Source organism: Rhinopithecus roxellana, chromosome 3 (genome assembly GCF_007565055.1).
Source record: "Rhinopithecus roxellana isolate Shanxi Qingling chromosome 3, ASM756505v1, whole genome shotgun sequence".
NCBI lineage: Eukaryota > Metazoa > Chordata > Mammalia > Primates > Cercopithecidae > Rhinopithecus > Rhinopithecus roxellana.
In genome coordinates, this window is record NC_044551.1 from 130,082,105 (window position 1) to 131,235,537 (window position 1,153,433).

At 37.4% G+C, this 1,153,433-nt stretch overlaps 7 protein-coding genes, 1 long non-coding RNA gene, 1 other non-coding gene and 2 pseudogenes across 19 annotated transcripts in view; 4 read left to right on the plus strand and 7 right to left on the minus strand.

The window, feature by feature from the left end:
- Positions 1 to 12,359: 12,359 nt before the first annotated feature.
- GPR150 (G protein-coupled receptor 150) lies at positions 12,360 to 14,514 on the minus strand. The gene has a single exon (XM_030926758.1). It carries the CDS (start codon positions 14,216 to 14,218, stop codon positions 12,914 to 12,916), a length of 1,305 nt encoding a protein of 434 aa, XP_030782618.1. The 5' UTR covers positions 14,219 to 14,514; the 3' UTR covers positions 12,360 to 12,913.
- Positions 14,515 to 27,347: 12,833 nt separating this feature from the next.
- ARSK (arylsulfatase family member K) lies at positions 27,348 to 76,568 on the minus strand. Of its 4 annotated transcripts, XR_004056474.1 has the most exons (9): positions 76,238 to 76,568; positions 65,998 to 66,127; positions 64,072 to 64,231; positions 49,391 to 49,673; positions 45,831 to 46,002; positions 40,454 to 40,678; positions 31,739 to 31,793; positions 31,351 to 31,575; positions 28,728 to 29,166 (listed from the first exon to the last, which is right to left on the minus strand). XR_004056474.1 is itself a non-coding variant. In XM_010380602.2 (8 exons), exons 1-8 carry the CDS (start codon positions 76,361 to 76,363, stop codon positions 28,877 to 28,879), a joined length of 1,611 nt encoding a protein of 536 aa, XP_010378904.1. In that variant the 5' UTR covers positions 76,364 to 76,568; the 3' UTR covers positions 27,348 to 28,876. The 4 variants fall into 4 exon arrangements, 3 of the variants coding, with proteins under 3 accessions (XP_010378904.1, XP_030783793.1, XP_030783794.1); XM_010380602.2 differs by lacking the exon at positions 31,739 to 31,793 and having other exon boundaries at positions 27,348 to 29,166; XM_030927933.1 differs by lacking the exons at positions 31,739 to 31,793; positions 76,238 to 76,568 and adding an exon at positions 74,990 to 75,103 and having other exon boundaries at positions 27,348 to 29,166.
- Positions 76,569 to 76,618: 50 nt separating this feature from the next.
- Positions 76,619 to 174,723, plus strand: TTC37 (tetratricopeptide repeat domain 37). Of its 2 annotated transcripts, XM_010380604.2 has the most exons (43): positions 76,619 to 76,706; positions 81,009 to 81,080; positions 83,247 to 83,401; positions 84,809 to 84,899; positions 88,937 to 89,080; positions 90,366 to 90,457; positions 90,889 to 90,964; positions 91,445 to 91,585; positions 95,619 to 95,717; positions 95,835 to 95,943; positions 102,364 to 102,504; positions 103,553 to 103,654; positions 104,499 to 104,638; positions 106,990 to 107,076; positions 107,163 to 107,266; positions 108,070 to 108,196; positions 108,826 to 109,005; positions 109,327 to 109,451; positions 110,383 to 110,636; positions 111,874 to 111,976; positions 115,373 to 115,549; positions 115,640 to 115,784; positions 115,946 to 116,024; positions 116,110 to 116,171; positions 116,286 to 116,342; positions 117,760 to 117,828; positions 119,054 to 119,128; positions 120,077 to 120,218; positions 123,033 to 123,126; positions 125,744 to 125,821; positions 129,120 to 129,244; positions 130,052 to 130,175; positions 134,465 to 134,686; positions 135,555 to 135,627; positions 138,014 to 138,067; positions 138,245 to 138,353; positions 141,649 to 141,777; positions 147,547 to 147,668; positions 149,743 to 149,901; positions 154,283 to 154,435; positions 168,716 to 168,846; positions 170,650 to 170,773; positions 173,939 to 174,723. In XM_010380604.2, exons 4-43 carry the CDS (start codon positions 84,810 to 84,812, stop codon positions 174,011 to 174,013), a joined length of 4,692 nt encoding a protein of 1,563 aa, XP_010378906.2. In that variant the 5' UTR covers positions 76,619 to 76,706; positions 81,009 to 81,080; positions 83,247 to 83,401; position 84,809; the 3' UTR covers positions 174,014 to 174,723. The 2 variants fall into 2 exon arrangements, with proteins under 2 accessions (XP_010378906.2, XP_030783127.1); XM_030927267.1 differs by lacking the exons at positions 76,619 to 76,706; positions 81,009 to 81,080; positions 83,247 to 83,401 and adding an exon at positions 85,726 to 85,835 and having other exon boundaries at positions 84,831 to 84,899.
- LOC115896636 lies at positions 111,214 to 111,320 on the minus strand. The gene has a single exon (XR_004056551.1). It is a non-coding gene; the product is annotated as a U6 spliceosomal RNA (small nuclear RNA).
- Positions 174,724 to 188,257: 13,534 nt separating the features above from the next.
- On the minus strand, positions 188,258 to 242,174 carry FAM81B (family with sequence similarity 81 member B). The gene is made up of 10 exons (XM_010380606.1): positions 242,004 to 242,174; positions 240,616 to 240,719; positions 237,703 to 237,767; positions 218,790 to 219,033; positions 212,201 to 212,319; positions 203,887 to 204,016; positions 201,526 to 201,632; positions 191,994 to 192,129; positions 190,244 to 190,439; positions 188,258 to 188,546 (listed from the first exon to the last, which is right to left on the minus strand). The coding sequence occupies exons 1-10, from the start codon at positions 242,011 to 242,013 to the stop codon at positions 188,413 to 188,415; spliced, it is 1,245 nt and encodes a 414-aa protein (XP_010378908.1). The 5' UTR covers positions 242,014 to 242,174; the 3' UTR covers positions 188,258 to 188,412.
- On the minus strand, positions 198,014 to 199,195 carry LOC115896469 (annotated as a pseudogene).
- Positions 242,175 to 347,102: 104,928 nt separating the features above from the next.
- MCTP1 (multiple C2 and transmembrane domain containing 1) lies at positions 347,103 to 953,843 on the plus strand. Of its 3 annotated transcripts, none has more exons than XM_010380609.2 (23): positions 347,103 to 347,822; positions 623,736 to 623,850; positions 697,930 to 698,072; positions 707,445 to 707,524; positions 715,716 to 715,827; positions 724,280 to 724,318; positions 731,925 to 731,984; positions 737,652 to 737,729; positions 742,876 to 743,046; positions 746,986 to 747,116; positions 762,216 to 762,402; positions 768,085 to 768,178; positions 784,250 to 784,352; positions 786,092 to 786,194; positions 786,549 to 786,650; positions 787,031 to 787,105; positions 789,099 to 789,218; positions 859,246 to 859,365; positions 879,256 to 879,309; positions 944,556 to 944,665; positions 948,494 to 948,603; positions 950,813 to 950,910; positions 951,853 to 953,843. In XM_010380609.2, exons 1-23 carry the CDS (start codon positions 347,103 to 347,105, stop codon positions 951,922 to 951,924), a joined length of 2,997 nt encoding a protein of 998 aa, XP_010378911.2. In that variant the 3' UTR covers positions 951,925 to 953,843. The 3 variants fall into 3 exon arrangements, with proteins under 3 accessions (XP_010378911.2, XP_010378913.1, XP_030783092.1); XM_010380611.2 differs by lacking the exon at positions 347,103 to 347,822 and adding an exon at positions 556,933 to 557,128; XM_030927232.1 differs by lacking the exons at positions 347,103 to 347,822; positions 731,925 to 731,984; positions 737,652 to 737,729; positions 859,246 to 859,365 and adding an exon at positions 556,933 to 557,128.
- LOC104675945 lies at positions 831,191 to 832,000 on the plus strand (annotated as a pseudogene).
- Positions 944,809 to 958,177, minus strand: LOC104675944. The gene is made up of 3 exons (XR_004056339.1): positions 957,724 to 958,177; positions 951,124 to 951,190; positions 944,809 to 944,848 (listed from the first exon to the last, which is right to left on the minus strand). It is a non-coding gene; the product is annotated as an uncharacterized LOC104675944 (long non-coding RNA).
- A 3,759-nt stretch (positions 958,178 to 961,936) lies between these two features.
- On the minus strand, positions 961,937 to 1,041,283 carry SLF1 (SMC5-SMC6 complex localization factor 1). Of its 5 annotated transcripts, none has more exons than XM_030927229.1 (21): positions 1,032,796 to 1,032,905; positions 1,030,781 to 1,030,894; positions 1,030,538 to 1,030,613; positions 1,028,954 to 1,029,194; positions 1,016,440 to 1,016,602; positions 1,009,976 to 1,010,119; positions 1,008,021 to 1,008,164; positions 1,006,448 to 1,006,597; positions 1,005,171 to 1,005,293; positions 997,878 to 997,931; positions 996,240 to 996,398; positions 993,827 to 993,990; positions 989,721 to 989,849; positions 988,994 to 989,159; positions 980,691 to 980,838; positions 973,072 to 973,145; positions 970,861 to 971,024; positions 969,927 to 970,060; positions 967,880 to 967,972; positions 967,282 to 967,464; positions 961,937 to 964,688 (listed from the first exon to the last, which is right to left on the minus strand). In XM_030927229.1, the coding sequence occupies exons 1-21, from the start codon at positions 1,032,799 to 1,032,801 to the stop codon at positions 964,207 to 964,209; spliced, it is 3,111 nt and encodes a 1,036-aa protein (XP_030783089.1). In that variant the 5' UTR covers positions 1,032,802 to 1,032,905; the 3' UTR covers positions 961,937 to 964,206. The 5 variants fall into 5 exon arrangements, with proteins under 5 accessions (XP_030783089.1, XP_030783087.1, XP_030783090.1 ...); XM_030927227.1 differs by having other exon boundaries at positions 973,072 to 973,217; positions 1,032,796 to 1,032,904; XM_010380612.2 differs by lacking the exon at positions 1,032,796 to 1,032,905 and adding an exon at positions 1,041,060 to 1,041,283 and having other exon boundaries at positions 962,633 to 964,688; positions 973,072 to 973,217.
- KIAA0825 (KIAA0825 ortholog) overlaps positions 1,041,221 to 1,153,433 on the plus strand; it is a 523,375-nt gene continuing 411,162 nt past the window's right edge. Inside the window, exons 1-5 of the mRNA XM_030927226.1 lie at positions 1,041,221 to 1,041,331; positions 1,042,929 to 1,043,024; positions 1,115,141 to 1,115,272; positions 1,127,890 to 1,128,058; positions 1,131,044 to 1,131,713. Of these exons, the coding sequence (XP_030783086.1) occupies positions 1,042,948 to 1,043,024; positions 1,115,141 to 1,115,272; positions 1,127,890 to 1,128,058; positions 1,131,044 to 1,131,713 (1,048 nt within the window). The 5' untranslated portion in view covers positions 1,041,221 to 1,041,331; positions 1,042,929 to 1,042,947. The remainder of the gene's footprint in view (positions 1,041,332 to 1,042,928; positions 1,043,025 to 1,115,140; positions 1,115,273 to 1,127,889; positions 1,128,059 to 1,131,043; positions 1,131,714 to 1,153,433) is intronic.

Consider the following 1,153,433-nt stretch of genomic DNA (forward strand, 5'->3'; position numbering starts at 1 on the left):
CCCAGTACTTTGGGAGGCCAAGGTGGGCGAATCACCTGAGGTTGGGAGTTCGAGACCAGCCTGACCAACATGGAGAAACCCCGTCTCTACTAAAAACACAAAAGTAGCCGGGTGTGGTGGCGTATGCCTGTAATCCCAAGTACTTGGGAGGCTGAGGCAGGAGAAGCACTTGAACCTGGGAGGCGGAGGCTGCGGTGAGCCGAGATCGTGCCATTGCACTCCAGCCTGGGCAACAAGAGTGAATTCTGTCTCAAAAAAAAAAAAAAAAAAAAAAAGAGGCTCATCAGAAAATGGAAAATGAACAAATACAGCTTCAGAGATAGACTGTAGATGCGGCTGCTGAAGGCTTCAGGAGTCCCCCAGCTGAGGTTGTGCAGAATCAGAAATAGGAAGAGCTCTGATTTTTTTCATAGAAGTGCAGAAAAATTGGATTTTCGAACTTTGACCCTTCAGATTTTGATAACTTTGGGCTTTACCTTGCAAGAGGATTTAATCTCTGAGCCTCAATTCCCCCAGACATTAGTTTAGAGCCCAGATATGATGTTTTTGGTTTTTGTTTTTTAGTTGTTGTTGTTTCATTTTTAACTGGGCCCCTCTAATCCCAGCAGAGGAGAGTGTGCAGGAGCGGGAGTCCAAATAGAAGTTCTTTCACATGAGACTCAAGGGGTAAGGCATGCGTGTTTCCATCTGATACTCTGCTAGGGCTGGTGTTTCTGGCATGTGTGTGCTTCATTGAGTGTGGAAGGTTATTGTGAAGATGGCAGAGGCTGCTAGAAGGTGTTCATTTAGAGAGTAGTTTTGCCCATTGACCTTTAAAGACTCTGAGAGGTTCTGCTGTAAAGAAACCTGGTTGAGAAGGGAAGAATAAATGAGAAGATATCATGGGAAAACATTCAGAAAAATCCAGAATGTGGAATATTCTATTAATACAAGACAGCTGGCTTGGTCTCATAAAAAACACACTACTCTTTTTAAAAAGTTCAGGAAGACTGTTTTAAAATGAAAGGCACTAAACAGACATAACAATCAAATGCAATGTGTGAACTCTAGATTTTAGTTCAAAAGAAAAAATTATCTATACAAGTAGTATTCAGAAAAAAAAGGGAAAATTTGAACATGGACTGGGTATTACATGGTATTACAGAAAATTATTCTTAATTTTCTTAAGTGTTATAATGCTTCTGTGGTTATGTAAGAATGTCTTAGGAGATGCATGCTCAAGTATTTGGAAGCAAAGTGTAATGTTATCATGAGTCTGCAACTGATTTTCAAGTTATTCACCACCAACAACAACTATATACATATATAAAAATAAAGATGGCAAAATGTTAACAATGCTGAACTTTAGTGGTTAATATGTGGGTGTTCTTTTGTGTTACTCTTAGCTTTTCTGTAACTTTATAATAAGAAGTTAAAGAAAAAGAAGCATATTTAACCTAGTGTTCCAAACATTTGACTCTGAAACTCTTTTTTACCCCTTACAATAACATTAATACTGAAGCATCTTCTGCTTCTTAGAGTATACTCTGGGACTAGGACAAGTTCTTAGTAGCTATATTTAAAAATATACAATAATGATAAATGCTAAGTAAAAAATAAAAATCTTCTTGAAAATTCAAAATGCACTCTGAAAGCCCATCTCAATAACTCAGAAAGAGCAAGTCTAATGCTCTTGGCATAGTGGTGTGACTTTATTGACCAGAAAGATGAAGGTCAAAGCTTGCACAATGATTCCTGAATGTCTAGTAGGCATTAACCCAAAATGTTTCTCTTAGTATAACCTCAAGGATGATGATCCAGGCTAAAGTTTTGTTTGTTTTTTTGTTTTTTGTTTTTGTTCTTGTTTTTGAGATGGAGCCTCGCTCTGTCCTTAGGCTAGAGTGCAATGGCATGATCTTGGCTCACTGCAACCTCTACCTCCTCTGTTCAAGCATTTCTCCTGCCTCAGTCTCCCAAGTAGCTGGGAGTACAGGTGCACACCATACCTGGCTAATTTTTATATTTTTAGTAGAGACTGGGTTTCTCCATGTTGGTCAGGCTGGTCTTGAACTCCTGACCTCAGGTGATCCACCCTCCTCAGCCTCCCAAATTGCTGAGATTACAGGTGTGAGCCACCATGCCCGGCCCTAAAGTTTTAATCATCTGTATACTTCTGTGCTTAAAAAACTACGGGAAATAATAGATCACTCAGAGCACTTTCAGGAAGAGATGTAAAGAAAAATTTGCAGGCATAATTGATGCGAAGCACACAGAATAAGGTTAATAAAATTATTATTTATAATTTTAATCTGAATCCATAGCATTTATAAATGTGTATCATTTGATTTCCTTCAGTGGAGATTTGGGGATGTATAGTTGACTCTGTTGTCATTCACTTTCTCTTTTTCTGGTAAATTTTTTTAGGGAATTCCTCTTGGGCAACACTTCTACGTAGTCTAAGTGGGCCACATATACACCCCTGCCCCTATCCCTTTCTTATAAAAAGAGGTTCACATAACGCAGATCTGACCATGCACCCAATTCAGTGCAGTCAATTCTAGATATTTTGCTGAAATTATGTGAAACAAGGCACTTCCTTTCTATTGGCTTCATTAATCTGGTTGTGTGTGTTGTTGGAAGCCCCTTCATCACTAGGGAGGTAGACTGTCTAGGAATTAAGCCAACCAAGAGCAAAGGAGACCTAAGAGATGGGGAGAGACGGATTCCTGATGACATATTTTCTGTACCTGGATCCAGCTCTGCCTGAAACTATTTTGTGTTATTGGACCTTTTGATTTCAAGAACCTATAAATTTCCTTTTGGTTTAAGTCAGGTTGACTGGATTTTTGTTCATGACAACTAAAAAGCCCTGAAATATATTAGGAAGATATAGAAAACTCTCTTCTATTTTCCCCTTAGAGAGTCATTAAATTTGGGCCAGGCTTATGCCTGTAATTCCAGCACTTTGGGAGGTTGAGGTGGTAGGATTATTTGAACCCAGTAGTTCAAGACCAGCTTATACAACATAGCAAGACTCCGTCTCCATTAAAAAATCGGAAAATTAGCCAGGCATGATGGTGCATGACTTGGTGACAGGCCAGGTGCGGTGGCTCATGCCTGTAATCCCAGCACTTTGGGAAGTGGAGGCAGGCAGATCCTTTGAGCTCAGGAGTCCCAGACTAGCCTGGGCAACATGAGAAGCTCCATCTCTATTTCTTTATTTAGAAAAAAATCACTAAATTTGAAATTTTCAATTTCAAAACAATTTGAATGTATCAGTTAGTATTTTTTGTGACTTAAAAAAAAGCACTGGTTCTTCAAATAGCCAAATAATAGTGATGATAATAGTAAAAACATTTAAAAGAGATTAAATCATAGAATTAAGAACTGTAATTAATATGACCACTATGGGGGGAAAAATAATGTTCTTTCATTATTATTATAACTACCAATGTAATCTTCATGGAATTTTGCAGCTGTTTATAGGAGAAAGTATCCTGCTTTTTGTACTTTACAATATAAATTTTAGCTAATCCGTGTTTCCTCAGCCCTATAAGTCTAGTTGCAAAAAAAAAAAAAAACAAAAAAAAAAATTTTTATTAAAGCATCTACTTAGCCATTCCAGCCCAAATTCACCACTCAGGGAATACTAGCTTTTCTTTAAATTCCTCCAAAAAATAGCTTGATAAACTCAGGTGGAGTAACGTGTATCTGTGGCTGGCTTGTGTGTCTCTAATATTGTTGTCTTGGGGTTCTGTAGATATTTTACTAAAACACTGAAGGAAGATACCATGGTGGATCTGGATGGGCCCAATTTGACTAACAGACATAGAACTGATTTAGACTCACTCACTCCTCTAACCTTGCGTCCTCGTATTACCTGTCTCTATTTTCTCTTCCCTTAGGATGAAATCTTGACCTGAAGGTCCCTTATGCAAATAAGCCCTGGAAGATCACCCCTTGCCAGTCCCTCAGGCCTGTCTACCATAATTGAAACCTGCAGTAAAAACTGCTTACAGTCTCAAGGTAAGAAGAGATGGTCAAGAATTACTTTTTAAATAAGCATTACTGTGACGAAAATTCTGATAGTAATATGGACAATGAAGTGCAGGCTGAAGGGGTCTCAGATGGAAATGAGGAACCTATTGGGAACTGGAGCAAAGGCCACTTTTGTTATACTTTAGCAAAGAACTTGGAGGCATTGTGTCCTTTCCCTATGGAGCAGTGAAACTTTTAACTTGAGAGTAATGATTTAAGATATCTAGTGGAAGAAATTTCTAAGCAACTTAGAAATGTGACCTTGCTGCTCTTAACAACCTATGCTCATATGTATGAGCAAATAAATGACCTGAAACTGAAACATATTTAAAAGGGAAGCAGAGTGTAAAAGTTTGGAAAATGTGTAGCCTGGGCACATGACAGAAAAGAAAAGCCCATTTTCATGGGAGGATTTCAAGCAGGCTGAAGAAAATTGCATAACTAAAAGGAAGGCAAGTGCTGATAGCCAAGACCATGAGGAAAAGACCTCAAAGGCATTTCAGATCTTGTGGCAGCCCTTCCCATCACAGGCCCAGAGGCCTAGGAGGACTGAATGAATTCCTGGGCTAGATTCAGGGCCCACCTACTCTGCACAGCCTAAGGACCCTCCTCCCTGCATCCCAGCTGCTCCAGCTCTAGTCGTGGCTAAAAGGGGCCCAGATACAGCTCAGGCTGCTGCTTCAGAGGGTGCAAACTGTAAGCCTTGGTGGCCTCCACATGGTATTAACCCTGTAAGTGCACAGAATGCAAGAAATGAGGCTTGGGAGCCTCTGCCTAGATTTTAGACAATGTATAGAAAAGCCTGAATGTCCAGGAAGAAGCCTGCTGCAGGGACAGACCCGTCATTGAGAACCTGTACTAATGAAGTGCAGAGGGAAAATGTGGGGTTGGAGCCTCCACACAGTCCCCAGTAGGGCACTGCTAATGGAGCTTTGAGAAGAGGGCCACCATCCTCCAGACCCCAGGATGGTAGAGCCACTGACTGCTTGTACCCTATGCCCAGAGAAACCACAAACATTCAATGCCAGCCCTTAAGAACAGCTGCAGGGGCTGAATCCTGAAAAGCCATAGGGGCAGAGCTGCCCAAGGCCTTGGGAGCCCACTCCTGGCATCAAGTGTGCTCTGGATGTGGGACATGGAGTCAGTCAAAGGAGATTATTTTGGAGCTTTAAGATGTAATGACAGCCCTGCTGGGTTTTGGACTTGCATGGGCTTGTAGCCCCTTTCTTTTGGCTGATTTCTCCCTTTTGGAAGGGAAATATTTATGCAGTGCTTTTACCACTATTGTATCTTGCTAGTAATTAACTTGTTTTTTATTTTATAGGCTCATAGGCAGAAGGAACTTGCCTTATCTCAGATGAGACTTTGGACTTTCGAGTTAATGCTTGAATGAGTCAAGACTTTGGGGGACTGTTGGGAAGGCATGATTATATTTTGCAATGTAAGAAGGACATAAGATTTGGAGGGGCCAGAAGTGGAATGATATGGTTTGGATCTGTGTTCCCACCACAGATCTCAAGTTGAATTATATTTCCCAGTGTTGGAGGTGGGGCCTGCTGGGAGGTTATTGGACCATGGGGGCAGAGTTCTCATGAATGGTTTAGTACCATCCCCCATTAGTTCTGTGTAGTGAATGAGTTCTCATGAGATCTGGTTGTTTAAAAGTGTGCAGCACCTCCCCGACTCTCTCTCTTCCTCGTGCTCCAGTCATGTAAGATGGGCCTGCTTCTCCTTTGCCTTCTTCCATGATTGTAAGTTTCCTGAGGTCTCCCCAGGAGCGGAAGCCACTGTGCTCGCTGTACAGCCTGCAGAACTGTGAGCCAATTAAACCTCTTTTTTTTTTGTAAATTACCAAGCCTCAGATATTTCTTTACAGTGGTATGAGAATGAACTAATACACTACCCCATCACATTTTATTATTGTCACTTTCCAATCTATCCATGGAAAAGGGCAGCATAATAACAATAATTGGTCCTAAGTTTTCACTCAAAAGCTATTTTAAATGAAACATGTATCTGTGATAAGTGGTATATATCTACATATGTAATAAAGCTCATATAGTGCTTTGCATAGAATGGATCTTTGTAGATATCAAACAATTGAATGAGTTAATTAACAAATTTAGTAATAGAAAGAGTTTGCAAATAATATTCTGTAACATTAATAATTGTAGGTTGAAGCCAGGCACAGTGGCTCACGCTTGCAATCTCAGGTACTCAGGAGGCTGAGGCTGAAGCATTGCTTGAGCCCAGGAGTTCAAGACTGAAGTTTGCTGTCATTGCCCCACCACACTCCAGTCTAAGTGGCAGTGAGACCCTGTCTCTAAAAATAAAAATAATGATAACTGTAGATTGAGGTTTCTCAACAAAGTGCTTACCATAAAAATTGCGGTTCTTTGTAGAATACATAGTTTTTAAAATGTGAGAGTTGTAACTCTGATTTTCTCTGATTTGCCCCATTGTGCCCAATGGATCATGGGGGTGGAGTTTCATGAATGGTTTAAAGCCATCCCCCCTTGGTACTATATAGTGAGTTATTTCTCACTATATAGTATGTCCAATGTAGTGCCTTGGTACATACTGGTTGATGGACTAAATAAAAGTACATTTGGAATATTCCTATTTTTTGATAAAGAACATAAGCCATTATGCAATAGGCTAAAATGGGACTCTCTTTGTCTTGCCAAACTTCTACTTCAGTTAGAGATTGCTTGGGGCTACAAATCACAAAAAATTCAACTCAATTGTTTTAAGCAATAAGAAATTGTATTGGCTTATTTCCTATGACATCCAATAGCCAGGCCTCTGGCATTTGGTCTTGTCAGCACAGTGAGTTCATTAAGGACCTAAGTTCTTTTCATCTCTCCACTTTGCCATATCCACAATGTTGACTTCATCTTGTGGCTGGCTTCCCTCTTTGTGAGAAGTGGCTGCCAGCAGCCATTAGGGTTACATGCTCCCTCATTTACCTTTAGTGTGGAGAGACATTGAACATGCTAACATCTATGGCTTTACCAGAAGAGTTAAGAGGTTCCTTCCGGGTGGCTCAAGCCTGTAATCCCAGCACTTTGGGAGGCCGAGACGGGCAGATCACGAGGTCAGAAGATCAAGACCATCCTGGCTAACATGGTAAACCCTGTCTCTACTAAAAAATACAAAAATAAAGCCGGGTGAGGTGGCGGGTGCCTGTAGTCCCAGCTACTCGGGAGGCTGAGGCAGGATAATGGCGTAAACCCAGGAGGCGGAGCTTGCAGTGAGCTGAGATCGTGCCACTGCACTCCAGCCTGGGCGACAGAGCGAGACTCCGTCTCAAAAAAAAGAGGTTCCTTCCTAGATTCCCTGAAAAACTTCTCTCCCTCTCATTGCATCCCATGACCATTCCTGAGCAAGATACGGTGGTGAGAGGGATGAGAAATTACTTCAATGGCATAGACTAATCAAGTCACAGTCTTGGAGTTGGAGAGCACTGGGGTTTTCTCAAAGTGCTGACTGTTTATAAAAGGTATAGACATTCTAATAAGAATCTGAAAACTGTCAGAAAAGGAGAAATAAATGCCTAGGAAGGCAATGAACAATGCCTACTACTTGTCTGTAAGGCCCAACTCCCTACTTTTAAGTACCACTGTTGCTGCATTAATTTTCCATGACAATTCTCCAAGATCTATTGCTTTCCTTCATGTAATATTATTCAACTGGATTTTTATCTCTCATAGCCCAGTGTTAGAAGATAACATTAGCTATCATGTGTTTGGACTGAATGGGGGCAAGATGGTGCACTTCCGGTTCTTCTTCACCAACTTTTCCTGCGCGCGCGAAAATGCAGCCGGCGCCCAGGAAGGTGCAGACCAACTGGGCATGCGCCAGGTGACGTCAATCCGAAGAGACCAAGATTTACCTGGTCGCACCTGCGGAACGCCCCCCCCGACACACCCGTGCCCCGCCTATTGCCCTCCCACTCCTAGAAAAGCCGCTCAGGAGGGACGCCACACGCGGCCTTCCTCAGTCCTCCACTCCTGTCGGGATGTCAGGACTGCAGGAACTCCGTCTGAGAGCCCCACCGGGGGACTCTGTCGGCCTCCGGCAAAGAAGGCCGACAGACCTCTTCCCCACACCTTAGGTGACCAAAATAAACTTGCAGTTTTGCTCCTACACTTGCCTACTCGCTGGTTCTTTTGTGCCCGCTCTGGTGGTCTTAGAAAAACAAATCATCATGTATTGAGGGAATCTGAAGAAACAGATTCCCCTCACCTCCACCCAATCAATTATTTTACATTCATTATCCTATGAAGGACATAGTATTAGCTCCCATTTTCTTGATGAGAAAACCAAGACTCAAAAATATTCAGCAAACCACCTGAAGTCCCCCAGCTACTAACTGTACAGATGAAAGTCAAGTTCAGGTCTTTAGACTCTGAATATTCTGCTCTTTTCACTATATTATATTGCCTCCCAACTCAGCAAAATATATTTTAATTTAAGAAGACCATTCACATTTATTATAATATTTTCCCTTTGATCAAGTTAGAACATTTTTAGAAACAGAGGGAAACTCCTCAAATTTTCTAACATCTTCTGTGTTTCTTAGGACATACCTTAGAAAAAAAATGCTTTAAATCTGTCTTCCACAAATGAACCAGACTACTCTATTTTTTGTATATTGTTTATAACTAATCACTAGTGTGGTTTATTACTCCTGGGTGTTTTCTGCATTCTTTCCATTTCAAATTACATCATAAATCATATTTACTTATTTTGGCCTTATGTTACTGAGGTTTTTTTTTAAGATGTAGAATTCCTTGCATTTAGTCTTTAAAGTTCTATAAAATCAGGACCACCACATTGTTCAACTCTGCTGGTAATGTTCACATCTTCATCTATATGAAAAGTGTTCCCTGAAGTCCTGTGTGCAGTAGTGTGGTTAAAATCTAACTCCAAAAAATGTTCAGAATAGAGGGATGGTTTATCTCTATTTTATAGGGCAACTTTGATTTCTTCCAAACTGCAAGTATGTAGATCTGGTTTCTCTTCTAATCATTTCCTATTTGGGTGATAACCTAGAAAGGAGGGAAATTTCGGGGTCAACCTGTGTATTTGCCTTTGCTGTGTGATGTGAATAGTATGTTCTACTCTAGCAAGAATCTAAATCTGAATAACCTTCAGGGACTTCCTTGACTAGGACACAGCTGAATCTCTGTGTTGCCTATAGAAATGCAGATTAGGGTCAACACCAATAGGATGGCCATCCTGAGGGAAAATGTCTCAAATTTCCTGACCTACAAATGCCTCCGGGGATGGGAACCAAGTCATCTAGTTATATACTCAAGTTTCAGATTTGGCTAAAATTAGAGGAAGTTCCTTATTTATAGAAGAGAAGAATTTCTATATAAATTGGGCTTAACTAAATCTACAAAATCTAGGAAAACATCAGTTTAATGGGATTTCAAATTAACTTCTTGAGTTGGTATTGTATATTTCCAACCCAGATGAAGAATTCTCAAAATTTCTAGGTAACAATCAGCTGAATACCCGTTGTATTGTAAAAACCAATCTAGATAACACTTTTGCAATAGTTTAAAAGTTTTAGTCTTGCCTTTTTAACTGGCATTTCCTCTTCTTTCTTTACTGTAGAGCCTCAGTTTTTTCATCCCTCCCTCCATACAATTCATATGCTCAGTTCCATGTTCAAGCCAATCATGGTGGCTCCATTTCTCTTGCAATGATAGGTCTAAATATGGACATGTGATATACTTCTGGCAAATGAACCATTTAGGAGAGTCTATTGGGGACTTCTGAGACATGTTGTTTCATTTCTATAAAGGGTACAAAAAAGAGAAATCCTTCTTCTTCTGGACATTGCTACATTTGAATGTGATGCCTGGAATTGCAGCAGCCATTTTGTGACCTCAAGGGGAACTGGCCTGAGTGTCAAGTCCGCCACTCAAGATGGCAAACTGGAAAGAGGAAAAGGATCTGAGCCCTTGTATGAGTGAGGCTGCTCCAGAAAAACAGAACCAATAGCATTTAAATAGATATATAAGGGGAGATGTATTATGGGAATTGGCTCATGTGACCATGAAGGCTGAGAGGTCCTACCATATACTGTCTGCAAGCTGGAGAACCAGGAAAGCTGGTGGTGAAGTTTAGTCTGAGTCTGAAGGCCTGAGAATGGGGGCTGTGGAGGTTTGTGCTGCTGGTATAAATCCTGGAGTTTGAAGGCCCAAGAACAGGAGTGAACTGTCCAAGGAAAAGAGAAGATGGGTGTCGCAGCCCAAGAAGAGAGAGAGAGGATTCACCTTTCCTCTGTCTTTTTGTTCTGTTTGAGTGGGCCCTCAACAGATGGGATTATGCTTGCCGCCCCTGGTGAGGATTGATCTTCTTCACTCAGTCTTCTGATTTGAATGTTAATTACTTCTGGAAACACCCTCACAGGCACACCCAGAAATGATGTTTTACCAGCTATCTGAGCATCCCTGAACCCAGTCAAGTTGACACATAAAATTAACCATCACAGCCCTTGATTATGAAGTTGAGCTACTTACTTAACCAACGCTGGCACAGCCCTACCTCCAGACTTCTTGTCATGTGAAATAATAAATTGAAGTCAGCTGAGTCAGCTTTTCTGTTAGGGTAGTCTTAACTGCAGAAAACAGAAAACGTGTCTCAGCTGCTTTAAATTTATTATCTCCGTTGAGAGCATTCGAAGTGGTCCAACATTAGGAATCATATTTTGAAGACTCTCTGAGATTCTCCTTGATTTCTGCATCTAGAATTCCCCCTACCGTTCCATTTGGTGATCCTTCATGGCATCATTGAGATGACCTTTCTAAAATTCAAATTTGGTCAAATTATAACCGATTAAATTCTTCAAAGGCTACTTTTTGCTTTCTTGGCTTGGCACACAGACCTGTCTTCACTGGGTCCAGGCTGAATTTCTCTGACCACATATCTCATTAGGTCAGGCCCCAAAGGCACCCTAAAGCTATTGTCATTACTTGACTCTGCTATGTTCTGTCTCCCCTATGCTTTGCAGTGCTATTCCCATTGCCTAGAACATGTTTCCTGACCTGAAGGGTCACCCCCAAACCAGCTTCTTTTGGCGAGTCTTTCCTAATGTCCCTTCATAGTCCCCCAAGATTGTCAGATTCTCCTCTTCAGTGCTTCTGGCACCCTGACTGGATGCCCCTGTTATAACACAGGTGACACTGCTATGTAATTGTCAGATCATTTCCTACATTTGACTATAACGTCTTTGAGGGAAAAATGTGCCTTTTTCATCTCAGCATCTCCAATGCTTAGCTTATTAACTGGCACAAAATAAGCAGGTAATAAATGTTTATTAATGAATAAATAATGCTATAATCTAGACTTGGGTTCATGAAAACAACTGTATCCTCTCTTTGGCTGATTTATTCCTGGTATTTTGCAGACCATTGCATCCTCAACAGGGTAAGGAGGAGCAAAGAGAGGAAGGAAAAGCTACAACTCTGTAACATATGTTGTTAAAATTTTGGAGGAAGGTAAACCAAGCTTAGTAAAGATTTTCTTTTGTATATCTTTTATCTGTTCTATCTCTAACTCATATGATGAATTATTCAACAAATATATACTGACAGCCTACTACATGTCAAGCATTGTTTAAGCACTTGGAATATATTAGTGAACAAAACAGCCCTCAGAGAGCCTTGGCGCTACAAAGAGCTTTAAACAATCATTTCTCCTTTCTGCATCTTAGGCCTGCATTTGTGCATGAACAAGAAACACTGTAATGGAAAGCTTTAGATCCTCATATAAAAGTCACTGATAAACACATGGATATATTGTTCATAAGTGCTGCCACTTCTGTCTAGAATCAAGAACAGTTGAGAGGAAGAGGTTACTGATCAAATCCACTCCTTGACCTTGTTCTCAGCTATTTACACCAATAGGCATTGAATTCATTTTTTTAAACAAGGGAGTTTTATATATGCATGCAGCATTCTGAGGTTTAGACTTCCTTCCTAGCTGCAAATCTCTTTGAGGCTCCATCTGGGACATTGAGCCCCACCCATATGCATCACCTTGAAGCTTCCTTTCTCTGGTTTGCTGGGGACTTTGTATGGAGAGGCTACATCTGGGCACAGCATTACACCTTTAGAGGCTGCTGGGGGCACAGGGACGATTTCCAACAGAAACCAAGTATATTTGAAAGACACGAAGTCAAGCTTTTATGTTTCCTTCCTACAACCTCAGCTTCTGTTGAAGTGAAAACTAGACTGGAAATAAAGGCCACAGTGATTTTCTTCTGAGAAAACACATTACCATGTTAAAAAAAAAAAAAAAAAAAAAGTCCCAATTGCTCCGTGGGGAAGGTTTTTATTTTACAAATACTCTGTGGCTCTGAAATGACAGCATGATTACATTTCTGACAGCACTGGTATAATTCTCAGACTCCCCAGGGAGAGCAATGTGGGGATTTTCGTCCTGGAAAGAAAAGGCAAACTTGCAGGTGCCGAAGGTACATTTGATTTAAGCACGATTCAAAATAAGTAAATGCAGATGATAACACAGCAAATACTGAAAGTTTGGTAATTTAGCAAAAATAAATGGTCGTATCCAGAGCACTATAAATGCGTGAAAGAAAACCGCAAAAATAACTTTTTATTTTTACAACTTCCCAGTGTCTCACTGTCTCCAAATGGGGAGATATGAGAGGAACTGTAGGGAAGAAGAGAAACTGGAAGAGCGTAGGGAAATGTAAACATGAGAACGGAATAGGAGAGTGGAGGAAGGGGACAACTCAGTGTCACTCTCTCACAGACTCTCCTGCTCCTTGTGATCTGGACAGACCCTGGCAGGCCTCGAGTTCCCTGGAGGTTGCGCCTCAGCGACAGATGACCCGTCTCTGACCACTGGGCACCTAGAAGGCGCTTTCGCAGGAGCAGGGCAGGGGTCTGGGGCGCGGAGGGGGTGGGCGCAAGCCGCCCTCGTCCAGCGGTTCCCGCCGAGCATGGTGATAATGAGGGTGGGGCCAGCGTTGGCGGTAGAGTGCTTGGTGGCCCCTGGGCCCCTCCTCGTCCTCCGCGCCTCCCTGTGGCGCGCAGCAGAGAGAGCCCAGGCGCCTCCGCAGCCGTCGCCGCAGCTGGCAGTCGCCAGCCTGGAAGAAGAGGTAGACGAAGGGATTGAGAGCGCTGTTGGCCATCCCCACGACGCGCAGCGCAGCCGACAGGCCCTCTCCCTCCCAGTCTCCCGCGGGCCCGGACGACCACGCGGCCGCCAGCCGGGCTGCAAAGTAGGGCAGCTCGCAGCCCACGAACAGCAGCGCCAGCAGCAGGCTCATCTTCAGGCTCTGCACCTTGGCGCGGGGCAGCGCGCTGGGTGCAGGGGCTCGGCCTGGACTCGCCGACCAGGGCGCTGCAGCCGCAGGGGCCTGCGGCCGGCGCCGCCACCAGACGGAGAGTAGGTGGCCGCAAGCTACGCCCAGGACCGTGACAGGCGCGGCGAAGCCCGCGACGGCCTCGTAGAACGCGTAGACCTGCAGGTGCCAGCGCGGCAGGGGCGCGAAGATCCCGCGGCAGCGACGCTGCCCGGGCCAGGCGCGGGCGGCCGGGGGCGCTCCGGGCTGCGAGGATGGTGGCGGCGGCGGTGGCGGCAGAGGCGAGGGGGAGTCCCCGCGCACCACGAAGGCCGGGGGCAGCGCCAGCAGCAGCGCCAGCAGCCAGCCCAGGGCGGCGAGGGCCCGCGCGGGCAGCGGCCGGCCCTGCGGACGACGTACTGCGCGCTGGCGCTCGAGGGCGATGAGCACCACGAGGTGGGCAGAGGCACCCCGCCCGGATGCCTGCAGCAGCTGCAGGAAGCGGCACGCAAGGTCGCCCGTGGCCGCGCGGGGCTCGCCCAGCAGTTCCCAGGCCAGCTGCGACAGCGCCGTGCCCCCACACGCGTACAGGTCCGCCAGGGCCAGCTGCACCAGTAGGAAGTCCATCTTGCGACGCTTGGGGCCCGCCCAGGGCCCGCCGCCGCCGCACAGGCGGCACAGCACTGTGGTGTTGCCTGCCACCGCCACCACCAGGATGATCCCCAGGAACACCAGGCGGACGCGGCGGCTGGGCGGCCCAGAGGCGGGGGCTCCCTGCCCCAAGGTCAGGTTGAGACCCCAGCCGAGCAAGATGGGCACGGAGAGGTTGGGCGCCGGCGGCAGAATTGAGGGGCTAAAGAGATCCTCCATCCTTGCCCCGGAGGAAGAGGAGGCACCGAAGAGGGCGGGCAGGACGCGGGAAACCGAAGTGGAGGCGAGGCGGCGCGGCGAGCGACGCTAGGTCTACGAGTTCCCAAAGTTAGTTGAAAAGGCACCCGCACAGAGAGGGAGATGGATTCGGGCGGCTTTGCGCTTAGTTGTTTTTGTCGATTGTCCTCGTCATTTGTCACTCAAATGTGGGTTGTACACTCGAGGAACACACATGATTCCTATTCTCCACCTTCTCCGCGTCTTCCCTCCCATTCCCGGCGGATACTTTGCTAATCTCTGCAGCGCCCCCGACGCTACCCTCGCGGAAGCCGCGGACCCCTGGGCTCTGAGAACCTCATCCGTTCTCTACTTACGTGTAGAACACAGCAGGACAGAAGGTCGCTTTGCTTGATCATTGTATACCGCCAATGTTATCCCAGCACCCACATGAGAGAGGACCTCTTGACTGAGATTGTACCACACGCCCCCACCACTCCAATGTGATTGCCAGTAGGAAAAAAATAGAAAAGACATTAGTTTTGATTTTAAAGGTTTGAAATGCCATGGATCTGCATGAGCATGAGAAAAACAGGAACACAAGAAACCTAACAGCGTTTTGAGCAAAGAGGAGACCTGTTAGCTGAATTTTGATCAAGATGTGTCTTCTCTGTCCAAGAATGAAAGTATTTTAATTAGAGAGTACTAAAGTCAATGATGCTGCTTTTAGGAATGGCAGTGGTTTGCAGATCGTTCTAAATACTTCTCATTACTAGGAGCAGTGGGTCACAGCTGCTTTCTTGGTGATGTAAAATTCATTTCATTAGTCTGAAGAGGGCATTAATAGGTTTTATGCAAATGATAGTGAATTTATTGCTTTTCCCCTAATATTTTCATCCAGTGAAGGATGCGTCATCACACTCCTCATTCTCTTGATTCTGTTTTCCAGCAGATGGGAAGTTGCTAGGAGAGGCTACGCCTCCAATAAGCCTAGAGAAAAGGTGACTAAGAAAGTGATAAGGCGGCCAATTTTTTAAAAAAAGAAATCCAAGTCACAGGAAATGGTTTAGATTAAATGTTGTTGCTTTCATTTTAGCCCTGCCTCCTCACAAACACATTTTAATTTCCCTGTTGCAAGCATCAATTTGTCTTTTTATGCACCCTCCACATTAATCATGGTGAAAGTAGAATTTCCTGTACTTCCTGGCCTGGGGGCCAGGGAGGTATGAGCGTTTTCTGGGGTTCACATTCCTAGGCTGAGGAAACATTTGGAACTCTAAGATTCATGGCATAGGAAGATTTGGTGGGTTCCATGATAGTCCTGCCAGCTGCTGTAGGAATCCCATTTCCCGAGCTGTTGTCCTTTGGCCAGAAACCTTATTTTCATCATCATCTTTGTGGTGCCTTGCTCTGGTCTGACATGTTTTAGTTATCAGTGGGTATGTGTTGAGTTGATGAATTAGTGGATATATGATGCTTTTCAGATAACTTTGAGCATAAATTCCTGCCTTGACTATAAATTCATCACTTAAGAAAAAATTCCTTTTACACTATGCCAGTATCGTCCAGAAGAGCCCAAGGAAGCTCTGTGGAGACATAGGAATAAGTGTTCCTGGTGGGACATTTAAGAAAGAGCTACAGTGATAGCCTTGGAAAATCTGATTTGATTTTCATACTCTCCCTTTAGAAGTTTTTGCCCAAAGCCTTTTTCTATGCACACACATCATCCCAGTTTATAATGCACTTCTTCCAGGGAGACTTCTCTGAGCAATGCTCATCATGCAGTGATTTTCCTAGCCAATATCATTTCAGTGTCCAAAGATAGTCTATCATTTGTCTCAATTTTGTTGAAATGCTCCTGTATATTAGCATTTCAAAATGACTACAGTGAAATTACATTTCACAGAACTTAACTTTAGTAAGATCTGATAAAACATTGATTTTCAACTAGTTATTTTTTTTTCTTTTTTGAGACAGGGTCTCACTCAGGGTTGCCCAGGCTGGAGTGAAGTGGCGTGATCATAGCTCACCTGCAGCCTCGACTTCCTGCGCTCAGGTGATTCTCTCACCTCAGCCTCCCAAGTTGCTGGGACTACAGGCACACACCACCACACCTAGCTAAGTTTTGTAATTTTTGTAGAGGCTAGGTTTCGTTATGTTGCCCAGGCTAGTTTTAAACTCCTAGGCTCAAGAATCCGCCCACCTCAGCCTCCCAAAGTGTTGGGATTGTAGGCATGAGCCACTGGGCCTGGCCTAAACTAATTCTTATTAAAATTATACATGCACAGAGTTTTGAAAGTCAAATAGAACTAGAAGGCTAATAAAGAGTTTCCTGTTCCACACATCTCCACTTCTTTATCTCCTCTTTCTAGTGGGAACCGATTTAGACTCTATTTGTTCTTTCTTCTGGCATTGACTTAATTCATAATAGTAAATAATATTTGTGTAATGCTATCTATTGATTTAACAAATTGATATATTATCTGTTAACTTCTTACTAGATAAAGACTTACTTCTTACACCTCTGTCACTACTGTTTCCATTTCCCATACCATTAGAACAATACTGTAATTTTGGGTTAGACTTATATTTGGTGTTTATATTATTATGAAATAAAAATATTCACAGTTGAGTGTTGTATATTGTGAATATAATTTTTTGTTATTTTTAAAGTTAATAATTGCCTTTTCTTACTTTTCATTGTTATCATAGCTAATTCTTCCTGTACCCTCAAATAGCCCCCCATACAATTTCTACAAGGTCAGTTTCATAACGTAATATAGCAGCTCCAGTTTTTTTCCCCAGAAACCTCTTTACCAGAGACTTTCATTTTTCTCTTATCTGGGCTAATTTCTCCCAAGGTTTACTGCAGGAACTACCATCTGCGGACCTGCATTTGTTGTCATTATTGAAACTTTTTGCCTTTCTCTTGGGTTGCAGTTCCTGTTTCTTGGATCTCTGGTCTTTTTCCTTGATTTCTTCCTTTTTGGTAGAACACATCATCTAATATTTCATAAGGTTTACAAGGTTGTACAAAGCCTGAGAACTAAGTGGTAAGAGACCTCATTGTACTCATTTTTTGAGTCATGCAGATTCTGCCTGGACATGTTGCCCTCTAGGCCAGTGGTCATCCTGGCATCTCACATCAGCATCGTCCTAGGGATTCCTTTATCTCATGCTGGTTCTTTTATTTTCTAATTAAATGGATTTTTTTTTCTTTCCTGGTTTATTTTCTTGCTTGGGAAGAAAGCATCTTTCAGTGACTTCTTGAGAGAGGGTAACTATTTGGGATCCTACATGCCTGAAAATGTCTTTATTCTATCCTATTGCCTAACTCATTATTTGGTTGGGTTTAGAATCCTATTTTTGAAAATCTTTTCCTTCTGAATTTTGAAGGCATTGCTCCATTCCCTTCTGGCTTCTAAGCGTTTTTGTGGAGAAGACTGAAGCCATCTGATTCATGTTTTGCTTAGATATGATCATTGTTTTTTCCTTTCTTTCTTTCTTTTTTCTTTTTTTTTTTTTTTTGAGACGGAGTCTCGCTCTATCGCCCAGGCTGGAGTGCAGTGGCCCGATCTCAGCTCACTGCAAGCTCCGCCTCCCGGGTTCACGCCATTCTCCTGCCTCAGCCTCCTGAGTAGCTGGGACTACAGGCGCCTGCCACCGCGCCCGGCTAATTTTTTGTGTTTTTAGTAGAGACGGGTTTCACCGTGGTCTGGATCTCCTGACCTTGTGATCCGCCCGCCTCGGCCTCCCAAAGTGCTGAGATTATAGGCGTGAGCCACCGCGCCCGGCCTGTTTTTTCCTTTCTAGAAGCTTATTATTCTTCTCTTTTTTCCAGCCGATTTTACAAAAATGTGTTTTTCTATGGGTTTATTTTTATCTAATGTGCCAGGCATAATCAAAGATAATGAATTGTATTTAATTGTAATACTTATTTAGTGGCCTTTACCTAAATAGTCTCCCAGCCTGTCTTTCTTTTTGGGATGCTGACATTTGAAGAGTCCATGACACATGTTTAGCAGAATATCCTTAAAATTGTGTTTGTTTCCACATAATTAAATTTAGATTTGACTTTTCTGGCAGGAACATTACATAGGTAATACTGTTATTAGTGTATCATTTCAGGGGCACATAATGCCACTTTGTCTCAATATAGATGATATTAGGCTTGACGTATATGTTTTGAAAATTCAGTAGTTTTAAATTAAATAAGCAGTACATATTAATTGCAGAAAAGTTAGACAATACATATTCACATACAAAAAAAACACAACATACTGCTCAGAGAAAACTGTTGTTAATGCTCAGTGATATATACTTCAGACTATAATGACTAGATCTATATATTACAGAAGTAGATTACACTGCATACAACATTTTATATCCTGCTTTCATGTCACCTAAGATTGTATTTGGATCACTTCCCATGTCAGTGAAAATATGATATAATTATCTGTTTAATGTTGAATGGATTACTATTATTTAAATAGCCCCCTATTCTTAGACAAAGGTTTTCTCATTTTCACTTTATAAATAATTCTGTGAAGAACATCTCTTCACCTACATCCTAGCACACACATTCAATTATTCCCTTATGATAAAATCCTGTCATTGGAATTGCTGAGGCCGAGCATGTGCATTTTTAAAGCGTTTTAACATATAGTACTGAGTTATCCTCGACAAGGGATGCAAGCAATGTATGTGTCTTTTTTCCCCATAGCCACCAAACAATATGAGCATCATCAGTGTTTGTCATCCTCATAGATGAAAACATTTTGCTGGGGATATAGGATTCTAGGATGAGTTTTTCTTTCAGTACTTGAAAGAAGTTGCCCCGTTGTCTTCTAGTTTGCATAGTGTTTGATACATTTTGCTCATCTTTGTAATGATGTAATTCTTATCTTTTTGTTTGTTCATCTTACGTAGGCCCTGGGGGCCTGAGCCTCAAGCGTGGGAGTTTCTCCATAATCCTGTCCCTTCCCTCTATGGCAGCTGAATTCTGTCTCTTAACTTCCAAGAGCAAATTTCCTGGTCTTGTCCCTTTTGTGAGAAACCTTTGCTTTGTAACGAAGATTCTGGGCATGATTAGGTTTCTCCATCTTCCCCAGCAGCGATAGCTTTTGCTGTAATCTACCCCTCCCCAGTGACAGTTGACCTTTTGCTGAGGACTGGGGGTGAGAGGGTTTTCTGATATGCCCCAGTGGCAGATGTGTTTTACTTTGTATGACAAAAAGTCCTGGGTTTTGTGCTTGTCCTCAAGAGGCAGCCACTCTCTGTCTGTACACCCATCCCACTAAGGGAGCTCCATCAGGTCTTCTGCTCTGTCCTTATCTTTCTCGTTAAGTACCATGTTGAGTCCGTGAAAGAAAGCTGGTTAGTCAGTGGGCACACCATATGTGGGGGGTTCCCGGAGTTTCTGCTGTTATTTTCACATACATTTGGCCTTTAAGTATATGTCAAAGTATCAATTGCTTTTTTGCCCCCTTTTTTGCCTGCAAATTTTTCCTCCTGTGTTCTGTCAAAGGTCTCACCTGTCCTTGGAGGTGCTTGCCACCTTTTTGAATTCAGTTCACCTGTTGCTTGGCAATCTTCTTTCTCTGATAGGCTCAAGAAAAGTTTTGATTTTGTAGATTTTCTGGCTTTATTTTTTTCTTTTTGTGGTTGTTGTTAACATGGGAGCAGTATTCCTTTGCATCTTTGTCTATGCTAAGTGGAAATACAGATCTCAAACCATTATTTAAGGATATCAAAACTTCACCATAAATATTACAAAATTTATGGATTTTTTTCTAACTTTTAACATTGAACAGTTTTTAAATTTCCTTTAATAATAAAAAGTTTAAGGCTAAGAATATTATTCTGAGCATAGTTTTGGTTGTATCATATATTTTTCTAAATGTTCTTATTTTTGTCTGTAACCATGCTATCCTAAATGACTGATCTAAATTTTCTCGTTTTTATTACTTTTAAAAATAGCATATAATTATAATTTTTTGACCCAATAATTATTTAAGACTTGGCTTTTTAATGTTAAAATTTTTTAAAAATTGGGTCAAGCCAGGTTCTATGCCTCATACCTGTAGTCTGAGCACTTTGGGAGGCTGAGACAGGAGGATTGCTTGAGTCCTGGAGTTTGAGACAAGCTTGGACAACATAGGGAGACCCCGTCTCTAAAAAATAAAAAAATTAGTCAGGCATGGTGGCTCACACTGATAGTCCTGGCTACTTTGGAGGTTAAGGTGGAAGGACTGCTTGAGCCTGGGAGATGGAAGGCTGCAGTGAGCTATGATTGCACCACTGCATTCTAGCCTGGGTGACAGAGCGAGACCCTGTCTCCAAAAAAAATTTTGGTGGTAAAAATTCTACCTAATGAAAGCTTAATATACATAATTGTAAATAATACATACATAAATATAAACAATATATATGTATACACACACAAATGCGTATGGCCAATGTAGAAGGGGGATAATAGCTCTAACGGGTCTAGAAGGTCTGTTTTCCACATGAGTTTCTTCTACCTTGTTTGTGTTGAGTTGTCTCTTTTTTGCTTCATGGCCCCTCATTACCAAGTTCTTAGTTTGATTCAGTGGTTTATAGTATGTTTTAGTAGCCAGTAATATTAATCCCACCTTGATATCATTTCCCATAATTTTATTACTTATTTCAGACATTCATTTTTCCATAAATACTATAAGACCATTTCATTCAATTTTAAAAAAATCGAACAAAAATATCTATTTTCTGGAATAAAATCAGAATTGCACAAAATTTATACATTAATTTTGGGGAAGAGATATTTACAGATTAGATCTTCACATCCAAGAACATGCTGTCATTGCATATTCATATTTTGTTTATATACTTCAATAGACATTTATAGTTTTTAAAATCTAGGTTTGTATACCTCTCATTAAAATTTATTTTCCAGCCTGACCAACATGGTGAGACTCTCATGTCTACAGAAAAACTTAAAAATTAGCCGGACATGGTGATGCACACCTGTGGTCCCAGCCACTCAGGGGGCTGAGGCAGGAGGATCACTTGAGCCCAGGAGGTTGAGACTGAAGTGAGCGAGCCATGTTCACACCACTGCACTCCAAACCTGGGTGACAAAGTAAGACCCTGTATCAAAAATAAATAAATAAGTAAATAAACAAATAAATACATATGTATAGGATAACATGAATGTAATATTTTCTCTAATTTCTGTTTTTACCTAGTGATTCCTTTTATAGATATATGTTGAATTTTTTTTTTGAGATGGAGTCTCACTCTTATTGCTTAGGCTGGAGTGCAATGGTGCGATCTCAGCTCACTGCAACCTCTGCCTCTTGAGTTCAAATGATTCTCCTGCCTCAGCCTCCCAAGTAGCTGGGATTATAGGCACCCACCACCACACCCACCTAATTTTTTGTATTTTTAGTAGAGATGGGTTTTCACAATGTTGGCCAGGCTGGTCTTGAACTGTTGAGCTCAGGTGATCCATCTGCCTCAGCCTCCCAAAATGCTGGGATTATAGGCATGAGACACCACGCCTGGCCGTTGATTTTTGTATATGCAGCTATTTAACAAATTGCATCTATTCTAGTAGTTTTTATGAGGATCTTCTGGGTCTAATAAGTTGAAAAACCACAAACAGTACAAAGAATACAAAATCCATTTAAAAACCAAAAACAAAAACAAAAGCAGATAAGGCTCCTAGTTGATACGGATGCTTCTTTTCTGAGGATAGTAGTTTGAATAACAAGGTCCCAGACTGGTGATTCCCGGATTTTGCTGCACATTAGAATCACCTGGGAAGCTTTTTTTTTTTTTTGACAGAGTCTTGCTCTGTCACCCAGGCTGGAGTGCAGTGGTGTGATCTCAGCTCACTGCAACCTCTGCCTCCTGGTTCAAGCAATTCTCCTGCCTCAGTCTCCCAAGTAGCTGGGATTACAGGCACGGGCCACCATGCCCAGCTAATTTTTGTATTTTTAGTAGAGACGTGGTTTCACCATGTTGGCCAGGCTGGTCTTGAACTCCTGACCTCAGGTGATCTAACTGCCTCAGCCTCCCACAGTTCTGGGATTACAGGCTGGGAAGCTTTAAAACTCCTGCAGCCTTGGGTAGGAGCCAGGCAATAAAATTTTTTAAACATCCTCAGGTGATTCCAATTTGCAGTGAAGTTGTGAACCGTTCTAGCCCAGCATTGAGCAAATGATGGCCCACAAGTCAAATCCTGCATTTTTGGAAACAAAGTTCTATTGGAACATAGCCATGCTCATTTGTTTACATATTGTCTTGCTTGCTTTCACACTTCAGTGGTAGAAATGAGTAGTTGTGAAAGAGACCGTATGGCTCACAAAAACTAAAATATTTAGTATCTAGCCTTTTTCTCAATAGAAAAAGATAAAATCACAATGAGGTGTAACCTCACTCCAATTAGAATGGTTATTATCAAAAGGACAAAAAATAACAAATGCTAGCAAGGATGAGGAAGATGGGGAACTCTTACACTGTTGGTGGGAACGTAAATTAGTTCAGCCATTATGGAAAACAGTAAAATGGTGCCTCAAAAAACTAAAAATAGAACTATGATGTGATCCAGCAACTCCACTAGTAGGTGGATATCCAAAGGAAAGGAAATCAGTACATCAAAGGGATACATGCACCCCATGTTTACTGCAGCACTATTCACGATAGCCAAGGTATGGAATCAACCTGTGTCCATCAACAGACGAATGGATAAAGCAAATTTGGTATATATACACAATGGAATACTATTTAGCCGTAAAAAGAATGACATTCTATCATCTGCAGCAACATGGATGAGACTGAAGAACATTAAGTTAAGTGCAATGAGCCAGGCACAGAAAGATAAATGCTGCATGTTCTCACTCATAAGTAGAAGCTAAAAAAAGCATTGATCTCATGGAGGTAGAGAGTAGAATAGTGGTTACTAGAGGTGGGGCGGGTAAGGAGACAGAGGAATAACTAAAGATTGTTAACGAATACGAAAGTACAGCAGGGTAGGAGGAATACATTCTAGTGTTCTATAGTACTATGGAGTGACTGTAATTAACAATAATTTATTATAATTTTCAAATAGCTAGAAGAACAGATTTTGAATGTACACAAAGAAATGATCAATGTTTGAGGTACTTGGTATGCTAATTACCCTGATTTGATCATTACACCTTGTATACATGTATGGAGGTATACTGTAGTCCATAAATAGGTATAATTATTTATTTAGTTAATTTATTTATTTTGAGATGGATAAATAAATAAATTTATTTATTTATAATAAATAAATTTAATTTATTTATTTCGCTCTTGTGCCCAGGCTGGAGTGCAACGGTGCAATTTCGGCTCACCGCAACCTCGGCCTCCTGAGTTCAAGCAATTCTCCTGGTTCAGCTTCCTGAGTAGCTAGGACTACAGGCATGTGCCACCACACCGGCTAATTTTGTATTTTTAGTAGAGACAGGGTTTCTCCATGTCTCTACTAAGACATGGAGAGGTTTGGTCAGGCTGGTCTCAAACTCCTGACCTCAGGTGATCCGCCAGCCTTGGCCTCTCAAAGTGCTAGGATTACAGGCATGAGCCACTGCACCCGGCCAATAGGTACTATTAATATGTGTCGATTTTAAAAAGATAAAACAAAGGGGCATAGAGTCTATTTGTTAGCTCTTTTGTGCAAGATTTTGCTATAGTTTACTGTTTCTAGAAGGCTTTGCTTTATTAAGAAAACTACTCCCTTGGCTAGGCTCATGGCTCATGCCTGTAATCCCAGCACTTTGGGAGGCCGGGGCTGGCAGATTGCCTGAGGTCAGGGGTTCAAGACCAGTCTGGCTAACATGGTGAAACCTCATCTCTAATAAAAATACAAAAATTAGCTGGGTTTGGTGGCACATGCCTGTAGTCCCAGCTATTTGGAGGCTGAGGCAGGAGAATCGCTTGAACCCAGGAGTTGGAGGTTGCAGTGAGCTGAGATGGCACCACTGCACTCCAGCCTGGGTGACACAGCAAGACTCCGTCTCAAAAAAAAAAAAGGAAAAAAAAGGGCTACTCCCTTTTACTCCCCACCCTGCTACAGCCCAAATGTGTTGTTTTTCTAAACTAATGTGATATTTGGAAAGCTGTAATTCCCAGTAAATTAATTTAACAAGTATTTACTAAGCTTCTACTATGTATTAGGCATTTGAGATACTTTATGGAGAAAAGGGACAAAATGCCATGACTGTTAGGAGTTTTTATTCTAGTAGGGTCAGGAAGGGTAAAAGACAGCTCAAACACATTAATTATGTAAAAGACACACTAAATTAAATGGTAATAATTTCTATGGAGAAAAATAAAGCAGGAAAGTCCTTGTGAGATGGTGACATTTGAGCCATGTCATCAAGGAAATAACAGTGAGCCATGAAAAAATCTGAAGGAAGAACTGCACTCCAGGCAGAAAAAACTGACAAGTGCGAAGAGGTCTTGGTGGTGCGTGCCTGGTGTGTCTGGAAAGAAACAGGGACGCATGTGGCTGGAGCACAGTAAATCAGGCAGGAGTATAGGAGGACAAGCGGTCTTAGAGAGAACATGCTACCAGATTATTTAGCCCATAGGCTATTGTAATGACCCTGGCTTTTAAGAAAAAGATGGGAAACCAGTGGGGGCTTTGAGTATCCAGGGGTGTGACCTGTATTTTGACAGGCTCACTTCAGCTGCTGTTGAGAACAGACTGAAGAAAGCCAAGGACAGACTCATGGAGACCCCTTAAGAGTCAACTGCAAAATTCCAAGCACAGGTCATGGTAGATTAGAACAAGAAGTTAGTAGAGGAGGTAGTAAAAATGGAAGCCGAAAGGTTATTCTCATTCCAGCTTCTAATTAGTGTCAGTTCCTCTCAGATTCTGGCATAATTGTCTTGGTTTTGTAAGGGTTTCTTAATTTTCGGTTTTCATTATTGTTAGATACCATTTTGAATTAGATATTGTCCTGAATATTCAATTGTACCTAATTATGATCCTACACTTAATATGCTTAAAACATGGCAGATGCTTGGTAAATTCTTACAATGAATGTGTATCTTAAAGGTTTTGGGTAGAATGAAGCAGATTTATCTTCACAAGCCTGTTTTCAGGACCACATTTCTATTATTATTGCTTTTCTCTCTATTATTAGCATATACACCCATACTTTAGCTACTTGTGTTTGTTAGGCTTAATTAGGAGATGGATGGTGGATTTGTATAGTTTAATTTTAACTTTAATACTCAGTCTTTCTTATTAAGGGTTTCACTTCAGAATATGTGTGTGTGTGTGTGTGTGTGTGTGTGTGTGTGTGTGTATGCATGTGTATATACATATGTAATAAAAATCAGATATATTCAAAAGTAAAATTATTTCCCAGAAATTCATAATTACAAAGGTAAGCTCATATAAATTCACTGAAGAACGATAAACAAATAAATAAGGAGATGAACTGACTCATGAAGAAAACTTCAAAGACAGTGTGAAAAAGTATTAAGTTGGGTAAAATTATTTGCAGGTAAGATTTTTACATGGAAAATAATGTATCACTTGAAAAACTATTACTTACTATGAAGTGGTTCAGCACAAAATAAATATGTGGAAATGGAGTGCACATATAAACAACAAGATCTTCCCTTAGAGGATATAATGGAAGGAAGATTCACTTAAAATTACAGTAACTGATAAAACAACTGGAAATAAACCCACCTCTGGCTGCACATTAGAATCAAGGCTGGAGGGACTGACCAGCAAGACAACAGTAATAGAACAGCAGGCCCAGGCTCTCTCAGAAGCTCTAATCAACTGGTGTAGCGTAGGGCCTAGAGGGTATTTTTAAAAGTCCCTGCTTTTCAAATTTTTTTACGAAGAAATTGATCTATATGAAGAAAACTTAGACTACTACTGAGGGATATAAAAAAAGACTTGAATAAAGGGAAAAACATACTAATTTTTTAGAATGACTATCATAAAGAATTAAATACTCTCTAAAGTAGGCTATACATTCAATGATTTCATTTAACAGAACTTTTCATTTTTGTTACTAGACAGACTTATTCTAAATTTGTATGGAAAAATCAAAATCAAGGAAGGACAATTCTGAAAAAAAGAAAACCATTGCAAAGGGACTAGTTCTACCAGACTAAAAAAATAGACTGGTCTGGCTGGGTGTGGTGGCTCATACCTGTAATCCCAGCACTTTGCGAGGCTGAGGCAGTCAGGTTGCTTGAGTTCAGGAGTTTAAGACCAGTCTGGGCAACATAGCGAAACCCTGTCTCTATAAAAAATTTAAAAGTTAGCTGGGTTTTGTGGTGTATGCCTGTGGTCCCAGCTACTAGGGAGGCTGAGGATCACCTGAGCCTATGAGATTGAGGCTGCAGTGAGCAGTGATTGTGCCACTGCATTCCAGCCGGAGTGACAGGGCAATACCTTGTCTCAAAAAAACAAAAACAAAACAGAAACAAAAAAACAGAATGGTCCAGTGCAAAATAAACTGTTCAGAAATGGCGTAAGTATAAATGGGACTTTGGTATAGATAAAAATGGCATTGCAAATCAATGGGGGAAAAGATAATGTATTCAAACAAAGGTATTATATGATGAAGCGCCATTTTTACCAATGGGAGAAGAGACAGTTTACTCAATAAAAGGTCAATGGGTAAGCATATTAAAAAAGAACAACTAAAGTTAGATTTCTAATATGTTTAATACGTTCCAGCTGGGTCAAAGATCCAAAGGTGAAAAATAAAATTCTAAAAGAAGACAAGTGGAGGCTGGGCGCAGTGGCTCACACCTGTAATCCCAGCACTTTGGGAGGCTGAGGTGGGCAGATCACCAGGTCAGGAGATCAAGACCATCCTGGCTAACACGGTGAAACCCCGTCTCTACTAAAAAGTACAAAAAAATTAGCCGGATGTGGCAGTGGGTGCCTGTAATCCCAGTTACTAGGGAGGCTGAGGCAGGAGAGTCACTTGAAACCAGGATCGCGTGATTGCACTCCAGTCTGGGTGACAGAGCGAGACTCCGTCTCAAAAAAAAAAAAAAAAAAAGACAAGTGGAGAAGATCATTCTAAATATGATATAAAATCCTAAAAGCCACAAAAGCAAAGATTTGTAAATTTTGCATTAATATTTTTAATTGACAAATCATAATTGTGTATACTTATGGGGTACAAAGATTCATAAATTTGCTTACATGAAAATAAAAATTTCTACATATCAAAAAATACCAGAACAAAGTCAGAAGACAATTGACAATGACAAACTAGAAAGAAAATATTTGCAGGATTTCTTACAAAAAGCTAATATCTAAAGCACGCCTGTAATACAAAACAAAGACCAACAACCAACAGAAAATTAGGCAAAGCATAGAAATAGGAAACGCCATGGTAAAGCAGATTCCAATGGCTGTTAAATACATGAAAATATGATCTACCTTACTCATCATAAGAAAAATAAAAACAGAATATTTTTATCTGTTAGGTTGGCAAAGGATAAGAAGACATGCATTGATGGTGAGATTATCAGTTAGTATACCTTCTTTAGCGATAATATGTAGTATGTAGTGTAATTTTGCTAGATATAGTCTTGACTCAGTAATTTCACCTCTAGGTATCTACTGTTAAGTGAAAAAAAAAAGGAAAAAGAAGCAACACGCAGAACAATGTGTGCAGTATGTTACCGTTTGTGTAGGGGGAAAGGAATATATACATTTGGTTATAAATCTGTGGTCAATCTCTAAAAATGTGTAAGCAGGTGGTTTCGGTACTTGCTTCTTGGAGGGGGAACTGGATGGCAGGGAAGACAGAAAGGATAGAGACTTCATGATCACTGTTAACCCTTTTGTACCATTTGAAGTTTTTACCCTGTATATATATTACCTATTAAAAAAAAACAGTAGTAAAATCAGGTACATCCAGGGTTTACATCCCGTTAAATACTCCAGATACTCCCATGAAATACATCCAAACAGTCCCATCAAATACAAATAACTCATCAAGCACCATCAAATGCTCACACACAACTGTTTTATGATAAATATTATTACTATTATAATATTTTATATTCTCTATTATTTAAAGGAATATAACTGTTACAGTATTTGCTTCAATCCTTTTGATACTTCCACTAAATTGTTAGAAGTTATACAACGGTATAAATAATAACCATTTCTGAAAATATGTGATTTTATAATCATTGGCATTTTATCTTAAAATACACTACATTCTTACAAAGTAATGAAAAATTGGTAATTATTATAATTTTATTTTTATTTATTTGACACGGAGTCTCACTCTGTAGCCAGGCTGGAGTACAGTGGCGTGATCTCAGCTCACTGCAACCGCTGCCTCCCGGGTTCAAGTGATCCTCCTGCCTCAGCCTCCTGAGTAGCTGAGACTACAGGTGTGCGCCACCATGCCCAGCTAATTTTTGTATTTTTAGTAGAGATGGGGTTTCACCATGTTGGCCAAGATGGTCTCGATCTCTTGACCTTGTGATCTGCCTGCCTCTGCCTCCCAAAGTCCTAGGATTACAGGTGTGAGCCACTGCGCCTGGCCAAAACTTGGTAATTATTAAAACTGTTTCATTTAAAATACATAATTATGATCTTGTGATATATATGTATCTCTAGAACATTATTTTTAAACTTTTTGTTCAAACTGCTCTTGGATTCATATGCATTTTAAGCCACTGATCGATTGCACTTTCATACTTCTTTGGTTCTTTCTGCCAGTCCTGATGCCACCTAAGATTTGCTATAATGTTTGAATAATTCTGTCCTATACTTTGTTTCCACTTGATAAACTGCTCTTTATTATACTGGTGGACAGAAGCAGAAACTTTAGGGTAGTTTATAATGGAACGAAGCTTCTGATCCAAAGAATAAGTAATTTCTGGAAATTTTACAGCAACATTTGTTAATTCATCTGGATCTGAGGAAAGATCTGAAAGAAAAAAATTAAATATCTGTCAAAATAGTGACCTGCTAAAAAATTTTTTAGAATGTCATTATGACAGGTAATGTATTAGATTTTTAAAAAGATTTTCAGTTCCTGTTAGTGTAATAAAATGAAGGACAGTATAAATGGTAAAATAACATACCAGGAGTTAAACACCCTATGTTCCATGACCAAATTCCCTCCTTCCTACCATTGTCCAGCTATCCCACTTCTTTTTTCTTTTCTCAAATGCCAGAAAAAGTCAACCTTTTATCATTAGCAAGCTGCTTTAGAACAAGTTCTTCCTGTTTTTGATGTCCTGCCTACTTTGACGGGCAGAAATGAATATAGTAATGCTTATACTGTACTGTTTCAACAGCCTCAAACTTTCTACAAATTCTTTATATAGACAAGTCATGTTCCTGCAACTTTACTTACTCGTAGTTTTCTTTATATATTAGTATCTTATGCTTGGAGTTTTGAAAGTTACATTCATCAGTATGGTCCATTTGAACAAACAGCCATGGAAATACAAACTTCTCAATCACTGCCCACAAGAAAATAATGATAAATATTTCAGATCCATAAATACACTTTTTAGATATGGTGTGGGAAGACAGGGATATAATTAGGATACCAATCTAATTGGAAAAACAGCAAGTCAGAGATCTTATGACAATTAACTTCAGATAGTAAATGAACACTGTATGTTGAGGGAAAATCCCCTATGGCCCTGCTTAAGTACATTAGCCAAGAGGCCCCTGAAGAGATATGTGCCTTTGCTAGGTAATTTCAGATGGCATATCTTTAGGAAAGGGAAATCAATAAGCCCTAAAAAGTACAGAAAAGCTGATTCCCCACTTCTGACATTTTGATAGTCACATCAGTTTTTTGGTAGAACATGGTATAAAAAACAAAATTTCAACAAATTTAAAGATCAAATTGGCTTTTATTTAGTGATTCATGAATTGGGCAGCATCCCATCTAAAGTTTAGAAAAGGCATTCTGATGAGCTGAGCAGAGGAGGTGGGCTTTATAGGAAGAAAAAGGCTGATGAAAAAGTCCCAGAAACATGGAACACAAAGCAGATTCGTCATTATAGTGTTACTTTCTTTATCCAGTAAAAACAGAGGAAACTTCCTTATGCTGGTTCAGGTAAAATGAGCCCCTTCAGGTTGGTTATTGTGATTCTCCTTTTTTTTTTTGCTAAAGTGGCCCGCTCTAAAGTTCAGTTTGATTATGGGGCACGTAACTGTCAGTGACCCCATTCTGGTTTGACTTGGTCGGTTGAGCCTGGTGTAGGAACTCAGTTCAAAACAATGGCTGTCCATAAATTTCATTTGAGAATGGCCAATGAACAAGCAAGAGATGTACATTATTCATCAGGATGAAAATGTCAAGACTTCCTTTTTCAGCCAAGAATCCTCCACTCTTAAAGGGAAGGGGGTTGGCCAGTTTGGCTCCCAAAGTATTATTTTGATAATAATTTTGCTATTTGTAACTGGGAAGGAGCCTTAGGGAGAAATAAATATTACTAATGGCTTTAGCACATATTTTATGTACTAAATGGGGACAAAGGATAAGTAAAACCCTAAATCTAAAAATGCTGTTTAAAAATTAATTCACAGAGTAGTGAAGCTGGCAGACATTTTTTAGAAGTTATAAGAAGTATCAATTTTGCAGTCACAGCTTTGTTGAAATCTCAGTTCTGCTGCTTCTTAGCTGTGAGACCTCACACGGGTATCCAAATTTCTGTGACTCCTAGTGTCCTCTGTAAAATGAGGATAATGGCACTATCTTGTGGGGTTGTGGTGAACATTAAATAATATATGCAAAATGTCAGACTTCATAAGATAGTTGTTAATCCTTCAGAACAATGAGGTACAATGAGGTATTGACTTCTAATTGGGAAAGATAATCATGAGTACTGAAAGATGCCCTGATCAGACAAAACTGGTTTCAGTCATGAGACCCAGATCAAAAGCCTTAGGACGCTTTCTCTGAAATTCAGCTGCTGATCTGCAAAGAGGCTGTTCCTCACATGGGCAACCCTTTGTAGATAGTCCTACCATGACAAGCAGCAGATGATATTCATTTATTTAATAAGGATTATTGGATATCTTGAGCAATGCTACATAGGGCAGTTCATTACACATAACATTACACTTAAAAATCTATTAACACATTTACCAAAGAGTTGAGGCAATACTGAAGTGCCGTCCGAGTAGGCTATATACTTCCAGTGGTTAGTTCGAAGCATGTAGGTGGAGGCATTCACATTACATCCATGGAATTCACTTAGAATCCAGGGCGGATGCAGGTTTTTGACTTTATGTTCATTCTTAAATGTTTCTGATGATAATGGCAACAAAGAATATCCACTCAGGTTCTGAGGCAGAGGAATTCCAGCAATATCTATGTAACAAAAATAACCAAATATCTTAAAATAGCTCATTCTTTTATTAGCTGAACATTCACAAATGGCATCATTCACATTTTTTTCATACCATTAAATGCCATGGAGACTGGAGATTGTATATGGATTTTGTAAACAGACTGCCAAGATTCATATGCTTACCCCAAAATGTGGACTTCAGCAAGGCATTTACTTATCTCAACCTCAGTTTTCTCGTCTGTAAGAAGGGGATGACCACAGTACTTGTATTTATTAGGTTCATTTTAGGTTTAAATAAGATACTTTATGTGAAATTCTAAGAACTCTGAGAACAATGCCTGGCAGATAGGAGCCTTCAACAAATAGTTAATATCACTAGTCCTTTTTTCTCTAAATGATTAAATAATCATAGTTGTTTCTCAAAGTTTCTTTCATGGAATATTAACAAGACTTATACAAGAAAGGGGTTTAGTAGTCATATATGTTTGCAAAACAATGGTTAAACAAAATTAAATACACAAATTTGTTGTAGATATAAATTTATTGCTGATGTATATGATAAACCTTCAGGAGTGGTATACAGTATACCATGAGCCCCAAAGTTATTTGATAGCAGAGCTTTTTAAACCTTCAAGTAGCATCTTGAGGGACTAGCATCTTGAAAAACATACTTTCAGGAATTGTGGATTATATTTATAAAGGGAAAAATAATGTTTAACTTACCAGATATAGACATATAGAACAATAGCATGAGAAATGCTCAACTGAAAAATAGCTTATACTTTAAAAAATTGCTTTCAAGGTAACTGGACCTTAAACTTCCCTCTTCCTATAGAAAAATTACCATTAATTATGTCTGCGTAGTCAGGGTTGTTTCAAAACGAGTCTGCAGTTGTCTTACCCCAGCCCTTTTCTGGTTTCAATGTTCATATTTTATGTATAAATATTTCCAATGAAAAATAGAATTATATCTATAATGTTAGAAATGAAACAAAGTTGAATAAGAAAATTAATTTAACTTGACTGTCTGACAAAAACAGGTTAATTAAAGGATAATAGGGAAGTAGACACAGACCACTATAAATCTTCTGAAGGTAGTTGTTTCATATATAACTTAATAAAAAAAAGTTTGTATCTTCCATTTTCCTTGGAAGAAGACTATCACAAGTATTAATTTTCTGCCAACCAATCAAAATTAGTGGCTTTTTTTTTTTTTTGTTCAGAGATAAGGAAAGAAAGAAGAGAGGAGTATTTCAGAGATGACTGGTTAAAACCAAAAAGAGGAGAAAAGAGGTTAAAGAGGATGTGTCCGGGAGAGAAGGGTTGCCTGGGTCAAACTAATTGTGCTCCAAGACACAGAGACTACCTACTGTAAGCAGTGAAAAGAAGGAGGTGTGGGAAGAGCCTGGATAAGGGTGGTCTGTGTGTCAGCCATCAGGAGGCACCACCAGCAAGGCATGGGAAGAGAAAGAAGAAGTCTTTAAGGAAGTTTGGGAAGCAGGAACCAACGGGCACATACTCATGACTATGAGTTCTTGTATTCAGCATTTTAATAACTCTTAATACTTAGAAACGCCTTATTTTAGGACCATTCTTAATTTTCCTAAGGAAGCTTGGAAGACTAAGAAACTTATGTTTCTCCTGTGTTTATGAGAAGTCAGTAGTAAACTGGGTAAGAGTCCATTCAAGTGTTCATTTTTAAAATTCATTCAGCAAACCAGGTGCTGTTCTAGCTGTAGGGAAACGACACTGGACAACGCAGAAAAGCTCTCCCAGAGCTAACATTGTAATGTGGGCAGACAGAAACAGCTGTGTCAGATGGTGGTAAGTGCAATGAAGAAGAAGAAAGCAGGGTAAGGGAGACAGACAGTGATGACAGGCATGTGGGTATGTGATGTTTTATATAGGGTGGTCAGGGAAGGCCCCGCTCAGAAGGTCACATTTAGGCAGTGTCCCGAGGAGCAGTCACAGTGAGCCCCACAGTTATCTGGGAAAAGGGCACTCCCCCAGGGGAATAGCAAGTGTACAGTCCCCAAGGCAGGAACCTACTTGGTTTATTCCTCAAACACCAAGCAGGACTGTTAGGCTGGAGCAGAATAAGTGAGGAATAAAATTATAAGAGATGAGTTGGGGAAGAGAAGAGATCATGTTGGACTCTCAGAGCCTAATTAAAGACACTGAATTTTTACTCTAGGTGAAATGGGAAATCAGTAGAGGGTTTTGAGCAGAGGTGTGACAATCTGACACTAACTATGGAATGGTGAATTGACTAAAAGTGAGTAAGGGCAGAAGGTCAGAGAGAGTTAGGAAGCTACTGCAGGAATCCAGGCAAGAGATAAGGGGAACTTAGGATTCCAGTCTATTATTGATAGAATAAAATAACTTTGTAAATTGGAAAAAACCCATGTGAAATATCCATAGTATTTAATAAATACTTCAAGTATTTATTGGTTTTTCTGTGCCTCAGAAAATTGGGTTTTCATTTTTCATATATTTATCAATAATTTCCTTAAAAACACTTTAGCTTAGACTGCTTTTCAAAAAGCTGTTTGATTTTTATTTAAAATCATTTTTCATATTTATTTTTCCTGGCAAACCTGTCATTCTAACCCCATTTTAAATAAGTTTAATCTTTCGTGGGAGTATAAGCACAGACTAGAAGTAACTGCAGGGTTCTGAAGAAAGGACTTAAATGTAAAACAGTAAACAAATGGTAAAAATGCAGGCCTGGATATGTGTAATGATCTCCTGAAGAGAGATGATATTATATTTCTTCTTGACCATATCAGTACATAATGGATTTGAGTGGTATGGCAATGATGCAAACTAATATACACATTTTTTAGAGTATACCTAAAAAGAATGAAACATATCAATGATAACCATATCTAACATTTAATTGTTTACCATGTTCCAGGCATTGTTCTGAGCTATGAAATAGCCACTATTACTCTCATTTTTTTTTTTTTTTTTTTGAGACAGAGTATCACTCTGTTACCCAGGCTGGAGTGTAGTGGCGCGATCTTGGCTCACTGCACCCTCCACCTCCCAGGTTCAAGTGATTCTCTTGCCTCAGCCTCCTGAGTAGCTGGGATTACAGGCGCACGTCACCATGCATGGCTGATTTTTGTATTTTTATTAGAAACAGGGTTTCACCATGTTGGCCAGGCTGGTCTTGAACCCTTGACCTCAAGTGATCTGCCCGCCTTGACCTCCCAAAGTGCTGGGATTACAGGCGTAAGCCACCACGCTTGGCCTATCCCCATTTTTACTGATGAGAAAACTGAAGACCAGACATGTTGAGTAACCTGCCCAAGGTTACGCAGTTGGTAACGAGTGAAGAGGGGTTTGAACTTAGGCAGTCTGACCTTACAATATCTGTACTGTTTAATACTACACCACGAGACTTGCCTCACTGTAGTTAGCTAACTTCATAATATTCCTCAGCCAATAAAAACACAAGAATCTATGCAAAACACCTGCCAACCCCCAGGCTTCCACTAAGGTCCTGTAACAAGAAGGGTTTTGAAATTTAAATCACTAGCAATGAAACATTCTTTTAACTACAACTGCATTTTTATATAATTACATTCTCAAAATTAAAAAAATCTAGACTTATCTTTTAAGTGGAGAAAGGCAGGTGTTTTACAGAAAGACTATTACAGAAAACGATTCACATGAAAATAAGCTTAAAAATAAAAATCAAAACAATTTTAACTACAAAACAAGACACCTTTAGTTCTTACTGAGCTAAAGGATGCTGATACTAGGTATTAGAGAAGAAAATATTTTGGGAAGTAATTTTTAAATAATCTCAGAAATAATATCAACTTTAATATTAATATTATAAAGAATTCCTATTCATAAATGTCATTTTCCTGCCGGTATTAGGAAATAATAATGTAATAGTATCCTATCACACTAGTGATAGCATTAGTTTATTTGATCCAAAAGCACAAATAAACTAAGCACATTCTTCCTAATTTATCATAAAATATTTTACTTAAAAAAACCGCTCTTTTAAAATACGTTTTAAAAAATGACTTGTAAATTCAAATTTTTAAATAAAGCATTGTTGCATCTTAAATTTCAATAGCCTCTTGATAGTAAGGTAAGTTTATTAAAACAGGAATTCCAATTGGTTTTTCCTATTCAATATCTTTCTATTGAATGTAGAATAACCATCTTTTATACATTTCTAAGATGCATAGAATGGAAGTGAGGAGGAAATATCGCTTGAGGTTTTGGGTTGAGTTTTTTCTTTTTTTTGATACCAGAAGTGTTTATTTCTGTTCAACAGACATTTCAGGATTTTAATTTCATTTTTAGTTTCCAGAAGACTCAAATATTTTAAAACTCAAATATACTATAAGCAAAGTTTATCCTTGAAAAATCAATTTCAAAACAAATTTTTCTCTTTATATCATTTTTCTTTATAAGCTTCTCCTCTGTGTGTGTGTAAATGGGATTCACACAAAATAATACAGCTACAGCTAAGCTAGTAAAGAAAGGACTTTGGGACCTCTAAGAATAGATACTGGCTTATATCTATTTTAAGCTCCTAATTGGTTAGAACAAAATAAGAAGTCCTTTGTAGATGTTTTATGTATAAGTTTGTTTATTAAGCAGAAGTAGCACATAGTGTCTCACAGGTCTAATTTTAGAGTTAATCACTAATAAAATAGCTTTAAACTCTTCCAGCACTGAGGAATTTTATCTTAAAAGGTAGAATGATCCATCAGATTACACGCAGACCGTCAGAATGATCTTCGTTTTGCTGGCTCCTAAGGCTGTTAAATAAAGAACAGCCTCAGTTTCTGCCTGTTAATACTGTTGTAATTGTTAATAGTACTCTAAAAACTTGCTAATTTGGACAGTAAATTAGATGGACACATTATCTAAAAAGGAAACAAAACAAAACACAAACATCAATTTGTACAATTTTAAAGCCTTCATTTTCTTTTTAATATATGGGGGCAATTTTCACATATTTCACTTTTTAAAATTAATTGACATTTTCTTTTCAACGTTTTAGATTCAGTGGGTATGTGTGCAGGTTTGTTCCCTGGGTATATTACTTGATGCTGAGGTTTGGGATATGAATGACTGCATCACCCAGGTACTGGGCATAGTGCCCAACAGTTTTTCAACCTCTGGCCCTCTGGCCCCCTCTCCCTCCTTCTCCCTTCTAGTAGTCCCTAGTGTTTCTTGTTGGCATTTTTATGTCTGTGAGTAACCAATGTTTAGTTCTCACTTATAAGTGAGAACATCCGGTATTTGGTTTTCTGTTATTGTGTTAATTTGCTTAGGATAATGGCCTCCAGCTCCATTCATGTTGCTGCAAAGGCCATTATTTCATTTTTGATGGCTTTGTAGTATTCCACGGTGTATATGTGCCACATTTTCTTTATTTGGTCCACCACTGATGGGCACCTAGGATGATTCCATGCCTTTACTATTGTGAATAGTGCTGCAATTGCATGTCTTTTTGGTAGAATGATTTATGTATTTTTTGGTATATACCCAGTAATGGGATTGCTGGGTCTAATGGTAGCTCTGTTTTAAGTTCGTTGAGAAATCTCCAAACTGCTTACCACAGTGGCTGAACTAATTTACACTCCCACCAACACTGTATAAGTGTTCCCCTTTCCCTGCAGCCTCACCAACATCTGTTGTTTTTTGACTTTTTAATAATTGCCATTTTGACTTTTGTGAGATGATATCTCATTGTGGTTTTGATTTGCATTAGAATTGACTATTTTTTATCCAATCCATTACTACTAGATATTCATATTGTTTCTAATTCTTAATATGGTAATAAAATATCCATGGAGATAAATATTTGTGTATATCTACAGGTTATTTCCTAAAATTAGGATTTCTAGGTCAAAACGTATGCACATTTCTAAGAAATTTGAAACATAATGCCACATTTGCCTTCAAAACATTTGTATCGGTTTATATTCCCAGTAGCAGTACATGAGAAAGACTATTTCTAATATAAGATTTTCTAATTCTTCTTAACCTCTGCAAACTTTATATGTGAAAGAAAAATATTCTTCTCTTTTAATATTTTTATGACCACTGACTTTGATTCTTTAAAAATATATTGGCCATTTGTGTATATTTTCTGTTGTGAATTGCTTATTTTGTTCCATCTGTTAATAAGGTATTCCTCTTTTTCTTACAGATTTATAAGAGCTCTATGAATATTACACCTTTATCATTTATAAAAAGATTAACTTAAGTAAATAATTGTGTTACAATGTTGTCTCCTGGCTCCAGCATAAGGCTCTTTTGCATTGTTCTCTTTCTACCATTATCACTGGTTAACATCTGGTTAATAGAATGTTTCAGTGTTTTATATAAAGACCCGTCCATAGGTATTCTCCTCCACTCACTCTTCCCCAACTAAAAAAAACCATTTAAATGTAGCTTTCCCTCGTCTGATAATAAAAATAATATTTATTGTGAAACACATTATAAACTGTGCTAAGCAACGAAGATGTTAATTTTTCAGTTTAGAATTGGAGAGATTTATTTTTGACTTTATTTCCTTTACTCTTATTGATGAGGTCTAATCAACACATGATCTATATGCTGTTAATAAAACATATTCTGCAGGGAAATGTGACTCAGAAGGAGTCTATTACCAAGAATCTTATGAAAAATAAAAATCTATATAAAACTATAGTTTTAGAAAATTATTTTTTCTGAAATAATTGACAAATTGCAGGAAAAAACCTACAGTTGCAGGGAATTTACATCATTTACAGAAGAGTAGAGATGGAATTTAGAGGAGCTTCTGAGATAGTATTTTCTTAGCTAGAGAAATTCTTATTAGCAAGTAACATAAATTAGGCAGTGATACGTGGATGCATGAGAATTTCCCCATTCTAACAAATTTTATTTAGCATTTTCTTATCTGACCTGTTAAATTATGAAATCTGCTAGTTTGCAGATGACCTTTAACTTTTACAATGTATAAAATGGCAAGAAGTAATAATGGCATCTTCTCAAGATTGTAGAGTACAAAATTTGCATTGTGGGCAAATATAAAATAATGTTTAAAGAAAAATGATTTAAACCATGCATTTTAATTAACTGACATATATGATGACAGAATGTCTAAGAATTGCATAAGGCTCACTGTAGACAACTCCCTAAAGATATTTAACTATTTAGCTGCTAGAGTCAAATAGATAAAAGGGCAACTATCACTATGAAATATATTGAGGGAAAAATGGAGAAAGAATCACCCCAGCTTTCCATAATATTTTACAATACCTTCTTGCAGTTCTGGTCACTATACCTCAAGAAAAAAGAATGAGGCTAAAAAGTCAGGCAAAGATGACGCTAGGAAGATTTTCTTTGGGAATGGGGAGGGTAGAGAGAGTTCTACATGAAGAAAAATTAAGGAAGGAAACTGTAAAGAATATAGGCATATATTCATAAAACTCTAAAGATGCTAATAGCAGAGACCCAAATATACATAATTCTACATAAACTTCTTTAAAAAACACAGAAATGAGGAAAAGTAATAGTGATTGGCTAGAAACTAATGGAATGAGAAAGTGGCCAAGATATGGCTGAGTGTGATCATTACTTTGGGATAAAGGGAAACCAGCAAATTATGACTAAGAAACAGAAGAGATTAAAAATTCAAGGAACTGGCCAGGCACAGTGGCTCACGCCTGTAATCCCAGCACTTTGGGAGGTTGAAGTGGGCAGATCATAAGGTCAGGAGTTTGAGACCAGCCTGGCTAACATGGTGAAACCTCGTCTCTACTAAAAATACAAAAATTAGCTGGGCATGGTGGCAGGTGCCTATAATCCCAGCTACTCAGGAGGCTGAGTCAGGAGAATCGCTTCAAACTGTTAGGCGGAGGTTGCAGTAAGAAGAGATTGCACCACTGCACTCCAGCCTGGGTGAAAGAGAGAAACTCCATCACACACACACAAAATAAATAAACAAAAATAAAAAAGTTCAAGGAACTGGAAAGAAGTATGTTCAATTATATGAGAAGGATATGAAATAAGAGAAAAGGAAAGGATGCCGGTTTAAATTGACTCTACATAAATTTAGTTAAGGGAAGAACTTTGCGGCAGAAGGAAGGAGATAAAAAGAACTCTGATTTCCTTGATTTTAAGATGCATCTTTCTTTCACATTTTAACATTTCTGAAATTAGAGAACATATCTTGTGCTATTTTCTTTCACCAAAATTTATGAATTGATGGTAGTTTTGCAATTGATGGTGCCTTAGAACAGAGAAACTGGTGTTTAAATGCTAATGAATTTAAAGTACTCTGCTAAATTAGATAGAAACTAGAAGTTAGTTCTATGATTTCCTTTGAATTTGATTATGTCGTTATTCTAGTATCTTCAACAAAAACTGCTAACTACCGTTATCCATATGTTGCTTTTCTAGACATATGGCTATGCTTGTAGACATTAAGAAGCTAGTAAAGCAAATAGTACAGAACTATCTAAAGAGTCTGAGGAGGAATATGTTCATACTAGTTTCAAAGTGGATAGAATAATTCAGAAAGGAAATGCTTACATTTTAGGGAGGTGGTGGTAGAGAATCAAATGACGTACAAATCATATCTATAAGGTTATGAACCTGAATGTCTTACATGGCTTACTTTACAGTCATACCCTGAATACACATCTTTTGAGGGAAAATGACTATAGTAAGTGAAGGACACAGGGACATGAAAAACAATCTCTTCATTCTTCAGAGTACAGATTTGATTCACAGTTAAATGAGTTGCTCAGGGTTATAAACAAGTCAGCAGGACCTCTGACTATTAACTGAAAGACTGACTAATTGATCTCTTCAGTTGCGTTCTCCAGCATTATTACAAATAAATATTTACAGAACTGCATTACTTACCAAGCATGGTAGGGTAAATATCCACAAGAGAAACCACATTTGATACTTGAAGGTCGACTTTAATTCCTGGCCCCATCATCAAAAGCGGAACATGTGCACTGGCCTCATACATGCTCATTTTATAAAACTGTCGATGTTCCATGGCCAGCTCTCCATGATCTGAGGAGTATATGACAATAGTTTTCTGAAGAAGATCTAATTGATGAAGGGCCAAAATAATTTCACCTACAATAGAAATCATGATAAAACTATTAATTAGCTTTCAGTTCATGTTTTATTCTATCACATTAAGTTTATAACAACTCTATCCTATAAGGGTTTGTCACTGTGCTTTTCAACATCTGAATATTACCTACTGTTCTCAAGTTAAGTCTCAAGTTGACAGTGGTCTGTCTACTGCTTGCTCTTCAGTTGACTAGCGAGGAAGAAGAAATTATAATACCCATGGGAACTCTTGCTCAAAGCTGCTTATCTGGAGATCATGCTGGCTTGCTTTCCAGGTTTCTATCAGAGAATAGGGGAAAAAAAATCTTCCCCTTAGTGCCTTGAGTGAGAAAAGAAAGATCAGTAGGATATCAGTACTTCACATGTCTCAGATGATAAAAAAGATTGGTATCACCTCTGACCCACAGTTTCTGTGCAACAGGAAGTGATAAGAGCAGTCAGAACTCCTCTTTTCTGCTACTTTTTCTACCAAATCTCTATGCAATCACCAGATCATGCTCATAAAGGTGGCTGAGGATTATGGAAATACCACCTTTGAAGAAGGGCTGGAAGCAGGACAGACAGTGTACAAGTTTGATTTAGCATCTTCTTGGATAGGGAATAATGGGACAGTAAAATTCCTCTGACCAGTTCCAGTCTCACTGTTCTCAAACTTCCTCCTACTGTAATTAAGAGAATCACAAGAAAGCACAGTCCAGAGAGAGGAGTCATCCCTATTTTGGCAGTTCCTGAATCTGGGTAGAAGAGTCTATATTAATTTAAAAACCTACAGATTCTGAGGTATAGTCAGGATTGACACTCACTGCTCTATGGAGTTATTTGCAGAGTTGAGACTCTCTTGATTTTTCAACTAGACGACTGGAATTACTTTCTAATCGGTCTTGCCTCTACTCCTCTTTCCTCTCCTTGTACTATCCTGGTGTCTATCTTTCTAAATTACCTCATCACTTGATCGTGTCACATCCCTGCTTGAAACTTTTTCATAGCTGCCCGTTGTCGAATTCTTTAGCATAACAAGCAAGGCCCCTGTCTACTCTCCATACTCAGCACCCTCGGCTACCTGCTAGACCTTTACCTTTCAGCAATCCTAACCTGCTCAGAACCCCCTAAACACACACCATATTAGTTCACGCTTTCTTGCCTCTGCATATACTCTGCCGTCTATGGTGAATGCTGTTTCTCCCACAGTCTACTTGACAAATTCCTATTCTTCCTTTATGACCCAGCTCAAACATGCATTATCTCTCTGGCAAAGCATCATTCCTTGCTCTTCTAGGTAGAGTAAATCACTTTGTTCTTCAGGATGCCTACAACTTGCATATTACTGTAGTTACAACATATTATAATTCTTAGCATTTATGCTCATTCAGTAAATGTTTACCGAGTGCTTACTATATGCCAAACACTATGGATACGATGCTAAGCACCTAGGATGCAATGTTGAACGAGAATGATTAAAGACTTAAATGTAAAACTCAAAACTACAAAAAACCTTACAAGAAAATCTAGGCAATACCAATCAGGACATAGGCACAGGCAAAGATTTCATGACAAATTCACCAAAAGCAATTGCAACAAAAGCAAAAATTGACAAATGGGGTCTAATTAAACAAAAGAGCTTCTGCATAGCAAAATAAACTATCATTAGAATGAACAAGCAACCTACGAAATGGGAGAAAATTTTTGCAATGTATCCATCTGACAAAGGTTTAATACCCAGAATCTACAAGGAACTTAAACAAATGTACAAGAAAAAAACAACCAACCCCATTAAAAAGTGGGCAAAGGACATCAATGGACACTTCTCAAAAGACATTTATGAGGCCAACAAACATATTTAAAAAAAGCTCAACATCACTGATCATTAGAAAATGCAAACCAAAACCACCATGAGATACCATCTCATGCCGGTTAGAATGGCAATTATTAAAAAGTTTACAAACAACAGATGTTGGAGAGGTTGTGGAGAAATAGGAACGCATTTACACTATTGGTGGGAACGTAAATTAGTTCAGTCATTGTGGAAGACAGTGTGGCAATTCCCCAAAAATTTAGAACCAGAAACATCATTTGACCCAGCAATCCCATTACTGGGTATATACCCAAAGGAATATACATCATTCTATTACAAAGATACATGCACACATGTGTTCATTGCAGCACTATTCACAACAGTAAAGACATGGAATCAACACAAATGCCCACCAACAATAGACTGGATAAAGAAAATGTGGTACATATACACCACACAATACTATGCAGCCATAAAAAGAAATGAGATCATGTCCTTTGCAGGGACACGGATGGAGCTAGAAGCCATTATCTTTAGCAAACTAACGCAGGAAAAGAAAACCAAACACTGCGTGTTCTTACTTATAAGTGGGAGCTGAACAATGAGAACACATGAACACAGGGAGGGGAACGATACACACTGGGGGCTGTCAGGGAAGGCAGAGTGTTAGGAAAAATAGCTAATGCATGCTGGGCTTAATACCTAGGTGATGGGTATTAGGTGCAGCAAACCACCTTTTACCTATGTAACACGTTTACCTATGTAACAAACCTGCATACCCTGCACATGTTCCCTGGAACTTAAAATAAAAATAAAAGAATGTCCCTGCCCTCATGAAGCTTGTGTTCTTCAAGGGAGACAGATGGTAAACAGATGAAATAATTAGTATTACTACGCAAACAACACGACAAGCAGAATGATGGAGCTGGCACACTGAGTTAGCGTGGCTGGGGGAGACATCTTTGAGGAGGTAACAACTGAGCTGAGAGCTAAAGACAGAATAAGGCAGCCATGTAGAAAGCAAAGGGAAGGGTGTTCCAGGCAGATGAAACAGAAAATATAAGACCCTGAGGTGGGAAAAGACTCTAGAATGTCTTTAATTTTTTTGTTTGTTTGTGAGACAGAGTCTCGCTCTGTCACCAGGCTGGAGTGCAGTGGCATGATCTTGGCTCACTGCAACCTCCGCCTCCTGGGTTCAAGCGATTCTCCTGCCTCAGCCTCCCAGGTAGCTGGGACTACAGGCATGCACTGCCACACCCAGCGCATTTTTGTATTTTTAGTAGAGATGGGGTTTCACCATGTTGGCCAGGATGGTCTTGATTCCTTGACCTTGTGATCCGCTTGCCTCGGCCTCCCAAAGTGCTGGGATTACAGGCGTGAGCCACAAATATCTTTAATTAATGAGTGATTTCTTAATAGTATTCAACATACTATACTCCCCCAGTGCCCAACATAGTGCCTGACAGCTAGTAGGTACTTAATGTTTGTTAACAAACACAATGAACTGTATTAAATACTATATGGTGACAAGATCGGTGTAGATTTAAAAATTTAAGATACAGGCCAGGTGCGGTGGCTCACGCCTGTAATCCCAGCACTCTGGGAGGCCGAGGCGGGCGGATCATGAGGTCAGGAGATTGAGACCAGCCTGACCAACATGGTGAAACCCCATCTCTACTAGAAATACAAAAATTAGCTGGGCATGGCAGCGTGTGCCTATAATACCAGCTACTCGGGAGGCTGAGGCAGGAGAATCGCTTGAACCCGGGAGGCGGAGGTTGCAGTGAGCAGAGACCCTGCCACTGCACTCCAGTCTGGAGACAGAGCTAGACTCTGTCTCAAAAAAAAAAAAAAAAAAAAAAAAATTAAGATACAATATATTCCATAAACTTTGTAACTTGACGTAAGCAAGTTGCTACATATTTTCCTTCTCTGAAGAGATTTCAAGAGTAGTATTCCCACACTCCCTACAGCAACATTCTTTCATTTTAATGGATATAGATGAATGGCTATAAATTTTCAAATGCAATTTCTAATGTGCAAATGGGAGAACATTCTCTAACATCAGAGAATATCAATGAAATACAATTTGACAGATGTGCTCATGATTAAAGAAAATTACTTAAAATCTTATTTGCATTGACTACTTGGAATACTTTTTTTTTTTTTTTTTTTTGAGATGTAGTCTTGCTCTGTCATCCAGGCTGGAGTGCAGTGGCACGATCTTCGCTCACTGCAACCTCCGCCTCCCGGGTTCAAGCGATTCTCCTGCTTCAGCCTCCCAAGTAGCTGGGATCACACGTGCGTGCCACCACGGTCAGTTAATTTTTGTATTTTAGTAGAGACAGGGTTTTGCCATGTTGGCCAGGCTGGTCTCGAACTCCTGACCTCAGGTGATCCACCGGCCTTGGCCTCCCAAAGTGCTGGGATTACAGGCATGAGCCACTGCACCTGGCCAATACATTTTTATACTTGCTATATTATAAATAATGTGCTCACATGGCCTTTTTGCTTCTTACTGTATACTTTTCTGTTTTTACTCAATGAATTTTTTAACAAAAAACATTCACTTGTCACTCCCAAAGTTTACTCTGTACAGAAGAGGTGCTACCTACACTTCACTAGTACAATTATGCTTCATTCCTAAGAGTAGCAAAATAAATGACACTACTTTATGAAAATAGTTTTTGTTATAAAACAGATTTTTAAACCAGGGTTTTTCCACACATGAACTGGAAACTTCCATAGTTCTGTAAGTGAACAGGCAAAACGTTCTTGACAGTTATGTGATGAAGGCAGATTTAGTTTTGAGTTGGTCTTGAGCTTGAATGAGGGAAGAAAATTCAATATGATTCTGGACCAGAATATACACGGAGAAACTTTAGTTAGGCCATGCTCTAAAAAGGGCTTGGGGAGAAAGAATTTGTTTCATGGTTATTATAAGTTTGGGGGAGTCACAAGATTCTACAAGTAAATTTTCTCATCTCTAGAAAGATAAGCTGCCTTACAAATACCTATCACATGTGTACCTGTGTTTGGCTGAATACTGATTCCTGTTTAAGGACAGTAAAATGTTTCAAGTAGATGATAGCCTTCTGTGACCCTTTCTTTATGTATGAATAAATCTAAGCATTTATGAATCTGCAAATTTCTGAATCATTAAGATATAAAGAGCTTTTCATTCTGTCAACAATGCCAGTTATCAAGTTTGGTAAGTGTCAAGATTCCTATAGTTATAAGCAACTGTTGTAAGAAATATCTGAGGCTGTTCATGCAAGTCACCAAGCAGCATGATCACAGACTGTTGGAAAAATATTATACTTTTACTTCATGTAATTGCTTATTAATTATACCACCTACCGAGCATGGCATCTGTCTCAGCACACATAGCATAATAAAATGCTCTAATATTCTTAATTTCTTTTTCTGTAAATCTTCCAGTGCAGTTTTTTGTATAAGAAGAGTAATAATCTACAGGGTGCATTTCTGACAAAGGTGACCACTTTGGGATTTTGATAGCATCACGAGACACCTAAAAATGGGAGAAAAAACTTAAGTTATGCTGGCAAAATAGTGCTATTTCTTTCCTCCAATAAGTATGTCTGGTGAAATCAACAATGTTTAATTACTTAGAATAGTAGAAAAGAACAGCTATAAATATGTAAATAAAATAGTAAATCAATACATAAATTAGGAACAAATTGTTAATACTAACGTAACAACAGAAGGTATATATCAATATCTATATATATATCATGAGATAGTGGTAAAATTTTTAAAAATCATACAGGCCACCGAAAAATATGAGCTATATTAGACAGTACATGCTAGTCCAGAAAAGTATCCAAGCACTTTAATATACAGCTGTGTGACCAAAACTTCAGAATCAACAACCTAAGAATACGGACTCCTTTTCTCCAATAATTCACTAGTAAGAATGACAATATCTAGTGAGATAGCCAAGTGCTTGTCAAAAACAAATGTGACTTTTAAACACATATAAATGCTTACTTACAGTGCTGGTAAAAAACAATTAAACTAGATCTTTAATTCACACTTATATTTTAGTCATGTAACTTTCATAAAGTTCAAACATTTACTTAGCGGTGAAAGTCATTTAACTCATTTCATTTGGCTAGTACTAACTCCAGACAAATTTTTGAAAATGAAGCCACTTAGAACTTTTAAAGAAGATATAAAGTATCTAAAACACTGACATTATTTTGTTTAAAATAGGATGGCCTAAATAGTGTTTCCGAGTAGTTTTTTTAGACTAACTTTTCTTTCCTATTTCTGTAGGTTTTTGGAGAACAGGTGTGGTTGCATGAACACGTTCTTTAGGGTGATTTCTGAGATTTTGGGGGCACTCATCACCCACGCATTATACATTGTACCCAATTTGTAGTCTTTTATCCCTCACCCCTATTCACCTTCCCCCAACCAGTCCCCAAAGTCCACTGTATTATTCTTATGCCTCTGAGTCCTCATAGCTTAGCTCCCACTTAGGAGTGAGAACATACAATGTTTGGTTTTCCATTACTGAGTCACTTCACTTAGAATAATGGTCTCCAGTTTCACCCAGGTTGCTGCAAATGATTTATTCCTTTCTTATGGCTGAGTAGTTATTTCATGGTATATACACCACAATTTCTTTATCCACTGGTTGAGTGATGGGCATTTGGGCTGGTTCTATATTTTTGCAATTGTGAATTGTGCTGCTATAAACGTGTGTGCAAGAAGTATCTTTTTCGTATAATGATTTCTTTTCCTCTGAGTAGATACTACGTAGTGGGATTGCTGATCAGATGGTAGTTCTACTTTTAGCTAAGGAATCTCCACACTGTTTTCCATAGTGGTTGTACCAGTTTACATTCCCACCAGCAGTGTAAAATTGTTCCCTTTTCACCACGTCCCCGCCGACATCTGTTTATTTTATTTTTTTTGATTATGGCCATTGTTGCAGGAGTAAGGTGGTATCACATTGTGATTCTAATTTGCACTTCCCTGATCATTAGTGATGTTGAGCATTTTCTCATATATTTGTTGGCTATTTGCATATCTTCTTTTGAGAATTGTCTATTCATGTCCTCTTTTTTTCTTTGAGATGGAGTTTCGCTCTTGTAGCCCAGGCTGGGGTGCAATGGTGCAATCTCGGCTCACTGCAACCTCCGCCTCCCGGGTTCAAGCGATTCTCCTGCCTCAGCCTCCCGAGTAGCTGGGATTACAGGTGCACACCACTACACCCACTACTTTTCAGTTTTTAGTAGAGATGGGGTTTCACCATGTTGGTCTGGCTGGTCTCGAGCTCCTGACGTTAGGTGATCCACCCGCCTCAGCCTTCCAAAGCTCTGGGATTACAGGCGTGAGCCACAGCACCCAGCTCTATTTATGTCCTTAGCCCATTTATTGATGGGATTGGTATTTTTTTCCTGCTACTCTGAGTTCCTTGTAGGTTCTGGATATTAGTCTTTTGTTAGATATATAGATTGTGAAGATTTTTTCACACTCTGTGGGTTGTTTACTATGCTGATTATTTCTTTTGCTCTGAAGAAGGTTTTTAGTTTAATTAACTGATGAGTTTTTAAAGTAACTTAAAATTGATTTAAGATTACACATTTCAAAATACAGGTAGACCATGCATCATGTGGTTTGATATGCATGAATTTCAGTTATCCAAGTTTTGTCAAATAATAGCAGTCCCTAACAAAATTACTCTGGTAGACTTCAGTTACCAGGGTATGTTAACTGTGAATAACTGCAAAAAGTACCAACTTTCACACTGATATGCTGCTAGCTCTTTAGTATAAATCACTGAGTATACAACAGATATGTATGCCATTCAGTGACTAATCATGTTGTTTCTTTTAAAATGTGTCTGTGATTAGTTATCTGGTACATGCACAGACAACAAAGCATGTACTTGTATCCTAGTGATAAATGAATGTGACACTTTATAAAAAGGGATAATGAAGAGAAGTCAACAAAGATGAACATACAGTAAAAAAAGGAAAAGTGACAAGGCTGGAAGTGAAATTCAAATCAAATGTAAATGAAGTTATAGAAGAAACAGCTGAGCTGGGAATGTTGACACTGCTGTCATGTCAAGAGACTAGAAATGTAGCCAGAGGAACTGAGTGAAGGCACATTTACCAGCATAAATGAGGAAGGTTGTTGTGAAGAAAAAGATAAAGATGTCCCACAGAAAGCGATATTCGCAACATTTTTCACATTAAAGGAACTTGGAGATATATCATTACATTGAAAGTGCAAAAGTTAAAATGTTGGAAGGTAATCCAAATTTAGAAAGAAATAATGACAATTTGTCAAGTCTTAGAGAAGATGCTTTCTCTGTATCATAAGTTTTATGATGAGAAGGCAAGCAGTCTTCAATCTACTGGTAAGTTTTTTAACCAAAAAAATTCCCGCTTTAATTCGCAATGTTTCTAGTGTTTTCATTGTAGTGCACTACATAAATATTAGTTTATTTTTTCTTTTCCATTTTTAACCAAAAGTGACATAATTTAAAATATTTTGATAAATGTTTTTAAAGGTGCCAGAAAATGGTCATTTTTCCCATTTATTAAGGTTGTTTTATATGGTTTCAGCTTGCATGGTCATTTTTACAATCTGGAACAGTGTAAAGTGAGGACTGCCTACATTTCTAAGAGAATGCCTTTTAGTTTCTCTTTTTATAGACATATCCTTGGCAAATGTATTCAATCCAGAAGTACGCTTCTGACTTTTTTATTTTATTTCTGTAAAACTGTCCCTTTAGTTTTTATCAAACTAGTTATTGGTCAAGTTTGAATATACAATTTTCAATTTTTTCTTTAAAAGTGATAATAAAAGAAACAATGGGTGAATACCCATAAGCCACATATATAAATCTAATTTTGAGCACACACAATGTAGTTACTTACTTTTCCAAGCCAATAAAGAGATGTGTGAAATGTTGAAGATCCAAAATTTTCTCCAGAAGATGGTGAAGGGTAAGGGTGTGGTAAATTTAATCCCAAGTAAAGAACAAATGGTTCAGTGTAATTAATTGCTTCCTTTCTTAACCAATTTATTGCTTTGTCTGTATTCTGCCAATCCCTTTCCATCACTCTGACTTTAGTCCTATTATGGATAAGATTAACCATGGGCCTGCCTTCTTGTCTGAGTAAGAAAGCAACATCTCTTGTCCATGCTTCCACACGATTACTGAGGGAGCAAAAACACATGTATATTGTCAGGTATATTAAAAAGTTTTAAAAACGTACTAAGCATACATTAAGAAAACAACATGGAAAACAATTTTTAGGTTCAGTCTTGTAAATGTTCAGAATAACTATATTAGATCTAAAAAAGAAAGTTATTGAGCATTACAAATTAAAAAAATAGAAAAAAAGCCAAGAATCGAATATTCACTTATGTGTTCTTTAAAACTATGAAAGATTATGTAGAATGGTTAACTTTTCTTACAGCAAGATATTTAAACAAAATGTTTCAGATTTCTAATATTTCTCCTTATTTACTACATTTTCAAACATTTTTCTTTTTTTTTGCTTAGAAGATATTATTCCTAACCAAAGCTACTATAATTTCCTTTTATCACTAAATATTTATAGTTTTAAAAATATACCTACCATGTATACTTCATGTGTTGCTGAAGTTTCAGGTTTAAAATTGTTTCCAGCTCTATCTTTTCTTATTAAAAGAACAATTTTAACTATAATCTGAGCTATCTAAGCTAAAAGTGATACAAATTTCATATGCATTATAAACCAGAGATATTTTCTTTATTACTAATTTACAAGTTAAATGATTCAATTAATTCACTTTCTCAAACAAAAAATTAATTCATTTTCTCTCAATCTTTATTTTATTTGACTGCTTGATTTTTCTCAATCAAGCTCTAAGCATATGTAGCTGACATAATTGGTTGGATAGCAGTCCCGGGCATTTCTAGAAAGTTTGCTTTTTAAGTTTCTGTTGAGATAAGTATCTCTGAAGTGCTCTATCAATTGAGAAAAGTGTTTTAAAAATCCAGATACCAACTCACAAACAAAAAATATTTTTATACTAAAACACAATACTCCTCTTAAGAGAAATTGCAATCCATACAAAATGACTAACAACCCAAACATAAGTTAAAATAGAAAAATTTTATACCCTGCCTTTTGAATGCAGGTAAATAAATTTAAATAGCTATAATAAAAATTCATTTTTCTTTTAGATATTCAATATATTTTGATAAAAACAATAAAAACCATAATTTCAGCAGAATTACATCTATCTAACAGATTCTAATTAATTCTAACAGATGGGAAACCCTAAAATAGGAAATTTTGTATTCATCACACTATCAAAACAATCTGACATTGATGTCTCATCTTTTGCTTACATCACAGCTAAACTCTTACTATATGTGACAATTACTATTGTTGCAGAGGTGGAATTTTAGGGTTTATAACACCAGCAGTATGTGTGGTAGAACTCAGATTCTGAGAGAAGGAATAGGACATTGAGATTTATATAGTATGTTTAGGAACCAAAGTACTTTCTTTTCAGTCAGAGAGTATTACATGAGAAAATACGGCTGACAACCTATTACAACAAGCAAGCTTTTAATACGATCTAACTAGTTGCCACTCTTTGGATTAACTCAGGTTAGACTATTGTCCTGACTGTGCCAACTGACCTAACCACTGGACTTCACGATGTAGTCTAGACCATGAGCAAGCCTAGGCTATCTCAAGGAAAGATTTTCAGGCCTTGAAAGATGGCTATATTGAACCCAGTTTGCTACATCTTTTGCTACAACAGTGATTAAGTGTGACATCATTTAACCTTTCTGGTAATAAATTTATGCCCTTTCCCTATTTTTTTTTTAACTGTGTTCCTGAGATTCTTTTAACCAAGGTCCCCTTAACCGTAAAATGGCTCAAATCAAATTAATTTTGGCCTACTCTAATCATTATGGCCAGATATCAAACTTGGCTTTATAACTAAATAATATGCGATTGTCCTTTAACTAAATAATATGTGACTTCTCTATTATCTTAGTGGTATCCTCTCTTGTCTTTTCATAAGTATGGCTTTAGCGTGATTCCCATAACTGCTGGTACTTAAGTAGAGTCATAACAAGCGATTTCAAGCACTGCTAAGGCAGCAGAGACAAGATTATGGTTAAAGGTAAAAGGTATTTTTACCTTTCTCAAATTTTTTCACTTCTTTGATTAGTTGACCCATGTTCACTGTGCCTAAAGTGTAAAATAACAATTTATTTCTTTGCAACTTAGTGAGGAAGAACATGAGTATAAAGTGATGTATTCAGTAGATGAATATACTACAGTACTTTAAAATCATTTAGCAATGTTTAATGTATTCAAAAATATTAATAATTATAATTAATGACTCTCCATTCTACTTTCACTACTCCCTGGGCCAGCCCAACCTTCCTGGGCCATCATGAAGCACAGTACGAGCAGTAGATGCAGCCTAAGCAGTAGGCTGCTACAGGAGCGGCAATTCGTAGTCCAGAAAGTCTCTCTTTCCGGTCCAAGGTACCTTCCAGTCCGTGAGTCCGACGAGTAAAATATGGAATGAGAAAATGAATATGCAACTTCATAATCTATTATTATTACAATAATATGATAACTCTTTTGACATAATAATTCTCTCTACTAACCAATTCTTCCCTCCACCAGTAATTGCTATAACTTCTTCCAAATATAGGCTTTCTAATTACTTAACCACTGGGAGTATTTTGAACCAATTTCTTACCATTCCATTTCTATGTATTTTGTCCAGAATACCAACAGTATGGTTTCAATCAGGACAACTGAAAAGGGCTTGAATCAATGAGGAGGATCCAGAACTACCTGTGGCTCAGATATTTTATGATTCAGTGGCTGTTCTCAATATAAATCTACCCTGCTGCTTGCAATAGGCACAGCTATACAATGCATAGTTTCCTCTATGCCAGCATCTCTCAAAGTATAGTACACAGATCCCTGAGGATTCCCAAGACACTCTCAGTGAGCCCATGACATCAAAGCTATTGTCATAATAACAGCAAGATGATATTTACCTTTTTCATTCTCATTCTCTCATTACATACAATGAGCAGTGAAGGAGACCACTCTAATCTATCCTGAGGTAGGAGCTCAGATGTGAAGTATATCTATCTCAAGGAAGATTGTCTTCTATAAACTTAGAGAGGCTTCAATGTTTCATTATATCATGCCCCTCTTGAGTGGCCCAATGTCTACTTCAACTCTTTATAGAAATACAAGAGGGGCTTTTCTTCTCAAAGGGATACAAATAATAATCACTCATTTCTGATAAAGACAGTCACAATTTGTTACACCTTGTCCTACTTCCACCAGAGGTCCAGTTCTTTATATCCTTACTACTCCAAGTGTGGTCCATGGACCAGCAACATCAGCAGCTCCTGGGAGCTCCCATAATTCCCACATGTTGTGGGAGGGACCCAGTGGGACTCATCATAATTGAATCATGGGGGCGGTTTCCCCCATACTGTTCTCATGGCAGTGAATAAGTCTCCCAAGATCCGATGGTTTTATAAAGGGTTTCCACTTTCACTTGATTTTTCATTCCTCCTGCCTGCTGCCATGTAAGATGTGCCTTTTACCTTCCACTATGACTGGGAGGCCTCCCAAGCCACATGGAACTGTGAGTCCATTAAACCTCTTTTTCTTTATAAATTACCCAGTCTTGGGTATGTCTTTATTGGCAGCATGAGAACAGACTAATAAACCATCCTAGACTCACTGAATCACAAAGGGCATCTAAGAAGATGCCCAAGTCATTTGTATATATATCAAGGTTTGAGATGCACAGTTTAAGAATTTTTTTCCACAAAAATCCTCAAATTTTAATCAAAATACAATCAAAATGGAAGATAATCAAAATGGAGCTTCCACAGTAGCCTATAAATAGGAGAATTATTCTACCTCGGTTCAATTCCAGAAAACAGTTGATAGCCAAATATACTATCCAACAATCAGCATTTATTTATTTTTAACAACAAAAAACTCCTCACTAATCCAAACGAAAAACAAACCTTCTTAACACATTACCAACTAATTATTACATAAATTTGTATATTTGCCATTACCGTGTGGGTTTTCTGTGGCAGTGTGCTAAATTCTACTGCTAAAATATTGGATACAATCAGTTTACAAGTAGCACAGGATTAGTTTACATAGTAATAATTATATCTGAAAAAATACACCTTAAAATTGATGATGAGAATATGACAGTTTTCTTTCCACATGAAGTAGGAGCCTAAACATAAACCTTCAGCTTCCTAGGAGTCTACTGAAGATGATTAACTATCTCAGACTTAGAATTCTGTGATCTCTCTCTTTTTCTCATTGTTGATGAGCCTGTAGCAGCTAATTTGTTTCTGGTAAGTCTCATAATAAAAAAAATGGGAAAAACGATGATTCTGAAAAATGCCCTTGCAAATTTCTCTATCGACCTAAAATTCTGTAGGAGAAAAAGGAACCTATATTCATTCCCATTAAATGCTCTTTTCTGGACTTGGTGTGGGGGCTCACACCTGTAATCCCAGGGCTTTGGGAGGCCGAGGTAGGAGGACTGTTTGAGCCCAGGAGTTTGAGACCAGCCAGGGCAACATAGTGACACCTTGTCTCTCCAAAAAAAAAAAAATATATATCGTTAGCTGGGCATGTTGGTATGTGCCTGTAGTCCTAGCTACTTGGGAGGCTGACTGGGGAGGATCACTTATGGTCAGGAGTTTGAGGCTGCAGTGAGCTATGATACTGCCACTTTACTCCAGCCTAGGTGACAAAGTGAGATCTCATCTCTTAAAAAAACAAAACAAAACAAAACCCTTCTCTCAAATTTGAGAGAAACACACATACAATTTTTAAAAGGATTTACAAGGCTGTCATCCATCTTCTTTACATACGATCACTCACAAAAACAATCTGTTTTAGTTGAATGAATAACATCTACCCTGGCAAATTCAGGTTGGAACATCATTTTAAAATATACATTATTTAAATGCTCAAAATATGCATGCTTTTACATTTATTAGTTTTATTAATTCCAACCATTTCATTTTTTGGTAAAATTACAATAGCTGGTGCCCCTTAATCTTTTCTTATTCATGGGTTTCTTTGTAGACAGGATTAAAATCACAGATTTTTTTCTATTAAACAGTAACATTAATTACATCACAAATTATATTGGTTATGTAATAATAATAGTAAATATATTTCGAAGAAAAGTTTTGTTTGCATGTGTGTGTGTGGAGGTGAGTATTCATGGATTTTATCTTGTGAAATCTCACCTAGCCATTTTCTGGTCCGCTAGTGAATTCATCACTGTGGAAGCACTAATATTTACAACTTTGAATTCCTAGATGACTACAAGCCCTTGACAGAGTATACATGTTTAATGTACCCTGAGCTTAAACAAAGGCAGCCTTTTTGATTCAATTAAAGAAATACTGAATACGTACTACATGCAAGACATTGATCCAGGCAGGTGCTTAATGAGACTTGCTAAGCTAACACATTGGTATTTCCACCTCATATCCACTCGGACATAAAACCCTCCTACTATTGTACTTTTAAAAATAAATGCCAAAGGCTACTTTATGAAAAAACCAACTGTAATAAAATACTTCAGCTACAAAGCTAAAAATGGTTTAGCTCACATTCACCATTTTACATCCAAAAGGAGATGATTTTTCTTACACTTTTAAAGTAATTAACATATCAATTTTACTATAACATTTACAATTTTTGTAAACTTTTGTTTTTTAATATTATACAGAAAATGTAACCCAGACAAAATGTCATCAAATCTGAAAAAATAAAGCAGGTGGGTTATTCCCAGATTATCTGTTGTTAATAGAATTTACTAAGCAGTCATTACAGTGGACACATCACTATATCCACAGCTCTTGCTGAAGGAGTGACCTAGTTGGCCACATTATGTAGGATTTAACTCCCTTTCTAGCCTGTCGACTGGCCAGGTATGGGCACCTAACCTAAGCACTAGCACTTAACGTGGCCAGCACTTAACTTATGATGGAGTCTTGCATGAAATATAAGTTAGGACTATCATCCCTATTTATAGAATTTAAATTTAGAAAGAAAATAATACAGTAACTGGAGGTTTTTAAGATGCAGCTACGAGGTAGAGAGAGTCACAAAGGAGATGGAACTTGAGCCAAAAAGAGTGTGGCAGGTCAAAGTTGGGTTTTGAAGTGATATAGCTGAGAAGACCCAGAGTCTGGGTACTTTTTAATATTTCCAGTAGAGGCAGGGTTTCACCATGTTGGCCAGGCTGGTCTCGAACTCCTGAGCTCAAGTGATCTGCCTGCCTTGGCCTCCCAAAGTGCTGGGGTTAAAGGTGTGAGCTACAGCGCCTGGTCCCAATCCAAAAAACTTAATGAAAATAATCACCATATTGAGAGTACTAAGTGCAAATCTCAGTCAATTTTTAAGTTTCAGAATAGATGACATGAAAAGTATACACTTGGCTGGGCACAGTGGCTCATGCCAGTAATCCCAGCAATTTGGTCAGGAGATCGAGACCATCCTGGCCAACATGGTGAAACCCCATCTCTACTAAAATACAAAAAATTAGCCAGGTGTGGGGGCACGCGCCTGTATTCCCAGCTACTCAGGAGGCTGAGGCAGGAGAATCATTTGAACCCGGCAGGTGGAGGGTGCATACACTTATGTGACACATCATATCAACAGAATGAAGGACAAAAACCATATGATCATTTCAACTGATGCTGAAAAAGCTTTCAATAAAATCCAATATCCCTTTATGATTACCCCCCCACCACAAAAAATACTGGGTACAGAAGGAACATACCTCAACATAAAGACACATACAACAGACCCACAGCTAGCATCATGCTGAATGAGGAAAAACTGAAAGCCCTTCCTCTAAGATCTGGAACACAATGAGAATGCCCACTGTCACCACTGTTATTCAACATAGTACTGGAAGTCCTAGCTAATCAGATAAGAGAAAGAAATAACAGGCATCCAAATTGAAAAGGAAGGAGTCAAATTATTCTTGTTTGCAGATGATATAAACTTTCATTTAGAAAAACATAAAGACTCCACCAAAAAACTATTAGAGACGATAAGTTCAGTAAAGTTGCGGGACACAAAATCAACAAACAAAGATCAGTTGCATTTCTATATGTCAACAGCAAACAATCTGAAAAAGAGATGAAGAAAGTAATCCCATCCCATGAAGTAATCCTTCAGAAATGAAGAAAGTAACAGGTACAAAAGTATACTTAGGAATTAACTAAAGAAGTAAAAGATCTCCACAATGAACACTATAAAACATTGATGAAAGCAATTGAGAGGACACAAAAAACTGAAAAGATATTCCATGTTCATGGACTGGAAGAATCAATATTGTTAAAATGTCCATACTACTGAAAGCAATTTACAGATTCAATGCAATCTATATCAAAATATCAATAACATTCTTCATAGAAATAGAAAAAACAATCCTAAAATTTATGTGGAACCAAAACAAACAAACAACAACAACAACAAAAAACAACAACTCAGAGTAGCCCAAGCTATCCTGAGCAAAAAGAACAAAATTGGAGGAATCACATTACCTGCCTTCAAATTATACTACAGAGCTTTAGTAACCAAAATAGCATGGCACTGGCATAAAAACAGACATGTAAGACCAATGGAACAGAACATAGAACCCAGAAACAACTCCATACACCTACAGTGAACTCATTTTTGACAAAGGTGCCAAGAACATACATTGGGGAAAGGGCAGTGTCTTCAATAAATGGTGCTGAGAAATCTGGATATCCATATGCAGAAAAATGAAACTAGATCTCTATCTCTTACCACATTAAAAATCAAATCAAAATGGATTAAATACTTAAATCTGGGACCACATACTATGAAACTATTAAAAGAAAGCATTGGGGAAACTCTCTAGGACACTGGACTAGACAAATATTTGAGTAATACCCTGCAAACACAGACAACTAAAATAAAAATAGACAAATGAGATCACATCAAGTTAAAAAGCTTCTGCACAACAAGCAAAACAAAAAAAAGTGAAGACACAACCCACAGATGGGAGAAAACATTTGAAAATTATCCATCTGACAAGATATTTATAACCAGGATATATAAGGAACTCAAACAACTTAACAGGAAAGAAATCTAATAATCTGATTAAATAATAGGAAAAAGATCTCAACAGACAGTTCTTAAAAGAAGACATACAAATGGCAAACAGGTATATGAAAAGATACTCAGCAACAATGATCATTAGAGAAATACAAATCAAAACTATAATGAGATATCATCTCAGCTAAAATGGCTTTTATCTAAAAGTCAGGCAATAACAAACACTGGTGAGGACATGGAGCAAAGGGAACCCTTGTATACTGTTGGTGGGAATGTAAATTAGTACAACCACCATGATGAACAGTTTGGAGGTTCCTCAAAATACTAAAAATAGAGTTGCCATATGATCCAGCAATCTCACTAGGTATACACCCAAAAGAAAGAAAATCTGGATATCAAAGAGATATCTGCACTTCCATGTTGATTACAATACTAGTCACAATAAGCCAAGATTTGGAAGCAACCAAAGTGTCCATTAACAGACAAATGAATAAAGAAAATGTGGTACTTATACACAATGGAGTACTATTCAGCTATAAGAAAGAATGAGATCCAGTCATTTGCAACAACATGGATGGAACTAGAGGTCATTACGTTAAGTGAAATAAGCCAGGCACAGAAAGGCAAACTTCACATGTTCTCACTTATTTGTGGGAGCTGAAAATTAAACAATTGAAGCAGAATGATGGTTTACCAAAGGCTGGGCAGAATAGTTGGGGTGGGGGCAGTGGGAATGATTAATGGGCACACAAAAAAATGGAAAGGATAAGATCTAATATTTGACAATAAAACAGGGTGACCATAGTCAATAATTCAATTGTACATTTAAAAATGACTAAAAGAGTATAATTGGATTGTTTATAACACAAAGGTCAAATGCTTCAAGGGGACGGATACTCCATTTACCTTGATGTTTTCATCACGCATTATATGCCTGTATCAAAATATCTCCTATACTCCCTAAGTCTATATACTTACTATGCACTTACAACAATTAAAAACATTGCTTATTTTAAAAAATATTAACCTGCATGAGCAGACAACATACATAATTACAATGGTAAGATGAAATGATAGGGAATTTGATTTTAGATTTTCAACAGGATAGAAGCTAGGAAAAACAACACAGCAGTTTGTTTAATTTCTCTTCTGATAGCATTAGAATGTAAGTTCCATGACACTGGAGAATTCTGTATTGTGATTGCTATTGTATTTGCATCATCTAAAAATAATGTCTGACACACAGTAGCTGGCTCAAAAATATTAGCTTAGTGGATACTACAAATACCTGATTTTACTTTTGTAACTTAAATAAGGGTCATCTTCTAGTCTTAGTACTTTAAGGAATTCTACTTAATATTAAATTTTTTATTATACTGATGTTAGAAATTTAGTTTTTAAAATATTCTATATAAAATCAATTACCTCCTAATTCTATACACTTTCTATACACAATTCTATACATTTTCTTTTTGTTAATTCTAAACACTAAATTGATGTACTAGTGTCAAGTGGATTTGATCCCATAAAATATGAAAGAATAAACAATATTTAAAATGTAGGCAATTATTTTAAGTGTGACATTCCTAAGACCAGGCTGGCAAGCATAGTTTTAGACATGTTTTCTCAATCTCTATACTAAAGACATTTTGGACTTGATCATTCTTTATGAGGGAAGGGGCTGTTTTGTGCATTATAGACTGCTGAGCAGCAACCTTGGCCTCTACCCACCAGATACCAGCAAAATAACCCTGGTGTTATCAACCAAAAATGTCTCCAGACACTGTCAAATGTCTTCTTGGCAGCCAAGAGGTGGAGGTGGGGTATATGGGGTGAGGGGAGGGGTGACTGCTTTCAGTTGAAAACCACTACTTTAGATATTGGGAATATATAGGCAACAAAATTTAACTGAAAGCAAAAATAATCAAAATACCCTATGAATTAAATACAAATGTTTTCTTTCAATTGATAAGAAGACAGCAAATTTGAACTTAAACCTGTTACAACTCAATACATACAATGTGAAGGGACAGATTAGTATCAGAAATTTAGAAACCACTTAACTGTACTCCATTGGAGTTATAGAATTGCAGAGTAGAAGAACTTTTAAGGTCACCTAGTGAAAGCTCGATTGACTAAACTGGGATTCTAACTACTTAGAATAAATTACTTGCTGAAGGTCTTATCATCAGTAAATGGCATTTTTATGAGTAATACTACCAGTATCTCTTTAACAACTGTCCAGATGAAACAACCGTGCAGCCCATAGAGATCCTAGTATGGTGTGGTGTGTCATATATAATAAGGGACACTTACTTAAATTAGTGTTCCTAAACTGGTACAAGAAGGAAGCATCACTGATGCCTAAAAAAGACAGACAGAAGTATTATAATAATAAAGAAACCTGTAATTCTGGCTGAAAATATAAGCAGGTTCAAAAATGGCCAATTTCAGTAATAAAGAGTTATAATAACTTGCATTTTGATTTTGAAAGTCAATCTATCAACAAGACTGAATGCCCCTATTTATGAAATTTGATATTGTGAGACCATGTTTTGTTCTGAGACCCATTTTTAAGCTTACACTGAAAAATAATGTGCTATAATTCATATGACCTTCAGACATGCTATTAATAGCAACCTTGACTTACTTCTCAGCCAGATGTCTGTGTGCGTATATACAGTGCTCATAAAAATACTCCTGGTGACTTATTTCAATTTCCTAAGCTCTGATGAGAGTGTGAGTAAATGAAAATAAGCTTTAAGAAAGTATTGCACTGATAACCATCCTTGACACCAAATATCAACATCTAAGTGGTTTTTTCCTCTACTAATTTTAGAATTCCACACGACAAAGAAAGAACTCCTAAATATTAGTATTCTAAAATTAAAAAAACTTAAAAACAGGATATCCTCTACTGTAGATATATAAAAAATACTAATAATGAACAAGTGATATGATCCTGCATTACACAGAATATCAATGTTTACCAAATAATAAACACTACATACTTCAAAATAACTTTTTCATTCATTCATTCATCAAAAATTTAATTGTGAACCTACAATGTACTGGTGCTATGCTGGCAAATGGGAATAAAGCAGAGAAGAAGAGATAAGGTCCTTGCTCTGCATGGATAATTATCCTGCTGCGGAATAAAAGTCAGGTCATATTTTAACTGTGTCACATAGAAGAATAAAAGTTACAGGGGCTATATGGCATTCAATCTTAGATTTATTTTATTATAAACAGTTGTATCTTACTTTAGATTAAACTTGCATTCTAAAAAGGAGAAAGATTTTAAAGAGAAAAATGTGAAACTCCATAAAGTAACTAGTAATGCAAAGCACCTTAGAAAAATGATGGTTATGGCTGGGCGCAGTGGTTCACGGCTGTAATCCCAGCACTTTGGGAGGCAGAGGCAGGCAGATCATGAGGTCAGGAGTTCGAGAATAGCCTGACCAACATGGTGAAACCCTGTCTCTACTGAAAATACAAAAATTAGCTGGGCGTGGTGGTGCACGCCTATGATCCCAGCTACTCAGGAGGCTGAGGCAGGAGAATCGCTGGAACCTGGGAGGCAGAAGTTGCAGCGAGCCGAGATCAAGCTATTGTACTCCAGCATGGACGACAGAGTGAGACTCTGTCTCAAAAAACAAACAAAACAAAAAAAACAAAAACAAAAAAAAACAGATGGTTATATAAATGTTAGACTGCAATTCTGGTTAAGCCATTTTCATATAATAATCTTTCCATTGACTAAATGCTTACTCTGTGCCAGGCACTGTTAAATATTTTATATTATTCCGCTTACTCCTTGTATAGTATCTTTTAACTCATATAAAACACAGTCATCCAACGAGGTAGGACTCATAATTCTGACAGATAACTTACAGAACACTGACACGTAATGCCAGGTAACTTGCCCAAGAATTCTTATAGAATACTGACACTCAATATCAAGTAACTTGCCCAAGGTTACAAGGATGGTATGCAGGGAAGCTGGGTATCTGACGGCTCTGGTGGACACAGAGTTGTGCTCCTCCTCCTACATGTACTTCCTCTCCCTCCCTTTCTTTCTGATATTAGCAGGGCAGAGTAGGGGAACAGGATTTTGCACAGAGAAACTAGCTCATGCAATAGTCCAGATGTAGTAAAAAGCATATTAAGGAAAGTTTTAAAAGACCAGGTGCATACTGAGGGATGGATAGAGTGGTATGAAATGAGACTGGAGGTAGGCAGGGGCTAGATCATGTAGGGTCTCATAAATCATGATGTGGATTTAGGATTTTAACTAACCTGAAGAGAAAAACCATTGAAAGATTTTAAGCAAGTGTGTCATGTAATCAGACATACATCTAAGAAAGATCATTCCAGTTGCCTATAGAAAATGGGTCAGATAGAGTACGAAGAGTCCAGGTACAAGCCCATTTTAATAGTTTAGGCAAGACATGACAGTAGCTTGGTGGAGAGAGTGAGAAGTGAGTAAGTTGGAGAAATAATTCAGAAGCAGAACTGACTACATTTGGCCACGCATTAGAAGACAGAGCAAAGAATAGGAATGTCAGGACTGCTTCTTCGTTTCCTGTACTGCCATCTTTTAGATTTTGGAGGACAGAAAAGGAAAGAAATTAAACAGTAACTAGGAAATCAATTTTAATGTTCAGATTATTTTAGATTATTTTAGTATCTGTTTACCCAAAACTCACTGTATTCATCTCCTAGAACTGTCAGAATAAATTATTACAAACTGTGTGGCTTAAAACAACAGGAATCTTTTCTCCCACAGTCCTGGAAGTAAGTCTAAAATCAAGGTGTCAGCAGAGACACATTCCCTCTGAAGGCTCTGGCAGAATTTTTCCTTGCCGCTTCCTAACTTATGGTGACTCCTGGCAATCTTTCATTCTTTGGCTTGTAGCTGCATCACTACTATCTCTGCCTCCGTCTTCACATTGTTTTCTTCTGTGTGTGCCTATGTCCTTGTTCCTCTTCTAGTAAGGACAGCAGTTATGATTTCATCTGGAGATCCTTACTAATTACATCTGCAAATAGGGTCTATTTTCCAATAAGATCACATTCTGAAGTTCTTTCTAGGTGGTTACAAAATTTGGGGGAACATTATTCAACTCACTACATTCATCACTATTTTTGTTAACTTGATTTTTTCTTATTATTATTTATCATCATCATTTGTATAATCGTCATCATCACAACAACCATTACCAATAACCCTCAATTAGCACTTGCCTAGGTAAGAAAGAGGCACTCTAATCCCCAATATGTATTTGTGTTGGGGGCCACAAGTGTTGGGGGATCCCAAGATCACACCGAAGTTCAGTGGGAGGAATTGCAGGACTCAGAATATAGCTGCACTCATGGCTATAGTTTATCACATAAAAGGATACACAGCAAAATCAGCAAAGGGAAAAGGTGCTTAGGGTGAAGTCCAGAAGAAACTAGGCACAAGCGTCCAGATGGAGTCACAGAGGACATAATTCTTCCACCATCAAATTGCGACAACACATGTGAAGTGCTGTTTCTGCTCATTAGAGAATCAGTACCCAAGTTTTTTAGGAGGGGGTGCTGATTATATAAGCCTCCTCTACTTAGCACATACCAAAATTCCAGACTCCTGGAAGGAAAGCTGATATTTGGCATAAACTGCAATGTATAAATGCTCTAGGCACACAGTAGGTCACACTTATCAGTTAAGGAATAGTGGGAATACTCCAGAAATCCAAGTTCCCAGATGCTAGACAGGGGCCAACCTTCCAAGCAAGCCTTTCTAAGCAGAGCAGTCTCAGGTCTCCTATGTTAGCTCTTTGCTGAACTTATTGATACATTTAATCCTCACAGCAAAGAAATTAAAGTACAGTGTCAACATTTAGACAATGTGTCCAAGATCAGACTACTGCAACGCTAGTAGTAAACAGAAACTATAATTCAAAAGTAGGCAATCTGATTCTTGACCTCTACTCTTAACCACTATGCTTAGCTGCCTGGTTTTTGAGGACTTAGTAAAATGAAAGATAAACAAAGTTACAAGAGACTCAAGTTAGAGAGAACTGACCAAGGAAAGCAGCAAGAAGGCTATGGTTTTAAAAACAGATTTTAAAATTAACAATACAGTAGCCATTAAAAGAAATTCAGTGAAAATAAAGCATGGGCTAAACAACTTTACGAACACTATTTATAGACCTTTAATGTTTAAGAAAAACAAAATGACTAGTATATTAGCCATTTTAATGTTTTAGGAAGATGAAAGAAAGCTAAAATTTCAGCCTAATTAACACAATGAAGGGATTAAGATATTTACTTTCACCTTTGTGGAAAAATAAAAAAGTTAAAGTAAAAAAGAGCACATGTACACGCTATGGTAGAGGGCAGTCCATGAAGATTATTTTTGTTTCATTTTTTACCTAATGGAGTGATGTCCTGAAGTATAGTCCAGTTTCCCGAATTTCTGTGTTCGGTAGCCATGCCTCTCCATGACATCCATCCATGTTGTATAATTTGGATCTAGACCCTTAAAATTATTCCAAGATTCTGTTAAGTGAGTGAAGAGTCCACTCCACATTGCTGAGAGAAAAAAAAAAAAGGAATTGGGATTAAGGTAAAGCTTAACAATTTAACTATTAGGACAATTACTCTGAGAGCGCAGTCCACTAGTGTAGAGCTCATGCTCTGCAATAAAATGTACCCAGATTAGGTGCTTTACCAAACATTCTGATTGTTACCTCATTTTATCAGGGAGATACTCTGTGGGGAGTTACTATTTCCATTTTACAGATGAGTTGACTAATGCTTAGTGGTTAAGTTACTTAAGGTAAATACATCTGGAATTAAATATAAAGCGTGTGTGACTAGAGGCCTCTTTCAATCACAAAAATAATCCCTAAGTATTTATTGGTTAATTTTCTAAATCAGACAATTGAAGTACAGATCTCATTTCCCCAATATCCTTAAAGATCTTCCCTTATTCCCTGTCCTTTTGCTGGCTTTCCACAAAAAATGTAAGTGTGCTATGCTTTATCTCTCATTTTCTACAACTATGATTGTTTATTCAATCAATACTTATTTTCCTTTTCCTATTTCTGTGTACATAAATAGAAAGTTAGAATAAGCTTTCTGTTTTCATCTAGCAGGATGTTTTCTGAGAGTTGGGATGGGGGATTACCTGGGTTTGAATCCCAATAACACCAGTTACTGAGTAGTCTTTGACAAATTATTTAACCTTGCTTACTCTTCAAAATATACTTCTTCCAGGAAAAACAACATCTGACATTTTGAGACATCTAGGGTTCATTGGCCACTTTCTCATTCATTATTTAATGTGATGCTCAGAACAACCCGGTGAGGTACACAGTATACACAGCAATTTGCAGATAAGAAGACTGAGTGACCTGCTTGAGGATTCACATCCAGGTCATTGTCTCACCCTAGCCCACTGCTCATTCTACTTTACAGTTAACAAAACTGTTTTCTAATATGCCTGGTCCTTCATTATTGAAATATTATTTACCATATAGTTTAGTTTTCTTTTAATCACTGGTAATAATAGAGTTGTTAGTGTTGAAAATACAGGTGAAAGAGAAGTTATAACTCAAATCACAGAGAAAATCATCTCATTTACAGACAAACCAAATCACTGAGTGCCATTTATGGGTTCCAAGGCAACAATCATAAACCAGAAGACAGGGGAAAAGCAAAACAACTATCAGACAATAGATAGAATTTATAAAAATGGCAGTTTTTTCCTATTTGTTAATTATTCATGGCTTAATGTCACTGACATTCTGCCAATAAAACTATGTCTATTTGTTAAATTATTGTAATAAAAGTGAACAATTTGACTTGGGATAAAAGTGAATTGAAACTGAAAGAAAGAGGTAAAGTATGTAATCTGAAATAATAAGAAAAAATTCAGGTAAATCTAAATATAAGTTGTAACTACTTTATGGTATACTCTAATGTTCATAGAAGTCCTCCCAATTACCTATACCATTACTGAAAAATTTCCCTGGAAACAGAACTCTTCTAGGAAATATGCGTATTCTCTCATTTTCTTGGATGGTCAAGAGATTCTTAGTCCCCGGTCACAAGGAAATAAAATGGTAACACATGAACTAGACACCATTCTAAATGATAAAAATTCCTACTCTTGAAAAATACAATTTGAACATGCCCAATAGCCAATATATACCTTAAAATGCACATCTTTTATATTAAAACAATTTTATTGAAGCCAAGTATAACTATTCTACTCTTAGGTATAATCTTTTAAACTGTGAATATAGCTTCAGTGTGTAGCCACTTTCTCCCATTCATATTAAGGATGTTCATACCTGCACGTGACGGGCAACAAATTGGAGAGTTTGTGTAGGCATTTAGGAAGGAAGTCCCACGTGCCTTCATAAAGTTGATAAAAGGAAGTTTCACTACCTGACTTCCTGGATGAAATGTTAACCTTCCATCCTGGAAATAAGGAAATTTAATTAGCATTGACTGCATCACCAAAGAAGAAAATTATTTTCTTTAACCATAAAATTTACAATAGTAGACGACTTCAATATGATTTTAAGAATCCTCCAAAGATAAAAACAAAACAAGTATAGAGAGTGTTCCCAGTATCTGGTACATAAATATCTAGAATTCAATGCAGTGTTACGCTTGGATTCATTTGAATACAGTAAATAAAGGACTTCCTAGAACGTCCTTTTGGGGGATGACGAACTAAGTATTCATTGAATACTTAACTATGTGCCAGGCACTGTGCAAAATCTGAGGATGCAATGGTGAATAAAACAGAGTCCTAGGCCCCATGAAGCTTACAGTCTAGTGGGAGAGGCAGAAAGTGTACTGGCAAATAAACCATGAATAATTACAAATTATGATGTATGCTTTGAAAAAAAAATCTGAGATACAGAAGGACAAGAGAGACCTACGTTAGACAGTGTGGACAGGGAAGTCTTCTCTAGGATGTATGAGACCTAAAGAATGAGCAGGATCCAGCTATTCAAAGAATTTAAGGGACATACAAAGTTTGAGGTATCTGTGAGATGGAAGTGGTGATATCCATTAGGCAGCTGGGGTGGGGTGTGGTGGCTCATGCCTGTAATCCCAGCACCTTGGGAGGCTGAGGTGGGAGGATAGCTTGAGCTCAGAGGTCAAGACCAGCCTGGGCAACATAGGGAGACCTTGTTTCTACAAAAAAAATTAGGCAGCTTGATAAATGAGTCTGAAGATTAGGAGATGTTTGGGCTGGAGATACGCATTTTGGAGATGAACTGGGAATTGAAGAACTCACCTTGGTAAAGAGCAAGAATAGAAAAAAGAATATTCCAGTCCTGGAGTTCTATCTATTATATGTTTTCAACATAAGTATAAATAAATTCCAGTTTAAAACATGAGCCAACCCAAAATACAGAATATATCTAAACCCTTGGGATAGCTGAGATTCCTAAATAGAGACATAAAGTAGGCTGTTGGATACAGACAGGAATCTGGAGTTGAGAGAAGTCTATCTTGGTGAAATAAAACTTGGAAGTATTTAACATATTCATGGTTTTGAAAACTGTGAGACTAAATAAAACCTTTTAGGGAGAGAGGGAAAGGAGGGGAAAGAAAAGGGTCTAGAACAAGTTGTAAGGAGTCCCAAATAAGAGGGGAAAGCAGCATGGGAAACTGAGAAAGAATGGCCAAGGGAGGAAGATGTGAGGAGACCGAGTGCCATGACAGCTGAGAGAAGACAGTGTGCCAAGAAAGAGGTAACATCTGCTGTGTTGAGAACGCACCTGAAAGGAGGCCAGAAAACGCACATTGGAATTGGCAGTATGGAGACAGCTGGTGACCTTGACAAGAGCACTTTCGATGGGTGGTAAAGAAGAACAGCTAAACTGGAAAGGGGAAGGAATGGGAGGCAGGAAAGTGAGACATCAGGGGGAAAAAAGAAAAGCTCTTCTAAGAAGTTATTTTGCAAAGTGAAACAGAAAAACGGGATCGATGTTAGAGAATGGTGTGTTAGCTGGAAGAAAATGTGGGATTAAAGTCAGTTCTTTTTTTTAAGATGGAGAAAATTATGCATGTCTTATGTCAAAATAAATTACCACTTCCAGCAAGAGTAATCACTGAATGCTAAGCAAATAACTATGGATTTCCTCAATGATGAGCTAGAAAGCCAAAGACAAAAGTACATAGCGGCCAGGCACAGTGGCTCATGCCTGTAATCCCAGCGCTTTGGGAGGCCGAGGCAGGCAGATCACTTGAGGTCAGGAGTTCAAGGCCAGTCAGGCCAACATGGTGAAACCTTGTCTCTAAGAAAAATACAAAAATAGCTAGGCGTGGTGGCGGGTGCCTGTGATTCCAGTTACGCAGGAGGCTGAGGCAAGAGAATCACTTGAATGCAGGAAGCAGAGGTTGCAGTGAGCTGAGATGGCACCACTGCACTCCAGCATGAGTGACAGAGAGAGACTCCATCTCAAAATAAAAAAAAAAGGTGCATAGCCCTCCCTCATGAGAATTTCTTTAAGCCCTTAAATTCAAATTCTCAGAAATTTATCCTCACAAATTCCAAATGTCTATATGTCTTATGCTTACAATCTTTTGGACATGGGGAGATAACAATTTGTGGCCACTGCCTAGAATCCAGACAACCCAGGCTTACCTGGTTGGGGGATGGAGCAGGAGGTCACAAGGTAGAAGAACTGTCTTAAAGGTGCTTTCTAATTCAAATATTGGGATTTGGACTCCAAGTCCTGCAGGCTAGGTTCAAATTGGTGTAACGACCACTGCAAATGACTACTGCAGCATATCAATAACTAATATGTCAGATTAAAATCCATGTTAGTGATTTCTTGATTCATTTCTATGACTAGTACAGGGACATCATCTGTATCAAAAGCAGTCTGGAAAGCAGGACTCTTTGAAATACAGTGGCAGCGATAACCAGAAAGGGAGGGGGTGACTGCCCTCATGTGGGAAAGTTCCCAACAATTCCATCAGTGAAAGGTGATCTATGTTAAGACTACTGTCTGAGATGTATATAAGGCAGCGAGTGGGATGCAAATATTTAGTGAATGAAATGAATCTCTAATCTAGAGGTTTGTTCAATTTAAAAAGGAAGACAAATTTATGCTCAAAATTCAACAGTATATTTTTGCAAAGCTTAATAAATTGGATTAAGCATATCAATAGCAAAATTTGGTTCCTAGAAAATATTTAAATTATGATATACATATTCTCAATGTGAAAAATATCAATAATATTCTAAACGAAGACCAAAATGTTAATAGAGAAAATATTTAAAATTTTTCTAGAAGTTTTGGTTTTTGACTTCACGTAGTTTTTACACACTAACGAATCATTTAAAAACTAGGCTACTACTAGTACTGCTGATAATGGTATCAATGGGAGACGGTCCATAGACTATTTCATTCTGAACTGAAAGACATCTTAACACAGCTGGTTGATGAAAAACAGAGAAAGTAAGTTTTCCATATTATGTTAATGTGGTTTACAATGGATAGCCAAGTGAAAACACAATTCTGTCAAATTTAGTTGGGAGAGAAAATCTTGCAGAATTGCTTTTGGGATAACTTCTATAATTTACTAATAGCCCGTTTCAATTTTCTCAAAGCCATTCCTATAGTTCAAACAAATTAAGCACTCCAAAACTGGGCATTTAAAAAATAAAAATGACCCATTAATTGGCTTTCTGCAAAAGTGACAGAAATGGTACCAACTGCCTTTAGTTGCTGCATTCTGCTCTTGTTAATTAATTCTCATGGCTCCACACATTTTTCCCCCTTGGGGTGGGTGAGCCTTTTGGTAGATACGATTTTGTGATTTTGATTGCTCCTTCTGAACCATGGCTTGTACTTGGTTCCTTATCGTTATGGGCCATGCAGAATCAGAGAAGTTTAGATTTGAATGCATCATCCTAATGAAAGGATGTAACAGCAACTTTCATTTGTCATGTTAGCATGGCAAGACTGCTTATAGTGTTCTTCCCAGATCTGTTCATCAGACTGTATGAGATTCTCACTAGACTCTGTAGTGAACATTCCTGTACCTACTCTCCCCCGCCACTCCCGAAACCTCACCAAAACCAAAACTGATACAGGTGCAGTGGCAGGGAGTAGAGGTAGGAGTAGGAGTGGGGATGCAGAAGATGCCTATGTCCTTTCGGACCCAGGCAGAGATGCTTGTTTTCTATTATTTATTTATTTAATTTTTAAAATTTTATTTATTTTTTTGAGTCAGAGATTCACCCTGTCACCAAGGCTGAAGTCCAGTGGCACAATCTCGGCTCACTGCAACCTCCGACACTTGGGTTCAAGCGATTTTCCTGCCTCAGCCTCCTGAGTAGCTGGGATTACAGGTGCGCACCACCATGCCTGGCTAATTTTTGTATTCTTAGTAGAGATGGGGTTTCACCATGTTGCCAGGCTGGTCTCAAACTTCTGACCTCAGGTTATCTGCTCATCTTGGCTTCCCAAAGTGCTGGTATTATAGGTGTGAGCCACCGTACCTGGCATGTTTTCTATTTTTAAAAAAATGGGATTATTAAGGTATAATTCACACACTAAACAACTCATCCATTTAAAGTGTACAATTCAATGATTTTTAGTATATTCAGAAAGCTGTGCAACCATTACCATAGTCAATTTTTAGAATGCTCTCATCATCCCCAAAAGATATTCTGCACTCTTTAGCCATTACTCTCTATTTGCTTGAAGCCTGAAAAACCACGAATCTACTTTCTGGCTCTACATATTTGCTTTCTCTGGACATTTCATATGAATGGAATCATATAATATGTGGTCCTTTGTGACTAGCTTCTTTCACTTAGCATAATCTTCTCAGGTTTCATCTACATTGTAGCATGTACCATTTTTTTATCATTGAATAATATTACCAAATTTTATTTATCCATTTATCAATTGATGGGCATTTAGGTTGTTTATACTTTTTGGCCATTATGTATACTGAACATTTATAATGCTATGAACACTCATGTACAAGTTTTTGTGTAGACTCATATTTTCATTTCCCTTGGATACACACCTAGGAGTAAAATTGCTGGATTATACGGCAACTCTATGGTTAACCATTTGAGAAACTGCCAAACTGTTTTCCAATGGTTGCATGATCCTACCAGCAGTGTATGGGTTGTAATTCCTCCACATTGTTGCCAACTCTAGTTATTGTCTTTTCCATTATAACCATCCCAGTAGGTGTAACTGGTGTCTCACTGTGGTTTTGATTTACATTTCCCTAATGATTAATGATGTTGAGCATCTTTTCATGTACTTATTGGTTATCTGGATATCTTCTATGAAGAAATGTCTATTAAGATCTTTTGGCCGGGTGTGGTGGCTCATGCCTGTAATGCCAGCACTTTGGGAGGCCTAGGCGGGTGTATCTTGAGGTCAGGAGATTGAGAACATCCTGGCTAACATGGTGAAACCCCGTCTCTACTAAAAATACAAAAAAAAAAAAAAAAAAAAAAAAAGATCTGGGTGTGGTGGCATGTGCCTGTAGTCCCAGCTACTCGGGAGGCTGAGGCAGGAGAATGGCTTGAACCCAGGAGACGGAAGTTGCAGTGAGCTGAGATCATGCCAATGCACTCTGGCCTGGGTGACAGAGTGAGACTCCGTCAAAAAAAAAAAAAAAATAAAAATCTTTTGCCCATGTTTTAATTGTCTAATCCACAATCACAAAGACTTACACCCATGTTGTAAGAGTTTTGTAGTTTTACTACAATTTGTAATTTGTTTAAAAGATCATTCTTTCCCTATTAAATGGTCTTGGCACCCTTGTTGAAAAATCAATTTCCTATAAACATGAAGTTTATTTCTGACTTTAGATTCTATTCCATTAATCTGTATGTCATCTATCCTTAAGCCAATTACATACTACATTGATTGGTGTAGTTATGATGTAAGCTTTAAAATTGGGAGGTGTAAGTCTTTCAACTTTGTTCTTTTTATTTCAAGATTTATTTTTGGCTATTTTGGGTCCCTTGAATTTCCATATGAATTTTAGGATAAGTTTTTCCATCTCTGCAAAAAAAAAAAAAGTTCTAGGGATTTTGACAGGCATTGAATTGAATCTGTACATCGATTTGGTGAGTACTGCTATATTAACAGTATTAAATCTGATCCACGAAAAGGGGATGTTTGTTCATTTATTTAAACGTTATTTTATTTCTTTCAACAGTTTTGTAGTTTTCAGAGTATAAGAACTACATTTCTTTGATTAGATTTATTTTAAGTATTTCATCCATTCTGATGTTACTTTACATGGAACTGTTTTCTTAATTTGACTGTAAGTGTATTAATCAATTAAGTGTATAAAATATAATTTATTTTTGTACACTGATCTTGTATACAGCCTTACTAATTTATTAGTTCAATAGTTTTGTAGTGGATCTGCAGAATCCTATATACAACATTACTGCAAGTATAGATACTTTTACTTCTTCCTTTCCAATATGAATGCCTTTTATTTAATCTTTTTTCTAATTTTGTGGCTAGAACCCCCAGTACAATGCTGTATAGCAGTGGTGAGAACACACATCCTTGTCTTCTTCCTGATCTTAGTCAGAAAACTGATTTTTTTTTCTTTTAACCATTCAGTGTAAAGTTCTGGCTTTTTTTTTGTAGATGCCTTTTAGTTCCCTTCTATTTCTAGCCAGTTGAATGCATAAGGATTGTTAAATCTTGTCAAATGCTTTTTCTGCATCTATTGAGATGATCACATGGGTTTTGTCCTTTATTCAGTCAATATGATATATTACATTAATTGATTTTCAGATATTAAACTCACTGTACATTTTGGAGATAAATCCCACTTGGTAATGAATAATCCTTCTTATATAATGAATTTGATTTCCTAGTACATTTGTCCCTTGGTATCTGCAGGGGATTGTTTCCAATACCTCCCTAGGATACCAAATCTTTGCGAGCTCAAGTCCCACAGTCAGTCCTGAGGAACCCATGGATAGGAAAAGTCAAGTTCTGTGAGTTCCACATCCCGTAAATACCATATATTTTTATCTGAGGTTGGTGGAATCTGCGGATTCAGAACCTGTGAATACGGAGGGCCAAATCCATTTTGTTGAGGATCTTTGCTCTTATATTCCTAAGGGATACTGGTCTGTGGGTTTCTTTCCTTATGATGTATGCCTGGCTTTGGAATCAGGCAAAAACTGTTTTTTTTTTTTTTGTTTATTTGTTTGTTTGTTTGAGATGGAGTCTTGCTCTGTTGCCCAGGCTGGAGTGCAAAGGCAAATCTCGGCTCACTGCACCTCTGTCTCCTGGGTTCAAGCAATTCTCCCTGCCTCAGCCTCCCAAGTAACTGGGATTACAGGTGCCTGCCACACCTGGCTAATTTTTGTATTTTTAGTAGAGACGGGTTTTCACCATGTTGCCCAGGCTGGTCTCGAACTCCTGATCTCAGGTGATCCACGCACCTCGGTCTCCCAAAGTGCTGGGATTACAGGTGTGAGCCACTGTGCCTGGTCAAACTGGTCTTACAGTTTGGAAGTGTTCTCTCCTAATTTTTGGAAGAGGAGATGAAGAATTAATATTAATTATTCTTTAAGTATTTGGTAGAATTTATCAGTGAAATCGTTTGGGTCTGTGCTTTTCTTTGTTGGTAGTTTTAAAATTACCAGTTTACTCTCTTTACTTCTCATAGGTCTATTCAGATTGCCTATTTCTTCTTGAGTCAGTTTCAGTAGTTTCTGCCTTCCTAGCAATTTGTCCATTTCATTTAAGTTATCTAATTTGATGATATACAGTTGTTATATGTAAGTATTCCCTTGTAATTCTTTTATTTCTTAAGGTAATGTATCCATTTTCTTTCATGATTTTAGTAATGTAGCTCTTTTGTCTTTTTTCTTGTTCAGCGTAGCTATGGTTTGTCAATTTTGCTGATTTTGTCTAAGAACCAATTTTTTGTCTCATTGATTTTCTCTACTATTTTTCCATCCTCTGTTTCCTTAATTTCTGCTCTAATCCTTATCATTTCCTCCATTCTGCTTGCTTTGCAGAAGCTTGTTTGGTCTTCTCAGATTGTCTCTCCTGGTATGGAACCTTTGTCCTACTATAGAGCTAGGGCCAGGGCAATGAGGGCCCTAGTATTCTCAACCTTCCGCACCTGGCATAAAGTCTCTGTCCTGTAAGTGGGGGCTGACTGAAGTAAGGGAGCCCTCAACTTCTCAGCTGCATTCATTAGGAATTTAACCTCTCCAACTTGGATTAGAAGATGAGAAATCCTCACAGCCTGTCCCTTCTAGTGAGATATGATAACCAGTGACTGGGAGCTGTGGGGAGAAGGAGTCCTATCTTCTTGGCCACACCCACGTGAGTGAAACCTCTGTCAAAGCCATAGTTCACTGCCACAGACTCTTCTTGCTATTCTTACCAAGTTTTAGTAGATTTTCTTGAATAAACATTTCTTCATTTGGTGTATGCCCTTAGGACAATTTCCAGACACGTTAAATGTTTCAAATATTTAATAGTTTTTATGTATAGTTTAAAAAAGTGTTTTCATTTGTTTTGCTTGTTTTCTTGGGAGTTGGTCTGCAAAGCTCTTGCGTTGCTATCCTGAACGTAAAACCAATGTGCTACCTTCTTCCTACAATTATTATTTGCTCAACTGCTCTATCTTAGCCTGTAGAGTTTTAGAAATGATAAATCAGTGTCAAGAATCTAACAGCATACCAAACTGGTATAATCATAGAGAGAGGAATTATTTTAAGTTTAAAGACCAATCTTTTTACTATATAGTTGAATATACCTAAAACAAAAACTTCAAAGAAACTGTAAGCTCCACTCAGGACTAGCATTATTTCTAGTAATATTACTTATTTTCAAACACATTGATATATACATATTATATGTTTGGACCAAAGTATTTGGCATAAGACAAAAAAGATATAAGTATAAAAATTAAAGAATAAACTCATAATCTTAAATTTGAATGGAAAGTATCAGTATAATCTCACAATTTATTTTTCTCTTTCTAAAATATATGTACTTTCTAGATTTGTCCACTGGAAAGGTCTAGATGCAATGAAAACCCTAACACTCAGATTGTGGTCTCTAAACACAAGATGGGGCAGGAAATACGCATTGTGGACACTGAACTCTGTTAAAGCAAGCTGTCAAATACTAATGGGGATGGGTCAAAAGGACTCAGAACCACCTGAAGGGGCTTCCACTGGCCAAAGATAGGACAGTTTGAATACTAACAAGTATGTGAATGCCAAAAATGTAAGCAAATATAGAAAAATCTATGCGTTCATACTATACTAAAAAAGTAACAAACCTAAATATCTCAGTCATCGTTGGAAGTTTCTGGGATGTTGTGATCCACATCCGGATTCCCTTTTAGGAATGAACAATTGCCTCTGCTGAAGACAGCTGCTTTGCCCAACATCATGCCCCATTCTAGGAGCAGCCCACAATCAGTGGCCATCCAACATGCAGGTAGAAAGGTCTGTTCCCCTCACTCCAACTGGAAAGCAGCTCTGAAGCACCATATTAGTTTGAGAACTGTCATTCATAAGATAGCAACAAAATTCAGCTTCTCCTCTGCACAATCCTGCTTCCTTCATTTGCCTTTGATTACAAGAGCACTCTGTAATAAAATGCCATCTAGTCAATTTCCAGTACCGCCCATTCTCTAAGTTTAAATCACAAAGATAACTTGAATATTTTCAAAAAATCTCAAGGGCACATCCAGACTATGCAATTTTAATCATCACGGGTTAATCTATGAGAAAGGGAATACAACATATGATTGCAAACACTCTTTAGTGCCAGATATGCTTAACACCAACCTCTGTGTGACCACAGTAACACCGAGTGATAAGAAACTAATATTACAATTAATAACCAAACAATTGTCTAAGCAGCACTTTTTAAAACCTGTATCATCCTAAAAGCCTCGGGTAAGGTTGACAGTAGCACCTTTGGCTTGGGAAAGTTTCAGAAACTGTTTAAGTTTGGGATTCGGCCACATTACCAACACACACACATACGCAAAATTTTTCTGGAATACGGGGGAGTGAATCAAGTTATACCAACGATTCCATTTGAATCAGCACTAACAGGATTATCACAAACCTGGATAATAAAAATAAACTTTCTTCACTTCTCATCCAAACATGAATTCCTGCAAACTTGAGGTGAACTGGGAAATGACTTTTGGAAAGCTAACACGCTTTTATGGAGATGCAGAATGTTATTTTACCACACAATTAAACCAAACCGGGGTATGGACTGAAAGTTCATTAGTAGTGGTAAAATAATTTAGCGAATCGAGGTCAGTATTAAAAAAAAAAATCTGCAAAGATGTTTTCAGTATTTCACTATTGTTTTACATGCTTGCATAGGTATGTGGTGTATTATGAGTACACGGGGTCTCACATAAAATGTATTTTTTTCTTTGCATCGGGGTGAAAGGTGTTTGAAAATGTCTCAGGTTCTGCTACCCAAAGCTTGCAGCACAGGCGGCGGCGGGGAGGTCTCCGGTCCCTAGCGGGGCGCCCCTCCCCTGCCTCGCGGTACTTACAAAGGAGTCGCTCACGACCAGCACCACGTTGGGCGCTTTGGCTGCTCCCCGCCTCTGCTCCCCGTCTCCGGGGGCCTGTACCGCTAGCGCCGAGACTGCGACCAGCGACACCCACAGCAGTAGCATCGCTGGTAGCGGTTCTGAGAGCCTGTCGCCGGGCCAGCCGCCTCCCTCTGGCGTTCTCTCCCTAGCAGAGTACGGTAGGGACAGCGAACAACTCCCAAAGGTTGCAGTTTGGTTTCTTGATAGTAACGTCGGGCTTCACACGCAGAACTACAACTCCCATCAGGCTGAGAGCGCGCACATGCGCCACAGAGAAATCCCCGCTTTTACCCACATTAAGGCTTTTTAATCAAATACCGAGCAAATCAGAACCCAGCCACTTCCAGTCACGTGAATGATTCCTGGGAAAGGCGCATGCGCTCTCATTGCAGACTCGGCATTTGTGGAAGAGGAGCATCTGTCCCAGGTGGGTTCGGATCTCTGTCGCTTTTGCACAAGGGATCATAAAGGCGATTGAAATGGTACTTAGCGAAAGAAAGAATCGGGGCCGGGGCTGTTCGTTTTGGGCCGCGCAAGCGTGACTGAGTGTTCGGCGAGAGCGTGAACTGGGCGGCGATGAGGTGGCGGCGCGGCTGTCACTTAAGTTCAATAGGGCGGTTCCTTGTGGGGCCTCTGGGTGGACCGCCTCAGGTGCGCCCTGAATACCTTAGAGCCCCTCGAATACCTTCCCAGGGAAATCTCTAGCCTGTCTCATCTTATAGCTTCTCTTACCCTGCGTAGTCAGGATTTACTGTGCTCGCATGGGACGAGGAGCGGGGCCTAGTAAGAAGTTTCAGGCTGTAGGCGGGGGAAAGCATAGCTGTTCCTCGCCTTCAGAGAGCAAAGGAGATAAACGAAACTGGAGAGGGAAATGGGCTCTGCGACGTATTCAGTTAGTTGGCATAGGTTCAGAATATCATTGTTTTGCTGCAGAATAAAAACCGGTCTCTTGACTGTTGAATTCCTTTGGAGAGTTCTGGAAGAAGCAGATTTCTGTCCCAAAGCCAAATTCTAATTTCAGTATCTAGTTTCGAGTATATAATTTGCACATCACACTAGTAGTTTTAATATTCTGACAGTAAAAAGAGGAGTTGTACTACTTACTTAACATAATTCAACTGAATGCTAGTATCTGGCAGGTTTTTTTTGGCATAAAATAATTGTAATAAGGAACAGATTTATTTAATACTCACATGACACTTAGGTGCTGAGCGTTACACTAAGCATTTACTGAGCATCTACTGCATGCCAGGTACTTTTATATGGAATATTTTCCATGATCCTCACTTTCACCATATTGCAGATAGGAAAACAGGCTTAGAGAGGTTAAATGACTGACCTGAGTTTACACAGGGAGCCAGTCAGAGCACGACTGAAAATTGAGGAGTCTATGCCGTAACTCACTAAATGCTCTGTCTGCAGTTAGTTACAAAATTTCTTGACAGTCTACTGAGTTTATCTGTTAGTGTAGCAGAATTGTTACTCAAGCAGCATGATAAAGATCTGCGGGTCACGCAAAAACGTAAACAGTGTTGGTCGCGGTGGCTCAAGCCTGTAATCCCAGCACTTTGGGAGGCCGAGATGGGCGGATCACCTAAGGTCAGAAGTTTGAGATCAGCCTGGCCAACATGGTGAAACCCTGTCTTTACGAAAAATACACAAAATACCAGGTGTGGTGGCGGGCGCCTGTAATCCCAGCTACTAGGGAGGCTGAGGCAGGAGAATCGCTTGAACCCAGAAGGCGGAGGTTGCAGTGAGCCGAGATCGCACCAATGCACTGCAGCCTGGGCAACAAGAGCAAAACTCTGTCTCAAAAAAAAAAAAACCTAAACAATAGTCTTGGTTTACACGAGGTTAGACTTCAGGGAAGCAAAACCTAGCATACATGAAATAATAATACAGCGTGGAAGGTAATACAAGTGGACTCCCTCATAAACACAAATTTGTTTTGAGTTAATTTGGAATGTAGGATGTATTTTCTACCATGGTGACAATATTGACTGACATTTGAATTCATAAAAGTTATATTTAACTTTGTGTCTGATTCCATAAACTGTACTTACTCTCTACAGCCTTGTTTCCACAGGATATGTACTCTGATGACAGAATTACAAGAATACATCTTTTTCTTCTTTCTCCCCTTGGCAGTGTCAATAGGAGCAGGTGCTGCAGTGATTTGGAGCAAGACAGATATTTTAGAGCCTTAGAGACATTGTGCTGGAAGAATCTGAGAGGCTTCTAGTCCTACTTCCCATCTGACATTCAGTTTATCCTAAATCATTCCTGCTGAGTGGATTGTTCAGCCTATGCTTTTTCATCTCTAGCGATGGGAAACACTTCCACTGAACACCTCATTCCACATTTAAATAGGTCTCATTAAAAGTTCCTATTTTAAGTTGAAGTTAATCTTCCTCTATTTTTAACCATTCATTAGTTCATTTTTCTTCACTTTTACATGGATAATCTCTCCCTTTCAACGGTCCTTCCCCCCACTCCCTCTCCATCATTTATTTTTTTCCTAGTCCCCAGTTTCTTCAGCTAGTTCTCATAATTTCAGGTTCCCTCATTGTTTTGATTACTCTTTTGTGAACATATAACATTTTTGCTAATCAGTAACTATGCTATCAGAAAAGGTACTCAGGAGAATGTAACCATTTTCCTCACTTCCTACTTCCCTTCCGCCATTTTTCACTCCTGCGTGCTCTCCCCTAGAATACTGAGTTGCCAAAGCCCTCTTTGGAAAGTGCGGGTCGCAGATGCTTCTGTGGCTTGTTTTTCCCCAGGCGTGTCCTCAAAGTATGACTCGATAAACCTCTACTGATTGAGACACTTCCCTCAGTCACTCAGTTTTTTGTTAACACCGGTAAGCTTTGGAAGCTGAAAGATCTTTAGCTCTTTATTGAATATGTATTATTCAGTAAGTGTTGGGTATCTAAGAAGCTCTGAAAAATAAGACCTACATCTAAGAATTTATTGAATTGGGAGACAGGTTATGTCTATAAAAGATAATAAAAATAATATTTGTTAAGTTGCAGTTGAGTAGCTCAGTTAACAAGTGGTTTGGAGAAGGAAGTGATCCCTGTTGTAGGCTGTACTCTAGTATTCATGTAGTGTAGTAACTAATTTGAAGAGGATACTCATGTTTGATGATAGCTGTCTTTTGAGGAATATAGATGCTTCTTATGATGGGGTTACACCACGATAAACCCCATTTTAACTTGAAAATATTGTAAGTCAAAATCCATTTAATATCCTGATAAGCACATCCTAAAGTCAAAAAATTGTAAGTTCAGCCATTTGTAAGTCGGGCCATTTGTATAGGTAAGAAGTTTACTTCTTGAGAGAGCAAGGAAGAAGGAGGTTGCAGAGAGGGTTGGGGATTTTGCATGTGTAGAGAAAATTTGTAACTGAGTTATCACACTAGTTGTTTTAGGAATGGCAAGTAGTGAAGTTGATTGAGAGAATAACAGTAGATAGGACATTATTAGTATAGATTATGTCCAAGTACTTCATCTATGTTTATGTCAGGTAAGTGATGCAATTCTTACTTTACCAGTGAGGAAATGGGCTTTGAGTAATGAAGTCAGGTACCCAAGGCCTAATGGCTTTGATCCTAGATCCATTTGATCTCCTAAGCTCACTCTCAACTAGGGTAAGCCTTGGTGGGTGGATATGACAGAGTAACGGGGCTGACAGGATCTAGGGTATTTTGTAAGAACAGAGTTGAAGTGACTGAGTGATAAATTAAAACTAGATTGGATGAGGAGGCCAGCCAAGTGTTACCAGGGCTAAAGAAGCCAGTGAAATAGTCAAGTTGGTACTTTTTTCTTTTTTAACTATTATCTTACTTTCCTAAACATTGTTTGGATTACCGTACTTTCTTTTCTTACCAGTAAGACTTTTTACTGTTGAACTTATACTTCTATTTAGGTAGATCACTAATGAGTGTTTTGGTTAGGGAAACTTTTCATTCCTTGTTCATCCCTACCTGCCTCACCTAAACATTGTTTACTTCCTAGTTCTGAAGTAGCATGTTTTTTTCACTTTATTCAGCTTTTCAAAACCACCTCCATTCTCTCCAGGGACCATTCTAGATTATTTTTTGTTTGACAGAAGCCACTTCAGGGATGCTATCAAAATATTCTTAGAATTTGTAGATGTGTAGTTAGTTGTGTTACTATTTTTAATGACTATTTAAATGCATTATTAACATTAAAAATTTTTCTGTTTTCATTAGATTACAAACTAATATAATTGTATTATACCCCTTATGTTCCTTAGAACAAAGTTCTATTCTAATATAATTGGGTTGCAAATTGGGTGTAAATAAGTAAGTACCCTTAGTTGTCTGTAGATGTCCTTGATTCAAAGCGAAAATGGCACAGAAATAGTAGATATTCTTTTTTGGCTCCATTTTTTATATTGACATCAGTGTATTTTGGGTTTCTGAAATGATTTTTCAAAATCCTTCTGATCTCTTATAGAAGTTTCCTTTTATCATCTGAGACCCTAGGAATATAGTTTAGACCAATTTAGAAATTTGGAGATTAAGATTAGTGCCTCTCTGGGAAAGAATACAAATACTAAAAATCATACATAATTATTTCTCATGTTTTAAATTATGAATTATGAAAATTGAATCTGATGCTTTAAAAAGTTTAGAAGGTTTTGGGTTGTGGGTGTCATCCTTTTTATCTGACTGTCTCATACTTGTTTTTATTTAATTTAGATGGAAAATGGGTAAGGAACAATCTGAAATTCAATTCGGGAAGAATATAGAGGTAGTAATAATAGGTAAAAGGTAAGTGTCTAGAATGCTAAATAATAAATTGGAATCTATTTTTATTTAATGATTGTTTTTACTCATTCCTTTCAGAAGAAAGATTTAATGGCATAGTTTTTTTTTTTTTTTTTTTAATGTCAGACTATGGGTCATCACAAAATACCTTTTGTTATTAGATTTAAAGGTATCATTTTTTTCCTTTCTGTAATTAGCTTCCATTATCATTATCATTACTATTTATTGTTATTGTTGTTTTAGCTTTGTGGAATCTTTATATGAGCATATTGGAATATTATTTAAGGTTTCATAGCCTCAACTGGGGACAGTAGGACATATCAGTTCACTTACCTATATATGTTGTCTTTGAGGAATATCATTGCCTTTATGGAATGACTGTCACTTTCTAACTCTTTCTAAGTGCCATTGTTGCCACTTTTTATGCTTGATTTATGTTGGATAAAAATATTTTGGGTTGGCCTGGCGTGGTGGCTCACGCCTGTAATCCCAGCACTTTGTGAGGTCGCGGCGGGCGGATCACAAGGTCAGGAGATCGAGACCACGGTAAAACCCCGTCTCTACTAAAAATACAAAAAGTTAGCCAGGTGCGGTGGCCGACGCCTGTAGTCCCAGCTACTCTGGAGGCTGAGGCAGGAGAATGGCGTAAACCCGGGAGGCGGAGCTTGCAGTGAGCCAGATCGCGCCACTGCATTCCAGCCTGGGGAACAGAGCCAGACTCCCGTCTCAAAAAAAAAAAAAAAAAAATTTGGGTTGGTAATAGAAAAAATTGAGTGAAAACGTACAAAATGAATACGCTTGTTTAAAAAAAGTCAGTTGAGATTGAGAAGAAAAGTGGGAGGAGAGGTATAAGAGGGAAGAATTAACAGGGAGTTGTGTTGTGGAAGAATATTAAAGACATCTCCCTCTCTTGCAAGAGAGCTAGGTGTTTCTTTGAAATGTTAGAAATCCTTACAATCAAGGGAAATATCCAAAATAGAGGAGTATGGGGTTACATGGAATCATTTTGGGTAGTAGGTTTTTACCCTTGGAAGGAAAATGGGTTTAAGTGGTACCTAGTAGGTGGTTGGATCTCAATAAGGGTTTGTATAGAAAATTGGTGAATGGACCTTTCCCTTCCACCGCCCCCCCCAAAAAAAGAAGGAAGTAGCTTTTAGGGTTGAAAAGGGGCAGATTATTTTGTCTTTTTAGAAATTAACCTTCTGAAACTTACGTACATACATATATGTGTGTATGCTTGAGTGAGAGAGGACCTCAGTGCTAGCGTATTATGTTAAATGTTGCATCAAATGAATAAGGAATTGGAAGAGAAGAATAGAGGATTCCATTGTAGCATGAAGAATTGTAATTACATATGGAGACACACAGATACTGAAGGATATTTAATATTAGAATTGATTACCAAGAGAAAAATGGTATTTGTTTCTATATAGTGGTCTTTAAAAACAACCTACTTAAAAATTCCTAATGGCTTCCTATTTGCTGCTGTATTTTAGTTCATACATGTCTTTTTGACTTTCAGGATCTGTAATCTGAGGCTCTGTTTGACCTATCCAACCTAATTTTCTTCTCTTCTTTAATAAGTCCCTTCTGATCTATTCAGCATGGCTTTCTTACTGTTTCCTGTACTTGCCACAACTCATTCCCACTTCTCTCACTTTGCTAATGCGTTTGCCTCTTGAGTAGAGCAATTTTCCTTCTTCCCTCCATTCTTAAGTCTTCTTCTATTAATAGTAGCTGTTAATAACATCACACCACACACCTTTCCTCCTCTAAATTCCTATTGCACTTCCAGTCATTACCCTTAGTTTAGCATTTGATTACTGAATGACTTATATGTCTTAAGTCTTTCTCTTGATTTAGATTATATTCTTTATATATTTTTTATATCATGCATAGCAAATAGCTTGGGGGCTGCATGCAGTTTAGTAGTGGTTGGTTCTACCTTGTTTGCATACGTGCCCTCTTGAATGTTGGGTGATAGAAGAGATGGTGAACTTCCTCCTTATGTAATGGTTGTGGTCTTCTGTTTGTTTTTAATTTGAGACTGTTTTTGTTCCTTTTCAACTTGGACATCTTTTGATTTTTTTACTTGAGTATCTCTTTTTGTCTCTTTTTATTGATCTAGATCAGTTGTCATCATCCTTGATGTTATTTTCTCCTTTTTAGTCTGCAGGGTTTTTTTTAACCAAAGGAAACTGGTTTGAGAAAATTGTGAAATCAGCATTGAAATTTGTTACCTACTCCAATCAAGATTTGCAAAACTACAAAAAAAGTTCTGAAGGTTTCACCTATAAATATATACCAAGATAATTTCAGATAAGGTAGTAGTTTCTAAATCAAGAACATATGAAATATGGTGCTTTAAATTATATAATTATTGTAACTCAGCAAAAAAGTTACTTATCTGCTTATTTAGGGAATCTGGTTCTAGCTGTAGATAAATTGATTTTATGGTATCTTAATTTTTCTATTATTTTGAATCCTAACATTTTTTAAGTCAAAAAGATTAAAAAATATATATCTAACTTCTCAAGCTTCTTTGGTCGCATACTTCTGTGTTAGCTTCTTCTTTGGATATAAAGGACTGTCAGTTTACCATGTCAGTGATTCATCTTTTTGGTACATTTTACTCCCTTGAGCATCTGAAACCTATAAATACTTAATATTTACCCCAGCTTTGTTTTACCTTTCTGTGAGATTAGAGGAGCTGACAGAAAATACAAATGTTTCTTTTTTTCAACATTGAATTATGATTGAATTAGACTTGTTTACAGGTAAGCCAGAATAAGTTGTGAAATCTTAAAATATGCTAATTTATTTAAAATTAATATATCTTAAGATTAAATGAAGAAATTATCTACTAATTAAAATATCTTCTTATGACTGAAATTAGTGTACAGCCCTTTTGCATTATCCATTGCTTCCATTCAAGTTTAAACATTGTTTTTCTTCAGAGAAAGTATGGGTAATAATCCTACAGTAATCCTTATTGTGAAGAAAGTTAATATCCTGATTTATGTTTCACAGAAACTAGCATTAAAACAATGCTTTCTTAAACTTTCATATCACAGTCACTGAAATTATTTGTGTTGGTGTTTTATCTGTGACTTGGGCTTATTCTACTGGATCTTGCTTTGTATAGAGTGGGAGAGTTGGATTGAGATTGGTATGTATTTTGAGTTCTGATCAACAAGATCATTTGTATTTTAGCCAAAATATATGGAGAATGAATGTAAATAAAATATAACTTAATTTCAACACTTATTAATTGATCATCTATAATTTGTAAGATACTAGGTCCTATGGATGTGGCAGTGAAAAAAAAATTTCTTGCCTGCATAGAACTTACATTCTTGTGGGTGTTGGGACCTAGAAAATAAATAGGATAAATAAGTAGAATATATAGTATATGAAATGTGACAAATGCTTTCAAGAAAAATAAAGCAGTGAAAGGGGTTCAGGAAGTACTGGGTTGTTGAGAGTAGGGGGATGGCAAGATTAAAATGTTAAATAGCATGTAGAGGGAAGGTTTCATTGAAGAAACGACATTTGAGTACAAATCTGAAGAGGTTAAGGAATAAACTGTGTATATGCTAGAGGGAAGACTGTTCCAGATAGAAGGAGTCTTTTGTCTTTCCAGGTTCCCTTTCCAGATGACTAAGTTTGTTGGAACCTTTACGGGTGGGTAGGTATTACTGTAGATTCACTCAGGCTTTCTGCCTTGACAGAATGTCCAGCAAGGAAGTGAAAACTGCTCTAAAAAGTGCTAGAGATGCAATCAGAAACAAAGAATACAAAGAAGCTTTGAAACACTGTAAGGTAACCAGTATTTTTTTCTTCCACAATAAAAGTATGTTACCCATTTATAAACATTGTTGATTTGTAATATGTGAATTATTTACTGTCCAAACAACAAAAGGGGTAAGGCCATTTAGTAGAACCATTAGAATGGTTAGACATGTAGCTTCCAATTAGCAGGATAAACTACCTCTGCCAAACTTAATTTTCTCTGTATTGGTAACTTACCAAAACCAAGTTCTGAAAACCTGAATATCCCATAAATGTCTTTTGATGGTTGTATCATGGAATGCTACTGTATCTTAAAGTTTTCATTTTTTTAATGGCATGTTAGTGTTCTTTTTCTATTTGGTTTGTGGATGAGAGGATCAAGATTATAAAGCTTATTTTTATGTTGATGGAAATGTTTCCATTCAGAGGGAGAAATTGGACTCAGGGGAGAGACAGAGGGTAGTGGTAGGAGTAAAGTCATCAGTAGGTGAGAGATACACTGGGATCCAGAGCTTGAGGGAGCCCTTTAATCCTTCTTCCATCTTAGCAGGAGAGAAGATAGGTGCCCATCATACAGTGCTGGGCTTGTAGATTTGGTGATGGGAAAAGCTTTCTTCTCGAATGGCTTCTATTTTCTTGGTGAAGTATAAGATGAGACTGGGAGAAGACTTGGTTAGGAGGTTTGAGATAAAAGAAGATATGAAATAGCTTCTTTCTTTTTTTTTCGTGGTGGGAAAACAAATGTGCTAGTAAGGACTGGAAAGATTAGCAGGCCCTAGTGATTGCCCATTTGAAGTTTCAAGCTATTGAAGTGAAATTAATGAACTCCTCTGTAGTTTTCTCTCTTCATATTCAGCTTCCCAGGTTTGGAGATGGGCATGATGGGGTTCAAGTGTGGATGGAGAGAAAGAGAGGAAAGACATGCAAAGGAGTTGAGGTTGTGATGACAAGGGATTGATGACAGTGGTGAGTCCTGGAGTCTAAGCTGGGTAAGGAGGAATGAGAAATGAGAAGTGGGCTGATAGGCAATGGAAAAAGGGGTTAGGATAGAAAAAAATTAGAGAAATCAAAGGTTAAAGATTTGTTACCATGGGTCCACTACAGTAATTGAACTGGGACGGTAGGAGAGGAGCAGATGAGTACCGTGCTGGAAATTCAGATTTTGGATGGGTGAGTAGCGTGGAGGTCATGTAACTGAGAGGCCAGAGTGTTCAATGGGACATCAACATGAAGGTTAGAATGAATACAGGCACTGAGGTGGAAAAGAAGGATACAGCATTTTCACTGAAGGAAAGGGGAGTTAGGAAGTTGGTAGACTGTAGCAACAAGAAGGCTGTTTTTAGTAGTATAGTTGGATGGCCTGCGCTTCAAAGGCAGTGGGGTTGCTGAAGGAGGAAGGAGCAGAAGAGGACTGTAGGTGACAGTGTGAGCAAGGAGAAGCTGCTTCTCGTCTCCTAGGCCTGTGGCATGTGAGCTGTAAAAGAAGTCAACTGCAATCTGTAGGATCTATAGGGGAATTAGCCATGTTTTCATTGAGGCAGAACTTGGTGTGGTTAAAAGAAAGGTTAAAAACATGGAGGGAACTTGGCTGATCCAGATTGGGAGTTTCAGAGGGCACAATGAAGAATTTAGGAGAGTGGTAGGGAGGGAATTGGGCAAGACTGGGGGGGTATACATGGCAATATGAAGATGAGTCTAAGGAATAAACAGATAAAGGATACCCTTGTGAGGTTTAGGTTTCTGGTGGTGACTGATGGAGCCCAGCAGGGATGCAAGGCCATGATGGTATTCATCTTGATTTAGAAGAAGGTAGGCCATGTGTTCCAAGTGGGGACAGGTTGTGGATGGAGTACAAGAAGGGAAGAAGGACTGTTTCCTTCAGCACTGGGTTTATCTAACTGATGCACGTTTCAGTTATTATATGCAGCGCCACCATAGTTGTCTTCTTTCTGTAGGCTTTCTGCAAAATTCAGATATGAATTACACCAAATAGTTAATAATTTATACTAGAGAGACCCAATTAGAAAATGCAGATGGATAGTTGATCAGTTCTAAATGCCTGATTACTAATGTGTAGTAACCCAGAATATTGGTTGAGACTGAATGCGTTTTTGAGTAAAGGAATGTTGCATTTGCTGTGGGTTTGTCTCATCGTCACTTTGTCTGCCTGTGGCTCTTTATCACATGATATGAGTGTCTCTTCAGGGAAGCCTTCTCCAGTTTGTGCAGAGTTCCGTACTTTTTTCTCTGTGTTCTTTCAGAATCTCATACCTGCTTTCACCACATTGTTGATAATTTTTTTTGAGACAGAGTCTCACTCTGTGGCCGAGGCTGGAGTGCAGTGGCGCCATCTCGGCTCACTGCAAGCTCCGCCTCCTGGGTTCACGCCTCAGCCTCCCGAGTAGCTGGGACTACAGGCGCCCACCACCACACCTGGCAAATTTTTTATATTTTTAGTGGAGACGGGGTTTCACCGTGTTAGCCAGGATGGTTTCCATCTCCTGACCTGGTGATCCGCCCACCTCGGCCTCCCGAAGTGCTGGGATTACAGGCGTGAGCCACCGCGCCCGGCCGATAATTATTTTCTTAAACATCCATTTCAGATTCTGAAAAAAATCTGGTCATGAGGCAGATAGTCGGTGCTTAACTAACTGCTGGTTGACTACTGCATTTTGTTCAGCAGTTAAGTGCCAGCCATTGTAGCTGGTGTTGGGAACATAAGCATTAATAAGGCGCCAGTGTTTAGAGCTTAACTTTGGTAGTTGCATCATTGTTGTGGTTTGTTAGGAGGCAGCATTATTATGTTGAAGTCAAAATAAATAGAGACACGAATATTTAAATTGAATTTTATTTTGGGAAGCAAGAATTGCAATTTCGGGCATATGCACACAGGCTAAGTGGTCTTTTGTCTGTCTGAAGAACAAAGAGAAGGTTGGCCATTTTATTGGAAAGAAAAATGTTGTGTATTATTTTGAAAGAAAGCTCACTGGTACTAGAGAAGCTTTTGGGAGCTGGCAGGCTCTGATTGGTGAGTGACGATAGTAGGTAAAACTAGACTTAGAGTCATGGCAGCTACTGGGGAAAACTAATCTTAGGATTACTGCAGGCCCTCTCAGCAGCTGGGCTCTTGGAAAATTTAAATCTTGGAGCAGGTGCTATGAGGCCTGAGTGCCTGTTTACCAGGTGTTCCCTTTGCTCTGACTTAGTCAGGTGACAAGAATGACCCAATTTGTGTAATCAGTGTGTTCACAGATAGAATGGAGCTTGTACTGCATATTAGGGACAGATTATTAGAAGTGTTATGTGGGTGCACTCAAGTCAAATAATATGACTGGCTTAACTCATGGAAATATTCTTATTTTCTCTAGAATAATGTAAAACCTTAAGAAGTTAATTTCATTTTAGCTACTGGTTTTGTTTTTCTTTCCCTAGAATATACTTGCTAACTGCTTCAAACTATTTTATTTTACCTTAGCAAGTAGTTGTTATTTCTGAAAGCAATTATCTCTACATATAATTTTTATTCCAGGTGGCATGTGTTGTTTAAACATTCATTGCCACTATTTATTTTGAACATATTTGGTATAGTCACATTGGGGTGAATCTACTTTCCTAGTCTATAATCTCGAGAAAAATCCCTGTGTCTAATATGGGGAAACTATCATGGTGAAGGAAAACATGAGAGTTGGATTAAGTGAAATGAGATGGAGAACAGTTTTGTGAGTTTGACCAGTAGCAGTATGGAGACAGGCAGGATGACTGAGTAGTTACTGTTCTTTTTATACCCAGTATTCTCAAAGAGCACGGGGAGGCATTTGGTGGAGGTGTCAGTATCACTTGGGCAGCTTTAAAAAAACCACCTGTTATTTCAAAGCCATTATGGTCATTCATACAGTCCAACTCCTTCCCCTGAGGAAACTGAAGCCAGATAGGTTAAATGGCTTCTGAAGTTTACCCTGTTAGTGGTAGATACAGATTTCCTGACTCATAAGTAGACTTTCTGTTATTGTTAGTTCATTTGCTTCCAAAATTTACTGACTTGCTCTTTTATTTTTTTTTTAAATCAGACAGTGTTAAAACAAGAGAAAAATAACTATAATGCCTGGGTTTTTATTGGTGTTGCTGCAGCTGAACTAGAACAACCTGATCAGGCCCAGAGTGCCTATAAAAAAGCTGCTGAATTAGAGCCAGACCAATTACTAGCTTGGCAGGTATGTAGAAAAAATTTTTTTTCTGTATTATGGGAATGGATTTTTTTTTTTTTACGTTTTTCAAAATACAGGTTTCAACACTAAACTAAGCATTTAAACCTACATTTGCCCCATGTAAGAAAAAATTTAAATTTATTGGTTTTCTAAACCTGAAAGTTAGTTTAGAAAAAAAGTGGTGCGAAGGATGTTGTTTAACACTGTTTAACATCCTACCTAATAGATTATTTCAAATGTGAGCACTCAAATATAAATCTCTACCTTAGTTATATGTGCATATAAAAGACTTATCCATAATATCATTCTTTATGCTTACCTGAGGAAAAAGAAATGTTTTTAATGTTTCCAAAAAATAAAATAATATAAAAATGTTTAATGTTTCTATCTTTGAGTGCAAGTTAAATTCTTTTTTCTTACTTAGTGGCCTTAATGTTTTTACTTAGATTCTCCAACTTTTTTACATTTAATAACTTTGTTTAGTATCTCAATCACACCTTTGAAACTGATGAATACAATGTTGTAGGCCCAGGAGGGTATGAACCTGTTTGTCTTAGGTTCATGTGAATAAGAACTTGAGGATATCTGGTAACACACTTAGAGAAATTGATGCTTTTATAATGGACTGAGTGGTTTAGGATATCTGATCCTTCTTTAAAGCAAAAATGACAATTTTCACAGACTACTTAATTTTTTTTTTGTTTAATTATATCATATAAAAGTAGTGACACATAGATCTTAAAATTAAATCTTCTCACCTCCCCTCACCCTCCCCACCAATGGTAATGCTATTATGTAGCATGGTTATGCTAGTTAGCTTGATTATGGTTGTCATTTCACAGTGAATACATATATCAAAATATCAAGTTGTACACCTTAAAAATAAACAATTTTTATATGTCAATGATATTGCAATAAAACACTTTAAAACACATACTGAAATTAAAAAAAAAGTGTCACATAGTAATCTTAGATGGGAAGATTATAAAATAGCCATTAAAAGTGTTTATTATTGTGAAGCACTTCAAATGAATTTTCAAAAGAAAAGGGAATGGTATACCTCTATATTCCTGTCACCCATACTCAACAATATCCACTTCACCTGTGCCCTCCGACCCTCAGTTATTATATTTAGAGGCAAATCCCAGGCAGATCATTTCATTTGTAAATTGTAATAATCCTTTTTCATAAATAATCTTTATAGATTATCATATTATTTGGCAAAATAAATGGATGTGAGAACAGCAAATGTTTTAGGAAAAAGAATAATCATGAGTACTTCTTCTTTTAGGGGTTAGCAAACTTGTATGAGAAATATAATCACATAAATGCTAAGGATGACTTACCCGGTGTTTACCAAAAGCTCCTGGATCTTTATGAAAGGTAAGAAATGTATGAGGAAAGGCCAGTTTCTTTCAAAGCTTGAATTTTAATAAACTGATTAAAATTCATATAGAAGTATTCCAACATTTACTGGGAATTGGGAGGCTTTTTTCTTTCAAACATTTGTCACAGAATCTTTTGTGATTGAAGTAGAATCAAAACACTACTAGTAAGAGGACTGACTAATTTTGGAACTTTGATATTATTTTCAGTCAATATAATAGAAGATAATATTTCCTAAACCTTTTCTTTTTTATGAAGAGCTCATTTTAGAAAATTTTACTGTAGTATGAAAGAAGATGTGTTCTAATTTAAAATAGTACCTGAAATGATTATTGGAATACTTAAATTTTAGTGTTTTAAGTCCTTGGTTATTTTTATTAATCAGATTCAAAATCCTTTTGTGTGTGTGTGTTTTGTTTTGTTCTAAGTGTTGATAAACAGAAGTGGTGTGATGTCTGCAAGAAACTTGTGGATCTATATTACCAAGAAAAGAAACACCTAGAGGTTGGTGAATGATTTCTGACTTCTTTTAATAATAGATGGGCTGGGCGCAGTGACTCACACCTGTAATCCCAGTACTTTGGGAGGCTGAGGCGGGCAGGTCACCTGAGGTCGGGAGTTCGAGACCATTTAGACCAACATGGAGAAACCCTGTCTCTACTAAAAATACACAATTAGCTGGGCATGGTGGCGCATGCCTGTAATCCTAGCTACTCAGGAGGCTGAGGCAGGAGAATCGCTTCAACCCAGGAGGTGGAGGTTGTGGTAAGCCGAGATTGTGTCATTGCACTCCAGCCTGGGCAACAAGAGTGAAACTCCATCTCAAAAAAGTAAAATATAATAAAATAAAATAAAAATAGATGGGGTTCTATGCTTTTGCGATTTTTATATATCAACAGATAAAAATGTTTTTATTTGCAGATTTTACATGTTTATTGACATTTTTACATTTTGGACAAAATAATTTAAAATCTTCTTTAATAGGTGGCTCGAACATGGCACAAGTTGATAAAAACACGGCAGGAAGAAGGTGCAGACAACCAAGAGCTTCATCAACTATGGAGAAAATTGACTCAGTTCCTGGCTGAAAGTACGGAGGACCAGAATAATGAAACTCAGCAATTGGTATTGACTCATTTATTCCTCAAGTTTGTTCATGAAAATGGATCATTTAAGTGAATTTAGAAAATAGAAACATAATTGATCATTGTCATTTTAATTTCCATTTCCCTAGTAATGTTGAGCATCTTTTCATGTGTTTATTTGCACCTGTGTATTTTCTTTGGTGAAGTGTGTGTTCACATCTTCGCTCGTTTTTTTTTGTTTTTTTTTTTTTTTTTGAGACGGAGTCTCGCTCTGTCACCCAGGCTGGAGTGCAGTGGCCGGGTCTCAGCTCACTGCAAGCTCCGCCTCCCGGGTTTACGCCATTCTCCTGCCTCAGCCTCCTGAGTAGCTGGGACTGCAAGCGCCCGCCACCTCGCCCGGCTAGTTTTTTTTTTTTTTTTTTTTTTTTTTTTTTTTTTTTTTGAGGCGGAGTCTCGCTCTGTCGCCCGGACTGGAGTGCAGTGGCCGGATCTCAGCTCACTGCAAGCTCCGCCTCCCGGGTTTACGCCATTCTCCTGCCTCAGCCTCCCGAGTAGCTGGGACTACAGGCGCCCGCCACCTCGCCCGGCTAGTTTTTGTATTTTTAGTAGAGACGGGGTTTCACTGTGTTAGCCAGGATGGTCTCGATCTCCTGACCTCGTGATCCGCCCGTCTCGGCCTCCCAAAGTGCTGGGATTACAGGCTTGAGCCACCGCGCCCGGCCTTTGCTCGTTTTTTATTGCGTTTGTTTCTTTTTATGGAGTTTTTTTTTAATGTTTAATTTTCATAGGTTTTTGGGACACAGATGGTATTTGGTCATGAGTAAGTTCTTTAGTAGTGATTTGTGAGATTTTGGTGCACCTGTCACCCGAGTAGTGTACACTGAACCCAATGTATAGTCTTTTATTCCTCACCCTCACCCAAGTTCCCAAAGTCCATTGTATTATTCTTATGCCTTTGTGTCTTCATAACTTAGAGTGAGAACATACAATGTTCTTATCATATGTTCACTTATGAGTGAGAACATATGATGTTTGGTTTTTCACTCTTGAGTTACTTCACTTAGAATAATATTCTTCAGTTCCACCCAGGTTGCTGTGAATGCCATTAATTCATTCCTTTTTATAGCTGAGTAGTATTTCATTGTGTGTGTGTGTGTGTCTCTGTGTGTGTGTGTGTGTGTGTGTGTGTGTGTATATATATATATATATATCACAATTTCTTTTCCACTCATTGATTGATGGGCATTTGGGCTAGTTCTGTATTTTTGTAGTTGTGACTTGTACTGCTATAAACATGCATGTGCAAGTATCTTTTTTGTATAATGACTTCTTTTCCTCCAGATAGATACCTAGTAGAGGCATTGCTGGATCAAATGGTAGTTCTACTTTTAGTTCTTTTTTTTTTTTTTTTTTTTTTTTTTTTGAGGCAGGGTGTCACTGTCACCCAGGCTGGAGTGCAGTGGTACAATCTCGGCTCCCTGCAACCTCTGCCTTCTAGGTTCAAACAATTCTCCTCCCTCAGCCTCACAAGTAGCTGGGATTACAGGCATGCGCCACGATGCCTGGCTAGATTTTTGTGTTTTTAGTAGAGGTGGGGTTTCACCATGTTGGCCAGGCTGATCTCGAACTCCTGACCTCAAGTGACCTGCCCACTTCAGCCTCCCAAAATGTTGGGATTACAGGCATAAGCCACCGAGCCCAGCCTACTTTTAGTTCTTTATGGAGTCTCCACACTGTTTTCCATAATGGTTGTACTAGTTTACACTCCCACCAGCAATGTAGAAGTGTTTCCTTTTACCTCATCCACACCAACATCTATTTTTTTATTTTTTTGATTATGGCCATTCTTGCAGGAGTAAGGTGGTGTCGCATTGTGGTTTTGATTTACATTTCCCTGATCATTAGTGATGTTGAGCATTTTTTCATATGTTTGTCAACCATTTGTATATCTTCTTTTGAGAATTTTCTATTCATATCCTTAGCCAACTTTTTGATGGGATTGTTGTTTTTTTTCTTGCTAATTTGTTTAAGTTCCTTATAGATTCTGGATATTAGTACATGAATTACCTTGGAAATAGGACATTCAATGATGATTCAGTGGATGCTCAAAAAAAAAAAAAGGATTGTATGTTAGGCTAGGTATTTTGTAAATGTATAATTTTAAATTCATAGAGGCTCTTCTAGATAAAGTCAGAATTATTGGCCTGTAGTCTCATGCAGAGTCTGGATGGAATGGAATTGGTACTCACGGTATCAGAATTTCATTCCCTTGTGTTCATAAGACTCTGCAATGCATCAGTAACTTAATCACTGTAAAAAATAAAGTGAAAATTGACTTTCACGAAACTGCTTATGGTGTCTAAAAAGTTGTACCTTTAAAGGTGTGTTTCTTTACACTGCTGAACTAAGAGTACTGAATTACTTTGAGGTTTAACAATTCCACTGTTCAGAGTGTTTATATTTAATATTTAGAGTATTTATGCCTAGAAAAAAAGTCTTTATGGTGCAGATTTTAAAGTAATCAAAAAGAATTTTTTGAAAGACTAAAAAAAAATTGGTTTTGAGCCACATTTGGAAAATATATCTATCATTCTCCTTTTTTTATTTGTAACTTTAAAAGTCAACTTAATTTCTTATTATAGTAAATAGCTACTTAATGTACACTTGTTAAATTGAGTGGAATTTTTAAATAAACAAATATAGGCCCTATATAAGATGGGAAGTTCATTTATTTGTATATGTGTTCATTTGGTCACTCATTAATTTGTTTATTCAGAAAATATTTATTGACTACCTATTGTGTGTCAGGCAGTGTCCTAAGAATTGGGGATAAAAATAAGAGCATAAGATTTCTTTTTCGTGTGTGATAACATGATTTATCTGTGCATATATTCAGTTGTGGAAAAAATTGAGCAGTAACAAAATTAGATAGCTTAGCAGTTTCTCTTAAATTGTATAATATAATATAACTTCATTATTTTCCTTAAAATAGTGTAGGTTGCCAGAATATCAAACACATTCCAAAATAAGTAAAATGACTTTTTGGATTGTCTGTCCTACCCTCCTCCATGACAGACAATTAATTGTACTTATGATTTTAAGAATTGATTTCTCACTGTTAATAATAGATAAAAGAATGGGATTTATTGTTACCTTGAATACTGAGTATTTAGAAAAAAATGTATCACAGATTTTTCATTTGGAATAATTTTATTACCGTTTTAAAAAATCTTTTATGCTAGACTGTTTTGAGCTATGTTCCTTCTTTGTAAGATTGTTAACTGTATCAGGGCAGCAAAATTTTACTTATTTGTATAGACTTTATACCATACTTTCCAAAGAAAATTTGAGATATTGAACTACATTGTGGCTTTTTGGTATTAAGTCATGAGTATTCATTTTAAAATGCAGAATGTGTAGCTAACTGAGTGGTGTGAAGTGCTTTATACCACTTGCTTTGGATTCTAGTATTCTGTTCTTATTTAAGACATATTTAGAAGGCCTGTTGACCTTCAAAGTCAGTTAATATTATATAAGAGAAGTGATGGAATGTTCTTCAGAGTCAGCTAATACTGCATAAGAGAAGTGGTTTCATTACAGTTCAGTCATATCTCCGCTTTTCTTTTGGCGAAAGTATCACCTAACTTTTTAACTATTTTTTAAAGGTTGAAGATCTGCTATCATTGAAGATATTTCAAAGAATGTGCTAGTGATTTCAGAAGAATTGTTTTCAAAATGATACGTGAGCAGTAGCAGCTATGCTAGCATATCAGACTATACTCTGGTTGACTACTTTGTAGGAGACAGCAGGCACTGGGAAGTGCGTTTTGTTAAATTAATGTTGTTAATGCATAGTTGTTACTTACCAGTTCAGTGCGGTTTGCTGGCCAGTTGGAGTTAGAATGCATTCCAAAACTTACATATACACTTTTTCCCTCATTGGAGTTGTCAGGGTCAGACTGTAGAATACATTTGCAGTTACTTGAAGGTGTAGTTTGTGTAGGAGAGTCTTATACATTTAATCATTTGTCATATAAGTATGATACAGATGATAGCTTTTGTATTTGTTTCAGCTTTTAACTGCTTTTGAGAATGCACTGGGATTATCAGATAAGATTCCTAGTGAAGATCACCAAGTGCTTTATAGGCATTTCATTCAGAGTTTATCCAAAGTAAGTTGATTTTTTAAATCTCTAATGTGACTTGTATGTATTTCTAATTAGGAAAGTGTTCATAAATACATTTTACTACTACTAGAATGTAGTGTAATTTGCTTTTATATTTTCAAGTTGCCTCATGAGACCACTAGATTGAAGAAGGCCTGTGAAGGAATGATAAACATCTATCCTACTGTACAGTATCCCTTAGAAGTGCTTTGTTTGCATTTAATTGAATCAGGTAATTCCTTCTTTATTATAGTGTGTGTCCTAGAGGTGTGTGATTATGTGAGTGATGGTATTAATCAAAACATGTTTTAGTGTCTACCATGTTTAAGGTGTTGTTTCTGTGTTTCTGGACATAAAAGGAAGTATAATGTGTAGTCTTTGTGTACATGAAAAGACTAATAAATATAGGAAAGTACAGTAATACAGAAGAATTATGAGTTGCCAGATTTATTGTTGATTAGTGAAATCTTTTAAATGGTGGGAATTGGAGGATGTCTTGAATTTTTTTATAGATACTAGATAAACAGGAGTAGGGGAAATGTACTCCAGCTGGCATGAGCAGAGATGTGGAGCTGGGTGCATATTTTAGGAATGGTAAAATAGGTTTGCTTACTATAGTGGAAGAAATAACTAAGATATATTTTGGCTAAATAGGTCAGCCTCTATTACACAGAGCTATGAATATCATAGAAAGGATTTTTGGAAAGTTTATCTGCCTCAGTGTTGATGTTATGTCACAGTGTCATAAGAACATTGTTATGAATACTGTAATATTATAAAGTAATTAAATTCCTGAATCTCCTTTTTTAATGAAATAGAGCATATTCAAGTGGGAGAATTTGTCTCTGTGTATACTTCGTGCTCTTATATCTTCATGTACTTTCTTTGCGGGGAAGAGAGAAGTGATGATGACTAGCTTGCTGGGAGTTGGCAGAACTGTAGCTATGGATGTCTTGTGTCCAGGAGTGGTATTCCCCCAGTTTACAAGAGGTTGGCTATATTGGTTTTTCCCACTAGCCTCTTTCCTTTTGGTCAGTATCTGTGCTGAATACATTTTTTTTTTTTTTAAATAACCTAAATTTCATGCCTGTATTCTCTTGAGGTGAACAAGTTCACAGAAGTCAATCACTGAAATAGAAATATTAGTACATACACCAGTGTGGTAGTGATTGTCAATTATTGCAGAGCTTTACTAATCCATTTAATTTTTTTCACTGTGTTGGTAAATGAGTATATACATGAGAATGCTTTGTATGTGAATGGCCCTTACATGTGTCATAGTGAAAAAAGGGTTGAAAACTACTGCTAGAGATAACTGTGAAGGAAAATTCTTTGGTAGAAAATGACCATTGCACCTATCTCAGTTCTCCTCACTTTAACTCTCCTTTTAAGTCCTCTTTTACTTTTTTGTTTTTTTTTTCCTGGTGTCTGAATGAAAAAACACTGTTACCTTCAGCTCTGGTTTTGGTGGAAGCAGATGCCCTTTGCCTTACTTTAACTGAGTCAAAGATAGATTTAGGAGAGTACTTTTTACTACCATAAGAAGAAAGAGAACATAAAAAGTATAGTGAGCGGAGTATAAAGTCTTAAACTAACATGGTGTGCAGGACAGATTGTATAGAAGGTGGACTAGCTCCAGTAGACTAAGTGACACTAGGTTTGAATGAATGAGGAGTATGATAGTGATGATAGAAAGGAACAGATGAATGAAAAAATGAAAGTGATTTCATAGAGGGAAAGAGGCAAATATCGATTTTAACTTTCACCTCTCCTGAAAAGTTGGCTCAATATGGCCTGATGATTTGTATGAAATGTAGGTTATTGAGAGGAGATGTTAAGGGGGCAGTCAATGGGAAATGCCCATCAGTGGTTTGCAGATGAGAGATCAATACTAAGGGTAGACATATGGTTTGGAAGTAATTTGCATGTAGGTGAAAATGACATGGAATGGTTGCCATCAGAGGAAGACTAAAGGGAAAAATACTGAGAACTATACTTTGGTCAATGCTGGCTGGCTTGGAGGGAAAGAGATGAAAAAGGGAAAGGGAGTAAGTGGAGAAAGAGAAGGGATGAGGTCAGAGAAGAAGGTGGACTTTGATGAGAAACAGCACAGATGACAGGGAAAGAGCATTTCAGAAAGACTATTATGGTCTGTCTTGACATATTGAGCCAACTGAGTTTATGATTGTGAGGCTTTTTATTAAGGCTGTCTTTTTAAATGAAAGTGATTGAATTAGAGCTTAGATTACAGTGATGGGGAAAGAATAGGAAAAGGCAGGTATACAAAGGAAAGTAGACTTGACCAAGTGCATTAGGGAGTAGTAGGATGAGAAAGTGAAGCCCACAGAGGGGATAGTAAGCTGTTAGAGGGGTGGGAGAAGAACTGCAATAGCTGCCTGGCAGGAGTGGTATAAGAAGAAAGAGTTCCTAGGTTAATTAGTTAATGCTATGAGTGTTGCACTGAGACCGAGGAGGATGAGCTACACCAAGCACAAGGAGCATACTCATGAAGTCTTGTGATTTTTTTTTTTTTTTTTTCCTGGTAGGAAGCTTAGTTCCAAAATTACCCAGATCCTTCCAATTTTAATGTAAGACTCAGTGTGTTCCAAAGATAAGTAGGCTGATTTTCTTTATTGTATGGCCCCTGGTACCAATTATTTTTCCCTATTCTGCTGTTACTGTTGTTATTGAAAAATTAATGGCTGGTGTTCACTCTTTTCTGTTTATTTCTTATTCAGGTATTTATGGTTTGCACCATTACCTCAGTCTTGGCTTGCTCACATGCCAAATGACACAGTGAATACTTTGAAAATTCGTTTTGAGGACTAATGGAGTGCTTTCTCAATAAGCATAAATGTAACTATAATGTAGACTTGTTCTTGTGTTCTAAAAAGCCTACAAAATAATAGAAAAAATAGGATCAACAAATAGGCTACAGAGTTTTGCACATAAATTCAGTAGTTGACAAAGTTCTCTAATAAAGAGATAGTAAAGGGATTATACCGATTGATTAGAAAGTGTCTTGGTTTAAATGAAAAAAAATCATTTTTGAATAAGCTTATAGATTTGTATTATGTAGAATGGAAAGAAAAGAAGGTCTATATCACAGCAGAAAGAGTATATGTGGATATTTACATATATGGTAAAACCAGGGAAGAGTTCTTTCCCTTCTGAATTGTTGGTTGCTGGAATTTGTGGAATTGAGCAATTTAGGTTTAGGTACATTTCAAGGTAAAGTAGTATGCTTGAGGTGGAAGTTCAATAGTTAATGTAGGACAATGGGTTGCTATGCTTTTTCTTTTAATTGCTCCTCTAAACCCAACTTTAGTGTATTAAGAACTTCTGAGAATTGTAAGGTCTCTGAAGTCTGAGCCACCCTCCCACAAAGTACTTCAGTATGTACAGAATTTGCTACTTCATAGCAGTTAATTACTGGGTTCTCCTCCACTGAGAACAAATGTATTTCATTCTCCTTTGTCCTACTTTGCCTGTTGAGAATTGAATATTCATTTTCAAAATGACTCAGTTTGTAAAGCTTCATATAACAAGTAGTGAATGGCTTTCACAGTTGTCATCTGTTGAAATGTTTTTTTCATGCTAAATGACTTTTTTATTTATCTTATTTTGCTTTGTTACTGAAATGGGGGAGGATTAGAAAGCTTGGTTCTTCAAATTCAAGCAGAAAAGAGCTGGTTTAAGATTTTGTGCTTTAAAACTATTAGAAAATCCAGGTGAAAATAAAGATATGAATGCCACCAAATTGTACATGGTTTTTTTTTTTTCCCCTCTCAAGCTAGGTTTATTTAAAAGAAAAATTAGATAGTTTTTTTGGGATGTCAGAAATGAATTTTTTAAAAACCGACTGTTTTTGTAGTAAACTTTAAGAAACAGAATTTCATAGTTATTACTTAGCATCCAACATGGACCTCTTCAGAATACCCTCTATCCTTGGAATTTTAACATTCATTAGCCCAAATCTGGCTTGTTTTTTTTGAGAAATAAAAATAATATTGTCTGACTGTTTTAAAGTTGTTAAATCTGGAACCTTAGAATCCTTTAAATGTTAAAAAGAGCAGATAAGTAAATAATTTTCTATTCATTTGCAATGAATAGAATTCAAAAGCAATGAATTCTATTTCCTCTGTTTTTGTCCTCCACCAAGGTTTTTATTTAGCTAATATTCTCAACAAGAATAAGTATGAAGAAGAGAAGGATTGAAAGTTGAAGCTAAAGTATTCCTTGTCTCTTTATACAAAGATCATTAGTGTTGTTATTACTGTTGCTAGTTTTGAGAACACTATAGAAAATTCCTCTCAGTGCCACTTGGTCATATGCAGAGAATTGTTACCCAGGGCCGAACATGAACATAGTCTCCCCAAATCTTATTTTGTTTTTATTGCTATGCTCCCAGGCTTTAGCAAAGGAAATATGTTAGGAAGATTTACCTTGTTTTAAAAGTCGTTTATGTTCATCTCAGCCTTTTGGAAACTATTTTCACATACCAACCCACACTTTGATGACCTGTGTGTTGTTTAAACTACCCTAAATATGGATGTTCATTGGAGAGATGCATGATTTTTCTTTCCTATTTTCATCCCGGGTATATTTCCTGTAATACAGGCAGTTTATGTAGTCAAGGTCTGTCATAAACTGTGTTTCTATGGAGGAAGAGTGTTTAGACTCAGATGGGTAGAGATAAAAGGTAAGAGTTTGGTAGCTATTTTTTTTTTTTTAGGATGGTGAAGATTTTTAATTTTTTATAGTAATTTTCACCTGTTACCTATTAACAGACTAAGCCTTTTTGAACATCAGTCATGATGGTATTTTTAAAGGATCATCACAAAATTGAATGAACACCTATCATGCTGGTCTCTACTCTCCAGAGGTTACTATACTCTCCAGAGGTTACCATTTAGCCACAGAGGCAATAAAGGCAGAATATTCATGTTATAAGACTAAAAGTAAAGGTGGTATATAGTATTAGCAAGTATTGTAGACCTGTGGTCTTTAAGTATGATCTCTGGACCAGTAGCATCAGCATCACCTGGTAACTTCTTAGAAATGCACACTCTTAGGTCTTAAACAGACCTACTGAACCATAAACTTCAGGGATAGGGCTCAGCAGACTGTTTTAACAAGTCTTCCAAGTGATTCTGATAGTGCAGACAATGTCTAGTTTAGACAATACCACTGGATCAAAAGGGAAAAATCCGCTAGTTTTCTTGGGAGGATAAAGGGTGTATGGAACTAGGCATATTTATTTTTGGATTCGTATTTATGGAAGCTATAGTGAGAACATATTGACAAGGAAGTTCATGCCTGGAAGCATAATAGTAGCAGACTTGTGTCTTTTTCACTGGCTTACTGATCAAACTAGTATTTCTTCCAGTTTGTTTTCATATTTTGCCAAACAGTACTGAAGTTTTAACTCTTTAGTCGTTATGAATTCTTTTGATTTTTAGTGCTAACTTGGATTTCTAAATCAGTGTATAACATATTACTACATATTACTAATGGAGTATACATTGGTTTGCAAATGGTTTTCAGAAATTTGAAACATATGAGCTAAATGGTATTATGCAAATAATTTACCTCTGACATCTGTGACTGAAACAGTGGTTCTACATGTGGTTTGGACTTATATGTTTTATATAGTTATTAAAGCATTAGGTCTTTGTTTTCAGGAATTTTTTTCCCCCATATTTATTGCTTCAAGTTGTAGTCTGTCTTTTTAAGAATTCTCCTATAGCGTGAACCCAGGAGGCGGAGCTTGCAGTGAGCTGAGATCCGGCCACTGCACTCCAGCCTGGGTGACAGAGCAAGACTCCGTCTCAAAAAAAAAAAAAAAAAAATTCTCCTATGTGATTAAATGATTTATTAAAGTTGTGAATGCTGTTCACAATTTATTCTAAAAACAGAAATTACAGTTTTTCATTTGTTTTTATGCTTTTCTGGGATTGAGATTGGAGAAAATGGAAATATTACAAAATATATAAAGTTTTCTAAACTATTTTGCCAAAATAAATTTGAAAATAAAATAAATGTAGGCATTGGATGACTATTTCATAAGTGTCACAATTCACTTATATAGAAAAAGATTGTCTTAGAAAAATGTGGAAATGTACTGGTGAATTTGTAGACTTAGGCGGAATGTGACTAAGTCTTTGTGCAGTGTCCTGATGAGTAACCCGCCTATCCTGTGATCCTTGGATGCTGGAAGAGTCCACTGGATCTGACTGCCATGTCTCTGGCAGTGCATGGTTGCCTAGGAAGAGAACTTGAGGAAGATACTCTGCTTTGACAAGGGTTCCTTCATTTAACAATCAAAATTGTTACAGCTGGCAAGCAGTAGGCTATGTGACTTAGTCTACTGGCAAGTAGCAGGTTTCTTGTCTGAAATCCTAAAGTGGTTTCTACTTCCAGTATTTAAGAAGATAAAAAAGCATCATTTTTTAATTTAAAGGTTAATATTTTCTGCATTTGCTGGTCTATTTAATTTTTGAATTTCTGGAATCAGCATGTGGTGAAAGATGCATAAGAATATAAAGGCAGATTTTGAGATTTAAGAATATGGGTTTGGGCATTTAGAAACTTGATATATGTACACACACACACACACACACACACTAATAACCTTTTCTTTTAATTCCAGGAAATCTTACTGATGAGGGACAGCAGTATTGTTGTAGATTAGTGGAAATGGATTCAAAAAGTGGTCCAGGCCTCATTGGCTTAGGCATTAAAGCATTGCAAAACAAAAAGTATGAAGATGCTGTTAGGAACCTAACAGAAGGTAAATGTACAGTGTATGGCATGTAACATGAAGTATAATTATTATTCAGTCAGTAAGCATTTATCTTTGAGCCTTTCTTTAAGAAATGTATATCTAAGGTGGAAGGGAAAAAATGTGCCTACATACCTTGAACTCTGCTTAGATTTGAATTCTGACTCTGCTAATCACTAATTTCAAAACCTCAGAAGAGTTAATTAAACTTTCTGTGTGTCAGTGTTTTCATTTGTAAAATAGGGATATCTATATATAAAGAAAAGAAAAGGAAAAGAAAGAGAAAGAAAAGAAAGAGAAAAGCAAAGCAAAGAAAAGAGAAAAGAAAAGAGAGCCAGAGAGGGAGGGAGGGAGAGAGGAAGGAAGGAAGGAAGGTAGAAAGGCAGGAAGGCATATATGTAGATATATATGCCTTAGGAACCTAGGCTTTAATTTACTCTTATTAGGTGTGATGTTTTTGGAAGAACCTACATTCAAATTATAGATCTGAATGGTAAATACAAGTCAGGTAGGTAGTTTAAGGGAATGGAAGGAACATTTTAGGCAGAGATGAATCTCTGAAATAGCCTGAACTAAGAGGCTGTTGTTCAGAGAACTGCAGGTAGTTCACCAGGGTTTGAGAATGAAGTGTATGCACAGGAGGGGACAACAAGTGAAATAGTAGAAGGGCCTAGCAAAACCTTGGTAAGTAGGTTGCACATTATCCTGACAACAGTGGGGAATCAGTAAAAGATTTTTAGCAGGGGAATGTTATAATCTGATTTGTATTTTTAGAGATACTCTAGCTACAGTGTAAAGAATGCATTGGGATGGATGGCAAGCACTTGCCGTGATTTGGGATAAAGATGGTTGAGGTCTGAACTGAAGTGGTGTTGGTAGAGATGGAGAAAGATGTATGGAGGGGAATGAATTGAGGCAGAGAATCAGTGTGACTTTGTGACTGATAAGATACCAGAGATGAAGAGGGGAGGAGTCTGATTTGGAGAGTAGGCAATGGTGCCATTCATCTATGTAGTCACAGAAACCTTGGTTTTTGTGGTTGTTTTTATCCTTTTAGGGTTAAAGGAAAGCCCTGTCTGCACAAGTGGATGGTATCATCTGGCAGAAGCCCAAGTCAAAATGCATAGACCTAAAGAAGCTATTCTTTCATGCAGTCAAGGTATTTTTGATACCTTTTGGGTTGACACGTAAGGGTGACCAACCCTATTTGTTTTTATCTTAAAGGACAAAGATAGTGATTTTAAAAACCAAAATGCTGTATTTTTTATTTTAAATTGCCAATTTTAATTTCTCTGAGGTTAAATGAAAGTCTGCATGTGTGTATACTAGTGTGTTTATTTTTAAACCGGCAATGAATATTTAGCAAAATTTTCTTGCATTTGGAATATTGACATAGTCAGTTTAGGCTTGGGTGTGGAGGTCCTCTGTCTTTGTAACAAGGAAGTTTCTGGTGTGTCCAAGACATACAAGTTCTTAATTTCTCAGATATAGAGAGGGAAACCTTAGGCATCTTGGGAGCCTATTTGAATGTGACAGGGTGAGGGGTGGGGACAGGAAATCATGAAAGTGGTTCACTGTTTCTGACCCACCTGGTAGCTTGCCCTCTGTAACTGAGAAATAGTTCACCTTGGTCCATTCTAATTCAGCTGCTTTCCCCTTCCAGTATCTTTATTTATTATATTTGTTACAGGTGCTTTGGTTATGGGCTAACCTTTATTGTTTAGCAGATATAGATAGTCATTGTCATTTTTTAGGATGTTCAGTTTTATTATATGTTGTGTGAAGATAGAGGTTTTAAATTCAGATATGCTCTGTTTTAAATTCAGGTCTTTCCATAAGGAATTCAGGGAAGAATTTATACTCAACTTTGAGTTATTCTTCATGTATATTGTTTTGGAAATTTATGCTTATTGTGTCTGCAATTTATTATATGTCATCCTTAAAAAAGAAAAAAAACTGAAGTGATATGGCTGTCTTCATTTGGATACCCTTAATTTTGTCAGCTCTGAAGATCATAGATAATCTTGGTGCGTCTGGTGACCGTCTTTATCAGAGGAATCTTTGTCTTCGTTTGAAAGCAGAGGCTTTGATTAAACTCTCAGATAATGACTCTGCAGAGGAAGCAATTCGTACTCTTGATCAGGTAGTCTTACCAAGTTTGTTTCTTCAACTCTAGTTAGATTTCCAGTCAACCAGGCAACAACCATTCTATGCCTACCACGAATATTTACTTATACAGATTTTGTGTTAGAGGTATGAATTCACCACATCTGCATTTTCCTAAGTCATTAATACTTCTGGGAACTTCTAGAGTAATTTGTTTGCCTTTTGATTAAGGACTTACAGTACTTATCATATAAGACTATTTCTTTAGTTCTAGACTTCATTCTCCTTTCTTCCTGTTGCCCTCTTAGGTTATTGCTACTTGATTATTATTAATTTGAGATTCTAAATTTTTTCCTCCAGGAAATATTCTGCAGATTTGACAAGAATAATTAAGGACACTGTTAGCTTCATGGTAGAGAATGTTTGTTTCATTCAAAGAAAGATTGATATTTCATAATGAAACCAATTTCTTAGTGTTTTGAGTTCAAGCAATTTGAAATTCCATACTAAAAAAACTATAACTGGTAAATTAAGAATTATAACATTATACCCTAAAGATTTTTGTCAGGTAAAAAATTATTACTGGTCTAAAATTAAAATTGAGTTTTTAAATCAGTTTTATGTATTTCAAAGGGGTTTGTATTTCATAATATTTCTTTGAGATCAGAACCGTTGTCAGCATCCTTCAAGAATTAATATTTTCTTATTTTCTTTTTGCTGTCCCACCAATAGTGTATTTTGTGTGAATGCTTTATAAAGGTTTTTCAAATAATGTTTTTACAAAAAGACAAACAACTGCTAGTTTGGAGAACTAGCAGAGTCTAGGTCTGAGATAGAAAATGTACAAGATGAACCAAGAACACCTAGAAAGCAAGAAACTATAAAAGGGCTCAGACTACAAAAGGGCTCAGGAGCTAGCATAAAGAGATTCTTACTGGCTAAAGAGGGCATTACTAATGTGGTATATTGAAACACATCAAATATGTTAAATCCATGTGTTCATGATGATACAGAAAACAAATCAGCGAATGTCCTCAAGAAAACAAGTCTTTGGGAGGATGCTAAAAACTCAACTGTGAAGAATAAAGGCATTTATCCTGCCTTTTCTATCTGAATCATTCCTCAGGATAATGAAATAATGAAGGGAGGAGAAATGTGTCTTTGTTGAAGTATTCTGTCTAATAAGAGAAGATGACAGAAAATCACCATTTTGCAATCCTCAGTGAATTAGTAGATCTAGGTGTCAAGGGTTAGTGGCTACTAACATCACAAAAAGACAATCAAGCTGGGCACAGTGTCTCATTCCTCTAATCCCAACACTTTGGGAGGCCGAGGCAGGCAGATCACTTGAGGTCAGGAGTTTAAGACCAGCCTGGCCAATATGGTGAAACCCCATCTCTACTAAAAATACAAAAATTAGTCAGGCTTGGTGTTGTGCACCTGTAATCCCAGCTACTTGGGAGGCTGAGGCAGGAGAATCACTTGAAGCCAGAAAGCAGAAGTTGCAAGTCAAGATCACACCATTGCACTCCAGCCTGGGCATTGAAGCAAGACTCTGTCTCAAAAAAAAAAAGAAAAAAAAAAAAAAAAAAGACAATCAGACACAAACAAGTGCAAATACACCTGAAGACCTAAGGTATCATTGGGAATCTTCAAACCTCTAAATCCAACTACTAATATACAGAAAATACAGGGAACCAAGGAACATGTTAAACACCTTGAGAATGCATTTAGCAAAATCCAGACTCTGAGAAACTGTGACAAATAGGCCATATTTTTCAACAGTTAAATTGTAAGGAAGAAAAAAAAGAGGAAGGGGGCCTTATTGATTAAAAGAGACTTAAGGCGTATCAGTCAGTTGAAATGTGTATATCTTCTTTGGATTTTGATTTTTAAAATTGTTCAAATATTTTATGAGACAACTGAGAAATTTGATAATGTTAAGGATGTTTGTTGGTTTTAAGTATGATAATAGTAATGTGGTTATGTAACTTAGAAATGAACTTTTAGATATAGATACTGAAGTATTACAGATAAAAATTACAATATCTGGGATTTGTGTCAAAATAATCTGAGCAGAAGTGTGGTAAAATTGGTGGAGGTATAGATGAAAAAAATGATTGCTTGTGAGCTTGTGGTTTTGTGGCTGGATGATAGGTACCTGTGGGTTTATTATACTAGTTTCTGTAATTTTTTTATGTATATGAGATTTTCCCTAATAAAAAGGTTATAAAGAGTGAAGATGTGTTAGTAGTGATAGAAATCAGGACCTCTATTTCTTTATTCTATTAGGATCCTGCTTTTCTGTGTTCATTCTTTTATTAAAGCAAACATTGCTGTGGTTGTGTTGAAGGAGATTTATAGCAGTTCTTCACAATTATTTTCTAGATTTCTGATGCAGATAATATCCCAGGACTTTTGGTTCTCAAAAGCTTGGCCTATCGGAACAAAGGTTCATTAGATGAAGCTACAAAGGTTGGCTTTTTTATTCAAACTGAGCATTTTTTGAGTTAAAAGTCATTTTTATTTGGGTATAGAATTGACAGGTGTCTACTTTATAGATTATGGAAGACCTTCTCTCTTCTTACCCTGACCTAGCTGAAGTTCATGCCCTTGAGGCTTTGATTCATTTCACCAAAAAGGACTATCTACAAGCAGAAAAATGGTAAGGATATATAGATAGCTCATAGAACCATTTACATCTTAGTTTTTTTGTATTTCTCAAAAATTCAAAATGAGTAGGCTTGATGAAGATTTGATTTTGTATGAATTTGATCTTTGTAGGCTTTGAGTTTTAGTATTTTTAAGAAATGTATTTAGCATGTTGTACAGTAGCTATAAAAAACTACATGATGGGTTTCAAATCTAATTAGCTGATCTTGGCTGGGCGTGGTGGCTCACACCTGTAATCCCAGCACTTTGGGAGGCCAAGGCAGGTGATCTCTTAAGCCCAGGAGTTCAAGACCAGCCTGGGCAACACGACAAAATGCCATCTCTACTAAAAATACAAAAAGTAGCTGGGTGTGGTGGCACATGCCTGTAGTCCCAGCTATTCAGGAGGCAGAGGCACGAGAATTGCTTGAACCTGGGAGGTAGAGATTGCAGTGAGCCAGGACCACTCCACTGCACTCCAGCCTGGGTGACAGAGCAAGACTCAGACTCAAAAAAAAAAAAAAAAATCTAATTAGCTGATCATCATGTTCACTAAGCAGATGTAATGTTCAGTATAGTCTGAACACTTAGCACATGGTAGTGCTAAAAGGCCACTGTGCTTTTTTAAACTCCTCTTCAAAAACAAATCACTTCTTTCCTGGTGATAATATAAATCCTAAAATAATGATTTGTTTCTAATTTGGCACCTCTGAATCACTCAAACTTTGATTGTTTCAACTAGGAGTTGCCTATATTGTGTGTGTATGTTTGTATATTTATTTTACTATTTCTTTTTATTACCCTTTGGTGACTTAGTTTTCAGACAGCTCTTGAGAAAGATACTGAAGTTGCAGAATATCATTACCAACTTGGATTAACATACTGGTTCATGGGTGAAGAGACAAGAAAAGATAAAACAAAGGCTCTTACCCACTTTCTGAAGGTAAAGCAAGTGCTGCAATTCAATTCCTAGTTGAAATGGCATTATAAAATCATAAATAATAATCATATAAGTTAGTTGCAATTACTCCTTACTGAACTGTTTTTTGTGCTTTATCTTTCGTACGTAAGGTTTTGTGATGGTGTTATATGGGTTTTCAAGGAAAAAATTAAAACATAAAATGTAAAAGTTACTTTTTAAGAAGCATGTGTTCTAGAAAACGAGACATAATTATCTCTGGTAAACACTACTTTTTAGGTAATTTTCACTGTAGTTTTATGAGCATACAAGTTAGATGTTTAAATTCCTGTTTTTTTAGATGTTTCACATCTATAAGTCATGCATTCTTATCTTGACTTGTAAGAGCAGATTAATTCAGTAACAGCTCTAATTTCACATTTCCTTTACCAAAAAAGAAAATATTTTTATACTTCCGTTTACTTTCTATAAGCAGTGAAGGACAGCTTTCCTGTCTGTTTTAAATCTTACATTAAAGGATTTTTGGTATATTTTTGTATGTTTAATGAAATTATTTCTTTTTTCTTTAATCTGTGTATTTATCTTCTGTATTTGTAAAGATATTCATTAAATGAACTTTTAATGTCCTGGTATTATCAATATTTATTTCAAAGGCTGCAAGACTGGATACATATATGGGCAAAGTTTTCTGCTATTTAGGTCATTATTATAGAGATGTAGTGGGAGATAAAAACAGAGCTCGTGGATGTTATAGGAAAGCCTTTGAATTAGATGACACTGATGCTGAATCTGGAGGTGCAGCGGTTGACTTAAGTGTGGAGCTTGAAGATATGGTATGTCTAATAACCACTTTTGCTTTTTGTTTTTTTATCCTGAGTATATAAATGAAAATATTTTTATATATGTATATTTGAAAGTTATTAGTTTTTTTTCTATAGGTGCAATATAAATATTTTTGCCTCTTATAAGTAAAATTTTTTTCCATTGGTGGATATTAAATTACTAACCACTTATTGTTGAAACTGTAGTTTGGCGTATACCACTGTAAGTTTAAAAAATCAGAAGTGGGAAATGAAAATATATTTGTGTACTTTACATGAGCGTTCTTTTTATAATGTTCAATATATCTAATATTAGTATTTTCTTCCTATTAGGAAACTGCTTTAGCTATCCTAACAACAGTAACTCAAAAGGCAAGTGCTGGAACGGCAAAATGGGCCTGGCTTAGGCGAGGACTATACTATTTGAAAGCTGGTCAGCATTCTCAAGCAGTGGCCGAGTAAGGCACCTTATTGTATTTAAACTATGTTAGACAAACATAACGTTCCTTAAATTAAGCATTATTTATACCCCAAATGAACTTTACAGATTGTCTCTTACCAGGTTTTATTTTGAGAGAAGAAATAACAAAATTACTTTATGATTGATGGGTGTTTATTGTCTGTAGGGCAGTGGAATTGCAGAGATGGATTAAATGATGTCCTGTTGTTGAGGAGATAGCCAGATTAGTGAACTGAAGTCTTAATAAATATGTATAGTAGTTCTCAATAGAAATTTTAGTGATGAGAAGCTGAGGTACATATCTTTATTGTTCTGCTGGCATACGTTGTTTTTGGCAAGGGAGACATTTGGCAGCTTAAAGGGCATTGGGAGCAGCTCATATATGATCAATTTGAGTCATTTGGTTTGAACAGTACTTTGTAAATAAATGTATTTGGATCAAGATAAAGTTGTTTCTGGTTTATGTTAGTATCTAGAGTACAGGCATTTTCACGGAAACGGAATCTGATCAGATATTTTAAAGCATGCCTATTGTTTCCGTATTTAAACTGTGCTATTTCTGTTTGGTAAAAGGATTGCTGGTGGGGGATTATGGACTGATGAGACAAACTGAGATGGACACCTGTCCTGGTAGGATAGAAAACTCGAGTTCTTTGAGACAATGAAGGAAAAGAAATTTTGTTCAGCACTTTTTCAAAAAAAGCATTTTATTCTTATTTGTTCCAAAATAAAAATAACATTTCTTAGTATTAAAAAAATTAATCATAAAAGGAACAGATTTACCTACTTTAAATAGCACTTTTATAAGTAGAAGGAGCCATAGGTATGTATGTAATTCAATTACTTGAATTATTTATTTTATATTTTCCTTTCAGATTTGGAGATAATTCCATAACTTTTAGTTCTCTTACGGTTTTTTAAAATTTTAGTTTACAGGCAGCATTAAGAGCAGACCCAAAGGACTTCAATTGTTGGGAATCATTAGGAGAGGCATACTTAAGCAGAGGAGGCTACACAACAGCTTTGAAGTCCTTCACAAAAGCCAGTGAGCTGAACCCAGAATCCACATACAGTGTGTTTAAGGTTGCAGCAATACAGCAAATCCTAGGCAAATATAAGGAGGCTGTAGCTCAATACCAGATGATCATTAAAAAGACAGAAGATTATGTGCCTGCTTTAAAAGGTAATTTATTTTTAATAGCTCCTTTGACTTTTATGATCCTGAAGTATAAAATTTTTGAGTAGATTTCCTGCCTAAATGTATTGAATAACTTGAAAAAAGGACTTCTTTAGTCAACAGCAAGCATTCAGTATGAACCTCTTACAGTATAACTTACATAAATTTGAATATAAAAAGATCAAATCTTGTTTCATAAGTTAATAAATAGTAATAGGATAGAGATTTAACTTGTAGACAAACAGTATAACTATTAGATCTAAAAAACGATCTCTAAAACATGTTTCCCTATTCTTACATTTTGATAATTAATTCATTATGTCTCCAGAATATCTTAATACCTTTCATTACTTTGTAAGTTATATAAGCTCAATAAAATTTTTTTAAACTTTAGAGACAACTTGCTTTGTTTTATAGTTATCTAAGTTATTTTTGGTAATATAAAATAAAATACCACCATCCATATATAACCTACATTTTTAATGATTGTATTAAAAAACTGGGAGCTCATTATATGTGCTTACTCTCCTCCATTTCCTTCTTCTTTTTTTTAAAGAAACTGTTTGTTTTCTGTTTTTTTTTTTTTTTTAAAGAACACTTTACAAATTTTTGTGTCATCCTTGCTCAGTAGCCATGCTAATCTTCTTTTTATCATTCAAGTTTTGGTATATGTGCTGCTGAAGTGAGCACATAAATAGTGTAAATAGTATATTGTAAGTGACAAATAACTTAGGGCTTGAAACTTTTTTTTTAATTTTGTAAAACTCTTTCCTCAAGAGAAGGAGAACTCACATTTATGAAATCTTTACTAGGCACTTTAGGAAATCACTATTTCATTTAATTCTTATAGTATAGCTTGCTATACAGATTTTAATATAAAAAGATCATATCTTGTTTCACAATAGTTAATAAGTAGTAATATGATGGAGAGTAACATACAGATAATATCCGCATTTTTGTAGCCAAAGTTTTAGCGGATAACTTGCCCAAAGACAAGGAAATTCTTGAGTTCCATAGATAACTTTTTAATAACTTCTAGTGCATGTTTATTTACTCCAACAGAACTCTTCCATTTGAATTTCTTATTGAATCGATGTAGGATCATGCTTTAAGATAATTTTATAACATACCATTAAGTTTTATTTTCTGGAAAGTGCTTTAAAATAACACCAATAAATTTATTTGAAGTTCATTTTAAGTGTTTATGTGTTTTAATAACAGTGACCAACTTACCTGATTTTAGGTTTGGGTGAATGCCATCTTATGATGGCAAAAGAAGCTCTAGTTGATTATCTTGATGGAAAAGCTGTAGACTACATAGAAAAAGCACTGGAATATTTTACTTGGTTCGTATTATTCTTATTATTTATTGTTTATTTTTGTAATATTATAATGAAGCCAAATTTAGAAGATCATTTTATGTATTCTGCTAGATATAGCAATTACTCAGAATGTCAAACATAAAGAATAACAGACAAGCCAATTAATTCTGTAACATACATGTTGTATTAATTTTGCACTTGGGGAAACAGATGTAATTTCTTCTGCTTTTAGTAGTGGCTGGCATCCTAGATGCATAGGAAAGAATAGGAAGGAAGGAGCAGTCTGCTTGTGGAGCAGCAGCTCTGACACCATGTGTTAGTGTTCTCTTTCAGTAGGCCTGGAAATGAGTATCTTTAATTGGAACCAATTGGGAAATAGGGCTGTAGGTGCTCAATACACTTTACATTCAGTGGTAAGAGCCAATTGTAGGATTATTAGTAGGTGTTGAAGGTAAGGGGAAATGACAATCCGATTGCTTCTGAAGAGAAACTGTGAAGGAAAAAAGTGATGTGTCTAATAACAAGGAAGGAATCAGAAAATTTCGAGTAGATTTGGCATTTTATAGAACTGTGAATTCATTTGTTAGGTCAGAAAAAGTGTTATATGTGGTAGGTGACTTCCAAAAGTCCATGAGTTAGATGTACATTTGAATTTTTTATAACTCTTAAACATCTTCTACTTTCCTTACTTTCCTGCTTGGTTTCTACTCTGTTTTCTATTTATTGGTTGTTCCAGAATTGCTTTTCATATGAACCAAATGTGAAATGAAAACTAACCCTTTTTTATCTCACTGAATTTTATTCCTTCTTTTCAAGTCTCACATAATATAGTTCTTTCTAAAGAGAAGGGTACTGTGTAAAGGGCATGCTTTATTTGAACTGGTATTTCAGAGTAAATGTGAACCTTTGGGTGACAGTACCTTAGCTATAAATACTGCCTTCCTGAGCCTAGAATATGTTATTCTGGATAACATGTAACATAACCCATTAGAAGGTGGCATATAAAACAATTATCATCTCCAAATGTGTATTTGCTTCTAGAATTACAAGGCATTAATACTATCACAATTATTGTGTAAGAGTGATATAAGTTACTTCAATTTATATTTTATTTTTATTGAACTTAAAATAAGAATTTAGGCTGTTAAAATTGCCTCTGTTTTACTTTTCCCCTCTTTTTTCATTTTTTGTTGTCAATCTTAGAAATTTTGCTAAGATATTTAGGCAAAGAAACTCCAAATCGTATTGCCCTTCTGATTCTCAGTAGGCTTTTAGTCATGACCACAATAATTAATATTATTTCTTAAGAAGACATTGGAAAATGATTTTTGGCTGGACTCCATGAGTAGAAAAGGCTATGAAAAATGTTCCATCTGCTTATCCATCTGCCAGTAACATAGCAGCTTGTGATAGCTGATTATTGAGACTTGGCTTAAATGAAATTGCCATGTTTTATTTATAAGATCTTGAGAAGCGAAAAATGAAGAGAAATGTATAGCTGAAGTTTTTCTCATTCTAAAAGGAATTGCCCTCTGTCACCATAATTAATATTTCTCTTTGCTTTTTGAGCTTGTTCATTCAGTCTGCTCTTGTTTCAATAAATATAGTTCTTCAGATTTTTATGTTTAGATTTTTGGTTTTTTTTTTTTTGGTCTCAGGGTATTAATGTTCAGCATCACCAATCATCAGGAAAATGCAAATCAAAACCACAGTAAGGTATCATCTCACCCCAGTTAGGATGTCTGTTATTTAAAAGACAAAAAATAAAGGCTGGCAAGGATGTGGAGAAGAGGGAACTCATATGGTTTATGGGAATGCAAACTAGTATAGCCACTGTGGAGAACAGTATGGAGTTTTCTCAAAAAACTGGAAGTAGAAAGACCATATGATCCAGCAATCCCACTACTGGGAACTTATCCAAAGGAAAGAAAGTCATTATATCAAAGAGACATCTGTACCCTCATGTTAATTGCAGCACTATTCACAATAGTCGAGATATGTAATCAACCTAGATAGTCAACAACAGATGAATGGATAAAGAAAATGTGGTGTTTATATACAATGGAATACTATTCAGCCATAAAAAAGAATGAAATTCTATCATTTAAGGCAACTTGGATAGAACTGGAGGACATTATGTTAAATGAAATAAGCCAGGAACAGAAAGTTAAGCACCATATGTGCTTACTCATATGTGGAAGCTAAAAAAGAAAAATTGATCTCATAGAAGTAAAAAGTAGAACAGAAGATATTAGAAGCTAGGAAGGGTAGGGGAAAGGGATATAGGGGTAGTATTTGTTAAAGGACACAAAATTATGGCTAGATACAAGGAATAAGTTCTAGTGTTCTGTAGCACTGTAGGATGACTATAGTTAACAATAATATATAGTTTCAAATAGCTAGAAGGACAGTGAACATTCCTAACACAAAGAAATGATAAATGTTTGAGATTATTAATATGCTAATTACCCTGATATGATCACGATACATTATATGTATCAAAAAATCTCTGTACCCCATGAATATATATAGTTATGCCAATTAAAAAATAAAATTTATAAAAATCTTTCAGATCTTACCAAGTATATTTGGTACATTTTATTTGAGGTGTCTTCATTGATTTTTTTGCTGCCATAACAGAATACCACAGACTAGTTAATTTACAAAGAATAGAAGTTTATTTGACTTGGTTCTGGAGGCTGATAAGTCCAGGAGCGTGGTGCTGGCAGCTTGGTGAGGGTCATCCTATGGCAGAAGGGCAGAATGCAAGAGAAAAAAAATGGGACTGAACCTACCCTTTTATCAGGAGCTCACTCCTGTGACAACTAACCCATTCTTACAATAACAGTATTAATCCATTTGGGAGACAGAGCCCTCATGACATAATCACCTCTTAAAGGTCTTACTTCTCAACATTGTTGCCCTGGAGATTGAGTTCCCAACTCATGAACTTTGTGGGGACGTAGTCAAAACTACACAGCATGAGAGAAGATCTAAAAGCAAAAACCTGAGTTTACAATGGTCAGTTGTAAAAGAGTTACGAACTTTACTACCTTGGTCATTGCTTAAACACAAAAAGCATAGTTTTAACATTTTAATATTAAAAGAAAATTGGTCCTGGAAAACTTATTTATTTATTTGTGTGATTGCTGCTACTTCTAATAAAAATGGTGAAGAGTAACCAAAAAAAAGTGTCCACAAAATTTCTGGCACTTAAAGTAATCCCTTCCTCCCTCCCTTTCTCCTTTTCTTCTTCCCTTCCTATTAGGGAGGTGGTATGATATAATTCAGTTAGGAAGAGATTAGTAAAGCATTTGCAGTGCTTAGTGTACAGTTTTTCTGTTTTAAGTAATAATCAGGGAGATAAGCTTCATGCTTTTTATAAATAATTTATAAGAATCACATTGTTTCTTTTTTTAGTGCTCTACAGCATCGAGCTGATGTGTCCTGCCTCTGGAAGCTAGCTGGGGATGCTTGTACCTGTCTGTATGCTGTCTCACCATCTAAAGTGAATGTTCATGTTTTAGGAGTCCTTCTAGGTCAGAAAGAAGGAAAACAAGTATTAAAGAAAAATGAGCTCCTCCACCTTGGAGGAAGGTAATTTGCAAAGATTGCCAGTTAATAACATTTGAATTGAATTAAGGCATTGTAACAAAAACCATAACATTCACTTTTGTATTCCCATAGGTGTTATGGTCGTGCATTAAAACTGATGTCTACGTCTCATACATGGTGTGATCTTGGAATTAATTATTATCGCCAAGCAAAACATCTAGCAGAAACAGGCAGCAACATGAATGATCTTAAGGAGTTGCTGGAGAAATCTTTACATGTATGGTTTATATAAATTTTTTGTAAACTTTTTAAAAAGCTAAATGCTTTTCTCAAGGATGTTTTGAAGTAAATAGTGTTTTCACATAAAACCACATATATCTTGATATACATGCTGCTATTCCAAGAAATAAAAATTAATCTAATTTAACTTCTTTTCAGTGTCTGAAAAAAGCAGTGAGACTCGACAGTAATAATCACTTATACTGGAATGCTCTTGGTGTGGTTGCATGTTACAGTGGTGAGAATTGAGTAACACTTCAATATTTTTAGAAGATTGTGTATTTCAAACAAAGTTCAGTTTCATCAAGTTCTGTATTTTTCAGGTATTGGAAATTATGCCCTTGCTCAGCACTGTTTCATCAAATCAATCCAGTCAGAACAAATTGTGAGTATTCTATGTGTCTATGAAAAATAACTTCAAAATTTACTATTACTAATTTTCTGAGACTTTCAAGTAGACAAGGGGCATATTTTAAGAAAAAAAATGTATGTTTTTTAGAATGCTGTTGCATGGACCAACTTGGGAGTGTTATACCTCACAAATGAAAATATTGAGGTAAATATGTTGCCTGTCTGTCATATTTAAAATAAAAAAATTTTTCTATGTTATTATCTCCTCAGTAGCTCAGCTTCTTGTGGAGAAATGTTTTTGCATATCGTTAGCTAGCCAGTATGCTCTCCAGTATGCTAGTTAATCGATGATATTCAATTTATGTTGAATAATTAATGTGTAAGATTTATTTTCCTTTTTATGACCTTCAAGAAACTTCTGATTTTATGATTATGTTGGTTTTTCATTTAGAGATTAAGACAGTTCTATTCTGAATCAATTTGACATTTTTTTTATCTGTACACATGTAAGAGAAGTCCTGTGTAGATAGTGTTGGGGGTGGAGTGGATAAGCGCAAGGGAGACAGGTAGCAATCTCTAGAAGCTTAAATTTAACCTTTCCTTGGGTACTTTACATTTTGGCTTTAGTAGATGTTAATCTCTTTAAATAGCAAGTGTAATTTGTCATACTTGAGCAATTATTCATTAGGCAATGAGAACTAAAGTGATTGGGAGCATGTTTATAGGTCATGTTTGGAAAGTTTCCACAAATTTATAGGTAATACTACGTTTGAACTGTTTTGTGTTTCAGCCAGTATATTGAGTCTCATTCCAAAAAGCTTTCACAATATTCTCAAGGATACATTAAGTCACTGCAAAAAAGACTGGATTTAGAAAATTGTAAATAGATTAAATAAAATATTAATTTGGATTTTAAATAAAACAATGTCTTAGTAAGCTATGGATGTGGTTTTATTGTAGCATGGATAGTTGTTACCCGTGAGCTTACTTTTTAAAAACAGGAAAAATAAGACTGTTTCCTGCCATACATAGATTATTGAGAAAATAGTATAAAGCAGTATGTAATAAAAAGTTATTTTTTGTGGCAGGAAAAAAAAAAGCATCAAAGTTAATGTGTCCAAGTTAGATATTTTTGAAGTTTCCTCATTGCTTAATGCAGAATTATGTTGTTGATCACTCCTTCTCTAGTAGCAGTATAATACATGTCTGGGACTTCATTGGTTAGAACTTCATTAGTTGTGAGTTCTTATCCTCCCAGTTAAGCTAAAAGAAAGGGAAATAGATAGCCTTATTTAATCATTGCCTTCAAACCTATGGCTAGCTAATGGGCGTATGATTGGTTGGTTAAAAGTTCTGCAGACTACGAGGTAGAACCCCCTTTTGCTGGGGTTCAGAACTCCTAACCTGGGGAGAAATCTGTTGCACCTAGGAGTGTTCTAGAACTGTTCAGTTAAAACACTGCTTTAAGCATTGCTAATTATGCTTAAACAGTGAAGTTTTATGTTCATACATATTTATGATGAGAGGTTTGACTTATTCTCTTATTTTATGCTTTTTAAACTTAAGTGGTTTAATAAGTTTATAAAATGACTTGCTATAATATTTTTGCCTTTTTTTCCTAGCAAGCTCATGAAGCTTTCAAGATGGCCCAGTCCCTTGATCCATCTTATTTAATGTGCTGGATTGGACAAGTAAGATATATAACATATAGTTACTAATAAGCTTGTTGATATAAGTAACTGACTGATACGCATAACAGTGATAATAATGGTAACAGATAGCATTTGAGGACGTGCTTTGTGCCAGTCACTGTGCTTAGCTCTTTGTATACACTATTTCAGTTAATCTATCATCAATTCTTTGAAATATGGTTGATGTTATACTCTCTTTATAGTTGTGGAAATGGAAACTCAGAGATCCTAAGTGTCATTCCTAAGGCCACATAGCTTGTAAGGATTTAACTCTGATTTGGGGGGGCCTCTGAACACTTACCAGTCTGACATTACTGTGCCTAAAAAATAAACCCATAACTGTATTGTGTAACTCTCATGTACAAAGAAAATGCACATTTACAAAGATCATTTTGAGTATTAGGTTTCTGTAAAATCTTCATATTTGATTTGTCACTTGTTTATGAGTGTTCTCTCCTCCCCCAAATATAGATTTTTGTAATGCCAAATAGGAATCAGGATACTTTGTTACTAGTCTGAGTCTGTTACCTACTGATTTTTTTTCTTTTTTTACCTTAGCATATCACTTTTCTGGATTTTAATTTTCTCACCTGAAAAAGAATGGGATTAGACTGAGTGGCCGCAAAGTTCTTGCCTGGTTGAGGAATTATAATGAATTAGTAAGCAGTCAGTTGCTTTGGTTCAGAGAGTAGGAGCATCACCCATATTAGAAAATTATTAATCAGAGTTTAGAGATCTTTTATTGTGTTTTAGACTCTTGGGCCTAATTCTAGTTAACTGGTGAAGCAAGCAGAGCTCCAAAGGCAAACTCCTGTTCCCATTCACTGTGGTAGCATCTGGGAGCAGAGGCATTGCTATGCTAACCTCTATGTCAACCATTGAACCCAGGGAGCCCAAGAATTTGCATTCTAACGGCTCCCAAGTGATGATTGTGAGGCTGGTCCAAGGGACCTCACTTCACGTAGTACTGCTCTAGGTCAGTAGATCTTAGATGATTATCAGAATCACTTTTTTAAAATTTTAAAAGTATTTTTGGTTTTAAAAATAATTTATTTGAATAGGTACCTGGAAGATTTAGTTAATAACAATAGAAGTGAAAAACTTTGGTTAACTTTGCTTTTAAGCTCAGCTAGTAAACCTTTGGTTCTTCTAGACAGTTTCATTTTTTGTTATTATTGTTATTTTCTTTTAAACACATTAAGAGTCTGTTTTTTTCCTTTTGTAGGCTCTTATTGCTGAGGCAGTTGGAAGTTACGACACTATGGATCTCTTCAGGCACACTACAGAACTAAATATGCATGTAAGAATCTGAACATTCTTCTTGAGTATTCATTAATGAGAAAAGTATTATCTTTGTTGAGGGAATGAATAGATATTGGGCTAGGCATAGTGGCTTACGCCTGTAATCCCAGTGATTTGGGATGCCAAGGCAGGAGGATTAGTTGAGGCCAGCCTGGACAACATAGCAAGACCCTGTCTTAAAAAAAAAAATTAAAAATTAGCCAGGTATGATGGTGTATACCTGTAGCCCTAGCTACTCAGGAGGCTGAGGCAGGAGGATTGCTTGAGTCCTGGAGTTTCAGGATACAGTGAGCTATGATCACGCCATCTCACTCCAGCCTGGGCAACAGAGCAAGATTCTGTCTCTAAGAAAAGGAAAAAGAAAATGAATAGATAGTGGTATTAGATGTTAATGACATCAGTTGTTTTTATTATTTATTCTTTATTAGAAACAGGTTAGTTGTCTGGAATTAAAGAACTACCATTTTTTTTCTCCAACTTTCAAGAGCTGGTGAAGAAATGACATTGAGATTTAATAGATATAGTTGTAGTCATATATTAATAGAATGGAAACTGAGACTCTAGGAAAAAGATAGACATGAGATAAGGAGTAGGCATGGTAGACATTTCTAGATTATTTATGAAAATGTTTTAGAATTCTTTTTTTTTTTTTGGTTTGTCCTTTGGCATGGAGGGGAAAGCCAACCCATCAGGCGAGGCTCTGTTTTCTGCATTTTATCCTCTTTGATTTTTCTAGTTAGGATTGGAACAAGTAATTTCAATATGTTCTTAGCTGTGTTTTATCATAGAGACTCTTCATTTAAAGGTACTTTTAACAGTTGACTTAAAGAACACTGAGATGTGTTCTAGGATATTTATTGTATTGAAGAGCATTGTTTTATTTATTATAATTTTTATTGACATATTTATTATTCTATGTCTGCTTGTTAACATTGGCTTTTTAAAGACTGAAGGAGCTTTAGGTTATGCGTATTGGGTCTGCACAACATTGCAAGATAAAAGCAACAGAGAAACAGAGCTGTACCAGTACAACATCCTCCAGATGAATGCTATTCCAGCAGCACAAGTTGTTTTGAATAAATACGTAGGTAAGGTACCTGTTATATAATAGCAAGATATTTGAATAGCTATTGAAATAATTTAAATAATTTTTAAAAGTAAAATTTTTTAATTTAATTCATTTCAAATTAAATATTGGTGTTCTTTAAGACATGAATTTGCCTTCTCTTTGCAGTGGCGAAGCAGTCTTTACTTTGTAAATTTTACTAAAGGCTTTTGAAGAAAGATAAAAATTGTTACCTAATGATGCAAGATAAAAGTAATTTCCTTATTATAGTGGAGAGTGTATTATAGTGGAATGTATTAATATACTGTCCACTATACACTAGAACAGTTGCTGCTGTTCTAGCTTTGCCTTTTACTTTCTCTGCAGTCTTAGGCCAAGTGTTTTACCTCCCTTAACTTCTATTTGCTGCTTGGATAGTGGATATAACAATACGTAGATTGTAGAGTTGTGAGAACTAGGTGAGATAATATAAATGAAGTACCAAACCCAGTGACTGTAGCTTCCCCACTTAACACCTAATTTTTCTTGAAGGTATTGGAAAAATACGTTTAGGTTTAGGAAGTTGACAGAGTGATGAAGTTTTATTAACCATCTATTGTAATAATTTCTTGTCTTTTTAAATAAAACTACCATTGATTTTGGTTATTAATCTCTGCTCCACCAATTAGTAGCCTTGATTGAAACCTTGGGCATGCTACCAAAATTCTCAACAGGAAAGTATTTATTGCTTAGTGTTTAAATAAGGTGATTTGTACAAAATGTTATGCAGAGTGCCTGGCATATCCTAGATGCTCAAGAAAATGTTAGTTTCATTAACTTTTGACAAAATACTAATAAAGAAGCAAGGAGTTTAAGCAGGATACTGAAAACAGTAAATATTGACAGTCAAATAATATAAAGAATCGGACAAGTTGTGAAAAACAGGAGAGAAAATGCCTCACTGTAGATATTGTGGGGATTGTGGCACTCTGCATGCATTTAGCCTGAGGCAGTAGACTAAGCAATTAATTTACCAACATCAGCACTTAGGGTAGGTTTGTCTTAGGGTGGGTGTGGCATGTGAATGCATGTATCTCCTCATGCTCATTTTTTATTTATTTATTTTTTTGAGACGGAGTCTCGCTCTGTCACCCAGGCTGGAGTGCAATGACACAATCTAAGCTCATTGCAACCTCCGCCTCCCAGGTTCAAGCCATTCTCCCGCCTTAGCCTCCCGTTTAGCTGGGATTACAGGTGCATGCCACCATGCTTGGCTAATTTTTTGTATTTTTTGTAGAGACGGGGTTTCACTATGTTAGCCAGGATGGTTTCAATCTCCTGACCTCGTGATCCACCTGCCTCAGCCTCCCAAAGTGCTGGGATTACAGGCATGAGCCACTGCGCCTGGCCCTCATGCTTATTTTGACTCAGTTATGTTGACTCTTTCTTTTGTGACTTGAAGGATTTTTCAAGAATAACTTTGACTATATGATTTTAACCTTAGTTGTTGATCTTAGAACCTAACAATCATAAGATATGGTTACGATGTACTTTGTTAAATAATCTAAAGGATTTGAAGGCTTACTTTCCACTACTGCTTTTAAGTAGATTATATCAGATATGTTTCTTTTTCTACATTTTACCTTCTTAGATAGGTAATCACCCAACGGGTTCACTTTGCCCGCTGCATAGACAGAGCCAATTTATCAAGACAGGGGAATTGCAATAGAAAAAGAGTAATTAATGCAGAGCCAGCTGTGCGGGGGACTAGAGTTTTATTATTACCGAAATCAGTCTCCCTGAGTAAGCATTTGGGGATCAGCATGTTTAAGAATAATTTGGTGGATGGTGGTGGACAGGCCCTGAGTTGGAAGTGCTGACTGGTTGCCTCGGAGATGAAATCATAGGGATTTGAAGCTGTCTTCTTGCACAGAGTCAGTTCCTGGGTGGGACCACAAGATCAGATGAGCCAGTTTATCAATCTGGGTGATGCCAGCTGATCCATCAAGTGCAGGCTCTGAATAGTGATGTTATCTCCAGGAGCAATTTGGGGAGGGTCAGAATCTTGTAGCCTCCAGCCGCAGGACTCCTAAACCATAATTAATCTTTTGACTAATTCGTTAGTCCTGCAAAGGCAGGTCTAGTCCCCAGGCAAGGAGGGGGTTTGTTTTGGGAAAGGGCTGTTGTCATCTTTGTTTCTAACTATAAACTTAGACCAAGTTCCTCCTATTTTTAGTTTAGCCTACACCCAGGAATGAACGAGGACAGCATGGAGGTTAGAAGCAAGATAGAGTTAGGTCAGATTTCTGTCACCGTTTCAGTTATAATTTTGAAATGGTGGTTTCAGACACATGATGTTTTTTGACATTAAAATTTCAAAATACTGCACTGAAAGTACTAGACTTACCTTCTGTTTCTAGTGTACAATACTGACTTTGTTATTTTTTTTTAAATACATACATGTTGGAACAGAACCACCAAGAGAAATTATTGCTTAATTTAATCATAGGAAGGTTTAAGTAATTAGCCAAAGAACTGAATTTCCTTATAAATCTCATGACTGGTTTTAACAAGAACTATAATTTCAAGTTATGATCCTTTGGGCATAAAAATGTTTAAATTCTAAAATACAATTAAAAATCAAATATAACTATTAAACATTATTCAGTGATTAGAAGAGTTAATAAAGTTTTTACTGTCATATTATATTCAAGATAAAATCAGGCCACTATTCTTAACAGTGTAAGTGATCTCAAGAGGTAATCTGGTATTTTAAGATACTGAAAAAATAAAACTAATATTTTGTTAGTACCATCAGTATGCGTATGTAAAAATGAAGATATTTCTCATTTTCTAGAAAGAATTCAGAATTATGCTCCAGCTTTCACAATGTTGGGTTACTTAAACGAACATCTGCAACTCAAAAAGGAAGCAGCAAATGCATACCAAAGGTAAACTACATTTAATTGTGATAGATGCAGGAGGAAGATGAGGGGAGGGGTTCCTGGAGAATCTCTGACTGGCCTGTGCATTGGGAGAACGGGGTGAAGCCAGGGGAAGTTCATGCCATTTGTAGGCAGAGAGGAACCTGGCCTCTTCATTTCTTGTGTGTGTGGCCTGGAATCAATCTGTGAGACGGGGGCCTGTTAGCAGGAACCCCTCTCGCTTTGCTAGGAGGGTTTTTTCTTTTTTCCTTTTCACCCAATAAATCCATTCCCCTCACCCTTCAATGTGTCTGCATGCCTAACTCTTCCTGCTTGTATGACAAGGACCTGGTTTTAGCTGAACTAAGGAACCAAGTTCTACATCAATTGCAATGCAATCATTGTTTATCAGTTAGCTTTTCAAATGTTAGTTTCATTCTCAGGAAGAAGGTACTAAATAATTGTTTTGACTCCTTTCCTGATGTTTCCTTGTATACTATTATTACATATTAGAAGGTGAAAAGATGTGGTCCCAAATTTTCAGCTATATTTTGTTTTTTGTTGCTCATCTTAAGGAGGTGGGGTAGAGAAATTGAGAGAGAGAAATCAATAGAAAAGAAAGAAGAAACAAAACAAAAAACTTACCAGATTTTTAGAAAAGTCTGTCTTTTAAGAACTTATCTGTCTAACTTTATTAGATTTGAAAATGTGTTCAGTGAGACAAGAAATAAGAACATTGTGATGTGTTTGTTTGAATGACTTTAATATCTACTATGTATTTATTCATTTAATAAATATTTGTTGACTACTGTGTGCCAAGCAGTGTTCTTGGCACTGGCTATTTTGCAGTAAATTAAAAAAGACAAAGGCCTTGTTCTCATGGAACGTGTGTTCTGTGGCTGAGAGACATGATGAGCTAATAAACATCTGTGATGATAATAATTGCTAAGAAAGAAAATTAAAGTAGGGTAAAGGGCCAGAGAATGCAGGGCAGGAAGTGACATTTCAGGTGAGTTTAAGAATGGATAGATTAACTAAGAAGGCAGTTGAGGCCCGACTTTAGTGAACTGAGGCCACAAGCCACTTGTTTATCTGGGCAGGACGATTCTAGGCAGAAGGAACAGCAAGAGAAGTGGAGAAGTGGAGGAGTAGATTTGGCATGTTTACAAAATAAGAAAGCCAGTGTGCTGCAATGGAATGACCAGCTGGAGAGTGGTAGGAAATGAAATCTACATAAATTTCTATGTAAATTAATGGATAGGTGATAAGAAAATAACTATTGATCTCATGACCAACTACTAGATGAAACGTAGAAAGACCTGGTTGCCTAATCTCTGAGGCACATTATTGCCCTAAATCTAAATAAATATTTACAGGAAGCCTTGTCAAGTGAAAAATAATTGAGGTGTCCTGAATGCTTTGCCATATCCTTTTATGGATCTCTCTGTAGTTCAAAGGAGTAATCACTAGATGGTACTGGAGCTTGTGTAATCAAGAAGTTATTTTTCCAGGTGTGTATGGAAAGAAGTATGTGAAAATAAATGTATATGAAAAACCACTATTTTGCTTCTTTCAAAGCCAACAAACTTAACAGTAAACTATAAATATGACAGACTGCAACAGTGAGCAAGATTTTTAAACAGAGAAAACTAGGCAGCTAGGGTGTTTGGTTTTTTTTTTTGCAATAGCAAATGACATATATATAAATGACATAAATAAAAACGACATATCGTTATTATTGCAGATATTGTGAATTTAACATTGGTTGCACCTTAGTCTTAAAATGACATCTCCACAGTCACTTGGGTGTGTGTACCACTTTCTTGACTGATCATCACTGCTGTTTTCTGCTTTAAACAAGTATTTGATGGTTGAAACCACAAATTAGGCATAAATCTAAATAGGGGTATAGTTTTTCATCTCTATAATACTGTCTTTAGGCTTCTCTAGCAAATTCTTGTTTTTCATGCAACATCAGGGAGATAGAAAGTCTTTGTTGGCTATTTCTCCCTAGCCTGTCCTCTTTAAATGGGAACAAAAATAAAAACCAAAAATCTTGTTAAATATCCAACTCTTTTTAGTCGTTAAGACATTTCCCTGCCTGCCCATAGGGAACTGAGCGTAAGAAGAAAATACACGTTGTCAGCAGGTTACTTATTCCAATCCTTGAGGGACTTCTAGTGACTAGTCCTCTTCCCTCAACTTACTTTTCTCTAAGTATTTTTTCTGTATGTACAAGCAAGGATGCATGAAAGCATTCAATTTCCTGGCTTCCTAACTCAAACTACTAATATATAAATAGTTTCAAGAATGTTTTCTATGAACTCCAAATATGTCAAAACTTTAAACTGTGACATAGTTATTTCCCATATTTAGATTTTTGAAATATTTAGAGCTCAAATGTAATAAATTTCACTTACTAAGAGGTCATTTAGATATTATTTTCCCAACAGTTTAAAATCTAAATATCTGTAAGTGCTTTTGTTGTACCAACTTAATAAAATATGAATAAGCTATATAACTAGCACCAAAGAATTAGTAGAACTAAATGAACAAATATCTGTGGATTCAGCTAAAGAGGAAGGTAACAGAATGCTATTGCACAGAGATAAATTAAAATACCTTGTTTTTTTTTTTTTTTAAGGGCAATTTTGTTGTTACAGAGTGCAGAAGACCAAGATACTTACAATGTTGCGATAAGAAATTACGGCAGATTGTTATGGTAAGCATATTTTTTCTCCATTAATTCTATCAATTGATTGTATTTTTCTGGTGAAAGCTGTGGAACTGGTGATATGCTGACTAGTTCCCAGAACAGTGGGACATGTAGGATACATAATTTCCATAGAAACAGGCTCTGTTAACAGTTTCCTGTACCTATGATGCTAACTAACCCCAGTGTGCTTTGTATGGAGCAGATTTAGAACTCATGGTTTGTTGACTGGAGATGAGAACATTTGGAAGAGAGGTAGTGGCCATCTCTAATAGTAGAAGTCTAGTTAATTGGAAAAGGAATTACATTTATTCTGATTTGCTATATATTCTTAAACTGAGGATGGACATTAGGGGTCCAGTAACCCCATTGAAATAGTACACAAAAATTGTTGTGTGGGTACCTTTTGGGGATGAGGAAGGAGCTCTATATCTTTCCTCAGTTTTTCAGAGACTTCTAACTCTAAAAAAGAATAAAAGAAAGAAAGATTAAGAACCAATTGTTTTAGAGGGTAGAACTAACACCAGAGGATGGAAGTATTGTAGGAGGAGGGTTTTTGATTCAAGTTAAGGCAGCATCCTAGAGTGCCCTAAACTTGAATGGTGCAGTTTGCAAAACACTGTTAAAACTATACTTTGATGCTTTAGGATCAGTGCCACATCTTTTAAGGAGCTACATGGTAGACCTTAGGTAGCCAGTTATTTTCTTTTATAACTGTGTACTTGAAAAATATCCAGAATTGGAAAATTATACTGTTCTGACTGCCTCTCCTTTTAATCATTTAAACTGTTAATATTTAAAAGTTGAAAAAATATTTAAAAATTGAAAGAGCTGTCAGTTCCAAGATTTTGTTGAAGTAGAGGACAGATATATTGTATGGAATAAAGTATCTGTTCTTTTTAGTTTTGATGTTTTATATAATCTAAGTACTAATGTAAGTATTTTAGAAGAAAATGTATACCTTCAATTGAAAACAGATTGTTTTTTTTTAATTTACTTTTATGAAATGTATGAAATGTGCAAACATGCAGTGAGTAGTAGAATAATTTAATGAAAACTCACCAATCAAATTATATCTTAAAATTCTGTCAGCTTGTTTCAGGTTACTTTTCTTTCTTTTTTTTTTTTTTTTTTTTCCTTGAGATGGAGTCTCGCACTGTTGCCCGGGCTAGAGTGCAGTGACATGATCTCGGGTCACTGCAACCTCCACCTCCGGGGTTTAAGAGATTCTCGGCTAGAGCCGAGCCTGTAATCCCAGCACTTTGGGAGGCCGAGATGGGCGGATCACGAGGTCAGGAGATCGAGACCATCCTGGCTAACACGGTGAAACCCCATCTCTACTAAAAAGTACAAAAAAAAAACTAGCCGGGTGAGGTGGCGGGTGCCTGTAGTCCCAGCTACTCCGGAGGCTGAGGCAGGAGAGTGGCGTAAACCCGGAAGGTGGAGCTTGCAGTGAACTGAGATTCGGCCACTGCACTCCAGCCCGGGGGACAGAGCGAGACTCCGTCTCAAAAAAAAAAAAAAAAAAGAGAGAGAGATTCTCCTGCCTCAGCCTCCTGAGTAGCTGAGATTACAGGTGCCCACCACCATGCCCAGCTAATGTTTTGTATTTTTAGTAGAGACGGAGTCTCACCATGTTGGCCAGGCTGGTCTCGAACTCCTGACCTCATGATTCACCCACCTTGACCTCCCAAAGTGCTGGAATTACAGGCGTGAGCCACCGCGCCCAACCTTCAGGTTACCTTTTCCAGAAAAATTTCAGATAGATTCATTGAAGCACCCACATTCCCTTCCGTAGTTCCATTCTTTTCTCCACAAAAGCACGCACATCTTAGAAGATAGTGTTCATTTAAAGAAATACTTTCAATATATATGTATGTATCCATAAACAATCTAAGGTAGTCCTCTTTCCTTTATCAGAATTTAAGTGTTGATTTTGTAAGTTCTTTCACTTTTTAAAAACTTACTTATAAGTGAAGGTTGCCTATATTTTTAGCCCCCATTCATATCCTCAAAGATTAAAAAGATTTTATAAAAAGATTTCCACAACACATTAAAAATAAAAACAGATTCAGATTATGGTGATGGATACCAGAAAGAAGAATCTTAAATCTCTTCAGATGATGGCGGTTGAGCTTATACAAGTTCCTTTTATCTTTAAGCAAAAACAAGTTATTTTTCTGTTATTAATAAGTATTGCACTTTAGTATATATTACAGTTTATATTTTCCTGCCCCCCCCGCCCCCCCTTTTTTTTAAGATTGAGTTTCTCTCTTGTTGCCCAGGCTGGAGTGCAGTGGTTCAATCTTGGCTCATTGCAACCTCTGCCTCCCGGGTTCAAGTGATTCTCCTGCCTCAGCCTCTCCAGTAGTTGGAATTACAGGCGCCCGCCACCACGCCTAGGTAACTTTTGTATTTTTTTAGTAGAGACGGGGTTTCATCATGTTGGCCAGGCTAGGCTGGTCTTGAACTCCTGACCTCAAGTGACCCGCCCATCTCAGCCTCCCAATGTGCTGGGATTACAGGTGTAAGCCGCTGCGCCCGGCCTCCTCTCTCTTAAACACAAAAAAGAATAATGTTTTTGTTCATGGAATTTTAGTGTGTCAATATGCCCTCCAGAAAAGAAAAATGTGCAGATAAACAGTTTACACAAAAGATAGGTTTGATTCTGACTAGGCATTTTATGACTTGTTAAGCTTAGCAAAGATGCTAGAACCATACTCATAGGGTAATATTTAATTAAGTATTAAGCTTAAAAAAATTAGAGATCCATATAAAAGTCAACTTGGAATTATTTTTATAATTTGGGATTTTAATTAAAGTTTGTTAAAAAAGAGACAATTTGTAATTTAGTAGACCACTATAAAAAAGGAAGTACACATGAAATTATCAGAAGAAACTTAGTGTAAAGTATTATTATTTTTTTTGAGACAAGTCTTGCTCTGTCTTGCTCAGGCTAGAGTGCAGTGGTACAATCTCGCCTCACTACAACCTCCGCCTACTGGGTTCAAGCAATTCTCCCGCCTCAGCCTCCTGAGCAGCTAGGATTATAGGCATGCACCACCATGTCGGGCTAATTTTTGTGTTTTTAGTAGAGATAGGGTTTCACCATGATGGCCGGGCTGGTCTCGAACTCCTGACCTTGTGATCCACCGCCCCCCCCACCCCCCTCAGCCTCCCAAGTGCTGGGATTACAGATGTGAGCCACTGCGCCCGGCCCAACTTAGTGTAATTGTATCTCTGTATTTTGATGATACATGCCAGAATTACTTTTGATATTAAAAGTAAGTTGTGTTTTACTTCTTAGTTCCATTGGCGAATATGATAAAGCTATCCAGGCTTTTAAGTCAACACCACTGGAAGAGTTAGAAGATATCATAGGTTTTGCTTTGGCTTTATTCATGAAGGGGCTTTATAAAGAGAGCAGCAAAGGTAAGAATATTGCCCTGAAGCTAAAGGACACGTCTTTTCTGGAGTTGAGTTTAATCATGATGAGCATACATACAGAAAGATGTAATAATGAGATGGGGTGGGGGTTGCAATGTTTATTAAAATCTGACTAGGAGTCAGGAGCAATACTAGGCACTTTTTATCTGTTACTTCATTTAGAATGTTATTATGATGAGTAGTCTTTATAGTAGTGTTATGAGCTGAGTATTTATTACACAAATGAGGCAACTGAGGCCCAAGATCACTTATGACAAATATGTGACTTAGCATTTGAAAGCAAATGTTTACTGCTCTACACTGCTTAGATATTAATTTCTGATAAATGAAGACCTCAACCATGTTAGTAATAGATTTTGATTTCTCCAAATATGTTAAATGATGCATTTTCACATATATGGGCTTAGCCCACATGTGTATAGAGCATTTAAGTATCTACTGCTTGATGGAGTTGCTTGGCTGCACGTGGGAATTCTGGTGATATCTCAGTGGCTGCAGGCCTCTGCTTTGGCTCTTAAAGACAGTGACCTAGATTCCCATATAGATTCTGAGGGTAGAAGTTAGAGATTGTCGCATAATAATCCTAATGATACCTGAGAATCACCTTGGAACACTGAAAACAAGTTGGATTATTATAAATTTTTATTCTATCTGCTTGAGAACAGGAGAATACAAAGATGTGATTGTATTTAGACCTTTCTGAAAAATAGGATTCGGAAAGAAAAAATCCCATGCTTGATCAATCAGGATGGCTTTTATATTGTTTTGTTTGTTTTCAATTTTATGTAACAGCCTATGAGAGAGCCTTGTCTATTGTTGAATCAGAGCAAGACAAAGCACATATCTTGACAGCTCTGGCAATAACTGAATATAAACAAGGAAAAATGGATGTAGCCAAGACATTGCTATTTAAATGGTACGTATAGTTGACATCAACATTTAACATGACCAGATACTTAAATATTTGGGTTGAGATTTGGAGCAATGTAAAATGAAGTTCTTAATGCTTTGGGAACTTGTGGGTGAACAAAAGGGATTGGGCCCACCTGGTTCTGAATTGATAGTCACAGGTGGAACTACAGATTGTGATTTAATTCTTAGCCCTTGATCTATTGGATCTTTCAAAACTGTCCTATACTCTGTTGCATTTTTTTTTTTTTTAAAGATAATCTGATCACCTGATAAGTAGTATCCTAAAATTTTAATGAAGATAGTTGTAATGAAGTCTTGTTTTTTGGCTTCTTGGATTCCCAAAGAGATGTTTTCTTCTTTCCTTTTCAAGATAACCTGTTAAAAGGTTCATTTAAAGGTGAATCTTTTTAAAAATGAGTAACAAAACTTAAAATTATTTCTGTGTTTTTGGAGTAAGTTAATAAAATAATGACCTGTGTTATTTGTGGTTACTTATATAATATTTTCTAACTTCTTGAAGATTAGTTTTTTAGAAAATTGGCCTTAATTCCTTCACAAGCAGTAGTAATTAATTCATGCTATTGAACAGTGGCCTCAATGAGTGTTGGCATTTTTGAGTGGTACTAATCTTCATGGTACAGAGATATTCTCCCATTGCAAAAAGTTTATATCCTTGCCTCCCACCTACTAAGTGGTAATATTAGCACTCCTCAGTCATTGTGACAACAAAAAAATTGCCTCTGTAACTACCCCATCTCCAAAGGTGGGGGGATAGAGATGGTTAGATGGTACTGGTTGAGAACCAGTTCTATAGGATAAACTTGACATGTGTTTATTTGATGTAATGCCTTTGCCTTATCCTCTGCCATTACAGTCATTTCCTTGTCTAATAAATAAGCAATTTTTTTTTCTTCCTCTTTGCTGGTTAGGAAAAACCAACCCATTTAAAAGAAAATCTTGTCTCTTTACATGCTTATATCCTTTTAACATGTATCTATGGTTATATATAACATGTTTTGAGAACTTAAATTTGCAAATGCTTGGTGACAAGAATCATAGATAATAATGATGACTGCAGTTATCAAGGGCAAAAGTAACCCCCTATTAGAGTCATTAGATTTGTCTTTGATTACTGCTTAAGACAGGAAATGGAAGTGGGAGAAAAAATAACAATATAATCTTTTTTTCCCCTTCACCTATGTGAAGGAAAACCTTTACACCTATGTTTTATGTTGTTGGATCCAAGCCTAGGTTTTTTGTTTTTTATGTTTCTTTCTTTGTTTTTGATTTTCTGCGCGTGTTCACCCAAGCTTGACACTACCAACTGCTTCCATCTCTACCCACTGGCATTCTTTTGTTTGATTTTCTTTCTATGAAAAGTTCCATTACTTAACCTATATGGCTGTTGTTTGGCATTCATATGTTGGGAACTGAGCAGTGTACTAGGCACTGATTTAAGGGGAACAGGATTTAGTTCATTATGTGAAAAAAATCTGGTTACCAACTTTATACACTTTATGATAATAAATAACCATGTGTAAAATCCTGAGAACATGGTAAAATACAACATACAGGTATTGAGCATTCAGCACGTGTTTGCTTAATATTAGAATGTAGTCATTTCAGTCATAATTCAGATTTTGTTTATTAATAAGTATTAAATTAGGTAGTTTTTTTTTTCCATTGAGCAAGGCACAAATTAGAATTTATTTTTTTGTTATCAATATTGAAATTTGCATTTTACTATTTGCTTTTTCGCTTTTTTAGTTGTACCCATTAGCCATGTGGTTATTTGCTAGACATGACACTGACTGACATACTTCCATATTTGGACACATATGTATTAACTCTTATTGTAAAAAGAGTTACTATGGATACTTTACGTAAGCTATTTACTTCAGAGCTGCCTCAGAAAATTCATGATTTCATACCTGTTTGTCAAAATGAAGTACAAAACTCTTAATTTCCCCCTTCCAAAAATAGTCCAAAGAGGTAATGGTAGATATGTGATATTTTATAATGTTATAAATATTTCTGTTATATCTCAATGAGCATTGTTTAAAACTTGGACCTGCTAAATTATTAGTTTATTTTTTATATAAGGTCACTTAAATGAAAAGTGATTAAAATATATCTTTCCTGCATTGCCATCTACACCACATCAGATATTACAGATGTTAGATTGCATCTCAGTGTTAAATCTTCACCGATAGATGTACTTAGGTAAATCATGAAAATTATATTTATAACTATAGAAGTGAATTGTGAATGTAAAATGGTTATACCATTTGGATAATGGCACTAGGCAGCATTTGTATAATAACTAATGACAAAAATTCATGGCTAGTGATGTATAAAATAAAATATTCTTTGAGTAAAATATTTCCCTTATTAATGTTATAGAAGGAGGGATACAACAAAGAACTAACAATTTGAATGACAGTGTCAAATATTATTTTGATTTTAGTATTTCCTGTTTTGGTTTACTTGCATCTTAGAAGAGCATAATGACATTGTTTGATGAAGCCTAAATATGCTGGACTGTTTTGACCTGGTTTAACCCTTCTGATAGGAATTTGGGGATGAGAACTGAATAGTCTTTGCCTGGAGTGACATTACACTCTAGAATTTCCACTTTGGAGAATACTCAATTCCAACTTGTGATTCCTGGTACAACAGACTTTATTTTTCTAGCCTAGCAATGCTCTAGAAGCAGAGGAATTCCAGTGCCTTTTAAAGTTATGTGGTTTTCTTTTAAAAAGCTCCTGTTTTTGGAAAGTAGATCTGTTCATTATTTGCACATAAAATAAAACCACTTAAGTAAAAAAAAAAAGTTTAAAAAAATTCCTTTGTTTTTATTGCACTATAAAATTCATAATAATTATTATAAGTTTGATTGTTAGTGGAGAGCTAAGATTTTCTTTATTCAAATTAACTGGGATTCCTAAACATTAATAGATTTTCCTCCATAAGGCTAAGTCAGATATTATAGTTGAAAGAGGAAAAAAAATGCTAGATGTTTACATGTAAAATGTAAATTCTCCTTAAATTATAAAAATGCTCATTTGGAGTACAGTGGATATAGAGGCAATTTGTACTTATTATGTAAAGTGCTGGTTTCAATACCATAGAGCAAATAGGACAAAGCTTTTTTGGAATGATAAAAATCATATTTTAATTGAAGAGTTTTTTTATTATTTATAACTTCTAATATTTTGTTGGAACTCAACATTTTAACAAAATTGTGCTGATTACTTACCTAGAACTGAAACTCAAAGAAGCTAATTTATATTTGTTTCTAAAACTTAATGTGTTAGTTCTCACACTGCTATAAGAAATACCTGAGACTGGGTAATTTACAGAGAAAAGAGGTTTAATTGGCTCAAGGTTCTGCAGACTGTACAGGAAGCATGGCAGCATTGCTTCTGGGGTGGCCTCAGGAAACTTATAATCATGGCAGGAAGTGAAGGGGAAGCGGGCATGTTTTATGTGGCCAGAGCAGGAGGAAGAGAGAGGGAGGCGCTGCACACTTTTAAACAACCAGATCATGTGAGAATTCACTATACAGTACTAAATGAAGATGGTGCTAAACCATTCATGAGAACTCTGCCTCATGATCCAATCACCTCCCACTAGGCCCACTGCCAACACTGGGGATTACAATTCAACATGGGATTTGGGCGGGGACACAGATCCAAACCATATCACTTAGATATAATGACCAGAAAATAAGTTTAGCTTTTGTTGCTCAGTGAAAAGTCATTGATGCTTTTAACTGCTTCAATCAGGGAAATTGCTATCTCTAAACACCAAGAAATTTGCTTTTATATTAATCTTAAAGTTGAGTTTAGTTTGGTGAATCTTTACATAAATTGCTTTTTATACTAAATAATGTTTTAATAGTTACAGATAAAGACTACTGTAGTCATAGGCCGGGCATGGTGGCTCACGTCTGTAATCCCAGCACTTTGGGAGGCCGAGATAGGCGGATCACGAGGTCAGGCAATCGAGACCATCCTGGCTAACACAGTGAAACCCTGTCTCCATTAAAAATACAAAAAATTAGCTGGGTGTGGTGGCGGGTGCCTGTAGTCCCAGCTACTCTAGAGTCTGAGGCAGGAGAATGGCGTGAACCCGGGAGGCGGAGCTTGCAGTGAACCGAGACAGCGCCACTGCACTCCAGCCTGGGGGACAGAGTGAAACTCTGTCTCAAACAAACAAACAAACAAACAAAAAAGAAACAAACAACTACTCTAGTCATAACTAACAGGTAATTTTAAAATATATTTACAGCTCTATCTTAAAGGAACCAACCACAGAAAGCCTTCAAGCCCTGTGTGCTCTAGGGTTGGCAATGCAGGATGCTACACTGTCAAAAGCAGCACTTAATGAGTTACTGAAGCACACCAAACACAAAGACAGTAATTATCAGAGGTGCCTTCTTACATCAGCGATTTATGCACTCCAAGGTCGCTGTGTGGCAGTGCAAAAACAAGTATCTAAAGCTGTTCACAGGTAAATTCTGTATTTGTGAACTTGGAACCTAATTATACTTGATATCATTGCATTTGACATTTGGACTTTATTAATACTGTAAAATAAGGTAAGAATATACATTTGAAAACCACACCCTGGTTTTATGCAATTTTACACAGGACCTGACTATATATATTATTTTACCTATAAGGATTGTGTTTTTTTAATTCAATTGATAAGTTTGGCCCTTAGTCAGGTTAAGGCCCAAACTTTGTTTTGCTATTAAAGCTCTTAATTCCCAAGTTTGTAATATTCTTAGTCTGTTGTCTGGTACTGTCTAGATTGATGGTTTTAGTAATTTTCAGCAATTTAAAGATTCATTAATTTCTTCAAAATTTGAAAAAAGGAAAGCTGTCAGCAGCAGTGGTTAATTATTATATTTTTATTTTTAGCAGTAAAGTGTCGTGTCTGTAGTCTCTTTTCCTTTCAGAGTTCATTTTTGTTAACAATCTTTGCTGATTTTTTAAAAATTATTTTAATATAAAGTTTATTCCTTATGTCATTTTTATTAGTAGTTATCTTCCTGCCATGCAATATTACTTATCCTATAATTTTTAATCTCTTTGTGTTTGAACACAGTGTGTTAAATTTCCTTAACTTTTCTTATCTCATGACTTTATAAACATCCATTGTTGATTTTTTCTTCTTATTTTCATAAAGACTGTTGGTGTACATAAGTGATATAAAGTATGTTTTCTAAAAATACTTTCAACCAAACATGCACAATTAATATGAACTTGTTTTAGATGTCTAAAAGGTTTTAAACTTAATAAATTGTTGATTGCTTGTACATTTTGTGGTTAAAGTAACTTGTCCCTAAGCCTGCTACTTTTGATGATCTCTTTAGCAACCCTGGTGACCCTGCTGTTTGGTCTCTGTTGTCTCGAGTTGTTGCACAGTATGCTCAACGAAATGCAAAGGTAAAGTAATGTTTCAAATTCTAGCAAAAAGATAAAATAACTTGTGGTAAATATGATAATTTTAAACTATGGCATTATTCTTCTGAAAGATAATTTATACAATGAAGAAAGTTCTGTTATTAGCTAAATTTTCAATTAGTCATTCAACGAATACTAGACTGAGTTTTCTCCATGTATCGTTGCACTGTTCTAGATGTTGTGGGAGCTACAAAGAAGTAGGAAGATCTTTTTGAACACATACAGATTATGTTAATGATATGTGATAAAATAATGTAACACTGCCAATAGTAAGCATTAGCTATGTGTTTTTGAATCCCAAAAGATAATTTTATTTAAAATCATCTTAAAGATAACGCAGTAAGAACTAGAACACTGCTAATATACAAGTATATAATTATAGATATGAAGTCACTGACATCTATAAAGGATTATACACTACATTTTAGTTTGTAACAGCCAGATATTTTCAGGAGTCTGTATTCTTCTATTAACTTCTGTGGTTAATATATCCTCTCATAGTTCACTTCACAAGTTGGTAAACATAATGGTAATAGCTAATGTTTTCAACAACTTACCATGACTAATAATTCCAATATCTGAAATCTACAAGACCTACACACTTGTTTGACGTCTGTGAGTCTTGTTTGTTATTCCTACTGAATTTCATTCTTGGTGGCTTGGTTTCTTTGTTTACCCAGTTGTGTGTACTTGAAAATTATTTCTAGGAATAATTTGAGGCCTAGAATTAAGGTACCTTTCTACAGAAATAATTTGTACTTGCTTCTGCTGGGTGCTTGGGAGGTCCACCAATCTGGGACTATGTTATACAAAGTTTAGAACTTGGGGTTTTTGGACCAAGCAGGCTACTTTGTGCCTGGGTTGCTAGTTCCTGAGACCTGGCTTAATTCTGATTCACCTTGAATCTTAGGGTGTGACCTGTTGGGGTCTCAGCTTATTCTGATGTAGGTCTCCTCTATACTCACCTCCTTGTGTTAACCTGGGCCTTAATTTTTGTCCTACTAGCCCATGCATCCTTCAGGCTTAAAATTAAAATTTGTTAGTATTTGGGCCAGGCATGGTGGCTCATGGCTGTAATCCCAGCACTTTGGAAGGCCGAGGAGGGTGGATTACCTGAGGTCAGGAGTTCATGACCAGCCTGGCTAACATGGTGAAACCCTCTCTCTACTAAAAATACAAACATTAGCTGGGCATGGTGGCATACACCTGTAGTCCCAGCTACTTGGGAAGCTGAGGCAGAAGAATCACTTGAACCCTGGGAGGCGGAGGTTGCAGTGAGCTGAGATTGTGCCACTGCACTCCAGCCTGGGGGACAGAGCAAGACTCCATCTAAAAAAAGAACAAAAGAAAAAAGAAAAAAAAAAGAAAAGAAATTGTTAGCATTTGCAAATGGCAGAAGCGGCTTCCCTGCTCACTTGTCTCTCTGAATTCCAGTTTTCCCTTTCAATTTTGACCTGGTAAGTCCTTAATATCTTGTCAATCTTTCAGTACTTTTAAGAATATGTTTTTAAACTCTTTTATCTCAGTGCTTTTCAAACTTTAATGTGCAACTGAAGTCACCTGGTGATCTTGTGAAAATGCAGATTCTAATTCTGTAGGCCTGAGACGGGACCCAATATTCTGCACATCTAACAACCTCTTAGAGAGTGTGGACACTGCGGATGCACAAGCCGCAGTTTGAGCAGCAGGGTTTTATTTCACATTTTTCATTATTTTTAATGAATGAGTTGGCTCAAAGGACCTGGAAGACCACTGTTATTCAACTCCAAAATTACCTGAATGAAGCGCTTTATTATGTGTTAGCTATCAGCATTTTTATAATCTCAACAACCATATGAAGTAGCTGCAATTATTTAAAGTTATAGATTTCAAATTGATCTAATGAAAACCCTGTGATGCTACATGTATTTTTCTTATTTTTAGTATTGAGTTGATTATTGAAGCAATGATGAGCTTCATGGTGCCTTGAACTTTATTTATTTTACTGGAGTATGTAAGTTTTGAAAATACTGTGTATTTTCATATAGTAAGCCATGTTAATTTATCTTTGTGATCTTTCTCAGTCTTTATAATCTTTTATATTATTAGAAAATGTATACATTTGGTTGGTAAAATTATGTAACTTTTGAGCCTATAAACGAATATTTTGAAAGAAGAGTTGGTCACAGTAGAAAAGATTTCCTTTCACAAGATTATTAGTCTTTTCAAACAGTAATAATAAATTGATACTTTTAAGAAGGTTAGGAGTTGTGAAAGTGGTAAAACTGAACCTTTCCAGTGATTTAGTAGAAAGGCCTTATCAATCTTAAATTTACTTTTTCATGAAAGTTTTTGCATTTGTATGAATCATCAATATTTTCTGTTCTAGGGAGGTGTTGTAGCAGGAAATGTGGCTCATATTCTGGACTCAAATCACGGAAAGGTTAGTTTGTCCTAGTACAAAGGAAATGTTGAATTTATTAAATAATGCTGATGAAGGAATAATAGTTTTCATAGCCTTAGTGATTATATCATATCAAATAGAGCCTTTTAGTCAGTTTGAAAGAGAGGGAGCTATAAGGAAAATTGGCTAACATACTTCTTTTCTCTTATGTCGAAGGCGTTGCTGTACACTGCAGTAAATCAGTTGGCTATGGGAAGCAGTTCAGGAGAAGATGAAAAAAATGTTGCACTAAAGACCATTCAGAAGGCAGCTCTCCTTTCTCCAGGTGCGTGTAATATCTATTTCATTAATTCCAATTTTTTTTTCTAAATACATATTTTGTAAGTGGGGGAAAAATCTTGCACACAATATATATTTTATTGGCATTTTTTATACCAGACAAAAAATGTGCATAGTTTAGGTCTTCTACAACAAGAGTTTGAGTGATTAAAGTATTTTGCACTATGTAAGTGTTTAATACAATATATAATGCTATCAGAAATGACTTGTTAAATTGATGCATTATAGATTCACATAGTTTCAAGGTGCATGTGATAATTCAGTACATTTATATTCTTGAATTTGGATTCTATCAATCTTGCATTTATTTGTGATTTATAGGAGCAAAGTTTATATTTCCATGAAATAAGTCAAAAGGGAATTTTAAGAAAATATTTCAAGATTTTGCATATCATTTGATTATCTGCTTTTGGCTACTGATAATTAAGAAAGCATCAATTATCGAAATAGGCCTAAAGGAATGTCTGCTTAATGATACTTTATTATTACCTGTTACTGAAAATCTGAACTATACATGTATTTTCAAGAAACAGTTTTATTTCCATTTTGCATCAATATGGTTTGAAGAGTTTCACCTATAGTTGCTAAATTATTTAACATACACATTTAGATATTTTTATGTGTAGTTAGATTCTTGAAGGGTGGGGATGTATCTTGTATGGTAACTTACAGATGCCACAGTTATGGCCTCACCTGAGCTAACTGTGTCATATATAGGCTGTTGATCACAAAGGTACTGAGGAATGTTACTTAAGCTTGTTCCATTACTACTACTGGAAAAATGCCGTAGAAGACTGGAATGTCTAGCATTATAGGGTTATAAGGTATATTTTTACATAATACAGTATTTTAAATATGAAATAATGCATGAAATTTATTTTCCTTTAACTCTTAAGATGTGTTAGATCAGAATGCTATTGCTTTTGGCTAAGCACTGTTGGGAAAGAAATTATACCAAGAACAAGTTCAGTGTTATCTTTGACAATAAATTGTAAAGACTCTCATTAAGTTGCAAAATATCTAAATTTCAGGGATTATTTTGTAAACTAAGCAAAAAAATCAATATTCTGTTGTTTATCTTTTCCTTCATTTTGACATAGAAATAAAAAGAGACTAAACATTTTGATTTGTCTATGTTATATACATATTGGTAGGTTTTTTATTTTTGGAGTTCTCAAGCAGATATTAGATAAACTTACTCTCAGTAATTCTTATTGTGGATCCAGAATGATAAAAGAGCTATTAGCCTTTGATTGTGTAAGGACAAAAACTTTAGAAAGGTGAGATTGCCCAGATTAGGTCCTCTCTAATGATCTCTGATGTTCCCGGATTATCTGGATAAATACATACTCAAGGAAGCAGAGACATCACATAAGATGCTAGAACAGTGACTTAGTGGCAAAGATGAGTGCCTGTTTGAGACTTGTCCTTAGAGTCCAATGCAAATGAATATAACTGTCGTTGTGTGTAGTGGCTGTACACCTAGTCCTTGTAGATCTTTAGATGAACAAAGCACAGTATTGATAGATGTTATTCCAGGGAGTCTTGTCAGGAATTTAAAGATAATTCCGAGAATTTAGAATTGAATGGAAAAAATTCCAATTTCTGCTAGATCAGTGCTTCTGTGATACTAAGAGGTATTTTTAGCAAGCTGTATTTTAAAATTTTTGGGTTTGTAGTTTATATATTATCTTAGAGTCACTCTATTTTATAGGGAATTTGGTTTGCTGGTCATCTGTGGAAGAGTTCATGGAAACAGTAATTATTTTGTATAGTGATAGAGGAAATTGCTGCCAGCTATTGTCCATTCTCCAATCAGAAATCCAAACTATACAATACTGTAAGATCCCTAAAGGGGCTATCCCTTTAATCTTCGGATTAAGTTAATATTCAGAGATTGAGTCCACTTCAGTTAGAATCATAGAATTTAAGACCCTATGGCACCTCAGCTATTATCTAGTTTAGTTGTCTTGTTTTATAAGAAAATGAATCCTAAAGGAAGAACTACCACACATTAATTAGTGGCATGGCTAGACCTGAAACCCACGTCTAAGGCTGTCATGTGCCTTTATTTATATAGTAATCAGATTTTATCATGAATTCTAGGAAATAGTCCCCATTTGTGTATTCTGGAATTTGATTATGTCTGTGCTACTTAAAATAAGGTAGTCATTATATGGAGTGGAAATTGTTTCATTATATGGAGGTATGTATTTAACTTTTTGTAAAAGTGTTTGATCTGCATAAGATTTTAATGATTCTTGTAATTTTGTTGATTTTTGTATTTTTAGCAGTAATACTGGTCACCTATAACTGAAGTAGATATATATTTCAGATATTTGATAAGAAACATATTGGGTGGGGTGGTCAGATAAGAAAAAATAGAAAACTAAAGCTAAAAAGTATGATCAAGTGACTATATTGTTAGCCAGCACCCCCTTGTGAGATTTTGAAAGCATTCATTTGTTTTTTAAGAGTAGCAGGACTAAAATATTAACTTGTTGAAGTAAAGGGCAAAATAAGATTTATAAAAATAAATGACCAAACAAATGAAAAGAAAAAAAAACTTCTAAATTCCAAATCCCCTTCACGTTTCTTTTTTTCACAACTTTCTTAAAAAGAGAAGTCTTTATGCATAATCTTTTCTATGCATAGAAAGTTACCTTCCAACTCACTGCTGTTGGACTTTTCTCCTTTTCCCTCCCCTGAAGCTGCTGTGAAGGGTGAAGGAAAGAAGGAAAGATCAAATGAATGAAGGATATATAGTCATATAAATGCTTCACTTGGAATGATGCAGTTACTTTCATGCTTGCCTGTTAGAATATAATTAAAATCTTGAGTCTTTCCTTTGGCTTAAACTTTTCTTAAGAACTGAAAAATTGTGTTATCTTCCTTGTCCTAGGACTGAGTCTTTAAAACAGCAACTACTAAGTGACGAAGATGAGTGAGACTTATCCTTGGTGTTCAGTGCAAGTGAATCTAATTGCCCTTTCCACAGTAATACAGCACGCTAGGCAGCTGAACTAACCAGCCATGGAAGAAGAACTTAATAGGATGCTTGTCATCCTCTGATATGTTTGGAAAAATTGGCAAATCTTGAAAGATGAATGTAGCAATGTGTCTTGAAAACAAGTGCAATTTAATTTTCCTTTGAGAAAGTGAAATTTTTTTTTAGATACAATTTTTTTTTTAACTTGTAAACTCTTAATCTCATCTTTGATAGTTTTTAAGCAACGTGTTGATTTTAACAAGACTTATCACTGTGTATTTCCTGTTTTTAGGTGATCCTGCTGTCTGGGCTGGGCTAATGGCAGCCTGTCATGCTGATGATAAACTGGCCTTAGTGAACAAGACTCAGCCAAAGAGGATAGATTTATACTTGGCACTGTTGTCTGCTATTTCTGCTTCAAGTAAGTTTTAAAAAGCTTCTTTATACATAATTTAATTCAGATTTCTTGCATGGTTAAATCCAGAATACAAACAGCTTCAGCACATATTGTTATAAAAAATATATTCATTAGGCCGGGTGCGGTGGCTCATGCCTGTAATCCCAGCACTTTGGGAAGCCGAGGCAGGTGATCATGAGGTCAGGAGATCGAGACCATCTTGGCTAACACAATGAAACCCCGTCTCTACTAAAAAATACAAAAAATTAACTGGGCATGGTGGTGGGCGCCTGTAGTCCCAGGTACTCTGGAGACTGAGGCAGGAGAATGGCGTGAACCTGGGAGGTGGAGCTTGCAGTGAGCCGAGATCACACCACTGCACTCCAGCCTGGGCGACAGAGCAAGACTCTGTCTAAAAAATATATATATATATATTCATTAAAAATCCATAGTATAATATTTATACAAAAGTGTGATAAGCGTAGGTATTTTCTCTTCCAGATAGCTTAAAAAGCCCAATAGGTTTTGTTAGCTGAAATCTTTCTTTTGTAGCATTTACTTACTTTGAGACTTTACCAGCGTTTTAGGATAGAGGTGACCTGGAAAGAGTCCTTTACTGAAACCTGCATTGAAATTGTCCCGTGATTCCTCCTGGGAATGTTGGTCAGAATAAGCTGTTAATCTAATCAGATTTAGTTAACATTGTATTGTAAATCTATAAATTTCTTCACTGAAAAGTGACATAGATTAACCTACTTAAATTAATAAATAGATTAGCCTGCTTTTGTCTTGGGACATTAACTTTTCACTGAATTAATTTTAGGTTATTAATCATTTTTTAGTAAATGTTAAGCATCATTACTGCCAGTCTTTTGACTACTAGGGCAAATTAAGAAAAGTAGGCTTTTGTTTAATGGTATTCAAATTGAAATAGTTTAATAAAATGAATTTATTAAGTGGTAAATCAGAAATACCTGTAACAGTTATTTTTAAGCCATACTCTCAGATTAAGAAAGAACTACCTATTTTTATTTTTTATCCACATTGACAATCTCTGTCTTTCATTGGTATGTTTAGACTATAGGTGTTTGAAGTGTTTGTTGATTTAATTGGTTTAGTATCTATCATATATTTTACCATTTTCTATTTGTTGCCCTTGTTCTTTGTTTCTGTTTTTGTCCAACTATTTTTCTGTGTTTTGTAGTTTTAATTGTGCATTTTATTTGATACTATTTTCTCTTCTTTGTTAGCATGTCAGTCATATTTCCTTTTTTACTTTTCTTTTTTACTGGTTGCCCTTTTTTACTGATTGCAATATACATTTACAATTAATCCAACTCCATTTTCAACTAACACTGTACTGCTTTATGGATAGTGCAAGTCCTTAGAGTAAAACAATCCTAGTTATTGTCCTTTATGTCATTGCTCTTTTGCTTGCACATAAGCATACGAGTCTATGTACATCCATACACACATAAGCACACATAATCAAATACATTGTTGCTATCATTATTTTAGTTTTTTTTTTTTTTTTAAGAGATGAAGTCTTGCTGTGTTGCCCAAACTGGCCTCAAACTCCTGGGCTCAAGTAATACTCTCGCCTGAGCCTTCCAAGTCATAGGTACAAGTCATCATGCCAAACTAATTTTTTTGTTTTAGAAATGAGGTGTTGCTATGTTGCCCAGGCTGGTCTCAAACTCCTAGGCTCAAGCAATCCTCCTGTTTTGGCCTCCTAAAGTATTGGGATTACAGGTGTGAGCCACCACATCCAGCCTATATGTGTCTTAATAGGTGAGACTAGTTTCTTGTAGGCAGCGTATATTAGGTAATTTTTTAAATCCATTCAGCCAGTCTATGTATTTTCAATGGAAAATTCATTTACATTCAAGGTTATCATTGCTGTGTGATGCCTTATTTCTGTTGTTTAATTAGTTTTTTTGATATGCTTTATTTCTTTCTCTCTTTATTGTATGTTATTGTATTTTGGTGGTTTTTCTGTAGTGGTACCATTTGTGTCGTTTCTCTTCCTCATTTGTATGTTTGCTTTACCAGTGAGTTTTTACTTCTGTGTGTTTTCATGATGGTAAATGTTGTCTGTTCTCTTTCAGGTTTAGATTCCATTGAGCATTTCTTTTAGGATAGGACTGGACTAGTGGTGATATTCAACTTTTACTTGTCTGGGAAAACTTTATTTTCCCCTCATTTATGAAGGATAACTTGGCTGGGTATAGTGTCCTTGGCTGATAGTTTTTTTCTTTTCAGCAGTTTGGATATATTATCTTATTCTCTACTGGCCTGGAAAGTTTCTGCTGACAAATCTGCTGTTAGTCTGATGGGTGTTCATTTATAAGTAGTATGCTTTTCTCTTTCTGTTTTTTGTATTCTCTCTTTGTCTTTGACTTTTGGTAGGTTAACTATAGTGTGCCATGGGGAACATCTTTTGGAATTGTAAATATTTGTGCATCTCTAAGCCTCCTCATGTTTTCAGATGTGTAAATCTCTTGCTAGAATTGGGATATTTTCATCTATTATTTTGTTAAATAGTTTTTCTAAACAAAATAACTATGTTTTATTTTTGCCTTCTAGGACACTGAAAATTTAAATATTTGGATGTTTTGTGGTGTTCCATATGTCATGTAGGCTTTGCTTATTTTATACTTTTGTCTCACTAAGTTATTTGAAAAGATCTGTCTTCAAGTTCTGAGGCTCTTCTGCTTGATCTAGTCTGTTGTTGAAGCTTTGAGATGTATTTTGTATTTCGTTCAATGAATTCTTCATTTCTGGAATTTCTGTGTGGTTACTTCTGATGATATCCATCTCTTTGGTAAATTTTTCATTAGTATCCTACCTTGCTTTTTGTAATTTCTTTGTACTGGTGTTTAGTATTGTCTTGTATTTTACTGAGCTGCTTTACTATCAGTATTTTGAATTTTTCCCCTAGGATTTCATAAATTTCTTTTTGATTCAGATCTGTTGCTGTAGAATTATTATGTTCCTTTGGAGGTGTCATATTTCCTTGCTTTTTCTTGTTTTCTTTGTCCTTACATTGATATATGCACATCTAGTCTAACAGTCCCTTCCAATTTTGGAATTTTCTTTCGTAGGGGAATTTTTTCCTGAAGATGTATAGCCATGGTGTTGTTTGGGTAGGTCACTTTGGCTTTGATTCTGAATGTAGTCTCTGATTTCTTTGGCTGTGGACAGCATCAGTGATATTTGTGATTTCTTTGGTTTGTTAGGATACACTTGTTAGTGGAGGCTTGGTGAAGTTTTGGTGGGGCCTGGGATGCCAGATAGGCCAGTCTTTGGACCCTAGTGGTGGCAGCAGTGGGCTAAGCTTGCCTGTCCTTGGATGCCAGAGCAAGGTACAGTGGCACTGGTGTTAGTGAGTTTAGGCAGGCCCATTCTTGTGCCACTATAGATGGATTGCCCAGGTTCCAGGAATGGCAGCATTGGTGTATTAGGGTTCTCCTAGAGGGACAGAACTAATAGGAGATATATATATGGAGTTCATTAAGTATTAACTTACACGATCACAGGTTCCCACAATAGGCTGTCTGCAAGCTGAGGAGCAAGGAGAACCAGTCCCAGGCCCCAAACTGAAGAACTTGAAGTCTGATGTTTGAGGGCAGGAAGCATCCAGCATGAGAGAAAGATGTAGGATGGGAGGCTAGGCCAGTCTCGCTTTTTCGTGTTTTTCTGCCTGCATTATATTTGCTGGAGGCTGATTAGATTGTGCCCACCAGATTAAGGGTGGATCTGCCCTCCCCAGCCTACTGACTCACATGTTAATCTCTTTTGGCAACACCCACTCAGACACACCCAGGATCAATATTTTGTATCCCTCAGTCCAATCAAGTTGATACTCAATATTAACCCTCAAAATTAGGCTGGGTAGGTGGGTGTGTTCTTGAGTTCCTGGGCAACAGGCATGGTGTGGGTGATGGCAGTAGCAGTGGGACCGACCCTCTGGGACCCAAGCAGTCCACACTGGCATTAGTGGTGGCTGCAATGGACTGAGCACACCAGTCCCCAGGCCCACGTGTGGTACATGTGAGTGAGTGCCAGCTGCGGTGTTAGTGGCAGATTGGATGGGCCTGACCTCAGACCCCAGAGGAGTGCTCAAGTGCTAATGGTGGTGGTCTAAGCTGGGCAATCCCCAGGCCTCAGGAGGGCATGCTTGGGTACTCTGGGGAGTGGAGCCAGGCCAAGTAGGCCTGTCCTTAGGCTCCCTGGTGGTGCATGCGGGCCCTGGCTGTGATAGGCAGGGGCAGAGTGATGCTGGGCTGCCAGGAAATACTTTGTTGGAAGCAGCAGCTGCTGTATTGTGACCCTGCTACTGGGTAGGGTGGGGTTGCTTTCAGTGTGAGCAGCCATAGGCAGCTGGTTGTGGGGGTTACAGGCTTCAGTCATGCCTCAGTTCTGCTGTATTCCAATGCAGTGATAGCTGCAAGGCAGTGGAATTTGTTCTCAGGGACTTGAATATGCATGGCTGCTCCTTACCGGCAGCTCATGGTGGTTGACAGTGGCTCTCCTCAGCTCCAGCAGCAGTGGCTGTGGGCAGGGAATATCAGTGGGTCTGCAGGGCTGTGGAGATACAGGGGCTGTTGGGCTGCATGGCAAGACACAGCCTGGTAGAGGGCTGGGCTCTCAAAATAGTGCCTCACTCTAGCTGCTTAGGACTCAGGGGTTTGTGGGACTCAGCGTGACCTGATCCCAGTTGAGCAGACAGCCTCACTCCCCTCTCCTTCCTTGCTTTTGGTGTTTCCTATTACTTTTCTGTTGAGGTCCAGTGTGCTTTTTTAGATAATATATCTGAAGTGTGATTGTCTACTTGCTATTTGGTTCCTTTCCATGGACGAGGCGAGCACCAAATGCATCTAATCAGCTATCCTGAATAGCTATCTTAAATTCACTTACTAGTGATTTTACCAAATATTTAAGGGAAAATAATACCAATTCTACTCAAATTCTTTCAGAAAATCTAAGATAGTAACACTTCTAACATCTTCTATGAGGCCAGCATTACCCTAATACCCAAACCACGCAAAGAACAACATTGCTTGTGAAGGTAGATGGAGAAATTCATAACAAAACTTCAACAATTCAAATCCAGCAGTACATAAAAATGATGATAATACATCATGTTCAATTATGGTTTATCCCAGGAATGCAAGGTTGATGTACTGTTTGAAAATGAATGTAATTTGCCATATTAGCACCCGTGAAAGATGCCGAAGAGTTTATACTACATGATTCCACTTATATGAAATTTGTGGAAATGCAGATTGGTCTATGTGACAGAAAACAGATTACGAGCTGACTGGGGACAGAGGCTAGGGGAGGATGGAGTAGGTTGGGGACAAAAGTGATTACAAAGGGAGAAGAGGAAAATTTTGATGATGCTGAATATGTTCATTATCATGATTGTGGTGATGGTTCACTGATATACATGTCAAATATCATCAAATTGTATAGGTTAAAAATGTACAGCTTACTTTACATCAGTTATATCACAGTAAATCTTTACATGTTTTCAGCAAATTATTTTATTGTTTCTTTAGAAGTCACAATTATAAGAGGCTTTGAGTTATTTAACCACAAATACTCTTGCCATGAAACTTTTCAGAAACCTACCTCTTGTCAGGATAGTCTATGGTACATGTGGCACATGTAACTGGAAAACTGTATATGGATGATAAGTCTAATGGTAACTTTTTAGGAACCAGTTACTCCTCTGAGAACACATTATAAATTGCAGAATAAAGTAACATTGACATTTTTTGTTTACAGTTAAAGACAAAAAATTCTTTGAAAATTACAACCAGTCTCTTGAAAAGTGGTCTCTGTCACAAGCTGTCACTGGTCTAATAGACACAGGAAGAATATCTGAAGCTGAAACTCTCTGCACAAAGGTATTATTATGGAATGTGCACTGAAACTCATGGATTCTTATCTTACTTGGAAAATAACTTCAAAAATAGAATATGTGAGGCCAGACGCAGTGGCTCACTCCTGTATTCCTGGCACTTTGGGAGATTGAGATGGGAGGATCACTTGAGGCCAGGAGTTTGAGACCAGCCTGGGCAACATAGCAAGAGGCTGTCTCTACAAAAAATTAAAAAGTTAGCCGGGCCTGGTGGTGCATGCCTGTAGTTCCTGCCACTCGAGAGGTTGAGGCAGGAGAATTACTTGAGCCCAGGAATTTGAGGTTGCAGTGAGCCATGATCACACCACTACACTCTAGCCTGGGCAACAGAACAAGACCCTGTCTCAAAAAAAAAAAAAAAAAAGAGGAATGCATATTATTTAAAGAGCATGTAGTGGTGGTGATGACAATTATGATGTTAACAACTAAAATTTATTGATTACTCTACTTGCCACAAACCAGTCACCTCATTTAGCATTTTGTATTTGAACTTCATAACAATCTTATGATATGGGTATTTATTATTATCCTCATTTTTACAGTTGAGAAAAACTAAGGCTTAAAGAGGATAAGTAATGTGCACAGGAGCTCACAATTAGGAATGGATAGAGTTGTGATTTGAACTCACTTTCGTCTGACTCTAGGACTCAAGCTCTCATTAAAGGTCTTTAAAAATTTTTTTTATTTGGGTGCCATTAGAGAGGCAGTATTTTCCTTTAATTTCTGATTGCTTCCTTCTTAATGTTATATTTTCCAATATCCCTTCAGTTTTCCAAAGTTCTGGATCACATAGAATGACTGTGGAGATTGTCGAGTGGGTGACTGAAACCTACTCAGTAGTCTGTTTTTACATGCCAGAATTCTAGGGCTCTGTGAATAAATGTATAGTACCTTGCCTAGAATATAGTAGGGACTCAAATATTTACTGAATGAATGAATGAGTTTCCAAAGCTCACTTAGAAATAATGTAATGGTTAAAGAGAGTTTTGAACATGGCTTTTCCTGAAAACATCATATTTCATAATTGCTTACCATGGAGGTTGTGTTATGTTTTTTTGAAAGATCAGGATACATTTTACACAGAAAGAAGAATGGACTTTTGAAGATTTCTCTGGTTCTTGAATTCTGTGAAAAGCAGAGTAATACATTTTTTCTTTTATTTAAGGAATTCCATCTGAGATAAGTTCAGGACAGGGTATTACTCAGTAAGTGCTTACTAAGCATAAATTGTCAGTTGCTATGTGCTCTCTGATAGAATAAGTGATGCCTTATGAACCTTTCCTTGTCAGTTTGTTGTTCCAATCTCTTACTTAGAAGAAAGCAATCAAATACATTTTAGAAATACATTTAAGATCTAATGAGTAAAAAACAGAAAAGTAAGCTGTTGAGGGACAAGCGATAAAGAAACATTTGAAACAATAGTGGGATGACTTGTTTAGAGAAATTCTTCATATATATAAATATATACACACACAGAGGATATAAATATATACAATACATTTATGTATATATGTAGGTAAGTATTTTAAGATACAAATAGTAGCTTAAGGAAATGGGGAAAATAGGTCATTTTTCTTACTCGCAGTACTCGAAAAGGCTGTGCCTAGAAGAAAGACATGTAGAGTGAATATCTTTGTTAAGAGGTTAAGAAAGAAAAAAAATGTATGCCTCTTTTCTTCTTACATAGTGTAGTTTTTTCCAGTATGGAATAGTGATAGTCTTCCCACTTAATTTTATATTTATATTTTCTTAGTTCAACTATTTACTTACATTCAGAACCTAAATTTTTCAGGATATCACTTAAGAGTAAACTAAGTCAAAGGGAAATATATGTAGACTACAATAAGAGTGTTACTGATTGTAAAGGTTATTTAAATGTAAAGTTTGATATTTACAAGCTGTTCATTGTTTTGTTTATTTAGTTTTTGCAGTTGTTTACTGTTTAATAAGAAAAGGTATAAACATTCAGAATTTTATTTTCCCAACTTGGAGAATATGCCTTTTACTTTTAACACTTAAGAACCTATTTGATGTATTCCTATTTGGGATTTGATTTCTAGAATTTAAAAAGTAACCCTGATCAGCCAGCCGTTATCTTACTTTTGAGACAAGTTCAGTGTAAACCACTCCTGGAGTCACAAAAGCCACTCCCAGATGCTGTACTTGAAGAATTACAAAAAACAGTCATGTCCAACTCAACCTCTGTTCCAGCTTGGCAGGTAAGTTTTCTCCTTTCTTTCCTGAGTCCTTAATTAAAACACTTCATAATATTAGTTAATGTCAGGGCTATGCTCCATCTTTATTTGATTTGCTGTCATTCTCACCATGTTATCTCTCAGTTTCAAGGTCTAAAAAAGGTAGTGTGGTTAGAGGAGCTAAGGAAGTTTAATACTAATGTAGGATCTGCTACAATGATGATTTAAAGCTTTTTAAGTTATTGATTATAAATTTTCTCACTTTAAAACAATGATGAAAATACTGTCTTTTATATGGGTTGATATGTTATAGACATTTTATAATAAGGGTATCATAATGGTGTTTAACTCTGCCTTTAGAGGGGATGTGTATAGTTTCTCCCTAGCTACTTTACAGATAACCTGTATTTAGTGCTTTTAGAAATAATTATTTTCAGGATTGATGCTTGAATCAACAGATCATCTGCTCTTTCAGGTGGCTCTGGTTATCCACAGTGACAAATGTACAATGATCACTGTGTGCTTTGTTCTTATTGATATTAAAATACAAGGAAGCACATAATTATTTTATACAATTATATTTTCTCTGTGCCCCAGAGAAAGTATCAAAGGCGCTTTTTGATATAGATTTATAGAAGCTTATTACCTTACTATAATTTGTTTTTTATTCTGATCTTTTATTATGCCAGCTTTTTTATATCCCTGCTTTAGATAATTTGAAAAAATTATTTGGCATAAAATTACTGGATTAGGAAAACTAAGCCTCCATTTTACTGTAATTCTTTTTTCCACTTTCTTAGAGTAAGTTTTCCATATGAGATTTAGGATTTAAGATCAACATCTAGTTGACCTTAGAACGTCTAGTTGACCTTAGATACTTAACAGCTAGACGTTGTTGATTTCATATTCATTATCAAAGGGAGAAATACATTGTCAAACTACAAGGGAAAAATTGAAGGATAAATTATATCATAAGTGTATTAGTCCATTTTCACACTGCTGATAAAGACATACCCAAGACTGGGCAATTTACAGAAAAGGAGGTTTAATGGACTTATAGTTCTCCGTGGCTGGGGAGGCCTTGCAATCATGATGGAAGGCAGAATGCATGTCTCACATGGTGGCCAACATGAGAGAGAGCTTGTATGGGGAAACTCCCCTTTTTAAAACTATCAGATCTTGTGAGACTTATTCGCTATCATGAGAACAGCACAGGAAAGACCTCCCCTCATGATTCAGTTACCTTCTACCAGGTCCTTCCCATAACACATGGGAATTCAAGATGAGATTTGGGTGGGGACACAGCCAAACCGTATCAGTAAGTAAAGTCTTAAGAGATTGCATGTGTGTGTGTACATGTGTGTTTTCTTTTATATTATGGTATAATTCACAAGGAATAAAGTGTAAAAAATCTTTAAAGTACTACTCATTAAATATGGCATGTCTGTTTAACACCTCCCATATCAAGATACAGAACAGTTCTAACAACCCAACTGCCTCCCCCAGGCCTCTGTCAGTTGATCTCCTTGCTTGACTCCCCCTACCCCAATACAAGGAAAACCTCTATTCTGACTTCTAGTTTTTCCTGTTTTTGAACTTTGTGTCAGTGGAGTAGTACTCTTTTGTGTCTGGTTACTTTCACTCAACAGGATGTCTGTGAGATTCATTTGGTGGTTTCATGTAGCCATACTTATTTCATTTCATTTTATGAACATACTATAATATTTATTCATTTTACTGTTGATGGGCATTTGGGTGTTTCCAGGTTTTGTCTGGTATGAATAATGCTGCTGTGACCATCCTTGGACATGTTTTTTGGTGGGACATAGAGCATATGTACGGTTACTTTAGTAGATCCTGCCAAAGAGTTATCTAAAATGGTTATACCAGTTTACACTTGCACCAGCAGTGCATGAGAATTCCAAGTGCTGATATTGCCAGATTGTTGTGTTTTTTCCCCATTTTGGTGAATATGTGGGTAATAATATCTTTTGGTGATTTTAACTTGTGTTTACCTGATATCTAATGACATCAAACAACTTTTCATATGCTTATTGAGCCTTTGGATATCCTCTATGTAAAGTGCTTTGCATAATTTTTAATGGACTATTCATTTTTTACTTACTGAATTATTGGAATTTGTTATATTTCCTGAATCCGAGCACATTTTTGGATATTTATATTGAAAATATTTTCTTATACCTATGGCTGCCTTTATTAATGTTATTTTTTTGATGAACAGTTCTTAATTCTAATGAAGTCTGATTATGGTTAATGCTTTATTGGGATATTCTATTCAAGAACTTTTTGCTTACTCTAGGTTCATGAAGTTTTTTTTTATGTTTTGTTTTAGAAATTTTATTGTTCTACTTTTCATGTTTAGGTCTATAATTTATCCTGGATTAATCTTTGTGAATATTGCAGGAGTTAAGATTTATTTTTATCCATACATAACATAGTAGCAATCTTTGAAAAGACTATTCGGTCTCCATTGAATTACGGTGATGCCTTTGTCATAAATCAATGTGTGGGTCTTCCAGTCCTCCTTATTATTTTCCATTGGTCTATTTGTTTATTCTTTTGTTTTTTATTCTTGAGTATAGCTTTATAATTAGTCTTGATATGTGGTAACATTAAAACCTCCAACTTTTTGTTCTCCTTCAAGTTTGTCTTAGGTCCTTTGCATTTCCAAATGCAGTAGTCCCACCTTATCTGCAGGGGAGATGTCCTAGCACCCCTAGTAGATGCCTGAAACTGCAAATAGTAATGAACTATATATATGTGTGTGTGTGTGTGTGTGTGTGTGTGTGTGTGTGTGTGTGTGTATAAAAATAAATACATATTATTTTTTCCTATACATACATACATACCTATGATAAAGTTTATAAATCAGGCACAATAAGAGATTAACAACAATAACTAATAATAAAACAGTTATAACAATATATTATAATAAAAGTTATGTGAATGTGGTCTCCCTCTTTCTCTCAGAGTATTTTATTGTATTGTACCACAGGTAACTGAAACCACAGTTAAGGGGAGGGTCTACAGTAAATTGTTAATTCTCACCCAAAAAAGCTCTGCTGGGACCTTAATTGAGATTGTTTAGAATCTACAGTTTAATTTGGGGACAACTGACAAAGTAATACTCTACTGAATATTTTCTGTCCACAAATGTGGTATATTCCTCTATTAAGTTTGAAATTTCTCACAGCATTGTTTTGCAATTTTCAACTTAGAGGTCTTTTATACTTTTGCGTTAAATTTATTTCTAGGTATTTGGTATTTTTTGTTGTTGTTCCATTGTGTATGTGTTTAAATTATCTCCAAACATTTAAAAATTCAGTTGATTTTTATATGTTGACTTACCAGCACCTTGCTAAATTCACTTATTCTTTGAAAGGTTTTGGATTTTGTATATAGAGAGTTAGGCCCCTTTTACCTTTTTCTTCCCAATATTTACATATTAAAGTTTTTTGTTTATTTGTTCTGCTTTATTGTACTGTCTGGAACCTTTAATACAATGTTAAAAGTGGTGCTAAGTAAACATTCTTGCCTTCTTCTTACCTCAGGTAGAAAACATTGACTATTTCATTACTAAGTATGGTGTTTGGTAGAAATTTTTATAAATATCCTTATCAGATTAAGAAGATTCTACTTGGAATACGCTAAGAGAATTTTTTCTTAAATAAATGGGTCTTGAATTTTATTAAAACTTTTTTATGGCATCTATTAATCTTTTTCTTTATTCTGTTAATGTGGTGGATTACATTGATTTTCAAATATTAGGCCAACTTTGCATTCTCAGAATAAGCCCTAGTTGATAATTATATGTTATTGTTTTTATATATTGCTGGAATTGATTTGTTAATAGTCAGCTCTTGTTAAAAGAATTGGCAATATGGGCCAGGCATGGTGGCTCAGGCCTGTAATCCCAGCACTTTGGGAGGCCAAGGCGGGCAGATCACGAGGTCAGGAGATTGAGATCATCCTGGCTAACACAGTGAAACCCTGTCTCTACTAAAAATACAAAAAAATTAGCCGGGCGCGGTGGCGGGAGCCTGTAGTCCCAGCTACTCCGGAGACTGAGGGAGGAGAATGGCGTGAACCTGGGAGGCGGAGCTTGCAGTGAGCCGAGATCGCGCCACTGCACTCCAGCCTGGGCGACAGAGAGAGACTCCGTCTCAAAAAAAAAAAAAAAAAAAAAAAAAAAAAAAAAAAAAAAAAGAATTGGCAATATGATAGCCCTTTTTTGACCTGTAATTGTTTTTTGGGCACAGAACTTACCAATAACTAAAAACATAGTTTTACTACATCAAAGTTTATTGAATTTGTTGGAAGCAGGGGTAACAGACTGTATAGTAAACTAAAATCCTTTGCCTCCTTCTCCCTTTTTGTTTCTTAGTGGCTGGCACATGTGTATCAGTCTCAAGGAATGATGAGAGCTGCAGAGATGTGTTACAGAAAGAGTCTACAAGTGGCATCTCAACAGGGCAGTTGGAGTGGGAAGCTCTCAAGTCTGTTGAGACTAGCACTGCTTGCATTAAAAGTCTGTATGGTAAGATCATGTTATAATTATGATCATGAAAAATTGATATTTTATCTTTCTTTGACATGAAGGCTTTTTACTTAGTAATATTCGATTGAATTCTTGTTGTTTCATTGTCTTCTACTGTGGCTTCTTGATACACTTTGTATTTTGGGTTTGTGGTGGATATAGAGCAACATAAATCTATAGACTACAGCAGAACTTTGTCGATGTTTGGGGAAAAAAGATTACAGTTTTAAAAGTTGAATTATAGTAGGATGTACATTTTTGTTTCTTGGTGAAACAAATTGTATTAGAATTAAATTTAGCTACTCAATTGTGACAAAAATGTTAATAGTGAACGTTTCGGTCATTCTCATTTCAATTCAACATTCTTTAAGAGGGATTTCTAGTAACTTATGACCTAACAAGCTATTTTCAGATACCAATTTACATATATCAATCTGAAAGTTTTACATGCTGGTAGGGAAAATTTGTCAAGATACATGTTTAAGTGAGAGTGAGGGCAAACTGCAGAACAGGATGTATGATATAATTCTAATGGAATGTTCATATATGTGGTATGAATTTTTAAGAATGTATATCTCTAAATGCACCATGTGTGTTTCTGCATATGCTTAAAGCACAAAGATATAATTATATGGAAAGATATAGAAGAAATATAATGGCAGTTATTTGGAGAAAGGGACTGGGGGTTTTAAGGGATGGTAGAGGATAATTTTTCATTTTATATCTTATGATAGTGTTTGGATTTTTTTTATCATATCCTTATTATTTTGTTAAACTGTCATTATTTCAGTTTTACATGGTTAGAAGAAATTATCCTACACAGCCCTGAAGTAACTCTTGTTTTTACCGTAGTAACCCATGAGAATGTTAGTTGTTCACTTTAGGCATTTTGACAATGAAATATGGAATTAGGACTTTTTTTTTTGGCTTTGGTGCCATTACTGTAGAGCACATTTAAGAGCTTCTTATGTTGGGTTATTTCTGTTCATTTTTGCTTCCTTGCTCTGTCAGTCTGCCTGGGGTTCTCTATAAATGGTTTTGAATGAATGGACAAATAATAATAATGTGGCCAACTAATTGTAGTTCACTCTTTTGTTTTGTTTGCCCCATTTTTATATATAACAAAGGTCTTTATGATCTTGGTAACTGGTGAGCCATAGAAGCCACACATAGTACCTATAACATGCCCTTCAGTTTGTGAACTGGAGAAGTAGACACTGTTTTCCCCTAACTTATTATTGGTTACTTTTCAATATTATTTGTTGATTTTTATTAATACTGGGAAATTAAATCTGACCTGGAATAGAACAAATTAATAATAGTTGTAATAATAGCAAACTGTAGCACTTAGTCTGTGCTAGGTACTGTTATAAGTGCTTTATTCTTATTAACTTATTTATTAATCACAATAACCCTATTTGACAGATGAAGAAATTAGCTTGCAGTTCAGTAATACCCATGTATACCTGTCCCCGCCAGCCCACTCCCCCGCCCCACCTTTACCAGTAGTACGCCACAGAATTATTTTCTCTAAGAGCCCATGTTCTGGTTCTACCATTTACTACCTGTGAAACCTTCAGCCAGTTAAACTATTTAAAGCTCTTTTCTTTTTCTGTAGTAGAGGAGATCAGAATACCTATTTTACATTCTTGTGGCGTTTGAATAATGAAGTAATGTTTACACATGCCTTTGTAAACCTTAAAGTGCTGTCAATCCAATTTGTTCTTGAAAAAACATTTGACATCCAGTAATTATAAAGGAATAAAAGGTATGCCATATTTCTATGGTAAACAGCTGGCAGTATGGGGAAGATGGATATATTAAAATAAGACATTTATAAAAGTCTTTATTTGAAAGTTTTATTATATGTGATAAAATGTGATCTGGATATAAAACCGACAGTTTGGCTAAGATACTACATATCAGATTCCAAAGTGAGATATCAGATCAAGAGAGATTGCTGTGTAGCATATGAGATCCTCCAGGATAACCTGAACTCAACCCTGAGCCATGGGACATTCCAGTACCCCCAGGGCTGTGGCATACAACTCAGGAGTATGGAGCTGAAATCTGTGGCTGGCACTTGAGTTGGGGAGGAGTCCCTACCCTCAAGAGCTGAGAGGGGTGAGGCACATGGGTTCCTGGGCAAGGACAAGAGTGGGGCATGCCTCCCTTTGCAGGGCCAGTCCAGAAAGGTTTTGGCATATCTCCCTGCCATAGCCCCTGCACAAGGAGACCCCACAACCCAAATCACCTAACAAAAGTAATGTGGGCATGGAGCGAATGATCAGAGGGGGCTTCCCTAAGGCCCTGGAGCAGAGCTGGTGAGGGGGTCATTTCTATCCTGTCCCCGCCATCACCACTGAAGAGAATGCCTGTGAATATGAAGAAGTACAAAAGAGCCATGTGGCTAAGTGTTAGCCTAGGTGCCCACTGTTACTCTTATGCACTATCAACTGGATTGTAGCCCAAACTACACCACCAAAAATTATCTTGCTAAAATATACACCTGTGAAACCAAGTGCAAGAATTTACCTACACATAAAGATCCTGTACAGAGCCCTGACTCTTTGGAAGCATCCAGAAATAAACCAACTGACTATAGTCAATTTATACCACAGTTAAAGGAACACCAGCTGTATTAGTCTGTTGCATTGCTGTAAAGAAATACCTGAGATTGGGTCATTTATAAACAAAAGGTTTTAATTGGCTTATGGTTCCACAGGCTGTACAGTAAGCATAGTGGCTTCTGCTTCTGGGGAGACCTCAGGAAACTTACAATCATGGTGGAAGGCAAAGGGGAAGCAGGCACATCTTACATGGTCAGAGCAGGAGCAAGAGAGAGAGGGGGGAAGTACCACACACTTTTGAAAACCAGATCTCATGAGAACTTACTCAGTGTATAGTACCAAGGGTGAATGGTGCTAAACCATTCATGAGAACTCTGACTCCGTGATCCAATCACCTCCCACCAGGCCCCACTTCCAACACTGGGGATTACAGTTCAACGTGAGATTTGGGCTGGGACACAGATCCAAGCCATATTACCAACCCTCCCAGATGAGAAAGAATCAGCACAAGAACTCTGGCAATTCAAGCAGCCAGGGTGTCCCTGTACCTCCAAATGTAGCCTACTGGTTCCCCAGCAATGGTTCGTAACTAATCTGAAGTGACTGAAATGAAAGACATAGGATTCAGAGTCTGGATGGCAAGGAAACTTATCAAGATTTGGGGGAAAGTTGAAACCCAATCCAAGGAATCCAGTAAAATAATCCAAGAGCTGAAATGTGAAATAGTCATTTTAAGAAAGAACCAAACCGAACTTCTAGAGCTGAAAAAATCACTACAAGAATTTCATAATACAATTGGAAGTATTAAAAGAAGAGTACATCAAGCTGAGGAAAGAATTTCAGAGCTCAAAAACTGGTTCTTTTAATCAATTCAGTCAGACACCAAAATAATGAAAAATGAATATTTTTAAATGAACAAAACCTCTGAGAAATATGGGATTATGTAAAGAGACCAAATCTACAACTCGTTGGCATTCCTGAGAGAGGATAAGCAACTTGAAAAATGTATATTAGTCCACAAAAATTTTCCTAAATTTGCTAAAGAGATTGACATAGAAATCCAAGAAATACAGAAAACCCCAGCTATGTACTGTACAAGATGATCATCCCCAGGGCACATAGTCATGAGGTTTACCAAGGTCAATGCAAAAGAAGAAATCTTAAAGGCAACTAGAGAGAAGGGTCAAATCACATACAGAGGAATCCCATCAGGCTAGCAGCAGACCTCTCCGCAGAAATTTTACAAGCTAGAAGCAGAAGAGTTTGGTGCCTATTTTCAGCATCCTTTTTTTCTTTTTTCTTTTCTTTATTTTCTTGTTCTGAAGTATCCTTAATGAAAAGAAATTCTGACCAAGAATTTCGTATCCCACCAAACTAAACTAAATAAGTGAAGGGCAAGCAAATACGGAGGGAATTCATTGGTACTAGTACAAAAACAGACACACTGACCAATGGAATATGATAGAAAACTCAGAAAGCTGTACACCTACAACAATCTGATACTTGACAAGGCTGACAAAAACAAGCAATGGAGAAAGGACTCCCTATTCAATAAATTGCTTTGGGTCAACTGCCTAGTCATTTGCAGAAGAATGAAATTAGACCCTTACCTTTCAGCATATATACAAACTAACTCAAGATGGATTAAATATTTAAATGCAAGACCCCAAGCTATTAAAATTCTAAAAGAAAACCTAGGAAATACCTTTTTTGACATCGGCCTTGGCAATGAATTTTTTGGCTAAGCATCCAAAAGCAATTGCAAGACAAACAAAAATTGACAAGTGGAACCTAATTAAAGAGCTTCTGCACAGCAAAAGAAACTATGTACAGAGTAAACAGACAACCTACAGTATGGGAGAAAATATTCACAAACTATGCATCTGACAGAGGTCTTATATCCAGCATCGATAAGGAACTTAAATCATTAAGCAAGAAACATAACCCCATTAATGAATAGTTGAAGGACATTAACAAACACTTCTCAAAAGAAGACATACAAGTGGCCAACAAACATATGAAAAAATGCACATCCCTATTAATCATCAGAGAAATGCAAATAAAAACCACACTGAACACCATCTCACATCAGGCAGAATGGCTATTATTAAAAAGTCAAAAAATAACAGGCTGGATGTGGTGGCTTATGCCTGTAATCCCAGCACTTTGGGAGGCCAAAGCGGGTGGATCACTTGAGCCCAGGAGTTCAAGACCAGCCCGAACAACTTGGCAAAACCTCATCTCTACAAAAAAAATTAGCCAGGCGTAGTGGCATGCACCTGTAGTCCCAGCTACTTGGGAGGCTGAAGTGGGAGAATCGCTTGAGCTCGGGAAGTTTAGACTGCAATGAGCTGAGATCTTGCCCTCTCACTCTCTCCTGGGCCACAGAGTCAGACCCTGTCTCAAACAAACAAACAAACAATAACAACAAAAATAACAGATGCTGGTGAAGCTGCAGAGAAAAGTGAATGCTTAAATGCTCATGTCCTGTTGGTGCGGATGTAAATTACTTCAGCCACTGTGGAAAGCAGTTTGTAGATTTCTCAACTTAAAGCTACCATTTGACTCAGCAATCCCATTACTGAGTATATACTCAAAGGAAAATAGGTCATCCTACCATAAAGACACATGCATTCGTGTGTTTATCACCGCACTATTCACAATGCAGAGACATGGAATCAACCTCGGTGCCCATAGAGTGGATTAGATTAAAAAAAAAAAAAATGTGGTACATATCTGCCATGGAAATACTATACAGCCATAAAAAAAGAACAAAATCATGTCCCTTGCAGCAGCATGGATGGAACTGAAGGCCATAATTCTAAGTGAATTAACACAGGGACAGAAAATCAAATACTGCATGTTCTCACTTGCAAGTGGGAGCTAAAGATTGAGCACACATGAACATAAACATGGGAACAACAGACACTGTGGACCATTGGGGGTGAAGGAGTGGGACAGGGGTTGATAAACTGCCTATTAGGTATTGTATTATGCCCCCTAACTGGGTGCAATATGCCCATGGAGCAAACCTGCACATGTACCCTCTGTATCTAAAGTTAAACTTGAAATTAAAAAAAAAAAAAAAAAAAAAAAAAAAAAAAAAAAAAAAAAAAAAAAAAAAAACATCAGAAGAGTGGAGTTAGAAAAGGATTCTTGAAGACATTTCTTTGGAGAGGGCTGTTGCCTCGCCCTTTTCCCCCTGGCATGTTTCTATAGACAGATACACACAAAGTTGAGGAAGGGAGTGCTACCAGAGAGAGGGAGGCTTCAGTCTGTGTCCTCTGGGGTCCTGGAAGCATGTGTCTAGAAGCATATGAACAGGTATCTAACATGTTTCAGAGACTGTGGCACTCAGTCTAAGGTGTTAGGACAGAGAAGAGGAGAGTTGCTAGCGTTTTAGAAAGTGATCACATGTTTCTGGGAGAGAGTGATCAACAGTAGATTCATCCCAAAGGTAGGGAGGAGTATCAGTTTGTGCTATAGGGAGGAAAGAATGAAGGACAGTTGCTGCAGACGGAATCAGCAACACTCTCAGAGTTTGTTAGATCCAGAAATGAGCAATGCCAGTGGTAAGAGTGGGTTGGTATAGGAGGTATCCTAGATCCTGTTCAGTAAGGCCACCTAGAGGGATGATGGGATGTCAGCAGAAAGGAATCTGAAGTTTCCACATTGCTAGAGGATGTGGAGAGAGTGAGAAGAATAGAATACATTTACTAGATTAGTGGAACTGCAGGTGAACAGGGCTGGCTTCATGGGCATGCAGCCTTCTCAGTTACACAGGGCGTCATACTTGATTTAATGTTCTGTAGTTGCTATCTTAGAATTCTTGATAATTTTTTAACAAAGGGCCCTATACTTTATTTTGTACTGGGCCCCAAAGGTTATGTTGCTGGGCCTGCTGATGAGAGACTACCCATGAAGTTGGGAGTCTCTGCTAAAGCCAAGTTGAGAAAAAGAGCTTTAAATATCTGTCAACCCTGGAGAGCTTGGGACCACCTTACAATGGCACCAGTTAAATACAAACTTCTAGTATTTCAGTAGGGCCCTGAAGCTACAATTAGCCACAGGAGGTGGGAGTATTGGGGAAGAGGAACCAGCCACCTGCTACTGCCTGTAACCATACTCTAGCCTGGGAGCCGAGGGGAATTGAGGCGGGGCAGGGAAGTATGTGCAAATGTTACTTTTCAACAAAGACTGAGTGTTGAGAAAAAAAGAGGACATTCTAATTGAGACTATATTTGTGGATGAATGTAAGAAAAATGGAATAAGACTCATGGGGCCTAATGTAATTTACATCCAGGGACACAGAAAAAGTATCTCTCAAATAAATGTTAAAGAGGTAGTGGGAAAACAAAATAGAAGTATTCTGATCACTTTGTTTAATATGCCAGGTATATATAGCAATTTTTTCCTTACAAAGACATCTTTGGGCTAACTTTACAGAGTGTTTTATATGATTTCATAGAATTTAGAGAGTACATTATTGAAAGCATCCAGTGAGAGTTTTCTGTTACTGGTTTTTAATAATATGTTAAGAATAATTGTATTAGAATGTGCTTTGCCTTACTTTCTTTGTCAGATATATCCCAGGGTTGCCGCTATTTATAGACGATGCATCATAACTGCTGTTGTCTATTTTCACATTCATTATAGCTTCCTCTTACTGGATTATACAAATTGCTATTGCCTATACTACACTCAGATAATTGTTGTAATTTTTGTTACATAATTTGGTGTTTGAAATAGACTATATTGACTCATTATATTGACTTTATTAAAATATATATTTTAGATACTTGTGGTTATGAAATCTTGGTCAAAATTTGAGATTTTTAAATGAAACTTTCTAATGCATTTTTTTCTCTTTACATAATTCAGTAAAGTGTTCATCACTTTAGTTTGTTACTGTTTCTTCAGAAATACTTACCTTTGTTATTTCTGAGTCAATACCTAATGTGAAAATAAAGCATGTAACCCAAGTAATATATATATTGATATCTTAGCCGTAAAGTGAAATTTTTAAAAGATTTTTAGTATTGATTGCTTTGATTTAATACCTTTATCTCTGATCTGTTTTGTACTTTTTTATATCGGGAGTTTATTAAAATACTTTATTTCAGCCTTTCCTCTCTCCTTAGATAATTTTTGAAATGTAGAACTTTATCACTACCAGTTAAAGAATCAATTATGTTAAATTGAGTTTTGTATATTTGGTAGACACAAGACTGATAGATTTTATTCCCCTATGTAGTGTAATAGTGCATTTTCTTTGAACAAATATTTTAGTGTTTTTTTTTTGTTTTTTAATTATACTTTAAGTTCTAGGGTACATGTGCATAACGTGCAGGTTTGTTACATATGTATACTTGTGCCATGTTGGTGTGCTGCACCCATCAACTCGTCAGCACCCATCAATTCATCATTTATATCATGTATAACTCCCAATGCAATCCTTCCCCCCTCCCCCCTCCCCATGATAGGCCCCGGTGTGTAATGTTCCCCTTCCCGAGTCCAAGTGATCTCATTGTTCAGTTCCCACCTATGAGTGAGAGCATGCGGTGTTTGGTTTTCTGTTCTTGTGATAGTTTGCTAAGAATGATGGTTTCCAGCTGCATCCATGTCCCTACAAAGGACACGAACTCATCCTTTTATATGGCTGCATAGTATTCCATGGTGTATATGTGCCACATTTTCTTAATCCAGTCTGTCACAGATGGACATTTGGGTTGATTCCAAGTCTTTGCTATTGTGAATAGTGCCGCAATAAACATACGTGTGCATGTGTCTTTGTAGTAGAATAATTTCTAATCCTTTGGGTATATACCCAGTAGTGGGATGGCTGGGTCATATGGTACATCTAGTTCTAGATCCTTGAGGAATTTCCATACTGTTTTCCATAATGGTTGAACTAGTTTACAATCCCACCAACAGTGTAAAAGTGTTCCTATTTCTCCACATCCTCTCCAACACTTGTTGTTTCCTGACTTCTTAATGATTGCCATTCTAACTGGTGTGAGATGGTATCTCATTGTGGTTTTGATTTGCATTTCTCTGATGGCGAGTGATGATGAGCATTTTTCATGTGTCTGTTGGCTGTATGAATGTCTTCTTTTGAGAAATGTCTGTTCATATCCTTTGCCCACTTTTTGATGGGGTTGTTTTTTTCTTGTATATTTGTTTGAGTTCTTTGTAGATTCTGGATATTAGCCCTTTGTCAGATGAGTAGGTTGCAAAAATTTTCTCCCATTCTGTAGGTTGCCTGTTCACTCTGATGGTAGTTTCTTTTGCTATGCAAAAGCTCTTTAGTTTAATTAGATCCCATTTGTCAATTTTGGCTTTTGCTGCCGTTGCTTTTGGTGTTTTAGACATGAAGCCCTTGCCCATGCCTATGTCCTGAATGGTACTACCTAGATTTTCTTCTAGGGTTTTTATGGTATTAGGTCTAACATTTAAGTCTCTAATCCATCTTGAATTAATTTTCGTATAAGGAGTAAGGAAAGGATCCAGTTTCAGCTTTCTACTTATGGCTAGCCAATTTTCCCAGCACCATTTATTAAATAGGGAATCCTTTTCCCATTTCTTGTTTCTCTCAGGTTTGTCAAAGATCAGATGGCTGTAGATGTGTGGTATTATTTCTGAGGACTCTGTTCTGTTCCATTGGTCTATGTCTCTGTTTTGGTACCAGCACCATGCTGTTTTGGTTACTGTAGCCTTGTAGTATAGTTTGAAGTCAGGTAGCGTGACACCTCCAGCTTTGTCCTTTTGACTTAGGATTGTCTTGGCAATGCGGGCTCTTTTTTGGTTCTATATGAACTTTAAAGCAGTTTTTTCCAATTCTGTGAAGAAACTCATTGGTAGCTTGATGGGGATGGCATTGAATCTATAAATTACCTTGGGCAGTATGGCCATTTTCACGATATTGATTCTTCCTATCCATGAGCATGGTATGTTCTTCCATTTGTTTGTGTCCTCTTTTATTTCACTGAGCAGTGGTTTGTAGTTCTCCTTGAAGAGGTCCTTTACATCCCTTGTAAGTTGGATTCCTAGGTATTTTATTCTCTTTGAAGCAATTGTGAATGGACGTTCATTCCTGATTTGGCTCTTTGTTTGTCTGTTACTGGTGTATAAGAATGCTTGTGATTTTTGCACATTAATTTTGTATCCTGAGACTTTGCTGAAGTTGCTTATCAGCTTAAGGAGATTTTGGGCTGAGACAATGGGGTTTTCTAGATATACAATCATGTCATCTGCAAACAGGGACAATTTGACTTCTTCTTTTCCTAACTGAATACCCTTTATTTCTTTCTCTTGCCTGATTGCCCTAGCCAGAACTTCCAACACTATGTTGAATAGGAGTGGTGAGAGAGGGCATCCCTGTCTTGTGCCAGTTTTCAAAGGGAATTTTTCCAGTTTTTGCCCATTCAGTATGATATTAGCTCTGGGTTTGTCATAAATAGCTCTTATTATTTTGAGGTACGTTCCATCAATACCGAATTTATTGAGTGTTTTTAGCATGAAGGGCTGTTGAATTTTGTCAAAAGCCTTTTCTGCATCTATTGAGATAATCAGGTGGTTCTTGTCTTTGGTTCTGTTTATATGCTGGATTACGTTTATTGATTTGCGAATGTTGAACCAGCCTTGCATCCCAGGGATGAAGCCCACTTGATCATGGTGGATAAGCTTTTTGATGTGCTGCTGAATCCGGTTTGCCAGTATTTTATTGAGGATTTTTGCATCAATGTTCATCAGGGATATTGGTCTAAAATTCTCTTTTTTTGTTGTGTCTCTTCTAGGCTTTGGTATCAGGATGATGTAGGCCTCATCAAATGAGTTAGGGAGGATTCCCTCTTTTTCTATTGATTGGAATAGTTTCAGAAGGAATGGTACCAGCTCCTCCTTATACCTCTGGTAGAATTCAGCTGTGAATCCATCTGGTCCTGGACTTTTTTTGGTTGGTAGGCTATTAATTATTGCCTCAATTTCAGAGCCTGCTATTGGTGTATTCAGGGATTCAACTTCTTCCTGGTTTAGTCTTGGAAGAGTGTAAGTGTCCAGGAAATGGTATCCATTTCTTCTAGATTTTCTAGTTGATTTGCGTAGAGGTGTTTATAGTATTCTCTGATGGTAGTTTGTATTTCTGTGGGGTCCGTGGTGATATCCCCTTTATCATTTTTTATTGCGTCTATTTGATTCCTCTCTCTTTTCTTCTTTATTAGTCTTGCTAGCAGTCTGTCAATTTTGTTTATCTTTTCAAAAAACCAACTCCTGGATTCATTGATTTTTTGGAGGGTTTTTTGTGTCTCTATCTCCTTCAGTTCTGCTCTGATCTTAGTTATTTCTTGCCTTCTGCTAGCTTTTGAATGTGTTTGCTCTTGCCTCTCTAGTTCTTTTAATTGTGATGTTAGAGTGTCAATTTTAGATCTTTCCTGCTTTCTCTTGTGGGCATTTAGTGCTATAAATTTCCCTCTACACACTGCTTTAAATGTGTCCCAGAGATTCTGGTATGTTGTATCTTTGTTTTCATTGGTTTCACAGAACATCTTTATTTCTGCCTTCATTTCAGTATGTACCCAGTAGTCATTCAGGAGCAGGTTGTTCAGTTTCCATGTAGTTGAGCGGTTTTGATTGAGTTTCTTAGTCCTGAGTTCTAGTTTGATTGCACTGTGGTCTGAGAGACAGTTTGTTATAATTTCTGTTCTTTTACACTTGCTGAGGAGTGCTTTACTTCCAATTATGTGGTCAATTTTGGAATAAGTGCGATGTGGTGCTGAGAAGAATGTATATTCTGTTGCTTTGGGGTGGAGAGTTCTGTAGATGTCTATTAGGTCCTCTTGGTGCAGAGATGAGTTCAATTCCTGGATATCCTTGTTAACTTTCTGTCTCGTTGATCTGTCTAATGTTGACAGTGGAGTGTTGAAGTCTCCCATTATTATTGTATGGGAGTCTAAGTCTCTTTGTAAGTCTCTAAGGACTTCCTTTATGAATCTGGGTGCTCCTGTATTGGGTGCATATATATTTAGGATAGTTAGCTCTTCCTGTTGAATTGATCCCTTTACCATTATGTAATGGCCTTCTTTGTCTCTTTTGATCTTTGATGGTTTAAAGTCTGTTTTATCAGAGACTAGGATTGCAACCCCTGCTTTTTTTTTGTTATCCATTTGCTTGGTAGATCCTCCTCCATCCCTTTATTTTGAGCCTATGTATGTCTCTGCATGTGAGATGGGTCTCCTGAATACAGCAGACTGATGGGTCTTGACTCTTTATCCAGTTTGCCAGTCTGTGTCTTTTAATTGGAGCATTTAGTCCATTTACATTTAAGGTTAATATTGTTATGTGTGAACTTGATCCTGCCATTATGATATTAAGTGGTTATTTTGCTCGTTACTTGATGCAGTTTCTTCCTAGCCTCGATGGTCTTTACATTTTGGCATGTTTTTGCAATGGCTGGTACCGGTTGTTCCTTTCCATGTTTAGGGCTTCCTTCAGGGTCTCTTGTAAGGCAGGCCTGGTGGTGACAAAATCTCTAAGCATTTGCTTATCTGTAAAGGATTTTATTTCTCCTTCACTTATGAAACTTAGTTTGGCTGGATATGAAATTCTGGGTTTAAAATTCTTTTCTTTAAGAACGTTGAATATTGGCCCCCACTCTCTTCTGGCTTGTAGAGTTTCTGCCGAGAGATCTGCTGTTAGTCTGATGGGCTTCCCTTTGTGGGTAACCCGACCTTTCTCTCTGGCTGCCCTTAAGATTTTTTCCTTCATTTCAACTTTGGTGAATCTGGCAATTATGTGTCTTGGAGTTGCTCTTCTTGAGGAGTATCTTTGTGGCGTTCTCTGTATTTCCTGAATTTGAATGTTGGCCTGCCCTACTAGGTTGGGGAAGTTCTCCTGGATGATATCCTGAAGAGTGTTTTCCCACTTGGTTCCATTTTCCCCCTCACTTTCAGGCACCCCAATCAGACGTAGATTTGGTCTTTTTACATAATCCCATACTTCTTGCAGGCTTTGTTAATTTCTTTTTCTTCTTTTTTCTTTTGGTTTCTCTTGTCGCTTCATTTCATTCATTTGGTCCTCAATCGCTGATACTCTTTCTTCCAGTTGATCGAGTCCGGTACTGAAGCTTGTGCATTTGTCACGTATTTCTCGTGTCATGGTTTTCGTCTCTGTCAGTTCGTTTATGACCTTCTCTGCATTAATTAGTCTAGCTGTCAATTCTTCCACTCTTTTTTCAAGATTTTTAGTTTCTTTGCGCTGGGTACGTAATTCCTCCTTTAGCTCTGAGAAGTTTGATGGACTGAAGCCTTCTTCTCTCATCTCGTCAAAGTCATTCTCTGACCAGCTTCGATCCATTGCTGGCGATGGGCTGTGCTCCTTTGCAGGGGGAGATGTGCTCTTATTTTTTGAATTTCCAGCTTTTCTGCCCTGCTTTTTCCCCATCTTTATGGTTTTATCTGCCTCTGGTCTTTGATGATGGTGACGTACTGATGGGGTTTTGGTATAGGTGTCCTTCCTGTTTGATAGTTTTCCTTCTGACAGTCAGGACCCTCAGCTGTAGGTCTGTTGGAGATTGCTTGAGGTCCACTCCAGACTCTGTTTGCCTGGGTATCAGCAGCAGAGGTTGCAGAAGATAGAATATTGCTGAACAGCGAGTGTACCTGTCTGATTCTTACTTTGGAAGCTTCCTCTCAGGGGTGTACTCCACCCTGTGAGGTGTGGGGTGTCAGACTGCCCCTAGTGGGGGATGTCTCCCAGTTAGGCTACTCAGGGGTCAGGGACCCACTTGAGCAGGCAGTCTGTCCGTTCTCAGATCTCAACCTCCGTGTTGGGAGATCCACTGCTCTCTTCAAAGCTGTCAGACAGAGTCATTTGCATCTGCAGAGGTTCCTGCTGCTTTTTTTGTTGTTGTTGTTTAGCTGTGCCCTGTCCCCAGAGGTGGAGTCTACAGAGACAGGCAGGTTTCCTTGAGCTGCTGTGAGCTCCACCCAGTTCGAGCTTCCCAGCGGCTTTGTTTACCTACTTAAGCCTCAGCAATGGCAGGCGCCCCTCCCCCAGCCTCACTGCTGCCTTGCGGTTAGATCGCAGACTGCTGTGTTAGCAATGAGGGAGGCTCCGTGAGCATGGGACCCTCCCGGCCAGGTGTGGGATATATTCTCCTGGTGTGCCCGTTTGCTTAAAGCGCAGTATTGGGGTGGGAGTTACCCGATTTTCCAGGTGTTGTGTGTCTCAGTTCCCCTGGCTAGGAAAAGGGATTCCCTTCCCCCTTGCGCTTCCCAGGTGAGGCAATGCCTCACCCTGCTTCAGCTCTCGCTGGTCGGGCTGCAGCAGCTGACCAGCACCGATTGTCTGACACTCCCTAGTGAGATGACCCCAGTACCTCATTTGAAATTGCAGAAATCACTGGTCTTCTGTGTCGCTCGCGCTGGGAGTTGGAGACTGGAGCTCTTCCTATTTGGCCATCTTGCTCCGCCCCCTATTTTAGTGTTTTTTAAATATCTCCTCTTTGAAAACCTCCTTTATCCCAGTTTACCCCATTTTATAGCTCCTTAAGAGCAGGGATCAGATCTTAAATCATTTTGTAGTAATTATACTCCTTGTATTATTTCTGTGATGACTTGCACAAATAGGTACTCAATAAATGAGAATTGAATTGCATAATTTTCAAATAAATATGCCAAATCTTTGAGTTAATATTTGTCTTATATTTTTATAGGCTAACATTTCCAATGATCACTGGCCATCTTTGGTTCAAGAGGCTACAACTGAGGCCTTGAAACTTTGCTTTTGTCCACTGGCTGTTCTTTTACAAGCTTTATTACAATTCAAACGTAAAATGGGGGCAAGGTATGAAGAATCTTCATCTTTTTCTTATAAACGCTTCTTCACTTTAAATCTTTCTAGGAAACAATCAAGGCAAAATTATAAACTTTAAAGTTTGTAACAGATCGATTTAACAAACTTTGAGGGGTGTTTATATATCTGTATCTACTTTGGAAGAACTGGTTCCAGAAATCCAGTAAGGGAGAAATAAAGCCTTATATTTGTTTAAAAAGGCAATTTGATACATATTTATAGGACATGAGGGATTTGACATGATAGCATTTCCATTGAAGAAGGTCTTGGAGTTTTTGTTCTTCACTGTGTTAGGAGGCGCCAACAGTGTGATGTGGGTTCTAGAAACAAACAAAACCAAAAGACCCCAGTTCAAGGCTACATTATCAGAAGTTCTTGCTAATGTAATAAGCTATGAAAAAAGTAATAAATATTGAAAAGGCAGAGACATGTTGTTTATAAATGATGTAGTTTCCTATCTAAAAAATCCAAAAGCTGCTCTGATTAAAATACAAAAATTCTATAGCAATATATATTTTAGAAGAAGTGTACTTAAATTTGAAGAACATTACTTAAAGATCACATGGCTAAAAAGTACAGGCAAGAATACTTTAAGATTTTGAAAATATCTAGTTCTAATGTATATTACATATAATACAAAGCATCTGTAAGTAAGGCAGTGATAGAGGAGCAAACATTACTGGAACAGAATAGGTATGGTAGAAATGGAGGTTAGTACATATAAATATGTAGCAAAAGACACATCACAAAATAGGGATGGTAGAAGATTAAGACCATATGGCTGATTAACAACTCCAGCACTATTTATTAACATTTATTTATTTTGGGCCATTTTTATGTGTGACTGATTTCACTAAGAAATGTTTTAGGCTGTAATTTAAACTTCCTAATGAACTACTTCTGCTCATGCTCAGTGTTGGTAACTTAGAGAGGACTATCCCCCTTTTACCCCCTACCCCAATAATCTTTGTTAACACCTCCCATAATTTTTATCACCTTCAAAACCTAGCCCAAATAAAGATGCAGTCTAAGAAAAATAACAACGTGCTTACTACGTGATCCCTCTGCAAAAGCATCTTCAAGACAAGTTATTTAGTTCCTGCTTCAAACTAATTGCTACTTAGAAGATCGTTCTGGTTAGCAGTTCTGAATATACTATGGTTTATGTTGTTTTTAGCAGTACGGAAGTTTTGGAGTCATAGATGTTAGTAAATTAGGAAAGGAAAAAATTAGAACATAGCTGTAAATCAGCCTGTTATTACATGGGTTTACGTTATCATACACATCCTTGAAAACATATGCTAAAAGCCTGATATGATATACATAGCCTGTAATGTAGACGCTGAATATTTCTTGTTCCACTCTTTATCACCCTTGTATCATTTAGTGACTTAAGTAGTGACTTAAGTAGTTTCTGCCTACTTTTCAAAAAGATTAGAGGTAGAGCACTCAAAGTAGATTATAAAATAGGGATTGTCTCCCTATTCTCTTTGGAATGAGAATAAATTGGAATAATTTACTTATCTGCCATATGGGAATAATAACTATCTACCTAATAAGGTTGTGAACATTAAATACAACCATATGTATAAATATTTAGCATAGTACCTAGTGCATGATAAACACTTAATAGATGTTAGCCATTATTACCTTTATTGTTATCTGAATTAAAAAATCATAATCAGGTACCACATCTGCAAAAATATGAGAATGACAATGTGTATGTGAGATTAGTATAGGAGATATCTTATGGTAATTTGCATGCTTTGGACTAAATTTAACTTTTTTTTCCAGAGAGACACGGCGTCTTTTGGAAAGAGTGGTATATCAGCCTGGGTATCCCAAATCTATTGCATCAACTGCACGTTGGTACCTGCTGAGACACTTATATGCCAAAGATGACTATGAGCTTATTGACGTAAGGCATTGATTTTATTTAAAATGTTTAAGGCATTGATTTTATTTAAAATGTTTTATCTTTGATCTGAGGGTTTTAAAGTTAATTGTTCAAAGTTACCTCACTTTTATGGTTGAATTTTTAAAAACTGAGTGTGTAATTTTTTGTCTAATAAAAGACTACAATGTCTAATGTTACATCTGTTGAAAATTAGAAATATTTATGCACATGGTTTGAAGATTAAATATATAGCTTGTATCTTACCATGGGTTAGTTGTGAAATTCTCCTTTCGATATTAGAATATCAAAAGCTGGGGCTTTTTGGCATAAAGAACAGAACTATTAAAACCTGCGTTTTAAAAAAGTTTAATGTTGATTTAACCTGTATAATTACAAGATGCCTTTATATGGGGAAATATACAGGTTGAGCATCCCTAATCTAAAAATCCGAAGTCTGAAATGCTCCAAAATTTGACACTTTTTGAGTACCAACAACCATGGGGTCATGATCAGTTGTGAAGCATGTTGTAAGTAATTAGATGCTAACCGTAGGTGACAAATGGTTTTACTTTTTTATTTTCAGTAATACAATATAACAGATCCATGAATATTTTTATATATCTCTCTATTAATGCATTCCTATAAGCTTTTTTAATTGAAAGAAAAGGGTAGAATTTTAAGGAGCTTGTCTAATTGCAGGACTTTATCTTTGAACCAATGAGAACATCGCAAGTTTAAAAGTCATCCATTAAATGTACTGAGGTTTATAAAAAGTTGCGAACTGCTGATCTAAAACCCTTAACTAGTGAAGTTTATAACAATACAAATATATGACCATCTAAATCCAACCTAAAGCAGTATCAAAAATCAACGTTTTCTTTCCCTTTTTTGGCCAGAAAGGCACGACTTAACTATACTTTCTTTCATATTATTTATATACCTTTGTTATTTCTTTAGAAATCGATGGATAAAATATTTTATCCAGTTTTCGATAAACATTGGATTATTTTCTAGTAAGGAAGCAAAGAAAAAGCCGTAAGAATGAAGCAATAAATCAAGACTTTTTCCCAAAGCGACATTTGTTTAAAGCTATAGTTATTCATTCTTTTCTTTTTTAAAGAAAGGACTCTAAAGAAGTTGCAGTTTTTAACTGTATTTAAGCAAGAAGCAAGGCTAAGTAAAAATGGCCAACTGGTAAACCAAAGGAGAGAATGTCCATGCATGAATTGTCACTGGTCTTGTATTAACATCACAACAATTATACTGTTTTTGCCTGCCTGTATTTCTCTTTTCCTGAACCCAGGATATGATACACCCCCTTCCAGTCTTTTTAATCCTGAGTTTCTCATCTTCAGAGATCTCAACTCAACCTACTGAGATTGTGGAATGCACAATTTTTTCTTGGGTGTGGGTCGAGGGTAGGTACTGTCCTGTGCGATGGTGGATATTTGGCAGCATCCTTGGTCTGCTAGGTGTTAGTTATATTTTTGCGGCCATTGCAGTGGAGGCAAATAGGCAGATAGGATGGAGTTAGAGGTAACAGAATCTGTTATCCTGTTTGCCTTGTTGTTGCCTTTACTATGAAATACATGTGACAGTTTCTACTCTACTTCTCACGGGATGGCTCTGGCATCTAAATATATAAACATATATGTATCCAAAATTATTTTGAATAATGTAGATAATATACAAATGTATTAGGTTAAAATTTTCATAGCTTTAACCAACAATTTTTAAAACACAATGAAAATCACTGAAAAGCTTTTTCAGTACCTACAGCATTTTGAAATACTGTTTGCCTTTTGGTGAAATGTTAAAACATTAAAGAAATAGTAAAGAAAACAATGCTTGGAGAAAGGCATTATAATCAACATAAGCCAAACCAAAAGGGTAGAACATTTATGAATGTTGGGAGACAGTTCACCACGGGTCTCTTGCATTTCTAAATATCCTGTGAGCAGGAGGCCTGATTAACTCTTTGTTTTAGTCTATCTTTTCAAAGATATTCGTATAGTGAACATCCTTGGAAGACAGAGCTAGTGTCTCCCTCCAGAACAAAGAGTAGATATTCCTGTCCATTATAAAAGATTAAGCATCCTAAGCTTAGCTTAGGGTTCCCATCTTGTAAATGCAACCAACTGCATATGTGGGAAACTATATCAGTCCGTCCACATCGCAGGCTGAGAGGACAAGAAGAACAGAGGAAAATATGTTAATGCTCATGCTGTTTGCCATACCTTGAGTAAAGAAGACTTTTCTCTGTGATCTGAAAATCCTGTGTCTTCTGGCAGTATCTATGGAACTGTGGCAGGCTAACTTGTTAGCTTGCAAATAGAGCAGAACCTCAGACCCTTCACAATGCTTGACAATGAACAACCAAAAAATGTTTTAATATGAAGGATCAGCTGAAATTGAATCTTCTAGTTTGTGAAATTGGTGAAATCATGGAAAAGTTCTTAATAAAGCCTAGAACCTATAGCTTAGATCCTGAGCTATGGTTTCAAAGGGGAGCAATTTCATTTGAACAGTTCAATGCATAAAGTGGTCTTTTTAGAGGTGATGTTATAATACCATTTAGAGGTGATGGTATTATTAACAAAGCCAACAAACAAAACCTTCAATTTTATACAGTGCTGATAATGATAGCAATCAGGCTGGGCACAGTGACTCACGCCTGTAATCCCAGCACTTTGGGAGACCAAGGCCAGCAGATCACTTGAGGTCAGAAGTTTGAGACCAGCCTCTGGCCAACATGGTGAAACCCATCTCTACTAAAAATACAAAAATTAGCCAGGCATGGTGGTGGGCACCTGTAATCCCAGCTACTTGGAAGGCTGAGGTGGAAGAATCTCTCGAACCCGGGAAGCGGAGTTTGCAGTGAGCCGAGATCGCACGACTGCACTCCAGCCTGGGTGACAGAGCGAGACACCGTCTCAAAAAAAAAAAAGTGGAATGTTGGCATCTATAGTAATTTGAATGAATTGTGCATCTCTCTGATGTTAGCTTTGTTTGAACAATTTATATCTGCAAAAATGACTGAAAGACCGCACAGAGTCACTTTTCCTAGTGTAGTTTAATGTTGCCTTTTCAAGACTGCCGCCCTTGGATTACTTGGCTTCAATGAATCAAAATACAGATATTATTAATAAACAAAATGCTAATGTTCCTGTATGTGATTTCCCATAGGTGCTGGTAAATAATGCCAAAACTCATGGAGATACAAGAGCACTGGAACTGAATCAGAGATTGTCCTCACAATAACATTGGATTATTTTAGTAAGGAAGCAAAGAAAAAGCTATAAGAATGAAGCAGTAAATCAAGACTTCTTCCCAAAGCAACATTTTTTAAAACTATATTTATTCCTTTTCTAAAGGAATCTAAAGAAGTTTGAAGTTTTTAAGTTAGGAATGCAATTTTCTGTTAACTCCAAACCTGATTTTAATCTGAAAAAAAAAAAAAAAAAAACTGGGAAAACCAGAATGAAAGGAAAACCATTATTGCCTTGGTTGCTTAACATTATTTGTAAACCATTATTTTCTGCATCTTGCATGGTGCCCAATAGAATATCTTTTACTGTAATCCCTTACAATAAAGCCTTAATAGCCATTTTCTATGTAATATACAAAAGTAGATTAGCACAATGCACAATTTTCTTTTGTTAAAAATCAAATTAAAAGATTTAATTCCTCCTATGAATTCTAAAGTTGGCAAACCAACTCATCATAAAATCCAAATAATCTTGTAACCTATTTATCTAGTGATTCATCTCAGATTCTATTGAAAAAGCATAATATAAATGTTGATGAGTCTAGACTCTAATGGATATGTTTATATAATTCCAAACACTCAGGTGTGTGAATGCATTTAAAAACATTAATGGAAAATAATGCTGATAATATTTAATTGATCATGCAATTCCTTCAATTATGATGGAAAGACTTGAACTTTCTGAAATAAAACAAAAATACAGTGTCTTGTTTTCTTTATAATATCAATATCAGACATAATTTCTAAATTTCAAATTTTAAAACTTGAAAGCACAGTTATCTATTTTTTAAGCTCTTACATATTTGAAGAAAGTCACTTTGGATTTGTGGTTTTAAAAATATTTTCAGACATTTACATATATTATTTATTGTACAGAATATACATGGTTATATGATTTATGTATGTGACTTTTCGAAAGCAGTGGCGTCAGGATGTTACTTTTTAAGATAATATAAATTGATAATATTCTATAGTTGTACTTCAGAGGTTAATAATTGAACTGAACTTTGATCTGGTATTTCCCAAATCTGTCTGAACATTATAATCATTCATACCTATGCAATCAGAATCTTTAAGGATGGGGACAGCCCTAGGACTCTGCATATTAAAGGTATGCCAAAGAAATCCTAATGTTTATTCAGATTTTCAAACTACTATATCATTCCAATGATGATTCTTCCCTTTATTTTTTCAGCAAGGTTCAACACATGCCATTCTCTGCTCATTTCTTCCTTATCTTCATAACTGTCAATCTGATTCAGTGATTTTAACAACCTGGTCCACAGACTTAGCCACAGATGCACTTCAAAAGGCTGCCTGCGTAGCCCTTGTCTCCATGCTCGCGTTTCCTCAGGAGAACACTTCAGCTTTTTCTTCCAGAATGAATTGGCTCCATCCACCTAAATGCTTTGTATTCAGTTCTTACTCTCCATCTGTTTTCTGAGTGTCACTTGCTTTACAAGATTACCCTTTGCTTCAGGACCATAATCAAAGGGTTTTTGACTTCCTTGCCAAATTCTGCCTTCCAGGGACCTCAAACACAGGTTTTTTCTAGACTGGAGGGTTGGAAAAACACCTGAGTTGATACTGTCTCAGAGTATTTGCATTTATGTGCACACATTCTCTCTTAACTTTCGTTGCCTTCTTGTCAAATTACTGCCCAGTTACCGTGAGCCTCAGATCATTTCTACTTACATAATTTTTATAGAGCTTACTTTGTGCCAGAGCTAAGCTAAGTGTTCTTAACATTGTCATTTAATACTAATTAATAAAGGTGAATGGTGTTAAACAATATGCCTAAAGCAAAGGAAATTCAAGATGAATCAGTGTTATAAGATTCCAGAAACTCTAAAACAGTGGCCAGAATTTCTTTTGGAAGTTTAAAGGTTTTTTTTTGTTTTTGTTTTTGTTTTTGTTTGTTTGTTTTATTTTATTATTATTTTTTTTAAGACGGAGTTTCACTCCTGTTGCTCAGGCTGGAGTGCAAGGACACACTCTCGGCTCACCACAATCTCTGCCTCCTGGGTTCAAGTGATTCTCCTGCCTCAGCCTCCTGAGTAGCTAGGATTATAGCCACGCACCACCACACCCAGCTAATTTTTTTGTATTTTTAGTAGAGACGAGGTTTCTCCATGTTGGTCAGGCTGGTCTCAAACTCCCAACCTCAGGTGATCCACCTGCCTTGGCCTCCCAAAGTGCTGGGATTGCAGACATGAGCCAGCGCCTGGCTCTATACATAAGTTTAATTAGAGAAATTAGATTAAAAATTGTTTCCTGAAGGACCAGTATTTAATTTCCATATTAGTATTTCATTACTTTTGTTATATTTTGTCTGGGAATTGTAGTGAATTTTCTGCTATTTTTATCCATTTTTTATTATTGATTAATTAGATATTTATACACTAGTTTGACATCTGATAATTTCCCATGGGAAAAACATGTTTCAGCTTCCAAGTAAACTTTTGGAACACAATCTGTTTGGGGTCACTTGTCATTTTTCATGAAGTGTCCCTTTTAATTTCTGGTCAGGAAAAAGCAATCTAAAATGCTGTGCTCTCTTTTCACTTTACAAAAAGGAGCTATTAAACTTCCTTTAATTTAGAATTCTCTACAAAACAGGATTAGATAGAAATACTCACACATTAAGGGAATTAAAAGATGTGGTTATTTGAAACAGTATAAAACATTAGGTAAATATGTACTAGTTTGTAATGTATGAATATGAAGGCATACATATTTGGTTGCTGCATAAAAAATTTGATACCTGCTTTGGGAAAGTTTTACAGGAAACAAAAATGAAGTATATTTTGGAGTATGAGTGAATGTGGCTTGCAGATCCCTTTTTGTCATGGCACATTAAAAAATGTAGAAACTTTGTTTTGACAAGGTTGACCTTTGTCTCTCTACAGGTCTTCCTTTCACTCACTTTAGTTGTTAATGGCTAGAAAAAGTCTCAGGCTGCCATGCTGCTTGTTGTAAGGTATAACACTCAGCTGCTGGTTATAAATTGACCCTCAGTTTGTAGGAGAGGTTTTTTGTTTTGTTTCTATTTTTGTACATTAAAAAGATATATTTATGTATATTATACAGGTACAATAGTTTTTCCACTTGTTTTTAAAGACTTTTTATACAGATGAAATGAAAGTCCAAAAACTCCCTCATTTAGAGTATGTGCCTCATTTTTGGTTTAGAAAATGTAGTTAGTCATATAAGATCTATTGTAATTCCAGACCATTCATGGTGTCTAGCGGTCCCTATGCTGCAATAGTGGGTTTTTCGTTCTTTTGGATGAGAAACTTTTTGAATAGCAATATTTTAAATCCTAGTATGCCTAAACACCCTATACAACCATAATATTTTTATAAGTGCTAAACTAACTTTAGACCTCAAAATGTTTTGAAGTAGGAAAATAAAGGTTAGTATCTCTTTAACAAGAGCTGTTATGAAACATTTGAAATATTTTTTCTTGTTAATTATAAACTTAGAATTGAAAATACTAGTTTGTTTTAGGGAAGGGAAATGGTGCCAACAGAATGATGATTGAAGTTGGAGTATGCACCAAAACAAGGGTTGGATTTCATATTATATCACTGGACTGTTGAAATAATTGTCATGTCATGAAGGTTCAAATTATTTTTTAAAAAAGTTTATTTGGGCTTCATTCTTCACCATATACTTTCCCTGTATGTAATGCTTATTATAAAAACATATTTAAATTACATTAATTTTTCTAGGGATAAGGTGGGTATGAAAAAATGCTTATCTTGCACCTTTTTCTTACAGTAAGCAGAATAATGGCTCACAAAGGTATCCATGCCCTAATTCCCAGTTTGTGAAGACGTGTATAAGGAATGTAGTTGTTCTTTTGTATAATAGCTAATGTATGAACTACTCTTACCCAACATGCTACTTACAGCATAGTATCACCAACACCATTTTTAAGTACTTTGCTCTAATTCTCTTTAAAATAAACCACATTAAATTATACACACAAAACGTAAGTGGTATGTTTCAAGCTGAGTTTCAATATTGAATGGGTATGAGACTAGGTAAGTCTTGGCCTTTAGTTTTTATTTGAATTTGTAAAATAGGCCTTGAGCTAGGTTTCTAATGGCAACATTCTGTTGTTCTAAGGCCAGCAGCGTTTTCCAAGTCAGAAGTGAGCTGAAATAAAATACTGAAATAAACTGCTGGGTGCAGCACCTGTGAAGCAGCAACCCTGGTTTCCATTGAACAGGGGGGCTCCCTGCACTTGAAACTCTTCTTAGGGTAGAACTCCTTTGCCAAGAAACCTATACTGTGGGAAGAGATGCGTAAACAGGTCTTGGTTCTTGGTGCTAAGACTCTGAGAAGGAAAGTTGTTCTACACTCAGAGAATACTTCAATGGAAGCCAGCATCTATGAATGGCTGAAAGTAATTACAGGTGTCTGCTTCATGCCAAATAGGTTATACTTCTTACGGAAAGACTACCCACATTAAATACAACATTTGCATTGTTTTATTATCTGACTCCCAGGTGACAAATAACTTAGTTTCTAAGACCCTGCCTTTTGCCATTTCCTTCCCTTTGATCATATAAAATATGGTCATTAATCTTCAGAGAAGAAATCCTACATATTTTAGTATCAAACAATCAAGAGTGTTTCTGGAAAACATCTATATAATAGTGGTTTAAAAGTTCTAATCTTAATTTGTTCAATATAATAGATAAAGGGAGAATACTGTACAAATAGTCTTTATATACACCCTAGCTTCAGAAGTTTGGAAATTAGCCTGTGAAGAAGTTAAGTGGTATGAAATGAAAGACAAGTACAGGTTTGATCTTCGCAGAGTGAGTTATGTGTGTTCTTGCCTATACATATTCCTGGCAGTGCTAATTTCTCTTGTGTTTGGGACACAAGTGTCTCCAGGCACAGGAGAAAAGCCAGATGGAGCAGAAGGTTTTTTGTGTGGAAAGGGGGAGGAGGTTAGGCAGAGAGAAAAAGCATTGCTGAGAAAGCAAAATTACATTGTTATAAGCAGCTTCTATTAGATGGAGATAAATATATTTCTGAATTGCCTGAGGCCAGCCTTCCAGTGCCTCAGAACAAGTGTTATGTATATGGTTGGAAGGTTTTTCTAAGAAATAGATTCAGCATAAAGGATTAACTCACTGGGCCCAGATTTACATAAACAGTGGTGAATAATTAGTGAATATTGAGAAATATGTAGGCAGCATAAAGTTTTTGTGTTAGTCAAGTAGCTTCTAAGAAAGCCCAAATAAGATCTAGTATTGCAAAGGATCTTGATACTGCACCAGCCCACCCTTTGCTTCAGGAGAGGAGTTTTTTGTGCTTATGAGGTAGTAATCATTACCCACCAGGGCTTCAGCACCCAGGGATAGATTGAATGCCCACCATGGTCCAAGCTCTTTACACTATTGCCTCATTTAATTTTCACATTGTTTTTTTATAATGGCTATTATCCTTATTTTACAGACCAAAAAAACTTTTATAAAGAAGTCTCAGAGAGATTATCTTTACTAAAGTTATCTGTATTCTTAGGCAAGCAGAATCTGGCCCCAAAGATAGTTTCCAATACTGTTGTCAAATGTTGTTAATGGTTGCTGTCAACTCAAAGAAATGTAAAAAAGTTGAGGTGTGTATCTTTGAGACTGACTCAGTTATCCTACCAACCTGTATTCAGATGTTGCCGTTTACCTTTTGGTACTATCTGAATAGGAGGAAGCTTAGGAAGAAGGGAACTTCCTCCCAAGGATGAACTTTGCAAATTTAAGCCTATGTAATGATAGAGAATAGAATACTCTACTCTTGTTACATTTTGAAGTTGATATAAGCCAGCTGAAGTGAGCTTATTGTTTCATTTAATCATTTAATCCTTGATAACATCACAAATTCCAACCCTTGGTTTTCTCTTTGGCTTTTTCTAACCTCTCAGAGTTCAACTTTCTTTTGGCCATCCCATGTCTAAGGTACAAAGGACCTTACGTTTTTTTTCTTTGTCAACTAATTCCTGTAGAGGAGATAGTTGGTAAAAGCTCATGGGTCCTTCATTCTTCTTTCTTCTTCTACCTGTCCATCCATCCTGCATTTTTTGAAGATTTAATATTGCTCTTATGAATACTTAAAAGCTGTTAAGTGCTAAGTGATAGAATTTTGGCCTAGAGACTAGATGGATTCCTTAGTGTAAGAGTCATTTTGGGTTTCAGGGCTGGGGGTTTTTCCGGTACCATGTAGGCCCCACCCCGTTTGAAGCCCATCCTTGAATGTTTGCCTATGAACACAGTGTATTACTTTTTTGTAGAAGCATCTGCTAGATGAATACTAATGACTTTTACCTGGCTGTAATGGCTATTGGGTTTGCTCTGATGGCCAGGACTTTTGGAGGAAACATCGTTCACTGGACATTAGCATCAGCACCTTGTGCACCTCCAGTCAATCTCCAAATGTTGCTTCAGCTGTTAGCCTCCTTCTCCAGAGACAATTGAAAGAAGAACTTTCAATTGTCTTTCAATTGTATTTTAAAAATAGAGGAATAGTTCCTCATTATAATTTGTTCCAGGAGAAATCTGTATTTTATACTTCCCTCTACTTTTGTCCATTGCTAGAATTATTGCAAGCCAAGGTATTTCTTCTCGTGCATAGTAAAAGGACCTTTTTTAAGCTCAAATATTTTTAGATACTAATCTGAATCAGAGTTATATGACAGCGCACCATGGAGCTTGTCTTTCTTTTACCATAAAAATAAAAAGATCTGTCTACTTGTATTAATCAATACCATTTATCAAGTACAGTACCTGCTATGTATCAGACACTAGTATTAGATGGTTTACATAGGTTTACAGAAACAGTGTAGCATAATGTTTACGAACAAGTTCTCTGCTCTTGTGAGTTCAAATCCTTGCCCATCTTTTACTAGCAGTATGACCTTATGTAAGTTATCTAACCTTTCTTTGCCTCAGTCATAGGCATCTAGTAGATTAAATGCATTAATCCATGGAAAGTACTTTGAGCCATCTCTAATATATGATGATAGCTCAATACATGTTTCTTCTAATTCCTCAGTTGCCTACAAGATCGGTATTGCTATCCCCATTTTAAGATGAGGAAATTGAGATTCTGAAATTAAGGAATATATATCCAAAGTCACACTGCTAATGAGTGGTGGCACTGGGTTTAAACTGAGACTTATGAGACCACAAGGCCCTTCAAGACTTCTCAGCATAGAAGTTTGGGGGTTTTTTTTGTTTTGTTTTCTCCGTGTTCATCTTTTGAGACTGTTGAAGACCTGGTTTATGATGTACTGCTTAGTTCCTCAATCATTTCTGATTTGTAACATCACATTTGTAAATATCTTCTGAAATGAAGTAGCAAAACTCTACAAAAGAATGGAGAGTTATGGAAATTCAGTCAATGAAGTCAAATTTTTATAACTGTATATCAACGGAACGATTTGACATAATAGTAAACCCTTACCACAAGTGTGTGTAACTCTAATCTGAAGAGGGAAATGCCTAACTAGGAGGAGGCCAAAACAGCCTAATGTTTTTCCTGGCAACCATCCTTCCTCTTTCAGTGAGGGCTCGCCACCCTCTCTGCATTGGAGAAGGTGCAGCATGTTTATTGTATGGCATGGAAGGGGACTCAAGAAAGCATTTGTAACTATTCTTCACTGAGTTGCGTAATACACCCTTTCAAGTTGACACTGTAGGTCAGGCTCCTCTTTGATACATGGAAAACTAATGGTGGGTCTTGAAGTAATACTAGTAGAACTTCCAGTAGATCACTGACACCGTCTGCCAGCAGGAACTCCCAAGGAGCACTGAAACCTTCAAATGATTACACTCCCTCTCCTACTTTACTGCTGCACGTCTCTCCATACTCACCCAGGACTCTTCTGCTGTTCCTTCAATGTTAGGTATCTTCAGTGTTAGGTTGTTCTTGGTCTCTATTTCTCACTGTAGTCTTCATGTCCCCGACCCCTATCCCAGCTAACCAAGGCAATGCTCTCCCCCCCCCCCCCCCCCCCCCAGTAATTCCAGTACCCATTTCTCTGCTGGTGACTTCCAAAGCTAAATCCCCAGTTCAGATCTTTCTCTCATGCTCCAGGCCCAGCTGTCTCATTAACCACTGAACATCTCCCCTTGGATGTCCCATAGATGCCTCAAAATCAATTAGTTTAAAACATCTCATTATCCCCTCTCTGCTGTATATTTTCCTCCTTTCACACCCAAATTTGCTTCCCACACTGCGTCTAATGTATTCTCTACACTGCAGCAAGAGGGATCTTTCTATAAAATGCAAATCTGTCACTCTCCTATTTAAGGTCTTATAAAGGCTACTCTGGATCCTTAAGATACAACCCAAGTTTCTCAATATGAATTACAAAGCCTTTTGTGATTAGATACCCCACTTTCCCTAACTTCTCCAGCCTTCTCTCTCACTCCTCACCTCCACTAACACACAGTGTAGGCTCTGACCTACACTTACTGGGCTTCTTGCAATTTCTGGCATATATCCCATTCTCTTTTGGCCTCCAGACCTTTGTTCAGGCTGATCAATCTGCCTGAGCCCTCACCTCTACCAATCAAGCCTCTTTCCCTTGACTCATGTCTGCTTATACATTGGAGGTCTCAATTTAGATATTCCTTCTTCTGGAAGACCCCTCTTCCTGATTCCATGTGTTTCTGGCAAACACAGGGAATGTGTTTCCTCTCCCTGGTTCTCCCATTATACTCTACTTTCCCATGTATTTGCAATTTTAATTGTCGGTCTTTTCCACTAGACTATAAACTCCCTAAGGGCAGGGTTTGTGTTTAGGTTATTCAATATTGTATCCACAGTGCCTAACCCATGGATGTATGGAAGCTGGAAAGATAGAAAAAGTAATACTTCACAAAAAGGTTGGAGATCCCCTTTGTAAGGCAACAATGTGCACTGTGTGTGTGTGTGTGTGTGTGTGTGTACTATAGATCAAATTTTTCCTTCTTGGTGTTTTGGGATGCTACTTGCTAGTACTATGGGTGAAGCCAATGGGAGGGAGTCTATGTTTGGAAAGTTAGAAGACGGGAGGGCTGCTGGTGTCTAGAGTACTCTGGGAATGCTGTTTCCTTGACCAAGGTCTTGGGCCTTGCTGCTCTCCTGACTACCAGATGGTGAGCATATATACCTCACAATGGGGCTACGAAAGCAGTTACCTGTGTGGCAGAAGGGGAGGGATTTGTCCTTAATTTTTAGTGCAGAAGTAAAACACTTTGGACATTACCATCTAGTCCTCAGTATGAATAATTTTGTATGATTTTTCCCCAAAGAGCAAGTTTAAAATTTTTTATTCTACATATGTAAGATGTAACAATGTGGTTTTTAATATGCATTGTGATACCTCAATCAAGCTAATTAACGTATCACCTCATATAGTTACCATTTTTGTGTGTGTGGTAAGAACACTGAAGATCTCTCTTAGCAAATTTCAAATAGACAGTACATTATTAAGTATGATCACCATGCTGTACATTAGATCTCCAGAATTTATTCATTTTAACTTTTGAGTTTGTATCCTGTGACTGAAATCTTCCATTTGCCTCAGCTCCCAGCCCCTGGCAACTACTGTTCTATTCTCTGTTTATTTCTGTGAGTTCTGGCAACTACTATTCTATTCTCCGTTTATTCCACATGTAAGTGAGATTATGTAGTATTTGGCTTTCTGTAACTAGTTTATTTCACTTAGAATAATACCCTCTAAATTCACTCATGTTGTCACAAATGGCAAGATTTCCTTCTTTTGTAAGCTTGAATATAGATACATAGATGACAGTTTCCTTATCCATTCTTCTGTCAGTTAGGTGGTTTCCACATCTTGGCTATTGTGAATAATGCTACAGTGAACATAGGGTGCAAATATCTCTTGGACATACTGTTTTCACTTTATTTTCCAGAAGTGGGATTGCAGGATCATGTGATAGTTTTATTTTTAGTTTTTTGAACAGCTTCCGTATTGTTTTCCCTAATGGCTGTAAGAATTTACAGTTCCGGGCCAGGCACGGTGGCTCACACCTGTAATCTCAACTTTGGGAGGCCGAGGCAGGCGGATCACGAGGTCAGGAGATCGAGACCATCCTGGCTAACATGGTGAAACCCCATCTCCACTAAAAATACAGAAAATAAGCCAGGCTTGGTGGCGGGCGCCTGTAGTCCCAGCTACTCAGGGAGGCTGAGGCAGGAGAATGGCGTGAACCCAGGAGGTGGAGCTTTCAGTGAGCCGAGATTGTGCCACTGCACTCCAGCCTGGGCAACAGAGTGAAACTCCGTCTCAAAAAAAGAAAAAGAATTTACACTCCCACGTACAGTGCACTAGGGTTCCCTTTTCTCTACAGCCTCACCAACACCTGTTGTCATTTGAGTTATATGTCTGTTGGCTATTTGTATATCTTCTTGGAAAAATGTCTATTCAGGTCCTTTGCCCATTTTTTAATCAGGTTATTTGTGCTTTTGGCTATTGAGTTGTTGAGTTCCTTATATGCTTTTGGATACTAGTTCCCCATCAGATATTCGGTTTGCAAATATTTTCTCCCATTTCATAGCTTCCTTCATTTTGCTGATTGTTTCCTTTGCTGTGCAGAAACTTTTTAATGTGATGTAATCCCACTTGTTTACTTTTGTTGCCTGTGCTTTTGGTGTTATATCCAAAAAGTCATTGTCAAAACTAATGTCAAGGGGCTTTTCCTCTATGTTTTCTAAGAGCAAGTGTTGATAATAGGAAGGAAACAACAGGAAATTTAAGGGCAGCAGGACCCTTAACTATCCAAGACTGTTTAAATGGTGTTTGTACTTAAAGTAAAAACTACCTGAGAATATTTTAACGTATGCCTCAAGTCTGTAGTGTGGATCTGGATTGCAGATTCTCCAGTGCTCAATCATCCTATATTTGTAGGAAAAGTCTGACATTTCCCAAAGGATTAAGTAATATTGTTTGATATGGAATAAAGTGCCATGTATATTGAGCTTCTTTAGGAGGATAGTTTTATTTATCTTTTTGGATCTCTGTCAAAATAAATGCAAGGGGAGGGAGGCCCAGTGCTCCACTGGTCCCTTGAACAGAGGTGAAACCCTTGAATATACTGTGAAACAATGGCTTTTAAGTTTCAGGGGCTCCTGCTTGCATTAGCCCTAGCCATGTATTTACAAGATCATTGTCAAATTTACAGGAGTAAGACATTTTAAACATAATTGATGAATACCGCTTATTAAGACCACTGCCTCTTTTCACTCCCACTTCCCTTGATGTCAGGTGGTGCTGGAGTGGCTGTGGACAAAGAGAAGTTGAGTTGGGGATACATTTGGATTACAGGGATATATTCATGTTGTTCACAGTCACTTCTGTATGGAGTTACTACTGGCTGTCCTGATGTAGCAGGGGCTTCCAGGAATATTCTTATAGACTTGTGTGCTAACTCATCTGGCATCAAGACAGTACATCAATAACAAACTGAAACATCATAAGCTTTAGACTCTGAGAACCCTGGGTCCACCTGCTCAGTGAGCATAGTTCTTTGACTATGTAGTCTGTGCAAACCTGTGAACACCTCAATTTGGCATCCCAAGTAGGAGAGTGGTGGTAGAGGATTCTTTGATCCTTTGATCTACTGCCCCACGTGTTACTGTCCTGGCCAATAACAATGAAAGGTCTATTCTGGGAAAACTTTTGGCCTGATTTTACACTATTATATGAACTACAATCTAATTTAGAACATTTTAGAACATTAATTAATTTAGAACATTTAGAACAAGGAGAAAATATATATACTTTTTTCAGTTGCTATGTGTCCTCTGCTTTTTAGCCATGTCTGTAGAGCAAAAAGGGAGTGAGATGACTTGACTGTTAGTCTGTATTAATTCCTAATTTAACACTCCCTAAAATCATTTATTTAGTTCATTACAAAGACTCTTTCAGCCTATTATATTTGTTGTTGTTTTTATAAAATATTTTTAGTAGAAACAAAAATATTATATAAAAATATAAAAGCTTTCGTAAATCCTTAATGTAGACAACAGAAGTTTTTTAAAAAATAGAATCCAATAAGTTTGTTGTAAATTCTTACCTTTTTTGGCAGACAGTATATGCATATTATGTTTAACTTAGTTAAAACATTTTATGACAAAAGTGGATCATATCCGTATTGCTTTTAAACTTGTCTTTTTCATATAACAGTGTATCTTGGACATCTTTCTGTGTTCTTTTTAAAGGGCTATCCAGCATTGCGTGGTGGAGGGAGTGGTCTGGTTAATACCATTTAGTCAATCAATTCCTTATATTTGGGTGTTTTCTGGTTTTGGTGTTTCTTTTCCTTTTTTTTTTTTCTAAACTGTAACAAATGATGCTGTAATGAGCCTTCTTGTTCATATATCTTTGCACACTTGGGGAGTATTTTTCCCCCTGTAATATAAATTTCTAGCCATGAATTGCAGGATCAAAAGATATTTACATTTAAAAATGTTAACAGATGTTTTCAAATTGCCATCTAAATCATTGTACCAATTTATAGACTCACCAATAATGTATAAGAGTGCACTTTTTCTCCACCCTTGCCAGCCCAATATTATCAATCACTTTACTCTTTGCCAATCTTGAAAACAGTAGCTAAGGGTTTCTTTAATTTTTATTTATTTAACAGTAAAGTTGGACATCTTCTCATACCTTCATATTATCATACTCTTCTATGGCTTGCCTGTTTATATCCTTTGCCCATTTTGAAAAAAAAATTGATTATTTTCTTATTTACTTGTAAGAGTTATTTGGGATTACTTGGGATATTAGCCTTTTGTCTTAGCATGATACTTGGTTACAAAGGATACTTACTATTGCATTATTTTAATATTTCTTACTTTTTCATTGGATACCATATCATCACTAAACATACTGCATTTTAAGCTCTTAAGTGAAATTCTGCTATGAAAATCCCTTCAATTATAGACTCAATGATGCTGCATGTGGGTTATTAATAGCAATAAAAGGAGATGTTTCATACAGTAAAAAAAATTATAGAAGTGACCATTAGTCAAAAATTTACTTAGAAGGTAAACTTGTTCTGTATTAGGGGAGAAGTTGTCACTTTTCTTCCCTAAGCCAAGGAAGGAGCCTAAGTTGGAAGCAAAGGTCCTATTGCCAAGCTTACAAAAGTTCTGTGATTAGAAATTAGTCCTTGTTGTAGTAGAGTGCATATCATGAATAGTTCGTTTTTATTTTTCATAAATTTACTGCTCAATATTAGGCTCTACATTTAATATTTATATCTAGAAAAGTAAAACAATTTTTTTTTTAGACGGAGTTTCACTCTTGTCACCCAGGCTGGAGTGAAATGGCGTGATCTCGGCTCACTGTAACCTCTGCCTCCCGGGTTCAAGTGATTCTCCTGCCTCAGCCTCCCAAGTAGCTGGGATTACAGGTGCACGCAACCACACCTGGCTAATTTTTGTGTTAGTAGTAGAGAAGGGGTTTCACCATGTTGGCCAAGCTGGTCTCAAACTCCTGACCCCAGGTGATTCACTCACCTCAGCCTCCCAAAATGCTGGGATTACAGGTGTGAGCCACCGCACCTGGCCGACAATTTTTAATTGTATAGGAAACTAGCATTTATGAAGTACTTCTGAATTTAGCGCCTAGGTCAAATTACGTTGGATATGTTTTCATGGAAGCTGTTGTATTCTCTTATTTTGCATGGTTTGGCTCTTAATTGCTTATAATTCTGGTACATAATGAGCACAAGGGAAATATATTTTAAATATGCATAAGTTAAACTTGCTACAAACATTGAGATTAGAAGTTGCAAACTGACCACTAGGTCATATCTGCTCCACAGGCATCTCACATAGTTTGAGAACTATTTTGAACTAGTTGCTAAAGCTTAAAAATAGAGGCATTTCTCTTGAAAAATGGAATTTTTGATAATAGTGGATTATATATATATGTTAGTCATGAACTGTCACTACATAGTAGCTATTATTTTAGACCGAGTAAGTGCTCTCCAACTTGCCAGAGCTCCTGTCATTCTTTAATATATTGCAACTGGCCTACTTCACTCATGTACCTTATGTAGATTCCTCTTTCATTATTTGTAGATTTATATATATATACACACACATATATATACACACATACATATATATATATAGAGAGAGAGAGAGAGGCAGATATATAAAGAAATTTCTTCATTTTTTCATTAATAAATGCAAGACATCCAAAGCTTCTGTGCTTTATTATTTTTCTGGTACATTCATCTCCTTAAAAGGAGACATTAGAAGCAGTAAACATCCCAGAGATAGTAACTTTCTTCTTCAGAACTTTTCCCAACAAATCACTCCATTGGCTGGTGAAAAAGAAGATGACTGAAAAGGTTTATACTTCCTGGAGTTCCACTATCTTACGCTGTAATTTCTTCAGGTCTTTCTGTACTTTACATTTCTCTAAATCCATCTTTGTTTTCTGTATTTGTTGGAGGGAGCTGAGACAGTCATGGATTGATTTAAATCCTGTAAGAGGGTAAAAGAATAGGTACACTTAAACAATGCATTAGAACATTTTTTTAAAAAGTTGCTAATTGGCAGTCCTGCCATAATTGATTATCATTTAATTCAAAGGGCATTAAATTCTCTTAAGACCAGCCAAAAATTGTACATAATCTATTTCTTGTATGTCATGAAGATCCATTCACAATAGTGTTTCAACTTATATCTGGTTATCTGGTTTCATTGTGAAATTTAACTATTTTTCTCCTCCTCTCCCCAAATATATTGCATAATTCTATATTGCAAGAGAGAAATTTAAAATATTTTATTCTTTCCGTATGCTTTGACAAGAGATTTGTGTGATTTTTTTTTCAGTCTTGTTACCAAATTGAAGGTAAAGATCTCAGATGAGATTTTAAAACTTCTCTGAAAGTAGCTTATTTGAGGGACCTCAGAGTGGTCCCCTGCTGCCCTCCTCCCTCCCAGCACTTTGTATCTCTCTTAAGTCTAGTCACTCATGACCACAGACCTATCAAACCTCAAGGTCTTAGGGCACAATCCATTTGTTATTCACTGGGGCCTTTCACATAGTCGTTTCTCAACACATTTTTATTAAAGGCATAAAGCAGCAAACCATTAATTTGAAGTTCCCACTTTCTAGAACTCCTCCTCGTTAGTAAAATGAAAGAACTTGCAGATGGTAAATTCCTTTTCAGTTCACTAATGGAATGAAGTTTTACTATTGGAATAAGTACAATTAAACCTCTGATAGTTAAACAGAAAGCAGGGCCTTTAAAAGAAGGGCAAGTTAAGTTTGGGACATGATTCCTGGCCAGATAATTCATTATTTTGATATGATGGTGGGAGGGGTGTATTGTGAGGGTTGAACCTCCAGGCAGCAAATTCTACTTATATGCCAGAAACATCTGGCAGATTGAGACCATCATGTCCTCCCAAAGCACCTCCAACGTATCTCTATACAGGACCAAATTTGGTAGAATTTACACATGAATTTTTCTGAGATCTAGAAGAAAAAAGAAAAAAAATTACTTGGGACTTTCTCTAGTAAAGAAACTCTTCTGAGCCCTGGTAATTCCTTCAGAATTATGACTCAAGGCAGATGGCTGCTCCACAGCACCTATCCCGTGTCCTTCCCTTTGACAAATTAGATGAGCCTTTCAAATTAATCCTCTTTGATGTTAGCTCAGCTTGACACTGCTGCCATTAGCCTCTTTAAAAGAAAAGCAGTCATTATACTGGACTCTACTAATTCATCCCTCTTTCTCACTTCTAAAGGTCAGGTCTCCAGTCTTGACATCTGTCCAAGCTCATTACTTGTAGTTGAATGAGAAGGGCATTTGATTTAGGCTCTTAGTTTCATAACATACCCACAAGTCACGTCTTGGGTATCTCCAAGGATTTTCCAAGTCTGACAATTCCGTGATTCTATGATCTTAGTTAAAAAAAAAAAAAAAAAAAAAAAAAATCTCACGCCAATGGCAGGCCTGTGACATTCCAAGTATGAGTGAAGAAAGTTAATTTATTTATATGCCTTCCAGTATAATACTCATATTCTATAGGATATTTAGAAAAGTGGATTAAATACATAAGGATGTCACTGATGACAAGATTGATCCCTGGCCATTAGCTCAAAGTGGAAGACTGAGGGATTGAACAGGAAAGGACAGATATTCTTTACTTAATAAAAGGTGTCTGCTCACCTGATTGATATTCATTCTGCATTGTCTCTAATTCACCCCAGATCTGCTTTTCCATTTGTTCCATCTTTTTGGACAATTTATTTTCCATATGCTTTACTTTACTTAGTTGTGTTTCCTGTTTCTCTGTGTTAATGAAATTCTCTACTTTGCTTGAAAGCTGCAGCAGTTTTTCTTCCATTTTATTTTCAGACTTTTCCTGTCAAAGAGATTATGGGATAGAACTTCTGAAACATACATGGATTTATCCTTCAGCTTAGAGAAAATGTTTTTAACATTCATTTTTCCATGCTGAGCATGAAAATTCAAACCGAATTCCTTTGTATCTAAAACTGTGTTCATAAGTATAAGAGTTAATCCCTTTGGCCCTGTTCATTTGTAGTTTCTGGAATTCAACATGTTATGGAATAAAAGAAAAGGGCTGTAGCGTGGCCCAAATTCCTTGAGAATTTGGCATTTTAGTCTAATATTCAAAGATATTTTAGATACTGCTTTTCCTGAGCTCCTTGGACATCCTCCTTCGAATTTTATACCTCCATATGGACAGACTTCAGCTAGAATAGTGATTCGTCATTCCAGTCATTTATTAGAATCACCTGGACCATACCCCACCCCCCAGAAATTCTGATTTAATTGGTCTGTGATGAAGCTCAAGAACGATAGGATTTAAGCACTCTCCAGGTGATTCTAATGTGCAACCAAGGTAGGGACTGCAGAGGCAGCCTTAGGATAATCAGCTGCTTTTCTCCTCACTTCTCCACAGGGAATCTGGGAGCAGGAGCTGGGCATAGCAGGTATGACTCCTTTGATTCTCCTCTCTTTGGCCCCATCTACCTCAGGAATAAGAGTTGGTGGATTCCAGTCTCTGTGTTCCTTATGGTGGGAGGTTGCTGCCTGCACGATGACCCCATGGTTACCTAGTGCCACCTATAACTGGTAAAGGAATCTGTCTAATTCAGGAGTGAAGAGCTAGCAGCCCCACTTGGCAGCTGTGATCTCATCACACATACTTCAATAGCCTTACCAGTGATAAAGCTTTGTTTATCTCCAACTCTTGGACTCCTTTGTAACTCTATCAGCTATTTACAAACTCGGGTTGGAGCTGGGGACATTATTTCCTGAGCTGCCTCTGCCTAAAGTCTCTCTACCTAAGTTCTCAAAACATCTTTAGTCAACTGCAGGACTGGCAGCCATTGACCACAGTGATGGCACAGTGCTGCCCTTCCTGTTGGGTAAGATGTGATGGTTGCAGTGGAAGAGGGGACTCTTGAAATAAGTATATTTCTCATATACCTTGGTAGCCTTACCCCAAAGCTTGGGGCTGTCTTTACATGGTCTGATCTGAAAAAGGAGTTTTGGAAACCTTTAATCTACTAACAAATCTCCAGAAAAGTCAAATGCTTTGTCTGCATATCACCCGGGGAGTGTGCCTATAACCACTGATTCCCAGGGGAGGCCCCTAGAGAGTCAGATTCCCTAGGGCTGGGGTGGCAATCTGTATTTTTTTTTTTAAACCTCTTCAGATTCTTTTGGTACGGGTAGAGCACACTCAGAAAGACAGGTTTGCAGAGTTGGGGAGTAGCAAACAGGACCAGAAGACAGGCCTCTGGGCTCCTATTGTGGTGCTTTAAAAAAAACGTGACTGAAGCAGTGAAGATTACCATGAATGTAGAAGTGCAACCTCCCAGACCTTTACTCCCTGCTAACAAGGACCATGCAGGTGTTTACTTCACAAAATAACAGAACTCCTCACCAGTTTTTCCTGTAGGACCTTCAGACATTCATTTATATGGCCCAGGTGGTCTTTTCTATATTTGAGAAATTGGTTTTCTGTCCATTTTTTATTATTCTCAACTTCTTCATACAGATTACTTGAAAGTGAATTAAATCTAAGGGAAAAAATGTTTTGTTTCATTTTAATAAGTGAATTTTAACATAAAAAATTAGTGTTGAAAAAGTCTGCAGTTTTTTGAGGTGATGAGACTCAATGTGCCTAGCAAGTATTTGTGGGGTGATATGGGAGGTGCAGAGGCAAGGTAAGTACACTGTGGGTTCCTGTCCTGAGCTTGAGTTCAGTCCAGCTACTGTTAACACCTCTACATACCCTAAAATACATACACACATGACAGGAGCACTGTCGGCTAGGAGCTAACCACAGCCACACTGAAATGTAGTGTTAACCATGCAGAATTGCTCTCATGGCCTGGGGCTCACTGGTTGTGTGTGGAGGAAATACTTTGATAAGTTCACTTGGGGTGGGGACTATTACTCATGCTAGGAGTTGTCTGTCAAAGGCCAGATAGTAAATATTTTAGGCATTGTGGGCCATATATTTTCTGTTGCAACCACTCAATGCTCCATTGCAGTGGGAAAGCAGCCACAGATAGTATGTAAAGAAATGAGTATGGTTACAGACTAATCAAACTTTATGTAATATTCACATGTCATGAAATATAGTTCTTTAATTATTAGAATGCATAGAAACCATTCGTAGCTGTGGGTAGTTGTGGCTAAGGGTGACAGTTTGCTGACTCCCGCTAAGGGCCAGTATGTGACTGGGAGAGGAGCAGGGGCAGAGAGGACCTGCATTGTCTAGCAGAGGAGAGAAAGGTCAGAGGCAGGAAAGTGGAGGGAGAAAGCCCCCAAAGAACCCGGGAAATGTGCCAAGGGGGACTTTATGTTGCCTTTGTCTCAGGCAAAATCTTCCATAAAGTCCCCATTGCTACCAATGAGTCTGTGTGAGTGGATTTTTTATAGGGGGCATTTAAAGACGCCCTGAATTACTCATGTGGGGCAAAAACAGAAGTAATAGAAGTACAGGAAGGGACCTATGGGACCTGTCAAGATGCTGCACCATAGAAGTATTAAATAACAGAAAATGAAGGATTTTTAAAATTGGAAGTGGATAAAAGGGTTGGAATCATATATCATTAGTTGAAAAGTCACTGTAGAGTGGCTGCAGGTTTGAGGAGAGGGGATTCCAATCTGAATTAAATCAGGTATGGGACTGGGAAGAGGTAGGATGAGGGATGGGGACTTGTGAGTGGTTTCTGTGTGTGTTTTCTGCATATGACTGGCTCGTGATAAGATGTCGGCTTCAAATTCCCTTTTAGAATAGGTAAAACTTTTAGACTGGCAAGAACAATGTTTGTTATTGAAAGTATTCAGACTGTTTTACAATGTATGGTACAGACTGTTAAATTAATAATTGCTCTGATGTTTTCAGACAAAATTATATGTATATAATTTAGTTTGTGATGTTTATCATTGGAAATTAATGATTAAATCATCCTGGACATACACTGCATGTATGTACATGCCTCTCTTTCTCTTTGGAAAAATTGTTTGGGCTAATTATTAGAAAATACAAGTTCTGTGAAATCATTACTTTTAGGCTAATGGCTCTCAGCTGGAGGCAATTGCCCCCTCCCACCTTCTCGCCCCCAGGGAACATTTGGTAATGTCTGGAGACAATTTTGGTTGTCACAACTGAGAGATGTTACTGGCATCTAGTGGGTAGACACTAGGGATGCTGAGAAACATCTTAATGCATAGGAGAGGCCCACAACAAAGAATGATCCAGCCAAAATACCAATAGTGCCAAGGTTGAGAAAACCTGACTCAGATGATGAAACCAAGGAATGGGAAATGTAAGTTCATTTTCCAGTAGTTGTATGAGTTACAGTCTAACAGCTAAATTCTGATCTTCGTCCTCTGAATTCTCTCATTATTTTTGACACAGAGTGATATTTTTCACATAGATATGAGGCATATCTTGATTGACTGTTGAGTACCTCAACGCTGCAGACGACGGAATTGGCTTCTATTTGTGTTCTTAGTCTACTCATGATTCCCAATCATCTGTGCTATTGGTTAACAGCTATTGGATCTCAGACAAATAAACCCATCCACTGAATATGTAGACTCCCTTATTTTAGCCAATTGTTTTCTCTATCTGGAATACTCTTCCTCAGAATGTCTATTGGCTCCTGCCCTCATTTCATTCAGATTTACATTCATACACCACCTTAAAAAACAGAACTCTTTCTCCTTATTTGAAACTTCCTATTCTCTTACCCTACTTAATTTTTCTCCAAAATTCTCATCACCATCTGACATACACTAATTTGTGTTCTATCTCCTCCACTGAAACTTAAGCTCCATGAAAGCAAGAATTTTGCATTGTTTATGGCTGAGAACAATGCCTGGAATATAATGAGTATTCAATAAATAGTTGGCTAAATGAACAAATGAATCATTCTTTCTCATTAAGTATCCTTTATTAGCATTGCTGACAAATAGCAAATCATAGATTTGTGAATTTATTTAGAAATCTAATCTGCTTTGGTTTTCATCTTCCTTTCCCTGCCTCTGGTGGAAGTATTAATTAGCAGTCACAGTTTAGGGGGCCAGTAAATTCCCAGATAATCAAGAGATAGCTTTACAATTGAGAATCCAGCCTCAGTGCTTACCTTTACTATATAACAAATAAATGAGAGCATTTACTCTTTTATCACGATACAATATTAACATCCCTCTGAAAACCAAGAAACCATTAAATATGCCCATGTAATATCTCTGGAAGGGCATATCAGTATTAAAATTCTGAAATTAAAGCCATAAAGAATGAATTACTACTTATGATCCTTTTATTATGAGATTTGCTTGCAATTGAGGATTAATTTTCCTGGTAACACTCAGAAGTTGGACTCTGTTGGTAGTTATTAAAATTTGAAAGCATTTTTGAAACAGCAATCTCCTTGAGAGATGAAAAGAATAAGTAAAATAAAGGTTTGTATAACTCTCTTTCTTTGCATAGGATTTTCCCAGACATAATGGACATGATTTGCCATAATCCATTAATTACAGAACTTACAATTAAAATCTCAACAGTATGAATCTATCTTAGATGACATTCACATTTTAGATCCCAAATCTTCTATTTCAATAGGTGTAAGAGCATTTCTATTAAATGTAGATAGATAGGTGATTAGATAGAGCTTTTTCTTTCCTTTTCCTTAAAACACAAAAGTCAGACATTTAAATTATAGCTAGAGACCTCACTAGGATGATGAGGGCTATTGGTTGTTTTTATGTTTTTGTTTTTAAGTGTTTATGCTGATTTAATCAATTTAAAATATACACCAAGAGCAATTGCAAGGGAGAAAGTTACAAAAGAGTGAAGGAAAGCTGAGTGAAGATCTACAGACACTGCAGAGCACAAGGAAGAGGGCTGCAGTGAGGGATTAGTGGTGAAGGCAGCCAGGGTCTGCCTTCCTTGGTCATGGATGACGTACAGAAATGAGGATGTAGCTCTATCCTAGGCCAGTTTTGCCAGTGCACTTATGTCCCAAAACCAGTGTCTTGTGTTAAAAAAAAATCTATTGAATGAACTTTTCCAAGATTTCGAATTCTTGGAAACTATTACTGCTGGCAGCCTCTCAAGAACTTAGATGGGGCTTTGACCAAGTGCGAATGTAAAAAGAATTAGTGGTCTTTCATTTGCTGATAAACAGAAGATATTTTCAGGTTTTTGTAATCATATTTGAAAAAGAGCTTAAGACAGACCATATGCTATTTTATTTTAGAGATTGAGTCTAAGATTCTAAGTTTCACATCAGAAACCAAAAATTAGTTCCAAGAAATACTGTTTTTCTACTAATTTTACACCTACAGATAGAACTCTCAAACTAATTTCTTCTTAATGTTTTATGATTTCTAATTAGTGACACTAAAAATCAATTCTGCCTCTACTCTGATAGAAAGACTTTTGTTTCTTGGATATTCCAAATTGTTCAAATCGCAATAGGTTCATAGCCTGTTTCCCAGTCACCCAAGTCAATGTGGTCTTTCCATTTTTAAAATTTCTGTGGTAGAATTAGTTTTCAATAGACAGAATTGTGAGATGGAGACATCATGAATTGATCAAAACAATTTGAGCTTTAGAATCAGACACTTTCTAGCTGTGTGATTTTGGGCAAATTAATCTCCATGATTATAGATATCCTAATCTTTAAGATAGGGATAAATAAGACCTACCCTGCAGAGCTGGGTGCATTGAGTATCTTCAGCGCTAGTGGTTGGTAGCATTCATAAATGACAATTACTATATTTATTATTTCTGCCTATTGATATATCATCTCATTTAACATTGTCTTAACTTTTACTTTTCCTGTGTTTAGCTTTTCACTTACGTTTTTTCTTCCCAACTGTAAGTGGCAAGGATTATGTTTGAATATTCTAAAACACAATGTACATAATATAGGTGCTCAAAAATCATTCATTCATTCATTGGCTTCTACTTCTGTTTCAATGTGCTGGGTGCTAAAGATACAAAGGTGAATGTGACATATCTCTGCACTGGGTAATTTTTAACTTTCTATTGTGGTAGTGTTTTCAAAGTTGGATGATATTATTTGAGTCTATGCATTTGCTTCGTTGACCAAATACTTTTTCTTTTCTTATAAATCACTGTCTACTAAACAAGCATCAGCAGTAAGAGCTATCTAGGGAGTGACTGTTGAGTGCTGCCCCTGCCAAACCCTTGTTAAAAGACAGCTTTATTTCCTGATGGCCAAGACTCTTGCTATGTAAGCACTAAGTAGTTGGCTTAGGACATTACTTAGCAGAAGCTCTGAGGATAATCCTTCTGAGGAGGAGGAACAGTGGAGGGGTTCAATGTATGTCTTTGTCGGATCCAGTGATCAGTGCCCAAATCCCAGCAATTCACTAGAAAACCGTCAGAAAACATTGCAGCTTTTAAGTTCAATATAAGTTTAGTTGACCATTAAACTTGAATTTGTAAATGTTTCTAAATGGGAAGATTGCCTATTTAACCCCCTTTTTTAAAATTTGCAGACATAGTTTTATTATTTATTTATTTAGATACAGAGTCTTACTCTGTCGCAAGGCTGGAGTGCAGTGGCATGATCTCTGCTCACTGCAACCTCCGCCTCCCAGGTTCAAATGATTCTCTGCCTCACCCTCCTGAGTAGGTGAGACTACCTCCGCGCGCCACCGCACCCGGCTAATTTTTGTATTTTTAGGAGAGGCGGGGTTTCACCATGTTGGCCAGGATGCTCTCCATCTCTTGACCTCATGATCCGCCCGCCTTGACCTCCCAAAGTGCTGGGATTACAGGCGTGAGCCATCAAGCCCGGCTGGATGCATAGTTTTAATTTTGAAAAATGCGCATGTCAAGTTTGAGGCGTCTCAGCTGCTGTTTCTTGTGCTTGGCCGCCAGGAATGGTGGCTATGGAAGCCGAGGCTCTTTGTATGTTTTGGCCACTGGTATCATTTTGACAACCTGCCTTAACACGTTTTAATTGTATCTTGGCAAGTGAGGTGACATGAAAGTCATCGTCTTGGATTTCAATTTACTAATGAGGATGGTGGTGATGGAATTACCTTGGCGTTTTGAAGGCATTTGCTCCTGGATTCCTTGCCAAGACACCTGCGAGTAGGTGTGGCACGGGGAAACCTTTTCAGTATTGCTCTTCTCTTCTTTCCCACCCTCAGGGTACCTGGGTCATTTTCCATGATTGACATCTGGTAACCACAGAGGTACCCTGAGTGAAGGTGGACCCGGCCTGCAGCAGCTCTGCTCTTTTTTTTCCTACTTTCCTAAACTTTATTAGAGAAAAAAGCACGAGAACATAGTCACTTTTCTGGGATTCCTCCCCCAAAAATGTGACGTTTGATTTCCAAACATGCCAGAAGTGTACATGGTTCCCAGTTGTACTAAATAGGTGAGAAGCTGAAGTCCTAAAGTGTTCATCTTCCAACTTCTCCCAATCTGTGGTCTGTCCTTGGATCAGCAATAATTGTCTGAACAGCTACTACGGCTTCATTAATTTTTGTCTGTAGCTCTCTGAGCTCTTCTATATGCAACAATTGCAGAATTTGAGCAGCTGCATTAAGAACTGCATCTCCTGCATCAAAACCAATAATATTTTGGTTATTAGCAAATATTTGCAAATAATATTTGCCTGGTTAAAGCAACAGGCAAACCCTCTTTTGTTTGATTTGCCTTAGCAACTGCACCCTGTGTCAGGTCCTCCTGAGCCAAAATTCAAATTGCCTTAAGCATTACCAGGTAATCGTCATGCCATTGAATCTGAAGCAGGTTAGCCTTCACACCAGCCTTAACATCAGGATTATTTACGTCCAAATTGATCAACGGTTCTGCATTTTTAGTTGCATTGTCAGCAGTTTTTGCATAATCAGGTAGTAAGTCCTTGTATTTTTCAGCATTATCTCCATATTCAAGCCTAACAGCTAAAGAAGCCAGTCAATAGCTTCTTGTTGATCTTGAATCTTGAAAGGACAGTCAACATCTCTGAGACACTTTTCAAAGAACTTGGGCCAGTCACTGCTGTGGATGTTTCTTAAATTACCTGTCTTCAATCTTGTAGTGTCTAATTTTCTGGTCTTCAAGCCAAACAAAGGTTAACCTTAACCTTGCTAAAAGACTTTTTTAGAGACCGGGTCTTGCTCTGTCATCCAGACTGGCATGCAGTGGTGCAATGATAGCTCATCGTGACCCAAACTCCTGGGCTTAAGTGATCCTCCTTGCTTCAGCCTCCTGGGTAGCTGGGACTACAGGTGTGTGCCACCGTGCCTGACTAAACTTAACCTTTAATGTTATTAAAACACTTTTTAAAAGTTAATCTCTTTATTCAGAGAAATTTCTTTCTTAAAAAAGAAAGCAAATCCTATACATTATCTACTTTATTTTTAAATTTATATGTACCTCAAAATCCTAACATTAGCAACAATTTACTTTTTTATTTAAGTAGTAGAACTACTTATTCTTATTTTTGTTCAAAGTTAACCTTGTTAAAAACTAAATCCAATATACTAGATTGAAACAGAAGTCTTCTGGAAAACAAAACAAAACAAAACAAAACAAAAACAAAAAAACCCTGTCTTACTTTCTCTTTGAGCAAAATACATTTTCAATACATATCTCAGTCAAATGGTTAATATCTCTAATGTGAAAGAATCCTACACATTGATAAGAAAATGACAAAAATCCCAATACAAAATTTGATAAATAGTAATGGGCAATTCACAGAGAATTCAAATGATAAAAGGGAATGCAAATTAAAACAGATGCTTTTTTCATCCTTTGGCCAGTATTAAAAAGAGAACACATTCATCATTGGTTAAAATGTAGAGAAAGGTCTTCTCATACATTGCTGGTGGAAGTGTAAAACCCTACAACATTTTTAAAAAGAAATTTATATTAAAAAAAAAAAAAGCTTGCTCTTTAACCGAGCAAGCTTGCCTATAGAAATAAAAGTGCCAGTATTTAATTTAAGGATATCTAAGGATATACACATAATACATTTTTTTGTTTTTTGTGGTGATCATAAACTAAAAATAATCCATTCAGCACTAAGATAAATGGTTGAATTAATTATGGCACATTGTTAAGTTAAAAGATTGTACAGCTATAAAAATGTTAGAATATTTACTGATCTGGAGAGATATCCAGTATGTACTAGAAAAATCAAAGAATTGAGTAATATGTATAGAAATTATTTTTAAAACCCATGCTTCCTCTATACATATAATACATACATATCCTTTCTGTTATATATTTATATTAACAAGGAGGAAATTGAGGACAGCTACAACCCTGGTATTAATATTGATTACAACAGAAGGCTGATATGCTGACCTCTTTTTTCACTGTTGTTGTTGTTACAATTAATGCATATTTTTAATTTTTAAAACTGGAGAAAATTTAAATATAAAAGTCAGTTGTGTAAAAATGAATTATTAGAATTATTTGCCTGGGGAAAAGCGTGCTTTATAGATGCACTGTCACCTACTGTAATACTACTGAAATGTTAAGACTTCATTGCTTAAAGTCAGAAAAAGATTCAAGTTTACACTGTTATAAAAGTATCCAGATTCAGATTTAACTACTCAGATGACTTTCCATAAGCCAAATTCCCACAGTACCAAACAGAAAAAATAAGCATCAACAGTAATGAAGCAGTTAGCCCTGGATCTCAAACATTTCATTTTTCTCTCTTTTCCACTTGTTAATATACCTCATCCCTTTAAGTCAGCCTCCCATTTCAGTTTATAAATCCCATCCCTTCCCTATACAATCAATTCTTAATCTGTATATCTAGAAACAGATCACTTTTCTACTTTTCCTTTGGACAGTTTTCTTTGTCTTAATTCCAAGCTAAAGGTATGAGATCTAGTATCACACAGCTATTCACTGAATACCCTCATTGTGCTAGAATTTAAGAACGTAGAAATGCTTTCTTAGAATATGAAGAACCTGGGTATTTTCTGTTTACTCGACAACTACTTCTCCAAGTTTTAGTGAGGACAATTTTTTTACATCAACTTGTAAGACACACATATTTCACATTTTAGCATCTCCAAAATCAAGAGATATCTTAAAATGATGATATGCTATGGTTTATTTGTTAGCTTCATGTCTTACAGGTATAAAATTATAATGGTGCATATTATATTCAGTGGCACTTAGATTTAATAAAATATAGTAGAGATGGGAAAAAATGGAGAAAGTAGAGTATCATCAGGATACTGGATTTGACCAAGGCATTAAACCCAAATGACGTGAGACATAGAGGAAAAAGAATAAGAGCGTAAGGGACAGTAGATAGTATCCAAGTGACTAGAATTTCCTCTGCCTGCACCACGACCCTGGGAAATGATTTATTTATTTATTTATTTTAAAAAGAGAGATTTGATAATAAGGAAGCCAGTAATTTGAACATTTGTAGAGCCCTGTCTCCTTTACTGCTTTCTCCATTGAGTGGAGGAAAAAATTCAGTTTAAGATGGGGTAGAGACCAGTCTTAAAAAGAAATAATGTAAAGGAGTAAATAGAGGATCTTAGAAAGAATCTTAAAGGAAAACTTGTGTATCAAAATCATTTTAAAAAATATTTGATAATCTTGAGGAATGAAATTATTTTCCATAGTGCTTTACTTTGAGATATTTTAATATAAAATCGATAATAAGTAAAAATTACAGTAAGGGCCAAAATGATTGTGTCAATTCAGTTGAGACATTGTACAATCAAAGTGAATGACAAGATTAATCTTCATAATTGTTTTATTATAAATAATGTATAAATTACTTTAGTGTAGAATATTCTCTGTGTTAGTTCACTGCTTATTTCTTGGCCAGGTTCAAATTCCTGGGATAGGTTTTTATTTCATGCCAATGCTTTCATTAGTCAAAACTCTTTGGAATGCACTTAACAGAATTAAAAATCTTTTATTCACTTACTTGAATTCCAAAAGGTTCATTTCGTGGCGATAATCCCCCTGGACCATCTTTAACTTTGAGGTTTGCTCAGAACTGGCAGTCTGTATCTTTCCTAAGAGCTGCATCACCTAGTCAAAGTACAAGAGGGTTTTTTGTGTGCATGTGAACAAAACCACCATCATTCACATTAATATACTTTATTCCTTTCAGGAGCCGGGAAACAGATTTGAACGTAAAGCATGATTGCACTTGAAAATGCCTCATGTTCAAATGAGTGTTATAGTTACATTATCTTCAAGGAAAGAATAATAGGGAGTGTTCCATTCTGTTGTGTAGAATATTCTTGTTGATCATAGGCCGTCTAATGATACAACAAAAACATGCTATTTCCATGAGTTTGTTTATTAATCTGTTAATTTGATTATATCTCTACTTCTCTATTGTCTCTCCAGTTACAACACAAGATATGGTATGCTACTGCCACCATATCCTCAGTGCACATTAGGTGATCAATGGTAAATGATCAACAAATACTTACTGAATAAATGTTTAAATACACAATCAGGCTCTGAGGAAAACACACATGACTGGCCCAAGATTTCCAGATAGTATTCTGATATGAACACAAGTGAATCCCAAGTGAAATGACTTAGGGCATTTAAGGATAGGAAAAAAACAAATTCTAGTTTTAGAATTTAAGATTAGAGCACCTTCCAAATTGCCAGAAACATTGAGAAAGTTCCTTTACGTAAAAGAACTGGATTAAAAAATAGATGCAGAATCACAATCCATAATCATGCCTAAAGTAGTCACTTCTAAGGAGAATGAAACTACATGATTGGTTTTGGTCAAACAGAATTCAGCTGCTAATAAAGGTGGTCATATGGAGGAGAATGGGCATTTAATAAAATGAGTTCTTATGAAAGAAAGAGGGGAGTAATGGAAGGATTTGAATAGTTAAGTGTTGGGTGGGCAACCAACAGTCCTTGAGTGGCTATTTACAGGAGAAAGATACACTTAAAACAGGCTAAAGATAGAAATGTTTGAAATAAAATAATAGGCAATTTATTATAAAGAGAAATTATAGGTAAAGGCAAAGGAAAAGAAAGCAGCAGAGCAATATTAATGTTAGGTAAAATACCACTTAAAGCAAAACACATTTAAAAATGGGACAAAGATGGTCATCTTTATAAATGAAGAGTAAAACTCACTGTGAAAATAGAGAGCTGTGAATATTTATATATTGAGCAAAAAAGTAACAATACATTAGTGATTTTAAATGACTTTTCTTGACTCTTTACTGGTCAAGTAAGTAAAATATAAATAACAATACAGGAAAATATAAAAACTATAAATGTATTTAATAGATTTATATACCAAACCATGTAACTTGGAAACAGCATTCTTTTTTTTTTTTTCCAATATGTTGTTGATATGATTGAGTACCTTGAAAAACAAAGAGAGTTTAAAAATTATTGGGCCTAGTAAGATGGGTGAGTAAGAGGTAGATAAGGAAAGCCAGATGGCAGATGGGACTAGAGGAAACTATGTGCTCAGTAGCACCTGCTCTGGACTAACTGGCTCCCACCAAAAAATAATCAAATGCCAAACTCTCATATTCCCAATTTCCAGAGGATTTCTACTTTGTTCTGCCTGGATGACTTCAGAGGAGAAGAGAAGTGATTGTTTTGCATAAGATATGTGACAAAGTGGAGCACAGAAAACTTGGCATTGGGCTCCACTTTAGTGAAACCATTGACTGGGAAGATGAAAAAGAGACACTTCAGGCAGAAAAGAGCATGAACTAGGGGATGATGTGTAATATCTTGGTGTGAGTGGGGACCTACCTACAGGGAGCTCAGCATCACTGGACATAAAGGGTGAGTCAAGGAGCACAGCCAGTCTAGAGATGGCCTTTAAAATCCAGACCAACCAAAGGACTTACATGTTATTTTGTAAGAGATACAACCCATTGCAGGGCTTTAAGCAGGGATGTAACATGAACAATTCACATTTATGTTGGACTTTTAATAATAATAGCTTCCATGGGAAATTCATTCGTTTATATTCCTTGGTTCCATAGTCTTTGAGTAAAAATCATTTTACTACTTCCAGAGAGTAAAAAAATAACAGCAATGGTGGACTCAAGCAGTGTATGCTTAGAGTAGATGACTGTGTTGGAACACAGCAGACAATACATTAAACATCTGTTGATTGAATTGACTGTTCCCACAGTGTACATGAGTGAGCTGTCAGAATTACACCCTTTGGAAGAAAAGAGTTCTCTTAAAAGATTACCACCTGATTGGGCATTTTGATAAGCTATAATGATCTTACTACTGGCAGTAACACATAATATGAGTCCCATCTATTTTCAGTTACCTTCATGTCCAAGTTCTTGGAAAGAGTTTCCAGGGCAGGCATGAATTCTTGAATGGCTTTCTCTATTTGCCGGTACTCTTGCCTGAAGAAGTGAATGTCTCCAGAAAGCTTCACGATGCTTGAATCACATCTAATGGCAAGATGGAAATTGGTGTGAGATCAATATCTTTATAACATTTTTAATACTAGAGTAGACACCGGCACATTCATTTGATGGCCAAAGTTCTAAAGTCATTTGAAGAATGAGTTGGTAGATACGGGAGTGTATTCAGAATCTCTTCATTTTTCTCTTCTCTTTCTGATGAGAGAGAAACCTGGTTGAATGCATTGGCTCAAACTAGAGCACCAACTTGAAATAGTTTAGATGGGGATATTGTGGTAAACTGAGGGAAATTTTACATTTTCAGCTTGATATTAACTTAGTCATAGGGAGTTATAGCAAATTTTGATGTTTTGGAAATACAGGCTGCTGCCTATGCTTAGGCAAAATTAAAATTTGTTCCTCTTTTATATCATGTTCTAAATCCACTTTCCTCTCTTTATCCGCTTTTCTTGGCCCCCGGACTATCAATTCTCCTTTGGCAAGAAAAGGTGCCCCAGCAACCCAAAATCTTCCAATCCATCTTCTCCAATTTCTCACCCTTTTAGCCTCAAACAAAACTCCTGTTCCTTGAATGGTCTCAGTCAGGCATTGCCATGTTAAGACAAAACCAATTCACACTAACATATGAATGAAGCTTTGGTCCATAAAGTTGCATGTGATAATTTAGGGAAGGAATTCTGTTCAGAAGGAACTAGTGAGGTGAGTTGAAGATTATCTTCCCAGTATATTAGGGAAGATAACACACAGAACCACACCCTCACAACCATTACCCTTGACTCTCTTGGGAGAGAGCAGGTTGCACAGTGTATTAATGGTCAGTTTCTGTATACTTTCTTTTTTTTTTTTTTGAGACGGAGTCTCGCTCTGTCGCCCAGGCTGGAGTGCAGTGGCCGATCTCAGCTCACTGCCAGCTCTGCCTCCCGGGTTTACGCCATTCTCCTGCCTCAGCCTCCCGAGTAGCTGGGATTACAGGCACCCGCCACCTCGCCCGGCTAGTTTTTTTGTATTTTTTTAGTAGAGACGGGGTTTCACCGTGTTCGCCAGGATGGTCTCGATCTCCTGACCTTGTGATCCACCCGTCTCGGCCTCCCAAAGTGCTGGGATTACAGGCTTGAGCCACCGCGCCCGGCCCAGTTTCTGTATACTTTCACATATGCATGAAGGATAGGTTGAAGAGCACTGAATGACTTTATCTTTTGTATATCTGAGTTATCAGGGATTATTTTGATATTTCTCATTTTATAAAATAACTGTTTTGACTGTCATCAAATAATATTAATTAGGAAATACATTTTCATATTATTACGCTAAGTGATATAAATATTGTTTGCTTTATGACTTCAACATTTTTAGGATCCCAGAATGAATCTTTTTTCCGTAAAGTTTTTGGTGCAAAAGATTTGAGGCAAAGGTGAGTTAAGACGGCAATTTTGCCTGAGCATTTTCTTTAAAAAGATCCTAAAGGTATCCCTTTAGTATCACCCTTAAAGATGACTGTAGTGGAGGTGAAGAGGCTGCTGGGAGAAAAAACTAGGAATTAGTCTGATCAAGAATGGGAGCAGGATGGCAGGCACAACATTCCTGATCAAAAGATGTTTTACACCTTTGCATATACAAACTGTCATTGTCAGAATGGCACCTCTATTGTTGGTTAGTTAGAACGTCCTGATTTGAGTCCGTATTAAGAGCCCCAAAGACTACTCAGGTGTGGCTGCTGCTACCACTACTTCCTGCCATCTCCCTTCCATCCTTCTCTTGTTTCCCACCTTCAGGGACAGCACGGTCTGTGCAGTGGAGGCCACTGGTTAAAAATGTGGTTTCTGGTGTCAGATACACCATGCTTCTGCTACTTCCTAGGTTTATGATCTGGGACAAGCTTCTTAATGCCTACAGGTTTCAGTTTTCCTCATCTGAAAACAGGGGGTAATGATGCCACGGTCACTGCATACAGTTGCACAACTTGTCTACCACACAACTCCGGGGGTGCCAGAAACACATGGTTGACAATGCAGATAGTGTCTCCTGGAGTGCTCAGCCTTCAAAACTGTAAGTGGCTGTCCTGAATAGTGTTACTTTGTAGGTTATTTAGGGATGGAAGGAGGCGATGCATGCAAAGCATGTAGCCAGTGCCTGACACAGGGGGAGCACCCACATAAGATTAGCAGCTAGGATTTATTTACTCATCTTGAGAGTTGCTGCCTATCCATTCTCACCTCCTCTAACCACCACCCACTAGCCTAATCCCACATGTTGAAGTCAAGGATTGATTCATGGCTTTTGAAAGCTGCACTCTATATTCCAAAAGGAGTTCCTCTGCCTCCTCCTTCTTTAGAGTGATTTTATTGTTTCTGTTAAAACAGTACATGACCATTACAAAAAATTTCATATCATGCCTAAAAAACAAAGGTTAACATCTTCCCAAATCCCACTTAAAAAGTAACATCATGAATATTTTATTATCATTCTGTTCATCATTAGACATATATACTTAAAATATATGTGTCCTTATAGATATATATATATATACACACATAGAGATAGGAAGGAAGAAACATAATTTAGAATACTGGGATTATATTACATGCATCAACTTTAAAATATTACATTTAATTTTACTTTAACCTAAGAAAAGGTAATTGTAGTGAGAAATGAAGAAACTGCTGAGTTTCAGATATGTATTTCTTCACTGTGAGAGAGATTTCTTATCTAAAAAAAGAAGCTATAAAAAGCTATCATAGATTGGAATTGTTATACTTGTCACAGCTACCATCTCAGTACCAACTTTAGATATTACTAACTTTAGATATTATCGTTGACCATATGCCAAAAAATGAGAAAATAAATAAATGTATATACTTGTGCCTTCAACATTAAAAAAAAAAACTTGCTAATTTAAAAATGTTAAATTTTATGACATTTGCACTGTGTTCTGTCACTAGAATGCCTATGGTTATTTAATGTTCACTTTATATGTAGATTAGACGTTCATTGATCATCCTTTCAAACCATGATTTCTTTTCTAAGATCCTTATTTTGATTTATTCCATGGTTGGCCAGAGTTTGTCATCCAGATTTTAAAATCAGGGCTCAGGAGTGCTAGAATTCTCAAGTTCTTGAGTGCTTGAGAATGCCTGACTTCTCTTGTGATTGAAAGGTAACTTAGTTGAGATAACGTATTTTTCTTTCTTTCAGAACATGACAAACATCAATCCATTCTTTTCTAGCATTGGTTGAGGTGGAGAAGTCTGAGGTGATGACATTTCTTTCCTTTTTTATGAGACTTGCTTTGTCTACCTGGATGCTCTGTGAGTCTTTATCCTTGCTGTTCAGCAACTTCAACCAGGATATCTTGGTTTCATTGTTCTTATATCATTTTTTCCATGGTCACAGTGTTTCCTTTTAATCTATAGATTCAAATCTGTATTTCAAGAATGCTTTCTTCTCTTATATGCAGGATTTTTTTTGAAGAATTTGTTCTGTTTCTTCTTTAGGGCCTTCTATTAGTTCTATGTTGGATGAGTTTTCCTTGTCTGTCATATGACAATTTTTCTACAATAATTTTTATATTGAAAAGTATCTCTTTTCATTTAGTGTGGTTTACTCATGTTTTTACTTTTTATAACTCATTATTTTTGGTTGCATTTGTTCTATTTTAGGAGTTTCTAAGGTAGATTAATCTTCATAATATCTTGACTTTTTCTTTTACCTATCCCTGAGCAATCCAGTTTATCTATCTCCTTTTGTTATCTGATAGTCTCTTTTGGAGGGAAACCTTTTTATACCTTACTTTGAAAATTATTATCTATTTTATCAAAGTAAAAGATGCCTGTAATTTGAAAGTTAATAATAACAAGTTGATAATAAACTACAGTGGTTTCTGACCCTTCCTCTCGCTGCCTCTCTCCGTTCCTCTCCCTAGTGGCAAGGGCCTGAAGCCTTTTGAGAATTCTGTTGCATAGAGTTAGGTTGTTCTCAGCTTATCCTACAACTTTAAAATTGGCCTTCATTCTGCTAAGGCAGTTTTCATGTTTCCATCTGCTTTCTAAGTTCCAAGACTTCTATGCTGATATCCCCAGTCCTTATGGGTTCATATTTTAAAGAGAAAATCTTTTTACTGTAGATTCAGTGGGGCTTTTGGAAGGGCCAAATTACATATGACTGTTCACAAGTAACCTTTTTTTAAAAAAGTAAAATTCTTTTTCTTTTGTTCTTAATTTCTTTGAAACCGGGAGAACTTTTGGTTTGAATTCTTCCTATACTTCTCTGGGTAATTCCTTCATTAAGTATTTTCACTAGTCTTTTGCTTATGTTTTTATGTATCTATTATCTGTCTGTCTATCATGTATCTATCTGTCTTCTGTCTATCTGGGGATGATAGTGGAGGTGATTCATATGCATGACTGCATTCTAACAATCACTATTATGTCTTTGAATGTTTCTGCTACCTGCAGAGGATCAGTGAGTGTGTTTGGTGGCAGGTAGATCGCATCCTCTATTCAGGCTTGCAGTATCAAATCTCTATCCTTCCTCAGCCTGTTGCACTTCAGCCAGTTTCTCTCAGGTATAAGTGGGCAAGGAGGGAGGTCCTAGATGATAGGAATGATAAAGAACGTGGTTGCAACTTTGGCTCTACCTCCCAGCTGTTCGGTGTTGCTGACCTGAATTTCTAAGGGGACATGTCGTCTTCCTCCGATGACCCACCCGAGCCTCTAAGTAATGCTGCTTGATTCCATTTTGCCAATGTCTCTCAAAATTATGATTGTTGACTAGTGGGAAATCATTATGTTTAAAATCTGAGAAGGACTGTATCAGTCCAAATGTCACAATATTTGGTAAGTGTGTTCTGTTTGTGGTTACTAACTACAGCAACTTCCATATTATATTAAAGATGGAGTTTTTGTTTTCCTCCTTTTTCATTTTCACTGGGATTGAGTTGTCTCAAGTAAGAGGAGTGGAATAAAAGGTCTTTAGTCTGCCCTCTGTAACCAAGACTCTTTCCTCTTAAGTGGTCAAAAGTTGATAATATCCACACTATATGTTTCTTTAAAGAACATGATTTTGCGTTTAATCACAAATCAACAAAATTTATCTTATTTTCCCCCCCCACATGTAGGTTTGTTCTGGAGTCCTAAAGAGCCAAATGGGGCTAGAAAGTTGACCTCAGACTGCTGCTATGGATTGTAAGTCATATGCATCCCTAGGGTGCCCTTCGCATGCTCGCCTTTTCCTTTTTTGCACTTCATCTGAATCTCTAAGGGATATGTCCTCTCTCTGATGACACTCCCAAGCCTCTAGCCTATTAAATAAAGGACAAGGTGTCAAAAGCAGGCTGGCAACTTTGAGAACCTCGTCTCATTGGGAGGACTTACTTTTAAATGGCAATGTATTGCCATGGGAAATAAAGTGTAAAATTCAAATCTCATTGTAGTTATTAAATATTGAGACTGATTTATGAAGCAGTAAAATGTTGGCTAGCAATTATGTTAAAACAACTAACTTAATTTTACTTATGCCAAAATGCTAATTGGAATAGAGGTCCCTCTATGTGGAAAGACAGTAATCAGTCTGCCTTAGCTTGTCCATTAGTCATTTGCCTGGCAAAGGCACAGAAAAGGAACAGGAGAAGGAGGGTGAATTTAAGTCTCATGGCTCTTAGCCAAATTCTGTCTCAGATTGCCAAAGAGATTTTAGAAATTTTCCATAAAAGGGAGACATTTCAAGGAAAAATAAGACCTTGTCCTAAAATTACTGCTTATGATTGAAGGGGAAGGTAAGCAAAAACCTATCAGAGCAAAAAGAATTGCACATCTTGATGTAATTTCATTGATCTCTTAGTTTCTTTGAGATCCATTTGCTATTTTGTCTTGTAAATAGAACAGGGTTTACAAAAATAAAATAATTGGTTTGTAAGTGGTTTGCAGAAAGAAATAGTTGGTAGGAGCGTCATCAGCATACCACCAAATTTAACCAAATTATATTTCATTTTAAACATGTTTGAAATTAGCCAGTCATGGTGGCATGCATGTGTAATCCCAGGTACTCAGGAGGCTGAGGCATGATAATTGTTTGAACCTGGGAGGCAGAGGTTGCAGTGAGCCAAGACTGTGCCACTGGACTCCAGCCTGGGTGACAGAGCGAGACTCTGTCTCAAAAAAGAAACAAACAAAGAAACCATGTTTGGTTTTATCTTCTTTGTAAAATCTTGGCACACCTAAATAGGGTTGCGGGTTTGCTGATATTTGTTATCTTGTTTTGTAACTTACCCAAATATTATAAAACTTCTTTGGTATTGATCAAATATTAAATAATGAAATAAATATTTCTCTATATATATTATTTATATATTAATATACAATATAAATTCACCTCTTTATTCTGTGGACGGGCCAACAGTGATTTTTTTTCTTTGATTAGAGTTTTTCAAACATACGTATTATTTCCTAGACAGCATCTTTTATTTTTAACAGGAATGAAGCCACACTCCAGAACTACAAAGTCTTTCCCAAAGCTACTAAGTCATTTATGTTGTGGGCCAATCAGAAACCTGGGCATCCTTGACACCTCCTCCCTTCCTCCCCTTTGAGCTCCATGCCCGTTTCAGTTAATATCCTGATGGCGTCTCATACACAACATGGTGGAAACCAAACACTTTATTACTTCCTGTCTCTCTTTCCACTTCCTTGTTATAATTGCTCCTTATTTCATATTTCTTTCTCCGTGGAATAACAAGAGTATTCAACCAGTCTCCAAGCCCAGAAACTTTGGTCATTATCCTTGACCTCCCTCTGCTTAATTCATCCTCCATGTTTATTCATGCACTAATCCTGTAGATTCTATTTCCCTAATGTCTGTGTTGTCTGTCCCCTGCTGTGGACTTTCATGGCTAGTGCCTTGGTTTAGCCTTGCCACTTCTCACCTGGATTGGTACGATAGCCTTCCTCTGATCTCCACACCCTCTTTTGTATCCTACCAATTCAACTACAACTAGAATGTCACAAAACATGATATGCCACCCCCTACTTAAAATTCCCCCGTGGTCATTTATAACCTTCTACATAAAGTTCGAACTCTTTACCTTAGCCTACAAGACCCCTCATCTTCCAGGTCTGGACTGCTTCTCTGGCTTCATGTCCCAACTTTCTCAAAATGCCTGCTCCAAAATGCCATAACCAAAATGCCGTTCTCCCAGGTAGGCCCATGAACATGTCACAGGATCCTTCTCTCAGTTCTTTTGCACATATTATTCTTCCCGGTAAAGTGTCTTTCTCACTCTTCCTTGTCTAGTTAGCTGTTATAAATCCTTTAAAACTCAGCTCAAGTGTCACCTCCCCTGGGAAGCCTCTCTTCTGCGTGGGTCTGATTTGGACATTTCCATAGCCTCCCAGACTTTTAGTATAGCATTCACTTCATTAGTTATTGATACAGCTTGTTTTCCCTGGTAGACTGTGAACAGCTATAGAAAGGAGAACATGTTGCTGAATTCTATCACACGGCCTGGCATAAGACGAGTGCTTAATACATTTTTGTTGAATTAAATGGGTAAATACTCTAGGAGAGCTTTGTCTTAGGTAGTAATTATCTAATTCCAAGAGGATTAACCAGACGGAGACAGGAGTGTTACATGAGAGAGGAATGAGGTACTGGCAAAAGATGTAGAGATGGAAAGGTGTCCACAGTCACCCATTCACAAGTCATCTTTGACGTGTCCACCAGAGTGGTCCTGCCATTCTCAATACCTACACGTATTTGCTGAACTGCATACCATCAATTCTTTTGATTTAGAAATCCTGTACAAAAGATGTTATTCAAAACTTTATCCATTTGGCAGTAAATCCCATCAGACTATTATAATTCTTGTATATTTTAAAAGTTTTACTCATTAGCATTTGACATATACGGGGATTTCGTACATGGTTATGAAGGTGTGTCTATGTATAGCTGTTGGCATTTGGACAGTTGAGGCTGTAAAGACAAAACTCTGGTCACTTCCATTGGAACCAAACTATGTAAGGGGTCTTTACAGAAACTTTGAATCTCACAGGTAGCGTGAGGCATTCAAAGTTCTGTGGTACACTTTCTCAACTGCCATCTCATTAGTTTAGCTTAATGTGTAGACCATATCTTTTTTCTACAGCATGGAGCTTGTTTGGAAATGAGAATTCACTGGCCAAGAATTGACTGTTAAACATTAGTCAATATGCTTCTTCTCACCTGGCTACTCTTCCTCGAAGATCTCCAACTCCTTGTAGGTGTTTCATGTTTATCTCCTGTACTGCAAAGTTAGTTCCTGTGGCCGCCTGATCTCGAGCTCTTATTTGGTCTTCTAAAATCTGTAATTTTGAATCAAATTTCCCATTAATTTCCCGTCACACATGATAAGGAAACATCATTTAAAGCAGGGGTTACCTAATTGGATGTGTTTTGTAGTTAGGCTGATGGTGTAAATGAGTGAAAGAGTCCTAGCTCAGAAAGAATTGATCTCTGCTAATTTATCTGAGGGACAGCAGTGGTTTGATTCTAGCTGATTATTGCCAGGTGGGAAAGATATCTCAATAGTGTTTTAAAGAAAGCTAGAAATCCAGATTTTATATGAAATTGCTCAAATTAACAATATTGGCATATTATTCAAGATCTTTTATAAACCATATATGGACCAAACAGAACATATTTATTGTGTTGATATGGTCATGGGTTGCCATTGGCCATCACCGACATAAAAGCTTTTCACAAAAATGCGTTTCACAATTGGTGCCCTAAGTTTGGAAAAGGATTTTTTTCAATATGGCGTCAGGCAAGATTTTTTATGGATTGAACCAGAACCACAGTGAAGTTAACATAGTGCAAGCAAATCTCAATCAACCTGTTTAATACACAATGCAAAAGAGTTTATCTAGATTTCTTAGAGAATATGAGAGATTTCTAGCTCATTTGTGTCCAGATTTTGTCCATGAATATTGTTAGTCATGTCTTTATTGTGTTTTGGTGTTCTGGAAATAGAACTGACTTTCTTGTACCACCAGGCTATTGGTCCCAAGAACCATGGTTTTTAATTTTTTGTACCCATTTATAAGCATTGATTTAAAAAAATAAAAAAAATTCTGCTTGTCCATAGAAAAAAATTGTATTATACTTGACATTCAAATAAATTCCAATGTAAAGTGAAGACATATAAGAAATTGGTATTTACTAAGGAAAAAAGTGAGAGTTCTGTGTAGGCCTTTGGAAAACACAAATCTGTTACTTGGGGAGACATTTCAGTTTAAGTATTATATTTGACAAAGTCCTAAATTATGTTTAAACTATGGCTATGAATTTTACTAGGAAAGGAAGAATTTTTATAGCAAATAAATTATAGGAATTTCAAAGACCACAGACAGACTCTTGCTCATTTTTTAACTGGGATTGAGACAACCCAAGGGCAAATAAAGCCTTAATTGAAGATGTAAAAGTGTCAACAACACGAACCAGAGTTTGGTTTTTGTCTTTTTGCATGTATGCAGGTATTTTGTTTTCTGTTTTGGTAAAGTTAGTGATGAAAGGAAACTTACTCTACTATATACTAAAATATTTTCTAAAATAAGGATAAGTAAATCAGTGTAGTAAAGGTACATAGCTACCTGTGATGTCATGAAGACCTTGGTAAGTGTAAGAAAGGAATATACTCTATATGCAACACACAGATCAATAGGGGAGTAATTTTACAAGTGGGTTGGGGTCTCTAATTACTCAGAAAATAATTAATTTAGATCCTTACCTCATGTCATATATCATTATAGATTTCAGAAAAAAAATGGATCTAAAATATTTTTAAAATTAAGCCATAAAAGTCACAGATAATAGAGGAGATTATTTTGGAAATTTCTAGTCTGAGAAGTATAGTAGTCCCCTCTTATCCAAGGGGGACACGTTCTGAGACCCCCAGTGGATGCCCGAAACCTCAGATAGTACTGAACTCTCTATATATTGTTTCTCCCTATACATACATACCTATGATAAAGTTATTTATCAGTAAGAGATTAACAATATCTAAAAATAGAACAATTATAGCAATGTACTATAACATCATACACACTGTGGCTGTAACTCTTGTAGCTTGAAGTGCGACAGCAAAACTAGAATGAATTTCTTTTTTCTTTGTCACAATTTCATGGATAGAAGATTTGTTCTTACCGTAGATTTTAGCAAACTCAGCATACAATTTTTTTTTTCCTTATTAAGTTGAGAACTTCAACCTTCTCACTTAAAGAAAGCTCTTTACAGCTTCTCCTTGCCGTAGTGGAATTGCCAGCATCACTACTTTTGTGCTTTGGGGCATTATTAAGTAAAATAAGGGTTACCTGAACATGAGCACTGTGATACCTCATCTCAACAGTTGATCTGATAACCAACAGGCTACTGAGTGACTAATGGGCAGGGAGTGTTGACAGTGTGAATGTGCTGGACAAAGGGATGATTCACACCGTGGGTGGGATGAAACAGGATGTGCAAGATTTCATCCCACTACTCAAAACAGCACACAGTTGAAAACTTATGAATTACTCATTTCTGGGATCTTCCATTTAATATTTTTGGAAATTTTTGAAATCACAGAAAGTGAAACCACAGATGAAGGTGGGATGACTACAGTAATGAGAGAAATTACAAAGCTAAATATTTGAATATTTACCTTTGTGTAAAACTTGTAAAAACATTGTAAATACAATTAAGATAGAAAAAGCAAACTGAAAAAAATTTATATCATATACTATTGCCAATGGTTTCAGTGATATACTGCAAGCAGCCTGGATCTGTCTGTGAAGGTGGATTGTATACATCTCTTCTGATCTTTGTGTACAGTGTCATCTTGCTGGTTGTTTGAAATCATAGTAGGAGTATTTACACCATAGAAATAAGCAAATACTACAAACCAGGCTTTCTTTTATCCTAGAAAAGGACTGATTGCTGATTGTTAAACACTTACTATCATTTACCAGTTATTATTTCTAATATGTAAAATAAAAGAGCTCATCAAATCAACAAAAATTTAAAAGTACTAAAACCCAAAAGATAAATTTACAAAATACATAAATCATTAGCAGAATAAATGAAGCTGTAGCTTTATTATTATTAATTTTGTTGTTGTTGTTGTTGTTGTAGAGACAGAGTCTTGCTGTGTTGCCCAGGCTTGTCTCAAACTCTTGGCCTCAAGCAATCCTCCCAAGTCAGCCCCCCAAACCACTGGGGTCACAGGTGTGAGCCACAGAACTCAGCCAAAATTGTTACTTTAAATAGTCACTTTAAAAAAGTGGATTCAACACTTTCACTAAGAAAAAAGTCTTATTTCTGTTCTATGAAGTTAGCAAAAATTAAAGTAATAAATTTCAACTCTGGCATAGGTAAAGTGAAAAAAAGCACCCAAATAATGCTAATGGAAGTGTAAATTAGTATAAACTTTCTGGAAAACAATTTGGCAACATGTGTCAAGCACTTTCACAGTATTCATACCTTAGTAATTCCACTTCTAAGAATAGATACTATGGAAATAATCCAAATGCAGATACATATTTATGCACAAAGGTATTTCATTTTAGAATTATTTTTATTTTGAGACAGGGCCCAGACTGGAGTGCAGTGGCATGATCATGGCTCACTGCAACCTTCACCTCTTGGGCTCAGGTAATCCTCCCACCTCAGCCTCCCAAGGAGCTGTGTCTACAGGCGTGCACTACCCTACCTAGCTAATTATTTATTTTTTTTCTTGTAGAGGCAGTGTGTCACTATGTTACCCAGACTGTTCTCAAACTCCTGGGCTCAATTGGCCCTACTGCCTCAGCACCCTCAAAGTGATATTTCGACATCAGGAGAATAACTAAGAAAATCATGGTGTATGCACCATGCAAAGAGAGATTTTAATGAGATATAATAGAGTTTAGGATGAATGTTAGAATCAAAATCATGCTTACAAACATAGTCTTAGCCTCCTAAATGGAATACTTGGAAGGACTAGAGGGAGATTCATCTGGGTGTTTGCAGAGATCACCATTTGGTGGTAGAATTGTGAGATATTATTTCCCCAAGTTTAAAAATTTTTTTTCCTGGCCGGGCGCGGTGGCTCAAGCCTGTAATCCCAGCACTTTGGGAGGCCGAGACGGGCGGATCATGAGGTCAGGAGATCGAGACCATCCTGGCTAATACGGTGAAACCCCGTCTCTACTAAAAAAATACAAAAAACTAGCCGGGCGACGAGGCGGGCGCCTGTAGTCCCAGCTGCTCGGGAGGCTGAGACAGGAGAATGGCGTGAACCCGGGAGGCGGAGCTTGCAGTGAGCTGAGAGCCGGCCACTGCACTCCAGCCTGGGCGGCAGAGCAAGACTCCGTCTCAAAAAAAAAAAAAACAAAACAAAACAAAAAAAAAAAAAAAAAAAAAAAAAATTTTTTCCTAAACTTTCAAAATAATTATGATGAACAAGTATAACTTTTGTAAGTTGAGGAGAAAACCCACAATACAATAATGCTATATATAAAATTTTCTTTGAGTTAAAAATAAATTAATTCTAAAAATTGTATCAACTGCCTCCTTAAAAAAAGGAATCATTTGATTTTTAAAAAGAAACAAGCACTTTGATGCAATTGTGGTAGATTAAAAAAATTTTTTTTCATTTCATTTAAAGACCTGTGTCAAGCTTTAGCTCACACTTGAATTGATCTTGTTAGCCAACTTGCAAATGGGCTGACCTGGTTAATGAGGTGAGTTTCTTTTAAAATACTTGAATAACATCCATTTCTCTATAAAGTGCTTACAGTTATTTACTAAAGGTAGCCGAATAGTTTCTTCTTCATAATGTTTTAACTATGTTATCTACAGCCTTTAAAATATTTTCTAGTTCAATTTTCCACTAACTCAGTCCAGTCCTTTTCATTTTCCTATATATGCCAAACCCTTAACAGGATCGTAGGTATTTTGAGGTTTTTGTCCTTGTCTTTTGGAAAATGTTTTGGATTTGTCTTTTTTTTTCAGAGAGCTAATCTAAGATAGTCAATTATCATAGGAAAATAAACTGTTAAGATTTGTAGAGATTTGAAAGAAAGACTTTCTCCTTGTTGCTAATAGCATTTTACTGGGGTATAATTAATATGTATTGAATGCACAAGTCAAAGTGTACATCTGGGTGGATCTTGACTCAATGTAATGTAATCAACCATGTAACAATCCAGATCAAAATATAGAATATTCTTAGAAACAGTTCGATGTTTCTAAGAAAGTCGTTGGCTTTTTCAATTACCAAGAAGTTTTGACTCCTAAATTGGAATCTTATTTTAGCACTATGCTATACTTACTTGATTTTCTAGTCATTTCAAAAGGCACAGGGCTGCTTGCCTCTTGTCACTTTCATGATACTTCATTATGCATGGAAATACCTTTAATCACGTTGAGACTGGCATTGACCTTTGAGGCTTTGAGGTCAATTCAAAATGTGCTAAATACCAATAAAGTGCCTTTTAAAAGTTCAATGAGAGTTTTTAACTTTTCACAGTGACCCAGATGTATTATGGGGTCTGCTAAACCCTGCAGATGAAAAATAAATTAATAAACATCCTTGCCCTTAAGTACAAATTCATAAAGAAGTAATTGCTGGGTCAATCCCATAATTTTAATAAAATCCAGTATTCTCTCTGATAGTAGAAAAGGACAAGTATCGTGAGAGTACATTGTTGTCAATTCTCATGATAACTCCACAAGTTTTGGGCCAGTTTCCTAAAGTGCATTCTCTACAGCCCTTGCATGAAAGTTGTTAACCCAGATTCATCACGTACATTCGTACCCTAACAACTCTCAAAGATCTCTTATACAAGTATGTTTATCTTGATTTAGACAAATAATTTTCTTTTTTTGATGAGAAACTCTATTTTTACTTTAATGCCTTCAAATTCATTTATTTATTCACTCATCAATTTAAGGATTATTTAGAGTGCTGTCTACAACACCACTGTTGTCTGGTATGGGATGTGGGATTTAGCATGAAGAAAACAAACTCTTTGCCTTTATAGAGATTATATCTTAGAAAGACCTAGAAAGAGAAAACAAACAGGAATCAAATATAGACCATGGTAGTTTGCAATGAGTGCTATGTGACAAAAAAATAAAGTAGGCTTTAAGGGAGATTGAAACCATGTGGGTAGAGGTGCTATTTTATAAAATGTCATGCAAATCCTCTCTTATGAGGCTATATTTGAACAGAGACCTGAAGGAATGAAGAACATTGCATAGAAATATCCAGGGGAAGATGATCCAACCAGAGTGAATTATGAGTGCAAAGGCCCCGAGGCTAACAAGTGTTTGGAATGTCATAGGAACAGCTAGGAGGCCAGTGTGGCCAGAGTGAAGGAAAGAAGGGTAGAAGATGGGGCCAGAGAAATTGCTGGCATCAGATTGCAATGGCTATACAATGGAGCATTACTGATGTGCATTATGAAAACCTCTATTTGAAATTATTGCATTAATAGAATCTTGGAGATTTAGGCTAACATAAGCATCTTAGCACAATGTCTGACATAATGTCTTTATTGTTACAAAACAAATACACAGTAAATATTTTTTGAATCGAAATTCCTTCTACTTTTTGGCATAAATGAGCAGCTGAAAAATTGCACTGTTTCCCTCTTAGACCACTAAAATGTAATCATCTGAACTTAAGGAATAGTGATATATTTCTGCACTTGAAAAATGACACTGATGGTTGATAATCTTTATCAAGTAATGCTGCCAAAATACAAAACAAAAACAAAAACAAAATTAAAAAAAAAAAAAAAAAAAGAACTACCTCAATGTTTTGGCTGAGTTTTCTGACGATGCTGGTGATGGTCTGGATGTGGCTTTCCAGTAACTTCCTGGCGAGTGATTCCTCTTTTCGAAAGCCATGGGTCCCCTGCAGACAAGCAGAGATATCCTCCTTGATGCGGAAGGCTTGTTCAAGGAGGAAAGCTATGGTACGCTCCTGGTTATTCAGTCTGTCTTCTAGCTGACCTCTCTGGGTGTTAGGAATGATAGGGAGAAAAGGATGACTCCTGATCAGAAAAAGGAAAAGGAAACACCAGGGGCATTACAAGAATGAGCTGGAGGAGCCAGGAACCAGAACTAGAATCTTCACTTCTGATCCTTTGTTTTTCACCCTGTGAGAAGTTTGATAGGATTTTAAGCACCTGCCATGGTTAGAGTTTGGTGAAGGTCTCATCTAAGAAGTGGATCCACTTTTTCATGCTTCAAGCCAATTGGTGGTAGTTAGGAGTGGGTAGGGGGCTTCATGAAAGAAGATATTAGAAGCCTTCTTCCAAGACTGATGCCTTTATATACCCCTCATTAAAATTCTACTTTAATGTAGAAAAAATTAAGTTTTTATAACTATAAAGATGCAAAAGTGACTATGTTAGAGAGTTTTCCAAGGTGTGAGTCCTGGAATAGCAGTCAGGAGGATAGGCCACCACAAAATAATTCTATGATCAAATATACTTAGAAAACCTCGCATATGATGTCTCTCCCTTAGAGATTCCCATTGTGCATTTTCATATTGTCTAACAGAATTATTCTAATTTCATAGATAGAGAAAATAGTTCATGAATGATACCAATCATAATCCCAAAAGACATAATCCCAAACATTGAAATTCCTAAAGTTTAAAATCTCTTGACTGGATTAAGGGGTACCTAGAACCTGGTGAAGCAGTGTATCTGTGAGGGTGTTTTCAAAGGAGATTAGTGTGTGAGTCGGAGTGCACTACACGAGAAAGATCTATCCTCAATGTTTTGAATGTTTTGAAAATCACAGAAGTAAAAACAGGCAACAAATACAACAAATGTCCCCTGCCAAATGATTCAATCATGTATGACTTCTGCCACTTCACACATAGTGCCATGTTTGCCTTCAAAAAACACTCTTCATCAGAGAATAAAAAGAATTCCACAAACCGAGCAACACTCTGAACCAAAGACGCTTGCTGATATAGAGGTTCCTCCAGTGATCTGAAACTCATTGAATGATGAAATATTCTTAGTTGGAGATTTGACTGTCAAAGAAGATAGACTTCCTAAATTTGCCACTAAATCTAACATAGACAAACTAGTGCATGCTTCACTTTGGCTGGAATGGCACTTTCAAAATCATCCCCATCTTTCTTATCAACTATATGCCATCATGCCCCAGTGGGATCCCAACATTCTTGAACTTACCTGCTTCTTTATATATTAATGACTGGAAAAAGTGAAGTACTTTATAAACATTTATTTGAAGATTTGGTGGACTTTCCAGAAAAAAATGGATTTTAGTAGAATCCCCAAACCATGACAGATTTGGAATTAAGTCCCATCAAGGCTTCTAAAAGTGAATCTCAAGGTGTCATCAATAAAATTTGTTTTTGTCATTCAGCCCAATGCATTTGGTGAAAAATCCAGACAAATGGATTGACCACCCCATATGGTTTAAAAATATTTCATTTGTTTGCAGTGGCATTCCTCCCAGCTAATGACATTTTAGGAAATTTTAATGAATTAAAGTCACATTTGCCTGAAGAGAAGCCAGCAAAGTTACCAACTGTTTCAAATATAATTATGCACACAGTAAGATAAGAAGACACACAATAGTGTGACTATTTGATTATCAGTATTGCTTCTGCATATGAGTGCACAGTGGAATGAATTTCTGTGTACCCAAAACAGCACAGAAAAATTATGTAAAGATGGAAATATTTAATAGGGAGTGCTCATGTTGGTGTATGTTGAATCGTAGAATTTCAAAAAGAACAGTGCTATGTGGAAAATCAATGAAATGTGAACATATTCTCTGAGGAGAGCCATGTCTTAAAAGAAAAAAAAAAAAGCAGCAATTCATTGCCATGCAAGACTTCAAAATATGATTGTGAAAGTTGGCCAGCTCTAATGGACTACCTCCATGCAACTGCCCATAATGTAGCCCTGGAATATACTTTTTCAAATGTTGAATTTTCTTTCTAGTTTTTTCCTACTATCTTAAATTGTCAGCATTGTTATTATTACTCTTCACAATTTGCTGTACTTTGTATTTCATCTTCACATCATTTGCAATACTGGAGTACAAATTGTATAAAGACTTGCAGAAAGTTCTAATTCGTTTTATGCATATTTTATAAATTTCTCCACAAAAGTGCATTATCACAACATTGACTTTGTGTGTAAGCATTGTGTATGTAAAGATGTTTAAACTTCCCCAGTAAATGAAGAGATGTCCTTTTTTGTACAACTGCATTTGTGAAAGATAAAATTTTTCAAGATCTCAGTTCTTTGTGCAATTGCATATGCTGCAGTGACTCATTGAAGTTTTGGATCAATCTTATCAAAAGACTTAGGTTATCTGTCATGGTATTTCAGATGACTACAGTTATAAAGCTGGGTTGCACAAAACTACCATCCATAGTATTATGCATTTATACATTTTGAATTTTGACTTATTTATTTATGAATATGGTTCATCCACTTATAACATTATACCCATATGACTGTTGTTAGTGTATCTGTATGTTTATGCTTCTAAAAATGCACCATACTATTGCCTATTTTATTATGTAAAGTGCCCTGTGAAATGCTCTGTCATGTTTTCATATGCTTCTAAAATAAATCTCCTTTTATAAATGTGAAGAAATGTCTTTTAAATTAGTTTTTCCAGAATTATATTTTGGGGATTTTGATCTTTTTGGGATGTCCACACTTGGTATTATGATGTTCAGGACTGTGTTTTTTGGGATTGCCAAACCCATTAATGGAGTAGTTAACTGGTCCTCGGTAATCCAAAGCTCATGCACTAAAACACTTGGTTGTATAGTCCCCAAGTACAGGTTATTTCCAAAGCCCTTATGTGTACTGATTTCTGACCCTACACCAAGTCATATTTTTAATACATGAACATGACAACCATCCTTCAAATCTGTATAATTGAGTTAGAAGTTTACTTTAAATTTGTCTTTAGTGCTATTAAATTTCTTGGGGATTTCTTATTATCCTATCACCCAGTAGAAGGGGCTGTGAGTTTTCTCTCTTTAATCTTACCTGCTTAGTACACTGAATTTCTGCACGAGTTTTTATTTGAAGAAATATTTCAATGTCCCAGAACTATTTATTTAGTAGGGCCAGGATTACCTCTAGGTCACCTGTAACCTAGCCTAGGATGTTTTCCATGTTGCCACCTCTGAATGGTAGCAAATTATGTTGTGAATGTCACTGGAAAGAGAAGTCAGCCTTAAGGAAAAGGGGATTTGGCCTTTGTTAGGGCCTGGGAATAAAATGATGAATAAGGACAGATAAAGCCCCTGCCTTCTTGGAAATATATATTTGTATCTGTATACTTACATAGATGTATAGATATATAGCATATATATTTTTAAAATGACTATTATATGTGCTAGATCATAAAAAGCCAAGGCCAAATAATTCATGCTTATTCCCATTGCATGAGCCAAAATAACTATTTGCTTTAGGCCAATAGTGACAAATTTTCTTGGAAGTGAAAATGTCCTCAGGACAGCAGATTTTAGGGCCAGATTGTGAACATTAGCATTTTCTGGACTGCAAGTTTCAGCTGGGGTTGTGTTTAGCTGTGTTTTTGAAAAACCAAAGAGAGTGATTTAAGCAAGTAGGATTTATTTGGTTCATGTAACAAGAAGTGGAGAGGTAGAGCAGCTGACCGAGGAAGTCACCAGGTACCCAGCTCCTTCTGGCTTCCTTGCCCACTCATAGTGTGTGACCTTTACCCTCAGGTCTCAAGGTTGTTGTTCCACCTTGAAGTGTCCTGTCCCCATTCCAGATAGAAAAGACAAAAGGCAAAAAATAAAATAAAATGTGTGCATCTGTTGAGTTTGTCAACACCCGTCCTTTTTTAAATCGAGACAGCCTTTTGAAAAGACTCACCATGACACTTTTGTCTGTATTTCACTGACTGAAGCTACGTCATATAGCCACCTCTTACACCTTCTTTTGTTTTGTTTTTTTGAACTGGGTACATTGTAGCCTTAAACAAAACTGGGACTTTTATTAGCAAAGAGGAAGGAGAAAATGTCTCCTGGATTGACTACTGGTGGTATTTGCCATATGCAATTTTCCTCCTTTTTACCTCTAATTTGATATCAAGTATCTCTGCCAAAGGAATTTAAAAAATAAGAAGTTTGTGTCTTCCCTGTTGGTTGTTTGCTGTCTTAGGATTAATCTGCAGCTGAATTTTTTTGGGCTATGCCAGAAGCTGGCTAAATGTTGGTCACAGATATCATTATTATTACCCTAGTGATGGATGGTTGCTCACAAGGACCAGTGTGGGCAGACGGCAAGGTTTCAACTGCCCAGTGAAGGTCAGCAGAAACTGGTTGATTCATAAAGGAAGAAGAGGGACTCATGCTATGCAGATAAAGAAAATATAGAAATATTACTTCTTTCTAATTTAGTAGCTCTGTAATTTCATCTTTATAAAACTGCTCAAAAGACATATAATGTAAACCTTATAGACAATTTTAAGCTTTCTAATAGCCACATTAAGAACAATTTTTAAAAAGCTGATGACAGGCCAGGCGTGGTGGCTCACACCTGTAATCCCAGCTCTTTGGGAGGCTGAGGTGGGCAGATTACTTGAGGTCAGGAATTCGAGACCAGCCTGGCCAACATGGTGAAACCCCGTCTCTACTAAAAAATACAAAAGTTAGCTGGACATGGTGGCGCACAGCCTGTAGTCCCAGCCACTCAGGAGGCAGAGGCACAAGAATCGCTTGAACCTGCGAGGTAGAGGCTGTGGTGAGCCAAGATTGAGGTACTGTACTCCAGCCTGGGCGACAGAGCAGGACTCCATCTCAAAAAACAAAATAAAACAAAACAAAAACGGATGACATTAATTTTAACAATATATTTTATTTAACCCATTATATCTAAAATGTCATTGTAACATGTAATCAATGTGAACTTTTTAATGGAATATTTTACATTCTTTTTAAAAATAAATCTTTGAAGTCCAGTGTGTATTTTACACTTAGGGCACAACTCCTCAATTTGGACTAGCCACATTTCAAGTGCTCTACAGGCACATGTGGCCAGTGGCTACTGTTTGGGATAATTCTAGAACCTGAGAATCAGAAAGCGGGAGGAAAACATCACTGAGCAGTCAAAAGCGTTACCACCATGTCCATACACTACTCCTGCATTTTATAAATAGTTACAGCTAATATCTTTGAGCATTTAATATAAGCCAGACCTTGTGGCTAGCACTTTAAATTATTCATCTATTGAATCTTCATGATAACACCATGAAGGATCTATTAATATTACCCCATTTTTAACGATAATGAAACTGAGGCTTAGAAAGATTGAATAACTTGTCCAACTTTATTCAGCTAACAATGGTGGACCAGTATTCAAGCTAAGCAGTCTGGAGTTCATACTACGTTACATGCGGAGAAGAGGTCCCCTTCAAACTTTGCCTCCAAATCACCCCTGGAATGTGCTTCCTCCTCATTTTACCCACTATTCTAACAAACCAAGTTGGATGATTTCTGGATCCATATAAATGTAATACCTGATAATTCTATGCTGAGGAGAGGGTTGCCTACTAATAGATGGAAGAAATCACAGATTAAAGGCAAAGATGAGCAAAAGAGTCAGAAGTTCAATGAAAAGTAAACAAAGTAAATGAGAAATGGGAAAAGACAAAGGCCAGGGCTCTTTCATGTACGAGCAAAGAAACTTAAAAATCCTCATAACCTCTCTTGGCATTAATCTATTACTTCTTCCCTTCACAGATCAGATTCTTGAAGAAGCAAGCTAGTTTTGTTGCGCCTTTCAATATGTGTGGTTTACTCCTCACCCTATGATAATCAGATACCTCTCTCTCTCTTTCTCTCTCTCCCTCCCCACTTCCCTCCTCTCTCTCTCTCTACCTTCAGGCATTTTGGGGGAAGCCAACTGCCATACTGAATAGCCCTAGGGAGAGGTCCACCTGACGAGGAACTGAAAACTCCTGACAATAGCCAGCAAGGGTCTGGGGTGTCCTATCAAGAGCTATATAAGTGAACCATCCTAGAATTCCTGATCCTGAGAAACTGTGAGGTAAATATTTGCTGTTTTATGCCACTGAGTTTTGGGATACTTTGCTACACAGCAATAGATAACTAACATGGACAGCAATCTACATGAAAAAATGAGGAAGGTCTGAGACTCAGATGGTGATCTTGGACATAAAGGAGGAGGATAGATGCTACAAATATTATAAACCTAGAAGCTGTAGAACTTTGAGATAGATTGGAAATGAGCCTGAAAGCGGGAGAGATTCTGATGTTTTGGATTTGAGCTTAATGTATGATGTCACTTTTCATCAAGACTGAAAATTCAAACAAAAAACAGTTAGGTTTAGGGGGAAGAAAACAAATTTGAGATTTTCTTTATGGCATCTATATGAAGATGCCCCTTGAACAGTCTGAAATGTGTCTGAAGATAGAGATTTTGATGTTACCAGAGAAGTAAATGGTGGTTGAAGACTTGGGTGAAGAAAATGAGATTGCCTGAGCTGGCAGGTGTGTGTGTGTGTGTGTGTGTGTGTGTGTGTGTGTGTGTGTGTGTGTGTAAAAGAGAACAGGCATTTTTGGAATCACTTAGGTAGCTTTCAAAAGGAGGAGTTGCACCATCACTGCTCGCCTTGGCTCCTACCCCATCCCACATACTGCAACTGTCTGGTGGGGTGGGGGTCTACGACCTGAGAAATGATGGGGGGTTCTGTGGGACTCACAGAGCAGACTTTGGTCCCATGGAAAATATTGCCATCCCCCATGCCCAGGGGTCCTGTTGTCTCTGCAGAGCCAGCACACCTCTGCTCAGCTCTGGCTGAGTCTTCAGAAGACTCACTCAGCTTCAGCCTCCTGGGAAAATAAAGCTTTCAGCAAGCAATACAGAACTGAGGGTTAGCAAGAATATGGGAGCTAAAGTAAATCGGCCCCAGAGGGATGTGACAGCTCATGTGAGACAAAGTGCAGAAAGAAAGGAAATGAGTTACACAGTTATTCAGAGGTTAAAAAACTCCTGGACTGACTATGATTTTGACAAAAAGGTTGAATTAATGTGGCTTTCCATCCTCTCTCCCTCACAAAATCCTGAAGGACTTGGAGAAGGTGAAAAGCCCCTGGGGTAGTGGGGGCTATTTTAAACTGGTGCGTGTGTGGGTGGTGCTGTGGATGCCACGATGTGCCCCCCAGCTCCCTGTTCAGGGAGGAAGGACTTATACCCCTCAACTGTTGGGAGTGCTGCCAGCTGGCAGACCTCAGCTGTTAGCTTTCTCTGAGAACTGCCTTGTCAAGGTCATGCCCACTTTCTGGGGCAGCTTCATTCAGTGATTGGACAGTGTATGGGTATAAAGGCCTAGCATGCTTGGTCTAACTCTGGACAACTTTGAAGGGCTGTCCCAGCTCCAGAGCTTCCTGTGAAGTTGGCTGCAGTCTTCTTTGGTTCAACTATTGGAGCCATGGTACCTAATGTATATAAAATCCATATATAACTAATTGAAGTTAGTTGGTTCAACTCACTTTATATAGTTCAACTATTCCTTCTGTTCAGTTCCATTCCTTTCCCTCCCCTTCCACAGGTGTTGATCCCAGTGTGATCTATAATAAGCCTTCTATTCACCAGTCTCCATCTCAGAGTCTGTTCCCTGGGTAACCCAACCTGAGTCAGATGGCTGCATTGGCCTGGGACAGGGGACAGCTTGGGAGGGCTGTGGGAAGATAAAATGGGGCAAGGGAACAACGTAAGTCTGCTCTTCTTCTCTGTTGCCTTGGGACCAGTTGCTCTGACTCATGTGAAATGTCAAACTGTTCTAGGTGTCCTCTAAAGAAAGATTAGGCAGGGCAGAGAGACTGTGTTGGTAAGGAGTTGGAGCAGTAACAATAACAACAAACTTGGGGAACAATTGACTTTGGGGAGTTGCTGCCACCTTGCTCCACTTCTAAATGTCCCCAGGGTGGGAAAGCAACTGCCCTCCTAAACCTGCTTCTTCCTGGGAGCAAAAGGTGAAGACCTGACAGGAGAAGTTATTCTGTGGAATAGGGAGTGGTTTTCTGGTGCCTGGGACTCATCCACACCCCACCCCTGGACTCACTGGAGCTGACAAGGCTGCATTGGAGACCAGGATCTGGCTGAAATGCCCAGGGGAAGTGAGTTCAAAGGCCAAATTAACAGGACTTTTGAGGAGCACAGCCTTTTTAAAAGTAATTAACCTACAAATTAACAACCTACTAGATTACAGATTCCCACAAAAGAGAGATATTAAAATGTACACAATAAATTTTTAAAAGGCTAATAAACATATTAAGAGAGAAGATGATAGAAAGTATTAATAAAATAAGAAAAACTAGAAAATGTAAAAAGTAAACAAGTAGAACCATTAGGTATGGAAAATATAATTGAAATAAAAAATAAAAGGTAGGATAAATATGACAGAAAAAATAGCTGAGGAATGAATTAGTGATTTGGAAGACCAGACTGAGGAAATTTACGAGGCAGAACAAGGAATGGTCCACAAGCTGGAGATGTCAGGGTCACGATATGAAAGTTATGGATTCCAAAATCAAATGTTAACATTAACTCCCACATTTTCTCTTCATTCCAACAATAAGCAGGGGACCTTAATGCTACTCATGTGCCCTAATAGGGTAGCTGCAGAAATAACACCCAGAAGTATTCTTAGACTCCAAACCCAGTTTGTTTAGTTCTTTCTTCCTTTCTTGATCCTGGCTACTATTATCTTTTCCACTTTTCCTCCTAACAAATAACACATCCTCCATACGGCAGCTAGAGTGGTCTTTCTAAAGTGTAAATGGTAGCCCTTGACTACTTAAAACCTTCCTATAGCTTATCCATTCTTTCAGAATAAAATCCTATCTCTCCTTTCTAACCTCATCTCCTCCCATTCTTCCCTCCATTTATCTCATTCAACCAATAGGCCTTCTCTCATAATACCCCATTTTATCTTCTCCAAAGCATTTGTCATTACCTAAAATTATCTTATTTACTTGTTTCTGTTTATTGTCTATCCTCCATCACTAGAATGAGAGCTCCCTATGTGAGGCACTTTTCTAATGTGTTCTGCACAGTCCCCTAACATTGAGAAGAATGCATGGCACATAGTAGGCAGTCAATAAGTATTTGTTGATTGACGGACTGATTTCTCTACCTGGACTGTTCCCTTAAGACTCAGTCGTTGAAAAACTAGACAAAAAAAAAAAAAAAAAAAAAAAAAAAAAAAAAAAAGGTTCCATAAAGTCACAGTTTGTTGGAGCCTCAAGACATAGTTTATTCTCTTGAGCAATATAAAATAGTCTCAGCATAGGTGAGATTCTTCTTCTCTTTTTTTTCAAATTGAATATTTCATTAACATGGTAGTTGTTTTTGTAACTCGTGTACACACACTTGCACACTCAGAGAGATTCTTCTTTTCTATCACCTGTAAATCTGAGGTGCAAAGAAAACTTTGCCAAGGGGTTTTGTGAGTCAGATTGCATTTACCACTCATTTGGTTCAAAAATATTCTTTTGGAAAATCACCAAATGGTACCTACCATATATAAAATCCATTCCCCTAAAACCCCCACCATGCTGACAGTGCTACCCTGGATTGGATGTATGAGTCAGAGGCAGAAGGGAAGAAGATGCCAGGCTCTGCTGAAGGTGACACATAGCCTCGCGGTGGACTGCAGATTTGCTCATTATTTTCTTTGAACCAGTGTTGCTTTGTGGCCTCTAGACAATCTATAGCCCAGATTTGCCAGCAAAGGTATTTGATCTCCTGGTTTTCAGTCCTGTATAGACACTTATAAATTATGCTTCATTTCCCCCCAAATTTAGAAATTGTTTTCTCCTAGATGTTCTCAGTATGGCAGATACCATTGGTTACCCTCCCACCAGCCACCCCCACTTCTGCCTGACTTGATTCATCCTTCCTGTCCCCCATAGCCTTCTGGGGGGCAAACTAATCATAAGGATTCCATTCTTCTGGGTTGAGATGCAATTGATCATGATAAGAGCATGTGAAGCAATTCTGGCCCATGATACGCAAAGAGAAACCTGCTATGGGGCTTCTGGGTAAAGTGTCTTTGCCTTCAAGAAGGAATACACAAGGAGAAACTTCCCTCTTCTTTGCTGAATGTTGTCCTGTCTGTGCATGATGCTTGGAACTACCAAAGCCATCTTGTGATCATGAGGAAAAAGGATATGGTGGAGAGAAAGGATAAAAAAACACCTGGCTGCTTAATGATGTTCTGAAGCTACTAAATTTACCAAACTCTGGATTTTTTTTTTTTTTTTTTGTTATATGAGCTAAGCAGTATTCCTACATTTAAACCATTTTTGACTAGTGCTTCTATTATGTGCAGCTGAAAGTATTGTGTGTGTATCTAGTCACTTACCAATAAAAATGTCATTTCAAATAAAGATATATTAAGTACTTACTAAATATTTACTCTAGTTCATATACAATATTTACTCTAGTCCATACACACGTTTACTCTAGTCTATGCCTGTAATACTACATATTTAAATATAATTGCTCTGTTCCTCAAAGAACTTAGATTAATTCTGATTTCTCATACTTCAATTGGTATCACAGGGGAGGGTGAGGGAGGGAAGTTGTTAAAATACAGATTACTCCACTCCAACACAGACCTACTGAATCATAATTTTAGGGTAGGCAGGGAGAGTAAGAATATGCATTTTAAGCAAGTGCATAGATGATTCTAATGTATCCTAAAGACTACACACCACTCATTTGTTTAAGATTGGTCATGTGAATCAGCAAATAATATAAGGCAGGATATATAATGAAGTGCTAAAGTAGTGAACTATGGAATATGAGCTCTCAAGTTCTGTAGACATCCAGAAGCAGCTTGGCAGGTTGGAAAGCAAGGTAGACTGAGGGTAGAATACAGGCTCCACCACTTACCAACCAAGTGTTCTAATTGCTTCATCTGTAAACAGGGTCAACAAGGCCTGTTTTGCTGTGTGATTATAAGTTCTGAGATAATAAGTGAGAAGCATGCAGTAGAGAGGGTGGTGAAACCAATGCCATACAGCTGTATGTCTGGGGTTAGGAGGGTCCCAGTGCCTCACTCTTGGGGGTGAGGTGCTGTTGGGTAATGTCAAGAGTATATCCAGAAAGAGCAATGAGGGGGCAGACCCAAGCCAGCAGGTCTGTGGTCCTGTCTGTCAGGTCTGATTTCAATGCTGTGGCTATTTGGCCCATTGAAGGAAGCCTTTTAGGAGGGTATCACCTACTGCTATGCAAAGCTATTTGTCTGCAACCATGGAGACATTAAGTGGGGTGCAAATGCTAGACTGTAGTTATTTCTTTTCCTTAATTTTTAAAGTTTATTTTTAAAATTTATTTTATGTTTAAGTGGAGAACTTTCCTTTTTGAAATTTCTTTTCAGGCCTGGGATTTACTATTAACTGCAGTCTTATTATTATTGATAATTCTTAAGGTTTAATGAAGCCCCAAATCATGGCTCTGTTTGGTTTTATTTACATGGTTCCTGCAAGATAATAGACAACTTATATTTTTTCCCTATTTGCATTGCCACAAGGACAGAGAATATTGTTTTCCAATTGACCTTTCTAAATCAACCATGGAAGAACAAACACACGAGCATGTCTCAATTTTCTAAGAGAGATTCCTGACGAGGCCATTATTCAAATCATTATGTATTCCTAAGGGATATAAACTGAGGGCTTTCCCTAGTAGTAAGATGTAAACTTAAGAACCTTACTGCTTTCTTAGTATGTTATGTATGTCAGTGGAACCTAGATCTAAATTTAACTATGAAAGGAAAGAAAGAACTGAATATTCCAGATGAGTGCAGATGGAGTCACCAGCCACAGGAGGAAAAATTCCTAGGGGGCCTTTTCAGAGAGATATTTGGGCTTCACATAGATCATTGATTATGTAGCTGACAACTGAATCCGAACAGATTTTCCACAAACTCTGAGTTCTATTTTTCTGTAATTCGGTGTGACTTGCACCAGCTGTGCTGTAGCTGGCAGATCGGCCGGTACATGGAGCCTCTCACTTCCCTGCCTGTTCTGTTCTTGTGAATAGAGTCCTAAATTTACTGAGGAGATTCTGATAACCATTTTGGCAACCTGTAATACTCAGAGAATCAAACTTGAAAATTTAATCTTTTTCTAGAACACAAAAAGGCATACTGAAGAAAGATTTCTACATTTTTATGAGATCTAATGTATGACTAGTTACGGTCTGAGTGCAGAGAGTCCTACAAAAAAAAATCTAAAGTGAAATCTCAGGGAATATTTTGATGCCTCACAAAAATAATCTATGAGTGTGTATGTGGGGAGTGATGAAATAGAAAAAAACATTTTCTGTAGTTTCTGTGTTGCTTGTTTATAACCACCCTGGCAAGTGGATGTTTGTAGCTGGAGAAGCTTCCACTGCTGAGTTTTAGGTAGGGCTGAATGCTGTGGGGGCTGAGGCAGGCAATTTGAGTTCGGGTGGCCTCTGTCCAGGAGGAAGTACACCAGGCCAACAGGGCTAGGCCATCACAGAGCACCAGGAAGGGCCCAAAAAGGAGAACTCCATATAGTGGCACGGTCCAGAAGAGACTGGAAAGAGAACTGGTCATGATTCTTTTCCAGTGAAAAGTGATGCGCTCTATAAGGCAGACTCCTCATGTTCAGTAGAATTTTTAATAAGATTGCAAAATGAGTGATGTGCCTGGTACAACTGGTTTTCCTTTATGTGGAGGCGTCAAGGTTGACAAAGGTTCCAAACAGAGTCCCTGTATCAGTGAGGACAGGGTGGATGTCTGGGTCATATTTACAGGTAAAGCATATACAAACTGCAGTGCAAATTGTTTTGATGACGTTGGGAGTTCCTGTAGCGTTTGTGGCCCTCTTGAGATACCATATTACCTTGCTCTTTGCGGGTAGGGGTGGGGGTGGGGGAGTGTTTAATGTGAGTCTCCAGGGGAAAGAACGCTGTACTTGGAGTCAGAAGACCTGGGTTCAAGTTATATCTCTGTCACAAACTACCTTCAACCTCTCTGAGGTTGCCCAGAAGAGGGCTCCCTCTCTGTCCCGTGGAGAGAGGGACTCCTGCCTGACCCTCCCACTCGGCTGTTGAGATCAAGTTAAAGGATGTATACTTGAAATACTTTGCAATGTCTTGTAACCAAGTCTTGTACGATGTTGTATATATGTGTTCTAACAATTATTTATAATTATTAAATGGTGTTGCGGGTTGAATTGTGTCCCCCCAAAAGAAATGGTGAAATCTTAAGCTTAATACCTCAGTATGTGACCTTATTTGGAAATTGGGTCTTGCAGATATAAATAGTTAAGGTGAGGTCCTACTGGAGTAGAGTGGGCCCCTAATCCAGCATGGCTGGTGTCGATGTGAAGATGGCTGTATGTATGTATGTATGTATGTGAAGGTGGTTGTATGAAGACAGAAACACAGGGAGACACCATGTAAAGATGGAGGCAGAGATTGGAGTGACACATCTATAAGCCAAAGAGTACCAGGGATTCCCAAAAATCACCAAAAGCTAGGTGGGAGACAAGGAACAGATTCCCCTCAGAGCCCTCGGAAGGAACCAATCCTACTGGCACTTTGATTTTGGACTTCCAACCTCCAGAATTGTGAGGTAATAAATTTGTATTGTTTAAAGCCACCCAGTTTGTGGTAGGGAGTTCCTAGCCCAGGAGAAATATAAGGAATTTATTATAACACTATCTTATTTCTATTTAGTGCTTATAGTCAATGTATCATTTTCATTGCATTCTCATCACTACCCTGTGGCATAAGTAAAATTTGTCTCTACTCAGGAGGAAACTGAGGCTTGGAGGCTGTGAGTCACTCAGCAGGGAAACATTCCAGTTAGCCTCTCCTCTTTCTCCTACATCACAGCAGCTTTGCTTGGGCCAGTTAGTGGCTCTTCCTGTTACATTCACACTTTTCTCAGGGGAGAAATGTGTGTCTTTCTCTCTTCTTCTTAATATGTAACTTGCTGCCAACATCATGTAATTTTTCACCAAGTCACCTTTCCTGTCTGGCTCACATCTCTCCTTGGAGTCCTAAGGGTCTTCTCAGAGACCCAGAGGTTGAAGGGGGCTCCCTCTCTGCTCTAGAGAACTGAGATCAGCATCAGCCTGACCTCAGTGGAGTTCTCACGCTTGAGCAGAAGGTCTTAAATGTGACAAGAATTCAGACAGCCTCCTGGGAGGGACTGAGCATCATTTGGGCAGCCCCTTCCCTTACTAATTGGGGGTCCCTATGGGTAATGTCCAGTCCCTGCAACTGTGCCCACTCTTAGCAGAGCCTTGCCCATCACAGGTGGCAGGAGGCATGAAAAGAAGAAAGAGAAAGAGCAAAAGACTGCACTGTGGCTGATAGCAGCACCATCCAACCTAATATCATCTATCCATAGAAAGTTCAACCAACAGAGTTTTGTCTTCCTTTCTCATGCATTGTAGTGTGAAATATCTGTGTGCCTCATATAGTAACAAAAGCAATGCATCGCGGAATAATAAAGTGTCTGCCATAGTGCTAAGAAAAACCTTGAAAAGTGAATACTTTCAGACCCTGAACTCCATATTCCACTCATGAAGGGAAGTCATTAATCATTTATTATTTTGCCCATTTGACTTGCTGAAAGTTTTATGTATCCAGATTTTAAACATCATTCTTTGGTTGTCAGCCAGACCCTCATCTTCACAAAATGTACTCTTGAGAGAATGCCTGAGATACATGTTGGCTATAGCCCAGCCTGGAAAACTCCTCAGTATAAAACGTCATTTCCTTGGCCTCCTTTTTGTTCAGGAAAGTTGGAACTTGCCTCATGGACAGCAGAAACCTGGGATTCATTCTCTCCAGAGACTACCAAATAGAATCCCAGATGCTATCATAGTTCCAATTTGTATTTCCCTCCTTTTCGCCGCAGCCATCCTTGCCCACATTCTGTTGCTGCTACACCATAAGAATGTTCTTGCCTTAGAAACTTTGCTCTTTCCCCAGACGTCCACATGGCCAAATCCCTCACTTCCTGGTCTTTTCTCAAATGTCAACTTCTTAATGAGGCCTACCCCAGCCAGCTATCTAATAATTCATTTCTCTGTTTCCTGCTAGAATGGCTCCAAATGCATTATTAGATAGCTCCCTGAAGGAGCTTCTTGTCAAATTCTTATCACATTTGAAGGATTTTTGTCTGACTTGTTCACAGGTGTCTCTTCAAGTGCCTAGCATGTGCCTGGCACATAGCACATGCTTAATAAATAGATATTAAGTGAGTAAATGGTAACAACCAGTTTTTGAAGATCAAAGAATCGTAAGGATGAAAGAGACCTTAGAACGTATTTGATTCCACAGGGAAAAACTTCCCCCACCCCCGGGAGAGTCAGTTAAAGAAAAAAAGAGAAATTTATGGGCAGAATTGATTTTACATTAAAAATTAAATCCCATGGGAAAATAATATACATTCCTAAAGCTTAACCGCCTACTTTATTTCACAGGACAATGTTGATGAGAAATTGTGGGCAGAGTTGAGAAGTAGCAGGCACTCATCACTGATCACTTGAAATCCCCACCCCGTTTTATAGCATAGGCAGATATTGCCAGAGAAGAAATTTTCTTTTTCTCAGGGTCATATAGCTGATTAGAGGCAGATGCAAGAGTAGACCTGAGGTGTCCTGGCCTCCTTTTAGTGCTCTTTCCACCACCATCAGCAGCAGAAGAATCAGGAAAAAAAGGCTCTGGTACTTTTCTGCTCAGTTAAGCTTAAATGAGCATTGAATACACTGTTGTAAAATTAGTGGATATCTGTTCATTGTGAATCAATGAACAAATGTGGAAATCTGAATTGTTACCTTTAATAGAATGTCACCATAATTGTTCTGTCAAAGATTGAAAGCATCCCTCCTTACCCTGCCCCATGGTTTCTTATGACCTAGCATTTATCAAGTACTAATAATGCTTGGATGCTGCTCCAACTGCCTGAGGCAGGAAGGGCTTTGTAAACACACCCCATCTGCCTGTCTCTTGAATGTGCATATGCCTGGCCCTAGAGATATTCCCTCATTGGCCGAGAATGACCCCTTTTGTCCCTGAATGTTTACTTTTTGAGTTGCTATTCTTTGCTGATAGTATTACCTGTAAATATACCCATATAGGTTTTAAGGTCAAACCTCTGAAAACCTGTAATATATATTCAGGCCATTTAATGAGTTGATAATGACTTTTACTTAAGTACTCTGTTTGCCTGTCAAATCATTTGTTGTCACCCAACAAAAACTATGAGTTGAAGGGTGAAGTCCATCCTTCCTTCTTTCCTTCCTTCCTTCCTTCCTTCCTTCCTTCCTTCCTTCCTTCCTTCCTTCCTTCCTTCCTTCCTTCCTTCCTTCCTTCCTTCCTTGTATGTATGTATGTATGTATGTATGTATGTATGTATTATTTAGAGATGGAGTTTCAGTCTGTGACCCAGGCAGGAGTGCAGTGGTGCAATCTCTGTTCACTGCAACCTCCACCTCCCGAGTTCAAGCGATTCTCCTGCCTCACCCTCCCAAGTAACTGGGATTACAGGTGTGCACCACCATGCCTGGCTGATTTTTGTATATTTAGTGGAGCTGGGGTTTCACCATGTTGGCTATGCTGGTGTCAAACTCCTGACCTCAGGTGATCCGCTCACCTCCACCTCCCAAAGTGCTGGGATTATAGATGTGAGCCACTGTGCCTGGCCAGTGAAGTTATTTTAAAAACCATTGTTCTTTATTTCTATTTTTTTGGATTAAATATGTCAATTCAAAATATCTGCACTGATTACTGAAATGCTCAAATGCTATTTTGCTTTTCCAGTTAATCAGCTGCTTTAAGCAGAGCTATAACAATTTAATTGTTCTACTGTTACTTTCCATTTAATCTGTCAACTACAGTTTATCAAGTATATTCAGTGCACCATGATAGGCCACTGGAGGGGTATCAAAAATCATAAGGCCATAGAGTGCCTGCCTTTAGGGAGTTTGCAGCCCATTCTGAGAGATAAGAGAGAGACCAAAAGACAATTAACAATGTGAAGTCATAAATAGAAAGTTCTAGATATATGGTTTACATAGTAAGAGAAGGGATAAGGGAGAGATTAAGGTAGAAATAAATGTTGGAGTCAAGTAATCTTTATCATGCTTTTGCTTTGCATTATAGACAGTTTGTTCCTCTTTGTCTTCATTTTAATTTATCTGAAAGCCAGGAAATCCAAAAAGTTTATCTTGGACTGCTTAAGTTTGTTACCATTTTTCAGGAGTTTGTTTTCTCATCTCCTGAGATGTAGGTCACCAGCTTGAGCTAAGAAATCCACACGGGTTCGTAATAGAATTTGACAGATCAGAAGAATGATTTTTATTTTCCATTTGTCATGTAGAGAGTCAGGTAGGGACAAGTTTCCCTTTTCTCCTTGGAAGATAAGCTAATATATTTATTTATAATAATTATTTTTGTGCATACTACATTCATTGTCCTTAACTCAGAAAAAAATGTCATCTATCCAAATATTGCATTTTTTAAACATTTAAAAATATTTTTCCCATGCTTGGTTTCATTTTGTTCTAAATCATAGACTTATAGTCAGATAAACAAATACAAGTTATGGGGAACATGAAAAAAGGGGCTAAAATACTGTGATTGAACTATTTGGAATGTATTAAATTTAACTGGCCAAAGGACAGGGGAATTTTTGTGAAAAAAACGCAGTAAAAATTATGAAGAAATTTTATCATCTTAATTGTTCAAGATATTTTTTAAAAATCTAAGTTCAATGTGTATTTAGATTTTTCTCTTCACATGAACTCATTTCATTCATTGGGCCATTTTTTCTTCTGTGGTCATTATTATTAAAATCAGAATTATTTTAAAGCTGCAGTGAATTCTACGGAGTTTCTAGTCCAAACTGTTTGTTTTTCAGATGAAAAAACTAAAGCCCAGAGACATTATGGAACTGACTGATGTCACACAGCAAAGTAGTAGAAGGACTGAGACTAAATCCCCAGTGCCCTGAAAACATGAATGACAGCATTAGACCAAATCCTGCTTTGACATATGGAATAGAAAATAACTCAAATTAATATGCATTGTCTCTGCAATGCCACCTTCATCACTGGCATTCTCAGGTAACTTGGACAATGTGCATGTGTTAATAGTGTGTTACTCTGTTTCCAGGTGCCCAGAGTTGTCCCTCTGTGGTACACCTTTCCTGGGGGAGCTCCAGGTATGGCACTGTAAATAGCAGAAACAACATTTTCTAGTGATTAGTGAAATTTATTTCAAAATTTCCTGAGTTTTTATCATGAAATGTTAACAGATTTACTTGGTTTATTTTGAAGTCATGGTTAGCTATATCTGATATTGTCACAATATGTAATATGTTGTGTTGCTTTTCACATAAATCTACGGGAACCTATGGAGGTCATTTAAAGAAAAGGTAGTTAAATCTGCTTGTTCTGTCAATCAGAAAGGAACAGGATCAGGTTTGTCTTTCTGACATGATTTAGTGTCTCCTGAAGGCAGAGAGCTTAAAGTCTCATTCAGGCACATTCATTTCTGACTTAATAATTAAATACAGGATTTTTTCTTTCTTGCATGTGAGATTTGTCACAATAAATGCAGTTAATAGTTAAAACTAGTTGTAATTTACACACTTACTTGTCAACATATTCAACTAGATCTGTAGAATTCTTGGTTGACATTTCGGCTGGAGATAATCTTACCTAAAACAAAGGTTACAGATTCAGAATATATCATCTGCTTGTTTACAGATTACTTTTATGCAGTTTATCTTTAAAGTGTTTTAATTTTAAACAAAATATATACCATAGACCAGATAATCAGCCTGGTTAATCTTATACATGCCCCCTTTGTACTGCTAATGACTAAAAACAAAATTAAATTCTGTGGAGATATGAGACAGCTGTATTTCATAGATTAGGTATCACAGTCAAGAAAACGTTTTTGGAAAAGTCAAAGCCATAGATTATTCTTAGATAATTTAAAAATGAAATATCTAATGATTATTGACTGAATTACTAAAGAAGTCTTTACAGAGTGAATGATTCCTGACATGCTGATTTCTAAGGAGAAACAGCTAATTTTCAAACACAACGCCCCGAACTAGAAAACTAGACTATCCAAGTACCTGGATGTCAGATTATTATAGCCAGAGCACAGTCATATACATAATTTACTAACACTAAGTATAGCTGGCCATATGTACACTTAACTGGCAACTTCTAATTCAACAAAATGGTACTACTAGAAAGTTCTATTTTCATGAAAGTTGATAATTTGCAGCATTTTTATGACAGGAAAGAAGATGCCCAATGTACTCACTGTTTTTCATATCCCGAAAATGCCTTAAATTCATTTAAGTTTAAAAAACAAGACAGATTTATCCTAATTTTAATAGCCTATTGCTGAACTGGATTCAATATGGAGAATACGAGTGGTATTCCACCTCAGTTAAAAACTTTAACAAAATATATTCCTAGGATATTTTTACTTGCTTTACGTTACTGTGTACTGTAATGGTGGGCAGAATATGTTAAGACTCACATACAGAAAGCATTCCTTTTTCAAATGCCCAAGGAATTACTACTTCTTAAGTTTTAAGAAACTTAATCGGATACCTCCCTCCTCTAAAAAACTTAAAGAAAAAAATGTTAAGTCCATTATCAAGGATGCTAATAAAGAACGCCTGACAAAGTCTCTCCTGACCCAGCCCTGTTGGTGGTGGGCGGGCAGAACAGGCTCAAGGCTGCTCATGAAGGAGCCCGTGAGCCCCCAGGAGAGAGCTTTTCCCCTCCCCCCATTGCTGAATGGGGTCTGCAATGGGTCTAATGCTGTTAAGCCATGACTTCCCCTACAGAGTGTGGAAACTGTCCTAAGTCCCAGAGGACCTGGTGCCTTCTAGCGTGGAGCGTGTTTTCACTCCTGTTTCCCACTGAAACAGTACTGAGTCCTGAGACCTCACCTACTTCATTGTCAGTTCTTTCCTCGTCACCTTTCCACCGCTCCCTCTGGTCTGTGGGGGGATCTATTTTTGGTATTTCCTCAGCAACCCGTTGGTCCCTCCTTATATGTTTGCAAACAGTAGTCCTCTCCAGTATTTGTAGAATTAAAGTGTACGATGAACACAGTGTCCAAGAGCACTAACTTCTCCTTTCTCCTTCTGAAGTGTGACAATTAGATCTATGTTTTATTTTTATTTTATTAATTTTTAAGCCTTATTTGAAAGACCATAAGTAGCATCTTCTTAAAAACACACCTATAACACACACTTTTTTAGTGACAAATGTTAAGCACAACGATGGAGGAATATTTGGAAAAGTATAGAAAAGTTAAAATACAGAATAAAAATTCTCGCTTGTAATTTTGCTACCTAGAACAAAAGCCATTGATGTTGGCTTTTGGTGCAATTTTTTAAATGTAATTTTTAGGTATCTAAGACAGTATTTAAATTTTTATATCTTTGCTAATTGAACATAAGAGTCAGTTCTGTTTTATCCTCATTCCTATAAGCTAGGATGTTATTATATATAAAAATTGTCTCATAAACAACTTGATGGCTACTATGGGAATTTATCAGTTTTTATCCATTTCATAATGATACTTTAAAATATTATAGCTTCTTGGTTTTACGGGCTATGAAATACTTTCTTGTATGTGACATACTTTTATTTGACATGATGCCCTATAAAGTGGATATCATTACCTTTACATTAGTGTAAGGATGACATTAGTTACCTTATTATTAGAAACACTTAATTAGAAACCCTTATTATGGAAAGAAATTAAGATGATTATTTTTATAGGTGAGGAGCTTCAGGATCAGAGAAGTACTAGACTTGCCCAAGATCATGTAGATGACGATGATAATCATACTATAGCCCTTCCTACTTGCTAAGCACTTACTTAGGTGACTCATTCAAACCCACAATAACTTTGTATGATAAGCCTAATTCACCCATTTTACAGAAGAAGAAACAGAGAGGTTAAGTAATCATTTCACAGTCCCACAGCTAGTATGTGGTATAGCCAATATAATACATACCAAAAATCAGTGTTTGATATTGTGCTAGTTCTTTATGTAACAAGTGACTGCATCTGCCTCTTGTTATGTAAATTACGAGGTGTTAAGAGAAGTACAAAAAAAAAATCTAAAAACACTGCTTTAAAAAAATGTTATTTTTAACAGAGAAGATATGACAAGTTCTAATAAAGGAAACATTCTATTTAGCTATACTGTTTTTCATGTTAGAGATAAAGTCTGCACCTTGAGTTTATCATGGTTCCTTTTGAATCATCATAAAACATACATCATGATCAACTTAAAACAATATTAGCCCCATATATTAAAAATCAGTCTAATTAATAAAATTGTAAATCGAGGCCATTTTTCTTTTCAGCTCTTGTTGTCAGCAGTCATTTTGCCAAGACAGAACAAACAGGAAATGTGGGAAAACTGTTCTTCCAGGACTCTTAAACTCTCTAAACACTCTAAGCTTTAAAAAAGCTGAGCAAAGTATTCTAATTTTAATGTAAATATTGAAAAGTACTTGCTTTCTTTTCTTGGTTATTGGCTGAGCCAGGAAGGGGGCCATCAGGTTCATCTGGCTGTTCCTCTGCAGTCGCAGTTGGAGAGGCACTTTTGTTTACATCCGTATCTAGGTAACCAGAATGCTGAATCAGGTCAGGAACTATGGCAAGTGAATTTTTGCAGTGCGGCTAATTTTTTTTTTTTTAATTGAGGAAAATTTCTATACATATAGCTTAGCTTAAAGGGAGGCTTTCAATTTGTTTTACATTTCCCCTTTCCTCACTTATCCCAATTCTCCCCCATACCCCTATAACATCTATCGTTAGCTAGAAGGACATTTCTTTACAGATACTTCTATAAGACTTTTAGAAACTTTCTTAGGATCAGACAGCTCTAAAATAATTGGGAATATATATTTTTTTAATTATACTTTAAGTTCTGGGATACATGTGCAGAACATGCAGGTTTGTTACGTAGGTATACACATGCCATGGTGGTTTGCTGCACCCATTAACCCATCATCTACATTAGGTATTTCTCCTAATACTATCCTCCCCTAGCCCCCCAACCCCCAACAGGCCCCAGTGTGTGATGTTCCCCTCCCTGTGTCCATGTGTTCTCATTGTTCAGCTTCCACTTGTGAGTGAGAACATGCTGTGTTTGGTTTTCTGTTCCTGTGTTAGTTTGCTGAGAATGATGGTTTCCAGCTTCATTCATGTCCCTACAAAGGACATGAACTCACCCTTTTTTATGGCTGCATAGTATTCCATGGAGTATATATGCCACATTTTCTTTATCCAGTCTATCATTGATGAGCATTTGGGTTGGTTCCAAGTCTTTACTATTGTGAACAGTGTTGTAATAAACATACATGTGAATGTGTCTTTATAGTAGAATGATTTATAATCCTTTGGGTATATACCCAGTAATGGGATTGCTGGGTCAAATGGTATTTCTAGTTCTAGATCCTTGAGGAATCACCTCACTGTCTTCCACAATGGTTAAACTAATTTATACTCCCACCAACAGTGTAAAAGCCTTCCTATTTCTCCACATCCTCTCCAGCATCTGTTGTTTCCTAACTTTTTAATGGTCACTATTCTAACTGGCGTGAGATGGTGTCTCATTGCGGTTTTGATTTGCATTTCTCTAATGACAAGTGATGATGAGCTTTTTTTCATATGTTTTTTGGCTGCATAAATGTCTTCTTTTGAGAAGTGTCTGTTCATATCCTTTGCCCACTTTTTGATGGGGTTGTTTTTTTTCTTGTAAATTTGTTTAAGTTATTACCCTGCTGTGCCCAAGCCTTCTGAGGGTCTTCATTGGGATTCATTATTTTGTTTATATGTAAAAAGAAATATAAGATAGTGAAGTAGGAGACATTTAGAGACCTCGAGTAGTCCATAAGTACCTGAACTCATGATGCTTGGATTTTCCAGCTTTATTTTTTGTTGATTTGATATTTTTGAAAAATAATCTCTGGGATTTTTTTCTTTTTTCTCAGGATGCCAGAGTGCCAAGGAATTGTAATTGCATCCTAACTAAGGTCTTGCTGTTTCTGGGGCCTCTTCCCAAGGGTGACTTAGTAGCATTGTGACTGCAGGAAGGATCTGTGATGTCAGTGTGGCTGGCCCTCACAATTGAAGTCAGGAAGTCCCTGGGATTTAGAAGCTTTTAGCGTTTTCTGCAGTGCTCATCGTCACACAAATCACTAAGCCCTTCACTTCTTTGTCTCATGGGGTAGGAAGTGGCTATTGTTAAACTGATATTTCACACTTCTTCTCCTGATTTCATCTTCACAGTTTGAAAAGAGACCAGTTATCATCAAGTTGGACAAAGAGGAAATGAAATGCTGCGGTATTCCCAAATCTTTCTCCAAGTATGTTGGGGGGAAGCTAACTCTTCTAGGTTACAAGGAGACTTCACAGATAGTGCAGCAGTAACGAAACGTGACATGGGTCAGAGTTTTACAGAAATAAAAATATTGAACTTTGCCTTTGTAGGGGAAATTTTGTTCAGTTATTTAGCCAAAAAGGGGTGGATTGTTTTAGCTGTAAAATGTTTGTCCGAGTTTTAAAATTAGAATTTGCATGTTTGTTAATACTACTTGGCCTCCATATATGGAAACGATGCTTTGGCTAAGTTGTTATCCAAATTATGGTATCAGATTTGCCTTGTTTAAAGGCACACAATGTTCAGGATGCTGAGTGACAAACTTTGATCCCACAGATAAAGGACACCTATGATTTGGGCTTCCATGCATATCCCCTAGTCCTAAGCTAAGCCCTTAAAACTCAAAGATGCAGTAGTTCATGGTTTGCAAGCAGTCCAAAAGGCTCATTATGCTACCCTAATCATCATTTTATGTAGTGCCAAGGGACACTGATGCACAGCAGAGACTAAGAGCAGGTGGCTAGAGATTCTGAGAGAGTGTGTTGGAACCCTGACTCCTCAACCTACCAGCTATTTACTTTGGACAAAAGTACATCACCTCTTTAAGCCTCAGCTTTCTCCTCTGTGAAATGAGCTAATAATACTGATCCCATAAGGTGGTTGAGAGGGTTAAATGTAATAATATACTTACTGTGCTCAGCTGAGAGTGATGCCAGGAATCCACTAAAAGATAACTATTATTAGTGATTATTTTACAAGGTGCCAATTATCCAAGAAATAGACACAAGCAGAGTCTGTTTAAGAAAGAAAAACTAGATTTAACCTTTTTTAACAACTTTTTGAGATTCTTTCTCTTCTTAAATTCAGCTTTTAATCCATGGTATTTGGTTAGAAAAATTGGCCCTACTAAATTGGACAACTTTAGTAGGTTTGTTCTCTAAACATAAATGGCTATTCAATTTTAACATAACAATGCACATAATATATATGTATATTATTCATGTCTGCCCTGCTTTGAATCTCTCCACCAAAATTCATGTTGAAATGCAATTGCCATTCTTTTTTTTTTTTTTCTTTTCAAGACGGAGTCTCACACTGTTGCCCAGGCTGGAGTGCAGTAGCGTGATCTTGGCTCACTGAAAGCTCGGCCTCCCAGATTCACGCCATTCTCTTGCCTCAGCCTCCCAGGTAGCTGGGACTACAGGTGCCTGCCACCACACCTGGCTACTTTTTGGATTTTTAGTAGAGATGGGGTTTCACCATGTTAGCCAGGATGGTCTCGATCTCCTGACCTCGCGATCTGCCCACCTCAGCCTCCCAAAGACTTGGATTACAGGTGTGAGCCACCACGCCGGGCCTATTGCCATTCTAATAGTATTAGGAGGTAGAGGCTTTAAGAAGCGTTTAGGTCATAAGGGCTCTCTCCTCATGAATGAATTAAAGCCCTTATTGTGGAAATGAGTTAGTTATCATAGGAGTGGACTCCTGATAAAAAGGATGAGTTTGGCTTAGTTTCTCTTTCTCTGTCTTGCATGCTTATTTCTCTTCTTTTTATGTTATGATGTAACACAAAGATGTATCCTCTCTATCTTGGACTTCCCAGCCTCCGGAACCATGAGCCAAATAAATACCCAGACTTTGGTATTCTTTTTTTGGACAGAGTCTTGCTCTGTTACCCATGCTGGAGTGCAGTGGTGCGATCTTGGCTCACTGCAACCTCTGCCTCCAAAGTTCAAGCAATTCTCATGCCTTAGCCTCCTGAGTAGCTGGAACTACAGGCGTGCACCATCACATCTGGCTAATTTTTGTATTTTTAGTAGAGACGGGGTTTTACCATGTTGGCCAGGCTGGTCTCAAACTCCTGACCTCAAGTGATCCCACAACCTCAGTCTCCCAAAGTGCTGGGATTACAGGTGTGAGCCACCATGCAAGGCCCCAGACTATGGTATTCTGTTATAGCAGAAGAAAATGGACTAAGACAGCTTCCCACTTGTCTAAAATGTGTATGCAAAATCCTTCCCAGAAGTCAGTAATCTTCGTATATCTTTCCTAATCTAGGGCTAATAAAAGCACAGAAATTAAAAATGTTCCATTTCAATCTTAAAAGTGGCCTTATACTATAACATATTTAATATAGATCTAAAGACATAATCCTGACATGGTGGTCAGTGATGGGTGATAGTCAGTGCTGAGGGTCATCAGACAGAAACACTATGTGTTGTGCACTACACAACTCTCTGGAGCACTCATGGTAACACTGTAGATTTTCATATTTGTTACAATAATTTTTCAGGCATATATCATGAAAATATGTCATTTTAACAAAGAAAGAGGATAATTTTCCAACATGGAAGTAAAGGGTCTTGAGAAAGGGGCACCTATTTTTAACTTGCACAAGGAGTGTACAGTGAGGCACTGTCAATGACAGACTGCATATATGATGGTGGTCCCATAAGATTTTAGTGGAGGAGAAAAATTCCTATTACCTAGTGATGTTGTAGCCATCATAACATTGTAGTGCAATGCATTACTCATGTATTTGTAGTGATACTGGTATAAACAAACTTGCTGCACTGCCAGTTGTATAAAAGTATAGCACATGCAATTATGTACAGTACATAGTAGTTGCTAATGATAGTAAACAACTATGTTACTGGTTTATGTATTTACTATGCTATACTTTTTATCTTTTTTATTTTTAGTTGACACATAACTGTACATATTTATGGGATACAGAATGATATTTAGATACACGTATACATTATGTATCGACCAAATTAGGGTAATTAGCATATCATCACCTCAATCATTTATCATTTTTTCATGTTGTGAATATTTAAAATCCTCTCTTCCAGCTTTTTGAAAATATACAGTAAATCATAGTTAATCATTTTTACCCTGTAGTGCAGCAGAACATCAGAACTCATTTCTCCTATCTAGTTGTAATTTTGTTTTCATTAACATACTGCCTTCATTCTCTCCTCCCACTACCCTTCCCAGATTCACAATTCTATTTTTTATTTCCATGAACTCAATTTGTTTTCTGCCGCATGTAAGTAACAACATGCAGTATTTATCTTTCTGTTCTTGGCTTATTTTGCTTGATGTAATGCCCTCCAGTCTCATCCACATTGCTGCAAATGACAGGATTTCATTCCTTTGTATAGCTAAATAGTATTCCATTGGTTATATAAACCACATTTTCTTTATCCATTCATCTATTGATGGACATTTAGGTTGAATCCGTATCTTTGCTATTGTGAATAGCACTGCAACAAACATGGGAATCCAGGTGTCCCTTTGATGTATTGATTTGCTTTCCAGTAGTGGGACTGCTGGATCATATGTTAGTTCTATGTTTATTTTTTTCAGAAGCCTCTGCAGTGATTTCCATATTGCCTGTACTCGTTCACATGCCCACCAACAGTGCATAAGTGCTCTCTTTTCTCTGCATCCTCAGCAGCATTTGTTAACTTTTGTCTTTTTGATAATAAGCATCCTAACTGGGGTGAGGTGGTATCTCATTGTGGTTTTAATTTGTATTTCCCTTATGATTAGTGATGTTGAGCAGTTGAGCTTTTTTTCCACATTCCTATTGGCCATTTGTATGTCTTCTTTTGATAAATGTCTATTTAGAAAATTTGCCTTTTTTTTTTTTTTTTTTTTTTTTTTTGGCATGGAGTCTCATTCTGTTGCCTAGGCTGGAGTGCAGTGGTTCACTGCAACCTCTGCCTCCTGCGTTCAAGTGATTCTCCTGCCTCAGCCTCCATAGTAGCTAGAGGTACAGGTGTGTACCATCACGCCTGGCTAGCTTTTGTATTTTTGATAGAGATGGGCTTTCACCAGGTTGGCCAGGCTAGTCTTGAACTCTTGACCTCAGGTGATCTGCCTGCCTCGGCCTCCCAAAGTACTGAGATTACAGGTATGAGCCACTGCACCTGGCCCTTTGCCCACTTTTTAATCAGATGATTTGCTGCTGTTGAGCTGTTTGAGTTCCTTATATATTCTGGATGTTAATCCTGTGTCAGATGAATAGTTTGCCAATATATTTTCTCATTCTAATCGTTGTCTTTTAACCCTTTGATAGTTTTCTTAGCTGTGAAGAAGCTTTTGAGTTTAATATAATCCTATTTGTCTTTTTGTTTTCATTGCCTGTGCTTTTGAAGTCTTTAAAATCTTTGCCTAATGTCCTGAAGTGTTTCCCCTATGTTTTCTTCTAGTAGTTTTATACTTTCAAGTCTTACATTTAAGTTCTTAATTCATTTTGAGTTGATTTTTTTAATATAGTGATGGATAGTATTCTAGTTTCATTCTTCTGCATATGGATATTCCATTTTCCCAGCACCATTTATTGAAGAGAGTACCCTTTTACCATTATATTGTTCTTTGCACCTTTGTCAATAATCAGTTGACTGTAAACATGTGAGTTTATTTTTGTTCCATTGGCCTATGCATCTGTTTTTATACCAATACCATGTTATTTTAGCTATTATAGCTTTGTAGTATATTTTGAAGCCAGATAGTATAGTGTCTCCAGCTTTGTTCTTTTTGCTCAGGGTTGCTTTGGCTATTCAGAGTCGTTTGTGGTTCCAAATTTTAGGAGTTTTTTTTTTTTTTTTTTTTTCCTATTTCTGTGAAGAATGTCATTAGTAATTTGGCAGAGAATGCATTGAATCTGTAGATTGCTTTGGGGAGTGTGGTCATTTTAAGAACATTAATTATTCCAAGCCATGAGCATTGGTCTTTTCATTTGTTTGTATCCTCTTTAATTTCTTTCATCAGTGTTTTATGGTTTTCAGTGTAGAGGTCTTTCACCTTTCTGGTTAACTTTATTCCTAGACGTTTTATTTTTTTGTTAGTTATTTGATTTCTTTTTCAGCTAGTTCATTATTGATATATAAAAATGCTACTGATTTTTGTATGTTGATTTTGTATTCTGCAAATTTACTGAATGTATTTATTAAGTCTAAGAGTTTTTTTTGTGGAGTCTAGGTTTTTCTAAACATAAGATCATGTCATCCTCAAAGAGGGACAATTTGACTTCCTCTTTGCCAATTTGGATACACTTTATTTCTTTCTCTTGCCTAATTGCTGTGGCTAAAACTTTCAGTATTATGTTGAACAGGAGTAGTGGAAGTGGGCATCCTTGTCTTGTTCCAGTTCTTAGAAAACGACTTTCAACTTTACCCCATTTTTTCTAATTTTTAAACATTTCTGTTAAAAACTAAGACAAACACACACATTAGTCTAGGCCTACACAAGGCCAGTATCATCAATAGTACTGTCTTCCATCTCTTGTCCCACTGGAAGATCTTCAGGGGCAATAGCGTATAATGTTAGCTGTGAGTTTGTCATATGTGGTCTTTATAGTATGGAGGTACGTTCCTTCTATGCCTAGTTTGTTGAGAGTTTCTATTATGAAGCAATGTTGAATTTTGTCAAAAGTTTTTTCTGAATATATTGTGATGACCATATCATATTGTTCTGCATTCTTTTGATATGATGTATTACATGCATTGACTTGCATATGCTGAACCATCCGTATATCCCTAGGATACATCCCACTTGATCATGGCGTATGATCTTTTTGACATGTCATTGTATTTGGCTGTTGTATGCCTGATGTGCATAGATGCAAAAATTCTCAACAAAATATTTTGGAACAAGAAATGGAAGACAGTATAGGCCTAGGCTAACATGTGTGTGTCTTAGCTTTTAACAAAAATGTTTAAAAATTAGAAAACATAAAGTTTTCAAAATAGAAAAAAGCTTATAAATAAGGATATAAAGAATGAAAATTTTTTTGTACAGCTGTGTGATGTGTTTGTGTTTTAAGCTATGTGTTATTACAAAAGAGTTAAAAATTAAAATGTGAAGTAAAAAATTATAGTAAGCTAAGGTTAATTTATTAAAGAAAGCAAAGGTTTTAAATAAGTACAGTATAGCCTAAGTGTACAGTGTTTATAAAGCCTACGGTAGTGTACAGTAAAGTCCTAGGCCTTCACGTTCACTCATCATTCATGCACGGACTCACCCAGAGCAACTTCCAGTCCTGCAAGCTCCATTCATGGTATGTGCCCTACACAGGTGTGTCATTTTTTATCTTTTATACCATATTTTTACTCTACCTTTTCTATCTGTAGATACATACATACTTACCATTGTGTTGCAATTGCCTTCAGTATTCAGTACTGTCACATGCTGTGCAGGTTTGTAGCCTAGGAGCAATAGGCTATACCATCTAGCCTCGGTGTTTGGTAGACTACACCATGTAGGTTTGTGTAAGTGCACTCTATAACGTTCACACAATGATGAAATCGCTTGACACATTTCTCAGAACCTGTCCATTGTTTGACCATTGTAAAGCAATACATAACTGTACTTGGACTACTGACAGCCAGTATCCTGGGTATCCTCTGTTGTGCTGGCCTTAACTAGTCATGGGCCAAAGCAGCCAGTCGTCATCGGCAGGCTGTGTCCTCCTTAACTCTCTTTTCTTTCTTCCTTCCCCTCTTTCTTCGGTGATTGTTGAATGGATCTTTCATGTAGGGCGGTTGAGGTTCGGGATGTTTTTCGGTAGTGGAGTGTTTTCCGGGAGGACAAGGAGGGAGTGAGGAACCTCAGCCCTCATTCTTCCTCCCTCCCTCCCTCCCCCTCCCTCCCTCCCTCCCTCCCTCCCTCCCTCCCTTCCTTCCTTCCTTCCTTCCTTCCTTCCTTACTTTTGCCTCACCTCCTACCTGTTGTCTCAAGAGCTCTTAGGGTGTCCTTTGGGTCTGCCTTAGGGCTCCTCATCTTTCCTTGTGCTATTCTGATTTTATCTGCTCTGGCCTTCTAGTAATCTCTAATGTGTTTAGCACTTAATATTTAGGAGATATTCTTCGTGTTTCACCTCATCATTTTTACAAGTGAGGCTGCACAGGTATGAATATCCTGATTTTACAGATAAGATTTCAAGGAGGTTCAGAGAAGTCAAGTGACTCACTGAAGAAACTGGTGAAACTCTGACTGAGTAGACCTCAGGCCTGCTGACCCTTAGTCTTGTGTACCATTCCTCCCAGGATGCATCACACTGAATTCCACTCAAGTGTGGGGCTTTGACTTCCATTCTCTTCCATTCTGTGTTTAAACCCAGTGGAGAGACTAGGGTTGCTATTTCAGTGAATGGGGCATTTTTGAGGCAGGGTATATTTTCATTCCCCTCAAGCTGAGTGACTGACCTCTCTAGTCTTGAGGGAGATGACATGGATCATCTGGTAAAGTAGTTAGAAACATTTTTTCTGGCAACAGACTACCAAATTCAACTCTCCTCTCTGCTGCTTACCAGCTGGATAGTCATGCAAAATGATATAATCCTGTTTTCCATCTATAGAATGGGATGATGATAATAGCACAATATTAATAATTCCATAACAATGTAATATTATAGAAAGTAATCAGATGTATAAAGCTGTTAAAACATGGGCTAGAGCACAGTAAGCACTCAATAAATCTTAGCTCATGTTCTCTTAGGTCTAACCATGTCTGTTTTATTGAATTTTCTAGGTGGGTTTCTTAGTAGGAACTCAATAGCTGTTAAATGAATAAATGTAAGGCTGTACTTTAGCCGTGAAAGATCCAGTCTGTGGAAGGAGCCAGAGGCCAGTTTCCATGCACTATTTCTGAATGGCCCCAGTCTCCCTCCTAGTGCGTGGATCTGACCCGTCTCCCATTACCACAAATCTCATTCTAGGAACCTCTACCACTGACTCAGCATCAAAGGAATTCTCTAAGATTTCTAGAACCATTTATTTAAGAACTCTCAGCACCTCCTAATTTAAGGAACCGATTGTTCTGGGAACATTAAGAAAATGTTGAAAGTCTCCTTTTCTCAAGGAGAGAGGGGTGAGCCCACAGCTGACTTGTAAATCAAGGCAGCCAGGGCTACATTATATGGTCATACAGTTCCATCATCCTGGCTTCTCACGATTCCTCAAACTTTCTTGGCTAAACCAAACCTAGGCGAAATCCATCTCTCTGCTCACTCTGACTGTATTTTTGCAGCAGAACATGGCTGGGAGAAAACATGCAACTGTGTTGACTGGCCTCCAAATTTATGACTACAAACCTTAAGTGGGTCCTTAATGCTTCCTGGCAATTATAGTATCAGATTTCCTTAGTTCATCACTCTCCTACTCGCCTAGATGACTCTCATGCCTTTTCCTCTGACCTCAAACTACCATCAGCTCCCCTGTCACCTGCTGACCTTTCCATTTTACTTCCCCAAGAAAACAAATAATCAGAAGGAAAATTTGACAATCTCCACCCCCACCCCTATGTCTATCTGTGACCTACATGCACCCGTGTCCATATATTCTGCCTGCTCCTGTTTCAGCAGACGAACGATCTGTGCTCCTTGTTAGGGCCAATGCCCAGTGGTCCTCAGATCTCACTCTCTCTCAACTACTCAAGGACATTGCTCCAGGGATTTTCCCCTCTTCCCTCTTTATTGGCTCATTTTCATTGGCATGCAAGCATACATTTATTTCTCCCACTCACCTTAAAATAAATAAACAACCTTCTCTTGATCCTATAATATATCCCCTTCCAGCTACCACTCAATTTGTTCCTTTTCTGCACAAGAACATTCCCTGAAGTGTTGTTTATATTTTTCTCTTCATAGTTTCTCTTTTTGCTATGGCCTGAATTGTGTCCTGCCCCCTCTGATTCTTATGTGGAAGCCCTAACCACCAGTGTGGAGATAGGGTCTTTTGGAGGTAATTGCATGTAAATGAGGTCATGGGGTGGGGTCCCAGTCTGACAGAGTTGTGGCCTGAAGAGAAGGAGGAAGAGGAAGAGGTTGAGCATCGTGGCTCACCTTCATGCCTATAATCCTAGCACTTTAGGAGGCTGAGGTAGGAGGATCACTTGAGCCCAGGAGTTCAAGACCAGCCTGGACAACCTAGTGAGACCTCATCTCTACAAAAAAATTTAAGAAGTTAGCTGGGCATGGTGGCAGCGAGTGCCTATAGTCCCAGCTGAGGCTGAGGCGGAAGGATTGCTAGAGCCTGGGAGGTCAAAGCTGCAGTGAGCTATGATTGTGCCACTACACTCTCTCCTAACAACAGAGCAAGACCCTGTCTCAAATATATAATAAAAATAAAAAGGAGGGAGAAAGAGAGATCACTATCCCTCTGCCATATGAAGACACAGGGTCTGCAAGCCAGGAAGAAGGCCTCACCAGGAAACAAATCTGCCAGTGCTTTGATTTTTGACTTCTAAGCCTCCAGAACTGTGAGAAAATTAATTTTTTTTGTTTGAGCCAGCCATTTTGGTATTTTGTTAAGGTAACCCAAGTAGACAAAGATACTCTTGAACTTTCCCCAGCCATGTTCTACTGTACAGATACAGGCAGGAGTACACAGAGAGATGGATTTAATTAGGGTTTGGTTTAGTCAAGAAAGTCTGAGGAAGTTGAAGACACACAGGATGATGACATGGTTTGACCATGTAATGTAGCCCTCGCTGCCTTGATTTCGAGTCAGCTGTGGGCTCACCCCCTCCCCCACAGAGAGATTAAGTTTCTTGAGGACACGGGCTTTTTTTTTTTTTTCCTTATATTTCTCCTTACATTTCTCAATGACCTCAGCACAATTGATGCCTTAAATTAAGAGGTGCTCGGAATACTTCTTAAAGAACTCCTAGAGAATCTCCTGATGCTGAGTCACTAGGTAGAGGGTTTCTATCTATCCCTTATAACTTCTATTGATGCTGCTCTTGTCAAGGTCCCCAATGATCTGTTTATCAGTAAATCCAGTGGTTAATTCTCAGCCCTCATGTTACTTGCCCGCTTATCAGCATTTGACAGAGTTGACAGCTGTCTCCTCCCTGGTACTTTTCCTTTACTTCTCTCCCACTTTTCTGCTACTCCTTTTCATGGATTTCTCATTCGTCTTCCTGACTTCTGAGTGGTTAATCCATCATCTCAGTTGCCTAGACCTTTCCTGAAAATCCTGCATCCTTGGAAACCCCTCCCCTACCTCTGAATGTTGACGCACCCTAGAGCTCAGTCCTTGGACTTCTGCACTCGCTGCCTTGATGATCTCCCCTAACCTAATGGCTGTAAGGTGATGTTGCCTCAAATCCCCTTCCCTGAAAATCTGCTCCCCTCATAGTGTTTTCCATTGCAGTAAATGGCAATAGCATTTTTTTCTAGTTTGCTCAAGCCCCAAACCTTGGAATCCTGCTTCACCCCTCTCCTTCTCTCATATCCTACTTATTTACCCCACCTTTAAAATATATCCAGAATTGGGAAGTTTCTAGCTGCTTCCTCTGCTAGTCCAAGCCACCATTATGCTAGCCCAAGGCATCATTCTTTCTCCCCTGGATGATTGCAATGGCTTTCTAATGCATTTCTTACTGCAATGGATTTCTAAAACCAGTCTTGCCCCCTCTCATAAATTATTCTCAACAAAATAGTCAATGAGGTCAAAGTTAAGGCTGAACATGAAACTCTATTCAAAATCCTTCAAGATTTTCCATCTTGCTCAGAGTAAAGGACTAAACTTTTCTAAGATCTGCAAAACCTTCTGAGGCAATGTGACAGGGTCCTCCCATTGCTGCTGACCCCATCTCCTGCTACTCTTTCCCTTGCTTACTCTCCTCCAGCCATGGTGGCCCCCTTATGATTCTTTGAGCACACAGGCAGGCCCTTGCCTCAGGGCCTTTGACTTTGCTGTTGCCTCTATTTAAATGCACTTTCCCTAGATCTTCCCTCTTTACCCCCTTACTTGCTTCTCAACTTTACTCAAATGTCACTTTCTCAGACAATCCTTCCCTGGCCATCTAAAACCACTGTTTCCTTTCATATGACACATACTTCCTGTTACTATTTCCCTCTGAGTATTTACCTATCTAATATATGTAAGAGTTAAAGAAAGAGGAAAGAAACATGAAGAATGGTTCAACAGTCAAAGACAGGTTTATTTTGGAGGATAAACATAAGAGGGGCTTCTGGCCGATTTCAGTTAGGAGCACTCTCTCTTACAGACTAAGAGTGTTTAAGAGTTCAGGGTGGGAGAATTTATCACAGGCTTGGAATGTTTCTGTGTGGAGGAGAAGTTTATTGCAGGGTTGGAATGTCTCTGGTTGGAGGGGATGTTATCCTGGGGCTGACATCTCTCTGGTAGTAGGGGAGGTTATCTTGGGGCTAGCATGTCTCTGGTCAGGGAGGGGTTCATCTTAGGGTTGGAATGTTTCTGGTTGGAGATGTCATTTATTGTTTATGGTTATGCGGACATTAGGTTGGATTTAGGCAGTTTTTGATCAATGGGAAATTTTAAAATTGCGGCACTTGTCCAAAATGGTGATGCTCTTGCTCTGTCAATATACATTTTAGTTTTCTTTTTAATTATTTCCTCTGCTATAATCTAAGCTCCATAAGAGCAAAAATTTTTGTCTTTTTATTTCACTGCTCTGCCTCAATGCCTAGAGTGGTGTCTGGCACATTGTACGTGCTCAATAAATATTTTAACAGACTGAATACATGAAAACCTTAAAAGGTATAGACAAATTATACAGGGGAGTTCAGAAGCACAGGTGACTTCTCTCTGAGGTCAGGTGGATGAATGTGGCATGAATTGTGGAGGATTTGGCATTTTACCTGAACTTTGAAAAACGTGCAGGCTGGAGATCTACAAAGTTTGAATGGCACTCATGGTTGCTTGACTCTTCCCTTCCCCCAAAATCAATCCTAAAGATACTTCCGGTAGCTCTTACTGCCTAGGACCCTCTACTGACACTTGGAGAGAGGCAAGCCCTCTCTCCTCACCACCAAAAATTCCTTGTCGTATTCTCTCTCCTGTCTGATTTTCAGCTGGCTGTCTATTAGAAAGAATCCGATCAATTCAGTATGGACTTTACACCTGACAAGGGACACTACCTTCATCCAGGCATTTCAAACATTAGTGTATATAAAACTCACCTGGAGAACTGCTTACACAGTAGATTTGTAGGCTCCACCCCACGGGTTTCTAAACAAGCTCATGTTGATCCAGAGATCCAGGGATCATACACTGAAAAACTCAAAGAAAAGGATTTCTAAAATGGCATCCCTGAGGGCCTATAGAGAAGATAATTTTGGCCAGAGGGCATCTTTGATGTCCTTAAAATTGCTACTATATTCTTATAACTCTATCATTATCTATCTATCTCTTTGTCTGTTTATCCACCCATCCATCCGTCATCTGTTTCAGATTCTGTGTTTGAATGAATTGTTGTATAATGTAGCAATGCTGGAGATCTCTCCTTTCAACACAATTTCCCTGGTCTTGATTACCATCTGCATCTTTCCCAAGGCCAAACCACATCCTATGGGAAGTCCCTCTCCTATGTCAACTAGCAATTTGCTTTCATTCCTTCTTTCTGTTTATACCCGGCTACTACCCCTTCTTCCAACTGTCAGTGAGGTACTCATTTTCGTTTCTTTTGTTTCCTATTATCACTTCTGTTTTCCCAGCTCCTGAACAAAAAGCTTCTCCCCAGACACATAATTGTAGCTAAGATACTACGTTAAATCCCACCTCCCTTAGCTCTCATTTCATTTCCTGCCTTCAACTCCCATTGCCCTTTATCTGGCTTTGGCTAATAACAGCCAGATGAGTTGAATAACCAAATTAAGATGTGCAATGCATTAAGATACAGTGACCTTGATAATTTTCAGTGGAATAAAATGCAAGGGAAAAATATACTCTGGAGAAATGTATTTGTCTTTGGCACAGTCTGTCACACATATTCACATGTGCAGAGTAAAACAAACAAACCAAAACTGACTAAAAAATAGACAAAATCTTATGTGATGGCAAATGCAGTACAAAGATAGGTGAGCTAACAATTCAAAGCTCCTGTGGCTGTTTATTTATTATGTTGCTACCAGGTGTAGGACTAATAGGCCTTTGTGGGGCCAATAAAAGCTGTGCTCATTGTTAAATTAGTTTACAGAATCTATATGTAGCAGATCTATATGTAGTAGATCTATACATCTATACTATATGGCAGTGGGAATATTTATTCTAGCTGCAAAAATCTTTTTTCCTATGGAGAAGTTTCTTGTTCTGCCAGAGAGGCTCTGAGCAAGCCTTTGTGGACCCAGCAGTCTGCTCTGAAAAACCCTTAGTCAGCATCCCTGAGACATTAGCCCACCAGGACCAGGCTGGTGGTGGGCAGTCAGCCTAGACTGCTGCTCTAATGATGAAGATCCTATTTTTGTTGTGGAGCAAGACTGGTGTCCCCAACTCTCCAGCCTGACACAAGCAACCTGTGCTTCAAGGTGACCAGAAATATCAGTTTAAAATGCATATAAATAGATTCTAATTCCAAAATCAATGGATGTATTTTTGGCCCTAGACACATTTAAAATGGCTCTAGGACAGAAGTTAATATTGTATCTGTTTTGTCTCATCAATTTAAAGAATAATGAAAGCCATGAGAGAGAAGTTTTCATGTGTTCTGGGAATACCTTTTTATCCCACCATTAAAATAGATGATCCTATTCTGTACAAAACTTACTCCCGAGGAACCCTCTCTTCTGAAGAAAGGCCCATTTCAGTAGAGGCTACATACCCACATCTCCCTATGGCCACGATTACTTACCTTGTAAGAGTTTGGGCATCTTCCATTCATTATTGTTGCTGTCTAGCATGCCTTATCTTTTTAAAAATCAAAGTAAAAGTAATCTATCTGATGCATTTCTTTCCCTAGAAATGTGTGATTGGTTTTCGTAGGTATAGAAACACCTAGGCCAAATTGTAGAGTAAGGAGATAGGAGCAAGCCAAACATTTTACTGAATGCCTACTATGTGCAAGGCATTCTGTGTGTATATTCAGGTATTTATAATTCGACCATTCTCATAACAACCCAATGAGTATATTATCCCGTTTTACAGGTGCAAGCTGAAGAACTTTCTCAAAATATGACAAATCCATGCTCTTCCCACCTTACCAAGCACCTTATCACTGAAGTCTCTCTGTATCTTCTTTGTATTCTCCTGTCCCCTTCTTTCTGGCACCACTTCTGCCCTTTGCCAGGCACCTTGTGATTAGATACTCAAGTTCCCCACTGAAGACATCCAATCGTTCATTCTGTCATTCATTCAGGCATACGAGCATTCAATCACTTATTGGGTATCTTCTATGCACTTCTCTAGGTCTTGGAAATACACCAATACCAAACAAAAAACATTTCTGCCCTTGCCAACATTCTGGAAGGGAATGGTCAATAAGTACACAGACAGCTAAGATGCAGTGTGGTGAGTGCAATTATAGAGAACAGTCCTGTAGCTACAGGGGTGGAGAGGCAGAGCACAGAGAGGCCTGCAGGGAAGAGGGAGGGAAGAAGACTTCTTGGAGACTTTGACATGTGAGGGGAGTTGTGTGGCCCTGTGAGAATTAGCCTCATGCAGTGGACAAAGCATTTCTGCTCAGTGAATGCCCATTCCCATAACAGGTAGTGCAGGGTGGCAGGACCAGAGGGTTGACAATCAGAGATGAGGCTGTACAACTGAGTAGAGGCAAGACTCTGAAAGGCCTTCTATCTTTGTAGGCATGATAAAGAGTTTGGAATCTATCCTGCTGGTGATGGGGAACTGAGTTGTCAAGTTGTATTCACTGAGTCCTTGAGTCCTGTGGATGCCCTTACGTGCTAGAACAAAGCCTAAAAAGATGCGAATGAAATGCAAACATGGGCAAATATATGAACTCTGATTCTACTTTGGTGTAAAGGTAAACTTAAGACCTCAAGTCAATAATGTGATATGTGATAAAAACTTAAGTCCTTGTGGAAAATTCTGTTGTACTTCTTCCTTGTGTCTAAAACTGCTGTTTTTTTTTTAACCCATTCAAACTATTTGGAAACTTGGGACCTTGAGGCCACATTACTGCTAAGGAGTTTCACAGTACTTTGTCAGAGAAATACCTATTAATCACAAAGCAGTTTCATTTTTGTGACATGAAAAAATATACATATGAATTTGAAAAGACTCTGTGCAAAATAAAGAGACAAAAAAATAAACTTTGAAAAATTATTTCCCAGAATTGGGGTGTCTCTGTAATTATTTTTATGTTTTAAATGTTATATTCAGTTTTCACACATATATAATTTTACATAAAAGCATAAATGTCCTATAGCATAGAAATACCAGAAAGGATTAGTATTCTGAATATATAAAACATATTCCAAAGTATACAGGAATGGACACCTGTAGTTATCCCCTTTGAAATAATCACTGTATATATTTTTATGTGTTTTTTCCTATTTCTATGAGATCATATTATATATAATTTTATATCTTGACCTTTTTCAGTTAACCTTAATGATAGGCTGTATTTTGACTTCTCACCTGTTATTACATATTTTTGAAAGTGTGATAAAGTATATTCTATGGAAAATGTGATTTTGTTTATCTGCTTTTTTATTTCAGGGCCTTTGAATTGTGGTCTTTTTTTGTGGAAATAGTACTCCAATAATATTGTAAACAAAATCTTTTCATATATTTCTTATTGTTTTCTAAGGGAATAGTGGACTGATATGGTTTGGCTATGTCCCCACACAAATCTCATCTTGAATTGTAGTTCCTATAATCCCCACGTGTGGGGAGAACCCAGTGGGAAGTTACTGAATCATGGGGATGATGGTTTTATAAGGGGCTTTTCCCCCTTTGCTCGGCTCTCACTTGTGACAGGTGCCTTCTGCCATGACTGTAAGATTCCTGAGACCTCCTCAGCCTTGTGGAAGTGTGAGTCAATTAAAATATTTTCTTTATAAATCACCAGTCTTCATAGCAGCATGAGAATGGACTAATACATAGACCTAAGGGTAGAAATATTTGTGAGGATATTGATACATACTGCTAAATTGCTCTAAAAGAGATTATTATATTTTTTGCAAAGCAAATTAAAAATATGCAACAAGAAACAAATTTTCATCCCCAATTGCAGTAATTACAGGTCTGAAAATATGTCCTTGGGAAATAACCCAAAATACAGAAGAAGACATATATCAATGTGCTCATCACAGTGTTAAAATTACTGAAAAGTGGAATTTGCATAATTGAACACTAGGAAATCTGAAAAATATTACTTTTGTAGGACTTAATTATAATATGACAACCATGAAAAAATATTTATTAATAATTACTTATAGTAGGAAAATGTATATGTTATAATGCTAAGTGGAAACTCAGGATACAAAATATTATATACAGTTTATCGTATTTTTATTACTATGTTTTTTTAGATTTTAAAAAGTGACTAAACGACAACTCTTCCTTGATTGTACAATTATACTGTTTTATTCCAGTTTCCTTACCATTGTCACTTTTTGTGTAAAACTTCAGTCATCTTTTCTTTTTCTAATGGTGTACTCCAGTTTTTACATTTTGCTAAGTCATGATAGAAATCACAAGAACTTTCTAACTGCAGCCTGCCTTGAAGTAAACAAACAGCCTGAAGATTTCTACTAATTCCAGAATGCTTTCACAGATTCTAGCTGATAGAGATAGATGTTTAGAATCAGGAATTCCGATTTGATTACTGACTTGCCCAGTCCTCTGCATCTATTAGAAAGCAGCAGCCGGGGAAGTTTTGTCTGGTCTATGATTGATCTGTGAAGCATGCAGGAAAGCACTTTCAGAAGAGAATGTTCAGCTTCAGACTGAGAAAGCACTTTTCACTCCAAATCTCAGCCTTGATTTTCATCAGTCAATAATATATTTCAGATTTCAGTTTGTTTTTATTTTTTAAGATGGAAGAGAAAATTATTTGATGTGGCATAAAACAAGAACTGTTTTGAAGGCTATTCAGCAGGAAAGCTCTAAAATTTTTGTAAGAATTGGGAGGTTGCTATAATTATTTTTATGTTTTAAATGTTACATTCAATTTCCATATATAAGCATATAATTTCACATAAATGGTTGAATGTGATTTTTTTTAGTAGAGTCTTTTTTTCTCTTACTATTTTTACTTCCTTTATCTTCCAGCCCTCTTACCCATGTAGCCTTGGTAGGAGACCTTTCTAACTTCAGAACACGTCAAGTAGGTTAAAACACCCCTATTTGACTCAGATTGCACTTCAAATGTTAGCCAGGTTTGGAAGCTCTGTAGCAATGGATTGTCATTAGTAGCTAGTCTGCTAAATCTATACTTAGAGAAGTGTTATCTGATTTTACACAAAGAATTGAAGACCTAAAATTGCTGGCAGGTAAACAGGTTCTTTTTTTTTTTTTTTTTTTTTTTTTTTTAGGTACTCCAGTTTAAAAATGCAGAAATAGGCCAGGTGCGGTGGCTCACACCTGTAATCCCAGCACTTTGGGAGGCCAAGGTGGGTGGATCACCTGAGGTCAGAAGTTCGAGACCAACCTGACCAACACAGGGAAATTCTGTCTCTACTAAAAATACAAAAATTAGCTGGGCATAGTGGCACATGCCTGTAGTCCCAGTTACTCAGGAGGCTGAAGCAGAAGAATTGCTTGAACCCAGGAGGCAGAGATTGCACTGAGCCGAGATTATACCATTGCACCCTAGACTGGTCAACAAGAGTGAAACTCTGTCTCAGAATGAATGAATGAATGAGTGAATGAATGAATGAGTGAATGAATGAATGAATAAGTAGAGAATAAAAATGCAGAAATAAACTTTATGTGACTTAAAAGATCATCCTGTGGGCATTGACAGGGAAGGGCACCAGGAGACTTTTTGGACTGATGGAGATGTTCTAGAGCTTGAACTAGTGGTGGATACCTGAGCATAGAGGATTTATCCAATCCGGCCCAACTATGTGCTTAAAATAGATGCAGTTTTTTGTAGGCAAATTATACACAAATGAAGTTTATGAGAGAAAAACATTTCTATTCATTTACACTCTGGGTTTTAGAATTTGCCATAAATCCTTTCAAAAGAGCTCCAGAGTCTTGATAATAATGTTAAGGATATACCTACGTATTTATTTTCACTACAGTCCTCATGCCTCCTCCACTGGTAGTAACATGTGAGTTTCAGATGATTTATTCTGTGGAGTCAGTTAAGGATTAGGAAGGGAGGGTGTGGCAAAAAAGTGGCTCTGCGGGTGACCAGGCCCTACTCAAGGAAATGTCAGCAGCTGTGTGCATTGCACCCTTATTCTGCTACAGAAGCAGCTTGGCTCTCTGTTCTTCCACAAACATCTCTCAGGTGGTAGCAAAACATGTAGAAGGAGGCAGTTCTTGATGTGGTATCGTGGATACAGAGTCCAATTCTCTTTCAGTTTCTTTCTCTCTTTCTCTTCCATTACTATATCAAATATAGGTCAGGCGGAACAATTGGTACAAATTAATAAGACATCATTGTTTCTGATGCAAGCCAATCTCCAGCTGCTTGTTACCATTTTGCTTAAGGTGGTTTTGGGCTAAACTTAATTGTGCTTTTTGTTCTGTTGTTTACTTTAATTATGATAACCAATAAGTTATGATGATTCAAGGAATCAAGGAATGATTTCATAGTATGTCCACCCTAAAGTCCCCTTGGTTAGAAACAGTGAAATTTAGACCATAAAATGGGCAAAGCAGATAATGTCATTTCCCCTAACCTCCCAACATTTAGACTTTCATTAAACACTGTGCTCCCTGTATGTTATCAGGGAGACCCTGCCTTACATCTCAATTTTTGTTACATCAACAATGTCTATGTTCATGTATGCTCTTCATTTGCTATTACTAAGTCCCAGAGAGGGTCCAGTAGTAATTCTGCCTTCAGCCAAAGCAAAGGAGCACACTAGAGTCAGGGAGATCTGGTGAGGCTGGAAAAATGCAGAAGGTGGAGTAAAGTGTGGCAGTGAGTGAATCCGATGGGGATCTGGCTGGGAATTGTAAGAGAGGTGGGGGATCTGGGTGAGCATGTGGCTGGCATGGGAAAGCACATTGTCTACCCAAATGTCTCCACTGCCTCCGATGACACCTCTAAACCATGTTTCCCAATTACTTTTTAATATTCACAACTACAGTTCACAAATGTAAAGTTTGAAGATAATGCAAATTTGTAATCTAATATTGGATGTGTAACACTGAATCAATGATTTTTTTTATGCTCATAACACAGAGAAAAACTTAACTAGTTCAAATTGGTTGTGTAGAATCTGTGATAGTTTATGCAGTTTAGGCTGAAGTTTTTGACAGTATTGTCAACCCTTTTAAGAAAAGCTCTAGAATCTTGATAATAATGTTAAGGATATACACAAAACTGAAGAAACATACTACAGATACTCATGAGGAAAATCTTCAGCTACTTTCAAGAAAGTCAGAAAAATGAATTTATGGGTATATGTCTGGTATGTATGTATGTATTTTAAAATATCTCAACAAAGTCCCTGGGAATTCCATTGATTATTTATTAGCCTACTTTAAGTAATAAATAACAAAATTATATATTTAAGTAATGAAACTATTCAATAATGAAGTTTTCATTTTATCCAAATTGAGAGAAAGAGGCCAACAGACATTTACATTATAACACTTAATAGATACAATAATGGCACTGACCAAATGATGAAAGCTGTAGGAAGTCAATCAGTTATCCATTAAGATTCTGTTCTTTAACATTTCTCCAGGTGGCATACCCACAGTAGGAAGGACCTGGAGCTGCTACCACACTTGGTGGGAGGGGTGGACCAGAGTGGAAAATATGGCCACTCTCTAGGCCTCTAATCCCTCAGGATATCTTCCTCATCAGATTGGATATGAGTATGACTCAGATGAAGGTAACCACTTTTTAAAGGAAAATGCCAGGGAGTGCTGCCAACAAGATGAGAAAATAAGACTTCCCACTCTTGCCCTCTTGCAAAAACATCAATTTGAACAACTATCCATGCACGAAAATACCTCCACAAGAGTTAAGGGATCCAGGTGAGAGATTATAGCACCTGAGTGTGGCACAGAAATAAGAAGCTGTATTGAAGAGGGTAGGAGAGATAGTTTCACATTATCCTCGTCACCCTTCACCCAAGCTCACACAGTACAGTGCAAAAATACCATCTACGTGATTCAGTTTAGGGCAAAACTAAACTTCTGTCAGCTTTAGGATGACTTCAGTTTTAGGATGACACAAAATGTGAGAGACACAGCAAAAGATGAAAATAATACAGGATCCTGGGTGACTTCATTGAGCTACTAAGTCAAATATTTCTTGTAAACTTTATTACTTTAGACTTTCAAGTTTTATAGAATATATAATCCCTTTATTGTATAAATCAGCTGGAATAGGATTGGACCTATGGTGCTTAAGGGTATTAGGGTTTTCTAGAGGGACAGGACTAATAGGATAGACATATATATATATATACAAAGGGAAGTGTATTAAGGAGTATTGACTCACATGATCACAAGGTAAAGTCCTACAATAGGCTGTCTGCACACTGAGGAGCAAGGAGGCCAGTCCAAGTCCCAAAACCTCAAAAGTAGGGAAACTGACAGTGTAGCCTTCAGTCTGAGACAGAAAGCCCAAGAGCCCCTGGCAAATCCCTGGTGTAGATCCATGAGTCCAAAATCTGAAGAACTTAGAGTCTGATGTTCAAGGGCAGGAAGCATCCAGCACAGGAGAAAGATGGAGGCCAGAAGACTAAACAGTCTAATCCTTCCACGTTATTCTGCCTGCTTTTATTCTAGCTGCACTGGCAGCTGATTAGATGGTGCCCACCCAGAGTGGGGGTGGGTCTCCCTCTCCCAGTCCACTGACTCAAATGTTACTCTCCTTTGGAAATACCGTCACAGACACACCCAGGAACAATACTTTGCATCCTTCATTCCAATGAAGTTGACAATAGTAACCATCAGCGATGTAGAACAATTTCTCCAAAGTACAAACTTAAGCTATTTTTCCTCCCTGTACCTTTTATAATAACTCAGGTTTTTCAAGTTTCAGGAATGAAAATATTTCAACTAACCCAAGAGTTATTAAGCTGAGAACATAGATAAAATCTTACTATTTCAAGTAGAGCAATTTAATCATAAACCACTTGAACATTAGCCAGGTTGTAATATTATTATATACGGCTGAAAGAGCATGCCACAAGTTGTCATGAAAGAAGAAGTTCAGAATATCAGTTCTTTTCATGTAAACTCATCTTTCTTGTCCCTTTGATGTTTTCACCTCCAAACAGGAGAAGCAGTCTTGGGAATCTGAGTCATTTCCCCTCCAGCAACTTTCATTAACCTTTGAGATTCTTTTTCTTGTTTACTGAAGAGCTGTGACTTGTTCTATTGAAATCTTGCTCTGGACTCAAGTCTCTGTTACTGCCCCTCGTCTGAGAGACTTGCTACAGCAAGGGAGAAAAAAATGGATAGAGAGAAGTTGATGTAGATGTGCATTGTGTTTTCTCTGCACAGTAAGCATCTGTTGATAGAACATAGCTAAGTATTTCTCTGTGTAAATGTGAAAGGGTGGGTTCAGGAAGCTGTGAGACAGCAAGACGGTTCTGGAAGGAACTGTATCAGACCAGGAGGACTTGTTAGCCACATTGGTCACAAACAATAACTAGATGGAAAGAGGACCCACAGGGGTTACTGTAAGAAGATGGATGTATCAACTATGGATGTATCACCCTAGGGAGCATCTGACTGTGCTGCCTTATGTCCCAACTGCAGGGAGATAAGGTCTTTAGGTGACTCTCCTCATTATAATGAGATACTAATAAGGCATAACGAAGGAAATAGTAAACCACAGTGGGATGTTGTGACCAAGACTTGGAGGGGCATAGAGATGGAAAGAGGAAGCTTTAGTGGGGAGCTTGGAGGTACTGAAGGGGAGGAGGCAGGAAGGGGAGGAGCAAGACTCCTCACCATGTCACTGAGTCTTTGTCAGGCTCCAGCTGGTTACTAGGACCGCTTGAGGCAAATGCTTTCAAGGGGGAATCACAGGAAAGGAGATTCTGCTACTCTGGGAATCACAGGAAAGGAGGTTCTGCTACCCTGACTCTATGCTTTTACTGGAAGGACTGCTGCCAAAGGCTATTTGGCTGAGAACAGGCAGACCAATCCCAGTTTGTATAGGACTTTCTCAGTTTTAGTACTAAAAATCTTGGGAAACTTTTCAGTGGTTGGCCACCCTAGAACCCTGTGAACTGGTGTTTAGTGACCTTGCAGGAAGTGGTGCTCTCTTGGATGCCATATTACTGACCAACACAGGTCAAAGGAGAATCAGTGGAAGAAAATTTAAAAAGTATAGTTTATATAGGAGATTTACTTTTCTCTGCATTTTAATTTGGATTCCAGGTGCCCTTGATCCAGGGAAAGAGGGACAGTCATTACTGTTGAGGTTCCAGATCATACTTCCAATCTTCCTCCAGGCTGGGTAAGGCATCAGTGATCAACAGACCTGGGTTCTAAGTTCAGGGGACAGAGAAAAGGTTTAGGACTATGAGGTGGAGGAGGGTGGGAGTAGATGCCTGGCTATGGAGTAGGTTTCTTCTTTCCCTCACCTCCTCCCCAGCAAGAAGCTGGCTATTCATTCAATTTTACTCTTTCTACTGATGGAAAACAAAGTGTATGCCACAGTTCTTATTGGAAGAAGCCATAATTGTTTGAAAATATGGAAGAGGGAATCAAATAATAAAAAAAAAAATCCACTGATTTCAACTAAAAATATGTTTGTGTGTGAGAAAAACTGCTGGGGGAAACATATAAGAAGATAAAATAGTGCCATGGAACAAAGAAGAGTCATATTAACCTGTAGCAGCAGCTACCTGTCCTTTGTAGAAATTAGAAAACAGAACAGTAACACTCTTTCACTCTAGAAAAGGCTGTCCAGCACGTGGATGAGCCCCTGCTGATGTGAATACATGATGGATACAGAGCTGAAGAGCCCTAGGGGGATGGAGTGGGACATAGAAGAAATTGGTAATTTACCTTTGAAGCCTTTGAAGCTGCGTCAGTGGCTTCAAATTATTCATTGAGATATAATACTTTTTCCTTGATGGAAGACTTCATGGTCAAATAAGTTTGGAAAACACTTTTGCCTTAGCTGTCTTTTCAGTATGTACTTTAGCATGTCAAATTTGTTAGCTTAAATTTGTTTAGCTATTTTCAAAAGTAACGTTATTTTATTTTAAATTGGGAAATGGTTATCATCTCAGAGACATAGTGACCTATAGAACACAGTTGCAGAAATACAGCCTCAGAAGGTTTCTTTCTAGAATAATACCAGTGAAAATCTTAGAAAGGAATGTCCTTGAAATTCTTTTAGAGGTCAATGGCATCTTCACTGGTAAATTTCCAAAATGGAACCTTCTTCTGCAGTCAGAGGTATAGGACCAGTGTCAATACCAACTACCCAGAAAATTCAGTCCTTCCACTTAAACCCAAGTTTGACATTGGAATACCTGAATTTTCAGGAAAGAATCATTATCTTATTTCATTGGAGCTCTGAATCATTGAATCTTTGTGAATTCTCTTGTTGAATAAATATTTTAAATCCAAGATCTAAAACGAGACATCTTTCAGAAATGTTGTAAACAAGGAAAAGGTTTAAAGGCAAATATGATCATTGAAGTGGCCATTTCAAGGTCCAAGTGATAATTTAAAAAGAAGCTTTATCACTTAAGACAATTGTTGTCTTAAGTGTCTAAAATTTAGATGGAAGAAAAAATAAAAATTATGTTGAATAAGGGCCCACTGGGAAAAGATTGCTATTTACTTGGGGAAATAGTTGAACTAGTTAAATATAAATATAATTTCCACTCAAACACTACCCTTACAATTGCAAACTCATTGAAAGGGCAAAACATAGGAAAATTACTCTATAAATATTTTATAACTAGAGAACATTTTAGCTGAGCAGCCTAAACATAGCCTTTCAGGTTAGAGACAATGTAGTCTCATTTTCATATGATGTAAATAGGTCATCCATCAGTATCTGAGATAATTCTTTTGCATTTAACTAAAAAAAAATGGCTTTGTTCTGATGAAATAGTAGGCACTGATTAATAATATTTAGAAACAAGATATATTGTCTTTCAAGAATTCTTCTGAAGATCTGTCTTCATTAAGTTTTCCTAAGATGTATGAAGCTTTGTACAGATTTATTATACTTGACTAAAGTCTTCTTGAAAAGCAGTTTCTCTCTGAGTCATGAGACACAGGGAGAAGAGTAGATATGGGGGCCTTGGATGACCTTCTGTGTTCTTTCTGGAACTGTCATGTTCATACACTGAGCCATGCCTTGGAAAATTTGTGAATGGTGTTTTTCTTGGGGACTTCCACACCCTCCAAGAATATTTCCCCTCCCCAATTTTATAAACTCCACGGGATCCAACCCTTTAGTTCCCTGACTGCCCAGAGATCCTTCTTAGGTACTTACTCCACCCTGGCCTGCTTAATAATGCACCTTTCCTGTATGTCACTGAAACTTCAAATCTTACCCTCCTACCTTATTCACAAGAGCAAAACATTGGAAACAAATTTGAAATGGTAAGAAAATTTTAAAAATGGATTCTTATGAAATACTAATAAATAATTAAATGGATATTTTGATAACTAAAGAAATGTTAAGCAAAACAACTCAGACGCATGAAGACAACCGCCACATGTTCTCACTTATAAGTGGGAGCGAAATAACATGTACACTTGGATGCAGACTGTGGAATGATAGACACTGGAGACTAGGAAGGTGGCGGGGGACAGAAGGTGGGTGGATGATGATAAATTACTTAACGGGTACAATGTGCATTGTTCTACAAGGGATACACTAAAAACTCTGACTCCACCACTATGCAATCTATACAGGTAACTAAATTACCTTTGTACCCCATAAATGTGTACAAAAATATTAAGGAAAAAACAAGATATAAATTCTGTGTATCATATAATCTATATATTAAAATTATTTTTAATGTATTCTACATATGTGTGTGTATATGCACACAAAATATATAAATTCTATCTAAATACTCTCCCTATACACATGTATCTATACATACATGCACACACACTGTTTATAGCACTTATCTCTTTAATTATGGTTGATTTTTGTCTTCTTTGTATGTTTTATTATTCCAATTTCCTACAATGAATGTGTATTACTTTCCTAGAAAGAAAAAATGAAAATGGTTAAAAATAATAGAACTATATTCTCTGCGGTTCATGTATTTGAATCCTTGGTTTTTGCTAGAAGAACTGAATTTATTTCTGTTCCTCCAGCAAACGGATGTTATGCTAACATCTATCATGCAGACTTGAAATTTTGTGTCAAGAAAGCTGGAGAATAGACTTGGCTCTCTGCTGATTGACTCTGTGACTTTGGACAAAGTCCCTGGCCTCTCTGAGCCTCAGTTTTTTCACCAATAGTAGAAAAGGTCTAGGAAGATCATGGTGGACAGGAGGCAGTACTAGATTGCAGCTCTCACTTGGACAGACAGAGTGGTATGTGGAGGCTCACATCATGAACTTTTGCTCCAGAATGATTGCAGGAATAAATCAGGAAAGCCAAGAGAACCCACAGACCTTCTGAAGGAAGTGAATTTCTCCTGCAGGACCCAGGGGACACCCCAAATACTGTGAGTGCACCCCAAAAACTGTGGAAGTGGGAAAGAGGGATCATCCATCCCTGAACACACACTCTCACTGAGGAACCTCAACGTCTAGATCATGGGAGAAGATTCTGACCTTACCTGGAGCTAAATCAATCTAGAGAGTCAAGCAAAATACAGGGGTAAAGCTCTGTGGGCTCACTGGGTCCCCTAGCAAGCCATTTCTGCCTTGCCTCACAGGGATCCTTGAGGAAAGCTGCCAGAGGCACTGGGAAAAGGCCACTGGAGAAGAAAACCTCCAGCTGAAGTTTGTAACAATTTGAACCAATAGAGAAGTCTCCTGGCCAGAACTCGGGGGAGGACATGAATCCAGTGTGCAGACTCCACAGGTGAGGGAAACACGAAAGCCCTATTTATTTTCACAGCTGAGAGGCAGGTAGCTTGGGGCAAGTTCTCAGCCCTGCTCACCCACTGCCTGGAAATAGACTTGGTACTGTTAGGTGGGGCATGGTGGGAGTGAGATCGGCCCTTTGGGTTCCGTGGGAGCTGGGAAAGGCCTGTGACTGCTGGCTTTCCTTCACTTCCCTGACAACCTGCATGACACAGTAGAGGCAGTCATCATAATCCTCCTAGGAACACAGCTCCATTGACCTGGGAACCACACCCCCATCCCCAAGAGCAACTGCAGCAAGACCTGGCCAAGGAGAGTCTGAGCTCAGACATGACTAACCCTGCCCCCATCTGATGGTCCTTCCCTACCCACCCTGGTAGCTGAAGAAAAGGGGCATATACTTGTGGGAGTTCTAGGGCCCTGCGCACTGCCCCATACTACCACATCTGATGCTCTCTTGAAAGCACCACCTCCTGGCAGGAGGCCAACCAGCACAAAAATAGTGCATTAAACAACCAAAGCTAAGGACCCTCACAGAATCCATTTCACTCCCCTGCCACTTCCACCAGAGCAGGTGCTGGTACCCCAGCTGAGAAACCCACAGACTGTTCACATCACAGGACTCTGTGCAGACACCCCCCACTACTAACCCAGAGCTTGGTAGACTTGCTGGGTGGCTCGATCCAGAAGAGAGATAACAATTACTACAGCTTTGCTCTTAGGAAGCCACATCCCTAGGAAAAAGGGAGAGTACTACATCAAGGGAACACCTTGTGGGACGAACGAATCTGGGCAACAGCCTTCAGCTCTAGACCTTCCCTCTGACAAAGCCTACCCAAATGAGAAGGAACCAGAAAACCAGCTCTGGTAATAAACAAAGTTCTTTAACACCCCCCAAAATCACACTAGCTCACCAGCAGTGGATCCAAACCAAGAAATCCCTGATTTACCTGAAAAAGAATTCAGGTTAGTTAATAAGCTAATCAGAGAGGCACCAGAGAAAAGCAAAGCCCAATTTAAGGGAGTCAAAAATTGATACAAGAAATGAGGGAAGAAATTTTCAATGAAATAGATAGCATAAGTAAAAAACAATCAAAACTTCAGGAAACAATGAGCACATTTATAGAAATGCAAAATGCTCTAGAAAGTCTAGCAATGAAATCAAACAATCAGAAGAAAGAACTTCAGAGCTTGAAGACAAGGTTTTCGAATTAATCCAATAAAGACAGAAAAAAGGATAAGAAAATACAAACAAGGTCTCAAAGAAGTCTGGAATTATGTTAAACGACCAAACCTAAGAATAATTGGCATTCCTGAGGAAGAAGAGAAATCTGAAAGTTTAGAAAATATATTTGGGGGAATAATTGAGGAAAACTTCCCCAGCCTTGCTGGAGACCTAGGCATCCAAATATAAGAAGCTCAAAGAACACCTGGAAAATTCACTGCAAAAAGATCATTGCCTAGGCACATTGCCATTAGGTTATCCAAAGTTAAGACGAAGGAAAGAATCTTAACAACTGTGAGGCAAAAGCAACAGGTAACCTATAAAGGAAAACCTATCAGATTAACAGCAGATTTCTCAGCAGAAACCCTACAAGCTGGAAGGGCTTGGTTTCCTATCTTCAGCCCTTAAACAAAACAATTATCAGCCAAGAATTTTGTATTCAGCAAAATGAAGCCTCATAAATATAGTCATTTTCAGACAAACAAATGCTGAGAGAATTCGCCACTACCAAGCCACCACTACAAGAACTGCTAAAAGGAGCTCTAAATCTTGAAACAAATCCTGGAAACATATCAATACAGAACCTCTTTAAAGCATAAATTTCACAGGACCTATAAAATAAAATACAATTCAAACGAAACAAAACAAAACAAAAAACAAGGTATACAGGCAACAAACAGCACGATGAATGGAATAATACCTCATACCTCAATACTAATGTTGAATGTAAATGGCCCAAATGCTCCACTTAAAAGATACAGAACTGCAGAATGGATAAGAATTCACCAATGAACCATCTGCTGCCTTCAAGAGACTCACCTAACACATAAGGACTCACATAAACTTAAGGTAGAGGGGTGAAAAAAGACATTCCATACAAATGCACACCAAAAGCAAGCAGGAGTAGCTATTCTTACATGAGACGAAACAAACTTTAAAGCAATGGCAGTTAAAAAAGACAAAGAGGGACACTATATAATGATAAAATACCTTGCCGAATAGGAAAATATCACAATCCTAAATATATATGCACCTAACACTGGATCTCCCAAATTTATAAAGCAATTACTAATAGACCTAAGAGATAGACAGCAACACAGTAATAGTGAGGGACTTCAATACTTCACTGACAGCACCAATCAGGTCACCAAGACAGTCAACAAAGTAACAATGGATTTAAACTATACCCTGGAACAAATGAACTTAACAGATATTTACAGAACATTCTACTTAATAACTGCAGAATGTACATTTTATTCATCAGCACATGCAACTTTCTCCAACATAGATCATATGATAGGCCACAAAAACGAGCCTCAATAAATTTAAGAAAATTGAAATTATATCACGCACTCTCTCAGACTACAGTGGAATAAAACTGGAAATCAGCTCCAAAAGGAACGTTCAAAACCATGCAAATACATGGAAATTAATCTGCTCCTGAATGAGCGTTGGGTCAAAATGAAATCAAGGTTGGAAATTAAAAAATTATTTAAACTGAATGACAGTAGTGACACAACCTATCAAAACCTCTGAGATACAGCAAAGGTGGTGCTAAGAGGAAAGTCCATAGCCCTAAATGCCTACATCAAAAAGTCTGAAAGAGCACAAACAGACCATCTAAGGTCACACCTCAAGAAACTAGAGAAACAAGAACAAACCAAACCCAAACCCAGCAGAAGAAAGGAAATAAGATCAGAGCAGAACCAAATGAAACTGAAACAAACAAACAAAAAATACAAAAGATAAATGAAACAAAAAGCTGGTTCTTTGAAAAGATAAATAAAATTGATAGACCATCAGCAAACTTAACCAAGAAAAGAAGAGAGAAAATCCAAATAAGTTCAATTAGAAATGAAATGGGAGATATTACAAGTGACACCACAGAAATATAAAAGATTATTCAAGGCTACTATGAACACCTTTACATGCATAAACTAGAAAACCTAGACAAGGGGCATAAGTTCCCAGAAAAATACAACCCTCCTAGCTTAAATCAGGAAGAATTAAATACCCTGAATAGACCAACAACAAGCAGTGAGATTGAAATGGTAATTAAAAAATTATCAACAAAAAAAAGCCCAGGGTCAGACAGATTCACAGCAGAATTCTACCAGACATTGAAAGAAGAATTGGTACCAATCCTATTGACACCATTCCACAAGATAGAGAAAGAGGGACTCCTCCCTAAATCTTCTATGAAGCCAGTATCACCCGAATACCAAAACCAGGAAAGAACATAATCAAAAAAGAAAACTACAGACCATTATCTCTGCTGAACATAGATGCAAAAATCCTTAACAAAATGCTAGCTAACCAAATCCAACAACATATCAAAAAGATAACCCACCATGATCAAGTGGGTTTCATACCAGGGATGCAGGGATGGTTTAACATATGCAAGTCAATAAATGTGATATACCACATAAACAGAATTAAAAACAAAAATCTCATGGTCATCTCAGTAGATGCAGAAAAAGCATTTGACAATATCCAGCATCACTTTATGATTAAAACTCTCAGCAAAATCAGCATACAAGGGATATACCTTAATGTAATGAAAACCATCTATGACAAACCCACAACCAACATGCGGAATGGGGAAAAGTTGAAAGCATTCTCTCCGAAAACTGGAACAAGACAAGGGTGCCCACTCTCACTACTTCTCTTCAACATAGTCCTGGAAGTCCTAGCCAGAGCAATCAGACAAGAGAAGGAAATAAAGGGCATCCAAAATGGTAAAGAGAAAGTCAAACTGTCGCTGTTTGCTGATGATATGATTGTTTACCTAGAAAACCCTAAAGACTCCTCCAGAAAGCTTCTAGAACTGAGAAGATAATTCAGCAAAGTTTCTGGATACAAAAAGGTACACAAATCAGTGTAGCTCTTCTATACCCCAACAGCAACCAAGCTGAGAATCAAATCAAGAACTCAACTACTTTTCAATAGCTGCAAAAAGATTAAAATACTTGGGAATATACATAACCAAGGAGGTGAAAGACCTCTACAAGGAAAACAACAAAACATTGTTGAAAGAAATCATAGATGACACAAACAAATGGAAACACATTCTATGCTCACTAATGGATAGAATCAATATTGTGAAAATGACCTTACTGCCAAAAGCAATCTACAAATTCAACACAATTCCCATTAAAATACTACCAAAATTCTTCACAGAACTTGAAAAAACAATCCTAAAATTCATATGGAAACAAAAAAGAGCCCACGTAGCCAAAGCAAGACTAAGCAAAAAGAACAAATCTGGAGGCATCAGATTACCTGATTTCAAACTATACTACAAGGCAATAGTCACCAAAATAGCATGGTACTGGTATAAACACGGGCACATAGACCAATGGGACAGAATACAGAGCCTAGAAATAAATCCAAATACTTATAACCAGTTATCTTTGACAAAGCAAACAAAAACATAAAGTGGGGAAAAGACACCCTTTTCAACAAATGGTGCTGGGATTATCGGCAAGCCACATTTGGGAGAATGAAACTGGATCCTCATCTCTCACCTTATATAAAAATCAACTCAAGATGGATCAAGGTCTTAATTCTAAGACCTGAAACTATAAAAATTCTAGAAGATAGCATTGGAAAAGCCCTTTTAGACATTGGCTTAGGCAAGGATTTCTTGATCAAGAACTGAAAAACAAATGCAGCAAAAACAAAGATAAATAGCTGGGACTTAATTAAACTAAGGAGTTTTTGCATGGCAAAAGGAACAGTCACAGAGTAAACAGACAACCCACAGACTGGAAGAAAACCTTCACAATCTATACATCTTATAAAGGACTAGTATCCAGAACCTACAACAAACTCAAACAAATTAGCAAGAAAAAGCAATCCCATCAAAAAGTGGGCTAAGGACATGAATAGACAATTCTCAAAAGAGGATATACAAATGGCCAACATACATATGAAACAATGCTCAACATCGCTAACGATCAGGGAAATGCAAATCCAAACCACAATGCGATACCACCTTACTCCTGCAAGAATGGCTGTAATCAAAAAATAAATTATAGATGTTGTTGTGGATGAGGTGAACAGGGACCACTGCTACACTGCTGGTGGGAATGTGAACTAGCACGACCACTATGGAAAACAGTGTGGAGATTCCTTAAAGAACTAAAAACAAAACTACCATTTGATCCAGCAATCCCACTACTGGGTATCTACCCACAGGAAAAGAAGTCATTATATGAAAAAGATACTTGCACACACATGTTTATAGCAGCACAATTGCAAAAACATGGAACCAACCCAAATGCTCACCAATCAATGAGTGGATAAAGAAACCGTGATATACACACAGACACACACACACACACGCACACACACATATACACAAACACATATACACACATATACACACACATACATACATATATATGTGTATATATATTATAGAATACTACTTAGCCATAAAAAGGAATGAATTAACAGCATTTGTAGTGAACTGGATGATACTAGAGACTATTATTCTCAGTGAAGTAACTCAGGAATGGAAAACCAAACATTGTATGTTCTCACTCATAAGTGGGAGCTAAGCTATGAGGATGCAAAGGCATAAGAATGACACAGTGGATTTTGGGGACTCAGGGGTAAAAGGTGGGAAGGGGATGAGGGATAAAAGACTACAAATTGTGTGCAGTGTATACTGCTCCAGGTGATGGGTTCACCATAATCTTACAAATCACCACTAAATAACTTACTTGTGTAACCAAACACCACCTGTTCCCCAATAACCTATGGAAATAAAAGATGGAAAAAAAGAGGTTTGGAGGAGACAACCCTTAAGGTGCCTTCTAGGTCTGTGAGTCTGTGGCTATAACTCCCCTAGTAAGATATGGCTACTGGAAGAGGCTTGTGCTTTGGTGCCAAAGAATAAATGTAAATGAATAAACATTTTTGTAACATAAATGGAAGTTTTTTTTTTTTTTTTTTCCTGAGAAGTATTTGTGGCCATGTAGGCTGTCCTGGGCCCATATTTATTACTTTAGGATAATAGTTCTCAAACATATGTGTTTATCAGAATCACCTGGAAGCTTCTTTGAATGCAGATGGCTGGGTTCTAACCCAAGAGTTTCTGGTTCCATGGGTCCGGGTGGGGCTGGAGCAATAGCATTTTTACAAGTTACCGGGTGATGTTGATGGTCTGGAAGAACCTACCTAAAGAGAATATCCTGCTTAGGGAAGGACATTTCTAAAATCTCCCTCTCCCCTCTCCCCTCTCCCCTCTCCCCTCTCCCCTCTGCCCTCTCCCCTCTCCCCTCTCCCTCCCTTCCTTCCTAGAATTGTTAGAAAAGTGTTCTGAGAGTTATTCGAGGATACCTTCAAGGACCTTTTTGTTTTAAAATAAATGTATTTGAAAACATTATTCCTCTGAGTGCTCTAAGCAGGAACAAAGGAAGGAATTAATGAGAGGCTGGGGTCTGAGGGTGGAATACGGAAGAGGAAGTTGTTGCAGTTGACCCCAGTCTACTGTAGGTAACTGTCACATAATTTCTTTGACTAAGGAATTAAACAAGAAAGTGAAATGGCTTTCTCAAAGGTGCATGTTTAAGCTAAACACCAGGATGATTTCAAGATGTCACAGTTACTTGATCAGCACCTGGGTAATCCTTCATGCATATTTCCTCTTTCTTGTTATTTGACTTACAAAATCCATGGCAGTCTAGAGGTGTGTGCATCAGAGTCAGCAAACTCACACAGGGATGCTGACAAGGCAGCCTCCTTTGCCTATGGAACTAGTTCCCATTCCAGAAATAAATCATGTATTGTCACTTCCTATATTGTTGCACACACCACTCCCTTTTCCTGGAGTGCCTAAGACTAAGCAACTTCTTTTTCTTCATTTTGTTCTAAGAGCTCTTTGTAAATCATTTTATTATAGTACTTACCACACCTTACTGCCATTGCTCAGTGATGAACTGCAAATATCATAAGTGCAGGGATGGTCTCTGTTTCTCCAGAACCTAATAGAGTATGTAGGAAACATTTGGTATTGAAAATAGGGCCATGGATATTCATTCACAGACACAATTTTATCTTTAATGTAAGTAAAATGATCAATAAACAAGACCATAACTCAAGAACAAGCAAAGTGTAAGAGATCAAATACCATTGTACTATCTTCCTGTTCAAATGAAGCATAACCACAAACTTCCTCTGGTCCCCAGGCACTCTCAGCTCTCAGCCTCTCACAGTCTGTCTCTGCTCTAGTATCTGCCAGTGCTTTTGTGGAAATTGCAGGAATCTGCCTTGGCTTTCTCATCTAACTTTTCCCCAGACATCGCTGAAGGGGATTCCCTTTTTGGTTTTTTTTCTTAGAGACAGAACAGAGCCCTGATATTTTAAATGAATGAAATGCAGTATAATGTAATTAATGCTCAGAAAGAAGCTTGGATGTATTTGATACTATTTTCAATTTTATTCTTGCTTTTAAAAGAAGGAGGTATTTCTCTCCATTTATCTATCTAGCTATTTAAACTAGCTATCTATCATATATTTGTTTGCATGGATAGAACCGTGTCCGAAATGACATTTTTCTCCTTTTAATCACGGATATTTTAGATGGTAGAATTCAAGTATTTATTTAAGATGCTGTTCTTTATCCTGGTCAGCATTGTACTTAATTCGTGAGCATGTATTATTTTTATAATTGCTATTCCAAAATAATTAAAGAACCTACTGCTTCTGTAAATATTTAGAAGACTCCATGCCTCATCTAATGTTGAACTATGGATTTATTTGCCCTGTTATTTAGAGGGCCCCCAACACAAAGATGCATAGTCTTGAATTACCAAACTTCAGAGTGGAAAGATGTCTTCTATTTATTTATAGCAGTTTTGACTTTTGAAATGCTGCTGAGCTGAGCTTGGGTTCCTTTTTAATCTGCAGTACACATGGGGAATGAATCTGACAGTTTACCAGGTAGATTAAGGGGAGAGGTATGTCAGGCAGCCAAGGTGGTTTGTGTTTAGAATGAGTCAAAGCAATGGTGTTCATCAAGCTTTCTCCCCAAAAGATACGTAGCTTCAGAGACTAAAACATAGTGTACAAGGTGGTCATGAAGTGGTTGTTCTCCAGGTGACATATTATGAAGGGTTGTTGTCTTAAATGTAGTTGGTAAAGGATCTTTTTTATCTCGCAGACTTTATGGGGTTTTGGTGCTGCTATAAGCTAGCTATTAGTTCTTACTGGGAACTGAAAGTTAAGATGGAAGTTTTGGCTGAATCCTCAGGTGATAAGTATCACATCAAAATATGAGCTGTGAGAGCGTCCTATAGGAATTTCCAAGCAAATAACCCAAAAGTAGTTATATGTGTAGTTATATGATTCTAACACATCTCATTTACCTCAAGGATAAAGAAGGGTCAGTTGTTGACGATCAGGGAGAATTTGTGAAAAGGATTTCATTGGACACCTAGTCCTCAGGGAGGAAAGGTTTATATGTGTGTGGGTACTTCCCTTGCAGGCTGAGCCGAGAGAGAGAGGCTTTGATGGGATCTCTTGGAGAAGATGACATGTGTCCCCTTAAGTTAGGAGGACACACTGAATTGGTGTCTGACTCCTTCATGGGAAATATTCAGGGTGAGAGATGGGCTGAGGACCTGCTGTGGCCTCATTGAGCCTGTAGGATGGAGAAAAAGACATATATTAGAATGACAGGGAATGAAGGTGTTCCAGGGACAGAGCTCTTTGGCTCTCTTTGGGATAGTGGCAGAATGCACTGCAGAAAGTGAAGTCCCAGAGAAAATAAACTTTTGAGTTATGGCCCAGGGACAATAGCTACCCTTGTACTGAGATTCAATCTATGCAATGGCCTGCTCCAAAAGGATGACAGGTCAAAGGCGGGGTAAGAAAACATGTCAGTGGAGTCACTAGTTTATAAGCCATGTTAAGATAGACTTAGGATAGAAACCATAACAACCCTAGAAGAAAACCTAGGCAATGCCATTCAGGACATACGCATGGGCAAGGACTACATGACTAAAACACCAAAAGCAATGGCAACAAAAGCCAAAGTTGACAAATGGGATCTAATTAAACTAAAGAGCTTGTACACAGCAAAAGAAACTACCATCAGAGTGAACAGGCAACCTACAGAGTGGGAGAAAATTTTTACAATCTACCCATCTGACAAAGGGCTAATATCCAGAATCTACAAAGAACTTAAATAAATCTACAAGAAAAAATCAAACGACCCCATCAAAAAGTGGCAAAGGATATGAACAGACACTTCTCAAAAGAAGACATTTATGCAGCCAACAGACACATGAAAAAATGCTCATCATCACTGGTCATCAGAGAAATGCAAATCAAAACCACAATGAGATACCATCTCACACCAGTTAGAATGGCAATCATTAAAAAATCAGGAAACAACAGGTGCTGGAGAGGATGTGGAGAAATAGGAACACTTTTACACTGTTGGTGGGACTGTAAACTAGTTCAACCATTGTGGAAGACAGTGTGGCAATTCCTCAAGGATCTAGAACTAGAAATACCATTTGACCCAGCCATCCCATTACTGGGTATATATCCAAAGGATTATAAATCATGAGGCTATAAAGACACATGCATGTGTATGTTTATTGTGGCACTATTCACAATAGCAAAGACTTGGAACCAACCCAAATGTCCATCAATGATAGACTGGATTAAGAAAATGTGGCACATATACACCATGGAATACTATGCAGCCATAAAAAGGATGAGTTCATGTCCTTTGTAGGGACATAGATGAAGCTGGAAATCATAATTGTGAGCAAGCTATCGCAAGGACAGAAAACCAAACACCGCATATTCTCACTCATAGGTGGGAATTGAACAATGAGAACACTTGGACACAGGGTGGGGAACATCACACATGGGGGCCTGTTGTGGGGTGGGAGGAGGGGGGAGGGATAGCATTAGGAGATATACCTAATGTAAATGACAAGTTAATGGGTGTAGCACACCAACATGGCATATGTATACATATGTAACAAACCTACATGTTGTGCACATGTACCCTAGAATTTAAAGTATAAAAAATAAAGAAATAAAGGAAATACTATGTGTGTTAGACTTGTTTAAAACTAAGAATAAAACATTCTCAGCAACAATAAGAGGAAAGAATGACAAAAATATATATATTTGGGGTAAGTCAGAATTATGGCACCAGTTACTTTGGGTTTCCATAGGCAACCTCTTACATAATTCCTGAAAGATTAATTGGTCCCATACCTGCTGAAGAAATCAGTACCCTCAAATGTAAATTAACAACAATTACAACATGAAACCAAGCAACCAATAACCAAAAACCGCTTGCTGGTAGTTCACACATCACTAAATATTGAACAAATTTAAGGATTATCAGTTAGAAAGGGCACCAGATGATTCGTTTGACCTGGGACGCCCACATGTCATGGTTTAGCCTTGTATTTGGGATTTGGGTGACTCATAGCTTGGTCCTAAGCTCATTCCTTCACTCTTTAGCACATGTCTTGCCCCTAACACCATATCCCACACTATCAGCTTCACAGAGAAAACACAAGACTGGGGTATTTTGAGTATAAACCTGTAAAATCAGAAAATTTTAAGCCTTATTTTATTTAAATCAACTTTAGTTAAAGAGTATAACTGAATTTCACAGATTATCAGTTCCAAACAGCAATTGTTCATAAAGAACCAGGAAAGAATGGGAGTCTGCTGACGCATGAAATTGGTGAGGATAAGTCTTGAATTGACCATTACACCTTAGATAAATAAGGTAAGGCAACAAATATTATCATAATGGTTACTATAAAATTATAGTTAAAGATAAACTTATTCTGTGTCTTGTCGTCATAAAATCGAATATTTGTCTCTGTTTACTATGGAGGACATTCAGCTTTCTTAAAATATTGAGATGCCGATTTGAGTAATTTCAAGGAATGTTGACTTATGAGTTCTAGACTAGACTGTGATATGTATAGCAACCCAATTTATTAGAGTATTTGTTGCAGAAACCTACGTTTTTACTTAAATTTGTAAACTACGTTTTTCATGAGAGGTTGATTTACCATAGAAGGTTAAGTGTTGGTGATTATTAAATAATGGTATTACTAATGTAGCTCAGATTAACTCAATAAGAAAAAAAGGACTGTGGATTTTTTAAAATTAGGAGCATACCTAAATGCATAACTATAACTCTTCTTTGTGATATTTATTTACAATTAAAATGAAGAGTCTAACATATTAACTTGGAAACACAAGAGAATTTTGAGTTCTTTTCTGTGTCTTATAGTAACCTTTACCCCTGTCTAACCAACCAAGTCTACCTCCAGGGTAGAGGTTGTAACAAGATCTGATGCTGAAATCTAGACAATTTCCTTGACTCATTTTTGCCTGTCCACTTGTCTATTATTTAGAATTTTTGTTACAATTTTTCAATAATTTAACTCAAAATGATGACTCAAGCAAAAGAGTTTAATTCACACAACTGTAAAGTCTAGGCAATATGTTAGATCCAGTATCACTGGGATTGGCTGTCTCAGTTCCGGCTCTGCTTCCTCATGTTGACTTTGTTCTCAGGCAACTTCTTTTTTTTTCTATTATTATTATTATTATTATTATTATTATTATACTTTAAGTTCTAGGGTACATGTGCACAATGTGCAGGTTTGTTACATATGTATACATGTGTCATGTTGGTGTGCTGCACCCATTAACTCGTCGTTTACATTATACCTAATGTAGGTATATCTCCTAATGCTATCCTTCCCCCCTCCCCCCTCCCCACAATAGGCCCCAGTGTGTGATGTTCCCCTTCCTGTGTCCAAGTGTTCTCATTGTTCAGTTCCCACCTATGAGTGAGAACATGCGGTGTTTGGTTTTCTGTTCTTGTGATAGTTTGCTGAGAATGATGGTTTCCAGCTGGGTCCATGTCCCTACAAAGGACACGAACTCATCCTTTTTTATGACTGCATAGTATTCCATGGTGTATATGTGCCACATTTTCTGAATCCAGTCTGTCACTGATGGACATTTGGGTTGATTCCAAGTCTTTGCTATTGTGAATAGTGCTGCAGTAAACATACATGTGCATGTGTCTTTATAGCAGCATGATTTATAATCCTTTGGATATATACCCAGTAATGGGATGGCTGGGTCAAATGGTACTTCTAGTTCTAGATCCTTGAGGAATCGCCACACTGTTTTCCACAGTGGTTGAACTAGTTTACAGTCCCACCAACAGTGTAAAAGTGTTCCTATTTCTCCACATCCTCTCCAGCACCTGTTGTTTCCTGACTTTTTAATAATTGCCATTCTAACTGGTATGAGATGGTATCTCATTTTGGTTTTGATTTGCATTTCTCTGATGGCAAGTGATGATGAGCATTTTTTCATGTGTCTGTTGGCTGTATGAATATCTTCTTTTGAGAAGTGTCTGTTCATATATTTGCCCACTTTTTGATGGGGTTGTTTGTTTTTTTCTTGTAAATTTGCTTGAGTTCTTTGTAGATTCTGGATATTAGCCCTTTGTCAGATGAGTAGATTGCAAAAATTTTCTCCCATTCTGTAGGTTGCCTGTTCACTCTGATGGTAGTTTCTTTTGCTGTGCAGAAGCTCTTTAGTTTAATTAGATCCCATTTGTCAATTTTGGCTTTTGTTGCCGTTGCTTTTGGTGTTTTAGACATGAAGTCCTTGCCCATGCCTATGTCCTGAATGGTATTACCTAGGTTTTCTTCTAGGGTTTTTATGGTATTAGGTCTAACATTTAAGTCTCTAATCCATCTTGAATTAATTTTCATATAAGGAGTAAGGAAAGGATCCAGTTTCAGCTTTCTACTTATGGCTAGTCAATTTTCCCAGCGCCATTTATTAAATAGGGAATCCTTTCTCCATTTCTTGTTTCTCTCAGGTTTGTCAAAGATCAGATGGCTGTAGATGTGTGGTATTATTTCTGAGGGCTCTGTTCTGTTCCATTGGTCTATGTCTCTGTTTTGGTACCAGTACCATGCTGTTTTGGTTACTGTAGCCTTGTAGTATAGTTTGAAGTCAGGTAGCGTGATGCCTCCACCTTTGTTCTTTTGGCTTAGGATTGTCTTGACAATGCTGGTTCTTTTTTGGTTCCATATGAACTTTAAAGCAGTTTTTTCCAATTCTGTGAAGAAAGTCATTGGTAGCTTGATGGGGATGGCATTGAATCTATAAATTACCTTGGGCAGTATGGCCATTTTCACGATATTGATTCTTCCTATCCACGAGCATGGAATGTTCTTCCATTTGTTTGTGTCCTCTTTGATTTCACTGAGCAGTGGTTTGTAGTTCTCCTTGAAGAGGTCCTTTACATCCCTTGTAAGTTGGATTCCTAGGTATTTTATTCTCTTTGAAACTATTGTGAATGGGAGTTCATTCATGATTTGGCTCTCTGTTACTGGTGTATAAGAATGCTTGTGATTTTTGCACATTGATTTTGTATCGTTCCCAGGCAACTTCTTCCCTCAGTATGGTCAGATGGCCACTAGCAGCTCGTGCTTCCATTTGAACAACTTAGTGGGAAAAGAACTTCTTTCTTAACAATTCCAATAAAAGCCCTGGAACTGATGGCTCTTGGTTCTGATTGGCCCAGTTTGGGTCCACCCCAAACCAATCACTATTTTAGAGAGATGCAGCACTCCAGTGGGCAAGATCAGGGTCACAACTCCCCTCCCTGTGAACAAGAGGAGGACCTACCTATTAGATAAACCCAGAGAGCAGTGTGAAGGGGATATTTTGAGTAAGAAACAGGTCTCTCTGGTTTATGTACAGCGTTATCAGGCCTGGCTCACTGTTCTTCCTTCTTTCCTGACAAACTGGTGGAGTTTGTCGTTGTGCATACACTGTACCCTCACACTATGCCTGGCCTCTATCTGCTCCATTTTTTCCTCATCTCTAAGCCCTCATTACCTCAGCCTCACATTAGAAGCTACATAGGATGCTTTAACTTTAAAAGATAATGGTACCCAAACCCACCTGAGAGATTCTAATTCAACTGGTCTATGGTAGAGACCTCTTGGCTGGGTTTTGTAAAAACTTCCTAGGAGATTTTTATGAGCAGGATTGAGAACAGCTTCCTCAAGCTAAATTTGATGCTGGCAAGAACTTGTCTACCATTCACACAGAGGAAAGTAGTTGTCCTAGAAATTCAACCAGACCCAATCCTTCAGCTGAAGGAATGAAGCACTAATGGTGACTTTACAGTTATTTACCAGGACAGAGAAAGTATTTGGAGAAGTATGAGCCCTTCTTATTACTCTTGAAATGACACCAGAAGCTGTCCCTTATTTTGCCTTTGCATATAGCTTACCCAGTCTATAACAATCTGGTCAAGATGAGTTACCTAATAGATGTTCATTGATTTTTAGAACGAGAGACTTTTTAAAGTGCTGGCTTTGTGTGTATGTGTGTGTGTGTGTGTGTTTCCTTCACCAAAAAAAAAAAAAAAAAAAAAAAAAAAAAAAAAAATTCACTTAAAGAGGAATAAATCTAATGTATCCTTGTTTTTTTATACTGATTCTTTTTTCATTTCCCATCCCAGGATTGAATTGTCATTGCTTGGCTCTCAAGAACCACGTTGTATATTTTCTGCTGCATGAATCATTATAAACAACAGCTTTGGGAAGGCATTCTAGGGCCAGTAATTATACTGATGAAACAGAGAGACTGTATTCCAAGTGAGGTTAATTTTAGCAGAAGTCAGATAAAAATGTTGTCAACTAACAGCAAACATGCTGGCAATGGAGCCAAAAGCACTGGTAGCAGAATCTGCTTGTTTGGGCTGAGCAATTCCCAGGGTCACCACAGAGAGCCAGACCGGACCTCCTGGCAGCCCCAAGTTGCTTAAAAGTTTGAAGTAGACACAATTAGCTGATTATGTCATAATCCTGAGAAATTACAAATGGAAAGTTTTCTGAATTAGAAATGTAACCAAGAGTATATAATGCTGACCATTTTAAATTATGGGTGTGAGGTGGGGTTGTGAGGGGGTGGCGAGGCTCATAGATCTCTAGTTGAGAACTGATCCAAACTTAAAACATTTATTTCTCCATGGAATAAGCTATTCTGTGAAGAAAATCCCTGAATAGAGAAAAAGAATGTTGCATCTTATTAGGAAAGACATTTAGAGGTCTTTTTTTAAACATCCATGCTTAAACTTTGTTCAAAATTATGTTTTCTGCAAGGAATACAGTTTCTTTAAGAAATCACACAGGCTTCTTGTAGCGAGTATCTATCTCAGTTCAGCTTACAGAAATGAGTTACTGGATAATTAAGCAAATGAGTCTTTCCAGAAAAGAAAAAATTAAGGCTAAAATTGCAAAGGCAATTGGTGAAGAAGTCTGCCACTGAAGAGAATTTTGGCATAAGGAGTTCAAAGCATGACTTTAAAAAAGCCTTCAGCAAACTCAGAGATTGCCTTTGGATGATACAAGAATACCAACTCATTTTAAATATAATAAATACAGGGAAAGAATACAAGAAAGCATCTACCTTAATTTTCCTGTAAGAACTGTACCTGAGGGTAAGCAAGTACTAGATAAAGAGTAGTTCTTCTTAGAAAATGTTTTATCTAATGAAGAAGGAATTTTAGAATCAGAAGATCACCATTTTACAACCCTCAGTGAATTAACGGATCTGTGAACTGACCATCAACAGCTCCTGACATTACATCTAAAAAATGCAAACAGAAATCATGTGCCTCCTAATGGATGTATACAGCACCACCAATCAAGTAGTCTTGCCAATAAAAAAAGAAAAATATCTTTATCTATCTATCATCTGCATATTTATCTCTATCTATTTATCTATCCTATTGTCTATCTATCCATCCATCCATCCATCCATCCTATCAATCTATTATTTAGCTAGCTAGCTATCAAACTTGAATGTGATCAAACCTCTAAATATTCCTATCAACTTATAGGAAACAAAAGAGACAGGGGAACATGTTCAAAGACACCTTGAGGATGCAAACAGCAGAAGTTAAACAGATGGAAACTCCATGAGACAAACAATTTGGCTTCTTCAGGAATAAAGTTGTAAGGAAAAAATATTAGATATAGTAGAAATCTGTAGATTATTAGAGGCATAAGAATCATGTTAACTAACTGTAATTATGTTCCTTGGTTAAATCCTAATTTTAACAAAGAAAATACTTAAAAATATTTATAAGCCAATTGTAAAAATATGAGCACAAAATGAATATGTGATAATATTAAATAATTATTGTTACTTATTAAAAGTAAAGTCTATATTTTAGATATATGGTGAAATATTTACAGATGAAATACTCGAATACTTAGGAGTTACCTCAAAGTAATCTGATGTGAGTGGGGAAGTGGTAAGGAGTTTAGAAGAAACAAAAAATTATATTAAAGCATTTGAAGCTTTGTGATGGTTACATGGGGGCTAATGACAGATTAAAGATACATTCATCTGCTTTAATATGTGTGATGAGGAATCCAATTTCATTTTTTGATGTTTGACTGCTGAAAGCTTTTAAGCCTCACCTTTCCCTCATCCCCTTGGACCTCACATCTGGGCAAACTGATAAGAAAGCCTGGTATTCCCTTCCTTATCATAGGTGGAAGAGTCAAATCTTGCAGGCCCCTTCCCAAACAGGCAAACCCTCCTCCTCTCCCCACCCAGGCCAATCTCCTTTCCTGGCTTTGTCAAGCCATTTCAAACCTGCTTAAGAGACCTGCCCCACTCTCCCCAGAGAACTCAATTATGTAGCCAGTTGGTCAAACATGTGGGTGGCCAGGGCACCCCACTTGCAGCTGGTGTCTGAAGTAGGGGCAGTCTTGTTGGAGATGCTGCTCTTTAACTTGTGCGGTCTGCACTAAATCTGGGTGGCTAAGATCAGAATTGTGCTGCAGTCCACAGTACACCAATTGGTGTCAGATAACTCTTCATTTACTCCTCTCTCAGAAACATCTAGGAGGAAGTCATAAAACTCATCTTCTTTTCTAAATACACCTCACTGAGCCACTGGGATGTCTCCTTTATACAAAAAAAAAAAAAAAAAAAAAAAAAAATGAAGGTTTGGGTAGATTGAAACTCATAAAAGCAATTAAACGATTCTAGAAAGCAAGCTGTATCTGAGGAAACAAGAAGCAATTTCTCAGCTAGGAGAGAATACCATTACACTGATTCTACTCAAGCACAGATTACTCTTATTGGGCCCTGCTTTATTTCTGACAAGCCTAGAGTTATTTTTTGAACACACTAAAGACTTCAATATTAAAAATAACTTCAAGCTGAAGGCAGAGGAACATAAATTAATCCATTCATGCAACATATATATTTATTGAATGTCTGCATATGCCAGGCATAGTTCTAGACTTTGGGCATCTATGGCCAAAGTAGATACAGTCTCTGCCCTTATAGAGCTTACGGTCTAAAAAGGGCTTGGATGGGGGAGATAGACTAGAAAAGTAAGCAAATAAATAAGTTAATTTTTAGAATTTTGATAAGTGCTTTAAAGAGAAATTTAAAGTTAGCTGGAGGAGAATAGCTGGAAACAATGATCTCAGTGATGATGGGCAGCTATGTGAAAAGCAGAAATGAAAGGGGGTCTAGGTCTCTCAGGTGTAAAACCCAGGCATTGCACAGGGCCCTGTGCTTAGCAGGGTGTCATGCTTGCTGTAAAGCTCAACTGGCACCACCCTGAAATTCTTAATAATGAGAAAGAACATCCACATTTCAATTGTGCACTGAGACCTGCAAAGTATGTAGCTAGTTCTAGGGAAAAGCATTACGATTAGAAAGAATAGAATTTTCTCAGACTGAGACAAGGAAGAATTGGTTGTATGAGAAAAAATGAAAGACAACCAAGAAGTTTGAGGGGAAAGAGTGAGGAGCTGAGTGGCAGGAGATGAGGCCAGAGGGAGGCAGAAGCTCTGGCAGTTGTGGGAGTGTCCTCTCCGTTGTGGCCATAGATTCAAGTGAGTTCAGTGACACCTTATTAGTCTATTTTCATGCTGCTGATAAAGACATACCTGAGACTGAGCAATCTACAAAAGAAAGAGGTTTAATTGGACTTACAGTTCCATATGGCTGGAGAAGCCTCACAATCATGGCAGAAGGCAAGGAGGAGCAAGACACATCTTACATGGATGGCAGCAGGCAAAGGGAGAGCTTGTGCAGAGAAACTCCCATTTTTAAAACTGTCAGATGTGTGAGACTTATTCACTATCAGGACAACAGCACAGGAAAGACTTGCCCTCATGATTCAGTTACCTCCCACCGGGTGCCTCCCACAACACATGGGAATTCAAGATGAGATTTGGGTGGGGACACAGTCAAACCATATCAGGCACAAAGACCATGCCCTCCTGGGGAGCCCTTTCTGACAATCCATCCCTAAACTGGGGCTGAAACCTTACATCACAGGCCAACAAGAGGCAATAAGCGGCTGGAAGAGAGCCAGCTGACTGGAGGATTCCTGTTGGTGCTCTCACCTGGAGGCAGAGGGCAGTTGGATCTGGAGGTGGGGACCACTGAAGCCATTGCTGGGATGATGGGGCTTCTGTCAACCATCATCAGGGATCCAGGAAGGTAGAAGCGCCAAGGAGAGGAATCTTCAAATGCCTAGGAGTTATTTTTCTCTATATTCTCACTTTAAAGTAATATTTCAAATCCTGTATTCTTTCTTCAAAGAAAATCTGGCATTTTAAATAGAGTCTATTTTGATTTGATGAAACAAAGTCAATTTATAAATCTAGTCGGCTGTTACTAAGTTAGGAATAGCAAATAACGCCATCAAGTGGTGAGTAAAACTTAAATCATTTGTAAGTTTCAGGTATTTTCTGCTATGTGTAAGGTAGGACATTCTAGACTTTTTTATTGTGTGAGGAAAGCATCTATTTTTATTTCTCTCAAACCTTGAGATCACTAGATACTCAGGAGACAGGGGTTTAACAGAGCTATCTTCAAACTGATTGGAGACAGGAAATTGCTACCAGCTACTTTTCTTTCCCATCTGAAAATCCAGGAGACCTTCGGAGAGAAGGCATAGCGCAGTACAAAGGTCATGTTGGAACTGTTATTTAAAGTATCTAAAATGTCTACATCTTTTCCTCACCAGTGGGGGCCCTGAGGCCAACAGGTCCTCCTGACCAGGCCGTAGTCTTAGACAATGGTGCCAGGGTGGGATGTAGTGATTGAACTGGTACAAGATGGCCTTGGTAGGTAGCTGATTTTATAGACCCTCAACACCCGCCATGTCTGTTTGGGGATGAGAAGATGCTTAGGAGGTAGGCCTTCCTCTACTCACCTGAGAAATGGAGCTTATGAATTAGAATAAAGAAAGCGGTATCTACAGTTGTTGAACACCTATGATGTGCCACACACTTTACGTGCATTCTCACCACAAATCAAATAAGTAGTTCTTCTACAGTTGCTAAAAGTGAAGCTTGAAGCAGTTATGTAAGTTACCTAAGGACTGGGGTCTTAATGCCCGTGAGTGGAACCCTGGAATTTGTGCTTAAAGTCTCCCTGAAGTCAAAGTCCATTCTCTCAATGTTTAGCCCATTCCTCCCCAAGGAAGCCTCTTTGCCCACTTGCCACAGAACTGGAGCAGAGCTGGGTCTGCAGTCAGCACTGTGTCCATCTCAGACTGGCTGATTTCTGATTGGCCCAGTGCCTGCAAGAAACAGATGGAACAGACACTAGGATGCTGCTGTGCTCAAAAGAGACAATCAAGCCTTGCTCCGTAAGACTTTTCTACATGACATTTTGTTAGATAGTTTGAAATGTTACTGAAATCAGGGCACTAAAAAGCAAACATTAGCACAGCTTGGTTCACTGGATGTATGCTGAGATTGGTTGTTATGTTAAAACAGATTCATTGTTATTATGTTTTTAAAATACTGTCCAGTTCAGCACAGTGGGTTTTGCTTTAAATACCAGATGGCTCCGAATATCCAGCCAGATTCTCTCAGGGTATAAGAAATTTCTTGGCAGTAAACTGGGCATTTGGGGAGGTGTATTAACTCTTTCTGACTTGTAATATGTTGACTATTGAAGTGCATCTGTAGTGTTCTCAAAGTGTTAAAGAGACTCATTCAGAGAATTAAAAACTACCTAATGCATATGAAAAACCAGACATTATTAAAGAGAAATTACTACCAAGAAACTAAAAATGATGGATTAGATACAAGCAATACTGTCTCTAAATTGGGTTTAACTATGACCACCGAGATGAGTGAAAAGAATGATCTAGCCACACTGTCCTCCTTTCCCCCTGAATTGGTGAACCCTCTCCAGCCTTTGGACCTTTGCAAATGTGTTCCCTCTACCTGGAGGGCTTTCCCAACCCAGCTCTATAGTGTGGTTGTCTTTTTCTTATCTTCTTGGCCTCAGCTTAGACGTTACATCCTCAGAGAGCACTTCCTTAGCGGTTCTTTGTCACTTTGTACCCAGTTTATTCCTTTGGCAGCATTTCTCACAACGTGGCATTTTTTCGGTCGTCTTTGTGTTTATTTCCTACCTCCTCCTCTGGAATATAATCTCCGTGAGGGAAGGATCTAGCATATTTGCTTGAGTGATGTGTCGCCAGCTCCGAGATCCCAATGCCTGGCACTTTCAGAGAATCAGTAAGTATTTGTTAAAAGAATTCATGATTAAGTATCCATTGACATTTGACAATAATTTCGAATGCCAAATTTCTCTAGTAAAAACAAAATCTAAATTTTGTCTTTATAATTGATCTTCCTCTTAATAATTATGAATACTTTATTCCCAAACAGAATACAGAAGTTGTTACTCATGTAATATATTAGAAATAGCAGGAAGATACTATGCATTTTTTTTTCTCTTTTTGAAGGAAAAAAAAATGATAGTACACTGTTATGTGGAGATTCAGAGCAGAGATAGTCTTGAAGCAATCAAGATATTGACTGGCCTTCACGTTTGCCTGGGAGAGAAAAGTATGAGTGGAAAGATCAGAAACAAACTTAACCTATTACTATATTGAGAATTCATATTGAAGGAATTTTGACTGAATTAATAATAGCAGAGAGGAAAAAGAAAAATAGACTAACAAACATGATGAAACAAAGAGTAATATTGTGGTTTTTATCTAAACTAGGTTTGAAAATTCTTCTTTGTCTAATTATTTCTGGAAGATGTATGCTGGGTTACATGTTATGAGACTTTAGCTAGATTGTTAGAAACAGTGAAGTAAATGTATCATTCTGGTATAATTAGAAAAAAAGAGAAAAAAATGATGGCACAAGACTTTCAAAAGATTTGGAAAGATAGTATGTTCTATAGGACTTGGATTGAAAGCCTAAAACTTTGTACTAAGAGAGGTAAAGTAAAAGCAAATTTAATTACCTAAAAACCACCAGTTAAGAAGGAGGAAGGGCACTAATTTCAGGAGGGAAAAAATGATGTGGCCTTGATAATACTAGATACTAGATGTCTTTATTGATAATACTAGTACTAGATGTCTTTATTTTAAGTCTTTTCTCACAGATGGAACGATACTAATAGCATATGAAAATATTATGATAGATGGAGAAACTGAGTTTTTAATTATCCCAAATTTATATCATTTGTTCTCATGCTCCTAATAAAAAACAAAGCTCGCATTTTAAATTAATAAGCCTGCCTAACCCCCAGAATTTGGCATCTGCATCTATCTTGGTATGGATGAGAACATATTTTATTTGCAATATGTTGCTTGTTTGATTATTATTCATTTTCCTTTTGACTGTCAAAGTGCTTCAGTGCAAACCAATTCCTCTCTCACACTTTTTAAATCCCACTGCAAGTCTGGGCAGAATCCTCGTTTAGGTCTTCTGCCGCATTATGGTGCCTAAGCTATGGCATTACCCTAGGCTACTACAATGTTCTCCACTACTCTGGCCTCATGGAGCGCATTCTCCTTTCTTTGGGTAACAGAACTCTCATATTTTCCTTGGGGACCCAGCTGTGACTGTGACTCCAACCTGCTCATATGGCACATCCTGCCCTCCTGGCTGCAGTGTTTGGTTGGGGGTAGGCACTTGACCCAAGCTGATCCAATCAGAACTGATCCTGGGACTTCTACAGGAGCCAAAGGAAGAAGGCTTTTCCTCCCCTGGACTTTCAGCTATGACTCTGTTAACCTGGAGAAAGGAAGCCTACCATAAGGATTGAGCTTGCTGGAAATAAAGCCATACAGAGGATGATGGCATAGCCCTGAGATGGAGAGAGGCTCCTACCTGACAACCATTCTGAGCAGGTGGATTCAGCTTGTGACTTGCCCTTTGACTGGATGGAGAGTCATCTGTCCTAGAGGTTCATTGTCAGTTCGTGGGCCAGTGACTATCTATTATAAAGTTATCACTCATTCATGGTGAAAAGAGAAAAATCAGATTAAGGCCAAGAGTTTTCAAAGAAGTTAGCTTTTCAAGTTGAAGAACTGCTCCTGTTTCTAAGACTGTAGACCTTGTACATCTTTTAATGTTAAATAGTCCTTCATTTGTGATAGTAGATGGTATTTTTTAATGTCTGTATTTGGAATATAGGTATGTGATGACACCTGCTGTAACCCCAGATATTAATAGATTAACTCAATAAATTAATGACTTCCTCAAGTAAAATCTGAATATAGGGACTATCCCCCATGTTCACTCAGGGACCCGAGTTGGCTTCCATATTTTGGGTCTGCCCTTACCTAGATTCCCCAAGGTCTCCTCTGTCCAGCTGGCAATGTAGGAAGAGAAGGAAGATTGCTAGAGGAAAATTTTTATTGGTCAAGCCTGGAAACGTGATATACAATTACTGCTATTCCTATTCCATTGCTAAAACTCACCATGTGGCCAAACCTAACAGCAAATAAGGCTGGGATTTACAGTTGAGCTGTCCGCCCAGGAGGAAGAGGAAGCAGGATTAGTGACAACTTAGCCAATCCCTCCCACATTTGGCAAAATTAAGTTTCAAGCCTTCTGTTATATATCTTCTTTTGTTCTTTGAAAGTTTAGTAGTCTACAAAATCCAAAAAAACCTGGTAACGACTGATCTAACTTCAATTCCTTCATTCTATAAATGCGAAAACTTAATTCTGAAAGGTAAAATGACTTGCCTAAGATAGCACAGCTGTAAGATGACACATCTGTACTTAGATGAACTGAAGCCAGGGTGGACAGCTTCCGTTAAGCCAGGGTTACCCAAACTTCAGTCATTCAAGTCATTCCTTTGTTATCAGTTTAACTGCACCACCCCTACAAAAGAAATGTTAAAGTCCCCCAGTATTTCAGAAATGTGACCTTATGTGGAAACAGAGTTCTTACAAGAGTAATACAATTAAAATGAGGTCATTAAGGTGGGCTCTGATCCATTATGACTGGTGTCTTAATAAAAGGGGGGAATTCGGACGCAGACCCACAAAGAGGAATATGACAAGACATAGACAGAACATTATTTACAAGCCAGGCATGTCTGAGGCTACCAGAAACTAGGAGACCTGGAACAGATTCTCCCTCACAGGCCTCAGAAGGAATTACCCTGCTGGCACCTTGATTTCAGGCTTACCAACTTCTGAAACTATGAGACAACAAATTTCTGTTGTCCAATCCACTTGGTTTGTGGCATTTCGTTATAGTGGACCTAAGCAATTAACATAACCTTAATGATTTTTGCCATATTTGTGAACCTCTTGTGGTTATACATTTTGAGTAATAGGGTTTTGTTCTAAGATGACTCACCATTCAAATTTAAATAAATTTACTACCCTGAGTCCCTTGGCATACAGCTGGGCCTGTCTACATCTTCATACCCCCATGTCTTCTGCATGAGTTGAGAGCCCTCAGCTGGCCTCTTTCCAAGGCAGTGGGGTAGGAGCTGGGAGGGACCTCCAGTAATAAGAGAAATGCAGTATAGTGGTTGTTCTAATCGTGAGATGGTTTCGTTGCTGTACTGCATGAGAATGTCTTTGGTCTCTGAACTTACTTGGGTGCTGACAGCCCTACGTGCTGTCTGAGCTAGAGATCACTGCAGAAGGCAGGAGCTGGGGAACGGGATTCCTTATTCCTCCCTGTTTGAGATAAGTCTAGCCTAGCCTCTCCTTACCTGTGTGATTTTAGACTATTAAAATCTAAAATGATTGTCCTTGTATTAACTGAAATCATATTACATGGTCCACACTTTGGGAAATACTGCCCCAAGCTGACAGCTCTGGCTGCCTTTACTCATACTGACTCTTGTACCTGGGGTGTCCTCACCTCTTTATTCCATTACCCAAATATTTTAATGCCCAATAATATCTCTTCCTTCATGAAACCTTTTCAGGTCCCCATGATCAGAGTACTTCTTCCTCCTGTTGGCCCACAGCATCAATTTTTCTCTTCACTCATTGACTCTGACGCCTGGACTGCACTGCTTCACATGGAGTTGGATGGCCTTGTCTTGCATTATTATTTACTTTTTCATTGACCCTTGTCATATACATCTCTGTATCCTTATGAACGTTTTCATGATTAAACTTTATTGAGCAAGAGCATGACAGATATGGTAAATGAAGTCAAAAGAAAAAAAGCTGTGATATTTCAACCTCAATCTATTTTTTTTTAAAGAAGCAATACTCATAAAGATGAAAGGTACTATGGAGGTAAGTACTCTAAGAACTGAAATAAGTAAATGCCAAATGGATCAAAACTATTCCAATATCTTAAGACTCTGAAAAAAATTCCAAAATGCTCCAAGAGACAGAGAAGTCAAAGATAGCTGATAGTAGGTTAAGAAAGATTGCATTCATTGTATAGAAAAATTGGAATAAAATTAGAAATATAATAAAATCAAATGATTCTGTTCATCTTCCCAAATGTGTGGATTATTCAGTTCGTAGCTTTGTTGGCCTCATCCTTTTTCTGGAGCACTTCCTTGCTCATTGGCAGCTCAATCAGGGAATTTATCTTTGTTTCTCAAAGGTGGCTCTAAAGGTCAGGTGGAGAGAGGAGGCTAAAGTGAAGCAATGACGTGGCTCAGGATCTGCAGGAAGACATTTCACCTTGTTCCCTTTCAGGAGGTACAGAGGTGTCTCTGGCTTATTCTCTCATTACTAACGTCCTTTAGTTCACTTTGCTTTGAAATGGGTCATTTTTTTTTAGAACCAGAATCTGCTGAAAGATACAGTATTTTATTTCATCCCAATTGATGCCATTGGAAAATATGGATTTTTTAAAAACAGGCAGATTTACTGTTCATTTTATTTCATGTAAGGAACTGAATACTTAAAATGATTGGGAAAATTAGTAAAGGGTTAAAAGATCTATACATTTAGTTTTAAAAATAATTTAGGTGCGGGGGGGGGGGCAAGAAAGAGAGCTAAGCACTTTTGAGCACACATTTTATGCCAGATACTGTGATTTATGCATTTATTTTTCAAATAGGCAATACATTTGATAGTTCACAATTTGAAAGACACAGAATGGTACAGAGAGTTTCCCTCCCATCTTTTTTCTTCAGCACCCCCAGTTTTCCTCTTCAGAGTTCACCAAAGTGAAATGATCCTTGTGAGTCTTTACAGATATATTTCATTCATATTGAACCTAGTATTTTCTTTAAAAAATGCACAAATTGTGGTATATTACATACTCTTTTTTTTTTTTTTTGAGGTGGAATCTCGCTCTGTTTCCCAGGCTGGAATGCAATGGCACGATCTTAGCTTACTGCAAACTCTGCCTCCTGGGTTCAAATGATTCCCCTGTCTCAGCCTCCTGAGTAGCTGGGATTACAGGCACATACCACCATGCCCGGCTAATTTTTGTATTTTTAGTAGAGACGGGGTTTCACCATGTTGGTCAGGCTAGTCTCAAACTTCTGACCTCAGGTGATCCACCCGCCTTGGCCTCCCAAAGTGCTGGGATTACAGGCGTGAGCCACTGCACCCGCTTTACATACTCTGATTTTATACCTTGCTTTTTCACTGAACAATTTTGAAGATCATTCCATATAAGTATGCAAAGAATTCCTCATTTATTTTATAGCTTTATAGATTTTTGTTGTATAGATGTGAATTTTTTGAACCAGTTTCCTATTTTTGTTTATTTAAGGTTATTTCTAAGCCCCTGTAATTACAATCTTATAATGAAAAACCATGCACATGTTATTTCTTGACTGTGTGAAACTGTATGTGTGATAAATTTTTTTGATGCGGAATTGCTTGTTCAAAATATATATCCTTTTTATGTGATAGATGTTGCCACATATCCTTCCATAGATACTTACCAGTTTTAATTCCCACTAGCAGAGAGTTATTAGGACCGTAATAAAGTAATTTAATTAATCTTTCCACAACCCCATGAGCCTAGTATGATTATTCTGTTTTGCAGATGAAGAAACTGAGGTTCCAGTGAATAAACATACTTGACAAAGATGGCCTAGCTAATAACAAGCAGTGCCAAGCTTTGAACCCAAGCTTATCTGAACACAGATACATAAATCTACCTTCTTTCTGCCATGCCATCCTCTTGTACCTTATTATTTATATTGGATTATAGGCACAAATTTTTCTAGAAATATTTGTTTTCAAATTCACATGATTGTAACAAAAATGCTTACAGCAGTACGCATCTTTAGTATAGCACTTACCTTTTAAAAACGCTCTCATGTTTGTAAGTATATACCTATAAAAAGACTCGGGAAGGCAGGTTATATATGTGAGCATTCTGACACTGATAAATAAATGTTTCAAAAACCTGAACATTTAGTTACTTGCATAAGGTCACACAATGAGTGAGTGGTAAAAGAGGGTCTAGAAACTTGCCTTTCTACTATTTAGCACCATGTTATACACGAGGTATAACATGCCTCAAGGAAAAAAGGAAAAAGACAGGAAAACAGGCACATGCACCCACCTCTCTCATTAGACAGTAATGATCCCTGGTTCTCTGAACCAGGATAGGCAATCAGATGTGAGTTCAAAATGCTCCTTCATCACTCCTTTCTTTTTTTAATTTAGGACTATATAGTTTGACATTTTTCCTAAAAAGAAGTGACAGACTTGTAAAAATGGAGGGGGTGGGAGAAAATGGTTACAGTGTGAGATACAAGAAATAGTGAAGTTCTAGAGACCACACAAGACAACAAGCTCAGTAAAGCAGAGATTGGTTGTTCTTTTATAAAATAAATATCTGATATACCAAAAAAAATTTCCATCATAGTACATTATAAAGCATAACAATAGAACAATCACCTGGGGAAATATCACCCAACCCAGAACTCTGACACTACCCATACCACTGGGGCCACCTGGATATTCTTCACCCATCCTGTCTCCCTACTTCCTCCAAAGGTGGCACTATTCTGAATTTTGTGGGTTTTAAAATCAATTCTATCACAAGTGTATATAGTCCTAAATAATATATAATTTAGCTTTTGATAGAGTTTCATAAATCCTGGGACAAGAAAGAAAGAAAGAAAGAGAGAGAGAGAGAGAGGAAAGAAAGAGGAGAGAAAAAGAAAGAAAAGAAAAGAGAGAAAAGGGAAAGGAAAAGGAAAAGGAAAGAAAGAGAAAGAAGGAGAAAGAGAGAAGAAAGAAAAAGAAAGACAAATAAGGAAAGAAAGAAAAAGAGAAATGAAGGAAATGAAGGAAGGGAGGGAAGGAAGGAAGGAAGGAAGGAAGGAAGGAAGGAAGGAAGGAAGGAGGGAAGGGAAAGAAAGAAAAAAGAAGAGAGAAAGAAAGGCAAATAAGGAAGCTTAGTCCATTGTGTTTCACCAACCATTGAAACAAGCAAAGATGTGGTACATTACTAAAACCTCTTTTCCAAATAATGCTCTTTGGTATTTAATTATGTATATTGCTGTCAGTTATTATAAAAGAAATTCTTATTAATAACCATTAGGAGAGTGGGACTGTTCAGACTAATGCAAGACCAGCTCTTTTTCATGCTTTGAGGCGTGAAGATGGATGCTATTTACATTTGTGATCTCTGGGAGGAGCCCAGAACCTATTAAAAATAAAGGAACTTTAGGCCAGGTGTGGTGGCTCACGCCTATAATCCCAGCACTTTGGGAGGCTGAGGCAGGCAAATCACAAGGTCAAGAGATCAAGACCATCCTGGCCAATATGGTGAAACCCCATCTCTACTAAAAATACAAAAATTGGCTGGGCATGGTGGCACGCACCTATAGTCCCAGCTACTTGGGAGGCTGAGGCAGGAGAATCACTTGAACCCAGGAGGCGGAAGTTGCCATAAGCCAAGATCACACCACTGCACTCAAGCCTGGAGACAGAGTGAGACTCCATCTCAAAAAATAATAATGATAAAGATAATAACGATAATAATAAAGGGACTTATGTATGTGTTATGTATCTAACAAAAATCCTCTTTTGTGACACATTTTGGAAAAAGTAAATTATTTAGGTTAATTAAGTATTGCAACATCAGTACATTTCCCAAATAAAATAACTAGATGTCCTGCAAACATACTGAATATATCAAACACAATAAACTTCAAAAAGAATAAAAGTTTAGGAACTACCAAAATCTCTAATGAATATCAGGTCATTGCAAGTGTAGTTAATTTTATCCCATTACCATGGTGCACTCTTAAGCCAACAAGTTAATCAGAGAATGCTCTTTCATTCAGTTGTATCAAGAACTGAAATGACTGTGTTTATTTCAAGGTCTTGGTTTCAAATGCAAAGTCATCAACCAGTGGCACTATAATTAAGTCGTCAAGAAGTGAGACAGTTCTTTTGAAAAATGGTGTTAGCATGGCTTGTTCTAGCAAGTTAGAAACAAGATGAGTTCGTTGTTCAAGGCTAAAAACAAAGCATTCTAAGAAGGTACTCCAGGCAAGTCAAACTTTGACATCAAGGCTATTAAACATTTCATAGGCATTTTTCTTATGCTGTTTAAATGGAAAGGGAAAACATATATTTGAAGCATATTCTTAGGTAAAATCTGAAGACAAAATCAAAGAGGAATGTAAGTAAAGAACAGCAATGAAAAATAATGACATTTAACATTTGCTGAACACTTACTAGGTATCCGGCATTATTCTAAGTATTCTGTGTATTATGTCATTCAATCCTCAAGTAGATAGTGTTGCTAGTCTCATTGCACGGATTAATACATAGGAATAAAAAAAGTTAAGTAACTTTCCCAAAGTCCCATGGGTAGTAAATGATGGTCAAGATTGGAACCATGTAGTCTGTGTTAGTTTTTGCTGCTATGACAAATGGCTACAAATTCAGTGGTATAAACGACATAATTTTTTTAATCTCACATTTCGGTGTTCTGCAGGACACAAGTCTGACACAGGTTTCATTGAACTAAAATCAGGATTCATCAGGGCTGCATTCATTTCTGGAGGCTCTAGGAGAAAATCAATTTTCTTTCCTTTTCCAGTTTCTAGAGCTGCCCACATTATTTGGTTCATGGCCCCTTCCTCCATCTGTAGAGCCAACAAAGGAGAATTGAGTTCTTCTCATGCTGCATTACTCTGACCTTCACTTTACCTCCCTTGCTTACTTTTAAGGACCCTTGTGATTACTATTAATACATTGCCTACACATATCATCTAGAACAATCTCCTTATCTGAAGGGCAGCCAACTAGCAATCTTCATTCCATCTGCAACTTTAATCCCCCTTTGCCATATAAGGTAACACTTTCACTTTTAGGACATCTTTTAGAGGCCTGGGGGTTACACTTCTGCATAACACACAGTCTTATTCCAAAGCCCATGCTTTTAATTTCACCTACTGGCACTGCAGAAATGTTAACATTTATTATTTTGAAAAACCTAGTTTGCAGATTTTTTGTTATGTATGATCCAAAGTGAATTAAGAAAAAAGCGTTTGACATAATGAATTTGGTAATGTTACCTCAATATTATTTTCTTCAGAAATGTTGATTTGTTGTAGGCATCTATGCATTAACTATTTTCTGAGGGTTGTTTATGAAGTATAGGGATGGAGCCCTCCACTGGATAGAAAGCCTGGGGCAGCCAGGTTCTTCTGTGGGAGAGGGTCCTGTTTGTCCATCTGAGCAAAAGCAATTGTGTGCAACTGAGTTAGGGAGGATCTAACTCTATACCTCTCCTTGTTGGGCTGAACTGAACCCACCCTTGCCCTGTGGCCCCTTACTGCCCTCTGCTTTGGACTTTTCTTATATGGTAGATCCTGCTTACATGGTAGATTTACTCCTGCAGATTTGTCCCCTCCTTGACTCTTCAGTAACTTCTTGGCAATCACCCATCTTCACTTGTCAGTTTTGGCAACTAGACCCTATTTAAATAGGGATCTCCTTCCCCAGTACTCCCTGCTCCATTCCCATAGCCTTGAAACCATGGTGATGAGGTCCTTTTCACCTGGGTCAGTCTGCTACCTGGCTGACCACTGAATATGGACATGACATATGTAGACTATTCCCAGGAAGTATGAGTTTCACAAGGAAAGAATTAGGACAATAACTTGAAGTTAAAAGGAAAGGAGTTGAAATGAATCTGTTTATCGGCTACAGAAATGAGCCAGGGGAGAATGACAGTGACTGAGGATACAGAAGATTAAAATCTCAAAAGAAGCAAAAAGGGATTAGATTAAGAAGGGTAATGCTAAGAAAGACCAGAGGGTCAACATAGCTATCTATATCACAGGGGAAGTTGAGGTTGACGCCAATGGAAAAAAATGCTGGAGGTTCGAGTTTCTCTGACGTAGGATACAAGATCACCTGCAAAGAGAGATAAGTAAAGAAATGGGAGAATAAGTTGAATAGTGCCAAGTAGAAAGTACTTCTGTTTCAGTTCTCTAGTGCTTCGTAACCAATCACCCAAAATTTTGTGGCTTAAAACTCAGCCACTTATTATTCATGATTCTGCAATCTGGGCTAGATTCACCTGGGCAGTTCTTCTACAAATGGTGTCCACGGTGGTTCCTGCACTTATGTGTCTGGTGCCTCAGCGGGGATGTGTGGAACAACTTGGGCTCCCTCAGATCCTAATGGTCTCAGGATAGTTAGACTTCTTACGTGGTGGCTGGATTCCAACAGGGAGGAAGCAGAAACTGTCTCAGGCCTAGAACTGGCATGATGTCCCTTCCAAATCATTCCTTTGGTTGCAGCAAGTGATGAGGCCAACCCAGAGTCAAGAAGAAGGAAAATAGGTTCCACCCGTTAAAGGAAAGAGCAGCATGCACATAGAGGGAGGGAAGGATTGATAGGAGCCATCTTTGGAGTCGAGCACCACAATCTGAATACTCCTCTGAGCCTGGAAAACGTCTAGTTTCCTATTGCTGCTGTAATGAATTACCACAATCTTAGTGCTCACAACAACACAAATGTATTATCTTACAGTTCTGAAGGATGGAAGTCTGAAATGACTTTTACAGGACTAAAATCAAGGTGTCGGCAGTGCTATGTTCTTTCTGGAGATCCAGGGAGAGAATTTGTTCCTTGCCTTTTTCAGCTTCTAGAGGCCATCTGCTTTACTTGACTCATGGCCCCTTCCTTCATCCTCAAACTACATCACTCCAAACTCTGCTTCTGTTGTGACTTTCTTTTTTCTCATCTTGACCCTTTTGATTACATTGGACCCACCTGAATATGAGGATAATCTCCTCATTTAAGAGTGTTAACCTAATCACATCTACAAAGTCCCTTTTTCCATGTAAGGTCACATATTCACAGATTCTGGGAATTAGGGTGTGGGTACATTTTGCAGGGCATTCTGTTTACGCAAACTTTAATTTGTGATACTGTCAATATATAAGGTTCTGAGAGTATCTCCAATGGTGCTCAACTCCCAGTAATAAGGGTAGAGAAAATAAATTATTGAATTAATCCAGGTTTAGGGGTTAGTAGAGTAGGATTAAGGTATAAAGGAAAAGAGGTAAGTGAATTAAGGAAGCTGAGAGAGGTCATTGAGTTGGTTGTCCCTAGGGCCGGGTAAGAAGAGAAGAAAACTCAGGAAGTCCTGATAGCCTGTGAGAAGACTGAGGGTCAGTAGATCTCGGTGAAGTCCGTTAAGATTTTTTTGGACAAAGACAAAGGAGATGTAGAAGGATAAACGAGTGGTAGTGACTCTTTCTCTTCATTTTATACCTACCCACTTTCCTCTCTCCTTTCATTCCTTCCTTTTTTCCCCTCCCTCTCTTCCTCCCTGTCTTTATTCTTTCTTTCCTTCTTTCTTCTCTTCTTCCTTCAAAACAAATAAGGATATCTTAGTTTACTTTTAAGAAAATTCAACACCACTAAAAACAAAACTGTATTAGTCCATTTTCACACTGTTATAAAGATACTACCTGAGACTGGGTGATTTATAAAGGAAAGAGGTTTAATTGACTCACAGTTCAGCATGACTGGGCAGGCCTCAGAAAACTTACAATCACGGTGGAAGATGAAGGAGAAGCAAGTACCCTCTTCGCAAGGCAGCAGGAAAAAGAGCAAAGGGGGAACTGTCAAACACTTTTTAAACCACCAGCTCTCATGAGAACTCACTCACTCTCATGAGAAGAGCATGGGGAAACTGTCCCCATGAACAAATCACCTTCCACCAGGTCCCTTCCTTGACACCTGGGGATTATAATCTGAGATGAGATTGGGTGGGGACACAGAGCCAAACCATATCAAATACTTTTAGACAGAAAGAACATTTTTTTTTTCTTTCTAAAATGTAAGCTAATGCATACCTTTGAGTAGGCAGCTCCAGTTGTGTCAGCAAACTGATCTGTAACTTTGATACCACCAGACAAATGTTTCAATAGGAAACCTAATGAAAGAGATCAATGGGTCTAAAAATAATGGCATTACTGATTTGACAATCAAAAAAATGCCAAAATTTATTAGTATTGAGCAAACAGAACAGTTTATGACTAGATCAATGTATTTTTAGCAATATTCCATTTTGACAATATTTTGATTACTTTTGATTTTCTAGAACTGTAGGTTTCAAGGATTTAAGGTGGGATCATCATCATCCCAGAATAGCATTTTAATCTACTGCTTTGATAGAGGCAGAGCTTCTACATTTACGATTTCAGAGAAGTAGTTCTGGGGCATGATCTGGGTAAGATGTGACCATGAGATTGGATAGCTGATGTAGATTGGAGTGGGGAGGTCATTGGAATGAAGGGGACCAAAGAGGGAGCCATTCACGTGGGACTCAGGAGGAGGCAGAAGCTCAGAAAGCAGCAGGCAGTGAGTGCAGGAGCCAAACCCTTACTGACTGTCGAGGTTGTTAGAAGGAAACAATGAGGGGAGACTGGGAATGGAACAGTGCCTCAAACAGTAGTTTGGAGAGACTAATAAATGATAAATTTAAAAAAATCTTTTCTAAAAAAAACAAAAACAAGGGTTCTGTAGTCCAGTCCATTTGAAAACACTGAGGAAACCCATTTAAGTTGGCCTCTGCCACATGATCTCTCTGAGCCTTTGGTACAGTCATATGTATTCTGTACTCCAAGTTAGGGGAGTGGGGAACCCACCCACAGTCTTCAGAATTTATCAAAATGATTTGACAAAAGAACAGCTGCAGAATGTCTTGAGGAATTTGTGCTTCCTGGGAAAATGCTACTGTAGAAATTCTGGATGAATCCAGAGAGAAACACCATCTCTCTTCTGTGCTGGCCCACACACTGTGCTGTACCCATCTGCTGTGTATCTTCCCCATAATTTTTGGAAGATTCTTCTTCAACTTTTCTTTTCTTCTTCTTTTTTTTTCTTTGAGACTGGGTATCGCTCAATTGTTCAGGCTGCAGTGCAGTGGCATGATTGCGGCTCACTGTGGCCTCGACTTCCTGGGCTCAAGCAATCCTCCCACCTCAGCTTCCACTCCAGCCATGCGCCACCACTGCCCAGCTAATTTTTGGTTTTTGGTTTTTTTTTTTTGATAGAGACAGGATTTTACCATGTTGCCCAGGCTAGTCTTGAACTCCTGGGCTCAAGTGATCTGCCTGCTTTGGCCTCCCAAAGTACTGGGATAATCCTGACTGAGATTCTCAGCCACTGACTGAGCCCAACTCCTTCAACTTCTTCACTCTATTATATCTTTGATAAGACTTTTAAATTCATTAGTCTCCCCCTTCGGAGAGTTGCTAAACTGCTGCAGTGAAAGGGCTTTGATTGCCATCATACAGTCTTTTCTTCTTTATTTGTATCTTAGATGGCTCAGGCTGCTACAACAAAATACCGTGAACTAGGTAGCTTATAAACAACAGCAATGTATTTCTTATGGATCTGGAGGCAGGGAAATCTCCAGATCAAGGCATGAGCAGATTCAGTGCCTGGTGAGGGCCTGCGTCCTGGTTCATAGATGGTGCTTTCTTGCTGTGACCTCACATGGTGGAAGGGGTGAGTGGCCTCTATTGTAAAGGCACTAACCCCATTCACGTGACTCTCTTTTATAAAGGCACTAATTCCATTCGCAAGAGCTCCACCCTCATCACCTAATCACCTCCCAAAGGCTTCACCCCTGAAGACCATCTCATGGGTGATTAGGTTTCAGCATACAAAATTCGGGGAGACACAAACTTTCAGACCATAGCAGTTGGCAACCACTGCAAATCGTTGCACAGGTTATAGCAGGCTGTTTTTAAACTTTTGGGTAGTTTCTGTGGAAGACTGTCTAGGATGAGAGATTATATACTCTACCCAGCACAGATTTTACTGTGTCCTAAGAGGACTAATGAGTATCAGACAGGGGAACATAAGCTATTTTGCTTGACATGATGTTAACTCTTTTCAGAAAGTTTTCCTGAAGTAAGTGTTTTTATTCCTCTTAGGAGGAACTCCAGTGAAGCCAGAACATTTTGACAGATGTATTACAAACCATAAAAGTTCAGTTTGCTGCCAGTTTCCAATAAATCTTGACTAAAGTGGCCCTTACTTTCCCCTCAGCTTGAATAGACTTCAGACAGACTTCTTTCTGACTCTGGGCCCCAGACCTCCCTTCTCTTAGAGCATTTACTTTAGAAAACTTATCATTGCAAATCTTTCCTCAGCCCCTTTGAGATGTGAATTTTTTAAAAAGCCTCTTGCCAGTTTTATAACTCAGGAATGTCTTTTCAAGAACCAAGGAGCAAGCCATCCCCTTGAAATGTAATCATCAATCAAGGAAGACAGCGCCTCATCTCTCAGTGTCTGTGAGAGGGTTGGAGTCTAACTTTGGTGGGTTTCTTTTTCCAAGTTGTAAAATTACCTCCTTGCAGGAAGAAAGTTTATTTTCCTTTAGGGAAGGCAATTATCATACATGAGTGATCTGTAATCTGCTCACCCCAGCTCTTAGTAACTCTTCAGCCCTTTGTCTCTACGAGAGGGGTACAGTCTTGCCCTGTACTTTCTCCCTGATGACTGGCAATAGCATCAGAATAAAATCAACTTCTGTCTGCTCTTTTCTAATGGGAACATTTTCTTTAACAATCTGCAGAAATCCCAGGCACGGTGGCTCACGCCTGTAATCCCAGCACTTTGGGAGGCTGAGACGGGTGGATCACGAGGTCAGGAGTTCGAGACCAGCCTGGTCAACATAGTGAAACTCCATGTCTACTAAAAGTACAAAAATTAGCTGGGTGTGATGGTGCATGGCTATAGTCCCACCTATTCGGGAGGCTGAGGCAGGAGAATCGCTTGAACCCGGGAGGTGGAGGTTGCAGTGAGCCAAGATTACACTACTGCACTCCAGTTTGGGTGACAGAGTGAGACTTCATCTCAAAACAAACAAGCAAACAAAAAACAAAAACAATTTGCAGAGAAAGCTGATTCAACAACTGTAAGGTTTGAGGGTATAAAGAGAGAAAATACAGAAGCTCTTTAGTTTAATTAGGCTGCATTTGTCAATATTTGTTTTTGTTGCATTTGCTTTTGGGGGTCTTCATCATAAATTCTTTGCCTAACCCAATGTTCAAAAGAGTTTACCCTAGGTTTTCTTCTAGGACAAGCTTGTTCAACCCATGGCCCATGGGCGGCGTGAGGCCCAGGACAGCTTTGAATGCAGCCCAACACAAATTCATAAACTTTGCTAAAACAGTATGAGACTTTTTTTGCAATTTTAAAAAACTCATCAGCTATCATTAGTGTTAGTGTATTTTATGTGTGGCCCAAGACAATTCTTCTTTCAATGTGGCCCAGGGAAACCAAAAAGATTGGACACCCCTGTTCTAGGATTTTTTAGTTTCAGGTTTTACATTTACATATTTGATGCATCTTGAGTTCATTTTTGTATATGGTGACAGCTAGGTGTCCAGTTTCATTCCTCTGCATGTGGCTAGCCAATTTTCCCAGCACCATTTATTGAATAGGATGTCCTTCCTCATTGTTTATTTTTGTTGACTTTGCCCAAGATCAGTAAGTTAGTTGAATCTCTATGGAACACAGCATGGACATTTCTCAAAGAGCTAAAAATAAAACTACTATTTCACCGAGCAATCCCTCTGCTGGGTATCTGCCCGAAAGAAAACAAATCATTATGTAAAAAAGAAACCTGTGCTCATATGTTCATGGCAGCACTATTCACACCAGCAGTCATAGAAACAACTTAAGTGTCCATCAGTGGTTGACTGGATAAAGAAAATATGGTACATATACACCATGGAATACTATGCAGCCATAAGAATGAGATTATGTCCTTTGCAGTAACATAGATGGAGCTGGAGGTCATTATCCTAAGTGAAATAACTTAGAAAATAAAATGCTGCATGTTCTCACTTATAAGTGGGAGCTCAACAATGGCGACCCATGGACATAAAGGGGAAAATAAAGGCATAGGGACTCCAAAAGGGGGTAGCGTGGAAGAGGGGTGAGGGTTGAAAAATTACCTAATGGATACAATGTTTATTATTTGGCTCATGGGAGCCCTAGAAGCCCAATCCCCACCAGTATGCAATACTCCCATGTAACAAACATGCATGTGTATCCTCTGAATCTAAAATAGAATATTTTTAAAATGGGAAAAAACATGTTCAAAAAATAAATAAACAGACCAAGTGGTTGGATTAGTTGTAAGTAGCAACTGGGCAAAGAAAGAGCTGTGATTTCTAATTCAAGTTGCAGACAACTGCACATTGATTTACTTTGCCCATTAAAAGGGGAGGTGGAATATTGTGTAAATTGATGAGCATAGGCTTTGCTAGGGAGAGAATAGCTATTTCGGGGGGATTTTTGAGAAGGGTGGATTTATTTAAAAGCATGGTAACGCGGTTAGGACCTTGGTTGCCAGTGACAGAAACATGATTCCAAATATCTTAGCCGTAAAAGGAAATTTACTGGTCTATGTAATTGGAAAGTCCAGGTATGATGTGTATCTGGGGATCAAATGATATGTTCAATAATATTTATCATGTGCCTCCTATGTCTTAGACATTGTTATAGACAATGGTGATACAAATTTTTGCCAACCGAACTGATAGCCTTCCGTGCCCTCACAGAGCTTAAAGTCTAGTGTCAATGTCATCAGGACCTCATCTCTCTCCGTATCATTATGGCTTCATCCCTCTCCATTTGTTGAGTCAGTTCTGCTTCGTTTTCCTCTGTACTGTGGCTTTCACATCAGAACCCATGTGCTGGTAAGATGGCTACAAGAGTCTCAATCTCACATTACCATAGGTTGAAGTCTGGGCAAAAAGAGAGCAAGAAGCTTTGCCAATAGCCCCTGAAAAGTTTCTGAGAGTTGCTGTGATTGAACTAGCTTGGGTCATGAGTTTGTCCCTGAACCAATCACTGACCAATCACTGTATTTTGATGGACTAGGCCTGGGTTACTAGTTTACCTCCAGTTCTAGGATAGAACCCTACCTTAACCATCTGGACTGAGAGTAGGTAGAGGGTATGGGTCCCCCACATGAAAGTCTCGGCAGTGGTACTACCACCAGAGGGGATATGAATGTGTGAGAAGTAAAATACAAATAAGCCCTATAGGGGCAAAGTGGTTAAAAACACAGAACCTGAAATCAGACTGCCTGAGTTTGAATCCATCAGACATTAGTTACATATTCTGGGGTCAGTTACTTAACTTGTTTGTGTGGCAGTTAACTGATCTGTAAAATAATGCCAACCTTACTGGGTTTTTATGAGGACTAAATGAGTTAGAACAAGAGCAGTCAGTTCATAGTCTAAAAAGAAGGTGAGTAAAGATCTTCTCTCAAGAATTCTATTTAATAAATGGCAGAGAAGAATAGTGTATCCTGCCTTAGTCATGTGCTCATCCCTGTGGCTTGACTAGGGGAAGGGTTGTGTGTAATATTCTAGTCTGGCAGCCCTGATACATTTAGGTAGTGGGGAGAAGGGAGGATTAGTGCCACCTCAACACTGAAATGGGCTTGAGTTATCAGCAGAAGGAAGGAAGGGACTCTGGACAGGTAAAAACAGTAAATGCCTACTCTATTAGCAACTATGTCATGAACTTTAAAAAACTCATTGAATGGGGGACTGCATGGGGATGTATTGCAAACAGACTCGGACACCACACCTAAGTTCTGTCTAGACCTGCCCCTCCACTAAACCTCTCTTGGTCGTGGTTTCCTTATGAATGAAATAATAAAGTCAGGCAAGGTGATATTTAAGGGAGCTTACTGCTCTAATATTCATTGAATATCCGTATGCATTGTTTTAATTTTTAATTAAAATTTTAAAAATATTTTAGAAATCTAAGTTATGTGTGGATATAGTGTAAGTGGTTAAAGAGTCCTACATAAATTATTAGAAAAAATAGCCTCCTTCTTTCCACTTCCCATCATTTCTATTCACTAGCGGTAACCGATTTTAACACTTTTACCTAATTATTGTGGTATTTACCTCTATATTTCTAACTAAGCATGCTAATTTTGCTAATTTATGATATTATAGGTCTATGTGCTGTCCACTGATTTCCCACTATGGGAGATGAAGATTTATTCCTCTTTTAGCAATCCCCTCTTCTAAATCCCAAATTATATATGCTCAACCCACACATTATTTTTTCTGTTTTCCTATCTTCCCAAGAGTTTATCATACTTTCAGTTAAATCAATATTCAGTGTTTATATTACTATGACTAAGTAAATTACATAGTATATTTTGTTTACTTGTCCTTTCTCAACCTTTTGTTTTCTCTAGAATTAATTGTATTTTTTTGTGTTGTTTACTAGCTTAGTTTTCTACGTTCTTTATACTTATTCAAACCCAAACACTCCCCTAATTTTTGAAATATCCTCTTTTTTATGTTTTTGAGACAGGGTCTTGCTCTGTCACCCAGGCTAGAGTACAGTGGCACAATCATGGCTGACTGCAAGCCGGGGCCCAAGTGATCCTCCCACCTCAGCCTCCTGATAGCTGAGACTATAGGTGTGCAGCACCGTGCCCGGCTAAGGCACCTGGCTAATTTTTGTATTATTTGCAGAGATGGGATCTCCCTGTATTGCCCAAGCTTGTCTTGAACTCCTGGGCTCAAGCGATGCAACCGCCTCGGCCTTCAAAGTGCGGTTGTAACAGGTTGTTACAGGCCATTGCGCCCGGCCTGAAATATTCTCTTCATGGCCAGATTCATTAGACATTTTCTCCTCACCAGTCTGAGTAGCTTGCTTTCTCAGCCTGGTTCAGGGCTAACATCCTGTACTCGTTTGCCTCCCTCTTGAGTTGAATTATCTTTTTCCTTTACTTTAAATTTTCCATTCTCTTGATTTACTCCCTAAGTTTGATGGAACACAACCTTAGCAACTTCCAGAGAAAGGGTGTATGAGAGGAAACTGTTTTAGATATTGCAGGCCTGAAAGTTTTACTTTGTTTTTTGTTTTGTGATCTGCTTTTTATTTCTAGAACAAGAGTGCACAAACTTCTGTAAAGGGTGAAATGTATGTTTCAGGCTTTGGGGGCCACAGACTTTCCGTCAGGACTACCCAAATCAACTCGGCTGTTGTAGTGTGAAAAAAAGCCATCAGCAAGGCACAAACAAATGAGCATGACTGTGTTCCGATACAATGTTATTTACAAAAACAGATGGTGGGGGTGTGGCCCACTAACCATAGTTTACTGCCTCTAGCTCTAGAAGTATATAGGATTTTCTTTTGTGTCCATTGTCTGAGATGTCACTGAATATATCATAAGATGGGCATGTTGGGCTGGGCTTCAGTCGCCCCATCAGCCTAGTAAGTCATGCCCTTCAGTCCTGCAGAAATTTTTTTGAATTATTTCTTTGATAATTTATTTTTCTAACTTTCTTCCTCTGTAAATTTTATTATTCGGATGTTGGTTTCAGGACTATATTTTTTCTAATGTTCTTAGGTTTCTTTCTTCTATTTTCTATGTCTGTATCTATCTCTACTTTCTGAGACATTTCCTCAACTCGATCTTCTGCCTCCTCCATTGTACCTTCCATTTCTAAGGACTCTGTTTGTTCTCTAAATAGTTTCTTTGTATGTGTTTTAAATATCTTCTTGTTTAATGGATGCAACATTCTCTACTATCTCTCAGAGAATCTTAGTAATAATTTAGTAATGATAGTTTAACAATAGCTTTTTAAAAACCTTTCTTTTTAAAAAATTTATTTTATTTTCTTTTTATTTATTATTATTATTATTATTATTATTATTATTATGAGACAGAGTCTCACTCTGTTGTCCAGGTGCAGTGCAGTGGCGCAATCTTGGCTCACTGCAACCTCCGCCTCTCGGGTTCAAGCAATTCTCCTTCCTCAGCCTCCCATAGCTGGAATCACAGGCACATGCCACCATGACCAGCTAATTTTCGTATTTTTAGTAGAGACAGGGTTTTGTCACGTTGGCCAGGCTAGTCTCGAACTCCTGACCTCAAGTGATCCACCTGCCTCGGCCTCCCTAAGTGCTGGGATGACAGGCATGAGCCACCGCACCCAGCCAAAAAACACCTTTCTTTACCTTAATGCCTTGGTTTCCTTCAAGCTGCTTCTTTTTTTCACTCTGGTTTCTACCTTTCATGTCAAAGGCTTCCCTCAGTTGTCTGTGTCTTTGGCTGTCTGCTCATATCTAGCACAAGAACACAAAAATCTAATTGGAACCCCTGGCAGTGCCACACCGTATGGTTCTGTTGCTGGGCTGTTACCTGGGAAAAATCCTAGCATCAGTAGTTCTTTCGTTTGGGCTGCTCAGAGTCCACAGAGAATTCTCTATGCTCCCAGCTGCCATTGTCCTGTGAGCGAAGTGGAAGAAGCTGGCTGGGGAGCTCCTGATGTCACTTCATTCATTCCCTGTTTGTTCAAATGTAGCCCTACTTTTACCTGTGCCTCTGTCTCCCAATCAAGAGACCTAATTTTACCCTCTCTAGACAATTTGCTTCCAGCCGTCTGCTGGCATCAAGGAGAAAGGAAGCTGCACTGTGCAGAATGGGGAAGGAGAGGCTCAGGAGCCCCAACTTCCTAAACAGACTTTCAGGCAGTCTTTCTGTCATTAGGGCCCCCTTTGTCTGTTTCAGAGGTGCCTGGTGCATTTAATTCCTGAGACTTTGAGAGTCTCGGTGATGTATAGGTGTTTGCTGTTTGGCTTTCCTCGCCGTTGGTTTAGGATTTGGCTTGATCCTGTTAGGTATGTTACCAGTGACTCAGATGCTTTCCAGCTTCCAAAAGTTTGTGGCTCTTGTCACTTCCCCTTTTTTCCTTTGATTTTGTAGGTTTATGTGAAAAACACCCCCCTTTCTGTCATTTTAGTGGGGTCTCAGGAGGGAATGAAATAAAATGCATTTGATAAATTTATTACCGTAATCAGGATGACCACTGATTTATTTTAGTAAAATAAAATGTATGTATTGAACTGATAAAAATCAATAGCTGCTTATTGTAGAGAATATAGAAGGGTATGAAGAAAAAGAAAATGATCCCTCTTAGTCCCAGAAATGCCAAAGTTATCTGACCACTCACCTGTGAGCCTTAGGTTATTTTCAATTTCTCATATTACTGACAACATGCATTGAACAGATTTATAGGGAAATCTTTGCAACATTCACAAATATTTCTTTAGAACCAATTTCTAGAAAAGAACTGCAGTGTAAAAGAGACTGCATAATTGTATTGCCTTTTATCCCTTTGCGGGAGAAAGATTGTACCACACATTAACTTCTAACGGTGGAATTGTCAAACCAACAGTGGATGGGGTAGCATCAAACAACATGTAAGATCAGTTTTTATTTTTGAACAGCTTTTATAAAACTTTTAATGTGGCTGGTATATTTAAAAATTATTCTGAATAGTAAAGAGAAAATTTCAAATGATTATAATTAACTATAAGAAAGGAAAATATATATTTTAGTAGAAGCAGTTAAAATGGAATATAAATGAATATTTCAGCGTTTCTATTTTAACTCTTTACTAATTATTCATATAGTATGAGTTAGGAACATTAAATGAATATGTTAGCTTATTTTTTTTTTTTTTTTTTTTGAGATGGAGTCTCGCTCTGTCACCCAGGCTGGAGTGCAGTGGCGTGATCTCAGCTCACCACAACATCTGCCTCCCAGGTTCAAGCCATTCTCCTGCTTCAGCCACCCAAGTATCTGGGATTACAGGTGCGTGCCACCATGCCCAGCTAATTTTTGTATTTTGAGTAGAGAAGAGGTTTCACCATGTTGGCCAGGCTGGTCTTGAACTTCTGACTTCGTGATCCAGCCGCCTTGGCCTCCCAAAGTGCTGGGATTACAGGCGTGAGCCACCGCACCCTGCCAGCTTTTATGTTTTAATTCTTTACTATTTAGTATTCATATAGTAAACTTTATCCTATTTTAGAAAGTTACCTTTTGTTTATTTGAGGAGCAAAACTTCTCAACCTAGACTAAATACAGGATGGGTGGGATTTGTGCCCCTTGGTGGAATGTGAGTGTCATTTCTGAGAGAGCAGGGGCCGCAATGCTGCTTTCCTCATCAACCCCTCATTGTCATCATCACTACTTTCAGCATTGCCCCTTACCATTTACTGTCACAGTCACCATCACTTTTAATCTTCAGCACAACTTCATGACGGATTATTTTATAATTTCCGTTTTATGAATGGGGACCAAGAGGGACAGAGGTTAAATGTTTCATTCTCCACCAAGAAAGAAACAGAGGAAAGGTTTTAATCTGAACCTTCCAGCTTCAAAACTCATTGCTATTTCTATTATACAGTGTGTGTTCTACCTTGTCTAGCACCGGGGCTTCAGATAATTATTTTAAATGAATACATTTGAAAGGTCCTATCGTCAGAACTGATGTTCAAAAAGCAATAACCACCAGAAGACAAGTGAAAGAGGGCCAAACCATAAACTGTACCGTGTTTTTCCTGGCATCTCTGTTCTAATTGATTGTCTGTATTGGCTCCAGAAATCATATCATATTTCCTAATAAATGGCTAAAGCTGAAATTATTGCAAATTTTATGCAGAACACTATTCTTAATGGTGGAAGGAATGTATATTTTCTCTTTCAGTTACATTTGTCCTTTTAAATTGTCTGGAAGGAAAATCCATTTTTATAGAGACTAACTGCTGTATAGGAGTTAGTCTCTCCTATATTACCAGGTCTCTCCTAAATTACCAAGTGATTTTTCTAGTTGGTAACCAGTTACTAAAAAGTGAAAATATGCCAAGGATGCAATTCTCTTTGGGTTTGCACAGATTACAAAGGGTTTTTCATTCTTTACCACTGATTAATAGATTAATAGATTGGTGGCAAAGGATGAATATCTGAATTGCCACTGTTCACGGTAGGATTGGGTTCCACAATCGGTGTCATGAAGCTTCTCAAGGAACATAGATATTAATTGCCCATGTATTACCAGATGGCTGTTGTGCACATTATCAAATTAGTCAACATAGTGAACCGTTACTGCTTCAACAGGAATGCCACGCTGTCTTCAGTTTGGTAGAAATGTATGCAATTTGAAATATTTCAGACTGTGAGCAGTGCCACACTGAAGACATGGTTAAGCAGGAGGACCTCTAGGGCTCCTTCCAACTCCAGAATTCTTTGAGTCTCAGTGGAAATCTTCCTTGAGCGGAGAGCCTCACACAGAAAGGAAGTATTTTGTGCTGAAAAACAAACAGACTTGATATAGGACAGACCTGAAATTGAATCCTGTCTATTCATTTACTGATTGTAGCCACACTCAAGTGCCTTCCTTTCTCTGAGCATCAGTTTTCTGTCTTTAAAATGGGTATAATATCCATCTCATTGTTTTGTTGGCAGAATAATTGAGATTATGCATGTAAAGTACATAGTACAGGGTCTGGCATTTGGTTGGTGCAGAGTATATGCACCTCAAAAACACGTAGGCCACCCCAATTTTCGGTGACTGCTTGGGTCATGGTTAGGGGAAGGTCTGTAAGACTAGGAGTGATCTTGGAACATCCAAAAAGGACACAGGACAGAAAAGAGAGAGAAAGAACAAGGGAGAAGGAGAAAGAGAGAAGAAGAGAGAAAAAGATGAGAGGAGAGGTGAGGGAAGAGAATAGGGAGGGGAGGCGAGGAAAAAGAAACCTTTGTCTAGAGATGCTTGGGTAGCTTTGATGAGAGGATACTTGGGAACATACCTGGGAATAGGCTGATGGGACTTGATTCAAGCTGACCTCCTAGTTTTTGCTTTAAAGTTGGCTCTTAGGAGATTTTTCATTAACATTAACTGATGTATCAGCTGAAATAATTTTCAGATGATCTGTAACCAACCTTTGTTTCACTGGGAAATAAAAATCCTTGTAAAACTGTGACTGCAGTTTATTCTCAGAGCAAATATATGATGGCAGGCAATGGATTACAGAAGCGTGTGGCACATAGCTGGGCTCCTGTCCAGCTCTGTTCTCCTCCCTGAGAGAAAGAAGCAAACAACATAAGCGAGATAGAACACCATCCCTTACTGTTGGGGCGGGGGGAGGATATTTTCAGCTCTGGAATGTGAGAATTTGCCTAATATTTCTAACTACGTATTTGCCAGAAAACATGGCATCTAGGGAGATCAGGAAATGCAGTGACTGTGCCAGAATGTGGTGCCCTCAGCTTCAGTCTGGCATGTCAGCAACTGACTGTGGCTGTTGGCTAATACTACTCAGTGGTGCTCTTGTTAATTTCCCTTCCAGTAGAAATTCCTTGTGGTTAATATCAGCAGCTACCATGTAGGAAGCGTCATGCTGGCTTTTACATTTACTCTTCAAAACAACCATTGTGAGGCAGGTGAGGAAACCAAGGCTCAGATAAATCCATTGGCTTGCAGACACATGGCTATTGTCATTGAAAAGATTAAATATTACTCAAAAGGATGACCACAGTCACTGCATCAACATTCCAAGACAGCAATATAAATGAATTTCATGAGAGGAAATCCTATTTTTGATTGTATCAAGGAACCAACAACCAGTCAAGGATGGAGTCTGAGAAACTAAATTGCTCTGCATAATAAAGTAAAAGCAATGTTTAGGTTGCCCGCTGGTGACTTGAGCAGAGGACAGGATTTCTGGAAGGCTGAGGAAGGAATAGAATGGAGAATCTTTTGCAGGCAGAGTAGGCTGGCCACCTGGTGGCAAGTCAGAGCCTGAGGAAGAAAAAGACCCTCCTTTGATTGCAAATGGTCTGTGTATTTCTAGGGACAGTGGAAGCTGTATTCAATTCAAAGCCGGTTTCTGCACTGTGTGGGATTACTCTTAGTTGTAGTCAAAACTTAGTCAAACCTTGTTACATTTGAGAGTCTTTTGTTGTTAGCATTTGGTTGTGGCCCATGTTTGGGGTAAAGGGAAGAAGAGAAAGAACAGGAGTTACTTCAGAGAAGATACGAGTGGGGATTGAGCATCAATCTGGGAGCAAGAATTTAGAGAAAGGAGAAATGGGAAAATGTGTGTCCCTCCTCCTAGAATCCTCAGAAATATTGAGGAGGAGCTGGACTTCTCTCAGCACATGAGTCATTTCATTTAGATTATGAAAGAAAGGATAAACCCAGAAAGTGAGTGATATGGTTTGACTGTGTTCCCACCCAAATCTGATATTGAATTGTAGTTCCCATAATCCCCACGTGTCATGGAAATGACCAGGTAGAGATAATTGAATCATGGGGGCAGGTTCCCCTATCCTGTGCTGGTGAGTGAGTTCTCAGGAGATCTGATGGTTTTATAAGAGGCTTTTCCCACTTTTGCCCCACACTTCTCTTTGCTGCTGCCATGTGAAGAAGCACATGTTTGCTTCCCTTTTAGCCACAATTGTAAGTTTCCTGAGGCCTCCCCAGTCCTGTGGAACTATGAGTTAATTAAACCTCTTTCCTTTATAAATTACCTAGTCTCTGGCCAGGCATGGTGGCTCACACCTGTAATCTTAGCACTTTGGGAGGCCGAAGCAGGCAGGTTGCCTCAGCTCAGGAGTTTGAGACCAGCCTGGGCAACACGGTGAAACCCCATCTCTACTAAAAATGCAAAACAATTAGCTGGTTGTGGTGATACACGTCAATAGTCCCAGGTACTTGGAAGGCTGGGGCATGAGAATTGCTTGAACCTGGGAGGCAGAGGTTGCAGTGCGCTGAGCTCGCACCACTGCACTCCAGCTTGGGCGACAGAGCAAGACTCTGTCTCAATAAATAAATAAATAATAAAAATAAAAGAAAAACCAGTCTCAGGCATGTCCTTATAGCAGCATGAGAACAGACTAATACAGTGAGAGTCTTGGGGCTTGTTGATATTATTGAGTGACAGCGAAGATTTGGGGCCCAGATGTGCCTGAGTACAAAGTCCAGTTCCTTTTTGGTTGCTCACTGCTCTGTGCTGTGCTGACAGCACTAGCACTAGTTCAACTGCACTAGTCTCAGACGCTCTGTGTTGATATGCCAGGCAGAGTGTACCCAACGGTGTGGCCTACCTTTTCCCTCTCAGCATATAAGCATTATTGGCCTTTTATCACCACTCCAGAGTCAGTTTTTATTAGAACAACTTCCTGTTGTCAAAGGAATTTTTAGTGGAGTGTCAGGAAAAACTGAAGAAATAGAGTCATAACTTAGTAGCCACAAACTTTTCAGATGATCTGAAAGTAGGTGTATTAGCCAAAAGTGCATGTATTGTCTGTAAGAAAGGCCCACTTTGCCACTGAGTTTGTTCCATCATATTTTTAGTAAAATCCCTACATCTCAGTCAAATATGAACTGACACTGTGCTGTATAAAGAGAATGGACCAAGAGGATGGTGATGACTTGACTGCTGAGAGTATTGTGTGAATAACTAATAATTTCCCTAAGAGTAGGGTTGATAACAAATATGGGTTGGATACTATGAATTAATGTCACATCTTCATTTTCTTAATAAATAAGTATCTCTTACATAGCAATGTTTCTGAGGCAATGTCATTATAACCCTTTCTTTAATTTTACAGATATAGTTTAGAATACATGTTGTCCAAGTGACTATTATAGTTATCTCTCACTTATTTTACGTTTATGTGGAAATAATACCTTTTACAGCCCAGTTGTGAGACAGAAAATAAATAAGCAAGGCATGTAAATAGTCAAAATAGATACAACTGAAGCTTTTTATTTATGTGACAGTTCAGAGGGGAACTCAAGTACATGTTGGTTGAATAAACAGATGAATGAGTGAATGAATAAGCTTACTTAAGAATTTATTTTAAAGATAATTCTAATAAGCTTGGATATTTATTTTTCCCAGTCAATAGGAAATTAGAAGAAACTCTTTACAAGGAATCAAATAAATTAGTAAAGTAAGACTATTAGGGACAAATATACTGATAAATGGAGTGACAGGGTGGAGCAGTGAGCAGTTAGAATCCGATGGTCAAAAACTAGAAAACGCAACACAAGAACGAAGAAAGGTACAGCTATCTGTGATTACCGCTAAGTATAGTGCAGTGCTTCTCAAAGTGTGGTCCCTGGACCAGCAGTAGCAGCATCACTTCAGAATTTAGAAATACAGATACTCAGGCCCCATTCCATACCTACTGAATCAGGAACTCTGAGAGTGGGGCTCGTAAATCCATTTTAACAAGTCCTTCAGGTGATTCTGATGGCTACTACACTGTGAGGGCCACTGGTCCAGTGGTATAAAACCTTCTAGATCTGGGAGCATCACTGCATTTCAATAGGGTGAAATGAGTGTTCATGACTAGAATCAGAGTGGAAAAGTTACTTTGTATGGAACAGCCCATCTGAGAACACAGGAAAGTTACTGTCGAGTGACCAGACATTTTGTTTTCTGGGACAGTCCGGGTTTAGATACATTGTCCTGGCAATTATAAACAGCATCCCTTTTCTGTCTTGAAAGTGTTCCCTTTTGGTTGATAAATTATGTGGTCACTCTATCAGAAGTGTTAGAAAGATTATACTCAAAATTGTTAAAATCGTGAGATATATAGAAATTTGAATGAAATAGTTATTTGGTAAATTCCTACCCCTCACGCCTTGATAATGATAGAGCATGAGGTTTTAGTGTCTTCATACTTTTTTTGCCGAGAATTACAACCAATGTTGTTTGGCTAAAGGTGGATTTTCACCATTCTTCTACAAGCCAGGTTTTAGGCTATTCTTATCCTTTGCTGAACAGGACCTAGAAACCACCATGATACCCATGCTGTATCCCAGTATTCAAACCTATTGTCAGTGATAGAGAAGGACTAATAATCAGAACATCTTGCCCATCTCAGTAAACTCCAGATCCCCACATAGGCATACTTTCTTGCAAATAAATACAGTCACTTAACTCTCTTGTCTTAGTTCTTCAATCTTTAATTTCCTCCTCAAATCTGATCAGATACATTCTTCCTAACATCAAAATAATAGATGGACTAGATTAAAATGGGGTTGTTTCACTTAATTAGCTATTAAAAATTATTTATTTTAGTGCAATTTTTATAGATAGAAGGGTGGAAGTTTGCGAGGATCAAGTTCAATTCTTTCACTTTACAGATGTGGAAACTGAGGCATAGGAGGGTTAAGTGACTTGCCCATGGCCACACAGATGCTTATTTCAAGAAATGAAATAAGAACCCAGGTCTCCTGACATGATTTCTTCTCTTACTGTTACCTGGATGCCCCAAAGGAGTGGGGGAGCAATGTTATAGTTACCTCAATTCTGGTTTAGAACATGAAATGGGGAGTAAAACGTTGAAAGTGGAGATTGAGGGACAGCTTTTATAGGTAAAGATATGGGAAGACTTTTCTGAAGCCTCTTTTGCAATGATAAAAGTGCAAACACCATTATATAGAAACTTATTTTTAGTAAAAATTTTAAAAATCTGTGACTGTTTTAACAGAATATACTCTGTAGTGCAGTAGCCTTTCATATTCAAGTGAAACAAAAGAATAAATTTCTTTACACACATTTTTTACATCTCCCTTTATAGTAACAGGAATCCTATTTTAGTCAATTTTTTTTTTTTCATATGAATGAGCAGCTTTTCCCACTTCAGGTGAAAGGAAGGCTGCCCATTTCATAGTCAATGCTGCAAGGAGGCTCTGAGAAAGCAGGATGGTTTGGTACTTAACAATAGTGATGTCAAGTAGGAGAATTTCTGGGTTTTCTCTACCTGCTGCTGGGTCTGGGAGGAAGTGCAACTGTTCCTCAAGAGAGCTGTTACTTTGGGTATTTCTCTTCCCCAGAGGTAGGAATAGACAGTGCAAGGGCATCATTCTGCACTAATAGTAAACAAAGAACCAAGAGCAAGGATGAAGACAAACATATGGTTAAGGTGTGAAGTTCCTTTTTTAAAAGAATTCTTTTATTTTAGGATCAGGGGGTACATGTGCAGGTTTGTTACATGGGCATATTGGGTGATGCTGGGGTTTCGGCTTCCGGTGAACCTATCACACAAATGGTGAACATAGTACCCACTAGGAAGTTTGTCAATCCTTCCTCCACTTCCTCCCTCCCCTGCTTTTGGAGTCTCCAGTATCTATTTTTTCCATCTTTATGTCCATGAGTACTCATTGTTTAGCTCCCATTTATAAGTGAGAACATGTGGTATTTGGTTTTCTGTTTCTGCATTAATTCACTTAGGATAATGACCTCTAGCTGCATCCATGTTGCTGCAAAGGACACGATTTCATTCTTTTTTTGGTGGCTGTATAGTATTCCATGGTGTATATATATCACACTTCCTTATCTAGTCCACTGTTGATGGACACTTAGGTTGATTCCATGACTTTGCTATTATGAATAATGCTGTAATAAACATGTAAGTACAGATCTTTTTGATAAAATCATTTATTTTCCTTTGGATAGGTACCCAGTAGTAGGATTGCTAGGTTAATGTTAATTCTATTTTTAGGATTTATTTGTTCTAAAACTAGAATTAACATTCTATTTAATGTTAAATAGAGTGTTTAACATTCGTTCTTTGTGAAATCTCCATTCTGTTTTCCATAAGGGTTGAGCTAATTTCCATTCCCACTAACAGTCTATAAGCTTTCCCTTTTCTCCATGTCCTTGTCAACATCTGTCATTGTTTGGCTTTTTACTAATGGCCATTCTGACTGGTGTGAAATGGTATCTCCTTGTGGTTTTAATTTGCATTTCTCTGATAATTAATGATGTGGAAGTTTTTTTTGCGTTTTTGGACACTTGTATGTCTTCTTTTGAGAAGTGCCTTTTCATGTTCCTTGCTCACTTTTTAATGGGGTTGATTTTTTTTTCTTGTTGATTTGTTTAAGTTCCTTATGGATTTTAGATATTCATATTTTATCAGATGCATAGTTTGCAAATATTTCCTTAAAGTGTGGAGTTCTGCATAGCAACACTTTCTATTTAGTGATATGAGAAAATATAGGTGTTGGATTGAAATGTAATGTATTATAAAATTTATATCTCCATTAATGGATGAAAAGTAAAATTATTAAAGTGCTAATACTTTATTAAGTCTTAAAACATCAACCACCTAACAAAGTATATTTAAATAATTATTTAATATTAAGAGAGAGAAATGTTTCTTTCAAGGAAGTACATTTTTCAACTAACTTTTTTCAATAGAGTGATCACCAGTTAAAGTGTATTCTGTTTTATTACTCTATGCTATTTTTATAACTTCTTATAAATACCACAGCAATATAATTGGTTATGTTTTTTAGCATATGTTCAGTTGAAGACAAGTTTTGCATCTGCAAGGAAATTGAGAGTTCATTTATTCAACATCTTCTTACAGAAAACAAAACAATCACCAAGACACAAAAGGGTTGAGATTTACATGCCCAGTGTTGAAGAGATTAAGAGAGAACTGAGATACATCCTAAGTTTGTGGCACCCAAAGACATAAATGGAATTTTATTCCTAACCTGGATTGCTAGAGTTCCTTTTGTTCCTATTGTTTTCATTTCCAAAAATTAAGAATAAGAATTTATTTAACTATAATTTCTCTATTTAAAATACATTATAGAGAAGGATATGAAAACAAGAGTAACGACAAGAGGAAAGATAGTGAAAAGGCAGGAGAACCAAGAATTTCTCAGGATCTAGGTTACTGGCAACAGTATAAACATTTCTTATTTCTCTCATAAAAATCTTTTAATTTTATCAAATATAGGGGAAAATAGTGAAGACTGGTTCTTGTAGTTACAAATGTTGAAGTAACTCAAAAACATTTTTTAAAGATCAGCAAATAGTAAAAAAGAGGCCAGGATGGTACAAGCAGTAGGAGAAAGAAATCAGTCCCTAATATCCAAGCTGGTAAAGAAAAAGTCACAGGACAAGAAACTGTCTGTTCAAGGCATCACTTACCATTGAAAGGTGAATAAACTTAAAAAGGAAAGGAAAGGAAAAGAAAAGAAAACCCTAAGATGTAATATTTATGGCTTTAATAATACACTAAAATGTGAATTTAATTTTACTCAAGATGAGAAAGGCAGTTTTTAGGAGAAATATTTGAAATAGTCCCAAAGTAATATAAGATTACTCAAAATAAAGATAACTTATGAATCAGTATCATGTGTATAAACTTTATCTTGCTGACATACCATATATTATGAAACTATCATAAAAATAGCAAAATAGTAACCAAGGAAGAGTAGCCTATGTCAATGTTTTGTATTCTTCAGTTTGATGAAGATAAATGAATAGAGAGTTGAATTGTATATACCAAAAACCAATCTGAAGAAGACTTGGAAATATAATAAATCAATTAGTATGCTCTGAGATATATCTGCAATATCAACCACATTTATTTCCAACAAAGAAGATTGAATATCTGTTTTAAACCATTTAAAATACTTAGTGAATGGCTAATGTGTATTATTTATTATATATATTGGACATTTATGATGTATTTATCAAAGGCATTGTGATATATGTTTTGCATGGACTATCTCATTCAATCCTTCCAACAATTCTTTGAGACAGATAGTATTATCATTATTATCCCTATTTTGTTAATGAGGAAATTGAGCCCCAGAGAGCTTCCCTAACTTGTCCAAAGATGACACAACTCATAGCAGTAAACTTGGAATTTCAACTAGGCAGGCTGACTCAAGAATCTAAATATTGAGCCATTGTTCTATCAACGTTTTGCTAAGTGATTCGTATACAGTGGTGAATAAAACACACACGTGCCTTGGCCTCCTAAAGCTTAAAGTCTAATAGAATCTTTTTGAATTGTAAAGGTTAGAGTAGAAATATTGAATTAGATTTGCCCTTTAAGACAAAAGAGTAGAAATTAAAGCATGGCTCCCTTATAGGCGTTTTTCGTATTAAGTAGAGTGGAGAGTATATCTCAAACTTCATGGAAAGGACAAGTATTAACCCTGATGTTAGTGGAAAAACAAAACCACCTGAAAAACAAGGAAAGAAAATCAATAGTCTACGATCTACAAAGTCCAGGGAACGCAAAGCAGCTATAAGTGGTCAGCATGTTGGTATTCCAGGAGATGCCTGAGATTAATATCAGTGAATTACTTCTACTGGGGTGTACTGAACTATGAGGGATGCTGACTGGAGATTACATTGTCAGGCAGGTACCCTAAGTGAGGCCAGTGGACCTCAGCTGAACTGGCTCAGACCTGCTGTGTGGAAAAAACCCAAACTGCTTTTCCTGTGCTCTCACACCACAGCAATCAACACAAAAGACATCTGTAACCAAATGTGTGTGGGTTTTCCCATACACACCAAGCAAGCAATTCTGCAGTAGACACCAGCTGAATGTCCTCTAACCCAGTTTAACTCAGTGACACTATCTACCTGGAGCTAGTGTCAGATCCCATAGGTTGAGGGTTCAGTCCCATAAAACTATCCTCTCTGCACTTCCAATGCCAATTGCAAGCCCAGGTTGTTTTACCTGTGCTTCTGACTGACCAGCTATAAATTGGGGTTCCTTCAATCCCTTTTGGGGTTCAATTAATTTGCTAGAATGGGTCATAGAACTCAGGAAAACACTTATGTTTACCAGTTGATTATAAAGGATACAACAAAGGATACAGGTGAAGAGATGCAGGACAGAGCCTCCATGCCTTCCCCGGTTGTGCCAACATCCAGGAACTTCCAAGTGTTCAGCTATCTGGAAGCTCTCCTTACCTCATCCTCTTGGGCCTTTTCTGGAGACTTCATTGGATGGGCATGAGTGAAGTTTGGACGACCATTCAGCAATGTGACTGGACAAAAAGAGTCTGATCTAATCTAATAGGCTGAGTGGGGAAGCCCAGCAAGGGTCTGTTCAGATTCTTCTTGGCCTCTCTGTGCAGCATTCCTTTTTCCTGGGCACAAGGCAGGACTGTTTCCAGACTGGGAGTCTTATGAACTACTAACAGAAAAGATAGGTTATGGCCAGCTCCAAGACAGAAAGGCAGGGGAAGACTCGACTGTATTTTTAGTGTCTGTGGCCTCCCTTGGGGAGAAAGGGAGCAGGCGAAAGGAGGACAGGAGAAGGTGAGAGAGTTTTGTTTTCTGAGGCTCGCTTCTGAGGCCTAATGCCCTCCAGCATTGTAACAAAAGACTGCCTCCCGCCTTTATCTCTGTGAAGCTGTTTTAAAGCTGCTTCAGGAACCAAGGACAGCAGGCTAAATACTTCAACAAAAGCTATGCTTACTGTTTTAGCCACTGAGGAAATAACGAGGGCTATGGGAGTTATGAGGGGCCAGGAACTGTGGATGAAAACCAGTATACTATAACTATGATAGTAGCACACCTGCCCATCCTCTCTATCCTGCTGGGTTCCCTCTCTGAAGTCCCTGTCTTTACCTCCCAGGCACTGGCACTATCCTTTCTTTGTTGCTTTCCTGGTGTCAGAAAGACTTATTTGGAAGACGCTGAACTTTCTCACAGACCTTTGTCCTGTCTCCTCAGGCCTCCCACAAGCCAAACTGGCTTCTTAAAAGGAAAATGATACTAATTTATTAAAGGTAAGAAACAAACCTAAGGGAACTCAGTGATCTTGTAGACAGTCGAATATATTAGAAGCTTTGAGTCATTTTCTTCTCATACTTAATTTGACTAAAATGCAATTAGTGTGGAATAAATGCCAAGATTGCGGTGATATATATTTTAGCCTCACTTCTCTGAAGCACTTTCATTGGATTAAAATACTTTGCTGAAGTATTGAGAATCCTAGCTCTTAAGAGCTGGGAACATTTATTTTCTGTTAGTTGTTTTAGATTATCCAGATAAATTTAGCACTTAATGCTATTTGCTTGGGCAATTGTAACTTACCTCTAAATGTGCTGTGCTTTGTTGGAATCAGGAAAAGCAAAGGGGCGATAATTATCCTCAAAGTGTGAAGCAGACACTCATCATGATTAAGGACATTTTATTTTTAATTGAGAGGGAGATGGGGAACTGTGTCTTATATATAACGGGTTCTCATTTGTTGATTTAGATTGATGGAATTTACATGCCAAAAGAAGGGGCTACAACTCAAAGAATTATGCTTACACCAATGCCCTTAAGTCTTCTGATATCCAATTAGTATGCCCCAGAAACACTGGTCTTGTGAGCTCAGAGCACACCTGCAGTCTCAGAGAGACAATTTCCTTCATGAAGCTGTTTTGGCTGGTGATTTTCATGATCTATGGCTGGAAGATACCTTATTATCCATTCGACTGTACAGAGACAACAACGAATATAAAACTTTATATTTTACTAAATTAACATGTGACCTTTATCAGCATCGATATAAATGTTTTCCATAGCCGTCCTTGATTTCTTTTGGTTTTAACATTTTTCCCTAATTTACATTATCTTGTTATGTGTTATATATCCTTCTGAAAAAAATGGCCAATTTATTTATATTATTTAGAGAAAGGGTCATGCTATGTTGCCCAGACTGGTCTTAAACCCCTGATCTCAAGTGATCCTCCTGCCTCAGTCTCCCAAGTAGCTGGGAATATAGGCACAAACTACCATGTCTAACTGAAGTAGTCAATATTTTTTTTGAGAAAATAGAGCTTAAATAAATTAATTACTAATTTTAAACAGCATGTACATTATATTTTGCAGTTCTTTTATGAACACCATTTTGTATACATATTGTCATTTATAATATTAGTATAGTTTACATATCTATAATTTTAATGAAAATGCTGTATTTGGCTGATTGATGTATTGTTACTTGTTTAACCATCTTCCTCCATCTCATGTTAAAGCACATCTGTGTTGTACAGATTTGGTGAAAATAATGACCATCACCACTAAGAGTATTGTGTATCATGTTTTATTTTGAATTATATACTTGAACATTTTCCCATTCTGACCTAAAAAGTAGAGCCACTCTGTATAGATCTTTGGCAAGGGAAAATACAATGCTTCTATGTGCTCCTTTAGACAGGAAAGGTCCTGTTTCAAATTATAAAACATGGACATGAGTGGTGTAATAGAATTGCAGACAAAAAGAAGTGAAGGATAAAAGTACAATAAAACTCCTGGGACTATTTCTCAAAAGGAAACCATCATAAACTTGTAAAATCAAACTGGGGAACTTGAAGGTCTAAAAGTGAAAGTCTGTGGAATTTATACACTCCTGAGAGAAAGATATGGCATATTTATCTTCTCTGAAATGCATTTGAAATTTCTTGATGATCTACGATAAGAAGAGAAAAGATCTCAAAGAAGATGAAAATTATTTGGAAATTTCTGCCATTGAGAAATACTTCATTCAGTGCAAGTATGGACTTACATTTTAATTCCACATGGGTTTGTTTCATTGATTGTTTTTATTTTAGCACCCATCCACACTGTCTTTGTGTTGCTATATAGAACCAGAATATAGTTCCATTTTATATTAAGGGAAAAGTACTGTCCTGTGCTTAAATAAATGATGTACCTCAGGGGTAGAAAGAAGATTTTTGCTGGTGAAAACAACAACTATTGCCAGGTCAGTTCTTAGCTGTGAAATCAACAAAGATGGTTGTCTCCCTTTGAACCGACATACCTACCATGCTATCAATCAAAGGCTAAGATGTAATCAGAAGAAGACCCGGGAGAGAGATCTTTTTTATGCCCAGGAGAAAGGGAATATTTGCTTGTTCCCCATACCAACTCTTAGTTTTCATGCCTGGTCATTTTGGCATCAAGGACTGGGAGAGGCTAACATTCTGATATAAAACAATCCCATATTCCATTATATTAATTTGTTCATTAATGTTCAAAACCTTCTCCAATTTGAACTCATAAATTTGGTATTAGTTACCCACTTTCTGACCAAACTCTTACTGTTAGAAAATAAATAAACAGCTTCTAGAACTTTCCTGTTTGGAGGAAAGACCATCCTTCTCCAGTAGGAGTTAAGAATGAGTGAGACCCAGGGGCCTTGAGGGCGAAGATGTTGGGGAGATGTTGGTCAAAGGACATAAAATTCCACTTACATAAGATGAATAAGTTCTGAAAACCCAATGTACAGCATGGTGACTGTAGTTAATAACGAAATATTGTATACTTGAAATTTGCTAAGAAGGTAGATCTTAAGTGTTTTCACCACATACACACAAAAAATAGCAACTGCAAAGGCGATAGAGGTGTTAATTAGCCTACCAGCCCCTGGTAAGTACCATTCTACTCTATTTCCATAAATTCAACTTTTAAGTTGACCTTGTCCTCCAGGGTTATCCATTTTGTTGCAAATGATGTGATTTCCTTCATTTTAAAGACTGAATAGTCTTTTCAACTGCAGTCATCATTTCACAATGCATGCATATATCAAAACATCAGTCTGTACCTGCTCAATATACATGATTTTCATTTATCCAGTATACCTGAAAAAATACAAGTGAGGCCTAGGGACTCAGAATAAGCCCATCTCTTCCCATACTTCCAGACCTCCATCTGCAGGAGTGAGGAAAAGACTCCATTTTCTTTTATCGCCTTTCTATCCTTATACTCTTGCAACACTCGCAGTCTCACCACTCTCTGCCTTATGACCTGTAGACTGCATGCAATAGAATCACCTTGGGGGGTTGTTCCAAACAGATGCCCAGGCCCTTCTCCAGACCACTGACAGAATTTCTGGGGAGGAGTCTCTGACATCTACATTTTTACCGAGCTCTCCAGGTGATTCTTTGGCCCACTGTGGTTTCAGAACCATTATCCCAGAGCCTGAAACACAGATAATTTACAGTTTTCTCCTTGTAAGTGTATAGTACTTTACAGTTTGCAAACCACTTTTATACGTCATCTCATTAGAACCCTAGGACCATCAAAGGAGATAAGGCAGGTATTGACATCTTTTAAAAGAATAAATGAGACAATGGGTATCTGGAATGCCTGATGCCCTGGTCAAGCCATAGCTGAAGGAAAGAACTAGGTTTTCTTAACACAGCATGCTGCCTCCAGATAATACTGACCCTAGAATGAAGAGATTTGTAACTTATGCTTCTTACATTATTTCATTTATTCTCCCCAATAAGCCTGTGAGGTAGATAAGGCAAATGTTATTAAACCTATATCTGACAGAAGAGAAAACTGAGACTTACGGAGTTGAAGTGCATTACCCAAAGTCATAAGCTAGAAAGTGGCAGAACATGAAACTCCATGTTTTTCCAAGTACAGATGCTGCCTGCCCTCTACATTTTACTGCTACTCAAGTGGCCAATAAATGAAGAATTTGCAATGAAGTATAAATATTTTAAGATTTTTTTATTGCTTAATATTTAATAAAGATTGCTTATATCATAAAATGTTTCTTATGCATGTTTGGCATTCTCACTTAGCAAATAAAATCTTTTCCTGAGTCCATCACACTATTTGTTTTACAAGGCATCATAAAACTTTTTATGAGATAATTGCTTTAATAATTATTCTATTGAAGGTCATGGTAGCTTTTGAAATGTAATCGCCAAATCCAGTTCTCATTTCTCAGTTCTTATCCTCCTCTTTTCTTTACAGCATTTGACACTGTTGAATATCCCCTTTCTTCCTGAAAAGCTTCCTTTCTGTGAAGTGGCATGCATGATTCTGAGCTCTCCAACAATCCTTTGCACCAACCTTTTTGATTTTCCTTCTACACCCAAGCTTTGTCTGTAGTTGCCTTCCTTTTGTCTTCATGGATTTCACCATGGCAGTACATACATATATATTCAGCTATTAGAATTATTCTGATGGCTTTCAAATATAGCTTTAACTTTTCCTCCTAGCTCCAGATTGACTCAGAATCCTGAACATAACATACTCTCATTAAATATTTCTTAAATTAAATTTCTAGCTGTTAAACATCTAATTTCTTCAGCAAATATTTATGGTGAATCTTCTATGTGCCAGGCAATGTTCTAGGAGCTTGGGGTACATCAGCTACCCAACAAAGTTACCACTCACATGAACCTTACTATTTATTTATTAATTTATACTTGATGAAAATTATATATATTTATTGTGTACATTGAGAGGTTTTGAAATATGTATATACATTATGAAATGGGAAATTGAGCTAACTGACATACGCTTTACCTCACATACTATTTTGTGTGGTGAGAACACTTAATATCTACTCTCTTAGTAATTTTCAGCAACACAATGTATTGCTATTAACTATAGTCACCATGTCGTACAATAGATCTCTTGAACTTAGTCCTCCTAATTGAAATTTTGTATCCTTTGACCAATATCTCCCCAAACCCATGACCCTCCAGCCCCTACCAGCCCCTGGTAAGTACCATTCTACTCTATTTCCATAAATTCAACTTTTAAGTTGACCCTGTACTCCAGGGTCATCCATTTTGTTCCAAATGATGTGATTTCCTTCATTTTAAAGACTGAATAGTATTCTACTGTGTATATATGCTGCATTTTCTTCACCTATTAATCCATTGATAGACATATAGGCTGATTTCATATCTTGGCAATTGTGAATAATGCTGCAATGAACACGGGAGTGCAGATATCCCTTTGATACACTGATTTCATTTCCTTTGGATATATACCCAGACATGGGATTGCTGGAACTTACTTTTTAGTGGCAGATGGCAGACAAGAAATCGTAAACATAAAAAATGTAAGAATTACATTTTATGTGAGAAACAGTATGAAAAGGAAAAGAACAGGATGAAGAAGATCAAGAGTGCAGTTAGCAGAGGTGGTGATGGGAGGGGAGTTCTAGTTGCTGTTTTTCATAGGGTGGTCATGGTTGGCCTTGCTGAGAAGAAAACACTTGTGAAAGTCTTAAAGGTTGTGAAGGAGTTGGGCCTGGAGATATCCTGAGGAAATGCATTTTAGATAGAGGAATGACCATCGCAAAGACCTTAAGGCACAGGTGTGCCTAGTGTATTCAAGGAATAGTGGTAAGGAAGAATCAGAGAAAAAAATGAGAGGTCAGGCCGGGCGCGGTGGTTCAAGCCTGTAATCCCAGCACTTTGGGAGGCCGAGACGGGCGGATCACAAGGTCAGGAGATCGAGACCATCCTGGCTAACACGGTGAAACCCCGTCTCTACTAAAAAATATAAAAAACTAGCCGGGCGAGGTGGCGGGCGCTTGTAGTCCCAGCTACTTGGGAGGCCGAGGCAGGAGAATGGCGTAAACCCGGGAGGCTGAGCTTGCAGTGAGCTGAGATCCGGCCACTGCACTCCAGCCTGGGTGACAGAGCGAGACTCCGTCTCAAAAAAAAAAAAAAAAAAAAAAAATGAGAGGTCAGATTATGTAGGTTCTTGTCAGCCCTTATAAGGACTTTGACTTTTACACTATGTGAAATAAGGAGCTATTGGGAGTTTTGGGCATAGGCATGACATGATGTATTTTACATCTTTAAAAGATCATTCTAGTTACTGTGCTGAGAATAGGCTCTACGGTGATAAGAGTAGAACTGGAGAGAGCAATTCAAAAGCTATTGTAAGGCTGGCATGGTCAGTCACACCTGTAATCCCAGCACTTTGGGACGCTGATGCAGGAGGATTGCTTGAGCCCAGGAGTTCAAACCAGCTTGGGCAACATGATAAGACCCCCATCTCTACAAAACATGATTTTTTTCTAATTAGCCAGATGTGGTGACATGCACCTGTGGTCCCAGCTACCTGGGAGGCTGAGGTGGAAGGATCACATAGGCCCAGGAGTTGAAGGCTATAGTGAGCCATGATCACATCATTGCACTCCAGCACGGGTGAGCAGAATGAGACCATGTCTTTAAGAAACAAAGAAGGAAAAACCTATTGTAGTAATCTGGGCAAGACATAAGAGTGACTTGGACCAGAGTGGTAGTGATAGAGTTGATAAGAGTTGGGCAGGTTCTAAATATATTTTGAAGGTAGAGCTATTGTAATTTTCTTATGTATTAAATATGCTTAGTCTGAGAAACTAGAATGATGGAGTTGCCATCAACTGAGATTGGGAAAGCTGCAGATTAAAAGATCAGATGGGAAAGATCAGAAGGTCAGATTTGGACATGTTAAGAAGCAATTATTTTCCCTCTAGCCCTTAGAACATATATCATTTTTTAATTAAATACTTATTTATGCATGTGTCTTAGCTCCCTTTCTAGAATGTATACTCTGTGAGGGCAAAGATCAGGTTTAATTCATGTCTATGTCTGCTTAGCCCCTAGGACAGTTCTCTGCATTTTGAAGCGCTCAGAATGTGTATGCTGAATTGAATTATTGGTTCTTTTTGTTGCATTTTTTTGCTTCAGAGTTGAAATTATTGCCTTAAAAGTCACTCTTTTTACTTTTGATCTTCTCAGTTGTTTGTTTACTTAGTTTGGATTATTCTTGTGATTTATTATTACAAGAGAGAACAAATCACAAGAATAATCCAAAAACTCTAAAACACAATGCCTTGGCTGAAATGAATGCAATCCCTCTTTATCATGTCTACCACAGTAAAACAGAAGGGTTACCTCTAATTCAAGTTGACCACCTGGTTTCCAAACTGAAATGTTTTTCAGTCATTACATATACGAGTTATATTGATAGTTTTTTTCTGGACAAGGATCTGAAAGCACAGGCAAAAAGCAAAAATAGACAAATGGGATTTAATCAAACAAAAAGCTTCTGCACAGCAAAAAATAAAAAAAACAAAAAACAGAGGAAATGGAAACCTACAGAACAGGAGAAAATGTTTGCAAACAACACATCTCACAAGGAGTTATCCAGAATATATAAGGAACTCAACTCAATAGCAAAAAAAAAAAAAAAAAAAAAAAATCTAATTTAAAAATGGGCCAAAGTCCTGAATGAATATCTCTCAAAAGAAGACATACAAATGGCCAACAGATATATGAAAAATATTCAGTATCACTAATCATTAGGGAGATGCCAGTCAAAACCACAATAGGTATCACCTCACTCCAGTTAGAAAGGCTATCCTCAAAAAGACAAAATATAACAAATGGTAGTGAGGATGAGGAGAAAGGGGAACTCTTATACACTGTTGGTGGGAATGCAAATTAGTACAACGACTATGGAAAACAGCATGAAGGTTTCTCAAAATATTAAAAAAAACCTGTCATACGATCCAGTAATCCCACTACTGGGTATGTATACAAAAGGAACAAAATCAGTATGCCAAAGAGGTATCTGCCATAAACTCCCTTGTTTGTTGCAGTACTGTTCACAGTAGCCAAGCTATGGGATCAACCAAGTGTCTACCAACAGATGAATAGATAAAGAAAATGTGGACAATAGACAATGGAATACTATTCAGGCCATAAAAAGAAGAAAATCCTGTCGTTAGCAGGAACATTGACAAAACTGGAGGACATTATATCAAGTGAAGTGAGCCAGCCAGCCACAGAAAGACAAATACCACATGATTTCACTCATATGAAGAATCTTAAAAAGCTGATCTCATAGAAGTAGAGAGTAGAATAGCGATTACCAGAAACTGGGGAAGGCAGAGAGGAATAGGGATGGAGAAAGATTAACAGGTACAGGGTCTAAGTTAGCTAGAAGGAACAAATTCTGTTGTGCTGCTGTGGAGAAGAATGATTATAGTTAATGAATGTCTGAGATGGTGGAAATACTAAATACTGTGATTTGGTCATTACACAAAGTATATATGTATGTAAACATCTCACTGTACCCCATTAATATGTACAATTATGATGTGTCAATTTAGAAGAGTTGTATTAATATAAAAGCAATTAACTTTACTGTTCTCAATGAGTTCGATGTAAATATTAGCTGTTCTCTCTTCCCCTTTATATTCTTATTGATCTCTTTTCACTGTCAATTTAGTTGAGCAAGTCAATGAAAAATAGTTGCTTCAAAATCATTTGTAATCATATCATAAATAAAGATTGTTAGAATACATTTAAAATAAATATTTTAAAATCAAATCAGGTTAGTCAATATTTGAGCAAAATTATGGAATGCCAATTTTGTCATTTTGCATTTACAGATTCAAGCTGGGAATTTCAGGATGTGAGCCTGGCAAATAATGAGCAAATCCGATCACATCCCAAAAGCTTTCTTCTTGTGATGACATATGCCAATTTGACATATCAAAACTATCTTTTGTTCACCAGATCAGTGACAAATTCACTCAAATAAAGTAATATTTCTATCTTAGCTGACTCAAAACTGAGCAATATCCTCTTGGGAAATTAGTATATGAGTATTGGTATCTATCCATCATTTATTTTCAAACAAAAGTAGTTTTGTTGTCTTTCAGTTTTCACCAAGAACCCAGACTAGTGAAGTCAACTGTGACTGTACATACTTCACATCCAGCAAATATATATTATATGCTTATGATATGCTGAGTAGTAGCTTGGTGCTTTCACACATGTTAACTCATTTGATTTTCACAATATTCTGGGAGGTGGTCGTTGCCATTTACATTTTTCAGATAGGGAAATTGCAGTCTAGATAGGTTAAGTGACACACTAGTTAGTAAATGGAATTGTGGGCTTCATGAGGGCAGTGTCTGTTCTGTCTCATTCACTGATAGAATTCCAGAGTTAGCACAGAGGTACTAGTGTCTCAGTAAATATGGATTTGATGAATGAAGGAGAGTAAGTAAGGGTAAAAGCTAAATTTGGACACAGCCCTTCTAATGCCAAGCCTGTGTTTATCCTGCTACATTATGCTGTACAATAAATTCATTCTATATATTAGCAATGTTAAAGCTTTTCCATATCATCTTAAAATACAAACAAAAAACCCCTCAGTTTTTAAGAGGTTTTTCTTATAAAGCTAACAAATGGCTGTTATAAAAATCTGACAGCTCAATATAGTGTGATGTGAGAAGTCCTCTGTGCCCCATATCAGAGGAAGCCACTAACAAGCTGGTATGCTTTTTTCCAGATGCCTCAAAGACACACATGGGTTATGTATATATTTTATGTATGTATATAAATTTTAAATTAGTGATGGTTTTCCAGAGAAATAGAGCCAGTGGTTTAAAAGTTTTTTAATTTTACAAATTTTAAAGTTTAAAACTTTTTGAAATTTTAAAAAGTTCCAAAAATTTCTAGCATTTTGATTGGAATCACATTGATTTAATAGATTCATTAAGTAGAAATGGCACTGATTCAATATTGAATCTCCCCATCCAGGCATTTCTCATTTACTCGAATCTTTTTCCATGCCCTACAATAGAGTTTTAAACCTTTCCTCATAGAGCTCTTGGATTTATCTTAACCTTTTTCACTTGTTTTTTATTTTTTGGTTATTTTTAATGGTTTTATTCTATTTTATTTTATAATCTTTTTTTTTTGTAGGAAGGAAAACTATTGATAAACTATTGATTGATGTTTGTAATTTTGTTGTTGACTCCCCTACTGGCTTTTCTTATTATATCTATATTTTTTCTCTGGAGTTTTTCAAATACACATGATATCATCAATAAATCATGAAAAATTTGCCTCTTCTTTCCCTTCTTTCCAACATTTATACATCTTACTTCATTTTCTTATGTAAATGCATTGGCTCACTCATGTAGACACTTTTAAGTAGCCATTTTCTTATTTGACATCTATGCCTTGTTCTTGACATGCACAGGATTGCTTCTGTTATTGCTTTGCTATGAAGGATATTACTGGCTTTGGGGCTTATGCATATATTATCATATCATGTTAAGGAATTATCCATCTCTATCTACAAAGATTTTTAAATTTTAAATTAGGAAATAATGTTGAATTTGTTCCATGTCTTCTGAGTATTACTGGATATAATTTGAGCAATTAATAGGGGACATTATTTTAATAAATTTCCTAATGTCAAACTATTATGCCACCATGGAGATGAATCTCAATATGTTCTGGTGTATTATTTTTTAAGGTACCAATAATTTCTAATTTGCAAATTTATGTATTTATTAATAACAATGGGCTATTACAATGTAAATATCAATTTGTAGCTTGCTTTTTTTGGCTCAACAATGTTTTAGTGAACATTTTGATATAAAAGTATCAAACCATCCCCTTCTTTTTGATTGCTACATAGAATTTTGTAAATAAATCTCAATTTGTATCATTTCTGTCTTGAAGAGCATTCATAGTTCTCCCTTCACTTTTTTGTAATTATTCACCCTTGCTGCTATTTCTAACAATGCTGCAATAGAATCCTTATATATATATCTCCAGTGTTTGTGCAGTGTTACATGGAAAAGATAATCTAGAAGTAGAATTGCGGAGTCATAAATTATGTGCGTTTAAGGAGATGTTGCCAAATTGGCCTATTAAATGGTTGAACAACTCACACTTCCATAAGTAGTGACCGTGACATCCATTTCTCACCCCTATACCAACAGCTGATGTTAATCAAACTACTTTATATTTTGTTACTCCCTGTGAATAATTTTTTTAAACTATATTTTAGTGGTGTTTAAATTCTCATTTTTTCTTTTTGCTAGTGAGATTTCACTTTTGCACATTTCTTGTTAATATCCTTTGCCTAATTTTCTATTGAGTTATTTGTCTTTTTCTTATCAATTTGAATAATTCTTTAGAATTTCTGTATTTAATCTGCCTGGTATACATTTTGCAAATATTTTTCACTGTTTTGTTTTTTACCTTTAACTTCATTTATGGTGCCCTTTGTTGTATATTATTTAAAATTTTGTGTAGTTACACTTACCAGTCTTTCATTTAATAGTTTTTTTCCTACATAATATTAGAAGTCTTCCCTATCTTTAAGGTAATAAACCTATTCTACCCTAGTAGCATCTTTTCTTAGTATCAATTTCTAATACAGTAAATATCAACAGATACAACAGACAGAAACAAAAGCACCCTGGAATCTTCGATAGTTTTTAAGTGTAAAAGGATTCTGTTGGAGAGAGGACATCTGCCAGGACAGACAGCTCTGAGACAAGGATGATCCTCTTTGGCAGATCCCAACCTGAAACTGGGGGGTAAGGGAGCTGTTGATAAGGTCCATGCAGGTCCCCCACCCCTGCCAAGCAGAGTCTGGACAAGGATGGGGAGTAAATCTTCCAGGGGCAGATGGAAGATACCTAAAGAGTCATCTTACCCCTAGTTGTAGCCATGTCTCTTAACTATTTGAAAAAACTCTATTTATGAACTAAGCCCTTTAGGCTCAGTTGTTGACATATTAAAGAGAAAATAAAAGCCTGTAAAATCTTCTTAAAATAAGTGGCCTGGCAAGCAAAACTATTTTTCTGGTATGTAATTCTATTTTGCACATCAGCAGCTGAAAAGTAAACTGATCTTTTTCTTTCTATTTCTACTATAACAATTTCTAGTCTTCCCTGGCTCTCTAGGCAGTATAAAGAAAAGTTTAAAATATTTATGTATTAATTCATTAGATATGTCAATAATAAAACCATTACATGTTAACATGAATACTATTTTTTTTTTTTTACAAAAACTCTATATTTCAAAACAAAAAAATAGAAGATTAGGATTGTTTTATAAGTTTACTTTACTGTCTGGCTTATAAAAGACAGCTAGTTTCTCATATCTGCTTCTGCATTCAATCTTTTGTGATATTACATGTGCTGTAGTCTCTGGAAAACTCCCCCGTACATTTATGAGAGACTAAAAATAAAAAACACAAATGACATCTTAGTATTATTATAAAAATGGTTTTCACCTTGCAGATCCCTGAAAGAGTCTCAGGTCGCCAGATGACATTCTGAGAGTTACTGCTCTAAACTTTGTCATACCCTTGAAAATAATTAAACATATCGAATCTTCTTATTTCAATGTGTCTTGTATTTCCTGCTGTGGTCCTGACTGATAAACCCATCCTGTCTGGATACTAAGGCAGAGTCTTAGGGGATGGAGGGAAGGCTAGGGATGGGGGATGGGGAATGAAGGGTGCACAGCATGGAGAGAGAGAGAGAGACAGAGACAGAGAGAGAGAGAGAGAGAGAGAGAGAGAGAGAGAAAGAGAGAGAGAGAGAGAACAAGGATTCCAATTATCTGTTCCACCAGAACAGAACACTTACAAATCAATTTAGGATGTAGCCACATGACCAAAAACTAGGTGGTGCTCTGTGGGTGACAGGAAGAGCCCCTGACATTGATTGTTTAGGTTTCCTGAGCCTACCTCATTTCTAGTGTTACGGATGCTGAACTGAGAGCCAGTAGGCCTGGGTGGCCTTGCAGCAGAGGTTCAGTTATAGGTAATTGTGGTGGGGGCAGGGGCAAAATAAGGCAAATGACAGATGTCTGGGGTGACAGACAGTTGGAGCCAAGGAAAGGTTGAAGCATCTGGAAGTCCCTGGGCTCTGATCAAGGTGAGAGACCAGATCATTCATAGGCAAGAGTGCAGACTTGCCTATGAATGTTACCAGTCAAACCCGGTGAGTGGACAAGGGACAAGGGACATCTCCTCTGGACCAATAGAGGCAAATGGCATTGTCCTCCTCAGACTCAGGCTCTTTCTTGTTTCCATGAGGTTATGAAAGTCACGTCCTTTCTCCACCCACCCACATACCTTCTTAGAAAGGGAAAGCTATCTGAGAGACAAACGTTTTGTCCTGTAAACCAAAAGTATCTGAGATAGGTCTCAATCGACTTAAAAGTTTATTTTGCCAAGGTTAAGGACATGCCCATGACACGGCCTCAGCAGGTCCTGAAAACATATGCTCAAGGTGGTTGGGCCACAGCTTAGTTTTATATGTTTTAGGCAGACATAGACATCAATCAATACATATAACATGTATGTTGATTTGGATCCTGGAAATGGGGACTTTCCAGGTCATAGGTGGATTCAAAGATTTTCTGATTGGCAATCGATTGAAAGAGTTTATCTAGAGAAGTGGAATCAATAGAAGGGAGTGTCTTGGTTAACATAAAGAGTTGTTGACCAGGCCCAGTGGCTGTCACCTATAATCCCAGCAATTTGGTGGGCAGGTGTATCACTTGAGGCCAGGAGTTCGAGACCAACCTGGCCAACATAGTGAAACTCTGTCTCTAGTAAAAATACACAAATTAGCCAGGCGTGGTAGTGCACACCTGTGGTCCCGGCTACTCGGGAGGCTAAGGCACGAGAATTGCCTGAACCTGGGAGGCGGAGGTTGCAGTGAGCAGAGATGGTGCCACTGCACTCCAACCTGGGCAACAGAGTGAGACTCTGTCTCAAAAAAAAAAAGAAAAAAAATATAAAGGGTCCTGGAGACCAAGGTTTTTATTATGCAGATGAAGCCTCTAGGTAACAGGCTTCAGAGAAAATAGATGGTCTTAAGGTCTCTGTTTCAATGTTAATGCTGGTCAATTGTGCCTGAATTACAAAGGGAGGAGGGTATGATGAGGCATGTCTGACCACCCATTTCCATCATGGCCTGTACTTGTGCTTCAGGTTAACTTTGAAATGCCCTTAGCCAGTAAGAGGGATCCATTCAGTTGGTCGGGAAGCTTAGAATTTTATTTTTGGTTTACAGTCCCAAGAAGATACTAGGCGTTTCCTAAAGAGACTTTCTAAATGATTAAATCTTAATTGTTGTTAAAATTGGATTGGATATTTTGTTAATTTTCTCCGCTAACCTCTGGTTGAGTGGGGTTACTCTGAAGGAAAACCAGATTAGCAACAGAGAACCTAAAGGAGCTATATATTTTTTTGCACATCTGCACAAAAATTAGCAGGACTGATTTTTGATCCCAATACACTACTATTTCAATATGAAACTGTCCCCACAAGTCTTGCCATATATCCAGTATCATTAATGCTCAGAAGTTTTATTTATAGATAACAGTCCCCATAAACGGCGAGTATAATTTTGTTTGTTTATAGCAGCAACTTTATTGCCTAAAATTAGTTTCTTAACCAAAAGCGGAGAGAAAAGTGCAGAGCGCCCACATGCTCTGTCTAGCCAGAGCCAAGGATGTAAAACTCCAGACCTAATGTCTTTGGAGTTCAGGCTATCATCTGATGTAGCCTCACAGAGACTAGCAATTCTCTGTCTTGGAGTGTTTAAATCGCCGTTGGATCCAATCTGCCAAATTGTAGAACTGAATGGAAAACAGACCTGCAAACACTGAGAGTGGTGGGAACTAAGGATGGCTTAAGCCTAAGGTCCCCTAAAAGATGGTGCTACCTGTAAATACCTCACTGGTCCCACTACTAACTTCATATGGGCCAAGTCGCCTCATGTCTTGGTTTCCTAGTTGCTCTATCAATCAAAGGTGGAAAACAGTATCTGTAATGTCTACAAATCCTCATGGCCAAAATTTAGAGATTTAACTGTGGATGAAAGCAGAAGTTGAGATTGAGAATAAACCTGGGAGATGGACTTACAGGCTAATCAGGATCCGAGAAAACTTTTTAGCCGATAACATTCTATCAAAGGTAATTTTCTGCAGAAAAGACATTTGCACTTCATTCTACTTTTCCAAGAATATTTGTACACATTCTGCTACTCTTTCTTTCATTTTCTCTTGTATTTTCTAGGCAAGTATTTTTAAAATAGGGTTTGCTAGAAGGCAGCTACATTTTTAGGCACTGGTTTGAAATCAATAACATATATATTTAAAATATGTATTTAACTAGTTTTATCCCTCTTAGAGAAAAAAATGTGTAAATTAGGGGATTGGATTTGAAATAAACAAAAAACCAATTGCAATCTGGACAGAAAGCATCAGGTTAGGAAAAAATGAAGGAGTAGTATGATTTTAAACAGGAAAATGGCCAGATTTTGCAAAATAACATAGCAAAGAAGAAAGGTCTCCCCCATTATTTGGGCCAGTTTCCCAGTGTCCTTATTATTTATTAATATTGGTCTGTACTAATTCTGTTACTTGCCACACTGAGCCAGTTCCTTTAAGTTCAATACCCCATTGTGAATGAGGCAACCTAGGCAGATATAGCCTTTCTCTTGGTCTCAATGAGAATGTGTTCGTCAGGATGTCTTGGGCTCTAAAAAACTTATGGTAAGCAGATTTCTAAAGCTGTCTCCTTAATATTCCTGTCCTCTAATTAATCAAATGCTAGTATAAAGAAAGCTGTGAAGGGACATTATGGATATAATTGTTTCCTAATCAACTGAACTCAGTGTAAAGACCCTGGCCTGGATTATTCAGGTGGGCCCAATATAATTCCATGAACCCCTAACTAGAAAAAGGCAGAAGAGCCAGTAAGAGAGAAGAGGCAGGTGGGGAGGCCTGAGAGATATGAATTGTGAGAAGGACTCCATCTGCAATTGCTGGCTTTGAAGATGAGGAAGCCATGAGCCAAGAAATGCGGGCAGTCTCTAGAAACGAAGTATGGAGCAAGGAAATACAGATTCAATCCTAAAAGGGCATAGAACAATTTGGCCAATAATCTGAACAAGCCTGGAAGTAGATTTGTCTCCAGAGCCTCCAGGAAGGAACACAGCCCTGCCAACACTTGGATTTCAGTCTTGTGAGACCTGAAGCCAAGGAACCAGCAGAGCCACACTGGGCCCAGACTTCTGACCTCTGACCCACAGACACTGTGAGAGAATACGTGTGTGTGTGTGTGTGTGTGTGTGTGTGTGTGTGTGTGTGTGTGTGTGTGTGTTTTAGTTGGATATTATATTTTAGAGCAGTTTTAGGTTCACAGCAAAATTAAGCAGAAGATACAGAGATTTCCTATATACCTCCTGCCTCCACACATGCACAGCCTCCCCAGTTAGCGACATTCCCAACCACAGTAGTACATTTGTTATAAATGATGAATCTATACTGACATATCACTATCACCCAGAGTCCCTAGTTTACATTGGGGTTTACTCTTTGTGTTGCACATTCTATGGGTTTAGACAAATGTATAATGACATGCATCCACCATTATAGTATCAAACAGAGTAGTTTCACTGCCCTGGGGGTTGTTTTAAGCAGCTAAGTTTGTGATCATTTGTTTTAACAGCAATGGAAAACTAATATAAAGTCAACAGAAATTCACTAAAAAGCTAGATAAAGTAACTTTCTAATTAATAATTAATAAGTACACAATGGGATCTGAGTTCAGGAAAGCCTCAGGGTGGATTAATTCTGTAGCACAATGACATCGTCAAGAACTGCTATTGTTTTTATCTCTCTTCTCTGCCAACTGTGGTGTTTGCTTCATCCTCAGATTCCTAACAAGATGGCTGCAGTAGTTCGAGGCATTGCAGCAAACATGTAGATAAGGAAAAGAGATCATCTATTTTGTGCCTCTTCTTTATAAGTGAAGAACTCCCTCAAATGACTACTCTTCTGTGTCTGAGTTGATTCTTATCCCCCCATATTCCTCTTCCCTTTCTTCCTCAAAAACCCCCAATTCTTGACTGGACGCATGACTGCCCAGGATAAAGATGTTGTTTCACTTAATTTTGAAATCATGGGTAGGCATGGCCATGTGTCTGAGTTCTAAGCCCTGAGACACAAGAAGACTTGCAGAGTAACTGTAAAGAAAGGGTCACTCTCTTATTCGCTTTTTCTTCCTTTTTGCTGGTTGGCTGGAGCTTCACCGATGATCTTGGAGCATGAGGTGACTTTGGGAATGTGTAGTGGGCCAACAAAACAGAAGGAATACTATATGAGGTCTGGGCAATGACCTTCAGACTTCTTTAACATGTTTAAGGTTTATGTGTTACTCACAGGGGGACCCAGTCCCAATTAATATACCCTCCAATTAATAGTTTCCTGATTGGTCACATGTCTGACAAAAAGGATGGAATGGCCATGATCAGTGGAGACTAACTTTCCAGGATATAATGGATGCTGAGGAGTCTACCCTATTGTCTACTCTAGGAAGTCAGTGGACTACATCAAGGAAGTAAATCATAGATTAATACTCTGGCTCTCAAGGGGCCTCACTTTTAGGGAATAGATTATAGGCTCAGATAAACTTTGTCTTTATAATTCCCTGTAAAGGCATTGTATGATTCAAAGGACTCTTGCTGGAGAACACTACTTTTATCCTCATAGAGTGGTCAAGTTGGGAACCTCACTAGCTAGGAATTAAAATGTCCATTTTAATATGTCTTAGTTTGGAATCCCCCAGAAGCTGACTTAGTGACAAGGACTCAAATGCCAAGCAATTTATTTGGGAATTGCAGAGACCAATTTTAGTGGAGTGGAGCAAGTGGGAGAGGGAAGGAAAGGAAGCTGATAGAGGGCATGTTACCAAGCCAGTGACCAGGAGGTGCTGGACTTGGGGGAAATACAGAATCCTTTCCTCTTTCTTATCACACCTGGTCCCCTCATTGGGCAGGCGGGAGCTAGAGATACCTCAGCTCTCATCAATGCCATCACTCATTGGTTGAAAGCTGTTCCAGACACTTGGGGGAAACGGTGCAGTTTGAAGCCAGCCCTGAGGAAGAAAGATGCAGATACTCACACTGGAGTGCTGGGGCCTGAGAGATAGGAGTAGAGGGTCCTGACGGACTCCACCACATGGTATCATTCAAAGGGGATTATTACATGACCCTCTAGTGCTACTGGCCTTTTTGTACACTATTGAAAGTAGAAAATCAGAATAGTAATGAGCAGATGGATTTTATCACATATTGGAGAATTGTTTCAGAGGTTTACACAATTTTTAAGCTGAAAAAGACCTTAGAGGGTAACTAGTTATATTTCTTTATTTTCCTAACAAGAAACTGAGGCCCCAAAAGCTTCTTGTAGATACAGAGCACTTGGGTGCAAAACCAAGGCAAACACCCATGCCTTCTGACTTTTCCAGCACAGAATTGTCATCAAGGCTTGGGTTGGAAGAAATTTTTGCTGTCTTCTGATCTTCACTTAACCCCTTTCTCTCTTTGACATGGACTGTTGATTACAAAAAAAAGGTTTTTAAATGCAAATATAGTTTCAAGTCTCCTCCCTCTCTCCTTCTGGCCACATGAACACTCTTATGTCTCTCTTACATAGAAATAGAACTCTAGAATTTAAAAAAACACTTTGATTTAAAAGAAAATGTGGTATGGCTTAGGTTAAACAGAATAAATACAAATACCTCCTCTGAAGTTACTTAAACATTCAACTGAATTTGAGAGCTCTGCTGGGATATCTTTCAAGAAAGAAATGACAAAAACTAGTTTATAACCAGAACAGGAATTCATTCTCTTGAGTTAATCGTATAGCTGGCAGTCAACTCAATATGGTGAATTGTGATGACTGAGTTCTTGGTTTTGAATGGTTCAAAATGCTTCATTCCACACAGGCAGGATTTTTCCATGTAATGTGGAACAAATCAGTCTGGTAGGTTTTCTTGTTTTCGGTTACAAAGTGATGATAATGCCACTCTTTTGGACAGGCTTTACTCATTAAAAATGCTTTTTACATTTGTCTTTGAATTGGGTCTTTGTGAGATGGATCAGGTGGACAGATATTATTATCCCATTTCAGAGACTGGGAGAGAACATGAGGGCCTGAAGATATCTGGCCTAGTGCTGGGAGCTGGGACAGCAGCCAGGACTGCACTGACAATGGGGCTCCTAAAGTGCCATTTAATTGGCCTTTAACTCTGTTAGTTCCAGAAATGTTGTTTTTGTGCTTGCATTTACATCCTTGATCTCATTGAGTGGAAAGTTTGGTTCTGTCCAAGATCGTCTTATTGCTCATCTAAGGCAAGGGGATGAATCAGTTCATCTTTTGAGGCTTCTTTCCATTATTTATTCTATTTGTGCATATATTTTAAAATTAAAGAGGCCATGTGGCTTTGAAAGCCCATGGACCTGGCTTCTATTGTTGGATCTGCTAATTACTCAATGAGTGACCTTGCAAGGCACTTAATATGCCTCAGGGTTGGTTTCTTCATCTACGAAATGGGGTTGCAATGAGAACTGTGTATGATAAATAATGCAAACAGTTTAACATAATACTTGAGTACCCCATGTCCAAACTATGGTAAATCCTCTCAGCTCTATCTTTAATTTTATGTATTTATTTATTTCTGAGATGGGGTCTTGCTCTATCGCCCCTGTGGAGTGCAATCACACAATCATAGGTCACTGCGGCCTCAAATTCCTGGGATCAAGTGATCATTCCTCCTCAGCCTCTCAAGTAGCTGGGACTACAGGCAAGAGCCACCATGCCCAGCTGTCAGTTCTATCTTCAAAATATCCTGTATCCATAATGTCACTATGGTCACCACTTCTCACCTACCACCTCAGTGGAAGCCACCATTGTCCCTATTGTAGGACTCCTATCTAAACTTGGTTCCCAGAATGGGCTCCTATCTAAACTCTATTCTCATCCATGCCTCTCTACTCTATTGTCAACAAAGAGGCCAGAATGAGCCTTTTAAAATGCAATTTGATTATTAAAAAACTCTACTCAAATCACTCTAATGGCTTTCCATTTTACCCAAGTCCAAAGTCTTTACTGTCACCTACAGAATCCTGTATCATCTGGCCCTGAGCTTCCCTGCAATATTTTCTCCTCTCATTCCCCTCTTGCTCTCTTTCTTTCAGCTACTTTGCCCTCTTTGCCATTGTTGAAGCTGAGAATGTTCCTGCTCAGCCTCTTTGTGCTTCGTGTTTCCTGTTCCTGGAAAAATTTTTCCTCAGATTCACTATTTGGCTCCTTCTCTCACTTCCTTTGGGTTTCTGCTCAAATATTGACTTATACATCACTTCAACCTCTTGAATATCAATGTTTGAAGCATATTTAATATTAATCTAAGCAATAAATATCAATATTTGAGACAGTAAATTGTAATAATAAAAATAATAGCCAACATTTATATAAGTCTTGGTACATGGCATGAATTTTGCTCTTCCTTGCTGGTGGCAATCCATCTTCTTGTTATACCCTGCCACCTGCACTAGATCTTAGCTCAGATGCCTCCAACAAGAAGTCCTCCTTGATTAGTCAAACCAGAAGTAATTCTTCACTTCCTCAGTGATTAATTTGTACCATTCACTTTCCGCTTGTGTTGTAGAGTTTTTATAAGTATCTTCTCTTAAATATAATAAGACATTTGACAGAAGAGACCTTATCTAGTGTAGCTTTATATGATATACAATCTGTAGGACAGTCTCATTTTATAATCCACTTCAGAGATTTAGGAAAAGTTACATATGCTTTTTCAAGATATGTAAATGAATTCATATTGATGGATGTGTTATTTGGGATTATAGATTTCAGAACTCAAAATCTCAGAGTATTTTAAGACAGGTAGAAGAGAAAAATACTATTAAAAAGTCAATTAAATGCATTATTAAAGACTAAATGAATTTAAGGTTGAATTGTGTAGCATTATCTTCAGTCTACAATTATAACAGACTAGAAAAAATATTTTTCCTCTTGTTCTCTCTAGAGAATAAGATTTCTGGGTAGTGCGGTTTCTTTTTGTGCTTTCAGAATAGCTTTATATTCAGGTAATTTTTTGTGGTCTTGGTGCCTTCAGTTTGATCGTCTGGTGTGGAAAAAACAGTTTGCCTTGGGCTTCTGATAATGATCTCCTTATTGATTTAATAAGGGATTGATGCAGGTTTGGAGCGAAAGCCTCTGAAGATGGTTTGTAGCTTACTTTGTAAGACTAACACTACCTTGAATGGCCAAGTCCTTAATGAAGGTTTCTACTTATTTTGATGGAGATTTTCAGTTTTATAAAGCTCCCATATATAAAGCTCATAAATACTCTAGAGAGAGTTAACACTTAAGCCACCATCAGCTACATAAAGTTAGCTATGATAGTTATAATTCAGCTAAAGAGTTTTAACTGAAACTTTAAAAGGTTTACCTGAAACTTTTAAGTGAAAAGCAAGGACTAACTCACAGAAATAAAATACAGAGAAAGAAAACTGGAGTGAAGGGGAAGGAAAAGCCAGTGACAAATGCCACCCTTTCTGCTTTAACCCAAGGGGAGGTACCTCCATAAAGGCAAATGTGCTTGACTTTTCTTATTCAGTCTGGAGACAGCTTGACAGCCTCAGTGTTTGCATTTGCAGTTGTGAGTTTGCCCTAATGTGGACTTGCCTCATCAGTCCTGGACTTTTCCTTCATTTGCTTCTCAGAGGCTTCCTCGGGGATTAGGTGGGTTGGTGAGAACAGAGCTACAGAGAAAGGGTAGTCCATCGTAGATCTAAGACTGCTTAATTTTCTAACAATTAAGGTTCCAAAGGAAAACTTTCAGCAGCACACAATTTTTACAAAAATCATGCTTTATTATTACTGTTTTGCTTTTATTTATACTTTAAATTTTAAAATAATTATGGACTCACAGGAAGTTGCAAACATACTATATAGAGCTTCTGTGTGACTTCACCCTATTTCCCCCAATGATATTATCATACATAACTATAGTTCAATATTAAAACCCAGGAAATTGCCATTGGTACAACTCACTCACCTTATTCAGATGTCACTTTTTATGTGCATTCATGTACATATGTAGTTCTATGCAGTTTTATCCTGTGTATAACACAGATTCATGTAACCACCACCACAATCTAAATTTGTCTCATCATAACAAATAAACTTCTTTATTCTATTCCTTTATATTTGCCCCACCACTAACCCCTGGCAACCACTATCCATCTCTGTAATCTTGTCATTTCAATAGTGTTATTTAATTGAAGCCCAGTGTTTATCCACTCACGTTGCTCTTTTTCCAAAGCATAGTATTTGTACACTTGGGAAACACTGGGTCTGCTAAATAACAATAATATCAACTATATACAGGCACAGAACTAAGTCCTTTGTCCACTTAATCTTCAAAACAGCCCTGTGAGGCTATTTATTAATACCTGGCATTACTATTAGTAAATCACATCACATTACCCTCACAATTAAAAAAAAACCTCTAATGCCTCCCCATTTCATTTAGAGGAACCATGAACTCTCACTCTGGCTATAGGACCCACTCCCTTAGCTGACCTTTTGTTTCACTGCATCTCTTACCAACCCCACCCACCTTGCTCTACTCTATTTGGAGTGGTATCCATCTGTCCTTGAACATGCCTAGCCAAGCTGCTTCCTGCTTCAGGACCTCTGTATCTGCTGTTCCTTCTACCTGACATTCTACAGTCAGATCCGTCAATAGCTGGTTCTCTGTCCTCATTAAGTCTTAACTCAAAATTTTATCTTCTCAGAGAGACTCTCCCTGTACACATAATGTAAACAACCAAAAACATCTCCATATGGGGTTGCCAGATTTAGCAAACAAAAACACAAGACACCCAGCTAAATTTAAATTTCAGATAAATAACAGTATTTTAGTATAAGTATGTCCCATGCAATCAATATTTGGGACATACATATACTAACATTATTCATTGTTGATCTGAAAGTCAGTTTAATTGGGTGTCCTGCATTTTGTCTGGAAGCTCTTCCTCTATAGCCACTCTGTTATGTGGTACCCTGCTTAACTGTTTCCATGGGACTTTTCAATATTAGAAATTCTGTTTATCGTCTGACATGGCCTCCCAACCCTCCTCCTCACAATAAGCTCCATGTGGGTGGGACCCTGATGCCTTGTTCACAGCTGCATCCCGTCTGGTACATAGTAGGTGCTTAATAAATATTTGTTATAAAGGTAAGAAAAACAAAACAAAAAATTTAGGTTGATAACACCTCCAAAGCACACTGCTAGCCAGACAAGACTGTGCTGCTGCAGCTTAGGGAACTCTCCCGTTTTCCACATCGAGGGGGAAGAAAGAGGCATTGTGTTGCTGGCTTTTCAGAAGTCTCTCCTAGTAGGATCAGAAGACCCTGACTGAGCAGCTTTGGGAGAAGGAAAGTCTGAATGAGCTAAAAAGCCTTTTCCATTTGCCTTGCAACAAGCAAATGAAGTAACCAAAGAAAAAATGCGCTTGAATGAAATGAACAAGATTCTCTGCGTGCCGAATCGGATGAAAGGCAGTGCGCATCACCCATCTTCGTCCACCGTAAACTCCCTGCAACTTAAGGGCTGGCTTTATCGTCAGACTCCGGAAATGCTAGATCCTGATCATAAGAGACCAGTGCAGAGGCAAATAAAGAGAAGGGAGGGGTGGATGGGGATGAAGTCAAGACAGAAGAAATTAAACTCTCGTCTTGGACCCAGGGCGCGCAACGGGGCGGGGGCAGACGTGTTCAGCCTTAGAACTCCGTCGGGTTCATCGCTCAGAGTGGACGTTTGGCACCCGCACGAGACCCATCGAGGGCTCATAGTCTCCACTCCAGCTCGCTTCATCGTACCCAGACGATCGCCAGGGCGGCCAGCGGCCAGCGCACAGCGAGCTGCGTGGGCAACTCTGGCCCGATCCTAGGGAGCAAGCTGGCTTCGGGCCCTACCTAGCTCCACCCGGTTCCTACCGGCCCTCCCACCTAGGAGCTGGAGGATGGTCCCGGGGCGCCCCAGGGGGGCTGCTGGTCCCCGGAGTCTCCAGCCAGACGCGCCGTGTTGTTTGAGCCGCGTGCTCGCCCAGTTTGGAGGCAGCCGCCCCCGCCGCTGACAGGTGCTGCCCAGAGGGCGCCGGGTGCGGTCCCTGGCGCAGCTGGACGCGCACGCCCCGGTGCGTGCAGCTTCCCGAGCTCGGCCAGCGAGAAGAGGGAGCCAGGGCGCGGCCTGGGGGACGCCAGTGGACTGGAGCCGCGGAGCTTCCAGCGAGAAACTTTGCAGGCGCCGCGGCCGGGATTCGGTGACGGCTCCAGCCCACCCCAGCAGGTGCGGGAGGAAGAGGCGGCACCAGAGTCCCGAGGCCAGAAAGCCTCGGCGGCGGCGGTCGCCTCTTTCCCCCGAGCTGGCCTGAAGTCACTGGGCACTCCCGGTTTCTGCTGCTGCGCCCGCCGCCGCCGCCACAACCGCCACCGCCGCGGGGACCCGGGAGGAGGCGCAGCCGGAGAGGGAGGAGGAAAAGCAGGAGGAGGAGGAGGAGGAGGAGGGGAGAGGAGGAGCAGGGGGTGGAGGATGGAGCCCCGGGCTGCCGCGGCGGGCGAGCCGGAGCCGGCGGCGGCGTCCTCCTCCTTCCAGGCCCGGCTCTGGAAGAACCTGCAACTGGGGGTGGGCAGGAGCAAGGGCGGCGGGGGCGGGCGCGCGGGGGGTCCGGAGCGCCGCACTGCGGACACCCCTTCGACCTCCCCGCCACCCGCGGTGGGCACACGGGACGCACCGGCCGGCGGGAGTGGTGCAGGCAGCAGGTGGAGCGGCTTCAAGAAGCGGAAGCAAGTGCTGGACCGAGTCTTCTCCTCCTCGCAGCCCAACCTGTGCTGCTCCTCGCCGGAGCCCCTAGAGCCCCGCGGCACCGGCAGAGCAGAGCAGGGGTCCACGCTACGCCGCCGGATCCGCGAGCATTTGCTACCCGCCGGAAAGGGGCCCGCGGTGGCCACGGGAGCAGCGGGAGGGACGCCTCCTGGCGGACGCTCCCCAGACTCAGCTCCTTCCTCTTCCTCCGCCTCATCCTCCCTGTCCTCCTCGCCCCAGCCTCCCCCGAGGGGTGACCGCGCCCGAGATGAGGGTGAACGGCGTCAGGGCCCCGGGGCGCACTTGTGCCATCAGAAGAGCTCCTCTCTGCCGGGCACCGCCTGCCTGGAGCAGCTGCTGGAGCCGCCGCCTCCTTCCGCAGAGCCAGCGGGGAGTCCCGTGGAGTCTCGGGCCCCGGAGACGGGCGAGGAGCGCGGCAGCAGCCAGGTGAGTGCCAGTGGGCGCGGCCGGAGACAAGGTGCGCAGGGCCACGCCTCCAGCTTCAGGCGTTCACCACCCGGGGAGCGGGGGGCGGGGGCCGGGAGGCGGGAGGGGAAATGCTGTTAATTCTAAGTACAGGAAACAGTGGAAAGAAAACATCTCGCTGTAGTTTAGCAAAGATGAAAGAGTTGTGACTTGCACCCGGACTTTGCTTTTGATAGAAATGATACCTGTCACCAGAATCTTTCTGAGTAGTCAATGAAAAGTTAGATCTAAAGTGGGTACTCTTTAGAGGTCTCCTGGAAGGAGATGTCCAGCCAAGTCTCATCTTGGCAAAAGAAAAAACTAACCCAATAACTTAAAAACAATTATAACCACGTGTGGTGGTGTGGAGGGGCACCATTTGAAGCAAATGGCTGGCAGGAAGAAGTAGAAACGTGGAGAGGTAAATTATGGCACATGTGAGGTCCCTGTGCCAGGGAAAGCATCAGCGCAGGTCTGCTCATTTTCCGGCACCCCTTTCTTAAACCTTCCCGTGGCAAGTGGATCACTGCCCTTCAAGTGGACAGCGGGAGCGTCTCCTCCCAGTTAGTCAAATGCATATGTTCCTGTGAGCCTGCTGAAGTTTTAGTAGTCACCTGAAGCACTTGCTTTTAAAGTATACTGCTTTATACATAATGTTGACTGCTCTGACAAGAGTCAAGGTTTTTTAAAGTGCTTTTACTAGAAATTTTATGTGTGGGGCCCACAACGTGTCCCACTGAATAGCTGTTTTTACTCCCTCAGTTTCAAAGAGGCACTGCTGTTTTTGTAAATGTCTATCAAATCATTTTAATTCTAGAAAACATTTTGGAAGTGTCACTCTGCCAGACACCTAAAGAACATTTTTCTCCCAATACATCTTAGTTTATTTAAACTTTCTCATTGTTTTGACTCTGATTCATTATGTTAGATGAATGACACTTACATTAAAACTTTAGTTATTAGTAGATTAAAAGCTCAGCTACAAAGAACCATCAGGCTGTGTTTTGAAGGGTAAGATACAGGAATAGATAGGCTTTCCGTTGAAAGTTTTCATAGTTAATGGACTGATTTCTTAGTGTAGCTTCAGAAAATAAACCAGAATATGAATATGTTTTGTTAAATAAACAAAATTGCTTGCAGTAAGCAAACACCTGATGATCCAGAAAAAGATTTTATTCACAGAAGAGTAAGTAGAGATAATAGTGACAAAAAAGACTAAATACATGTACCTTTCCTGTCATCTTGAAAGTGTGAATAGAGCCCCTGTTTTTGGTTTTAAAAGTGAAGTGATCATTGTTTTTAGAAGAATGTTTTAAATTCAGTATAGATGAATACTATATGTTAAAGAAGTATTGATTTTTGAGTGTGTACATAACCCTAATGTATAAGAATTTCAGCGTTGGGGAACTTTATATTTTTTTCTTTCACTATCAAGGACAATAGAACAACAAATAATAATTGAATTATTTTGGAAGGTATATATCATGTCACTGTGAATGTTAACTTACTAAATCACATTGAAGTTCACTGACCCAAGACATTTTCAAAGCAAAAATAGATAACTGAATTTTTATGTTCCTTTTTGCCAAAAGGTTTTCCAAAACTACCAATCTTTATTAAGAAAACACTACTATGTAAGTATGAATTTTGTATACAAAAGATATAAACTTATTCTGGAGAAGATACTAAACTAACACTATTATGTACACCTTCACCATCTGCTGGGCATTTTATAGCCTGACATAGTTTAACCCCCACAGCAGACCTATGTGATTGTCACTTTACAGATTAGTAAACCAATGCTCACATAGGTTAAATAAGCTTTCCAGGGTCACGTAGTTAGTAGATGACAGAGAGAGGTTTTATACTCAAGTCAGTCTCCAGAATCTTTTTCCGTTATGACAGCTACTTTTGACAACTTTTAGAACTTGTTCCATTTTTTAGATAATTTTGGTCTTACTGATGAAACTAGAGCCTTGCAAGTTTACGTGTATTCTGGAGATTTTTCCCCATCCCTATATACAATCAATTCTATGATGGATTACCTATCTTAATTTGTAATTTGTTCTGTGATGCATTGTTGCATATATATTTTGTCACATTTACAAATGAGATTATCTTGATCTGTAACTCTGAAAAAGCTTTTCATTACAGAGAGTCAGCATTTTGACATAGACATAAGAGAAATAAAAAAACTAAAATATCTTTCAGAAAATAAGAGAAAGAAGGGATATAGGCAGACAGAATGGTAAAACCTGAGGGACTTGCCCGATGCCAGACACAGTCCCAGAAAGAGATACCAATTTTGGTCCCTAGTGTCTGCTGCTCATGGCGCCTTGTTCTCTGAGAAGTGGAGAGATTTCTCTGTAATGAGTCACAAATACGGCTTTCATCAGCACTCTATGACCAATGTAAAAGAGAGGATTTGGCTTACCTCTGAATGGGGAAGAGGAAGAAATGGAATTGGAACCTAGAACTGGAAGGGGACTCATTCAGCTGCCCAGAAGTCAGCTTAGCTTTGCAGCACTCTTCCAAGCTTCCTGAATATCTCAGAGATCTTTCCTTACTCTCTCAGCAGCTCATTTCCAAAGAGACCTAGGCATGGGGAAGGGTCGTGTAGCACATACAGATTTCAGCTTTATTCACAGTTCACAAGCACAGTACTCAAGAAAGAAACACAATAAAAGCATTTAATACATCTTTAGAGTGCCTAGATGAAAAGACTTTTCTTTCAAGGCAGAAATAAAATTTATTGCAAAAATAGGCAAATTGTTTAATTTTTTCTCTTGTTCTCTGCTTGATCCTGGCATAAGCCATGTTCTCCAACACACTCTTCACATCTCCACCTCCCCAGCCCAGCACGAGGCCCCAACAACATATGTGCACGTACTCTGACAGTGGGTAGAGATGTTAAGCAAAAGCAAAGAAAACAAAATCGGTTTGGATGGCTGGGGAAAGAGATTTGGGAGTCACTGATATATATGAGTAAAAGTGAACAAACCAGGCTACTTTCCATGTGCCTGCTGGTCCTCTTGCTATTGTGTTTTCATTAGCCAAATATACATTTGCAATATGTACTAACAGACTTAATAATGCCTTGCTGTTGGGGGATGTGCATTATTTCAAATGTTCTGTTTTGAGAATAAGGAAAAAAAAATCCCTTTTTCCCCACTGATTCTAGTTCACGTGTTGGGCCATATTGTCATACCAGATGCATTTCATTTTCTGCAACACAGTTGGAAAAGATGCTTTCTCAATTTGTGTGCATATCAAAAATATGCCAATTTTATGTATTCTGCCTTGACGAGTTGCTAAAATTATGTTTTGCTAGGATCAGAAAGTCAGTATTTTAAGATAAAGAGTGAGGAATGAATAAGTTGCATTTTTTTAGTATTTTAACAAAAGCATGTAGTGTTTATGAATGCTGAACTTTTAGTTTTTTCTCTTTAAATAAACTTTGTTAAAATTGCTTTCACAAAGGAGAAACTATTTTTGAAAAGAAGTAGGAAAATTATTCAGTGTATGTTAGATATGTTTTGAAACATAGCAAGAGGAATCTATTCATTGGGATAAGATTCCTAAAACATATCTGTAAGCTCTGATAAAAAGTGGAAAAAATATTTCCTACAATTAAGTCTATACATGAAGTATATCTTGCTTTATTATCTGAGCTTTTAAATAAAGCACATGTTTAACAAAATGATTCAAAAATGTGACTTGGGTGGATTTTTGCAATTTTTCAGGTGTTTTTACAATATGGCTTCAAAGAACACAACTCCATCTTAAAGAAGGCACAGATTTAGAAACATATTTTCTATTATAAATGACTAAAGTCACTGAAGAAAACTAGTATAAAAATCAAGCCCCTAAAACAATGTTTTTATCTTTATACTGGTCTAGCTTCAGAAATGACCCCTTTCAGATTGAAAGTGAGAGAGGGTGGATGAGACCTTAGGACATTTTGGAGCAGGGTGGAAAGTGGAGTTTGATGTGCGATAGCATTCATGAAAAGTGCTGCGATCATCAGCTTATTCCAAAGGAAGGGAGTAAAGAGGATGACATATTTCCCTTTAACCTTTACTTGCTATAATACATATCTGGCAAATTTGAGCTGAACTATGAATCTTGCATAAATGGAAATGTTAGTAGATGTTATGAGAGATTGGCTTAAACTATAGCAAGTGTTCAATAAACATTAGCAATTGCTGTTGTGCTTGTTATTATTATTGGAGAGTATATTGAACTTTTGCAATTGCTGCTATTACAAATAAGTGTGTGGTTGAAAAAAATTAACAGGGTACTTTGCCAGTCCTTCTTATTTAATTTAGGATATGAACTATGTTACTTGCAGTGTTGGAAAAAGTAGCCCATGACTAATCAAGGTAGTAATGGTGATGTTACAATTTTATACAGCAATGAAAAAAAATCTTACATTATTTTTAGCAAGTATGTATGCATTATCATGAAGAATGAATATGTTATGTTGAGGGAAAAAAATGGGATTAGCAGATTCGTTTAAAAATAGAACATTCTTCTTCCTCTTTCTTTTACCTCACTGTTTGAAAATGATTTCACAAAATAAAGGTTAATAATATATTTTTGATACCTAAAGGAAACATGTAATATGATTTCTTTGATCATAATGCTTATTAAATCATTTACGAATCCTGGTTAATGGAGAGTATAAATAATATGTCTGTATAACTTTATAAGCATTGACAAAAATCTGCAGATTTAGAAGTTAAGTTATATATATTTTTTCTTTTTGGTCTATATCTATTTATAATATTGTAGCAGACATCTGCTTTAGGTAAGCAGAATATGTATATATATATATATATTTTTTTTGAGATGGAGTTTTGCTCTTATTGCCCAGGCTAGAGTGCAATGACGCAATCTTGGCTCACCATAACCTCTGCTTCTCAGGTTCAAGCAATTCTCCCGCCTCAGCCTGCCAAGTAGCTGGGATTACAGGCATGTGCCACCATGCCTGGCTAATTTTGTATTTTTAGTAGAGACGGGGTTTCTCCATGTTGGTCAGGCTGGTCTCGAACTCCCAACCTCAGGTGATTCACTCACCTTGGCCTCCCAAAGTGTTGGGATTACAGGTGTGAGCCACTGAGCCTGGCTTGAAAATAATTTTTTGAAACATTTGCTTTAATTGCTTTTTGCTACTAGAAAACTTACTAAAAATCACATATTTCCCTGCCTCAGTAAGTCAAGCATCCTAAATAAGACCATTTCTTGATAACTGAGGGTCATTATTTGCATACTGGGCTTTGCTTGTTTGTTTAATGTGAATGAGTAGATATTATCCTACAACTTCCTTTATATAAACGTGCATGTTTTTATAAAACTAGAGTATAAACCATACCTGTTTATGACATGCTTACCTTTCTGTAAAGCTAATTATTGAATCAAAGAAGAGGCACCCTTTTCTCAAGTCATTTGTTCACTTAACAAATAGTCTTTACAGTTTTTGTAAATTTTGATTTGTTAGCACCACTGAAGATACAGCTTTTTTCTATATCATTAACTTTATGTGCCATTTTAATTTGCTTTTCACCATCAACCTTTTCTTCTAACTCATAGTGCTTTTTATGAATCAGAAGTGAGAAGTTTACTATCCCTAACAATTCAAGATTTTATCCAAATATATTTTCCCCTCTAATATGTAGCAGTTTGTTATCATTAGAAAGTTTTTTTTTTTTTTTCTGGCAGAATATCAGGCCACAATGTCCCTAAAGTCTCCAAATATTTGTATTTAACGAAGTATGGGTGCAGTATGGAAAACTATATTTGTAATAAAATGAGATTTAAAAGTCCTGCCTAGTGTCTTCTTGAGAGAACAGTTTTCTTCTCTTCAGTGAAGTCTTTTCGAGATATTTTATACCAGCCTTATTTCCTGTTCTCTTGGGTGCTAGCCAGTTTGGAAAATTACAACAAATGTAGACAAGTGGACCTCTGGACAGCTTAGGATCTTTGTATCCTCCTAATCCCACTGGGTTCATTTAGAAAGGCCCCTTCAGCATTAACCATCGGAACCTATTTTGCTTAAGCCTGAACCACCTTCACTTGCCTTGCCAGCCCTGCTGGCATGGAATTTGGCAAGCCCTAGTACAACTGACCCAGTGAATCGGTATTGTAAAACAGTTCAGGGGAAGACTACTCAGTAAGTGGTGACAATGAATGAAGGGATGAATGGATGGGCTAGAACTGTTCAGAGATAAGGCCTCTGGAAAAGCTTCAAAATCGCTTTATGTTTGTGAAATGATATTATTGCCTTCTCGATTCCAAGTCCTTTTAAGCCTGGCAGATATATTTGATGTTCCCCTCTTCCCCCAGCTGGTAGCTTGGCTTTTGCCAGCCTAGACTTTAATTCTGATTCTTGGGCAGACAAGAACCAGAATTAAAGTCTGGTGAAGGGAGGATGTGGCACCTACTAAGTGACTGCCATATTGTGTTCCCATGGAGGATGGAAAAGTATCCTATTTCTGAGGTCTCCGGGTGAAGGATATAGTTCTTGGTATTGGACTCTGACTCTGGATATCCATTTTTTGCACCCAAGTCTCCCTTTCTGGCCTCTGACATTGCACCCACACATCTGGATTCCTGATTCCTGCCTACATATCCTCACTTAGCTATGCCTCTGAGTCTTGAATTCTGCCTGGATCTTGGCTCAAGATACCCTCCTTCCTTCTTCACTGCTACTTCTCCTTGACCCATCTCCTTGATCTGTTTTTTGTACCTACACTTCTCCTGCATCCCAAACCCATTATTTAAGAAAGTCTCTTATCTTCCCTTTACTCCCAGCCACGACTCAGATTACAATCCCAATATTGGCTAGGCGTGGTGGCTCATGCCTGTAATCCCAGCACTTTGGGAGGCTGAGGCAGGTGGGTCACCTGAGGTCAGGAGTTCAAGATCAGCCTGGGCAACATGGTGAAACCCTGTCTCTACTAAAAATACTAAATTTAGCTGGGCGTGGGGGGAGGCACCTATAATCCCAGTTAGTCGGGAGGCTGAGATAGGAGACTCGCTTGAACCTGGGATGCAGAGGTTGCAGTGGGCTGAGATAGCGCCACTGCATTCCAGCCTAGGAGACAAGAGTGAAACTCTGTCAATAATAATAATAATAATAATAATAATAATAATATATAATCCCAATATTGACCAAGAATCCTGTCCTCACTAGCCTGGTTCATTCTGCTGCCTCTTAAATACCAAGTGTGTGAAGTGGAGTTCAGACAGGTGGCCAGGTGATATTTACATTGACCCCTCCTGTCTAATGCTGAGCCTAGTTAAAAAAACCCCAAATCCTCCCTCCAGAAAATTTGCATTGCCCATCAACTGCATTTGCTTATAAAGGATGTTTTTCTCCCATGGAGGACTAGACTAGAGCAGATTTTTCACTGAGCATGGTTCATTGTCTCTGTATCCTTGCCCTTTTCCCTTCTAATTTTAAACATCTCGCATGTCTACTCTTTAACATCCACACCCACTTTCTTAGTCCTTCCTGCCTGCTTTCTTCTTTCTCCTTAATATTGTTTCTCATCCTGACTTTCTCTGCCTGCAAGATCTGATTCTTGTAACTAACCATTTAGCATCCAGAGATGTGCTGTTCCATGTGACAACCGCTACCCACATTTTGCTATGGGACTCTGGAAGCATGGCTAGTTAGAATTGAGATGGGCTATAAGTGTAAAATGCATACATGCACACTGAATTTTGAAGACTTGTACAAAGAAAAGAATATGAAATATCCCATTATTAAACTTTTTATATTGATTGCATGTTGAGATAACATTTTGGATATATTAGGTTAAATTAAATATATTAAAGCTCGTTTTACAAGTAAAATTACATATGTGTCTCATACTTGTATTTTTATTGGACGCAAATGATCCAAAGCAGGGATTTCAAACTCCAAACTCCAATGCCCACAGGGGTCACCAAAATAAAGACAAGAGGCCAAGAGGGTTTGGTGGGGCCATGGTGGACCAGGGAGCCCCTGCCCCCTTGAAGGAGTAGCTGCTTCTCAGCTGATTACTGGCACCCGGGAAAGAAACTGTATTGCCAGAGCTTCTAGATTCTTTAATAGAAGCCAAATCCCAGATTTTTGTGTGAAGTCTTTAGATTCCTGAATTTTTGTCAGATAAATCATATATTTTTAAAAGCATCATAGGTTAAATAAAATATATCTCTGGCATGAATTTAGCTGTCAGTTTGAACTTCTGACTCAGAGAGGTCATATCGGGTTTCTCCCTTCCCCACTTCCCCTTCTCCCAAGTGCTGGGCAAGTGCTAAGCATGTGTTGTCTGGGGCAATACATGTAGGTACCAATACAACACGTAAGTGTCAATACATTTTACAAACTAATGGGATGAGTTCACCAACTGGGAGAAATGAGTGGTGGGATGCAGGTAAGAATGCAGTGGGTTGGGGGGTATGTGGAAATTGTGGAGGTGGGGACAGGGAGAGTGGCCAAGCAATTTGGCTCTATACAGACGATAAAATAAAGCAGTAGTGGGAGAAGAAGAAAGTGTTAGAAACAGGCCATGGAAAGGTTTTTATAAATGGAGATACCTTGAGTGAGTTGATGGTGCCTATGGAGAGGGAGAGGTCAAAGATAAAGGAGAAAGGGGGATAATTGATGGGATAAAGTTCCTAAGTACATGTGTTGGGGTGGGTCCCACAGGCCACGGGAGGAAGGTCTCCCTTAGCCTTCAGCCAGAAGAAGCACCCCTCTTTCATTGCAGATGGAAGGAGACAGTGTGGACATTGATACCGGGAGGTCTGTAGGCTTGGTGGCCACAGTTTGAGGGTGTTCTGTCTGGTGGCCACTTCCTAGTTTTGAAGTGTGATTAGGATTTGGACATAGGGAGATGGTGAAAGACTGTTGACTAAGCACAAAGGCAAATAAGTGTCCTGTGTATGCAAAAAATAGGAAGTCAGTAGCGGGACTGAAATCTAGGGTGTGGGCATAGGGGTAATTCCAATAAAGATGAGAGTGAAGGGGTGGCCAGATATGAGGGCTGAGACATGTACTCTCCAACCCTGGAGGCAATTGAGCAGGGTAGTGAGCAACTGAGCAGGTAGTGGGTCAACCTGAGCCTTAGGAGTGAGATGCTGGCGTGGAAACAGGAGACCATGCAGAGGCCACAGTAGTCTCAGTGAGAGCCTGCAGTTGGGCTGTGCTCTGACCTTGGTGACAGAAAGATGGAAAGATTTGTGGGATCAGGGGTTTGGCTGAATGTCCAGGGAAGGGGGAGTAGAAAGAGTTCATCACAGCATATTTTCCCCTTTCCTTATGTTTTTTATTTTTCCTAGTTCTGTTCAGAGATGCTTTTGTTGAAACATTTTTTTTTTCCCCCTGGGTGGGAGTTGAGTTTTGGGTTTGCATTTCTGCAGAATGGCTGAGGGTGCCAGGCTCCTAAGTATCAGATTGTCACCTATTTACTGTAATAACTTCTATTCTTTAAGTTATTTTGAATTCTTCAGAATAAAATGGTTCTCTTTTTTGTACAGCGTCAGGCACTGAAAGTAGTGAGTGTTAATAGAGCAAAAGAAAGGGTAAAACATGTTAATTTAAAAAATCAGGCAAAACAAGAACACCTCCTACATATACCTGTTAGCTGAATTTTTATGGTGCTTGATGCCAGAGTGGCTACATATTTGGAGAAAGAGTTATAATGAAGGAGGTTGGGATCCAAGGGCTCTGCTGGAAATTTTGATTCTTGATCAAGGTAGTGTGCTGCAAACATGTTAAAATGTGCATCCTCTCTCCTGTGCAAGGCTGATCTGTGCATGGCAAATGGTCCATTTCTGAAAGCTGCCAAAAGATATTCTCGCAAAATAGAAATGATATTCTATCCATACCCTTAGGCCATATCTGATTCTTGTTCTTATATTGAAATGTAAAGTTGATTTTGATATAAGAATAATTTAGCTATTTTTATAGTTGCTTTTGAATAGTATTTTCACCACACCACACTGGAACGCCAAGTGTTTTCCAAAATACCTTTTGGGATTGGAAGAGATTTTAGAGGCAAGCTCTGGGTCGCCACAGAACAGTTGCCTCCTGTGCCCTGCAGGGCCAAACCCCCAAATCAGCAGGGACCACGTGTCTCTAGCTGAGAAGTAGACATGGGCTGCACCTTCTCTTTTCTTCTTTGCTTTCCTCTACTTTTACAGGGAGCTTCTGGTGAGGAACAGTAATGGGGTTTGGCTGTGATTGTGACTGCCTGGTCCTGTCTGGCCTTGCATATACACCAGTTGAACTCAACAGAGTTTCAAGTAAAAAAAAAAAAAAAACTTGACCATTTGAGTCATCCCCTCAGCCTCTCTCTGCTCCCTTTGGCCCACTATGCAGCAAAATGTTCTACACTCAGGCTGATGCTTTTGTTATTTCCTTGCTTTCTCTGTGGGAATCAGCAGAATAAGACAGAAGGGAATAGTCAGAGATGGAAGGGAGACCTGCAGTTGGCAGAATTTCTCAGGCTGCATGCTCTCTGCCTGTGGGCTTTTCAAGGAAGACAAAGCATTTTGAAGTGTATTTATACCTATTATTTATCTGGCATTTTCACTTTCTTTGACTTCAAGTTTTTCCTACTGGGCATTTGCCAGGAATGAGGAAGAACTATATGCAATTTGCCATAAGAGAATCTTTGTATAACCTGGATGACTTGGATAACTTTGTATAACTTGGATGACTTGGATAACTTGAATGATTAGCCTATAGAACTGTGTTGTGGGACCATCCAGGCAGTATATTATTTAGGTCTTGGCTCTTCCTTCTGTGTCCTCTGGCTTACCTTTCAGCTATAATATCAGTTTTCTTTCTTTGCTTAGAAAATGAGCAGGGAAAATAAAGAAAGGACAGTCAGGCAATTTTTTTACTAGTAGCTTTTATAAAATATGTTTTTTTATGGCAAAATTTTAATAATTGACTCCTTTGATGTTTGTGACATTTTGTGTTGCTTTGACATATGCCTTACACACATGTATGCACACACACAGAGAATACCTTTACCAGGCATGGTTTATGCATGTGCCTACTCTTTCATGCATATGATATTTTTCACCGGAGTCAAAGATAACCAGAAGAACACCAGTATTCTTCCACCTCTAAATTTAATCATCCACTTTAATAGTAATAAAGTAATAGATAGTATTACATTTAAATGATGATATAATCTTTACAAATGGCTTTAGTTTATCTAGTCTGAATAGATGTACAAAAACTAGTTCAGCAAAAGAGAAAAAAAAACAATTGGAAGATGGCATTTGTGGTTAGTAAACCACTATCGTGTGTGTTCTACAAAGGAAATGAATAATCTTACTTTGAATTTAAAATATTATATATACATATAAGGAGTGCCATACAAAAATATATATTATATATAATGTTTTACATATAACATTATATATATAATATAATATATATTAAATCTATGATATATAAGCAATGCCTTTTCTTCAGTAGAATAGTCATTCTCCTGTAAGTGTATATCATATTTATAGCCACCATGGAGAGCACTCATTGAATTATTCCCTTAATCCTTTCAAACCCAGGTGTCACAATAACTAATATCAATCATTAGTGTTTTCAAGCATGGCCTGACTTAACTCACAAAATGATCCTTACAGGTAAAAAATAGGGAGGCATGTTGGTGAGTTTCTCTATTGATATAGTTCATTTTTTTTCTAATTTGAGGAAGGGAAATACTTTTATGATCATAAAAATATATTCCCATAATCACAAGAATCTCATTTTTTGAGATCACCTCAGAACGAGAGCTGGTAGATAACTGAATTAGGAACAAATCGATCTGAGACACCAGAGTCTTCCTGTGTGCTGGGTGGCTGCCTAGTGTAATGTCTTATTTTCTGTTAATGTTGCCATGCTAATGCCTCTCAGTGGCTCTATTTGAAAAACATTTCTTACACTATTTTATTACTTTCTTCATCTCTTAATTATATCTGGATTATATCCTGAATGGTGTATTTACAAATGCCCATTTCATATTTTAAAATCTATTCTTTTTCTAGGAGTATATGCCTGATGTGAGTTTCAGACAATTTCATTTGTATTTGGTGCCAGAAATGTGTTGCGTGACTGCTTTTGCGTAAGTGTACATGAGCATATTTATTGTGTTATCTATTGTGGTACGGCTTGCTTTTTACTACCCTGTCTTTGAATTAACTTTTGTTAAATCACAGTATGATTTTTTTTTTTGAGAGAGAGAGAGTCTTGCTTTGTCGCCCAGGCTGGAGTGCAGTGGTATAATCTCGGCTCACTGCAACCTTCACCTCCTGGGTTCAAGCGATTCTCCTGCCTCAGTCTCCCAAGTAGCTAGAATTACAGGCGCCTGCCATCACACCTGGCTAATTTTTGTATTTTTAGTAGAGATGGGGTTTCACCATGTTGGTCAGGTTGGTCTCGAACTCCTGACCTCAAGTGATCTGAGTGATCTGCCTGCCTCATCCTCCCAAAGTACTGGGATTACAGGCACGAGTCAATGCGCCCGGCCCACAGTCCGTCTTCTAAAGCTGCATTAGGTGAGGTCTGACTTGCTGACGAGTTCCTCCCCAGTCCACCCTGAGCTTGGCTGTCTTTGCTCAGTTGTGCCATCTCACCTCTGGCCTGAGGCCAACCAACATGTGGAGCTTCTTACCCAGTGCTATTTTAAAATGACACTTCATAACTAATATTAATAATAGCTATACATATATAACATTATGTATTAGGCATTATTCTAAGTATTGTATATATATTAACTGATTTATTTACTACAACACTTAGGTTGATGTATTCTTCATTTTCCAAATGAAGAAACTGAACCACAGGAGATTAACTGACTTGCCCAAAGTTATACATCTGTATGATGGACCCAGGTCTGTGTCATCAGAGTCTGTGCCTTTAAACACTACAGAATAGGCTGCCTAAAGTAGGTTGTGCCTGAGGAACCCAGTTTAGGAAAATATAATCCCAAGTAACTAGCAACTTTTAAATGGCAGTTCTACTTTTAAAAAAAGTATTCCTTACCAGGCATCCCACTAAATCACCATCATTATTTTTGTTATTGATATTATTATTAGACATATGTTATACATTAAAAGTTCTATAATTTTTCACTTTCTATATTCTATAGCCTCATCTTGTTTCTATCATTCTACTTTCTTGTCCCCTGAAAGGCATGGTTTTAGGGGAAATAAATGAAATATATCTGTCTCTTAGGCATTCTATATACAGCATCTCAAAGAAACATTTATAGATTATGTACATTGTCTCACTTCACAGCAGTTTGGACAAATAGATATTGTTAGTTGCATTTTATGTATGGGAAATTCTTAGAGAGGCTAAGTAACTTTTTGGCAGTCCTGGTTTTGTCCATAGTTAGTAAGTGGCAAAGCTAGATATTGACAGACATCTGATTACTACCAATGCCATAATTTCCAGGCTACCCACTGCTTCACCATTGGTGAGGCCACATTGCCACACCAGTGCTAGATACATGCTTGGTACCCAAACCCGTGATTTGTGGTTGAGTCTGACTGTCCCTTAACACAAGCCTTGCTGGTAGGTCTCTCCACAGTTTTGGAGAGAAGGCTAGAGGAAGGTGCCACCATTAGTTGGAGAAAAGTTTCCAGTGAATGAGAATGGGTTAGTGTGTTTATTTTCTGACTCAGTTCTGAGACCTCATAGTGAATATTTTCAGATCTTTCTTCTTGTGAGTTCTATACACGTATCATGACTTCAAATCATGTTGTTAAGCTCCTCTGAAAAATAATGCTGTATATTCTGTATTTAGTCTAGGAGTTATGATCTTTGGACAGGAAAACAAATTCTTTTCTGAACACCTAGTTGTTTTGTAAAGATGTCCATTTGGGGTATATTCCTTTAACAAGGAGAAAACAAGATATGAGATAATGTCCTCTGAATTTGGCATAATTTCTAATGTTTCTTAATAATGGTAATACCAGCATGCAAATCTTAGTCTTATGCCAGTTGCTGTCTTAATTGATTTGCAGACATTACTTCATTTAATCTTTGTGACAACAGTAAAGCAGTGGGAATTCTTAGCCTCATTTTACAGATAAATCAGTGGAGGCTTAGAAAAAATGAGGACATTTCTCAAGGTCACACAGCTGGTAAACAGTAGAGCTCAGATTTTGTACCTAAGAACTGGCTCCAAAATTCATGAGTCTAACTGCTATGTTATAGGTGGCTTTCTTCAACATTGAAAAGCTGCTAGGTCTGCTTGTTGGGTCTGACCTGCAGACCCTGACCCAGCGATGGATGAAAGACGTACACTGACACAGATATTTTGCCTGTCAGTGCAGCTAAGGGAATCTGCTGCCTGAGTCTGCATGTTTGGCCCCAATAAGCTGGTGAAGTTCACATTTATTTAGTGCAGATTAAATGACAAAGGTTTCCAGTAAACACTATCAGAGGGTGATTAACATCGCTGACCTCCCTAGTAGAGAGCAGTTATGTGTCCACAGATGATCAAAGGTTGGTCTTAGGACCACATGAGTAAACAAGCTATTTAAATAAACTCCTCTACATTCCTATGTATCTATGACCTAAGCTTTTAAGAGCATTCAGCTGCCTTCAGCCAAATCTTTTAATGAAGCTATGCAAACCTCCTGGCCTTCCAAGAGGTTTGTGACTATTTCCTATAACGTTATAATTTCTTCCACCACCTTGATTGATCCCCTAAATCTGCTCATAAGTGTTGTCTTGTAGCTGTTTTCCAGATGTCTTGGAATGGGGAGAATATTCAGTTAAAATGTTCTATATAATAAACCAATCCCAGATATGTATGTGTAGCTGGAAGATCTCCTTCCAATTAAGTACCAATGATTTTAGTAACCATCTTTCTCTTTCTCCGTTCCTCAAATATTTATGAAATATCTATGTTGTGGTAGACGTAGTATCTTGTTAATACCTTGATAATAAGACAGTTCCTACTCACATAGAGCTTACGATCTTATAGAAGAAACATCCATTACATTAAAATATATGCAAATTGTTATCAATTACAATTGTGATAACTGAATCAGAGAAGTACAGAGAATTATAGGAATGAATTGTATAATAAGTAGTCTCAACCCAATCTTGAGAGAGGGAGGATCAGATTGGGTTTCCCTGAAGAAGCATTTAGGATCAAATAAAAATAATGAATAGGAGTTAGTCAGATTTCTTCAGGGTGGAGGGAAGTCAGGGATGTGGCAGACAGTTCTGGGCAGAGGGAACCACAGCAGGAGGTACTTAGAGGAAGATTGCCTGGACAGTGGGGATTTGGTGATTAAGAGGGAAGGTGTGTGTGTGTTGGGGGAGATGGGTCTGGGATTAGTGGCAGGGGCCAGATTATGCAGAACCTTGCAGATCTTGGGGAGATTTTGGACTTTAGCAAGCACTGAAGCAATTTTGAGAGCCTGGATGCTCAGCCTTGAAAAGAGGAACCATCTTCAGGAGACTTCATGTCTTTGGTCTGGGAATAGCTTTCCTTTGCTTCTATGTGTGGAACCACATTGTACTCACAAAGTTGTCTTGTAAAGAGATAGGGAAGTAGGTTGGAGCTATGTTTTCCCTATTAGGATATGGTATTTTAAAAATGTCGACAAAAATAGAAATACCTAGAGGATGAAAGTATCTTTCCCCCTGGAAAAACATGCCATTTCATTCTTCTTATTGCTTTTTATTGAGTACTATTGGAAAGTAAATGAAGGCAAGAAATGCAATCTAATGTCTCATTATCAGTGCTCAGGGGAGAGATTTCTCCTAGACAGCACATTTCCAAGCCTAGGTAGAGATGAAAATTAGATAAAGCTCAGTGATCCAGATGTTACGACTGTAAATTATAAAAAATACATTTTCAGGAGCTTTCAACTTCTTACCTGAAGTTAGGGTGGGGAAAAAAATGAAAAACTTTGGAAAGCGTTCTATAGGGAGTTGTACATTTAAAAATCTGTATTGTTTGTTAACATAAGCATAGGTTAATTAGGAAGACTTTCCTCTGAACAGATCTAAAGCATGGTAAAGTGGATTTAATTTGTTTTGTATTTTCCTATATATTTTCTCAGATATAAAATCTAAATTTTATATTTCCATGTATAGCCAATATTCATATTTATGAAACAAATTTGCAGCAATGTTCTCAAGCAAGAAGGAAAAGTTAAAGTGTGTAAAAGCTCACCATTACATTTGTTATGCAATGTTATAGGAGGGAAAAGAAGGAAATGTCAAAATATTTCATGGAGACTGTAGTCTGTCACACAATCAAAATTGAAGTGGCAACATAAGTCAGCCTACTTGCTATTCTGTGAATGCTCAGGGTATAGATTCTAGCACATCTAGCAAATGTGAGTGATCAGAAATTGTACCAACCCCTGCCCGACTGAGGTTTGCCAATCTCTGCTTTGACCTCCCTAGCCAACGACTACAGTGACCAATATGAACATGGACTGCTTTAAGCACTCAAGCATTACTGCCATCTGGACTAGGAAATAGCATCTAGTAGAAATTTTCAATGACAGAAGTCATGCCAAAGTCAAAAGGGTATCAAGAACCTACATATTCTTTTATCTGCTATTATGGAAAAATGTGATGTAGTCTTTTTGTTGTTGTTCTTCAACAAGTATTTTACTGGAGTCATAACCAAGTAAACATTATGCTATTCAAAGAGTAAACAGATTTAAACAGTAATTCTAATTCTATTTTAGGTATCGTAAACCCTTTTCAGAAACTAACAAAGGTTGTGGTATTTTCCCCATAGAAATGTACACAAAACCAGAATTGTGCATTCTTCCTCAAGGAAGGAAACTCATGACTTTCAATCCATGGACTCCAGAACTCTCAGTTAATACTCTCAGGTAAAAGGAAGACTCAGTAACAATTCTTGTGAAAATTAGATGGCTTCATTAGCATTATAAAAGTTAAAACTTGAGTCTCTGAAATTTCAACCATGGCCTGCATATTTATTTATCCTAGAACCTTGCAGGACACTTGGATTGATTTTAGGAGGAAAAATCTGTAGACTGGCCTCATAAGAGTAGGTCTAGATGTGTCCAGAAATAAAAAGGAAGCTGTAGCCTGCAGCATTTACCAAACAGACCAGGGTACAAGGGGAACCCAAATTTGGAGTTTCTTGCTAATATGGGGTTCTGTTTCCTAGAATTTGATTTCTGTTTCCTTCTTATGTATTCTTATATGAGACTCTTCTTTGGGTCTGAGCCTTTGAGAAGCGAGATTCCTTTACCAGAGGTTGTGATATCTAATAGAAGCTCTCTCTGATTATCCTCCTCAGTTGTCAACATTTGCCGACTGCTACCTACACACATAAGGAATTGAAAATCTGTTGTAGATTCTGGGAACCCAATACTCCTGCACTCCAGAGATTTTTTCTCTTAGATGGGGAGGTAGCATATATACGTAAAACATAAGTGTCACTATCAGTTAGCACAGACATTCCACTTTTAAGTAAATAAAACCATGGGGATCCCTGTGTCTTGGGAGATAAATACAGAGGCTTAATGACCTCATTTGTGACAACTACTTGAACAATTGGTCTGGTTTGCACCAGCAGTAGTGTACTCTCAGCTCTCTGTTCACTTCTTCTCATTGATTTCATGGCCATCTTATAAAAGTGCTGGAAAATGTAGAAGCCTGCAGTCTGAAATCACCATGAAGAAAGAGTTTTGTTAGAGGGCAGTTCTCAAACCTGACAGGTGGATGATTCACAGGGATATGGATCTGCTTGTACACTCTGGAGTTTGATAAATGGGTGCACAAACAATTGCTTCCTTTAAAATAAGCCAACCACAGGCCTAACTTATAGCTCCTTGCCTGGAAGCCCGATTCTCTGCTTGGGGCAGCAGCCTATGAAAAGGAAGCTGGGTAGAGCTGAGGGTGGAATGTGAGCACCTCTTGGACTGAAGCTTGGGCTTGGTGTAAGAAGGCCAAGGAGACTGAGCTGCTGCTGTGGCTGACTCCTCATGTCCTGCCATCTAGGCCATGCTTGGGAGCTAAAGAGGCACACAGTAGTTCCCCACATGATACTGGGAACATTTGAGGAGTGTTGGGTAGGAATGGAGATGTCTAATGGGATGGATGGAGCAGAGCCCAGGCATCAGGGATGGGCTGTTCACGAGCCTTTCATTGCAAGATATAGGAGCTCAACTCTTCCTTGATTAGGCTTCAAAGGAGAGTGTATTGGCCACAACTGAAAAGACCCAGGGCAGGCTGGATCCAGGCCTCAGTCATCAGGTCTCTGTCTTTACACCACCACCCTCTGCCACTTTTCTTTCTTTCCTTCTCCCAGAATTGCTTGGCTTTGGACATCTTCTCTCTCGGGCAGACTCTCTACTGGTGGCTCTCAGCATCTCTAGGCACACATCCTCCTCACAGCTGTGACCACCCATAGGAAAGACCATGCTTGGGAGTGAGTGACATTGGGAGTGATTTGGACCCTCACTGTGTCTACTGTGGCCAGGTGGTGCTTTGGGCAGGTTATGTGTGTATTTTGGAACCCAGAAGTGAGGGGCATTCAACCCAAACACTGTGGACTGAGAGTGGGAGAGAGGCAGGTCTTTAAAGGCGAATCAAATTGCTCTGGGCAGGCAGATATTTCCAGTGCCCATGTGGGGTCCAGTGCCCATGTGGGGTTTGGTCAATCAGCAGCAGTGGGGAAGATGAATAATCAGCCATCCAGAAAATCTCTCTGTGAGCTACTGGACTCAGCTGCTGGTCTGAAGCACTGCCTTGGAGAGGGAGACGGTTTTTCTGTGTTTTCAATATAAAATGAGCATAGAGTATAGAATTTTAAAGTGTATATCAACCAGATTTTTAATGCTTTTCTTCCTGAATGGGTTTTAGTATCTGAAAAGCCATACTAATGAGATGACTAGTTTTAAAGTTAGCTATGGTACAAATAACAGCACCTGAGTTAACCTAAAGGCTATCACATTGATGAAGTCCTAGAATTTTAGCAAAGAACTTAGAAAACATACTTTAGAGAGGTAAATACAGATGCTCAAGGGATAAATCCACTTACCATCCTCTTTTCCTCCTTTCAGAGCCTAGAATATAAGCAGTTCCTGATCCGCACTCCTCTTGCAAGCAGCTTCATTATACAAATATGCTTTAGTAGTGTTCACCCATTGCTGCCTCAGCTTCTTTTACTGTCCCTGTCATCACACTTTGCAAGAAGATGGTTTTTTAAGGGGATCTGTGGTTTCGATAAAGAGAAGAGAAGATAACAGTGCAAGAGAAGAATGGCTTAGGACAGTTGCCTGCCCCTGGGTGGAGACCGGACTGGTTGACTTTGCCCATAGGGAAGAGAGGTGGAGGCAGACTGTCTTCCAGAACTCAAGTAAGTCTTAACCTCTCTAAACCTCACATTTCTTTTCTGTAAAACTGGGGGAATAACATACCAACCTGATGGTGCTGTTATGAGGGTACAATGTAAGTTCCTGGTACATAGCAATGCTCAATACACATTCTTTATTCTCCTCTACTCCATCACTTCTGATAGTCGTTCATCTCCACTTTTGAGGCAGCAGGTATCTTTAAACATTATACTGGTGTCTCTTGGAGCCTTCAGGAATGACCATTTATACTTTAGCATGAATTAACTCAGCTAGGTTCTTGCCTTCTAATTTCTGGATAGAACATTGTAAATTTTGAGCAGTGGGCGTGGGTGGGAGTGATTTAGCTCAATCTGTAGAATTTGTGGCGGCAACCTGGGCCTGGATGGGTGCCACAGGACTTAGTATGGGGGAGGTGACAAGAGGCTGGAAACTAGTGGAGCTTTGAATGGAGGTGCATGGGAAGGGAGGCATGAGATGCTAACTACACACTTGCTTTGATCCATAGCTTGGCTGAAGAATGGCTCTGGGTCTGGCAAGGGAATGGGAAACTGCCATGTTCTCCTCTGCCACCCTCCTGTCCCTCATAATTTCTTGCTCCAAGAACTTGGGCTGGAGCCCAAGTTAAACAGTAATTCTAATTCTATTTTAGGTATCGTAAACCCTTTTCAGAAACTAACAAAAGTTGTGGTATTTTCCCCATAGATGAGGAGATGAGGAGATCTCATCTGCAAACCAACTCCCATTAGTGACATTGCTTCTCTGGGCAAATGAAGACAGTAAACACAGCTTCCTAATGAACTCTGGACTTTCCCCAGTTCAGGAAGTCAGAGGCTGCTCACACTGCATAGATAATGTTTTCATAAGGCTTAGCCTTCGTACACTTGCACAATTTTTCTGTCACATCTTAAAATGGAAGGTCTAAGCAGGAGTTACTTATAGTCACTTCCTTTGCTTTATATGCACTTTGCACATAGTAATGCCCCACAAATGTGAAATCAAATTGAATAATATATGATTTGTCTATTATTTGAAAAAAGCTTTTAATTTTTAGAGTAGTATACAGAATAATTAGGGATAGATGACATTGTTTGACATAAATGAACTTTATTTTTATTTTTTTTATATTTATTGAAGAGTTTTGATATTTTGTTAAAATAATGTCTCAAGGGGTTAATTAGCCACAATTTTTTGAGTTTTTAGGTTTTTAAATTAATCTACTTTTTAATCCTACTGAGAATTTCCCACATTGCTACAATTATGTTTACAGGGAATTTATTTTTCAAGGTTAAATAGAGATAATCACTTTCTCAAATAGAGATATTCTAAACTGATTTCTGATCTTCTAAGCACACAGCTGTCCATGCAGTCCTGTCTCAGATTTTAGTTCTGAGAACCGATTTAGGCATCTTTATCTCATTATTGGTCCTTTTATATTATTTTTATGTCTGATTTCCTCTCATTTCCTAAAAATTGGTGTAATGTTTAAGAATAATGATACTTTTGGTATCCTTTTACGGTGTTTACAGAGTGTTTACCTTATGGGAGGTACTGTGCTTGGAGCTGTGAGGAGAAGGTGCTGGCTTGGTTAGCCATTTCACACTTGAAATGAACTGTGTGCTCTTAGAAATCACCTGTGATCCTGTGATCAAAAAATGTCTGTGGATTGTAGGATTGATTTTCAAGAGTTAGATTCCCTTAATTTCTGCTCGACTCATGAAGGTAAATGAATAGGCAAAGAGTTAGTGAAGGCTGACCTGTCTCTGCCCAGATCCCCTCATCTTGAGACGGGCCCATCCCCTGGCTGCTGGGGCATGGACTGTGATGGCTTCACAGCTGTGTCCCTACTAGGCATTGCCCTTGGCCTCAGGACACAGCCTCTCCCAAAGTTATGTCCCTCCAAGTGGCCAGTGGCTGGTTGATGAGGGGCTATAAAGGCCCAGCCCTCTTGCCTCTATTTGGGGCAACTCTGCAGTCCCAGCCCCAGAGCTCCCTGTAGGACTGAAGGAGGCCTCAGTTGAAACCACATTGTGGGTTACCTTCTCCTTCTGTCCAATCTTGATTCCTTGCTTCCTTATGGTTGTATCTCCCAGGGCAGTGCAACCCACCTTCAATAAATTGGCTAGATGTACATCTCCATTGCAGAGAACATTTACAAGGAACTCCATCTGACTGACATCATTGTTGAATTTCTTGAAGAGATCTGTAAGTTTTAGGAAGAAACAATCAGATGTCATAGAAACAGTGGCAACAAACTTTGAAGGGCTTGGTGACAGATGAACATTTTGAAGCAATCAAGGGAAGTTTTTTTTTGTGGTAGGGTTATACCCAGGCTTAAAATAACATTTATGGAAGGATGAAGAAATACAGATGTCCCAGAGAAGATGAGCGTTAGGTGGCACCAGAGTGCAACAAAATTAAATGGAGATTGCAAGTACTATGAAAAATCATTTATTACAGAAAAGAAATTAGATATTTAAATAAGCATTTCAAAAAAATCACCAAATGCTAATGTGGGAGGAATCTTTTTTTTTTTTTTTTTTTTCAGCTACAGAATCACACTGTAGCTGGGAGATTCAAGTGCTGCAGAAAATTATTATAAAGCGCCCACTGCATACTATTCATATATGTATTGCTTCATTTCAAGGATCAGGAAATGGTCTTCAGCTGTGAAGACCATTTGGTGTTTATTATGGATCAGAGTACGAGGTCTCAAAGTGGTTAAATGGCTTTCCAACAGTACATTTGTCTAATGCATAGCAGCTACTCAGATATTTATTGAATGGATACAGAAATCAATGAATAGGGCTGGGAACAAATTTAGGATATTTTCCTTACTACCTAGAGGAATGGAATTTACCTCGGAAAAGTTTCACAGTCTAATGGGACTTCAGCTTCTTTGGGTTAGCTACTGTGCATAATATGTGTTATTTTAACTTTTTAAAAAAGTCGAATGACTTCTAGGAATCTATTGCAAAGATGTAATCAAAGGATTGAACCAAAAATATATTTAGAATTGTTTATAGCTCTGTTAATAGAAAAATTGGAAATTGCTCACATTTCCAATAATAGAGGAATGCTTAAATAATTACAATAAACCCTCTGAGTTATTACCTGGTCATTTATTCTGTGCTGGAAATGTGCAAGGGGAGAAGAAAAGACACACACACAGTACCTTTAAGGGTAGACAGCCTTTATCCCAAGTATATGACAATACAGATATAATAAGCAAATATATAAGCAAAAGCAAATTGCAATGGGAAGGAGAGAAGGGAAAAATATACACACACACACACACACACATACATATATTTATACACACACATATATATGTATATATATATTTACACTCACCAGACAATGGAGGATTCACCACCAGACCAGGAATCAACAGCCTGGGCTCCAGAGTCGGCCACTCATCCATGCACAGACAAGGAGAGGTCTCATGATGCTTTGGCGCGGTCTGGAACCCTCTTTTGTAATGAGTTCTTTGGCATGGGGTCCAGTCACGAGGGCCTTTTGTGACTGGGCTCAAGGAATACAAAAAAGTCAACTTGTTTTTGCGATTGTCTATTGTTTTTAATAACTAACATATAGGAATAGATTGAAATAGAGATTTCTCCGAAACATCGCTGGATGAACACCTCAGGGGGCTCACACAACCTGTTCTGGGACTTGGTGATCATTGTTTGTGTCATGCTCAATTGAGTTCAAATTTAATATTTAACTTTTCCTCCAAACTTGGCCTCAATTTGATACTCAATTGTAGGAAAATACCCTTACAGATACATGACGAAGGCATAGCTGATATAGATTACAGATACAGGGTAAGCACAGGAGAATTAAAAGCACAATTAATAAAAACCACACCCACCATGGCTTTTCAAGGAGAGTAATATTGTGAAAATTGTCAGGGATAGGCATATAACATTCAGTATGAAGTCAGGCACAAACCCCTCCTTGGGCTGCGGTAAGCATGTCTAATGCCATTCGATTTTGCAACACAACAGTACACAGCTGAGCAAATTCATCTGATAACAACGTAAGTCCAGTGCTACTGTCATTAAGAGCTTTTTCTACATGTAAGCTTAATATTTTAATTTGTTGCTGAAGCAGGATTGTACCAGTGGCAGAGGAGAATACTGTGATACGGTACCGCCACCAGGGAGTCCGGATTACTGGGGAGGGGAGTATTACCCCGGATGGTGAATGGAATTAATGGCCACCTCAAAGTGCATCTCCCCATCCAATGTGGGGGCAGGTATTGCCACTCGTAGGATCTGCATACCCACAGGGTCCCCACCAGGGTACAGCCATGGTTTTGCTGTAATTATAGAGTATTAAGGTGTTATTAAAGTAGGAAAGAGATTGTGTTTCACTGGGGGCAATGTTGTTGATTTGGAGTATGTGTTGACAATTGTCTGGCAGGAGAAACCCCAGAGTAACATTAGAGGAGCCAATTAAGGCTGCCAGACAAAAGGGGGCTATATGGAATCTGGCCACTAGCACAGCAGTTTCCCAATATATACTGTTCCAGGCATATTGGGTAGGATACCAAAACTTTTGACACAAGGCGAGGTTGGAGTTCACCTTTCGTCTCACTTGGGTAAAGATAGATTTCTTCCTTTGGTCAAAGGAAGTCCAGGCTGGGTTGCAAGTGTTGTTGTGTTGTTGTTGTGGCCCCATTGGCAGTGACACAGCCATTCAGAAATGTTGGCAGGGATGATTGTCCAAGGTAGTCTATTTCCTGTGGCCTCCGGCAACTAGATGCATAGTCAACATTGACTGCGGTTGGCTTCTGCTGCGGTGGCTACCCATTTGATGAATTTGTTCTTGGCCACAGACACAAAGACACAGGTACTGATCATTAGTAGATAGATTATTCCCTGTAATAAAAAAAACGGAGGGGAGCATGATATTGTTTTGCATCTTTAGGAAATTGAACTATGCCTTCATTTTGTGCTCCCATAGCTACAAGGTCACCAGCCTTAGGGGTGGGATCTGGTGGACTCTGTACCCATATTTTGGCTCCAGGATTTAAGCTACCTGTACCAGTGGATCTGAATCCCCCAGTTCTGTATGTAGCCTCTGTTGGGACAGAGATTTCCTCAGGGGTTAATTGTTGACAAGGTACCACTACCAATTGAGCATCATTTTAAAATGTTTTTGAAATATTTTGATAAGCATTTTTAATGAACTTTTATATAGAACACTTTTATATTTAAAGAAAAATCGCAAATAGAGGTCAGAGAGTTCCCATGCACTTTGCACCCAGTTTCCCCTATTATTAATAACTTACATGGCTGTGGCATATTTATTACAATTAACCAACCAACATGGATTCATTATTATTAACTTAAAGTCCTTACTTTATTAAGATCCCTTAGTTTTTACCTAATGTTTCAGTATCCTATCTAAGATACTATATTACATTTAGTTATGTCTCCTTAAGCTCCTGTTGGCTGTGACAGTTTCTCAGACTTTTCTTGTTTTTGATGACCTTGATAGGTTTGATGAGTACTGGTCAGATATTTTGTAGAATGTTTCTCAGTTGGGATTTATCTGATGTTTTTCTCACGATTAGACTGGAGTCATGGGTTTTTGAGAGGAAACCACAAAGGGAAAGTGCCATTCTCATCACATCACATCGAGGGTACCTACTATCAACATGACTTACCACTGTTAATGTTGACCTTGATGGCTTGGCTGAGGTAGCATTTGTCAGGTTTCTCCACTGTAAAGTTATTCAGCACTTTACCTGCCCTCACCCCACCCCCTTTTCCATACCGTAGTCTTTGGAGGGAAGTCACTATGCACAGCTTATCCTTAAAAGGTGAGAAGTTAAGTCCCATCTCTTTGAAGGTTGAGTATTTACGTAAATTGTTTGTAATTCACCACAGACTTGTCTGTTCTCTCCCATTATTTATTCAATCATATATTTATATCAGTGTGGCCTAATGGATACTTATTTTATACTTTGGATTATAACGCAATATTACTTACTGTATTTATTTATTTGCTCAGATTGTTCTGGCGCAGGCCATTGGGAACGCTTTCATTTTGTTCCAGTGCCCCTTTGATATACTTCCCTCTCTCTCTCTCTGTGTGTGTGTGTGTGTGTGTGTGTGTGTGTGTGTGTGTGTTTTCTGGTGCACTTCCTTCCTTACTTCGTTACGGTCCCCGTTAGACTGTGCAGGCTCTTCTTCTTCTTTTTTTTTTTTGAGACGGAGTCTAGCTCAGTCGCCCAGGCTGGAGTGCAGTGGTGCGATATCGGCTCACTGCAAGCTCCGCCTCCCAGGTTCACGCCATTCTCCTGCCTCAGCCTCCCGAGTAGCTGGGACTACAGACGCCCGCCACTGCGCCCTGCTAATTTTTTTTTTTTTTGTATTTTGTATTAGAGATGGTGTTTCACCGTGTTAGCCAGGATGGTCTCGATCTCCTGACCTCGTGATCCGCCTGCCTCTGCCTCCCAAAGTGCTGGGATTACAGGCGTGACCCACTGCACCCAGTCGCAGACTATTCTTATATATTTCCTGCTCTAGTCCTAGAAATAGCCATGTTTTCAAGGATTCCTGTTTTCTTTTTTTTGAGAATAGTATTAGATGACAAGATCTGGGCACTAAGTGTGCTCATTGCTGTTAGAAGCATTTTTAATGGCATAGAACAATGTTCATTATAATCTGAAATTTTAAAAACACAAAATTGGACAAACCATGATATGAATTGTATGTGTATGTAATCTATGAATATAAGTTCATCAAAAAATAAAAAAAAACAATGTAAGCATTCATTTATCAAAGAGTTGTGGGATTTTTTAAAAATAGTTTTCTGTTGTCTTCAAATTCTAGATCATGAATTATATATCTTATAATCGGAAAAAATAAATAGTAGCAAGTGGTTTTTTTAACATTAAAATTATTTTTTAAAAGTAAAATGAGACAGATCTTGTTAATTTTACTCATCTCCTCTGACTACATTTTTAGTACTCATTAAGTGCCTATATCCCACAAGCTCTCGTCATATACACGAGGAATTGAGCCAAAAACTGTTGTCAACATCTGTTTTGAGGAGAGTTTGAGGACAGTAATGTAATGATGGAAATTTCCTGGCAAACCACAGTATTGTTAAATGTCCTTACCAGTACTGAAATTATTTAAGAACATTATTATTTCTTATGCCAGGGTTTCCTAAATTCCAGCCATTCATAGTTTTGGCCACATGTATCAAACACCTGCACAAGATTTATTTAACAGTTTCTCTAAACTGACTTTAAAATTTTTATATATGTATTTCAGAAAAACTCTGTCACTACTCTAAGTAAAAATCCCATGTCATGAATAGAATGTAAACATAAAATACATTGGAACAAGACAGTGTCTTTAAAGTTAAAACAATAAAGTGAAGGGCATCCTGATGTAAAGTCAACATGTAAATGTGCCCTAAAATGTCCTGCTTGGGTTTGGATCCTACTTCACCACCTCGTCTTGCTTTTTCTTACTCCCTGCAACTAACCCAGGTCTCTTTCCTCTCTCTCTGTCTTTTTAGCTGCATTTCGGAAAAGTTTATTAGGCAGAGTCTAGTCAGAAAAACATAATTCTGAATATTTAAAACAGAGAGAATATAATGTAGGGAATTGGTTACACAGCTGTGGAAGAGCTAAGAAGCCAAAAAGGGACTTCTATGCAACCCAGTGTTTGGCAACAGCAGAACGTCACTATTACCCCTAGACTGGAGGGACAGAAGATACAATGTAGTTAGGAGTCCAGCTGTCAGGGACACCCAATGAAGTAGGTACCAAGTACTCTGACTTCTCCCTTCCAGCTCTCTTCCCATTGCCGAGCCCAGTTGGATGCTTGCTGACAGAGAGCCAGCAGTCTGAGATGGGTAAGGAGAGGACAAGGATTGGATTTGCCAGCAGACATCTGCCAAGCAGCACAGGGATTGGGCCGTGCCCCGCTTCCAGGTGGGGGAAAACTTTCTTCCAGCACCTCTTCAGGATACTTTCTTAATACCTGCCAGAAAAGAAACCTTCATTTATTTTCTTTCCTTATTCTTCTTTCATTTTGTCCTTTCTTTCCTCCTTTGCTCTCATTCTTCTTTTCTTTCTTTCCCTAGAAATATCAAACAATAAATCAAGGAAGAAAGCAAAGGAGGAAATAATGTAAGATGCGTCAAGCTACGGTTCTCCGCATTTAAGTCCCACATGGCAGGACTTGGTGTGGATTTTTACCAACAGTTTCATGAAGTAAGATATTTAGCCCTTTATTTGAGAGCATTCAATGCTTCTGATTAGGCATGAATGCCCTGAGCTACAGAAGAACACCTTCTGTTGTGCTTGTTTATGATCGAACTTCTGCCTGGTGCAGTGCTGGGATGCACAGATTGCTTAGAGAGGGCAGTGACTTACTGATTTCTCTGGAAGAATCCCTGAGAAGTTCTGGGGCCCAATCCTTAAAGGCAGGATGTGCAGTTAGATGCTTGATTGGGGATTAGCTTATGTCTTTAATTCCTGGTTCTCTGACACTCTGCTTCTCAAGTAATATCTGACTTTTGTTCTCTATATTCCTGTTTAAAATAGGAAATATGAATTACAATCTTCTAATTTTATATTTTCTAAGAAAATGGTTGACATCAGCCCTTCTCAGTTGTTCTCAGTGTATCTTTGCAGCTTCAGGTTTCAGGACCTGTAACCTTTGCCTGTTCACAGCAGTAGAGGTGGGATCCGTGCACCAGGGTACCATCCTGGCTCTGCAGTGCCCCTCAGTTTATTCTCTTCTTGTTCTAAGTAGAAAGCTTTTTATTTGGTTTCCTTCCCTGCTGTAGTATATGATTGGGAAATGAAAGAATGAATTCTAAAAATGCCTGCTACTCTCTTCTTTGAAGTATCCAAATTCTATCAATTATTTAAAATGTAGGTAAATTCTTATTTCTTAAACTATCTATTTCCATTTATCCATCATTTATTGAAAACTGGCTCTGTGTCAGGCACTGTGCTAGTGCTGGGGATACAAATATTAGTAAGATAGGGTTGCTTCTCTTGAGGAGTTTGCATATAGAGAAAGATGTTTATTCATCTTTGGAAAGATCTTTACAGAAACAAGAGCTTCTAACCCATTATCTGCTGCAACCCTTATCAATTTGGAATAGAACAGTGACTTTCAGACTTTTATGACCATACTCAAATGTAGACATATATTTTATATCAGATTCTGTACACACATATACATACACACATGTACAAGAAAACCCTGAAAGTTTTAAGAAACTGACTAAGATAACGATGGATATTTTCCATTCCATTAAAAAAAAAAGTTGCTGGTTTTGACTCATTTTATTGATTTCATGACTCACTAATGGGTTGTATCCCACAATTTGAAAAGAGCGATATCAATGGAATTTGTCATTGTTATACAAATTAATATAACAATGCTTCCAAAATCTAATTGTCTTGGGCAAATCACAGAACTGGTGAGTGGAAGTGTCAGGACAGGTTTTTACATCCGGAAGTTCTCTCTTCTGCCTCTAGTGTATCTATATAGTACATAGAGAGAATTAACTTGGCAATTAATATGCGTAGTAGTTTTTGAAATATTTATTTTCTCATCTTAACCTTTTATTTTGAGCATCTTAACATAGTATCCATGTCTACATTTCATTATAGCCCCCATATGGCTCAACATAATGACATACAGAAGAGGGTCAATGTTAATTTTGAGATTAAGTACTGAAAGGCGTCATATGTAGATGATTAGAAAAGACAAAATGCCTTATTAACTGTTAAGCTTGTGGGTAAGATGTAGGTTCTGGAGCCAGCCTGCCTAGTCTAGAATTTTGCTTCATCACATTCTTGCTGTGTGACCTTAGTTAGATAGGGTATTTATCCACAGTGTTCCTGAGTTTTCTCATCTGGAAATGGGAATAATTATACTAATTATCTCATAGGGTTACTGTGAGAATTAAATGCATGTAAAGACCTTAGAACCAGTGGTTGGTACATAGTGAACCCTCAAATGTTGGCCATAACAAATGTTAGCTGTTTTAATTATCACTATCAATATAATCATTGTTTCTGGCTGACTTTTTAGGCAATTTATAGAAAAAAAATTGTCAGTGAAAAATTTCAGATCTTAAGTATAAGTCTGAAAGAAATACAAGAGGGAAGGGAAATATTTGAAGCTCTGTTAGTTCATTATGAATGAAATGCTTCTGTAGTTTGTGGTTTGGAAGACTAAGATATTGACATTTTTATTGACTAGATTTTTAGCAGTGGTAAAATTGCTTGACTTGAGTTTAAGAAATCTAGGAATTTATTGCTGGCTTAATAAAAAGTTAATATGATAATAGATATTTTGTGACCCAGGCTACAGTATATTCAGCAATCCTGAAAACTGCAAATATACAAGAGCAGTATACTGTCTGCTACTAGAATACTGGATTATGCTTTCAAAATTAGCAAACGCACGGTCTCCTTTCCTCCCACACTCGTTCCCACCACTAGGATTCATATGTAATGAAATGAAACGTCTTATCAGAGACTTTAACAATCTTGTCTTTTTATACTAGTTTGGATTTGCATATTTATTGCTTTCTTACGTATATATGTACCTATACATTTATTTTATTCTAATGATGTGTTCTTTATTTATAAATGGTTATAAGTCAATTTGGGCCTCTCTTTAGTGACTCTTTTCATACATTTTCATTGGGAAAGATCAAAGACAAAGATTCACTGTGGAAGTTTAATATAAGGGGGTACATAATATAGCTGTGTTTGCAGTACATTGTTTAATTGTGTCTTAATTTTCTATTAAATGTAAACTAGTGTATGTCATGTATTATACCTTCTTCTTGTTTTGAATGGAATTATTAAACTTCTTGTAATCAGAAATCAAATTATACCAGGTAAACGGTTGTCCCACCCCCTTGCAGTGTTCTTACAGAGTATGTGGATAAAAATTCTTGTATAGTTATGAATAAAAGGGATATTTTAGAAATGAAGTTTTGTTTCTAAAAAGAAATGGTAATTTTCATGCACATAAAACTAAGAAAATCCATCTTACGTGTTCTCACCTCCATCTTATCCTCTTGCATATTCTGCTAGTGGCCATGTAAACTGCTGTAGTTATTTTATTAGTTGCTCATTTTCATTTTCCAACATACCAACTACTCTTTCCTTGAATGATTTATATGTCAGACAACATTGGCTTATGGCAACAGACAGTTTTAGAAAATCATCATCTGGAATGTATATAAAATGACTTTGTTTGTCAGTCTGCCTAGGTTGTTAATACCACATTAGATGGGCAGATTGCCAAGTTATTGTTAGAATTGAGCTATATTTACTACAGTGCTTAATCCTTGGGAATTAAATCAGTTCCATTGACAGTATGCAGCCCAATATATATGATTTTAGCTTGCTCTGCCCCATCTAGTTACTTTTTTCTGCCAAAGCAAAGGCAGAAAAAATGAGAATTAAAAATGTGACTCTACACATTCTTAATAGGAAAAATAGGGGAAAATAAGGAAAATAGGAATGGAGTGCCTAAGAAATAGAAATGTTAAAGTATGAAAGTAGATCCTAGACCCAGACTGTGTAGGTTCAGATCTCAGCTCTGCTACTTATGTAAGGGCAAATGCAAATTAAAAATTGGAGGCTTAATTCTTTGTCTTAAAAATGAGGGAAAAGATTTCTACTCCTTCCCTTTTCTTAGAGCATTTACTTTAGAAAACTTGTAATTGCACATTCTTTATCTCTTTGAAATCTATATACATCTTTTTAAAAACTAAATAAGGCTCTTGTGAGTTCTATGACCCAGGAATGTCTTTCTCAAGGATCAGAGAACCAAGAACCATCTTTTTGAAATGTAATCAAGGAAGATAGTGTCCCTATCTTCCAGTTTTTGTGGGAGGGTAGCAGCCTAACTTCAGTGGGGGATTCTTAGTTCCTAAATTACCTTCTGTCATAGAGATAGGAGAAGTTAAGTTTTCCTTTGGGTAAAGCCAATTAGTAACACAGATGGTCACCCCAATACTACGCTAATTTAGGATGAACTGTGCATGAAAAATGGTGCTGTCGAGTCCCCTTCCTTGAGGACTAGTCATTGTTTATCTTAAGAACATGTATGTATGGGTTGTATCTGCTTGGCTATATAAATATAAAAAGGGTACGATGTCTTTCTGTCTTTGTAATCTCTTAGCTGATTGCTTGTGATGTATGATATTCAGCTTTGATGCTTATTCAATAATAAAATTGTATTCTTTCTCTTCTACCTTTGTGGAGAAGTTTTCTGGGTTGGGAAGAGATGTTGTTTTTAATTATATGCACTCAACACTTACTAGATAGGTGATTTGGGGTAAGTTTCTGAATCTCTTTGCATCTCAGTTTCCTTATCTATTAATTGTGGATAATAGTATCTATTATTACTGTTGTTTATAGAATTATTGTGAGGATTGGATGACCAAATATATGTAAACTGCTTAGAACAGAGCCAAGTACTATAATAGTAAGCACCATATATTACTATTATTACCATAAGAGAAATTTTGCTTGTTTTAAATTCCGGTTCCTTCTCAACTACAGTGTATTCCCAGAGATATTTCAAGAGCAAACATACATAATATTAATATAGGGAATCCACCAGTAAGATAAGAAATCTCAACTTAAACTCCACCATCCACATGTATTTATGGAGTTAAATACTTTCCCTAAATTTGAGAAATGTGTTTTTAAAAATTGCTCTTCTAGTGAGTAATTCTTTCTTAATTTCTTTCATTCTTTCATAATAACTCATGAGATCCAAATCCGTACCATGCTGTGAGTACCTGCATGATCTGGCCTCTGCCTACTTCTTCATCCTGAACCTCTTACCATTCTCCTCTCTCCCACCTTCTGTGAGAAGGTGGGCATACTGACATTCTTTAGGTTCCTCTAATGGTCAAGCTTGTTCTCACCTCGGGGTCTTTGCACTTGCTTTCCCTTCTGCTTACAAAATGCTTCTTTCAGATATTTGCATTGCTGGCCCCTTTCTGTTGCCAGGTGGGAGATAAAGTAAACCCTTCTCATAGAAGCTTCTCCTAAACCTCACCAGCCAGCCATGCTCTTTCTTGCCTCTGCTGTTTTATAGCACTTGTCACTGTCTGAAGTCCTTGTCTGTGTTTGCTAAATCTGTGTTTACCAAAAGTAAGTTTCATGAGAGCCTGGGCTTTCTTTGCTAAATCTCTGCTTCCTAGTTCGGTGCCTGGAGCATAATAATATGTCAATAAGGATTGCATGAATTAGTGAGTGAATAAAATAAGCTATTCTTATCAACTAGTGCTTGACTGATTTAGCAGGTATTTGTTGAGTAGCTCATGCACTACATAGTGAGGAGATTCAGCATTTTCCATATAAGCCTACCTATTAGTGTTAAGACATATATATGAGCTTTAAAAATATAGTAATAAAACTATAAGGAAAAAGTAGAAAATGAAAATATCATTAAAGAGGAAAGCATTTTTGTGCTAAGTATTGTTCTAGGCATTTCACATAAATTATTTTGTTTAAATTGTACTCAAGAATGCTTCCATTTATATATCATTATATTCATTTTTATAGGAGGAAAAGAAACCCAAAAGTTAAATAACTGGCTTACAGTTGCCCAGTTAGGATGTGGATGGACCAAAATTCAAACTTACATCAGCCTGACTCTAAATCTTATTTTCTTTGCATTATACTAAAAATAAAAACCCTCTCCTCTCCTCTGTCAAAAACTGTGAAGGGTCTGGAATGTTATTATCGTTGCAAGCTAACCAGTTAGCCGCCACAGTTTCATGGATACTGACATGCAACACAAGGTGCCTGGATTAGAGACAAAGGACTTTATGAGTCATGACATAGCAATAACATGAGCTTCGCATTCATGTTCATTCCCTCAGCCCCCAAGTCCCATGGGGAGATGCAGAGTGGCTCAGGTAGTTGCTGTGCACCTGAATTACACAGAAAACTTGAGCTTAGGGAACTCAACATTTCATAATAGGCTACAAATAAATGTGGTCTTTGCTTATCTTCATTACATTTATTCTATCTTTTTTGTTATACTTTTAAGTTCTAGGGTACATGTGCACAATGTGCAGGTTTGTCACATAGGTAAACGTGTCATGTTGGTTTGCTGCACCAATCAACTCATCATTTACATTAGGTATTTCTCTTAATGCTATCCTTCCCCCAGGTCCCCACTCCCCGACAGGCCCTGGTGTGTGATGTTCCCCGCCTTGTGTCCATGTGTTCTTGTTGTTCAACTCCCACATGTGAGTGAGAGCATGTGGTGTTTGTTTTTCTGTACTTGTGATAGTTTGCTTAGATTGATAGTTTCCAGCTTCATCTATGCCCCTGCAAAAGACATGAACTCATCCTTTTTTATGTATGGGAAAGAGTTGCTCTGTTTTTTGGAATTTTCAGCTTTTCTGCTCTGGTCTCCCCATCTTTGTGGTTTCATCTACCTTTGGTCTTTGATGTCGGTGACTTACAGATGGGGTTTTGGTGTGGATGTCCTTTTTGTTGATGTTGATGCTATTCCTTTCTGTTTGTTAGTTTTCCTTCTAACAGTTAGACCCCTCAGCTGTAGGTCTGTTGGAATTTGCTGGAGGTCCACTCTAGACCCTGTTTGCCTGGGTATCACCAGCAGAGGCTGCAGAACAGCAAATATTGCTGCCTGATCCTTCCTCTGGAAGCTTCATCCCAGAGGAGTACCCACCTGTTTATCAGCCCCTACTGGGAGGTGTCTATCAGCCCCTACTGGGAGGTGTTTCCCAGTCAGGCTACACAGCGGTCAGGGACCCACTTGAGGAGGCAGTCTGACTGTTCTCAGAGCTCAAATGCTGTGCTGAGAGAACCACTGCTCTCTTCAGAGCTGTCAGACAGGGACGTTTCTGCTATGCCCTGCCCCCAGAGGTGGAATCTATAGAGGCAGCAGGCCTTGCTGAGCTATGGTGTGCTCCACCCAGTTCATGCTTCCTGGCAGCTTGGTTTACAGTGTGAGCTACTCAAGCCTCAGCAATGGCGGATGCCCCTCCCCCTGTCAAGCTGCAGCATTGCAGGTTGATCTCAGACTGTTGCACTAGCAGTAAGCAAGGCTCCGTCGGCGTGGGACATGCTGAGTCAGGCGCAGGAGGGTATCTCCTGGTCTGCTGGTTGCTAAGACCATGGGAAAAGTGCAGTATTTGGTCAGGAGTGTACCATTTCTCCAGGTACTGTCTGTCATGGCTTCTTTTGGCTGGGAAAGTGAAATCCCCCAACCCCTTGCGCTTCTCGGGTGAGGTGATGCCCCGCCCTGCTTCAGCTCACCCTCCATGGGCTGCACTCACCGTCCAGCCAGTCCCAGTGAGATGAACCAGGTACCTCAGTTGGAAACGCAGAAATCACCCATCTTCTGTGTTGAACTTGCTGGGAGCTGCAGACCGAGGTACAGATGTACAGATACACTTCGGTTTGTTCATGCATTCACCTGTTAATGAACCTTTGGGCTGTTTCTACTTTTGTATTCCTATTCAGCCACCTTGGAAGTGACCCATTACATTTAATAAAGGGAGGCATTATCTTTAGGAGACTGTACATTAAAAATATCTTCTCTCTACTCTGTAGGGATATACTCTTGTCTTTTAAGGTCGCACTGTATGAACATCCTAGAAATGATGTTCTAGAACACAGGCATCACAATCATCCAATTAGTGCCAATATGCAGAAAGTCGAGGAACCAGTGGAGAATTGTCTTCTAATACTCTCTGTCTGTGTTTCTGCTTACAGTAAATGGTATCACCATTGTCTTGTTGCCCAAGACAGAAAGCTAGTTATTTTGTTTAGTTCTCATTCTTTGTTCATTCATCTCTTTATTTAACTTAGTCTTAACTTTGCCTCCTTACCACTTCCAATCCATCACCAAATTCTTCCCATCTTACCTTTTGAGTATCTCTTGGACTCGTTCACCTTTTTATCCAGCAGCAACCTTGGTTTTAAGTCCCTGTCATCTCTTGAATGGATTACTAAATTGGTGTCTGTCTCTCCAGTTTTGTCTTATCTAACATGTTCTCCAACTACAGCCAGAATTTTCTTTTCTTCTGCTTTCTTAAAATGTCACTGATTCCTCATTGCTCTCAGGACAAAGTCTAAAGTCCCTATCATGACATATTAGAGTCTTTGTGGTCTGACTCCTACCTACCTCATTTCTCAACACTTCTTCCTCAGATTCTATGCTCCATTCCTACTGTGGTTTCCCAGGTTCCATGATGACTCTTTTCAGAGTGCTGAACGTCTTCCTCTGGATGCACTTCCTCCTTTTCTTCATATGTCTACCTCTTTCTCCCCTTTAAGTCTTAGCCTAAATATCACCTCTTCTAACTGGACTCACCTCATTTGTTTTCCTTCTTTCTGAAACTACAGATGTATGCCATCTATTGTTCTGGGTCTGAAAACTTTTATATTTTTCCTATTTTATATTTCTCTCTTTTTTCCTATTTTAAATCAGTCTCATCTTTTCTTATCATTGTGACTTTTCTGTGAATTCTGCTTATCCATTACTTTCATAGTTTGTCATGATCACATCATCCATCAGAGATGAATGTCTAACAAAGCCAAATTTCCCTTGTATCACAGTCTTAAAAGGAAGTCATGGTCCTTATGTCATGTCTCTGTGTCCCTCCTAGTGCTGGGATTCATCTTGCTTATGGATTCACGTGTCCTAAATAGTGGAAGTTCTAATTTTCACGGGACCTTTAGTGACTTTTTCTGGGGGTGGCATTTTATGAGCAGATAGTTTTTAAAAACAGGTTTATTGCAGCATAATTATCACACAATTTCACATATTAAAACTACACAGCTTGATAAATTGTGAAATGTGTACATCCATGTGAAATCATCACATCAAGATAACAAACATTTCAATGGCTCTAGAAAATTTCCTTGTGCTTCCCTTCATCCCTTTCCCTGTGCTACCACTGATCTGACTTATGTCACCTAGATTTAGTTTTCAATTTCTAGAATTTTATATAAGTGAGATGAAAAAGTATACATCTTTTTTATTAGGAAGTCTGGATTTTTATCACTCAGCGTAATAATTTTAAGATTTATTCATGGCATTTAATAGTTCATTATTTTTTCTTGCTGAGTAGTATTCCAGTGTAAAGATATACTTCAATTTGTTTATGCATTCACCTGTTAATTGACCTTTGGGCTGTTTCTACTTTTACATTATTACAAATAAGGCCAGAAATATAAAATTTATTATTACTTCCAATAGAACATTCTCTTGTTGCATAAGGGCAGCCAGAGAGAAAGGTCGGGTCACCCACAAAGGGAAGCCCATCAGACTAACAGCAGATCTCTCGGCAGAAACTCTACAAGCCAGAAGAGAGTGGGGGCCAATATTCAACGTTCTTAAAGAAAAGAATTTTAAACCCAGAATTTCATATCCAGCCAAACTAAGTTTCATAAGTGAAGGAGAAATAAAATCCTTTACAGATAAGCAAATGCTTAGAGATTTTGTCACCACCAGGCCTGCCTTACAAGAGACCCTGAAGGAAGCCCTAAACATGGAAAGGAACAACCGGTACCAGCCATCGCAAAAACTTGGCAAAATGTAAAGACCATCGAGGCTAGGAAGAAACTGCATCAACTAACGAGCAAAATAACCAGTTAATATCATAATGGCAGGATCAAGTTCACACATAACAATATTAACCTTAAATGTTAATGGACTAAATGCTCCAATTAAAAGACACAGACTGGCAAACTGGATAAAGAGTCAAGACCCATCAGTCTGCTGTATTCAGGAGACCCATCTCACATGCAGAGACATACATAGGCTCAAAATAAAGGGATGGAGGAAGATCTACCAAGCAAATGGAGAACAAAAAAAAGCAGGGGTTGCAATCCTAGTCTCTGATAAAACAGACTTTAAACCATCAAAGATCAAAAGAGACAAAGAAGGCCATTACATAATGGTAAAGGGATCAATTCAACAGGAAGAGCTAACTCTCCTAAATATATATGCACCCAATACAGGAGCACCCAGATTCATAAAGCAAGTCCTTAGAGACTTACAAAGAGACTTAGACTCCCATACAATAATAATGGGAGACTTCAACACTCCGCTGTCAACATTAGACAGATCAACGAGACAGAAAGTTAACAAGGATATCCAGGAATTGAACTCATCTCTGCACCAAGCGGACCTAATAGACATCTATAGAACTCTCCACCCCAAATCAACAGAATATACATTCTTCTCAGCACCACATCGCACTTATTCCAAAATTGACCACATAATTGGAAGTAAAGTACTCCTCAGCAAATGTAAAAGAACAGAAATTATAACAAACTGTCTCTCAGACCACAGTGCAATCAAACTAGAACTCAGGACTAAGAAACTCAATCAAAACCGCTCAACTACATGGAAACTGAACAACCTGCTCCTGAATGACTACTGGGTACATAACGAAATGAAAGCGGAAATAAAGATGTTCTTTGAAACCAATGAGAACAAAGATACAACATACCAGAATCTCTGGGACACATTTAAAGCAGTGTGTAGAGGGAAATTTATAGCACTAAATGCCCACAAGAGAAAGCAGGAAAGATCTAAAATTGACACAATTTTGTAATTGAGGGCTCTTATTCAAAAAGTGGCCTTTAAAAAGATGCCAACGATTAGAAAACTTTCAGAATCTCAATTAAGTTTCCAAATGACTGAGTTCGGATAATAGTTTTCCTCTTTGTATTTTTACTTCCCTCTTTTTAGTAATGCCTCGCCAGAAATAAGTAGGAAACACAAAGGGGAAAAAAGGTAAAGAAAAACGTAACAAACTAGATAAATCTAGTTTTTGTTGGTTAGAAGATAAATCTATTCATTTCTTAGTTAAAAATAGCTACAACGTTGTTAGTTTTAAATGAATAAGGAGGACTGCTTCTTTCGAATGAAACGATGATAAGCATTTCTCTGAGGACTTTTTTTCTCACTAAGCCTTTGCATAGGCGTTTTGATTCATAAAGGTGTTGACGTTCATTAAACTTTATACTCATTTTATATTTTTATTTTCTTTGTCTATTTTCACTCAGTGAGAGACTGTGGTTCAGTGTTTCCTTTTTTGGATAGCATGTAACTTTCTAGCTTTTCAGACTATTTTGCTTTGCAGAGTTGTGCTTTAAATCTCCCCCAGAAGGGGAAGTGACTCATTTCTATACAGTAGCATGTAGGTGTTTGATGAATGTTGCTGCCAGGTAGAAATAGACTGTAATGCCAGTGTAAATGGAGTTTTACAGCTACTAAAATTTGAAGGATTTCAATTTTCTTAGGAATTTAATTGGGGAAAATTACTTCAGAAGTTTGCAGGAGCACTATGTTCTGAGGGAGAACTTTGAGCAAATAGAAATGTTGTAGAAATGTTATGAAATTGCTAACAGCCTAATGGAAGAATAACGTGGTCTTTGAGATGCTTTCCCCCACTGAAATATTGGCTAAGCTGGAGCAGGATGAGGCTCCAGGTGTAGCCTGATATATAAGATCACCTAGACCAATTTTTAAAACTTCTGGCCATTGTGAATTCAGAGGAACCTCCAAGTCTATGTGTTTTTCAGACTGCAGTAGTTTAAAGGAAATGAGTTATAGAGTTATCTTCCTATGCAGACAACTTAATGTTCTAAAAATAATGGCATTATCCTCATTTTAGAAACCATAAGTTGAGTTATAAATATCACATTGTCCTGCAAAGCAGCTGCCATACTGAGACATGAGAATGATCTTGACTTGTGTGGAAAGATTGATGTCAATGTTTTGGGTCACATATCCCACCTGGATAGGGTTTACTGAATATGAAGGATAATAATAGAGAAGATATTTGGCTAATTAAAAGTTTCTTTTCCTAATAAAGCTAGATTTCAATAGTTATATCAGTACCTAGAGCAGTACCTTATTATATAGTATGTACTTAATAAGGTTTCATAAAAATAAATGAATTTAAAACAAAGTACCCCCAAAATTAGAATATCCGGTTGGTTTAGAATAAAAGATGATAAATAATTTTATAGTATAAAATATCCTAATAGGATATTTTCTAATATGTAGTCTCTCTCAATTAAAATGAAGAAAGGAGGTAGGTAGAGAGAGAGAAAGAGAGAGACAGAGAGACAGAGACAGAGAAGACAACAAAGAAGGAAATATGAGGATTTAACTAGTCAGAATTTAAGCTATAAGTACGAAAAGAATGTGGATGATAAAAAGAAGATGAGGGATTCTAAAGGTAGAGGAATGTTTAGATTAAGCCTAAAATGGCACACTGCTAAGACTTCAGTGTACATGACCAAGTTTTAAATCTGCCTGCCTATACACACCTAACAAAGATCTCACAAAAATAAGCCTGCACTGATTTGATAGATCTGTTTGCTGAATATTTTTCAAAGTCTGTTGAATATTCACTATTTGTCAAACACTATCCTAGACAAATAAGTAAAGCATCTACCCTCAAAAGGTCTATAGTTCAGTGAGCGGGACAGAAGCAGACCAGAAATTACTGTAGGGAGCTTAGTTCAGCCTTGGCCTCACTGTTCTGCCCAAACCTTAAGAAGTTCTCAGCCTTTGAAAGCTCAAGAGCAAGTGCCTGTCTTAACTTTGCTTCTGCCATCCCTGAACTTGTATGTGAACACCAGGTTAGCACCATACCTAATCTATACAACTATATCTCTTACGTGTGCAAGGCAGGATACTCAAACTTAAAGTTAGTATCTGAATGTCAAATTTTAAATGCAAGTAAGCATTGTAGATATATCCTAAAATGAAAATAGGCTTATATTCTTTTTATGTTAAATGTTGAATTCTAAAAAATTAAATAGAAATAGGCAAATTGTACAAACACTAAGAGATACTGCTTTCACTAGATAACTTTATGAAGAACATTATATGTTTTCAATAAATATAGTTATAAGAATTATACAATTTGTATATAAATATATACGTTATAAAAGTTTAAATGCCAATACAAAGAATAATAATACAGATGAGATCATAGTACATTTCAAACCTTTGTAGAATTGTTAACCTATATAGAAAACTTTATGACTCAAAATTTCATGAGGAGGAAAAATTGCATAAAAATGTGTAATACCATCTATAAGAAATCTTCTTCAATTTGACATAATAAAAACATATAAAATGTGAAGAAGAAAATGTTAGAAAAAGTGATAAGGAGAGAGATACAGTGGTGTAATAAAATGAAGAGCCTCATAGGAAGAGAGATCACCTGTCCTAACCCACCATTGAAAGCAAGTGATCTTCACCTCTTTCCACCCTCTCAAACCTTTAGAAATTAGAAAAGCAAAGAAGAGAATAGTAAACATGTAACCAGGAGTTTCTGTAACTTAATACAGGAAAACACCTATATCAAGAGAAAATAATTAGCAAAGTCATTGAACATCTTTAACCCAAGTCAGGTAGTCTCTGAATTAAAACATGCAGTCTTCAATTACAGACCTCTAGGAATGACTCCTGTTTGTGTTTTGTTTGATTTTCACAAGTCTTATAATTCATCCCTAGAACTAGACTCATCAGATATGTCTGGTGGCAACATCTTTAATTAAATTCTTTATTAAAATCTACAGCTGTCAAAATAAACCTTAAAGTAGAGAAATAAACTGGAGAGGACTTTTCCATTAAGGCATTACCTGGAAGAGATTTTTCCAGAAAACAGAGTGCTTGGACAATGGTCACTATCATAATTTGGACTAACTGTGGTCATAGAAAGTTTAGGAACTTGAAAACCCCCAAAGCCTAAACTGATTTAAGATTGTCTATTCTGTTTCTGTGCATCTTCAGGAGATTTCTCCAGGGTGCTTGGATGTGCATCATAACATTTTCATAATTTTGCCACTAGAGGGCTCAATGGCCTTTTTAATGTTTTTTTTATGAGACACAGTGAGATTTGAGACCAAGTTTTTTCTCCCTTTTTTGAGAAAATCTGTTTTGGGGGGTACAGTTAGATGCATGATAGCCAAAAGCTTTTGTAAATGCCCTGAAAGATGGAAATTTGTCATAGCTACAAATCAAAAAGGATGCCATTCATCTCTCCCCAGAGAATACGAGGGACTTGAGATTATACCGAGCAAGGCTTGTGCTGAGTTAGATCTGCTGCATATACGCGGTGTGCTTGTGTGTGTATTCTGGTGGCAGTATGGAAAGCAGTGGAATAGTGAGGGCTTAGGGGTCTGTAGTCATTCAGGAATTGTATGATTAATGTAGTTGGTATGGGAATGGGAATAATTTTAAGGACTAATTGGAAGAATATGAGGCTTCGTATCAGGTGACTAGTGATCATGCAGTTGTTCCAGGATTCCTGCTGCATGTTCTGTTATAAAGGTTGTGACAGCAGTTCTGCTTTTCCTGAATGTTCTATGTGTGCCTGTGGTCCAAACTCTCTAAGGCTGGTCCTAGAGCCTGGACTGAGCAAGTGAACTCTGATATGAGTGACACATTGATTTGGCATCTGCATAATTTTTTGTGATGTTTAGGAGTAACAATGAGGTGTTATGAAAAATGTTGAAAACAGTGTTAGCCCCCATGCAAAAGTAAAAAATCAACATAAAGCAGAGAGGTAGACGTATCAGAATGCCTCTCCCAGAATGTAGCAGAAACCCAATTCTATGACATTTGGTTTATGATTAAGAGTTAACTATAAACTAACTGAAAGATTCACATATTTAATGATTAATAATAATATGCCAATCCGAGAGAGATGGTTGCTCAGACTGAAACCTCCTTACAGGTAGGGGAGAGTCAGAGAAAGATAACTGTGGAGACGCTGGCCTAAGAACTGCCCAAGGAGACTGGCATGGAAATGTCGATTCTTGTGACTTTCTCACATGGAGATGGATGTTTGTTGCCTCTAAAATTTTGAATCACTAACACATTTCCCTTATTCTGATTTCGTGCTGCTTCTGCTACATTTGGTTTATGATTTGGCCTTACATAGATTTGCTACTGCAGAGATTTGCCTTACATTCTTTGCTACTGCAGAGAATGTACTGGTCATATCAATGTGAATATTCAGATCCATATGTCAGTTATGGTTTTCAGACTGGCCCAGCATCTCGTGTGGCATGCTGAGGGAATCAGGCTCTGCCTTAGCAGAGTCAAAAACAAGCCTCTAGATCATGGTGAATCACCCCAGGTGAATGCTATTTCTTAGGCTACTTGCAGCTTGCCAATTGCCCATTCCAATCTCTACAAGTCCCACTAGATGTTTCGCAGAATAAAGCAAAAAAAAAAAAAAAAAAAAAAAAAAAAAAGAGGCTGGGATCACGAAAATGAATTTTCAAAGGGAAATACCAAGTATTATAATTATACATTTTCTCATCATATTTTATTAATGAATCAAAGGAGTTAGTGAGCATTTATTTTCCTCTCTTGTGTTCCACTGCAATTTGCCAGGAAAATAAAACGGACTCTTTCTCTCCCTTTCAACTCTGGTTTTCTTGCTGTGAAAGAGCAGCCATAACTTCTAGCAAAGGCTCCTGAGGGAGGTAGCGAGTAGCCACCTAGGAACTTTATGATGGGGCTTCCTATCTCAGTTGTGCCTAGAGGAACTGAAGCAGTTCTTAACGCACTGGTTTGAGGTCTGTCTTACCAGAGTTCCAACCCACCCCATGTCCCTAGTGGTTTATTACTTACTCCATTACTTTTAATGGCAAAAACCACAGTTACTTTTGCACCAACCTGATATTTCACAGCCACTCTCCCAGATGTTTCTGGGGAACTTCAGTCTAGGCTCAGACATGGTGCCTGCTGGTTCTGGGAAAAGGTTAAGGGGCTGAGTGGTGGCAGACACTACTTCCTCCAGACTGTCTATGCCATGGCTATCTTTGGAAACCCTATAAATGGCAAATGGCCTGGCAGAGTCTCACCTTGCCAATCCTTAGAAGATTTTGGGGATTTCTGGCTTAGGAATAGGCTGAAAAGTGGGACTGGAGGTTACTGCCACATACCCGAGCATTCCTGGGAACTTTCTGAGAATGTTAACTGATATGAAAATGGCTTAGACTACAAGAATTATAGGGAAATATCAGAATACCCACCTAAGAATGGCTTACATAAGAGGCCATTTTAAAGCTTACTTCACGAGGAATTTTGAAATAGGCAGTTCCAGGGTCAGTTTGGCTGCTCGACAGAGTCTTCAAGGATCCAGGCACTCTTCATAAGTCTCTTCTGCCATCATCAGGATTCAGTGAAGTCTCCCTGTATGGTCACAGGATGACTCCAGCAGTTCTGATTATCCTGGGTTCCTGGATGTGTTATGTGCATCTTTATAAATGTTTTTGTGATTTTTCGGAGGGAGACAAATCGCAGACAACTCAGCCCATATCTAAAATTTGTGGAATGTTCCCATTATCACCCAACAGGCTTCATCTTAGGTATTTTTGGTCAGAACTAAATTGCATATTGACTTTTTATACAATAATCAGCAAAGACTATATATAACTTCTATCTAGACCAATCACAATTGACCTTCTGGGGATAAGCATATAGCTTCTAGATAGTCCTCACAAGAAATAAGGGAGAAGACATAAAGGAAGATGGCCAGCTATTAACTATGTTTTCCAAGATCTGAAAAGAAAACTGGGTTAAGTTACACTAAAGAATTTAGGATGGCTTTTCGGAAGAAAGTGCAAACAAGAAAGTGGTATTGTACACTGGATCACATTATTGAACTTGTACATAAATATATTCCCTATCTTCTAAAAACAGAATGAATAGATTTTGAGTAGGACATAATTCGGCCTTGCTTGGAGCTTGGAAGATGCAGTAAATTACCTTAAAGCATTTTCTTCATCATGTTGATAAGAGAATATCATCAGCAAGGAATTAGTTAAGAATTGTATTAAAATTGTTGTAAAAATGGGCATGGCCTCTTCTTTGAAAGATCTTTAAGTTCAGAAGTCCCAATCTGTTCCATTTTTGTGACCATGTTCTCCCAGTTGAGTTAGTCTTAAACTTTACTGTGTTTAGAGTAAATTGGGAGCTTGTTAAACATACAGATTCTTGGGCACCACTTTCCATAAATGTTGCTTCAGTAGGTGTATTAGTTTTCTGTATCTACATAATTAATTATTAAACGTAGTGGCATAAACAATACCTATTTATTATTTCACAGTACTGTCTGTAGTCAGAAGTAGTTCAGGGAGGCTCAACTAGGTTCTCTACTCCGGCTCTCACAAGGTTGACGTCAAGGCACCAGCTGCACTGATCTAGTAGCAATTTTGTAGATTTTCCACAACAATGACTATGTCATCTGTGAATACAGACAGTTTTACTTCTTCCTTTTTTGGTGAATAAGCAATAAGTATTTATTAAATGAGCAAATGAAAGAATTATCACAATGTGATACAGTTACACTTTCATTATTATTGCACAATACACTTTTAAAAAATTTCTAACTTTTAAGTTTAGGGGTACACATTCATGATATGCTTTTTTCTGGAAGTTTAAGCCAGCGTAGTAAGAAAAGAAAGAAAGTGTTTCTTCTTCCTTTTTAAACTAGAGGCCTTTTATTTATTTTTCTTTCCTTACTCTTCTGGCTTAAACTTCCAGAAAAATACTCAATAGAAGTGATAAGAATGCACACCCTTTTCTTTTTGCTAATCTTAGGAAAAAAACATTTAGTTTTTCTTCATTATGATGTTAGCTGCTGGTTTTTATATTGCCCTTTATTAAATTGAGGGAGTTTCTTTTTATTATTTCTTTGGTGAGAGTTTTTATCAGGAATAAATGCTGATTTTTTTGTCAAGTGCTTTTTCTGCATCTATTGAAATTATTATGTGGATTTTATTTTTGAGTTTGTTAATATAGTGAATTACATTGATTTTTGAAATTAATGTTAAATCAACCTTGTGTTTCTGAGGGAAACACTGCCTGATATATTAATTTTTTGTATTGTTTATATATTGCTAAAATTTTGTTTTAAATTTTGAATCTATGCTCATGAGAGATATTGGTCTATAGTTTTCTTATAATGTGTTTATCAGGGAAATAATGGCTTCATAGAATTAGTTGGGATGTATTTCTTCCTCCTCAAATTTTTTGGAAGAGGTTGTGTAGAAATAATATATTTCACGTTTAATGTTTTGTAGAGCTTACTAATGAAGCTATTTGGGCCTTGAATTTTTTTGTGTGGGACAGTTTTTTGCCAATTCAATTTATTTACTAGCTGTAAGGCTATTCAGGTTATCTATTTATTTTTGAAGTCAGTTTTGGGAGTTTGCATCTTTTAAGGAATTTGTCTATATCTTCTAAGTTGTCCATTTCGATTGAGAATGTCATTTATATTCCCTTATTATCCTTTTAATATTTATAGAATGTATAATAATGTCACTGATAAGTTTTAAATATCTATGTTTATTCATGTTATTACAGAAGTAGACATGAGGTTTCAGGAGTAGGAATAGAATATTATTTTATTCACAGCAATAACTGCATTGGTTCCTGTTTCCTCAATCATTCCCTCTTCTTGGAGGATGAGAGCCAGAAGTCACCCAACTTGTACTGGTATCTGAACTACAGGTGAGGAAGGATAAAAATTCGAATCTAGGGATTTATGTAAATCTTGACTATTCTACACCTGAAAGAGAGAAATTTAAGCTTCTCAATGTAAACAAATTCACCCTGAGAGGAAAGGGAAAGATTACTGGGTTATTACCCTTTGGAATATAAAGAAATATCTCCAGGAGGAAGATAAGTCTTTGTGTTTACAACCTGTGAAATATCCCTATGGCTGTCTGTCTCAGCCCTCTTTGAAATGTAGACACATACCTTTGAAGAGGTAAATCTTTCTGGATGGTCTCTCATTATTGAATCACCCTTTAACTGCCAAGATTTGTTTGTTGACAAAAGTTTCAAATGTATTTGCTCAGAAAACCCTAACTGCAAAAATATAAAAATATTCTTTCCTTGGAAGTCATCTCTCTTACTCTGACATTAGAAATTTGTGTCTTCTCTCTTTTTTTTTTTTTTTTTTCCTGATCCATCTGGTCTGGCTCGAGGTTTGTCAGTTTTATTGATAGTCTCAAAAACCTAGATTTTGGTTTCATTGATTTTCCCCGCTGTTTTTCAGTTTTCTATTTTATTAATTTCCCGTCTGTTCTTTGTTGTTTCCTTTTTTCTGCTTACTTTGGATTTAAGTTGCTCTTCTTTTTCAAATTTGCAATTCAAGCTGAGTGAATTTGAGATCCTTTTGCTTTTGTATTATAGACATTTAATGCTATAAATTTCCCTCTAAACCCTACTTGAGTGGCATCTCTCAAATTTTTGTATTTTCATTTTTATTCAGTTTAAAATCCTTCCTAATGCTGATTGTTTTATTCTTTGACATATGATTTATTTAGAAGTATGCCATAAAGGGCCAGGTGTGGTGGCTCACGCCTGTAATCCCAGCACTTCGGGAGGCCGAGGCGAGCAAATCACGAGGTCAGGAGATCGAGACCATCCTGGCTAATATGGTAAAACCCCATCTCTACTAAAAATACAAAAAAATTAGCTGGGCGTGGTGGTGGGCACCTGTAGTCCCAGCTACTCAGGAGGCTGAGGCAGGAGAATGGTGTGAACCTGGGAGGCAGAGCTTGCAGTGAGCCGAGATCGTGTCACTGCACTCCAGTCTGGGTGACAGAGCGAGACTCCGTCTCAAAACAAACAAACAAACAAACAACAACAACAAAAAAGAAGTATGCTATTTAGTTTCTGAATATTCAGGATTTTCAAGAGATCTCTTTGTTCTTAATTTTTAATTTAGTTCTATTGTGATTAGACAGCATCTTTTGTACAATATGGATCCCTTTAAATATATTGACATTTGTTTTATGGCTCAGAGTATTGTCTGTTTTGGTAAATATTGTGTGTGCACTTGAAGTATTGGATATAATGTTCAACAAATGTCAGGTCAAGTTGTGTTGTTTAAGCCTTCTATACTTTTACTGGATTTCTGTCTATTTATTCTACCAATTATTGGGAAAGAGTTGTTGAAATCTCTGGCTATAATTGCGGTTTCTCTATTTCTCCTTACAATTCTATGAGGTTTGGCTTCATGTATGTTGAAGCTCTGTTATTAGGCTCATAATATTTAAGATTATAATGTCCTTTTGGTACATTGGCCACATTATTATTTTGAAATAACTTTCATTTTCCCTCATACTATTCACTATTCTGCAGTCTACTTTGTATAATATTAATATAGGCGCTTCAGCTTTCTTTTGATTAGTATTAGCATGATGCATCTTTTTTTCATAATTTTATATTAACACATTATGGCTTTAGATTTAAATTTCTTGGGAGGCAGAGGTGACTGGATCACAAGGTCAGGAGATTAAGACCATCCTGGTCAACATGGTGAAACCCCATCTCTACTAAAATACAAAAAAATTAGCTGGGTGTGGTGGCAAGTGCCTGTAGTCCCAGCTACTTGGGAGGCGGAGGCAGGGGAATCGCTTGAACCCAGGAGGCAGAGGTTGCAGTGAGCCAAGATCATGCCACTGCACTCCAGCCTGGTGACAGAGCAAGACTCCATCTAAAAAAAAAAAAATTTAAATTTCATTTTTTGTGGGCAACATATAATTGGAACCTTTTATTTTACCCAATCTGACAATTTCTACCTTTTAATTGAGAGTATTTAGGCCATTTATATTTAATGTAATTATCGATATGATTCAGTTAAAGTCTATTATCATTATTATCCTATTTGTTTCATTATGTTAGTCCTGTGTCTTCTTTCTTTCCCTTTTCCTTTGTATCTGCCTTCTTTTGAATTAATTTAGTATTTTTTTGATGGTATAATTATTTCATCTTTGTTTATTAGCTATGACTGTTTTTGTTTTTTTAGTGGTCACTTTAGTAATTCTTACCTAGGAGCAGTTTTATCCTCCAGTGATCATTTGGCAATGTCTGAGAACATTTTTAATTTTTGCAACTGGGGAGATGCTGCTGGCATCTAGTGAGTAGAGTCTAGGGATGCTACTAAAACTACAATGCACCTAACAGCTCTCCATGACAAAGAATTATCTGGCTCAAAATGTCAAAAGAACTAAGGTCGAAAAACACTGCTTTAGGTTTTATACTCTACAGCTATCCTGTCAATATCCCTTCATGTGTAATATAAGAACCTTACAATAGTATATTTCCAATTTTCCCTTCTTGACATTTATAATACTGTTGTTATATACTTTATTTATGTCTCTGTTGTAAATTCCACAATATATTTTTATTTTTCTTAGACAACTATCTTTGAAAGATATATAAATAATAAGAAAATGATCTTACCTATTTACCAATATTGTTATCATTCTTGGTGCTCTTCATTCCTTTGTGGAGATCCATACTTCCATCTGGTATTACCACTGGCTCTGCTACAGCTAATCCACATTGTGCTGTGGTGTAGAATCACTCATGACAGTAAACTGAGTCAAATGTAGGGCCTACTTTGTATATTTCTTATTTTTTGGATATTACTGTCTTTTGTTGCCTGATGTCACTGCCTTAAAACTATAGATTCATGTCATAGATTTGGTCTGTTTTTGTTTTTGTGGCTGTTGTTGTTTCAAATGAGAAGGTAAATCTGATTCCTGTTACCCCAGTTTGTTGAGAAGCAAAAGTCTCTCTCTCTCTCTCTCTCTCTCTCTCTCTCTCTATATATATATATATATATATATCCTTATCCATCAGTTTCTTATGAGTGGATTTGGCTTCAAATTGCTATTAGTTACTTAGGCGTTATACATAATATTCATGATCATTAAAATCATATTACTGTAAATGTCTGAAGATGTTATAAGTGTATAGAGCTGTTTATGCACTAAATGGCCCTATGTTACTCTACTTTTGAATTAGTTTTATTTAAAAATCTTCAGTCCTTCAGTGACATTTAGGAAATGTTCCAGTGTTCACTGTGTGCAAAGAGCAATTTTATGATTACTGAACACAATATTGTCCCTTGCTATTGCTGAAACTTCTCTAATAGCAATGTCAATAGCCATTTCCATCTTCTACCTCTATTTGCATTCTCCATGAACTATTTGAAATGTTCCTTCTGTTAAGAGCAACATTTCCAGATAAGATTAAAAATCTAAATGATGGGAAGTTTTTTTCAGTATGTGATAATAGGAAATTATGAACGAACTAAGTATAGAATTTCAGTTAAAAGAAAGGTGTGTGGGGATGTTCTTACAGCTGTCAGTGTCAATTGACATCAAAATCACTTCTTCATTGAAGTTTAAGTTTTTCAGAAAATGTATTTCTTTTGCATATACCAATTAAAACCCATATATGCCTAGTGTCCCATTATTGGAGTGCTAAACATGTAGGAGTTATTTATATCCTGCTGCTCAAGATCATTGCCAAGGTCTGATTGCAAAAATTCAAAAAATTGCAGCCTCAGGCAAACTGGGTTAAGAGTGAGATTTTGCTAGTCCTATGGCCAGGGAGCCTGAGAGTCCCATATTGTGTCTTTCCATCTCCATTCCTTCCAGCCCTCCCACAGGGCTCACTAGAAGTCATGTTTTAAGGACCAAAAGCAGAATGGGAATAAAGATGCAGCACAAGGCAGTGTTTAAAAGTGGGGATTCTCAGATAGATTGCCTGGTTTCATCTCAGTCCTGAAACCTACATACCTTAGGCAAGTCACTTAACTTTCTATTGCCCCAGTTTCCTCATCTGTAAAATGGGGTTAATAGTAAGACCTATTTCACTGGGTTGTTATGAGGGTTAAATTATATATATAGTGTGTGTGTGTATATATAGATTTATACTATATATATAGATTTATACTATATACACACATATGTAGTATATATAGTAGTATATATAGTATAAATATATATAGTGTATAATATGAATATATATAGTATATGTAGTATGTATATAGAGAGTATATATGTATATACACACACACACACACACATACATGTATGTGTATATGTGTGTGTATTTGTGTGTGTGTTTCATTACCTGTCACATAGAGAATGGTTTATAAGAGTTTGTTAACTAAAGAAAGATACCTTCGTCTTTATTATATTCTGCAAGCCTACGAGAGCTTCTCTGTTAAGAGGAGCATGTGCCGTAGTTCTGGAGGCCTTCTTTTCTTCACTATTATACTAGGGGTACGGTGACTATTAAAGGGCTAGACAGAAATGAATAAAGGTGTGGGAAGAGAGCAGGAAGAAGATATGTGGGAGATCACTTTTCCAGTCCCCTCTTAAGAAAGGAAATCTTTCCACAGGGACTTTTCTCATGAAGCTACTAAGTATGCAGACACAGGCTCTCAAACACTGTGACACATAATGTCTCTTAAGCATCAGTGGTCATCTCCCTCTTACTGTGTAACCAATATATATATATATATATATATATATATATATATATTTTTTTTTTTTTTTTTTTTTTTGAGATGGAATCTCACTCTGTTGTCTGGGCTGGAGTGCAATGGTGCAATCTCAGCTCACTGCAACCTCCGCCTCCCAGGTTCAAGCGATTCTCCTGCCTCAGCCTCCCAAGTAGCTGGGATTACAGGCGCCTGCCACCACGCCTGGCTAATTTTTGTATTTTTAGTAGAGATGGGGTTTCACCATGTTGGCCAGGCTGGTCTCAAACTCCTGACCTTGTGATCCACCCGCCTCGGCCTCCCAAAGTGCTGGGATTACAGGCGTAGTAACCAAACTTTTCTCTCATCAATGAGGCAGAATAAGACCCAAGGAAAGGAATGGTGGCAGTACTTGCAAATGCTTTGGGGTATCTCAGAGGAGAAATTGTAGCTATACTGTCCAAGATTTTAGTAGAAAACTAATCGAGTTGAGGTCACTATCTGGGATATACTTCATTCGTGTTTTAGGTCAACAGTTAGCCTGAAATTTTGTCAAGTCACCTCATTGCTGAAAAATTTTCAGTGTCTCCACATTGCCTTTTGGATAAAACCTAGGTTCCTTAGTAAGAATCATGGATCTCTGCACCTCATCTAAATTGTATCCTTGAAAATATCTCTTGCCAGTGTCAGGTAAAGTTGCTTGTTCTGGCTTCGGTCAGCTATTGGTGTCCTCCAAACTTCCTGTGTTTTTTGGTTTTCGTTTTTTAAAGCACATCAGAGTGTGCTTTAAAAACCCTCTTTTTCTTCTCTACTGTGACACCCTATTTTTCTATGACACCCTCTTTTTCTTCTCCACTGTGTTCGTTCATTATTGCATTGCTACAAAGAAATACCTGAGACTGGGTAATTTATAAACAAAAGAGGCTTAATTGGCTCACAGTTCTTCACGCTGTACAGGAAGCATGAGGCTGGCATCTGCTCAGCTTTTGGGGAAGCCTCAGGAAACATAATCATAGCAGAAGGCGAAGGGGGAGCAGGACCTTCACATGGTGAAAGCAGGAGCAAGAGAGAGAGGTGCGAGGAGGTGCTACACACTTTTAACCAAGCAGATCTCACAAGGACTCGTTCACTATTGCGAGGACAATACCAAGGGGGATGGTGCTAAATCACTTACGAGAAATCTGCCCCATAATTTAATCACCTCCCACCAGGCCCTACCTCCAATGTTGGGGATTACAATCATGAGATTTGGTGAAGAAAGACACAGATCCAAATCATACTATCTGCTAATTTGGGTTATCCTCACTCCTTCAGACTCAGCTAAAAAATTATATCTTTTGATGAACCTTCCCTGGTGACCCCATGGAACTGCCTCATTTCTTTCATTTCTCTCTCTCTCTCTTTCGGCTACATGGAAGGTTTTCTAAGTTTTTGGCCCAAACTCTCTTATCTTTCCCCTTGGATAACTCTTAGGTTTCTCTATCTCTTCCTCTATAAGATTGATTCTTAAATTACATCTCTAGTCCCATCTGGTATTGGCAGAATGTCCAGAACCTCATTTCAGAGTGTATAAAATTTAGCTTGTTACAAATGTTCCGGGCTGGACAAGCTGAACTACTTAATTCCTAAATATTCATTGTTTATTTTTGCTTTTGTTCTTGTTCTTTTGGATGTGCCATTTCTTCAACTAAGGTCATATTCTCTTTGAATTCTCTTAAATCTTGCCTTTTCTTCAAAGTCTCAAACATTTTATTCCTGAGGTTCTCTCTGATCAACTGATTGTAAATCTCTCCATTTTTTGGTGCCTTTTGTTTGAACTACTATAATAGCATTTTTTATAAGCAAAAGTGCTTATCCTAGTGTCTGATATAGAGTATATTTTAAGTATTTTAATGTATAAAAACATGATCCCAACTTCTGAGCTCTTCAGGCATGCATTTTCTGAGCTATTTTAGTTTATGTACACTAAACTTTCCACCCAACTAGATAATAAGCTTTTAGAGGGTAGAGACATACTTTATACTTCTTTGTATTTTTTACAGTTTGATAAATGCTTTGCATTCTATTTTTTAAAAGCAACAATTTGTTAATTCATAATGTTAATATAAGGGAGTGACCTAGTGCTGAAAAGGTAGTATGACGTGTATATTATAAAACATCCTTCCATTAAGCCCCCATCTTCAGAAAGCTATGTAGACACAGCCTGTCACTAGAAAGGAAATAATATTACTCTGAGACAATTGTACATGTGCCCTGACTCTAGAAGATATTATAAACTATTTGTTATGATTACTATAAAGTTGCATTTTGTTAATACCAAGTCTGTCTCAGATGGAAATCTGATCTCTCTTTGACTACTCTCATTTCTCCCCTTTGTATTTTCTGAATTCTGGAGGCTGTTTAGGTTCTGAGCTTTGTCTTGGGTTTAATCTTGAAGTGGGTGATGATTGATTCTATTAGGGCTAGAAAAATAGTTTAAGCCTGCCATTTATACTGGAACAGAACATCTACACACATCCCAAGCTTTTCTTTCACTAATGTTAACCATGGTCTTTCAGAACATAACTTCAAGGTGTTGTGATTAAACAGTCAAGGTCTCTGTTCTGCGTTATTTTGGGGGGATTGGGAATAAGGCAAAAAGGAAAGAGCTGAGAAGACACATGAAACATAGCCTAATCAAATATTCTGAGCTTGAATTTACCAGTTGTAGCAGGATTTAAGGTGTCAGGTTCTTATTTTTTCTTAAAACTAAATAAATCAATCAAATTCTGCCTCAGTGGCCTCCAAGGCTTAATGGGCCTGCGTCTATTTGTCTAAGAGGCTGACAGAGGCTGGGAGAGGGGTCTGGAAGAGAGCTTTTCATCCAGCAATCTCCTCTCCTCTCTCTAAGGGCATCTTCTCTTTGAATTCTCTTAAATCTTGCCTTTTCTTCAAAGTCTCAAACATCATTTTATTCCTGAGGTTATCTCTGATTAACTGATTGGAAATCTCTCCATTTTTTGGTGCCTTTTGTTTGAACTACTATAATAGCATTTTTTATAAGCAAAAGTGCTTATTATCCTATTATCCTACTGTCTGATATGTAATATATTTTAAGTATTTTAATGTATAAAAACATGATCCTGACTTAAGGTGTCAGGTTCTTATTTTTTCTTTGAGTGGCCTAAAAATCCCATTGTATTTTGTAGTCTCCCCTTTGTCTGAAATTGCATAGCTGTTTTGTTAATTGGAAATGAAGGAAATGAAGGGTTCTTTCTTGACCTCTTGTGGAAAGTAACCTCAAATTAATTTTTTCTTTGCTTCACATCCATCTTGATATCAACATAGTTTAAAATGGGACTGTTCTTTTAATGCCAGTTATTAGATTTTGGTGAACATTTGGATTTTTTTCTTCAAAAAGTTGCATTTTTACTTAACAGTAAATATTTTCAAAAAGAGAAAAATCCCAAATCTATGAACTTAAATAAAATCCACTCATAGAAAATAGAGAAAGGAGCCCTCCACAGTTGTCAAGTTAAAAAATAAAAAAAGGTATTCTGAGAGAGCAGTAAATTGTGAGAGAGGGCTTAGTTGACTGGCAGAGGAATTGCAGAAAGCATTGGCAGTGGATGTGCGGTCACTTACCAAGATTGACTCCGAGGATGAAAAATCCTGCACCTGTCACATAGAGATTCTTCATACTATTTTTGCTCACTTAAATAGTTTTGCTCATTTAAATATTCTCTGGTATTGCTTAGTGGACTAGAATACATGTTCAAGGCACAGGGAGGTGAACTCAAAAGAGAAGAGGAGGTTATCTTTCAATTAAATAATTAAAAAATTGGCATAGCTATGGTACTCTATTTAAATATATACAACATGCTTTCCCCAAAAGAACAAGAACAAACACATTAACAGTAAACATCCTTGGGCCCAGATTATGACCAGATCAGAGAGGTGGGGTAAAGAAGGAGTGAAAATGGACTTTGGGGAAGGGTGGGAAGGGGGTGAGGGGTAATAAAAGGCTACAAATTGGGTTCAGTGTGTACTGCTTGGGTGATGGGCACACCAAAATCTCACAAGTCACCACTGAAGAACTTACTTATGTAACCAAATACGACTTTTTCCCCCAAAACCTATGGAAATTAAAAAAAAATAAAAACAGAGATGATATGCTTTCATCCATCTCTTAGGGAATAGAGTCACAAAAAACTCATGCATCAGAAAAAAATTAAGAGTAAATTATCTAATGATTCTGGGATCTCTGTCTCCTCATTTTAATGGAATACATATTTACATTAAAATCTCTTTTAAAGTCAAAAAAAAAAAGGAGGGGAGGGAGGAAGGCAGATGGAGAGAAGAGCGTATGGGGACAGACTGGGGGGAGGGAATGAAGAGGGGAATGCCCTTAGACACAAAGGAAAACCCAGAACGGAGCAAAAAGATGTAAAGGAGAGAGATGAAACCCCGAGGAAAGATGGGAAGGCAGCAGCAAGCACTGTAACCTGTCAGTGGAATGTGAAGTGGAAGGGGAAGAGTAAAATGTTCTTTCCCACTGGAACTTGGGACATGGACCATTCTTGGAATCTTAAGGCCTAAATAATAGTATAGGACAATGGATATATATTCTTTATTTTCATTATTCATTTGCTTCTGGTTTGGGAAGAGTATGCATATTTGTTAGCATCTAATCTCTTTTGGAACTGGTATTGTAAAGTTCCTTGTATGTTCCCATAGCCTGGGTCAGAAGCCATTACTGTCTGGAGTTGGGAGATGTCCAATTTATTATGAAAATGTTAAGAGGGGAATCAGCTGAATTATTCTAACATCTCTAAGGCCTATACTGCTGATGCCTGTGTCAGTCAATGAATAAATGATTTTTTAACTGTCATGTTTTTAGAATATTCTTTTAAAATGGTAGCCAATAAGTGGGCTGTCAGGTATTATTAATAGTAGGCTGAGTCCATGGAGAATCCAGAGGAAACATTAACATGTAAGAGCTCATTATTCTACTGGTATGAGACACCTATGAGCTATTTTTGCATACTTATCTGAGAAATGATGAGAAATTTCTTCTTGTAAGATAAAAGAAAAAAAATCTCTGTAGTCGATTGGTTTAAATTTTAGGTTTTAGTTTATATTCTATTTCCAGCAAAAGCCTCTTGATATGTTCTTTACTACCCTTCAGGAACATGTTCTGGTGCATGTTGTCATTTATACATGGCAAAGAGGCTGAAAAAAGTAATTTATCAATTGATAAATTAAAGACTTGTACTTTGCTCTTTGAACATTTGAATTGAGTAGCTGTTCAGGAAGAAGACAAATGATTGGGGGTGTTAAAGAGGCAGTCTAGGCTGGGTACGGTGGCTTGTGCTTGTAATCCCAGCACTTTGGGAGGCTGAAACAGGAAGATTGCTTTAGCCCAGGAGTTCAAGACCAGCCTGGGCAACATAGTGAAACCCCATTTCTACAAAAAAATAAAAAAATTAGCTGGGTGGTGCATTCCTATACTTCCAGCTATTCAGGGGGCTGAGGTGGGAGGATCATTTGAGTCCTGGAAGTCAAGGCTTCAGTGAGCTGTGATCATATCACTGCACTCTGATTCTTTGGGATGCTTTAGAGTACTATGTAATATTTGCTAATATTAAATATAAATATCCCCTTAGATATTGACAAGGCAAGAATGAATCTTGGAATTTCTTTTGGTTTTATCAGGCCCAACAGATGAAGGTGTGTGGAAGACTAATTCCCATCTCTAAGGGTATATAAGAAGCTGCTGCATATCCTAGAAACCTTATTCCAGGCAGTGATGGCGTACCTCCCTTCAGGCCTGCCCAGTACCCAGTTATTCCAGGGCCCACTGTGATTGTGGAGTAAAATTCCGTAACATGCTCTTTATGGCAACTGGCACCACCAGAGCCATTGCATTTCCCATGTTGCTAGGGATTGGAGTTTCCCCTATTTGTATTGTATTTCCCAAAGTTGGCATGGGGTTTCCTGTTATTTAAGTACATTTCTTAGAAATGTTTTTCAAATAGCCTCATTGTTTACTATGAAAATAGTCTAGAAAAACAGAAAATGTTTCTATTTGAGCTGATCATAAATGTTTTGTATCACCTTCTTTAAAAACACAGATAAACAGTTTTAGGCATGATTCAGGTCACGGCTTAAAGACTTCAGAAGTAACTTTTAGACTGAGGCTCAAGTTAACTGTGAAGAGGGAACCGTAATCCTCTCTGTTAGACCCGAGGAAAATCACTTCTGAATGTTACAGTGTTTGCTGTTCCTTCCCTTTGAGTCCTCTAGTTATTCTTTTTCCGAATTTAGATTTTCTAGTATTGCAATAATTTTTCCAGTTTCAAGCAATATTCAAAAGAGACTTGTGGAGTTATTGTTAGTAAGTAAATAATAATGATTAACACAATTAATTAATATTTAACAATTCTAATGGCCATGAGCCATTTGTTAAGCAAAACGTATCTGGTCCACTCCCCCTTAAAGAAGGGTGTGATGATTATTTTATTTTGTTTTATTTTTTTGAGACAGGGTCCCACTCTGATGCCCAGGCTAGAGTGCAGAGGTAAGATCGTGGCTCACTGCAGCCTCAACGTCCCAGTTCCGGTGAGTCTCCCTACTCAGCCTCCTGAGTAGCTGGGAATACAGGCATGCACCACCATGCCTGGCTAATGTTTGTATTTTTTGTAGACACAGGGTTTTGCCTTGTTGCTCAGGCTAATCTCAAACTCCTGGGCTTAAGTGATCCACTCACCATGGCCTCCCAAAATGTTGGGATTATAGGCGTGAGCCACCACACCCAGCCATGATTAATTTTACATGTCAGCTTGGAGGGTGTTTTGGGTTTTTGGATGAGATGAACATTTAAGTTGGTGAACTGTAAGTAAATGGATTCTCCTCCATAATGAGGGTGGGCCTCATCCAATCAGTTGAAGGACTGAATAGAATGAAAAGATGTCCTGAGCAAGAGAGAAATCTCCAAAGGACTCCCTTCAAACTTCATCCACACCATCGTCTCTCATGGGTCTCCAGACTGCTGGTTCACACTGTAGACTCTGGACTTGCCAGCCTTTATGGTCAAGTGAACCAATTCCTTACAATAAATTTCTTTCAATATATATGAAGCACAGTCTCTGTATATTAATTATGTACTTTTAAAATGTGAACAGATATACATAAAACTGTTTATATGACTAAAATGTTTAAAATATTCCTTACTAAAGTGATTATTTTAACTGGTCCTAAAATTCTATCTTTAAAAAAGTAAAGGTCCTGCATAGAAAAAGGGAAAGCCTTAAAGTTTACTTTTTATAATTTCATAAATGTTTTACATTTTGTGATAGCAGAAATGACATCCTTACAGGAAACAAACTGTAAAACCATGAAGCAGAATTCTTTAAAAGTTGAAGGAAAATTAGGAAATTTTGTTCAGATATCAAGCTCAAGTAACTGTGTTGAACAAACAATTAAGTATCAATGTGTATTTTGTTAACCAAGGATAAATGCTGAAAGGATCTTTAAAATTAGCAAGCTTTGAATATTAAAATATGATTCTTAATTGAAGCAGAGACTACTAATTGTCCTCCAGTATCTAGTCTCTCTTTTTAAATTCAGTATAGATATAAGAGAATCCCTAATTCTTACCTGGGCACATGGATTCCTAGAATAAAGACTTTGTTTTCTAGTTGGCTTGCCCCTAGACACAGCCATGTGATGAGGTTCTAGCCAATGGACTGCAGTGTGGCACAACAGAATGCAGGCAGCCATCTTGGACTGGTGGGTGGAGGCTGCGTGCTGAGGATAGCAAAACAACCAGGTAGATGGAACCTGAGTGCCTGACATCATGGAGTGCTAGCCCAGACCTGGGCTGATGACCTCCGGTCTTGTTCTTTGTTTGAAAGAGAAATAAATGATAATATTTAATCAGTTTATTTTCAGTTACTGGGTCCAGACCCATTTTTAGGGTCCAGGGTTACTCTGACAGATACATCAAAGTGTTTTTGATCACTTGTAAAACAATTTTCTGTGTAAATAAATTCCTCAAGATAATAAAGTTTGATGGTATGTTCTCGGATCCACAATGGCATTCAAAGTCTGTTTTCCAGTAAGATTTCATTTGTTGGACTTCAGTGATTAGAGGATTTGGTTGGGTAAGAACAGGTGAATACCTATGTTTTGATATTAAAATGTTTTGATATTAAACATGAAGCTAAATTTTGCAAAAGGTACAGGTTAGAGCATAAAAGAGAGAAGCATGGTAGTGGTGATGTCAATGTCTGCTTTATACTGTCACTACCATTACAGACTATATTTATAACCACATATCTCACATGTGCCCCATTTGTCACCATGGGAAGTAGAGGACAAACTCAAAGCCACTTGCAACCCCAAGCACAAGCCCTATAAGATGCCTTCTTTCTGTTTCGGTCCGTATGCAAAACCTGCCCAGACAGATGGCTCTGCCCAAGTGGGAGGCAAATTTAGGCTTAGGAAAATGCTTAGGATAAAACAGGTTCACTTGGAATACTCTTCCTAAATGGAACTCTGTTCTTTCGAAATTACAGACATACCAATCTGAACTTTTCATTGGCACCTTTTAATGAAATTGCAGTGGTTTTTCTTTTCTATTTATTATAAGTGTTATATTTATGTGACTCCCAATCCCTCTTCAGAGCACATTGGCATGTTAGTTGGTTTCAAAGAAATGAAAACAATGCTGGCTGGCATGTTTTTTACATGTTGGTTGCAGTATCTATGCTGGACAGCATATTTCAGACACTCTTTAAAAAAGTCATTTTCTTTTTCCCATAATGTTAGAAATGTTTTGTTCTCATTTTAAGCACTTTAGGTCCTTTTTGCATATTTTTTTTTTTCTGCCTTTACTGATGTTTGCAACACATCTCAATTTAGTACCATCTGTGATTCTATCAGCTTACTATTTACTGTGTTTTCTAAGTCATTAAGGGAGATGTTATGGCAATAATGCTTTATTTACATGTCACTTTACAGGAAGCTCAAAGTATATTTGTAGGAGTTACTGTATTAAACAATGGCACCCATGTGAGGTAAAGAATTTTACAGTTAGCATTTCAACATTAGCGTGACTTACTTAAAATAGAAAAAAATATTGCCGTGACTCGAAGTTGAAGCATGTCTGTTATTAGGTATTCTTGTTGTTCTGAGCTATTAAGGAAGTTGTTGCAGTAGCTTCTGGTGGCTGTGTCATACATAATATGAGAGATGAGAGTTACTGAGTTAGACTGATGAATGAGTTTTACTTTTTGCCAGTTCCCTCTTGGCCTCAACATCAAAGTCTTAATTATTGTGAATTGGCTAAAAGCCAACAAAATTAGAGGAAGAAGGAGAAACAAAAGATGCAGGTAAAGTGAATTATTAAGCATGAAAAAAAAATTCTGATAGCATCTCTCTTGCTTTTAAATTATGGTTATGTCAATGTTTGCACTTGCTTGTAGAGGCCAGCGGACTAAGGAATTCTTTGTTAAAAAAAAATAGAAGAAAATGAGGATCCTGGTTGATGACTTAATGTACAGATTTTATTTTATTATTTTATTTTTAAATATTGTACTATGAAAATCAAGTTGTACTTGGTCAAACACACACAAGAAAACCTCTTGTGTACTTAATCAGTATTTTTAGTAACTCTTCAGTGACATAGGTTATTAGCAGCCGCTTAAGGAACCTCAGCTCTATTTTAGCCCTTTTTTTTTATCTTGAGTTCTGAAGGTCAGAAATTAAATGTCATCTATTAGCAACTAATACTACCTTTGCAAGTTAGTTCAAGAACTTTGGGCTCCTAATTTGTATATTGCAAGCTGTTGCTAAATTTAGTGTGAGATGTATCATTTGCCTATAACAGAATTAAAATTATGATCATCCAAAAGAATTTGTAGGACCTAACAGAACTTCTCATTGATTTTGGGTTTCTAAATTTATCATTTCTCTTACTTCTTACACCTATGAATTCATTACCCTAGTAGCTTAGTATTTATTTCTAAATTAGCTTAATAGTGGAGAGTCAAATGAAGGGAAGGTTACAGGCATCTTTCTTAAGAATATAAAATTGATGGCAGGTTTTGGAAAATGGAGTTTTTGCATTGGCATTTAAATTGCTCACCAGGATACTGAAGATTATGTTTACGTTTATTTGCCTGACCGTTGTCTCAGGTTGCTGTGTCTGCTGGGGATGGCTCCGTGCGGTCCACCCAAAGCTGAACAGCTGCTTTCGATCTTCATTGTTGGAGTAGCAATGGAGACCTAAAGACCATAGGGAGTTCAAGGTGGTTAGAACACAGCTTGCCAAATTTAATTCATTTGAGTGTCATCATCTAATTAGTGCCATATATACACATGACTTATTATTTACCTAATGTTTTTCTTTTAAGTCAACTCAATTTTGTGTTTTAAATAAATTATTTTAAAAGGATTTCTTTTTTTTTTTTTTTTTTTTTTTTTTTTTTTTTTGAGACTGAGTCTCGCTCAGGCTGGAGTGCAGTGGCACGATCTCAGCTCACTGCAAGCTCCATCTCCCGGGTTCACACCATTCTCTTGCCTCAGCCTCCTGAGTAGCTGGGACTACAGGTGCGTGCCACCATGTCCGGCTAATTTTTTGTGTTTTTTAGTAGAGACGGGGTTTCACTGTGTTAGCCAGGATGGTCTTGATCTCCTGACCTCATGATCCACCCTCCTCAGCCTCCAAAGTGCTGGGATTACAGGCGTGAGCCACTGTGCCTGGCCTTTAAAGGGAAATTTTTACATTAGTAGCCCAAATTAGAAAAATCATTTTTTCCTAAAATAGATGGTAACTATAAAAATGAATAGGATGAAAAAACAGTTGAAGTACAGTCATGCATTGCATAATGACATTTGGTCGGTGATGAAATGCACACAATAGTGGTTCCAGAAGATTATAATACTGTGGTTTTACAGTACCTTTTCTATGTTTAGATATGTTTACATACACAAATGGTTACCATTGTGTTACATTTGCCTATAGTTTTCAGTATGGTAACATACTGTATAGATTTGTAGCCTCAAAGCAATAGGCTATACTATACAGCCTAGGTGTATAGTAAGATTTACCATCTCAGTTTGTGTAAGTACATTCCATGAGGTTCATAGAACAACAAAATCACCCACAACACATTTCTCAGAATGTATCCTTATTGTTAAGTGACAAATGACTGTATATAGTTTTAGCTAAATAATGTTACCTAGAGCTCAATCCCTGAGAACATGTCTCCTGTTTAAACAAGAATAGAAAGATGTTAAAGGCCTACTAGTACCAAACTGAAACTTTTCTCCTTGATATTAGAAAATTAAAAGGGGAAAAACTTTGTCTCTACCTGATTTAGAGTATTTAATATACCATTACCACCTAAAATGATGTCCCACATTACCAACTGAAGCATTCCACACATTGGGAAATACTAGATTAAAGAAACAAAGAAAAAGGATCAAATAGCCTCAGTCACTCTCCCATTCATTCATTTCTCTTGTTATGGGCCTGAACCTGGGTATGCAGTGTTGAACAACGAAAACCAAATTCCTGCCCCCATGGACTTAACCATTGAACACAGATCTTTTCTTCCTTGTAACCTGTTCTATCATGCATCTACTCTTACTCTGTCGAATTCTTTTCATCCCAGCTCTGATCTCATTGCTGTCCCAGTATAGTGTAACTCATTTGGGGGACTACAAATTCCTTGGGGCTCTTGTTCTCCTCTGACATCAGACCAGTCCCTTTGTGTAAGGCCAAGCCTTGGAATGTGCCCGGAAGGCTCTGTCTCTGGTTCACAGGCTAAATCTCCAAGCCTCTAGCAAATTTGGACAATACATGTTTCTTATGTCTTTCCTGAAATTCCTGCTTGATCAGAGAAGTTGGGGAGGCAGTGGGGCATATCTAATAATAAGAGGTCCAGGATCATGATTATTCTTTCCTTTGTGCTACTATTTAGTGGCAAGTTAGCTTTTAATCCAAAAATATGCTCTGAGGCCTCAAGTACACAGTCAGGCTTCATCAGTTGTTTTAACATTGCCTGGTAGAATCCCTTAAATAAGGGGTGGTTAATACAAAAGATATTTATTTTATTAATATTATTTGGTATATTAGTAAGTGCTTTTTTAGGTTTCCATATAAAATCTTGCCTCCAATGTTATTACCAAGCCTCAGAACTTCTTCAGAGTTAATGCCTGTGAACTCCTCATTTAATGCCCCATTATTCCCGCAGAAATTAATCACAGCGAATGTTGTCTGACTTCATGGGAGTTTAATGACAGAGATTATGACCTCACATTCCATTTGCAGAAGGAAAGCAGGTGTGGCCAAGACCGGCTTTATTGAAAGCCTCCCACCACATCTTTATTCGAAGAAATATAGTTATCTGTAGTTAGAACACGGAACTCTTAAATTGTATTTGTTGTTCTGACTGAACTTTCGTCAAATTATATAAGTGCTTCGATAAAGAATTGTATCTCTCCCATTACCCTTCTAAATTTAGAAACGATGAATTTCGACATCCTCTAGGGGAAGAAAACTCTTAAAATCTCTGATAAAAGCAAATCCGTTAACAAATTTAAAAGGTAATGTCAATGTTAAATTCCAGGAAAGAAAGCTATTTACAGTATATGCTAGGAATATTTGAAAACAATACTAGGAAATATGAATGTGCATGATTAATAAGTATTTTTTAAAGTTTTCAAACAGTATCAGTGATCATACATCTGTAATCTTACTTAGAAGTGAATCTGTCTTGTTGCTTTCTGAAATCTTTACTGTGCATTTTCAGTTGTGGATTCCACTAGTGCTGATATACACATTTGCTAGAGTGATACACCCTTTGGATAGTCAATCAAAATGCCGAGTGAAAAACATTGAAATCTTTTTATTTAGCAGTTTTCTTCCAGAGGTAGCGTCAGGAGAAATGATACTGGCTGCTCTCTTATACTTTACTAATAATAGTAATTTAGAGATGAAGTATTTGAAAAGATTGGCATGTAAGTCAGGAGGGGACATTTGCATAGTTTAGATTGAAGAGAAAATAAGTATCTGTTTCCTTGTTGCCAGATTATCCATTAGCTTAATGCAACTGCAGTTTCTCACTTTGTATGACAATGCGTTTATAACAAGAATTTATAATTTTGCCATTTCACTTCTCGGTTTGTGTGACCTTATGTCTCTTGTACATAGCTACTTCTTAAGAGTGTTGTGATATTGGATACCTTTGACATCTGGTGGAATTTCCTCTGAACGCCTAAGGAGAAACTCATACCATTTCTGTAGAGCCATCCCAGCAAGTACCTTTCATGCTTGGGAGCTTGGGAAAATGCTAGTAGAACACAGTAGTAGAGGAATAAATGCCAAGAGAATATTCTTGCTATGGGTAGCTGTGGAAAATGGACAACCTACAGGATGGAGTAGTTTCTTAGTAATTCTCTGGAAACGTAGGGGATGACTTTTCCAGCTTTAGTTCCTTGGACCAAAGCCCAAGCTTCCTATGTATGTATCATAGCAAGAATTCCTGGCAATGTAACAGTGTCTCCAATTCTGCCAGCACAAGCTTGCTTACTGAGTTATCTATAAATAGGATGGTCATGACACAAGGGCATTTCCAAAGTCAGGATTGTTTTTAGGTAACATTTAGTGTATATTTTTATTCATTGGAAAAGGCAATGCTATTTATTATAGTCCCTCTTAGAGTACCATGAAGAATGGATATAACAAATGCCAAAGATAAGAGTTTATTTATTTATAATATATTTAACAAATATTTCAACATCAAAGAAAGTAAACTTTTAGTTTTTCAAATAAAGAAATATCTTAATTTCTGTTCACATATGTTAAGCAAATATTGAATTGTTTCAAAATGTTATCCCTTTAGATAGAATAAAGGTTTTCTCATTTGTATATTTTTTGTTTTGAATTCTTTAGATACTAAAGGTGTGTACAGGCTAATGTTAGTCAAAGTGTCTGTGTTTAGAACTCCCTCCCACAAACTAGATATTTTATAAGTTTTGTTTACCTCCCTTAACTACAGGTTGAGAGGTAGGTGGTTGCTGGCTCAAAGATTTCAGAGTTTAGTCCTTGCAATTTTTTTCCCCCTATTCTTTGTGGCCTTCTTATGATTACAAGATAGGTGCTCCATCTCTAACATTACATTCATATTTCAGGCAGAAAAAAAGGAGAGAAAAAAGCAGAAAGGCTAAAAAGAAAAAAATAGCAAGGCTAAAAGAGAAAAAATAGCAGCACGGCTAACAAAGAAAAAAAAGGAGGGAAAAAAAGCTGAGTTTGTTCCCTTTTTGAGTAATTGCTCAATCCACTTTTATGTCATTGGCCAGAATTGTATTGTATGTCCTCTCCTCTCTGCCAGACAGGCTGTTTATTGTTTTTACATGATAACATGAAGATCTCCCAGCCCCTAAAATGACATTCTCTCATGAAAGAAGACAGAAAGGGAAGGAAATCAGTCCATCACAAAAATTCATCTTTAATGCTACCTCTTAAATAATTTTCAAATCTATTCATATTTCTGTATTTTCATTTATATCATATTTTAACAAATGAGAAATAAATCAGTTGATTGAATTAATCAGGGAGGGTCTCAGGGAGGAGATGAGACTTGAAAATGGGTTTTGAGGTTTAGCTATTGTTTGGAGAAGAAGGGAAGGTAGGAATTCCAAGCAAAAGGCAAGAAGGGATAAAAGCTCCAAGATGGACGTGATCATGGTACATACATATGAGTGTGATTATGGTTATGGGCAGAGAGAAAATTAGGAGATAAGACTTCCTTGATCTGAGATGTTTGAGACAATCGTACAGCTATTTCTTTAAAAAGAAGAATGGGAGAGATGTTGAGCAAGAAGGCCAAATAGAAGGCTCCACTGATTGTCTCCCCTGCAAGGACACCAATGTAACAACTATTTAAACAACAACAAAAAAAAGCACGTTCACGAGAACCAAAAATCAGGTGAGCACTCACAGTTCCTGGTTTTAACTTCATATCACCGAAAGAACCACTGAAAAGGGTAGGAGACAGTCTTGAATTGCTGATGCCACTCCTCCCACATCTCCTATGCCCCAAATGTGCAGCGTAGAGAGAGAATCTATATGCCTGGGAGAAGGAGAGCACAGCAATTGTGAGACATTGCATTGAATTCAGTGGTGCCCTATCACAACAGAAAGCTAAGCCAACTGAACTCAGTTGCCCCTGCACTCATGGAAGGAGTATTTTAACCAGCCCTAGCCAGAAGGGAATCACCCATCCCAGCTGTCAGAACTGAGTTCTGGCAAGCCTTGCCACCACAAGATAAAGTGCTTCTGAAACCCTGAATAAATTTATACTGTAACTCCTAGGCAAGTCCTAGTGCTGCACTGGGCTCACAGCCAGTGGACTTGGGGGTCATATGACCTGCTGAGACACCAGCCAGGGAGGCTAAGGGAATCGTTGCACCACGCCTCTCCCCAATCCCAGGCTGAACAGCTCGCAGCTCCAAATGAGACCCCTTCCTTTCGCTTGAGGAGAGAGAAGATTAAAGAGGACTTTGTATTTCATCTGGGATACGGGCACAGTCGCAGTAGGAAAGGACACCAATCAGAGTCAGGAGGCCCCTTTCCCAGGCCCTAGCTCCTGAACAACATTTCTAGACACACCCTGGGCCGGAAGGGAACCCACTCCCTTGAAAGGAAGGGCCCAGTCCTGGCAGGCCTCATCCCCTGCTGACTAAAGAACACCTGAGCCCCGAATAACCAGCAGTGATACGAAGGTAGTATGCCACAGGCCTTGGGTGAGACCCTGAGACTTACTGGCTTCAAGTGAGATTCAGCATATTCCCAGCTCTGGTGGCTATGGGGAGAGACTCCTTCTTCTTGAGAAAAGCAGAGGGAAAAGTAAAGGGAACTTTGGCTTGCACCTTGAAGAGCCCTTGGCCCTTAAGTGAACATCAGTGGGTACCAGTTTGGCCATGAGGGTACAGCACAAGTAGGCTCTTGGGGTTCCCAGTTCTAGGCCGTGGGCCTCGGATGGCGTTTCTGGACCTGCCCTGGGCCAGAGGGAAGTCCACTGCCCTGAAGGTGAGTCCCAGGGCAGCAGCGTTCACCACAAGCTGACTGAAGAGCCCTTGGCCCGTCAGTGAACATCAGCGGTAGCCTAGCAGTACTCCCCATGGGTCTGTAATAGTGGCAATGGGGTGAGGCCCCTCTGCCTTTGGAGAAGGGAGGGAAGAATGGGAAGGACTGTGTTTTGTGGTTTGAGTGCCAGCTCAGCCAGAGTACAGTAGAACACTGAGTATACTTCTAAGGTTTTAAACTACAATCTCTGGCTCCTAGATGGTACCTGTGGACTTGCCTGGAGATTGGGGGAACTTGCCACCCTGAAGGGAAGGACACAAACCTGGCTGACTTTGCTATGTGCTGATTGTAGAGCCTCAGGTCCTTGAGCAAACATAGGCAGTAGCTAGCAGTGACCACTGGCCTTGGGTGAGACCCAGTGCTATGCTGGCTTCAGGTCTGACCCAGCACAGTCCGAGTTGTGGCCACAGGGGTGCTTGTGTCACCCAATCCCTAGCTCTAGGCATCTCAGAACAGAGACAGACTCCATTTGTTTGGGAGAAAGAAAGGGATGAGAACAAGAGCATCTGTTGGTAATCCAGAGAATTCTTCTGGATCTTACCCAAGACCATCAAGGTGATACCTCTTTTAATTTGTAAGAACCATGGTATTACTGGACTTGGGGTGCCCCGTAATGCAGATAAGGCTTAGATCACAACACTCAAGCCCCTTCAAATACTGGAAAGCCTTCCCAAGAAAGATAGCTACAAACAAGCCCAGACTGTGAAGACAAAAATAAATATCTAATTCTTCAATGCCCAGGCACTGATGAATATCCACAGCATTGAGACCATCCAGGAAAACATGGCCTCACCAAAGGAACCGAATAAGGCAATAGAGACCAATCCTGGAGAAACAGAGATATGTAATCTTTCAGACAGATAATTCAAAATAGGTGTTTTGAGGAAACTCAGAGAATTTCAAGACAATACAGAGAAGGGATTCAGAATGCGGTTGGATTAACTGAACAAAGAGATTGACATGGTTAGAAGGAATCAAGCAGGAATTCCAGAGTTGAAATGCAATTGACGTACCAAAGAATGCATCAGAGTCTTTTAATGACAAAATTGATCAAACGGAAGAAAGAATAAGTGAGCTTGCAGACAAGCTATTTGAAAATACACAGAGGAGACAAAAGAAAAAATAAAAACAACAAACCATGCCTACAGGATGTATAAAATAGCCTCAGAAGGGCAAATCAAAGAGATATTGGCATTAAAGAGGAGGTAGAGCAAGAGATAGAGGTAGACAGTTTATTGAAAAGGATAATAACAGAGAAACTTCCCAAGCCTCAAGAAAGATATCAATATCCAAGTTCAAGAAGGTTATAGAACACCAAGCAGATTTAACTCAAAGAAGCCTACGTCGAGGCATTTAATAACCAAATTCCCCAAAGTCAAGGATAAAGAAAGGATCCTAAAAGCGACAAGAGAAAACACAAACAAACAAATAACATACAATAGAGCACCAGTCCATCTGGCAGCAGACTTCTCAGTGGAAATCTTACAGGCCAGGAGAGAGTGGCATGACATATTTAAAGCACTGAAAGAAAAAAAACCTTTTACCTTAGTAGTAGATCTGAAAAATATCCTTCAAACACAAAGGAGAAATAAAGACTATCCCAGACAAACAAAGGCTGAAGGATTTCATCATCATCAGACCTATCCTACAAGAAATGCTAAATGGAGTACTTCAATTTAAAAAAATAAAGGATGTTAATGAGCAATAAGAAGTCATCTGAAGGTATAAAACTTACTGGTAATAGTAAGTATATAGAAAAACACAGAATATTATAACGCTGTAATGGTGATGTGTAATCTACTTCAATCCCAAGAAGAAAGACTAAATGAACCAATCAAAAATAACTACAACAGTTTTTCAAGACACAATCAGTACAATAAGATATAAATAGAAACAACAAGTTAAAAAGTGGAGGGATGCAGCACTTTGGGAGGCCAAGATGGGCAGATTACCTGAGGTCAGGAGTTCGAGACCAGCCTGGCCAACATGGTGAAACCCCGTCCCTACTAAAAATACAACATTTAGCCAGGTGTGGTGGCACAAGCCTATAATTCTGGCTACTCGGGAGGTTGAGGCAGGAGAATTGCTTGAGCCTGGGAGACGGAGGTTGCAGTGAGTCGACATCATGCCACTGTACTTCAGTCTGGCTATCAGAGCGAGACTCTGTCTCAAATAATTAAATAAATAAATAAAAGTGGAGGGATGAAGTTAAGGTGTAGAATTTTTATCAGTTTTGTTTTTACTTTTTTATGCAAACAGTGTTAGGTTGTTATCAGCTTAAAATGATGGATTATAAGATAGTATTTGCAAGCCTTATGCTAACCTCAAATAAAAAAATATAATAGATGTGCAAAACATAAGAATCAAGAAATTAAACCGATATTACTAGAGAAAAATCACCTTCACTAAATAGAGGACAGGAAGAAAGGAAAAAAGGAACAGAAGACCACAAAACAGCCAGAAAACAGATAACAAAATGGAAGGAGTAAGTCTTTATTTATCAATAATAACATTAATGCAAATGGTCTAACCTCTCCAATCATAAGACACAGAGTGGCTGAATGGATTAAAAAAAACCAAGACCTAGTGATCTGTTGCCTGCAATAAATGCACTTTTCTTGTAAAAATAAATATAGATTGAAACTAAGGGGATGGAAAAAGACATTCCATGCCAATGGAAACTGAAAAAGAGCAGGAGTAGCAATACTTACATCAGAAAAAATAGAATTCAAGACAAAACTTTAAGAAGAGACAAAGAAACTCACTGTATAATGATAAGGAGGTCAATTCAGCAGAAAGATATGAGTATTATAAATATATATGCACCCAACACTGGGGCACCCAGATATATAAAGCAAATATTATTAGAGCTAAAGAGAAATATAGATTCCAATACAATAATAGCTGGAGACTTCAACATCCCATGTTCAGCATTGGACAGATTTTCTAGAGAGAAAGTCAACCAAGAAACATTGGACTTAATCTGCACTATAGATCAAATGTATCTAACAGATCTTTATAGAACATTTCATCCAACAGCTACAGAAAACACATTCTTCAGTACATGGATCGTTCTCAAGGATGGATCATATGTTAGGTCACAAAACAAGTCTTAAAACATTCAAAAACTTGAAATAATATCAAACATCTTCTCTGACCACAATGAAATAAACTAGAAATCAATAACAAGAGGAATTTTGGAAACTATACAAACACATGGAAATTAAACAATATCCTCCAGTGGGCTAATGAAGAAATTAAGAAAGAAATTGAAACATTTCTTTAAACAAATGATAATAGAAACACAACATACCAAAACCTATGGGATACAGTAAAAACAATATAAAGAGGGTAGTTGACAGCTCTAAGTCCCTACATCAAAAAAGAAGAAAAACTTCAAATAAATAATCTAATGATGCATTTTAAGGAATTAGAAAAGCAAGAGCAAATTGAATCCAAAATTTGTGGAAGAAAAGCAATAATAAAAATCAAAGCAGAAATAAATAAATTTGAAATGAAGGAATTAATACAAAAGATCAATGAAATAAAAGTTGGTTTTTAAAAAAAAGATGAAAACAGTTTGTAAAACTTTAGCCAGACTAGTAAGAAAAAAGAGAGAAGATCCGAACAGGTAAAATTAGAGTTGAAAAAGCAGACATTGCAACTGATACTGCAGAAATTGAAAGGATCATTAGTGGCTACTGTGAGCAACTATATGCCAGTAAATTGGAAAATCTAGAAGAAATTGGTAAATTCCTAGGTACATACAGTGTTCCAAGTTTGAAACATGAATAAATCCAAAATGTGAACAGACCAATTGAGGGATAACAGACCAATTGAACAGACCAAAGCTGTAATAAAAAGGCTGCCATCAACAATAAGCCCAGGACCTGAAGGCTTCACTGCTGAATCTACCAAATATATATATTTATTTTTTTTGATTTCCATAGGTTATTGGGGAACAGGTGGTGATTGGTTACATGAGTAAGTTGTTTAGTGGTGATTTGTGAGATTTTGGTGCACCCATCACCCGAGCAGTATTGAACTGGATTAAAGAATTTTTATTGCTAAAATGTCCATATTACCTAAAGCAATAGACAAGTTTAATGCAATCTCTATCCAAATACCAAGTGTGCAAGTCTCATCCAGGTTGCTGTGAATGCCATTAATTCATTCCTTTCTATGGATGAGTAGTATTCCATTATATATATATAATATTTTATATATTATATATAGTATTTTTTATATAATAGTTTATATGTTATATATATTTTATATATTTTGTATACATAATATTTTATATGTTATATATAATTTATATATATATCATTTTCTTTATCCACTCATTAAATGATGGGCTTTTGTTGGTTCCACATTTTTGCAGTTGAGAATTGTGGTGCTATAAGCATGCATGTGCAAGTATCTTTTTCGTATAATTACTTCTTTTACACTGCACTCAATTTGTAGTCTTTTATCCTTCACCCACTTTCCACCCTTTCCTCCTGAGTCCCCAAAGTCCATTGCATCCTTCTTATGCCTTTGCATCCTCATAGCTTAGCTCCCACATATGAGTGAGAACATATGATGTTTGGTTTTCCATTCCTGAGTTACTTCACTTAGAATAATAGTCTCCAGTCTCATCCAGGTTGCTGTGAATGACATCAATTCATTCCTTTCTATGGATGAGTAGTATTCCATATATATATCCCAGAGGTGTGAAGATGGTTCTACATTCACACATCAGTCAATGTGATACATCAGAACAACAGAATGAAGTACAAAAACCACCATATGATCATTTCAATGAATGCTGAAAAAGCATTTGATAAAACTCAACATCACTTCATGATAAAAACCCCAAAAAGTAACTGGGTATAGAAGGAACATACCTCAACAAAATCAAAGACGTGTATGACAGACCCATAGCTGGCATCATATTGAATGGGGAAAAGCTGAAAGCCTTTTCTCTAAGATCTTGAACATGACAAGGATGCCCTCTTTCACAACCGTTATTCAACATAGTACTGGAAGGCTTAGCTAGATAAATCAGATGAGTAAGAAATAAAGGCCATCCAAACTGGAAAGGAAGAAATCAAATTATCCTTGTTTGCAGATGATGTGATCTTATATTTCAAAAAACCTAAAGACTCTACCAAAAAAACTACTAGAATAGATAAGCAAATTCAGTAAAGTTGTAAGATCAAAAATCAACATACAAAAATCAGTAGCATTTCCATGTGCCAATAGTGAACAATCTGAAAAAGAAATCAAGAAAGTAATCTTATTTACAGTAGTTACAAATAAAATAAAATATATTAGGAATTAACCAAAGAAGTGAAAGATCTCTATAATGAAAACTAAAAAATATTGATATAAGAAATTGAAGAGGACACACAAAAAATGGAAAGATATGCCATGTTCATAGATTGAAGAATTAATATTGCTAAAATGTCCATATTACCTGAAGCAACAGACAAGTTTAATGCAATCCCTATCCAAATACCAATGACATTATTCACAGAAATAGAAAAAAAAATTCTAAAATTTATATGAAACCACAAAATATCCTGAATAGCCAAAGCTATCCTGAGCAAAAAGAACAAAACTGGAAGAATCACATTACCTGACTTTATACTACAAAGTTATAGTAACCAAAATGTCATGGTACTGGCATAAAAACAAGCACATAAATCAGTGGAACAGAATACAGGACCCAGAGATAAATCCATACATATTCAGTGAAATTATTTTTGACAGAAGTGCCAGGAACATATATTGGGAAAAGGACCACCTCTTCAATAAACAGTGCTGGGAAAACTGGATATCCATATGCAAGAGAATGAAATTAGACCCTATCTCTCACCATACACAAAAATCAAATCAAAATGGATTAAAGACTTAAGTCTAAAACCTCAAATTATGAAACTATTAAGAGAACATTGGGGAAACTTTCTAGGACATTGGACCAGGTAAAGATTTCTTAAGTAATACCTCACAAACACAGGCAACCAAAGCAAAAATGGACAAACGTGATTACATCAAGTTAAAAAGCTTCTGAACAGCAAAGAAAACAATCAACAAAGTGAAGAGACAACCCACAGAATGGGAGAAAATATTTGCAAACTATCCATCTGGCAAGTGATTAATAACCAGAATATATAAGGAGCTCAAACTACTCTATAGGAAAAAGAATCTTATAACTTGAATTAAAAAATAGACAAAAGATCTCAATAGACATTTCTCAAAAGAAGACATACAGATGGAAAACAGGTGCACAACATCATTGATCATCATAGAAATGCAAATCAAAACTACAGTGAGATACTATCTCATGCCAGTTAGAGTGGCTTTTATCCCAAAGTCAGGCAATCACAAATGCTGGCAAGGATGTAGAGAAAAGGGAATTCTGGTATGCTGTTGATGGGAGCGTAAATTAGTAAAACCACTATGGAGAACAGTTTGGCGGTTCCTCATAAAAGTAAAAATAGACCTACCATATGCTCCAGCAATCCCACTGCTGGGTATGTACCCCCGCAAAAAGGAAAGCAGTATATTGAAGAGATGTGTGCACTTCCATGTTAATTGCAGCACTATTCAAAATAGCGAAGATTGGGAAGCAATCTAAGTGTCCATCAACAGACGAATGGATAAAGAAAATGTGGTACATACACAGAGTGGGGTACTAATCAACCATGAAAAAGAATGAGAGCTTATCATTTGCAACACCATGAATGGAACTGGAGATCATTATGTTGAATGAAATAAACTGGGCACAGAAGAACAAACTTCCTATCTTTTCACTTAATTGTGGGAGCTAAAAATGAAAATGATTGAACTCACAGGGAGTAGAAGGCTGGTTACCAGAGGCTGGAAAGGGTAGTTGGCGAGTGGGCAGGGCAGAAGTGGGGATGGTTAATGGGTACAAAAGATAGTTAGAAAGAATGAATAAGACCTGGTATTTGCTAGCACAACAGGGTGATTATAGTAAAATAATTTGTGTACATTTAAAAACAACTAAAAGAGTATAATTGGATTGTTTGTAACACAAAGGATAAATGGTTGAGGTGATGGATGTTCTGTTTACCCAGATGTGATTATTATTCATTGCATGCTTATATCAAAATATTTTATGTAACCCGTAAATATAGACACAACTTTCTACCCACAAGTATTAACAATAAAATAATAAAATAAAGTAGAGCAGAACTAGCAGACAATGATTGAAGGCACAGATGGCAAAGGAGGAGCAGGGAAATGACTGTCTGCCTTCCTCCTATTTCTATTCCAGCTTCCCTGTTCCAGCTCTTGCCATCTTGTACCCAAATGACTCGTAGATCCCAGCACTGCATCCTTAGCTAATGGTTTGTTCCATTGTTTTCATATACACCAAAGCTCTGCTATATGTGACCTTCTTGTATTCTCAGCAGTCCAAAATGTTAATGTCTTATTTAAAATTTAGAATAAATATCAGACTCAGTAGCTGTCCAAAAATTCTAGAAGCAAATGAAAAAGATCTATACAAAAAAGATTTTTTTTTAAAAAAAAAGTAGGGTGAATGGAGATAGCCATGTCAGATACTCAGATTTGCTTGTCATTATAGCACCACGGAGACACCTGAAACAATCTAAATCTGAGGAAAATTCTAATCCTTAAAGTCTGAAAAAGAGTAAAAATATCCCTTGTTCGAGGCCATCCTAGAATTTTCTAAGTTTTTAGGTGATTCATTGCCTTCCTGGAATAGGGGAAGTATTCATGTATTTGCAGAGTCAAATTCAATTGAATTTTCCCCACTTAGCAACACTATTGGGAATGGCACCACCCCTTAGTGTTAGCTGAAAGGTCAGGCCTAAGCTGACACAGTTGGTTTCTCCAGACATGTCTTTTTTCCCAAAGGAAAGCACATTCATAGCTGATGATCCGAGTCAAATACACGTTATCTTGAGAATTTAAGCTGATGGTCTCTGAGGGTCTTATTAATTTAGTTGTCAGGAACAAAAGGATCAGGTCAGGTGAAAATGGAGTCTCCGACAGCTAAAGCTATAGGCAGACCAAAGTGGTGAGGGGCAAGGGAGGCCATAATCCTGGAACAGTCAGAGGAAGCTGTATTGCATGGAGAAAAGGTGCAGGGAGGAGCAAATGGGAAGGCATCACTCTAGAGACATCAAAGTTTCCTGTTCTCGGAGGTTTGGCTTGACATCATCCTTCTTCCCATGAAAATCTGCATTGTCCTTTCAGTAAATTTTCTTTTCTTAAACTGGTTTGTATGGATTTCTGTTTCTTGCTATCAGACCTAATGAAAAGAGAAATGTATTTGAATAATATACCTATAATTCTTATCGGGAGGAATAAGATTACATTAAATGAGGGAGACACTATTGACATGTTATGGTTCTTTAAATGGCAATATAAAATCAGTGCAACCACATCCCAACTGTCTTATTCTTGCATTATTACTCATGTTTCAAAATAGAAAATTTGTAGGACTTATAGTAAAATATTTTTTAAAAAATAAAAGTCTGTATTATCTCTGAAGTTAGTACAAATTATCTTAAACTACTTTTATATACTTGCTAGTCCCATTACTCATCACAATTTTTCCAATCATGAAACCTCTAATAACATAATTAAGACAGGAAGGATATAAGTGGATTTTCTATATTTTTATCAGGAAAATCTGAATGTTCTATAGGGGTCCATCAGAAATGTGTTTGGTGAAAAGGCCCCAAAACTCTGATTATGTGACAGCTTCCTTGTTCTTATGAGCCTTTCAGGTTTACCACAGATACCATAATCACCTCCTTGATTTATTTGATGAAAATTACCTCATAAGCCAAACTCGACCTTAGATAGTTCATCAGAGTGGATCCAGGGATGCTGCAAAGTAAGAACTGATTACAAGAGAAGGTGTTGACACCACAGCTCAGGGTAAGCACTTGCCTGAGATGAAGAATGAAGGAGAGACCTCAATCAATGTGAAAAGAAATGCCATCATTAGGGTCATATAATTTTGTTTTGTTTGGTTTTGTATCATTAAAAAGTCCTCTCTACGATAGCAATAAGGATATTTAGAAGGAAAGGACTTGTATGGAACTCTGTGAGTTGACAGTGTCTTCCATGGGTTTGAGTATTCCCTGTGCTGACCCACACCTCTATCTGAATCAGCGATCCTTGGAAAGGTGAGGTGGATAAGGTATAGGGTGAGTGGTACACACCTCCAGTATCTTACCCCTTAAAATATTAGTGGAGCTTTATTTTGGGGAGAAGAGGGATTGAAACTGGATGATAGAAGTATCTAGGGCTACCCTTAGATTAGGAAAAGAATGTTTGGAGGTCACAGTTCACCAAGATGGGAATGTGTAGGGGCATGAGAGGTACTGAGGAGATGGGAGTTGAAGGGACAAGAGAAATCCTCCTTTCTCATATAACCCCTTCGTTCTCCCCTCCTCCTGCTCTCTTCTGCTTGTTTCACTAAATAACAATGAAGAATCATTGTTATCTCAGGCTCTGCTTTAGGCAATCATACCCAACTCCTGAGCAATTCACTCAACAGTCCTGAGAAGATTAGATGAGTCTGCCTGGAAAAATGATCTAATTAGTGGGAACTTCCAGCATGTCAGTAAAAACCAGCCATGGTGATTGTGGGCTCAGAAAAAGAATATCCACTAGAAGGACTTAGAAATAACATATGGAGAAGTTGTCATTTACCATGGCTGGGCACATATATTTTTTAAATTTATATTGAATCGATCATTTATTTTCCAAGTACTTTTTTGAAAGACAGGCAGAGATAGAATGAGTTTCTAAAAATCTGATTACTTGAAGAATTATTTCACTAATCCATACTAGCAAACATCAAATTTGGGAGCGTTACAAGAATCATCAATTATGTATTACAAGTGGTTCTCAGGGGCTGTAGTTCCAGCATGTTCTACATGAATCCAATTTGTTTTCTGCATTCTAGAGTGCTGGACTGTTGATAATTACTTTTATGTTAACTTTTCACCAAAAGATATATGTGGTATTCCTTTGCATATAGTACAAATACATTATTTGACTATAGGAGTTAGTTATCAATTCAGTCTATTTGCTTTGAGAAGAGGAGATTGTTATCTTTTCTTAAGAGGGATCAACTTTTGCCTCTATAGTATTACAAATTGTTTCTCTTGGATACATCTGGTATATTGAATTACTCAATTTGTTTTAAGATGTGCTTTTAGAACTTGAAAGAATTTTATTGGAGAGTTCTAGGTTTTTTATTAAAATTAAAATGTATTGTAACTTATTAGGCATAAATTACTGTGTGATAATTATTTCCTCTGTAAGTAATATACAAAATGAAATATTCCCAATGTTAGCTCATTATTTACACTCTGGTTTGTGGTTTTTATTTTCTTTAGTTTTATTTATTGTTCTGAAATAGTCCTAGAGAAATTAATGTGCTTTGTTGAGAGAATTACACACCCAATAAAATTTACTTTTATGTTAGAGAACAGATATTCTAGTTGTTTATTTAGTGTTGAGATAAATTGATGAATGATAAGGTTAAATATGCTTGGATTTTTTTGAATAAGAAAATAAGATTAGTATTCCACACAAAGCCTTAACATTTATTACACATAGAGAAAATTATTGTATAACAATGTGGTTTGCTATTTTATGGATTATATGTTATTTGGAAAGTGGACAGATAGATTAACATTATTAACAATAAATTTTTTATTAACAATAAAAAATTATTTATTTATTAACAATAAATAATATTATTTTTGTGTCAAAAATACTAAAACTAAAGATATTCACAAACGAATTAACTCTATGTAATTCGAAGGGAATTGCTGTGAAATTTACAATAGATATCCTAACTTGAATTGCTTCTTTGGGGAACAAATTTCCCCTCCCTCTGGTTGTGAGTTATGAGTAAATATAATTCAAATGATCACTGACTCAAAAAAATTTATAAAATTTATGTCAGTGATGTCTTGATATTCATAAATGTATATTTATTGATGAGAAAATTAACACACTTAAATAATTTTTTATTTTATACGGTATACTTTTAAACATTTTTTGATATAGCAGAGGGTTTTGATTTTTCCAAATGGCCTCAAATTAAGGGCAATTAGTGCTTATGATTAGCCTTTCCCCCATTTAGGTTGGTAAAGCTAAATTTATTGCATTTGAAAGTCAAGCATTATAGAACAGGATGTTCTTGTTTAATATTTAGTATTCTTTTATTTTTATGTACTGTTGGGAAACTTTCTTGTGCTTTCTTGACAAAAGGAAGTTAGTTTGGCCAACTGTTTTTTTTTTCCGATCTCATTTTATTCTTTAAAAAATGCTTAGTGTTTTTGTAGCATCAAAGTGACAAAAACAGAATTTGAATTCATATTTATAGGGTCTGTGGCAGGTCTAGAAAACAACCCTAGCACACAAGTCAGAAACTGTAGGTCATTTAGGGAAATGGTGTTGAGGAAGTCAGGCTTCAAGGTCATTATATTGGTTGTATCTGAGAGTCAAAGCTAGGAATTTTATAGAGAGCATCATAGCTGATCTTCTTTTATACCTCTTCAAACCTCTGTATTTATAACAAACTCATTCTGATTATATGAGGATCTACAAGTAGAATACAAATAGTTACAACTTTTTTGTACTGTAATTAAAACTGAAAGCAATTAAACAATTTTGTTTGCTTTATTAACTACAAATTAGTGTTCAGAATTTTTATTAAGATATGCGTACTTCCTTATAACTTCTACCACACTAGACATTTTATCTAGAAATAAAGGTAAAAAGTACACTTTTCTTTTTTTTGCCAGAAGTCAATCGGATGTTGTAAAATGTCATGTTACCTGTCAGTATAGTGATTTTTTATGTTTTAATTCAAATGCTTTTCAGCTGATGATGCCAAAGTTCAGTACGAATTTGCACAGCATTTATATGCCAAGAACTGTATGGAATTAAAAAATGAGAGATTGTAATCTGGTGGGGAGATACCCATATATGTTGACTGTAGGATAAGTATGGGCGAAACAAGTAAGAGAGGTAAAACAAATTAGAACAATTAAGAAACGTAGCATTCGTTTTGACTGAGTCTTTGGAGTAGAGGCAGTATTCAAAAGAGCTTCTTAGAGTAATGTTCAAACAAGACCTTGAAAGATAATTGGGACCAGTGTGGGAACATTCCAGGAACAGGTATGTGATGGAGTGGCCTAACATGAATTAAAGTTTAGCCACTGGTGAGCCCCAGATATATTCAGAAACATCAAATAATCCAGTTTTAGGGGAAATGGACTTTCAGGGGAAATTACTCTTTACTAAAAGAGTAAATTGAGACCAGATCATGGATGGCATTGAAGGTTGTGCTATGGAATCTGGACTTCATTCTGTGGATTATGGGGATTCTCTGCAAGTTTTTGAGTACAGGAATTATCATTTTAAGAACAATAACTCTGCTAATAGTAGAAAAACTGTAGGTGTGACAAAAGGAGGGAGGGAGGAAAAGAGGGACCAGGCAAATGGAAATATTTCTTAGGAAAATACAAGTAGTTCAGAGACCATGGACTAAGTTGAGGCTATTGATAAGAAAGAATTTCTGAGTGATGTAACTGGTATCTCATGGCTGATTGTCCAGGGAAGGGGAAAAGAGGAAAAGAGGAGGCGGCAAAACTTTCTCCCCTCAATGTTTTGTCTTAGTTACTGGAAGGATAGTGATGCTATTAGCCAAAGTCAAGAATGTTGGAAGGCAATTGGGGATGATACAATTCCCTTTTGGTCATGTTATATGAGAATTAGTGGGATATTCTTGTGGGGAAATCAAGCTCAAGAGTTGTGGTGGGGCCGGGCGCGGTGGCTCGCGCCTGTAATCCCAGCACTTTGGGAGGCCGAGACGGGTGGATCACGAGGTCAGGAGATCGAGACCATCCTGGCTAACACGGTGAAACCCCGTCTCTACTAAAAATACAAAAAACTAGCCGGGTGCGGCGGCGGGCGCCTGTAGTCCCAGCTACTCGGGAGGCTGAGGCAGGAGAATGGCGTGAACCCGGGAGGCGGAGCTTGCAGTGAGCCGAGATTGCGCCACAGCACTCCAGCCTGGGCGACAGAGCGAGACTCCGTCTCAAAAAAAAAAAAAAGAAAAGAAAAGAAAAGAAAAGAAAAGAAAAGAAAAGAGTTGTGGTGGAAGTAAGAGTGATAAAGGTCTATATATGTTGTGTCTTCATACATTTGAAGGAAACACATATGTGGAGCAATTGCAGGAGAAGAAAGGCAAAGAGATGACAGAACAGGGTCATGAGAAGAAAGAGATTAAAGAAGGAAGGAATGGTAAACAGTGTTGGATGATATAGATTAGAGAAGTGGATTGAAAATTGAGAATTCTTTGGCTTTGCTGATTAGTGGATCACTGGTGACTTTCAAGAAAGTGATTTCTAGATAAGCAAGAATAGTCAATTGAAATAGCATCAAAACTAAGGATAATACATATGTGCTAGAGCCCCCTTTTTTTCCTGAAAGGGTTGAAGATGAATAGGTTTGTCTTTTTTGTCCTACACTGTGGTTCTTGATTCCTAACACCCATTGTAGAGGCGTGGGTTCAGGGCTGGTTGAAGTTCCAGCTCCTCTACTTGTATGTTCCTGCTCATGTTATTTAGACCCTCAAAACCAAATTTTCTTCATCTGACAAATAAAAATAATATATTTACCTCTTAGACTGTCAGGAATTAGCTAAAACATGGGAAAATATTTCATAAATATAAAGTACTTCTGTACAGTGTTGCTGTTACAATATATGTATTGACATTTGATGAAGTGGTAAATATAGAATTATAAAAAATGGCAATTGGCTGGGTATGGTGGCTCCCGCCTGTAATCCCAGCTCTTTGGGCGGCTGAGGTGGATGGCTTGCCTGAGGTCAGGAGTTCAAGACCAGCCTTGCCAACATAGTGAAACCCTACCTCTACTAAAAATACAAAAAATTAGCTGGACATGGTGGCAGGCACCCGTAATCCCAGCTACTAGGGAGGCTGAGGCAGGAGAATCTCTTGAACCCGGGAGGTGGAGGTTGAATTGAGCCGAGATCGCACCATTGCACTCCAGCCTGGGCAACAGGAGCGAAACTCCGTCTCAAACAAACAAACAAACAAACAAAAAACCTGTAATCTGTTTCTTGTTATTGCTTCACTGAGTGACTCTCTCTCTCTCTCTCTCTCTCTCTCTCTCTCTCGCTCTCGCTCGCCTGCTCATTCTTTTTGTCATTTTGGATTTGTTACAAAGTGACTCCTGGTGGTGTGCTTCTTGTCCCTTCTTTCTCCCTAGGTCTCCTCATTTTTAATTTCTGTCCTTCATCTTTTAAACTTTCATTCCTATTTTCTCCTTCAGCTTCTGTCTCTTAATCACATTTTTATTCATATTCAGTAAATATTGAGAACCTACTATGTGCTAGGAACTCTTGGGATGTGGGGATATGCTAGTCTGTAGCCTTTGTATTTATGTGTGTTTACCAAGACAATTTTATGAGAATTTGCACTTACCTCTCTGGATTAATGTATCTCACTCTGATAACACTCATTATTCATATTCTGGACCTCAATGTAATTCAGTTTTACTCTCCTCTGACCCACTTCATTTTGTCCAAACTCTGATCAATTTAATTAGAATTAGCAGAGCTATTTAAAAAACATTTTGAAGAGTATGCAGAAACTTTTGAATAGTTTGCATAGTGATTTTCACTAGATTGGGGTAAACACAGCTCCCTGTATGTGTTTTTCAGCATTTGAGGGGAGAAAATTTTTCCAAAATACATACATATTTCAACTTGCAGGCTATCAAACACTCATGTTCCTCCACTGTCCCAGAGATATGCCCCCTACTCACTACCCCTGCTGCTCTATATTGAAAGATGTTCTATATTTAAGATCATATCTCGATAGGAACTTGCCAGATTCTTCTATTAACATGTCATCTTCATTTCACTGGACTAGATAACTCATAGTCTCTTCTTTATTGCCAGGATACTCAATATTTATCATTTAATTCTGGTCATGTTCACAAAACATTTTTTCCTTTCACACCCTTAAGTGTGTTGGGATTAGTAAAAACAACAACAATAACAAAATCCCTAAAAATCATTGATCTATTGGATGAATATAAACGGACATATGTATGTCAGTGGGTATAAATATATAATTTGACTTCTATAATGAACAAATTCCTGAAATCGTATATATCAACATTTAATAAATGTTAAATTATAAGTGTAGTCTTCAAATTTTGTGACCTAATGCACCCATTAATATTTTTAAAAGTACCTTTAAAAAATATGTAAAAAAAAGGCAAGGCATGGTGGTGCTCACGCCTGTAATCCCAGCACTTTGGAAGGCCGAGGTGGGTGGATCATGAGGTCAAGAGATGGAGAACATCCTGGCCAACATGGTGAAACCCTGTCTGTACTGAAAATACAAAAATTAGCTAGGTGTGGTGGCACGTGACTGTAGACCCAGCTACTCGGGAGGTTGACGCAGGAGAATTGCTTGAACCTGGGAGGCGGAGGTTGCAGTGAGCCGAGATCACACCACTGCACTCCAGCCTGGCGACAGAGTGAGTCTCCATTTCAAAAAACCAAACAAAATCTATAAAATGAGAGATAGAAATGTCCTTTCTCTAAAATTACATGATTCTCAGTCTCCAGAGATTATTAATTTTTTTTCTTGTAACAGCTTCATTGAGATATAATTCACATACTATACATTCACTCATAACCCCCAAAAGAAACCCTGTACCCATTACCACTCAGTCTCTATTATCTCTAGTCCCCTGAACCCTAGGCAACCACTAATCTATGTTCTGTCACTATTGTTTTTCTTTTATTCTGAATATTTAATATAAATGGAATTATACAGTATGTAATCTTATGTGTCTGACTTTGTTAACTTAGCATAATGTTTTCAGGCTTCATCTATGTTATAACAAGTATTAGTACTTCATTAATTTTTATTGCCAAATAATATTCCTTATATGAATATACTGTTTTATTTATTCACTCATTGATTTATGAGCATTTGAATTGTTGTTACTTTTATGAATTATAGTATTGCTATGAACATTTGTGTTCATTTGTACATAAATTTTTATTTCTCTTTTTTATGTCCATTTTTATATGGACATATAACCAGGAGTGGAATTGCTGGATCATATGGAAACTCTATGTTTAGCTTTTTAAATAACTTCCAGCCTATTTTCCAAAGTGGATATACTATTTTATATTCCCACCAGCAGTATATGAGTATCTCAGTTTTTCCACATCCTTGTTCACACTTGTTATTTTCCGTTTTCTTGATTGTAGTCATGTTAGTGAGTGTGAAATATTATTTCATTGTGGTCTTGATTTGCATTTCCCCAGTGGATAATGAGTTGATCTTCTTTTCATGTGCTTATTGGCCATGTGTTTATCTTCTTTGGAGAAATGTCTGTTCATATCCTTTGCCCATTTTTAAATTGGCTCATTAGTTTTTACATTATTTAGCTTTTATTGTTGAATTGTAAAAGTTCCTTATATATTGTAGATACAAGTCCCTTGTCAAACATGATTTGCAAATAGTTTTTCCCATTCTGTGGGGTGCCTTTTCACTTTCTTGTTGGTATCCTTTGAAATGCAAATTATTTCACATAAATTTTGATGAAGTACCATTATTTTTTCTTTTCTTGCTGTGCTTTCTGTGTCAGAAACCATTGTCTAATTCAAGTTCCTGGAGAATTACACCTGTGTTTTCTTCTAAGAGTTTTATAGCTTTAGCTTTTACCTTTAGTTCTTTGATGTATTTTGAGTTAATTTTTTATATAATGTGTGGTAGGAATCCAACTTTATTCTTGTTTATGAAGATATACAATTTTCCCAGGTGTCCCAACCATATGTTGAAAGACTATTTTTTCCCCATTTTATTTTCTTGGCACCTTTGTCAAAAATAAATTGACCATAAGTGTTAGGGATTACTTATGGACTCAGTTCTATTCCATTTATCTGTATTTCTATTCTCATGACAATACTACATTATCTTGTTTACTTAGCATTGTAGCAAGTTTTTATTAATAAATTATGAAGTGTGAGTACTTCAACATTGTTCTTTCTCAAAATTGTTTTTGGCTATTCTGGTTCCTTTGAATTTCCATGTGAATTTTAGGAATAGCTTGTCCATTTTTACAAAGAAGCTAACTGGGATTCTGATAGTGTTAAATCTGGGGAGCATTGCCATCTTAATGATACTAAATCTTCTGATCCATGAATATGGGATGTTTTTCTATTTATTTACATCTTAATAATTTCTTTCAAAATGTTATATGGTTTTCAGAGTGTAAATTTTGCTTATTTTAAAAAATTTATTTACAGGCAATTTATTGTTTTTCAAGCTATTGTAAATGAATTTTTTTATTTGTTTTAAATTTCCTTATTGGTTCTAAATAGAAATTAATTTATATATTAATCTTGTCCTGCAGTCCTGTAGAGCTTACTAGTTTTAGTAGTTTTGTAGTGGATTCCTTAGGATTTTCTATATTCAAGACCATGTCATTAGCAAATAGAGATAAATTTATTTCTTCCTTTCCAATCTAGATGACTTTTATATTATTCTCTCGGTAATTGTCCTGGCAAGAATCTCTAGTGCAGTGTTGAATAGATGTGAAGAGAACAAACATCCTTGTTTGTTCCTGATCTTAGGGTCAGGGGGAAGTATTCATCCTTCACCATTAAGTATGATGCTGGGTAGCTATGAGTTTTTATGAATGCCCTTTACCATGAGGAGGATGATCCCTTTTAATCTTAATTTGTTGGATGCATCTTTGCTTCCTCTGCCTAGAATGCCCTTTGTCCTTTCTTCTACCTGGTGGATTCCCTCTTATTCCCTAAGACCAGCTTAAATGTCTCCACTTAATAAAGCTGATCCTCTCCTCTTTTCTGCTACGACTTGTAGGGTTAAAAGTTGTACAGGAATGAAATAAATTGACTTTGAGTCACTTTTTAAAAGCCTTTCTCAATTTGGAAAATGTCCAGTTTTGAAATTAAGACATTAAGATTATAGAGCCCCCACAGATTATTCCATTCAACTTGTTCTAGTATTGATTTTCAAGCACAAAAACTCAGTGAATTTATACAAGCACAAATGCATTTGCCAAGTTCAAATTGATACACATCTCTTTGCACAGTTAGTAATCTACACATTTGCAAAAATCTAATAGAAATGTTTCCTGAAGATGACTAGATCTAAAATGATAAATATTGAATATCCTGGCAATAAGGAAGAGAATGTGAGTTATCTGATCCAGTGAAATGAAATTTTGCATTAAGAGGCATGTTAATTGAAAGCTGAAGATTAATGATTTTTGCTCACATACATATTAAGTTACAATTCACTTCTGCCACTTTTCAAACAGCAAAAGTATTAGGTTTTTCCTTCACTTTGGCAGTTTAGCTTTTAACTTTGTTTTACTGACTTGCTTTCACTCACTCATGTACTTACTAACTTATGAATTCATTCATCTGATTAATTTTTATATGTGCATTTATGCTAATTTCTATAGGAGATATAAGTGAAGAAAGAAATCCCTATTCTGGAGGAATTTATAATTTATTAGAGAAGTTAAAATGATATAATATGAAACAGTAGATACAGACTTCTAGTTCAAGATGGCAGTCTGAGTAACCATGTCAGCTTCCCTTTGCCCAGCATAGACACACTCATACAGATGTGCACACATGTGCAAAAAGGAGAGTCAAGCTGGGAAGACAGACGTATATAAACTTACAAGAAATTTAAGTCTGTTGGCCTGGTGCGGTGGCTCACGCCTGTATTCCCAGCACTTTGGGAGGCCGAGACGGGCAGATCACGAGGTCAGGAGATCAAGACCATCCTGGCTAACACGGTGAAACCCCGTCTCTACTAAAAACACAAAAAAATTAGCCGGGCATAGTGGTGGGTGCCTGTAGTCCCAGCTACTCGGGAGGCTGAGGCAGGATAATGGCATGAACTCAGGAGACAGAGTTTGCAGTGAGCCGAGATCATGCCACTGTACTCCAGCCTGGGCAACTGAGCGAGACTCTGTCTCAGAAAAAAAAAAAAAAAAGAAATTTAAGCCTGTTATAGTAACTAACATAGTCTATGATTCATAAACATAAATGGGCTCAAAATAGAACCATATACTTGAGAAAAACTGGCAACATGAAAGACGAATCAGTAGACATAATTCCAGACCAAAAAGATAATTGTAGAAGCCACATATAAATTTAAAATTTTTAATTAATATTTTCAGAAAGATTCTAAAGTTTATTGTAACCATATAATAAGATAAACATGATATGACCAAATATACCATCAAGAAAATAACCTGGGAAGTTAAATATAGAATTGCTGCAATAAAATTTTCAATGGGTCGAATTGCAAGATGTTTATATTTGGAATTAAGGTAAGAATCTAAAAGACAAAGCCAAGGAAAGTGTATTAATTTCCTAGGGCTACCATAACAAATTACCACAAAGTTGGTGGCTTAAAACAACATAATATTGTTCTCTTACAGTTCTGGAGGCCAAAAGTATGAGTTCAAGGTGTCAATACAGCTGGTTCCTTTTGGAGGCTGAAGGGAGGATCGATTCCTTGCCCCTCTCTTAGCTTCAGGGGTCTGCTGGCAATCCTTTGTGTTCCTTGACTTGTAGACATGTCACTACAACCTCTGTTTCAACCTTCACGTGGCCTTCCTCTATGTGTCTGGATACCTGTGTCTCTTCTTTTAAAAGGACTTTTCATTTAATATAGGGCTCAACCTAATTCATGAGGGTCTCATCTCAAGATGCTCACCTTAATTATATTTTCAAAGGCCTATTCCAAATAAGGTCACTCTGAGGTTCTGGATAGACATATCTTTTGGGGTCAAGAATTCAATCCATTATAGAAACATAGCACAGAAATGGAAAACATGAGAGCAAAAGTGTTTAAGGACCCAAAGCATAAATCCAGTTGGAAGTAACATTCAAAGTATTTAACTACTTGTATGACATAGGCACAGACTGATTAAAATGGAAGCCATCCAGTCAGAATTATTGTTCAGTCAGGTGAACGTTAGTTTAATATTCTAAAGCAGAGAATAGAAGTGGTGCAGCAGAGGAAATAATCAAAGAAAGAGTAGATGAAAATTTTTACAGGCTTAAGAAAGATTAATTCTTGGTCGGGAGTGGTGGCTCACACCTGTAATCCCAGCACTTTGGGAGCCTGAGGTGGGTGGATCACCCGAGGTCAGGAATTCAAGACCAGCCTGGCCAACATGGTGAAACCCTGTCTGTACTAAAAATACGAAAAATTAGCCAGGCCTGGTGGCACTCACCTGTAGTCCCAGCTACTCAGGAGGCTGAGGCAGGAGAATCTCTTGAACCCAGGAGGCGGAGGTGGCAGTGAGCTGAGATCACACTCCTGCACTCCAGCCTGGGCAACAGAGTAAGGCTCTGTCTCAAAAAAAAAAAAAAAAAAAAGAAAAAAAGAAAGAAAGATTAATTCTTGATTTTTAAAGAATTCAGTAAGTGCCAAGCAAGGTAAATGAAAAAGACAAAACTTAGGATAAATTAATTTGGATACCTTGTAGGGGAAATTTCATCACTCCAAGAATAAGAGAAAATCTGAAAAGCTTACAGTAAAAAGAAAATTGTTTACTTACAAGAAATTGTACTAGTCAGGGTTCTCCAAAGAGACAGAACCAATAGGAGACAGATCAATGAATCAATCAATGATAGATAAGGAGGATTTGTTAGGGAAATTGGTTCACATGATTTTGGAGGCTGGGAAGTCCCATGACAGACCACCTGCAAACTAGAGAACCAGGTAAGCCAGTAGTGTGGCACAGTTTAAGTCCAAAGGCCTTAGAACCAAGGAAGCTGATGGTGTGTAACTCTCAGCCCAAGGCCAAAGCCTGAGAACTTAAGGGGCAGCTTGTTTAAGTCTTACAGTTCAAAGGTCAGACAGCCTGGAGTTCTGATGTCCAAGAATAGGGAAGAAGAGTGTTCCAGTGTTCAAGCTCTAGGAGAAAGAAGAAATGGCCTCTTCTGCCTTTTTTGTTCTACCTGAGTCCCCAGCCAGTTGGGTGGTGCTACCCACATCGAGAGTGGTCTTCCCCACTCAGGCCACTGACCCACATACCAGTCTCCTCTGGAACCACCTTCACAGACAAACATATAAATAATGCTTTACCAGTTCTCCAGTTATTGTTAAATTCAGCCAAGTGGACACCTGAAGTTAATCATCACAGAAATGTTTGAAATGTGAATCAGATTTCTCATCCCCATACCAGATGTTAGAACACAGAGTATCAATATCTTTAACTATCAAGAAAATTAAAGAAAAATAAATAAGAAGAAACTTCCTATTTATGGTTTCTGAAGAGTGAAACTGAGATAGGTGGTGAAGAAAAAAAGTTTTGGCCAGGTGCAGTGGCTCACGCCTGTAATCCCAGCACTTTGGGAGGCCGAGGCAGGTGGATCCCTTGAGGTCAGGAGTTTGGGACCAGCCTGGCCAACATGGTGAAACCCCATCTCTACTAAAAATACAAAAATTAGCCAGGCATGATGGTGGGTGCCTATAATCCCAGCTACTCAGGAGGCTGAGGCAGGAGAATTGCCTGAACCCGAGAGGCAGAGGCTGCAGTGAGCCAATGCACTCCAGCCTGGGCAACAAAGCGAGACTCTGTCTCAAAAAAAAAAAAAGAAAAAAAAATTTCCTGTACATTTTATCCCTTTTGTACTTAAAAAATGCACTCATTATCCCTATAATTTTAAAATTTAAATAACAAAAGAGTAGTATATTGTATTATCATAGTGCTTTTCAAACTTTAATATGCCTCTGAATCAGTGAAGGCTGTTGTTAAAATACATATTCTGATTCAGTGTTGAGTGTTATCTGAGACTGCATTTCTTTTTTTTTTGAGACAGGAGTCTTGCTCTGTCACCCAGGCTGGAGTGCGGTGATGCGATCTCGGCTCACTGCAAGCTCCGCCTCCCGGGTTCACGCCCTTCTGCTGTCTTAGCCTCCCCAGCAGCTGGAACTACAGGCGCCGGCCACCACCCCCGGTTAATTTTTTTTTTTGTATTTTTTATGGAGACGAGGTTTCACCATGTTAGCCAGGATGGTCTGGATCTCCTGACCTTGTGATCTGCCCACCTCGGCATCCCAAAGGGCTGGGATTACAGGTGTGAGCCACCGAGCCCTGCCCTGAGACTGCATTTCTAACAAGCTCCTATGATATGCAGATGTTGCTTGTCCTAGAACCACAGTTTGAGTAGCAAAGGTGTACAAGTTCAAGGAAGGGTGCAGCATTCTGTCTCAGCAGTCCTAAAGTTTGGTGTGTAAAAGATTCACCAGTGGAGTGTGTTAAAATACAATTTCCTCAGTCCCAGTGCAGGAGATTCCAATTCAGTAGACTTGGAATAAAGTTATAGCATCCACATTTTCAATGAACTCTACTCTTAATTCTTCTGCATGCTTACATTTACATTATGTTATGCTGACAAATTTTTCATAGATAAAATTTTGGAGGATATTGTTTATCTCGAATTGACAAAAATTTTATATGTTTATCATGTACAACATGATGTTTTGAAATATGTATAAATTGTGGAATGGCTAAATTGAACTAATTAACATATGCATTACCTCACGTATCCATCAGTTTTTGTGGTGAGAACACTTAAAATCTATCTTAGCAATTTTCAAAATACAATACATTGTTATTAACTATAGCCACCATGTTGTATAATAGATCCCTTAAACTTATTACCCTTATCTAACTGAAATTTTATATCCTTTGACCAACATCTCCCTAATCCATGAGTCCAACGTTTTAAGATTCCACATGTAAGTGAGATCATGTGGTATTTGTCTTTCTGTGTCTGACTTATTTCACTTAATACAGTATTCTCCAGCTTCATTCATGTTGTTGCAGCTAACACAAGTGTCCTTCATTTTTAAAGCTGAATAGTATTTCATTGTGTATTTATACCACATTTTCTTTATCCATTCATCTGTTGAAGGACACTTAGCTTGATTTCATGTCTTGTGTATTTTGAAAACTGTTGCAAAGGACATGAGAGTGTAGATATCTCTGCCATACACTGATTTTATTCCCTTTGAATATATACCCAGTATTGGGATTGCTGGATCATATGGCAGTTCTATTTTTAATGTTTTGAGGAATTCCCATACTGGTTTTCAAAATGGCTGCACTAATTTGCATTCCTACCAATAGTGCACAAGTGTTCCCTTTTCTTCACATCCTTGTCAATATTTGTTATTTTTTGTCTTTTGCTTTTTTTCTTTTCTTTTCTTTCTTTTTTTTTTCTTTTTTCTTTTTTTTGGAGATAGAGTCTCACTCTGTTTCCCAGGCTGGAGTGCACTGGCATGATCTCGGCTCACCACAATTTCCGCCTCCCAGGTTCAAGCGATTCTCCTGCCTCAGCCTACCAAGTAGCTGGGATTGCAGGCACGTGCCACCACCCTTGGATAATTTTTGTATTTTCAGTAGAGATGAGGTTTCACCATGTTGGCCAGGCTGATTTTGAAATCCCAACCTCAGGTGATCCACCTGCCTCAGCCTCCCAAAGTGCTGGTGCTGGGGTTAGAGTCATGAGACACTGCGCCCGGCCTTTTTTTTTTTTTTTTTTTTTTTAAGACAGAGTCCCTTGCTCTGTCACCCAGACTGGAGTGCAGTGGCACTATCTTGGCGCACTGCAACCTCCACCTCCTGGGTTCATGCAATTCTCTTGTCCCAGCCTCCTGAGCTGGGATTACAGACATGTGCCACTATGCCCGGCTAAGTTTTTGTATTTTTAGTAGAGATGGGATTTCACCATGTTGGCCAGGCTGGTCTCGACCTCCTGATCTCAAGTGATCCACCCACCTCAGCCTCCCAAAGTGCTGGGATCACAGGTGTGAGCCACTGTGCCCAACAATCTTTCATTTGTTTGATAATAGCCATTCTAACAGGTATGCAGTGAAATCTCATTGTGGTATTAATTTGCTTTTTTCTGCTGATTGGTGATATTGAGCATTTTTTGTATACCCGTTGGCCGTTTGTATATATTCTTATTAGAAATGTCTATTCAGACCCTCTGCCTATTTTTTAATTGGGTTGTTTTCTTGCTATTGAGTTCGTTTATATATTTTGGATGTTAAGCCTTTATCAAATGTATTCTGGGGATGTTGTTTAATCTATACTCCCCTGTTAACTAATTAACTTTTATTAAGAAATGTTGTAGAGTTTTTGGATTGCATTAAAATTAGGTAGATACCAAATCGAAATGCAGTTTGTGACTTTTAGCAAACTACTAAAATAAAGCATTTAATAATTGAAAGAATTAAAATGAAATGACGGTTACATTTTAAAATTTGTATTTATGTTGAATGGCTAACGACAGCTTAGGAAGCTGCCCCTAAAATGCCACGTTATGTTAATTATGTATTACCTATGTTCAAAAACTATAACAGAAAAATTAACAAATTAATGTCCTGCTCTAGAGAAGAAAATCTTAATATATACATCTTAATTTGCTGTTAGAGATTCAGTCCTTAGCACCATTGACAAATCAATACAGCAATGTTGCCCAGAATAAAAGAGAGTGATTTTAGTTTTCACTTTGAATATCCTCTAATGTCTCCCTACAAATTGCCAGGCTTCAAACCTCAACCAATGCTGAGAAAGTAAGTATAATGTTTACTGAGACTGTCATTTATTCATTGGTTGGTTCATTCCTTTTTTAATAGTTATTAAACACACGTTTTGTGGTACTCTGTAAAGTGTGTGTCCTGCTCCCACTGAGTTCTCAGCCATGTTTGGAGACCCATGAAATTAATTTGCATCAAAATGCAAAACATTGGTCTTTCTTTTAAAAGTGGGAAAAAAACGCTAAAAACTATAGGCTAATAAACATTAATTATTGGTTAAAAATGGAATGTAGTAGATTAGTTTCTAAATTGAAGGTGTTTTTTAAAATTTAAATTTAGGAAACTATTTTATTTTTAGTTATACAGATTCTCCTTGACATACAATGGGATTCTGACCTGATAAATCCTGATAAGCTGAAAATGCATTTAATCCACCTAACCTACTAAATGCCATAGCTTAACCTAGTCTACCTTAAACATGCTTAGAACACTTACATTAGTCTATAATTGGTCAAAATCATCTAACACAAAGCCTACTTTATAATAAAGTATGGAACATCTCATGTAATTTATTTAATTCTGTACTAAAAGTGAAAAACAGGATGGTTGTGTGGATACTTGCAGTATGGTTTCTACTGAATGTGTATCACTTTTACATCATTTTAAAGTCAAAAAATTGTAAATTAAAGCATTGTAAATTGGAGACCATCTGTATAAGTAATATAGAAATTCATTATTTTTACAGCAATAAAGTAATGAGAACAAAGAAAGTTTCCTTAAATGCTATCCTCAATCCCAATCTCTATGCATTTAGATATGCATTTACATATATATTTATGTGTGTGTGCATATATGTATGGATACACACACACATATTATATATGTATATAGGTATGTAAGTCAGCCCTCTGTATCCAAGGATTCCGCATCTGTGAATTCAAAGAGTCATGGATCAAAAATACTCTTAAAAAACCTTGTGTCTGTACTAAACACGTACAGACATATTTTTCTTGTCATTATTCTGGAAACAATAGAGTGTAACAACTATTTACATGTGTTTACATTATATTAGGTATTATATGTAATCTTGAGATGATTTCAAGTACGTAGGACGACATACACAGATTATATGCAAATACTACACTGTTTTATATCAGGCACTTGAGCATCTGTAGATTTTGGTATCTGTGGGAGGTACTGCAACCAATCCCACATGGATACCAAGGGACAACTCTATATGCATGCATATATGGATAAAGAGAGCTATGTACATAAATATAATATAGAGAGATATCTACAAAAACTTGTGTATATATGTATGTATCTCTCTTTTATATGTATGTGTGTATATATATATGTGATTTGATGTGAGTGATGTTTCTACACAGTTGATGTTTTACCATACATTTTTAGCAATTTGATTTTTTTTCATTAATATGTCTTAGAGATCTTACTGTGTTAGTTCATACAGATTGACCTCATTGTCAATTCGTAGGCTAAATAGGATACCTATTTAACTGTTGCTTAATTGATGATCATCTATGTTGCTTCCAGCGTTTGCTCTTACAACAATACTGCATTGAACATCCTTGTATGTGCTTCATTGTGACCACCTAAGTGGATATTTCTATAGAATAAACACTGAATTGTCAGATTATTATGGGTTATACATGTTTAGGTTTTCTTAGATACTTCTAAACTGCTAAATTAATTTGTTTAGGTAGATAAAATCTTATCAGTATTACAGAGTATTAAATCTTAACAAGTGGGCTTTGTGAAAAATAACTTGTTCTTACTCAGTTTAATTTCCTCAGTGACAAACTGTAGCCCTGTAGAGAAGGAAGAAGAAAGAAGGGCAATATATTTGAAATGAAGCTTTGGATTTGAATTATAGAGGTTTCTTGCTAATGAACCTGGGAAAACTGCTTTGAAATATACGATGATCAGATACCCAATTAGCTAGAGTGCTAAAAGCAAAAGCCAGTAATCAATAACTTAACATCAATCTGAGGGTCTTTATTGAAGCTCTTCTGGTTTAATACTCTTAATTTTTTTAAAAAAAAAATCAATCCATTGAATGTATTAAACAGCTGGCTTAATAAAATCTGAAGATAGCTTAAGAGTAATGAGAAACTTGGGCTTATTTTGAAAAGTGACCGTTAAAACTAGAGTCTTCCTTATCGGTGATTCTATTCAGTGATTCAATCCACTGATGTTTAGAATAGATTCAATCAGCTGGTAAAAGGCACTCCTTCGGGATGGACACTTTCCCCGTGCAGCTATCCTCAGCCCTCATGCCAACCAAACTGCTCCTTTTAAGGCCCTGTGCAAATACTGACCCTCAGTGTTTATACTCAGGCTGTTAGTTGCTAGTCTGCATATACTTACAGGATTTCTTCATACTCTTATGGATTATATCCAATCTTTCTCCTCTCTCTCTTTATTCCCATGTGGACTCCTGGAAGACTGAACTATGACTTATTCATTATTGTATTCCCAGCTGACAGCACTGTGCTTAGGAGTCTAGTGGTTAAGATATTAGCTTCAAGCAGATCTGCATTTAACCTTATGTCTGCCACTTTCCAGCTTCATGTATTCTTGAGGAAGTTGTTCCAATATGTAGGCCTCAGTTTCCTTTTCTGTAAATTGGGACCACTCACCTTAAAGGATCATTTGGAGAGGATTAATTTTAATATCTGCATGCTTAGTATAGTATAAACAGTGAAATGATAGCTGCTTGTTAATGTTACCAATATAAGGAATGTATATGTATCTTTATTTTCTCCAGTATAAGCCATATCTCTGCATTTATTCAGCACAGACTTGGGGAGCTCAGCATAAACTATAGTCAGGTTTTCAAGATATTTGTCTGCTTAGACACTTAAAAATTTGGTGGAAGACACAGCATTTGCTCCTAGTAGCAATGAACATATCCAGGAATGAGCTGGCATACTAAGCTCAGTGGTCTCCTATTTGGCCCAGTGTAGAGATTTTAGAAGGTGAGGGTCCACATATAAAGAAAATAATTGAGCATCTTCAGAATGCAATCTAAAAGCTAGCTTTATCACCTACCCAGGAATGTGTGCTTAATAAATAAGTCTTGGAGAACATTTACACACTGCTACTATATTAGAGGAAGGTCTTTAATCCCTCTTTGGGAATTAACACACATATCATTTTTACTTCTATACATATAAAATATTTATTCTTCCCACCAAGAGCTATACTGCTGCTGTTGAAATCTAGGTCTAGGAATTATTGCTTACATCTCAGCTCAATCACTTTATACCCCTCTCTGCTGTGTTTATGTTGAAGATTCTAAGCTGCCTCAGTGCTCTATCAACTGGGCATTTGGATCCAAACCCTTATCTTTTATAGTGTCTGGCTGTCAGATTGGTACTCAGTGTACTCTCTGCTCCTGAAAGCTTTTCAGCCTCCCCACTTTCTTCTCTGATTTTATGTGTCCTTTAATTTCCTCTTCTGGAAAAATACAGGCCACCAATGGCAGTTCTTTCTGTGATCATGTTGCTTAGGGAGCTCCATTTCCTGTGCTACCCACCATTGCTGAACATCTCCTTGTCTGTCACAGTACCTGTGGTCTCCTCAGAAACAGACATGAAACACTATCTCACTCTTTTTGAACAGTGAGCTTTTACTTTCCCATCCCCTCTGAGCTTCTCTGGGTGGTATAAAATAGAAAGCAGATATGGCATATCAAAATTGTCTCCTTCAGTCAAGTTGCCACGGGGGAAAAACTCAAGATTCTGTGAGGCCACTTTGTCCCAGGTCTTTCCTGGAAACATCATAAGCAAAAGCCCATTCTCCATCATCCATCATTCTGAATCTCTGGAGCATATTCTAGGATGTGCTGTGTATGAGGACTCTCCTGGTGCCACCTTCTGCATTTGGTTTCCTGCAATCTCCTGTCTCAGGATTCAAGGCCTCATAGACCTGGCTAGACTCCACACCATATTCCTCCTGGTGGTGCCAAATTAACCAACCTGCCTTTCTATTTCAAACCTTCTCTGTTTGAAAACTTCTAGGAGTTTCTTATTGCCAAGGTCTCTGCTCCCAATTTTAAAGCCTTGAAGGCTCACCTTTTCTCTGTCATCCCTCTAACCTTGTGTGATCAATGACCACACCGGTGTCCAGGGCTCTGTTTTATTCTGTGGGTGCTATTCTGTGTGTTTGGAAGGTTCCATTGTATGTCATCCACTTCCTACCTGGTCCTCAGCCCACATTTGAAGCCAGCTATTTTGGTTTCCTTATTCTGTCAGTAAGGTTCAGGTCTGGGCACTGCCCTGGACGTGGGGTTTTATTTTCTTTCACGTGGGTGTCATGAGAGTCATTGTAATCCCCGTATATTAGTTGAAAACAAAGGTGTTGGATAGTGACTGTACATATACCTGAATACTGCATCAAATAGGGAATTTTGGTAAATAGATCCTATAAAGGAAACTCCTCATGGTGGAGAGTCTGTGAGGTGAATATTTTTAAGTTATTTTACTTGTTTTTCCCTCAAATCATTTCTCGCAGGTACCACCTGATCATAATATAAGCTCTGCTCACCTCTTTCAGACGGTTTCAATTTCCTGTTCGCCATGGCAGGTAACTTTTCCGTGCAGTAGAGTGAGGGCAGGGTTAAGTTGTAGGGAGCCGAACTGCCTGGGTTTGAATCCCCCTTTGGGCACTTATTAGGTGTGTGATCTTGAGTGATGTTTACCCTTCCTTTCCCTTCCCTTCCCTCCCCTCCCCTCCCCTCCCTTCTTTATTTTCTTGTCAGACAGTGTCTCACTCTTACTCTGTTGCCCAGGCACAATCAGCTCACTGCAGCCTCAAACTCCTGGGCTCAAGCTATCCTCCCACCTCAATCTCTGGAGGAGTTAGGACTACAGGTGCAACTACCATGTTCGGCTAATTTTTTATGTTATTTTTTGTGGAGACAGGGTCTTGCTTTGTTGCCCAGGCTGGTCTTAAGCTCCTGATCTCAAGTGATCTACCCACCTCAGCCTCCTAAAGTGTTGAGGTTACAAGTGTGAAACACCATGCCTGGCTTTCAGTAATGTTTCTTAATCTTTGTTCCTCAGTTTCCCCAGGCATAAAATAGTTCTTACCTCACAGGGGGTTCTTGTAGGAATTACATAAGTTAAAATATTATTATCTTGAAATAAAAAAGTGATAAATTTTATCTACCTATCACCACTCCTATGATATCCATATGCATATAATTCTTATGCATCTGGACTTTGATAAAAGACTTTTTTTTTTGCTACTATTATGTACATTAATCTTGCTTTTATTCTCTACTTGTATGCACCTTGTATGTTTGTCCGTGTTAATGGTTTATAGTTTATCCCAGAGAACAGTGCTGTATACAAATGTTACCTAATGAAAGCTTTTCAGTGAGCTTGATGACAAATGACATTATCCTAGCTTTGCACAGCCTTCAAAATATTTAAATTCTGTATCTTAGTCAGGCTGTTTTAACTCTATTTGTTTATTTAGTTCATTTGTTAACCTCATCCCATGCTTTTTAATGTGATTATAATCTGTTTTCTCAGAATGATGAAGCTTGAATGAGATAATCTATAAATGAAAGTGTGTTGTAAATAGAAAAGTGCCATGCAAATGTAAAATATATTAGTAATAAATAACCTTACGGAGTCACAAAACAGTGTGTTATCTTTGGGTGAAAATAAGGCAGCTGTGATTCGATTTGTGCAGTAGAAAAAGCCTTGAAGTGGATGTAAAGTGTATGAGAGGTTTGCTTCTAATTTGATGACTACAATTACTTATTTGCTTTCAATCTTTTTAGATGTTTATTAAACTTCTATCGTGCTTCAAAATTATTTTTTAAAAATTATTCAGTTTATTAAAGCATAATTTTGTTGCATACCAAAATGTGTCCTTATTAGGACACAACTTTACGTGATTTTGAGGAAAAGCAATGACCATTCGAGGTAAACCAACTATATGGCAGGTGCAATGTTACAAGCTTTACATTTGATAAGATTTTACTCTCTAGTTCCTCACCTGGGATCCTGCTTAGCCTACCTGTACTGTCAGAGATCTGATCAGCAAGTAGCAATCTATTCCCTCAAGAAATGTTCCTGCTGATATGGAAAAATAGGAAGGAAATGTCACTGGAACCATAATAGGCCTTTGTAAATCTTGGCGTAATATTGACACAGTCATCCTGCTGTTAAATCCTCTGATACTCTTTAATTAAAGCCTTTTCAGAGCACTGAAAATTACCAATAGGTAAGATAAATAAAATCTATTTTATTTGATGAAATGTGGCTTTAAGTACTTTTTCAAGACATATAAAAGTATTTGTCAATTTCTGTTAATTTTTACTAAAATAAAAACACCTCCTTGATCTTAAATAAATATGTCTGCACTTTTATTGTATTCTACCTGTTATCTAAAAGAGACTTGAAAAAGGTTATGATGTGTAACATATGTACCATAAAACTAATGAATTACTACTAGACAGTACTCTAGAAGTTGGCACAGAAAATAAAACAAATTTGTTCAAAAAGAGACTAATATAGTTATATAATGAGCAGCTGGTTTGTTTGACTCTCAGCTTTCTGGCAGCCAGGGGAAAAATGGAAATAGGCTAAATTATATATTCTCAGTATCATAAAGGAAAAAACATGTCAAATTCTTAATGTACTGTATTATGTACAGTATAACCATATTCATAAATATGGTTATACATACATGCCTCACCACATGTTGGAAAAAACTTACTCAAAAACATGTCTGTTTTACTAAATTTATATTTTTAATTACTTTGCTTAAGTCAAGTGAAAAACTTTTTTTATCCCTTGGGAATACTCTTTCTGTGCACACAATTTTAGGTAGCAGCAGGGTATGGATGATAAAGAAAATTTTGCCATAGAGAAAAAAGTAAAAATTGTGAATGTATCTAATTTAAAAAATATTGGCTGTATAGTTAGGATTCTGACAAATTCCATAATGACTAGCTTTGTCAACAATTGTGAAGTAAGGAAGAACAAAAATAAATGCTTTCAAAATGTAGAATTTGTCAAAAGAATGAAGACCTCTATCTTCAGCATACCTACTTAGAGTTTGATTTCCAAAGCTCAAGTTTCTTTAAAAACTTAGCCTAGAAAAATATTTGTGTGCAATAGAAGAGGAAGGCAGATTGGTTACTGAACTACAATAATTCACTTGTAACAGGAGTGGGAGTCAGCTCAGGAAACATATATTCTTCATAGTTGAAATTCATTTGTTAGTAACATACTATTGACCACTTGAGAAAGAATAGTAGAGGAAATATTTTCAAGCAAACCAATATACTTAGTTTCACCTTTCTAGAAATTTTTGGAGAAATGAAACAAAGGAAAGTGACTCACTGGGACTTACAACTGAGAGTCATGAGAAGGATAAGAAGTTATAGTGATAGAAAATAAAAACAAATTGCTTCTTTGGGTGAAACTGTGAGGTCTGTGGCAGATGGTTTCTAAATCAATAACCTTTTCTTCAGATTCACATGTGGTAGAAGATAGTGTAACTATAGATTGTAATATACTGTTGTACTTTATTAGCATTACTAAACCTTTCTGTTTGAAACCTAGGGGCACTTCGAAGAAGTTTCTTTTTAAAAAATTTATTTTGCTTAAATTAAATTGTCTAAATACAAATGGGTACAAATATATAGTTAGATCAAAGGAATAGGATTTGATAGCACAGCAGGATGACTATAGTAAACACATATTTTTCATGTAAGCCCTTTGTACAGATACTTGAATAGAGTTCCCTGGCCTATTTTTATATATGATGGTGGGTAGATTTTATGTTTTCATTATTAAATTGGACAAAATAGAGAATAGTTAACAATTTATATTTGTTTTTATATATTATGTGCTTTGATCTTCAGCATCAAATAACTTGTAATAAGGTTGTAAGAATTCATAAACTAGCTTAAAATTATTCCATTGTACAAGTCTTTGTGTTTGACTGACTGGTTTCACATTATTATCATATTGCTTAAAACCAGATATATAGGTTAATTTTCAACTCTATTGGAATTTTGCAGATTTAAGATTTTAGTTCTATAGAATAGTTTTATTTTGGGTTATTCATGTTGTTAAAAGTTAGTTTTTAAGCTGTATCAAATATCTGTATTGTAAATCTCTTCTATCAAGTGTCTTCTCAAATGTACATCAAATAGCTCTTATATAATGCATGAAATATACTTTATGTTTTAGGTGAATTCTTTAATTTATTTGCAAATAGCCTTGTCAGGAAGATACAAAAGGAATTATTTTTATTCCTGTTTTATTTTCTTAAGGAAACTTGGAAGCAGGTAGCTACTAAACGACATGGAATCCTGGTTTCAAAAACTCAACTCTTTCCTGGGTTCAGACTGGTAGTTGACAATGAATTTGCTCCCAAGTTTGCACGGGAGGAACCTCAAAAATCAATAGCTCTAGAATATAAATATCTAAAAAGAAGAGAGGTTTAGCAGAAAAAAAATTCATAAAGATATTGGTGCATTGTTTTTGATAGTGAAGAATTTATTCTTTAGATAACTGACTCAGAATAATTAAATGCTGTCTTTATATTCAGCATCTCAGGCATCTTTTCCTCATGTTTTAATTTCTTTTTATTTCAAAATTAAAATGATGGTGCAATTTCCAAGAATTGGCTTCTCTGCAAGCTAGTTGGATATTCCCAGTGTCAGGACATCAGAATTCAATGGCAGTTCCACAAGGCATAGATAGTAGAGAGCTGTTTGTATCCTTACCAGATTTCCCTTTCAGGCTGTAATATGCTGCTGGAGTATTTGTGTTAGAAACACATTATTTTGCTTTAAAAACACGGCAAGCTTGAGGCAGCTGAAGGCCATTAATAAAGAAGTTGGTAGCTTCATCTGCTAAGCTTTTCCCTGGAACATGCTTCAATCTCTTTGCATATATATGTGTCTCTCGCACCAAGTATGGATATTAAGCCCACTAATTAATATTTTCCATATCATTTAATCTCCTGCTGTATTTGTAAATTCTCTGGAAATGTTCAGTAATCAAAAGTGCATAGTCAAGGGAGGATATGATAAGTCAAGTGTGTTCTTGAACCAACAGACCCCTTTTGTTTACCTAGTAAATCTTGAAGATAACACTAATTAAGCACATCAAAAATATGCAAATTATAGCCTGTACAAATTATAAGTCATCATTAACAGTATCTCACTGAAATATAGACCTAAGGATTCTCATTCCCCACATGCTCTGTGGTGTAAAGAGGTGTTGTAATAGAGAAAAGAGGCTTCACTGCTCCCGGATTTCCTGGATTCCTATTTAATGTGCCCTATTTCCTTGACTGGTATACCCTTCCCTTGAAGGCCATCTGACCAGGATCAAAGATGCCTGCACTAGAAACTCCCCAGACACTTCCTTGCCTCCGTCCTCAATATCCTAGACTCCTCTTTGTCTTACAACCACGCCGACACTTAAAAATAACTTGTTGAGGTATAATTTGCATCTACAATAAAAAGTACAGATTTAAAGGATACACTTTGATAAGTTTTGATAAATGTGTGTCGTATGTAACCACCACTTCAATCAAGATGTCTTTATATTTCCATCATCCTAGAAAGGCCTGCAGATTCTTTTGCAGTCACTTCACTCCTCCCTTTCACCAACTCTAATTTTTTTCATCACCATTGATTAGTTGTATTTGTTCTAGAACTTCATATAAATGAAATACTGTCTTCTTTCATTCAGTATTGTCTGGGAAATTAACTATGGTGTTGCATGTATGAACAATTTGTTCATTTCTAATTCTGAGTAGGAAAATCTGCTTCTCCATTCACCTGTTGATGGACATTTGGGTTATTTCCGGTCTAGGACTGTCATGAAAATGCTGCTATGAGATTGTATTCAAATCTTTTTGTTTCAATACACCTTTTTATTTTGAGATTTTTTAGATTCACGTGTGGTTTTAAGACATAACACAGAGAGATTCCGTGTACCCTTTATTCAGTTTTCTCCAGTGGTAACATCTTACAGAATTATAGTACAGTATCATGACCAGGAATTGATGTTGATATCATCTACTGATGTTATTTAGATTTCCCAGTTTTACATGTACTCGTGTGTGTGTGTATATTTAGTTCTAGGCAATTTTATTTCATGTGTAGCTTTGCATATTCACCACCCCTGTCAGAACAGTTTTGTCACCACAAAGATCTCCTGCATTGCCCTTTAATAACCACATACATCTCCTCTGTCCCCACCCCCTGGAAATGAGTAATATATTCTCCATCTCTATAATCTTGTTACTTCAAGAATGCTATATAAATGGAATCATATAATATGCAACTTTTAAGATTGACATTTTTCACTCAGCATCCTTCCCTTAAGAGTTATCGAAGTGATATGTTTATCAATGGGTTTTCCTTCCCATTGAAGGTTGTTTCTATAGTTTTTGGCTCTTACTAATAAAGCTGCTATGAACATTAGTGTACGTGTTTTTGTGTAAAGATAAGTTTTCATTGCTCTGGCATAAATGCCCAAGAGCACAATTGCTGAGTCTTATGGTGATAGTATGTTTAGTTTTATATAAAACTGTTGAGCTGTTTTCCAGAATAACAGTACCATTTTACATTTCCAGTGTCATTGCTCCAGTGAGCCAGCTTCTCAGCATCATCAGCATTTGATGTTGTCCCTGTATTTTATCTGAGCTATTCTTACAGGTGTGCAGTGATCTCTCACTGTAGTTTTAATTTGTTTCTTTAATGGTTAATGGTGTTGAACATCTTTTCGTGTACTCATTTGCCGTCTATATATCTGTCTTGGTAAAATATCTCTTCCATGTCTTTTGTCCATTTTCTGTTTGAATTGTCTTTCTTTACTGTTATGAGAATTCTTTTTAAAAATTTTTAATAATTTTTAATTTTGTGGGTACATAGTAGGTGTATATGTTCATGGGGTACATGAGATGTTTTGATACAGGCAGGCAATGTGTAATAATCACATCATGGAGAATGGGCTATCTGTCCTCTCAAGCATTTATCCTTTATGTTAGAAGCAATCCAGTTACACTCTTCTAGTTATTTTTAAATGTACTATTAAGTTAGTATTGACTATAGTCACCCTGTTGTGCTATCAAATAGTAGGTCTTATTCATTGTTTCTTTTTGTACCCATTAACTATCCTCACCTGCTTCTTACCCTGACCCCCACCCCCCACCCCTTACCAACTAACCTTCCCAGCCTCTGATAACCATCCTTTATGAGTTCAATTAGTTTGATTTGATTGTCAGGCATAGTGGCTCACGCCTGTAATCCCAGCACTTTGGGAGACCAAGGTGGGTGGATCACAAGGTCAGGAGATCACGACCATCCTGACTAACACGGTGAAACCCCGTCTGTGCTAAATATACAAAAAAAAAAAAAAAAAAAAAAAAAAAAAAAAGCTGGGCATGGTGGTGGGCACCTATAGTCCCAGCTACTTGGGAGGTTGAGGCAGGAGAATCGCTTGAACCCGGGAGGTGGAGGTTGCAGTGAGCTGAGATCGCACCACTGCACTCCAGTCTGGGTGACAGAGCAAGACTCGATCTCAAAAAAAAAAAATTTTTTTTTTTTTAATTTGAGCCCACAGATAAGTGAGAACGTGTGATGTTTGTCTTTCTGTGTCTGGCTTGTTTCACTTAACATAATGATTTCCTTTTCCAAGCATGTTGTTGCAAATGACAGGATCTCATTCTTTTTATGGCTGAATAGTATTCCATTTTGTATATGTACCACATTTCCTTTATCCATTCACCTGTTGATGGACACTTATGTTGCTTCCAAATCTTAACTATTGTGAACAGTGCAGCAATAAAGATGGGAGTGCAGATATATCTTTGCTTTACTGCTTTCCTTTCTTTTGGGTGTATACCCAGCAGTGGGATTGCTGGATCATATGCTAACTTTATTTTTAGTTTTTTAAGCAACCTCCAAACTGTAATCCATGTGGTTGTACTCATTTGCATCCCCACCAACCGTGTACGAGGGTTCCCTTTTCTCCACATTCTTGCCAGCATTTATTGTTGCCTGTCTTTTGGATATAAGCCATTTTATCTTTCATTGGCATCTTATTAAAAGCCACTGGGTGTATTTTGTGGGTCTATTTCTGGGTTCTGGGTTCTCTTCTGTGGATCTCTCTGGATGGATCTAGGAATAGATCTAGAGTCTGTTCCTAAAACACTACCATACTGTCTTGTAACAAACCTGCATGTTCTGCGCATGTATCCCAGATCTTAAAGTATAATAATAATAATAATAATAATAATAATAATAAAGGAGTTTGGCACTTTTAAAATGAAGTTTAACATCTGCTGACCCAAAGGTACAGAATCTCCAACTTCTAGATCTTTGTCCAAAAGGAAATATGTGTCCACAAAAAGGATTACACATTCAAATAAGAGTAAAGAAATTGAATTCATAATCAAAAAGTTCTCCAAAGAAAAATATTCAGGTCCAGATAGTTTCACTGGAGAACTCTACCAAACATTTAAAAGATTAACACTAATTTTGAAACCACCTTTACAAATTATAACTGAGGAAACTATGACAGTGAAATAAATCAGACCTAACCAACTCCATCTTGCTTCTAACATTTAAGCTGTCCTTGTTCATTCCTGGGTGTAGGCCAAACTAATTTTGGGAAGGATTCAGTTCACGGCTTGACTCTGAAACAAAACTGGTAACAGCCCTTTCCTGAAAAGAGCCCCTTCTTGCCTGGGGACCAGTCTGCCTTTGCAGGACTAAAAAATCAGCTACATGTGCAGAACGTGCAGGTTTGTTACACAGGTATACACGTGCCATGGTGGTTTGCCGCACCCACCAACCCATCATCCACATTAGGTATTTCTTCTAATGCTATCCCTCCCCTAACCCCTCACCCCCTAACAGGCCTCGGTGTGTGATGTTCCCCTCCCTGAGTCCATGTGTTCTCATTGTTCATCTCCCAATTATGAGTGAGAACATGTGGTGTTTGCCAAACTCTTTTTCAAAGTGGCTGTACCATATTATACTCCAAAGAACACTGTAAGCAAGTTTCAGTTGCTCCTCACCCTTCTTTGGTATTGTCAGTCTGATTAATTTTAGCTATTCCAATAGGTCTGAAATGGTATCTAATTGTGATTTTTATTTTTATTTCCTTCATTAATGAAGGTGGACATCCTTTTATGTACTTATTTACAATTCTCTTACTTTTTTGGGTGAATATCTGTTCAGTCTTTGCCCAATTATTTTGCTTGTTTGCATGTTTATTTTTAATCAGTAGTTTGTCTTTTCCTTGAGTTGTAAGATCTCATTATATATTTTGGATACACGATTTGTCAGATACATGTATTTCAAATGTATGCTCCAAATTTCTGACTTTCCTTTGCATTTTCTTGATATCCTTTGAAAAGTAAAAGTTTTCATTTTGATCAATTGCAGTGTGTTGTTTTTCCTTCTATGTTTGTGCTTTCATGTTCTCATTAATAAATTTTTAATTCTAATACATATAAATTATATTTATTTTAAGTTAATAAATGAACCTACTCCATGGCTGTAAAATTTTTCTCCTATGTTTTATTCTAGAAGTTTTAAGGTTTATGCTTAGATTTATGTTTTAGGCTATGATTCATTCTTTGTATGGTGCAAGGTTGAGAAATAAATTCTTTGTATGGTGTGAGGTTGAGGTTTATTATTTTTCATAAAGATGCCCAGTTGATTCAGCATAATTTTTTGAGACCACTGTCCATTTCTCTTCGAATTACCTTGGCCCATTTGACAAATATCAATTAACCACATATGTATGGATCTATTTCTGGACTCTATTCTGGTCCACTGATATATTAATCTATCCTTTTACTGGTGCTACCCTGATTTGATTATTGTAGCTTTATAATATTATTATTATTATTATTTTGAGATGGAATCTCACTCTGTCACCCAGGCTGGAGTGCAATGATGCAATCTCAGCCCACTGCAACCTCTGTCTCTCAGGTTCAAGCAATTCTCCTGCCTCAGCCTCCCGAGTAGCTGGGATTACAGGCACCCGCCACCATGCCTGGCTAATTTTGTGTGTGTGTGTGTGTGTGTGTGTGTGTGTGTGTGTGTGTGTGTGTGTTTAGTAGAGATGGGGTTTTACCATGTTAGCCAGGATGGTCTTGATCTCCTGACTTTGTGATCCACCCACCTCGGCCTTGCAGCTTTGTAATATGCTTTAAATCAGTTAACATGAGTCCCCTCAATTTTTCATTCTTTTTAAAAATGATTCTGATTATTGTAGTTATTTTTATTTCTTTATACAATGTTTGCTTTCCACAGTAGTGTGGGACTGTAATAATGGCCATGCAAGCTGAAATGCAAAATGATTGTAAAAATCAATGAAAATGCTACTCTTGTTCCATAACCTATAAAACATTTTGATATTTAAAAATCTCTGACTGCTTAAAGTTATGAATCTATAGGAAATTGAAAAAATAGTACAACTAATAGTAATTTAACATACTATAGTTTCAAACATTAGAAACATTCAAACTTAAAGTATTTTATATCCTGGGAAAAAAGTATCAGGAGTAGTTTGAACAGTGCTTGCCTTCTTGTCGTATAACCTACCATACAGAGTGAGTGTCTTCTCAATATCTGGTCAAATCGCCATACTCTTTTCTGAGTTTGAAGCACCTTCCAATGTTTTCTCCTTTGTGCCTTCAATATCATGATGTATCTTTGAGAATTCCTTTAAGGGGAAGTTTTTTTGGCAAGCATGACTTCTGGCGCATCTTCATCCTTTTCATCACACCCACTTTTCCTCATGTGTGTTGATAGCTGTGCCTCACTGAGTTCCTTTGGTTATATATCTATAGTTTCTCAAATGATGCCAGTATTAATATTCCCATGGTCAGATATTTCTTTTGTAACTCTATTTACATTTTATTTCTGTTTTATTTTGTGTTATCATTTGTTGTTTCTTTGCTGCTTTTTCATCTTTGTTGTCTAATTCTCTCTTTCAGTGACTCATTTTCATAAAACATCACATGGGTTTATCAGTGGGAGACAAAGAAGCATCCAAAGTCCATGCTTTGCTGTCTGTGATGAACTGAATAACAGAAACACAGTGAGCAATCACTAACGGATGTTGAAAGGAGTGATGCAGTTAGGTACTGATCATTATGCACATCTTTTTTTACATAGTGATTTGTGGACTGAAGGGTTGGTGGCAAATTTTGCACCTTATGGAATTCCTTACTATTAATCTACCATGAGAACTGAAATTTGAACCATATTGTTGAGGGACTAGTGTTTTTATTTAAAATGTTGTAACTGAACCCCATGCATATCAAAAGTGTGCTGAGGATTGCCTCTCTCTCTCTCGCTCACTCTCGCTCTCGCCTTTGCCCTGTGTATGTATGTGTGTGCGTATTTATAATGGAATGTCAAGAGGTATGATAATTTTTATGAAGTAAAATGAAGATGGAACAGGCATGTGAACAGGAAGTGCTCCTTTATATAAAGTCATCATGGAAGACATCCTGCTGAGCTGACCTTTAAGTAAGTAAGTAAATAAATAAATAAATAATAAATAAATAAATAAAGCACTGCTAAGATTGAAGGAGGTAGGGAATATTATGTGGAAGGAATAGCAAATGCAAATCCTCCAAAACAGGAATGAGCTTGTAGTATAAAAAGAGCACAGTGTAGACAGTGTAGCTAGAGTGAGCCAGAGGTAGAGAATTAGAAGATGAGTTTGAAGAAGCATGGAGAGGACAGATCACAGAAGCCCTTGTAGATTGTGGTAAAGAGTTTGGATTTTATACTTTGTGTGATGAGAAGCCACCAGAAGGTTTTAATCAGAGAAGTGATGTGATTCCATTTGCCTTTTTAGAGGGTCATTCTGGAAACTGAGCTAAAAGTTGACTATGGAATAGCTGTAGTAGAAACAAGAAAACCAGTTGGGAGGTTTTTGCAGCAGTTCAGGTGAGGAATAATGATGGTTTGGACCAGGGTTTTAGCAATGGAGTTTAAGAAGAGGTCAGCCTCAGGATATATCCTGAAGACCAAACTGAGCAAACTGACTGATAGATTAGGTATGGGCTGTGAGGGAAAGAAAAGAATTAAAGATCATTCCTAAGATTTTGGCTAGGGCAAGTAAGGGTATAATGGTATCATATATAAAGATGGAGAAGATGGGAAGCAACAGCTGGGAAGCGAAAATTAAAGTTTTCCTTTAGATATGATAAGTTGAAAGGAATATTATCACCTATTCTAAAGCTCAGGGAAGAGATGGTGGCTAGTGATACAAATTTAGGAGTCATTGATATATAGATGCTATTTAAAACCTCAAACTGGTTGACAATCATAGAGGAAGTTACTAGATATAGAACAGTAAGAGGTTAAGGACTATACCTGGTAGTGCCCCAAACTGTAGACGTGAGATAGATAGGGAAAGTTTAGCAAAAGAGAAAGAGCAACCAGAGAGGTGGTGGAAAAGCCAAGAAAGCACAGTGCCCAGAAACCAAAGTTTAGTAGCATGTGAAGAAGGAGGAAGCTCTCAGATTTGGTCAAAATGCTCCTAAGAGGTCAAGTAGTGTGGACTAATTAACTGTTGAAACTGGAATATTTAGATCAATCTGGACCTAGACAGGGTTGTTTTAGTGGAGTAACAGGGCCTAATGCCCAGCTGGAATGTTTGGAGGCAGACAGGAAGGTGGGAATGGAAAGGGAAAATAGTGACTGCCCCCTACATTGTTTCTTTGTTGACTTTCTGTCTTGATGAACTGTCTAGTGCTGACAGTGGAGTATTAAAGTCCCCCACTATTATTGTGTTGCCATCTATCTCATTTCTTAGGTCTAGTAGTAATTGTTTTATAAATTTGGGAGCTCCAGTGTTAGGTGCATACATATATTTAGGATTGTGATATTTTCCTGTTGGACTCGTCCTTTTATCGTTGTATAATGTCCCTCTTTGTCTTTCTTAACTGCTGTTGCTTTAAAGTTTGTTTTTTCTGATATAGGAATAGCTACTCCTGCTTGCTTTTGGTTTTTATTTGAATGGTATATCTTTTTCCACCCCTTTACCTTAAGCTTATATGAATTCTTATGTGTTAGGTGAGTCTCCTGAAGACAGCAGAAACTTGGTTGGTGAATTCTTATCCATTTGCCATTCTGTGTTTGTATTGAGATATGAGGTACTATTCTATTTATTGTGCTATTTGTTGCCTGAATACCTTGATTATTTTTTATTGTGTTATTGTTATATAGGTCCTGTGAGATTTATGCTTTAAGGAGGTTCTATTTTGGTGTGTTTTGAGGATTTGTTTCAAGATTTAGAGCTCCTTTTAGCAGTTCTTGTAGTGCCAGATTGGCAGTGTTGAATTCTCTCAGCATTTGTTATGTCTGGAAAAGACTATATCTTTCCTAGTTTCTCTGGATAAAAAATTCTCGGTTGATAATTGTTTTGTTTAAGGAGGCTAAAATAGGACCCCAATTCATCTAGCTTGTAGGGTTTCTGCTAAGAAATCTGTTAATCTGATAGGCTTTCCTTTATAGGTAACCTGATGCTTTTGCCTCACAGATTTTAGATTCTTTCCTTCATCTTGACTTTAGATAACATGAAGACGATGTGCCTAGATGATGATCTTTTTGTGATGAATTTCCCACATCTTCTTTGAGCTACTCGTATTTGGATATCTAGATCTCTTGCAAGGCCAGGGGAGATTTCCTTGATTATTCCCTGAAATGTGTTTTCCAGACATTTAGATTTCTCTTCTTCCTCAGGAACACCAGTTAGTCTCAGGTTTGGATGCCTAACAGTCCCAAACTTCTTGGAGACTTTGTTCATTTTTAAAGTTTTTTTTCTTGTCTTTGTCAGATTGGGTTAATTCAAAAGCTTTGTCTTTGAGCTCTGAAGTTCTTTCTTTGGATCGTTTTATTCTACTGCTGAGACTTCGCAATGCATTTTGCATTTCTCTAAGTGTATCCTGATTTCCAGAAGTTCTGATTGTTTTTTATTTATTCTATGTCACTGAAATTTTTCCTCTCATATCGCGTGTCATGTTTTTGATTTCTTTAAGTTGGAGTTCACCTTTCTCTAGTGCCTCCTTGATTAACTTAATAATCGACCTTCTGAATTCTTTTTCTGGTAATTCAGAGATTTTATCTTGGTTTGGATCCATTACTGGTGAGCTGGTGTGGTCTTCTGGGGGTATTAAAGAAACTTGTTTTGTTGTAATACCAGAATTATTTTTCTGGTTCCTTGTCATTTGGATAGACTATGTCTGAGGGAAGATCTGGAACTCAAGTGCTGCTGTTCAGATTCTTTTGCCCCATGGGGTGTTCCCTTGATGTGGTGTTCTCCCCCTTCCCCTAGGGATGGGGCTTCCTGAGAGGCAAACTACAGTGATTGTTTTTGCTCTTTTGGGTCTAGTCACCCAGCAGAGCCTACCAGCCTCTGAACTGGTACAGGGGAGTGTCTGCAAAATGAAATAGACTCTGTGTGGGACCTTGCTTGTATTTTTCTTTAGTGTGCTGGTTTTGTGTTGATTGGCCTCCAGCCAGGAAATGGCATTTTCCAGAGTGTATCAGCTGCAGCTGTATAAGTAGGATCAGGCAGTGGGTGAGACTATAGAGCTCCCAAGAGATTATGTCCTTTGTCTTTAGCAGCTGGGACAGGTAGAGAAAGACTACTAGGTGGAGATAAGGATAGGCCTGTCTGATCTCAGAGTCTCCTTGGGTGGGCCTTGGTGCAGCTGCTGTGGGGGATGGGGGTGTGGTTCTCAGCCCAATGGAGGTATGTTCACAGGGGGATTATGGCTGCCTCTGCTGAGTCACACAGGTCACCAGGGAAGTGGGGCAAAGACAGCGGTCGCAGGCCTCACCCAGCTCCCACGCAGCCTGCAGTCCACTTAGGAGCATTCTGACCAAAGTCGAGAGCTTACCCATTCTCAAAACACTACAGAAATTTGATTTCTAGGCACTACATTTTCTTGCTTTCCCACCACCTCACTGGCTGCTTTATCATAATCTCTTTTACTAATTTTTTCCTATTTTACCTCTACAATTTGGGATCCCACCTGGTATAGTCCTTAACTTCCTCTTGTTTTCTATCTAGTAATTCCTTATATGATCTCAACCAGTTTGGATTTTAAATAGACACAAGCAAAATTTCAATTTTGGTTACCAGTGTACATTAGCTGTGGTAATTGCAATAAAGCACAGTTGCTACCTCTTCAGCCCACAAATCACTATGCAAATAACAAATATGCAACTTGATCAGTGACCAATCACATTACTCCTTTCACTGCATGTCTGTTATTCAGCTCATGCACAGATGGTAAAGCATGTAGTTATGTTTCTTGTCTCTCAGTGATATAACTGGATAATAGAGCTTTTAAGATACTACTCTATTGTTTTAATACTCCAGATCACCCTGATTCTCTTGGAGACCTACATGAAAATGTGAACATTTGCTTTCCACCATTAAACATAGCTTCATTAATCCAGCCAATGGATCATAGAATTATTTCAACTTCTAAGTCTTAGATGGACTTTCAGACAGAGTATTGAACCAGAGATCATACAATTTATCTGAGTTTTGTAAAAGCACATTGCCTTGGGAATCTTCCTTGCAGCTCTGCCTAGGGCCCAACTCATCAGATTTTAGACTCATAAAATCTCCACAATCACATAAGCCAATTCCTTAAAATAAATCTCTTTCTCTTTGTGTGTATGTGTGTACATATAAATATAAATATAGATATAAAAATAAATACATATTTCTGTGTATATATATCCTAATTCTGTTTCTCTGGATAACCCTAATATATACTATGTGTATGTATTATGTATATGTATTTCATCTCTGTGTGTGTGTGTGTGTGTGTGTGTGTATATGTATTTTTTTTTCTTTTTTAATTTTTGAGACAGAGTCTCACTCTGTTGCCCAATCTTGGCTTACTGCAGCCTCGACCTCCCAGGCTCAGGTGATTCTGCCCACCTCAGCCTCCTGAGTAGCTGAGACTACAGGCATTACAGGCATGTACCACCATTCCCAGCTAATTTTTTGTATTTTTAGTAGAGACAGGGTTTTGACATGTTGGCCAGGCAGTCTCAAACTCCTAGACTCACACAATCTGCCCTCCTTAGCCTCCCAAAGTATGTATATGTATTTTTAAATGAAAGCTGCTTGGAGAAAAAGACTTTATATTAATACTGCTGGTTTTTGTTGTTGTTATTGTTGTTGTTTAAAACAGAGTCTCACTCTGTTTCCCAGGCTGGAGTGCAGTAGCACAATCTTGGCTCACTCCAACCTCCACCTCCTGGGTTCAAGTGATTGTCTCGCCTCAGCCTCCTCAGTAGCTAGGATTACAGGTGTGCACCACCACACTTGGCTAATTTTTGTATTCTTTGTAGAGATGGGGCTTTACCATGGTGGCCAGGCCGGTCTCAAACTCCTGGGCTCAGATGATCTGCCCATCTTGGCCTCCCAAAGTTCTGGGATTACAGGCATGAGCCACCACTTCCAGCCTACTACTGCTCATTCTTATGTGCCCCAGACCTAGAATAGTGCTGGGCATACTAAACAAATATTTGTTAAAAAAAAAAAATTTTATCAATTAAAATAACAAAGATAGTTTTTAAGTCCTTTCACATCAAGTAGCTCATCTGATTTTCTCAAGGAGGCAAGAAGGCCTATAAATAGGAATTGCCACTATTTTATAGGGAAGAAATGCGGAATCAGAACACTGGCATGAAGTTTTGGTATTAGAGCCAGGTTTCTTGCCTTTCAGCCTGCTTTTTGTCCATCTTATCCTGAGGTTCTGCTAGCACTCCTGGAAAACAAAAAGGTAATAGAAATGTTAGTTTTTTCTGTTTTTGTTTTGTTTGGTTTTGAGAAAACCTTATTTAATTTTTCTTTCTTTTGGAGTGAACTAAATTTGCTGGGGGAAGCGTGTGCTGGAGGCCAGCAACATCCTGGTAGGTATGAGTGGGTGGGCCTCTGAGGGCCTTGCTGAGGACACCTTGTTTACATAGAGGAAACAGGGCTGCAGAAAAGCACTTCCCCTTACACTTAAAATCCAATTGTACTGAAATATCGGAAGGTATTTCAAGCAGTCTTTACCAAAGCCATCCTTTAGAATGCTTTAGAATTTGATTTGAAAGTGGATTTTTCTGTTACGGGAGTCAGGGTTTATTGTGTGGTAGGAGGAGAATTTACCTTGGATATTCTTTTAATTCCTTCCATGTGCCCCAAATGTTTTTCTAATTGTTCCTCAGCTGAGAAGATAGCTTCACGAAGGAATAGAGGGGAAGGGTACCAATGTTTGTTGAAGCAGGTGCCAGTCAGCCACACTGAGTGAAAACCAAACTGAGTCTAGGAACGCGAGTTTGGTTTCAAGCTTCTTGTGCCATTTCCTGCGTGTTTGCCTGCTAAAGGGCAGTGAGTGTTCAAAGCTATCCCTCTCAGTTGAAAACTCATCTGACAGTAATGAAGCATGTCAGCTCAGAAAGGCATTAGGAACTGGAGACATAGCCAGCTGCTTGTATTCAACATTGATTAATGAATTGGTTCTAATCTCAGAGGATAATTTTCACTTATAATTTTTAACTCAAAAAATTGATTTAAAAGTCTAATATGAGTTTAATTCTATTTTTCCCCACTGTGTCTGGAGACAAGTTTTTTTTCTTGCATTTTTTCCCTCAGTTTACTTAAGCATAGATTTTATGTCATTCTCTCATCACGTACCAAAAAACTCAGCAGTTGTGCTAATATAATAAATGTTGAAGTAAGAAAGACAGGAAGACAAATGGGGAAAAAAAGAATACAAAAAGTATGGCTGACATTATGTATAAAGAAAAATACAAATGGCTTTCTAGTAACCAAATAAGATGTACACATGAACTTCATAAATATCCTATTGATTTGTAGAGACTTTCTTTTTATTTTACAATAATTAAAAACAGTAATTAACAATTTATTGAGTACTTACTTTATACCAGGCTCTGTTCTCAGGACTAATCATGCAATAACTCACAGAATCCATACAGCAACCTTATGAAGGAGGTCTGAGGGGAGTCGCCATTTTAAACGTGAATTACACGGTGAGGCAAGGAAGCTGAAGTAGTTTGCCAAAGGTCACACACCTAGTAAGTAGGGGAACAGGGTCAAACAAGAATGAGACAGACATTTTCTGTGGTTTTTCACATGCAAAAATGTCTCTATTCTACCCCGCCATTTGATTAATAATTCTGGGCTAAGAAATAATTTCTCTTAGAGTTTGAAGGCTTGTTCTTAAAACTTTTAACTTCTAGGATTTCTTTGAGAAATCTAAGCCATTTTGATTTCTCATTCTTTGTATATGGCTAGTTTTTGTTCTTGGGTTTAGTATCTTTTCGTTTTCTCTGATTTTGAAATTTTATGGTAATGAGCATTAATAATTAATACGGGTTTTAAAAAAATGTGCTGGAGAGTTGATGAGCCATTTTATCTGATACATGGTCTTCATTTTTGGGAAGGTTTATTTTCTTCTTCTTTTGGTCCCATCATTCTCTCTCTGTTTTCTCTTTGGAGTATGCATTTATTCATTCAACAAATAGTTATCATGCCCCTCCCCTAGCAAGGTATTGGAATTCTGTGCTAGAGGTAATAGCAGTGAACAAAACATTGCCCTCATAGAGCCAGTTTGATATTGGGCCTTCTTGATTGAGCCTTTAATTAGCTTATTTTTCCTGTAGTCCATCCTTTCAACTACTTTATATTATTTTCTGAAATATTTCCTTGGCTTTCTCTTCCATTTCTGTAACTGATTTATTTTTAACTTCAGTTCTTTCATTTTTAATTTCCAATTACTCTTTCTTTTTCTCTGATTGTTTCTTATCTCTCTCTGAGAAAATTAATAGTTGCTTTTGTTTTTTTTTTTAAGTATTCTCGTTCCCTTCATAGTCTCTATTAACTCCAGATTCCTCTGTGGTTGTTTATTTGGGTATCTTTCATGTTGATGGCTTTCCCTGAATGTCTGATGATTCTGGTCTCTGAGCTCATACTTAAGAGTTAAGCACTAAAATACTGATTGAATTTGCTGCCTGCATGTGTGAATTTATACTCTGGTAAATTGCTCTAAAGGTCAATTATGTGGCCAGGATGTAAAAGGAGGAGAAGGTGGAATTGAGACTGAATGTAATTGTTAGGATCAGAGTGTAGCATGCCTTGCCTACCAAGGTAAGCAGTTTAACCTTTACTTTATAAATACTGAGGAGCTGGATGATGGCTGTACTTGAGGTGAGTTATTAGGAGTCTCTCCCTGTAGTCCTAGGATGCAAATTTTCTATCTTTGTTTCATTCTCTCATAATTTTTTTTCTGATTATGATTATATTTTACTTGTAGTGACTAAATATTGTTTAGTCACTAAACAATATTTTAGTGTTTAGTTGCCATATGCATTCCCAATATAATTTAGTTCTTGCAATTTGAATAGAGGCATGAAGTAGTAACTCTAGTCAGATATTCTCCTGCTGCCTAGGGAATCACTGAATTATAATAGATTGAAATTGCTTGTAGCCTCATTGGTTCTAACATGAGTCAGTCAATAATGTGTATTTTCAAAGCATATGTTTTAGTAACTACTCTTTTGGTAAAGTAACATTGTGAGTCTTCAGTCTCCATACAATAAAATAACCTTTGTTTGTTCTAAATAATTCCAAGTAAATACATGGCTGTGTTCAGTTCAACAGAATATACAAAAAACATCAAAACACAATTTCTTTTCCTAAAAAAATGGCTAAAATTAATATGGTCTATAATCTCTGAAAATTATTATGTGTAAATGAAGAGGGACTATGTTCGTATTCAATGAATGCATATACTTATTGTTAAGCTCTAGGGTGTTTATTGTGTTCTCCCAGAGCCCTTTGCACTCCTAAGCTCTTGGAGATTTGCCCTATGGTAATACTGCCCCTAACATAAGCAATGGGGTAATTGGCTTTAAAGTAAGGAAATGGCACACAACAGAACAAGAGACACCAAAGTTCTCTCACTCACTTCCTTGATTTTTTCAGCAAATATGTATTGTGCATATATTATGAACCAGACACCACTGATAAAAGGCAAAATTCACATCTTGGTAGATCTCTGCAGTGCCTCATGTAGTGCTAGATATCATACAGGCACCAAAAAAAAGTTCGATATGAAGAAAATGATATTTCATCTATGCCTATAAAGAAGCCCTGGGAGGACTTTTTAGCACTCTGATGGTTAAGCAGAGTGGAATTCTTAGCACAGAAATTACAGAAAGGAATCTTAAAAGTAATACAAATTATGGAGTGACTTTTGACAAGAAGGTAGGAATCTAGCTAAGTGACAGTAAGACGTTGCAAGAATCTTCTATCTCTTAAGTGTTTTCATGAAAGATACACTTACCTGCATTTTTATGACATTGCTATTGGAGAGGAATGTTTTGATGTGAAGCACTACATGCTTAAAGACCAGGCTCCCCTGATTGGAGAATTCAAAGCTTTTAGGACAGAAGAAAAATGAGAAATTCCTTTGAGTGGTATAAAAGGAAACACACTAAGTTCATTTTGTCCATAGGTGAGAAAGTGCAAAAAACCAGGTCTCGAGCAGTTTTCACCTATACGACACTGGAGCTCACTGCTGGTGGAATGGGAGCAAGAGATAACCTTCTATAATTTTGAAGAGGTCAGGAGAATGCATTTATAAAGACAATTTAGGCAATGCAGCTTATCCATAGTGGCCACAGATTTAATATCAAGTGCCCATGGAGACTGAAGCTGGTGAGAAATACGGTAATGGGGGGTTATGGAGACCTTGATCAGGAGCCCAGCCACAAAGAGAAGGAGCGTTACTGTGGTTATGACAAGCCCTGAGGGGGAGGCATATCAAACAGTAGGTCAGTGCAAAATTCTGGACCAACTGGGAAGATCAGAGTCAGTGGCTAGAGATCCAAGAAGGACAAGAACATAGGAAACAGCTAGGCAGAATCAGAATGTACTAAAGACATGACTAAGCAAGTAAGAAACCAAGTGCCTCTCAGAGTTGGAAAGACAGACTCGCAGATTAGGATAATGTACATTATTGTTGATCCTTCTGGTTAAGTTTCAAGCAGCTGTCAGGGCTCAGTGTTATACCCCAGACTGAGGGAGAATGTGGCTGCTGGTGGTCATTGTAGCAGACAGCTATATCCTCTGAGGAGTCCTCAGTTGTAACATGTGTTTTGATTTTATTAATGCAAGGCATTTGAATTCCCCAAAGCAATTCACACCTATTAACTTGTTGATTCTCATGATCTTTCACATAGATTGATATAGATGCATAATCACAATTTTTCAGTATCAGAAAAAGAATTCCACACAAAACCATCAAACTAGGTCAGCTTGATTTCTACTGCATACTAAATACCACAGATTGTACACTGCTAATAAAATGAGGGGAGGGTCCCAAATAAATTCGGTGGTTTATCTCTCCAAAGTATTAGGTGGGCACGAAAGTAATTGCAGTTTTTGCCATTACTTTTGCTTCATCCTAATACAAAATGAAATTGTGTCAGATGCTTATTGTATTTATTTTCTTTGGTTCCATGCTGAGGCATAGACTTTTTACCAAAATGTTATTCCTCTTTTTCATTATTTAAAGGTGTCTCTGGGAAGTCACTACTCAGCAAGTGATTAAATTTCTCAGTTCCTGTTGAATCTAGGTGGGGCCATGTGACTACTTCTCACCAATGACTTGTGAGTGGAAATGGTGTCATTTCTGGGTTGACACAGTTAAGAAGTGGGTGTGCCTTATTCCCCCTCCCTCCTTCTGTCTGCTGGATGCAGAGGACTCCTTCCAAAGCCTATGGAATGATACAGCCAGAAAATGAGAGGAGTTTGGGTTCTTGAATGACCACTTAGAGAAAAACTGTCTTCCACTAGTAAGACTCACATTAGAAAATGAGAAACAGATTTCTTGTATTAGGTCACTTGGAGTTTACATTACCCAGCTAGCATCACTGTAATTCCTTCTATAAATAGAAATATTAAAAGTCATCAAATTTAGCAAATAAAAATACAGTATACCCAGTTAAGTTTGAATTTCAGATGAATAGCAAATAATTTTTAACATATATGTTATCATTTAGTATAAGAATATATTTTAGTATAAATCTGTTCCAAATATTGCTTACATTATTATACTAAAACATATTTATTGTGTATCTGAAATCCAAATATAACTGGTAAAATTTGGTTATTTTGTCTTATAACCTAAGAATTATAGTAAGCAAATTTAAAATTTGGTGACATAATTGTGTTTAGGTAATTAATTTGCTGTATGAAGCATTTTTTGGGGGGGAAAGATTTGTTTCTGACCAAATGTTTTCTTTAATCTTGCCCTGTATGGTAAATTGCAGAGTTTAAGATTCCAAACCATTTATTGTTGCAGACATTCTAAAGCCAAAATTTGCTAAAGAACTGCTTGTAAACCTTTTTTGATGTGAATAAGAAAGGAAAGTGATTCACAGAAGAAATTAAAAATGAGTTAAGTGGTTTACATTAATGGATCATTTTCTTAACTAAGGCAAATAATGCTACCACTTCAATTTCACACTCTTTTGATGAAGATAAAGCAAAAAACTTCAATCTATTTTCAAAGAAAATTATGCAGAACCTAGGAACACCATCAGTGGATACCAGGACTGGTTCCCTTTCTGCCTAGCTATAAAGTAATGGAAAATAGAATATATGAACTCAGATGCAGAAGTAATAAATCATAGATACAAAGAATTTCAAATAATTACCAATTAGAGAAATTAAAAGTTGATTGACATTACAGTATATTAATTAAAACCTCTTACCATAAACTAGGCTATAAAAGAAATACCTTTCTAAAATAAAAGCATGAGATAATTAATGAACTAGACTTAAAAGAAAATCAGTGATTTTCTACAATCATTTAAATTTTTTCTTTTATAGAAAGAGAACTGAGGCTCAGAAAAGTTATAAATATGTCCGGAGACCACACAGCTGATTAGTGTTACAGAGAATTCCTATATTGGAAGCTAACTGAGTTACTAACTTCTTTCACCATTAGGAAAACAATACCTATATTTAGTTGCCTTGAAGAAAAAAGTAGAACCTCCCAGTGATATGACACATCTTTCTGATAGAGTAGCAAATCATAAAAATTTTTGAGACATTTAAAAATTGTATATACTATTGAATATGCACGGTTACCCAACACCTGTTAGGCAGTCTTACTGCTCTCTATATAGTAATGTCTTACAGGTTAATATGCATTTTCCCCCCTTTCATTTGAAACAGGGAGGGATTTTCTCAGCAAGAACAAACCAAAACAACATTTGGAATGCTTTCATAATAACGGCTGGATTTTTAATGTCAAGCTAATGCCAACCAGGAAACATCAATACATGGCAACTCTTATATTGGGACTATACAGAGCATTTAAAAAACATTATCTACCTAACCCAAAAGGTCACAGTATATATCTATCACCTTGGGAACTGAGGCCTTGTCTGTTCAACAGTTATTGATCTCCTGCTGGGAGGCAGGCATTATGTCAAGCCCTGGCATAAACCCGGGCTTTTCTGACACCTTTCTTTCACTGTACTAGATCTTTAACTCTTAACTCCAAATAAAAACAAGGCAAGATATTTTGGGTACATTAATAATCAAAAGCATGTATTTTGGATAAGTTCATATACAAAGAAGACAAATTTTGATGTGTAATTTTTATTTTTTAAGTTAATATTAATAAAATTATAATGTTGAAGGTCTGCATCACACAGACTTGTTCAAAGAGTAAGGATGATATTTCCAATATTGCTTTCCAATTTAGGCTATCCTTTAGATGTGACAGAGTATTTAATCCTAGTTCCTGCCAGTATTGTGTCTTTGCTGAGAAGAGCCAGGAAATAGTGCCAAGAGCTGCTGTAAGGTTTATATGTAAATCCTGAGGGAAGAGCCCAAAGTTAAGTAGTGTTCATGGTTGACAGATTAATGGTGTTGGTGACATGGAATCTCATTGTTACAGAACGAAGCAGGCTATTATTGAAGCTGGGAGGAATGAAAGTAATCTAACATTTTCCTTGCCACCAAAATGATATATGTGTAGCTTTTGCAGTTTCACATTGGATCATGGTATTCTGTTGATATTTTGGCTGAAATGTCTGATGGCAATATAATGAGTCTTTTTGGAATAATCCTTTTTAGAATGTCATTTGACGAAGTTGTGCAGACATGATATATTTTGTAGATTTAGTTACAGGTCTGGTAACTTGAATGTTTGCCTCACAGCCTGTAAATAGTCTAAAAGAGGAAGTCACATGGCTTTTTTCCATTTAACAATCTCCTTCCTTTCTATGGGTTTCCTCTCCTACAAGTTAAGGCCAACAAAGAAGTGTAGAAAAATCTGGTCAGGTAATTGCTTCATTACTTTTTCAAAAATACAACTTTTGTTGTCTTCTGATAAGTGAAGAAGCACCCTTGTCTCTCAAAGAAGTGAAATTCTTTTTGTAATAAAATAGATGTAGATGTAGATGAGTAGATATAAATCTCTATGTAAACATAACAGTACATTATAAACATCCTGGGTTTGTCTCCGTCTAAAATATTATCAATGCCATTCTTAGCCTACTTATCATCTCAGTGCAGAAGTTCTTCCTGGTATCTTTTTCATACCAGCAGTGGCAAACTACCTACATACTAATGTTTTCCAATTCTAAATGCTTGGAGCAGACCATTCTCCTGAACTCTAGATCCACTTTCTTCACTGCCCACTGGGTACTTTGACAGGCATCTCAAAGGTAACATCTCCCCAATTGATAAGAGTGTTTTTCTTACAAAGCTGACTCTGATTCCTGAAGTCCTCTAGGCTTCTCTGTATTTCTCTTTAAATAGAAGTATAGTAGAGTGATTAGCAGAGCACAGGCTGTGCAACCAGACAGGCTGGGTTCAAATCCTGACTTCTTTTGTCATTTTCTAATTGGTGAACTTGGACAAATTACTCACCCTTTCTGTGCCTCAGGTTCCTAACCTTTTAAAAAATTTTATTTTTAATTGTCAAATAATAATTGTTTATTTTTATGGGGTACAAAGTGATGTTTACATATATGTTTACAATGTGGAATGATTAAATCAGACTGATTAACAAATTATTACCTCACATATTTTTTGTGGTGAAAACATTTAAAATCTCTTTTAGCAATTTTGAACTATACAATGCATTTTATTAATTATAGTCACCATTTTGTGCATTAGATCACTAAAGCTCATTTCTCCTAACCGAAACTTTGTACCCTTTGATCAACATCTCTCCTTTCCCCCATAACCCCCTTCCCCCAGCCTCTGGTAACTACCATTCTATTCTCTATTTCTGTGAGTTCAACTTTTTAAAATTCTACGTATGAGTGAGATATGCAGTATCTGTCTCTGTATGCCTGGCTTATTTCACTTAACATAATGTCCTCCAGGTTCAGCCATGTTGTTGCAAATGATAGGATTTCCCCTCTTTATGAGGCTGAATACTATTCCATTGTGCATATAAGCCACATTTCCTTATCTGTGCATCTGATGATGAACACCTAGGTTGCTTCCATATCTTAGCTATTGTGAAGAATGGTGCAATGAACATGGAAGTACAGGTATCTCTTCAGCATACTGATTTCAGTCCCTTTGGATATATATCCAGAAGGAGGATTGCTGGATCATATGGTAATTCTATTTTTAGTTTTCTGAGGAATGTCCATACTGTTTTCCATAATGGCTGTGTTAGTTTATCATCCCACCAGCAGTGCACAAGAGTTCCCTTTTCTCCACACCCTTACTAACACTTGCTATCCTTTGTCTTTTTGATAATAGCCATATTAACAGGTGTGAGGTAATATTGCTTTAATTTGCATTACTCTGATTGTTAGTGATAGGCATTTTTTCATATAACTGTTGGCTATTGTATGTTTTCTTTTGAGAATTGTCTATTTAGGTTCTTTGCCCATTATTTGATTAGGTTATTTGTTTTCTTGATATTGAGTTATGTGAGTTACTTATGTATTTTGGGTATTAGCCCCTTATTAGACATATGGTTTGCAAACATTTTCTCACACTCCGTGGATTGTCTCTTCACTCTGTTAAGTGTTTCCTTTGCTGTACAGAAGCCTTTTAGTTTAATGCAATTCCATTTGTTTATTTTTGCTTTTGTTGCTATACTTTTGGGGTTATATCTAAGAAATATTTGCTAGACCAATGTCTCAAAAAATAATAAATAAAAATTAAAAGAAATAAAATGCAACGTGCCTGTCTCTTAATATGTAATGAGGATTGAGTGAATAAAGCTCCGAAATCAGTGCCTGGAACATATCTATTAATGTTAGCTATTGTTACTCTTTCCAGTAAATGCATAATATAGTTATTCCTCAAATTAGAAATTAGTAATTCTACTTCTTCTCTCTTTGTAAGCTGTTTATCACCTGGACAAGTCAACTTTACTCCCTAAAGATCTGTTTTATCTGCCTTTTCTTTCCTAACACCAGTATTTTTGTTCAAGTCTTCATTTCTCACCCAGGATAATGTATCTCCCTGCTGCCATCTGATTCTCCTTCACTATTTGCAATTTGTCTAATCATATCACTCCTTTGATTACAAAACTTTAGTAACATTCTATGGCTCACAAGAGGGTATCGAAATTTCTGTTGTTGTATACAAAGCACTTCATGATCTGGCTTCTTCTGCCTACTTTTCCAACTTCTTCTGGACTTTCTGCATCTGTGCCCCTCATCCTTACCTAGCTACTTGTAGTCCCCAAACATAGCATGCTGTTCTCATGCCTTCATTTATTTTCAGGTGCATTGTCTCTTTTGCATATGGTTTACCTTTGCCTGCTTGTCTGCTTGGTAAATTTCTTATCTGTTAAAACTCAGCTTCAAGGCTAACCTTTTTAGAGAAGATCTCTATATCGCTCTAGGTAGAACTTGATGCTTTCCTCTTTGTGTTTCTGTTTTATTCATGCTACTTGCCTTATCTCTACACTGTATGGTATATCTTCCAGAGAAACGACTCTCAGACTTCAGTGTGCTTCAGACTCACAAGTGGAACTTGAAAAAAAAATCAAAGTTATACCTCAGAAATTCTGATACAATAGGTATGGATGGTGCCTAAGCTTCTATATAGTTATAAAATCCTAAGATATATCTGGTACATACTCACATTTTAGAACGATCGTTCTGTCTTAGTAATCTCTTTATCTTTACAACTTAACATAATATATAGTACATGCATTATGGGCACTTCACAAATGATTTTTGAAAACAGAATATGACATTCTTTTGCTGGCGAACTGTATACATAGTGATAGTGTAACTGATCTACTTGGCACACAGTAGTTATCAGAAAGTGTGTAATGTTTGGATGTAAGAATAAATGAATGAAAAGAGCTTAGGGAACCGAGAGAAACCAACTATTAACATAGCCTCTTGAATCTCTCAAATACTGCAAATTCCATATATGTTATCTGAGTTTTGGGTAATTAGGATTTGAAGTCAATCACTGATGTCTCCAAAAGCATATTTGCAGACATGATATTGTGGTTTGGAATTTTTATACTAAGTGAGTAGACACAGTCTTATAGATACAGTTGACAACCTTTTATAAAAATCAGATACTTTGACTTTAATTCTTTTGTAGACATGATGTCATTTTAATTCCACATGGTTGTAGTCTGGTATGACCGCCTAAAGTCAACATCAAATAGTTTTTCAAAAACTAATTTTCTCAATGTTACGGGTACATACTCAACAGAAACTAAAAAATTATGCACCATAAAGAAAGAAATAAATTATATTAAATAAATTTGCTTTTCATTATTTTGAGACAAGGTCTGGGTCTGTCACCCAGGCTGGAGTACAGTGGCATGATCTCAGCTCACTGCAACCTCTGCCTCCCGGCTCAAGCCATCCTCCCATCTCAGCCTCCTGAATAGCTGGGACCATAGGCATGCACCACCATGCGTGGCTAATTTTTTTGTGTGTATTTTTTGTAGAGACAGGGTTTCACCATGCTGCCCAGGCTGGTCATGAACTTGTAAGGTCAAGTGATCCTCCTGCCTTAGCCTCCCAAAGTGCTGGAATTATAGGCATGAGCCATCGCACATGGCCCTAAATTTGCTTTTGAGTTTAACTATTTATCTAAAATTACAGATGCTATTTAAGTGAATTAAATGCCTTCTGGAAAATGTTGGGAATAGGCTTGATATTCCTTGTTGTTATTTTTAAAATCTGGCTTCCTAAGAACAGCATCCTTCTTAAAAAGTACTAGATTTACTATTTATTGCAATACATATCCTATAATTTAAAAAGCTATCACAGCCTTTTGTATTTCCATTTTTATATTTTCCATCTCAGCCAGGCTTTCTAGTTAATTTGTACCCAGATGATTGTATAATTTTTGCAAAGCTGCAATACACAAAGGCCTATAGAAAAGTGCAATCCATCAAAAAATGTTTTGTGACTAAAATCTCGAGATTTGCAATAAATGAATTATATGTGATGATGAAAAATACCAGTGGAATGTGTTTACCATTTTAAGAATGTTTACAAAAAGAGCAAGATATTGTCACAGTCCATATTGTGTGGGCCTGTGTTTGTGGAATTGACTGCCAGGCTCAATATATAACATTTTGGTTGTATCCACTTAATATCAGTTCTATTTATTTATTTAACTAACCAAGGGCTTTCTTTAGTGAGGTCATGTATGATTTGTTCTAGGTATTATAGGTATAGTAGATGTAGACTTGGACTAAACACTGATTTTTAATGAACTAGAACAGGGGTTGGCAGATATTTTCTGTAAAGAACCAGTAAATATTTTAGCCTTTGCGGGTCATGCTGTTTCTGTCATGACAACTCAACATTGCCAGTATAATGGGAAAACAGCCATAAACAATAAATGAAGGAAAGGGTGTGATTGTGTTTCAATAAAACTTTATGTATAAAAACAGGCACCTGGCTGACTTGGCCCATGAGCCACAGTTTGCTAAACCCTGCTCCATGTAATCATATTTTAATTTCAAAATTGAGAAGCTCTTTTAGGTCATAATTGCATGGTGGCTTTGTTTGTACATTACTTTTCCATAAGGAGAAATCTTAAAATTTTTTCCTAGTATTTTTAATGGTGTATTTAGTTTCTTATCCCTTGATTTGAGAAGAAGATTAAATATAAATCTCTTGCCTTCATCGATAGCCTTATTTATACCACCAACCATGGACAAGTTGCTAAAGTTTTGTTTCCTGGTTTTCTATATGGGTCTATAGGGCAGTCGAATTCATTTGATAGAATAATATAAACTAGAAAGCTAGCTTTCAATATGTCATCTGTATCTAGGGTCAGTGCAAGTGAATCCATAAAGTATTTGGTTTATCTTTAGGGTGCCCTGGGTTCCAGGCCCTTTATTCTGTCTCTTAGCTTTTCAGGGCCTTCTATAGCAGTACCCTCTTCCATCAAAGCTTGGCTATTCCATGTCCCATTCCCAAAGAAACCTTTTGCTGGCCAACTAGTTGATATATTCTAAGACCTAACAACTACTTTATAATATATTTGGATTTTCATAGTCTTTCTGAAGACTATTTTAACCCAAATGAGTTAATTTTCACTAATTTACATATATATTTGATTTTACCCATTTATAATTTTCATATAACTACTTCAAAAAAGTATTAGGGCCACAGAGTAAATTATAATGATAGGAATACCAGGCACCTTATTAAGATGATGTGTGCTTTGGGTTTAAGCTTGTAGTCCTACTCCTCAAATCACACTTCTCAGCAAGCTTGACTCTCTTTCTACTCATAAGACCAGCCATGAATGCATGAGAAAGTATGAATTAATAAAGTTTCACCAATATATCAGATGTTGAGGAGATTATATTTTACTGCCAAGTCTGTTTGCTGAAATATTTAGTTTTAAAATTGGTTTGTAACTTTAGCTGATCAGTGACAGGAATGCGAAAATACTTCCATGTTTTGTACAAATATTTACAATTAATTACAAGAGGAACCAAAAACACTTACAATAAATGTTCAGACTTTGACATAAGCCCAGTTTTCTTAAGTTGGCACCTGATTTGAAATGTGTTCTTCAGTGAGTCATTTCATCTACTTCTCTTGTTCTCTGTCTTCAGCATCATTATTGGGGTGGCTGTGAAGAAAGCAGATGAGAGCTTTTTAAAAACTACCATAGAACACATGTTAGGGAAGTAGTGTCTGTGAACAAGAATGATTTGAGTTAAGGTAACTAGAGAATGGGGATCACTGCTTAAACTGAAACTCACTTATCCAGGCAAGTCTGTAATTCATATTCAGTATAATTAAAACCTAAAGAGTTCCAAAATGGTTTGGGTATTGGATTCAGAATATCTTTAATTCACTTTGCAGTTCAGATCATGTGCCTAAGAATGTGTTTGTTGACCATTAAATGTATCATCCACAGATAAGTGCTGGTCATTAGTCTTCTCTTCCAGTGTAACAAATTATCACTTAGCAACTTAACACAAATTTCTTATCTCAGTTTCCGTGGGTCTGGAATCAGGCCTCCTTTTGTCTGAATCCTTTGTTTGGAATCTCCCCAGGCTGTTATCAAAGTGTCCACCACACTGCAGTTCTCATCTGGAGTTCAGGGTCCTCTTCCAAGCTCATTTAGGTCATTGGCAGGAATCAGGTCGTTGTGTTCCTAGTTCCTAGAAACTGAAGTCCCTTGTTTCTTGCTGACTGTTGGCCGGGGATTGCTCTCAGCTCCTAGAGGCCACCTCAGGTCCTAGCTATGTGGACACCTTACAGCCTTACAGTATGGGGGCTTATGTCTTCATAGCCAGTGGAAAAAACTCTCTCCAGGGTGCAGATCATGTAATGGAATCAAATGAGTGACCAACCCATCACCTTTGTCATTCAGTAGAACCTAACCAAGGAAATGACTCTCCTATCATATTCACATCTCTCCCACACTTGGGAGAAAGGGGATATCAAGAGTGTGAACACTCTTGGGGAGGAATCCTAGGGGCCCTCTTAGAATTCTGACAACCACAGCTATTGTGCAGTTCAGGTCTCTTTCCATAGCTTTGAGGTCCGTGCAGTTTAATGGCTTCTAGCCATCTTGTGTATAGGTTACTATCTTGGAATACAATTAAAATCCTAAACTGGATTGTAACTCTTTACTTTTTTTTTGTTACAGACTTCATTTTGGGGCTCAAAATGGAACATTTTTAAGGATTAGGTGGCAGGGTGTAAAAAATAACTTTTTTCACCCACCTTAGGGTTTCCTTTTTTATTAGCCATTATAAAGCAAAACAATCATGCATATACTAATTGTTGTCAAATGTTTAATGTATATTTGAAGGAATTTTAAACTCAAATAAATTAGGTAAGAGTCCAACAATCTTGCCTAAATCCTTTAATAGAATAAGGAATGTACCCAACCTGATGTCCATTAATTGTATACTTGATGTTTCCTGCCTCTCCTTCCTCATAATATCTACCTCTACTATATGCCTGTAACTTTCATTCAATATCTCCTCTCCTGTGTCTTTATATTTCTAGTCATGCAATTCTCCTTTATTTGCCTAATCATTCTTCTACATATATTGCATGATCTGAGTAGAGCTCTAAATAGCTAATATTTTTTCTGTAAAGCAAAGGCTAAAAAGGCAAATTTGATTTCACTAATAATTATTGATGTGTTTATATTCTTAATGCCATCTATTTTGTTTTTGTTCATATTCATTATAAAATTATACAGGCTTATACTTAGCTACCAGCATAGTGTCTAAACCATGATCTTCATCATAAATTCAGTTCATCATATTTACTCCTTAATCAATTTTTCCTTATATATTGAAAAAACTCTAAATAGAATATCCATCAAGGCTAACCTTAAGAAATCATGAGGATGACAAAATTATCACAAAATTTATCCACCATTGTCTCAATTTTTATTTTATAAAAACTATTCTAATATTTAATATTATGAAAGTTATAAAAATATTTTTGATAGTCTAGTTGTTTTATTGGCTTTCTTCATTGTTTCACTTATTTTAAAAATCAGTTCATGTAGGCATTTAGGCAATCTTCACACAATTTCAGTTATAAGATTGAAGAACTTGTTTGCCATAATTACACAAAGCCTCAGTTTTCTTGGTTTGCAGTTAGGATCCTGTATAATTTCAAAAGGAAGTTAACTTATTTAAGCTAAAAAATTCCTAATTAGTATGTAAATGTGGAGGCAGCTCTCTTGCTCATTATGTTGTATGTTAGAATTTTTATAGCTGAAATAAGCCTTATAGTTCATCTCATTCTATTCCTCTATTTCACAAATGAGGAAAGCAATACCAAGGGATTTAACATATAGTAGAAATATGTTCAAAGGTTAAGAATGGTTCCTTGGCCTCAGGTTTCTGTTGGCTCAGAGACTTCATATTGCTACATGAGTAAGCTACATTTTTGATTGTGTTACTCTTAACCCTACAGACCTTCTATGAATGAGAAACAGCTAAGCCCCGGATATGTGCCTAGTTCATCATTGAGGGAGGAAACAGTGTGTCAAATATCTGTTCCTGGATAAGTGATAAGTGTGACAAGATGAGCACAAACACATCAATACAGCAAAACAACAGCATCACACCCACCACCAACTCAAAGGCTTCCTACTTATTGTTATACTATCAGATTGTAAGTAGATAAAATGGTAAAATGTATTTTGTCATAAAGGAATATTTCTTTCATTATTAAAATTTTTAAGCATGTCTTTCAGGCACAACTTTCAGAGAAGTGAGATAAAAATATAATTTTTACATTGTTTTAGAAATGCAATAAAGACCTTTGGTTTTAGAAAGACAAACACAGATCATTCAAAGGCCTCTAATTACTCATTCTCTTTGGAAAGAAGAAATAACCTTAAAAACAACGACTGCTCCTAATGAGGCTTCAGAATTCTGCAGACATTCCTGGCAAAGGAGCACTCCATTTCCTCTTAATGGGAAAGCATTCTGGCTCAGTACTTCTTGATCACTCCTCGGAGACAGCACCACAAAACAGATTTAAGGACATATTTTTCACTACTTTTAAGCTTTGTATATCTGTTGCCATTGTGCTGAGCTTTTTAAACTTCTATGCAAACTTTAATGTCTGGAAGCATTTTCTCTTTCTGTAATTTCATTCTCCACCTTTGTCAACACATGCAGATTTGAGGATCAGATGGAAAAATGTCAGGACCACGTTCTTTAAAGCTGCTTTCCTGGGCACAGTTTATTGTGTGTTTGGCCTGCTGGGCCCGCTAGTTGAACTGGCAAGGATTCAGTTTCGTTCATTGAACTTGTATGTATATAATTTATTAGTCCATTTTTACACTGTTATGAAGAACTGCCCGAGACGGAGTAATTTATAAAGGAAAGAGGTTTAATTGGGTCACAGTTTCACATGGCTTGGGAGGCCTCAGGAAACTTACAATCATGGAGGAGGGCGAAAGGGAAGCAACGCATATCTTACATGGTGGCAGGAGAGGTAGGAGGGAATGCCAAACATTTTTAAACCATCAGATCTTGTGAGAACTCACTATCATGAGAACAGCCTGGGGGAACCACCCCCATGATCCACTGACCTCCCAATAGGTCCCTCCCTCAATACATGGGGATCACAATTTGAGATGACATTCGGGTGGGGACACAAAGCCAAACCATATCAATAATGATTACTATAATGGCGTATTGTTGGCTAAGGAAATTAGCTGTGTTTTCTTTTCTCCCTGGTCAATGGAAGTGATGGTTTTACAGGACCACATGCCCATATCCTTACTCTGTGCCCATCTCCCATTTATGAGATGACTGGACAGAAATAGGGAAGTGTACATTCTGTCTGGAAGGGAAAGGAGAGTGAGAGTCCCTGGGGAATCATTTGGGACCAAGTTTGTGCCTTTGGGATCCTTAGAAGGTATATTAAGCAGCTGAGCCAGGCAGACACAAAGCATATGCTGATGTTTGTTCCTGTATCTGATTAGTTACATGAATTTCTTTCCCTTCAGCAAACTCCACACAAAGATAGGAATATAAATAAAGAGTGAAACCAAAAGTTATTTTTCCTCCACTTCCCTGCCCTGCAGGAATATGTGCCAAAAGAACAAAACAAAGGAATCAAATTTAACGATAATCCTCATTAATGAAGCTAAACTGGTCTAGACTCACTTTCTGGGTCCAAACTTATCCAGTTTCTAGAATTAATTTTTTTCTCCATATCTGGTAACATTTTCTAGTTTCTAAATGGGAGAATTGCCCTGGGTATTATATTCATATATCTGGTGATGAACCTGCAAAAAGAATAGCTGAGAATTAGGGCTCAGAATATAAGAAAGGTATTGTCCCCTACACATGGAATGCATTTATTTGGCTATTGATTTTCAGTCTGACGTGCCTAACTAAGGCTTCCTGCCCAAGCTCGTTTCCATTGCATGCCTAATTTGAAAATGCAAAAATAGTGGAAGAGAATCTGGAATGATCCTGGTGTTTTGATCAGATTTAAAGTAGGAATAAATCCAAATCATTTTCTCTCTCATTTCTGAATTTTCATTGAATCTTAATAGGGTGGTGGAGAGCAAGTGACATTATTTATGGGCTTTAGTTCATTTTCTTAAAGTTACTGTTTTGACTATATTAAATGACTTTAGATTTTAAACACTGGTTTTAATTGGACTCATAATCCAAAACTTTTTTTCCTTACTGTTTAGCTAGTTAAAAGGAAAGATAGATGGCAAAGTATTATCTTTGGCTATAACCTGGAATATTCATCAGTAAAGCTTTCAACAATGTTGCCATTTACCATTTCTGAGTGTTAAGGGGAGAGCCATACAGATGTTGCTAGGAGGAGTGTATGTGTGGAAGGGAGTGTGGTCAGGGACTGTTTTGGGAGTGCCGGCTTCTTTGACCAGGGGCATTTAGTTAAAGGATGAAACAGAGAGGAAATGCCAAAGTAAGAGACCACTATTGGCCTGTGGAAAGAAGAATTTTGTTTCAAGTGAAAGCAAGTGGTAAGTGGTAGGATCTCCTAATCCTAATAGCCGAGTCAGAGAGGAATTCAGGTAAGTGGACAAATTAGTTGAAATGGAGATATAGCATTGCAGAGAGTCCAGCGTGGTAGGGGACTATAGTGGAATGTTTTAACTCTTCAGTCCTCCTTGGCCAAGCCATTTTTAATAATGGCCGTTCAGAAGCTATCACATAATAATAAGCTTACTGCAATATTTTAAAATACACAGTTGACCCTTGAAAACGGGTTTGAATTACATGGGTCCACTTATACATGGATTTTCTTCTGCCTCTGAAACCCTTGAGACAGCAAGACCAATCCCTCCTTTACCTCCTCCTTCTCAACCTACTCAACATGAAGATGATGAGGATGAAAACCTTTATGATGATCCACTTCTACTTAATGAATAGTAAATACATTCTCTTCCTTATGATTTTCTGGCCGGGTGTGGTGGCTCATGCCTGTAATCCTAGCACTTTGGAAGGCCAAGACCGGCAGATTGTCTGAGCTCAGGAGTTTGAGACCAGCCTGGGCAACAAGGCGAAACCCCATCTCTACTAAAAATACAAAATGGTGGTGTATACTATACCTGTAGCCCCAGCTACTTGCGAGGCTGAGCACAAGAATATCTTGAACTTGGGAGGTGGAGGTTGCAGTGAGCCATTGTACCATGTACAATGTATTGTACAATACATTACAATGTACAATACATTACAACATATGCGTTTATTGACTGTTTATGGATAAGGCTTCTAGTCAACAGTAGGCTACTAGTAATTAAGTTTTTGGGGTGTCAGAAGTTATGTGTGGATTTTCAACTGTGGACTTTGGTGCCTCTAACACTGTGTTGTTCAAGGGTCAACTGTATATTCTTTCTATGGTAACATTTTTAGATGTTAGAGCCTTTAGACATTAGAAATGGAAATTTAGTTGAACTTGAATGTTCTTTTCACTTTCTTTGAAAGAATGTCACATAATACTAATTCTAATACCTTTGTGGTATTAGAAAATGATATGATAACCACATTTCCTAGTAGAAAGATATGAAATTTATTCATAAATTGGATTTTTTGTTGTTAATTTTAACTTTTTTCATCCAAAAGTAACTAGATAAGACTGCTAATGAGAAAACCTCCCAGCTAAAGCTGAAGTTTTTACTCCTACATCTCATATATAGTTCATTGACTCTTACTTAGGATACCATACTATAAAATTTAACTATCTTTTTCCAAAATTATCAGAACCACCGGCTTAGAAAGAGATTTGTCCTGCTAGAGGTTGGCTCCATAACAGCAAAAGTTATAGTCCAATGTCAAGAGAGAAAGAAAGAAGGCAGCAGAGACATAATTATAGCATTAGTGAATAAAGTAAAGATGCTTATAATATTCCAGCCATCAACAAAAGTTCAAATTATCATTATTAGGTTATGCAATTAAAACAAATATGGGGAAGAGATGCTGCACTTTGGAAAGCTTTCATCAAAAATCATTTAAAAATATAAAAACAAATGGGTTCAAGATGACTGACTAGAAGGGGCTGGTGTGTACCACCCTCATGGAAAGGAAACAAAGTGGTGAGTAACAACTGACTGTCCAAGTGGATTGTCTACGAAACCATGTCAGGACTCATCAAGGCAGCAAAGAGATGCATGGAGAACAAAGAAGAGTAAAGCTGGGTAGCTGCCCACCCAGGACCAATGTGAAACCAGGAAAAGCTCCCTAACATGAGCAAAAGGTGAGAGAGTGAAAAGCCCTGGGGAATGCACACTTCCTACAGGGACCTGCACAATCCTGGGAATAGGACAACCCCATGAGTTTCCTGGACTTCTAGACTGATACAGAGAACCTCTGGGAGTTTTTGCAGTGGTACTGCTTAAGGCCACAGGAAGCCCCACAGTCCTTGGATCCCTGAGCAGCCCAGCAGTAGCTGCTGTAGCCCCAATGGAGGCCACAGTCATGGTGCTGGAGAGCAGTCAGACTGTACCACTTCTCGCCAGGCAAAGCTCAGTTTCTGCTTCCAGCACAGTGACCCTGTCCCTGTTTGAACTCTGTGGGTGGGCACAGCTCTGTGTTCCCCCAGGAAACACCCATATGGCAGACTCCACCCAGCCCCACTCCTCCTAACCAGGCAAGACTTTCAAGGTTGGGCTCCCAGCACAGTGGCTCTGTCCTTACCTGAACTCTGTGGGTGGGCACAGCTCCGTGTTTTCCCAGGAAACACTCGAACAACAGACTATGTGTCCCCTTCTCCCTGCTGCTCCTAGCCAGATAAGACTCGCCACCTTAGATGGTACCCAAGCAGGAGAGGAGCCCCTACTCTTGTAATACCGAGAGGGGTGAGACGCCCAAGTTTATTGGTTGGTGGAGGAGCTGATCATGCTTCCTTCTACAGGTTCAGTCTGGGAAGGGTATGGCCTATCTGCCAGCTGTGGCCTCTGCCTGTGGGAGTCCTACAGCCTATAACACCTAACAAAGGAAATGCAGACAGGGTGCCAGTGATCAGAAGGGGCTCCTCCAGGACACAGGAGTGGACTTGGTGAGGGAGTCATCTCTCTTGTTCCAACCACAGAGCACTACAGCAAACACACTGGAATACAAAAGACCTGCATAGCTGAGTGAGAGCCCATCTGCTGGCCATTGTTGTTAAGTGTCATCTACTGGATCATAGTCCAAATTACAGCACCAAAAATATTTTACCAGTATACAGTGCCTGTGAAAATTAAGGCAAAAATTCAGCCACAAATAAAGATCCTGAACAGATCTTTGGCCCCCTGAAAGCACCCAGAAATGAAGCCAACTCATTATACTCATCTTACATCACAGTTAAAGGATCACCAGCCCTCTCAGATGAGAAAGAATTGATGTAAGAATTCTGGAAATTAAAAAAACAGAGTCCCCTTATCTCCAAAGTAACATACTAGCCTCTCAGAAATGTTTTTAACCACATTATAGTTATAGAATTTAGAATCTGGATGGCATGGAAGCTCATTGAGATCCAAGAAAAAGTTGAAACCCAATCCAAGAAATACAGTAAAATGATCCAAGAGCTGAAAAATGAAATAGCCATACCCTAGAGCATAAAGTACACTTACTAAATAAATAAATAAATAAAAAGAAAGAACCAAATTGAACTTCTGGAATTGGAGAATTCACTACAAGAATTTCACAATATAGTCAGAAGCATTAACAGAAGAGACCAAGCTGAAGAAAGAATGTCAGAGCTTGAAGACTACTTTGATTCAAATTAGTCAGACAAAAATAAAGAAAAAATGTTTGAAGAACAAAACCTCCAATAAATATGGAATTATATAAAGAGACCAAATCTATGACTCATTGGCATTCCTGAGAAAGAAAGAGAGAGAGTAAGCAACTTGGAAAACATATTTGAGGATATAGTCCATGAAAATTACCCCAATCTTGCCAGAGAGGTGGACATGGACATGCAAATTCAGGGAATACAGAGACCCCTTATGAGATACTAATCAAGGCAATCATCCCCAAACACATAGTCATCAGGTTCACCAATGTCAACACAAAACAAAAAATCTTAAAGGCAGCTAGAGAGAAAATCAGGCCACTTACAAAAGGAACTCCAACAGGCTAGCAGCAGACCTCTCAGCAAAAACCTTACAAGCTAGAAGAGATAGGGGACCTATTTTCGGTATCCTTGATGAAAAGAAATTCAACCAAGAATCTCATATCCCACCAAACTAAGCTTCATAAGCAAAGGAGAAATAAAATTCTTCTCAGACAAGCAAACACTATGGGAAGTTATTACCACCAGATCAACCTTACAAGAGGTCCTAAAGGGAGTGCTAAACATGGAAATGAAAGATTGGTACTTGCTGCCACAAAAACACACTTAAGCACATAGTTCATAGATAGTATAAGGCAATTAGACAATCAAATCTACAAAACAACCAGTTAACAACACAGTGAGAGGTTCAAAATCTTACATATCAACACTAACCATGAATATAAATGATCTAAGCCCCCCCACTTAAAAAGCATACAGTGGCAAACTGGTTAAAGAGATAAGACCCAACTGTCTGCTGTCTTTGAGAGACCCATCTTGCATGTAGCGACACCCACAGGCTGAAAGTAATGAGATGGAAAAAGATCTATCTGCAAAAGGAAAACAAAAAAGAGCAGGTGTCACTATTCTTGTATCAGATAAGACAGATTTTTAAACCAACAACTATCAGGAAGGACAAAGAAGGACATTACATAATGGTAAAGGGTTCAACTCAACAAGAAGATGTAACTATCATAAATAAATAAGCACCCAACGGCCAGAAGCAGTGGCTCACGCCTGTAATCCCAGCACTTTGGGAGGGTGAGGTGGGTGGATCACAAGGTCAGGAGATTGAGACCATCCTGGCTAGCACAGCGAAACCCTGTCTCTACTAAAAATGCAAAAAATCAACCAGGCGTGGTGGTAGGCGCCTGTAGTCCCAGCTGCTTGGAAGGCTGAGGAAGGAGAGTGGTGTGAACCTGGGAGGCGGATCTGGCAGTGAGCCGAGATCACTCCACTGCACTCCAGCCTGAGTGACAGAGCGAGACTCTGTCTCAAAAAATAAATAAAAATAAATAAATAAATAAATAAAATAAGCACCTAACATTGTAGCACTCAGATTCATAATACAAGATCTTCTTGACCTATGAAAAGACTCAGACAGCCACACAATACTAGTGGGGGACTTCAGTACCCCATTGACAGTGTTAGATCATTTAGGCATAAAACTAACAAAGAAATTCTGGATTTAAACTTGACATTTGACCAATTGGACTTAACAGATTTCTACAGAATATTGCACCCACCAACCACAGAATATACACCTTTTTTATCCAAACATGAAACATATTCTAAAGTAGTCCACATGCCCAGCTATAAAACAAGTCTCAACAAGTTAAAAAAAAAAATCATAAGAAACACTCTCTTGGACAACAGTGCAATAAAAATAGAAATCAATACCAAGAACATCTCTCAAAACTACACAAAAACATGGAAATTAAAGTTGCTCTGGAGTAACTCTTGGGTGAACAACAAAATTAAGGCAAAAATAAAAAAATCTTTAAAATTAATGAAAATAGAGATACAACTTACCAAAATTTTGGGGATGCAACTAAAGCGTATTGAGAAGAAAGTTTATAGTGCTAAATACTTTCATCAAGAAGTTAGAAAGATCTCAAATTAATTACCCACCATACTTAGAGGAAGTAGAGGAGAAAAGAACAAACCAACTCAAAACTTAGCAAAAGAAAAGAAACAACTAAAATCTGAAAAGATCTGAATGAAATTGAGATGGAAAAGTTATCACAAAATGTCAATGAAAGCAAGAGCTAGTTCTTGGAAAGAATAAACAAGATTGATAGAACACTAGCTAGATTAACAAAGGAAAAAAAGATCCAAATAAGCACAATCAGGAATGACAAAGGTGGCATTACAACTGATCCTACAGAAATACAAAAGATCCAGAGACTATTATGAACACCTCTGTGCACACAAATTTTGAAAATCTTGAGGAAATAGATACATTCTTGGAAACACATAATCTCCCAAGATTCAAACAGGAAGAAAATGAAAATCTGAACAGATCAATAACAACCTCTGGAATTGAATCAGTAATAATAATAATAATAATAATAATAATAATAAGCCATGGACCAGATGGATTAACAGCAGAGTTCTAACAGACATACAAAGAACTGGAACCACTCTTACTGAAACCATACCAGAAAATGAAACAGGAGAGGCTCCTCCCTAACTGATTTTATGAAGCTAGTATCATCCTGATATCAAAATCTGGCAGAGACACATGAAAAAAAAAACTTCAGGAAAATATCCCCAATGAACATAGACACAAAAATTCCCAACAAAATACTAGCAAACTGAATTCAGCAGCACATCAAAAGTTAATTACTCATGATCAAGTATACTTTGTTCCCAGGATGCAAGGTTGGTTCAACATATGCAAATCAATAAATGTGATTCACCACATAAACAGAATCAAAAACAAAACCCATATGATTATCTTAATAGATGTGGAAAAAGTGTTTGATAAAGTCTAATATCCCCTCATGCTCAAAACCCTCAACAGGCTATGTATTGAAGGAACATTCCTCAAAATAATAAGAGCCATTCATGACAAACCCACAGTCAACATCATACTGAATAGGCAAAAGTTGGAATCATTCCTCTTGGGAACTGGAACAAGATAAGGATGCCCACTTTCACCACTCCTATTCAACATAGTATTGGAAGTCCTGGCCACTGCAATCAGGCAAGAGAAAGAAATAAATAGACATCCAAATAGGAAAAGAAGTCAAAGTATCTCCCTTTGCTGAATATAGAATTCTATACCTAGAAAACCCCCAAAGACTGCACCAAAAGGTTCTTGGAGCTGATAAATGACTTCAGTAAACTTTCAGTATACAAAATCAAGTATAAAAATCAGTAGCATTTCTATACACCAATAACATCCTATCTCTGAGCCAAATCAAAAACACAATCCCATTTAAAATAGCTACAAAAAAATTGAAGTACCTAAGAATGCATCTAAACAAGGAGATGATAGATCTCTATAGGGAGAACTACAAAACTGCTGAAAGAAATCATAGATGGCACAAATAAATGGAAAAGTATTCCATGCTCATGGATTAGAAGATGCAATATCATTAAAATGGCCATGCTTCCCAAAGCAATTTACAGATTCAATGCTGTCTCTATCAAAATATCAACATCATTTTTTTCCACAGAAGTAGGAAAATACTCTAAAATTCATATGGAACCAAAATATCCAAAATAACCCTAAGTAAAAAGAACAATGTCAGAGGCATTATATTACCTAACTTCCCACTATACCACAAGGCTATAGTAACCAAAACAGCATGGGACTCTTATAAAAACAGATACACAGACCAATGGAACAGAGTAGAGAACGCAGAAATAAAGTCGCAGAGCTACAACCATCTGATCATTGATAAAGTTGACAAAAATAAGCAATGTTGAAATGATACCCTATTTAATAAATGGTGTTGGGATAACTGGTTAGCCCTATGCAGAAGGATGAAACTAGATTCATAAAACCTCTACATTCCACCATATACAGTAACTAACTCAAGATGGATTAAACATTTAAATGTAAGACCTCACACTGTAAAAAAACAAAGCCAGAAATACTCTTCTCAACACTGCCTTTGGAAAATAATTGATGACTAAGTCTCCAAAAGCAACTGCAACAAAAACAAAAATTGACAAGTGGAAACTAAACAAACTAAAGGGCATTTGCACACCCAAAGAAATTATCAACAGAGTAAGCAGACAGCCTATGGAATGGAAGAAAATATTCATAAACTATGCATCTGACAAAGATCTGATATCCAGAGTCTACAAGGAATTCAAATCCACAAACAAAAAACGAATAATTCAGTTAAAAAATGGGCAAAGGACATGAACAGATACTTTTCAAAAGAAGACATACGAGTGGCTAACAAATATATGAAAAAGTGCTCAACATTTACTATCATTAGAGAAATGCAAGTCAAGATCACGGTGAGGTACCAACTCACACCAGTCAGAATGACACTTATTAAAAAGTCAAAAAATAATAGATGCTGGTTAGGCTGCAGAGAAAAGGGAACTCTTAGACACTGTTCATAGGAATGCAAATTAGTTCAGCCACTGTGGAATGCAGTTTGGAGATTTCTTAAAGAACTTCAATCAGAACTGCCATTTGACCCAGCAATCCCATTACTAAATATATACCCCCCAAAAAATAAATTGTTCTACCAAAAAGACACATGCACTTGTATGTTCATCACTGTGCTAGTCACAAAAACAAAGACATGGAATCAACCTACGTGCCTAGCAACAGTGGACTGGATAAAGAAAATATGGTGCATACACTCCATGGAATAATATGCAGCCACAAAAAAAGAACAAGATCATGTCCTTTGCAGCAACATGGATGCAGCTGGAGGCCATTATTCTAAGTGAATTGATGCAGGAACAGAAAACCAAATGCCACATGTACTCACATGTAAGTGGGAGCTAAACATTGAATACAAATTGACATAAAGATGGGAATGGTAGAAACTGGGGACTACTAGAGGAGGAAGGGACGGAGGGGAAGATGGGCTGAAAAACTACCTATTGGGTACTATGCTCACTACCATCTGTAGCCCAAACCATAGAATCACACAATATACCCAGGTAAAAAACCTGCACATGTACTCTCTGAGTCAGAAAAATAAACTATTTAAACACTCCTTGCATCAGCTGAGGAGTTAAATTTCTGGGTCCTAAAATTTTATTTATGAATGTAAAACAGTATATTTTACAACTTTACAGCAAGATGTGTTGTTTGTAGCAAATTGGGTTAATTTGTGACCTGAAGAGTGGGAAAAATTTTTGTTAAAACCTATGAACCTAGTGGTGAGAATGAAGCCTGTTTCCCACGAATAATTCAGTAAAGGTAAACTGAGCTGCATGCCATTCTTCTGTATTCTGCTACCACGGATGAGCAGGGCTTCGTGGTGGGCTGGTGTACTGTGGAAGGAGGAATGCCTGTGATATGTGGTAACTATCCTTGGTATAGTGAAAGAGGATGCTTCTTAGTAACCCATATTCTTGTTACTTTTTGGCCATTCTGTCTTTCCTTTTAGAATTTTAATTTTCATGTTACAAAAAATAGTATATTTTATTTGCACAGTGGTGTTTATAGTTTATAATTATCTTGCATGTCCATCATATTTAAAGCACTAGCTGTTTGTTCACCGGCTTGAGTTGCTCCAAGACTTTAGCTACATAGTTTATCTCCTACCATACCCTTACTCTGTTTCTTTTAAAAATATTGTTGTATTTATTAATGGATAATCAAGGTTTCGTGCTATCTACCCTGTGTTGGTGGCAAAAGATCCAGGGCAATTGTTGGTCAGAGGCCAGTGAGCTCTTTTCATTCCCATTGATTCTTTACCCATAGATGATGAATTTTGACTTGGAAACCATTTATTAAGTGTTTTAAAATTTATTCAACAGGTTTAATTTAAAGGTTAGCTTTTCTTGACTTTTTTTATTCAAGTCCCTGCTTGTGTTGTATTTCCTTTCTTTATCCACAGTGACTATAATGATGAAAAAGACAATTGTGATTTTTGGTTTTATGGGAACTGAAGACTTTGATCACTTATGTCTGTAGGGAAATGTGACATAGGGCCTAAACTGAAAAGAAATTTCCAACCATGCTGGGGAGTTGTTCCTCATATAGAAATCTCATGTTTTATAATTATAATCTCATGTTCTATTGTAAAAAGTTGTTTCCTGTTAGCTTTGTTTCTTGGCAGACAGCTCACATTAGTAAAAACAATAGAGACACATCATAAACCACACTTCTTATGTGGACACTTGGCAGTTTGGAGAATTACATCGTGTTTTTTTTCTGCAGACAATGGCCAAGCTAAAATCTGTGTTGTTAAAATCCCTAATAACTGAAGTTAACTTTACATACAGCCTTCATGAGACCTGCATTAGAAACACTGGACAATTCTATAATAAAAATAATTAATGGGGAAAATTCTTATGTCAAGTTTATCTGAGTCAATGATGAAGAAATAATTTTTAAATGTAATTTGAAAGGAATGAAGTTTTATTTCCTTTCATTCGTAGTAGCTCTTCTCCAAAAACATTTTTAAGCATATAGTAGATGACTATTGTCATTGTTGAAAGTGGAAACTGGTAGTAAGTAAAGGCTTATTGTACTTATTCAGATCGTTTTTATTAAAGTCTTTACCAATAACTTTTCTAAGAAAATGATCAGCATGAAGTTTATTGCCTTTTTGCCTAACACAGATGTCTGAACTACATTAATAAAAATTCTGGTCTAAATATATTTTATATATTTTTATATGAAAACCAGCACTGGCACATCACAAAAAAAAGAAAGAAAAATAGGATAGAGGAAAGGAAGAAAGGGAGGGAGGGAGAGAGAAAGATGGGGGAGGGAGAGAGAAAGATGGGGTTGGGAGAGAGAAAGAGAAAGAGAAATCGGAACAGTGATTATCAGATCTGGGACATGAAGGCATTCTTTTGACACTTTGTTATCAGGTAACAAGAAATAAAACACAATGAAACTATCTAGTCCTTTGCTTTCAAAAAATGGCCAGACTCTCATGTTGTTGCACACATACAACAGTGACCTAAATTTAGCCAGAGTCAGAGAATTCCCCAGCTGTGTCCATAAGGGCTAGATGCTGAGAGGCAGATATTCCAGATATAATCTGCATAGTAACGGGAGGTATTTACTGGATTACTAAAGTATTTTTAAAACAAACTGTGGTCTTGAGTAACCAGCATATGCCCGAGGCAGTAATTTTACACATTTTATTTGTTTCATCAAATTCTTTTAAATGTCTGTAACTAAAGCAAAGGTTAACTTTTGATAAGAGATTCCAAATTTATACAATCCAAATTAGTGAGGTTTTACTTGAATGTCAAAAGGTATGTATCTTACTCTTAGTTAATAAGCCTGAGTAAGCTGAAGTGAAAAAAGTTGCAAATCAGTACAACCCCGTCTTTAAGGTTTTCAGGAAAGAGAGATAGCATAGGTAAACTCTACTGTGAAGGTGAGCTGATGATATTCTTGATAAGGATAGATACACCAAGTTTCTTGGATTTGTGTTATGCTTCCTCCATTAGAAACCACCTCATTCTGAAACTGTGATCATAGAAGGGATGCACAATCTTTTCCAGTACATTCTCGTTAGTTTTTTGTTTGTTTGTTTGTTTGTTTGTTGAGATGGAGTCTTGCTCTGTCGCCCAGGCTGGAGTGCAGTGGCGCGATCTCGGCTCACTGCAAGCTCCGCCTCCCGAGTTCACGGCATTCTCCTGCCTCAGCCTCCCAAGTAGCTGGAACTACAGGCGCCCACCACCACTCCCGGCTAATTTTGTCTTTTTGTATTTTTTAATAGAGACAGGGTTTCACCATGTTAGCCAGCATGGTCTCGATCTCCTGACCTCGAGATCCGCTCTCCTCTATCTCCCAAAGTGCTGAGATTACAGGCGTAACCCCAGCACCCGGCCATTAAATGGTTCTTAAGCAAAAAAATAGCCCAAAAGTTTTTGTGACAGCCATTTTTCAGAGACTGAAAATGATACGCTTTTACCCTTTTAAAATTTCAAATCTTCAAAATACCAGTCTGTTTTAAAAGTTTCTGCTTAGAATAATTTGCTCTTTGATGAAAATGCCTTCTGTCCTCCTAAGATCTCTTCTGGACTATAGAGAAGTAACAAAAGTACCAATTGTGTGCATTTTTTCCCCTGTTACTAATTGCCTTGAACACCTTCAATATCCTGCTGCAAAGTTTCGGGTTGCAGATGAGGACATGAATGATAGCTGGCACTGTGGAAAACAGGACCGGAATCAATGAAACAGATGGCAAAAAACACATTTTTGCAAATATAACTTTTTTTGAGGAGAGAGTGAATGATTACTCTCCTGGAGGCAAAAACCTATCCATCCTCTAGAAATGAGACACTTTTTCTGCAATTCCACATCTTGTCTGCATTGGGAGCATGAGTGTCATTGGAAGGTAGAAGGTCAAGCTGAGATGAAAGTGGATTTAGCTTTGGATAAGGGGATTCCAGCATGGAAGAGCAGCTCAGGGAGACCATCAAGTTCTCTTTAAGCTACACTTTCTTTCTTTTTTTTTTTTTTTTGAGATGGAGTCTCGCTGTGTTGCCCAGGCTGGAGTGCAGTGGCGCGATCTCGGCTCACTACAAGCTGCGGCTCACTGCAAGCTCCGTCTCCCGGGTTCACGCCATTCTCCTGCCTCAGCCTCCCGAGTAGCTGGAACTACAGGCGCCCGTCACCATGCCTGGCTAATTTTTTGTATTTTTAGTAGAGATGGGGTTTCACCGTGTTAGCCGGAATGGTCTCGATCTCCTGACCTCGTGGTCGGCCCGTCTCGGCCTCCCAAAGTGCTGGGATTACAGGCGTGAGCCACTGCACCTGGCCTAAGCTACACTTTTAAATTTAACGACTTTCCATTTTTTTCTGTTTCTTCTCTGGATCTTTTTTTTTTTTTTTAAAGCAAAGCTTATAGATATTAAAGTTGATTACCATTCCCTTATTCATTTATTATTCAACGATTTATTAAGCCCCATGCATCAGGCTGTGTGCTAGATAATAAGACAAAAATTAAGGAAATTTTTCACTTTCAAGAAGCTCTCAGTTAGCGGCAAATGGGGCCAATACCACTTAACATTGTTCATAAGGAAACAGCTTCTGTGGATCTGCAGTTGTTTAGAGTTAGATGTGTTCTTGGATACGTAACTAAAAATAGAAATCTTTGATCTAGAAATTAACCTTTTGTGAGTAGCAAGAATTTATCTTTTCTAGTTTCAGGTTCAAACTATCTTTTAAAATTAACTTTTTAAAATAAGGTTGATTTTGAGACTCCTTTTAAAAATTCCTTTGGCTAAAATAGCTTTGGAATAAAAGGGGAAAATGTAAAAAAAAAAGAAGCTCTCTTGTTCCCTAAGTGAGAGCAAAGATACTGCAACAGGCAAATCTTTCTCTCACCTGCACTCATTTTCATTTGACATGGTGCAATTTTTAGATCTTATTATTTCCTTAAGAAATTCGCATTTGCCAGAAAGAAAAGCATGCAAATATCTGTAAATCTCTAACCCTGTTTCCTCAGGTTGGGTATATTCTCACAAAGCCTTCTAGATTACAAAGACATTAAGAATAATATAATTTAGTTCCATTTTCTTTGTTTTGAGCAGCAAATGTTTCTGGCAATTAGCATGCATCCATTAATGTTCTGTGCTTGGAATTTTTATTTTGGGCTTTAACATGAAGATCTAACTTTTTTGATGGATGTATTAAATCATAATTATGTTTCTTAGCTGATGTTAAACTAATACGACTATTTGAAAGAAAAAACCCTAAATGTTTTATACAAGTTCTAAATATTTAAATATTTTGAACATATAAACTCTAATTTTAAGATCACACTGTCAACCTTATAAATAATGTGTGTGTATGTGTGTATAATATACAGATAGAGAAACAGACCTAAATGAAGACTGTGACAAATTCAACACATCAGAAAAAGAATTAATTGAAAATAACTGATAATGGGATTGTCCCCATACATTACAACTAGTTAAAAATTGCCTATCCAGCTAACGGGCAGGGTGTACTTTGCACACTAGAGGCAGTGACAACACCCTAAATGCACAAAGAAAAGATAAAAAAGATAATAATACATAGTGATAAGGAATCCAAAGAGGGATGTGAGAGGGAGCAGCCAGTGGAGTGAGGGCAGCTGGAGGGACAGCGGCTCACAGCGGCGGTCAGTGGTGGTCTCTGTGAGGGGGTCATTCCTTTGGTTAGCAGACTTATTCCTGGACTCTTCAGAGGCCCTTCCAGACCAATAACGCTAGTTCCAGGAAACCCGTCTTTAAATAGTTTGCTGTTTGTATAATAAGGCGTTTTAGAAAGGAAACTGAAACGGAAAGAACAGATGATTCTTTGTGTATGCGACTAATTTAGTTTCTATCATTATGACACTTACTCTTCTAGAAAGTTACAGGAGAAGATAGCGAGAAAAACCTGGATGGAGATTGACAAGACTGTGTTCTTATTCAGCTCCACTGCTGCCATCTTCATAAGCTCTCTGGGCCTCGTTTCTCATCTAAAAAGTGGCACAGCTAGTCTCAATGTTCACACATTCCCGTCGAGCTCCAAAACACATTATTTTAATGTGGGGGGTTGCATCTAACAGGAAAGTCTATGAATGCTTCTTGGTACACAATCATGATGAGTTAACTAGCAGACATAGCGCAGTCCTTCTCCTGGGAGAATGAGAAAAGAGCATGACTTGAAATTACTGTAAAAGATGACCAGAAAAACACAAGGGGGAGAAAAAACACTCCCCATTGAAAAATAAATTTGAAGTAATCTGGAAACACACTTGCATGATTGTTATCTAGAACTGGAATTTCAGTGTTTTCTGTAGAACTTTCATTAAGTATCATATTTCCTGTAATTCAATATTCATGTATTCAGTAAATGTTTTCTAAGAACATGTTGCTTGCAAATCATGAAGTTTGGTTTTGGGGGGAATCAATATGTTCCCCACATTAGGGGAACAGCCTTTTCTGGTGATTGAGCAGACATAAAAAAACAAAATTATTAATTCATGTATGATGTTTGCTTTATTCCACAAATATTTGAAGTCACTTACAATAATGTATATCCTAATACAAATAGACAATCAGAATAGGGAAAATATAGATGAAATGGAAAGCAATGTTAGACTAGAGATCCACAAGCAATAGAATTCTGCAAATGTGCCAAAGCTGAAGTGAAATTTTGTCTTTGATCTTAGCAGTGGCCAAAGCTAAAAGAGAAGTTGAATGTCCATGCAAATAAGAAGATGTCAACTCTTCAAGAGAGGCAAAGTCTTTGCTAGAATCTAGACCTGAAAGATATTGCATGCAACTTTAGTTTTGGGGGATACTGTTTGATGATGATATGTATTGAGCACTTACTATGTGCTAGGCATGGTACAAAGTGTTTTACAAGTATTCTCTCATTAATCTTAACAGCAACTCTGTGAGCCAGGGACTATCATGTTATTGATGACAATGCTGAGGCTTTGTCATCAATTATTGGGAGAACCCAATAAACTTTACATAATACATAGTAACAACTAGAAGAAGTACTTGAACAATTGGGGAGTCTATCGTCTTCATCACTAGGTTATACTCCTCCTGGAGCAAGCTTCCTGCCTCTTCTAGTGAGGCTGTAGGTCCTAAGCTACAAGCCAGCAACAAATACAGCACAAGATTTCATAAGGCTGTTGCTTATAACATCTCTGAAGGTAAGCAGGGGGCATCACACTGAAGGAATTCAGGAAAGAATTTCTGCTGTAAGCTGAAAATGAGTAAGTCAAATACTTACCTTAGTAATTCTTTTCATTGTTGAGGTTTTAATCCTGGGCTGCCTAGATGAGTGGGTGGGATATGCTTCACAAATAACCTTTACAAAATATATTTTTTCTCCATTGTGGTCTTGATAAAATTGATCAGAAAATAGTTCCAGGCAAGAGTCTGAAGTTACTCTTTGTTGACTGAAAGGCAGATCAATGTGAGGCAGGAAGATGCAGTGACTATTGCTCTGCCTTGAAGGCATCTAGACCTCTGTTAGTGCTCTTGCTGTGCCTCTTCCTAATTGTGAGATTCTGGACCAGGTACACAAATCTCCTTGTCTCAGTTTCTTCATCTGTAAAATAGGGATACTAATAGTATTTACATATAAAATATTGTAAAGATTTAAAAAGATAACATAGAGTCGGACACATTGTAAACTCTATTGTGAGCTAGAGCATCTTCTCTCACTCTTCTCTCTTCTTGACTTCCTTCCTCAAAGATTTCCTCCCTTCTCCATTTCCCTCCCCCTTGATTTTTCCCTGTCCTCAACTTTTTTCCTCGCCACTTCATCTCTGTCTCCAGCTTCCAATTTTTCATCTTCCTTCTCATCTCCCTCTTCATCCCAATTCGTCTTTTACGAAGTTGAGCAGATAGCTTAACTTAACATCTCATCACAAATCAGAGGTACCAAACCTGAACCCTTCCTGAATGGATAGAGCCACTTGCTTAAGGTATCAGCCCAAAGGATAACAAGAATTGTCTGGGAAGACAAAGGAAGTAAAATGTTGTGGGCGAATACACAGGAGCAAGTTATTTCTTCTTGTGGGTGTTAGGGAAGGATTCACAGAGGACTGATATTTCATTGGGTCTTCAGAAATAAAACCAGTGGATAAGGTTGAGGAGAGGGAGAAGGGATACCAAGGCTTAGAAATAATGATTACCAAGACATGTACATGAAGAGGAAGCAAGTGCTTAAATGTTCTTGGAAGGTAGAAGACTGATGCTATGCAGGAGATGAGGATAATAAAGTAGTTCAGGGACAGATTTTAAAACTTACTTCAATTATAATTGAAATCCACTCTAATTGTAAGCTTCCAAGTGGATGCCAGTTAGCTCTCAATACATTTACTTGTGATTCTCTGAAATGCGTAATGTTTAATGAAGTGATTTGGAACAATAAATTGGTTTTTACTATAGTTGTTTTCAGTTTATTGAACCAAAATACCATTATGCTTGCAGTATTAGTCAGGGTTCCCTAGAGCGACAGAACTAATAGGATAGATGCGTATATATAAAGGAGAGTTTATTAAGTGTTAACTTACACAAACACAATGTCCCACAATAGGTTGTCTGCAAGCTTGAGGAGCATGGCGAGCCAGTCTGAGTCTCAAAACTGAAGAACTTGGAGTCTGATGTTTGAGGGGAGGAAGCACCGAGCATGGGAGAAAGATGTAGGCTGGGAGGCTAGGCCAGTCTTGCTTTTTCACGTTTTTCTGCCTGCTTTATATTCGTTGACAGCTGATTAGATTGTGCCCACCAGATAAAGGGTGGGTCTCCCTCCCCCAGCCCACTGACTCAAATGTTAATCTCCTTTGGCAATACCCTCACAGAAACATCTGGAAACAATACTTTGTATCCTTCAATCCAATCAAGTTGACACTCAGTATTAACCATCATACTAAAGCTAATGATATTTCATTCAACTTGAAAACTTGTTTATTTTATAGGACTTTTTGGATTCAGGTTATAAACAATAAGTCATAGTTATTAATATTCTCAGTTCACCACCATAGTGTATATTTTTCATTCTTTCTTTGTGATTTGTTGATATTTATGGTCCCTGACTGAAAAGTTGAGAATATGTATTCATATTATCTACTGTGTTTTTCCAGAGTTATAGAAACTGTCTCCATATTTGTTTTGCAAACATAATTTCTTTTCTTTCAGATTTGTTTCTTTATACTGGTATTGGAACTGTGCCTGATCTAGTGAAATACTGATTTTCACATACCTCAGTATCTGAATCTGACCTTTTTTTTTTCTGATCTGGAGAAAGGAATTTTCTTTTTTTGTTTTTTGGCCATCAGTCAACAGTGAATCGAGATCCTTGAAGAGCAATGGAACTTAGAGGTTGTAATAAACCACAGTTGCTTTCCAGAGACTATTATTTGGTCAAAAGCAGTACCTTCAATTGTATTTTGAAAACTGAAAAGAAAGATTATTTTAATTAATTTATTATCCTCTGTAGTAAATTATTACAGTAATAGCTTCCAATTAATCAAACCTACCTGTATCATTGATCCACTCTGACTCTGAGCTTGGCCATGTGATTTCCTTTGACCAATAGGATATTAGCAAAGTGTTGCAAGCAGAGCCTTCAAGGGCACTTTAGCACAGGAGCTCTGTTTCTCTTGCTGCTTTTGGAACCCAGCTTTTGTGCAAAGAAGCTCTGGCTAGCCTGCTGGAGACCTGTTGCCAAGATGATAACCAGCACCAACATAAAGGAGTGAGGCCTTCCTAGGCCGTTCTGCCCCACCTGAAAAGCCAAAGGACTGCAGCTGCATGAGTGAGTGAATCAGCAGAAGAACTGACTGGCTGAATCCATCCCATAATGCCAACCCACTGAATTCTTGAGTTAAGAAGGTGATTGTTGTTTTAAACCGCTAAGCTGGAATGGTTTGTTCCACAGCAGTACTGATACATTGTATGCCATTCTTTTATATGTAATCTTGCCTCTAATGTGCGAACATTTGTATATATATCAGAATTTGGGCCAGATAAAATATTCAAATGCTTTTAGTGGAATCATATTTAATAACTCAATATATCATGAAAAATACAGTTTCAAAAAGCATAAACTGGCTGGACGTGGTGGCTCACGGCTGTAATCCCAGCACTTTGGGAGGCCGAGGTGGGTGGATCACGAGGTCAGGAGATCAAGGCCATCCTGGCTAACACAATGAAACCCGGTCTCTACTAAAATACAAAAAATTAGCCGGGCGTGGTGACAGGTGCCTGTAGTCTACTTGGGAGGCTGAGGCAGGAGAATGGCATGAACCTGGGAGGCAGAGCTTGCAGTGAACCGAGATTGCACCACTGCACTCCAGCCTCAGCCTGGGTGACGGAGCAAGACTCCATCTCAAAAAAACAAAAACAAAAACAAAAACAAGCAAACAAACAAAAAAGCATAAACTTACTACACTGATTAAAACACAACACTGGAAAAATAATGATCTGATAAATATTTACTCATTGTTTCCAATCTCACCTATTTATAGAGTAGATTTGAAGCATCCTATGCTATTAAAACATGAAGATCCAAGGTAATTAAAAGTAGAACAAGAATCAGTTCAGAAGATCAGACACACAGATGAAAAGTACATGCCAAGGATACACTAACTATTAGGATAAAGAGGTCAACTTTGGTCCAACCTTCTTGATAGCCAAGAAAAAGTGAAAATTTGGGGTTTTTACAGTTCTTATTCAAGTAGGAAGCAGAAAAGTTCTGCTGAAGAACAAACCTTTTTTCTTTCCATAGAAGAAATTTACTACATGGACCTTAATTCCGGACAATAGCTTTTTTATGACAGTGGTCCCTGCTTCTCTGTAGCTTCACTTTCCAGTTTCAGTCACCCATGCTTAACCAGAGTTTAAAAATACATGAGTACAGTACAGTAAGATATTTTAGGAGAGACTACATTCACATAATGTTTATTACAGTATATTGTTTTATTTATTTTTATTTATTTATTTTTTGAGATGGAGTCTTGCTCTGTTACCCAGGCTGGAGTGCAATTGCACGATCTCGTCTCACTGCAACCTCTGCCTCCTGGGTTCAAGAGATTCTTCTGCCTCAGCCTCCCGAGTAGCTGGGACTACAGGCACCTGCCACCACACCCAGCTAATTTTTTGTATTTTTAGTAGAGATGGGGTTTCACCATGTTGGCCAGGCTGGTCTCGAACTCCTGACCTCATGATCCGCCCACCTCTGCCTCCCATAGTGCTGGGATTACAGGCAGTGAGCCACTGTGCCCGGCCTTATTACAGTTTATTGTTATAGCTCCATTTTATTATTAGTTATTGTTGATTTCTTAATTTATAAATTAAAGTTTATGATAGATATCTTTATATAAGAAAGAACATAATATATGTAGCATTCAGTGCGATCCATGGTTTCAGGCATCCAGTGGGGGTCTTGAAACATATCCCATGTAGATAAAGAGGAGCTACTATATGGTTTTACAAAAATTATGCCAATATTTTTCTAATGGACATTTTTTATATTGTCTCCCATAAAAAGCTTAAGAATGAACATACTTATGATCAAATCTTAAATCACCTTAGGGCTTTCTTAAAGGGACCAGGTACCTAGGTATGATGATTTTTGATGAGTTCTTCAGGTTAATGAAAGAGCTTGGTCAGAATCTAGCTCCTAACCTGGTTCTAACAAGTGATTAGCACTTGAGACATGAGTGCAGAATGGAGGAATGTACTTATTGAGCGAGGGGTCAGCATGAGGAACTTGAGGGACTATGGTGACCAAAACATCCATGATCCCTGCCCTCATTTTACATAGATTAGTAAAGAGACACGTATGAATCAAGTAGTCACCCAATATATAACCACCCACTGTGATACATACTACAAAGCCAAAACTCATGAGACTTCTTCCCAACAGTGAGAGAAGGCTCTCCCGAGGAAACGATGTAAACTGGGATCTCCTTGGTGAGATAGTGCTACCAGGTAAAAGGAGGGACAGTGGGGGGACAGCACACCTGGCAGAGGATAGAGCGATTTGCCAAAGTGCTGAGGTCGCAGGACTGCAGAGCCGACCAGTCAGGGATCTGTAAGAAGGCGACTGTGCCTGAGATGAAGCTGCAGCCATCTGGCCTTCCACACACTCATTTCTGCATATGGGAATTCTATCAGAATACTTCTCTGTTGTTTTATGCATTTTCCAGGTTTTCTCCATTTAGCACTTAATATTTCTGTATTGGAAAAAATATAGTTGTTTGTAAAAGATAGCCCTATGAAATACGAAGAAGTGTCACTTTGTTGATTTTTCATGGCTTTGCCTCCTGTTGTGCTGAGTGTCCTAACTATACCAGTGGCACTTCATTTTAAAAATTAATTAAATCAGCAAGTGCTGGCAAAACAAAACACCATCAAATGTGATTATCCAAATTCCTCTTGAGAAGCAAGAGATATTGTAGCATGTTACTGGGGCTCCCTTCAATTCCGGTGACTGTGCAATGAGAGATTTTTGCTGTTGTTAATTCTCTACGGAATCATCACAAATCTTCATCCTTTCAGGATGGGTTTGACTTGAGAGAACTAAAAGGACAAATTTCAATAAAGAAAACAGATAATCACGTTGAAAAATGATGGTTATCATGAAAAGTAAACTATATAAGGTAATAAGACTAATTTCTTGTGTGGCTCATAAACTGGGGCTTTAAAGAGTCTAAATATTTTTGAGTAATAGCATCATTGGAATAAGCATAGAGTCCCCAAGGTGACAATTTCAAGGGACAACACACTTAAGTAATTAGAATTTTGGAATGCATGTTTTAAAAAATCAGTTTGCTTGATTTAATGAGATATATTTATTCATTAATTCAACCAGCCTTTATTCAATGACTTCTCTGGGACCAGTTCTACTTTAAGTGATTGGGATAGATCAAGGAATGAAACAGACAGAGATCCCTGTCCTAGAGGAATTTACATTTTAGTATGGTATAGAAAGATAAAGAGTAAATGAAATAAGTAAAGAAATCATAAATTATGTTAGAAGTATAACTACAATGGTCTGGACATGGTGGCTCACGCCTGTAATCCCAGCACTGTGGGAGGCTGAGGCAGGTGGATCATGAGGTCAGGAGATCGAGACCACGGTGAAACCCCGTCTCTACCAAAAATACAAAAAATTAGCCGGGCACGGTGGTGGGTGCCTAGAGTCCTAGCTACTTGGGAGGCTGAGGCAGGAGAATGGCGTGAACCCGGGAGGGAGAGCTTGCAGTGAGCCGAGATTGGGCCACTGCACTCCAGCCTGGGCGACAGAGCAAGACTCCATCTCAAAAAAAGAAAAAAAAAGTATAACTACAATGACAAAAAAGAAAAAAAGAATAGATCAGAGTAAAGATGATAAGGAATGTACCAGACTTATACACCTAACATCATGAAACCAAAACCTGGCCCCTCTTTTTCATTTCATGATCACAGCCTTGTACTCTAAATAGTTTTAACTCTTGAGTTATATTATTAACTCTCACAATCTTTTGATCCAGTGAGTAAAAGAAAAGTCCTCAGCAACAAAATCTAGCCACATGAACAGAATCAGGTCTATTAAAATCAAGCCCAGTCTCCTCGCTTTGCATTTTCAGAGGCTCAGCCTGGCTTTATTAACAATTGTGTTTCTCCCATGCTCAACCTTGATGTTTCTCTCTTGCTCCTGCTTGCAGTGCCTCAGAGTTGAGAGTTATGCACAAGTAGTGCAAGAAAGGCAAACGTTTCCTTCCTTGTTGTCAAAGGCAACTCTGACAACATTGAGATCTGGAAAAGCACTCTATTTGTTCCTCTGTTACCATCAAAGAGCCTGAAAGTATCTCAGTGGGGCAAAGGGAAATGATTGACAGCAACATTGGCCACCAGCAGTTCTCAGAATGGATTGAATATTGTGAACCACCTAATTTTTAAGCATGGGTTAGATTAACTTTGTTAAAACAAAACAAAACTAAAACATGTCCTGGAATTTTCCTCAAACAAACGTAAAGACAGTAAAATAATTTATTGATTGAATAATTCTTACCCTGAAATTCTAATTCCTTGCACCTAGCCAATTGTGTCCCCATTCCTAAAAATTCATATGTTGAAGTCCTAACCCCCAACACTTCAGAATGTGACTATTTGAAAATAAGACCTTTAAAAGGGTAATTAAACTGAAATGAAGTCATTAGGGTGGGTGATAATCCCATATGACTGGGATCCTTCTAAGAGGAGGAAATTGGGCCACAGACACACAGAGGGACACAGGGAGAAGACAGCCATCAACAAGCCAAGGAGAGAGGCCTCAGAAGAAACCAACTCTGCCAACACTTTGATCTTGGACTTCTAGCTTCCAGGATTGTGAGAAAATGCATCTCTGTTTAAGCCACCCATGCTGTGACATTTTGTTACAGCAGCCTTAGCAAACCAATACACTGAAAACTAAGCTGGGTCTGGGATCCATATCTTACTGGTTGTTAGCTACCAAAATAATTTAAAACTTTACCCCAGCATACATACAAGCCAGTTGTTGCTGCTACCTGTCTCTCTCACTCCCCATTTTGTGTCTCTTCTCAGTGGAAATGAAGCACTAGTGCTTTGCTTATGAACTTACCATCAGAACCCCATCCCACCTCATTTACCCCAAAGATTCCAGGAGGTGGGAGATCGGAGACACATTTTTCTTACTGTATTAACCAGGCTTCTTCAACAGAATCAATAGGATTTACATAGATATATAAGAGGAGTTTATTATGGGAATTGGTTCCTCATTATGGAAGCTGAGAAGTCCTGTGATCTGTTGTCTGCAAGCCAGAGAGCCAGGAAAGTCAGTGGTATAATTCAGTCCTAGTTCTAATGTCCGAGAAGCTGGGGGGCACGGGGGTGGTACTGGTGTAAATCTGGAGTTCAAAGGTCTGAAAAGCAGAAGTACTGACGTCCAAGGACAGGAGAAGATGGATGTTCCAATTCAAGGAGAGAGACAGAAAATCTCCCCATCCTCTGGCTGGGCCGGGTGGCTCACACCTGTAATCCCAGTACATTGGGAGGCTGAGGCAGGTGGATCACCTGAGGTCAGGAGTTTGAGATCAGCCTGGCCAACATGGCGAAACCCCACCTCTACTAAAAATACATAAATTAGCCAGGTGTGGTGGCAGGTGCCTGTAATCCCAGCTACTCAGGAAGCTGAGGCAGAGAGAATCGCTTGAACCCAGGAGGTGGAGGTTGCAGTGAGCCTAGATCGTGCCACTGTACTCCAGCCTGGGTGACAGAGCTAGACTGTCTCAAAAAAAGAAAAAAAAAAAGAAAGAAAGAAAAGGAAAGAAAGAAAATGTGCCCATCCTCTGCCTTTTTGTTGTCTCTGAGCCCTCAAGGATTGAATACATCTGTCTACGTTGATCTTCTGTACTCAGTTTACTGATTTAAATCCTAATCTCTTCTAGAAATATACTCACAGACATATTCAGGAGTAATGTTTTACCATCTGTTAGGGCCTCCCTTAGCCCTGTCAAGTTGACACGGAAAATTAACCAACACACTCACAAAAATACTGTGGAGCCCTGCTCTGCTATGTGCCCTTTATTTCACAGGTTAGGTAACTACTCTTGACAGAGGCTAAATGAAGACCAAGTATGATGAACCATCTAGGAGAACGCACTTCAGTCAGATCGTTTTTTGAGTTACATTTATCCGGTGCACTTGATAAAATTGATAAAACTTGCTTCAGATAAAGAAGCACTGGAAAATAAAAATCCAATAACTTGATTTTTGCCCCCACTGCTATCCCTCTCCTGTGAGATGTTCTTGAGCTAGTATTTACTTTAACCTTGCATGAAGTTTAGTAAATAGTCTTTCTTTGATCTTTTGAAGAAACTGGATACTTTGGTTTCCTTACTATTTCATAAGTATGGATATAATTTCATTTTCCCAATAAAACCTGAGACATTGTATATTCAGGCATCTTTTGCTCCCTTAGCTCTCTTCATTCCCAAACTTTTCCAGTTATTTTTCTCCTTTGTCTCTTTTGGGGCGTTTCTTATTCCTCTTGCTGCTTAAATGTTGGTATTCCCCAGGTTGCCACTGTAGGGCCACTTTACATTGTTGTTGTTTTTGTTTTTGTTGAAAGGGCTCTCATACACACGTCTTTGTAAACAGCTTTGTCGAGATATAATTCACATACTGTACAATTCACTCGTTGGAAGGATATAATTCATTGCCTTTTGGTATATTCAGAGTTGAGCATCGATCACACAGTCCACATTAGAATGTTTTCATTCACCCGAAAAGAAATCCTGTGCCCCTTAGTTATCACTCCCCAATCTCTCCATCCTTCCTCCCCTCCCTCAGTCATAAGCAACCACTAATCCACTTTCTGTCTCCATAGATTTGCCTATTCTGAATATTTCATACAAATGAAATCATACAATACGTGGCCCTTTGTGACTGGCTTGTTTCACTTAGCACCATATTTTTAAGGTTCATTTATGTTGCAGCATGTATCAGTACTTCATTTCTTTTATGACTAAATATTCCCATGTACATGTATACCACATTCTGCTTACCCATTCATCAGTTGATGGACATTTGAGTTGATACACTTTTTGACTGTTACACATAATGCTAAAGTGAATGTTCATGTACAGTTTTGTGTGTACATATTTTTTTATTTCTCTTGCGCATATACTTTAGAGTAAAATTGCTGGGCCATATGGTAATTCTACATCTAGTCATTGACAGAGACTTTGAAGAGCTGCTAGATTATTTTCCAAAGTTCTCATCTCTTCTTGTGGTTTGGGCCACCATAACTAGCTTTGATCATGGTCATGGACCTTACCATGGAGCTGTAGAGAAGTGCAGTGTATTCACTACTGATTATACTTCCTCCTGTTTAGCCTTCCAGCCTTCACCATTTTGCTCCTCAAGCCAACCCCTGCATAGAAGCCAGAGTGAACTGTTGAAAATACTTATCTAGGCATGTCATTTTCCTGTTTTAAGCACTCCTGTGGCTTTCTAGTATAACTTGTTGGAGCCCAAGCCCTCTGTAACAAGGTGCAGAAGAGCACCTACTGTCCGGTCACTGCCCAGCTCTCCAGCCTTGTCTTTCTCTCCTCCCTGCCTCCCATTCAGATTTCACCACTTTATAGCTCCAGTCCCCCTCAGACATTATGCCTCAATCTTTGCAGTTAAATCATACACATCTGCTTGTACGCCCAGTCTGGGTTATTTTCAATTTGAGGTTTTTGGAGATCGCTTTTGACTTTAAAGGTAAAAAGTTGAAGGATATTTACAGTAGCAGTTGGAGTCATCTGCTGACCGCTCACTCTCATTGGATGTTTTAGGAGCTTCCTTCTGTGGTTCTTTTACCTGGACACTGACCCCTGCATTCACGAGCCCGCAGTCTGGGGTCAGTACACCTCCTCTGTGCTCCTTAATGACTCAATGGGTTGTTAGAATGTTGAAGTACTTCCTCACTCCTCGGCAAATAGATGCTCTTCCAAGTTGCCCAAGACTGCACCACCACCTCCACTGCCCTGAACCTACCCAGGGCTCCCCAGATTTCCTCATGCTCCAGCAGTAGAAGGACTAAATAGCCTCCAGAATCTGCCCTGGCACTGTTGCAGGTCTGCCCTGTGTCGGTGTCCCTGTGCCTTAGTTGTAGAATGTCAACCCTGAGTATCCCACTGAAGAGGACTTTCTGCTTGTGATTCAATAGATACCCCCAAAATACTGGTGGAATGAACAGATGAATGAGTAAAAATCTTTTTTTCTTTTCATTTAATGGCTAGATATCTTTTCATTTGATGGCTAGATATCAAAGTAAAACCACTTTTTAGATCTAATACTGGTTTATCTGGTCACAGACCCTTCAAGAATATTTTATTCACCATCCAAATGGCATTAATATTTATTGAAGGCTAGATGAGGAATTTGCCTGCTATATTTCTAAAATCATCAAAAAGGATGATGTTCTTACTTGCATTGCTCTCTCATGAAAAATCACTCCTAAAAAGGTAGCTCAACCTGCTGCTTTGACTTCCTTCAGTAACATGGAGAGCTCAAGGGAATCGTTAAAGAAAAATCATACATAATGAAACATGATTATTTTAAAATTTGTGGTTTCCATTGATTTCTAAAGTAGAGAAAATAGATTTGCTTTTATATTACATATTTTTTCTCACTAGAGGTATTTTCAAAAATTAAATGAGGTGGGCACACTGAATTTATTAAAAGGATTTGCCATTTATTGAGGAAAAAAAGCCCTTAGATGCTTCGCATACTGTATATTAACCAAAAGTGTAAACAGTCACCTCTATATATGAAAATGTACCTTGCAGATGTAGTATAGCATAATCCCTGAACTTACCTGCTTCAGCTTGTCGAAGTGCAATAAAACAATGACACACCAATATCAAAATTTAGAAGTTCTAGAGTATCAAGTCTGTCATTAAGTATAAGAAGATGCATATGTGTGCACGCAGAGGGTGTTTATACATCTAAAAAACTGATTTTGGAAATTATATTTGGGAATGTTTGTGGACCTACGTTTTTCATTGAGGTAGAGTTTTCCTTTAAACAGACCATTAGGTACATGAAAGTTAAAAATAAATGCATGTAAGGTTTTCTGAATGTTCTTTAACTTCACTGTGGCTTTTATTTATGACTTGCCTTCATTTCTTTAATATGAGCCAAGTTAAACACAAGTAGCTCTCAGATATAACTATTGTACCTTCATCATTATTGATACTAATCAATAAGTGGGAGGAACACAGAAATTGTCTGCAGCTGAGGTCTTCAGCTTGCCTCTGATGTCATTAAACATAGAGGTAACTGATTTCTCTGTTGACCCTCTTATTCAACTGTGCAGGCCTGGTGGTGAGAGATTCTGTTAGTTTCATCTGAGTATCTTCTCACTCCCTTTTCTCCCCCGCTAGCTCTAGCATGTAGTAGAAATTTAAAGCAAAACAAAAAACCAATTTATTGCATAGATCAGCTCTGTTCTTTACTGAAATTATGTTAAAAAAACAAAAAGGCACAAAAGAAAGTTTAATATGATGTTATCTTTCTTCATAGCTTTGTGTTAGATTTTTTATAAGGATTTTTTGTAGAACAACTCTGCATACGATGCTTGCAGTTTTGGAGTAAATTGAAGAGAAGTTGAAGAAGATTTTGTTGGATAATTAAACATTTGATATGTACAAATTAAGTCAATGAAAAACGAGTGAATTGAATTGGCTTTTTCAGACCTGATAAGTTGTATTTCAAAACATATAGTTTATGTATATGATTTCATTCATTTATTCCTTGATTGTGCATTTACTATGTTCCAAATGCCATTTCAAACACTTGGGATATACCAGTCAATAAGGCACAATTTCTGTACTCATAAGGTTTTCATTTCCTTAAAAAGAATACAACAAATAAATAAAATGAAAAAGAATCAGGTAGTAAAGAGTGTTAGGAGTAAAACAAGACACTTATTTCATAGAGTGTCTTTGTATGGAGATGGAGAATACTTAGATTGGCCAGAGAAAGTTGCTAAATTGGCAACATTTGAGCTGACGTCTCAGCAACAAGGAGACTGCCAGGTGAAGGTTGGGGCTAGCAGATTCCAGGCAGAAGAGTCATCAGGAGAAAAGGCGTGGAGATTCAGGTGGCACCTAAGGTCAATTAGCTAACAGCCGACATTAGATTGTGATCATATTATTGCTCTGTCCTCATTATAATAGATAATATGTTTAAAATTGTTCCACCAAAACTCAAACCAGACAAATGATCCACTTGGAAGTTAACAAATATATACTTGAATCACTTAAGCACCTTAAAAATGTAACTAACATCAATTAAACAAATGATTAGGTTGGGAGATACAACAGTCCAGAGTTGCACAATGGACTTTCTAATAATTGATGGGTATTACTCCTTTTCCTTCTGCACAAAACATAACACATCCAAATTTTTAGTGTGTGTAATATCAGTATTGAAAAAATCCTTGACCCTTAAAATGTTTTGCCGTTTAAGAATAAAAGTTAATTGCACTTTATTCTTGATCTCTGATCACTACTGAAGGATATTCAAAGAGCGATGTTGTGATTTAGCTATAACCTGTTCTAGGTGAAGTGATAGCTTTGATGTCCAGATAAAAGTACTTTTCAATTCTAACAAAACAAAATAAAAAGATGTGCAGAAGATGAAAGTCCTCAGGTAATATAAGAAGAGAAGGAAAATATTGAGATAAATATCTTTGAGGTCTCCAACCACTTTTTATATTCCTAGTGAATAATTTGGACTAAGTGGTTTAGCCATGACAAAACCCTACAGAGTGGGATCATATATTAGAGGGAAATAATATAGAGTATAAGTTCTACAAACATAGGAATTATGCTTTTGCTTTCCTGTAAAGACTAGGATAGGACTTTACCCCCAGTATATGCTTCATAAATGCCAGTGATGAAAAGGAGAAGGACTACTGTACTTCAGGGTCATTTTAATGAGATAACAGATCAGAATGGAGTTCTGGAATCTTACTCATATTCAAACAAGCAAGTACTACATTTCAGAACCTAACATCTAACAGACATCTGTATTAGTCAAGGTTCTCCAGAGAAACAAAACCAGTAGGAGATTTATATGTTTAATCCATATACTTTTTGAGCCAGATTTTCTCATTTATAAAGTGCATTTTTCCATTTTATAAAGATAGTCTGACAGATAGCATGTGCTTTCCCACACAAATCTGTCAGCTCGCTCATCTTTATCCACCACACCCACCTATAGTTCAAATCTGAAAACTTTCCAAAGTAGAGTATGCCAGTCAGCTAGAGGCAGTTGGATGAAAATTGAGAAGTAAAAATTCATCTTAAACCTTCGTTTATCTGAGATCTAAGCTTCACCACGGTAGGTAACTGCTGGATGGATAAAGGTCTTAGTCTGCTGGGGCCTTTGTGGCATCTCTCAGGCTCCAGGTTGGGTATACAAATAGGATATTACTCTTAAATGTGTATATGTTACCCTTAAGAACCACTTCTTTATGCATTTAGACATCCAAGAATGTCTAAGAAAACCCTTATTTGTACATTGATACATGGGCTTGTTTTAAAAAATCAGAGCTTGTTACAATCCAAATACTTTCTTGGAAACCCAAAGTATATATCTTGTGCTGAATGATAAATTCTACCTCTCCTGTAGAAGCCCAGTAATATCTTCAGTGAAAGGAGGTGACAAACATTTCACATGGAAAGAGGTGGATGTTTTTCTTGGAAAACTCAGGGTGCATGTCATTTCTTAAAAGAAAAATATTTTCTTTTCTGAAGTACACATTATGGATCCTCAGCGACATTTATTTAAGGAAAGGCCTACAATGAGTCTAAGCTCATAAACCTTGTTTACTGTTCTTTTCCTAATCCAGTGGATAAGAAAAATCAGACTCTTTACATATTATATTCTGTTCCCCCATTGTTTTTAGTTGTGCTAGCCAGATTTTATTTTTAATTTTTGTGGGTACATAGTAGATATACATATTTATGGGTTACAAGAGATGTTTTGATACAGGCATGTAATGTATATTAATCAGATCAGGGTAAATGGGGTATTCATCTCCTCAAGCATTTATCCGTTGTGTTAAAAACAATTTAATTATACTCCTTGCGTTATTTAAAAATGTACAACTAAAAATGTACTATAGTCACCCTGTTGTGCTATCAAATACTAGGTTTTATGCTAACTGTATTTTTGAACCCATTAACCATCTGCACTTTCTTCTCATCTCCCCACTAACTTTCCCAGCCTCTGGTAACCATCCTTCTACTTATTTTAATTTTTAGTGCCCACAAATAAATGAGGACATGTGAAGTTTGTCTTTCTGTGCCTGGCTTATTTCACTTAACACAGTGACCTCCAGTTCCATTTATGTTGTTGCAAATCACAAGAACTCATTATTTTATAGCTGAATAGTACTCTATGTGTATATGTATCACATTTTCTTTATTCATCTGTTGATGGACACTTAGATTGATTTCAAAACTTGGCTATTGTGAATAGTGCTATAATCCACATGGAAAGACAGATATCTCTTCAATATACTGAATTCCGTTCTTTTGGGTGTATACCTAGGAGTGGAATTGTTGGATACTATGGTAGCTCCATTTTCAGTTTATCGAGGAACCTCCAGACTATTCTCCATAGTGGTTGTACTAATTTGCATTCCCGCCCAGAGTGTGCGAGGGTTTCCTTTTCTCTATATCCTTGCCAGTATTTGTTATTGCCTGTCTTTTGGATATAAGCCATTTTAATTGGGATGAGATGATATCTCATTGTTTTGATTTGCATTTCTCTGATGATCAGTGATGTTGAGCACCATTTCATATACCTGTTTTCCATCTTTATGTCTTCTTTTGAGACATGTTTATTCAGATCTTTTGCCTATTTTCAATTCAGATCATAAGTTTTTTTCTATAGAGTCATTTGAGCTCCTTATATATTCTGGTTATTAACCACTCGTCAGATGGGTAGTTTACAAATGTTTTTTCCCATTTTGTGGGTTGTCTTTTCACTTTGTTGATTGCTTACTTTGCTGTTCAGAAGCTTTTCAGTTTGATGTGATCCAGTTTGTCCATTTATGGTTTGATTGCCTGAACTTGTAGGGTATTACTCAAGAAATCTTTGCACAGTCCAGTGTCCTGGAGAGTTTTCTCAATGTTTTCTCTTAGTAATTTCATAGCTTGAGGTCTTAGATTTAATTTTTAATTCATTTTGATTTTATTTTTATGTATGGTGAGAGATAGGAGTACAGTTTCTTTTCTTTTTTTTTTTTTTTTTTTTTTGCATATGGATATCCAGTTTGACCCACACCATTTATTGAAGAGGCTGTCCTTTCTCCAGAATATCTTCTTGGCTGGCACCTTTGCCAAAAATGAATTCACTATAGATGTATGGATTAATCTCTGCGTTCTTATTCTCTTTCACTGATCCATGTGTCTCTTTTTATGCCAGTACCATGTTACTGTAGTTCTGTAACATAAAGTCAGGTAACATGATTCTTCCAGTTTTGTTCTTTTTGTATAGGATAACTTTGACTATTCTGGGTCTTTTCTGGTTCTATTTAAATTTTAGGATTTTTTTTTTCCATTTCTATGAAGAATGTCATTGATATTTTGATAAGGATTACATTAAATGTATAGATTGCTTTGGTTAGTATGGACATTTTAACAATATTAATTCTTCCAATCCATGACCATGGGATATCTTTCTCTTTTTCGTGTCTTCTTTTCTCTCTTGCATTCCATGCTTTATAGTTTTCACTGTAGAGATCTTTCACTGCTTCAAGTTAATTCCTAGGTATTTCATTTTACTTGTGGTTATTGTAAATGGAATTACATTCTTGATTTGTTCTTCAGATGTTTGCTTTTGGCATACAGAACTGCTACTGGTTTTTGTTTGTTGATTTTGTCTCCCGCAACTTTACCGAATTTGTTCATCGGTTCTAATAGTTTTTGGGGGAAGTCTTTAGGTTTTTCCAGATTTAAGATCATATCATCTGCAAACAGGGATAATTTCACTTCTTCCTTTCCAATTTGGATGCCCTTGTTTCTTTCTCTGGTCTGACTGCTCCAGCTAGGACTTCTAGTACTGTGTTGAATAACAGTGGTGAAAATGAGCATCCTTGTCATGTTCCCAATCTTAGAGAAGAGGCTTTCAGTTTTTCCCCATTCAGTATTACACTATTTATAGACCTGTTGTATATGGCTTTTATTATGTTGAGGTATGTTTCTTCTATATCCATTTTTTTGAGAGTTTTTGTGATGAAGGGATATTGAATTTTATCAAATGTTTTTTCAACATCAGTTGAAATGATTATATGGTTTTTGTTCTTCATTCTGTTGGTATGATGCATCCCATTGATTGATTTGCATATATAGTACCCTCCTTGCATCCATGGGATAAATCCCACTTGGTCATGATGAATGATCATCATAATGTACTGTTGAATTCAGTTTGCTGGTATTTTATGTGTCTTTGTCTGATTTTGGTATCAGGGTAATACTGGCCTTGCAGAATGACTTTGGAAGTATTCCCTCTTCCTTTATTTTTCTGAATCATTTCAGTAGGATTGATATTCGTTGTTCTTTAAATGTTTAATGAAATTCAGCAGTGAAGCCACTGAGTCCTGGACTTTTCTTAGCTGGGAGATATTTTATTATGGCTTTCATCTCCTTACTTGTTGTTGGATTATTCAGATTTTGGATTTCTTCATGGTTCAGTCTTAATAGGTTTTATGCATGTAGGAATTTATCCATTTCTTCTGGATTTTCCAATTTATTGCAGATAGTTGCTTATAGTAGCCACTAATGATTCTTTGAATTTCTGCAGTATTAGTTATAATGTGTCCCTTTTCATTGTTGATTTCATTTATTTGAGTCTTCTCTATTTTTTTCTCGGTCTGGCTAAAAGTTTGTCCATTTTCTTTATCTTTTCAGAAAACCAACTTTGCACTTTTTTTTTTTTTTTTTTTTTTTTTTTGAGACAGAGTCTCGCTCTGTCGCCCAGGCTGGAGTGCAGTGGCGTGATCTCTGCTCACTGCAAACTCCGTCTCCCGGGTTTATGCCATTCTCCTGCCTCAGCCTCCCGAGTAGCTGGGATTACAGGCGCCCGCCACCTTGCCCGGCTAGTTTTTTGTATTTTTTTTTTTTTAGTAGAGACGGGGTTTCACCGTGTTCGCCAGGATGGTCTCTATCTCCTGACCTCGTGATCCGCCCGTCTCGGCCTCCCAAAGTGCTGGGATTACAGGCTTGAGCCACCGCGCCCGGCCAGAAAACCAACTTTGCACTTTTTGATCTTTTGTTTTGTTTTCTTTGTTTCAAATTTATTTATTTATGCTCTGAACTTTATTATTTCTTTTCTTCTACTAATTTTGGGTTTGGTTTGCTCTTGCTTTTCTAACTTTTAAAGATGCATTGTTAGCTGGCTTAAAGTTTTTATTCTTTTTTGATGTAGCCACATATAACTATAAGCTTTCTTCTTAGTACTACTTTTGCTGTATCCCATAGGTTTTGGTAGGTTGCATTTCTATTATCATTTGTCTCAATATATTTTTCCATTTTATTTCTAATGTCTTCATTGACTCACTGATTATTCAGGAGTATATTTTTAAATTTCCATATGTCTGTATAGTTCCCCAAATCCCTCTTGTTATTGATTTCTAGTTTGATTCCATTGTGGTCCGGAAAGCTGCTTGATGTTATTTCAATTTTCTTGAATGTTTTAAGACTTGTTTTGTGACCTAACATATGGTCTGTCTTTGCAAATGATCCATGTGCTGTGGAAAAGAATGTGTATTCTTCAGCTGTTGGATAAAATGTTCTCCAAATACCTAGTAGGTCCATGTGTTCTGTAGTGCAGATTAAGTTCAATGTGTCTTTGTTGATTTTCTGTCTGGAAGATCTGTCCAATGACAAAAGTGGGATGTTGAAATCTTCAGCTATTATTTTATTGGAGTCTATGTCTGTCTTTCGTTCTAATAGCATTTGCTTTATATATCAGGATGCTGCACTGTTTGGTGCATGCGTATTTACAATTGTTATATCTTATGGTGAATTGACCCTTCTATCATTATCTAGTGATTTTCTTTGTCTCTCCTTATGGTTTTTGTCTTGAAATCTACTTTGTCTGATATAGGTATAGCCACTTTAGCTCTTTCTTGTTCCCATTGGTATGGAATATCTTTCTCCATCCCTTTACTTTCAGTCTATGTATAGGTGAAATGTGTTTCTTATAGGCAACAGATCATTAGGTCTTGTTTTTTAAAATCCATTCAGCCACTCTATGTCTTTTGATTGGAGAGTTTTGTCCATTTATATTCAATGTTATTATTAATAAGTAAGGACTTACTCCTGTCATTTTGTTACTTGTTTTCTGTTTGTTTTATGGTCTTGTCTTTCTTCTTTTCTTTCTGTATTCCTTTCAGTGAAGGTGATTTTCTTCTGGTCATTTGATTTAATTTTATACTTTTCGTTTTTGTGTATCCATTCTATGTTTTTTTGGGGGGGTTACCATAAGCCTGGCAAATACTGTCTTATAACCTTTTATTTTAAGCTGATAAGAACTTAATACTGCTTGTGTAAACAAACAAACAAGCAAAAAGAAAACTAATAAAAACTCTACACTTTAACCTCTTTATTTTTAAAATTTATTTTGTTATTTTAAGTTCTTGGACATACGTGCAGGATATACAGGTTTGTTACATAGGTAAATTGTGCAGGATGTGCAGGTTTGTTACATAGGTAAATGTGTGCCACGGTGGTTTGGTGCATCTATCAATGCATCACCTAGTTATTAAGCCCAACATGCATTAGCTATTTTTCCTAATGCTCTCCCTCCCTCCACCTCACCCCCAACAAGTCCCTGTGTGTACTGTTCCCCTTTCTTCTCCCTGTGTCTATGTGTTCTCATTGTTCAGCTCCCATTTATACATGAGAACATGTGGTGTTTGGTTTTCTACTCCTGCGTTAGTTTGCTAAGGATAATGGATTCCAGCTCCATCAATGTCTGTGCAAAAAACATGGTCTCATTCCTTTTTATGGCTGCATAGTATTGCATGATGTATAGGTACCACATTTTCTTTATCCAGTCTATCACTGATGGGCATTTGGGTTTATTCCATGTCTTTTCTATTGTGAATAGTGCTGCAATGAACATGTGTGTACATGTATCTTTATAATAGAATTATTTATATTCATTTGGGTATATACTCAGTAATGGGATTGCTGGGTCAATGGTATTTCTGGAGGAATTGCCACATGGTCTTCTACAATGGTTGAACTAATTTACATTCCCACCAACAGTGTGAAAGCATTCCTATTTCTCCGCAACTTTGCCAACATGTTGTTTCGTGACTTTTTAATAATCACCATTCTGACTGGCATGAAATGGTATCTCATTGTGGTTTTGATTTGCATTTCTTTAATGATCAGTGATGTTGAGCCTTTTTTTTTTTCCATATGTTTGTTGGCTGCGTGAATGTCTTCTTTTGAAAAATGGGCGTTCATGTCTTTTGCCCACCTTTTAATGGGGTTGTTTGTTTTATCTTCTAAATTTGATTAAGTTTATTGTAGAATCTGAATATTAGACATTTGTCAGGTGGACAGATTGGAAAAATTTTCTCCATACTTTATCTAGAAAACACCATCATCTAAGCCCAAATGATTATTAAGTTGATAAGTAACTTCAACAGTCTCAGTATACAAAATCAATGTGCAGAAATCACAATCATTTGTATACAGCAACAACAGGCAACCAAGTTATGAATGAACTCCAATTCACAATTGTCACAATGAGAATAAAATTCCTAGAAATACAGCTAACAAGGGAAGAGAATGACCTCTTCAAGGAGAACTACAAACCACTGCTCAAAAAAACCTGAGAGGACACAAACAAATGGAAAAACATTCCATGCTCATGGATAGGAAGAATCAATATTGTGAAAAAGACCATACCTGCCCAAAGTAATTTATAGATTTAATGCTATTCCCATTAAACTACCATTGGCATTCTTCACAGAATTAAAAACTATTTTAAAACTTATATGAAACCAAAAAAGAGCTCGAATAGCCAAAGTAATCCTAAGCAAAAAGAACAAAAGTGGAGGCATCATGCTACCCAGTTTTAAACTATACCACAAGACTACAGTAACCAGAACAGTATGGTACTGGTTCCTCCAACTCTTAACCTTTTGTTGTTTCTCTGTATATCTTATTGTATTGTCTATCTCTTGAAAAGTTGTCATAGCTATTATTTTTGATTGGTTCATCATTTCATCTTTCTACTTCAGATAATTAGTTTACACACCACTGTTACAGTGTTATAATATGCTGTGTTTTTCGGTACAATTACTGTTACCCATGAGTTTTATACCTTCAGATGATTTCTTACTGCTTTTTATTGTCTTTTTCTTTCTGACTGAAGTACTCCCTTTAGCATTTTTTTTTTTTTTTTTTTTTTTTTGTAGGATAGATCTGGTGTGATGAAATCTCTCAGCTTATATTTGTCTGGGAAAGTGTTTATTTCTCCTTCATGTTCAAAGGACATTTTTCTAGAGCAGAAGTTTTTTACTCTAAACATATTCCTCTAGAGTAAAAGTTTTTTACTCTAGACATATTCTAGACTAAAAGTTTTTTTTTTTTTTCCTTCAGCATTTTAAATATGTCATGCCACTATCTTCTGGTCTGTGAGGTTTGCACTGAAAAGTCTGATGCCAGATGTATTACAGCTCCATTTTATTTTATTTGTTTCTTTACTCTTGCTACTTTTAGAATCTTTACCCATGATCTTTGGGAGTTTGCTTATTAAATACCTTGAGATAGTATTCTTAAGGTTAAATGTGCTTGGTATTCTAAAACCTTGTACTCAGATATTATCTTTCTCTAACTTTGGGGATTTCTCTTATTATCTCTTTGAATAAACTTTCTACCTCTATCTCTTTCTTGTCCTCATCTTTAAGGTCAATAACTCTTAGATTTGCCTTTTTGATGCCATTTTCTAGAAACTGTAGGCATGCTTTCTTGTTTTTTATTCTTTTTTCTTTTGTCTCCTCTGACTATTTTCAAATAGCCTGTCGGCACACTCATTTATTCTTTCTTCTGCTTGATGAATTCTGCTATTAAAAGACTCTGATGCATTCTTCAGTATGCCAATTGCATTTTTCAACTCCAGAAATTCTGCTTGATTCTTTTTAATTATTTTAATCTCTTTGCTCAGTTTATCTGATAGAATTCTGAATTCCTTCTTTGTATTATCTTGAAAAGCTTTGAGTTTCCTCAAGACAGCTATTTTTAATTCTCTGTCTGAAAGGTCATATATCTCTGTTTCTCCAGGATTGGTCCCTGGTGCTGTATTTAGTTCATTTGGTGAGATTATGTTTTCCTGAATGGTCTTGATGCCTGTGAATGTTTACCTGTGTCTGGGCACTGAACAGTTAAGTATTTACTATAGTTTTCACAGTCTAGGCTTGTTTATACTCATGCTTCTTGGGAGGGCTTTTCAGTTATTTGAAAGGACTTGGGTGTTGTGATCTAAGCCATAGTTGCATAAGTGGGCACCCCAAGTCCAGTAATTCTGTGGTTCCTGAAGACTTGTAGAAATACCTCCTTGATGGTCTTGGATAAGATCCAGAAGTATTCTCAGGATTACCAGGCAAAGACTCTTGTTCTTTTTCCTTACTTTCTCCAAACAGTTTCTCCGTTCTGGGCCATCTGGAGCTGGGAGTGGGGTGACACAAGCACCCCTGTGGCCACCACCACTATGTCTGTGCTGGATCAGTCCTGAAGCCAGCACAGCACTTGATCTTGCCTAAAGCCCACTGTAATTACTACCTGGCTGCCACCTATGTTCGTGCAAGGCCCTGGGGCTCTACAATCAGGAGCTGGCAAAGCCAGCTAGGCTTGTGTTCTAGCAAGTACCCCCAGGCCTTGGACAGGTCCAGGAGGCAGGGACTAGAGTCAAAAACCTTAGATGTCTACATGGTGTTCTATTGTACTGTGGTTGAGCTCACACCTCATACTCAAACCACAACATGCAGTCCCTTCTGCTCTTCCCTCCCCTTTTCATAAGCAGAGGAGCCTCACCTGCTGGCCACCACTACCACAGGCCCACATGGAGTATTGCCAGGTTACTGCCATGCTCTTTTAAGGCCTGAGGGCTCTTAAGTCAGCTTGTAGCTAATGCTTCCTGGCCTAGTACTCACCCTTCAGGGCAGTGGTCTTCCCTCTGTGTCAAGGGCAGGTCCAAGGATGCCATCCGAGAGCCAAGGCCTGTAATTGGTGACCCCAATAGCCTGCTTGGTGCTCTGTTTCTATATGGCTGAACGAATACCTAAAGTGCAAGACGAAGTTCTCTTTAGACAAAGTGCTCTTTACTTTTCTTTCTGCTTTTCTCAGGCAGAAATTCTCCTCATAACACCATAGCTGAGAATGTGCTTACTCTCACCTGAACACAGCTAATAACGGAGTCTTACTCAAGGCCCATAGTGTACTTTCTGGGCATCATTATTGGTTATTCAGGACCCAAGGGCTCTTTATTTAGTCGTTGATGATCTTGCCAGGACTGGGTCCTTCCCTTCAAGGCTGTAGGTTCTCTTCTGGCCCAGGGTATGTCTAGAAATGTCATCCACAAGTAGGGCCTGGAAAGTGGGCCTCACAACTCTCACCGGTGCCCTATCCTGCTGTGACTGAGCTGGTATCCAGGTGAAAGACAAAGTCCTTTTTACTCTTCCCTCTTCTCTACTCAGGTAGAAGGAGCAAGTCTCTTTCGGAGTCATGATCTATGCAGCCTGGGGTTGCTGGAGAGGTGGAACAGGCACTCCCTTAGCCACCCTGGCTGGTGTCTCAGGAGGTCCTGTGCCCTTTAAGCCTACTGACTTAGAGCCTGATTCAGCACTTGGACTCAACTAGGAGTTATAGTTCTTGTGGCCTAGAATGCCTTTCAAGTTTATTTAGAGTCCCAGAGTACTTTAGCCTGTGATGGTAAGGCTTGCAGGAACTCAAATCCAACCACTGGGAGGGCAATTCCTTTCTGGCTAGGGCTGGTTTAAATACTCCATGTGGGTGCGCATCAGCTGAGCTCAGTCCGGTTTTGCTTTCTACTGTGACCAGGCAGCACTGAGTTCAATATGCATTGTCTCACAATTCCTGTGTGCTCCCACTTCCAAGTGCACAGATTCTCTACCCATACCATGCAACCACTGCTTGGGGATGGGGGAGGGGTGGTGTCAGCAATTCAAGACTGCTTTTCCTACCTCTCCCATGCCTCTTTTAGTAACATGAAGTTAAAACATGGTACTATAAGTGCTCACCTGGTTTTTGGTTCTTATGAAGATGCTTTTTTGTTTAGAGATAGTTGTTATCTTGGTGTTCTTCCTGGGTGGGTGGATGATCGGTGGAGCCTTCTATTCGTCTTGCTTCATCCCCTCCTCCCCTAATTTTTTAGTTATAGAGGCTGCTTTAATGTTTTTTTTCAAAGCATTTGCATAATTAATGCATGTGCATGGTACTCAGTTCAAAAGGTACTAAATGACACAGTAAAAATTCCATTTCTTATGCTGTATTCCATTTCCTAGTTATCTCTCTGGAGGGAGCCAGGGTTACCAGCTGCTAGGCATATAAAATACTGTATTATTTCAACCATTAGGTTTACATAATAGTCAGTGTAAATTACTAAAAGTCTGAATATGCTTTATACTTTAAAAATTATATAACTATATAAGCAATTGATATTGAGACCAATAAGTGGATATCATAAATCTTCTGCTTTAGAATTTCTTTCATTTTCGTTGTGTTACATTTCCGTAATATATTTGTTGCATGTTCCATGTTCTCTGTCAAGTAATTAATTTCATTGACTCTAAGATGAACTTTTTATTTCACATTTTTAACATTTCAAAAATTAAAATACTTCTTAAAATTTTTGGCATCTTACAATTTATTGGCAATGTTTTTATGTCTTAATGGTGTAATAAGTAATGGTGTGACATGAAATAATTGTGTTCTTAGATTAGACAAAATCTGATATTTTGTCCTCAAATTATTTCTTAAATGATGTTAGAAGTATAGTGAATTAAATAAATGAGGAAGAAGTTGCTAGATCTCTACCTAGACTTCAAATGGAAGTTAAAAACATTTTAAAGTTTGTTCCCAATCATTTATTTCTTTTAGATTTTAGGCTACAGTGTGATAGAAATAGCTAACATTAAAAAAATATAATATTCTGGCTTTCAAATGTCACTGCATGATGTAGATGAAGAAATACCGTGGAAAGGTTTAGTATTTAATAAAGTGATTAAATCCATGTACTTCTAAAATACTAGTGTTTGGGCATTTGTTCTAGATACAGTTCTGCTGAAGTTGACTTGAGAGCTGTCCTCTGGCATCACTCAAAGAAGAATTTAGTTATTGGGAAAGTATCCAGGAGCACTTCCATTGTAGCTACTTTGTTATACAAGGTACAGAAATGGTATCCTCTTCTGTATTATCATCTAGACATGAACTTCTTTTCTGTAAGACATTACACATATGAGTCCAGTGGATAGTTAGTTGTATAGAGTGTGTACATGTCTTTTAAAATACTTGTTGTGTTCTTTCTATATTCATGGCACTGTATTATATACTGGAGTACAGGAAATAACAAGATAAGTTAGATGTGTATGTTTGCTCAGATTTTGGGTCTGTTAACATACATCGACAAGACACGAATAGAAAAACCAGCTAGAGAGTAATCAGTGCTATGAAACATACACAGACAAAGGGAGAGACATTACGTACATCAGAGAAAAATAAGGAAAGCTTCATAAAGAAAATATTCCTACAAAACTGATGAAAACTTAACTGCAGAAGAAACTGATTAGTTATTTTGTCTCAATATTTGGAAAAATTCTATTTCACTGACTTGTCATGTTCAATTCAGTTGAAATAGACCCTTCCCCAATATAATAATTGTATGTTTTGCATGTGTGGTTTCCAGTGAAAAGTTCTGTCTATACCAAAAATCTTTCTGGTTAATCTGACCTTGATATTTGATGAGCATCATGCAAATTTAAAAGGTGAAATTCCTTTTGGGTTTGAGAATGTGAGCTATGTAAACAACACTTGAGGTCAACCATAGGCTAATCTGGAAATAGATTTTTGGATTAAAAACGAGGGTCTAAACTTGGTCATTCCATCCACCAGAAGCTGTGATAAAAGCTTTGTGAAACTGTACTTATTCATTTCAAGTCTTTGTTCTTTAGTATACCACCACAGGGAACACACTTTGATGATGTCATTTCCCCCAATTTAGTCCTGAATCAACAACTAGCTCATTTATGCTTCTACTTGTTTTCTTTGGAGAAAGCACTGTCATCACTAGTTACGATAAACTACAAACAGATGCAAAATAGACAATGAACATTTCCAATAGAATTTAACTCATCATTTAAAGATGTATTAGTCATGGGAGATTTATAACTTTTGCATTACTAACTTAAAAAGGAGGGACAACTTTATTGTTAGTCAGAACTTTAGACATCCGAACATGTTTTAGGATCTTGTGTATTGCAGATTGTGAAGTGTCTCCACATGAATCCTTCACATTATTAGTACCAGGAATTGATGCTTTCTTTTTCCCCCTTACAAAATAATAAGTCCTCTCACGTGGAGCCTACTACTGGGAAAGAGGGGTTGTTTTGCTGACATGATAACAAGTCCCAGGGAATTATCCTTGAATTTCATAGACTTACAGAGATGTAATGTACAGTAGAAATTTGAAGTCAGGTACAATTGCAGTAAGCTTTATCATCCACAATATCGGTAGACTCAAAAGTCCTTTAGCATGCTTAGCTTGGCCATAAGAACTTCCAAATTTTAGCTGCAGTTGGTGTAGACTAACCAGTGACTGGGATCTTGGGAACATGATAGAGGAAAAATGTAGCAGTAAAATTGGTATACTCGATGCCACATTTATTAGTGGCTACTATCATCTGGATGGTACTACTTTGTCCATGGATATATCTAGCAAAAATCAATGTGCTAGTTAGGTTTTTGCTAATGCCTATAAAAAATAAACCCAAAAATTACAAGAGCTTAACACAATAAAAGTTTATTTGTAATTCACATAACATCCAATCTAGATATTTTTGAGCTTTCCTGGAACCCAGTTTCCTTCCATATTGGAACTGTGCTACTTGCTAGAAGTCTTGGAGTCTTCAATGTTCAGGCAGAAATAGAAAGACAGAATAGAAAACACAGTCTCCTCTTATCCACCTTTGCTAGCAAGTGACACACATCTCTAATACTTACACTCCACTGATGAGAACCAGTCACATGGCCCCACCTGGATCCAAGAGGAAGTGTCACTGGCTGGGCGGCTGCTTTCTAGCAAAAGACAAAAAAAAGAGTGGGTAAATTGGTTGGATTCACATTATCTATATTGTGGCAGAGAGTCCATAAATCTTGTTAGAGAGTAAGCTGTTTCTGCACAAAGTTGATCACACCAGATCAGAGAATGCGCTGTGAAAAATCTCATTGTAATTTGTTTTGCAAGGGTGTGTTGCTTTGGGGAAAATATTTTATGCCCACAAACCGGGTATTTATAAATTTCTTGAGATAACTATGAGATATTGGTAATAAACACTCACCAGTCTACCCCACACTAATTAGTTATTTTCTTGTTATAGGCATAGTCTAGGAATTGTTCTGTTGGGTAATTCCGTGAGTCCAGCAAACTTACGCATTCTTTTTTTTGAGATGGAGTCTCGCTCTGTCGCCAGGCTGGAGTGCAGTGGCGCAATCTTGGCTCACTGCAGCCTCCACCTCCTGGATTCAAGCCATTCTCCTGCCTCCGCCTCCTGAGTAGCTGGGACTACAGGCCAGCGCCACCACGCCCAGCTAATTTTTGTACTTTTAGTAGAGACGGGGTTTCACCATGTTGGCCAGAATAGTCTCCATCTCCTGACCTCGTGATCTGTCCACCTCGGCCTCCCAAAGTGCTGGGATTACAGGCGTGAACCACCGCACCCGGCCTTACGCATTCTTTTAAAAAAAAAAGTTTTGCATATCCCTTCTAAAAGGAAATGGGAATTTATGCAAAAGCACTTATGATTTGTTTTGCTTGTTTGCAAACATTTGAACTGATGAAGTATTGATATAAAGAAATTACCTCCTGACAAAGATATAACCTACAGCAGAATGTAATAACTAAGAACTGTTGGACTCAGAGACATAAGGTGGGTGTCTAAAAAATAGCTCCCTCATGAAAGACAATAGATTTGTCTTCTATCTTATTTTCTGCCTCTGGGTAACACCAAGCAAGTCCTCATCATTCTTCATTATAAAATTAGACTTGAACTTGATGATCCAGCTCTGCCTCTTTCTGGTACTAAAATTTTTTTTCAATTTCTGGTTGGAAAACTCTGTAATCTAAAGGGACAGAAGTCATATTCTAAAGAGCTCAATATATAAGGAGTAGCCTGAAGGGTAGAGAGAAAATCGCCAGCATATCAAGCATTTCCTTGGTGAGCAACAAGTTTTCATCTTCTGAATTTAGATTCAGAGAAAGGATATTTAAAATCTAAATAAATCTGAGACTAGAACTTTTAGGATTGTATTGTGTGTCTCAGCATTTATATTCACTAGTTTGTACTGTTCTTATTTTTACATTGATGCTCTACCTTGCTTTTGCTTAAACGGTGCATCCTCCTGCAATGGGAAATATAGGAGGCTTTTTTTTGGTGTAAGGGAAAGATCTAAATGATCAAGTCTGTGTTGAATGTGAAATGCCTCAACTCCAGAAGGTCAATGGGAGCAACCAAACCTCCTGAAGGAAAAATGTCATTGACCTCAGCCTAACTGCATGATTAGTCCAGACTCTTGGTAAACTTGTAAAGGCAGGAATATGCCCTTATCAGGTAACCTTCATGTGCCAGGCATCTATCAGTCTTACAATGAAAACAATTTTACTTCTATTTAATACCACTTTTGTGATTTCTTTGAATGGCATAGTAAGCATTATTTTAATTTGAAAATGTAACATCTGGTATACAGTAGATACTGAACAATAAGTAGCTACCTATTGTTACTACCTATTAATATTTTCCCTAGACCTTCATCCTTTTAAGGCTGTGTGGATTCTTTTGGATTTCTTTCAGCCCATTCTAAGACCTCTTTACAAATATTTATCAGCATCCACTAGGTATGATGCACCTTATTATGTGTGTTGGTGGATATTATGACACATAAGTGACAGTATCAGATGTTGCAAAAGGCAAAAGTGTCTAGCTAAGGGTGACTTACCAATTGTTAGCAAAGCCAGCTTTCCTTTATAATGGGTGGAATAAATGTTATGAAGTTGATTTGACTTGAAGGGTGCAGGGGTGCCTTATTGGTCTAACGACTTTGAGAGCTGCCTAGGTCTAACATTCCATTGGAATTTCCATCCCCTCGGCTTTGTAGTTACCGCTTTTAAAATATATCACTGGCTTGTGTTTGAGCCTGCAACACATTAAGCTGGTTATTAATCACTGACATCTTGCTGTTCATTACTTTGTGAGGTTTCTCTGTGACAGTGAGTAAGATGTGTCAAGGCCTAAGACCCAGCAGGAAGGAGCTGCCCTGACACAGCAAAAGTTCTTGGTTTCCATCTAGTCCTCCTCATGGGCTAGCCACTCTCGTAACTGCACCTGGAATGAAGAGCACTTGAAGGGAGAGTGACAAAATCCCTTTCCTTTAGGGCAGCTGAGGTAAGGCTTGGTCTCTTAGAGAAACTATTACTAGGAGAATGGGGAAACAGGAAAATAAACTCCAGTGTATGGAGGTAAAGAAGAATGCTGAGCACAGATTTTTAATCTTTCTTAACTGTAATCCATACTAAAATTGGCTTGACTGCTTCCTGCACCTTGATGTAACCACATATTGGAAACTAAACCCCAAGTTCACTTTTGATACAGCCATGTCATAGTGCTTCAGAATGGTGAGACTGCTGGGCTTCATACCTAGGTGATGGGTTGATAGGTGCAGCAAACCACCATGGCACATGTTTACCTATGTAACAAACCTGCACATCCTGCACATGTATCCTGGAACTTAAAATAAAAAAATAAAAAGAAATCCAAACTTGAAAAACAATTGAAGTTTTCATAGCTTTATCCCACCTAAAGGAAATAGCTTTTCCCCTACACACCAGCATATCATTCCTCTCTGCTTCACAAGTATGCATGGCCAATACTTGGACAAAAAGAGAGGAATACTTCTAGAATTTGTAGAACTTTCTAGATTAATATTTGTGGACACATGGCACCTGAGGAATGGTATTTAAAAACTGAGAGACTCAGAAAAGTGGAGGCTGAGGCAGAACTTTATTTACTTTTTAGCTTTACTTAGGTTTGCTGTACCTCTTAACCTTGGCATTACTGTCAGATTTATTTCAGCAAGAGGTATATGCTAATTATTATTTTATCTTTGTAGTATAACCTGCTTTAAAAAAACTTTTATAATAAAGTGTTACTTTATTTATAAATGATGAATAATAATGATATGAAATCTTTGGGAAGTATCTCTTTTTTGACTTAATCTAGTTTTATGAAGGGTGTTGCCATGCAACTTTTCATTTATTAAAAGCAAATGCCCTGAAGCATTTCAGTACTATGTCCCCCAGAGTACCTGATTCATTACATGAACTAAGTACATATATTTCCATTTGGAAAGGCAATCTGTTTCCTCATATATTCTCGGATTGAAAATGAGTAGTGATTAATGGCATCAAAGTAAATTATTTAAAATACAAAACTATCTAAATGAACTCCTAAATTATTATGTACCCAAGTTTCATGCTCTCTCTGGATTCATTTGTTTATGCCTATCATAATTAACACTCAACTAAATTTAGTATGAGTTTATTTTTCTACATTGTTATTTTCAGTACAGTAGGCTTTGAATTAAGTATTTATTATTGTGTTCTAGAATACTAATTTTAGAGAAGAAAGATTCTGATTCTTATTGAATAGCTTCTCAAAGATAATTTTATTCTTTTCACTTATTAGCTTGTAAAAATATACTTCCAGTTTTATGTTCTTTAAGCATGTTTACCAATTGGGTATTATTCCATTTCCTTGCCCTTTAAAATGACTGTTCTGGATCAGATGGAGTCAATGCAGACATCTGTGAACCATGCTTTCAAAACAGCACATGGCCTGCTAACCTTTAGAGATCCTCTAAATTGCAGGTTTACTCCCAGGAGGTCAGCAACTATGCGTTATTCATACATGCAGCCTCAGAACCTAGTGCAGTGCCTGGCGCTCAGTAGGTCTTCAATCCATGTTTGTTGAATTGAAGTGAATGGAAATACAGGCAAATTAGTCAGGATTATTTGGTTTTCAAGTGATAGAATGACCAGTACAAACCAGTCTGAACAAAACTGGAATTTATTGACTCAAGTATCTGAGATATTCCAGAGATAAACGTGGCTACAGACTCAACAGGATCCAAGGGTCTCCCCGGTGTCATCAGAACATTGTACTTCTCCTTTTCTCTTTCTGCCCTGGGGTCTGCTCTCCTCTGAGTTAGTGGGCACCTTGCATGTGCCACCAAAGAAGACCATCAGCAGCTCCAGACTTCTGTTGCCCTGACAGCTAGCCTTTTCTGGAATGGAAGGATCTCTGCAAATAGCTTCAGCACAAGTCTTGGTCTGACCCGTTGAGTATCAGTGGCCTGAGGTGACCTTGCCATGCCTGAAACCATCACTTTTTGCAAGGCAAAAGTGTATCCTGCGATGGTCCACCTGTGATCAGCTCTATCCAAATCACATGCTTAAAAATGGGGTGTGATGGTTCCCCAGAAAGGTACCAGCAGATGATCACCACCTCAGGGAAATGTTACAAAATAAAGAATGGCAGCTGCTGGCATCAGAGCACAGACACAAAACATACCATAAGTTTGAAAGAAGATTAACCTCCTTTCCTTGGGCTCTTTGCTCCTAGTAGACTTGGCATTTTTAGGAACTCAGTAATTTTTAAGAACTCAATTTTAGGAACTCAGAACTCAGTCTCCAGTTGGAGTTTCTGAGCCTCAAAACCTATAACACATGGTGAGAAAAAATGTATTCTCAATCCTTGGAGTAGGGAATATTAAAAGGCTTAATCATCATATTTTTCCTGGATGGTGTGCCCATTAGGAACTGAATTCCTTTTCTTTTAAAGACAAGTCTTGCTAGAATGGATACTTCCTAGCACAGGTTTTGTTTAGTGTAACATTTCTTCCTGCTACTCCTAATGAAGCTCTAATAAGGGACAATTCCAGGACTTCCCCTCATCAGTGTTCCCAGGGCTCCAACCTGTTGGCAGAAGTTTCTCTGCATATTCCTTTCCTCTCAAGAGGAGTCTCCTGGAATACAGAGATGGTGCAGAGATGTGATATCCTCTTCCCTGAATCCAAGCCCAAGTCCCTAGGGGACTTGGCAAAAGTTCCTAGGATCCTTTTAAAATGTACTCCTTTGGGTTACAAGTGCTCATGTGTAAATTGATTCCTGGGAATAGTTTTCTGGTACCAGAATCTCTCCAGGAGAAGACAGATAAATGAGTCCCTAATAATGACCCCAAGTTCCATGAAAAAGTTAGTTTCTAAGTTAACCCTATTCTGGAGTCTCCTTACAAGTTACTATTAGGTTCATGAGGTCAGGTCAAGTAGAAGCTGAAACTTGCTCTAGAGTCATGTCAAACACCTTGAAACCTGAACAGCGCACTTCCCTTTATTCCCCTTCATTTGCAAATATAAGAGGTACTTGCAAATATAAGTTTTCTGGGGACCCTTTTATCCTGAGATATTACCTCCTGGTGACATTGACTCATATTATATTTTGGTGAGTGTCTGGTGAAATCATACTAATTAAGAAAATTAGAAAATAAGGTTATGCTGTAGTAGAATATAAAAAAATTGAGTGAACATTCAAATTAATTTGTTTGTTTGTTTTTGTTTTTGTTTTTTTGAGACAGAGTCTTGCTCTGTTGCCCAGGTTGGAGTGCAGTGGCACGATCTCAGTTCACTGCAACCTCTGCCTTCCTGGTTCAAGTGATTCTCCTGCCTCAGCCTCCTGTGTAGCTGGGCTTACAGGTGTGTGCCACCATGCCCAGCTAATCTTTGTATTTTTAGTAGAGATGGGCTTTCACCATGTTGGTCAGGCTGGTCTTGAACACCTGACCTCACGATCCTCCCTCTTTGGCCTCCCAAATTACTGGGATTACAGGCGTGAGCCACCGCACCTGGCCAACTTGTTTTTATTATATCAAGATGTTGAGGAAATATATTAGTATTCTACCATTATTATATGTTATGAATATATTTATTGGAGAAAATGATTAATAATTGGCCTTTAATTTCACATCAATTTTTACTTGAATAGACATAAGCTTTGTTGTGATGGAAATACAGTTATAATAAGATAATATTGTTTTATCTAAACTAAAAGTTGATTTTCCAAATACAACCAAATTAAAGTAGTGATACATTGGAAAAGGTTTCTTTCACCAAATTAATTCAGATACTAGGCAAGAGTCTTCTATTTTACACAGAACATTTCCTAGAAAACCTAAATGGTGAGTCTTCATATTATCATTAAATATATACATGGATGCATCAAGACACACATGAGGATATAACTGCTAAATGTGTGTTGCTAAATATGCTTTCTAAAAAAGAAAGGTTATCACCATTCTTTACTAGTTACCATTCTTCTTCTTCTTATTATTATTCATTACTTTGTTTCCCAAAGGCTTCTTTAGCTTCTACAAAATTCTGTCTTAACATCCAGCATGATATCCTTCTTTTATTCCTTTGTGGAAGATTCATTAATATTGCTTGTGTACTATTCATGCAGTCACCATGTGTCAAAACTGCTCACCAAAACAAAATAAATGGCCATAGTAGACCAAAGAAAACACAACTTTTACTTTCTTACTTAATATATACTAAATAGTATTATGAAATTTCTCATAACAAAAGACAGTTTTCAGCACTTATCAAAAGCACTTATACGTTTAAAAATAAAAGTATTTTTAGAAATAGGGTCTCCTAGTCTGGAGTGCGGTGGCGCGATCATGGCTCACTGCAGCCTGGAACTCCTGGGTTTAAGTGATTCTCCCACCTCAGCCTCCTGAGTAGCTGGGACTACCAGTGTGTGCCACCACTCCCAGCTAATTTAAAAACAAAATGTTTTCAGAGATAGGGTCTCACTATGTTGCTGAGGCTGGTCTTGAGCTCCTGGCCTCGAGCAGTCCTCCTACCTCAGCCTCCTGATACTTGCTTTTGATTTCTTAATGTATTTATATTATTTTAATTATCTCTTTTTCCTTTTGGTTCATTTTTAAAATTCATTGTATTATTTTTTAAGTATCATAATATATTACAATTAACATAATTATATATATCTTATATATGGAATAGATATATATAAATCTACCACATGTATATAATTCTATCACAGATATATATATATAAATCTATCACAGATTTTTAGAAAACCACAGATATGGGCCTGGCGCGGTGGCTCACGCCTCTAATCCCAGCACTTTGGGAGGCCGAGGCGGGCGGATCATGAGGTCAGGAGATCGAGATAATCCTGGCTAACATGGTGAAACCCCATCTCTACTAAAAATACAAAAAAATTAGCCGGGCGTGGCGGCGGGCACCTGTAGTCCCAGCTACTAGGGAGGCTGAGGCAGGAGAATGGCGTGAACCCGGGAGGCGGAGCTTGCAGTGAGCCGGGATCGCGCCACTGCACTCCAGCCTGGGCGACAGAGCGAGACTCCGTCTCCAAAACAAAACACACACAAAAAAAAACCAACAAAAAAAGAAAAACACAGATATATACACATACACACATCCAAACAATAAAAATAATAGCTAACTATAATAGCTAACTCAGTAATACTAAGTACTTCCTGTGTTGTACAGGATATCATGGTAATGACCTTGGCCTCAATGGTAGTGAAGCACATGATGTTGTGGTTAAGAGCACAGACTCTGGAGCTAGACTGACTGGGTTCAATCCCAGCTCTACAATTTACTAACCGGCTCAGAGCTGCTAAAGTAGCTTTCCTTCATTGGTACTATCCTGAGTATGAGAATTACACAAAATATATACAGCATGCCATGGATTGTTATAGGTTTACTTTTAGGAAACTTTTCAGCACCTCTTGGAGTAGCATTAAATGAGGCACACAAACATGTATAAATAAATAAGTTTTTACAGAATAGATAATGATAAAGGAGGAGCTTAGGGAATTTCAGTCATCCAAAGAAACATTATTTTATATCGATCTCACCTGCACATTTAAATGTGCAGTTGAGGGGAAAGGCTTTACAAACGTAAGGAAGGGTCACTCAGTGTTGAAGATGATGGCTTAGTAGTTCCCAGCCGAGTAAGAAATGTGATAAGTGCTGAAAACTGTCTTTTGTTATGAGAAATTTCATAATATTATTTAGTATCTATTAATATATGTTCTTGTAGTAGACTTTGGTATTGTAGCTAAATTTAAAACAGTAAAAATAATAACAGTGCACATTGTGCTGTAGAAGAACACAAATATAAAGCTTTAAAATATGGATTCACAAGCAAGGGTCCCTGGCAAGAAGGGTCCTATGTGCCACCATCTATCGTTATTGCTTATGCCTGTTGGATTGGAGAGGTGGCCAGTAATCATACCTGCTAAACTAGGTATAGTAACCCATAAAGTAACAAAAGCATTACTTAGACATTTTTCATGTTGGCTTTTGCTTTTTTCAAATTTTCACTGTGGATTTCCATTTTTCCAAAAATTCAAATTTTATGGGGTAAATCATAACATAGTTTCTAATGTATGACCTGACATTGCATAAAACCTCAAACTTAGGAAAATGAAAGCCACAAAGGTTCAAAATAACCAACTTAGATGATTACTGAGCTGTATAGTTGGTTAACTGCATTTAGACAGCTATTTTAAGTTGAGGTCCCATTAGCAATACAGAAAAGTTGCTAAATTTCACTTCTGAAACTTGGGAATGGGGTAAGTCTAAATATGCAGTGCTTATGATTTAATTCTGTTGGGCTCAGGTTATATAATATTATAAGTAATTGTATTATTCCTTTCATAATTGATATGTAAGGCATTGCTATTGGCAATCACAGGCTGTAGATGCAGGGATAGTAATGGTATTCTGATATGATGGAGAGTTGTGAGAATGAGTAAGAGAGAGAGAAACTGGAAATCACTGGAATGGACAGGCACTGGGGTCATATTTTGTTCAGTACTTCCCCAAATCTTACCCATTTAACCTTTGTCCCCAACCTCCCTGCTTCTCCCAGTCTGCCACAATTTGAACGTCCAAGCCATTGTGCTCATAGAACTTCATTCTTTTCCCTGTTACAGTGTAGCATATTGAGTTGTTGCAATTTGCTTTCAAGGCCCATTTACCCACCAGCATGGAAACTGAGAGCACCTGGATTTTATTAGTTGGAATCCCCTGCACTGGAGAAGTGCTGATCTATAGAAGGCATTCGAAAATTGTTGAATAAAGTGCAATGGGTGAAATGATGTCATCTCACCCCTACTTAAAAAGCAACTGTGTACTTTGATTGCTTTCCAAGAAAATTGCTACATACATTAATTCCAAATGAGAGGTAGCAATGGCTCCTCACTGACGTTTAGATAAACTCCAAACTCTTCGCTTTATGTCTGAGGTCCTTTATGACCTGGCTCTGCTATTTTCTCTGCCTCATCTATCACAGTCCTATCCCTTGCACATTATATTTTGGTCAGAGTTGGCATTTGCAGTACCCCATATATGCTATACAGTTGTTCACTACCCTATCTTTATACTTGCTGTTTCTACCTGGAAACCTTTTTCTCCACTTTAAAAAATATATATAATTTCATTTATTACAGAAACACAGAATATAAAAATTCAGGTAAAGAATTTACATCTTTCTAAAGCTTATCTATATATTTGTGATGTTCATTGAGTTCTGATTAGGCTTTATCTTCTACTTTGTTGAAATGCTTTTAAATTCAAATACATATGTACTTAAGGTAACAAGACAATACTAACAATAATACAATAATAAATATTAATAAAACAACAGTGTCTTTGTTAAATATATATTAAATGATGGCATTATGCTAACACTTTACATAGATTATTTTATTTATTCCTCAGAGCAACTCTCTGAGTTGAATACTATTCCCATCCTATTTTGCTAAGGAAACAGACTTAGAGAAGTGATTTGCTGAGGTTTGCATAGCTGGTGAGTAGAGCAACCACTAAAATTAATCATCTTCCCCTCTCTTACTCCAGTCCCATTTTTCCCAAGCAGTTTGTTAATAAGTACACACTTACCTACACATTGCCACTTCATCTAGTTACTTTTGCCCATTTTTAAGAAGTCTTAGCTAATGTATCACCTCCTCAAGGGGCTTTCTCTGATCCCTACCCTTAATCTGGGTCCTGGGTATCCCCCACATTACTCTGAATGTACTGCAATCATGGATTGTTACGATACCTTATATAAATACCACCTAATTGTCTCTTCCGCTAGTCCCTGGGTTCTTTGATATCTCTGGATCCTAGTATTGAGCACAGAACTGGCCCACATTTGGGCATTATATGAGATGGGTTAGTTTATTCCTCAATATATTTATTCAACTTCCGATGTGCAATGTCTAAATGCCTGGTACTGTGGTAATCACTAGGGATAATGGTGTGTCTGTTAGCTTTTGCTGCATAACAAACTACCCTTCAACTTTGTGGTTTAAAACAACAGCCATTGATGTAGCTCATAATCCTGCAGGTTGGCATTGTGTCTGGAGTGAGCTAGGTTTTTCTTCTGGTGTTGGCTTGGCTCATTCATGCAGCTGCAGTGAGCTTTGGGTCAGCTGAGACTGACTGGACCAGAATGGCCTCAGCTGCTTGTCCTGATTGAAGTGACTTACCATCCTCCAGCTGGCTTGCTCGGCTGGTTCACATAGGCAAGTTTTCAAGAGCATGAACAGCCTGTTGAGGCCTCTGCTTGGAATTGGAACAGTATTACTTTTGATGAGTCCTATCTTTCAAGGCAAGCCACAAGCCCAGCCTCCATTCACGGGTAGGGAAAGTAAATTCCACCTCTTAATGGGAGGAGCTGCAAAGACATATTGCTTTATATGTAATACAAAAAATTAATGATAAATTTTGGCTACATTCACAATTTACCACAAGTGGTGAGAAAAAAACACAGACCTTGACCTAGGAGAGCTTCTGATCTAGTGGATAAAATACAATATTACTTGTAAGGTTACAAAGAACAGCTATGTTTTTCATCAATCACCTCGATATTGGAAAGCACTGAAGCTATTTATTTTGTCTTTGAAAGGAGTTTCCTTAGTTTAACTCTTTAGCCTGTTTGTGAATAATTCAAGTTCTTCATTTCATCCTCTCCATTGAATCCGTGACCAGCAGAAGGCATTCCCCACAGGAACCCTGGAATTGCAGAAAGAGTGGGATCACTAACTAATGCAGCTTCTGAGTGACTCTCTAGGTTCTTTCTCTCTGCCAGGTGAACATATGCCTGCAGCCCGCTTTGCCCTGGGCACACATACTGCCTGCCACACAGCGCCAGTCCCCACCTGACTGATTGACTGGAATTCTGGTGGGGCAGGCAGTGAATCACTCACACTTCTGATTCTGGTTCAGAATCCACATTAGGTTGATTGCACCAACCACCAAAAGTAAATACATGAAAATTTTTACTTTGGCTGAGAGTAGAGGCTCTATGTACACACTCTGTATTGTTCTTCACTCAATGGAACCAACAAGAAACAAGATGTTTTCTTCTCTGTATGTTATTCTGTATCTCGACAGGAAATACCTATTTTGTAAAAAAGATGCTTTTGTTTCAGGATGTACAAATTTTGAGTTCTTTTCTGTTTATACAACTTTATTGGGTAGGAATCTTTTGTTTATATTTTAATTTTTCAAAAATGTGAATTCTGTCATTCCCTCTGTGCTTATTAGCTGAAATTCTTTTGCAAAAAAGAACTTTCCTGTAACTCTCCTTCTCTTGTTCCATCAAACAGCAATATAGACTCATAGTTTTTTGGTTTTTTTGTTTTTTTTAAACTTTCTTACTAATTAGAACCTGCTAAGGCTGGATCTTATATTCTTACAGCATGACCTACTAAGTCATGACATTGTCACTGGCATAAAACATTCAAACTTGTCTTGTGTTTTCCCTGCGACAGACCTGGAGTCAGACATTTATTTAGGAATCCCTGGTTCCTTTTGGGGGAAACAATTGGGATAAATATTTTCTCTATGTGAACTATTTGATAAACTGTTAGTTTGTTTTGTTTCAATTTGTATTCAATTTTAGTCCTTGGTCTTCTTATTACTTAGTTGGTTTTGTTTTGCTTTCACTCCTACTGAGTGGATTTGATGTTTTGAATTGACTTGATGATTTCATTTCTGGAATATGTAGCAATCAAATGACAACATCACTAGTTAAGGGGTGGCCTCTCAGGGGTGTCAGCTGTGAAAATCCTGAGACAGAGCACTCAAAAACAAACGTGTCAGGGATAATGCAGTTATTCCTGAGTTTGGGGATTTTTAAAAAGATATACAGTATTCTTTATACAAATTCTTATATAGATGACTTACAAATATTTTCTTGTGGTTTGTGACTTGTATTTTCATTCCCTTAACAGTTAACTGTTTTTTTATTGATTTTTGAGATTTTTAAAAATAATGCAGCTATAAGAAGAGGACCAAGTCTCTAGGATCCAGGCCCATGGAAACCTCATTTTCTGAATGACTGATTTACTCTCAAATGAGTTGAAAAAGTACATGTAGGTAAATATTTAGCTGATATAGCACTAAAAGCACAACAAAATATTATGAAGGAAATATTGATAAGTTGTGTTAAAATTAAATACTTTATGTATATCAGAAAACACTAAAACAAAATGAAAGACAAATGATAAATCAAGATTGCATACAGATTAAGGGTTAATATTCTTTCTTTAAAAAGAAGTTTGTTTAAATCAATGGAAAAAGCAGCTCACCCCTACCCCACAACATACACGCACTAAAAAATAGGCAAAGTATCCAACTCACCTGTAACAAGAGAAGAAATGAAGGTGACTAATATGTGTAAATATGGTTCAGTCTCAGGATCTAGGGTTGCTTGGTTGGAAATATATTTATCTTTATTTATAATATGTAACCTTATATTATTTTAAAAGTAAACTTACCATTGATATATGAAACAAGAACTTAAGTAAACAAAAACACGTTGAAAGATCAGAAATCTTTCTGGAGTTGGATGGAGAAAAATATGTCAGAAAACTCTGGTACTAATTATTATTATTCAAAGCTAATTGTGTCTCTGAGGTCCTTAGTAGCTAACCAAAAATGGAAAACATTTTAATAGTGAATTCCTTATTGTGTGAAAAAAGGAACTTTAGGTATGACGTTTCATTACTCAGTAAATACAACTACCATGACCCCAATTGTTAGACCAAAAACGTAAGAATCATCCTGGATTCTTTTTCTTTTCTTCATACTTTGATCTATCTATTAGTAGATCACCTTTACCCAAAATACATCCAGAATCTTACCACACCTTCATCCAGGCTACCTGGATTCCTGTAACAAGCTCTTGACAGGTGAACTCACATTCACTCTTCTCTCTGGTGATTTAAGCTGTATATGGAAGTTCTTCCTAGAAGAGATGAGAAACTTCCCACAATGGAAACCAACAAAATGAAATCCAAATTCTTTGCTATTGCAGTGCATTGAAGATGTGTTCACGACCCTAGGTGATTAAGCTCCTGCCCACCTCTCCGGCCTCCTTTCTCAGTGCTCTGGCCACACTGGCCTTCTTTCTGTCTCTTCTGTACCAGGTGTTTCCTATCCCAGGGCCCTTGCATGTGTTAGTTTATGTTCCTGAAGCAATTTTACAATCTTCCCCTGGTTCTCGCCAAATCCGCTTCTTTCTCATCAATCAGGACACCTTGCGAAAGTGACCTGCTCTTCTATGCTAGCCCAAGCTAATCACTGTCCTCATGTGTCACTCCCTCATTATCATATTAACCTATTTTATTTTTTTCATAGTATTTTTAGTGCTTAATGTTATTTATTTGTTTATAGGTTTGTTTTTGCTCAAATATTTAAGAACATAAATACATTAACATTGGTTATTTTTAGAATTGATATCATAGGCAATATTTATTTTCTTATCTATATTTTTTAAAATTTAATATATACAAATAGACATTGCTGATATAATCAGGGGAAAAAGTTATAACAAATAATGATTCACTTTCATGGTAGAATACCATATCTCTGTGTTTGAACAATTATAGTGAGTAATGTTTTTAAACATTGTGAAAATGCAAAGACATATGGAATCACACAAAATTGTGTAGCTAGGGCTCCCATCTAAGCTATTTAGAACAATATAATATATAATATGTATTTCAGAATGATAGAATATTCATTGATGGTTTGGGAGCTATTTTGAAAATTTAACTTATTTCCTCTCTTGGCCCCATTTAATATTCATGAGAAAACTTCTCAGTTAAAATCCTGCCCTTTCAGGCATAAAAGGCATTTGAGGCCTTTTATGGTAGTTTTTGTTTATGAGGTTCGGCTCCCATTTATTTCATGTAGCTCTGTAAGATGCTAAAAGCTTTTGTGCTTTAAGAATACTGCACGAATTAGAGCTTCTTCCATTTATGGGACATCTTTTTAAACAGACCCATTTTCTCAAACAAATTTTGAAGCGACTCTTTGCTTTCCCCTTTCTCTTGCTTTTCTCTCTTGCTTAGCATGCACTCCATCCTTTCCTTTTTTTTCCGTACTTTTAAGACTCAGCCAAGTAGAAGGTAGGTAGCCCACAGTCACTCTTCCTTAGAGACTCTAAGGAAGTCTCTCTGTCCTTACCCACTGAAGCTATATTGGTTTTATAAGAGGTTTATTCCTTTTGTGAATATGTCAATGTCTCAAACTGAACAAACAATTAAAAACGGTTTTGTCTGCCTGAGGATGAAGTGGTTATGTAGAGTTTTGGGCACCAAATATAATGGGGTCATTAATATCCTCTTAAGGAAACTGTTGAAATGCTTTTTATCTACCACCATCAAAAATTTCTCTCAAGAAGTCAGTCTCCACAATGGATATATTGAGCACTCTTATATAGCACAGATGGAATTGGTGTGTGCTTTTCAAATATTGTTTGGCTGAATTTGGCACTTTCGAATGAGTCTATGCCTACAAAATTAGTTATGTGATTAGTATCACATTTTTTCATTGTCATTACATTAGCTTAGTTCTAACTCTGAGTCTCCATTTGGAGTGTCAAACTCTCACCTCCCTAATAATAGCATGGCAGCCATCTCCTTGGAGGTCTCATCACCCTTCAGGGCCAGGAAACCACTGGTCTTTCTTCACTGCCTTCTGGGCCTCCCCTCATTTCAAATACACGGTCACTCCCTGCTCCTTCACAGTACGTATCAATTCATTTCTTTGATGGGTTTAGACGTAGCGAAGGTCAAATTGAGTCATTTACTTCAGGCTGCTTCAGGCATTCACTTTGCCCAAATTCAACATAAGTACAAAGAGCAGGGACTACTATTCAATTTTTAATCAGTTATCTTGACACAAATATAAGTGACTGAAAGAATCAGTGTAGCCTGGAACCAGGGTTCCTGAAATCAACTTAAAAATGAAAAGACCAGGACACCTTCTTTTCCTAAAGGTAGCACCATAAACTTGAGTGTGGTTTTGATGCAGTTATTTTTGTAATCTCCTGAGTTCTTGCTGCTCTACAAATAAACCAGCCCCTATTGACTTCTCACCCTGCTGCTCAGTTCCTTACTCTGTGATCTCTTCCTTCCAACTTCGTTGTTGTTCTTCTTTGCTATTGCAGTGCATTGCAGATGTTCATTAAAGCAAACCACAAAAAATACCCTCTGTTTACTAAGCACCTTAAACTCCTTGGAGGAAATAGGTGTTATAAAAATCTAACATAACTAATAAAAGAAAAATAGCTTGCCTTGGGCAGAAGTAGTCACTTGGAAACAAAACAAAAAATGTCCAAATATCATGAATTTATTATAGGGGGCATTTAGGAGTGGTTGTGTACTACAGAGAGAATAAAGGAATATTCAGAAAAAAATCTGGTGTGTTGTATTAACAGAAAATCTTGAAATTCTCAGAAATTATAAGAGCTGATAGTATACTCAGGATACATGAGAATTGCTTGTTATTTTATGCTTTCATGTGATAAAGCAGAACTATGTTTTTATTTATAGTTTGGTATTTGTTGAAATCAGATTATTAAAGTTTAGGCAAGATAGTATGTTATCTGCTTATGAAGAAATGTGTGGTGATTTTCACACCATATTTCCTTAGTCAAAGATGTTCTCTTCAAGGACATCTCTCAATTTGTAAGTGAAAAAAAAAAAACCCCTTTTAACATTTGAAAATTAATGAATTCTTTAAAATATTTTTCTCTTAGATTCCTAAAGGGAAAAAAGCAGTATTGTTAATTTGGTTATTCATTTTCACAGAATTTACATCTTATGAGTCAAGATTCCATTACAGATCCTATTACAGTTCCAGGAACAAAAAAGCAGTTGATTTATTCAATAAATTTTTAGTGCTACTAAAATGTTTAGAAATCATTCATGACCTCAAGGTGCTTACAATTTAGTAATAGAGATCCAAATGGGAAAAAAGATTTTTGGACATGACTTGATCAGTTTTATCTTCTAAAAAATTCAGAGGGAATGAGGAGAAATAGAAGATGGAAATAGAAGAAGGAAAGCATTAAAAAGGTACTCTAGTTATCTGTTGCTGCATAACATACTATCCAAAGCTTAGTGTCTTAAGTCACATCAATCATTTATTTTGTTCCTCAATCTGCAGGTCAGGCAGGGCTTGGCAAGGGCAGCTAATCTCTGTTCCGCACAGCATCACTCAATTGGGTGCATGAGTATCCATGCTCAAGATTTGTTCAAAAGCTTGAAAAGTGGTGATGGCCATTGGCCTGGAGCTCAGCTGGGCTGTAGCCTGGGGGCCTAGATTTTTCTCCACGTGGATCTCTCCATGAGCTTGCTTGGGTTTCCTTGTGGTATGGCGGCTGGATTCTAAGTGCAAGCCCTCAAGGGAATGAGAGAAATGCTGTGCCAGCTTTTGTGACCTAGTCGCAGAAATCACATAGCCTCACTTTTGCTATAGTCACAATCCTGTCTAGATTCAGAGGGAAGGCACTTAGTCCTCACCTGTTGATGGGAGGAATGTCACATTGTGAGAAGAGCATGTGGAATTAAAGAGATTTTGAGGGCCCCCTTTCTTTGGAAAAATGCAATCTTTTGTAAATTATCATGCAGCTATAACTCAAATTCTTCTCACATGCAAAATATATTTGTGCTCTCCCCCAAGACCCTCAAATCTAAACATCTGCTTGAAACATAGTATCATATAAGGTCCAAATGAAGTTTAGACTCCTCAAATGCAGTAATTTGGGTACAGCTCCTTAATCTGAGGAAGTGAAGTAAAGAAACAAGTTATCTGCTCCCTCGCCCCACATACCTAACTTTCAATGGCACAACAGGCAAAGGTAAATTGCTGTAGACCCACTTACTGAAAACGGGGAAAACAGGAGGCACACAGCGATCACTGGCCCTTAGCAGTCATGAAATGCAAGAAGTTCATGTTGCCAGTTTCTTCATTTGGGTGTAACCCTACTGCTGGGAATTGTCATTTTTCAGCTCTTGGTTCCATGCTCAGTGACTGGCTCTTTACTTTTGAGTCAGCCTTTGTTTTCCATTAAAAAACAACAACAATAACTAAAAAATGACCTTTGCAACCAAATAGCCTAATCAGCCTTTTTACTGCCCATAGAATGCTGTGTATCCAAAGTCCACTTTTAATTTTGTAGTGTTCCTATCAGTTTTACTCCAAATTGGTGTTTCTTATAGCAAAACAATTCTGTCAAATAGTTTGTGGGTTTTCTATGAATCCAAACCACAGATATCCTCAAGGTAAGCGCTTCTTTACTTTCAGCTCCCTATGAGGTGTCTTAATCCTGGGTGGCGGGGGTGCGTGCCCAAGATGGCGGAATAGGAACAGCTCCAGCCTCCAGCTTCCAGTGTGAGTGACACAGAAGATGGGTGATTTCTGCATTTTCAACTGAGGTGCAGACCAACACCTCACACCTCACATGGCAGAGTACACCCCTGAGACGAAGCTTCCAGAGCAAGAATCAGACAGCAACACTTGCTATTCAGCAATATTCTATCTTCTGCAGCCTCCGCTGCTGATACTCAGGCAAACAGGTTCTGGAGTGGACCTCAAGCAAACTCCAACAGACCTGCAGCTGAGGGTCCTGACTGTTAGAAGTAAAACTAACAAACAGAAAGGGCACCCACACCAAAACCCCATCAGTACGTCACCATCATCAAAGACCAAAGTCAGATAAAACCCACAAAGATGGGGAAAAAGCAGTGCAGAAAAGCTGGAAATTCAAAAAATCAGAGCGCATCTCCCCCTCCAAAGGAACGCAGCTCATTGCCAGCAATGGAACAAAGCTGGATGGAGAATGACTTTGACGATTTGAGAGAAGAAGGCTTCAGTCAATCAAACTTCTCAGAGCTAAAGGAGGAACTATGTAAACAGTGCAAGGAAACTAAAAACCTTGAAAAAAAATGGATGAATGGATAACTAGAATAATCAATGCAGAGAAGACCTTAAAAGAACTGATAGAGATGAAAACCATAATAAGAGAAATATGTTACAAATGCACGAGGTTTAGTAATTGACTCAATCAACTGGAAGAAAGAGTATCAGTAATTGAAGATCAAAGGAATGAAATGAAGCGAGAAGAGAAGTGTGGAGAAAAAAGAGTAAAAAGAAATGAACAAAGCCTCCAAGAAGTATGGGATTATGTGAAAAGACCAAATGTACGTCTGATTGTTGTGCCTGAAAGTGACGGGGAAAATGGAACCAAGTTGGAAAACACTCTGCAGGATATCATCCAGGAGAATTTCCCCAACCTAGTAAGGCAGGCCAACATTCAAATTCAGGAAATACAGAGAATGGCACAAAGATACTCCTTGAGAAGAGCAACTCCAAGACACATAATTGTCAGATTCACCAAAGTTGAAATGAAGGAAAAAATGGTAAGGGCAGCCAGAGAGAAAGGTCGGGTTACCCACAAAGGGAAGCCCATCAGACTAACAGCAGATCTCTCGGCAGAAACTCTCCAAGCCAGAAGAGAGTGGGGGCCAATATTCAACATTCTTAAAGAAAAGAATTTTCAACCCAGAATTTCATATCCAGCCAAACTAAGTTTCATAAGTGAAGGAGAAATAAAATCCTTTACAGACAAGCAAATGCTCAGAGATTTTGTCACCACCAGGCCTGCCCTACAAGAGATCCTGAAGGAAGCACTAAACATGGAAAGGAGCAACAGGTACCAGCCATTGCAAAAACATGTCAAAATGTAAAGTCCATCGATGCTAGGAAGAAACGGCATCAACTAGCGAGCAAAATAACCAGCTAATATCATAATGACAGGATGAAGTTCACACATAACAATATTAACCTTAAATGTAAATGGACTAAATGGTTCAATTAAAAGACACAGACTGGCAAATTGGATAAAGAGTCAAGACCCATCAATTTGCTGTATTCAGGAGACCCATCTCACATGCAGAGACACACACAGGCTCAAAATAAAGGGATAAAGAAAGATCTACCAAGCAAATGGAAGACAAAAAAAAAAAAAAAGCAGGGGTTGCAATCCTAGTCTCTGATAAAACAGACTTTAAACCATCAAAGATCAAAAGAGACAAAGAAGGCCATTACATAGTGGTAAAGGGATCATCAGGAAGAGTTAACTATCCTAAATATATATGCACCCAATACAGGAGCACCCAGATTCATAAAGTAAGTCCTAGAGACTTACAAAGAGACTTAGACTCCCATACAATAATAATGGGAGACTTCATCACCCCACTGTCAACATTAGACAGATAACGAGACAGAAAATTAACAAGAATATCCAGGAATTGAACTCAACTCTGCACCAAGTGGACCTAATAGACATCTACAGAACTCTCCACCCCAAAGCAACAGAATATACATTCTTCTCAGCACTACATCGCACTTATTCCAAATTGACCACATTGTTAGAAGTAAAGCACTCTTCAGCAAATGTAAAAGAACAGAAATTATAACAAACTGTCTCTCAGACCACAGTGCAATTAAACTAGAACTCAGGACTAAGAAACTCACTCAAAACCGCTCAACTACATGGAAACTGAACAACCTGCTCCTGAATGACTACTGGGTACATAACGAAATGAAGGCAGAAATAAAGATGTTCTTTGAAACCAATGAGAACAAAGACACAACATACCAGAATCTCTGGGACACATTTAAAGCAGTGTGTAGAGGGAAATTTGTAGCACTAAATGCCCACAAGAGAAAGCAGGAAAGATCTAAAATTGACATCCTAGCTTCACAAGTAAAATAACTAGAGAAGCAAGAGCAAACACATTCAAAAGCTAGCAGAAGGCAAGAAATAACTAAGATCAGAGCAGAACTGAAGGAGATAGAGACACAAAAAACCCTCCAAAAAATCAAGGAATCCAGGAGTTGGTTTTTTGAAACGATCAACAAAATTGATAGACCGCTAGCACGACTAATAAAGAAGAAAAGAGAGAAGAATCAAATAGATGCAATAAAAAAAGATAAAAGGGATATCACCACTGACCCCACAGAAATACAAACTACCATCAGAGTATAAACACTTCTATGCAAATAAACTAGAAAACCTAGAAGAAATGCATAATTTCCTGGACACTTACACTCTCCCAAGACTAAACCAGGAAGAAGTTGAATCCCTGAATAGACCAATAGCAGGCTCTGAAATTGAGGCAATAATTAATAGCCTACCAACCAAAATGTCCAGGACCAGACGGATTCACAGCCGAATTCTACCAGAGGTACAAGGAGGAGTTGGTACCATTCCTTCTGAAACTATTCCAATCAATAGAAAAAGAGGGAATCCTCCTTAACTCATTTTACGAGGCCAACATCGTCCTGATACCAAAGCCTGACAGAGAGACAACCAAAAAAAGTATTTTAGACCAATATCCCTGATGAACATCGATACCAAAATCCTCAACAAAATACTGGCAAACCAAATCCAGCAGCACATCAAAAAGCTTATCCACCATGATCAAGTGGGCTTCATCCCTGGGATGCAAGGCTGGTTCAACATACGCAAATCAATAAACATAATCCAGCATATAAACAGAACCAAAGACAAAAACCACATGATTATCTCAATAGATGCAGAAAAGGCCTTTGACAAAATTCAACAGCCCTTCATGTTAAAAACTCTCAATAAACTTGGTATTGATGGAAGACATCTCAAAATAATAAGAGCTATTTATGACAAACCCACAGACAATATCATACTGAATGGGCAAAAACTGGAAGCATTCCTTTTGAAAACCAGCACAAGACAGGGATGCCCTCTCTCACCACTCCCATTCAACATAGTGTTGGAAGTTTTGGCTAGGGTAATCAGGCAAGAGAAAGAAATAAAGGGTATTCAGTAAGGAAAAGAAGAAGTCAAATTGTCCCTGTTTGCAGCTGACGTGATTGTATATTTAGAAAACCCCACTGTCTCATCCCAAAATCTCCTTCAGCTGATAAGCTACTTCAGCAGTCTCAGGACACAAAATCAATGTGCAAAAATCACAAGCATTCTTATACACCAGTAACAGAAAAACAGAGAGCCAAATCATGAATGAACTTCCATTCACAATACCTTCAAAGAGAATAAAATACCTAGGAATCTAACTTACAAGGGATGTAAAGGACCTCTTCAAGGAGAACTACAAACCACTGCTCAGTGAAATAAAAGAGGACACAAACAAATGGAAGAACATACCATGCTCATGGATAGGAAGAATCAATATTGTGAAAATGGCCATAATGCTCAAAGTAATTTATAGATTCAATGCCATCCCCATTAAGCTACCAATGACTTTCTTCACAGAATTGGAAAAAACTGCTTTAAAGTTCATATGGAACCAAAAAAGAGCCCGCATTGCCAAGACATTCCTAAGCCAAAAGAAGAAAGCTGGAGGCATCACGCTACCTGACTTCAAACTATACTACAAGGCTACAGTAACCAAAACAGCATGGTACTGATAGCAAAACAGAGATATAGACCAATGGAACAGAACAGAGCCCTTAGAAATAATACCACACATCGGCCGGGCACGGTGGCTCAAGCCTGTAATCCCAGCACTTTGGGAGGCCGAGACGGGCAGATCACGAGGTCAGGAGATCGAGACCATCCTGGCTAACATGGTGAAACCCCGTCTCTACTAAAAAATACAAAAAAAAAAAACTAGCCGGGCGAGGTGGCGGGCGCCTGTAGTCCCAGCTACTCAGGAGGCTGAGGCAGGAGAATGGCATAAACCCGGGAGGCGGAGCTTGCAGTGAGCTGAGATCTGGCCACTGCACTCCAGCCTGGGCGACAGAGCGAAACTCCGTCTCAAAAAAAAAAAAAAAAAAAAAAAAAAAAAAAAAAAAAAAAAAAAGAAATAATACCACACATCTACAGCCATCTGATCTTTGACAAACCTGACAAAAAGAAGAAATGGGGAAAGGATTCCCTATTTAATAAATGGTGCTGGGAAAATTGACTAGCCATAAGTAGAAAGCTGAAACTGGATCCTTTCCTTACTCCTTATACGAAAATTAATTCAAGATGGATTAGAGACTTAAATTTTAGACCTAGTACCATAAAAACCCTAGAAGAAAACCTAGGGAATACCATTCAGGACATAGGCATGGGCAAGGAATTCATGTCTCAAACACCAAAAGCAACGGCAACAAAAGCCATAATTGACAAATGGGATCTAATTAAACTAAAGAGCTTCTGCACAGCAAAAAAAAAAAAAAAAAAAAAAACTACCATCAGAGTGAACAGGCAACCTACAGAATGGGAGAAAATTTTTGCAATCTTCTCATCTGACAAAGGGCTAATATCCAGAACCTATAAAGATCTCAATCAAATTTACAAGAAAAAAACAACCCCATAAAAAAGTGAGCAAGGATATGAATAGACAGTTCTCAAAAGAAGACATTCATACAGCCAACAGACACATGAAAAAATGCTCATCATCACTCACCATCAGAGAAATGCAAATCAAAACCACAATGAGATACCATCTCACACCAGTTAGAATGGCAATTATTAAAAAGTCAAGAAACAACAGGTGCTGGAGAGGATGTGGAGAAATAGGAACACTTTTACACTGTTGGTGGGACTGTAAACTAGTTCAACCATTGTGCAAAACAGTGTGGCAATTCCTCAAGCATCTAGAACTAGAAATACCATTTGACCCAGCCATCCCATTCCTGGGGATATACCCAAAGGATTATAAGTGATGCTGCTATAAAGACACATGCTTTATGTTTATTGCGACACTATTCACAATAGCAAAGACTTGGAATCAACCCAGATGTCCATCAGTGACAGACTGGATTAAGAAAATGTGGCACATATACACCATGGAATATTATGCAGCCATAAAAAAGGATGAGTTCATGTCCTTTGTAGGGACATGGATGCAGCTAGAAACCATCATTCTCAGCAAACTATCACAAGAAGAGAAAACCAAACACCGCATGTTCTCACTCATAGGTGGGAACTGAACAATGAGATCACTTGGACACAGGAAGGGGAGCATCACACACCAGGTCCTATTGTGGGGAGGGATAGCATTAGGAATTATACCTAATGTAAATGATGAGTTAATGGGTGCAGCACACCAACATGGCACATGTATATATATGTAACAAACCTGCACATTGTGCACATGTACCCTAGAACTTAAAGTATAACAATAAATAAATAAATAAATAAATAAATAAATAAATAAATAACATCCTTAAGATACCTGGAAGACCAATTGTCTTCTAGGTAATGGAGAGAATTTGTGAAGCATACTCCTAAGATTCTTAGAGGTCCATTGTCTACCTCAAAAAGTTTGAGGAGCCACTGCCTTAGATCTTTCTGAAACTTTAATAAAGGATATTACTCAACCTGGATTGTTCTTTGGCCTAAAGCCTTTCTTTTTATTTATTATTTTTGAAAATGGTATATTCACAGTGTTCTTTCTTTCACCTTTTCTTTTTCTTTTTTCTTTTTGCTTTCATTATTAATTTTAATTGACTCATAATAACTGTATCTATTTTGGGGGTACAGTGTGATATTTTGATACATCTATACAATGTGTAATGATCAAATCAGGGCAATTAACATATCCATCACCTCAAACATTAATCATTTCTTTGTGTCGGGAACATTCAAAATCCATGCTTCTTGCTATTTGAAAATATACAATAAATTGTTGCTAATTTTAGTCACCCTATAGTACTACAGAATACTAGAACTTATTCCTCCTATCTAGCTGGACTTTGGTATCTGTTAACCAGCCTCTGGCTATATCCCAGAGTGTTTTCTTAAGTTGAGAATTTCTTGCTGTTCAGAGAGGCTGAGAATAAGAAACAGTTTCTTTTAGTAGTTGTTTTTTAACGCAGCAAGTTCTAACTTATTTATATTTAACAGTTTTTTTCTTTAGCTCATCTCTTTCCTCTTGCATTTTATTATAGGCAGCTAAACAAAACTAAAACAACAACAAAAAAACACAAAACCACATATCTCTTTAGCTAGATCATCAAATTCATTAGGTATATTTCTAATTTCCACTTTATCCCAAATGATAGTTTTGCAAAATGTTCGCCTTCTACATAATAAGAGACCCCTTTCTTTTAACTTCCAGCACATTTTTCTCACTTCCCTTTGAGCCTTTGCTGACAGCTTCCTGGAAGCCTTTAACTAACTTCTACCAACTTCCTCTCATAAGACTTTCCTTGTGGGCCTTTCAACCTCCACTTACTGCCTGTCTCAGTCTTAATGAGGAGAGGTGACAATGTGCTAGCAGCCCTCACTCTCAGTGCCTGCTCAGCCTAGGAGCCCAGCGTGGGGCACTTGAGGAGTCCTTCAGCCCACCAGGCACCGTGGGAGCCCCTCTCTGGGCTGGCTGAGGCTGGAGCTGCCTCCCTCTGCTTGCTGGGAGGTGTGGAGGGAGAGGCGCGCGTGGGAATGGGGGCTGCCTTGGCAGGCCAGTGTGAGTTCTGGCGGGCGCGGGAGCCGTCTTGGCAGGCCCGCACACGGAGTGGCAGGTGGTGCGGCCCAGGGCAGTGAGGGGCTTAGCACCCGGGGCAGCAGCTGCTGAGGTTGCTCTGGGTCCCCCAGCAGTGCCGGCCCGCAGGTGCACTCAAATTCTCGCGGGGCCTTAGCTGCGTCCCTGCGGGGCAGGGCTCAGGACCTGCAGGCCGCCATGTCTGAGCTCCTCCCCCTGTGGTGGGCTCCTGCACGGCATGAGCCTCCCCCATGGGTGCCACCCCCTGCTCTGTGGCGCCTGGTCCCCGTGGCAGCCCAAGGGCTGAGGAGTGCAGGCAAGGCTCGGGACTGGCAGGCAGCTCCACCTGTAGCCCTGGTGCAGGATCCACTGGGTGAAGCCAGCTGGGCTCCTGAACTGGATGGGGACTTGGAGAACTTTTATATCTAGCTGGAGGATCCTATGTGCACCAATCAGCCCTCTGTATCTAGCTAACCTAGTGGGGACTTGGAGAACTTTTCCCTCTAGCTCTCTGTGTCTAGCTCAAGGATTGTAAACGCACCAATCAGCACTCTGTGGTCTAGCTCAGGGTTTGTAAATACACCAATTGGTACTCTGTATCTAGCTAACTCTGTATCTAGCTAACTAGCACTCTGTGACTCTGTGTCTAGCTCAAGGATTGTAAACCCACCAATCAGCACTCTGTCAACAAGGACCAATCAGCTCTCTGTAAAATGGACCAATCAGCTCTCTGTAAAATGGACCAATCAGCAGGATGTGGGTGGGGCCAGATAAGGGAATGAAAGCAGGCTGCTCCAACCAGCCAGTGGCAACCTGCTGGGGTCCCCTTCCGAAGTGTGGAAGCTTTGTTCTTTTGTTCTTTGCAGTAAGTCTTGCTGCTGCCAGCTCTTTGGGTCCATGCATTATGAGCTCTAACACTCACGGGGAAAGTCTGCAGCTTCACTCCTGAAGCCAGTGAGACCATGAACGCCCCGCCCCCCAAGAACAAACAACTCCAGATGCTCTGCCTTTAAGAGCTGTAACACTCACCAGGAGGGTCTGCAGCTTCACTTCTGACAGCCAGACCATGAACCCACCAGAAGGAAGAAGCTCCAGACACATCTGAACGTCTGAAGGAACAAACTCCGGACACATCATCTTTAAGAACTGTAACACTCACCACAAGGGTCCGCGGCTTCATTCTTAAAGTCAGTGAGACCAAGAACCCACCAATTCCGGACACAGTGACACACATTTTAGATTTGTGTTATGGTAAACCCCATTTCTGTATTGGCTACTATTGTTTTGTAACAAATTAGCTAAAACCTAGCAGCTTAAAACTATCATTTTATTTTATTCAAAATTTTGAGTCAGGAATGTGTGAAAGATTTGCCTGGAAGATTCTAGTCAATGTCCTTCATGTCGTTGCAGTGAGATAGATGCTAGAGTTGAAACAGTTGTGGGACAAACTGTGAAAGCTCAGGACTGTCTAGACTCCTCCCTCTCTTCTTATGGTGTCAGGGCTAGTTGGGCTTCCTCACAGCAAGACAGCCTCCAGATAGGGCATCTAAAGGCTTCAAGAGAGACTGTTCCACTGAGCAAGGGGGTAACTGTACAACCTTTTATGTTCTAGCCTCAGAAGTCACATGGCATCACCTCTGTCATACTTTTTTGGTCAAAACAATCACAAAAGCCATGTGAGTTTCAAGGGGAGAGAAGACATAGACCCCCCGCTTGAGGAAAGGAATGTCATAAAAAATTCAAATATGTTTCAAAAATTGCCACAAAAGGTAATTGCAGTAGTTCCTACAAGGAATTATGAGTAGAGAAGTGTTATGAAGGATGGAAAGTCATGCCTGGGAATGAGAGGTGGACAGGGCATTGAAGGGGAAGGCCTCGGGGAGCAATTAGCTCTTAGCAGTAAGAGAGGGATTCTGGATGAATTTCCTGTCTCTGGTTTGGGCAACAGCCTTCCATAGAAATAAGGAAGGGGACACCAGGGTGAGTAGGTTTGGGGTTGGGGGAAAGGTGTGGAGTGGGATGGCAGTGTTAGTTTGAGGTGCTAGGAGCATCTCCGGATGGAGGTGTCTAGGAAGTAATTTGATTGATAGACTGTAAACCCCTTGTGGGCAGGGACTGCATTTGTATTAGGTTGGTGCAAAAATAATTGCGGTTTTTGCTGTCACTTTTACACCAACGTAATATATCAGTCATCTTTGGTGTCCCAGTGCCTTGTGCAGAGGCCTCCCTGACTTTGTCAATATGTACAGGTGAGATCTCAGATCTGAGCTAAAGACAGAGATGTGGGAGCACTCTGACTAGGGATAGTGATGAGTGCCATGGACCTGGATAACATTACTTTGTGAGAATATAAAGCAGATGTCATCCTAGGTTGGGTTTTTCAGGTTGAATCTGGACAGCCAAAGCATTATGGCAATATTTTTTAAACTGTGTATTTTACATGGTCTTGAAAATTAGAAAATCTGGTCCTACAATCCCACATAGCAGCGATGAGTAGAGTGGAGCCACGTCAGTGCCCTTCGAATGGGCATGTGATTGCCTGTGTGCCACACAACTCTGTGTGTGTCTGTGCACTGCGTACCTGGTCTGCCTCGTGAAGTCTGGGACCTCTGCTGTCTAGCAAAAAAACCAAGGGCCGAGGAGTGATTCCTCTGGAGCAGCAGCATTTAAGGAGTAGGAGAAGAAAAGAAGATTGAGAAGGAACAGCCCACAGATATTCAAGAGTGTGCATAAAATATAACACCTAATTGATTTGCTGACTGTATTGCACCTAATTTTTTAATTGAAATATTGGCCAAAAAGAAAGCTAACTAATTTGTATTTACGAATTTTAAAAACTATTTCTCACCTCGATGTTAAGTGATTCAAAATTAAACATATAATGTTGATGGTAATAACAAACACAGTAGGTAACTGGCAGAGACATAATTTATGCCTAGGTAGTCCGATTTTAAAACATACTCTCTTAACTGCCATGCAATATTGCCTCAGACATTTGCTTAAAAATCCCTAAAATTGTTTCATGATGTGGAGAGGAATGAAAGGAGCAGCAGGAAAGAATGAGAAGAGGCCTGAAGATGGGACTAGATGGGGCCCTGGGGAGAGGCCTGAGTGTGGGGCTGTGTCGAGAATTCGATCAGCCATGAGACCAGGAAAGTCGCATCGCTAGGGGACTAAGCTACATTTTGATAACCAGACTATATACATTGTGTTGAGCAAAAGCATTGGACTGTTTGTGGAGAAGAGAGGCTGAAAGAAGGGAAGTATTATAGGTATTATTTCTTTTTCATGGTGACAGTTTATGAGCTGCAACATGCTGTATCTCTCAGGATGGCAGTTTCTGGAAAGAGTTCATGAACTACATTAAACAGGACGGGAACAAAACAGCAGATTAAGGACTTAAAGAGAGAGACCTTCTGGATTCAGGTTTAAGTTAACTTTTTAGACCCTGGCTGGAAGGGTCTACACTGGATTGTTTAAGTGGTATAGGAACCACTGAGGCCTTTCCTCACTATTTAAATAGAAAACTTTCCTCCACATTTAAAATATGAGTCAGAAGGTGTTATTTTTACCCAATCAATTCCAAAGTATTATTCTTAATAAAAGTTGACAATTTGTGGATCCAAAAGTTCCATTTTAACTGAAAGTTTGGTTCAAAGTAGGAGGTATCCACATCTACTTCTTTATGTTCAGTGCATTTTGATTCTGAAATTAAACTTGCTTTGTTTCTAGGAGAAAATGACTTTCAAATTAAACTCTGGAATATGTGCTTGACTTTAGATTTCTCAAAAGTATTCCAATGTTTACCTCCTAGGATTTATAAATGCAGAAACAAAAAATTCTCTTTTCATTTTCCCTGCAACAGTGAGGGGAAAAAAAGATGCAACCTAAAATTTGTCACCCTCCTCAGATGTGTCGCCTAAGAATAACTATATCCAGGTTTATAGTATTTTATGGTGGTTACTTGCTCTGTAGTTCTTAAATTCCGAAGAATTGCAGTTTTTCTAATTGGTATATAATAAAGAGGAATGATATGACATAAATGATTTCTTTTCTTTGGGTTGCCATCCATCCTCCTGAAAAATTTTGCCTACAATAGCACTGAAATTATTTAAATTGCAATCTTTACCAGTTCTTCCTAGGCAACATTGTGTGGAGTTTCACAGGGACTGAGAATGAGTACTCTGGAGCCCAAATGATGGGGTTTGAGTCCTGACTGTGTCCCCTCCTGGCTGTATAATCCTGGGCAAGTTGTTTAACCTTTCTTTGCCTCAGTTTCCTTATCAGAATGGGGTATATTTTAGTGTTATTTTATAGGCTTATTATGAGGAATACATGAGTTAATGTTGGTAAAGTAGTTAGAACAGTATCTAGCAAATAGTAAATGCAAAATGCATGTTTGGTGTACAAATAGTGAAATAAAATACCATGTACAGAAAACAAGTTATAGTGTTTGAGGATGCAGGTTCTAATCCCAGCTCCGCTACTTGTTAGCTGTGTACATGTGGTCAAATTACTTCACCTCCGTAAGCATCAGTCTGTAAGACAGAATAATTGCTCTGAGTAGTACCTGCTTCACAGAGTTTCTTTGAGGATTAAGTGGGATGGTCTATGGCAAGCACATAGCAGAGTGCCTGCTCCATGGTGCCAATGATTACAAACACATATTTTTTAGTTGCTGTGAGTTCTCTGCCCTTTTCATTAAGGCGTATCTTCAATTCTTAACTTCACATTTCAAATTCATTTCTGAACATCTAGAGACTCAGATAAGGATGCTTTGAAATGAATGGCCACGGGGTTAGAATGAGAGTAAGTGAGAAGTTAGATCAATTACTTAAGATCCCAATTGGGCCTTGTAGGGTGGCGTTGTGTTAGGGAATTTCCCACTGTCTATGGTCTGGTCCAAAGCCCCACGAGCCCAGAAACCACACTTGTCAGCAGCTTCAGAACCCATCTGTCCTCCAAAACTGGACTCATATTAATGAAGCTCATACGACTAATGTGTGAAATCAGAATGCCAATGTTTCCATTTACAATGAGAAGTGAAACAGCTGAAGATGGGTGGCTCATCTTCCCACCCAGCGCATTTTGCTCCTTTAGGCAGACCACATGGGGAGCAAATCGCTAACCTGGCTGTCAGTTTATTAATTTATAAGGAGAGACCTAGCTGCTGAGTTGCTCCTCAACTCCCTCAAGTTTTATACAAGGTCTCCCTAAAGACATGCCAGATAGGCTCCCATATTTGTATCAGAAAGCAGCTTGGTGAGCATGGAATCAGAAGGGCGACTGTTCTCAGACCCACAGGTGTAATGGAATGAGAGAAGCAGAGCCACAATATGGAGGGGCATGCCTCTGGAACCCTACCCCAGTGTTTCCGTGACTACTGCCTATGCTTACTTCCAAGGCTGCTTTTTGCCTACTTGCTGGTCTGAGACGGACTGTCCATGGGACACATCTGGCCTTTAAAAGCTTTTGTTTGTCTCAATCAGGAATATTCATGTAACAACCCAGAGCTGTAGCCTTTCTTGAAAAAATCCAGAGATCTAGCCCCTTCCCACATCTGATCAACCATCTGGAGCTGAGCAGAGACTGTCTTCTTTAAAGGAAATTTGAGTGCTGCCTTCATTCAGTTCACCGTGGTCTCTGCCAGGTCCAAGACATTGATCTGCATTACCTACTGGTAATGTGTGTGCCTTCAGGCATTTGAGTTTGCATCCTTCTGACAACTGAAGTTGCCTTTATTTATCTATGTGCTGACCTGCTATATATTTATTTCAAAGTTTAATTCTTAGATGGCAGTCTTATTTGCTCATTTTCAAATTTACTGTCACCCCTAAGCAGGGGAACACATCTTAGTTTGCAAGTCCTAGAGGGTTACAGTGATATGAAGCCTGAAGTGTAAACTACATAGCCTCAAGGAAGTGGGATACTCCTAATCTGCCTCAGGAAATCTGTGACATTGCTGGCCATGCTTCTCTATTTCTAGATGAAGAGCCCTTTCTTCCTCCTGGCTGAAGAATATTAAGCCCTCTCACTTTCTGAACTTTTTGTAGAGCTACAGATATAACCTTCGGTGAGAGAAACATCATGTGAACATCTCTATTTACAAAAGAGATACATTTGGATGCATTGTTTGCAAATGTACTTACCATGGGATTTCTTTAAGGAACAAGAGTTTATTTTAACTTTGATGTTATAAATTAATAATCAGATACAGGAAGATATATGCACCATTTGTTAGGATTCCTAAGAACTATAGGCTTTTAAATTTTCACCATCTCTAATAAATGGAAAAAATTTCATTATGTGATTGGATTACTGATTATAAAAAATGAACTTGTCTCTCAAGAAAGCATTTTTTTCTTCAAATGAATAACTTGTTCCCACTTTAATTCTTACCAATTTTCTAAATAAATGACAGTTAATCTCTGAGTTATTGGTTTGGGAAAATAGATTGACTTGAGAAGATAGAAATGTCATTTCAAGGTCTTACTATATCTCACAGGTTCATACTACCTCAAATTTGACCACTTTATATCTTGAATGATCTTTAGGATGCAAGGTTATAACATATTCTCTTCTCTCTGTATCCACAGCATCTTATTTGTATTTCTTTTTTTTTTCTTTTTTTTTTTTTTTTTGAGACGGAATCTCACTCTGTTGCCCAGGCTGGAGTGCGGTGGCCAGATCTCAGCTCACTGCAAGCTCAGCCTCCCAGGTTTATGCCATTCTCCTGCCTCAGCCTCCTGAGTAGCTGGGACTACAGGCGCCTGCCACCTCGCCCATCTAGTTTTTTGTATTTTTTAATAGAGACGGGATTTCACCATGTGTTTGTATTTCTTACACTAAAATTTACTCCATCTTATTTACACTACTGTAAAATTAAATAATGCATCAGCACAACCTCTGGCACATGGTTACTTCTCCATTTCATTATCATCATCATCATCATCATCATCATCATCAGTCTGCCTGCAAGTCTTTTTCTTCAATTAGTCCATAAATGTATGTATTGATTCTATGGTCTGCTTCATGTTTGAAACCTCTAATACTGTACGAGTTACATAGCAGGTACCCTGTAAGGATTAATTGAACTACTCAGAAGAAATAGAAATTTTTCTCAGTTCCCCTTTAGATATGCAATCTAATATTATTGTTGGTAATGCTTCATGAATAATGACCAAAGAACATTTAATTTTTATATTTTTGACTCAAGAATTATAGGTAAATAACTGAGAAAAAAATAATTTTTTAATTAAACCACAAATTTAAAAACAACAGCAAAGGACATTATAAGCAATGGTAAAAAAAAATACACAGAAGGGTGATATCTATAACTCATATAATTGACAAAGGAATAGAACCGTAATATTTAAAATATTACAAAGACCTCTTAAATATTTGTCAGGAAAAGGCAAATAACTCAATTAAAAAAAGGCCAATAATAAGGTAAAATACTCAACTTTGGTAGTAATCAGGGAAATCCAAATTAAAACATTGAGACTTGATACCAATCTAAAACAAAAAACAGAAATATCAAGACCCTTGGTATTTCAGCATCTTGGATCATCAGTACTATGGAGATCGTTTACAAGAGTTTGGTGCGACAAAAATTCTTTATTTTTTATTTATTTTTTATTTTTTTATTATTTTTTTTTTTTTTGAGATGGAGTCTCGCTCTATCACCCAGGCTGGAGTGCAGTGGCCGGATCTCAGCTCACTGCAAGGTCCACCTCCCGGGTTTACTCCATTCTCCTGCCTCAGCCTCCTGAGTAGCTGGGACTACAGGTGCCCGCCACCTCGCCCGGCTAGTTTTTTGTACTTTTTTAGTAGAGACGGGGTTTCACGGTGTTAGCCAGGATGGTCTCGATCTCCTGACCTCGTGATCCACCCGTCTCGGCCTCCCAAAGTGCTGGGATTACAGGCTTGAGCCACCGCGCCCGGCCAAAAATTCTTATACACTGTTGGTTGAATTGTAAACTAGCCTAGTTATGTTGGGATGCAGTTTGGAAATATCTAGTAAAGGTGAAGTTGTGCATATCGTATGACCCCACAATTCCATTCCTAGATATTCACCTTTAAACAAATACATGCACATGTACAAGCATTATAATAGTTTTATAACAGTAATAAATTAGAACCAACTTAAATGTCTATTAATAGGAGAATGGATACATAAATTGGAATGCTGTACACCAGTTAAAATGAATAAACTAAGCAGAACCACATGTAAATCTTAAGAAGATAATGCTAAGCAAAAAGAAAAAAAGAAGATTTAAAGGATCTATACACTATTATATTTGTATAAAGAATAAAACGTGCAAAATAATATCTTGTTTATGGATATACACATATCTAATAAAAAGTATTATAAAAGACATACAGTATTATAATAAAAAGTATTATAAAAGATATACAGTAATGATACAAGCAAACCCAGGAGGGCGTTTACTTTTGGAGAGAGAAGAAGGGATGAGATAGGTAAAGATATATGGAGGTTTTAGATGTGTCTAATAATATAATGGTTTACTTCTTCCAGAAAATCGGAAGCAAATTTGGCATAATTTTAAGTAGAGGCAAGGAGAATGGAAGGAGGGTGTCAACAGACCATGTAGGAGGTTTAAGTTACTAGGCTTAGAGAATAAAATAGAGCCAAACAGGCATCAGTTTGTCAACACTGTATAAATTCAGATCCTCATTAGTCATACTAAAAGTCAAACAGCCCTTACTCTTGCTTCAGACTCTAAGCACCTTCAGCTGTGTCATTTTTAAAAAGGGGTTGAAACTGTGGAAATCTAAGGGAATACAAAAGCAGGAGATGTGATGAGCATGCCTAAGATAATGTGAAGATTTAAGACTAGAGCAAGCCAGAAAAAACAACAAAAGGTTTAGATTTTGAGTTAATTAGGAAAGCAACTGTTATACCCAATTCAGAAGCCTGAAATGTTTCAGTGAGCTGTTAAATAAAAAAGTTTGTTTACTCTGATCCAAGGCTAAATTAATATAAAGCATATTATTATAAACATTGGACTGTTGATATGTTTGCAGTTGAATAAATCCAAGCTGTATTTTATAAAGCCAATAAAATTGCTTGCAGGTGGCCAACAGGAGAAAACAAAAAAACAAAACAAAAAAAACACCCGAAGACCTTGGCCAGTTTTAGAAGGTACATTGGAGATTCTAATGCAGCTTCCTGTCTCTGTCTCTCTCTGCCCTTTCTTTTTCTCTTTTCTGTCTTTGGCATTCACTTTAACCAGACTGAAAAATTGGAGTATTCATAAATTGGGGCTGGTAAAGAATGGAGAGTGGGACAGAAAAGAGCACCATCATTTCTATTACATTGTTTTAAAAAATAGTAAAGGAGAGTAGTACACTTAGAGTGAGTACAATGTACCAAAATATGGAAATAAAAAATATTAAAATTTTTTAAAAATGTAACATGTTCTTTTCAAATTACCTAAGGAATACATTAATTCATTTTTATTTTACAAGATTTACGCAGGAGGTAATAAACTGAGCAAAACGTTGGATCTCTCTTTGTCCCCCATCACTTCCTTACTTCAAATCTCTTTCCCAGACCTAACCACGTGTCCACAGTTGGTGTGCAGTTTTCTGGGCCCTTTTCTGTGAATATGCATATAAAAATGTATATACTCATAACTGGGACAATATATTTTTCTACAATATATTATTTCTGCTTAAGATCTTTTAGGGAGCTATGCATCTCAGTGCATCTAGATAACCTGATTCTTTAAAAGAAAATAACTATGTAGTATTCCTTAGTATGATTAACCCATTATTTATTTAACTCTTCCACTGTTTAGGGCTCCTTACATGGTTTCCTGTTTTGACTACTGTAATTCTCCAGTGAACATTCCAGTATATTCATCATTGCAGTAAAGGGCAAATGTGACGTAATGCATAAGAGTATCTGGTAATTACAGTAGTATTATCAGGAATCTGCCTTTCATGTATTTGGCTTTGTTTTTCTCTACATCAGCCTCATTTTTAGACAATGTGGTAGCAGATACAACAACCAGCAGTTCTACTCTTAATGTTCTACAAACTTAATCTCTTTCTCAATGTTAGCAAAAGTGGAGAGGTTGGCATGCTTACTAGACCAGCGTGGGTCACATGCCCATCCTTGACCCCTGCGTTGTAGCTCTGTGCATAGTATGCAATGATTTTACATTTTTGTAAATAGGAGATAAATAGACATCCTAATGGTGTCCAGATTTACATCATTGGGATTAAAGTGTTCTAAGTATTTGCTAGATTAATGAAACAAGTATGTTGTTTCATAGCATTGCATATGATAATGAAACATGTTATACATAGAAGATCATTAATATTCTAAAAAGGGGACAATTTCTCAATTCAAGAAAGTGTTGCTCAGTGTATTTGCTGAAAATTCAGTGATATGAGGAACACATTTCTTAATTTTATATTATTTGCCAAAACATAGCAAAAAATCCATATTTTATTCATTTATTAAATAATTTTTTGATTAAATTCTGCTATGTATTGATGACTATGTCAATAGCCTATTGAAACAAAATTCCTGCCCTCAGGTTTCTTACATTCTTGTTAGAGACCACAGACTATAAATAGGTAAACAAATGAATAAAGAAGGACATTTCAAGCTGTGATGTACTATAAAGGAAATAAAAAAGATCATCTGATAGAAAGTAATTGGAAAAGGTTACTTCAGGGGAGGTAGTCAGGGAAGACCTTCCTAAATGTTCTGGAAAGAGAATATTTGAACCACCACCTGAAGACTGAAAATGAACCTTGAACCCCAGGCCTATGCTATTATGGTAGCCACTAGCCGTGTGTGGCTATTGAACACTTGCATATGGCTACCTCCAGTGGAAATGTAACACGAGTGCAAAATAGACACCGGATCTCCAACACTAGTACAAAAATGATAAAACATTTAATAATTTTATAATTATTACATGTTGACATGATGATGTTTTAGACATACTAGGGTAACCATTATTAAAATTAATGTTTCTTTTTTCATGTGACCACTAAAATACTTTAAATTACATGTATGCTTCACTGTATATGTCTAACAGCCGTGTTCTAGTTGGTTTCAACCTACTTACTGTTATTAACATGGACTTTTTCAGCTTTTTTTCCTTGAAGAGGCTGATGGCAAGTGAATTTATGTAGTAGACTTTTCTCCAAGCATCTATGTCTGTAATATTTATTGACTGAGATATCCAAATATAATAACTCAATATTGATCAAACTTAATACAACTCAGGGTTAAGGGATAACATGTGCTGGAGAAAGCATGTAAAATTGCCACATTTACTAGAGGAGTTGTATCATTAGTCATGTTCCTTTAGAAGGGTTCACAAAACAAATAAAAGGGGACTCTGAGTTGGTGAGGTAGGCAGAGCTAGCAGCACAAGGTAATGACAGTGTAGGAAAGGATTTCTCTGGGATGAACAGCAACAGCAAAGCATGAAGATCTATTTCCATTCTCTACTTACTGAAGGAGATTCTATTGTGTTAGTAAAGCATGCCACTTCTTGCATGTTAAAATAGAATTTTCTTCTGTAATTGTTTTCATACTGATGGGAATGTTAGTGACTTTAGTGTTCCTTTTTTTTTTTTTTTTTTTTACATATCTTTCTGGAAGATGTTGGCAAGTTCTCACACCCTTAATAACATTAAATTAATTCACTGCAGAGAACAAGCAGAATAGTTTTCTTTGTGCAGTGTTTTTATTCTCGTTTCCTGTTGTGGCTTTTGCCATGGGGAAGAGGTTGACTACTAAAACTGCACGTTTGATTTAGCAGGTGAAGTTTTTAATATTTAATGTGAGTATTTTAGGACCCCAGATATGATGTTTGTTATGTAATCTGTACTAACAGTTTTGCAATGGGAAACTCTTCCCCTACTGGTTTGAGAGTTGAGTCATATCCTGTGAATCTAAAGCTACGTTATTTAAACATCACGGGTTCTTCTTACTTTCATTCCAAGTCGCTGCTGTGCAGAGCAGCAAGTGCTCCGTGCAGGGCTGTTGCTATCACTTGGAGGTGAACAGCCTCTTTTGCCAGTATTCAGTGAAGAAAGGCAAGTCTAAATATGCAGTTCTCTCACTGGAGTGAAAGATGTTTTGTTCATTTCTAATCAACTATGCTAGACAGCTGCAAGCTGAAAAGTGCCTGCAATTTGCCATTTATTTGTAATAAGGTAAGTAACATATTTTGGTTTACTCATTGGATTGTGGCAGCCTTAATGTGGCAGTTTAGGTGTATGATTGTACCTTAGAAAAATGCCTTCTCACGGGGTATTGAAGGTTGCATTGGGATTCTAATACAGATAATTTTTAATTTACGGTGTAATCTACTTGTGAGATACATAGTATAATACATTGATATTCCTTTTATGATCATTTTTAATGAAAAATATAGTGCCTGAGAAATGGAAACATTGTAGTAGCTTTATATTGGTTTAGTTTTTTTTTTTTTTTTTTTTTTTTAAGGATTCAGTAGTTGTCAGGTTCTTATTTTCTTATATTTCTTTTGCTACCCTATGATCTCAGTTAAAGGTGAAACATATATCAGATTTATATGATTATCTTTGAATAATTATAGCTCAATAATTATATTTTTCTATTGAACAAAAAAGTGGTCTTAGTAATTATTAGAAAGTTTAAAGTGGAAAATTAGTGAAAGCCTCTGGACCTTTCACATTTGGCTTTCCATTTAAGTGAAAGGCAAGCATACTGAGAAACTTCTGATTATTCTGTTTGTTTCAAAATTGTATGAGCTTGTTTATCACTGCCTACTTTCTCAATTGCTGTTGGAGGCAGTCATACGAATTGTGTGGCTAGAGAAATCTGTGGATAGAGAATGAATGAGAGGTTTATTTTTCAAATTGTTTAAGCTTGCTTTTAAAGCTAATTCAAAGATTGGGGTGACACAGGAATATTGTCTTGGCTTTATATTGGTTGAAGAAATAACATCAAATCAGTGTTTAAAGTGGTATTTGGTATCCACATAACTTTGCATACTCATATTTAAGGCCTTTACATTCCTTTCAGCTAGAAAAGGTGAATTTGGTTTCGAGAGCTATAACTGAATTAGCAAGATATTAATGACTTGAGGTTTTCAAAAATGTGTCTGCTAATAGCTGGCATTATGAATACTTTGGTACTTCTTAATTGACTTACTATCATGCTTGGAGATTGTTTCATTTCTATTCAAAATTATAACCACTGCAAAGTTGCTAGCTTCTAACTAAAACATGGAAATTACTTTTCATTAGATATGTATTCAACAATTCATGTTTTTGCAAAGGTCAAGGGGTTAATGAGCTGATGGGAGCTATGTCATGATTCTCCTCTTCTTTGGAGTGGAAATTGAAATTATTTCAACTTCCAAACATATTTGAAGGCAGTATTTTAAATTGGAGAATACAGTATTCCAAATTGGAGAATACTGCTTCCTTTGCAGGTTTTGCGTGCTAAGGATTCTCTGTTTGGTCTAGTTTGATGGAGCATGGATTTGTAGAATGATTATCAAAATGTAACATCTGACTTTTGCGATTTCTTAGCTATTGCCACAGTACAAGTGTCCAAATCCTTACTCTGGGAATTGAGCCATAAAAGTACAAATGCTTAAAGGACAGCGGTAGATTTTGTATCTTTCAAAACTGGAGGTGGTATGGTAGATTGTTTTGATACAATGTATTTGTTGAAAGTGATTAGCAAAAAGAGATTTCTCCAAAGCTTACCTTTGAAAAAGAGAAAAGAAAAATGTAAACAACCAATGAACTTCCAACCCTTTCTGTTAGAATTGAACTGCTATTTTATATTTATATAACTGTACTCTTTTTCAGAGCTATGAGAAGAGAAAAAGATGACTTTTCACAATTAGAGAAGTTAATGACATATGTTCTGCTATACCAGTGAACATGATAGATTTGAAAATAAAACTTCGCTTTAAAATCTCTTAACTCTTAAGATTTAGAAGACAATTAAAAGTTTTCTTGTGTTGGTAATATTAACAAAAGTTATTCTTTATGCCTAAAAATTCATAACATGATCACCATTTATTTTAATAAAAAATATAACTCGTATGAAAAGTGTATGCTGTCTTCATATCCTGTGCTGCAATGTATAGTTTCAAGAGATAAGTGGAATTTATCATCATGCTATGTTATGAATAAATCCTAGCTCTGCTTTGTAATGAAGTTCATGTTTGCTTTGATTCCAAGAACTATAGAAATCTACTACATGACCATTAGGAGATGAAGGTAAACAGATGGAATTAATAGGCATGTATCTTTTACAATCTTTGCTAAATATAAATGCAATGAGATAGCATGTGATCTATGTGACAAAACCCCGGGCTATAAGGAGTGCAGTGGGAAGAATCAACACTTCTTTGTAATATCAGAGAAAACCTCTAGTTTTGGAAGTGACAATGAAGCCCTTGTCTTCTTTTGATTTTGTTTTTCTATCTACAGAGTAAGGAAACACTGTAATGCTAGATGACAGTCTCATACTTCCCATAGGTGCTTAGTAAATATTAGTGATACTGGGAACATCAAGGTAAATGAAGCATTTTGAACTCACCAGGAGAGTCTGTTGTTATAAGTGCTGAGATTTGTAATGCATATCCCCCTGAGATAAACCCAAGTAGGAAAGCTATGGATATGGTTTGTTGGGCTTTAATTCCATCTTAATTTAGTTGAGATACTCAAATTAGTCACTTAGTCTCCCTTTGCTTGAGTCATTTCACTAGTGGGATAGGATTAGTAATATTTATTCACGGCAACTTACAGCATACTGAAATATACCAAATCAAGTTCCAAATCTCACTCCACAGGGATTTCTCTCCAAAATGAAAATAATAGTAATGCCTAGCATTTAAGTCAGACTATATAATAACTATTTATGAAGTATCTGTTTTACAGCAACTTTATGAGGTATAGGTTCTATTATTATTATTATTTCCTTTTTATGATGGAAAAACTGAAGTACAAGGAAATCAAGTGACTTATTCCTAACATCACACAATTAGTAGTAGAATAACCAGAATTGAACCTAGGTAGTCAGGATTCAGAGCCAAGATACTTAACTACATTCTATGCCACCTTCTATTAGAATCCCTTGTTCTTAGTAATTTGAAATGACTGCTATAATGTACTACAGAGAGGAAAATACATAGTTTTAATGTTACTACATTTAATCATTTTAATGACTGCAACATTCTTATTCTTATTGAAACCCAGGCCTTTATGAGCCAGAAATATACTGAAGTTATTTGGAATTTACGTAAGATGGGGGCTTTATTAACACAAATGTGTCTGGAATGAGCATACATAACTGAGAGCTCTCCTAGGTGATCATAGTCTGTGATGATACAAAAGATTTCCCTTTTTTGTTGTTGTTTTTGATGTGCAGGTGGGGCAGAAACAGTTTTCAGTCTATATTTAGTTGTCTGATACAGTCCCAGGAAAGCTTTAGGGAATTTTGTGTTTTGATAGAAGATTAATGTCACGTCTGTCTTTTTTCTGTTCATTCCCTAAACATTTCCTGGTGAAAGTCATTATTTGGGAAGGAGCACACTAAACAAACTGTAGAATGGAGAAGTTTAGGTCTGTTATACAACTAGGTCCATTTTGATTTGCTTTCCCTAGAGACTCCACAAATTATCTTTGAAATTCTTCGGTGGCTTTCAAACCTTCATGTTTCCTCAGGTCTTGCAAACAAGATGGAGGGATGGATGTATTCATGGATGGATGGATGGATGGATGGGCAGATTCATGGATAGATAGATGGATAGACGGATGGATGGATGGATGGATGGATGGATGGATGGATGGATGGATTGTAGGGATAAATGAAGGTGTTCCCATATCTGTTCTGAGTCATGACTCATGTACCTGACACTGGATTGGGATGAGACTAGAAAATGTGGGCCCAGAGGAATGATGTATGAGATATGAAAGAGTTTTCCTTAGTTCATCTCATATTTTGTTGTCTGATAGTTTTCAATGTGGAATGAACATAGCTATAAGCCATTTCTTGCCACAAGCCTTTCTTCTATTTCATATTAGTTTTTAAAATTATATATAATGAACCATAATTGATTTACTTCATGGATTCAAAAGCTAAATATATGCAGATATATACATATATATTTATACACATTATTCATATGCAGAGAAAAAGAGAGACAGATAGAGGTGCGATAAAATTAAAAGGTCAAAATAAATTTGAACACCTAAGTTAATGAGAATTGTTAAACTTTGACTATTTTATAATTAATTTATTATGAAGAAAATAACCAAGATGCAGAAGAAACAATTATGGCAAAATATCAAAAAAGAAAGGTATTTTTAAGATCATTTTTCAATGCTTGTTTACAAAAGTGCATAGTATTTCTTTCCATTTTAGAATGGCAGCCTTTTTCCCCGCAATATTTTATCAGATAACTCAAATAAGAAGTCTGGGAATCAAAATTTATTTGGCACAATTAGTCAATTGTGAGTGATCATTTCCAAAATAAGGAAGGTGACTAAAGGCTTGAGTTAGTAAATTCTGCAAGTTTCAGAGATGGTATTAAGATGTTATTGTTTCAAGTTTACAAGGCGGGGAGGGAATACAGAGAATATTTTCCTGTAAAAATACTTGACCAAGCACAACTAAATAGGGTCAAAAGCTTTAGACAATGGAAACAACTCTACTGGGAAAATTATACATTTGGCTTTGACCCAAAGGAGTCATTAAAAACAAAAAGAAAAAAGAAAAAACCCAATTATCATATAGATTTTCCCCCACTCCTAAACAAAATAGCATATTTTCACAGTTTGAGAACATTTTATTCCTTTATATACAGAGGCCTTGTGTTATTTGAAATACATTTGATTCCTGTGGCTCACTGTTTTCTGATGGTGATTTCTCTCACTTAGAAATAGCATGTTCCTCTCAGGCATGTTCTCACTCATAGGTGGGAACTGAACAATGAGATCACTTGGACTCGGGAAGGGGAACATCACGCACTGGGGCCTATCATGGGGAGGGGGGAGGGGGGAGGAGGGAGGGATTGCATTGGGGAGTTATACATGATATAAATGATGAATTGATGGGTGCTGACGAGTTGATGGGTGCAGCACACCAACATGGCATAAGTATACATATGTAACAAACCTGCACGTTATGCACATGTACCCTAGAACTTAAAGTATAATAATAATAATAATAAAAAAAAAAAAAAAAAAAAAAAAAGAAATAGCATGTTCCAAGTCAACAATCAGTGGACAGCATTACCCTGGCCCACTGGAAACCTTAACTCCACATAACTACAGTCTGAGACTCAGGTTTAACATTTGACAGTGAAGGACTCATTCTCTAACCCCTCTCATATTTCCCAACAGTCTATGAACTATTTCAATATAGGAATTCCTTTCCTCTTTTTTCGTTTTTCAACTCAATGGTTCCTGTGAATCTTGAAATCAATTCTGAAACAATTACTTCTAAGTTTAATCCACCTGGAAAATTTTCACTAAACTCATGTCTGGAGTTTGAAAAATGTTATGCTTAACGTAAACGAATGAATGTTTCATGGCAAGTGTGTACAGTACTCATTGCCCCTTTATCTGCAGTTTTGCTTTTCAAGGTTTCAGTTACCCATAGTACTGTATGATATTTTGAGAGACAGAGGCCATATTCATATAACTTTTATTATAATATAACATTATAATTTTTCTATTTTATTATTGTTACTGTTATCTCTTACTGGGCCTAATTTATAAGTTAAGCTTTATCATAGTTTTATATGTATAGAAAGAAATAGCATATGTAGGATTCAGTACAATTCTCTGTTTCAGGCATCCACTGGGGGTGTTCTAACATATTTCCTGAAGATAAGGGGACCACTGTACTTTAAATGTGTAAATAGCTGCAAAGAATCATTAACACACCAGACAGAAGAAGTCTCTGTAGCCTTATTACTGGTTTTAAATTATTGAAAAATCACACAGCATATGAACATTCAAGAGTTTCTGAAAGTCATGCAACAATTCCAAAAGTATCCACATTACCACTAGGAAGCCACTGATAATGGCAATAGTCACTTTTGAGAGAAAGTGTTAAGAAAGTTATTGTTCAAAGTTTTCTAAGGGGAAGAAACAAAGATAAAATTTTTACATGAAATTATCTTATCAAATCTAACTAAATAAGGTAAAAATATATGCAGGTTTTAGACCACATGGCAGGAGCTTTAAAACAAAGGGCAGCGTCTCCATTTGGGTGTTTTTTTATATATCAGACATTAATTTTTTCAGAAATTAAGACTGAAAACTATATTTGCCACATTAAAATATTCTTCCCATTATATTGTTACCTCTTTCTCATTGTATCTATTATTTGTGCAAGTTTTCATGAGAGATTATTTTTACATTTTACAATTTTAATTGAAGTTTTACAAACCAAAATTATGGAGAAGGTTAACTAAAAACCAAACATCACTTTGATTTTAAAAGTTCAGTTCAATGAGTCAAAGCAGTCCAAAGTGTTGTACCAGCTGTAAAATGTCCATGATCTCTTTCTTTACCCTGAATAGTGTATAATTCATATGAATAATGTTTAATTGAATATGAATAGTGTATGAATATGAAATATTCATATGAATATTGATAATATTCATGCATCCATTCATCCATCCATCCATGTATCTGTCTATCCATGCATCCATCCATCCATCCATCCATCCATCCAGCAGCAAAAAGAAGTTGAGTCATTATCAATATGGGCTCATATAAAATATGAATAGTGTATAATTCATATTTACAAAATGTTGATAGTACAAGGTGCCTTAGAAATCAACTAACTCAGCCCTCTCATTTTGCAAATAAAAAATATTCTGCCACAGGGAAATTAAATGAGTTGTCTAAAATTATATAGCCAGCTCCTGACAGAGCCAAACTGGGTGTGGGGTTGCTGTCATGTACCTCTGCAATCTTTTTAGAGCATCAGTCAACATGAGTATCCCTATCTAAATTTAGTATTTAAATTCTGCATTCATTTTTCCTGCTTATTAAAATGTTAATTGTGCACAGTATAAATCGATCTAAGCTTGACCTAATTTCCTTTTGGCCATGAACATTTTTATGAGCCCTATTTTTTGGAAGGACATATTTTATGCCCTAGGTAGAACCACAGATTCTACCTAGAAGCTTTTCCTCATATCTGAAAGTTTGCCTTCATTTTTATTCACTTGGCACTGTAGATATACCTGTAATCACACAGATAGGTCCACATTTAACCGCTTGTGCGCATCTAAGATTGGTTATACCTCTCCACCTTCTCCAACTTTCCAGATCCTAAAAATAAACACATGTTCAAACTTCATAAATACAATTCATTGTATTACTAAAAATGTATACACCTATCCAAATCAGTTAGCAAAATAAATGGCAATCGATTACTAAACAGTATATTAATTATACCTTTGTCATCAAAGTAGTAATGCTCTAGGAGTTGCCAGCCCTCTCTCGGTAGCCCCTCCAGAAGTTGGGTGGCCACACCAAGCAGCAGCACTTCAAAGTGCTCAGTCCTCTACACCTTCAAGTGGACAGTGCTAAGGGGCTTGGTCTTCACCTTACAGGAGAGCGATTCTTCAGCTGCATGGTGAAGCAGATTCACCAGGGAATCTTGCTCAAAGTACATGTACCCAGGCCTACGCCTGAGAGATTCTCAATCATAAGGTCATGGGTAGAGCCCAAGAATGTAATTTTTTTTTTCTCTTTTTATTTTACTTTTTTAAGACGGAGTCTCACTGTGTCCCCAAGCTCCACCTCCCAGGTTCAAGCAATTCTCCTGCCTCAGCCTCCTCAGTAGCTGGGATTTCAGGCACCTGCCACCATGCCCGACTAATTTTTTTTTTTTTTTGTATTTTTAGTAGAGACGGGGTTTCACTATGTTGGCCAGCCTGGTCTTGAACTCCTGACCTCGTGATCCACCCGCCTCAGCCTCCCAAAGTACTGGGATTACAGGCGTGAGCAAGAATGTAAATTTTAAGAAAAGCCCAGGTAATTCTAATGCACACTTCAAGTTAAGAAAACCTGGGACACCAAGAAAAGACTTCAAGGAGAGGGTCTGATGATGCCAACAACCAGGGCATCAACGAGAAAACACTGAAGGGAGGCACCTGAGCTCCTGCGTGTTCCATATTCCTGCCATTCCCTTTCAACTTTACCTTTTTGTAGCATATCTAGTGTGCTCCCACATTCTAGCACTGTCTTCTTCTTCCATATCTTGGGGAAACCTTTTGAGTATGGGCATAACCACTTGGAAAGACAGAGGTGAACTCACAGAACACCCTATGCTGGGAGTCTAGTCAGGGTGCAATCAGTCACTTCCCCACTCCACACTCAGTAAGGTTGAGGAGATGGTGGGGGATGGTGTGAAGGGAGAACAGTCACAAAATGCAGCAATGAATGGGTACCCTTAGTCCTAAGCCAGAGGCTTCCAGCCAAACCTCAGCAGCAAAGAGAAGTTGAACTTTGAGTCTGGATGAGAGAAGTCTAATGAGGTGAGGAAGCTGGGATTCTGCTAACCAAAGAATAGCTTTGGCAAGTGCCACATTGTGGACATGGTCCCACCTATGCCCGAGATTGAAAGAAAATTAAGACTAACTCCCTAAAAAAAGAGAACAATCAGCTGTACAGGATAGCTGGGCTGCTGAAAGAAGGCCCTGCAAGCTTCGTTGTGACCATGGGCTAGTGTGATGAGCTGTAACAAGGAGCAAAGTGGACCATGTGGCACAGGGCTTGAGAAAAACGTCCTCCATACCTCCTGTGAAAATAGTTGCTAAGCGCGTTTTGGAAGGCCAAGGCGGGCGGATCACGGGGTCAGGAGATCAAGACCATCCTGGCTAACACGGTGAAACCCCGTCTCTACTAAAAATGCAAAAAATTAGCCAGGCATGATGGCAGGTGCCTGTAGTCCCAGCTAATCGGGAGGTTGAGGCAGGAGAATGGCATGAACCCGGGAGGCGGAGCTTGCAGTGAGCCGAGATTGTGCCGCTGCACTCCAGCCTGGCCAACAGAGTGAGACTCCATCTCAAAAAAAAAAAAAAAAAAAAGAAGGTTGCTAAGCAGAGTCCAAATTTGGAGCTGGAACAGTTGAGGTTGAATCTAGCTCCAAACACATATTGTGACTTTGAGAATATTATTTGACCTCTGTGGGCTTTAGTTTCCTCCTCCTAAAATGAGAATGAAAACATCTTCTTTGGAACTAGTAACCATAGGTCTAGATGCAGAGTATAATATTGGCCCCTTTGTGCTGCCAATATTTTCACATGATCAATGCACAAGGCTTTTTCACATGATCATAATTCAAGCCAGCACTAGTCTAATGGTCTGTAGAGCCATCAATGAATGTGAGACAGTCTTGGGCAAAAATTGAAAAAACTTGTACTGTGTAGGGTGAATGTGACTAGTAGAGTGATTTATTGGAATCTTTACAAGCTCTTGTTTGCTCTTGTTTATATTCCCCCAGCCTTATGTAATTTTTTTTTTGTTTAGTGTTTATCCAATTAGGGTTAAGAGGGTAGAACTTACCAGAGCCAACAGAATGCTTCTTGATCCTGGTTTTACTGAAACACAGATGCAACTTGTCAAACTCTCTAGATAGGAGATGGGGTACATTGGTTCTTCCAGAACCAAAGCCAAATATGCTTTAGCATCAATTTGCCAACAAACTCCCAACCACCCACCCACCCACACACACAGGAAAATTGACATTGTTTCATATTAGAGTCTGAGAAATCTAATAGTTAAGAATCCTGTATATCAGTTAAACTTGTTTACTCTAAAGGAAAATTTATTTTTCTCGTGGATCTATTAAAATTCCTCTAGATGGACTTTTACATGTATATATTTCTACCTATTTTTTTTCTTGGAAGCCTAGCAGAGAAGTAAAATATATCACTTATCCCTAGCATGTGATTGCCAGATTTTAACAAAAATCTAGTCAGTGTTAAGTTGTATTTAAGACAGTCTCATTTACATGAGTATGAATGCCATTCTGGTTCTTAGATACATTAGTCTGTGCAGTGGCCATAGTTTCACAGAGTGAAACTTTCAGTCTACAGGATCTCTGTGCTTACATGCAATGCACTAGTTATTTCAGATACAGAAATATTTTTAAGAGCTTGTGCCCCCAGAAACTATGGAGGAGAAATGGACGCAGTGTTTGTTAACAAATCATCACGAATATCACTCATGATATATCAAATTATAAGCTGTACTGAGGGACATCAGCGAAAGTAGAAAATGATATAGAGAATAAAAGGGGAAGTTAACTTATAGGCTCAGAGATGTCCTCCCTGAGAAAGTGACTTTTAAGCTGAGACCAAGGATATGTAGATTTACTTTTGGTTTCCCTGCTGTTTGAAAGTTTGTGAGGATTAGAGAAAATGTATGTAAAGTACCCAGCACAGCATCTGGCAGCACCAAAAGTCTCCAGGAGATTCTGATCCAGCTTGTCTCCTAATCAACGACTACCAAGCCAGCTGGTACCTCAGATAGCAGTTCGTGGGCTGCACGTGCTGCCTCAAGCTCCATATCTGGTGTGGTAGGTATGCCCGGGTTAGCTGAGGATCCCCGTGGCCACGGCCTTCCTGGTTAGCCTTCACGAGTATGCTCTGTATGTGAATTGCTGCTCAGAGCTGCTTTATTCAACATTTCTCTCCAGGGATAAGCACGCTTCCTCTCGCTTCCCCTTTGTTCCAGTCCATTTGGCTTGGCTCTGATTTCCTGCTTCCTCATCTTGGGAATAGGTTCATCCCATGGTACCCTAATCCCACAGGACTTCCCTCGAACCAATACATTGCCACCTCCCCACTGAGAGGTGCCAGCCTCTTCTCCCAACTCTCCCAACCACCTTAACAAAGTCAGCCCCTCCCATATAGTCCCTAGTTAAGATCAGAATGAGCTTTATCTGCCTCTTAAACTTTGTGGTTCCTACTTCTGCATTCCCTCTTAGGGAATGGAACTACTTCGGGATGAATTCACCAAGCCGCAGCTGGGCCTGCCTTTGTAATCCTCTCTCTAGATAGTCTGCCCCAATCTCACACATGGTCAAAGCCTGGTAGGTAGTTGGTGAGTTCCTGAGTATTGCTCTCTGGGCCAAGGCAGTTCAGGGCAACTTCCCAAGGCAGAGGAGACAGGAGTTGTGCTTGGATTTGGATCAGACCACACCGGGCTTTGCTGAGAGGAACCGGACCAGCATCCAGAATGGTTTTAAATGGACTGGGTTTGCAACAGTTCTCAGAGTGTTGAGAACAATTATGAAGGAATCAGAGTGGCTGTGGTTGCTGAGAGGTTTGGAGCGCCCTAAAGGTATCCCCCAATCTGTACTGCAGAATTGGAACCCCATTGACAAAGAAGAAGAGAACTAGAGTAGGCTGGAGCAGGTGTAGCACTCAAGTTGCCACAGGGCCAGCCGTGCTGAGGCTGCAGAAAGCAGGGACACTGCCAGCAGCAACACTCCAGCTCCTGCTCCTTCCTCAGAGGGTGAGAGGCAATCCGGGCTCAGGGTAGCCTGACAGCAGATGTGGCCTGGGACTGTGGCCTAGTAGACCTTCCATGGACCTGGTGCTGGTAGATGGGTAAGAAGAGAACCTAGGTAACAACTGAGTGCCTTGACAAGGGCGTGAAAAAGCCAGACTCCACCACAGAGAACAGGCAGATAGTTCTTGCCCTATTATGGTTTCTAAAGTTTGTAATTTCCAAGCTGCTGTTAGCACCTACAGAAAGGGAGGGTCGGCCGGTCGCGATGGCTGACGCCTGTAATCCCAGCACTTTGGGAGGCCGAGGCGGGCGGATCACGAGGTCAGGAGAGCGAGACCATCCTGGCTAACACAGTGAAACCCCGTCTCTACTAAAAATACAAAAAAAGAATTAGCCGGGCGAGGTGGCGGGCGGGCGCCTGTAGTCCCACGTACTCGGGAGGCTGAGGCAGGAGAATGGCGTGAACCCGGGCGGCGGAGCTTGCAGTGAGCAGAGATCGCGCCACTGCACTGCAGCCTGGGCGACAGAGCGAGACTCTGTCTCAAAAAAGAAAAAAAAAAGAAAGGGAGGGTCATTTGTTTTTGTGTCTGAAGCACCCCTACTTGACATCCCTGGGAGTCTAAGGACAAAGAGCTCAAAGAAGAGCGTACTCTGAGAAAGGGTGCCTTCGTTATACTTCTATGCTTTCTATTTTCACACACATACATCAACAAACATATAAGACAGATTCTGTGCCCTTGCAGGTAAGTCACCTGGCCTGTGTCATCAAAATGTAGCATATTTCTGTACACTGTATGTTATTCTGCCAAAAAAAAAAAAAAAAAAAAAGCTATGCTCCCAAAGGCTGGGTTGACTAAGGAAATGTGCTTGTAAGCAATTACTTTATTATGTTTGATGTGCTAAACTTGGCTTCTATCATGAAAGACCCCAATGAAAAGTGTCATCTGCAAAGTTAGGAGTACATACAAATGTTTATGCTATGTAGACTTTAAAGTTAGTTGATGGTCAATTTCTCTCATCACTGTTTCCACTCCCCTACCTACCAATAATTTGACAGTCCTTGCAGCTGCATTGTAACTCACCATCACCCCACCCTTTGTTTCTGAGCAGTCATGGTGGGTGAGGAGAAAAATAGGGCAAATTTGAGAGAAAATATGTGACTATACAAAAGTCAAGCACATTTCTTTGGCTGTCAAAATTAGGTCTGAAAATTAAGATTGAGAACATCTGTTTTAATTATGTATGTAGCACAGGCTGTTCTGTTGTTTCAAGGCTTCTCTCAGGAAAACAAACAAAAAAAAAGATACCTGCTCACAATCTTCCCCTGGAGCTAAGCCTAATTTGCTTTTAGCTGTAAAAAAACTACTATTGATATTAAATAATGTCCCTAGGTACAATATTATGTAAAATTTTTATAATTTCTTTGGCAGATCCTGTATGGTAAGATTGGAAAGGACAAACTAAATGCAGTAAACATAAATTTCGAAGTGGAAATGACTGACAAAGTGTGTTAGCTCGGTGTTTAATCAGGCATAAAAGCTTTATTTTTTGACCCAATCGTGAAAACCATAGTAATGCAAACCGACTTGGAGAAAGCTGCTGGGAACAGCAAAGGAAATGGAAGTGAACTAAGTAGAAAACAGATCCCGGCCAATCAGGTCCTTGACGGCTTGAAACATTTACTGTTCTCCAAGTGTCCCAGAGTGTTAGACACTATAGGAAATTAACCCATAAAGCTGCAAGGTATCTTCACATCTGTCATCTGCCTCTGAGGAAGTTGACGTATTAGACTAGACTGTCCCTGGGTTTTTGTTTTTGTTTTTTCATTTCCTTTTAAAACATAATTGTTATCAGATTCCTATATGTACTGTCTGTTGGAATTAAGTGTTTTACTCTTTTATTAACATACCTTCATACCCCGCCATCTCTGTCTCTCTTTCTCTGTCTCCTGTCTTCTCTCTCTCTCTCTTTCTCTTCTGTGAATCAGATCTATGTTCTCTCATTGGATATTTCTCAGAGAAAACCCTACCCAAGACATTATCTTGCCCTTGAGAAATTTGGAGTCAAATGTGCCTTGGTTCATTTTCTATTCTTGCCGAATATAGTATTAATTTTAACTTGATTTAAATAGGATAATGATAAATTTAATGGAATAGAATAATTGCCTCTTTTTCTCTATCAAAACAGAGAGCCCTTGTTGAAAGATCAAGTTAATTTAATGATATATTTTTCAAATTTAGTTTAAGAAATAGACTATTTGACAGAGAGTAGAAAAGTGGTTACCAGAGACTGGGAGGAGGGTGCCAGAGGGATGAGGAAGGGGTCGATGTTGATGAAAAATACGAATTTTCAGTTAGGATGAATAAGTTGTAGTGATCTATTGGACTGCACAGTGACATTAATAATTATTGTATATTTCAAAATTGCCAAAGGCATAAATTTTTAATATTCTCACCACAAAAAAAGATAAGTTAGTAAGGTGATTGAAAGGTTAGTTTGACTGAATCTTTCCACAGTGTATATATAGATCAAAACTTCACAGTGTATCCCGTAAATATCCACAATTATTATTCATCAATTAAAATAAACTAATTTTAAAAACATTGAAGTATGTTCTAACAAAATTATATTTAAAATTATTTTAAAATATATGTAAGCATATTTTATAGGTTAATAGTAAATGTATCTTAGTTTATTTCTGTTTAGAAATTGTATCTTTCAGTTAGTTATTCTTATATTAGTTGTAAATCCCTTTGGATTTTCTATAGAGACAATCTATGAATAATGCCAGTTTTTTTCCTTTCTAAATCATTTATTTTCATGTTGTATTATATTTTTGACACAATCATTACACACATTTATGTGATACAATGTGAGGTTTCAATACATGTATACATTGTATAATAATCAACTCAGGGTAATTAGCTAATGCATAACCCTAAACATTTATCACTTTTTTGTGGTGAGAGCATTCAAAATCCCCTCCTTTCGATATTTTGAAATATATGATACATTGTTAACTATACTCACCCTACTGTGCAATAGAATGCCAGAACTTATTCCGGCTGTTGATAACTTTGTACCCATTGACCAACCTCTTCCGATCCGCCCACTCCCACCCCTCCTCAGCATGTGGTAACCACTGTTCTACTCTCTACTTCAAGGGTCCCCAGCCTTGGACTGGTACCGGTCCATGGTCTCTCACAAATGGGGCAGCACAGCAAGAGGTGAGTGGTGAATGAGCGAGCATTACCCCCTAAGCTCCACCCCCTGTCAGATCAGCAGTGGCATTAGATTCTCAAAGAAGTGCAAACCCTATTGTGAACTGTGCATGTGAGGGATCTAAGTTGCACACTATTTATTAGCATCTAATGCCTCATGAGCTGAGGTAGAACACTTTCATTTCAAAATCCATCCCCGCCCCGCCCCTGGTCCTCCTTGCACTTTCTATGGGATCAACTTTTTAGATTCCACACATAAGTGAGATCACGCAATATTTGTTTTTCTGTGTCTAACTTATTTTACTTAATATAATGCCCTCCAGGTTTGTCCATCTTGTCACAAATGACAGGATTTCATTCTTTTTTATGACTGAAAAATATTCCATTATGTATGTATGTATAGTAAATTTTCTTTATCAATTCATCTGTTGATGACACTCAGGTTGATTTCCTGTCTTGGCGATTGTGAATAGTACTGCAATACACAGCTATCTCTCTGACACACTGATTTCATTTCCTTTGGATATATACCCAGTAGTGGATTGCTGGATCATATAATAGTTCTGTTTTTAATTTTTTGAGGAACCTCTGTACTGTTTTCTCTAATGGCTGTGCTAATTTACATTCCCATCAACAGCGTGTATGGGTTCTCATTTCTTCACATCCTTGCCAACACTGGTTATCTCTTCTTTTTTTGGTAATAGCCATTCTAACTGAAGTGAGGTGATCTTATTGTAGTTTTGATTTGCGTTCCCTTGATGTTTAGTGATGTAAAGCATTTTTTTCATATACTTGTTTATCATTTCTATGTCTTTCCAGGAAGATCTATTCAGGTCTTTTGTCATTTTTAAGTTTGATTATTTGTTTTTGGTTTTTTTGTTGTTGTTGTTACTAGGCTGTTTGAGTTCCTTCTACATTCTAGATATTAATCTCTTGTTAGTTATATACTTTGTAAATATTTTCTCCCATTCAGTAGATTATCTATTCACTCTGTTGATGTTTGCTTTGTTGTGCAGAACTTTTTAGTTTGATGTAATCCCATTTCTTTATTTTTGCTTTTATTGCTTGTACTTTTGAGGTCTTATCCCCAAAACACTTGCCCACACCAATATCAACAAACATTTTTCTTATGTTGTCTTCTAGTAGCTTGGAGTTTCCGGTCTTACATTTAAGACTTTAATTCATTTTCAGTTGATTTTTGTATATGGTGAGAAATTGGGGTCTAGTTTCATTCTTCTGCATGTGGATACTCAATTTCCCAGCATCATTTATTGGAACATATATTTTATATTTTATTCTTACTCTGGTTAAAACCTCTAGAAAAATACTAAATTGATGATAGTAGGTATCCTGTTCTTTTCTCAATCTCAAAGGAAAAGCTTTTAATGCTTTACCATAAAATACAAATATTTCTTAATTTCTTTTATCAGATTAAAAGAGTTCTCGTCTATCCCTGGCTTGCTATAGTTTTTTTAAAAAATTAATGGGTATTGAATTCTATCAAATGTTTTCCCTATCTCTTTTGAGATAATCATATGAATTTTGCCCTTAATCTACTAATTGGTAAGTTACATTAATTGATTTTCTAACGGTAACCCATATTTAAATACATGGAATAAACCCATGTTGGTCATACTGTTTTATCATTTATGTATGTTTCTGGATTTAGTTTGCTACCATTTTGTTTGGAATATTTACATATATATTTGTGATTGAGATTTGCCTGTTTGTTTGTTTTTTTTCTTTTCTTGCAATCGTCATGTCAAATTTTGGTATTCAATTATTGGATTTAAAGAATTAATGATAAATTTTTATGCTACATAATAATTTGTATAATTTTGAAATGATTTCTTACGTGTAGGGAGATTTTAACTACTGATGACAGTTCTTAATACTTTTAGTAATGTTCAAGTTTTCTAATTCTTCTTGAAATAGTTTTAATAGATATTATTTTCAGATGTATATTCACTTACATAAATTTTAAATGAATTGGCAAAATTTATCATCTTTTGTAGAAAATGCAGAAGCATTGAATTTTTAGTAGAAAAATGATACAATGTTCAGGGATGTTACACAGGATCAGCTGGATCAGGGTTGAAAAAATACAACTCTTCACAGGTCAGCTATTTAAATGGTACCTTCCAAGTCATTTTTGAAGTGGTTATATGCAGCTTCATCAACATCTGAATCCATTTAGAAAATTATTAAATACTTTAACTCTATTAACCCTGTAAAATATCATCTTCTTCCAAGTGGTCTGTTGGTTTGGTTAATGGTCAATTCCACTTTAGAACTTCTATCGATCATCCATATCCCATTCTTACATGTTATACTAGTGCACCTATGGGCCTTTATCAGTGAGTGTACCCCAGAATTTCTCTGAGTAGGGTCCACCGCACCTCTGGTGGACCTCAAATATCCTCCTCATGGACTGAGAACTCATCCAAAATACTGTTCGATTATTGTTGTCCTTAGAGCCAAATAACTTGTAACTATATAGACATTTCATTTTTATGTCTACAAATGGGATATTTACTATTAATAGTACCCTACTAACTGAGTTATTAAGGGTTACTAAAATTGGATATTTGCAAATAAAGTTAACATGTCACCAGATTGTGAGTATACAAAATTAGTAGAATCCCAAGAAGTCCAGCTGTCACACCACAACTGGCAGCACTGCATAGCTCCTACTGTATACATGAGCACACAGAGAAAGCCAGAGTCTCCATGGATTTCTGGATTGAGGGTTGGTTATTGGTGTATCATTAGTGTCCATTTTAATTTTTTGTTTGGTTTAGATTGTAGTTGTCAGTTGCAGCTATTCTTACATAAAGTTTTGCCATTAGTTGTGCTTGATTATCAATTTGTTTCTCATGGACTGTCAACCCTAAAGCATGTACTTGTATAAACTTCTTGGGAGCCTATAATTTTCCAATAGCTAGACCTTAACACACAAATTATAGTTTGAATATGAACTATTCATGCATTTAGTGAAAAAGCAGGTGTTTACATAATTTGATCCCGCAGTAAGGTTGCATTGTTATCACACAGTCTTCCTTCTAATTCTCTCTCCCTGCCTCCCACTGGGAGATGAGGATGAGGAGAATAGGGTGGGTGTGGAGTTATTTGACTTGTTATAATTGGGCTGAGGTAACAACTTTTGTGGATTACACTTTAGAGGACTCTAGGGTAAACATTCTATAATAAAAAATGACCAGCCTAGGCAACATGGCAAAACATTATCTCTACAAAAAAATACAAAAATTAGCCAGGTGTGGTGTTGCATGCCTGTAGTCCCAGCTATTCAGGTGACTGAGGCAGAAGGATCTCTCACATCCAGGGAGGTTGAAGCTGCAGTGAGCTGAGAATGCACCACTGCACTCCAGCCTACATGACAGAATAAGACCCTGTCTGAATAAAGAGTGTGCTGGAGTGAACATCCTGCATCAAACAATCCTTTTCTATCTTCTTTTTTAAAATGCAGATTAAATGAATGTTTCCTTGTGAGCTATCTCAAAAAGTAAGGCTAAACCTGGAATTAGCTTCTGTGTTAATGTGTAACATTTTGACTTTGGCAAAGAAGATGAGAATTCTGCAGCTTACATGTTCTTTAAGAAAATGAATGGTCACATCACCACCACCGATTTGTTTACTGTAATAGAAACATTTCACAGGACAGACATATAGTACAATGAAGGGGAACTAGAAATTAAAATTGAAAGAGCCCTAAGTTCTGGTGTTTGAGGTTGGAAGGTTTGGCTTTCCCCAGTGCAGTCACATCCCACAGGATCACCATGTAAACATGCCTTCTTTTTTCATCTGTAGGAGAGCTCATTTCTCTATCGATGTTGGGGAAATTTATTTTAAAAATTACTCAGAGAAAGTTTAATTTTAAAAGATCAATTCCTGCCTGAGCTCAGTGGCTCACATCTGTATCCCCAGCACTTTGGGAGGCCAAGGCGGGAGAATCACTTGAACACAGGAGTTCCAGACCAGCCTGGGCAACATAGGGAGACCCTGTCTCTACAAAAAATAAAAAATTAGCCAGGCGTGGTGGCACACACTTGAAGTCTCAGCTACTCGGGTGGCTGAGGTGGGAGGATCTCTTGAGCCCAGGGAGGTGGAAGCTGCAGTGAGCTATGATCATGCCACTGCAGTCCAGCCTGAGCCACAGAGCAAAACTGTATTTCAAAAAAAAACCCAAAACAACAACAAAAAACAAAAAACAGAAAAACAGAGATCAGTTCCTGGACCCAGCAATCATAAGAAAACATTGTCTGGATAATTGCCATAATTTGCAGTATACCTTGGAATGTATTTCTGTGTGCCTATTGAATGTGAATGATTTTTCTGGCTTGGAGGGTCGTGATCACTGAAATTAAATAATGCAGATACCAGAAGGATATGTGGGGACTGTTCAGTTCCTTCGCCCCCATCCCATTCATACTGAGGGGACTCGGGAATACATTCAAAATACCATCCTCTTAATCTTATTGTGCTGCCTGATTTTCACATCTATAAAGGAAGTTGAAGCTTAATGCAGGGAGGGAATTATAAAGCTCCTTTCCTTATAGCCTCAACTGGACTGCATACTGCTTGAACCAAAAAAAAAAAAAAAAAAGAAAAGAAAAAAAAAATGCAGATACAACCAACCAAGAATTGAGAGTTAGAATAAAGTTTGGGGTGAAATAAGCCATAATACATCAAGGCATTAAATGTGATGGGTTTTCCCAGCATCTAATTCTTTTTTACCAAAATATATATCCTTCAATAGAAAAATATAAAGGATGCACATAGATTCTCTTAAATCTTGCCTGAGTAAAGTTTTGATTCTGTAAAGACATCAGAGGCTGAAAAAACTCAGTTATTGTAAAGAATTAAATAATATTGAATCAACACTATGACCAAATCCCATTCATTGATCAAATTCATGGAAATAATAATTCTTGAATTCAAATTTCATATCTACCAATTGCTTTGCTTTCCATTTTTAAGTTTGAAGTTGCTAACTACTAGCTTCGATAAGAATCATTACCTATCTGAATCTCAAGTTCTTCCTCAGAAAACAGGATGAGTACAGTGAGGAAGTACACAGGCTCCAGTGTCAGCCTGTAATCAAAGCCCAGGCCTCAGAAAACTGGATGAGTACAGTGAGGAAGTACACAGGCTCTAGAGTCAGCCTGTAATCAAAGCCCGGGCCCCAACCCTTCACCTGTAGTTCTTTAACCTGAGGCATATTTGCCTGTGACTCAGTGTCCTCATGTACTGAGCAGTGATCACCATAAAACTGCATCCTGGTACTGTCATGAGTTTCAGATGAGTCAGTGAATGTGAAGCACTTAACACAGTGCCTTCCACAAAGAAATAGTAAATATTAGTTATTAAAAACAACCCTTAAGGGATTTGTGAAAATTGATATGAAAGTACATTGAAAACAAAAAAAAGTATAAGTCTTTTTACCAATATGAGTCCGAAAACTTACCTCCATTTTTAATAATTCCTTTTTCAATTATTATGTTTTTCCCTTATTTATCTCTTTCACTAGTAGTTATTCCCTCTGTGTGTTTATTTGGTTCCTTAAGTTTTTTCTTTGTCTGTATTTGACATAAAAGGGAAAAAGAAAGATGTCATAGAGTCAATTGGTTATACTTATGTCAACCCATCTCCCATGACCAGCATGTCCCCATCACAGCCACATGGCATTGTCAGATGCTGAGAAGGACCAACAAAGGCCTAATGGCTTCATGCTGGGAATTAAGAATGCAGAAAAACAAATGTACATTTGAGGACAGATTCTCTTTTTTTTTTTTTTTTTTTTTTTTTGGTGGAATGGCACAATCTCTGCTCACTACAACCTCTGCCTCCCAGGTTGAAGCGATTTTCTCCTGCCTCAGTCTCCTGAGTAGCTGGGATTATAGGTGCACGCCATCACACTTGACTAATTTTTATATTTTTAGTAGGCACAGGGCTTTGCTGTATTGGCCGGGCTGCTCTCGAACTCCTGACCTCAGGTGATCCACCCACCTCAGCCTCCCAAAGTGCTGGGATGACAGGTGTGAGCCACTGTGCCTGGCCAGATTCTTCTTTAAATTCTGTTTTAACATGTCATCTAAAATTCTGAGTGGAAAAAAGTCAATTTAAATAGACTCATAAACTTCCAACAGACGATAATTTTTTAGTTATTACAGAAAGGAAAAAGATGCATATTACTCCTTTCTTTGGTATACCTGCGAAGTGGCCTTTTTTAAAAAAAAAAACAAAAAACATTTTTCATCTTCTCAATGAGTAAATTATGCTCTGCAAGGTGTTTACTAGAAGTTGGGGTGCATCTTCCAAAAGGAATAATTTTATGAATGATGGCCAGCTTCCTAGGGAAGCCCATATCCTGTTTAACTCACTGATTTTCAAAAGTGTGCTGGGTTCTAACAGCTGTACCGAAGCTGGTCACCCAGAATGCCAGAACAGCCCTGCTAACACAGAGCCAGGTGCTTCCTTTCTTCACTTCCCCTGTAGCACAGATTATGTACTCCTCTAGCTCCAGGTACCTGGAGTAGCTGTCCCAAAGAAGCAGAGATCTCATCTCGAGGTGAGAAGAGTGTGCTCATGGCTCTAGAGACTGCCATAATAAAGAGACCAGGGAGTTAGAGGGCAGGTGAAGTATAAGCAAAGAATAGCCCCAGGCTTAGGATCTGTGACCTGTGAAAAACACTTATTTCCAAAATGACTCCTTGATTGTCTCTTTTCTGTCCCCCCAAAGACCCTTGGGGCTGAGCTGCCTACTTTCCCATTCCATTACCTTAATTTCTTGCTTCTGATGGGGTTTCTCTCCATTTTGGGTTTATGGACTAGAACATCTCAAGTTCCCTTTTCCATTGTCTTAGAAAACATAGTCCCTCTTGAGAAAGTGTGAGGGGCTTTACTCAGTGATGAAAGAAAGCTGCCTAGAGCTAGAAAATATCCTACTTATGTTTCTCCTTCCCTCACCCATCCCATGACCACTGTCACCACCCTGTACTTCTGCTGTTTCCTCTCCTCTCCACTCTTCTCCTCTTATTTATCATCTTGGGAAGGTAAGGTTTCTAAGGTATAACTAAGGGTATGAAACTGACTCAACTGAGATTTCTACATACATTTCAGAGGATAGTCTTTTTTTTATTATTATTTGAGCTGTTTTTCCTTCTTTTTTTTTTTTCAACTTTCATATTAGATTCAGGGGTGCATGTGCAGGTTTGTTACCTGGGTATATTGCATAATGCTGAGATTTGAGTACAAATGATCGCATTACCTAGGTAGTGCGCATAATATCCAATGGTTGGTTTTTCAAACTTTGTTCTCCTTCCTCTCTCCCCACTCTAGTAGTCCCCTGTTTCTATTGCTGCTACCATCTTTATGTCACTGAGTACCCACAGTTTAGTTCCCATTTATAAATGACAACATGCAGTACTTGGTTTTCAGTTCCTTGATTAATTCACTTAGGATAATGGCCATCAACTGCATCCATGTTGCTGCAAAGGACATCTGTTTTATAGTATATATATGCCACATTTTCCTTATCCAATCCACTGTTGATAGGCACCTAGATTGATTCCGTGTCTTTGCTATTGTGAATAGCACTATGATGGACATACAAGTGCATATATCATTTTGGTAGAAAGATTTGTTTTCTTTTGGGGAATATACCCAGGAATGGGATTACTGGGTTGAATGGTGGTTAAGAGGATAGTCTTAACTCAATTCTTACATGCATATGCTTGTCACCAGAATGGCAACAGCTTCTAAGTCCCTGGGCCTAGGTGAAGAGGGTGGTCCTGGACACAGGATCTGAGATGGGAGCTGGAGGTATTGTTGAGTAGACCCAGCTCTGGGGTCAAGGAATTGTGGATCTTTAAAAAGAGAATGTCAAACCCTAGAGCACATCACTCTTTTTGTCCCCTGAAAACCCTGTTTGGAATTATCCCTCAAGTGAGGTAAAAGGAAAAAATTGTCCTGTGTAGCAGGAAGATCTACAATAATGAAAGGCACAGGAAGGGAAGAGAAAATTCTCACAATTTTCCTCTCCATGGACACCTTTATCCATACCTCTTCCATTTATTTTTTCATTTAAATCTATGTTGAAGTGGCATAGTTTAAGTCTGTAGAAGGCTTAACACTTTCCAAAATGATTTCCCATACAGCGTTTCGTTTGAACCCCATAACAGTTCTGGAAAATAGGCAATGGAGGTCTTAGAAGCCTTGTTTTTGATTTTGTTTTTTGTTTTTTGTTTGAGACGGAGTCTCCCTCTGGTGCCCAGGCTGGAGTGCAGTGGCGCAATCTCAGCTCACTGCAAGCTCCGCCTCCCGGGTTCATGCCATTCTCCTGCCTCAGCCTCCCAAGTAGCTGGGACTTCAGGCGCCCATCACCACGCCCAGCTAATTTTTTGTATTTTTAGTAGAGACGAAGTTTCACCGTATTAGCCAGGATGGTCTCGGTCTCCTGACCTCGTGATCCGCCCGCCTCCGCCTCCCAAAGTGCTGAGATTACAGGCGTGAGCCACCGCGCCCGGCCTAGAAGCCTTGTTTTATTGACGAAGAAGGAAAAGTCCAGAAAGATTGAGTTGGCAAAGGTCGCAGAGTGTGTGGTACAGACCCAGGACTGGAATTCACTTATTTCTTCACTCTTTTTCCTTCATATTAGAATTCTTCCTCATAATTCTGGTTTTGACTCATGGGATTAGCAGAAGTGCAATAATGTGAATACATTTAAATGTTTTATGTTTTAAAAATCTATGCAACAGTTTACGCAAAAGCAGGAATGTGTTTTTCTTCAGTATTTCTTTAACATTGTAATATCACACTAAATTCTAGCTTTGTTCCAAGAATCAATCATAAATAATTTATGCATTTGAATTATTGGGAAGGGTGTTAATAGACTAAGAGCAAAGAGCCGAAGCATCAGCTAATTTATCCAGTTAGAATATGAATAGCAAACTTAAGGCTGTAAAAATTCCTGAGTTGAAAGGGATTTCAGTCAGAACACTGATTATCTTGAGAAGCCTGGTTGGGTTGTTGTTGTTGTTGTTGTTGTTGTTGTAATTTAATTAAAAAGGCCCAATTAATGGAAATAAAGTTAGTCTTTTATTATAAAGGCTTCAGTTGTTGGAATACGTTCTATGAAATGGAGATGGAGAGTAAATGTTGTTCAGAGGATGCTTATCTAGGTCTCATCATCTCCACCATTAACCCCCATTCTTCCAGTTTGACATTTTGTGGATCATTGGTGTTCCACTGAGGTTAAAAAGAGGAAATATACGAAACAGAGCTCAGAGAGCTGCATTTGTCACTGCATTGACTGCTGTAGGAAAAATCTGGGTGTGAAATGCGGTCTAAAGGTATTTACCAAGATAAAGCTGGGGGGTGAGCTTATAAAGGGAGACTATTCCTGTCCCAAATTATCAGGAAGTTTGGAAGCTATTTGCTGAATAAAACAGAATTTTTGTCTTCTAAGAGGCAATCTTAATCACTAAATATTTTTAAATAATTTTAAGAGATGAATAAATTTCGGCTGAATGACTTTCTTATTTGCTGAGTGGCTTGTGTGGACTGTAATCAGATGTTAAATTTTTTAGTAAATTATATCTAATATGGAAAGTAAAGTATATCTAATACTTATTCATAAAAACAAAAAATTATACTTACTGTCCTTTATGATTCCAAATGACTCATTTCCCCACTGCATTACACTGCAGGAAAAATAAGAATTTTGAAAATAAAAAGAACTTTTTTTCTCAAAATGGCTTGTACTGGTCATTTAAAGGTTTTTACATCCAGTCATTTGTATGACATAATTTTGCTACTTTAGATGGTAGTTTATGTTAATATTTTTATGATTTTTTTAAAGTACAGAAAACATAAAGATTAACATATACCTCTATTTCTGTTCTCTATAATTAATGTTACTATTTTATGATATTTGCTTCTAGTCACATTTTTCCCCTGAAAATAGAATATAGATAAAATTAAAGACTCTATGGCTGAGACACTGGCATTTTTCAATCCCCTTTTAATCTTATATAAATATGCATATATCTATAAGCTAAATATAGTATGTTTTTATTTATATAAATGAAATCATACTACATATTTCTCTAACTTTCTTTTCATACTCCTTGAGAGATCAGTTCTTGGAAATATTTATTTATTTATGTATTTATGTGTGTTTGTATGTGTGTATATTGGGATGAAGGAGTTCATTCTTTTTCAGGGAAACCCTGGAGCAAGACTATGGGGGAATTTAGAAAGTGGTACTTCCCCCAGAGAACTGACAAGAGTAAGATCACTAAGATAGAAATTATTACCGTCAAAGCAGGACACAAAAGATGGACCTCATTGCTGGGACTGGAATACTCAGTGAGTCCACTATTCCATACACAATGCAGAAATACATTTAGTAGAGACTCAGAGAGCAAAAGATCAGTTTCTGCACATCCCACTCACTATTATTAATAGCCTAAATGTTAAGATAAGGTGAAAATAACATCTATAGTATGAATTAATCCTTGATAATTCATTTAAGACAGAATATCATTGTATTTTTTTTATATATTTTAAAATTTCATTCAGATAGTATACATTTTACCTAGATTATATACTTGTTAATCTTAGGTAGATAAGCAGCCTGTGAAATATAATTTCAAAACCAATAAAAGCTTAACTACCATGATCTGATTACCCAGCACCTGTTTCTTAAGCATATTTCTACCCACCCTGTCTATATAAAGTTTTATGTTAGCAAGATATGCCTACAATAGGAGAATTGTGAAAGGTGTATTAATGATATTTTAAGTATAAGCACTCTTCAAGTGCATGTATTAAGAGCTAATAATTTCCTCTAGCTAGAATATTAAATGTGTGGAAAATCAAGCCAACAAAGAACTCATTACATTCACAATTTTATATAATATTCCAAGTCATGTAAAATTTACTTCTACTCTTTTATTGCATAATACTTTCATATTTTGATTGGTGTCAAATATGTACTCTGAATTACATAGTGTGCATGTGTGGACAAATACTCACATAGAAGTTTCTTATTTTTATCTTGCATAATTTATATTGCATTAAAAGTACATGTATAGCATACTAGCCTTAAGTCAAGACAAAATATTGATTTTTATTATAGACAATCATAGTAGCTAATGTTTATTCATTGCTTATAAGCCTGGTATTGTTTTAGGTTTTTTTTTTTTTTTTTTTTTTTTTTCCACACATTGCTTCTAATTATCTCCAAAACCCTGCCCAGTAGATATTATTGATCCTACTTTACAGGTGAGGAAACTGAGGCCTAATGATATTAAGCCTGTACCCAAGGGGATACAGCTAGTGTGCAACACAGGTAAGATCTGAATCTACATCCATTAGACTCCAAAGATAGTCCTTTCTATCACACCATATTACTTCTTAGGAGCATGCAAAAGCTTAATAGACTACTGCTAGTAGAGGAATGCACTTTTAGTTGGATTGTCTGAGCTGAAGCACAAACTTACTAATTACACGGGCTTGGACATGTTGCTTAACCTCTCCTTGTCTCAGTCTCTTTCTAGAGCTGTTTGTAAAGATTAAATCAGTTTAGTTTTTTTTTTTTTTTTTTTTTCTGAGACGGAGTCTCGCTCTGTCGCCCGGGCTGGAGTGCAGTGGCGCAATCTCAGCTCACTGCAAGCTCCACCGCCCGAGTTCACGCCATTCTCCTGCCTCAGCCTCCTGAGTAGCTGGAACTACAGGCGCCCGCCACCGTGCCCGGCTAATCTTTTGTATTTTTAGTAAAGACGAGGTTTCACCGTGGTCTCAATCTCCTGACCTTGTGATCTGCCCGCCTCGGCCTCCCAAAGGGCTGGGATTACAGGCATGAGATACCGCGCCCAGCCGTATTTTTTAAATGCTTAGAAAAGTGCCTGGCACATAGTAAGTATTCAACAGATGTCAATTATTAGTATTACTATTAAATATTTTTCTCAATCTTCCGTATTCTTAGTCATCAAGAATGTTTTAGATTGCTGAATGTGTAAAGAATAAATAAATGCCTATATATATTCCATAGAAAATAAGGATTGATAATAATCTTGATTAGCTCAGAAGAGGTACTACAAAAGGGAAGATCCAGTAAATACAGTTACAAAGATCTACAAAATAGGAAACATTCCATTGGAAAAATTAATTTTCAAAACCAATAGCAAAGAATCCGTCTGAGCAACCATGATTACTTTATTGGTAGTGAATTACGCATTAACATACACCAAAAGAAATATTATAGCTCCAGCTTGTGTATTATAAAAGGCAATAAAAATGTGCTGTTTCCCAGCACTTTGGGAAGCTGAGGCAGGTGATCACTTGAGGCCAGGAGTTTGAGACCAGCGTGGCCAACATAGCAAAACCATGTATTTTTCTACTAAAAATACAAAAATTTGCCGGGTATGGTGGCATGCGCCTGTGGTCCCAGCTACTAGGGAGGCTGAGGCAGGAGAATCGCTTGATCTTGGGAGGTGGAGGTTGCAGTGAGCTGAGATCCTGAGATGGTACCACTGCACTCCAGCCTGGGCAACAGAGCAAGACTGTTTCAAAAAACAAACAAACAATAACAACAAGACAACACTGTGGATTCATATTGTTCCCTTTGTGTCTGTTAAGCCCAAGTAGATGGCCAGCTTTCTGATGGTCTATAACTTCTCTTTATTTGTTCACATTAATACCCAGTATGTTATTTTCACATGGTGGGGATTCGGTTTATAGTTACTGACTGGTGTGTGTTGCCTGGTGTAGGGGGGAGGGGACCTCTGCTCCAATAAAGCATGAGATATCAAAAATGAGTCTGATCCAGGAATCATTCTGTAAGGGGCGGAAGGGCAACCACTGTGGGTTCTAGAATCTTGATTGTATTTGTCAAGTGGGTGATTCTCAGTCCTCAGACATCTCAAAACTGCAGAGATTTTTAATTCGTCCATTTTTATGTCTTCTGCAGGTCCTAATACAATGCCTTGCACAGAATAGCTAATAATTGCTAAATTGAATCGTAATTTGTCCCTTTAAAAATTTTGAAGAAAGTAATCTTCCTGATTCCTGTCCTCTGCTTCAGAATGATTCCATTTAGTTTTATAGACATGATGTATTGCATGTGACCTCTAGAGAAATGAAACTAGTCTTGGCTCCACTATTACAGTAACTAGGTAATCTTGGACAGGTCTCTTGGGCTGTGGGCCCTCACCATTCTCTTCTATTCTATTGTGTTGTATTCCTTGGGCATATTGGAACAGAATAAGGTCACTTTAAGCTTTAAACATTTGAAATCCCTGAAAGCAAAACAGAATAAAAACCCAGTATTTTCTGAAGTCATAGATTAGAAGAATTATGTGAATCACCTGGGTTCACTGAGCAGCTCAGTGTGAAACCTGGATACTTTTTTACCAAATGCACCAGGTTAATCTTATGATAGGGCAAGTTTGGGACATTTAATCCTGGATGTAGAAGACACCTGATTTGCATCCACTGCCTAATTGCCTTTTTAGTCTTAAATGCAACCTTATTACATAATACATTCCTTCTATCTTCCCTTCAAGGTTCTGCTTTCCAGCTTCCAACATTTCGTGAATTCTTGACTGTCTTCTGAGTTGTGGAGGCCACACTTGGCCACAACATCACTTTTAAAGGATTGTGTTGTAATTTTTGAGTCAGAGCCCCTCACGTACTGCTTGGTACCTGATAGGTCAGGAAAGGAAACAAAAGAAAACATTGCTTTCCTTCTTTTTGAGTTGCCTTTGGTTTCTCCTTTCCTCATTTTCTTTCTAACACAAATAATACAGGTTGGAGCTTTGCTTCTCAAATTGCAGTCTGCGAATAGCCTGCAGTCATGGTCTCTCAATAGTCATGGAAACTCAATCTGTAGTTTAACTGGGTCTCCAGATAATTTCTATGCATATTAAGCTTGAACTAGCAGCAATTAGAGGCTACTCTCATAATTAGAGGAGTGCTCACATGCCTCACTGCTATCCAAAAAGCACCCTGAAGCTCATGACCTATGTTTAGCCATAGTTTTATATTCACATGTGAACAGCACATTCATAAACCCCATAACACCTTGAGTTATGTCTACTTTGGAGTGCACGATTTTACAGGACTGAGCAGCTTGTCATTCTGATTTAAGTGGAGGTGGAGACATGCTTATTTAAACCCATGAAAAGAGCTCATGCTTCATATGCTCTTGGTAATATCTGGAGATAATTGTCACTTAAAGCTTCAGTCTGTACTTCTCCAAAGTATGTTTTATTTCCTTGATCTACATGTGAAAATATGGAACATTTACAAGTGTATCATTTTGTGCCTAAAATAGATTAATTGCTTTTTGAATAACAAACAGACTTATTTTAGTATTGACAGTATTTCTTTGCCACATTTTACTTGGCTGTAGTAACTTTCCAAGGTAAAGAGCTATAAAATGCTTTTCCCTGTTGAGATATTAATTTATTTTCATTTAAATGTTGAATGGTCAGAATTGAGCAAAAGCTCCAGGATTTTCTTCTAGTACTAAAATTCAGGTTTAACTGGACAGCTACCCCAGTCTTCTTTTATGAAACAAGCTTAATGAAATTTTATACGTTTAGAATGCATACATTAAAATTATAGCCCAGAATCATACGTTTAACCGGGAGCCCTTAAGCAAACATGTTGAAAGCTTCCTTTGTTTATTACTAATTTTATACCAGGATACCACCTCCCTCCAGGGCCACAGTCCTTCACTCTGTCACTCACTCCTCTGCTGCAACTAGAGGCATGGGGCCCTTTGAAAGGCTATAGGATGGCACTTTAAATTTTAACATCGGAGCTATTGGGAAATCAGAAAACTTGTCAAAATGTAGAAAGGGAGTGGCAGGAGAGTACTTGGAGTTTTAGCCTTCCATCCCTAGGAAATAAAGATTGCCAGATAAAATACAGGAATTCCAGTTAAATTGCTCCTAAAACACTTTAAATTATATCAATTCTCAGTATAATATGCATAAAAATCTCTCTGAGCAAATTCCTGGGTCTTATCCCCCAAGAGTCTGAATGATTCACTAGCTCTAAAGTGGATCCCAGGGCATTGCCATGGTAACAGGCTGATGAAGATGGTTTAGTGGACCACATTTTGAGAAATACCTGTTTAAATTGTTTAGAATTAATCTAACTCTATATTAAGACTTACCCAGAAACTGGTGAATCCTATTTCAAAACTTCATAAGACTCACTTAGAAAATAAACTACTCACTTGCCCAAAATTTCAGGTAAAACTTATCTTAATATTATAAGCAATTGTTTTGCTTTTAGGATACCCTCTTCCAGCTCGTTTCTTGTTTTTTTTTGTTTTTTTTTTTAACTTTTAGGTACAGGTGTACATGGGCAGGTTTACCATATAGACGAATTGTGTATCATAGGGCTTTGGTGTATAGATTATTTTGTCACCCCACTAATAAGCATAGTACTGGATAGGTAGTTTTTCCATCTTTTCCCTCCTCCACCCTCCACCTTCAAGTAGGCCCTGGTGTCTGTTGTTCCCTTCTTTGAGTCCTGTGTGCTCAATGTTTAGCTCCCACATATAAGTGAGAACATGGCGTATTTGTTTTTTTGTTCCTGTATTAGTTTACTTAGAATAATGGCCTCCAGCTCCATCTATGTTGCTGCAAAGAACATGATCTCATCATTTCTCATTCTTTCAATTTGTACTTTTAAAATAATGTGCAGTGCCATAATATATCTTAAATATATATTTTATTTATTTCTACTTAAAGTGCAAGACACTTGGTCAAGTATAAGAGATGGCATAGAACAAGAGCTCAGAGACCCTTCGTAGAAAGAACAGAAAGTTGGAGAGGTCAAATTTCCTATAACCTAAGGAGGAAGTATTGGTAATTGAAGGAACGCCAGTGGAGTTCCCCATCTCAGCAGGTAGATAGAATCACTGTCACAGATTTGGGTGACCACTGGGGATCCACTCTGGGTATTTGGATTTATGAGCTAGTCTGTAGTCTCTTAATGATTGGGAGTTCTTTTGGACTTCATTCTTTGGGCATATGGAATACTGAGTAGGTACAGAGCTTCAGGCCTGGGATGGAATTGGCTAAGACTGGGGTACAAGGCCAACTTTGGCCAAAATAATTAGCCGAGAGCCCAGTTCTTATAACAAGAATAAAAGTTTCAATAAATAACTTTTAAGAATCAAGGCAATGCTGACTTGTTGTGTGTATCAGTTTTCTCAGGCTGCCCTAACAGCATACCATGAACTGAGTGGTTTAAACAGCAGAAATTTATTGGCTCACAGTTTGGAAGCTGGAAGTCTGAGCTCAAAGTGTCTGCAGGGCTATGCTGCTTCTGAAGGCACCAAGGAAGGATCTGTCCCGGGCTTCTCTCCTAGCTTCTGGTAGTCCCTTGGCTTGTGGCAGTGTAACTCCAACCTACACGTGGTACTTTCCCTGTGTGTATGTTTGTCTCCATGTCCAAGTTTTCCCTTCTTCTTAGGATACTAGTCATGTTGAATTAGGGGCCCACCCTACTCTAGCATGACCTCATCTTAACTAATTATGTATACAATAATGCTGTTTCCAAAAACATCACATGCTACAGTACTAGGAGTTAGAACTTTCACACTGGTTTTTTGTGAGACGTAATTTAACTCATATCAAAGCATCTCTGCCAAGGTGTTAGGCCCAAAGGTCAAATATTAGCAGGCATGAATTTGGCAACTTTATGGGAAGATCCTGGTTCGTTGTGCTGTCAAAAGCAAGCATGGCTTGGACCAGAGTAATGAGAGGCTATGGTACCTGGGTTAAAATTGCGTTATACACCCGGGCTGTTGCTCCCAGAAGTGAATTTAGCGGTGCCCCCAACAAGCAAGTGTGAAACATCTGAATGTGACTGGTGACGTCCGATGGCTTCATTTCTGCTCTCATCCCCACAGCCTCATCCAGGCAGGTAAAGATGAAAGGAAGATTTTTTTCAGATTGTCAGATAAAAATACAGGAATCTCAGCTAAGTTATAATTTCAAATAAACAACAAATATTCTTTTTAGTATACATGTTTTCCATGTATTATCAGGAAATGCTTACACTAAAACATTTTATTCATGGATTTGTATTTTATTTATCTGAAATTCAACAATTCAAATTTCACTGGATATTCTGTGGGTTTTCTATTTTCTGAATCTGTAGCACCTACCTTGATATCATGTCACTTATGTCTCCAGCTGTAAAAGAAGAATTTAACTCTTGTTAACCCTAAGCTATGGGACATGTTTCCAAGATGTTTCTTTCGTGGTGTGAGGACTGCCACATTATCTAGGTGGTTGCCTAACAGTGGGTAGAGGTCACCTAACACATCAGCCGGGGCCCTACCTGCCCATCAATCTCCCTGAGGGCCTAAAGAGATAACAGTGAAGGTGTTAGTCAAATATTAATTTTGATCTTGAATTTTTTATAAAGTATTTAATTGGGTTTTGATCTGTGTGACTTAAGAGAGAAGACAGGTGACAGAGAGCTTTTTTTAGTCTGGCAGCCATGGCTAAGCTATCTTGCCCATTTTCAGGTGAGATAAGGGAAGTAGATTATTTTCGGTTCTTTTGTTCTACCTGGTCCTAGCACTACAGTGTTGGTTTGATGAATTTGAAAATACTACGTCTGTGCATCAGATAAAGGGTGTGATCATTAGACAATTATTAACAAATCATCAAACTATATAGAGGGCTAAGGGAGAGAATGATTTCTTTTTACCAGTGTAAACTATTTAAATATGCAATAGATGATCACTTTCCTGGGAGTCAGGTCCTTTCGTTATGATTATTTTGCATTTTAGACTTTTTTAGTTTGTAGACATTTTAGTTTCAGTGCCTCGGGATGTGATTTTATTCTTTCACTTTCCAAATAATAAGTGGTACTTCACTTATTTCAACTATTTTAGTATCATGTTTTAGCCTTTATGATGTTCTGAATTTTGATTTGTTCGTGTGAGGCATCTGCCTGAAGAAACTTTGTCCTTAATGGTGGGTGGTAATTCAAGCCTCCTCAAAAGACTTTTGGTACCAGACTAGGAGGTTGTTTTCCTTGAATGAGAGTGTTATTCCTTGGGAGGCAAATGTTATAAAATTTAATGGGAAGTGCGAAACCCAGAAGTGCCTTGCTGGCATTTTTTGTTTTGCTGACAAAGAAGATAATGTTTAAAGTCAGCATTGTGGGCTCCTCACACTTGGGTTTGGTGAGGAAAGTAAGACTCTGGGGAATTCAAAAGCATAATTCTTCTTTAATTAAAGATGACACCATTAAATAAAGTAGAAGCATGAGATCGAAATAATGCCAGAAAGTGGGAAGCTTTACTGCCAATGCCTTTTAGAATTCAATAACTCTCAATATACACACAAGTTTTCCATTAATACAACTTTTTGACTCTTTTCTAATGGCTAGAATGGGGTTCTTTGGAAGTAAATTGAAGCACTCAAGCATCAAGAGCTCTTTGCTATAAAATTTGACTTCCCCTTTGTTTTCTACAAGGAGGAAGATGGTAGCATTGATCTTTTGTCACTCCCTTCCTCTCTCCAAATCCCCTGCCCCTGGCTGATGATGAATCAATTTCTAGAACTCTGTTAGTTATTCTAACTTGTTTTAATAAATACTCTTTTCATCCAAGGAAACACAGAATCGAATCCTCCAGGCATTTAACAAACAGCCGTGGAACACCCATGTGCTTCAAGTCTACAGATCAGCAAATCTAGTACTTGGGCTTCTTATTCCTAAGTATTTCTTTGGTGTCCTTTAGGTGTTTAATAAGTGGGAAATTAGGATGTGTTTTGGACAAGGGTGAACTGTTACCTTCTGACAAAATTTATACATTTTAGTAGCTTCTCATCTTTCCTCAGGGGAGATAAGTAACATTTTAACTAGGTTCTGTGACAACATTTCATGATTATTTCATATTCTTAGCAGGACGACAGTGGGCATCAATTATTTATGAAATTAATCCCAGTGACAAATTGACATTATAATCCTCTGTGTCTCTCCTTCCATGGGGTGCAAGTTTTGGTAAATATTGAGTCAGTCAAAAATATACTTTTCTTGTAACAATTTTGTATACACCATATGTTATACTTTTTCCTTGCCATTTTTATTTTATGGCAACAGTTTCAGCTAATGGTAACAAAGATTAAAAAGATATCAGTAAATTACTCACATTCTGACTCCTAATCTAATTTTTAAAAAAGCAATAAATTATATTCCTTTGCCTGATGTATTAGAGAGTAAAAGCAATTATGCTGCAGTTATATCAGTCAGTTTGTGTTATTCAAACACAAGTATGTCTAGCTCCATGTATTTAACATATCTTAAATACAATCACTATCAAACGATTCCTTTGGATATATTATCTGATTTAATAGCTTTTCTAGTTAATACCTTTTTACATTGCATGAAACAATGTATGTACCAAATTTATGAGTTAGCTAGTGGGTAGGAGCCATCTCTTAATCCATGTTTGAATATCTATTCCCTAGCCCAGTATAAGGATCGCTATAGAAACTCTAATGGTGAGTGGGTGGGTGTGTAGATGGATGGAAAAGAGAGAGATAGAGGATGGGAGAAAGGGGAAGAAGAGATGAATGGGTGGGCTGTGTGGTACTCAAAATTCATTTTCCATAGTAATAATGAAATAAATACCTTAGCTAGGTGTTAGACTACTAAAATGCCACTATTTTTTAACTTCATAGGATTTAACTGTGAATGTTGTTCATATGATAGGAGGACATGATAATAATGGCCTTTCATCTTCTTTATTATTTAAAAGTAGTTTTAAATTATTGAGTCAAACAGAACCACTAATTTTTATTAAAAGAGCAATATTATTAAAGTTCATTATTTTTATTAGTGCACTGACATAATTCAGTAGTGGTCAGGCAGTCATGACACACCATGTATTACCAATTAAGGGCTTAGAGAGCAAAAATCTCTTCCCAGGACTTGACTTTCAAAGAATAAATTGGCCGTGAGAAACATTCAGCCAGGGAGCAGCATGAGTCTGTGCCATGGTGCCTGATCATTGCTCTGTGGCCCACTTAACCAGGATGGTGTAAGACACTAGGATGAACAGATGTCACCAAGGCCATAGTGGTAGAGGCTCAGGGGTCATTTTGCACCCACATACAGCATCTTTTATGTAGAATAAAACTATCTCTCTGATTGGTACCAGTTGATAATGATATTTAATGTTCTCTCTACTTTACACAATTAATATGACAGTAAAAGTGTTAAAGAGTCCTCACCGGCCAGGCATGGTGGCTCATACCTATAATCCCAATACTTTGGGAGGCCAATGTGGGTGGATCACCTGAGGTCAGGAGTTCGAGACTAGCCTGACCAACACGGTGAAACCCCGTCTCTACTAAAAATACAAAATGAACCGGATGTGGTGGCGGGCACCTGTAATCCTAGCTATCTGGGAGGCTGAGGCAGGAGAAATCCTTGAACCCAGGGGTCGGAGGTTGCAGTGAGCCAAAATCGCACCACTTCACTACAGCCTAGGCAAAAGAGTGAGGCTCTGTCTAAAAAAAAAAAGGTCCTCACCAAAAGGGACATGATGTTAATGATGTTACAAATTAATCTCTGCTCTAAACAAGCAAATGCTGAGTACTACACAGAGAGGAGAATGCAACCTGTGCCCCCTATACAACTGCAAAGACAGCATTCATAGGGGCACTGGTTCCAAGCTGGTGCTTACATGTTCTTCAGGCCTTGGAAACCCAACCCAGTCTTTGGAACTGTAAATAAACCAAGTGCTGTGTAAATTAAATCACAACAGGACTGAAACACTTTGTAAATTTGAATTCTTATAACCTAAATAGGCTTATTTCAGGCTGGAACTGTAGTCATGTTTGTAGACTCTGTACAAAGTAGAGACTAGAGTACATGGGAAAGCAAATGGTCTTCAAGGACATCATCTACTTTCATATACTTGTTGCAACCTCTGATTCATCCTCAGGCCTGTTATGATACAGGAACTGTAAATAGCACTTTAGGTTATAAGATATCCTCTATTCACTCAATATTTATAGAGTGCTCACCATGTCAGACATTGTTCTAGATACATAGAGGAGTGAACCAAACAGTTAAAAATCATTGCTTTCAAAGAGCTTACCTTCCAATAGGAATGCTGTTTGGAAGACTACATTAGATGCCAAATATTTAACATGAACGTAGTCTTTCATGAACTACAAATCAATTTGATAGAGCCTCATCAGGGTATCAGCAAAGATGGGTCCGTCATGGCCCTGGCCTCTAGGAATTCACAGTCTAATAGGGTAAACAGATGCGTGCAGTCAAGAGTTAAAATACAGTCAGACAAGTATAGAGGTGGGTATCAATACGGTATGGAGTAGAGTGTAACTAACTGCAGGGAGAGGAAGGATCAGGATGAGAGATTATTAGGCTAATGATGGTCAGGAAGGCTTCTCCTAGTGACTCTGTCTGGTGAACTCTTAATTATTCTGTAAAACACTGAGAACTTTGTTGAAAGGTGAAAATGGTGAGGTGGAAGTAGTACTTATGCTGGTGCTCATATTCATTTCATTTTTAGTCGTTGAATATTTTACCAGTTATCTTTTTTCAGTCTTGACAAAAATGAAGAATAGAGTTGATCAATAGGGAGACTATTAGCATAATGAAGTAACATCCAAGATAAAAGTTAATAGAAACATTTATTTCTAAGAGCTCTATCTCTAGAGGTATTGCAAGGCAGTCAAATTGTGAAATTAGCTGTTAGAGCTGATACAGATTTTACATTCGTTTAGTGGACCATAGCTTTGTTCAACGTTTCTGTGTATTTTCTAAAGGCTTGTATGTGTGGCTAATTAGCCTCTCAAATGAATTCTTTTAAGGTAATAATAGCAATGAAATTATGGCATTTCTGTCTGTACAGATTTTCATGAGTTCCCTCATGTGGTTGGATCCATGGAGTACTGGATTGCTGGGAAGCATGTTCTCAGAGTTCATCTGCTCACAGTGCAAACTTTCCTGGCATTTCTGGAAATATGGCACTCTTAGCTAACATTTCTATAGTGTTATACTAAGTCCTTGACACTGTTATAAGCACTTTCAGTTATTAACTCATTAAATTCTCAGAGCCCAATGAAGCGTGACCCATTATTATCTCCATTTCACAGAAGGGAAAGCTGAGGTATGAAGAGGTTCAGCCACTTTCCCACTTTCTAGCCATAGCTAGAAAATATCAGAGCCAGGATTCAAACTCAAGCAGTCTGGCTACAGAGTGGTATTCTTATCTACTGTAGTAAACTATTTCTGAAATACAGAAGGAGCACTCTTATCTTGAGGTTATTTTGAGAACTTTAAATATCAGAAATTACGACGTAACCATATGTCACATGGTTGGTATATGTTTGCATACTAAGTACAAATTCCATATCCAATGATAAGGTCACCATAGCTTTTGACTCCCTTTTGGCTCACACATAACCACTGACCCCAGACCCCTTTCACTGATGATATTGGCTGACATGATTCAAGTTCACTAAATTCTGAGACCCTTTGCCAATTGCCTAGGCTTTTGTTCCCTTCTTAAACTATGTTTTCGTCTTTCTAAACCCTAGCCCTCTAGCTTTCACCGACTCTAGGAACTGTTCTTCATTCATTTATTCAGCAAGTCAGTCAGCAAATGTTTATTGACTATCTTTGTGCCAAGCACTACTCTAAAAGCAGAAGTTACCAGGTTGTACCACAAGACATAAAATTCATTAAAACCAAGTCAACTTATAAATATGATATTTCCAAATTGTGATAAGGAAACAGCAGGTTACTGTGTTAAAGAATAAACTAATGAAGAACTCTTTAGATGGGCATCAGGGAAGGCTTCTTGGAAAAGGTAACATGAGCTGAGAGCTCCAGGATGAGAAGGAGCTAGTTATGCCAATAGCCTAGGTAAGAAGCTTCCAGATAAAAGTATAAAGTTCCTAGTAGACAAGAGCTTAGCACATTCAAGAAACTCACACAAGGCTGATGTGGCTAGTGTCGTGAGGGGGAAGGTAGCTGGAGGTGAAATTGGAGAAGTCGGTGATACAGATTGTATTGGGCTTTGTGAGCTATAATAAGGAGTTTTCAGTGCCTGGAAGTTCACTAAAAAGTTTTAGGCAGGAGACTGACGTAGTCATTTTGATGCTTGATGATCACTTCAGCTGCTTGTGGGAGACTGAATATAAGAGGAATAAGAGCAAAAGGAGGATCATCACTTAGAAGTATGCTGCTCTGATTCATGTTAGGGATGACGGGGGCTCGGACTAGGGGGTCTAGGGATGGGTATGGGAAAAAGCGGACAGGGTGAAGACATGTTTTGCAAGTGTAGTTGAGGGGTACACTTCTGATGGGTCTCATGAGAAGGTTGACGGGGAAAGGAAGAGGAAGACGGTGCTGAGCAACTGAATGGCTGGGGAATGCTTTGCCTGGGTTAAAGGACAGAGGGAGGTCAAAGTGGAAACAGATGTTGGGGCAAAAGCAAGAGATTAGATCTGGATATGTTGAATTTAAGTTGCCTCTGAGACATCCAAGTAGAAAGGTCAAGTAAGCAGAAGCGTCCCAGACCTAGAGAACAGGTGCTACCTAAAGCTCTGGAAATTGATCTACTCACACAGGGGCTGAGTGTGAAGATAAATGAGCAAAAGGGCTGAAGATCACATTGTGGGAAATGGGCAACATTTAGAGAGAAAAGTCAGTGTTCTCTGTTCTGTTGAGCAGAACTGCTCTTCCTCTGCTGCCTGCCAGAAAGGGAGAAAAAGCTAGGACACTTGTCCTGCTTTTTTCCTGTGGCAGCACATGGCAGAATGCCAGCTGGATTTTAGAGGTGGAAAGAAATTCGTTTCATTGCTTCTTCCATTCTCCTCTCTCTAGAGTCCCTTTCTCTGGACTTAACTTCGGAGCAGGTCCTCCTAGAACTTCATTCCATGATATACACCCTCAACAAGGAAACAAAGTACTTGGATGGGTTATGTTTTCCCTGTAGGGCCCAGAATCATCTCACCCATATGCAGAAAAGGATAGGAAGTCCATCCTCCTACACCACATTCTTCTATATTTTGAGAACACTGAATTTTATTGCACAGAAAAAAATCTAGTTAATTTGCTCCTGCAAAAAGACATTCCGTGAAAAGCTGGTGTGTGAGCATACAGTGCTTAGCGGGCAGAGCTGGAAATGGCAAGAATGCCTGTCAGAAACATGCTAAAGGTGTTCTCTCTGGTTCCTGCTCCATCCCCGTAAGCCAGGCCCTTTAGAATGTGGCCTGTACTAATCCCATTAATTTACAAAGAGCACGTACTAATCACTTCAAAATTGCTTAACATAAAACAAAAATGAGTTGAGAATATGCCCAGGTGCTTCACGGGAAATACAGATTAATGGCAAATAGACGGGAAAGGCAGTCTCAGTAGTAATTAAGGTGTCTGTTTTATTCCATCAAAATGGCAAATGTTTTAAAATTTATATGGAAAGCAAATCAAGAATGTTAAAGGTATGAGTTTTCATGACTCCTCTCCCTGCATTTGCAGTATTTTCATGCTCCATTTCTCCCTCTTCTCTACAACTGCAGCAGAAGAGAGAAGGAAGAAAGGCTAAGCAGAATGATATAATCAGGGAATTGGGAGTCAGGGTGGGGTTAGGGAGGAAGTCATATGGGTCTCAAGAAAGAGGAAACCTTGCCGGCTGAGCTGGAGGAGAGCCCTGGTCTTAGTGGAAAGTACTACTTAGTAAGGGTTAACATATGAGAGATCAGTGCAAAGGAGTTTTGGAGGGGGAGAAAGGCAATTTTGAGAAGTGTTAATGCCAGATTATAAATTGGACTTAATTCTAAAATGTTTTAGAAATGCAAATAATAAAATTTCTTGTTTAGATTTTGAGCTATGCATTGTTAAATGCGACCCTCTGCAGAAGACTTATTACAAATATCTGATAATATGTTCTTGGAAGCTATGTAGGAAACTCACTCACTGTCCATAGGAATGTAAGCTAGTGGGATATTTTTGGAAGGTTGGTGATTTGACAAGATCTCTCAAAATTGAAAACATAGAATGCTTTGACCTAGCAATTTTGGTGAATTTACTCTTTAGATACAGAAATGTACACCAAGATCTATATAAGATGAAATTCCTTGCCACATTGTTTATAATAGTATAAAAGGGGTGAGGGGACTAGAAATCTAAATGTTATGAAAATCAGATTAAGTAAACTATGGTAGATGTATATATTCAATAGAATACTAAGTGTCCATTAGACAGTTTGAGGTAGAGCTGAATGTATTGACATCAAAAGATCACCGAAGTGTTACTAAATGAGAAAGGCAAGGTGCTTGGCAGTGTACACCATATGTTCATACCTATAGCTGTACATTCAGAAAAAGGGTATGTGCCTGTTAATGGTGGTTACCTTTGGAGACAAGCACTGGCATTTGAATGCAAGACTGAAGAATCTTACTTTTCACTTTTACTTTTGTGTATTGTTTAGAGTATGCAGCCAGTGCATGTATTTCAAAGAAATGACACGATGATATAAACATTACTGGGAATTCTGCATGGAAAATCTTACTTTTCACTTTTACTTTTGTGTATTGTTTAGAGTATGCAGCCAGTGCATGTATTTCAAAGAAATGACATGATGATATAAACATTACTGGGAATTCTGCACGTGACATTCCCAATTATATGCGTAAGCACTGGTTTGTTTTTTAACAAGAGGATGATGTATCAGGCTATTGGTTTGTTAACACCATTGTTTTGCCTGCTTATCACTATCCATAAACCATGACAAAAAGACAATAACTTTCTGCATCTTCCACTGTTTTCTGGTAGCATGTTTATTGTTCAGTCCTGATAGTTTTATATAGAGCAGTTTAAACTGCCAAGTGTTTGCACCCTCTTTAAAGTGTATACTTCACACTCACTCCACTGTAACCTCATGCATTCATTTGCCCAGTAAATATGCCTAATACTATTTGCTTTGGTTGTATAAACAAACACTTCCTTACTGGCATTGAAAAACAGGCCACTGGTTATTAAAATGTGTGTGAGTGTGCCAATTATACATAACTGGGGACTTCTCAAATGACTACACTGAACCAACAAAAGTAGCTGGTCTAACATTTCAGTGATGAAGCAGTAAGTGTGAGAAAACAAGATCCAAAGTCTTTAGACTTTTGCATTTTGAACTTGAATTTCTGTAGAAAGTGAGATGCTGAGCTCACAGGTAGAGTTCTGTCTTTTCAACTCACACTTAGAAACAAGGGACAGATTCAGTTGAAGGATGTGGACTTGGAAACAAGCTTCAAAAAAAAGAAATGAATAATATTTTTCTGTAAAATGGAGTATATGTTAATCTTTGGAATAATAAAACATTTTTTACAATTAAAATATACTACTTCCTTAGGGAATATTTTTCCTACAACTTCTGGGATGGAGAAAGCTATTTCCATACTACATGAACTGATATAAAGGCAGTATATATGATTATATTCTATTTACTAATTATAAACCCCCAATTTTTATATACATTGAACAAGGCCTGTATCCTAAAATACTATCCAGCTAATTAGTTTTAGTTAATTACACCAAAGACATTTGATTAGAAGCCAAAAAATGCCTGCCAAATTACTTCAAGTAAGTAATTGAACACAAGGAAACATATCTTTCTCATGAGAAAGGTTCTAGATTGATGATTTAAAAACTTTTGATATTAAACATTTAAAGTACTTTTTCCTTGACTACAACCAACTCTTTCTTTTTGATATGAACTTATAGCTAAGTGAAATTATATAATTAGGGCTGACAAGTTAAAATTACCATATAGTTTCAGGTATCTAATTTACTTTCTCGCTTGCTTGCTTGCTTGCTTGCTTGCTTTTCTTTCTTTTAGAGCATGGGTTTTTGGCATTAGACAGAATAGTTTGAATCTCATTTCACTATTTCCCAGCTGAAGGAAGTTATACAACCTCTCTAATGTTCAGTTTCCACATCTGTAAAAGTGGTATGATAAACATAATTATTTCTTAGGTTTGCTGTGTAAAACAAATCAGACAAAATTTGTGTTCCATCAATGTTAGCTAATTCGTAATTGGGATGCTTTGGGTTCCAAGTAACAAAAAAAGAAGAAAAAAAAAAAAACTCAAACTGACTTAAATTATAAAGGAAATAAATTGGCTCTTATAACCAGAAAATCCAGAGGTTAACTCAATGGTTCAACCAAAAGTCACAAGAATCTAGTGTACTTATGTCTCTCCACCCAGCCTCCATCATTATTAGCCTTCTAAATTACCCCATTCTTAAACCCAAGATGGCTGCCAGCTCCCACAGCTACCTACATGTTTTCTCATTCTCAACCAGGAAGAAAGATTGAGCCCTTGTGTTCCAGCATTCTCAACCAAGTCCCAAGATTTACCCTGATTGAAAGAGCTTAGGTCACATACCCAACCCTGAATCAGTCACTGTGGTCAGGGGGTTAGATTGGCTTGATCTTTGTGCTATTTTCTACCCCTTGAGCTAAGGGGCAAGCCAGCTTCCCCACAACCACATCAGTTATGAAGAGGAGACTGGGGGCTGTTTGGACATGGAAAGACAGAAACACATGATAGGAAAGTAACCAGTACATGTCACCACCTTGTTCATTTTATCCAGGCACTGTCAAGAGGGCTGTTTACTTCCCAGGCAGTTATCTGGAAGTTATCTGTGTCCTTGGGTGGGCTCAGGAAGCACTTAGCCCAAAAACTCGTCTTTAAAATTTCTTTTTTTTTTTTTCTCCTGAGACAGAGTCATACTATGTCTCCAAGGCTGGAGTGCAGTGGCACAATCTCAGCTCGCTGCAATGTTCTGCTCCCAGATTCAAGTGATTCTAGTGTCTTAGCCTCTCAAGTATCTGGAATTACAAGTGTGAACCACCATGCCTGGCTAATTTTTTCATATATTTAGTAGAGACAGGGTTTCACCATGATGGCCAGGCTTGTCTGGAACTCCTGACCTCAGGTGATCTGCCCACCATGGCCTCCCAAAGTGCTGAGATTACAGGCATGAGCCATCGTGCCCAGCCTTCTTTAAAATTTCTGTTAGAAGCAGAACAATTTCAGCAGGTAGGGGGGGACCTCACATGCCAAGATGAATTGTATATTTTTCTATAATTAATTAGATGAAGCTCCCACAGTGAATACTGGTTACTAAGAAACATTTGACAATCTTACAGTAGCTGTTTAATGCTGTTATGAAGAAGTTTTAAAAAAATTAGCAGTGACACCTAATGTTGTCTACTCATGTGATAGTCCTCAAGTTCTGGCAGTTTAGATCTTTTTTTTTCTGTTTCTTTCTTTCTTTTTTTTTTTTTTTTTGCAAGCAGTACTGAGAAGACTCATAAACTCCTGTTCATTTTGTTCTAGCGATGTCTTTGGAATACTTAATATCAGTTAACTGAATAAGCTAAGCATTTATTTGCATTATATTTGCTTAGCTTCTACAGTCAACTTTTGATAATTTCTGGGACTTACATTTTATCTATAGCAGATCCTGCTTTCACATTTATTAATTCAATAGATGTTTTTTATGTATGGAAAACCCTCGTGAAACACCTTTCTCTATCACAGACTTGTTTATTGAGTAAATCAAATTAATACTCGTCCTGTGGTACTGATATTTTAGAATTTTAAATCTCAGAAACAAGCATAAAAGCATATTTCAAAAGGAGTTACAAATGTATTTTTGATTTGTTGGCCTTCTTTAATCATTATTATTTATGCCTCAGTCCACAACCCCCTTTCCCCACTGTAAGTATGAATAATTAATGACATGCTTTTCTCACACAATTGCACTCAGGTGAGAGCATTTCAATTAATGGGTGAAGAGTTCTAAAGAGCTGCGAATATGAAGAAATCTCAATATTTATCCCTGAAAACCACTTTCAACAACTGTCCAGAACTTTTCTCCTTTAAAGCACTTCCTTTATGAATGTGTCTTAAAGTCTCAATTAGATACTAATCTGTCTTTCAAACCATCAAATTTAGGTTCTTATCTATAATTAGACTGCCATTTTGAAAGTACAAAGGCAAGGTCTAAATATGTCATTTTTACCATAGGACACTAAGTGTTTCACACGTATTATTCTGTTTAATCTTCACAAAAATTCTGTTAGGTATGTGCTATTTTTATCTCCATTTTAAGGGTGAGAACCCAAGCTACTGAGTGATGGATTTGAAGAGAAAAAATAATAATAATCTACCAGAGCCTGCTTTCTTTTCTTTTGAAAGGAAGAAGGAAATGTGGAAGTATTATAGATTAGCCTTCTTTACTACAGATGAGGAATTGAGGCTCGAAGTGGATAAGTTATTTGCTTAGGCAGTAAAGTTAGTTTTATGAAGGTGTTGAAAGAAAATCTCAAGCCTTTTGACTTACAGCCTAATGTGTGGTCACTGGTGACCACATCTTTCTCAAAGCTACCTGGAGTTAAAAAGGTTTTATCAGCAGTACTAGAGAATTATTTTGGTTAAATGTAAACACTGTTTACATGTGTCCCTTAAATACATCACCTTCAGTTTTTTCATCTGTGAAATGGGGAAGGGAAAAGGGGTGGTGAAGAGAGTTAGGCTCATTCATCACTAATACACCTTCCATGACGTAGTTTGTCAGGTTTTTCTGGTTATTCTTTTCCTCTCCATCCACTGAACCCTGTGGAAGGAAATCATTACACACAGCCCACACTTGAGGATGGGGAGTGGTGCTCTCTCTCCTTGAGGAGGAGCATCTACACCGATTATTTTGAATTCTTCTGCACCATAGATTTGTTTGTTATTCCCCATTTACTTATTTATGTATTCAAATAATTTGTTTATATTGGTATAGTATCATAGATACATATTTTATTCTTTGGGTTGTAATCCAATACTATGTTATTTATTTTGTTTCTTGGAAACTTTGTAATAACTTCTCCAACCAGAATTTACAAAAATGGTAAATAATGAAAACAAATCACAATATTCACTGACGGATACTTTGTGCCAGGCTCCATGATTAATTCCATGTTCATGCTTTAGTTATACCTGGAAGGAATAACTTGCTATTTGCACAGTTGAGTGTATGAGATCCTACTCCATCCACAGCTGTGCACCTGTGACCATGAGATTGTTCGAATGTTTGAGGAATAAAATACACGTGAGTTTTGTTTTAAACTCGTATGTAAATGAGAATGGCACATTGGCATGCTATGCCCCATATGATGGTATTTGTAGAATCAAAGCAAGTTTCTGAAACTCTATTCATAGTATCTTTAATATGGTCATCAAAGGATGGAAACAGCAGAGAATAACTAGGTTGTTGTTGTTGTTGTTTGGCTTTTGCTTTTGTTTTTGTGTTTTGAGACACTTTCACTCTTGTTGCCCAGGCTGGAGTGCAATGGCGCAAACTCAGCTCACTGCAACCTCTGCCTCCTGGGTTCAAGCGATTCTCCTCAGCCTCAGCCTCCCAAGTAGCTGAGATTGTAGGCACCTGCCACTATGCCCAGCTAATTTTCTGTATTTTTAGTAGAGACGGGGTTTCACTGTGTTTGCCAGGCTGGTCTCGAACTCCTGACCTCAGGTGATCCACCTGTCTTGGCCTCCCAAAGTGCTGGGATTATAGGCATTAGCCACCGCACCTGGCCATTGTTATTTTTTGTTTTAAAGTCTTAACATTATTAGAACAATATATACTACACATCTACAGAAAATTGGAAAATTTCTAAAAAGTATGAAGAAAATAAAATTGCCCTTGATTTCATTGTTATATAATAGCTCTTGTTAACATGTTGTTATATTTCCTTCATGTCTTTTTGGCAATGCATAGGTAGATTTAACGTGGTTAATATTATGTATGCAGTTTTGCATGCTACTTTTCACCTCATTGCTTTTTCCTAAGCATTTGCCCACATCATTCAAAATGCTCCATAAGAACCATTTTAAATGTCTCAGTGAACAGTTAAAGAAACATTTGCAGAATAGAATTGACAGGACTTGATGGCTACGCCTTGGGGGTCCAGGTGTAATTGATGTTGGGCTTTCTAGTCTAGGTGTATGAACATTCCAAAAGATGCTTCAAACCCAAATTCAGAACAAAAAGAAGAGGCAGGTTGAAGGAGGTGAGGACTTCTCATTTACTACCGTAAAACTCCTGTTGTCATGTTTTTCCATGTTGGCATTTAAACTTCACATGCAAAACTGTTTCTATGATAGTCTTTGAAGGCAAAGAGTATATCCAAACATCTTTCTGTGTTTTCTGTAATATTAATTTGTGCTGGGTATCCAATATGGGATTCAAAAATGAGTGAGTGAATGAGTGAAATAATGAAATGCTGGATGAGGGCAGGTTAACCTTGAATATGGGAAGGAGTGTGTGAGGTTGGAAATTGATTTCTAAGATTTGCTAATTTTCTGTTCAGAAAACCTATAATCCCCATGGTTTTTTTGAAGAAAAGAAGTAGTACATTCATTCTATCTAGACATTTTTACATTTTTTGAAAGATACATAATTAATTGTATGGGTAGGATTGATAGGACATTTATATAAAGTTGATATGTGATAGAAAACACTAAAATATTCCTTTGGTTCTTTGGTTTTTCCTGAAGTTACCTTAGAAATAAAGATTAGGGTTCTGATGAGGAAACTCAGATACAAAGCAATTTGTAATCCACAGGGAAAAGGGGAACACTATAGAGTTATTCCAAAAGAAGTAGAGATATGTGGTTAAGTCTAATAAGGAAGCTTCTTTGTTTTGGTTTCATAAGAGCTGATGAGGATCTGTGGTTGCCAGTTTTGTAGACATAAATCCGTAGAAGCAGTAGAAGGATTCTTCAGCAAAATCCCAAATGTTTAGCATCAAGCAAAGCATCTGCTACACAAGCTTCCCTCTTTGAGATTGTTATAATCTCAAAAATTCAAGTATTAAATAAAATATTTTTCCATATATATTGACCAAATTTTGGAAATAGAACTGGTCTTAATCTACTGAAACATTTGTTAACAGAAGCATTTATGGCAAAGGAGGTAACAGCAGTTAACAAGTTAGTGCAGTATGCCTATTTCTGATAAGCCTATCCCTCTCAGAGTTGTTTTACTCACTGGTAGCTATGCACTTTTTCATGACATTTGAATTTCTTTGGGGAGAAACAGTATGTTTGGGAACTCACAAAAAGACAAAAGGTCAGATGAGTTAATACAAATAAAATCTATCTTGTTCGCAGGTCCAATAAATATTATTTTGGTAAAATAGGAAAGATAACAGTCATTAAGCAATACAAGAGTACTAAAAGCCTAAGAGTTAACCCAAGCATAATCTGTTATCTTCTTTCTAATATCTGATTAACCATTAATGAACATTAGCAGTACTATATGCATAATATATGATTTGAAAAAAAGCAGGAAGAACCTACTTTGTAAATCATTTAACTCTTTTGTAAACACTTTCAATTACGTTATTTCTTTACATTTTCACAAGTATATATATATATTTAAAAATTATACATTCAAGAGATACATGTGCAGGTTTATTACATGATTGTATTGTATAATACTGGTGTTTGGGCTTCTAGTGAACCTATCATCCAAATAGTGAACATAGTACCCAATAGGTAGTTTTTCAGCCCTCACTCCCCTTTCTTCCTATATATTTTTGGAGTTCCTGTTATCTATTGTTCCCATCTACATGACCATGTGTAGCTATTATATCGCTCCCACTTATAAGTGAGAACATGTGGTATGTGGTTTTCTGTTTCTTCATTAGTTCACTTAAGATAATTGCCTCTAGTTGCATCCATGTTGCTGCAAAGAACATGGTTTCATTCTTTTTAAGAGTGCATAGTATCCTGTGTAGTATATGTACACATTTTCCTTATCCACATCACTGCTGATGGACACTTAGGTTGATTCCATGCCTTTGCTATTGTAAACAGTGCTGTGATAAACATATGAATGCAGAGTTTTTTTAATGTATAATTTTTTTCCTTTGGGTAGATGGCCAGTAGTAAGATTGTTAGGTCAAATGGAAGCTTTATTTTTCGTTCTTTGAGAAATTTGTATACTGTTTTCCATAGAGATTGTACTAATTTATATTCCCACCAACAGTGTGTGAGTGTTCCCTTTTCTCCATGTCTTTGCCAACATCTGTTATTTTTTGACCTTTTAATAATATTCTGACTGGTGTGAGATGGCATCTCATTGTGATTTTAATTTGCATCTTTGATGATTAGTGATGTTGAGCATTTTTCAAATGGTTATTGGTCATTTGTATATCTTCCTTTGAGAAGTATCTGTTCATGTCTTTTGCCCACTTTTTAAAGGAGTTATTTATATTTTTCTTGTTGACTTTTTAAAGTTCCTCATAGAGTCTGGATATTAGTCTTTTGTTGGATGCATAAATTGCAAATATTTTCTCCCATTCCACAGGTTGTCTGTCTACTCTGTTGACTGTTTATTTTGCTGTACAGAAGCTCTTTAGCTTAAGTCCCATTTGTCTATTTTTTGTTCCTGTTGCATTTGCTTTTGAAGTCTTCACCTTAAATTCTTTGCATAATTCAATATCCAGAAGAGATTTTCCTAGGGTTTCTTCTAGGATTTTTCTAGTTTGAGGTTTTCCATTTTAGTCTTTAATCCATCTTAAATAAATTTTTATGTATGATGAGAGATAAGGGTCTAGTTTCATTCTTCTGCATGTGGCTAGCCAGTTTTCCCAGCACTATTTATCAAATAGAGTGTTCTTTCCCCATCGTTTATTTTTGTTGAAGTTTTTGAAGATCAGTTGGTTGTGGGTGTGTGGCTTTATTTCTGGGGTTCTCTATTCTGTTACATTGATCTATGTGTCTATTTTTGCAGCAGTGCCATGCTACTTTGGTTATTACAGCCTCGTAGTGTAGATGGAAGTCATATAATGTGATACTTCCAGCTTTGTTCTTTTTACTTAGGATTGCTTTGGATATTCAGGCTCTTTTTGGTTCCATTTACATTTTAGAATTTTTTTTCTAATTCCATGAAAAATGACATTGGTAATTTGATAGGAATTGTGTTGAATCTATAGATTGCTTTGGGCAGCATGGTCATTTTAATGATATTGGTTCTTCCAAGTCATGAGCATGGAATGTTTTTCCATTCATTTATATCATCTATGAATTCTTTCAACAGTGTTTTGTAGTTCTCCTTGTAGGGATCTTTTACCTCTTTGGTTAAATGTATTCCTAGGTATTTTAGTTTTTTGTGTGTGGTTATTGTAAATGGGATTGAATTCTTAATTGAGTTCCCAGCTTGAATATTATTAATGTATAGAAATGCTACTGACTTGTGTACATTGATCTTCTATCCTGAAACTTTACTAGATTAATTTATCAGGTATAGGAACCTTCTGCCAGAATCTTTAGGACTTTCTAGCTATAGGATCACATTGTCAGTGAATAGAGATAATTTGGCTTCCTTTTTTTCCTACTTGGGTACTTTTTATTTCTTTCTGTTGCCTGATTGCTCTGGCTAGGACTCCTATGTTGAATAGGAGTGGTAAGAGTGGACATCCATCTTGTTGCAGTTTGTAGGGGAGATGCTTCTAACTGTGCCCATTCAGTGTGATGTTAGCTATGGGTTTGTCGTAAATTTATTATTTTGAGGTATGTCTCTTCAATGCCTAGTTTGTTGAGAGTTTTTATCATGAAAAAAATGTTGGATTTTATCACGTGCTTTTTCTCCATCTACTGAGATAATCATGGTTTTTGGTTCTTATTCTGTTTATGTAATGAATCACATTTATTGATTCGTGTACGTAGAAACCATCTTTGCATCCCATAAATAAAACCCAAATGGATTGTGATGAATTACCTTTTGTGGTGGTGCTGGATTTGGCTTGCTAGTATTTTATTGACAGTGTTGTGTCTATGTTCATTCGGGATATCGACCTGTAGTTTTTTGTTGTTGTTGTGTCCCTGCCACATTTTGGTATCAGGATGATACTGGTTTTATAGACTGAATTAGATAGAAATCCCTTGTAGTCAGTTTTTTGGAATGGTCTTAGTAAAACTAGTATCAGCTCTCCTTTGAGCATCTGGTAGAATTCGTCTGGTTCAGGACTTTTATTTGGTTGGTAGATTTTTTATTCCTGATTCTATTTTGTTACTCATTGTTTTGTAAGGGATTTCAATATCTTCCTGGTTCAATCTTGGAAGGTTGTGTGTTTCCAGGAAATTATCCATTTCCTCTACATTTTCTAATTTGTGTACATGGAAATGTTCATAATAGTCTCTGAGGAACTTTTGTATTCCTTTTGATCTTTTGTAGTCTCAGTTGTAATGTCACCTGGGTCATTTGATATTGTGCTTATTTGAACTTTCTCTCTTTTTTTCTTGGTTACTCTAGCTACTGGTCTATCAATTCTGTTTATCCTTTTGAAGAACCAACTGTTCATTTTGTTGATCCTTTGCATAATTTTTTGGTCTAAATTTCATTTAGTTCTGCTCTAACCTTTGTTATTTCTTTTCTTCTGCTAACTTTAGGTTTGGTTTGTTCTTGTTTTGCTTGTTTTGGGTGTCATATATTAAGTTGTTAATTGAAGACCTTTGTATCTTTCTGATGTAGGCATTTAGCACTACGAACTTACCTCTTACCACTGCTTTTGCTGTATTCCAGAGGTTCGAGTATGTTTTCTCTCTATTTTAATTTGTTTCAAAAAAATTTATTTCCATCTTAACTTCGTTGTTTACCCAAAAGTTCTTCAGAAACAAGACTTTTTAGTTTCCATGTACTTGTGTGGTTCTGAGAGTTCCTCTTGATATTGATTTCTAATTTAATGCCACTGTGGTCCCAGAAGATGCTTGATATGATTTCAACTATATCGAATTTATTGAGACTTGCTTTATGACCAAGCATGTGGTCAATTTTTAAAATGTTCCATGCATAGAGAGAATGTATATCCTGTGGTTGTTGGGTAGATTATTCTGTAGATGTCTGGTGGATCCATTTGGTCAAAAGTTCAATTTAAGTCCAGAGTTTCTTTGTTAGTTTTCTGCCTCAATGATCTGTCTAGTGCTGTCAGTAGAGAGTTGAAGCCCCCTACTATTATTGTATGGCTGGCTATCTCTTTTCTTAGGTCTAGCAGTATTTGTTTTATAAATCTGAGTGCTCCGACATTGAGTGCATATATATTCGGGATAGTTAAGTCTTCTTGTTGGAGGAATCTTTTGTCATTATATAATGCCCTTATTTGTCCTTTTTACTGTTGTTGATTTAAAGTCTGTTTTATCTGATACAAGAATAGCAACCACAATTCTTTACGGTTTTCCATTTGTGTGCTGGATCCTTCATTTTCCCTTTACTTTGAGCCTGTGGATGTCATTCCCCATAAGATGTGCTCTTAAAAGCAACAAAAGATTGGATGTTTGTTGCTGTTGTCCCATTGGCCACTCTACGTCTGTTTAGTGGAGCATTTAGGCTGTTTATGTTCAAGGTTAATGTTAACATATGAGATTTTGTTCCTGTCATAGTATTGTTAGCTGAGCTTTGTGCTTAAGTGTGTGTTTTTATGATAGCATGTATCATTCTTTCTTTCCATGTTTAGAACTCCTTGACCATTTCTTGTAGGACTGGTCTTGTGGTGATGAATTCCCTTAGTGTTTGCTCATCTGAAAAAGACTTTATTTCTCCTTTGTTTAGGAAACTTAATTTATTTAGCAGGACATGAAATTCTTGGCTGGCATTTTTCTCTTAGAGCTAAAAGCATGCCTCCAATCTCTTCTGGCTTGTAAGGTTTCTACTGAGAAGTCCACTGTTAATTTGATGGGATTTCCTTTATAGGTAATTTGGCTCTTTTCTCTCGCTTCCTTTAAGATTTTTTCTTTCATGTTGACCTTGGAAAATCAGGCAACTCTATGTCTTGGGGGTGGTTATCTTGTATAGTGTCTCACAGGTGTTCTCTGAATTTCCTGTATCTGGATGTTGACCTCTCTAGCAAGGTTAGGAAAATTTTCTTGAACTAGTCCCTTAAATAAGTTTTCTGAGTTCCTACTTTTTTTCTTTTTTCTTTTTCTTTCTTTTTTTTTTTTTTTTTTTTTTTTTTTTTTGAGATGGAGTCTTGCTTTGTCGCCCAGGCTGGAGTGCAGTGGTGCAATCTCGGCTCACTGCAAACTCCGCCTCCCAGGTTCACGCCATTCTCCTGCCTCAGCCTCCTAAGTAGCTGGGACTATAGGTGCCCGCCCCCATGCCTGGCTAATTTTTTTGTATTTTTAGTAGAGATGAGGTTTCACCGTGTTAGCCAGGATGGTCTCAATCTCCTGACCTTGTGATCCACCCGCTTCGCTTCCCAAAGTGCTGGGATTACAGGCATGAGCCACTGCGCCCGGCCCTGAGTTCCTACATTTTTTCTCTCAGACTGCCATTAAGTCATAGATTTGTTTTCTTTACATAATCTCATATTTCTTGAAAGCTTTGTTCATTAAAAAACCTTTTTAAAATTTTTGTCTGACTCAGATAATTTGAAAGACTGATCTTCAAACTCTGAAATTCATTATTTGCTTGGTTAGTCTATTGTTAAAGCATGTCTTTAGTGAATTTTTCTATTCTAGAGTTCTATTTTTTTTTAATGTAGCTATCTTGTTTTTCATATCCTGAATTGTTTTTCTGGCTTCTTTGTGTTGGACTTCTACTTTCTATAGTATATCACTGAGTTTCCTTGCAACCTACATTTTGAGTTCTTTATCTGTTTTTTCAAAGTATTTAATTTGGTTAGGATCCATTGCTAGAGAATGAGAGTAATCCTTTAGAAGTATCAAGACTTTCTGGCTTTTTGTACTGCCGGAGTTTTTGTGCTAATTCCTTCTCATTTGCTTCTTACTTTTGAATTCGCCATCATTTGTATGAGACTTTTAAAATATCATCTTTCCCTTGAGGGTTTGACTGTGGTGTATGTTGCATATGATCAATTGACTTCTTTTCTGGATACTTGCAGAGAGCTAAGGCTCTGTATGTGTCTCTTCGTTGTATATAGCTTCTGTGCTGTGGCTTTTCAGATGCTGCTTGTTGTACTGGTATATTATATGCATGAGTCAACATATGACCTTCTGTGGGGCTGAAAGTGTGGAGTTTCAGGAAGTTTATCTCATAGACTAGTACTAAGCTCACTGGTAGCAGGTTTTGTGTTTGGTGGTGCAGTTCAGGCTTCAGTCCAGTATATAGCAGTTAAGAGTAGGAGCTGACTTGATGTTAGGTAGGCTGATGTTGAGTGGAAACACCCACCCTGAAGGGGTATTGGCAGGAAGAGATTGTGTTGTGGTGCACTGAAGTCTTGGGGAAAGGTAGTGGAGCATGCATCAGCTCCTCATCTTGAGCCAACAGGAATGTGATCTGCTTCCCTATCCCTTCCCTGTTGCAGGGTTCATGACTTCCAGTTCACAGAGACTTTGTCCTTTGGTTCCCCACTGCAGTGCAGGTGCAGGCCATGGATATACGCCTCTGAGGGCTACCACCAAAATGGGCTCAGGTGAGAACCTCTTCCCCAGGCCAGATCAGGCAACTCTGCAACTTATCTGTCCTCCATTGCTAGAACGCTGCCTCTCTGTGTAGGGAGTGGGAGTTGGACCCTGCTCTTCATGTAAGCTGTGCTTGCTAATGTCGGAGCAGGTTGTGGTGTATATTTGTGGAGGATTCGGTGGTGGAGTAACTCAAGGGCAGAGAAACCACATGCAAGGCAGTGGCACCACAAGTGCACAGTCAGTATGGCACCTGATATCTAAGTTCAAAGCTGAGGGGAGTGCAAGCATTCTTGTGCCAACTGGCCACCAAGTTCTCTGTCTCCAGGAGGTTCCCAAATCACCACAGATAGCATTGCCCTGAGTCACAAGGTCAGAGGGATTCCCCAACGGTCTGGCTGTCAGGAGATTGTCAGAGAGGTGAGAGGAGCAGAGAAGCACTCTCCCCAAGCCTTTCCATGGGGTCTGAGTTCCTTGGGAGTCAATCTGTGCCAGATTCTTGTTGCTTTCCTTGTTTGTGCCCCAGCTTCTTCCCATAGGTTCTCCAAGAGGTCCTGGCTCCCTTCCCTCACTTTCCCATTTGGAACTTGTCCATTCACAGTCACTTTGATCTTTCTGAGGAGAACTAGTATCCAATGTCTCTGGTCAGCCATCTTGAGAAAAGAAAATTCACAAGGATTTTTTTTTAAAAGAAATGGAAAATGAGACTTCTAGAGCTCAAAAATGTTTCCCTATGTCTCACAGCAATTTAATACCATAACTAGGCTTTGTGTCCATGTTTTTGTGCTCTGAGTCCTGTAATATTTCCTCTATCTTATAACAGATCTCCTCATCACCTGCCTCTAAATAACCACTTATATTTGAACAATTTCTTACAGTTACAAAACACTTTTACATTTTTTATTTATTATTTATTTATTTATTTTTGAGATGGAGTCTTGCTCTGTTGCCCAGGCCGGAGTGCAGTGGCATGATCTCTGCTCACTACAACCTCCGCCTCCAGGATCAAGCAATTCTCCTGCCTCAGCCTCCTGAATACCTGGGATAACAGGTGCGTGCCACCACACCTGGCTAATTTTTGTATTTTTGGTAGAGACGGGGTTTCACCATGTTGGTCAGGCTGGTCTGAAACTCCTAACCTCACGATCTGCCCAGCTTGGTCTCCCAAAATGCTGGGATTACAGGCATGAGCCACTGTGCCCAGCCTACATATTTTATCTCGTAATCACAACAGTGTTTATGAGATATCTATTACCTATGTTAAAGATTAGAAAACAAATACCAGAGAGGATAGTATTTTTGGCTGAAGTTAAATAATTGCTATCTCACCTGTGCTTTCTTCAACAAAATTTGTATCTTGCAACACAAAGTCTACTTACATGGTCTAATTTAAGAAGAGAGTGGTCCATCTACATAAGACTTAAGAAAAGAGCATTTTAATTGCTTTGGCTCAGGTTATTTCATATACTGTATGTGTAGGCAGAAAGGTTATTAGTGATAATGAAGCAATGCCACACAGAGCAGTCAGTTTAGCAGACAATCCACGGGTGATTAATCAGTGTTGTGGGAGTCCCAGAAAAGACATTCTGGGAGCACTGAATTTCATACTTTTTAAAACAGCAGTAAGTGTTGCCATTTATTGGGTCTGAGTATTTATTGGCCCATTTTGTTTAGTTTCGGCCACTGGGAAACCAAAACCCCAGAATTAAACCTAGGGTTGTAATTCAGTTCAAAAACAAAGTATAGTAAAGCTTTGATATGACCAGGGGATTGGACTTTTCTGCTTTCTGGTAAGCTGAGGGCTAACTTACCACTATAACCATGCATTCTAGTTTACCTGGGACAGTTTTGTTTCTACCTGTTTACACCATATCATTATTAATAGCACTCTTTTTCACTCTCCAAAGTATCCCATTTTGAATGATCAGTTACATGGTCACCCTAAAGTAGACTTTCTTCCAATTCTTGTTGAAATATTCATTTAAAAAAACATGAAGTTTTTCCTCACTTAGTAGCTGCAGAGCATTAACCTTATTTGGCCTTTGAGTGATGAGCTAGTACCTCACGGGTGCTGTACATGAACATCACACAGAACTGTGGAGGAAGAAGGTGGATGAAGTGATTTCTGTCTGCAGCCTCTCTCTGCAGCTCACTTTCTCTATGTTACTGTATTCTGACACTTGTGGATTTCCTGTGTTAACTGGCTGCTCTCTTGATCCTTGGCTTCTTTTGCTCGGTCTCGTTCTTTTCTTATTCCATTCTGTTGTAAGGGCCAAGGACTCACTGAAGCTGTCTCAAAGAAGGCCAGATGAGGTAAGAAGGTCAACAGGAACCACAGAGACATCCAAGAGTACGGAGCAGTGGACCCTCAGCTCCCAGACGTACTTCAGGCTTTCAGCAGTGAAAGCTCATAGATCTTCACTCTCCTGTCCAATATTGTCATTACTGTGCTTTGGTTGCTTGGTCTGTTACAATGTCACACTCCACCCTCTACTGTATGTAGTTTTCTACCCATACTTCTGCTTAATTATAGCATCTGTTTCCTGACATGAGGTTACGCGTGGCCTTATGACCTCTCCAACTTCTTTATTATGACTCTTCAGCTTAGCAGCCATTGTTAACATTTTCTTCTCTCTGAAATTCATTCAAATCATCTTTGCCTACTAATTCTCTCTGCTAAATAACAACCTAGCACCAGCCAGCCTGCTCACTGTCTGCCCTTAGTTTAGACACCTAGCTCATGTCTAATCAGCTATGAGCAAGGGGCAAGGGAGTTGCATTTACTTGGAACCAAGCATAAGCTTTTCTTTCTGTTGGGGCTGTAAATTAGACACCATGGCTGACATACATAGTGGGGTGTGCCCATTATTTGCCATAACTTTTCCTATTCTGTGTGAGGTCTTTAAAGTCACTTAATCAGTTGACTTCCAGCTAATCATAGTGTTTCCTTGACAAATAGATACTTGAGCATCATTGAACTTTGAATATCTCTGTGGCTTTTGAGTTCTGTTTTTAAAAATTAGGTTTTAAAAAACTTTGATTTCCACTTAATGGAGATTTCACTGTACACGTTTTCAGTATCATAGAAAGTAGGAGAGATGACTACGTAGAAACTGATCATGACTAAGTAGAAATCTTCAATGATATCTTTGACAACATTGCTAAATTTTAAAAGTCAAAAATTTAATATCTGTCATGAAGTTTTAACTTTAAGTGGGCTTTATTGACAGACAAAGTTAGATCTGCAGTGATCATGGCCTGATCATGCAGTGATCATGGCCTGGAATAATGTAACCAATCTACAATCCACTTGGCATGGTAATACTAAGAGCACACCAGGAAATTTCCTGGAAGCCAGGCATACTCCTCCCCCACTGTACAGTGCTACAATAACCCTCCTGCTTTTTATTGATAATAAGAATGAGATTCTGTTTTATGATATAAATAAGAAAAGCCTGGAAAATCTTTGTGCATAGTTTTCACAAAGACTTGCTTCTATAATTGGCACAAGGATCAAGCTACGTATTGAAATTGAATTTCATATTCAATTTCAGGCTGCATATTGAAATTACTTGAGGGACTGTTGGGAAAAAAAAAATTGATACCAGGTTGGGTCCTACCCTCAGAGTTCCTGAAGTCCAGCCGGGGCTGGACTCAACAAAATGGAGGGAACTGGAGATCATTTTGTTACGTGAAATAACTTTGGCACAGAAAGATAAACTTTGCATGTTCCACTTCTTTATGGGAGCTAAAAATTAAAACAATGGAGATAGACAGTAGATTGGTTACCAGAGAGTGGGAAGGGTAGTTGGGGATTGAGGGGAAGAAGGGAGGGTTAATGGGTACAAAAAGTAGTTAGAAAGAATGAATAAGACTAGAATTTGCTAGCACAACAGGGTGACTGCAGTAAAAAATAATTTAATTGTACATTGTAAAGTAACTAAAGCTATGTAATTAATTGGATTGTTTGTAACACAAAGGGTAAATGCTTGAGGTGATTAATATCCCATTTAACCTGATGAAATTATAATGCATTGCATGTTTGTATCTAAATATCTAATGAAACTCATAAATATATACACCTACTATGTACCCACAAAAATTAAAAATTAAAATTAAAAGTTTAAAGAATCAACCATGCCAGCTAACAGAGTAACTCCTTTATTTTTTCCTGTAATGAAAATCTAAAAAGGTAGGGAGACATTCCCAACTTTCATTTTACCAGCACCTTTATATCTTCTGGTGGAAGCTCTCTTTATTTACGTAAAAAGACCTCCCAAGCAGCAGAGCCTAAAGTCACTGGGACCCTTCTGTTGATTCCCATACATATTACCCAGATGTTTCATGATATAAATAAGAAAAGTCTAGAAAATCTTTGTGCATAGTTTTCACGAAGACTTGCTTCTATAATTGACACAAGGATTAAGCTAGGCTGCATATTGAAATTACTTGAGGGGCTGTTGGGGAAAAAAAAAAAATTGATATCAGGCTGGGTCCTGCCCTCAGAGTTCCTGAAGTCCAGCCAGAGCCACCAGTCTATCTAAAATGAGGGAAAGAGCATAAGGAAATTTGGCATCACCATGTATGGTAATGACAATGACTCCAGTTCAAGCAAGACAGGAAGGCCTTCTGCAAAAATGGTGGCTTGCTCAGATAGAAGATGTGAATGCTGTGGTCATTAACTACTCTTCCATGATTTTTTCTGACTTTCCCATTAGTGACCTGATAAGGCTGTGAATTTATCCTGTGTTATAATCTACAAATTAAAACTTCACACTTTGCATCTGATTTTGGGTTTTCGCCCCCAAACTTTTGATTATTACCATAGATACTTCTTAATCTTCAAACTGTACCTAGAACTCTGAATTTTAAAATTTGAGCTTTTTTCCTTTGTCTACAGGTGGATATATAGTTTTTCCAACACCATTTATTGAAGAGACTGTACTTTCTCCATTGTGTATTCTTGACACCTCTATCAAAACTCAATTGATCATAAATGTATGGGTTTATTTCTGGGCTCTTTGTTTTATTTCATTTGTTAATATGTCCATTTTTATGTCAGTACCTTGCTGTACTGATTACTATCACTTTGTAATCGATTTTGAAATCTGATAGTGTGATGCCTTCAGCTTTGTTCTTTTCACTGAAGATGGCTTTGGTCCTTCAGGGTTGTCTATGGCTTCATACAAATTTTAGATTATTTATTCTATTTCTGTGAATAACGTCATTGGAATTTTGATAGAGATTGCGTTGAATCTGTAGATCCCATTGATTAGTATGGACATTTTAACAATACTAATTCTCCTAATCCATGAATATGAACGATCCTTCCTTTCTTGTGTGTCATCTCCAATATCTTTCATCAATGTTTTATAGTTTTCAATATACAGATCTTTCAGCTTCTTGATTAATCTACTCCTAAGTATTTTTTATGATATTGTAAATGGGATTGTTTTCTTAATTTCTTTTTCAGATAGTTTGTTGTTGGCACATAGAAATACCACTGGTTTTTGTAAGCTGATTTTGTCTCCTGCAACTTTAATGAATTCCATTATCAATTCTAACAGTTTGGGGTGGCTTTTAGGGGTGTGTGTGTCTGTGTGTGTGTGTGTGTGTGTGTGTGTGTGTGTGTGTCTGTATTTGAATGCCTTTCATTCCTTTCTCTTGCCTAATTGCCTTGGCTAGGACTTCTAGTACTATGTAGAATAGGAGTGTTGAAAGTGGGTATCCTTGTCTTGTTTCTGATCTTAGAGGAAAAGCCTTCAACTTTTCAATGTTGAGCATGATGTTAGCTATGGACTTGTCATATATGATGTTTACTGGGTTGAGAAACAATCCTTATGTAGCTAATTTGTTGAGAGCTTTTATCATAAAAGAATGTTGAATTTTATCAAATGCTTTTCATGTATGAGATTATAAGGTGGTTTTTGGCCTTGATTCTGTGAATATGGTGAGCCACATTTATTGATACGCCATATCCTTTTTAGACTCCTATTTCACTCTTTATACAAGAATCAACTCAAAATGGATTAAAGACTTAAGCATAAGACCTGAAGTTGTAAAACTACCAGGAGAAAAAATTCAAGGAAAGCTCTGTGACATTGGTCTTGGAAGTGATTTATTTGATAAGACCCCAAAAGCACAGGCAACAAAAGCAAAAATAGATAAATGGGATTGCATCAAATTGAAAAGCTTCTACACAACAAAGAAAACAACTAACAGGGAAAAGACCATCCATAGATTAGGACAAAATATTCGCAAACCATACATCCAATAAGGGACTAGTGTCCAACATAGATGAAGAATTCAAACTACTCAATAACATGAAAATAAATAACCCTCCTAAAAAAAAGGGGGGGGGCAAAGGACCTGAATAGACATTTATCAAAAGAAGATATGCAAATAGCCAACAGATATATGAAAAAAAACCCTCAATATGTGTAGCCATCAGTGAAGTGCAAATATAAAACCACAATAAGATATCACCTAACACCTGTTAGGTTGGCTACTATGAAAAATATGAAAGTTAAGTATCAACAAGGATGTGAGTAAAAGAGAAACCTTGTACACTGCCGTATTATAAATTAGCGTAGCCACTTTGCAAAACAGTATGGCATTTCCTCAGAAAACTAAAAATAGAATTACCACATAATCCAGCAATCCCACATCTGGATATGTATCCAATGGAATTGAAACCAATATCTGAAAGAGATGACTACATTCCCATGTTCACTGCAGCATTATTCACAGAAACCAAGATATGAAAATGCCCAAAATACCCATTAACAGATGAATGGATTAAAATGTGGAATATATACACAATGAAATACTATTCATCCTTTAAAAAGCAGGAAATTCTGTCATTTGCAACAATGTGGATGAACCTGGAGGACACTATACTAAGTGCAGCCATCCTCAACCTTTTTGGCACCAGGGACCAGTTTCGTAGAAGACAATTTTTCCACAGACCAGGGAGTGGGGAGGTTGTTTGGGACCATTCAAGTGCCTTACATTTATTGTGTACTTTATTTTGATTATTATTACATTATAATATATAATGAAATAATTAAACAACTCACCACAATGTGGAATCAGTGGGAGCCCTGAGCTTGTTTTCCTACAACTAGATGGTCCCACCTGGGGACATCAGGCATTAGATTCTCATAAGGAGCACACAACCTAGATCCCTCACATGCACAGTTCACAATAGGGTTTGTGCTCCTATGAGAATCTAATGCCACTGCTGATCTGACAGGAGGCGGGGCTCAGGGAGTAATGTGAGTGATGGGGAGCAGCTGTAAATTACTGATGAAGCTTCTCTGACTTGTCTACTGCTCACCTCCTGCTGTGTGGCCTGGGGGTTGGGAACCCAGGCTAAGTGGAATAAGCCAGACACAGAGAGACAAATACATGATCTCCTCATATGAGGAATATAGAAAACTTAAACTCATAGAAGTAGAGAATAGAATCGTGGTTACCAGAGGTTGCAGGGATGGGAAGAAGGAGAGATAGATGTGGGAACAGGAGATGTTGACCAAAGGATACAAAGTTTCAGTTAGACAGGAGGAATACATTCTGGTGATCTATTCCACAGCATGATGACGATAGCTAATAATAATGCATTGTGATTTTCAAAATATTTCAAAATGAGAGAATTTTAAATATTTCCACCAAAACAAATGATAAATATTGGAGGTAATGGATGTGTTAATTAGCCTGATTTTCTCATTCTGAAATGTATACATGTAACAAAACATCCAAATGTATCCACATATATATATATACAGTTGTTGTCAATTCAAAATAAAATACATATAATTTTGAGTTTATCATTTATTCGTCTTTTAAATTTAGGGCTGTTAGAAAAAGGCAGCCCTCCCCATTGCCTATACCCTTCATAATGTTCTGTCAAAGCAATCACTGGATTCATCAAAGACTTGACTTTAAAATGGCTCTTTATTGGTAGGAGACTAAGTAGCTGTTTCACCATCTCGTGACATTTTAGTGTCTCTCATCCTCTGATGTTAATCTGATAAACCAGGCCAGATGACCACTTGCCTCGTTGTCTCTTGCCTGCAACCACTCCTACTATCAATCATTGATTCAAGGAGGGTTTTTAGTGGCAGAACACGAATCCACACCAGATGATGTAAATGGAAAGGCAGGGTCAGAAGACCAGGATTAGTTATTGAAATACTGTTGGGGAAAATGCCAATCACATTAAAGTGGCAATGCCTTTGTCACTGCTGCCTGTTGTGTGGCATTCATGATACCAAGAACAGGATACTAAATTTCACCGTAGCTTCCCTAGAAGAACCTATACCACACTACCAGAAAATTAGTTCTCCTTGCATACCACTTCTTTTTCATAATGTTCACCTCTATCTGCATTTGTCGTAGTATATAAGTGCATTTTCTTAGCAGAACCTACACCACATGGGACGATCCTAGCTGTAAAGACAACAAGGAAATGTAGTTTTTACCTTTTCAGCCTCTTTACTACACAGAATCTAAAGGTTGAAGAGATTTGAAGTACACATTGGTTTACCCAGTCTGTATTTTCTGCAACAGATGTTCAAAAGTAGAATACTAGGAAATAGCTAAATTACAGCAATTAAAGAAGAGAGATTAATTCCAGAGAGCACCTGGTGTTCCCTCCAGTTTATGTCTTGAATATCTAAATGTTTATATGATGCATCATTTGGCTTTAAGAAATCCAGTCTAGAGAAGCAGGAAAAGAAAAGAATGGGCTAGCAGAGAGAAGAGAGGTTAACTTTTATTTGAGTAGTATAAAAGACTTCATTAGGGAGGTAGCATTTAAACCTACAAAATTTTAAAGTTTCGTGTTCTAGACCTCTTATCAAAGGTGTCTGGCATTTAAAGGTCTGGCATAATAAACCACATTGAAATAATAAATGAAGAATAAGGAGAGGTTAAACATAAAGGACTCCCTGAATGCCCAATTGGCCTTCCTGCCCATAATTCCTCCCACCTAGGATTCCTCCATTTGATAATCATTTCTTTCATTGCTACTCTTTCTCTAATTGACCTCTGAAAATGCAAACGCTCCTGGGAAGAGTTTTAAAAATTAAGCTCTTATCAGTTATTAATGTCTTAGCTCATTCATTTAAAAACATGTACTAAGCACCTACTCCTTGCCAGGAACTCTGCTAAGTGCCAGGGATTTGGAGGGATACACCTGTGAACAAAACAAGCACGGCTTCTGCCTATATGGAGCTTACAGGTTAGCAGGAAGACGGGCCCTAAAAATAGCTGCACAGATCATTAACTTCTTACAGCTGTTCAATTCTGTGAAAGAACCATTTTCTTGGTCATAAAAAGCAGACCACGAGAGCAGACAACTTAGATATATCATTCAGGATATTTAAAATCTCAGAGGTGAAAAAAGTTTGTTTTAGAGATTTTAAAATATGTGAGCCTAGCACTTCAGATACGTATTTCCTAAGATAGCTTTATGTTTGGAAGCTTCATGAACACTTTTTAAAAGATATTTTACAATAAAAAATACACATTTGTTTCTAGCATCCCTCCATAATCAGCCTGCTGATTTTCTTCTTGGAACCATTATAGTGAGCCTGAGAGGAGATGTCTCTCGAGATCCTCTAAAGTTCTTGATGTTCTTTGATGGAGTTGGGTGATCCCTGGAGCTGACACAGTGGTGGCCTGGAGTTGCTTCTCCTCTCATTTCTGCTGTCTACTATGGGTGTTACCATCCTCCCAGGAGCACAGCTCAAACTTCTGTGTGACTCGCCCACTGTTTCCCACATCTCCCACATCTTGTCAGTTGGCAAATTCAGTTGATCGAATCTCCTCAATCTCTCAAATCCATCTTTTGTTTTTGTTACCACTGGTCAGATCAGGCTCTTAAACTGAACAGTTTAAGACTTAAAATGACTTAAACTGAACAGTTGTAAATCCTTTTAAATAATTTCTAGATCCACGGGATTTCTCTACTCTCATCCCTCTTACAAAGGGAAAAGGCCAGAGTTTTTTGTTCATCCCTAAAATCTAAGCATTTGGCCCACAGCATAAAACATGTAAGGCAGTAAGTGTGTGTTCCCTGGAGCCTGGTTCTATTGTTTCTGTCTTCAGAAGCCTGTGATGGTTTGATGTTGCCTACAGACTGAAACCTCCTTAGCTGGGCCTCGCTGTACACCAGTCTTCCTTTCCACCTTATTTCTCATGCAATCTAGTGATGCGCTTTTTGGTGACTGCTTACCATTGGGCTTGTGTTGATTTTTCCTGATGCTCCCTCCTTCCAAATCTTCACTTGTCAAAGTCCTACACATATTTTCAGACCCTGCTCCATGGTTATCTTTATAAGGCCTCCTGAGAGTCTTCTCCCATCATAATTGATCCACTGTCCTTCTCTCCCAATGACTTCATACCTCCAGTATATTACAGTCAGTCTTTTATTACAGCTCCTGAGTGGACAGGGTTGATTTTAAGTGCTAATTTTTATCAATTGGTAATGGCTGCCTGGAGCACTGTATTGAGAAGGATTCTAAGGGTATACCTGGGTTCCTCAAGCAGGGTGCCAAAGCAAATTGGATGGATTACATGACTGTAGGAGAAGAGAGAGAACAAACTGCCCATGGATTCGCCAACTTTATTTAGATCCCCATTGATGTTTCTACTCAGCTGGATCAGGTGCTGGTAAAGACATCTTTCTATCCTTGTAGCCTCCAGCATAATTCATTTTCAATTTGAAGCTTAAATACTCTATTCCCTGATTTTAAAGGTTTATAATTTAAAATGACAAATATGACATTTGAGATAGAATGTGGTAATGGAAAAGAAAGATATAAAGTGCTAGTGAAATGGTCCTTGAAGACTGGGTAGGAAGACAAGGGAAACAAGAAGGGAAGGCAGCCCTGGTCAAGAGTAAAGAATGAAGATACAAGTTTTAAAGTGTAAATTCTATTCCGTTAAGTAAAAATCGTCCAGAATTTGTTGAAGAGAAGTGAAGGCTCAGTTTATAATGATAGGCTTGAGTTAGGTTGGTGCAAAAGTAATTGCATTGAAAGTAATGGCAGAAACCACAATTGCTTTTGCACCAACCTAATGTATCATGGGAGCTATGAATGCCTTCCTAAGAAGTACAGATATACTCAAGTATGATAGATAGTTTTGAACATAATCATGATTGCACATTAGAGTGAACAAATTCACAGGGCCAAGTAGAGTCTACTCCGGAAATATGCAGATGATTGAATGTTAGAAAAATCTATCAACAAAAATTCTGTATGATCTTATTAACGTATGCTGAAAATCTATTGATAAAATTCAACTGTGCTTTTTTTAAGCCCAAATAAATTAAGAGTAGAAAAAGCCTAAGCTTCATAAATGTCATGTTAAATTGTGAAATACTAAAAGGCATGCACATTATAATCAAATCTAATTCAGAAATGTTCATGGCTTTCACCATTTTTTAACAGTCTTTGGAAGATAACATAATAAGATTTAAAAATAAGCAATTGAAATATTAGAAAATAAGAGTCAAAAAGGCATTATATACAGACAATATGATTTCTATACACAGACAACCCAAAATATGACTTGAAAAGTGACAGAATATAAAGTCACTTTACAAAATAATGTTTGTCCATTACTAGAAATAACCTTATAAAAATGGAAATGGCAAAGAATGGTTAAGAATACTGAATTGTATACTTGAAATTCGCTTCAATGTCTTCACCACAAAACAAAACAAAACAAAACAAAATAAAACAAAAGGGTAAACAAGTGAAGTGAGAGATGTTAACTAACTTGATTGTGGTAATCACTGCCCAAAACATATGTATATTGAATCATCATGTTGTATATCAGAAAATCATATAATTTTGTCAACTGTGGCTCAATAAAGCTAGAACATTTTAAAGGGAAAGGTATATGTATATGTATTGACTAGAAAAGTACCCATGATGTTTTTCTAGAAGTTGTTCATAATAGACAAAATGCAATACTCTCTTTGTTTAAAACTAGGGAAAACTGAAAGCCCAACCACAAAAAAACAAAGCTGTATGTATGTGTATATGTTTTCATAAGACTTTCAAAAGTGTGAAAAATATTTCCCAAATTGTTGTCACTGGTGGCCACAATCAGATGGGTAAGGGAAGAGCAAGACAATCATTTTACTTTTTACTCCTTTGTTGTTCAAAGGCCTGATCCAAATGAGTGGTAATAGGAATTAAAAGAAAAAGACAATTGGGAGATGTCTTACAGAAATGGAGTGGGGGGATTTGACAACTATTTGGATGTGGGTGGGAATCAAATGAAGAAGTCAAAGATGACTCAGCGATTTATAGGCTGAGTGACTGAGGGATCATTTATAGAAACAAGGATATCATGAGAAGGTGAAGTGAATTATTTTTTATTGTTACCAGAGGAGAGACAATGAGTTCAGGTTATCAATCAAGCTGTGCTGCCTCTTGTTTTAAATAATAATTGCTCCAACAGCAAAGCTATTTGCCTTGAATGCTACTTTAATGAGCAAATGTCGGGTATGTGAATTATACACCTTAAAGATTGTTTAAATGCTGCTTTATTGTTTCATTTTATGTGAATTATGGAATTAAAAGACTGCTGTCTGTTATTTTACCTCATCCATGCGTATTCTAAGACAAAAGGACAGTTCCTTTTGAATCAGAAAAAAAAAAAATTGTAAGAATTTAAATGAATCCCAAACACACAAAGAAAAGCTTTCCTATTGTATACAGAATGACAGAGACTAAAAATATGACCTGAAGAATTTTTACTACATGTTTCATTTGTGTTGTTTTAATATAGTTATTCCTCTTGTAATTCAATGCCTAGTAAATTATTAAGAGTATATTGTTGCTAAAAATAAATTCTATAGAGGCAGCCTCATAAATATTTTTAGATCTAGGAATGGCTTAGGCACTTTTATTCCGTAGAAAGCAGCACTAGAAATTTAGCCCCATTGAGAATATATTTCTTGCAAATATTGCCAAAATGCTAGGTGAATTTATTTCTATATAATTATATTTTACGTTGGGGCTGAAGCAGAAGTGCTTAATTCATAGGTATGAGCTTTTCTGCACAGATAAATGAGTCAACTGTCACTTGAATAAATCATTTTAATTTTAATTTCCGGTTAGGTAGAAGTCAACTGCTCTTGTTCTTGTTCTCCACTCATCATTGATTATGTTTTCACTTCAGACAGTATTTCTATGTTCATATTTCTTAGTTGAATTGTGTGGAGACTTCCATGGGAAACGTTTTTATATTCCATTTGTTATCCGTAATCTGAGTTAAAACAGGACATTTCTGTAACTGCCATGTTTTTATTTTGAGTCTAGAGAATTTCATAAATTTCAAAACCTTCAGAGAACTGGGTGATTATGAGACTGTATGAAATCAGAAGATTATTTATTTTATTGACTCTTATAATTTGGGTTAAGCTACATATGGTCCCCCTTTGGAAAAAATAGAACAGATATAATAAATTTAATATTTTTTATATTTTGTGTTTTCCAGAAAATAAACACTGCTGGAACCAGTAATGCAGAAGTCCCCTTCGCTGATCCCGGAATGTACCAGCTGGACATTACATTAAGAAGGGGTCAAAGTTTAGCTGCTCGAGATCGAGGAGGTAAGAGCGTAAGAGCAATATCACCTAGAAGCTTTTTTATGTGTTTATGACAAACTTTGTTTTCCATGTGATTGCTTGAGTTATAAAAAATTAACTAGAATATAATTTTTAGAAGCTTGAATTCAAAGACACAGTTTGACGCATTACTTGACTCCCATGACCATGGTGGAAGACGTTTTGATGCAAGTTCCAAAACTCTGACTTATTCCTAACCCAGACAGCAAAGTCCCTATCAAACTGCTGATAAATTAGACTCTACATCATGTGTAATTACTGACATAATTGGCTACATAAGTGAGGCATACATTTGAAGCCATGTCAGAACTTACCTTTTGGTAGACCTGAAATTCTTTTTGCTACATACATTTGTTCAGTTGAATCTGTTCACATTGCAGGACCCAGGACTAATCTCTCTCCAAAACTTCAGAGATTCCTAACAAGGGATCTTTTGAGGCCTGGTCAGATCTGGCAGTAGTCTCATGGTGGGTTAAACACATTTCGTAGGTCATGATGAAGGATTAAACAAGGCATAAAACAAGGCAAATGCTGTTAAGTTCCCGGATTCCAAATCCCAAGGCGATCTCCTGATGAACTAAGACAGGCGACATGAGGGATTCCTTGAACCCAGGATAGAGGCAGGACCAAGGATAGACCCCAGATAGGCTGTGTAGCATCCTTTGCGCATTTTGAATGTGAGCACTGCAGGAGGTGGATATGTTGAGGGCCCTGAGAGCCCTCAGTTCCAAAGGAGGCTGAGTTTGGGGTGACTCCTGCTGCCAGGAGGAAGGAGAGTCCCCAGGCCTTGCTAACTCATTGTCGGACAACCCTGAGAGTGCTTCTGGCACCATATGATCCTGTTTTATTCCTCCTACCCTATTTGACATCATATGTAGGGAATAGAAGGAACCAGATTGGGGCTGCAGTTTTAATTTGTCTCCTACATCTAAAGGAATAAAATAGAGAAAAATAATTTAATATAATACTGGAGTGTTTTATGACTAGGAACTGTACAAATAATAGATTCAATTGTTAAGTAAAAACTAGTAAATATCAAACATTCTTGTCTGGGTGTGTTGGCTCACACCTGTAATCCCAGCACTTTGGGAAGCCGACATGGGAGGATTACTTGAGGCCAGGAATTTGAGAACAGCCTGGACAACACAGTAAGATCTTGTCTCTACAAAACATTTTAAAAAGTTTAAAAAGACATTCTTAGTGAGGGAATATGTGATTGATGATATTAAAATTTAAAAAGATAGGAGAAGTTTTCAAAATAACCGTCTGGTTTAGTAGCTAAGGACAAGTGTTTATTGATTTGAACTGCCTGTTTCCAAAGAAGATACAATTAAATTAGATAAAGAAAATAATGCAAATAACAAAGTATTATTTTGCTATATTTACTGTATACAACTTTTTTTTTTTTAGTTTTCCAAGTGCTCTCAGTTATATCATTCGATCTAAAACAGAATTGGACTTGGCAACAGAAAATCAAAATTTTAGTCCTACATAGGCCCCCAACAATTTGAAATGCATATATGTATAATAATTTGTTGTAGCATTGTTTATAATTATAAAATATTGGCAATAATCTAAATACCCATAAATAGGGGAGTGGTTGAATAAACTATGGCATATCTACATGGTGGAATACTATGGAGCTGTAAAAATAAATAATGAAAATCTCTAGAAATTGATATGAAAAAATGTACAGGATGTATTGTGAAGTTCAAGTAAGCAAAGTACAAAAGAGTATCAACAATATGCAACATTCTGTGTAAGAATTTGTGTGTTGTCTTCTCATTTGTACCAAAACAAATAAAGAAATCAAAAGCTAGAAACTAATGAAATTGGTAACATACAGAATGTAGGTAAATAACAGATGGCTAGAATGGGAGATGGGAATGGGGTAAAAGGGATGAAGAGGAAATGATATTTATCTGAGTCAATTTTCTTAATTAATTTGAAGTCTTTATGACAATATTTTAGCACCCCAAAATAGATAAATAATTAAAATCAACCAGGATGTGGGAGGAACCCATAACAATAATCTCATCTCAAAGGGATAAGAAATAAAACCACTAACCTAAGTAGCTATGTAAAACAGTATTTGAATTATACATACAGGCCTACTTTGGAGCTATTGCAGGTTCGGTTCCAGACCACCACAATAAAGCAAATATCACAACAATGCAAGTCACACAAATTTTTTGATTTCCCAGTACATATAAAAGTTATATATATACCATACTGTGGTCTATTAAATGTGAATAGCATTATTCACAAAAAAAAAGTATGTCTAAAAATGTATGTACCTTAATTTTAAAAATACTGTATTGCTAAAAAAAAAAAAATGCTAACAATCATCTGAGCCTTCTGTGAATGATAATCTTTTTGCTGGTGGAGGGTCTTGCCTCGATGTTGATGGCTGCTGATTGATTAGGGTGGTGGTTGCTGAAGGTTGGAGTGGCTGTGGCAATTTCATAAAATACGAAAACAATGAAGTTTGCCACATTGATTTACTCTTCCTTTCACAAAAGATTTATCTGTAGCATGAGGCGCTGTTTGATAGTACTTTACTCACAGTAGAGTGTCTTTCAGAATTGGAGTCAGTCATCTCAAACCCTGCTGTTGCTTTATCAACTAAGTCAGTGAACTATTATAAATCTTTCGCTGTCATTTCAACAGTGTTCACAGCATCTTTACCGTGAATAGATTCCTTCTCAAGAAACTACTTTCTCTGCTCGCATAAGAAACAACTCTTCATTTGTTCATATTTTATCATGAGATTGCAGCAATTCAATCATTATCATCAGGCTCCACTTCTAATTGTAGTTCTCTTGGTATTTTCACCACATCTACAGTTACTTCTTCCACTGAAGTCTTGAACCCCTCAAACCCTTAAGTCATCCATAAGGGTTAAAAGCAACTTCTTCCAAACCCGTGTTAATGTTGAAATTTTGACCTCCTCTCATAAATCATGAATTTTTTGTTATTGTTGTTTTAGAGACATGGTATTACTCTGTTGCTTAGGCTTGAGTGCAGTGACGCAAACATGCTGTAACCTCCAACCCCTGTATTCAGGCACCCTCTCGCCTCAGCCAGCTGATTAGCTAGGAGGACTACAAGTGTATGTCGCCATGCCCGGCTATTTTTTTTTCTCTTTTTTTTTTTTTTTTTTTTTTTTTTGGTAGAGATGTGGGCTCAGTATGTTGCCCAGGCTGGTCTTGAACTTCTGGATTCAAGTGATCTACCCCCTTTGGACTCCCAAGTTGCTGAGGATACAAGCATGAGACACTGCGCCCAGCTAAGAAATATTCTTTATGGCATCTAGAATGGTGAATCCTTTCCAGAAGGTTTGCAATTTGCTTGTCCAGATTCATCAGAGGACCAACTATATATGGCAGCTATAGCCTTACAGAATGTATTCTTAAATAATAAGCCTTGAAAGTAGACATTACTGCTTGATCGATGGGCTGCAGAATGGATGTTGTGTTAACAGGCCTGAAAACAACACTTGTGTCCCTGTATATCTTCATCAGAACTCTCCGGTGACTAGATGCATTGCCAATAAGCAGTAATATTTTAAAAGGATTCTTTTTTTTTCTGAGCCGTAGGTCACAACACTGGGCCTACTAAATATTTAGTAAACCATGTTATAAATAGATATGCTGTCATCCAGGCTTTTTGGCTTCATTTATAGTGTACAGGCAGAGTAGATTTAGCACAGTTCTTAAGGGCCCTGGGATTTTCAAAATGGTATATGAACATTGGCTTCAACTTAAAGTCACCAGCTGCATTAGCCCTTAACATGAGAGTCAGCCTGTTCTTTGAAGCTTTGAAGCCAGGCATTGACTTCTCTTTAGCTATGAAAGTTCTTAATGTCATTTTCTTCCAATAGAAGGCAGTTTCATTGAAAATCTGTTGTTTAGTGTAGCAACCTTCATCAATTATCTTGCTATATTTTCTGAATAACTTATGGCAGCTCCTTGCACTTTCATGTCATAGAGATGGCTTCTTTCCTTAAACCTCAGGAACCAATCTCTGCTAGCTTCCAGCTGTTCTTCTGCAGCTCCCTCATGTCTTTTCATAGAATTGAAGCGAGTTAGGGACTTTGTTCTGGATTAGGCTTTGGTTTAAGGGAATGTTGTGGCTAGTTTGATCTTCTATCCAGACCACTCACTTTCTCTGTATCAGCAACGAGGCTGGGTGTCTTTCTTATTCACGTGTTTACTGGAGTAGTGTTTTAAATGCCCTTCTAGATCTTTTCCTTTGCATTCACAACTTGGCTACCTGTTTGGAGCAAGAGGCCTAGTTTTCAGTCTGTCTCTCCTTCTGACATGCCATTCTCACTGAAGTTTAATCATTTCTAGCTTTTGATTTAAAGTGAAAGACGTGACTCTTCCTTTCACTTGTATACTTAGAGTCCATTGTAGGGTTATTGATGGGACTAATTTCGCTAATGTTGTGTCTCAGTTAATAGGGAGGCCTGAGGAGGAGGAGAGAGATGGACTAACAGCTGGTCAGTGGAGCAGTCAGAACACACACAACATTCACTGATTAATTTCTCAATCTTCTATGAGTGCAGTTCATGGGGCCTCCCTCAAAACAATTACAATAGTAATGTCAAAGATCACTGATCACAGATCATCATACAGATATAATAATAATAAAAAAGTTTGAAATGTTGCAGAAATTACCAAAAGGTGACAGAGACATGAAGTGAGCATACGTAGTCTGAAAACCGATGCTGATAGACTTGCTCGAGGCAGTGTTGCCATAAACCTTCGATTTGAAAACAAAAACAAGAAACAAAAACTCTTGGAAGCACAACCAAACAAAGTGCGATGAAATGAGGTATGCCTATACTATAAAACTCCAGATAAAAAGAACTATACATAAATGTATGTACTCCAGACCATGATTATTGATTCTGAAACTACTTAATGTATATAGCAGGAACAAGCAAATTAGTAAATATATTATAGACAATGACAGTCATGATTCTCATTGTTGGAGATAGTTACCAAAATAGAAAGTAGGCAGTCTAGAATGAACCCTGTGGTGCTAGACAGGTGTCAGTATGATCTAATGATTTTTGTTAATATTTATACAGATATATAGAAATAAAAATGTATGGAGATATGTGTGTGTGTGTGTATATTTCCTAATCTGTCTGCTGAGAGGGCCTAGAAGCAATGACAAAGGTATAATGACAAAGTAGCAGTGAATACATTTGGACAGGTCTTGGTTTTTCAATACAATTTCCCCAATAAAAGTAATCAAGGGGCCAGGCGTGGTGGCTCACGCTTATAATCCCAGCACTTTGGGAGGCCGAGGCAGGTGGATCACAAGGTCAGGAGATCGAGACCATCCTGGCTAACACAGTGAAACCCTGTCTCTACTAAAAATACAAAAAATTAGCCAGGCATGGTGGCAGGCACCTGTAGTTCCAGCTACTTGGGAGGGTGAGGCAGGAGAAAGGCATGAACCCGGGAGGCAGAGCTTGCAGTGAGCTGAGATTGCGCCGCTGCACTGTAGCCTGGGCGACAGAGCAAGACTCCATCTCAAAAAAATAAAAAAAAAAAAAAATAGTAATCAAGGCTCCTGGAGAAATAGTTGATTTCAGACAGACCTGGGGCAGGGAAAGTATAATATGAGCCTGGATCATTTTGCAGTGCTAGAAAGTAAGGGAGTGCTCAGAAATTGATGACAAAATGTCAAAGTCACATAGGAGCCAACGTAAAGGAACATCTAATGACCAAAGCTGGGACAATTTCAGCAAAAAATTAATAATGGTTGTATTAGTCCGTTCTCACACTGTTATAAACAACTACCTGAGACTGGGTAACTTAGGAAGAAAAGAGGTTTAATTAACTTATAGTTCCACAGGCTTAACAGGAAGCATGACTGGAAGGCCTCAGGAAACTTACAACCATGGCAGAAAGTGAAGGGGAATCAAGCACTTTTACATGTCCTGGCCGGAAGGAAAGAGAGTGAGGGGAAAAGTGCCAGACACTTTTAAACCATCAGATCTGGTGAGAATTCACTCGCTATCATGAGAACAGCATGGAGGAAAGTGCCCCCATGATCCAGTCACCTCCCACCAGGTCCCTCCCCCAACATTAGGATTACAATTCAACATGAAATTTGGGTGGGGACACAGAGCCAAAGCATATCAATGGTAATAATGGAGTAAAACCCATAGAATAAAATGAATATCTTTGTGCTGGTAAGTAATTGAATAAATAAGTGGAGGAGAAGGTATAAGCATTTCTTATGGTAGAATTCCAATAAACAAATGTAGAAGGGAAAATTAAAATAGAAAGTCACCTTTGAACAAACACCCCAGTAACAATAGTAGGCAAAACCATCATCAATAGATGCTAAAATTATATGTGTACAGTTATGATGTGAAACAGAATTTTGCAGCATTTCAAAGTATTTCTCCACAAGCTATGTAAGAATTACCAAGGGAAAATGTAACTTCACAATGGGGAAACATGGAAGACACCGACTTAACCAGGTGGTCAAAGTCAGAACTGAGAAGACATGCAGACATCACGAACCCCCTGACAGGGTACAGTGAAAACAGCACGTCATTTCTGTGGCATTCTTGTCCAAGTGCAGAGCCTCAATGTAATCATGAGACAACATCAGGCAAACTCTGGCAACGTATGACATCTGTTATCTGAGCTGAGTAGCCCCTACCTTTTGGACAGTGTGTGTTTAATCTTGTTTCACCATTCCCTGTGCCTCCACAATTTTGAGTCTGGGTCTCACTGGGTATGTGCCATTGATTTTCTTATAGTAGCAAATTATTCTCTGCAGACTTCTCTGCCAAAAATTACAAAACAGCTTTCAGTGGAATGAGAGAGCCATGTACTTAAAAAAAAATGGGAGAGAAAATATTACTTTGTGGAAATGAAGAACATCCTGAAGTGCTTAAAATGCCAACTCCAATCCAGCTTCATTAGTTTACTTACCTGCCTGGCATTAGTGAAATTTTTATTGGATAAAGATAAAAATAAGAAGAGAAATTTAAATGGATAAAACAACCTGAGTTAAGGATTGATTAAATATTTATCCTTGAACCATCTCTGAATAACAGATGTGTTAAACATTTGATTGGATAGATAGGTCACTTGAGATTTGCAAATTTTTAGACATATAATTGGTAGGATAATTAGATGGAGATGGATAGCTTGAAATGAGAAGACAAGCTAGGAAGCACTGCAGTCATGTGGAATATAATGTTGAGGGCTTGAACCGGAAGTATGGGTGTGGAAATAGAGAAGGAAAGTAATATATGATAGATGGTTCAGAGGAATGTCTGATAGGACTTGGGATCAATTGGATGAAGGGACTAAAAAAAAAATTAACTATTAAGGTTTAAAGCCTGATGATGCCTGGAAACCGTGTGGTGGTTGGAAAAAGATAAATGTAGAGAAAACACTTATATAACTATTATAATTAATGAAAATTGAACTCATCACTGTATGACAAGGATGCCCTCACCTGCTACCCAGCAAAATCAAAATGGTTATGCCCCCTATGTCTCATATCACCCTTGCACAGAACAGTGGAAGGGAAAAACTACTTTCTACCACTGCCACCATCACTAAAATGTGGTTTGGACTTCTTCAGAATCTCCTTTCTACATAACAGGCACTGAAGTGGACTCAGCAGGCAGAACTGCCCAACATTCTTCCATTTCTACACCTATTTTCCAGAAACAACAACCAGACGGCTTCTTGAAATGCTGCTGCCTTTTCCTGAGTTTTATTGTCTTTTCTTTAAGCAGCATGATGAATTAGAAAATACATGATCTTGGGTAGTCTGACAACGTAAGTTCAAAGTCAGGTTTCACATTTTGCTAGCTATGTGACTTTGAGTGAGATATGCAGTTTCCCTGCTGCAATTCTAAAGTTCCAGATTTAGCAAATAAAACTACATGATGCCTAGTTAAATTTAAATTTCAGATAAATAATGTATTATATTTTATATATCTCTGTTATATATATTCATATATATGAATATGTATCATATAATATCTGGGGCATACATATAGTAAATTTTTTATCATTTATTTGAAATTTAATTTAGTGTCATTTTATCTGGTAGCCCTATAAAATTGTGATGTACAGTTATTATTTTAAAAATCATTTATATTTTCATAGGTTGGGTTTTTAGGAACTATACCTTTTGGCAGAGACATCTACATTATAATCTATCAAATTTTGAATGTAATGTTTTGACATGGCTATCTGTATTCTTAAAAAATGTAAGAGCAATCTGTAAATATATCTGGTAGTAGCCATTTTCTGTCATTTGAAATTTGGGTCTTGAAATTTGGGTCATGGAGGATATAGTAGTTTCCTTGAGCTGCCTTAGCAAATTATTCCAAACTTGGAGGCTTAAAACAACAAAAAATTTATTATCTCAAACCAGGACTCCAAAAATCAAGATGTGGTAAGGCAGCATTCCCTCCCAGTGCTTCTCTCTCTCTCTCTCTCTCTCTCTCTCTCTCTCTCTCTCTCTCTCTCTCTCTCTCTTTCTTTCTTTTTCTCCCCCTCTCTCTCTTTCTTCCTCTCTCACTCTCACCCTCACTCTTAGAGACAGGGTCTCTCTGTCACCAAGGCTGGAGCGCAGTGATGTGATCGTAGTTCGTTGCAGCCTCAAACTTCTGGGCTCATGGAATTCTCCCACCAAGCCTTCCCAGTAGCTAAGGCTACAAGTGTGAGCCACTGTGCCCATCTGGGAGAATTCTTGACACTTTCAGCTTCTGGTGGCTGCAGGCATTTCTTGGCTTATAGATTCATCACTACAATCTCTGATTCCATCTTTGTATGGCCTTCCCCTGTGTGTCTCTATGCCTTATATCGCCCTTTCCTTTCTTTTATAAGGACAACAGTCATTAGATTTAGGCCCCACTCTAAATCCAGGATGATCTCATCAAGATCTTTAACTTAATTACATCTTCAAAGACCCTATTTCCAAATAAGGTTATGTTCACAGCGACTAGGGGTTAGGATTTGGACATATGTTTGGGGAGGACCCAAGTTAACACATTACAGGAAACAATTCATTTTCTTCATGTACTAGGAACTAATTTAAATGATCAAAAAAAGGACTGACAAAGCCAGTCTCCCAAAAGATGGGGTATTTCTCTGCCCCCTGTGATGAAATCAATACATAAAACTGGAAACAAGTGTCAAGCAGTGCAGTCTTTATTCAATGACCATGAAATTGAGAAGTGAGAGCATAGCCCACAAATTGATTTCTCAATTAGCGGTGAGGGGGTTAAAATATGCAGTTTCTCTAATGAAGGAGTTGGACATTAAAAGCAAGGGGAGGAATAGTCATGTCTTTTCCAGAAATGGCTGCCTTCTTTTTTTTGTCATTTTATGGCTTATTCTGGTCATTGTCATGGTGATTGTCAACTGTCATTGTGCTGATGGGAGCATTATTTAGCATGGAAATGAGGTTATAATGAAGCTTGAGGTCTTTTTGAAGTTGTTCAATGGCTATCTTGGTTCTAACTAGTCTCAGCTTGCTTAGTTACAAAGGCGACTTTTTATCACAGGCGTTCTGTTTCTTACAGATAAGCAAAGTTTAGACAGGGTAGGAATTCAGGCTATGTCATGTAGGCATTACACTAGGTAACAATATGAACCTGTTTATTGTGATTCTATTTATAATAGTGTTTAAAAGAAATCCTGTGTTGAGTAGATTTAGAGAATCTCATTCACTCCACTCTGAAACTCTTCAAGTCTACTCTGTGAGTCTGGTGTATCATTGCTAAAGAAAAGTTTGCTAGTGTTGTGAGAACAATATTTTCAAGGTAGAGTAAGAATTTAAAAGCCTGGGGGATGGGAAAGGTTTTAGAACTTTACCCCCAGTGAAGTTTCACTTTTTTCACAGTATACTGAAGTCTCACTAATTGAGAACTTCTACCAGATATAAGGCAGACAGATCTGAGAAAAATAAATTTTCGGATATTTTTTAAAAACCAATTCAAGGCCGGGCGCGGTGGCTCAAGCCTGTAATCCCAGCACTTTGGGAGGCCGAGACGGGTGGATCACGAGGTCAGGAGATCGAGACCATCCTGGCTAACACGGTGAAGCCCTGTCTCTACTAAAAAGCAAAAAACTAGACAGGCGAGGTGGCGGGCACCTGTAGTTCCAGCTACTTAGGAGGCTGAGGCAGGAGAATGGCGTAAACCTGGGAGGTGGAGCTTGCAGTGAGCTGAGATCCGGCCACTGCACTCCAGCCTGGGCGACAGAGTGAGACTCCGTCTCAAAAAAAAAAAAAAAAGCAATTCGATTTAATAAAACTGAAACATATTCTCTATTTTAAGTGTAAACAAAGTCTTTTTCAAGTTAGAGGGCCTGTCAGCAATTTTATCATTAGAATGTAATTTATGAAAGCTCAGAGAGAGTTATTCTCTGATTGAGGAAGGCATAGTAATATTTCTAGTATGTAATATGCAGCAGGCATGATGGTTGGCATTTGCATATATATTCTCTGATCCTAACAAAATTGGTCATATGAGCAGCTGCCACCTTATCATATGTGCTTATGGTTTGGTATTCAGGGTCCTCTTTGTTTTCGATCCTTGGGAATTTTCTTTAGGATGGGATGGCCAGTGATATGGTTTGGCTGTGTCTCCACCCAAATCTCATCTTGAATTGTAGTTCCCATAATCCCCACATGTCATGGGAGGGACCCAGTGGGAGGTAATTGAATTGTTGGGGTGGTTACCCTCATGCTGTTCTCATGATAGTGAGTTTACATGAGATCTGATGGTTATATAAGGGGTTTTTTCTCCCTTTTTCTCATTCTTCTCTTCCTGCCACCATGTGAAGAAGGAGGTGTTTGCTTCCCCTTCCACGATGATTGTAAGTTTCCAGCCATGCAAAACTATTAGTCAATTACACTTCTTTCCTTTATAAATTACCTAGTCTCGGGCGTGTCTTTATTAGCTGCATGAGAACAGACTAATACAGCCATATATCCCAGTTTTTCCGGAGGCAGTTGTGTTTTTTACCTGGTGACTGACATAATTGTTAATACCACCCCATTTTACTCTCAAAAGGGCTCCAGTTTCAGAGACATGGAATATACTGATGCTTCCTAGAATAAATCTCATTAAAGTTCATCAGAAAATTAAGCATTATAGTTGATCCTTTTTTCCCAGGAGGAGAATGCAACTTGTATCCTCAGAGAAAGTTTTGTCTCTAAGCAGGTTTCAGAAAGTTTTGTTGGCAGTCCCTTCTTTAGATTTATGCAGCCTTTAATGAGCTATCTTGATCAAGAAAAGGCCTGTCATGTTGTGTTTTTGTGCTAAAATCATGAATTGAACATGTTGCTAGTCAATCACTTTTTGCATTTCCTACAGTTGGTGGGAATCAGGTATAGCCTTGTTTTACCCAGTACAGACACAATTATTTCTATGCATTCTAATGTTATTTCTTTAACCAGTGTTTTGCCATTGGGAAATTTTTTTAAAATGATGTATAGTAACTTAGTTTTAATGATAGTTATTTCATATAGTCTATGATTTTAAGCTTCTAATACACATATATATGCACAAAGACACCCATACCCCTACATACACAAATATACATATATGTATATGTGTGTGTATATATATACATACATATATATATATATATAAGCTTCTGAATAATACATATATAGCAGGTCCTCAAATAACATCATTTTGTTCACCTGTGTTTTGTTATTACACTGATGAGAAAAAAAATAATCTATTCCCAGCCAGGCCACTGTCTATGTGGAGTTTGCACATTCTCCCCATGTCTCCATAGGTTTTCTCTCTGGGTGCTATGGTTGCCTCCCACATCCCAAAGATGTGCATGTTAAATGAAAATTGTCTTAGTCTTCGTGAGTGTGGGGGTGTGTGAGCACACCCTGCAATGAGATGGTGTCTTGCCCGGGGCTGGTTCCTGCCTTGTACCCTGAGCTGCAGGGATGGGCTCCAGCCTCCTGAACTGGAATAATTGGGTAAATAATTATCTCACTTGTTTTGTTAATCTGCCTTAAATGTATGTTGTATTAATATGTTCCCACACTGCTATAAAGAACTACCTGAGATTTAGTTAAAAAAAAAAAAAAAAGAAAAGAAAAGAAAGGAGGTTTCATTTCATTGGCTCATGGTTCTGCAGGCTATATAGGCTTCTCTTTCTGGGGAGGCCTCAGGAAATTCACAATCATGGCAGAAGGTGAAGGGGAAACAGGCATATATTCACATGCCCAGCAAGAGAGCAAGAGAATTGGGGAAGGTGCTACACCCTTTCAAACAACCAGATCTCATAAGTACTCTCTCATGAGAACAGCAAAGGGAAAGTCTGCCCCCATGATTCAGTCACCACCCACCAGCTCCCTCCTTCAACACTGGGAATTACAACTGGACATGAGATTTGGGTGGGGACACAAAGCCAAACCATAATATTCCACCCCTGGCCCCTCCCAAGTCTCATGTCCTTCTCAAATTTTAAAATACAATCATGCCTTCCCAACAGTACCCCGAAGTCTTAACTGATTACAGCATTAACTCAAAAGTCCAAGTCCAAAGTCTCATCTGAAACAAGGCAAGTCCCTTCTGCCTATGAGCCTGTAAAAGAAAAAAAAAAAAAAAGTTAGTTACTTCCAAGATACAATAGATTTACAAGCAATGGGTAAATGCTCCCATTAAAAAAGGTAAAAATTGGCCAAATAAAGGCACTACAGGCCCCATGAAATTCTGAAACCCAGCAGGGCAGTCATTAAATCTTAAAGCTCCGAAATGATCTCCTTTGACACCATGCTTCACATCCAGGGAAGACTGATGCAAGGGATGGGCTCCCAAGACCTTGGACAGCTCTGCCCCTGTGGCTCTTCAGGGTACAGACCCTGTAGTGGTTTTCACCAGTTGGTGTTGAGTGCCTGCAGCTTTTCCAGAAACATGGTGCAAGCTGTTGATAGGTCTACCATTCTGGAATCTGGTTACCCTCTCCTCACAGCTCCATTAGGCAGTGCCCCAGTGGGAACTCTGTGTGGGGGCTCCAACCTCATATTTTCTCTCTGCACTGCCCTAGTAGAGGTTCTCCATGGGGACTCTGCTTTTGCTGTGGACTTCTGCCTGGACATCCAGGTGTTTCCATACATCCTCTGAAATCTAGGCAGAGGCTCCCAAGCCTCAACTGTTGCCCTCTGTGCACCTGGACGTTTAACATCACATGAAAGCTGCCAAGGTTTTTGGTTTGAACCCTCTGCAGCAGCAGCCTGAGACATATCTGGGGCCTTTTAGCATAGCTGGAGCTGAAGCAGCTAGGATGCAGTGTGTCATGTCCTGAGGTGGCACAGAGAAGCAGAGCCCTGGGTCTGGCATACTAAACCATTTTTCTCTCCTAGGCCTCCAGGCCTGGCTGCCACAAAGACATCTGAAATGCCTTGGAGGTATTTTCTTCCATTGTCAGCAATCAACATTCAGCTCCTCTTATGCAAATTTCTTCAGCAGGCTTGAATTCTTCCCCAGAAAATGGATTTTTCTTTTCTACCAGATGGCTAGCCTGCAAATTTTCTAAACTTGTATGCCCTGCTTCCCTTTTAAATATAAGTTTCAGTTTCAGATAATCTCTTTGCACATGCATATGAGTGTACACTCTTAGAAGCAGCCAGGCCACAACTTGAATGCTTTGCTACTTAAAAATTTCTTTAGCCAGATACCCTAAATTATCTCTCTCAAGTTCAGAATTCCACAGATCTATGGAGCAGAAGCACAATGCCACCAGTTTCTTTGCTAAAGCACAGCAAGAGTGACTTTTACTCCAGTTCCAAATAAGTTTCTCACCTTCATCTGAGACCTCCTCAACCTGGACTTCACTGTCCTTATCACTATCAGCATTTGGTCACAATTTTATAAGTCTCTAGGGAGTTCCAAACTTTCCTTCATCTTCCTTTCTTCTTCTGAGCCCTCAAAACTGTTCCAGCCTGTGTCCATTGCCCAGTTCCATAGCTGCTGCCACATTTTCAGGTATTGTTATAGCAATGCCCCACTTCTCTGGTACCAATTTTCTGGATTAGTCCACTCTCACACTACTCTAAAGACATACCTGAGACTGGGTAATTTATAAATAAAAGAGGTTTAATCATCTCATGGTTCTGCAGCCTGTACATGCTTCTACTTCTGGGGAAGCCTCAGGAAACTCAGTCAAGGCAGAAGGTAAAGGGGAAGCAAGCATGTCTTCACATGATGTTGAGTGAGGAGGTACTGTATTTTCTTCTTTTACTGTTTTATTTACATAGATGCAAAACAGTATCACTCACTGACACACAAAGATTTCCTGTTGGATGTTCATAAAACTAAAGCCATAAGTTGTAGTCATGCATTGCTTAATGACAGGGATACATTATGAGAAATGTGTTAATAGGTGATTTTATTGTTGGGCGAACATCATAAAGTGTACTTACACAAACTGAAATGATACAGCTTACCACCAAGGCTATATGCTGTAACCCATTGCTCTTAGGCTACTAACTGTACAGCATGTGACTGCAGTTAATACTGTAGGCAGTTGTAACACAATGATATTTGTATATCTAAACCTATTCCAACATAGAAAAGGTACAGTAGAAATATGATATAAAAGATAAAAAATGGTACATCTGTGTATAGTCCATTCTCATGTTGCTATAAGAAATACCCAAGACTGGGTAGTTTGTAAAGAAAAGAGGTTTAATTAACTCACAGTTCTGCATGGCTGGGAAAGCCTCAGGAAACTTACAATTATGACAGAAGGTACCTCTTCACAGGATGGCAGGAGAGAAAATGAGTGCCAGCAGGGGAAATGTCAGATGCTTATAAAACCATCAGATGTCATAAGAACTCACTATCACGAGAACAGCATGGGGAAACTGCCCCCATGATTCAATTACCTTCCACCAGGTCCCTCCCATGACATGTGAGGATTATGGGATTACAGTTCAAGATGAGATTTGGCTGGGGACACAAAGCCAAACCATATTATTCCACCCCTGGCCCCTCCCAAATCTCATGTCCTCACATTTCAAAACATAATCATTCCCTTCCAACAATCTCCCAAAGTCTTAACTCATTCCAGCAGTAACCCAAAAGTCCAAGTCCAAAGTCTCATCTGAGACAAGACAAGTCCCTTCTGCCTATGAGCCTGTAAAATCAAAAGCAAGTTAGTTAATTCTTAGATACAATGGGGTTACAGGCATTAGGTAAAATACAACCATTTCAAATGGGAGAAATTGGCCAAAACGAAGGGGCTACAAGTCCAAAGTCCAACAGGGCAGTCATTAAATCTTAATGTTCCCAAATGATCTCCTTTGACTCCATGTCTCACATCTGAGTCACGTTGATGCAAGAGGTAGGCTCCCACAGCCTTGGGCAGCTCTGGCCCTGTGGCTTTTCAGGGTGCTACCCCCTTCCTGGTTGCTTTCACAGGCTGGCATTGAGTGTCTGTGGCTTTTCCAGGCATACAGTGCAAGCTGTGGGTGGATCTACCATTCTGGGGTCTGGAGGACAGTGACCCTCTTCTCATAGCTCCACTAGGCAGTGTCCTAGTGAGGACTCTGTGTTGAGGCTCCAACCCCACATTTCCCTTCCACACTGCCCTAGCAGAGGTTCTCCATGAAGACTCCACCCCTGCAGCAAACTGCTGCCTGGACATCCAGGTATTTCTGTACATCCTCTGAAATCTAGGCGGAGGTTCCCAAATGTCAGTTCTTGACTTCTGTGCACCCACAGGGTCAACACCATAAATGGAAGCTTGGGACTTGCCCCCTCTGAAGCAATGGCCCAAACTGTACATTGGCCCCTTATAGCCACAGCTGGCACTTAAGCAGCTGGGACACAGGGTACCATGTCCCAAGGCTGCATAGAGCAGGTGAGCCCTGGGTCCAGCCCATGAAATAATTTTTGCCTCCTAGGCCTCTGAGCCTGTGGTGGGAGGGGCTGTCATGAAAGTTTCTGACATGCCCTGTAGGCATTTCCCCATTGTCTTGGTGATTGACATTTGGTTCCTCATTACTTATGCAGATTTCTGCAGCAGGCTTGAATTTCTTTCCCCCCTCCAAAAATGTATTTTTCTCTTCTATGGCATTGTCAGGCTGCAAATTTTCTAAATTTTTATGCTCTGCTTTCTCTTGAACACTTTGCCACTTAGAAATTTCTTCTGCCAGATACCCTAAATCATCTCTCTCACGTTCAAAATTCCACAAATCTCTAGGGCAGGGGCAAAATACTGCCAGTCTCTTTGCTAAAGCATAGCAAGAGTCACCTTTATGCTAGTTCCCAGAAAGCTCATCTCCATCTGAGACCATCATTGTCCATATTACTATCAGCTTTTTGGTCAAAGCCATTCAGGAAGTCTCTGGGAAGTTCCAAACGTTTCCTCATCTTCCTGTCTTCTTAGCCCTCCAAGTCTCCAGGTGGTTCTAAACTTTCTCACATTTTCCCCTCTTCTTCTGAGCCCTCCAAACTGTTCCAGCCTCTGCCAATTACCAAGTTCCAAAGTCACTTCCACATTTTTTTGGTATCTTTACAGCAGCACCCCACTCCTCCTGGTACCAATTTACTGTATTAGTCTGTTTTCATGCTGCTATGAAGAAATACCTGACACTGGGTAATTTATAAAGAAAAAAGGTTTAATTGAATCACAGTTCCACATGGCTGGGGAGGCCTCAGGAAACTTACAATCATGGCAGAAGGTACCTCTTTGCTTGGTGGCAGGAGAGAAAACAAGTGCCAGCAGGAGAAATGCCAGATGTGTATAAAACCATCAGATGTGGTGAGAACTCATTCACTATCATGATAACAGCATGGAGGAAACTGGCCCCATGATTCAGTTATCTCTCACCCTTCCATGATTTGTAGGGATTATGGGATTACAATTGAAGGTGAGATTTCAGTGGACACAAAAATCCAAACAATATCAACCTATATAGGGCATTTACCATGAATGGTGCTTGCAGGACTGGAAGTTGCTCTGGGTGAGTCAGTGAGTAGATGTGGAGAACTAGGACTTTACTGTTGATGATACACACTGTACACTTAGGCTACACTAAATTTATTTTAAACATTTTTTTCTGTCTTTTAATAATAAACCTTTGCTCATTGTAATCTTTTTTAATTTATAAAATATTTAATTCTGAGAACTTTTTGACTCTTGTCATAACAGCTGAAAATACAAACATATACAGCTATATAAAAAGTATTTTCTCTTTGTATCCTTATTCCATAAACTTTTTTCCTTTTTAAATATTTTTAACATTTGAAACTTTTTTGTTAAAAGCAAAGACACAAACACACACATTAGCCAAGGCCTACAAGATCAGGATCATCAATAACAAAGTCTTCGACCTCCACATCTTGTTCCATTGGAAAGTTTTCAGAAGCAGTAACATGTATAGCGATGTCATCTCCTATGATAATAATGCCTTCTTCTGGAATACCTCCTGAAGGACCTGCCTGAGACTGTTTTGCAGTTGACTTTTTTTTTTTTAATAAGTAGAAGGAATACACTCTAAAATAACAATAAATAGTATAGTATCATAAATACGAAAACCAGTAACATAGTTGTTATCATTTTCAAGCATTATGTTTTGTACATAACTGTATGTGCTAGACTTTTATGTAACTGGCAGCACAGCTTTACATCAGTATTGCCACAAATATGTGTATAATGCATTGCACTATGACATTAGGATACTGCAACATCACTAAGCGATAAGAATTTTTCAGGACCATGATAATCTTGTGGGACTACCGTCATATATGCCGTCCATCGGTGACCAAAATGTCATTATGTGGTGCATGATCGTACTAAATCCTGAGAGTTAATTTCTACCTGGAGACTTTGTAAATGAGTCCAAGACTGCATCACTGTCCCAGAAAGCTTTGTATATGGTCTTCATAGTTTATTCTGAACCAGAGCAAAGGGTCCAGTGGCTCTTCTCCAGTGCTTATCTGTAACACTATGTATGTGGGGGGATTCTTTTCTTCAAGATTCCCCAAATTTACCAGGAGGTGATACTTTACCAAATGTTAATTTGGGACTCCTTAAGCCATAGACCTGGTGCTGCTCCAGTTTCTTAAAGAGATTCTGAGAATGATGTTTCCACATATGAAATAGAGTCACATCACACCTAAGCAATATTACTTTTAAAAGTGTTATTTCTTCCATTATTATGATGACAAATTTTCTTTGTCTAATTATACTGAAGTAGGAAAGAGGATCAATTTTAATTGAGCCTTTGCAAATAACTGTGTTGCCATGAAAAATAAAAAGACCCACAAAAGGTCTGTCTATAATATCTGACACTGTTCTCAGCAGTTAATAGATAAGGCCAATGAATACATATCCCATTTTCTTCAACATGTGCATAGACTTTGCCAATGTTATTTTTTTAAAATAAGATTTGATTATAGATGAATTTGATTTAAACTAAGTATAATTTAATTTAGCATCTATTAACAAAGGACAGTTTTATGCTTAACCCATTTTAAAAGTGTATCTCTCAGTTGCATTTATTAGAGACATTGTCCTTAAATTTACCTGACGTTAATTAGCTTGCATTCATGGTTTTCCGTATTAAGACTTCTTCAAGGATATGTTCCTTCATGAAATAAGCATAAAGGAAATTTTATGTGTTCCTGGATTTTGATGTATTTTGCCTATAGGAAGAAATATTCTTAGGGATTTAGTTACCTATTGCCTGAAATTGGATCATATAAAGTGTACAAATTATGTATTAACCAAAGTAACAATACTTTATAGCAACTATAATGGAGGTTGTTAACAAATGACTGTGAGATCCCTGGAGGAAGGAAGAGGGAGAAAACTTTAACTTTCTAACTAACAACCTGCAGATGAGAGAAACGTGGCTTCTAGGAAAACTGAAAGCGAACGCTCTGCCGAAGGGAAGGAAACAGTGGCATTCAAGCCTTCCTGTCTTATGTGCATATTCATCAGGTTTGGGCAATGTCTATGAATATTTATGGAGAAAGTCAAGTACACAGTGAGTTAACATGTATGTAACATACATTCCATGATGACTTTTGGGAGGGGTTTTAACATTAAAATGCAGTGGAATTTGGCCCTGTATGTCAAAAAGTAAACTATAGGGCACAAAGACATTTTGTGCACAGTCTCTGCAATCTGACTAGAGCCAGCTTAGGGTCTCTAGCTACTTATCAGCAAAGAATGTTTGTAAGGCCAGTCTCCTGCCCAGTCAGTGCTGTTGGCAAGACTCCCAGCGTCTTCACACTTTGGGGAAGAGCCACTGGACTGTTTGCTGTGGCTCAGAATAAAGTGTGAAGAGGATATAAAAAGGGATATTGTGGTTGGCTGTGGTCAGGCAGTCTACCAGAATCAGCTGGGCTGTTTCCTAGAATGGGTTTCTGCCTAACTGCAGGAAGAAAACCTTATGCCATGTAATAGACCTTACAGTAGTTAATAATGATGCAGGAGTCCATGACCAAACCCTTTTCCCTGCTGTGGCTACTCTCTTGAGAGTCTTACCTTAGCCATAGATAGTCCATCTCCTCTGTTAGCCAGGGATACAATGCTGACAAGGTTAAACAATAAGTAGTTTAGCAACGTTAGTTTGTCTCAACATATCAAACCCTTATTATTCTTTCTGTTTGCTTATTTTTTAAAATAATTGACCATGGTCATAAAATATCCAAAATCAACATAAAATACCAACACAAAGCATAAAAATAGACCCTTTTAAGAATATATTTTCAGTTTGGATAAGACAAAACCTTTCTCATCTATGCAGAAAGCAAATAAAATTTTTACTGCCTTGCATTGAGAAGAAACTCCATACTCAGTGACCATTTTTCTACTAACTACCAGTCATTTATAATACATAAGCTTCTTTAAAAAATAATTTAAAATTATCTCAGTATGTATGTATTTTAAATATACATACATGTATATGAAATAATGATAGATGATAAATGTTAGATTAAATATAATTAATTTTAAGAAGCATGAGATAGTTTCTACTGCATTGATTTTACCATTGTATTTTGAATGCTGTTTATCTGGTAAACATATTTATGTATTGAAAAAATGCATAAATAAAAACTGCCCAGTTATCTCTACTGTAAACTATGCACTTTGGTTGATAATGATGTATCAGCGTAGGTTCATTGATTATAACAAATGTACCATTTGATGAGGGATGTTGATAGGTAGTACAGGGGCAGAAAGAGGGTGATCCCTCCTTTCCCCATTATAAAGAGTCATGACTGACATGCCCAAAACAATAAAAACAGGTTGACAAGGGAAAAGCATAACACATTTACTACATGCACATGTGTACACATGAGTTGTACAGAATATGAACTCAAAGAGAGGCCAGATGTTTGAAATTTAAATGCCCTCTTCCTAGGGGAGAGGAAAAATGGGGGAATGAATAGGCCCAATGTTCAGACAATGGTTAGTAAATGATTCTCTTTGGAAGCTGGATGGGCAGAATTGCACAGGAACAAAGGTTGTTTTATGACACAGCTAAATTTCCCCTGGTAATCTCCCTGAGCTGTCCTCAGAAGAATACATGAAAAGTTAGTCTGGCCATAGTGATAACTCCCAGTCCCTCCTCTTTTTCCGTGGTTAAGCTTTCATGGTTATCTGATGTTCCTAGGAAAGGGGTTTAAGAAAAATTGCATTTCTTTTGGAAGAAATTTTTGTCAGTAATATAAAGAATTCCAGAGAGAGCCCTTTCCTATATTTGTCAAGAGAAATAAGACAAAGTGAGAGGGATTTTGATTCTGAGGCAGTTTTAAAGGTCTCTCAGCAAGTTGAAGCACTAGCTTTTGGGGTATCAACACTAGGGAGGCTATGCATGTGTGGGGGCAGGAAGTACATGGAGCTTTCTGTACTTCCCATTCAATTTTGCTATAAACCTAAAATTGGCATAAAAAATAAACTGCTCTGTGGTGATCGAGTACCTTAGCTCATCGCCATTTGAAGTATTCCTTCAAGTCTCAAGGTTAATTATGGATCATGGAATTGTAATTTATATTGGTATGACAAAGCAATACAACTACTGTTGATATTAAAACTCATCAGAGAAACATGCAGTCGACCCTCCCACGTCCATGGATTCAACCAACCTTGGATTGAAAATATTCAGAATAAAATATGGTTGGTTGCATCTCTATTGAACATGTACAGTTTTTCTTGCCATAAACAATACAGTATAATAATGATTTACATAGCAGTTACATTGTATTGGATATTATAAGTAATCCAAAGAGGATTCAAAGTATAAGAGGATGCGTGTAGGATATATGCAAATACAACACCATTTTCTATCAGGGACTTGGGCATCCATGTATTTTGGGCCATCCTAGAACCAATCCCCCATGGATAACGGGAAATGGCTATAGTATCCTAAAGTTTTCCTCAAGGAATCCTAATGAAATAGCATGCAGCATTGCCTGAAGTTTAAAATAACCTTATTTTTAAAAACAAAGGCATGACTTATTCTAATTCGATTTAGTTACATTCAAGTTTACATCCACAGTCTTTAATTTTTAGTGTAATTAGGATCATTTTTAGTGTAATCACGTACATGGTCTATAAGACATGTATAAAAATGTTTCAGTTAATTAGGCCTCCTATCAGAAAATAAATTTGATTTACATGAAGTAAATGTTTGCATTAAATATTATATCCTACTCAGTGATATAGGCAGAGAAAACATTTAACTGTCTTTTAAGCCAATTTAACAAAACAATTTAAGTTGTTCAAGTGTTTTCTGTGATCAGAAATATTGAATACTTAATTAAGTGAACCAAAAAGAATAATTTTATAATTATTTAACATTTATTTGCCAAGTAATAGAGACAAAAAGATTCCTTAAGGGCAGACTGTTAACATATCTTTTGTTCTTCACCTTATCTTAGTAACTGAGACACCTATTAACTAGAACGCTATCATTGCCTTTTGAGCATTTTTTACTTCCATTTATGTGGGGGTGGGGAGCTTTTGAAAGTCCTTATTCTAAATTTTTATGCACCTATTATTCTCAAAAACCAATCAAAATATGAGCTCTATTCAATTTGAGAGACTATACAATCTTGCTGATTTCCCTCAGGACGAAAGCAAAGGTAATTTGTTAAAAAGAAAATTCTGTCTTAGCATTGTTTAGGTATAACTCTTTCCCCAGAAAAGAAAGTCATTTTGCTCAGTTGTTTGTTCTGCCTTTTTAGAATTATAGCTATGTCTTCAATTCACTCTGCAGGGAGAGTCTCACTTTCTCTTCAAGTTCTTGGTGAAATTAGCAATCAGATTCTTTCCTCTCCTTTTATTTTTAAAGTGGACTTACTCACTTAACACAACGTTCTTATAACATGCATAGTCACTCTTAATTTTTAGAAAAGCTCTAAGAAAAGGGGTAGTTGTAGATATAGAGAAGTGATTCTCAAAGTTTGGTACCCACACTTGTGAATTCTTGGGCCCCATCCCAGACCTACTGAATCATAAACTCTGGAAATGAAACCCACGAATCTGTGTTTTAAGAAACTTCTATGTGATTCTGATGCATGTTAAAGTTTGAGAACCACGGATGTAAAAGATATCTAAAGAATCTCACTGCCCCCTGTCTTAGTCAGGGTTCTCTAGAGGGACAGAACTAATAGGATAGATGTATATATGAAGGGGAGTTTCTTAGGAGAATTGACTCACACAATCACAAGGTGAAGTCCCACAATAGACCATCTGCAAGCTGAGGAGCAAGGAAGCCATTCCGAGTCCCAAAACCTCAAAAGTGGGAAAGCCGATAGTGCAGCCTTCAGTCTGTGGCCAAAGGCCCAAGAGGCCCTGGCAAAACACTGGTGTAAGTCCAAGAGTCTAAAAGCTGAAGAACTTGGAGTCTGTTGTTCCAGGTCAGAAAGCATCCAGCATGGGAGAAAGATGTAGGTCAGAAGACTTACCCAGTCCAGCCCTTCCACGTTCTTCTACCTGCTTTTATTCTGGCCGTGCTGGCAGCTGATTAGATTGTGCCCACCCAGACGGATGGTGGGTCTGCCCTTTGCAGTCCACTGACTCAAATGTTCATCTCCTTTGGCAACGCCCTCACAGAAACACCCAGGAACAATACTTTGCATCCTTCAATCAAATCAAGTCGACACTCAGTATTAACCATCACACCCCCAACATACACACACTACAAATAATCACTTGCAGTCACAGGCAGACAAACAGAAAACTGCCACACCAATTACTAGATACAGTTTTAACTCATAGGTAAATAAATGAATCTACGACCACAAACTGTATATTAAAAAAACCTTCCCAGGGCAAACCACAAATGTAGCCAAAAGACCTCAGTAAAGGATGATTTGCTCACCGTAGGCTATTTTCCTAGGAGTTTTGATCACACTCTTTAGTAGCACAGCTATGTGGAATTCCTCAAATACAAAACACAGACCACAGAATTCCTCAGATCTAAGACACTCTCTAGAAACCCATGAAACTCTCTGGCTCTTCTTCCTGGAGCTCCTGATGTCCTTCGTATACTAAATTGTCCCTCCAGCCTCACTCAAGCCCTCAGGCCAATTTCATTTCTCTAAGGCCTAGGGTTAGATGACAAGATACCATAAACCACAGAATAAGAGTCCCTTCAAATGGCCATAGATGTTGACATAGGGAGCCCTGAACCTTAGCTCAAATTGCCATGTCTTTGAAAAGTCTGGTAGTTTGTTGCTTATAGCTGCTCTTAGAAGGACAAAATCTTGCGTGTTCTTGGGTTGTTCCTTAATCGAAGGTTTGACATCTGCTTGACTTTGGTAGTTCCTATGAAGCAGAGAATTCCTATGGATCTTCCCAGAAGTGTGGGGAAAAAACCATTTAGTCAATTTAGTTATTGAGCATGACTCCTAAGAACATTTTATTGATAAGTTTTTAATATCTACATTTCTTTATTTCATCCTAAAAGCAAATGCAAAGTTTCTAGATCAGAGGCCAGACATTATTTACAGTATCAGTTCCCCATCTGTATTCTCCCCCTGTGGAGGGATGCAATGAGAACAGATGGCAGCTGCATTTACAGTGGGTTGTATTGCTGGAAAGGAGCCCCAAAACTGTGCCATTTAGAGTTTCTGTAAAAACTGTTGCACAGCAGCCCCTTGTCCCATCTTGAGAGAGAAAAAAAGATTTAGTTTTTCTAATATAAACAAATAATCTCTTGGGAAAATAAGGGAATGTTCCTAGGTCTTTGCAACCCTTTGAAATGTAAAGTCATGGCGCTATGAAGAGAAAACAGTCCTGGGAAAAAAGAGACATTATCTTTACAGCACGTAGTTCATCATTTATTATGTTCCAGCTGTTGTTTTATACTTCTGTATTGCATAGATTGTGTCCATTATGAATATGTGTGGATGCTCTCTAATTATGACCTAAAGTGACATTTTCTTCATAGTTGAAAAATGATCAATTTATCCCTCTAAACATTTTTAAAGTGTAGACTGCCGAGTTGTTTAATATTTTAAAGGATTCTAGTTTTATGTCAAAATGTACTCAAAGGCAGTGACTACAAAAATTGTATGTTTAACTTTTTGTAAAATTTCTAGTGTTTTGAGAACTTATTAACTATTGAAAAAAGTTATCTGAAAATAAATCCTAGATAAATTGGAAAAGAATGAACAAAGCTTTGTTCTTTATTAAAGAAATTCTGTGAGTATAAGTTATAAGAATAACTAAAATAAATGGCTTTTCCCAAAAGCATAATCAAGTTTAAAAATTCTCAAACTTCAGTTAATTTATTTTAAATGATATTTTATTAGCAGCCTGTCATAGATGAAAATACCACGTTCTTAAGTTGAGTTCTTCAGAAGCAGACTCTGAGACAGGAATTTGTCTTTATTTGGGAGACAGTTCCAGAAAGCATTGCTAAGGCAGATAAAAGGAAGGTTGAGATAGGGAAGGGATGGGGGACAACAAAGGGTGAATTAAGAGGGCCTCTGAGACCTCTGGGACAAGTGTAGAGCTCTCAGCAAGTCCCAGTGAGGAACCAAAAAGATGCATGGGCCAAGCACACTCCTGTGGCTGCATAAAGTCATATGTGCTTGAGACTGGATTGGAGATACTGTGCAGGAAAACTGAGAGTGCAGACAGGATATGGCTGGCTACCCACAGTATCTGCTACAGGACAGGTCTGGTGTCAGACCAGAACTAAGTCACTGAATAACTAAGCTTCAAAATGGGGATAACAAAAGCATCCGCCTCCTACACTTGTTCTAAAGAGTAAATGGGATTCTACACATAAGGTTTTAGAAAAGGGTATAAAGTAAGTCCTCTGATTATCTGTTTTCATCATCATCATCGTCAACATTATTATGCTTAGCATCATATTAACTAAAACATTATTGATGAAATTAGTGAATATTCCCAAATGAGTACTGCAAGGATTTGTTTTCTTTTCCATTATTTTTAGTGAGTATTATATATTCCAACAGGCCCTGGCATGCAGCATTGGAGTTTTGTCTTTTAAGAATTTCTCTGGCTGTGTGCTACAGTGATGCACCACAGTTTTTGTCCTACCAAGTGACTGCTGTTAACAGCCTACTCATTGTATGCCTTTGTATCACTCCAACACAACAGGCCATCTGCCTCATAAGGGAAAAATAGTAGGATTTTGTTGAGAGTTTTAAAAAGCAACTGTTTTTCTGATATTGAGGATATTTCCCATATATTCATTCATTTATTTGTTTGTTTGTTTGTTTTGAGATGGAGTTTCACTCTTGTTGCCCAGGCTGGAGTGCAATGGTACGATCTCGGCTCACTGCAACTTCCACCTCCTGGGTTCAAGTGATTCTCCTGCCTCAGCCTCCTGAGTAGCTGGGATTACAGGCACCCACTACCATGTCTGGCTAATTTTTTTTTTTTGTATTTTTAGTAGAGACGAGGTTTCACCATGATGGCCAGGCTGGTCTCAAACTCCTGATGTCAGGTGATCCACCCGCCTCGGCCTCCCAAAGTGCTGGGATTACAGGCATAAACTCTTTAAAGCATGAAGCTGCTGTTTTCTTCTTAAATGTCACACTAATCTTCTGTTAATCATTTCAGAATTGTACTCTGAGATCGTTGAAATAAAATTCCAAACAGAAATCATTATCGGTTTTCAAGAGGGCAGGAAAAAGCTAGAGAAAACAATTAGTATTTCAGAGTATTTAAAAATATTGGAAATTAATTTTTACTGATTTCAGTTTCACTGCTCTGATTCAATCATGTTGGAAAGCAAAAATATTTTCTTTAATGTTATGAATAATGTCATAGCAGAAGTCAATAGACATCCCTTTTTACTCTATCACATGCACCAAAAAATCAATACGGTGAGAAGCCAGAACATCTCAAATAGAACATCATTGCTCCTGAAATACATTAATGTACAGTATCAGAAAATTGAACAAGATTATATTTTAACTTTTCACAAGAAAATAAGGAATTATCTTTAAAATGTTATTAGGAAAGACAAAAGTATTTTAGATTTACCATTGCTCAATGGTACAAACACTGATGATTTATAGATTTAAATTTGTGAGGCAATTTTTCTCCTATGCTTCTGATCTACAAGTAGATATTGTGCTTTTAGGTGAATGGCAGGGCCTTGTGAAGAGAAAGCATTGCATACCTCTTTTAATAAGTCCAGCATAACTGTAAGAGATCTAGTAGAAAAAGTGATATAGGAAGTCTCTGTGGAAAGAGGGCTGGCCTTGCCAAGGAGGGCCTCAGAGTTTCTGTGATTTGTCTGTGCCTTGGACCCTCTGACTGGAGAACCTGTGTTGAGATCTGGAAAATAGGATGTAATAATTCAGCTAAATAAAGCTGGATTTAAGACTTGTGTAATAAGAGAATTCTAAAATGACCTCTAATGATCCATGTCTTTGTATAATTCCCTCCCCTTTAGAGTAGATAGAATCTGTGATATAATGGAATATCACCCTTGTGATTGTGCTATTTTTGCAAATGTAATAAATGTTCTTAATCAACTTTGAGTTAATCAAAAGGGAGACTTCTAAAGATCCACGTCTTTGTATAATTCCCTCCCCTTTAGAGTGGATAGAATCTGTGATGTAATAGAGTATCACTCTTGTGATTGTGCTATTTTTGCAAATGTGATAAATGTTCTTAATCAATCGATTTTGAGTTAATCAAAAGGGAGATGGTCTTTGGTGGTCCTGACTTAATCAAGTGAGCTCTTTAAAAGGGACTGGAGCCCTCCTTGAGCTAGAGGGACCCTCTCGCTAGCCTTGAAGAGGCAAACATCAAGGCTGTGAATTGCCAATGGAGAAGAATGGCCTCTAGAAGCTAAAGGCCTCAGTTCTACAACTATAAAGAACTGAATTCTGCCAATAACCTGAATGAGCCTGGAACAAGATCCCAGGGTCCAGGTGAGAACTCAGTCTAGCTGATGGCTTGATTGCAGCTAAATGGAAAACTTTTTCTATACATACAGCACTTCTGACACCAAATGTGTGGGATTTCCACACCAAGTGATTCTCCAATTCTCTGTGAACACCATCTGTGTGTCCAGTGATTAAATTCAATTTCAACACTAATTACCCAGTGTTAACAGCCCACGGTGGAGGGCTCAGCTCCACAAGATTGCCCCCACTTCAGATGCCAATCCCAAGTCTAGAACACCCATACTTTTGACCAACCAGCTATAAATCAGGAGATTGTACTATCCCTTTTTTGGGTTCAGTAATTTTCTAGAATATTTCACAGAACTCAGAAAAACAGTTTACATACTATTACTGGTTTGTTATAAAGGATACAACTCAGAAACAGCCAAATAGAAGTGAGCACAGAACAAAGTATGTAGGAAGGGACATGGAGCATCCATGCCTTCTCTGGCTGTTCTACCCGCCAGCACATCAGTGTGTTCACCAACCCAGAAGCTCTCCAAACTCTGTTGTTTAGGGTCTCTATGGAGGTTTCATTATGTAGGCATGGTTGATTAAGCCACTGGCTATTGGTGATTAATCTCAATATGGATCCCCTCACCCTTCCCCAGAGGTCAAGAGATGGGGTTGGAAGTTCTAACCCCATTTAATCACCTGTTTGATTCCTCTAGCAACCAGCCTCATCCTGAAGCTGTCTAGAGACCCCAGCCACCAGTCATCTCATTCACACGCAAAAAGAGACACTTACCACTCCAGAGATTCCGAAGGTCTTAGAAGCTTTTGTGTCAGACTGGGGAGTAAAACTAGATATTGTAACAAAAGATGCTTCTATCGCTCAAGAAATTATAAGGATTTTAAAAGCTCTGTGCCAGGAACTAGGAACAAAGACCAAATATACATTTCTTATTTTGTCTCTTCTTGTGTGACTGAGCATTTAAGCCAAGCCTGACCTATGGAAACTGTGAGACAATAAATGAATGTTGTTTAAGCCACTACATTTGTAGTAATCTGTCACATCACAATAGCAACTAATGTAGGGTCTAAGTTAAAGACAAAAGGGACCTTCTTTGTCTTCTCTTCCAGATTGTCCAGCTGTTACAGTTCTTCTAGAAAATACTCTTAGAAGAAGGGCACGATAGCTCACACCTGTAATCCCAGCACTTTGGGAAGGTGAGGTGGGAGGATTGCTTGAGGCCAGAAATTAGAGACCAGCCTGGGCAACATAGGAAGATCCCATCTCTACAAATTAAAAATAATTTTGTTTTTTTTTTAAATGGAAATACTCTTTGATATGGTTTGGCTGTGTCCCCACCCAAATCTCCTCTTGAATTATGGTTCCCATAATCCCCATGTGTCATGGGAGGGAGCAGGAGGAGATAATTGAATCATAGGGGTGGCTTCCCCCATCCTGTTCTCATGATAGTGAGTCAGTTCTCACGAGATCTGATGGTTTTAGAAGGGGCTTCCCCCTTTGCTGGACTCTCATTCTCTCTCTCCTGCCACCCTGTGAAGAAGTGCCTTCTGCCGTGATTGTAAGTTATCTGAGACCTCCCCAGCCATGTGGAACTGTGAGTCAATTAAACCTTGTTTCTGTATAAATTCCCCAGTCTCAAGTATGTGTTTAATAGCAGCATGAGAACAGACTAATACACTCTTAGAAGACACTCTTTGAGCCATTGGACCTAACCAAATCTTAAACAGCTTCCCTTAATAAGGCTAGAAGGTGAAGTACAAAAACAAAACAAAACAAAAAACCCAGGAAATTATTAAATGCCAAGTTGTTTTTGAAAACCTACTTCAAAAAATCACTGTCATAGCATCCAATGAACAGAATGCTGAAGAACACTTTCATTTCACTAAAACATTAGCATTTGAAAAATATATTCATTAATTCCTGAGGTAGCAGTCTTTGAATACAATAGGATCGATTGTCACATTTCTAAATGGAAATGGAGATATTAGGGAAGACTGAAATGACTCAGAAAAAATACACTGCTATTCTGTGAAGCTTTGTAAATCAGCTCAGAATGAAAGGCCTAAATATCTGTTAACATAAAGGTATTTTTTTTATTATTATACTTTAAGTTCTAGGGTACATGTGCATAATGTGCAGGTTTGTTACATATGTATACTTATGCCATGTTGGTGTGCTGTACCCATCAACTCGTCAGCACCCATCAATTCATCATTTATATCATGTGTAACTCCCCAATGCAATCCCTCCCTCCTCCCGCCTCCCCATGATAGGCCCCAGTGTGTGATGTTCCCCGTCCCGAGTCCAAGTGATCTCATTGTTCAGTTTCCACCTATGAGTGAGAACATGCGGTGTTTGGTTTTCTGTTCTTGTGATAGTTTGCTAAGAATGATGGTTTCCAGCTGCATCCATGTCCCTACAAAGGACGCAAACTCATCCTTTTTTATGGCTGCATAGTATTCCATGGTGTATATGTGCCACATTTTCTTAATCCAGTCTGTCACAGATGGACATTTGGGTTGATTCCAAGTCTTTGCTATTGTGAATAGTGCCGCAATAAACATACGTGTGCATGTGTCTTTGTAGTAGAATAATTTATAATCCTTTGGGTATATACCCAGTAGTGGGATGGCTGGGTCATATGGTACATCTAGTTCTAGATCCTTGAGGAATTGCCATACTGTTTTCCATAATGGTTGAACTAGTTTACAATCCCACCAACAGTGTAAAAGTGTTCCTATTTCTCCACATCCTCTCCAACACCTGTTGTTTCCTGACTTTTGAATGATTGCCATTCTAACTGGTGTGAGATGGTATCTCATTGTGGTTTTGATTTGCATTTCTCTGATGGCGAGTGATGATGAGCATTTTTTCATGTGTCTGTTGGCTGTATGAATATCTTCTTTTGAGAAATGTCTGTTCATATCCTTTCCCCACTTTTTGATGGGGTTGTTTGTTTTTTTCTCGTATATTTGTTTGAGTTCTTTGTAGATTCTGGATATTAGGCCTTTGTCAGATGAGTAGGTTGCAAAAATTTTCTCCCATTCTGTAGGCTGCCTGTTCACTCTGATGGTAGTTTCTTTTGCTGTGCAAAAGCTCTTTAGTTTAATTAGATCCCTTTTGTCAATTTTGGCTTTTGCTGCCGTTGCTTTTGGTGTTTTAGACATGAAGTCCTTGCCCATGCCTATGTCCTGAATGGTACTACCTAGATTTTCTTCTAAGGTTTTTATGGTATTAGGTCTAACATTTAAGTCTCTAATCCATCTTGAATTAATCTTCGTATAAGGGGTAAGGAAAGGATCCAGTTTCAGCTTTCTACTTATGGCTAGCCAATTTTCCCAGCACCATTTATTAAATAGGGAATCCTTTCCCCATTTCTTGTTTCTCTCAGGTTTGTCAAAGATCAGATGGCTGTAGATGTGTGGCATTATTTCTGAGGACTCTGTTCTGTTCCATTGGTCTATATCTCTGTTTTGGTACCAGTACCATGCTGTTTTGGTTACTGTAGCCTTGTAGTATAGTTTGAAGTCAGGTAGCGTGACGCCTCTAGCTTTGTCCTTTTGACTTAGGATTGTCTTGGCAATGCGGGCTCTTTTTTGGTTCCATATGAACTTTAAAGCAGTTTTTTCCAATTCTGTGAAGAAACTCATTGGTAGCTTGATGGGGATGGCATTGAATCTATAAATTACCTTGGGCAGTATGGCCATTTTCACGATATTGATTCTTCCTATCCATGAGCATGGTATGTTCTTCCATTTGTTTGTGTCCTCTTTGATTTCACTGAGCAGTGGTTTGTAGTTCTCCTTGAAGAGGTCCTTTACATCCCTTGTAAGTTGGATTCCTAGGTATTTTATTCTCTTTGAAGCAATTGTGAATGGAAGTTCATTCCTGATTTGGCTCTCTGCTTATCTGTTACTGGTGTATAAGAATGCTTGTGATTTTTGCACATTAATTTTGTATCCTGAGACTTTGCTGAAGTTGCTTATCAGCTTAAGGAGATTTTGGGCTGAGACGATGGGGTTTTCTAAATATACAATCATGTCATCTGCAAACAGGGACAATTTGACTTCTTCTTTTCCTAACTGGATACCCTTGATTTCTTTCTCTTGCCTGATTGCCCTAGCCAGAACTTCCAACACTATGTTGAATAGGAGTGGTGAGAGAGGGCATCCCTGTCTTGTGCCAGTTTTCAAAGGGAATTTTTCCAGTTTTTGCCTATTCAGAATGATATTAGCTGTGGGTTTGTCATAAATAGCTCTTATTATTTTGAGGTACGTTCCATCAATACCGAATTTATTGAGCGTTTTTAGCATGAAGGGCTGTTGAATTTTGTCAAAAGCCTTTTCTCCATCTATTGAGATAATCATGTGGTTCTTATCTTTGGTTCTGTTTATATGCTGGATTACGTTTATTGATTTGCGAATGTTGAACCAGCCTTGCATCCCAGGGATGAAGCCCACTTGATCATGGTGGATAAGCTTTTTGATGTGCTGCTGAATCCGGTTTGCCAGTATTTTATTGAGAATTTTTGCATCAATGTTCATCAGGGATAGTGGTCTAAAATTCTCTTTTTTTGTTGTGTCTCTGCCAGGCTTTGGTATCAGGATGATGTTGGCCTCATAAAATGAGTTAGGGAGGATTCCCTCTTTTTCTATTGATTGGAATAGTTTCAGAAGGAATGGTACCAGCTCCTCCTTGTACCTCTGGTAGAATTCAGCTGTGAATCCATCTGGTCCTGGACTTTTTTTGGTGGGTAGGCTATTAATTGTTGCCTCAATTTCAGAGCCTGCTATTGGTCTATTCAGGGATTCAACTTCTTCCTGGTTTAGTCTTGGGAGAGTGTAAGTGTCCAGGAAATTATCCATTTCTTCTAGATTTTCTAGTTGATTTGCGTAGAGGCGTTTATAGTATTCTCTGATGGTTGTTTGTATTTCTGTGGGGTCAGTGGTGATATCCCCTTTATCATTTTTTACTGCGTCTATTTGATTCCTCTCTCTTTTCTTCTTTATTAGTCTTGCTAGCGGTCTGTCAATTTTGTTGATCTTTTCAAAAAACCAACTCCTGGATTCATTGATTTTTTGGAGGGTTTTTTGTGTCTCTATCTCCTTCAGTTCTGCTCTGATCTTAGTTATTTCTTGCCTTCTGCTAGCTTTTGAATGTGTTTGCTCTTGCCTCTCTAGTTCTTTTAATTGTGATGTTAGAGTGTCCATTTTAGATCTTTCCTGCTTTCTCTTGTGGGCATTTAGTGCTATAAATTTCCCTCTACACACCGCTTTAAATGTGTCCCAGAGATTCTGGTATGTTGTATCTTTGTTCTCATTGGTTTCAAAGAACATCTTTATTTCTGCCTTCATTTCGTTATGTACCCAGTAGTCATTCAGGAGCAGGTTGTTCAGTTTCCATGTAGTTGAGCAGTTTTGATTGAGTTTCTTAGTCCTGAGTTCTAGTTTGATTGCACTGTGGTCTGAGAGACAGTTTGTTATAATTTCTGTTCTTGTACATTTGCTGAGGAGTGCTTTACTTCCAATTATGTGGTCAATTTTGGAATAAGTGCGATGTGGTGCTGAGAAGAATGTATATTCTGTTGATTTGGGGTGGAGAGTTCTATAGATGTCTATTAGGTCCGCTTGGTGCAGAGATGAGTTCAATTCCTTGATATCCTTGTTAACTTTCTGTCTCGTTGATCTGTCTAATGTTGACAGTGGAGTGTTGAAGTCTCCCATTATTATTGTATGGGAGTCTAAGTCTCTTTGTAAGTCTCTAAGGACTTGCTTTATGAATCTGGGTGCTCCTGTATTGGGTGCATATATATTTAGGAGAGTTAGCTCTTCCTGTTGAACTGATCCCTTTACCATTATGTAATGGCCTTCTTTGTCTCTTTTGATCTTTGATGGTTTAAAGTCTGTTTTATCAGAGACTAGGATTGCAACCCCTGCTTTTTTTTGTTCTCCATTTGCTTGGTAGATCTTCCTCCATCCCTTTATTTTGAGCCTATGTATGTCTCTGCATGTGAGATGGGTCTCCTGAATACAGCAGACTGATGGGTCTTGACTCTTTATCCAGTTTGCCAGTCTGTGTCTTTTAATTGGAGCATTTAGTCCATTAACATTTAAGGTTAATATTGTTATGTGTGAATTTGATCCTGTCATTATGATATTAACTGGTTATTTTGCTCGTTAGTTGATGCAGTTTCTTCCTAGCCTCGATGGTCTTTACATTTTGGCATGTTTTTGCAATGGCTGGTACCGGTTGTTCCTTTCCATGTTTAGGGCTTCCTTCAGGGTCTCTTGTAAGGCAGGCCTGGTGGTGACAAAATCTCTAAGCATTTGCTTATCTGTAAAGGATTTTATTTCTCCTTCACTTATGAAACTTAGTTTGGCTGGATATGAAATTCTGGGTTGAAAATTCTTTTCTTTAAGAACGTTGAATATTGGCCCCCACTCACTTCTGGCTTGTAGAGTTTCTGCCGAGAGATCTGCTGTTAGTCTGATGGGCTTCCCTTTGTGGGTAACCCGACCTTTCTCTCTGGCTGCCCTTAAGATTTTTTCCTTCATTTCAACTTTGGTGAATCTGGCAATTATGTGTCTTGGAGTTGCTCTTCTGGAGGAGTATCTTTGTGGCGTTCTCTGTATTTCCTGAATTTGAATGTTGGCCTGCCCTACTAGGTTGGGGAAGTTCTCCTGGATGATATCCTGCAGAGTGTTTTCCAACTTGGTTCCATTTTCCCCCTCACTTTCAGGCACCCCAATCAGATGTAGATTTGGTCTTCATAAAGGTATTTTTTAAAGACATTTCTCCTCCTAAAGAATAAATATTAATATAAACCCTAATTGCTTTTAGTATAGCATTCATGAAGAGTAAATATGCTTTAGCTTAGAAAAGGCTGCTTTAATAAATTTATAGTGAAACAATGTTAAAGTAGGTAAATAGAAATATAGAAATAAAAACATATCACTAGCCTTGGAAGACATCATTGCTGAAATTTGAATGTGGTCATTCTGCTTCCATAGAACCTATTCACAATGCATGGAGTGACCGTGGCAAGAGGATCCATTTATCTGATGGTCACAGAGAAAAAATAAGTTTATTTCAGCTTTCTAATTTTCATACACTTTCACAATGAGATGTAATTACGTTTGAAAGTCCAAGGCAAACAGAATAAACCCACAAACTCTTTGTGTAAAACCACACTGAATGTTAAAAAGCTCTCCAAATGATAATTTATGTAACACTAGAGGATTCACTTATCAAGTTTTCATCAAATCATGAATTTTACTTATTCAAGGTAGTACACTGTCCACACTTGCCCCCTAAAAAAGTGAGGAAGTGAAGATATTATTTTCTATGCACATATATTACATTGTATGTTCAGGTCATGCCAGTGGTGCTGGTGACGATCTTGAGGAAGTCTCAAGGTGAAGCCTAAATTACTCCATCCTTAAAAGTCCTCTTTTGTACTCTTTTACCCATGAAATATTTTTTCTTGTGCCAACCAAAGCTGTCTTCTACTTTTGATTTGTACTCCCTTTTAAATATTAATTTAATTATATAATATAATATCCCTATAAATATTGCTTTTCCCAGAGTTGGTATTCAACAGAGGTCATGAAAACTTTGCAGAACATCAGGAATATAAGAAGGAACACAGAAAGGCATAACAAGTAAAAATGTTAGATAATCAATTCCACGAGCATTTGCTTAGCATCTAGTCTGTGCAACATCCAGCACATTGCTGATTCTAGGAAGCACCCTGCACACCGAGAGTTCTGTACCACAGTACCCTACAAAGCCCCATGCTTACAATAATAAAGGTGGCAATCGTTAATAATTATTATAACTATCAAATATAGTATAAAACAATAAAATAGTATAAAATTATTATGAAGGCTTAGTGAGTTAAGACATGCAAAATGGTACAAACAATGCCTACTATATAGTAAGCATGCAACACAGTTAGCCTTTCCCATCTGCAATTCTATAGCCGAGGATTCAACCAACTGGGGATTGAAAATATTTGAAAAAAAAGTAGATAACAATACAATAAAAATAATACAAATAAAAAACACAATGTAACAAATATTCACATAGCCTTTACATTGTATTAGGCATTGTAAGAGTAATCTAGAGATGATTTTAAGTATACAGAGGATGCGTGTAGGTTGTATGCAAATACTACACCATTTTATATCATGGCCTTGAGCATCCAAGGATGTGCATGTGGGGCCTGAAACCAGTCCCTTGAGGATACCAAGGGAGGACTGTACATGTTAACTATTTTAATAAAACTAATAATCATAAATGGACCTAGGCCTGATACGGTGACTCACACCTGTAATCCCAGCACTTTGGGAGGCCGAGGCTGTTGGATCACTTGAGATCAGGAGTTCGAGACCAGCCTGGCCAAAATGGGGAAATCCTATCTCTACTAAAAATACAAAAATTATCCAGGCATGGTGGCACACGCCTGTAGTCCTAGCTACTTGGGAGGCTGAGGCAGGAGAATCTCTTGAACCCAGGAGGTAGAAGTTGCGGTGAGCCAAGATTGTGCCATCGAACTCCAGCCTGGGTGACAGAGTGAGACTCCATCTCAAAACAAAAAACACAAAAACAAATGGACCTAAGCACAGGGATAGGGTGTTTTGAAGTTTGAACTACTGGTTGTTTGAGAAAAAAAGTCCTTGTAGTACATTCTTAGTAAAACAGATTATGAAGAGAGGACTGAAGTTTAACAGAGGTCCGGGATGACCCAAACCAATGCGTGTACATTGCTTTGACATACAGAAAACAGGAGAGAAATGATTAGCCAAAGGTTGAAGAAATAAAGGACAGAATATCCTTCCAGCAGCATGAGGAAAAACAGAAACATAATAACAGTGATAGTTACCTCCTGCATTTATTTATTTATTTACTTTTGCAACCATTTTCATGATTTTTATTAGAGGTTGACAGACCTTTACAATACAATTAGGAATAACTTGGGAAACAGTGCTTTTCAAATGCTTTCAATAGTAAAGCATTTTTTAGATAAATGGATGATTGCCTTTCCTTAGAGTTTTGGTATTTTCATATTCTTTCTACTTTATTACATTCATGTCCATGCGTCAATCACAAACAACTATAATGGAGTGAACAGGGGTGCATTCCTACTTAAATAATTTTAAAAGTAAGAAAAGCTCACTTTAAAAGGAATAAAACTTTTCTACCAACCATAAGTGAACCAAAACAATCAACTCAATGTCAGATTATACAGACAAGCCATTTACACCATCTTTATCCATTCCTTCCATAGCTGTTTAATAATTAAACAGTGTAATATACTGTGAGCTCTTCAGAATGGCAGCAACTATATTTTTCATTTAGTCTCTATGTTTTGAACCTCCTGCATTTCTGCAGCATTTTTACTTTTCAGACTTCTAAAATTTTATTCTGGCCAAAAGGCTGAGTATATATAAGACAGGTCCACTTAACATATTTTAAGAGTTAAGTAAATAGAATGTATGAAGTAACTTTATCATAATCACAAATTGTTGAAAAATTAGAGAGTAGGACTTGGGTTTGGAATCTGTTTTTTAAGTAAAAAGCTTTAGAACTGGCAGTATTTATAGATCTGTGATAATTTAATGGTGGCCATGTTGTTACCAATTCTTTCGACAAGGCCTTTGATCTCTATACTGCACTTCCAAATAGACATTATAGGTGTAAAAATTTAAACAGAAGAGAAAATAAAAAATAGATCTTATTTCAAGCAAAATGAAAATTTAAATAATGAATGACCGGGGCTTCAAATCATTTGTCCCAATTAATGTAGCATTTGTATTCAATTATTAACAACACTGAGTGATTTTACTATAACATATTAACAATTAAATGATCTTACTGGCCTGTCTCCAAAGAAAGTGCTTGAGGGCACTTATCACTCATGAACTTTTCTGGTGCCTGTTATCACAGGTTCTCACCAATTCTGAAGATGATGGCTTTTGTAAAATCACCATTGTCAAAATCTTTTCTCAAGCACTTGCTCCCTGATGCTGGAAGGATTTGGAGATTTATAAGTAGAGAATAGTGCTACCACTGAGAGATTTTAATTAGTTTTATCACACATTTGCATACTTTTTTACAGTACTTAAAATGCCATGGATATTTTATTTACATCAGAACTCATATTAAATTGGATGTAAAAGGGCATTGATGTATGATTTAATCATCTCCTATAAAGTTTATTAGCAACTGCTCTCTTTTTGGGTAGAGAAAATGTCAGTGTTAGTATAGCATTTAATATTTTAAAATATTTTATACTTAATATTCATATTATTTTGTTTAATACTTATCTAATGTGTTCTTAGGTGATTTACCTTTATATTAAATATAAAATTTATTCATACTTAAAGTTTTGTATATCAAGACAATATGTTTGTACTTAAGGCTATAACCTTATGAGAGAAGAAAAGCCATCTGTCAGCTTTAAAAGATGATTATTTTCTTTTTTTTTTTGTTTTTTTTTTTTTTTTTTTTTATTATTATACTTTAAGTTCTAGGGTACATGTGCATAATGTGCAGGTTTGTTACATATGTATACTTATGCCATGTTGGTGTGCTGTACCCATCAACTCGTCAGCACCCATCAATTCATCATTTATATCATGTATAACTCCCCAATGCAATCCCTCCCTCCTCACCCCTCCCCCCTCTCCATGATAGGCCCCAGTGCGTGATGTTCCCCGTCCCGAGTCCAAGTGATCTCATTGTTCAGTTCCCACCTATGAGTGAGAACATGCGGTGTTTGGTTTTCTGTTCTTGTGATAGTTTGCTAAGAATGATGGTTTCCAGCTGCATCCATGTCCCTACAAAGGACGCAAACTCATCCTTTTTTATGGCTGCATAGTATTCCATGGTGTATATGTGCCACATTTTCTTAATCCAGTCTGTCACAGATGGACATTTGGTTTGATTCCAAGTCTTTGCTATTGTGAATAGTGCCGCAATAAACATACGTGTGCATGTGTCTTTGTAGTAGAATAATTTATAATCCTTTGGGTATATACCCAGTAGTGGGATGGCTGGGTCATATGGTACATCTAGTTCTAGATCCTTGAGGAATTGCCATACTGTTTTCCATAATGGTTGAACTAGTTTACAATCCCACCAACAGTGTAAAAGTGTTCCTATTTCTCCACATCCTCTCCAACACCTGTTGTTTCCTGACTTCTTAATGATTGCCATTCTAACTGGTGTGAGATGGTATCTCATTGTGGTTTTGATTTGCATTTCTCTGATGGCGAGTGATGATGAGCATTTTTTCATGTGTCTGTTGGCTGTATGAATATCTTCTTTTGAGAAATGTCTGTTCATATCCTTTCCCCACTTTTTGATGGGGTTGTTTGTTTTTTTCTCGTATATTTGTTTGAGTTATTTGTAGATTCTGGATATTAGGCCTTTGTCAGATGAGTAGGTTGCAAAAATTTTCTCCCATTCTGTAGGTTGCCTGTTCACTCTGATGGTAGTTTCTTTTGCTGTGCAAAAGCTCTTTAGTTTAATTAGATCCCTTTTTGTCAATTTTGGCTTTTGCTGCCATTGCTTTTGGTGTTTTAGACATGAAGTCCTTGCCCATGCCTATATCCTGAATGGTATTACCTAGATTTTCTTCTAGGGTTTTTATGGTATTAGGTCTAACATTTAAGTCTCTAATCCATCTTGAATTAATCTTCGTATAAGGGGTAAGGAAAGGATCCAGTTTCAGCTTTCTACTTATGGCTAGCCAATTTTCCCAGCACCATTTATTAAATAGGGAATCCTTTCCCCATTTCTTGTTTCTCTCAGGTTTGTCAAAGATCAGATGGCTGTAGATGTGCGGTATTATTTCTGAGGACTCTGTTCTGTTCCATTGGTCTGTATATCTGTTTTGGTACCAGTACCATGCTGTTTTGGTTACTGTAGCCTTGTAGTATAGTTTGAAGTCAGGTAGCGTGACGCCTCCAGCTTTGTCCTTTTGACTTAGGATTGTCTTGGCAATGCGGGCTCTTTTTTGGTTCCATATGAACTTTAAAGCAGTTTTTTCCAATTCTGTGAAGAAACTCATTGGTAGCTTGATGGGGATGGCATTGAATCTATAAATAACCTTGGGGAGTATGGCCATTTTCACAATATTGATTCTTCCTATCCGTGAGCATGGTATGTTCTTCCATTTGTTTGTGTCCTCTTTGATTTCACTGAGCAGTGGTTTGTAGTTCTCCTTGAAGAGGTCCTTTACATCCCTTGTAAGTTGGATTCCTAGGTATTTTATTCTCTTTGAAGCAATTGTGAATGGAAGTTCATTCTTGATTTGGCTCTCTGCTTGTCTGTTACTGGTGTATAAGAATGCTTGTGATTTTTGCACATTAATTTTGTATCCTGAGACTTTGCTGAAGTTGCTTATCAGCTTAAGGAGATTTTGGGCTGAGACGATGGGGTTTTCTAAATATACAATCATGTCATCTGCAAACAGGGACAATTTGACTTCTTCTTTTCCTAACTGGATACCCTTGATTTCTTTCTCTTGCCTGATTGCCCTAGCCAGAACTTCCAACACTATGTTGAATAGGAGTGGTGAGAGAGGGCATCCCTGTCTTGTGCCAGTTTTCAAAGGGAATTTTTCCAGTTTTTGCCCATTCAGTATGATATTAGCTGTGGGTTTGTCATAAATAGCTCTTATTATTTTGAGGTACGTTCCATCAATACCGAATTTATTGAGCGTTTTTAGCATGAAGGGCTGTTGAATTTTGTCAAAAGCCTTTTCTGCATCTATTGAGACAATCATGTGGTTCTTGTCTTTGGTTCTGTTTATATGCTGGATTACGTTTATTGATTTGCGAATGTTGAACCAGCCTTGCATCCCAGGGATGAAGCCCACTTGATCATGGTGGATAAGCTTTTTGATGTGCTGCTGAATCCGGTTTGCCAGTATTTTATTGAGAATTTTTGCATCAATGTTCATCAGGGATATTGGTCTAAAATTCTCTTTTTTTGTTGTGTCTCTGCCAGGCTTTGGTATCAGGATGATGTGGCCTCATAAAATGAGTTAGGGAGGATTCCCTCTTTTTCTATTGATTGGAATAGTTTCAGAAGGAATGGTACCAGCTCCTCCTTGTACCTCTGGTAGAATTCAGCTGTGAATCCATCTGGTCCTGGACTTTTTTTGGTGGGTAGGCTATTAATTGTTGCCTCAATTTCAGAGCCTGCTATTGGTCTATTCAGGGATTCAACTTCTTCCTGGTTTAGTCTTGGGAGAGTATAAGTGTCCAGGAAATTATCCATTTCTTCTAGATTTTCTAGTTGATTTGCGTAGAGGCGTTTATAGTATTCTCTGGTGGTAGTTTGTATTTCTGTGGGGTCAGTGGTGATATCCCCTTTATCATTTTTTATTGCATCTATTTGATTCCTCTCTCTTTTCTTCTTTATTAGCCTTGCTAGCGGTCTGTCAATTTTGTTGATCTTTTCAAAAAACCAACTCCTGGATTCATTGATTTTTTGGAGGGTTTTTTGTGTCTCTATCTCCTTCAGTTCTGCTCTGATCTTAGTTATTTCTTGCCTTCTGCTAGCTTTTGAATGTGTTTGCTCTTGCCTCTCTAGTTCTTTTCATTGTGATGTTAGAGTGTCAATTTTAGATCTTTCCTGCTTTCTCTTGTGGGCATTTAGTGCTATAAATTTCCCTCTACACACTGCTTTAAATGTGTCCCAGAGATTCTGGTATGTTGTATCTTTGTTCTCATTGGTTTCAAAGAACATCTTTATTTCCGCTTTCATTTCGTTATGTAGCCAGTAGTCATTCAGGAGCAGGTTGTTCAGTTTCCATGTAGTTGAGCGGTTTTGATTGAGTTTCTTAGTCCTGAGTTCTAGTTTGATTGCACTGTGGTCTGAGAGACAGTTTGTTATAATTTCTGTTCTTGTACATTTGCTGAGGAGTGCTTTACTTCCAATTATGTGGTCAATTTTGGAATAAGTGCGATGTGGTGCTGAGAAGAATGTATATTCTGTTGATTTGGGGTGGAGAGTTCTATAGATGTCTATTAGGTCCGCTTGGTGCAGAGATGAGTTCAATTCCTGGATATCCTTGTTAACTTTCTGTCTCGTTGATCTGTCTAATGTTGACAGCGGAGTGTTGAAGTCTCCCATTATTATTGTATGGGAGTCTAAGTCTCTTTGTAAGTCTCTAAGGACTTGCTTTATGAATCTGGGTGCTCCTGTATTGGGTGCATATATATTTAGGAGAGTTAGCTCTTCCTGTTGAATTGATCCCTTTACCATTATGTAATGGCCTTCTTTGTCTCTTTTGATCTTTGATGGTTTAAAGTCTGTTTTATCAGAGACAAGGATTGCAACCCCTGCTTTTTTTTGTTCTCCATTTGCTTGGTAGATCTTCCTCCATCCCTTTATTTTGAGCCTATGTATGTCTCTGCATGTGAGATGGGTCTCCTGAATACAGCAGACTGATGGGTCTTGACTCTATCCAGTTTGCCAGTCTGTGTCTTTTAATTGGAGCATTTAGTCCATTAACATTTAAGGTTAATATTGTTATGTGTGAACTTGATCCTGCCATTATGATATTAACTGGTTATTTTGCTCGTTAGTTGATGCAGTTTCTTCCTAGCCTCGATGGTCTTTACATTTTGGCATGTTTTTGCGATGGCTGGTACCGGTTGTTCCTTTCCATGTTTAGGGCTTCCTTCAGGGTCTCTTGTAAGGCAGGCCTGGTGGTGACAAAATCTCTAAGCATTTGCTTATCTGTAAAGGATTTTATTTCTCCTTCACTTATGAAACTTAGTTTGGCTGGATATGAAATTCTGGGTTGAAAATTCTTTTCTTTAAGAACGTTGAATATTGGCCCCCACTCTCTTCTGGCTTGTAGAGTTTCTGCCGAGAGATCTGCTGTTAGTCTGATGGGCTTCCCTTTGTGGGTAACCCGACCTTTCTCTCTGGCTGCCCTTAAGATTTTTTCCTTCATTTCAACTTTGGTGAATCTGGCAATTATGTGTCTTGGAGTTGCTCTTCTGGAGGAGTATCTTTGTGGCGTTCTCTGTATTTCCTGAATTTGAACGTTGTCCTGCCCTACTAGGTTGGGGAAGTTCTCCTGGATGATATCCTGCAGAGTGTTTTCCAACTTGGTTCCATTTTCCCCCTGACTTTCAGGCACCCCAATCAGACGTAGATTTGGTCTTTTTACGTAATCCCATACTTCTTGCAGGCTTTGTTCATTTCTTTTTCTTCTTTTTTCTTTTGGTTTCTCTTCTCGCTTCATTTCATTCATTTGATCTTCAATTGCTGATACTCTTTCTTCCAGTTGATCGAGTCGGTTACTGAAGCTTGTGCATTTGTCACGTATTTCTCGTGTCATGGTTTTCATCTCTGTCATTTCGTTTATGATCTTCTCTGCATTAATTAGTCTAGCTGTCAATTCTTCCACTCTTTTTTCAAGACTTTTAGTTTCTTTGCGCTGGGTACGTAATTCCTCCTTTAGCTCTGATAAGTTTGATGGACTGAAGCCTTCTTCTCTCCTCTCGTCAAAGTCATTCTCTGACCAGCTTTGATCCGTTGCTGGCGATGGGCTGCGCTCCTTTGCAGGGGGAGATGCGCTCTTATTTTTTGAATTTCCAGCTTTTCTGCCCTGCTTCTTCCCCATCTTTGTGGTTTTATCTGTCTCTGGTCTTTGATGGTGGTGACGTACTGATGGGGTTTTGGTATAGGTGTCCTTCCTGTTTGATAGTTTTCCTTCTGACAGTCAGAAGGACTGTCTGTTGGTCTGTTGGAGATTGCTTGAGGTCCACTCCAGACCCTGTTTGCCTGGGTATCAGCAGCAGAGGTTGCCGAAGATAGAATATTGCTGAACAGCGAGTGTACCTGTCTGATTCTTCCTTTGGAAGTTTCCTCTCAGGGGTGTACTCCACCCTGTGAGGTGTGGGGTGTCAGACTGCCCCTAGTGGGGGATTTCTCCCAGCTAGGCTACTCAGGGGTCAGGGACCCACCTGAGCAGGCAGTCTGTCCGTTCTCAGATCTCAACCTCCACGTTGGGAGATCCACGGCTCTCCCCAAAGCTGTCAGACAGAGTCGTTCGCGTCTGCACCGGCTCCCGCTACTTCCCCTGTTGGTCTTCAGCTGTGTGCTGTCCCCAGAGGTGGAGACTACAGAGACAGGCAGGCTTCCTTGAGCTGCTGTGAGCGCCACCCAGTTCGAGCTTCCCAGAGGCTTTGTTTACCTACTTAAGCCTCAGCAATGGCGGGCGCCCCTCCCCCAGCCTCGCTGCTGCCTTGCGGATAGATCACGGCAGACTGCTGTGTTAGCAGTGAGGGAGGCTTCGTGGGCGTGGGACCCTCCAGGCCAGGTGTGGGATATATTCTCCTGGTGTGCCTGTATGCTTACAGTGCAGTATTGGGGTGGGAGTCACCCGATTTTCCAGGTGTTGTGTGTCTCCGTTCCCCTGGCTAGGAAAACGGATCCCCTTCCCCCTTGCGCTTCCAGGTGAGGCGATGCCTCGCCCTGCTTCAGCTCTCACTGGTCAGGCTGCAGCAGCTGACCAGCACCGATTGTCCGGCGCTCCCTAGTGAGATGACCCCAGTACCTCAGTTGAAAATGCAGAAATCACCAGTCTTCTGTGTCGCTCGCGCTGGGAGTTGGAGACTGGAGCTGTTCCTATTCGGCCATCAAGATGATTATTTTCTAAGGTCATGTGTCCATTGTTTTACTTTGTTTGTCATCCATACTTAAAAGAAGGTATTTGTAGTTTAAATTGTAGATTTCAACTCACCACCTACACTGCTTCCTTTTTATGTTATTATTATAACATCAAATTTCATCAGTCTGGCATTCAAGACTCTCTGTTAACTGAGTTCATATGCACTATTAAATAGTTTTATCTCTCATTAATCCCTAAAACAAATTTTCTACTTCAGCCAGTGTGGTTTTCATAGATTTCCTAAAAGTATACCATGTTCATTGGTTCCTGCAGACAGAAACTGATTCAGTTCTTTACCTTAAATATTCCTTTGTTCTCTTTGCCAACTCAAATTCCTAGCCAAGAGCCTTTCACTGAGGAGTATGTTCTTGATAATGGCCATATTTTTAAAAATGTCTTAACAAGTAAAAATTAGTCCAGAGCATTTAAGGTAGTGAGGGATGGTTAATAGAGAAGAATGTGAGACAGATGGGAGAGTAATAAGTCTGGAAACTTATGGAGGATACTGACATCTGATTCAAATATTTAGAAGATTGCTTCATAGAAGAGGAATTACTCATTTTTGCTCTAGATCTAGAGTCTAAAAATAGATTTAGGACTAATCTGGGGGAGTGTTGATGAAGCAGGTATTTGACTCACTTCCATGGAATAAAGTCATTACAATTTGAGCGATTCAATATCCATAATGCAGTACAAAAATGTCCTGAGCACTGCTGGATTGTTAGAGACTGCCAGTTGTCCAAAAATATCCATTTGCCCCTTCTTCCATCATAGAGCTCTCATGTTTTAGATGGCCACAAGGTTGCTCAGCTACAGCTGACATTTGTCAGCCATCCTTGCAAGGGCTATAGGTCAGAAGGCATAAATTGAAAAGCATGTAACTGTTCTAGTCCATCAGGATACCCAGCCATGTATGGTTTTGCAAGAAAGAAATGAATTACTCTCTAGTTGAGACCAATAGATATAGATAGATAGATAGATAGATAGATAGATAGATAGATAGATAGATAGATAGAGATAGATAGATAGATAGATAGATAGATAGATAGATAGATAGATAGATAGATAGATAAAGATAGGATCTCACTGTGTCACCCAGGCTGGTTGTGAACTTCTAAGCTCACGAGATCCTCTTGCCTTGGTCTCCCAAAGTGTTAGGATTACAGGCATGAGCCACCATGCCTGACCAAGCCACTATATTTTTTGAATCTCTTTGTTATGGCAGCTTAGGCCTCTAGCCAATACACTGATACTATTTATAAGAAAGAAAACTTAGTTACGCCTAATATAAGACTTTCAGCTTCTTTTTTATTCCTCTAACTACACCATAAATATAGTCCTCAAGGTAAGTTATTAGTTTTCTATTGCTTCGTAACTAATTTCCACAAGCTTAAAACAACATCCATTTAATAGCTCATAGTTTAGGTAGGTGAGAAATCTGCGCACAGTATAGTTAGGTTCTCTGCTTAGGTATTACAAGACCAAAATTAAGGTGTCAGCTAGGCTGAGCTCTCACCTGGAGCTCAGAGTACTTGTCCAAGCACATTCGTGGTATTGGCAGAATTCAATTTCTTGTGGCTATGAGTCTGTTTTCTTGCTGTCTGCCAGCCAGGAGTTTCTTTCACCTTCTAGGGGACAGTCCAAGGTCCTTTACATATGTCTTCCTTCATCTTCAAGATAGCAGTAGCGTGTTAAATCCCCCTTATTCTTCAAATCTGACTTTCCTTTATGCTATCAAGTAGAGAAAACTCTCTGCCCTTAAAGGAAATGGGATAAAATTAGGTCCACCCTGAGAATCTTTTTTTTTTTTTTTTTTTTTTTTTTTTTTTTGGATGAAGTTGCGCTCTGTCTCCCAGGTAGAATACAGTGGCGCAATCTTGGCTTACTGCAGCCTCTTCCTCCCAGGTTCATGCGATTCTCCCGCCTCGCCTCCTGAGTAGCCGGGACTACAGGCATGCACCACCATGCCCGGCTAATTTTTTTATTTTTAGTAAATATGGAGTTTTGCCGTGTTGGCCAGGCTGGTCTTGAACTCCTGACTTCAGGTGATCTGCCCACCTTGGCCTCCCAAAGTGCTGAGATTACAGGCACGTGACCATCTTTCTTTTGATGAACTCAAAGTCAACTTATTAGTAACCTTAATTACATCAGCAAAATCCCGTTTGCCTTATAAGTACCATAACCATAGACATGAGTGAAATTTCATCATATTCAGTCAGTATAAGAAATCTTGGAGGTACATTTTAGAATTCTGCCTACAACAGCAGGAAAGACATTTACCACCAGCTTGAAATAATGGCTATCTCATTATGTGCTTGATATACCATAAGCCTTAAATATATTTTAGTGCTGAATGTTGCCAAATTTCATTTGATGTTATTATATCAGTACCAAGATAAACAAGATAACATTGACATCAACAGGAGTCAGAATAGATTCTGGAAATATTTTATATTTGATTATATTGTATATAACTTAAAATCTAAATTTTAAAGGATATAGTGTAGACATAAAGATGAGAAATGTAAAAATCCATACTCGTTTTGTATGTATCATTAACCTTTAGGTTAGATTTGTCAAAATATTTCAGCCAGCTAGTTTTAAAACTTAGTAATTACTTTGAGTAACTTAAGAAAACAAAGTACTTGCCCTTTGAGTACATTCTGTTTTTCAGTTATAGGTATATTCCCTAACCAAAGAATGATAACTTGACATCAGACAAGGCAATCTTAAAACATTTTTTCCTGATTATTCATTTGCTTTCTTATTTTAATTTACTTGAAGAAAAATCTCAAACCCTTTCTAAGGGCCTACAGAGCCCCACATGATCTGTTGCCCCACTCAGCTCTGATTTCATCTCCTTTCGCTCACTTTCTAGGCCACTAGCTCCAGCAACGTTAAGAATTCTTCAGGGCCTTTGCACTTGCTGCTTTCTCTGCCTGCAAAGCTCCTTCATTGCTTCAAGTCCCTTTTCAAATGTGTCCTTATAGGTGAGGCTTTCTCTCCACACCTCATCCAAAATAGCAAGCCCTCTGACCACCACACCTTTACCCAACTTTCTGTCATTCCGTGCTCTGATCACCACACAACACACTGTACATTCATTTATTGGCTCACTGCCTGTCTTCCTCCACTAGAATGGAGGGAGACTCCTTGGGAGTAGAGACGTTGTTTTATGCACTGCCGAATCCTCAGCACCTAACCCATATTGACATCCAGTAAATATTGGTGAATGCATGAGTGTATTTCAGGAAAAGAAAATTATACTTGCAGGAGAATTCATTCACTCTGCAAACTAGCACAAATCTTGTAATATGCAAGAGCCCTGTCTTCCTTAACAGAGTAATAGGATGTTAATGGCACTGGAAAAGTAGCAAGTTTAACAGAAAAGACAGAATGTACGGAAGAGTATGTCCCTTGGGAAATGTATAACTTAGATTGGTTCTACATCTTTTATTAAACTTACCGGTGGAAACCTCGGACTTTTCCCACACCCTGCCAGAGAGTTGAAGGGAATACTGTGTTGAAGATAAGAACAGGGACCCACACCACCTACCACTATACTATATCTGCCGTCTTTGCCTTTATCAGTGACGCCATGCTTTAGCAGGATAATTGCAAGTTTTGAAGTCACTTGTCACATTAAACACTTATTAACTGTTTTTAGCATAAGGGTGAAGGTTTTTTTTCATTGTTCCTCAAGTATTTTAGTTACATGGTAGGTGTTAACATTTTGCTTTGCTTATCTTTTTTACTTGTAAAACTTATATAACCATTGACTATATCGAATAATATGATAATTGAAGAAAAGCCTTTAATTAATAATCAGGGAGATGGTGGCAACTGTAATCATTTCCTTTAAACCTCTATTTTAAAACAAAAAAAAAACCTTTTAGTTCCTTATCTGCAGAAGCTTATCCTTTAAAACTTCACTCATTGAAGAACATGGATAAGAAGATCAGCTTATTTTATCTTTTCCTTAATGACTTCCAATTTAGAATCATGCCAGTGACAATGTCTTTAGGACTACACATGCTTGGAAAGGGTGTCTATGAAATAAGGACTAGCCATTTCTTTAAAGCTCTAAAGATTCAGGTGAGGCAGATTAGCTCTTCAAACATACATTTATGACATACCTGTCCAAAATCAAAATATACCATATCACATAACATATATGTTCAACAAATACTGAATTTCAAAAGGAAATTCAGTATTTCAGTGAATTTCAGTGCTGTGCTGGAAGCATTCAAGCTGCCTCTACATTCCATCTATGTGATCATTTGTCATATGTTACTGGGTTTTGTAACTAGAATTTTTGTATTAATGAAAGACTGGACGAAGTCTCTTCCGATGCTAAGACTTTTTGTTTCTATAAGATTATTCATTCATCACTTAGTTGTGAAGGGAAGGCATCGGCAAGTGGGAAGATGAATCATTTGCCTAATATGACTTTGTTTAGCTTTGCTGCTGTTGTTAAAGTAGGAAAAACAATTAAAATAATATAAATGATTTATCTAAAATATATCTAGGAATACTATTTTAAATGTCACTAAATTCCAATAAAATGCTAAGAGTAATTTTATTAAAAGTTCCTAAAACTATATATTTAGTATTCTTATGAAGCATCATTATTGGAGTAAACTGTTGATCACTTGATATTTCACAAATTGAATTTTTAAGGTATTTTTTAAAACTAAATATCAGTGAAGTCCTTTCTTTAAGGGCCTTAAATCTTACATTTTCCTTATTATTAGCACCAAAAACTGTAATCATAATTTGTTTTGGTTTAAGTTTTGTATTTGTTAAGACATATAACTAAACAGATAAACCCGATATATCAATGATTTAACATAAGAAAAGCTGTTTTTCTTGCTCTTATCATGGTTTAATATGTGTCCATGTTGGAGGGTGGGGCTCTAGTTCTGCTCCACACAGTCATCATGGGCCCCTAGTGGTTTTTTCTGTCTAGTGTTACTATCTCCCTCTTGGTCCTCAAAGCCTGTGGTTGAGAGAGTAGAGTAAGAGTCCCACATGGGAGGATTTTTATAGGCCAGGCTTAAAATTGGCACACATGATCTTTTGCACTATATTCAATTGACCAGAATGCAGCCAGTTGACCACTCCTAATTTTAAGGGAGGCTGGAAGCCATGGCTCGTATTGCCAAACAGTAGCATTCTTGGCTACCCTCTACCTCTGGTCACCAAATATCTGTTTCGCTCTTCCTGCATAGAAGACATTCACCAAGGAAAACAACCAAAGTCCCATCTGATCACCATATACAGCTTTAAGTTCGGAATCTCTGAATAGAAGGATATTCTCTGTCAGGTCTGAATGTGGTTCCTTGTAGCCCTGAGAACTAAGAATCTACCTACAGTCTCCCTATACACATCCAACATATAATGGTAGAAATCATGGGGGACACATTCATATTTGTCAATATAAATTCTGAAATCCCCATGTGCATAAAGAGGCCTGAGGAAGGCTCTTAACATGGAGAGTAGGAAAATTGTTTGATTAGAACTTTTCTATCTGGGAAGAATCCTCTTGTTTGTTGTTCTCTGTGGCAACTGGCCCCTTACTTTGGGGATCTATTTCTTATTCATTGTCCTCTATGGCCATGTCTGAAATGGGTGTGAAGGAGTTTGCCCTCCTTGGGGATTGTACATCTTTCATATCCTGCTTCCTACTGCAGTAAGGTCAGGGATCTTAAACAGCTAAGTTATTTCTCTCAAAAACTCAATAGGCAGTAGGCTTCTGTGTGCCAATGATCACACCCAATGCTCTCGATTTTTTAAAAAATTTTATTTTATTGTGGTAAGAACAGTTAACATGAGATCTACACTCTTAACCAATTTTTAGGCATATAAGACAATATTGTTTAATATAGGAACAATGTTATACAGCAGATCTCAAAAACTTATTCATCTTGTATAATTTAGACTTTATGCCCACTGACTGGAAACACCCCATTTCCCACCCATACCACCAGTGCTTGGCATCCACCATTCTACTTTCTGATTCAATTAGCTTGACTATATTAGATATCTTACGTAAGTGAAATCATGCAGCATTTGTCCTTCTGTGACTGGTGTACAGCATATTGTCTTAACAAGTTTCATCCATGTTGTCACACACTGCAGGATTTCCTTCTTTTTTCCATCTGAATAATATTCTGTTATATGTATATACCACATCTTTTTTTTATGCTTGCATTCATTGATGAACATTTAGGTTGCTTCTGTGTCTAGGTTATTGTGAATAGTGTTGCAATGAATATGGGAGTGCTAATTTCTCTTTAAGATCCTGCTTTCAGTTCTTTTAGATGAATACCAAAAACTCAGATTGCTGGATCATATGGTAGGTCTATTTTTAATTTTTTGAGAAATCTCCATATTGTTTTCCACAGTAACTGCACCATTTTGTATTCCCATTAACAGTGTATGAGGGTTCAAATTTCTTCACATCCTCACCAACACGTGTTGACAGTTTTTCTACCAAGTGTCATTGTGTTTTTGATTTTCATTCCCTTGATGTTTAGTAGCAACATCTTTTCATATACCTGTTGGAAATTAGGAATGTTTTTACTGTATGTTTACTATATCTATTTATTAGGCATTGAGAGATATGTCACAAGTATATCCAAATACCTTTATTCTGGTCTGGCTTCTAGTTGGTTGCTCTGAAGAAATTCAAATCAATCAATCAAATAAAAAACTCTAAGCAGATTGCTGCTAAAATTAGATTGTCTAAAAGTATTCTTTATTTTTTATTTCGTTTATTATTTATTTATTTATTGAGATGAAGTCTTGCTCTGTTGCCCAGACTGGAGTGCATTGGCGTAATCTTGGCTCAGTGCAACTTCCACCTCCCTGATTCAAGCAATTATTCTGCCTCAGCCTCGGAGTAGCTAGGATTACAGGCACCCACAACTACACCCAGATAATTTTTGTATTTTTAGTAGAGATGGGGTTTTGCCATGTTGGCTAAAACGAAGATAGGTTGACCATTTTTAGGAATTACATTGAATGCCAATTACCATAGCCTGGGGAAGTGGAAATGGCAAATGCTTACTGTTGTAGAAGTGGTAGCACAGTACTTTTGTAATATTAAGCTTTACATATTTCAGATTAAGTACTTAGTGTCATAGTGGATAAGTGTGGGAATAAGGGAGTGGGACATAAAGGGTGTGCAACTTAAGTACTGGTTACTTCATTAGGTTGTATTGTTATTACAAGATGATACATATTCCTTCCTTCAGTTATACATGTGTTTTCAGTCAACAAAGATTTCTTAATGACCCAGGAGTTGTGCTCGATATCAGGGATCAGAAATAAACAGCAAGGCCTCAATGTGACAAATGCTATGGCAAAGAATGTTTGGGAGTATAAGGAAAGTGCCTAATAATGTCTGTGAATGGATCAGGGAAGGTGTCCAAGCAGCAGTGAAGCTTTAATAAATACTGAAAGAAGACTGGCCATGGTGAGTAGGACACTCAAGACAGAAGGAAAGGGGTGAAGAGGGGCATAGGCATTGGAGAGAGGCTGTGACTTTGAGATGGTGCAAATATTCTATAGATGGGATGTCTATTGAGAGATGAGTCTGCAGAAATTAGCAAAGAAAATTTTGTATGATATACCATCTTGGCTTGGGCTGTTATAATGAAATACTGTAGACTGGGTGGCTTAAACAATAGACATTTATTTCTCACAGTTCCAAAGCCTGGGAAGTCCAAGGTCAAGGTGCCAGCAGATTGGGTTCCTGGTGAGAACCTGCTTCCTGGCTTATAGACAGCCACATTCCTGCTGTGTGCTCACAGGGCCTTTCCTCAGTGCATGAAGACAGAGAGAGCTCCTGTGTCTCTTTGTCTTACAAGGGCACTAATCCCATCAGGAGGGCACAACCCTCATGACCTTATCCAAGCCTAATTGCCTCCTAAAGTCCTTACTTCCAAATGCCATCACATTGAATGCTAGGGTTTCAGCATACGAATTTGGCAGGGGGTTGTGAGGGTATAAACATTCAGTCCATAACACATGCTAAAGAGTTTGAACTTTATTCTAAAATCAGTGAGAAAGAAATGAAGACTTAAAAGCAAGGAAAAAACAGAAAAACAAGCCTAAGATTTTGGAGAATGAATTGAAATAAGGAACAGTAGAAGCATGGAGACAAATAGACCACTGACTTATCTTTTTTCTCAAATTGAATATATGAATAGTCTAAGAAATGTATTATTTCATTACCATGGCCATTTGTGATGTATTTTAATCACATTATAATATAATTGCTTGAAATTATTCCAGTTAATGATAGTAATTAATCTACAAAAGTCATACAACTATTTGTATTGTTATTACTTAGGTTTTAGTTGATAAGGATTTTTTTGTTTTTTTTTGGGTCATAATCATTTTTTTCATGCGTATATTCTATGGGATCCAGTTATTTTAATGGTACTTTTTTTGATACTTTCTTATACTTAAGTTTATTTATATAACATTTGTAATTAATTATAGGCTTTTTCCCTTGATTTAACAACGCCAATAAATCCCCTGAAAATAATAATTACTACTTTTTGCTATATACTTATGTATTATTATTTTTTTAGGGGTAGGTTCTTGCTCTGTTGCCTAGGCTGGAGTGCAGTGGCACAATGAGAGCTCACTGCAGCCACCAACTCCTAGACTCAAACAGTCCTCCTGTCTCAGCCTCCCAAGTAACTGGGACTACATACAGGTACACCACCATGCCCAGTTAATTTTTAAAAGAAATTTTTTGTAGATACAGGGTTTTACTGGTGTTGTCCAGGCTGGTTTCAAACTCCTGGCCTGAAGAAATTTTCTCGCCGTGGCCTCCCAAAGCATTGGATTACAGGTGGGAGACACTCTGCTTGTCCTATTTCTGTATTCTTAAATGATTAGGAAAAACAGATAATTAGTAACTGTTATCTCAGTTGAAATAAATCATTCCACATATGAAATTAGAGATTTGATACCCATTTTAATATGTTCGTAGTTCATTTAAATTTAATTATATTGAGTCAAGTTTTCAGATTAAGTAATTGCATTACTTTGTCTCCATGTTGACTAAGATGAAGAAAAATTGCTAATAGTTATTGAATGTTTATTTTATGGGAGGAACTGTGCTAAGTACTTGATATATATTATGTAATTAAACCCTCACAATGACCTTAAGGAGGTTCTATACTCGTCTCCATTTCAATCTATGTGCATCTTCTACTTGTGCAAGTCCACACAGCTAGTAAGTGCAGGAGCAAAGATTGGAACCCAGGCTTTCTAACTCGGAGGTTGAGCTCTGAACTACCCTGTACCACACTAAATCACCTCTATTACAGATGGAGTGGTCATGAGCCTTCATCCCCCTCAAAAATATAGTAAACAATATCATACTATTTAATTATATTTTTCTATAGAGCACCATTAAGCAATTTTATTTGTTGCAGAAAGAAACCCAGTTTTAGGCTTCCGAATAAGTGCCCAGCTTAGCAAAGGTAATATATTAATAGTAATGTATGTCATTCATACAAGCCAACAAATATTTATTGAACACTTGAGTACCTGCTTTGTGGCAGGTTCTGGGATGCAAAAATGGTCTCTGTCTTCACATTATTTTTGGTCTAATGAAGACAAAAGACACTAAATAACTCATTTTCCCTGTCAAATTCACTGAGCGGGTATAACCAATATTCTGCTATGCTAATGGTACAGAATTAATAACTGCCAAATTGATTGAGATCCATGGCTTCCTTAGTACAGAATCTTGTCTCTCATGGGGGAACCAGAAGCCCAAAAATAATAGTTTGAGGTAGATGGGACAAGTCGGTTGCCTGGAAAAGATTATGATGGTTAGGCATCACAGTGTAATTAAGAAAATTTGGAATCTAGAATCAAATAGCTCTTGTAATGGATTCTAGAGCTGCCACTGCTTACAAGTTAGGTAATGAGGTCAAGCAGCCTAATCTTTCTGAACAAGTTTACTCATCTGTAAAATACTGAGAATACTAATTTATACATTTGCTTGACAAACATTTATTAGATGCCTCCCATGTGCTAGTTTAACCCAACCTGTAGTGCTATAGTTATAACTAAATAAAATATTGTATTAAAAGCCCAAGGCACATAGTACATATTTAAGAAAGTTCTCTCCCTCCTCAACCCAATGTTTTTTGTGTGTGTGTTTTTGTTTTGTTGTTGTTGTTGTTTGTTTGTTTGTTTTCATTTACTGGACTTTGTCTTTCAGTTCTGTAAATGAGAAACCCCCGTGCCCAGGAATGGCCAGGCTATGGGAAAAGCTGGTTCATCCCCCATAGTCTTATTAAACTGAATTGAATGGGAATCACACAAAATTCATTGACTCTATGAAGTCATATGAATCATTCTAATAAGAAACATGCTTTTCTAAAAGGAAAATCTATTTGAAAAGTTGCTTTAGTTAGGGTGCAAGCTAAGCTTCTGGTAACCAGAGACCCAACTTTTATGATAATTTTTAAAGTTATATTTTCTTCCACATGAAGCCCAGAAAGATCTAGAGCTGATGAAATGGTTTTGCTGTCATCACTGTGTGGTTTCTGTCTCTTGTCTAAAGCAACTGCTCCATTTTCACCAGAAGACTCAGAAGTTGCATAGGTCACTTATTCTCATATCCTACCAGGAAGGACGTGGTTACATGGCCACACCTGTTGCTTGGAGGATAAGATATTCTCTGATGGGAGGACCAGGCATTCTGCTAAAACTCAGAGGCTCTATTCAGCGATAATGAAGGGAAAGGGGGAAGATGTCTGTTGAGGGTTCAACCTGCCACAGAAGAAAAATTAGGATCCATAGTCTCCATGGTAAGAGTGTAAGATGATAAAAATATACTCACATTTGTACAAAATCTCCTGAACAAGGAGAAGCTTTGAATACCAGCACTGAGCCAGAGTTCTGGGGCCTGTGTTCCCCACAGTAGTGCTTGTGGGTGCAGAATATGGAGTGAAATGTAGTCCAAGAGGAAAAAAGTGGCCTGATTTTTATACGATGGAGAGAATTCCATCAGGACTTAGGAGATGGGTTTGAAGGAAGGCAGCAAGACCAAGCAGAAGGCTCTAAATAATCTAGATAAGGAATGGTGGGGCAATGGTGACAGAGATCATTTCAAGAGATATTTTACCAATTGAACAAAGGTCTTAAGAACAGATGTCAGGTGGGCTAGGCTAAACTGTTGTAGCAAATGGAATTTTAATAATTAGAATCCACAGGACTTAGGAATTTGTTAATGTAGAATGAACTGTGATTATAAATGGACCTCAAAATATTTAATGACTCAAAGGTAATAGTTTATTTTTAACCTACATAAGCATCCAAGGCAGGTGCTTCTGATTGGTGGATGGCTCTCTGTACAGTGGTTTTGGAACTCAGTCTCCTTCGACCTCACATCACTTTTAACTTGTTTTATTTTAAGAACTACATTTTGTTCCTTGTCTTATTTAGCAATGGAAATAATAATACCATTATTGAATTTATAACAACTCTGAATTGAAAGGTATAAAGCAAAAGAAGTGCTTATGTAGAATAAACAGATTATAGAAACATCCATTAGTGGGAAATGTCTATGTGATTAAAAAAAAAAAAGAAATATCTTGACGTTTAGCAATATTCAGATGGGGTTTCAGAAATTTAAACACTTCTCCTCAAGTTTCACTAGTTTTCTACAGATGTAACATTATCTTGCTAGAACCTTGATAATAATTTCCCAGACACACTTAACAAATGATGCTCTGCCCCATTTTTTAAAAATTGCATTCATTATTTACCTGAAAGGGATAAAAATGTAATAAATTTTAGAAATGGTTCCTGCAAGTGTATTAGTAAAACAGGTTTTGGTGTTCTATGTGGTAGTTTTTAGTTTCCTGGAAAATTCATTTATGTGGAATGGCTTATTCTCTGTCAAAGACATGCAAGAGAGGTCTTATCAGAGACCCTCAGAGAAATTTGGGAAATCCCCTCATTTTAAGGATACAAAACTGCATACCACAGAGCCTAAGTGACTTTTCTAAGATCATAGTGCTTGTAGACATGTAAACAATAGGCAAAACTAACTCTTTGGCTGTAGGAGTACTGGGACTACAGAATCCAAATAAGAAGAAAAACCCAGAGTCAGTGCAGTTAATAATACCCAGTGTGACCCACAGATGAAAAGGACTGAAAATGAAGAAAAGCCCATTGAAACTGATGAATTTTCAAAAGTTATTGCTGACACTCAAGGAAACAATTTCAGAAAAGTATTGGGATAGCCAAGAAAAATTTTAAAAAAGGATTGAAGAGGGCATAATACTTTAGGGTCTATTTTTTTTAAATATTCTAATTTTTTAAATAGGAAAGTTAAAGTTCCTTTAAAAAATAATTTTTAATTTTTTAGATTTGATATTTTGTTAGGATGGCTATATAAACATGGTAGCATATTTCAGCAGAATTCCCAGCAAAAATAGTTTCCTTTGGGTAAAAAAATTTAATAGGACTATATATTTTATCTACAGAGTCATTGCATCAATTACCAGTCATCGAGCGAATTCCTGGAGGAGATGGGAGTAAGGCCCTTTGGAAAAAATGACATCTAGGACAGTTGTTGTAGTTGCTCAATGTCACCAATTAATATACAACTTACATTCAAAATTAAAGCAATCCATATTTTAGTTTACCTAAACTTCTAGAAGTTATCAGAAAATTGCATTTAGATACCACTTGCTGTTTATGTCAGATATGAAAGGGAATTTGAATAAGTTATATGTATCTGAAATACATCCATACATAATTATTCAGATTATATTCCCAAATTATTCATGTTGTACTTGGGATACAACAAGAATAATTTCTTCTTGCATGTCTTCAACTCTGCATTTGGGAGAGAAAACTAAGCCTAAAGGTTACCGGAACTGCCTTCTACTACTCTTCAGGAAATAAATTTACCTAATACCATCCTAGGCTACATTTTACCATAGTATTATTTTAAATTAATCTTTGTTTTGTATCATGGTAACTTCATTAACCAGAAATTTTAAATTCATTGGAATATTCATGTTCATTATGGAAAAAATGTTGGTTTACTTTTATTACATGAAGCCACCTGTGATTATAAACCTCTTGCATTTAAATTTTAATATATTTAATTATTTAGCACTATGAAATATTTCCATCCTAGGGCATAACAAGTCTCCAACAAAAAAAAAAATGAGGGAATAGGATAGCTTATGGAAATTATTCTAACACAACCATAAGGTACCCTTTTTGAAGATTTTTAAATCATCAATGTTTTGAATGTCACTATTTTTACAGCCTCTCAAATGTGAAGGACCTTATTCTACAAAGATACCCTCAGTTACAATTGGACAGCAAAGGTAGTTAGCTTTAAATATTTGTAGGAAGATCAGTTATCTTCAGAAGGATCCAGCTTAAATTTTAACAGTCCCCACAATATTTATGTTCACTGCTTTCTTTCTTTTGTCTTTTTTCTTGTTCCTCCTCCTCCTCCTTCTTGTGATACTGAGTTGCAATTTGGCATTGTTTTTGATGAAGACTTAGCATTATTGACTAGTTGTCCATTTCCCAAAACATGGGTAGTTGTTTCTGTTTCATTAAGTACTAGGTTTGGAATAAGATTGATGTAAACTTGTTAACGAGGAGACTTATTTATTCTGAGAATGAAAAGCAAGAGTATCATTCATTGACAGCTGTTTACATCTTAAATATCTTTAATACTAGTTTAAGGGAAGATAGGCTGCCATCTTGTGTATGCTGTGTTTATTGCTGCATAAAAATGGACACATCCAGACCAGGTTTAGTTGTGTTGTCTTAACTAATATTAAAGGCTTAAAAAATCACACAAAATGTTGAAGTGTCCATCAGTATCCTGCCTTCTAAAAAATAAATAAACATAACATAGCATTAAGAACATGTACTCCTTTGCTACACGAGAAAACATTATAGAAACTGTCTAATTCCTCTTTTTAAAGGAATTTTATCAGCATTTAGAAACAATTGATATTCCCTAGGTTTAGGATACTCTAGAACTTTTAGACCATGGACTTTATAATTACAAAATAATGTTTTTAAAAACAAATTCTGAAGTTAAGGCTATCTGACAAAATGAACATGTGAAAGGTTGCTTTTGAATATGACATTAATAACAATAAAATCTGAATTTTACTGTAGAGCGAATACTTTCTAGATTCATCTTTCATACTTTTTGATTTGTTTTCATTTCATTTATCATCATAAAAAGTATTTCAATGAAAGTAATGGTCCAGGTAATAACAACAAAGCACACGCTGCCAGAAAATGCCTGGGAACTTCAAAGTCTGCCCTAAAGGCGCCCTAACCTTTGGTTTCAGTAGCAGAACCACAGGCCTCTCTATAATTTGATAATAACTATTGCCATCTTGTGGTTTTCTGCAATATTGCAACAAAACAGCACTAGCATATGAAGTTACTGATTTTTTTTTTTTTTAGTATTTTGAACCAACAAACTAAATCTTTTTTGTATAGCATGTTTATTAAAGATTAACCACATACCACATATTAGTGGCTTGGATTTCCTGGGAGTTCTATTACAATAAAATTACTTAAATCCACTGTAAAGTCAATAATAATATAATCTCAAAAAGTGAAATTTCCCTATAATGAAATATAAGAAATTAGCATTTCCCAAAGAGGGGTCCCAGGATTGTTGGTCCTCAAAGATGTACTCAAGAAAAGTAGGCTTCATAGTCATAAAAACCTGGCAAGTGATGCCTGTCAAGCCTCCTTCTTGGAAAGTCATAGTGAACATTCATTTATTTAAGGCCTAGAGAAAATGAATCTATTTAATTTTCTTCTAAACCAGTATTTTCCAAATATACTTGACCATAGAACTCCTTTAAAAAATAAATAATAGCTATTAATGTCATCAAATAATATCTTTCTAAAATATACTTGATAAAAACACTTTCAAACATAGATTAGTGCATTAGCTACAAATCTTTCACTGAACCTAAATTAAAAGAACAATGTCTCCAGTTACCCGTGTTAGAATCACAACAAGCTGAGGACCTTGAACTATTAAGGACTCTCAGTCACTAAAAGTCCCCTAAGTTAAGAATTTGAAAATGATTAGAAATTTCTTTTTAAGACTTGGCTATTAAAATTATGAAATTGTAATAACAGCACCTAAAAGTCACTAAGTGATGGTTGGAAAGGGAAATGTAGCAAATTTTATCCTATGAAGTCAAAACAAAGCAGAGAAAATTAGATGACTAACTGCCATGAGTTGTTCGCCTGGGTCTGTTTTTCCTGAGCTAATGAAATTTGCTGACATATTTACCACCTTTAAACTAGGTCACCTTGTGACCAAGACCACACATTTATAAAATATTGTACCATCGTAACATGTTTTCAGAAATCCTAACAAGCAGCCTCTGTCTCTCCCTGACACCAGTCTCAAACATCTTTGTGTCTACTGCAGACTAAAAAATATGTCCTTGTATTTTAACTTAACTCTTCAATCTACTCTTGTTAGCTGACAGTTTACTTCTTCAAGCCATTGGATATTTACTGCCTCAAATGTCATCATGGATATGACACCAAGCATGAGAAGTGTGTTTGGAGACAGCCTAGTGTAGCAGTTAAGTTCAGGTTCCAGCAGCCTAGTTATATAACTTTAGGGAATTTACTCACCTGTTTCATGCTGCAGTTTCTTCAGTTGTGAACTCAAGATAATAATAGAACTCATTGCATTGGCTTGTTAAGTAGTGTGTGATAGCGGATATAATAAGTGTTCAATGAATCTTAGCTGTAGTAATCTAAGTTCCCTTTTATAATGGAAGTGATACCATCAAGACCCAGCAGACCACCCAGCAGGATTCTAGGAACCATCTCTACCCAACCTTCCAGAGGTTTTGACACTTAACCTACACAGTCGTTGAGAAAAATGTTTCTGGAAGGGAGCAAGAAGCAAAATGCTTCTCAAAAAGATTAACATCTGAGTTTACAGACCTCTGTGCTAAATTATTAAAAGTTGTAGCAGTGTTTTTACATAATAGCTAAACTAAATGAAGTAGAAATTGTATACTACCAATAACTGCAGAGAAACTCAAAAGGCCAGATTTTGTGCGATTGCATTTTTGTAAAAGGATTATTTCTAGTTTTGAGGGGAGCAAAGAAATAGATCATTGTAACATTGTAACAACACTTTGAAATGGGAGAATGCTTTGTGATCATGTGCAAGAAAAAGCACTAGCTGAACTGGCCCTCAGATTTGAGATTGAGTCTGGACCCTGCCACATCCTTATTAACTGAATGATTTGGAGCAAGTTATTAACCTTTATTGGTTTTCTCATCTATAAAATGGAGGCAATAGTAGACTCTCTGAGATAGTGGTGATTAAACAAAAGTATGAGAGTTTTATTGAACAGAATAAATACTTGCCAATATTGGTATTATATGTAGTATTGGAACAATTGCTTAATACTTTTACACAGTAGTTATATGCCACTGTTTTAAAGAAAAATATGTATGTCTGGGTTTCCTAAATTGCTGAATAGAAGAAACATTGGACTTGGAGTCTGAAAGTCTAAATTTGCCCTCCATTCTTGTCACTTATTAGCTTACCTGTTATGATATTTTGGGCAAGTCACATAAAACCCAGATTGTTCCTCACCTGCAATATAGATTGATATTAATAACATATGCTTTTTCCAATTCAAAGTCAGTATAAGGATTGTTTAATCTGTTTGTACTGGTATAACAAAATACTTGAGACTGAGTAATCTATAAATACACAGTTATAGATTTCTCATAGTTCTGGAAGCTGAAAGTCCAAAATCAAAGCACCGGCAGTTTCGGTGTCCAGTGAGGGCCTGGTCTCTGCTTCAAAGATATTGTCCTGTTTCTGGGTCCTCTGGAAAGGAAAAACATTGTGTACTCATGTGGCGGAAGAGACAGAAGGGGAAAACATCCCCTCAAATCCTTTTATACGGCATTATTCTATTCATGATAGAGTCCTCATGGCCTGATCATTTCCAAATCACTACCTCTTAATACTGTTACATTGGGGATTTAGTTTCAACATGAATTTTGGAAGGCAAACAAGTGTGCATGAATTTATTGAATAGCAAGGATATATTTGATAGTACTCTGTACACAGATTCACTTATTCATTTACTTGTTTAACAAATACTTATTGAGACTAAGAAGGGTAATATCAGCAAGATGGCAGAATAGGAGGTTATACCCCATGTCCAGTCACAGAAACACTGATAAAAACAACCATCCACACGCACCAATACCTGAGCTCTGCATTCCAGGTGAAAGGTTACACCACACTAGTGTAGTACAGAATTGGTAAAAGGCACAGTAAAGGGCTGGAAGGACAGTTTCACTCAAACTGAATCATTTTCCAAGCCAGAACAGTATGAGGACTGAAGAGATCTCCTCTGCTCAGAGCTCTCCTGTAGGGAAAAGAGAGTGAAGTGGACATCTGACTTCCCCACAGACCTAGGCTCCAGGCCCACACTAGCACCAGCTAGTTCCAGCAGAAAGAAAAAAAAGTGGCATCCAAGAATATTTTACCCAGAAAGTCTTTCCTTCTGAAATGGAGAGATACAGACTTTCTCAGACAAACAAAAGCTGAGCAAGTTCATCACCTAAGCCTGGATTACAAGAAGTGATCGACAGAGTTATTCAAGCAGGAATGAAAGGATGCTTATTAGCCAAACATATGAGAGCATAAAACTCACTAGTAAAGATAAGAATACAGTCAAATCCAGAATTTGACTAATACTTATTATTCTAATACTATAATAGTGGTGCATAATCATTTTTAAATTTATTATGAAAGTTCAAAGACAAAATTATTAAAAATAACTATAGCAAAGGATTTACAAAACAACTAGGAAACAATTAATAAAATAACAATAGTAAGGTTTTACCTGCCAAGACCAGCTAGGTCGTGGAGACCCTAACCCGGTGGTGCTAGAGGAATTAAAGACACACACACAGAAATACAGAGTGCGGAGTGGGAATCAGGGGGCTGACAGCTTTCAGAGCGGAGAGCTACTAACAGAGTTTTACCACGTATTTATTGACAGCAATGAACCCACAACCTTCAGTGTGGGCATCATGGCCATCACAAGCATGTCACAGTGCTGCAGAGATTTTGTTTATGGCCAGTTTTGGGGCCTGTTTATGGCCAGATTTGGGGGCCTGTTACCAACACTTACCTATCAATAATTACCTTTAACATAAATGGATTAAATTATCCAATCAAAAGACAGAGTGGCTGAATGGATTAAAAGAGAAAGACCCAACTATATACCACCTACAAGAGACTTACTTCACCTTTAAGGACACATATAGATTGAAAGCAATGGGATAAAAAGAAAAGATATTCTATTTAAATGGAAACCAAAAGAGAGCAAGGATATCTGTACTTACATGAGATAAGATAAACTTTAAGTAAAACTGTAAAAGAAATAAAGATGATCGTTATATAATGATAAAGGGGTCAGTTCATTGAGAGGACATAACAATTGTAAATATATATGTACCCAACATTGGAGCACCTACAAATAGAAAGCAAATATTAATAGATCTGAAGGGAGAGGTGGCCTGCAATATAATAAAAGTAGGGGACTTCAGTACCCTACTCTCAGCAATGAACAGATCATCTAGACAGAAAATCAGTAAGGAAACATCGATCTTAAATTACACTCTAGACCCAATGGACCTAAGAGTCATGGAATATTCTGTTCAGCAGCACATCATTCTCAAGTACACACAAAATATCCTCCAGTTAGAGTGTATGTTAGGCCACAAAACAAATTTTAAGAAGTATAGGAAGATTAAAAGCATATCAAGTATCTTTTTTGATCACAGTGATGTGAAGCTAAAAATCAAAAACAACAGTATAACCAGTATGGTGCTAGCATAAAAGCAGACACACAGGCCAACAGAGCAGAATACAGAGCCCAGAAATAAATCCATCATATGTAGTCAACAAATTTTTGACAAAGATGCCAACAACATACAATGAGGAAAAGAAAGTCTCTTCAATGAATAGTGCAGAAGAATGAAATTTGACCCTTATCTCATACCATATAAAAATGTCAATTCAAAATAGATTAAAGACTCAAATGTAAGACCTGAAAAGGAAAAACTACCAGAAGGAAAGATACAGAAAATGCTCCTTGACATTGATCTTGGCAATGATTTTTGGGAGATGATGCCAAAAGCACAGGCAATGAAAACAAAGATAGGTACATGGCAATACATCAGACTGAACTCTTGTACAGCAAAGGAAACAATCAACTAAATAAAAAAAAGCAATCTATGGAAGGGGGAAATATTTGCAAACATACATCTAATAAGGAGCTAATATCTAAACTATGTAAGGAACTACTATAACTCAGTAACAGAAAAACAAATAACTCAATTACCAAAAAAGTGGCAAAGGACCAAAATAGAGATTTTTCCAAAGGATACATACAAATAGCCAAGAAGCATAAGAAAAGGTTCTCAACATCAGTAATCATCAGGGAAATGCAAATTAAAACCACACTGAGACATCAAATCACACCTGTTAGAATGGCTATTATTTAAAAAAGAAGAAAACAAGTGTTGGACAGTATCTGGAGAAAATATGACCCTTGTTCACTGTTAATGGGGATCTAAATTGGTACAGCCATTAAGGAAAACAATATGAAGTTTTCTCAAAAAAAAAAAAAAAAATAGAACTACAATATTACCTTGCAATCCCATTTCTTGGGTATTTATCCCAATAAAAATGAAATCAGGATCTAGTAGAGATATCTGCACTCCCATGTTCATTGCAGCATTATTCACAATAGCCAAGATATGGAAACAATCTAAATGTCCATCAATGAATGGATAGTGCTATAGTTTGACTGTATGTATTCCTCCTCATCAAAATTCATATGTTAGAACCTAAGACCCAGTGTGATAGTTTTAAGAGGTAGATCCTTTAGAAGATCTTTAAGTCACAAGCATTCTGCCCTCATGAAGGGGATTAGCACCATTATAAAAGGGCTCGGGGACCTAGTAGCTAGGCCTTTTTGTCCTTTCACGTTTTACCATGTGTGGACACAGCAGCAAGGTGCCATCTTGAAAGTAGAGAGCTAGCTTTCACCAGTTTTCAGAGCCCACCTCATATTTTTCTTTTTTTTTTTTCAAGTTTAAAGATGTATTACACACATATGTATATGTATATATATGTACACATATGTATATGTGTGTGTGTGTATATATATATTTCTTTTTTATTTCCATAGGTTTTTGGGGAACAAGTGGTATTTGGTTACGTAAGTTATTTAGTGATGATCTGTGAGATTTTGTTTTTTTTTTTTTTTGAGACGGAGTCTCACCCTGTTGCCCAGGCTGGAGTGCAGTGGCGCGATCTCGGCTCACTGCAAGCTCCGCCTCCTGGTTCACGCCATTCTCCTGCCTCAGCCTCCAGAGTAGCTGGGACTATAGGCACCCGCCACCTCACCCGGCTAATTTTTTGTATTTTTAGTAGGGACAGGTTTCACCGCGTTAGCCAGGATGGTCTTGATCTCCTGACCTCGTGATCCACCCGCCTCTGCCTCCCAAACTGCTGGGATTACAGGCATGAACCACTGGGCCTGGCTGATTTGTGAGATTTTGATGCACCTGTCATCCAAACAGTTCACACTGTACCCAATGTATAGTCTTTTATCCTTCACCCCCTTCCCACCTTTTCCCCCCAGTCTCCAAAGTTCACTGTGTCATTCTTTTTTTTTTTTTTTTTATTTAAGTTCTAGGGTACATGTGCATAACGTGCAGGTTTGTTACATATGTATACTTATGCCATGTTGGTGTGCTGCACCCATCAACTCGTCAGCACCCATCAATTCATCATTTATATCATGTATAACTCCCCAATGCAATCCCTCCCTCCTCCCCCCTCCCCCCTCCCCATGATAGGCCCCAGTGCGTGATGTTCCCCTTCCCGAGTCCAAGTGATCTCATTGTTCAGTTCCCACCTATGAGTGAGAACATGCGGTGTTTGGTTTTCTGTTCTTGTGATAGTTTGCTAAGAATGATGGTTTCCAGCTGCATCCATGTCCCTACAAAGGACGCAAACTCATCCTTTTTTTTTTTTTTTTTTTTTTTTTTCTGTGTCATTCTTATGCCTTTGCATCCTCATAGCTTAGCTCCCACTTATGAGTGAGAACATACGATGTTTGGTTTTCCATTCCTGAGTTACTTCACTTAGAATAATAGTCTCCAGTCCCATCCAGGTTGCTGCGAATGCCATTAATTCATTCCTTTTTATGGCTGAGTAGTATTCCATTGTGTGGGCGTGTGTATACATATATATACACACACACCCCTCATACATATACACACACACACACACACATATATATATACACACACACACATACCTCAACCTCTTTATGCACTTGTTGATTGATGGGCATTTGGATTGGTTCCACATTTCTGCAATAGCAAATTGTGGTGCCATAAACATGTGTGTGCAAGTATCTTTTTTGTATAATGACATCTTTTCCTCTGGGGTATACCCAGTAGTGGGATTGTTGGATTAAATGGTAGTTCTACTTTTAGTTCTTTAAGGAATCTCCACACCACTTTCCACAGTGGTTGTACTAGTTTACGTTCCCACCGGCAGTATAGAAGTATTCCCTTTTTACCACATCCACACCAACATCTTTTTTTTTTTAATTTTAGCCATTCAGGCAGGAGTAAGGTGGTATTGCATTGTGGTTTTCATTTGCATTTCCCTGATTTTTAGTGACATTGACCAGTTTTTCATATGTTTGTTGGTAATTTGTATATCTCTTTTGGGAATTGTCAACCCACAGAGTGGGAGAAAATCTTCACAATTTAGACATCTAACAAAGGACTAATATTCAGAATCTACAAGGAACACAAACAAATTAGCAAGAAAAAAAATCACATAAAAAAGTGGGCTAAGGAGGTGAATAGACAATTCTCACATTTTTCTTTAAATCATATAGACTATAGTTATTAATTGTAGCTTCAATGTAGACAAAAGAAGAAGAATGCAGTCAAACTTTTCATAAAGGAGTCAGGCCTTTCATAAAGAATTATTTTCTTATGGTGAAGATTGTTACACACTGGAATGATAACATCACTAAGGTAACATCACTAAGTTACCTTCTCCAGGAATCTTTAACAGCTGCAGAGACTCACTAGGTCAAGATTGATCTCATTCATCAGCTTCACACAAAGATGAGAAATGATATATATGTATGTATGTGAGGGCTCTTCCTTTTTGTAGGTGTAGTAGAAATAGTGCAGGCATTAGAATCAAATAGCCTTGGTTGGAATCCTAACTCCATCTCTTGCTAGCTTTGTATCCATGAACAACTTACTTGGCAACTCTGATTTTCTTTCTTTCTTTTTTTTTTTAAATTATACTTTATATTCTCGGATACATGTGCAGAACGTGCAGATTTGTTACATAGGTATAAATGTGCCATGGTGGTTTGCTGCACCCATCAACTCGTCATCTACATTAGGTATTTCTCCTAATGCTATCCCTCCCCTTGTCCCCCACACCCCAACAGCCCCCAGTGTATGATGTTCCCCTCGCTGTGCCCATATGTTCTCATTGTTCAACTCCCACTTATGAGTGAGAACATGCGCTGTTTGGTTTTCCGTTCCTGTGTTAGTTTGCTGAGAATGATGGTTTCCAGCTTCACATGTGTCTCTGCAAAGGACATGAACTCATTCTTTTTTATGACTGCATAGTATTTCATGGTGTATATGGGCAATATTTTCTTTATCCAGTCTATCATTGATGGACATTTGGGTTGGTTCCAAATCTTTGCTATTGTGAATAGTGCCACAGTAAACATATGTGTGCAAGTGTCTTTATAGTAGAATGATTTATAATCCTTAGGGTATATACCCAGTAATGGGATTGCTGGATCAAATGGTATTTCTAGTTCTAGATTGTTGAGGAATCACCACACTGTCTTCCCCACAATGGTTGAACTAATTTACAATCCCACCACCAGTGTAAATACATTCCTATTTCTCCACATCCTCTCCAGCATCTGTTGTTTCCTGACTTTTTAATGATCGCCATTCTAACGGTCATGAGATGGTATCTCGGGGTTTTGATTTGCATTTCTCTAATGACCAGTGATGATGAACCTTTTTTCATATGTTTGTTGGCCACATAAATGTCTTCTTTTGAAAAGTGTTCATATCCTTTGCCCACTTTTTGATGGGGTTGTTTGTTTTTTCTCTTACATTTGTTTAAGTTCCTTGTAGAGTCTGAACATTAGTCCTTTGTCACATGGATAGATTACAAAAATTTTCTCCCATTCTGTAGGTTGCCTGTTTACTCTGATGATAGTTTCTTTTGCTGTGCAGAGGCTCCTTAACTTAATTAGATCCCATTTGTCAATTTTGGCTTTTGTTGCCATTGCTTTTGGTGTTTTAGTCATGAAGTCTTTGCCCATGCGTATGTCCTGAATGGTATTGCTTAGGCTTTCTTCTAGGGTTTTTATAGTTTTTGGTCTTACATTTACATCTTTAATCCATCTTGAGTTAATTTTTGTATAAGGTGTAAGGAAGGGGTCCAGTTTCAATTTTCTGCATATAGCTAGTCAGTTTTCCCAACACCATTTATTAAATAGGGAATCCTTTCCCCACTGCTTGTTTTTGTCAGGTTTGTCAAGGATCAGATGGTTGTAGATATGTGGTGTTATTTCAGAGGCCTCTGTCCTGTTTCAGTGGTCTATATATGTTTTGGTATCAGTACCATGCTGTTTTGGTTACTGTAGCCTTGTGGTATAGTTTGAAGTCTGGTAGCATGTTGCCTCCAGTTTTGTTCTTTTTGCTTAGGATTGTTTTGGCTACACCAGCTCTTTTTTGGTTCCATATAAAATTTAAAGTCGTTTTTTCTAATTCTCTGAAGAAAGTCAATGGTAGCTTGATGGGAACAGCATTGTATCTGTAAATTACTTTGGGCAGTATGGCCATTTTCATGATATTAATTCTTCCTATTCATGAACGTGGAATGTTTTTCCATTTGTTTGTGACCTCTCTTATTTCCTTGACCAGTGGTTTGTAGTTCTCTTTGAAGATGCCCTTCACATCCCTTGTAAGTTATATTCCTAGGTATTGTATTCTCTTTGTAGCTATTGTTAATGGGAATTCACTCATGATTTGGTGCTCTGTTTGTTTATTATTGGTGTATAGGAATGCTTGTGATTTTTGCACGTTGATTTTGTATGCTGAGACTTTGCTGAAGTTGCATATCAACTTAGGGAGTTTTGGGCTGAGACAACGGGGTTTTCTAAATATACAGTCGTGTCATCTGCAAACTGATCATTTGACTTCATCTCTTCCTATTTGAATATCGTTATTTCTCTCTCTTGCCTAATTGCCCTGGCCAGAACTTTCAGTACTGTATTGAATAGGAGTGGTGGAAGAGGGCATCCTTGTCTTGTACCAGTTTTCAAATGGAATGCTTCCGGCTTTTGCCCATTCAGTATGATATTGGTTGTGGGTTTCTCATAAGTAGCTCTTATTTTGAAATACATTCCATCAATACCTAGTTTATTGAGTGTTTTTAGCATGAGGGGGTGTTGGATTTTATTGAAGGCCTTTTCTGCATCTATTGAGATAATCATGTAGTGTTTTTTCATTGGTTCTGTTTATGTGATGGATTATGTTTATTGATTTGTGTCTGTTGAACCAGCCTTGCATCCCAGGGATGAAGCCGACTTGATCGTGGTGGATAAGCTTTTTAATGTGCTGCTGGATTTGGTTTGCCAGCAGTTTACTGAGGATTTTCACATCGATGTTCATCAGGGAGATTGGCCCGAAATTTCCCTTTTTTGTTGTGTCTCTGCCAGGTTTTGGTATCAGGATGATGCTGGCCTCATAAAATGAGTTAGGGAGGATTCCCTCTTTTTCTGTTGTTTGGAATAGTTTCAGAAGGAATGGTACCAGCTCCTCTTTGTACCTCTGGTAGAATTCGGCTGTGAATCCATCTGGTCCTGGACTTTCTTTCTTTGGTAGGCTATTAATTACTGCCTCAATTTCAGAACTTGTTATTGGTCTATTCAGGGATTCAATTTCTTCTTGGTTTAGTCTTGGGAGGGCATATGTGTCCAGGAATTTATCCATTTCTTCTAGATTTTCTAATTTATTTGCATAGAGATGTTTATAGTATTCTCTGATGGTAGTTTGTATTTCTGTGGGATATCAGTGGTGATATTGCTTTTATCATTTTTTATTGCGTCTATTTGATTCTTCTCTCTTTTCTTCTTTATTAGCCTGGCTAGCGGTCTGTTTTGTTAATCTGTTCAAAGACCAGATCCTGGATTCATTGATTTTTTTTATGTCTCTATCTCCTTCAATTCTGCTCTGGTCTTAGTTATTTCCTGTCTTCTGCTAGCTTTTGAATTTGTTTGCTCTTGCCTCTCTAGCTCTTTTAATTGTGATGTTAGGGTGTCAATTTTAGATCTTTCCAGCTTTCTCCTGTGGGCATTTAGTACTATAAATTTCCCCCTAAACACTGCTTTAGCTGCATCCCAGATATTCTGTTATATTATGTCTTTGTTCTCATTGTTTCAAAGAACTTATTTATTTCTGCCCTAATTTTGTTATTTACCCAGTAGTCATTCAGGAGCAAGTTGTTCAGTTTCCATGTAGTTGTGCAGTTTTGAGTGAGTTTCCGAATCCTGAGTTCTAATTTGATTGCACTGTGGTCTAAGAGACTGTTTGTTATGATTTCTGTTCTTTTGCGTTTGCTGAGGAGTGTTTTACTTACAATTATGTGGTTGATTTCAGAAGAAATGCTATGTGGTGCTGAGAATGATGTATATTCTGATGATTTGAGGTGGAGAGTTCTGTAGATGTCTATTAGGTCTGCTTGGTCTAGAGCTGAGTTCAAGTCCTGAATATCCTTGTTAATTTTCTGTCTTGTTGATCTGTCTAATATTGACAGTGGGGTGTAAAAGTCTGCCACTATTATTGTGTGGGAGTCTAAGTCTCTTTGTATGTCTCTAAGAACTTGCTTTATGAATCTGGGTGCTCCTGTATTGGGTGCCTATATTATTGAGGATAGTTAGCTTTTCTTGTTGCATTGATCTGTTTACCATTGTGTAATGCCCTTCTTTCTCTTTTTTTTAATCTTCATTGGTTTAAAATCTGTTTTGTCAGAGATTAGGATTGCAGCCCCTGCTTTTTTCCCCCCATTTTCTTGGTAAATCTTCTTCCATCTCTTTATTTTGAGCCTGTGTGTGTCTTTGCACATAAGATGCATCTCCTGAATACACCAATGGGTCTTGACTCTTTATCCAATTTGTTAGTCTGTGCCTTTTAATTGGGGCATTTAGCCTATTTACATTTCAGGTTAATATTATTATGTGTGAATTTGATCCTGTCATTATGATGCTAGCTGGTTATTTCATCTATTAGTTGATGCAGTTTCTTCATAGTGTCAATAGTCTTTACATCTCGGTTTGTTTTTGCGGAGGCTGATACCGGTTTTTCCTTTCCGTATTTAGTGCTTTTTATTCTGGGTTGAAAATTATTTTCTTTAAGAATGTTGAATATTGGCCCCCAGTCTCTTCTGGCTTGTAGGATTTCTGCAGGGAGATCCAGTGTTAGTCTGATGGGTTTCCCTTTGTAGGCCGCCTGACCTTTCTCTCTGGTTGCCCTTAACATTTTTTCTTTCATTTCAACCTTGGTGAATCTGATGATTATGTGTCTTGGGGTTGCTCTTCTCGAGGAGTATCTTTGCAGTGTTCTCTGTATTTCCTGAATTTGAATGTTGGCCTGTCTTGCTAGGTTGGGGAAGTTCTCCTGGATAATATCCTGAAGTGTGTTTTCCAACTTGGCTCCATTCTCCCTGTCACTTTCAGGTACACCAATCAAACATAGGTTTAGTCTCTTCACAGAGTCCCATATTTCTTAGAGGCTTTGTTCATTCCTTTTCGTTCTTTTTTCTGTAATTTTGTCTTCACTCTTTATTTCATTAAGTTGATCTTCAATCTCTGATATCCTTTCTTCTGCTTGATCGGTTTGGCTATTGATATTAGTATATGTTTCATGAAGTTCTCATGCTGTGTTTTTTAGCTCCATCAGGTCATTTATGTTCTTCTCTGAACTGGTTATTCTGTTTAGTAGTTCCTCTAACCTTTTATAAAGGTTCTTAGTTTCTTGCATTGAGTTCCCACATGCAACTTTAGCTCAGAGGAGTTTGTTATTACCCACCTTTTGAAGCCTACTTCTCTCAATTCGTCAAACTCATTCTCCATCTAGTTTTGTTCCCTTGCTGGCAAGGAGTTGTGATCCTTTGGAGGAGAAGAGACATTCTGGTTTTTTGGAATTTTCAGTCTTTTTGCGGTTTTTTTTTTTTTTTTCCCTCATCTTTGTGGATTTATCTACCTTTGGTCTTTGCTGTTGATGACCTTTGGATGGAATTTTCCATGGTCGTCCTTTTTGTTGATGTTGATGCTATTCATTTCTGTTTGTTAGTTTTCTTCTAAAACAGTCAGGCCCCTCTTCTGCAATTCAACTGGAGTTTCCTGGGGAATCCACTCCAGACTCTGTTTGCCTGGGTATCATCAGCAGAGGCTGCAGAACAGCAAAGATTGCTGCCTGCTCCTTCCTTTGGAAGCTTCATCCCAGAGGGGCACCCGCCAGATACCAGCCAGAGCTCTCCTGTATGAGGTGTCTGTTGACCCCTGCTGGGAGGTGTCTCCCTGTCAGGAAGCACGGGGCTCAGGGACCCACTTGACAAGGCAGACTGTCCCTTAGGATAGCTTGAGCTCTGTGCTGGGAGATTTGCTGCTCTCTTCAGAGCCAGCAGGTAGGAACGTTTACGTCTGCTGAAGCTGCACCCACAGCCGCCCCTTCCCACAGGTGCCCTGTCCCAGAGAGATGCGAGTTTTATCTCTAAACCCCTGATTGAGGCTGATGCCTTTCTTTTAGAGATGCCCCACACAGAGAGGAGGAATGTAGAGAGGCAGTCTGGCTACAGTGGCTCTGCTGAGCTGCAGTTGGCTCTGCCCAGTCCGAACTTTCTGCATCTTTGTTTACACTGTGAGGGGACAACAGCTTACCCAAGCCTCAGTAATGGTGGATGCCCCTCCCCCCACCAAGCTGTGCCTCCCAGGTTGACTTCAGACTGCTGTGCTAGCAGTGAGAATTTCAAGGCAGTAGATCTTAGCTCTCTGGGCTCCAGAGGGGTGGGATCCACTGAGCAAGACCACTTGGCAACCTGGCTTTAGCCCCCTTACCAGGGGAGTGAACAGTCTTGCTGGCATGCCAGGTGCCACTGGGGTATGGATAAAAAAACTCCTGCAGCTAGCTCGGTGTCTTCCCAAATGGCTGCCCGGTTTTGTGCTTGAAACCGGAGGCCTTGTGGCATAGGCAACTGAGGGAATTTCCTGCTCTGTGGGTTATAAAGACCATGGGAAAAGCATAGTACCTGGGCCAGACAGCACAGTCCCTCATGGCATGGTCCCTCATGGCTTTCCAGGGCTATGGGAAGGAGTTCCCTGAACCCTTGAGCTTCCTGGGTGAGGCGATGATGCCCCACCCTGCTTCTGCTCACCCTCTGTGGGCTGCACCCACTGTCTAATCAGTCCCACTGAGATGTACCAGGTACCTCACTTGGAAATGCAGAAATCACCTGCCTTCTGAATTGGTCTCACTGGGAGCTGCAGACTGGAGCTGTTCCTATTTGGCTATCTTGCCTGGGAATCAACACTGATTTTCTTTGTCATTATAGGGAGTTTAGAAGGTGTCAAAGGATAATACAAAGAATCCAGCTCACTGATTAAACATGTGTTCCCTTTCTCCTGATGTCTTTCTCTGAGACCTCCGCCCCTTCCTAACATTCTAAAATTGAAAATTCTGAGTAAGAAAAAATATGGGACCAAGGATGAAGTGAAGCCCACTTTAAGACGCATCTTTTCCTAAGCCCATTAGACTAGTATAAACTTTTAGCAGCATATATATGTTTTTAAAACTATTTAAATCAGCGAAGATTATTAAACATCTTTTATAGTTGACCAGATGATATCAAGAGAAATATCAATCTCTATGATTTATAACTTTAATTAAATTTACACATTCAACATGCAATAGAGTGTGATTTTAAAAAATAGATTTTGGGAGACAAGTGCAGTTGTGTTATATGGATGTACTGCATAGTGGTAAAGTCTGGGCTTTTAGAATACCCATCACTCAAGTCATATACATTGTACCAAATAGGTGGTGTTTCATCTTTCATCCCTCTCCCATCCTCCTACCTTTTGGAATCTCCAATGCCTATTTTTCCATTCTTTGTCTTCATGTGTACCAATTGTTTAGCTCCCACTTGTAAAAGAGAACATGCAGTTTTTGACTTTCTTTCTCTGAGTCATTTCACTTAGAGTAATGGCCTCCAGTTCCATCCATGTTGCTGCTAAAGACATGATTTCTTTCTCATGGCTGAGTAGTATTCCATGGCATGCATATATATATATATCAGATTTTAACCCGATGGTCTGTTGATTCCATGACTTTGCTATTGTGAAAAGTGCTGTGATAAACATCTGAGTCAGCTGTCTTTTTGATAAAATGATTTCTTTTCCTTTGGGTACATGCCCACTAGTGGGATTGCTGGAATAGACTGTTTTTAACTACCAGGACAAGGTTACAGGATTAAGATCAGAAGATAAAATAACAATAATAGTAATTATTATTATTATTTATCACTTCAATATATAATAAAAAATTCATAAGAAAACACTTAACTCTTATTTTTCCATAGATAATTTTCATTTAACTTTTCTTCCTTTAACTACTTTTTTGTTGTTTCATTGAGTGGTTCTCTTGCTTTCAAACCAAGGCATGATTAACATGGATCAATCTGTATCTATTTAACAGGGACGAGTGATCCATATGTGAAGTTTAAAATTGGAGGAAAAGAAGTTTTTAGAAGTAAGATAATACACAAGAACCTCAACCCTGTGTGGGAAGAAAAAGCTTGCATTCTGGTTGATCATCTTAGGGAGCCATTGTATATAAAGGTGAGACATTTATTTGTTTTTTTTCTGATAGAAACTGATGTGAAAATCCCTATTTACTGGGTTTTATCATGTTTCTTATCATGGTCTTATCATGATGAGAGTTTTCACCAGAGATGTGTTCTGCTATTCACCACTCTAATCTATTGATAATATGATAGAAGTGAGATAGAGGGAAGGAGGAGCTAGCAGGGGCATTTTTCCCCAGGACAGTTCTCTTGACAGTCGTTTAGAAAGATTATGAAGTATATCCCTTGTGCTTGGTATTGCCAACTGATTTAGTGCACTTTGGGAGCATATGAAAATAAGTTTCCATATAAGCTAACAGAAAGGAGAGTTTACACAGAACCCAGTCTTTCTGTTTACAAGTTGTATTATTTAAGATCTGCCATTTCTGGTTGCAAGCAAAATGCTTTACTTGGAACATGAGAAGGGTGGAGGTGATGGGGGAGAAAAATTCCTATCTCTATTAGATTACCAAAAATGGGGGGTGGGGGTAGGGAGACTTTCCTCTCATTTGTTGTGATTAAAAGAAAGAGAAGAACTTGAGGAATTGCAACCTAGTTCCTATTCTGAGCCCTATTCCTTATTTTATTTTCATGCCCAGCTTTTCTTTAATTCGTATCTCTAGGTGCTTACATTCTTTTTTGCTCCTAGGCTCTGACTGTTCATTCAGTGACCAGACCTTTTTCTACTTTTACCATAACAGCACATATCCCACCCTTTTCCCTAAGTTGTCACTACTGGCACATGAGCCAGAAATCTCATCTTTCAGCAATCACTAGGCATACTTCTTCCCCTCATATCATCATTGTATTGCCTCTAGTTGTTTCTTTCCTCCACAGAAAGGAACAAGAAATAATCAAGTTGTTACTGAAATTATGAGAGGATAGTTTATAAGAAGGTTGGAAAGAGAATCTCCTAAGTATACAGTTAATAATTTTCTATAAGTCATTAGAGGGAAAATAGACACACACTTGCATAATAAATTGTCTCCATTGGACATTGGCTAAAGAAAATCTATTAAATAGCTTTTTTTTTTTTTTTTTTTTTTTTTTGAGAGAGAGAGTCTCACTGTCACCCAGGCGGGAGTACAGTGGCACAATCTTGGCTCACTGCAACCTCCATCTCCCGGGTTCAAGCCATTCCCTTGCCTCAGCCTCCTCAGTAGCTGGGATTACAGGTACTCACCACCATGCCTAGTTTTTGTAATTTTAGTAGAGACAGCATTTCACCATGCTGGCCAGGCTGGTCTTGAACTCCTGACCTCAAGTGATCTGCATGCCTTGGCCTCCCAAAGTGCTGGGATTACAGGCATGAGCCACCGTGCCCGGCCATAAATAGTATTATTGAACTGTCTTTAACTACATAATATGGGATGACACCATAATGTTAATATGAGAGTGTGCATAGCCAACCCTTCTCCCACAAAAGGGAAGACCTTTACGGTCAGAGATGTTTCTTCGCTGCTCCTCACTTCTAGAGAGAAAGAAATATCCACATGAGAAAAAAAAGGAGTTATCTTTGTAATAAAGAGCTGAGATAGGCAATGAAAAAGGAATAAGGAAAAGACAAGTGGCCCATGAAGGAAGTATTATTTCTTGGGTGGGGATGTGGGGGATCAGGAGACATGAGTTAGAGCAATGGCAGTTATGAAGAAAATGGTCAGGAAAGAAAGCAGGTGTTAATAAGGACAGCAACAGGCTGTTTGGATCTCATTAATGTTGCTGAAGTGCAAAATCATGAAAAGAAAGAAGTTTATTTTTAATTACTTCTACTTTGGATCTATCTTTCATTAGTGGGATATTACTCCATGAAAGAACCATGTGGCTGTCCTGTCTTTGAAAGGGTTACATATGAACTTCCCCAAATTATGGTAGATATTGGTCAGGTGCTTTTGTTATTCTCTTGTGCTCAAGAATAAGTATTCATCTATGTAGAAATCCAAATGTCAAAATGCATTTTTCAAAAGAAATATCTTACTAGGCTCAAAAAGAAATAGACAAAAAACTGAAGTATACAAAAAAAGAATGGTGGTGTTCTGACTTATAAGTGGGAGCTACATAATGTGCACACATGGACATAGACAGTGGAATGATAAACAGTGGACTTGGAAGGATGAGCGGGTAGCAAGGGGCTAGATGATGAAAAATTCCTTAATGGGTACAGTGTATGTTACTCAGATGATGGATACCCTGAAAATCCTGACTTGACTGCTATGCACAGTCTACACATGGAACACAACTACACTTGCACCCCATAAATTCATACTTTTTTTTTTTTTTTGACAGAGTCTCGCTCTGTCGCCCAGGCTGGAGTGCAGTGGCACAATCTTGGCTCACTGCAAGCTCCATCTCCTGGGTTCACGCCATTCTCCTGCCTCAGCCTCCTGAGTAGCTGGAACTACAGGCACCTGCCACCATGCCTGGCTATTTTTTTGTATTTTTTAGTAGAGAAGGAGTTTCACCGTGTTAGCCAGGATGATCTCGATCTCCTGACCTCGTGATCCGCCCACCTTGGCCTCCCAAAGTGCTGGGATTACAGGCGCGAGCCACTGCACCAGGCCAAAATTGTGTAAATTGTGGCAGAAATGGTCTTGACTTGAGAACAAGAATATACACATATGTATTTATATGTATAAATATACAGTATAGGTGTATATATGCATGTATCTATACATATACTGTATATATATAGTCTACATATATACAGTACACATACATATACTATAAATGTACATATGCTGTAAATGAAGACAGCAACACTGTATGCAGGTCAGAAGGCTTGGCTAATGACACAGTATGAGTAAAGAAGCTAAGAAAGAAAGCCCAAAGGTTGTTGAACTTTTTTTCAAATCACTTTGAGCTTTCAATATATAAGATTATGTAGCCACAATTTAACTTCTACCATACAGAAGAGAATACACAGTCATTTTAAAATATTTTAATACTTTTACTTACATTTCTACATTGTTATTTTTTACATTTCTATATAAGAAAGACAAGTTAAATAGGAAACATACAAGTCTCTGAGACACTAGTACACATATAAAATGATGTTACTTTATTATATGCAATACTTTATAATATTTTAAAAGTATTAAATATACTTTTTAAATGCTTTCCTATTTTTTTCAGTTGATTTTCATTTTCTGTAAAATGCCTACGGCTTTTCTTGGAAGAAAATCTCTAACTTTTTGCTTTATTTTTTCCATTATTTGTGTTCCATTTTTTGCCTAATCTTGAAGGAAGAATCAAATAAGGTACCTTGGTGGAAATAATATTTGAAGTCATTAGAATTTCATAAAAATTGCATCATTTTTATTGTCTCTGTGCAGGCCTGTGTGTTTGACTGAGTTCTGATATGATGCCCACATCCTCCACAACAGATTATTACTTACTTGCCCAAAAGATTTTTTAGGGACTAATCAATGCTGTAGTGACTGAGAGTATGAAATGCATCTGTGAACTAGATAATTAGAACACATTAAGTATACAACCCTCCTATCTATAGTTACAGGGAAAAGAAGAGTCCATCAGTAGCCTGTAATCTGATTTCTATCAATGTAAAAATTGCCAAGGAAAACAAAATTCAATTCTGAGCCAAAGTTATAAAAGTGCATTCAAGTTGAAGTGCTTGTACCTTTTCTAGTAAAAACATTGTATTTTTAAAAAATCTTGGAACTGTCATTAAAAAAAAAAAACTACACAAAATAAAAATATTCTTTGCAATTGGTTGGAATTTGTGTAACTTTTAATTTGAATGAAAAGAACATATTCTGTGCAGGTGAGAACAAGGGTTGGAGAAATAGCTATACAACCTATATATAATAAGGTAAGAATAGAAGCTTGGAGTTAAAATGCAGTGCTTTTAATTGAGACAGGAGCCACTTTAGTCTGCCCTGTATTCACAGTGATGCTCTAACACACATCTAATAGGATAAATTTGACACCCATTTCAGTTGAATTCAAATTCTCCATTGTTATTTCATTGACATTATTATCCCAGGTTCACAGTGAACACCAGAATTACAGTAGAAGAGATAAAAGTAACATAAAGGGGAATCTATTTATGTAAATTGTTGTTTGTTTGGCCTAATCATGAGTTGGAGATTGGAGTATTAATTGGGAGCACTCTTCTAAAAAATAGAAACATTTTGATAGATTAGAAAAATAATTGTATGGGACCACATAACTGTGTCTAAGATGGTCATTTTAACAAATTGGACATTTCCTTAAATAATTCATTTCTTTTATTTTTTTTTATTATTATACTTTATGTTCTAGGGTACATGTGCACAATGTGCAGTTTTGTTATATATGTATACATGTGCCATGTTGATGTGCTGCACCCATTAACTCGTCATTTACATTAGGTATATCTCCTAATGCTATCCCCCCCCCCTTCCACCCCACAACAGGCCCCGGTGTGTGATGTTCCCCTTACTGTGTCCAAGTGTTCTCATTGTTCAATTCCCACCTATGCGAGAGAACATGCAGTGTTTGGTTTTCTGTTCTTGCGATAGTTTGCTGAGAATGATGGTTTCCAGCTGCATCCATGTCCCTACAAAGGACACGAACTCATCCTTTTTTATGGCTGTATAGTATTCCATGGTGTATATGTGCCAAATTTTCTTAATCCAGTCTGTCATTGATGGACATTTGAGTTGATTCCAAGTCTTTGCCATTGTGAATAGTGCTGCAATAAACATACATGTTCATGTGTCTTTATAGCAGCATGACTTATACTCCTTTGGGTATATACCCAGTAATGGGATGGCTGGGTCAAATGGTATTTCTAGTTCTAGATCCTTGAGGAATCACCACACTGTCTTCCACAATGGTTGAACTAGTTTACAGTCCCACCAACAGTGTAAAAGTGTTCCTATTTCTCCACATCCTCTCCAGCACCTGTTGTTTTCTGACTTTTTAATGATTCATTTCTATCCAAGCTTAAGAGTTAAAGTTGAAAATGTTACTCTAAGCTCTGTTTAAGTTAAGGACCACATTACTGTCCTGTCCAAAATTATTTGTCAGTAGCTTATAAGGGCACTTTAAAAATGTCATATACCAATGATTCTCATCCCTGGTTGTACACCAGAGTTATTCATAAAGGTTTAAAGAATCTAGAGGTACAAGTTTCACTTGCTAAGACTCTGATTCAGGACCTCCAAAGTAGAGTCCAAGCTTCTGTATTTTTAAAACACCTCAATAGGTTATTGTGAGGCACAGGTAGGGAGCCACTTTTCTGGACATTTAAATGGAAACAACTGTCAGGAGGTCCAGAGTGGCATGCTTCTTTATTCAAGTCTAGTGGGGAAGTGTGAGCTGCTTTGTCCCAACATTCCCAGCAAAGTACTGAATCCATTCCAGATGGGCCAGCTCATATCACATGCCTATTTACTGGCCAAAGATATGGAAGTGGCTTAATGGCTAGCAAAGGTTGCCTTTATTTTTAAAGGCAATGGTGAAGTCAGTGTCTATTGAACCATATGGATCTTCAAAGAGAAAAATTGGGAGCCCATAGAAAAGGTAAAAAGGGATATATGTTGGGAAAATCCACAACTAATACCCCTAACAGAGAACCCAAACTAGGGTTCATTAGGATCCTAGGGGAGCTATTGAGGCAGTAATGATGAGGAAGCTCTGATGAGAACTGGAGAGGCAGAAATAGGATTAGGCTATATCATTTACCTTTGATATAGTTAACTACTTCCTCTATCTTAACATTCTTTCTTCAGTTTGTTTTCAGGATACCACTCTCCTGGTCTTCCTGCTCCCTCAGTAGCTGTTGCTTCTCAGTCTCCTCTCTGGATCCTTCTCCCAGACTTTAAAATATGTTAGTAGGCTCCATGGCCTAAGCCTGAACTAATGTTCCAGTACTCTTCTCTTGCTTACTACTTTCAGCCTCACTGACCCCTGGCCAGTTTCCTCAGTGCCTTTCTATTTCCTGTTCCCTCCTTGTGGAAGACACTTTCCTCTTCACGGAATGCACTTTCCTATTCCCTCATTATGAAACACACTTTTCCCATCATGGGGAAATACCTTCCACTCTGATTGTCCTTTCTGAACATCGTGTATAAATAGTAGTTCCCATCACTCTAGTACTCTGAAATAATTTTCTCCTTAGCACTTATCACTATTACTTGGCATATGTATTTCTTTATTGCCTATCTCTCACCACCCCATATGTAAGCTCTAAGAAATCAAAGACTCACTGTTTTGATCACTGCTGTATTTCAAATGCCTAGAACAGTACCTGGAACATTGTGGGTGCTCACCAAATATTTTTCAAATAAATGTATTAATAAATGCATGAATCATTTTGAACTGCCAAATTAAAACTTCCCAGAAGCCATAATTACCTATAGACATTTCCTCAGTCATTTGAGCTAGAAATTGAAGCCAGTTGAGTTTTCTATTAAAAACAAAAGCCAAAGCATTTTAACTGGTGCACTTCCCAATGGATTTTCCGTAAACAGTAAGGTGAATTTGTTGTTTAAAATTAAATATTTATTGTTCTAAACTCACTTGAGAATGCAGAAGATGTTACCAAGTCCCAAGCAACTTCTACCTGCTATCTAATGTTTCCAACTAATGGTGTGAAGGCTCCATGAAAGAAAGAATCTCATCTAATTCATTCATGTTTTAATTTCAGTCCCTAAGATATATTTGTGAAATTTAAACACACTCTGTTTATGATACTTGATACAACAAGATTTGAATATTGTGTCTTACTAACCCTAGGATTTGGGGAGAAAACAACATGTGCTTTTTCAGCGTTGGATTCATTATCTGAAAAATAGAAACAACAATACCTTGTTAACTGGGTTGTGCCTAGTAAATATTGAATAAACATTAATAAGCATTAACTGTGCTTGTTGTTAGTGCAGTGGGAGTACCTTTTCCTATTTTATATCTCTCCTATGCTCTGTATTTCTGAAGCTCACCTAGAGCAATGCTCCCTCTGACAAATAAATAGTATGTAGAGCTTGGAACCAAGTAGCATAGCTAATAATTTCATTAATGCATGGATTCTAGTGTTTCCTTTTCTTCCCATGTGTATGCCTTTGCAGATTAATAGGAATTGAGAGCTAAAGTACACATCTAGCAGTCGGATAATAGGAAAGACTCTCACTATGAGAGTGAAAAGACGTTGGATGTTGAATCGCCCAGTTGGGCTGTCTGCACTAATAAATTCACTGGATTCACAGCTCTCCACCTCATATGTGTGGGTGAACCTCAGGTGATCTCACTGATTATATGCCACCCATTTTCTCTCCCAAGACTTTAAGCCTAAGGGTGATATGATTAGATAAGATTCCACAAGAGAAATTTCTCCAGTGTTTTGGTGTAAATTGTATGTTGTAAAATACACTGCTGCAGCCACTTGCAAATACAGAGATGTCAGTTGCCTAAGATGTGCAATACATGCATGTGCTATGCCACTGAGCAGATGACTAATGCTCAGAAGTGTAATTGATCAAGGAGAATATTTATTGCAGGAGTGCTGAGCTTTCTACAATAAATGCAGTCTTGAAAGGTTGTATGTAAATCAAATGACTGCAAATTGAATAATTTAAAAGGCATTAGGGGAGCTTATTACTTAAATAAATCCCCATGTGACTCTTCAAATCTAAGAATCCTTTTGTAACGCAAAGTATTTATCTTTTTATTTAAGTATCAATTTTTTACATATTAAGTTTTCTTAAATTGAAGTACACCTGTAATACGGAAGAAATAACAACAACAACAGCAACAAAAACCCAGCAACTGATTCAGGGCTGCTCTGCTTTGAGCTTCCTAACTGTTGTGCCAAGAATTGAGCATAGGAGTGCAGGGCTATCGATTCAGCTTCATGGATTCTCACATTCTGGAGCAGCCAAAGGCCTGGGTCATCCATTCAAGAGCAGATTTATCTGGTTATGCTCAATTACTCCAGTGTTCAATACAAATGTTTTCTGTCTGAAAAGGTCAAGAAGTGACAGCTCTACATTTCATCTGGTAGCATTTTTTTTTTTCATTGTGAAGGGTTTCCCTGATCTTCCTTCCTTACTTCCTCACTTTCTTTTCATTCTCTCTTCTTTTCCTTAAAGCACTTATCAGAATTTGTAACTGTGTATCACCCATGCACTTCCTTGTTTAATGTCTGTCTCCCTCACTAAACTGTAAGCATTGAGAATGGCAGTTATGCTTACCACTGTTTACTCAGTTGCTAGCATATTGCCTGGCACATAATAAGTACTTAGTATTGGCTGAGGGAATGAACGAGTGACAAAATTAATAGATGAATGGAAGTTAGCCAGTTCCCATTCACTTAGCATCCTTTGGAAATGGCCCTAACTTGTCTAGCTCTGAACTATCCCTCCAGCATCCTTCCATTCTCTGTCTCTCTCCATTTACTTCAACCCCACTCGTTTCTTGCTGATCACAACTGATGTGTGAAACACTTCAGTCCCTCTCCTGGGCTTGCCATTTCCTTCAGCTGGAGGGCTCTTGCTCATACTAGCATAGCATACTCCTTCCCATTATTTGGGTGTCTACACAAATATCCTTCCTCAGAGAGGAGTTCCTGGTCTCCTCATCTAAAATAGCAGCTCCCCACACACCTCTTAGACATTTATTTGCTCCATGGCACTTATAACTGAACTGTATTTAGGTGTTTATAGGCCGTCTCAGACCCTCCATGTAGAATCCAAGAGGTCAGAGACATTGTCTGTCTTACTTACCACAGAGTGAATAAGAACCACACAAGACATAGAGAAGATACTGGATAGAGAGTATTGACAAAAGGAAGAAGTGCATTATCTCTTTCTTTTCCTTTCATTTTAGTTTTTTTGTTGTTAGTCATATTCGTATTATCCCCCAGTAATTGTTTGTGACAATAAAACTTTATTTTAACTTAACCTTAGTAAAACTTTATAAAGTACATTAATCGTAGTGTCTTTTACTTATTTGTATGTTTAAAGTGGCATTGTCCTATATCACAAAATGTATCTTTAATGGCCTAAAAATATAAAGATATTGGAATCATATTCTCATCAATCATAGCCCAATATGAAAGACATACTTGTTGAATTATATACTTCTTCCCACATTTTTGAAGATTTATTATATTTTATTTGATTGTTACATCTACCTTAAAGTTCTATTTGATATAATCAATCAGTAATATTAAGTAAAAAATAAAATGTAATTTTCTTTAAGTATTTTGTGAGACTCTAATATTCCAAAGTATAAAAACAATTATTTTAAAAAATAAATATTAGTATGCTTTTGGTGACGCAGACAACCAACATTTTATGACCAAGACATTATCACATAAAGCTTATATTGGACATATTTATAACAAGGCTTTTTCTCTTTGGCTTCTCAGGTATTTGACTATGATTTTGGACTACAAGATGACTTTATGGGCTCAGCCTTTCTGGATCTGACACAATTGGAGTTAAACAGGTAACTTTTGAACTGTTGTAATATCACCACCCCTTGTCAGGCAGTGGGCTTGTGTAACAGAAAATTTCAGCTGATCTGGGGTCTAGTTCTGTCATTTACAGTGGTGAGCCTTCATGCTAGTCAGCCTTTCTCAAATCCATCTTCCTCACTTACTCAGTGGAAATAATGGCATCTTCCCTGACTGCCTCATTCAACAACTTTACAACCAAAAACTTCTTGGATGCCTACCTGCTGTGTTTCCCAGTGTCATGAGCATCCATGTGAAGAGACCACCAAACAGACTTTGTGTGAGCAATAAAGCTTTTTAATCACCTGGGTGCAGGCAGGCTGAGTCCGAAAAGAGAGTCAGCCAACGGAGATAGGGGTGGGGCTGTTTTACAGGATTTGGATATGAAAGGAAAATTACAGTCAAAGGGGGTGGTTCTCTGGCAGGCAGGGGTGGGGGGTCACAAGGTGCTCAGTGGGGGAGCTTTTGAGCCAGGATGAGCCAGGAAAAGGAATTTCACAAGGTAATGTTATCAGTTAAGGCAGGAACAGGCCATTTTCACTTCTTTTGTGGTGGAATGTCATCAGTTAAGGCAGGAACATCTGGGTGTGTACATGCCATCTGGGTTTATAAGGCCATCTGGGTGTGTATGTGCAGTTCACAGGGGATATGATGGCTTAACTTTGACTCAGAGGCCTGACATTCCTGTCTTCTTATATTAATAAGAAAAATAAAACAAAATAGTGTTGAAGTGTTGGGGTGGTGAAAATTTTTGGGGGGTGGTATGGAGAGAGAATGGGCGATGTTTCTTAGAGCTGCTTCAAGTGGGATTAGGGGCAGCGTGAAAACCTAGAGTGGAAGAGATTAAGCTGAAGGAAGATTTTGTGGTAAGAGGCAATATTGTGGGGTTGTTAGAAGGAACATTTGTCATATACAATGATTGGTGATGGTCTGGATGCGGTTTTGTATGAATTGAAAAACTAAACAGAAGACACAAGCTCTGAATAAGAGAAGGAAAAAGATAGGTATTAAAGGACTAAGAATCGGGAGGACCTAGGACATCTAATTAGAGAGAGCCTAAGGGGGGTCAGTGTAATTACTTGCTTGGTTGCTGAGTTTTTAGACTCTTAAGTGTTTCGGGTGCAGTCCAAGTTGGTCTGGTGTCTGGAATGAGGCTGGGACCTAATAAAAAGGAGCGTCCACACAGGAGCTCGAATGGGCTGGAACCTGTAGCATTCCGAGGACAGGCCTGAATTCTGAGAAGGGAAAGTGGTAAAAGTATTGTCTAGTCCTTTTAAAGTTGGTGACTGAGCTTGGTGTGGTGTGTTTTTAAAAGACCATTAGTCTGTTCTACCTTTCCTAAACATTGAGGACGGTAAAGGACATAAAGGTTTCACTGAATACAAAGAGCCTGAGAAACTGCTTGGGTGATTTGTCTAATAAAGGCCGGTCTGCTATCAGACTGTATAGAGGTGGGAAGGCCAAACCGAGGAATTATGTCTGACAGAAGGGAAGAAATGGCTGTGGTGGCCTTCTCAGACCCTGAAGGAAAGGCCACTACCTACCTAGTGAAAGTGTCCACCCAGACCAAGAAGTATTTTAGTTTCCTGACTCGAGGCATGTGAGTAAAGTCAATTTGCCCATCCTGGGAGGGGGCAAATCCCTGAGCTTGATGTGTAGGGAAGGGAGGGGGCCTGAGAAATTCCTGGGGAGTAGTAGAATAGCAGATGGAATACTGAGAAGTGATTTCCTTGAGGATAGATTTCTAGGATGGAAAGGAAATGAGAGGTTCTAAGAGACAAGCTAGCGGCTTGTAACCTCAATGGAAGAGGTTATGAAATGACGACAGAATAGAATGGGCCTGTGAGGCTGGAAGGAGATATTTTCCTTGGTCTAAGAACAATTTGCCTTGTGTGGGAAGAGATTGATAGGTGGAAGTTTCAGCGGGGGAGTAGGTGGGAGTGACCAGTGTGAAGGAGGAAAACTGCTGTGAGGGATAGAAGTTGGAATGCTAGCTCATTTTTTAGCTAACGTAATGTAAGCATTGTCCTGAGCGATGATATCTGATGCCTCTTGATGGCTGCTTTTTAGCTACCTTATCAGCATAAGTGTTGTCTTGAGCGATAGTGGGGGAAAGAAAATAGATTTTGGAAGTGATGAGAACTGTAGAGAGTGAATTGAGCATAGTTTGTGATTTGTAGGGCCTCAAACGGTATTAAAGCAGTGGCAGCTGCTGCAAGCAGACATGAGGGCTCGGCTAAAACAGTAAGGTCAAGTTGTTTGGACAGAAAGGGTACAGGACACGGTCCCGGCTCTTGTGTAAGAATTCTGACCACACTAACCATGCCTAGGAAGGAAAGGAGTTGTTGTTTTGTAGAAGGGATTGGAGTTTAGGAGATTAGCCAGACACAATCAGCAGGGAAAGCACGTGTGTTTGTAAGAGAATTATGCTGAGACAGGTAACAGATGAGGAAGAAATTTGGGCTTGACTGAAGTAATGGGGGCTGTCCGTGAAGCCTTGCGGCAGTATAGCCCAGGTAATTTGCTGCACCTGATGGGTGTCAAGGTCAGTCAAAGTGAAAGTGAAGAGAGGCTGGGATGAAGAGTGCAAAGGAATAGTAAGGAAAGTATGTTTGAGATCCAGAGCAGAATAATGGGTTGTGGAGGGAGGTATTGAGGATAGGAGAGTATATGGCTTTGGCACCACGGGGTGGATAGGCAGGACAATTTGGTTGATAAGGCACAGATCTTGAAATAACCTGTAAGCCTTGTCTGGTTTTAGGACAGGTAAAATTGGGGAATTGTAGAGAGTTTATAGGCTTTAAAAGGCCATGCTGTAACAGGCGAGGGATAATGGGCTTTAGTCCTTTTAAAGCGTGCTGCAGGATGGGATACTGGGGTTGAGCAGGGTAAGAGTGATTAGGTTTTAATGGGATGTAAGGGGTGCATGATCGGTCGCCAAGGAGGGAGTAGAGGTGTCCTATACTTGTGGTTTAAGGTGGGGAGATACAAAGGGAGGATGTGAAGGAGGCTTTGAACTGGGGAAAAGGGTGGCAGTGAGGTGTGGCTATAGTCCAGGAACAGTCAGGGAAGCAGATAATTTAGTTAAAATGTCTCATCCTAATAAGGGAGCTGGGCAGGTGGGGATAACTAAAAAACATTGCATAAAATAATGTTGTCTACCAGAGTAGGGGAGTTTTAAGAGGTTTAGAAGCCTGACCGTCAATACCCACAACAGTTATGGAGGCAAGGGAAACAGGCCTTTGAAAAGAAGATAATGTGGAGTTGGTAGCCTCCATTCTGATTAAGAAGGGTACGGACTTACCCACCACTGTGAGAGTTACCTGAAGCTCGGTGTCCGTGATGGTCCAGGGGGCTTCCAAGGCAATCGGGCAGCATCAGTCTTCAGTCACTAAGCCAAGAAGATCTGGAAAGGAGTCAGTCAGAGCCTTGGGTCAAAGTTCCAGGAGCTCTGGAAGTGGCTGCCAGGTGAGTTGAACAGTCCCATTTTTCAGTGGGGTCCCACACAGATGGGACACGGCTTAGGAAGAATCCTGGGCTGCGGACATTCCTTGGCCTAGTTTCCAGATTTCCAGCACTTGAAGCAAGTTTCTGGGGGAGGCGGTCCTAGAGGAATGCCTGGCTGCTGTGGTTCAGGCATTTGGAAGTTCTTGTGCACTGGAGATGTGGCTGGGGTTTCTCTCATAGTGGAGGCAAGGAATTGCTACTCAGAAATACATTGCTACTTGGCTGCCTCTACTTTATTATTGTACAGCTTGAAGGCGAGGTTAATTAAATCCTGTGGTGGGGTTTGAGGGCCAGAATTTAATTTTGGGGGTTTTATTTAATGTTGGGAGTGGATTAGGTAATAAAATGTATATGGAGAATAAGACGGCCTTTTGACCTTTTAGGGTCTAGGGCTGTAAAGTGTCTCAGGGTTGCTGCCAAAGGAGTCATGAACTGTGCTGGGTTTTTCATATTTGATGAAAAAGAGCCTAAATGCTAACTGATTTGGGAGAGGTTGGATAAAGAAAAAGGAGCATTAACCTTGACTATGTCTTTAACTCCAGCCACCTTTTTAAGAGGAAATTGCTGGGCAGGTGCGGGAGGGCTAGTCACAGAACGAAACTGTAAGACAGACCGGGTGTGAGGAGGGGAGGTGATAAAAAGATTATAGGGTAGGGGAGCGGACGCTGAGGAAAAATTGGGACCTAGTTCAGCCTGGTGAGGAGGGGAGAGGTCAGATGGGTCTATAGAAAAGGAAGATTAGAAAACCTCAGCTATGCTTGGGGTTGAGACTGAGGGGACAGGTGGGAGGGAAAGAAGGAAGATTTGGGACGAGTTGCTTTGGAAACAGAGACTAGGGAGGGACCGATGTGTAAAAGAATGCCTGGATGTCAGGCACCTCAGACCGTTTGCCTATTTTATGACAAGAATTATTTAGATCTTGTAGGATGGAAAAATCGAAAGTGCTGTTTTCTGGCTATTTGGAACTACTGTCGAGTTTGTATTGGGGTCAAGCGGCATTGTAGAAGAAAATACGGCATTTAGGTTTTAGGTCAGGTGTGAGTTGAAGAAGTTTTAAGTTCTTAAGAACACAGGCTAAGGGAGAAGAAGGAGGAATGGAGAATGGAAGGTTGCCCATAGTGAAGGAGGCAAGCCCAGAGAAAAGAGAGAGTAGAGACATGGAGAGAAGGGGTTGGGGGGTTCTTGCCCTCCAGAAAAGCGGGAAAGGGGTCAGGATGCAGAGATAAGGGGTTGGGGCACAGAGATAAGGGATTGGGAGTTTCTTGCCCCCCAGAAAAGTGGGAAAGGGGTAGAGACGTGGAGATAAGGGGTTGGGGGTTCTTAACCCCCAGAAAAGCAGAGAAGGGGTCAGGAGGTTCTTGCCCCCTAGAAAAGCAGAGAAGGGGTAGAGACAGGGAGAGAAGGGGTCTGTGGTTCTTGACCCTACCCCCCGCCCCCAACCCCAACCTCACCCCCGCCAGAAAAGCAGTACTTGCCGCTAAGGATGAAGGACCAAGGCAGGCATCCCTTCGTGGTCAGACACCTCTGAAACATGAGTGAATAATCAGGCAGACGTCCCCGCGTGATTAAACACCAAGAGAAGACTGTCTTCCCGAGTCCGTGACCGGCGCCGGAGTTTTGGGTCCATGGATAAAAGGCATCGCCTTTGTCTCTACCAGAAAAGGAAAGGAACTGAAATTAAGAGAAAGGAGAGATTGAAGTGTGGCGCCAAGATTGAAAGGAAAAAGAGGTTGAGGGATAGTAAGAGAGGCTGGAGAACAGAATAAAAAGAGGCCCCTTATGGAATTTAAAATTGGTGAGATGTTCCTTGGGCTGGTGGGTCTGAGGACCTGAGATTGTAGGTGGATCTTTCTCACGGAGCAAAGAGCAGGAGGACGGGGTATTGATCTCCCAAGGGAGGTCCCCTGATCCGAGTCACGGCACTAAAATGTCATGTGCGTCCATGTAAAGAGACCACCAAACAGGCTTTGTGTGAGCAATAAAGCTTTTCAATCACCTGGGTGATGGCGGGCTGAGTCCGAAAAGAGAGTCAGCCAAGGGAGATGGGGTGGGGCTGTTTTACAGGATTTGGGTAGGTAAAGGAAAATTACAGTTAAAGGGGGTGGTTCTCTGGCGGGCAGGAGTGGGGGGATCACAAGGTGCTCAGTGGGGGAGCTTTTGAGCCAGGATGAGCCAGGAAAAGGAATTTCACAAGGTAATGTCATCAGTTAAGGCAGGAACAGGCCATTTTCACTTCTTTTGTGGTGGAATGTCATCAGTTAAGGCAGGAAGGAGCCATCTGGGTGTGTACATGCAGGTCACAGGGGATATGATGGCTTAGCTTTGGCTCGGAGGCCTGACACCCAGTACTGTGCTAAGCACCAGGAATCGAGAGATAAAAGACATATTCCTTCCTTTCATGTTGCCCATATGGTTTTAATGGGGCATAAAAAAAATGCATGTTAGTCATAATTATTAAGAATTGGACTACTATATATAAAATACAGTGTGTGCACTTTGCTTCAGAAACAGCAACTCTCTTGTCACTTGAGCCATGGTAGAATCTGATTTTGCCATTGCCAGATTACCAAGGAGTGCTCCTAAGGTGGAGGCAGGTTATTTGTATTTGCTCAGTTACATATCATTGCTTCCCTAGTTGCAAAGTTGCTATTGTTACTGGTATTAATCATCCCTTACACCTAATAATGGGCTTATATTTTTCAAAGTGAATTTCAACATAGGAACTAATAATTGATTTGTACTATAGAATAAAAAAATACCATTAGAAAAGATCATGCATGCTGAAATAGGCTGCAAAGGAAGCTGTGAAACCTTCTTTGATTTTTTTTTTTTTTTTTTTTTTTTGAGACAGAGTCTCGCTCAGTCGCCCAGGCTGGAGTGCAGTGGCGCGATCTCGGCTCACCGCAAGCTCCGCCTTCCGGGTTCACGCCATTCTCCTGCCTCAGCCTCCCAAGTAGCTGGGACTACAGGCGCCCACTGCCACGCCCGGCTAACTTTTTGCATTTTTTTTTTTTTTTTTTTTTTTTTTTTGAGACAGTCTCACTCTGTAGCCCAGGCTGGGGTGCAGTGGCCGGATCTCAGCTCTCTGCAAGCTCCACCTCCCGGGTTTAGGCCATTCTCCTGCCTCAGCCTCCCGAGAAGCTGGGACTACAGGCGCCTGCCACCTCGCCCGGCTAGTTTGTTTTTTTGTTTTTTTTTTGTTTTTTTTTTTTTTTTTGTATTTTTTAGTAGAGACGGAGTTTCACCACGTTAGCCAGGATGGAATCTTTGATGAATTTAAGGAGAAGGAATTCATGGCTGTTTTGGATGATTATGTTACATCGTGCAGCAGGGATGGTGGAAAACAGGAAAGCAGAGTAATGAGCCAGATCACTACTTTCTATTTCTGTAAATGTAGATTACTAGAGAAATGTGAAGTATAGAACTCCCTTACGCATTACAGTCAACTTAGTTTTACCACAATGGCTGATTGATCTTCCAATAGTCATTGTTGCCTCAGACTGGACAAAAGAGCAGCCTTTCCTATACTTTTTCTTTAAGTCCTTCATTCCAGCCCATAGCCTAGCACAGGCTCACACCTCCCTGCCACTGTAGAAAGTGCCCTAAGTAGTGTTGCATGGGGTCTATTATCATGAAAACTGAGCTCAATCTAGAATAGACTGTGCTGTTCTTCTGTAAAGTTCGCAGGTACTTTCTCTTAGATCTCTGCATAAGGATATGCAAGTGACTAGACTTAATCCCAAAGTGTAAATTTATCTTGTTTCCTATTAAAGATAAATCATTGGTGAAAAATAATTTTAAATGGTGACAATTTGGAATAATTTCAAAAATTAAAAGATTATTTATACATGAGCATGTGGTGTGTATTTTGCCACATAACATATTTTATGTATTTCACTAGCAATTCCCTCTCCTCAAAACCACATAAACATCTAATTACTACTTTTTAAAATAACATATTTGTGTATGCTGTTTTATTCTAAATGTAAATCAGTAGTCTCTGGGTATAGAAAAAGTGATAATAATTGTAGTCATATAAATGTTTATGTTATTATACTATGTAATACATTGAGGTATCTCTGAAAGAATAATACATCATAAGACAGTTGTAAATGTTCATATATCTTTATCATGTAATTATTAAAAAATATAATGAAGTTTTTCTATTAATTTTTGTATGTAATCATTACATGAAAATGAACTAAATCAGACTGTAACCCCATATGTGTATTTAGTGTATATGTGTGTATGTATATATATATATATTCACATGTGTGTATCTACATGTGCATGTATATATGTGTATATATATTCACTTGTATGTATATGTATATGTATGGTGCTTGTGTATATGTATGGTGCTATTCTCTGTGGGTTTAGAGAGCATAGAAAGGAGATTGATGGGCTTCTTAATAGGGTTGTAGTTTCTTGGCCTTTTCAACCACTTTCTGGAACTTTCATAGGTTTAGAAAGCAGAAATTCATCTGGTGAATTCAGATCTACTCCCAGTTTATTGGATAACTTAATACACTGATAATATTTTAATAACAAAAATTGTCCCAAGAAAGTAAAGGAAGACAAAATTGCTTTTTATCTTAAAAGAATAAAGTATTATTGAAAATATATTTGGCTTATTCATTTAATGACTGTTCAAAATCTAAATATTTTCTATCACAGGCCCACAGATGTGACCCTTACTCTGAAAGATCCTCATTATCCGGACCATGATCTTGGAATCATTTTGCTCTCAGTCATCCTTACCCCTAAAGAAGGAGAGTCCAGGGATGTGGTAAGTTCCCCCACAGCCTAGTAGAAGCTCTTTCTTGCTCTCTCTTGTTCGAATGTTGTGAGCCTTTCTTTGGACCCAGAGGTAGTAATGAAGAGAAGCTGCCTATGAAAACATGCCCTGTTCTTTATTTCTGTGAGTACCTAGGTATTGCTCATTCATGCTTATTGTATCTTTTCAACTCTAATTTCCTGTTCCACCCTCCAGATCAGAACCTCTTGTTGTAAATAAGAAACAGATTTGAATTTTTATTTTAATTTTATTTCTCAATTTCAGATATGCTATATTACAGGCAAATATTAGTATTCATTTGGGGAATACATTTATTAGTGAATTGAATACTCGGAATTCCACGTTAAGGTATCCAGACCCTGCTGTTTTGACTGCATTGTCAGGTGTACCACAACAGAGAAAATGAGGTGAAATTATAACAGAGTTTCTGCTTTCTGGTATTTGTTTACTGAATGATAAGTGAGTACTTTTCATCTTCTTGATGGGCTTCCATATTGATATTACCCATTTTTCAGCACTAGCTGTCTGTACATCCTTGCACACCATGCTGCTATGAGAAACTGACAAGGGACACAGAGGAGCCAATTACTCCCCCACAGTTGAAGTGACATTAAAAAATATCATGCTTGACCCACATCAGTATGCTTGCTAGTGTACTTTCTGCCACAACTTGCCAGAGATAATTTATTAGACTCAATGTGCTTTCATGTGCCTGGGAACTACTCTAACTAGCTCTGACTATAACACATTTTAGTAGTAGACATAATTTTTTCAGGCAAGTCGAAATACTCTATTTCAGCAATGTATGTATTGCTGTCCTGAAATAATGCATGATTAAAGTTGGTTATAGATTGTCTGCTGGAAAGGTATTGTTGGCATTTTCCACTAGACTGTAGGTAAATATTGTGAATTACAACTTCAAATTTGGAAATACTTTAAACTCACTGAAAAATTCACCTTTTCAAGAATTATTTCTCTCCATCCTTTTTAGAAATGTAATGATGACCCATATGTTTATATATAATATTTGCTAAATCGGGTTAAGTATCTATACTTCATTCACTGAGGAAGAAATTTCTCTTTTTAAATAAGAATTACCAGATAGTAATACCTAGTGTGAGAACTTAGCTTGGTAAAATTATGTATGTATGTATGCACATGCATCCTTGTGCAGAGGGGTGGGTGAGAAACAATTTTTACAAAAAGTATTTAGAAATGAAAGCCCGTCATCTTAGAAGTCACTACTTTAGAAGATATTATTTCACCCAGCACAAGCCAAGAAGTATAACCTAGCTGGCTAATCCATACATAGGAATCAATTGTAAATGTTCATTTTGAGTTTTATTCAAATGATTCAATGATTCTAGTATTCACCAAGAACCTACTTTAAGCCAGTTCCTGTGCTGGACACTTAGGATACAATAGAACTTAGACTCAGTGGAGAACCCAGGAATCAATTAGTCACTGATAGGAACAACTGTTTTAAATGCTGTGAAAAAGAGGTACGACTGCTGAAAGAGCAAATATAGGAAAATTTTTACTAGCCATGGGTTAAGGATTCTCTAAGGAAGTCAAATAAGACCGGAAATATGAAGTGTAAAACAGGCCTTAATAAAGCAAAAACAAGAAAGAGAGGTGGTATTTAAAGCAGAGGAGACAACACACACAAAGGCCATGTGACAGGAGGAACCATGTTGCATTTCAAGAATTGAAAAACCACTGGAGTTTAGAGAAGGTGAAAGCAAAGACAGCGTGGGTGATCAGAGTGCATAACGACACTGGGGTGGAAGGACGATGCCCAGACTGTGTAGAACTCATTGACCATGTTAAGGTTTGGGTCTTTCCCCAAAAAACTGTGGGGAGCCATTGAAAGATCTGTGAATTGAAAGCAGTGGAATCGTATTTGCCTTTTGAAAATATCTCTGTGGCTGCATTGTAGAAAACATATTGAAGGGGTAAGAATGGATACCTGGTTACCAATTAGGAGGCCATGGCGAAGATCCAGATGAAAGATGATGGAACTTTGGATTGGGACTGTCAGAGGTAGAGATGGAGGGAAATTGGCAGGTTTACCTATAGGAGGTAAAAATCAACAAGACTTGATGATAGAATATTCTTGTGCTGGGGTTCTTTGTTATTTTAATGAAGGACAGCACTTCATAAATCAAGATACCTAAGTGTCTGAGATCCTGTGTATTACCAGACCATCTAAACTTGAAATATTCCTGGAGATTGGAATGATATAGCAGCGATTGTGGTGATTTGGGTGATGTGATAATGTATAGTCAACTGAATTTTTACATTAAAGGGATGTTTATTAAACACTCTAACATCAAACTGAGGGTTTGAGGGAGCAAGTTAATATCAGGAGACCTTACGATGAAGCTGCTGAGTTGTTCTAAATTACACAGAAATATATGTCAGCACAGGCAAAGTAGTTTCCAACATTATTTTTTCTTCAACAATCCTTCAAAAATCCCTCAATCTCCATGGTTGCTCAAATTTATTTTTTAAATGTAAAAATTATTTAAAAATATTACAGTGCCTGGGAGCTGATCATCAGTAAGTTATCAAACACAAATAAAGAAGAAAATAGGTGGGTGACATGAAAGTAGTTATATATCACAAAAAAGGTTTTCTTCATCTTCTTTTCCTCCTTTTCCTTTCTCTTCCTCATATCTCTTCAGCCACACTCACCCTTAACACAAAAAGTTCCTCCTGAAATCCTCATGCTATTTTCTTGGCTCAAATCCATTGGACTACCCCAGATTTTTTGGAAGAAATCTTTCCAAAGGTATTTTTCATCTCAAAAAGTTCTTTTGCATTCATTGCCTTACTTCATGCTCTCTTCTTTCAAAGTTCCAGAGAGCACTGCATTCACTCTGCTGCATTAAGAGAGAAATGGTGTCTTCTCTCCTTCTATCCTGTTATTGACTCTCTTATGGCTTCTTTCTTCATCAGAGAAGCAAGTGGCTCAACCAGGGCTTAGAAAAGACACAGTGATCAAGTCTGTTCAGAGCCAGCCTCTGGCTGGTGAACATCCTTGTACTTTCCGTCATGACCTCAGTCACCCCTGAGGAGGCAGAGAGAAAGGTAACCAGTGTGGTTATCCTGGCTCATCCTCATGGGTACAATCAATAGCTGAGGCATGGACTTGGTTGTATAGAAGCTAGCAGGGCCAGAGGAGGGGGAAGAAAGGAGGGAGGGGAGAAAGATTCCCCCACTGGAGATTCTACTGGGATTCAGTATCCTGGCTATTGGGATGTCCAAAATTTGAACCTGGTTTCTAAATATATGCTCTACGTTATGAAAATGCCCCAAAATACATATAAATTGGCTTTTCTTTTGTGTTTGTCCCACATTGCAGTTCTATAACTATTTTATTAAGCTCTCTAAAACTGATTCTTATATTTAGCAACACTGGTTATTAGGTTTTGAAACTCTTAATAAGAACCATTTGTAGGCATCTGTATAAAACAAAATACTTATTGATCATCTACTAAGCATTATAGTAGGCTTTATAACTCTCTCCTTCTTCTAAGTTTTCAGTGACTTGTGGCTATTTCTCTAATTAAATTGAAACTTCTGGTGAGAAATTTTAAGTGTCTCCAACAAGCAATGTATGTTCCCTCACTGTAACTTCTGTCCCAGCCATACAAATTCCTTCATGGTTCACCTTCTCTCAAGTCCAGGCTTTCTTCAGCGTTACCTGTGTACCTAAAATATGCCTATGTACAGTTCACCTTGCCTCCATCCTACATCCTATCACTCATACGAGGGGAATTATATATATATAATACATAAAGTCTTCCTTATGATGACTTCAAAAGACCAAGTGAGAGTATATGTTTTTTTTCTTACCTCAATATTCAAATCCCTGGGGTTGTCACAAACAATATCAACTCATGATTAAATAATGATTTAATTTTCTTTTGTAAGTTCTTAAAATTAGTATATTAATGATAATCTGCTTGAAATCAAGCCTTATTGCTCTTCCTACAGAATTCTAATGATTGACAATAAATTATAAACCCATCACTGTATTTTCTTCATTCTGTAACATGTCAAATATCAGCTTAATAATTTTTCTGGGCTACATTTGAAGTTTCTTGGTTAAAACTCAGAGATTCAATGTATCTTCTAGTTAAATTTTTAGATATCTAAAAGATATAACATACTGCAGCTGTAAAAATGGCATGCTGAACTTTCACAAATTATTCAGAAACAAATTTTATTTAGAGAAATTTAAGCTAAAAATGCAACAAACCAGAAATCAGTTACTGTATGCTTCACAATCCCCAGAAAATGAGAATTATGTAAGAAAGGAATAAAGGCAAATTTTGCATTGACCCTCACAGAGTAAAATTACAAGAGTTCTGTTCTCTTTGATTACTAGCTCAGAAATAATTTATTTCAGGCTTTTAGCACTGAAGATGTTAGTTCAAAAACCACATGTTTATTCGTATGCCTGTATTGATAAAACTTTGCTAAATATTTTATATGTATTAAAAATGGAGAATGAAAGAGATGTGTTTCAAGAGCCTTTTACAGATAAATCCGAACAATCAAATAGGAAATAGAACATTAATGTTAATAAAATGCTATGCCACGGTAGGAAGAAATGAATAACTGGAAGTACAGAGTCCTTAGCATTACAAAGTGGTAAGATTTCTAAAACAGTCATCTTGTGAGTTTTTTATGCACTGTTAATAGTAACAATACGTTCCATGAATTATGCAGTTGGGATGATTTCTCCTTGTGTGGATTGCCAGCTCTAGAAATCATAAAAGTGAAGAACGAGTTGAAAATCCTATCAGCCTACTGAATCTACTAAAGCCTCTAAAATATTCAATGTCTAATTGCAGCAATTTGTATTTCATAGGTGCCATATCAAAATCTTCTCCATTGAGGTCATGATTGAGTCTTTTAAAAAAATTCCCAGATGTGAACAGATATATATGTATATACATTTTAAGTCTCCAGCATTGTGTGTACAAGAAACCAAAACCTCCTTGGGGGGCATGCTGATGAGTTGCATGGCACAATTGTCATTTCTGTTTTGATTGCATGTCCTATTTTTGAACCTGTAAAAGTGTGTAGTGCATATATGTGTGTCCTATATATGGCAATTTGTCTGATAGTGTGTTTGAGTTCTTTCTGGCTCTTTTTCTAGCAGAGTTCAATCCACAGCTTTCTTCATTGGAGAATTTGTGAAATAAAAGTGAGTTAATTTGTGTTACACACTCTCTTAAATAACCTAGACCTACAAATTGCTTGCCTAAGGCTAAAAAATAGAAAATTCAAAGAAACATATGAATGACCTTAGTTGGCCTTTGATGAGTGAAAAAAAAAAAAAAAAACTTCTTTATCTTGGATTAGTTTTGATATTCTTCAGAATTATTACACAGCCAACATTTGAAGAAATATCTACCTACAAAAAGTTGAATATATGTATGCTTTATAAGATGTATGTTACTATTTTATCTAATTATTCTGTGATTTTTTATATGTACAGTAGTTATATAGTTGCCTAAAAAGTCACTTCAACAAAAGATAAAAATTAAAAAATGGATTGAGATTGTGGAGTCTTTTAAAAACAGTTACTTCTGCAGCTCTATCACAAGCCATATTTTTATGCTACTTCATTCCTTTTACTGGCTTCAAGGAAGTTGAGCTGCTAATGAAGAATTTGAATTGTACTATAATCATATCAGGTAATAATCCTTTCAAAAATTAATTCATATGTTTCTCAGCTGAAGTTAAGATCATAGAGCAAAAAATAAATCTTATTTTTCTATAATTTGCTTCATCTTCTATTTTTAGTAATCCCCAATCTTCCTTCTCTAACATGTCTCACAGATAGCAAAGAAAACATTATTAATAGTTTATCTATTAAATTAATTTTCTTTTTAACTTTTCTACTGTTTTATTGAACTGACCTTAACCCAACTACCTAAAAGAAAAAGGGACTTAGAAGTGAGATACTTAAACCCATTGCTTTGCTAGTAGATTTGGCTCAAGAGGCAGAAATGTTATAAAATGTAGGGTCATTTTGAGAGTCACTGGGTATAGTAATAGAACTTTAGATACTGAATTAGGAAAATAATGAATGGGTTCTCATAACTGCTAAATCTTTCCTATTTATACTTAGGGTAATCACTGACTTTTTTTTGTATCAGTTTCTCAATCTGAAAAAGAAAACCTTGCAGGCAGCCTGCTTATAAAGCTGATTTTGAGAGACAGGACAAATACTGGCCCTATATTTTGTTTTACTATAGAAGGTTAATTTTATGTGGTGCTTGTGAGTCAGGGGATGTGACTTTGTGGAATCCTTGTAATATTGACTAGTGTTGCCATGAGATTTCACTCTTTCTAACGTTCTATGGCCCTTTTACATAGCATAACATTTCTTATATAATGGAATTTTATATGATAAAATTCTCAGATGCTAGATAATGATGATAAATGACCATGAATTAGTAGATTGTACTTTTTATATATCTTCATTGTTCTTGATTGATTTGACTCAAAATATTGTCTCTAGGAGATACCATTCTTTGTCCATTGAAACTCTGCTTGGTGAGAAAGTTGAGCATTTATTATCCAACTCTTACGGGGCAGTTTTTGTAAATATAACGTACCACTTAAGTATTTGGTTTCCAGCTGCCTTTTGGTGATGATGGAGGAAGTGGTGGTGGTGGTGATGATGATGATGATGATACTGATGATAATAAATCATTTAACATCAAAAATAAAGATTTATTACATGTCCCCCTAGATGGCCACCTCTGTAACCCAATGCTGGGATTTGTTGCTTCAAAATGAATTGGACATTTAGTACTTTGAAAACATAAATTATTTCTATAATAGTATTTGATAACAGTGCTTTGCAGTTTCCTGACTTAAAAAAAAAAAAGGAGGGGTGATGAGGAATCATTGTAACCTTAGGAAAGCTATTATTATTTTATGTTTTGGTCAACTTTTAACGAAGACTGTATGTAGAGAAAATATGCCCTATACGACCACTCCCTACAGAAAAGAGGAACGTATAATTATCTTTGAAAATGTTATGCTAGTCTTAGTTTTTACCCTAGAATGTACACATTCATTCTTGTGGTTTAGGTTAAAGATTGCCCTCATCTTATATTAAAATCTTTCCATTTTTGTGTTATTCTAATCCATGAGTAGTTTCTGACATGGTTCTTTTTTATGGTGAATCCTCCTGAAAGAGATACAGTTCTTAAAGTTGCATTTCCCTGATATACAAATATGGCACAAGCACTTTAAGCTATATTCCTTGCCCTGAATATTTCCTATGCTCCACTTCATCTGCCTTAAAGATAATAGTAAAGCAAAGAGAGGGGAAAGAGGTTAATCAGGAAGCTTAATACTTCAGTGTTCATTGAGAAATTTTTTAAAGTGAAGAGAGGAAACAAAAAAAAAAAATCATTTATGATTTAGTTTATTCAAGAGATTAGTGATCTTGGGGATGCATTACAAAGCTCTAGAACCTTAATTAAAACTTTTGGCCATACATATTTCTTAGTATGACACAAACTAAGTAGTTTAAAGATATGCTTTCACTAAACTTTTTTTTTTTTTTTTTTTTTTTTGAGACGGAATCTTGCTGTGTCGCCCAGGCTGGAGTGCAGTGGCGCTATCTCGGCTCACTGCAAGCTCCGCCTCCCAGGTTCACGCCATTCTGCCTCAGCCTCCCTAGTAACTGGGACTACAGGCGCCCGCTACCACACTCCGCTAATTTTTTTGTATTTAAAGTAGAGACGGGGTTTCACTGTCTTAGCCAGGGTGGTCTGGATCTCCTGACCTCGTGATCCGCCCGCCTTGGCCTCCCACAGTGCTGGGATTACAGGCGTGAGCCACTGCACCAGGCCTCACTAAACATTTAGCAGGAAAATGTACTAGTAGCCATCACAGTATGCAGCATTTGTTTTCAATTGAAAGCATCTGTAGACCCTGATGTAGTTAAAGATGAACTGGAAGCAGAGACAATTCTACAGTGCCACCAAAGCAAAAGATTTTGAATGTGTTTGAAGAGAAAAGTTATTATATACCTGATCAAGTCATGTACACCCTCAACCTCCACCACCAAAAGGAGCCATTGGAAATTATGAGACTCCATGTGTTTTTTTCAGTCAGTAAAGGCATCCCAGTACTGGTCCCATTTTTTTTTTTTTTTTTTTTTTTTTTTTTTTTTTTTTTTTTTAACAAAGGAATAAATCAAATGAACTCTCACCAGAAAGACTGCTGGAATGTTAAAGTTGTTTCTCTAGTCGTGTGTGCGTGGAAAACAAGTTTTGTGTTGTACAATTGCTGCAGGCACTGTTTGCTGTTTCAAGGGCTAATGTTTCCGCTATAAAACAACTGGCTGCCCTCTTCTGTACTTGAGTGAAAAGATAATGAAAATGCTTTATTTTATTTACAGACAATGCTAATGAGGAAGAGTTGGAAAAGATCAAGTAAGGTAATTCTTAGCTTGTGATCTTTCAGCTTTTCTTGTTGAGAAGAATTATCATCTGCTTTCCCAGATCTCTCTCATCTCTTCAAAGTATGCTAACAGATTTCATACTATTCGATTGTTACTTTTCCCCATAAATTTAAGCAAACCATGTGATTTTTTTTAAATGGAAATCACACTGATCAATAGCTTCAAATCATTCTTTCACTATTTTTCTGGTCACTTCTCAACATCATTCTCAGCATCTGGTCTCAACTATATATGCAACAGGGTCTAGAAAATTGCTTCGTGCCAGGAATAAAATGATGAGGCTAGGGGAGGGACAACTCCAGACAGAAGAAAGATTTGCACAATTTATTTTATTTTGGGGGATCACAGAAAATTGAGTATGAGGCTTTCTAAACTCATAAATTCCTGTATCATTACATCTTTACAGTATACAATAAGAACCATTTTTCCCCATTGTCTCTTCTCACTTTAAGAAATAAAGTGAGAGGAGTTTATGGTTCCTGTAACTTACTAAGCCCCAGCTCTTTTGCAACTTGTAAGATATGCAAAATATAAACTAAGCGTTTAATTTGTTCAGTGGTGCTGCCACTCTTGGACACAGGTGTCAAGATGAAACAACTTTTATATGAATATACCTTGAAATAAATAAAAAAGATTTTACTTGTAAAAATCTTGTCTCCTCAAATTTCTACTTAGAGTCAGTATTCCTTTTTAATAGTGACTAATTTTTTTAGACCCTGGAACATGACAATCTTTTTCCTTCCATTCTGATTGAATCATGCTTTTACCTAAGCGTTTCTTTAATTTTGTCATTTTTATTACTGTGAATTAATATATATATCAAAATGTTTTTATATTTATGGTAATGACAATCTATTTGAACAAGTGTCTCTTACTGTACATTTTCTCCCTAATTCCTATGGCATTAATGATCAAAGAATAATTTGGCTCACAAAAAAGTCAGGACTCCCATTAAAATGGGAATAAAAATAAAAATAAAACTTTATTATTTTAATAAAATGAAAAACGCTTATTAAGGAAGGTTGCTGAATATTTCTAACTTAATGTTCACTGTGATTTTCACTAATCAAAATAAAGTTTCGAGATGTTTTGAAGAAATATTTGCACTGTTCATGTTTGTATTACTCTTTTTCCTTTGTAATTATAAAGTTACTGTTATATTAAAAGTGTATATATTTTTAAATTTGTATAATTGGATATATTTGTGTAAAAAACATGACAACCCATCAATATGTGACAATATTCTTTCAGATATATTTAACATGCTAGAGCAAGATATTATATAATATTTAGTATTAATTAATGGGAATAATCCATTTTATTGTATAAAAGGAAGAACAGAAATGAAGATTCTGCCAGGCACAGTGGCTCACACCTGTAATCCCAGCACTTTGGGAGGCCGAAGTGGGTAGATTACTTGAGGTCAGGAGTTCAAGACCAGCTTGGCCAACATGGTGAAACCCCGTCTCTACTAAGAATACAAAAATTAGCCAGGCGTGGTGGCATACGCCTGTAATCCCAGCTTCTAGGGAGGCTGAGGCAGGAGATGGCTTAAACCCCGGAGGCAGAGGTTGCAGTGAGCAGAGATCATGCCATTTCACTCCAGTCTGGGCAACAAAGTGAGGCTCTGTCTCAAAAAAAAAAAAAAAAAAAAAAAAAAAAAAATTATTCTTTAAAAATTAAATGTACATTTAAATGTAAATATAATTTTAAACATAAATTAAGTAAAAGTGTATCACATACTTTTGTTCCATATATAGAAAATTTAAAATGAATAATAAACATCTATCCTCTACTGTTTTTATATCTAAAATTCTTGGAGTTTATATTTATTATTAGCAATCCATTTATGTATTCAAATGGATACATTTTTCAAGCTTCTAACTGAAGATACAGAATTCCTATGTCTAACAGCACTCGTTTGAGTACTTGGCAGATTATATTTAGTACAGTGTTAACATAAGCTTTTGGGTTTTAGCCTAAGGGATTTTCAACTTTGAAAATTTAATGGGGATATTGAATACTAAGTGAAGTAAAATTGGTTAACTCATTTGATTTTTTTTTTTTCTGTGAGAACATACTGAACACCTGCTAATTCATTCAGATTTTTTACTGTGCCCTAAAACATTTGCCATATTCATCCATATTAGTGTTACAAGAGCACAATGTTAAATTCAAAATGGGGGGAAAGTTTAACATTTCAATTACTAGCTAGTCCACCTTCCTTCACACACTCTGCTACGTTGAAACTGCTCCCTGAATCTTTTCATCCAGTAAATTGTGCTTCCTGGGAAACTAAGGGGTAAGGGACTATACCGTGTAGTTTTAAAGGTTTTACTATGTTACTGTTTTATGAAAATGCATCATTTTCTAAATATTTCAATCTTCTTGTAAATTCTCGTCTGAGTACAGATTTTTCGTTTTTTATTTTTGGAAATAGGGTGTAATTTTATTTGCATTACATTTAAATATGGGTATTTCATATATAACTATGTTCAAATTCAAAGGTAAATTTTTCATAAAAACATAGATCATTTTCTTCCTCGGAATCTTGATTTACAGAATGAGGTCTCCCGCATCTTCATGGAAGGGCTTTGGCATGCAGCCTGTCTTTGAGTGTCAGTGGTGAATAGATAATCTAAGAAGTGTAAATTTTGTAGCAAAGACTTAAAGATAGCCAGTGTTGTTAGAGATTCTCTCCAGTATGGAGTTTTTCTTCCTTTGCTTAGTTTCTTTCAGAAGTGATGTAACTACAGAGGAAGAAAGGCTAAATTGACACAGTTGTTGTTCTTTTAAATACGCCTGTCTCCCCACTATACAATGTGAATCAGCTCATGGAATTTCCCATTCCTTAAGCATCTACTCGTCATTTTCATCATCTTGGCTTTCTGTAATGAAATTTCTTTGCCTATTTTTGTAACCATACTTCTGCTAATAATAGGCTCTTTCAATGGAAATCTTATTACTTGTGGCACTCACATAATGTGGGGTTGTGTTTAACTATTGAAATCAAAAGAAGAATCTCCAGCTTGAGGACAGGGAGATCCTAACTGCTGTTCGGACTAACTTATTATTTTTTTGGGGGGGGGGGGTGGGTAATTGTATTACCACTTAGCAATACATAGGAAAAAATGCATCTAAACTTACCTCTGAAAAACAAGAATGTATATAGTATGCATTATATTTGAATGGCATATAAACAAGTATATAGATATAAATTCTATAATATTTCCTCTTCTAGGGACAGAACCATCCTTTAAAAGACTCATTCTGGTTTTCCACAAGCACACTTTCTATTATGCACATTTTGAATTCTGCCCCACACTCAGCTGTTATAGAATTATGTTATTTTAAGAAGAAAGGGACTGATGTCGCCTTAAACTTGGGCAACAGAAGAATTATCCAGGTGAAAGAGTTACTCTTACGTTACAAAAATGTGTTTTAGCAGAGAAATGGTAGTGCTTTGGATTATTGCAATATTTTATTCTTTAGGAGAAACTTATCACTGATAATTTATTCTAAGGTTAAATTATTCATGAAGAAAGTTTCATGAACTCAAAAGAGATGATTTATATGTATTTTGTGAATACATTTTGTGGGGTGAAGCCAAAAATGGAAAAATGTAATGAAATAATTGGCTCTATCGAACAGTAAGCAATTATGATTTTACATTACATTGTGTGTGTGTGTGTGTGTGTGTATGTGTGTGTTTTAACCTAGAATAATGAATTTACCAATGGGTAAAGGTGAGATAATAATAAACTTATTATTTATTTCAATAAATTACCTCAATTATATGAGAAATATTATTGTGATGATATAAAAACATACACATTGCAATTCATATTCTTGACAATAACAGTTTAGAATTGTTTTTCTTTCAGAAAAGTTCATTCTTTGAATAATATAATACAGACTACTGTGATAGTGTCTGATTATCATATCTTCTGTTACTTGACAGCTTATATCTTTTTTAAATAATACATCTTTTTATAAAGATTTTATTATAACCACTTAGCATAATTTTAATGAACTATAAAACACTTTATTCATTGGTTGAATGAAGCAATTTTTAATAAGACTTTTGGCAAGGAGATCATTAATTTAAACTAGAGAACACTTTCAACTCCATAAGTCTGCAGGGCGTAGTAGTTAAACCTGACACCTTGGATGACACATTAAAAATGCATCAGCGAAAACTCTAAGTGCTTTAATTTAACTAACGGTGGAGAAATAGATTAACACATCTTCAAGTATCTCACACAGTCAGCTAGACATGATGGAAAAAAGTCATTATTTAGCAACTATCAAGTTCTTTCCACAAAATCTTTATATCCTGATAATAAATACGCAATTTTTTTAAAAAAGCAAAAATGAAAACTCTTGGTCATAGACTTTCTCAACTATGAGTGACCAAAATGGTTTTTCTTGGGTGCCATATTTCTAGTCACTGTGCATATGTCTTTGAAAAAAAAGTATATGCTCGGTGTTTTTGAAGTAAACATAAAATTATTTTAAAAGATTTTTACTTTGCCATTGTTTGTACTCCAAAATCTGTATTATTTGGAAATGCTATAAAATCAACCCATAAGCAAGACTTCTGAGATTCCAAAATGCAGCAATGAACAACTGGTAAATAGCAGTGAGTATTTTTATTATCAGAGAATACCTTTTGACCCCACCTGGTAACCAAGTCCTTAAATTTGTAGTAAGTTTACTTAAAACAGAGATAATATAATGTCAGTAGATACTTCATGAGCCCCACAAAATACATGGAGCTATAATTAAATTTTATGTTGAGATGGTTTTTCCTTGCTATTTTGGCAATACTTCCCCAAAGGCATAAAATAAATTTTTTTATATCTTGTAATTCATAGCTACAGGGATTTGCTGTGACAATGGCATTACATTTATTTGACTGCTCTTGTTGGCTTAATGTTGTGGATTCTTCTGGAGCACATCTGGATGAGTTGGTACAAAGTGAAAGGACAAAATGTAATCTCAGTGAAAGGGTGAATTCCACAGTGCTTGTGTTTCAAGTTTAGGATGTTTATTGTGTGGTCGCTGGGTGGCCTTCACATTGGTGGCATGTATTACCAAGTGAGTCGGCCAGTTTCTTAAGATCCTTCCTGGACCGATTAAAAGGGGAGAACTAATATAACTGGGTTCCAGGATAACAGAACTAAGGGCTGCTGTACAGATTACATGGCCTTTTAATTTAACAAGATAGATAGATGGAAGGATGAATGAACGGATGGATGGATAGACAGATGGACAGTTATTAAATTGAGTGAAACTGGGAGAGATTTGTTGGTCTTAAGGGACCCTAAATGTATACAGTGAAACAATTTATAATTTTGTCAGGATCCTGGCTCCAAAGCCCTGGTTAACGTAACAGTTGATAAGCTTAGTCAATATCGTGAGGCATCCTTATTGTTAGGATGGAAGCATCCAAGAGCCATGGCTTTGATGAACAGTGATTGCAATCTGACCAGGAAAGTTTATATAAATGATTTGTTTGTGTATTTATTTTTTAATCTCTTAAGTGGCCAAAATAGTATTGATAAAAGGAAATTGAGTTCCTTTGAAAGCATGCTTTTGTAATCAGGAATGCTAGCTGACTTGACTCTTACATTTGAATATCAGGCTTCACAATTTCAAATCAATTGTGAAGGTTTTGAGTTTTGAAGAATTGCCGAATTATAATAGTATGTGTTATGTTTAAAGCTCTGTACGTTAAGACTAATTTTAAAATATCACTTTTTATAAAAACTTGTTGACTAATCCTTATTCTAGCTGATAAAAAAGACTTTAAAGATTTCTGTGATTTATGAAGGCTGAAAAAAATCACATTATATGCATTTATTAGAAAAAATAAACCATCCTTTAGTTTTATTTCCCTGTGGAAAAAAATTTATTTTCTATATTTTTTAGTCTAAAATTTGGTTAATATTTAGGTTCATAATTAGATTTTTTATCTTTTAGGAGAAATTTTCTTAGTGTATGTTAGATTTTTAGAGGCAAAAACAGAAATAAATAAGATATTCCCAATGCATCTTACTACTTTTATAAATTAGAAATCTTAGTAGAAACAGCTTAACAATTCATCTTTCAAAATAACTTCAATAATTTCCCATTATCAATTGATATTTCTATTTTTTGTTCTGTTTCCCTTTGCTGGTACTTTATACTTTTAGCAATTTTAAAAAGTCACTTTGCCTCACTTAGTCTCTTATCTTGGTGAAGACTGAAGCGTAACTAAATATCTACAATTATGCTTTAAGATAAGTTTTCTCTGGAATTCATGAATAGTTTGTGCTATTTTTCTTGTTCTCTATAATACAATCACCACTTCTGTTTAGGGCTCATTTTGTAATGCCAGGTGTCTTATTATTGTTATTGTAATGATTATTAGACTCTAGTGAAAGGAAGGCTTTGGCTGGTCTGTTGTAAATGGCACAGGGGTCCACAAGAAAATTAAATTGCTTCCTCTGAAATAAAGGCCTAAATTTACATGAGAACATGGATTGTAAAATGAAATATAAATTTTAGCTGATGAATGACAGAAGTAATTAAACATGGCATGAAAAGCACAGCCTGGGGACTTCAGTGGATCTAAATGTGGCTAATATTTTTGTTTCTCAAATTTTAAAAGAGAAGCCTAAGTCCTAAATCTTGATCATCATAAATCCCACCTCACCTCCAAAATCTTAATTGCTAACACAAAATCATAGAACAATCAAGGAAGTTGCAAAAGTGCTTCCTCTTTATCACAGTGTCAACTATTGATACTTTCCCATAACTGTCATCAGTTTACTGAAACTTTATCATAACTGACACCTAGAGACAGAATGCAAAGTTTTAATGTTTATGGGAAGCATGTAATTTAGATATTCTATTTAAAAATGGATAGCTATTTTTTTATCTCCCAAAGTTGAATTGGTTTCCTTTATAAAAGTCTGAGGATTAAGTAATAAACTATTCTACTTGAATCCACTGTATTGCTTTTAGTCCAATAGCCAACTCTCTCAGTATTCATTTCTTTTTAAAATTATGGTCAGGGAACTTCAGTTAACTAAGTCACTTATTATATTTGTTAATTGTATTATAAAATTTGGATTTTTTTTTGTAAAAATTTAAACCAAATTTGACTAGGTGCGTGTTTATATATAAGATTTCTGCAGTCATTCTTTAAAAATGCTCTGAAGTTCTATGGTTAACACAATTGTTTTGTTAAAAGGAATAAATACCTGCTTTACTTTAGAATCTTAAAATATGTTTAAACAGTTAACTTTCTATAATAAACCATCAGACTCTAAAATATATTAATGAATAATTAAGAATAAAAAGGTAAGTGGACTCTTAAAAAATTACAGAAATAATCCTCTCTAAACTTTACTCACAAAAATTTTAACTTATTCAAGGGAAGAAAACTTACAGTTTTTAAATATCCCAAGTATCTTTAGGATATATAATTTTTGGTTTTTTTATTTGCTTTGATTTTATTTGTTTGGATTTATAATACTAATTAAGTATTCTCAAAAACGTCTCAAAATGTAGCTAAATATTTGTTTGTTTTTAGGAACTTTCAGAAAATGAAGTGGTTGGATCTTATTTCTCTGTGAAGTCTCTCTTTTGGAGGGTAATGTCTAAATCTTTTTTGTTAATATTCTTGATTTTTGGTTTTGGATAGCAATTTTGAAAGTTAAATGGCAATTAAGAGTTTCACTTTTTAAGATAGGCTTCCAGATAGATGTATTCATTTGCCTTCTTTATTATCTTCTAAGTCATCTAGGTAACTAACACTTTTATTTCTATACTTGTAAAAATTAAGAACTTCATAAATTGAACATATTTCTTTGAAGTCATTTTATGAAACTAAGTTTATTCCAAATTCTGAGAAGCTAGAGTCTCAGGGACTCTCTGGGAATATAATTGTGCCATCTAGAAGGTCCATGAGGGCTCTTTCTTTCCTCTCTTGTAAAATGAGATTAGAATTTTCTGCTCCATTTCCGTTTGAGAAAAATATTTACTTCTGTTACAGTGATCTATACTAGAATTCTGTCCTAGATATATACTAATCAGTGCTCTTTCTTTGAAAAGAAATCCTATAATTTAGAAAACAGCAACTCTTTTGATTTAAATAAAGACAAAATGATGATTCACAGATAACTTGTTTTAAATGTCATTTCAATTTAACTTACTCTTTGATGTTTAAGGCATAACAGCCTCATAATGACCATCCATTTCTTTCTCTGTTCTAATTCTGCATTATGCACAGCACGATTTATTACTAATGCACTTACTGCTTTCCTTTAAGAATGTTCCTCTTTCTTTGAAAATTCACACTTGGTATATGCTTAATGTAACAATAGATATTGCAATGAAAATGCTACACTCTTAGGGCCTGGCCATTTTCCTTTCTTGGCTCTCAAACTGTTCATGATTGAAAACTACGTTTGTTTTCTTTAGAACTTTAATATTTGCTGTAGGGTCTCTTAAGTAGACTGGCAGGTACCAGATTAAGTCATGTGTTGGTCAGTGAGCAAGTATAAGCTACATTTATTCATCCTTACCAGCTTGAATGCACGCACATTTTTTTTTTTTTTTGCAGCTTTTTATTGTTGTGAGTTTATTTTAGTAATTATACCCTCTTCATTTGCACTGTATGGCTGCCTTCATTGAAGTTACTCTGTACTTTGCTGAAATAATAATTCCTCTTATATGTTCATGCATTGTCCCGGAACACACAGAATTAGTGCTTTTCAATTGTTCCATGACTTTAAATGACGGCTTTATCCAAAAACTATTTCACTGGCCTGGCCCGTTGGCTTATACCTGTAAATCCCAGCACTTTGGGAGGCTGAGGCGGGTGGATCAACTGAGGTCAGGAGTTTGAGACCAGCCTGACCAACAGGGCAAAACCCCGTCTCTACTAAATAATTAGCCAGGCATAGTGGCGCATGCATGTAATCTCGGGAGGCTAAGGCAGGAGAATTGCTTGAACCCAGGAGGAGGAGGTTGTAGTGAGCTAAGATTGTGCCACTGCACGCCAGCCCGGGCAACAAGAGCAAACCTCTGTTTCAAAAAAAAAAAAAAAAAAGGAAATGGCACATTTCTTCAGAGTAGAATTTGGGGGTGCTCTGGGTTGAACTTGTTCTATGTGCAGCAAATGTGCACACTGGTCATTGTGAATGAAGATTTGTCACCAGGACCAACTTCATAATTAATAGTTTTTCAAGTGTTTCCCTTTCAAGTGGCGCTCTCAAGATCTTCTTTGCTACTTCCAAGTTTTCCACTTACCAGTACTTTCCATTTGGTTGTTTTCATCCTCAAATATTCTTTAATAACCTTTCTCAATCTCTTGAACTCTTTGATCCTAGAATAACAAATGTGCAACTTTAAAAATAAGCAAGCTTTCTTGTATCCAAGGCCTGGTGGTAATGTCTTCTCTCGGCCTATGACAATGAACAGTTGACAAATGACTTGGGTCATATAGGCAGAACCTTTAGGGGTCATCTGTTTTACCAATGAGGAAAGTAAGGCCCATCAAACTGATGTCATTGCCTTGAGATACCCAGATGGCATGATCAGAAACAATATTTCTCTCTCTCTCTGAATGCCATACAAATAAATATTTTGAAGAACTTTGAAGAGCAGTAGAGTCCCTCTTTGAGTTTATGATGAATAAAGATACTTCGTATAAATAAAGCTGTTCCTTAACCTGTTATTTTTGATTGACACCCTTTCAAATTCTTCTTGCATTATTTGACCCTTTTCTTCAGCAGCTGTGTTAGCCACCAATGGATGGATGTGTTTAAGAGCCATGAGACTGCTGTGTCTGATATGCCATTTACAAAATCAGAAAATCAGTGACCAAGCCTACTTTGTTTGAGTATTGTCTTCCATAGTCACATTCAAAGGTCACTCTGATAACTAATTGACCCCACTGCTCTTTACCCAGCAATATTGTTATTCTGATGAACTTTTAGAGGAGATGTATATGAAAGGAGGTTACCCAGGGACATTTTCAGATATGCAAAATATCTAAATAACTCAGATAAAATCTTGCATGAAGAGTATACATGTGCTTTGTGGGTTAAGCAGGATGTGATTTAAAAGAAATTCCTATCAAGATTTATACAGATCAATACATGTGTCCAAGAGATAGCAACTGATTTACACTGAGTGAAACTACATCCTAGTAAAAACTTGCTCATCTGGAACATCAGGGCTACTTGCTATATCTTAATTTTCCTGAGAGCAAAATAATGGAAAGAAAAGACTGTGTACAGGGATAGTCTAATTGTCCGAAAGCATAACATTTGTTATTCATCAAAACACTATCTTAGGATAAAAAATATTAAGCGGTGGATATGACAATTACCATGTTTCTCATGAAAACAATAAAAATTATGAGAATCAAGTTAAGTAAAAATTGTATTAAAGACTAACTTCTCACTTAAAGGTGGTAACTTAGTGCAGTGTTTTCAAATATCTAGCGTGCTTATGTTTCTTTTTAGTTATCTCCTTTGAGTAGACTTACAGACTCTGGTAAAAGAATTAATTGAACAAACCACCTTACAAGAACATTGCAGTGAATCAAAGAGAAATTTAAATATATTTTAAGTGGAAAAGCCTGGAACATGCCAAGATACTTCATATAAAAATCAAGAAAAAGATCACAATGGGCAAAGAAGAGTACATAGAAAAATACAAAGCAATTTAGAAGTTATGTCAGAGTACTGCCTTCTGGTCAGGTCAAGCAAAAGTGTGTGTGAAGGAAGATTGAAGGCTAAGGAGAAGAGTTACTGACTTTTTAAAACAAGAATGGAATCCTGTACTGAAGCACTTACATGCTGAACAACTCAACCATAGATAACATCCACCCAAGATGAGTTCAGGAATTATCTCCATTTTTAAGTATGATGTATTTATACTCAAAAATATGTGTAACTTTTAATTAACAGTCTCGAAAAAAAAACAAAACAAAAACAAAAACAAAAAAAAAAACAGGTCTCTGTAAGGCAAGCCCAAGACTATTATTCCTTTCCCATATTATTGCTAGAAATTTGTAGATTATTTCATCAAGCCCAAAAGATTACAATATATATGATGGTTTTCTATTTGTATGTATTTTCAAACAAATGTAGTAAAAGCTTTAAAACTTTTCTTTGGCCACGATTAAAGTTAGAGAGGATAGTTAAAACATCTTAAGTAAACATAAAGAACTTCCTGGCACCATAAATTGTATCAAGAAGCAATGGAAATATAAAAGAAAGTTTAAGGATTAAAAACCAGCAGAATTTCGCTAAGGATTATGGTGCCAGTAAATCATCTTCTAAGAAAAAAAGGATCAAAGCTTTATTATAAGATGAGACACTTCAGACTGGGCTGGACAAAGCACCGAGAGGGTTTTCTGTAAAAGCAATCCTACCTTGAGAGGATGGATGGATGGCAGAACAAATGCACTTGTTGGACTTCATCATCCAGGTGCAATTCACTCGAATAAACTCAGCAGGAAAAGGAAAAGATAGAACAGGCCTGTGCCTGGGATTGAGCTAATTGCTCCACACTCGTCTTTGCAGCACAAAACAGTCATTCTAGGCTGTCATTATCTCTTCTTTGTAGTGTCTCGGGGATCATTTGATTAAATAAAAGCACATGCACCCTGTGCTGAAAATAGAAGAAAGAGCTGATTCCCCACATGGCTTATTGTAAACACATAAGCAATGTCTTTCACTCCCTGTTTCAGTGTCTGGGTCTCATTTGGAAGGATTAGGTTGTACACAGGTAATAAAATCCAGGATAACAAAAGCCAAGGATTATTTGTACATATCAGGGAAGGGGATTGGTTTAACTGTGTTCCCTTAGTCTCATATTAAGTCTAAACAGATTGTTTTTATTTTGATCTATTTTTAAATCAAGATCTAGAAAAATAAAATATCTCATTGTTAGTGATCCATCTTTTCAAGGAATAGAATTACTAAACCTTTTAACTAGAACTGGAATATAGAAATGCTCCCAATTTAGATGCTAGATTCTATGACTTCACCACCTTACTAGCAGACATTAAACTATAATTTGTTAAAAAGTGAATAACATATGCTGGGGTTATTACCACCCACCTACTCTTACTTCCTCTAATCCCTCGATTAGCCTTTGTTGATAATCTATAACCAAGGATACATTTCACCTAAGTGACAGTCAAAGTATTTTGAAAACTTCTGTACCAATTAATTTCTTTTGTTGTACCATGAATTTCTTAGTCTCTGTCAAAAAAAGGGAAATATAGGTGGGTGGCGGTGGAAATCATGGATTAGGTCTCAGCAACTCTAGATTCAAATCTCAGCCTTGCCAATCTCTAGTCATTTGGCTTTGAGTGGGGTACTTACCTTCTCTATACCTCACTTTATTTACCTTAAAATAAGATTCCTGTCATGAAAAACACTGGAGTGTGAAAACAGCAGCATGTAATTGCTGCACAACAAATGTTCCTTTCTTTCTGTGTGATTTAATCCACCTTTCCGACTGCCCTAATCCAGTCTTCTCTGTTGATGTTATTAAGGCTGACGACTCTAATCTCATCATAATACTGTTGTTAAGAAACTTTCTTTAACTGCTCCAGAAGACCTGTAATATAAACTTTCAGTCCCACCATGATAACTTCCCCCGAGGAGTTCCTGTTCAGCTGTATCTGTCTTAATCCATCCCTTGCTACTCTTGGTCTTGGTAGTGAAGGGATCTTTGGGTTACTTTTTCATAGCAAAGGCAGGAAAGGGAGGTGTCATGTGGAACAAAATTTCCCTATTAGTTTAGAGATACTTCTTTAATCATTACAAAAGATTTACATGTGGGATGCAGGGTTAATATGATCTTATTTATTGCCTATTCACATCACATTTATTTTTCTGAAAGCGTATCACTATTCCGATATTTTGAAGCAGCAGACTTGGAAACAATTATTCTTTTCATGATTTCTCTTGCTATAGTTATTTTCTCTGATACACCTATTAACAAAAACCTGAAATCACTTAATTAGGCTCTATTACTATGTAATCTCTGGGCTTCATTTCCTTGACCACTGCAGCATCATTCTACTAAAGAAAATAGTGGCTGGAAATTTAGAGTTGCATTGACATTTATCTTCATGGTGCTATAAGACATTTTCTGACAGTGACTTGAGAGGCAAATACAAATTTTCTCAACTAATGTTTTCTGAAGAGTAATTCAAACTGCTGATCAAAATGAGGGGTTGAGAATGGTACAAACCTTCCCCGTACAGCTCTGATCATTCATTTCCATCCAGACGTGCGGCAGGCCAGCTCTTCCTGTCCTGGGCTTCTGCAAAGCAGAGCTGCAGAGTCCTTATTGCAAAAATGCACAAGTAAGTTCAACCATTCAGTTCATTTATTTTTTTTCTGAGCTTGCATGAGCTGTGATTTCTGAGAGCCAACTTACTGTACTGAAAACCTATTCCTTATACTAACCTATTTTGTACATAGGCAAAGGAATTGTAATCTTAATTTTTTTCAAGGAATAATATAACTAACACTTTCTTTAAATTGCCAGCTCATTTGTTCTAAAATCTTACTAAAGATACCTGTTATGGACTAATTGCTTCATGCTTTGAAATCTGTATTGCTAACTGGTGTCTTGATAATCTTTATTAATTATGAACTTGGATGAATATTCCTTATGAAAGTGGATCCTAAACTTTGGATGGATGAGAATCACATGGGGCACATGCTGAAATACAGACTCGGCTCTACTCCATAAGAACTGAGTCACATCTCAGAGAATCATGCAATTCCAGCAAATTGACTGCTAGAATTTGAGAACAACTACCTTACAAGTTCAAGGATTGTTCTTTCCTTTTAAGGGCTTTGTTTTTGTTCTTTGCTTTGAAGAACTAGGTTGGTTTTTTTCTTTTTAGTCTTCTTGCCTTTTTTCTTGTCCCCCTCAATAAGACTTCTAATTCAACAAGGACCTAGTTGAGAGCATTACCTTAGAAAACTAAGTACCAGCTGCAATATGCAAATTTTATTGAATGATATTTTGGATTTGTTTAATACTCTTTGCCCTTTAGGTGCTCAATAAGTGATTTTGGTGGACTATCAACACTTCAATAAATATGTGTTATTTAGATACATTTATGAGAAAAATAATAAAGGAAGAAAAGAAGCACAACTTTTCATAATTGTTCAGTAGGGTCCTGCTTCTCTTTTTAAATACCCCAGATATCTAGACCAATATGTTTCCTAATCAGAACTAAAAAACGACTTTAAATAGTATAAATAATATTAATGTTAATTTTTACAATTGTATTAATAGTTATTAGAACATAGAGAAGCCAGTGTGCATGCTCCACATAACTTTCAAAGCAAGGATTCTCACACTTGAGTGTGTATCAGAATCACCTGGCAGGCTGGTTAAACCAGAATGCCTGGCTCCACTCCCAGAGCTTCTGATGCTGTTAGTCTGGATGGGGTCAGAGGATTCTAGTTTCAAAAAGTTCCCAGGTGACATCAATGCCACTGGTCTGTGGACCACATATTTGAGAGATTTACTGTACAAAGGAAGGAAACTTTTTAAACAGAGCAGCAAGTGACTCAGAAGATACCTTGGAGAGCATCAGAATTCCATAGTTTGCAAAGTTTCTTTTTGCTGTGGTATTCTGCCCATCCTCACGCCTTCAATGAGCTCCCCAGAACTTGGATTTTAAAAATAAGTAAGAGTAATAAATGACTATCTTGAGCAAGCTAAATCTTCATTGTTGATGGAGTGTACTTCTTTCTCTGTAGGCCCCTGAACACACAACCTCCCTCCACCCGTAGGTACACACAGAAAAGGGTTGTTAGTACACTTAGGGCCCTGAAGTACAGTCTTGACAAATCAAAGATAAGAAAATTGAGTCCCAGAGAGAGAGAAACATGCCCAAGTTATATAGCCAGAAATTGCTAGGAAGATATGAGTGAACATTTATGTTCCATGCTTATCTCTTCTGCTTTTGATAGCCTATGTTTATATCTTTTACCTTTACCTGTGATTTTATTTCAAGTCTCACTTCTTCACGCATAGACTAAATATTTAACAGTTTCATGACTATGCAGTTGCTCAATAAAATCTACAGTTGAATTATGGAGTTTCTTTGTAGAGAAGTACCATTTTGAACAAAAATTATTGAAGAAGAAAATATCACTTAAAAATAGATGATTAGAATATCTTTGAAACTTTTTTATTTCTTCTTCTTAGCCTTATGCACAGGTCCCCATAATTACCATACCCATTAGCCCTGTTTTTATGAAGAAATGTTCTCCTTCTTCCTCCCACTTAGCTCCCCAAGTTGTTTTGGAAATGTTCTTCTGGGTTATAGAACAGCATTTCACAGCAACTAATGGCAGTAGGTAAAGTCTCTATTATGTTCATTTTATTTCTGTGAAAGCATAAAGGACCCCATGGAAAATGGAATCTTTTCTCCTCCTGTGAGCTTTACATGAGAATATGAACTTGACTTACAGAGTGAAAATGGCTTTTCTCCCCCTCACTCTGTAAGTCAATTTCATGTTCTCATGTTAAAAAATAATAATACGGTGAAACCCTGTCTCTACTAAAAAATACAAAAAACTAGCCGGGCGAGGTGGCGGGCGCCTGTAGTCCCAGCTACTCGGGAGGCTGAGACAGGAGAATGGTGTAAACCCAGGAGGCAGAGCTTGCAGTGAGCTGAGATCCGGCCACTGCACTCCAGCTTGGGCAACAGAGCGAGACTCCGTCTCAAAAAAATAAAATAAAATAATAATAATAATAAATAAATAAATAAATAAAAACCAGAAAACAAAATGAAAGGAGGAGCAAGCAAGGAAAGCACTATTTTAGACATGGGACTATTAAAGAAACTTACTTCGCCTTGCTAATTGAAGACACTGTGTAACCTAGCTTGTACCCAACTACTATTTGACTGCTTCCAGAAAGCACATAGAAAAATGGCATTAAGTATATTCTTCAACAAGCTGAAATATTATAAATATAAACACGTGGTCATATAATAGAAAAGTAAAAGGTAGTTTCGTAAATTAGCCATGTGCTCGCCACTTAACTGGAGAGTATCCTTTGGAAACATTTTGTTTAAATCATGATTACCTTTTAACCTATGAGAGAATCTCCAACCTAAACACTTGTATTGGGGAAGCTCAGGAATAAAGATGAGAAATATTGGGGTTCTAGTCACATATCTACCATTTATGAGCACAACCACTCTGAGTTCCATCAGTAAAATGGGGCTAAGAAGCCTTGCCTTCTGACCTCATGGGGTTTTCGTGGGAACCAAACGTTGTAATGTAGACATGTACACTTTTAAATTCTACAGCTCTGTATTAGTTGGCAGCTATTAACTCCTTGATCTTTTCTAAAATAATTACTTCTTCTTGCTTGCTACAACATTTGTTTTCTTTGGTTCTTTCTTTGCTACTCATATTCCTTAAAAAAGTTTCCAATCCAAAGTTTAAAACCCGATTCCCTAGAGTTTGCTGTTAGAGGCAGTCTCAACAGCAGCAGAAGTGGTCAAACCAAGCAGTCATACACCAAAATCTACGGCTGGATTATATAATAATAAGTTGCATGAAATCTTAGAACTAAAACAAAGACCTTAGCCATAACTGGGTGCAACAAATTCTAAACAATTACTTTCATCTGAGAAATCCTCTGTTCAACAAAATCTAATGTGGAAATTCAATATATAGAACAGACGGGAGCAGTGGGGCTCCAGCTGAAGGGGACATGGAGTTCTGCAGAACTTGCAGGTGCTCCATGAATTCTCCTTTACACTTCAGAACACATTTAAATGCTGCTTTTGAAGCTCACAGGGATGAAGAGTGTGTAGACAAAGGTCTGTATTGATATTCATAGGGCAGAGCCACCAGGCAAGGTTCAAAATGTGCTGTGTTCAAAAAGGCAGGAAAATATGCAATGTGATTGTCAAAGATTTTCATTGAAATGTTCAAGTATTAGAAGTATTATCTTTTGGAGAATGTAGTTTTCATTTTCCTAATAGAAGCACTGTGAAATGACGATAAAAATATCGATGGCGTTGCTCTGGTATGGAAAAAGGTAGGAAGTCAAAGTGGGAGGGAGAGTTATACAAAATAGACTGTAACTTTGTAACATTAACGTATACAGGATTAGGTAGAAAGTAGTGCTAATCCATAATTTAGAAGTATACTTTGAGGTTGAGAGGAATGTCGAATTTCTTCATGAAATGACTATAAGTAGAAAAAACATGTTTGATAATATGAAATAAACCATTTTTATAGTACTGCTTGATGTTGAATCCAGATTGAAAATGTTTTCACATTTAGTTACTTTCTATGGCTTGTTTTATGTCCTTTTTAGTTTAAAGAGATTATATGGCCATTTTTAGTAGACTTGCCAATTTTAATAAAAGTCTAAGCCAGGTGTGGTGGCTCATGCCTGTAATCCCAGCACTTTGGGAGTCTGAGGCAGGAGGATCACTTGGAGCTAGGAGTTCAAAGCTGCAGTGAGCTATGATCACGCCACTGCACTCCAGCCTGGTCAAGCAAGCAAGACCCTTTCTCTAAAAACAAAACCAAACAAATGAAATGAAAATAAAAAATAAAAATTAGCTGGGTGCAGTGGTGCATGCCTGAGGCTGCTACTTGGGAGGCTGAGATAGGAGGATCACTTGAGCCCAAGAGTTTGAGGTTATAGTCAGCTATGACCACACCCCTGCACTCCAGCCAGACTGACAGAGCAAGACTGTTTCTAAACAAACAAACAAAAAGAATATTAAAAGTCATTAAAGAAAATGTTCAGATAATAAAATGTAAAATAAATCCAGAAACATACTTGCCAATATAAATCATATGTGTAACTTTAAACATTTTAAATATTTGTGATGAAACTTTTAGTATAAGCAAGACATCTTAGATGGGCGTATTGATTTTGTTTTCTATTTTGTGGTAACTTAAATTGTCCTTTAGTAATCTGACGCTCAATAATCTCCAAATGTGGCAAGAAAGAAGTTTTTAAACTACCTGAATAGAACTTGCAACTAATCTTACAATTAAAAACCACCCCTAAAATATGTTTATAACATAAATAAAGAGATCTTCAAAAACCATAAATAGTTTAAAAATTAAATACCACAGTATGAATGAGGCCTTTGATATTTCTAACATTTATTGTATATATATTTTGGTATAAGCCTATTTGGCACACATGCAAATATTTTCTGATATTCTTGAAGTATCTACATCATGTAATCTTAAGAATTGAAAAGCTAGGCTGTATTTTGAACACTCAACTCTTTTACATTACAAATTTATCATGAGATGATAATTTCATAATTTATTAATTTTATAATTAACAAACAATAATTCATAATTATTTTAGTTTAAAAAAATTATAATTATCTATCCTTTATTTTTTGAAGAATCATAACAGGAGAAAAGGTAATGCCAAAATGAGGTATTTGGGTTTAAAACACAATAACCTAACTCAATTTCATTTGCCAAAAGTTTCAGACCCAAAGTTTACGCCTATCAGACCTACACAGAAAATCACATCTTTGGAGAGGAATAGTCAGCATCACCTTGATTGAAGGGAGAGACCTCAAGGCCATGGATTCCAATGGGTTGAGCGACCCCTACGTGAAGTTCCGGCTTGGGCATCAGAAGTACAAGAGCAAGGTAACCATATCTCTATTGTGTTCCTGTCAATATTTGGAAGGCGTTGGTTGGTTAATAGCCCTGGTTTAGGAGATGAAACCACTAGATAATTTTTTAAATGCTTAACAAACTTTTTTTTAACAACCTATCAGAAAACAAGACCAATAATTGTATAGCATTGACCTCACGTAAACTACTTGTCTATGTCCCAATTTCTTCATCTACAACATAGGAATAATAGTTGGAACTATCTCCTGGCATAGCTCTGATTATGTTTATTTATTGTTATTAAAACAATAACAGCCACCCAGAAAACACAAAGTTCATGCCTGGCACATAAAGTACTCAGAGTGTGGCTTTTTTTTTTTTTTTTTTTTAATGGAATCTCGCTCTGTCACCAGACTGGAGTGTGGAGTGCAGTGGCACGATCTTGGCTCACTGCGACTTCCGCCTACTGGGTTCAAGCAATTCTTCTGTCTTAGCCTCCCGAGTAGCTGGGACTGCAGGTGTGCACCACCACGCCCAGCTAATTTTTGTATTCTTAGTAGAGACGGCATTTCACTATGTTGCCCAGGATGGTCTCAATCTCCTGACCTCGTGATCCACCTGCCTCGGCCTCCCAAGATTGTAGCTTTTAACATTATTACAACTAGTGCTAATATCAGTATTACAAATAGCATTATTTTACATGCCATAAAAATCTTCATACGTTACTCTTAGACACTTTATCCAACCTGAATTGTACCAATGCAAATAGCAAATTTTAAAATTTATTAGAACAAATTGCTTTGTCTCTCCATATCTTAGTTTTCCCATCTGTAAAAATGAGAGTTAAAATAATGCCTACCTAACAGAGTTACTGAGATTAAATGAATATATGTTAGTTATGCATTTAAAGGGCTTAGAATACTTCCTTGTCCATAATGACTCAGCAAATGAAAATAGCAGAAGAGGAAGAGTAACAACAGTAGTAAGAAATATATCATATAGTATCGATTATATTAGTAGTAATAATATATTAAAAAATAATTTTAGTGATATAAGTAATAATGAATAAGGGTCTAGTATTCATAGCTATATTTTTGGCACATGTCTTATATTTTAGTTCATTCTCACACGTCTATAAAGAACTACCTGAGACTGGGTAACTTATGAAGAAAAGAGGTTTAACTGACTCACAGTTCTGCAAGCTGTACAGGAAGCATGGCTGGGAGGCCTCAGGAAACTTACAATCATGGCAGAAGGCAAAGTGGAATCAAGCATGTCTTTCTATGGCAGAGCGAGAGAGAGTGAAAAGGGAAGCGCCACACACTTTTAAACAACCAGATGTTGTGAGAATGCATTCATTATCGTGAGAACAGCAAGGGGGAATCCAGCCCCATGATTCAGTCATCTCCCACTAGGCCCCTCCTCCAACATGTGGGGATTGCAATACAACATGAGATTTTGGTTGATACACAGAACCAAACCATATCGTCTTATCTCTGTTGTAATGAACTATGTCCTCTTTATTGGTCAGTTTTTACAGCTGTTATTCATAGACAGCTTAGGACAACTGATCATATCCATCTTGTATTAAAGATCACATTCCATTCCGATGGGCATTTATTCACCTTAGTGTCATAATTTCTATAGATTTTTGATAAACAGTCTGCTTAGGTCCCTTCCAGCCCAGGAAGTTTTCACTAGTACTTACGGTAGTTTAGAAATATCACAGAGCCCATCATTAGCAGGCAGTGAGTACTGCTAGCAGACTGGCTGGAGTGCCCACATGGAAAGGGAAGGCATTATATCTGACCTGAAGGAAATCATATAGGGAAGGCAGTCCTAAAAGAGAAAAATGGAAATTTAGTCTGTTTAAGGCCAGATAAGTAAAGACAGACCACACCCCAAAATACCATAGGAGTTCATCTGAGCCTGATTGTAAGACATTTAAATTATCATAGCCTTCATTCAGTGCCATTTTTTTTTCTGCCATGGGGCTTAATAACATATATTAAAGTAGCTACTGATTCCAAAGATAGATACCTATGACCACTTCTGTCTTGTCCTTTCTTAGTTAGCACCATTTCCGTGTTCTACTAGGCTTCAAACATTACTTATTTTTATAGTTCTGCTCTTTAGGTATGAAATATGAAACCCAGCAATGGACATGTGTCTCTCTTTGCTCTTTCTTTCCTTGATCTATTGCTGATTAATTTCAGATTATGAACTTTAAAAATTGTGATTCATTTGCATTACCTTTGCATATAACATACTTCATTGCTTTCAAACTTTACATCTGAAGATTTGTCTGCCATACATTAAAAAGAGAAAAGGCCACTGCATGCCTTCCTGCTAAAAAGAAAGAACAAGGAGGCCGGGCGCGGTGGCTCAAGCCTGTAATCCCAGCACTTTGGGAGGCCGAGACGGGCGGATCACGAGGTCAGGAGATCGAGACCATCCTGGCTAACATGGTGAAACCCCGTCTCTACTAAAAAATACAAAAAACCAGCCGGGCGACGAGGCGGGCGCCTGTAGTCCCAGCTACTCGGGAGGCTGAGGCAGGAGAATGGCGTCAACCCGGGAGGCGGAGCTTGCAGTGAGCTGAGAGCCGGCCACTGCACTCCAGCCTGGGCGGCAGAGCAAGACTCCGTCTCAAAAAAAAAAAAAAAAAAAAAAAAAAAAAAAAAAAAAAAAAAAAAAAAAAAAAAAAAAAAAAGAAAGAACAAGGAAACAAATATGACTGTTGTTTAACCCAGTGGTAAATGGAATTTTAAAATTCCATTTCTATCAATATAGGTTACTTTGTTCATTGACTCTACTGTACAAAATGACTTATCCGAATACTTGAAGTTACAGAATTACATTTCAGATATTTTTCTTGTATATGCAACACAAAGAGTATATCCACATATATGTATGCATACATACATATATGTATGCATACATATATACTCATATATATTCATTTATTATTTCACAAACATTTTTGGCATATGGTTTTGGGGGAAGAGTCCTGAAGCTTTTTTTTCTGAGACAGAGGCTCGCTCTGTCACCAAGCTGGAGTGCAGTGGCACAATCTCGGCTCACTGCAACCTCCACCTCCCAGGTTCAAGCAATTCTCCTGCCTCAGCCTCCCCAGTAGCTGGGACTACAGGCAAGCGCCATCATGCCCAGCTAATTTTTGTACTTTTAGTAGAGACGGGGTTGCACCATGTTGGCCAGAATGGTCTCGATCTCTTGACCTTGTGATCCGCCCACCTTGGCCTCACAAAGTGCTGGGATTATAGGCATGAGTCACCTCACCTGACCGAGTTCTGAAGCTTTAATCAAAGACTTTGAGTTAGTGTCTAAATGCTAAAACATACTGACCTTAGGTGTGTCACTTAAACTCTAGGTCTCAACTTATCCATCTATAACATGAGATACTACATCAGTGCTATAAGTCTAAGATAAAAATTTGACCACCCAAAAGCTACTTGCTTTTTTCTCCTGCTCTCACAGAAATTAATTGTGTGTTTTTCATGTACTCAAGTCAGGATTCCAATGTGTGTGGCAAGTAAGAAAAAAAAAAACTCTGAAAATCCTCATCCTCCTTTATTATGAGATGACGACGATGAGTTATATTTTAATGTATTAACTATGATTATGTAAAATATTGCTAGTATCTGAGTGAGCTATTTCTTTCATAGATTATTACCTCTTATGCATAGTTTATATATCTTATCTGCTACTTAAGATAATCAAAGGATATCTTTTGATTTTCAGTACACATCCATTAAGGTCAATTCAGGTACTACTCAGTAAAGATGCTGGAGATCGAATGAGTCATCTCCATTATTTCTGTAATCTTTTTTTCAAATAGCACACAGCATGCTTTTCTAGATACTATAGTACCAAAAGTTTGATTTAGTGTCTCAGGTTGAAGTTTTTTTTTAAAACCTGCTACCAATATGACAATAATGATTTTTTTTCCAGATTATGCCAAAAACGTTGAATCCTCAGTGGAGGGAACAATTTGATTTTCACCTTTATGAAGAAAGAGGAGGAATCATTGATATCACTGCATGGGACAAAGATGCTGGGAAAAGGGATGATTTTATTGGCAGGTTTGTGCAATTTGTAACTTTTGGTTCATCCCTAGAGCATTTTTATTAAAAGAATATTTGCTGTAAGCCTGTTATTGTAAATGATCTTTACTGTTTTGAAGAAAGGGACTTTACCATGGTAAGGCAATGCTTGGATGAACTGAAAAATAGATTCAAAAATTGACCAGTAGGTGGCGGTTTTGACCAGTTGATGGACACAGGCTATCTGAATTTTGATATCCATTAATTTTCTCCAGATGTCAAAGTTATGGGAGTTGAAAAAGAGGAATTTCATCTGATGTAAGATACATAAAGGAACAAAGAGCATATTCATAGTCTGTAAAGTGATCTAAGATAATATTTATTTTCATAAAACATACTATCACCATAAAATACATTATTTTCTACAGCGCCCTACAAAGTAGACAATACTTGTAATCTCCTTGGAGTTCATAAATCCATAGAGTTTCCAAGTTTTAGTGTAGGAAGCATGTAAGTGAGGCAGATCCATGTTAATCTGATAACACAGTAAAGAAAGGAGTATTTTGAGGCTTACATGACATTTTTCCACAAAGTCAGGGTTATTTTGAGTGACCACTTGAATCATATGAATTGTTTTCTTATTTTAAAGCCTATGTTTATATTTCTTAATAGTTATATATGTGTCTTTGTAGCAAAACACATTGAAACATGCCAATATTGAAATAAAGTGTAGTGTACCGAAAAATTTGTTAATTTTTTAAATTAAAAAAAATTCTTTCCTCATTGTAGCTTACATGAAACTCCAAGTCTTTAAGCATACAGCCTGAAGAAAATGTATACATCCTAAGAGTAAAATAAATTATACTCTGGAAAAGTAAGAACAAGAATCCAATCCAACATATTTATCTCTTGATTTTTTTATGATGCAGTTATATATATATCATCGTCTTCATAGAATTATATAGTGAGCAGTCAAAAATGAGCTTCAGGCAGCCTTTACTATTTTACTTGTAAAGTGAACCTGGAAAACACCACCATAATCTAATACTACATTAAATTTCAAGCCTTTTTAAAGCACAGGCCTTTATTGCACATGTTTTTCCCTTAATTAAAACACTATTTTCAGAGTTTTCTTAAAGTTTTATCTTGTTCTCTTTGGGATATACCACATCTGTTAATACATTAAATGCATTTCATTATAATTATATATCTAAGATTCTGTCTCCCTCAATAAGCCATGAGCTCTTTCGAGAAGGTACTATGTAGCTATTCCTCGAATGATGAGTTCATTTTCTTTGGTTATAATAATATTAGTTATATTTGGTGACCACAAGATAATCAGAATGATGGGCATGTGTAACTTGCTACCTCCACCTTGTTTCTTTGTATTCAAACTTTCTTATCTTGGTAAAATGATGAAGATTATGCTGCAAATATGCTGTCTTCCTGTATTTCTAGGTATATATTACATTCCTTCATATCCCTTCTTCTCTCTTTTTTTTTTTTTTGTATGATGACAGATGTTCTTTTATATATTTTTTCCTTTGGTAAGAATTTTCCAATTTAAAAACTGAAAATTTCTAAGGCCAATTGGGACTGATCATTTTCTTTTCCTCTCTTAATAACATTATGAGTTCTTCAAGGGCAGACATGGTTGACAGAGAGGTGGACCTATCTCACTTCACCTTGTTCCTAAAGATTTTTCATATTTTGGCTAATTTTTGAGAAAACAGTGACAAATTTCTGGATGGAAGATCAGAAGGATTGTTCCAGATACCTGTGGAAGCTTGAAAAAGAGAAGTCTATTTTCGGTCATATACCAAACTTAATTGCCTATGAAAGCAATTTAAGCCCAAAAGGTTAGAGTGAAATGAGCACAGGTGTAGACAAGACAGCTCTGGAATAATGGTTTATACTGGTTTACACAATGAAAGGAATCAGTGTTGAATTTTGAGATACTGAAAGATGGACAATAGAAACATGTTGCACACTCCTAAATTAGCAAGGTTGCCTTTTGCAGAAATAACTGTGATGCATCATCATTTCAAATATTTTTGATATCCAGATAGCACTGAAAACTCTAGGTCTCTAAATTGATGCTTGTTAAGCCGCTGAAAAGCAACATATTATTATACCTAAGTATCAGGCAACTGTGTTTATTTATTTGAAACTTGCATGGAAACAGTGGAGATAATACAGATTATAATAGAATTACTTAATTCCTAGAATAGTTTCAAAGAATTGACTTACTTTCCAATTAAATTTGAGTACTCCGGGTAAAGTAACAGTCATACAACTGTCATCATAATCTTCTGTCCTCTTTTGCAAGCTCTCACTGCAACATTCTGTGTCTGTGTTAATTTTGAAAGTAGAGACTATTCTAGGAATTTGCTGGAGGCTTGTGAGTAAGTTTAAAGTTGGCCATAGAGGGTGATACTATTCCTTTGATGGCTAGTAACATTTTTTAAGGGTACTGTCTAAACTGAGTCCCAAATCTGAGAACACTTGTATGGATTACATTATCTATATAAACGAGTTTATTATGCTATGGTTTATAATTGTCTATTTCATTTTCCATTTTTGGTCATATATAATGATTTTTTATAATACATTTTGTAAATGCAAACTCAATAACAGACTTTGTTTCATAATATTTAATAAGAACAAGAGTGGCTATGAATGAAAGAGCCACTTGCAAATCTGGAGTGTCAAAGAGTTAAAACTATTTTAGTACTGAACTTTACCCACTTCCATTCTTTAGTTTTCATTTTTGTTTTTGAGACAGGGTCTGGATCTGTCACCCAGGCTGGAGTGCAGTGGTGTGATCTCGGCTCACTACAACCTCCACCTCCTGGGCTCAAGCGATCCTCCCACCTCAGCCTCCCAAGTAGCTGGGACCACAGGCATGCACCACCATGCCTGGCTAATATTTGTTATTTTTGGTAGAGGCAGCGTTTTGTCATGCTGCCAAGGCTGGTCTCGAACACCTGAACTCAAACAATCCACTGGCGTCGGCCTCCCAAAGTGCTGGGATTAACAGGTGTGAGCCATTGCGCCCAGCCCCAACTTCCATTCTTACTTGAACTAATATAGTCAGGCATTTGCCCCTAGCAATCCACCAAAACTGCTCCTGTCAATGTCACCCAAGCCCACCACGTTGTTCAATTCAATGACCAGTTTTCAACCTTCGTCTAACCTGCCCCAGCAGCAGTGCTGGATTTAGCTGACCCCTTCCTTACTTTGAAACACATTTTTCACTTGCCTCCCAGGACAACATATACTCCTTGTTTTTTTCTTACCTCACTGCATGCTCCTTCTTGTCTCCTTTGCAGGTGTTTCCTCATCCCCTCATGTAGTTCTGGAAGGCCTCATAGCTCACTCTTTGGGCATCTTCTTCATCTGTACTGGCTCCCATGGTGACTTCATCCATTCACCCAGCTCCACTCCATAACTCTTCTCTGCATTCCAGATTCCTGTATTGCACTGCCTGCTTGATATCACTATGTGAAAGTCTAATAGGTTTCTCCAGTTTAGAATGTGCAAAGCTAAGGCCGGGCTCGGTGGCTCAAGCCTGTAATCCCAGCACTTTGGGAGGCCGAGACGGGCGGATCACGAGGTCAGGAGATCGAGACCATCCTGGCTAACATGGTGAAATCCCGTCTCTACTAAAAATACAAAAAACTAGCCGGGCGAGGTGGCGGCGCCTGTAGTCCCAGCTACTCGGGAGGCTGAGGCAGGAGAATGGCGTAAACCCTGGAGGCGGAGCTTGCAGTGAGCTGAGATCCGGCCACTGCACTCCAGCCTGGGCGACAGAGCGAGACTCCGTCTCAAAAAAAAAAAAAAAAAAAAAGAATGTGCAAAGCTAAACTTCTAACCTCCAGTCCCACACCTCCTTCTGGCTTCTGCTCTTCCTTCAGGCTTCTCTTGTTTGTCGCTAACACCAAAAATCATGGAACCATGTTTGATTCCTTTCTTTCTCTCACTCTCATCAAATCAATCAGCAACCTGATAATTTTTCTTCAAAACGTATTGAGGATTCTCGGCCTCTCATCATCTCTATCATTATTATTGTGGTCGAAGCCACCATCAACTTTCATATGGACAATAGCAACAGCCTCCTGTTCTTCCTTCCACACTTCCCCACCCACAACAGTCTGTTTCCAATTAGCAGCCAGAGTAATATTTCTAAAACAAAAATAAAGTAACTTAACTCCTCTGTTCCGAACCCTTTAATTGTTTTGCATTGTAATCTAGGGAAAACCAAAGTCCCTTCAGTGGCCTATAAGACTTTGCACAATCTGGCGTTGTTGCTTGTCTACCATGAACTTCTGCTATTCTGCCTCTCCCAGTCCTTTACTCACTTTCAGCCAGCTGGCCTTTCTGCTATTCCTCAAGGCATACCAGACACCCTCCCACCTCAGGACCTTTCCCTCTATCTAACTGTCTTCAGGGATCCACTCACCTGCCTTGCTTCTTCATCTTCTTTAGCTCTGTGCACCAATGTCTCGTCAGGGAGGCATCCATACCAAGCCTATTTAAAATTGAACCTTATTTTCTTGGCATCCCATTCGGCTATTCTGCTCTGTTTTTCTCCATTAAAGCAGCCACCATATGGCAAACTATGCCTCTCATTTATGTTATCATTTATTTTCCCTCATTAGAATGTAAGCTCCACAAGGGCAGGGATTTTTTGAGTCTTTTGTTCACTGCAACATACTCCATACCTAAACAAGTATCTGGCACCAAGCACGCAGTAAATATTTCCTGGGTTTGAATAGAAATCCCTGAATCTTGATTTAACACTGGAAATTATGGCTCTTTGTCACACAAATGCTGATCTGACACCAGGCATTAATTGAAAGGCAATTAGAACAACATGACTTAGTTGAAGGTAAGAAAGTTTCAGTGTAATTGTGGAAAGATGATTGAATATAATGCAAAAGAGAATAATGAATTAGTTAAAGTATAAAAGTGTCTGAACAATCTTTTTACTTCAGTAATAATAAATGGCCATGTTTGGGGAAAAAGTAGGCTGTACATTTACCAAGACACTTACTATAACTTTTTATCATCATGATATCTACAGAGCTATCTGGTTGTAAAACTTTACACAAAAGTAAATTTACCATAAATGGAAAGAAACAATAATAATAATGCTTTACAACCTACAGGGCCCTATTATACACGTTAGCTCAACACTCTGGGGTAGCAGGGATGGTTCATATTATACCAGTTTTGCAGATGCAAATAGTGAGACTGAGGGCAGTTAAGAGGTTGCTCAGCCAGTGGGGTGATTGATCTGAGGCTCAAATCCAGAGTTTCCTTACTCTAAAGCCCATGCTTATTTCACCACACTCTTGTATTCAGCTTGTTGTCCCGGAGCCATGGGGTGCTCAGTAAAATGCCAAGTACTCGGTAAACCAACTTAGGTGATGCACACCATATTGCAAGTTTGAACAACAAATTTTACCTGTCACTGAACTACAGATTTCAAGTGAAGGTGAAATAATGTTAATCTGCATGTAATTATTTAACTTTCTGATCACCTGCATTTTGGCAGGCAAGACGGACTGCCCCCTTTACGATAATCAGCTAATAAATCCCCATGATTGTTACACTTTTATGCAGAGCAGTAATCTGAACAAATTGACTGCTGACAGCGGCGGTAAATTGCCAAGAATGAGTGCTGTCAGAGAACAAGTTGTTTTTATGAACGTGCAGCATAAGTAAATCCCATGTCATGCAATTTTATTCAGTTGGAGTTATTTGCAATCCAATATAGCAAGATTTACAGCATTATTTATTAGTGTGCAAAATGCTTGTTTATCTTTAAAGTAGTGTTGATTTGGGGTACATATATTTTAGGTTGGTGAATTGCTACTGACTTTGTTGCATTGTTCTAAGGGCCTAGGCATTTGGTGCTACCTGTGACGACCAAATGCTACCAATGTAAACTTGAGTCAAGGGCTTAAGTTTAACAAAATTCTTATTAATGGTATATGATAAGAAAAATGTGTTCTGAACTGGTAAGTTCTGGGGGAAGAACAAATGCTTTCAAAATCTACGGCCATAAAAATAAATCTATGGCTCTCTCTACTGCTGAGGAGAAGAGAATGTGAGCTATTTAGATGCACACAAATGTGCGTTCAAGTTCACTGTGGCAAATGAGGAAAATAGCCTTTGACTTTGGATAAAAACCAAACTAGTGTTTTCTTGAGGTTGAAAGTCAATGCATTTGAGCATTTGACACTCCATAGATTCTGATTTGGAACGTTTTTCATTTGTGACACCAAAACTATAATGCTTCTTTTACTTTCTACATAAATAAGAGCAGGAGAAATCCTACTGCATTATTAATCTGAAAGCACAAGGACAGCTAGCCAGAAAATTCTAAACAGAAGAGATTTTTTAAAAAAATAAAATCATTGTATTTTACTTTTTTTTTTTTTTTTTTTTTTTTACTAATGATTGAGTGAAAATAGTTCATTAGGGACACAAGCAATATTTAAATAAAGAATGGAGTTTGTCATTGATTTTGGTATTGTTTTTTCATAAACTCAACCTAAACAAAATATATTAGGATTTTAATCCCTTTTCTTTAATGAGTTACTGTTTGTTCATCTGAAGATTTTCTCAGAAAGACTGTACTCATTGTAATATTTTTAAAATAATTGGCAAAGTTCTCAAAGACAGTTTCCATACACTGCTGTAGGTACAGTGTGTAGTTCACCTTCATGTCAGTGAATAGGGAATTATAGAAGTTTGCAGAAGTATACCCAGGTAAAGCAATCTCCCCAGAGACAGTTGAACAGTGACAACTTCTAACAACAGAGAGGCAATAACAGCATTTAGCGTTTTGTAATGTCAGAGATAGAGTAAAAACTTCTGGAGAGTCATGGAACTTGAAAACACTTCAGCAGCTACATATGGAATCTTTTTAATGCAAACATTTCAAAGAGTCATATATTAATTTATAAGATGTTACGTTATGCAAATGTAAAGTAGTTCTCATATATTAAGAAATCTCAAAAAGCTTCATACATGTATTATTCAATTTGATAAAAATTAAGTAAAATTGTGCTTTTTAAAATCCCCCCCTCATAGATGCATGTCTTCCCATTCTGAGTGTTTTATGTTTAAATGTTTTGCTAGTCATGATGGCTTCAAAATTTCTTTAGTTAGTACTTTTTTTTTTTTTTTTTTTTTTTTTGAGGCGGAGTCTCGCTCTATCACCCAGGCTGGAGTGCAGTGGCCGGATCTCAGCTCACTGCAAGCTCCGCCTCCCGGGTTCTCGCCATTCTCCTGCCTCAGCCTCCCAAGTAGCTGGGACTACAGGCGCCCGCCACCTCGCCCGGCTAGTTTTTTGTATTTTTAGTAGAGACAGGGTTTCACTGTGTTCGCCAGGATGGTCTCGATCTGCTGACCTTGTGATCCGCCCGTCTCGGCCTCCCAAAGTGCTGGGATTACAGGCTTGAGCCACCGCGCCCGGCCTAGTTAGTACTTTAAGGCATAATATATACTTACATGTTCATTGTTGAAGAGAGCTGATGGAAATTTCCTCTTGATAATTTTGGATTGTTTTGACGGATCCCTTGACAGATCTGATTCTAGCACCGTTGCTTTGTGAGCCATAGCGGGGCTGACCTAGAGCTCAAGTGGAGTAGAAGTGTCGGCTTGGCAGATTCTTGTTTATCATTGCTGTTCACTTGTGCTTGCTCAATTAGCGTTATCTTCTATCCACAGTTCCTTTGGTGGGATCTTTTAAAGCCAATTGTCCGTTTTGTGAGGATTAGTTTAGTTAAAATTAGATTATATAATCTCTAAATCCACTTAATAGGTCATGTATGAACTGCAATTCAGGAAAGGCGAGTGAGCCCCGAAGGGTGCCACCGTCGACCCCTTCGTGTTAGCCATGCAGCTCCTATGCCTCCCTCAAAATACTTGAGGCCTGTGTGACTTAGCTGATGTATGTGCCACCTGTATTCATGTGAGTATTAGATATTGATGAGGCTTGATTTCTGTCTTACTTTTAAGGTAAAAAATAATTGCAAATGGTTCTAACATGTACTTTCTATACCCCAGGGAACTCATACGAACACACCCAGGGTGCTAATCACAAGACTGTTTCATCTGGGAAGGAATGTTGTGGGTCACTGGTTCAGAGAGAGCAGATGGAAAGGCAGGGGAGAAAAACGGTGATCAGAACGCTGAGATTTTTCTCCTTGAACTTTTAGAGAATAACATCACCATATAAAGATGATGACTATTCCTTTCACGTGCTTAAATAGTTCAACTGTATATAGTTTATTTTTTTAATGCAGAGAACTTCAAGCTCTGATATGGAAGTCAGAAAACATGGTTTAAGTTCTTGTTATCACTTAATTTTTCTAAGTCTTAGTTTTTCCTCTCTCTGAGGTACCATCCCTGACAGTGGGAGTGAGAAAGAAAGAACATGAGGCAGGGACTACGAGGAAGCATTTGTAGAATGAGGGAAAGTAGCTCTACAATTGATATGGTTTGGCTGTGTGTGTCCACCCAAATCTCATCTTGAATTGTGGCTCCCATAATTCCCATTGTTGTGGGAGGGACCCGGTGGAAGGTAATTGAATCATGGGGGTGGGTCTTTGCCATGCTGTCCTTGTGATAGTGAATTAGTCTCATGAAATCTGATGGTTTTGTAAAGGGGAGTTCCCCTGAACATACCCTCTTGCCTGCCACCATATAAGACATAACTTTGCTCCTCATTCACCTTCCACCATGATTGTGAGGCCTCCCCAGCCATGTGGAACTGTGAGTCAATTAAACCTGTTTCCTTTATAAATTACCCAGTGTTGGGTATGTTTTTATTAGCAGCGTGAGAGCAGACTAATACAAAAATCTCTTTTAGATTTGAGTCTGTTCTGGTTATTCTGTTGATTCATTAACTGATGAGTTGAATTTGATACAGATCGCTTGAATTTTCAAATATGAAACTAAGGCAAATGTGATAGTATAACTAGATAATACATTTACATAGCACTTTCAACTTTTCAAAGTACTTTTTCATCCATGATTCCTGTGTTCTTACAATTCTTTGCAAAGAGAAGGCATGTTTTTTTTTTTTTAAATTTCCGTTCAATAAATGAGGAAAGCTGAAGTACGAAGAGTTTAAGTGACTTGCTTAATATCACAATACTAATGAATAATTGGGATTTATTAAAATTTCAGTTTTCTGAACCCCCAGCCATGGACTCTGAAGTCAAATAACTTTCTTCAGAGTAACACAGAATCTATGCTCATTCTGAAGTAAGGATCTGAGAAACCTGAAGGTTTAGAAGGGGCTGAATCTCCAAATCTAAGCAGACCTAAGACATTAACCCTTAATGAATAGTTAATGAATGAATTAATTAGTGAGTGAAATAAGTATTGGGGAGAAGTCAAACCACTTTCTAGGAAGACAATATAGAAGTGGTAGAATGAGCACATTACACACTAGCACTGGCTCTGCCACTGTCAAGCATTGTCACCAAGAGTAAATTATTGGCCTCTCTGAGCCTCCATTTCCTTGTCCATAGTACTTTAATACTTACAGTGCACCAGCTATATTCCAGTTGCTGTGCCATATGCTGAGAATAAGACATTGTTCCTGCCCTCGAAGCATTTCAGGTTATTGAGAAAGACAGCTGCAAGTTATTTCAATGAGAATTGGTAAAAATTAGACATGCAAAGATGAGATACATCATCTCAGGCTGAGGGCATGCCTTGTCCAAACATAAAGAAACAGGTGCATTCTAGCATGGATATTGGGAGGATTATAAGGCTTCTGGAATGATAAGTTGTAAGAGAGAGTGCATTAGCAAGTGACACATAAGCTGATGGTAAGTCATAGAGGGTACTGTTGACTGGCTAAGGATATATTGTAAATAGTACAAAGCCAGGGAGGGACATGGTCAAGTTTGTGTTGTAGACATCCATACAGAGAGGGTTGGACTGTAGCAATGGTTTTTGCCTTAGGCCAGTTTCTAGAGAAAAGTGGAGCATGAGGCAGTGATTGAGTGTTGGTACTTTATTAGGAGGTACCATCCCAGACAGTGAGAGTGAGAAAGAAATTCCTAGGGAATACTAGGAAGCAGTGAAAGGAAATATGTTCATGGGTTGGTCACTGTTTCTGGTATTTCAGAGATATAGCTGGCTGCTTAGCAGGTGCATCCATATGGCCACATGTGCACAGGCCATATGGAGAATTACATTTTGGCACAGTTTGTGAAAGGGAAGAGGAGTGGGACATTGTCTTCCTATCTCCTATTACATTGATCGCAGTTCACCCTACAAGGAGATAACTTCTGCACTGTTTCATGCAGCTTCCTTGGCAGTTGATCTGGGAGCCAGATACAATCTTCAGAGTGCAGAAGTGCAGAAATGGCTTTAGAAGTGGCTTTAGAAGTGCAGAAGTGGCTTTGGAAGTCAGAAACTCAAAGTATATGGCAGCTAGGCCTGAATGCACCTTGGCAGAAAAGGGGAATGCCTAACTCATTTGGGATAGTGAAAGATCAGCCAGCCCTAGGTGGGAGACCCATGGGGACCCAAGCATGGGTTTGGGATGAAGAGCAGCCCTTTGGGGAGGCACAGCCATAGGAGCAGCTGAGGCAAAGTGAACAGCTGAGGACTTAGGAGACCATGGCTCCAGGAGAGCCTAGGGAGCTATATAAGCTGTGTCAGGTAAGTTTTCAAACCACAGATACCAACCCTTAATATAAAACAGATGTCAGGGGAGCTGCTCTGTGAACCAAAGAGGATAGTCTACACCCCTTTTTCCCACACTGCCACCCATAATGGCCTCTGAGGCACACCCTACTGCTCTTTGCAATACAGTCTGAAATTAGATGAGACGGGATGAGATGCCTTCTTACACCAACATTCAGAAGCTTTTTTAGCAATACATCTGAGGAATAATATTTCACTGCCTATAAGATAATTTTGTTTTCTTAGCTTTTTGATTTGTGGAATTGCAAAGAAAGGAAGAGGCAGCAAATGTAAACATAGAGTTACAACAAATTGTGGAATTTGAGGGTTTGAGAATTTAAAGTTCATCTGCACATGAGAAAACTGAAATTCAAGAAGATAAGTTATCTTGAAAGAGGTCACATGAGTAATTAATGTAAGACTGAGGTCTAGAACCAAGGGAATCTGACTCCCAAACCCGAGATCTTTTCTCTGTGTACGTATCTGTGAACGTATGTTTGGAGTTCATAAATTTGTTTTGATGCTTTTTAGATTTTGTGTTTTTATCTTGATAACATTATAAAACCGTTACTGTATGCCTATCCTGAACCATCTGGATGGCCACTTATTACTTCTATATTCAAACAGTAGTGAAACCTCCCTTTGTTCAGGACACAACAGTACCCGTGAGCCAAATACAGAAGAATCTACCCCATAAAAATTAGTACTGTATTCACATTGCACTAGACTATGTTGTAAGAGTTCCATCCTTGAATATATTTGTTCAAAAGTTATGTGGGAGTAGCAAATGCTTTTTCCCCACCCAATTCCAGCAACAATTTGATTTGATACCCATCAGTGAAGCTTTAAGTTTATCCTCAAGCTAACAAGAAAACTTTGCTTAGTTCTAGGTGATACTTCATTTAAAATGGCATCTTACTCTTGAGTAGAATATTTAGATAAATAAGAGATCCGAATAACCTTAACTAGCACAAAGAACCTTAAAGTCATTAAATACTGTCTTGTCTGATATATTTATGAAATGGACATTCTCTACATTGGAATTATTAAAGTCAAAATTCTGAAACACTGAATATAGCACAGGACCTGAGATAAACTATTTCTATGAGTACCCCCAATACTGAAATTTAGTTGTTACAGAAAAGCATAATATTCCCTATAAATTTATATTGTTAATTTAAATTTATTAGTTTCATAGTTTCAAAATTCAATTTATAAATTTTTCTTAATCATCATATAAGAACAATAACTTATAACCTTCTTCTCTGGTTTATATAGATTTTTAAAGCATAAAAATAACATTTTCATACTTGGAAACTGAGATAATTCTTTCTGTTAAAAATAAGTCCAGGCACAAAGAGGGGAACAACAGACACTGGGGTCTCCTTGAGGGCAGAGTTTGGGAGGAGGGAGAAGATCAGAAAAAGTAATTATTGAGTACTAGGCTTAGTACCTGGGTGACAAAATAATCTGTACAACAAGATCCTGTGACAGGAGAGTTTACCTATATTACAAACCTGTACATGTGCCCACCAAAACCTAAAATAAAAGTTTGAGGGAAAAAAGTCAGCTGAGTGCGGTGGCTCATGCCTGTAATCCCAGCACTTTGGGAGGCCAAGGTGGGTGGATCATTTGAGGTCAGGAGTTCGACACTAGCCTGGTCAACATGGTGAAACCCTATCTCTACTAAAAATACAAAAAAAAAAAAAAAAATCAGTAAGCCTGATGGTGGGCACCTGTAATCCCAGTTATTTGGGAGGCTGAGATATGAGAATCGCTTGAACCCAGGAGACAGAGGTTACAGTGAATTGAGATCATGCCACTGCACTCCAGCCTGGGCGACAGTATAAGACTCTGTCTCAAAAAGTCCAGGGCTGGGTGTGGTGGCTCGTTCAGCACTTTAGAATGCTGAATCGGGTGGATTGCTTGAGCCCAGGAGTTCAAGAGCAACCTAGGCAACATGACAAAACTCCATCTCTACAAAAAACAAAAAAAAAATCAGCCAGGCCTGGTGGCACGCACCTGTAGTCCCAGCTACCTGGAGGCTGAGGTGGGAAGAATCACCCGAGCTCGGGAGGTCAATGTTGCAGTGGGTCATGATCATGATCGCACCACTGAACTCCAACCTAGGCAACAGAGTAAGACCTGGTCTCAAAAAAATTAAAATAAAAATTAAAAAGCCTAGATATTACCCAGTTTGAGAAGCACTGTTAACAGTGCTTCTTCCTGGGATGCATGATTACTTAGAGTGGTGGAGAAAAGCCTAGATCTTGGATTCCAGAGTCCTAGGTTCAAGTGGACTCCGCTAATAACTAACCATATGTCTCACCTCCGTCATGTACCCTCCCTGGCCCTCAGTTTTCTCATTGGTAAATTAGGGAGACTGCAAGAATCACGAATCCTTCTGCCTACTGGAGCAAGGTAGAATAATTAAGTGAAATAGGCCAGTATGGGGAACAGTAACTAATTCAGAGGACATTTACCTTGTATTTAAAAATATTTACATTCAAAACTTTTTTAGCACAAGTAAAACAACAAATCTGTGGATCAGATTCTGTCTGAAAACTGCCAGTTTGCAAAGCCTAACTTATATAATCTTGAGAGCAGCTTCCCCACCTGTAAAAGCATTAAATGCAATGACTAATATAAATTAAGAGAAACCAACATCTATATGATCAGTACAAAGTGGTGGTGGGCATAGAAGAAAATCCTTCAGAAGACATCAATGCGTTTTAGTATTTTAAGAGTGCTGCAGCATCATATAAAAAAGGAAGGGACCAGGAAATGCATGATCAAAGTGAGTGGAAAAAAAAGAAACAACAAAGTAAGCGAAAGACTTTTCTTGGTTCCAACTGTATCCAACCAAAAATATTGTCTGAATTATAGTCTCTCGTCAATTCTCTAGTATTATACTCTCTATCCAAGTCAGAGTTACAAACTATGGGCCCAGCAGTGTGTCAGGTGCTGGAAAGATCTCTAAAGATAATACCTTTTTCTTATTAGAGAATGTGTTTGAATGGTTGTTTTCCACTGTAAAAAGTTTTAACCTCAATTTGTTCCAGGTGTTATTGATAAGAACTTAATTCCAATTAAAATTAAAATATGAGATAAGGGATGTGATATGTTTTTTCACCCTTCAGAGTTTGAGGAGACAGCACGAGAGTACCTTGGAATGGGTATTGTGATAGCAGAAACGGTGCAGTTATTTGACATACATTCTACCTTCAGGAAGATGTTTCCAGACTTGTACAGACTCTATTCTCTCAATTTCTCAATAGTTAGCATTTAGTACACACGGACTTTCTGCCACTGACCAGGGCATTGCTTATTGTTTTCCCTTCTTACATCAATATTCCTCTTCCTCCCATTTGTGTCTAGTCCCAGACATCCCTCATATTAACCAATAGGCAAAAATAAAAGGCCTATTGAAATATTGGACTTCAGTTCAATATCTGCGATCACTCTTGCTAAAGAGATGTTTGAACTCAACTATAAGCTTTGAAACACTGTCCATAGGAGTTTAGTTTAAAAGCAAAACCATAAATACCAAATAGAGTGAGGAATAAGAAACAGCAAGAGTTTAATCTGTCTCTGACCACTCAGTTTATGGTAGGTTACCACATTTATTCTTATAATTGGCTATTTCCTGTTTTAAATGCCTTTTACTCATGCCTGCCACCTTTCTCTCAGTTTATTAGCCTTGTGATCACCACATTACCTTTCTCTTCAAAATCAATTGACATTTTAATGAAAAGCGTTTTCAAGGTATTAGCTCTGAGAGAGTGGCACACAGAGCATGCACTGCCACATTAGAAAGTCACTCAGCACAACTCAGCACAACTCAGGTGCATAACACTCGAGATATTATGTTTTAAGGAGATTTATGTGTTTTTATTTAGATTTATATAGTGTACTGTGAATACATTGGCATGGTTTTAAAAAATGTAAAACGTATGGCATCACAATGATACATATTCTATTCACCGCTTAATAACATTTATGAATGAGAGGGAAACATCCATTTTTTAAAAGTAACACAAAAATTCAGAATTTTGGTAGTCTCTCTAGATAGCTCACATCATTTTTTCTATAAGCAAAGCCCCAGTGACCTAATTCCTTAGGCCACCTAGAGATAGGAAGTCCTTACCACTTTATGAATACCGTGATAGTGAGTAATAATAGAATTTCAGATTAGCATAGTTTTTGTATCTTACAGGAAATAAACAATTACAGACCCTATGATAATCAGGGTCTGAATTTTGTTAAGAAAGTCAGCTGACTTCAAAGATGTTTTCTTCCAGTGGTCCAAATAATATTTCTATTGATTTATTTTTCATAGAGCTCTGAACAGCTGTTTGATATGGCAAAAAAAAAAAAAAAAAAAGCCACTTGCTGATTCAAAACATTTGTCTCTAGGTGCCAGGTCGACCTGTCAGCCCTCAGTAGGGAACAGACGCACAAGCTGGAGTTGCAGCTGGAAGAGGGTGAGGGACACCTGGTGCTGCTGGTCACTCTGACAGCATCAGCCACAGTCAGCATCTCTGACCTCTCCATCAACTCCCTGGAGGACCAGAAGGAACGAGAGGAGATATTAAAGAGATATGTACGTATGTAACCCTCCTCCTTCTAGAGTCACATGTGACTAGAAGAGGTTGTAAACAATTTACCTGGAGGGACAGAAGTACTTCTGAAAAGCTGTCTGATGGAAGAATTGGCACAAGTAAAAAGCAGAGTGAAAACAAATGCCACCCAGACCTTTGCAGAAGCACTTGCATTACCCACCCATGTCTAGAGACTTGATCTTCTCTAGAATCTCTTCCAGAGGAAATTCTGGATTCTGAGATTGTACTCAATGATTTTATCATGCAGGGATGCTGCCCATAAAGGAAGGCCAGGTTTACACAACATGACTTTAAAATTAATTTATTGATTCTTTGTAGCTGCAATTAAAATTTCTTTGTCTTTCCAAGTTTGAGATGGAGTTAATGGTACTTACGTTAATTAGTACCTTGGTAACTAAAGAGTATTCACAGGAGTGATTTTTATTTTCGGCTGCTCAGGAAAGCCTCACTTCATTCCTTTAATTTTTTTAATTGAATGTGAAATCGAATTAAAGGAAGCCTCCTTCTTTTTGATCGAATGTGGAACGATAGTATGGAATAGTGAATCACTAAAATGACTACCCTCCTCAAATTTTACGAAACTGAAATATTCACAACCAAATCTTACTATTTCCCAGCATCCTCCCACTGGACATTTGCCACCATGTAGTTTTCTTGAATCAACAGAGAGGGGAGCTCTTACTCCACCATTCTCTCTCAATGGAGGTTTGAAAAAGTAAATGCCTTAGTACCCATGAAGCTGGGAAAAAAGCTTTTCCACTTAAAATGACAAAGCTTGTATTGTACAGTGCCGCCAGGTGTTTAGAAGGCTCCTCTAGACACTCAGCCATGAAACCAAGCTCCGACTAACAAAGAACCACTTTTTTTTTTTTGGACTTTAAAATATTCCTATTTGCTGACTGACATCCTTTCAATAACTGAATTTAATAAAGATGTACCTTATCAGGCTGTGCAGATAACATGAAGTGCTGGTACTAATGCTCTACAATATTCTTCAAACAGATTAGCAGGATGTGCGCTTCAGTAAATTTATTCTGGCTATCTCCACTGAATCAGCTGTCTGCTAATGCTTGTACAACTCATCCACCAATGGTGTTATCATAAACAGTTTAATAGAGGTGACTTAGCAAGGCTAAATAGTATATATTTTTAAACTACCTAAGAGCCTAAGATATTGTGTGACATCTTCTAATATATAATTGCAATTATGAAGATTATTTTACATTGTGGTATCCACCAAAACATATTCTTCTGTTACCAGAAGTGAGCCTCATGAATTACAACAATTTTAATGGAGTTAATCAGTATATTAATATAAAAATTCTTCTAGGCATTATAATACTCTAGTTGATGGATTAATATTTTGATATTATCCCATATATTAGGGGATATTGCTGCCTAGGTAATTAGAAGTAATCCACCTATTATTAATTTTTTTTCTTTTTACTGGATGACTGAATGGCAATTGGCCATTTCCATTCAGAATTTGAGTATTTGTTTCCATGTCTTTTTTCAATAAAATGTAAAATATTATGCAGATGTTTGACTTAATTCTCACATTGTATTCTGCTCAATATATTAAAAAATGAACCATGTTTAAACATACTTTTTTTCAGCCTTGAATTTCAGGCAGAGGCTTATACCTCCCTCTAGAGACGTGCCTGCTACTAAGCCGCTATAGGTAACATAGCACATCTGTTATATTTACTCATAGCCACAAAGGACAAAGACCTATGGATTAGGCTTCAGTGTGTTTCCTTTTTATTATAAGGATCATGAAATGAATGAATGAGTGCCATATCGCATCTGAAATATCATTTGTTTTGCAGAAACATATAATGGAGGTCGTTTGGAGAATTATTTCTATATTTTCCTGCAAGAACATGTATCTTTTTAAAAGTTGAGGTCAAACTTAGGAGTTTGACACTGGTCACTGTCAGGGGAGCAGATGAATTGCCCCCACTCTGGTATGAAGCAGCCCCAAACAAAGCCCTCCATTGCTGCTGTTTAGCTGTTCATTGCTGAGGATTGAAGCCCCACAAAGTAAACAAACATTACTCTGTGAGCCATTTTTTGATCACCACATTCTGAGAAGACGGCTAATTCTATTTTTCTTTTTCTCCTCTTTTGGGAGGAGGAAATGAGGGAAGGTCAATAGGGGGCGGGTAGTAATGGGTAGTAGACCAAGAGCAATTGTATGACCTTTTCAGAACGGGTATGCTGAACCCTTGCTCCCCCTTGTCACAGTTTAAAAACCAGAGGAGCTAGTTTAGAGAAGAAGTTGTTAGCATTCCATTTTTATTATGACATTTCACAGTCATCTGATTTAATGTCCCTTGACCGGATTGTCCACCGTGAGACGATGGGCTTGAAATGTTATTTAGAGCATTGATAAAAGGTGAGCAGTTCTAAGATGACAGCGAGTCATAAGGCTGGTGGTGTGACATTAATTTTCTCCATAACAGAGATGGAATAAGACGTCATGGTGACAAGCTGTCAATCAGCTCTGGCCCCTCAGAGCATCTCGATGCCATAGGATGGGGTATTGCCTCTCCCGTAATAGAGCTGAACTGAGATGCTCTCCCTGACAGCTGCTGCAGTCATAGAGAAAATATATTATACAGCCTTTCATTAAAAAAATAAAGAGGACTCCTCTCCAGAGCATTTCAATCTTTTCCCATCTATTGAGGGCTGAAAGGATTCACAGCAAATCATAGATTCCTCTGCTATGGAAATTTCTGGCTTCAGAAGCCATCCAGGTTTTTAGGCCTTCTAAAATAACCATAAATAGCAAGGCAAGAATACCTCTTGATGAAGTTACATTTTTAAACCAATGTATTTATTTATTACTTATTATAATCAATGTGTCACTGGCCTTAACCATTGAAATTTATAATAAATTATGGAGTGTCAGCTGACTTGGGGAAATGAAACCTTCAAACAATAATTACCACTCCAAATGGGAAGCAGGGGATCAGAGCCGAAGCACCTGAAGACAATATGTCTGTGGAATGAGGCTACCAATGTGAAATTATTCTCAGACACAAGGACTGATTATATTTGTTTTAGTCAAAATAGAACTTGATTTAAATTGCCTCTGAAAATTAAAGTACAGAAACCTTTTTTTTTTTTTTTTTTGATAAACCTGTTCCCCATCATTAGAGTCAGAGACTTATCTGATTTACAACATTGTGTAAGCTCTGAGATAAGAAACTTTCCAAACTTGCTGTTACTGTAGGAACACAACATGCCTACAAACCTCTGATTATACTCTGTTGTCTAATGCCCCCACGGTGAAACCCTTCAGTTACAGGAATTTAAATGGAGAGAGAAGTGCATTTTTACTGAACCTGGTCACCTGGGTATTTTAAATAGATTTTTGGTGATAAACAACTGTTTAAAAACAATAAAAGATTAACAGTTAATCCTCATGCTAAACACTCTTATAAAAAGTTAGGCTATGAGATTACTTATATATCCACATTTCCTCCTCTCAATATACCAAGGTCGTAGTCTCAGTGTAAACAATGACTGGTCATACGGGACTGATAAAGTTCCTATCACAGTAAGCTTTTGCTTGTCAGTATTCTCACATTATGAATATGGTGATGGGAGTGCTTTTTACTCTAGTAATATTTTAATAGCTAACTTTATTATGCAAAAGTATGTTATGTTCTCTGATTATGAAACATTTTATAGATTATGAAAAAGAAGTACCTTTGATTTACTGAGAAGTGCTGATCGCGTCATAAGAAAAATGCTACGAAGTGTAAATAAACAAATGCATATTAGCATTCTGTTGGTTCATTTTACTCTCAAAGTATTTGTGCCCATTAATTAGACTTCTGAATTATTGTATTGGTTTCCCTCTTTTAATTCCTTCAAGTGCTACACTTATAAAACACCACTGTTATTAATTTATGAAGTGAAATAGATTTTATCATTTGGATCCATTTTTTCTATTGAAGTTTCCATACTTCTGTACATACTAAAATAGCAAATAAAACTATAAATTTAAGAAAAATTTTTATTTTTAGTCATCAATTTATTTTTGAATTTATTTTTAGTCATCACTTTGATTGACTGTAGAGGATTGTGTCTGTCTTTCACTTATGTAGAACTACAGTAGTCTTTTGAAATAAATACTAGAAAATAGTCTTTAGGTAATTTAATCCTCATCTAGCCCATGCAATTTCCAAAACTCACCAAGAGGAAAATAGTAGAAAAAAATAATTAACTTAGTTGACCTTCTTACCCTCAAAGTCTGAAGAGTGTTACATATCCAACAACGTGAGATTTAATATTGATAATTAGGCTGAGAGTGGTGGTTCATGCCTGTAATCCCAACACTTTGGGAGTTAAGGCTGGAGGATCACTTGAGGCCAGGAATCGGAGACTATCCTGGGTAACATAGCAAAACTTTTTCTATAGAACTTAAAATTTTTTAAAAACCAGATTAACCAAGTATGGTTGCACCAAAATAACCAAATATGCCAGTAGTTCCAGCCACTCAGGAGGCTGAGGTGGAAGGAATGCTTGAGCCCAGGATTTGGAAGTTATAGTGAGCTATTATCACGCTACTGCACTCCAACCTGAGTTAGACCTTGTCTCTAAAAAAATAAAAATAAAAAAAATTAAAAAACCCCACTAATCTCCAAACCAGTATATCTATAGATGAAAATATTTCTTGGAGGGGTTTGCTTGCTAGAGGAGGTTGAAAAAAGGAAACAGACATATCTATTCCATAATTTATTGTTCACCATTTATTGATAATTATTTATGGGAGTAAATGTGTGGTTTTTTTTTTTTATTCTTTCAGGAAATCTAGTTATATAGTAACAATTATCCACATTGGGGTGTGTGTGTGTGTGTGTGGTATAGATTCATGATGGTGGAAGGGTAATTTATACTGAAGAAACACAAATGACACCTTGAACCCCTTATGCAGCATCAAAGTTTCCATTCTATACATACTAAAATGGCAAATAAAACTATAAATTTAAGAAAAATTACTCACTATTTTGAATTTATTTTATTTTTTTGAGTTGGAGTTTTGCCCTGTCATCCAGGCTGGAGTGCAATGGCATGATCTTGGCTCACTGCAACCTCTGCCTCCTGGGTTCAAGCAATTCTCTGCCTCAGCCTCCCGAGTAGCTGGGATTACAGGTGCCCTCCACCATGCCTGGCTAATTTTTTTTTTTTGTATTTTTAGTAGAGATGGGGTTTTACCATCTTGGCCAAGCTGGTCTTGAACTCCTGACTTTGTGATCCATCAGCCTCAGCTTCCCAAAGTGCTGGAATTACAGGCGTGAGCCACCGCTCCCAGCCTGAATTTATTTTTAGTCATCAACTTGATTTATTTTAAAAGAATATGTATGTATTTTACTTATGTAGAACTACTTAAGTTCTTATGTAGAATTGCATAAGTCTTTTGAAATAAATACTAGAAAACAGTCTTTAGGTAATTTAATCCTCAGCTTGTGCATGCAATTTCCAAAACTCACCAAGAGGAAAATAGTAAAAAAAAATAATTAATTAGTTTAATGTTGATCTTCTTACCCCCAAAGCCTGAAGATAAACTAAAAAATGTAATGTTTTCTCAGCACACTCTTTAAGGCTCCTTGGGACCTCCCTTTTCTAATACTGATGTTGGGGTCTTTCAGAGCCCATTGAGGATATTTCACAACCTGAAAGATGTGGGATTTCTCCAGGTGAAAGTCATCAGAGCGGAAGGGTTAATGGCTGCTGACGTCACTGGTAAGAGATGATGCAACTCTCCTATTGCTCAGATCAAGCAGCACACGAGGTCTACACCATTTAATAATTCAACTTTGCATTTCACCTGATGGATCATCAAAGTAAATAATTTAAAGATTCAGGGTTGATCTTAGAAATATTTGCCAATCCCCTTATTTTTATAGTAACTCGGCTTTTTAAAGGCAGGGTAATGTATTAAAAATAAGCACTAAAAAGCAAAATGATTTTTGAATTGTTGCCTTCTTCAAAGTTTAATCAATGTAGTAGGAATACTTCTTCCAGGTATTGTTATTTCCAGGTATTGAACCAATGCTATACAGAATCAGCTTCCCTCATAGCATCAACACCTATAATTCAAACACGCATGAAATCTGTTGGATATTTCACTGAAAAGTTTAGATGCATAATACTCAATAATTTGGTATGAACTCTTGATATTTGGGTTGCTGATCCAACTTATTAGTCGTCCAAATTCCCTGGCACATCCCAGAGATAATTTTGGATCTAAACTAAGCCTTCTAGATTGAAATTTCTTAAAGTAGGAAACAAGGCTATACAAATGTCCACATTAGTTTAGTCTCTTAAAGCTTCCTGATTTGCATAATGCTATTTCTGTAACATATTAACAAGTGGGCTGATGGCAATTATTTCATCAATTTCCAGAATTAAATCATTATTTTGAATTTATAACAATGTGACCATTCATTTATGATTTAATTTCATAAGGATTTGGGGGATGTTTATACTGTTCCTTAAATTATCCATCTCGAGTTAGACAATAAATAGGACTGGCTTGACCAATTTGTGCAAATTTCACTGTTTCTGAAGAAAATATCAATTTGTCATTCTGGAAATATGCTTACCATTGTGAACATTCAGCCACATCATCCTAATGAGGTAACAAACTTATTTCATGGGAAGAAATGTACTTTTTCTACCATCCAAGGATCTGAAATCACTGTTTACTTCTTTAATTCATTCAACAGAATCAAAAACAAAAGATAACATGTCTTCAAATGAAAATAGCAGATGTTTGTTCCAAAACTGCAATATTTTTATATTTTAATATTTGCCTATTAAGTGACCATGTGTGAGAAAATTTAAAATATTAGTTTACAGTTCCTTTAAAAAGGTAATTATCAACTCATTTGTAATCAAGAAGATGATAACAGTTGTCACATATTTTTTCAAAACAGGCATACCTGAAAATGGGAGAGTAGGTTGTTTGTAATATTTGCATATATGCTAATTGGGCTCCTTGTACAAAACAATTAATGTAAAATGTATACATTTTCCTATTTATGAAATTTCTTTCTAGTATGATTATAATCAAATTAATCTGGCACAATCATTTCTTTTAGAAAAATGCATGTACCATTTACTTCAAAAGCTTACATACCTGCCCATTATACAATTGGATAGAATTGTATAAGTTTGTCTTCTCTTGAAGAGAAGCTGTCATTGATTTTCAAACTTCATAAATATGCAAACTAGATTAACCCAGTGGGCCTGTATGCCACTATGGAAGTTAAAAATACATGTTCTCTCAAAGCTGGAAAAAATAGAGATATTTCTCTCCTAATGGTTCTATGTGAATTGATGTGAATAACAATAGCCTTTCCCCTGGGGATTCAATGAGACATAATTTTCATTTGTTAAAATGAACATTAATTTGGGGAATACTAAATAACAGAGTCTCCATTTTTTCCTTCACTTTTAGAAATATAAATCTAATGATTCCCCATTTCATGCTGACCTTATAATCTAATGTGCTCTGAATTGAACAAGAGAGATGTTGAACTATTCAGGGGCAAAAAGATAATTCAGTCTTTGACCTTGATCACTCTTGGACCTTCTGTGGTCTTTACGACATTTGTGATGGTGGCAAAAATTGAAGACTATATATTTGAGTCAGAAATGTCTGAATATACTACCAATTTTAAAAATTATTTTTACTTTGGAAAGGATACTTTATATATACACATATATATATAAATACACACACACACATACACACACACACATATATATATATATGTGTGTATCCTGATGCTTCCTTGTCTTTGTCATTAAATTTGGGACACAAGAAAGTTCTTTGTCTGCTTTCTCTCTTACTTGTTGAAAGAACTTTAAAGATATGATGTGCATCTCAGTGGATAATAACAGGCTCTACAAGTTGTTAGGCAATAGTTTGAAAAGAGGCAATTGACTAGCGCTGTCTTCAAATCCTCAAGTTAGCATCCATTTAGGAATTTTGTCGATGTAGAGGGGAGATTTTTAATCACTGGTAACTGTCTGTGCTAAGGCAAGAATATTTTCTGACATGGTACAAATGAGCCTGTTACTTATAAGATACACGGTTGGTTTCAGAACACTTTTTCTAAATAAGTCTAACGAGACAAATTTATATTTGACCAACTTGGCTCTATTTTTTAGATATTTTTAATGATCTGAACATAAAGCTCAACTCCCATTGTTTCAGCAAAATATGTTAAATTATAATATTCCATCATTAGACATGAGCACAGGAAAGAAAGAGTCTATAGTCTTTTAAGTAGCCATCAATCTTACTACGGTTACAAAGAATTTTTCCCTTTCAAAATGTAAAATTTTTCTTTTGTTACAACACATTCATTGAGAAACATTGTGATACTGTATTAACTCTGTGTGAATAAAGAGCAATTGAGACTCTCTTTGAATGAGTGAGTATAAAGCACAAATTACTTTTTAATGAAACCCTCAATTCTTTCCCTTTCCACAAAAAGCCTATAGCCTTGTTCAGCTGAACACTACTACAGTAGGTCACTTCAGTTAAGCCCCTAATAAACTGTTGATGGTCGAGGGTAGTTTTTTCTTTGGTCTCAATAGCCCAGTGTTGGACAGTGCACTTCAAATCATTAAGGTTAATACAGATTTAAAAAAGAGATTAACTCTGGTGGTTAAGGCCTCCATTTACAACTCCCACACATACACATGCATTGAGCAAGGCACAAGAGTGGATTGAGATTTCAGTCAAATTGTGGGCATCTTTTCACAGCCTGAGAAAGTGGCACTCTGGTTTGAAAAGTCGGTCAGCTAAATTCTTCATAAGGGAAAAAGTTTGAGTCACTGAAAAATACTTCTCAGTACAACTTACTTACCTTTCAACTAACCAGTGAAAAGGTTAATGTCTCTCCGCACCATCAAAGCAAGACCTAGAGACTGTCTGGCCCTGCGTTCACTGGGGAAGATCTCTCTGCAGCTAGATCAAGTTTTCCTTAAAATTCTACAAATTGTGGGGAAAGGCCAGTGGGGGTGGGGGGGGGGGGTGGGGGGTGGGGGCGGGGGCGGCGAAGAAATATTTTTTCTTTGGGTGGTAGGAAATAGTTCGTGTTATCATTTGTCTTTTTAAGCTTCTGATTATTCTTTTCCTTGAGCAGGGCCTAATTTCTTCCTCAACAGAACATTCTAAGTCTCCTATATTGAGTGAGGCTTTCTTTGCAGAGTATTTAGACCTGGCCTATTGGTTCTTTCAAGTTCTAAGAGGAGAAGGAGAAAAGAGTTCTCCTCCGCCCCTCCCCTTCATTTCATTTTCCCCTGGGTTCTCTCTCTCTCTTTCTCTCTGTTTTTTTTTTTTTTTTTTTTTTTTTTTTTTTTTTTTTTTTTTTTTTTCCTGAGCTCCTAAGGAAGAGGTCGTAGCTTCCCCAGGGAGACCAGCCACTCAGTTTCAGAAACAGCGATATGGGAGAACTGTGAAACCCTTCAAAAGATGTCCTACCTTTTCACTGTACTAAAAGGTACACTAATATAAAACTCCACACCAGGTGAATTGATCTCGCAAATTAATGCACCATCTCCTTCAGGAAACAATAGAGCGAGAGGAAGAGAAAAAGGGTGGGGGGAGAGAGAGAGAGAGAGAGAGAGAATTTTACAATTAACAGAATGTGTCACTGAAATAGTCCCTTTAAATGAGCGGATCTTTTTCTAAAACAAGGCTATGCATAAAGACTTGCGACTTGCCAGCCCCGTAGTCTGGAAACCTACTAGTTATTAAGAGAGATGTTTACTACCCCTTTATTTGCATAGACTTTTCCCATGTTTTTCTTTTGGAAAACTGTCTTCATTGTTGGAAAATATTTAAGTAACAAAACAGCAGAAAAAGACATGCTACAGTTTTTTTATCAGCTTCCGTGAGAGTCTTATTATCTTAAGAAATAACAGTTAGCAGCTCAGATTCATTAGCAGAGCTAAATTTAAGCCCCATTTGACAGGCTGCCTAGAAAACATTTTGTTTTGCTGTCTGTGGGCTTTAATTAAGATGTGTTCAATTTCAGTCCTCTTCAGTCTAGCTCCTGCCCCCCCCAACCCCCACCCCCAACTTGCTGTGTCACAGACCGGCGATCAGACACTTTTAGATGGTCCGGCCCATGACTTTGACCTTCTGCGCAGTCCGGCGTTCCCTGGGGAACCGTTCAACTCATGAGGTCTGATTTCACACTTCCAGGATGCCTCAGCTCTCTTAACAATGACAGGGAGACAAAGCCCTTTAGAGCAGGCCGCATGGGGACTTGTTTAAATTGGAAACCAGAGAGGAGTCAAGGAACAAGGTTATGGGCTACAGAATAGTGCTTTTAATAAAGAGCTCACAGCTCTGGCTCAGCTCAAAGAGGTCTACCTCTGTACAATTAATTGAGCCATTTATCTGGAGCATCTTAGGCCTCTACTTTCTCACAGAATTGCGTGGTAAATATCAGCTAAGAAGCAAATGAGATATGCATGAAATGAATTTTAACACTTTGATTACTGTGCCTCCAGTCTTCATTAAAAGTAAATTTATTTGTATTTCTGACCTCATTATCAGGAGGCTGCCTGCATTTTTATTGGTTCCTATGATTTCCAGCTTGAGTGTGTCATGAAGGTATATTTTATACAAAGATTTGGATTTATTATTCTTGATATTTTCCCTGAACATTATGGGTCTATTCAGAGAAAGAAAATGAAAAGGCAGCTGTACAGAAAAATTCAAGTGTGATCTTTGAAAGTTTTATATACAGTTGGAGAAATACCAAGCACATATACATGACATAGACAAGATATTGTCCTTTAAAAAAATTAACTTTTGGTGGTTACTCTAGCAAATAGCTTAAGACATATGCAATTGTTACTTCAATTGCTGTAGTAACAAACAAATGGCTGTAGGATACAATTGCTCAATTGGAAGAAGTTGCTAAGTTGCTTTTTTAAAATAGAATTGTAGCAGTTTGAATTAATAGCTTGTGCCTTTAATTGTCATCATCATATTTAATAAAATTGACAATGTCTGATAAATGTAGCCTTAGATATTACAATCATTCTTTAAAATTTATGTTGGAAGAAAATAAAATATAAATCCTTTAAGTTCTACATAATTTCATTCGAAGAACTATATAAAATATAGTGGAAGTCCTTCATCTTGGTATATTATCAAGGATAAAATAATCTACCAAATACAAGAGAGGGTGTGCAAATAGTTGTAGTTTCTTAACTTTACTATCTTAACATCTGAAAATTATATTGCTTGAAACAAAAACCTTAAGTTTTAACATGGAATATATAGGACATTTCTCAAGCAAAGTATGCTTTATTTCCATTACATAAGCTAATGTTCCATTTGCTTTTTAATAATTATGCTCATAGAAGACTTTTAAGCAGATAATATACCATGAGAAGACAGACATTTTATCCAATTTATAATGCATAAAAAATGTACAACACCTGGTATTCTTATCACGGTACTACACCTGGTTTAAAAAACAATATTATACACATATACATGATAAATGTATTAATACTATATAAATCTTTTCCCTAAGAATGAGCCTAAACAAATAAAAATATTACAGGGAAAGAAAGCAAATCATTGTTCTTCCTTCTTTTATGTCACCACATCTTACATAGAAATTAAAGTTACTTTCTTTAGTAATTGCATTTTTTAAATGTAGCCAAATTCTAAATATAGAAAAAGTGTTCTTCTAAAACCAAACAGTTGTTATCAAATATCTCCAAAAAGAGGGATGAAAATGATAATTTAGCACAAGGGCTGATGAAGACTGAGTCTGAGCCAGTGTTTTAAAGAGAATTACAGAAATCATGTGTGATTCATATGCAGGTCACATGGTTAGAAGATACTGCCCTGGAAGAATAGGTGGGATGACAAAAGAGATTGATAATTGGGTTTGATATGCGCTAGAGGTGAAGGACTATGGGTTGAGAAAGTGGTGGTCCCACTATCAATGGGAAATGAGGGAAAGAGAAATACTGTAAAATAATTAATCGGGTTCTGTAGAACAAAGATTACAAAATGATCCTTTGAGTAAAGAAACAGCGAATTGCTGATTTGGCTCAGAGGGCTAGCTCTAGGATTTCAATCAGTGCTTGAAGAAATATTTTCATGATGCTAGAATCATTGTTTAAAATTAGACTTTTAAAAAATATTTTGTTACAGTGCAACATGATTGTGCAAATAAGCGATGTATTTTCTAGAACAATGGATCAGGGAAATGCTACAAATAGGATCTAGATTTAACTAGGTTTTTGAAAAAAAATAAAACTTACTACAGAGATACTTGGGTTAAATGATAGTATAGTTGGACTCGTGAGTGACTAAATAGTCAAGCCTAAAGGGTAATTATTAAAGGATTGATGTCACTGGGGATGCCAAGTGGGTTACAGGGCTGTCCTTGGTCTAAGCTGTTCAATGTGTTTACCAATTACTTTGAGGAGGTAATTGACTGCTTCCTTACCAAAGTTGCTAGGAGGGCTACTTAATTCATTTTATGTGAGACCAGTATATGTATACAATCCTGTACTGCAGACAAAAAATAGGCTTAATTCAACAAGATGAACATTAAAAAATGTAAATCCAAAGTCTTTCCTGGGTATTAAACTGTTATATCTTGCTTTAACCATAGAAAATAAAGAAAATACTTTAGGATTTGAGTTTAAACTCCATGAGAGTAAATTATACATACATCAATTCTCTTACATTGAATAAAGGTGAAATGTTGAGAGTGATACTCTACTGGGGACTCATCAGATATGCTGGGGTATGAATCCAGTTTGCGAATACTCTTTAAAGAAGGACATTGACTAACCAGAATATATTTTCAACTGGTATATCTGCTGTTTTAAAATCAAGTCAATTGAGAATAGTGCTAGAATGACAATAATAACAATAATAATGACAACTAACATTGATTGAGTCCTGATCACATGTCAGACACCAACCTGAGCTTGGTGCAAGAATTATCATATATAACTAATCTCACAATACCCTTAGTAGGGACTACTGTTATTCCCATTTTATAAGTTGGAAAACTGAAGAGTCACGGAGAGGCTAAGTAACTCTTCGATGATCAACACACACACACACACCAGCTTGTAAATGGCAGGGCAGGCATACTGATCTAGATCTTTCCACAAAAGTCACCAACATATTTGTATTGGAGGAAAGAAGAACTTGAGGGCATATGATTTCTTTTATCAATTATTTAAAGGCCTGTCATGAGGATAGTGTAGATAAGAGCTAGCAAGGCGGGTAAATGGCCAAGGTTTAGGTCCAAAGAGCCAACTTCCTTCTAGAAAATTTAATCAGAAGGGGATTTATAATAAAGTATTAAATAAATCACAGAATCTTTGCGGGGCAGGAAGGGCCTAAGAAAGGAGACTCTAAGTTCAGTCTCTAGAGGTTAGTACTAAAGCCACATGGCAGAACCAAGGAGTTGTTGACATTAACAAGTTGGGAAGACATTGTGATGACTGATACATGACCCCTGCTTGCAGTTTGCAGAAGTAAAATGGACTCCTTGTGCTCTCACTTAACTGAATTGTAATATCAAGTCTTAGGCAAGAACATCTGATTCATGCAACCTAAATCACATCTACATCTCTAGCTGCAAGAGAATCTAGAAATGTCACTTTAGGCTTAATGTCCTCTGTAGATCAGGAAGAGACACTAGCAGGTAGTTAGAATGGATGCTCAGCAAGCCATCCACAGTGTCCAGCAGAGGACGGCAGGTAACGAACATTGATCACATATTCTCTACATGATGGATGCCGTACTCTCCCTTCACGCCTATCATGTCATTGAGATTTTCTAATTACTACAGAAGGCAAATTATAGAATAGATAAAAAGCTACAAGGCCGGGCGCGGTGGCTCAAGCCTGTAATCCCAGCACTTTGGGAGGCCGAGACGGGCGGATCACAAGGTCAGGAGATCGAGACCATCCTGGCTAACACGGTGAAACCCCGTCTCTACTAAAAAATACAAAAAACTAGCCGGGCGACGTGGCGGGCGCCTGTAGCCCCAGCTACTCGGGAGGCTGAGGCAGGAGAATGGCGGGAACCCGGGAGGCGGAGCTTGCAGTGAGCTGAGATCCGGCCACAGCACTCCAGCCTGGGCGACAGAGCGAGACTCCGTCTCAAAAAAAAAAAAAAAAAAAAAAAAAAAAAAAAAAAAAAAAAGCTACAGAGACATGATTTTATAGACGATGTGAAGAAACATTTTCCACAAGTTACTATTGCCAACAAAAAATAGATCCAAAATTCTTGTAGAGGTAATGATTTCCACATTACTAAAACTTTTGAAGCAGAGCCTGAAGGACCACCTGGTTGCAGAGATAATGCAAGCCCTGGATGAGGTTTTGAACTTGACCTCTTAAGATTTATTTTCAAGCCTTCAGATTCTAAGATATTGTAGTAGGTACCAAGATAAATAACAGATTCATGGATGAGACATTTTGTAAAAGAGAAATAAAGAGACAAAGACATTATTCTAAAGGCAAAGACTTAACAGATGACAATTTTCAGTTATTGTCTTTAGTTTTAAAAAATATATTTAAAGTGTTTAATCACCTAATAGAGTACTTAATTTTTTTAAGCATAAAAAAGTTTATTTCACTGCAAAAGATCTCACCAGCTAATTAATTTACTTATAGGAAAGCTTATCCAAAACCAAAAGCTTTTCTGCAGGGAGGTCTGAGTATATATTTACTATAAGTCCTAAAGTGTCTAACAAGCCTTGCAAAAACAAAGGAGCTTCTAATGTATTTTTATGCTCATTTTAGACCAAACAACTTTTGTGTTTCTAAGCTTGTAACGAATCACTTGCATATAGTTTCTATATTAAATATGAATTGAAAATGAAGTATTTAAATGTTTTTACCATAATTTATCTAAACTGTTAAAAACTTAGGCATAATTTTCTCACGGCCTCTTCTCATTTTATAGATCCCATAGTCTCCTTCCTCTTTGTTTTCCAGTTTCTCATCTGTCTCCTTTCACTTCTTATTCTTCTGTCATTAATTTTGAGCTTCCCAACATTTATCAATATGGTTCAATTCCAAGACTCAAAAATGCATCCAGTTACACACAATTCTGTAAATATTATTTTGCAGATAGTTCTAGATCCCAGGGGAAGTAAATTTATGTTTACATTGAGCTTTCTCTATTTCCATTAGCTTTGGGTCTCAGGGCGTGGTTCAGGAACCTCTGGGGATCCTCAAGACCCATTCAGAGATCTCTGAAGCCAAAACTATCTTCAGAATAATACTAAGATATTATTTGCCTTTTTTATTCTCATTCTTTCATGAGTGTACAATGGAGTTTTCCAAGGGCTACATAATCTTTGATTATTCCAATGTTAACAGGTCATGGATTTATTATTTCTAGTGAATTAATAAATATTTTTAATGTTCTCATTTGTAACATGGTGAATTTTGATACATATAGCCCACATAAAAACTCTTTGAGATCCTTAATAATTTTTAAGAGTTCCTAAGATCAAAATGTTTAAGAATTACTGCTGTTAGACAATGATTATCAATTAGGAGGAGGGTAGTATTGCCCCAATGGATGTTTTGAAGATTTTTGAGGCAATTTTAGTTGCCATAATGACTGGAGAGCATACTGGTGTTTGGTAACTGGGATTGGGGATGCTACATGTCCTACGTGATGTAAATTTACATAATGAAAATTTAATCCTGCATTTAAATATAGATATTGATATACATTTAAAATCTGTTTCATGATTGTCTAAACCTAAATTGCATCCTGAAATACATAGTATTATTGATTCAAGCCTTGCAAATGGCTGCCATTTCACACAGTATACACCAAAGAGCTTAATTTAAGATGGTGTCCAAGGCACTTAATTACCTTATTCCCCATTACTTCTCTGACATCTTCTACTCACCTTCCCATTGCACATCCTGCCCCAATATCAGAGGCCTCAAGCACACCAGGCTTTTGGTCTAGCTCTTTCTCTACCTGCATCACTTTTCTCCAGAAGTGTTTCTCCACTTTTCTCCACTTTTCTACTTGGCTGCTTTACCTCCTTCAGTTCTTTGCTCAGACCTCACTTTCTTAATGAGGCCAATTCCGACCACCCCAATTAAATCTATCAGCAGTGCCCCTCGTCCACCCTCTCCAAACCCCTTTTCCTACTCTATTTTTTTCTTTTTTCTTTCTTTTTTTTTATTAACACATATCACTCTCTAATATACCATATATCTAGTAACTATGTTCGGTATTTATTCTCTTTCTCCCCCATTCCCACTGTAAGTAAATTAGAAGACAGTGGACACATTTCCCTTTTCTGTTTGTATGGCCTGGCACATAATAGGCACTCAATAAATATTTGTTGAATAAATCGAGGTATGATTTTATTGTAAACAACTTTCTATTTAGTCCTCCTTTATAATACAGTTCTGGTATTATATTAAAATTTGAAATTGTGTGTCAGTCAGTTTTATTCCAGGATAGTAAAGAGGACATTACAAAATCTTCAATATGAAAAAAAGTATTAGATCTAGTAGGTTGAAAGCCACAATTCTAGGGTGTCAATTTTCTTGCCATAATGAAATCTGCTTCATGACTCAGTGAGAAAAGAGAAGGCTTATTATTATTATTCAGTCCCAGAATCAGACCCAGTAGGGACCTAGTTAAGAGTGTGAGTTAATGTAATTCTACCAATCAGATGTTTAAAATATGTTTAGGTCAGTTGATGGAAAAGGATAAGGTCAAAGCCCCATCTCCAGTGATAAAAGGAGGATGGAAGATGTCTTCAACATATGCTGCTTTCTGTTCTGATGGACCCTATGGAATTCCCTCAACTATAACATTATTATATGTTATGATTGAAATTCCAGTTTCTATAAGGGATAGATGGCAACCTTGATTATATTTTTTAAAAGATGAAAATATTGTCATTTCAAACTGTGGCAACTGAGAAAATTAAGTGAAAGAACTTAATTTGTGCAAGGTAGGTGCAAAATAAAAGGCCCCCATGGGTATGAATTGCTTTCCATGCTATTGAAAGCCTTCTGTGTTTTCAGACATGGCAACAAAGAGGTGGTCACTGGGTCCTCATACACACACATTTTTATAACACATCACATCCAGCAAACTGTGCTCCTTGTCAGCAGCAAAATGACCCTGGACAAAGCCCACCACTGATGGATCAGAATTAACTCTCTATTGCGGGAGCAAGAATATCATTCAGTATCTTTTGAGTCACTTTAATGCTCAAACCAGTAGTTTGCACAAACTGAAGTCATCCACTTGCCCACAAAACAGGTAGCAAGTGAGCAGGGGCGGTACAGACTTTCCCACATTCTTTATCAATATGTCAGTGTTGTGACCTCAAAGAGCAAGGACTAAGAGTGAGAGAGAATTAGCCAGTCAGTGCACCCCATTTAATCCTTGGTGCCGTTTTGAAGATTGCCAGAACAGACGCCCATTGGAGACAATTCTGATGTTTGTTTGATTGTTGTAGGAATGGCTTTTCACCTCTAAAAAGGATTGGGACAATAGAATATATGCTTTAAATTCTGTTACAGATTCTGTTTTATGAGTTAGGGTAAAAGAGTCTCTCAAGTGTTAATTCTCCTGGGAGATTTTTTAAAAAAATAAAGATCCGTAGGAAAAAATAGCCCTTAGTATTTAACTAGATTATGGATAAAAGTATGAGTCTTAATGTAATATTTTTATGTATCTAGTTATAGTAGTTAGGTAACACATATCTAGGTTTTTGTATTATAGAGACTATTAAAAGAATATACAAATACATTTAAGCGAAAAATTCCTCATCATAAAATGTCAGCCTACTTTTTATGTCATTGTCCTTCGCTTTTAAAAGCACTGTGATAGAGCTGTACAATCACCATAGATCACCAGAGTCATAGCCGCTGGAAAACTCTTTGCTTCCTTTCCCTCTTTATGTTCTAGAGTTATAGAATGGCATGCCTCCTTCTCATTGCTCCTGTTGCACCCTTCACTTACCTTTATTATGGCCCTTACAACTCTGCATCATAATTGTGTATTTACATGTCTATCGTGTCCTCTAAACTGTGCATGCCTTGAGAGCTGGACTATGTCTTAATCATACTTATAATTCTGGGGTGAGCAGAGCAACCACTCAGTAAGTAATGAATGCTTCAAAAAGCATTCCTATTTCTCTCTAGAAAATTGTCAACATGGAAAATTGCCATGTCCTCAAGGAACGCTGATTTCCTTCCTAGCTTTCATGGCTATTAAAGCAATCAATCCCACAGCCCCTGCCCTCAACCAGCACTGTCACCATTTCTATTTTCTATCTGAACCAAATTCTCCAGTTTCTAGCATTGCTAAGGAGAGGGATTGACTCTTTTTAGCCAAAATAATGGGGCTTCAAGAAAAGCCAGTTGATACCCACAGGTCTGCTTTAGTCTTGTGACAAAAACGAGTGAGAGGGAGACAACAGATTATATAATCTGTGTTCTCATATATTTAGGCTCTCAGAAATTATCAGAAACAAAATATTCTTCAACTTTGGATGCTGCCTTCATTCTTTGTCCTTCTAGCCACATGGTATTGAATAAAAACATTACAGAGGACTGCTTCGTATCACTGTCTGGAACTTTGCAGAATATAGTGCACTTTAGAGACATCAACTTCATCCTAGAGTCAACCCCACAACCCGGGTACTCTCAGCAAGCAGAGCAGCCTATCAGAGGGCCTAAATGGAATGATAAAAGGATGAAAGGAAGGAATAATTAAGGAGATAATTAATGGTTAGGTCCATTACTAGTATTTCTCTGATTGGTTTTGTTTGTTTAAGTGGCAGATAATCAAGGCTGTAAAATTTAGGTATGAAAAACCAGTCATTTAAAGGATTATTTAGCAAACCAGATAAGCATACTAACTATATGTAGTCACTTTTTAAAAATACAACTGTAGTCCATGCTTTTTAGTGGTAAGTTTACAGAATTTGATGTTGTACATTTACTATTATTTTGGTTGAAATTGCTGTTAATTTTTAATTGCCCTTGAATCATGCAGTGACAGAAGGATACTTCCTAAATAAGTCAAACATAACATAGTGTGGAAAGACCTGATGTTGGCATCCATTACTGATAACTGTAAAAAGATAACTTTTTAAAAGGAAAAGAATAGAAAGTAAACATAAAATTGCCTGCTCTCTCCTTAACCTAAACTTTCCTCTTTGTCAGATTCTAGAAATATCTAGTCTGAGCACCTTGTTGAATGCTTATTCTCCTTGGAAAAAAAAAAAAAAACTGGCTTGGCTAACCTCAATGAATTGTTTTTCAGCATCAAATAATAATATGAGGGTATATTAGATGATTAAATATTGACATCTGCAAATCCTGTTGATTCTCCCTTCAAAATACATCCAGAATCTAACCACATTCCACCACCTAGATTATTTCAATTGCCTCCTAACTCTTCTTCCTACCCCTCCATTGTCCTTTCTCTACCTTATTTTCCAAATAGCAGCTATCAGAGCATGTCACTGCTCATATCAAACCCCTCAAAACCTCCCCACTAAAGAGAGTTAAAGCCAGGTTTTTTCAGAGACCTGCCACTGCCACTCTCTCCGGACCTCTCTGTGTCACCTACTACTGCCCTTCCAACCCCCTGCCTGCCTGATCTCCCCAAAACATTCCCCCAGCCACACTGGCTTCCTGTATATTCCTGGAAATGCCTGGCCCAGCCACTTCTCTGGTCTTTCCAGTCAGTTCCTCTGGGTCACCCAAGGCTCACCTCCTTCATTTCTTTGCCTGCATGTCACTGTCTTAGCGCGACTTTCTCTGCAGCCTTTTTAAAAATTGCACATACGTACCAACACTCCCTATTACCTTTCCCATCTTTATTTTTCCCCATAGTATTTATCACCTTCTAAAACACTATACAATGTATTTATTGTCTGTCTTCTTCTTCAATGTAAACTCCATGAAGCCAGGGATTTTTAAAAAATTGTTTAATTCACTGCTGTTTCCCCAACAAATAGAACACTGCCTGCTACATGGTAAGTAATAAATATTTGTTAGTTGATTGAACCGACAGTCAAAACATTACCCAGCTTTTCCTATGCGTGTGACCTACTAACTACCTAAGATGTGGCACACTTATTTTGAAAGGTGTTGCCTAGTATCTTACATTTAACTGTATTTGGAAAACTGTTTGAATCTGCCTGTTTATGCTTATATCTGAATTCTATGGGAGAAAATAAAGTTGTTGATGTGCCAAATAAAACCTATTGCAGTGTGTTTTAATGAACAAAGTATTCTTTTTTGAACACTATCTTCCATGGAGTGTGTGAGTTGAAAGTGAGAGTGGTAACTTGTAGGCAAGAGGATAAAGACGATTGGAGGAAAAAAGATAATACAGATCCCTAGCCAGAAGTGCCATTTTCACCAGACCTTTAAGACTTCCAGTTCTCTGTTCTTTATTTAAAATTATTCCCAAGACCCAAAATTGAGAAGACTACCATGATGTTAAATTATGCAATTATCCTGGGATATATGAGGCCACTGAACTAACACACACATATTAAATCTCTTTTTTAATATAAAGTTAATAAATTAAAGGTGAGTCAAAGTTTGTACAGCTCATTTTAAGAATTGCAATATGGAAAGTAAATACACTGCTGTATGGGAATACATAGCTTATCTGTCACTGATAGCTAATGAATTCCTTCCCATTAAAATTTAATTGAAAATCTTCAATGATATTTAAACTTTTGCAGAAGTGTAAACTACTGTGACTACAATTCACAATGCATTTAAAACAATTATTCTTTATCATTAAAGTTAATAATATGCACATTAACCTCTTATGTAGTCTAAATCAATATTGTAGTTTAAAAGATATGACCTCTGGACAGCTTTGTCTAAATATTGATTTCATTGTCATTTGTATAAGGTATCAAACAAATTACATGCTGCACTAATATCATTAATGCTTCCCCCATAGAGCCTCTGACTTTATGGGTTCTTATAAAACAGGGCATAACATTACAAAAATATTGAGAACTTCACAAAATATAATTGCCGAAAGGATGAGATTTGAGTATGGCAGGACAGAGTTGTTATAAAAAGATGATAACTTCCAAATCCTTTATTTTCAGTGAACAGAAAAAAAAGAAATACTGCTCTTTAACATGCATATTGATTGTTGATGTTTAGTTTCAAATGGTAGATTTTTTTTCTGCCTCAGAGGGTCTAATTTACCTTCTTGTGATGTCATAGATATCTCAGAAGAAAGTAACTCAATCTTAGTTCAATTAAAATATTATAATTTTGCAATATAGTAGTTTTTCCAAAATAAACTTGATTAGAAACTCCTGTTAATAGTGAATCAGATGAGTTGAAAAAATATATGCCTTAGAGTAAAGGGGCTGAAATTTTCAAATGGCTTTTACAGATTTCTATAAAAACTGATTTGGGGATGGACATGCATCACATTCTCCATCATAATTGCCAGTTATAGAATTATTTTTGCTTTTAAAAATTGCAAATTGAAGTGCCAGCTATATAATTTTGTCTCTTTTACTTTTTTCAGGCTCTAAATTGCTATGAATCATAACAATTGCTAACATCAACCAGTTACATCTAATTCTATTTTGATGGTGGTTTCTTTTTTTAATTTTTAAAATTGTACTTCACTTTTTTGTTTACTATAAAACTTTTTGCAAAAGAGAGATGCTGTGATCCTGACACTGTGAACTGTGGGTGCTACCTACACTAAAAATATTTACCAAAAATCTCTTGTAGGAAAAAGCGACCCATTTTGTGTGGTAGAACTGAACAATGATAGACTGCTAACACATACTGTCTACAAAAATCTCAATCCTGAGTGGAACAAAGTCTTCACATTGTAAGTAGGCATTTCTTTGGGCTCTGAATCCAAAATTGTGTTAAATTTGATTTATTTTTGAGGGTTTAAAAAAAATGTGTGTGTTTATTCTTAACTGATTCACAACTCAATGCATCTGGCCTGCCTTTGCTAACAACAATGAATTTTCCTCCTACCTTCCTGAAAGTGAAACCTGGGGGAAAGGGTATGGCATTTTTCTTTGTTTTCATAGACATTTTTTAAAACTGTGCTTTTTGTATGATTTGGCTAAGGATTTTGCTTCCATTAACTGAATCACCATACCGCTTCTTCCTTTTATACTTTCTATTGAAATTCTTCCCAATTGCATTGACACCAAGGAAGACAAAGCTCTATTTGTTCCATTGCTGAAATCAGCAAACAATCCAGTCTTGAATTCGGCAGATGCTTTAGTTTTGGTTCTTTTCATTTTAGCACAATGAGAATATTAAGTATTGTCCTAGATACCAAAATATCCTTTGAGTTAATTTTCCTTTTGTTTTAGGAAGTTTGTAAACCTTTTCAGTCATACACTGTAAAAGCTGCCAATGCTACACTTATAGTAACTCCTAAGTTCGGTTTTTTAAACGGAGCTTTTGAAATGAACTCTGAACAAAGGAAAATTCTTCAAACAGAAGTACTTCTTTAAAGTTTTCTAACATAATTCTATTTTTTTGTATATGAAAAACTGTGAAATTCTTCATCAATTTATTATGTCTCTGCTTAAGAGCCAGTAACCAATAAGCTTTAACTCTCTGACCAATTTATTTTTAAGGAATTCCACATTTTTACAAGAGATAAAAGCCTGGTCAGGAGACTTGTACTCCTAAGAAGATTGCGGAGAGTGTTTTTCTCCAGAATGCACAATTGAATGAATAGGTTTGATTATTATCAAAGCCATTAATTGATTGTGCCCTGATAAAGCCTCTCCTCACATATGGTTGCAATTTTTCAGTAATTAATATATTCACTTTATTGTTTTCTCTTAATTTATGTTTTCTTGGTAAACAGTTTGATCAAAGAATAAATGCTGTCAACAATTTGCACTTATTTTCCAGAAACAAAAATATGAAGAGAAGAGCTCACGCAGTCATTTATTAACATATGTTGTCTTTGGAACATAATGGAACACTGCTTAATTTCTAAATTCCAGGGTGGTACAATAACTATATGTTACATTTTTTCCATTCTGTTTTTTGTGCTTCTTAATTTTTACTATAAATCTAACGGAAACTAAGTCAATGATTTGGTGAGGGCTATAAACAAATAAATAATAGGAGATGTCCTATTATTATAAAAAAGAATAATTACATAAAATATACTGTAACTCTTGCTGATATCAAACCTAGTGGTGTTTTATGTAGGGTTAATGGGAAGGTATGAATTGTGATAATTAGAAGAAAGAAAAGTCTAAAAACTACCAGTGCTACTTCTTGATTTTTTAAATAACTTATTCTGTGCCCAGTGCCCATTCAGATGGGAAATTTTATTTCATTAAAAAATGATAACTTGAAATTACAATGGTGTTTAAAGTTACAGATAATAGAACCATCACTGTAGTTGACTTAGGTGCATTATGGGAAATTCTGTCAGATACCAAGCTACCTTGTGTATGTCTGTATGCAAATAGCATGCTTACAAACACACATAAAATCAGCTGGAGCTATCTAAATTTTCAAAACTATTCTTGTTCTTGCTCCCACTGATGAAATCTTTTTTTCTTACATATATTTATTATGCAGCAACATTAAAGATATCCATTCAGTTCTTGAAGTGACAGTTTATGATGAAGATCGGGATCGAAGTGCTGACTTTCTGGGCAAAGTTGCTATACCATTGCTGTCTGTAAGTTTTATTCACCTGACACACTGTTCTGTGTTGCTTTTGCTCACGGAAAAAAAAAAAAAAGAAAAAGAAAAAGAAAAGAAAACTCTCAGCTTTGTGTCTGTCATTTCTCAACCAAGGTCTGTAATAAGAACACTAAAAATTTTAACATACTCAATTCACGGCCATGTTGAATCCCATGATAGTTAATTTTTCCTGACAGACTTGATCCTGGTAATGAACAGGTACTTGTCAGAATTGCCACAGTTGTTTTGGGTTCTCTGTCAGTTTCAGCAGCTGGGGGTCAAAGGTCACTGAGGGAGTGTATTCAGTGGAGACCGCGAGACAGACGGCTGTCATGTCCTTTTCCCGCAGATTCAAAATGGTGAACAGAAAGCCTACGTCTTGAAAAACAAGCAGCTGACAGGGCCAACAAAGGGGGTCATCTATCTTGAAATAGATGTGATTTTTAATGCTGTAAGTCTTAACTTTGGCTTTTTTGTACTGCTAAAGAGTTCAGTTTCATGAAAGCTTTTGTTTCTGATTTGTAGAGAATTTCTGTCATTCCTCATTTTCTCTAAACCTTGATGTATCCTGGAGAATACGCTTCTGCCACTGCCTGGCACACCCACACTTTCTGTTATAGTTGGCGAATGCTGCTGCGGTTGTGTTCTGGCCGCTGTCTGCCGGCATAAGAAAGGGAAGCGCATGCATGTGCAACTGTATACATTTATATTTTATGAGCACAGCAGCCAGGACTTTGAAACTTTAGAAATTATTGCAAATTGAACTGCGTGAAAAACGTGTAAACATTTGTAATATATTAATCCATAACAGACACATATGTTGATGTATAGGTGAAAGCCAGCTTACGAACATTAATACCCAAAGAACAGAAGTACATTGAAGAGGAAAACAGACTCTCTAAACAGGTAAAAAGCAAGAAAAGATTAATCCCTCTGGGAAGACCTGATTATATCTGTAAAACATCTAAGTAAATTCAAATAAACTTTAAAGGTATGGAGGGGGGAAGACTGGAATTTTTGATCATCTACTTATAGAAAATGGTGCTTTTTTTCATTCTTTCTGATTCTTTCTTCCTTCCTTTCTTTAAAAGATCAAACAAGGACAATACCAAACTAATAAATTGGATGGGGGTGGTCATAAAGGAAAGGGGATACTGTAGGTGATGCATTTAATGGATATGTATTCATGCGTTAGCAAAAGAATGATCATTTTGAACATCAAATGCAATTTGATTGGCATGGAATGTGTAAATGAGAACACCAAAAGCCGAGGTTCAAATATATGTCCAGACCACCCACAGGTATGATGCAGGTGTGTGTAAAGCGAGCCCAGCATAAGCTCTTCCCTCTAATCCAGATGCGAGGAGGCTCCATCTTCTAAGGGAAACCTTCCTACTAATTAGATTTTAACTATGATCTTTCAGAAGTAAACTTTTATTGTTTTTAGCTAAGAAAGTCAGATTCAGGAAATCTGATTTTTCTATCATGAAGGGAATTTAAATTGAGCTTGATATCTATTGCTTATAATTTTAAATTAGACTTAATATCAAGTTTTTAAAAAGTGCTAAACCACCCCTTTTAAAAACGTTTACATCTGATTCAAGGGCTAAACTAAAATGTATTTGTTACAGCTAAAAAGTTTGCTGAACATATTTGTGCCTTGAAATATTTAATAATTTTTGTAATATTAGAAGCTTAAATATATTTTTACTTTTAATCTAATAAATTCAGCAAAACAATGGAGTATTTGGTTGTTTAAAGGAAGTATGTGAGTTACAAATGCAATGTCTAAGTAGACATGTAAATAACATTTTACCGCAATTATACATAAAAGTAATAAAAGTAGTTCTTAATGTAAGGTGATAGGGGCAAAGAAGGAAAACTAATAGATAGACTCTACTTTGCCAGCAAGGCATTTCAATTTTAGCAACTTGTTAAAACTGGCATGCACATACATGTATCTATATTTACACATTTTTTTGTATATGACCTCAGTAAACTTTACATAGCTACTTCTTTAAAATATTAGATCAGCGTTGAAGTATATTGGGAAGTAACAAAATGTTAACTTGCAGACGTATAATTATTCTAATTATTAATATAGCTATGGTAATTTTTTGAACCATCAAATTATACATGGGCTATTCTTTTTTACCGTTGTAGTCATGCCTTAATTTTAAATTTTAATTTCTAATTATATCAATTTTCATATGCTTGTTTTAATAAGAAATTTTATAAAGCACTTAGTTACCATACATTTTTCCCTACTTGCAAAATTATGAAAAAATAATGAGAAAACATAGGTTAAATTTTTTGTGGGAGAGTTACAGATATAGATAGATAGAAGATAGATAGATAGATAGATAGATAGATAGATAGATAGATAGATAGATAGACAATATGATAGTAAGAATGGGAGGAGTTCTACTAAAATGGTGATAACATTTTGTTGTCTATAAGAAAGCAATTCTGGATAGGTTTTTCTATAAGACCCTAAATAAAAACATTCCAACTTCACTTTGAAATATCTTGAAATTAAACCATTTGATGAATCTTAAAACCACAATAAGATTTAAGAGTTTAAAATTAATAAAGGTGCATAGTATGTAAGTAGCAAAAATAAATTTTAGTCTGTTAGAATGTTTTTTTCTTGTGAGCAAAGGTAGTCCAACCTACATGTTAACATTATTTAAAAAATTGTGTTTAGTTAAGAAGGCAGTTCTTTTCACTTTCTCAGAAATAAATTCTTTAACTTGCGAGCCAAATTGTTTGGTATGTTCTTGTAACTTTATTAACTTTCTGAATCCTTTTTAAGTCACAATAAGCTTGAAGAATTTTGCAGTATATCTGATGGTTTTTAGTCTTGCAAATTATAATAATATTTTCATTTTCCTTACAGCTGCTACTGAGAAACTTTATCAGAATGAAACGTTGTGTCATGGTGCTGGTAAATGCTGCATACTACGTTAATAGTTGCTTTGATTGGGATTCACCCCCAAGGAGTCTCGCTGCTTTTGTGGTATGATCATACTGTATTACTTACATTGTTATTCATTAAATTCAGTAATCAGAGCTGCATGTTTCTGTGGCTATAGTAACAGTTATGTTGATGTGGCCATTTTAAAACTCCTATTTTAAGACTTGACTGGACAGATTTGCCGTGGGCAGGAACCTGATGGATTGTACAAGGTCTGAGTCTAAGAATACATTTTCCCCCCTCAGATTTCCGGAACGCAAGACATCTCAGCCAATGTATCATTTTCTCTGTGACAGTTAAAAAGTAAAATTTTACATATTGCATAATTCCAAACCCCAATAGGACAGCCAAGGAAAGTCCTCCATGTGAAAAATAATAATAGTAATAATCTCGACCATTCTCAATTTGATTTTATTTGTTCTATAGTTATTTTTTTCAAGATATGAAAATCGTTGGTAGTAGAATGCTACCAGTGCTACTTGGTAATGCTTTAACATGCGATTCAATTGGAAGTGGATGTGACCTATTTAAGAGATGTTTTATTATTTCTGAGATTTCTAGCTTTTAAGAAGTCACAAGTGAGAATTCGATAGATCCAAAGAGTCCTTTAATATGTTCATCTTGTGGCCTTTTACTTTGATTATTTAAAAACTGCTGATGAGACCAACTGGCAGAGCTAGACTATCCAAAAGAATACTTTGCTCTGAGCTTTAGCTGGGATTTTCTTCTCTCACATTATTTTGGTTTATTCAGGATTTCAGTTTGAAGTTTAAGTAGAGTGGTTCTTTTGAAATCCTTTATTTTATTTTCATGTCTGTTCGAATATGAGTACCTTATGCTTCCTTATAGTTGCCAGTTTAGCAGAATACGACTTTATTATGGGGGCTTGCAAGAAGAGCCATAATTATAGTAACAAATCAACATTTTAGTATTACCATTCAAATGAGTGTATGCACATCTGTTTAGTACTTTGAGCTCTGTCTTCCTCTCAGGCCTTGTATGAGACTTTCATTAATGTCTGAGCACATGGAACAAAGAGTGTGTATGTCCTTTTGTGTTGTAAGTTACCAGAAAGTTGGGCAGCCTGCTTCCCATAGACGTGTTGTTGTCTCCCTAAAGAAAGAGATTGTCATTGTCGTTAAGTTTTAGAAAAAAAAAATCTCTCTCTCTCTGTCTCTCTCAATATTCTTTTTGCAGCTCTTTCTCATAATAAATATATTGTGGTACTATTAAACAAACTTTATTCTGATTTTTCCCTAGCCAGGAAGTACTTTGACATTGATGAGAAAAAATGATATTGAGTTTCTATGTCTGTTTTGGACTATTACTTCCAGGTTCTATGGGGTCATATAACAGATGCAAAAAAAAAATTATCCTGTAAAGATCGTGCTGCCATTTTTGATTCACTCCTTCCAAAATCATTCCTCACAGCTGTTTGTAAAATTTGAAAACACAGAAATGTAGATAATTGTATTATTTGTTCAGCAACATTCATTTTGAACACTTTAGCATTACAGTGTATTGTGTAAGTCTTCATAAACTTCTGACTTCTGGAGGTCACTTGAGTAAAATGAAATTCAAGATGGCAGCCATTTTTTTTGCAATTTCCTTTTGATTCTAAAAAAAAAACACCCCAAGCACTGGAATTCTGACCAATTTATGTACATTTACATGATATTACTTGAGTGATTTGACTGTAAGGGGGTCAAATTTCACTGGAGAAGAAATGTAATAGTATTTGTCTTAGCTGGTAGTCAGTGTCTGACGGATTCAGTCCTATGAAACACAAGCTGAATGCAAGAGGTTTGCAAAAAAAAAAAAAAAAAAAAAAAAAAAAAAAGAGGGAACCAGGCATAGTAAAGGTGGGAAAGGGCCTGCTGACACAGATGGTGAAAAAAGAGAACGCAAACTACGATGTGAACACACAGTAAGAGTACTTTGGAGAAGAACCCATAATATTACCTGTATTTCACTGGAAAAAAAGAAGCTCTGAATCACATTCTATTGAATGTGATTAAAAAAACTAATAACAAAACCAAATGTCATTTATTAGACCTGCACTGGGAGTTCTATGAGAATGGGAACCCTGCCTTTTTAGCCTAGTACTCCAGCATCACCTGCACAGTATCCAGCACTTAGTAAGCTCTCAGTATAAATAGCTGACAAAATCAGTTGACCAATCTATGAACCAATCAGTTAAGCTGAAATATTTTCTTATATGGAAAGCTCATTCTTCAGTGATGCCAGATAAATAAGGGTTTGCTCTAATGAAGCTAGTTATTAAATCATGATAAACATAGCTTAGTACTATTGTAGCACATTTTCCTGGAGTTTCCATTTATATTCTAAACTACTTCATAATTCCTTATCAATCATTTATTCTAACCTCTGATTAAGTTCTAATATAAAAATATCCTTCCACAATAATGACAAAAACAACCACTAATATTTGTTAAGTACTTATTATGTGTCAAGGAACTGTTCTACATGCTTTAGTGAATTTAATATTCCCAACAACCTTATGACGTAGTGTTAGTTTTCCAATATACAGAAGGAAGAAACTAAGGCACAGAAAGGTTAAGTAGCTTGCCCAAGGCCACACAGCAGATACTATTTCCTTTCTAAAAGAGTTTTTAAAATACATATACCTTGTAATTTTAATATCACAGCAGTTCTGAACAAAAACTACTTGGGATATTCATTCATCTTATAGATATTAAGTTATATATTTAAAATTAGGCCAGTTTGTTGAAAAGAACAGCTTTCCATTAGGAGAAGGGTATGAACAGCACCCCATTGTTACAAACACGTTGTTTCCATCATGCCCTGTTGATAGATCATGGGTCTATTATCATAATACCAGTTCTACTTGGCCCACTTTTTTTATAAATGCCACCGCCTCACAGAGCACAGGCATTTCTATCATTATGTGGCTTGGTTTTAGGCCCAAGTTAGTAAACTTTATAATGTTTAAGTGCCTTTTTTCTATTCTATTTTAACTTTTTTCTAATTTATTGTCCAAAAATAAATGTAGAATAATGAAATAAAAGTAAAAAACAATCTTTTTTTTTTTCTTTTAATCACTATGTCAATTAAAGTAGAGAGAATAAGAAATGTAGGCTTAGGACAGTTCCAGCTTCTGTAACACTACCTCTGTGCCATAGGGAAGAGTCAAAGCCAGCTGATGGTATTAGAGACAGGCATTGGTCTGGAAGGTGATGGATAAAATATAAGCAGACATGTTTCTGGGCGTGAGCTTATTTTGTGTGCAATGCTTTTGGTTTTAAAATTTTACTGTGAATATTGTCTGCCTAAGAATGAACACAGACATGTGTAGTGCAGAAGGCACTGCTCGTCTTTGGGAATCATCTATTGTAGACATGGAAATGTCTCATAAATTGGGCCTAATTTTCATCAGGCTCTTGACCAGACATTTGTGTTCTTGTGGATGTCAGTGGGTGCAATATGGGGGAAGAAAGAGTGCACATTTTCTCTTTCTTTCCAGTACTGTCATTTCTCACTGTAATGAGCACAAAAATAATTGGACAACTGAGCTATCAGTAAAAGGACACACTTCAGTGTGCGTCAAAGAATTATTTTACAGGACAAACTTTAATCTTTAAATGTGATTGTAGATAATTTGTGGTACCATCTGTCCATTTGGAATTGTTTTAGCCTTTTCTGTCGTTATACAGTAAGTGCTGCTGTGTTTAACATTAACATTTGATATTTTACACATTTAATTTCTGTTCTGCTGTGTGGTCCTTGGGGAACGGAGTGCTAGTGCTACATGAGAGAGACAAAGTATTGATCAGTTAACATTTCAGCTACATTTATGTATGTCGCAAAATTAATGAAAATGCCAGACAAAAATGTCAGAGTGCACAAAAAGGTAGAATTTAAATTTGGTACTTTAATGAAAAGTCTTAAGATGTGCATTATCAAAAATGTCCTCTTGCCTTTAAAGTACAATTCCTAACAGAATAACTAAAGGGAGACACATATTTTACTTAGAGGAACAATGAACATGAATTATGAAGGGATGTCAACTCTTCAAAGTACCTTGTGTTCGAAAAACGGCATGTTTGAATGTTTAACTGTTAGTCATAAAATACATTTCTTTCTGTTCAGATCTGGAGGGCTACTGACTTCAGCCCTCTGTCCTGAGCAGCCTACGAGGCAGGTTTCCTACTGAGATTCTCTCCCTAGGTTTTCCTTGGTATTCATGTGTTCCTTTTGTGTCAAAACCAAGAATTCCCTCTACAGCAATTTATTGAAACCACTCTGGTTCATTATTTGTTTTTTTTTTTTTTCTGGGTCCTTTTCAAATGCCTAGTTTTCCTTTGCTTCCAGATAATTTGTGCTCCACCTTTATTCAATCCCCATTTTAGTAAAGGATCATATTTGGGACAACAGCTACTCCCAGAAAGCTGGGCCATTATGCGGAAGAGAGAAAAAACAAAGATGATGTATGCAAAGAATGACATGAGGCAGCTCTGTATAGCCAAATGATTTCTTTTAAAAAATGGAGGAAGCACGGCAAAGGAGGAGGAACTGGATTTGCAGAGGCAATGGGAATATACTACAATGACCAAAGACAATAGGCTCCTACAGACACCTTATCATGTACTTCCTTCCCATGCAGAAAGTCTGCTGCTATTAAACAACATATGGATTTTTAAAAAGTTATTACAAACCCTAAGGACATCTAAAGTGGCTTTCATGATCAAGGATCAAAATGGGAGAATTGCTTAAGAAGAAGTATCAATGTGAAAACAAAGGCATGTCTTCATCACCTGTAGTTTAAGTCTTAATATTCACATTAAGGCACAATGAAATGTAGGATAATTACATTGAACATACTGAAGGTCACTTTAAGTTTACAACAGAAATGTCTATTCTGAAAATTTAAGAGATAATAGTACTACTACACCAACAAAATTATGCTTCAAGTCTATGACAATTTTCAAATGATTTTTATAGAAGAGTTTTTGTTGTTATTGCTACAATTTTTTTTAGCACTAGCAGAGAAGTTGGAAATGTACTAGATGTAACTTTTGTTACTTTCCCCACAATAGCAAAAGAGAAGTACTCCTGAAAACCAAAGAAACAAGTACAAAGGCAAAATGATCTACAATTGATGGTCTTACTGTCATACTCATGAATTTCCCTAAAATTTTGTAATTATCAACTCTTAAGCCTTTTTGCCCATCTTACTTTATATATGTTTCCCCTGACATACACACTTACTAAACAATACTTCCAATTTAATCTATACAAATTTAGAAGCTACGTTAAACATTTTCTCACAAATGTGCAAGTAAGGGAAGAAGAAAACCTATATAAAATTTCACTGATTTAAAAGATTATATATTTTTAAGGTTGCCCGAAATTCCTTTTGCAGAGTCAAGAAGTATTGACACTTAGAAGTTTCTCGTGCCACAATTTTCTTTACAGTAAATAGATTGTGCACCCAATTCATCTGGACATGCTAGTACATCAAATTGCTACTCAAAATGTACATTTTCCCCAAATTTATCTCAACTCCAGAGAAGAAATTTTTTACAAACATTGTCCAGAATTACATGAAAAATTGTAAATTAGGTTTTCCTAAGTGTTGCCTTTCACAGTGCATTACATATAAATTCCTGAAATGATATAAAAGGCCCCCAAACAGTATAAGGTACGAATGAGCTAGGTTTCAGATTTGGTCACTATTGGCTAAAATCAACCCTGAATCTTAGGAAATATAGCAAACCAGATAATAATAGAACAAAACGTTTTCTCTAATCCTTCCTGAGGAGTGAGGCTCTAGTTCAGTTTGTGGGCCTGTTTAATTGTGAAGTTATTTTTGTTTTGTTTTTGTATCTGCTAAATCTACAGTGCAACAATTGGCTCAAATCAGTGCTTCGTTCTCTTTAAATGATGCCAAGGTCCTTTTATGTTTATTTTAATAGATGTCAGCAAAAGGGCTTTCTGCTCTTTGGAGGGAGATAATCACATAAGCCACAGGGTCTTCTACTCTCTGAAAGGCATATTTCTCCTAGATTTTATTTCATATTTACAAGAAGAAGAATTTAATCCCTGTAGCAGGTCATACTCATGTTTTCTATGATCCCTGCTCTTCTGCCTTTGTCCTCTAACATGGAAAGTAGTAGAATGCTGTAATTTTGAAAACTTTTCTTCTGTGAGTGATTTGAGGAAAAGAAAACGATTTTATTTTTTCTCAGGTATAGTGCTATTGTTCTATGTTATAGTCAAAAAATTAACAAATATCACCAGCATAATTATGATACCATATTGAATCTCAGAATTAGCTTTCGCATGTGCCTCAATGATGCTATCAATAAAAGCTGGAGTGGTGGAGACACCAAAGCCTCGGTGTGTTTTTTCTGGCTATATGGCTGCTGCCCCACTTCACTTCAGACTTCCTCCTTGCATTACTTCTCTGGTCGTTTCAGCCCCCAGACCTTTATAAGACCCTTTAAAAATTGTTACATGGTCAATATTTTACAACTGAGTTGACTAACAACCAAAAAATTATGAAATAATGAATCAGAGATGTCTCACTACCTGTCCCCAGATTCCTAAACCAATGTTCTTGTCTTCTGAAGGATTTTCTACTTTGCAATTTTGATTTTAATTGTAAGAGACAGGCATGCTGAGCAAATTGGCAAGCCATATTCCATTGCAACATATTATGAAATAAAGTACTTTGCAAGGGAAAAAAGTTTAAATAAATGATCTAATTATAGAATTTATGTTAGCAAAATGTAAAGTAGGAATAATAACTCTTCTGTAGGGTTGTAAATTATAACAGAGATCCAGCCATTAATATGCTTTAGTCATTAAGTTCACTCTCCATGTGTTTTCATTCCCCTTTCTATCAGGTAAAAATTAAGAAATAGAGGCAGAATGCTTTCTGTTGTCCAATTTTCCTATGTTGACTAGATGTGCAGATATTTGTTACAATTATGAATGTGTTCGTTAATTTACCAAGCAAGAAGCTAACCTGAAATGTTAAGGAAGTTGTTCCCATTTTACTTTGCCTTTTCTCTTGCCATCATTTATCATATTTTAAATTGTAGTAAGAACTGGGAATAGACACAGCAGGCTTGGCCACAGGTGAGTCTGTGAGTGAAGACTCTGTGGTGTGTCTTGTACTTTGCTGTGATGACAGAGGTCCAACACTCAGCAAGTGGTAACACTGAGAGATCAATAACAGAGTAGTCATCAGTTATTGGTTCAAATAGCTGAAATAATGAAGAGAAACTCAGAGAAAAACTAAGAGGCAAGGAAAGACAGAAAGCATATCAAAGTGCAAATAGATATTTGGATTTGAGAAATCAAAGTCAGCTCTCATTTTAAGGACAGGAGTAAAATATTTTAGAGACAAAGTGTGGCCTTTATTTGATCTTAAACCAGTGTTTCTCAATTTTTCTTTTCCTATTCACTGCCCTAAGGAGAAAAATTTCACTTGAGAGAGATTAAATACTAAGGGATAAGATTTTGTCAGGGGATATTCAGCTTTAGAGGGCCACAAATCATTATAACATCTCAGATTTCTGTTGCTTCCCCCCACCTCCACCTCAAGAACCAGTTTTTACCCCCTTGGGTGTCACATTGACCCCATTGTGAACGCATGCTCCAAATGAGGGTTAATACAAGTTCAACTACATTTACGTTTATACTCCTGGTGGTAAAGTTTAGTTTGGATTTTCTAGAGTTTGCATATCATATAAATTATTCCCATAAAGAACTAGTCTGGAGACAGAGCATTTGTGATCTCCATACAAAATTATTAACTACATTAGAGTCCAATTAAAGGATAGGTGTTTGTTTGGCTTTATAGAGATCGAAGAATTTGATCTTCCCTCTTACGCAAACCCATGTGAGGGTTTTCTTCTCTGTCCCAATTCCAAACATGCACTGTTGGAGAAGTCCAGAAGTCCACATGAATTTGGACTAAGTAAGATGACTTCTCTCATTATGAGGGTTTGATGGGTTTTGTCCATACATTGCACTGTATTTATAACTAATAGTTACTCTTTATATTTTTAATGAATATTATGTCAGACATATAAACATATATTTCCTTAGGTTTAGTTACCTATTAGATCTTCATTGGAAGTGTTGGGGAAGGGGGAAAGGATTTATAATAGGAGAGTGATTTAAAACAGTGAGGATAATTGTTCTGCTGGCTGTTTTGCATGGCAAGTTACCCAGTTCACCATAGGTCAAAAAAATTTTACTATTGTAATTTACCAGTAATATGTAAATATATGATGTTTTATATCCCATGTTCCTATATATAAGTAATCTTCATGGATTTTCCATAGTTAAGGCATTCTGTACAGTTCCTGCCAAGCATATTTCAGGCAATTCTTAAATGTTTGAAACAAGAATTTTTCATCCAGTGTTGTCATAAAATGTCAGCAAATTAAACAATACTTCCCTTAGTCAATTAATCTTTTGGATTGAACTTAAAATAATAGATCACCAAGGTTAAAAGGAATGCATTAATTACCACAAGTTAATATACTGTTTGTATAAGAGAGGTGTTATATTTTGAAGTGATATTAGTAGAGTAATGGCTAGCACTCAGAAAAGTAATTCATAAATGTAAAAGTTCAGATAGCTGCATTTTCTTTTTCTAGTTAGGCAGCAACATTGAAAACTTAAAGAGGGTCAGTATATATCTGGTTTCGTTTAAATTCTTTTTGTTTTGGTTTCATTATGTTTAATTAACACAAAATAATTGTACATATTTATGGGGTATAGTGTGGTATTTCCATACATGTATACAATGTGTAATGATCAAATCAGAGTAATTAGCATAAGCAGCACCTCGAACATTTATAATTTCTTTGTGTTGGGAGCATTCAAAATCTTCTAGCTATTTGAAAATACACAATAAATTGTTGTTAATTATAGTCTCCATACGCGGGTGTTGAACACTAGAACATATTCTTCCTACTAGCTATACTTTCGTATATGTTAACCTCTGGCTCTACCCTTTCCCTCACTGCCCTTCCCAGCTAAATTTTTTTAAATAGAGTTTTGTTCTTCTATGGCAAGAGCCTATTGCACACCTCAGCCAGGAGGCTGGCATTTTAAGAGAGCCCTTTAACCTAGGTTCTACTGGCTTGACTGAGTGTGCACTTTTTCCTTCATTTTTTAATTCTCAGAGTATCAGACTTCTATCACAGTTCTATTTCTGTCTTAAATCTTGGCTGATATGTAGTTAAAATGGAATGTTTACCATATAGACTCCAAACCTCCAAACAAAATGTAGAGGTCTGTTTTGTAAGACAGTTGCTTAGACCTCGGAACACATTTCTCCACAGTGGAAATGTCATAGATCATGACGTAGAATCGCTTAACAAAGACTACTGATCCCTTCATAGAGTTCTAGCTGTAGAATGGAAACATCACATGGAGAAAGTAGATTCAGTGGAATTCTGGCTTGGTGTTTGGAATGCCAGAACCCATCTAACCCAAACCCAGCTTCAGGATAGTGCACCTTCCTAATGCAAGGATACAGAGCCTAAAAGTTGGAGATTGTGTGGGCTTTTAATGGTGCAGATGAAGTCATAGAATGGTACAACTGGAAGGGAGGTTAAAGATTGTTTTACAGGTCAGGAGACTGAAGTGTTAAGAGACAAAATGACTTGCTAACATAGTAACTCTCGTTTTCCCCCGATAACTAGTAATGGAAGCTTCAAAGACAGCAACGATGAGAAGAAAGGTGAAGTTTGTAAGTTAAATTGTCCTTAGTTAAGGGAAGCCAGGTGTCTGCCATTGTCCTGTAGCATTCTAAGTGTAAAATTGGACTCCTGGTCCTTGGTATTTCCTGTTAAGGAATGTGTTGATCTGGGAGGGCTAGAATTGCCGACTTGATATAATACGTCTGTATGCAACGTGCTTAGGGTTATTCCTGCAGTGTAAGTAATAAATGTGTGCCTTATGTTTTGATGAACTTTTCTGTTAGCAGAAATCACATCACACTATAGCTCCACAAAGCACTGCAGAGATGTGTGTATAGTAATCACAAACTCTTAAAGAGTTCACTGTGTGTTTAAGTAAGGCATATTTTAGACAAGAAATATCATATGGCCTCCAAGTAGTATAAATGATGTTTTCCCAAAAGTAAATGCCGACTCATTAAGAATATATTTCCCAGGTTTCAAATATATATTTTCACTGAGTTGCTTAAACAGCTTAAACTACCTATATTGATCTATATTGATTAAATGGTAGCTAAGATGAACCTGTCCGTGGCCTAAATTTTCATTAGACTAAATAAATGCCAGGAAAAAGTGTGTGTATTTGAATTACTTAGAAAAACTGGTGACCCAGCTTCATTGTATTGCTGTCTTTCTAAATTTCCTTTAAAATTATATGGATCCAAATTATTCCAGCATAAAATTCAATGACAGAATGGAATAGCATATTCCTTTACAAAGTAGTGGCAGTACTGAAATAATACTTTGGGCATATTTTGAGATATTATTTGAATTCGGAAGGTGTTGCCCACTTTGTTATTTAAGTTATGTGAGGTATAGTTTGCTATACATTTGGTGCACAAATTTATTGCTATTGGAGATACTGGAGTGAAGAAAGAGAAATCAACTGTATGAAATGCTTTGACATCCTTAAGTAGAAGGACCTGTGGATAATTTAGACTTGAATAATATTTGGCCACAACAACATAGATTTTTGTTTCTGAGAACTATGTAGTCCTTCAACGTTTGTATCAGTATGAAAAAGTATTTAACTTAAAATTATTGTTAGATAATATTCTAGACTGGATTTAAGAATAGGAGGTAATTCACAAGAAAAAATGTTCCATCAGCGTTTGTCACAAATGCCTGGCTCTCCAAAAATGTACTGAAGACATATTTAATAAGACTTAGGTTCTATTTCTAATTGGCTGGAATGTTTAACCTAAGTTTAAGCAACTAGAAAATACAACAGATTATAAACTGAAAAATGTCATTTGTCAGTATTTTTAATCCATTACCAGAGCCAGTGACAGGAAATAAACTCAGGCTGTTCTGCTCAAAATGCATTTCACTTGCCATTAAGAGATCTTCCCTCGTTTTCATGCACACTCAATAAAGCTGTGTTGAGTGGCTGACACAGATGACTTCAGCCGCAAAACTTGAAGTTAAAGCTATAATATTGTAAGAGAAACCCCCAACAGTGGTATCAGATGAAGCTGAGAATAAATGTGGTGTATCAGGCATCATAAAAGGGTGAATGGGGGATACATTTATGTCCTCTTCTATCTGCTGTGAGATCCATACATAAGATTCACACTCATTATTCTCGTCATCTTAATGAGATCAGTGTGGGAACATTTCTCTCCTTTCTCTCTTGACTGTCAGAAATGGGTTACTCCATTATTTTTCCTTCCTCTCTCTGCTTTTAAGGGACTAGTTATATTTTCTTGAAAGGCCAGAAATGTTAACTGGTTGCAGCAGGCAGCCCCAGAGTGTCGCGTATAAAGGCTTCAGGCTTTTGGTAGAGGCCACAACTGTTTTAGGTCTCTTTCTTGCTCTCACTTTCTTTTTCTCTCACACGTGCTTTTATTTCCTTTTAGACTTTTGTTATTTGCCATATTTCCCAAGGTGTTTCCCTAGAAAATAAAAGATAATTTATCCATCTTTCCTGTATAAAGTACCTGAGTATTACCTCTGATTGCTATCCCCCTTCTCATTGGGTTTGCTGCTGTAATTATTTTTTTACACAGTCTTCCTAAACCAAGTCTGAATGCAATTAGTTCAAGTGTCCATGCCATGCAAAAGCCCAGCCTTGAACTCAAAGAGGTAAAATTGGCAAGGGACCAACTTCTAATGCATTTTATCCTCAAATAAATTTCCAGATATGTCAAGAAACAGTCAATGTTTACAATTAAAGCTTCTAGGAGATATTTTTTATTGTGTTTGTAGATGGCGAATTTCCTTAATCCTTAAGGGCAATAACCAGAAATTATGGAAATATGATTTAAGTGATCTAGGTCTATTGATGATTATATTGTAACCACATTGTTTTTGGAAAAGCTTTCCTTTATAGAAGAGGAATGTTAGAGGATTCCTTTGACATGATTGAAAAATTTTAGAGTAGGCATTTTTAATATTTGCGGCCCTCTTAATTATTACTTGTTTAATGTCCCACTGTTAGCACAGGGATTATGAGTTAATAAAAATGTCATAGTATTAGTGTATAAAACACTATATAATTTTCCCCAGGTAACGATTAACAGCATAAGGCTATATTAACAATATTCTTAGTGTACAGTTCCTAAATGTATTTGATTCTCATCTTTTAAAAAGTAATTTTATACTGAAATTCAGTAATAAAATATTTGAGAGATTTAGTTAAGCTAGCTCGTGGAACCTTCTTAGGTATATGAATTTTTTCCAGTGGTTTATATTATATTGTTATATAAAATATCATTCTATTTTAAAATTAATCTGAGAGTTTTAAATGTTGTCTTAACATTCATCAGAGAAACCTTATTGAGATTCGCAAAGAGCTTGTTTATCTCATCACAGTGTTTGTTAAAACAGTTCAAAAATAAAATTAATAAGCCATTAAGTCATGATTACATAATGGTTTTGTTCGCATAGATAACAGGTTCCCTTTTCCCTCTTTCTTCTTAAATAATGTCTTTCTGGCTTTGTTCTGTGGCTGCAGCAGGCTGTTAGTATGTATCTTTATACCATCAGAATGAATGAGATATATCTGTATAAATTATTGATTCACTTGAGCCTACCTCAGTAATTCAGAGCTGAAAACTCTGGCAGCTTATCTAATAGAATGATATAACTAGCAGACTGAAGTTACCTACCACAGCAACAATTGCCAGTTGGGGGGTCAAATGCCCTTTGACCTTTATACCTGAACACCTGCAAATTGAGCTGTATCCCATTCAGAATTTTAAGAACAGGTTCATTGTCACAGGAAGTAGAGTTTGTTTCTTGGAGAAAATTATGCCAGTTCTAGTTCTGAATGAAAGACAAGGCCTTTATTACTCAAGGGATATTAGGGCTGACTGCTTTTTTGAGAAAACAAATTTGCTGTAACTTTATCTGTAATTTAGTCCTGAATGGGTGCAAATAGACTGCACATTGTATGGAGCAGAAAGAAGAAAACAGGGGTTTGTTAAAGCCATGCAAGGGCTATGTAACCATTATATTTCCGGGGGAAGTCTTATCAGAGTTACGGGTTATAAGGGGGAATATTTTGGTTACATCCTTAGTATCAAACACCGTTTAGAATTTTAGTTTAGAATGACATTGGAAAATAACATTTTTTTTTGTCTGAAATTGTGGATGATGAAACACCCATCTCCTGAAAGTTACTAGGTAGGCTTTGACATGGAGACTGCTCCATCCAGAAACCACAGAAATGATTCAAGTCTCTAACGAGATTGAATGCTAGGCTTAGACCTAGTCGGACTGTGTTGATTTGTTTCACTTTTATAGAAAATCAGATTCATAACTTTGTATACTCTTTCCAATTAAAAAACAAATCCTATGAAATATTATTTGCATAAGAATTTGATTTAAGCTTTGCCAATGCTGAAAGTAAGATGAATGTTTTGAGTAAGGGACAAGAAAAAGCATACTTCCCCTGAGGAGCCTCCAGATCACACAGTATGGGGACTAATGGATCATATATTTTTATTTATTTATTGGAGAAACTCATCCCTCAAGTTGGTCACCCACTCCTTAGTCTGGAAGCTCAGTAATTGTCATAGAAACACTCATTTTTACAGTGTTATAGTTGATCACTGACATGGAACCAGACTAGGTAATCAAACATCTTAGCCATATGCTTGTTCTAAGTTCCAACCTAGTCAATTAGCACATTTTCTATTAAAAACTTGCTTGTAATAGGTCTTCATTAGCCAGCAGTTGCCATAATTGAATAGTTACTCAATTATTCCATTCCCCAACCTCATTTTCACTTCTTTTCAGACTCTAAGTAGGAATATTTCCAAGAACATTCATGATCCCCACCTCAAGCAAAATTCATGACCCCTACCTTAAACAAGCTGTTAGAGGTTGATCCAGGTTTTTGACATTTAATTTTTCGTACTGTGTTTTGGCATATGTAACTAAGCCCTGGGGCTCTCCTTTCTTTTGTTTATTTCATAATGTCTGGTATTTCTTTACTGAGTAAGGAGGGAGAAATCATCTATGGTAAAGCCCCATAGATGAAGTGTCTCTAGAATATGACTACTTTTGTACCCTTAAACCCATCCCATCTTCACCTTCCTCCAGTCCACCTCCCAGACACCTGTCTGGGCATGTCATTATTCTGATACTACCTCCACTATCTGCATGACAGTCCCTGCCACCATCTGCCTGTGTCTACCACATTTCACGTCACTGAAACTCACCTGTCCCTTAAGACTTGTTCCCTGCAACTTTCAGGATGTCAGCTAATCTGATGATCATATCTGTTATCCAGAGGTGGGAATAGGGCCACGCCTAAATAGCATGTGCACGTTTTATCACCGGCCTTGTGGACAGAGTATTTCTCATTTCCTTAGGCATCCAAGTTCTTACGTACAAGCAGGGTGTAAAAGGTTGTAATTGAGATATCAGAGAGCAAGTAGAGCAGTAGAGTAGCCCTCAGATAACACCAGGTAGGAAATTTCTGTTCTAGCCACTCACAGGGATGTCCTTCTTGATGAAAATTGTACCTCTTCTTTCATTATAAGATGATAAATATGAAACAACCTGGATGAGAATTTGTCATAAGGGTTTTCTGGGCTGGGTAACCTCATTGCGCTTTTCTCTATGCAATACAAAGTAAGCAAAAGCAGCTACCTGCCTAAGAAGTGTAACAAGCCACACTTGGCTTAAAAACACACAGTTGAACCTTCTCTGCATAATGAAACATCATAGCTGCAAATTGTCAGCCATCAGAATAGCACGTGAAAAGAAAGGATAAAATCAAAGCCATACTAACAGTCCTGCTATTATCTATTCTCTGGAACACAGGAGAGTCCTTTCTAATGCATCCATCCTCACTGACCAAGTCTTTGTGATTTAGATTTGTAGGCTGAATTCAATGTAAGAATATAAATTGTTTCAAGGATGACAGATTACAACTGGTTTCTCTCCCCCGCCCCACCTACCCACAACCCTCGTGTTCACCTTTATAACAATTTTTTTTTTCAAAAAGTAATGTGGTTTAAAAATCATTTTAAGTTGCCCAACATAAATGATAAAATCAAATATTGGATTCACAAACAATAGCCTTTATTGGTTTGTGACAAGTGATCCATCTTTTTACATTAGTGCAGCTTTCTGAACCAGATTATTTTTCATAATTGATCATTTGTGAGTCATATATTTGTTATCTGTTCTTTTATGGCTTTGAAAATAGTGAACAATGCCAAAGATCACGAAGCTTTTATAAAGAAAATTATTTTAGTGAAGTTTATAGGCTGGCATTTTCTGAAAGTATGTTCCCAATAAGTTTTGCAGAGACTGTAACAAAGATAAAAGTAACATCCCTTGCTAGAAAGAGACCTAACAGGTCTATAATTCATACTGATAATAGGAATTTAGTTTTAGGAATTGTTCATATTTAGCATGAGAACAACAAAAATAGATACATTTTTAAAATGTTAAATACAGTCTGCAAGCTAAGAAAAATAGTTTTGTTACATATATGGGCAATTTTCCCAAAACCTTGCTATGAGCATTAAAATTACACCAACAGAATAATGACACTATTTCTTTCAATCAATAATTTTCATTGATTTTGATAGATAGCCTTAGGATAAGTATCCTCCAACCCTAACACAATTTTTGTCTTATTCAGTTTTATATTTTGTTCCTAAAACATCTAAAATGCAGTAGGAAAATTCTTACCCCTTATTATGGTTTATGATTATGTTATGGGGAGAATTGGGGGCTCTCCACATGGATTTATTTGCCCCAGGTAAATAATAATAAGGTCTTTAAAATCTCTGTTGCCTAAGAGGGCAATATAAAAACCTTTTTACCCTTAATTAATAATTCTCTCATACACTCTAAACATTTTCACTAATTCTGTTCACAGTTGTACTGACTGAACAAAATATGAATCTGTTGGAAAAGTAACAATATAATTTACTCAGAACTATATGGGAAGAAAAGTATTTTTAGATGAATTAAATATTAATTTGACAGAAAACGTGTATGAATCTGCTTTTACAAATTATGTTGTTCTTTCTTCAATGTTTATTGAAATTTCGGCTGAACAATTTAATTATAGAGAACTATTTCTATGAAAAAGATCACCTACTTAATTAAAATAAAATTGAGATCATTAATCATTACATAATTATATTATGATTATGTACAATTAAATACCATATATAAAACATTTACTCTTCATGAGACTGCAATAGTAGGGAAAGAAAACACCTGTAGGTTAATACCTCCACCACTTCTACTTATAAACATATGGATTCTATTACACACATTTATTACATCACCTAATTGCTTAAAATTCATACTTTTGTTGAGGGACATGCTGAACAATGTCCAGTTGTCTATAAATCAGAATAAACTTGCATATGTATTTCTCATAAGTGCCTTTTCTTTGATGATTTTGTTATATGTGACCTCTTTAATTGAATTTCATCTACGTTTCTTCTAAATATTTCAAAAATATAATTAAAATGTTTATTATTCAAAACCAAAATCAAGTAAAAGAATAGTGTTCTTTCCTTATGCAATCTGAACATGTGCTAAATTGTGTTTAAAATTAAGGATGTGTGGAACATCTTTATCAGATAGGCAAACAGAATGTTTAAACTGTATAAGTAGCAATATTAAAGATGGGTAAAGTTCCTCTATGCATATCTTTAAAAATGTTGCCAGTGCTATTTAGCATCTCTAACACTGTGAAGAAGAATTTGCTCTACCTTTTCAGATGTTGTGTTGGCCTCATTTGTGGCATGTGCAGTGATAGTGGGATATGTTTATTTGTGCATATGGAGTGACAGATTGTTGATGTGTTTTAACCATAATATATTATTCAGTTTTGAAACCTACTCTCTTAAGAGTTGGAATTTCTTTATAATTGAAGGGAAAATGCATTTCTAATAACTTGCCTTATAGTTTTAAAGATTTTCATTTTTAAAGTGACTCAGCATATTTCATAAAATGTGGACTGTTTTATAGATTAGTGAGAATTCAGTGTTAATTCGATATATTTTTGCCACTGAAAATCAAATTCCTTTCTTGTAAGATGGACTAGTATCTGTGCTTCCTAACCAAAGTATTCAATATTTTCTTAAAGAAGAAATAGTTTAAAAATATATTATCTCTAAATTACTCTAAATATTGCATGTAGATAGTTCTGAACAAATACATTTTGAAAGCTATGTGGAGTCAGGGATTATGTAGTATACATTGTACCCTTCCCCCACAACTGCTGCCTCACGAGGTTTGTTCAAACCACGGAAACTAATTCCAAATTTTGTGATTGATCACTCTACCAAAAACAATTAAAATTATCAATATTAATTCTATGTAGGATTTACATGGAGAATCTACAGAGATTTAGAGGTATTATAATACATTATTGAGAGAAAAACGTTTCCCCTTCAGAAAAGCAATGTACATTATTCAGAAAGAAAAGAAACCTTCAAAAGAGAAAAAGGGAAATTATGCAAAACTCTAAAACTAGATGGTAGTTTTAAAGCAAAAACTGTCAATCCATATCCTAGTGTGTAGTATGCAGTCTTTACATGTTCCTGGGCTTAGCAACTTGTCTGTAAATAACTTACATGCCATTATATAAAATTGTTTACCTATTTTCCTCCTCCATGCTAATTGTCTTGTATGTCATTCTGCAGTTTAGCCTGTAGGTAGCAATCTTGCATCACAAAAGCTCTCCATTTACTCACTGGCACTGGAAAAGCTTGCACCATTACAGATCCGTTAAATGTAAGCAGCGTTATTTGCATAAATTCCAGACTTTGATGATGGTCTGTGATCTTTGTAGCCTACCGATTACTTATGCAGTTGTTGGGCCTTAAAGTTCACAATTTTGCTCAGAGGTGACTTTACTTTGCATTGTGACCCTATATAGGTGGGAGACCGCAGAATGGTTGGGTGCATACCCTGGAATCTTGAAAATCATGAGGCCTCTTTCTGAAATGTAATGCTTTGTTTTTCATACAGCCCTTCAGATTTATTTTTTAATCCACAAATCTTCTAACATAGAGAATAACATTTTAGTACTTATGTAGCAAAGATTACAAAAGCATGCTTCTGAAGTCAGTTACCCTCTCACATGCAATGAGGTCATGCTGTTACCATCTCAGAGCCTTTACCAGCTTAGACCTATTTAATCTTACTTCTGTGAAGAATAATTAAAAGCCAAAAGAACCAGCATTGTTATTGTGACTAGTTATATTCAAATAATTGCTGCAAAGTGCCATTGCTTGTGTATTTTTTAAATGGCAAAGAATTTCCTTCTTTTCTTTGCAGCAGTTTTTTGGAATTATTGACAGCATTGTATTCAACAATTGCAGAGCCTATGCTCCATATCAAAAAGTACCTTTATTTCTGTTTCATGGGTTGAAAATAGTACATGATGTTTGTAGGATTATAACTTTTGATGTATTTCAGAAAGCTGGTCCTCTTTTTGTTAACATGGCTATCTGTCCAATTTTGATCCACTTTTGTTCCTTCATTCCTTCCTTTAACCCTTCGACTGTGTACCTACTCAGCTGCCAGGCTCTGCTCTAGATTGGAACTCCAAATTGCTTACTACCTGACCCCTGTGAGACAGAGATGGAAGCAGGCTACAGAGAGGAGATATTTGAGCTGGGCCCTAGAGGATGAATAGGAGTTAGATGGTAAATAATGGTTAAAAAAAAAAAAAAAAAAAAAAAAAAAAAACATTTTTGGCAGAAGAAATTAGCAGCACATATTTATTCATTAGTCCTACTAGAAAAGGTTTAATTAGCACCCAAATAATAATCACTTCCAGAATAAAGTATTTGTTTTGTTCTATTAACATGTTATTATTACTATTGAAATACCAATTAATAAAGTACCTATGAAAAAGTTTATATTTTATTATAATCATGTTACTAAGGAAAATAAGTTTTAATTACACTAAAATCCTATCAATATATTTTAATTCACACCGATGAGTGTCTAGTTCTAGTATATTTTTGTGGAGTTCAAAAAAATTATAAACTCCCATTCCTGCATATATTCCTTTGCTACCAAAGAACCCATTGGACTTTGAGAAAATTGAGCCTCATTTATTTCAGGAATCCTTTGAACAAATTGTTTCTGAATGATTGTATTTCTTAATATGGAAGATCATAGTTAAATTATAGTGATAAGAGGGAATAGAACTAACCTTTTATCAAAACTATATCAGCATATTTCAAATTGTTAGTATTTTAAGTTTCAGGTGTTGACATACAATTTCTTGAATAGTGGAATAATTTCTGCAAAATAAGATGCACTGTATTGCTGATTTATTGACAAATTATTTATTGGCAATAAATAAAAATTCAGACAAATCATTTAATTATAAAATAGTTTTATGTATTGCCAATAAATTAGCAATACAATGCATCTTATTTTGCAGAAATTATCCCACAGTTCAAGAAATTGTATGTCATCAGCAACCACCTTTGTTAATAAAACTTCAACTACTTACTTTTCTGAAATTTGAAATTAATTCAATCATCATAAGAAACTTATGTCTGTTATTGCATTTGGAACCCGTCATGACTACTTCTTATAATACCTGTGAAAGTTACAGAGTGCAATTTCAGGAACAAGAAGAGCTTATTGTTTGTGAAAAGTAAGTAGGCTTTGATTCCATGGATCAGTAGTTACTAAAGCTGCAGCTGGTTCACAACAAATATTCACATCTTAAGTGGTTAGATAGAGAAGGCATTTTCTCCGAGGTTGACCCCCAAGGCTGTAGGGTGAGGGGAAAGCTCAGAAATAAGTAACTTGAGTGACTTGGAGGTTTTGAAGAGTCTGGCAGACACTGTGACAAGAAAGCTAACTTTAATGGGGAAAGAGCCTTCTTTATTTCTTAATGTTACACGTTTGATTTTAGATATTTATTTTTACAAGACATTCTGGTGATAAAAATTAATGACATATTCCTTTATTAAGTGTAGCTGATTTACATGTTGGTTATAATCAGATTCAGGAATAGTTTTAAATCATTATTTTTTTAGTTTGCTCTTTGCAACTCTGAAAATGTTCTTTCTATTAGCTACAAATGTAGATCATCTGTCAGCCCTCCTCTCCACCTGCTCACCACCCCCTCCCCAAACCAAGGCTTAGGATGATACCAAGCAGGTGAAGGACCTGCAGTCTCAAGAGATCAGTCTTATCTGAGCTAAATGAGGCTGAAGTTGCAGATGAAAACAGAAGAGTGGAAAACAGGTGCTTGAGCAGGTGGGTTTGTGATCTTTTGCCATTATACTGGTTCTCATAGTTTTAGATCATCGTAAGAAGTAACAGAATTTCCTCTGTTACAGAAACATCTGGGGCATCCTCACAACAGGAATTTACCCTGAGGGGTGATGAACTTGATTTGGTAGGGATATTTCCCTCTCTAATTTATACCCCCAACACACACACACACACACACACACACACACACACATATATATATACACACACACACACACACACACACACACACACACACAACTACCCACATTGCTGCTTCTTAATTTGATCAATAAAGATTTTTACCCCTCCCCGCCATCTCTCCAGATCCATTCTTTTGTGTGGGAGACAGGCAAAAGGCAAAGAATCCATCTTTGTTCTCTGTCAAGCCTCAGAGATCCCATTTCCAGAGGACTGAGATAGATACATCTCAGAGCTAAGTAAAATATCAGAAATTTGACCTTTTATTTTTCATTTTCTCAGAAGATGTAGAAATACCCTTAGAACAGAAACTGAAGTATAGAAAAAGACTTAGAGCAGGTACTACACAGGAAGATCAACTTTGTTTCTTTTTTAACAGCTGAAAGAATAAATGGGTTCCACTATTGAGAAATGAGTAATTGTTGCATTGATTAGTCAGAACATAAGAGCCAGCTGCTTGGCAGAGTGCATGGAACGCTGAATAAGTTCTTAGAAGAGCACTTCTCAGCCTTTGATGTACATACATATCACCTGGGGATCCTGTTAAAAGGCAGAGTGTAATTCAGTAGTCGAAGGGTAGAGTTTCTAGGTTATGCTGATGCTGTTTTATTAGAAAACAAAATGTCGGAGGTCTAGCACAAAGGTTTGCAAATTTTAGCATGATTCAGAATCACCTGGAATGCTCTTAGGAGCACAGAAATCTGGGCCCTGCTCCCAAGTTTTCTGATGCTGTAGGGTGGGAATGGGGGTCAAGAATTTGCATTTCTAACAAGCTTTCAGGTGATGCTGCTGATGCCGGTCCACCAAACGTATTTTGAGAACCACTGGTTACTCCACTGGATGCTTATTAGAATTACCAAGGGTGCTTTAGAAGACCACACACACACACATACAGAAACACACACATGCCAGAGACACACACAGAGAGTGCAGTGTCTGCCCTTCAATGATTCTGGTTTAATTGGTCTTGGATAGGGCAGAGGCATGGTAACTCAAATCCAACTCTCTTCAGGTTATTCTTTTTTAAAAAAACTTTTATGTTTAGGGTGACATGTGTAGGTTTGTTATTATAGGTAAACTGCCTGTCACAGGGTTTTGGTATACAGATAATTCCATTACCCAGGTAGTAAGCATAGTACCTGATAGGTATTTTTTCTGATCCTTTCGCTCCTCCTATTCTCCATTCTCACATAGGCCCCAGTGTGTGTTGTTTTCCTCCCTGGGTCCATGTGTTCTTGTTGTTCAGCTCCCACTTATAAGTGAGAACATGTGGTGCTTGGTTTTTTTGTTCTTTTGTTAGTTTGCTGAGGATAATGGCCTCCGGCTCCATCCATGTTGCTTCAGAGGACCTGATCTCATTCTTTTTATGGATGCATAGTATTCCATGCTGTGTATGTATCACATTTTCTTTATCCAGTCTACTGTTGATGGATATTTAGGTTAATTCCATGTCTTTGCTATTGTAAATAGTGCTGCAGTGAGCATACATGTGCGTGTGTCTCTATGATAGAATGATTTATATTCCTTTGGGAATATAAATCCTACTACCCAGTAGTAGGATTACTGGGCTGACTAGCAATTCTGTTTTAAGTTCTTTGAGGTATTGCCACACTGCTTTCCATTATGGCTGAACTAATTTACACTCCCACCAGCAGTGTGTAAGCAATCCCTTTTCCTCCACAACCTAACCAGCATCTGTTATTTTTTGACTTTGCATTAATAGCCATTCTGACTGGTGTGAGATGGTATCTCATTGTGGTTTTGATTTGCATTTCTCTAATGATCAGTGATGTTGAGCATTTTTTCATATGTTTGTTGCCCACATGCTTTTAAAAAGTGTCTGTTGGGGGCCGGGCGCGGTGGCTCAAGCCTGTAATCCCAGCACTTTGGGAGGCCGAGACGGGCGGATCACGAGGTCAGGAGATCGAGACCATCCTGGCTAACACGGTGAAACCCCGTCTCTACTAAAAAATACAAAAAAAAACTAGCCGGGCGTGGTGGCGGCGCCTGTAGTCCCAGCTACTCGGGAGGCTGAGGCAGGAGAATGGCGTGAACCCGGGAGGTGGAGCTTGCAGTGAGCTGAGGTCTGGCCACTGCACTCCAGCCTGGGTGACAGAGCGAGACTCCGTCTCAAAAAAAAAAAAAAAAAAAAAAAAAGAAAGTGTCTGTTTACAGCTGGGTGCGGTGTTCACGCCTGTAATCCCAGCACTTTGGAATGACAAGGAGGGTTGATCACCTGAGTCCAGGAGTTTGAGATCAGCCTGGGCAACATAGCAAAACCCTGTCTCTACGAAAAAAAAAAAAAAAAAAAAAAAAAATACAAAAATTAGCTGGGCATGCTGGTGCGTAACTGTAATCTCAGCTACTCAGGAGGCTGAGGTGGGAGAATTGCTTGAGCCCAGGAAGGGGAGGTTGCAGTGAGCTGAGATCATGCCATTGTACTCCAGCCTGGGTGACAGAGTGAGACCCTGTCTAAAAAAAAAAAGTGTTCATGTCCTTTGCCCACTTTTTAATCTGGTTGTGATATGGTTTGGCTGTGTCCCCACTCAAATCTCATCTTAAATTGTAGCTCTCATAATCCCCACCTGTCTTGGAAGGGAGACGGTGGGAGGTAATTGAATCACGGGAGCTGGTTTTCCCATGGTGTCCTTGTGATAGTGAATAAGTGTCACAAGATCTGACAGTTTTATAAAGGGCAGTTTCTCGGCACACGCTCTTTTGCCTGCTGCCACGTAAGACGTGACATTGCTCTTCCTTCGCCTTCCACCATGATTGTGAGGCCTCCCTAGCCATGTGGAACTATGAGTCCATTAAACCTCTTTTTCTTCATAAACTGCCCAGTCTTGGGTGTATCTTCATAGCAGTATGAAAATGGACTAATACAGGTTGCTTTTTGCTTCTACATGTAAGTTCCTTATAGATTCTGGATATTGGATCTTTTTCAGATACATAGTTTGCAAATATTTTCTACTATTCTGTACATTGTTTATTCTGTTGATAGTTTGTTTTGTTGTGCAGAAGCTCTTTAGTTTAATCAGGTTCCATTTGTCAATTTTTGTTTATGTGCCCTCAGGTTATTCTAATGTGAAGTCAAACTAGAGGGCCTACTGGGTTTCTTCCAGGAAAGGATGTATAGTAAATTGGAAAAGGAAAAACTGAATAAAGAGAGAGAAGAAAAAGAAAAAAAGAGAGAGAAGGAGACCATCTCAAAAGATGGAAAAAAGAAACCACAAATTGGTGTGGGAGGAAGGGAAAGAAATAGTAAAGATCTATTTTTAGAAAATCATCAATATAAAGTAAAACTTGTGAGTGCAGGAGGTTCAGATAAGTGTTCCTACAGCCAGCAGTTGGGGAGCTGCTGGGATTCCATTGAGGCTGACATCCTGATGCACTTCATTCCTTCTTCATTCCTTCTTACCCTTTCATTGCCTCCTTCATGATTCCCTACCTCCACAAGCCCAGAAGGAAAAGCAGGCTCCTAAAGGAGCACCCACAGGTTTTATTACTCCTAGAGTGGATGAGTGTAGCTGTAGAAGTAAATTAATAAAATGAATACAAATGAAATGTCCATGTTTGTTGAAAAAAATGTAAATTTCCTTAACTCTCCAGCTCCTTCTTTTAAAGAATGACAATGGAAAGCCTTGTCAGTTCCCAACACTGATGGCAGCATTAACAAGGGAACATTCAAGAAGCAGAATGAAATAAAATATAAGAGGAGGGTGGCCTTTCTTTTTTCTTTTAGACAGAGTCTCACTCTGTCGCCCAGGCTGGAGTGCAATGGCGTGGTCTTGGCTCACTGCAACCTCTGCCTCTGCCTTCAAACAGTTCTCCTGCCTCAGCCTCCCAAGCAACTGGGATTACAGGCACCCGCCACTACGCCCTGCTAATTTTGGTATTTTTAGTAGAGACGGGATTTCACCATGTTAGTCAGGCTAGTCTTGAACTCCTAACCTTAGGTGATCCACCTGCCTTGGCCTCCCAAAGTGTTGGGATTACAGGCGTGAGCCACCACACCCAGCCGAGGGTGTCCTTTCACGGTCCTTTTTGGTACTTATTGTCTCTTCTACAGCCTGAGCAGCTGCTTCCAGCTAATCTACTGGAACGTTTAGAGGCATAGCAAAAACAAAACAAAAAACCACATTACTTTTGCAAAAACACAACCTTTCTGTCTACCTAATAAACCAGTCCATTTGCCTTATTCAGATGCGCTGGTCCCAAATTGCAAATTCCCAGAACCCATGAACTCTTCTCTCCTATTGTGTCCAGTTCAAAGCAATCTCTTACTCGCATTTATGTGACACTTCTAAACTTTTATATCTTTAGCTTTAGGCATTGACTGTTTTGTTAGTGCTCTTCTTTTCTACATAAAGCACTCTAAAATTCATATAAAGAGACACAACTAATGGCCTCCCAAACATTGTTAACAAATCATTGTTTTTTTTTTTTTTTTTGAAAGATGTTTAAAATAAAACCTCACTAATTAGAAACAACCTTGAGGGAAAGACTATTATCTAACACCAACCTAACTTCCTAACCTTGTGTCTTACATACAGTCCTTTCTTATCCCACCCATGTATTCCATCTTCTAGACCAGAGTTAGCAGACAAATCGCCTACATCCTGTCACCTCTGATGCCCTTTCTCGTGGCAGACACTGTAAACTGATCACAACACACATGCTTTTACACATACACGCATGATTGTAATCCTCAAAAAAACACTCTATGTAGCCATTACCAGTTGTTCGGAGTTGATTCTCAAGCTGTACCTGTTTGCCATTCCCTCATTCTTTGTGTACGTGTCTGTCTTCCCTTCTGAGTTTGAGCCTTAAAAGGATGGAGAACAGGTTGCATTTGTTAATTCTACTCAGGATGTGGTAGAGGGCTTTGTACATAGCAAATTGTCAATGTCAATGAATTTTTGTTAAATTTTATCTTGTAGGCCAGTCTAGACTGATAAAAAATATATTTCATAGAATTTTTTACATAAAAGTTTTATCTTTCATCCAATGGAAAGCAAAATATAGCCAAGTGGAATTACTGGATATCAAGAATGTTTTCTCATTGTTTGTAATATTAATGGTATCTTTAAAATAAGAGAGTTCTCACATCCAAAACAAATACTCTCTCCCCTGAAATCATTTTTATGTTATTATAATTTTCTTTAGCAAACCCTTTTATCAGGGCAAAAAATCAATTGCAGCCTCTCTAAATTTTTACAAAGCCTGATTTAATAAAGTTTTCACTAATGGTCTTTTCTATATTATTTCTATCATGTTTCAGTAATAAAAAGCAGGTTGCTAAAACCACTTTATATACTCAGTGGTGATATTCTGCTGTCATCATTAGTAGATATATTGTTTATTCATAAGACAGCATGCATAGCATTCACTTTGAGGAAGAACATTCTGAAAGAGTTGGATTTGCTCTATCTTTATCATATTGCAAAGATAAGAAGAAGGAATTGCTTGTGGCCTTTTATTCCTTGATGATTTTTCCCCAAACATATTACTAATTAATAACTTTGCTGAAAATCTAAATAAATCAGAAAGATGAAATAAAATGAGACATAGACAAGAAAAGATTGTTGTTGTTTTTTAGTTGACACAATCCATATGTTAGCATTTAATGAAGAGCTTGTTTGCTTATGAAGTGAAACATGCTTTTTTTCATAGTCACAATCTATAGACCCAGTATGTGTGTATGTATAATTTTGATGTGGAAGGAAACATAAAATCAAGTAAGAAGCTTTCTTTGCTGGAATACTAATAGTCTCTCAATAAGTTTCCCTAATGTCTACAGGGGGAAAAAAAGACCTTAGCACCTTTTAATTTTGCAGCTGTTTTTACACTTTTATTTCCTCTTCTTTCCTACCACATTTACACAAAAACCTTCTCAAGTCTCTTTTAAGCACCGCAGCAACTAAATCAATCCTAAGTGGCAACCACTTCTAACAGCGTTGCGTATGACTGTGTGTTAATTAGCTCCAGTAGATTATCCCCTGGTGTGTGGCGGGGTGTTGGTGGGAACTTTTCAATGTGCAGAGAGTGCTAAGGGTTTCATGTTTATTTTCATGTACTGAGGCAAATTCTCAGGATGTCTTCAAATTATCTCCTTGGGGGTGTTTTTCCTGAGCTAATCCTGACAGAATCTTTCTATCAGATATGCCCATCATCAAGAACAGTAGAACGGTGCACATACAGGAACCTCTGTGCTTGGGGCTGTATGCAAATTTAATGCCCAGCTCATTTCTGTTTCTCTTACATGGATGACAGACATTTTAACAATGTGTTCCACATTCCCCTCTGGGAATCTAGTTGGATTCCTGAATGTATATGAGCATATATATACATCCATTCGGAATGTATTTTTGAATACAATGTAGGGAACATATATGCATAAAAATGTGTGTATATATGTATATATAAGCACATTTATTATGAGTAATGTGGATATTGGAATGCATATGTGAAGATGGGAGTCAAGCTGCTCTTGATCAGAGATGTGTCTACATCCCAGGGAGACTAATCAGCTGCTGAAAAATGGATAGGGCAGAAGAACTGATAAACAAGTCTATTCTGAATATAATTCCACAGTGTTTGGGGTGGGAGTTGTGCCACTGTGAAATGGTAAGTAGCAACAGCATAGAAAATCGGCTTTGTTTTTCAGCTATTTTTAATGGAAAAATTTATATCCTAAGAGCTTTTCCAATCGAAATGCCAATCTTCATGATTGACCATAAATTTGTGACTGAAGTGACTTTGCCATCGTTGTACCTGAGATCGTCAACATAAGTACTTCCTTGGCAACACCATTGTTTTATTTTCAGTGGCACCTTTCTGTCATGGGGATATGCCTTTCAATTCCTGTTTCCATTCCCTGGGTGGACTGGGCTGGCAACCCTAGAAGTATAAGGGAAGGGCGCATCTACTCGTCACTGTTAAGCCTCAGTCGCATGCCAAGCAGCCAGCTCTATGCTTTTCTGTCTCCTTTGGCACCCCAGTGTCAAGGATGCTTCCCACATTGAGCACTTTGTGCCAAGTATTTAGCTGTTCTATATGAAATGGCCAAATGGCCACTAAGGGTGGTACGCTCCATCAACAATTTCCCTTCCTCATTTTCCCCCCACCCCCAAATCCACCTCAAATAAACCTAGCTGCTCAGCAAAAACAGCTTGCTTTGTATCCAGATGCAACTTCAAAACAAATCTCATATTCCAGATAGCAATACCACCTTTGTAGAAATTAGGAGATATTGTTTTCTAGACTATATTGCAAATATTATATGATTTCATTCTTACAAGAGTACTTGTGTCTCATGGTGGAACTCCATTTGAGGAGTGAAAACTAAGTCCAGTGAGATTAAATCACTTGCCCAGTAACACATAGGTGGTAAGCCCTGATAGATCCAGCTCTTTGACTACTGGGTGTGATGATCTTTTCCTCTCCCAACCCAAAATTAGATATAAAGAAAAAACATTGGTGTTTCATGAAAAGGATGAGAACCTTGAAACATCTAGAGCAGCAGAGGAGAGTAAAAGTCCCAATCAAGCCATCCCAATAGTGGTTAAAATCTCTTCTCACATTCTAAACTCTTCTCTTGGAAGATATAAACAAAGCCTTCTCACACCCATCTTCCCAGACCCCTACTATTGCAACTAAGGAGGGAGAAAAGAGAGAAGGAGAAGCTATTTGTCGTCTCTCTGTTCCTCTCTCTGTATATCCCAGTCTTCTCAGTTTTGTCCTGTTTCTCCTATGAATACAGTGTTGCATTCCTAAAGAAGGTCCTCTCTTTACTGTTTCTTCCATTGTCAGACTTCCTTAGATGGCTCCAAGAATCCCCCTGAGAGTTTGGGGAAAGGAGGATTTTTTTTTCCAGCTACACTGAGTTTAAGATGAGTGTCACTTTGAACCCAGGCCAGTTTTAACATATGGGATTCATTGATGGCTGATTCCAGGTTAATTCAAAGGACAGGGCTCTGTGTCCTCTGTGGTGTCACATGCAACTTTATTTCCAGTGCTTTGCCTGAGGTCATTGCTCTAGATCACTAATTATCACCAGAGGACATAATTAAAATACTGAACTGAGGGTATCGAAAGTCCTAGAATTTGATTTGTGAATTAGTTTCTTTCAATTAAGGTGAATGAATATTTATTGAGCATATATTATGTGCTAGGCAGTGTGCAAATGTCATCGTGATCTTTATAGTCATCTTTTAAAGAAGGTGCTGTTATTTTAGTGTTTCATGGAAGAGAGAAATCAAAGATCTAAAAGAAAATTTGCCTGAGATCACAGTTAGGAAGTGCCAGAGCCAGGCTTCAAATCCATCGTTTGGGTTTGCTTTGCAATGCTTCCCAGATACTTCATCATCAGTAGAAGAGAGAATGTGCATCCCAGGGAGGTTTGGGTGGGCCCAGCCTGAGAGGGACCATGGTGGGCAAGAATTATTTTTGAAGTCTTTTATATTATTTTTAAATATATATGACTTAGACACTCTATTCAGAGCCATTTTCATGTTTATTTTACATCTTTTTAAAATTACTACCAAGAAAAAAAAAAAGTTCTATTTTATTGAGCGTTTTCTCTGCATACCCTCAGCAGACTGCTGTGTGAAACCCGCAATTTTTTAGTATTCCAGTGTGAAAACTTGACTGCAGGGAAAATACTATGTATTGACTTAATGACCTCCTACTCTGGGTGAGTAGGTAAAGCAGAATCTGGGAGTAATGTGATGTATACATAAACACATGACTACAATTGATTATAAAATTTTGTGGATATTCATTCAGTGGAGATAGCTTCAACTTGGCGGTAATAGAAAAGTACCAGTGTTGGAAAAAACTGAAACATGTTTCTGAAGGTGAATTTTCGGCTTTTGCACTTCTCTGTGAGCTTGCTGACCATAGGGATGGTATCTGAGGGGAGTATTTATCTCTGTATTCTAGCACATGGCCTGGTTGATCAGTTCATTCATTGGTTAGTGGGTTAATGAGCAAAAAAAGCATAGATATTCACAATATTCTGGCTTAGACAATTTCAGAGACATTAAATATTCTGGGACTAATAGTGGGAAAAATTATAATGGAATGTGGTCTTTAATCGCACTATACTACTTAGAGAATTTTAACACCAAGACCTCTGAGGATCCCTTCAGTCCAATCAGTCCACATCTGGCCCTGGCTACCCGATTATCATCCTCCTTGCCCAGCATCATCTTGTTACCTTTTCTATGCCCAAATCCCTCACATCTACTCAAAATATATACTCTAAAACTCTCTGAATGTTATGCTTGCAACAGGACAACCATGAATTTAATACATTTATTTGTCCACTCAACATTTATCTATGGAGCACTTCCTATGTATCTGGCTGGATAGTGCTGGATGCTAAGAAGCAGATTTACTAATATGATAGAGAATTTCAAGTTCAAATGGGTAAAGACTTAAGGTATGTACTGAGGTTCCCTCTCTGCCCAGACTTTTCCAGTGCATTGTATGGGAGTTTCTGGAAATAGCATTCCAGTATTGCTCTCTGACTCTAGTGCAGTGAGCCTAATAACTTAGTTGCATCTTCTCAGAGATCCAAGAGGAAGGTGTTGGTTCTACATGTCTCTCACCTGTCCTTCATATCATAGGAATTTGCAGTTGAGACATTTTCAGTTATAAGAATACTATCATGAAACTTTAAATTGACTTCAAGTAACTCTTATGTATCAATTCACTATGAAGCAGAGCTAAACTGAAACAGCAGTTAAATGACTGTCCTTTTGGAATTAGGGTTAACACCTCTGTCTTAATGAAACTTTTATAACTTACATAATATTCTGGCAGGAAAGATGCTGGGTAAGTGTAAAGTACGATGATGGCTGTTACTGTTGCTTCTGTGACATTTGGACAACTTAAACCATATGGCCTAAATGTAACTCTAGATAAATGTATAATTTTAGGTTGATTTTGTTTCAGAGCACTTGGAGTTCTGTTTGAATTAAGAGCCAAATCAAATCTAAGAAACAGGTGTTATTTCCAAAAAATGGAAGGGATGTGCATTACCGATGACCCAGTCAACAGATCACTGCTTTAAATCAAATAGTGGTATGTGAAGAAATGTCTAAATATCATTGCCACAAGTTCTGTGCAAGAGCAGTTCCTCAGAATGTCCGCTTTTCTGACTCCTGACAAGTGTACAGTTAAATATATAAATTAATACTTTAGCCTTATGTGAGCATGAAGAATAATCTGACCTGGGAGCCTTAGTAGGGCTCATTCTACATTAAGAGATGACTGGTCAATTAACCAGTGCCCCTGTCTCTCATCTCCACCCTGAAACCCAAGTGCTTCAGATTTTAGATATTTGCATTTTTATCCCTCTGACATGAAAGAGGCTTAAAGAAAACTAGCTTCAGATATGTGCAAGCAAGCTCAACTCTTTTAACCCAAGTTGGGCTTATACCGTGTACCAGGCTTTGTTCTAAGGATTCTAGAAATAGTAACTCATTTAGCTCTAATAACAATCTCATATGGTAGTTGCTCTATTATCTTCACTTTACAGATGAAGAGACCAAGGGGCAGAGGAGTAATTTGTCCAGGGATACATAACTCCGAAGTAGTGAATCTCAAATTCTTACCCAAACATGCTAGCTCCTTGTGTCATTTTTGTTTTGTTTTGTTCTGTTTTGTTTTGTTTTGTTTGTTTGAGACAGGGTCTCGCACTGTTGCCCAGACTGGAGTGCAGTGGCATGATCATGACTCACTGCAGCTTCAATCTCCTGGGCTCAAGTGATCCTCCTACCTCAGCTTCCCAAACAGCTGGGACTACAGGTGTGCACTACCGTGCCCTGGCTAATGATTTTTATTTTTAGTAGAGATGAGGTCTTGCTATGTTTCCCAGGCTGGTCTGGAACTCTTGTTCTCAAGTGATCCTCCCACCTTGGCCTCCCAAAGTGCTGGGATTACAGGTGTGAGTCACTGCACAGGCCTCCCTGTGTTCTTAACCACTGTGCTCTACTACTTGCCCTACCTGAGAGAGTGACTCATTTTTGCTTCTGTCAAACCCATAGAATCTTCCTGGAAAGAGATTAAAAGTCAGATATTTCAACAAGATTTGCTTTTAGGGAAGGGAAAAAAACAAACAACACTCTAAGATTGGCGTTACTAATGGTCCTCTATATAACAGAACATATTCCCAATTAAAACCTCTTTGCTTTCCTGGGACACATATGGCCCCATAATTTTTAAGTCCATGATTTTTAAACTGCAGAGCAGGATCTAATCATTACCTTGCTTATCTTGCCCTTTTGTCTAAGAAAAGCGAAGATGTTATAAATAGGAAATTGCAAATTTTATCAGCTGCAGTTTATACAAGAAACTAAGGTTCTGCTTAGGACAAAACTATAAACAATCAGGTGGGTCTTTCAAATCTGTTCGCAAGAGGAAGGCTCAGACTGTGAAATCATGCAATCACTAGGGAAAGGGAATTTCATAGTAAAAATCTTCCAGCATTAAATCTCAAACCCGAGTATCTTTATAAAGAATCTGAGTTGATTTCAGCCACCATGGTAACTAGAAAAGCACAAGAGACTGAAGAAGGTGAAGAAATATAGCAATAAAAACTCCTCAACTCCTCAAGTGCTGTCTTTACTATTCATTCTGTCGCTTAACAATATGGTATCATGTTTTATGTATTAAATTGGCCCTATGTGTGCGTTTTCTCCCCCCAGCTGTGTAGTAGGCTCTGGATGACTGGTTAGCATTTTGTATAGCATTGGCACCTCTCAGTGACACAGTGCAGACCTACAGATGGGGTTATCCTTTCACACTCACTTCTTTCCACAATCCAGTTTAAAGAACTGTTTTTTTTTTTTTGTTTTTTTTTTTTTTTCTTTTTTTAAGACGAAGTCTTGTTCTGTCGCCCAGGCCGGAGTGCAGTGGCATGATCTTGGCTCACTGCAACCTCCGCCTCCCGGGTTCAAGCGATTTTTCTGCCTCAGCCTCCTGAGTAACTGGGACTACAGGCACGTGTCACCATGCCTGGCTAATTTTTTTGTTTTGTTTTGTTTTGTTTTGAGATGGAGTCTCGCTCTGTCGCCCAGGCTGGAGTGCAGTGCATCGATCTCGGCTCACTGCAAGCTCCGCCTCCCGGGTTCACGCCATTCTCCTGCCTCAGCCTCCCGAGTAGCTGGGACTACAGGCTCCCGCCACCATGCCCCGCTAATTTTTTGTATTTTTAGTAGAGACGGGGTTTCACCATGTTAGCCAGGATGGTCTCAATCTCCTGACCTCGTGATCTGCCCGCCTCAACTTCCCAAAGTGCTGGGATTACAGGTGTGATTAACCACGCCCGGCCTGAAGGATTCTCTTAAGGAGAGGGCAAGAGCTTTGAAGTAAGACAGGCCTGGATATAAATGACTCTGCTAAGGAAGATGTGGTTATGAGAAGTCATGGGGATATGGCACTGGCAGAAGCAACCCTTTTAGTGGGTATGTATTATGAATCAGCCACTATTGAGTTGCTGTACGTAGCATCTCTACTCTTGACAAACAACAGTCTTCTAGATGAGGACAACAAAGCCCAGAGACGTTAAGTCACTTGCCACTGTCTGTCTCGGAGCCAGATCACACCTTGGCTATTGTAACTCACTCCTTTCTGTTATATTTCTCACTTTGGACAAGTTATCCCACCTTGACCTTCAGTTACCTCCTTTTTTAGAATGCTGAAACTCATATCTACCTTGCAGGCTTTTGTGAGAATAAAGTAAGAAAATGCAAGAAAAGGTTTATAACTGAGCTACTCTTAGAGGATGCTTCATAAAAATCTGGTAATTATCATCATAGTAGTATCAGTTAATAATTAAAATCACCTTCCCTTTCAAAATCCCTTCCCCAATGCTCAAACCCTTAAATCTAAGCATTCATCAACTGCTAAATAAACTAAGAATGAGAATGCATTATAGGGCCAGGCATAGTGGCTCCTGCGTGTAATCCCAGCACTTTGGGAGGCCGAGGCAGGTAGATCACTTGAGGTTAGGAAAGACCAGCCTGATAAACATGGTGAAACCCCGTCTCTACTAAAAATACAAAACTAGCTGGGCGTGGTGGTGCACACTTGTAATCCCAACTACTGGGAAGGCTGAGCCAGGAGAATTGCTGAACCTGGGAGGCGGAGGTTGCAGTTGCAGTGAGCAGGGATGGCACCATTGCACTCCAGCCTGGGTAACAAGAGTAAAACTCTGTCTCAAAAAAAAAAAAAAAAGAGAGAGAGAGAGAGTGTTATAATGGCACATTATCTTTAAATTCAGTTACCAGGTCTCCTAATGAAGTTTTGTTTTCAGATAGGTTATTGGGGGTTAGATCCTCCACACTCTGTCCAGATTGCCACTCATGCAACCTGAGATCTCTGACTGGAATTGGCGGCCTCTGAATTGCCCTATGATGTCTCTTCCTCATAATGGCCTGGCACTGCCTACTGTTCCTGGTCATTTCCTCCTTGTCTGAAAATTAATTCATTGCAGCTTTGAAATTTCATAACCAGAAAAATCCTAAAAGTCTTAGTATCTTGAAGCCTTTATAAACCTCATAGATAAGGTTTACAGTGATAAAACACAGTAGTAGCTTGTGCCTTGGAAATCAGATGCACAGTGGCTTGTATCTTTCTGCACATTGTAAAAAATATATGTGTCTTGAAATTCTAGAATATGTTTGAATATTCAAAAAGGACAACTAGTTATGGAGAGTGTTATATGGGTAATGTTAAATATCTTTCTTCCCCTACCATAAGTGGTTAACTACCTATTTCTTTGCGATTGCGCTGTGTGGTTCCTTCAGTGCAGACTGGGCAGACAAAATAATACACACTTGGGAAAGCTTCCTCTGTTTTGCAGTGGTGACATTTCACTGCCTTAAAGCCTGCATTTCTTACTTTTACAAACTTGTCACAAACTTTCACCATAATGTCCAAGTCTCCCCTGAAGATTGTGCAAAGCGAAATCAAAATTCTTGCACAGCTTTAATGATGACATCAGTGGTGAGAAAAAGATTATGCACGCACATACACAAATCCAGCTGGTACATGAGCATAAATAACAGTTTGGTGACAGCAGAAAAGTATTGATGCCTTTCAAATTTGATGTCTTTCCCTGAAGAAATTTGCTGATTTGCTGTGTTGAATTTAGGCTAGTTCTCTCTTTTCTTGATAAATCTATTTTTTTTCTCACTTTCTTAAGTTATTATGCATTCGTAAACTACATCTTGAAAGATCATAGTTGTCATCACCCACCCCAATTTTTCTTCTGCAGATAATCTAGGGAACTTTTTTAACCTTTATTTTGGCACTTGATGAACAGCAAGATATTAATACATTTAACAGAAATGGGAAAAATAACTTGAATAGCCAATATCTGCGCTTCAGAGAGAAAAGTTTTGATAGCACAAAGTAATAATACTGGCAATAATTTAGGAACATGCATATATTAGTATGCCTCTAATTTAAGAGCTAATTATCTTTGTTTTCATTCTTAAAAACAAATTTGTTTTTTCCATTAAATATAAAAATGGTTCCACCTTCTAGCAACCCCTTCATTAAAACTATACAAATAATTAAAACAAAGAAATTACCACATAATTGGGCCATATTACGCATAATTTATTATGCCTTTTCAGTCTTTAGATAATAGTTTATTTGTATAAATAATTTTTATAGTACTTCGGTATGTGTAGGGAGGATACAGTGTCCAGAATGAAAGAAGCAATGTGATTAGTTGATGAGGTGTTGACATTGCCTTTATTTTATTATAGCTACACAGGTTGATTAGCATCATAACATTAGAATAAATCTGCATACACTTAAAATAAAACATAATGCCAAAAAAAGCAAACAGAACTTATTGGCCTGATTCGATAAGTTCTGGTATAGCTGAAATTTTGCTTTAAAAAATTGTCCACCAGTGTTCTTCTGCTTATTTTTTTCGGATGTGTTTTCTTTGACTGTTTTTCTTTACCTTTCTGAAAGATATTTATAACTCTCCAGGGTGCACCATCCTACTGAGATAACTGTGTTCTTAGATGCTTGAAGACAAAGATGAACAGCTCACTTGTGGTGTGTGGTTATCTCATTATCTCTACCCACCCTGTTGTAGGGTATTGCTTGAGCTACAGTGAACTGTTTGCCCTGCTGGCAAACAAGCCCCTTGCAGCTCCTGACACGTGTTTTAACCGTTATTTAGGCGCACTCTTCGCAGTGAGCCTGAATATGCCCTGAGGCTCCCAATGAAAAGGGAGCTTAATGATGTGTCAAAAATTGCACTACAAGGGCCCACAATAAATTCAGACTTTGTAAGTACAGGAGCCAACAGGGCAGCTGGAATTTAAGGTAGTGCTCACAACCAGACCAGTTGTCATGAAGTCATTCTGAAGGGGAGTAGGGGAGTGTGTGTGTGTGTGTGTGTGTGTGTGTGTGTGTGTGTTCAGCTAGCCCAAAGCAAGAGAAGAGAACCTGTGTCAAAAATGACTGAGAGAAGAAGTCAAAGGATAAGCTGGAAACCATGAGTTAAAGAAGCCAAAGACATGTCTTTGAAACAATTCATAGAGGGAGATATAAATGTTCACATTGTCGATCAAAGAAATCACAGACATATTTTCCCAGCAAAAATAACCTTAGGTAGAAATGAAGCTTTGAAAACTTGGGTCTTCTAGGGGAATGTGTGGTGATTACTTGGGAACTTTCTTTTCTTACATTGAAGAAAGTACAGGTAAAACTGGATAACTTTTCTGACCCCCTTGGCAATGGAAGTAGCTTCTCATTGTATTTTCTCTTAATCTAGTTTAGAACAAATGGCTTATGCAAGGAGGGAATGCATTATAAAATAACTCTCAAGCATTTGTGTAAAGAGATGCAGACCTTTTATTTTCCTAAAGCAGCTGTTGAATAATGAACTCAAAGTGGAATTAATTAAGGATACCACAGAAACTGTAGAGCCCTTGGGATTGCCCCATTTTTCAAAAATCTTTTAATACCCTAATCAAGCATCAGCAGGTTCATTAAAGAAGCTTGTCCTAGGTTGCTACTTGATCAGTAAAGGATTCCATAGAAGTGTTTCTTCTTTTGAATTTATCTTTTTCCCTTCTCTCTAGCCTGAATATTATTAGCATTAACAGATTTCACCTCATCTTTTTTATTGTTATTGAAAGAACCAAATACCTAAATATTTGCCACCAGAAGATGTGTATGCCTAGAATTAGTGATCCTTAAAAACATAAGAGCCTAAAATAGTATATTTGCCTCAGAAATATGCATATATTGTGTTCCCATAACATTGTGAACATTTATATTCTTAAACATGTTAACCTGAATTTAATTTGTAAAGAGCTTTTAAAATAAAACTCCTTAAAGCTTAGTGAATTTCATTACAAAAAGGATTCTTATTTAAGCACCTTTGACTCCTAAAAATGGACCCTGGAGACAAGATGGAACACTGTGCTCAATGGCTAAAATGTCAGGTGTCTATCAGCTGTAAGAAGAAAATTTTCAGTGTGTCCTTAAAGCACATTCAAAAATTATTTCTGGCATTTACATTTGGGAGTTTAAAAACTGCACAAGGATCTTATAAAAATCTTTTGCAAACATATTTTTATTTGTGTATGGTTCCAAAAGACAAAACAAATGTTTTCTAATTTGTTGCAAATTGGAAACATATAGCAGTGGTTTGAACGTTCCTGTTGGAGACCTAGTGACAGACGATTGGATAAACCAGAACATAATCTATAGGCCCATTTTGACCTTTTCAGAAATAGCCTTGACTTGATGTCATCAACTTGGAACTACTTTATTCTGTAGTCATAGAGCAGTCTGAGCATCTAGACATTTTCTCGGCATTTCTGCTTATCAACTTAACTCTCAGTCTCCAATCTTTTGGCAATGCTGAATGTTTTACTAATATTGGTGTTGAGTTCTTGATGTGACCCTGTACTTCAGTAGCCTACACTTTAAAGACATCTATAGCATAATGTCTTCTGATAATGTAACAGCAGAGTCTTTTATATCTAGACATAGACTATGATCTGGATCTAATTATCTTTAATTTGTTAATGTTTTACCATTTACAAGTCATGTGCACATTTGTTACCTTCAAAACAATCCTCCATGATTGGTTGGGCCCTAGTTCACCCAAAGTGCCCCAATTAATGGGTGGTAGATTTGGGGCTAAACCTGTGACTATACTCAGTGTTTATTCACCATTGTATATTTCCTCTCAGTTTAAGAAGAGTCAGTGACATTTAAGAAATGACCCATCTTGTCTGTGTTTAGAAATTTCTCTGTCAAGAGGAAGACTGAGAAGAGTGTGACCATGAGGTAGCACCCCCATGTGGAAACATGAGTAATGTTCACCCTCAAATATATATTTCTTCGAACTAACTTAATCAGATATATAAATTCTCATACTGGGGATGCTGGAATTAAATAGGACTTAAAGAAACCCACAGTTACATAGCATAATTCCCTCAAAGACCATCAGTATGACAGATATGAGATCTCAGAGCTATTTCCAGCTGGTAAATTGATAGACACCTCAGTGGTCCCAATATGAACTTTTAAAACCTGTGTCATCTCTCTATAGAAGATCCTAACATTCCATGAGATAACAAATGTTAATTTTTAAAAATAATTACTAAATTTGGAAGCAAAAGCGGGAAGTTGTCTTGTAATACTGCAAGGGCTACTTTTAATATTTTTGGATACTTAATTATAAATACAGATGTCAGAGATAGCTTACTATGATGTATACAAGCCCATGTAAATAGTTGTACTTCTTGAGAGTGAGTTTCTAACATTTACCTTTGTCCTACCTGTGGAAAGATACTAAAAGGTGATGTTTTCCTGGTCTGTGGCCAGAAAAATAAAGGAGTTTGGTTTTGGTTTTGTTTGTTTTAATCGTTTACCTCTGTGGATGGTAACAGAAGAATGTATTTGAAGTGAAAAAAATACTAGACTCTTTCCTGGGAATTAACATGAAACATCCTGAATGCTGCCTCTGCTGAGTTGGATACTATAAAGAGTGTGGCTGCATTTTCCATGAGGTGGTAAGAGCTGCTCACAAAGCAGGATGAATAGCGAGACAGCACAGCATATACTCATGCAAAGGAGTGGATGATACAACAAGAGAGATAGAAGTTTATAGTGAAGAGCTGGCAGTTGTGTGTTGCTAATACTTAGGGCTGAACCTTCAAGAAAAAAACTCATTCTGAGAGTTCAGAAGATTATACACTTCTGAGGCAGAACTGTGAACACATTCCATCTCTGTCCCATATCCTTTGTTTTCTCTGTTACCTTTCTTTACTCTGCCTTACTTTTCTCTCGTCTATTTTTACATGCTCCCTTTCTTCCTTTTAGGACATCTTTTCCCCATCTTTTATTTTTCCTTTCCCCCATGTCTCCTTCTATTCCCATCCTGTTGTGTTCCTCTGTCCCCGTTAACTGACCATGACATGGAGCTGAAGAGAAACACACATAGTGATTAAGAGCCAAGGTTCTGGAGTCAGCTAGAAAACTGGCTCTGCTATGTGACCCTGAGCATCTTATTAGGTTGGTGCAAAAGTAATTACGGTTTTGCCATTTAAAAATTTTTAAATGGATTTCTGGGCAAGATGGCCAAATAGGAACAGCTGCAGGTCTGCAGCTCCCAGCAAGACCAATGCAGAAGGCGGGTGATTTCTACATTTTCAAATGAGGTACCCAGTTCATCTCACTGGGACTTGTTAGACAGTGGGTGCAGCCCACGGAGGGTGAGCTGAAGCAGGGTGGGGCATCGCCTCACCCAGGGAGCGCAACGGGTTGGGGAACTCCCTCCCCTAGTCAAGGGAAGCCGTGAGGGACTGTGCCATGAGGAACAGTGCATTCCAGCCCAGATACTATGCTTTTCCCATGGTCTTCACAACCCACAGATCAGGAGATTCCCTCAGGGCCTTGGATTTCAAGCAAAAACGAGGCGGCTATTTGGGCAGACCCTGTGCTAACTGCAGAAGTTGTTTCCTTCCTTCCTTCCTTCCTTCCTTCCTTCCTTCCTTCCTTCCTTCCTTCCTTCCTTCCTTCCTTCCTTCCTTCCTTCTTTCTTTCCTTTCTTTCTTCCTTTCTTTCCTTTCTTTCCTTTCTTTTTTCCATACCCCATTGGCTCCTGGAACACCAGAAAGACAGAACCGTTCACTCCCCTAGAAAGGGTGCTGAAGCCAGGGAGCCAAATTGTCTTGCTCAGTGGATCCCACGGAGACCAGCAAGCTAAGATCCACTGGCTTGAAATTCTTGCTGCCAGCACAGCAGTCTGAAATCGATCTGGGACCCTCCAGCTTGGTGGTGGGGAGGGGCACCTGCCATTTCTGAGGCTTGAGTAGGCAGTTTTCCCCTCACAGTGTAAACAAAGCCACTGGGAATTTCGGACTGGGTAGAGCCCACCACAGCTCAGCAAAGCTGCTGTAGCCAGACTTCCTCTCTAGATTCCTCCTCTCTGGTCGAGGCATCTCTGAAAGAAAGGCACCAGCCCTAGTCAGGGGCTTATAGATAAAACTGCCATCTCCCCGGGACAGAGCACCTGGGGGAAGGGGGCGACTGTGGAAGCAGCTTAAGCAGAATTAAATGTTCTTGCCTGCCAGCTCTGAAGAGACCAGGGGATCTCCCAGCACTGTGCTGAAGCTCTGCCAAGGGACAGTCTGCTTCCTTAAGTGGGTCCTTGACCCCCATGCCTCCTGACTGGGAGACACCTCCCAGCAGGGTCAACAGACACCTCATACAGAAGAGCTCTGGCTGGTATCTGGCAGGTGCCCCTCTGGGACAAAGCTTCCAGAGGAAGGAACAGGCAGCAATCTTTGCTGTTCTGCAGCCTCCACTGGTGATACCGAGGCAAACAGGGTGGACCTCCAGCAAACTCCAGCAGACTTGCAGAAGAGGAGCCTGACTATTAGAAGAAAACTAACAAACAGAAAGCGATAACATCAACATCAACAAAAAAGATGACCATGCAAAAACTCCATCCGAAGGTCACCAACAGCAAAGACCGAAGGTAGATAAGTCCATGAAGATGAGGAAAAATCAATGCAAAAAGGCTGAAAATTCCAAAAACCAGAATGCCTCCTCTCCTCCAAAGGATCACAACTCCTTGCCAGCAAGGGAACAAACTGAACAGAAAAAGAGTTTGATGAATTGACAGAAGTAGGCTTCAGAAGATGGGTAATAACAAACTCCTCTGAGCTAAAGGAGAATGTTCTAACCCAATGCAAGGAGGCTAAGAACCTTGATAAAAGGTTAGGGGAATTGCTAACTAGAATAACCAGTTTAGAGAAGAACGTAATTGTCCTGATGGAGCTGAAAAACACACCACAAGAACTTTGTGAAGCATACACAAGTGTCAATCCCAAAATCAATCAAGCAGAAGAAAGGATATCCGTGAAAACAAGATTAGAGAAAAAAGAATGAAAAGGAATGAACAAAGCCTCCAAGAAATATGGGACTATGTGAAAAGACCAAATCTACGTTTAATTGGTGTACCTGAAGGTGACAGGGAAAATGCAACCAAGTTGGAAAACACACTTCAGGATATTATCCAGGAGAACTTCCCCAACCTAGCAAGACAGGCCAACACTCAAATTCAGGAAATACAGAGAACACTGCAAAGATACTCCTCGAGAAGAGCAACCCCAAGACACATAATCGTCAGATTCACCAAGGTTGCAATGAAGGAAAAAATGTTAAGGGCATCCAGAGAGAAAGGTCAGGCTACCCACAAGGGAAGCCCATCAGACTAACAGCAGATCTCTCTGCAGAAACCCTACAAGCCAGAAGAGAGTGGGGGCCAATATTCAATGTTCTTAACTAGAAGAATTTTCAACCCAGAATTTCATATCCAGCCAAACTTAGCTTCATAAGTGAAGGAGAAATAAAATCCTTTATAGACAAGCAAATGCTGAGGGATTTTGTCAACACCAGGCCTGCCTTATATGAGCTGCTGAAAGAAGCACTAAATATGGAAAGGAAAAACCTGAACCAGCCACTACAAAAACAAACCAAAATGTAAAGCCCATCGACACTATAAGGAAACTGCATCAGCTAGTAGGCAAAATAACCAGCTAGCATCATAATGACAGGATCAAATTCACACATAACAATATTAGCCTTAAATGTAATGTGCTAAATGCCCCAATTAAAAGACACAGATTGGCAAATTGGATAAAGATTCAAGACCCATCAGTGTGCTGTACTCAGGAGACCTATCTCACAAGCAAAGACACACACAGGCTCAAAATAAAGGGATGGAGGAAGATTTACCAAGCACATGTAAAGCAAAAAAAAAAAAAAAAAAAAAAAAAAAACAGACTTTAAGTGTATGTGTCAAGTTCTTCTTTTTCCAGCTATAACCATGGAGGGTACAGAAGAGAAGAAGATTCCTGCTGTGCCAGAAACCCTCAAGAAAAAGCGAAGGAATTTCGCAGAGCTGAAGATCAAGCGCCTAAGAAAGAAGTTTGCCCAAAAGATGCTTTGAAAGGGAAGGAGGAAGCTTATCTATGAAAAAGTGAAGCACTATCACAAGGAATATAGGCAAATGTACAGAACTGAAATTCAAATGGCGAGGATGGCAAGAAAAACTGGCCACTTCTGTGTTCCTGAAGAACCCAGATTGGCATTTGTCATCAAGATCAGAGGTATCAATGGTGTGAGCCAAAAGGTCTGAAAGGTGTTGCAGCTTCTTCTCCTTCGTCAAATCATCAGTGGAACCTTTGTAAAGCTCAACAAGGCTTCAGTTAACATGCTGAGGATTGTAGAGCCATATATTGCATGGGGCTACCCAAATCTAAAGTTAGTAAATGAACTAATGTACAAGCATGGTTATAGCAAAATCAATAAGAAGTGAATTGCTTCAACAGATAATGCTTTGATTGCCCAATCTCTTGGTAAATATGGCATCATCTGCATGGAGGATCTGATTCATGGGATCTATACTATTGGAGAATGCTTCAAAAAGCAAATAACTTCCTATGAGCCTTCAAATTATCTTATCCATGAGGCAGAATGAAGTAAAAGACCACCCATTTTGTAGAAGGTGGAGATGCTGGCAACAGGGAGGACAAGATCAACAGGCTTATTAGAAGAATGAACTAAGTTGTCTACCATGATTATTTTTCTAAGCTGGTCAGTTAATAAACACTACCTGATCTCAAATTGGAAAAAATAAACAAGCGTTAAACCAACAAAGATAAAAAAAAAAAAAAAAAAAAAAAAAAAAAAAGTAGGGCATTACATAATGGTAAAGGGATCAATGCAACAAGAAGAGCTAACTATCCTAAATATATATGCACCCAATACAGGAGCACCCAGATTCATAAAGCAAGTTCTTAGAGACCTACAAAGAGACTTAGACTCCCACACAATAATAGTGGGAGACTTTAACACCCCACTGTCAATATTAGATCAACAAGACAGAATTATCAAGGATATCAGGACTTGAACTCACCTCTCTACCAAGTGGACCTATTAGACATCTACAGAACTCTCCACCCCAGATCATCAGAATATATATTCTTCTCAGCACCACATAGCACTTATTCTAAAATCGACCATATAATTGGAAGTAAAACACTCCTCAGCAAATGCAAAAGAACAGAAATTGTTCAGACCACAGTGCAATCAAATTAGAACTCAGGATTAAGAAACTCACTCAAAACTGCAAAACTACATGGAAACTAAACAACCTGCTCCTGTGAATGACTACTGAGTAAATAACAAAATTAAGGCAGAAATAAATAAGTTCTTTGAAACCAATGAAAACAAAGACACAACATACCAGAATCTTTGGGACACAGCTAAAGCAATGTTTAGAGGGAAATTTGTGGCACTAAATGCCCACAGGACAAAGTGGGAAATAACCAAAATTGACACTCTAACATCACAATTAAAAGAACTAGAGAAGCAAGAGCCAACAAATTCAAAAGTTAGCAGAAGACAAGAAATAACTAAGATCAGAGCAGAACTGAAGGAGACAGAGACATGAAAAACCCTTAAAAAAAAAAAAAAAACAGTGAATCCAGGGGCTGGTTTTTTGAAAAGATTAACAAAATAGATGGACTGCTAGCCAGACTAATGTAGAAGAAAAGGAGAAGAATCAGATAGACAAAATAAAAATGATGAAGGGAATATCACCAGTGATCCCACAGAAATACAAACTACCATCAGAGAATACTATAAACACCTTTATGCAAATAAACTAGAAAATCTAGAAGAAATGGATAAATGCCTGGACACATACACCCTCCCAAGACTAAAGCAGGAAGTAATTGAATCCCTGAATAGATGATAACAAGTTCTGAAATTGAGGCAGTAATTAATAGCCTACAAACCAAAAAAAGCCCAGGACCAGATGGATTCACAGCCGAATTCTACCAGAGGTACAAAGAGGACCTGGTAACCATTCCTTCTGAAAGTATTCTAAACAATAGAAAAAGAGGGACTCCTTCCAAACTCATTTTATGAGGCCAGCATCATCCTGATACCAAAACCTGGCAGAGACACAACAAAAAAATAAAATTTCAGGCTAATATTCCTAATGAACATCAGTGTGAAAATCCTCAATAAAATACTGGCAAAACAAATCAAGCAGCACATTAAAAAGCTTATCCACCACTACCAAGTCAGCTTCATCTCTGGGATGCAAGGCTAGTTCAACATATGCAAATCAATAAACGTAATCCATCACATAAACAGAACCAATGACAAAAACCACGATTATCTCAATAGATGCAGAAAAGGCCTTCGATAAAATTCAACACCCCTTCATGGTAAAAACACTGAATAAACTGGTATTGATAGAACATATCTCAAAATAATAAGAACTATCTATGAGAAACCCACAGCCAATATCATACTGAATGGGCAAAAGCTGGAAGAATTCCCTTTGAAAACTGGCAGAAGACAAGGATGCGCTCTCTCACCACTCCTATTCAACATAGTATTAGAAATTCTGGCCAGGGCAGTCAGGCAAGAGAAAGAAATAAAGGGTATTCAAATAGGAAGAGAGGAAGTCAAAAAGCATTTCTGTTTGCAGATGACATGACTGTATATTTAGAAAACCCCATTGTCTTTGCCCCAAAACTCCTTAAGCTGATAAGCAACTTCAGCAAAGATACAAAATCAGTGTGCAAAAATCACAAGCATTCCTATACACCAATAATAGAGAGCCAAATCATGAGCAAACTCCCATTCACAATTGCTACAAAGAGAATAAAATAGGAATACAACTTACAAGGGATGTGAAGGACCTCTTCAAGGAGAACCACAAACCACTGCTCAAGGAAATAGAGAGTACACAAACAAATGGAAAAGCATTCCATGCTCATGGATAGGAAGAATCAATATTGTGAAAGTGACCATACTGCCCAAAGTAATTTATAGATTCAATGTTATTCCCATCAAGTTACCATTGACTTTCTTCACAGAATTAGAAAAAACTACTTTAAATTTCGTATGAAATCAAAAAAGAGCTCATATAGCCAAAACAATCCTAAGCAAAAAGAACAAAGCTGGATGCATCACACTACCTGACTTCAAACTATACTACAAACCTACAGTAACCAAACTGACGTGGTACTGGTACCAAAACATATGTATAGACCAATGGAACAGAACACAGGCCTCAGAAATAACACCACACATCTACAACCATCTGATCTTTGGCAAACCTGACAAAAGCAGTGGGGAAAGAATTCCCTATTTAATAAACGGTGTTGGGAAAACTGGCTGGCCATATACAGAAAACTGAAACTGGACCCCTTCCTTACACCTAATATAAAAATTAACTCGAGATGGATTAAAAACTGAAATGTAAGACCTAAAACCATAAAAACTCTAGAATAAAACCTAGGCAACACCATTCAGGACATAGGCATGGGAAAAGACTTCATGGCTAAAACACCAAAAGCAATGTCAACAAAAGCAAAAATTAACAAATGGAATCTAATTAAACCAAAGAGCTTCTGCACAGCAAAAGAAACTATGTGAACAGGCAACCTACAGAGTGGGAGAAAATGTTTGCAAAGTATCCATCTGACAAAGGGCTAATATCCAGAATCTACAAGGAACTTAAACAAATTTAAGAGAAAAAACCCCATTAAAAAGTGGGTGAAGGATATGAACAGATACTTTTCAAAAGAAGACATTTATGTGGCCAACAAACATATGAAAAAAGCTCATCGTCACTGGTCATTAGAGAAATGCAAATCAAAACCACAATGAGATACCATCTCATGCAAGTTAGAATGGTGATCATTAAAAAGTCAGGAAACAACAGATGCTGGAGAGGATGTGGAGAAATAACTTTTACACTGTTGTTGGGAGTGTGAATTAGTTCAACCATTGTGGAAGACTGTGGTGATTCCTCAAGGATCTAGATCTGGAAATACCATTTGACCCAGCAATACCATTACTGTGTATATACCCTAAGGATTATAAATCATTCTACTGCAAAAATACATGCACATGTATGTTTATTGCAGCACTATTCACAATAGCAAAGACTTAGAACCAACCCAAATGCCCATCAGCTGGATAAAGAAAATGTAGCACATATACACCATGGAATATTAGGCAGCCATAAAAAGGAATGAGTTCATGTCCTTTGCAGGGACATGGATGAAATTGGAAACCATTATTGTCAGCAAACTAACACAGGAATAGACAACCAAACACACTGGCCGGGCGCGGGGGCTCAAGCCTGTAATCAGCACTTTGGGAGGCCAAGACGGGCGGATCACAAGGTCGGGAGATCGAGACCATCCTGGCGAACACAGTGAAACCCCGTCTCTACTAAAAATACAAAAAACTAGCCGGGCAAGGTGGCGGGCGCCTGTAGTCCCAGCTACTTGGGAGGCTGAGGCAGGAGAATGGCGGGAACCCGGGAGGCGGAGCTTGCAGTGAGCTGAGATCTGGCCACTGCACTCCAGCCTGGGCGACAGAGCAAGACTCCGCCTCAAAAAAAAAAAAAAAAAAAAAAAAAAGCCAAACACCACATGTTCTCACTCATAAATGAGAGTTGAACAATGAGAACATATGGGCACAGGGAGGGAACATCACACAGCAGGACCTGTTTGGGGGTGGGGGACAAGCATTAGGAGAAATACCTAATGTAGATGATGGGTTGATAGGTGGAGCAAACCACTATGGCACATGTATACCTATGTAACAAACCTGCATGTTCTGCACATGTATCCCAGAACTTAAAGTATAATTAATTAATTATTTCAACAGATATTAAAACCATGCAAAAAATTTAAATGGCAAAACTGCAATTACTTTTGCAGCAACCTAATATTGAAACCTCTTTGAGCCACGTGTTACTCATCTGTAAAATGGGGCTAATGATATAACATAATTCACAGTTACTGAAAAGAAAATGTAGCTGACCCTCAAACAACGTTACGTTTGAACTGCAAGGGTTCACTTATATATGGATTTTTTTTCAACCAAATGCAGATAGAAAATACAGTATCCGGGGGATGTGAATGAAGCCCACATATAGGATGGGCCAACTTTTTATATACCCGGTTTCCTCGGAGCCGATTGCAGGACTTGAGTATGTATAGGTTTTTGTATCAGAGGGTGGTCCTGAAACCAATCCCTGGTGTGTACCAAGGGACAATTGTATAGTATAATGCCATTTAGCACAGTTCCTGAAACATAGGAAATGCTTAATAAGTGTAGGCTTTTTATTTGTACTGGGAAAATATGGAAGTAATGGAAATGTATTACAAATATACAATGTTACAAGTTGCATATCTAAATAAAGGAATCACAACGATGGTTAGAGAAAAGGAGGAAAAAATACGACAATTCTAGTGCTGGAGGTGGCACGTAAAATGCAGAGCTCAAGTACTAGACAGGGGAAGGTCAAAATGTAGGATCTGTGTTTCCCAGAAGGTCGATGGAGGGAAACCCTATCAGATACACGATTCACAATTTTCTTGATGTTTCTGTATTAAGCCTATTAGTTGCTCAGTGTAAGCCCAACTGTTTCCAGTACTAAGACCTCAAAAGTTCTTATTCAAGAGCCTTTATAAAGTTGACACTGTATAATGTGAACAAAATCTCCAGAGTTAAATACAATGTTGTGTTTTGTAGAATTCTTTCTTTTAACTTCCCTCAGTAGAGGCTGCTGCTGCAACACCAAAATGCAGTTCCGTCAAAGCAACTCTAGCACTATATACAGACGATGAAATTTGGAGCCAGACAGACTTGGTTTGAATTGTGTAAAATGCCATTTACTTGCTGGGTGGCCTTGAGCAAGCTATTTGACAGTGCTGGGAGTGTTTCCTGGTCTGGAAAAGAGATATTAACCCCTACCTTGCATAGTTATTTTAAAGATTATTACTCAAGTATGAAACGCGCCTATCTCAGTGCTAGGCACAGGGACACAATAACTATTGAGGTAACATAGCTATGGGGTTTAAGTATGTTACTCTCAAATGGTTTGGCTAAATCCAAAAATACAATTTAGAAGATCTAAAAAGGAATGTATGTCCTTCAGGCAACCTTCCATAAATACAATTTCTCACAACTGATTTTTGATAGGCACTGGGCAGCAAGCGTTCAGCGTTATCCTCTTTTGACAAGTACTTGGAGTGCAAATATTCTGTTGCCAATTAGGGACAGACCATGCTTTAAGCCTCAGCTGAGATGGGAATATAGTTGACAACTCTTTTAAAAGTTGAGAAGTCTAACCAAAACATAAATCTGTAAAATGCCACCTCGCCTCCACATGGACATGGGCTGAGAATGGGACAAGATTTTTTCTCACAAACCTCAAAATTCTATGCCAAAGAGCATGACTGTGATTATTTTAGCACGCAAAAAATGTTAAAGAAGGTGTTATGAAACTCCCACTACCATAGGCATAAAGAAGGTCCCATTAGAGCAACCATTGAACAGCTAACCTTATAACTTCCTGTGAGTCCTCTGCCAAAACTTGCTATGCTTTGGTGATAACATCCTGTTCAGAGTGGTTGACTGTAACTAACTTGAGTGCTTCATAGCATCTGCCAAAAATAATTATTTGGGTTTTAGAATGATTAATCTTGAGCTATTTTTTAATACTGATTAAATAGTCAGATATTTGTTTTTAAGCTCACGCCTATTTTGTGACAGTAAAGCCATGACATTAATATGTTAGGAAACACTTTTTCTGTTGTTTCCTTTTGCTTTGCATCCAGTCAGTCAAAAGTGACAAGTCAAGGTACAAGTTAAAAAGAAGTTGCCACATGGTGTAAAAGAGGGTAGAACACATCCTGTTTCATCTCAGTGAAAATTCTTATCCATCAAGACAACTTTTCCACAAAACCCAACTCAGGATAACACAAAAGGACAGGTTCTATAGGATCATTAATCATTGGTGCCCAGAGGACTTCATGCAGCTTGTCTATAATGAATTTCTGTCCATCTTGAAAAGTTCCAGAATGAACTATCTGAAAATATATTGTTTGTGGCCAATTTTCCTAAAAGCTGCAGGATTCACTGTTAAAATATTGTGCCTAGAATCCTCCTGCTGTTAGGTAAAATTTTGGCCTGAGAAGGTTGACTGGTGAATTATCATGGAGAAGACTCACTCAGAATGTCTAGTGATATAAAAAGGCTGATAGTTTTGGAGAATAAATAATCACCTCTTTTTAAAGGGATGGCCACATTGGACTTATTGTCTACTGTTAGAATTGACATAGATGAACACTTCTGCAAAGAAACCACCCTTAAGCAGATGTGAAGGCAGGAAATCTATGAAGATTGTGTTTATCTCAACCTTTCTGAAAAACTGCACACTGAAGAGTGCTAAGGGAAGCCAATCAGAGACAAGGAGTATAAATTTGAAGTAATTAGGCCAGGCGTGGTGGCTCACGCCTGTAATCCCAGCACTTTGAGAGGCTGAGGTGGACGGATCACCTGAGGTCAAGAGTTTGAGACCAGCCGTGGCCAACATGGCGAAACTCCATCTCTACTAAAAATGCAAAAAATTAGTCAGGTGTGGTGGCACACGCCTGTAATCCCAGCTCCTCAGGGGAACTGAGGCAGAAGAACGGCTGGAACCCAGGAGGCAGAGGTTGTGGTGAGCCAAGATGGTGCCATTGTATTACAGCCTGGATGACAGTGCGAGACTCCATCTCAAATAAACAAATTAATTAATTAATTAATTGGAAGTAGTTTATCTTGTTTTATGTAACTGGGGAAAGAAACCAACCGAGTCAACTGAGATTTGGAAATCTACACCCTCACTCACTGCACTTACACCCTAGGAAATTATGACACTAAAATAACCCCTTGTTCTAAATTCTAAGGCCTAACAAACAAATTCAGTTCCTTCCATGTAGGTTATCTGAATTTTCTAAGACAATGAGAAAAATTGGATTTGGTAAGATCTTGGGTGTTCTCTTTCAAATTAACTTTTATCCAGTCATTCCGTCTGACCAGTCCTAGTCAAACAGGTAGCAGGAAGGTAAGTCTCACATTTTCCAGAACACAGATTGGATTAGAGACAGTTTTAATTTACCAGGATGCCATTGAGAAGAAGAAAGAAGACCTTCCTTCATTAAAGTTTCTACCACATAATTGCAATCTCTTCTCTTTCCTGACTGTAGGAGAGAAAGGGTAGTGCCATCACAGCTATCAGAAGAAGAGTAATTGTAGCCCTTAACCTACTTTATCTATTTTATAGTCTACTCTCTAGGAAGCCTGTAGTGCAGTATGTAAACTCCATATGGCCTGTTGATGGTGTTCGAGAAGAGTGAGAATTTTTAGTCAATACTCATAATAGGTCTCTAAATTAGCTGATCACCTAAAACACTCAGGGAATAACTAAAAATGCAGATTCCAGGGCCCTACTGCCAGAGGTTCTAATTAAATCTAATAGGGGCCAGATGTGATGGATGAATTTAAGATTTTTCAAAATCTGTAAGAATTACACCAAGATGTTTAAATGGTCTTTTTAACTTACTTTTGTATGTGTACCTGTGGAAGGCCAAATCATACTTTCAGACATGTCTGCTTCAGGGGCTAAAATAATTCAATCAGAACTTAGTTTCTTGTCATTTCTTGGTTTGGTTTTCCTCTGCATTAGCATTGATCTTAGACAGGATTTCCTGTAAGTGGCAATAAATATCTTCAGGCTTACATTCTTCTAGCTTTTGGTCAGGGGAAAAAAAGATTCTCTTTTTCTGTAATTCCAAAGACCCACAGTCGAGTCTCACTATTCTGATTGGCCCATCCTTGAACCGATTACTGTAACCGGGAGCAGCTGATACTCTTGTTGACCAGGTCTGGGTCAAATGTCCATCCACATGGAGCCAGGGGTGGGACTGGCACCACCAGAAACCATCAACTAAAAGTGGGGGAGGGTTTCCCCAAGGAAAATCAGAGTGCTGAACAGAAGAACAAGAGAGTTCAATCGTAGAGAGATGGTGGATCGGCCAACAGTTCCCAATAAGGGCCATAATCATATATCTGAACCAACAATGTTTCAGATGAGAAGAGGAAATATGTATAAATACAAATCGATACACTGATCTTTGGTGAAACATGCTGCCTTCCCCATACTAACTTACTTATATTGCAGATTAAGTCTGATTAGTACAACTAGAATATACCTAGAACCTCAATTCTGACAAAAGAAACAATAAAATGATAATAAAAATCCCTCAGAAACCAGCACTGTACTTTTTATAGTAATCAGTGCTTCAGGGGACTGAGACCCTTGTAATTGTCAAAAAGATGGTAGAGTTCAAAGGTTAAGAGGTAGCAAGTTTCAACTCCTTCTGTATAGTAAGCCAGACACAGTTTTGTTTGTTTGTTTGTTTGTTTGTTTTGAGACACAGTCTCGATCTGTCGCCCAGGCTGGAGTGCAGTGGCACAATTTCAGCTCACTGCAACCTCTACCTCATGGGTTCAAGCAGTTCTCATGCCTCAGTCTCCCAAGTGGCTGGGATTATAGACATGAGGCATGCCACCACACCCAGATAATTTTTTTCTTTTTTTGTTTTTTCGAGACAGAGTCTCACTCTGTCGCCCAGGCTGGAGTGCAGTGGCGTAATCTTGGCTCACTGCAAACTCTGCCTCTCAGGTTCACGCCATTCTCCTGCCTCAGCCTCCCAAGTAGCTGGGACTACAGGCACCCGCCACCATGCCCAGCTAATTTTTTGTATTTTTGGTAGAGACGAGGTTTCACCATGTTAGCCAGGATGGTCTCGATCTCCTGACCTTGTGATCTGCCTGCCTCGGCCTCCCAAAGTGCTGGGATTACAGGCGTGAGTCGCCACGCCCAGCCCAGACACAATTTAGCTGTGCCAAAGCACTGGGTGAGTCTTGAAGGTCTGAGATGATAAGAGATTTTCAACAAGATATAGGGCTTCTCTGTTACAGGTTTTCAGTATGTGTTATCAAGAGCATTTCTTAGCTTTGACACCTTTTATCTTTAACACAGTCTTTAAAATGGATCTTAAAATGGAGAGGAAGAAAAAAGAAGAAAAAAACATTATTTAATGGACAAGGAGAAATTTTTAGAGTACATTAATAAAATAATACCCTTAAATAAGTATACTCATTTATATTCAATAATCTTTAAATATATATTTAGAATTTTTTCATACAATCTTGAAGAGAGGCTACAAAAATTGTTTAAAATCCTGTCAAATTTTACCACCTTATTTTTGGAAATAAGATTGTGAAGTATCATTAAAAATCATTAAAAATGATTGCCATTGCACATGATAGAAAATGTTTGCCTTACCCAAAACTCAGTTTTTCTATCTGCAATATGGGAATACGAATAAAAACATATCATTGAAATTGATAAAGGAGAAAGAAGTTAAATGATCCTCTGGGGCATAGAAATGCTTAGTTATAATTATTCTTTCATGGTAATAATTTTATTTAACTAAATTATTTAAATCCAGCTTCATATTTAATTCCTATTTAGGTTTCAAAATAATAAAAATCCTTAAATATATTAACAGTACTATGTTAATTCATGTAAAAATATTTCTTAGAAATGAGATAAACAGTAACAGCATTTAATGAATTTTCATAGTATAGTTGAATTGATATATTAATTTTACAGTTGAGGAAGAGGGGCCCACACATAATTACTTAATATTTATGGATACATACTTCCCATGGGATGAATAAATAAAAGTACAGATAAATATACATATGATATAAATTTGTATACACACATCTTATGTTGTATCCATATACACAAAGATGTTATATTCATGTACACACTTGGCAAACATATTTATACATACCTATTTTACCTTGAACACTAAAACGTTTCAGCTGATTTAGGGCTCTCATCCATAAAATGTCTCAATTAAAAAGAGCTTACTTGTTTTATGGGAGAAGTCTTAGCATTATTCAGCCCTTTTTACTTTACCTTTTCGTGTTTTCCTTTTTAGAATTTTCCTCCCCATCTGTATGCCAGTTACCCTCCGTTTTGCATAAACTAGACATAAAAGAGAGGAAAACAAAGCTATGCAGACAACCCAGAGCATTTCGTGATAGATGGTATGATATGTGTTTTGCTTTTAAGTAGCATATTGCCCTCTCTTTGACACTAACTCCATTCCATTTACCGTTGCTCTAATTGGCAATGAGACCAAGACCAAGACAGTCTTGAACCAGTGTTCTTTTCTAACTGGTATTTAAAGGCTGTACACTATTCCATGCCTCCTCAAGACTGATGTAAAGCTAGAAAAGAGGAAACACATTGCTGTCTCTTTATTACACTAGTAAACCCTGAATCCAGAGTTGCCACTGAGTGGATGTCTTTATTAGAGCGAGAAATGTGGTGAACACTGCTGGACAGGAGTGTGGTCAAACGTATCTGAAAGGCAAAGACATAAATGAAAGAAGTGCAATGTTGCCGTAACAGTGAACTAGTGAAAGGGGAGCTGGATTCTGCCCAGTGTCATGCACTTAGAGAACAAAGCCACACCTGTCTCCCTGGGAGATAGAATAGCTCCAGAAAAGCTGACAGCAGAACAGGGAGGCAGTTTAGATTGCAGCAATTGATAGAAAAATTGGCTGTAGAAACAACGGGAAATCTGCCAGGGCCCACCTGCTTTTCCATGCTTGATATTATATAACTTAGCTTACAAACACATGTATTAAGCTTTATCATGAAAAATATTAAGAAATGTTTTGTAGCAGTATAGGAAGATACAGGATTATCCTAGAATTTTAGAAGTGCTGGCATAAAAACAGTAGAAGCGGTTTTCAGGTGTATTTCACTTGTCCTGCTGCGTTCAGCAGTTTTCATTTCTATTTTTTTGATGTAATATATTGAGAAAAACAAACCCAACCAACCTAAGGGAGGCACTGACTGTTGCTGACCGGAAAAATAAAACAAATCCCTCCTAACATGTGTTCCTGCTGTATTTCCCATAGATGAATGTGGGGGTAAGAAGTTTTATTTCCTGATATAGGTGGTACCATAGGTAACTTGGCAACAGAGACCACAGAGGAATGCAAATGAAAACCTAAGACTCTAGGCCCAAATTAAAAGTGTTCCTCACCCAAGATTACAAAATAGAAAACATTGTCATATTTATCCAGTAGTGCTTTCTTCGGGGCAGAGAAGATGACTTTGAATACACTATCCTCGTTCTCCTGTGCCAAGGTTTGTTTTTATTTTAACTTTTTTTTCTTTCTATGTGTTGAGCTAAGCTGTCCTTCTTTCCTTTTCTATTTCTTTCCATGTTTTCTCTCACTGAGTTTTCCTTAGCATTTTTTTTCATATTCTCAGCCATTTCTTATTTAGAAAGTAAGGCGTTCAAAAAAAATTTTTTTAACTGATTATATTTTTCATAGGAATTTATAACTGTTATAGTTGCATGATAGTCTCACCGTATGGTGGTAGCATTATATTGCCACTTTCCATCACCTGCCTCTAGGACCCTGCTTTTCCAATTATAATTAGCAAAGATTGATGTTGATATTTGCTTTAGCTATTTTATAGTGGCTTTAGTGAAACTTCTCCGAACTCAAATGAGGACCAACTGTCCAAAGAATCATCATGTGGATAGTGTCATCGACTAACATTTAAAAATATTTTGGAAGTGTTGGCAAGATATACCCAAGATTCCTTACCATTAATTTTCTCGGCCTAGTTTCTCTCAGTTATTTGTATTGGAATTTACCTCCACAAAAGTTTAGCACTTTTAATTTTATTTATTTATTTGTGTATTGTGTATTTACTTTTAGCACTTTTTCTTTTAAATGAAATATAAAGAATAGGTGAAATTTTATTTTACTGAAATACAATTTATATGTCATAACATTCACCCATTTTGAGTATAGAATTCACTGGTTTTTAGTAAATTTCCAGAGTTGTACAACCATCACCTCAGAGGATCCCTCATGACTGATACAGTCCTCCCCATTCCCATCTCCAGCTCCTGGAAACCACTAATGTGTTTTCTGTCCCTATTGCCTTTTTTGACCTTTTCATATAAATGAAATCATATACTTTGTCCTTTATATCTGACTTTTTTCACTTACTGTGGTGATTTTGAGTTCATGATGTAGAATGTGTCAGTAGTGTCTTCTTTTATTTTTATTTTTTTGAGACAGGATCTTGCTCTGTTGCCCAGGCTGGAATGCAGTGATGTAATTATGGCTCACTGCGGACTTGAACTCCAAGCTCAGGTGACTAGCTGGGACTACAGGTGTGTGCCACCACTCCCAGCTAATTTTTAAAATTGTTTTGTAGAGACAAGGTCTCACTATGTTGCCCAGGCTGGTCTTGAACTCCTGGACTCAAGTGATCCACCTTCCAAAGTACTGGGATTATAGGTATCTTCTTTTTATTGCTGAATGGTATTCCTTGGATATAGCACATTATGATTATCGATTTACCAGATGATAAACATTTGGATTGTTTCTATTTAGGGAATAGCATGAATAATGCTGCAATGCACATTCATGTATGTATCTTTATGTAGGCATATGTTTTCATTTTTCTTTGATAGGAATAGAATAATTGGTTAATATAGTAAATGTATGTTTACATTTTTAAGAAACTAACAATCTGTTTTCCAAAGTAGCCGTACCATTTTACATTCCTACCAACGATATATAAGGGTTCTAGTTTCTCTGTATCTTCACCAACATTTAGCACTTTCTGTCCCGATTACAGCCACTCTAGTGGGTGTGAAGTGGTATCCCATTGTGGTTTAATTTATGTTTCCCTAGTAACTAATGATTTTGAACATCTTTTCATGTGCTTATTTGACATTCAGCTGTTTTGTTTGGTCAAATGTCTATTTAAATCTTTCTCCCATTGTTTAAATGGGGTTTTTGTCTTTGTATTAAGTTTTAAGTACCCTATATACTCTGAATACAAGTCCTTAATCAGATATATGATTTGCAATTATTTTCTCTCGATGTGTGGCTTATCTTTTCATTTTCTTAATGGTGTCTCTTGGACCACAAATGTTTTTAACTTTAATATGGCCAAATTTTTTTAATATACTGTGTGTGTGCATATATATATATATATATAGATAGATATAGATATAGATATAGACACACACAGACATTTATACACACACACAGAGAGAGAATGCTTTTGGTGTTGTATCTGTGAATAAATACCTTGCCTACCCCAAGGCCACAAATACTTTCTTCTAGAGGTTTTGTGGTTTTAGTTCTATGATCCATTTTGTATCATCTTTTTTTTTTTTTTTTTTTTTTTTTTTTTTTTTTTTTTTTTTTAAGAGGCAAGGTCTCATTCTGTTGCTCAGGCCGGAGTGCAAGGGCTATTCGCAAGCTCAATCACAGTGCACTGCAGTTTTGAACTCCTGGGCTCAAGCAATCACCTACCTCACCCTCCTAAGTAGCTAACACTACAGGTGTACACCTGAATTTTCTGTATATAGTAATTTTATTACCTTTAAATATAGTTTAATTTTACATTATTGTGCTCATTCCCACAAATGCACCTGAATTTATCTTTGGAAAATTTCAGAAGACATGTAGAAAGGTTTTTTTGTTTTTGTTTTTTGTATCCTTGACCTAATCACAAACAGCACCATCTTTTGGTTCATATTTACATTTGCTTTTTACAATAGCCATCTACTAATAGCTCACATTTTTCCTTGAGAGGACATTAAATTTCAGAGAGATCTAAAACCTTCCCGAAGCTTGTGAATAATTTAAAAGATTGAGCAGAATAGTCTTTAGAGTCGCTGTCCCAACAATGAATATCCAAGTAAATTGTCAACAAGAAACTGAGGATCATCATGTGAGAGTGTGACATCACATCTGAACCTATGATTAATGCCTGCTTAATATCCCCTTTTGTTTAAATAGAATGCAATATTCAATTATTCTGGAAAATTGATCACAGTAAATCATTGATTTTAAAAACTTCAGGAAATTTGGTTTAAAACAGTACTCAGAGAAGTATAAATGTTTCTTGAGAATTGTACATCAGTGCCGTGTGGCTCAACAAAATATGTCCACTCCTGACAGGTCATTTTTAGAAACGAGGCTTTATGGGCAATCAGCTACAATGAGAAAAATGCCTGAAAGATAATACATCTCAGCATCTCCATGTCAATGAAGTGAAAGCTTTTCTGAAAATGAAATGGCCTTCTTTTAGAACTCTGGAATCCTAAACTACAGACATTTCAGGAACTATTTTGGCTGAAAATGATAGGAGAGATTTTTCTTTTTCATAATTTTTATTACAGTGGAATTGGTTTTTGTATTTCTAACAGTTTGACAAGAGCTAATTACAATGCGCTCATCTGTTTTGCGGACTAATTTGAGCCATCGGGCATCAACACCATAGACATGCAGCAGCATTGCAAATGATACGCATGCTTCCCTTGCTCCAAGAATTTGTACTTGCTATAAAAGAAAACAGATTTGGACAGCCCTGAAAAAGTCGGGTTTGGTTTGAAGAAAACATTTCAGAATTACATTAGAGCTGGCCTACAAGTGAACTAAAAATACCTGCTCATCTCAGTGGTCTTGGCCCAGGGCCTTTCCTTTTACTGTAAAAGTCAGGCTGTTTGAACAGTTGGAGTTCGGCTTGCTTGCTGTCTAAACTAGTGTTCTCTGATAACTTCTGTTACCATTGAAACACAAGCCCCATTGCATTTAAGAGAATGTTTAGAGGTGTGGAAAATAGCCAAGAGAAATGTATACTTAGTGCTCAAACCTTTAGGCTTCCCGTGCAGTAACTAGACCACTTAGAGCTGTTAAGAAATAAATGGGAGAAAGACATTCATCAGTAAACATTACGCAGCAAGGGTAAAAGATGGAATGGAGTAAAGAAGGCTGTTAAAATCAGCCTAAGATGATTATTTGAATTGCAAAGAGAACTGTTCAGACATAGCTAGAGCTGCTAAACATAACTCTTGAAGTTTTTCCAGAACAGAGGGATTGGGGGAATGAGACCAGTGAAGGAGAAAATTAGAAAATTATAAGACGGAATGGGAGATGAAGTTTCAAAAGCTGGTAAACGATAGCTGAAATATACAATATTATTAGGTCTTAAATCTATTTATGAGGGCAAAAACTTAAAAACACACTTTCTGACTTTGGCTCTGTGATTTTCAGATTTAAATGAAGATATTAAATCCGGACAAAGAATAATCAACAATAACTGCAAGGTTATATCATGAAGGATAAAAAAGAAAGATCAGAAATCAGTAGCCCAGGGAAGAGAGTCGTGATAAGCTGGATAAGTCTGAGTGAAATAATTTGAGTGGAAAAAAGTCAGAGTGCTACCAGATATCCCAAAACTTGGCAGAATTCAACACTCTGCACATCAGCTACTATAAAAAAGGAATTACCATAATTGATCATCTGCTTTTTTAAAGACATTCCTGTTCAGTGAGTTAGAGCTGGAGGTGTAAAGACTGAAGGACTAATTTTTAAAGTAACTTGTATCACAGACTTTACTAACATGTGTTTGGCTTGTTAGATAGCTGGGTATCCTATTTTCTGGCACAGTATAGAGAACAGAGGGAGGTTCCCCCCATGAGCAACTGAAGTGCCAGCTGTTGCCCTAAATATTGTACCTGTTCATGATGGAGATAGCTTTAAAGCCAGATTTCAAGCTTAGGGAAAATTTTACATTTTGTACATCAGCAAACATTGGTATAAGATTTGTGTGTCTAGATACAGCATTTATATACACAAAGGGGAACTGATCAAAAATTGATTTCAAAAATAGGAGTGGTAACATTCATTTCTTTAAAAGTTTAAAAGGAAACTGCGTTTAATAAGCTTTAATAAATGTTTACCTCACTTCTAATGCCTTAGAAAATATATAGAAATTGTCAATTTCTATAAAATACACTTAAATAAAAGATCACAGTGAATGTAGCAATTTTGTTAAACAGTAATTTGAAAACTTGAAAGGCAGGAAGGAATATCAGCACATCATGTAATGATTAGAGTATCATGAAAAAGGTATCTTTTTCATTGGAGGCATAAGAAGGAGAAAAGCTAAAATACCCTGAGATCCAACATTAAAACCCTTTTTTGTCTTCCTTAGAAAATAATTAAAGCATGAACTGTGAGTTCCCTAGCACTGGTGAGATAGTTGTGGGTCTTTCGAGAAAAAGTTGGATCCTGGGAAAACAGGGCACTAGAGAAAGGCAAGCTTCAATGAGCTTAACAGCCTTAACTCATTCTTAAATGTTTCTTTGATGTAGTCCTTGAGCATTTTTTAGAGTGATTGTTACTTGATTCCAGCAACTTCCTCACAGGCCACATAATATCAATTCCTTTAATTGGTCATTTAAAATAATAAATATGTGCTGATCTGTAGTCTGCAAAAATGACTCTGCTTGCAGCCTGATTTTGAATGAGCTGAACTTCTGTAAATTATAAAGCTGTTAAAATTAAAACATCAACTGTGTTTGATACCGTGGTAGGCGTTACAAGCTATAAAGGTAACGGACTCATTTCTAATGAAAGGGACCTCAGAGAATCAACATTCTCCAGGCATCTATAAGCATTTGTCACTTTCATTCTACATCCAAACTTTTACTAACACTAAATTCACAACATTGCAGGGATTTCTTATCAGTTATTCATGGGTGGTTATGTGATGCTCAAGTTGGACATACTCTGGGCTTTACATTTTGGAGTTGTCAGTGTTCTCAAAGCAAAGCCAGAGCCTTTCATCTCTGACTTTGATAAAAATGACACAAATTATCAGTACAACTTGTAAGCTGAAAAAAAAATTTAAATAAATAAATAACTTTCCAAGCCTTCTGTCTGGCAGGTTCTATTGATATAATATCTCCATCAAGGAAAGTAGTGTGCATTATGCTATGATTAGTTGATAGCTCCATCTTTGAGGTTGTTTGGGTCCATTTTGTTGTGGAGATTCTTCACTGGGTGCTTTCATGGCTTGTATATAGCATATCTTCAAATGAGTCCTATCTAGTTGTCACACTTGCTTCTTTAACAGATAGAGTCAAGCTATGTTTTTCAAAAAAGCATTGATGTACCGAGATTGTAGACTTTAGGTTTCAGATAGCAACTTCAAAAACCCAGCATACATTTTCACAATATAAAGAATTGGAACTTTTGATGTATATTTGTTAATCCTAGTAAACCCGAAGAAACAATGTTTTTTCAACACCATCAATAAATAAAGTTTCAGTATATGTATTCAAGTCACAGCTTGCCAATAAATCAACCAATTTCTCACTTGTTTTCTACTCCTTCCCATATACCTCATCCTGTTACCAGAACAGAGATAGATAGTTCTTTTGACACATTTTGCCTACTCAATATAAAGGCATTTGGTAGATAGTGCACTTTGATTTTTTTTCTCTACACATAAGAAACACACACACACACAACAAAACACAACAGATCAAGTCTTGTCACTTTGGTGTCTGGCTGAAAGTAGTCAAAAAGAAAGCAGTTTTCATTCTAATTAAGAGAGAGAAGAGATGCCACTGTGCATGAGGCTCTTTTGGGCATATTAACGCTCCCTGTATCATTGTGGCACGATCACAGGAAATAGCAAAATAAGTTGGAAAGTTTCAGTGGGTCTGAGGCAGCCATCAATTCCCTGCTACCGCGTATTTTAGAAAATTGTCCAAAGAAAGCAAAGCCTCTCTTCAAAAGAGCAACACATCATACTTTAAAACCACCTTGAAAAGGTTATCGTTATGCTAGGAATTAATTAGGTTCACTTTGCCTATCTCCTCTCCCTTGTTGAATGGAGGTGGTACAAAAGCCTTTAGTGGAACCAACCAGAAATAAAGACCTTTGAACAGGTGGTGGTGCCATCTGGCTATTTAAATCAAGGCAAAACCACCCCCTCCACAGAAGACTAGGTTCTGAAGACTCTGATGATGTGGTGGAGCCTGACTTAATTTGAGTGAGTGTAAATGGGCATAAGGGGTTCACCTCCAGTACTTTAGGCATGTTTTTAAGGAATGTTAAACATTAATAGGAGAATCTACTGCGAATGCTTATAAGGACAATTTTTTTTCTCTGCTACTGACTTACTCTAAATCATAATTCATGCCATCACATAGGAAATAATACCTAGCTTTTTTTTTCTGTATACACTTGTATATATACATATAGTTTCTTCTTTTCTAAGTTAATTATAGAATATTCTATTATCTATGTGAGAAACAGAAAACTTTTCTCAAGAGGAGTGCTTTCAGCATTTGGGGCAGGAAAATTCTTCATTGGGTATGACTGTCACACATATTTCAGAGTGATTCACGTTGGCTTCACCCGCCAAATGCCAGTATTTCCCTTCTCCCACCCTAGTCATTGTGACAACTAAAAACATCCCTGCATATTTCCAAATGTGCCCTAGGGAGAAAAGTGGCAGCTCAGCACCGAAATGTTTGAAAGTTGATCCTCCTTCTTTTTCTATTCCCTTTCTTGTGCCAAAAAGGATTTAAGGAGACAATTGGTGGGGTTAATTCACAAACAGTGCTTTCATTGGCTTCTGACTATCCTTCTCTTCAATCAAGTTTGCAATTGAGAAATTTTACCTCTTTGCCAACTCTGATGATGGCTTTTTCAAAAAGAAAAGCAATGTATTTTAGGTCTCACTTTACCCAGCTCTCTTCTTTGAGGCCAATCTTATTTGTAGAGCTAAAATAATTGCCTTTTAAGTATTCATTACTATAACCAGTTTTTATATATGGATAAACACCTTGAATTTTCCCCCCAATCATTGCCTAGTTCCTCAAAAGGCATATCCTGTGTATTTGTTATCTTTCTAATTTGAGGTCTCTCTCACATCAAGAAACATTCTCATACCAAATGTTCTGTGTTAGGACCCAAAAAAGTCCTTCCAGATTAACTCTTCTAAGCATATATGCACTTTTGGCACATTTCTTCATTCTGTTTTTTCTGAAATAGATATTGTCGAATGATGAAATATACAGGAAAACATTAGGGGGTGAAGGTTGGGTAAAAAAATGGGTTAACACTGTGAAGGTCTGAGTGTAAATGTATATTAAGTTTAAGAAAAAAATGAATTCAAATTAGGAAGGAAAAGGATTTTCTAAAAGGACTGTGAAATAATTAATTGTTTTGTAGGAGATGGCCTTTCCATGTAGTCAGAAAATTTTTTCTTCACTTCTTTCTGAAGAGACAGTCAAATAGAGAATCTCATCTCTTAATTAGAAAGAAAAATACTCATCAAACACATCTCATCACTGGAGAGCTAATGATCCACAGCTGTTAGTCTGAAAGGGCAGGCTTTTTTCCTGAACAGTAGGAAGTGTTAATCATTTTGGATGAGATTTCTTTTTAAAATATACTGTAGTTTGCAAAAGAATAGGATATTCAATATTCCAACTTAAATGCTTTTTTTGAAGTGGGCTCCCCCAGGGACACTGTCATGTGTCGTACTGAATGATCGTTGAATGCAGGCATCTTCCACTGCACTCCAACGAGAGCATCAACTGATGGGATGATGATGTGAATGGCCCAGTCCTGCCTGAGACTCATAAAACCCCAGCCTCAAAGAAATCAAAAACATGCATGTCTTGCACCTCCTCAGAAATGGTGTTGCTATAAAAATCTTAAAATTTGGAATTGCTCACTCTACTTTGTATAGTATGCCTTGTTTAATGTGACTGAAAAGCCTTGCCCCACCTTCACGTAACTTCTCAGCAGAACAGATTTTTTTTGTTGTTGTTGTTTAATCTTTATTTGAAAAAGTAGGGCCTTTTTTCTGTAAAAATGTAATTGGCTCATTCAGTTTCCAATCTTTGCCTTTACAGCCACCTTGCTAACCTCTTCTAAACATTTTGTACAGAAGAAAACCCCACTTAATAGAAACCTTATGAATGGCCAACTTTTGATTATTCAGAGTCATGTAAGATAGTGGGAAAAAGGAGGAATAAAATTGGCTCCACAAACCTCATTTCTGCCATTAGTTTTTGGCCTCTTTGCCATACCAAACCTTTACCAGAACACCTAAGTGGCATTCCATTTCATTGTACTGATGCAAAAGTAGTTATCCTAGAGGAAGGGGGAAGAGAAGAAAAACATATGGAAAATCTATGAATTGGATAATCAGTACCTAAATAATTGATACCTTCAAAGCATCAACATTCAATCTAAGACCCTTTACCTTAGAGTCAGTGGAGCTTCGTGGGAACAGCATACTGGATTAGGAAGCAGAAGACTTGGCTCTGCCACTCAGACTTGCTTCAGACAAGTCTCAAACTCCTAAGCCTCAGTTTCCTCCTTTGTAAAAGGAAGGTAATAGTCCCTGCCTTCCCAGCCTGCCTCTCAGGACTTTTTCCTTAAAGTTCAGTCGATGCAATATGTGATAAGATATTTGTTAGGAGAAATTATGTTATATATATATTTTTGAGACAGTCTTGCTGTGTTGCCCAGGCTGGAGTACAGTGGTACAATCACGGCTCACTACAGCCTCAACCTCCTGAGCTCAAGAGTTCCTCCTGCCTCAACCTCCTGAGTAGCTCATAGGGATCATAGGCATATGCCACCATGCCCAGCTACATTTTATTTTTATTTTTATTTTTAGTAGAGACAAAGTCTCACTAGGTTACCTAGGCTGGTCTCGAATTCCTGGCCTCAAGCAATCCTCCTGCGCTAGCCTCCCAAAGTGTTGGGATTACAGGCATGATCCACCGTGCCTGGCCTATTTACCTTGTGGTAAATTAAAACTTTTCAAGAAAAACCTCATTCTGAATATTTATGGTTAAAATTTAGAATGTTTTTAAAGCCTGACCCAAATAGATACTTCAAAATTGCATATTGTGGTGTTGCTACTAATATCATAGTCAAGATAATACTGATTTAGATAAAAGATTTTTGAATTTAAAAATGAACAAAGACTGTGAACAAGAATTAGAATTCATGAAACTACTAGTTCCGAACAAGCTGTTTTTCATATATAGGGGCATAATAAGATTGTTAAGAAATTGTTAACATTTTAATACTGAATTGTTTTAACTTGAGTTCACAAAATCTTTAATGTTTCAGCCATTTGCTAGTAATAACGAATTCTTGTAAAGATCTAGATTTTTTTGTTTCAATTATTAGTAAAACTTTTAACTGCAACCCTTCTGTTTAACTCTTAGGATTTCCCACCAAAAAATTCTCCATTCCTCACCAAATACAGTTCACCCTAAAGAACACCACCCGTCTTCTACAACTGCTCAAAGAGCAATGATCATATTGACTTATTAAGTTTATAAAGTCTATGTAATTTTCTTAATAATAATTTATAATATGAAAAGCATAGGCCAGATGCGGTGGCTCACACCTGTAATCCCAGCCCTTTGGGAGGCCAAGGTGGACAGATCACGAGGTTAGGAGATCGAGACCATCCTGGCTAACACGGTGAAACCCCATCTCTACTAAAAATACAAAAAATTAGCCAGGTGTGGTGGTGGGCGCCTGTAGTCCCAGCTACTTGGGAGGCTGAGGCAGGAGAATGGCATGAACCCAGGAGGTGGAGCTTGCAGTGAGCCGAGATTGCACCACTGTGCTCCAGCCTGGGCAACAGAACAAGACTCCATCTCAAAAAAAAAAAAAAAAAAAAAAAAAAGAAGAAGAAGAAGAAGAAAAAGAAAAGCATTATATTAATAATATAGTACTTTTTGATGAAGCATCTTCACATATATCACTTGCTTTTCCACAGCCAACTTATGAAATAGGCTGGTGTAACCATCTCCATTTTATAGGTAAGAGACTAAAGGAAAAGAGAATAATTGACTTGCACAGGGTCCTGCGATGATCAGATAGCAGAAATTGAACTGAAATCACTTCTTTGGGCTTCTGGTCAAAACTGTATTTTATCCTACCACACTGTCTCCTTGGAGACAGAATAATATGTATTAGTGAGCCTTTGCTGTATAACAAACCGCTCCACAATTAGTAGCTTAAAGCAACTATCATTTATTTAGTGATGATTTTGTTAGCAGTTTGGACTAGGCTTAGCTGGGCTCACTCTTGCGTCTTTGGTTGGCTTCTGGTAGGTGGCTTTGCTTTGGATGCTGTCTGGCTTTCTACTGGGGTGATGGAGCAACTATGCCCCATGTTTTTTTAAGCCTCTGTTTTCATCATATTTGCTACTCTATCATTGACCAAAATAAGTTATATGCCTAATCTCAGTCATTGTGGGAGGCTATTATAAAAGTCATGGATACAGGGAAACATGGAAAAATTGGGGTCATTACTGCACTCAGTCACCACAAATTAAATATGAAAAATGGAAAGTGGCACTCATTTCATCATCTCTTTCTATTTAGTTGGCATGACTTCTTTAGCATAGCTCTTATTCTTGAAACAATCATTAGTTATGGATTCTAGGGTAGTATATGAAAAGTGATAAGCCGCTGAAAGGGCCAAAAAATTATATGTAGTGTAAGCCAATCAATTCCTGCTTGTCATAACACGTAATGCTTGTTGAGCATTTTATAGGTATCAAGCATCAGCTTAATTGCTTCTCAAATCTGCCAAGTAAATAGTATCATTTTCTCTTTTCAGATGACAAAACTAAGAGAAATCTAGTAACTTGCCCAAGGTCCCAAAGCTAGTGACTAGAGAGCTTGGATGCCCTAGGCCTGATTCAAATACTCTTCTCTCTACTGTACCACACTGCAGCAGCTCCTTGAGGGATCCCACAGTCGTGGCTAACAGCCCAAGGCCAGTTGACAGAGAGCTTCTAACATGCAGGATAATGAGTAAAACTCTCAATGTTCTCTTTCTAATGAAGGGGGTTGTGTGTACTTATTACCATTTGGCTAATGCCCCCTGAAGATTTTCTGGTATTGAATTCTACTTGTAAATTACAACAGCCATCTAATGATTAAAAAAGAAAGCCACCAAATTCTTGGAATAGTTCTAGTCTCTAATGAACATGGATAACTAATGTAGGGGTAGATGTTTTGTTTGGAATTGGGTATGTATTCCATGAGAGTAAAATGTAGACAGCCTAAGTTTCCTTATTAAAAGGAGAGATGGGGGAGACGTGACGAGATTATGTGACAGAGAGGAAAAAATACAGAAAGGGTGCTGTAGTGAAGGAGGTGAAGGAATTCAACACTGTGTAGACATTTGTGAGTGTCCTCATCACTACACTGTAACATCAAAAATTTCTAAAATCTGCAGGTCCTCGTTCCATGACACACAGAGGCAAAAAGCAGTCCGGAAATGCAGATCTGGACAAATTCTAGACATTTTATGGTTTATTTTTGTATTCTGTGAATACATTAAAGATTTTTAAAATTGTTTCTTGATTTCTTTTTCCATCCCATTTTAATGCATTATTATATCTCGTTTCCCCCATACCTCTGAAAATGTATAATCAGGACCATGGACAGATCCTTCATTGTCGTGGCTTTCCTTGGGTTTCTTCCAGCTGCCTTATTTCTCTTACTACTCTAGTGGGACACTAAAGGCCAGGTCTTTTGTGTTATCTCAGTTTTTTTTATGGGAAAGAGGAGAAGATTGATCTCTTTCCGAAGAGAGAGGAGAGAAGAGGCTTCAGTGTGGAGTGAATGAGCTAAAAAGCTCCTTTCTTCCTTTGAGGGCTCTCTTTATTAGAGGATCCTCACCAGCTAACAGGAAGTAGAATCATCACTAATATTATATTGAATAAATGATTGGCTGTTCTACTTTCAAACATCTAATATTTCATAACGTATTTGTTCAATAAATACATTTTTATTGTTAATCTGTGTTCATGTTCTTTTCTTTAACCTTTTGAAATCTTCATTTTGGTGGTGAAAAAGAAAAATAAATGCTTTTGAATTTACAATTTATTCAAAGCCCTCATGTTTTAAAAATATATATTTTCAACAGTAGACCCTCCTCACTCAATTACCCAAATATTAGATTATTAAAACCACAATAGAAAAGGAGATGGTTTTTCCATTGCCAGAGTTCCTAAAATGAACATAATTTCTTCCTTTGTCTCTCACTCTCCTCTGTCTTTCCCCAATCCATGTTCTGGTGCCCGTGTTATTAGGACATATAAAAATACCATAGGCATTTATGAGAAGTGTGTGTCAGTTCTGAGTGCTAAAGTTTTTGATGTGTTGATTTGGATGTGGTAAGAGGAAGATGACTACAGTGGGGAAGTGCCTAGAAACCATAATGTGTAACTGATGCTTGAAGTAAGTGGTGATGTTAAACCTAGAGAAGAAGAAGGCATGAGAGATGTCTTGATTGCTTGCAGGATTGTCATCTAGGAAGTTTTTCTGTGGATGACAGGCCTGCAGCTAACACCAATACATGGACATTACAAGGAAATTCATTCTGAATAAGACGAGGAACCTAACACCAATGAATGGACATTAGAAGGGAAAATATATCTGCTCAATAGGTTACAAAGATTACAATTGGTCATATTTAGCAATGGGATAATCTGAGTCCCATCCATGAGGCCAGAACACACTAAGTCAAATGAGTGCCCTCAGAAAAGGCAAACATAAAGTAAGGTCCAAGAGCAAAGACCATAATATCCAAAATAGTTCATGACTGCATAGCCAAATGGAAAGAAAATCTTGTCTAGAAGTACTAAGGTAGACTTTTTTGTCAGAGGGAGAAATTTGTTAGTAGTATCCCAGGTTGTAACTCTGAATGCATTTTCCTGAAGTCACTTGGTTTTATGTAGTAGATCTATAGAACTTTTGCTAATACAAATAATTAAATAGAATTCTGTTGAATGATTGGGGAACCCAGTGTCCATTTATCCATTAATTCAGTAAATATTTACTTATCGAGCACTTGCCATGCCCCAAGTAGGGGCATGTTCCAGGCTCTAGGGATAAAACAGTGAATGAAAACAAAAAGTCTACCTTTACAGGAGCTTATATTCTAGTGACTGCCTAAATGTTACAATTAAATAATAAAGAATATGGACTCTAGCCAAAAATGATTTTCCCTTTTACATGTATTGATGTCTGTCAGATTTACCTTAATTCACTTCTAAAAAAAGAATTATCTTTATAAAAATATATTTTAATAATCATAACCATCAATTATTTATATCATCTTTGTATAATTGGTATAAATTTCAAAAATTGAATGGAAATATTTTCTTTTTCTGGAAATTTCCTACTTTTTCTCATAAAATAAAAGATATGGCTCATGCTTCATGTATTACAATATTTGGAACTTATGCAGGAACTTGAATCTATAGTTACTATGTAATTCTGTCCAAAATCATTTATTGGCTTACTTAACTATTATTTGTGCTATTTGGCGCCCTCTTGGTTATGAATATAAAAGAATTCGGTAAAATATATAGTTTTCAAAATTTAATGTCACATTGAAAAAACAGATGGTACAGTAATGTCATGAAGTCATTTTAAATATTAGAGAAATATTCAAGACAATTAGATTTATAGACCTCTGTCAAGATATGAGAACACTAAGGCAAAGTGACTTTCTAAAGCTCAGAACCTTGGTCTTCTGGCCCTGAGGCCAGGAGTCTCCCTACCATTTCACACTGTTTAATTTTCTCTGCTATTTAAATAGGCTGCAGGCTTCACTGAGATTTATTAAGAAGACTGCAAATGGTCCATGCTGCTGTGCCTGACACGGGTGTCCTTAGGGCACTGCCCCTAACTCTCCTGACCTATCAAATGCAAGATGTTTGTGTTATTCCAACCAGCTGGCTGAAAGTCCCAGTTATGCTATGTTCAGCTAAATCTTAGCAGGCAGAGGGCTTTCTAGCTTCCAGTATTATAATCTGTATTACTTGAGGACCTTAATCAATAATTAGTTGACTTTCTGTGTTTTGTAAGGTATTAATAACATGTACACAATAATGGTTTGGGTTTTTGTTTTTGCGAAATTACTGTGCACCAAGCAGTGGGTTTAATTCTCACAACCCTGAGGTGGATAATCCTATTATCCCCATTTTACTAGGGAAGAAACGAAAGAGGGGATATATATATTGCTTAAAAGTTATATGGCTAGTTAGCATTAGTGTCAGGAGTGGAATCTAGTTTTTAAATGCCTCCCGCCTTAACATTACCTTAATTTGACAGCAAAAGCCATAGACCCAGAGAATTTAGATGATCTGTCCAGGATTACAAGTCTGGTGTGGGTTGGGGGTGAGTCATACTTTATATCCAACTTTGTGTTGTTTTATAATGTAAGTGTTCTTAGAATGACTCCATCTGCCACCCTGAGTTCTTAATCTAACATTTATCTTACAATGAAAAAGTTTATATACTTGGAGAAGTAGGTAGTGTTAAAAAAGAATAATACAAATAGGCATTTTAAAATTTGTTTTGACAAAATTTCCTTGTAATAGCTGTTTGATTTCTATGGTAATGCTAAATGTTAAGCCAACCATTTTGTACACTTGTCGGCATTTTGTACACTTGTCGGCAGCAGTGCTTTTTTTCATGTTGTGAAATCTTTGGGGCTGTCTGATGTAGACTTGGTATTTTCATCTGCCTATTAATCTTGTTATGTTGTATTATCCAAGTAAGATTTTTTAAAAGTCCCTGATATTAAATAGTGATTCATTTTTTATCATTAAGGCAGATAGACCAGGCTATTTCTGACAGTGTAGTGGAGTTCATTTTGCTGCTTTTTAAAAATTGTGTTCAACTTAACAATAATTTCACTGGAGGAGAAAAACTCAAATTTCCTCTTTGACAACGTAATGATATCAACTTTTCCTTAATAGAAATTAAACAGATTGGAAATCTTACCAGTGACTTTTCAAGGGTCAGTTATATTTTTAGAAAAATGTCTAAAAGTTTCCAAGGCTTTGTTTTCAAGATAAATCTTCCTGTTTTGAAGCATTCTGTTTTGTGTTTTTGAAGTAGAGTATAAATAAGAGTCCATTTAATGAAATTCAGTGTTGACTCATCCCTTCTTCTCTCTTCTCTCTCCTCCAGCTCTTTCTCTTTGTTGTCTGGAACTTTGAGCTCTACATGATACCACTGGTTTTGTTGTTACTATTGACATGGAACTACTTCTTGATAATATCAGGGAAAGATAACAGGCAACGTGATACAGTAAGTCTCTACTCTCTTACTTGTATGTGTTTTTGTTCTTATTCTAGTCCCTCTGACAAGATCAACATTGAATTTGGCTTTACAAACCAGAAATTCTGTCTATAAATACTCAAGTTTAGAGGAAAATTGTATCAGCTCAAAACTAATGACTCTTTGGTCCTAACACAATAGAAAGTATTCACTTATTTCTAACATTACTCCTATTGGTAGAAACTAAAACAGGGAGCAACACCAAAGAATGAGCTATGATTTTCAATCATAAATGGGTGCTACTTCAAATAATTGCTTTATTCTCCTTATTTGTTATATCTTAATGAATCCTGATTTAAGATACAATGTCACAAAATTATTAGTGATCAAACTAAGTGAATGTATTTTACTTAAGACAGATAGATTCTTTGTTCTCTGTCATTGGAAGAAATGAAGAATTGATGGTTGTTGGCCTGGAAACGTGTATTAAGTACCTTAGTCCAATGCAGTTTCACTGGACAACAGTAAATATCCTTCTCTGTGTCAGAGGTGTATTGAGATATCAAGCTTAAGGATTAAGAGCTTTCATTTAACCTAGGGAAAGTTATACTAAATCTACCTGTCCTCTTTGGCATTTTTGAAAGCAGAAGGTATGAGACAACCCTCTCTTTCTAGAAGAGTTTTAGACTAAGTAGCAGAAGCTGCCCACACTATAATCACATATGTTCTGCCAAGCTTTGTTCCCCTTGGATTTTCTATCACCATGCCCCTAGCAACCTAACTTCAAAAAGCTTTCCCACATGTAAATAAATGAGGGGAGTGTCTTCTCCAAATACGACATTTACAATTTGATAACTCAATAGACTGCTGTTGAGAAGAATTTAAAGGTTGGCAAACACTGAGAATCTACTTGGTCCTTAGCAGACTACTACTTTTCTTGCCATTAAGGATCTCTATTTGATTTATGATCTGTAGATTATAATAGATCATAAATAGATTTTTTGCCAACTACTGTGCCCATAATGATGCAGAATTATTTGATCATCAGCTTAAAAGTAGTGTATAATATTTAATAGTAACCATTTTTTTTTTTTTTTTTTTTTTTTTTTTTTGAGACGGAGTCTCGCTCTGTCGCCCGGGCTGGAGTGCAGTGGCCCGATCTCAGCTCACTGCAAGCTCCGCCTCCCGGGTTTACGCCATTCTCCTGCCTCAGCCTCCCGAGTAGCTGGGACTACAGGCGCCCGCCACCTCACCCGGCTAGTTTTTTGTATTTTTTAGTAGAGACGGGGTTTCACCATGTTAGCCAGGATGGTCTCGATCTTCTGACCTCGTGATCCGCCCGTCTCGGCCTCCCAAAGCGCTGGGATTGCAGGCTTGAGCCACCGCGCCCGGCCAATAGTAACCATCTTAATGGTTGCATACATACCTTCAATGTAAAAGAACTTCCGTTTTAAATAACACAAGTAAAATACACTTCAAATAGCAATGTAAGCAAAATATAAAATTCTTCAAAATAATTTCCTTTAGTATGTGACAAAGTTGCCAGCAAGACACCATGTTTACTTCTCTATTATATTTCTGTCTTTCTTACTAGATTATAAATTTGAGGGAAGGGAACTTTGTTCATCTTTGTATTTGTCACTGTCTGTAGTACCTGCTTTGCAAATTAGACATGTTCAAAACCTTCTTTGTAAAGTATAACAAACCAAACATGAGATTGCTAATAGAGATTTTAATGTTTAGTCAGCATCAATAGACAAGAAGTTATTAGTATTATTGGCAAGGATTTTATGGATATATATTTAAATTGCACACTGAGAGACAAGCCCTAAATGCTGTAAGCATTGGTGTCATGGGGACTAATAGGTACTTTCATCAATTAATTCAGGATGTTTTCTTTAAGAAAATAGGACTCTTTCAGACAATTGCTTTTTTCGTCCCATTTACTTCGTGGAGATTGTCGAGAGAGAAGAATATCTACTTTTCATTCTGTTGCCTTGAGACAAATTTGCAAATAAGATTATTTCCAAATAGGAAAAACTGGTAATTTAGTTTTAGCTTCTTAATTCTATGAGGGGGCTTATCTTCAATATTTAGTCACTGGTTTTGGTATTCTTAGCGAAAAATTCTGACACTGTAGACTTTGCTTGTTATCTTCTTCAGAATATACCTGGCTTGGCTGGAAACATCCGCTTTCAGAGGAAAAATAATATATAATGTATCCTTTTGTACTTAAAATTCTCTAAGACATTTTATAGCCTATTGAAAAAATGCATATCATATAATTGTTGCAAAATATAGCTTCAAAATAGTATTTACCAAATCTTTTCCTTTTAGTACATCTCCTCTAACAGGCTCCTCTTTTAGCCATGGACATTTTTCTTCCCCAGCACAACCCACTGTGAAACATTCTATAGTCTAACTCTCATGGAATGCCAACTACACTCCATAACTCCCAGTAATTGCCTTTTATTTGCCCAAAACACACAGATCCACATATTCTGTTCTTTCTAGGCACCAGAGCAGCAATCACAACGTTTCATTCAGCTTCTTATTCACTGGCTCAGTTAAGACCTTACGTAACTCTTAAATCCAATTTGTCTAATTATGTGTTTGCTGGCATATCCAGCTGTGCATTTGAACCGGTTGCTCCTTTTGAAAAGAAACCTGGATTATACTTTGCTGGTTACAGAATGCATATATATATGTATATATATATATACACAAACACACACACACACATGCACACACACACACATATATACACACATACATATACACACATATATATGAATTTAGGGAAAGTGTGTGTAGGGGTTGCCATGCTGTGACGAATTGACTCTCCTGCATAGTGCATAGTACTGGAAGGATGGTATTTTCCTGTAAGTCCATATTGATATCCCAAAGACACTGCAGACTCTTTCAGCATAAGTGAAAACTTTACAGGATCTCTGAGGTGCATTGATCACACCATTGGCTGATTCCAAACCAGGAAACTTTCTGTTTTAGGAAAGAGAGACAGGGAAAGAGAAAGAATTTTCTGCCACCAAAAATCAACCAAACCAAAACAAAAATCTATACATTCAGCTGACAAAATTTAATTAGGGTAAAAACTATAAAAGAAAAATCAAAATGACCTTCACGTCATAGAAAAGAAAGAAAAGGAAACAAAATTTCCATGACATAAGAAGTTGAAGAAGAAAATAAAAGAAACACTGTGAAAGATGAAAAATGCATAGATGGGTAAAATTCTGTCTTCAATGTATTGGCTAATATTTGAGATTAATACCAAACAGGAAAGTGTTTCTTTATGTGTTTATTGTTTAAGGAGAGTCTTTCCTTTCTTGGAGACCCTTAAGATTACAGGCACTGAACCCTCATACCTTTTCCCCACCATGGTGCCTATTCTAGTTTAATGAGCAAAAGCAGATGTAATCCTTGCTGAATAAGTTTTGCAGCGTTTAATGAGCTGAACCTGTTAAGGACAGAATAAGTAAACAGCCATTCCTGAGGTTAAAACTGTAGACACAGAGGGTGCCCATGTGAAAGAGGCATGGTTAAAAATATTTCACCTCTGCTATTTCCTAGTTGGACTTGTTAAAAATAAGCAATCTTAGGTCTGAATATACCTAGACTGGGACTATGACATTAAAATTTCTAGCATGAGAATTGTTAGGCTTTTCCAGAGAAAACCTTTGAAGACATGCTTCATTCAGAAATGTCCCTGGCATGAAAGGGATATAAAGATAGGAATGTCATCCTTCTCTTGGTTTGAGCTGTCACTTCAAAACCTGGGAAAAGTTCTCACCAGCATTGCCTATTAGGCTTGTACCAACTATCCAAATTACAGTGACTGTAGAGAGACATTTTGAAAGTGGAAGAGTAGATGCCAGGAAATGGCTTTTACTTTGATTTAAAAACTATTGAAACATCATTACACCCTGGGCTCTGTGTGAAGTACTTTAAATTCACCATGTGATTTAGTCCTCCTCCAAGAGAGAAACTGATTGTGTTAGCCCAGCCAATGGGTTGGATCCTCCTAAGTCAAGTGACCTGCCGCCCCGCCCCCCGCCAGGTCCCTTCATCAGTTGTAAGCAAAGGAACATGCTCATGTAGACAAGCATGGCTGCAAGAGCTCTTCCTTGAGAAAAGAGAATCAAGTCACAGAGAATGAAGGAAATAAGTTAGCCAAGCAAACCAGGGGTCTATTGCACACCCTGTAAGTATCATTTCTACTGCACATACAGGGAAACAGGGCCAGAAAGTTTAAATAACTTATCCAAAAACACACAGAAAGTGTCAGAACCAGTATTAGAACACAGAGCAGTCTGCCTGAAGTTTATACTCCGAACCACCAGTCAATCACATTTTCTGCTGGGGATATATCCCACCTCTCCCTGGGCACTGTTACAGCAAGTTTCTCCCATGAATTACAGAAAAGCCAGTAGCACTAACTACATCTTTAAGCCGACATATTAATAGAAAGTAGTAATTTTCCCACACCCCTCATCCCATGTCTTCCATATCTCTCATTGAGGGAAACAGAAAGGATATTTATCAAGCAATTTCTATGTATCAGGCATCCTGCTAAGCCTTTTAGAGACATCACCTCCTTTTTTCCTTTACAATAATTATATCCAGTAAATAATTCTAAATAGTTTTATCCCCATTTTACAAATCAGAAAATTCAGTATCAAGGATGATAAGTAAGCAACTCCCCAGAGCAAGTGTGATGTGAACCCAATTGTGCCCTGTTGTAAAGTCCCAGTCTGTATCTATGGTACACGCATGGGCATTCCTTTCCCAAAGGACTGCTTTCTTAGTGTCCAGGGCCTTGCATGAAATCCCCGTTGTCTCCAGATTCCTTCCTATGAGGTACCCAGTAACCTCACATGAATGGGTGCTAGTCATCTGTTCTTTCCCACATGCCACCATTAATTTCCAAAGCATTCATGACCAGGAGGGCTACCTTCCATTCACCAAGGTGACCATGGGAGGAGCCCATCAAAGCTGACTTCTTCATATATGTGAATAAATTTTTTTGTGTCAAAGCAATTTTTGAATATCTTTGACACAAAAAATTCTTCAAGCTGTGTTTTTTAATTACACTTTAAAAGAACATTCATTTTTACTGTCATGATATTCCTCCCACACAACAATCTCAGTTATCTAATCAATGGTGGCATTAAAAGACTGAAGAGTGGGGCAGATCAATGAAATCATTCTCTGACTCATGATATGACTGTGACACAAATTGAGACAGAGTCTGCCTTGCTAAAATACTTTAGGAAATACTGAAATGTTTAGTTAGCTCCTTCTCATGACAAAGCATTTGTTTCTCCATTTCCCTTTCAGAATAGTACTGAATATTGTCTCCCATTAGGTCTGTTCCAATGAGACCCAGAGCACTTATCTCTACAAATAAAGCTCCTAAGAGCAGCACTCTTTGCCATAAGTGCTGTTGATTGAACAGTTTGGAATGGTCCACCACAGAAACATCTGATTGACTTGAGCTCCTATAAATCAAGCACATTTATTATTTTGTCAGCCAGTGTTTTCCATTCCAAAGAAGTCTGTGGTGGAATATATGGAATACTGAATAAGTCAAGTGTTCCTAACAGGATCTAAAGAGGCTGGCCAAAGCCAAGCTGACAGAGGAGAGGACGTCATATGCAAAGCACTCTGAATGTACAGTTAGACTCTCTCTACTTCAGTAAGAGTTTTATCATTCACTGAAAGCAGCATAGACCACAAGTTTCCTGTGTTTGCCTCTCAGTACCAAAAAAGACCACATATTCAGTGCTCTTAGCAGAAGCAACACTGAGTCATACAGCCTGTAAACACATCTAAAAATGGATGATCACTCTTTTCTTCTTCGTGCTTATTTCAACAGCAATTTTCTCAATTTTTTTCAGAAGGTCATGAGCTTGAAAAAAATCTGAGGAGGACCATGAAAAGAACCAGACCTTTAGTTTTCCAACACGATCACTAGGATAAATCAGTAGAATCAACAGCCAATCAGATGTTGGTAAAAAGCTTGTCCCCTGTGACCCCTCTCAAAGCTGTTCACCAACTGTTTAGCCTTGTTATAATCACTTGCTGTACATAGTGCAACCCAATATGTTAATAACCGTTGTCATCAGGCTTTGGATTTGCACCAACAAGATCTCCACATTTTCTTCACTCGTCCCAAGTCCCCCCACCACTGTCCCCTCCCTCTCAGTAGATGACCAGGCCTTCTACTTTGCAAATTTCCCTGAAATTCCAGCCCTGAAGCCCTGTGAATGTGTACCCAATTTAGGGTTGTCAGATTTAGCAAATAAAAACACAGATGCCAAATTCAATGGAAATTTCAGATAACAACAGGACATACTTACACTTATATGTTTTTATAACATTCTTAATTTATCTGAAATTCCAGTTTAAGTGGATGTTCTATATTTGTCTGGCAACTCTATCTCAGTTGTACCTTTCATTCTTACCTCCAGACCTGTAGGGAGGTGACAGTTCTGAAATAAAAGTATTCCCCAACATCTTCAAGTATAGAAGACCCGTCAGGAGCAGGCCCCACCTAAACCATAGTTTCAGCTTCATCCCCCTCAGTATTCCAACAGGATTGTTTATGTGTGTGGTGGTGTTGTTGTTGTTGTTTTGCTTTTGTTTGTTTTGGAATATGCAATATTTATTGAGCAAAAGGTGGGAGTAGTGGCTTAAGGGTGAGAAAACAGAAATGAACCAGACCATGGCCATACTCTTTTGTTGTCACTTTCTTCTGGACAATTGCTTGCCACTTGGGAGAGCAGGAAACCAAGCCACTTGCAAAGGCTAGCGCAGCACAGCTGGATGGGAAGGTAGTTCCAGCTGACTCGCAGGCCTGTGTTCCCTGCTTTACCTCCTATTCACCCAGTCCACAGGCTCAGGGAAGGCAATCCTTTTGTCTTCACGACACAACTAGAAAAGAGAAAAAAAGAGTGATGCTTCTCCCTTTGGACATATGAGGAAACTCAGGCCCAGAATAAGGCAGTAACGTCTGTAAAGCCAGTACTCACAGAGCATGGGTGGGAATGGTGCAGCATGGGACAGACGTGGTGGCTGGAGAAAGGCAGTGCAGGCAGGGTCTGGAACTTAGCAGAGGCCTGGAAGTCACGTGAGCACTGAGGACAGATGTGCACCATGGTGGAAGAGCTTGAAATCCTTGCCCGAGGTGCCGCACATGAAGAGTTTGAGGTCCAAGTGTGATGCATGGTGGCTCTGCAGCCGCAGAGGGCTGGCAAAGATACAAGTGCACTGCAGGTGGCTGTAGCCCCTGCAAGACTGTACTTTTATGGGGTGCATCATCCTGGGATGGTCTTCGGGGCTCCTCCACTGGCACAGCAGGCTTGTAGGCAACACGGTTGGCGTTGATGAGGAGGTGGCTGTCCAGCCATGAAGGCTATGACCCACCTAAGACAGGGATTGGAAGAGGGGCCTTTCACCCTGGGAAAAGAAGACCTTCCAAGGTAGTGGGTCTGAAAAGGAGGAGGACCAGGGTGGGATAGCCCCAGCAGTCGCAGGAGTATCTGGAGCAGAGTATACTTGTAGTTTCCCAAATATTCTGTACACTCTTTCTATGCCTTCTCCTGTTTTCTTAAAAATATACTTACAAATGTAAATGTATATTTCTTATCACACATGTTTTGTTTTTATAAAAATTGAGTCACATTTAACCCATTTTAGCTCACCTGCTTTTTATATTCTGCAACATATCTGGAAATATCCCTCATATTCCTGGAAAACAGTCTACTGTAAGTTTTAATTTCTATACAATTTTCACTATATGAGTGTGTGTGTGTATTTTAGAGACAGGGTCTCCCTCTGCTGCCCAGACTGGAGTGCAGTGGTGCCATCATAGCTCACTGCAGCCTTGAACTCCTAGACTCCATCAGTTTTCTCACCTCAGCCTCCTGCCTAGCTGGGACTACAGGTGCGAGCCACTGTACCAGTCTTCTTAATTAGACAGTTTTTAGAAATATTTCCTTCAATTTTTTTTTTTTTTTTTTTTTTTTTTGAGTCAGAGTCTCACTCTGTCACCCAGGTGGGAGTGCAGTGGTGTGATCTCGACTCACTGCAACCCCCACCTGCTGGGTTCAAGCAATTCTCCTGCCTCAGCCTTCCCAGTAGCTGGGATTATAAAGGCACCTGCCACCACGCCCGGCTAATTTTTGTATTTTTTTTTTTTTTTTTTTTTTTTTTTTTTTGTAGCAGAGACAGGATTTTGCCATGTTGGCCAGGCTGGTGTGGAACTCCTGACCTCAAGTGATCCGCCTACTTCGGCCTCCCAAAGTGCTGGGATCACAGGCGTGAGCCAGCGTGCCTGGCCCACTTCAAATATTTTGCTTTCTCAATACTATGAAGAAAACCCTAAAGAAATCTTTGGGTCCCTTTCTGGTAATATGCTTTGGAAAGTCCTTGAAGAATTTCTGGGTGAGAGTATATGCATTTTGAAGGTTTTTGGTAGTTAATATTAATTTGCAACCCATTAAGCCTTTAACATTTTATACAGCTGTGCCTGGGTAACCACTAATTATCATTATTCTTTCTTTCGGAGAGCCATCCCTGACACCCCCTACTACCAGTCTGACCCTACCAACTCATACTCTAAGAGGTTAAATGAGCCCATACCTCTGAGTTCCCACATCTGTCATAAATTTGTTTCATATAGTTGCTGCCTAGGCATCCATTTTAAGGCCTGACGTGAGTTATTTGAAACCTAGCAGTACCCGTCCCCTTTGGCTAGTTAAAGCTTACCTTCTCTGTATGGTTGTTTATGCTGTAGCCCACTTGCTTCTCATCCCATTGACCCAACACACCCCACAGCTGCTGACCATGATGAAACCTAATGGTTAGCACTGGAGCCGAGTCAGCATTTCCCCTCGTGCTCTCTTTAAACCAGCCACGGGATAACACCCATGGACCTTAATAAAGGCATAGTCTGACGGCTCCTCTTTTTCTCTTGCGTGTCCCACCCACTGGTTGAGCTCTCTGCCGCCTCCAGCCTTCCCTCGGTCTCCCATTGGCATCCCTAACCTCTCTGGGACCAGTAAGTACTAAATTTCTTGTTTTATGCACTTTGGGTTCACCTCCTCAATATGTCTTGTCTGACTGACACACCTGAGTCTTACTTTCCTCTCATCAGAGCACTCTAGAAAATGGCTCTCTTGGCTCATGGTCACTCTCAAGAGACAGACTTCATGACCAAATTAGAAAGTAATCATAACAATAAAAATCACAACACGCTCATTATATTGTCATAACTGGCTCACTGTGGGTCCTCCTCAGATTGTTCTAATTGAATCTTCCATTTGTGTGTCTAATCTCAACACAGCAAAATGGCTCGGACCATTTTGCTCTGAGTTACTAAAAAGAGTTTGAAAATATTTTAGTCTGATCTTTCCTTCGAAATCAAAAAGTATCTAATTTTTCTGCATAATTACTTTCATTCAACAAATATTATTGAACATTTATAGGCACTAATAATACTGTGGTTCAAAGATGATGAAGATACATGGCTTGCCCAGGACAGTTTGTGGTCTAGTGAGAGAAACAACTGAATAGAATATATGAATATAATAGGTGCAGTGATAGAGGTCTGTACACAGCATGCAGAATGTTCAGTCAAAAGACATGTAGATACTCCTGCATATATGTGTGTGAGTGATGCATACATAATGAAACAGGGCGTTAAATAGCTACCTGTGGCCACTGTTCTTCACGCCTCGGTCTGTTGTTTTCACTTAGTAACTCCATGTTTGGTTTTAGTACTTCTTGAGTTTATTGGCTATCCTTTTTACTCAATTCTCAAACTGTAGTCAAACCGAAAATTGAAAAGATAAAAATGGTAGAATGGTGGAAGATGAGTATTACCAGTACGTGACCTGTCAGTTCAAATAGAGAAAGATGTAAAAGAAACACTTCTATTTTTAAAAGTCAATTTGCTAAAGATTCTCCTCACTGGAATGCACACTTCTTGCTTTAGCTCTAGTAGGACTCAGAAGAGAGACTTCCAATTTAAAGTTAGTGGTAGTTGCCCTAGAGGTTGTTCCCAGTTACTCTCATATTTTAGCCTCCACCATCTTCCTGAATTCTTCCCACCTTGCTCAGTTCTCCAGAGATGCATATAAGAATATAATGAGGCAAAGAGGTACTCTTAGTTCTTATAGAGGATTTCTTCCCCAACTCCTTTTCTACCAAATGAATTGTTTTTGGCAACTCTGAAGGAAATCTGAAATTCTTGCTCCCATAAATGGTTGATTTTCACTTATTTGAGCCACAGTTGAACCCTGGAGCCCCAGAGAGTCACTGAAAAACCAGCTTCCTAAACCCCTCAAATCCTCTCATGGATCCAAAGAATTCACCATCTTGATGGTTCTCCAAAGTGTCCACCCATATATCTGCCAAAGGGTCTTAGCATTTCTGTTCTTCCAAATATCTGCCCTCAGGACTTTGTCATTTCTGTAATTGAGATGTAAGACTGGGGAGGAAAATAAGGATACCCCAATTCTGGTTTGAGGGTGGATGTGTTATCCTACCGATTTCCAGTGATTATTTCCTGATTGTTCTTTCTAAATGACTTTGCACTCTCCTCTTGGCAGAGAGCCAAACTATTCTAAACCTGGGGAGGGAGGAAAAGGGGCCAACAGAAGTACCTTCTGCCTGACTCATGACCTTAGAACTAGTTTGCATTTCTAGTCTTTATCATTGTTCTCTGTGTGGTGGTGGTGGGGGAAGGGTGGTGCTGGCAGAGAGTTTCATGTATTTGTGGAGAACTATTGTCCTTGGTTTAGAAAGGTGACAAGAAATTCTAAGACCCCAATTAACAAACTAAAAGTGGAAACCAAATTATATGTCTTTATCTGCTTGTGGAAAGTGTTTATAAATCAGAACTATTAGGAAGTCCAATAACGCTGACAGTTTTGTGTTCATTTTTTAAAGCATTGTATGAGACACCTTTGTCAAGAGCATACGACTTTCAGGCCTTTCTATGCTTATGTACATAGAACTGAAACAGTATGTTTCAGTGACCAAACTAAAATACACCTTCCAGGTGTATTTTTTTTTTGTCATGTATTACTTACTGAATTTACTTCATTATACAAAAAAAGAAAACTAGTATACACTATCAGTTCTTTAGAAACTAACTGAATGTTCTGATAGCATTGCTTAAACAGGAGACAGTTTACCTAAATAAAGTTTTCAAATGGGTTATACTCCCATAGGCAACAGCAAAAACACCTTTAAGATAAGCATTACCACTATATCTTTCCAGTGGCTTGAGGTTAAAAGCCCAAACTTTGAAATTCGGAAGATCTGGGATTAAATTCCAAACCTTCTACTTGTTAGCTATACAAGTTTATTCATTCTGCTATGCCTCAATTTCCTCACCAATAAAATGGGAACAATAGGTACCTTGTTAGAGTCTTCTAAGAATTTAAGAGACAACACATGTTAAGCATAGAGTAAGTGCTCAATAGGTGACACCTGGGAACCTTGCCATGCGTAAAACAGCAAGCAAGTGGGAGCTTAGACATTATATGTCACTATTTCTCTTGAGTTCCCTTGTAAGTCCGTTGAAGAGAATGGTTTTTCATGGCCATGAGTCATTTTTCTTGGTTTTAAGCCTGTAGACAGATAATAGCATTGCCACAGTAAGATTTCCTGTATCCATAGTCCTCTTGCAATGTATACAGAAGTCCCACAAAAAATAAAAACTATATTTTTATCAATAAAAGCATATGAAGAAATTTGAGCAAAGCAGTCTTCAACAATGTAAAGCACCTTAGTAACTGAATTTTACAGAAATACCATAAGCATATGCCATTTTACAGGTCATATCCATAGATATTTGAAAGAAACATTTTTCTTGATTAGTGTAATACAAATCTCCACTGTGCACAGTGCATGAAGACAAAGGCAGGCAGTACCATGAGTGAAGAACAGGGCGTTTCACTGAAATTATCATTGAGTCCAAAAGCAAAATCCTCCTTTCTAACAGCCTTGCTCAGGATGTCGGGTAAGAGGAGGGGAAAGGTAAACCTACACCAGCATACCAGGCCTGGAGATGGAGACTAATTTTAATAAATCAGAATGGAACATGAAAATGTCAACTTAATCAAGCATTTAAATTTTATTAATCAAGCCTAATTTTTATGAGTGCAAATAATCACTGAAGCTGGACAAATTTGTTCTCGATTGCATCAGAAACATAATTTTAATATTTAATGGACTGATGAATTTAAATGGACAATTATCTTTATGAAACATGCTCTTCATAATTTGCCATTAAATGAGAAATAAAAAAATCAACATAAATCTTACATAAAGGTTATTTAACTAAATGTTGGTACTATAAATATTATAAATGCATTATATACTAATTTAGCAATCACACAGTACACTACATAAAGCAGGAATGATAAGTAGACCAGGCAGGCTTTTCCTGGGATATAGAGCTCTGTGTTATATTGTGGGAAGCTCATGATATAACGGTTTGGAGGTTTTGTGTGAAGTTTCATGAACATTCTTTTCATTCAGGCTTTTATGCTACAATTCACCATTCACCACAGACATTCTTTTCAGTCCAAATGTAGGTCTAAACCCACTAGGACTTTCTTTTGTGAGGTGATTATTCTTTATATAAAAAAGATAAAAAATATTATTTATAGAAAAGGATATAAGAAAAGAACTGAAGTTTTCTGACTATGATTTTTTTGACATACAAAACATGCTCCATTTTTAAATTTTCTGACATAATGTCCTCAGGCCTCAAAATATTCTAGATGGAAAAGAAGAGAAAAAGAAAAATAAAATTAGTATCAGAATATTCTCTGCAAATATACACCCATTCCACTCACCCTCTTTACGACCCACAACACATTGCTTAAAATAGGGTTGCTATAAATTTTTTTTAAGTGAATCAAACCTAACAGATCAGTATGGTCCAAAAGTTTGCTGACATTAATCTCCAAGATAAATTTTTTTGTTTTCTAAGTATATTCTTTAAAGATCCCTAATGTTCCCAAAGTGTAGTATTTTCCATGCTATTCCATATATGGAATCGTATATGGAAATATATTCCAATATTTCCATAGTATTTTGCATATTTGTGCTAAACTGTGCATTTACCTGAAAACTAACTTGCCTATTGCAGCTCCCAAAATTGTTGATGGAGTTGGAACAAAGGATATTTAGAAGATTGCAGGACATGCTACTCTAAAATGTCACAGCAGCTCCCTTTTCTTGCTTTACAGAAAATTTTTTAAATGTGAACCTTTTATTAGACACTTAAAAAAATTCTAAGATTGTTTTCAAAGTTTGAAACATTTAAAATTGTGCCTTTTTTTTTTTTTTTTTTTTTTTTTACAAAGTTGAGGTTCTGGAATGGAAATTTGGCTCTAAATATAGAGGCTTAAGTACATAATTTTCTTTATTTGTACTGTGTTTATTAATGTATGAAAATATTTTGTAAACATTAAATTTTATAAAGTAGATTCATGGTGAGTAGAGTTAGCTTTTAATTTTACTGGCAAAGCACATTAAACAACTCAATTTTTTGGCCTTTGGTATATACTTTTTTCCCTTGACAAATAGTATAGTTTCATTAAAGCATTATTATTTAAAAAGCACATTCCAGGTTAATAGTTGACCTATTTTTTCCTACTCAATTGAATTAATATGCAATATCCTAAAGACACCAAGATTAGAATTTTCCTGCAAGCAAAAAAAATCCAATACATTGTAAAGCCTTTAGATGGAGACAGAGTTCAAATAAACTCTAGAATTCTGTTCAGTGTTTTGTGTAAGAATAGAATGAACACTTAAGAATACTGAAAAGGAAATATGAAAAGAAATTTAAGAGGCTTATACTGATTATAGAATTTATGTTATTGTTTCACCTTTCTTAATGGAAGAGTTTTTCTGCATATTAAGCTGACACTTAAAAGGTAACATACTTTTGGTCAGTAAAGTAAATTTACTGTCTTTGCACCTTATAGCAAACCAGATTATACAACAAATACTGCTGTTGATGATGCAGAAGGCATGCTGTACATAATCACTGGCATGCATCAAAAGTCATCTGATAGCCACATTAAAGCCACATTCCTTATTAAGAATCAGACTAAATTACAACATGGCACTTCCCAGAATGAGCCAAGGAAATGCATTTTGCAAGAATAATAATTGTTTTTGAGTGTCTCTGTAAAAATCAGGAAGTCTTTTAGCAGTAAGTACTAATGCTCTTTTTTTTTTTTTTTTTTTTTTTTTTTTTTTTTTTTTTTTAGGCTGCCTTCTTTTGTATTGCAATATATTCAGCCTCCCAGGCAAGCCTATCACACTAATTATTATTACATCTAGTGGTTCAGTTATCTTGATGACTACTGTAGCTGAAATCCTCCAAGGTCAAATCCTTAATAGCGTGAATCAAACTAAGCAGCCATCATATATGCAGTTGCTTTTGAGATGTACTGGATGAAACAGTATATCCCAGACTTGATTGAGTCATATTATTCTTATAAACATGGAGTGAATTATGTATACAGTTTAATTATACCATTTTGCAAAAGTTTGTTTCTTCCCAAAAATCTTGTGAGAAGGTGTCCTGTTGTAAAAATGTCTGCACTAGCACACCTATAAAGATCTTACCACAAAAGTCTTCAACCTGACCTTTGGTACTTTCAAGTGATTTGAAATCATTTGAGTGATTATATGCGTCTTCTCCATCAATAGACAATTCCATCATTTCATATCATACTTACATGTGTAATAAATCCATTGGCACACAAATGCATGTTCTGCATGGTTTACACACACACACAATGATATAAATGAACTCCAGACCATGCTGAAGAATACTACTCTCCCCAAATTCTTCCATATCTCTAGGGTAGAAATAGGCATTTAGTTTGTAATGTATCCAAATATAAGCACCTGTACAAGTTTGGATCATCTATGAATATGAAACTAAATATGAAACTTCTTTCTTTTGTGTCAGTTTTCTTTAATATTTTAACATGGTTGCACATCTGGACAGCAGCAATTTCTTCTTTAAATGTGTAAATGTGTTGCATTTTTATAGACCATATTTGAGTAAAGCAATTTGAGTTGTGCAACTATTCATTTTGAACATAGTAAAACATCCATTTAATTCCAAGGAAAAGGAGCAAACACAAAAGAAACTGGTTTGTATCAGCACTGGCTTTTGAAAGGTTTGGTTGCAGAGTACTCAATCCTTCCAAGGTTAACATAACCAAGATTTTTTTTTGGTTCCTTTTTGGTCGAAGGGATTTAAATAAGTGGAATAATTTACTTATGGAAAAATTATAATATGAAGTGTTTAAAAAATAATTCATGGGCCTTTTAACCCTCTCTTGTCATTAGTTTTAAACATGCATCTTAAATTGGTGTTAAAAAGCAATAACGAGTAGTCACTGTCCCATAATGATTTTAATAATGAAGTTTACCTGAACCCACTTTCCCTCATCCTTTCCTCATTGGTCTTTTTGTTACTGCATCCTTCTGGTCACCTCCCTTATACATTTTTGTTCTGGTACAATAATACCAAACATGTCACGTTTTTATTCAGATTATCAACATCACTATTAGCATTTCCAGTCAAATAACATTTTCCTTGCAAATCATAAAGTGTTTTGTTGTGTTGGATTACAATTAAAAGTCTTGTAATAGTACAAGAGCTCCTCTAAAACCACAAAATATATGGTCTATAGATACAATTTTAACTTTGGAAATGTATTTTTTAAATGTATAGTCACATATTATATTTATGTTAACGACAAATGTTCAGCAAATATTGAATATGGAGAAAGAAATATGCTTTTAAAATAATGTTATTTATTCTCTGGCTGCAATGTAGCAGGCGTGCTGCATTTGGGGTTGTCTGTGTGTTTTTTTAAATGTCATCTTTATTAGTATTACATTCAAGGAATAGTACCAAGAATCAGTTTCTTTCAAGACCTTCCTCGAGTGTGTGGCATATAAGTCTGTGACGAGCGACATTACAGAAGGTCATGTCACTTTTAACTGCTTGCATTACATCTTTCTGATTTCCCTAGTGCCCTTCCTTTGTTTGATTAATACTACTTGCTTTCAAGCAAGGTATCAGAAAGCATAATTTGGAAAGAGAATTCTAGAGCCGATCTGAGATAATTCCCCCTTAAGAAAAAAGAGAAAAAACTGAACTTTGTAAATGTATCTTTTCTACTACATGATTTTTCGTCACTCTTCATTTTTTCCCCTTCAAGGAAATCCTGCGTATAGTATATGTTGTTAATTAAATTATTGCTGACAAGTGTTTGGGCAACTGGACTTTGTATACTTGCAAACAAAACGATGTAGTGCTTATTTGGTTTTATTTGAAGAGGAAAGAGCTAGAATTTGATACCAGGACTCCTTTCTTTTGTTTTCCTTAGTTAAGTGTTAAACTCCAGCACTCTCATCCTAAATAGCAGGTGTTATTTGATTTCTCTGGGAAGGGTTGCAATTTTGTGCAGTCATTAAATGCACTTCAGTGATATATACAGTTTGTTTTTAAAAGCTCAGTTTGCAGTTTCAATGTTCATTGCATTTGGCTAGAGCTCTTGTCTTAAAGCACAGCTCAGCTTCTGAGACATTCTTGTCCTCAAAGTCATCCGTTTCACTGGACCATTAAAGCCTGAAAATTAGTTGTGAAAGCATCATCATTTTAATTTGGAATCTTTATCTACACTTCTACCTGTACCCCTCTGTGTTTCTTACAGTCAGTGAAAACATGAATCAGAATTTTGTGTGTCATTAAGAGCACAGAATATTTTGTCCTGGAAAAAATATTTAATTTCCGAAAATTAATGTTTAAAATATTAACTTGATGCAATTTTATTTTTATTAATAGCTAACATTTTTGAATACTTCCTTTGATACAGGAACTGTATTAAGCACTTTTATGCATTATCTCATTGGATCCTTAACACTGTGAGATAGGTGCTATTATCATCTCCATTTTCTAAGGCACCTTCAGCTTCACCCGAGCAAAATGTAATGGTGTGGGATATGTTCTGAAGCAGCTTAAAGGCATCAATAGGAAACCATCTGTATTATAAATCCTCACTTGTAGATGTTTATGATGTAACTTTAAAAACGCACTGGAGGAGGGGAAAGGCCCTCACTAGAGTGCTAAAACACAGCAAAAAGGCCTCTCACTAACACAACACTTTTCTGCCAAACGTAAAAGCAAATGGTTGTATTGGGTGGTTCTGGCTGCACATTTGTGGAGCAATTGTGCGTAGCCAATTACCCACTTGTGCAGGGTAAGAACAGTTTGGGTTTTGCAAATGAAGAGCCTGATTCTGTAGACCTCTTTGAGTCATACTTGAACAGAAGATCCACAGATGATCTGTAAAATGTGTAAATTAAGCTACTGGCTTGTTTATGGCTTAATCTTATCTTGAATTTTTGAAAATTAATTTGAAGATAGTGGAGATTCTCCAACCTTAATGGTTAAATATTCATGGGTTCTATTCTCAGGCAAATGTTTGAAAGCATTTTGAATATTTGCTTTTATAAGTCTGCATCATTGATTAGGTATAAGTCCTTCCAGGTGAACTAAGTCAATTCTGTGAGATACATGATAGGCACTTTACCCAAAGTGTGTTAAATGATATGAAGAATAGATGATGCATTCACTATTCACTCAATCAAAAAATATTTCGTGAACACCTATTATGTACCTGACAATCTGCTAGGCACAGCCCACCACCATTCTGCCTTCATAGCACCTGAAATATGATAGTAAGTACTGCAGAGAAGAGGCATATTATACATTCTTAATTATAAGTAGCTATAATAATGAGTTTATTCACAGCAGTAAAAGTATAGTGTTCACCTCATTTTCCTTGATGTATTTGATATGAATCTGCATGGGTAATTTCAGCAAAACAAAAAATTGCTTCATTTAAATCTGAAAGATAATTTTATCAGAGGTACGAAATAATCATCATTTCAGAAAATCTTACAAGGGTTAGGTGAATTCTTCTGAAGCAACACAATGTACCAATGTAGCTTCTTTTCCATCTTAAACCCCTCACAAATAGCATTTGGAATAGCCTAGCATATATCACTTCAACTATATACTGTCACTATTGTGTTTATATTTGTGATGCAAATACTTTAAATGTAAGGAAATGAAAGGTTAACATGAAAGCTTATCTGATCAACCCTGCTTAAATTTTACTGGATAATAAGCCATTTGAGGGCTGGTAGGAGTAAAGAGGAAGTTTTGTGGATTATCTGTGTATTCCCACATTACCTAGCACTATGTGCCTTGGACAAAGGGGTTTATAATGAATGCTACGGAGTAGCCGGATATAGTTAGAGAGACTGTCAAGAGTCCATCTTTCTTGTTGAATCTTCATTGCTTTATATGTCTCTGAAGTAAGTGTAAGCTCTCATCAGATATGCAAAACTGCATATTGCACTACTGTGATTCTTTTGAAATGCTGAATGTCCAAATGAAAGACCTCAAAATTCTACCAATTAACAGAAGATTGAAAGCACGACATTAAATTAGGAACAGTCTCACAGGTTGTCAGATGCTTTCATTATATATTCATTCATGAGACCTGGAGGTTTGTGTTTGTGTTATGCTTTTAAATCAGTTAATGCTTTTAGAATATTTGAGAAAAATTATTAGGAATAACAGAGTTCTGATATATTATCTCAGTTTATGTAACTCTTTTCATAATACAGTCTTGGTTATTAAAGTGTTCACCCATAGAGTATTCCTGTTGGTATTAAAACACACACACACACACAGGAAAGGAGGGTTAGGTGTCTCTGTCCTCTAAAGTTATGAGCTTTGGGAGAAAAGTTTTAAAATATTTGATAACCATGCTTCTGTTGAGTCTATTCAGAGATATAGGATCAGGAAGAAAAGGAATTTAAAAACCATATCAAATATCATAAACACAATAAGTTGGGTCTTACTTGAATAACAACACTTCTCCCAAGGTTTTTTAAACTGTAGGTTTCTGTGGCGTGCATATGTGTATATTTGTGAAGTGTGGAAAACCATTTTAAAAAGCCTGAAATGGAGTGAAGTCTCATTCTGAATGGTTATATGTTGATCAAGGCAAAGGGAAATTATTTGGGAAATCCAAAATGATTATTCCATTCTGCTGAGGTAGGCTAAATAGCCAGTTAAAAATACATATATGCATATCCAGCTACATGGGTTATACACACACTATACACATGCAATTATATATTTTAATTTTCATTTTATAATATGCATTCTCATAATCTTGTGTAAAATCACAGAGAATTAAAATGAGAGTTTTGGGTAATCCACAAAATCAAAAAGTAAGAGAGGCAAGACTTGACATTTATACATAAGAATTAAAATTTGAGCCATAAAATATATTGTTAGTTTTATGCCATAGACCACCAGCATGAATCAATTAACAGACATGGTTTTTTAATCTTAGAATTTGGTGAAAAGTAAATTAGAAATAGCAGAGCTGTTTCATGCCTAGTTATCTAGTTCTAAATTTCAAGTACCTGATTAATACAGACAACAGAATCGGTAGAAGGGAAATTTCCTGATTTAAAGCATCCCCCAAATTAATGTTGGTTTACCTTATGCATATTTCAAATTCTTGAGGTTGTCACAAAACATTTCACATGAATCCAGTTCCCCTAACTGGGATTCGGTTCCCTGGTTTTAATCAATGAAACGCAGAGCATTTTCCTAATCACTATCTCTAGGTCAAATATCCCTTCTCAGTGTGCCTGTTTCAAATGTTAATAAAGTTTTCATTTCCAAAAGGTTCAAAATGACAGAACAAAATTCTCTCCTTTAAGAGCACAAAAAATGACTTCTGTTTCTGTCTGCAGGTAGTGGAGGACATGCTAGAGGACGAGGAAGAAGAAGATGACAAAGATGACAAGGTAATTATCTTTCCCAGCACTTGGGTACCTGGGGATGGGGAAATGTAGACATGACACTGTTTTCACAGACAGTTAAAAAAGGAGTTGAAGTGTTTGAGTCCAGAAAATTGGACAGTGCTGTTTATCATCCTAACAATGCCACTGCATGTTGCAAAGAGGGAGAGAAGGCTATAAATCCTCTTCGCTTTTGTCCAGAGCTGGGTCAAATATTTTTCTGCCAGGAACAAAAAAAAATAATTCAGCTTGTCTGGAACTTGATAGCTCTCATGAAGATAACAGCAGTGACGACTGTTGTTGAAGGGCAAAAATTTGTCCTATCTTGAGTATTACAAATCGGGCCATGCTTTGGGGGAACAGGGGAGTGAAAACATAGCCTGCATGAGTTGAACATGGATATTGTCATCTGTAATTTTTGAACAATTGCTCAGCAAACGGACATGAATGTGCAGAGTGCTCCAGAGGACACTTAAGTAACCCCAGTGCTTACTGCACTTGCTGAGGTTTGAAATGGCCACGTGGTTTCTCCATCAGGAAAGCCCATTCAGAGAGGCTTATATTCGATCGCTGGTTGATTTGGGGATGGTGACCACAGTAAATAACAGCCAGTTTCTGGGACTGCTTGGATTGGTTGTCCCCTAGGGAGAGGGGACAACAAGAGGTAGGAATTAGGATGATCTTGCACCACTGCAGCAGTGGCTGGGGTTGGAACTACCGCTTTCTATGGCAAGGAGGATAGTGATGCTGTTACATCATCATCTCTGGGCATTTCCAGACCTAAAATCTAAAAAGTCCTAGGTTGAGATCGAGAGGCAGAGGACAAAAAATCGTTCGTTATTTCCACATTGTTTGGCATGTAAAACCAGATTTTTGACCTTCACCAGAATCTGATTTATGTTGTGGTAAAGCAGTGAATTTTTTTTTGAAGAAAGGAGGAAAACAGTATATTTTAATTTATGCCCTTGACCTTTGATTCCAGTACAGATGTACAGTTATATCCCAATGTAAGAATTTGTGTGCCACTGAAGTCCGTGTCTCCAAAAATAAAATAATTTGCGTGTTGGAAGCATGTATGAGAAATGTCAAAAAAATTCAGTGATTAGTTAACTCTCTACATGATTTTTTTCCTAATATTCAATGCTTGAAGGAAAACAGACACACACACACACACACACACACACACACACACACACACACACTCTTTCTCCCTTCTAACACCATTTCAAACATTTTTAAATCGACAGAGTTGGTATGTGAAATTTTTCTTCTGTACATCCTTTAGTCATTAGCAACATCATCAAACATAAACTAACAAAATCTCCTTCCTGCAAAAACACATATGTGCTTGTTTTTAATGTTAAATAACATGAGCATACACTTCTGGCAGTAAATGATATGATTTATTGCTAAGGTCAGTTGTAGAGCTGTAGAGTGCTTGTATTTTAACTCAACATGCCAGCTCTGAATCATCATTTCTCTGCTGATAAACACTGAGCTGCCATCCATTTATGGCCATTTTCTCTTGCTTGTTGCTGCTTTATTATTAAAGCCACCATAAAGATCCGTCCCAGCAGCAGGCGTTTCCCCAGAAATGTTAATAAATGAAAACCCTTAGTGAAGTCTAGTACTTAATGTCCCTGCTTGAAGTCAACCTATGTTTTTAGTCAGTTTGTTGATATTCTGTACTTCTAATCTCTCCCCTTTTTATGGCCATTTTTAATGGAGAGGATGGGAAGTATGGGAAGTAGACACACCTGGTTAACCAGCTCACCAAAACATAGATGTCAAGTGGAACATGCCCGGGGGAAACAACGCCAAATCTCTGGAGTAACATCTATTGTAATCTAGTGTTTGGTAGTCTGAAATTGACACCCTGCTTCTAACACATTTTCAGATCTAGTTACCAAAGTTGATTGAAAGTGAGTGCTTAAATTACAGTGTGAATTCAACAGTATTCTTCTGTACAGGATGCCGACAAGCAGTGTGTTTTCCATGAGAAAGGATTGTGAGCTGATTTTCATAAATCCAACCCTTTTATTCGAGCAATAAAGGAGGTTTTTCTTTTTTACTCATAATGCAATTGATAGCACAAAAATCATATCTGAATAAAATCTCAAATGTAATAATTTACAATAGACTTTTAAGTGCTTGAATAATAGAGGGAAGAATCTTGTGGACGTCTTGAAATATAGTTTTTCCTATAAGAAATGGAAATATGAAAGGATCCTGCAAGGTTCCATCTTCCATCTCGACTGGCTGTCACAGCGGTAAATGTTAAGTCTTGGCTATCAGTGCGTTCTGAGTGGAAGAAGGGTAATTTCCTACTTTGAAAAATTCGTTGGTTCCTTTATTTAAAGTTTGTGTATAGAGTCATGGGTAATGGAATTTTATGAGAAAACAAATGTGTTCTTTGCCATACGAGCAGGTACTGACCTCTAGCTCTCATTATTTCTGTTTTCTCATATGGTATAATAGTAGGGTCAGGTCAGTGGGTCCTCTTATAGGATAAAAGTAAAAAAGATTAATAAATGTGCCAAAGCCTCACTTTAATTGAACCTGAAGCATATGTTGGAAGTATGTAAAATATGTCCCAGATGTTTCACCAGGGCCAGTGTCTTGGCTTTCCCTGATTACCACAAGGCAGCTATTAGTCCTATAACCTTTGGACTTGGGGGTAAATGGGGTATTACGTGGCACAGAATGAGAGCACCTGTTTTCCATTCCGACAAGACCCCTGGCAGGCTTTGCCTAAGCCTGTCCACATGTTTTCACTTAGCAGATTGTTGGGCGATTATGAAAAGTGTCTTTCTTTAGAGCCAGCATTGATATTAGTCACTCACAATGAAAGGGCAAGTCATTGGCTACTTGACAAGATCCGTGTGGGCATAAACTGAAATCTTTTATTTCATTTGAGCTGAGGGTGTTTTCCGTCTGCATAATTATATACATGACAAAGACACAGGTATACGAAGCTGAAGCAGACAAAATTGTAATTAACATAATAGCTTTGTAATAACTTTTTAGTACTGACTATAGCACCAGGGAAGACTTTGGTTAAAGTTGGTAAAAGCTAAATCATGCTTTACCTGGATTCCCAGATTTTGAAGTTCTTCCAGATTATAGCTTTAAAAATATATATAATGTTGTTTCTTATTAAAAGAGCTAATCATTATTCAGGTGAGGGTTTGTGATCCACAGACTTACCCTTCATTCTCAAACCCATTGCTCACATTTGCTTAAATCTAAAATTAGGTGGCTTCTCTTTTAATCTAATTCCATGGTTTTCACAAAGGCAGAGAATACGGGTTTTACATGGTGAGCTTAGTAATGAATCATTGACTTGTTAATATTTTCACTTATCTGCATTATGTAGTAGCACTCTGTTAAGCCGTGCTGGAGATGACATTTTTCCTGAATTAAATGTTAGACATCATACTGCGTTCTCAATTCCCTTTGTTGTAGAGCATTCTCTGAACCATCAACCACAAAGTCACAGTTTGATCTGATTTTTTGACCTGACACCAAATCCTGCCTTTGTGGTTAATAGAATATCTTAGCAAATAAGGCTTAGCTAAATTACCTAGGTGGAGCTATCAACAAGCCATATAATAGTGTTTTTCACCATGTTATAGATAATACAGTGGTCAGTGTGTATAATCTAGACATCTAATTAATGAAGATCAGATTTCCTTTTGTAGTTTAAAAAGTTTAGGCATGCTTCCCATGGTGCATCCTACCCTTGTAATAAGATCCAGCTGCGATATCAGGAAGCAGAAGATAAAATGCAGGTTTTCCTCAGAAAAAGCATGGATTCACATGCATGGCATTCTAGTAATGTTTACTGATAAAAGATATTAAAATATTCAGCCATTTATGCTTACATTGCTTCTTTTTCTTCAGCCATTATGTCAAGGTTACTGTGTTTCAAGAGAACTAAATGTAACAAAACATATCTGAGTTAGTTCAAAATAAACAGATTCTTTGCTTTAATTCTTGAAATCTGTGTTTTCTGGTTTGATTCTCCAGCCCTAAAACATGTATATAACATACCCAAGATTTGGGCATCTCTGGCATCTCAAATGAACTATGAGGGGTTAGGGGAATGATACGTGATGTGATATGAGAGAAGATTTTAATCCAACAAAATGGCATTTTCTAGTTATATTCAATGAAATAACGGCACAGTGGGGAAAAAGATTAAGGCTTTGGAGAAAGGCAAGAAGAAAGGAGGCACAAGGAAAACACTTCTTTTAAAATTTTCAAGCCACATTTAACTGGAATAGCATTGTTTTCATTTATTTGTTTGCTATTGCTGCATAACAAATTGCCACCCATGTAGAGGCTCAAAACAACACTCACTTTTTAGCTCTTGGTTCAGTAGATCAGAAGTCCAGCACAGCTCAGTTGGGCTCTCTGCTCAGGGTGTCATGTTCAAGGTATCAATCAGACTGCGTTTTCACCTGAAGGCTTTGGAGAAGAATTCATGTCCAAACTCATTCAGGGTATTGATAGAATTCAGTTTTTTATAGTTGGAGGACTGAGGTCCTTGTTTTCTTGCTGGCTATCTGATACTAGTTGCCATATTCCATGGCTTCCTCCATCTTTAAATCTATCAATGGAGAATCTGTTGGGTTGAGTCTCTCCATACTTCAAATCTCTTCAGGAAGAGATGAGTTCCTTTTAAGGCTTACCTGATTAGGTCAGGCCCATCAAAAATAATCTCTTTTTCTTAAAGGCAATTGTGTCATAGAATGTAACCTAGTCACGGAACCACATATTTCATCTGATATGATTTGGCTGTGTCCCTACACAAATAATGTCTTGAATTGTAGCTCCCATATTTCCCATGTGTCATGGGAGGGACCTGGTGGAAGGTAATTGAGTCGTGGGGTGGATCTTTCCTGTGCTATTCTCATGATAGTGAATAAATCTCATGAGATCTGATAGTTTATAAGGGGGTGTTCCCCTGCACACACTCGCTCTTGCCTGCCACCATGTAAGATGTGACTTTACTCCTCCTTGCCTTCCACCATGATTGTGAGTCCTCCCCAGCCATGTGGAATTGTGAGTCAATTAAACCTCTTTCCTTTATAAATTACCCAGTCTTGGATATGTCTTTATTAGCAGCATGAGAACAGACTAATACACCATCATATTACAAAACCCACTCCCGCACTCAAGGGGAGGGAGACTATCATGATATATCTACTGGAAGGTATGAATCTTGGCAGCCATCTTAGAATTGTGCCTATCAAAACCACATAGACCCACCCATGGTCTAGAGCAAAATTGGAACAATCCTTGTGTTCCTTGGATGTATTTATTGCAAGACTGGAACCCACCTATGCTACAGTAAACTAATGAGGAAAACTAGCCTCCCAAATCATATTCTTTCAAAGATTATAGGAACATTTCATACCAGGGTTATAAACTGAGGTATATTTTACAGTCACAGTATAATATATCCCATTTGCTTATCTATTCTGATCTGGGGTGAGGGATGGCTGGACAGGCAAGGGAGAAGAGCAAATAATAAGATTAAAAATCAGGGAAGGATCCATTTCTCCTTTGGGAACCTATTGGTGCTTAAACACCCATTAAGCTGATAGTCCACTCACCTTGAGTCCTCAGAAACACTATCTACGTCATCTAGAATCATAGCAACATTACAACTGGAGGGTACCCAAGAAATAATCTAGTTTAACCCCCTTAATTTAAAGTGAGGAGACTGTGGTTCAGCCAAACTTAAGTGAATTGCTAAAGGATATAGACAAGTGGAAGAGCCAGACCTAACACTCAACTTTTATGAGTCCAAATTTGGCATCCTTACCCTTCCTTATGACTAGGTTTTCTGGGAGAAGGGGGATTGTCAAAGTACAGATGCAAGTTACCTCAGACATGATCTTTAAGTCTTTAGGATAATTCAGTAAGGGAATATACCTTTCACCCCAGCTAGAGACTGTTTATTTCTAGGATTTCTAGGTTTCTACTTCTCTTCACTATTTTCCTACACATCCAATCCTTTCCTACAGTTTCAACTAAGGGAGTGTGTAGTAGGCAGAATAACATAAAAATGCCCATGACTTAATCCCTGGAACCTGTGGAGATGTCATGTTACATGACAAAGAGGAATTAAGGCAGCAGATAGGATGAAGGGTGCTAATCATCCTACTTTAAAATAGGGAGATTGTCCTGGTTTGTCTGATTGGGCCTAATGTAATCGCAAGTGGAGAGGCCATCAGAGCAGATGGCAGCTGGCAGCTGCATGTGAAGCCATGGCCAAGATCAAGCCTCAGGACCTTCATGGCAAGAAGGAAGAGCTTCTGAGACAGCTGGACCACCTAAAGGTAGAGTTCTCCCAGCTGCACATTGACAGTGTGACAGGTGGTACAGGGTCCTCAATCCACCCCCCTTGTTCTCACTGTCATTAACCAGACTCAGAGAACCACAGGATGGTCTACAAGGGCAAGAAGTACAAGCTGTTAGATCTGCAGCCCAAGAAAGCATGTACCTGAACCCCGCAGGCTCATCAAGTATGAGAAGGACCTAAAGACCAAGAAATAACCAAGAATGAACAGCTGGTAACCACTGGGAAAGTACAGGGTGCACAGTATCAGTAAAACACAAACTAACTGGTAGGGGGTGGGAACTGCTGTTGCTGGCTTTGAAGATGGAGGAAGGGGGAAGCCAAGAAAATGTCTCTAGAAGCTAGAAATGGCAAGGAAAATGATTCTCCCCTAGAGTCTTGAATAAGAAATGCAGCCCTGTCCACATCTTGACTTTTAGCCCAGTGAGACTCATTTCAGACTTCTGACCTATCATTTGTGATTTCTAAGCACCTAGGTTTACAGTAACACATTACAGCAGCAATAGGAAACTAATACAGGTAACTTCCACCTGCATTTCCTATACTTCTCCAAACAATACTATATTTCAGAGCACTAGATCTGAGTTCCTCCTTTGTCCTTATTGACTTCATCCCACTGGTCTATATAAATACAGCTACACATTTTTTCATATAATATGAAAACTGAAAACAGTATCTAACAAAGCAAATACTTTTATCCAAATTTCTTAATTTTGATTTTAGAAAAGTTTGTTCAAAATTGAGAGTGGGTTATTGCCCATTTGTAATGCAGTTGTATACTTTCTGGTTTAGAAGTCTATGTTAATTGGTGAATAGAGAAGCAATTTATGGTTTACTTCATTTTTCAGATGAAGAATTTTACTTCTTCTCAACATTCATTTCATTCCTTAAAATGTTTTACCCCTGAAAGGACAGTGAATTTAGTCTTATTTAAGTCACAGACTCTGAGAATCTGAAGATTTATACTTTCTCCCCCAGAAGAGGACACAAAACACACACACACACACACACACATATACACAAACAAACTTTTTCATGTGCTTTTTTTTTTTTGGCCATGGAAATTGAATTATTTTACAGAGACTATAAAGTATCTTTATAAAGTCATCTTCGTTGCCCTCACCACCGTGCTCTTGAACTTAATGCCTGTTTCCTCAAACACCTGAGATAAATACAGATTTTACCAGTAAAAAATAATGTTTCATTCAATTCCAAAGCAAGCTTCTACAAGAAGGGTGGTGTTTGGCTTGATTGTGATATTATGGAGTAGTTTTGATGCAGCAATGGGCTTGTTATCTTTGATATCCAATCGACTATGACTTTTCAGTTTTATGGCAATAAGTGCTAGAAACAGACTTGGCCAAAGAAAACAGTAACAAAATGGGAGCTGCTGTGGCTTTATTAGATGAGGATTAAGCACAGTGAGGAATCCTGGAGTTCTCCAAAATCCTTGTCGAATTCATGTTGTGTTGCGATCATCTTTTGAAAACTCCATCATTAATGCTCCATCATATTTTTAATAAATAATTACATACTCATGCCTCTATGTTAAAGTCATTGGAAACAGAATTAGCTTTCAAAGAGTTATCTAGTGATTCCAGCTGGTGGTGGGTTTCTACCTGTCAAGCTTTGTTACACCTTGTTCCACTTTGCAGAAGCACTTCTTCAGTCTTGGAATGTTTAGGTAGATATCTGTCTCTGACATTCCCTCCAGAGTGGCGGTTGGGCTCAAATAATTTAAATGAAAAGATTTACATAGATAATTTGGTAAGAATGTCCATCAAGTAAAGCAAACTATGAATGGACTCTTTCCTGTTGGGTTATTCTGATAGTTGGATTTTCTTTTCCTCAAAAAAGAACTTTCATTTGAAAGTCAATCAAATGTTTCAAGACAAGTCCCCTGGAAAGCTAGTTAACTTCTGTATTGCAGCAGTGAATTTCCTCTTCTATTCCCCTTTCTTGACAAAAACTCTCGAAATAGCAGTGTGTCAGCCCTGGCTCTCGGGAGGTTGACAACATTCGTAGAAATAGACACGATTTTTTCAGGATCACTGGCAGAGTCGTTGACACGGCTGACACCACTGCATGTTGAGATGAGAAGCATGTTTCTTCACCAAAGCAGCAGAACCAGATGTGTTGCCAAGCATCACAGATGCTCCATCTGAACCCAGGGTGCCAAGATTTTTATTCCGCCTGAAACTTTGTTTGGCAAAGAAATTCTTCACCATTTTAAAGACATTGACTCTGCAGATTCTAAAAGAAATTCACGAAGTAGGAATTCTTTGATTTTAAGAACTTGCCAACAGGAGTTGGCTACACAAATAGAGGTACCTACTTTCATTAAGTTATATACAAAAATGTAAATATTAAAGAAATGTCAGAAAATCTGTAGAGTTGACATCATTTGATGTCAGTGAGGGCACAACTTCAAGAAATGTGTGGCTTCACTGAACTATATCCAGTGGCATCTGAGTTATCTTTCTTGGTGATACAGTTCATTTATTTTAAAAGTTTCAATACAAGTCTTTTTATTCTTGGGGCAAATCCAAAATCAAGTAAGTCCCAGAGTTTAAAAATCGACCTTTTTATATAAAGAAAAAGATTCACAAAATCTAATAAATTTTCAGAATAGGCAGTCTGAGGTATTCCTTCAATTTTATTGGTTCTATGCTTCTATTGGTTAGAATCTTGCCACACAAGAGTTCTATAATTTTTGTAGTCTATCATACTCCACAATTAATATGAAGCTAATAGGCATGAAAACCTCATGGGGCTACTGTTTTTTTCAATTTTTTATTGACATATAATAATTGTACCTATTTATGGATTATAAGTGATATTTTAATGTATGATCAAATCAGGGTATTTGAGATACGTATCATCTTAAAAATTATCACTTCTTTGAGTGTTGAATATTTCAAATCTTCTAGTTATTTTGAAATATAAATTCTTAACTATAGTCATCCTACTGTGCTATTGAACACTAGGACTTAGTCCTTCTATCTAACTGTATGTTTGTTTCCATTAATCAATCTCTCTTCACCCCACCCTCTTCCCAGCCTCTAGTTACTATTATTGTACTCTTCACTTCCATGAGATCAAAATTTTTAGCTCCCACAGATGAGCGAGAATATGTGATATTTTTCTTTCTGTGTCTGGCTTATTTCATTTAACATAAGGACCTCAAGTCCCACCCACGTTGCTTTTTATGGCCAAATAGCATTCCATTGGGTATATGTACCACATTTGCTTTATTCATTAAAATGTTGATGGATACTTAGATTGATCCTATTATCCTGTCTATTGTGAATAGTTCTCCAATGACTATGGGGATTCAGAAATCCCTTTAATATACTGATTTCCTTTCCTTTGGCTAAATATTCAGTAATGGGATTGCTGGGTCATATGCTAGTTCTATTTTAAGTTTTTTGAGAAACCTCCACATTGATTTCCATAATGGTTCTACTAATTCACATTCCCACCAATTATGCACAAGAGTTCCCTTTTTTCTGCATCTTTGACTACATCCATTATTTATTGTCTTTTTGATAATGGCCATGTTAACTGGGTGGAATGATATTTCATTGTAGTTTTGTTTGCATTTCTCCAGTATTAGTGATATTGAGCAATTTTTTTCATATGTCTGTCGGCTATTTGTATGTCTTCTTTTGAGAAATGTCTATTCATATCCTTAGCCCACTTCTTAATTATTTGTGTTTTTTTTAGTTGTTTATTTGTATATTCTGATAATGAGTCTCTTGTTGGATAAATAGTTGCAAAAGACAGCTGTTTCTTCATTCTTATTGTTTCCTTTGCCGTGCAGAAGCTATTTAGTTGAATACAGTCCTGTTTGTCAATTTTTGTTTCTGCTGCCTGTGCTTTTGAAGTATTAGCCATAGAACTTTGCCTAGACCAATATCCTGATGTAGTTCTCCTGTGTTTTCTTCTAGTAGTTTTATAGTTTTACATCTTAACATTTAAGTCTTGAATCCATTTTGAGTTGATTTTTGTGTATGGTGAGATATAGGCGTCTAGTTTTATTCTCCTGCATATGGATATCCAGTTTTCCCACCCCCATTTATTGAGGAGTGTCCTTTCCCCAATTTATGCTCTTCATAACTTTGTTGAAAATCAGTAGGCTGTAAAAATGTGGATATATTTCTGGGCTCTCTATTCTGGCCTGTTAGTTGATGTGTCTGTTTTAATACCAATACCATGTTGCTTTTGTTATTAAAGCTTTATAGCATATTTTGAAGTCGAAGATTGTGATGTCTTCAGCTTTGTTCTTTTTGCACTGGATTGCTTTGGCTATTAGGGTCTTTTATAGTTCCATACAAATTTTAGGATTGTTTTTTCTATTTCTCAGAAGAATGTTATTGGTATTTTGATAGAGATTGCATTGAATCTGTAGACTGCTTTGTGTAGTATAGTCATTTTAACAATATTCTTCCAATCCATGGGCATGGGATCCCTTACCATTTGTGTCCTCTTCAATTTCTTTCATTTATATTTTTTAGTTTTCCTTGTAGAGGTCCTTTACATCCTTGGTTAAATTTATTCCTAGGTATTTTTTTTTTTTTTTTTTTTTTTTTTTTTTGTAGCTAGTGTAAATGGAATCGCTGTCTTGATTTCTATTTCAGCTAGTTCATTACTGGTGTATAAAAATGCCACTGATTTTTGTATGTTGATTTTGCATCCTACAATTATATTGAATTTGTTTATCTTCTAAGCGTTTTTTTGTGGTGTCTTTAGGTTTTTCTATATATAAGATCATGTCATCTGCAAAGAGGGATAATTTGACTTCCTTTTTTTTTTTTTTTTTTCCAATTTAGATGCCTTTTCTTTCTTTCTCTTGCATGATTGCTCTAGCTAGGACTTTCAGTACTACGTTGAAAAAGAGTGGTGAACAGGGGCATCATTGTCTTGTTCCAGTTCTTAGAGGAAAGGCTTTCAGGTTTTCTCCATTCCGTGTATTAGCTATGGGTTTGCCATATAGAGCCTTTATTACCATGAGATATGTTCCTTCCACGCCTACTTTGTTGAGAGTTTGTATCATAAAGGGATGTTGAATTTTATCAACTGCTCGTTCTGTGTCTATTGAGATTATGATATGATTTTGTCCATTCTGTTAATGTGATGTATCACATTTATTGATTTGCCTATGTTGAACAATCCTTGCATCTCTCAGATAAATCCGACTTGATCATGGTGTATTATCTTTTTGATGTACTGTTGGATTTACTTGGCTAGTATTTTTGTTGAGGATTTTTGCATCTATGTTCATCAGGGATATTGGCATGTAATTTTGTTTTTTTATTGTGTCCTTGTCTGGTTTGGGTATCTGGGTAATGGTGGCCTCATAGAATGAGTTAGGAAGAATTCCTTCCTCTTTAATTGTTTGAAACAGTTTGAAAGAAGTGTTCTTCATAAATTGCCATAATTAACCAGTAAAGCCATCCAGTTTGGGGTCTTCTTTGTTTGGAGACATTTTATTACTGACTCTATCTCACTATTTCTCATTGGCCTATTCAGGTTTTCTATTTCTTCCGGGTTCAATCTTGGTAGGTTGTATGTATCCAGGAATTTTCCTCTAGGTTTGCCTTTTTTTTTTTTTTTCTTTTTTCTTTTCTTTTTTTTTTTTTTTTTTTTTTTTGAGATGGAGTTTCGCTTTTCTCGCCCATGCTAGAGTGCAGCAGCATGATCTCATCTCGGTGCAACCTCCACATCCTGAGTTCAAGCGATTCTTCTGTCTCAGCTTCCTGAATTGCTGGGATTACAGATGCCTGCCACCAAGCCCAGATAATTTTTTTGTATTTTTATTACAAACGGGATTTTGCCATGTTGGCCGGGCTGATCTTGAACTCCTGACCTCAGGCGATCTGCCCTCCTCGGCCTCTCAAAGTGCTGGGATTATAAGCATGAGCCACCGCACCAGGCCTCTTCTAGGTTTTCTAATTTGTTAGTATATACTTGTTTATAGTAGTTTCTAATAATCCTTTGTATTTCTGTGGTATCGATTATAATGTCTTTTTTCAATTCTGATTTATTTGAGTCTTTTTCTCCCCCTTGGCTAGTCTTGTTGACTTGATTTTATCTTTTCCAAAAAAAAAGTGTTTTATTTTGTTTATCCTTTGTAATTTTTTAGTCTCTATTTTGTTTCGTTCTTTTATCTTCTTTTTTGAGATGGAGTTTCCCTCTTGTTGCCCAGGCTGGAGTGCAGTGGTGTGATCTCAGCTCACAGCAACCTCCACCTCCTTGCGTTCAAGTGATTCTTCTGCTTCAGCTTCCCGAGTAGTAGGATTACAGGCACACGCCACCACACCTGGCTAATTTTTGTATTTTTTAGTAGAGACATGGTTTCACCATGTTAGCCAGGCTGGTCTCAAACTCCTGACCTCAGGTGATCCACCCACCTCGCCCTCCCAAAATGCTGAGATTACAGGCGTGAGCCACCACATCAGTCTATTTTGTTTAGTTCTGCTCTGTTCTTTATTACTTCTTTCCTTCTACTAATTTTGGGTTTGGTTTGTTTTTGCTGTTCTAGTTCCTTGAGGTACATCATTAAATTAGTTATTTGAAATCTTTCTACTTTTTGGATATTGGCATTTATTTCTATAAATGTCCCTGTTAGCGCTGCTTTTGCTCTATTCCATAGGTTTTGGCATGTTGTGTTTGTTTTTATCTGTTATAAGAAATCTTTTATTTTCTTTTTAATGACTTCATTGACCCAATGGTTGTTTAGGGGCATGTTGTTTCATTTCCGTATATTTATACAGTTCCCAAAGTCCTCTTCTTATTGATTTCTAGTTTTATTTCATTGTGGCCTGAGAAGATACTTCATTTGGTTTCAAATCTTTTGAAATTTGTTGAGAGTTGTTTTGTGGCCTAACATATGGTCTATCCTGAAGAATGTCCCATGTGCTGATGAGAAGAATGTGTATTCTGCAGCTGTTGGATTAAATGTTCTATAAAGGTCTGTTAGGTCCATTTGGTCTAAAGTTAGTTTAAATCCAATGTCTGTTTGATATTTTTTGTGTTGGGGGTGGGGGTCCAGGTCATCTATCCAGTGCTGACAGTAGGCTATTGAAGTCCCCAATTATTTTTGTGTTGGAGTCTCTATCTCCTTTTAGATCTAATATTTTATTTGTCTTGGTACTACAGTGTTATGTGCATATATATTTATAGTTGTTGATCTTGCTGAATTGATCCCTTTATCATTATATAATGACTTTCTTTGTCTCCTTTTACAGTTTTTGACTTAGTCTGTTTTATCAGATGTAAGTATAGCTACTCCAGCTCAATCTTAGTTTCTATTTGTGTGGAATATCTTTTTTCATCCCTTCACTTTCAGTCTATATGTGTCTTTATAGGTGAAATGACTTTCTTCTGGCGGTACTATTGTTTTTTCTTTGAAAATTTCCAACTTAATCTAGATTCATAATAAACAAGGATGCATGGATTATAGTCATGTTAGCAGGGTGGGCTCTTATCAATTAGGTTGTTATCAATGTGTAACTATTATAGAGTTGTTAACATGGTGACAATGTCACCTGCCTTTTTACCTTTGATGGCATCTGTGGCAGACTGCATTATGGATATACATCCCTGCATACTGATATCAGACTTGTCCATGTGACTTGCTTTGGGTGACACAGGCCACATCCAAGCAAAAGGTTTAAGAGTCATCCTTGGCTCTGCCATCTCTTTTTTGCTTCTGCAACAAGGCTGGCACTATCCACAGAGAAGCTACTCCTTTAGCCTGAGTCCTGGAATGAAGGTGACATGGAACCAACCCATATAGACACGTAGTGTGAACAAAAAAAACAAATCTTGATTATAAGGCTCTATGATTTGGGGGGTCTTTGTGACTGCAACATAACTTAATCTAGGCTGATAAATACAGCATCTTATTTCATATCCCTCTGTGTAAATCGATGTCTTAATAGTATAATTTGACATAAAACATGAATTTTGTATAGCAGTAATCAAAGTCTCAAAGTTTTAAAATACTTTTTTCTAAGTTCACAGTGCTACCCTTCCTTACTTAAAGCTCAGCCTCAGATAAAGGTTGAACTGTTTTGCTATTATGTCCTTCTCATTGAAAAATGATACTTTTGTTCCATAAACATATATTGAGAGACAAGTCACTGGGTAGACAGAGATGAATATGACACAGTATGAGCCTTCCAGGAGTCATTGTGTGATGGGATCCTTGGTTAGGTAAGCCAATAATTATAATACAATGGGAAAATGTTATAATAAAGTAATGAATAGTTTTGGTGAGAAAACAGGAAGGCAGCCAGCTTCAAAGAATTGTCAGTGAATGTTCCACAAAGGAACTGACATTTAATTTGGGTCTTGAAGGATAAATGAGAATCTACCTGAAAGTTTAGTGTATAAAATCAAGGAGTATGTAGTATCATAGGAGCATAATGTGCAGGAGGGAGAGTCGAGGGAAATGACACTAGAAATCTACATTTAAGATTGTGAAGGCTTTGGACATCATCTAAGGAGTCTGAATTATATTCTTCAAGTAATGAGGAATCATAGACAATTTTAAAGAAGAGAATTGTGATGATTAAATGTTTGCTTTAAGAAGAGAACTTTGGCAACTGGACACAGAATGGAATAAGAGGGAAATGAGACTTGAAGTAAAGAAATATGTTAGGATGTTCCACAGTAGCTGTGGCAAGAAATAAAGGCATCTTTAACTTAACAGTAAAAATGATAATACAAAAAAAATTTGAGAGATTTTAAAATAGTAAATCTAATAGATTATTGAAAAACTTTATGCTGAAGAGAGTAAAGGCGGTTTTAATGTTGTGGATGACCATGATGTGTCTAGCTGAGATATATTTGTGTAGCACTTTACATATTTCAAAGTACTTTCCCTTCTTACCTTATTTAGTATTCACAATAACTCTATATATTGGCACATGAAATATCATTCCCATGCTCCAGTATCAGGAAGATTAACCTGGCTAGTGGAGAAGTAGCTAAGACTGAAAATCAGATAATCGGGAAGTAGTTGAGACTAGAAAGTGTCACAGAGAAAGAAGCTAAGACTAGGAATTAGTAGCTTGTCTGGTGGTGAAGAAACTGAGATCAGAAAACAAATCCTCTTAATTTTTCTTCCCAGAGATGTTTTAGCAAAGCCTGTTGACCCATGTAGAGATGACACTTAGGCCACTTGGAATACAACTTGTGTACTCAGCCCATTTTGCTCAGAATGGACAGAGAAAATGTCCCATATGCCTGCCTGGCAGTCTTTTCCCTAGGCACTAAGTCTTGACAGCATTTGGAAAAATGATGGCCACAGGTCCATATAGAGTATCTTTTACCCATTCAGTATGCTTTCATAAGTAAGCACAGATCCAATGTGGAAACAAGAAAGATAAATGTAAATGGTTAAATATTTTCAGTGCCTCAAGTTGGTTCAGAGGAAAAGGCATATAGCAACCATGCTTATTCTGGCTTTGATCAACCAATCGTTAGGACAATATGATGCTAGAAGAACTTGCATCAGTTGAGAAGCCGCTACTACTGTCACTGTTTTATAGATGAAAAGACTAGAAACCTCTGAGGCATAAGTCACTCATTAAAAGTCATTAAAGAGTGAAACAACCAGACTTTAAACTTTAGTCTGTCTGCCTCCAAAGCCCACCATTTTTGGCATAACAAACTCCTCAAAACTTAGTGATCTGAAGTAATACTTTAACATTCTCTGTCATTATTGTGTTGACTGGGCTCACCGGGGCACTTCTTTCCTGAATGTCTCGTATGGTTCTAGTCAGATGCCTGGGACTGCAGCCATCTAAAAGGCTCAACTTGGCTGCACGTTCAAGGTGGCTTGGTCTGATGGTTGTTGCTGGCTTCTCATACCATGGCAGCTGGGTTTGGAAGGGGAGAATCCTAAAGCAAGTATTTCAAAAGATCCAGTGGAAGCTGCAAGACTTCTGATGACCTAGCCTTGGAAGTCCCAGAATGTCACGTTTGCCACATTGTCTTAGTAGTCAAGCAAGATATTAGACCAGCCCAGATTTAAGGAATGGGTAATTTAGTTCTGTCTCTTGATAGGGATTACAAAGGTCATAGTGCATAAGAATCTATGGAATCAGAGATACTGTGTGGCCATCTGCAGAAAATAAAATTGACCACAATTTCCCAAGACCAAAAGCTTCTAATAGTTGTCATGTAGCATTAAGAAATATGGATCCTATTGCCCTCCAAGAGTCTCTCTTTATCCAAGATTTATCAACACATAGTACTGGATTAAGTTATCTCAAAATTTATGCAAACAAGGTGCCTTCATATTGTCAGGTAGATTCAAATTTCATTAACCTGTGCATATTTATTTTTGTTTTTGATTTACAAGATGAATTATCATCTTCCATGTCTCCACTAAAATATGAGAGGACTACCTAATTATTCTTTTAACTTGCTTGTAGATAAGAATTCCATCCAAAAATTTTACCTTCTAGCTAAGCTCTCCCTCAAAGCTAGTTGGGAGGCAGGAAGGAGTTGCAAAGAATCCTGTAGGAAATTCCAATCGAAATTGTAATGGACATTCATTGCCCTCCTTTGATAAAGGAGATCCAAATGCCAACAGTCTGTGTTCTGGAAGCCAGACTTGACCTACTGGGACTGTCTGCCAAATATAAAAAGTCAAGTGATAAAAGAAGGTTGCAAAACATTTCCTTCTTAAAACATAAGTTTCTACATTTTGAAAATGCAATTTAAAATTGCCAACAGTTCATATTTGGTATTTTATTGATTTGTTCAAGGACATTTATCATAGGATTTAGAAGATCATTAATATCTCTAAACTTTTGTTGTAGGGCTGGGCATAGTGACTCACATCTGTAATCCCAGCACTTTGGGAGGCTGAGGCGAGATAATTGCCTCAGCCCAGGAGTTGGAGACCAGCCTGGGTGACATTAGTGGGACCCTGTCTCTATAGAAAATATAAAAATTAGTCTGGCATGATGGCACATGCCTATAGTCCCAGCTTTTGGGAGGCTGAGGCAGGAGGATCACTTGAGCCTGGGGAGGTCAGGGCTGAAGTGAGCCATGATTGTGCCACTGCACTCAGCCTGGGTGACAGAGTGATACTGCCTCAAAAAAAACAAAACAATTTTGTTGTAGAGACTGTAGGTAGCTCAGTGAAGAGCCATTTCCTATATCCCTGGAGCTAATGTTTCTCTGCTGTACCTAGGTAGCATATGTGGGTGTTAAAATCAATGTTTGGCATGTTATGTGCATAAATGCTATTTCTTTGTTCTGGAGTCTTGGCCAAGTATCCTGATCAGCAATGCTTTGGGAAGGGGACAGCATCTGTATTCTCTTCGTGATTCCACACTTAAATATTTTGGAGACATAGAAGGCAATATGATAAATACATATACAGCTGTGGCAGTCTGATAATGTAAGATTTTTATTGATTATCCAACAGAATAGCTACCCTGGGTAGTTTGCTTGTCACAACCTTCAGTGCCTGGAGTAGTCAAGTTCTTTTTTTCCCATTGAGCTAACCTCAAAGTCATATAGTTTCTGAATCAAAGTCCTCAGATTTCATACTTTGGCAATTTCTTCCCTTTCTAATGGGGTATATTAGAGAAAATGTGTCACCTTTTGCACCATGTAATATCAAATCAGATCAGAATTCATGCACAGTTATGTCAGTGGAAATCTAATACTAAAGACTGGCTTATCTCTAGATAACACATGGAAAAATAAACTTCCACAACTGACAGATTTACTTGATTTTTTTTCCAGATAAGTTATTTGTAAGCAATTGAGCTAGAGAATGTAACTGGATTATTTTTTGTACAAAAAAAAAAACCCTCAACAGTAAAATTGTTGCTAAGTATTCAAGCTCTGTCACTCTGCTTTTTTTTTTCTCTTTGAAAAAGTTCCTGGATAATGAATGCAAAGAAAGAACAAAAAAAGACATTTTGCATTAGGTGTATTTATTAGGAGAACTAATGACTTCAGGAAAACAAAATTTACATAAAACACTTATGTGAAAATAACTTTCATTGATAATGGCATTTAAGTAACAGAGGTTATGTGGTAGTCTACCTGGGAATGATATTAGGCTGCATAAAAAGCATTCATCTGTGTTACTCTTTCATAATCAGAAAAAGTCAAAGCCTATCACTAATCTGAAGTCTTCTTGAAACCAATTAAAATAATTTAAGTTGTACTGCAAATGTGCTTTTTAAGTGTTTTAGACTTAGGATGTCGTAGGGATGTTGTAACCCCTTTTAATGTTACTATTTATATATAACTACCATATGTATAGTATTACATTTTTAATGCACTCTATTAGCTGTCACTTGAAATTAAGTGCAGACGTGTTCTCTTTTGGCCTTCAGTTTCTCCTACATTAAACGTTTAAATAATGATACCAGTAGTAAAAGGGTAGGTAGCATTCCCAGTGGAAACTAGCTTCTGCATCTGGTGGGATTGTGTTCAGATTTCCACATGAAAGATATCATAATATCAGAATCTCTTCATGTTTACACACCTGGTATCCAGAACTCTACCTGATGTCTTTTCTTGGGGAATTAATGGAATCAAAGCTTATGGTAGGCATGTTTGATAGATATGCCTTGTCTGTAGAGATCTGGTGATAATTCCATCAAAGGTTGTCCCTAGTTGATCATATATCTATGCATTTTTATGTCTTTGTGGTTTTCTTCACCAACTCTGTGCTTGCATCAGTGCCTTCATTAGAAGGTCAGGTTTTGAGAATTTAATAATTCACCTTGAAAATGTACTATAAGTTGAATGTATCAAGCATAGGTTTTCTCCACTCAGCATGAATTTCATAGCATTAAAAAAAGGCAAATCCATAGCTAAAATATTTTCTTAATATCTCTTTTAATGTATATCACAAAAACTAAATAGATGCTTACTGATTTCAGATGCTTTTTCCTATTCTACAAGTCATGTTTGTTTTTCTATATAATAATTATATTGTACAGACTTTTCTCCATGATGACAAAATTGTGCATTTTCCAAACATAGAAAACAGTTTTAATAAAAAATTATCCAGGTGGGGCCGGGCGCGGTGGCTCAAGCCTGTAATCCCAGCACTTTGGGAGGCCGAGACGGGCGGATCACGAGGTCAGGAGATCGAGACCATCCTGGCTAACACAGTGAAACCCCGTCTCTACTAAAAATACAAAAAACTAGCCGGGCGAGGTGGCGGGCGCCTGTAGTCCCAGCTACTCGGGAGGCTGAGGCGGGAGAATGGCGCAAACCCGGGAGGCGGAGCTTGCAGTGAGCTGAGATCCGGCCACTGCACTCCAGTCCGGGCGACAGAGCGAGACTCCGCCTCAAAAAAAAAAAAAAAAAAAAAAAAAAAAAAAAAAAAAATTATCCAGGTGGGAGTCACTTGGAGGGGTTGGAGCTTATACTAAAACAGTTGATATGAAAAATTATAATTTCTTATTTATTCATAAATATTCACCTTCCTACAATCTAAATCACAGTTGTATAGCTTCCGTAACCACAGGTAAAAGAATAATATGGTAAAAAGAAATCTGTTTTTGTCTTATAAGAGTTTATTGACTTTGTTACCTACAGGTGCTTTTGCATCTATTTACATACCCATAGCCCAGAAATGAAGGTGGAATTTTCTTTATTTTTATTTTTTCTCTCTCTTCTTTTTAAGAGATGGGGTCTCGCCCTGTCCCCCAGGCTGGAGTGCAGTGGTTCTATCATAGCTCACTGCAGCCTTGAACCCTTGGGTTTAAGTGATCCTTCCAAGTAGCTAGGACTACAGGCATATGCCACCACATCCAGTGAGGGATTTTCTAATTAAGAAACAAGAAGTCGAGATATAGTACTTTTCTCATATCAAATATGAATTATTCATTCAATTCATTCATTTATTCACATATGCATACATGCACTTAATATTTGAGTACCTATGACAAATGTCTAGTCTGTGTATCATATAGTGACACATTTTTAGAAAAGATTGTAGTGCGTTTTCTTTTCCTTCAGTCGCCATTAATCTCAGACATACATCTGTTGCCTCCACTTCTGTTCGATCTCATTTTTTTCTTTTGAGGCCTCCATCTATAACACCTTACTAAACTTGTTTCCTGAAGACATTAATAACTTCACTTGATCCTCCTCCTTGGCAGTGCCTGTTTCCCAAGACTCCCTTGACCACCATTTGATATCCCCTTCTGTTTCCCTGTGCGCTCATGTTGTTGTTTTACTCTAACACTTCAGTTTTCTTGTGTCTCTAATGTTTGGGTACCTCTCTGTTTTGTTCTTCCTTGGATACTAATCTATGTCCACAGTTTTAACTATCTCCTCTGTGGAGAGAACTCCAAAATCTTTACTTTTATTCACTTATTCATCCATCCATGCAACAAGCATTGTGCATGTGGAATGTCCAAAGCACTATGCTAGCCACTCTGAGGGATTTAAAGAGAAATGAGACCTAACTCCTCAAGGAGCTAGAAATCTCCATTTCTGCCTTTCGTCTCAAGTCTCTTGTCTCTTTCCATCCTCTTGGACATTTAAAATTGTCCCATCACAACCTATATATTTCACTCCAAACCTATATTCTTCCTCTAAAACTAATTTCCTTTCATGGCTAATGGATTTCTACCAGTAGCACAATTATTTTAATCATGAAGACATAAAAACTCAAATCATCTTTGACGATTCTCTCTGTAATTTGTAATCAAAATTCTACTGACTTTGCTGTTGTGATATTTCTTATTTTGCACCTTCCTTGTAGCCTCTGTTGAGGTCTGCCTTGGTATCTATATGAAATGTTCTTTCCGTTTATCTAGGACGCATCCATTATTAAGACTCAGCTGAAATCTGCCTCCTGCCACCCAATAAACTCTTCAGCCAATAGGAACTCCCCTTCAGAACATAGATTAATACTCAGTTGTGTGTGTGTGTGTGTGCCCATGTGTGTGGAATTATTCCCCCGGCACTATGCTGAGGACTTGATGTGCATTATCTCATTTCTTCTTCATGACAACTCTATTAGGTAGGTTCTGTCACTCACATTTTACAGATGAGGACAAAGCAACTTGTCCAAAGTCACAAAGGCCGAAATTAGAACCCAGTTCTATATAGACTCCAAAGCCCATACTTTAAAACAGCATGCCATATTGCCCTATGACATTGAGGTATTATTTATTCATGATCTTATTTAGCTTTCACATACCTTATTTCCACAAAAAATGTTATAAATTCTAGTAATCAGAACTGAGTATTTTAATACATAACATGCACAATCTTATACAGAAAGTAAACATTTGATTGAATATTGAAAGAATAGAAGGATACATATGAATAAAATATAGCAATTCAGGCATCAGAGTCTCATAATCACTCCAAGTAGCCATAGTTGTGTGCTGACTATTCTTTAGCAAAAGAAAACTGGCTGTCAAAGGATCTCATTTTGCCAACATCTTTGTCATCTCCCCTCTGATATTTATACCTCCCATAAGTAACCAGAGTTGCTAGAATGGTAGAAAAAGGGAGTTTCTGCTTTCTATGTGTGTAATTCATTCTTATTCCCCATTCACCAGCCCCTGAGACCCAGCCAGTGCCCATAATGTTATAGATGACACCTCACTGAGTGCAGTTCCTGTCCTCATAGAGCTCCACTGTCTCCTGTCAGTCACTCTCCTTTCCATTCCCATAACCACCACCTAACTCCAAATCCCCCAGACCTCAAATTAGCCACCTTCTAGCTACTGTCAGCTATAACACATCTTACAATTGCTGCCAACAATCACTGAAGATTTCTCGAGGTAATAGAGCATAGTGGTTATGAGTATGGATTCTGGAACCAGACTGCTATGTGATGTTGGGCAAGAAATCTTACCTCTATCCCTCAGTTTCCACATCTGTAAAGTGGGGTTAATAATTGTTGCTACCTCATAGGGTTGTAGGGATTAAATGACTATATATTTAGTGAAGCTTAGAACAAGGTCTGGCTGTTGTCAGAATTTCTTAAGTCTAATAGGAGTAATAATATTGTTACTGTTATAATCATTAGCAGCATCAGTGTCAGCCATGGGTGCCCAGGAAAATTGTCATGTTGTTAAATGGAACAGAAGGTCTGAGTAAGGATAGATTTTAGAGGGGAAAAAAATTACTTCTGGTTCAAACATGTTGAGTTTGAAATGTCACCAGGACATCAAATGAGGTATTCTAGCAGATGGTAGAAATAGAAATCTGGAGTTCAAAGAAGAGGTTATAGCAGAGACTTTTAAATTTGAGTTACCCATTAGCGATACAAAGTAATTAGAGAAGCAGAGGAAGTTGAGTGTGAGAGGAAGAGGGCTGAGGACAGTTCTGTGGAGAATGCATATATTTAAAGGGCAATGAGAGGATGAAGAACAGAACATATGCTGAAAAGGAGTCTTCAGAGTGATAGGGGAATCCGAAGGATCCCGGGCATGGAAACCACATGTTTTAAGAAACACATTGCGGCCGGGCGCGGTGGCTCAAGCCTGTAATCCCAGCACTTTGGGAGGCCGAGACGGGCGGATCACGAGGTCAGGAGATCGAGACCATCCTGGCTAACACGGTGAAACCCCGTCTCTACTAAAAAAATACAAAAATCTAGCCGGGCGAGGTGGCGGGCGCCTGTAGTCCCAGCTACTCGGGAGGCTGAGGCAGGAGAATGGCGTAAACCCGGGAGGCGGAGCTTGCAGTGAGCTGAGATCCGGCCACTGCACTCCAGCCCGGGCGACAGAGCGAGACTCCGTCTCAAAAAAAAAAAAAAAAAAAAAAAAAAAAAAAAAAAAAAAAAAGAAACACATTGCTAGAATGAAGTATGTCAAATGGTCATGGAAGATGAACACTAAAGAAAACAGTCATGAACATTGCTGATTAGATGAGTAGTGGTCTTGGTCCTCAGAGTTTCCCTAGTGTGGTGAGAGCAGAACACAGAAGACAAACCAGAAGCAGCTGGTATGAACTCTGGTTTGTTAGCTGGTTTGATTCTGAAGAGGGGGAAAGAGAGGAAATGGGAACTTAAGGAGTTGGCAGGACCGTGGGGCTCATTTTAGTATTAATACTAGAGAGCTCACTCACTATTTTAGAAGGAATCGGTGGGGAAGGAGGAATCCAGAGCTGGAAGAGGGGAGGATCACTCAGAAGTGATGGCAGTGGCAGAAGGAAGGGGTCAGGGAAGAAGCTCCCTGGGGATGCTCCGGGTGAGGAGCATAGGTGTTGAAGAAGCACATGTGGCCTCAGCTCTCAGGAAAGACGAAGAAATGGTCACCTGCTATGAGTATGAATGTTAGGATGGGAGGCTCTGGAGAAAGTGGGAGGACTGTGACAGCCAGTCAGCATGAGCCAAATGGACAAATGCCCAAGTCACTGTGAAGGCCCACCTGGGACTGCGTGACACACCAGGAATGTATGGTCGCCAAAACAGGCAGTCCACAGCTCGGCAGCCCAGAATAAGTTGTATAAACACAGGATAATACAGAAAGAACATAAAGACAGGTACAGCAACATCCCTGTAGGTTGCAAGGGAAGAAGACAAGTGAAGCCAGAACCGAATGGGTGGGCTGGGAGAACGGTGAGATGGTAGGCAAGGGAAAGGTCAAAATCAGTGGGATGGGGAAAGGTGTAAATGGCAGGGCTAGGTAATTGTGTTACTATAGACCTTCACATCTGTCTGTCTTGTTTGTTTATAACAGAAATTTCTACCTGGATAATAAAAGGATACGCTTTTAAAGTTAAACGTACTTTGGCACTTCTGAAAGGATTGATCGAACCTTTTAGTAAAAAAAGCTGAATTTTGATCCTCCGTCGTCTTTAACTTTTTACCTATGGCTTTGGATGAAGTCTGCTTTAAAAGAAGAAGAAAAAGAAGATGTCAAGGAGTTGTAAATTGCAGAATGACATCTACCATGTGGTTCTTCTGCCACTCTCACTAATATTGCTTAGCATTCTGACTTTTAAAAATAACGTGGTTATTGAGATTTAAAACTCTGAGGATGCAGAATACATTTTTGAAAATAAGACTTTTTACTATGCATAGCCAATTATAGTCCACTGAGGAAATGATGTATTTTTCCAATACATTTTTATTATGTACTTAACTGATGGACCTTCCTAGCTTCTTCACAGACATTCCACTCCATCAGCCGCTGTTCATAATGTGCTTCTTAGGAATCTACTTAAATTTGTATTTACCTGTGAGGCTGGATTGGCTCCAGAGGACACAGTCCTTTTTTCCTTGAGTAAATTATACATATTTTAGAAAACTATCTAAAAACATATTTATCTCATATGGAATTCTGGCCTCAAGGGTAATTAAGACCCGTTTTTAAAAAGCATAGCCAATACACTTTAACTCTCCCAGGTAAATAAGATATATTTTATAATCATCTAAGAGCGATTTCTCTCTTCCTTTCCTTCTCTTTCCCTTCTCCTGTAACTACCACCATGCCTCTTTTATACACATATTTTGTAATTATTTCAATGTTTCCTCAGATACTGCTTTTCTCCTGGGGGCCAGTGCACCAATTCTGCTCTCCTTCCACCCCGTGCACTGGCAACTGTACACAGAAGGGGCACAGTCTACCTGAAGTATAATTTCTAGAAGTTACTTTCTGAAGATCCAGGCACTTCTGCATATGCATGTTCATTGGTCCTCCCATTTTAAAAAGGTAGTTTCAATACTGGGCAGTTCAGAGCTCAGAGTAGAGTTTGTTTGCTAAGAGAGGCATAATTGAATGAACACTATATTTTGAGATTAATTTCAAAATGAAAGTGATACCTGAAAGTAAATGTGCAATAACATCACTGTAATTATTTACAGAAGCAACTACACACCACAGTCATTATTACAACAAAGGAAATAAATGAAATTTCCTAGCAATAACATGATTTCTCATTTAGCTATTTTGCACTTCTAAAACAACCTTTACACAATGAATTTTTTGCATCCAATGAATAATGAAAATGCACAACCCATTCTTCCTTTTCCTTATAAGAATACTGCAGTATTCCCCAGAGGGGAAGGCAATAGGAAACTATATGGCATAATTTTTAGGGGGTTTGTGCAAACTGCGTGACTATAGAACTAAAACCTTGGGAGAAAAGGTGTTTCCTAGAAATTGCAAGATAAATGTAGGGAGTAGAATAATGCCTGGTTTGTTTCTCCTCTATCTCTGAGGACCAATCCTTTACCTTTCATAAGACCGACTTCTGAAGTTGCTGTGGATAAATGTCACTGCCGTATGCACTCCTTCACTGTGTGGTCAAAGTTTCTACTGGTCTCTTCTCAGTCAGGGTAATTAGGACCTGAGAGTTCATCCTGCTCTACTCCAAGCCACAGTGAACCCCTGAACAAGATCCTCTGGGTTTATGGTTTATATAAGCCTCATCATCAAAATATTTGCACCTCTTGCTAAGCTTCAAGACTTGGATGAGGGCTTTCTGGTGGGTTAGTGGCGTAAATCCCAAACAGTTTTCCTGCCCAGATTAGTCTTAGAATTCAGATGACCGTAAGTCCCAGTTACAGAGTACAGTCCCTGTTTACACCTGTTATCCTGCTATAACCAGTAGCTCCCTATTTCCCTTTCAGAGGTGTCCCTGTTTGAATGATAAGTACTGTGTGATCTCTACTTATATGAGGTCTTTGGACTGAATTTTGTTTCCTTGGGTGTTTTTGTGCTTGTGCTTTTTATGTCTAAGAAGGGTTACATTTTCTTTTTTTGTACTCAGGTAAGTTTGAGTAGATTTTTTTAAAAACACCTTAGTTTTCAAACTAACCTAGGAACCAAGTTAAAACACAGATCCTTTAGCCCCACTTCAAGAGATTTTGATTCAATAAGGTGGAACCTAGGAATTGTTTTAACTAGGTGGTCCTTAGGCACCAGAGTTTGAGAATTTTAGCTTCAAGTACTTGCAAACTGAACCTAGCTATTTGACCCTTAACCTCTGAACTTAGGTATATATAAGGGGCATACTTATTTCAGAATACTCTGGTGAACATTTGGTCAAACTGATCAGCTGCAGTCTGGCTGGGCAATACTGAAAGGGTTGAACAACTAGTATTTCCCATGTTAGCTCAGAGGGCTCATCCTCACTACTTTGTCATGGTTAGAACTCAGGTAACCACTTTGGATAAAATCCAATCACAAGCGCTCTTCCCTGACTCTCCTCCCAAACACACAGACACTGTTTCCGCCGGGTGAGATAATTCACCTACCTGAAGAAGCTATTTTGAATATTTTGTAAAGCGAATGGTAAGTATGGGTCAAGAATCGTGGCTTATTTCATCTGGAACGTTGATCCTAGAACAAAAGACAAGTCATTCAGTGATTCAGCTCCCCCTTCTCCGTTCCTTCATGCGGCATTGTGCGCCATCAAGGACACATGCCATTCAACAACGGCTCCGCTTTGCTGACACTCTCAAAGTCATTCTTTCACAGCTGTCAGGGCTCTGTACACTTTACGCATTCCTTCTGGGCACTTGATCCTCACGTTCCACCAGGCAGGAGAAGCAAGCACCTGAACAAAAGGAAGCAAGGACTCAGCTTCCCAGAGGTCAGGGCTACAGCCCTCGCACATATTAATAAACTGCCATTTACATCCTCCAGGTCACTTTTGTTAGTCTTTCAAGGTCACCTGCATTTGAGAAGTCTTAGAATTTTTTTTTTCATGCTCACCCTCACTCCCTCTCTCCACCCCACCTTGCCCCTTCTGTCATACACTATCTCATATGCCTGGGCTCTACAGAAGGAAATTAAACTGTGATTTGGTATGCTAAATTACCTGAACTAAAAACTATAATTTGCAATATTATTAAGTCATCACTGTCATGGATTTCAGTTTCTTTCTGTTTAAACCTCTAACTCACTAGCATCGTCTTTTCTATTACTAAAGGAGAAAAGGAGAGAAAGGCCTTTGGTCGCTCTACTGACTTATCACATCTGTCAGGAAAGTTATATTATGCTTCTGAGTGATTTCTTCAGCCTGGCCAGTATTTAGTTAAAACCCCCATCTTGCATTCAAGGTGTGCGTGTTCTTGTTTAAGGGCATATGGGAGAGATACAGGGATTTTTGGGTGCTCCTGACTGTTGGGTCAGTTGCAGGGATTAGAAATTCCACAATTCTCTTTCCAAAGGAATCCTGCCCAGGTTTCAGTTCTGCATGATGGGGACATTTCCTTTTTGTATGCTACTCCCAGTCCTTTTAGAAAGACTTGGATATTTGCTGCTAGCCGGCAGCATTGATGGCCTTTACAGTCACCAGATGCTTAATCCCCTTTTGCCATATTCTCTGTGTTGCTGATTTGAATTAGGCATCAGTATTTTCTGTAAGAATAGACCGGTCACGATGACTAGGTTTTGCTGCAGCAATAACTGCAAGTCTTGGGGCTTAAGACCACAATGCTTTTTTCTTGCTTATACTACGTGTCAATCTGGGATGGGCAGGGGACTTCATGCCACATCTTTGTTGTCACCTTCACGTTAAGCCCTAAGCTCAAATGTTTTGCTGTTTGAAATACTGCCAGTCACCAAGTTGGAAAGAGAAGTGCTGGCTCTTAAAGCTTCCTCCTAGTAAGAGACATAGACCATTTCTGTTTGCCTTTCATTGGTCAGAACAAGTCACGTTTAGCAGATAAGGAAGTGCGATTATACTATGAGCCCAAAAAGAGAGAGCCAGAATATTTGTATATGACCTTAATGATTACTACAATTGTCTAGTAGGTTTATGATTCTAAAATAATGAAAGAGAATGAGAATAAAAACCAAGTTTCATTTGCCCCCAGATGTGTAACTTGAACCATTAAGAAAATAAAGCTTCCCCATGTACACCCATAACATGACAAAAGCAAGGTGCAGACTTTGGTAATTATGGGGGAATAGCAATGATGAGATCTGATCACAGGTTCTTGTGGCTGGTAGCTCCTTCTATGACTGCCTAGGCATAAACAATGACAGAAGGTGGGATATACTCTCATATGACAGCACTGATCTAGGGAAAGGGAACAAGGGACTGGAATATGCTATTTTCAGTCTTTTTCTCGTTCAGCAAGTTCTCTCTCATTCAGCAAGTTTTCTACTAAAGGATGTAGATTTTACCAAGTGATTGTACAGACTAAAGTAATAGTTTTTCAGGCTCTGGAGTCAGACTTCTTTAGTTTAGATCCCAGCTTCAATTAGTAGCTAAGTGATCCGGATAAATTGCTTAACCTCTCTGTAGCCTCATTGCTTCCAAGTGTAGAATGGATATAGTAATAGTACTTACCTCACAGCATTGATCAAATGTATTTATAGCTCTTGGCCCAAGGCTTTATAGATGTTATCTCTAGCAGGACAATCACTAAATTGTATTATTTACTTTAATACCAATAACTATAGATTCTGAAATTTGGGAAAAGTAACTCTTTATCCACTACCTTGATAATTTTTTTTTCTTTTTTTTTTTTTTTTTGAGATGAAGTCTTGCTCTGCCACCCAGGCTGGAATGCAGTGGCACGATGTTGGCTTACTGCAACCTCCACCTCCCGGGTTCAAGCGATGTTCCTGCCTAAGCCTCCTGAGTAGCTGGGATTACAGGCACATGCCAGCATGCCCGGCTAATTTTTTCATTTTTAGTAGAGATGGGGTTTCGCCATGTTGGCCAGGCTGGTTTTGAACTCCTGACCTCAGGTGATCCATCTACCTCGGCCTCCCAAAGTGCTGGGATTATAGGCGTGAGCCACCGCGGCTGGCCAATAAGATGTTTTAAATATTTCTTTCATTCTTCAAAAGCAGGTTTCAGGGCACAGAGTTGCATATATCTTAAGTGCCAGGAGATACCACCTAATAAGACACTGTTGCAGGTGTTTTTTGCTCAGTCATCCACAGCAGAGAGTACATCTGTCTGTGCAGAGAAAATACTTTTTTTATCTATAGTCTCCTCGATGATAGATTGGCCTAGCAAAAATTTTACAGGCTGATGAGGATCCTGAACTTCTTTCAAGGTTTGTCTAGGTATTTAAATATGATGCATATAACCTAATAAGGCATAGATGCTCAGAATCAAAACATAACCTCAGATCATCACATAAGTCAAGGACAAGAATGCTCTGGGGCCACAATTAGGGCAGAAGCATGAAAAAAAAAACTATTTCTTGACCTTCTAGTGTCAGCTCATCTCCCAGCCTTCTAATTGCATTGAGCACTATTGCAGACGGTGACCAGTCTGTGTAGTTAGTCCACCGTGTCCAGTCAAGGTAATATCCTCTTGGATAGTAAAATGTATGAGGTTCAATTTGCTCTCTTTTTCCACCTTGAAGACTCAACAGAGAGCTGGAAATGTAGTGTTACAGTGCTTCTGGCTCAAAGTCTTTTTAGAATCCATTAGTATCATCAGTGTCCTGAGACAATCAAGAAACTTGGAGTGCTGGTAACTGTGCTCAAAAAGTAAATGTGCAATGGAATGTTAACTATATTTTTCATTACATTCCAAGTCTATTAATAGAAAGAACAAAGATCAGAGAATAAAAACTTGCCCCACAGAAATTTTGTCTCCAGTCAAAGATTTGAATCAATAATGCAGAACTAAATATTTTAGAGCATAGGACTAAAGAGATCAGGCCATCATGGATGGGTTTTGTCCTGTAGCCACAAAGGATGTATGTCAAAATGTCCCCTGGTAAACTAGGGGGCCAGGTTAGAAAGTTGGCGGGGAGCCATGTACTCAGAACTACTCTGAAAAGCCTTAAGGGACTGCTGTCCCGACAATGTTTCAGTAGTTCCACAGTCGTCACCAAACGCTGTGCTCTTTAGCAAGCTCTGAGTCCTAACTGTACATGCAACAATGGCATGTGTTGATCTAGTCTAGAAAATGCTTTCCTATGAAAGATAAAGAAACTGAGTTTAAAAGTCCACATATCTTTGGAAGACACAGAAGATGGAATAAAACCCATATCAAATTACAGAAACCTAATCATCTTGGTCAAACGGTATAATTTGTCAATAGTATCAGAGCTTCCTTATAGTTTCTTTCTTTTTTGTGACAGAGTTTCACTCTTGTCACCCAGTCTGGAGTGCCATGGTGCAATCTCAGCTCACTGCAACCTCTAACTCCTAAGTTCAAGCAATTCTTTTGCCTCAGCCTCCCAAGTACCTGGGATTACAGGTGCGTGCCACTATGTCAAACAAATTTTTATACTTTTAGTAGAGATGGGATTTCACTACGTTGGCCAGGCTGGTCTCAGACTCCTGACCTCAGGTGATCCACCCATCTTGGCCTCCCATGCCTGCTGGGATTACAGGCGTGAGCCACCGTGCCTGACCTCCTTATAATTTCAGAAGCTCAATTTATTACAGAATAATGACTCCCATCCAGTTAGTATAATAGGTAAAGACCACTAACCCACCAATCAGAAGACCTGGATTCTAGATCTGCCTCTGTTGCAATCTGGACTTTACCTCTCTTGGCTTTATATATGAAAAAAATTATTTGGGCTAGAACGGAAGTCAGTAGACTATAGTCTATAGGCCAAATTCAGCCAACCGTAAATAAAGTTTTATTGGCATACAACTACACCCATTTGTTTTCTTACTGTCTATGGCTGCTTTCATGCTTTCAGTGTAGGGTTGAATAGCGATAACACAGATCGTGTGGCCTGAAACACCTAAAATATTTACTAATTAGCCCTTTACAGAAAAAAAAAATTACTTCTGAATTAGAAGCTATCCAAGAGATAGTTCCTCTGTTTCCTCATCTGCAAAATGGAAATAAAAATAATACTTGCCTTGTACGATTATGAGGATTTAGATGATAGTTCTTAATACAGTTTCTATGTAGGAAATGATAGGTAACATAATAATTATATAACTATTAATTAAAAATGGTGAGCATGATCATTATCAGAATTGTAGCAATCAGTTTTCCATTACAGAAAAAATACTTGCTGCTGTCATGCTCTGCTAAGATATTGCATGGAACAGAAAAGATGGCAGTTGACACACAGAACTCTTGGACAACTGAAATAACAAAATCCAGCATAGGCAGAAGATATGGATAAAGGCAAACTGTATCTCCAGTTTAAAAAAAAAAAATTCTGGAAACCCACATTATCTAATTATCAACCTGATACTTGAGCTAGCCTTTGAAGGCTAAGTCAGATTCAAACAAGTGGAAAGAGGAACTTAAAGGTATTCAAGGTCAAGGGGAAGTGGAATTCCCAAGAGGCCTTGAGAAGGCAGTTTGTAGAAGAATTTGGCCACAGCAAAATATGCTGATGCAAGAGTTGCGAGTGACAGGGTAAGAATGGTTGGTTGGGATGAGGTTGTGGAGTTTTGAGCACTGGAGCAAGGAACGTAGAAAGTTTCTTATGTGCATTGAGATCCACTGAAGTTTTCTGAACCTGAAAAATATTAGTATTTCTAGAATAATTTACCTACCTTTATGGTACAGAATGCATGAGAGGACAAAGAAACAGGAAATTAACTTCATTTTAGAGAGATGAATTTCAGTTTTGTCTGCACTATTACATTATAAAATTATCTTATATTCGTTGCTTATATTTGTTCTTATTCCCCTTTCTGAAATTTCACTTAAGCCTACTTTACCTACTGTGTTTAAAATGGAGTAGTAGCTAATGCACAAATGTACAAATGAATTCATGGTTTTTATTCTTTCTGTAACTACTTAAAAAGCATCATTTTACATATATCTCAAAACATTCATAATATTAGCACTTATTAGGGGTTTACTGTGTAAAAGATAGGAGAAAATGAGTCAAACATGAGTAATGCCTTCAATCTGGGAGGGGAAACAAATGACATAAAAGAATTAATAGAGGGCTGTGAGTCATTTGAGTATTCAGAAGGAGAGTAGGAGGCAGAAAGGGCTCCAGAAGTGTGGCTGATATTGTCTACCCAGTGTTTATTTCCCCATTTTCCCTTGCTAATGGAAGACGGACTTCATACATAATGACAAAGATTCCGCCTAAATCCTCAGTTTTCTAAGGTTTCATTGTATCTATGAATGACTCTTTAATATAGTTCTGGCCAAAGAGCTGGAAAAGGATGTTTTCTGGGGATTTCTGGGAAAGTTGTTTACTTTCTTGATAACATAGGACAGATATTGCTGACTCCATCCTTCCCCCTCTCATCTACCTTTGAATGTGAATGCAATGCTTACAGCTGGGGCAGCCATATCAACACCATGAGGCAATAAACAAAAGGATGAAGAAATGGAAAGATAGAAAGTTCTTAGGGCCCAAATGAGCTCTTTGAACATCTGGAACAATATCAATAACCTGACTTCTGAACTTCCTATTGCATGAGGAAAAATTAACTCTATTACCTAATCTACTACTAGAATATTCTGTTGCTTGCAGCTGAGCACCTTGTGCTTATTCTCTTCTGTAAATATGTATTTCTTCAATGAATATTTATTTCTTCAACACATTTTTCTTCAATTTCTATTAAGCACCTATGTGTCAGGCTCAGTGTTAGGCACTAGAAATACAAATACAATGATGCCACCCTTAATTTTTCTCTGTGAGAATACCTGATGATTTTGAAGATATTCAAATAGAGAACAACAGAAGGACTCTTTCCTCTCCACCTTTCTTTCATATCACCTTAACTGCCCTCTATCCCTACCAGCTCATCTGCAAAATGGGACTAGGAGACAAAAAGAGACAAAGTGAAAATGAATCTAAAAGAAGTCTAATATATAGATTACACATGCCTCCTCCCCATTCTCCCAGAAGAAATGGAAACAAATGGACACTCTGTAAGAGACCAGGAAAGCCAGTGCAGCTCCTTTATCCCTCCTCACACCTTGCACCAAAGAGCACACTCTCCGAGCTGTGGAGCAGCTGTAGAATCTCCACCCAGAACATTATAACTGACCCATTTGGGGAAAAGATTTGTCCACTTGTGGGCATACTGGTTATAGATAGAAAGGTGTCATTAAGCAAGTCCTCAAACCTGAGGCCCTAAACTTCCCCTTAGACCTTGCTGCACTCAGGAGGCATATCCAGTAAGAAAACCGTGGTCATGAGAAGTGACTGGGAAGCATTCTTACTCTATGTGGGTGGGAGCATGTCATAGGAATACTCTGGAGTCTTCCTTCTCTTGTTTCCACCATCTTAAAAGCAATGGTTATCTGACAAATGCTGTGTTAAGGCTCTGCCCTTGGACTTGTCCAAGTTTGCACAGCAAAGGCAGGGCAGGATTTGAACCCAATGTTAAAACCCCTTAGTCTTTTGGGAAATGAGCTGAACACAGTTTTAGTCTTGGTATCAAATCTCGGGATGTAATCCAGTCAAGAACTACCTTTTGGTGGCTGGGCGCCGTGACTCACGCCTGTGATCCCAGCACTTTGAGAGCCCAAGATGGGCAGATCACCCGAGGTTGGGAGTTCAAGACCAGCCTGACCAACATGGAGAAGCCCCATCTCTATTAAAAATACAAAATACAAAAATTACCCCAGTGTAGTGGTGCATGCCTGTAATCCCAGCTGCTCAGAAGGCTGAGGCATAAGAATCCCTTGAACCTGGGAGACAGAGGTTGCAGTGAGCCGAGATGGCACCACTACACTCCAGACTGGGTGACAGAGCGAGACTCTGTCTCAAAAAAAAGGTTAGTGAAACCAAAAGTGAGATTCATTTTTCAGGACTTAACCAAGTTTGCACAACACTGGCAGGGCAGGATTTGAATCCAGTGCTAAAGCCCCTGTCCTGCATCTAATTAGCCCATTATCATTGCTTCTTGCTCACTGTGCATTTCAGAAGTACAGAGGCTGCTAACAGGCAGCTAAGGGGCTGAATTTTAAATTTTTAAATTTAGTGGATTTTAAAACAGTCTTCAAAAATCAGGAGAAGCTGAGCTCAATGGCTTACGCCTATAATCCCAGCACTTTGGGAGGCCAAGGTGGGTGGATCACTTTGGATCAGCCCAGGAGTTAGAGACCAGCCTGAACAACATGGCAAAAAAAGAAAAAAGAAAAAAAAAAAAAAAAAAGAAAGAAAAGTATTAGTTGGGTGTGGTGGCATGCATCTGAAGTCCCAGCTACTCCAGAAGCTGAGGTGGAAGGATCACTTGAGCCTGGGAAGCAGAGGTTGCAGTGAGCTGTGATGGTGCCACTGCACTCCACCTTGGGTGATGGAGCCAGATCCTGTCTCAGCAAAAGCAAAAGATCAGGAGCTCTCATAGAAAAATGTGGATTTTGAGTTTCTCTTGAAAGATGGAAAGTTCTGGCAACATTGGGCCTGGATTCCAACATGGCCATGATTGCCCTCTCCATGGGCCCTATGCTCTCACCCAGCCTGGTCTGTGCAGGCATTTCCATTTGTGTTGGATAGCTCCTTGTTGGCACCTGTCATAAAGCATTTTTCACTTTCTTATCTCACCTTCCTGAGGCTGCAAACTTCCTTTTTTATTTGTCTTCTCTGCTGTGTTTTTCCTCTCTCTAGCATGGAGTCAGTGCTTGGCATATCATAGACTCTCAATTATTATTTTATTGAATAGAAATATAAGCTTGCAGATTTGCTAATAAGTTCAACTTTTAATGCTGCTTCAAATACAGCTTTTAGGTTAATTTTAGTATAACCAATTCTTTCTTCGTCCTATTTATAGAAAAATAGTGGGAGTGAGAAGCCAGTGAATAATCCCCCAGATTTTTTTTTTTTTTTACATTGGATTACATCAGTGTTTTCATTAGATTCTCATTAGATGTTTGTTCTTGATTGCTCTGTTTTAGTAGATGAGGAAATCACATTTTATTTTCCCTATGAAGTCTTCCATGCTTCTAGGTTAGTCATCTCCCCACCTTTCTTATGCCTCAATTGTAGAATGTATCAGATAGTACCCTAAGGATTTGTTTGCTAACCTGTTCCCTTATAGGCAGGCACTGTACATTATTCATTTTCATATCTCTCCCAGCCTAGCAGATAATAGGTGTTCAATACTGAATTATTGCCCGAAGTAGGTACACAATACATAGAAGATCTATATTGAAATTTCTTTAGTCTGACATGAAGGAACATAGATTCTACTTCCTCAAGTTAATCAGTGGTATTGATGGTTTAATATAGTACTTTTCTTTGATTTTTTTTTCAGTTAAAAATGTAACGTTAATCCTTAAACAGCAAAGAGATACTCTGTCAAAAAAAATTTCTTTTTTAAAAAGAGGCTTTAGAAGTTTCTATGCATTCTTCTTTGGTGTTGGTTTTAACAGGCAGTAATGGGATCATTAGCTCATGATTCTCTTTCCAAGGCAAGCTGTAAGACCCAGGGAGCACTTGTGGGTTTGGCCTAAGGCTGTTAGGCAGCCACAGTTCCTGTCTCAGCTGACTTTGTTGACCAAAACAAATGATAGCCATGGTACTTCACTGACTTAGTATCACTAAGCCCAAGATGGAAAAATCTGTAGACAGACTTAAAACTGATAAAAAGACAAACATTCTTGGCCAGGCATGGCACTGCACCCCTGTAATCCCAGCACTTTGGGAGACTGAGGCAGGAGGATCACTTGTAGCCAGGAGTTTGAGACCAGCCTGGGCAACATGGCAAAACCCCATCTTTGTAAGAAAAACAATAATAGAAAATTTAAAAAATTGTTAAAACATACATTCTTTTTCACTTTCTGCTGTTGGGCTATAGTAGATGTGTTAGAGCATCATTTCTTCCTATAGTCTTCCACTTTCCAGCAGTTTTACCCTAATATTTTATTGCCTTAATGACACTCAAGATTTTGCCTTACACTTCATGGCTTATACAGTGTCATTCAAACACTCTAGAAATAAAGTAGGGACTAACATTTATGGAACATTGCTATGAGCCAAGCACTGGGTTAAGCATTTTAACTGGATCATTATATTTGATCTGTCTAACAACCATAAGAAGTAGGTAGCACTGTTAACCCCAATCTTACATCTGAGGAAACTGAGGTTTAGGGAGGTTAAGGAATTCATGCAAAGTCACAAGCAGTAAATCACAGAGTGGAATTCTAATTCAACGCATGCCAGCATTTGCCCCTCTGCTATCCCAGAATTCTGTTCTTACAGGCTGTTTGGCAGAAATTCCTCATCCAAAAAGTACTAGTGACTTTTGTTAGATGAGGTTCTTACTTTGGTGGCATGGGCTGCTATTAATTATTATTAAAGCATCTGAGAGGAAGCTGAGCACAAGTTAATTTTAAAATCATGCTCTTAGCAGCATTAGCAGAGCCTCCCAAAGTAGCTGCCAGGTCTGAGTCCTCAAGCTTGCCTGTTTCCTCTTTTGTCATCCAAGATTGATTTTGTATTGGACTCTATCTTGAATTCAACACCATAATAACTGGCACAAAAAGAGAAGTCATTTTATTTACCAAAAGCAGATATAAATGTTTGAATGGTAGAAACCAGAGTGTCTCTTAATGTTTTCTCTCATATTTTAGTCTAAGAAGGAAAGTGTAGCTTGAAATTCATAAACCAGTGTTCCATTTTTATGCTTCTTATTGTGAGCAATCATCATTTCCTTTTTTTAACTTGAGATTTTAATTTACAAGGGTCACTATGTGAGAGTGTTTCCAGAAGCCAAGTATTTTCGATGACATATCTGTGAAATTATAAGTTTTGACAACAGAGTTATAAATAAGACTCTAATTAATTTACTTCTCAAGGTCCTCTCACATTACACACAGTTTGCAGATGAATAGTGAACATTTCACACTCCAGGGAGGACGGAGATGCTACCAAGATGGCTGAGCAGGTGACCTTGGTCATCAAGGCTCTTGACAGCTTCCCCACCAGCTTTCTCTAACTTCATTCTCCTTGCTATGGATTCTTGGCTTTAATCCAGCGCTTTGATTTCTCATCTTCATGCAATCATTTGTGTGTTTCTGCATCCTGTGTTCTCACCTTCTCCAGGAAGTCTTCTTTGATCTCACCTTCCCAATTAATCATTCCTTTGTTGAAGGTCTTCCCAAAGTTAATAGAGTCAGGATTCTCAAGTATTTGGAAATATTTTCATCTAGGGTCTGTTCAACTCAAGAGCATAAAAGTCCAGTATCTCTTCAAAAGCCTGGCCTGCTATGGCACTCAGAAATATGGACTGACTGACCAAATAAACAGAAGCAGAGCTTCTCTCACAACGAAGCTCTATGTACTTTGCATACAGATTGCTAAGGTATTGGGAATAATGTCTGTATTCATATTTAAATTATGAAATCCAACAGCCTGGGTTTCTGCCACTTAGAACCACACCAAATTTACTCCCAGTAGCAGCTTGTTCACTGGGAAAACCTGACTCAGCAGGTTTGAATTATTCCTTTTGAACCACTTAACTTCTAAATTTCCCCCATTCAGTGGCTTAAACTTGACTTTAATACTGCATGCACTAAAAAATTTGCATTTAATTACAGCAGTAGTATGTTTTCCTGTTGCCATCTGAAACATATTCATTATCAGTGTCAGGCTTGCATTGAGAGAGTTTGGTTATTTATATCTAAAAAATCAAATTCAACAAAGATAACTGAAGGCATGTAAGGAGGTTTTCCTGCTTTTTTATTGTAAGAGTATGCAGCCTGTAGAGACACAAATTCAAAATCTTGGCAAATCATATTTTCAATGACTGTTTGTCTAAAGATAAATGGATATGTGTAGAGAAAGTTATTTTAAGAATGATAAGTCAACATGAATTTTATTTTTGAAATGTACATATACATATATTTCCAATACGTGTATGATTCAAGAAAATATTGTGTCTGGCAAGTAATTACTGTAGCACTTCATGTGATGAAGAGACTTGAGCCTTAACAAAATTTTATTTAAAACTACCTTAAACAGGCCAGACACAGTGGCTCATGCCTGTAATCCCAGCACTTTGGGAGACTGAGTGAGGTGGGCAGATCACCTGAGGTCAGGAGTTCGAGATCAGCCTGGCCAACATGGCAAAACCCCATCTCTACTAAAAACACAAAAATTAGTTGGGCATGGTGGCACATATCCGTAATCCCAGTTACTCGGGAGGGTGAGGCAGGAGAATCGCTTGAACCTGGGAGGCGGAGCTTGCAGTGAGCTGAGATCATGCCACTGTACTCCAGCCTGGGTGACAGAGTAAGACTCTGTCTCAAACAACAAAAAACAAACAAAACTACCTTAAACCTTATTCCAAATCAAGGAACATTAAGATCTCATTGTACACTTATAATTACAGGGTTAAAATTGAGATTTGAGATGCCAGAAGTCTGGGTTTGGGCACTCCTTGGATTATCCATTTTATTAAGATCAACTCATCTTCCTATTCGAATGCCATGCCATTGAGGCCTTGTGTGGGGAAGTTCAATACGTTTTGTAATTCCATGATATATTTAAATGGATTTAAGAACAAAGTGTCCCCCTAGATCCACAAGTTGTTGCAGTGGTGTTAATCAAAACCAGAAGCATTCCTGCTGCCCCAGGTGATGTCATATGAATAAATGTTGATTTCATGAATCTTATGCCCTGTTGATCAAACCACATTCTTGTCTAATGTGTTTGTGAAACAGTAAAGTTTCTTTCTTCAAAGGTGGAAGGTTGCCTACTTAGAATTGATGTATTTTGAAGATCGATAGTGACCTTTGAAAGGTATTCATAAATCACAACCAACCTGCAAATACAAAGTGAAATGAATAAATGAGACAAATCCTTGCCAAATTTTAAACACAATTTTCACCATAAATACTCAGGTAATCAAAGAACTGCTCTCTTGGCCTAAATTACTGGGAAACATTATGCCAATTTTCTTCCTCACCGAATATGCAGATATATTGACATGAAGTTGCCGCTGCTGTTGAAAAGATCACGTGTGTTTTAACTAGTAAAAGATGACAAGGTGATCAGAAGCCACACCTGGGAGACATCTGCAGCCTAAAAGATCAGAATAATGAAATGCTGTATTGGTGGACACAACCTAAGTATTTAGGGAGCTTTGTGTTCTTTACTGAGGTGGGTACAGTGGAGAAGGGGATGTTTTAAAACACACACCAATCACTGTCCTCAAGGAGTTTTTCACATTACAGAAGCCATCTGCTAGCCCACAGATATAATGGACAATAATGAGATGGCAGCAGAAACAGATCAGGAGTATATCTCAGGCTAGAGACAATCGTCATTCTCAGAATTCAGAACAAGGAGAGATGAATCAACTGTAGTAGTCAAGGAGGGCTTCTTGTAGGCAATGGGCTTTGAGTTAAGTCTTAAAGAATGAGTAGGAATTCCCAAGGCAGAGGTGAGGCAGACAGGATGCTGCTTCAGGTAGAATGTTCAGTATTGCGGGAACAGTCTGGGGAGTGTGATGTGGCCACATCAGATGAGGCTACATCTGACCCTCTTGCTAGAATTCAGCTTGTTGAGGAAGTTCAGAATTGGACTCTTTGCATTGGGACAAGGTGCTTCTACTGAATGTATTGCAAACAAATGTGTTTCATTTTTCTCAAGCAGAGGAATGATATACATGGCAATTTTTTTTTTTTTTTTTTTTGAGACGGAGTCTTGCTTCGCCCAGGCTGGAGTGCAGTGGCCTGATCTCTGCTCACTGCAAGCTCCGCCTCCTGGGCTCACACCATTCTCCTGACTCAGCCTCACAAGTAGCTGGGACTACAGGCTCCTGCCACCATGCCCAGTTAATTCTTTGTATTTTTAGTAGAGATGGGATTTCACCGAGTTAACCGGGATGGTCTCGATCTCCTGACCTCGTGATCCACCCGCCTCGGCCTCCCAAAGTGCTGGGATTACAGGCGTGAGCCTCCGCACCCGGCCTATATGGCAATTCTTAAGAGACAATGGAGAATCCAATCAGGAGCATGATAAGGCAAGGGTGGTCCGATCTAGATAGTGCAATGGCGATTGAAAAGGAATTTCAAAAGATATTATTATGCCAAATTTCTGGGGACTAAAACTTCGTAAATTAACTAGAAGATGAGGGTTATCCGTAAAGCTTCTGAATGTTACCCATGAATTAAATTAGCAGAACTGTTTTAAGTATAATGTACCTGCAGTTTGCCACAAGTGCCACTAGGTGGTGAGCACGCATTATTCGTGGCTTGAGATTAGCTGTCTCACTTCTGATGAACGGCATTTAGCTAATTTTAAGAATTCAAATTCTGGCCGGGTACGGTGGCTCACGCCTGTAATCCCAGCACTTTGGGAGGCCGAGGCAGGTGGATCGCCTGAGTTCAGGAGTTTGAGACCACCAAGGGCAATGTGGTGAAACCCTGTCTCTACTAAAAATACAATAAATAAATAAATAAATAAATAAATAAATAAATAAATAAATAAATAAAAGTGTAAAAATAAAAAAAAAATAAAAAATAAAAAAAAATTAACCAGGTGTGGTGGCACACACCTCTAGTCCCAGCTATTTGGAAGGCTGAGGCAGGACACGAATCACTTGAGCCCCAGGGGCAAAGATTGCAGTGAGCCAAGATCGCACCACTGCACAGCACTCCAGCTTCCACTAGAGTGAGACTGTCTCAAAACAAACAAACAAAAAGTCTAATTGAATCAAATTAGATTTTCTTTTAGTAAAGAGTTGATAACTTACGTAACTGGTTATTTATAGAGGAAATGGAACTATTCCTCAGTAGGGGTTATTGCAAATATTTAAGAACCTGTATAAATTTGAATTATTGAAACAAAACTACAGGACTCTCTGTTTTATCTTAATTTTTCTATTCAGTACTTACTCAGGAAACATCCCTATTTAGTATTCAAACAGTGACAAGAATTTTTGGTAATAAATGACATCAAACTGTTTGGGTGCTTAGAATTTGACATTATGCTTTAATCTAATATCTAAGCTTACTGCTCTGGGTTAGAGCCTATCTCTGCTACTTAGATGTGTGCCCCAATATGTTAGGTACTACCATTATCTGGCAGTGTTCTGCTACAACCAGGAAGCCCAGCAAAAGCATATTACTTGCACTGTTTTCCTCCCTCCCTCCCTCCTTCCCTCCCGGAGATACACGTATTTTACCTCAGCCTGGAAAACATAGTGAGACCCTTTCTCTAAAAAATTTTAAAAATTAGCTGGATGTGGTGGTACACGCCTGTGGTCCCAGGTGCTCTGGAGACTAAGGCAGGAGGTTCACTTCAGCCCAGGAGGTCAGGGCTGTAGTGAGTCATGATCATGCCACGGCATTGGAACCTGAGTTACAGAGCAAGATCCTGTCTCCAAAGAAAAGAAAAATTTCACCTGACTATAAGCATCATGAAGTCAGGGTCTCCATGTCTGTTGGGATTAGCCCTCTATATACTAGTGCCTGGCATGGTACCAAGTACAGAGTAGACTCTCAACGAGTTAATGAACTCTTTCTTTCTTTTTTTTTTTTTTTTCCTGAGACGGAGTCTTGCTCTATTGCCCAGGCTGGAGTGCAGTGGCTGGATCTCAGCTCACTGCAAGCTCTGCCTCCCAGGTTCACGCCATTCTCCTGCCTCAGCCTCCCGAGTAGCTGGGACTACAGGCGCCCACCACCTCGCCCGGCTAGTTTTTTGAATTTTTCAGTAGAGACGGGATTTCACCATGTTAGCCAGGATGGTCTCGATCTCCTGACCTCGTGATCCACCCGTCTCGGCCTCCCAAAGTGCTGGGATTACAGGCTTGAGGCACCGCGCTGGGCCTAATGAACTCTTTCTGCAAGTTAAAAAATAATGCAGTGTCCTCTCTATGTTATCTCAGTAAACCAAATACAACTAGATAGTGTATTTTTTCCAGCTGATTACCTCTATTACCTCCTGAAAATGACTCAGAAGGAGTTCACACAGAGATCCTCATGGACTCTGTGTTTCTTGCGGTCTCTCACTTAAAATATGCATGCAAGGGTGTGTGTGTATGTGTGTGTGAAAGAGGCTGGCATTTTGCTACTAATTTTTCAAGGTTAATTCAAGATTGTGATTTTGGTTATGCTAAGTTCTCAGGGTTAATCAATATTTACATTGCCTTTATCTACATAAACATGGGAATGCATATTACAAAAGGATCCAATTTCTTTTCTTTTTTTTCTTTTTCTTTCTTTTCTTTTTTTTTTTTTTTTGAGACAGGGTCTTGCTTTGTCACCCAGGCTGGAGTGCAGTGGCACAATTTCGCCTCATTGCAGCCTCGACTTCCCAGGCTCAAGTGATTCCTCCACTTCAGCCTCCCAAGTGGTTGGGACCACAGGCATGTACCCCAAGTCCAGCTAGTTTTTTTTTTTTTTTTTCATACAGACAGGTTCTCACTATGTTGTCCAGGCTGGTCTCAAATTCCTAAACTTAAGCAATCCTCCTGCCTCAGCTTCCCAAAGTGCTGGGATTACAGGCATGAGCCAATGCACCCGGCAGATCAAATATTTGAATTTGGGACTGTGCTACCATAGCACTATTGTAAGTGACAGTGGTGGTTGAGGTGGCCATTTATTGTATATAATTTAATCTTTCCAATAACCAAGTACTACTAATCATGTTTTAGAGATAAGCTGAAGTTTGGACGGAATAAGTAAGGTACACGTGGACATGATGGTTAGCAAGGTCCAAAACCAGGGGTAGGGGGTTGAAAGCAAGGTCTGTCCAAACCCAAGGCCTCTATAGCCTGTGTACTTTACCCAATTGCTGTGCTGCCTTTCTCTACTACTGTATTGACTTCCCTGTTTTGATAACCCATTCACAGCAATAAAATAGAAACATTTATTCAAACATACTGTCAAGTTAGATACCTGAGATATAATGCACAAATAATATTTTAAAGTCTCTTTTAGTGTAGCAATTTTGGTGGAAATTGGCACAAAAGAAAAATTCTTCATCTATCAGTAGTTTAGAGATTATTCATGACCTTCCTATACTGTAAAGTACTCAACTGGTTTGGCCATTTATATAGTCAGAGTAAAACTATTCTCTTATCTAATGTATAGTATGTACTCAATCCTGTAAATCAAAATGCATATCACTTAATTTGAAACATAATGCAGGCCTAGTGCAGTGGCTCATGCCTATAATCCCAGCACTCTGGGAGGCTGAGATGGGAGGATCTCTTGAGCCTGGAAATTCAAGACCAGCCTAGGCATCATGGCAAGACCCTGTCTCTATTGAAAAAAAAAAAAAAACAAAAAAAAACAAGGCATGGCGGTGCACGCCTGTGGTCTCAGCTACTTGGGAGGCTGAGGTGGGAGGATTGCTTAAGCCAGGAGGTTGAAACTATTTTGAGACCCTGTCTCCAAAACAAAAACCAAAAAATTTAGACAAATATGTGATTAAAAGTGTAAAAAGTGACGCTATGGAGCCCCCACAGCAACTGGTCTGGGTCTCCAAATAGTCTTGAAAATACATGGAAAGAGAAGGCATGTCTGTGACATAGTCTGGCAAGGAAATGGGTAACTCCGTGTCCTCCTGGTGGGAGTGGAAATTGTACAATCTCTTTTGGAAGGTGATTTGGCAGTAAGTACCAGAATTACAAAAACACAAATCCTTTGGCCAAACAGTTCCACTTCTAGAAGTTTATACTACAAATACACTCACACAGGTCAATTATCTCATAGACAAGGTGTTCTTTGCTTTTTTTTTTTTTTTTTTTTTTTTTTCCTGGCAGCAAAAAAAAAACTGATAAAGAACCTAAACATCTATTAAGAGAAAACGGATTAAATAAATAATGGTACATCAATACCATAGGCCATGATGCAGCTAGAAGAATGAGGAAGCTTTTCAACACTCATATGGAGCAATCTCTAAGAAACATGGTTAAGTAAGAAAAAAGAGCATGGAAATATTTATCATATGCTATTTGTACCTTAAAAATGAAAGACAGAGGCTGGGCATGATCCCTCACTCATGTCTGTAATCCCAGCAGTTTGGGAGGCCAAGGTGGAAGGATTGCTTTAGGCCAGGAGTCCAAGACCTACCTGAACAAAATAGTGAGATCCTATCTCTCCAAAATATACAAAAATTAGCCAGATGTGGTGGCACATGCCTATAGTCCCAGCTACTTGGGAGGCTGAGGTGGGAGGATTGTTTAAGCCCAATAAATGTATATTTTCAATATAATAGATTCCAGATCAGGTCTGTCTTCTTCATTGAATCCCATCATCTGACACAGTGTTTGACACATAGCAACCACATGATTAATAATTGCACAAAGATTAATAAGTAGAAAAGATACTAGAAAGATATACCCTAAAATGTTAATAATGTTTACCAGAGATTTTTTTTACTCTTTCTATGTTTGTGTTTATTTTCCAAGTTTTCCACAATAGAGTTATTACTTTATGACTGGAAAGAAGTACAATACATGTTATAAGACTGCATCCTAAAATATTAATGCTTTTCATGCCATGTCTGTCTACAGAGGAATGAACAACTATTTTAATGAGTACCAGTGAGTGTTTGCATTTGATCAGCAGTGCTCACAGAAATTCTGGAAAGGATGGTGGTGGATGTATGTAAGTGGCAGCTGGTACATTTAGTGCGCATTGGAGGTACATGAAGAGATAATTTGAATGTTAATTACAATATCACTCTACATGTTTGAGAGATCACAGAACTAGGATTGGGGTTATTTGACTGAACAGAGTTGTATAAGCATTGAGGTATTTTCTGTAACATTAGATATGATTTTTGTTTTTTCCAAGTTTGTGACTACAGACGTATCTAGGTTCTAGTCCTCACTCAGCCACTTACATACTACGTGACCTTTCTAAGATTATATTCTTCATTTGCAAAATGAGGTAATAGCATAGTTGTTGCAGGGTTGTTTGTACACTGTGTGTCTAATGCAAGTGAGAAGGTTAGCACAGTGCCTGGTCTATCAAAGGCTCTCAGGATGCCTCTGTCAACTTTCTCTTTCTCCCACATTCATCACTGAGTCCTGGGTGTGAATGAAGAACTAAACGCTGGTTTACAAATAGGGAAGGGACTTCTTTTCTAATCAGATATTTTCCTTAATCCTAGTAATGTTCCTTTAAGATACAGATTTTTCCATTTTATTGATTTGAGAAGGAAATACTACTTGTGACCATCCTAAGACCCCAGCGATTAGAACCTATGCTCTGCTGATACAAAATACACACAGACCCACTTTGTGACCTCTAGAATTTTGTTCTAAGGAAAGATGATGGAAATCCTGTATTTATTGTATTGCTGTGTTTGAGGACACTAGATAACTTACTACATTAGCATGGGTTTTGGGTATTTGCCTAAAGTCACAAACCTTTTGATGTCCACCTTCTAACCCTGAGAAATACCTCATCACTCATATAATTCCTGCAAGTAAGACAAAGCAGGACATCTAATGGAAAATTCTTTGCTCTCCCTGTTCTCTGACTTCAGTTGCATTAAAATTTTTTTGAAATAGTAACTTTCAAAATGATTTTCCAACATGTGTTCCAAATAATTTTTAACACTCTAACTACAACTAGCTTACTTAAATAATAAAGTAGATGAGAATGATAAAATTTGCCATATTTGGAATAGATAAAATTACTCTAAATAATTATGCAAACTTCAACTTTAAATTTAAACACTATAGGCATAAAAATATATAAAAATAATTTTGTAAACAATACCTGAATGATTTGAATAATTTTTTAAGTGTCTTAGTCTGTTCAGGCTGTTGTAACAGAATGTCATAGACTGAGTGGCTTATAAACAGCAGAAACTTATTTCTCACACTTCTGGAGGCTAAAAAGTCCAAGATCGAGGCACTGGCAGATCCAGTGTCTGATGAGAGCCTGTTTCCTGGTTCCATAGACAGCTGCCTTTCAGCTGTGTCCTTGCATGGCAGAATACAGCAAAAGAACTCTGGGGTTTGTTTTATAAGGGCACTAATCCCATTCATAAGAGTTCCACCCTCATGATGTAGTCACCTCCCAAAGACCCCACCTCCAAATATCACAACATTGGAGATTAGTTTTCAACATATGAATTTGGTGGGGGTGGGGCAGGACAATAAACATTCAGTCTATAGCACCAGGATGATTTGACTAATGTTTTAAGCAGCTAAAAAGTTGATTAAATTTGTTAAGCAAATAGAGTGTTAAGAAGAAATACACAAACCTTTAGAATCAGGGGTGTCCAATCTTTTGGCTTCCCTGGGCCACACTGGAAGAAGAAAAATTGTCTTGGGCCACATATAAAATACACTAACACTAACAACAGCTGATGAGCTAAGAAAAAAAAAAATCACAAAAAAAGTCTCATAATGTTTTAAGAAAGCTTACAAAGTTGTGTTGGGCCACATTCAAAGTCATCCTTGGCTGCATGCAGGCCAGGGATTGGACAAGCTTGCTTTAGATGGATGAACACTGTATCCTAGCAGAATAAAATCATAGCAGTCTGCACTGTTAACACTGCCTCTCAATGAATCCTTTGTGGAATGAAACAATACTGTCTTTTAATATTTCTTAAAACCATGTTCAAATGTAGTTGCTAAAAACTAACTTTTCCCCTATCTGATGAAACTCACAGGATGTTTGCCACTAGGTAGCTTTCTATAAAATGACCTTACAGGAGTAAGGTATCACTGATTTTACATTTTTAATTGAATATCGCCCATTATCTCTGCTAAGGTAAAACAATAAATGCCCATTTACTAAAGAAGAGTATCTAAATGATTCTCAGAAATAGAAAAACAAGAATGTAAAAATTAGGGGCGTTTTGACATTCAGATTAATAGAGTGAATAATAAATTTTTTAATGTTAATTTATAACATTGTCTTTGTTTTCCCCAGCTATCTGTCTGTCTGCAGAATGGTATTTCTATTTGTATTTCTGCATAGCAGCAGTTTGGCTCAGATAAATCATCTAATTCATAATACTGGTAGATGTGCCAAAAAGTCACACAAACCAGAAGGTTCAAAATAATTTCTATCAACTCTGCACAGTATGTTTGAGGAAGAGCAGATTGTTGTAACTTTCATGCTTACAATCAGGGAGCATTCATAAACAGAGGCATTTAAACGTTTGTGTATATCTGACGTCACAGAAACATCAAGAATCAGGTAGGAAAGTCAATATTTATTGTAATCTATCTTTCAGCACTCACAGATAATTATAGTAACAAATAATAGTAATAAAATGGTAATAAGTAACATTTTTGAGAACTTACTACATACTAGGCAGTAGTCTAAACACTTAAAAAAATTCAGGACTAAATGATTAAATTTATTAAGCAAATAGAATACTAAGAAGAAATACACAAACTGTTAGAATTGAGGTGTCCAATCTTTTGACTTCCCTGGGTCACAATGGAAGAAGAATTGTCTTGGGCCACATTATCAAAACAATCCTAAATTCCCCCTGTTAGACTCAAAACAATCCTAAATTAAACTCAAAACAATCCTAAATTCCCCAAGTATGTAGAGATTTATTAAGCTCTATAAGAAACTATACCAAAAAATTTCTTTTCTTTGTCTTCCTGGAATGTTATATTCAAAGAAAAGAAGTAAAAGTAAGATCACCCTCCCTTGCAGTGGCAGTATTTCCCAGTTCCTTCCTAGTGAAGGTCTTCTTACATTTTTAACAGAGGTACTTGATTTTATATTGGTCAAGTTCTTCTGCAGTGTGCGTGTGTGTGTTTCTTTGGCTGGAGATGCTAACAACTATGATCCCAGAACTCGAGTATTTATGATTGCGTTTTATTATAGAGGTTCCCAAATGGTGACAAGTATCTACTTCACATTTCTTTCTGAAATATCTGGGAATAGGGTGTTACCAAGGAAGAACAGGCCTTGAAGAATGGATAAAGGGCAAGTTACAGATAGCTGCCAGGGGCACTTTCATGAGATGTCCAATAACTCCTCCTTCTATAAGGCATGGCTTTAAAACCTGTCTCTGTGTTGCCATTTCTTGCTGGTTTCCAATGAGAACATTTCTTCCTCCTTACTTGATGCAGGAATCTTTGGCACAAAAAGACTGAGGTAAAAGGTCCACTGGGAACATAGATTTGAGGGATGCTAATTTGAAGAGCCAGGACAAGGATCACACACTTGACTAAACTTAAGCAGCTTACTGTGGGACAATAGTAACTTTTTTTTCCCTCTTTAAATGTGACCAGTTGGATGTCTATAGTTCTAGAAATCAACACAGACCCTTCATGGGAGCAGGAAATACATTCCCAGACAGACAATGTAAATCTGGTGGGGCTGTTCACCTACTTTAGAGACTTATTTTTCCACCACCATGCCAGCATAATGAAACATTTAAATTACCTGTGTCCTGGTCGAGTTCTAGATTGTTTATCCAGTTACTTAAGCAAGAACTGTCATTTATCCAGTTACTTAAGCAAGAACTGTCATTGATCTTTTAGAAATCAAAAGAGCCAGAAATAAAAAGTAGGAATTGGTCAGAAAGGAAAAATAAGAGTCATATTTTTTTGTTCTTCTGTGATGACTGCTGGGTTTTGGTCCTGCTGCAGGCTGGATCACCCCAGTTGTGCTGGGACAGAGCCTGGAACGGTAGAGTTTTCATCCAAAAGAAGGGTCTTTTCTCTCAAGATAGACTGTTGAACACAACACTAGTTTAGATATTTTAATAGTAAGCTATGGGACATCTTCTAAAACTTTATAAAGGGAGAGTTACATAAAAGATTGAATAGGCAAGATGGATAAAATTCCAAATAAGGCAGTGAAAGAGATGAAATGCAAAATCAGCAGTGAGTAGGAATATATAGTACTAATATTCATCACCCTACAGGGTCTGTGAACAGCCCTGAGAAGGAAAATGTCGTTTCCCAGTGAAAACAGTCTCACACCTGATGCTGCCTCCACCAGCCTCTTCCACCAGCCACTACTCCTGCTCACTCTCAGCTAATGGTTTTGTCTTCCACATCACTGAGAAAAACGGAAGCTATTAGGAACTTCTACATCTTCACATCTTTCTGTCACCAAAGCTAAGACCTGTTTCATCTGCACTACTCTCTTCCCCATCCTCTGGTCCCTGGGAAAGAGGTATCCTTGCGTCTCCCCTCTACTTGGGCTCTGTGTCTTCCCAAACACATTGCTCCTGTAGTTAGTCTCCATTTTCTGCAACGTCCTTTCTCCTCCATGCCAGGTCATGCTAAGAGCCAGTAAATATGCTGTAGTGTTGCCCTTCACAAACTGTAATGTACATACATGTCACCTGGAGATCTTGTTAAAAATCACAACTGGAGTTATTGGTCTCTAGTATTTATCTTTTAAAATAAAATCCCTTCTCTTGACCCCATACATGTACTCTCCAGTACCTTCTCCATTTTTCAGCAACCCTTCACAGCAAAACTTGAAAGGTTTTTTTCAGTGAATGCATCTACTTTTCACTAACATTCTCTGTTCAGTCTATCCAAAGCTTCCATCCCCATCACTGAACTGAATGCTCTTGTCAAGGTTACAATAAATTCCATTTTCCAAATCCATCAGCACTTTACTACTATCTTTCTTGACTTCTCAGCAGTTTCAGAGAGGTTACTCCTCCTTCCTGAAATTCTTGCTTTCAACTTCTCTGATGCCTCTTCCTAGTTTTTGTCCTACCTCAGTCTTTTTCAGTCATCTTTGCTGGATCCTCCCCATGTGCTCAACAGCTAAGTTTTGTTGTGCCTCAGGGCTCTATTCCGGTCCCCTGTCCATATTCTTTCCCTGGAAGACTCCTCCTATTCCCGGGACATTAAGATCTCTGGCCCTGACTCAGATATCCATCTATGGATTGATCTCACCTCCTGAATCTCCAACAGGCACCTCATACTTTTTCACAGCCCAAATACAACTCTTCATCTGCCCTTTTCACAAACTTGCTCCTGCTCCACTCTTCCCTAGGGCAGTAAAATCAGCCTTAGCCAGAAATCAGCCTTAGCCAGGTGTGATGGCTCATGCCTGTAATCTCAGCACCTTGGGAGGCCAAGGCAGGAGGATCGCTTGAGTTTGAGACCAGGGGCAACATGGCAAGACCCCGTATCTACAAAAATAAAAAATTAGCTGGGTGTAGTGTCATGTGCCTGTGGTCCCAGCTATTCAGGAGGCTGAGGTTGGGTTGAGCCCAGGAAGTTGAGGCTGCAGTGAGCCACGTTTGCATCACTGTACTGCAGCCTGGGCGACAGAGTGAGACCTTGTCTCAAAAAACTGTCAGTCTCATTTACCCAGTTGCTCAAGCCAAACATGTAAGCAATTCTCTGATTTCTGTTTTTTCTTGGCTTCCACATTCAATCTAGTAATATGTCTATGGTGTCTTTACTTTCAAAACATCCCAAATATGTCCACCCTGGTCTAAGCTATCTTCCTTTTGTGGGCTACTGTAGTAGCCCCCTAACTATCTTGTTTCTCCCCCACAGTATATTCTATATAAGTGGTCTTTTAAAAATGTAAATTATTCTGTGTAAGAGCTAGTAACAAGACAAATAAAATGTAATGTTCTTCCTCTGGCTAAAACATTCCAGTGGGCTTCTCATCATGCTTGGAATAAAATATCTACTTCTCATTATGGTTACAAGTCTCCCTCTGTGGCACTGCCTGTTTCTCTGTTGTCCTGTGCTCCCTCTTCACTGGCTACGATGTTCAGGCATCCTTTGTTTCCTCAAGCAAGTTGAGCTTGTTTTTTGCCTTAGCACATTTGTACTACATGCACTTCTCCTGGTTAATTCCTTCCATCATTCTGATCTTGTGCTGGTTCTTGCTTGTAATACTTCCAGGTGACCATCACTCACTCTTCTCTTGCAAATCACATTCTTTTGGGGATTTTGCCAATGGGAGATACTGGAAGGAGACTGGGAAAAGGGAAGAAGTAAATAAAACAGAACAATTCTCTCTCTTCTCTCATTCTCCCTCATCCCCCTTGATATGTCTCCCTGGTTTCGGGGGCATTATCCAGCAGTGACTAGGTGACTGGGTTTCCTCTGTGGTTCAGCTCTCCACCAGACAGATCCCTCCATAATCCCAAGTATTGTACTGCCAAGCACCTGCTCCACGGTGCACTCCTGCCACACAGTTGATCCATGTGGTCATCATCTGGGCTCCAGGAACCTCCCTCTGCTAGTGGCTTTCTGCATTGCTCATGTCTGCCACACTCTATTTGATGGTCAATTCTTCCATCACCTGTGTAGCTACTGCCCTGTGTTCAATTCCTTTTGTTTGAAATACTTAGTTTCTGTTTTCCTGACCAAAACTGTTCTCAACTACAGTGTTTCATCATCAGAGCAGCCCTCATTGACCACTGGGTCACTGTCCAGCACATGTACCCATTTCAGGTCTCTTCATTGCACTTTTTATTCTTTGTTGTTTGTCTTGTTTGTTTATCCATATATTTGCTTGGTGCTATCTTGCTTATCATTGTATCCCCAGAGCCCAGTATCCTCAGAGCCTAGAATAGTGTCTGGTATGTAGTTGGTGTTGAATAAATATTTATTGAGTAAATGAATAGAAGAAATTAATTGAGATTTGGCTAAAAAAAAATACTACCCAAATGAAGAGATGACATGAATGAAGTGAATGATAAGCAGGCCCCTAAATACAAACTCCAGCCAGTGGCGGGGAGGAAAATGAAAGAGAAATCAGGCAGAAAAAATGAGAATATTACCTTTTGGGAAGAGAGAGAGTCGGTGAGAAGAAAACTAGTATTGATATAATATCTATCAGCATGCCAGTTGCTTTACACACATGATTTCATTCTGTTCCCACATCAGCTCTATCAGGTGGATATGATCTCTGTCTTACTGAAGAGAAAACCAAGTATCTGAGAGGTCACATGGCTCGTAAAATGCACGACAGGATTTAAGCCTACAACATCCCCCGGCTTGATTAGGACGGGCCTAGGAAAGTACATCATAGCCTCAATCCATGCCCATCCCACTTTTATTGTAAATGCAGAATTTTAAAATGCAGATACATAAACTACCATTTCTAAACTTGTTTTATCCTATTAAACCAATAGCCATCTTAAACTAGGGAGTTTAAGAATTTGAGACACTTTTGAAATTGATTCTCATCTTTTTCTTGCCCTTTCTCCCTCAAATAAATTGCAAGGCACCATGATCCACACCACTAAGTAACCAACTTTATCATAAGCTAAATAAAGTAGGCCTTTGGAATTTTCTTCCAGGTTGACCTCAGAATGAGCCTGTTGTAGTGATTTACTCTGCAGTAAGGAAGGGGTTTAGGGGATAGGCCTACCCCATATATCAGCAGCATCCCATAGAACACTAAGTTGTTATTCAGGTATGTGCTACATATGGCATCAATAGAGAAAGATGGCCTAGTTCCCCTCAAATTTGCCAGGCCCTTTATTTATACAGACATCTGCTATGTTTTGTTGAATTTTACTGAAGAACCCTATTATCTTAAGGAGGACAATTGAATTCTCAGTCCTGTTCTGGGTTTCCTGCATTATGCCAAGGTCTGAAAATGGTGGATGATGTTACTGTTTTGCTGCTTATAAGGAAATTGAGAAATAAAAGCCCAAAATGGTGGAGCAAATCATTTTTTCCTAATGCTAATTTCTCGTTTGGTGGATTCAAGTCAGGCCTTTAACATGACTTTGACATTGCTTTTATCCTGATTTGTTCTTAAGACTGTTCCCTATCCCCAAACGTCATGCTCGCAGATACTGAAGATGTACAGCAAACAAACAAATCATGGAAATTAAATAGCAATAAAACTGTTGTTAACTTCATATAAAAATGTTATCCAGTATTTAAATGGCGATTATTTCCAGAAACTTGGCAGTTGTAACCATACAAATGATTAAATTGATTCCAGTCACAGTCCATATTTGTTTGGAAAGGAAATACCAGTAGTGTTTGAAAATTGGGTTATTAAAGACCTTGGTTTGCTGAAGGTGGCTCATATCTTCTATTTGCTAATACAGCATCTAGTTGGGGAAAAAAATAATAAGTGCAGCTTTTCCCTATCCCAGATTATTTTCACTACGGATCTTTAGAGCAGGAAATAAAAAACAGCTAATGGTCACGGGGCATGTGGAATTAGTTTAAGCAAAGCCAAACCCTGGTCCTGCTGACCACCACCTCTTTCCTGTGCTGTTTTGTCTATGCTAACCTTAGAATATGTCAACAAATCTCTTTTAAGCTCAGATGGGGAGAAGAGATGGTGATTCTCTCTTTCTGCAAGGGAGTAATTTACAACAGATGTGCCTCCTTAGAAAGGTACCAGTTTGTCTTGTAAAATATTTGTAGAGAAAAATAGCCTCTGGATTTCACAAAGTAGTCCTTACTTGGTTGTGGAGATGCCACAAAGAGCATTGTTTTTCTAATACTAATATGATTCTTTTCTCTCACAATTTGATTATAACTCAAGGTTAGTTTTGGGGAAGACCCAAGTTTAAATATCTAAAACAATGTACCGAAAAAATACCATATGGGACTCGACAACTTTTTGACAGTGACCTGAAAGGAGCCCAATTTCAACCATGAGACATGGGTTATAGTCCCAGGAACTCTTTTTAACTAGTAATGAAATCTTAGCTTCTCCAAGCCTCAGTTTCCCTATCTGTAAAATGGAGGAACCATATAACCCTGCCATCTCAAGTGGAAAGATAAATTAAAAATGCTTTATAAGCCATAAAGTCCTATAAACGATGTGATTAGTTTCATAACAAATCTATTTAAGAAAAAAACTTTGAGGGCCCCATACCTTATGTATATGACTTTTTGTAACTTATACAAAAGACATAATCATAATAAGATAATCGGAATCTTTCTTTGGTTAAGAACTGTACTAGTAAGTATATTAGCCACAGAACTTGTGCTATTTAAGATTAAATAACTCTGGCGCTGATTCAGCCACAAGGCTTATTGAAGAACAGCTCACTGATTCTAATAGTTTTAACTGAATAAGCATTAACAAATAAAATCACATGATAAAAGGCATGCATCTTATGAGTATAACCAGTGGCCTTCAGAGGACATACAACTTCCAGTGGATGAGGAATACTGTAAACAGATGAACTTTCTGCTCAGGTGCCATTTTTCAAGTCCCATATCTCAGATAAGAACACATACAACTGGAGGCACCCAAAGAGAGTGAGCATGCATTGAGGCAGAAGTGTGAGGTGGATCTTTAGGCAACTGATCTTTAGTTTCTTCAAGCTGGGAATGAGAATAATATCCATCACCCTCATGTGATGGTTGTAAGGATCATATATGATGATACATATGACAAAGAAGTTTTACAAGCATGAAATAATATTCCTGAGATACAAGGGAGAAAATTCTGTCATCTTTATTAAGATTTAATACAATTTAACTTTTAAAAGTGTTGTAGGATTTCCTTTTTCAGTCTCTTCAAATTGTTAATATTAATGACTGATGTTTACCGAGTACTTCCTATGTTCCAGATATTTGTGGATTTTATGGCTTTAATGGATTAATTTAATTTTATAACCATCGCAAAGGTAGGTTGAGTTATTATCCTCATTTTACAGATGAAGAATTTAACAAATTGCTCAAAATCACCTAGCTAAGAAAATGATGGAAGCAGCATTTGAACCATACTTAGCAAGAGAGCCAGTTACTACGAAATCCACTCATCATCTAAATATGGTCATCTAGAATTATAGAGTGCCCACCGCCTTCTCTAACCTCTCAACTGCCTTCTCAGTTCTGCATTTGAATTTTCAACCATGTTTAAACATATATTTGAAAATGAAATAAACAATTTCGAAAGAAGATTTTTAAAAAACAAACATACATCTACAACTTTTTCATTAGAAGTTGAGATTTAAGAAACAAACAAACAAAAAACCTAGCCGAGCATTTGTTATCTGGATTCAGGAACGAGCTCGGTGTTTGAGCTCACTCAAGCTTTGGTATTCTCACTCAAGCTTTAACTACTGAGCTTGTAGAAAGAGCAGGAGAAATTCCACCCACCAACAGTATTCTCAAATAAGCTTTCAACGGACTCTGAAGGGCAGAGACTATTCAGTCCTTTTTATATTATCTGTAAAGTGAGTAAACCTAACCAGGAGGGGTTTTAGGAAACATCTTATTTCACCTTCAAATGAGGTCTAAGGACAGGCAGTGACCTGTAATCCTGACGGTGCTTCCACATTTTCTTGTGCTTTATTTTCAGCATAATTCACAGGCTCACATGCTTTCACATTTCAAAACCTTTCCACAATTTGTTCATTTTGATTTTACAGAAAACCCTGTGAGGCATACAAATTCTTATCTCAAAATTTGTGTTATCTTGGTTGAAAGTAGCCTTTGTTACTTATTTTTCAGAATCTCTGGATACTTGGGAGCCTGAGCATCATAGCGTCTGTTGTGGCTTCTATCAGAATTAGCCTAGAACTAGTCCTCCTTGGCCCTTTCACTTGGAGTCCATCTGAAAGTAGAACTTCTGGGACAAGAGCCTGAGATGGGATAATCTATAAGGCCCCGTTTTCCTGGCTGCTGGCCAGGCAATTAAGTCAAAGGTTTTGATATTGATATTGATAAGGTTCTTTTAAGACCTTTCAAATACAGATCCCTGGGTATCCTTAAGAGATCTGTTCCAGAACCTCCCATGGATACCAAAATCATATCCAAAATCTGTGAATGCTCAAGTCTCTGATATAACTGCCCATTGGTAGACTCGATGGATGCAAACCCACTGTGTGGAGGGCTGACTATATTTGCAGGACAGTTAAAAAGGGTTTTCTTGGCTGGGGTGTGGTGGTTCACACCTGTAATCCTAGCACTTTGGGAGACCAAGGTGGGACGATTGCTTGAACCCAGGAATTTGAGATAGCCTGGGCAACACAGCAAGACCTTCTCTCTACACACACACACACACACACACACACAAAGCCAGATGTGGCGGTACACACCTGTGGTCCCAGCTACTTGAGAGGCTGAAGTGAGAGGATTGCTTGAGCCTAGGAGGTTGAAGCTGTAATAAGCTGTGATGGAGTCACTGCATTCCAGCCTGGGCAACAAAGCAAGACTTCATCTCAAAGCAAAAGTTGGGGGGTTCTTCAGTTTTTGGCTCCAGGGAACTCTCCCTCCTGACAACAGGTCCATCTGCATTGCTGAATGCTTGCTGTAAGGTTTATTTACATTTAATAAAAACTATTTTATGTACAGCCTTTTACAAATAATTTTTGTTGAATTAGAAGTTAACATGGTTAGCAAGTTTTGTTTCTGTCTTGACTTTATGTCATTTGTGCTTCTGACTGGAGACATTTTTCTTCCTCATAGTCAACTTCTCAGTCTTCTCATCTTCCTTCTGTCTGTGAGAGTTTCTCTTTTCCGTGTTTTCCTCTCCCTCTCCTCCTTTGTCTCTTCCTCTTTTTTTTCCCCTTCTTTCTCATTCATCACGTTTTCTTTTTTTTTTTTTTTTTCCATTCTTTCCTTCCTGGCTTTTTTATTATAACTCTTAGAGTGCCAGCTGCCACTTAAAAATGCCTGTTGTTTGCATTGTCTAGCCCAGGGTATATTTCTCTCCAAATTATTTTCACATTACAATCACCTTTAAAGTTGCATGCAAATTACATGTATAAGATTAAGCCAACAAGGTAAAGCACAGTTAAATGCCATTACAAATTATGTAGTTAGAAATGAGCTCTGAAAAGCATAAGGCTACTTTGCAAAAGAGGAAGCAAATATTAAAACCAGGTAAAGACTCATTCTGCAAAAAAGCAAAAACAAACAAAAAATAAACCTCTGCCAAGTCAGCAGAAGGGGAAAAAAAATCTCAGTGTAACAGTATAAAGAATTTACCATCATTTTCTAAAATAGACTCTGACAAGTTAACACTGAGTCATCTGGTACAAAACTAAACATGCATAAAAGGTTTCATATAGTTAAGAATTCCCTCTAATATTTCAAAATTTTATTTTTAACATAAGCCAAAATGTTTGAGAACTGTTTTAAGATAAAAATATACTATCTTGTTAAAAGGTGTCCATTTATCCTGTTAACCTTAAATAACTCTGAGTACCTCAGTGTCTCAATAGAGTGTTTCTATTTTTCAAGGCTAATATCAGGAAGAGAGGCAAGGCACCAAGGAAACTGCACAAGATTTGATACAGTAAGAACTGAATAAGACACTTAGATAAGATTCAGTAGCCAAGGGACTCTGAATTGCTGAACTGCTCTCTGGGAATTTCAGTATGCCAGATTTCAGGTTGAAACATGGTTTTTTACTATCTGAAAAAGAGGAAAGATTGGCACAGAGAAAACATTTGATCACTTCTTTTTGTGCCTTTATCCACTTCATACTTCCCATCTAATGTATTTTCCATAGGTTGGAAGTATAGATCTGAGAAGAAGTCTATTTTGCATGGCACCTAAGTGAACTAGAGAAAGTAGTGGACCAAAACCATCTTTAGCATCCAGCACGGGAAACATAAACATGTTCCAAACATAATTTCAGACGTCATGCTATGTGAGTCTATACTTGTCCAAAGAAGAGCTCCAATCAATGGTAAACTATAATAAATAATTATGTCTCATAGCAAATATCAGCCTTACCATTCACCTTTTGCCAAAGGTTATGTAAGCAAGACTTTAAAGGACAAGCAAAATTATGATAAAGATTAATTAGCTCTTTGGGATAGAAGGTATCTCAAATCTGAATACTTCCTCCAGGAAATAATAAGGTGACCATATGCCCTGGTATAGTTCCATTTTATGTTCATTATTGTAGCATAAGATTTAATAGCTCTCCCTTTCTCCTAAGACACTCTCTCACCTTAGAAAGTGAAATAACATTGATTTTATAATAGCAACATTTGTAGCAAATATATTCTGCATACCTGCTAATTCTGATTAATACAGCACAGGTGTTCAACAGATAACTTCTCAACATGGTTGACAATGACCACTATGGCAGGGTTCCTAAATGTATTAATGACTAAGCTAGGATGCAGCTCGGCAGGAAAAACCAGTCCCAGAATATTCACCCCCTGATGTCTATCACTTTGGCTTCATGTTCCCATTTAGAACAGACTCAATGAAGGGGAGAATCTGTCATTTTGGCTTGAAAGTCAATGAATAGGATTCTTCAAATGTGTAAGGTAGGCCTATTGATTATTTAGGTCTTTAGATTTTCTTAAATATCTCAAAACTGGGTGGTAGTTACTCTGGAAGAATCTAGTTAACTTTCTGTTGTGATATGTCATAGTAAAGTAGGCATATATTAATCACTGTACTTCAACTTTTACAGTTAGTGATGTTTTAGGGACTATTTAAAACCTAATAAGAGAGCTTTTAGAAATATTGTATAGAATCATTAGAAATAGTTGTGCAATATAAATCTCACATACTCTCAGATTCATGGTTATAGCTATTGTAGGTATTTTTTTTTTTTTTGCATCTTCAAAAGAAACATTAATAATGCATTAAAAAAAAAAAAGTGTCACTACCAAGACTGGGTGATTAACTACTCTGTGATATTTCTTTCATCCAAGCTGCTTTATAAAGGAAAGCAAAAACAACAATAAAGGAATGTACCAATTTATTCTCTACAATAAAGTATTGAACATTATTGAAAAAAGTATGAAATATTGGAATGCAACATAGCAATTCCATTACCCATTCCAGGTTTGGGTCCTATACTGTATATAAAGAGTAATTACTACATTGGTTGGAGACCACAATGAAAGAATATAGAATTTGATGACAGATTTTAAAATGAAAATTTTATCCCAAAGCATTTGCTTTTCAAAACTGCGCCAACATTACAGACCATCTTATTTTGTCTTTTGGTAGTTGAGGGTAAGGGAGTGGCAGTGGGCTGGGAGTGCAGCAGTAACAAAGCAAATGAAGATTGAGCGAATATTTAAAAATCCTTAGCCAATAATCGTACATCAGCACTTGGATTTTAAAATGGCTATTAAAAATTTTCTTCACAGATGCCTCAAGTGACATATCTTATTAATGAAGGTCCTGCACTTAATATTTGCTTACCTTATTGACATTAAATCTGGTGGTTTCTAACACATCTTTCACTTTCTACCTTCAAGTTTCTGGATTTCATTCTCTTGCTCAAGATTTTAGCTCTGTGATGATTCTCAAGGCTAGATTATGGTGTCTGCATTTTCGAAACATTTTCAAATCATTTTTCTTTATCTCAAAGGGATTATTGGTAGGAACGGAAACCTTCCTGGATAGAATAGGAAGGTCATATGGTTATTATATAGACGCTGGAGTTAGCCAGGCATTGTTCCAACCCAAGTTCTGTAGTTTTCTCTGAGCCTCAGTTTTCTCTTCTGAAGAGTGGAGAAAAATAACTACATTGTAGGATGGTTGTATTGGATGAGTTATGAGAAAAGCACTTTACACTACTTAATGAGTGTGTTTATATTCCATTTCTTTCCAAAAATAAGATAGCTTATAAAAATATAAAAAATAGACAAGCCAAGTACCAGTTCATTTATTTCTTCTAACCATCTTCCTTTAGTAATATTAAGACAATTGGGGAAATATTCTGATTATAAAAGTAAAATATTAATTGCAAACAATTTGAATATTACAGGAAGGTATGAAGAAGATAAATTTCCATTACTGGAATATTTTGATGCATCTCCTTCATCCTTTTTTTTCCCCCAACATAGACATTTTAAACATAAATTAGGATTACACTATATATATTAGATCATAAGCATTTTTGTTGTCATTATATATTCTCTCAATATTTTCTGATTTCATAACCTATCAATTGTATGTACTATAATTAATCTCATCCAACATACTATTAGTCTTTTTGTTATAAACAAAAATGCAATGAAAACATTTTCAGATGTTTACTATTTTGGAAATATCATCCCATCATGGCTAGCATTTGTTGATTTTTTTTCCCACTTAGCCTTTTAAATTTATGACTTTTGACGTTTTAAATTTTATGTAACCATTGCTATAAATTATTTTCCTTTGTAATTTATTTTACTTTTTGTACGTTTAGAAAGTTCTTTCCTATTCCAAGGTCAGTAAATAACTTCCCTGTATTGTCTTTTCATAATTCATTTTTGCTTTTAACTTTTTAAAAAAATTTAATTATATTTTAAGTTCCAGGACACATGTGCAGGACATGCAGGTTTGTTACATAGGTAAACATGTGCCATGGTGGTTTGCTGCACCTATCAACCCATCACCTAGGTATTAAGCCTTGTATGCATTATCTATTTATCCTGATGCCCTCCCTCCCCACATTGCTGCCCCCGCCCCCGCCCCTGCCACCACCACCTGCAGATCCCAGTGTTTGCTGTTCCCCCCTCTTTGTCTATCTGTTCTCATTGTTTAGCTCCCACTTATAAGTGAGAACATGTGGTGTTTGGTTTTCTGTTCCTGCATTAGTTTGCTGAGGATAATGGCTTCCAACTCCATCCGTGTACCTGCAAAGGACATGATCTAGTTCCTTTTTTATGTCTGCACAGTATCCCATGGTATATATGTACCACATTTTCTTTATCCAGTCTATCACTTAAGCACTGATGGGCATTTGGGTTGATTCCATATCTTTGCTTTTGTGAATAGTCTGCAGTTAACATACATGTGCATGTATCTTTATAATAAAATAATGTATATTCCTTTGGGTATATACCCAGTAATGGGATTGCTGGGTCAAATGGTATTTCTGGTTGTAGGTCTTTGTGGAATCACCACACTGTCTTCCACAATGGTTGAACTAGTTTACAGTCCCACCAACAGTGTAAAAGTGTTCCTATTTCTCCATAGCCTCGCCAGCGTATGTTGTTTCTTGACTTTTTAATAATAGCCATTCTGACTGGCACGATATGGTATCTCATTGTGGTTTTGATTTTCATTTCTCTAATGATCACTGATGTTGAGGTTTTTTTCATAAGTTTGTTGACTGCATAAATGTCTTTTGGGCTGGGCACAGTGGCTCACGCCTGTAATCCCAGGACTTTGGAAGGCCAAGGTGAGTGGATCACCCGAGGTCAGAAGTTCGAGACCAGCCTGGCGAACATGGTGAAACCCCATCTCTACTAAAAATACAAAATGTTAGCCAGGTGTGGTGGCACATGCCTGTAATACCAGCTACTTGGGAGGCTGAGGCAGGAGAATTGCTTGAACCTGGGAGGCAGAGGTTGCAGTGAGCTGAGATCCCACCATCGCACTGCAGCCTGGGCAACAAGAGAGAAACTTCATGTCAAAAATAATAGTAAGTCTTCTTTTGTGAAGTGTCTGTTCATGTCCTTTGCCTACTTTTTAATGGATTTTTCTTGTAAATTTAAGTTCCTTGTAGATTCTGGATATTAGACCTTTGTCAGAGTGATTGAAAAATTTTCTGCCATTCTGTAAGTTGTCTGTTTGCTCTGATTTCTTTTGCTCTGCAGAAGCTCTTTAGTTTAATTAGATCCCATTTGTTGATTTTTGCTTTGGTTTCACTGCAACCAAAATGTTGGTTGCAGTGCAAAGCAAAATGTTCGCTTTAGACGTTTTTGTCATGAAATCTTTGCCTGTGCGTATGCCTGTAGTATTGTCTAGATTTTCTTCTAGGGTTTTTATAGTTTTGTTTTACATCTAAGTCTTTAGTCCATCTTGAGTTAATTTTTGTATAAAGTATAAGAAAGGGGTCCAGTTTCAGTTTTCTGCAATGGCTAGCCAGTTTTTCCAGCACTGTTAATTATATAAGGAATCCTTTCCTCATTGCTTGTTTTTGTTAACTTTGTCAAAGATCAGATGGTTGTAGATGTGCGGTCTTATTTCTGAGATCTCTTTTCTATTCTGTTGGTGTATGTGTCTGTTTTTGTACCAGTACCATGCTGTTTTGGTTACTGTAGCCTTGTAATATAGTTTGAAGTCAGGTGGCATGATGCCTCCAGCTTTGTTCTTTTTGCTTAGGATTGTCTTAGCTATACGGGCTCTTTTTTGGTTCCATATTAATTTTAAAGAAGTTTTTTTCTAATTCTGTGAAGAATGTCAGTGGTAGTTTGATGGGAATAGCATTGAATCTATAAATTACTTTGGGTAGTATGGCCATTTTCACAATAATGATTCTTCCTATCCATGAGCATGAAATATTTCCCCATTTGTTTGTGTCCTCTGATTTCCTTGAGCAGTGGTTTGTAGTTCTCTTTGAAGAGGTCCTTCCCTTCCCTTGTTAGCTGTATTCCTAGGTATTTTATTCTCTTTGTAGCAATTGTGAATGGGAGTTGATTCATGATTTGGCTCTCGACTTGTCTACTGTTGGTGTATAGGAATACTAGCAATTTTGCACATTGATTTTTATATCCTGAGACTTTGCTGAAGTTGCCTATCAGCTTAAGAAACTAGGATTGAGACAATAGGGTTTTCTAGATACAGGATCACGTCATCTGCAAACAGAGACAGTTTAACTTCCTATGTTCCTATGTGAATACCCTTTATTTCTCTCTTGCCTGATTGTCCTGACCAGAACTTCCAATACTATGTTGAATAGGAGTGGTGACAGAGGGCATCCTTATCTTGTGCCAGATTTCAAGGGGAATGCTTCCAGCTTTTGCCCATTCAGTATGATATTGGCTATGGGTTTGTCATAAATGGTCATTATTTTGAGGTATGTTCCATCAATACCTAGTTTATTGAGTTTTTAACTTGAAGGGATGTTGAATTTTATCAAAGGCCTTTTTTGTGTCTATTGAGATAATCATGTGGTTTTTGTTTTTAGTTCTGTTTATGTGATGAATTTATTCATTTGTGCATGTTGAATCAGCCTTGCATCCCAGGGATGAAGCCAACTTCATTATGGTAGATACTGTTTTTAAAAAAAACTTCTTAACATTAATATGGAATGTATTGGGGGCTATTTGAGGCAGATATTAAGATAGATTTTGGCTATCTCAGATGTGAATGTCTATTTTAGGTAGGATGTAACATAACTTTCCCCAGTCAAATGCCCAATAACAATACTTACTTCCTTTGTGCATGGCACCTTATCATATACCAGTCTTTTGATGCCCATATCTCATTTTAATTAAATAGCGGATACACTGAATGCCTTCTCATGATTTCTCTTTTGTAAAATTTCTTAGCTAGTTACCTATTTATTTGTCCAACAAACTTTAAAAACACTATTAAGTTCTCCCCGTTTTCTCCACTCTAAACATTAGGATTTGCTTGAAATTTCATTAAGCCTATATATTCAACTGAAAAAAAAAACTTTAAATTTTGTACATTTCCTGATGAGGTTTTACCTAGGTATTTCATATATTTTGTTTCTGTGAAATATTTTTTCACATCATTTTGAGGTGAAAGACATTCTCAATGGACTTCCATTGTACAACCAGCATGCTTCAACTCCAGTTTGACTTATTCCGTATGTGGATAAATATTTATGAGTACTTTGCTTCACAGACATAAATGAACTTAGCTGGTGCTTGAGAATACTAAGGGACACACAGTTGGGGCAGACCAACTTTCTAGTTTTGAAAGGAACAGGAAAAAGCCACTGGTTACTCATTTTACTCTAACGTGCACAATTGTATAGGTGAAACTAACTTTTTTTTTTCCTAACATTTTTTTTTCTTTTTCTTTTTTTACTGGAGAGTGTGAAAGATAAATTGATGGACCAACGTCTGTCATGACAAGTGAATGGTGACTTCTGAAGACAGTAGGGGAACCCAGAGTAGCTAACTGTTCCCAATACTGTTTAAGCTTTATGCATCTTGTCTACCTAACTGACAATCCATTTTGGCATAAGCAAGATGAATAATAGACACATTTCTCCCATGTGAATTAAATTAAGACTCTAAGTAACTGGTATCTATACCAAAGATCATTATAAAACTGGCCTCCATGTCCTTGGTACCAGTGTACCCTGTTGTCCTTGGAGGAGGCACACACATCTGTCATTCACTTGCCTGCAGTTTCTGAGGTGGCGGGATGCCAGCCCTGGCCAAGTGTTCACAGTGTAGAGTGCTTTAGATTCTTCTGAAATGAAAGTCAGTATGTAAATGTGCAACATGACATTATTATTCTAGCTTCCTGGCTGCTTTCAGCAAGCACTGACTGCCACATGAGGTCTCAAGTGTTCTGGCATAGTGTGCAAGTGTTCAAAAGAAGTTAAAGTAATGAAATTGGATCTACATTTCCATAGATATTCAAGCTGGCATGGAGGAATGGAGTCATAGAATCAGGGTTGGATGGTCTCCACCAAACAGCCTAGGCAAGTGCCTGTGATGCCAGGCTACTAAGCAGAATTTTCAATTGTTGAAAGGCCACCACTGTTTCTTCCTTTGGCTCTAAAACTGCAAAATATGCACATTTCTCCTAAGGTCACACCACTCTCTAGGTGCTTAAATTTAATGCTCAATCTCCACCCATCCATTACCTGGAGCACACCAGCTTTGCTTAAATTCAGTGTTTTAAAATGAACTAAGCACCAAAAAGGGGAAAAAATGTTTAGTTAGAAGCTAATACAGCATATATTACTGTATAAAATATATGACTATTATTTTTAAGAAGGTGGTCAGGCTTAGTTTGTATATGATCTAAGCAGTATCCACATAGTAGATTCCAGGTTTTGGTGGTGTTTTTTTTTTTTTTTTGGCAGTTTTCATTGCTCACAAATCTCAAGTGCATCCAGTATTCTCTGCTGCTGAAACATCTAGAGCCACAACAAAAGTTAGGTTTATGGGCGGTGGGGTCAAGAAACTGGGTCCGCTAAGTACGTCTCGGTGAATCCAGAAGCACTGTAGAATCCGGGTTTGGTAATTCTGAGACCTCCCCTCTCTCTTATACCTTCCTCCCCCAAATGTATGTTCTGCTCATCAGAGCAAGTGCAAAGGAACCCGAGGCTCTTGCTTTGCAGCCATCTTTATAAGCACAAATCCATGACGCTGGGTCCCCTTTCTCCTCATGTTCCTTAAAATCCTGATATTTTCATGGGTTCCAATTATCCATTTATATACACACAAAAATGAAGTTGATTTAAGTTTAAAAATGCAAGAGAGGGACAACACAAATAATTCAAGCAATGAAGAATACCTTTACTTATACAGAATTTCTTTTTTATTGCATTTTAGGACAGTGAAAAAAAGGGATTTATAAATAAAATCTATGCCATCCAGGAGGTTTGCGTCAGTGTCCAGAACATCCTAGATGAAGTGGCTTCCTTTGGCGAAAGGATAAAGAAGTGAGTGACGGTGACATGTGAGCCCCGGTCTTCTGTGGGACAGGGTGTCCATTTGTTTCTCGAAGGGTGAAATGCCACATTCTTTTTGGCAGGGGACACTCCTTCTGGGTGCTCTATTGCTCAGTTTCATCATTATTTATTTCTGCCAGTCTTTGGCTTTTGAAAGTTCTGTCAATTTCCTTCCTGAAATTTAGAACATATTGGTTGGAAAGAAGTCATACTTGTAGCTTTGAAGAAATAACACCGTCCTAAATTTTAGCACATTTTTCACTGTGAAAGACTTTGTTCTTAAACGGAATATGAAATTGTGATAGGAAAAAAATAAACCAAGCTATATAAGGACTTCAGGTAATTAAGATACACCTGCATTTTATTATTGGTCTATTTATATTTTCATCAAGTGACACTAAATTTTTTTCAAAATTGTATTTATGGTACCCTGCAAAAGTATTTTTTTCAAGTTTGTATTTAAATAGCTGAGATCCATAATTATCAATAAACTAATGCTCTTTCATTTAGAAAATGCACACAATTTTTAAAATTATAAAAACAGCATCCCTTTTCCTTGACTTTTTAAAATTAGGGAATAGAGCTTCACTGAGCTCTAATGCAAAATTAAGAAACTTACATTCTTAATCTTATATACTTATGTTTTATCTAAAACAATGTTATATTTTTTAAAAAGTGTATTAACAATTATCAGTTAAAAGATATACTAAGACCCTCATACTTCTAAATTATGTAAAAATTGGCCTACATAATGATTGCTAATGGTCTATTCAAGAAGGGGTGCCAGATTCTGGAGAAACCTTTATTTTCTTAGTTTAATGTATCTATTCATTGTTTGTTATTCATAACCAAAAGTTTTCTACAGATCTGAATCCTTGGGCATACACAATATTTGAAAGGAGTAAATTATTTAAACTAAAGGTGTGAGTCATTCATCTGGTGCCTGTCATGTTGCAAGGGATAATGCATTTTATTTTGTATAATTTTTTGTTTAATATATTTCCGCATGTGTAGGTGCTGAGTTTCTACTTTCTTACATTATATTAGACAGAACAGCCCCCCTCTCACTCCCAGATGTGCCTTTAGGAAACATTCAGTCTTGGCCTTCTGAAGACCATTCCCGTATCTTTTCTCTCTCCTTCTTCCTCTCATCTCCAAGAATGTTTACACGCTATCCACTGAAACAGTGTGAAGCCCTGAATTTGGGGCATTTCCCCATTGAGTGTTGTCTTTTATCTGGGGTACACAGTGTGCTGATACCCGACAAAAACATCTGATTTATACCAAAATACCATGGATCAGGCAGTGAACGCCTGAGAGGAAAAAGCTCCTTTGTAACTCTAGGTGGTAGAAGGCCTCAGAACAGATGCTTGGCTGGAAAACATGACTAGCTGAGGGATACGACCCCCAGATCTTGGCAGTGGTTCAGCCTTAGGGAAACCTGGGTTTTGCAGAACTTCCTATGCTAAGTACAGGAAGATGGCACAGGAGCCAGTGAGTCTTGGAGGAGCCATCTCTCCCGCAAAATGATCTTCTGGATGCTAAAAAAGAGAAATTCTCCTGGGGTCACGTGGAATTAAACATCTATCCAGAAAGCAGATTCAGAAGCAATCTTTAAGCCCAAAATGAAAGGGCTCTATAATTACCATATCTTGTTACTAAATAATCATTCCAGAACTTTCTTGAATTGCATCCCTTTTGGGAGAAGATCATATTCTAGATTTAGATTCCATAATGCAGAGTGTAGAAATAGAAAAGGGCAGTTTTATTTTATTTTATTTTTCTAACAGCTACACTGGTGGGGATTCTTTGCCATTTATCCTTCCAATAGGATTAAGGAGAACACAGGGAGTTCTTCAGTGGGGCTGCCCAGAAGGAAGGTTTTCTGAGTGAAGAGCCAGTGCCCTCACACATGGAGTTGTGTGATGGATGACTCTGAGCTGAGCCACATGAAAACAAGCAGATCCCTTAGCCTTCTGTTCTCTCCACAAGCAAGCAGAAGCAAGGGAGGCACAGGTGTCCATCAGGAAGGGAAGGCATGATAGTGAGTTACAGATGCTCACTCTTGACCATAAGAGGAAGAAGACAAAGATAGAAAAGCCAGACCCCAAGGATTACTGAAAATAGGATAACCAGATTGACCCAACATTGGCTCTTTTAGCAGAAAAAAATTTCAGGAAATGATTTTGACCTAGAGAGAGACAAAAACCAAGCTACATGCTACAAAGCTAAGGAACAACTAATTCCTAAGTATTATGTTGAGGCATTGTATGGAAGAAAATCTTTTAGCAATCATCCTTTATTGGGTCAAAATTGCCCTGAAAATAAAGTCACCTCAAGTAAGTACAATATACAATATCAGGAAATTAGAAGAAATAAAAAAACACTAACATTTATCTACATGAACAATATGTTTTGCTGAAGTGTCTTAGGGGTCTTCTCACTGTCTCGTAAGAAAAAAGTGCCATAAATGAGATTCCTTGAGTTGATTAGTTCTAATTTAGTTCTAATAATTTCACCTTGATTCACATAAGCATGTTACCACCACAACCCGTCTTCCTTGACAGAATAAACTATCCCCATTGTATAAATGGGGAAAGGGTTTTGACTCAGCTAAATTCACATAACAGAATCTAGGCTTTGAATACAGATCTGCTAACTTCTTGGCTCTCATGCTAAAGGGTCAGACGACATGATATGTTAGTTCCCCTTTAGTGGATGAACACTTAGGAGAAATTTCAAAGAATGCAATGGTATGCCTGTAAATGGTGATATATTTATATGCCCAACCCTGGAGGATCTACACAGTGTTTCTATTTTCTTTATAATTTTGGCACACTCTTAAGAAGTACCAGACTGGCTTCCACCAAAAAGCCTTAAGTGATTATAATCTTCCCATGTTCCATTTCCTTGATTTTTCTACTCTTTTAAAAACATTTTTACATCATAGTTTTTGCTTTTGTCTTCATTTTTCTTTTTGTCTCAGTAAATTCCTTCCCATCTCCTCAGTACTTTTTTTTTTTTTGTAACTTCTTCTGTTCATTGGTCTCATTTCCATTTGTTATCATGTCTTGTCAATACTGAGTCTTGCAGCCTTCTCTGACCCAGCTGTCTATGTTACCAATTACTTTTGCCAGAATGCTGTCCTTTACAAGAAGTACGTGAGAGATAATAGTAAGCAATGCTGATTTTATTAATTATATATGTATTTCTGGGAAGAAGGGCAATGATAAGAAGTGAAGTTTTGCAAGGCTAACTGTTCTGTTCCTCTTTCCTGATTTCCAGTTCTATTTGAAACATAGCTGAGGTAGGACAAGTGAGTATTCCTTAAGGAATTTTAACATTCAGAGGATTTTTTTACACAACCATGTAAGATTTACATCTACCAAGAGTTGCCGGCAACATTTTATTCCCAATGTGGGGAATACCGAGAGTTGACAGAAGGAAGAATGGTGGGTCCAGAGGCATTCCCCTCTGAAAAGCCAGAGAAAACAAGGATGGGTACTAGTCTTAGCAGCAGAAAAATAAAGATCTTCTTTCATGTGGGGAGTCACCCAAGTAGCACAACGGCTTTAGACTCTGAAGTCACCTGGAACGATCTGGAGGAGTTGGCAGCAAGACTCTTTAACTGGGCCCAGTTCCTCATGGAACTGAGCAGATTATGGTTAGCCTGTGTCCTCTGATAACCTATTACAATTGGAATCTATTCCAGAGAGAAATGCAGACTAACTAGGTCCCAAGTATAAATCATTATGTATTTTAATATTTGAAAAAAGTATGAAAGTACTCAGATTGCTGATGTGTTAATTTTCAATATAGCACTTTCAACTGGACCGTCCCATTCTTAAGCTGGCTGGCCATTATAGCTCTCTGTGTGTTCACAGTCATCCTGTACTGCATTCCACTGAGATACATTGTCCTTGTCTGGGGTAAGTAAAGCCTCCCCCACTCCCCCAAACTGTCTTAGCTGCTAGGAACAAACTATGTTTAAAAGATGAGTTAGACTGTCAGCAGTTCCCTGTATTTATGGTCATGAAACTACTCCATGATGAAAGGAGACAGGTCAGTTAAAAATCACAACAGTATAAAGATTTAGGTCTACCTGCAAAATGCATTTTTCTTATCTGGAACACTAGGCTTCATCATACTATAAACATGTTAGCTGTGCAGATTCTTCATATATCAAAGTGTAGCTTTGTCTAGATATCCCTCTGATTTATTTTCACCATTGATATACAAACAGAGGCATTTCAATCCTTTCAATCCATATGGTGCATTTAGGAAAATATGCTTTTCTTGCTGTTGTATTTTATCTTGTGGAGTATATGTAAACATGGTACTATACATGGCTGCCTGTTTAAGAGGTCACCTTTAGCATTCGGGAAAAGGGTCCTCAGTACTTGCAGGTTCCTTAGGAACAAAAAGATCCTTTTATGTGTACTAAACAAGAATGTTTCTATAAAGACCTACGTTAAAGGTGATTTTTTTCAGTCCTAATTTTTAATGCAACTATGCTGCATGCCAACAATTATTTATGCATCTGGGCTCCATTTAGGAGACTGTCAGTTGCAGCATTCTTCTTTTTTTTTTCTTTCCTGACAAAATTCTTGGTTTGGAAAACAATTTTCAGTCTCTAGGATCTACTATAACATTCATAATATATAAACAAGACTGGGTAGAAGAATTCTCTACTTACCCCTCACCCACTTACACATACACCTAAGATTGCTAAAACAAATCAAATACAAAATGCAGAGAACCAAAATGAGTCTTAGCTTCGGAAAGCATGTGCTTACACTGAAAGCAAAATTCTTTTCTTTTCAAAGCTTTTGAAGAAATATATTGGAATAAAGTGAGTTCAAGTCTGATGACTCCAAGCCCTCCACTTTTGAAGATTACTATTTCCAGTAATAGTCTTTTTGGCCCAACTTGCCATATATTGAGGAAGCCCTCTTACCCCTTATTATCACTATAATTACCCTTACAGTCTGGGTGAGAGGTGGGGAAATGGTAATTATTTTTTCCTTTCCTAATTTCTATAATTCAAAGAAATTCAATTTAGCCAGCACTTTCATTATATAAGGGAACAATAATTTCTACTACATTCTTGCTTCCTATTGTATGTTCATCTTTTTTTTTTCCTGTTAAAACAGATGCTGCTTTACAGAAAAAAATAGGGTAGAATGTCATGTGTCGCGGTTTATTAACTCGAATCTACCTTGCCTTGGCTTGTGGAGTCATCTCTGTTGCAGCAGGTGGTGGTGAATGCCCTGTTCCCCCAGGTTCGCAGAAACTGGAGCCCAGGGCAGACATCTAGCTGTGTAACCTGCAGTGCCCTCACTGACTAGTTGTCTTAAAAGTAATTTTGCAGAATGTGTTTGTGCCTCTTGTTTCATCAAACAAAATAAAACAAGAACAGTATTCCTTTAGTGGTAGGTGATTGCTGAAATATTAGCCAGAAATTTAAGACATAGGTCTTACATGAGGAGATGGACCAAAATCAAGATTCCAGAAGTTTATTCTGCATGAACTCCCTGAAGAGGAGGCAGGATGCTCTAGTTTATGGCTCACTTTTTATCAATTTGTTAATTTCATGTAAAGGTGTTTATTTTTTTTTACAAAGTTGGGGGCAAATCTTTTCATTTCAGGTTTGAAAAAAATAAACATCATGTGTCTTCTAAACATTTAGCTGGCATAACAGCAGCACACACCCCTACCTCCAAAAAGGTGCATCTTTTGGAAAAGGGGAAACCAAATAAATTAGACATCTTGCCTTAACAATCTTAACCCAAAAAGTAGGAAAGCAAGTTTCATCATAAATGAAACACTCAAGCAAGGCTTCTCAGTAGACTGTAACACAGGGTGGAAAAAAAAGCCAGATATTGCTAATTACCCCCAGGGCACCTCCTTTATTTCCCACATAGAAAGCCTTTCCTGCTTGGAAGAAGCTACTGAAGTACAAAGTGAAAAAGCAGCAGCTGAGCTGGGAAGGAGGAAGAAATGAAGGAGAAAAAAAAGGAGAGAGGGAAAAAATTGGGTGTACTGGTTCACTGAGTCATTGGCATACAAGTTAGATCTTCAAATTACTACAACACTTTTGACAGAAATGTGCTTTGTTTAACTCCAACTTTGTTTCAGGCATCAATAAATTTACAAAAAAGCTTCGGAGTCCATATGCAATTGATAACAATGAACTACTTGACTTCCTTTCCAGAGTCCCTTCAGATGTACAAGTGGTATGTAGGTTTCGTTATTACTGCTATTTTAATGTAGTGTGGTACTGGGTTTTAGCTTTTATATCCTTCTAATTTCAAAGGCTTTAGAAGAGCTGAGTAAAATTAATAAAGCCTGTGTAGCAGATTTTACCAGTCAGAAGTTTAGCCTACTTGGGGTGTTATCCAAGAAGAACTTAGACAATGGGAGAAAGAGCAGCTGCATAAAGAACCTACCAGAGCTGTTAGGGAAGATACTCCTGTCCAAGTTAGTTCAGCTGGAGTCTGTGACGGGGTGTATGACCTGAGGGGAGGAAACAGGAATATTAGACGATGAAAGCAAAATATGCCAGTGGACATTTAAGAAAAAAATATTTCCAGAATTTGCAAGAATTACGAGTAAGTTTTAAAGAAGTATATTTTGGAGATCAGTGAGAAGAAGAAAGCTGACTGCTTATCTCAAAAATCCTTTGTAATCCTTTGAGGTTAATGCCCATTAACCATCAGCTGTTTTCAAAATAAAAGAAGGCTTGTTTGTTTTTAAATTAAAATCCTGAAGCTGGGTTACAGTGATACCTTTTTCATTTGCTATGACATGATAGTGGCCTGGATGGAGATTAAGACTGTATTAAACACATGATAAATTATAAATACATGATAAATTGTAAAAAACCATTATCGAGCCCTTTAAAATCGATGTAGACGGTTTTGCTTTTAATGTAATGTGTTACAGACAGTGACGACCATTACTAAAGTTCACATCAGGGCTCCATGTAGTTTCCAACAGGATTTCCCTTATTCTTGCTCTGTCATTCTACTGCTTTCTGCATCTTAGCTGCAGATCCCATACATCTTCTAGAATGAGCACTTTCTTCCCCCCAGCACAGTCTCTCATTCCTTTGCTTTTCCTTTCTTTGCCAGAAAGTGGCCACCTGACCAGTCTTCCTCTGAACTCTGTTTAAACAGGTGCAATACCAAGAACTGAAACCAGATCCTTCTCATAGCCCATATAAAAGAAAGAAAAACAATCTTGGCTAGCCAGCTTCCAGCACTGAGGAGACCAGCATCTGTTTGGGAAGATAAAAGAAAAAGCCCTCAGCCTGAGCAGCATTTCCTTTCTTTCAGATTTTTATTTATTTTGCCTTTTTATCATGATCGAGAGAATTTGTAAATAGTGTACAAAGGCATATGTCTTTGAAAATATACTTCTATTGTACAGACTCAACTTGATAAAGGTTTTGCTACTGCTGTGTGAAAGCCTTGTTAGCTGTGGAAAATAATATAACACACTGAAAGAACAAATATAAGAATGATAACACTGGAAGATATATTCTTATCTAATTACAAGTAGATTACTCACCTGTGCTCTGATTAAGTCTACATCAATTGTAAATGTCAATTTGATTTTAAAGTTTTTTTTTAATGTGACTATTTTTTTATCTGAAAAGTAATCCATTACAGTTTTCTATGTTTTATACATTTCAAAAGGGAGGGAACTACCAAAGCCTAAATAATGGAATGGATGCATTTCAATTTAACATATATTCTGGCTTTAGATCCCGACATTCACTCCTGTGCAAATTACTTAGGTATGACTAGCCTGATTTTAAGCTAATAAGTGAAGGTACATTCACTCCCTCAAGAGAATCAATACTCAGAAGGTTAGAAAGTTTTCTTTACAGAATTTCAATCATTCCATCTAAAACCTTAAAATATCTACAGGACTACACAACATAAATACTGCCAGTTTATAAACGATTACCTATCTGAATTTTTATACCTACTACTACTTTAATTTATACATAGTTAGCAAATTAGCAACCCAGTAAGTAGTTATCAAAATACTAGCAAACTACATTCATATCGCTTTTGGTGTCAGATTGTATCTGTGCATCTAACAATATTTTAATACTCAAGTGCTCTCACAGAAAAAAAAAACTGCTTTCTCATTAGATTACTGAAATGCTTTAATTCATACTATGATTTTGTTATTAGTGTGAATTTTAATGTAGAGAATTCAGTGTGCTAAGTGATATGCCAGTGCTTCACTACATTCATTTATTAAAAAAAATCATTCTTGATTATGCATGAAAACCTGTTTTGTAAAATAAACTGCTTGGGGGTGGTGGTTGCCTTTATCAATGTTTCACTATTATCATAGAATCTATACTTAAAAATTGCATTCCCAAGACTCTTAAAGTAGTTTTTGTATCTCACTCCCTGGTATACTGAGGGAGCATAACTGTGGAGAAAAAAATAACTTGGTTGGTTGAGAATGTATTACTTCCCTGACTTGGTAGGGGATTACACTCAGTTGAAATTACAGCAGACAATGCTTTGCACTACTTTATTAATAATAAACTTGGATGGGGTAAAAGTGAGGGTTATACTGGAAAAATTATAGAAAAGCTAAAAGAATGTATATTTCACTCTAAAGGAAGATTCTTTAACAATAAGTGTAATCTCATTGAAGCTGATTTTTAAAGTATTTTTATTTTAGAGATAAGTTGTTAAATACTATTTCTTACAATAGAACTATTTTGATCTGTTTATATACTATGCTTGAATGTCAATTAAATTCCCTTTCTACAGAAAGGCTTTGACCTCAACATGCTTTATTTAATGTATCATGTTTAAAATGACATGCTTCAGTCTGCATACCATCACTGTTTGTTGCTAAAAACATAATGTTCCATGAACATGGTGTTACTACCCAAAGTTTATTGATAACTGTTCAATTATACCTTATGTGAGACTTTTATGTTCTGTGCTGACAATGTGTACTCAAATGTCTGTAAGCCTGATATTCTACAACCTCAGATGTATCTAGTGGATAGTAACCATTAACAGATGACGAATTTGTTTGTTTCACCGTATCAAATTTCAGATGTTTAGTTCAATGGTAATGTTGACTACACATTCACTGCATTAAATACAAAAGACAATAATCTTTCCCATGCATAATCAGCACTTTTTTTTTTCCCAGTGGTTCAGAGATTGATGGGGGATTGTGTGCATATTCTTAAAAATTATATTTCACTTGGAGAAATACAGATTTGGTTTAAACAAACAAAGCTTTTTCCTGAAACTGACTCTTATCTGACTCTCATATAAAAATACCTCTGGAGGGGTGAGCATCCAATGAAATTAGAGGAATAAGAACTAGCTTGAGGCACAAAAGTGATATTCAGGGAAATCTTCATTGCTTTTAGAAACTACTACATTCACAGGCTGAAAACAGAATATGTATAGTTAAAATCTTAACTATTTCTTTCCCCTTCTCACATAAGGTACAATTCTCTCTTGAGAGCTGCCTGACTTGCCTTCATTTTGAGAGATTTGTGATGTAAATATTTCAAGTTATCTGACGAGACTGAATGTCACTCTAACATCTACTTGGACTGCTAACACTGTAGATATTGTGAACTATTATATTCCTTTAGTATCTTTTAGTAAATTCACTGAGTCATTATTCATATTCTAAACTATTACTGCCATTAGTTGTGATAGTTCATAAATGCATATTTGTGCTTTTTAATTTTTTCTCCACTTATCAAAAATAATAGTACTTCTCATTCATTCTGGTACTGTTCCAGACTCACACTGATTGACAGGTTCTGTAGGAATTCCAATTTTTGAACATTCTATATGCACTAGGATAATCTGAGTTGGGAGATTCTTTAAAGGACTCTGTGATATATTTATTGAATACCAACTGTATGACCCTGTTATAGGCAATGGTCAACGCAATGATTGTATATTAAAATCAAATCTGGAGTTGAAGTACAGTGAGAGCCAAATTTAATTGATACATTTCTAAAAATTATCTTTTATAATTTTTTTTTTTCTTTTTTTTTTGAGGCGGAGTCTCGCTCTGTCGCTCGGACTGGAGTGCAGTGGCCAGATCTCAGCTCACTGCAAGCTCCGCCTCCCAGGTTTACGCCATTCTCCTGCCTCAGCCTCCCGAGTAGCTGGGACTACAGGCGCCCGCCACCTCGCCCGGCTAGTTTTTGTATTTTTAGTAGAGACAGGGTTTCACCGTGTTAGCCAGGATGGTCTCGATCTCCTGACCTCGTGATCCGCCCGTCTCGGCCTCCCAAAGTGCTGGGATTACAGGCTTGAGCCACCGCGCCCGGCCTATAAAATTTTTATGCTGCATTTACAAGTGAAGAAAAACTCAGAAGTAAACTCTTACCTAGGGACCACAGGAGATTTTTTTCCACTTTCATCTCATATCTAAGGTCTCCTATGCTGAAAGTAGTCAACATTTGTATTAATGTTATTCAAAGGCAGTAATTTCAGTGAATAAACTTGTTAAATGGACCCAAGTGTTTTATAATGTTGACTTAGCATTAAGAACAAACAAAAAGGTATAAGGCAGTTATACCTTTTTGCTTCAGAAATACAAGACAGCTACCATTATACTTCTTGAAAAACATCTCAGGTATTATTAAATTAATACTCGCTTAAATCCTGGGGCTTTAAATGAATAGTGTGATTTCACACACACGTGTGAGTGTGTGTACAGATGTCTATTCATGGGTTTGATTAGGGTATCTAGAATCGGGCTTTTCTAATTGCTCAGTCAAGTATGAATTTAAACCAGATAGAAAATAATGTAGTAAATTCTTTCTTAAAATAGTAAATTCTTTCCATTGTAATTCTTTTTCCTGGGATGATTGGTGTAACTGAAAGAAAAACATTTTTTTCTTTTTTTTTTTGGTGAAAATGTTACCCCCTGGCACCTCAGTTTCTTTCATATAGTGGCAATTTGTATAGAGGCAGTCACATCAGATTTATTTCAGCTGAATGGCTAAAGTTTGAGAAATACTATTGAAAAATCTCATTAAAAAAATAGGCAAATAAAAACTATCAAATGTCCAAAGCAATCACACAATGTAGAAACTAACAGCACCATGAAAGGTTTGCTGGAACTTAATGATTCTGTACTTTTCAAAGGAGGGATCTGGGTTAAGAATCAAAAAATAAAAACAATCAAATATTATAAATGATCTCAAATGAGTTTCAATTTATTGGGCTCTTCCCTGACATTCTAAGCTTAAAAACAAAACAAAACAAAAACCCAAAAACCAAACAGTTTTTAAATTTATATGATTATCCGTACCTCCAAATGTCACTGAAAAATTATTACTCCATTTTTAAAAAAGTAAAATACACTGCTGTTCTGCTTTAGTCAATTAAGTGTTACTATATTAGGTGGAAAGATTTCTTTCAAGGAAAGTGGAAATGGTTTAGGTAAGTAGCCGTGCCTAAGTTTTTTCAGTATGTAGCAAAATTACAATTGCAGTGCAATTATCCAGTACTACAGATTCTTCAATATTCCTTCCAAAGAAAAAAGGAGTTGGCCCAATGAGTGAACTTGAAAACTACCTTTTTTTCTCTGGAGGAATACATTTAAGGAGATCCTGAGGCCTGGCTGAGTGGAACTGTTGCTCCCACTAGTGAAGAAAGATGATAATATGTGTTCAGTTTCACTTTCTAGTCGAAGAAAAGCTCAAAATGGCTTGAGTCCATTTGAGGGATTTTATTTTGCCAGAATTCAAATGGTGACAGGTTTGGAGGAAATGCTAAATTCATAGAAAAAGCACACCTGGCCCTCACTACTCATACTCGTCTTTTGCATTATTGGAGACACCTGAGAATAGTCGAGCATTGTTACAGAGACAGCTGGACCACAGAAGAGAGGAGGGGAAGAAAATGACAATATTTATCCCAAGCTCAAAGAACCCTTTTTAATAAAGCTATCAGAGAACTGAAACCTTATAACGATATGCCCCACAAAACATTCTTTTCTAGAGTAGTAATTATGAAAAGTCAAAATCTCTGTGTATCTTGTAACAGTACAACCATAGAAAACAATTTATCGGTGTCAAGAACTAATAAGTTCTTAGAAAAATTTTACAAAGATAGAAGTGTCTATTTGCTATTATACAAGGCGGAGTATGTAATTTTGTCATCTTTGTTTTACAATAGAGGAAGTAGCTAACAATTTCTGAGCAAAAAAACACAATGGTATACCTACCTCTTACGTTTGGCCTAAAACTCTCACAAACTTCAGTTTCCATTAACAGAGAACATAGCAAAGAGTAAGAAGGTCTTTGAAGCAAATGAGAAGCCATCCAGAAAACACTATATGTATCTGACAAAGGAGTTCTTAAACAGATTATTGTGATGTTCATTATTTGTGTGAAATTGCTTGACATCACTTTTAAAAACATTCATTTTCAGAAGAGAAAAACATTTTTTAAAAATCAAAACATACAGCACTTGGTAATTTAAGCAAGAGCAAAATACTCTGACTTATGGGTTGGGGTACCAAGTATTCACCATCCAGTCTTGCACACTGTGATGCTATGTACTTGATACATAGTACATTTAATGCGTATTTACTTGATTTCCCTCCCATGACTGTGACAATAGCCCTGACCAGTAGATAAGAAATCTTCCCCCAAAAAACAGATGGATACTATCAGGTGGTACTATAGTTACCATGTAGGTATCCAGGATATTTATACAGAACAACGGTAAAAAGATTGTTCTAAGTTGTACTACTTAAAAGAGTACCTTACAAGAAGCTATTCTGCTGGCCTTCACAGAAGAGGTGCAAAACAGTATGCTCCGGAGAGCTGTGGTAAGATACTCTCAGAATTGTCTCAACAGAGGGTTGTTTGTATCTGCATTAATGCTGCAAATAAGTTATAAAGTGGATACTTTTTCAGACTGATGATAGAAGAAAATATTCCTAATACAGCAGTATCCTTTCAAAGCCATTTAAGGTACAATCTTTGAATAAATGTAGCTATCATTTAATCTTACCAGTTTCTCCCTGCTTTTGTGTTGAATCTGAAAAGTCTCACCAGAGAACAAGTAATTCTTCAGGTCCCATAAATACTAAAATCAGAAAGTAAAGATATGTTACATGTTATGACTCTACATGGTATCCACATGAGCAAGTTTAATCTTTACCAATTTAAGAGTACCACAAGAGTAAAGTCCCCCCAGTTCCCACTTCAACATACTTGGGGCTCCATTTTGAAGTGTCTTAAAGCAAAGACTAGAGAAGCGTATCAGTAAAGTGGTAAGTCAGATTCACTTTCAAAAAAGGAGCACATACATACTGTATTTTTTGAGATCTGTGTTAGATAATACTAATTATACTTTTAATTATATCCAACTTTAAATAGTATATTAAAACTGTAGTTTACCTTTTAAAAATCCAGTAAGTGCCAGTTTACATAAGGCAACTTTAGAAAAATTTCAAGGATTGATTCTTACTTAATTCAGGAGCATTACTTTCAAAATAAATTGGTTACTGGTATTATAAACAAATATAAATCATTACAAAGAAATCTGGAGAAGTGAAAAGGAAATATCCAAAACTTTTCCATATAAAGATAATCACTATAAGCAATTTTTTTACTTATAATCTTTTTCCTTATGTAATTTAGATAATATATTTACGTTACTTTTTTTTTTTTTAAAAGAGAGTCTTGCTGTGTTGCTCAGGTTGGCCTTGGACTCCTGGGCTCAAGTGATCATCCTGCCTCAGCCTCTCAAGCAGCTGGGACTATAGGCATATGCTACCATGTCTGGCTGAGAAAATCATTTTTAATAACATTTAGCTTCAATTTTTAAAATATTAGTATTAGTAAAAAATGGTATTTAGGTAGAAGGTCCAACCATTTTTAATAAGTAGTTTTCAACTCTGAGTCCATTTCCTCTAGTAACATGGGTAAGTATGAACTTAACAGTATTTTGGGGAGTGTAAAAGAACTGAAATGACAGGAAAATAAGAAATGAGATGCCAAGATTTGCCTGTGAGACAGAACTGAGTATTACTATTCAAAACAGCCTTTTTCTCACAGGAAGACAAATACCACGTGATCTCACTTATATGTGGAATCTAGGAGAGTTGATCTCATAGCAGTAGACAGTAGAATGGTGGTTACCAGAGGCTGGGAAGGGAAACGGTGGAGAGGCAAAGATGGGGAGAGGATGGTCTCAAGGGATACAAAGTTAGATGAACTAAGAAGAGTAAGTGCTGATGTTCTATTACATAGTGGGGCGACTACAGATAATAACAATGTATCATATTTGAAGATAATTTCAAAAGTGGGCCTTGAATGTTATCACCACAAAGAAATCGTAAAGATTTAAGATAAAGGACATGTTAACTACCATGATTTTATCATTATACAATGTACACATGTATTGAAGCATCACACTGTACCCTAATAAACATATACAATTATTATGTGTCAATTGTTTTTCAAAAAATGGTGGAAAAAAATCTAGCTTGTTTCTGATACCATTAGAACTGGAATTTTATTATTCTTTATTTTTTATTAAATTGAATTTCAACCAAAAGAACCTTCTATAAAACAATTATCTGGACCTTTGGTTTAGTTTATCAAATATTATTCAAAATTTTCAAAGACCCAGTTTATTTCCGAGATTAGTCTACATACTTTTTGTCTGATTTTATACCTTCACTAACTTCCATCAATATAATAAACAGTACCTAGAAATCTTTACCCTTTGGATTTCTTTAAGTAGAATGACTCAACCATTTTTCCCCTCATCCCCTTGACCAGTTTTCACCTGTACAATTCTGCTTTTAAGTTTTCATGGAAAATTTCATGGAAAAAACACATTTTAATTTTACCAGATTTTACTTATTGCTCTGTAATTGTATCTCTAATGTAAAAAGGAAAGAATGCAAAGTAGAAAAATGCATCTTTAGGATGAAGCCAGGTAACAAAGATATATATTCCTTTAAACAAAAACAAAAACACTATCATAAATCAAACTATTCTGGTCATTAGAAAAATTTACTAAGAGTCATGACATAAACATTGTTGACCTAACCTTTAGGTTGAGAAATCACTGACAACAAACTAAGTTATTTTCATCTGTCAACACTTTAAGATTAATGATTTTTCAGTATTACTATTTATTTCAGTTTGAGACAGAATAGAGAAGCAGTGGTAATTTTAGTTCATCTACTATCAAGATAAATGACAGTATGATAGGTATAAATTCAAACCTGGATTCCAGATTTTCAGTTCAGAGCAACTTACTTTCTGGAAGTGCTAAACCTTTTGTTTTGTTTTGTTTTTTGTTTAAACTTCCACTCTTTGGTAGAATGAAATTGTATGTCCCAAACTAGTACGCCATTCTCTATTAATGTTTAACATCCATAATCGCTTGATCCAACTCAGATACTTTGGACAAGGAAGAGGATTAGAGTTCCAAAATCTGAGTTCTACATCTAAAAAGATTTGGGGCCATGATATAAAAATCACTAATTTGGAAGTATATGTTTTAATTCTAATTGGGAATAACTATTTATAAATACCTGAATAAGGGTTTTTGGGATCTGTATTTGTTAAAGGCAATATGATATTATATATTACATATATAACAATACTACATATTTTGTTAGGAACACTGTTTAATACATAGTCACTTTGCTGATATAACATTGTTGATCTTTAATTCCGCAAGTAGTTTTTAAAAACCCAGAACAGAGTTCATTACACTTCTATTTTAAAAAGGGGGTGGGAGGGATTATCAATATGTCTCTTGAAAAACAAAAAGGGTAACATTCTAAAAAAAAAGTCACTTGTATCTAGTACTAAGGATTGTATTTCAAGCTTTTTAAAAAACATAGTTTAAGTGTATTTATAATCAAAACCATACACTTACACTAAAAAAAGACACTAACAAATTCAAATATAAAAAGTATTAGGAACAGCTTGTACATATTTGAGATGTTCTGTAAGATTAGTATTTAAGAAGACAAACTCTTTTTAAACATCTAATAATCAATGATGTTAAAAATGTTTTATTTCTTTTGAAAAGGTCTTTGATTAGGATTTGCATTACCTTGAAAATGTATGCTCAGAACCAAGTAAAACAACACTTCAACCTTATCTAATTAATTTATAGCCTATAATTTCAAAATATATACCACAGCAAATAACTACCGAAGTATATTCTCCAACTACAGTTCATTTTTACCTACAAGGTGAATTTTCCGATAACATAATTTAATTTACAAGGAACAGTTAACTATTCTATGTTTCCTGTTTTGACAACACCAGGCATAGCCTAATTCCAATAATGCTATCACTGACCTTTCTAACTCAGTCCACATTTGTTATAAAAACAATTACCATTCCTAGTTTTGCAAGCTCCACGTCAGCAGGAGGTGCAATTGGCGTGAAAGCTACCTGATAAATGCCTCAGGGAGAGAGTGCCTCATGTCACTCAAAGATGACCCTTTCCTACTGATTAAGGAGCAACAGTGACAGGCTCTTATCAAGTTTACCGCTTAACTGGAAAGGTGTATAAAGGCATAAGGATTGCACATTCCACCAATTTTCTTTTTCATGTGAGGGTATTCATTTAATTTAACTTTCTATAACAGCATAAACAAAAATGGCAGATATTTTCTGGAGGTTATATACAGTATCTTAGTGTTAATGCATTTGTACTTGCTTAAAAATACTAAGACTGCAAAAGCACACCCTACATCCTATCCATGCTGAAATAAAATTGCTAAAATAATACTCATCAAAGGATTAAAGTAGTGGACACTTGAATATTCACATTTATAAACTAAAACAGAACACCAATTATTACTGAAAATTTCAGAAACCTACAAAACTGAAATTAATTTTTTACCAGATGTAGAAGAAAATAAAATTCAATACTTAAGCCTTATTTACCTTCCCAGACTGTGGGCCTTTCCTCTTTTTTTGTAGTTAGCCCTTGTCAAGCACACCACCTGGTTCAGAGTAGGTGTTCAAGAAATGCTGAATTCAAAAGAATTAATTTCACATTTGACTTTTATGAGGATAAATGTTTTTCTAGTCATCTTGGAATGAGGAAAATGACAGAATATGTATATACTTGGACGATTTTAATCTGCAAAGTGAAATTAAAAATTAACAACCTAGAAAACTCTAACTTCAAAGAAATTTAAGAAACTGCCAGTAAACACTGCATGGGGAAAAGCTGAATCTTAACTGCTCAGAAATCTCCTCTCCAATTTTATTTACACTATAATAAGGTCTCTTATAGAAATTTTTAAAAATATGATTCCATAGAACTATGATATCACATCTGGCAAAATACAATGAAGAATAGCATTTCTCAACCTTGTCTTCATATGGAACTTTGAAAAGTCTGCAATTGAAAATCTAGGACTAAGACAATGAATTATACTTATTGAGAATTTCTTCTTCCTATACCTCCAAGATAGATTTGGGCAATTATTATTATGTTTTCTAAAATAAAGTATAAAAAGTAATTCTGGAAATGAAGCCTTTTATTGAAAATTTAAATTCATACTCATACACTGGTATTGTTAGTCAGGGCACAGAACACAGTAACCTGTGTTTGCCATGTTGGACTTCCGAAGAAGTGTAAAACTTCCTGAAGGCAGAGACCTCAATGACATCTGTTTCACACTTCGTGTCATCACTGCTTGTAGAAGTTGGCAGACAGAACAGTCAATTACAAAATATTAATGCTAATTGCAGCTAAACAAATACATCTTATGAACATCTAATTTGGAAAACTACTTTGTCTTAACAGTATAAAACCCTAACTCATGATGCTGATTACTTAATTACCTTAGAATTACTACCAACTTAAACAATTACTATCTTGTGTTTTGTCTAAATGACTCATTATAATAAAAAGAGGAGGTAAGAACTAGAAAGGAAACGATATTTATTAAGTGTCATATGATGTGATAGGCTTCTATCATGACAAAGCTACCTGGTGTGATTTCTATTTGACATGTAGGAAAACCAAGCTCAGAAAAGAATTTGCCTTGCAATTTAGTTATTAAGGAACTAGACAAGGATTTGAAAATGTGTATGATGTCAAAGCCTATGTTTACATTAGTTTACCAAGCAAACACTATCCCAGACACCATTATAAAGAGGAACTCCTTGGAATAAAAAACATTCTTATTCATAATCTGGAGAAGCACTTTACTCTCTAAAAGTATTTAAACTTTTCTTAGTCTTCACTATATAATTTTTTCTCTGGTACTTTGGCAGATTAATAATAAAGACATTTGCATGATGCCAAATTTGAAGGCTAAATAGAAACTAGTATTTCTTGAGTATGTATGAAAAATTACTTATTTAAAATATTTTTTCATACTGATGTAGCAGTTTTCAATTTAGATTACAAACCCAGTAATATGATACTGAGCATTTGTATCTTGTTAAAATATCTATTTGCAAAATAAAACTGAAGTGTGTTGCTTTAGCAGATTAGATTAACTGCTGTAAAGTCATCACTTGAGTTACATAAAAGCTAAATGGAAGTGTTTATTTTCCACCTGTACCATAATGTAACTTACTCCCAGTAGTGAAGAAACTCCAATTTCAAAAGTGGTTATTATCTATACCCTTTCTTTTAGTTTTACTACAAACTGCTATTAGGAAAAACTGCAAATTAAAACATTACTACTCAGTAAATTCACATTATATATTAAGATCTTAAATAATCTCAAATCTATTACTTAGATGCCACTCATAATCTTAATATTAAACTCATAAACTTATGCCGCAGAATATTTTCAGGTACAGAATATTGGTTACATAGGGCAGCGACATACATTTTATACATGAATTGCTAAAATAAAACAGATCAAAGAATTGAACTGTCAGACTCTGCGTATTTGCTGCATTTAAAAACCAAAAGAATATTAATTATTACTGTAAATTTTAGAAATGTTTATTTTAGAAACACGCAAAGCTAAAATGCATATTTCAGTCCAACAACCTAGAGAGAAAAAATAGGGAGCTACATGTTTTTTGTTTAGTCTTGTTTTTTCCTCAAAATCCATCCATAAGAGTCAGGAGCTACAAGTTTATAGGTACACATTTGTATGAATATCCTTGCTATGATTCTAAGACCTAGAACATCTAGAATACAGGACATTACATTTTGATTTGAAAAAATATTTAAATTAATTTTACATGTACAATATATCACTTTCAGAACAAAAAAATTAAAGATTAATGAAAGTAGGATATACTAAAACGAAATTATTTTTACTTTTGAGTCAAATTCTACACCATGGAAAAAGTCAGAAGCCCATACTAGAGTTTTGCAGAAGTTTTTAAAAAAATGCTTTTAAAATTTAGCAAGGCTGCAAAGTCTGTCAATAAATAAATCAAATTACTATCTGTCAGTAAGCTATGAAGTCCACAGTAAGTGCCAATGCAAACTGAACAGATTTAGAAAGTCAATCCATCCTTTCTAGCATCATCATGAAAACTCTGTGACTGACCGACACATCATTTCCAATGTTACCATCAAGGCCTCAGTGTGTACTCCAGGACACACTTTTAAATTCTCAGGCAGTTCCTTAAGAATATGTGGGAGTTTCTGCAACGTCTTTATATTTCTAGCATAAAGATCCAATAACCAGTCAGTATGAACACTGGTGGTTTCTTTATGACTTTTACAAGCCATAAGCAGTTCATTTAGATGAGTTAACCCTTTGGAAGCTAAAATGAACTCTGAAGATAAATCAAAAATTGAACAAAAATTTAGCAACATCCTACTAAGTAAAAATGAGCCAAATTCAAGTTGCTGGTAATGAAAATGTTTCTCTGCTTGTGCATGAAAGTTCTCCACTGTATCTTCTACTTTTGTAATAGCAAACAGTTCTTCTTTGATTTGAGGTGAAACCACATAGTCCAAGGGCAATTCTCCCTTAGCATTCCTCTGTTGTAAAAGCACTGGGCCTGTGAAAAGAAAATGCAAAATGTTACATGTAAAACACTTCTATTTTGGCAGCTTAACAGCTGTTTTCTCTTTTCTCCCAAAGCATCCATGGCTTTCTTTACAATCATATTTTGTATTAATTCAGGTTGACACAATTAACTGGCTATATATATAGACTAATAAAGGTACATTAAAAAAATTCTAGTCAATTACCTAATAAGGTTTCCCCAAACGTGCGTGCCTTAGTTAAATAAATAATAAATACAACTACAAACATATTTAAAAAAAAACTTTTATAAAACTTTATCAATTATCATCTTAAGAATTTCAGTGTTCCCAGAAGAAATTTTAAAAATGTATTCATCTTATACATTCTGTATAAGAGTCTCAGGGGTATCTCAAAATATCACCAAGAGGAAAAAGTAGAGCTCCTTTCATTGCTAATAAACAATTCTAGCAGTGCAAAGACTGCAAAATCTTGCACAGATAGAGAACACAGTTTTCATATTACCCTTGCTTGTGTTCAATGTTAAGTACAGGTAAATGATTCACACAAATTACATATTAATTAATTCTAGATCAAACTCAGATCTCATCCATCTATACAAGGTAAACTCATTTAACTACCTACTCAGAAAGTACTAAAGATAAGAGTTTATCCCCTAGGTACTAAATGATGATGTGGAGGAGGCAAAACATAACTCAGTATTTAGTTACATAGCAAAGTATAGGAGTACTTTGTGCCTTCATCAGTCAAGTCTTATAATTATTTATGCACTTGGCCATAAAAACATTACAGGGGATATAAAAGTTTAAGTACTAGCAGACATAATCATAAGGTCCTACCATTATAACATAGATCATATTGTCAGAAAGAGAGAACTGATTATAACTGCTAAAATTCTTAATGATGATTCTGATCAGACATATATAATAGCATAGATATAAAATGTACTTAATATAAAAGATCAACCATTGATAATATGATTAATGTATAACTTATGGAAAGAAGATAATTCTAAAACAAAGTTAGACTCCTTTTCACTGTGCCAACATCTCAAAAAAATTGTTTCAAGTTACTTGTTTAAAAAAAAAAAAAAAAAAGAAGAAGAGACAAAATTACGGACACAGGACACCAAAAGGTTTTAGAGACATAAATAAATTCTTGAAATTATTGCTCTTGAGGCTGAGTGACTCACAATGAATAGATAATGCAGTTACTTCAATATAAATGTCAAACCACTTGACAGGTCCAAACCCAGAATATGACTAAGGCAGAAACAAGTCTGTACGATTGCCAAAGGACCTTGATAAAAACAAATACAATTAGATTTCCTCTTCTAGGATGAGAAACTCATCTCTTTACTATTCTCCACTAAGGGCCCTAGAAAAATTCACATTGGTTGGTATAATGCCATACTCTACTGAAGAGCTGGACCTAATACAATAATGGCTCCTAACAAATATTGGCCTGAATGCCAGACACACGGTTGAGTAGAAAAATAAAACACCGAGAAGGTGAACTTACGGTTTAGTAAACACAGAATACTAAAAAAAAACAAGGTAGAAGAACTGAAAAATATATTGACTATGAAATGATATCAGTAAAAGAGACACACTAAGGCCTTTAGGGGGCAGAAGAAGACTATATATAACCAAATGTCTTAAACTACCACGCTATACGGCCTTCCTTAGATGCATATATATATACTAAAAAGACATCTTAAGAAAATATGTTTTTTGTCTTTATGCACAAATATTTTAATTACAGGATAAGATAATGTTAAATTTAAATGTAAAATTAATACAAATAAAAGCGACAAGTAATTTCTACAAATCTTTGTTTCCATATTCTAAGCTGGTCATCAGTTTTCTTTTTTCTTTAAAAACACCAATCCGTTTTGAACATTTTGTTGTAAAATTTACATTATTCAGTTTAGATATAAGAAGAATGACACTGAAATAATGTGGGGCCTTGCTGAAAGCAAAGATGAAAAATCAGCAGGAAAAACACAGATGAATATTCAGTTCAAGCTACCCTCCTTCACAAAACCCCTGCATAACAGTTATCACCATTTGAAAATCCTCCTGCTTTAACTTAATTGGCTGCAAAATGTGAATGATGAAAAATATTCTAGGATATCATTTTTTACAGTCTGTACAGAAATGACTCATTAAAAATAAGATTGAGTTTGTAGTTATATACAGGAAATGAAAAAAGAATGAAAAAATCCAGGCAATCACAATTGAACATTTGTATTTCTTTATCAATAAGCTTTCAGAAATGACTGGCTCACAAAGACATTATGCACCTGAAGGAAAACGACGAATATTTAAAACCAGCAAACTCAATTCAAAAATAAACTCTCATACACGAACCTAAATAGGTTTAATACATACATACATAAACAAATACATATTATGAAAAGGCTTTTATCTCTACTAATAAGGGGTGCTTACATTTTAGGAGACTTTTTATCCTTACTTTTTCATTAATATGAAATAAAGGCATCTTTCCTTACAGATTTTAAACATAAAATGTTATCTACCTCTGCAGGATTCATCAAAAAACTGGATAATTTATCAAAACCCATTTAGCATAAACACACTCACCCCCATGCTGTAGTAGCAGCTTGCCAATTTCTACATGTCCGTTTGACAGTGCATCATGCAAAGGAGTCACCCCGTCCACTTGAGTGAGCAGATCTACCTCTGGACAACGTTGCAAAATTTCCTGGACACACACTGTGTTGCCATAGTTACAGGCTTCATGCAAAGGCGTCCAGCCAGCATTGTCTAAATTAGAAATCAAGGCAAGTTTTAAAACGGCAGAAGTAGGACTTTTGGTAGGAAAGTACTGATGTTCTACTTTTCTCATCAGTGTGACTTTCTAGGTGCTTCATATACAAAAAGAACGCTGTGATAAAAATGTCTAGGGTGTAATCATATTTCTACCTTAAAAATTTAAAATAAAAACAATTTTAAAATATTAATATTGGGTATTATCAAAATATGAACACAAAAATGTTTTTATACTACTAGTTACAAATCAATGTATGATAAATTTCTTGGCTTTGCTAAGAAATTTTTCTTATACTTTTAAGATATCTTAGGTAAATTTACTTAAATAATTTTTCTTAATGTGATATAAAACTGTTTAATATCACAAATATTAAGACATTGGACTAGACCACAAAGATTTAAAACTTACCTTTAACATTGATGTCTATTCCTGGCAAAGAGAGAAGAAGAATCAATTTCTCCACTTGGTTATTTATGCAAGCTCTATGCAGGGCTGTTTCTCCTGTCATAAAAAATTAATAGATTATTCCAGAGAAGACAAGATACCAACTAAAGAAAATAATCAAAGGGCATGAACTAGGAGATCTGGCCCCATGCCAGAAAATTATTTATTGAGTTTTCCTTTTGACTGGTTTAAACATCTTCTGCATTAAAAAAGGGGGGAGAAGGGGAAGGACCCCCACCAATCCATACTGCTTCTGTTCTATCAGCAATTCAGCAATGAAATTCTACCGCAAAAGGTTTAACACAGGCATTGTCTCCCCTAGTTCAAGGTTTAAAGCTTCAATCCTGCTATAAAACCCCTAAATGATCAGAGAACACCGAAAATACTGGGTTTTGCAGCAATAAAAGTTTAGAGTGCAATTGCCCTCTCTTAAATTTATTCATGAACCTACGTTAAATGTATGGCTCTTTTTTATACAGCATTTATAGCTTAATTCAAATGAATGTTTCTGGCTAAGCATGAGTGCCTCTACACACTCAAGTATAATTCAGAACTTCAAATCCATTAACAGATGGTTTGCTGCTTCTCAATAGGCTGTCTGGCTTGGCTACAACAGCACAGAGAGGGAGAAATGGAGGAATCTTAATATAAACACACCACACACACACACACACACACACACACACACACACACACACGGACGTAAAAAAAAAAAATCCCTAGTACCATTTAAAGCTGAACAAGAGTAACAAATAGAAAGACAAGGTTTTTTCTAAGAGAGATGCAATTAATGCCTTCTGGCTAAAATTGTCTATATCCATCACTGTTATAACCAAGGCTAATAGGATATAAGTGATTATTTAAGGGGAATTTTTAAAAAATTACTATAAATGACTGCTCAGGAAACAAAATGAAATACTGAATCAAATTTGTTATTGCTATAAAATACTAAGCACATTTTTACAGTGTTCAGTTTTACAGATTATCTCTGTAACTTCTACAAAAACATTTTTTACATGCATAAAAAGCTTTTGAAGTTTTTCTCTACTATATCTCAATTCTCTTCCTCTCTCCCAGTTCCTTCTGCTGTTCTGCCTAAAATCATTCATATTCATTTTACTTTTTGAAACAATAAAACAAAGAAAAAGAACGCTGATTTGTGAAATTAATATCTGAGTTCTCATCTAATACAATTTTCATATTCCAAGTCAAATGGACAGTTATTCTGAATCTATAATATGCAATTATGAACTTATATCATGTTGAAATATAAGCACTTCACTGTCACTATTTCCATGGGTGTCATAATGTTAATATTTGTATTAAAAACAAGATATAACTCATAAATAACAATAACAACAAAAAAGACTCAGCAATTTACTTTGGCCAGGTAAAGACTTCCGGAAGATTCATTTGCAAGTTAAGAGGTGTCTAAGTAAAAGACGTGCCAAAGTGAATTATTACGCTATTCTTGTTATTTCATCCTTTAGGTACTTAGGTTCCAGTATAGTTAGAACCAAAAGCCAAACACATTTCATAGTCTGGGCTCAATGCCTGGAAGAAAAGAGCCCATATGCTTAACACAGCTATGTAACATAGCCTACTCTTCATTCTTTGTTCACAAAATGTCTAGGACTGAAAGAGATGAAGACTGAATTATACTTTCAAATCAGAAGACACTGATCCTAAGCAGCACAGGTTGAGATGGAATAGAAAAGTAAGGCGGGCAAGTCTGGAATGAGCTCAATGAATGCTACACTGTGTTTCATATCTGTAACAGCAGGGAGAGGGAAAAAAGGAAGGAATACTCTATTATACTGGGTATTAAACAATCACTTTCTTTGCATAAATGACAGTTGAAGAAAATAATACGTTATCCAAGAAGGTACTTCCTGGACCTAGTCCAATATTTAAGTTCAAGTATTCATCAGGGCAAATGTGTGAAACCTGCAAGTTCTGACTATAACCACGAAAAGTTCTTAGCATAAATTAATTTAGATACTTGGAATACCTTTTAGATTAGTCTTGTGAAAATTCATCTTTTTAACTACAGAGGGGCAATTCTCCTTGGAACAGGACAATTCTCCTTCTGACTTCTTTTTCAATTTTTTTAATGATGAGGAACATTTAGCAAGGTTCAAGTCTCTGAAAGGAAAAGTAAGAAATAAGGAAAGCTTGTTTTTCAGCAAGGCGTGCCAGCATACATTAGATGGTATTTTTTAAAAGTCTAGCCTCCTTTTAATTTAAACCCCTTTGCTCATTCAATCTTTACTGCTTTCTAATTTTAAAATTTATTTCAACTGTGTAGAAACAAATTTCAGTGCACTAATTTTCTTTTATTAGTCTTACCCCCCCCAACTGCTCACTAAATTTATAAATATAAAATGTTAAATAAAGAGCAAAAGACCAGTTAAACCATATATTGGCAGAGAGAATAAAGCAGAAAGCTAAGATCAAGCAGGCCTCTGCTCCCCATTCTTACTTTCATATTCTGATTCTATTCTCTTCTTCCTCTCACAGAACTTTACTGAGTTTTATACGACATACACTTTTATACACCCTATACTTTTAGAGGAGGTTTCTCATTTTGGGAAAACTACTATTACGATACAGAATATCTCATATGACCATGCATTCTGAAATCCCATCTATATTATGGCAAAGTAGTAATTCAAATCATAGAGCAAAAATTGTGTGAAACTGTATTTCATCAACAATTCATCAATAATTTGATGAGCAGTTTTATTTCTTTTGGGAAGCAGAAAGAAAGCATGTACCTTGAATTACAGAAACAGAAAGTGTTGATCAAATAGATCTAAAATTGAGTTTTGATCTAATCAATATAATTCAGACAGTATCACAGATAACCATAAAGTTCAAGAAATGCATCAGAAAGAGAGCTGTACTCCAAAACAAAGCACAGCTGGGATATCAGCATCACTTACGGTAACTCCGGCAGCCCTTCAACTTGTTTTTGTTTAGTACCATTCAACATTAGTAAGGCTCTCTGAGAGTCAAAACAAGGCCGCTGTCCTATTTTCTTTGATATCTGAATCTTTCCAGACCCAAGCACACCAGTTTTCCCCAAGGCTGGTAAATAGGAATATACCTGTTGAAAAATAATATTGCATTATTTTCTCAACTACAAAAACAGCAGTCAAGAGAAATTATTTGATTCATTTCATTATTACATTTGGTTATATTTTCCTGGTTGCATCACTATGGCTGCCACTCTATCTTGGTTGAACATAATAAAATATTAAGAAAGCTAGCTTTGTGTCACAGTCAATATCATGTGAACAAACAGAAAAATACCTTCTTAAAAATAATTTTTTTCTAATTCAATTTTGATCCTCATTTAAGAAAGCTCTTTTGATTAGTCTTATGCCCAATGTGTATGATTCATCTGCATATTTTATATGTATGATTTACATACAACTGGTATTTCTTTTTTTTTTTTTTTTTTTTTTTTTTGAGACGGAGTCTTACTCTGTCACCCAGGCTGGAGTGCAGTGGCCGGATCCCAGCTCACTGCAAGCTCCGCCTCCCGGGTTTACGCCATTCTCCTGCCTCAGCCTCCCGAGTAGCTGGGACTACAGGCGCCCGCCACCTCGCCCGGCTAGTTTTTTGTATTTTTTAGTAGAGACGGGGTTTCACCGTGTTAGCCAGGATGGTCTCGATCTCCTGACCTCGTGATCCGCTCGTCTCGGCCTCCCAAAGTGCTGGGATTACAGGCTTGGGCCACCACGCCCGGCCACAACTGGTATTTCTTAATTTCCATTTTGATAATGCCTTTTTTCAGCAGAAAACAAGTCTTTCTTCAAGAGAAAACAAAATAAGGAATAAAAACATCCTTAAAGGCAAGGATTGTTGCAAAACAGAATTTGCCTAATCTGACCAGTATACGCATTTCTCATTTAATTAAAATATTGCTAGAGCTACTGGATATTAATATCTAAAGACAGCCAAAATAAAACTGGAAAACTTTAAATCTATTGTAGCTTATATGCATAATATTTTGCTTTTTAAATACCATTTTGCTGGATCTAGTTCTTTCCAAAATAATAACCTCACATACGAATTTTATTAGAGAACAAGGATTTTTTTACTTTTCTATGATCAACCCTTGGCTATGCTCAAAAGAAATTAAAGTTTTTCTTTTTGTTGTTGTTGTTGTTGTTGTTGTTGTTAAGACAGGGTCTTAGTATGTCACCTAGGCTAGAGTACAATGGTTATTACAGGTCACTGCTGCCACGACCTCCTGGGATTAAGGATCCTCCCACCTCAGCCTCCCAAGTAGCTGGGACCACAGGCATGTGCCACCATGCCCAGCCAATTTAACTTTTTTTAGAGACAGAGTCTTGCTATGTTGCCCAGGCTGGTTTCGAACTCCTGGGCTCAAGGGATACTCCTGCCTCAGCTTCCAAAAGTGTTAGAATTATAGGAAGGGGCCACCATGCTCCACCTTAAAATTTCTATTTGGTGATTACCATCCCCAAACTGCCCCTGGAGAAGGGGTCTCACAATGTTGTCCAGGATGGAATGCAGTGGCTACACACAGGTGCAATCATAATGCACTATAGCTTCGAATTCTGGGGCTCAAGCAATCCTCCTGCCTCAGTCTCCTAAGCAGCTGGAACTACAGGCACTCAGCACTGCCGCTGGCTTTCACTACTCTATTTTGAGATAGAAATATACTAGCTTTTATACAGAATTGAAAGATTTATGAATTAATATATTCTGCCTACTTACTTGAAATAACCAAGAATATTTTAAAATTCAGTTTGTGGGCAAGGCACAGTGGCTCACGCCTATACTCCCAGCACTTTGGGAGGCTGAGGCGGGCAGATCACAAGGTCAGGAGATCGAGACCACCCTGGCTAACATGGTGAAATGCTGTCTCTACTAAAAATACAAAAAAATTAGCTGGGTGTGGTGGCCGGTGCCTGCAGTCCCAGCTACTAGGGAGGCTGAGGCAGGAGAATGGCATGAACCCGGGAGGCGGAGCTTACAGTGAGCCGAGATCGCACCACTGCATTCCAGCCTGGACAACAGAGCAGGACTCCGTCTCAAAACAAACAAACAGACAAACAAACAAACAAATAAATAAATAAAATTGAGTTTGTGAACTCACTTCAGAATAGAGAGGTGCTTACCATTTTCTGAAGAGAGAGTGGCTCAGAAGAAACATTACCAGAGCTCTGTAGACACAACTTTTTAAAGACTGCCTCTGCAACAAACATTTGAAGCCAGGAGGAGGAAAAGGAGCAAATGAAAATCTCTAATTCCTGTGAAGAAAAGTCTGGAGAACATAAGGTAAGTCGATATAGTTACTGCTGTATCCTATATACTTTTTTCCATAGGCTATTTCCTTAGTGAAGTTTATTCCATCAAATGAGAGTTCTTATACCTGTAAGATTCATCCACATGATTTTAACCCACAAAAAATAGGTAATATCCCTATTCCTTGACTTTTAAGAGAAAATATTTAATGGCACATGTTCTCACATTTGAAAAAACAATCATTAGGTTTGATTATTTCAGATACAAGTTTTGAAATTATATATATACAGATTAGGTAACATATGAATATATAGAAGGGATTTCATTTATCTCTATACTTTCCAACTACCATTAAAGATCTCTTCCCACAATAGGGATGCTCCTTTGGAAAACCAGTAATTAGTTTTTAAATGAACATACTAGTATTTAATTTGCAATGATCAGTACCGAGTTGATAGGAAGAAAGTAGACTGCTTCCTATGACAACACCCATGAATCTTACCACTGCAGAAAAGGAGGAAAGGCACAAGGTAAAGAAGAAAAACATGAAACAAGAGCATGTACAAAGAAGAAAAACATGAAACAAGAGCATGTATAAAGAAGAAAAACATGAAACAAGAGCATGTATAAAGACTTCCTCAGAAGTTTGCACCCACTCTACTACGGGGGATGGTGGATAAATTTTTTTTTTTTTTTTTTTTTTTTTAAGACGGAGTCTTGCTCTGTCACAAGGCTGGAGTGCAGTGGTGCGATCTCGGCTCGCTGCAACCTCCGCCTCCCAGGTTCAAGCGATTCTCCTGCCTCAGCCTCCTAAGTAGCTGGGACTATAGGTGCACGCAAGATGGTGGGTCATTTTAAATGAAACAAAAAAACAAGAAAACACCAAGAGGCTCAAATCTCTTATACAAAACCTCAAGGACTTCAATAAGATGAAAACGCATAAATATACCCATGAATTGAAAGTGATAAAAGAATGACTATTTCCCATGTGATCTATTTCATATTATAAACTGTCTATTAATATTATCTATGTAACGTGATGAAAATACAACAAAATGATAAGAATAAATAAGACCAACCAAGAGGCTATCAAAAGAAGCTAAAATTACAAACAACATAAAAAAGTTGTGATATTATACAATAAGGCAGATTAACTATAAATACTGGAAGAACAAAGAATAAGTCAATACAATTAGCAAAATAAACATAATAAACAGAACAGAAGAATTAAAATTGTAAGCATTAAGTTAAAATATAGTTTCAGAATCAGACAATGATAAACTTAATAGCAGTATAAGGCATAAAAGCTGGCCTCTCTATTCGGGGTGGAATTCTTTCAGGGTGAAGAGAATGCAGACACCCAGTCAATGTCCTGCTCAGATGCCTTCAAAAAAGGCTGGGGATCTAGTGTCCTGTAATCCTTGACCCCTGACTCCGATTTTTAAGAGTGGATGGGAGAAGTAAGGGAGGATTTGCTCTCAGGTAACATTTGTTAATTTCTGGTTGCCACATTGGGGAAGGGGATGCTACTGGCATCTAGTGGGCAAAGGCCCAGGATGCTACAATACATAGGACAGCCTACAATACACAGGACAGCCCCAACAACAAATAATTATCCAGCCCAAAACATAATCAGTACGCAGGCTGAGAAACTTGCCTTGACTAAAGAGATCTGATGCCCTTGCCTTGTGGCAGCTTGTCATAAGGAGTGTTTAAACCTTTGGGCAAATGGCTTCAGGTCTGATGTTAACCAGATACAACTAACCCCAAACAGATAATATTATCATTGAATTTAGGTAATCCCTTCTAATATGGCCTCTACAGAGATACAATTTTTTTCTTTTTTTTTTTTAGACACAGTCTTGCTGTATCGTCCAGGCTGGAGTGCAGACGTGCGATCTCGGCTCACTGCAACCTCCGCCTCCCGGGTTCACGCCATTCTCCTGCCTGAGTCTCCCAAGTAGCTAGGACTACAGGCACCTGCCACCACACCCGGCTATTTTTTTGTATTTTTAGTAGAGACAGGTTTCATCGTGTTAACCAGGGTGGTCTCAATCTCCTGACCTTGTGATCCGTCCACCTTGGTCTCCCAAAGTGCTAGGATTATAGGCGTGAGCCACTGTGCCCCACCAAGATACAATTTTTTTGAGTTGGAAAGGAGAAAAGAATTACTTACAACCAGTTTTCTTGCTACTACTGAGGCTCTGCTAATATTATCTAAAAATGTACGAGCAGTAAACTGAAGGATAAGAATCAAAAGATAATATGAACATTTAATCTCTAATTATATACATTAAAAAGCCTACTTCTTTTTTTAGTGTACTGCAACCAATTGATCTCTTAACATAAGAACTCTAGACAGAGGCAAAAGCAAAGCAGAAATAACTTGCGGAGTTCAAAAGAGCTGGTCTCACACTGAAATTTACAAATGGGGTTATTTATCTAATAAGGATCACATCTGATAGGCTTACAGATATAAGAAATACAAAGTAATAATATGACAGATCCATATATTACCAGGTCAAAAAGTCAAGGGGAATAAAAAAAAAACAAACAGATGAACAGGAGAACACAAGAAAATTAGCCCGTGGACTGTAAGAACTTTAAGGGAAGGCTCATACTTGTAGCCCTTACAGTATATAGGTCATTAATCTGTACAGAGTAAACATTTAGTATTTGACAGATGAATGAATGAACAGTTAGCAGATACCAATAACTCATAATAGAGAGCCAAGCCAGGACCATCTTTTTAAATCAAGTTAATGAGATCACGCTACTCCCTTGTTTCCATAGCTTCTAACTCCTTAACAAGACTTACAAGTCCCTACACAAACTCCCTTAACCCTTCTTTGGCCTTATTCTGGCCTCTCTTCCCATCAGCCAGGCACCAGAAGGTCTCAAACAGGCCTTCTTTTCTACTCAGAGCTTTGGTAAATATTACCTTCTGACTAAAAACACTCTGTCCTGTCAAACTTCTACTTATTCTTCACGTTCTGCATTCCATGGTCATACAGTATAAAAGTAAGTTCACCAATCTCAACACCTAGTTTTTCCTGTTCAGAGCACTTATTTTAAATGACATATTTATATTAACTTTACAGTTTCTCTCTCTTAAAGTTAAAAAAAACCCACAAGGACCATGTTTTGTTTCCCTCTTCCATTGTATAGAAAAGCGTTTAGCTCAATGCCTGGTAGAATGCCAGTAAAATTTTGCTGAATAAACGAAGAGAACAGAAACATTTTGGCTGAGAATTAGTAATAACACATAAACATTTATATTTTGAGGTCTAAAGCATGGAAAGAAATTAAGAGATAAAGCAAAAGTGAATAAAGGTTTGGAAAAAGTATTTATCAGGAAATAATGATGTAATCTGAGAAAAGGAAGTTTTATTAAAGTTCTACAAAGATATGAAAAAAATATATAGTAAATTTTGATGATATCTTCTTTCCCACTGAAACAACTGGAGGAGAAATATGTTTAAGTCAGGATGGGCAAACTGTGGTGTGCTGCCTGTTTTTACGAATAAAGTTTTACTGGAACACAGTCATGCTGTCTATGTATTGTGTATGGTTGCTTTCTTACTAAAAACTGCAAAGTTGAGTGGCCTGAAGAGGCTGTAAGGCCTAAAAGGCCAGTAATATTTATTGTCTGGTACTTAACAATGAACAGTTTGTTAATCTGTAGTTTAAGCCACTACATAAGGAATTTCAAGTAGGCATAAAAAAGAAATTTCAGATAACTTGACCTTAAAATACAGATAAGAAAATTTCTGCCCAAAGTGTTCAGAAACAACAAAGAGTGGCATCTATATGGAACTGATGAAAACGAGATCTGATGGAAAAAATTTTATTTATCTTCTAAAATATCTGTTGCCTTAATTCTTGACAAAACAATTATAAACTAAAAATTACACTAAACTGAAATGAATTTGATAGATGCGAATCTGAGTAGTGTCACAGTATGAATTTTGTACTTCTAAACTAGGAAAAATCAGAACATCCAGTTTACCATAATCGAGAAAGATGGATCGATATTTTCAACTGGAAGTTACATAACAGTGAAATTATAACATCTTTACTAATGACTTGTGAAAAAGCAAAAGATAGTAACTGAGTAGAAGAATAATGCAAAATAAATGATTTTTTTAAAAAAGGAAAGGAATATCAGCATAGAAAAGAAATGAGGAAAAAAAAGAGGTGGCAGACAATGAATTTTAAAATTCTTCATCAAAACATGAACAAAACGGACATTATTACAACACCCCAGAATTTTGATTGTGTGTGTGACTAACATGAGCTTAAACTCAACCTTAGAGTTACTAATTTTGTCAACGGATTATTTTGCTCCCAAACATCTACTAATATATTTGATCACTAACATTCAAAACTTTAGATGAGATTTAAATTGTCACAAATGAAAAGTATTTTTAAGCTTTTTTCTTTACCTTTCTCCAAGTGTACACACGTGCACACACACACACGTGTGTACACACACGCACAGTTGGTTGCTTAGGCTTCAAATTTGGTCATAGCTAGGCAATTTAAAAGTTTTAAACATTATTTTTTGTTGTTGTTGAGAAGAGTCTCACTCTGTCCCTCAGGGTGGAGGCTACTGGTTTATGATAAAATGTTCACTTGATTTCTGTCTCTTGACAAAGGTTAAACATCAACCTGCACTAACAGAAAAGAAAAAAACTAGACAGAAAATAGAAAAATACTAATTTGAATGATTTTTAGAAATATATGTTTAAAACTTTTGGCTGGGCGCAGTGGTTCATACCTGTAATCCCAGCACCTGGGAAGCCGAGGTGGGCAGATCACCTGAGGTCTGGAGTTTGAGACCAGCCTGGCAAACATGGTGAAACCCCCATCTCTACTAAAAATACAACAAGTTAGCCAGGCATGGTGGTACACTCCTGTAATCCCAGCTACTTGGGAGGCTGAGGCACAAGAATCACTTGAACCGGGGAGGCAGAGATTGCAGTGAGCCAAGATCATGCCACTGTACTCCAGCTTGGGGGACAGAGTAAGACTATGTCTCAAAAAACAGAAAAAAGAGCTCAAGCCTGTAATCCCAGCACTTTGGGAGGCCGAGACGGGTGGATCATGAGGTCAGGAGATCGAGACCATCCTGGCTAACACAGTGAAACCCCGTCTCTACTAAAAAAAATACAAAAAACTAGCCGGGTGAGATGGCGGGCGCCTGTGGTCCCAGCTACTCGGGAGGCTGAGGCAGGAGAATGGCCTGAACCCGGGAGGCGGAGCTTGCAGTGAGCTGGGATCCGGCTACTGCACTCCAGCCTGGGTGACAGAGCGAGACTCCGTCTCAAAAAAAAAAAAAAAAGAAAAGAAATAATGTTGAAAACTTTTAAATTGCTTACCTATAACTGAATTTGAAGCCTAAGCAACCAACTGCGTGTGTGCGCATGTGCACGCACACACGTGTACATTTTGAGAAAGGCTTAAAAATACTTTTCAATAGTGACAATTTAAATCTCATCTAAAGTTTTGAATGTTAGTGATCAAATGTATTAATAGGTCTTTGGGAGCAAAATAATCTGTTGACAGGATCATAATAGTAACACTAAGATTCAGTTTAAGTTCATGTTACTTACAGAATCAAAGTTCTGGGTTTTACACTTATCACGTAAAAACTGAAAATAACATTGGATAACATGCCCTGCTTTAAAGTGAAGGGAAACTCAGAATATTAGTGAAGAAAGCACTGAAGCAAACGTATAACAGGTAATAGAATCCTTTTAATACAAGGCTTATTATATTTCATGCATTTGGCTAAACTATAAGATAAATTATAATTCCTTAAGGGCAATTACTACGTATTGGAAACAAGACATATAACTATACTGATAATCTCTAAAGCCACTGCTAATTCTCTACTAGGTCTCCAAACTCAAATTTCATTAAGGAATGAAAACAGGAAATTCCATTAGTCAAATGCTTAGCTCCCATTCTAGCAAATAATGCCCGAATTCTGTTTTTTTGAAAAGGATAAAAACCACTAAACTACCTCGTAGGAATGGTGGGAAAGAAATGTAAGAGAGGGTTCTGCAGGAAGATTGAATGTTAGCTAACAAATGTTAAAGTCATGCAACAAAGGACAGCTAGTCCACAAAGGGAACTGTAATCACCTCCTCAGCTCAATGAAAAAGAAAGAAAAAAAGATTTATCTAAAATGCTTCAGATAAAAATCTTCTTCGGTAGTATAAAAAGAGAACTCTCTCTGCAGAGGCATCATCGAATAAATCCTGAACCCAGATATAACCTGGATTCCTATTCTGAAGTCTCTCTTCAAAGTATTAAAGTGATTGACAGCATACTGAAGAATGTTTTCTTTATATAAAATCAAGATACACTGAAACACATGTGTAGCAGAGTACTTATTTGGCAGTTTAAAATATCAAGTATATAAAAGTCATCTTTTATTGCTAAGAATCACAAAAAACTTACTTGGTTTAAAATGCATTCATTTCAGGAATTAAGGACTACAGAAATAAAGAAATAAAGAAAAAAAAAGGGAAGGATAGACAAAGACTCTTCCTAAACTGGCTATGGAGTTTGGGAATCTACATAAGGTCTTTACAGAAGCCTCCTTCAGTCTAGACGCCCAAAGAATTGGGTAGAACTTTTCAACTTGTGAAATGAGTTCTGCCATCATTTTCTTAAATAACACTCCTTTCCCCCTTTATTTTAGGGGAGACATTAAAGTAGGTAATGGGGAAAAGGAAGAGTGAAAAAAATTATCCATATAAATTACTTCTGTTTGCCATGTTCATTTCTTGTTAGAGCACCAGACTCAATGGGGAAAAATAGTAGCAAGTTTTTGTATGTTTTTTTAAAGAGACAGGGTCTTGCTCTGTCATCCAGGCTAGAGTGTAGTGGCACAATCGTGGCTCCCTGCAGCCCTGGACTCCTAGGCTCCAGGGATCCTCCCACTTCAGCCTCCAGAGTAGCTGTGACTACTGGCATATGCCACCATGCCCAGCAATTTTTAAAATTTTTTTTAAAAGACAGAGTCTTGCTATGTTCCACAGGCTGGTCTCAAACTCCTGGGCTCAAGAGATCCTCCCACCTTGGCTTCCCAAAGTAGGCTGGGATTATAGGCGTGAGCCACTGCACCAAGCAAAATATTACATTTGAATAATAAATGTATGTGGGGGGAAGTCTCCTGTAATGTTTAGAGGAAAATAAGAATGCAAAATTACATATACAGTATGAATTCAACTATACAAAAATGCTTAGAAATACCAGAAAGACATTAAAAAGTTAACAGCAGTTATCTGTGTAGGAACAATAAGGGTACTTTCAGTCTTTCTCTTTATATTGTCTGTTTGTATCTATCTGTGCATGTATCCATAACAATTTCAAGGAAAGCTTCAAACGAGCATATGTTAAAGCTTACAGACTGCTTAAAAGAAAATCAAAACTAATTTCCAGAATGAGTCTGAAAAAAACAGAAGATAGACAAACTTACCATCACACGAAAGAGAAATATAACTTCCTAAGTCATCAGACATGTGTCGCATCACATTTCTACCCATCTTAAGACCAAGGAAAATCCAATAATCTATTGCTGCTCCAAGAATTCCAGTCAATAAGTAAGCTAGTTCATGTTTGAAGACCTGACATTAAGATACAAAAAAATTACCAATATATATTACAATATTGAATTTCTATTAGTATTTATTTTGAATATGTTTTGAGGGGCAAAACATAGCTATCTAAAAATACAGGGTATGTAATGATAAAAGGTATTCTTAAGAACCCTAGCTAACTAATTCTCTCCCCTCTCTCTCTCCACATGACAAAAGAGTTAATAAAGCAAATTTTCCAAGGACCTACAACTTAACAGTTCAGAATAAACTTTAATTTCATCCAACCTATCAAGTTTGTCAGGCAATAATTCCATTAAAATAATGAGAAAATACCTGGTTTTTGTAGATTTTTATAAATAGGAGAGATATGACTATAAAAGAAGATAGATTTATCTACCCCCACTGTTTATATATAGAATTATTCTTTACATTTCTCTATATGACATTTTCCAGAAAGACCTGAGAAACCCGATGAATAAAAGCTCTAGTAAACAAGATTATTCATTTGCTATAATATACTGATTCAAATTTTTATTTAATTATATATCAAATACTAATTACCCGACTTAGAGATGTACAAATCAGTTTTAAAAGTATATCATTGGCTGGGTGTGGTGGCTCATGCCTGTAATCCCAGCACTTTGGGAGGCCAAGGTGGGCGGATCATGAGGTCAGGAGATCAAGACCATCCTGGCTAACACGGTGAAACCCCGTCTCTATTAAAAATACAAAACGTTAGCCGGGCGTGGCGGCGGGCACCTGTAGTCCCAGCTACTCAGGAGGCTGAGGCAGGAGAATGGCATGAACCCCGGAGGTGGAGCTTGCAGTGAGAGGAGATTGCTCCACTGCACTCCAGCCTGGGCGACAGAGCGAGACTCCGTCTCAAAAAAAAAAAAAAAGTATATCATTTTATATGATTACTTTCATAATAAATATCATTAAATTCTTATAAGAAATGTAACAAGGCATACAAGCCTTCTAAGTGTGCTTTAACCCTAGTGTTTGAAAGTATTTTTCTAATCTCTAAAATTCAATAGAAACTATGAAGATGAAGAAGTGTGAAAATAAAATTTTAAAAACACCTCTGATTGAAATACAAACACTTTTTCAAAGCATTAAAACCAGCTGAAATTCTTATGTTCTTGTTATTTGTTGTCTAGACATGTTGGATATGTAGAAAAAAAATCACTAATAGTTGGGTAAAAGGCATATGACATTTTAACAAATGCTACAGTAACAGATTATAACTATGTTCGCCCATCTAATTTCTTTCTCATTAATTCCATATTAGGCATATATTACACTGAAATAACATAAGTATAACATAATATATAACATAACTTGCTGTTCATGTGTAATAGTTAAGATTACAGTATAAAAGGATCTAAGAACCTGATCTATAACGAATAGATCTAACATTACTAATAAGCTAATCTATTATCACAATATTTATTAAAACCTTTTCACACGCCTTTTACTCAACTGCTTAGTGATTTTTTCACATATCCAACAAGCCTAGATGACAAATAACAGGAACATAAGAATTTCAGCCGGTTTAATGTTTTGAAAAAGTGTTTATATTTAAATCAAAGGTGTTTTTAAAATATTATTTTCACACTTTGTCTTCACAGTTTACATGGATTTTTATGGATTAGAATAGTAAGTTTTTATATAAAAGGCACTTCCAAATCAGGTTCTTGGATCCTTCTACACTATAATCTAAACTAACACACTCATAAATGGTACATTATGTTATTATGTTATATATTACAGAATTATGTGTATTTCAGTGTATTAGCTATATATTACACACCAAACTAGCAGATATTATGCCTAATATGGGATTAGTGAGAAAGAAATCCCCAGCACTCTGAACCCTCAGTGACTACTGGATTTGTTTCTCCTGCCCTCAGCAAACAAATTTCGTGTATGCATATTCAATATTTCATTGGGATATCATTCCATATCTACTAGCTCTAGCTAGCAGATAAATGATTTCAAAACCAAAGTTCAATTTCTGGTTTATTGTGCAAACACAAGCAAATGGTCCAGCAGCACACACAACCAGCTTGCCAGAACAGTGTTTATGGAAGGAAAACACATAGTCAGGACCAGTAGCATGTGTGCAGGTCCTCTTTTGTCCTATCACATCAGGGGCAGCATACTGCATTCCTGTAGGGCTAGACATCAGAATCTAGGAGAGAGACCCTCAAGTGTGGAGCTGAGGAGATTTTTAAAAGCTGCATGATTAAGAAAGCGGTGCTCTTCTTCTGACATGATCAGGGGCCAAGACAGCCAGCCAGATTCTAGCAGGTGAGGCTTCATAGGTGGCTGTCAATCCCACCCAGTCTCCTGCCTTGATAAGAGAGCTGAGTTTAAGCCTTGCAGTTGTGGCTATATGGCATGGGAAACTAGTAGCAGCTCTGGTCACATCAGTAGCACCAACACCTCCTGGTGTGATTGGCAGGACTACGGTCTACTGTTAGTCTCCAGGAAATCAACTCCATTCTTTGTAAAGTCAGTGTCTTGCTTGATCACTCTGAGCAAGTTAGTTAATCCTTACTTCTCACTGTTATCAAGAGAATATAAAACAGAACAGTGAAAATATATATTTAAACTACTAAATTGATTATGTCCATATGCACATATGCATCCACAAAATGTTCCTTCCAATATAACATGTATCTGAATATCAGCAATGACAGTACTCAGGAAAGAAGCAAGAGGTTGGTAAATTTTGATTTCTGAAAGTATTCTCCATCTCAAGGGTATAGTAAATCAAGATCACTTTAGACCACCCAGGCTCTAAGACCCTGGGCAGGAAAGAAGAATGTTAGCCCACAGAGTGAAGCCTTATATAAAAACACAATCCAGCTTTCTATCAATCAAAAACAACACTAAAAAAAAAAAAAAAAAAAAAAAAAAAAAAAAAAAAATCAACCAGTTGGGACTTTCCCTCTTTCCTTACATAAATATGTCGTACATACAGTTAAAATCACAATAGAATATTAATATATTGCTTAATATTAAATTTACCTTGATATTAATGTTATTAAACAGAGAGAGGGAAGAGGTCTTGCAGTGATTTCGAGGAATAACTATCGCTTTTTTACTATGATAAAAAAGATTCTGCCAAAGTTATTCTTGGTTTCATGTCATTAGCTAAACATGCACACTACTACACAGCCATAATAGCAAGTTTTTATATGAAAAGACACTTTCAAGTCAAGTTCTTAGATCCTTTCATACCATAATCTTAACTATCACACTCATAATAATAGGGCCAAGACAGTGTGCTATGGATTATACTCACTGCCACTTCAACAATATATCAACAATGCTATTCCTTCCAGTATAGTGGACATATAAGCTTTAGAAATAGATTACTAAGAAAATAGTAAATAAATCATCAAAGGAAAGCAGTTTTCTTGGAATACTGAAATATTTGTTAAAGCTGACAGAAGAGAACATGAATACCCTAAGAATTAACAAAGAAATAAAAGGTAGACAAGATTTTGCATATATGATATATATCTACCTTAGAATTCCTTTCTAATATGTTACTCTACTGCCAGACATTCTGTCAATACGGTTTTATATCATCTGCCAGTAGAGGTAACTTCTAGTTTATAAAATTGGCAATCTTCTAAAACTTGACTAATCTATAATGTAGAACAAACTAGCATCTTGGCCTTCTGACTCCCAGATTAGGGATTTCCATGATATCCCACTGTAATACGTGACAAACTACTCTGTTGGAAAGATGCAAACATAAAGCACACACTGTGCCTCTTCCTGTTTTAAACACTGGCATTTGAAACATGAGAAAGTGTGGTGCGGTGGAGACTTGGCCTCTAGTCAAGGCTTTGCTCTAACAAGCTGTGACACCTTGAATAAGTTATTCAAACTCTTTATCAACTTTATCTATTAATGTAAACTAGCTTACATTTCTACCTATATTGTAGAATTATCAATAGCACTTAAGAACATCTCAAAGAAAAGTGGGACTAGTAAAAATTGTATCTCCTCTATAACCTTCACACAGCCCACCTCTGCTCTTTGCCAAGGAAAGCCCAACGCTTTCTCAGATTAATGACAATGAAATTCGCTGCCATTGTGTCACTCTGCAATACTTGCTGATTGACATTATGACAAAACAATATTAGCATAAACTGAGGACTTCTGTTTAGCTAATGACTTAAATTGAATACTTCAACTCAGCAAATCAAGAAACAAATGCTTTACAGTACAGAAAATGATGTCTGTGAACATGCATGGAATTCTTGAAACTGCAAACTGCCAAAAAGATTTAATTAAGTACAAGAATGAATTCTAGGCCGGGCGCGGTGGCTCAAGCCTGTAATCCCAGCACTTTGGGAGGCCGAGACGGGCGGATCACGAGGTCAGAAGATCGAGACCATCCTGGCTAACACGGTGAAACCCCGTCTCTACTAAAAAATACAAAAAAAAAAAAAAAAACTAGCTGGGCGAGGTGGCGGGCGCCTGTAGTCCCAGCTACTCGGGAGGCTGAGGCAGGAGAATGGCGTAAACCCGGGAGGCGGAGCTTGCAGTGAGCTGAGATCCGGCCACTGCACTCCACCCTGGGCGACAGAGCGAGACTCCGTCTCAAAAAAAAAAAAAAAAAAAAAAAAAAAAAAAAAAAAAAAAAAAAGAATGAATTCTAGCAGAAAGGTAATACAATTTTTAAAAAGCAGTTTTATATCAATTTAAGCAATTCAAATGTTAAATATTAATTTGCAAAATTTAAAACCAGTTCTCATATTACAATGCTACAATTTATTGCAGACTGCTTCACAAATATGTTGCTTTTATTTATAAGTTTGAACAAAAATCTTGAAGTTAAATATGTATAAATCTGTTACTGTTTACATCAGAGCTTAAGTAATTTCTTATCTGTGATAGTCCTTTGAAGACTCAGTAAAATTGTGAAAACATCAGTTTTTTTTTATTGTTTTCAATTATAAATGAGCAATTTTATTTATGTAATCAAATGAATGAAAAAAAGAAATGTTCTATAATGAAGACATTTTCTATCCTTAATGATTGCATTGTATAAAAAGTAAATAAAAAGACAGATGGTAATTTATAAAGACGCTATCAGCTTTAGCTTAAAAGTGCTATACTCAATTGGCAATGAGGTGTAAGTAGTAGTCCTATTTCAGCTGAGTATTTTTAATTTCTGTAATTTGCAAAATCATACTTCCTTTTAAATCAGATACATGCATGAGACAGTGCCTACACACCTGGTTATTGTTAAATAGGATTACTTGATCACAAAGAAATCTAGCTACACTCACGAGCAATCTTCCCGTTTTAATGCTGATTTAGAAAAAACAAAATTAGTACCTCAAAAAGAACTTCTATTTTCCTGTCTCAGACAACTGAAAAGAATTTTTTAAAAAATCAGCAAGAACTTCTATTTCTAATGAAGGCCTAGGTAATTCAGATGAATCTTTTTTTTTTTTTTTTTTTTTTTAGAGACAAGGTCTCACTCTGTCACCCAGGCTGGAATGCAGTGGCGCAACCATAGCTCACTGTAGCCTCCAACTCCTGGGCTCAAGCAATCCTCCCACGGCAGCCTCTCAAGTAGTTAAAACTAACAACATGTGCACACCACCACACCTGGGTTTTTTTTTTTTTTTTTTGGTAGAGATGGGGGTCTCACTATGTTGCTCAGACTGGTCTTGAGCTCCTGGACTCAAGCAATCCTTCCACTTCAGTTTATCAAAGTGCTGGGATTACAGGCGGGAAACACTGCACCTGGCCTCAGTTGAACCCACTTAGAGAAGAACACTAAAACTAAAAATGTTAAATGAAATATGCAAAACATTTCAGAAAAAAAAGACAATAAATTATGAGGAATTGCTACGCCAAGATCTAGTGAGGTACCTATGTGAGCCACTCAAATATACCCGACTTTGCCCTGAGGACCTTCACTGATTTTAAGGAAGAATCTAGAGTAAGAACTGTGGTTTCTGGAGCACAGGGGAAAAAAAGATTAAAAAAAAAAAGAAAAGTCATGGCCAAAACTTAATCGGTCATAGGATGAAAAAGTGAAGGGCTTCATCCTCATGGTAAGAATGAATCAGAAGCAAAACTAAATGTATATGGAGCCTTTTACTTCATTTGAACCATCTAGAGTCCCCCAAACATAGACACTGGATTAGAATAGTCCTTAACTAGTGGTGCACCCAGGCACTTGGCAGAAGTTCAACAGAAATTCTTTCTGAGGGAAGATATTCTGGTGTTTATCACATATTGTTTCTATAAATAACTTTTCAAATGCAATTTAAAAGTATATAGTGAATAACAAGCTTGCAAGAGAAAATAAAAAAGCACAAGATAAGGAAACAGCAAAAAACAACAACAGAAACAGACCTATAAAGACTTCAGATATGGAATAATCAAGCATAGATAATAAATGTCATTGCCATGTTACAGACGAAAGAAAACCTTGAAACCCATAAAAACAAGTCATAGCGGTTTGGAACAGTTAAAAAGTCTATTACCTGGAAAAAATACAAAAAATTTAAATGAAATGGTCATGTTTAACAATATATTGGACACAGCTGAAGAAAGAACTAATGAACTGAAAACTGGATGAAAATACTATCCAGAATGCGGCAAGTATAGAAAAAAATGTATCTATATGGGAGTGGGGGAGGGAGGGAGAGAGAGGAGAGGGGAAATGGTAGAGGGAGAGAGAGAGGGAGAGAGAGAGAGAGAGAGAGAGAAAGGGAGAGGTAGATGTAAGGTGAACAACAGAGAATATGAAGAAAAGGTATAATGTAAGTTTCACGGTAATTTAAAAAGTAGAGAAGAGAAAATGGATCTGAGGAAGTATTTGACTAGAAACTACATAAGCAGTTTTGTTAAGACAGAATAGACTTCATGGTAGTTTGATAACTGAGCTCTCCACCCTAACTACTATGCTTACGATCCCTGAAAAAGATATTACCTAACTAGCAGTTATAGGATCATAACTAGTAGTCATGATATATCAGTTATGAATAATAAGGTGATATTAGCATATATAAAATAGAAACTTAAAAATAGATTAGCAAATCAACAAAGTCGACTCAGAAGGATTGATTAAAACAATTATTAAGTTTGATCCAACCCAACAGAAGAAAAACATTCTGGTTCCTAGTCTTATATGGAGCCAAAAAGAGAACTTCAGTAAATTTCAGAAAGCAGAAATTGCATAAGGTGCATTCTTGAACTATAATTCACTACTAGAAACTAACCAAAAAAAAAAGCACAGCCGAACAAACAAAACCCATCTATTTAGAAATCTTAAAACACCTTTTAAAAATATCTCTTGGATCAAAGAGGGAAATCAAAATTAACAATAGAAAATACTTTGAAAAAAACAGAGCACTCTAAGGTAAAGTATCAAACTATGAAATGAATGTCAAGTTGTACTCAATAGGTAATTTATATTAAGTGCATGTATTAGAAATGAAGACTAAAAATAAAAAAAGATTCAAGAAGATAGAAGAGAAAGTAAAAAAAAAAAAATTAAAAGAGCAGAAATGAATAACACAAAAAAGTAGACAATATATTTCCAAGGGGAGATCATTCTGAAAAGGAAAAAGGTGACTAATATTTGTTACGTAACCAAAATGTGCCACAGTTACGTTGCTATACACTGTTATCCATGAGATGGATAATACACTAAAATCACTATATGTTAAATTTCTAATGACAGGCAAAATCGACTTATAAAGAAATATTTCAGAAAATAACTCAGCATCAAAAAAGGTAGTTTTAAAATAATACTAATAATACTAATACATATTAGTATTTATTAGTACCCCCCAAAAACTGTATGGATTGACTCATTTATTTTTAAATCTTAAGTTCTTCATGAATCAAATTGTACAAAAGTAAAAAATCTAGAAAGGTTAGTAACTAGAGATTTCTTAGCAGTAACTATCAAATAACTCAATAGCTACTACATGCAAATGTGAGATGATGAAGGAACCAGTCTCCAAGGGCCTTTTACCTTAAAACTAGATAAGCTAAATAGAAAACAATGATATATTTGGGTACATTTTAATTGTTTTCAAGTGATCCAAAGAAAAAAGGGGAGAGGAAAAGGTAAATAATTCAAAGTGCTTTTTCCATAGACTATTCATCTATAATTAATCCTACTTACATCATTAGACTTGCATTTTTCCTTGTGAGAATATATAGTCCATTCCAAAAGCATATTTACTGGTTTGGTCAAAAGCGCAGAGGTTTCACTTCCTGACCAAAAAATTTCAAGAAGCATTGCCTTTCCTGTTATTTTCAGATTCTGAGAATCTGACCAGTCATATAACCTAATTAAAACATAAACAAAAAGTGTACCTTTAGGCCAATTTGATCATGACAATTACTTGACATCTCTCCTGTTAAAAAAAAATGCTAGCAATTTTTGAACATAGATCATAAAATACAAAGATTATAAAAATTATAATAAAGGACAAAATATAAAAAATGGCCTCAGTTCAATAAAGTCATTGACAATGTATATATACACAGTAATCTACCTGCAAGTTTTAGAGCAGGAGTAAAACTTATCATTGTAGGCTCAGTGTTTAAAATTGGTGTAGTTTTTTACTTAGCATTCAATTACTAATTTTTTTTAAATCCTAAAAAATGAAAACACTCTTATATCCATCCAAATTAACAGTGGAAGTGAACTGAGGAAATTTTTTAAAGGGGCATATAAACCTTCACTCCCACTGAGAGTATCTGGAAATATGTTTTAAAAGCAAATCTACTTTAAAATATAAAACAAGGTGACTTTTTAGAAATATATTTTTAATAATTGTAAAAAAAAATGGTGCATAAAAACAACAGAAATTTAGAAAAGTGTTATTTTTGCAATTAAAACTTACTTTTGACTCAGATATTGTACTTCACTTTCAATTAAATTAAAGAAAAATTTGAGCAGCGTCAGGTGGAGCACCTTGGAGCCAATATTTTCTGAAATTTGATGACAAAAGCTTTCATTGAAAAGGCAAGACCTGAAAAACATGAACCCAACAATCAATAACATACAAGCAATTCCCTAAGTAATCTGTGAACAAAATATTTCTCCTTCTAGAGTATTGCTGGAATACTAGCCAGAACCCTTCTCTTTCTTACCCAAGATTACTTTCTTTTTCATTAGTTAGTAAATGAAGATTATTTAGGGCTACTTTTTTTAGAGTTTTTAAAATTCATTATTTTATTTTCTTTCTGTCTTCTAGAGCAGTCCTCTCCAACTGAACTTTCTGTGATGATGTATATGTTCTACTAGACACTTGAAATGTGGCTTGTATACCCAATGACCCAAATTTTTAATTACTTAGTCTGAATAAAATTTAAATATAAATAGATATGGCTAGTGGCTACTGGGTCAGACAGCACACTTCTATAATATATTTTTAAAGAGAATAGAAGATTACTCAGAACTTTTAAGATTTATGAAATAGTGCCTAGGTAACAATATTTATTACAGTCTCCCACCTTTCTTATTGATTATATCAACAATGCACCAATAACTTTCTACCTCTGTCTCCACTTTCCCTGTCTTCTTTTTTAATACAACATTCTCAGGAGAGTCCTTAGTAGCTTTAAATTTAACAATTTATTTAATATTCAACCTGTCTATAAGATTCTTCATGCCTATAGTTAATCAGTCTTTCTGAAAACTATCAGAGATAGAGAACTTACGTTTCTCTATGTATTATGGAATATTTCAAATATATACAAAAGTAGAAAGACCAGTATCCCTTAGCTCATTTACATTCCTACCACTTCGCTAAGCACCTCCCCAGCACCCAATTATTTTGAAATGAAATCTGGATATTTTTGTTTAAAAGTCTATTTTTAAGCTGCCCCAAATCTATTGCCTGTAGCATCAATAAATTCATCCAAACATTTATTAAGCACTTATATTCCAGGCATTATATTAGATATTAAGGATGGAGATATTTAAGACTGAACACCTTCTGTAAGAGGGAAGTTTAAAGAAAGAAAAACAAGACTGAGCAACTATCCTTAATAAAGTCATAGGACTGATGTGAGTGACAAACTTAAAAGAAAGGGCAAGAGTAAGAAAGTGGCAGCAGAGTTGCATTTTAAGGGAAAACTATGGCTGAGCATGGTAGCCCATTCCTGTAATCCCAGCACTTTGGGAGGCCAAGGTAGGAGGATTGCTTGAGCCCAAGAATTTGAAACCAGCCTGGGCAACACAGGGAGATTGCACCTCTACAAAAATTTTAAAAATTAGTCAGGTAGGTCTGGTGCAGTAGCTCATGCCTGTAATCTCAGCACTTTGGGAAGCGAAGGTGGGTCAGGAGTTCGAGACCAGCCTGACCAACACAGTGAAACCCCATCTCTACTAAATACAAAAAAAAAAAAAAAAAAAGTAGCAAGGCATGGTGGCGCATGCCTGTAATCCCAGCTACTTGGGAGGCTGAGGCAGGAGAATAGCTTGATTCCGGGAGGCGGAGGTTGCAGTGAGCCAAGATTGCGTCACTGCACTCCAGCCTGGGCAACAGAGCGAAACAGCTTCTCAAAAAACAAACAAGCAAACTACAACCACAACAACAACAAAAATATTAGCCAGGTATGGTGGTGGGCATCTGTAGTCCCACGTACTCAGGAGGCTGAGGCAGGAGGATGGCCTGAACCCAGGAGTTCAAGATTGAAGTGAGCTATGATCCTGCCACTGCACTCTGTCCTTGGTGACAGTGAGATTCAAAAAGGAAAAGGAAAGGAAAGAAGAGAAAAGAAAAGGGAAAAAGGAAAGGAACAAAAGTGAAGAGAAAAAGAAGAGAAGAGAAAGAGGAGAGAGGAGGGGGGCAGGGGAGAAGGGGGGAAGGCAGAGGGGAGGGGAGAAAAGAGGAGAGGGGACAGGGGAGCGGAGGGGAGAGGAGAGAGGATGGGGGAGGGGAGCGGAGGGGAGAGGAGAGGGGAGCGGAGGGGGGATGGGAGGGGTGGGGAGGGGAGAGAAGAGAGAGGAGACAGGAGAGAGGACAGAGGAGAGAAGAGAAGCGAAGTGAAGCAGTCAGGCATGGTGGCTCATGCCTTTTATCCTGGCACTTTGGGAGGCTGAGGTGGGCAGAAAGCTTGAGCTCAAGTGTTGGAGACCAGCCTGGGAAACATGGTAAGACCTCATTTCTACAAAAAATACAAAACCAGCCAGGCGTGGGGATCACCTCAGCCTGGGAGTTTCAGGCTGCAGTGAGTCGTAATTGTGCCATTGCACTCCGGTCTGGGAAACAGAGTCTCTTTAAAAAAAAAAAAAAAAAACTAGGAAATTCGGGAAACATAAGAGCAAAAGACAGGATACGGAAAATAATGATTGGACACACTCAGTAAAGTGGTGAAGATGAGAACTGAGACATATATCAGGGCTAACTCATGAAGGGTCTTATGTATTTCACTAAGAAATTTGAACCATCTTCTATAGGTAGTTCAATGTATGTGAGTCAGTGAAGGACTTTAACATGGGAAATGACAAGATCACTTTGGAAAGAGCATACTGTGGGGTACTTTGGAAGAAAAAAGGAAAAAAGTAGACCCAAGATCAATAAAGCAGCTACTGCAATAGTTCACATAAGAAGCAATAGGAACTTTAAAATAAAGACAATTGACAGTGAAGAAAGGAACAGATTTGGAAATTATGAAGGATGTCAGTCACATAAACTATTTCCTCACATCATATACTTATGCTGGGCTCATACTGTTGGGCTAGTACTTTTGTGCTGGTATTGTGTTTACATCTCAGTCACTTTTAAAGTGCAGGAACTGTTATTTAAATCATCTTTTTAATCCCTAAAATGTAGTACAGTGTCTGGCTCTCCATAAGTACTCAAGAATTTGTTAAAAGAATGAATAAATGCATGCAGGTTAACTGATTAGCTCACTATAAATATATCACAACCAAGATGGTATGTGAATCTTTATGATCGCAAAGAGCTAACCAGAGGTCTAGCCTTTGCATGGCTGGTCAGGTGTCCTTTCTCTACTATGAACCTCCTGAAACTGGACATTTAGATTAAAAAAAAAAAAAAGATCTTCCCGGTCAGGCGTGGTGGTCCACTCCTGTAATCCCGGCACTTTGGGAGGCCAAGTCAGGCAGATCACTTGAGGCCAGCAATTAGAGACCAGACTGACCAACATGGTAAAAGCCCATCTCTACTAAAAATAAAAAAACACAAAAATTAGCTGGACGTGGTGGCACATGCCTGTAATTCCAGCTACTTGGAAGGCTAAGGCATAAGAATTGCTTGAGCCTGGGAGGCAGAGGTTACAGTGAGCCAATATCAGGCCACTGCACTCCAGCCTGGGCGACAGAGGAAGACTCTTGTCTCAGAAAAAGAAAAGATCTTCCCAGAAGAATAAGGGCTATCAAATACAGTTATTTGAATAGCAAGGGGAAAACATTTTCTGTTAGAGAGAAAGAAGGTGAAACAGAATTTCTGGAGACAATAACATCTGAAAGACAGAGGAAGGTCTAGGCAGTGACAGCATGTGCAGAAGCATGAAAGAGATGACATATTTAGGAAATATTAAGTTCTATTTTAAAATTCAAATTTCTAGCTGAAAAAAAAATAACTGAAGCCCTAAAATAGATACTATAGTTACAAATGTCTATACTTTTGGTGACAAAAACTGATGATATGCATATTCCATAAATTAATTTTCTTCATTTAAAAAACAATACGCAGATTTATATTTTGTTAAAAATAATAATGATTTGGCTTTCTAGTGAGTCCATTTCATGCATTCACTTTTTATTTTTTTAGGAAACAGACTGAAAAACATGACCAATACAGACTTGCCTTTTCGTAAGTTTTGCAATAAATATAATACATCTTTGTATTTGCAAAATACACTACACACACTTTTCCAAAAGTAGAAAGATGCTTCTTTCATCAGTATCTTAAAAAGTACTTAGCATAACAACTATTCAATCAAATGTAGCATCGTCAGATGTGAAATTCCTTACCTGATAAGGACTTCTACTAAAGACCATGCTCCTTTCATACAAGTTGGACACTGAAACAACTCTAAATAATATCTTGACATGGCTGGAGACTTCCAAGGAGGATGCAGGTGAAGAAGAGCTGACAATATATGAAAGTATCGACCAGAAAATGTATCTATGTTATCCTATTATTCAAAAATAAACAAACAAATAAAACACTATAGCTAAAAGTAGTTTCACTCGCTAATTCAGTCTAAAACCAAAACAGTAACCCTGGCCTAACTTCCTTTTTTGAGAAGGAGTCTGGCTCCGTCACTCAGACTGGAGTGCAGTAGCACAATCTTGGCTAACCGCAACCTGCGCCTCCCGGGTTCAAGCAATTTTCCTGCCTCAGTCTCCCGAGTAGCTGGGACTACAGGTGCCCACCAACACGCCGGGCTAATTTTTGTATTTTTAGTAGAGATGGGGTTTCACTATGTTGGCCAGACTAGTCTCAAACTCTTGACCTTGTGATCTGCCCACCTCAGTGTACCAAAGTGCTACGATTACAGGTGTAAGCCACTATGCCTGGCCTAACCCTGGCCTAAGTTTCTTGCCAAATATATGTGTTTAGACAAATAAAAGCAGATAGAAGCATGATGTTTAGCTAATTAAATAAACTGAGAGGTATACTCTATGTACAGCTGATACCTGAATAACAGGTTTTAACTGCACGAGACTACTTACACACGAATTTTTTCCAATAAATGTAGCCCACCCTTCACATCCATAGGTTCCACATCTGCAACTAAATACAGTATTCTGTATTTGGGAGGCCTTGGCCTCTCAAAGTGCTGGGATTACAGGCATGAGCCACAGCACTTGGCCTAGTAAGAAGTTTTAATTTCCTCACCTGTAAAATAAAGATAATTCCTGCCCTTGCTGCTAAATGAGATTATACAGCTCAAAGAGGATGATATGTATGAATGTATGAATGCATCTTATTAGTTATTGTATTAATTATTTTCTACTGCCTTCAGTAGTAAAGGAAAAATTTTTCCCCAGTAGTAAGGGAAAATTTTACAATTACCTCTAAAAGAAAACCTTTAAAAATACAGTATTCACAGGACGTAAAACCTTCGTATGTGGAGGGCTGACTTTTCCTATAAGTGCAGGTTCTGAAGAACCAACTGCAGGACTTATGCGCAGATTTCAGTATCCACAAAGCTCCTGAAACCAATATCCTGTGATAGCAAGGGATGACTCTATCTGTACACTGGGTAATCCCTTCTATTAACACTACCTTAGATGAAATATTCGTTTTCCTTTTCACAATTATAATGAGATTTAAGAGGTCTCAAATGTTACCTGAAAGGAACTAAAGGTAAGAAACTATTCATGCAACATGCTTACTTATCACCAACATAACATACCTGAAAAAGCTTATGCCTGTTATGTTATCAAATTAGCACCTTGGTGAAGGGCATGATTAGAAAGCTATCTGTGGCCGGGCACGGTGGCTCAAGCCTGTAATCCCAGCACTTTGGGAGGCCGAGACGGGCGGATCACGAGGTCAGGAGATCAAGACTATCCTTGCTAACATGGTGAAACCCCGTCTCTACTAAAAAATACAAAAAACTAGCCGGGCGAGGTGGCGGGCGCCTGTAGTCCCAGCTACTCGGGAGGCTGAGGCAGGAGAACGGCGTGAACCCGGGAGGCGGAGCTTGCAGTGAGCTGAGGTCCGGCCACTGCACTCTAGCCTGGGCCACAGAGCGAGACTCCGTCTCAAAAAAAAAAAGAAAGCTATCTGTGAATATTTGCTCCTATTGGTTTACACAGTTTGAATATGTTCCCAGCATGGGCAACACAGCAAGACTCCATCTCTACAAAAAATTTAAAAATTAGCCGGGCATGGTGGCATGCGCCTATAGTGCCAGCTACCTGGGAGACTGAAGCAGGGGGACTACTTGAGCCTAGGAGGTTGAGGCCACAGTGAGCCATGATCACACCACTGCAGTCCAGCCCAGGTGACAGAGAGGGACCTTGTCTCTTTTTCTTTTTAAACAAAGAGTATGTTCATTACGTATACTATAAATAAAAATTATAATCATCAATGTACTAATGGAGTAATTTACCAAATGTAATTCTAGATCACTGCAATCTGAGTTTTATATCTGATACTTTACTGCCGTGAGAAAAATTAGATAATCTTTTTCCCCAAAACAAAATTATCTTAGAAATCCTGAGAAAATAATTAGCTAAAGCACTAAGAGTAGTATCTAGTATATAGCTGGAAAACAGAAGAGTGGTAATAAATGGGTACTGCATTAGTAAAATGAAGAAAAAAAGAACACTGAACAGAGAAAATAAACTGTAAACATACAAAAAATGAGAAAATGTTCACATTTTAACATTCTTTGAAAAAAAGATTATAAATCCTTAAGGCTGCTCTTACCTGTAGAACGTTCTCTAGAAGGGCATGAAGAATGCATACAGGAGGGATATAATGTGCCTGCAAAGTGGAAAGTTCCTCAATTGCTTCTTTAAAAAACTGTCCTTCTATGAGGCTTTCAATTAAATTTAATACACCTCTGGGAAATTCAGTATTTTTAACCTAAGAAAGGAAAGATTCTATGATTCAGAGAAAAGAACGATAAAATTTTGCAATCAAATCTTGAATTAGTAAGAAGTTATTTATTTATTTATTTATTTATTTATTTATTTATTTATTTGAGACGGAGCCTCACTCTGTTACCCAGGCTGGAATGCAGTGATGTGATCTCGGCTCACTGCAACCTCCAACTCCCAGGTTCAAGTGATTCTCCTGCCTCAGCCTCCTGAATAGCTGGGGCCTACAGATGCATGCCACCATGCCCAGCTAGTTTTTGCCTCAGCCTCCTGAATAGCTGGGGCCTACAGATGCATGCCACCATGCCCAGCTAGTTTTTGTATTCTTAGTAGAGACGGGGTTACACCATATTGGCCAAGCTGGTCTCGAACTCCTGACCTCAGGTGATCCGTTTGCCTCGGCCTCCCTAAGTGCTGGGATTACAGGCGTAAGCTACCGCGCCCGGCCTAGTAACAAATTTTAATTTCCTCATCTGTGAAATGAAGATAATTCCTGGCCTTGCTGCTGGATGAGATTATGCAGTGCAAAGAGGATGATATGTATGAATGTGTTTTATTACTTGTTATATTAATTATTTTCTGTTGCCTTCAGTAGTAAGGGAAAATACTGCCTCTAAAATATAAACCTTTAATAGGAATTTGCAGAGTATGGTTTATAAAAAAGAGAAAGGGCTACAACAACATAGTTCTTTAGGTGAAAAATTATTTTTTGGTTTTCTTTTAAACTTAAAAATGAACCCTATTAAAATATCTTTTAAATGTTAAGATATCATCAAGCACAAGCAACATTTGCAAAAAGCGAAAACTAATTGGGAGAATCATAAAATCACTCTGAGGATGTGTATTTATATAACTCTAAGAGCTTCACAAAACACATTCCTGTTGGTCAAACTATTCTTAATAATAAAAGTAACTACTTTGAATAATTTGAGTCAAAAATACTCTAAAAAGACTACATGGAATTAAAAAATCCAGTTTAGAAGAATAAATAAGGAAACAAGGGCCTCAAGCCCCATTCCCTCCCTAATTTAACAACGGACTGGATATATGTATTGTGGGTTTATTTTGTTCTGAAATGAAAGTATATAAAATAAAGGTATCATTTTCTTTAAATAACAAAATAAATACACTTTTGCAAATATCAGGCCAAAAAATTTTAATCTAAAAGTAGTCATTATGAAAGTTATGAAACATGAGAACAGGAATGTATATTTCACCTGTCATAAGCACGAGGTGTGCTGTTAATATTTGTGATCATTTTTTACTATTATATGGAAAATCTGGAGTTTTGACAGAATATTTTTATCATTTCTGATTAGAGAAACTGTATTTCTTTATTTGTGCATACAACACATTACTTCTAATTGTGCATACAACACATTACTTTTATTCAAAATAACTAACAATAACAAAACACAAAACTTCTTCTTTGCCGCCATCACCAATGCTGTTCCAAGTCCCTTACCTCTACATTGTACACTGGTTGTTTATCTATTCTAACGCAGTTGTATCTGACAGCCTACAAAAGAGCAACCATATAATTAATACAACATTTTAAGACTGAAAAATACATTTCAGCTTCCCCAAACCTTGGAAAAACATATAAAACAGATCCAGGAACACATTACTAGCTATAGTTAATATGATGCTCATATTTACTCAAACCAGCAACTTTTATTATTTTAGGGAACTCTCACAACTATGAACATTTCTCTATTTTCTCCTTCTAAATTACAATAATTAAGTCATATTCACTTTGAAGATCTGAAGAGGTCCATTGTCCTTAGTGTCAGAATTATTAGAAATATAAATGGGGAGAGCATTTTCTACAAGGGTACATAGGAGAAAAAAAAACGTCAGTTATGTTTGCTATATAACCATACGTCAAATCTTGTTTTAACATACCTATAATTGCATATTTAAAAGATTATCCTGGAAAAATATCTGCAACAAATATAATAAAGAGATAATACCCTGAGGCTGGGCGCTGTGGCTCACAACCTGTAATCCCAGTACTTTGGAAGGCCAAGCTGGACAGATCACCTGAGGTCAGGAGTTTGAGACCAGCCTGGACAACATGGCAAAACCCCATCTCTATTAAATATACAAAAATTAGCCAGGCGTGGTGCAGGCGCCTGTAATCCCAGCTACTCTAGAGAGGTTAAGGCAGGAGAATTGCTTGAACATGGAAAGCACAGGTTTCAGTGAGCTGAGATTGTGCCACTGCACTCCAGCTTGGGCAACAGAGCAAGAACCTGTCTCAAAAAAAAAAAAAAAAAAAAAAAAAAAACCCTGGAAGAAGGGGGCTTCAAAAAGGCCGACTTCGAGGTGCTTGGCACTCAACTCTTCCACAAAGGACTAAAACAGTGAGCAGATAATCAAGTATCGAATAGCGCATCTAAGAGAGAACATTACAATTCAAAAGTGATAGGGAATCTCTGAGGCAAGCAAAGACAGAGAAGCAAAGCAGCTGGCTCAAATGGAACTGGCTGGGAGCCTGGAGAAACTACCCACTACGAATGGGAAAAACAAAAGAGAGATCTACACAGATTCACATTCCCACCATGAATTCCTGCAATCCTAGCCACAGGAAAGCCCCTTAGTCCTCACAGGCCCAGAGACTAGTTTAGAAAGCTGCCTGGAGTCCACTCAATGGCATTATTCCAAAGACAGAGTACACACTGAGTACCACATAATCTGCTGGCACCCAAGAGGCTGCAGCACGGTGCCATTTTGAGAGCCCAGACACTACCAGACTACATCCTGCTCTGGGGCCCAACAGTCCCTGGATATCCAAAGCCAGGAGCCCCACTGATATTCCTGTCCACCCAGAGGGCTGAAGTGTCATGATGCCAGCTGGAGTCAACAATGCAACTAGGTGGCCAGCACTCTTACCTACACAGTGTCCTACATCCTGAGGAGTAGGAGGTGGAGTGCACCAGGGAGCCCACCCTGGGGACAAAAGGAACCAAAGAAGGAGCTCCTCAGATCCTGACAGCCACCTGTCTGGGGCCTCTGTCACTGCCAGAAACCATGTCCCACAGAGTTTCTGTGTGTTTCAAACCCTGTCCAGCAGCAGCATCGTCATACACTTGCATGTGGCTTCAGGAGGCCTGAGGACTGGTCCACTGGGGGTTGTCCCAGGGCTTAAAGATAGATCCACTCTGCCTGCCACTGGTGCCCACAAGCACCATCTGGAAGCCTGAAGACAGGCCTACCCCACCCGCCACCACTGTGTAAATGCACTATACGAGAACGTGGGGATCAGACCGCCTTGTCTGCTGCAGCCAGGGCCTGCAGGAACTATTGGGGGGCCTGAGGAGACGCCTACCCCACTCCGACTACTAGCAATGCCACCAGAGCCCAAGTGCACTGCCAGGGAGAATGGGTATCAACCCATCCCTGTCCAACACTCCTGCTGCCTGTGCACACCATCGAGAGGCCTGATAACAGGACTACCTGGCCCACTGCAACAGGCACTTGAGCACGCTGATATGATGCCTGTGAACAGACCTGCCTCACTCACCACAGCTGGCACCCACACCCATCATCAGGGGCCTAGGAACAGGTTAGCCCTGCATGCAGTCTCTGGCAATGCCACCTACACTTGTCATCCAGAAACATTGGGATCAACCCACCCATTCACCAACCGAGTACCCAAATACACCATCTGGGGGCCTAGGACAACCCACTCTGCCAACTGCCACTGCTGATGGGGCCCCAGCACATCATCTGAGAACCTGTGGATCGACCCATCACACCAGCTACCAGGAGCACCTATGCAAACAACTAGGGGGATCAAAGAATGAGCATGTCGAGCTGCCGCTGCTGGTAACCACCCACATGTGCCACCTGGCCTGCTCAGCCTACTTCCACCACTGCTGGCACCCATGGTTGCTACCTGGGGGCCCGAGGATTGGCCCACAACCAGTACTGCCATTGCCAACACCATGCACACCACCCAGAGACCTGAGGACCCACTCACCCCACTACTGTCACTGCTGGCACCCAAGCAGGCCACCAGGAGGCACAGGGATTGGCCTACCCAGACCTGCGATAACTGGTGTCCATGTATATTGCCCAGGGACTCAAGAACCAGCATGCACAGCCTGCTGCCACCACCACTGCTGCCCAAGGACCACCCGCCTGTGTCCACATCCCCAGCAATGCTTCATTACAGCCTCCAATAACAAATGCAGCCTAAGCCACTGACAAACTCAAAGACAACACTGTGGATGACTACAGATGAAGAAATCATATGAAGACTACACCAATGTGCTCACATCTGGCAAAACTAAAGCACCCGATCCAACCTACACTATAGATACAACTATAGAAAAAAGTCTTTCCCTATGAAAACCAATTCACAACATTTGAAGTGACTGTTACACGAGATACACAGATAGCAACATAACTACACAAGAAAGGTGAAAAAGCAAGAAAACATGGCACCTGTAAAGGAACACAGTAATTTTCCAGCAACAGATTCCACCAAAAAGGAAACCAATAAAATTCCTGAAAAAAAATTAAAATGATATTAAAAAAACTCAGTGAGATACAAAAGAACACAGATGAATAATACAAAGTAAGCAGGAAGATAATTCATGATCTCAATGAGAAATTCAACGAAGAGATAATCATAGAAAAGAACCAAATAGAAATCATGGAACTTAAGAATTCAATGAACGAAATAAAAAATATAACAGAGAACTTCAGCAATAGACTAGATAAAGCAAAAGAAACTATTTCTAAACATGAAGACAGGTCTTTTGAAATAACAGACAAAAAGAAAAAAAGCCTAAATGACATATGGGAAACCATAAAGTAAAGAAATATTCCAATTTTGAGAGTTCCAGATGGAGAAGTGATGGGCAAAGGCATAGAAAACCTATTTTAAAAACAATAGCGGAAAATGTCCCAAGTGTTGTAAGAGCTATTTCCAAATAGATTCAATCCTCAAAGGTCTCCAAGGCACATTACAGTCAAACTATCAAAAGTCCAAGACAAAGAAAGAATCCTAAAAACATCAAGAGAAAAAGCATAAAGCCACATATAAGGAAATCCCAATCAGGGTGACAACAGATTTCTCAGTAGAAGCCTTATAAGCCAGGAAAGAATAAGATGACACATTCACAGTATTGAAACCAAAAACAACAACAACAAACCCAACTCAATAGGCAAGAATATTATACCCAGAAAACCTATCCTTCAAAAATAATGGAGAAATAAAGTCTTTCCTGGACAAGCAAAACAGAGAATTCATTACTAACAGACCAACCACACAAGAAATGTTTAAACAAGTTCTACAATTGGAAGCAAACAAATGCTATCTACCATCATGAAAACACAAGAAAGTATGAAACTCACTGTAAAGCAAAAATACAAATAAGAGCCAAATGTTACCAATACAAAAAAACCACCCAAATGCAATGATAAACAATAAAAGAAATGAAAAGAGGACTTACAAAACAATCACAAAACAATTAATAAAATAACAGGAGTAAGTCCTCACCCACAATAACCTTGAATGTAGATGGATTAAAATCTCCACATAGAAGATACAGACTGGCTGACTGGCGACATGCATTAAAAAAGCAGTGTGTTGCCTATAAGAAACTCTCTCCACCTGTTAAAACACATAAAGACTGAAAGTGAAGAAGAATGGAAAAAGATATTCCACAAGAATGGAAACCAATGCGAGCAGGAGTAGCTATACTTACATCAGAAAAAACTTTCTAAGTTAAAAACTGTAAAAAGAGATAAAGAAGGTCATTATATACTGATAAAAAGATCAATTCCGCAAGAGGACATAACACTTCTAAATATCTATGCACCCAACTTGGAGCACCCAGATATATAAGGCAAATATTACTAGATCTAGAGGGAGACAGAGACTTCAACACAGTAACAGTTGGGGACTCTACTACCCCATTCTAAGCATTGGATAGATTATTGAAACAGAAAATCAAAAAACAAACATTGGATTTAAACTGCACTTTAGAACAAATGAACCTAACAGACATTTAAAGAACATTTTATCCAACAGCTGTGGAATACACATTCTTCTCATTAGTATATGGGACATTCTTCAGGGTAAACATTAGGCCACAGAACAAGTCTCAAAAAATTTGAAAAGATCTGAAGTCATATCAAGTGTCTTTCTCAGGCAACAATGGAATAAAACTAAAAATCAGTAAGAGAAACTTTGGAAACTGTACAAATACATGTAAATAAAATCACATGTTCCTAAACGACCATTGGGTCAATGAAGTAATTGAGAAGGAAATAAAACATTTCTTATAATAAATAAAAATGGAAACACAACATACCAAAACCTATAGAATACAGCGAAAGCAGTGCTAAAAGGGACATTTACAGAAAAAATGCCTGTATCTAAAAAGTAGAAAGATTTCAAATAATCAACCTAACAACACACCTCAAGGAACAAGAACAGCAAGAACAAACCAAACCCCAAATTAGCAGAAGGAAAAGATCTATTATTATTTAGAGTAATTATAAATTAACAAATATTTATTAAAGATATATAATAATAAATTTTAATAAATAATAAAGAGTAGAATGAAACAGAGACTTAAAAATACAAAGGATCAATGAAACAAGTTAATTTTTTGAAAAGATAAACAAAATCAATAAGCTATTAGTAAGACTAACAAAGAAAAAAAAAGAAAAAACCCCAAATAAATAAAATCAGAAATGAAAAAGGACACATTACAATTGATATCAAAGAAGCACAAAAGAATACTAGAGACTATTATGAACCATACACTAACAAATCAGAAAACTTAGGGGAAATAGATAAATTCTTGGACACATAAAACCTACCAAGATTGAATCAGGAAGAAACAGAAAACCTGAACAGACCAATGAGTAATGAGATTTAATCAGTAATAAAACTCTCCCAACAACAAGAACAACAAAAGCCCAGGACCAAAAGACTTTATTGCTGAATTCAACCAAATGTACAAAGAACTATCAACAGAAATTTTCAAACTGTTTCAGAAAATTGAAGGGTAGAGAATTCTTCCTAACTTATTCTACAAGGACACCATTACCCTGATACCAAAACCAGACAAAGACACAACACAAAAAGAAAACTACAGGGCAATATCCCAGAGAAACGCAGATGCAAAAATCCTTAACAAAATACTAGCAAACGAAATCCAACAACACAGCAAAAAGACAATACACTATTATAATCAAGTGGTATTTATCCCAAGGATGCAAGGATGGTTCAATGTATACAAATAAGTAAATTAATAAAAACAAAATGAAGGACAAAAACTGTTTGATCATTTCAATATATGCAAAAAAGCATTTAATAAAATTTCTTCAACATCCCTTCATGATGAAAACTCTCAACCAACTAGGCACAGAAGTACTTCAACATAACAAAGGTCATACCTGACAAACCCATAGCTACCTTATGTGAAATGGGAAAAACATGAAAGCCATTCCCCTAAGAACTGAAACTAGAAAAGAATGCCTACTTTTACCACTTTTATTCAACATAATAACTGAAAGTCATCCTCACCAGAGCAATCAGGCAAGGAAAAGAAAGAAAAGGCATCCAAACTGAAAAAGAAGTAAAATTGTCCCTCTCTGGAGATGACATGATCTTATGCGTAGAAAAACATGAAGACTTGACAAAAAAAATCATTTAAAACTGATAAATGAATTCAGTAAAGCTGTGAGATAAAAAGTTAACATTCAAAAATCAGTAGCATTTCTTTATGCCAATAATGAACTAGGTATAAGTCAATCACGAAAGCAATCCCATTTACAAGAGCTCTAAAAATTATACAATACCTAGGAATATATTTAACCAAGGAGGTGAAAGATCCCTATAAGGAAAAAACTACAAAACACTGATGAAAGAAATTGACATGGACATAAACAAATGGAAAGACACTTCATGTTCATGAGTTTGAAGAATTAATATGGTTAAAATAACCACACTGCTCAAAGTAATCTACAAATTTAATGCAAACCCTATCAAAATATCAATGACATTCTTCTGTGAAACAGGAAAAACAATCCTAAAATTTGTGAACAACCACAAAAGACCCTAAATACCCAAAGCAATGCTGAGCAAGAAGGACCCTAAATATCCAAAGCAATGCTGAGCTGGAGGCACACACTACCTGACTTCAAAGTATACCACAAAGCTATAGTAACCCAAACAGCATGGTACTGGTATAAAAACAGACATATAGACCAGTGAAGAACAAAGAATCCAAAAATAAATCCACATATTTAAAGTAAACTGATTTTGGACAAGGTGCCAAGAACATGCACAGGGGAAAGGACAGTCTTCAACAAATGATGTTGGGAAAATCGGATAATCATAAGCAGAATGAAAACTAGACTGTTATCTCTTCACCATATACAAAAATCAACTCAAAATGAATTAAAGACTTCCAGGTAAAACCTGAAACCACAAATGTACTAGAAGAAAACATAGGGGAAACACTTCAGGGCATTGGTCTAGGCAAAGATTTTACAGCCAAGACTTCAAACACATGACTTATCTGTGACATTATTGAGGTATAAATAGCACATAATTCAGCCTGTTTACTAAATGCCCAAATACATTACTGTATAATAGACTAGTAAACTAAGAAAATCATTTTAAGACATATTAAACATACTAATGAATCATATGTATATATGTATATATTTTGAATACACTACAGTAGGACAGGATATTATACAAAATTTTTCATGTGCCAAGTTTTACCTGAGCTCTATATATGTGCTTCCTTAAGGCATTTTTTACTTCAACAACATCCACATCTGTCTTGATAGCCATGGCTTTTGATTCTTTGGCACATTCAGCAAAAATAGAATTCTTCATTTCTTTCTGCATACAGCAAAGTAAAATGACTTTAGAAAATGTACTAAAGACAGTGTCAACATAGATATCACAAAGGACAATATAAGAGGAAAACATTCATACCTTGTTAACAACAACAAAGATCCTCACAATCATATATCAAGATTACACAATGAAAGAAAAAGCTCAAAACGCAAACATTTCAATTTGTAAAGAATTCACTGATATTTACATATGTACTTTCTTAAGGTACTTTTCACTTTATCCTGTTCCAAATCGTTCCTGGAACTGCTTTTTTGTTGTTGCCATGGTCATACAAAACAAAATTCATTACTTATTTAACTTTATCATTTTCCTGAAATTCTTCTGAATATATGCATATATACATTATGTGGCATTTATTTATGTATTTAGGTATTTATTTTTGAGATGGGGTCTTACTCTTGTCACCCAGGCTGGAGTGCAGTGATGCAATCTTGGCTCACTGCAACCACTGACTCCGAGGCTCAAGTGATCCTCCCACCTCATCCTCCCAAGGAGCTGGGACCACAGGCATCCACTACCATGCCAGCTAATTTTTTGTATTTTTGGTAGAGATGGGGTTTCACCATGTTGCCCAGTCTGGTCTCAAACTCCAGAGCTCAAGCAGTCTGCCCCACTGGCCTCCCAGAGTGCTAGGATTACAGGTGTGAGCCACCGCATCCAGCCCAGGGTATGGTTTAGATTGTTAAAAAAAGTCATACTCTAGAGAAAATTTACCCAAGATGTATTCAATTTTAAAAACAAGATATCTCATTAAAAATGGTCTGTATTATACAAAAGAAAGAGCAAAACAAAAAATAAAATTTACATTGGAAAGTATTACCCAAATATACATACATGTTGTTTTAAAGATTTTTTCATTTTAAGAAATAGTCTTCTCCAGTTTCTTTTTCTTATTCATTACATTCAGGCAAAACAAAATTTACTGAATACCTTGATTATTAACTCAAATTTCTTTGTATATGCATGTACAAATACATTTACTGTGGACCAAAGTTAACTGGGATATTAACTATGAATATTACATCAGACTGACTGAAGATTTTTTCTTAAAACATGTAGTATTATGTATCTCGATTATATTAGAGAACAGCCAAAAAATAAAAAAGAAAGCTATAGCTTAGCTTACAAAGTTTTACCTGATCTCTATTATATATGTGCCTTCTTAAGGTACTTTTAATTTTTTCATGTTCAACGTCTTTCTTGCAATTGCTTTCTTTTTCTTTCTTGCGTTTTCTCCTCAAAGTATAACTCCTTTGAATATCTTCATCTTTTTTCTTAATTTCCTTCTACATGTATTTAGACCACAATTAAATCTCAACATCAATGACATATGTTACAAAATCCAAATAAACTGATGAGTGACTTTCACACAAGTATACCACATTAAAAAATAAAGAAGTACGGCCGGGCACGGTGGCTCACGCCTGTAATCCCAGCACTTTGGGAAGCCAAGGTGGGCGGATCACCTGAGGTCGGGAGTTAGAGACCAGCCTGACCAACATGGAGAAACCCCGTTTCTACTAAAAATACAAAATTAGCCAAGGGTGGTGGCACATGCCTGTAATCCCAGCTACTCGGAAGGCCGAGGCAGGAGAATCACTTGAACCTGGAAGGTGCGGGTTGTGGTAAGCTGAGATTGCACCATTGCACTCCAGCCTGAGCAACTAGAGTGAAACTCCATCTCAAAAAAATAAAAATAAAAATAAAGAAGTATGTACAACAGAATCTCATCCATTGACGGAGTAGGTGTACATTAGTAAAGTATTTTGAAAAAAGCTGGACACTGCCCAGTACAGTTGAACATGCACAGTCTTTATGACCCAGCAACTCTATTCCTAAGAATATACCAACTAAGCTACAGAAATTACTAAACATGTATCCCAAGAGGTATACAAAATAGTGTTCACATTATTCATAGCAGAATTGTTCATAATTGCAAAAACTTAACAATCACACACACAAACCAATAAAAAGAAGCCCAAAGGCTTATCAACAGTAAAATGGATAAAAGATATAATTGTGGCATAGTCAAACAATAAAATTTCATATACACCAGCAAAAGAAGTCTATAATAACAAACTATAAAATATTCATGAATAGACAAAGCTAAAACATATAGAGTTAGAGATACACACACAGCTGTTAAAATTATAATGAAAAATAAGAAAAGAATTAACACAAATTCTAAGACAAGGATTACTTCCAGGTAAGAGGAAGAAAGGGGATGCACTAGAAAATGATACAGCAGGTTGGGCGCAGTGGCTCACGCCTGTAATCCAAGCATTTTGGGAGGCCAAGGCAGGCGGATTACAAGGTCAAGAGATCAAGACCATCCTGGCCAACATGGTGAAACTCCGTCTCTACTAAAAAAATTACAAAAATTAGCTAGGTGTGGGGGCGTGTGCCTGTAGTCCCAGCTACGCAGGAGGCTGAGGCAGGAGAATTGCTTGAACCCATGAGGCAGAGGCTGCAGTGAGCTGAGACTGTGCCACTGCACTCCAGCCTGGTGCCAGAGCAAGACTCCATCTCAAAAAAAGAAAAAAGAAAATGATATCGCAGGTCTTAGAAAACTGATAATGCTCTATTTCTTAATCTAGCTATTAGATACATAATAACTCATTTTTATATATTTTTTAAAAGCTGAAGAAAACTGTTCTATAAACACTATATATATTAAAAATAAATTATTTTTAATTTAGAAAGTTGTACCTGATTTTCATATGTATGACTTCCAAAGGTATTTCTCATTTTAACAAATTTCAAATCTTTACTGGAACCACTGAATTTTTTTTTGTGATGTTCACTCGAAATAGAACCAACATTAACATCTTCATCATGATTTTGCATTTCTTTCTGCATGTTTGTAAAAGCAATTTAGTTAAAACTGTGGATTAAATATAGCCTTAACACAATCAACACAAGTCACAAAAGAAAAACCCATCCAGGAAAGTAGGTTTTGTAAAATATACATACAAGGTTAAATATAGTAAAGAGCCCTCTGAATTATGTAAGATAAAGCAGAACATAATTGTTTTCAGTTCATAAAGCTTTATAGTACTTTAACATATATGCTGTAGTTTACCTATGTGCTTAACTCAGATTAAGGAGTATTAAAAATCATGTTGTTTAATCAGTATACCAAATAGGTATTTTTAAAAAAGGATATTTCTACTTGAATTTCACATACATAATTTGAGTCCTAAAAAAAAACTCAAGAAGACATATATACAGTCATGCACTGCTTAACGACGGGGATATGTTTTGAGAAGTACATTGTTAGGTGATTTCATCACTGTGTGAACATCAGAGTCTACCTACACAAACCTAGATGGTATAGTCTACTATACACCTAGTCTATATGGTATGGCCTATTGCTCTTAAGTTATAAATCTTTACGACATGTTACAGTATTAAATGCTATAGGCAATTGCAACACAATGCTGAGTATTAGTGTATCTAAACATAGAAACGATAAGTAAAAATATGGTATTATAATCTTATGGGACCACTGTCATATATGGGGTCCGTTGTTGACCAAAACATCACTATGTGTACATGACTGTAGATGTATTTTAACAATTTCCATTTATCTTAAATGTCTATTTTATTTTTTTGCCATGTTTATTCAAAACTAAATTTATTTTAATAACTCCATCATCATTTTACATTCCTCTCTATATGTAAAAATGCTATATACTGTGGTTTACAATGCATATTTCACAACAGGCACATCCACTCAAAAAAGCTTCTCATTAAAACATGCACATATAGTAAATTACAAAAAGGAGTTAGAAGTCACATAAATATCAATATACACTGGAAAAGTCAGAAAAAATGCAAAAATATTTTAAGTTTGGAAAGTTTTAGCAAATCTTGCCATATACAATTTCTTAAGGAACTATGCAATTTTAAAAGTTCCAAATTATTCCTAGAATTACCTTTCAAAACTACTTGACAGATATGGTAAAAACAATTCATTTTGTATTTCTTCCTAGTTATACATAAAACTTTTAGTTTAGACTAATAATTATCAAGTTAATAATTTGATAAATTAACCAAATAGACTGCTTCATAAAACACAGCATGAAACGGAACATAACTGAACATTAGCTCTTCTAGAGTAGAACTAATAATGTCCTTTTTGTGGTTGCTACTGCTTTTTGAAAAGTTGTACTTGACAGCCACCATATATGCTTTCTTGAGGTACTTTTCATTGCTCCAAGTTCAAAGTCCTTCCTGTTTTATTGTTTTACAAGTTAATCAAACTAGAATTCATTTGTGTATTTTTAAATTTTATTCTATATAAATACTTGAATTTACATGAATTATAAATATGTATTGTGCTCTCAGGTAAGAAAAATGCTTTATAAGACACACACGTTACCTAAACATAGAGTTTTTAAGTAATTACCATGTGTTGAGAACACACTACATATAAGGAACTCTGTACATTTCTAGACGCATACAAACATTACTTCATCAACAAGAGTTCCAAAGCAGAGACATAGGACAATTTCCTAACATGTTCAAGTCATGGACTATCAACATGTGGTTCAAACACCAGCCTTCTGATTCCAAAATCTGTTTTTTCCACCATACTTTGCCTCTCAAACAATTCTGTAAGACACATCAGAAATGTATGTTTTCCAGCCTATTAAGTTTACCTGGGTTCTATACATGGTCTCTTTTAAGGCACCTTTCATTTCAAGAAATCCTGCATCTTTCCTGAAATCTTTGTTTTTTTCTTCATTGCTATGTTCATTCCAAACAGAATTGGTTTGGGAATCTTCATCATTCTGAATTTCTTTCTGTATGTATGTAAAAATGGTTTAGGCAATCATCTAACTGTATTTTCAATACTGTGTACATTTTATGGTATTCAGCCTTAACTATAATTACATAATACTTTGTTAGTCAAACAAGTAGGTAAAATGCACCCTCTTAAATCAAAGGATATTAAACATTGATAAAAATATTTCAGAGAAAAAATTCTTAGAGCAAAGGTCCTGAATAATAGAGTGATTTCTGCATATCACAAGAAAAGGTAATGCTTTGTTGATCTACTAACAAGTCATTTTTATGAACAACCAAGAACAAAATTATTTTATCGAGTCCCTGTTCAAGCTAAAGTTACAATCTAGATTTTACAAATCATCAATTATAGATAGACTTTTTCTTGGATTATTTTTCAGTTTTTTACTGGTAAGACTTCTCACTTGCAAGTATACCTCACACAGAGAGGAAAAGGTTATACAATACTTTTACTTGAACAGCAATGAACAACAATTATCTTAACGTAGCTCTATCTCAAACAACTAAATTTCTCTTGTCAAGGAACCCAAACTGAATTCATAAATTAACTTCTAATAATTACTTTAAAATTTATTGCATATATACTTATACATATAATTCTGTAAGTTTAGTAATATAAACAGCTGGGAGTAAAAGTGAGTTCATGACAGTTCCCAAAATGTACTTATGAGAGGCTGTTCAGGCTGGGCATGGTGGCTCATGCCTGTAATCCCAGCACTTTGGGAGGCTGAAGCGGATGGATCACGAGGTCAGAAGACCAAGACCATCCTGCCCAACATGGTGAAACCCTGTCTCTACTAAAAATAGAACAATTAGCTGGCCGTGGTGGCGCGTGCCTGTAGTCCCAGCTACTAGGGAGGCTGAGGCAGGAGAATAGCTTGAACCTGGGAGGTGGAGGCTGCAGTGAGCCGAGATCACACCACTGTACTCCAGCCTGGGTGACAGAGTGAGACTGCGTCTAAAAAAAAAAAAGAAAGGCTGTTTTCAGAGATTCACAATCTCTACCCAAAGAGACTGAAGAATCACAGTCTTCCTAGGGAACAATTATAAAAAACCAAAAATGTGGTAAGATCTATAATGTGATCTTTAGTTCCCTCTCACTCACACTTGGCTTCCTATGTTAAAATGAGGGCTGTCCTTTTAGCAGGCTGCAATCTTGAAACCACAGAAAAATCCCTGCGAATAGCTGGTTGAATTTCTTTTTCAGTAACTCAGAAAGGTGAAATTGAAAAGTAAGAAAATAAAGACTTTTCTCCCTTCCTATTCCTGGGACCAAAGAATGTATCAACAACAATTTCTGTTAAGGGCAGCTTGTAGGTGGGGGGAAATGAGTTTCTGGCTTTAAATTTTACATGGTTGGCAACGGGAGGATAAATCCATAGGCTTAGGTCCTCAAAAAATGTCCAGAATACAGGATGAATTAATCCCATATACATTCTTGTTACGGAGAATGCAAGGGAATATACCACTATCATCAGCAACAAGGCAAGAAATAAACTGTTTCTTAATCCTGAATATATTTACTTATGTGTCCATTTCAGATGCTACATATGAATCTGTAAATTAGGATGTGTGATACTAGTACCCTATGTAAGTTTTTAAAAATCACAACCTGATACAGAAGGTATAACACTTGAAAGTTTTGAAATTAAATAATCTATTTTCTATACAGCTAAACAAATGATCCACATATATTTTTCTCTAAGCCACTAATACTTTGTCTAATTGGTGACTCTTATGAAATATAAAGAAATTATTTAACTATAAATATTCATTTTTATTCCTTGTGTCTTACTGTCAACTTATGTACTAGGCATTGGGTTAGTTGTTTGCCTCCTTTTATAATCTAGGAAAGCCAGTCCAAGACTAGTATATTTTATACAGTATAGTGCTATGCACTAAAGAATAACTAAAAGCCTGCTTAATCAGCTACTTATTCTATCATCTAGGAGTAGGGCAACACAGTTGTGGCAATGAGAGTTGGCTTTTGATTCTGATATTTGACTTAGTTTCCTATCTTTGGCTGGGTATAATTGATAATGCTCTGGTCTCCAGGTCTTATTACAATATTCAGCCAAAGCATCAGTCACAAAACTTGAATGAACTGATTAGAGCAGATGCATAAGAAGAGACAGATAAATCAAGAAAGGGAGTCCTTTGAGTGCTACTTGGTTCTTAACTTGTACTTGCACCCTGATGCTTAAATAGCATTTCATAATCCTATGACTAGATATTCGTTTATGGTATCGATCACAGCATTTATTATTTCTTAACTACCTACAAAGAGACTGGAAATCCAATAATACTCAAAATGGGGAGATGAAAAGGTTCTAGGAAAGGAAGATTTGAAGAAAGCAGCCTTAAAATTGATTGAGTGGTTGGCTTTAAGTTTCTGCTCTGATACATGACGGCTGTGGGATCTTGGGCAAGTTACTTACCCTCATTTTACCTTGAAATTTATCCCGAACAGTAAATGGAGTCATAATACATACCACACATGAACATGAGGTTTAAATATGACTAAGCATGTAAAATGCTTAACATACTGCCTGACCCATAATAATCACTCAGTAACTATTACTCAAAGCAGTAATAGTAATAATTCTCACAAACACCAAAGCAATGCAGTATTAGCTTCTATACACAAAGGGAGAAACTAATACATGACTTTCCTATGGTCACAGTACTACATGATAAACCTGGATCACAGATTAGTTGATCTGGCTCAAAAAGTCTATGCTGTTTCTGTTATTCCTAATATATTCCCATAAGACTGCTGTAGTTCATTTTTCTTTCTTAAGCAGTCAAGTTAAGTTTTCAGTATTCCTAGGTAGCCTCTCATTTTTATGAAACCTTCCTTGGGCCAAACAATTGAGATATGTTAGTCATTTGTTCCTCTGTATTCCTGTAGCTTGCATAGTTTTACAAATGTGTGATTCATATGAATTGCAAGTAACAGTGTCCACGTTCTTCCTCCATCACTCAATAGTAAGCATCTCAAAGTGCGATATATGGTCTTATTCATTTTCATATTCCTAGTGCATTGCATAATGCCTGGTACAGCTATGGTCTTCAATAAATATCTATAAAGCTGAAATAAATAAATTTCTAATTCTGGTACTAAGGAGCTTTTCAAAAAGTATAAGAGGGTTAAACAAAACTTTTAAAAAATATATTACTTTAAAAAAAGGCGGGGGAGGCTGGGCGCGGTGGCTCAAGCCTGTAATCGCAGCACTTTGGGAGGCCGAGACGGGCGGATCACGAGGTCTGGAGATCGAGACCATCCTAACACGGTGAAACCCCGTCTCTACTAAAAATACAAAAAATTAGCCGGGCGAGGTGGTGGGCGCCTGTAGTCCCAGCTACTCAGGAGGCGGAGGCAGGAGAATGACGTAAACCCGGGAGGCGGAGCTTGCAGTGAGCCGAGATCGCGCCACTGCACTCTAGCCTGGGTGACAGAGACAGAGCAAGACTCCGTCTCAAAAAAAAAAAAAAAAAAAAAAGTGGGGAGGGGGGACAAGGTCTCACTCTGTTGCTCAGGCTGGAGGGCAGTGACACAATCATAGTGCTAACTGCAGCCTCAACATCCTGGACTAAAGCAATCCTGCCTCAGCTTTAGAGTAGCTAGAACTATAGGTGTGTGCCACCACACCCAGCAGATTTTTAAAATTTTTTGCAGACATGGAGTCTTGATACGTTACAAACTCCTAACCTCAAGTGATCCTCCTGCCTCAGCCTCCCAAAGTGCCGGGATTACAGAACCACCACACCTGGCTTGTTACTATTAACTCACTCATTTTACATGGCAGCTCTTCTGGGATGACACTTCAAAATCCATCTAATGAGGATTGTAATATGATCTATATTGAAGAAATGAAAGACACTGAAATAAAGTTAACTTTCTAATTTCTCTTCTTCTGCGATCAGAAGTGATCACAATATGTCTTTCTTATTTGGACTGGTTATGAACTCTCAGCTGTGCGATTCAGAACTTACAAAACAATGTATTCTAAAACCAAATATAAGTTTGAGATTATCTGCTATTTTGGTTGATATACTATTGCTGTCCCCCACTATTTCAGCAGCCAGATATGAATGTTGTTAGAATACTGCAAAATAAGATTGTAGATAATGCACAGTATATGTTGCACTTTAAGCATTATTTTCCAAGTAAAAAAGAAAATTAATATACCTTTACTAATCTAGTTAAGAACAACTTTCGTACTGTTCATAGTTAATACTACATGTAAACTACTCAGAGAAGTCTATCGGATAGTGTGCTTTTGGTTGCAAATAATAGAAAACCAACCCAAACTACCTTAAACAACATGGAAATGAATTACCACGCAGAAGAGCAATGTGGTCTAATGGCAAAACAGTTTTCAGTGCCGTTTGATCCAGCAACTTAAGTAGCGCCAGGGTCTAGATTCTGTCTCTACATTCTGCTAACTACAGGGCTGGTTTCACCATAAGGTTAGTTCTTTTCATGGTTAACCAGTAGTATTTCAGGCTACATTCTTCTGTGTTCATATCTAGCAGGAGTCAGCCCATCAGTGGCTTTCTTCTCATTATGAGAAAGCAACTTCCTAGAAGCTCTTACATACCTCTTTTCCTTACCCATTGATCAGAATTGGTTCACATGCTCATTCCTAACTAATGACTGTCAAGGACAATGAGATTATCCATAGTCCAAGCAGACCCATTCCTTGAACTAAGGTCAAATTTCCAATATACATTGCTGCTACTCATTAGGGAAAGGCAACTACATAATGATATATTGCACGTATTTTTGGAAGACTCAAACATCTTTCACAAATTCTCTATTAACAAATATTGAATGAGAACCCATGTGCCAGGCTCTTTGCGAGGTGATCGGAATATAAAAATGGAAAAGACAGACATGACGCCTGATGACAAGGAGCTTTTGGTCTACATGGGGAAACAGACATTAACCAAATAATCAGTCAATTACTTAACTGTAATTGTAGGGAGTACCAAGATAAATAATGCTATGAGAACACATAGGTGAACTTCACTGAGTTAGGGGATCAAGGAGGCTTCCCTGTAGAGTAACGCTGTAACAGGAACCTGAAACATGAGCAGAAGGCAGGAAGACCCAGAGAGTGAAGGTGTAGTGGAGAATAACTTTTCAGGAGGAGAAAATATCTTTCAAGAAGACACTGAGTTAGGAGTAGCTTAGCTTATTTAAGAAACTGGGAGAAGGAGTTTTCATATAGCATAGTGAGCATAGATAAGAGTGAAGCAGGATACAATTGAAAAGATAGAAATGACAGGAATCCTGTGGGAACTTGTTAGCCATATTAGAGATTCAGCACTTTGTCCTAAGAGCAATGGAAAGCCACTGAAGGGCTTTACATAGATGAATGACAGGATGAACATTGTTTCAGAAACAGCATTTTGATTGCTCTTTCTGAATGAACTAGAATACACTAAAGGAAAAGGAAAGAGTAACTAGGAAATTAGAGTAAAAAGGCAGAGTTACAGGAAGAATAATCATAAGCCTATTCCAGGAGTGCTGAGGAAAGATGATAAACTCAGTATGATGTTAGTACAGAAGTGCAGAGGAAACATGGTAAATTCAGTATGATGTTAGTACAGAAGGAGAGAAGTAGCTTGATTCAAGAAACATTTGCAGTAAAATCAGTAAGACTTAGTAAGTTGACAAATGTGAGGAGTAAGGGAAAGAAAGATTTTAAGGGTAATTCCCAGATCTCTGACATAAAGTATTAGATAAAACATATTGGTATCTACAAGATGGGAAACAATGAAGATGATTTTTCCTATATCAAGGTCGTTTTTGGACGTACTAAGGGTTCTCTTCTACCAAGTGCTCTTAAAATTCTTGTTTGCGTATCTCCTGGACAGTTTCTTCTAGAGTTTGATGTCCGTTCAAACAACTTGAGGAGCATTATCCAGACAAAGTAAGGAGGAGGAGGTAGGGGAATAGGACAGGACAGTTATTTATAAACCCTTAGAAATAGCTCTCTCTTTTCCAAAGGAAAAATAACCCCCAAATTCTCATACAATACTATATAATACTATATATTCTACTATTTTATTTATACTGACATTAAAATACTTAATGTTAAACAAGTAAGCTTCTTTCAAATCTATAGGAAGTATGCATGAATATTTAAGTAATTGAGAGCCATTGACTTTAAAAAGTATCATTTAAATTACTATCAATATATTTTCAAAATTTAGAACACAACTTTAATATATATTTTACTATATTGGTATTTTATAAAATGAATGCATGAAACAACATAAAATGTTTACTGTTTATTTTACTTACCTCTAAAAGAAAATCCCCTAGATACTGAATTGGATAAAATGGAGCCTTAAAGTTATCTTTTTCTTTCTCAGCTTTAATTCTTGCATTACTGGCAATCACATGAGTTATTCCACTTGGTGAACTTTTTGGTAAAATAACATTTGCCTTTCCAGCCTCCAAAACTCTAAATAAAAATGTAAATGGTATAAAAGTATTAGAAAATTTGAGTTTATTTAGTCAAATTATCTAAATTAATTATTTCTTAGGAGTATGAATGGACTTTTCTAATAGGGACTAATTTTCTTTGGGCAACTGAGGATCACAGAGAATACTGCAGTAATTTCTTAAATTATAAATTGTTCAGAGCAGATATTCAAGAAGTCATAGTAGTCTTTCTACCCATCCATTTCTTGATAAAGGAAAGGCTTTTAGGGATCAAGAATATTAAAGTATTCCCTAAGGAAAAGTCATGTCAATAAACCAAAAGAATAATGAAAGAAATCTAAGAAAGCGGCTATCCTCAAAGGTAATGTACTCCCAAGAAAGTAATTCCGGACCACAAAATATGGAACCAGTTGCAAACACTCCTAAAAAGTTAGCTTTCAAAAAATTTTAGCCTTGAACTACTTAAAAAAAAATTAGCCTTGATCTATGTTAAGAAATACATTTTATAAAATAAAAAAAACAAAATTAGAAAAAAACAAATTAAAAAATACATTTTACATTTAGACTAAGAGGACACACACAAGGAGAGACATACATCACAAAAATTTCAAGAAGTTCTGCTTCTGCTTAGGCTTTAGAAAGCCACAAGAGAGGCTACCACTTAACAATAAGAAAAAGCCAAATAATCTACAAAATCCTAACTTTTATTGACCCCATCAGAAAACCAAGGTAACAAGTCAACCTAGTAAGGTGATTTCTGAAGAGGGATAAGCTCTTTTATGAAGAGACTGGACACCCAAACTATTTCACTTTTGGCAGATCAAAGGAGCAACACATCTCCCATAAAAACATGTAAAAATTAAGTAGTTTACAAAATTTAGGGGCAACTATAGCTAGCATCACAGTTTTGAAAACTGAAAGTCCGTTGACATAAGGGAAACCTGTCCTCGCTAGCAAGCTCTTTGCCACATGACTCCATTAAATGCTCATGAAAAAGACTAAGGGCAGGTGAGAAATGCAGGGAGCTTTCCTTGACAGCATAAGTGGGCCAGTGGTGACTGGCTGCTATTAACGGATAGATATAAAACCAGGTCCACTTCTCCAGACCGTTCTTTCATATAAAGCAAAAGCCTTAAGTCATCTGGGTAAGAAAAGACAGTCTTGCCCTCAGACCTAGGAAAAGATGCACTTCTTCTCTTGGAGGGGTAGAAATAAAACTTACCTGCCCTTAGGGAAGGGTTAGGAAAATCTGCTGCTGCCCAGTCGGGGAAAAATACCCAGTTTCTGGATGAGGGATAGAAGCAAAAAACATCTTCCCTGAAGGAGCAGCAGTAATGTCACTTAGGTCCCAGATCTTGTATCAATACACAGCAGAGATCTAATACTGGAGGAGAGGCTGGAAACACTGTTGTCCAGGCCACTGCCTATATGTACATGGCAAAATTTAGCTGCCATGGAAGGCTGATACACAAACGCTGAGAAAGACCCAAACCCAGGGACCAATAGTACACAAAATGCTTAAGCGTGAAATCTGTCTAGCAAAACTGGGAATATATCTATCTACCCACACCCTCGACCTGAAGCTGAGTAACAACAGAGAGACAAAGAGTATGAAAAGAGACATCTTCTATGACCTAGTAGTTCAAGGATTGCTGAAAGCTAGGGCAGAGCAGGAATAGTGATGAGAAACCCTCCAGCATTCCAGTCCAGTCCCCATGATAAGCACAAAGAAACTGGAGCCCACTGCTGTAAGCTGAAGTGGTGCATTGATGGTGATTATAGAATTAACAATACTCAAATTCAGCTGTCTTTTCATTTTCTGCTGCTATAACAGAATACTGAAGACTTGGCAATTTCTAAGAAAAATAAGTTTTTATTCTTGGACTTTCAGAAACTTTAAGAGCATCTGACGAGGACTTTCCTGCTGCATCATCCCATGGAGATAAGCAGAAGAGCAAGAGAGACCATGTAAGAGCTTACTTTTATAACCAAGCCAGTGCCATGATAATGGCATTAATCCCTTATTAAAAGGCACCATCTTCCATTATTGTCACAATGGCAATTAAATTTCAACACGAGTTTTGGCGGGGCAGAGAGGGGGGAAGAGAACAATATTCACCATAGCACTAGCTCAATAACTGACAAGATTAACTCAATCACCCATACTAACCACCTTACCGAAGAGGTGGGCCTACTTTTTGGATGTAAATATTATTCACATCAGCCTCTATCAATATTCTTGTACATATGATATCTGGCATGCAATAAAAAATACTCAACATACAAAAGAGGCAAGAAGAAAACCAAACCACTGTCAAGAGAAAGGAATCAACAATATACACTGAAATATGACCCACATGTTGAAATTATCAGAAAACAACCTTAACATAACTATGACTGATGTGTTAAAGGAACTAATGGAAAAAGTGGACAACATACTTGAAGAAATGAGGAATTCATTGGAGAGTTCAATGGAAACGGTAGAAATGAAAAGGCATTATATCAAAGAATTTCTTTGACAAGCTCATCTGCAGACTGAATACAACTGAAAAAGGAATCACTGAATTTTAAGATTGGTCAATAGAATTATCCCAACTAAAACTTTTTTTAAAAAAAGAATAAATCATGCAATAGTTATTGAAAATAATCAAACAGTTTAAAAAGCATGCAATGGAGTTCCAGAAGAACATCATGAAGGAAGAAATATATAAAAAGATAATGGCTGGAGAGTATCATATTTAATAAAAAAACAAAAAACTCCACATACACAAGCTCAGAGATCCTCAAGAAAAATAAATCAATAAAATACACAAACGTAAGCACTGTACTACACATCATAATCAAACTAGTAAAAACCAATGGCTAGGAGAAAATCTTGAAGAAAAGCAGGGAAGATGAAATGAAACCAAGAGAAGAAAAGAATGACAGCTGACTTCTCATCAGAACTATGTAAGCCAGAAGAAAATGGAACAGAATCTTTATAATTATGAATTAAAATGAAAAAATTGTTGACCCATAATTCTATATGCAGTGAAAATATCTTCCAAAATTAAACACCTTCTCAATTAAAAAATGAGATACATCATTCCCAACACACTTACATTATAAGAACTGTTAAAAGGAGTTCTTTAGGCAAAAAAAGTGTGATACCAGAGGAAAATCTGGAGCTACACAAAGAAACTAATAACGCCAGGAAACGGTAAAAATGAAGTCAAATATTGAACATACATTTCATTAAAATCATCTTAAAAGTAAATGACTAGCAAAAGTAAAATATTACCAATGTATTTGGAAGTTTATAATACAAAAAGGTCAACAATAGAAAAAAGGATAAAAAGAACAAATGGAAATACAGTTGACCCGTGAACAACACAGGTCCACAAAAGTTACACACCAAGTGTGTCTGCCTCTCCTGCCTCCCCTTCCACCTCTTTTGCCTCTGATACCCTTGAGACAGGAAAACCAACCCTTCCTACTACTCAGCCTACTCAGCATGAAGGCAACAAGGATGAAGACATTTATGATGATCTACTTTCACTTAATGAATAGTAAATATATTTTCTCTTCCTTATGATTTTTTTATACATATAACAAAATTTATGTTAACTGTGTATGTTATCAGTAAGGCTTCCAGTCAACAGTAGGCTATTAGTAGTTACGTTTTTGGAGAGTCAAGTTATACATGAATTTTCAACTGCACAGGGGGTCAGCACTCTAATCCCACATTGTTCAACTGTATATTGTTTTAAGGTTTCTGCACTACATGCAAAAAGATACTATTTGACACTTGACTATGAACAGTTAAAGATGGACACTGTATATACTAGAGCAACCATTAAATAAAGAGATCTAATACAGACATTAAAGGAAACCATTAAAAACACTCAACTAGTGGAAAAGAAGTCAAGGAAAAAGGGAAAGCAGAATAAAGAAATGATGGGATGGCTGGGTGCAGGGGCCCACGCCTGTAATCCCAGCACTTTGGGAGGCCAAGGCTGCCAAATCACCTGAGGTCAGAAGTTCGAGACCAGCCTGGCCAACATGGTGAAACCCTGTCTCTAATAAAAATACAAAAATTAGTCGGGCATGGTGATGTGCACCTGTTATCCCAGTTATTTGGGAGGCTGAGGCAGGAGAATCATTTGAACTCGGGAGGTAGAGGTTGCAGTGAGCCAAGATGGAGCCACTGCACTCCAGCCTGAGCGACAGAGTCAAACTCCATCCAAAAAAAAAAAAAAAGAAGAAGAAGAAGAAGAAGAAAATAAGGTGAGATGAGAAGAAAATAACCAGCAAGGTACTAGATTTAATTCAATTTGTCAACAATTAAATGTACATGTCCTCAACAATGCAATTAAAGGCAGAAATCGTCAAATTACATTTTTAAGACACAACTCTAGAATGTCTACAAGAAACCCATTTTAAGTAAAAGAATATAAAATGATGTACATGCTGATGTTTCTTAAAGGAGCACTAAAGTGGCTATATTAGTATTAGACAAACCCAATTAATATCAAGCCTGGGATACCTGCATAAATCACAGAACTTCATAAAAACTGTGAGAGGGCAAAAACAAACGGTCTCACTTTGACCCATCACACCTTTCCCTTACCCAAGCTGGCACAGTGCCACAGAGAAAGGATTCTCCAGGGCTCACGGTTACTACTGTCGGCAAAGAGAACTGGAGGTGGGCATCGCGCTTTTATAGAATTCTGAGGTACATCTCAGGAAGTCCACTCGGGTGTCACTTCAAAGGGAGGACAAGGGGTAATGGCACAGCTAGACAACCTGGGGTCAGATAGAAACAAAGCAAGGAGGTGGAGCTCACAAAAACCAGTGCACAAATCTTGGTGGTGGCGTAACACACCTGCCATTAATGGCACCAAATCAGAAGTATCAGTCAACAGCATAGCACCTGCAAAGCTATTGTGGGATGTTCTACCTGGCGCGAATTCCTAGACGGGCAGCCTCCAGGCCCAGCCTCAAACCCTACCCCATGGTCTCACCCAGGGCATGAGACACTCACCACACCACCAATATAAGAAACCAGGGGCTAGTTATGCCACAACTGGGAATTTCAACAGCACTTTGTGTAACCTCAACATTCATGCCAAGATTCTTCTTAGTAAGAGAAAGGACCATGACACTGCATTTCGGCAGAGTGGGGACTAGTTCTGCCATATGTGGGAGTTTAAACAGCATTCAGTACAGCCTTAACACACATCCAAAGACTCCATTCAGGGAAGGAGATGCCAACCACAGTGTATTTCAGTTAAGTACAGAGGCTAGTTCTGCCACACTCAGAACTCTGAACAGTGCTCAGCTCAGCTTCAAAGCCCACCTCAAGACCCCACCAAGTCTGTGAGGTAAACCCCAGTTGTAATTTGCACTAAGCATAGCAGTTAGGCCCATCCATCTTAAGCAGCAATTCTACTTAATCTTGGAGTACAATCTGCAACCGTGTCCAACTGCAGATCTCAAATATTGACATACCTAGTCAGGGAATACACCCTGACCCTGGCCCAACTGAAGGCAATTGCAGTGCCTGGCCTACAGCTCTGCCTGATTGCAGAGCTCAGCCAGTGGTTTTGCCTAACAGCAGAGCCCAGCCAGCACAGTCCCCTCTCCAAAATCAATGCAAAGGTAGCAGCCCAGCCATACAGAGTACCAGAAAGCAAGTTCTACATGCTTGGAGTCATCACCAGCCCATACAGAATCACAAGCAGTGATCTCCCAGTGATCACTAAACAGTGAAATTATATCCCTGCCAAGGAACACCTGTAAAAGCTGGATGAGGTGGCTGTCTCCACAAACGAAGAGACCAATGCAAAAACTCAAAGATTACAAAGAATCAGGGCACCTCCAAAGAAATTAACAAAGCTCCAACAATGGACCCTAAAGGAATGGAGAGCTATACATCTATAGAAAGAAAGACAAAGAATAATCCCTTTAAAGAAGTTCAGGCCAAGCATAGTGGCCTATGCCTGTAATCCCAGCACTTTGGGAGGCCAAGGCAGGTGGATCCCTTAAGGTCAGCAGTTTAAGACCAACCTGGCCAACACGGCAGAACTCCATCTTTGCTAAAATACAAAAAAAATTAGCCAGGCGTGGTGGCCAGTGCCTGTTTAAATCCCAGCTACTCAGGAGGCTGAGGCAGGAGATTCGCTTGAACCCAGGAGAAGAAGGCTGCAGTGAGCCAAGATTGCGCCACTGCACTCCCGCCTGGGTGACAGGGTGAGGTTCCATCTCAAAAAAAAAAAAAAAAAAATCAATAAAATACAAGACCATACAGATTAAAAAATAAAATATGGAAAACAATACATGAACAAAACAAGAAGTCTGACAAAGAACTAAAAAGAACAAAAACAAAACAGAAATTCTGGAGATGAAGAATATAATTACTAAAGCGAAAAATGCAACAGAAGGCTTCAACAGCAGGCTTAATCAAACAGAGGAAAGAATCAGTGAGTTCAAAGAATTTTCCAGTCAGCAAAGCAAAAAATCCCAAAAAGATGAAGTCAATGGGAATTATGAGACCTAATAACTGCATAAAATTAGGTCAGCAGAAGACAGAGGAAAGGAACCAGAAAGCATATTTATGGAAATAAGGCTGAAAACTTCTGAAATCTGGGGAAAGATGGCTACATCCAGGGACAAGAAGCATAGTGGTTTCTAATCAAATTTAACCCGAAGGAGTATACCAAGGTACATAATAATCAAATTATCAAAAATCAAAGACAAAAAAAATTATGAAAGCAGTAGGAGATAAGAAACATATCACATACAAGAGTCTGAACATAATTACCAGTGGATGTGAAAGCAGAAACACTTCAAGTCAGGAAAGAGTCCTATGATATACTCAAAGTGATAAAGGAAAAAAACTGCCAATACCTTACTTACCTGGCTAAACTGTTCTTCGGAAATAACGGAGAAATTAAAAATTTCCCAAACAAAAACTAAAGTAGTTTATCATGACAAGGCCTGACTGATACGAATTATGAAAGAAAGTTCTTTAAGTTATATCAAAAGGCCACGAATCAATAACATAAAACATACAAAAGTGTAAAACTTAATAATCTAAGTAATGTAGAATCATATTCACAATATTCTGAACTAAAATGGTGGTGTGGGAAGCAATTTTATCTCTAGTGCAGTGGTTAATAGACAAATCTATCAAAACAACCATAGCTACAATTGTCAGGGGATACAAATTAGAAAATAATATAAATTCTGACATCAAAACACAAAATGGGGGAGAGTAAATGTGTAGAATTATTATATGTTACCAAAGTTATCAGTTTAACATAGTGTGTTATAAGAATAAAATGTTTTATATAACTACATGGTAACCACAAAGGAAAATCTCTACTAGATACACAAAACATAAGCAGAAGGGAATCAATGCAAACCACTACAGAAAACCATCAAACCAAAATGGAAGACAGTAACATAGGAAGAAACACAGTATATACAAATAAACTGGAAAACAAACTATAAAATGGCAGTAGTAAGTCCTTACCCACCGATAATTACCCCAAACATAAATGGATTAACTTCTCCAAACAACAGATACAGAGAGGTTGAATAGATTGAAAAAGCAAAAAAAGCAAAAAAAAAAAAAAAAAAAAAGCCAACTACGTGCTGCCTACAGGAGACTAACTTCACCTCTAAGGACACACAGAGTGAAAATGAAGGGATGGAAAAGGATACTCCATGCAAATGAAAACCAAGAGAGCAGGACTAGCTACACTCCTATGAGACAAAATAGAATTTACATTGAAAAACTGTAAACATTGGCCGGGTGCGGTGGCTCAAGCCTGTAATCCCAGCACTTTGGGAGGCCGAGACGGGCAGATCACGAGGTCAGGAGATCGAGACCATCCTGGCTAACACAGTGAAACCCCGTCTCTACTAAAAAATACAGAAAACTAGCCGGGCGAGGTGGCGGGTGCCTGTAGTCCCAGCTACTCGGGAGGCTGAGGCAGGAGAATGTCGTAAACCCGGGAGGCGGAGCTTGCAGTGAGCTGAGATCTGGCCACTGCACTCCAGCCTGGGCGACTGAGCAAGACTCCATCTCAAAAAAAAAAAAAAAGAAAAAAAAAAAAGAAAAACTGTAAACATTATACCTGAAACTGCAAAACTATTAGAAAAAAACACAGGGGATAAACTATAGGACATTGGTCTGGGCAATAATTTTTGGATTTGACTCCAAAAGTTCAGCCAACAAAAACGAAAACAGAAAAGTGAGGTACATAAAATTAAAAAGCTTCTGCACAGCAAAGGAAACATTTAACAGAATGAAGAGGCAACCTGTGTAATGGGAGATAATATTTTCAAGCCATACATGTAAAACAGGGTTAATATCCAAATACAAGGAACTCAACTCAATAACAAGAAAACAACCCGATTAAAAATGGGCAAAGGATCTAAATAGACACTTCTCATAACAAGATAAACAAATGGCCAACAGATAAAATTTTTAAATGCTCTATATCACTAATCATTAGGAAAATGAAAATTACATCTCAGTTCTCTCAGAATGGTTATTATCAAAAAGATGATTATTAGTGAAGATATAGAGAAAAGGGAGCCCTGGTATTCCCTAGTTGTTGGGAATGGAAATTAATACAGCCATTATGGAAAACAGCATAAACGATCCTCAAAAAACTAAAAACAGAGTTACCATATAATCCAGCAATCCTACATTTGTGTATATACCAAAAGGATCTGAAACCAGTATGTTAAAGAGCTACCTGCACTCCCATATTTACTGCAGTATTATTCACGACAGTCAAGTTATAAAACCAACCTAAAGTGTATATCAATGGATGAATAAAACATATAGTATACACAATAGAATACTATACAGACTTTAGAAAGAGAGAAATTATGTCATTTGCAACAACATGGATGAACTGGAGGACATTATGCTAAGTGAACAATCCCAGCACAGAAAGACAAATACAATTTTTAACTTATATGTGAAAGTCTAAAAAAAATTAGATTTATAGAACCTAAAAAAGTTGAACACATAGGTGCAGAGAGCAGAATGGTGGTTACCAAAGGCTGGAGGTGGGGGAATGGGAAATGTTGGTCAAAGGACACAATGACAAGTATTTGAGGTAATAGAAAATATAAATAAAAATTACAAATCAGGGCCATTGACAAAATACATATGCAACTGATAACAGGACTTCAATATACGTAAAGCAAAAGCTGATAGGACTGACAGAAGTAATGACTAATCCAAAATTACAGTTAGGAAATTAAGTTATTTTATCAGTAATTGGGAATTAAATAATAAACTTGTAAGTAATCAATGGGTCAAAGAAGAAACAAAAAAGAAAATTTAAAAATACTCTGAACTTAATAAAAAAGCAAACACGATTAATACAAATTTGTGTGATGTAGATAAAGCAATGTTTGGGGGCAACTAACAGAAAAATAGGTCTAAAATCAGTGATCCAAGTTTTTACCTCAAAAACAAACAAAAAAACAACCAAAGCAAATTAAGCCTAAAGCAAGGATGAAAATAATAAAACCAAGGACAGAAATCAATGAAATAACAGACAAACAATAGAGAAAATTAATAAAACCAAAATGAGTATTGAAATTTCAACTTCCAATTGTTCTTTGCTAGTATATAAGAATGCAATTAAATTTTTTACAGTGATCTGCTGTCTTTTGATCTCGCTAAATTCACTAGTTCCAGTATCTTGGTTAAATTTTTTAGTATACAACCATGTCTTCGGAAATAAAGACAATTATTTTTCTTTCCTTGCAATTTTATACCTCCTTTCTTTTTCTGGCTTATTGTAATGGCTAGAACATCTAATAAAGTCTAAACAGAAATTGTAAGAGTCAGCATCCTTGCCTTGTTACCAATCATAGGGGAAAACGTCTTTCACCATTAAACATGACATGAAGTTTAGATATTTACATAGATTTCATTTATCACGTTTAGGATACAAAAAATCATTTTTAAAAACTTGCACACAGAATCAGCAAACTATTAAAAATGAACTAGAAAAAAATACACCATGATGAAGTAGTTTATCTCAAGAATGCAAGTTTGGTTTAGCATTTAAGAATCAATCAAGTGGCCGGGCACAGTGGCTCACGCCTGTAATCCCAGCACTTTGGGAGGCAGAGGTGGGTAGATCAAGAGGTCAGGAAATCGAGACCATCCTGGCTAACACCGTGAAACCCCATTTCTACTAAAAAATACAAAAAATTAGCCAGGCATGGTGGCAGGCACCTGTAGTCCCAGCTACCCAGGACGCTGAGGCAGAAGAATGGCCCAGGAGGTGGAGTTTGCAGTGAGCTGAGATTGCATCACTGCACTCCAGCCTGGGCGACACAGCGAGATTCCGTCTCAAAATAAATAAATAAATAAATAAATAAATAAATAAATAAACAAACAAACACAAAAATAAGAATCAATCAAGTATAATTCAACATATTAAGAAAATAAAGAAGAAAAGCAAATTATCTCAAAAGACACAGATAAAAAGTTTAAGAGCAATCTATAATAGCATCCCAAAACACAAAATACCTAGGAATAAATTTAATAAAATATGTGCAAGATTTATATAATGAGAACTATAAGACATTAAAGAATAAGTAGAGAGATACATAGTTCACTAATAGGAACACTCAATATTTTTAAGATTTGACCTATAAAATACAATCTCAATCAAAATATCAGTTTGCATTTTCACAGAAATTAACAGTGATTCTAAAATGTCTATGGAAACACAAAGAATCCAGATTCACTAAAACAACTTTTAAAAAGATTAAGAAACTCATAGTACCTAATTTCAAGACTCACTATAAAGATACAGTAATCAAAACAGTGTAGTGTTGGTATAAGTTAGATATAGAGATCACTGGAACCAAACAGGAAGTCCAGAAATAGACCACACATACATAGTCAACTGATTTTCAGTAATAGTGCCAAAATAACTGCAGAGCAACTGGAACTCTCATACACCACTGCTGGGAATATAAAATGGTACTACTTTGAAAAACAGTTCATAGCTCTGTGCAGCCTCCAACTCTTGGGCTCTAGGCTATCTTCCCACCTCAGCCTCCCAAGTGGCTAGGACTAGGACATGCATCACCAAGCCTGGCTAATTTGCCAAAAAGAAAAAAGAAAAAAAAAATGTTTGTAGAGACAGTGTCTCGCCATGTTGCCCAGGCTGATCTAAGACTCTGGGGTCAAGTAATCTCCTCTTGCCTTGGCCTCCCAAAGTGCTAGGATTACAGACCTGAGTCACTATGCCTGGCCAGTTTGGCATTTTCTTATAATGTTACACACACGATTGCCATCTTAAATAGTATAAATTCATTCTGAGATATTTCCCAAAAGAACTGAAAACATGTCTACATGAATACTTGTACCCAAATGTTCATAGCAGCTCAATTTATATTAGTAAAGACAAAGAATATCCCAAATGTCTACCAATATGTGAATAAACAGACTGTAACATATTCATGGAGTAGAATACTACTCAGCAACAAAAAGGAATGAACTGCTGGCATACACAAAATGGATGAACCTTAATAATACTGTGCTAGGCAAATGAAGCTGTATCAAAGCAGTATTTAAGTATGATCCCCTTCATAAGGACCTCTTAGAAAGGACAAATCTAGTCTATAGTGATAAAAAGGAAATCAGTGGTTGCCCGGTGTTGGTGGCACAGAACTAAATGTTCAAGGACACAAGAGAACATTATAGGATAATGTACATGGAACAGATCTTGATTATAGTGAGGGTAACATGGGTGCATCAATTTGTCCAAACTCATCAAAATATACCCTTAATTTGTGTGCATTTTATTGATTATAAATTACATTTAAGTAACGGAGACAAAAACACTCCCCACCCTCTTGCCATAAAAAAAGTAACAGCAGTCTTAGAATACATTTTACCCAATAAAAAAGCTTGTAAAAATATGCCAAGGACAAAATGAAATAAAATTATGATGAAATCCGTATGAACAATGAAGACAGCACTACATAAACCCAGAATGATGCTTTTGTGATAATAGCAAGTCTAAAAGTGCTTCAAAACTAGAAACAAAAACCTCCCAATTAGTTTTCCTTTTTTGTTTTGCTTGAGTTAGCCAAAAGGAGTAAAATGGAAAGTAAAATAGAGATATCCAGAATAATCTAAAACAATATTGTAAAGTAGATTGTGTTCTATCAAAGACACATAAGTCTAAATGAGCATAATGGCTTACCTAGGAGATTGCAGTAAATCACCATGGCTCATTTGGGCTAATAATTGCCAAAAAATACACAAAGTACTCATACAAATCAAAATTATTTTCTCACGAATTGCTTTAGCTTTTATGTAATCACATCCTACCTTATAAGAGAATCACTTCGCTTATCAGTTCTAACAAGGAGGACAACTTTCCATCTGTGGAAGGCTCCTGGAGCACCAGTGCGTTTCAATTCTTCACGCCACCTTTTAGGTGCAGATTGCATTTGAGGTGAATAACAGGAATCTTTTTCAATTTTATATCCCCATTCATAAGTTGTTTCATCAAGCCATCTGCCACTTTTGGCACTATGAATTATATAGTCCTTGGTTAGTATCCACTTTCCTAGAAAGCAAATGAGCTATCAGTCACAAAGGAATTTTGGTTCTGATAAATGATAAACAACAAAGATCAAATACAAAATAAAAGTCAATCTTTTTCAAGATAAGACTCTCAAGCGACACTGCTAACATTATCTTTGAACTATGCATTTTGAGGAAATTTTTTGATAGTGAGAGGCTTACAATATCACTGAACACTGTATGTAATCTTTTCCATGACAAATAATTATAATTCTAAATATAATTCCATAGTTATAACTTAGTTATAATTATAGTTTCATTTAAATATAATTCTAAATTATAATTCTATAATTCTAAACATAAATACAAAGCTTTAAAATCCAAAATAAAATGTGGTATTATTTGAATTATTATTACAATCATTATTCACTATTTTGGGTTAGATTTATATTCTTCCTCCTATGCTAACAGCTTTTCCAATATTGTTCACAGCATTACTACTCTGTAAAACAAATTCATCGAGTTAAACAATTTTTCAGGTCATTTTATAACTTTTTTTTTTAAGAGATGAGATCTCGCTACGTTGCCCAGGCTGGTCTTAAACTCCTGGGCACAAGTGATCCTTTTGCCTTGGCCTCCCAAAGTGCTAGGATTACAGGCATGAGCCTCCACACCCAACCAACAGTTTTTCTGGGCATCAATGATCTTTTTGAACACTATGGACAATGTATGTTTTCATTTGTAAAGTTAAAAAAGAATGCAAGTATTTTCCTTGTAAGTTAATCTAAAAAAGGATAAATTCACCCAAGTTACATACACTTTTTTTTTTTGCAATCAGTAGACTAATGATATGTTAGATCAATCACAATAGAGAAAGCTATAAAAATAGAGAAAGCTATAAATTACAAAATGATAGAGAAGACTAAGTCTTAATTTGGATCTATAGAATTTAATATCTTAGAAAAATAAAATAGTATGACCATTGTTTCATAATATGGATAGGAGAAGCAGCAGAGAGAGAACAAAAGCACTGACTGTATCAAATGACAGATGAAAGAAAACTTGACTGAAAACAGCTGAGACTTTAACAAAAGCTTAAGATTTTGACATTTTGTGCCAGTCTTTTAGTTAATGTGATTTTTTTTGTCTTAAATAAAACACACTAAATTCTTGTTAAGGTAAATATTTTTGTCAATTTAATACATTTTTCATGTGTTACAGAATTTTACTCAGAAGAATAAGCAAAAAAAAAAATTAAATATTTTCAAAAAATATCAGGAAAACACATTGAGGTTTTATATATAAATATGCTATCTCTCCACAGAATAAAATACTTCTTTAACATGAAGATTGTTTTCAAAAGTTGCGGGAAGACAGTTAACTTACCTGCTGCACAAGCTGCTAAAAATTTTTCACTCTTACATAGGCGTTCAGCTATAAGATGGGTACAATTTTTGTATTTCTGGAGGGAAGAATTCACATCAAGAAATGTTACTAAAGTAAGACTGCCTTTATAACACACTCTTCTTATTGTTACAATATCAAGAAGGCATTTTATCATTGTTAGGCCAGCATTTTAATTCTAGTTATTTTTCAAATATACCTTGAACATTTTGCTAAGTTTCTTACCTCACTCTTAATAAAAGTGCAATCTAGTTTTAAAAGTAATTTAACTAGCGCTTCTTTTTCTTCCATCTTAAATCCTGTCATTTGGATGATATGCTTTGGGGCACCATCTTCCATCTAGCAAATACAAACGTACAGAAGATAACATGTTAAAGATATTATTCACAGGGTTGACATCATTATTTTTTCTTAACTATGAGTACTAAAAATAAACTATTAAACATATAATGAATTAAAGACGTTAGGCATAACTCTTAAAACAATGTTAAAATTACTTACATACGATAGAAACTAGTTTTAAAAGTTATCTTCTCAAAATGTGGCCTTAAAAAAGTGAGGGTTTTTTTTTCTTTCTGATTTGAACATTGAAAGTCTGGATTAATACATTACTTGACACTAAAACACACTGATGAATAAATATTCTTCCTCAGAAAATGACAGAATGTTATACAAATATTGGCATAATAATGTTATACAAGCTTCATTTAAAAAGTATTGTTGGGCCGGGCGCAGTGGCTCGCACCTGTAATCCCAGCACTTTCGGAGACCAAGGCAGGTGGATCATGAGGTCAGGAATTCTAGACCAGCCTGGCCAACATGATGAAACCCCACCTCTACTAAAAATATAAAAATTAGCCAGGTGTGGTGGCAGGTACCTGTAATCCCTGCTACTCAGGAGGCTGAGGCAGGAGAATCAATTGAACCTGGGACGCAGTGGTTGCAATGAGACGAGATCACACAACTGCATTCCAGCCTGGGCGACACAGTGAGACTCCATCTCAAAAATAAATAAACAAACAAACAAACAAAGTATTGTTGGCCGGGAGCAGTGGCTCATGTCTATAATCCTAGCACTTTCTTTGGGAGGCCAAGGCGGGCAGATCACCTGAGGTCAGGAGTTTGAGACTAGCCTGCCAACATGGTGAAACCCCATCTCCATAAAAAATACAAAATTAGCCTGGCGTGGTGGCACATGCCTGTAATCCCAGCTATTTGGGAGGGTGAGGTAGGAGAATTTCTTGAACCCAGGAGGCAGAGGTAGCGGTGAGCTGAGATCGCACCATTGTACTACACAGCCTGGGCAACAAGAGTGAAACTCCATCTCAAAAAAACAAAAAAAAACTACTGTTGTTCGCTAAGAGCTTTTGAAACTTACAGACAATGAAACAATCAGATTTTATACTCCATAAAGACTTTAAAGCCTCTGTGGACAGATATTAAATAGGTACACATTACCGGAGAAGTGAATAGAACTCATGGTCCCACAGCATTTATATCCAATAATTTAGTAAAGTGGGTACACATAATAATCCTGGATCCTATTTGCAATCTGTATTTCTTAACTTTGCTATATATATGTTAATTTCATCATTTACAAGGTAAACTGAAAAATCACTTTTTTTAAAAATCTAAGTTTATTTTCATAGGGACCTGAATCCATATTTTAATGTAGTTCACAAAAAGTACTTTGTGTTTAGGGAGTACATAACTCACAGAATTTCTCATCAGAATACAATTTTGTTTGTTTACATGAGGTTGAACTGGAGATCTAGATAGCATCTTAGGGAAAAATCTCAATCTTTTCACAGACAAGGAAAGCAGGGACTAGAGAAATCAGGGCAATTTTTCATTTCCCTAACAATTTGGTCACCATAGCTATGGATTATTAATACTTAACTAATGTCATAGCTAGAATAACAACAGTAGCTGTTTTCAACAACCAAAGAAACAATGACTTCTTTCAATACAATTACAAGTAAACTTCAAAAACTGTAACGATTTGAGCCCAGAACACAACTGGTGAAGTGAGAGACATTCTTCACAAAAGTCTATTTTTAAAGACATATAAATACAATATATATAAAGGTTGAGATTCATTTAAGAGTAAAAATTGAAAGAAAGTCTCAATAAAAACAATTTAAAGTATTACTCAGAAGTGAACGTTTATTTCCTTGCTTAAGAGTTTTGAAGAGGAGGAAGTTCAGCTAGGGTAACTGCACTCTTAGTTTTTCTCTAACCTTCATCACTCCCCATTTCGTTGGAGAAGCTCCTTGAGACAACTAAATGGATATGCTTTGCTCAGCCTATCTGCATATTTGCAAAGAAGGTCCATATCGATGCTTTCTGACACATCCTAAGGAGCTGCCAGTAGTAGTCCTGCACTGCCTGTGTGGGTAAGTCAATTCAGAGGTTATGTACTAAGAAGCACACTATGGTTCCATATCAAAACCACAGCCTTCTTGCAGAAGGAGGGAAAAACAAAACAAAACAAAAACCATCATCTTCAAAACAATGTTTACTCAATAAAAAAGCTGATATTTCAACCTCAATTTATCTGATTTTTGCATTTCTCAACTGGCTGCAAAAGGGGCAAAGAGGTACAATGTATTTTAACCCTCTAAAATTCAGATACAGAACATAAGAAAGTGCCTTAAAGATAAGGCTCTCCAATGAAATAAATGTTTTTATTAAAAAGTTACAGAGATTCGGTCTAGTCAGTATGAAATTTTTAAGTGCACATACTAGGGATTGGTCTCTTATGAAAAATTAATCATATACATGAAACAGTTTCATCAGTAAATAAATTAAGCTTCTTGTATAAGGAACCCTTTACTGTATTAATCATCCAATTTTTTTTTTTTTTTTTTTTTGAGATAGAGTCTCACTCTGTCGCCCAGGCTGGAGTGCAATAGCACAATCTCGGCTCAGTGCAAGTTCACACCATTCTCCTGCCTCAGCCTCCCAAGTTGCTGGGACTACAGGCGTCCGCCACCACACCTGGCTTTTTTTTGTTTTGTTTTGTTTTTGAGACAGAGTCTCATTCTGTCGCCCAGGCTGGAGTGCAGTGGCGCTGTCTCAGCTCACTGCAACCTCTGCCTCCTGGGTTCAAGCAATTCTCTGCCTCAGCCTCCCAAGTAGCTGGGATTACAGGCACCCGCCACCATGCTCGGCTAATTTCTGTATTTTTAGTAGAGACGGGTTTCACTGTGTTACCCACGATGGTCTCAACCTCCTGACCTCGTGATCCGCCCGCCTCAGCCTCCCAAAGTGCTGGGATTACAGGCGTGAGCCACTATGCCTGACCTAATCAAACAATTTTTTTAAAACCATTTACATGGGTTAATTAATGTAGCTCTTCAGTGTTAATAACCATTAACAATATGGACCAGAAATTCATAAAAACTATGAAGAATACGCTCTGTTGCTAGAAGTAATAATGATTTAGCCTGATGCAGAACACATATGAACACACACATAGAAGTCACATTTGGATTATAAAACATATGTCCATAACTAGGGAGAAATGCTTTCATTATTTGTAGGGAATTATTTTTTAAAATCCTTTAAGCAAATTTCCTTCAGAAAATGATAGGTCTTGGCCAGGCGCAGTGGCTCACGCCTGTAATCCCAACACTTTGGGAGGCCAAAGCGGGCAGATCACGAGGTCAGGCCAGTCTGGCCAACATGGTGAAACCCTGTCTCTACTAAAAATACAAAAATTAGCCAGGCATGGTGGCGGATGCCTATAATCCCAGCTACTTGGAAGGCTGAGGCAGAAGAATTGCTGGAACCCAGGAGATGGAGGCTGCAGTGAGATGAGACCACACCACTGCACTCCAGCCTGGGCAACAGAGCGAGACTCTGTCTCAAAAAAAATAAAAATAAATACAATTTAAAAATAAAAAGAAAATGATAGGTCTTTTCAGAAATGCTGGACAAGTAAAATTCAACATATCTGTGAATATCATCTTGGTATTCAATCAATACTTGTCTTTATCCAATTGGTTTTATCAAAAACCACTGTTATCAGAGGAATATAAGACTTTTTAAAATTTTTTTTTTTTTGAGACGGAGTCTCGCCGTGTCGCCCAGGCTGGAGTGCAGTGGCGCAATCTCAGCTCACTGCAAGCTCCGCCTCCCAGGTTCAAGCCATTCTCCTGCCTCAGCCTCCTGAGTAGCTGGGACTACAGGTGCCCACCACTACGCCCAGCTAATGTTGGTTTTTTTTTTTTTGTATTTTTAGAAGGGACGGGATTTCACTGTGTTATCCAGGATGGTCTCGATCTGACCTTGTGATCTGCCTGCCTCGGCCTCCCAAAGTGCTGGGATTACAGGCGTAAGCCCGTAAGCCACCCCGCCCAGCTGAGGAATACAAGAGTTGTAAACACATATGCTTTTCCTACTACTTGTATATTTTTAATGTATTTTAGAGTTTCAAGGGCTATTTAATGGCTATTTCAGGAATATTGCCAAAGAAGTTTGAGTGGTTTTAAAAAATCTAAAATCTTGCCTGATTATTCTAAAAATTGACATATAAAAACTTATGTTAATCAGAATATACAAAAAATAATAAAAAAATTGTTATAACACTGTTACCCAAAAAAGTTTTATTTAAAGCTTGTCCTTTAAATTTTATTATTCTGCTTTCTCAGAATTAAGTAAGTTATACAGAAATAAAGGAAACATATCCTACGTTGCTGTTTCCAGATCATGTTAACAGCTATTTTACAATTTGAGTATTATTAACAACGTAACATTTTAATGTATTCTGGTTTCATGTATAAATTATTAAATTATTTGGATTTACTGGAGTTAGTGTGTAAAGCAAAGTTTTCATCTTAAACCATATGGTCTTTATAATAAAATAAATACGATGGAAATAACCCACTTTGTATATTTAACAGCATTTTCTGTCAAAACAAGAGCCTATAGTAAAATGAAAATAGGACTAACTGCATAATAGCAGAAATCAGGAAACCCCTTTAAAGCAATTTATTTCCTCTGAAAATGATTAAATATGAAACTGAAATTAAACATGCAGAGGAAAGGGAAGTAGGAAACAAAGATGAAAAAACAATTTCCTGATTCAAACATTATCCATAAACTATGGATATGTTTAAGAACAAATCAGAATACAGAATATTCTAGTCACAAGTTTATCAAAAAAACTGAGCTATTAGCTAAACTTTAACAGAATCAGGAATCCCAGTGATGGCCCAAAATAACTAGAACAGTTTTATAACAGTTTTCTACAATAAAATTATCTACTTGAAACAAGAGAGTTTATAATACATTTAGCAATGCTTTTTTACAGCACATGATATGACAAGTGAATGACCTGGATTATAGGATCTAATTCATGCAGTTACATAGGACCGTATATGTAGGAACAGATATAAACATGTATAGATACATTGATTGATTTATTTATAAAATTCATGGTTTGATGGTTCTTTCTGACCCTGCAGGATTAAGAATACAATAAACCTGACATGTCAATGAAGCCAAAAAGAGCACTCTAATTGATTTAATATATATCAATAACCCAGACAATTAAAAATCCTTTAAAGTACAGTCAAGTTTAGTACAAGTGATATGTCTGGGGTAGGGAGGATCAAGAGCTAACTTCTAGAAGTCTTCCAGCACAAGAAGGAAAGTCAATATACCATAACTGTACCAGTGGTTATTTCTAGAAAAATTATAGATCTTTATAGAACTAATAGGGAGTGTCCCTTGGAGCATTCATACAGAAGATACTGTCCTAACACCAAAAAATGGAGGGAAAAAAAAAAGCAAAAAAGACAGCATGACTTTTGAAAGTTAAAAGTTTTATCTTTACTGTCAAAAAAGTTAAAATTATATGACATTCTTAGTCATGAGAAAATGTCCTTCTGTAGTAATTATTAACATCTTATAGTAATTAACAAAAATTACTTACCTTGAACAATAAAATACAATTAAGGAGACAATAACTGTAAATAGAGTTGGCCTTTACGCATAGCAAGCAACTGTCTCTGTGGTATGGACTTTCCCAAAATATCTCCCACATGGGCCTATTCTTAATGCCTGAAATTCCTTTGTAGTTGGTGCCAGTCCAAAATGCAAAGAAAACCTATAGAACTCTTCATCTTAATTAAGAACACTATTTATTATAAACTAGCCTTTTAGGTCCTTTGAATTCTTTATAGTGTAACACATAGCTAGACCATGTTTGAAGAACATGTTGAAAATTGAGCTCGAGACAAGGAAGGACAGGAATACAGATATGAATACAAAAGTGGTTTGAGAGGCAAGATGAAAGAGCAGGGTACAGCCCTTGGGAAAAAGTGGAAGGTGCTACAAAAATGAGAGGCAGGGATGCATAAATAGAGTTTTATAAGGAAAATAAGGATAAACCTTTCCCTACTCTACATTACATAGGGCTGGTTATAAAAGAAACCAGCCCTACTTGTAAAAGAGAAGTAATATTAGAAATAAATTGTATGGTATCATTAGCTAAAATAAATATTTAAGACAATAAAAAACTTTGATTTATATATTTAAGAACTAGTTTTCCCCCCAAAATAACCTTACAGATCTTTCAATTTTAACATTCGCTTATAGATAATTTGAAAAATACTACAAAGTATATAGAAAGATTAAAATCATCTCTAATTCCTTCAGCCTGTAATACCATTGTTAACACTGGGGAGGGATGTTGACTTTTAGGTTTTATCTGAGTGTGAAAATATATATATAACAAAATTTGGATATTACATTGTTTCATATCTTCACTTTTATGTAATATTATATCGTGATCATTTTTCCCTGCCACTTAATACTCTTCATGGTTTTAAGGTCATATGATGAAAACTAGTGGTTTCTTAGTGTTTGTTATTTTGCTGAATTCTTTTGATTTTAAACCTACTTCTACAGCAAACTAAGGAGAATTATTTGACACTCCCCTCATCTGAAAAGCATATACCAAGCAATGAATGCAGTCAAGATTTTTGCTCTGAATTAAAGAGTCTGAAAAATTTTCGTGATTTCTCTTATTCAAAACATTTAACTGGGAAAGTAAACAAATAACTGTTAAAACTGAAAAGGGTCCAAGTGTTGGATCTCTGTTTGAACCAATATTGCAAAAGGCAGACACATGTCACAGTACTTACACTGTGTGTGTAAAATACTGTTTGGCTTTTAACTACAAGTGACGTTCAGAAATTCTGGCCCCTTTAGGTCTAGGAGCCAATTTAGGTCCTTGGTTTAATATCATTCAGCTGGCCTTCAGACTTTTTTTTTTTTAAGACATAGTGTCTATTTCCTGCCCCATCCGTCAAAGACATGAGAGATGCACACACGTGTGTGTGTGTATAAATATTAATTATTTGACAGAAGTATCCAGTGATGAGACTTGAGGGCTCTTCTTACTTCCATGGCATTATTTGGGAAAGAAGCAGGAATTAGTCCCTCTGATGACAAATTTAGCACTAGAAGGAAAAAACAGAACAAGCAGCAAAGTGAATATGGTGAGAAAGAAATGAGAAGCTTAGGGGAACATATGGAGATGTCCAATCTATCCAATACTGTACAAGGCACAGGCTGGGCAGATGTTAATTTAAGGATGAAGGAGTCCTTAAGGAAGCAAGCTGGTCAAGAGATGAAAGGTTCATAAAAAGAATAGATGGACAGTAGATATTGGTTAGCCATAGATGATAGAAGTCAAATGTGCCTTGGTATCCTAGGAAATTTGGTTTACTTAGGAGGAAGAGCATACGTCTAAGGTTGAACAAGCAGGATTTAATTTTTATGAGGACCTACTGTGGTTTATATACTTCATATATGTTAGCTCATTTCCTTCTTCACAACATAAGTGCTACTTATTTTTCTTGTGCAGACGAGGATACTGGGAAATCTGAGTGATTAAGAAACTACTTCAAGGGTACACAGCTAGTAAATGGTGAAAACAAGATGCACAGATAAGTCTTTCTGCAAAACTTATATGCCTTTTCTACAATACCAAGCTGAACTGAACTTCAGAACTTAGCCTAATACTTTTAACAACATTATAACTTCATAAAGCAATCTACTTTCAGCTAACACAAAAGAAAGATACATTACATGAAACGAACAGTACAAGGGTGGGAAGACATTTAGAACAGCAATACCACTGAAAAAATTTAAACATAATTATAAATTATTTTCAGTAAAATAAGTGTCTAAAATTTCAAAGCGTTTCTAGAAACAATCTAAAGAGTGCTCTTTTTGTCTAATGAGAAACAAAGTTTTCATTATTTTCCCCTCAAAAATGATTTGGTATCAATCAATCATTAGAGTAATTCATACAACAAAGCCTTTCTTCCTCCTCAAAAATAACCAGTGTATTTTAAATTTCAAAGTAATTTTGATAGAAAGTATGAATTAAGTGAACTTAAAAGTTCCGAGTTATTTTACTTTTAAGCAGTAACATGCCCTTATAAGGGGAGAAATAGTACACAGTACATTATACAGATGTATTTTCTATTAGCATATTCAAAGGGTCAACTACAAGAGTAACAGATGATGTTTCATTTTAGTTACATTTTTGAGAGAGTTCGTTTTGTTTAGGGTTTATTATTCAAAGCCAACACAGAATTTTTTATTTTACTTTTTAAAAATGTTTAAATGGTTAAAACCCTACTTTAGGGTAATATAATCAAGATACATACAATAAGGAAAATACTAATAAATAAAAGCTATACTACTGGTTTCCCAAAACGCAATGTTTTTGAACATCAGTGGAAATTGTGGATGCTTACTATGAAATCTTAAGAGTTCTGAATTTTGATTATGAAAAGTAACCACATTTGATCATCTTTTCAATGACTTTCACGTGATACACGCTTTATGCTTTAGGGAAGCAAGAAAATGTCAGGTCATATAATTCAATTTTACTTAACGCATAATAAAATCTAGATTTAGAAAACAGAATGGGGTTTATTTGCAGTATTGAAGGTTAGCTGTCTTTACAATAAAATTGACTTAAACATTCAAGTATCTGAACATCCTAGTTCCTTTAAATTAAGAATACTCAAGAGTTACCCGGTGGCTCACGCCTGTAATCCCAGCACTTTGGGAGGCCGAGGCGGACGGATCACTTGAGGTCAGGAGTTTAAGACCAGCCTGGACAACATAGTGAAATCCTGTCTCTATTAAAAATGCAAAAAATTAGTCAGGCGTGGTGTCGCGCACCTGTAAGCCCATCTACTGAGATAGGAGAATCCCAGGCTGAGATAGGAAAATTGCTTGAACCTGGGAGCCGGAGGTTGCATGCAGCCAGTTGATATGGCGCCACTGCACTCCAGGCTGGGCAACAGAGCGAGGCTCTGTCAAAGCAAGCAAGCAAGCAAAGGAAAGAAACAGTACAGGACAGGACAGGACAAGAAAATAAAGAAATTTACTCTCATATAAATCCACCTCATACTAGCAACTTATGTATTGAACACCTGCAATAGACGTAATCAAACTTTCCAATAATGAGAACATCCTGCACATCCACAGATATTTTCAGGAATTGAGGCACAACGGAATAACATAAACCAAAAAATCCACAAGGTGCATTGTCCGTCACACATAAATTGTAAATTCAGTTCAAATATTCATTCCCAATATTTCAACAACAACGATTTTTTTAATAAGAAAGTCATTCGTCAAAAAAGAGGCTGGTGCCCCCAAAACAAAGCTCCATCTAATTCCTGAGTCAAATAATGATATGAAGTACCCGAGACGGACCAATTTTTCTTTCTTTTTTTTTTTTTTTTTTGGTCAATATTTAAACTGAGGTTTTGGAAGTGGAAGAAATCTTAAAATAGCCACTTAGTCTTGTTTCCAGCCTTCAGGCAGCTGAAATGTAATTCCCAGGAACAGAGACCCTCCCTTCAGGGAAACGTGTATGTGTGTATGTTTGTGTTTAAAGGCCTACAGCAGTCAGAGATAGGATCACTGCCGTTTTAGTATGTTTTTTTTAAAAAAATTCTACTAGAGAGGAAAGAATGACACAATTTTCTTCGTCACAGGAAGGTGGGCCTGGGGGATCCCAGCCACCTCCGCAGACGCTAAGTTATGGAAAGCAGCCAAAACTCTGTATCAGGATGAGGCGTCCCCGTGGGTTCTATGGAAACGAGAAACGCGGGGGGCCTAGTGCCTTCCAGGCTGCGGGCCGAGCTGCAGAGCTGCGCAAGCAGGAGCAGAGGAAGCGGCTCAGCCCAGTAATGCAGACAGGCGCTCGGTGGCAGTCCCCGCAGCGGCACCGGCGAGGCGTCGCGGGGTCTGCAGCCGCAGCCCACCAACTCCGGCGCCGAGAGCGAAGTCGGGAGAACTGCGGCTGGAGAAAGCGCGAGAGCCGGACACCGCTGCCGCTCACCCCAGCCGCTCCCTTTCTAGCCTCGCAGCCGGTAGGCAGAAACTTCGGAGGTACAGCCCGGGGAAGAAACAACCCCATAGAGACAGAATACACTGTGTCTTCCTAGCTGAGCCCCTTTACCTTCCCGGCCGAAGTGTCTTGGATGCTTCCTTCGGTGGCGGCGGCGGCAGGGGCGACGACTGCCGCTGCAGCACTCAACTGCTTCACTAATCCGGGCTCTGGGAAATAATTTCCCGCCGCGCGCTAGGCAGCCCCGGAAGCGATAGTAACATTTCCGGGTGGTTGTCAGTGACGCTCTGGAGCGGTCGCCAGGGTGGTAATATCTGGTGCCCAGCTTGAGTCTGGCCAGCGAGTCAGGCTCCTGCTAGATCAGCACCGGAGGTGGAAGACTGGTAAGTGATTTTACTGGGTTTTCTGCTGGGTCTGATATTAATGGCTGGCCGGGACTCTGTGCAGCATTTTGGCCAGCCCGAGAAGTGAGTGGGCTAGGGTTGAACCAGAAGGAGTCCCCATCCAACCCCGTGTCGCTTGACACCCAGTGCAGCTGGAGAAGGCCCTGGGATCCCGGCTTACCGTCTCATCCACTCGCAAAATCTGTCTCCGACTTGGAACTCGACCTCGGGTCACCAAGTGTCCCTGGACGAGGCCGAAGACACCGTGTACCGTGACTCGGCGTTGTGCCGAGTTTCTCTGCCCATGATCAACGAGTGTCCTATCTCCCATTAGCAGTGTTTGGCCACTCTCGATTCCTGAGTACTGTTTCCGTAGTTCTGGGGTGCCATGCCTGGAAGGCAGGAAGTTGGCTGAAGAAGACATCTTTTACAAACATTTGGGAAGTGAGATGGGGAGGTTCCTTCCTGATTTAGAATTAATTGAAGGTTCCCCCCGCCATTTGAATTGGGTGAGAAGAACGGTCTTTGTTTTCCTGGCTGAGACGTGAGAGAACAAGCTTGTAATTTCATGCTTGGGCATTAGATGCATTTTTGGAAAACAGTGATCTGTAAGTAGGTGTGCTTTCAGAAAGGAATGCTTGCGCTCTGCCCCAGGCTTTGTCGATAATGAAGGATTCAGGAGAATTGTGGATGGAGGTCTGAGGTAGCCAGAATAGTTGTAAAGAGAAATCGCTTCCGACAAAGGGATAATGTGAGGAAAGGTGCTCATTTAAAATTTGAAAGATGTGATGTAGTGAACCTTGGCGACTTCTCTTAAGTAATGCAATTTCTTAGGTAAGTAGTTTTCACTTGCCACCTTGTATTTAAATAATTTCCTCCCCACCAACGCCCCGTAAAAGGCAGCTATTATTTTTCAAAACAGTAAGTTCCCAAAAGAGTTGTAGGTACTATTGCATTTTTCTTTATGTATTGCATAAAAACATTTTCTTTATCGGAGCATACTCATAAAGAAAAATGCAGTATGTTCAATTCAAGGCCCCTGTTACACCAGGCCAGTGCCTTCTTACCTTTTGAGAATAATGCAGCCAAACCATATTTAGGACAGCACATTGATTTTCTAACCTTGTTGGTTAATAATTCAACAAACTTATAATCTCCCCATTAATCCCAATTTTGACATTTTGTTGAATCTTGTATTTTTTGTTTATTTCTCCAGTTGAAAGTATTATAAATTACTTCAGGGATACTGTATATTTTATCTGTACAGCAACTAGTTTTTAGGGGCAGTGATTTATCTCTATTAATTGTTCTTGAATATAGCCAATCATTAATACCCAGAGTAGATACTGTCTGCCAGGCACTTTACATGTATTGTTTTATTCAATGCTTAATAATAAAAATCACAAAAATTGTATTATTTCTATTTTGCAACACATTTTATACTGAGACTCAAAGAGGTTGTGCTTTTCCATAAGTTATACAATTAAATGGCGCAATTAAAATTTGAATCCAGTCTACCTGACTCTAAATTTTGGCTCTAAACTGTGCTCTATACCTTTATAAGTAAACATAATAGTATCATTATTTTCACTCCCAGGTAAAAATGGATAGATAGTATGTCACATTCAGAAATCAAGTGGATAGCAAAACTTGAGGATAAAAGGGACTTCAGGGATGTGTTCATCACCATAAGGTAATTTTGACATGTAAATAATGCAGTTTCTTTACTGCCTTTATCCTTGGCCAGTTTTATTATCCTAATTCAAACAAATGCTTATACTGTACATTGGCATAACACGTGGGGCAAATACAGAAGATCTGGAGACCATCAGCAAGCATATTGGTGACTCTGAGTCCACAGTATCAGCTAACTATCTCTTTAGGCAGCTTTTCACACACACATTTGTATACATGTGTATTTGTGTGTGTGTGTGTGTGTGTGTAGGGAGAGAAAATGAGTAAATGAGCACAAATTCATAAAACTGAACTCTAATGATTTATAAGGAATTATTAGCAAAACTGTGCTGTTCCACTCACACAACTCTCAAACAGATGGGGATTATCACATAGTTTCAGGGAATATGCTTAATTAAACCTGCCCATCCCAATACCCTGTTCTATTTAGAGAAACAGAAATAGCCTAATTTTCAGAGAATTTACAAAAATTTAGTTGAAATGACCAATACTAGAAATGACATAGAACTTAATTCTAAAGAATATCTTGTTTTACAACTATATAGGTATAGCTAGCCTCAAATACTAATGTGTATTTGATTACATTGCATTGACTTGTAGGCAGATCTTTGCATTGACTTGTAGACAGATCCCATAGGCAGATCTCAGGGATATTTTGGTATCAAATTTCAGTGCTTATGAAGGTTGAGATTATGTCTGTTTTATTCATCATCTCATACCCAGCATCTAGCACTATGCCTGGCGTGTAATAGAAGCTCAATAAATAAGTCAGGAACCGTGACTCATGACTGTAATCCCAATACTTTGGGAGGCTAAGACATGAGGATTTGAATCCAGGTCCTCTAAATTTTGGCTCTTTTTACTGTGTTCTATACTTCCTCTAATAAATAAACATAGGTTACAGTGAACTATGATCACACTACTGCACTCTAATCTACACAACAGAGTAAGACCCTGTCTCTAAAAAATAAAAAATAAACATTTATTGAATGAATGATTCCTTTTAAAAATGTTATTTATCCACTGAGAAGTATTTGTACATTTTTTTAAAGGATTTACCACATAAATAAATATTTATTGTTACTCACCTTGACCCTGAAATACAGTGTCCACTCCACACTCATTCATAAAAGGCAATGTGCTATTCTGTAAAGACGACTGGACTCTGAGACAGGAGATGAGAGAATATCTAATATTTTTTCTGTGCTTATTCTCTGCTATTCAGTGTTAAATTACTCCTCACAGCACAATAGGTAAGTATTATCCTCCTTTTACAGATACTAAAACTGAGGCAAAGATAAGCTTTGTAAATTGTCCTAGGTTACACATAGTCATTAAACACAGCTATGATTTGAATGAAGGCCTGTGACCCCAAAAGTGATCATCTTAACCACTTTGCTATACAGCCTCCAGTTGAATTTTTAATCCTGGCTCAGCTGCTAAATGTGTACAAAAGCAAATTTATTTCTCTGGGTATCTTGTTTCTCATCTATAACATATAGGAGTTTGATGGATTAGATTATCTGTAAGGTCCCTCCTACCTCAAAAATCCTCTGACTTTAGTTGACTCCCAAGTATTATCTGAATATAGCAGTTCTAGTGTGCCAGAAAACCCTCATCAATTTTGATGTGTTTCATGTGAGCTTTTTATGTGTTCACATCTTCCACAATGGTGGACACAGAATGATGTTTTTGCAATAGGAAGAATAGAGTTAAAAAAATCACAGTCATGCTTTTTTTTTTTTTTTTTTTTTTTTTTTTTTTTTTTACCAGCTATGACACTAATAAGTCACTGAACCTTTGTGAGCTTATATTTTCATATGTAAAATGGATCCATAGGATTGCTGTGAGGGTTAAGTGGGTTGACATATAAAGCCTCAAACATGTCTGATACACAACTGCTATGAAATAAATGTTGATTCTTTTTCTTGCTCAGTCTTGCAAGGATAAAAGATTAGTGGATATAAAAATGCTTTATAAATTAGACAAAGGTAAAGAATTTTTTCACTTAGAGTCTACTAGGAGAGATAAAGTTATATACAAAAATAATTATATGTGGGGCAATTTACATACATCATTGAACACAAAACATGATGGGAATGCAAAGAAAAGAGATTTTTTTTTTTTCCAGGAGGGCAGATGAGGAAAGACCTCATAAAAAAGGTAATATTGAGTTTGTGCCCTATAGGATGGTAAGGATTTTGGCAGGGGAACAAGAGGGAGAAGTGTTCTACTGGAAGATGCAAAGGTGTCAGAAAACAGAAATAGTACCTAGGTCACTTTGAATATGTAAGATGGATGAAGGCTGGTAATAAAGCTAAGGTAAAAAGCTGAGCTTAGGATAAGCTGTAGATAACTGTGGGCAAGTTAAAGATGTTAGGCATTTAACAATAAGCAATAATCTGTGTGTATAACTAGGATGGGGTGGAGGATGGAGTTGGCATTTGTTTTATTTGTTATGGAAAGATGCCCATTTGTTACGGAAGTATTAGAGTGTTACAAATATGCCAAAAAGGAAAGAGAAAGGAAGAGTGGCCCATGATCCCACCACTCAGAAATAACTTATGATTTTTCTCTGTATTATTACAGATTTGCATATATGTGCTTTTAAAATAAAAATGAAATAATACTATCTGTATTGTCTTGTGACCTGCTTTTTTCAATGTGCTACACCATGAATTTTCCCATGTCAATAAATTTGCTTCTATAAAATAATATTTAGGGCCTGCATGCTATTCAATTTTATGAATATGTAATAACTTTTAAACTGACTTCTTTCTGTTAAGTAATAGTACAATAAAGTTTTTTATAGTAAAATATTTAGACATATTTGTATCTATTTTCTTATTACAAATTGTAGAAGGAGAAATGGTGACCCACAGGTTATGAACACATATAATACTACATGTATTGCCATATCAATCAAATTTTTAATTTAAACTTGGTGCAAAATTCCTGAGGTATGAAAGGGTATATAATGAGGCATTAGCCTCCCTCTCACCTTGTTGTCCTCCGTCCTCACAGCTAGCCCTTATAGCACCTTGTGTGGTTAGAAAAGGGCACCCCCTTCTGGAGGATCCGCAACTCTTGGATATACAGTGTGTAACTGATGGTACTTTTTTTTTCTTTTTATTATTATACTTTAAGTTCTAGGGTACCTGTGCACAATGTGCAGGTTTGTTACATATGTATACATGTGCCATGTTGGTGTGCTGTACCCATTAACTCATTTACATTAGGTATATCTCCTAATGCTATCCCTCCCTGCTCCCCCGACCCCACAACAGGCCCTGGTGTGTGATGTTCCCCATCCTATATCCAAGTGTTCTCATTGTTCAGTTCCCACCTATGAGTGAGAACAGGAGGTGTTTGGTTTTTTGTCCTTGCGATAGTTTGCTGAGAATGATGGTTTCCAGCTTCATCCATGTCCCTACAAAGGACAAAATTGATAGACTGCTAGCAAGACTAATAAGAAGAAAAGAGAGAAGAATCAAATAGACCCAATAAAAAATGATAAAGGGGATAATTGATGGTACTTTTGTAAGGATTGGAAAAAGGCATCCTTTTCTCTGTGGCAACAGCCCTGCAAGGACACAGGGCTGGGCCGCCAAAGTATGGGCTGGATTCAGCCCCTACTCACCTCCCTAGATTGAGTACTTTTGTGACAGGTACTGCACCTGCCTTTTTGACTGTTTACTTTCTAAAAGTCAACACTAAGGCCAAATGCAGACTTTGTTAAAATACAGAAGACAAGGTTGGCCGGCACAGTGGCTCATGCCTGTGACCCCGGCACTTTGGGAGGCCAATGCGGGCGGATCTCTTGAGACGAGGAGTCCAAGACCAGCCTGATCTGCATGGTAAAACACCATCTCTACCAAAAAAATACGAAAATTTGCTGGGTGTGGTGGTGGGCACCGGTAATCCCAGCTACTCCTGGAGTCCGAGGCAAGAGAATCACTTGAACCCAGGGGACAGATGTTGCAGTGAACTGAGATCATGTCACTGCACTCCAACTTGGGTGACAGAGTGAAAGATTCTCTCAAAAAAATTACAGAGGACAAGGTCAAACTTTAGTGCATCCCTTGAAATACATACATTCCATATAAAAAGTTTTAACAAATATAAAAGCTCAAAATGATACAATGTCATTTTGACTAATTAGGCAATGCAGTATAATATAAACAACTGAATTCAGAGAGGATCTGGAGTTGAGCTTAAACTAATGAACATATAATGATAGCCTTGAAGAAGTTACTTAAATTCTCTGAGCCACAGTTTCTTCATCTGTAAAGTGGTAATACTGTCAAGTTTATGGGTTTACTAAGATTAAATGTAATGTGTGTAAGTACACAGGCATCAGAAAAAAATTATCAAGGGTCTGTAGTATTGTTTTTTGTTTTTAATAAACTCACTGTTTTAAAATAAGGTCTGTGGCTCCAACTATGAAGTCAAACAGACTTGGATTCGAATCCCAACTCTGTCACTAGTTGTATGACAGAAAGTTACTTTTCTACTGTTTCATTATTTGTAAAATGGGAATAATGATGTCTTCATAGGCCTTTTGTGAAGATTAAATAAAACAATGCATGCATAGAGTTTAATATTGGTGTCTGGTGTAGTAAGGCACTTTATTTGTTCAAATTCCCGAAGAAACAGATGCCAAGAGGAGATTAGATGTACAAGATGTTTATTGGGGAAACTGCTTGTGAAGAATAAAAGAGAGGAAGTGGGAGTAGGAAAGAAATGCCTTTAGGCCTCAGTGCACATCTGACAGCCTAAAAAGAAGAGAAGGAAGGAAGAAAGAAAGAAGAGTTGAGTAAGAATACAAAGTGCTGCACTGTTCTAAGAAAGCTTCAACTAGGCCAGTGCAGAGTTCAAAAGCCGAAGTTGTGTATTAGAGGAATCCCATGTTGCCACGGTATTCAATGTTAGGTATTAGTAAAAACGATCAATAGTTGTCATATGCTAAAACTTACAAATATATTTGAATTTCAAATCTTGAATTTCACTGCCTGTTCCACCCCCTCCTGCCCTCAAGAAAAGTATAATCCCTACTGCCAGACATTGATACTAACATTTGAGTCATATGTGCTTACACTATCTTCTTATATTTTAGAATACAGTTTTGTTAGCCAGAACAGTTAGGAATCAAAACATCTGTTCCCAATAACAGTTTAGAAATGCAAACATTAGCTAAGCAACTGATTTTTGGCATCACGTGGTTAAACACACACTGTTGTCTAAATTTCTAAATTCAGGTAGCCAATTAAATATAATGTAAATTTTTTTTTTCTTTTTCCTGAGACAGGGTCTCACTCTGTCACCCAGCCTGGAATACAGTGGTACATCACAGCTCACTGCAACCTTGAATTCCTGGGCCCAAGGGCTCCTCCCACCTTGGCCTCCCAAGTAGCTGGGGCTACAGGTGTGCGCTACTATGTAAAAAATTTTTTTATTTTTTGTGGAGAGAGTTTCTCACTGTGTTGCCCAACCTGGTCTCGAACTCTTGTACTGAAGTAGTCCCCCTGCCTTGGCCTCCCAAAGTGCTGGGATTATAGGCATGAGGCACCACGCCCGGCCTCATGCTTGTAATCCCCGTACTTTGGGATCCATGGTTAGAATATTAGCCTAACACTTAAATGTCTATTTGCCTCTTTACCAAAGATACCTCTGTAGCCACAAAGGTAAAAATATAGTTTCATAGGATCCTTCCCCCCAACCTCCACCACCTTTTTGTCGTTTTTAATAAGTAAACATAGAGATCCATAATTTCAATAGTTTTCAAATGGTAGGTTACAAGCCATCAATTTGGTGAGTCATAGCCTGTATTTTTGTTTCAGATACATGTGGTTTCAGGATTGGGGATATAAAATGTATTTGTTACTGGGAAACACAGCTGAATTAGAAAACAACTAATTTAGATTAACTATCATACACGAGGAAATGAAGATTAAAGAGGCGATTTAACATAATGGATAACTCAGGAAACATGTGACTTGAACCAGAGGCTAGGTCTTAAGAATCTAAATTTAGGGCTTTTTCTTTTTATCATGCTTCCTGGAAAAGGCTTCTTGTTTGCTCTACTTAATAGGGCATACAGTTATTCCAGTTGAGTAATATGGTAGTGCTTTTCTGTCACTTTTGTTATGTGTTTGCTAAGATTTACCCAAAAGATCACTTCCCTGACCCTAGCCATGGGGTATCAGGGAGGTTGTACAGCTGCAGTTGTTTCTAGCAGCTAGCGGTTATGCCACACTGCCAGTTTACTGTCCATTTTCCTTCCAGGGAGCACAGTTAATTCAACACTTTAGAGTTTAAACTGAGCAGTGATAGGAAATCATTTTGAAGAGCATTATACTGAGGAGGTCTGAATTTTTGTATTACAGCTGAATATTTTGTGCTTCATTGTGTCATAACTTTTTTTTTAATCTTTCTTATTTTTTATTTTTTTGGAGATGGATTCTCACTCTGTCGCCCAGACTGGAGTGCAGTGGAACTATCTCGGCTCACTGCAACCTCCGCCTCCCAGGTTCAAGCAATTCTTCTGTCTCAGCCTCCCGAGTAGCTAGGACTACAGGCACACACTGCCACGCCCAGCTAATTTTTTTTTTATTTTAGTAGAGATGGGGTTTCACCATGTTGCCCAGGCTGGTCTTGAACACTGAGCTCAGGCAATCCACCTTCCTCAACCTCCCAAAGTGCTAGGATTACAGGTGTGAGCCCCTGCACCTGGCCCTATGTCACGACTTTTTTTTTTTTTTTTTTTTGAGACAGTCTTGCTCTGTCACCCAGGCTGGAAGGTTGGAGTGCAGTGGCGCAATCTTGGCTCACTGCAACCTTCGCCTCCCAGGTTCAAGCAATTCTTGAGTCTCAGCCTCCCGAGTAGCTGGGATTACAGGCATGCGCCACCATGCCCAGCTAATTTTTGTATTTTTAGTAGAGACGGGGTTTCACCATATTGGCCAGGCTGGTCTGGAACTCCTGACCTCAAGTGATCCACTTGCCTTGGCCTCCCAAAGTGCTGAGATTGCAGGTGTGAGCCACCACGCCCAGCCATTGTGACATTTCTTTACCCATCTTCCTTGACTTTTCAAACTTCAGCTCATCAAATATTTTTCATTTAAAAAATGCAAGTTTTGTGTACAATCACGTAACAATTTATTCCTTTAAATTTTTTCAGATATATCATTCTTTCCTTCTCTAGCATATATTCATTCTAGCCATCAGAAATGCTCATGGCAGTTCAGTTCTTCCAAGGTGATCCAGTCTGTCCTCCGCTGTTAAGAGCTTTCACTGGGAAGGAATTTAGGAGTGGAGCTGGTTGTAAATGCGGACCTTCTAGGCTCTGTTTCTGTGTTGCTTTCTTTTACTTTTTTTTTTCTTTTTTGAGATGGAGTCTGGCTCTGTTGCCCAGGCTGGAGTACAGTGGTGCAATCTTGGCTGACTGCAATCTCCTCCTCCCAGGTTCAAGCGATTCTCCTGCCTCGGCCTCCCACTTCTGCCTCGGGCCCCCACTCCTGCCTCAGCCTCCCGTAGGCTCTGTTTCTATGTTGCTTTCTGTACTCTGGTATCCTTTAGTGTTGCCAGTGCTTATTCTTTTGATTAACTTTACTTGGTAATTACCTTTCTAAGGCTTTCTCATTTGTCTAACTCAGCAGTTCTCAAACTTTTGGTCTCAGTAGTCTTTTGTACTCTTAAAAATTGCTGAAGACCTCAGAGAGTTTTTATTTATGTAATTATATCTACTTATATTTTTTGTATTATAAATTAAAATGAAATATTTTTGAAAATATTTATTTAAACAAACCACTACATATTAACATAAACAGCTTTAAAAAAAAGCTATATTTTTCAAAACAAATTTTAGTGGAAGAGTGGTATTGTTTAATATTTTGCAATGTCTCTTCAATGTCTGGCTTAATAAAAGAGAGCTGAATTTCAGATCTGCTTCTGCATTCAGTCTTTGGTGAAATATTGTTTTGGTTGAAGAATAAGCAAAACCTAACCTTACACATGTATGTAGTCAGAAAAGAAGGGAGTTATTTAAATGGCCTTTTCAGATAATTGTGAATATTCTTCTTTGATCACCAAAATTTAACAAGTAGAATTTTATTAAAATTTAGTTGCAGTATAGAATTTGAAATCATATCAGTTTATTTTGGGCACACTATTACATTAAAATCTCTTGGTCTATTTTGTACTTTGAATAAATCTTTTACAAATAGATGATTCTGTTACATAATGTACCAGCCTTTTGGAAAATATTGATTCATTGAGGTATGCTGATTTTCTAAATCTTAATAAATTTCATTATACAATGTTAAAAATTCCCATTAGTTAATATCACCAGTAGTCTCATCAGAAGAATCTTGTAGTATTGGAAAACTGACCATCTGACAGTATACAAATTTTCTAAAATTTGTAATTTTTGCTTGGAAAGCTCAAATTTTATCATTGACAACAAATATGGTCTGGTGTTTTCATTGAAGTTCCACCCAATTTGATTAATTTTGAGAAAATATATAGTGTATACAAAGGTTAATGAAAGTATTAATAGTAATTTTTGACCCAGTACACTGGCTCAGGCCTGTAATCTCAGCACTTTGGGAGGCAGAGGTGGGTAGATCACTTGAGGTCAAGAGTTCAAGACCAGCCTAGCCAACATGGTGAAGCCCCATCTCTACAAAAAAAAATTATATACACACACACACACACACACACACACACACACACACACACACACAAATTAGCCAGGTGTGGTGGCATGCACCTGTAATCCCAGTTACTTGGGAGGCTGAGGCATGAGAATTACTTGAACTTGGGAGGTAGAGGTTGCAGTGAGCAGAGATTGCAACACTGCACTCTCTCCTGGGCAACAGAGTGAGACTCTGTCTCAATAAATAAATAAATAAATAAATAAATAAATAAATAAATAAGTAGTAATTTTTACTTCCTATCAAAGACATAAGCAAACCTGGCACTATTCTGAGTGTGTAAGGGTGAAAAAATACAATGAGTACTGTGGTAGGCAGGATAACGGCCTCCATGAGATACCTACATCCTAATCTATAGAACCTGTGACTATGTTATGTTACATGGCCAAGGGGAATTAAGGTTACAAGTGGAATTAAGGTTGCTAATCAGTTTACCTTAATATAGTGAGATTATCATGGATTATCCAAGTGGTCTCAATGTAATTACAAGGGTTCTCAAAAGTGGAAGAGGGAGGTGAAAAAGAATTCTGAATAATGCAGTGGGAAAAAGACAACCCACTTAGCTAGCTAGAAAATGGAGGAAGTGGGCCACAAGTCAAGGAATGAGGGCAGCCTCTAAAGCTGGAACATGCAAAAGAAACAATGATTTATCCCCAGAATCTCCAAAAAGGAATGAAGCTCCGCTCACCACTTGATCTTAGCTTTGTGAGACCTGTTTCAGATTTCTGACTTAGAAAACTGTAAGATAACAATTTTGTGTTTTTATGCCAATAAATTTGTGGTGATTTATTATAGCAGCAATGGAAAACTAATATAACTTCTTGTTTTTTGTTTTTTGTTTTGGAGGCGGACGCTTGCTCTGTCGCCCAGGGTAGAAGGCAGTGACATGATCTTGGTTCACTACAACCTCTGTCTCCTGGATTCAAGCTATTCTCCTGCCTCCGCCTCCTGAGTAACTGGGATTATAGGCGCCTGCCACCATGCCCAGCTAATTTTTGTATTTTTAGTACAGGTGAGGTTTCACCATGTTGGCTAGGCTGGTCTCGAACTCCTGACCTCAGGTGATCCACCCGCTTCAGCCTCCCAAAGTGCTGGGATTACAGGCGTGAGCCACCGCACCCAGCCTGATTTCCTAAAGTGTCAAAGATTTTGCACTTTTAGTACAAATGTCAATATAGCAAAAATGACATATAATGTTTTATTGTTATGAAAATAGTTTTGACGTTGCACACCACCTGAAAGAATATCAGGACTCCCTCAGAAGTTTGTAGATTATACTTTGGGATTTCGTAAATAACTTCATAATTTCTCTGTGCCAGCCACTAGCCTGGGAAATGGGATACAAAAGTTAAGAAGATATAGTCTTGTTTTAAGAAGATTATGTAGTCTGGTGGTTGAGAAAGTAATATGGTTTGGACATTTGTCCCCTCCCTCCAAATCTCATGTTGAAATATGATCCCCAGTGTTGGAGGTGGGGAATGTTGGGAGGTGTTTGGATCATGGTGGTGGATCCCTCATGAATGGCTTGGCGCCGTCCATGTGGTAATGAATTCACTTGAAGAGCTGGTTGTTTAAAAGAACCTGGTTCCTCCTCCCCCTCTCCTGCATGTGATACACAGGCTCCTGCTTTGCCCTCTGCCATGACTAAGCCTCCTGAGGCCTCACCAGAAACTGAACAGATGCTGGCACTGTGCTTGTACAGCCTGCAGGACCATGAGCCCCCATTTTAATGGGGTTGTTTGTTTTTCTCTGGTAAATTTCTTTGAGCTCCTTTAGATGCTGAATATTAGATCTTTGTCAGATGCATGGTTTCCAAATATTTTCTCCCATTCTGTAGGTTGTCTATTTACTCTATTGATAGTTTCTTTGTCAAAAATCACATGCTTGTAGATACGCGACCTTGTTTCTGATATGGGCTCCCTATTCTGTTCCATTCGTCTATGTGCCTGTTTTTGTACCAATACCAAGCTGTTTTGGTCGCTGTTGCCTGTAGTGTAGTTTGAAGTTAGGTAACACAATTCCTCCAGCTTTGTTCTTTTTGTTTAGGATTACCTTGGTTATTCAGGCTCTTTTTTAGTTCCATATACATTTTAAAATAATTTGTTCTAGTTCTGTGAAGAATGTCATTGGTGGTTTGATAGGAATAGCATTGAATCTATAAATTACTTTGGGCAGTGTAGCCATTTTAATGATATAGACTCTTTCTATCCATGAGCATGGGATGTTTTTCCATTTGTTTGTGTTTTCTCTGATTTCTTTGAGGACTGTTTTGTAATTCTCATTGTAGAGATCTTTCACCTCCTTGGTTAGCTGTATTTTTAGGTATTTTATTTTTGTGGCACTTGTGAATGGGATGGCCTTTCTGATTTGGCTCTCAGTTTGGTTGTTGTTGGTATACAGGAATGCTGATGATTTTTGTACTTTGATTTTGTATCCTGAAACTTTGCTGAAGTTGTTTATCAGCTGAAGGAGCCTTTGGGCTAAGACTGTGGGGTTTTCTAGATATAAAATCATGTCATCTGCAAACAGATAGTTTGACTTCCTCTCTTTCTATTTGGATGTCCTTTGTTTATTTCTGTTCTCTGATTGCTCTGGCTAGGACTTTTGATACTATGTTGAATGGAAGTGGCAAGAGAGGGCATCCTGGTGCTAGTTTTCAAGGGGAAACTGCTTCCAGCTTTTGCCTATTCAATATAATGTAGGCTATGGGTTTGTCATAGATGGCTCTTATTATTTTGAAATATGTTCCTTCAGTACCTTGTTTATTGAGAGTTTTTAACATGAAGAGATGGTGCATGTTATCAAAAGCCTTTTCTGTGTCTATTGAGATAATTATGTGGCTTTTGTCTTTAGATCTGTTTATTTGATGAGTCACATTTATTGATTTGAGTATGTTGAATCAACCTTGCATCCTGGGAATGAAGCCTACTTTATCATGTTTCACAAGCTTTTTGATGTGCTGCTAGATTCAGTTTGCAAGTATTTTTTTGAGGATTTTTGCACTGATGTTCATCTAGAATATTGGCCTGAAGTTTTTTTTTTTTTTTTTTGCTTTGTCTCTGTCAGGTTTTGGTATCAGGATGATGCTGGCCTCATAGAATGAGTTAGGAAGAAGTACCTCCTTTTCAATTTTTTGAAATAGTTTTAGTAGAAATGGTACCAGCTCCTGTTTGTACATCTGGTAGAATACAGCTGTGAATCCATCATCTACTTCTGGGCTTTTTTTGGTTAGTCAGCCATTTATTGCTGGTTCAATTTCAGAGCTTCTTCTTATTCTGTTCAGGGATTTAATTTTTTCCTGGTTCAGTCATGAGAGGATGTATGTGTCCAGGAATGTATCCATCTCTTCTAGATTTTCTAGTTCATGTACATAGAGGTGTTTATAATATTCTCTGATAGTTGTTTTTATTTCTGTGTAGCCAGTGGTAATATCCCCCTTATTATTCCTGATTGTGTTTATTATTTCTGATTGTGTTTATTATTTCTGATTGTGTTTGTTATTTCTGATTGTGTTTATAATCTTCCCTCTTCTTCTTCATTAATCTGACTAGCAATCTATCAATTTTTTCAAATTTTTTTGAAATCCAGCTCCTGGATTTATTGATCTTTTAAATGGCTTTTCTTGTCTCTGTCTCATTCAGTTCAGCCCTTATTTTGGTTATTTCTTGTCTTCTACTAGCTTTGGATTTGTTTGCTTTTGGTTCTCTAGTTCTTTAATTGTAATGCTAGCTTGTTAACTTGAGATCTTTCTAACTTTTTGATGTAGGCATTTGGTGCTATAAATTTCCCTCTTAACTGTCTTAGTTGTGTTCCAGAGATTCTAGTACATTGTATCTTTGTTTTTAGTTTCAAAAAACATTTTGATTTCTGCCTTTATTTCATTATTTACCCAAAAGTCATTCAGGAGCATGTTATTCAATTTCCATGTAATTGTATCATTTTGAGTGTTTTTTGTTTGTTTGTTTTTGACATGGAGCCTCATTCTGTCTCCCAGACTGGAGTACAATGGTGCAATCTCAGCTCACTGTAACCTCCACTTCCTGGGTTCAAGTGATTCTCCTGCCTTAGCTTCCCAAGTTGCTGGAATTACAGGCATGTGCCACCACACCTGGCTAACGTTTTGTATTTTTAGTAGAGATGGGGTTTCACCATGTTGGCCAGGCTGGTCTTGAGCTCCTGACCTCAGGTGATCCACCTACCTCAGCCTCCCAAAGTGCTGGGATTTCAGGCATGAACCACCATGAGTGAATTTTTTAGTCTTGAGTTCTAATTTGATTGTGCTGTGGTTTGAGAGACTGTTATGATTTCATTTTTTTTTTTTTGCATTTGCTGAGGAGTATTTTATTTCTGATTATGTGATCAATTTTAGAGTAAGTGCTATGTGGCAATGAGAAGAATTTATGATTCTGTTGTGTTTGAATAGAGAGTTCTGTAGATATCTATCAGGTTTATTTAATCCAGAGCTGAGTTCAGGTCCTGAATATCAGAAATATTAATTTTCTGTCTTGATCATCTATCTAACATTGTCAGTGGGGATATTAAAGTCTTCCGCTATTATTGTGTAAGAGTCTAAGTCTCTTTGAAGGTCTCAAATAACTTGCTTTATGAATCTGGGTGCTCCTTTATTGGGTGCATATATATTTAGGGTAGTTAGGTCTTCTTATTGAATTGAACCCTTTACCATTATGTAATGTCTTTCTTTGTCTTTTTTTAATCTTTGTTGGTTTGAAGTCTCTTTTGTCAGAAACTAGGATTGTAACACCTGCTTTTTTCTATTTTCCATTTACTTGGCAAATTTCTCTCCATCCCTTTATTTTGACCCTATGTGTGTCATTGCATGTGAGATGGGTCTCTTGCAGACAGCATACAACTGGGTCTTGGTTCTTTATTCAGCTTGCTACTCTGTGTCTTTTAATCGTGGCATTTATCCCATTTACATTTAAGGTTGATTTTGTTATGTGTGAATTTGATCCTGTCATCTTGATGCTAGCTGGTTATTTTGCACACTTCTTATGTGGTTGTTTCGTAGTGTCATTTGTCTGTGTATGTTAGTGTGTTCTTGTAATGTCTGGTAGTGTTTTTTCCTTTTTATATTTAGTGCTTCCTTCAGGAGCTCTTGTAAGGCAGGTATGGTGGTAACAAATTTCCTCAGCATTTGCTTGTCTGAAAGTGATCTTTTTTCTCCTTCACTTAGGAAACTTAGTTTGGCTGGATACAAAATTCTGGGTTGGAATTGCTTTTCTTTAAGAATGCTAAATATTGGCCCCCAATATCTTCTGGCTTGCAGGGTTTCTTCTAAGAGGTTCACTATTAGTTTCATGGGCTTCCCTTTGTAAGTGACTTTTGTCTCCTGCTGCCTGTATTGGTCAGTTCTCACGCTGCTATAAGGACATACCTGAGGCCAGATGCAGTGGCTCACACCTGTAATCCCAGCACTTTGGGAAGCCGAGGCAGGTAGATCACGAGGTCAGGAGTTCAAGACCAGCCTGGCCAAGATGATGAAACCCCATCTCTACTAAAAATACAAAAGTTAGCCTGATGCAATGGCAGGCGCCTGTAATCCCAGCTACTTGGGAGGCTGAGGCAGGAGAATCGCTTGAACCCGGGTGGCAGAGGTTGCAGCAAGCCGAGATCACGCCACTGCACTACAGTCTAGGTGACAGGGTGAGACTCTGTCTCAAAAAAAAAAAAAAAAAAAAAAGGCATACTGGAGACTGGGCAATTTATAAAGGAAAGAGGTTTAATTGACTCACAGTTCCTCGGGAAACTTGCACTCATGGCAGAAGGCAAAGCAAACACTTCCATCTTCACAAGACAGCAGGAGAGAGAAGAATGAGAGCCAAGCGAAGAGGGAAGCCCCTTATAAAACCATCAGATCTCGTGAGAACTCACTATCATGAGAACAGCATGAGGGTAAGCACTCCCTTGATTCAATTACTTCCCAGAGGGCTCCTCTCACAACACGTTGAGATTATGAGAACTACAATTCAAGATGAGATTTGGATGGGGAAACAACCAAACTATATCACTGCCCTTAACAATTTTTCTTCCATTTCCACCTTGAAGAACCTGATGATTATGTGTCTTGTGGATGATCTTCTCATGGAATATCTTTTTTTTTTTTTTTTTTTTTTTTTTTTTGAGACATAGTCTCACTCTGTTGCCCAGGCTGGAGTGCAGTGGCGCAATCTCAGCTCACTGCAAGCTCCGCCTCCCAGGTTCATGCCATTCTCCTGCCTCAGCCTCCCGAGTACCTGGGACTACAGGTGCCTGCTACCACACCCAGCTAATGTTTTTTGTATTTTTAGTAGAGATGGGGTTTCACCATGTTAGCCAGGATAGTCTCAATCTCCTGACCTCGTGATCCACCTGCCTCAGCCTCCCAAGTGCTGGGATTATAGGCCTGAGCCACCGTGCCCAGCCTTCTCATGGAATATCTTACTGGAGTTCTCTGCATTTCCTGAATTTGAATATTGGCCTATCTAGCAAGGTTGTAGAAGTTCTTGTGGATAATATCCTGAAATATGTTTTCCAAATTGGTTCCATTCTCCTCAGTTCTTTCAGGTACACCAATCAGTCATAGATTTGTTCTTTTTACATAACCCCATATTTCTTGGAGATTTTGTTCATTCTTGTTTTATTCTTCTTCCTCTATTCTTGTCTACCTGTCCTTTTTCAGAAAGACAGTTTTCAAGATCTGAGATTCTTTCCTCCTCTTGGAGTATTCTGCTATTAATACTTGCGATTGCATTATGAAATTGTTGTATTGTGTTTTTCAGCTCTCTCCAGTTAGTTATATCCTCTATCCTGGATATTTTGTTGGCTCCTGCAATGTTTTATTGTGATTTTTAGCTTTCTTGCATTGATTTAGGATGTGCTCCTTTAGCTCAATGGTTTGTTTTAATCCACATTCTGATGTCTACTTCTGTTATTCAGCCACATCAGTTTCAGCCCCTTTCTGAAACCTTGCTGGAAAGGTGAGGTGGTCATTTGAAGGAGAGAATGCACTCTGGCTTTTTCGAGTTTTCGGCATTCTTGCACTGATTCTCATCTTTGTGGGCTTTATCTACCTTTAATCTTTAAGGTTGCTGACCTTTGGATGGGGTTCGGGTTTTTTTGTTGTTGTTGTTTTCTTTTTTAACAGTCTGGCCACTTTTCCACAGGGCTGCTGCAGTTTGCTGGGCATCTGCTCCAGTCCCTAGTTGCCTCAGATTTTTCCAGTATCTGGAGGTATCACCAGTGAAGGCTGTGAAACAGTAAAGATGGCAACCTGCCCCTACCTCTGGGAGCTTTGTCCCAAGGGGTACAGACCTGTTACCGGCCCAAATGCACATGTAGGAGGTAATTGGAGACCCCAGTTGGGAGATGTCATCCAGCCAGGAGGAACAGGATCATGGGGATCTGCTTGAAGAAGCAGCCTAGCTCCACTTTAGTAGAGCAGCCATGCTGTGCTGGGGTACTCTTTCTGCCCCCGCATCAGGTTGGGCTTTCCAAAGCCTAGAGGCTGGAATAGCTAAGTGGCTGGAACACCTAAGTTGCTGAAACAGCAAAGATGGTGGCCCACCCCTCCTTCTAGGAACTCTTTCCCAGGAAGTTTTCAAACCTCTGTGGGCTAGAGAATGTCAGTGGGAGTGGTTGGAGGCTCCCAATTGGGAAGTCCTACCCAGTGAGGAGGAATAGGTTGGGGACCCACTTAAGGAAGCAATCTGGTCACGCTTTTGTAGAGTAGCTATGCCGTGCTGTGGTACTACTTCCACTCCCAGGTGGTTTGGACTCTTCTAAGCCCACAGACTGGAATGGCTGAGTTGTCCAAATAACCTCAAGTATTGCTTTATAGAAATGTAAGCAGACAGGCCAGGCATGGTGGCTCACGCCTGTAATCCCAGCACTTTGGGAGACTGAGGCGGTCGGATCACGAGGTCAGGAGTTTGAGACCAGCCTGGTCAACATGGTGAAACCCCATCTCTACTAAAAATACAAAAAATTAGCCAGGCATGGTGGTGTGTGCCTGTCGTCCCAGCCACTTGGGAGGCTGAGGCAGAAGAATCTCTTGAACCCAGGAGGCAGAGGTTGCAGTGAGCCAAGATCAAGCCACTGCACTCCAGCCTGGGCAACAGAGCTAGACTTCATCTCAAAAAAAAAAGAAATGTAAGCAGACTAACACAGAGATAAGCAAATCAGTGATGGCAGACAGCACAGAGTGACCAGTGCTGTAACAGAGGAATAATCAAGTTATGGTGGTAATACTAAATATATATTGGAAAGAGAAAGAGACATAATCCTTCTCTTTATGTGTTTTCAGTTTAGTGAAAGAGAGGACAGAAATGATTATAAAATACATTAAGGTATTAAGGAAATATAAGAAATATATATATAGGAAATATATAAGGAAATATAAAGAATATAATATATATAAGGAAATATAAATATAATAAGGAAATATAAGGAATATATATAAAGAACTATATAAGGAAATATAAGGAATATAATATGCTATTAAGGAAATATCCCCACTGATGGGGTAGGGAAGAAACATTTATAATTCCATCAGCTGTGTATGAGGGTTTCAATTGCTCCACATTCTCCCATCACTTGTTATTTTTGTCTTTTGATTATAGACATTCCAGTGAGCTGTGAAGTGGCAATACTTCCCCACATTAATATACAGATTTAATATAATTCCTATTTAAAAAAACCAGCTGATATCTCGTGTGGTCTCAATTTGCATTTCTGTAATGATGTTAAACATTATTTCATGTACCTATTGGCCATTTGTATGTCTTCTTTGGAGAAACATGCGTTCAATTCTTGGCCATTTTAAAATTGAGTTATTTATCTTTGTATTGTTGAGTTGTACTAGTTCCCCCCTTTTTTGGTGGCGGGGGGAGACAATACATGACAGTATTGATCTTAATTTAGAGTTTCATGGTAAACTTGCTAAAACCTAAATCGGATTACATTCCTCTGAGCTCCAAAACCTCTGTGGCATTCCATTGCCTCCTGCAGTCTTACTGGGATGGAGAATACTGTGAAGATTTTGTACTAGTTCTTTATGTATTCTGGTATACATGATTTGCATATATTTTCTCCCATTCCGTAGGTTGTCTTTTCACTTTATGGATAATCTTTGAAAAACAGCCGTTTTGAATTTTAATGCAGTCCAATTTTTGTTGATTCTGCTTTTGGTATTACGTTAAGAAACCATTGCCTACTCCAGTGTCAAGATTTCCACCTATGATTTGTTCTAAGAATTTTTAAATTTTAGTTCTTACAGTTAAGTTTTCTATCAATTTTGAGTTAATTTTTTTTATATCTTGTGAGGAAAGGGTCCAAGTATAATTCTTTTATGTTGATATTTAGTGTCTCAGCAACATTTTTTTAGAAGACTAATATTTTCCCCGTTAACTTTTCATGGAACCCTCATCAAAAATGAGATGAAATACAAGAAACTCCACAGCAAAAAAAGAAAAAAAGAAACGCAGATTTTAAAATAGGCAGAGGATCTGAATAGGCATTTCTCAAAAGAAGTCATACAAATGCCCAATAAATATATGAAAACATGCTCAACACCACTAGTCATCTGGGAAATGCAAATCAAAATCACAATGAGGTATCTTCTAATTCCAGTTAGAATGGCTATTATTAAAAAGACAAAAAATACCAAATGCTATCAAGGATGCACAGAAAAGGGAACCCTCACATACTGTTGGTGGGAATATAAATTAGTATAATCATGATATAAAACAGTATTCAGCCTTCTAAAAAGTAAAACTGAAAATAGAACTACCATATGATCCAGCTGTCCCACTACTGAGTATTCATCTAAAGGAAAAGAAATCAGTATATTGATGAAATATCTTTACCCTCATGTTTATTGCAGCACTATTCACAATAGCCAAGATATGAAATAAACCTAAACATCTGTCAGCAAATGAATAAAGACATGGTATACATGGTATACAGTCATGTACTGCATAACGACATTTTGGTCAACTAAAGACAACAAATATGATAGTGGTCCCATATGATTATAATGGATCTGAAAAATTCCTTTTGCCCAGTAATGTTATAGCTGTCATATGTAGTGTAATTCATTACTCATGTTTGTGATGATGCTGGTGTACACAACCCTACCAGTTTTATAAAAATATAACATAATTATGTACAATGCATATAATGCATAATAGTTGATAATGATAATAAATGACTGTTACTGGTTTATGTATTTACTATATATTTCATTATTATTTTAGCATATTCTTCTACTAATAAAAAAAACTGTTAACTATAAAACAGTTAACAGCTTCACTGTAAAACAGCTTCAAGCAAGTCCTTCAGGTAATATTCCAGAAAAAAGCATTGTTATAGGACATTCCAGAGAAAAGCATTGTTATACTGCTCTATGCTTGTAGTTATACTACATTGTTATACTGCTCTATGCTTGCCCATGAAAACCTTCCAGGGAGACAAAATGTGGAAGTGGAAGTCCGTGATATTGATCATCCTGACCCTGTGTGACAATATGCAGTGTTTGGTTTTCTGTCTTTTTGACAGTTTGCTGAGAATGATGGTTTCCAGCTTCATTCATGTCCCTACAAAGGACATAAACTCATCCTTTTTATGGCTGTATATGTGCCACATTTTCTTTATCCAGTCTATTATTGATGGACATATGGATTGGTTCCAAGTCTTTGATATTGTGAATAGTGCCACAATAAACATAGTGTGCATGTGTCTCTATAGTACCATGATTTATAATCCTTTGGGTATGTACTGAGTAATGGGTTTACTGAGTCAAATGATATTTCTAGTAAGAAATTCTTAAGGAATCACCACACTGTCTTCCACGATGGTTGAACTAATTCACACTCCCACCAACAATGTAAAAGCATTCCTATTTCTCCACATCCTCTCCAGTATCTACTGTTTCCTCACTTTTTAATGATCGTCATTCTAACTGGCGTGAGATGGTATCTCATTGTGGTTTTGATATGCATTTCTCTGATGACCAGTGATGATGAACGTTTTTTCATATGTCTGTGGCTGCATAAATGTCTTCTTTTGAGAAGTGTCTGTTCATATCCTTTGCCTGCTTTTTGATGCGGATGTTTGTTTGTTTGTTTGTAAATTTAAGTTCTTTGTAGATTCTGAATATTAGCCCTTTGTCAGATGGATAGATTGCAAATAATTTCTCCCATTCTATAGGTTGCCTGTTCACTCTGATGATAGTTTCTTTTGCTGCACAGAAGCTCTTTAGTTTAATTAGATCTCATTTGTCAATTTTGGCTTTTGTTGCCATTGCTTTTGGTGTTTTAGTCAGGAAGTCTTTGCCCATGCCTATATCGGGAATGGTATTGTCTAGGTTTTCTTCTGCAGTTCTTATGGTTTTAGGTCTTACATTTAAGTCTTTAATCCATCTTAAATTAATTTTTGTGTCAGGTGTAAGGAAGGGATCCAGTGTCAGTTTTCTGCATATGGCTAGCCATTTTTCCCAGCACCATTTATTAAATAGGGAATCTTTTCCCCATTGCTTGTTTTTGTGAGGTTTGTCAAAGATCAGATGGTTGTAGATGTGTGGTGTTACTTCTGAGGCCTCTGTTCTGTTCCATTGATCTATATATCTGTTTTGGTACCAGTAGCATGCTGTTTTGGTTACTGTAGCCTTGTAGTAGTCAGGTAGCATGATGCCTCCAGCTTTGTTCTTTTTTCTTAGGATTGTCTTGGCTATGCAGGCTCTTTTTTGATTCCATATGAACTTTAAAGTAGTTTTTTCCAATTCTGTGAAGAAAGTCATTGGTAGCTTGATGGGGATAGCATTGAATCTATAAATTACCTTAGGCAGTAAGGCCATTTTCACAAACGATTCTTCCTATCCATGAGCATGGAATGTTCTTCCATTTGTTTGTGTCCTCTTTTATTTTGTTGAGCAATGGTTTGTAGTTCTCCCTGAAGAAGTCCTTCACATCCCTTGTAACTTGGATTCCTGGGTATTTTATTCTCTTTGTAGTAATTGTGAATGGGATTTCACTCGTGATTTGGCTCTCTGTTTTTCTGTTCTTGCTGTATAGGAATACTTGTGATTTTTGCACATTGATTTTATATCCTGAGACTTTGCTGAAGTTGCTTATCAGCTTAAGGAGATTTTGGGCTAAGACAGTGGGGTTTTCTAAGTATATAGTCATGTCATCTGCAAACAGAGACAATTTGACATCCTCTTTTCCTACTTGAATTCTCTTTATTTCTTTCTCTTGCCTGGCTGCCCAGGCCAGAACTTCCAATACGATATTGAATAGGAGTGGTGAGAGAGGACATCCTTGTCTTGTGCTGGTTTTCAAAGGGAATGCTTCCAGTTTCTGCCCATTCAGTATGATATTGGCTGTGGGTTTGTCATAAATAGCTCTTATTATTTTCAGATACATTCCATCAAATCCTAGTTTATTGAGAATTTTTAGCATGAAAGGCTGTTGAATTTTTTTGAAGGCCTTTTCTGCATCTATTGAGATAATCACGTGGTTTTTGTCATTGGTTCTGTTTATGTGATGGATTACATTTATTGATTTGTGTATGTTGAACTAGCCTTGCATTCCGGGATGAAGGTGACTTGATGATGGTAGATAAGCTTTTTGATGTGCTGTTGGATTCAATTTGCTGGTTTTTTATTGAGGATTTTAGCACTGATGTTCATCAGGGATATTGGCCTAAAATTCTCTTTTATTGTTATGTCTGCCAGGCTTTGGTATCAGGATGATGCTGGCTTCATAAAAAAGAATTAGGGAGGATTTCCTCTTTTTCTATTGATTGGAATAGTCTCCAAAGGAATGGTACCAGCTCCTCTTTGTACCTCTGGTAGAATTCGGCTGTGAATCTGTCTGGTCCTGGAGTTTTTTTGGTTGGTAGCCTATTAATTATTGCCTCAATTTCAGAACCTGTTTGTTATTGGTCTATTCAGAGATTCGGCTTCTTCCTGGTTTAGTCTTGAGAGGGTGTATGTGTCCAGGAATTTATCCATTTCTTCTGGATTTTCTAGTTTATATGTGTAGAGGTGTTTATAGCATTCTCTGATGGTAGTTTATATTTCTGTGGTATTGGTGGTGATATCCCTTTTATCATTTTTTATTGCATCTATTTGATTCTTCTCTCTTTTCTTCTTTATTAGTCTGGCTAGTGGTCTATCTATTTTGTTGATCTTTCAAAAAACCAGCTCCCGGATGCGTTGATTTTTTTTTAAGGGTTTTTTGTGTCTCTATCTCCTTCAGTTCTGCTCTGATCTTAGTTATTTCTTGTCTTCTGCTAGCTTTCGAATTTATTTGCTCTTGCTTCTTTAGTTCTTTTAATTGTGATGTTAGTGTGTCGATTTTAGATCTTTCCTGCTTTCTCTTGTGGGATTTAGTGCTGTAAATTTCCCTCTACACACTGCTTTAAATGTGTCCCTGGGATTCGGGTACATTATGACTTTTTTCTCATTGGTTTCAAAGAACATCTTTATTTCTGCCTTCATTTCGTTATTTACCCAGTAGTCATTCAGGAGCAGGTTGTTCAGTTTCCATGTAGTTTTGTGGTTTTCTTAATCCTGAGTTCTAATTTGATTACACTGTGGTATGAGAGATAGTTTGTTGTGATTTCTGTTTTACATTTGCTGAGGTGTGTTTTACTTCCAATTATGTGATCAATTTTAGAGTAAATGTGATGTGGTGCTGAGAAGAATGTATATTCTGTTGATTTGGGGTGGATATCTATTAGGCCTACTTGGTCCAGAGCTGAATTCAAGTCCTGAATATCCTTGTTAATTTTCTGTCTCATTGATCTGTCTGATATTGACAGCAGAGTGTTAAAGTCTGCCATTATTATTGTGTGGGAGTCTACGTCTTTTTATAGGTCTCTAAGAACTTGTTTTATGAATCTGGGTGCTCCTGTGTCGGGTGCATATATATATAGGATAGTTAGCTCTTCTTGTTGAATTGATCCCTTTACCATTATGTAATGGCCTTCTTTGTCTCTTTTGATCTTTGTTTTGGTTTAAAGTCTGTTCTATCAAAGACCAGGATTGCAATCCCTGCTTTTTTTTTTTTTTTTTTTTTTTTTGGCTTTCCATTTGCTTGGTAGATCTTCCTCCATTCCTTTATTTTGAGCTTATATGTGTCTTTGCACATAAAATGAATCTCCTGAATACAGCACACCAATGAATCTTGACTCTTTATCCAATTTGCCAGTCTGAGTCTTTTAATTGCGGCATGTAGCACATTTACATTTAAGTTTTATATTGTTATGTTTGAATTTGATCCTGTCATTATGATGTTAGCTGGTTATTTTGCCCATTAATTGATGCAGTTTCTTCACAGCATTGATGGTCTTTACAATTTGGCATGTTTTTGCAGTTGCTGGTACTGGTTGTTCCTTTCCATGTTTAGTGCTTCCTTCAGGAGCTCTTGTAACGCAGGCCTGGTGGTGACAAAAATCTCTCAATATTTGCTTGTCTGTAAAGGATTTTATTTCTCCTTCCCTTATGAAGCTTAGTTTGGCTGGATATGAAATTCTAGGTTGAAAATTATTTTCTTTAAGCATGTTGAATATTGGCCCCCATTCTCTTCTGGCTTGTAGGGTTTCTGCAGATAGATCCATTGTTAGTCTCACAGGCTTCCCTTTATGGGTAACCCAAGCTTTCTCTCTAGCTGTCCTTAACATTTTTTCCTTCATTTCAAACTTGGTGAATCTAACGATTATGTGTCTTGGGGTTGCTCTTCTCGAGAAATATCTATGTGGTGTTCTCTTTGTTTCCTGAATTTGAATGTTGTCCTGCCTTGCTAGGTTAGGGAAGTTCTCCTGGATAATATCCCAAAGAGTGTTTTCTAATTTGTTTCCATTCTCCCAGTCACTTTCAGGTACACCAATCAAATGTAGATTTGGTCTTTTCACATAGACCCATATTTCTTGGAGGCTTTGTTCATTTCTTTTCACTCTTTTTTCTCTAATCTTGTCTTCTCACTTTATTTCATTAACTTGGTCTCTAATCACTGATAACCTTTCTTGCACTTGATCAAATCGGCTATTGAAGCTTGTGTATGCTTCATGAAGTTCTCATACTGTGGTTTTCAACTCCGTCAGGTCATTAAAGCTCTTCTCTGCACTGGTTATTCTAGTTAGCCATTCGTCTAACCTTTTTTCAGGATTTTTATCTTCCTTGTGATAGAACATGCTCCTTTAGCTCAGAGAAATTTGTTATTACCAACCTTCTGAAGCCTGCTTCTGTCAACTCGTCAAACTCATTCTCCCTCTAGTTTTGTTTCCTTGCTGGTAAGGAGTTGTGTTTCTTTGGAGGAGAAGAGGCGTTCTGGCTTTTGGAATTTGCAGCCTTTCTTCTCTGATTTTTCCCCATCTTTTTTTTTTTTTTTTTTTGAGACGGAGTCTCGCTCTGTCGCCCGGCCTGGAGTGCAGTGGCCGGATCTCAGCTCACTGCAAGCTCCGCCTCCCGGGTTTACGCCATTCTCCTGCCTCAGCCTCCCAAGTAGCTGGGACTATAGGTGCCAGCCACCTCGCCCAGCTAGCTTTTTGTATTTTTTAGTAGAGACGGGGTTTCACCATGTTAGCCAGGATGGTCTCGAACTCCTGACCTCGTGATTCGCCCGTCTCGGCCTCCCAAAGTGCTGGGATTACAGGCTTGAGCCACCACGCCCGGCTGATTTTTCCCCATCTTTGTGGTTTTATCAACCTTTGGTCTTTGATGTTGGTGACCTACGGATAAGGTTTTGGTGTGGATGTCCTTTTTGTTGATGTTGATGGTATTCTTTTCTGTTTGTTAGTTTTCCTTTTAACAAACAGGTCCTTCAGCTGCAGATCTGTTGGAGTTTGCTGGAGGTCCACTCCAGGCCCTGTTTGCCTGTGTATCACCAGTGGAGGCTGCAGAACAGCAAATATTGCTGCCTGATCCTTCCTCTGGAAGCTTCATCCCAGATGGGCACCTGCCTGTGTGAGGTGTCTGTCAGCCCCTACTGGGAGGTATCTCCCAGTCAGGCTACACGGGGGTCAGGGACCCACTTGAGGAGGCAGTCTTTCCATTATTGGAGCTCGAACGCCATGCTGGGAGAACCACTGTTCTCTTCAGAGCTGTGAGGCAGGGACGTTTAAGTTTGCAGAAGCTGTCTGTTGCCTTTTGTTCAGATATTCCCTGCCCCCAGATGTGGAATCTAGAGAGGCAGTAGGCCTTGCTTAGCTGTGGTGCTCCACACAGTTCGAGCTTCTGGGCCGCTTTGTTCACACTGTGAGCATAGAACCACCTACTGAAGCCTCAACAATGGCCGACATCGCTCCCACTGCCAAGCTCTAACATCCCAGGTCGATCTCAGACTGCTGCGCTAGCAGCAAGCAAGGCTTCTTGGTTGTGGGACCCACCCAGCCAGGCACAGGAGGGAATCTCCTGGTCTGCCAGTTGCCAAGACCATGGGAAAAGCACAGTATTTGGACATGAGTGTACCATTCCTTCAGGTACAGACACTCATGGCTTCCCTTGGCTAGGAAAGGGAAATACCCTGACCCCATGCACTTCCCGGGTGAGGTGACACCCCACCCTGCTTTGACTCACTCTCCATGGGCTGCACCCACTGTCCAACCAATCCCAATGAAGTGAACCAGGTACCTCAGTTGGAAATGCCGAAATCACCTGTCTTATGCGTCAATCTCACTGGGAGCTGTAGACCGGAGCTGTTCCTATTTGGCCATCTTGGAAGCGCCTCCCCAAGGAATCTGTTTTTAACAGGATCATCCAGAAGAGTGGGGAAAAGATGGTTTTAATAAATAATTTGGAGCAAATAGTAACTAAACAAGAAAAAAAGTATTTGGATTGAATAACATTGCTTGTTTTATGTGGTACAACTGCATGTTACTCTCTTCATGATACATTTCTTTAGGAGTGATAAATTTTTAATGAAAATAGAAGGAATGTTTTAAATATGCATTTTCCAAGGTGCCCCTATTACCTGTGTTGCTACAATCTATGGACTCTCTTATTAATAAGCTTTTCTTAGGTATGTAATCTTCAGGATGTCTTTGTGTATTTCCAACATCTCTTCTTCCTGACTCAAGTCCATATGTCATGATTTAATGATAGTAGTGTAACTAGTCATCTGGGCAACTAATGTGAATATGCCCTCCATCCCATTGTGGCAGTGATAAATCTTTGTCCAATCATTTTTCAGGTACGTTTTACATACTTTGGGGAAAAAAAAAAAAAAAACTTTGCTGAAGGTACTAGAGAAGAGACGGTTCTGCTGACAACTCTTGAGAAAATAATTTTCTACCTCCTTAGGATTAGAAGACCAGTTCATTCTTAGTGTCTTCTGAAATAAAATTAGGTAAGAAATGTTTTTCTTCTTATTTTGCGTAATTTGTACTGTGCCTACTCAGTTTCCTTGAAAGCTTCTATAATTCTCTTCCTTTGGCCTCTAAGAGAATACAGTTAGAATTCTCCTTTAGGAAGTCAGTGTGCCAGCCAGCTGTCAGCTTTATGATTTACCTGATCTCCAATGTTAGGGAAAGCACAATTCGATTTTTAACCCAGTCTTCTACACAACACTGCAGCAGGGCCACCAGCATCTCTCTTTATGTTCCTTTCTTTGAAATTCCCCATTTTATGCAAACAGTATACTTTTATTTTTAAATTCTTCATGTGAGATGAAACCACCACTAACTGACTTTACTTGTCTTTAGTTCAAAATCAATGAATTGAATGAAATAATTAGTATTTTTGTTACCCTTTCTTATTTCTAGGAAATAAAATACCACTGCTTGTTTAACTTGTGACTTTTCTAAACATGTTGAAAGCATTGACTATAAGGCATAACACTCAGACTCTGAAAGGAACTGTGACAAGTTCAGTCAAAAGAGAAAAGAGGAATAATTTATAAAAGGCGCTGCAGATAATGATGCCAGCCAGTTATTTTAAAATGCATCCATCTCACCTTTTAATGAATTAGATTTGTCAACAGCAAATGTTTTATGCACTACTTCTAATAAAAGTGGCATGCTAGGATTGCAGTGCTTTGAGGTTGGCTTCTTCAAAGCTTTAGAGTATCTTCAATCCAAAGACATTTTTTAAATAATAGATATTAAAAAGTATATTTAAATATTATTAAGGTTGTGACACAAACACCAAATGACAAAATTCAGGAGTTTCAAAGCAGAGGCTGACATGCTATCACAATTTCACATTAGAACTGTTTTTTAAATTAGGAGTATAACAGACTGATTTGGGGATTGTGTGTCAGTTTAACTTTAAGTTCTCTGGTTGTTTTGGTTGGTGTCACAACCTTAATGTCAACTTTTCAAATAGGTTTCTACATTTCCTTTGGTTCAGGGTCATTAAAAAATGCATGTGATAAATCCAAGAGGCATAAATAAGTCATACAGAAGTGGAATTCCTTGCTCCTCTGGAGGTGAGAGACAGCTAATTTATAAATGGAAAACAGTTAGCTTAGGCATTTTCATTAAATTTATGTTTTTCAGTATTTTATTAAGGAAAATGTAAACCCAAATAACAAGACATGATGTTGGTATATTTCTGTTGAAATTCTATTCCTCTTGTACCTCTAATCCTAATGATTTGATCTTGTTGGTGTTATCACCTCTATAGATACAAAGAACTTCATATTTCACTATTGATATTTTTTTCACTAAGAGCACATGTTTAATTTCATTTTGTGAATGCTTATTTGATATAATTGAGTACAGGTAAGCCCTGTCTTGGAAACTACATCTGGCAGTCCTTTATATAAAGCATTGTTATACAGAGTTTTGGTAAAATCTTACTATTTTAAAATAACACTTGTCATAGAAAGTAAAATGAAAGTAAAATCTGATGTGTTGTGTGTTTTTTAAAAAACCTAGTACCACAGCAGACAAAGGAGCAGCCAGGAACACCAATCGGTAGGGAAAGAGAAAGGGCAGAGAGGAAAGAATAATCCACTCACCCAGATCCCTCCCTTTTCCTTGATTCTTATCTGTCATGATTTTACTTGGCAGGTCTGTATTGCCTATGTTGAATCTAGTTTTGATTTAGAAAAATAAATGTAATAGAATTTGTACCACAGTTGTTTTTTTAATCACCTATGTTGGAAAAATAAAAGATAAAGGGGTAAGCAAATTATTTATTGACCTTTTCTTGCTGACTCTTAAAGATAGCCACCAACCAAAAACACTTTCTAGCTCTCATCATCTTCTTGATTGAAACACCTGCCTCTGGTTTTAATCAATGACTGGGTAAACATTAGTTTTTCTTTTCTAATGTACTCCATTCCTTCTATGTCTTTATTTTTCAACAGTGTTGGAATACATTTCTTAGAGTTTTCATTTGGGAAGTTACTATGAAATGTTATCTTCATTTCTGGTGCTAACTCTACTTTTCCTACACATTGGCTCCTCTGATTTGGGATTATTATTCAATCACCACATTTTTGATAAATAATATTCTTTTAAGTCTCAGTTCTCAAAGGCAGGAAGTAATTGTGCTGCATTGTATTATAGTTTGAATATGTGTACAGTTGTCTATGAAGGCATTGATTAAATCCTCTGAATTTATTTAAACTGTAGCAGTGTTCTTCCTTGAACAAATATTTTAAATCATTGTTATTGTTGATATTAATACTAGTACTGACATATATTTCATTGAAATAAAATTTTTTAAACTAAAATGGCTTTTTCGAAGTTCAGAGGAAGCTATTCAAATAAATGAATTGGAACTCAGCGTGTACCTGCAATATAGAAAAGTTTTCTGGCATAGAAACAAAATATGCTCTTTAAATATCATAGACCAAACCAGCTATATGCAAATTCATTTAGAGCACTTTCAGATTTATGTATTTAATAAAGCTGGATAGTGGTTCTAACTTACATATTTAATGTCCTTCATTGTACAGTGATGTTCTTGTGACTGCCTGGAAAAGAATGATGACATTTTATTTAGTGTTTCTGCTAGATCAATCAATTCTATAAATGGCTTTCTAATGGGATACAATATATGCTTTTAATATTTTTCAGTAATACTGAGAGATAACCTTTATTGAGTTCTTTCTATGTGCTAAGACTCTTCTATGTACTATCTATGGATTATCCCATGTAATCCTGGTAACAACTCTTTAATGTTCTCACTCTTTTACGGATATAGTAGAGGTATATGAGGAGAAGGTTATACAACTAGTAAGTAATGGAGCTGGTAGTGAAACATAAGCAGTGTGTTGCCAGGCACGGTGGCTCACGCCTGTAATCCCAGCACTTTCGGAGGCCAAAGCAGACGGATCACAAGGTCAGGAGTTCAAGACAAGCCTGGCCAACATAGTGAAACCCTGTCTCTACTAAAAATACAAAAATTAGCCGGGTATGATGGCACATGCCTGTAGTCCCAGCTACTGGGGAGGCTGAGGCAGGAGAATCGCTTGAACCCAGGAGGCAGAGGTTGCAGTGAGCTGGGACCATTCCATTTTACTCCAGCCTGGGTGACAGAATGAGACTCCTTCTCAAAAAAGAAGAAAAGAAACATAAGCAGTGTGACTCCAGAGTTTGAACTCTGAACCTTTCCTACTCAAAATATGATCTTCAGGCCAGTGGTGTTACCATCACCCAGGAACTTGCTACAAATGCAGAATCTCAGAGCTGCTGAAAATCTACATTTCTAACAATGTACTTAGGTGACCAGCACATGAAAGATTGAGAAGCACAGCTGTAAACCACTATACTATTCTGCCCTTAAATTCAGAATTAAGTATCTTTTAAAACACATTTTTATTTTTCTGTATGATGCTGAATTCCTATTTGATGCTAATTTTGGAATTCCTGTCATATTTCAAGTCCTTTATAATGAGATCTAGCAACTGAACATAAACAGGGATGCAAGGTAGTCACAATTTATCTTAAAATCAATTGTATAAAGAACAGGAAAAAAAAAAAAAACACCCCAAAACATAAACAGAAAGCATTTATATAGAGGCAGGTAATTGTTCCAATATCTAAGACTTTCTTAAAATCCTAGTGTAGCCCACTGTCTTTGAATGTAGATTCTGGAGACAGGCTGCCTGGTTTTGAATCTCACCTCCTATTTCTAGCTGTGGAATCTCAGGAAAATTATGTAATTCTATACCTCAGCATCCTCATCTGGGAAATAAGGTCTAAAGCCACAGTCTACAGAATTGTTGTAAGGATTACATTAGTTAATGCATATAAAGGATTTAGAAGGAAACCTCTAATGAGATAAGTGAATAAATATTAACTACTGTTGTTCTTAGCTATTATTTCCATCTTTGAATTGAATAGATTCATATCTCATACTTCTTGGCTATCTATTGGCAAGAAGTTGACAAATACTTTCTGTTAGCAGAGCTCACCACATAAAGGGATATCTTTGTTTGTGGTTTGAGTCCAAACCACAAACCTTAGTTTTTGTATTTTCTGAAAACTGTCTTCCTGTGGCACTTTCTGTGTTCATGAGTTCTGCTAAGTGCCACTTGATTACGATACTTAACCAGTTAAGTTTAGTGTAATTAGTTCAAAGTGTTCAAAGTCAAAATGAAATGTGTTAACAGTATATTATATTTTTAAATATACATACTTCTAAACTAAGTAAAAATAATGAGTATGCAAGTCCATTTGGTCAACCTCTTAGGTAAGTAATACAGAAAAATTAGATAAAGAATGTTTGTTTAAAGGTTGAATGGTCTCAAATCTGGTTTGTTTCTTTCTGGATGAACATAATTCTGAAATGATCATGATAGTCTTTAGGGGAATGATGGTTTGGTGCACAAGTACACACCTAACAACTTTTCAGAAATATACCTATGAGTGAAGTGAGCTGGCATGTTTTTGGAAAGTACCACTTTGAAAGCTGATTTGTAAAATGCATTGAGATAAAAATGCTTAGTTAAAAGGATGCCCTGGGAAACTTTTCAATTGCCAAAGAGAGTTTAATTCACTAGGTCTGGGATGGGGCACAGGTATCTGAATTTTTAACAAGTATCCCTGGTATTTTGGCTTACATTAGTTTTGGACTACACTTTGAAATACGCTGCAGTAAAGGTAAAGATATATATTGAAATAAGCTTTTGTTGACTTCACATTCATTTTTGCAGTGTTGTTCTCTTTGGTACTGTTTTTGTCCATCCTGTGACCCGACTTTATCTATCCTTTGTCTCTTTTCCCATTCTCTGTTAGTAGATCCCAACCCTTCATTTTCTGCTTTTTTTTTCTTTTTTACCTTTTTCTTAAATATATCTCTTCTGGATTTTTCAATCATAGCTTTACAGATGGTTCTGTAAAATGATCATAAATGTCTCCTTTTAATCTAAAAATCTCTAAGCCAAACTACAGATGCTGAAATCAACTTAGAAGATATAGGCAGCATTAAAAAGAAAAAAAAAATGAAAAAACGAAAAGGAATAGAATAGAAAATATAAGAGCAAGTGTTTAGGGTAAGTGAAGCTTTCTTTTAAGATATGTGTGTACACCCGTACATTAAATTGCTGTGCATCTTTTAAACCAGTGGGTCATTATCCAGCAAATTCAACAAAAAAATTTTTTAAGAAGAGTTAAGTTTTTTCTTTTAATTATAACTAAAATCTTGGTCACCTCATTTATTACCTCTGTAACTTACATATTTAAGGAGATGTTAGTAGACAACTATTATAATTTATAAATGTAAGGTGCCGTTATTGAGTAAATGGATTCTTCCGTGAGTAGATGTTTCTCTTCTCTCACCAAGTAATGAAGCAGCAATATAAGTTAGTTTAATTTTATTACTGTATGTATACTAGTCTACTTGTTGTTGCTCTTAACAGAATACCTAAAACTGGACAATTTATAAAGAAAAGGAATGTATTTCTTGCAGTTCTGGAACTGAGAAGTCCAGGATCAAGAGGCCACATCTGGTGAGAGCCTTCTCATTTGTGGGGACTCTCTACAGAGTCCAGAGGTGATGCAGGGTATCACATGGTGAGGGGGCTGAGCATGCTTGTTCAAATCTCTCGTTCTCTTATAAAGCCACCATCCCACTCCCATTAATCTATTAACCCATTAATCTAGTAATCCATAATTCATGCATGGATTACTCCATTCATGACGGCTTTGCTCTCATGACCCAATCACCTCTTTAAGGCCTCACCTCTCAATACTGCCACATTGAGGATTAAATTTCAACATCAGTGTTGGAGGGGACAAATATTCAAACCATAGCAACATGATACACTGCTATAAATGCTTATTCTCTTATTCACGTTGTGTTTATTTTGTGTATATGTTAAGGGTTTTTTACAGATAAAAAATAATACTTTGTTATGATTGGCTACATCTTAGTCTTATGAACTACACTGTGACATCCTGAGCACTATCTTTTCTCATGCACTTCTCTCACATACCACCTTCCTCTGTATTCTGAACATTTCCACTTATATGGCCTACTCAAAATCATTATCTATAACACGAATTTGCCATGCCTTCTTACCAGTATTTTCCTCCTAAGTTGTTAAAAATCTATTCATAAGCTACCATTCTGTCATTCAGATTAAACATCAATAATTTTCTTTGTAATAGTTTATCCTCTACTGCATAAACTTCTTATAGTCTCATCTTTCTATTCTGGTCTATCCTGGGGCCCTGGCCTGCAGAAATCCATATGGGCAAACGTAGTAGTCACTCACTCCTCAGCCAAAGGCAGGCATGTGTATGCAATGTATGGTATCTATGGCTGCCTTTAGCAAGACCATAAAAGCCTTTGATATCAAATATGCATTGCATGGACAATGTCCACCTCTTTATTTTAGTCACCACTGTTATAATTGGTCTTCTTCCACACTGATTTTTATTGCTCAGGGAGAACCATACTTTGGCTTTACCATTGCTAGTTTCTAATTATGTAATCCACAATCTTTTTGCCTCTTAACATGGTTTTGTAATTTTCACATGTGCCCTGTTTAGTTTCTCTGGTGATTTGGGCCTAAAGCCCAAATGTGTTTGTGCCTGAACATGTAACAGCGGCCTGGTTTTCTCTGAGCTGTAATCGTCTGCCTCACTCAGTGGCCCTAAGCTTTCTATCATATCCTGTACAGTCATTTCAGATCTATCTTTGTTTTTTTTTTTTTTTTTCCTCATGGCCACATCCTCTTCCTATTTATCATCACCTTTATATCTACTGATTAACTGTCTTTCTAATTGATTTTCTTCTCTCTGTTCTCTCAACCCACACCAAACCATCTTAACACCTTGTTTTTTAAATATTTATAAAACACTAGTCATGCACTGCCTAAGTAAAAAAAAATTTATGATGCCCTGTTATCTATAGGATAAAGTCCAAATATTTTCCTCCTGGAGAGAAAAAACAAGGGCCTTAAAATATCTGGCCATAGCATACTTCTTCAATTTTGTCTTTCACTATTTTCATCCATGAATTTTCTGCTCTGGTTCTCCAAAACAGTTCCATTTATGCTCCAGGGATGTTCTCATCATTTTAATTACTAGGGCCCCCAGTTGATGGTAGTCCATGAAACTGGAGCAGGTAGCTGTGAATGGGGTTTAGGAGTGGGATCGCAGTACACAGAAATTTCAAGATGAGAACCAGAGCTGGGTACGGTAGCTCATACTTGTAATTCTAGCTATTTGTGAAGCTGAGGCAGGATGATTGCTTGAGTTTAAAAAGTTCAAGGCTGCAGTGAGCTTATAGTGGCACCACTGAACTCCAGCCAGGGTGACAAAGTGAGACCTTGTCTCTAAAAAGACAAACTGACAAAAATTAATTTTAAAAAATGAAGACCTAATTATATATTGTCAATAATCAAGTTAGTAAGAGGTGAGGTTGTGGAACAGCAGGGAGATAAGCAGACTGACTCATTATCTACTTCTCAAGTTAATGTCTGGGGCTTCTTATGTCCTTTTTTTTTTTTTTTTTTTTTGAGATGGAGTCTCACACTGTCACCCTGGCTGGAGTGCAATGGCATGATCTTGGATCATTGCAACCTCTGCCTCCTGGGTTCATGCGACGCTCCTGCCTCAGCCTCCCGAGTACCTGGGATTACAGGCACACACCACCACACCCGACTGATTTTTTGTATTTTTAGTAGAGATGGGGTTTCACTATGTTGGCCAGACTGGTCTCAAACTCCTGACTTCGTGATCCACCCGCCTCAGCCTCCCAAAGTGCTGGGATTACAGGCATGAGCCACCAAGCCTGGCCATCCTTTCTTTATTAGTTGTGGATCATTCCCCAAGTTGGAGAGGGCTTTAACCTATGTATAGTGGGAGATTAAAATGTCTCCAACTGTGGGGCCTGTGAGGCTATGGATTTTGGAAGATCACTGGCTCCCACCTTTAGGAGATCCTTTGCCTTCCTTTTTCTTGGGGCTTGCCTTTCCTATTTCCATCTGCCCATAGGGAGCTCCCTGCTGCAAGACTCCTAGATCATTTGATACTTGTATCATTCAGTTGATACACCGTTAGCTAATGCCTTGTAATATTTATGAGGACTAAGGTCTGATTTTTTTTTTAATCTTGCCCAAATTTCTAAGGGGTCTGGGGAGTCATGCCCTACAAACCGTAAATTCTCATCAGATGGGTTTGATTTAACTGTATATATCGTGACTTTCCAGTCTGACTCTGGATATCGTTACGAGAAAAGGAAGAAAAACAAAATATTTTACCCCAAAATATGTTTCCCTGCCATATTTTGAAATGGCCCTGCAAAGCCTTTCTTTGTGGGGGAATATCTGCATCTATAAAGAATCTCTATTAATATAGCTATATCTTTTTCTTCCTGGCCCTCCCAATCCTGAAGAGATTAATTAAAAGTCTAGTACCTTTTAAAGATCTAAATAGGAAACATTTGTCATCTGTTGACTCTAACAGCCACCACTTTAAAACTTCAAAAGAGGCTGGGCCTGGTGGCTAACACCTGTAACCTCAACACTTTGGGAGGCCTCCGCGGGTGGATCACTTGAGGTCAGGAGTTTGAGACCAGCCAGGCCAACATGGTGAAACTCTGTCTCTACTAAAAATACAAAAAATTAGCCAGGCATGGTGGCACATGCCTGTAGTCCCAGCTAATAGGGAGGCTGAAACAGGAGAATTGCTTGAACCTGGGAGGTGAAGGTTGCAGTGAGCCGAGATTGTGCCACTGTACTCCAGCCTGGGTGACAGAGCGAGACTCCCTCTCAAAAAAAAAAAAAAGAAAGAAAGACTTAAAAAGAACCATGGTCTCCACAATCTTTTATCTTAACCTGAACATTTCCTTTCTATCAATCCCAGGTCTTTAGACAAACTCAACCAATCGTCACCAGAAAATGTATAAATTTACCTATAGCCTGGAACAACACCCCCCAACCCCCCCACGCTTTGAGTTGTCCCGCCTTTCTGAACCAAACCAATGTATTTCAAAAATGTATTTGATTGATGTCTCATTTCTCCCTAAAATACATGAAAGCAAGCTGTACCCTGACCAACTCGGGCACATGTTCTCAGCACCTCCTGAGAGCTGTGTTATGGGCCATAGTCACTCATATTTGGCTCAGAATAAATCTCTTCAAATGTTTTAGAGTTTGATTCTTTTCATCAACATTTATTATATTGTTCTTACTCATTTTTTACTTTTCAGATGTCAAAAGTGAAACACTCATTATCATATCAAAAAAATAGATTGTAAAGAATTAACATTCCCTTTCAGCTGTCCCTTTTTAATTCTATCACCCGCAGATAAGCACTGCTAATAGATTAGTGTGTATTCTTTATTATTTTATGGGATAGTTTGTTTTTTCAAAAATATCCTGTATTATGCTGTATATATAGTTCTACAATTTTTTAAATTAAATAATATAATATTCTGGAAATCTTTCCATGTCATGCCATAGAAAGGTAGATTATAATTTTTAATGAATTGCAGATTTTTCATTTTTGAGTGAAGCATTATTTAACAGTTATATATAAATTAACCAGAATAGGTTTAGATAGACCTATACTGTGTACTTCTAAATTGTGACATGGTCTCATATGTGAGACACCAGTGTAATGAATGAAGCTCACACTTTAACATGTGGCTAAATTGCTAATAGCCCATTTTTCTTTTTTAGATTCTTTCCAGAAGAATTGTAAAGTAAAACATCTTTTTCAAGAATGGCAGGAAGGGTGCTTACTGATAAAGTGAGTACACTCAGACATGAGCAGTTAGGTACAGCTAACTCCTTCAGGTTTGGGTGATAGTGGTAGCAGAAGTACTTAATGCTGCCAGCCCTACTGGCCACTTGATGTGCCCGTGCCCTGGTCAGTTGATTGCACATTTCCCAGTATTTATTTAGTCTTGTCATAGAGTGAATATTGTCCAAACTTGTTTTTTTTGTGGGGCTTTTTTTTTTAAGAGATAGAGTCTCACTATGTTGCCCAGGCTAGAATGCAGCAGCTTTTCACAGGCACAATACTAGCACACTACAGGCATGAACTCTTGGGCTCAAGCAATGCTCCCACCTCAGTCTCATAGTAGCTGGAACTACAGGCACATGCCTTTGTGTGTGGCCACTAAAAAGGTTTTGTTTATCATGTACCATATGGCATAAAAGTACAACTACTTATTTATTTTATTATTGGATAATGTATTTTTATTTTATAATAATCATTTTTTAGCAACAGTGATAACAAAACAAAATATCAGTGCACATTTATCAGACAGGAATAATACTGAATTTCCTTGATTTGCTGGAAATAATTAATGTGTAACTCACATAAAATATTTGTTGACATTTACCATTCACCATGATGACTCTATAATGGTATAACTGACCACATGAAAACAAGACTTAAATATGTGAAAGAGGCATCAACATCTAATGCATAGTTTTATTTTAAGACCATATTTAAAAATATTACCTTTTAATACTTAGCCACAGAAGGTACATTTGTATACCACTCTGTCAGGCATGACTTATTTAGATCAAGTGACTGTTCTGAATTAATTTCCTTTATTTTTAGTTTCAAGTTTTCTTGTGCATGTATGAAAAGTGAAACAATAGTTGTTAATGTATTCTCTCCATTAGAAGAATGTCAATCATTAAATTATGCCAGTAGTACATCGGTATTATTGGATACTTCTAATTGTAGAAAATCAATTAATTCCAATATTTATGGTTCAAGTTTCTTATCTAATTCATTAAATCAAAGTAAAGCATTTGAAAGTTCCTTCTGTTGAAGTTGAAACACTTGACAGTATTGTGAATATTATTGCAAATTAAGTTACAAACTGCAACATCAATGATAAAATCATTTTCTCGGCCAGGCGCGGTGGCTCAAGCCTGTAATCCCAGCACTTTGGGAGGCCAAGACGGGAGGATCACGAGGTCAGGAGATCGAGACCATCCTGGCTAACATGATGAAACCCCGTCTCTACTAAAAAATACAAAAAATTAGCCGGGCGAGGTGGCGGGCGCCTGTAGTCCCAGCTACTCGGGAGGCTGAGGCAAGAGAATGGCGTGAACCCAGGAGGCGGATCTTGCAGTGGGCTGAGATCCGGCCACTACACTCTAGCCTGGGTGACAGAGCCAGACTCCGTCTCAAAAAAAAAAAAAAAAAAAATTATTTTCTCTTGGTACTATTAAAAATATATTGTTGTGGAACACAACATCATATAAATGCCTTCTTTTAGCAAATTTAGAACTTGTGGGGAAAACTATACTTGAAATATTTTGTAATGCACACAGTAATTCATAGTTATATCCCCCAAATCTGCAATATTCTACCAATGCAAATGGAACATGTAGTTGTCAAGTACAAATATGATTATACATATACAAGGTAAACAGCCTATAAATGTTCATGATTAGACTGAAGTTGAATAAAACAAAAGTATGACACTATGCACTTTCTTTATGGATCAGAAATGTCTGAGACTTTGAATAATTACTTTGTAAATCAACTTAAGTGTCCCATCATAGTATTAAACATTTTTGTAAAAATGTCCTCTAAATTTTGGCCACAGTTTCTTCAGAATCCATTAGAAATATTTAATCAAAGCGTTCAACAAATGGAGGGCAAAATATTCAGCTTATGTTAAGCTTTTACAGAATTGCAATTATTGAAAACAAAGCTTGCAAATGGGAGGATATTGAAATGTATCCCCATGAAATCAAAGGAAGAATTGAACAAATTAAATGATAAGCACTCAAACTGCATGCAGAATATAATTGTGAAATTCCCAATTATGCATTGAAATACCCAAGACTTATGGGGAAAATCTTTGGATAGAGATGAAATCTTCTATTGGATACATTTACATTCTGATACAAAATGATGTTAAACTGAGAAATGTTATGGTTTTGCAGCACTTACAGTTTAGCAAACTGTTCAAAATAATCATTAACATTTATTTTATGAGTTTTGTCTTTTTAAATTTTTGGTCAAAGAAATGCAACCTGCATGGAGGCAAAAAAAAAAAAAAAAAAAAAAATAGTACCTGTGAAAATATTTGAGCTAAAATATTTATGTATTTCATTACTAAAAATTAAAATTGAGAATGTAATTCATCTAGCAAAATTTGCTCTGAACTTAGTAAATTTACTAGGTAGTCTATCACCTGAGAGAGAGTATTTTCTCAATTAAAAATATTATAATCTACATAGAAGAGTCTATTCATGGTGTGAACAATTTTAAATTTGCTAACTATAAAATGAAACTTGGAAAAATATAAAAAGCATACAATCATATTTTTAAATGCATTTTTCAAGAAATATCTGGGGATGACAGATAAAGCTAAGAAACTCATTAAAGTATGCAAAAATATATCAAGAATCATCTATTTATTTATTTTTCAAGCAATATAAAGATATTTTTACTTTTGAAAGCAAAGATACAAATTTTTTTGAAACAATATTATTTTTCTTCTCAGCACCACATCGCACTTATTCCAAAATTGACCACATAATTGGAAGTAAAGCACTCCTCAGCAAATGTAAAAGAACAGAAATTATAACAAACTGTCTCTCAGACCACAGTGCAATCAAACTAGAACTCAGGACTAAGAAACTCACTCAAAACCGCTCAACTACATGGAAACTGAACAACCTGCTCCTGAATGACTACTGGGTACATAACGAAATGAAGGCAGAAATAAAGATGTTCTTTGAAACCAATGAGAACAAAGATACAACATACCAGAATCTCTGGGACACATTTAAAGCAGTGTGTAGAGGGAAATTTATAGCACTAAATGCCCACAAGAGAAAGCAGGAAAGATCTAAAATTGACACTCTAACATCACAATTAAAAGAACTAGAGAGAGGGCCGGGCGCGGTGGCTCAAGCCTGTAATCCCAGCACTTTGGGAGGCCGAGACGGGCGGATCATGAGGTCAGGAGATCGAGACCATCCTGGCTAACACTGTGAAACCCCGTCTCTACTAAAAAATACAAAAAAACTAGCTGGGCGAGGTGGCGGGCGCCTGTAGTCCCGGGTACTCGGGAGGCTGAGGCAGGAGAATGGCGTGAACCCGGGAGGCGGAGCTTGCAGTGAGCTGAGATCCGGCCACTGCACTCCAGCCCCGGCGACAGAGTGAGACTCCGTCTCAAAAAAAAATAAATAAATAAATAAATAAATAAATAAATAAATAAATAAAATAAAAGAACTAGAGAGGCAAGAGCAAACACATTCAAAAGCTAGCAGAAGGCAAGAAATAACTAAGATCAGAGCAGAACTGAAGGAGATAGAGACACAAAAAACCGTCCAAAAAATCATTGAATCCAGGAGTTGGTTTTTTGAAAAGATCAACCAAATTGACAGACCGCTAGCAAGACTAATAAAGAAGAAAAGAGAGAGGAATCAAATAGATGCAATAAAAAATGATAAAGGGGATATCACCACCAACCCCACGGAAATACAAACTACCATCAGAGAATACTATAAACACCTCTACGCAAATCAACTAGAAAATCTAGAAGAAATGGATAATTTCCTGGACACTTACACTCTCCCAAGACTAAACCAGGAAGAAGTTGAATCCCTGAATAGACCAATAGCAGGCTCTGAAATTGAGGCAACAATTAATAGCCTACCCACCAAAAAAAGTCCAGGACCAGATGGATTCACAGCTGAATTCTACCAGAGGTATAAGGAGGAGCTGGTATCATTCCTTCTGAAACTATTCCAATCAATAGAAAAAGAGGGAATCCTCCCTAACTCATTTTATGAGGCCAACATCATCCTGATACCAAAGCCTGGCAGAGACACAACAAAAAAAGAGAATTTTAGACCAATATCCCTGATGAACATCGATGCAAAAATTCTCAATAAAATACTGGCAAACCGGATTCAGCAGCACATCAAAAAGCTTATCCACCATGATCAAGTGGGCTTCATCCCTGGGATGCAAGGCTGGTTCAACATTCGCAAATCAATAAACATAATCCAGCATATAAACAGAACCAAAGTCAAGAACCACATGATTATCTCAATAGATGCAGAAAAGGCTTTTGACAAAAGTTAACAGCCCTTCATGCTAAAAACGCTCAATAAATTCGGTATTGATGGAACGTACCTCAATATAATAAGAGCTATTTATGACAAACCCACAGCTAATATCATACTGAATGGACAAAAACTGGAAAAATTCCCTTTGAAAACTGGCACAAGACAGGGATGCCCTCTCTCACCACTCCTATTCAACATAGTGTTGGAAGTTCTGGCTAGGGCAATCGGGCAAGAGAAAGAAATCAAGGGTATTCAGTTAGGAAAAGAAGGAGTCAAATTGTCCCTGTTTGCAGATGACATGATTGTATATTTAGAAAACCCCATCGTCTCAGCCCAAAATCTCCTTAAGCTGATAAGCAACTTCAGCAAAGTCTCAGGATACAAAATTAATGTGCAAAAATCACAAGCATTCTTATACACCAGTAACAGACAAGCAGAGAGCCAAGTCAGGAATGAACTTCCATTCACAATTGCTTCAAAGAGAATAAAATACCTAGGAATCCAACTTACAAGGGATGTAAAGGACCTCTTCAAGGAGAACTACAAACCACTGCTCAGTGAAATCAAAGAGGACACAAACAAATGGAAGAACATACCATGCTCATGGATAGGAAGAATCAATATCATGAAAATGGCCATACTGCCCAAGGTTATTTATAGATTCAATGCCATCCCCATCAAGCTACCAATGAGTTTCTTCACAGAATTGGAAAAAAAACTGCTTTAAAGTTCATATGGAACCAAAAAAGAGCCCGCATTGCCAAGACAATCCTAAGTCAAAAGGACAAAGCTGGAGGCGTCACGCTACCTGACTTCAAACTATACTACAAGGCTACAGTCACCAAAACAGCATGGTACTGGTACCAAAACAGAGATATAGACCAATGGAACAGAACAGAGTCCTCAGAAATAATTCCGCACATCTACAGCCATCTGATCTTTGACAAACCTGAGAGAAACAAGAAATGGGGAAAGGATTCCCTATTTAATAAATGGTGCTGGGAAAATTGGCTAGCCATAAGTAGAAAGCTGAAACTGGATCCTTTCCTTACTCCTTATACGAAGATTAATTCAAGATGGATGAGAGACTTAAATGTTAGACCTAATACCATAAAAACCCTAGAAGAAAATCTAGGTAGTACCATTCAGGACATAGGCATGGGCAAGGACTTCATGTCTAAAACACCAAAAGCAACGGCAGCAAAAGCCAAAATTGACAAATGGGATCTAATTAAACTAAAGAGCTTCTGCACAGCAAAAGAAACTACCATCAGCGTGAACAGGCAACCTACAGAATGGGAGAAAATTTTTGCAACCTACTCATCTGACAAAGGGCTAATATCCAGAATCTACAAAGAACTCAAACAAATATACAAGAAAAAAACAAACAACCCCATCAAAAAGTGGGCAAAGTATATGAACAGACATTTCTCAAAAGAAGACATTCATACAGCCAACAGACACATGAAAAAATGCTCATCATCACTCGCCATCAGAGAAATGCAAATCAAAACCACAATGAGATACCATCTCACACTAGCTAGAATGGCAATCATTAAAAAATCAGGAAACAACAGTTGTTGGAGAGGATGTGGAGAAATAGGAACACTTTTACACTGTTGGTGGGATTGTAAACTAGTTCAACCATTATGGAAAACAGTATGGCAATTCCTCAAGGATCTAGAACTAGATGTACCATATGACCCAGCCATCCCACTACTGGGTATATACCCAAAGGATTATAAATTATTCTACTACAAAGACACATGCACACGTATGTTTATTGCAGCACTATTCACAATAGCAAAGACTTGGAATCAACCCAAATGTCCATCTGTGACAGACTGGATTAAGAAAATGTGGCACATATACACCATGGAATACTATGCAGCCATAAAAAAGGATGAGTTTGCGTCCTTTGTAGGGACATGGATGCAGCTGGAAACCATCATTCTTAGCAAACTATCACAAGAAGAGAAAACCAAACACTGCATGTTCTCACTCATAGGTGGGAACTGAACAATGAGATCACTTGGACTTGGGAAGGGGAACATCACACACCGGGGCCTATCATGGGGATGGGGGAAGGGGGAGGGATTGCATTGGGGAGTTATACATAATATAAATGATGAATTGATGGGTGCTGACGAGTTGATGGGTGCAGCACACCAACATGGCACAAATATACATATGTAACAAACCTGCACGTTATGCACATGTACCCTAGAACTTAAAGTATAATAAAAAATAAAAAAAAGAATATTATTTTTAAAAATAATATTTCAATGTAATTAGTTTATACGTCAGCAATTATAATAAAGCTACTTAATTGGTTAGTAATATATGTTTCAAAAATTATATGATTTTAATAATTTTTGGTACCTGCTTTTTAATCTCAAAAAAGTCCTGATTTGGATGGTAATTTATATGGGCATTTTGTGTAAATATGCTTCATTCCCTCCTTCTCATTCAATTTCCCCTTTTCTAAGTGCTTGCTAGATATATTTCTTGTAGTTCGAAGTCATTATTCTAAAATTGAACATACCACCCCAGTGTCCATTAACAGATTAATGGATTAAGAAAATATGGTATATATACACAGTGGAATACTATTCAGCCTCGGAAAAGGAAATTCTGTCATTTGCAACAATATGGATGAAACTGGAGGACATTACACTAAGTGAAATAAGCCAGGAACAGAAAGATAGATATGGCATGTTATCACTTATATGTGGAATCTAAAACAATTGAACTTATAGAAGCAGACAGTGGAACAATGGTTACAAGAGCCTGGGGAGTGAGGAGAATGGAGAGATGTTGGTCAAAGGGTAAAGTTTCATTTAGACAGGAGGAATAAATAATAAGTATTGAAGGCGATAGATATGTTAATTAGCTTGATTAAATCTTTCCACACTCTATATGTATGTCATAAAATCACGTTGTAGCCCATAAATATATTCAATTATAATTTATCAATTAAAAATAATTTAAAAAATAAAATGAACACACCGTTTCCACACTACAACCTACCTTTTCCTAATTTTCTCTTAAGAGTCTAACTTTATTCCCAGTCACTTAGAGTTAATTTTGCAGCCAGTTGTGGTGGCCCAGGCATGTAATCCCAGCAGTTTGGGAGGCTGAGGGAGGTGGATCACTTGAGGTCAGGAGTTTGAGACCAGCCTGGCCAACATGGTGAAACCCCATCTCTACTAAAAATAAAAAATTAGCCTGGTGTGGTGGTGGACGCCTGTAATCCCAGCTACTCAGGAGGCTGAGGCAGGAGAATTGCTTGAATGTGAGAGGCAGAGGTTGTGAGATAGAAAGCCCCTAAGGGAAAAATTCTAAACATACATGCATGTGACCATCCCCCGGGCTTACACAAACAACTTATCTAGAAAACCCCTAGCCGTTTGAGGTTGCAACATACGTGCATGTGACCACCCCCCCGGGTTTACACAAACAGCTTATCTGGAAAACCCCCAGCCGTTTGAGGTTGCGAAAAAGGCAGGAACCAACCAGAAACTGCCGAATGTTCAACTTTAAATGTTAACCAATAATAAGCTTGTAACTACTGTTTATCTGTGACTTGTTTGTACCTCGCTATAAAAGAAACCCTAAAACAGCAGCCGGGGCCTCTCTCTTTACCTGCCATTGTATAAAGCGGAGAGGTCCGGGTTCGAACTCGTAATAAAGCGACCCCGGCTATTTGGCTTTGACTCTGGACTCTGGTGGTCACTTACTGGGGTCTCGCGACTTCGGACACAACAGTTGTAGTGAGCTGAAATTACACCACTGCACCCAACCTGAGTGAAAAGGGAGATTCTATCTCAAAAAATAAAATAAAATAAAAAGGAATTAAAATCTTGCTATAAACATGGATTTTTTTTTTTCCTATGTTTTACAAAGATCATTCTGGCAGCAGATGGAGAATGAGTTAGAAGATGATGATGCAAAAAAACAGGGGGAGAGCAGCCATGGTGGTTCACACCTGTAATCCCAAACTCCTGAGTTTGAGACCAGCTTAGGGTAACAGTGTGAGACCTCATCTCTACCAAAACAAAAAAGGAAAGAGAAAAGAAGAAAGAAAGAAGGAAAGAGAAAGAGAAGGAAGGAAGGAAGGAAGGAAGGAAGGAAGGAAGGAAGGAAGGAAGGAAGGAAGGAAGGAAGGAAGGAAGGAAGGATTAGAAAACTGCTGCATTAATCCAGATGATGGGGTTTGTTTAACCTAAAGGGATAAGTTTAACCTAAAGCTGCCTTCTTACATATTTTAAATTCAGTTTCTTCATATATAGTGAACCATAACCTAACTGGATATGTAAAAAGACTCTAACCTACTCTTGTAACAAGTAGCCTAGCCCAGGAGCAGTTGCTCGTGCTTGTAATCCAAGCATTTTGGGAGGCTGAAACAAGAGGATCACTTGAAGCCAGAAGTTAGAGACCAGTCTGGGCAACGTAGGGATACCTCATCTCCAGTACACACACACACACACACACACACACACACACACACACACTCAAAAATTAGGCATGGTGGCTCATGCTGGTAGTTGTAGCTACTTGGGAGTCTGAGGTGGGAGGATCCCTTGAGCCCAGGAGGTCAAGGCTGCAGTAGGCTTTGACCATGCCACTACATTCCGGCCTGGGTGACAGAATGAGATCTTGTCTGCAAAAAAAAAAAAAGGGAGGGGGGAATAGAAAGAAAAGGAGCTGGTAAAGGAACCTGAGTTATGGTAGTCAAGATAGAAGTGGTAGAAAAACAGTGCTCTGAGAGCCAGTGGATTAGCCTTTGGGGAATAAAGAAAGCTGGAACTAGTGTCAAGTGTAGCAGGTTGGAGGGAAGACTGACATCAGACAATTCTGAGGTTCTGATAACTTTAGGAGGAACTCAGGCCTAGCTTAAAAAGGGAATGGTCAGGGTGGGCACTGTGGCTCACACCTGTAATCCTAGCACTTTGGGAGGCTGAGGCAGTGGGTACTTGAGGTGAGGGGTTCGAGATCAGCCTTGCCAACACGGTGAAACCCCATCTCTACTAAAAATGCAAAAATTAGCCAGGCGTGGTAGAAGGCGCCTATAATCCCAGCTACTCAGGAGGCAGAGGCAGGAGAATTGCTTGAACTCGGGAGGTGGAGGTTGCAGTGAGCCGAGATCGCACCATTGCACCCCAGCCTGTGCGAAAGAGTGAAACTCCGTCTCAAAAATAAATTAATTAATTAATTTAAAAAGGCAATGCTCACAGAAATGTTTTACAGTTGGAAAGTTTTAGATTTAACTTTAATCAAACTTCAAAGATATAATTGTCATTGTTATAGTTTTACACTGTAACTGTTATTCTAGTATTTCTCTACAACTTATTATTTAATTTTACTGTGAACTTTTTTTAGTTTTACGTTGTATGTACAAGGGCATATTGATGTGTATTGAGTATACTTTGATAACTTGTCAAGGACATCAGTAGAAATCTGACTTTGAAGTTGAGTGATTCCAAAACACCTTCTTTTTTTTTTTTTGAGGTGGAGTTTCACTCTTGTTGCCCAGGCTAGAGTGCAATGGAGCAATCTCAGCTCATTGCAACCTCCGCCTCCTGGGTTTAAGCGTTTCTCCTGCCTCAGCCTCTCAAATGGCTGGGATTGCAGGCTCCCACCACCATGCCCGGCTAATTTTTGTATTTTTAGTAGAGACGGGGTTTCGTCATGTTGGCCAGGCTGGTCTCAAACTCCTGACGTCAGTTGATTCACCCGCCTCAGCCTCCCAAAGTGCTGGGATTACAGGCGTGAACCACCGTGCCCGGCTCAAAACACCTTTTAAAATCTCTTTAGATTTCATTTCAGAACCTGTTTCTCAATAGTGTCTATGGGTAAAATTTTAACTGTTTTATGATTTGACTTATTAGCTGTTACTTTTCAGAATTACATCAAGAATGTGTTCTAGATATTTAAAATTTATTTAGTAGTTAAAGCACTTAAGTAGTTTCTCCCCTGCAGTCTATACCTACATACTATCTCTTACATGTTCATTTTGATGCCTCAGCTTTGGTATGTGATTCATCTCTTAGTAGATAAATGCTAGATTCTTTCGTCTCAATTACAGTCATTGGTCTGATAATCCTGTGAGTCAGTCTACACAAAACAAGGAGCTCATATCAAACTCCTGGCAGGTTTAGTTAAAATTAAAATGCATGCTTAACTGTAGAGATTGTCAAGTGTGGAAATAATATTTGTCCAGCTGGACAGCTTTCTTTTGTAGTTGCTAAATGAAAGTTGAGATTCTGTCTGCTCCTTGAAAGCTTCTGTGTCATGAAGGTAATTTGGACTGTTTGTGGTTTGACAGGGATTATTAAAATCAGATGAAGTGAAGGGAAGCAAGTGTGAGAAAGCAAAATTGACACTGACACTCTCTATTATTTGCAGCTTGGATCATGATGACTATGTTGATATGATAGATTCACTGTTGAGATAAGTAAAACAGCAAATAAAATAAAAAGTAAGTATGGTGATGTATTTTTAGATTTAACTTGAAGAAATCCAAAATTTACTTTCATTGATTGTTTTTTAAATAGATTTTCAGGTTATTTCATATGAATTTGTCTTAACCACCGACAAATTATACTTCTATTGAACTATGGAATTAAAATGTATACTACAAAGGCTGTATGACAGAAGATTAAATATTAAAGAAGTAGATCACACGATTAAATCATAGAATTTTAAAACTAGAGAGTCCTTAAAAATCATTTTTATCTAACATCCTTTTTTTGTAGGTGGAAAGTGAAAGACGTTTTAAGGTATCACATTTAAATTTTAATTGATAGCTTCCTACCTTTTCACAATTTTTAAAAAATGGCTTAAATAGTTTAAAAGCCATTTAAAAATTATTTAAGCCACATTCATAGGTAACTTTTTTCTGTTTAATAATACTCAAGTTACGTTATTATAGTTATATATAGCCTTTAAATAGTATTATCTACATTGGTGAAATAAATGCCTTTCATAAATATGATTTTCTACTGAGAACATTATTAGTGTAGAGGAAGTTATGACTAGAAGGCTGTTTCAAGCTATCAATCAAGAAGGGCTGTAGTAGAAAAGTAGAATTATTTAATTGGAAGAGAAATTGTCATGCGCGTCCGTGTGAAGAGACCACCAAACAGGCTTTGTGTGAGCAATAAAGCTTTTTGATCACCTGGGTGCAGGCAGGCTGAGTCCAAAAAGAGAGTCAGTGAAGGGAGATAAGGGTGGAGCCGTTTTATAGGATTTGGGTAGATAAAGGAAAATTACAGTCAAAGGGGATTTGTTCTCTGGCGGGCAGGAGTGGGGGTCGCAAAGTGCTCAGTGGGGGAGATTTTTGAGCCAGGATGAGCCAGGAAAAGGACTTTCACAAGGTAATGTCATCTCTTAAGGCAAGGACTGACCATTTTAACTTCTTTTGTGGTGGAATGTCATCAGTTAAGGCAAGGACCGGCCATTTTCACTTCTTTTGTGGTAGAATGTCATCAGTTAAGGCGGGGCAGGGGATTTTCACTTCTTTTGTGATTCTTCAGTTACTTCAGGCCATCTGGGTGTATATGTGCAAGTCACAGGGGATGCGATGGCTTAGCTTGGGCTCAGAGGCCTGACAGAAATTAGGTTAAATATGAAGAACTTTATGTATGTGAAACAAGATGAGTTTTAATATGCATTGTGGAAAATTCTGTGTTTATTTAAGCAGGGTAGTTAAATGATCAGATCAAATTTATAAAATGAGAAGCCTAGAGTCCATGTGCAAGACAGACACCAACTGGGTGTCCTACCATTCAATTTGAATTCAATTCTGACACTACCAGGACCCTGTAAGTTAAGAGCTCAGACTCATAAGACTGTCCTCACTTCACCTGCCAGCTGCAGGTGGGTTTCCCAGATGACCCACACTTCTGCCACAAGACTACAAATTTGGGGGTTGCCACAGTTCAATAATTCATTAGAATGATGCACAGAACTCAGGGAAGCAGTATACATACAGTTTTATTAGAAAGCATGCAAGGTAGGAACAGCCAAATAGGAGAGATGCATAAGACAAAGTAAGGAAGAGGATTATGGCACAGAACTTCCTCTCTGGGTGTGCCATCCTCCCAAGACATGGATGTGCTCACCAATTTGGAAACTTCCTGAACCTCCTTGTTTAAGAATTTTTATTGAAATGCATTGTGTAGACACGATTGATTAAATCACTGGTCATAGGTGAATGGTCTCAATCCCAAGTCCCTTTCCTGTCTCTAGAGGTTAGAGGGAGTGGAACTGAAAGTTAACAATGCAGTAATCAAATGGTTGGTTTTTTTTAGACCAGCTCCCATCCTGAAGCTCTCTAGGGGCCCTCCTGAGTAACCTCATAAACATAAAATCACCTGTGAATAACAAGAGACATTTCAATCACTCAGGAAATTCCAAAAGTTTTTGGAGCTCTGTGCCAGGAAGGGGGAAAGGAGTTAAAACCAAATGTGTGTGTGTGTGTGTGTGTGTGTGTGTGCACGCACACAAGTATATATAATTATACCACAAGATGTGAGTCTTAGAAGTCAGATGGGAGGTTTTTCAGCAAGAAATAATGTCCGAATCTGTGACACTGGTAGCAGACGGAGGTAAATGTCATCTTTGAGAGCATTTGGTGACCATTTAAGATCTTAGGGAGAAAAGTATCTGAGAACTTGGTGATCATTTAAAACAGGGGCCAGCAAACATTTTCTATTATGACTGAAATAACCAAAAGGCCAGATAGTAAATATTTTAGGATTTGTGGACACATATGGCCTCTGTAGCATATTCTTTTTTGTTTTTTATTTTTACAACTTATTAGATATGTAAAAACTATCTTTTCAGGCTATAGAAAACAACCATGTCATAGTTTGCTGATACCTGATTTAAGATGTTAGGGCAAGAAACAGGGAGATTAGGTAAATGGTTGTCCTGTTAGGCAGGAAGAGAAGCCAGTTTAAGGAAAGACTCTGAATTAAATTTTGGACATACTGAGTTTTCATTGGCCCTCTGAAGGTTTGCTGAAAATAATTACTGGCATGAGGCAGATGAGTGGGAGAAAAGACATATGAATTTATTTTTGTGTAAATATACAGGAGCCTTCAGAATGAAGATCCAATCCCTACCCCTCCCAATAAGAGCTTATATACTATCTTGAAGTTACAGAAAGAACGAGGGCTCAGGGAATGGCCAAGAATGGGTTATGATGATAAATTAAGTTATAGGAGGGAGAGAAGAGGCTTGACTAGCCAAGGTGGTCTTGTTATGTTGATGAAACCTCACAGGAAGCAGCCCTCAGAGAAAAAATGGTAAATGTTTCTTTTCAGACTTTTAGAAGTGTCAGGCTCTCAGTTAATCTTGCCTAGATCCAGACAAGAGAAGGCCTGGCTGCATTAATGCAGTTTCTTTATGGATTCATGTTTTCCTCACAAAAGACAGCTTTGCAGGGCATTTCTGTTTCCCGGCCTTCTGACAGCCACCTCACAATATGAAATACATTTTGTGGTAAAATATTTTGATCCCCATCATGAGTTTAAAGAACCTCTGAATCAGTGATGTGGAATTGTCTAGTAAGTACTTGGAAATATGTATTGGAGTTTTGGAGGAAGGACTAGAATTAGAAGTAGAGACTTTGAATTTTCATCATAGAGATGATGGTATCAAGCTGAAATGACCAAAAGGATCAGAATCCAGTTTTAAAGAGTTTATTCAAGTGAAAAACTGGGAGTAGCCATTCCAAGAAACAGAGACTCCAGGGAAATGGGGTCAGTTAAAGTCTTGCTTAGATAGGTAGAAAACAAAATTAATTCAGTAAGATTGTTCCATTTTCTATACAAGGCTGGTTTATGAGTTACAACAATTTAATTAGTTACAGTTTGTTTTCATTTCCAAACAGCTTGTTTTCGTTTTGTTTCCTATTTAAAAGAGAGTATTTAACATTCCATCTTAGACACTGTGATAGTCATAAAGTCTTTGCATAGAAAACGTAAGAGGGAAGTTAATCTATAGTAAAGATAAACAGTTAAGAGAGAAGGGATCTTCCCTGGCACCCTATAGTCCTTCACAACATTGTCCAAAACAATATAAATTGTTTTATAGAAAACATAAAAGTACTCTTGAAAAATTACATAAAATGCAGTTGATTTGCTTGAAGAAAGCTCAGTAAAGGTATTTAAAAGAATATAGGTGTAGGGAAGAAAAAGTAATATCCTTTCTTCCCATCTTAGGTTCATGGCTGAGGATCCTGTAAGTGGAAGACAGATTAACAAGAGAAAAGCATACAAATGTATTTGATATAAATTTTACATGACATGGGAGTATTCAGAAATGAAGACCTAAGGAAACAGAACAACTTATGTATTTTTATGGACAGTCATGCAGAAGTATGATAGATGACAAAAGGCTGTGATCTAATAATAAATTGGTGGAATTTAGCAAGATCTGTTTGTTCTCATCCTTCTCTGTATGTCTTTGTCTTCAGAGATAAGGATATTGCTTTCTTCTGGGTATAGGGAATTCACCTGTGGAATGAAGGTCTTATGACCTATTTCAGTGGGAGGCGGAGAATTCTTTTACAATCTGCTTTAGAGAAGAAGCGCACGCAGGAAGAAAGTCAGAGAGACTTTCCTGTTTCTGCTGTTTTCTCAAGTGCCAAAGTACTCCAAACTTTGGATAACATGTCTTAAACCTCATTACAGGTCTAGAGAGAAGCCTGTGTGGTGAATATTGGTGTTTAATGCCAGATATGGGAAAGAAGCTTATCAAGATATTTATTAATTTAACACAAAAAACTACTGTGGTTAATTTAAGGGGAAAAAATGTGAGCGTTGGGCAGTGAAGCATGGAGAGGATTTATTGTGTGTATCTCACATAACCAAAAGAAAACTTTGTGAGTAATCAGGGAAGAGCAAAAACTGCACTTCTAGTGGCCTCAGCCAAAAAAATTCATACACATGCTTTTGGGAGGCTGGAATTAACTTGATTGGTTTACCACCAGTTATGTCTTATCCCTGCCTCCATTCCAAATTTCAAAACTCATTTAGTATACATCTAAATGTTAAAGGGCGGTGGGGGGGAGGTGGTGGTCCTTGCTCCCAGAGCTCCCAAGATGATGGCAAGCCTTATGTTCTCTGACCTCAGGTTCTTGGCTTTATGGATTCCAAGGAATGGAATCTGGGGCCATGTGGTGAGTGTTATAGCTCTATTAGAAGCCATGGGTCACGGAAGAGAACCGTAGAACCCAGTGACTAGTGTAAAGCTCAATTAGGATGAACCCAGACACTTATCTGGGCAGGAACAATGGCAAGCCTTTAGCCTGATCGGGAGCATCAGTGGGCTCCTCCTGGGCACTTAGCTGTGCAGGAACAATGGCAAGCCTTTAGCCTGATCAGAAGTGGCAATGGGCACCTCCCTGGATCAGGACCACAGCAGACACCCTGCTGGATCCAGAGGGATGGAAGTCAGCAGTGGTTCTGCGATGGCAGCAAATAGCAATGGTGGACGGTAGACAAAAGCTCAGCTTGAGCCATAACAAACAGGGACCAGAAGAGTGTGCAGCTACAAGATTTAATAGAGTGAAAACAGAGCTCCCATACAAAGAGAGGGGACCCAAAGAGGGTAACCGTTGCCGGCCCGAATGCCTGGGTTTATATCCCGATCATTGTCCCTCCTGCTGTGCTCTCAGGCAACAGATGATTGGCTATTTCTTTACCTCCTGTTTTTGCCTAATTAGCATTTCAGTGAGCTCTCTTTACTACCTGATTGGTTAGGTGTGAGCTAAGTTGCAAGCCCATGTTTAAAGGTGGATGCAGCCACCTTCCCAGCTAGGCTTAGGGATTCTTAGTCGGCCTAGGAAATCCAGCTAGTCCTGTCTCTCATAATGGTCTAACCCTAAATCCATTATGACTAGGGTTAGGTCCTATCACACAGAAATGGACCCTCATTGTATGTCTGTATGTTGTATATTTGATTTTTAAAAAAGAAGAAGAAATGAGCCTTGCATGGTGGCTCATGCCCGTAAGCCCAGTACCTTAAAGTCTGAGTCATGTGGATTGCTTGAGCCCAAGAGTTTAAAAGCAGCCTGGGCAACATGGCAAAACCCAGTCTCTACGAAAATTAGCCAGGTGTGGTAGCACGTGTCCTGTAGTCCCAGTTACAAGGGGGCTGAGGTGGGAGGATCACTTGGCCTAGGAGGTCAAGGCTGCAGTGAACTGTGATCGTCCCACTGCACTTAGGCCTGGACAACAGAGCCAGAACCTATCTCAAAATTAATTAATTAATTAATTAAAAAAGACATGTGATCTGGCCAGCTACCCAAAATGATGTTTCCTACCAGGAGCCTGGTAAAGAAATAAATGGTGTGAGAGACAAGATGGAAAACTAGGAAGATTGTCAAGAGAGGAGACAATTTCAAGGAAGGAGTAGCTATCAGTACTGAATAGTGCAAAGAGATTAAGTGTGATAGGAACTGAAAAATATTTTGTCAATTTTAGTGTAAGGTTCAAGGCAGAAATTATTACTCTGGGTTGAGGAGTAAATGAGAGGTGAGAACACAGGAAATGTAGACTGCTATTTTGAGAAGCTGGGATATGAAAGGAAGGGTTACTGGGGTAGGTTTGCTGGTTTCTAAAAAGTAAGAGGCTTGGACATGTTTATAGTCTGCTGAAAGGGATATTGATGACACAAGACTGGTGATAATTCATGGAACAAAGCTCTGGATGGCATAAAAGTATATTGTAATGGGTAGATTTTTTAAATCAAATTAAAGTTAAGCTAAATAATAATGTCACCAATATTTTAGGAAAATAGTACTACGTTAATATGACTAGCTAATTAATATTATTAACATTTTAGGATAAATTTTTAAACTCTTGGAACATAATTTAAGAACCTTAAATCCTTTAGAAGAAAGCATTTTGATACAAAGTGCATGCTAAATTCAAATCATTGTTACTAAATTATTAAAAGAGAGTTTTCTTTAAAATGTAATTGACATCTGGCCGGGCATGTGGCTCACGCCTATAATCCCAGATCAACCTGGCCAACATGGCAAAACCCATCTCTATGAAACATACAAAAAAAAACCCCTAAGACTAGTCAGGCGTGGTGGCACACACCTGTAATCCCAGCTACTCGGGAGGCTGAGGCAGGAGAATCTCTTGAACCCTGGGGTGGAGGTTGCAGTGAGCCGAGATTGCGCCACTGCACTCCAGCCTGGGCAACAGAGCTAGACTCTGTCTCAAAATAAATAAATAAATAAATAAAAGTAATTGATATCTCATAAACTATATTTATTATTCCCAGTTGATACATAATACAAAACTGCCTTTTTTTTTTTTTTTTTTTTTTTTTTTGAGGCGGAGTCTCGCTCTATCGCCTGGACTGGAGTGCAGTGGCCAGATCTCAGCTCACTGCAAGCTCTGCCTCCCAGGTTTACGCCGTTCTCCTGCCTCAGCCTCCCTAGTAGCCGGGACTACAGGCGCCCGCCACCTCGCCCGGCTAGTTTTTTGTATTTTTAGTAGAGACGGGGTTTCACCGTGTTAGCCAGGATGGTCTCGATCTCCTGACCTCGTGATCCGCCCGTCTCGGCCTCCCAAAGTGCTGGGATTACAGGCTTGAGCCACCGCGCCCGGCAAAACTGCCTTTTTAAAAGGGCTCCATAACTTAAATTTTCTACTAATGCAGATCTTCAAATTAATAAACTTTTACTATACTTGAAAATTCATTAGTTAATATCATTAATCTCATGATCTGTGACATTATCTAGGTCTAATCTCAAAAGATACAGTAATTTTATAACTTTGAAATCATGTGAAATGTATGAGTACCAGTTATAAAAGAATGCTAAAATTAAAATTTATATTATCTTGGTTTCACCTTCCATTAAAGCAAGAGATGGCTAGGATTGCATATTGAAAATTATAAAGAGTTATTAAAAGGAAAATATTTTATAGAAAGAGAACTGCATTGAAAAATAAAGAAAGCAATGTCAGAATTGGTGAGTAAATCATATGACAATTAATTCTGTTTGCTTGTCAAGCTACAATAGTGTATTCTGACTGATCCTGTCAATTTCTACTTTATACACACACATATATAAATAATTAATAGGAGTTACAGTGAAGTATCTTATATTTTAAATGGAGGAATTTTAATAGTCATAGCATATTAATATGAGTACTTACCAGATATATATTGACAATCTAGTTTACATAATTATAGTAATCAGAACTTCCACAGTTATTAGCAGAAAGCATAGCAGTCTATATAAGAAAACCTAATGTATAGATAAGAGTTGAGAACATAAATTGAATGGAATAACAAGTTCTTTGTTTCCTAATATGACTTCAATATATAAGGGGTTTAAATGACTATCAACAAATTGAGATCCACTGGAGTGTTTATGTCGTCACTGGGGGAAGGCTAAAACATTAAAATCTCAACTCCCAGTAATTAATGAGAAGAAAGAAATTTCAGGCAACCTTAAAATATTACAAGTAAGCTCTGGCCTTTAAAAAAGTTGATAGTGTTGTTTTTTATGTTTTGTTTTTTGTTTTTGTTTTTGCAATTATGTAGACTTCAAAATGAAGAACATTTATAATAGTTCTAGGGAAAACTGCCAAATGTATGTGGCAGAAAATAAATCAACATATATAAGAGGTAAAATATTAATTTTTTATAAAAGTTGAAGTCTATACAGAGAGGCAATTTATAGCATTGTGATTCAGGACAGCCCTTGAAGCAATAGGAATCCCAGCTTTGCCACTTCATATCTAAGTGACCTTGGACAAGTCATGAACCTTTCTGTGCCTCAGTTTCCATATCTTTAATAAGATTATAGTAGTATCTATCTTATATGTTTATGTTTAGAATTAAATGAATTTATATATATATATAGTACACAGAACAATGCCTGGTTCATATAAGTGCTACATAAGAGTCGGCTGTTATCATGACCATTATTATTTAGCCATTATAGCTTTAATCCAGGTCTCAATGAATGAAATCACTGAATTACATACAATTTCCAAGATTTATTAAAAGTTAAATATTGAATTTTTTAATCTTGGCAGGACTTTGTAAATGACGTAGGAATATGACTTTCTGACTAAATATGAATGGCAAAATAAAAATGAGCCAGGCCAGAAGAAAAGGGTGATGCATGTTTAAGAATGGTGACCTGGTCAATTTATTTTCACTTTGCTTTATTACCAAACCAGCAACACAAACCAAACCAGCAGTACAAAGAATAACATAAATAAAATATAGAATGTAAGGAATAATAGACCAAGGATACATGATGGCCTATGAAGGTATGATTCCCTAATGTTACCTCTTTTCCATGTGGTGGCATGCCATAATGATGTCTGAGTTGGTCTCAGACATCTTTTGTTGAGTAAGGAGTCTGCCAAGTCAGGGGAACCTGGGAACATGAGATTACTGCCTCATAGAATATTTTATGGAGCTTAGTGTTTCAGGGGTTGTGCAGGGGATCGCTTCGATCACCATAGAAGAATATCTTGCTGCCTCACATTTTATTTTTTCACAAATTATTTCTTGCTAAGCTGTAGATTCTACTTCAGCTTTCTCTGTAGAGTGCCTAGGGAAGGGAAATGGGAAAAGTCAAAAGTGGCTCTGACAGTCCAAGGGACAAGAAAAATGGTAGTATTGATGAACAAAATAGTCAAGTCCATTGAAGAACTGATTTGGGTTCAGAAATATGTCCTTCTCTTGCTGGTTCTTAGAGAACACCATGATTTTATAGCTGGAAGAAATCTGAGAGCCTAATCTATCATCCTCATTTTTAAATTTCTTTTCTTTTTTTTGTTTTTGCTTTTTGTTTTTTGAGACTGAGTTTCGCTCTTGTTGCCCAGGCAGGAGTGCAGTGGCGCGATCTCGGTTCACTGCAGTCTCCGCCTCCCAGGTTCAAACAATTCTCCTGCCTCAGCCTCCTGAGTAGCTGGAATTATAGGCGTCCTCCACCACACCCGGCTAATTTTTTGTATTTTTAGTAGAGACGGGGTTTCACCGTGTTGACCAGGCTGATCTCAAACTCCTGGCCTCAGGTGATCCACCCGCCTTGGCCTCCCCAAATTGCTGGGATTACGGGCATGAGCCACTGCGCCCAGCCTTAAATTTTTTTCTACTTTTTTTTTTTTTTGGAGATGGAATTTTGCTCTTGTCGCCTGGTCTGGAGTGCAATGGCGCCATCTCGCCTCACTGCAACCTCTGCCTCCTGGGTTCAAGAGATTCTACTGCCTCAGCCTCCCAAGCAGCTGGGATTACAAGCGCCCGCCACATGCCCTGCTAATTTTTTGTATTTTTAGTAGAGAAGGGGTTTCACCATGTTGGTCAGGCTGGTCTTGAAATCCTGACCTCAGGTGATCTGCCCACCTCTGCCTCCCAAAGTGCTGGGATTACAGGCGTGAGTCACTGTACCCAGCCTTTACTTATGTTTTTATTTACATTTAATAGTTGTACATGGGTACATAGTGATGTTTCAGTAAATACAACATATAGTATTCAGATCACAGTAATTAGTCGATCCATCATCCCAAACATTTACATTTCTTTGTGTTGGGAACATTCCATATCTTCTCTTCTAGCTATTTGAAAATATATAGTATATTATCAACTATGGGAATTCCACAATGCTATAGAAGACTCAAACTTATTCCTCCTATCTAGCTGTAATTTTGTATCCTTTAACAAATCACTTCCTTTCTTTCTTTACCCCTTACCTTTCTCAGCTTCTACTAACCTCTCTTCTACTCTTCACTTCTGTGAAGTCAGCTTTTTTAGCTATCACATGTAAGTGTTAACATGCAGTGTTTAACTTTCTGTTCCTGGTTTGTTTCATTTAACATAGTGTCCTCCAGACTATGTTTCAACCAGACATATGTTGCTATGTTTCATTTGTTTCAAGAAACTTAAATTTTCTTCATTATATCTTTCTTCACCCATTGGTCATTCAGGAACATATTGTTTTATTTCTATATATTTGTACACATTCCAAAGTTCCTCTTGTTGTTTTGATTTCTAGTTTTATTCCATTGTGATAAGAAAAAGAACTTGATAAGATTTCAATTATTTAAAATATTTTGAGATTTGTTTTGTGTCCTAACATATGGTCAGTCCTGAAGAATATTCCATGTGCTGATGAAAAGAATGTGTACTCTGCAACTGTTGGGTGGAATTTTCTGTACATGTCTATTAGGTCTATTTGGTCTATTTAAATCCAATGTTTGTTGATTTTCTGTCTAGATGATCTTTCCAGTGCTGAGAACAGGATGTTGAAGCCCCCAACTATTATTGCATTGCAGTCTGTGTCTCCCTTTACATCTCGTATTTGCCTTTTATATCTGGTTACTCAGATGTTGGGGGCATATATATTTAGAATTGTTATATACTTTTGCTAAACTGATCCCTTTATTATTGTATAATGTCATTCCTTTTCTCTTTTTAGAGTTTTGACTTTAAGTGTTTTTATCTGATATAACGATGGCTATTTCTACTTGCTTTTGGTTTCTCTTTGTGTGGAATAGCTTTTTCCATCTCTTCACTTTCAGTCTGTGTGTCTACAGATGAGGGTAGTTTTTTTGTGGGCAGTAAGAGTTGGGTCTTGTTCTTTGATCCATTTCTATTTGTTTTAATTCAGGAATTGAATCCATTTTCATTCAAGGTTATTATTGATAAGTGAGGACTTACTCCTGTTATTGTATTGTTTTCTTGTTGATTTGTATATCTTTTTTCCCTTAATTTCTCTCTCTTTATTTTTGCAGTTTGGTGGTTTTCTGTAGTGATAAGTTTGATTCCTTTTTCTTTCTCCTTTTCTACCAGTGAGTTCTATAATTTTGTGTATTTTCATGGTTGTAGTTACCATCTTTTCACATTCAGATGTAGGACTCCCTTAAGTATTTACTATAAGGCCAATATATGTCCATGAGTTTCCTTTGTTATTTCTTGCTGGGAAAGACTATTTCTCCATTTCTGAAGGATAGGTTTGCTAGGTGTATTATTGTTGTCTGGCAGTTTTTTGCTTTCAATATTTTTAATATATTATCCCATTCTCTCCAGGCTTATAAGATTTCTGCTGCGAAATCTGCTCTTAGTCTAATGGGGATTGCATTAAATATGACTTACTGCTTTTCTCTTGCTGTTTTTAGAATTATTTTTTGTCTTTGACTTTTGACAATTTCACTACTATATGCCTCAGGGAGGATCTGTTTGAACGGAAACTTTTTGGGGATATTTGAGCTTCCTGGATCTGGATGTTCATGTCTCTCCCAGAACTTGGCAAATTTTCAGTTATTATTTTATTAAATAAGGTTTGTACACCTTTGTCCTTCTCTTTTCCTTCTGGAACTCCCATAATGTGAAAATTAGTGCATTTAATGGTGTTCCATAAACCCGGTAGGCTTTCTGCATTCTTTTTTTTCTTCCTGTATTATTTCAAAAGCCTGTTTTTAAGTTCAGGTATTCTTTCTTCTGCTTGGTCTAGTGTGTTGTTAAAGCTCTATATTATATTTTTTTATTTTATGTCTGGAATTCTTCAGCTCTAAGATTTCTGTTTGGCTCATATTTATGATACCTATCACTTTGTTGAATTTTTCATTCCAATCACAAAGTATTATCCTGATTTTCTTGAATTGTCTGTCTGTATTCTCTTATATGTCAGTGAGTTTTATTATTTTGAATACTTTTTCTGGCATTTTATGTAGTTCCTTGTGATTAGTGTCTACTACTAGAGAATTATTGTGTTTCTTCAAATGTATCATGTTTCCTTTATTTATGTTTGATATGTCCCTATGCTGATTTCTTCATGTCTGGTATAATAGTTGCCTCTTCCAATTTAATGGAGTAGCTTTCATAGAGAAAGATTTATTCCTATAGATGGGTCTTGTGGTGTCAGTTGGGTGGGGTGCTTTGACTTTGGTTATAGGTTCGCATAGTAGTGTAATCTATGTTCAGTGTGGGGGACTTTCCAGCTTGGATGAAGATGTGCAGTGGTTTGGCCAGTACAAACGTGGGTTTACCCTGGGCAAGTCCACCAAATTGTTTCTCTGGCTAAAAATGCAGGTGGCACAGATTGATTGGTTTCCCTGCTGTGCAGGACCAGAGTTTTAATTTTTAGCTTCCACAGATGAGTGAGCACATTTGATGTTTGTCTTTCTGTGCCTGGCTTTTTTCATTTAACAAAATGACCTCCAGTTTCATCCATGTTGTTGCAAATGACAGGATCTCATTCTTCTTTATGGCTGAAGAGTACTCCATTGTGTATATGTACCACATTCACTTTATCCAGTCCTCTGTTGATGTCCGTTTTGTCTTTTCAAAAAGCCAACTTTTTGTTTCATTGATCTTTTCTATTGTTTTCTTTGTTTCAGTTTCATTTATTTCCACTCTGATGTTTACTATTTCTTTTTTTCTACTAATTTGAGTCTAGTTTGCTCTTGCTATTCTAGTTCTTGATGCATCATTTGGTTATTTGAAGTTTTTATTCTTTTTTGATGTAAGCACTTAAAGCTATGAATTTCTCTCTTAGTACTGCTTTCATTATATTCCATATTCTTTGTTTTTGTTTTTTTTTTTTTTGAGATGGATGGAGTCTCACTCTGTGACCCAGGCTGGCTGGAGTGCAGTGGCTTCATCTCGGCTCACTGCAACCTCTGCCTCCTGGGTTCAAGCAATTCTCCTGCCTCAGCCTCCCAAGTAGCTGGAATTACACGCACCCGCCACTACAGCCGGCTAATTTTTGTATTTTTTTTAGTAGAGATGGGGTTTCACCATGTTAGCCAGGCTGGTCTTGAGCTCCTGACCTCAGGGGATCTGCCTGCCTCAGCCTCTCAAAGTGCTGGGATTATAAGCGTGAGCTACTGCGCCGGCTCCCATAGGTTTTGGTATGTTGTGTTTCCATTATCATTTGTTTCAAGAAATTTTTAAATTTGCTTCATAATTCCATTGACCCACTGGTCATTCAGGAGCATATTATTTAATATCTGTGTGTGTACAATTTCAAAATTCCTGTTATTATTAATTACTAGTTTTATTCCATTGTGGCCAGAGAAGATGCTTGATATTATTTCATTTTTTTGAATCTTTTAAGCCTTGTTTTGTGACCTACCATATGGTCTTTCCTTAAGAATGATCTATGTGCTGAGGAGCAAAATACACCGGAAAAATGTATTCTTCAGCCACTGAATGAAGGAATTCTATAAATATCTATTAGGACCATTTGTTCTATAGTGCAGATTAAGTTCAATGTTTCTTTGCTGATTTTATCTTTGGAAGATCTGTCCTATGCTGAAAGTAGGGTGTTGAAGTCTCCAGCTGTTATTGTATTGAGGTCTATCTCTCTCTTTAGCTCTAATAATATTTGCTTATTATAATAATATCTGGATGGTCCAGTGTTGGGTGCATATATGTTTATAATTGGTGTATCATCTTGGTGAATTGACCCTTTATCATAATATAATGACCTTCTTTGTCTCTTCTTACAGTTTTTGTCTTGAAATCTATTTTGTCTGATACAAGTATAGCTATTGCCACTTTTGTTTGTTTGTTTCCTTTGGCATGGAATATCTTTCTCCATCCCTCGGTTTTCAGTCTTTGTGTATCTTTATAGATGGAAGTGTATTTCTTGTAGGCAGGACACCATTGGGTCTTGGTTTTTTATCCATTTAGCCACTCTATGTCTTTTGATTGGAGAGTTTAGTCCATTTACTTTCAGTGTTGTTATTGATAGGTAAGGACTTACTCCTGCTGTTTTATTTGTTTTCTGGTTGTTTTGTGGTTATCTCTTCATTCTTTCCTTCCTTCCTGTCTTGCTTTTAGTTAAGGTGATTTTCTATGGGGATCTGATTTAATTTCTTGCATTTTATTTTTTGTGTATCCACTCTACATTTTTTACATTTGAGGTTACCGTGAGGTTTGCAAATACTATCTTATAACCCATTAGTTTAGACTAATGACAACTAAACACTGATTGCATAAACAATAAAGCAAAAAGAAAACTAGTAAAAACTGTATTAGTTCACCAGCTTTTTAACCTTTTGTTGTTTCTCCTTATGTCTTATTGTACTGTCTACATCTTGAAAAGTTGTTTTAATTATTATTCAATTCATTCATCATTAGTCTTTCTATTTAAGATATGAGTAGTTTACATACCACAATTACATTGTTATAATATTGTGTTTTCTTTGTTCTTACAATTACCAGTAAGTTTTATATCTTCAGATGATTTCTTCTTGCTCATAAACATCTTTTTCTTTTAGCTTGAAGAACTCCCTTTATCATTTTTTGTAGGACAGGTCTTCAGTTAATGAACTCTGTCAGCTTTGGTCTGGGAAATCTTCATTTTTTCCACATGCTTGAATGATATTTTTGCAGGATATACTATTACAGGGTAAAAGTTTTGTTTTTTTTTTTTTTTCCTTCAGCACATTAGGTATATTCTGACACTCTCTCCTGGCCTGTAAGGTTTCCACTGAAAAGTCTGCTGCTAGACATATTGGAGCTCCATTGTATGTTATTTGTTTATTTTCTGTTGCTGCTTTTAGGATTCTTTTTTTTTTTTTTTTTTTTTTTCTTGAAATGGAGTCTCACCCTGTCGTGCAGGCTAGAGTGCACTGGCACAATCTTGGCTCACTGCAGTCTCCACCTCCTGGGTTCAAGTGATTCTCCTGCATCAGCCTCCTGAATAGCTGGGATTACAGGCTCACACCACTACACCTGGCCAATTTTTTGTATCTTTAGTAGAGACAGGGTTTCACCATGTTGGCCAGGCTGGTCTCGAACCCCTGACCTGGCAATCCACCTGCATTGGCCTCCCAAAATGCTGGGATTACAGGCATGAGCCACCATACTCAACCGGATTCCTTTTTTTTTTTTTTTTTTAATCTATGACTTTTGGGAGTTTGATTATTAAATGCCTTGAGGTAGTCTTCTTTGGGTTAAATCTGCTTGGTGTTCTATAACCTTCTTGAACTTGAATGTTGATATACCTCTCTACATTTGAGGTGCCATTTTTTTTTATTATTTCTTTCAATAAACTTTCTGCCCCTTTCTTTCTCTCTTTCAGGCCAATAACTCTTAGATTTGCCCTTTTCAGGCTATTTTCTAGATTTTCTGGCCTACTTCATTATTTTTTATTCTTTTTTCTTTTGTCTCCTCTGATTGTGTATTTTCAAATAGCCTATCTTTGAGCTCACTAATTCTTTCTTCTGCTTGGTCAATACTGCTATTAAGAGACTCCGATGCACTCTTCAGTATGTCAATTACATTTTTCAATTCCAGAATTTCTGCTTGATTCTTTTGATTTCAATCTCTTTGTTAAATTTATCTGATAAAATTCTGAATTCCTTCTCTGTGTTATCTTGAATTTCTTTGAATTTCCTCAACACAGCTATTTTAAATTATCTGAAATATCACATATATACATATAGGTGTTTCGCTAGGATTGGTCTCTGGTGCCTTATTTAGTTAATTGGGTGAGGTCATGTTTTCCTGGATGGTCTTGATGCTTGTGGGTTTTTTTGTTTGTTTGTTTGTTTTGTGCCTACGCATAGAAGAATTAGGTATTTATTGTAGTCTTCACAGCCTGGGCTTGTTTGTGCCTGTCTTTCTTGGGAATGCTTTCCAGGTATTTGAAGGGACTTGGGCCCCATGCCCAATTAGACTATGGTTCTTGCAATCTTACAGAGGTATCACCTCGGTAATCTTTGATATGATCCAGAAGAATTCACTAGATTATCAAACAGAGACTCATGTTCTCCTCCCTTACTTTCTCCTAAACAATCTGAGTCTCTCTCTCTCTCTCTCTCTCTGTGCTGAGCCACCTGGAGCTGGGGGTGGGGTAATATAAGCACCCCTGTGGCCACCCCTGCTAGAACTTCCTTGGGTCAGACCTGAAGCCAGCACAGCACTGGGTCTTGCCTGATGGCTGCTGTAACCACTGACTGGTTACCACCTATGTTCACTCAAGGCCCTCGGAATCTCTATACAGCAGGTAGGGAAGCCAGCCAGGTTTGTAGCCTCCCTTCAGGGCAGTTAGTTCCCCCATGCCATAGGTGGGTTCATAGATACTATCTTGGAGTCAGAGATTGGAGTCAAAACCCTTAGAAATCTATCTGGTGTTCTGTTCTACTGTGGTTAAGCTGGCCCTCAAACCACAAGACAAAGTCCTTCCCACTGTTCCTTCCCCTTTTCACAGGCAGAAGAGCCTAACTCTGTGGACGCCATCACCACAGGCCCAAATGGAGTATTGCCAGACTACAACCAATGTTCCCATAGGTCCCTAGGGCTCTTCAGTCAGTCAGCTTGTCGTGAATGTTGCCAGGCATGAGACTCACCCTTCAGGATAGTGGACTCCCATCTGGCCCAGGGCAGGGCCAGAAATGCCATCCAAGAGCCTAGGCCTGGACTTGGGGACCTCAAGAGCCCACTTAGTGCTCTACCCCACTGTGGCTGAGCTGGTACCTAAAGTGCAAGACTAAGTCCCTTTTACTTTTGCCCTGTTTTTCTCAAGCAGAAGGAGTCTTTGACCATAGTCATCACAGCTGGGAATATGCTAGGTTTCACCTAAAGTAAATGTATCTAAGAATCTCACCCGAGGTCCACAGTATACAACCTGGATAGCGTTGTTAGTTATCCAGGGACCAAGAGCTCTCTAGTCAGCAGGCAACGAATCCTGTCAGGACTGGGTCCTTCTCATCAAGGCAGCTGGTTTCTTTCTGGTCCAGGATTTGTCTAGAAATGTCATCTAGGAACTAGGGCCTGGAATAGGGACCTCACAAGTCTGCCTGGTACCCTGTACTATTGTTGCTGAGCTGATATCCAAGATGCAAGAGAAAGTCCTCTTTACTCTTCACTCTCCTCTCCTCAAGCAGAAGGAACGAGTATCTTTTGCAGCTGTGAACTGTGTTCCCTGGGATTGGGGGAGGGGTGGCACAAGTACTCTCTAGCAGCCCCAGCTGGTGTCTCCCTAGGTCATGTACTGCCCTCGTCCACTGGTTCTAAGCCCAGCACAGCACAAGGGCTTGCCTAGGAATAGCCATCCTTGTATCCTAGACTCCCTTTCAAGTTTACCTATGACCCCAGAGCACTGCAGCCTGTGGTGGTGAAGATTGCAGAGAAACTCAAGTTCTGATCTCTGGGATGGGAGATTCCCTTCTGGCCATGGCTGTTTCAAATGTTCGCTCCATGGGTGGGTGCCAGCTGGGCCCAGCACAGCTTTGCTCTCCACTGTGACAAGGCAGTACTGAGTTCAATGCCAACCCCCCACCCCACCCCAGTCACTGTGTTCTCCCTCTCCTAAGTGCGTAGATTATCTTTCCACACTATGTGGTTGCTGCCAAGGGATGAGGGAGGGTGACATCAGCAATGTGTTTTCTATCCTCTCGGTTCCTCTTTCAGTGATAGGAAGTTAAAACCAGGTAACTTTACCTGATTTCTGGCTCTTAATGACACTGCTTTTTTGTGTGTACTTAGTTGTTAAAATTCGGTGTTCCTGCACGGAGAACCCTTGGTGACATCTTCTATTCAGCCTTCTTACTCTGCCTTCCTGACACTCTGTACATCAAGTTTCAGATGTTCAAAAGTCCCATAATTTTTTGCATATTTGCCTTAGTATGAGACATTAAAAGGTAGAAAATTCTGAAGATAGAGGACTGAGCACATGTATTTACTTTTCTTCCCTCCTGAAATCCTATTGAAATGTCAGTAAAGACATGTAGTAAAGCAAACTTGAAAGAAATATGAGGTGCCATTGGGATATTTCTGGAAGATAGAAAGTAAAGAGGCTCAGACCAATAAAGAAACTGGAGGCATGGAAACAACCCTCTACAACATGCAAAAGAGGAAGTTGCTATGGTAGTAAGAGCCATTCCCTGGAGTAATGCCACCTTCAAAGACAAAAATAACAGAATGAAGTAGGCTACAGGGTAGTCATCAAGGAGGGAAGGCGCTGAAGAAATGTTTATGAGCAGCTAAACAGGTTAGCCCCTTCCTCTCATTATGCAATAGCATTTGCTTCTTTGAAATGTTTTCTCAACAAGTTGAAAATCTAGGTGGTTAGCACATATAGCTATGAGTGTTGACCACAATATGAGAAGCAGAACAGATTCTAGGTTACTTCCGGGTCTCTATCAAGGCCTGAGAGAGAACAGAGAAGCAGAACTAATCTACAGTGAGAAAAATAAATTATTCCATTACAGGAAAGAGGTCCCTATCCAGACCCCAAGAGAGGGTTCTTGGATCTTGCAGAAGAAAGAATTCAGGGTGAGTCCATAGAATAAAGTGAAAGCAAGTTTATTAAGAAAGTAGAGGAATAAAAGAATGGCTATTCCATAGACAGAGCAGCCCCGTGGGCTGCTAGTTGCCCATTTTTATGGTTATTTCTTGATGATATGCTAAACAAGGGGTGGATTATTCATGCCTTCTCTTTCCAGACCATATAGGGTAACTTCCTGATGTTGCCATGGCATTTGTAAACTGTCATGGTGCTGATGGGAGTGTAGCAGTGAGGATGACCGGAGGTAACTCTCGTGGCCATCTTGGTTTTGATAGGTTTTGACTGGCTTCTTTACTGTAAACTGTTTTATCCCTTAGCCCTTAATCCTAAACTTAATCCTACTGAAAGCTATTTTAACCATTAGCCCTTAATCCTAAGGGTTGCAGAGGGAGGAAGATCCATCTTCCGTAACTTCTTCAGGCTGAGTAGGGGTGATGATATTCCTGCCTAACTATTAGGGTCTCTTGTGTTCAGGGTAGAGAGGAGCTCAGTCAGAAAGCATCAGTAGGAATCAGTAAGGAATCTCAAGACTTTTTAATTTTATTTTCTCAAGCATCAGTGAGGAATCTCCAGACTTTTTTATTTTATTTTAATGTATTTTTATTTTTATTTATTTACTTATTTATTGAGACAGAGTCTCACTCTGTCATCCAGGCTATAGTACAGTGGCATGATCTCAGCTCACTGCAACCTCTGCCTCCTGGGCTCAAGCAATTCTCCTGCCTTAGTCTCCCGAGTAGCTGGGATTACAGGCATGTGCCAACACACTCAGCTAATTTTTATATTTTTAGTAGAGACAGGGTTTCGCCATGTTGGCAGGCTGGTCTCAAACTCCCAACTGCAGGAGATCCTCCCATCTCGGCCTCCCAGAATGCTGGGATTACCGGCATGAGCCACTGCACCTGACCTCAAGACTTTTTTAAAGCCAACCCAAGTCATGGGCTTGTACCCTCAAATACCTATGAGTTGAGTAAATTTCTCTCCTTTTAAGGTCCCAAGATAACTTGGAACAAGATAACTTAGAACACCTGGATCTGTTAGAAAGTGACATTCTTTACTTACCACTGTACAGAAATACTCTACACAGGGACTGTGTAGGCAGGGTATGAGGCCAGTTCTCCAAAAGGCTTTTATTGACTTTAAAAGCCAAGTTTGATTCCTTAAAGTAAAGCACACCATTCCAGTGAAAGCCTTGGTAAAATAACCAGAAACTGGTTATTGTGTCCTGTTACAAATGAAAACAGATTCTTTTTTTTTTTTTTTTTGACAGGGAATCTTGCTCTGTCACCCAGGCTGGAGTGCAATGGCATGATCTTGGCTCACTGCAACCTCTGCCTCCCCGGTTCAAGCGATTCTCCTGCCTCAACCTCCTGAGTAGCTGGGATTACAGGTGCCCACCACCATGCCTGGCTAATTTTTGTATTTTTAGTAGAGACGGGGTTTCACCATGTTGACCAGGCTGGTCTCAAACTCCTGACCTCAGGTGGTCCCTCTGCCTCGGCCTCCCAAAGTGCTGGGATTACGGGCATGAGCCACTGCGCCCGGCTGAAAACAGATTCTTATTGCACTTATGCAAATAACTATATTGCCATAAATTAAGAACATTCACAAATAGTTTCCAAATTCTGGAGAAATCACATGGAGAGAAACAAATATGCCCCAAATTTTGTTCACAGGAGTATACTTTACTCAATTGTTTAAAGCTGTAAATAGCTAAAAGTAAAAGTTTTCTTGACTCTGAAAAACAAAACAAGGATCGGCAACATTTTAAGCAAAACGTTAAAAAGATCATTGTAGACTTCTATTAGTTTAGTCAATGCAGTTAACTCCTGTTTGTTAGTCATGAACATTTCAGCTGTCCATGAGAGTCCTGAAAGTTTTTTCCTCTATTCTGATGTCACAGTCTCCAAAGTTATCAGAAAATCTGCATTCAAGAACATCTGCTAGAGTTCTATAGTTGATTATAAATCACCTTCTAAAGAGGACCAAAGCAAGACAACAATTATCTGTGGATGACAAAACGTCTTAGGAGAGCCACAGTTGAAAACATAATTTACAAAGAAATTTGGCTACCTCTGTAGCATACAATAATTTTATGTAATGATTATAATTATTTAAAAACATACACTAAGTCATTTTAGAATTATGTTTCCCATAATTTTGGAACATATACCAATAACATATTTATACAAATATAGCCCAAAGAAAACAAAACACCATTTTACATTTGATAATCCTTCCTGTATGACTATACTAAATAAGCTAAATGTCACTGTTTGCATTAGTGCTTTGTTGGTGTCAAACCAAATTCTTAATAAAATCTTACAGACAAATGTATTCAATCTTAATCAGTTTGACCATAAGGTAAGATTCTCATAAACCTTTTATAACCCTTTACAATTTTTGTTAAAGAGCAGAATAAAAGCAGGTTTTTGCTGTAAGGAAAACCTGTTGTGCTTTTATTCCAATATATGGAAATGCTGAATAATACCCCTTTAACTTTAGCCAATATGTTCACACACAGAATTTTTTTTACAAGATTAATTTTTCACAAACCGTTCACAACTTGTTTAAGCCTTCAGCCTTATTTTATCTAACTTAAAACAATCCTTTAGCCAAAAAGTAAATAAATCCACATTCCCATGACTTCTTATAATCTTTTACCAAAAGTATATTCTACTTTCCTTGCAGGCCTTGTGTGTAGACTGTTTTTCAGTAGTCTCCATTACATGTTAAGTGTTAATTCTTAGCAACTTTTACTTTTGGTAAAAACCTTGGTAAGTATGGGATTTTAATTATGTACTAGGTGTGGAGCCTGGGACCCGGACAGAAGTGCAGATAAGGTCTGACTCTTTCCAGAGTCTAACTCCACATGTACCAGGCCTTACCTAGCTGTAAAACAGGCAAGTTGTACAGTTAAGAGTCATAGTGGCATTTTATGAAGCCTTTAGGAGGCCTAATCACCTTTAAATTATACATTTCTTGCATAAATTCCCTTTCATAAATTATTTCACAACTTACACAATCTTCGACATACTTGCACTTTCCCACTTGTCCTAAACATCTCTCTTTTTAAACAACCAGTTATTTTACTTTAGGACAACAATTTACATACAAGAGCATTTCTTACATAAAATTTCTTTTATTTATAACCTTCTTTGCCTAGCTAGGGGTCATGGTTAATTTCACATATCTCCAGGCCTTATCTAGACTCTAATGCTCCAAAACAAATTGAATAATTTTTAAAAGTTAAGCAGTTTATGACCTTAAAGTATTTAGCAAACTTAATATCTGACCACATAATTTAAACCCAATGTTTACATTTTTGAAGATATTTTTATTTACCTATAATGTTTAAAACTGTCTTTATTTCCCAAATATTACTTAAGTCACATGAACTATATGAAAGGCATTGAACATTACTTTTCTGACAAAGTATTTGATTTCAGGTCTTATTGTTAAACCAGTTAATCAAAGCTCTTTCACATATAAACATCACACACACAACACATATAAGTACACAGAGAGAAGATAGAGGACTCATTCCCTAAGGCGGGAATTGAACCCTGAACCCAGGCCACCATTGTGATGGCAGAGACCAAGAGAAAGTACTGCCACGTGGTTACAAGGTCAAGCTCCCAAGGACATACAAGAGGGAAACCTTATCCAGTTTTTTTTAGGGACCTGCAACAAAGTTTATAACTGACAGTTTGCTGGGCCATCTTGAAAAGCAGGCTTACAGGTGTCCTAAGCCCATGTTCTATCCTAAGGTACTTCTGCTCATGACACAACAATACAGAAAGACACACAAAGTACACCAGATTTGCTACAGCTTAAGACTAGCTTCACAATTCCTTTTTCCCATAATCAAAACTTTGTAGGAGATAAACACTAATTTTTACCATTCATTCAACTGGTTTGCAGAGAGAGAAAAAGAAAAGAATTACCTCAGGCAGGGTGGGGAAGGCAAAGAGTTCAGGGAGACCAGAGAAAGACCTACCCGTTGTTCAGAAGTTCAGGTGGCCACTTGTTGGTCACAAAGGGATCTTTTCCAGCAGTTCCATCAGCTCTCAAGGTTTTCCCGTTTTGGGGAGGAAAAAGCTCCCCATGTCATATGATCCTGTACATGCCTAATCCTGTCACCCATAGCCATCAGCAAAGAGTACAAGGCAGATTAATCCAAAGAGAATAGCAGTTCACATCCCGCAGTGCCAAACGTATTCTTAGCCAAAAGGGATTTTACTGAGAGAGGCCTCTAACCCCTAAATCTTATAAGGAACCCTAACCCTCCTCAGTTGGGCCTCTAACCCAAGGTTGGCCAAGCATGCTTGCCTTTTATTAAGGGGGGACTCTAACCCAGTGTCTTAGGAGAGACCCTGACTCCCCTAAGTTGAGCCTCTAACCCAATCCCATTATTTACCTGGGTACCCTACCACTTACCCAAAGTTGGCTGATCAGTGTTGCAGTCCATTTCCTTTGGATTGGGGGGTTTCTTCAGTATCATCCCTTTGGGGTTTGCCAGAAAGATGTTACCAGGCGCCACCACTTGCCCAAAGTTAGCCTCTAGATTGGGGGTTTCCTTATTATATAGTCCATTCCATGGTCGCCAGAAAGATGTTAGAGAAAAGGAGTCCTGATCCAGACCCCAAGGGAGAGTTCTTGGATCTTGTACAAGGAAGAATTCAGGGTATTCATAGAGTAAAGTGAAAGCAAGTTTATTAAGAAAGTAGCGGAATAAAAGAATGGCTACTCCATAGACAGAGCAGCCCCATGGGCTGCTGGTTGCCCATTTTTATGGTTATTTCTAGATGATATGCAAAACAAAGGGTGGATTATTCATGCCTGCCCTTTCTAGGCCATATAAGGTAACTTCCTGATGTTGCCATGGCATTTGTAAACTGTCATGGCACTAGTGGGAGTGTAGCAGTGAGGACAACCAGAGGTCACTCTCGTGGCCATCTTGGTTTTGATGGGTTTTGACTGGCTTCTTTACTGCAAGCTGTTTTATCAGCAAGATCTTTATGATCTGTATTTCGTGCTGACCTCCTCTCTCATCCTGTGACTTAGAATGCCTTAACCATCTGGGAATGCAGTCCAGTAGGTCTCAGCCTTATTTTACCCAGCTCCTACTCAAGATGGAGTTGCTCTGGTTTGCACACCTCTGACAGTTTCACTGTAGTGTAATGAACTCTTGGTTGGCCACTTGTGCAAATCATCAGATATGTGCTTGCTTCTGTTCACAAATCCTAAGGAGATACCCACTGATAGATACACAGCATCCACTCATGTAGTGTCTGAATCAACCTTCCTGCTCTGGCGGGAGAGACCTTTTGGATAAAACAACCTCTTAACAGTAGAGAAAATCCTTGCTAGCTACCAATATGTATCAACCTAGTCCTTTGTCAATAAATAAGAATGGATCACCAGGGATCATTTAGACATCTGAGGCAAATCAATATCATGAAAGTGGAGAATCAAGTTTAACCAAATGAATGGTGGTGGCAGAAAGGCTAGCTGTCTGCCAAAGATTAATGAACTTCATTCATGGCATAGAGCTTTCCTGGAATCAAATGCCCAGTCAGTGGCAGCATTTCCCAGACACCTTTGCCACCAGGTAGAGTCATGTGACTAGCTCTCACTAGAGAGCTCTTAACCACATTTAAGCAGATGTGGTAAGAGTCATTTCTTGGCCAAAGTAATCAAGAAGCTAGTTTGTCTTTCCCACTTACTTCTTTCCCCATAGCTTCTGCACTTACTTCTTCTACTCAAATATCACCTCCTTGGAGACCTTCCCTGATATTCCTAAATAAAATAGCTCATACTCTGCCCTTGCTGTATCACTCTTAATTTAGCCCATTGCCATGCTTTACTTGTTCTTATAGCACTTCTCACCATGTGATTTTTGATTAAATATATCTGTTTATGTGTTATAAAAAATCTGTCTTCCCCACTAGAATAAAAACTCCATGAGGGCAGGGAATTTAAATTATTGCAGCTATATCCCAGCCTCTACAGCGGTGCTGTAACCTATCAAACATTCAGTACATAGAGAGAATGAATGATTAAAGCTTTGATGGTGAGGAAATGCATGTGCCTCAAGAAGGAGTATCATATTCAGTTTTTAGTTAGGTATCAATACTGAGGTTGTCAAGGGGTGCTAGAGGAAATCAAGGACAGTTTTGCATCCTTCACATATAAATAGACCCAGTGGGGTGAGGCTTTAAAAAGTCTAAGGCTACAACTTCCAGGTGAGTATATTGACAAGAGTTGAGAGAAGGTATTGAATTTTTGCTACACCCACCCTTGTTCACAGTGGTCTGTGGGCTCTGTCACTTCCATTACAGTTCTTGGCTATAATGAGAAGCTGCAGGATGCTTAAGTGCTCTCTGAGGGATGCTGTTTTGTTCAGCTTTCAAACCATAGAAAAGTGTGAAAATTAGGTCACACCTCATGAAATTTAAATAACAAAACATTCTACCTAGCTTTATAACACCCTAGTTCTCCAACTGCTATATTTAATTATGCCTATAAATGGGAATTATTATTTTTGGTTTAGTATCACAACTTGAGGTGAATTTCTGCCCACCCCTATCCTTGGCCATTGTAGGGGAACTGACATGTTTTATTATTTATTCTTGCTCCTCAGAATGGATTGGGATGATGAATATTCTCATAATTCTTTTGACCTACATTGTTTGTTAAACTCATTTCCTGGAGACTTGGAGTTTGAGCAGATCTTCAGTGATATTGATGAAAAGATTGAACAAAATGCTGCAAGGTAAATATCGTTAATTATTTAAAACAAGTTGTTTTCACATTTTACTTATATGAAATTTACCTGGTCTATTTGTGTCCTACTCTTAGATAACTTTAGGTTTTAATTGTCATTAACTTTCCCCCAAAATATTGATTAGACCCCCTCTCACTTAAAGTTTACATGGTTGTCTTTATCTGAGTAGCATTTTTAAGACTAGAAAATATAAGCACTATCTTGAAATAGGCAATTAAAGTTTATTAAATTGGCACTAATGTTTTCTTAGAGCTTGTCAATATTGATGTTCTGAATTTTCATTAATATGGTTAGAGTGTAAGGCCATGATTGCTTGAGTTACTAAAAACAGAACATTGATTTTTTTTTGCATAATATTTAAGATTCTTTCTCACTTAAGTAGGAGGCTAGAGACTTTATAGAGAGTTGTTATACTAGGTTAGTCATCACCTATCCCAAAAAGTCGTGTTACCAAATACTGAGGGAAACAGTGACAGCTAAATGGTTTCTCATTAATACGTGTTCTTTGGTAGAAAGGACTCTGTCTTCATATGTAGTTGTGGACCCTATAATCAGGTGGTTACTTATTTGCATCATTTTGATCAAAGGTTCTACTTTACCTCATGTGGGTTACAAATGTGCAAACCACAGTAAAAATTTATATTGTGTAATGATACATAGCATTTCCTTTTTTAGAATTTAAGATATAGTTACATTGAATTTCCAAAGAAACTGAAGGAAGTAAATGAAATGTTCCTATGATATTTTTCCTTCTGCTTTACATGAGAATAGTTAGTTCTTTATTATAACAATGGGCATAAGTAAATTCAAAAGATAGCATATTATTGGAGAATTATACTTAAAAACATCTCCCATCCCAGAAATCCTCTCCATGAAGGTAGTAGAGAAAGGAAAAAGAAACACTTTTATTATTGAATAAGCATTAAAAACCAGAATATGATGTGCATTTCAGGCAGTTCACTAAGAGCTTGCAAAAATGGAAGGGAATCTCACCCCTTTAAATAGCGAAGCAGATACAGTCCATTACATTTTACATGTTATCGAGATAAACAATCACTAGTCCTCAGGAAGGAAGACTGGATAGCACATTTTGTCACACATAGTTCATCCTAACTTTTTACTATGGTAAATTAGTGTTAGCTAATTGGCTTTATCCTGAGGAGAAACAAACTTTTTTGTGTCTTTATAACCGGAGATCGTTTTGCAAATTGGAACAGGCAACCACTGAAGTTAGGCTCTTACTCTCTCACAGGAACTGGGAGATTGGGGAGCTATCTCCCTTGATGCTTGCATTTCAAAAAGATAGCTCCCAGGTTCTTGAGAAGGGCATTCCTGGGTCACAAATCTGACAAAAGGACTGCTGACAAAAGTCTTCCAAGGAATAGATACATGTCTTCCTAGTCTTCCAAGGAATAGATACATGGCAAAAGATGAAAAAGTACTTATGATTACAGGCTTTTTTTTTTTTTTTGTCACCCAGGCTGGAGTGCAATGATGCAATTTCGGCTCACTGAAACCTCTGCCTCCCTGGCTCAAGCGTTTCTTGTGCCTCAGCCTCTTGAGTAGCTGGGATTATAGGCACCCGCTGCCACACACAGCTAATTTTTGTATTCTTTGTAGAGATGGGGGTTTCACGATGTTGACCAGGCTGGTCTTGAACTCCTGACCTCAGGTGATCCACCCGTCACAGCCTCCCAAAGTGCTGGGATTACAGGCGCGAGCCACCATGCTTGGCCTATGATTACCAGCTTTCTAAGGTAAATGCTCTAAGGAAAAAGGAGAGGAGGGAAATCTTTTCCCTTATTCTCAACAGGGAAAATTAAACTTTTTATTTTTAATTTGTATTTGCCCTTTATACTATACCTATACATATACACATTATATATGTATTTTAGAGATAGACAACCAAACTGAGAATGTATAGTTGATATTTCATATAAATATAAAATAAACTTTAGGGTAATTATGTATTTATATAACTTTCATGTTATATATTTATGTATTTTATGACACAGTTTCTAACTCAAAGGAACTTACAAATGAAAATAGTATTTACTTAAATAGATTAACAAGACATTACCTAAATTTCAGAGATGTTTATATTTTTAAAAATTGAACTATTTTTTAAAAGGTAAACCTTTTCCTTCACAATGGAACTTAGGCTCCATCAAAATAAAACAAGTCACTGAACTCTGATGCTTTTGTTCTGGATTGCTTATTTTTATTTATGAACCATTTATACTTAATTTTTTGCCTTACCTAGTCAAAAAGAAATCATATTTAAAAGTAAAACAGTGATTAAAACATTGTATTTTGCATTAAAAAATAGTTATTAGGTCAAAACTCAGATGTTAGTATTAAAAAGAAAATACAGTATGGAACATAGGACATAATTTTTAAATTAAAAATATTTTATTGCCCATATATTAAAACGAACCTAGAGCAGAACCACCTCAAGTGACCATTGATCTTCACAAGGGACAAAATAGGGAAGTAGCTGTATGTGCTGTATGCTACATTTAGAATCAAGTCTATTTTTCATCAAATTCAATTATGTTTTCATTATACTCCAGAGAATAAACATAATAGTATAGAGTATATATATTTTTAAAAGTAAAATACTGAATAATAACTGTGGTTCAGAAGAGTATAAATCATTTATGCACTCATTTATTGCCTTCTAACAGAATAGCTTTTAGAAAATTGTATGTCATGACGAATCAGTTATGCCACACTTACACTGCAGTAGTTGAATTACCCTTGGCATTTTTGTATTCTAACAGTTCTATTTATCTCCCAGTAGTGTACATTGAATAAGTAATGAACATCTGTATGGTATAGGTTTTCCAGCATAGTTTTAAAAGAAAAAACAACGTTAGTAATTCATTTTAAAATATGATAGTTTTTTCCTTTTACTTGAATTTTTAAAGTAGCAGTGACCCTGACATCTATTTATGAATTCCTTCTGTCTCCTTAACATCATCAGGTTTTATGAGCCACAGGGTCTATTGCTTCCCCAAAGCAGTGATTCACCAGAATGGACCAGTGTGCCCAAAGGTCACTGAACCTTCACCTGCCCTTCAGGAGAGGCTGTCATTCTCAGACCACTTCACTTTTACATTCTCCTTTCCATTCAAGTCAGACCTGGGTGACTAATAGGTCCGACAGCAGAAATTAGTGATAATGAATCATTTATTCAAACACATATCAAAATAGGTAACAAGAGGTAAATAACATGCCAAAGAGAAACATTTTGAAGGTTGTACCTCCGTATCATTAGTTCCCTAACTGAAAACTGCATACTTTAGCACTAATGAACTGAGTGGTACTTATTAGTTTTACAAGATATTGAGGTACAGAAGTTCTTCTGGGCTCACAATATGACACAGCATTAGCCAGACGCGGTGGGCTTATACCTGTAATCCCAGCACTTTGGGAGGCTGAGGCTGGCAGATCACAAAGTCAGGAGTTGGGAGACCAGCCTGGCCAATATGGTGAAACCTTGTCTCTACTAAAAATACAAAAATTAGCCAGGCATGGTGGTGTGCTCCTGTAATCCCAGCTACTCAGGAGGCTGAGGCAGGAGAATTCCTTGAACCCAGGAGGTGGAGGTTGCAGTGAGCCAAGATTGTGCCACTGCACTCCAGCCTGGGCAACAGAGCGAGATTCCATCTCCAAAAAAAAAAAAAAAAAAAGACACAGAATGATTTTTCCCCCCTTAATGTTCAGTTGGATAAATATAATTGTATCTTAATTTCTTTTACTTTTTCATTTCCTAATTATAGACAACCTCTGTGTGCATCTTAGGAAGTAAGTTTTGCTGGTACCAATGCCACTGGACTACTTTTTTTCCTTTTTTTTTTTTTTTAATCTAAAGAAAGATGTAATCTCAACACTTTGGGAGGCCAAGGCAGGAAGATCACTTGAGGGCAGGAGTTTAAAACTAGCCTAGACAACATAGCAATACCCCATCTCTACTGAACAACAACAACAAAAAATTAGCCCAACCTTGGTTGGTTGCTCACCTGTGGTCCTAGCTACTCGGGAGGCTGAGTTGGGAGGACTGCTTGAGCCCAGGAATTTGAGGCTGCACACGCTATTGTACTCCAGCTTGGGCAACAGGCTGTCTGGAAAGGAAGGGAGGAAAGGAAAGGAAAGGGAAAGGGAAATGAGGAAAGAAAAGGAAAGAGGGAGGGAGGACCCGAGGCAGGGAGGAAGGAAGGAACAAGAAGTGCTACCAGGTCGGATGGGGGCTCTTGCCTACAATCCCAGCACTTTGGGAGGCTGCGTGTGGTGTGCAGATCTTTTGAGCTCAGGAATTTGAGACCAGCCTGAGCAACATGGCAAAACACTGTGTCTACAAAAAACAAAAACAAAAATTAGCTGGTGCGGTGGCATCCCCCTGTGGATTTATCTACTTGGGGTGCTGAGGTGGAAGGATCCCTTGAGCCTGGGTGGTGGAGGCTGCAGTGAGCTGTGATTGCACCACTGCGCTACTGCCTGGGCAACAATGTGAGCCCTGTCTCAAAAATAAGAATTGCTACTAGCAATAATACTATTTATTTGACTTCACCTAGAAAATGCAGGGAGAGGGGAGACATTTAACCATGTCTATTAATGAAAGGGTACATATTCTATAGATTACACTTATTTTTTATATAATGCTTAAATTTTTTGAGCTTCCATATTAAAAATTTGCTTTCAAATTTTCCATGTGAAGGTTTTTTATGACTATGTAGATACACAGACACACACACACAAATATTAATATATTTTATAGCCAGAGCAAATTATACAAAATGAAAATTAGTCATTTCAAAGGTTTTACCGTGCATTATTATTTCTGGCAATATTGTGGCACTTATTTAATAATAAGTAGATGCAAATTAATGTTTGCAGTCGTTTTTGTAACTTCCTGTGTTTGCACTTTGGTTTTGGGTTTCTTCATTAGATACTACATCTCACAGAATCCCGACCTCTTCTCCCCTCCTGCTGAACAAGACCAGGCCACACAGGAAGAAACCTGAAAAGGGCTAATTCCCCCAACTACTGTTGAACCCAGAATAAAACTTTAACCCACTTTCCAACTCTGACTGGGCCTTTCCAGCACTCTTCTTCTCTCCAGAATTAAGAATGCATCCTGGGCAGACAGCATCCTGGGCTTCAGCAGCTCAGTAGCCTCAATTTTTTCTGGCCCCATTCGTATTTCCCACTTTTTAAACTTTTCCAGTTCTTCCACTGAAGCTGTCAGCATGAAGTCCAGTGATGCTTGCACGTAGAGAGGTGGTGCTAAGTGGGAAAAAGACAAGCCACTCTCTCTCGTGATGGCCTACTGAACCGTTTTTTCATCATCATTTTCTGTCATTATTAATTCTATTATTTCGATTGTCTATAGTGATCCTTTCTCCTTTCTCAATCATCGTACATAGTGTGTCCTCAGTGTTTCCTGCAGACCTCTGCTTTAGGAGGCTAGAATGAATAGGATAAAATGTGGAGTCAGTAGCTCCATTCGATGATTGTTACAAGACTTTTTCCAGTATTGTGGACATTTCAAGTTTTTGAGTTTTTTTTAAGTACAGTATAGCTTTTATTTTTAAGTGTGTTAGCTTCACCTACTCTTGGCCAAATAAGCATAAGACAATAGAGAATTGTTGTTTGGGGATATTCCTAAAAGATATTATTGTATTATCTTTCCATGGCAAATAAGGAAAGGGAAGCACGTGTCTGCCTGTTTATAAATTGTTGTAGTAACAAAAGTTGAATAGTATTATACTGAAAATCCAGACCTCATAAAGAGATTGAGCCAATAGTAGTTGGACCACTATTTCCCAGAGAGGATATTAGTTAATGGGTCAGTGGGAAGTAAGCCCCACCCTTGATGTAACAATCTGAGGTGCCTGGTGAAGACCTGGCCCAGCTCTGAAAGCAGGAACAGGGGAGAGAACACTATAAGAGGACTGGAGCCCTGGTAACAGATATGACTGCTATGGCCAGCTCATCTTTCATGTTGGATGATGCCTGGAGATTGAATCCAAGCCTGTCAACTTTCCCTGAAAAAGACCCTTGTCATGGCCTCAGCTGAGCCAACACCTTGTCTAAAAATGGTCGCTAACACCACAGCCATTGCTAATCACAATCGAAATTCTAGAATGCCATGACTAGGAATATCCTTTCATGGGACCTGGAATGGGAGCTGGGATGGGAAGGGGCTGGAAGCTGTTGCCTTTATTTTCTACTTAAGGACTTTTCTTTAAGCCAGGCATGGTGGCACATGCCTGTAGTCCTAGCTACTTGGGAGGTTGAGGCCAGAGGATTGCTTGAGTCCAAGAGTTCGAATCCAGCCTAGACAACATTATGAAACTCTGTCTCATTCATAAGGAACTAAATCGGAATTTAAAAGTAATTCCTTTTTTTTTTTTTTTGTGATGAACTTTCACTCTTGTTGTCCAGGCTGGAGTGCAATGATGCAATCTCATCTCACTGTAACCTCCGCCTCCCAGGTTAAAGCAATTCTTCTGCCCTAGCCTCTCAAGTAGCTGGGATTACGGGCATGTATCAGCTAATTTTGTACTTTTTTAGTAGAGACGGGGTTTCACCATGTTGGTCAGGCTGGTCTCGAACTCCTGACCTCAGGTGATCTACCCACCTTGGCTTCCCAAAGTGCTGGGATTATGGGCGTGAGCCACCATGCCTGGCCGGTAATTCCATTTTTTAAAAAAAGATTTTTGATTTCCACTTTGAAGATATTACTTGTTCTTCACTGTATTTTCAATGCCTAAAACAGTCTTGGCACGTAGTAGGCTAGAAGATAGTCAATAAATGTGTGTTAGACATGTTTGTTAGGTATTTATTGCTTTTGTTTTATCTTAGATGACTAGAACATGATCGATGAAGCTATCTTCAAATGCATTTTTCCTTAAATATTTTTGCATTATAAAAGTAACACATACTCAGGATAAAATTTCAAATAGTAGAGAAGAGCGGTGAAGAGGAAAACTTTCTCCATTCCTCTGACCCTCCTAGTCTTGTTCTTTAGAGGAAAGCTATCTTGATAAATTATTGTGTAATATTCTAGAAATATTCTCTAAACATGTATGCACCCCCCCCAAAAGATGTAGACCTGATCCGTCTTTTTTTTGAGACGGAGTCTGGCTCTGTCGCCCAGGCTGGAGTGCAGTGGCCGGATCTCAGCTCACTGCAAGCTCCGCCTCCTGGGTTTACGCCATTCTCCCTGCCTCAGCCTCCCGAGTAGCTGGGACTACAGGCGCCCGCCACCTCGCCCGGCTGGTTTTTTGTATTTTTTAGTAGAGACGGGGTCTCACTATGTTAGCCAGGATGGTCTCGATCTCCTGACCTCGTGATCCGCCCGTCTCAGCCTCCCAAAGTGCTGGGATTACAGGCTTGAGCCACCGCGCCCGGCTCCAAAATATATTTTTATATAAACGGGAATTGTATGTATATTCTGTGGTTAGATTTTTTTTTACTTACTGTGTATACGTGTGTGTGTATATATATACACACTATGTGTATACTACATATGTATGATATATATATACTACTTCATATATATATAATCATATATATATGAGAGTATTTACTGTATGCCTACCTCCTCACACATAAACCATAGGTATTATTAAAACCTTCAGTTTGTAGCTTCTAGTAAATCTGTTGTCTGGCTTAATGATTGATTTAATCAGGACAATGGAGATAAAAATGTAGACCTGATCTGTTCCCATATCTCTTCGGATTCCCATTATTACGTACGTTCTCCCACTCTGTTTTTTCACTATCTCTTTCTCCGAAAGAGAATCAAGGGAGTTGGCACAGAGCAAATGCTGGTGCAGATCCTCCACTTTTCTCTTTCTAATTTCGGTTTGTATGGTTTTGTTGGGATAAACCACCTTCTGACTTCATTAAATTGTGCTGAAATTCCTGGGCAAGCTGCCATAGGTTTAAAAAAAAAAAAAAAAAAGAGCACATTTACTTATTCTTGATTTTCATAGGTATTAGACTATGTCCTTCTAGCCCTATAGAATGTTTCTAGAAACTTCTCTTTATATTATTAACATAGCCCTGTGCCACTTCCATCTTGCTCCTGTCACTAGTTTATGAGAAGTGATCCAAATCAGATGTAGATTTAGGAGGCAGAAGAAGTGATCTAACTGTTTTGGGAAGCTCGTTCTCATCAGTACAAGATCACTTTGGTCCTGTGAGTACTATCCTGCCACCGACTGGATTTCTGGGAGTATTTCACAATTGGTTGACTCTTTTGAAAGCACTTTAGATTTTCTTAGGTTGATACAGGCCTACACTAGGTGTGAATGGTCCAAATTGAAGCATCTGCACCATTCAAGAGCCATTCTCAACTTTTGTAGGGGGATTCGTGGTATATAACAACAAATCAAGAGAGGACCCTAACTAACTCTAAAGTTTCTTTCATACTGTGTTGCTCATAGTAAACGCTGAACAAAAGGTGGGTTAACAATAGATGAGAATTCTGAGAGAGGCTATTAATATATAGTCCCAATGAGCAATGATAAGGGCCTATGCTAAATCTTTTACAAAAGGAATGGAAAGGAAAGGATACGTAAGAGAAAGATTTGCTGTCAAGGGTATTTTTTCCTGAAAGTGTAATTACGTCTTTTTGAAATGATTAAATGTCTCTGAAACAGAAAACAATTCAGGATAAGTTTTAATTTCTCACCATTTTAGCCATTGAAGTAGTTGTGTTAGGAGTATTTTTTGACCTTTTAAAAAATATTATCCAGAAATGTCTTTGTCTCAGGAAAGTAAGTTTTCATTTCATGGCTGACTTACATTTTAATTACATACTAGTTTGTATACATCAGCCCTCTTCCCTATTAATTACCTGATAATTCCAAGGAATGTTAGTAATCTAGTTAGATAAATAGGGCTTATCTAAAAACTAGAAAATCTGTTTACCTCAGAATGATTTGTCTTTTTAAACACAAAAAGCACAGAAGTGAACAGAAATGTAACAGGATTGAAATGTCAATGTAACAATTGAAAAGACTTGTCTTTTCCTTAAGTTGAACTTATTTTGTGGGTAAGAAGTATAAGCAAGAGCATCACAATGTAAAAGCTTAAAAATTTTTTTTTAAATTTTGGGTTTTCCATACTGTAATAAATAAGTCTTTAAGCTTTGCCATGAGGCACCTGTCCTGATTTAAGAAATAAAAATTTTTGTATTCTAACATTCCATGAAAGCCATATATGTGTTTTCTACAATCTTTTTATTTAAAAAGTTCTCGTAATTTATCAATGGAACATACTTTTTTCCTTTTAACTATTTTGTGACTGGATAATACTTTTGAAATCTTGTAAGAACTTTATAATAAGCTGAAGTTTCAAGATTTTATCATTATCCTCTTCTGTTTTTCAGTATCTCATCCTATCTCCAACTGTACCAGTTCAATATTAATCAGCTCTTGGACTACTATTATTATTTAATGCAGTCTGTCCAATAGTAGGACATCTCAGCCTTTTTGGAAGTGAGATGGTACATACATACATACACACATACATCCACACATGCATGAATGTAGTAGTGACCATAAAAATAAATTCATATTTCTTATTCTTCAAATAAATATAGTTTTAAAGTGAGACAACAGTGAGGTTAGATGACGAGTACTGACTTCTGAGGGGGGAGGTGTCAGGGAATTTTAAGTAGAGTGATTCTACTAATGTTCTTACAGCAACATCCTTGCATATAATCTCCTCTTCTACAAGGAAAAACCTTTTTACACCTCCCACAGGCACTTTTAGTGGCTCCCTCCTGTGTACTCCCTTAGCACATTGTACACACTCCTTATCAAGTCTTACTGTGTTGTAGTTGTTTATTTACAGGTTTATCTCTTTCACTAGACAGAATTCCTTTAGGGACAGGACAACGTCTTATTCACATTGGGTTCCCTAGTATATATCACAATGCCTACCACATATTTAACATTCAGCTAATGTTTGTCAAATTTAATGCCTTCATTCAATAAGCAATTTTTACAGTCAGGGAATCTGGGAGTGGATGTTGAATGAGAAAATTACCATAGATATCTTTTTTAAAAAGCATACTCCATATTGCATTTTAAAAATGCTTTATAAATTGATTTATACACAGCCTCTCAGTAATGCATCCACTTGCACACATCATTAACTTAGCTAATTCAGAGTCATTATAATTAAAGCACATTGGGGTTCAAATTTATTAAGAAATGTTGAGACATATGAAAAGGCATAGAGTAGTATGACAAATAGTCCTGTGCCCACCATCTAGTTTAAGAAATAAAACATTACTAGTATAGCTAAAGCTCTCTATGTACCTCTCCCCAATTTCATCCCACTTCCATCCCCACTCTGCCAGAGGGTGCGGCTGATCATTCCAGTGCATTTCCGTACACTTTTACTACCTATGTTTATAATCCTGAAGGATGTGTAGCATTTGAAAGATAACATTTGAAAACATTTAAATGGTGAAAATTAAATTATATTTTATTTTGACCTTGATTAAAGAAGATAAATTGTCAGATTACATACCAAACTGACATTTATCATAAATTCTGAAAATATTTGTATAACAATTGGACAAGAAATATCTAGACTTCAGATGATTAAGTTTTTAGAACAAGATGTATAGGCATTGGTGAGTGGCAGACAAGATAGCCAACTAAAAAAAATTCAGGTGTAGATAATTAGTTCTGACGTTTTATGATTTGTGACAAAATGATTTTAAAATGGAGTTTATCTGTCTTAGTTTGTATCAATGAGGGAGGTCCCCTGAAATGCATCCACTCAATCCCTTTGTCAGTGTTTGGACAAATTACTAAAATATCTAGCCCTCTAAAGGCTTTACCCTATTTATAAATTGTAGTTGTTAGCTTCTGCCCCGATTCAGATGTTAGAAATTAGCCTAAAATCTGAGTCCTCATTGAAACAGATTTAGGTAGACTAGCTGCTGAGCCTTTCCAATTCACATTGCTGTAATCTATTAGGTTTCACTGAATGAGATACATGAGGATGCTATAATAAAAACCTTTGATAAAGAGTCCCTAGAGTCAAGGTGTATGCTTAGGGCATTGTGTTTCTCAGTCCATAGAAGTACTTACATAAGTTAAGAAAATACATGCCGATCTCTTCTCAGACGTAGAACTGGTATTCCTGAATATGACTGTCCCATCAGGAAACTGAGTGGCCTGTGGCCAGAGGAGGTATTGTTTTTCTTTTAAGTTCTTTGTTTTCATGAAAAGGCTCTTTGATTCTCAGAATGTATTTGTTTCAAGGTAATTTAGTTTGAATTCACTCGTGCTCAGCAATCTCCTGAAAAGTTTTACTTAAACTTTTACAGTGTGTGTTTTATAGGCAACCCACACCTGGATAAATTTCAAAGAGTCTTTCATATGACATCTATTTTAATAAGCGCTTGGTTTCTAAAGCCTACCAGGGTCTATCATATGGAACCTTTAATTAATAGCAGTTACCTTTTCAAAACACTAACTTTACCTCTTGGTAACAAATCTTTCTTAATATGATTAAGAGACAAAAGCATAGCTGTCAATTTTTGGTGAGGTGTTTCAACTTCAAAGGAATTTGCCTGTTTGAAAGCTTTCTTGAAGTTTAGATATGCTGCCATCAGGTGGTAGTAATATGTCATATCCCTGTGGCTCCGCAGATGGCACTCTGCTAAAGGTCACCAGTTTACCGCACAAAGATTTATAATCATCAATGCACATAATGGTATATGGAAATTAAAATAACATAGTATATCTGCTATTTTGTCAACAGGAAGGATACATTGAATGGAAGTTTTAAAACAGATACGTATTGCAAGATTCAACTGGACATTTTTTTTCTGTTCTTGATTTACTTTTTTTGGTGAATGAAGCATTTTATTTTATGCCTTATAAATATTTAGAAAATATGGAAAAGTAAAATTTAAAACTTATCTAATTACACCCACCCAAATATAATTGCTATTAACCCCTTGATTCATTTCCTTCCAGTCATTTTTTAAATGCAATTTTTAGTAATTTTTGTTTCTGTTTTTTGTAGTGCAGTTGGATGGCAAGAAAAGGTATTTGGCTGTAGTAACGTTGTGTATATAGCTTGTATATTTTATAACTTTTAAAATTATAAGCTTTTATAACTACTTCATGACTCCTTACTATTCCACTGATTGAAGTTTTTCATAATTTATATAGTCCTTCACCTCTTAGTAGATAATGTATATTTCTACTATTTACAATGTTCAGTGTTTTATCTCTCCGTTTCATCCACTGCCTACCAAGAGGGCTATTACCGAATTGCATCTATGCTTAAATTTTGTTTCAACACAAAAGAATTTCTAGTTCATCTGAGTAGCTATTTTATATTTCCTCTATCACTTTTTTTACTGCCAGAAAATACGAACTCTCAGTTTTCAACTATGAATGTATAGTCTCTTTGTTATTATTGTCATATCATACGAATGAATTTGTAAATTGTACAAAACCAGGTACCACATATGAAGATTTCAGGGCCTGTAATATTATGAAATAAAGCCATTATCTATATCCTGCCAAAATAACTTTTTCTTCTCTTTTTTATAGCATAGAACATTGCATTAAAGAGATACAGTCCGAAATTAACAAACAATGTCCAGGTGTGCAGCTGCAAACAACAACTGACTGCTTTGAATGGCTAACTAACTATAATTACAGGACATCCAAGTCATCTTTCATTTCCCATGGAGACTTGATAAAATTTCTCAAAACACTGGTAAAGTGAATTTTTGTTTTATCATGAAGTGGGATGAGTAAACAGGGAATACAACTCATTCAATTTCTATATGTAAATATTTATTTGAGTGATCATATTAGCCTACTATACATAGGGGTTTGTGTTTTTATGTTCCTATACCCACCATATAATCCACTGAGCTATTTGTTTTAATTTTTAACTATGATTTTTATCAATAAAATAAAATTTTATGTAAATGGAGATTAAATATTATGATTCCTGGGTGATTTGTGGTATGATATATATCATATCAATACCACAAAATGTATTGATGTGTATCACAGCTGTCTACCAGAAAAGTTCTTATTCATTATATTTTTTATCCATTCCCAACTATTCATTTTTTGTATGCTCATTATTAAGCATGATAAAATCCCCATCGATTGTGTCTATTCGGCCTTGACTATTATTCCCTGCATTCCTAACCTGCAGTCTTACCCAGTTCCTTTCAATCAAGGTAGCAATTTATGCAAGACCACCAAATGACGGGGAATTATTATGTTGGTCATTCTTGATACTGACCACCCTCTATGCTCCAGAAGTTTTTATAACCTTCAACAAGAACAGTTATTTTATCACACTTGTTTCTCCAAGGCTGGCTAGCCTGCAAAAAACAGATTCCCAGAGAAGCAGCACAATTGTTAGAAAGCAGAATTTCTATAGCTATGGTTTTAATTTAATTTTGGGGGAATAAAAGGCACTGTTTTTGTCTAAACATCAAACATTGACTAAGGCAGATGTGGAAAATATCTGGAGGTTGTAGATGGCTTAGGATGACAGAATCAGATGAGAATAGTTTTTGCCTGTTGTTATTATTTCAGATGTCTCTTTAATGTTTACAAAGTAATAAAAGGAAGAGAAAGGAAGACTGTGTGCCCTGAAGCCTTATTCTTTTAAGGAAAGCTCTCACCCATTATCTCCTGAAGGTGGATCCTTGAAGAATAAATATGGATATAGTTATTCCTTTACTTTCTATTAAGAGCCATGATGTAATAATGCTTTCTCATTTAATTAAAAGCAAAAGCTTTTAATTATCTTTTAATCTGTCACACATAAGTCATTCTCTATTCACTGCAGGGCAAAGGCCACCTTAGTTTTTCTCAAATTCATTAGACTGATAGGCTTGTCCCAGTCCTAGGTTTTTTCACATAATTGATCATGTTATTTTAAGGAAGGAACCACATTATTAAAACAGATCCAGATTTAAATGACCTTATTATCAAGTTTCTACATGCCAAAAAATGTCAGTCCTGACGGCATTTTTCATACATCTGTTTTTTTCATAGAAAATTTTTTGTTAATTTTCTAGCAATTTAAATAAGAAACAGAGGTCCTCATTATGGCAGATACACTGAAGTTATTTTCAAAATTTAAGCAATCATACTAAACATATGTTTTAGACCTCTGTAATCTATTATTATTTGTTTAATCAAATATTTATAGTTATTGACCAACTTTAAAAAACCAAGGCAGTGGCGCTAATATGATTCATTGGCTTTATAGAATTTACAGTAATGCTGATGTGTCCTATCTAAGGACCTTTCTTTTCCAGAAGTATCAAAATAACTCAACAGCAGAAGAAGAGAGAGAAAGAAGCTACACAGAGGTCATGTGTACTTTGTGGCTCTCTGGAGTATAGCAGAAAGAATGTGGATGAAGAGAAAGAAGCCAGGGATCCATTCTATAATTCTGTGCCTTACTGTATGTGACTTTTGAAACGTCACTGAAGCATGCCTGATTTTAGTGTCCTTATGTATAAATTGGGTTTTCAAATACATATGCCAAAGAGTTATCATTATGAATAAACCGGGAAATGTTTGTATAAATACTTAAAAAGCATTTATTGGTATAATTATTGGGTATAATTATTTATTACAGATAGAACATTAGACATTGCAAAGCTTACAATGAATGAGAGAAAATTCCTGGAATTTGCCTAGGAATTGTTCATAATTGTGAATCACACATAATGCCTTTGGTATCTTCATCAATAAGAAATTGCAAAGCCAGCCTGATTTTATGCCGCTTGGACCTTGCTTTCATTTCTCTTGTAATCAGCTTGTTTGTACCTAGAGAATATAAACTAATTTCAGTATTAGCTAAAATAGACTTAATTAGGAAAGTCAGCATGGAAGAAGAATGTGTATGTCTAATTCAAAGTCCAAGAAAAAAGTAATTTTTTTGTCTCTTTCTATTCATAATTACACCCACCATTGTTTTCTGCCAGCACAGAAAATATAAAGCAATAATTTCATATCATCTTTTGGGGAACAATTCTGAGAGTATGTTTTTCTCATTTTGGGTTATTTCTTTGGAGAGAATTGAAATATTCTCAGATTAATTTTCAAAGTAAAATTTTTCTTAACACAGTTCTCAAAAAGGAATTTAAATGAAAGTTAAAATCTTTCAATGTATTAAAATTTACTTCTCAGAATGGTATATCTTAGTAACCCCTAGGCACATGCTATATTTAAAGATCTATATTCTAGAATGATTTTAAAGCATTGTATTATATGTTCATTTGGGGTTTTATAATAATAAGTATACTCATTCAAGCATGAAAATTGTCTGCCAGGAATTAGGGTAGGATCTTGAATTTATTTTGTCTTAGGAATACATTTTTCAATCAATATTTTACTATAGATTTGTATTTAGAATTTTTAAGCCACAGTTTTTGTACAGATCAGGGTATATCGGGTGGATAACAATGAGGGCTAAAAACGATGTCTAGAAATCTAATTGAAAAGATAATCAGCTAGATTTGAAATAAACAATGCAAAGTTTAGTAGACCATAAAAGTTAACATTCTAAAACATCTGAATTGGTTAAATTTCAAATGCAAAAAAAAAAAAAAATGAGGAATTTTAGAATATTGATTTCAAACTGAAATTATGAAATTGTATATGACTATAGAAATCATTTTTTCTATTACACTTAATCACATTTCTAATGTTATTTCATTAGCAAGATTTGTTGAAGAACGAACAAAATCAAGAAGAAATGATATTGGATTTACTTTGGGACCTCTCCTGCCACAGCAGCGTTTCATTCCCGTCGACTCTAAGTGGAACATCTTTCCATTTCCTCTCTAGGACGTCTCTTCATTCTGTTGAAGATAATTCCTCTATGGATGTCAAGTCGATATGGGATGATATAAGACTGCATCTTCGACGCTTCTTAGTGAGCAGATTACAAAGCCATAATGAAATAAACAATTCACAGCAAAAAATTTTATTGAAAAAGCAGTGCTTACAACAACTCTTGTTTCTTTATCCAGAATCAGAAGTTATAATCAAATACCAAAACATACAAAGTAAACTGTTGGCTAATCTTCTGCAGAACTGCTTTCCTTCTTACAGCAGAGATTCAAATTTAGATGTAATAGTTCATGGATATCAAAGTACAATGCTTAAGTTATACTTAATAATAAAAGAGGATTTTAACACACTATGTGAAATTTTAGCTCCATCCTCAACGGTGAAATTCATTAAAGAAACTTACCTGGATACTGTTACAGAAGAAATGGCAAAATTTCTTGAAAGTTTTTGTGAGCTGCAGTTCAGAGAAAATGCTGTTCGTGTGGTTAAAACAAGCAAGAGCTCCAGCAAGCATAGAGGAGCAGTGCATGCTTTGGGTTAGTGACATTTAAAATTTTTGTTTGGTTTGACTTAAGTCTTTTAATATTTTTAATTTTCTAAGATTTTTTCTATTTGGTTAAATCTCACTGCAAACTTGAAAATTAGTAAATGAATGTAATGAAATTTTGCAGTATACATTTCTCTTATGCATTTTTTTCTATAATTATAGTTATAGAAGTATTTTCTTTCTTGTTAAATTGTTAAAGATATTGGAAATATAAGCCAAAAATATTTCAAATAAGAGTTTAATTTCTCTTGATTGCATATGACAAACAGTATTTGTGAAACTGTGTGTGTATACACACATATATATAACTGAGTATATATGCTTATACACATATAAGCTTCTTTATCTGCTTATTAAATATACACATATATAATAAGCATATATACTCAGTTATGTATATGTACATTTAGTTATATACGTAACTCAGAAAAGTATGATTTTTAATCTATTGTATCTTCCAAAGCCAAAGCATTATTAGGTAAAAAGAATTATTGAAAATTTGTTGAAATTTGCAGTAACTAAAATTGGAAATTTAAAAGTTGTAATATTTTAGTCAGTCAACTCTAATAATGAGCAACTATGAAATACTATAATTATAAAATTGGTATTGTAATTGATTAGGAAGGTATAACATTTTAACTAGAGCTATTTTTAAAAGTTTCTCTACTATTTTTTCTATAAGGATGTATACAAATAAAAGATAGTTTGGAAATTTCTATTTTATTCATAAGGTAAAGGAAAAAAAGGAAAGAAGTTATTGTGATATAATAAACTTTTCTTGTTGTGGCTGTAATTTCCTACCAGTGGAGAAAAATCAGGGTAAAAATAGGATTATTTCTAAGATTATCATTAGTTATGCTTTTATATAAAATCTGTGGTATATTTCTGAATAAGTTCATAAACTATATGGCTTAAGTATTTGAAAATTATTATTTAGTGAATTATTATGGATCTTTGAATTTACAATCATCTTTTAAAAATTCCTATAGCTGCCTATACTTGTGCATATCTTCATTAATAAAATTTCAGATGACCAAATTAACGTGATATATGAAACTTCAAATTGTTTAATATTTTGTCTTAAAATTTTAATTTTCCTCCAGAAGCTATATCACATTGCAGAAGAGAGATGCATCTGCCAAATTCGGTTATGGCAAAATACAAAGTCAGTTAATTTAGGAACATTATGATTTTGCTCAAAGCAAATAGACTTTTATTTTAATTGTTAACACATAAATTTTTAAATGCATCTCATTAGTGCACTTGTTTTCTAAAATTTTTATATTCTCTGAAATAAAATCCAGCTTACTTGTAAAGTCTTTTCAATACGAAAGTTTTATATGTGCTAAATATAGTTTATAACAGAAGAAAAGATCCATATGGTTGAAAATGTGTGTAAGTTGCTATGGAGTCTTTAGGGCTGATATTGAAGTGTTTTCTCATTCATGAGAGAAAACTATATGTGTCCTCTTTAACACCAGAATTTGAAGCATTTTCCATAAGGGTAGGTGCATAGAATCTTTCCCAAGCTCCTTTATCTGAACTTTGGTATAAAACAATAGTTAAGTGAGCACTTTCCATATGCCAAGCGCTGTGCTAATGACAACCCATTCCTATTATCCCAATTTCATGAACACAGAAAGAAACTTAGAAAGATTAACTTGCCCTGATCATGTTGTATGAAATCAGGATTGATACTTAGAATTCATATGCAGATCTTTCTATTTCTGGGACCCATGTTCTCAAGCACCATGCTATTGGGCCTTGTCTTACAAGTGTAGAATTAAATGATCTGTCACCTGTAAAAGAAATTTCAAACACTGTTCAAGTGGGCTGCCTGCAAATAAATTCAGTTCAGCTGTATTGACCACCTACCATAAGAAAGGCATTGAGCAGCTACCGTGTTCTGTGCTAGACACGGTAAGGGGAAGAAAACTAAATTAGTCGCTACTGCTGCTGCCGTATGAGACCTGCTAAACTAACTCAACAGATCAGCTGTTGTTCACTAATATTTGACCAATGATCATGTTTTGTTTGTTAAGGAAATACATCTTTGAGATGAGCAACAATGGCTTGAATGGGTTGTATTATATTATCTTTAATCTATGTCTGTATCTTTATGCTCATGAAATCTTTCTATTTTACCTGAAATTATAGAAAGGACAATCCTTAAGTAACAGCAACATGTATTGACTCACACATTGATGTGCATTATCTCATTTAAACCTTCTAACCTACCAAACAAGGTAGATACCATTATTTATTATCTCCACTTTACAGTGAGGAAACTAAGACATAGAGATGTTAAGTAATTTGCTCTAGGTCATAGAGTGAAGCCAGGATTCAAACTCATTATCTGTCTGACTCAGAGCCCTTCCTGTGTTGCTATAATCTACTGACTGCAAAACAGGATAGAAATAGCACATTTCTTTTAAAAACATTTCTCTGAATCCTCTGTATACTTTTTCAACTTCAGTGTAGTCATTGTTTGCTTCTTCTCCAAACTATTTAAATAATTTAAAATAAATTTTAATTTATTTAAATTTAAATAATCCTAATCTAAATGTATATGATTGAAATGATTATAATTTCTATTTAGTGATTTTAAGCAGGCTTTGTATGTATGCTATAGTCTTAATGAGCTAATGTCTTGCCTTTCCATGCTTATACCTTAATGAGCTAAGGCAGTTTGGATCTATTCAATCTTTAGTTGCTTCTGATTTTGTACTTAGGTTGAGAATTGGTTGTTCTTTCCGGAATGGCCTATACATTTTCCATCTACCCATCTGTTATCTATCTATCTGTCTATCCATCTATCTATCTGTCTGTCTGTCTAATTCGATTACTTATTATATGTATAAGACTTTACAAGCCTTTACATATTTGGATTCACTTAATCTTCTGAATAGCCTTTTATATTATTTATACTTCATATATGAGAATACTGAGATTCAGAGAGGTAAATGTTTTCCAAGTCTACACAGATAATAAGCCAAAGAAAGGAGATTTCTCTGTTTGCAATTATTTGGTATATCAGCTTGATATGCCACTAAACTCTGTGTCAAAAGCTGTGCAAAACAGCATGATAGTTAGCATTAAAAATAATTTACCACTTTTACTTTTTTTGTTTTTTTGAGTTGCAGTTTTGCTCTTCTTGCCCAGGCTAGAGTGCAATGGCACGATCTCGGCTCGCTGCAACCTCCACCTCCTGGGTTCAAGCGATTCTCCTGCGTCAGGCCTCCCAAGTAGCTGGGATTACAAGCATGCACCACCATGCCCGGCTAATTCTGTATTTTTAGTAGAGATGGGGTTTCGCCACGTTGGTCAGGCTGGTCTCCAACTCCTGACCTCAGGTGATCCACCCACCTCAGCCTCCCAAAGTGCTGGGGGTACAGGTGTGAGCCACTGTGCCTGGCCACATTTTCTTTTTTAATCGTTACATTATTTCTGTCTTCTACACTGATTCAGTGTTTTGCTTTTCTTTTTTATTGATAATGATTCAGAACCCAGTTATGATTTGCTAGTGTTATTAACTTAGACACTCACTGGGGATAGTTTTTATGATGCTCGTCTATGCTATGTTATGCTATGCTATGCTGGGCTATGCTATGCTGTGCTATCTGTGCCATGGTGTGCTATGTTATTCTACCAGTTGGCCTTTCCGGTGATTGTATTTCCCTGGGCACCCCAGAGTGCATTGTCTGCCACTAATTCAGGTTTTCGAGTACATATATTTAAAATATGGTGACAATCTCTCTAGCCATTTTTCTGTGATAAGGTACCATACAGAAAATTTTATTTACATATAAGCTTATCATTAGACTTAATCCACAACTTGGTATTGTATGGTAACTTTTTTTCTCCTTTATATTCAGTTTTGAATGTTTTGTTTCTTAGAGAGCATATGCTGCTTTAATATTACAATACATTTAGAAGTGTAACGCTTGTATGTTTTGTTATTTGAAAAAAAGATGAAATAATGTTAACATAAATATTACAGGATCTTTTTGATTTGATGATCTTTTATAGAAGAGAACAATATTGTTCTTACAGATACTCTTACAAAGTTTCCAGAGTGATTTAAGAAGCAAGACTTTCTCAATAGCCGATTTTGTTCATCTGTATTCTTGTATAGTTTCTCTAATTTATTTGTATGTATTTATTTTTTTTTTTGAGACAAAGTCTCCTTCTGTTGCCCAGGCTGGAGTACAATGGCACAATCTCTGCCCACTGCAACCTCTGCCTCCTGGGTTCAAGCAATTCTCTTGCCTCAGCCTCCCAGGTAGCTGGGATTACAGACGCCTGCCACCATGCCCAGCTAATTTTTGTATTTTTAGTAGAGACGGGATTTCACCATTCTGCCCAAGCTGGTCTCAAACGCCTGACCTCAGGCGATCCACCCACCTTGGCCTCCCAAAGTGCTGGGATTATAGGCGTGAGCCACCACACCCGGCTAGTTTCTCTAATGTTAGGAAAATTATTATTTCATAAAGGTTTATGCTATAATATTTTTTTCATTTAGCTTATAAGGCTTTATAGTCAGAACAGCTTTCAAAAAGCTAGAAATTAGCAATTAGCATTTTGATTATAACCTAATTTGGAATTATCTGGAAAGTTAGATCCATATATACAATTGTACACATATCATCTACGTTTCAGGAGAACCAGTGCCATTCTTATATTGTAACATTTTACTATATTTATATTTGGACTAGTTATGTGATCAAATTAATTTTACTTTTAAAATTATATTTCCTATGGATTTAAGTAAATGCTACATTTCTCAATGTTCAAAAAAGAAAAGATTATTTATATATGGTAAATTTCAGTTAAATAAATCCTCTGTATTTTAATATGAAAAGATAGAATTAGGAGATTTAAATTCTAGGATAAACTCCATGACCCTCATATATCCTATCTTTAATTTTTCTTGAGGTTATTGTTAGGTCGAAAAAGGACGACTTAAGAGAATATGATAAACACCTTTGAATATTTGAAAGATTCCTAAAATCTGCTCTGGATGAAAGGTTGATCTGAATCACCTCTAAGGCACCTTTTTTTTTTTTTTTCATAGTCCCTTGTTCTTTTGGTTAAGGAAGATTGGAGATGAGGGAAATGAATCCCTCAAGGAATGAAAAGATCCTTCAAGATAACGAAGTCCCTCAAACCAAAGAGACGATAGACTTCTTGACTAGGGAGACACAAGATCACTATTGGAAAGCAGGCCAATCAAAATCCACTCTGTTCTCTCTTCTACTCAAGTAGCTCTGACCATTTGAATGCTGATATCATGAAAGATGAAAAAGTATACTGAAGCCAACTCTGAAAAGTTGGGTATTGTCCCTATTTTATAGATACAGAATCTGTGGTTTGGACAAGCTAAGTAGAATTAAAGTCTGGTGAAGGCTTACTTTTTGGTTTATAAAGGCAGTCTTCTCTCTGTGTCCTCACGTGGTAGAAGGGGCAAGGGAGTTCTCTGTGGTCTCTTTTATAAGGACACTAATCCCATTCATGAGGGCTCTACTCTCATCACCTATCCCTCTCAAAGCCCTACCTCCAAATGCCACCACCCTGGGGCTTAGGATTTTAACATAAGAATTTTGGAGGGACACAAACATTCAGTCCACAACAGGGGAAATCTGTGTCTTTTACACTTAGGACTGTTAAAAATCTTGGTCTGAAATTACATTTTCTGAATATAGACTGATTTCTCTGCACAGACATTTATACAGGAGCAACTGCTAGCAACTTTTGAGAGTTAAACCAATCATTCCTCTGCATGCCACACTTGAAAATGAGAAAATAATCCTTAGCTTTAAAATGTTTAAAAGTTATTACGGATTTCTAGTCAGAAATTATTTTGCCTCTGCCATTTTTAAAATTGCATTTCTATTCCTCTGTTTATACACATATTTTTAATTTGCTTCTCGTCTTACCAAAACACTCATAAGAACATGATGGTTGGGCTATCTAAATGGAGATCTAAAATTGCACATGTAAGGAAATGAAAAGTTACTTAAAATGATGTAGAATAACTATGTTGTTGTCTCAATCAAAAACAAAACCTGTCAATGTTTGCTTTCACAACTCCTTTTCAACACTGAATAAAGACAGGAAACCCTTGTCTATTATTTAGAAAAGTATAGTTTACCCTATTTCTAGTTTAGTCTCTTTTGTAACAGAACAATAAGTACCCAAGTTAGCAGGTAAGTGCAAGTCAGAAATGAGAATCTAATATGGCCTTTGAAATTACGATGCCAGTGAAATAAAAAAGACTAAGTAATATGAAGTTTTGATACTTAGAATTCTATAACATGGTCTTACTGAGCTCATCTAGAATAAATGGCTTTATACTGTTTGTCCTTCAAGGTAGAAATTAAGTTAAAATTTTAGTGTTAGCATTTTCACTAGCAAAAGGCACAACATGGTGTAATTATTGGAGTGGACAATAATCTATTCTGAAAAGAAGAGAAATTGCCTCCAAATTTTATGATGATCGTTGTCAAAGAAAGCTATATTGTTAAATTGTTTTATAGTGCCCTCATACACCTTTTTTCCCAAACCATACTGAAATCAATTATAATCATCATTGTTAACATTCTTTTTGTAGTGCAATAAAACAGTAACCCTTCAGCTATCTGAAGAGGGTGTACTTTTAATGGGCATTTTTCTTATAATTTTTCTTAGTCATGATCACAAAAGCCATAAAGTTCCCAGTTATGGTATATGGTTCTAGTTAGTGGAGGCTGGACCCTGGAGAGAAATAGGAAAATGCAGCAATCACGGCCTCTTTAAGATTTAATAGCTAAACTCGAATGTGGAATCAGTATGTAAAAATGACACAAATCTTTGCTCGAACTTACGGACAAGCTATTACTGCACAGATTTGATTGAAGCTTCACCTCCAGTAGTTTCTCTAAAGAGACTTGTGCTGTCTTTATTGAGTTTAAGCAGTTGGTCTTAATATCTTTATTTGATTAAACATATGCAAATTTTGGAAGCTTTCTGTGTTAATGGGCAAGTGATCCTCTCAGGCTTTGCCTTGTTTCTGTGACTCAGAGACAAGAAAATATAAAGTCTAAGTCCTTTCTATTTTTATGAAACCTGTTTGTAGGGATTTGAGTTTCAGAAAAATACATACTTTCTTTACATTTATAACTATAACTAACAACAGGGCTACTAAATAGGAAATTTAGTGAAGATCACTCAGCCATGAACCAATGTGAGTTTGCTTTTAGTATTTTATTAAATTTTATTCATGTACCAAGGTTGCTAGGACACAAAAAGGGAACCAGAAATCAGACAGTTGTTTAAAAACATGAAACACCCTGATAAGGTTTGCATCCTTGTGGTTTTCTCTGCTGCCCTGATAGTTCTTTAAGGTTCTGTCATTTTCAATCAACAGAGAGTACATGTGATCAGTATATGTGATAAACTTGTCAATGCCTCTTTAAAGCAGGATTCCCTGACCTATTCAAGTCAGACCCCCCTGCTTCATTTCAAGTATCATCTTGATAAGACAGAGCTATGTCACAGGCAGCTGTGTATAGCCAGCTCAGTCTACAACTAATTTGTGCAGGAAAAAATTAAATCAGGAGGTAAATTATTTCATGATTGCTCATTCCCAACAGAGTTGGGCATCATTCTGAAGAAAATATCAAATAATTGGTTTCAGGCCGTGTCAGACACATGCAATTCCCTTCTCTAATGGCTGTGTGTGGTAGCACCAGGCCTCAGGGGTCAGCAAGGAACTGGAAATAGCTTAGTGCCAGGCTCGGCAATAGAGAGACGGAGCACATAGGAAATGAAGTGGCAATAAGTGCAATCCATAGGGGAAATGTGCTTCACTTGGAGTTTAATATATCGGTTCAGAATCTGGCAGGAAGCCATGCAACAATTGTTTACCTTTTTGTCAGCATCTGCATCTGTTCTGTTTTGTAAACAGCACTTAACTCTCAGTCAGTAAATGCTGGAATCAATAACAACTGTTAAGGGATTTCCTTACTCCCCCCTTTTTTTTCATATTCTAAAACAAATGCACACTACAAACAATGTTTGCCTTAGATTAACAAGGAACAGACATTAACAGGGTCAAAGGGATTTGGTTGGGAACATTTTATAGCTTCTTGGGTGTACAGTAATTATATCTGTGTGATTTGAATGTATTTTGTAACCTATCCAAATTAAACTGTTAAAAAAAATTCTAGCAAGCAGTAATGAAGATGATTTTTTATAATTATCTGAAGTACTGTGTATAGAAAACTGCTGGCACCGTTTGTAATAATTTAGTTCTGTGCAATATTGTGTATTACAGCTGCTATGCAGAAATATTAAGTTGCCTTTTGCAGTTTTAGGAAATTAGTGATTATATCCAGCAGTACTAATTATTTTAAACATACAGTTAGTAAAAAAAAAAAAAAAAAATTACATACCACAGTGAGACATAAAAAAGGATTGATCTGTGACTAGTGCCTATAAAACTAAGTATATCATTAGTAAATGAAAAAGAAAAAGGAATACTACTTTTAAGTTCACTGTCTTCAGGACAGACTGACTAGATGAATGCTGTCATAAATACAGCATTATTACAATAGTTATCGGCATCACTTAAAACTGAATATCACTAAGATCAGAGGAGCACGTTATTGCTAGAGGGATTTATGCTGCATCTCTTCATGCTCTACTTTGGAAATTTACTTCAAAATTTCCACATATACAATTGCTAAGTTGCCTTGTTTTTATTTTATTAAACTACTTCATATCTGATTTAACCTAACCGTAATTCTGTGTTCAGAACTTTGTTTTCTTCTGCTTTTCCTTGTATAGTAAGCCTTAAATCTTAGGCTTTTCCATTTTTTTTTCTCAGAAGTATGATTTCTTTGAATTCCCATTTCTCAGAAGTATGATTTTCATTGGATTCCCATTAACCACAAATAAAATTTGAGAATTGACTAGGTCACTGAGTCAAGATTTGCATTCTTTTGTCTTTCTTTATTTTATATGTCAGTGTTTGGTGTGAATTTTTCAATTTTCTTAACTATCATTTTGCTAATTCACCTCTTTAAATTACCTTGGCCAAATCATTTTTGATAGTCTGTCAGGTTTTTTTGTTTTTTTTGTTTGTTTGTTTGTTTGTTTGTTGTTTGTTTTGATATGGAGTCTCGCTCTGTCGCCAGGCTGGAATGCAGTGGTGCAGTCTCAGCTTCCTGCAACCTCCACCTCCCGGCTTCAAGGGATTCATTCCCCTGGCCTCAGCCTCCCGAGTAGCTGGGACTACAGGTGCGCACCACTAAGCCTGGCTAAGTTTTTGTATTTTAGTGGAGATGGGGTTTCACCATGTTGACCAAGATGGTCTGCGTCTCCTGACCCCGTCGTCTGCTTGCCTTGGCCTTCCAAAGTGCTGGGATTACAGGTGTGAGCCACCACACTCGGCCATTCTGTCAGTTTTTAATAAAATATATTTAATTCAAAATAAGAATTTGAGAATTTGGATAATATTTTTATTACTCCTTTTGAGACTAGAAGATACTTTGACTTCATTTTCTTAACTAGTCATAATATTCATTTTTTTGGTATTTTGTGTATGATGATATTAGTATATCGTAATGTACATACAATTATGAGTTCTATGCACATGTAAATTCATTGTTATCACCTCAAATGTCTAGATTTTGGTCATCATAATAAGAATTACAATCCATATTTCATAAATTTGTACTGAAACTGGTTTATTCCAATGAAGTACAGTGTGTCTTCAGGCCACAACTTCATTTTTATAAGTATATTCTATCCAAAGATAGAGAACCTACTTTATTAATCCATTCCATTATGACATTTACATGATTCAGTAAAAATGAAATAACATTTAAAGCAATTATATGCCCTGATTTGTAAATATATATTTTTTAAAAGTATATTTAATAGTTTTGTCTCCAAATCAGAACCTGCCATTGAAAATCATGGACAAAATTTAGAAGCCAACTTTCACCCTTTTGTAATCACTTCCTTTATTGAGGGAAAAATGATCACACATTACTAGACTATCTCTCTACAAATTTAAATAATATAAAAGTGAAAAAATTCCATATTCACTTCCATAGTTTGTGCTTTGCCTCTTCAATAGGAATTAATATCTCACTTTTGTCATCTTATGTTAAATATTCTAAATCACATCGTAATCATTTAGTATGCAAGTTTTAAACTTTTCAATGATGGAAATTTTCTTACCACAGGTCAAAGTGTTCAGTTTTTTAGTTCTTAAAATAATCAAAGTAGCTAGCCTGCATTTATGTTATCATTAAAGTTAACTATCTCCAACAGGTCTTGAAAAATTGTAGTGGTTAACACAGTATATCCTGATAGACTAGGTAAGGCTTTCATGGTGGATGGGTAGTACCTATTGATCATTGGCTAATTTTTAAAAATTGATTGTTAAAGGTAGCCCTTTGGCCCTTTGTTGTATTAGGTGAAGGCAGTAATCATTATTCCCTAAGCAAAGGGAAAATTAAGTACTAATTAGCAAGTATGAAGTGTGCAATAGTAGTTAGAATATAAGGAGTATTTTCCCACTGGTAGCAAATGCTACCTGGAGACAAGAGTCAATAGATTGATTGCTGATAGCTAAATGTATTTTTCAAACCCAAGGAAGTAATATTAACTCAGGACTTTCAGTTTATGAGACTGACATGCTGCCAGCTGTGCTAAGAGGACAGAACCTCCAAAAAGTAGTATTAAATGTCATGAGGTAGAATGACTCAACATTATAGCAAAGTGTCTGTTTTGAAATCTTGTAATAAAATTAGAATTTTCTGGTAAATTATTTTAGGATTTATCTCATGCAATTATTATTTACATGTAGTATCTTTACCATTAATTTGACCTTTTTCTTTAATAACTTGAAATCTCTATTCAGTTAGTTTTATTTCCTTGTTTTTTATTTAAGACAAATCTTTGAAAAAAAGACAGATGTAGCCGTCTTCATACTAGTTGTAAAAGAATCTGAATGTAATTAGCTTTCATAGTCATCAAATGAGTGTTGCTTAGTTATCTATGTTTTCACCATTTGAGTCATCTAATCTTTATTGGTGATGTAGGGGGGCTGACATATTTTATGCTCTTAGTTCTGCCATAACTGATTTAATCTTGAAAATTGGCCTTTCAGATATTTTAGGTTGATATCCCCATGAAATAAAGGGATGAAGACTTATGAGATTAACTTTTTTTTTTTTTTTTTTTTTTTAAAGACAGAGTCTCTCTTTGCCACCCAGGCTGGAGTGCAGTGGTGTCATCTCGGCTCACTGCAACCTCTGCCTTCTGGGTTCAAACAATTCCCATGCCTTAGCCTCCCCAGTAGCTAGGACTACAGGCACACACCACCAAGCCTGGCTAATTTTCTTGTATTTGTAGTAGAGATAGGGTTTCACTGTGTTGGCCAGGCTGGTGTGAACTCCTGACCTCAAGTGATCCACCCATCTCAGCCTCCCAAAGTGCTGGGATTACAGGTGTGAGCCACCGTGCCTGGCCTGAGATTAACTTTTTAAAATATCACATGGGTGAACTGGACACGGTGGCTCATGTCTGTAATCCCAGTACTTTGGGAGGCCAAGGAGGGCGGATCACAAGGTCGGGAGTTCGAGACCATCCTGGCCAACATGCTGAAACCCCCATCTTTACTAAAAATACAAAAATTAGTGAGGCATGGTGGCATGCACCTGTAATCCCAGCTACTTGGGAGTCTGAGGCAGGAGAATTGCTTGAACCTGGGAAGCAGAGTTTGCAGTGAGCTGAGATTACGCCACTGCACTCTAGCCTGGGTGACAGAACAAGACTCCATCTCCGAAAAAAAAAAAAAAAAAAAAATCACATGGGCATAATTCTAAATGTTAACTTAGATTTATAATAAATATAGGAGAATTCTAATCAGGCAGCCTATGTTAATAAAGATTTGTAATTTCTCTGGAAAAGAACAGATATGTACTTTTTTTCAATAGCTAGAATTTACACATGCTAAGATAAAATCTGGCCTTCATGTTGAATCACTCACAAAAATAAGATTATTTAATACCATTCTGGAATCACTCAGTGCCACTTGGGACACAAATAAAGGAGCACAGGCTATTTCCCTAATTTATCATAAGCCTTTTGGAGTCTTCTAGCCTGCAAGGGAATTCCAAGCATTTAAGTTTCACTTTGATAAAACTGGGCATCTGGGCCCACTAAGCAACTATCATGGCTGCTTTGATCCTCTTACTTGGTGTGAGTGAGAGCACATTCAGCTAATGATTACAGAGAGGTGCTTCACAGTGTTCACTCCAGCTAATTGTCTGTTGTCCCTCTACCTATTTGAGGTAATTTAGTATACGGCTAAGACAGCCTTTATTCATATACAAAATTCCCATTTATTGCTCAAATTTGCTTCTGTCTTGTTACTTACAATGAAAAAACAAGGAGAAATGTGATCCTGTCAACAAACGCCTTATTTAAGATATCTTAAGGGCTCTGATAATAACCTCTTTATGTGCTTTGTTGGAAGTAGAGCAATTTTAAGCTGATCGAATTGAGCCCCTTTCTCTCTTAGGTCCGTCTGCATTTTGGGTCCATATCAATGATCATTGTCCTTGATACACAGGCTGGAGTCATAGGCTTCTTCTGCTGCATGCTCTTTCAGTGCCTTGCTACTTTTTTTTTTTTTTTTTTTTTTTTTTGAGACGGAGTCTCGCTCTGTCACCCAGGCTGGAGTGCTGTGGCCGGATCTCAGCTCAATGCAAGCTCCGCCTCCCGGGTTCACGCCATTCTCCTGCCTCAGCCTCCCGGGTAGCTGGGACTATAGGCGCCGCCACCTCGCCCGGCTAGTTTTTTGTAGTAGTTTTTAGTAGAGACGGGGTTTCACCGTGTTAGCCAGGATGGTCTCGCTCTCCTGACCTCGTGATCCGCCCGTCTCGGCCTCCCAAAGTGCTGGGATTACAGGCTTGAGCCACCGCGCCTGGCCTCAGCCTTGCTACTTTGAACTAAAGATGAAGTCTAGCTCTGAGCACTCTGAGCTTCCTGGAAGATGGCCAAGATTGGAGAATGCAGAGTAGGCTCTTCTTCCTTAGGAAGATATTCATATTTGCTTCCCAAGTGACAGGACTTTCCTTTGGAACCCTTGGGAAAGATCGGAGAGGTTCTTGTATTGGTCTTCTCTAAGGCAACCAAGAAGGGAAGTAATAATGTTTCAGTCATGAGCATGAGTATGGAAGCAAGAATGATATTGTCAGATGATGGAGAAGTAGTATTAGTGCTATGGGAAGAGCTAAAGCAGAGGTGAGACATTCCTGTCAACAACGTTCTATTCAGGTGAGGACATGTGTCCTGATTTGTAGGACAGTGGGGTCTCACCAAGGTCCTTCTCAGTCAAGGAAGACAACCAAGTTCTATGTTCACGAGGGAGGGAATGGGACCAGAGAAGTGGATTCACTTCCAAAATGTACACCAGGAGCATTTCTGGAGCCTGGTTTGTTTTTCTTTGCTTCAGAAATAATATACATTTGTGAAAATTAAAGCTTTATGAAAGCCTGGAATGTGTTTCCTCAGTATTAGCAAGGAGAAAGAAGTGATAAAATTGAGATTGTTTAGATTGTTCAAGGAACCATTATAGGGAATTCATTTATTTACCAGTTAGGAGATAATGTGAAAAGGGCCTAGATTTACATTGTGGAAACAGGAAAAAAGAGAAAAACTGAAAATTTGAAAACATATTAAAGTATTTTTACTTTTTGTATAGTCTTTAGTGCACCATGTAAAGTTATGCTAATTATATATATATATATATATATATTTTTTTTTTTTTTTTTTTTTTTGAGATGGAGTCTCACTGCAACCTCTGCTTCCTGCGTTCAAGCGATTCTTCTCCCTCAGCCTCTTGAGTAACTGGGATTACAGGTGCCCACCACCATGCCCGGATAATTTTTGTATTTTTAATAGAGATGGGGTTTCACCATGTTGGCCAGGCTGGTCTCAGACTCCTGACCTCAAGTGATCCACCCGCCTTGGCCTCCCAAAATGCTGGGATTGTAAGCGTGAGCCACCATGCCCAGCTAATTATATATTTTATAAATTTTATGAATCTGAAGTTTATTATAGGGTATACTTGCAGACTTCATAATATTAGATATTAATGGTTTAAAATAAAGTGACAAGTGATTCATTCCTAAAACTGCATTTTGTTAGGAATCTTTTTATTATGTTAAAGAAATTATCAAAGTGATACATTTTTATTATAAAAATTAAAAAATCAAATATACATGAAGGGAAAAGTCAGCATTCTTATATTGCCTTCCCTTTGATTCTGTTTCCGAGGGTTACCGTTCTTATTCACACTTTGTTTAATATTTTAGAATTTTTCTTATGCACATATAAGAATTCATATTTCTAACTTTTAAAAATGAGATCAAACTAGACATATTGTCATACAGTGTGCATTTTTCACTTAATATTTTGTTACCGCCTTCAATTTCAGTGCAATTGGGTCTGACGTTCTTTTCAGCACCGCCACGATATTCTATAATATAGATGTTACATAATTTATTTGTATATCACTAAGTTTAAATTGATCTTAATAGACTGTTGACTTGCTAGATTTAGAAAAATATTAATTTTTCTTCACAAAAGCATTATATGCCCATTGTTATATAAACATATTAAATTCATATGTGTGTGTATGTATGTATGTGTATATGTACATATTTAAAGTGTATAATGTGAAAAGTATTAGGTCTTATTTGCCTTGCCTACCCTTAACCCTACCACCCTAAAGTAATCCCTGTTAATAGTCTGGTGTGTGCTCTTACACACTTAAGCATATACTGTACATGTACATTCTACAGATTCCTTTGCAATTTTTTTAACTTATATCACAGATCACTTTTATATCAATACATATAGAATGATCTGCATTATTCTTTTTACAGGCTGCAAACTGCAACATATGTATTATATGATTATATCATTATTCAGTCATTTAAGCAACTCACATTTATAGACATTAGGATTTTTCCAGTTTCTTTTCTTTGTGTACTTGTGTTTGTATCTTTGAAAGTCTTATTCCTTGAAGTGATATTCCCGGACCAGAGAGTAAGCTAATTAAAATCTGGATCCATATACTCAAATTGCCCTGCAAAACAAATATACCTTTAACTACCAATATTCAGAAGCATGAATATCTAGATACATTCATTGAGCATGAATATCTAGATAGATTCATCAAGTCATTAATTATGATTTTTAAAATGGGTTGAAATCCCTGTGCTCACCTGACTCCTCTTGCATCATCTTCTCATTGCTGCAAAAAGAAGCCTGGATAAAAGGCATGGGAGTGAGGGATGGCCACGTAGTGCTCAATGTCCTGTAGCTATTAGGAGCTTTGGAGTCAGACAGACTTGTCTTTGCATTCCAGCTTTGCCACTAGGCAGTTATGTAGCCTTGGATAGGTTGTTTTTTCTTCTAGGAGTGCCTAGTCATTTAATCTTGAATGGAGATGATAGTAATAAAACCTTCCTCATAGCATCTAAGCATTAATATGGCTATTATACATAGTATCTGGTGCAAACCAATTGCTTTGTTATTATCTTTATTTAAAACATATACATATATACAGACATACAGATAGATTTATAGTATTGTACTGACAGGTGACTTGCTGTCACATGTTAATGTGGTGTTCCCGAACATCAATATATAGCAAATGGCTGCATATTTTTTTATTTTTAAATCAATGCAGAATGAACACTTTGTTTTATCTTTTTTTTTTTTTTTTTTTTTTGAGACGGAGTCTCGCTCTGTCGCCCGGGCTGGAGTGCAGTGGCCGGATCTCAGCTCACTGCAAGCTCCGCCTCCCGAGTTTACGCCATTCTCCTGCCTCAGCCTCCGGAGTAGCTGGGACTACAGGCGCCCGCCACCTCGCCCGGCTAGTTTTTTGTATTTTTAGTAGAGACGGGATTTCACCGTGTTAGCCAGGATGGTCTCGATCTCCTGACCTCGTGAGCCTCCCGTCTCGGCCTCCCAAAGTGCTGGGATTACAGGCTTGAGCCACCGTGCCCGGCCTGTTTTATCTTTAATGTGCCTCATATAATATTCTCTGGAAGTGCTACATGAATTTTTTTCCATTTAAAATAATAGTAATGAAAGAGCCGGGCGCAGTGGCTCACGCCTGTAATCCCAACACTTTCGGAGGCTGAGGCTGATGGATTGCCTGAGGTCAGGATTTCGAGACCAGCCTGGCCAACATAGTGAAACCCTGTCTCTCCTCAGAATATAAAAAATTAGCTGAATGTGGTGGCGGGTGCCTGTAATCCCAGCTACTAGGGAGGCTGAAGCAGGGGAATTGCTTGAATCCAGGAGACGGAGGTTGCAGTGAGCCGAGATCGCACCATTGCATTACAAGAGCGAAAGTCTGTCTCAAAATAATAATAATAGTAATGAAATAAGATGAAATTAAAATAATAAAGTATCCAGAGATCTCTTTTGTTTATCATGATGATTCCAACAGTCACTATGTGTGAATGATTGCCAGATCCAGCTCCAGGACTGATCTCACCCTGGAGATTCATACTTCTAGAGCTAAATGCCTGCTTTTTTGGTCCCTTGGATATTCCACAGGCACTCCAAACACCACATGGATAAACCAGAGCTCCTCACCATTCCCCGGATCCCCCTCCTCTTCCCCAATCTAAGTTAATGTTGCTAATAATCACTCAACCAGAAACTATGACTAATTCTCCCCTTCTGCTCTGCTCCCCACCGTCAAAAGAATCACCAAGATTTTTAATTTTGCCTGACCACCTAAATATTTCCAAGTCTATCTCCTCCTCTCCATTTCTGCCATCAAGGCCTAATTTAGGGCTTTATCATCTCTCATTTGGACTTAATGTTAAAATAGTTTTGTTCTGTTTTTTCATTGGTTTCTCTACCCTTATTCTTGCTTTCCTCTAAGACATCTGCCAAGTACACTTTACTCCCCTATTTAAAGCTCTTCAGTGGCTCCTCATCACTGTCATCATAAAGCTGAAGAGGCTAGGTTTTGGAAAGCAAGCCTTCCTTGACCTAGCACCTGCATTCTTTAGTCTCATCTCATGCCTCTCCCCACCTCATATTTTTTACTCTTCAGTAACACTGAGCTGACAGAAAGCTCTGCTCAGATGTGTGTGCCACCTCTTACTCTCTTCATCCCCTTCTTTGCCTAATTCCTGTTGATCCTTTATGACAGCTCATGTGTCATTTCTTCTAAGAAGCTTTCTCTGATCTAGAGCCCCTAATCCATTCTCCTACAGCATCTCCATATGTCTTTCTCAAAGCTTAGCGTGTTCTATTAACATATCTAATTAGGGATCTGTCTCTGCATATGGACTCTGAGCACCTCAAGGACAAGAATTACTTATTTTCTTCAGCACCTAATTCACTGCCTAATATATGACAGGAGTTCAATGAATATCTCTTTAACTGAACCATTTTCTTAAAATAAATCACTATTTGGAAGTTTAATAATCTGTATTGGTACTAGCCAGCCAAACAACTTATTAATTGAGCCTCAACTATTTAAAAAATATTATACTAAGATTAATGGGGATTCCAGAAAGTGTAAGGCCCTTGATCCTCCTCTCCCCCAGATTGGGAAATAAAATATGAATATATGAAAAATTGATGAAGTTATGCAGACAAGCAGCTGCAGAGGTCCAAGAAGAAAGAGATTGCAGGAAGTAGGGGTTCCTTCTAACTTCTGCCCAGGGTGATCAAGATGAAATGGAACCATGTTGGTTGCAGGGTGGGCAGGAGCTAAAGAAGCAGAAAACAGGAATTGATGAACAACAGTGTTCACTTTCTGGTGCTTTCCTGCAATGCAGGGGGGAATGCTGGCTCAGAAATAGAATTTCAGCATGAGGGGTGTTCACAGAATGGAGAGTTTACTTAGAAGGCACCAAACAGAAAGAAAACCTGGGCCTCGTTTTTCAGGTTTTCTGGCTTCTTCCATCCTGTCACTCAATCCTGAGAGTTCCACATGATGTCTGATTCCGTAGTTCAGTCCCACTCTCCATCCCAGCTCTACCCTGGAGCAACTAATCATATTTCTTGTGAGGAAACTGCTTTACCATGAGCAATTTTTTCTGAAGTTTGAAATCAATTTAAAGCCTGATTTTATGTGGTGTCTTCAAGTGCCTTCAAATCTAGGAGGTTTAAAAAAAAAAAGAGATGAACCCACAAAACAATATGGGGAGAAAAACCTTATAAGACCGTATTAAATTAATTACCAAGTGATTTATTATAAGACTTTAAATACATTAGGAATTCAGGGAAGGGAGATTTTAGCATAAAGAAGAGCAAGCTAGAAAAACTTCATGAAGATTTGGACTCGAGTTTGGCTGTGAGTAGACCTTGCAGAGGCAGAAGTAAAAGGGAAGAGCTTCGCTAGCAGTTCAGACAGTAACAGCAGTAGAGATTATAGTGACTTATTGGAGACAGTGAAGAAAACTGTGACTGGTGCATAGGAGCTATTCTATAAATAATTAATGAAGGCATTAGCCAGGACTCTGAACTTAGAAGTGACATCTTTGTTCTTCCATTTCTCATCTCTGCTTCTTATGCAGAAAAGGGAAGGGTGTTAATTAAAAGAAGAATGTTGTAGATTACACAATAGAAGAAAGAGCTAAATAATTAAACAACAATTACACCTCTGGAAGAATGGGAACCAGAGGATTCTGGAGACCTGAGCAACAGGACCTTAGCCTTTGACTGTATTTTAGTCATCAATTGTTTTGGTTTCTCTCTATGTGATGACTTCACTCTGACCAGGTTCTCCACTCAGTGGGTACATGGCTCCTGGCAGTTTCTTGCTCATATCCTAACAGCTTCCCGGTACCTCAGTTTCGAGAGTTTCAGGGAAGGCTTCTGATTGGCCCAGGGATAAGCTTGTTATTAGAAGAGCGAAAGGAATGCTGGGCGTACAAAAACTCTGTCAAATAAAAAGTGGACAACTGAATGAATGATATGATATGATATGATACCTAGCCTAAGAACAGATTACAAGAGTCTTGAAAACCAGTGTTTGATGTTTAAATTACACATGGTAGCTGTTAAAGTCTTTTGAGCAGAAAAATAACTTGATAACTTGATAGAAGTGTTTAAGAAACACAACTTGTCCAGTTATGTGTAAGATTACCTGAATGGGGAGAAGGATATAAACAAACCATCTAGAATATTTCCCCCACCCCACTGCCTGTAAATCCTAGTGTGAATTTTAATGTGAGTTTATGCTGAGGTGAAGCCAGAAACATTGAGAACAGGATGGCTAGGTGGGAATACAAAGCATTTAATAGGGAAGCAACAGAGCAATTGCTCAGAGTGTGGTTTCCAAATCCACAGCAGCATCACCCCGGAATAAGCTAGAAATGTGAACACTCAGGTTCCTCCCCTAACTCACTGAATCATAAACAGTGGGAATGGGCCCGGCAATCTGTGTGTTAACAAGCTCACCAGGTGATTCTGATACATGCTGAAGTTTGATACCAACATAGCATCCTTTCAACCGATTAGGTGGATGTCCAAAAGTAATTGTGGTTTTTGCCATTAAAAGTTGACAGTATGGATTATAGAGCCATTCAAGTCTTGGCTCTGTGACTTATATTTTACATTTTATTCTTTTTTATTTTACTTTAGGGCTCTGTGACTTATGAGCTTTGTGACCCTGAGCAATTTATTTAACTTTTACGTGTCTTAGAGGTAAATTGTAGTATTAGTGCTTTCCACCTATTTATGCTAATTCTCTAATATAATTCCCTAATATAAATTACATAATGCTATAATAAGCATTATATAATTTTTTTCTGTCATTAACATTGGTAGAACTTGGTGTTTGAAGGGAATATGCAAATGAAAGATGATTCTGGCTGAAACATGCATTGGCTCTCATTGGTGACCAAAAATTGGCCACATTATTCCAAAATGAATCTCACAGATTGAAACTATTCATATAAATCACCTCCTGACCCTCATACTTTGTTCTTCATTTGATGTCATTGCTAGTTTTCTCAGAGTGGATTTACTTTGTCACTCACTAGTAAGTAACTTACTTTTTCTGACCTTCAGTTTCCTCATTACGGTTTTAATGAAGATTGGAAACAACATATATAAAGTTCTTACCATATAGTATGTGTTCAGTAAATGGTAACTATCGATTAGTGCCATGGCAAACCCTATTAATCTCCATAGGGAAGGCGCCATGTTCACGAGGCCGAAGAAGAGACTCAGAGCTAGCAAATGAGACATGGGATTTTATCAGGGGCTCACACATAGGGGAGAGAGTCCGGTGGCGGTGGGCTGGACAGGAAAACTGCAGCGGCTTGCAAACACTATGCTATTTATGTAGCATTTTCATTTAATACTCTCCCCACTAATAACCTCCACTTGGCAACTTCATTTAACCCAAAACTCAGGGCCTCAATCCCCTGTACAGCCTGGTCCATGTTCCATGGAACAGGCTGGGGACTCGGGTGTTTATCATAGCTAAAGAATAAATCTTTGGCTTGGCCACTCTGGATTCCCTAGCTCAGAACACACATTCAGGTTCATCTGCCACAGAGGGGCATTCAAAGGCTATGGGTACATTATTGCTATCAGGTGCGTTTACCCTACCATTACTCTTATCTCCATTTCATCATCTCACCTCTCTTCTTTTTAACCAGTTTCTCCCTTTGTGTGTCGGTAATCTGTGACTGTTCTCTCTTTTGCATTCTTTCTATTTGCTGAGGGCAAGGGTTGACAAACTTTTTCCTTAAAAGATAAATAATAAGTATTTTAGGCTTTGCAGCCCACAAGGTAGGTCCCTGTTTCAGCTACTTCACTTTGCCATTTTAGCGCCAAGTAGCCACAGATCAGCAGAGTGGTGTTTCAGTGATACTTTGTGGACACTGTAACTTGAATTTCATGTGATTTTCACATGTCATGAAACAGTCTCCTTTTGATTTTTGTCCATCCATTTACAAAGAGAAAAGCCATGTTGAGCTTACAAACTGCACCAAAAGAGGCTGTGGGCCAGATTTGCCCCATGAACTGTCATGTGCCAGCCTGTCTTGGAGGGGACTGCCTCTTCCCTAGCTTCTCACCACTTCCCTATTTCTCCCTTCCCACCTACTCTTATCTTCCCTTCTTCATCACAACCCAGCCACCAATAACACTGGATCTAAAATGCAATCTAAGTGAATTTTTAAATATTTGTGTTTATTAAACAAAGCTTTATGTGTATATTATAATATAAAAATCAAGTAAGTCTAAGGTTTGTCTATATACTCAAAGAAAAACTAAGTTGCTTAATTTCACATATATTTTCTATTGATGTTTTTCAATTGAAGAGTTCCCATGAAGCAAACCATAAGTGAGCCCAGTATTAACCAGTTATATCAAAATTGGATGACAGTCAACTCCAGATATTTTCTGCAATTAGTTTCTTACCAACACTGAGTTTTTCTTATGTATCGAGTGTAATGTTTTTCTTTTTGCCTGAACTAAAATAGTTAAAGAGAAGGAAATTTATTTTCATGAGCCTCGGATGGCCACAGGAGCCGATGGTGACTGGTGAGGTATGGCCCTCCTTAGTCACCCCACTCTGCTTTCAGATCTGACTCTGTATCTGTCTCCTGTTGCTGCAGGTGATGTATGTCACATGGTGTCTTGTGCATGACAG

What these genes read in the sequence shown, in the direction of transcription:
- GPR150 (XM_030926758.1), bottom strand. Translation starts at nt 14,218, where the DNA reads ATGGAGGATCTCTTTAGCCCCTCAATTCTGCCGCCGGCGCCCAACCTC.
- ARSK (XM_010380602.2), bottom strand. Translation starts at nt 76,363, where the DNA reads ATGCTACTGCTGTGGGTGTCGCTGGTCGCAGTCTCGGCGCTAGCGGTA. An exon ending in CTCTTTATTGGCTTGGAAAA is followed by an intron (nt 46,003 to 49,390) that starts GTAAGTAACTAC and finishes TCCCATTTTTAG; the next exon opens with GTGTCTCGTGATGCTATCAA. An exon ending in AGTATTGCCTCAACTCTTTG is followed by an intron (nt 29,167 to 31,350) that starts GTAAATGTGTTA and finishes TTTTTCTTTCAG; the next exon opens with ATCTTTCCTCAGATCCAGAT.
- TTC37 (XM_010380604.2), top strand. Translation starts at nt 84,810, where the DNA reads ATGTCCAGCAAGGAAGTGAAAACTGCTCTAAAAAGTGCTAGAGATGCA. An exon ending in TGTGGTTGCATGTTACAGTG is followed by an intron (nt 116,025 to 116,109) that starts GTGAGAATTGAG and finishes TGTATTTTTCAG; the next exon opens with GTATTGGAAATTATGCCCTT. An exon ending in TCACAAATGAAAATATTGAG is followed by an intron (nt 116,343 to 117,759) that starts GTAAATATGTTG and finishes TTTTTTTCCTAG; the next exon opens with CAAGCTCATGAAGCTTTCAA.
- FAM81B (XM_010380606.1), bottom strand. An exon ending in CCAAGAACTTGGACATGAAG is followed by an intron (nt 201,633 to 203,886) that starts GTAACTGAAAAT and finishes TACTTTGACTAG; the next exon opens with GTGATGCAGCTCTTAGGAAA. An exon ending in GCAGAATGAATATCAATCAG is followed by an intron (nt 188,547 to 190,243) that starts GTGAGCAGACAC and finishes ACCCTCTTACAG; the next exon opens with GATTTAAATCAATCCATGAC.
- MCTP1 (XM_010380609.2), top strand. Translation starts at nt 347,103, where the DNA reads ATGGAGCCCCGGGCTGCCGCGGCGGGCGAGCCGGAGCCGGCGGCGGCG. An exon ending in ACACAATTGGAGTTAAACAG is followed by an intron (nt 707,525 to 715,715) that starts GTAACTTTTGAA and finishes TTTCTATCACAG; the next exon opens with GCCCACAGATGTGACCCTTA. An exon ending in AATGGCTGCTGACGTCACTG is followed by an intron (nt 768,179 to 784,249) that starts GTAAGAGATGAT and finishes AATCTCTTGTAG; the next exon opens with GAAAAAGCGACCCATTTTGT.
- SLF1 (XM_030927227.1), bottom strand. An exon ending in TTTAGCAGCTTGTGCAGCAG is followed by an intron (nt 1,029,195 to 1,030,537) that starts GTAAGTTAACTG and finishes TTTGCTTTCTAG; the next exon opens with GAAAGTGGATACTAACCAAG. An exon ending in GCTGCTACTACAGCATGGGG is followed by an intron (nt 964,689 to 967,281) that starts GTGAGTGTGTTT and finishes TTCTTTTCACAG; the next exon opens with GCCCAGTGCTTTTACAACAG.